At 39.6% G+C, this 1153433-nt stretch overlaps 22 protein-coding genes and 2 long non-coding RNA genes across 68 annotated transcripts; 11 read left to right on the plus strand and 13 right to left on the minus strand.

The window, feature by feature from the left end:
• Nucleotides 1–5214: 5214 nt before the first annotated feature.
• Nucleotides 5215–8371, minus strand: NRARP (NOTCH regulated ankyrin repeat protein). The gene has a single exon (XM_003757535.3). It carries the CDS (start codon nt 8339–8341, stop codon nt 7997–7999), a length of 345 nt encoding a protein of 114 aa, XP_003757583.1. The 5' UTR covers nt 8342–8371; the 3' UTR covers nt 5215–7996.
• A 26891-nt stretch (nt 8372–35262) lies between these two features.
• Nucleotides 35263–464025, minus strand: EXD3 (exonuclease 3'-5' domain containing 3). Of its 9 annotated transcripts, none has more exons than XM_031951935.1 (23): nt 463863–464025; nt 451863–451912; nt 368602–368728; nt 362453–362538; nt 299225–299289; nt 290251–290418; nt 289275–289442; nt 274981–275034; nt 273967–274106; nt 272348–272448; nt 254611–254684; nt 253111–253149; nt 234666–234832; nt 232436–232580; nt 229885–230095; nt 228972–229081; nt 224729–224939; nt 223283–223449; nt 220549–220722; nt 206653–206706; nt 205847–205978; nt 54640–54733; nt 35263–39023 (listed from the first exon to the last, which is right to left on the minus strand). In XM_031951935.1, exons 4-23 carry the CDS (start codon nt 362484–362486, stop codon nt 38668–38670), a joined length of 2664 nt encoding a protein of 887 aa, XP_031807795.1. In that variant the 5' UTR covers nt 362487–362538; nt 368602–368728; nt 451863–451912; nt 463863–464025; the 3' UTR covers nt 35263–38667. The 9 variants fall into 9 exon arrangements, with proteins under 9 accessions (XP_031807795.1, XP_031807799.1, XP_031807798.1 ...); XM_031951939.1 differs by lacking the exon at nt 463863–464025 and adding an exon at nt 463731–463855; XM_031951938.1 differs by lacking the exon at nt 463863–464025 and adding an exon at nt 452817–452848.
• Nucleotides 464026–467684: 3659 nt separating this feature from the next.
• Nucleotides 467685–518586, plus strand: NOXA1 (NADPH oxidase activator 1). Its single transcript, XM_012554053.3, has 12 exons — nt 467685–467997; nt 478010–478092; nt 480308–480416; nt 491722–491856; nt 494202–494309; nt 495422–495481; nt 499302–499395; nt 499555–499610; nt 505731–505900; nt 511770–511878; nt 515708–515831; nt 517630–518586. The coding sequence occupies exons 1-12, from the start codon at nt 467824–467826 to the stop codon at nt 517755–517757; spliced, it is 1350 nt and encodes a 449-aa protein (XP_012409507.1). The 5' UTR covers nt 467685–467823; the 3' UTR covers nt 517758–518586.
• Nucleotides 518587–521389: 2803 nt separating this feature from the next.
• Nucleotides 521390–544426, minus strand: ENTPD8 (ectonucleoside triphosphate diphosphohydrolase 8). Of its 2 annotated transcripts, XM_023494385.2 has the most exons (11): nt 544274–544426; nt 532339–532501; nt 532100–532238; nt 531780–531897; nt 527484–527634; nt 526162–526321; nt 525818–526048; nt 525284–525547; nt 524428–524538; nt 523274–523408; nt 521390–522792 (listed from the first exon to the last, which is right to left on the minus strand). In XM_023494385.2, the coding sequence occupies exons 3-11, from the start codon at nt 532223–532225 to the stop codon at nt 522601–522603; spliced, it is 1488 nt and encodes a 495-aa protein (XP_023350153.1). In that variant the 5' UTR covers nt 532226–532238; nt 532339–532501; nt 544274–544426; the 3' UTR covers nt 521390–522600. The 2 variants fall into 2 exon arrangements, with proteins under 2 accessions (XP_023350153.1, XP_003757580.1); XM_003757532.3 differs by lacking the exon at nt 532339–532501 and having other exon boundaries at nt 544274–544425.
• Nucleotides 544427–553808: 9382 nt separating this feature from the next.
• On the plus strand, nt 553809–556320 carry LOC116421535. Its single transcript, XR_004231935.1, has 2 exons — nt 553809–554131; nt 555913–556320. It is a non-coding gene; the product is annotated as an uncharacterized LOC116421535 (long non-coding RNA).
• Nucleotides 556321–598547: 42227 nt separating this feature from the next.
• On the minus strand, nt 598548–639557 carry LOC100919463 (dual specificity testis-specific protein kinase 1-like). Of its 4 annotated transcripts, XM_031951946.1 has the most exons (10): nt 638707–639557; nt 629398–629521; nt 626510–626700; nt 606486–606607; nt 605683–605731; nt 604919–605068; nt 604198–604371; nt 602414–602497; nt 601145–601231; nt 598548–600568 (listed from the first exon to the last, which is right to left on the minus strand). In XM_031951946.1, exons 3-10 carry the CDS (start codon nt 626693–626695, stop codon nt 600479–600481), a joined length of 942 nt encoding a protein of 313 aa, XP_031807806.1. In that variant the 5' UTR covers nt 626696–626700; nt 629398–629521; nt 638707–639557; the 3' UTR covers nt 598548–600478. The 4 variants fall into 4 exon arrangements, with proteins under 4 accessions (XP_031807806.1, XP_031807807.1, XP_031807805.1 ...); XM_031951947.1 differs by lacking the exon at nt 629398–629521 and having other exon boundaries at nt 626510–626697; nt 638707–639556; XM_031951945.1 differs by lacking the exon at nt 629398–629521 and having other exon boundaries at nt 638707–639554.
• A 17431-nt stretch (nt 639558–656988) lies between these two features.
• DPP7 (dipeptidyl peptidase 7) lies at nt 656989–673444 on the plus strand. The gene is made up of 13 exons (XM_031951951.1): nt 656989–657491; nt 660245–660352; nt 660880–661019; nt 661609–661772; nt 663496–663631; nt 664033–664114; nt 664536–664702; nt 665410–665470; nt 670285–670403; nt 670498–670654; nt 670931–670995; nt 671396–671466; nt 672655–673444. Exons 1-13 carry the CDS (start codon nt 657335–657337, stop codon nt 672746–672748), a joined length of 1521 nt encoding a protein of 506 aa, XP_031807811.1. The 5' UTR covers nt 656989–657334; the 3' UTR covers nt 672749–673444.
• A 1681-nt stretch (nt 673445–675125) lies between these two features.
• MAN1B1 (mannosidase alpha class 1B member 1) lies at nt 675126–709930 on the minus strand. 2 transcript variants are annotated; one of them, XM_031951949.1, is made up of 14 exons: nt 709690–709770; nt 708799–708868; nt 705563–705671; nt 704718–704845; nt 702166–702323; nt 699444–699556; nt 696680–696865; nt 692872–693020; nt 691984–692172; nt 690550–690740; nt 687217–687337; nt 681433–681630; nt 681213–681344; nt 675126–678066 (listed from the first exon to the last, which is right to left on the minus strand). In XM_031951949.1, exons 2-14 carry the CDS (start codon nt 708799–708801, stop codon nt 677866–677868), a joined length of 1878 nt encoding a protein of 625 aa, XP_031807809.1. In that variant the 5' UTR covers nt 708802–708868; nt 709690–709770; the 3' UTR covers nt 675126–677865. The 2 variants fall into 2 exon arrangements, with proteins under 2 accessions (XP_031807809.1, XP_031807808.1); XM_031951948.1 differs by lacking the exon at nt 708799–708868 and having other exon boundaries at nt 709690–709930.
• Nucleotides 709931–723120: 13190 nt separating this feature from the next.
• Nucleotides 723121–754850, minus strand: UAP1L1 (UDP-N-acetylglucosamine pyrophosphorylase 1 like 1). 2 transcript variants are annotated; one of them, XM_023494381.2, is made up of 10 exons: nt 754757–754846; nt 754279–754671; nt 735569–735773; nt 735039–735214; nt 734103–734275; nt 733299–733492; nt 732086–732226; nt 731112–731297; nt 727034–727100; nt 723121–725002 (listed from the first exon to the last, which is right to left on the minus strand). In XM_023494381.2, exons 2-10 carry the CDS (start codon nt 754565–754567, stop codon nt 724916–724918), a joined length of 1518 nt encoding a protein of 505 aa, XP_023350149.1. In that variant the 5' UTR covers nt 754568–754671; nt 754757–754846; the 3' UTR covers nt 723121–724915. The 2 variants fall into 2 exon arrangements, with proteins under 2 accessions (XP_023350149.1, XP_031807812.1); XM_031951952.1 differs by having other exon boundaries at nt 754279–754850.
• Nucleotides 754851–763046: 8196 nt separating this feature from the next.
• SAPCD2 (suppressor APC domain containing 2) lies at nt 763047–773158 on the plus strand. Its single transcript, XM_031951953.1, has 6 exons — nt 763047–763885; nt 768933–769060; nt 769636–769782; nt 769895–770002; nt 771238–771348; nt 771473–773158. Exons 1-6 carry the CDS (start codon nt 763213–763215, stop codon nt 771599–771601), a joined length of 1296 nt encoding a protein of 431 aa, XP_031807813.1. The 5' UTR covers nt 763047–763212; the 3' UTR covers nt 771602–773158.
• Nucleotides 773159–793893: 20735 nt separating this feature from the next.
• ENTPD2 (ectonucleoside triphosphate diphosphohydrolase 2) lies at nt 793894–823435 on the plus strand. The gene is made up of 9 exons (XM_003757527.4): nt 793894–794109; nt 796683–796800; nt 806405–806555; nt 809024–809183; nt 809884–810111; nt 812022–812276; nt 812785–812904; nt 819610–819744; nt 820202–823435. The coding sequence occupies exons 1-9, from the start codon at nt 793993–793995 to the stop codon at nt 820403–820405; spliced, it is 1488 nt and encodes a 495-aa protein (XP_003757575.1). The 5' UTR covers nt 793894–793992; the 3' UTR covers nt 820406–823435.
• Nucleotides 823436–825595: 2160 nt separating this feature from the next.
• On the plus strand, nt 825596–845528 carry NPDC1 (neural proliferation, differentiation and control 1). Of its 4 annotated transcripts, none has more exons than XM_031951956.1 (9): nt 825596–825819; nt 838025–838168; nt 842269–842388; nt 842535–842684; nt 842904–842970; nt 843189–843279; nt 843835–843914; nt 844486–844594; nt 845183–845528. In XM_031951956.1, the coding sequence occupies exons 1-9, from the start codon at nt 825753–825755 to the stop codon at nt 845387–845389; spliced, it is 1035 nt and encodes a 344-aa protein (XP_031807816.1). In that variant the 5' UTR covers nt 825596–825752; the 3' UTR covers nt 845390–845528. The 4 variants fall into 4 exon arrangements, with proteins under 4 accessions (XP_031807816.1, XP_031807817.1, XP_031807818.1 ...); XM_012554060.3 differs by having other exon boundaries at nt 825599–825819; nt 842532–842684; XM_031951957.1 differs by lacking the exon at nt 842269–842388 and having other exon boundaries at nt 842532–842684.
• A 3148-nt stretch (nt 845529–848676) lies between these two features.
• LOC100913730 (POU domain, class 5, transcription factor 3) lies at nt 848677–853517 on the plus strand. 3 transcript variants are annotated; one of them, XM_031951954.1, is made up of 5 exons: nt 848677–850932; nt 852039–852150; nt 852440–852570; nt 852724–852915; nt 853036–853517. In XM_031951954.1, exons 1-5 carry the CDS (start codon nt 850195–850197, stop codon nt 853279–853281), a joined length of 1419 nt encoding a protein of 472 aa, XP_031807814.1. In that variant the 5' UTR covers nt 848677–850194; the 3' UTR covers nt 853282–853517. The 3 variants fall into 3 exon arrangements, with proteins under 3 accessions (XP_031807814.1, XP_003757558.2, XP_012409513.1); XM_003757510.4 differs by having other exon boundaries at nt 852751–852915; XM_012554059.3 differs by lacking the exon at nt 852724–852915.
• A 10938-nt stretch (nt 853518–864455) lies between these two features.
• Nucleotides 864456–867305, plus strand: FUT7 (fucosyltransferase 7). Its single transcript, XM_003757525.4, has 2 exons — nt 864456–864941; nt 865556–867305. Exon 2 carries the CDS (start codon nt 865611–865613, stop codon nt 866634–866636), a length of 1026 nt encoding a protein of 341 aa, XP_003757573.3. The 5' UTR covers nt 864456–864941; nt 865556–865610; the 3' UTR covers nt 866637–867305.
• Nucleotides 867306–884670: 17365 nt separating this feature from the next.
• Nucleotides 884671–954710, plus strand: ABCA2 (ATP binding cassette subfamily A member 2). 4 transcript variants are annotated; one of them, XM_031951959.1, is made up of 50 exons: nt 884671–885070; nt 911288–911381; nt 912181–912183; nt 913968–914079; nt 914284–914447; nt 914895–915022; nt 915528–915641; nt 916177–916362; nt 916444–916662; nt 918404–918744; nt 919096–919255; nt 920176–920304; nt 920794–920961; nt 921463–921559; nt 921978–922151; nt 922324–922426; nt 924265–924379; nt 924619–924809; nt 926150–926300; nt 926439–926643; nt 932074–932238; nt 932360–932540; nt 932692–932904; nt 936055–936251; nt 936441–936623; nt 936819–937003; nt 937311–937431; nt 938524–938778; nt 939454–939660; nt 941014–941116; nt 941613–941932; nt 943039–943252; nt 943392–943497; nt 944331–944442; nt 944532–944592; nt 944742–944916; nt 945103–945218; nt 945313–945460; nt 945692–945815; nt 946287–946419; nt 948085–948202; nt 948491–948669; nt 948975–949116; nt 950015–950149; nt 950367–950470; nt 951377–951469; nt 951719–951821; nt 952232–952369; nt 952463–952669; nt 953028–954710. In XM_031951959.1, exons 1-50 carry the CDS (start codon nt 884975–884977, stop codon nt 953061–953063), a joined length of 7524 nt encoding a protein of 2507 aa, XP_031807819.1. In that variant the 5' UTR covers nt 884671–884974; the 3' UTR covers nt 953064–954710. The 4 variants fall into 4 exon arrangements, with proteins under 4 accessions (XP_031807819.1, XP_031807820.1, XP_031807821.1 ...); XM_031951961.1 differs by lacking the exon at nt 884671–885070 and adding an exon at nt 886348–886489; XM_031951960.1 differs by lacking the exon at nt 912181–912183.
• On the minus strand, nt 885027–888452 carry LOC116421536. The gene is made up of 3 exons (XR_004231936.1): nt 888366–888452; nt 888099–888240; nt 885027–885090 (listed from the first exon to the last, which is right to left on the minus strand). It is a non-coding gene; the product is annotated as an uncharacterized LOC116421536 (long non-coding RNA).
• Nucleotides 954711–955409: 699 nt separating the features above from the next.
• CLIC3 (chloride intracellular channel 3) lies at nt 955410–961674 on the plus strand. The gene is made up of 6 exons (XM_003757523.2): nt 955410–955579; nt 958019–958128; nt 958290–958415; nt 959283–959389; nt 960111–960286; nt 960407–961674. Exons 1-6 carry the CDS (start codon nt 955544–955546, stop codon nt 960563–960565), a joined length of 714 nt encoding a protein of 237 aa, XP_003757571.1. The 5' UTR covers nt 955410–955543; the 3' UTR covers nt 960566–961674.
• Nucleotides 961675–962582: 908 nt separating this feature from the next.
• Nucleotides 962583–965251, minus strand: PAXX (PAXX non-homologous end joining factor). The gene is made up of 7 exons (XM_031951963.1): nt 964825–965251; nt 964562–964622; nt 964172–964221; nt 963895–964088; nt 963315–963383; nt 962984–963068; nt 962583–962850 (listed from the first exon to the last, which is right to left on the minus strand). The coding sequence occupies exons 1-7, from the start codon at nt 964971–964973 to the stop codon at nt 962811–962813; spliced, it is 648 nt and encodes a 215-aa protein (XP_031807823.1). The 5' UTR covers nt 964974–965251; the 3' UTR covers nt 962583–962810.
• A 21725-nt stretch (nt 965252–986976) lies between these two features.
• Nucleotides 986977–994183, minus strand: LCNL1 (lipocalin like 1). Its single transcript, XM_012554054.3, has 7 exons — nt 993916–994183; nt 990494–990633; nt 989099–989172; nt 988664–988774; nt 987994–988095; nt 987602–987627; nt 986977–987143 (listed from the first exon to the last, which is right to left on the minus strand). Exons 1-7 carry the CDS (start codon nt 994009–994011, stop codon nt 987141–987143), a joined length of 552 nt encoding a protein of 183 aa, XP_012409508.2. The 5' UTR covers nt 994012–994183; the 3' UTR covers nt 986977–987140.
• A 2472-nt stretch (nt 994184–996655) lies between these two features.
• PTGDS (prostaglandin D2 synthase) lies at nt 996656–1001439 on the minus strand. Of its 4 annotated transcripts, none has more exons than XM_023494378.2 (8): nt 1001154–1001439; nt 1000291–1000430; nt 999463–999522; nt 998901–998977; nt 998481–998594; nt 998029–998130; nt 997158–997180; nt 996656–996815 (listed from the first exon to the last, which is right to left on the minus strand). In XM_023494378.2, exons 1-7 carry the CDS (start codon nt 1001271–1001273, stop codon nt 997158–997160), a joined length of 636 nt encoding a protein of 211 aa, XP_023350146.1. In that variant the 5' UTR covers nt 1001274–1001439; the 3' UTR covers nt 996656–996815. The 4 variants fall into 4 exon arrangements, with proteins under 4 accessions (XP_023350146.1, XP_023350145.1, XP_003757557.1 ...); XM_023494377.2 differs by having other exon boundaries at nt 996656–996819; nt 1001154–1001438; XM_003757509.4 differs by lacking the exon at nt 999463–999522 and having other exon boundaries at nt 1001154–1001437.
• Nucleotides 1001440–1018347: 16908 nt separating this feature from the next.
• LOC100913205 (neutrophil gelatinase-associated lipocalin) lies at nt 1018348–1026660 on the minus strand. 2 transcript variants are annotated; one of them, XM_003757508.4, is made up of 7 exons: nt 1026435–1026660; nt 1022076–1022212; nt 1021161–1021240; nt 1020800–1020916; nt 1019533–1019634; nt 1019156–1019186; nt 1018348–1018457 (listed from the first exon to the last, which is right to left on the minus strand). In XM_003757508.4, the coding sequence occupies exons 1-6, from the start codon at nt 1026564–1026566 to the stop codon at nt 1019161–1019163; spliced, it is 594 nt and encodes a 197-aa protein (XP_003757556.1). In that variant the 5' UTR covers nt 1026567–1026660; the 3' UTR covers nt 1018348–1018457; nt 1019156–1019160. The 2 variants fall into 2 exon arrangements, with proteins under 2 accessions (XP_003757556.1, XP_012409515.1); XM_012554061.3 differs by having other exon boundaries at nt 1018348–1018548; nt 1026435–1026648.
• Nucleotides 1026661–1039521: 12861 nt separating this feature from the next.
• FBXW5 (F-box and WD repeat domain containing 5) lies at nt 1039522–1079125 on the plus strand. Of its 4 annotated transcripts, none has more exons than XM_012554063.3 (9): nt 1039522–1039539; nt 1071944–1072176; nt 1072732–1072889; nt 1074126–1074300; nt 1074530–1074678; nt 1074996–1075452; nt 1076655–1076802; nt 1076941–1077153; nt 1077631–1079125. In XM_012554063.3, exons 2-9 carry the CDS (start codon nt 1071984–1071986, stop codon nt 1077875–1077877), a joined length of 1740 nt encoding a protein of 579 aa, XP_012409517.1. In that variant the 5' UTR covers nt 1039522–1039539; nt 1071944–1071983; the 3' UTR covers nt 1077878–1079125. The 4 variants fall into 4 exon arrangements, with proteins under 4 accessions (XP_012409517.1, XP_031807832.1, XP_031807830.1 ...); XM_031951972.1 differs by lacking the exon at nt 1039522–1039539 and adding an exon at nt 1069168–1069388 and having other exon boundaries at nt 1071960–1072176; XM_031951970.1 differs by lacking the exon at nt 1039522–1039539 and adding an exon at nt 1069169–1069388.
• C8G (complement C8 gamma chain) lies at nt 1045762–1063421 on the minus strand. 12 transcript variants are annotated; one of them, XM_012554065.2, is made up of 8 exons: nt 1051928–1052308; nt 1051431–1051608; nt 1050022–1050158; nt 1049711–1049790; nt 1049365–1049481; nt 1047373–1047474; nt 1047210–1047242; nt 1046525–1046614 (listed from the first exon to the last, which is right to left on the minus strand). In XM_012554065.2, exons 1-7 carry the CDS (start codon nt 1051933–1051935, stop codon nt 1047217–1047219), a joined length of 648 nt encoding a protein of 215 aa, XP_012409519.1. In that variant the 5' UTR covers nt 1051936–1052308; the 3' UTR covers nt 1046525–1046614; nt 1047210–1047216. The 12 variants fall into 12 exon arrangements, with proteins under 12 accessions (XP_031807841.1, XP_031807834.1, XP_031807835.1 ...); XM_031951981.1 differs by lacking the exons at nt 1047210–1047242; nt 1051928–1052308 and adding an exon at nt 1051109–1051333 and having other exon boundaries at nt 1045762–1046614; nt 1051431–1051546; XM_031951974.1 differs by lacking the exons at nt 1047210–1047242; nt 1051928–1052308 and adding an exon at nt 1059501–1059582 and having other exon boundaries at nt 1045765–1046614.
• Nucleotides 1078719–1145016, minus strand: TRAF2 (TNF receptor associated factor 2). Of its 5 annotated transcripts, none has more exons than XM_031951965.1 (12): nt 1144801–1145014; nt 1144520–1144676; nt 1118215–1118435; nt 1117485–1117563; nt 1117100–1117198; nt 1099621–1099782; nt 1096512–1096586; nt 1089310–1089384; nt 1087447–1087794; nt 1086331–1086508; nt 1084291–1084439; nt 1078719–1083111 (listed from the first exon to the last, which is right to left on the minus strand). In XM_031951965.1, exons 1-12 carry the CDS (start codon nt 1144938–1144940, stop codon nt 1082893–1082895), a joined length of 1902 nt encoding a protein of 633 aa, XP_031807825.1. In that variant the 5' UTR covers nt 1144941–1145014; the 3' UTR covers nt 1078719–1082892. The 5 variants fall into 5 exon arrangements, 4 of the variants coding, with proteins under 4 accessions (XP_031807825.1, XP_031807828.1, XP_031807827.1 ...); XR_004231937.1 differs by having other exon boundaries at nt 1082998–1083111; nt 1086263–1086508; nt 1144801–1145016; XM_031951968.1 differs by lacking the exon at nt 1099621–1099782.
• Nucleotides 1145017–1153433: the final 8417 nt, after the last annotated feature.

The following is a 1153433-nucleotide window of genomic DNA, read 5'->3' on the forward strand; positions in this document are numbered from 1 at the left end:
CTTTTTCTCCCTCTATACTACTTTATTTAGTGATCTCATCATTTTCCATGGATTTAATTATATCTCTTTGCTGATGATTCTCACATCTGCCCCAAATTCTCTCCAGACTTCCATTCTGCCTTTCAGACATCTCAAATTGGATATTCAATTGGCATCTTAACCTTAACTTGTCCCAAGCAGAACTCATCTTTTATTCTAAATCCTCCCCTTACTTTTCCTATTACTATGGAAGGTAACACAATTTTTTAATCCCTCAAACTCATAACCTAGAAGTCATCCTGGATTCCTCCCTATGTCTCCTCCCCTCTATATCTAATCTGTTACCAAAGACTGTTAATTTCATCATCTCCAACATCTCTCTAATAAGCTCCATTTTTCTCCTTTGACACTACCACCACTCTAGTATAGGCTCTCATCACCTCATGCCGGAACTATTGAAAATAGCCTGCTGGTAGATTTATCTCCTTTAAGTCTCTCCCCCACCTCTATTGAATCCTCAATTGAGACACAAAGTAGTTTTCCCAAAGCACATGTTCAGCCATGTCAGCCCCCAACTGAACAAACTTCAGTGGCTCTCTATTGCCTCCAGGATCAAATCCTTCATAATCTACTTCCTTCCTATCTTTCAAGTCTTCTTGATGAGGCTTATGAGTCAGGGAACCAAAATATGATGAGGTGGTCTAGTTTTGGGGTTCCTTTAGTAGGGAACCAAATGATAAGGTCTAGTTTTAGGGAACCAAAATGAAATTAGGGTTTCTGGTGGTCAGGGAGTTAAATGATAAGGTCTAGTTGAAGTGGGTTGTGGTCCCTTTAAGAAAGTGTATTTCCTATTGATTTGTGATTCCTTTCAGATTGATTTGTGATTCCTTTCAGATTCTCAGCCCCTCCTGGCTGAGACATACCAGTCCAGGATGCCAGGGCCTTTGATTCACAAATCCTGGTAAAAGCATCCCTTTGAATTCCAATAGGAGATCCGGACTTGTCCCAACCCCCATCAGATCTGAGCCAACTTGGGCTCTTCCAGCCCCTACTGGTTCTGATCTATTTGGGTTTCCCAACCCTTACCAAGACAACCAATATAATGAGCTTCCATCAACTAGGGTCTTTGCAGATGGACCTTGGAAGCTTCCTTTTCTGCCAGGACTTTCTGTCCACTGAGAACTGCATTCTCAGTGCAAAACTCCATTTTCCATAGATCTGCCCACTGGAATAATATTCTTTTCCAGTGTTATCTTCCCCTTATCCTCACCTATTTCCCTATGCCTCTTTGTTAGGATTTCTAACCTTACTTCCAATCCCCATAATAAACCTCTTATCAATCTAGGTTTTCAGGTCTGTAAATTCCTTTACAGAGAATCTCTGCACCGCCAGAAGGGAGTCCCCAAAACTCCCTATCCTTGCGCCGAATCCCAAGGAGTTGCAGGGAAGCCAAACCTCTACATTTGGTTCTCTAAACCCCAAACCTGCCACTAGACCTTATTTAACTCCCTGACCACCAGAAACCCTAATTTCATTTTGGTTCCCTAAATTTAAACCTTATCTTAGTAGCAAGTTCAGGGTTCAGGGAACCAGATGGAGAGGTTTGGTTCCTCTGCACCCCTTGGGATTCGGTGCAAGAGTAGGGAATTTCGGGGTTCCTTCTTCATTCTTACATTTTACTTATTCTTCAATCTGTTGACACTGATCTCCTTCTGATGAAGTTCGGCTCCCCTTGATTCATGGTCAGGGAGCCCAAAATGATGAGGTTCGGTACAGCACAGAGTTGTGGGAATTCCCTTCTGGTTGGTGCAGGTCCTTCATAAATGAATTTACAAACCCAAAAAGTCAAAATGGCAAAAGAAGTTTATTATTAGAACTGAGAAGTCAGCTTTTGAAGGCTGATTTCCTTAGTGGCAGGACATGACAGAGAAGTAAAGATCTAGCAGAGAAATCCTGACAGAGGTAAATAGGGTCCTGTTAGGGAAATAGGTGAGAGAGATAAAGAGAGAGTAATACTGAAAAGAGAATGTCTTTTCAGGGCAGAGGGTCGCAGATATGCAGAGAGAGAGAGAGAGAGAGAGAGAGAGAGAGAGAGAGAGAGAGAGAGAGAGAGAGATTGAGGTTCCTTGGCGTAATTCCTGCTTTTGGGTCCTGTGTAAGGGTGGGCTGGAGGAAGCTTGTTATATGGGCAGCTCTAGGTGGGGGCTGGGAGCAGTTTGAGTTAGAATCAGAATAGTGAATCTTGGAATTGAATAAGTATCCCTGGACTAATCTCCAACTCAATAGAGTTGGATAGAAATCCCGATCTCCAGCTCTGGCTAAGTAAGTCCTGGACTCAACCAGTCCCACCCAGATAACAGAATGAAACCATTTTATCTTGATTCCCTGGGGCAGGTCTCTCAGAGAGAGCTTCTCTGAGTGAGTTTCCCAAACTTTCCCCCAAAAGTCAGAGAGAGAGAGAGAGAGAGAGAGAGAGAGAGAGTGTGTGTGTGTGTGTGTGTGTGTGTGTTTTGGGACTCCCCTTGTCACTTCCATGAACAAGATACTCCATCTCTCCACTTTGATCATTTTCTCTAGCTGTCCCCCAATCCTGGAATACTCTCCCCTCCTCAGTTCCACCTATTGACTTCCTTCAAGTCCCAACTAAAAATCCTGGCTTTATCAGTTTTTCTCAAACCCTTTTAATTCAGTGCTTTCCTTTTGCTAATTATTTCCTATTTATTCTGTATATAGTTTATACAGGATATCTGTATCTATTTGTTTGCATATAGTCTTCCCCCTTTAGACTCTAAATCCCTTGAGAGCAATAACAATCAAAAACAACAAACCAGGCTTACCTAGATTTTAAAGAGGTTGCTAAATTTGAATTGAATGACTATCAAATAAGGATATGTTGTTGAGATCGCAGATTAAGAGCCTGAAAGGAAATGGAGATTTAGGAGCATTCTCAGTTCCCCAAGATCATGGTATCTGGACTTGAAAGCATAGTCTACAATGGAAATGGGGGGTGAGGGATGAAGTGTGACTAGGAGAGAGTCAGATCTCACCGAGTACTAAAAATGAAAGAACTAAAAAAAGATTTAGGATGAAAACAATTACTTCTATAACTCCATTTAGTCTAACTGCTTCATGTGAAGATGGTGAGGCTTAGAAATGTGAAGCATTTGCCAAGCTCACACAGAAAGTGGTCTGAATCTCAATCCTAGCCCACCTTTTTCCCCTTCATTCCTCTAATGAAAATACCTCAAAAAGCACATGAATGAAGAATACCATATAAAAGGATACCACATTTTATACTTGATTTTAAAAGAATGGGCATGAGGTAAGAAATGATGACTGACAGGTATATGGGCTGGAATTCTGAAAATACTCTGTGATGTTGTAGTTCTGGGGAAAGAGATTTGGGTCCTAGTTGTAAAAAGCAGCTTTTGTTACCTATAACTTAAGATTTCTGAAAACAAACTGACAAATTATATAGAAGAGCATACAAATACAAAACTCTTAAAAAAATGTTTCTGTCAGAATGTGTAAATTGCCCAGAAAAACTAGACTGTTTCTTTAAATTGTTTCTAGTACCAGAGCTCGGGGATCACTGACTACCATTTCCTGTTATAGTAACTCCTCTTTATCTAGGTAAAGCTCCAGGGATGGCGTATATGTAAATATAAAGCATGACAGGATTAAAGCTAAGTCGTCTCTTGGGAGTCCTATTTCAAATTTACATGGTCAACTTGTTCCCAGAGCAGCCAGGGAAGGGACTTTTTGGCAGAGCCTCCCAATCTGTCTACTATGGGTTAACCACAAGCTCATGTATACATAGTCTATTCACTGGTCTAACTACAAGAGAATGTTGACTTCCTGTATCCACTCCACAGAATCAGAACTTCTGGGATCAATTTGAAAATCATGTTGATGGTAGATACTTGAAGTTCAGTTTGTGGCTGGGGATCTTCCTGGTTCAAATACATAACTGGGTGAGTGGCTGTCTTCAATATGTAGACAATTTCCAAGATGTTTGGGGTCTTACAAGACTAGCTGAACACTGCCGTCCCTGAGTCTCTGAGAGCTTTTTTTCTGTTTTCTATTAAAACACAAATCCCCTTTTTATGTACTTCCTCTATACAAGTGTACACTGCTTACTTTTTTTTCCCCTGGAGTATACTGAACTTGGAGAGAGTCGCTGAAACACAGACTAAGGTAGCCTCCAGCTCACTAGATAAAGATTCTAAGAATGAGCTTGCTGTAAAATATGTCTTACAACAAACTAAGCTAGCCCAGGGGATTTTTTAAAGGCAGAAGTAGTCAAGATCAACAATAAGCATAATTATCTGCCTTGTGGTTTAAACTGAGAGACAGCTAAGCAAGTACTCAGCCCTGAGACTTCTCTAATTGTTTGGAAAATCTTGAGTTTTTTATGTTAGGCAAATTACCCTGGATGTCAAACTCATTTGATTCCTCCTTGAACATATATATATATATATATATATATATATATATGTGTGTGTGTGTGTGTGTGTGTATACACATACATGTACATACTTATAACATATATTTTTCCATACATAGATATTATACAAACATATGCTGCTCAAGAGAAGTAGTGATTTTCAAATAATCTCTTTAATATTTGGAAATAGCACCTTTGTAAATTTGTTATTCCAATCTCCCCTGCCTTCTTCCCCATCCCCACCCCTACTCCAGGTAAGATCCCATTTTCAAGGTTTCAAATCAGACAATGTTGGAGGAGAAGGAACACCCCCCCAAAAAAAGAAAGGCCAAACTTATTTTTTTTATAAAAAGATCAATGAAAAATTTATTTATAAATTTTTCACTCTGGGACTACCAGTCTATATCATACACTCAGGAAGATGCTGTGCTGTACAGACTTCATCCAGTTAGAAATGATCATATAGTGACCCATATACAGCTTCAATATAAGCCTAAAATTCTTAACATTAATTAACATAATTAAAAGGTATTTGCATCTAGAGAAAAAAACTACAGAAAAACTCCTTTCTGGAGCAATCTGTGCATCAGCTTTCAATGTCTGCTTAACTCACTGACATTATCTTCTTCCAAAATAAAATCACCAGGGATGACTGCCAAAGATGACCAGTCATGCACACACACAAAAGCCTCCCTCCACCTGTCTCTTCTCTTCTACCCCTCATTTTGGCATGAAGGGTCAAGCAGCACTATGCGCCAAATAAAGGGGAAATCTCATTTAAATTTGAATTATTCACCATCCCTTTTATTTCTCAGAATCAAAACAATATGGGGTGTGGGGTTGCATAGAAAATTGAAACTATAGGGACTAGGAAGGGCAGCAGCTTTTCAGGACAGAAGTGATGCAAAAAAATACATCAGCTCACACATTTTCAGAGCAACCTCCCCTCCCCCCCTTCCCAAGGTCTAATTTTCCATTTCTAATCAGGTCTACAAAGCTCCAGGAGGCTGAAGAGGAACAATACTTTTCTTAAAACTCACTTAGCAATTAACACAAGAGATTCACAGTCTTATAGGTATTTTATAAAAATATAAATATGGGTTAACATGTTGTTTTCACAACACTGGACACAACTCCCTTAAGAACTGGGTTTATAACCAAGATTTCTTTTTTAAAAAATCATCTAGAACTTGGCTTAATATGTTAATATTTTATATTATGTCATAAATGTTATGACATTTAATTGTGGCAAATTCATTTATCTTTTAAAAATGTGCAACCATCTGGTAACTATAATAAAACTCACTAGAAAAGGTATTGTTCCCCCCTCATCACTACAAAGGAGAATCACCAAAGTGGTGGAATCTCTCCATTGCTCACACAGAAAGTTTGCAAACCAAAAAAAAAAAAAAAAGTTCTGGTAAATTACAACATTAAATGAGAGATGCTTCCCAAAGGTTTTTTCCTTTTTTTTAAACCTGGAGCTTTTTTCATTATAGCCAAAGTTTTCCAAAGAGAAAACTGCTCGTGAAAGCCATTAGCTAAAGCAGTGTTCAGTGCAATGAGAAAAACCGGCAGACTCAAGTTTTTAGTTTAAGACTAGAAAAAAAAAATGCATATTTTTCCCACAAACCACATTGACCACTCACAATAGTTCCAAACAAAAACCAGGCTCACAAACCTCACCCACAAATATACAACATACAAGATAAATAGTTTATAACAATTTTAACACCTCCCCCAGCCCCAGTACAAAACTATTTTGTTCCTTTGATCGTCTTGGTTCGGGCCAAAAGGAGTAATGGGGGCGGGGGTGGGGGGGAGAGAAAGAAAAGGTTATATAGCAAGGAGATGGCAGTGATCTATCTCTTCTTAGTGCAGACACTCGGGGTGAACACACACTCACACACACAAAACACACGGCAGGGGGGCCCCAGTTTGAATTTCTGCCTCCCCGCTGTCCTTGTGCCAGGGCAGTTAAGAGCAGCATTGCCAATTGGACGTGCAGGCCACTTTCCCAAAGCGACGGAAGGTGGTTTCTTCTTTCCTCCTGTTTCAGCGTCAAAGAAGAGCGATCCCTAGTTACCAGATGGAGAAACCCATTCATTCGCTCAGGATTTCCAAGCTGTTTGCGAGAGCATGGGCAGCAGGGGGAGCGCGTTCTTTGATGAGTGCGCCAGTCTCTCCTCCTCCTCTTGCCTTCAAAGTCGGGCCCACTTCTTCCTTCCAGGCCCCTTCCCCCGTTTTCCTAACCCTGAATTCAGTCCAGAACTCACTAAACTCCATTGGATTTTTTTTCCCCTCGGAACACATTACAAAAAAAATTTTTTTAAGAGGACCTGGCATCACTTATGTGACTTCTTGCTAAATTCAGGTGCATAGGGAGAAGGGGAGGGGGGCTGGATTTTCTGAACTTTCCCCAAAGATAACGTCCAATCTCCCTACCCCAACAAATGAGATCCAGAACCAGAGATCTCACAGATTTAGATGCTGATAATGGATAGAGGGAGCCCTAGCCCTCCAAACATACACATTACAATTAAGGAAAGTACTTGGTCTTAACTTTTAAACCGTGGGAAAAAAAAAAAAAAAAAAAAAAAAAAAAATCTTTCAGATGGAAGCCACCCGCCCCGTGGACGAAAGCAGAAGATGCAAAAACCTGTCCCGGTTTTAGATCCTAGGAGGGATTTTTGTTTCCCTTTTACATTTTTTTGTAAAGGAAGAAAAAATGAAACCCGAATAACAGCGACCGGGAACGGTTAAGTGTGGAAATGGGATCAATGTCTGTGCCAGAATACTTTATAAAAAGGACAACATCCGGGGCTGGCTGGCCGGAGCCTCCCCCAGCGAGTCTGGATAGGGAGAAGAGCGGGTGGTGGGAGCGGGAGCCACTCGCGGCAGCAGACGGGGGTGTTCCCAGGACACCGAGGGGAAAGTCCATTTTTAAAGCATCTGACCAGATTTCTAACTGAAACGGCAAATACTCCTGTGCTAGCACAGCCGAGGTAGATGGCAGACAATTTTACAGTAGAAAACAAAACCAGAGTCCAGCCCCAGACACCCGCCGAGGAGAGGGCTCCAGACGTAATTGCGGGTCAGTCACCAGGGGGATGGGTGGGTAGTGGGGAGGGCGTCTTGGGAGGGGAGAAAAAGGAGTCCAAGCAGCTTTTGATGTTTAAAATGAAAATATTAGGATTTTTTTTTACAAAAAAAAAAAAAAAAAACAACACACAGAAATCCCTCCCCCTCCCTCATGTCTCTTGCGCGCACACACTCACGCACGCGCACGCATACACACACTCACACACACTGAACACTCTTCGCTGAGCCCGCCGCCTGCTCCGCGACCCTGGACCCCCGGTGGGTCCCCTGGGCGCTAGGCTTAACGGATGTGGTCCGCGGGCCTCTTGCTCTGCTGTCCCCTGCTCCCAATGTGCCTGCGCCCTCCCGGAGTTGAGTCGTGCGAGGGAAGGAGGGCGCAGAGGAGTTGCGGACAGGCGCCCAGGCGGGTGGAGAGTGCAGTGCGCGGCGCCTTCCCCGGTTCTGCCCCCGGCCGGGCGGCGCCGGCCATCACCGGCCACTGGCCGAGTACTTGGCCTTGGTGATGAGGTATAACACGATGTCCTGGTGACCCCCGAAGGCGGCGATGTGCAGCGCGCTCCAGCCATCGCGATTGGCTAGGCGGATGTCGGCGCCGAACTTGACCAGCAGCTTCACCAGCTCCAAGTTACCGTCTATGACCGACTGGTGCAGCGCTGTCTGGCCCTCGGGCCCGAATGAGTTCACGTTGAACTCGCAGTTCGTCATGTTCTGTAGCAGCGACTGCAGCTCCTTCGTGTTTCCCTTGCGCACCGCCTCCTGGAAGATTCGCTGGCTCTGCGGGGCCGAGCAGGTGGACAGCTCCGCCTGGCTCATGCTGCCGGGCCGGGCCCTGGGGCCTGGGACTGGGAGGGGCGCGGCGGCCGCGGCGGGGCCCTCCTCAGCTCCGGAGCGCGTGGGCTGGGCGCGGCCCCAGCAAGTCTCCAGGGCCGAGAGCTCGCTCAGGCCGGTCGAGCTTCTGGACCCAGCGGCTGGGGTTGCAGGTCCAGGAGCGGCGGGCGGCAGCGGCGTCGGGGGTGGTCGTGGTCCCGAAGTTCGAGGGCTTCGGCTTCGGCCCCTGTCTTCTTCGCGGGATGCAGGGGCGCATGGAAGAACCCGGCCACTCAGCTCTGTCGTCCTGGACACGGGCCCCCGGCACCGGCCGGCGCTGCCCGGACCCCTGCTCTCGGGACCGGGGGCCGGGCTCCCTGCCGGCTCGCGCCCGGGGGGAAGCCGCCTCCTGCCGCCACGGGGACCCGCCGCTGCATCCAGCCGCGCCGGGGGCCGAGCGAGGGGGCTGCCGCCGGGCTTCGCTCAGCTGGGAGAAGACTAGTAAGCCCGAGAAGGTGGGGACAGCCTGGGAAGCGGGGGAAAAGGCGCCTCCTTATTACAACGCGGGGTGCATGTCCTGTCGGGTCAGATTCAAACACAGCCCCACGCGGCCTCTGCTCGGCTCTGCCGCGGAGATGCAACCTCGGCGCCTTTTAGGCTGCTTATATTTGCATAACAATGGTGCACCCGTGACGCGACCGCCGGGCTGGGAGTGGGGCTGCTTATTGGGCTGCGACCCACGTGGGGGTGGGAGCAGGGGGCGGAGGGAGCGCGGTTAGCCTTTGGGGGGCGGGGTCACCCCCCAGACTGGCGGCTGGCGGGGAAGGAAGGAACGAAAGTGGAGATCTTTTAGGGGGTGGGGCCGGCCCGGAGGCGGGAGACGAGACCCCCCTCCCCAGCTGCCCCTCTCTGCCAGACCCCAGGGACCGCGACCCTTAGGTTGGAAATGGCCAGAAGATTGGCCGCTGCCCAGCTACTCGGCGTGTCAAGTCCCTGGATGCAGAAGGGACTGAGGGTCCAAGAGCTGCGGGAAAACCCTCTAGTGTCGGTTTCATTCGCTCGCTGCACAGGCAGAGGGAGCCAGTGAACAGGAGAGCGGAGCGGGGCGAACTGAGGTCCCCCCAAGGAGAAACGAGTCAGATGAAGGTAAAAAGATGTCAGTTTATTTACCAAGGCGGAGGAAGCTTCACACGCGCACGCGATACACACACACACACACACACACACACACACACACTTACACACACAAACACACAGATTCTGAAGTTGCCTGCCTCTCTCTGATACTCCATCTTCGGTTCGACAGTTTCCTTGCAAATCAAGCAGTTGGAAGAAGGCACATTTTAGCATCCTAACTTTATACGCCTTCCAGCTTGCTTTGTGTTTGGGCATCACGCGACCTCTCGGATCCCTATGAAGTCAAGGAATGCTGTCTAGAATTAGGAAGGAGAAGAAGCCCGGCCCTCCTACTCTGTAAGAATATATTCCGAGAGAGGAGGAGGGAGGGGAGAGATGCAGACAGGTCGGGAAGAAGTTTACTTCAGTAATGAGTAGCTCTTTTAATATTGAATAGGGAATAATGATCTAATTAACTTAGTCTGCTCCATTTTGATCGAGGAAGGTATGTGAGCAAGTATAGACACAAGTGGGTATAGTTCTGAAATACCTATCCCTCAGTAATTAGCAAAAATAAGGAATTTCTTCTTAAGACACTGCTTGGCACGTTGGATACAAAGCCAGGAAGAATCTGGCCGTTTTATCTTGTCTTTGACGCCTAGTGACCCTGGACCATGATCAACCTTTCAGTGGCCAAAAGCCTACATTCTAGGCTACTCTTTTTAAATCTCCTAAATTGTAGGGAAGATTTCTTATCCTTTCTTCTCTCTACACATGAAATAATAAAGTCTGGTCTCTTTCTCTATTGACTCTTTATTAAGCCCCTCAAATTACAGGAAGCTGAAGATTAAAGCATGCAAAAAGTGGATCTCTAGTCCTAGGTCCTTGAATACTAAGACTCCAAGCTGGCCTAGAGGCTACTTTGTTCAAATTAAATCAAACTCATTTCCACTGGAAGTAAAAACATCATTCACTTCTCTCTGTTGAAATTGCTTTCTCAAGGTAAATCCTGGGAAGAAGCTTACTGGTGAGATAGAATTGTGAAGTGACTCATTTCTAAACAGTTTTTTTTTTTTTTAACTGACCAACATAACAGTCAGCTTATTAAAACATGTTTGCAGGAGGAGACATTACCTGTCAAATTTTCTCATTAGGTTTTTACAGTTTATAGCTTGTTCTGTGGTCTCTGAAAATTAAAAAGGAATAATTTTCCAAGTTTACAGAGTAAGATGCAGTCCCTTAATTGTCTGACAAGTTGTAACTTGTGTTCACTTTGAAGCCAGTCCTGGAATTCATCTTAACAAGGTACCTCTCAAGTCCCCTGTGGGTTTCTTAAGACAACAATTTACACAATGGAGGAATCGTTGCAGAAGAAAGGAAATTTAGGAAAGTGAAAATTTTTGGTGGATCCTCAAGCCAGCATTCAGAAGATCTGGGAAAGGAAACAGCTGGTGTGTGCAGGCCAAGGGCTGGTTTTGGCTCAATGCTTGCTCACCAGCTTCCTTCAACTGTGTCCTAATTTAACTCTCCTGATGATGAAATTGAAGAGAAATTGAGTATAGGCCTAAAATTCAATATCTCTTCCTGGTTGAGAGGTTATATAAAGAGTCACTAGGGAAGATTATTTAAGAGTTAGTTTGAATATTGGCCTTGAAAACTCATCTGCCACCATCTTTTCTGATTTGGGTTTCCACAACTGATTTACAAAGACCATTCCTCTGGGATATTGCACTAGGATGCAATAATGTAGGCTATAGTGCATGACATATTATCAGGCAAAAGATTAGGTCCATAGATTTTGAATGGGAAAGGGACCTTCATAGTTAATCTAATCCAACTCCCTCATTGTTCAGATGAGGAAACTGAAGCTGAAGAGGTTAAATGGCTTTCCCAGAATCATACAGAAGTAAATCTATGTCATGACTCTAGTATCAGTTTCATTGTACTATAATGCCTGATATTGGTTTCCATTCATTTGTTTGTTTATTTATTTACTCAATGCCTACCAAATATATACAAGGAGACTTCTAAGTACTGTCTGCTTAGCTAGTTCTTCTGATTTACATTATCCATGTCCCAATTAAATAATTTAAACTTCATTTGGAGGCCCTCCTTTTTTTTTTTTTATTTAATAGCCTTTTATTTACATGATATATACATGGGTAATTTTACAGCATTAACAATTGTCAAACCTCTTGTTCCAATTTTTCACCTCTTAACCCCCCCCCCCCCCCCCTCCCCTAGATGGCAGGATGACCAGGTAGATGTTAAATATATTAAAATATAAATTAGATACACAATAAGTATACATGACCAAAACGTTATTTTGCTGTACAAAAAGAATCAGACTCTGAAATATTGTACAATTAGCTTGTGAAGGAAATCAAAAATGCAGGTGTGCATAAATATAGGGATTGGGAATTCAATGTAATGGTTTTTAGTCATCTCCCAGAGTTCTTTTTCTGGGCATAGCTAGTTCAGTTCATTACTGCTCCATTAGAAATGATTTGGTTGATCTCGTTGCTGAGGATGGCCTGATCCATCAGAACTGGTCATCATATAGTATTGTTATTGAAGTATATAATGATCTCCTGGTCCTGCTCATTTCACTCAGCATCAGTTCGTGTAAGTCTCTCCAGGCCTTTCTGAAATTATCCTGTTGGTCATTTCTTACAGAACAGTAATATTCCATAATTTTCATATACCACAATTTATTCAACCATTCTCCAACTGATGGACATCCATTCAGTTTCCAGTTTTTAGCCACTACAAAGAGGGCTGCCACAAACATTCTGCACATACAGGTCCCTTTCCCTTCTTTATAATCTCTTTGGGATATAATCCCAGTAGTAACACTGCTGGATCAAAGGGTATGCACAGTTTGATAGGCCCTCCTTTCTTTAGAACTAAAGTGGAGGAGGGCAATCCGGGGTCAACACCTAGTACTCCTGAAATAATGATAATCCCACCTCTGAAGTTAATGGCCTTTGTGCCATTTTGGGCAAAGTCACTTAATTTCCCCAGGCTTTTGTTTGCTCTCATCTATAAAATGAGGGTTTTGGACTAGATGGCTTCAGAAATCCTTCCAGCTCTACAGCTGGGATCTTATGAATCTACATTTTTAGCATTCTTTTCTAAGCAACTTCCCATCCAGTTATTTCAATTGATATTCAAAATGTGAGGAGGATAAGGTTGGAATAACCCTATTTAAATGAAAATCACTTACAGAAAAAGGAAATTTTATAGAAAAGGAAATTAAGGTTCCTTTTGAAAAATGTTATGATTTCTCTGGGTGAATTCCACTGAATCTGTAATAGGCCTGGGACCAGATTTCTTCCAGTGGCTGAATTTGTAGCTCTAAAAAGAAAGTATATAAAAGAGGTAGGAATATAAAATAAAGAATATAAAAGAATGAATATAAAATTAAGGGTATGAAAGAAGGAATACAAAATTGCATTAGGCAGAAATGTCAAAATAAATGAAATGCCTGAAGGGAGATCACACTCAAGATGCTTCCCTATTGATCCTAAGAGTCAGTACCAGAGCTAGAAGGAACCTTGAACTATGTGGATGAGTGAGGATGATGAAGCAGGCCATGACCTAGAAGATGAAGCAGGTGTTATTACTGTTAATAGCGCTTCTTTCAGTTTTCCAGCTTTTCCCATTTACTAGTTACATTGGCTTTTGCCTTGGGGAGTAGAACATACCTCCTACTCAAATTATTTTGGGATGAGGGTCAAGGATCAGCCTGTTTGAGCCTCCTATAGCAGAAAGTCTGCCTGGAGGGATTGCAAGTTTGTGGAGAGCTAGGATTTCTCTTCACCTGCCCCTTCCCCAGTACAAGCTTAGATACATAGGACTGAATAAATTTTTGTGAGGCAATGTAGCATAGAAGACTGAATCTGAAGTAAGAATATGTGACCAATGGCAGTCATTAATCTGGCGGGGACCTAATTTCCTCATTTGTAAAATGAAGAGCATTGAACTAGATGATCTCCAGCATCTTTTAGCTAAATCTAGCTCTTATGTCCCAATTGAAAACCAGGGATAGTGGGAGAAGTCAGTAGCTGTCAGGAAAAAGGATCCCAAAATTATTTGGCAGGTTAAACAGGAATGGTCTGTCTCTGCTGTTTCCTATATGTTTCTGATAGAGATTGGGGTGGAAGGTAGTGGGATGCTGAATAAATTCAATAGTACGTTTAACAATGACTTCTCTCTTACAAACTTCAGAGGTCTGAGGGGGTGGAGTTCTTTCCTGACCACCCCCACCCAACATGACCTCACAAGTGCTCCCTCTCCCTCTCCTTTCCCCTCCTCCCCCTCCTCTCTCTGTGTCTCTGTCTCTATCTCCCCCCCCCCCTTCTCTTTCTTTCCCTTCTTCCCTCTTTGTCTTTCTGCCTCCCTCCCTCTCTTTTTCTTCCCCCCCTTCCTTTCTCTCCTCCCTTCCCTTCCTCCTTCCCCCCCCTCCCCTTCCTCCTCTTCTCAATTAGGGTAGTTTGGAAGTGCTGAGAAATAACTTGTTTTATACAATGTGGAAAAGGGGTTTTTTCCTCCCTCTCATGCACTTCCTGGTGAAATATAACAAGCTTTTAAGAAGTGGCCCCATCCCATTAACTAACTAATGGTTAATCTGAGATAAGTCTGTGAGAATAAAATGAAGAAGTCTGAGGTTTTCTAAACTCATAGGGAAACCTGACTGAAAGTGACCAGAGAACCCAGCAGGATAAAGACTTTCAGATTTAATTTTGACCACTGACTCAGAGCTCTTTCATACACATGGACAAGCAAAGCTGTCTTTTCATGAGAACTTTCCTTCTAATTAGTTCCCCTTCCCAGGGACAGTGATTGGATTATCTTGATAGCCAATAGCTACTTCAGTTCTTTTTCTTCTCTCCCTTTTCCTCCTTCCAGCTCTCTCTCTTTCGTTCCCTACTTGTCCCCCTTACCTACCCCCTGCCTTCCCCCCCCCCCAACCTCTGCCTTTGACAGATTGAAAATCATCTCCATCTAGTCACTGTAGCTCCTATCTGTGTTTGGCCAGAACTAACTGCCTTCTAATGGTTTCTAATCTTATTCCTCTAATCCTTGTTACTAACCTATGGACCACAATGGCCCCAAGGGCAGCTCAAACAACACCTAGTGGTTGAAACAGTAGCCAACTATTGACACTTTGGTTGCTCTAAAGGAGATATTAATGAAATTAGAAACTACAAAGTGTTCTATTAAGCGAGACACAGTGGTGTCTTTATTACTTTCAGTTAGCAGAATATGATTTCTGAATTATTCCTCACATAAACCTCCAATAAGTCCTTCTCTTATGGTCCTTGGTGACATGGATGTCAGCTCTTAAAAAATGCTATCATCTTTAAAATACAACATCTGGCAGCATCTACTAGGCTGGAAGGGCTTCCTGTATTGGTCTACAATAGACTTGGGACAATGTATCTTAGGACAAGCCTTGTTATCAAGGCTCCATTCTTTATAGACTGGAGAGACTGCTTTCCAAAAAGTTAGCCACTAGGGAATGATTTTTCTTTTGGCCATGAAATTGCCTTACAAAGATGTGTGTGTGTGTGTGTGTGTGTGTGTGTGAGAGAGAGAGAGAGAGAGAGAGATCTTGCATAGAGGAGGTTGAGGGAAGATTGGTGGTACAAGGCTTCTTAAAATTTTTTCCACTCAAGACCATTTTTTGTCCAAGAACTTCTTACACAACCCTGGCATACATGTATATAAAATAGATATGTAAACAAAACATTTGCTAATAATAAATCATAAAGGAGTTTATTTTTAAACACTTCTTTGACATACATATAATTTTATCATTTACTGAAACAAAAGCAAATTTGCATACTAATGAGATGGATGTCATTTATTTTTATGTAAAAAATTAAATCTTGGTGGAACATTTTATGCCTTTTACTGTTGTCAGTTTTTTGTGATCCCCACATTAAGTTATGTGAGTCCATATGAGGTTACAACCCACATTTTCAGAAGCTTTGGTATGTAGGACATGTCCCATACCCATAAAATCACAGAACTTTGAAGTGAAAACCTTTCAATGTTTGTTTCATATTTTATTCTAATTGCCCCATTTCATAGATGAGAAAATTAAGGAAAAGGTAAAAATGTTCAAGCAAGCACAGTGAAAATCAGAATCAGGACTTGAACTTCCCACTACCAGGCTTTTGTATTATTTTGAGTCCCATGCGAAGATGAAGGGGAAAAGATTAAACTAAAGAGAAGCAAATAGAAAATGCTTCTGTCTATAAAGATTTCTTCCTCCTGAAAGCCACAGGTCAGTAGTGCAAGCAAAAGCACCTGCAGGTTGTCCTGGCTAGGGTTGTCTAACACAGAATTGAACTGTAAGGATTCAGTGGATGTAGCTTTCAAGTTGTCACAGTTTCTTGCCTGCATCATATAATGATGATGTAGGGAATATAGGGAAGAAACAGATCAAGCTCTCCCCGCCCCCCTCTTAATAATCCAGATACCTTCTGGAATTGTCTACTTTACCATAGAACAATGAATTGTAAAGCTCTTGAATGATCTAGGATGATCCCCATCAGCCCTCTGAGCTCCATGGTATTTCAAGTCACATAAAATGAATCCCCCAACCATTCCAACTGATCACTGAGCAAATGAAAAATGAGGCCTAAAAGAGGGCAGTGCTAGTCAAATGACTTGTATGAGTGGAAGGGATTTGAATCTTCCAAGTCTCAATGCTATTAGGGGAATTCACAGACTCCCTTGCAAACTTCTGAAACTGTCCCTCGAGCCTGGGTAGTGTATTAAGGGCTATAATTCCAGTTGGGGACATTCATAAGGTTGAGTATGGTTTCTTTGAAATCAAGGAAGACTCATGGGCTTAATAGGGCTGATAACCCTTTGAGTGTATACCCAGGGGGAGAGTAAAAAAAAAATCATCTGGTTATTTACTTCTTTGAGAGGTCCACGAGTGAATGTGGAGATACTAGCTATGCTGAAGACAGAAGGAAGAGCCTTCCAACTGGGCTTTGAATACCTTTGACTTTTTAAAAGAAATCCAGATTTATCCCCAAGAAGTATCTCAGGTTATGAAATACATGTAATAACTTCTTAAGGTCACAAAAAATGTTCCTAATGTAGGAGCCCCAATTTGCACTTACTGGTTGGTGTTGCCAAAAGGGGGCTCTTGTTCCTATTCAAGGTTTTAAAGATAACCTGAAGAGCTAGTACAGTCACTTGAGAGTCCCTATTAGTGTGCTTCCCATTGAAAGTCAGTTTGACATAATTAGGTTTTTTAAAATGATATCTACTGAGCAGTAAGAAGCTGGTGGAGAACATCCTTAAGAAATCTGGGAAACATCTTCCACAAAGGGAAGAGTGGACTTAAACTTAGGGGTATTAGATGGCACAGTAGGTACTGGCTCTGGAATCAGGAAGACCTGAGTTCAAATGTGGCCTTAGACATTTAACATTCACTAGCTGTGTGACTCTGGGCAAGTCACTTCATCCCAATTACCTTGCAGAAAATAAAAAATACATAGAACATGGATAATGTTAATATGTGCTTTTTAAACTTAGGGATGCAATGGTGAGTGGAGCACAAATTGTAGAAAGCCTGTTCTGCCAAAGGATAAACTCACAACTCTTGGTTACTGGAAATCTTTCCTTGAGTCCAGAGGTAGCATTCTGTGCAATCAGGTTGCTTCCTTCTGTATCAGTGGCTGTAGGTGTTTGTCTTTGGTGTACTTCTCTCTTTTTCAGTATAGCCTCTTTATCATGTGATCTTCTGTTTGGAACTCAATCTAACTTTCTGCCTTGTGTCCTATGATCCCTTCTCTCTGATGATACAGTGTGTGTGTGTACGTATATGCATTAGAGTTAAATTTCCAGAGTTAGCATGTATATTTCTGAAATCAGCTAATGCTAAAATCAGGAATTTTTATTATTGATTGTCTAGATAGATGTAAGAAAGTGATTAAGAACATTTTTATAATGCAGATTAAACCTAAACATGTGTTGGGCTATTTCAGGGAGTTGATTATTAAACATTTACTAGCATATCCACGGACATAATATTCTCTCTGCACAGAGGTCTGCTCCCTCAGGGTCCTCCTGAGTTTGGAATTCATCTGGATGCTACTGAAATTACTTTAGTCATGTAAAGTCTCCAGGGCCAAGGCTAGTGTTTTTTCTTATGCCACGATATTACTTCTTATTACTTTGTAATAGATTCACCCAATTTCTCTGGCTCATACTAATAGTTGAAGTTTATCTACTCTTTAGTGCGGCAGCTAGGTGGTGCAGTAGGGAGAGTGTTGGACCTGAGTCCAAGTACAAATCCTGACCCAGACACTCAGCTGTATGACCTTTAGCTAGACACTTAAAACTCTCTCCTCTTGATTTTTTTTCTCATCTGTAAAGTGAGGATAATAATAGCACCTGTCTCTCAGTGTGAAGATCAAATAAGTTAATATATGTAAAGGGTTTTTCCAACCATATAGAAATCTAGCTTTTATTGTTGTTTATAAAGTGTATCCACTCTGTGTGTCTGGATCTAGGATATTATTGTTTGTTCCCTACTTCCTGTAGTTTTTATTGATTTTTATTAAATTTTCTTTATCTTTTTATCTTGTCTTATTAATATCTTTTGTTTTTTACCCAAAGAGTAAAAAACTTCTCAAAAAGAGAAGAAAAAAGGTTATATTTGGAATTAAGATTAATTCCAAATATAACCTTTTTTCTTCTCTTTTTGTAACAAATAATTTTTTTAAAAAGAAAGAAAAAAGCAACTCAATAAAACATATTAGCTGAGCTGCTCAGTCTATGGGATATTCCACACTCAGAATCCCTTACTTTGGCAAATAAGTGAGGAAAGTGAATTTTCTAATTTCTTTGGGGGACAAGCTTAGTCATTATGAATATACAATATTTAATTTTTCTCCCTTTTTTCATTTGTAGAGTAGATTATTTTCCTGGTTCTGTTTTACTTTACTTTGCATCTGTTCACCTCTCTCTTCCTGAGCTTCTCTGCATCCTACATATTCAGCATCTCTTGCAGTATTTCATCTTGTTCATGTACCACAATTGAGTTGACAGTGCCTCAACTGATGGGCATCGACTTTGTTTCCATTTCTTTGCTTCTGCTATATAAAAAGGTCAACTTGTTCTTATTTTAATGGCTAATATTTTATATCACTTTACCCACATTTCATTCGATTTTCATGACAACCCTATAAAAATAGGCAGTCATGTTTTTAAATTACAGATGAAGAAACTGAGGCTCAGATTTCCCCAGGGTTAGAGAAATGGTAAGTGTCTGGGGGTGGTAGAGGGATTTGAATCCAGGTTTTCCCATTCTTATGGAAGCCCTTTGAGGGTGGGGCACTGCTGGGCACATTGTAGGTCTTCAATAAATGTTAACAGCACATCTGCCCAGTATGACCTGCAAAAAACCTCTCTTAATCTTTGTATTTTCTCTCTAAGATTATATCCCAGATTATCCTGTCTAAATCTTATTGATTGATAGGTATGTAAATATTTTTGTATTAGACTGGGAGCCCAGTGAGAGCTGGAATGGTTTTGTTGTTGTTGTTTTAGGTTTTTTTGCCTTTTTATCTCCAGTGCTTGTCATGGTGTCTGGCATATCATAGCTGCTTAATAAATGCTTCTTGCCTTGCCTTGCCACTGAGTTTTCCATAACCAATCAGACTGTCCTTGGTAGGTGTGGGAAAGGCCAAATAGTAAATGACACAAGAAATATGGCACAAAAAAGCAAAGCAAAAACTAAATACTTGGACAGCAGACAGACCAAGAAAACGTGTTCAGAATAATGTATGTTAGGTTTGGGATGAAAAAATGGCAGCATTTTCTAAAATGAAAAAAAATAGTCATTTAAAAATATCTAGTAGCTATGAACTTTGTTTTTATTGTAGAGCTAGTTACATCATTTTATACATTTTACAAAACAAGTAACAAACACACCACAGAATCTCATACTATGGACAAGTGAACTCAGCATTCAGTTTGAGCAAAGGTCACTCTCACCAGGAGGAGCATACTCTGGAAGACTCTTCCTAAGGGCTTGAGTGAAAATTGGGAAAGGGGAGAAAAACTCCATTTAGGTCCATGCTGGGGTGGGCAGAACTGGTGCCTGCAGACAAAGGCTGTTCTGTGATCTCAGTGTGGGAAAAAACTGTCACTGACAATTACAGAAACTCAGGCTATTAAATCAGTGAGGTCTCCCAGCTAAAGTTCCTTGGCTCTGGCATGCAATAGTTAGGGGCTTGGCTCCTGGATGCTCCTGCCTGGCCCATCTGTGTGAGCCCACACAGCCTGGGTCAGGGTCTGGTTGGTCCATATGGATCCTTATAGAGCCCTTATCAATGGTGAAAGATGAGGAAATGATCGGGCCCTCTACCAATGACTGATCAGTGGCTACTCAGAGAGGATGAGAATAATAACTAAATAGCATTTTCACCTTTTTTGTGGTTTTTCATTTGCTTGTTTTCTTTTTCATTTCTCCCCCTTTTTGATCTGATTTTTCTTGCGCAGCATGATAAATGTGGAACTATGTTTAGAAGAAAAAACAGTTGACATTTCTATCTATGACACTCTGCAGTTGACAGAGTTTTCTTCATAAAAAGACTTTGAGGTAGGGAGCATATGTATTATTATCCCCATTATACAGAGTAGTAAACTGAGGCACAGAACAAAGCTAATCAGTGGTGGAGCCATCGTTCAGACTTGGCTCTAGATTCAGTGCTTTTTCTCCCTTCCCACAGCTGTGGTCCAGGCAGCCAGCTAAACAGGTTACTTAGCTTCCAAGTCTGCATTAACAACAGAAGGCAGAACCCAATTCCTGTCCCCAGGGAGCTTGGTGGTAGTATCCCAAATAGCTATCATATAACATAAGACTATCATCTACACATACATACATAGAAACATACATATACATATATATTTTTAGATATATGTATGTATATTCATCTAAATAGGTAACTAATTGATGGGGGTGATAAGAGAGATTCAGACAAAACGCTCTGTTAATTTGGAGGAGGGAGATCTAATCAAAGGAGGTCAGGAAGCCTTCCGGAAGCTGGTGACATTTGAGTTTATCCTTGGAGGATGGGTAGGGCGTAAGTCGGGGGTGGGTGAGTGGGAGGCCGGGAAGAGCATTTCAGGCAGAAGGAACAATGTGAAGCAACGCAGGCAGGAAAGCATGAGTGATGTTTGGGGAATGGTAAGATTATAGTTAAGAGTGTGGGATGTGTGTGGGGAGCAGAGGGAGGCCAAGCTGGAAAGGCAGGTTGGGATCACACTGGGAAGGGCCTTGCATACTAGGCCAGTAGGTTGATGCTTTACCTCTTTGCCTCCCCAATCAATAGTACAGATTACATAATATTTGTTGAATTGAACTGAGGCTTGTAGGCGATGGGGAGTCACTGCAGGTCCCTGAACAGGGGAGGAAAATGATTTCATTTGGTGGCCTGAGTATGGGATGTATTGGAGCCTGTAAGGTTCAATGAGTCTTTCCCACCGTCTCCCTGGTTTGCCATGTTAGGTAAGGTATTGCATTTCTCAGCTTCTTATCTCTTCAGTAGAGGATCCCATTGTTCCCTTCAGGATTTTGTGTTTCCAAATCCTTGCTTCTGATTTGTAATCTTTGGCTGATAGGACTCTCTTCCAACTTGCACAGAACCGCCTTTGATGTGATTTTCCCTCTCAGCTTCCCACTCCTGGATATTTATGCCTACCAGACATTATGCACGGCCACTTAGAATGAGGAGAACTCCATATCTGGTGAGCTTCAGGTTCAAAGGAAAGACATTGGTTCCAAAGGCATGAAAGAAGGAAAGCGCATTTTTTATTTGCTTTTTCATTATTTGCTCTTCAGTCTTCTAGGAATCCTGATTAGTTTTTCAGTCTCAAGACAAAAGAACATCAACAAGAAAAGCCCTTGTGTTGTGATATGGTAGAAGGAAGTATGCTTTTGGAGACAGAAAAACTGGTTCAGATTCTAGCCCCACCAATTCTTATTTGTGTTTGATCTTCGGGGAGGGGTCACTCCCCTCTCTGAGTCCTTTCCTCATTTGTGAAATGAAGATGGCTTCGAAGGTCCTAGAACAGCTCTAAACCTCAGTGATCCATTTATTGCTTAATGATTCCCAGATTTATTGCTTTTAATAGAGAACAATTCAGTGCCCCATTTTAGGAAGAATATTGGTAAGTGTGTCCAGAGGTTGGGGGACCACAATCATGAGGGAAAAAACCCTGGTGCAGGAATTCAGGCTAAAACCTGAGATAGCCTGGAGAAGAGGAGACTTGGGATCTTCAGGAAAGACATGACAGCCGCCTTTAAGCATCTGAAAAGCTGCGTTGGGAACAGACTTCATTTGCCTCCATCCCAAAGAGCAGAAGTAGGAATGACAAGATTGGAGTGCAAAGAGGATGATACCTTTTCAGTAACCCTGTTTGTTGAAAAGTGGAAACCACTGCCTGGAAAGATAGTCACTTCCCATCAACAGGCTATCAAATAAGACATGGGGGTGGGGTCCCCACTTAGGTAGCCTGTGAGGAGGATGAAGTCTGAGAATGATTTGCTGCTGGGCAGAAGCAGTTTTTATCTCGGAGGCTGCTGAAAAAATAGAGCAACACCACACTGCTTTCCCAGGAGGCCCAGAACAAAACATTTGAGCAAACCTCAGCTTTGTTTTCAGGGACGGGAATCTTTTATCAGCACTGCTTAGTTCAGAACAGGAGGTGAACCCACAGGGTGAAATCTCTGGTTCTTTTCCCCACTATACTTACTATTTAACCTTCCTGAGATTGGTGGCTCCAGTTATGAAACCAGCTGCCGCCCTGCCGGGCATGGGGCACACTTAGCAATCTCTAGGTGAAAGATTTTATAAGTAAAAAAAAAATTTCCCATGCAATTTTGCCTAAATATCCAGGTTTGGTGACCTCCCTGGGCACCCTGTGCTCCACAACTGCTCTGACAGCAACCTTCTCCCTGAAGTCGCTCCTTTAACCCATTTCTTCCTGCTCCCTCCCCCCTCACGAGGGCCGATGCCAGGATTCGGCAGGAGGTACAGAAAAGGCAAGAGCGGGGAGACAATCTAGAAGCACCAAGTAAAGGAAAAGCAAACTGGATTAAGGGCCAGCCTGTGAGACAGGAGACTGGGCAGAGCCTTGCCCGGCAAGTCGGTTAACCTCTCAGACAGATTTCGGAGACTTCTAGGTGACCGATGAGCCGTGAGGGCAGCACCCGCCGGGAGCTCCCGCCCTGCCCCAAACCTCGGCATCTGTTAGACAGTAAGCGCCTTGAGAACAGGGCTTTTGTCCAGTGTTATCTCTGCGCCTCCGCACTCCACCCGAAGCCCTGCACACTGTAACGAGCCTTTAATAAATGTTTGTGGAATCGTTGTTGAATTCTCCTCATGCCCAGACAAATGCCAGCGGCCCACAGCCTTGGGTAAATCGGGCGCCGCCGGCGGGGAGAGTGGGTGGGAGGGGAGTGCCACGGGGCAGACCCCTGGAAACCCTGAGAAGGGGCGCTTTGTGCCGACGTTCTGGAGGAGAGGTACCTGAAAGGCCTGTCCCCCGGGTTACTTTTTCGAATTCATAATTCGATTTTTGCCGAAACAACTGTTCAGTTGGATGGGAATTGCCTTGTGAACCTAGCACCCTCCCTCCCCTGGTCTGTTTCCCTTCTGCAAAACTTCATGCTCAGACCACACAGACAAAAACCAGCCCGGGAGAAGAGAAGCCGGACAAGAGCCAGGAGCGAACAATGAGGCCTGCAGGCCACCTTAAAGGAGTTCTGCCACTGGGGGAGGGGCCCGAGGCTGCCAGGAGGGGGCGGGGCTTCCAGTTAATTCATTAAAATGTGTCGGGGAGCGTGGGAAAGAGGAGAGCTTTTCTTCCCAGCAGCACAGAAACCCGGTAGAAAAGGCCGAGAGAGGATAGAGATCAAATAACAAACCGGCCCAGCTCCGAGCGGCTAACCCGGAGAGGAAGAAGAACTGGACGCATTTCTGGGGCTGGGGCAGACGATCCCTGCCTGGCCAAACCCTGCCCCCCCCTGCCCGGCGCCCCCAGAGCCCAACCTGGGCCGTCCCGGCCTCCCCTTCCCCAGTCCCACAGCTGGCTGGCCCTTGGAGCTTAGGAATAAAAATTGGTTCCAAAACGATGTCCCTGCGCCTCCAGGGACATTCCTGCAGAGGCCTTTAGCTTGTAAACTCCGAGCATTCGTTTCCCGCCTTTCCAGGAAACAGGTCCAGACAGATGATGAACCCTGGACCCTCGGAGAGTGCAGAGGCTGCCCCCGGCTCCGAGCTGGCAGCCCTGGGCACTTGGGTTTGAGTCCCCAAGTGAGAGAAGTTTACTAAAACCCAGCCCCCGACCCAGCCCTGACCTCCAACCTGGATGTCAGAGCCAGATTTCACACTTGTAAATATATTTCAGAAAACACTGAGTGTGGGAGGGAAGGCTGGTCAGGGGAGGGGGACTCCGGCCCTCTGAAGTCCTGCTTTCCCATGGCAGGAGGCAGGCTCTAATGAGGGTTCCCCACAGCAACACTTCTGGCCTAGAGGTGACAACTCTGTAAACTCTGTCATCATCACTGCTCATATTTATAAGCACTTAACTCACAGCAGCACTGTGGGAGCAGGTTAGAGAAAATACAAGATCACCATTTTGCTGATGAGGAAACAGTTTTAGGAAGGTGAATTGACATTACACAGAAAAGATAAAGCCAAGACCTAATTGCAGATTTGACCATCTCTCTCCTCTCTCTCTCTCTCTCTCTCTCTCTCTCTCTCTCTCTCTCTCTCTCTCACACACACACACACATTAGATAAATTCTAGTGGCTCCTCATTGTCTCCAAAATCAAATATTAAATGCTATGTAGGTCATTCAAAGCCCTTCAGACCTCTCTCCCACCTTTCATATACTTTACCTGTTAACGGGCCTCCTTGCTCTTCTTCCCACAAAGACATTCCATCTCAAGCCTCCAGGTATTTTCACTGACGACTAACCCCCAAGCTCTCCCTCACCATTTCTGCCTTTTGGCTTCCCAATTAAAATTTCCTCTTCAAAAAAGTCTTTCCCAGTTCCCCTTAATACTAATGCCGTCTATTGATTATCTCCAATTTATCCTGTATATATCTTGTTTGTACATAATTTCTTCCATATTGTCCCTATTAGATGGTTGAGATTCAGACAAGAAACTTGTCTTTTACCTTTCTTTGTTTCCTAATCCATGACACAGTGCCTGATATATAGTAGGTGCTTAATAAATGCTTAATAAAATAAAAATAAAAAAATTACTGACTATATCTTCTGACTCAACCTCTAGAATTCCATCACAACCATCTATGGGAACCACACAGCTCCCATAGTGCTTTGTTCAATGTTGGCCCTGTCAAAAGGAGACAGTCATTGTTTAGCATTCTGAGAGGGGTGTGTGAATGTGTTCTATGTCTGTGGGAGTATATATGATCACAAGTATGTGGATATGTGGATGACTATAGGGGTGTGTGAGAGTATGTTGGTGTACAAATTAGATGTATGTGTGAAGGCACATGTGGGTAGTATAGAAATCAGGAGAAATTGGAATCCTACCATTTTTCAGTCTCTTAAAGTCTTTGAGTATGAGTGAGTTTCCTCATCTGCAAATTAATTGTAACTGCAGTACCTCTCATGTTATTATAAGAATCAGATTGTTACCGTATAGAAAGCAGTGTTTAAATGTCAATTATAAATGTGATTGAATGTATATGTGTATGAGTGTATATATACAGACATCATAAAGTGTGTAAATATGAATATGTGTGCTGCTAGGCAGTGCAATGGATATAGTCCTAGGCCTGGAGTCAGGAAGCCCTCAGTTCAAATATGACCCCATACGCCAATCAAATCACTTTGGCAAGTCACTTAACCTTTCTGCCTTGTTTCCCCCATTTTATAGATGAAGAAAGCACCTATATCCTGGGATTGTTGTCAGGATCAATGGGATTTTTTATTTGTAAAGCACTTCGCAGATCTTAAAGAGGGACCGAATGCTTTGTGTTGGGGCTCAAATCAAAGACTAGACTGTCTGGTCTTTGTTCCAGAGGTCACTCTAATTTCAAATATCAGTATGTTTGGCTCCCTGAACACCTTAGTCATCCAAAAGTTATAGTAAGACACTCAGCTTACTAAGTGGAGACAGAAGGAACCTCACTATGGAGAGTGAAGGAACCTCAAAGCTGCTCTGACTTATTGTTACTATTATAAGAATTCACATTTTGATGGCATTTGAAGTTTACAAATCGTTTTCTTCACAACAGAGCTGTGGGGAGTGGTAAGTAATTTAAGTACTATGAACTCCATTTTACAGATGAGGAAACTGAGGTCATAGCACATTAAAGCTAGAAAGGACCTTAGAAGTTAAGTTCAACTTTCATTTTTACTGATGAACATAATAAGAGTGAGCCAGTTCATGCCTTTCCCCTCCCCCAAATTGCACAAATAAGGAAACTAAGGCTGGGGGGGGGGGAGGGAGAAAGTAACTGGCTAACTCTTCTGACTTCTTTAGAAATGAAAGCTCCCAGTCACATCCATGGGCAGGTTTGGGAGGCACAGGCTGGGTCACGCTGAGAGCAGGGACTTTTCAGGATGCAGCTGGGGGAAGTTGACTTTTTTTCCTACTCAGTTTTGTTGGCCATTGCTATTGGGAATGAGTTGAAGTCCAATTTCCCTCTGTTATTCGGTCAAGGAGCTGTTTCAACAGACAGACCTTTCTCCTCTCACAGGGAAGAGCTGGAGCATAAAGGTTTATGGCTGGAGAAGTAGTATTCTGGATTAAAATGTTACAAGTCTCTATTGTAAAAAGTGTACTTGGGTCAGAGTTCAGACTTGGAAAAGTGGTCCCAAGAATTGCACATGTATAACCTACATCAAATTGCATATTGTCTCAGGAAGGGGAAGGGGATGGAGAGAATTTGGAAGTGACAATTAAAAAAAAATCAACGTTAAAATTATTTTTACATGTAATTGGGGAAAATTGTGTACACCACACACACACATACACACACACACACACACGCTAAGAAGTCAAAATGACAAAAACATAAAGAGAGAATTAAGGGCAAAACAAAATAAAAGCTCATTTCAGGGAGAGAAATTAGAAGTTTAGGATAATTCTTACATATATGTGTCTTCTAAGACTGACTCACGGGTTAAGTAACAATCAAGTCAATTAGGGAGTGATTACATCTTATGCTTGCACATTTGTGTGAACACATATGGCATATGTGAGTACATAAATGGACAGTGCACTTGGATTTTATGATATTCCCAACATTCTACACCCGTCCTCCCCCTTTCCTCCACTTCTTTTAAATATCCTCCTTGTCTCCATTTCCCTTCCCAGGGGTGTATGAGATTACTCACCATGAGCTGAGGGCTGAGGGTCAGACTACATCTGGAATACCGTGTTCACTTTTGGGTACCAGGTTTTAGGAAGGACATGGACGGAAGCAAGTTCAGAGGCCAATGGCCAGGAAGGTGAGGAAATTGGAGACCATTCCATAGGAAGTTAAACTGAAGAAATTGCCCTTGGAAAAGACCCTTCCTTCCTCTGTTAGGAGGAAGCAGGGTGGCGTATAAAAGAGTGGGGGAGGCAGATGGCTTAGGTTTGAAGTCAAATGGCCTGGCACTCTCACCCTCTGTATGATCTTGGACAAGCACCTCTCTGGGCCTCTATTTTCCTTATCCATACAAAGCAGAAATGGGGCTTCTCCAGATCCCTGATGTGGTTGGGTGACGAGGAGAACTCCTTTAGAATTAGAGCCATCTTAGAGCAGAATCCTTTTGGAGATGTGAGGTTCTCCATTGCTGGGTGCTTGTAATCTGAGGCTTGACTAAGACTTGTAGAAGAGATTTCTGTTCAGGTATGGGTTGAGATTAAACGATTTTTGAGGAACCTTCTAATTTGGGAATTCTGGTTTTTAGTCCTGGATCTCATGTGAAGGTGAAGGAAATCCCTCTCCCTGGAGGTGATTGGGACAGCAAAGGGAAGTCAGTGTTTGTCTTGTCTAGAAGCAGCTACTGTACTTTCACTGCTTCTAATAAATAGGCAGGAAGAAAATCTGACAAATGAGGCCCAAGGACACAAATTGAAATGAGGTAGTTTATCATGTAGTGAAAAGAGTACTGGACTTTTCTCCTGTGTATTAGTTGTGTGATCTTGGGCAAATAATTAAGTATTCTGGGTTTCAATTTTGCCATCTACAAAATGGGAATAATGTACATTTGGCAGGTGGTTGTAGGGATTGGATAGGATCAAATGGATAAAGGGCTTTCTGAGCCTTAAAAGTACTATATAACATACAAATTCTTACTTATCAATATTGATAAGTTATACAATTAAGGTCATCCAGCCAGCGCGCCTGTTGGGAATGGGAACTCCTGATCTAGGAATATGGTGCTTTAAAAATCTTCAGGTTTAGAAGGTGGTGGATGAGGTCCAAGGCCTTGAATATGATATAGTGTTCAAGTTTGTTTGTTTCTTTTTTAAAAGATGAAAATACTATGCTGTGATGCACACTCAGTCCCCACGGCCCTCTTACTGGATGCAGATGGCTGTCTCCATCACAAGCCTGAATCAGAGTGTTCAAGGAGCTTTTGCATTCATGGGGGTGAGGGGGAGCTGTTAGGTGGTGGGAGGAAGGAACCCTCCCCTGCCCCTGCTATCCACATTCATAAACATGGAACTGAGCCCCACACCTGAGAAGAGTTGCTTAGTAAAAAGACCACAGTTCACTGGGAACACCAGTAAGGAAGTGCTGGCCTTCCCTCCGTCTGGGTCCCTTGAGAATCAGCTGAATGACGGAAGGTAACTTCAGGCCGAGCTATTAAGCCACTGACCCAACAGAAAGCCAAGAGGCTTTCTCCCCCCACCCCCCTCCCCTTGGGGAGCCAGCCAAGTACACAGTAAGGTTTGTTTCCGATCCAGATTACACCAGGAAGGAAGTGTGCCCGGAAAGGGATGTGTGGGGAGGGGAGAGGAGACACATTCCTGGTGGATGAGAAATGGTGTTTGTACATTCATTTGTAAAGTGCACTGAGAATTAATGCCAAATCCTGCTCAAGGGGAGACCTTTGAAGGGGAGGTGCGGGAAGCAGGAGCAAGCTCATCTGCAGAAGCATTTCCAGCCCAGTCACATCTGAAAGAGACAGACAACTGGGGACCCCTCCAAGCAGAAACTGTTTCCTGGGCAACCAATCTTCCAGCATCTCCCATATTCTAATAGACTGAGAGAGTCAGTCCCTTAGAAAACAAATAAAAAGAAACTCCTTGCAGGCACAGGGTGGTTTGCAAAGACTCAACTACCCCCTTAACTCACCCCCCCCCCCATTTAAGGCTCAAAAAGTATCTCTAAAAATAACTGGTGATTCTCCAAACCCAGAGGGTATCAGACCATCGAGAGGTGTCCCAGATGGCAAGGGAGTTCAAAGCAAAGAGCCTTGGAGCAATGACTAAACAGAAAGGCAGAAGACTGAAGATAGAGCATGCAAGCTGTTTTTCGGTTTAGGGATGGTGTACTATGAGTGAGCTAGAAGGCATATGTTTTCAGATCTGGGCAACACATTAATTTATCTTACTAGACACTGCTTAATTGTTACAAAGGAGAGCTCCATTTAGGCAGGAAAGGAAGGAGTCATTGGACAGTGGTCTTTAAAAAAAAAAATCTCAATAAAACATTTAAAAGAAATAGCACTAGAATGGGAACCAGAAAACTTCTGCTTGCATTTCAGGTCTAATTTATAGAGTTTATCTAGACAGCCATAATGGACCTTAGGGATCTTTTAGTCCAACATTATTTGGCAGCCTAAGAAACTTTGGTTCAGGGAAAGAAAATGACAGGTTCTCTAAACCTCAGCTTTCTCATCTGTGAAAGCAAACAATAATCCGGTACTTGTACCACCAGGGTTGATAAAGGCTATCTAAGCTATTAATATTATTTTACACTATCCTAAGAAGGCTTGACCAGCCTTTTACATGAAAACAAACAAATAAATAAAACCCTAAGGCCTTGAATTAGAGTAAACCAATCCCATCCTACTAACTTTAGATGGATTAAGGAGGGAGTCTGACTCCCTTTGATGTTTACCCCTTATTCAAATCTAGACAATTTATTACTTCCTTGAGGACGATCAAGGCCAAGTTTCCCGGCTCTGGGCTCCGGCGTCCAGTTTATTGTGGCAGATAATGGGAGCCAGGTTCTTACTTCTGACAAGCCGCCTAAAGGTGGGGTCCTAATGAGAATAGGACCTGGATGGGTCAGGGTGCAGGTATCTCTTTGAGAGAACTCTTGAGAGAAGAAATGAAATCCGGGGCCTTTTGGTGCTCTGGCCATGGTTCTGTGGCACGGGAAGAAGAACAGGATGGGGTGTGCTGGAGAGGATGCCTGATCACGACCTGGAGTCCAATCTGACTCTGACACCTGACAGGTGCATGACCATAGACAAGGGCATTGATTGGATAGCTAGCTGATGGGGATTTAAAGACAAAAATGAAGTTGTACCTTTCCTCAAGGAGCTTCTTTTCTGATGGGTGGGTGATGACAAGATAGGATGTTCCTGGGGAAGTATATCGTTAACCTTAAAACACAAAGTTGTAAGAGCATTGATCCTTGGTGGCCATGTAATTCATCTCACCCCTCTTAGTTTACTGATGAAGAAACTAAAGCCCAAAGAGGTTAATTAACTTGCCCAACATCACACAAGTAATGAACCACATCTAGGTCTTCTGACTCCAGAACTAGAATTCTTTCCACACTCCTCCTAATACTCCACTATATTGTCCAGAAGAATTGCACATATTTTTAACTTATATTGGATCACTTGCTGGCCTGGGGAGGGAGAAAAATTTGGAACACAAGGTTTTGCAAGGGTGAATATTGAAAACTATCTCTGCATTTATTTTGAAAAATAAAAAGATATTATTAGGAAAAAACCCCACTCCACTATATTATTCTTAACCTAGAGGCTCCCCTCCTACTACAAACCCCAATCTGACTTTGTTTCCCCCATAATGCTGTATTCCAACCTAGCTATAATCCTCAAAGTCCTAGGAACAACCTGTATTAATGGCCATTTGTATCTTTATACAGGCCTTCATTATCTATGTCTTCCTTCCCCTAAATCTTTCAGATTTATTAACTTCTAACACTGGCAGTCATACTCTAATTCAATTCATTTTCACAAAATCTTAAGAGAATTTATAAACACTTTATAAACTTTTAGAATTGTAATGGAATTTGGAAGTTATCTAGTCCAAATCATGCTTAAACAGGAATTTCATCTGACAATATCCTCAGCAAGTAATCAGGCCCTTCCACCCCACTCTGACCCCTCCCTCCCTAAGACCTCCTGAGATGGGAAATCCACTGTACTCTCAAGACAAGCTTTTATATCTCTGCACAGTTTGAATTGTTAGGATCAATTCTTCCGCCCTTTAAGAATCAGTTTATTTCTTTATTTTGTTTTTGACTCTCCAAACAGCCTAGTTTCTTTCACACATTTGTGTAAGATGAAGAAATCTGAAAGAAGCAAGAATCAATGAACAGTTCAGAGATTGTGTCATACAGGGCCCGGGCATCAGCTTGCAAGAAGGGTATATTTGGCAGAATCTAATTAGTTTCCTGAACCTAACACCTGAATATATTCTCTGCTTTTCTTTTTTTGAAAGAGCCTTTCCAAATAAAAAATCTTGGGTTTTTTTTTTTTTTTTGAGAAAACTGGGGCTAAGTGACTTGCCCAGGGTCACACAACTAGTAAGTATTAAATATCTGAGGCAAATCTGAACTTCAGGACCAGTGCTCTATCCACTGTGCCATCTAACTGCCCCTTCTAATTCACTCTAAAGGTGCTACTTACCTGTAAAACCAGTCAGATTTCTAGGACCAGAATACTATTTCCTAGTTTCACTATTTTCTTTAGATGTCTAATTTTGAATAAATGAAAACTTCACATTATCTCAAGTGAAGTATTCTAATACAAGCAGTCAAGTGTAAATTTCTGAAGGTTGGCAAGTATCACAGTCTTGCTTTGTCTCTTCAAAGCCTACCATAATGTCTCGGTCCCTACCCTATATCCTTCTTGGCATTTTTACAGGACTAAATACTTTTCACCACCCCCTCTCCCTGAATACTCTCTTCTCTAACAGTTTTCAGGACACTGTTCTCACTTGGTTCTTCTACCTATCTGATTTTACCTTCTCAGGTTCCTTTGCTGAATCATCCATCACCCATGTTGTGCTCTCTAACTGGGGCTGTTCCAAGGCTCTATCCAGGGGCCCTTTCCTCTTCTCTCTTTTCCCTCTTTTAGGTGACCTTATCAGCTCTTGCCTCTGAATTTATCATTTTCATGCTGTTGACTCCCAGATCTAGACATCTAGCCGTCATTTTTTTCCTGAGCCCTATGGCTCACCTACCACCACCTATCTATTTACCATTTGAACTAGATTTCCTAGAAGCAACTCCATTGTGTCCAAAACTAGATCTTATTACTTCTCCCCCCAGTCACCCCTCTTCTGCACTTCCTTGTTTATTTTTAGGACAGTATCCTTTGAGTTATCTGGGATGCCTGGATCTTCCTCCTCTCCAATCACTAGCCAAGTCTTTTCCATTCTTTCTTTGTGTCCTCATGCAAGGAACACTTCCATTGCCACCTCCCCTCCCCCTCCAGTTGAAGCCCTCATTGCCTCTGACCTGGACTAAAGCAGGTTTCCCTGTCCCAAGACTCTTCTTTTAATCCACCTTCACAGAGGACGAGGTGATTTTCCTAGAGCATAGATGCTTGATCAACAAACTCTGGCAGCTTCCTATTATCTCTAGGACCAGATACAAATTTTGTGTTAGCTTTAGGGTCTTTCCTGACCTGACTCCCATCTATCTTCCTAATTTCCTCACTCATTATTGCACTTTTGTGCACTCTTATCTTTCCTGACTCATCAGTCATCTTGCTGTTTCTTATAGAGGACTCTGCACATTCCTTGCAGGTAGTCAATCCCCAGTAACTTCCTCTTCATCTCTTAGCTGTTACATGAATGAAACACTCCATCTTTCAGCTCCAGGCATTTTCTTTGACTGTTCTCTATTTCTGGAACTCTTCCTCCTCCACTCTGATTACTGACCTCTAAGGTTGCTTTCAAGTTCCCACTAAAATCCCATCTTCCACAGGAAACCATCCCTAACCTTTCTTAATGCCAGTGCCTTCTTGATTTTAGTTATTCCCTTTTTATCCTATATATTGTTTTGTGTATAGTGTTTGCACGTTGTCCTCTCCCTCTCATTAGACTGTAAACTCTTTGAGGACAGAGCTCTCTTTTGCTCTTTATGTACCCCCCCCCCAGTGGTTTGCATATAGTGGGTACTTAATAAATGTTTACTGAATTGAAATTGAACCTCTTAGAATTTCTGGTTTCTTTCAATGTTTGCTTCAGTTGCCACATCCAATACGAGTTATTTTCCCGAGCCCTCAGTTGCTTGTGTCTCTCCTTTTGGTTATCTTCTGTATTTTTTGTATATATTAACATACTACACATTTCTATCCTTGACAGAATATAGACTTCCCCACAAACATCCTGTGAGCTGTCTTACTACCATCCACCAAAATGTAAGCTCCCCAAGGCGAGGTGCAATTTCATTTTTGTCTTTACATCACCATCACTTATATACCTAATAAATGCCCATTGCTTGATTGCTCCCCATTTTACCAATGTAGAAACTGAGGTTGAGGAGGACTTCCCTACATAGAGAGGGGTTGTGATGGCAGCTGGAAATGTGAACTGTGGCCCTAATGGGAGGTCAGGGATGGTTCATGATGGAGCTGTGAAAACTGAATATGGAGATAAGCGACTGTCTCATTTTGTCAAGAACAGTTCCTGGCAAAAGTGGGCACTTAATATATATGTGTAGCATATGCAGCAGACTGTGGTGGCCATAGACTGAATCTTATGCCCCATCACATCCAGTTACAAACTAATCCCTAAATTCTACCACAGGATTGACTCTGCCCACAGCCTGGGCTGTAGCCCAGGACACAACTTTCCTACTCTCTACCAACTTCAGCCTCAAGTTAACTAACTCATGGACAAATAAAGATTCAGCTTCTGCTCCATAGACCTTTTTCTCTCCTGGAATGTATGTGTATACCATTCACCAAGAGCATCAGAGGGTTCCTTCAAAGGATGTTTCCCTTATGTTCCCTCCCCCCCACCTTAAAACCAGTCTCCCTTGACTCACGCCTCCTTGGCAAATGGCTGAGTGTTTCCCTGTGACCCAGAAGCAAGCCATCACCAACAGCAATAAAGTTCGGAGACGGCAGTCTGCTCTCAGCTTTTTCCCAGAGGGAGAGGGAACAAATGGACCCAATGGGGTGATGACCCATAGCCGGGGAAACATATGGTGACATTCCATCTATATTGGCTAATCTAAGTGGCCATTATAGTGGTGGTCAATTAGCCTTTTTCCTGCCTGTCTTTATTACTGGGGACTGTAAGATAAGTCTAAGAATAGTTTCACTGCTATAGTAGGTATGCTTGATGCATATTAACAGGGGAACTCATATCTGCAATGGTTCTACGTTTTTATTTCAGGTCTCAGTAGGGGCAGGAAACCTTTACTTTTTCACAGGACCAAGGGCCGCCTCTTGGAAGGGGGAGGTTGTGAATTGGTTTTCTTGTAGATGTGACAAAATGTACCCAACATGCTGGGTTTCCTGGGGGAGGGTGGTGGGAGTGAGCAACATAGGAACAAGGAAGCTCTGAGGGCTGGGAGACGGTGGCTAAAGAGACAGTGAAAGCAAGGGTGCCATCTGTTCCCAGGGGTTCTGAATCAAGTGTTAGAAGTTCCGGGGCTTTGATGCCTAAGTGATCTAGGGTTTAGCTAAATAAGACTAGTGCCAAATTAAGATAACTCTGAGGTACCACTACACACCTGTCAGATTGGCTAAGATGACAGGAAAAGATAATGACCAATGTTGGTGTGGGGGGAGGATGTGGGAAAACTGAGACACTGATACATAGTGGAATTATGAACGGATCCAGCAATTCTGGAAAACGATTTGGAACTAAGCTCAAAAAGTTATCAAACTGTGCATACCCTTTGATCCAACAGTGTTACTACGGGGCTTATATCTCAAAGGAGGGAAAGAGACCCACATGTGCAAAAATGTTTGTAGCAGCCCTCTTTGTAATGGCTAGAAAGTGGAAACTGAGTGGATGCCCATCGATTGGGGAATGGCTGAATAAATTGTGATATATGAATGCTGTGGAATATTATTGTTCGGTAAGAAACGATCAGCAGGATGATTTTACAGAGGCCTGGAGAGAACTACAAGCACTGATGCTAAGTGAAATGAGCAGAACCAGGAGATCATTATACGTGGCAGCAACAAGACTATACAATGATCAGTTCTGATGGACGTGGCCCTCTTCAACAATGAGATGATTCAAACCAGTTCTACTTGTTCAGTGATGAAGAGAGTCATATATACCCAGAAAGAGAGAACCTGTGGGAACTGAACATGGACCACAACATAACATTCTCACTCTCTCTGTTGTTATTTGCTTGCATTTTGTTTTCTTTCTCATTTTTTCCTTTTTTCATCTGCCTTTTTCTTGTGCAGCATGATAATTGTAGAAATATATATAGAAGAATTGCACATGTTTATATATTGGATTACTTACCATCTAGAGGAGGGGGGGGGTAGGGAAAGGAGGGAAAACAATTTGGAACACAAGGTTTTGCAAGAGTGAATGTTGAAAATTATCTATGCATATATTTTGAAAATAAAAAGCTTTAATAATAATAAAACTAAGACCACTGCCAGTTTCGCCACAGAACTTCCAGTGTTTCTTTGGATCAGGGAATCTGGCGGGCTGGCTGGCCTGGGATGGGGACAAGCAGGATTGCTTCATCAAACATTACCAGGTCAATTCTTCATGGATGTTTTCTGAAGATCTAGTTAATTAGTGGGCCATCCTGTTTGGAAGGGAATGAATTTGCTTTTGGACATAGGTTCATAATTGAGAAGAGGTGTAGACACTTGTCTGGTCTAACATCCTCACTTTAGAAATGAGAACGAGCCTGAATGGATCACACAGGAAGTAGCACGGCAATGCTTAGATGCAGTAGAGGTGTTCTGGTGGCAACTGGAAAAAGGTGCTAAGTAAAGCTAAAGTGAAAATTGAGCTGCCGGACAAGGATTGGAAAGTGTGGGATAACTCCCAGATGAGGAAGAGTTATCAGAAGCTGGGGGAAGAGACAAAGGCAATCAACATTTATTGAGTATCTACTAAGTGCCAGGTCAGGTGCTAAGCACTTCAGAAAATTCTCATTTGGCTCCTGGTGATTGCTAGAATAGGTCAGAGATCCTGTGCTCGATCCTGGCCACATTTTAGGAAAGTGATTGATAAGCCAGGGGATGTCCAGAAGAAGACTATCAGGATGAGGAAAGGCCTTGAGATCTTGCCATATGAAGAACTGGAGAAGAAAACACAGAGAAGGGGTTATGATAGTTGTCTTGAAGTATTTGATTGGGCCTTTGAGGGTAGCAGAATAGGGTTTGTCCTCTTTGGCTTCGGGTGACTGAAGCAGAAATAACAGATGAAAGTTATAAAAAGACAGATTTAAACTTGATGTCAGAAAAAATTTCCCAGCAATAGAGTTATCTAAAATGTGGGTTCTTTCTCCTTAGAGATCTTCAGTAAAGGCTGGATAACCATGCACGAGCTATATTTTAGAAGGGATTTTTGTTGCCTCCAAAGTCCTTTCAAATCCAGAGATACTGGGAATGAGAGAATAGTTTAGGCTGAATTGTCAGGGCTCAGGTTAAGTATATCTAATGTCCCCTTCAGCTATGCTGTGAGGGAAGGGGAAGAAAGGTTCCCTGTAGGAAAGAGGAGGGGGAAAAGAGAGAGAGAAGAGAAAATGGGGGATTGTTCTGAGCTTGCAGAGGCTGTCCTACTGAGATATAGGGGCATATGAAGCGATTCACTCTTTTCATGCTCCTCATTCTGGATAATGGAGAGAAATGTCTGTAGAGGGAGAATGGGTGCTCAGAAAATCTGGCAAAGCAATGGTAAAATCATTAATACTCATTTAGGCAGGCTTAGCATAGGTGACATTAAAATATGATGGGCTGCTTAGATTGTATTTTCAATTCAATAAAAAAGGGAAAAAGAAATTCCTTTAAAAAAAAGGTAACCCCCCCTCCCCCCAATCACTTTACAAAAGCTAAGTACAGCAAATTCAAATCAGCCCAGACTAGAGGATAAGCTCTGTCTCCAAGATGGCTGAGGGAAAGGTGTCAGGACAAGGGAGCAAGCAGGTCTAGGGTATTTTGTCCAGTAAGGACAGGAATCAAGGTTCGATCTTCCAAAGGGGAATGTTTTAGAAGGGGCTATTAGAAAACATCACCTAGAAATTCCAAAGCCAGTGAGAGGCTCAGCCTTTTAGCTTCCCTCAACATGCAGCCCACTCAGAGCCAGGCAGATGGGACTTGGAACCTAGATCCTGAGCTGGAAGGATGGGGCTGTTTCCACCAGTCCTCCCATGGAGAAGGTTTCTAAACAGAGTTGACCTTTTAAGAGCTCCCTCATCTGTAAAGCAAGCGAGCTTGGGCACTGCCTCAGAATGAGGCCTTTCTGGATCTCCTCTCCCCACACCTTCTCTAGTTATTAGTAGGAACTGGCTTTTCTTGGAAGACTTTATGCTCGATTACTTCAGCCCTGTCTATATTACTCTCCCTTATAATGTAAGTTTCTTGGGGATATAGACGGTTTGGGTATTTTGTCTTGGTGACTTTAGGCTAGCATAGACCTTGCATGTAGTAGATCTCTAATAAATGTTTGTTAAAATGAATTGGAGCCCTCCAAATATCTCTCCTCCCCTCAAGAGTGGGGAAGTGCTCTTGCCTTGTGATTCATTGATCTCGGAGGTAGTCCGTGGAAGGAGTGCTAGACTAGGGAGATCTGGGTTTGAATGTCACACTGGTTGTGTGAAGTTGAGCAAGACATTCTCCTTAGTCTCAATTTCATTTGGAATATGATGATGATAACATTTGCCCTATCAGTACTAATTAAGCAAATATACTGTAATGAAAACAAAATACTATATAAATGTGATTATTAGAATCACACTCATAGTACATAGATTTAAGAGCTGGACAGGATTTTGGAGGTCATCAAATCCACCTTTTACTTTACGGATGAGAAAACTGAGGTTTAATAGAGTGGGGAAATGAATTGCACAGGTAGTAATTCCCCCATCTGAGGGAAGATAGGAACTCAGGGCTTCCTATCTCTAGTGCTATCCACTACATTAGTGGTAGCCAGCTCCACTCACTGGGCAGTGGGAGCGATTCCTAAAGGATCACAGATCCTTCCTTAATCTGTCCTTCCCCTCTGACAGTTTCCTCATCTTTCTTCCTGCTCTCATCTGTTCCTCCTATTCTTTTAACTGCTTCCAAACCAGCCTTTTCCTTTCTTCTTCTTCCTTTAAACATACCTTGACTATGTTCAAAGACAGATTCCTAAAGCTTTCCTAGAATCAGAAATCTGTCCCCAGATGAGTAAGCACCAAAGCAAAAACTGGCAACTAAGAAAGAGGGAGGGAAGAAGGGTGTAGGATTGATTCAGTGCTAGGAAAAAGGGATGATGGATTTTTAACCCTAGGTCACACCATTCACTTGTCTCTCTCCACTCAGAGGAGACTATTGTAGAGAAATGACCCAAAATAACAGAGACTTTGATTAAAAGTCTCTTTTAGGAAAACATTACCAGGATTTTTGTTAGCATTCTTTTTCTTTTTCTCTCTCTCCTTTTTTTTAAATAGAATAAGTGTTTCATAGAAATAGCCCCCTCTCCAGGGAGTGTTTTATCCAGTATGTCACACACACACACACACACACACACACACACACACACACACACCCGGCAGTATGCTCACGCTAAACATCTCAAAGTGAATAGCAAACCAAACTTTCCACCTTGTATCCAGGAGCAGAATATGAGTGGAATGGGATAGGACAGCACAGGATAGAATAGGATAGGATGCCTAGGGCTTATCTGTCTCCTCCATAGGGAGGGTTTAAAGCCTGCATTTGTGGTTGGTAACTGGCTCCCACCACAGAAGGAAGCCACGGTCGGACCTTCCAGCCCAGCCCAGCCCAGCCCAGCTCAGCTCAGTTCATACAAGTTCTGAGTCTGGGGCTCTGAACCGTCTAAGATCTCCTGGAATTGAGAGACCACTCGCCCAAAATGGGAGCCTTCCCAAAACACTTTGCCACACTGAGTGCAGCAATAGAAATGGGATAGGTCTGTTTTCTCCAGCACCCCAAGAGGGATGGTTCTGATCTGCAGGGTGGTCCCATTTTTCAGGGTGAGGGACTCTGCATCCAGGTCTGAGTCTCCTAGCCAGCGGCAGTCTGGGTTATAGGTACAGCCTGGGAGCTGCTCAGGGACCGTTTCTGATAAGGTTGGAGTCTCTGCCTTGGGGCACAGCTCCCATTCCTCTTCAGGACTCTTGGGGCAGCCTGTAAAAACATAATAAAAAATAAACAAATCTAGGAAATTTCTCACATCCAAATGGCTTCATTTAAATCCTACCTTCTCCAAAAAGGTTCCTTGAGCTCAAGCCTTCATCATCCTTGGCTTCTGGACTATTGCTTACTATTTTTATTATTACAATTTCTGATCTATTTTTCATATGTACCAAAATAATCTTCCTAATAATGGATATAGGGTTGATTATGTGATTCTCTTGCTCAAAAACATTCTGCTTTCCTCCATTACCTATAGGATAAAATATAGACTCCTTGGTCTGGGACTTAAGGTTCCTCTTTGCCCCCAATCTGGCTTTAATTTCCCAGCTTTATTTCACTCTATTGCCTTTGACATACATACTTTATGTTGCAGCTAAGCTAGTTTATTTCGCTGTTTCTGGAACTCGTTCTGCTATCTTGGGTCTCTTTGCATTTGTACTCTGTCTACCTCACTGGCATGTATTGCTTCCTCAGCTTTGCTCAGCTACCAGCTTCTCTGGGAAACCCTGTCTCCATGCAGAGTCCTCTCCCTCCTCAAATCTTCCGAGAGCATGTTGTCTAAATCTCTGCTTTCTCTGCCTTTCTGATATTATTCCCACTTGTATATTTATTGTGTCTTCCCTAGGTTAGTCAATTAAACGTTTACTAAGGGTTCATCATTCTATATGTACTGAGTCAGGTGCCGGAGGTAAGAGAAAAGCAGGGTCTGCCCCCAGTGAATTTATGCATGTGTAAAATAGACAAGATACGCATAGATGGAAGGCAAATTTAGAGGGAAAGTCACGAGCATCAGGGAAACTGGGGAAGATCTCATCCATTTTGCCTGTAATAAACATATTTGTGGATGCGTAAGCTCCTTGAGGGCAGGTACTATTTCATTCTTGTCTCCTGTGTCCAAAGCACCTCTTGTGAAAGCGGTATCTGAGCCGAGTTCTGAAGGAAGCCTCCCACCATAAGGCAGTGATGAGCAGGATGAGGGGATAATCCACCCAAAGACAGAGGCAGGAGATGGAGCACTATGATTGGGGCAACAGCAAGTAGGTTAGCATGGCTTCACTACAGATTATGTGGCAGGGAGTAAAGTGGGGGAAAATGGGAAAGGTGGGACGGAGTCAGGTGGTGGAGAATGACCACTACCACCATCTTTCACATTTAATCCTGGTGGTAATAGGGAGCCACTGCAGTTTATTGAGTAGGGTCAAGCTAATGCTTCAGGAAAACTGTTTTGACAGTTCGGAGGAGGATGGCCTGTGTCTGAAAGCCAGGGTCTGATGAGAAGGCTATTTCAGTACTAGAGATGAGGGGGACTGAGGACACCAACTAAGGAGGTACTTTGTGAATGAAGAGAATGGCACTTGCTGGGAGAGGCAGGCGGGACAAGTTTTGATAACTGATTGCACATAGAGTGAATAAATGGGAGTATCAAGGATGACACCAGGTTGCAGACCTGCTGACTAGGATCTGGGTGGTGTGTCTGGGGCCATCTCCGGCCATTCTGATCTATATATCTGGCCATGAACTCGGCCCTCCCTCACTTAAATCCAATTCACTTTCAAGTCATGGCATCGCCTTCCTGACTTCATGGCCCTCTTCCAGAATACAGGACAAACAATGAGCAAACAGTGTCAAGGACAGTAATAGGGATTCCAGATTGGGGGCGGGGTGGGATGCTGGTGGGGGAGAAAAGAGAGAGTGAATTGTTTTGGACACATTGTAAGCTCCCCACGGGCTGTGGCTGTGTCAGTTTTCATCTTTATATTCCCAGTGCTGGAGCACAGCATCTGGCACAAAGCTTTTATTTAATAAATATTTGTGGAATTGGTCTCAATCAGAAGTGAGAAGAACCTAAATGGGGAAAACATCTGTGACAGCTGGATAATGGGACAATGGAAAAGAACATATTGACTGTGGATACTTGGGTTCAGATCCCCCCTTTGATGCTTACTACTAATGTGACATTAGGCATGTGACTTTACGGCCCTAGTCCTCATTTGTAAAATCAGGGTAGGAACTAGATGATATCTGAAGTTCCCTCCAGTTTTAGAGCAATGCTTATGCCCTTCTATACTCTTTGGGTAATGGTATTCACGTGGCTACCCCCTCTTACTCATCTATGCTCCAGACATGCATTTAGCCTGAATAAGCAAACTCATATTATGTTTTTATAATGTTAGTACTACGATATGCATTTCTTTGCTTGGCATTTCTATTGGTTCAATTTCTATTCATACACTGCCTTGTTGGACCCGGGTTGATATCATTAGACTTAGTCACAAATATGGGTGTCTGGTAGTTTAAGTCTGATATAAGTGCTGGGCACCTAGCTGGCACAAGCTCCAGAGCATGGAGCATGGAGCTCGTGTCCATGAGTTCAGATCTGATCTCAGATACTTACTAGCTGTGTGACTCTGACTAAGCCACTTAACCCTGTTTGCCTCAGCTAGAGAAGGAGATGGCAAACCCCTCCTGTATCTTTGCCAAGAAACCCCTAAGTGGGATCATAAAGAGGCTGGCAGGATGGAACATCAACAAAATGCTTTGAAGTGAGTCCTTTCAGAAGATGAACAAAGTAAAGGTGAAGATAGGTGGCAAGTGTTTTTACCTTAGATACTCCACCTCAAGGCAGCAAAGCTGTTTATAAGGGTGCCATGAGTGAAAGAAGAAAATTAACAAAGACCATTATCACAATATAAAATTTGTACTTTCTTTCAGGAAGGTTTATAGCCCTTGGGAATTTAGGATAGTCTAAATTTAGAGACTTCTTGCTAATTAATTTCAGATAGACCAGGTCAGACTAGGAAAGAAATTTTTTTACTAACTATTTCATTAGAAATGGTTTCCTTTGTAATCTTATGTATTATACTTATGCTTTTTAAAAGCATTATTCTGAGAATGAAGCCAGCCAAAGGCCAAACTGTCACAGAGATATAAAATATAAAAAAGGTTAAGAACTTAGCTATTGGTTCCACATATGCAACAATGACTAGACCCTCTGAATTGGGAAGTTATCTTCAAACAAGGAAAGACTCAACACTGCCTCCAAACAGCTTTCAAAATCTTCCTTGCCTTTCCCCTCGATTTCTAAACTGCAGCTATCAGTTGGGGTGAAGCACAGGAGTGCTCTCGGGAGTGTCACCGGGCTGAGGGAGGGTGGCCAGTGCTGCAGTGGGATCAGGGTGGAGGAGACCAGCATAGCTTCCAGATTCAAGTTCTGAAGCAGCAGCCTTGAAATCCAGAAAGATCGCCTGGGAATCAGTGGCAGGCCCAAGGCTCCTTTGTTTCCAAGCCAGCCTCTGAAGAGTTAACTTTGCTAGGATGCTTGGGGGCCAGGACTCTTTCTGGAAGTGACGGTTTTCACCCCCTGCACTGAGTGAGCGCCTGCGTTTGTGCGCCTCGGAGCTTCCAGGAATGCTTGGTATGCTCCTTTCTTTACACTGGGGCTCCCCATTCTCTTCGGTCTGTCCTGGTGATTTCTAATCTGAAAGGAGGGAAGCTACTTCACAGTACTTCCCCTGCATCCCTCCATCTGGGATTGCTCACCCCCCTGCTCCTCTCCCCCCGGAAAAGCCCACGACGTGGGAGGTTCCAATCCTTTCCAAATCCTGTCGGAAAAGGCTGGCCAGGCAGAGGGCTGTCTGGGTGTCCCCGTCTGTTCCCAGCTCTGTTTCCTTTCCTCTAGCTCTCTACTCTGTGCCCTCCCCCCCCACCCCCCCAGTTCTCCTCTGTCCTCTTTTTCTGGCTCTCTTCCTTTCTTCCAGCTCTCTGTCCCATCCCTTTTCCCTCCTCTCCTCCCCTTTTCTCCTCTCCTCTTCTCCTCACTCCTGTCCTCTCCACTCCAGCTCTGGCCTAGCTCAGGCTGAGCTCCCGTTAGGACCTGCCTCTGGACCCTTCTCACTGCCATTTCAGCCAGCCTTCACAGCCCCAAGCGGAGTCCAGCTCTTTGCCTTTCACTCCCAGCCTCCTTTAATTGTCTGCTTCAAAGGGTAGAAAATGCAACATCACTTCAAAGTAACCATTTTTCAATGGGAGCTTGTAAAACTTTTTCCCTCCTAAGACGGGATCCTTTTGAAAGGCTTTTGAAGACACCCGCCCCCTGGTCCCAGCGGTTTGAAAAGGCCACAAGGAGCCCAAGAGCAGGGTGCCAACTAGACAAACAAGCTTACATCGCACACAAAAGTTGCTGTGAAAAGGTCATCAGTTCCTCAGGGCCCAACCCCAGAGGGCTTTTTAAGTGGGGGGTGGGGTGGGAGGAGAGGAAGCAGCCTTATCTATGTGAGAGAGGAGCACACAGCACAGTGGGGCCTTGTGGGGAGTCAAGGCAAGGTGAGCTGGGTGCCTGGAATGTGGGCCCGGGAAGGGGCACCCGCCCAGCCCAGAGGGCAAACTGGCACCGGCACCGGCTCGGGGCCCTCCCCTTGCCTCCCACACTGCCTCAGCCTCACTCTCTGCTCACTCACACTCCATCCTCTCACACACCCTCGGCCTAGCTCCTCTCCTTTCTCACACATATACAAAATGCCTGCACTTGGGAGCCAGAGTCACGGGCAGCCTCGAGGAGGAGGCCCCCAGAGGCTGTGGGCACTTAGTAGAACCAGCCCCCTGCCAGATGGGAGGTGCTCACAGAGTCTCCTTGCTGGGGTCGCTGGAAGTGAAGCTCTGCTGGATGCAGAGTCCCTGACAAACAGGTGAGGTGCCTGGTCATAACCAGAGCAAGGACTCGTCCTCCCAACGCCAAAGTGAAAAAGCCCACATTAACTCCCAGATTAATCAGACGAGGCTGGTTTAAAGGAACCTCACAAAATACTCTGACCCGATCTAAGGGGTCTGGTTTTCCAGACACAGACATTCGCAAAGCTCTCCTCCTGCTCCCACACCTGAGCACCTGTGAAAGGAAGTGGGGTGAGGGATTGGGGGGAGAGACAGACTTCAAGCCAGTGAGTCCAGAAATACTAGAAACCGCACCAGGAAGAGTCCGAGCAAGGTGTGCGGGGGGAAGGGAAGGCCCTCATCCTTCCACCCTGCTCCTATTTAGGGGCAACTTGGGTGGTATCCTCGACCCACCTGCACCTTTGCAATTAGTGGAAGCCAAGAAGTGAAATAAGGACTGCCTGTGGACCACAGGCACCCAGAAAAGAGATGATCTTTGTAAAAAGCATGAGGGCAACACACTTGGGAAAGTGAGTCCTCTCTTCATTGTTATTCCCCTCTCCCTTTAGGCTCTGCAGAGCCCCCTGCCAGCTCTCTAGGCCGAGTTTAGCTCCTTTCCCTGGGAACCCTTTGCAGACTGATCCAGGACACCTCCCTCCCTTCTTCTCCCTATGGCTCCATCTGAAATACACATTTCAGCCAGGATCACACTCAGTCCCGTGCCATTTTATGTGCTCTGTGTAGTGGAAAAGGCTCGACCCTGGAAGTGGAGCCATCCACATCAGATTCACCCCTGATCTGTGAGGGCTTTAAGCTGCTGCTGCTGCTGCTGCTGCTGCTCCTCCTACTTGGCTCCTGCTTCTTTGCTACCTTTATTATAATTCTGTTAATTTATAAAATTGTACCTTTCTGCTACCTGGCCTCAGGGCCCAAGTGTGGCATTCGGTATAAATAGACTTCAAAAGGTCCTCAGTAGAACAGCCAGCTTTAAAAGGTTGGTTATAAAGATGCATTTTGTACTGTGCCCTGGGGGAGTGTGGAAGGGAGTCAAGCAGACCAATCTGCCTCTCCGAGGACCTCAACTGTTGGCAAAGGTCAGCGTGGGGGTCACGTCCCTCCCCAGGAGTGAGCACCCCCTTCTGCCTCCACTTCCCCTGCAATACTGTTCTTGTATACTGGGTGTAGCCCTGCAGTGGAGGACAAATTCCCCGAGTGCCCAAGGACTGTTTCTTTCTCTGCAACTGCCAGCACCCAGTCTTCCACACACTAATAAATGTTGAATTGAATTGAATATTAGTTTAGCGTTTAGAGCTTAGAGCAGGTTGGATTGATTTAGAACCAGCTGCTTACAAGACCCACATCTGGGGGCTCCTGCCTCTCCAGGCCCCCAGAGCTCCACTCTGAGGAGGAGATGTGATACATTGGAAAGAAAAATAACAACAATAATGATGATAACTGACATTTACAGGGTGTTTTCAATATTTCATCTTGGTGGACCCTCACAACAATCCTGTGAAGTAGAGGTTACTATTATCCCTATTTTACAAACAAGAAAGACTTTGGGGCCTGAGCTTTGGGCACTGAGCCCCCTTTAAATCCTCTGCTTCTAGCCATGGCCACAGACTGAGCAACCAGATCTTTATCCTAGTCCATAAATCTAATCTAGCCACTGACCATAGACACAGTTACTCTAATCCCTTTAGCCCTCTGAAAAATATCATTGATCTCCTAGGTGAAGAGGGCTCATAGAAACGATCACAGCATTTACCACTGGAAGGAATTCAGCAGATATCTAGTCCAAAGTCATCACTTTACATTTCAGGTACTAAGGCCGCCAGAGCCTTAGTGACTGGCCTAAGGACATACAGGGGGGTGTGTATGCTGGGGATTCGGGAACAGAATCCAGAGTTAGCCCCCGTCCCACAGTATCACAGTATCTTGTAGATGGCTCCCGGAGCTTCTCACCGTGACTAAAATCACACTGTGCCCATTTCCTGTGTGACTGGGATAAGGAAGTACCCTTTCCTCACAGGGAACAGTGTCATCCTTGTGGTATCTCGTGCCCTGAATCGGCACCCTCTACCTTGTAGCTGATAGGAAGGCAGGACCCCAAGGCTTGCTTTGGCTGCCGCCCTACCGCTGCTGAGGCATGTGGTTAAGTCCCCAGGCAGTGAGATACCCACTGAACGGGGAACCCATCTTTATACTTCTCCCTAGATCTGCAATGCCCATATATCCCAAAGTACCCTGCCAGGCACTTGACCTACTTGGGTGATCCTGGAGTAGCAGAACCTGGACTATAAAAGACTGCATGGGTTGGAAAACACACCTAAGGAACATTCTTGGAGCTCAAAGGTCTCTGGGAAACAAGTTCTTGGTTTGAGATTGGATGATAAGGAAAGTTACAAGGCTGAGAAATTGTCCTGGCTACAGGTAGGCAGGGAAGGTGGCTGCTATCTGTCACAGATATTCCAGATAAGACAAGGAGGACAAAGGAGCGGGATTGTGCAACACCTTCACTGGGAAAAGGGGCAGGCAGAGATCTTTCAGCAGTTTTCGGCTTGGGCCCAGGGAAGGATTGGGTAGGGCAGGGAGAACTGAGGTGGGCATGCACTTTACTAAGTCTACAGAAAAGCAGGCCATAGCGAAAAGTTCAAACTATCACAAAACATTTTTGAAAAAATTGTCTTAGTTAAGTCCAGGAACACAAAATAAAAAGCATCAACTGTCTACTTTAATTGCTCTTTCTGCATGCACATGTGGGTGCACACACACAGGATGCTGCTAAAATGATTTACAAGTTTGAAAAACAGTGATTAGTAAAGCAGAGAAGTTCATTCAGCTGAGCTCTGAGGGGTAGGAAGGCAGACATGGTCAGACAGTCTCGAGGCTTGAACCAGCTTCATTTCAATTCAATAAATATTTGTTAAATAATGTGTTCAAGGCGCTGGAAACCCAGAGACAAAAAAAAAAAAAAAGAGTAGCTTTCTGCAAGAAATTTATGTGGCTTTTTCTCTCATGCTGAGACTGCTTGTGCTTAACATGAGAATTCAGATTAAAACAGGGCTTTCACTGCAGAAGTGATTGGTCCCTAGTGCTGCTGGAGAATAAGGACAGGGATGCAAGGAGAAGATGAGAAGGACAGGCGATGATCACCCAGATAGCAGAGCACATAGCTGCTGAGCGTATGAGGACCTCCCCTCTGGGGATGCTGGTGCTCTACTTGAACCTCTCTCAACATTGAGGGAAACCCCGGCAGAATGTATCCTGTGTGTTCTTGTTTAGCTTGTGAATCTGTGCCCACACTGCCCTAGGGTGCCAGATCACAGAAGATACCTGGAAAAGTGGATTCTGATGATCTGGTGTCTAAGCTCTGAGTGCTGCCTCCCTGACCACAGGCTGTATCTGGGGCAGAGCTAGTCGAGGGGCCCTGTCGACAATTGCTCCCCATTACTGTTTATTTATACCAGTAATTAGCAAAGTAAACTTTTAAAGGTTTTATCCTATATTACAAACATGAACTTTTCTACATTATAAATATTAACTTCAATCAGGGGCCTGAAGTAATGAGATTTTGTCCTCCTTGATGCCTCCTTTTCATTTCTACAGAATACTGTATACCACCTGTTTAAAATTCTCATTTCCTTAGGCCTGGACTATTGAAGAAATATCCTAACTGGTCTTAGCATTCTAATCTCTCCCCTTCTACATCTTCAGTTCTTCCTATATAATGCTATCAGACTCATCTTGTGCTAAAGGCTCTAGAGTGGAGCTTGGCTGCAAGTATCTTCTCAGATACTCGTAGTATCATAATGGGCAAGGCCTAATCTTATTTGAACTTCAATTTCTCCATCTGTAAAATGAAGTGATGATAATACTTGTACTTCACAGGGTCATTGTGGGATTCAAGTAAGATAATATATATAAAATATTTTGCAAATTTTAAAATGCTATATGAATGTCATCTTGTTATCATCATCATTATCAACACCATTGTCATTTCTCTCCACTGTTCAGAAACCTTATGTGGCTCCCCATTACTTAAAAATAATCCCTATATTTTTAGAGTGCATTATAGAAATCAAACACTTTCATATCAATTATCTCATCTGACCCCTATGAGCAAGGACAAATATTATTTCTTTTTTATACACAAGGAAATCTAGATACAGACAGAAATGATTTGCCAATAGTCATTCATTTCCCTTTTGAAAAGTGCTTCAGGGCCTCTGACTGACTCAGACTCTGGACCATGGTATCTACAGCTTATGCCATGGAGGTTCTTGTCTCCCCAAGAGGGGATGCTTTCCTCTCTATTCTCTCTAGCAAAAAGATGGACTTCACAGATACTGATGACAATTTTCAGTGCCTAAGGAGGGGCTAAGGGCCAAGGGGCAGGTAGAGGACCTAGAAGAAGCAAGGAGAGGACAGGTGAAGGGAGCAGATTCCCAGAAGTTCCTGTCTTCCCAGTTCTGGGTTGAGACAAACCCTAAACACAAGTTAGAACTTGCTGTCCCATGAGCCTCCCTGCAAATTAAACTGCTATCCTTGGGAGCCAAACCAGTAAATATACTGACTGACAGAGGTAACTTAGACAGATTTTTCCTAGTTTTAAAGTGGTTTCTGGGCTGAACTATTGCAGAAATCTATCAGTTCAGGGTTCTTGGTTAGGGAGGAAGAAAATGATACCTTTCCCAAGACTATTAGCAGGAGGAGGAGGTGCCTATCCTGGCTCCCCAGTAGCTTGACTGAGTAAGCCTGTATGGGACAGAGAAGAAATAGATGGCTCAAAGGGTCCAAGGATCGGTGCCAGTGGGAGATGTTCTGCTTGGCTGTATGCCCAAGGCCTGGCCACAAGGAGCTGATGAGTTTCTCTTTCTACCAAGGTTCATACAGTATATAGACACTATATCAAAAGCTATTCTAGATAAATGGATAGAGAGGTGTGTGTACATACATACATACATACATACATATTGCATCAAAGTGCTTTGTAAATTGTAAAGTGCTACAGAAATGACATCAACTATTTTTTACCCGATACACGGTAACACACTCACATGTCCTAGGGCCAGGGAAAGATTCTTAAAGTGAAGCCAGACTAACCCAGAGCGCAGCAATTTCAGAACAAGAAGCAGAGAGATGAAGGGATGGATGAATGAATGAATGAAAGTGACTAATGACAGAGGCCACACAACACAGCCCCCTAGAGGAGACAAGGACTACCAGGGCTGCCCCGGAGTACAAAAGCCTCCTCCTGGAACCAGCCTGCTCCCAGGGGATGGTGACAAACACCGGGCAATGTGGCCTATGCCTTTCTGACAGCCCAGAGAATGCCCACAGCTTACTTCTCACGGATCCACTCCTGTCCTATTATCAACTGACCAAGCATTTCTGGTAGGAGCTAGGACTAGGATTTGAAAACTGTCTGTGGAGGAGACTTTGGTGGCCTTGGCTGGGGGGAAGGAGATAACTGAGGCTGGGCAGTGGCAGGGAGGAGGCAGCTGTTAGCTAATACCTTCCTCATGTTTTTGCTTGACCCTACTTTTGTTTCCAATCAGTCACCTGCCAGGGTAACCACAAGATCACCAATTTAGAACTGGAAGGGACCTTGAAAGCCTTCTAGTCCAGCTCGTGAATTTTTCATGCAAGAAAACTGGGTCCTTAAGAGGTTAAATGACTTATCCAAAGTCACAAGAATGGTATGTTGTGAAGCTGGTAATAAAGATTTGAACTCAAATCCTGATTCCAAATGGAGCTCACTCTCCACTGTCCCTAACTCCTTCAATGGTTCCTGCCTTGAGAGAGTTTCAGTTTGGCTGGAGGTTTGCACCCAGTGGGGCAGAATCAGGCCCAGGCCCAGGCCCAGGCCCAGGAAGCCTTTGGGAGAAGTGATGGGAAAAAGGGATGGGAATGATGGCAGAGGTGTCCTCCCTCCCAGCAGGACTCCCTTTTTCTCCTCTTTTGTCACAACCTGGTCCAGTGTGGGGCTCTCAGGAAAAGACTGGGGACAACTGTGCCAAATGCTAAGAAACAAATGGTCACCCTGGGATCATTGGAGAGACCCAAATGTTCTTTGTGTAGAAACAGAGCTTGTGGGGTAGTGTACTTGAGGGCTGGGGGAAGGGCATTGAGCATTGGCCCTTGGATAAACCCAGTACAAGGTATCTACGCTTTGGATATATTCAACCTCCTTTCTTGTGTCTGTGTGGCTTAGGAGGTTTACAGTCAGAGCTCTCTGGGTCTCTGAATCTATTTCTATTTTTGCTGTGAGTGAGGTTTGGAGGAAGGATCAATCCTGTTTCATCTTACTCTTCCTCTGAAATTTTGGAGGCAGCCTGGGAACGGTGATTCTCCTGTCTCATCCTTTACGGTTACTACTAATCCTTTTTTTATGGAAGATGTAATTCAATAATGTGGTAGAGAAGTGGCTCCCAAGTCTTCAGAGTTTTCACACAGAGGAGTTAGGAATGCGTTTTGATTTTTAACTCCATCAAATAAGCTGCCCTAGCTTCCTCCATGACACCTGATAACTGCACTCATGCCCTTGATCCAGAGTTCCATTAGGAATGTTAATAGAAGAGCTAACACGAATGTAGTACTTCAAGGTTTGCTTTATATGGAAGAGCCCTTGGTCCCTTCAGCAGATCTCAGTTTTCCTTTGTTTATTAAAATGCACTGAGCTACTTTCATCTGATTTCCAAAGCATGACAGAGTGGAGTGAGGATGGGTTGTCAGGGAACCGGCAATTCAGTCATACAAATATTAACTTCTGTGGCCGTGGGGAAGACACTTCTCTCTTGGTCTGGGTTTCTTCATCAGTCAGATGAGGGGATTGTCCTGTGTGATCTCTAAGGTGTCTCCCAATTTTCAGCCCCAAGATTCTGTGATCTACTAAGCATCTCTCTCAGCAAGTCTGGGAGCCCAGGCACAGGGTTCAGGACTACACCTAACGAAGAGACGCTCCTAGCTCTCTCCCATCCAAGGTCACACATCTCTTCTTCATGCCCCAGACCCCTTGCATGGACCATCATGAAAAGAACTCCCTCCCCCAAGAAGAGCTGTCTGGGCTTGAACACTTTCTTAGAGAATGAACACAAGTCCAAACAACCTGGGTGGAAAGTGTGCCCCAACCCTGGGAAAGCTCTTGGTGCCCCAGGTGCAAAATGCAAATGAACGATTAGATAACAATTAATTGTCCCTTTAATAACACACCAGCTTTGCCATAAAACAAAAGCACTGGAGCAAGGGTAGGAGGGCAACCAGTCTAAGCTCCCTACCTGGCCTCTCATTGTTGGGGCAACCAACTTGCTGGTAAAGCTACAGGAGAACACAGGCCCTAACTAGAAATTGTATAATGGGCAGCTGGAGAGGAATTTCTGTTTTTCACCAGACTCACCTACTGCTGTTTTAGTTTTTGACTGGAAACAACATTTTTCATAGAACTACTATGAAATAAGACAAGGATCCTAGCTCCTAGTAATGGGGCAGTAACAATAAGGGAAAGGTTCCTTCCTCTCCCATTTAAAAATCAAAAACATGGAAGATTTGGGGTAAGTTTCAATTAGAAGCATAATTATATGGAATTTCTTTTCCAAAGGGAAGGAGAGTTTCATAGTTTCCAGGCCATGAGGTAGGATCTCAGATCCTATTCACTGAAATGGAAATAATTTAATCCTTAAATCCTGTCTCTCTTAATCATCCTTCTAAGTCAGACTCTACTCAAAATAGCTGAGTTCATACTAATCTTCTCTAGAAGTTCCTTAAATTAGAAAGACTTCAGACCTGGAATGTGAGATTTTTCAGAGCAAGTGAAAATCCTTGTTTCAAACTCTTGCTCTCCCTCTCCACAACTAACTATAGCTCTACTTTGGGGAAGCACCATGTCTAAGTGTCCTTCTGGTACCCATACTCACCACTGCCAAACTATGGGAACAGGTTGGCACAGGGAACAACCAATGCTTTCCATTTCTGGTCATTGGAATGAAGGACCTTTCTATTTTTAGTGTGATCAGTTTAAGAATTTATAAAATGGCTACCCTGTGGAAAGGCACTGTGATAGATAGGCATTGGGGATCTGAGACAAAAAGCTACCCTCAAGAAGCCTACTTTTAAATTAGGGGAATACACATTTATAAATAGGTCAGACTACACAATGTAATTTGAGGAGAGTTAGAGCACTAATAGCTGAGAAGATCAGTACAGGTTCATTTCAAGAGGTGGCTTGCATGTAAAAAGTTAAGACTTCTGAGAGGTTGAGATGAGGAGAGGAGAAAAGCATCTCAGTCATGAGAGACAGCCTTTGTAGAGTCAAGAAGGAAGAGTCAAATCTCTATGTGGAGAATGCTTGTTTGGGTATAATACATAATTCGTGAAGGGGAGTAATGGGTAACCTTTCTGAAGTCAGATTAAGGATTGAAAGTGGATGAGTTTGCATTTCTTCAGGAGAAGGGATCTATTGATGATTTGTGTGCTAGAGATCAAGGTCAATTTGAGATAGATTATTTTGATAGCTAGGTGGAGTGGGGAGGTTTACTTTTGGAGACACTAAGAATAGGGCCTGAACTGGAGTGCTGGCTGTGTGAATGAAGATTTTTGGGGTAGCAGAATCAATGAAATTTAGCAAGTAATTAGATATGGAAGGGGGAGGGTCATGAGGAAGAGACGAGAATATAGGATGACTTTAAAGGTTATAAACCTAGGTGATTGGAAAAATAGTAATACTTCAGGAAAAAAGAAAGTCTAGAAGGTTGGGGGTATGGAAGGGAAGAAGATAATGAATTCTATTTAGAGATGAGTTTGAAATGACAATGGGACATTCTGGTGGAGAAGTCTAGAAGAGATTAAAATTCAAGAGAGATTAGAGCTAAATATATAGATTTCAATCAATTAATTAATATATTTATTTAGTTCCTGGGGGGGGGGGGAAGAAACACAATTACCCTCCCCCCCCCACAAAAAAAGACAATCCCTGTCCTCCAGGAGTTTACAATTCCTAAGGGAGAAAACTACATACAAAAGGAAGCTAAAAAAGCAGAGTTGGGAGTTAGGGTTTAGAAAGGGGCCTTGGGGCATAGTGGGGAAAAAAAGAAGTCTTCTGTACACATATGGTAATTGAACATAAGAGAGATAATAAGGTAGAGAGAGAGAGAATTAGAGATAAGCAGATAGCCCAGGATAGAGCTCCATGGAACAGTCCTGGAGTGATAATGGGTAGGAGATGGATGAAGATCCAGCAAAAGAGACTGAGAATCAGGAGAAAGCAGAATATGAAAGCCAGGGAGTTAAGAATATCTAGGAAGAGGAGCTTGTTGAGAAAAGATTTTTAGCAATGCTGGAAGAGACAGCTTTGGTCCAGTGGTGGGCTTGGAAGCTTGACAGGGCTTAAGAAGTCAGAGAAGGTGGGAGAAAGTGTAGATAGATTTTCCTGGTAATTTGGCTCTTGGCAATGACAGGGAGTGACCCCTGCAGATGGAAGGGAAGCAGGCAGTGGATTAAGAGGGCCTGAATTTCCTATTCACTTTCTTCCCTCCACCTTCCATCTGAAGAATTTAGACTCTTGCTTCACCCAGAAGTTGAGGTCATTTGCATTGAAACCCCCTTCTTCTGCTTTCAAAATTCCTTGATGTCATTCCTGAATCTCTCCACCTCTGCTCCATTTTCTCCTGTGATGAGGCAGCCCTTCTCCTTGTCAAGATCAGTTTCCACTTCATCTCACTGCCTCTTTTCTTCTTCATTAGATTGCTTCCTCAGTCATTTCCCCTTCCTCAATCTTCAGTCTCTCTCTAGTTTTCTTGCTGCCTACAAATCTGCTCTAATCTCCCTCTGCCTCCACCAGCCCTTGATGTGTATATATCCTGAGTACTAACTACATTTCACATTCAAATCTCTAGGTGGCCTTTACTTATTCCTCTCTAGGTACAGCTGGTTGGCTTGGTGAATAGAGGGCTAGGCCAGGAGTCAGGAAGACTTGAGTTCCAATCCTGTCTCAGATATTTACTAGTTGTGTGACCTTGGGCAAGTCACTTAATTTCCTGGAGAAGGAAATAGCAAACTGTGCATGGATGGGAGGGCCCTGGGGTCACAGAGAACAGAATACAGCTGGTAGCACTTTCCAACACTTCTGAGAAATTGCTCAGCCTTCTGTAATCTGGTTTCCAACATCACTGAACTGAAACTGCCTTCTTCAAAGTTAGCAGCAAGCTCTTCATTGCCAAATCCAGTGGCCTTTCTCAGTCCCCATCATCCCTGACATCCTCATTCCTGTCTGGGGGCTTCCCTGCTTCGAGGGCTCCCTAAAGCCTCATCTTCTACAAGCCGCTCTTTCTGATCTCTTTAATTTGGGGGCCTCCCCTCTGAGAGCACTCCCAATTTATCCTTAATCCTGTTTGTGTATAGTTGGGTGCCCACTGTCTCTCTCATTAGACTGAGTCCTTTGGGAGCAGGGTCTGTTTTTAACCTATCTTCCCATCTCCCAGTGGTTGGCATGATGTCTGACATATAGTTGGCACTTAATAATTGCTTATTGAGTGACTGTAGATTAGGAAAGTCAGATGAACAGTTAATTACTGAAGCATGAAAGCGTCCTCTGCTTCCTCAAACTTTCCTGGGGCACACTGTCTCCTGAGCTTTCCTGTCTCCTTGACACTGTACCTTGGATCCTGCTTACTTGTGCACACATTGAAAATTTTTTTGTGCCTTTCTTTTCTCATTCATAAAATGGGCATGAAAATACTTTCACTGTCTTGTAGAGTTTTGGGGAAGCACTTTGTAAGCAGCATACATGTTGCTTTCCCAGTGAGAATTGGGCAAGCCTTCATGAGGGTGAGTAACAGGCTGGACAGAGGCCTGAGCATGGCAGCTGGGGGAGTCTGAGGAACTCAAGAGGGAATCAATGTCACCTGGACTAAAAGCACAGACTCCGGACCCAGACACCATCCACGCTTGCCAGCTTATTCACCTGTGTCGTCTTCCCCCGACAGGTAGCCACTAATCTTCATCAAGTGTCTGATCTTCTCCTTGGAGATCTTCAGGTACTTGTCACAGTTACATACCTATGGAGACCAAGGCGGAGGGGTTAGATGGGATGTTAAGGAAAGTCTGGGAGTATCCTGGCTGGCAGACAAAGCCACAGGCTGAACACGCACAAAACCAACTTGCCGCTAAGTAGTAGCCCCTTCCCCTTTCTAGGCCTCAGTTTCCCCATCTGAAAACGCGGGGAGCCTGGCTGAAAAAAACCTTTAAGGCTTCTTCCAGCTTTAACAAGCCAATTCTCTCTGCGTTCCTCCAACACTGTAGAATTTGCCTGTCCGGCTCTAGCCAGCCCTATGTGGGATTGTTTCACCGCAGTCCAACCCACCCCCTTCCCTTCCTTTTTGGGTTCAGCGGCCCCTTTGCTGTGCCGGATCCTCTACCTTGGTCTTGGTTCACAAGCCCCCCACCTCCTTGGGCAGGTGCCCATCCCCCAGCACTGCAGCCTGTCTCTGGGGTTCCACAGATTTAGTCACTACTCGGAGTAGGAGGTCAGGGCACACGGAGGCAAGTCATCTCAAGGGGACCGGGCACAATGGCAGCAGAGACAAAAGTAGAGCAAGAGGGACCTGAACAAGAAGCCGGCCCTGAGTGTGCGGCCTCGCTGTGCTCCTCAGAGGCCCCACGGCCTATGCCGGCCACAGGGGGCACATGTGCTCTAGGGGACACGACTCACTTTCTTGTGGGTCCGAGCTCTGCTAGGAGCCGAGAGGAGACTCTCAGGAAGGGAAATCTCCTAGCAAGAGAGGGAGGAGGATGGAGGGAGGGGTGGGGAATGGCTGGGAGCAAGCCCAGCTGGTCTCTTGTTCCGTCCTTGGAGCCCGGCTACCATGTGACCAGAAGATGCTGGGGCTTCTGTGGGCAGGGGAGTAATGAGGAAGCTCCCTGGGGAGTGGGAGCCCTGGTGACTGCCCATGATGGCGAAGAGGGCTTATGGGCCCTCACTTCCCTGCCACACCCTTCTCCCACAGGCCCTAAGAATTGCAACACTTGTGATGCTGCTTCATTGTGTGACCGTGTAACAGGGTGACTTACTGATGCAACTGACCTCCCACGCACTCAGGGGCTGGGGCAGCTTTTTCGGGGGAGAGGGAGAGAGGCAGGGAGCAGCTGGGCTGTTACCTTTGGATTCCACGTTCTGCTTAATGACTGAACAGGGACCTCTGTTCTGCCTGGGGTCCTGCACCGGGCAGGCAGGCAATCATGTATTATAGCCGCTTCACCCTCCCCTCCGGCTAGGACCTGTATCACTGCACCCAATTCTAAGGTCTGCCTTCTAATCCACTGGACACAGGTGTGACTGTGGGGTTCTTAAATACCACTTCCAATTAGGCCCCTTCCCTTTCTGGGGCCCTAAGTAGCTCTCTGGTATTCTCACCCCCCCAGCTGCAGATCAGGGGGTTTGGTAGCCCTTCCCAGGATGTCTCAGCTTGCCTGTGAATCCTTTAGGTTGCTGGCTAACCATTTCTAGGAATCAACCGGCCAAGCCTCCTTTGGCCCCTGTTGGCCTTAGTCGGGGAAGCACAGCTGGATCTCTCTCCCTGGAGCACCAAATTGGCTGCTAGCAGACCCGTGACCTGTTGACGGGGTACAGTAGGGGGAGGACCTATAGCTGGGGAGGGAAAGCCAGATCTTCTGTGCCTGAGCCCCACCCCCACTCCCTGTCCCACTAAAGGGCTTGTTTCCCCCTGACCTGTCATGTTAAGATGAGGCGTGGGGGTGGGGAAGGGGGGAAGGGCCTTGAGAAGGAGGTGCTGATACAATTAACACCAAATTCATGGGAACATTCTTCCTTTTCTCATTAAGGATGATGACACAAAGGCTTCTCGGTGGGAAAATATCTGAAGGGGCTGGGAGACACCTCCTAACTCCATGGCCTGCCGGTGGCTATCTAACCAGTGGGGAGAGGGGAGTTTGTATGGGAGTACACATAAATAGTCCTGGTGGCTAGACTGAGGTAGCCTGCAGGACAGATCTGCCGGCAGCCCCCTTCTCTGCCTAGTTTCATTCTCAAAACCGAGCCCAGCAGCAGGGTCAAAGTTGGCCTGTCTCACGCTTCCCTCCCCGGATCTGCCAGCCATTCCGAGACCTCCTCCCCTCGGTGACCTCCCTGACACTGAAAGAGTTCTATGGGCAGAGTGAGCAGCCAGGGGCCAGCACAGGGGCCATGGTGGTAATAAGCGCTAAGGAGAAGGGGAAGTGGGGTGGGGAGCCCTGATGTACAAGAAGGGAACAGGGAGCGGGAGGAGACGAGAGCTTGTAGCTCTGCCTTTTGCATGATTCCTCTCTGTGGGGAAGGTGCGAGCCCCTGGTCCAGCAGCATGGACCGGGTGCCCTCAGAGGCTGAGCAGGGCTGTGCTTTGGCCCCAACTCCACGCTGGTCCCAGGACTTAAGTGAGTCGGTCAAGGAGAGAGCGAGCAAGACCAGCTGTCATGTGCCGAGGGAGCGTGTTCCCGGGGGAGGAGCCTTGGGTACCAGCTCACACTGAGTCACCGGGAGCTCCCAGACCAAACACTCATTGCCCATTCTGAAATGGGCTCTGGCTCAGTCATCCCCACCCCTCGGGAGTCACAGGTAGTGGTTTTCCCACGGCAGCGCCGCTGCGGCCTGGGAGTGGGAACTAGCTGGCTCCGGGATGTTGGCTGGGGGACCAGGGTCAGCCCGGCCTCAGGTGACAGCACTATGGGTCTGGGCCTGTACCAGCCAACAGGCAGTGCAGATCTATTTCAAAAGCTTGAAAAGCAAGTTCTTCCCTGCTCAGGGAAGAATTTAGTTCTTTAGTGGCTTCCTGACTTCCTCTTAACTTTCATACCTTGACTCTGCTGTGGATGCGGGGAGAAGCCTTGGGTAGGGGCTACTGAACCTCCAACTATGAAAATCATTTGGAGATGAGAACGCTTGCTTTTTGCCTATTAGTCTGCACACCTAAATTACTCTTCCCTTTGTATGCTCAATTCCCAGGTGATTCAATGAGTCTTGAAATAGGTTTTTCTCTGAGAACTTCCATGGGGGACCCCTTCATCTCTACTCTTTGCCACCTCTTTCCCTCAAAGTTTTCTCTCTTTTATTTTCCTCATTCTGAATTCAATTTGGTAAATATTTCTAAGGCACCTATGATGTAAAAAGTACTGACTGAGTCACCTCTTCACACCTTTGTGTACGTGATCAGAATGGGGACGGTTGCAAATACAACACCAGAGATCCCTAATTCTGAAGAAGAAACAAGGAAATGTCATTGGTATTGCAACCAGCAAATACCATGCCAAAGGACAGACAAAAGGTTTCTCTTTCCCCACCTGAAGTCTAGACTAGTAGGAGCCCAGAAAATGATTCTCACATCAGTAAGAATGGGAAAGGGGGTAATTTCTCTAACAAGGAAGAATTCTGCACAGCCTTGGAACAGATACTTAAACTTTCTGCTTCACAAGAGTGGAATTCACTGTCTTCTATCTCAGCTGCTCTACTGATTAATCAATCAATAAACATTTATTAAATGCTGGCTATGCACCTGGCACTGTGCTAAGCCCCTGATCAGAAACAACAACGATGACAATAATAATTCACATTTCTATTATGCTTTGAAATTTATAGAATATTTTTTTTCTCACAAAGTATAGTAAGTATATAGTAATAGCTTTATCATACACATGAGGAAAATAAGGCTCAGGAAGGGTAACTTGTAGTTGAGAATGATTTCAAAAGTGTGAAAGGCAAGTTGGTCATACAGTGGTTCAATATGATGACTGGGATTTGAGTCCAGATCTCCTGGCTCCAAATTCAGTGTTTTTCTCATTCTACCCTTCAGCAACATGGCTCTAAACTAAGAACAATATACTTGAACTTGTGGGAACAGTGTTGAGGTTACCCCTGGGCATCAAGGTTATTGAAATAAAATCCTACATTGCCTGGAGCACCCATGCTTTGACCATCAATCATTCTGTCTCCCAAGAGAATCATTCTCTTCCTTCCTCCCTCCTCTCTGATTCATCATTGGCTCTTCCTCTTTCTCACCAGGCAGGTGGGGTAAGTAAGACCTAGGAAGGAAGGGCTATTCCAAAGCACCTGAGAGCCTCAGACATGAAGCAATCTGGTCTGGGTCTCAAAGAATGGGCAGGTACCATTCCCATGAATACTCCACCATCCACTGCTTCATCTTGTTCCCTGCTTCCTGCATGTCTCCCCAGGGAGCTTATGTGCTTCCTTATGGCTCTCTATTTGATCTTCTCTTATCTCCCCTACTTATATCCCATCATGAGCCTGGGCACACCACAGTACACCATACTGCTGAAATGAATTGATGATTATGAGGATAAAGATAGTGATGGTAAAGAACATTTGGCTGATCTGGTCAGGCAGGCATGGGACTGACATTACATCATATAGATGCCCCCGGAAAGCATCTGGCCCTATCTGGTTGACCCCAGATAAACAAGCAGGTAAGTTTCTGGGAAAGAGTTCTCAGTCTGGTGGTTCTCAGGCTATGTGTCTATCTGCCTCACTCCTAAGGTTCTCACGAGAAGGCAGCAGCACAGAGCTCTAGAGAAATGATGCAGAAAGCAGGACCTTATCACCAGCTGCTTCCTGATTGGGGAAAGCCCCGGTCTAAGGCTGGAGGCCCTGGATTCTCACCCCTCAGGGACATCCCATCAAATCAGATCAAGAGAGCCAGGGCAGGGCTCTGCCAGATTCCTGCTACTCTCTTTTTGGGGGCTGAAAGGAGCTTAATAATAAAAATAAAATCATGGTTTTAATATGAAAAGTTAAGAAAGAAGACTTTTCAAATCCATGATCCATGTTATATCAGTCTCAGCTATGTTTGTTCCTTTTCCTGTGACCACCTCTTCCAGGGAGGGCAGCAACAGGATAGACAAGATATAAAATGCAAATAACACATTATTTGTAGAGTCCTTGTACAAAGGACTTTTTTGGACAGTAATTCTGTGAAGTAAGTAATGAAAGTATTATTGCAAATAGGCAGCACAGTGGATAAAACCCTGGGCCTGAAATCAGAAAAGCCTGAATTCAAATTTGACCTCAGAAGCTGCTGACTGTATGGCCCCTAGCAAGTCACTTGAATTCTGTCTTTCTTAGTCTCTGCAACTGTAAAATGGGGATAATACTAGCATTTACCTCCCCTAAGGATCCAATGAAATAGTATTTGTAAAATAACAGTGCATACATAATAGACAGTAAATGCTTGTGGTTTTTCTTTTTTAAATTCCCATATTATGGAAGAGAAAACTGAGGCTCATAGAATTTATTTATTTATTTATTTTTTGGGCTCATAGAGTTTAAATGTTTTGTTCAAAGTGATGCATTATTAAGTGTCTGACTCAAAGATTCAGATCTGGTCTCCACTGGACCATAAATAAACCTGTTAAGTTCCTGGAGGGTAAGGAATATATCTTATCTAAATAAGATGTATCTCTCCCATACTCTGACAGGCCTATAAATAGTTGGCACTTAAAATGTTTGTTGTATCTAACACATAGGACAATTGAGGTACCTTTTTGCTCTGAATAAAGTGCATCCTTTTTAGCCTGAAATAATCGTGAATATTCCTTACAAGAACTTTACTCCCCTCATTCCACCCCAAGGGGAGATGGAATAGGGATGGGAGGGGAGGCCAAAAGGGAAAAATAAGTCTGAAATACAGGGCAAGTTACTGCTCCTCTCAATACCTACACTTTTTTTATTCACTTCTAAATGTGAAGGATCCACTCCCAAAGACCAGTGAGAAGCTGAGAGATGCTTGGACCATGATGCTATCTAAAAGTCGGTTCCTGGAAGATGGAAAGGCAAGTGAGAACATCAGGGAGAAGACTTTACATCAATTTTCTTTGTTTTTTTTTTTTGTTGTTGTTTTTTTTGTTTTTAAACAAGCTGCTTGTTTCAGGTTCATGGCTCCTGAAGGGGTCCCACCCAACCAGTGCAGTACAGGAGGGCCTGAGGGATGAGCAACCTGACCTCAGGAGGGGTAACATGCAACAGCACCTTCCGAAAACACAACTAGCCTGGGAAACACACCCTTGAGGAGTGTGGGAAAGTCCTGCCACACTGGGCTGGGGCTGCTGCCCAGGCGCAGGGAGGCCCTGCTCACACCTTCTTTCTGAGTCATAACTAGAACTTTCACATCAGCTCACTCACCTGTGTGAGAAGAAGGGGAGGAGGAGGCAGGGCTGGGGTGGTGTGTGGGAGGTAAAGGAGAATCGGTCCCAGTCAGGGAAGTTGACAAACAGGCCAGTGCTGCAGGAGAAGGGAATGAGGAAAGAAAGGGATGGAGGGAAGGAGGAAGGAAGGGGTGAAGTAAAGGAAGGAAGGAGGAAAGGGATGGAGGGAAGGAGGAAGGAAGGGGTGAAGTGAAGGAAGGAAGGGGTGAAGTGAAGGAAAGAGGGAGATCCGATTAGCTGAGGTAACACAGGCTTTGGGGGAGGTCCTAGGCTGCTGGTAAGAATGGGTTTTTGGGAAACATGCCAGTTTCAATGTTCAAAGGGAAAATGCCATGGTTGGCCCCCTTCACCTCCCAAACTATTATATATGTGTGTTTGTATGAGTGTGTTTGTGTCTATGTGAACAAAGTGGGAGGCTGAAGGATGGGTTATGTTCTTTATGGAACTGGAGAGAATCACCCCAGAAGGGGGAAGTGAAGGTGAGGATTACAGAAAATAATTCCCAAGGGAATGGGGAACTAGCTTTTGGCAAAAACTTCCTTGGGGGGCCTGAAATGTACATATGTACCCTTGATTGGAAAGGAAATGTAAGAATGAGGGCACAAACTGATGAAGGATTTGTAGGCTTAGATGGGAAGGACAATGGAAGTTTGGGAGAAGCCATGAGAGCTCCAAGAGCACAGTCAGGGGACGTGGCCACCTCAGGGCTCACCCTAGAGAGGTATAGAGGGTCCCCCTTCCCCCCCTCCCCGCCATCCCCAGTCGGGACTCTAATCTCTCTACCACTCCACCCCTTCCGTGGCATTTTTGCTTTGCCAGTTCACACACATGTCCCGGTCCCCTAGCTGTGGGACTCAGCAAATGCTATCTGGTGTGTTGCCATTTGTCCATGGTGGGTTGGGGGGGGGGGGGGGAAAAGGAGGGAGAAGACTGTTCCCAGAGTTTAGCTCCGTGAAAGAGAGGCAGGGGGCGGGCCGGGGGGGGGGCGGGGTGGGGGTGGCCCAGCTCTGGGAACTCACTGGAATTCCCAGCAACGCCCCTGCCTGGGGAGAGTCAGTCTGATCCGAAGAGAAGAAAAGAGAAGGGAGAGAGAGGAGAGGAAAGGGAGGGAGTGGAGAGGGAAGGGGGAGGGAGACAGTGAAGAGAGTCAATGTGTAATTATGGATATTTGAACATAGTCTCAATGCCTTTTGAAAGACTTCAGAACAAATCAGGAGAGATAGCTGAGAGCCCTTCCCAAACCTTACTGCCTCAGCATCTCCTCAGTTTCTTAATCTGTAAAAGTCTTTCCCCTTAGAGATCCTGGAGAAACTACGGGAGTGCTGCTCACTTTGCACAAGCTGTGTGGATCTCTGTGAATCAAATCCTCTTCAGAGAGTTAGGGGGACATTTCAGAAAGAGGACTTGGATTCTGGAGGGACAGGGATTCCAAGTCTAGCTCCGTCATTTAGCTAAGTGATATTGGGCTAGTAACAATTTCTCAGCTTCTTAACAAAAATATTTATTTTACATACATTGGAAATATGTTGTGAAAAACATTTTGAAAACTTTAAAGTGCTACATAAATGCTGTGACATATATATTATATATGTATTTCCACTGAAGACCTCAGTTCTTTCTAGTTCTGATAAATATCTATCTGTCATAGGTTCCCTTATCTTCCTTCAACAGGACTTAATATACACACAAACATTTAAATACACTAAAGGGATTTGGCCAATGAACAGATATTGGTCTTTTGTAAGTTGAAGTGATCTTAGTATTTGCTGATGGATGAGGTTCTCCCAGTATGGGCATCTTGTGTCCATCTCCCTTTCAGCCCATAGCTTACACTAGGCACTCAAGAGGCATCAGTAAGTTTCTATTGCAGGCAGACTGGAAAATAATAGAAGGCACCTTAGATTTAGAATCAAAGGGTCTGGGTTCAAATACCAGCTCTGTCAGTACCTCAATTTTCTCATCTGCAAAATGAGCTCAATCAACTCTAATGTCCATTCCTACTTTAAATCCCTTAACTACACCATCATGTTCACAGATAGTCAAAAGACAGAGCAGTTAGGTCCTGAGATTGGTAGAAAGGTGGAGTCTCTATATGATTATAGTCTCTACTTCCAGAAGTCCAGATGAAAAGATGGGGGGGGGGGCACTATTCACATGTAGCTCCAGCATATTAAGAGAATGAAGTGAAGGAGGGTAGGAATGGGAAGCAGGGGATAGATAACATATTGAAATGGTCATCAAAACAGGGAAGAAACCATTTAAAAATCTATTTGTAAACTAAAAAAAGAACTGCTTGTGAAACTGACTTTGTACAAATTAGGTTAAATTAACAGAAAGCATCCTTTGTGTATTACTAAGTAAAATGTAAGACAACAGTGAGTACACATAAAATAACAGCTTAGTCTCTAACATAGGTTTCTCTCTGAATTGGCAGAGTAGAATCCATATAGGTTCTTACAGATACAGCATTCATCCCCTAAAGCCAATTCAAGAAATAATCTGGCTTCAAGTGAGTACTTACTTGACCTAAGTGACATTCCTACTAGAGTGGATACATTGACCTGAGCTGAATATTCTTATTGACTGCTGGGTCTTCCTTTTGGAAATTCTCACATCGTTTCCTTCTCCCCTCTCCCAAGCATATTTTTAGTGAATTCCAGAATGAGCCAGGCACCCCAGGATAAAAACAAATAAAAGTAAAATCATTTGTCCTGTTTGCAGGAAAGAGACTGTGGAAGAGTTTGGGAAGGATGAGTGATCTGAAAAAGTGAGCCTAAGGCCATGAAGGCAATCTGACAGTGCAATGTATCCAAGAAGGCAAGTTGTACTTAGGATGGGACAGAACCTTCTATATCCAAGTTCTGAAATGGGGATAAGAATACTGTTGTACTCCAAATGGACATAAAATACTCCTACCATTAATAAATGAATCAGGGTAAACAACTTGAAATTCTTTTCAATGAGGTTCTCCCCTATTCATTCAATCCTCCTAAAAGAAGGGGCTATGGGAGACTAACTAAGGACTCAGCCCAAACTTGAAGAAAATCTCTCCTGCATTCGACAACACTCATTCCCTGGAAATTAGGACAGGTTAAGAATATAAAGTGACTTCTGACTTATGGATTTAGGCAAGTCCCTAGAAGGCTAAGCCATGATAGATTAAGAGAAGCTTAGGGGTATGTGGGGATCACTGTAGACTATAAAATGCTATCTAAGAAGACTATTCCATGGTCTTCAATCCTTTGTAGGCTTCAGTTTCCAGTCTGCACAGATCCAAAACATTAGATCTTCTACTGATACAATAGAAGAAAGAGAAACAGTCCTAGACAACAGTTCTTAGCAAGTTAAGACCCTTTGTAACCCACAAGACAGACCCTTGAGCCCACTGATAATATTTTAGCATCATTCAGATTTATTTGGGGGAAGATTTTGATCTAGGTTTTTTTCCCCTTCTTAAGAGTGTATATGGCCTTTTATAGAATTCGGAACCAAAAGGAACCTTATAAGTCATCAGAAGCCAGATCTGAATTCAGGTCCTCCTGACTCCAGGGCTGATGCTGTATCTAACATGCCACCCAGCTGCCCCTCTAGTCCATTTTAAAGATGAGGAAACTGAGGTGTAGAAGGGTTAAATACTTTGTTCAAGAAGGGTAGAGGGATAGCAAGTAAAAAAATTCTGGTGAGAATATAGATCCTCTACCTCCACATAAGGGTTCCTATTATCATTGTTCTTTGGAGAATGTTCATCAGATTAATACAGTTACCTTTAGTTCGTAGTTTGATTTAAGTCAAACCTTGCCTGCAGCCCCATATCTCTAGAGCTTGAGTGACAGTGAAGGCTGCTTATAATTAGCTTGCTGTTATATAGGTGTTCTTAGGGGTGGTTGCCCACCCCAACCCTCTTCCTCTATTCTGTCTTACATACCTCCCCCACCAACAATATGAATATCTGTCTGCTTTATTCAAGAACTGATTGCAATCCTCACGGGTCAGTGACTCTCTGGGTCTGTCTGTCTATCTGCTATCCCCAGCTCCCTCAGCACCGTCGCCTTCCCCACCCCCAAGGACAGATCTGTTAGATTTCACTTCAGTAGAGATTGTGGCCCTCTCCCCTCTCCCACCCCAGAGTTGTTGATTTGTTGGTCTGTCTGCCCTCTCCCCAAAGGAGTAAAATGTCAAACAGGTGTTGGGGTTGATCCTGAGCCAAAGGGCTGGGGATGAAAGACAGTCTCCGGATCATTAGGCCCAATGGCTGAGGCCAAATGATCCTCTCAGCACCTTGGGCAGCACCTTTGGCCTGGGTTAGGGCCGGGGAAGACAGTAATTAGGAGGTGTGTGAGAGGAAATGGAGGAGAAAAAGAATGTTTGAAGAGGAGAGGGGAGGGGACCCTGGAGGTGACTTGAGCTGAGTAAGCAGTAAACCTGCGGTTGCCAAATCAGAAATCCTTGGGAATATCCTAAAGTTGAGGATAGCTCTCGTGTCAAAATCTGTCCCTGTTCTGGGTAGGAATGGTCTCCCCTTGAAGGAATTCTTTTTACCTCAGTGTCCTTGTAACTACAAAGTTCCTCTACCCATGCCTAGCCCAGAGACCCTGTTCCAGGAAGACCTGGATCATCTCAGAGATGGAGAAAACTGTCTATTTGTACTTTTGCAAAGAAGTGAAACAATTTTCATTTTGAAAGCCTGTTAACAATTTACAAAAGTGACTTCTGACTAATTCTGGGTGTTAGATACAGCAAGTATTGAGCTTTGGAGAAGTCAAATGGCTTCTTTAGGTTTACACAGATTGTAGGTGTCAGGGTTTGAATATAAATGCAGATTTTCAGACAACAGTTGTGGGCTCACTCACTGGCCAAAAGTCAAAGTGTCTTTGAATTCTCATTTGAGAAAATGTTCCTTAAAAACAAACAAACAAAAAAGGTGAGACTGCACTAACCGTGATATCTTAAGCAGATTTGATTTTAGTGAACAAAATCTGTCTGCTCAAACAGCAAACTGCTTAGATATGCTGCTCTCAGAGGATGAATGGCCTCACTCCTTAGCAAGGCCAACCCCTCTGCTTGTTCAAGTGACCCCATTTAGCCTCTCTCCTCCACAGACTGTCCCTTTTGTCCTCACTTTTTCTCAATTTTATTATTTTCAATCTCTGGCTTCTGGTTCATTCCCTATGGCTTACAAACATGCTCAGGTCTCTCTTCTCCTGAAAAAAAGCTCATAGGGATCCTTCTGCTCCTGCTAAACAGTGCCCTAACTCTCTTTTACTCTTCTCAAAAAGGACTTCTACAATAGGTGCTTCCACTTTCTCTCTTCCTTTCTTCGTAATCTCTTACAACCTGGCTTCTGACTTCATTCAACTGTAACTGCTCTCTCTAAAGTAACTAATGGTCTCTTAGTTGCCAAATCCAATGATCTTTTCTCACTCCTCATTCTCCCTCTCTGCAGCCTTCGATGCTCGTGATCACCTCTTCCTTCTTAATACTTTCTTCCTTTTAGTTTTCAGGACACCCCTTTCTCCTGGTTCTCCTCCTACCTTTCTGACAGCTCCTGTTCTATGCAGGATCCTTTTCCAGATGATGCCCTTTAAGTGGAGGTGTCTTTCTGGATTCTCTCCTGGGCCCTCTCTTATGCTGCTGAATACTCTTATCAGCTCCTAGGATATAATTATTATCTCTATACTGACCACTTATTTTGTTCCAAACTCTCTGCTGACCTCTAATTGTGTATTTCTAGCGGTCTTTCATCTCAAACTAGATATCCAGTAGAAATCTTAAAATGACTATCTCCAAAGCTCATTTTCTTTCCCCCCCAGCTCTTCTCCCCGGCTCATTACTGTAAATGAGGAGTCTAGAATGACTCCTAGGAGAATTGAGGGACTAAGAGTCATTTTAGACTCCTCATCTTTCTTCTTTGCTCTCCCCTATATCCCAATGCCCAAGCTGTGTGGAGGCCTATGATTTCATCTTTGTAGTATTTCTTGAATAAGCCCCTTTCCTCCGACACTGCCCCTGCTCTTCATCTCACACTTGGATTACTGCCTAGCCTACTGGTGAGCCCGCCTGACTCAAGTATCTCCCAATTCTAATCCATCCTTGATTCAGTCATTAAAGTGATTTTACAAAAGGGAAGGCCCAAACACACGAAATGTTGGTCCCTCCCCCCATTCTCCCATAAGCTCTAGTGGCTATCACCTTTCAGAATCAAATGCAAAAAAATCCTCTGCTTGGCATTCAAAGCCCTTCTTAACCTAGCCTCCTCCCACTTTTCTAGACATCTTAGATTGGTATTCCCTGACATGTACTTTCTATCCCCAGTTTTAGATTTTTTTTTTTAATTAAAACTTTCTACTTTTCAAAACATATGCAGGGATAATTCTTCAACATTAACCCCCGCAAAACCCTGTGCTCCAACCTCTTTCCCCACCATTTTCCCCAAATGGCAAGCAATCCAATATATATTAAACATGGTAGAAGTACATGACATGTTCTTTTTAATCTAATGACACTGCCTCCCTGATTGTTCCACAAAAAAGACATTCCATCTCTAGACTGATTCTTTTTTTTCCAGCTGTTTCTTCTCTTTGGAATTTTCTCCCTCCACTGCTCTGACAATTGAACTCCCTGGCTTCCTTTAAGTTCCAGCTAAAATCATATCTCCTACAGGAAACCTTTCCCAACTCCTCTTAAATCCAGGGCCTTCTCTCAATTAATTAATTAACTCCTATTTATCGTATATATAGTCTCCTTTGTGTGTATTTGTATGTATGTTGTCTCCTCCATTAGACTATAAACTCCTTGAGGGTAGGCACTGTCTTTTGCCTTTGTATTTCTAGTGTTCAGTGCATTACTCTGTCAACACAGCTTAATAAATTAGTATTAAGTAACTACTACAAAGTAGGTACTTTACCAGGCAATGGGGATGCAGGGACAAAAACCAGTCTTTACTCTTCAGGAACTTACATTCTAGAATCACATGTGAAATGGATTTGGCCTCTTTATTGTAGTTTGTTTGGTTGGACTTTCAATTCAACAAATACTTAAGTGCCTAATACTTATTTGAAGGGCATGTGCTTGCTACTGGAAATGAGAAGAGGTCTCTTACCTCAGAAATTTTCTAATCTAAAATGGAACTCTGACATATAAGTAAATAAGTCTGGTACAAGTGAAATGTGTCAAGGGCAAGGATGGGAACATATTAAATGCCAGAACAAATACCAAGAGGGGGCTCTTCTCAGCTGGATTTGGTGAATGAGAGGTCTGGGAAAGTTTCATGGAAGAGATAGCAAGTCCAATAAACCCTAAAAAATCTTACTTCCCTACTAGACTGTAAGCTCCTGGGGGGCAGGAACTATCTTTTGCCTCTTTTTGTATCCTCAGTGCTTAGCACCGTATTTGGCATATCATAGGTACTTAATAAATGTTTTTTGATTAACTAATTGAATAAAGAAGATCTCAAAAGACAACGATCTGGACTAGGAAAGATATGCTTTAGGCATGAAGAATAGATAAGGAATGTTTTCATTCAAATCATGAAAAACATCTTTGTGGCCAATCCTTCCCATAGGATTGTGTTTAAGTATAAGATAAAATTGAGGCTGTAGCTGATTATCCTTTCTGGCTGGTTAGGGCACTTTGGAAAGAACAAAAGTGACTTAGGTGCAAACCTTTTTGAGCCACAGAATGAAACAGCTCTCAGAAAACACCAGGATTTTTGCATCTGTTCCTTTCTCTTTAAGCTAATTGAACGTCATTGCCTCCATGCACTTTGTGTTCCAGTCACATTGGCCTACTTGCCATCCCAATAAACAGCATTCCTGCTTCTATCTCCAGGCCTTGCACAGGCCATCCTCCAGACCTGGAATGCACCTTCCTTCTGCTCCAAAGAATTCCTAGAGTCCTTCAAGACTCAACTCAGTCTCCCTGTGCAACAAGAGAACTGTTTGGTTCTGCACACATATATCTATGGATATATCTAGGATATACTGCAACATATTCAACATATATAGGACTGCTTGCCATCTAGGGAAGGGGGTGGAGGGAGAGAGGGGGAAAATCGGAACAGAAGTGAGTGCAAGGGATAATGTTGTAAAAAAAATTACCCTGGTATGGGTTCTATCAATAAAAAGTTATTATAATAAAAAAATAAAATTAATAATTAAAAAAAAAGACTGAACTCAGGAATCTCTCTACCCTGCCCTCCACCCTTAGCCATTAGTGATTCCTAAATTTACTTTGTACTTGTTAACCTGTACATGTACGGTTTCTTTTGATAGAATCTAAGTTCCTAAGAAGCAGAGATGATTAAAAAAAAAAAAAAAAAGGATTTTTACATTATAAACTTGATGAACATCCAGAAACCATGATCATTTCTATCTATAAAGAACACAAAAAGGAGACTGTATATGAACCTATGAATCTCTATTATGTACAGTTTGTTTTTAAAAGTACATATTAAATTTCTGTGACTTCATTGATTTAGAGGGAGCTCCTGAGTAGATGACCAAGTACTTGGCAATATCAGAGACTTGTCTGGGACCCTCAAACTTCCCTGGGATCACAAAACCAGAATGTGCCAGAAGCTACCCTTGAACCAGTCTTCTTGTTTTACTTCAGTTCAGACTTTTTATCCACTCAATCAGTTATTTGATGAACATCTGTCGAGCATCTACTATGTGCCAGGCACTCTGATAATCATTAGAGGTATAAAAAAATAAAAGACAGTCCCTGCTCTCAAAAAGCTCTTAGTCTAAGAAGGGAAACAACATGGAAACAAGGTTTCTATGTAAAAACGAGCCCTATATAGGATAAATTGGGGAAGTCAGTAGAATTAAGGAGCATATGAAAAGCCTTCCCGTAGGTGGGGATGAGGAGGGAGAGTATTCCAGGCAGGGGCACAGTCAGTGAAAATGCCAGGAGTCAGGAAACAGGATCTAGAGGGAAGAACAAGAAGGAAACCTGGGGGGGAGGTGTGTGAGAAGACTGGAAAGGCAGACGAGGGGCTAGGTCATGTGAGGCTTTGGATGCCAGAATATTTTCTATTTAATGCTACAAGTGTTAAGGAGCCTCCTAGAGCTTCCTGAGGAGGGGAGGTGACATGGAGGAAGGATCGTTTTGGAGTGTGGAAGAGGATGATTTAGAGCAGGCTGCACTTGTGGCAAGCAGATCCAAGCAGTCTATGGCTACAGGCCAGATGGGAGGTGACAAGGGCCTGCACTAGGGTTGTGGCAATGTCAGAAGAGAGATGTTATGAAGGTAAAATCCAAAGACACTGGCAACAGTGCGGATATTGGGGGGGGTACTGTGAGAGAGGATTTGACAGGGACAGCTAGGAGCATATTGGTGCCCTCGACAGAAACAGGAAAGTTAGGAAGGGGGAGTAGTCTTTTGGGAAAGATGAGGAGTTTAGTTTTAGTCATGAGTTTAAAGATGGAGATTGGAGATGTGAAGCAATTAGAGCTATGAGGCAGAAGATCTCTAAAAAGTTATAGATAAGATACAGCAATCTGAGAATCTTCAGCACAGAGATATTCACTGAAACCATGGGAGATGATAATATCACCAAGTGAAAGATTATATGGGCAGGAGAAAGAAGGCTGTGAGAGAAGGCCCTGTGGGACACTCAGAGATTCAGAAAAGGAGACTGAGAAGGTGTTAAAAGGATCTGGAGAGAGCAGTGAAAACTTAGAAGAGCATCCAGGAGAAGAGGGTGATCAATAGGGCCAAAGGCTACAGGAGGCTGAGGACTGGGAAAGAGACATCAGCTTTGACAATTAAGAGTCATTGGTAATTGTGGAGAGAGCAGCTGAAACCAGACTGCAGGAAGTTAGGAAAGTGAAAAGAAAGTAGAAGCACTTATAGTAGACTACTTTCTCAAGGAATTTAGCCACAATAGAGAAGATACGGGATAAAAGTTAGCAGAGAAGGATGGATGAACTGATGGAGGAGGCAACTGTGTTTGTAAGCAGTCAGGAAGCAGCCAGTAGAGAGACTGGGAGAAATTGAAGATATGTGAGAGACTGGGGATGACAGAAGAGACAGAGAAAACAGGATGGACAGACTGCCTCTTTCTTTCCTTTCCCTCTTCTTCCTTTCTACCTCTCTTCTTCATCACTTTTAATCCCTCCTTCTCCTATAGCTCTGTTTCTAAATATCAAAGCCCTCTCTTGAAACAAATAAGTAAAATCAAATGAAACAGACATATATTGGACATATGTGAAAATGTATGCCTCATTTTGTACCTCTAATTAATTACATTTTTGCCAAGAGGTAGGAAACATAATCATCATAGTTTGCATTTATACAGTGCTTCAAGGTTTGTAAAGCAGTTTAGATGTGCTCTCTCACTTAACTCTCATAAAAACCTTTGTAAATTCAGTTGTTATCTCTATTGTACAGATAAGGACCCTGAAGCTGAGAAAGGCTCAGGATCACACAACTAGTTTATGTCTGAGACAAGTTTTGAACTCAGCTCTCCATGACTCTTGAGTCCAGTGCTCCAGCCACTGTGTCACTTAGAAAGCATGATTCATCCTCAGCCTTCTGATTGTCCCCTTCATTGATAAAAATTCTTAAGTCTTTTAAGATTTTTTAAAAAGAGTATTATAGTATTGTTCTTTTAGATTTGTTCACTTCACTCTGCATTAGTTCATTCTTCCTAAGTTTCTATGGAATTGTCTCATCATTTCTTATTGTGAAATAGGAGAATAGGGTCTGTTTTGTTTTCATCTTTGTATTCTTAGCATCCAGCACAATGTCTGGCACACAGTGCTTCATAGCTTTTAGTTAAAGCCTGGAAGAGATCTCAGAAGCCATCTACTCTAACCCTTTTCTTTCACAAAGAAGAAAACAGGTCATGAGGTTTAAAGTAGCTTGCCCAAGATCATACAGATAGACAAGAAGTGTTTAATAAATGTTGACTGAATCAATAAATGAATCCTGATTGAGAATAGGGCTACCAGCAATAAACTGGGAAAACATTTTTCCATTCAAAGATTCTGATAAAGGACTAATTTCTAAAATATATAGAGAATTGACTCAAATTCATAAGAATTCAAGCCATTCTTCAATTAATAAATGGTCAAAGAATATGAATAGACTTCAGATGAAGAAATTGAAACTATTTATAGTCATATGAAAAAATACTCTAAATCACTATTGGTTATACAAATGCAAATTAAGACAACTCTGAGATATCACTACCCATCTGTCAGATTGGCTAAGATGACAGGAAAAGATAATAACGAATGTTGGAGAGGATATGGGAAAACTGGGACACTGATACATCGTTGGTGGCGTTGTGAACAGATCCAACCATTCTGGAGAGCAATCTGAAACGATGCTCAAAAAGTTATCAAACTGTGCATACCTTTTGATCCAGCAGTGTTACTACTGGGCATATATCCCAAAGATTTTAAAGAAGGGGAAGGGACCTGTATGTGCCAAAATGTTTGTGGCAGCCCTTGTTTGTAGTGGCTAGAAACTGGAAACTGAGTGGATGCCATCAATTGGGGAACAGCTGAATAAGTTATGGTATATGAATGTAATGGAATATTATTCTATAAGAAATGATCAGCAGGATGATTTCAGAGAGCCTTGGAGAGACCTACAAGAACTAATGCTGAGTGAAATGAGCAGAACCAGGAGATCATTGTATGTAGTAACAACAAGATTATACGATGATCAATTCTGATGGACCTGGCCATCTTCAACAATGAGATGATTCAAACCAGTTCCACTTGTGTAGTGATGAAGAGTCATCTACACCCAAAGAGAAGACAGTGGGGAGCTGAGTGTGGATCATAAAACAGCATTCTCACTCTTTCTGTTGTTGTTTGCTTGCATTTTGTTTTCTTTCTCAGTTTTTTCCTTCCTTATTGATCCGATTTTTCTTGTGCAGCAAGATAACTGTATAAATATGTATACATATATTAGATATAACATATATTTTAACATATTTAACATGTATGGGACTACCTGCCATCTAGGTGAGAGGGTAGGGAGAAAGAGGGGAAAAGTTGGAACAGAAGACTTTGCAAGGGTCAATGTTGAAAAATTACCCATGCATGTAGAGAAAGAAAGAGAGAGAGAAAGAGAGAGAGAGAGAGAAAGAATAGGGCTATCAGGAGTCCAAAGGGATATTCAACTCCCAGAGCCATACAATAGTGGTCAAGGAAAAGAGAAAGAAAAATATTTCTTTGTTAAATACTTTCTGAGATCTCTTTTTGAACGGATACGATTTTGAATTTGTTTTCCAATCACATCACTTTCCTCTCCAGCTGGCTTCCTTCACCCATCCCTTAGCAATGGGGAGCCTTTACATTGAGATACCAGCCTTAAATCTGAACCCAGAGCCAAGAGAAAGAGAAATTCCAGTGATGTCATAGGCCCTGGCACAAGGGATGAGAAGGGCAATTATTTATTTTGATATAGTGCTAGAAAGGAACAAAAAAGATTCCAACTACCATTATATTCCCAAATCTTCAGTATTTTGTAGAGTTAGGGTAAGCCCAACAAGGTAGAGAAGACAGAGTAGTTTAGGGCAGTACTGGCTAAGTCACACATTTTTTTTTTTTTTTTTTAATTCAAGATGTGTATCAGATCAGAATTCATAGACTTATCAAGCTAAGAAGAAATCTTAGGGGTCTGACCCCTTTATTTGATAAAAAGAGAAAACAGGCCCATAAGAAGAAAGTGATAGGCAGAAGAGGAACTTGAATCCAGGTTTTCTGATTATGATATTGATGTTTTTTCCATTGTATCATCTATCCCCAAAGACCCTGATTTATATCATGATATAATTTGGGATATGCATGAGCCAGACAACTAATATAATTTCAGCTTATGATGCTTTTGGATTTAAAAAGCACTTTTCTCACAATGATCTTATGAGTTGAGTAATATAAGAATTGTGATCTCCACTTTAAAGATGTTTAAGGTATTTCCCTATTGGTTACACAGGAGTCCAAATCAAGTTTCTTTCTGTCATTGCTTGTTTTGTTCAATCTCCTAATTTTATATACATAAAGATTTTGGCCCATAGTGGGGAGAGACCTTTCCAAGATCACAGAGGTGATCTGTGGTAGAGAAAGGAGCGGAGCCTGAGTTTCTTGACTCCCAGGACATTGTATGACACTAAATCTGCCATCTTGACAACCTCTGTTCATACTGACCACACCAGCATCCCTTTTGGACTCCACTGTCCAAAGAGTCTTGAGAATCTTGTCTTTCTTCCTCATATGGCTTCGCAGGCTAACAGCAGCCAAATGAGGAGCAAAAGGCATTGTTCTTGAGTTACTCAATGATCTCTCAGGCTTAAGAGATCAAAGAGTTTGCGATTTGACACAAGTGAACTAGCATGGGAGTGGACAGAGTGCCTTGAAGGTGTACATTCCTCAGGAGTGACTTCAGTGGGGTCCTTTGGCATAGTTCTGTGAATCCTCCCTTCTTGCCAAGAAGAGTAATAAACTGTTTTAGGATGAGACCGACTTAAAATGAGAATCCCAGGACATACTGAGAGGCTGCACCAGTTAGAGAGAGAATAATGGACTTGGAAGCCAAGGGTCCAGGTTCCAGTCCTGGCCCTGCTACTTATTAACTGTGAGAACTTTCTGGGACTCCTTTTCTCCCTATGAAAATGAAGGTATTGGACTAAATCAGTAGCATCAGACTCAAATATAAATGGCTCCCTGTGGGCTGTATTTTGACTCAGAAAATCACAAACTAACATTACCTGTGTAACACTGCATTTTTATATGCATTATTAACCAGTTCAGGTTTGGTCAGTGTCAGAGTTGTATATTTATTTGGTGCAGTGCGGTGTCCTAGGAGTTAATTATTTCAGGTTCTAGTCTTTTTTCTACCACAGATCACCTCTAGGTCACCAGACATTTGCATGCATAAAATAAGGAGATTGAACAAAATGATCACAACTGCATTTTAATCTGATGAGGGCAGTATTATGATGGCTGGTGGGCACTGGGCTTCAAGTTTGACACCTCTGGACAAGGTAATTCAGAAGGTCCCTGACAGATCTAAATCAGTGATATAATTTGTCAGTGCTATGATCATGTCATTGAACCTTTCCAAGCTTTGATGGGCCCATGTGCACTAGGCTGAGCAGCTCGCTCTTACAGTATATATTGGATGGGGATATGGACACTGGGCAATAATTATCACAAGCAAGAGAAGGAATTATAGTAGATTTAGGAATCGGAGTTGTGGGAATAGGGGATCCCAGGTCTAAACAATATCCCAGAAAATTCATTCTGTCCCTATTTGTGATCAGAAATGTTTTTGGTTTGAAGCCTCAAAGATGAAAAAGTCTTGAGATTTATTATTTTTCATTTCAATGCAATTTGTAAAGCCTCTGTGCTTGAGGACAATATGGTGGAATTAAAGGAAGTTGAAGCTGAATCTGAAGTGGTTAACCTGGTTAATACACATAGCCATGGGGGAGAGAAAAAACCCTCTGAGCCAAAAATAAGTGTAAGAGTTGCAAAATCTATAAACGATTGAGCACACAGATATAGGAATGAAATATACTAGGTTGAAAGACCGAGCCCTTTCCATATCTGCCCCGTGTGTGCAAACTTGTCTCCTTGTCTATATGAATTCATATTTGTCCAGTATCTCTGGAACCAAAGCAGTTCAACCATTGGCCTCCACGCTGAAGTAAACACGGATTCCTCAAATCTCCTTCCCTTCTGGGATGTGCACGTCCCCCTTCTGATTCTGCTTTGCTGCTGTTTCTCCTGATCATCTCTGTCCATCAGACCACAGGTGGCTACGTTCTCTCCCTTTACCCTTCGGTTGGACAGCAGAGCTGAGGCAGCATCTCAGGCTAGTCACTTGTCAAGGGGGTCTCTAGAGTATGTCCTGTTGCCTCTCCAGTCCTCCGGCTACTCCCTCAGACAGTACATGGGATGGAATAAGCATTTCACATAGAGGTGAGAGATCTAGTTCAGTCTGGTTTGGAAATATCACAAAATCATTTACCAGCATATGAGGGTGATCAGGTCCTATCATTTCATTGAATCATAATTTCCTCATCTGTAAACTGGGGGAAATAGAGCCTCCTATCTTCCTCACAAGGCTGCTGTAAGCTTGGGAAGTGCTTTGTAAACTTCAAAGTTCCTTACAAGCACCAGCAAGTGTTGTTATTCCTATTTTTCCAAGACTGGCTCTCCTGGCAACAGCTCTGTCCACTTTCCTTTTCAAACTGCAGGGAAGGGATGCTTTCTCAGCAGTCTTCCCACAGCCTCCCTCTTGGGGCTAGGCCCCCTGCGCTCCCACACCCTCCGCCTGAGCAGGCTATCCAGTTCCCTGAGGACTAGCTACCCCCAAGTGGCCTCTCCTCATACCCAGCATCCCTTCTCTGAATGCAGCAGAAACCCGGCCCCACCCAGAGCCAGCTCCAGCTGCCTGGTGCCCACACGCAGCCTGCTGACCCAGTTTCTCTTCCTGTCTCACCTACTTACTAGTAGCAGAAGATACTTTCAAACCACAACAAGTTCCTTCTGTGCATCCTTGTCCCCTTGTACTGTCTCCTCCTCGCCCCTCCCCCCCAATGCCTTTGGGTGCTGAACATGTGCACAACTGGACACTTTCCTGAGAATCTGTCCTCAGATGGTCAGGTTCTCAGCTGTCTCTGAGAAGCTCATCCCAGTCTCTTTGTGGCCTTTTCCTTCCCAAAGGCTGGGGAGAGAGCAGGGGTACAATAAAGAATGAAGGGTCTAGATGAGCCTGGCTCAGTGTAGAAGGAAATATCTTGGACATTGGACCAGGAGGAGCATTTATACATCCATGCTTAGGGTCTGGCTTACAGTTACTTTGAAGAAATCTAATGTGTTTTCTAGTACTATTGGTTTAACTTATTCCCAGGAAGATGTGACCCACTGCATTACCCCTCCGGATAACAGAGACACGAGCCTCGGCTGGAGGACAGCTGGGTTACCTATCTGAAACGGCTCTGGATTGGAGTCAGCCCCAGAGGTTTTGCTCTGGCTCTCACACCTACTGTGTGACCCTGAATTAACATCCCCAGACTGCAGTTTCCTCATACACGAAAGGAATGGGTTGATCTCTAAGTCCTGCTCAGGTACATTTTGATCCGAGGAAGTCACCTTCCTTTCCATCGGGGCATCCTGGTTGGACTATGGGGACTTCCTAAAACCCCGTCTGGCGCTTGGAGCCCCAGCAGGCAGCATGCGCTGCATTTGGTCTTACCACTTAGGGTCACTGACCTAGAACGGAAAGAGGCCACCTCGCCAAACCTGATCCTCCTACAGATGAAGGCCCAAACGTGGTCAAGTAACTTTCCCAATATTATCCGAGGCAGGATTTGACTCCAAACATTTGTGGTTTATCTACTTGCCTTGAGCAGTTGCAACCTCTCGGGACCTCAGTGTATAAAACAAGGGGGTTAGACCCGTGATCTCTAAGGTCCTTTTCAACTTAAAACCCACAATTCATGTCATTTCCCAAACTCCAGCGGCTCCCAATCACCTCCAAGATCAAAGACAAAATCCTCTGGCATCAAAGCCCTCCAAAATCTCCTACCTTTCTCCTACTTTACTCCCTGACATGTCCTTCAATGCAGTGGCCCTTGTCCGGCTGCCCCATAAAGAAGACACTCCATCTCCATACTGTAGACATTTTCTGGGTTGTGCTCCCTTCTCCTCTCTGCCTCTGGGCTTCCTTCCCAACTAAGTCCCATCTCCAGAAAGCCTTTCCCAACCCCTTACGACTAGTGACTTTCCTCTCTTTAATTTTTTCGTGCTTAACCTTTTCATAGCTTGTTTGTACACATTTGTTTGCTTGCTGTCCACTCTGTTGGACTGTAAGCCCCTTGAGGGTACGGACTGTGTTTGCCTCTTTTTGTATCCTCAGAGCTGACTGGGCCGACCCCTACAAGGCACTTAACATTTACTGACTGTGATGTTGTCAGTGACTAACAAAGAGACTTCCAGGTCTCAAAGAGGGCCCAATTGGGGAGGGACAGGAAGAGAGAAAGGAGTTTTCAGTGGTTGGTCTCAGATTTTGAACCCAGATGACTTATAGATTCGGGTGCACTGCCCTATACAGAACCAAGTACATGTGCATCTGATGCTTCTAAACTGCACCAAAGGCTTGTTTCTAAGCCAGGGTGAAACAGAAGCTTCTTTTACCTCAGATCTGGCAAGGGCCCAAGGGGCTGAAGCCTGTAGGAAGAGACTAAGCAAACAGTGTTTTGCTACACTGGCAGGACTATCGCATTAAGGAAGAGGAGCTGGTCAGCAGTCTTGGATCCCCACACTGATGGCCATGAGGGCTATAAGAGGGAGGTTACCTGTGCTTTGTGATGGGAGGACTGAATGCAGATGCTCTCTTTAGCACTCTTTTAGTGCCTCTGTGTGTGTGTGTGTGTGTGTGTGTGTGTGTGTGTTGAGAAAGAGAGAGGCAAAGGAGAAAAAGAGAAGGAAGAAGGGAGGGAGAAGAGGGAGATGAGGAAGACAGAGAGAGTGTATGGCAAAGCAAAGTATGTTCGGTTGCTTGGCTTTCAAGGCTCTAAACAATTGGTCCCTGACCTCCATTTCCAATGTTTTCCTCAGGAATAGACCATTCACTGCCCTCAGGACCTCTCCAACCTACTCTTGGTTCTGCCTCTGGGTTTTTTGCTCATATTGTCCCCTCTGTCTAGGATGTTCTACTTGCCCTCCTTTTGGCTCTCCGCCCTTACTGATGTGGAACCTTTCTGGAACTTCTATAGCATTTTTTCTTAAATCTCTCTAAGGCACTTAGCATTGTTATGATATAACATTTGTGGTTTATCTACTTGCTAGACTTTAAGCTCCATGAGGGTAAGAGTAATTTTTCATCTAAACTTATATAAATTCATATAAACTCCCCAGTACCAGTAATAAGAGCTCTCCACATAGCTAATGTTTAAAACATTTTTGTTGAATGGAGGGATAGATGGGATGTGCAGGGGGTAGAGGGATGTTAAAGACAAACTCCTGCTTGACAATGTTGCTGAGGGCTCCTCTTATTTCTACAAATAACAGGAAGCAGACAGTGTGGGGCTGCCTATTTTGGGGGGCCCACCTCCTCATACCTCTATGACTGTGACGTGGCTGTGAGAGCTGAGCTGGGGGCCTGAAAGGGAGGGCTTCTTAGACTAACAATAGCTCTTTTCTGTCCCTGTCAATAGGGATCATGATACATGCTGGGTTGATGGGACTTGGCCCTACAAAAGCCAGTGTCCAAGAGAATCTCCTCCGGCCGGCGGGCATGGCTCCTGCTCTGGCTCTCTGTGTGACCTGGGGTTAGCCTGGACCCTTTTCCCTGTGCCCTGGATCTGGTTCCCACGGAATCCAACCTGCTCCTCTATTTAGCAGGGCTATCCCCTAATCCCCTTTGTCAGGTCTGATTCAAGCTCTGGACAATGTAGTAGGGGGAAATATCCAAAAGGGGAGTTGTGGGTAGGCAGAGGGGAGGGGGAGAGAGGTCACCCAGTACCTTTTCTGGGCCCTCGGTTAGCATGACTGGTGGGCTTCACCTCCTGACAACTTCAGGGACAATATGAATCTGGGAAAACCCCAAGGTGGCTCTCTAACTGGGAGGGGTACAATTTTAAAAGAAAATGGATTACCTCCATAATTATTTCTTCACTGGGTCAAGTAGAGTGAGTCAGGATCTCTCCTGCTCTGTATTGAACAAGACTGTTTTCTCAAACTCAAAATGACTTAGGTCTCTAGGATGTATGGCTCCTTTCAAGTTAGGGAATGTGGATGTAATGTTGAGAGACTCAGAGACAGAGAAAGACAAAGACAGAGAAGGTAGGAGTGAAGAAGACATTGGGAAAAAAAGATGACAAATATAGGGAGAGGGAGAGGGGCAGGCGAGGAGGTGAGAGGGAGGAGGAGATAAGAGAGGGAAAAAAAGATGGGGGAATAGGGAGAGAAAGATGGAGATAGGGAAAGAGAGAGGGAAAGAGAAATTGAAAAAAGAATGAAGTCAGAAAGTGAGACAGTGAAAGGAGAGAGAGGAAACAGAAAGTAGAGAGACAGAGGAGAAAGGGGAGGGAGAGAGAGGGGAGAAGGAAAGAGAAACTGAGAAGAAAGTCAGAGAGAAAGTGAGATAGTGAAAGGAGAGAGGAAAGAGAAAGTTAGAGAGAGGAGAAAAGGGAGAGAGAAGGAGAGAGAAAGTCAGAGAGAAAGTGAAAGGAGAGAAGGAGAGAGAGAAGAAAGAGAAAGAAGAGAGGGGGAAGGGAGGGAGAGTGAGTGTGTGTGTGTTTATGTGAGAGAGAGAGAGAGAGAGAGAAAGAATACAAACCATGTTAACTGATACAGTTAGTAATCTGGACAAAGCACCATACCTCTTTCAGAGAAGTTTTTGGTGGGGTCAGGGATTGGTTGTTTATTGTAATGGTAACAGGAAGATAGATACACACAAAGGAACAACAGCCCCATAAGAAAGCAATTTTCCCTTTTCTGGCCAATTCAGTTCAACTGAATGAACACTTGTTTAGAATTTATCATGTGCATGCATTTGCTGGGATACAAAGATGAAACAAAGCTGAGTTCCTGCCCTTGAGAAGCTTACAATCATTTACTCAAACTGTGACTATTTCTGCACTAGGCACTACCAGGACTCAAAGAATGAGGGCCCCCTGACCTCAAGGACTGAATTCCCCTGAGCTCAGAAAACTCAGAGATTTGGGAACTGACACCAGAACTTTTCATTTCTAGCAGAGACATCAGGGTCCTCCCCATTCCTCCTTCCCTAGCATATGAGGTCTGGAGCCCATTGTCAGGATCCTAATGCTATTTTCTTTGCAAAGCATTCAAAGAAAAAAGGAGAAAGAGACAGAGAACTCCAATGCTAATCTTGTTAGGTTAAACTCTTCTCTAAGCAGATGGAGATAAGGCAAAGGCAGTTTTGTCTTTCCTGACCAGGGGTTAGGTTTATAGGGCACTGAGGTCAGGCCAGAGACCCAGCAGCACTAGGCTTTGTGTCCTTAAGTGAGCAGAAAAAAAGTTATAGTCTACATTTGGAGTTAAACCTACAGAATCATTGAGACAGGCTGAACCTTGAAGAAAAAAAATAAGACATGAAGTTACTTTGTGTTTCTAATGATTGCTCCTTATTATATCCTCCATATCCATTCGCTTCCTTAGAGAAGATCCAGAGAAATAGGTACCAAGATTCTCAAATCCAATCATATGAAAGTTAAGAAGCTCTTGATACTTTCTGTCCTATAGTTTGCCATGTCTCTGCTCCAACCATCTGGGAGACTAAGAAAGGGCAGCCCCAAAGACCATGAAAACTAAAAAACATCTCTGCTGATTTGTTTTCTGTGCCCAAAGAGCAGGGGGAAAAAAAGAGAATTTTCAGCAATTAGCACTCCTCAATTTGCGATCCCACTCAGGCAAAGGGCAAGGTCGGCCCAGATCCTGATAATAATTGACATTTCAATAATGCCTTAAAGTTTGCAAAGTGATTTAGTGGGGTTAAATGACTTGCCCAGAGTCATTCAGAAATATTACCTCCCAAAAGCTGACCATTCACTTTTAGATCACTTGAATTCCTAAGAAGATTTTTTCTAATGTTAAACCTAAATCTACCTTCTCTCAGATTGTGCCCTGGGGTTAAACAACTAGTCTCTCTGCCACATGAAGATTCTTCAGAGAGCTTTCATCCACTGGATCTGTCCTTCCCAGTGTCCAGCACAGGACCCTCTGTATAGGAGGTCCTTGACTGATCAGACAATTTAATTATCTCATGAGTCCCAGGTTGCTTAAGGTTTCTAAGGTTTGCCGCTACAAAGTTCTGGCCTAAGTCGTACAGTAAAGAGACCAGAGGTAAAAGAAAGAAAGAATTGTGTGTATTTTGGCACTACCCATAAGGTGGTAGAGAAGGGAAGCACAATTTTTAACCATTTCCATGGGATTTTTCTCCTTTTCTTACTTTCTTTGTAAGAGAATAGAGAAATAATCACATGTAAACTTAATAAACTTTAGAAATTATCTAGTCTCTTTTCCTCTAACTTGGGGTACCCATACTTGGTTTAAAATATTTTTTAAACTGCATTTTCATATGATTGTTTCCTTGTGTATTTTATTTGATGTATTTAAAAATATTATTCTGAAGAGTTCACAGGCTTCCTTAGATTGCTAGAGGGTTGAGAACTCTTGGTCTACATTCTCTCTGCTTAAATGCTGCTCTTGACATCCTTGGTGCTATCTCCTAGTCAATGCTATCCTTGGAGATGAGCTGAGCAACACAGGAGCATCCCCTGAGGATTTGTACACCATTGCGTTTTGTCCTCTCTCACGTTTGTCTTGTTTTTGAAAATATGCAGCTTTGCATAGTGTAATTTCACTGGTACCTGTGATTCATGCAAGTCTGGAAATATAAGGTGTGGGATCTTATTCTGAGTGTCCTGAAATTTCTGTGCAAGTGTCATGGAAGAAGACCGTCCTGTTTCTATTTCTAAAATGTGGTTGTCATTTGAAGGGAAGAAGGGGAGGGGATTAAAATTTTGAACTTTGAAAGTTAGTATAGTTTTTATCACCGCTATTCCTTCTCCCTAGGCTTCCCTCTACTCCTTGATCACTGTTAACTGTATTTTCCAATCGTTAAGGTAAGTGTATGATTCTCCCTATACCACTACAGTTTCTGTAGAAAGGGGGAAAAGAAGCAAAGGTAAAATGAGAGGGGAGGGGACAGATAGGAGGAGGGGGATGGGGAAAGGAAGAAGGAAAGGGGGGGAAAAGAGAAAACGGAGAGGATATGGAAGGGAATCAGAGAAGAGAAGGGGGAGGGGAGAAAGGGCAGATATGGACAGCTGGATTCAGAGCCGGCAATGAAGCTAAAGGAAGAAAGATGAGAATGAAAGAGAACTTAGGCAGCGAGGAATGGAAAGGAAGCCCAGGGTCTTTCTACAGAAGGGGGGCAGTTCCCAGATCTGGGGAAGCTGAAGGCCAGGCTGGCGGGCCTGCTCTCTTAGGCAGACTAGGCGGCCTTTGGAGGGGGGAGGGGGTGGTGAGTGTGAGAACTTGCTGATTGCTAAGCAGTGTGGGAAAGTGGGAGGATGGGCAGGCAGGCGGGCAGGCAGGCAGGCCGGCGGGCTCGCTTTAGTCACAGCAAAGGCAGTGGGAAACAAACAGCCTGAGAGAGCCCGAGTAGTCGGAGAGAGCCCGCCCAGCCGGGCGGGAGGAGGGGCTAGGGCTGGGAATTTCTGCGAGCCTGTGAGTGAGGGTGCGTTACAGCACCGAGAGTGACAGGCATTTGAAAGGGGGTTACTCAGATTAGAGTGATTAAGATAGACTCAAAAGGAAGCCCCGGGTCTGCCCCCTCCCACCTCGCCAGGGACTGAGGCACCTCTCTTTGGGATTCCTGGGCTCGCACGGTGGGTGGGGGCTGCCTCCAGCCTGTCTACCTGGAATGGGAGTTGATTGCAACACCGTTTTTTCCCCTTGAAAGTGAGACACTGCACTCTACCAAGGGAGTGAGCCTGCGGGAGGGATGACGTGATACCCTCCCCATCCTCCGAGCCCCAGGGTGCCAGCCCATCCCTGGCACTGAATCATGGCCAGACAGTGACATCTACCCGAAGATGGCCAGAGGGGAGCAGGGAAAGCAAACTGGCTGACAGGTCTGGGCTCTGCCAGTTTAAATCTCCTCCCTTGAGTGAGCCTGGAGTGCCAAGAACTGTTTGCTTCCCAGTCCCCCAAAGAGGTATTCCTACAGGGGACCGGACACTGTCTTGCCTTTGGGTCTGGTCAAAGCCTGCATCCTAAGGCGGGCAGGGGGCAGTCCCCCCACAACCCCCGAAGTGTGGGAACCAAGCAACAGAGGCTGACGTTTTGGAAGATGAAGGAAAGATGCTGATTTGGGCAATAAAGGTGGGCTGAGGTCCTGAGCCAGGGCCTCATGGGGGTCTCAGAGCTGGTAGCTGTAGGTAGCTGGCCTTTTGCCCTGGTTAGGGCAACTCTGGAGAGAATGAGGCAGAGACTTCTCTGAAAAGATTCGGGAAAGCTGGCCCCTTAGGGGAGGAATGGCAAGTCAGTTCTTCAGGAAAGGATTTCAGTCCAAACAGTAGTCTAAGAACATCCGCTGACTTGGGGCTTAGCCCGTCAGCCTGTTGCGTAGCCCTGCAAACAAGGCATGGATTCAGACCAAGTGGTAGAAAAAGAAGCTGGAGATAGAGGGGAGGCAGCATTCGGGGTGCAGCGAGGATGGGGAAGTTCCAGATACTTAGCTCAACCTTTCTCCTCCTCCCATGGCCTGTCAGGCCACAGAGAAGGGCTGTGTGTTTGCAGGGGGAGAGAGAGATAGAGAGAGATAGAGACAGGGGGACAAAGAGAGCAAGCCCGGGAGGGGGCAGCGGGGGCAGCGGGGGCGTGGAAATGCTGCCTGCTGTCTGTCCCAGGGGCCAGGCCGCACACAGAGCGTCTAGGCTGGGGCCTCATGCTAAATGGCCAAAGACAGGCTGTCCTGGGGGCTGGGGCCAAGAGCAGGTAGAAAAATAGCCCAAGGTGATTCTGGAGAAAAAGTAGCTTCCTTTGAAAGTAAAGGGAGGGGAAGTGTCACTCCAGCAAACCCTCAGGCAATGTCCAAGGTTCCTGAGACTCCCTATTTTTAGGACAGCATGTTTGTGCACTAGGTAGGTAGAGGTATTTGCTAAATTTCCCAAGGTCCTGCTGCATTTGCCTAGTATTTGCCATATTCAGGTCTGTCCATATTTTCTCTAACAGAGTCTACACTCCAAGAGCAGCCATTCTTAACAGTTTTTGTGTCAAAGACTCCTTTGGTAGTTTGGGCAGGCCTATGGACCCATCTTCAGAATAAATGCCTTTAAATGCATAAAATAAAAAACATAAAACTACAAAGAAAACCAATTGTGTTAAAATAAATGATAGAGGTTGCTTTAAGTTTTGTAAAGCATCTCTCTCTCTCTTTCTCTCTCTAGATATAATATATATATATATATGTATATAAATCTTATTTTATCATTACAACAACATTGGGGAGGGGTAGTACTATTATCTCTATTTCACAGGTGAAGAAACTATTTAGACTACTGTTTAAATAAAGCCCCCAGCCCTCTAATGTGCCTGACAAGTGAGGAACTCGGAGGAGGGCAGGGTGGGTGTATGTGTGTGAAATTTATACCTCAATATTTCCGAGTATTGTTTGGTCACCACCTGGTGGTGTTTGTTCCTAGACTACGAGACTGAGAGGTGATAGCAGCAAAATTGTCCAGAGCTCAGAAAGGGGACATAAGGTTAAAATCACTGAACTCAGCAGGCCCTGCTTTGACGCTTTTTGGAGAGACAATCCAGATGTGACAGCCTGTAGCACACAGAAAGTTACAGATGCTCAACAAAGTTTCTTTTGAACAAACAGCTTGAACTGATGATGGAGAGGGCCCAAGCAAGAATGGAGGTAGTGGTGGAGAAGGAAACAGCTTTTTGCTCTGATTTGAAAATGGTGGTTCAAATCCTGCCCCACATATTTCTAGCTGTGTGTGATTTATGCAGGTCCCTTAAACTTTCTCTGTCACAGGTCCCTCAATTGGAAATGCAGGGGCTGGACTCTGCTGTCTCTTCTAACCTTAAATGGGCGATCCTAACTTAATCCTCCAGTGCCTCTCTGTGGCACGAATGTGAGCTTGGCTTCTTGAAGGATTTGCCAGTAGGAGAATGAATCCTGGCAGGTCCCATCAGACTGAGGTGGTTTTCAGTAGAGGCCTTTTTTTTTTCAGTATAGGGAAGTATAGGTTTTTAGTATAGGTGCTTTTTTCAGTATAGCAAAGGCCTGGTGATATTTATCATCCGACCACCAGCTCAGCGGATTCAGAGAACTCATCAAAGGCTGACCACAAGATGATGAATTTTTTGGCCACTCTCACTCACAAAGACCACCTCCTAAGGAACAGAAAAGTTGTGGTCTGTGCTGTCAGAGGAAGTACCTAACAACTATGAAATCACAGATTCTTGAAACATTGAGTATAGGGCACCAGTGATGCAGAGGTGAGCATCCTTGAGTTAGGGTTCATTTGACTTTAGATCATTTTATGAACTCAAATCAAAATGAAAAAAAATAAAATTAAAAAAATAAATCACTGGGAAAAAAAGAGAGATCATTTGAAAGGAATGTAGGGTAAACAGTGGGAAGGAGAAAGAAAAACTGGAAAGAGATCAAGGAGTTTCACAACAGAGGTGGGAGCAAGAAGCAATTCGAAGTGTCATGGGGGTGGACTGGGGGAAATGAAAGAGTTGTAAAGGGAATACTCTGAAGCTGGTGAGGTGAGAAAAGCTGTGCTCTCCACCACGGTGATAAAGAAGACAGGGAACCAGACACAGGAGGTGGAAGACAAGAGGCATTCTGAAAGCAGCCCTGCTCATCCTCCCCCCCGCCCCCAACTCTGCTCATTCCTCTTGAACCCAGAAGTATGATGGGAGAGTGGTCATTCTGCCTAAATTCTTTACCCATATTTTAACATTTCATATTCATATCTAATTTTAAGATTTACAAAGCATTTTCCTCCTAACAGATAAAGTAGTAGATTTCTAGGTTCAGGGAGATGCAGTAATTTACCCAGTTACAACAGCCAGGATTTGAATTCAAGTCTCCTGACTCCAAGTTCAGAACCCTTCCATAATTTCCACTCTACAACCCTCCACTTTTTTGTTTTAAATGATTACAGACCAGAACGCTATCCGACAAGATGACCATGAAGCAACTGGGAGCCTCTGGGAGGCTTCCTGTTGTCCTGTCTGGCAAGGCTCCAGAAACAGTGGGATCCCAGTAACACAACTGTGAGAATAAGCCAACGATGGTATAGTAATATACTGGCCTGGGATGGGCCACTCGTGGTAAGTCCCTGCTTATTTTCAACAAAAGGGCCTTTCTACCTTTTCTGGTGCCCTGAAAAAAGCAGACATTATTGCCTTATTACATTTATTATTTTCCTCACTTGCTTGTGTTTTCCCAGCCTGGAAAGCAGAAGTGGTGCCTGAGAACCAAATCAGCCAGACATCAAACTTTGGCTCAATGGGAAGGTCACCTGCTCCAGCCTTTCCCCACCAAAACCCCAAAAGGGGAATCAAGTCTGTTGACTTCCTGGACCCCTTCAAAAGCATGCCTGGGGTCAAGGGAAAGGGATTTCTCGGTATGGGTGCAGAAGCCATTCCTCTTTTGACCTCACAAAGCACTCTTCTTGCCTCTTTCTAATGTCTTTGCCAATTCTGTATTATAATTCTCTTAATGTGTCTTACCTAGTCTATCAGTTTCATTAGGGAAGGGCCCTGTGTCTAATCTAACCTGTATCTAGTGGTCTGTACAAATAAGTCCTTAATAAATGTAGAACTTGAAATTAAACCGAAGGCTATCTCCCAACCACTTTTTCAGACATCCAAAGGCCCTTGGTTTCAATCCAAAGGAAGGTTGCTTAGTTTGATTCACATTCTGTTGCATAGTATTCAAAGACTCTTCGGAGGTAACCTAGGAATCACCATCCTTTTTGCCTATCCAAACTCCATCCATTTTCCAGTGCCCAATTCTGGTTCTGTTCCTCTGTGAGGCTTGCCAAGGCCATTTTTGTTCAGAGACATGTTGCTCTGCCCGGGCACATCCATGGTCCAAAATGCTAATCTAGCACTTATTTTAGGGTAGCCAGGGGGTGTGCTGGCTCAGGCCCAGGATCAGGAAGACTGGTCTCAGACACTTCCTAGCTGTGTAATCCTGAGCAAGTCTCGTATCCCTGTTTGCTTCAGTTTCCTTCTCTGTAAAGTGAGATGGAGAAAGAAATGGCAACTCACTTCAGTGTCTTTACCAAGAAAATCTCAGATGGGGTCATATAGAGTCAGCCATGACTGAAATGAGTAGAACAACAAGAAGAAGCACTTTTTTTACTGCCTTATGACTTTTCTTGACTCTTGAGAAATATTCTAGATTCTCCTATCTTCTTTACACAGACTGTGAACTCCTTTCAGGCAAAGACCCTACATTTTACTTGTCTGTGACCTCTTTCTTGGAACTATGCACATACAAGAAACACAGTGTGGAATGTGTTCGGGAACTTCAGTATTCTCCTTACGGAAACAATTACTTTGAAAAGGGGAGAATAATCAGCTCTATCATACACAGCCCCTGCTGTCTCACTCTTGTTTGTATTACTGTTAATCTTCAGTCCCTGTGTCTTTAATCCTCTATGCTCAACTTCTGCCATCAGATTAATCATGTTAAAACACTCATCTTGTCACTCTCCTGCCAGGGGCAGCCACTCTAACCCTCAGCCTTCTATTTAAGGCTGTTCAGAATCCGAGGTTCTAAGTCTGTCCAACCCTCCAGTCTTCTAGACATCTTAGGAATCTGCACCTTCATTTTCACTTATGGGCCACTGACCAAGCTCTATCTTTTTGTTATCATAGGTTTACAGATTCAGAGTTGCAAGGGCCCTTAGAGACTATCAAATTCAACGACCTCATTTTACAAATCAGTAAACTAAGACACAAAATATTTAAGTGACTTGTCTAGGATCACATAGCAAGTGCTTGAGTAAAGTTTTTGAACCCAAGTCTTCCTAGCTCTAATCTTAAAACTCTATCCATTATACCATACTGCTTCCTGGCAAAAGAAATAGTGGAAAATAGTTGTCTATAAATATTTGCTGTGCTAGATAAAATGGAATCAGGGTGGAATGAGATTCCCTTTACCCCCACTCTCCTAAACCATCTCCCTAGGTTTCAGGTCCCCAGACCTTCTTGCACTGTACAAATATCAATCCATAGTAATCTCCGAAGGACTCTGCCACCCTCCTTTCTTCTCCATTCCTTCCCTGTCTTGGTCTGGGACCTAACAAAGTTGTCCAGACCCAATTCCCCATTCTGGGCTTTGGTGGAGCTCAACCTTCATCCTGGTTCTCAGGCACCACTTCTGCTTTCTAGGCTGGGAAAATGTACCAAGAGAAAAATAATAAATTTAAGGAGACGACAGTTTCCATCTTTCCCAAAGGTAGAAAATAAACTCATTGTTTAGCTTTCTGGCAATCCTGAAGATGATTTAAATATGCCAACCTGTCCACCCCACCCTTTCTAAACAGAGAGAAACCACTAGGTCCCTCTAAACCCCACTTCTTCCTCACCCAGACTGCCTATCTAGGGGCAGATAGATGAGACAAGGACCCTCCACTGGTGTCTGCAGGTGATCTTTTTGGATAGATCCTTGTAGAATAGTATCTGAAATGCCTTTGGCTAATAATAAGGATGCATGATTGTGTATCTTCTGGGAAGATATTAGGTTATAGGCAAAGGACTGGTGCTTGTGTTGTTCCTTACTAACAGGGATTGTCAAGGTTTAATCTGGTGAGTTTTCTGAGTAGATTATAGGAGCACAATTCGGGAACTGTAAGATGTGAGGCTCTGGGCTGAATGGGTTGGCTTCTTGCTCTAGAAGCTGTAAAAAAACCCCAGAGATTACTTAATTGAGAAGAAAGTGCTGACTTTTTCACCTCTTTCTGCTGATAAATATTTCACTTAATGAAATTAAGCTCATAAAATCTGACCCCAGTATGCTTTAATGAAATTCACATCGAACTCTCCTAAACTTGTTCTAGTCTCCACCAATTCTCTTTTCTTTGACTGGAAGGATAAACAACCACTGAGGTACTTCAGCAGTCTCCCATCTAGACTGAGGGCGGGAAAGCAGGTACTCTGGGTAGCAGAAAACCTTTTGGCCTCACTTAGTTAGTCTGTAAAATAGGAAAACAGCACTAGACTACTTGGCAGGGCATTTCTAGGGATATTTAGAGACAGAAAAAAAAGGACTTCATCAGATGCCCAGTGACAGTGAAAGTCAGATGCTGGAAAATACAGGCAGCATCAGTTTGACAACCCTAGAAACCATTTAAACCAGCACATACAGCTATGTCTTCTCCAAGGATCTATGTGACAAAGTAAATATCATTGGTCACTTGCCAGATTCTGGTGCTCTATAGTGGAAAGAATGATGGATTTGGAATCAAGACTTGGCTTTGAATATTGATCACCAGTGTGATCTTGGTGAGTCACAACTTCTCTGGGCATTAGCTTTCTGGATTGTAAAATGAGGGAGTTAATATAGATGACTATTAAATTTCCTTCCAGCTCTGAACCTATGATTCTATGACCTTACTGTTCAGTTTCTCAGTGGTCAAGCCCAGGGGAACTAAATTAATTGACTGCAAGCTCAATATGAGTCAACAGAGTGACATGGCACTTAAAAAACCTGAAATGATCTTAAATTGCATGAAATCTGGTGTTCAGAATGTGAGGGCCGTACTGCTCCTGTCCTGTGCCTGGTCTGACCACGTCTGAAGTCTCCTGTTCAGTTCTGCGTGCCTCAGGTTAGGCAGGCTCTGATCTTCTAGCACATGTCCAGAGGAAGCTGATCAGGATGGAGAAGGGGCCTGAAACTATGCCATATAAGGATCAGTTGAAGGAACTTGGGACACTTAGCCTGGAGAAGCCAGATAAGATTTAGGGGGAGAATGCATGAGAACTGCCTTAAAATAATTGAAGAGTCATCGTCTGGAGCAAGAATTAGATATATTCTGTGTGGCCCCAGAGGACAGAACTAGGATTAGGGGTAGATGTTACAGCGAGTTAGATGTCAGCTCAGTATAAGGAAGTTTTGTTTTTTTTTAAACAAACAACTAAGAACTGTCCAAAAGTAAAATGGATTGCTCGGTAGTTGATGAGTTTTCTATCACTTGACACATATGAAGAGATTGAATCAGTGGGAAGATTGACTGCTGTAAAGGCTGAAAAAATATGAAAAAGGAATGCCCTGAACTTAGGTGTGTCTTTTCACATTACAGCCTGTAAACCTTTCATGTAAATTGTGTGAGGAAGGTTTAAATTTGACAGACAGGTTTGTGATAGCCAGGGTCCACCATGTTATCTTCCAGAGCCCTTGGGGTCTTCACTGTTCCTGCTGAGACTACAACTTGGACATGTAGGTTGAATACAGAATAATAAATGGCATTTATATAGGTTTGTAAAGTACTTTGCAAATATTAATTCACCTTATCCTCACAATTACCACAATGATGTAGATACTATTATTCAGGCTAATTTATAGATGAGAAAACTAGGGCAAGTAAATTGAGTGATTTAGCCAGTCAGGGATTATTTGAGGCAGTATCTGAACTCGACTCTTCCCGACTTCATGTTCAATGCCTTTCTATCACACAGCATCTGAAAGTCAAGCCCAAACTGACCAAAGAGCTCCTAATCTGATACATGGGCACAGATAAGTGTTAGTCTGCAGGGTTTACCCAACTTAGCTTTTCCAATCCAGCCTTTCATCAAGAGCTGGGTCACATACATGAGAAGAGAAGTTACCAAGGGCCTAATTCACTGGTTTACCCTGGACTGTTCTACTGATCTGCACTGGACCATTCTGAGCTTGCTCTTCTATTGTGGTCTGCTGTGACATTTTCCCCTCCCTTGCAGTCTCTCTCCCTTGTCAGGCCCCTGTAGCTTGTCATCCACATGCCTAGTTGGGGGATTTTGACTGCTAGTCCTTTCAGAGACCCTCCACAATCTGCTACTTCCTTTCCTCTCGGAGAGATCCCAGACGATGTCTAAGACAGCCAGTAGGTCCTACCCTTTGGCAGGGCCAATAAAAAGGACAAATCTAATCTTTTAGCAGCAGCAAATTGTAGTCCGGCCACTATCAGGGAGCTGGCAGCTCTGGAGAGCTTGTCAAGACTCTGTTGTTATCTTGATATACAGCGGACACAGGAAGTGAAGTTGGCTTGATTTTAATGAGTGGATTTTAGGTTGTGGATTTTCTGCATCAGAATCTGAAGTTGTTCAGATTCATATTTTAAGCAGGGCATGATAAAGTGAAGTACCCCTCCCTCCAGGGGACAATGAGGATGGCAAAGAGCCCAACAGACTCCCAGTCACTGGAAGTGCTCCTGGAGAGGCTAACCCCCTACCAAGGGATAAAGTGTGAGCTCCTGCCTTGGGTAGGAGGCCCAGAGGACACAGCCTCATCTGAGCACCCTTCCAGCTCTGAGGATATGAGTCCAATGCCCCCACATTCTCTCTACTCTCTGGGAAAACTGCATCCAGCTACCTAAATCCCAAAGGGCACCAAAGAAACAGGCAAACCCGGGCTGGGAAGGTCTTGGCTTAGCTCAGATTTTATCCAGCATTAGTGGAGGCAGCTGAGGACCCTCGCTACTCAATAAGTAACGACGTACCTGATACACAATCTATGCTCTCTCAAGCTGGACACTGATTTGTAATTCCCTGCAGTCCTTAGATGAGGTCACAGATGGTGAGGGGGAAGTACAGGGCTTAAAGGACCGAGAGCTCCAAGCTTCAGAGCACAGGCAGCTGTGCATGACTGGGAAGGAAAGACTCTGGGTTCAGGTCTGTGATAGGCTGGAATTTTAAGATGCTCCGAAGTGCCTGAGTAGGTGGCTCCCTTCCAGGTATGAGAAAACAGGATTTGCCAGATCCCAGAACCTGAGAACATCTCCTGTTACTTTAGATAGTCTCTTCACTTGGGCCTCAGCTGGGAAGGAAGAATACCTTTCAGATAGGTGCTGTCTGGATAGGTAGCACGATCAGTTCTTATTCAAGTCAAGGTTTCCTAGGATTTAGAAGCGAAGCACCAACGAGCTGAGAAATGCAGAGAAGCTCATGGTGCAACGGATACAGTGCTGGGTCTGGCGTGAAAAAAACCCTGAATTAAAATCTGTCCTTGCCTCATTAGCTGTGTGACCTTGGCAAGCCACTCAACTGCTGTTTAATCTCAGTTTTCTAATTTGCAAAATGGGACAATAACAGTGCTCATCTCATGGCTCCAGCACATAATAGGTGCTTTGTAAGTGCTTATTCCCTTCCCTTCTTCTGACCGTATCTTAAGTCTCTCCTCACTCCAATCCATCTTCAACTCAGAGGTCAAATTGACTTTTCAGCACAGGTCTGACCATGTCATCCTCTTCCACTCTCTTGAATAAGCTCCAATAGCTCTCTAATACCTCCAGGATCAAACAGAAAACCCCTTCACACCTGGCTCCTATCCACCACTTCCTTATATCTTATCTCCCCCTCTTTGCTCTCTGAGGCAGGGATTGTGCACATCCCCTATTCCATCTCCTGACTCCAAGCTTTTTCACCCTATACCTGGAACTCATCTCTACCTTCTGGTTTCACTGGCCTCCTTCAAGTCTCAGCTAGAACCCCAGGCCTCTGACTCGTTGTTTAGGCTTTTGATGGCTCAAGATTAGTGTAAAAAACAATTTTCTTCTATTCTGGCCAGAAACTCTAAGAGTCTTTACCTCCCAGACTGCTATATATATATATATATATATATATATATATATATATATATTTTTTTTTTTTTTTTGATGGCAAATCAAATCAGATCATCTTCTATCTCAACTCTTACCTTTTCCTTTGTTATTGAGAGGGAGTTGTCTCAGACAAACATACCTGGGAAAGATCCTAATTTGGAAAGGCCAAGGTCACTCACGACCTCCCAGGCCATCTCCAGTTCATTCTTTTTTGTTCTTGCCATTGGACTTCCATGACTCTGAAGGAGAGAGGGAGGCTGATGATTGTACAACTCTGCTTCACTTCAACCCAATTCAGGGGAAGTGCTCATCCTCGAGGTGTCATTGGTCCTCTTCAAGAATGAAGGATAAATAGCCACAATAGGATGAAGGAGTTAACAGCTTAAAAGAGACAATGCTTCCATAACTTAAGAGGGAAGGACAAGGGGGCTATCATTTAAGGCCACACCGGGAGGTAAATAGTGGCTTTGTTTCTCCTGTGTTGGTAACTGCCATATCTGGTCCAGAAGACTACTGAAACAGCTAGATTCCTGAAATAATTTGACGAGGCAAAAGCTTCAATGTACAGTTATCTATGGAGGTGCTTGTCAAGTTTAGTCCAAATTTCACCTGGTGATGGGGCTGCCAGTAGCTGTCAAACCTCTGGGTCTGGGGCCTCTGGGCATTCAGAACTATGCTGGGGTTGGGCACAGTGCAAGGTCTGTGCTTCTGCAGAGCAGGCCTCCAGAATGTGTTTCCTAGGATTACCTAGGTATAGATCTGCAGCCCATGCTGGTGCTCCAGAACCTATGTTCCCACAGTACTTCCAGGACCTGCCTGAGTTCTTTTTAGGGTTGATACACATAAAGACACGGAATGGGGACAGAGGACCCAGGGAAAGCTGCAAGGAATGAAAGGAAGTCTTTGAGTAAAGGCTGGATGATTTTATGCAGAATACTATAGACAGGATTCATCATTTAAAAAGGAGCTGGGGGAATAACCTCTGAGGAACCTTTCAACTTCTTCTGATTCCATGGGGGAAAACAAGTACTTAAAGCAGAATGCAGTCTGTTAAATTCCACCCCAAATGGGTAAAACCAGTCATTCTCAACTCATTCTACCTATATTTATTTGTTTACATATATATCCACCCCATCCCCAGCAGATGGCATCATGGATGGAAAGAGGGCATCATGTTTCAAGTTTTTATCCTTAGTGCAGAACTGTGAATTTAGAAGCTCTTGATTAACGTTTGCTTAATGGAACCATGGCCTCCTTAAGTTTGACATTGTAAAGTACTTAGAAAAAGCCTCTAAAAGAAGTGCAGGGCACAAGAACGCTTCGAGACAGGGAGCAAATGCTCCAAGCCAGCCCATCCAAGAGAAAGAGGCTCCTTGCAGAGACCACCATGGTCTGAGAATGGAATGGAAAAGACCTCAGAGAGATCAACCAAAAAAACAAAACTCAGAACAGGAATCAGCACTGCCTTCTAAAGTGCCTCCTGGCCCTGGCCCAAGAAATGAGCCTTCTTTCTCCAGGTTCTGATAGAGAATCCGAGGGAAGGAAGGGAGAAGGCTTGGTGTAGTGGAGAGGCAGCTGGGCTGGTTGTTCCTGCTATGGCACATATGGTCCCAGATTACCCCCATGGGAAGGGGAGGGGATCAGACTCTTAGAGCAAAACAACAATGCCCAGAAATGGAAGGGCCCTAATTGTAAGTCTCCTCCCTTCCCCCACCACAGTCGCAGCTCAAGAATTACACACCTTATGGATTTAGCAAATTCCTACAAACAGAGAACTCGTGGTGAGTAGGACGGGATGGAGATGGCCAGATGGAGGCTAATTGAGGAAAGGTGGGGGGAGAGGTTGCATCTTGGTACAAACAGGAAACCAGGGGCCAGCTCCGATGCATTAGCACCTCCTCATATTAACCCTTAGCACCACTTCTGTTCCCACCTTCCCTAAGGGTTGTTAAAAATTTGGTGGGAATCAAAAGGTCCATCAGTCAGTAGCAGCCCAGTCCAGCATGCCTGCTCTCTGTTCCCACAGTCTCCCGGATTACTAGGACCTAATTCTGGCTTCATTTGTCACAAGTGTATCCTAGTGAAGGATAATCATAATAACCATTCCCATTTTATATAACATGTAAAATCTGTAGAGCAGTCTTGTGAGGTAGATAGTGAAAGAACTATACCCACTTCATATGTAAAAAAACTAAAGTTCAGGATGTTATATCTCTAGTCACCCAGCTAACTACTAGTCAATTCCCTTTTGACTCCAAAATGTTCTTCCCACTACAACATACTCACTGCCTCTCTTAAAGAAATGAGTGAGGATTTCAAAGTCTGACTCTTTTTGTACAGCAAAATAACTGTATGGACATGTATACATATATTGTATTTAACTTATACTTTAACATATTTAACATGTATTGGTCATCCTGCCATCGGGGGGAGGGGGTGGGAAGAAGGGGGGGAAAAGTTGGAACAAAAGGTTTGGCAGTTGTCAGTGCTGAAAAATTACCCATGCATATATCTTGTAAATAAAAAGCTATAAAAAAAGATGAGTGAGGATAAATGAGATAAAAACCCTGCCTTGACAATCAGGAACTTGCAATCTGGAAAGGAGATACAAGACATACACACATATAACTATAATATAAACCAGCTACTAATAGCAGTAACTCAGATTTCTAGGGTGCAGAGAAGTTTCCTCCTGACAAGTGTGTGAGGTAGCAAGTCCAAACACCATTAATACTGTTTTATGGAAGAGGAAACCAAAGCATGAAGGGGACTGGATCAGAAAAGAAACTTGAACTCCAGGCTTCTGACTAATTCCCAGGCTTTTTTCCCATTATGAATGTTGCCTTCAATACTTAGCACAGTGCATGATAAGTGCAGTTAAGAAAGAGACAATTAGCGGTACTTTAGTCTTTGGAAGCTTTGGAGGAGTGAAATGAGCCTGCATTCTGGGCGCAAGAGGAGAAGATCCTGGGGCCTGAAAGCTTATTTTAAGCTCTCTCAGTACTGTTAGAAGGGAAGGGTAATGCTGTTTAAGTACCAAAGAGCCTAATCGCCTGGAAGGACTGAGGGTGGGTGGAGCAGCTTGATGCTCCTGAGTAAAGAAACCAAACAGTCACCAGAGTCCCAGGGGGAGCTCAAGAGTGTAAGTGCCAGATTCCAACGGCTCTTCCTTGCTTTGGTCAGCTAAAATCAGGGCATTGCCAGGGCTTACAGTGACCCGGAAAAGCTTGCTTGGAGCCCCTTCTCTCTAGCAGGTGATGCCATGGTAATTAGAGAAGGCTCTGTGTCCAACGCTGAGGGTGGCAAGATGCCCAGCTTCCAGGAGCCCCTTTTAAAGGCTTAACACTTTGTGGGCTTTCTAGTCAGGCTCATTCAAAGGCAAAGACGCAGGCTTGGCTGTTCAAAACCAGAAAGGGGTCTGTAGCATTATTGTGACTGATTCTCAGGATCCTTGCCTGCCAGTACTCTCAATCAGGGTTGCAGGGATCTGTTAGAAGGCTGGGCATGTATGTCTTGAGGGGAGAGCTGGGACATCTTGTAAACACCCATTTCTATCAGACTTGATGGGAATGAGTCTCCACCTACTGAAAAGGAAAAGGGGGCACTGAAGAGCACATAAGACTTGGAAAAATGGCAACTTGGCAAACAGTGATAACTGTGCTGGGATCCAAGTGCAGTATCTTTCTCCTGCCTGGATCCTGGCAGGTCTCTTCCAGTTCAAGGATTCTGGAACTTATCAGGAAGGAAGTACTTAAGTAGAGTGACCATTCTGGTCCTAGCTCTTGGGGAACTCACCCTTTTAGCTGGGGAGATGACACAAAGGGGAAGACAAGGGAACAGCAAAGTTCAGTGTATCATTAAGGGAGAGCCAGCATGGTTGGTTCAGAGATCAGAGAAGGAAAGATCAATGTAAACTAAACAGGGAAAAGTGGGAGAAAACTCAAGGAGCTGGACTGGATCCTGAGTTTTAGTAGAATTTAGTAAGAATTTAGTTGAGATTTAAACTATTTGGTATTGGCTAAGGAATAGATTAGTTGATCAGTGGAATAGATTAGGTTCAAGGGACAAAACAGTCAACAAATATAGCAACCTAGTCTTTGACAAACCCAAAGATCCCAGCTTTGGGATAAGAACTTACTGTTTGATAAAAATTGCTGGGAAAATTGAAACTAATATGGCAGAAACTAGGTATTGATCCATACTTAATGCCGCATACCAAGATAAGGTCAAATGGGTTCATGACCTAGGCATAAAGAATGAAATTATTAATAAATTAGAGGAACATAGGATAGTTTACCTCCTCAGACCTGTGGAAGGGGAAGGTCTTTATGACCAAAGAGAACTAGAGATCATTACTGATCACAAAATAGAAAATTTCGATTATACTAAACTGAAAAGTTTTGTACAAACAAAACTAATGCAGACAAGATTAGAAGGGAAGCAATAAACTGGGAAAATATTTTACAGTCAAAGGTTCTGATAAAGGCCTCATTTCCAAAATATATAGAGAATTAACTCTAATTTATAAAAATCAAGCCATTCTTCAATTGAAAAATGGTCAAAGGATATGAACAGACAATTCTCAGATGAAGAAATTGAAACTATTTCTAGTCATATGAAAAGATGCTCCAAGTCATTATTAATCAGAGAAATGCAAATTAAGACAACTCTAAGATACTATTCACACACCTGTTCAGATTGGCTAAAATGACAGGAAAAATAATGATGATTGTGGAGGGGATGCGGGAAAACTGGGACATTGATGGAGTTGGTGGAGTTGTGAACGAATCCAACCATTTTGGAGAGTAGTTTGGAACTATGCTCAAAAAGTTATCAAACTGTGCATACCCTTTGATCCAGCAGTGTTACTACTGGGATTATATCCCAAAGAGATTATAAAGAAGGGAAAGGGACCTGTATGTGCACGAATGTTTGTGGCAGCCCTTTTTGTAGTGGCTAAAAACTGGAAACTGAATGGATGTCCATCAGTTGGAGAATGGTTGAATAAATTGTGGCATATGAAAATTATGGAATATTACTGTTCTGTAAGAAATGACCAACAGGATGATTTCAGAAAGGCCTGTAGAGACTTACACGAACTGATGCTGAGTGAAATGAGCAGGACCAGATCATTATATACTTCAACAACAATACTAGATGATGACCAGTTCTGATGGATCAGGCCATCCTCAGCAACGAGATCAACCAAATCATTTCTAATGGAGCAGTAATGAACTGAACTAGCTATGCCTAGAAAAAGAACTCTGGGAGATGACTAAAACCATTACATTGAATTCCTAATCCTATATTTATGCACACATGCATTTTTGATTTCCTTCACAAGCTAATTGTACAATAATTCAGAGTCTGATTCTTTTTGTACAGCAAAATAATGTTTTGGTCATGTATACTTATTGTGTATCTAAGTTATATTTTAATATATTTAACATCTACTGGTCATCCTGCCATCTAGGGGAGGGGGTGTGGGGGTAAGAGGTGAAAAATTGGAACAAGAGGTTTGGCAATGGTTAATGCTGTAAAGTTACCCATGTATATATCCTGTAAATAAAAGGCTATTAAAAAAAAAAAGAATTTAGTTGAGATTTAGTATAATTTAGAAAGAGAAGTGAGGATAAGGCATTCCAAAAAGAAACAAAACCTTTAAAATTTGGAAGAAGTGGAAAAGAGCACAGTAGGTATTGGGGATAGTGATGAGAACAGCTTGGTGGGGCAGAGGGGTGTGTAGTACAGTGGAAAACATTCTAAGGATAGTAGCTTGTGAAAAATAGAGGGTTAAAATTGGAAGGAACCCAGATAGAGATCATTTACAACCCTTGAATTTTATAGATGAAGAGAATGAAGTCCCCAAAGCTAAGAAGACTTGTCTTAAATCATGGCCAATTAGTTGCTGAGTTACTAATTTTTGACTCCTCAGTCTTTTCTATCATACCACATGTTGTCAGTAGAGCTGCCCTGGCTGGAAAAGGCAATCTGCAGCATATACCCAAGGATCCCTAAGATAGTAGGTAAGGAGCCCAACATGATTGGGCTAAAACACATGCAGATAGACAAACTCTCAGCAATCAGGTACAAGTATTGCCAGTGAAATGTCCTTTATGTCAAACCCCAATTCTGAGAAAACCCAGGGACTCTGGGGGTCATAGAAATATTCTTCTGAAAAATGTCTCATTACCCAAAGGACTTACTTCAAGAATGAAGCCTTCTCTTTAATTTTAGGATCTCAAAGCTGACAAAACCCATTTGGAGGAAGGAGGCTTTGTTACCCTGGAAGAAACAGTAGCTATGGCCCAGGAGCTATGTTCCTCTCTGCCAATTCTAAGAGAGCAAAGTGTGACTGATAGCCAAGAAAAAACCTATACAAAGGTAACTTTTTTCTTTTTTTTCTTATCCTATTTTTTTAAATTAAAGCTTTTTATTTTCAAAACACATGTATAGATAATTTTTCAAATATTAACCCTTGCAAAACCTTGTGTTCCAAGTTTTCCCCTATCCTCTCCCCTAGATGACAATCCAATATATGTTAAACATGGGAAAAATATATGTTAAATCTAATATATGCATACATATTTATATAATTATCTTGCTGCACAAGAAAAAATCAAACTAAAGAGAAAAACAATGAGAGAAAATAAAATGCAAGCAAATCACAACAAAAAGAGTGGAAATGCTATGTTGTGATCCACACATTTCCCACAGTCCTCTCTCTAGATGTGAGTTGCTCTCACAAAGGCAAGTTTTAAAAAATTCGTGCTTCTCCCTCAAAGCCATCCCAATATACTTGGCCATCACAGATTGCATTCCTTGACTTAGGTGTGGTTTGAAATAGTGTCTATACTACAATCACTTTACTGACAGACCTAGTCAGAACAGACTTAACTGTATGCAACCTCAAAGGTTAAGTCAGTGCATACTTCCAGGCAGGGTGGGATTCAGCTTTCTATAGAAATAGCTGGATATTTAGTGACCTGGAGTCTGATGAGGATGATATAGGTGAGGAGAAGGGGAAAGAATATGAATCTTTACAGACTCCCTTTTGTCTAGCTCTGTGCTCAGTTGTGCTGTGGGGGAAACAGCAAGAGAAAAGACCCTAAAGACCTCATCCTCTGTGAAAAGACAAAGTTCACAGACATAAAACAGAGTGATGCCATACAAGAATAAGTCAATGGGATGTAGCTCTTGCTCTGAATGTACCTGGAGGTCAAAGAAGAAGGAGGTCAATGTGGATTGGGGTCATTCTTGTGGAGGAGGATGCTCTTCTCTCCTTTCTCACCATCAGGGAGCGTTAACAGAGCTTTAATCTTAGCCTTTACTCAGAAACTGTGGAGTTGGATTGATTAGAGAGTCCTTGATGGGAAATAAGAAAGAGGCAGTCTACTAATAGGCAGAAAAAAAAAGGGCTGCAGGGACTAGAGCTCTCACTTAAGAAGACCAAAGGTCATTATGGGTGAACCTTTTTAGGACTTCATCTGCCCTCAGTAGGTTTGGGGGACTGTACTGCAAGAACTGCCAATGAGCATTCACTGAACCATGCATAGTTGGATACCAGGGCTATGGAACAGAAGGCTGTTCAGGGGAACATGAACCGTCACTTGTATTTGGTCCACAATTCTCTGTTGCTCATCTATTTTGTGCAGAGAATTGCTCTGGTGATCACTGTTGTTTTATAGATAAGGACTATTGTGATCAGAACATAAGGCTGATAAGGCCAAAGTTATCAAAAAGTTAAAGATCTATACCTGTATGGAAGTACATTTCCACAGCCATACACTAACATTTAACCTTGGCCACAGCTTTGAACCTTAACCCTAGCCACGGACCCATCTCTGATCCAGATCACAGACTGACCTTTGAGCACAGACTAAATCCTGACCCAAGCCACAGACTGAATCTTAATCCTGAAAGGTTGGATTAGACAACTTCTTTGGTTGCTTCCAGCCCTAAATCTGTGATCCTATAAATCTATGAACTGTTGGAACAAAATAAATCAGCAGATACGTGTGGGATCCAGCCTGGAAATAAAAAAGGTTAAAAAAATGGATGTTGGCAGGGCAACATGATGTGGAAGGTCACTAAAACAGTGACTCCTTTAGGATTTATTAGGATAATTTGAACAGGATTTATAGGGATTCACTACCAAAAATTTTAAATGAGCATACAATTGGTGGTTTAATACCTATGATCTGTAGTCACTAAAGTTTCATATTTTACAGGGGCTGGAGCATCAAAGAATTTCAAAGTGTGGAGGGACCTTGCTGATGATTTAGCTCAGTCATACTTGGAAAATAATTCCTTCTATAACTCATACCTTACAAGCGGTCACATGGTCTTTGCCTACAGTCCTCCAATAATAAATGGAGGAGATTATGGGGATCAGGGAGGAGCCCACATTTCCCAACCCACTTTATACTTTACACTTCAGAAGAGCTCTAATTGTCACTTTTTTCTGACTTCCAGCCTAAATTTGCCTCTTTACTGTTTTTACCAATTGTTTTTAATTCTGCCCTCTGGGACAAAACAGAACGAGTCTAATCCTTCTTCCAGGTGACAGCCTTTAAAGACTTGAAGTAAATAGATAAAAGTGATTCATGATGTTGGCTGGAGAGGACTGACACCTGAACTACGGTTGGGAAGGTGGTGAGTAAAAGTAACATTTCTAACCATGCCAGCATGGCTCTTGGGAGCCTTGACTTCAATTTCTCCTCTCCCAAAGAGGATTACTGAACCCAGAACATTTAGTCCCCAGTGGGACAGTGCAAAGACACTTAATGCTTATGGAAAGGCAGGCGGAAGGACTGAAAAACCTTTTGGGGAACTCCCAGGAATACTGCTACCGGGTTAGTCAAACAGCAGAAAATATGTCGGGTAGCTCCACCTAGGTTTCAAAGATATAGTGACCAGAGGGGAGGTGAGCTGTCTCCCCTCTGCTTTTCTGGACCCAGGAATCAAAGTGAGGGGTGCCACTCTATTTCCTAGCTAAGACAAAAAGGAAGTCAAGAAAGTTTCTTGGGGAAAGTTAATAGTGTGGAGGAAATGGATTTGCAAAAATTCAGAAAGGAGCAAAATCCTTTCCCAGCTGACAAACCAAATCATATCACTTTTAAGATCTGCCTCCTTGATGGATTCCTGAGGGAAAAGAGGATTCAGAGCAAAATCAGACCTAAGCTTTCCCTCTGGGGCAAAACAGAACGAGTCTAATCCTTCTTCGAGGTGACAGCCCTTTAAAGACCTGAAGTAAAGAGATAAAATGTGATTCATGAGATTGGCTGGGGAGGACTGCCATCTGAACTGTGGTTGGGAAGCTGGTGTGCAAAGCTGTAAGCTTCACTGAGACAACTCATTCAGTAACTGGTAAGTGAAGGAGACTTGGCTCAGTTTGGAAGCAGGGACAATGGATATGGAAGAAATAGAGGCTTAAGTTCACTATGGGAAGATGAAGAGACTTAAATGGATATTTTCTGGACATGCCGAGGAAAGGAGAATAAATCTCAGTGAACTGATGGACTTGGAAGGCTACTTGTTATGATGGGAAGTATAAAAATGGGACCTCAGAATACTTGTGAGCTCTGTGCCCTCACCCTGGACTTGTTATTTCATCAATGTAAGAAAACTCCAGTGAGGAAATATCCTTTCCTAAAATAGACCTGCAATTGCTCTGTGACTTAATAGATTCAAAGAATTTCCTAGGATATCAGGAGATTAAATGATGTGTCCAAGGTGACACACTGTGTATCTGAGGTTGGGCTAGAATCCAGGTCTTCTTGACTTTAAGCTGGAGAGGAGACAGGGGACAAGGATGGCCATAGTCTAGATGCTCAACTTCCCTTTGTTTCTCCTCCAATAATGCTGTCCTGATAGATTTAGCTTCTAATATATTCAATATAGGAACCACTTTCTAAGACCTACCATTCCCCAAGAGCTATAGTAGGAAGGACAGGGTGACAATTATGTCAATAATGAGCAGAGTGAACTTCCTGTGAAATGGCCGATTCAGTGGGATCCGTTTCGGTCTGAGTCTCCAATATTATTCCTAGAAGTTTGAAAATACTCAGGGAGCCACCTTCTCTTTTATCCTTGTGAGCTGTTACTTCCTGATGAAGGGAGAGGCTGCCACCCTATGAGGGAGCCACTAGAGGAGGTACAGGCGCAGTCAGGCTCCTAAGCACTTTGACTGCCAGGCCCGGTTTGGAGGCTGGTGTGGGAACTGATGAGGTGGTCTGGAGTGTTGGAAGATTTGGCCCACACTGACCCCGAGATGCTGCCAGCCTCAGGGGCCACAGGAACAGGTCAGAAGCCAAGTACACTTGGAGTGGATGTGGGAGTTTATAATGCTCCCTAAAACCATAGAGTAACCCTAGGAAGTCTTTCCAGTTCTTGAATTGTCCCAAATCCGCCCAGGTTTCTGCTGAGCATCCTAGCTTAGAAGTTGAGAGGCTGACCGAGTTGGGCGATCCACAACATCACTCTGTTGCCCAGCTGGGAACCAGACCAGGCTCAGCTGCACTGCAGCAATGAAAAGGTCTAGGATGGATGGGGAAGCAACTATATCTTGTCAATCAGAGAGCCCTTTTCTTATTTAACAGAAGGCTGCTCTATGTACCATGCCCAGATTATAGATTTTCAAAGAAAGAGAATATGATATGATATCTTAAGATTACAGCTATGCCAAATGTACTTACATCTTTCTTTTCTGATGTAGAAGTCAGAAGTTTCAGGGTCTCAGGAGGATTTTTTTTTGGAGGGGAATTGATGAATCATCATCATACTATAAATGTGAAAAAGTGCTGGCCTTAGACTTCTGGGTGACAGAAAAGTATTGTTTAAACTAGTTTTTATCTTATCACTTAAACTGTATCTGTAGCCACTTTTTTTACATAACATGCTAGGCCATGCAGGAAATTCACTGAAAAAATGTTAGACAATTTAGCTATTTTGATGTAGGCAAAATAGGTTGAACTGTTTCATTTTCAATCTGATGCTTTGTGCTAATAGATTTTTTTTATTTTATTTAATAGCCTTTTATTTACAGGTTATATGCATGGGTAACTTTACAGCATTAACAATTGCCAAACCTCTTGTTCCAATTTTTCACCTCTTACCCCCCCCACCCCCTCCCCTAGATGGCAGGATGACCAGTAGATGTTAAATATATTAAAATATAAAATAGATACACAATAAGTATACATGACCAAAACGTTATTTTGCTGTACAAAAAGAATCAGACTCTGAAATATTGTACAATTAGCTTGTGAAGGAAATCAAAAATGCAGGTGTGCATAAATATAGGGATTGGGAATTCAATGTAATGGTTTTTAGTCATCTCCCAGAGTTCTTTTTCTGGGCATAGTTGGTTCAGTTCATTACTGCTCCATTGGAAATGATTTGGTTGATCTCGTTGCTGAGGATGGCCTGGTCCATCAGAACTGGTCATCATATAGTATTGTTGTTGAAGTATATAATGATCTCCTGGTCCTGCTCATTTCACTCAGCATCAGTTCGTGTAAGTCTCTCCAGGCCTTTCTGAAATTATCCTGTTGGTCATTTCTTACAGAACAGTAATATTCCATAATATTCATATACCACAATTTATTCAGCCATTCTCCAACTGATGGACATCCATTCAGTTTCCAGTTTTTAGCCACTACAAAAAGGGCTGTCACAAACATTCGTTGTGCTAATAGATTTAATCTCTTACTAGGATTCTGTGCCTGAGACAACTTTGTATCATGGACAGGGAGGAGAATGTGAAAGTGAGGAGAAGGGGGAGAGGAGTAAACAAGTATAGAAGAAAGTAGCCAAATCTAAGACTGAATTTAAAGAGAACTTCACAGACAAGGTTAGGGTACTGGGAGTTATATGGGCTGGAAGGGAGATAATTTAACAGGCTTTGAGGACCTAAAGGAAAGGTCCATCCTTGGCGGGAGGATAGAGGGTATGGGGGTGCCTAGCTATTCACAAGCTCTACTGAGGATAGAACAAGAGAAAATGAGCTCATACTTCAGCAAGGGAAATGGGGGTCACAGATAAGAAATAACTTCACCTCTAGAGAGCAGAGATGCATCTCTGGGGACTGTGTTGAGGCAAGTAGAAACCCTGTGATTCTGTGACCTCATGAAGGCATATCCTGGGTTCTTTATTTTAATTTTTTTATTAGGAGGGAAGGGGAATGTCTAAGAATGGCCTTCTAGAGACCTCAGCAATCAAATAGCAATCCAAATACATTACAAGGCTACTCAGTGAAGTGCATATTGGCAAAGAGATAAAGAAATTACAGCTTTTGTGTTCTGTGCTCAGACAAGCTGGAAGTGAGTGAGGAGACCCTCACTTAAAAGGCATGCCCACAATTCTTGAAGCCTCAAAATACTTAGACATAGGTCCAGGGGCTCCAGATAGAGTTGCCTTCCAAAAACAAAAACTGCCAAAAGAGTTTAATCTGCATTATCAACATTTTACCTATCACTTTCTTAAGTCTAGACAACCCACAAAATGATAAATAAAGCCCGATGTGTATGTAATATTTACTGGGTTTTGAAGCGTAAATGCTTATAGAAGATTTAACAATCAGCTCTCATAAGAGCTGGTATGAACAAGTTCCAGCACACCTCTGCCTCAATCTCATTTGCCTATGAATTGTTCTTTTGTCCTGCTTGGGCAACAGAAAGAACATTGAAAGAAACCAGAGAATTCAGTTCGAAGCATTGTGGACTTTAATCTCTACCCAGGGTAAGGGATGGCAATAATTTGATTGGCTATGAAAGTTTTCCAGAATGACTGGATTAGTGCATAGTTCCACCAGCAGTGCATTAATGTTCCCTGACTTCCCATGACCCTTCCAACATCTGCCATTTTCATCTTTTGCTCATCATTGCTCCTATGATAAATGTGAGGTGGAATCTCAGAGTTGCTTTAATTTGCATTTCTTTAATTATTAATGATTTTGAGAAAATTTTTCATATAGCTGTTGATATTTTGCATTTCTTCTTTTAGAAATTGTCTCTTCATATTCTTTGACCACTTATCTGGCAAGGACTCCTATTAACACACAAACACACACACACACACACACACACACACACACACACACACATAACTTGCATTGAAGTTATTTATGGATATATCTTGTCCCTTGTAAGTACCTTGAGGGTAGTGATTGTGTCATCTTAAGTCTTTGGTTTGCATTTTCCCTGAATTGCTTCTAGGGTATATGGTCTTTTATGCTCAATTTCAAATAAAAGGATTTTAATTTTGTATCACTTGGTTTATTTGTTTGTTTTTGTCTATTCTGTTCAAATTTCCATTTTCTTCCTAGGAATAGTTTTTCACTGGTTGTGACTGTATGGCTCTTGTCTCTCTTGTCAGATTGTAAGCTACCCAAGGGTAGGGGCCATATCTGCTCTTTTTTTTAACCTCCATCTCAGAGCAACCAAACACAGGACTTGGACACACAGCAGAAACTCGTGACCTGAGGAGGAAACATTTGGACCTTATGTGCAGAAAGTAGAGAAGGGGATGAGATACTGCCGCCAGGCAATGGGGGCACAGGTAGAACATTCCAATGGAAAGATGAAACAGTTTTAGCTTCTTTATTCAGAATATTCTTAAAGGGCAGACCAAGGTTTTATCTTACAACTCCCAACCCTGCCTTCCAGATCCAGATGCCTTTGCCTGGCACCTGGACTGTTGCCACCTCAGCCTGGAGACTTAACCCTTTCTTGTTCCCAGAGAACAGCTTTCAGGAACACCTAGAGACATATAACTTTGGGAAAGCTTAAATCCCCACATTAAAAAGTCACTCTTTCTACCACTTTTCCTTGCCTCCACCCCTGATCCCTACTTCATGCATTCCTTACACTTAGTATTCTCTCTAAAGTATTATCATGGGGGGAATGATGGAAGGGAAATGGCTAAAATTCCCAGAGAAACAGAGTCACTGAGGAAGAAAAAGAAAACCAAGACTGCCCCAGGAGAATAGGGAAGATTAACGAGGGGGTGAGCACAGGGGATAGGGAAGAAGGTCATCTTCAGTGTGAAAGTAAGGTAGAGCCAATAAAGCTTGGGTTAAAAAAAATGATTGTGCCATGTCTCCTCCTCCTTCTCCTTCCCTCCCTCCCTCCTTTCCCCTTGCAACCCCCCACCAAGCTAGGGCCGGAGAGCACAGCAACCCCTTTTGTGTCTCCTGTGACCCAGGAATTATGAGTGTGGGAATGAGGTCTGGGGGGTGGAGCCCTCCCCTAGCACTCCTCCTTGGGCTGGGGGGCCTGACAAAAGAGGGAGAGGAGGAGGCAGGGGAAGAAAAAGCCAGCGTGAGAACCATTCTCAGCAGAGTTTTTAGAAAAGGAGAAAGAAAAGAGAAGCAGGAGGAAGAGAGAGGTCAGTTGGTGAGGCACAGACATGTCTTGCTTTTGGCCTCTCTCCATTTTTAGGTCATATATTAGAATTACAAGCGTTTCAGAGGCAGCACCAGACATTAGAGGCAAACAAAGAGGGAAATGGGCCACTCACCTCCCCCTTCTTCCCAAAAACCCTGCCCTACTGGTGGGCAAAACTCCTGGGCTTTGGGTGACAATGCCATTCTTAATCTCTGTACCCTCAATTTGGAAATCTGAGGACAAGTTTTGTTAAGTTTAAGAATAAGCATTAATGTGGTTTGGTCCTGAAGGAGAATTGTAAAATTCTCTTCTTTGGGTCCTAGAAGTCACTGAAACAGGTTTCCATTGTCATTTTCAAAGGCATAGACAAATAGTTCCTCAAAATCCCTTGCTGTTTCCAAGGCAGACAAAGAGAGGGTGTCCAGGGGCTTTTTTAGCCTATTCATCCCTGGCCCTTAGCCCCTCATGGTCTGAAACACAAGGACAAGAAGCTCCATCCATAATTATTCCTCTTTGGTCCCTGGAGACTCCATTTAGCTTGGGGATACTAGCTATGGAACCCTCATTCTTGTAGTCATTCCTGATGGGGCTGTAGAAGTAAGAGGAGCCAGACAGGATACTGTTTCCAAAGAGGATGGAGCATCTGAAAGGTGATATGGAAGGAAATGTGGATCTGGCTTCAGTTATTTAGATATACTAAACAAGGGTTCTATCCCATCTCTTCTCTCATTTCTCTCTTCTCTCCTTTCTTGTTCTCCTTTTCTCCTTTCTTCTCATCTCCCTTTTTTTCCTCCTCTTCCTCACCCCCTCCTCTTATATTCCTCTCTCCTCTCCTCTTCTCTCTTTCTCTGTTTCTCTCTGTCTCTGTCTGTCTCTCTTTTCTCTCTCTCTCTCTTTCTCTCTCCCCCACCCTTTTCCTCTACTCTCATCTCATCTCATCTCACCTCTTTTTCTGTCTCTGAATAAACTACAAGGAAAGAGGGAAAGCAGAGGAATGTGTGTACTTCATGGTCTATATTCTCAGGAATTAAAGTTGGGAAAATGAAACATTATGAATGGTGTACATGTTGGGAAACAATTCCACTCACAGCCACAACCAGGATCCGCAGATATTTCCTTCATTTTCCACACAAATTTTCAGCTCTCTAGCTCTTTGTTTTTTTTAAAGCCCTGTCACACACAAATTACCAGTGCATTCACTGAGGAATCAGAGAATGGGCCAGGAATCTAGGCTCAGTCCTTGGAAGGAGCTGTCAGGGTCTCTTTAAGTGGTCCAATGGTTGGTCCAATGCCCATCAGACCACTCAGGAGTAGAACAACAGAGTTGACTAGCTGGTTCAACCACCTACTTCTAAGTTAAATGTCTATGCTGTTTGACAAAGTGTCTAGTGAGGATTCCTGAGCTGCTCAGAAGAGATCAGAGTGGTATAGAGGAAAAAACCCAGAAACTATCATCAGAGAACCTGAATTCAAATTTTGATACTGTCTTACTATTTGTGTAACCTCAGGAAAAAACATTTCATCTCTCTGTGTCTTGTTAGGTTCTTCTTCTATAAAATAAGTGAACTAGAAAAGATGCTCTTTAAATCTTTCTTATAAACTTTAGAGCTGGAAGGGGTTTAGAGATAATATGATAATAGCAGCTAACATCTATACAGCACTTACTATGTGTCAGGCACTGTGCTAAGCACTTTACAATTGTCCCAATTTGGTCCCATACATAGTCTGAGTCATTTCACAGACTAGGAAACTTATTTGCTAGTCAGTGATAGAGTCAGGGCTGGGACGTGGGACCGTCTCCTGCTTCCAAATGTCAGCTCTGACCACTATAGCATTTTCATCTTATCTTCTTCCTTCCTGACGTCTTCCATGGTTTAAAACCTGGGCTCCTGGGAAATTCACCCCAACTAAACCCTAACCTCAATTCCTCTTTACAGTTTCAGAACACGATCTCTAGTACTTCTCAGTAGAAAGGAACTTAGTTACAAGAGCTCACGTTTATACAGTAGTTTGTGGTTTACAAAATGCTTCTTCATGACAGGGCTCTGAGCTCAGTTTGGCAGATGAGGAAAACAAGTCTCAGAAGTGTTTGATCCAACAGTGTTACTACTGGGATTATATCCCAAAGAGATTATAAAGAAGGGAAAGGGACCTGTATGTGCACGAATGTTTGTGGCAGCCCTTTTTGTAAGTGGCTAAAAACTGGAAACTGAATGGATGTCCATCAGTTGGAGAATGGCTGAATAAATTGTGGTATATGAATATTATGGAATATTACTGTTCTGTAAGAAATGACCAACAGGATGATTTCAGAAAGGCCTGGAGAGACTTACACGAACTGATGCTGAGTGAAATGAGCAGGACCAGGAGATCATTATATACTTCAACAACAATACTATATGATGACCAGTTCTGATGGACCAGGCCATCCTCAGCAACGAGATCAACCAAATCATTTCTAATGGAGCAGTAATGAACTGAACCAGCTATGCCCAGAAAAAGAACTCTGGGAGATGACTAAAAACCATTACATTGAATTCCCAATCCCTATATTTATGCACACCTGCATTTTTGATTTCCTTCACAAGCTAATTGTACAATATTTCAGAGTCTGATTCTTTTTGTACAGCAAAATAACGTTTTGGTCATGTATACTTATTGTGTATCTAATTTATATTTTAATATATTTAACATCTACTGGTCATCCTGCCATCTAGGGGAGGGGGTGGGGGGGTAAGGTGAAAAATTGGAACAAGAGGTTTGGCAATTGTTAATGCTGTAAAGTTACCCATGCATATATCCTGTAAATAAAAGGCTATTAAAAAAAAAAAAACAAGTCTCAGAAGTGAAAGGATTTGTTTAGGGTCATTTGGATAGTAACTGAAACTAGGATTCTGAATCCAAGGCCCAGTTTCCATTTTATTGTGTTATTCCCTATCTAGAACCAAGAGTGATTTTGGTGGATGGATATGTAATTTCTTTCATTAATTCTTCTCACCTTTGCTCATCTCATCTTTCCCTGGATATGTGTGAAAGTGAGTGAATTAGGTGCTACGGCAGATAGAGTACAGGGTCTAGAGGCAGGAAGATTTATCTTTGTGAGTTCAAATACAACATCACATATTTACTGGCTGTGTGAACATAGGCAAGTCATTTAACCCTATTTGTTCTAGTTCTTCATTTGTAAAATGAGCTGGAGAAGCAAATGGCCAAATCTATCCAGTATCTTTGCCAAGAAACCCTAAGTGGACTAGTTGATCAATGGAATGGGTTAGGTTCACAGGACAAAAGTCAATAACTATAGCAATCTAGTGTTTGACAAACCCAAAGACCCCAGCTTTTGGGATAAGAATTCACTCTTTAGCAAAAACTGCTTGGAAATTGGGAATTAGTATGGCAGAAACTAGGCCTTGACCCACACTTAACACCATACACCAAGATAAGATCAAAATGGGTTCATGACCTAGGCATAAAGAATGATATTATAAATAAATTAGAAGAACATAGGATAGTTTATTTCTCAGATATGTGAAGGAGGAAGGAATTTGTGACCAAAGAAGTATTAGAGATCATTATTGATCACAAAATTGAAAATTTTGATTATATCAAGTTAAAAAGCTTTTGTACAAACAAAACTAATGCAGACAAAATTAGAAGGGAAGCAACAAACTGGGAAAACATTTTTACAATTAAAGGCTCTGATAAAGGCCTCATTTCCAAAATATAGAGAGAATTGACTCTATAAGAAATCAAGCCATTATCCAATTGATAAATGGTCAGAGGATATGAATAGCCAATTTTTGGATAATGAAATTGAAACTATTTCTACTCATATGAAAGGATGTTCCAAATCACTATTGATCAGAGAAATGCAAATTAAGACAACTCTGAGATACCACTACACACCAGATGACAGGAAAAAATAATGATGAATGTTGGAGGGGATATGGGAAAACTGGGACACTGATGCACTGTTGGTGGAGTTGTGAATGAATCCAGCCATTCTGGAGAGCAATCTGGAACTATGCCCAAAAAGTTATCAAACTGTGCATACCCTTTGATCCAGCAGTGTTACTACTGGGCTTGTATCCCAAAGAGATACTAAAGAAGGGAAAGGGACCTGCATGTGCCAAAATGTTTGTGGCAGCCCTGTTTGTAGTGGCTAGAAATTGAATGGATGCCCATCAATTGGAGAATGGCTGAGTACATTGTAGTATATGAATGTTATGGAATACTATTGCTCTTTAAGAACTGACCAGCAGGATGGCTACAGAGAGGCTTGGAGAGACTTACATGAACTGATGCTGAGTGAAATGATCAGAACTAGGAGATCATTGTACACTTCAACAACAATTCTATATGAGGATCAATTCTGATGGACGTGGCTCTCTTCAACAATGAGAGGATCCAAATCAATTCCAATTGATCAGTGATGAACAGAACCAACTATACCCAGCAAAAGAACACTGGGAAATGAATGTGGACTGCTTGCAATTTTGGTTTTCTTCCCCGGTTATTTTTACCTTCTTTCTAAATCTGATTTTTTTTTTTTTGTGCAGCAAGATAACTGTATAAATATGTATACATATATTATATTTAATATATACTTTAACATATTTAACATGTATGGGACTAACTGCCATGTAGAGGAGGGAGTGGAGGGAAAGAGAGGAAAAGCTGGAACAGAAATTTTTGCAAGGGTCTATGTTGAAAAATTATCCATGCATATGTTTTGGCAATAAAAAGTTATAATAAAAACCCCACAATTTAATATAAAAAAAGAAACCCTAAGTGGGGTCACAAAGAATTAGACATAACCGGAAGGAGTGAACAACAACAAATATGTATATATGTGGTGTGTGTATATGTATGTATGTATACACACACACACACACACACACACACACACACATATAACTTCTTCAACAAGTACAAGTAGTAGAGGATGTAGAGAAATTCATTCCCCAGAAATGTTAGGATGGGACTAGATAATTAGATAAGAGTGCATCTCTCACTGTCAAAATGGCATCATAAGCTTCTTCCACAGTATTGGGAATGATTTCCTCTGCCCTGTTCATCTCTGGACTGTGGTGCTCAGTTTGGAGCAGCCCATTTTAAGGACATTAACAAATTCAAATTCGTCCAGAGGGGCATGACAAGGAAGATAAAGGGCTACAGACCCAATAAACAAGGATCAGTTGAATGAATTGGAACATTTAGCTCAAAGATGAGAAGATTTTAAGTCTTATAAAATGACAAATTTGTGATTCTCACTGTAAGAAGGTCTCTGTTTAGTAACTTGGGCGGGATTGTACAGAAGGTGTCAGGCTCCCCACTGACATTTCCTACGAAGAAAAAGCTTCTGTAAGAATGCCTTCCATGCCAAAGTCAATCCTGGGAAACAGCTAGGGCAGGCTTCTGGGATCTCGTGGTCCCTCTGAGGTCGCCATCTACCAAAGGGCCACAAAGGACCAGTCGCTCTCAGCAACAACAACAACAGCAATAGTATACACACTACAAGGAAAACAAATGCATTTGGAATGGACCTGTGCCATTCAGGCCACATCCTATGCTGAATAGGCTGATTATTTTCCAGTTCACTGTGTCCTGGAAGTTGATATTTGGGTCATTCATTTAAGAATCATTTCATTCTTTTCTATTCAACATTAACTAAAATACTGGGAAAACAGTGGTGTGTGGTCCTGAATCCTCTTTCCTCTCCATTAGCTTGTCTGTCCTGCACTTTTACTCTGGGCACTCTGAGAATCCTACTTCAGGGTGACTTCAGACTGCATGGTCTGGGCATCACAATTTGAGTCACAATGGCACATACAGGAGAAGAGCAGGCACAAACCCCATAAAGGAAGGAGAATCTGTCATCCCAAAACATGCAGTTTCCCCCCATGCAGAATACACTGCTGTGAATACGGCAAATGCTTAATAAACATATGCAGTCCTGAACTGGATTGAGTCTTGCTGACATGTTGGCCACATGAGCCACGAAGTCGCGCAGGACCAGCTGAGGTGACCCACGCAGCCTCTAGCAGCTGCTCAGTGGGTCTGGCTACTCCAATAGAAGGATCAAGGACCATTCTTCACTCCAGGACTGATGCAGCCCTCTGTGACAGCCTCAGCATCATCTTCCCAAACAACTAGGGTTAAGGAACCAATTGGGAATCAGGTTAAATCTCAGAAAACACCAATTCCAGTGGTCATAAACATCTCCTGATATGCGCTGGTGTTTATTTCTTAGGTCTTCTGTCGCCAATCTTCCAATACTTCAGCCTGTCCAAGATACACAAGATTGATGGTGTATCTCATTGCCTCATTTGGTACTATGTTAAAGATAACAGCCAAGGCTAAAGGAGGAAGGACAGGACCTCCTGAGCTTAACCACTAAGATGCTGAGTGTGTGTAGTTGATATCACATGCTTTTGGGTCCATATTCTCAGCCAGAAAGCAAAGATAATGAATGTTACCATGACACTATTGTTATTACCAGTCCCCAGCTCAGGCTCCTACCACCTCATCACTGAATTATTACAACATACTTCTTCTCTGGTCTTTCCTGGTCTCCCTAACTTCATTCTTTTCCCACTCCAACCCACCTGGAAAACTTGTCAGAATAAGCTCCCTAAATACTATTTTCTTATCATGACTTTCCACTGCTTACAACATGGAGTAAGAAGTACTCAGAGCAGTACTGAAGGCCATCCTTGATCTGTTCCATTCTTCTTATCCAATTTTATCCTCAAGATAAATTCTAACATTGGACAGGATAGACATTGTCTATCACTCATGCTCTGTTAATTCCCACCTCTGTGTCTTGATTTCATGCCTTTGTATTCACCATTTTCTACTGATCTCAATTTTACTTGGTCTTCAAACCCCAAGTCTGTGAAAACTTCCCTGATGCCTAAAGTCCACAGGGATCTAGTTTTTCCTTTTCGTCAGCTTGATATTATAGCCTAAACCATAAAATCCAGGACTTGATAACAATCTTCTGTCATCAATTGTTCAAGTGTGTGAGGCTTGTTTCTCCTCCAGGCTCTGAGCTCCCTGAAGCCTAGTTGGGACTTTACCAATCTGTTGGCTGATTGCTACAGGACCCTGATGAAGCAAATGGCAATTGCCAATCAATCAATTAATCAATGAACAAGTATTTATTGCACACTTACTATGTGCTATATTAGGCACACAATTACAACGAATGAAAGAATTCCTAATTGAAAAGTACTTACACTCTAAATAAATTCTTGAAAAACACATTATAATTAGAAACTTGTAAATATAGCTTTGGAATCTCTGTAAGGCTTGAGAACACAGTAGGCTTGTTGAATGACTTAGGTTTAAGATCTCAGAGCTTGCTCCACTTGCAAATATCTCTTGGGTGTGCCTCATCATGTGATACTTTGGGGTGAGACTCCCTCCTGCGAGAGTGGGGAGTCTGAACACCAGTTATTTATTAACCCAAATAATAATAGCTAGCATTGATAAAGCACTTTGAGATTTGTAAAGTGCTTTACATATGTTAATTCATTTGATCCTCACAAGTCTATAGTGATGACACAGAGAAGTTGCCTTGTCCAGAGTCACACAAGTATCAGAGTCAGAATTCAAATTCAGGCTTTCTTCTAGAGCGCTCCTCTCCGACCCCAGTCAATGTTCCCAAGAAAAACTCTCTCCAGCTCTAAGAGCTTCCTGTATATATATGATCTCCCAAAGGTTAACTCCTCCTTCTGGAGATAGAGGGATTCTGGGTTATCTCCCAGAGTTCTCTCTCTCTCCAGAGAAGAAAGCCTACAAGCCCTATCTTTGAGGCAAGAAAGATTCATCGTATCTTCTACCTTGGTGCTGGCTGGAGTCAGAAGGACAAATCTTTGGATTTGGAGACATTCGGGCAGAGCTCTTAGACCCAAACGGAGAGATAGGCCTCTGAGCTAATCAGACTATATTGAAGGACACAATAAAAGATCTGAACTCTTTTATCACCTGGCTGTGTTTTGGAAAAAGAACACCACAGTTTTATAGTTGTATTCATAGAGTTCTTATGTGTCTCCTGGTAAGCAGACTGCTCAAAATTTTATCATAGTTATTTTGAATGGAGTTAATTTCCCTTTCTATTTCTTCCTACTGAGTTTTGTATAGAGAAAGGCAGAGGGCATTTTATATACTGCTACTTTGCTGAAATTATTTTTTCAATTAATTTTAAAATTAATTCGATATGGTTCTCATAGCAGTTATTCCAAATGTTCTCTCTCCAAGTTCATTTACCATTCATTTCCTCTTTTCTCTCAGCAAAAGTTTTTGTTGCTTACTTTAATGAAAAAATAAGAGGTCATCTGCTGCCAGCTTCTTTTCTCTCATATTTCATACTTCAGAACTTTTCTATCTTGTCTACAATTTTCTCTTCCTTTGTTCCAATCAGAAAGATAGATCTTCTCCTTGCCAAAGCCAATCCTTTGATTTGTGCTCTCAGATCTCATCCTCTCCTGTTTTCTTTAAGAATATGTTTAAATCAATGTTCTTCTCCTTCTTCTCCAAACTTCTCCTTATCCAGAGACTATAGAATTTAAATCGATAAATATTTATTAAATACGTACTATGTGCCAGGCACTGTACTGAGTACTTAGCCATTGGTTCATTCTCTGCGGCTGCAAGACAAGTTGTTCATGAGTTTGTCCCAATCTTTAAACAACTTTCATTTAAATGATAATAATCAAACTTGGTTCCAGAAAAGAGAAGAGAAAATCTATCTCTCCTTTCTTTGCATTATTGAGTAATTATGAATATGGAACATTGTATCTAACTGATAGATTCCATTGATGTGTTGGCTAGTTTAGTTTAATTTTGTTACATGAGATAGCTTGACTCATTGGGTAGAGAACATATGGATACATTGAGAAATGAAGGTGATATTAAAACAAAAGATGCCAATAATTACTTAAAATTTTTTTTCACATAGCCCTCTCTTACATTACTACAATATAACATTATCTTACGTTTCTTCTCTTTTTCATAGCTAAACAAAAAAGAATTATTTATACATAATATGTCACCTTCTATATAATGACAATTTGGCATCCCATACCTTTCATGCCAATGAGACTGTCCTCTACAAGGTTACCAATGATTGCTTAATTGCTAAATCCAACAACTCTTTCTTAAATGTCATTCTACTGGCTGCATTTTTGGACACCTCCTGGATGCTCTCTTCTCCCTTAGTTTCCATAATTCTGCTCTGTTTGCTGGTGACCTCGAGGACAAAATAAAAACTCTTTAGTCCTAAAAACGCTTTACAAGAAACTTGTCTCACTCTATAGAGAAGTAGGAGAAGAAAGGGTAAAGGAAAAGAGGCTAATAGAAGGGAGAACAGAAGTAGAAGGGGAAAGGGATGAGAAAGGGGGAGGCTGTTTTAGGGAGGTGGTGGTCAGAAGCAAAATACTGTGAAAGAGGAAAAGGGGAAAGGAAAGAGAAAAGTATAACTTGGGGTCAATAAGATGGCAGGAAATACAGTTAGTAATTTTAACTGTGAATGTGAATGGGATGAATTCTCCCATAAAACAGAAATGGATAGCAGACTGCATTAAAAGCCAAAATCCTACAATATATTGTATACAAGAAACACATTTAAAGCAGAGAGCTACATACAGAGTAAAGGTAAAAGGCTAGAGCAGAATCTATTATGCTTCAGATGAAGTAAAAAAAAAAAAAAAAAAAAGCAGAGGTAGCGATCTTGATTTCAGATCAAGCAAAAATAAAAATAAATCTAATTAAAAGAGATAAGGAAGGAAACTACTTTTTGCTAAGTTTCTTTTCTTTCATATTCCACACTTCAGAACTTTGCTATCTTCATTACATAATGAAATAATATCAATACTAAACATATATGCAATCAAGTGGTATAGAATACAAATTCCTAGAGAAGATAAAAGAGCTGCATGAAGAATTAGACAGTAAAACTCTATTAATGGGGGATCTCAACCTTGCTTTATCACAACTAAATAAATTGAACCACAAAATAAATAAGAAAGAAGTTAAGGAAGTAAATAGAATTTTAGAAAAGTTAGATATGACAGACCTTTGGAGAAAACTGAATGGAGACAGAAAAGAATATACTTTTTTCTCAGCAGTATATGGAACCTACACGAAAGTTGACCATTATCAAATGCAGAAAGGCAGAAATAATAAATGCATCTTTTCTTAGATCATGATGCAATAAAAATTACATGTGATAAAAGGTCAGGGGAAAATAGAACAAATATTAATTGGAAATTAAATAATCTAATACTAAAGAATAAGTGTATGAAACACCAAATCATAGATACAATTGATAATTTCATCTAAGAGAATGACAATAATGAGACAACATATCAAAATTTATGGGATGCAGACAAAGCAATTCTTAGGGGAAATTTTATATCAGTAAATGTTCATTTGCATAAAATTGTGAAAGAGAAGCTCAGTGAATTGGGCATGCAACTAAAAAAGCTAGAAAAAGAACAAATTAACCCCCCCCAATTAAATGCTAAATTTGAAATTCTGAAAATAAAAGGGGAAATTAATTAATAGAATTGAAAGTAAGAAAACTATTTAACTAATAAACCAAACTAAGAGTTGATTTTATGAAACAAAAACAACCCAACAACAATAAAATAGATCAACTTTTAGTTAATTTGATTAGAAAAATGAAAGAAGAAAATCAAATTGTTAGTATCAAAAATGAAAAGTGTGAACTTTCCACCAATGAAGAGGAAATTAGAGCAATAATTTGTAGTTATTTTGTCCAACTGTATGCCAATAAATCTGATAATCTAAGTGGAATGGATGAATATCTCAAAAATATAGATTGCCAAGATTAACAGAGTAGGAAATAAATTATATAAGTAGTTCCATTTTAGAAAAAAAAAATCAAACAAGCTATTTATGAATTCCCTAAGAAAAAAATCTCCAGGGCCAGATGGATTTACATGTGAATTCTACCAAACATTTAAAGAACAATTAATTCTAATACTATATAAACTATTTGGAAAAATAGGGAAAGGAGTCCTACCAAATTCCTTATATGACAAAAATATAGTGCTGATACCTAAACCAGATAGGGTTAAAAACAGAAAAAGAAAATTATAGACAAATTTTCCTAATGAATATTGTTGCAAAAATCTTTTATTCTTAATTATTTTTGATGTAAACATCTTAAATAAAATGTTAACAAAGAGATTACAGCAAGTTATTAGTGAATAATACACTATGACAAAGTAGGATTTATACCAGGAATGCAGAGCTAGTCCAATATTAGGAAAACTATTAGAATAATTGACAATATCAATAACCAAACTAATAGAAATCATCATTACCTCAATAGATGCAGAAAAAGCATTTAACAAAATCCAATACCATTCCTATTAAAAACCCTAAACAGTATAGTAATAAATAGAGTTTTCCTTAAAATGATCAATAGCAACTATTTAAAAACCCTTGTTTTAAAATAACCCTTGTGATGGGGATAAACTAGAACCATTCCCAATAAGATTAGGGGTGGAATAAGGTTGCTCACTATCACCACTACTTTTCAATGTATATATATATTAGAAATGTTAGCTTTAGGAATAAGAGAAGAAAAAGAAATTAAAGGAATTGTAGTATGTAAGGAGGAAACCAAATTATCACTCTTTGTAGATGATAGGAGGCCATATTTAGAGAATCCTAGAGAATCAACTAAAAAACTACTAAAAACAATTCACAATTTTACCAAAGTTGCAGGTATAAAATAAATCCACATAAATCATCAGCATTTCTAAATGTTATCAACAAAGTCCAGTAGGAAAAGATACAAAGAGAAATTTCATTTAAAATAACTGTAGATGATATAAAATATTTGGGAGTCTACCTACCAAGGCAAAGTTAGGAACTATATGAACACAATTACAAAACATTTTCCATACAAATAAAGTCAGATCTAATCAGCTATATAATATGGATAGGCCGAACTAATATAATAAACATTATAATTCTACCTAAATTTACTCAGTGCCACAGCAATCAAATTTCCAAGAAATTATTTTATAGAACTAGAAAAAATAATAACAAAGTTCAACTGGAAGAACAAAAGGTCAAGGATTTCAAGGGAATTAATGAAAAAAAATGTGAATGAAGGTGGCCTAGCTGTACCAGACCCAAAACTAATTTATAAAGTAGCAATCATCAAAACCATTTGGTACAGGCTAAGAAATAGAGCAGTGGATCCATGAAATAGGTTAGGTTTACAAGACACATTAGTCAATGACTAGTAATCTAGTGTTTGATAAACCCAAAGGTCCCAGTTTCTGGGATAAGAACTTACTATTTGACAAAAATTGCTGGGAAAATTGGAAATTAGTAGGATAGAAACTAGACATTGACCTATACCTAACAACCTATATCAGGATAAGATCAAAATAGGTTCATGATTTAGACATAAAGAATGATACTATAAGCAAATTAGAAAAACAAAGGATAGGCTACCTCTCAGATATGTGGAGAAGGAAGGAATTTGTGGCCAAGGATGAAATAGAGTACATTGTGGAATACAAAATGGATGACATGTAATTTGATTACATTAAGTTAAAAAGTTTTTGTATAAACAAAACCAATGCAGACAAGATTAGAAGGAAAGCAGTAAACTGGGTTCTGATAAAGGCCTCATTTCTAAATATGTAGAGAATCAAATTTATAAGAATATAAACCATTCTCCAAAGAACATGAACAATTTTCAGATGAAGAAATTAAAACCATTTCTAGTTAAATGAAAATGTGCTTTAAATTGCTATTGATCAGAGAAATGCAAATTAAGACAACTCTGAGGTATCACCACACACCTTTCAGATTAGCTAAGATGACAGGAAAAGATAATGATAAATGTTGAAGGGAACATGGGAAAACTGGGTCACTGATATATTGTTGGTGGAATTGTGAATCCAACGATCTGGAGAACAATATGAAACTATGCCCAAAAAGCTATTAAACTGTGCATACCCTTTGATCCAGCAGTGTCTCTCCTAGGCCTATACCCCAAGACAATCAAAAGGGAAAAGGACCCACATTGCAAAAATGTTTGTGGCAGCATTTTTTGTGGTGGCAAGAAACTGGAAACTGAAGGGATGCCCATCAGTTGGAGAATGGCTGAATAAGTTGTGGTATATGAATGTTATGGAATATTATTGTTACATAAGAAATGATCAGCAGGATGATTTCAGAGGTCTTGAGAGACTTACATGAACTGATGCTAAGTGAAATGAGCTGAACCAGGAGACCATTGTACACAGCAACAAGATTATATGATGATCAGTTCTGATGAATGTGGCTCTTTTCAATAGTAAGGTGATTCAGGCCAGGTCCAATAGTCTTGTGATGGAGAGAGCCATCAACATGCAGAGAGAGGACTGTGGGGACTGAGCATGGATCACAACATAGCATTTTTACTCTTTTTGTTGTTTGCTTGCATTTTGTTTTCTTTCTCACTTTTTTCCTTTTTGATCTGATTTTCCTTGTGAAGCGTGATAACTATGGAAATAATGTGTAGAAGAATTATATATGTTTAACATAAAGTGAATTACTTAATGTCTAGGGAAGAGGGTTGAGGGAAGAGAGGAAGAAAAAAAATTAGAACACAAGGTTTTGCAAGATACATGTTGAAAATTATCTATCCATATGTTTTAAAAATAAAAACCTTAAGGCTGAGTGAATATAATAAAGATGACAATACTCCCTAAACTAATCTATTTATTTAGTGCTATACCAATCAGACTCCCAAGAAACTATTTTAATGACCTAGAAAAAACAACAACAAAATTCATATGGAAGAACAAAAGATCAAGAATTTAAAGGGAATTAATGAAAAAAAAACTCAAATGAAGGTGGCCTAGCTGTACCAGATTTAAAACTATATTATAAAGCAGCAGTCACCAAAACCATTTGGTATTGGCTAAGAAATAGATTAGTTGATCAGTGGCATAGGTTAGGTTCACAAGACAAAATAGTCAATAACCATAGCAATCTGATGTTTGACAAACCCAAAGATCCTAACTTTTGAGATAAGAATTCATTATTTGACAAAAACTGTTGGGAAAATTGGAAATTAGTATGGCAGAAACTAGGCACTGACCCACACTTAACACTGTACACCAAGATAAGATCAAACTGGGTCCATGATTTAGGCATAAAGAGTGAGATTATAAATAAATTAGAGGAACATAGGATAGTTTGCCTCTCAGACTTGTGGAGGAGGAAGGAATTTGTGACCAAAGAAGAACTAGAGATCATTACTGATCACAAAATAGAAAATTTTGATTATATCAAATTAAAAAGCATTTGTACAAACAAAACTAATGTAGACAAGATTAGAAGGGAAGCCACAAACTGGGAAAACAATTTTAGAGTTAAAAGTTCTGATAAAGGCCTCATTTCCAAAATATATAGAGAACTGACTCTAATTTATAAGAAATCAAGCCATTCTCCAATTGATAAATGATCAAACGATATGAGCAGACTATTTTCAGATGATGAAATTGAAACTATTTCTAGCCATATGAAAGAGTGTTCCAAATCACTATTGATCAGAGAAATGCAAATTAAGACAACTCCGAGGTATCATTACACATCTGTCAGATTGGCTAACATGACAGGAAAAGATAATGAGAAATGTTGGAAGGGATGCGGGAAAACTGGGACACTGATGCATTCTTGGTGGAGTTATGAACGGATCCAACCATTCTGGAACATTCTGGGCAATTTGGAACTATGCCCCAAAAGTTATCAAACTGTGCATACTCTTTGATCCAGCAGTGTTACTACTGGGCTTATATCCCAAAGAGATCTTAAAGGAGGGAAAGGGACCTGTATGTGCAAGAATGTTTGTGGCAGCCCTTTCTGTAGTGGCCAGAAACTGGAAAATGAATGGATGCCCATCAATTGGAGAATGGCTGAATAAACTGTGGTATATGAATGTTATGGAACGTTATTGTTCTGTAAGAAATGACCAACAGGATGATTTCAGAGGCCTGGAGAGACTTATGTGAACTGATGCTGAGTGAAATGAGCAGGACCAGGAGATCATTATACACTTCAACAACAATACTGTATGAGGATGTATTCTGATGGAAGTGGATTTCTTCGACAAAGAGGAGATCTAATTCAGTTCCAATTGATCAATGATGGACAGAAGCAGCTACACCCAGAGAAGGAACACTGGGAAATGAGTGTGAGCTGTGTGCATTATTTGTTTTTCTTCCTAGATGATTTTTACTTTCTGAATCCAATTCTTCTTGTGCAACAAGAGAACTGTATAGTTCTGCATACATATATTGTATCTAGGATATACTATAACATATTTAACATGAATGAGACTGCCTGCCATCTAGGGGAGGGGATGGAGGGAGGAAAGGGAAAAATCAGAACAGAAGTGAGTGAAAGGGATAATGTTGTAAAAAAATTACCCATGCATATGTTCTGTCAATAAAAAGTTATAATTAAAAAAAGTCTGATAAGAAAAAAAATAAAAAGTTTAAAAAACCCCTCTACATCTCAAACTATTATTACTTTTCATGCATGCTACATTGAAGCCTATTTGCTGTTGCCCAATTTGGCATTCTGCCTACATCCTGTGCACAGTGGTTTCCTCATTTCTGGGATTTGCTCATTCCTCATCTCTGCCTTTCAGAATTTGTTCAGGGCTAATCTGAAGGCCTTAGAAGCCACCTTCTATAGAAAGCCTTTCCCAATCTCCTTACAAGTTAGTATTCTCTTCCTCCTCAAGTATCTTGAATTATTTTACTATGTACCACTTGTTTCTCCCAGGAAAATGTAAAGCTCTTGAGAGCTTTGCATTTAATAATTCCAAGTCTGCCTTACACACAGTAGGCACTTAAGAAACATTGGTCAAATTGAATTATGCTTCTGGAATAGAAGGACCAAATATATGACCAAGTACACAGTAAATGCTCAGTAAAGACAAATTATTTTGAATTGAATTTATTAAATTATTAATAAAATAAAATGAATTAATTATATTGAATTTATTCATTTCCTTAGATTTCCAGTGTCTCAGAAACAACAAGGAAAGTGACTATTATTAGATCCTTTCAACAAAGTTCAGTCCTACTTCCTTATCAATGAAGATATTTTTAATCCATGTTCCTTTTGGGCTTTCAGTATGTAAATGCTAAAGAGAAAGGAATAAATGGTTTATTTGTTCAGTGCTCTTGGATATACCTTTCTCTGGATTTGACTTCACTTAATGTTTTGGGAAATTTGAATAATCTCACTACTATGAAAGCTGCTGCATGCCACTGACCATAGTGAAGAAGGAACTGAAGGAGCTAGAAGAAAAATTAAAAATAGACATTATGTGGTGCTGTGTCAAGGGTTCATGTTTAGATTTTTTAAAAAACCCAAGTTTCTTTGATAAAGTATTTTCCCATGCTGAAAGTCACTGGGAATGTCCCCTTCTAAAGGACATTCCTGCTTGATGATCCCCAATTTCCATGGCTCTTCTGCCATATAGCTTGTCATCCTGACACATTGCCTTGTCATTCTCCTCACCCCCCCAACCCCCACCTTCTTCAGGGATGAAGTTGGAATGGCTATGTGTGGGTCACAGGAGTGTCTAATGCTAGGAAGGGATAAAAGAATCTTATGTATATACCAAATAAATAATCCTTTCAGGTAGCCACTCCTTATGTGCCCACATGTTCAATTTTGGAAAAAATTTCCAAAATTCCTTCTTTTTCTTTAGGCTATGTGTTGCTTCATGTATGTGAATCCTGACAAGGGCAGGGATTTTATGTTCATCTTTATGTTTTCCTCAAAGTCTAGTACAGTGTCATATAACCAGGTGCTTAACAAATATTTAATGAGTCAAAATTGAATAGTCTTCTTAACTACAGTATAAACTGTTGGAATCTTTACAAAGTGTTAAGACATTGGAGTTGATAGAGACAATAGTTATCTGGTTTGGCATGGTTCAGTGTGATTGATTTGATCTTAGAAAGAGATATTTTGGGCCAGAAACAAGGTACTAAGTGGAACTGATAGAACAATGCTTGTGTTCACACCTTTAGAGAGCTCATAAGTATCTAAGTATTCAATGGAGTTCACACGTTTGGGAGAGTTCAGGGTTAGAGTTTTGCACTCTGAGAGATAACCCAGAATCCCTCTCCCTCCAGAAGGCCGAGTTAACCTTTGGGAGATCACATATATAGAGGGAGCTCTTGGAGCTTGGGTACTTACTTGAGGTACTTACTTGAGTTAGTTACTTGAGGAGTTACTAGAAACTCTGGGAGCTCGAGAGAGTCTTACTTGGAATTGGAGAGAGCTCTTGGAACCCACAAGCCCTATCTTTGAGGCAAGAGATTCATTGCATCTTCCAACTTGGTGCTGACTGGAGGCTGAAGAAAGCAGAGGCAGAAGCCAAGGACAAAGCTGCAAGATCTCTTGGAGCCAAGCAGAGAGTTAGGCCTCAACTAACCGGGCTATATTGAAGGACACAATAAAAGATCTGATCTTTTATCAGCTGGCTGTGATTTTGGAGTAATTATTTATTTCACCTGAGACTAAGGCTGCCTCCAGAAAACCTTCACAATAAACTACCCAAGAATAGGGAACACTCTGTCAAGTCAACAAGCATTTATTAAGTATCTGCAGTGTGCTAGACATTGAACTAAGTACTGGAGATAAGAAGAAAGACAAAAACAGTCCATTTTCTTAAGGAGCTCACAATCTATTGGAGAAGACAACCTTTAGACAACTATGTAGAAACAATTATACATAGGTTAACTTGGAGGTAATCACAGAGAGCAGGCACTAGCTTGAAAGAGGAATGAGGGAAGCTTCCTGTAGAAGGTGGGATTTTAGGTAGATCTTGAAGGATGTCCAAATGGTAGAGATGTACAAAGACACTATAGACCTGGAGGATAATCAGTGAAAATACCAGGAGTTAGGAGAAAGAAGTCTTGTGTGAGGAATAGAAAGGAGGTCGGGGTCACTAGATGACAGAGTACATGGAGGAGAGTGAAGTGCCAGAAGACTGGGAAGGTAGGAAGGCTCCAGGTTAGGAAGGGCTTTAAAGGGCAGGCAGAGAATCTTGTATTTGAACTTGGAAGTGATAGGAAACCATGAGAGCTTATTGAATGGGGGATGGGTATGGTCAGATCTCTGCTTTACCAAGATGACTCTGAGAGCTGAGTAGAGATGGGCTGGAGAAGGGAAGGACTCGAGTCAGAACACTGATCAGAAGAATACTACAACAGCTGAGGTATGAGGTGATGAGGGCCTACACCAGGTGGAGGCAGTGTTGGAGGAGCAAAGGGGCTACACGAGAGATATCATGAAGGTAGAACTAACAGAACTTGACAATAAATGGGATGGGGGAGTGAAAGTGAGGAGTTGAAAATGACAGCTAAATTGGAAGCCTGGATAATTGGAAGGGTGGTGATGTGTAATAGGAAAGTTCTAAAGAGGTGAGAATTTGAAGGGAAAGAGAGTTTGATTTTGGATATAGTATTTACTGGACAGCCAGTTTGAAATGTCTAATAGGTAGCTGGAGATGAAACACTGGAGGTCAGCATAGAGATTAGGGAGAGATAAATAGGGGGATAACCTGCAAACAGATGGTAATTGAATCCATGGCTGTTGATAAGATCAATAAGGGACATAGGGAAGAATGTCCAGGATAGAGCCCTGGGGAACACCCCTAGTTAATGGATACAACCTGAATGATGATCCAACAGTTTGAGACTGAGAGTGGTTGGATAAGTAGGGAGAGAACCAGGGGAGAGCAGTGTCATGAAAATCCAGAGAGAAGCAAGTATCAAGGAGAAGAGGGTAATGAGTTGATCAGCATGATCAGCAGGCTACAGAGAGGTCAAGAAGGCAGATTAAGAAAAGGACATTGGATCTGGCAATCGAGAGATCACTGATGATTTGCTTCTTCTGTCTGCACCATAGCCTCAGCATAGGACTGCACCCATAGTAGATGTTCAATAAACACTTATTGATCAATGTTAATTTTTTTGGAAAACATTTAGGATTTATTCCATTGATTTTTCCCCAGTCGGGGTTCAAAGAAAAATGAATAATTCCATCTGAGATGATGTCAGCTCCCAACAGTGAGCCTTGGGCCTTTAGAAAGACTTTCATGTCTTTCTCTGAAAAAATTAGATATCTCTTCGGGAGATTACTAAATGCACTAAATTACTAAAAGGCTTTTAAAACATTATTAGGGAAGATAGATTGACTTTGTTTTGGGATAGCTCTCTCGTTGCATGGAGAAGAGAGCTGTAGTTCTCAATAACTATGCTGCCATAGTACCTGAAGTATACTGAAGAATAACACCAAAGGACCTGGAAGGCTTGGTAAGTGAAGACCCAGAAGCTGTCTAGACAGTTAATTACATTTGAAGGATAAAAGTGAGTGTTCTTAGCCCAAAGACATGAGCTTACCTTTAATGCAACACACTGATATTTTTCTGCCTTCCTTTCTTCTTCCTTTTTTTTCTTATCTCACTCCATCCCTACTCAGCAAACTCTTGCTATCTCCTAATCCAGAGGTGCCAAACTCACTGCATGCAAAACTTCCCAGGCAAACCAGATTAAAATGAATTGAAAATGTTTAATGAAATAAGTAAAACACAACACAAGATATATAGAGATATATATATGCATATATATATACATATATATATATAAATGTTAATTTGTGGTTTCCTAAGTCAATATGCCACCACTGCCTAATAAACCAAAAGAATTCCATTTCATTTTGCTGATGGGAATCCTTTGCAAACTAAGTAGATTTCCCACCAGAGAATATCACCAAAATAACAGAGAAGGAAAACAAAGTGGAAGCTAAGTTTAACTTTGTCTGGAATCCTCCAGGGAAAAACAACCTTTGCAGTGATGACTTTCAGAAATAGGCTTACTCCTCTTGACTAATACAGTTTTAAGCAAATCAATGGCAAAGACAGACAGTAATTGGGGGCTTTATTGCCCACAAACATGTTATATTCTAGCTTATCAAGCTCTTCTTTTTGCATATGTCTCCAGGGCCTTATGTAGTTACTAAGGCTTGGGGAAACTTTCTTGTTACAAAGTGAGACTTATAGCATAGCCATTAATGGGAGAAGATTCCTGTAGAATTGTCTAACCCTGACTCGATGAAACACTAGGAGCGCTGGGAGTCTAAGTTCTAGGAACGGAATTGTGGGAGAACAGTATACAAGGCTGTGGGTTAGGGTGGTATCATTTATAGATTTTTCCTTTAACAAGCACCAGTAAGGTCTGAAATATTTTTTAAATGGGTTGAGGAATGGAAGAAAGGAAACCTTCAGTCTGGTTTGGTTCTTAGAATATTTTTTCATCATTATTAATAATTTGTTCTTATCTTTTTGAATGAGATTGATATAGAAGTCGTTTTGGTACAAACTAGTCTCATATTATTATTCTTTTACAGTTCATATTTCTTTTTGTTTTTTTAATAGCCTTTTATTTACAGGATATATGCATGGGTAACTTTACAGCATTAACAATTGCCAAACCTCTTGTTCCAATTTTTCACCCTCTTACCCCCCCCACCCCCTCCCCTAGATGGCAGGATGACCAGTAGATGTTAAATATATTAAAATATAAATTAGATACACAATAAGTATACATGACCAAAACGTTATTTTGCTGTACAAAAAGAATCAGACTCTGAAATATTGTACAATTAGCTTGTGAAGGAAATCAAAAATGCAGGTGTGCATAAATATAGGGATTGGGAATTCAATGTAATGGTTTTTAGTCATCTCCCAGAGTTCTTTTTCTGGGCATAGCTAGTTCAGTTCATTACTGCTCCATTAGAAATGATTTGGTTGATCTCGTTGCTGAGGATGGCCTGGTCCATCAGAACTGGTCATCATATAGTATTGTTGTTGAAGTATATAATGATCTCCTGGTCCTGCTCATTTCACTCAGCATCAGTTCGTGTAAGTCTCTCCAGGCCTTTCTGAAATCATCCTGTTGGTCATTTCTTACAGAAAAGTAATATTCCATAATATTCATATACCATAATTTATTCAGCCGTTCTCCAACTGATGGACATCCATTCAGTTTCCAGTTTTTAGCCACTACAAAAAGGGCTGCCACAAACATTCGTGCACATACAGGTCCCTTTCCCTTCTTTATAATCTCTTTGGGATATAATCCCAGTAGTAACATTGCTGGATCAAAGGGTATGCACAGTTTGATAACTTTTTGAGCATAGTTCCAGACTACTCTCCAAAATGGTTGGATTCGTTCACAACTCCACCAACAATGCATCAGTGTCCCAGTTTTCCCGCATCCCCTCCAACAATCATCATTATTTTTTCCTGTCATCTTAGCCAATCTGACAGGTGTGTAGTGGTATCTTAGAGTTGTCTTAATTTGCATTTCTCTGATTAATAATGTACAGTTCATATTTCAAAGGCTACTATACAGGTGGATAAAATAACTAGACAGCACCACAGTATAGCAGATAAAAGAAAGATCTTAAAAGTCAAGAGAATCTTGGTCCAAATCTTGCCCCAGATGCTTTTTAGGAGTGTGACATTAGGAAAGTTACTCCTCATATCAGTAATATGAAAGGATCAGACTATGTGGTTACAAGCCCTCTTCTAGCTTAAAATCTGTGATCTATTTACTCTGTTCTTAAGTTGAAGAAAAGTGTTAGCATTCAAGCTTATTTTGTGCAGGCTCACAGAAAATATCCTCAGTTGAACACCAGCCGTACTCAGGACATATAGATTTTATTCTTTCTTTTTCTTTTTTTTTTCTCTTAAATTATTTTTCATAGGCTCCACCTGGAGGTAAGCTATTTTTAGTTCCACTCAACAAATCCAATGATGTATACATATTATTAGGTTATACTACTGTCAGTCCATCAACAAACATTTATCAAGCATCTACTACTTGTCAAGCATTATGCTAAGTACTTAGAATGCAAAAAAAAAAAAGGCAAAGAGATAGTCCCATTTTTAAGGAATTCATAGCCTAATTGAGGGAGCACATATGAACAACTGTGTACAAATCAAGTATATATAGGTAAAATTAGAAATAATCAACAAAGGAAAGACACTGGAATTAATGGGTATCAAGAACAGCTCCTTGCTGAAGGTGAGATTTTAGTGAGGACTTGAAGAAATTCAGGAAAATAAGTAGGCAGAGAATCGGAAAGAGAGCATTCCAAGCATGGGAGAGAACTACTGAAAATGGCCATAGTAGGGAGATGGAGTGTCTTACCAATGAAACAGCATGAAAGCCAGATCTAAGATAGCTCTTAGTATGTTTCAGAGAAGAACAGTATAAAGTAAAAGAAACTTGGAAAGTTGAGGTAGGGGCTCAGTTATAAAGCATGTCAAAAAGTAAGCAGATGAGTATATATTTGATCTTGAGCATGATAGGGAGTCACTGAAATTTATTCAGTATCAGAGGATATTGTGGTCAGACTTGAAGGAAGTCTGCTTTCCTTTAGGAAGACAGCTTTGACATTTGAGGGGAGCAGGAATAGGGAAAGGCTTGAAGCAGGTAGACTTCCAGCCAAAGACTGCAACAGGTCAGGTGTGAGATGATGAGGATCTGTACTCTGGTGATTGCAGTGTCAGAGGGAAGAAGGGGTTCCTATGTGAGAGATGTTGCAAAGATGAAATCAATAGCTCTAGGCAGCAGGTTGGTTATATAAAGTTAATGCAAAAGAGAAATAGAGGAAGACACCAAGGATGGGAGCCCTCATCAGTAGGAAAGATATTGGTGCCCTCAATAGTAATAGGGGAGTTCAGAAGAGGGAGGAATCTGGGGAGGGGGAAATAATGTTTAAGGTGTCTATAGGACCGTCAGTTTGAGACATCTATTGGGCAATTGGGAAATGTGAAGTTGGAGATCAATGAAAAGGTTAGGGCTGGATAAAGAGATTTGTGAATCCAAGGCAAAGAGATGGTAATTGAATTCAGAGGAACAGACGAGGCTGAGTGAAACAGTACAGAGGGAGAAGATCCAGAACAGACATCTGTGGGACACCCATGATTACAGGGCATGACTTGGAGGAAGAACCAACAGAGGAAAATGAGAAGTGGTCACATAGGTAGAATAAGAACCAAAAGAGAAGCTGTGACCTAAAAACTTAGAGAAGAGAGAATAAAAGAGAAAAGGGTGATTAATGGTGTCAAAAGCTACAGAAGAAAGATGAGTAAATGATTAAATTTGGCAATTAAGATATCAATAGTAACTTAGAAAGAACAATTAGTGAGGTGATGTTTATTTCTTGCAAAACTATTTCTGTAGGATTTTGAGCTGCTTATCATGTTCCTTAAGAAATGTATATTAATGTTTAGAAGAATTACATATGTTAAATCTATATTGAATTGCTTGCTGTTTTGGGGGAAGAGAAAGGGGGAGAAAAATTTGGATCATAATATTTTACAAAGGCAAATGTTGAAAACTCTCTTTGCATGAATTTAGAATTATTCTATTAAAAAAAAGAAATGTATATTAAGCCTCTTTCTCTTTTCTGAACAAGAAGACTTCATTATTTTGATGCTGCCTTCAGGGTGATGATCTTTGTGTTTTATTAATATCTTATGGGCTTTTATTAGGATATTTTCCAGATCTGTTCTGGTCTATTCTGTAGTTACAAAAATGTACATTCAAACAAGTGTTAATTGATTTAAATGTGCTCTTTCCATTTAGCTTTAATTTCATAATGCCAGTAAGTCCCTTTAATAATCATGGCCTTCTTTTTGATATTTTTACGCTCAGTGTGTTTTGACTAAAGGAGACCAAGATATTTGTCATCTTCATTCACTAGCTCAACCGATTCAAGTTTGGAGAGTTCAATCTCTATCTTTCCCTGGAACATATTAAGAATTTTATACTTAACTGAGTGCAAAATGACATTCTGATGTCATTGCGGAAAAGTTCTGTGAGATGAAGAGGCTGCTTAATGTATTTTTTATTAGAGTCATATAGCATATAGTCACAGACATCAAATACTTAACAAAATTTCTTGGTTTGTCGCCCTTTTTAATTCTTTTATTTAGAAAAGATGATAATGGATCTAAGGCTAGGCATAGCCATAATGGGCTTAAGCTGAAACCAAACTAAACAAAAAACTATGATTAATCCTCCTCCTCCTATCCCCTGGCCATGTTACATCAACTGTTCTTGACATTATGTTGGTCACAAGTTCTAAAAAGAATAGTTTTTATATGAAAATCAAAAACTTTAATGTTCTCAACATACTTTGGACTAATTTATATTTTTGTAGTGCGGGTTTTGTCAGAATAAACAAAGACAGTTTAAATGTTATAGTGCTTTGGGGCAGCCTGTTCAATAATTATCAAATTAAAATAAGTTTTTCTTTATAAATAACCCTGGGACATTTTGGTATACTCCTTTTGTTCCTAAGTCAAAATGTTGTTTTCTTGTATTTATAGATGTTTTTAGTGCATGCTCTGCATAAAGATACATAAACATATTAGGAGAGGCTCCAGTTCTTTTAACAGTAGCTATATAGTACCTTCTGTTAAAAAAAAAAGTTAGATCAGGCTTTTATCTGAGAAGAAATGGTAGAATATGAAATAATACAACGTATCTTCAATGAAATTCACAGCTATTCATAAGAAATTCAGATAACAATCCACATTTAAAAAACAATAAGGGCAAGTTATCTACTTGAAGACTGAAGATAACGTTTTGAAAAACTGCTGGCTAAAGCAGGCATCTGAGTTATTACATTATTACAAACATCTTGGACAGGTACTATAGGTAGAAACAAAGTAAGCTTAGAATTGAATGGGAAGAAGTGAGTGGACTGAATAGTACTGGGGAAAAATTATGTAGCACTTTTGGTAAACTCACATTCCTCCCTGACACAAAACCCCATTTAAAAAAAACAAACAAACAATACTTCTTTATTAATTCTTAATAGACTTTAAGTATGACTTTAAAAATAAAAAGGGAGTCAAACCAAGATTAATTTCTTAATGTATATGACATCAAATTATATGGCTCCAGTTAAAATACACATTAAATAACCTCTTTATAAATCTCATGGAATTTTCCCCCAATTATGTTAGAATGTCATTTCATATCAGTAAGTGAGATGCTTGTATAGTTACAAATTATGGAATACCATGAAAGATTCAAGAAGTTAAAATTATGGGTGATTAAAAAGTCATAGAAAACTATATGGTGCAGTAAGCATATCATGGGATGTAATAATGACTTTTGTTAAGTAACTAAAAGTGGATGGTAGGAGTGATCCAAGGCTGATGAGGATTGGCAGAGTGCAATTAGCAATATGAAAAGGCAATGGGGATTCAAAAGAAAAAGACAGCATGCAGTTGAACTCGTTCACCAAGGGGTCAAGATGAAGAATAGAGTGGCTAGTGTAGGGGTGATGGCCTGGGCGAGAACCAAAGGGTCAAGGATTGAGGGTTTGGCAAGTGAAGACAGAGAAAGAGGAAGACATCCAATAGATTCAAGTGAGATAAAGGGATTTTGGAATTTTTGAATATGAGAGTGGCACATTTGTAGGAGATGGCAAAAATAAAAATTATGATGATTTTTATGTATTTCTGAGGTGCAGTAGAGAAGTAGCTTTATGGGAAGTAAGTAGATTAAGGATTAGGGTTTTGGGGGGAGAATCAATAGGTATACTGAAGTCATAGAGCATCACAGCAGTAATTGTAAGAAGTGGGACTTGAACACAAGTCTTCTTGGTTTCCCACACCAAAGATAAAAATAAAGTTTGTATTGTTTAAATATCATTCAAAAAGCACAGAGAGATGTTTGTTATAAATTTCAGTAGCTACACATTATAGAGGAATTAAGAGATGAAGAAATTAAGGTGAAAATGTCAGATTGTACTCTGAATAAAAAAATATCATTCTTCTAAAGTTAAAAAAAAAAAAAAGGTATACTGAAGTGAATGAGGCAGGAGTCTGGAAGAAGAAAAATTATGTCAGGTACTGAAGTCATTGGGGATGAAAGGAAAATGATCTAGAAGTCTGTAGACAACAGTTATGAAATGCATGAGCCTCAAAGGAGAAGAGTGATGAAGGCAGGGGAGAACCTAAAAGGGGCAATGAGGAACAAGGAATATTCTAATTCCCCTACCTTGACAGTGAGTTGAGGAGAATGAGAGAAGATACATTCAGTGTTGGAAAGAGTGGCCAGAGAGACTGGCATTAGGGGAAGCCAGGTTTCAGTAAGAGCTAGGAAATAGACTGTATACAGAGTGGGCGCTTAATTAATGTTGTTGAATGATTGAGTGAAAGGACCATTTTAACACTATCCATCTTCCCCAGTTTGTGAGTTAGAGAGCCTACCCCTCCTATATACTTGTCTTTTTATGTTCCAGTCAGATGGAAGATTTAGTCCCTGGGGCTGGGGTGAGTCTGGATTTTCCCTGTGGCATTTTCCATCTCTGCCATTATAACTACATCATAACTACTGATTGCACTGCATTTGCTTAGATCTCCTGGCCTAGCCCTTTGTTTTTCCTCTGGCCAGGAGGTGGCAGCCCCTAGGGGAGACAAAGCCCTGGTAGCTGTGAGACATCAGACACTTCCTCTGCTCCCCCAAGGGAGTGCTCTTTTCCTCAGTCCCTTCTCCGTGGTCACTGACCCTTTTCCTCATAAGTCCTGGCACCATGCAGAGTAGAATCCCACCATAAAACTGCTTTTGGGGGGCCAACAAAGAACAGGAAAATTCTGTTAGAACATTGCTGTGTGGGGGCAGAAGAGACCTTCGTATAAAGCTTGTATTACTTATTGTGTATCTAAGTTATATTTTAATATATTTAACATCTACTGGTCATCCTGCCATTTAGGGGAGGGGGTGGGGGGGTAAGAGGTGAAAAATTGGAACAAGAGGTTTGGCAATTGTTAATGCTGTAAAGTTACCCATGTATATATCCTGTAAATAAAAGGCTATTAAATAAAAAAAAAAAAAAAACAAATTTAAATGAGAATAGATAAACAGTCCAATATAAAGGATAGAATAAAAATAAAGAAAGAAAACCTATTTGTTACATTAAAAAAAAAAATAAAGCTTGTATTAGAGGAGTAGGGTGTGCTTTGACACTATTATGGGAGGGAGAAGAGGGAGATGGCAGGTGCTGTGCTCAAATGAACACAGAGGCAGCCTCAAATTTAGGAAGATGGCTTCAGGTCCTGCCTCTGATGCACAGTGACTGTGTGACTTTGGGTAAGCCACTTAAATCTTCCTGAGCTCTAGGCAACTCTAAGACTATATATTGCAAAGAAGGTGGCAACCTGCCCCGCCCGAGGGAATTTATTCATCCAAAAGTTGTCATTTATTTTTACATGACTTCACATGTATAATGGGTACAATATTGCTTGTCTTCTCAATGGATAGCAGAGGGGTTGGAGGGAGGGAATTTGGAACTGAAAATTAAAAAAAAAAAGAATGTCAAAAATTGCCTCTATGTTGATGAGGTCACATGTGGATCTAGTATTTATCTTTATACCTGTTAGGGTAGGGGTAGGGACACTGGAATAGTCTCATTGTAATGCTAGCTTCAAGGTATCTGAATGATCCTATCAAAAATAGGTCTAACTTTCTCCTCCACTTTTCATTTCTAGACCACTCCACCTTGACACTTAACCAGGGCCCCATAAAGAAAAGGAAAATATAGTCAACAGTAAAAAAAAAAAAAAAAAAAAAAAGGCTACAATTTGAGCCAAAACTCTCCTGTGTACTTTATATTTCCCCTGTATTGAAAGCCAGATTTCTTTTGGAAGTTCCCTGGCTGTTTCTGGGTTTGGCTTTGTGTGACAGTCATTCCAATTCTTCCTTGTGTGCAGCCATACACCAGTACACCAATACAAAGAGGCAGTCAAAGCTTTAACTATGAGTCCTCTATGGATAAGATCTTCCTAATTACTTGAATGAGACAAAGTAGTATCTTGGGATGAAGACTGGATTTAGAAACACAAGACTAGGTTGAAAGAGTAGTTTTGCCACTTAATGTGTTCCTTAGAAAGTCACAGAATCCCTCTGTGCCTCAGTTTTAAAATGGGATAATGGTACTTCAAAGGGTTGCTGTGAGGATCAAATGAAGATAACATATGACAAAGAGTTGTGTAAAATGTTAAAGTTCTATATGTAGGGTCAGCTACTTTCATGATAGTCCTTTGTCAGAAATGGAAAAGTTGTAGAACATTGTTGTTTATTGTTTATGAAAATAAATAATTGTTCATAAACAATAAATGAAAACCTGAATGTTTCCTAATATTTTCATCAAGAGTGATTCATTTATAGAGATGATTCTCAAAAGTACTGTAAATGGGAGAGCAGATATATAGAGAACTATGGGGGGAAATATAACAAGATTATAAAATTCTACTGTGTTTTCTGTTTGTGAATAAATTTTTTTAAAAATTTGATTTGGTGGAGACTTACAGACTCTTTTTGAACAAGATGTTCCCCATCCATATTTTAAAATCACTTGGGGTTCCCTGATAGATGCAAAATTATCATATTTAATGACCCTTTGATCATAAACATTAGGGAAGGTATAAAGCAAAAAGAAGCTAAAGGTTATTTGCTACTGTGATGGAAGAGGTCCAGGACTGAGTCAAAGCTGAAGGGGAATTCCTTGAAGATGAGGTTTGTGGATGACACTGTACTGATTATATGGATACCTAGAACATTTCAATATATTTCAATGCCACTTGGAAGAAATCTGTAATCACTCTGAAGAGTTTGGACTAACTATTCATAGGAAAGACCAAATAAATGAAGAAGACTCTACACTCCATATCATTAATATGCACCAGGATGGGCAAACTATAGAGCCTGAAAATCAGTATGTATTTCTGGAATTGATAAGTGGTCAAAGGATATGAACAGACAATTCGCAGACAAAGAAATTGAAACTATTTCTAGCCATATGAAAAGATGCTCCAAGTCATTATTAATCAGAGAAATACAAATTAAGACAACTCTGAGATACCACTATACACCTGTCAGATTGGCTAGAATGACAGGGAAAGATAATGCGGAATGTTGGAGGGGATGTGGGAAAACTGGGACACTGATACATTGTGGGTGGAATTGTGAATACATCCAGCCATTCTGCAGAGCAGTTTGGAATTATGCTCAAAATGTTATCAAACTGTGCATCCCCTTTGATCTTGCAGTGTTACTACTGGACTTATATCCCAAAGAGATCTTAAAGAAGGAAAAGAGACCTGTATGTACACGAATGTTTGTGGCAGCCCTCTTTGTAGTGGCCAGAAACTGGAAACTGAGTGGCTGTCCATCAATTGGAGAATGGCTGAATAAATTGTGGTATATGAATGTTACGGAATATTATTGTTTGGTAAGAAATGACCAGCAGGATGAATACAGAGAGGCCTGGAGAGACAATGCTGAACGAAATGAGCAGAACCAGGAGATCATTATATACTTCAACAACAATACTATATGATGATCAGTTCTGATGGACGTGGTCCTCTTCAACAATGAGATGGACCAAATCAGTTCCAATAGAGCAGTAATGAACTGAACCAGCTACACCCAGCAAAAGAACTCTGGGTTATGACTATGAACCATTACATAGAATTCCCAATCCCTCTATTTTTGTCCACCTGCATTTTTTATTTCCTTCACAGGTTAATTGTACATTATTTCAAAGTCCGATTCTTCTTGTGCAGCAAAACAACTGTATGGACATGTATACATATATTGTATTTAGCATATACTTTAACATATTTAACATGTATTGGTATCGCTGCCATCTGGGGGAGGGGGTGGGGGAAAGGAGGGGAAAATTGGAACAAAAGGCTTTGCAATTGTCAATGCTGAAAAATTACCCATGCATATATCTTGTAAATAAGCTATATAAAAATGAAAATCAGTATGTATGTCTGGGAGAGATAAATAATGAATTGGGTCCAGAGCTGAGGCAGAAGATGAGAGTGAATTAGAATTCATTTGGGAAACTTTAAAGCCCTTTTCATAACCTTAAGTTTCCTATGAAAGCAAAGGGCCAACAAACATTTATTTTCTTTCTACCCTACCTCCAATGTAAAAGAAGAAAAACAAAACCAAAGTTAATACCAACATCCTACTAATGTAGTTGTATGACAATGACAGGTGGAATATAAGCCTTCAAAGAATTAAAAATCAATATCACATGGAAAGTAATGGTTTGGAAAAGTTTCACTCTGGTAAGTGAAACAGAGAACCAATTTAAGGAAGTATAAAAGGATTGGTTTGCTGAGATGAGAGTCTAGTGAAATTATGTAACATAAATTTGTAGTGGATTCAGTAAATACAGTTTTGAGACTTTCTCTGACTTTGTTCAGCCACACAAGAATAGGAGCAAAGATAGGACATGGTAGAAGTAATCCAAGACTAAGGCTTGGCAGGGCAAGATCGATGATAGAAAAAGGAGGCAAGGGACTCGAAGAAGAGTCTGTAGAATTAAGCTGGTTCACTAATGGATAAAATAGGGAAATGAGGAAAATGTAGTCAGTATGGGAGTGATGGATGGTGTGTGAAAGAACTGGAAAGCCTGAGATTAGAGATTACTATGAGGATGAAAAACAGGGTTTGAGATTACAAGGCGGAAGGAGAGATAGAGTGATAACCGATTGTGATCAAATAAGGGAATTTCAGAGATCATGAGCATAGAAGTAATACATTTATGGGTGATGAATGGATCAAACATGTAGCTATCTTAGTATGTGGCTGAGGTGGGGTTAAGGAGTGAATTGAGAACCTAGGGGGTTTTGTGTTTGCAAGAATATCAATATGTATTTTAAAACCACTAAATATGAGGGCAGAATTCGGGGAAGAAGGAAGACTGTGTTAGGCAATGAATTCCCCGAGTAAAGAAATAAAAGTATTCTGGAGGTTGGTAGACAATAGCTATCAGAATGTTGACTGCTTGGTAGAAATGGGTTGAGTCAAGGGGCAGCGGTTACTGTTTGATGGGTGTAAAGGGAAAGCATGAAAATTGCAATGAGGAAGCAGCTGGAAAGGGTGGCCAGGGAGTCTGTGTCATTTAGAGGCAACCAGTCTCAGTGAGAGCCGAAAAGATGGAAAGAATGGCAAAGATTTAAGATGAAAGCGAGTTTGTTTACTAAGGAATAAGCATCCCAAAGAGCACAGCAGATGGGATGGGTAGCTTTAGAGTACAATCCTGACTGGCTTGGGGGGTGGGATGATGAAATAAGGTGGAATACTATGAGGATGTTAAAAAAAAACAAACCCAAAAGGCAACAGTAAAAACTGGGAGGGGAGGGAAAGTGGTATGTGAAAAAGAGACAACACACTGCACTTTACCAAATACATCAATGGCTATCAGTTACCAACACTACTATTGGCAGAGAAGCAATGAAATTACCTCGTGTGTATAACATATTCCTGGCTAGTCTGGGCTGCTTTTCCTCTGCTGTCAGCAAGATCAGGTTTGTAGTTTCAATTCCTATATGACCACATGGCCATATTTCTCAGCACTTTGGGAAAGAATTCTGCTTCTTTATTACAGACTGATACCCTAACTCTGGCCAGTCATCTCACAAATCCATGTTCTCGGTAGCTAAGAGAACAGGGTAAGAAAGAGCTCTTCAGGGCTCTTCTTTCTTAATAGTGGGGACACAGATCAATGTTGGGTCAACTCAGTAGGTAAGGACAGCCCTTGGAGTGCACACCTCTCTCTGTCTCCAGGCAGAGAGTTCGCACTGTTGGGGTCAGCCTAGGCACATGGGACACTTATAGGCCGGGAAGTCTTCACCAATGAGAGAGTTCCCCTTTTGAGGAGGCAACAAAAAAAATCCCAGGAGTCGTTCTGTGAGAACATTCTCAGAGGGCAGCGCACTCTCTATTTGAAATAATTTTCCATTCCATTTATATATATATAACAGGAGGCAGCTCTGGGGTCCCAGTTTTCCAGGATTTCATTTCTCTGCTGAAAAATGACCCCATGTCAGCCACCCTAAGAATAACAGACAAAATTTCCAGGGAAAATGCAGAAGGCAGGAAAACTGTGCCCTCCCAGTGCTCCGGGGCTGTGTGGTCAGTGGCTCTGTGTGCGGGGGCAGAACAAGCCCAACGTGTTGCACAGCGCTGGCTCTGCAGCAATCCTTCCTTATACTCCTAGGTCCCTCAGATCTCAGGGAGGGAGATGGGAGGCCTGGGGTGCTGGGGGAGAACTATTTCCAAGATAGAGCTATCTTGAGAATAAGTGGACACCTTTTGCCACATGGAGGTAACTAACGCCTTAAAGACCAGTGGATTGAGACAATCACATTCAAGCCTTGATTTTCAAGCTGGAAAATCTGTGGCCAGAAATAACAAAAGGGTAAAAGTAGCTGTAGACATGCTGCCATCATCATCCTGGACTTTCTTAACTTATATTTAAAATTTTTGGGGTAGCTAAGTGACTCAGTAGATAGAGTACTAGCCCTGAAGTCAGGAGGACCCGAGTTCAAATCAACCTCAAACACTTAACACTTCCTAGCTGTGTGACCCTGGGCAAGTCACTTAACCCCAATTGCCTCAGCAAAAAAAAAAAAAAAAAAAAAATTCTCCCATGGTTTCTGGAAAGAGAGCTGATTCAAAATCTAGCAGTCATGTATTCAGCTTGACTCAGCCCTGGATAGAGTACTGGGCCTACAAGCTGGAAGACCTGAGAAAAAATCCAGCCTTAGATATCCTAACTGACTAGGAATTAGTAACTACCTAGCTTACTAGTGACCTGATTGGGCAAGACACTCAATCTCTCTGAAGCTCAGATAATAATAAAGACTTGTTGTGGGATAATTCTTATAAAGAAACTTTTAGAAACCTCAAAGTGTTAAGCAAATGCTCGCTATTTTTAGCTATGTGGCTTTTAAAGTTTGCAAAATGTTTTCTTCATGACAACCAGTCAATAATCAACAGACATTTCTTAAGGGCTTATTATTTGTTAGCCATTGAATTAGAGAGGTCACATAACAAACGTGTTTCAAAGCCCAAATCCGAACCCAAACCTCTAAATTCCAAGCCTGTGTTATGTACTGTCTAGCCCAGTAACAAAGGCAGTTGTCATCTGAGATATTTGTAGGAGGCTGCTGGGGTTCGAGCCCCTCTGGGTATAGTGTAGTAGAAATGTGATGACCTGGTGGTAGAGGAGCAGGGCCAGAACCCCATTTTTGCCTCTTATTAGCAATGTGACCTAGGACAAATAATTTCCTCTCTGAACTCCTGTTTCCCCTTCCAGAAAATAGGAGCAATGTATCAGATCACCATCCAGCCACAATTCCATCCCCTGATCCCCTTCTTTTATACTCCCTTATGCTTCATATGCTTTGTAGGGGAATTGAAACTGATCATTAATATCCTAAGATAACAGAATTATAGATTTAGAGTTAAAAGGTTCTTTAGACGTCTTCTTACCTGCCTCACTCATTCCTCAGGTCCAGATGCAGGCCCAGAAAGGCTAAATGATTTATCCAAGTCACAAAGGGATTAAATAACAGAACTGGGATTTGAATCTAGACCTTCTGACTCAACAAGCACTGAACCATATTCCCCATGTGACTGTGCTAAAGATAAATAACAAAAAAGTTTAATTTTATATAGTACTTTCCTGACAAAACTCTGTGAGGGGTATCATCATACCTTTTTTACACAGGAGGAAAGTCTCCAAGAGCTCAACCTGAGACTTGGTGTTTACAGGGTTGAAAAGACACGTAATGATTTCTTCTTGGGTTTGAAAACTCCCCTTTATCTATCAAGCATACAGCTCCTTTTTTTCTCTCTATAGCCCTGTTTGGTTCTCTTATTATTAGTCTGCTTTCAAAGCCAAGCATCCCAAATTGGTCTCACTCACAAAGTTTGGGCCTCTTCCCTCCTGCTTTATTCCTCTATAGCCTCAGTTGTCTTCTAAAAGAGGGCACAGTTGTAAGTTCATATAGGCTTGTAGCTGATCACCCAGGAGGTGGAATTTTTGCTTCCTAATGGGATTGCTTTGGTGTCTCCCTCTCAAATCCCTTGCCTCCCATTCCCAGCTGTTAACTTGGTTTGGCTAACTGGTTGTCCAGACCAAGTTAGGCATAGAAGTGGACTGGTCTGATAGCTCTGCCCCAGTATTATTTGGGGCAGACTATCAATTCCAAGCTAATGAGGAAGGTGATCTGAATATTGCTCCCCAGGGCAGCTGGGCGATAGTCTATGGTCTGTGATCTGTGGGGGAGGGGGAAGAGACCCTAAAGCATACTGTCTTAAGCCCTTTGGGAGAACAATCTGTGGGAAGCCTACAAGGACCCACTCCCTTTCACATTTTCTGTCTCAATTCTTCCACATTAATGGAGGGTTCTTACTAATGAGCTGTTTAAATACTCCTCAGAGACCCCTGCTAAATGGAAGAGATATCTTGTGGGCACCAGGTCTATGAAGAAAGGCCTGATAAAGGGAACAGAGTAATATTCTTTCCTGTGATCTTGTCCAAAGAGCAATTATCTCCTTGGTGTCAGATTGTTCAAAAAGAAGCAGACTGAAATAATCTTTTATGGTGATCAATTGGCCATTTTCTTGGGATGCAGCAAAGGAGACAATGCGTTTCCAGGTGCCTGGGAGGTAGAGGACTATCTAGATAGCAATTATTAACTCTTTAACACACAACAATGAACAATGACCTCCCTAAACAGCCACCTCCTTAGTCTCCTGAAAGGTACTGGGTCTCTTCTCTGGTTAGGGACCTCTTTCCCTGGGGCTCAGAGGCTCAGTATAGGGGGAGAAAGAAGTCTTCAGTGGGGAACTTTTTGTGAATCTAGACTGTATCATTTGAAGTGAGGTTCCTGGATTTCAATCCAGAAGAGTTCAAGGCAGGGAAATGAGGGGAGAGAAGACCAATGGTGGGTTATTCTACTTCATCTCCACTGTCTTCCTAGCTGTATCCCAAGAAAATGGCCAATCTAGTTTCAGTCACTGTAAAAGATTGTTTTGGTCTGCTCCTTTTTGAATAGCCTGGCACCAAGGAGATAATTGCTCTTTGGACAAGATACCAGTAGAGAAAGACTCTGTTCCTATCGGACCTTTCTTTATGGACCTGGTGCACACAAGACAGCTCTGTCCATCTAGCAAGGGCCTCTGAGGAGTATTTAAACAACTCATTAGTAAGAAACCTCTATTAAGATGGGAGAACTGAGGCAGAAAATGTGAAAGGGAATGGATCCTTGTAGGTTTCCAACAGATTGTTCTCCCAGAGGACTTAAGGGAGGAAACCAAAGGGATAAGGCTTAGGGGTACCAAGTTCAGAATAGGAAGGCTGAGATTGGGTCTAGGTGGTTGGAAGGCCCTTGCTTCTACAGTTCTATATTTCCTTTTAGAGTTTTGTCTTGTTGATAGGGCAGGTGAGTTGAGCAGGCAAGAAGGCTAAAGATCATGGACATTTAGATGGTACTTTGAGGTTTAGGACAAACTCACTTCAATTTAACCAATACTTATTAAGTGCCTAACTTCCTACAAGGAATTCTTCCAGGTGCTGGGAAGACATGGACAAAAGCAATCCTCAAGGATGTTATATTCTATGGAACACTTCCTTTGTAACAACACTGTAAAGGACATAGAAAAATCTCATTATCCTAATTTTACAAAAAAAGGAAGTTAAGTTAAAGAAGTTAAGAGCTTTAATCCAAATTGCCCAGCTAAGAAGCAGAGAAGCCACGATTCCATGGGTCACCTCTGCCCTTCCTGGGGAAGCTTCCTGGGGGTGGGACAGACTTCCTCACTTAGTACATCATTGCTGGGAGCCTTCCTGAGAAGGTCTAGCAGGAGGCAAAAGCCTACACTGTTGTATTCAGGAAGTACTAAGTACCTCCACATGCATGGTCCTGTCCTGGGTGGTGGGTGTGCCCAGAAGGGCCTGGCCTTCCCCCGCCAGTCTGCAATGCTTTCCAGGCTCTGCTCCTTCCTGCCACTCAGGGGTGTTACTGGCAAGGAGGGAAAGAGGAAGAGGCATGGAAAGGCTCTGCCTGGGAGCAGGGCTCCCTTGTGATGCTACGAATCGGCCCTGGACTTCGGACCACACTTCTGCAGAGACAGAGGCTTCTGAGGGAAGGGATATCAAATGCACAACTTCTGCAGGGGACGACCTAAAGCCAGATCACTGAACCCTAACATGGCTGGAAACACCAGGGGAACGTGAAGATGGAAGGAGGGAAGAGGGCCCAAGCTCGTCTGTGCCAAAGCCAGCTGATCCCCAGGAGGGGAGATGATATTCACCCAGAGAGGGGCAGAGTGGGCAGGAGGTAGGCCTTGGGAATAAAACAGATGGGAGGAAGTCAACCAAACTGGGGGGGGGGGGGAGTCCTTGAGAATCAAGATCAAAGTGGCGTTTCCACAGAAGCCAAAAGATTTCATTGCTGAGAGATGACTCAAGAGAGGTTCCTCTTTGGCAAAGACAGGTCTCACTTCTACTCATAGTAATTCCAGGGGCCCACAGTCTCCATCCTGAGTCGTCTTGCCTTTTGGGCAAGGATATCACAAAAGGAAAGATTCTTTTAGCTCTATTTATGGGCCAAGTTGTGGGCCCCTTCAGGGATATTCACCCTGCAATATTCAGGGTTTCCCTGCAGTGCTCTGCATTCTTTCTCAGCCACAGTGCAACCATGCCCAATCCAGAAGAAATGCAGATGGGAGATTTTATGAAAATCTGCGCTCCCACATTTTGTCTGATTTCATCTCCGGTGAAACCACTAGACACCCACTCTGTGCAACCAATTAAACCTGTGGTTTTGTGAGCTGGAGGATCTTGGTGACTAAATTCGCTGTCTAAGTGGCAAGCAGCCAAATACCCCGTGCAGCTGCCTATTGCTCCCTGAAGACACCAGATGGTCCCAGGAGAGAAGTCTCAGAATGCTGGCCAGAGTAGAAAGAGAGAAGAACTCACAGAATAGGACAGCATTTTCTCTAGGGAAGAAAATTACATCTGAAGAAGAAAAATAACCCTGAGGATTCAAGAGAAGCAGGCTCAAGCTAAGGCTACTGAGAAGGGAACACAGTCATTAGTCTACAGCACTCATTCTCTGGCCTACCCTCAAAAGTATTTTCAAATCTTCTCACTTAGGGGGCTACCAGTGAGATGCTGGGAAGAGGAGGGTATGATTAGGGAAGAAGAGAAGGCAAACGTCTTTTCTGCATTCAGAGGTCCACAGAAATTAAGAATGGTCTTTGGGAGGATGTAAGCCTTATTTTCCAAGAGAAGTTTAATTCAGCCTATAATTTCAAAAACTTTTTTTTTAGGCAGCTATGTGACACTGTCGATTCATTTTAAGCTTGTAATCAATTAAAATTCTGCATTGAACATTGAAAAAAATGGGCATGGAGTGGATCTCACTTTTGACATGTACTTACTGTGTGACCACAGGCAAATCCTTTAACCTCTCTGAGCCTCAGATACCACATCTATAAGATACCTGTAATCCTTACTCCACAGGGATAATGTGAAGAATGAATGAGTTAATGTGTAAAAAGTGTTATATGTAAACCTTACAAAGCTACATAAACGTCATTGTTACTGTTATTCTTTGCACAAACTACTATTAATCCAGAGCTCCTTCATCCTGTGGTTGAGTTTTTGAGTTAGAGGAATTTATATTTATCTGTATTAAAATTCAGTTTGTTAGATTTGTACATGGACATGGAATCACTAGGAAAGTTTCCCTCCTTCGCTGTTGTGCTTCCCAGGTTTGTGTTCTCAGCAGCAGATGAGCACAGCTCCGGTCACCTCCACTGGACATCTCTCATCTTCTTCACTACCACCGAGGTCAGGAGTGAAAAGCACAGGAGAACGGGTGAGGTCAGCTGCACAGACTGCCTGAGTCCAGGGGGTACTATTTGGACTGGCAGGAAGCCAGCAGCTGGGAGAAGAGGAAATGCTAGTAGATCTGAGACCACAGTAGATAGCAGCTTCTAGCTGGATTTCCCAGCGGCTGACCCCGGGGTACCAATGTTTACTCATGGCCTTCCTCCCCAAGAGCTTGAAGCAGCTCTCTAGCCAGACACACACCGTGTCTCCCGGAAACCCTTTGCACCTGTAGAGCAGAGGAAGGGGACTTTACAGGCACACTACTGTTACTGTTCTCCCTCTTTGTGGGGAAGACTGAAGCATGGGTCAAGGTGGAAGAAAAACTCAAACAGGAAACAACTCCTTGCAGAAAAGGCATCCCCTACACTGAAGGTTAATGTAGAGAGAAAACAGATCTATCATCCACCAAACTTTAGGCTCATGGAGACTGGGAGCCAGTAAAGGAGAAAGAAATAATGGTTACAATGTAGTTGTGTACTAACTACATGCTCTGGATGGAGTCTACTGACAGAACAGTCAGTGAGAAGGGGATAAATTCCTCTTCTTCCAGAAACAAAACCTCCTAGTCAGAAACCTAGAGAGCTGGATCTAGACTATCAAACTGCCACCTCTTTTATTATTAGTGCCAATCATAATGTTGCTATAAATTTGTATAGCTTATTTTTAAATTTAATTTTTTTTGCTCTTAAAGCTAGTAAGCTTTTAATTTTCAAAATACATGCAAAAATAATTTTCAACACTCTACCCTTGCAAAACCTTATGTTCCAAATTTTTCTCCCTCTTTCTTCTCACCTCCTTCCCCTAGACAGTAAGTAATCCAACATACATTAAACATGTGCAATTTTTCCAAACATATTTCCACATTTATCATGGTGTAGCTTATTTTTAAAGTGCTCTCACACTAACTCCTAGAGTCTCCCAATATAAGCATGGTCAAGTGTAGTGTGAAAATGCTGGTCCTGGAACCAGAGGACCTGTGTTCAAATTCTAGTTCTATCATTTACTACTTGCATGACCATAGGAAAATGTTTTCTCATCTGTAAAATGAGAGACCTCTAAAGATCTCTTAGAATCACATGAGATAATATTTATAAAAAGCATTTGGCACAGTGCCCAACACATAGTGGGTGCTATATGAATTTTTATTGCTTCCCTTCCAGTTTTAAATCCATCATCTATGAACGCTGTGAAATTAACTGGGTAATTTGTATTTTCCCCATTTGATAAACGGGGAAACTTGGGCTAATTCAGATATTGGCAAAACTAGGACTAGAACGCAGGTATCCTGACTCAGAGTTCAAATCTACAGAAACTGGATAAAATTCGGTCATCTGACTCAACCCCTTTCACTTTATAGGGGAAGGAACTGAAACCCAGGGAGGTTATATCTGACCAGAGGTTACACAGGTAGGAAGGACCCATTACACTTAAGTGCTGAGCCTGAATTCTTTCCACTGAACCACTTTCCCTCTAGGGATGGCCACATAAAACCTCACTGCCACTTTCCAAATTCCTCAAACACAAAGAGGACCTAATATAACTTTTTGTAGTCTCTTCTGGCTCTTCCTATTTTATGAGGCCATCTTTTCACTGCTAAAGATCCCTTTGGAAATGACATACCAGCCATTACCACTGTTTATTTAAACTTCCCTTCTCCATAGAATCTCCAGTACAATGCTTTTTTCTCCTTCTTAATTTGTCTCCACCCATGCTTTGAAAAGTGCTCCTCTTCCAAAGTCACAAAGCTTGTTTAAGTAGCCAGTTCACATTCCCTTTACCTTTATTTCCAGCTAGAAGATAGAACTTGTTAAAAGATGGAGACTTTGTACTTCCTTGAAACCAGCCGGAATTAAGAGTCATGATCGATTCCTAGTTAAAGTCTAGCAGTTTATCAATGACTGGGCATTCCTACGGTATAGTGATCTGGATAAAAGGTCCTGATTTCTTGCCCTACCCTGAATTCTCCTGGTTAGTCAATCATAACTTCTATATTTCCTTCTCCCTCCTTTATTTTTCTGTCCTGAAGAAGAGCATCTATGTGATGATTTTTAGGTTTCTTTTCATTGAGATTACACTTCCATCTCAAAACTACATATAAGGTAAATATACTAGAGAAATAGGAACATCTTTGAACTTCCTCAGGCAGGTTTATTGTGCTCTCTGACCTGTCTCCCTAGATTGGATTGGGCATCCAATTCCAAACGGCAGGAGTTTTTCCACATGGCTCATGGGGTTGTGCCCCGAGTTAAATTTTCTTCCATCAGCAGGACTGGTGTGGGAAAGGATTCAGATGGAGATGATTGGACTGGAATAGATCCAGGCCCTCTATCCTCCTTCCTCTTCTTTATCCTCGCTGGGAGGAGGACTGCCAAAAACATAGCTCAAAATGGAGAGAGCCTGTAGGAGAAAATCCCTCACTGGACTTGAAGTGATCACACCTTTGGGGGGGCCTGCTGGCCATAGGGTTTTGTAATCTGTCTCTGGTTGCATTGGCAGTGGAGTGATGACCAGGCTGAGTGAGCCAACTTCACAGAATTAATGTGTGGCTGGTTGTATAATTGTATACTAAATGTCAAATGTCTTTGTCCAAGGCTGCAGGAGATGGACAATTGAATGAGGGAAATAAGAAGTGTTGTGATCTTTCAAGTGTCACAGAAAAAGTCTGGGTAACTTCAAAGGACTATATATTTCCCTACCCAGACCTTTCAGGAGCTTTGGGGGGATAGTGGGGTAGTCATTTTCTGGTCTGGGCTCTCCTAACATTTGGCAGGACTTCTATGAGAAATTAATCAGACCTAACCTAATCCAGTGTCATGTGTATAGTAGGCACTTAATAACATATTCATTGAACTAAATGAAGGCCTTCCTGATAGAAGAAAGAAAAAAAAATGAGGCTGAGAGGATGTGAACTAAGAAAAGTGAAGTGTGGTTAAGGAACAATCCTTTTCTTTGCCCTCTTTTACCCTTTATTCCAGGAAGAGTTGGGGTCACTAGGGAATGCTTCTAAGGTCCACAGTGCAAACGGCTTCTCCAAGAGCAGAGGAGGCTCCCACAGAGCTGAATTAAGAGGCTAGCAAATACAAACATGTATTTTTAGAAGCATCACATTGTGCCACTTAAAGAAGGAATATTTCCATGCAGGGCTTTTTCCCTCTTCCCTTATCTCAAATGAGGTATTAATAGCGTGAGAACTCTACCTCACAAAACGACTCATTCACAGGATGCCTCATGGGGTTCTAGAGCCCAATTTGAGACATGACCTATTCCTGATAGTGCACTGAGTAAGGAGGTGCTCTGCTGGTCAGGCTGCCCAGGGATAAACAGTATGCTTTGGCATGTCAAGTCAGGGGGCAATAAACCACATATTTGTCTATAGAAAGGAAGGGCCTGTTGAGACAACAGGTCACTACTTCTTTGCCTGGGACACATATATCAACTCTCTATTACTTATAGATGAATTATTCATTTCCATTTAATCCAATAAATATTTATTAAGTGCATTCTAGTACAATGATAGGTAGAATTGATATAGTGTTTTAAAGGTTTGCAAAGCACTATGCAAATATTATCACATTCATCCTCACAACAATCCTGGGAGATAGATGCTAACATTTCTGTTTTATATATGAGAAATCGAGGCACAAGAATTGCTGCAGGCCATAGAGCTAGTAAGTATCTGAGATCAAATTTGAACTTGGGTCTTCCTGATTCCAGGATGTCTTGTACTTCCAGTGTTCTGTCAACTGCACTACCAAGCTGCCTATGGATAATTATGTGCCAGGCACTAGGGATACAAGGACAAAAAAAGTGAAACACTCCCAGTTCTTAGGATTTACCTTCTAAAAGGGAAGAACATACACACTTAAATATATGCAAAATAAATACAAGTCTATCAACCAAAGAGATCAGAAAAGAAAGGAAAGACTTCAATTGAGTTTTGAAAGAAAAACCAAGATTCCAAGAGGCAGGAGTGAGGAAGGTGAGCATATTGGGCACAGGGGATAGCTGATGGAAAGTCACAAAGATGGGAAATGGAGTATGATATGTGAGCTACAGGAAGAAAAGCAGTTTGGCTAGAGCATGGAGAGTGTGATAGGGAGTAACCCCATGTAACACAAAGCTGCAAAAGTAAGAATGGGTCCCATTGTGCAAAACTATATCAAAAGTAGAGTTTATTGAGTAAGACCGAGTTTGATCTGTGCTTTAGGAAAATCAATTTGGCAGCCATGTGCTGAATGGGTTGTGGAGGGAAAATATCTGATACAGGAAGAAAAATGAGGACGCTACCAGGGTATTAGTAGTGTAAGTATAGAGAAAGGGATAAATGTGAGAGATGTGGAGATAAAATCAATAAGATCTGACAACTGTCTGGATGTTGGGAATAAAAGAGAATGAAGAATTAAGGATGACTCTGAAGATATGAACTTGGGTGACCAGAAGGACAGTTGGACCCTTCACAGAATTAGGGAAGTTAAGAAGAGAGATGGATTTGGAGTGAGAGAAACTGAGTTGCATTTTGAATTTTAAGATACTTATGGGATATCCATCTTGAAATAGGCAACTGGTGATGTAGGACTGTTGCTCAGAAGAGAGACTATTGGATGTACAGATCTAGGAATCATCAGCCTAGAGATCATATCTGGTGTAATGGACTCAGAGCCAAGGATTCAAATAAATCATTAAAAAAATAAATAATATCCATCAAGTCCTGTGGAAAAGCAATTCCCAAGATAGTTAAAAAGCAGTTCATGGAGATAAAAGTTGCCAGCAGAGAGCCATTGGAAGGGGAACTCTCTAGGATCTCAGAGATCCCTCACAAGATTCTAAATTTGTTTTTCTGTCTTTCTTCCTGAAAGGGTCCATAGGTTAACTATATGGACATGTATACATACATTGTATTTAACATATACTTTAACATATTTAACATGTATTGGTCTACATGCCATCTGGGGGAGGGGGTGGAGGGAAGGAGGGGAAAAAGTGGAACAAAAGGTTTTGCAATTGTCAATGCTGAAAAATTAGTCATGCATTTATCTTGTATATAAAAAGCTACGATTAAAAAAAAGAAGAAGAAAGGGTCCATAGGGAGTCCCAGATCAATCTACCTGGGGACCAAGTTAATTCAAACTGCCCCAAGTCTGGTCCATAAAATCTTGGCTCATAAGAGTGCTAATTGGTACTATGAGAATGTGGAAGTTAATTCAAGTCTTCCCAATTCCACTCATGGTCTAGCCCACAGTAAAGAGAGAATGGTGGGTGATCTCAATGAGCTTGGAGATGAAGAGAAGGGAAATAGGTGAAAGCTCATTGCATATGGCCTTTATCTCCTCAATAAAGTATGAGTTGGGATACTCTGCTAACAGGGATTATTATTAGTGTGTGGGACAAAGAGAGAGGCAATGTATAAAGTAGATAGTGAACTGATCTTAGAATCAGCAAGACTCTTGAGGCATCTGACACATCTTGCCTATATGTTCCTGGGCAATCACTTAACCTCTTGGTGGCCCAGGCAACTTTCTAAGACCTAGATATTTCTTTTTTAATGGTGCCTTTGAGGGAAAGAGATAGTCCCCAAACTTTACTCCCTTTCTAACATCTTCTGCCTTCTGCCTACAAACATACCCAAATCTCTCTTTTCAAAAACTCTTTCCTGATGTCTATCATCCCTTCAAGTTGGAATCCTATATTTTTCTTCCCTTTCACAGTCATAATCCTAGAAAAAAAAATTATCTATGCTCATTTCCTCTACTTTCTCTTCTTTCATTCCTCAATCTCTTTCCATTTGACCTCCTAATTAAAACTGCTCTTTCCAGAATTATCACTAATCTGTTACTTGCCATATCTGTTGACCTTTTCTCATTCTTCCTGACCTTTTCTGTGGCATTTGACACCACTGACCACCTTCTCCTACTTTCTAAGACCATAAACTGTAGAACAAGTGCTAACCTGCATTGCTAGTTTCCTTTCTGGAGGTTTCTTGCACCAATCTAAGATCCAGTCTCTCTCTCCCTCCTTAATAAAAGGGAAGAAGGATAAAGCAGGAAGATTGATTTATAAAAATATAAACAACATATATTCCAAAATCTAATAAAAACATGCAGTTTTCTTTATTTCCTGTTCTAAGATATCCATGACAATGTTCCTTTCCATTAGTGGGCTATTTAAAAATTTAATAGAACCATCCCTTTGCTTTGTGAGAGAATAGCCTGAGGGCCATAAAGGATGATGAAATTCTCAATGTTAACAAAACACACGGAGATAGTTAATGTTGGAGGGGCTAGGGGAAGATGTGCACACTGAGACACTGTTGGTGAAGCTATGGATTAATTTTACCATTCAAAAAAACAATTTGGACATATGTAAAAAAAGTGACTAAAACGTCCATATCCTTTAATATAGAGATTCCACCGCTAGCTATATGCTTCAAGAAGGTCTAAGATAGAAAAAAAAGGGTTTCTACACCACAAATATTCATAGAAGCACCTTTTATGGTAGTAAAGAACTGAAAATAAAATAGATGCCTAACTATTAGGGAATGACTAAACAATTTGTGCTACATGAACATAATAGGATATTATTGTACGATACAAAACAATGAATATGAATAACTAAAACAAGCAAAGCAAAATTTTTATGAATCGATACAGATCTGGGAAGACAATATACAAAATGAGCATGTGAATAGAAATGAGAAAAACACTAAACTAAAAAGCTCTATAATTTATAATGATCTGAGAAGAGTTGGGGAAATATACATTCCTCCCTTCTTTGCAGAGGTAGGAGACTGTGGGTATGGAGTACTGCATAAATTGACAGGTTTGGATGATCTATTGGTTTGTTTTGCTGAACTGCTTTATTTTCTATTCTTTGTGATGAGGGATCAATCATCAAGAAAAAGATAGAGAAATCTGTTCATAAATGAAGGTAATATGAAACAAAAGATATCAATAAAATAGGATATAAAAACACAAGAAGAATGCTACTAATTGTGTTGCAGAGGATATCTACTTCTACAAAGCCTCTAAGTCAATTTTTATTTCCTCATCAAAATGTCCCAAATCCTAGGGTGAATGCTTTTTTTATTATTATAATATATTATACATATATAATATATGTTATATAACATATATAATTATAATGATATGCTATTATTATTATTGTTATTAACATTCCCCAGTAAAAGATAGCATTCTTCCTAATCTACGAGTACAAATATTGAAGCACAGTTTGGGAGATGACCTGATTAAGGTGACTAGCAAGGTTAGAATGAGTTAGGAATAGATGTCTGACAGATGGCAGAATTGATGTCAATTACACATAACTTCAGCCAAATTTATTGGACACCATTAGGAAAAGTGAACCACAATAGGGACAAATCAAAATCAATTTATTTTTTCTTAACGACCTTAAGATAAATGAATGCAATCCTCCTCAAGAGAACCCTAACCTCCAATCCCATAATCCTAACAGAAGACACTGTATAAATGTAATGATTATAACATATTCATTTGGAACATTGAATTTGATAAATCATATTTTTTTTGTTTTTTTGTTTTCATGGCTTTCCTGACATTAGGACTGACATCCCAGGGGATGGTTTGTCCATGAAATGGTTGTGGTTAATATTAATATAGTTACAGAAAATTCCCTTCCCTACCTTAATGCCTTCTTGGTGAGGTTTACCTCAGAAAGACATAACGAAACTGTAAGTCAACAGACTTCCTGGAATTTTCTGGAATAGGAAGTTTGCTTTGCCAGAGAGAAATTGTCTATCAGTAGGAGTTCAATGTGGATTTTGGCTGTGATACTAGCTCAAACTCTGTATCCAATTGGGAGAGAGAGGGGAAAAAAGAAAAGGGTGAAAGAGGACATAATATGCTGGTTCTCATGTAAATCATTAGGGAGGCATGAAACCATGGGCAGCAGCAGGGCCAGGGATATGACACACAAACAAATTCTATCTGTTTAAGCAAACTCATGGGATATTCTTATTCTTTCTCTCTCTCTCTCTCTCTCTCTCTCTCTCTCTCTCTCTGTCTGTCTTTGTCTCTGTGTCTGTCTCTTCCCTTTCTTTCTTTCCTCAAAATGTTAAAAATTTTATTGTAGTATCACTGGATATAAGAGAACAGAGCAGTTGGACAAATGGAGCCCTTAAAGTTAAAAATGATGAATGGCCATAGAGAATTATAGTGTTAGAGACTTCTCTCTTGCCTCTCTGCTTCCCACCCTCACCCTCTGGAGACCGAGGCTATGATCTGAGGGGGAAAGGAAGCTGTCTGGGGAGAAAGCAAGGATCAGCATAATGACAATGATGATATGGAGCCTGAGGAGGCCTAAGCAAAAAGCACTTGGATGGGATGTCCCACTCAGGACAGTGTCTGGGGGGTATCCCATCAAAGTTTCTTCCTTCAAAACATCCAGTGCCCTTGGCCCCACAGCAGAGGCCACTGGGGTGCTGGCGATTGGCACAGCATATCCCCTTATGTAAGGGGCAGCATGCCCAGCCCCCCGCTTGTTGCAGCAGCAGATCTGGCAGGGATGACCATAGTGACTTCCCTCACACTGCACGTCTCTGTTGTCCATCCCCAATGTAAGGGGCAAGAGGAGCTGGGGGCTTGACCAAGCCTTGTTGTGTACAGGGCCTGGCCTTCATGTTGCAGGGGTAGCCTGTGGGCAACAGTCTCATGATCCTCCTAGCAGACAGAGTGGGGCAGCTGGCAGCAGGCCCCGCCTCAACAGTGGCTGCAAACATGGCTTGAAGCCTAGAGTCTAATGAGGCAATCTACCACACCACTAGGCCCAGTGTACCTGCAACAAGAGGAGCCCATCCATGATCATGTGGAAGCCCTGCCAACTCTTCTCATCTGGGCATCCCTTTCTACACTGTGTCTCTTTATGTTCACCAAACCCTAGCTGTGTTTAGGAAATTCAGCCTCGGTGCTCTTTATGGTTCAATGATAAGATACAAACAATCCCCTTCCCTTCCCCCAATAAAAAAGTAATTTGTCCATGCTTCATTTACATTTAATAAATACCCACGATAAATTCAACATGTATTTACTCCCCTTGCAAACGTCTAGCAAGCAATAATAGGACATATTTCCTACCCACAAAGAGCTGCGTGTCGATGATGAGGGATAAGAAGAACCTTAATGTTATAAAACCATTGTATAACACATTTAGAGAGCAGGACAGCAAATAATAAGGTCCTAGTTATATGGCATAGTTATGTGGCATCTGCTACCAGATGAGAAACTTGCTTTATACTTTACTAAAAAAAAAAAACTAGGCCATTCAACAAGAGTTCCTGCTTCTCTCATTTTATATGACTCAGACATCTTTCTCTATTGTCTTCTCTCTGATCTTTGATGGGAAAGTGGTCTTTCTCCTTGACAAGGTCCTACTAATGTCTATTTCTGTTTATCTGAAAATTGTCTCTACTATCAACTACACACACACTCTCTCTCTTATTTTCATTTCTCCCTATCAAAGTCCTTCTCAGATGTCTACAAACATGTCCATATCTCTCCTATCCTTATAAGGACCCTCTCCCCCAGTTGATCCTAACATCCCCTTACCCTGATATATTTCTCTATTCTCTAGGCTAAATTCTTTGAAAAAGCCATCTAGAATTTGTGTCTCTACTTCCTCTCTTCTCATTTTCCTTTATATCTTTTGCAGTCTGGCTTCCAACTTCATTCTTCAACTAAAATTGCCCTCTCCAAAATTATGTCTTCATTGTCCAATATGATGGTATTTTCTCGGTGCTCTGTAGCATTTTTGGAACTAAGTAACTTGTCCAGGGTCACACAACTAGGAAGTATTGTCTGAGACCATATTTTGGACTTGGGTCCTGGCTGGCTGACCATTCTTGCTCAGTCTTTTTAGCTGATTCATCACATGATGCACACTAACTTTGTGTATTCCTGAAGGCTCTGTCCTGGGTCCTTTTCTGCTTTCTCTTGATGATCTCATTAGGTCCCATGGCTTCAATTGTCATCTCTATACAGATGATCCCTAGATCTATTGACCTAGTCCTTGTCTCTCCTGACCTCCAGACTGCATCACCAACGGCCTATTAGACACCTCAACCTGGATGGTCCATGGAAATCTAAAACTCAATACTCTGAAGAAAGAACTTGTTATCTTTTGCCCCAAATCATTCTCTTTTTCAAACTTCTTTATATCTGTCAAGGTTACTATCATCCTTTTTCTCACCCATACTCATAGCTTCAATGTCATCCTTGAGTCCTCATTTATATTTACCCTTCTCACCTATATCCAATAAGTTGCCAAATGTTTTTGCTTCTCCTTTCACAACATTTCTTGTCTATATTGTATTCATACAGCCACCACCCTAGTTCAGGTACTATAAACTTTTGCCTGGACTATTACAAAACCCTTTTAATTGGTCTCCCTGGTTCCCTACTCCAATCTATCAACCCTTTAGCTAACAAAGTGATTTTTCAAAAGAAGTATAGATCTGACCATGCCAGTTTCCTACTCAATAAACTTCCGTGGTTACAGTTCTTGGATGGAAAACAGTGCTTGTAGGCACTCATAGACCTGAACACAGGCCAGAAAAGCAGTGACCACACTTGGATCATATCACCTTAGAAGAAGTGATAGCTTACAGACTTTCAGCATTAGTTCTAAAAACAGAAGCAAAAAAACTCTGATGTTTGGGATCATGCCCTCTCCAATCTGGGAGCAGAACCCCAATTTTAACATAAAGTTAAAAGTCAAGAAAGTAGTGGGGAAAATGAGTAAAAACAAAACAAAACAGAATAAAAAAAGAATCTAACCCCAGAAAGCTACTTTGGTGACAATGAAGACAACACACAAATTCAAAAGACAATAATGTCAAAATAGCTCCATGCAAAGACTCAAAGAAAAATGTAAATTAGTTTAAAGCATTTCCCCTGAATTACTACAAGAACTCAAAAAAAATTTTTGAAAAATCAAATTATTGAGGTAGAGGAAAAATTGGAGAAAGAATTGAGAGTGACGCAAAAAACCCATGGGAAAAAGAAGTCAAGAGTTTAGTAAAAGAGGCACAAAAAGATCAACACAAAAAACCTGAAGAATAGAATACTTAAAAAACTGAATAGGACAAATGGTTTTAAAAAGTGGCAAAAAAAAAAATCCCCTGAAGAAAATTCCTTAAGAAGAATTGGCTAAAGGGAAAATCAGAAACTTTATGAGCAAAACTACAAAACACTTTCCACACAAATTAAATCTGGTCTAACCAACTGGAAAAATATTAAATGCTCTTGGATTGGGCGAGCAAATTTAATAAAGATGACCATACTACCTAATCTATTTATTTAGCACTATACCAATCAGACTTCCCAAAAACTATTTTGATGACCTAGAAAAAATAACAACAAAGTTCATATGGAAAAACAAAAGGTCAAGAATTTCAAGGGAATCAATGAAAAAAAAATCAAATGAAGGTGGCTTAGCTGTACTGGATCTAAAATTATTTTATAAAGCAGCGGTTACTAAACCATCTGGTATTGGCTAAGAAATAGACTAGTTGATCAATGGAATAGGTTAGGTTCAAAGGACAAAACAGCCAATAATTTTAATTATCTAGTGTTTGACAAACCCAAAGACCCCAATTTTTGGGATAAGAATGCATTATTTGACAAAAATTGCTGGGAAAATTGGAAATTAGTATGGCAGAAACTAGGCACTGATCCACACTTAACACCGCACACCAAGATAAGGTCAAAATGGGTTCATGATCTAGGCATAAAGAATGAGATTATAAATAAATTGGAAGAGCATAGGATAGTTTACCTCTCAGACCTGTGGAAGAGGAAGGAATTTATGACCAAAGAAGAACTAGAGATCACTATTGACTACAAAACAGAAAATTTTGATTATATCAAATTGAAAAGTTTTTGTACAAACAAAACTAATGCAGGCAAGATTAGAAGGGAAACAATAAACTGGGAAAACATTTTTTACAGTCAAAGGGTTCTGATAAAGGACTCATTTCCAAAATATATAGAGAATTGAATCTAATTTATAAAAAATCAAGCCATTCTTCAATTGATAAATGGTCAAAGGATATGAACAGACAATTTTCAGATGATGAAATTGAAACTATTACCACTCATGTGAAAGAGTGTTCCAAATCACTATTGATCAGAGAAATGCAAATTAAGACAACTCTGAGATCTCACTACACACCTGTCAGATTGGCTAGAATGACAGGGAAAGATAACATGGAATGTTGGAGGGGATGTGGGAAAACAGGGACACTGATACATTGTTAGTGGAATTGTGAACACATCCAGCCATTCTGGAGAGCAAATTGGAACTATGTTCAAAAAGTTATCAAACTGTGCATACCCTTTGATCCAGCAGTGTTTCTACTGGGCTTATACCCCAAAGAGATATTAAAGAAGGGAAAAGGACCTGTATGTGCCAAAATGTTTGTGGCAGCCCTGTTTGTAGTGGCTAGAAGAAGCTGGAAAATGAATGGATGCCCATCAATTGGAGAATGGTTGAGTAAATTGTGGTATATGAATGTTATGGAATATTATTGTTCTGTAAGAAATGACCAGGAGGATGAATACAGAGAGGATTGGAGAGACTTACATGAACTGATGCTAAATGAAATGAGCAGAACCAGGAGATCATTATATACCTCAGCAACGATACTGTATGAGGATGTATTCTGATGGAAGTGGATTTCTTCGACAAAGAAAAGATCTAACTCAGTTTCAATTGATCAAGGATGGACAGAAGCAGCAACACCCAAAGAAAGAACACTAGAAAATGAATGTAAACTGCTTGCATTTTTGTTTTTCTTCCCAGGTTATTTATACCTTCTGAATCCAATTCTCCCTGAGCAACAAGAGAACTGTTCGGTTCTGCACACATATATTGTATCTAAGATCTACTGTAACCTATTTAACATGTATAGGACTGCTTGCCATCTGGGGAAGGGGTGGAGGGAGGGAGGGGAAAAATTGGAACAGAAGTGAGTGCAAGGGATAATGTTGTAAAAAATTACCCTGGCATGGGTTCTGTCAATAAAAAGTTATTAAAAAGAAGAAGAAGAAGAAGAAGAAGAAGAATTGGCTGAACTGAAAAGGAGGCACAAAAGCTTGTGAAGAAAATAATTCCTTAAAAAACAGAATTGGACAAGGAGAAGCTAATGAAACTAATAAGATATCAAGAAACAATAAAAATAAAGTCAAAAGAATGAAAAAAAGAAAATCTAAAGTATAACACTGGAAAAACAATTGACTTGGAAAATAGATCCAGGAGAGATAATTTTAAAATTATTACAGGACTACCTGAAAGCCATAATTAAAAAAAAAGAGTACAAATATCATTTTAAAAAATTAACAAGGAAAAAATTATGGAAAATGAATGCAGATTGAAGCTAACCATTTTCATTTTGGGGGGTTGTTTTTTCTTTCTTGAAGTTTTTCCCTTTTGTTCTGATTTTTATTTCACAACATGACTAATATAGAAATGTGCTTAAAATAATTGTACATGTATAACCTGTATCAGATTGCTTTCTTTCTTGGGGAAGGGTAGGAGAGAAGGAGAAAAATTTGACACTCAAAATCTTACAAAAATGAATGTTAAAAACCATCTTTACATGCAATTGAAAAAATAATACTATCAATAGAAAGAATTCACTGATCATCTCCTGAAAGCGATCTCAAAATGAAAACTTCCAAGAATATTGTAGACAAATTCCAGAAATCTCAGGTCTAATGAGACAAACAACTAGAAATAAATAATTCACATACTGTAGGATCAGAGAAAGGAAAGCATTAGATTTAACAGTTTCTACATAAAAGGATCAGAAGGTTTTGAATAAGATATTCCAGATAACAAATGAGTTGGGATTACAACTGAATCACCTTTCCAGAAAAACTGAGTATGATCCTTCAGAAGGAAAAAAAAAAACCAACATTCAATAAAATTGAGAACTTTCGAGCATTCCTGATGAAAAAGTCAGAATTGGATAGAAAGTTCAGTTTTCAAATATAAGACTAAAGAGAAACATAAAACAGTAAACAGGAAAGAGAAACCACAAGGTGTTCAATAAGGTTAGACTGTTTACATTCCTTCAAGGGAAGATGATACTTGTAACTCCTAAGAATTTTACCATTATTAGAAGAGTTAGAAAGAATATTCATAAACAGAGGGCACAGGTATGAGTTGATTATGATGGGATGATATCCAAAAAAAAAAAAAAAAATTAAGGTGTGAGAAAGAAGACTGTATTGAGAAAAGGAGGAAAGGAGAGACAGAATGGGGCAAATTATCTCACATAAAAGAGGTGTGAAAGAACTTTTACAGTGAAGAGGAAGATAGGTGTGGTAGTGGCAAGTAGTGCTGAATTTTTTTTTTTTTAATTTTGCTGAGGCAATTGGGGTTAAGTGACTTGCCCAGGGTCACACAGCTAGGAAGTATTAAGTGTCTGATGCTTTATCCACTGAACCACCTAGCTGCCCCTTGAATATTATTTTGAATAAAATTGGCTCAAAGCGGGAATAACATATACACTTAGCAGAGTATAGAAATCTATCTTACATGGAAGTAGGAGGGGAGAGAGATAAAAGAGAGGGAAAGCCAATAGAAAGGAGGCAGGATTTGGAAAGGTATGGTCCAAAGCAAAACACCTTTGAGAAAGAACAGAATAAAAGAATAGAGAGAAGGATAAACAGGGAAAAATTAGAATGAGGGAAATACATCATTAGTAATCATACTTATGAATGTGAATGAGGTGAATCAACCCATAAAATGTAAATGGATTGAAGAATGGGTTAAAACCCAGAATTCTTCAAAAACTGGGAAAAATTTTTTCACAGTAAGTTTTTCTGATAAAGACCTTGTTTCTCAAATATATAGAAAACTGAATTAAATTTATAAGAAGAATCATTCTCCAATTGATAAATGGTCAGAGGTTATGAATGGGCAGTTTTCAGATGTAGGGATCAAAACTATCTAGTCACATGAGAAAATTCTCTAAATCACTATTGATTGGAGAAATGCAAATTAAAACAATTCTGAGGTACCACCTTACACCTTTCAGAACAGATCATATGATAAAAGGAAAATGACAAATGTTGGAGAAAATATGGGAAAACTGTGACACTAATATACGATTGGCAGAGTTGTGAACTGATCCAACCATTTTGGAGAGTCTATAAAACTGGATATACCCTTTGATGCAGCAATTCCACTACTAGGCCTGAATTCCAAAGAGATTTTTTTTTAAAGGGAGAGGACCTATAACAAGAAAAATAGTTAAAATAGTTAGACTCTCTCTTTTTTGGGGGGTGGTAAAGAATTGGAAATTAAAGAGATGCCTATCAAATGGGGAATGGTTGAACAAGTTATGGTATATGATTGTGATAGAATACTATTGTTCTATGAGAAATGATGAGCAGGCTGATTTCAGAAAAATCTTGAAAGACTTAAATGAACTGATGCAAAGTAAAGTAACTAGAACCAGAAAAACATCGTTTACAATAACAGCAATATTATACAATGATCATCTGTTTTAGCCTTTCTTTGTATCCCTAGTGCTTAGCATAGTACCTGGTACACAGGGCAAGCATTAAATACATGCTTGTTGATGGGACAGATACTTAGACCTAAATTGAGTCGTGGAGTACAGGGAGGATATGTTTACAGCAGGAAAAGGGGAATCCTGGGTACAGAGAGCATCCAGAATAAAGGTGCAGAGGCAGTAGTGTGCACAAGAATTAGGGATGATAAAGAGGTGGTTCTAATTAAAGTAGAGATGGTCACCTTTGGGAATAATGACAGAATGGTGACTTGGGTAGATTGATGCCAAATTATGGAAGACCCTGAAGGTCACTCTAAGGCATATGGCCGATAAGAAGATCAGTATGAAACCACTCAAGGTGTCAGAGCAAAGGAGTGACATGGTGAAAGAAGTGTTTCGGGAAGATTCTGGCAGTATAGGCAAGTGAATTAGATGGAAAACAGTGATTAGTAAAAATACTAGTTAGGAAGCTACTGGAGTAGTAATCCATGCATGAAGAAATAAGGATCTGGATTAGGTTGACTGTAATGAGAATGGAAAAGAATGTGAGGGATACTGGAGAAATAACCAATAATACTTGAGAACTGACTGGATTTAGTAGGTGAAGTAGAAGAATGAGCTAAAGATGACTGAGGCTTTATAAACAACTATAATAAGAATAGTAGGGGTATTAATAGAAATAAGAAGCTACAAAGGGGACTTTCCCTACACCTAACAACAATAACAGATAACATTTATATCTTATTATGTACCAGGCACTGTGCTGAGCACTTAATAAATATTTCATTTGATACTCATAGCAACCTTTCAAGGTAGATTCTATTATTATGTCGTTTTACAAATGAGAAAACTGAGGCAGACTAATTAAGTGACTGATCCCAATACGATCCCAAATAATACAATCACTAAGTGCCTGACGCTGGATTTGGACTCAGGTCTTACTGATTCTCACACTATGGCACTCTCTAGCTGCCTTATCTCTTTAAGGCTGAGTCTTTTCTCAGTTCTTGACAGTGTTCTTCTCATGGAGGTTGGAAGCTCTAGATTTTGTTTTTGGTAGCTTCAGTTACACTTTTTTGATGACTACAGAAAGCCACTTTATTTCTTTGGGATATAATTTCCGTATAATGAAGACATTCAAGTTGACAGCCATAAGCATATTTTTACTATTACCATTAATAATAATAATAGTAATAATAGTCATTATTTGCAAAGCACTGGGCTTGGAGCTCAGAATATAAATGAGACAAAATAAGATGCAAATCCTGTTTTCCATGAACTTACCAGGTCCCTTTGTGCCCTAAAAGTCTATGGATCTATGACTTCCCCAAATTCTATTTCTTTTCTGGAACAGATGAACTCATCTTTACTTGGAAGTCCTTCTCCCAGGGACCTTGGAAATAAACACAGTCCTGCTCATTCCTTCTCTTTTGGACTCTTGACTTTACTGCAGACTAAAGGAGGAGAATGTAGCAGATGAAGGCAGCCCCGCTGTAGAAACACCACCACTGCATTTTCCAGGAAGTGCTTCAAATGTCGGGTAGCTTTCTAAGACGACATACAGCGGTGAGCTGGGGCTGGCCAGATCACTCATCTAAAGCAAACATTTCTGTGAGGCACTGCCAGGAGAACCAGGCCCCCTTCCCTCCCTGCTCTCTCCACAACTGGAAGCAACAAACAACCACAATAAAAAGAGGAGCTTTGTGCCAGACTTTTTCCTCCCATGTCTGCTGCCAAGTTGGCTGCAATGCGACTTGACTTAGGCGCATTATGAATGGGCTGTCCTTCCAGATGCAAGGATCCTGGCACCAAGGCTGCAAGTGTATTGCACGAATCCAAGAGAAGAAACTGAACCGGAATCTGTGAGCCAGGAAAAGCAGAACTCTAATCCTGTTGAAACCAGAAGTGGTTTCTACATGTTATTGAACTACACAGAGCTTCGGGAGGTAGGCAGGTCCCAAACTGGGAGTGATTGTGAAGATCTGCATAGATGCATTACTCTACTGAAGCAGGGTGGCTAATGGCTTAAACATCTGAGGATTGTGGAGAAAACTGAAGTCCTCACCCCAAGACCTGCTAAGCGTATGATCATGAGTATAACTCTAAATTTCAATGAAGAAGACAGTCTGTAAATTATCAAGTGCTACATAAAAATGGAAGCTATTGTTAATCGAGACTGTGAACAGGTGTGTCCTCTGAGCTTATTGGGGGGAACACCATGAAGCACAACCATAGTCTTTTCCCTCTTCTGGGGTACAGTGAGACATGTTTCAATATATCAGGAAAGCATTAGTGAATGTAAAGAGCAGATCTTCTGCATGGGTGGCTATGTCCGTTTCCTTCTCCATTGGTATCCATGGGCAGCTTTCATTCAGGAGCATATTTTAACCTTCTACTTGTCAAATAAAACACTCTGGTTAGATACCGGTCTCAGCTATCTTCTGGCTCAGCACTTGTCTGAAATGGGACACTCGCTCTGCCAAGATCAATTCTACAACTGCTTTTTCTGAGTGTGCTCCATGGACAGTTGGTTATCAGGACCCCCTGGCTACTGATTGAATGACTTCAGAAAGCAGGATGGCACCCATGTCTATGGGATGGCTAGACTCTCCATCACCAGCACCGAGATCACATGGACCTCACACCCAGGCCCATCCAATTCCCCTGGAAATGGGGAGTGGGATCAGATAAAGTTCTGCCCACTTTGTTGGAAACAACCATACTGCTGGGGAGAGACCTTAGGGTATGATGGGAAAGGCTTTGGGGGGGCAGAGGCCATTTCTGGTGAGGGTGCCAAAGGTGTCACAAGGTTGGCCCACACAGTTTGAAGAGCTTAGATGTTACACAGTCAGGAGAAAGAGGGGGCAACATTTGGCGTGAAGCTTCAGAGCTTCCCACATCTTTGGCATGCTTCCACTAAAAAGTCAAAATGATTCAGCAACCTACAAACAGGTAACCCAATGACAGACGACCTATGGGTCCCCAAATGATTATGCAAACATAGCCTATGGACTTATAACTGTTCACAGAGATGTAATCTATACACATCTGATGCAGAACAGGGGCCAAATAAGTGTGTTTCAACATCAACGTGAATCTTCAGCATTTTACAAGTATAAGAAGAAATTATGAAAACTTTGAAAATACATATGTGTATATGTATACATGTATGTAATCAATGACAGGGATACTCTAAAGGGAGAGAGATGGAATACCTAACCCATGGAGATAGGGCCTATGGAGACATAGAGATATAACTTGTGGAACTGAGCCCTGTTATAGATGCTCAGCTGTTCCCAGGAATGAGTTTATGAAATTGCATTGGCAAAGGCTGATAAGAGTCATGTTGCCTGGCTGCTGGCTTAGTTCAGATGGGGCTGAGGAGGAGGGAGAAAAAAACAAGGCAGAAGAGAAAACACTGCTTAATCCATGGCTTCATTCTTGGCCTATTTCATGCAGTACTTTTCTCACAAAACCTACTAGGCCTAAAGTTATAAGGTTCATTTAGTTTATTTAAGAGAAGTGACACAATATCCATGAAATCTGAGTAAAGACTGATCTTCTTGCTAGGTAAGGACTTGAGAAAGTCACTTGAGTTATTCACTTGTCTCCACCAGATAGGGAGAAGTACTAATTCTTTCCCAGACAAATCCAAAAATATCATTTAAAATAATTCTCTAAAACACTATCATTTTAAATAACTCACACTATTTAAATAACTTTAAATAACTCTTGAAGATACTTGTCCCTGATTGGCTATTCAATGTCCTACCATTTTCTCATTCTTTTTTGAAGGAAAAAACTCTAGATTTTGAAGTTCATACCTCATTCTTTTGCCTCTGACCTTAGGATAAATAATGGATCTGAAATTAATTCTGCCTCTTTGCTTTTACACTGTACAACGCTCAGCTGTTCCCAAAGCTCTGGGGAAAAGAGGGACACGTAGGTCATTCCTCCTGGTAGCTAGTTCTGATGATCAAACTTTACCTTTAAAGGCAGAGAGGCTGAAGCATAAGCACTGAGGGAGCAAGGGAAGACAGAGAAAAACTTGTGTATCAGGAAAAGAAATTTAATATTGGAATGCCTTGGAGAAGGGTCAGATTGGGAAGCTTCTTCTACAAGGTCCAAGTTGATAATGCCTGAATTCTGGCAGGCGGGGAGGCAATCCTAGGTAGAGCTGCAGGAAATCAGACCAAGGATCTCCTGAGCAACTTCTAAGTTCTTTAGGAGAAGCAGGCAAGGAACTGTCATGATGAAGAAGTCTACATTACATCCAAGTCCCCTGACCCAGGAGTTCTGTGTTCCTTTCCACAGCAGATAAGATAACTTAGTTTCAGGGCCAGTCCAGTCCCTACTGGATATGCTGAGATGTGTGCCAAAGGGATAAGAGTTTGAGCTATGTAGGGAACAGAAAATAATTGACTATTCACATTTCCACTGAGAGCATTAATTTTTATTCCAACAGTGGGTTTCTGGAAGATAGGTATCTCTGCTCAGCTGAAGGAACAAGAAGGTTCCCAGTCGTCAATTCCAGGAAGCTATTGAGTGAATCTGGGACTTGGGAGAGACTCAGGCCTTTTGTTCTCTAAGCATATGACTTCTCCTTTCATTATCATGTGGTGTCTGGGGAACCAACATTTTGCGACTAAGATTCTCAGAGTCTGTCTCCAGCAGGGCAGAGGCCTTGTTGCCAGCTTTTGAAGAACCCAACTCACCACATGGCTATCTCGGGGGATTAAAGTGGGCTTCCTCTCAGCCAACTCAACTTCCTGTTTTCTCAGGGAAAAAAAAGAGTAAGTCAAAGTTCTGAAAAGCTCATTAAAACATCTCCCAAGGCATTGGGGACATCCTGGGGTCTTTATAACACTTTCTGGTTTTAGTGCAGACAAAGAGATGCAAGCAGATTAAGTTTCTGTCAACCTCCGGAGAGTAAAAATGAAATTAAAAAAAAAATCACAAAATTTATTTCAACATCAGATACTCAAAAAATTCCAATTTTCTTTCATTGAAAGTGTAAACAGCAACCCATTAGGCATAGTGGCAGGCAGAATCATTATCAGAAATTACCTGAAGAAAATCTTTCACTGATCTGGTTTAGCCTGTAGGATAGAAATATCATTAGATTTGTCTTTAAGGAAGTCTTGATGTTAACTCCCTAAAAATTCAGATTAGGATTTTATTTGTAATCCCCTTCTTGAGTCTGGGGTGAAGGCAGGGTGAGATACTGTTGCAGTATATGTGAATACCTAAGCCCTGTTTTGCTCACCGTAAGGACTTAATACAGGTATACTTTCTTATTTATTAAACTACCTTAAAAATTGTATAAAATGAATTCTCATAATATTAATTATTTATTTTTATGATTTTCATTTTAAAATCAGAAATAGGTTTGTATTTTGAAAATCACCAGTAAAAGAAAAAAAAATCTGATCATATATGTTATGTTAGACAGTGGTGAATTCTTAAATGATATGCCTGCTAGGAAGTGGTTTCCACAAGCCATTTATTTCAGCTTTTTAACAGTTGTTAAGATAATCACTGCCAGAGAAGGACAGACCTTTACCCATAGTAGGTATTCATTAAATAACTATTTAGCAGAATAAAACTGGAAATATTAATTATAATAACAGGTATAATAAATTTGGTTTACCAGCTTAAATAAATCAAGAGCTAGCCTGAGCCCCAGAGTCTTAGAAAGTTAAGATAAAGAGTTACTTTAAGGTTTACAAAGCATTTTCCTCCCAACATGCCCAAGGCAGTTAAGCTTAGTATGGTATCATTATCTCCACTTTAGAGATGGAGAAATTGTGACTTTGAGAGACTTGCATTTCACACAGATAAGTCTGAGGCAAAAGCTGAACCTTGATCTCTTGACTCAGAAATTAGTGTTCTACCATACCATGATGCTTTCTTAAAGAAAATACCAAATGAATTCAGAACTGAAGAGAGAGAGATAAGGTATGAAATAGGGGTACCCTTCATTAGTTTCTTCAGTTTACTTCCATTCTTGGCTCCTCCATTTCAAGGAGCACAAATTTCTCCAGGTTCAGTGCATTCTCAGGTTTGCCTAGGTTAAGATACCCTGCCTGGTCCCAGACTTGAACCCTGAGGGAAAGACTCTGTAGAAAGACATGAGTTTCTCTTGCTCTGGAATTTCCCTTTGGGGACTAGAAACTTTCTGAATAAGATTTGAGGAAATGACTCTGGGCTGAATGCCTGGGCACATGTGAATCATGAATGGATTCAAGGAAGAATAACAGAAGATCCCTCAGTTAGAAATCCACCATCTCTTTCGATCTTGGTGGTCCCATTCCCCTTGGAAGGACCTTTAAAAATAGAGCAAATATCTCCCTCTCCCAAATAATTTTCCAGTGAGGTAATTCAGCCACTTGTTTGGTCATCAAAACAGTTATTATCAGCATTACCCATGGGTGTTCCAGGGGTAGGAAAGCAGGAGACCTAAGAGTGCACAGTCTGCCCCCATACAACTTGTGATTCACTCCCAGACTGTGTTTCTTGATGTATGGACAATCTGCCAAAGAGGCCTGGAAGCAGAAACTTTATCATCAAAGATAATTCTGTTACTGGTGACTGCTAAGGATGACTTCAGGTGGAAAGTCTGGGTGAGTGATCTGAAGAGAAATAGTTGATAATCTGGTTTGCTTAGGAACGGAAGGGGTTACTAAGGGTGAAAGGGCCTGTGAAACTTCATCTAACATTTTCAGCCTCCCAAAGAGGAAAGAGTAAGCCCAGAGCTTGAGGAAAGCCTTTCTTCTCCCATGGGAAATCGCAGAATTCCTCCTGGGCTGTTTGGAGACATCATTATCCAAAGCACTACTATAGTTATTCTAACCTGCATAGTAGAGATGACTCTTTCTCCAGATCTTTTGAGATCACTGAATAGTGTCTTATTTCTCTTTTTCTCCTCCCCCTACTTTTAAAAAAACTATATTTCATTTTTCATTTCTCTTATTCTGCTTTGTACCTACTGTTTTTCTAGGCAAAGCATAGAGCAAGCTGTATAGGTATGTTCCTTAATCTCAGGGAACAAAAATGTAAAATATGAAAATACAAAATATAGATAAACAAGCAAACTGATAAACTAAACAGAATTTTCCACTGAGACATTAGACAGCTTGTAATTCTGATATATAGAACTGAGGATAAAGCAAGGGTTCCCCTTTTCAGGAATAAAACCAGTATAGATTTGGGTAATTAGTTAAGCTCTTCCCACTCCTGCCTGTGACCCTGACAGACTGACACATGTTCAAACTGAGCTGCTCTCTCTCTCACATAGGTGAGTGAAGATTATGGATAACCTCTGGCTACAGGGGGAGTAGTTGTAAACTGCATAATTCATTTGCTCAGTGCCTACCAAGTACAGAATATCTCACTTCAAGATTTGGGGAAAAATTTTTTTTAGACAAGACTCTTTGATCTGACAGAGTGCACAATCTAGTAATATAACATACAAACACAAATAATCATGATACATAATAATATAGAAGAGCTTTGTGAGGCTTCCTAACAGAACTGTAGGAACATACATGCTCCCTGACTCACATCATTCAATTCATTTGGACCACACTTCATCTGCTAAGTAGACTAGAAGAAATACTATATTCTATATTCCCAGGCCATACAGTTCAGAGGAAAAGGAGACTTCTAGTCTCTTCTGATCTTTTTAAACCAAAAGAGAACTCTGAGTAAGAGAAATAAGGATGAGAACAGGAGCCATGAAAGAGATAGGAAGTAATGGAGAATAGAAAACCAACAGAGATTTTACAACATGAGCATCAGTACTATGAATGACACCATTAGAATAGATTCAGTCTGTCTCAGTAATCTTCACCCTTCTTGATCCTAGACAATTTGATAACTCTCTTCCAGGGGTATGGACACTAGACCCTTGCTTATAACATTGTCTATATATTTTATTATGATGAGCCACCTGTAATATGGCCCCTTGGGGATTCATTTCTATAATTAAACCATCTTTGCTTAACCTTATTCTGAATCCAGGAAGGTTCTATTCTGGAAGTACAGATCCTTCTTGCCAGGAACAGATATGATCAGTCCACGCAATGAAGTCTCAGTGCTAAACATCTATAGAAGGCCTCAGCTTTCTTATTCATGTCCAAAAATAGATGCATAAAAGAGTAAGTGATCAGTGAAATTTCCAGGTTGGGTCATGGCAGTGGAGTAAAGAGAGAGATAATAGTGACAGATGGTTGTGAATAGGAATAACAACGGGGAATCACATAAGAACACTACTGAAGAAACCCAACTGTGCCAGAGGAAGAAAAGTGTGTTTTGGATTCTCTTGGCAAAACTCCCTATGATGAACCAGACCTAATGTGCAATGATGGAGTTCAGTCTCTGTGGGAAAAAAGTGGGTCATGTCACTTAATGTCTGGTGACTTACCTCTGCTCTGTAGAGAGCAGGTCATTGTGGGACTCTCAGCTGTGCCTTGGTTTTCGCTAAGCCAAGTTTTGAAAGCCAGGACTTTCCAAGGAGGAACAGAAACCCAGAACCCAGGAAAGAAAAGGTCACATTCAATGAGATACTCAGAGATTGAGGTTCTCGATATGGCTTGATTTGGAGAATACAGCCTTAGAAATGAGGAGTGAACATTTTGCTTCCTAATTCAAGAACAAGATCTACTTGTGAGAGGTTAGCACCTCCCACAATGATTTGTGACAGCAGGCTGGAACAACTGTGACAGGGCAAGGAGTAGCAGCTTGTCCAAGATCTTGGTGTGGCACAGGGCCACTGACAGTTACGAGATGGGGAGGATCTCAACAATTCTTTGCAATCAAGTCATGTAGAACAGCACAGACTCCATATTTTCAGAAACACTGCCAAGGTTTTATTGTCATAGTCATAGGGAGACTTTTTCTTCCCCTTGATGATCACAGGCAGATTGAACAGAAAATTCTAGGGAGAAAAATTTCTTCTTTTCACATAGTATGGGATGAGGTAATTCCCCAAGAAACAAGGGTTTATTCCCCCAAAGTGGCTCCAGAACAATCAGGGAGTGCTTGCTGGTGCCCAGGAGGAAAAGAAAGATACATCTTCCTTCGTGAGAGATAGGCACCTATATGACAGTATTTTCTAGGCACAAATTCTTTTTTTAATATTTTATTTTTCTAAACACATACAAAAGATAGTTCCCAACATCCATTTCTATAGAATCCTGTGCTCCAAACCTTTTGTCCTCACTCTCTCACTTCCTCCCTCCCAAGACAGCAAGCAATCCAATATAGGTTGAATATGTGCAATTCCCTTAAATGTATCTCCATCCCAGGCACAAATTCTGAATGATGTCTCCCAAGATATCTCCTCTGGCTGGGGATCTTTGAAGAGAATGACAACAATGATAACAACTATACTATGTGATATTGATGCAGCACTTTTGGGTCTGCGTATATCATTTCATTTGAATTTCCCCCAAACTTTGTAAGAATAGTACTTTAGGTATTACTATCCCCATTTTACAGATAAACAAACTGAGGCTTAGAAAGATTAAGTGACTGTCTTTCTATAGTCACACTACTAGTGTTAGAGAAAATATGAACTCAAATCTTCCTAACTCCAAATTCAACACAGTATCTACTATCCTACAATGCTGCTGATAGCTTTGGACCCACCTTCAAAATAAAGAACAATTTTCTGCTGTTATTTTATCTATTTGCAATTCCTTTCACTCCATTCATTCTTTTTTTATTTTTGGTTCCTCTGAGTCTGTTGGAACAGAAAGCCAAGGGCACAGCCTGACTCCCAGGAATAGGCATGTTTCTGGCTTCTTTCCTCCAGCCAAAAGGCAGAGGGCCGACTGAGAGGCAAATTTCCTCCCCCACCCCCTCCCAATCCCCCCACCATGGCGGTGGGACCCATGACATTGTGAGTGAACTCTGACCTTGGTCCTAGGGGCACAGAGGGACGAGGGTCTCCGAATGGGGAAGGGATAAAAGCATTACTCAACCTTGACTGTGCTACAGCTGTTACTCACATTAGCACTCGGCCTGAGTAACATCGGCCATGGGAAAGTGCCACTGACCGTTTCTCTGTGAGGCCTTTCACATCTCCCTTTAGCACAGAGTTCAGAAAGTCTCCTGTCCCCTGTTCCCCACCAAGAACCATGCTTCCACCCCCACAGAGTGCCACACGACACTGGTGCTCCTTTCTTCCTCCTAGGGGTTCTCTCTTCATTTTGCTTCTTTTTTCTTCTTGGAAACCAAGGAATTCTGATCTCAGGCAATGGGTCTGATAAAGGTTCATAGACTGAAGGCCATAAAAGGATTCTAATATGAAATTCAAAATCCTCATGTGTACATTCCAAGTGAGACCTTCAGTCTGCTCAAAGAGAGCAGAGAGAATCTCATCTAGTCGAGAACATTTCTCAGCCTAGTTTACAGAGGCTGGCTGACTTATGACAAGCTGTATTCAAAGATGATGGGACTAACTGGATATGTCTAATAAAATGCAGGGTCCCAAGGAAAATAAAATAACCAAAAGCCAATTGCTGTTTTCTTCCTTTTTTTCTCAACTCCCACTTACCAAGATTAAAAGAAGGACATTTGGGGGTTGAGAGTGAGGAAGAGATTTAAAGCACCTTAATCACTTTCCATCCTGGAGAATCCTTCACAAATTTTAAAGTGGAAGGACCCACACTGAAGAGATTTCTGTTATGTTTTTTTTTCCCCCCAGTGGCCACAGGCACTTTGACCTCAGCTGACACAGTGAGATTCTGGTTGAGGTTTCTACCAACTACAATTCTGCCCATGGGCTCCAGTCACTCATGGGGATGAAAAAGGTATTAGCTGTTTAAGAGTAGTGGCCCTACCAATTAGGAGGCACAAGATAAGATAAGGCCCAGAGAGGCCCAAATTGGCCATATCTCTCGGCTTTTTTCTTCACTGAGGTCTGTTAGAAAGAATATGGTTTAAGGACATAAGCGTGTGTGTGTGTGTGTGTGTGTGTGTGTGTAAATTTAGATTAGGAAGGGAAAATCAATGAAAAAGTAGTTTGATAGGATTTTAGGACACTAAAATTAATTAATTTGGCTAGGGATGCTTGGTTACTATCCCATATAGGAACTGGAGACAACAAAAAGGCTATTAAAATGTTTCTTGGCTTTTTAAAGAGAATCCAGTCCAATCCCTTAATTTTACATATAAGGGGAGGTTCAGAGCAGATAAGAGACTTGCTCAAAGTCACACAAGGAAGAAATAGGAAGCAACAGAGCTACAACTTCAGCTGAGAGTCATCTTCATCCTACTACACTCGGCTGTTCCTTCTGTGAGCACTACAACAGCTGCTGTTTGGAAACCAATGCTCTGATGTCTGAGATGGAAGTTGGAGCTTGCAAGTTCTGGACTCAAAGCTTTTCTCTGTTACCACCTTGTTCCGGGATCCAAAGTATTGTCTGGTCTTGTGGGATTTAAATTCTTCTACAAAATGGGGTCAATACTTTGGGAGAGGCTCTGAATTTCAATGCAATGAGAAATCTGTTATGTGTGTGTCTTGTCCCTGAACGGGTTGTAAATTCTTTGAGAGAAAGGACTGTGTATTATCCAAACTGGTTTTTTTTTTAAACATCCCCAGTATCCAGAAGGCTTTTACTATTTAGTGAATGATTGAATAAAAAAAATTAATTATAAACTCTTAATATGTACTAAACCTTGTGTTAAGCACTTGAGATGCAAATATAAAACAGTGGAAGACAAGACATAAAGCAGAATCTGAGACTGAAGTGTTTTGGTTTGGAAAGTAATAGAGACTGAGTGAAAGATAGAAGGGGACTAAGTGATATATATGTTCCAGTAGCAATAGCAGATTGAATTGATTATGGTTCCCACAGAAAGAGATAGAAGGCAGGAGAGGGCACATGGATAGTAGCAGTATAGGTGGCAAGAAGGTAGCCAGGGTAGATTATGAAGATTTAACGCTGGCTAGATTTCTGCCTCATTGAGTCCCTAACTCTTTGAAGTTCAGCTTCAGTGCCACTTTCTAAATGAGATCTTTTCTGATCCTCTTGCTGTAAGTATACCCTTCCCTACCTCCAACCCCAAGTCCTCTTATCATCTATTTTGGTATATATTGGAGACTCACAGCTGATTGGGAAAGCAAAACTCTCGAATAGGTCAATGAAACTGGTTAAAATGAAATGGGGGAAATGTTTAATAAGATAAACAAAAATATAGTACAACATAGATAATGTTAATTTGTGATTTTCTAAGTCAATATGCTGCCCATGAGAATCTGGTTCTATTTGGGGAGATGAGAGGTTGCAGTAAACAGAAGGAAGATGGTTGGAGAAGAATGAAGATCCCTCTTTCATGCCATTACATTATAGTCTTTCTTTCCTTCCCTCACAACAATAATAAATCCCTTCTCTGAGGTAGGAAGCTTCTTAGGTGTACTTAGAGATCCTCTTAGGAAGGCCTTATATAAACAAAAAGTGTTATGATGATGAATGTTGGATATATTTATTGCTCCAAGACCTTCCCTACCTGATCTTTCTAGGTCAGACTGAATCCACCTTGGACCTGGGTGTTTTCTGTCAGATGCCATGTCGTCCTGATAGTTGGAAAGAGGCAAGTACCCTGTAATGGGCTGAGGTTTGAGTTGATGCACTGAGGTCCCAAGTACGTGAGGCTAAATAGTAATTGGGCTATACTCTATTAATATACATGATTGGATAAAGAATGGTCCCTGCCCACTCTCCGTGCAAGTCCTGATGTGTTGTATAGGAAATGACGATTTTGGTGGGTGGAGGCAGAGAGAGAGACAGGAAGAGAAGCTGGGAGAGATTGGGCCTGGGTTCCATTCTTTATCCAATCATGTATATTAATAGAGTATAGCCCAATTACTATTTAGCCTCACGTACTTGGGACCTCAGTGCATCAACTCAAACCTCAGCCCATTACAGTACCCCAGTCAGGTCCTCTGTTGGTGATCTTCAGAAGACAGAGCCGCTCTCCTTATTTCTGCCCACCAAACTTTACCATCTCTTCCGAGAGCTGTGCCAGAAGCAGGTGGGCCCAGGATGGAAGCTGCTATGCATGAGTTAGTGGGGCAACATGGGAGTAAAATGGACTTTGCTTCACTGGTCTTTGTATTGGTGTTTGCCTATTGTGCAAAAATGGATGATAACACCTTCAAGGTCAAATTTCAACCAACGGCTTCAGTTGGACTCTTAATGAAACCACATTCTGGCACGACTCTAATAAGCTCTCGCCACCTGTGCCAAAGTGTCTGATTTCTTCTCTTGGCAGGAATATTCAACCCAAAGTCTCCTGAATGGCAGCCAAAGAAACTCCCGGTCAAGTTTGCAGATGGTACAGTGGAAAGAGTACTTGGTACAATGCAAAGTTAGAAGGCTGAATTCTAATCCAGTTTAGAAATTAATTAGCGATATAAACTCAGGCAGATCATTCATGACCCTTGGTCTCAGTTTCCTCATCTGTCAACTGAGCAGGTTTTTAATAGCTTTAAATTTCTATTAATCTGCAACTGCCCATCCATGAAGCTGGCTCAAAGAACAAAGCCTCAAGACTGACCATCCCTGAGGCTGTCCCAGATGAAGAAACTTTGCTTGGGTGTTCATGAAGACAAAGCCCCCACCAAAACCAGGCTCATGTGTCCTGTGGCCAGCGCTGGGTAGACACAGCCCAGGTACAGCCACATGGTTGCTCTAGATTTCAGGATCAAATTTAGGTCGAAAAGTTCACACAAAAGAAAAAAGACTATAGCATCTGTAGTTACTACATTTAAGAAAAGATTCTGATGAAGTATCCAAAGGTTCCAAAGCCCCAGAATCTTCCTTCCCTTGATTTTTCCTCCCCAGAAATCGGGGCATTCCCCAAGGGGCAAAGGGTTGGCAAGTAACAGGGGGAGATAATTAACTATTTGTGTGCAGCAGGGCCTTTGTGCCCAGACTGACTAAGCTGGCACCCCTAAGAAAGCTTGCCTGGGCATGCCCGGATCTCCTAAGATGGAGGCCCTGGAAGGGGCAGCCTTCTCTGAATGGCTACATGACCAGAACAGGCTTCCTTTTCCAAACTAGTGAGACTTGGGCCTGTAACTCTTTCCTGGCTGCTTGTGTCTGAGGGTGAGGATCCCAGTTCCCCACAGCCCAGGTCCTGAGGCCTATACCAGTGAGAGGGGAAGGCCTTCCTCCCTCGTTCCCCTCTTTTATCTCAGCTCCAAAAGAGGGCCCTGGCAACGTTCACTTATCTTCTGTTCCATTTGTCTTCAGTTTTAGATCTGGAGATGATCCTCACTGGACCAAGAATTCAAGCCCAAGAGATCCTGAAGCCTCCCTCAGAGAAGGCCGGGTTGAGGGTGGAGGGGCGAGGGGGGGGGGGGGGGATAGCAGGGGCCTGATGCTCAAGCCCGAGGCAGGAAGGGGAGGTGGGGGTGGAGGCCTGGCCTGCAAATGGGACTGTGCCCTGCAGACACCTTTCCCTCCCCAGAGGCAGAAACAGTACTAAAGGGGATGGGTGAGAAGAAAGTATATCTTCCCCAGGTTGGGGGAGGGACATTTGTGATTTTAACTTTCTGAAGTAAATTTTCCTTTGTAAAAGCTAATCTGACTCTGTGGCTGAATGGAACTGGGATGCAGAGGACTAACCCCTACAATTGGGGGAAGCACGTTGGTGGGGGCAGGCCCCATTGGCAGGGAGCCTAGATCCTCCCTAACCCCATTAAGGATACTGGAACCCCCTGGGGGAGGGGTCATTTGCAACACCTGTCAGCTTCCATCTTAGGAGATCCGGACCTGCCCCAGCAAGCCCCCTCAGGAGCCCCTCCATGTTAGTTAGATCTAGACGTGCTCCAGAGGCCCATTACATGGGTTCCATTCTCCCTAACTTTTTGTCTCCTTTTTAATCTCTTCCCCTTGAGGGAAAAAAAAAAGATCAAAGGCATGGGGGCTGATGCCTTCTGAACTCGATGCCATGGGAAAGTTGGGCCACAAACACCAGACAAATGAGGGGGAGCAATCCCTTTCCCTGGGAAATCCTTTTTCCAGTCCCTGACCTCATCCCTTTTAAGGGACATGTTACCACAGAAGCACCACACCAAGTATATTCCAAATTAGGCAGGAATTACCGAATTAAAAACAGAAAGGTTGACATAAAGAAGTGGGAAGGTTCTGTCTAGGGGCTTTCCCCACTGAAAGCCATGCAATTTAAGAACTAGAGGTGGCCTTAGATCAAAGTTTGAGCATAATGTCAATCAGGGATCAGTCTGAAAGAATTCAAAGCTCAGGGGACTTTGGGGATGGGGCCAATCTATAGTCCCAAGATCAAAGTCTAAGAAAAGACTCCCTATTAGTAAAACAGGCAGTGGAAGCATGGCAAAAGTGATACATGGCAAAGCAGGGAAGCCCCTTGGTAGAAGGAGAACTTGGGGCGTTTGTCACAACTCTACAAAATTCTGTACCCCATGGATATTCAACTTCTTTGATTGGCTAATCTGACAGAATTTGTTCCACTTTCTTGAAATTATAGATCTGTGATGAAGAAATATGCTTCCCACTTCCAGACAGAGTTGATGAACTAAATATGCAGTGTGAGACACTTCTGAACACGGTCAATATGGGAATTTGTTTTGCTTGATTAAGCATTACAAGGGTTTAGCTTTCCTTTTTTGATTATTGTGGGGGTGGGGAGGTGTTAAGGAGAAAAAATAAATGCTTGAAAATAAAAAAAAAATTTGAAAACAAAACAAAAATCCAACATAGGTCTAGTGGTAGCACGATCTCCATGTCCTACAAACTGAGTACTTAATAATTTATTTATGTCACCGGGTGAGCAAGAAGAATCTCGTTTTTGCTTCACCATTAAAGAAAGCCTCACACCTTTCGATATACACATTTCCTAACTTGCGGATTCCTGGGACCACTGAATGTGTATATTTGTAGGGGAGTTAAAAACCTGAATTAAAGATGCCTGTCCTCTCTGGGTTTTCTTTCTAGCAGATGAGTTCTTAGCCTAGCTCTTTTGTAAATAAATTACAATCAGGAGGAACAACTTTTCACTTCTTTTCTGTAAAAGGAAGTTTCCCTGAACAGTTTCATTAAACTTGTACATTATAAAACTGCCCATATTTAAACAAGAGCTTCTATTTCCTCAGCCCAGTTATTTGGTTAGTGGGCATATTGAGGAAGTTGTCACTTGGTGTTTGGAAGAACACCATCATTTCCAAGGTAACAGGCTGTACCACAATAAGCAGGCAGTAATCAGGATTGTGATATTAATGAGGCAAAAAGCAAAGTATGGTAGGAAGAGCAGAGTTAGAACAATTATCTCCTTGAATGAGAATGAGGCTTTAATAATTGGTCAATGAACATTTATTAAGCACCTACTCTGTGTGCCAGGTACTCTGCTAAGCATCAAGGACACAAAAAGCAGCAAAATATCATATCCAGCCTCAAGAAATTCACAATCCAATGGGTGAGACAATATGTAAACAAATAAGTACAAACAAATGAGTCAGGATAAAAAGTAAATAAATCAAAAGGAAAGGCACTAGAATTATGAGAAGTTGGGCAATGATTCCTGTGGAAGAGAGGATTTTTAGGTGGGACTTGATTCACTTTAGAGGCTGAATAAAGAATGGAATGAAGTAGGAAGAGACGTATGGGAAGTGGATCTACCAGCGGGCTATTATTACAATAGTGCAGGTGTGATGAGGTAGGGACTTACATTGGGAGAGAAAGAACCATTATCAAGGGATGTTGCAAAGATTAAATTTTAAGGTGTTGGTTATGTGGGGTGAAGAGGGATGGTGAGGGATGGTGATTCTTAGGTTGCAAGCCTGAGGAATTGGGAGGATGATGTTGCTCTCAATAGTAATATGCAAGTTAGGAAAGGGAAAGGGTTTGGAAGGAAAAATAATGAGCTCAGTTTTGGACTTCCAATTGAGTTTAAGATGTCTACTGGACATCCAGGTTGAGATGTCTGAAAAGCAGTGGCAGATGTGAGACTGGAAATCAGCAGAGAGTTTGGGGCAGAATATGTAGATTTGAGAATCATCAACAAAAAGATGGTAATTAAATCTATGGGAGTTGATGAGATCACCAAGTAAAGTTATATAGAGAAAGAGGAAAAAAGAGCCCAAGATAGAATCCCTATGGTTAGATAACACAATCTGAAGACCCAGCTACTGAGAAAGAGTAGGTGGATATGCAGGGAGAGAACCAGGAGAGAGTAGTGTCCCAAAAAACATGGAGAGAAAAGAGTATCAGAGGCTGTAGAGAGGTCAAGGAGAATGAGGACTGAGAAAAGGTCATTGGATTTGACAATTAATAGCTCACTGGTAACTTTGGAAAATGGTTTTAGTTGAATGATGAGGCCAGAAATGAAAATGAAGAGGTATGGAAGAAAGAAAGTAGAGACATGTTGATTGAAATTTTCAAGGAGAATTAGCCACAAAGAGAAGATATATGGGATGATAGTGGGTATGGAAAGATTTTTTTTTTAATTTAATAGCCTTCTATTTACAGGATATATACATGGGTAACTTTACAGGATTAACAATTGCCAAACCTCTTGTTCCAATTTTTCACCTCTTACCCCCCCACCCCCTCCCCTAGATGGCAGGATGACCAGTAGATGTTAAATATATTAAAATATAACTTAGATACACAATAAGTATACATGACCAAAACATTATTTTGCTGTACAAAAAGAATCAGACTCTGAATTATTGTACAACTAGCTTGTGAAGGAAATCAAAAATGCATGTGTGCATAAATATAGGGATTGGGAATTCAATGCAATGGTTTTTAGTCATCTCCCAGAGTTCTTTTTCTGGGTATAGCTAGTTCAGTTCATTACTGCTCCATTAGAAATGATTTGGTTGATCTCGTTGCTGAGGATGGCCTGATCCATCAGGACTGGTCATCATCTAGTATTGTTGTTGAAGTATATAATGATCTCCTGGTCCTGCTCATTTCACTCAGCATCAGTTCGTGTAAGTCTCTCCAGGCCTTTCTGAAATCATCCTGTTGGTCATTTCTTACAGAACAGTAATATTCCGGGTATGGAAAGATTAAGCAAGAGTTTTTAAGGGTGAAGAAGTCATAGGTACTCTTGTAGGCAATAGGGAAGGATCCAGTAGAGATGGAGATTAAAAGTAGTGGTGGAAGACAGAGGGGGCAATCTGTTGGAGGAGATGGGATGAAATGGGATCACTTGTGCAGCTAGAAGGTTTAGCCTTAGTAAGAAGTAAAGACCTCTCTTCATGTGAGACAGAAGTAAAATAGGATATTGTGGCAGAAGGTACCTGAGTGAAATGAAATAAAGAAGAGGGAGCTCATGGTGAACTACCTCAATTTTTTTCTCACTTTTTTTTAAAGAATCCCTGATCAGCACCAATCTTTAAGGATTCTGTCTTCCCCAAAAGAAGAACAAGCCGTACCTTTTGCCTGTTTCCTAAGTACCACATAAGGCCATATGATGCCATACAGAGATAGGATGGGGTATAGACTGGAGGAAAGGACATTCTAGAGAGAACATCATTCAAGGATTCCCTAGACAGAATGGATGGAATCCATGGAAAACTGGCTTTCTGAAGATTGAGTCAAAGGCTAGAGAGACTTAGGAAGATGGAGGGCACATGATGAAGGCTCTGAAGATCAGGGTAAGTTGATTAGATTGATAAAAATATGCATAAAGGAGCTGGAAAGTGACCCTGGGAAAATACTTGCTTTCCCTGCTACTGTCCCACTAGGAAATGCCCCAGGGCTCTGTGGCTTTATGAAGAACAGGAAGCCCTGACTAGTCCTCTTGCTCAATAAGGAGTATATGTATATGTACTTGGCATCTAGTGGGCAGAGGAGGCTCAATTCTAGGCCAACTCAATCTTTCAAAGATCAGTGTAATCTGCCTTATCATGAGCCTTCAATAAACTACTCCCTTTCTTCCTGACTTTATGTAAACACCCATTTTCTCTCCAATTCCAAATCCAGTGAAATCGACATACAATCCACAACTCAGACAGTTTATGAGTCTGAGAGTTTCTTGCTTGGTTCCTTTGATTTTTCTATCCTGGCAATAAGCACAAAAAAAAAAAGTGAGACAGAGACAGACATGGAGAAGTGACATCTTTTATTTCTGCTTCTCATTTTGTTTTGCTAAAGCTACTACATATATAGTCCAGTTTTGTCTTTGGCAAAAGTTGTTCCCTTATAACATCATTACTTGCAAAGATGATCTCCCCTTGGAGACTTTCAATGCAAAAAAGTCCTTGTTTCATCTATGACAATGTGAGTGCATGATCTCAGATAACCTTTCCAATCCTGAGTGCCAAGTGCAAACTGCAGCCATGGGAAATTGAAGCAGAGAATTCTCAGCTCCTCTACAGAGAAGGAAGAGTTTAGAAGTAGTGTGAAAGTGGTGTATACTAGAATGGAAGTATTATTTGCTCTCTAAATAAAATGAAGCAAATTAAGGATGTAGCTAGCACACTGAGTCTGATCTAGTAGGAACCTGGCTTTGACATTTAGCTGTGTGAATACAAGCAAGTCCCTTAACCTAAGCTTCAGTTTCCCTTTCTATAAGATTGGTATAATTCCCTGCCTACCTAACTGGGCTTTTGCAAAGAAATTATTTTGTAGATGTTAAAGTGTTATGTACTTAATGAATTATTATTATTGGCATTCTAAAGTGTTGTGGAAAGAGGGCTGGGTAGGGATTCAAGAGACCAGGGCCCTCATACTTCTAGTTGGTCAAAGGCAATTCTTGGAGCTTCTTTTCTAGGCCTCAATTTCCACTTGGAAATTGGTGACGGTAATGAATGTACTGCTCACCTCACAGGGTTGCTGTGAGTAAAGCCTTATGTCAATATTGTCATTATTTTTATCTGTCCTCACAACAAGGGAAATAGTGCTGTTTAACTCCCACTTTATTGAAGAGGCCTTTCTTGATATTCTTCCCTCCCAGGGTATATATAAGACCCTTTCTCCTTAGCTTTTGGTTCTATCAGGAGATAAGTCAAGGCATTCCAACTTCCCCACACACTGAAAATTCTGACATCAAACACATGTCACTCAGGAAAAAGATAACTTTCTCCTGAAACAGCTCCTTGAACAGTAGATTCAGTCAATAGAAAAAGTGAATCTTTTAGAGTACTTGGGATAAAGGGAAATTGTTCAGGGTTCACAGTAAATAAAAAATACTAGTCCAGGAGCATATCCCATTAGTTTCCCTCCCTAGGGAAAAAAAGGTACCTAGAAATCTCAAACTTCTCTCAAAGGAAGCAACTACTGAAAAAGCTGATGTGGACAACTTATCTAAGATCATTCCCTTCATTTGATGGCAAGGCCAAGATAAAGGACTGGGACCTGTACAGAGGCAGAGGTTCCTGAATCCATTTCCCAGAGGATACTGTACAAGAGAATAATTGAGGCGTCTGAGAACCACTCTAGTGGAGTATACTTTGGAGCATGTTTGCCAGAGAATCCCATGTGCTCAAAAGCTAATCTCAGAAATAATTTTCTACACTTCTAATATCACTGAGAAAATACTTAGCCAAACTGATGCCATTTGAGAGGATGGATTCATTCAACTGCCTTATGGGAAGCTGTATTCTTTTTTTTTTTTTTTAATATAAACAAAACTTTTATTCCTACTGGGAAACAAAAAATTATTATAATTCATTTTATTATAATATTCACTTTATAGAAGTCATCTCATTATCTCTTTTTTAAAAAAATGATTATAATAACTTTTTATTGACAGAACCCATGCCAGGGTAATTTTTTACAACATTATCCCTTGCACTCACTTCTGTTCCGATTTTTCCCCTCCCTCCCTCCCTCTACCCCCTCCCCTAGATGGCAAGCAGTTCTATATATGTTAAATATGTCGCAGTATATCCTAGATACAATATATGTGTGCAGAACCAACCAGTTCTCTTGTTGCACAGGGAGAATTGGATTCAGAAGGTAAAAATAACCCAGAAAGAAAAACAAAAATGCAAACAGTTTACATTCATTTCCCAGTGTTCTTTCTTTGGGTGTAGCTGCTTCTGTCCATCATTGATCAATTGAAACTGAGTTAGATCTTCTCTTTGTCAAAGAAATCCACTTTCATCAGAATACATCGTCATACAGTATCGTTGCTGAAGTGTATAATGATCCCCTGGTTCTGCTCATTTCATTTAGCATCAGTTCATGTAAGTCTCTCCAAGCCTCTCTGTATTCATCCTGCTGGTCATTTCTTATAGAACAATAATATTCATAACATTCATATACCACAATTTACCCAACCATTCTACAATTGATGGGCATCCATTCATTTTCCAGTTTCTAGCCACTACAAATAGGGCTGCCACAAACATTTTGGCATATACAGAGCCCTTTCCCTTCTTTAATATCTCCTTGGGGTATAAGCCCAGTAGTAGCACTGCTGGGTCAAAGGGTCTGCACAGTTTGATAACTTTTTGGGCATAATTCCAAATTGTTCTCCAGAATGGTTGGATTCGTTCACAACTCCACCAACAATGCATCAATGTCCCAGTTTTCCCGCATCCTCTCCAACACTCATCATTATTTTTTCCTGTCATCTTAGCCAATCTGACAGGTGTGTAGTGGTATCTCAGAGTTGTTTTAATTTGCATTTCTCTGATTAATAGTGATCTGGGGAAGCTGTATTCTTTTTGGTAAGTAGGGAGACTAAGAAAGCCTGAAATATTATAAAATGGTTAGAAAGAAAGAAGAGGCAAGGTATTTCCTCCAAGGCCAGCATAGTGGACTAAGCTAGGTTGGGTTCAGTTTTCTTATATCCCCTAGTCAAGCATTTTTAAATTACATGGCCTCAAGATACTGAAGCTAAATTTATTGCTGTTACTTCCTCTCTTTACTAAAACACATACTTTGGCTCAAGAAGTGTATATTTTATCTTGCAACCTGGAGGTAAGGTGGAATGATTATTGTAAGCTCACACTCTGGGTTTTCCTTTTTTAGTGTTCCATTTCTGGAAATAGCTACTCACTTTAGCCATAATCCCCATGTAAATCCCTCGTTTGATGACAGTAGGAAAGTTAAACATTACAATCTTGTTGGTTTATCTGCTTTTGCATTTTGGAATGTCATGGATTTCCTTATTTTTGTTAAACTGATTGAGGTTGGTAGAGGAATTTCTTATATTTTATTCAATAACCTAACAGTGCCTTGCACATAGTAGACACATTATGTTTGCTGAATTAAATCAATTTTCCTGGTAGAATGTGAGCTTCTTGAAGTAAGGAACTATTTCTTTCTTTCTTTTCTTTTTCTTTTTTTTTTTTTTTTTTTGGTATCTGTATTCCTGGTATTTAGCATAGTGTTTTGTACATAGGTGTTTCTCTCTCTCTCTCTCTCTCTCTCTCTCTCTCTCTCTTTCTCTCAATCTCTGTCATATAATGAAAATAAGGGATAACAGATTGATAGTCCAAATGGCGCAATAGTGATCAAGACCTAGATGAAAGCTTCTAAAGCATTAGAAAAATGATGGAAAGACATGAAAGAAAATTGCTTAGATGAATCAATCAGCCAATCAACAAGTAGTTAATAAGCTCCTATTATAGGCCTAGGTGCTAGAAATAAAAATTTAATAAATAAAATACTCGTTCATAAGAAATTTATATTCTAATCATAAGAGAAATACATATATAAATATACCTAAACTAAGGAGAATAAATACTAATAAATACAAAAGAATTAATTAATGCAAAGTAGTTGGGAAGGGAGAGAACTAGAACTTGGAGGGAATCAGTAAATGGTTCATAAAGTGGTGCTTGAGCTGGGCCTTGAAGGAAGAGAGGGATTCTATGAGTTTGGGATGAGGAGGGAATGTATACCAATTATGGAGGATGGCTAATGCAAAGGCAGAGAGATGGAAAATGGACTTTCACATGTGAGAAAGGCAAAGAAACCTGGTTTGGCTAAATCATAGAGTGTGGGAGGGGGAATAATGTTCAATTAAGCTAGAAAGACAGGTTGGGGAATGGGTTGTGAAAGACCAAAGCTAATGTTTATGTTTTATCCTAGAAGCAACAGGGAGCAGCCATTGAAGTTGACTAAGGGACTAACATTTTCAGACCTGTTTTTAAAGAAAGTGGTAAATGACTTGAATCAGGAAGAAAAATCAGAAGGTTAAAACAATAATATAGGCTAAGGTGTTATCTGTGTTAGCGGATAAAAGGGGTATCATAAAAGATATCAGATGGCATGCTAGGCCAGATCTGGCAGATCCAGATACAGAAATGGCAAGATCTGACAACTAACTGGATATGTGGGGAGAGAGGAGGATAGGAGGGGGGGAGAGAGAGAGAGAGAGAGAGAGAGAGAGCGATCGCACACTCATGGTAAAAGGGATGATGCTGAGGTTATGAACCTGGGAGACTAGAGGTGGTATCTTTGACAGAAATAGGAATGTTTGGAAAAGGGGAAGGTTTTGGGTGGAAGATAATGAGTTCAGTTTTGGACACGTTAAATTTAAGATTTATCTGAACATCCAGTTTGAAATGTCCATTAGGCAACTAGTGATATAAGACTAAAACTCAGAAGAGAGATTTGGGCTGGCCAGATAGATTTGTGAATCATCTGCATAGAGATGATAGTTAAACCCACAGAAATTGATAAAGTTACCAAGAAAGACAGTGTAGAGAAAAATGGGTCAGGGACAGAACCATGGAGTACATCCACAGTTCTTTGGATGACATTCCAGCAAAGGAGATGGATGAGGAGAGGTCAGACAAGTTGGGAAAAAGCCAAGAAAAAGTAGTGTCCCAAAAGGCCAAAAAGGGAGAGTAATCAGGAAGATAGAGGAGTCAAGAGTGCCAGATTTAGATGACAGGTAAAGAAGGATAAGAAAAGACCATCTGATGTAGAAATTAGAATATTATTGGTATTTTTGGAAAGAGCAGATTCAGTTGTGTGGGAAGCCAAACTGTAAAGGATTAGGAAGTGAGAGGAATGGAAGCAGAGGCTGCCAAGTATAAACCATTTCCCCCCTAAGATTTGGCTGAGAAAGGAGAGATATAGTATAATAACTTGAGAAATGGTATATCATAATGAAGATTTTCTTTAAAGGATGCTTTTCATAGCAGAGAGAATAGCAAGATAAATGGACTGTAGAGTTGAAGTGTAGTTCTAGTGATCTGGGACAAGCCAGGTATAGTTGTAGAATAGATAAATGGTCCAATTCGGGACTGCTGATCTGAAGGTCAAGCAGAGGATACTTGGGATAGCTGAGGAAATCTTAAGTTCAGTCAGGCCAGTCAGTTGAGTAAAGGTAACTTGTCTAGCCACCTTTAATACACAATTGTTTGTACACCCCTATCATTCCACAGACAGAAACTGAGGAAAATTGCTATGAATGGTTAAAAAGGGACCTTTGCTATGCTCCTGATAATAAGCATTCTGGGATCTGGCAAGCAGATTTTAGCAGGGTTTAGAGGAAAGATGCTTCCTCGAAACACTTACTGGTCTTTTTAATGTGACTTTAATTAGTAGGTTTTTGCATTTACAGTTACATTTAGGAACTAGGATATGAGGAGTGGGTAAGGGATTATAGGTAACAAGTGACATTTAGGTTGCTAAATGTAATGATGCTTTTTCAGGTCACATAAAAGTTTATGAATGTATCAAAATTTAGCCTTGGAAACAAAAGATCAGATACAAACTGGTTTCTTGATTAACAAATAAGTCATATATTGCTTACTTCCTCTGTGGAACTAAGATAGCTATTACTACAAATATCTAAACTATGTAAAATAAATTCACATAGAAGGCATTAGCAAGTAGCTTTCTAGTCACTCAAGTCTTTTTGTGTTGGCAGAAACAGAAATGTTTCTAGCTTTTCAGAATGTAAACTATCCTTCTAGACTAGAAATTTTTTGTGGCGAAGATCCAGTCTTATCTTAATTTTCTATCTCCTTGCATGCATTCAGTAACAAAGATAACAACTAAAATGTATATAGTGTGTTAAGGTTCATACAATGCTGGATGTAGATTATTTCATTTGCTCCTCACCAATATCCTATTAGTAGGTATTATAAATACCATTCCCGTTTTATAAAGAAGAAAAAAGAGGTTTAAGAAGAGTAAGTCAGTGGCTATGGACATATGGCCAGTTAAGTGCTAGAGGAATAATTCAAATTCTGGTCTATCTTAACTCCTAAACCAGAGCTCTTATCCTAGCATGCTGCCTTACATTTGTTAATTAATTGCTGCTATATACAGTATTATAATAAATGTTGAAGATACCACTCCTGCATCTGCATCACAGGGGGATTAGATAAGAGATGATTAATTATTTTAGCCCCTCCTGGTTCTGATGTTCTAGCATGAGAGTAAAATGACCAACAAGTTGGGAGGACTAGACACTGATCCTTATGACCTTTCATGTCTCTTGAAAATAAAAATGAACTACAAGAGACAAAACAATTTCAGCAGTCTCTCTAGTCTAAAACACTAACCCTAAAGAGCTAATAACCCAATGGTCCCTCAGGGCAGTTATAAACAAGCCTTCACTCAGGCACTCAGGCAGGAGCAGGAGCAGGACAGGTACCATGGGAAAAACTCCCCCTTCTCCTGAAATACACCTGTCCCTTGCTCCCAGATCACCATGTGGCTGTGGCAGGTACATTTCAAGGGAGTGGCTGATGAGGAAGAGCACTCTATCCTTCCCTTTTCCACTCAGGATACCAATGTGTGGGATGAAATGCATAAGTGGTTTGTGAACTGTACCGTATAGCCCATTACATAATTTTCCCCCTCCAATTTACCCTTCTTCCAAACGTCTCTGTTTCTGTTAAGGTACCATTAACTCTTTAGTCACCAAGATTTATAACCTTGATGTGATCTTTGACTCCTCACTTTCACTCACTCCACATATCTAAGTAATTGCCAAATCTTATGGTTTCTGTCTCTATCATCTTTTTCAAAAAAAAGTCCCTTTTGCTGCACCCACATAACCACCAGTCCAGTGCAGGCCCTCATTATCTCATACCTGGACTACTGCAAAGGCTTTCTAATTGTTCTCCCTGCCTCAAGCCAAGTGAACAAGTATTTTGTAAGTGCTGCACTACATTAACAGCTGAGCCTCAAACTTTCTTCTCTCCAATCCATTTTCTACACATCTGTGATTTTTCTAAAATACACATCTGACCATGTCTCCCTGCTATACAATAAAATCCAGCGGCTCCTTATCCCCTTTCTAGGATAAAATAGAATCTCCTCTGTTTGGAATTTAAAGTCCTTAGTATTATGCTTTACTGCTATCTCCAGGGACTTTATAGTCTTCTGTAAGTCTTCTGGATGTGCTATACATCATACAAAAACACAACTAAAAACCATCTAAACATGAATATAATTTGAGTGCTATATTGCATATGTTTCATTAAAAAGTTATCTAAGAAAAAAGAAAATTATCTTCTGGTCTGCTCAATTCACATTGATCAAATTAACCAAGTAAGTAATTACTAACAAATTATTATTTTCATCTCCCAAGGCATACAATAATAACAAAGCATATTCAAGCACACTGCTCTGAAGATTTTTTGTAGTACTGATAAATAAAAATTTTAAAATTTCATTTATTCAATAATTATCTCTTTTTAAAATGCTTATTTTGTATTCTTTGTAATATACAAATTAGAGTAATATGATAGTACATACATATACTTAAGTTTATAAGTACCTATATATGTATATATATACATGTACACAGATATATATATATATATATATATATATATATATATATATATATATACATGTACACAGATATATATATATATATGTAATGGGAATGTGTGCTCAAAAATTTAGATAATGCTGATCTGTGGGATAAAATAGAAACTCCTTAACGTGGTATTTCAGGCCCTTCACCATGTGAAGCCAAGTTTTAATTCAAACCAATCCCTTTCATATACTCAATGTTCCCAAGTGACTGGACCACTTAGGGTTCCCCATTGCAACCTCTTACCTATGATCTTCATGCATTCCTGATTAGATTGACCTGAAGTCTGAAATGCAGGTGTCTTCATTTCCACCTGTTACAACTCCTTTCAGCTAACTTAAGGTAGCACCTCCTCCATGAAATCTGCCTTGATCTCTCCAGTAGGAATTCTCCCCTCCTTTTTCCCAAAGCCCTTTGTGTGACTGGTTTGCCCCTATCACATCATATCATAAGCAGCTATGCTCATATTGTATACTGTCCCAGAAGTCTGTGAGCTTCTTGAGGAAAGATACTAAAATTTTTTCAGTTTTGTGTTCTCAGTATCTGGAATAATAACCTGTGCACAGTAAACACTTAATATACTGTTGAACTGAATTGAATTAAATTGAGGTCAACTAGACCTAGGAAGCTGGGCTAGCCTGTACTCTTTATGCTTCAGCACTCGATGTGAGATTCTGGACAAGTCATTTAACTTCTCATGCCTAAAGCAGGGAAAATAATAACACCCACGTACAGGGTGGCTGTGAGGATCAAATGACAAACTATTTGTAAGGCACTTTGCAAACGTAAAGCACTATATAAATGCTAGTTGTTATTATTGTTATTAATAATGCCCAGCACAGAGTCAGTCAAATCCTTCCATTTCCTTCTTTGCTAAGAGGCCCACTGTTGCTATAATCTGTCTTCCAGTAGTGAGTGACCTGAGTTAACTATCCAGATTCTCTGTATCACATCTACATACAAGTTCAGAGTTGATTTTTTTTTCTGAGTATAATCTTTCAAGTTCACACCTCACTGATCACCTGTAAGAAATCCAATATACCTGATGATGCTTTGTATAACTGTTTCTTTCCACCAAGTAATCTGAGATAAGAACTTCTGAGGCCAAAGAGACAATAAAGGTGAACCCTTTCCCTGAGCTCTGGGACTTTCTCTTTTTCTAATGTTGCTGTTTCTGTTAATTATGAATGACCCAATCTCCAAGACCAGGTGAAACAAATTCACAGAAGTAGGAGTATTCTGGTTTTTACTAGACTAGTCTAGACAAGAGTCATCACTAATTCATTAATTCTTCTTTCATTAATGCATTTATTGATGAATTCACTTACATTTTAAATGTTTATTAAAAATCTATTAAATTAGGAGACCTATAAGATAAGGAAAATAAGTTCCCATTCTCCAGAAGCCTATATTCTCGCAAAACAGTGGTCATTGTCACTAAGCTTGTGAGGAGCTCCAGCCAGCCTTGAAGGGTTGGTCTTGCATTTTTCTAGATGATCTCTTCAGAATTTTGAGATATAGATTGGGGAGGAAGGAGAGGGAATGGGAGAAGAGAACTGAATACTTATCTTTCATTTCTGGACTGCCAAATGAAGTGTTTGGCCAGTTTATACAGAACTGCTTTTCCCCCCTCTTTTTTGGTACTATTCCTCTTAGCCCTCAGTGCAGAAACACTGAAATTTCTGCTTTAAAACTAGCTACTTCAATTTCCAAAATGCTGTTTTCTCTTCATTTGTTGCTTGTGAAAATAATTTTCAACATTGTACACAGCAACAAAATTAGGTGATGATCAACTGTGATGGACTTGGCTCTTCTCAAAAGTGTGGTGATTCAGGCCAATTCCAATAGATTTGCGATGGAGAGAGCCAGCTGCATCCAGGGACAGGACTATGGGGACTGAATGTGGATCCTAACACAGTATCACAAGAGTGAATGTTGAAAACTATCTTTGTATGTGTTTTGAAAAATAAAAAGCTATTGTTAAAAAAAACAACAAAAATAACAAAGAAAATAATTTTCAAGAATATGATTTTGATCCTAGGGAAAGTTCTGAGGATTTTTTAGAGATGAATTATTTGCTTTTCAATTTAACAAAAATATATCAAGTATCTATTATGTCAGATGGAATACTTTCATTTTGATGCCATCACTTTCTTCCCCAATATGGGCAAATATGTTTGTGCAAAGACATTCCTCACTCTATGAAAAATGAATTCCATCCAAGCTGACTGTAAGGTGAGTTTCAATAAAGTAAATTTATTCTCCCACTGCATTTATTTTCTAATTGTTTTAAAATAATTTTTATTGATATCTTTTGGTTTCACAATACCTAGATTTCCGTCTGTATCATTCTTCTTCTCTTTTCCCAGATAGCCATTCCTTATAAAAAAATAATTTTTTAAAAAATGATTTTAAAAATAAATTTTTAAAAAAATTTAAAAACCAGCAAAACAAATCAACACATTAAAAAACCCCACAAGAAAATGGTAATTACACCTAGTGCTCCAACTCATACTCCCTAACCTCTGCAAAGGAATGGGAGTGATCCCTGCTTTGCAGCTAAGCTTGTGTTTTTAAAAAATAATTTTGTAACATGTAGTTTTTTTTCTTTCAATAATATTTTATTTTTCCAAATATATGCAAAGACAGTTTTCAACATTCACCTTTGCAAAACCTTGTGTTCCAAATTTTTCTTTCTCTCTGCTCCTCTCTCCAAGACAACAAGCAATACAACATAGGTTAAACATGAACATCTAGTTTCTCTTCTTTTGGCCTTGCACTTTCCATTTACTCTTGGATATCTTTGTTATTTCACAAATCTTCCAATATTGTTTATATATGACTTTTGTTATCTCTGTTAACTTGGTAAGTGTGAAGTGAAACCTCAGGTTTGTTTTGATTTGCATTTCTCTTATTAGTAATTTAGAGTGTTCTTTCATATGGTTGCTAATAGTCTACAATTCTTTTTTTTTTTTTTTTGAGAACTTCCACTGATATTCATTGTAAAAATAAAAATATATTTTTAAAGGGAATGAGCATGGAGAGAAGAGAGGAGAACCCCTGTGTTATGCTGGTCACTATGCCAGTTGGGAACTGTGATACTGATATAAATTTTTTTCCATTATAAGTTTTGACATGATATGCCACTGCCTATCACTCTCAACTTTTGCAATGCCTTACGTATAGCAAGAACTTAATAAGTATTTGTTAAACTGAACTATCTATCTCCTGAGTACCAGCAGAGAGTCACAGTCAGTCACAGCACCCTATGTCCCTGGGCCATTCACACTGAAATTAATAAGTAACATCCTAAGGAGCCTTTGCTAACATAAAAGTGCCTTGGGAATGTCTATTTCTAACAATAAAGATGACCCTATTGACCTGAACACTTCCTAAATAGAAAGTAGATTCCATGGGGTGCCCTTGTGACAGTGAAATCATCCCAGTCCTAAAGAATTCTGTCAGCATGCCATGGAGACTAGGACATTTTGGGGATGAAGAAGTTGTCATAATTTTATTCTTAGTGCAGGACAGTATGAGAAATGAAGTTTCATGTGAACCAAAGAAACTCTTAAAAATAACATTATGATCCTCACGTAACATGAGCTGACCTTTCAGATTTCCATTTTAGCTCAAACGCCTACACTCTCCTTCTGGTTGTTGGGATATTTTTTGGCTAGATAACCACATGTAATCATGGGAAATCAGAGATTATTTCTTGGGTACAAAATTTAGTGTGGCAGTTAAAATGTGGGGTCAATCTTACTGTGTTGACTACTAAGAGTTAAAAGTCAAAGAAAATACTAGTGAAGGCAAGGTAGTTGTTTCTCTTCTTAAAGATGAGTATAATAATTTAGTCCATGTAATCAACCTAAACAGTCTTAAAAGATGCTAAAACAAACAGAAGAGCCTGAGTAAACCAAAAAACAAAATGAATGAAAATCTAGCATGTTTTTAAGAGTTAGTCAGTCAATAAGCATTTATTAAGCACCTACTACATGCCAGACACTGTTGTTAAGAGCTGGGGATATAAAGACAGGAAAAAGACAGTACCTGTTCTCAAGGACCTCAAGATATGATGTGGGAGGCAGCAGGCACATATAAATAAGTTAGATAAATAGGAAATAATTAGCAGAAGAAAGGCACTAAAGTTAAGAGAAGTTGGGAAAGTCTTCTTGTAGAAGGTGGGATTTTAGTTGGGACTTGAAGAAAGCAGAGATGAGAAAGGGGAGGATTCTAGGCAAGTGAGACAAACACTGAAAATGCCTGAGGTTAAGAGATGGAGAATCTTGTTCAAGGAATAGCAAGGAGGTAAATGTTTAGATTGAAGAGTATATTTTAGAGAATCAGAATGGGCAATGAAATAACAAAACTGTTTCTTTTTACAGATGATTTGATGATATACTTGGAAAATTCTAAAAATTCAACTAAAAAGTTAGATGAAACGATCAACAATTTTAGTAAAGTACCAAGATATAAAAATAAGTACCCCCCAAATCATCAGCATTCCTATATATCCCCAACAAAATTCTGCAAAAAGAAATAGTAAGAGATATTCCATTTTAAAAATTGTAGACAGTATAAAACACCAGGAAGTATACCTACCAAAATTAACCCAAGAACTATATGAACATATTTATAAAAAAATTTTTTATACAAAGTCAGAATTAAACAATTGGAGAAATATTAATTGTTCATGGGCAGGCAGACCCAATATATTAAAAATGACAATTTAACGTAATCTATTTATTCAATGCTATCCCAATTAAATTACCAAAAAAAATTATTTTGCCGAGCTAGAAAAAATGATAATAAAGTTCATTTAGAAAAACAAAAGGTCAAGAATAAAAGGAATTAATGAAAAAAATAAAGGAAGAAGATTTAGCAGTAATAGCTCTGAAACTGTACTATAAAGTAGTAATTATCAAAACTATCTGGTATTGGCTAAGAAATAGAAAGGTAGATCAGTGAAAGTACACAAACAATATACAGTAGCAAATAATTATAGTAACCTTGTATTTAACAAATATAAAGATTGAAGCTTTTGGGATAGGAATTCATTTCTTGATAAAAATTGTTGTGAAACCTGGAAAGCAGTCTGGCAGAAATTGACATAGATCATTTTCTTACATCAATTACAAGACTAAGGTCAAAATGAAAATATAACCTAAATGTAAAGGGAGCTATCACAAGAAAATTAGAAGAAGAAGGAACACATTACTTATCAGATTTATGGATAGAAGATTCATTTAGGAATAAACCAAGAGAGGATTGTGAGGTGTATAATGGATAAATCTGACTTACATTAAATTAGAGTTTGTACAAATAAAACCAATGTAGCCAAGATTAAAAGAAAAGCAGAAAACTGGGGAAAAGTTTTATGGATAGTTTCTCTGATAAAGGTCTTTTATCTCAAATTTGTAAAGAATTTTGTCGAATTTAAAAGAATAAGTCATTCCTCAACTGGTAAATGGTCAAATGATTTGAATGGGCAGTTTTTTTTCAAAGAAATCAAAACTATATATAGTCATATAAAAATGTTTGGAATCATTGTTTATTAGAGAAATATAAATTAAAACAACTTTGAGATATCATCTTATACCTATCAGATTGACTAAAATGAAAGAAGGGGAAAGCAACAAAAATTGGAGGGGATTTGGAAAAATTGAGATACTAATTCACTGTTGGTAGAACAATGAACTGATCCAATCATTTTAGAAAGCAATCTGGAATTATGTCTAAAGAGTTATAAAATTGCAAATACAATTTGATTCAGCAATACCACTATTAGGTCTCTTTCACAAAGTGATTAGGGAAAAAGGAACAGAACTTATATGTTCTAAAATATTTAAAGCAGCTTTCTTTGTAGTGGCAAAGGCTGAGAAATTAAGAGATGCCTATCTAATTACACAATGGCTAAACAAATTGTGGTATATGATTGTGATAATGTGCTACTGTGCTATAAGAGATGATTGATTTTAGAAAAACATGGAAAGAAATAATGAAGAGTGAAATAAGAAAAACCAAGAGAACACATATATTGTAACAGCAATATTGTTCTAAGAACAACTTTGAATAACCAAGTTATTTTGAGTATTAATAAACTACAAAAGACTTAAGAAGGTGCTATCTACTTCCAGAAAAAGAACTGATAAACAGAAGTATGTATAATATGTTCACACACATACACACATAGTGTCTAATTGTAACTTTCTCTAGGGCAGAGTGGGGAACGAGGGAGAAAAAAATAAAAAGTACACAGAAAAGAATGAAAAAAAACTTAGAAGAGCGCAGAAAAGCAGGATAGTTTTGAAAACTATGTGTGGTATTTATTGCATAATTTATAAAAAAGTAATGAAATAAGAGATTATGATTTTATATTAATCTTATTTTTATGTTGTGCTGTGTACATATAAATGTTTTTGTTTTTTTTTTTGTGTTTGAGTTTAAAATAAATAAAAAAAAAATTAAAATAAACCGAGGGAAAAAGAGTGTACGGGAGTGGTAAGAGGTTTAAGAAGACTGAAAAGGTAGAAGGGGACTAGGTTATGAAGGGCTCTAAATACCAAACAGTATTCTGTATTTAATTCTGTCTTCCTGGAAGGAGACACTGGAATTTATTGAGTAAGAGGTATGATATGCACTTTAGGAAAACCATTTTGATAGCTGAGGGAAGAATGGACAGGGAAGAGGCTTGCACCAAGAAGATCAACAAGCAGGTTATGGCAACAGTGTGAGGTGATGAGGTTAATAGTTAATAGGGTCAGAGCAGAGAAGGGGAATATGTAAAAGCTGTTGCAAAGGTGAAATTGATGGGCCTTGGCCACAGTGTGGCAACAGGATATGGAGAGTAAGAAGTAGGAATCCAGGATGTCTCCTGAGTTGTGAGCCCAAGGGACTGGGAGAATGGTGGTGCCTTTGACAATAAAATGAAATTTTGGAAGGGCAGAGGAAAGATGAGTTTAGTTTTACACATATTGAGTGTGGGATGTCTCCTAGACAACTTGTTTGCGATATCTTATAGGTAGTTGGGATGAGAAATTGGAAGTCAGTAGAGCAAGATAGGAAGATTAAAGATGCATCACCATAGGGCTGGAAATTAAATCCACAGGAGCTGATGAGATTGTCAAATGAAGAGTATGGAAGGAGAAGAGGAGAGGGTCCAGACAAAGCCCAGGATACTGGCTCTTTTGCTAACTCTTGAAGCCTGACATCATGGATACATAAATCAGGGACTTCTAATAAGTATGTCCCTCCTCGGATTATCACAACCAGAGCTGTGGACAGCTGTCTCACATTACCTTCTACAGTTTAAAAAAAAAAAAAAAAGCCTCTATCCAATAATAATGATAACAAGTCACATTAAAAAAACTACTTACAAATTGGATGTGGAAGACCTGAGTTTAAATTTTGACACCATTAGTGTAACCTTGAGCACGTTACTGAAACCAATCCTATCAGCTTCCTTACAAGCAAAATGAAGATAATTTTTAAGGTCTTTCCAAATCTAACTCCCCTGAGGGAGATACTCTAAGCATTATCACCTCTATATTTCACAGCTAATAAACTGAGGCCCAGAGAAATTGATCAGGTTCACACAGCTAGTAATTGTCAAAGCAGAATTTGAACCCATGTCTTTTCATCTCAAATCCAATATTCTTTCTACTGAACCATGAGGCCTTTCTCTATGACTTGATTCTGACTTCTTCCACAGATGCCTCTCTCCTACCAAATCTGTTTTGGGTTGGTTGGTTAGTACAAATATCAGTGAAGGAAACAATAGCAAAAAGACACAGGAGGTGATTTTGTTTTGTTTTGCACACTTGATATGCATCAAATGTAAGAAAATGCTGAATGGGTCTCCTAAGCTAACTTCCTTTATCTGCTGCCATTTTGGGATGTGAAGCATCATAGTGAAGATGCTTGGTAAAAGGTACTTGCTTGACCATTCTTAGCCACATCCTTCTCCCCAATCCTCCATGTTACGTCACAAGAAGCAAAGCTGCAGGAGAGGCCTGAGGTCACAGAGCACTGTACGCTTGTCCCTCCTAGGGCCCGGCAGACCGGGAACCTCCCCATCCGAAGCTCAGCCACCGGATGAGAGTGGCTCTCTTTTCCACATGGCATCAGCTTGCGGAGGCTGCTTCCTAAGGCACCAAAGGGATGGAGTCTATCACAGAAGTCATCCCTGCTGATGAAAGTCCTGGAGGAAGAGGTATCCATGTTCTAAAGCAGCAATGAGGGGAACTAGCACCAAGCACAATAGTCACAGGTGTAAGCAATCAGCGCTGTGGAAAGGCAGTTCAGTTCATGCAGAAGTAAGTCCCTTGGCAGTCAGCGCCGGGAGGGTTTGGAAGCAGGCTTACAAAGCACAGAGTGCTGCCTTATAAACATGGAGTTTGGGGCATTATCAGTAATGTGATCCAGTGGGTTCTGAAGATCAGGAAAGATGTGGCCCAGGGGCTGGGGTAGAGAGAAGGGAAGGGGAAGACGAATGCACGTCAGTCAGTCTCCGTGTCCATGGGAATTCTATCAAGGGCAGCCAGACAGACTGCCCTCTGCCCCATCAGTGGGCATCATGAGATGGACTGAGCAAGGGTGATATCCCCACCACCTAGTCTGGCAGTGGCTGCAGATGCTTCCTGGCCACTGGCGTACTGATGAGAACAAGTTGGCAAGAAAGAATATTTTAAGTATAAGAAGCAGGAGTAGAACCAAAGATTAGCTTTGATGTGTGCCTCGGACAGTGACCTTTCCCAGCTCAAGTTTTTCCTGATCACCACTCCCAGGGGCAAGTCAGTTGACTTCTCTGGGACCCAGTCCCGTCCCCTGTAAAACAAGGGGAGTGCAGAAGACAGTGTTTAGGCTTCTTTTCACCCTCACACTCCCTACTAACTTCCCTAGGACTCTGGAGAGCACCAACATCCTTCCTGCCTCCCAGGTTCAGAACTAAACATCATTCTCGACTTCTCCTCCTCTCCCCCCTCCCCCCATAACTCCTCTGACACTGTCCCCCCTTCATTCAAACCTGGACCATCGTGGTTGCCTCCTGATTGGTCTCCCTGACAAGTATCTTCCTACTCCAATCCATCCTTCACTCAGCTGTCAAAAACTGATCCCCACAATTACACAACTCCTCTGTTTGACTTTAAAGTCCTCAGAACCTGGCTCCTTCCTATCTTTCCAGTCGTCCTATACCTGACTCCCTTTCATATATATTGCAGTCTAGTGACATAAGCCTCTTCACTGCTTCTTGAGCACCAAACAATCTCCCATGCTTAGAATTTCCTCCCTCCTCGTCTCTGCTTCCTCCTTGCCCTGGAATCCTTGGTGTCCCACCTTCTGCAAGAAGCTTTCCTCAGATCTGTCTTTAAACTAGAGCTTTGAGATTATCTTCAATTCATCTTGTTTGTACAGAGTTGTGTGCATGCTGTTTCTCCTTTCTGAGAGCAGGGCCTTTTTTGGTCTTTATCTTCCCAGAGCTTAGATCAGTACCTGGCACATAGCAGGTGCTTAATAAATGCTTTTTGACTGACTGTGAGACCTCCTGCTAAGGAGGTTTACTATCACACTGGCCAATGTATTCTCTGTTCCCCTCTCCAACAAGATCTTGCTTGAGGCTTCTCAGTGTCTCATCACAGTTTACTTCCTATCTGCCTATTTCTTTTCCATAACAAATCTTCATTTGTTTAGTTTGTTTACTGACTTTTCCTTTCCAGTGGTAAAGCTCCAGATCTCATTCAAGTATGAAGTTTCCATTCATTCCTGGAACACAGAAACTATCAGAAGCATAATGGCCAAAAGAGAAAAATTTGTTTCTAATCTAAAGAAGTCTTTATGTGAGAATTACATTTTAAGTGTGTTTTATACTTATTTATACATATCCAAATGTACATTCTGAGTGTGCCAACAGAGGCATAATTAGCAAGAACTACACCTGGGGAAATTCATTTGGGGTTGGCGTTAGAACAGCAAAACAGAGGGCAGTCCCATCACCTTAGGTGTGCTTGTGCTAGCAGGGGTCTACTCTGCAGAGAACATAAACCCTCATCCTTGGGGGAGGGAAAGGAGGTCAACTATCAAGATAGGCTCTATGTGTATGTATGTATTTGCCTGCCAGAGGCAATCATGGAGAACCAGGACAGCAGTCAACTTTGGGGAGGAAGTCTGCCCTCTTCCAGGTGTCAGTGCCCTGGGGCAAAGTCCTATTCATCCCTCAAGTCTCATGTCTCAGTGTGTTGGGTGCCATGGGAAAATGTTACCAAAGAAATAGTCCTACTCTCTGCACATCTCTTCACAGGCAAGGAACTGTGAAAGGATCAGGGATTAAGGCAAAAAGGAATTGGAGAAGATCAGAAGATACAGTCACAAAATATCACTCAGGTTGTTTATTCAAAACAAATTTCAGAAGCCTAAAGAACTGCAGGTTTTGTAGCAAAACAGCAGAATCTTCTCTGTAAGCCAAAAACAGTTGGATCTTAGTAGCTAGCACAGTGTCCACAGTCTTACACTTTAAGAACTAGCATAAATAACACACGTTCTTTCTGAAGAGCTGAAAACATACCTATAGACTATAAGTGAAAAAAGATAAAACATAGATGTATGAAAGAAAGCTGGAGTGCACAATGTGCCTGTCAACCCGGCTAAGTGACAAACATCTCCGGGAGAGACCCTGATGCTGCAGGGAGCACGGCACACAAATAGTCTTCCAGACAAGGCCTGGCCGCATTGCAACATCTCCGTGCCTGGCATGCCCTAGTCTGGGCAAAAGACAAACTTCATGCTAACCCTGTGAAAACAGTTACTAGCAAGGAAAGACAGCCATCAGCCCTGAGCTGGTGAGAGGGGGAAAAATCCCAGGCTCTCAGTCTTCCCTGACTATGACCTTCATGCTCCACTGGATTTCTGAAGATACTGAAATCTTGGCAGTCAAGTACACAGTCTGTGGGAACGAGGAAGTCTCTGATAGGCCTGCTGGTGAGAATTGGGACCAGCCAGGCAATTTTGGGGCCCTGTGAAATCCTAAGGAGACAGACAAAAACAGCAGTTTGTGTTCTGTGCTGGGAACTAGGAGGAACCAGTGGCCAAACCGTGGCATGTGAGACATGAGAAGTCATCTGACAATGTGGCTCATGGAGTAAGAGCTGTAGAGCCACCTTCCTTCCTCAGAGGCAAGGAGAGCAGTCTCCCGGCCTCTCTTGGGCAGCTGAATCCCAAGGAGCAGGATCTGAGTCGAGACAACAACCAGGGTTGGAACACCCAAGACCAGGTTATAGAGCTCAGAGTCCAGGACAAATGCTCCCTTGCTTCCTCATAGGCTCAGGGTGAGTCAAAGAGAATGACAGAGACAGACAGGGAGATAGAAAGAGTCATGTACATATCTATATTATCTGATCATTAAAAAAGTCTATATTCCCCAGCACCTGCAAACTCTCAAACTGGAAAAGTCAGGATTATTTCTGATCTCAATTACTGAGTCTATAGCTTTAAGAAGAAACAAGAATTTCTATAAGGAGACAATCACCTCCCCCTCTCTAGGGCAGGAAAAGCTTATTCCTGAGAATCAGAAAGATCACAAACTTGAGGAAGACAGAGGTAAATTACAAGGACAGCTTGCTGATCTGGGGGCTGGGATTGAAGACTTGCAGAGGTTGAGATCTTGCTTCATGCCTCCTGTAAACCCTTTCATGATAGCTGGGTCTAATTCCCAAAGCTGCAGTCACTGAAACATCTGTTGGAAAAGTAGAACTTTTGGAACTCAATGCTTAGGGAATGTGGTGAAAAGCAAAATCCCAGCCAGGTGGGAAGAATTAGGAAATGTTTCCTGGAGGAGAGGAGTTTAGAGAACAGTTTGGAAGGATGGGAGGAGAGGGGCTGGCAAAGAGGAGGGGGAGGGGACTTTCATCCAGCTGGGAGAACACATGAGCAAAGACACAAAGGTGGAGCTGAGATGTCAGGTACGTGGGATGGTGTGCAGATGTTCTTGCTCAGAAACGAACATGCTGAGAAGTGACAGGAGGTGAGGTTGAGGCTATGGAGGAAGTCTGAAAATCATAAATGAATTTTCATGCTATTCTTTCAACTCTTGACTTCCAGCCGTGGCCTTTCTGGCTTCTGTGGCAGCCAGGGAAATGAAAGGGCATTCCATGGACACCTGTCCAGCATCAGCCCGTTAGTGCTACCAAAAGACAGGAAGAGAGAAGTGAGAGAGTCTTCCTTTCCTCTATTTTACTGGTCTTCCTGAATGTGACATGGTAACTCTGGTCATTGATACTTTGAAAAACAGTATACCACACTACAGCAGGACAGGATCATCTCTTCAGTGAAATCTACAGTTATTCATGAGCTAGCTCTTATCAGTCAACACAGGAAAAACCAATTTGATAAAGATGTCTATTGCACAGATAATGAAAAAGTTGAGTGAACAGCCAATAATCTTGGATAGGCACTGCAGAGAGATACTAACTGGGCCTAGGATTGAATAAGAGGTAAGCAAACACCCAAGAAATTACATAGTGCTTTTAAAATAATCTCAAAAGCCCAACGGTGTAATAGCAGTATTCTTTTGATGATGTTAGAGAAGTTAGGGAAAAATCAGCTTTAGAACAATCAAAATCGCAGGTGCTGCAAAGTGCAATGGGTACTAATGAACTGCAGAATATTTTACAAAATGACTTGGCAAAAGAAGCAGCATAAAATATATCATCAAAGATACACATGGCTGGAAAGGGAGACAGAATTGTCTTGTAGTGAGTTCTGTAGTAGAACAGATTAAATGCTGGGTTTATATCCATAAAATATTAAATGAATAAAAGAAAGATGGCTAGCGTGCTTCTGTCATTTCAACTTGGCTCTACCTTCTACACAAGACCCTGTCTCCACACTCCCCACATTCTAGCTGCTTCTCACTCATAGAACTCTATCTCCTCCTGTCTCTGCTTTTTCCTTATGCCTAGAAAGCATTCTGGTTTTATTAGAACCTCTTCAAGTCAAGAGCGATTTATTAAATACTTATTATGTGCCAGGCAATGAATGAGCTAAGCACTGAGACTACAAAGAAAAGGCAAAAAATCAAACTGGTCCCTGCTCTGCTCAGTCAAAAAAGGAAGTGACATGCAAACAACTATGTAAAAACAAGATAAATTAGAAATAATCTCAGAGAGAAAACCTGAAGGGGGACTGGGAAAGATTTCTTGCAGAAGGAAAGATTTCAACTGCATCCTGAAAACAGTCAGAGAAAGTCAGGAACTCAAGGATGAGGAGGGAGAGAATTTCAGGCTGGGGGGGACAGCCATGGAAAACAAAGAACTGCAGAAAATGGGAAAGCATGGATGAGGCTCCAACTTGCAGTACTGTAGGATACACTCACATCAACCAGATCAAGGATTTATTCAAATATGGCTGGAATCCTTCATTAACAGCAAATATTTCATAGTTATGCTGTAAGGGTGAGGGGGAAGGAAGCAGGGAACAAGCATTTAAAGGCCTATTATGTGCCAGAGGCAGTGTGCTAAGCACTTTAGAAATTATCTCATTTGATCCTCACAATAAACTGGGAGGGAGGTGATATTATCTCCATTGTACAGATGAGCAAAGTGAAGCAAAGTTAAGCGGCTGGTCCAGGGTCACATAGTCACTAAGTATCTGGCCAAATCTGATCTTGGGTTTTCCTGATTCCAGGGCATCACCTTGCTACCTGAGAGAATAAAGAAATGATTGTGGAACTGAGGCAGTTGATGAGTTTTACTAACCACCCTGATTTGCTCGAGCTCCCTAGTATCCAGAGGAGGCCAGGCTGAGCATTCCTTAAGCTGAACGTATCAAGAAATTCCCTGTAGTATTCCCTTGCTGAACCCTCGCTGAACTCCCTCTGCTATGCTACAGAACCAACTCAGCCTGGCTCATGTTGACCCCCAGCCCAGTGGCCAAACCTGATATCCCTTCTGAAAAACAGCCCAGCCCGGAAATAACCTGATAAAACCGCTATGCAATTACCCTCACCCCCGATCTGTGATTTTTGTCTCTATAACCCCTGCTGCCTAAGTTCGCAAGAGTTCAATTCTAACCGTGTTTCCATATAGACATATATGCATGTCTTCTTAAGAGGAATAACTCCCCAGACACAACCAAACTGTTTTTCTTAGACAAAACTCTGGAAAAGTTTTGGACAAAATAATTACCGTAGTAGGAGGCAGTGCATGGTTAGGGCCAAATTGTCTATCACCTACATGCTCAGCCACTTTGCCTATCGAAAGCCATGGCAAACAGAGGTCAAGGAATAACTGTATTTGCTAACTACATATCTAATCATGAAACTGTCTTTGGCCTTTGTACTTGGATGAGAAAATCTAGTTAATCCAGAACCTCAAGTCAAAGCTGGGTCTAAAGGGTAGAATAACTAGACTCCTCTTCATCTCCCATTTTGGGATTGGAGGTAGGTGTGGGGAGAGCAGATGAAGAGGAAGCAAAAGCCAGAGAGAGCACAGGCCTCGGGTCTGTTTACAATACCTCAGAGGGCTAGGAACATTTCTACCAACAAAAGAAGTATTAAAAAGCTCTTATCTTATTATCAAGGCTTCTAGTAATCAACTCAGATCTCCACACAGCAATTATGATGCTTAGGAGATGTATAGGAATCAGGGGCAGCCTCTGCAATATGGAAGGGACACTAACTCACAGGAAATTAGGAAAGAAAAGCCACAGGGGTGCTTCAAAGAGCCTAAGCTGAGCAGGGTGGGGGATGAGGAAGGGCAGGGTGGGTGCAGAGGGAACATAAGATCACAGGGACATTACCTTCCACATATGAAGAATGATCCCGACCCCCCCCCCAACCCCCAATCAAACCTCAGGCTACATGGATGGCAGAGCCTGGAGGTCAGGAAATGCTGCTAAAGGCATGCACGAGTTTGCGTGCCTTTGACTTTCTAGCTCATCCCCAGTGATGTTATGACAAATGTCAGCCACAGATTCAATGATATGTCTCCTCTCTGACCACAAAGAGACTAAAAACAATAACACAGGTTAAAGGCAAAACGAATGCAAAGTATGAAAGAGATCCCAGGCCCCTAAAAAGGCCCTTATGAGCAAAGAACAGCATGTTATGTATGCTATTTAAAGATGGCAGGGTCTTGTTCTGGCTAGGACCTCCTTCAGGCTCCCAATCTCTAGGTCCATCTACATAAAGGAATGAAGGAGGTCGCTTATCTTAGGAAGTTTCTTATTTTGGGCACCCCACCCAGCCGGGCCACAACCCAACCTGGGCTCTGATTGCAAGGGGGAGGAGGCCAGGCTCTCGTGCTCCTTCCTCCTTCCTTCTTGAGTGAGAAAGGCGAGAGTTGTGAGTTCTCAGCTCCATCTGCTTTGACGTTACAGCCACATGAAAGGAGCCCAACCCTGCTGAGTATACTGTGGGCACAGAGGCTTTCAAGAGACAGGCTCATTTCCAACCTAATCGACAGCTCGAGGGGTCTCTCTTACTAATCACCCACCAATATGGCCTGAGTTCCCAGGCTGACTTCAAAGCTGCTCACGTGGTACCCCCAGTGGAGCATTTTCACATGGTCAGGGTGGTACCCACTTCCCCCCATCACATGGACTTGGGTGACATTTAGGCTCTGCATGCATCGGTGTCCATGGAGATGTGCTGTTCCAGGCAGAGATTTTTTTCTCTCTTAGTTTTCAAAGATGATAAAACTCACTTGGAAATATGGACAAAGCTCTGTAATCTCAATTTTAAAGTGTACCTTGTCAGTTCTTGGGTTTTTCCATCAGGCTGCCTCCTTTCATTTATTTTAAATCAGGAGTCCTCAAACTATGGCCCGCGGGCCAGATGCAGCAGCTGAGGACCATTATCTCCCTCACCCAGGGCTATGAAGTTTCTTTATTTAAAGGCCCACAAAACAAAGTTTTTGTTTTTACTATAGTCCAGCCCTCCAACAGTCTGAGGGACAGTGAACTGGCCCCCTATTTAAAAAGTTTGAGGACCCCTTAAATCATGCTGTGGTCAAAGATTTTTAGAAGCTTCAAAAGAGAAATCAACCTTATCAATATAAAGAATTAAGGTCAGCTGAGGATCCTATCCTCTAATGAATAAAGTCTGGTCTTCAGGTAAAGGAGAGCAAGAGAGATAAGTTTTTGGGGGACCATGACTCATTCAGCAGGAAAAAAAATAAATCTAAACTCCACAATGGACACACAGAGAAATGAGTTCAAACCTGGAAAGTATAAAGAAGCTTGCTATTAAATTTAAAGTTCTTTTTGTTTTTTAATAGGATTTGAATTTTAATGAAGTCACAAATTCAAAGTTGCAGATGTCAAGCAGAAGATGTAAAATAGTATTTAGTAAAAGTACACTTTTTGTTTCTTCTAGTAGTAGGAAAAAACCCTCAACTCCCTTTTCCTTTCTGTTGTCAACCCAATCCCTAATATGCCAGGGTATCCTTCACAGATGGGGGATTTTCTATGATGACCCATTCTTTAAGCCCCCTCTTGACTTATATTCTATGTTCTTGTTCTGTATTTACTCTTACCAATAATATTTTGATACGATGAACTAGAAATGTTACTTTAGCATGCTCTAAACCACTCTTCAGAGCAGATACCTAAGTGTGATTAAAAATAATAAATAAATAAATAAAAACCTTACTGACAACGGACCCATGGCTATAGTAATAAATCATCAGTAACAAATGTCCTCCTGATTCTACCCTAGAGCTTGGCCAAAAGTATGGTTCATGATATCTTCCTAGCCAGGTTATTCCTTTCTAAAATTTTTTCCATTTATCTTGCCATAGAGTTGCTAAAGTTCATTGATCTGCCTAAAATATTAATTTAATCTGTGTTCCATATTGACTAATATTCAATCTTGACAGTCATGATCAGAACAAATAGAAAGTTAAAGACATATATCTTTTTCCCCCATTTCAAAACAAACTTGCATGAAGGAACACTTATTTTAAAAAGCCGCAATAACAATTTAATTGTTAGATATAAATATCTATCTTTTAAACCAGGTATTGTTCCTGCCTTTAAAATTGATTTTCTTGCCTTCTGAAACAATTAAAATTCCAAGAAATATGCTTAAGGTAGGAGATAGTTATGTTACACCTTGTTGAGAGTTTTGACTTCAGTGGCAGCAGCAATTGTGGACTAATCAATCAACTATCCTGGTTATGTCAATCTTTGGACATACAAAGACAAAAATGAAACTCCCTGCTCTTAATGAGATTGCTTGTATTTTACCAAAGTGTACATAGAAGTATATGCAAAATACTTAGAATGAAAATCCAAGGGGGTTTGATAGGAGTTTGGGAGGGGGCTGCTCCTTGAGGCTGGGAAAAACAAGGAAAGCCTTATTATGCAGGTGGCATGATTTGACCTATGCAGGAAGTGTAAGACTTTACATTATGGGTCACTTTACACAGATGGGAAGGAAAACAAACAAAACAACTAACCAATTTCTCTTAGCCAAAAAATCAACAGGAGCCATCTGTAAAACTCCACCGGCTCATCACTGCCCTCAAGATACTTCTCTAATTGTATTAGAGATTAGTTGAGCTCATTCAGAATCACAGCTGACTTATATTTAAATCAAAAGGGAGAGAAAAAGAAAACCAGACACATTCAATGTGTTAATGTATTTTTGAGTGAGGGGACTGAAAAACCAAAATGGAGAAAAGAGAAGTTTGCTACTGATCCTTACCTGTTTCCACTAACCCATCATCCCAGCAATTTGAAGCCTTTTGGAAATAAGGACATGAGCCTGGCCATATGTGCTGCATGGGCCAGACCCCTCAAACACAATGCTCCAGGGGTGGGGTGCATATGTTTACTTTTCAAGTTAAAGTGACTCCAATATAGTTTGCTTTGATACATTTTGAGAATTCCATGACGCCCCTAGAGATCTCAAGGGATGACTTGAGTGCTGTTAAACTGGCTTAAGAATGATGGCATCTTATTCCTGCCTGACTGAACACCACCCCTACGCTTCGCAGAGCCCCAGAACAGAAGACACCACAAGGACAGCCATTTAGGGGCCGCATCATGCAGGCGACGTTGGGAGCCCAGGGCCTACCTGGCAGCGGCTGAAGACGTCGGTGAATGCGACACGGACATTGAAGTGCTTCAGGACGCTGAGAGCCTGCTGCTTGGCCTTTTCAGAGCAGTTTACGGAGAAGCACCGTCCTTCCCCCACCTGGGCCTGCAGCTGCAAAACAGATACGGGACACAGAACTGAGCCTGGTGGAAAGAGAAGCTTTCTTCCTCCCACAGGGAGAGCTTGGTTTTTATAACAGCCTTCCCATGACGTTCAGAGAGGACCTGGGTTCTGTGTCTGGCCTATGTGGCACACTCATGGCTGTGGATGGCACCCTTACTCTGGGCAGACTGCTACATTTGTCACCACTCTAGCAATCTGTGGAAATCCTCAATTGTCACTCTTTGCATCTAGGTCCAAGTTGGCGATTTTTCCCGATTTTTAGAGAAGTATTGCCAGGCCCAACAGGGATCAGGGCAGAGACTGGGTCTTCAAAGAATGACAGGAGAGGAGAGCTGACAGAAGGGTTATAGGGTTTAAAAAAAAAAAAGAAAAAAAAAAGGTCCTTGACCCAAAGGAACTCTGTGGATACAGAGTCCTAGGAGGGCACCTGAATGTAAGTACCCATGACTCAAAGTCAATTGGCTCTGGGAAGATTAGGGGAGCCCCCTTTCAACTCTGAACTAATCTCCACAAAAAGTCTCATACACATATGGCCCGTATCAGAGAAAATATCTTTGGAAATATAAACGGAAACGTGGGTAAGAGCTAAGGCTTTCCCTTTCTCAAGATCAAGTATGTACAAAGTCAAGGAATACAGAAAGACTGAAAAACTGAGATTTTACCTTCTGATATGGCGATCCAGAGGTCAGTATGATTCTCCCCTCCTTTCTGGCAATCTGGAGGCAGAATTTAAGTTATTATGAATTAATTGACAGAAATGACAAATAAATCAATATCTTATTTGTCCCTCCTCAGAACAAAAAGGAATATTACTTCCTACAAAGATGATGATATGGAAAGGGGTGATTTTTTTTTAAAGGCAGTAGTCTGACCACATCATCAGTCAGTCATTCAATAAGCATTTATTAAGCACCTACTATGTGACATTTTGCTATGTACAGAACTACAGATACAAAAAGAGGCCAGACTTAGTCCCTGCCCCCAAGGAATTTGCAATCTGATGGAGGGGAAAACATACAAATTTGCACAAATAAACTATATACAGGATAAGCAGAAGATAATCAATGAGGGAAGAAACTAGAATTAAGAGGGATTGAGAGACAATGAGATTTTAACTGGGTCTAGAAGGAAATCAAGGAAGCCTAGAGATGGAGACAAGTGATGCAGCTAGGAGACCAGTGTAACTGAATTGAAGAGTATGGGGACTAAGAGGAGGTGGTGTACAATTGGTTGGATCAAAATGACATCACTATGAGTAGTCGTACACAGCAATATCATGCACAGCACAACAAGATTATGTGATGATCAACCGTGATGGACATGGCTCTTTTAAACAATGAGGGGATTCAGGCCAATTCCAATAGACTTGTGATGAAGAGAGCCATCTGCATCCAGGGAAAGGACTATGGGGACTGATTGTGGATCACCACATAATATTTTCACCTTTGTTGTTATTATTTTCTTGCTCATTTTTTCCCTTTTTGATCTGATTTTTCTTGTGCAGCATGATAAATGTGGAAATAAGTTTAGAAGAATTGAACATGTTTAACATATAAACTTGCTGTTTAGGGGAGGACAGGGAGAGAGAAAAGTATGGAACAAGGTTTTGCAAGGGTGAATGTTGAAACCATCTTTATATATTTTGAAAAATAAAAAGCTATTATTAAAATCACTCTTCCTCTTGACATTACTATGGTAGCGTTGAGTTATAGTATGTCTGACTGTGACTGATCAGACCAATGTGAGCTTGGAGTACTCTGCCACAGGTTAGACGCAAATAGTACATATGAACATTTGGGAAAGTTTCTCTAACTATGAACAGAATGAGAAGGGAGAAAAGAAGGTGTAAGGTACAAGTAGATTCAAGTTTGGTTGGGAGCAGGCTATGAAGGTAGATTTTGTTTTTGATCCTCAAATAGGGATCCATTGCAGTTTACTGAGGCGGGGTGGGGAGGACTGGTGTTATGCACATACATGTGCGCTTGCACATTTATGGATGTGATATCATCAGACCTGTGTTATCAAAATCACAGTGCAGCAAAATGGAGAATGGACTAGAATGGGCAGAGATTTGTGTCAGATTGATCAGCAGACTAGTGCAAGAATCTGGATGTAAGGACTTGAGAGACTAGTAGAATATTGGTAGTATCAAAGGAGAAAAGTGGTGAGTAGGATGGTGTATTCAAGAGATCTGACAAGGATAAAATTAACGGGTCTTGGTAGTAGATTGGATATAGAAGGAAGAAAGAGCAAAGAGCTAAAGACGACACCTATGGCGGTCTCCTCAACAGTAATAGGGAGGTCTGAAAGAAGAGAGGGTACAGGTATAAAGAAAATGAGTTCAATTTTGGACATGCTGAATTTAGGATGTCTCCTAGATTTCCAATTGGAGATATCCTATAGTTAGTTGGAGATTTGAGAATCATCAGCATAAAGATAATAATCGGATCCATTGGAGCTGATGGAATCATCAAGTAAAGTAACATAGAGGGAGAGTAGGACCCTGGAAAGAGCCCTGTGGGACATCCATGGTAAGTAGCCATGATCTGGAAACCACCCAGTGGAGAATTAGAAAGATGGGTCAGAGAGGTGGAATAGGAGAATGTGATGTACAGAAAATCTAGAGAGAAGAGAGCATCAAGGAGGGAAGGGTGATTGATGGGACCAATGGCGTCAAAGAGGTCAAAAAAGATGAAGACCGAAGCCAGACTTAGATCTGGCGGAAGAGATCCCTTGTCACTGTGGAGAGAGCAGTCTCGTGGCTCGATGCAGCTGGAGACAAATTGTAGAGAGTTCAGAAGGGAATGAGAAGAGAGGAAGTAGAGTTCAGCCACAAAGGACAGATGGGATAGTCACTGGGGATAGAAACTCAAATGAGAATTTTTTGAAGATGAAGGAGACGTGGGTGTGTTGGTAACCACAACTCAATAAAGTTAGTGGCTCCTTGTTACTTCCAGTATCAAATATAAAATCCTCTTTGGTTTTTAAAACCCTCATAACCAAACATTTGCCTGCCTTCCCAAACTTTTTACACTTTACTCCTCTCCATTCACTCTAGAATCCTGTGACACTGGCCGCCTTCATGATATATTTAACATTCCAAGTCTCGACTCTCTTTTTTTTTTTACTGGTTGACTCCTACTTCTCCCCCTCCCCCACCCCATTCACAAAAAGAATGCTGTCCTTGTTCACTCCCAGGGGCCTCCTGGCTATCTCCTATTCCACTGTCGGTGGGAAGGCTTTTCCAGTCTCTCTTATTAGCAGTGCCCTCCTCCTGGGATTGCCTTTCATTTATACTCTGTGTAACTTGCACATACAATTTTTTTCCCCCTAAGGCATCTGGTGTTAAGTAGTTAAGTAAGTAAATCTGGTGTGTGCCCAGGGTCACACAGCTAGGGAATTGTCATGGGTCTGAGATGAGATTTGCACTCGGGTCCTCCTGACTTCAGAGCTAATGGCATGTACAATTTTTGACATATTGCTTCCTCTTTTAGAATATTGGCTCCTCAAGGGCAGGGACTGTTTCTGCCTTTGCAAGTCATGGCTTCACCTTCCTACTGCTAGGGTCCTCTTCCAGAACTGGGGATTAACAACCAGAGCAGCACTTAGGACAGTGTCTGATGCACGGTAGGTGCTTAATAAATGCCTTTTTATTGACTGACTAGGTTCAGTGATTACATGCACATTCTGCTGTTTTGATACCTAGGATTTTCCAGGTAACTGATCCCCTTTTGATAGCTCCAAGTTAGACTACACTAACAAATCTTGTTGGTAGAAATATGCACAAAGCAGACCTTAGAAAGTGAAAAGCTCTCTCTTAGTCTTGACCTACAGTTTCATCATAACCATTCAATCAGGGATTAAGTAGGCAGGCAATTGAGACAATCCTTTCAGTGCTGTCTCTTCCTGTGACCCAACGGCCCCACCTCCAACATACTTAGTAACTGCCCATCACATTCTTGATGCTGTTTAAATCCCAGAGCATTGAATTTCTACCACCACAAAGAATAAAGTGAACCCTGCACTCAGTCAGAGTGAACTCCAACCTGAATGTATCACAAATGCTGGGTTGGTGTGGAAACGTAGGTCCTCTCAGGAGCCACCCCATCCTAGCTCCATTCCTTCAGGGAAGGTAAGAGAAGTGCCTGATGAAATTACAAGGCTCCCAATGGTCTTTCTACCTCCTCAGGGATTCATCTGTTGTCCCAAGAGGTCAGGTCCTGCTCCTTAACCCACCAAGACAAATCTAGTGCATTCTATGAGAAGACAAGTTACTCGAGATCCCCCAGAGGATCAGCGTGACATTCTTCTGCACTAGGGTAACTATTATTCAGTCTTAACCACTATCATCTATTGAAAGTGGTTTTAAGGACGTCTGGAGCTAAAATGTTTGCCTCATAAATATTTTCTTTCCCATTCAAGTTTTGTTTTTCATAATATGTTGCCAGATCAAAGTTTTTTTTTTTTTTTAAATTCCCAGTTTTAGTTTCTTTCTTAAATGTGACAATGAGATTTACCCACTTTGGGGAGAAGCAGCATTGTAAAAAACAGAGTACTGGTTTTAGTTACAAGACCCGAGTGTGAATCCCAGCTCTACCCTTTACCCCTTGGGTGATCTTGGTCAAGTCATTTAGGCTGCTAGGTGATGCAGTAGATAAAACTCAGGCCTTGAAGTCAGTAAGATCTAAATTTAAATCCCAACTTCAAACATTTAATCACTTCACTCCTGTTTGTCTCCATTTCCTCAAGTGAAAAATGGAGATAAAAAGAGCATCTACTTTCCACAATTGTTGTAAGGATCAAATAATATAATTGTAAAAAGTGCTTAGCATAGTGCCTAGCAAATAGTAAGCTTTTAATAAATAATTAATAAATACTTATTCCCTTTCCTCACCCCCCCCCCAATTTAATTTCTGTGGGTTTCAGTCAGTTTCCTTATCCATAAGAGAGAGAGTTTGGACCACATGACCTCTCAGGTCCCTTTTAGGCTCTAAGACTCTATCCTATAACCTTCTCTTCCTTGTTTCATGAGTCTTTCCTATCTCTTTAGATGTTTCAAATACAAGAAAGTAATGATTGAAACTTTTCATGAATTTAAAATTCTAATCTTATTATTATTTTGCAGTGTTATTGGGGTTCTCTCTCTGGGCAAGATAAAGAAGTTGTAGGAAGGATTCAAAGCTCCGACAGCAATAGATGGGATTGGGCCCTTTCTTATAGCTGGGACTTGAATAGCATTTAATCTGCTGCTCCAGTCATTCAAACCCTGTCCTAGTAAAAATGTTAGGTTTTGCAACATCTACTTAATGTGATTAATTGTTACAGTATCAAAGTTTGAACTTATTGATCAAATAAGCCTGAAACTTAAATGTTTAAATTGGAACACTTCATATTAAACAATGAACTTGGAGATGTGACATCAGAGCCTTCTATACCAAACAAAAGGAAAAGCTGGGAAGTTAAGTTCTGGGATCAATGATGTAAAATTAGAAAATCACCAGATCTATAATCCATTTCTATCTATGTCATGGGGTAAATTGCCATCTTTTAATCAAACAAAACTTTTTACTCAATCTATTTTTCCTCAATCATCATATCTACTTTTCTAATGACAGTCAATGAGAAAAATATAATTTGTTTTATTGAGTTCATTTTATTAGTACATACTTATTTTATAAAGTGCATATATGTATAAATCTGTAAAATTGAAATATCTTGGAAATTAATCTTGAAATCACTTCTTTGAAGTGAGACCAGGGCATGTACAGATAATTCACAGGCTTTCATAATCATGAATGACACGACTGTGACAGGTCTGACAGGCACTGAACAGGATCTCTATCCTTAGTTTTGGTGGTAACAGGAAGATAAAGGGGATGCTAAATCTCAATTCAGCTAAGGTTGTGAGGATTCAAGCATACTGCCTTTGTAATCTCTACATATCTTTGCTCTTAGAAATTTTTTTTTTGAGGACTACTCAGAATTAGCTCCCTTCCCCCACAATGTTGATCTTTTCTCTTCAGATGATCAGGTTAATCCAGGTGGTATCTTGTTTCTCTTGGGAGGCCTGTTGGCTCCTCCATATGGATATTTTCATTCCTTTCCTTCCACCCTGAGAGCAGAATTACTGAGAGAATCCCAAAGATTCATCTTACCCTCAAATCCACATTGTGGTTTGGAGTAAATTGTTCAGGAGGGACTTGAGAAGTCATTCAGTTATTTTTTCAGTCACTTAAAAGAACATTTTATTGTCTATTTTGTGCAAATATTCTTGCTCTCAGGTGAAATACATATCTAATAAAATGATCTTTTCCTTTTAGGACCAAAAAAATCTGTGGACTATAGACTTCTGAGGAGTCATGGAGTCATTCTAATGAGTTCATAAATCCATATTTGTACCAAGCATTGTTATTTGAAAGTTAGCTTCAAAGAACTATGGTTTGTGCCTCAATATTACAAATAACCATTCATATAAAAATATATTTCTGAATAAGAAACATTGCCTCTGTAACCTGAAAAATACAATGACTTACAAATATATATACACAAATACACACACACACACACACACACACACACACATGTATATGTACATTACTCTTTTTCAAATAAATTTATATGCTACTATGATTACAAAAATATTTCATTCAAAAAGTACCTTTCTGTTATCATAGGTTTTCTTAATTATTAAATGTTAATATCTAATACAACCTACTGCCATGTGTGGGGTATTAAGTTTTTTGACATTAAAAAAATCCTCCATATATACATATATTGTATTTAACATATACTTTAACATATTTAATATGTATTAGTCTACCTGCCATCTGAGGGAGGAGGTGGGGGGAAGGAGGGGAAAAACTGGAACAAAAAGTTTTGCAATTGTCAATGCTGAAAAATTACCCGTGCATATATCTTGTAAATAAAAAGCTATAATAAAAGTCCTCATATTTGAAAGTTGGGAATCATTAATCTAAGCACATACCAACATGATCATGTCTAAGAATCTATATTTCTTTCCACTGATAGAACACCGGAGGCACTTAGTAAATATATGTTACTTGTCTGTATGCCTGACATTTTCAGGTCTGGTTATTTGGAAAGATGGCAGTGTATTCATGGCTATGACTCCCCATCAGAAGCTCCCTAGACTCTAGCTTCTGGTTTGTGCCTATAAATGACAGCATAGGCTGAATTGAACCATCCTGCATACCTTGGGAACATATCAAAATGACTCATCCAAAGAGGACATTACAGGATTTAGAATGTATGGACAGCCCTGTTTATATGCTGGTCCAACGAAGAGTCAGAGTTTTCTCTGAGAAACAAATCTCTGAAACATTAAGTACCAGTCATGTAACTCACATGCATATGTTAAAACTGGCTTTGCTGGTATTGTCAGATGAAGAAATTTGAAAACATTCTTACCACCAAAGTAGAACTCTGCTACTCTCCAAAGACATTAGGAGGTAGGGCTAACCTTTGCCTTATAGGTTTCCAGATGTTAAGCTTTTTGTATATACTGATGCTTTGGGGGAATACTGGCTGTAATCTGTGGTTTGCCCTACTTATGTTAGTTCTTCAACTATCTGAGATTTCATCAGTGGGAAATCTCCCTCATCAACACAGTCACAGATTTTCTGATTTGGTAATGGGTCTTCAAAGGTTTATGTGACTGAAAAATGCATCATTCAGGAGCAAACCTGGTGAAGAGCTTCTTCAAAGTTACTTAGGTTTGGTATGCCTTGGTAGCTTGCATGGCACCGGTAAAGCCTTTGAGAAGCCAGGATCACCTCCAAGCCAAGGTGAGGTTTGAAAAAATTTAATGGCAGTATTCTTATGCATGGGTATATGATATAATCTGAGGTATAAGGGATTGAGAGACAATAGTTTTCTTCATTCTACTTGGAAATGACAGAGGACTCCTTGGTTCCCTATAGGTACATGCTATCTAATAGAGGAACATTTTGGATCTGTATAGGAGAGGTCACAGATCATAGTGGGGGAAAGGTGGTGGGAGAAGTAAGTGTCAAAAAATGATACTCTAAGTGGTGGAATCTAGGACAGAACACTAAGAGTTGAGATGCCAGTTACTGGAGACCCATAGGTACTAAGAGATCGATCCCTTTAATTGTCACTTTAAAAAAATCTTTTATATCTTTGTGGGGTTCAGTATTTCTATGAGAATAAGGATGTTCTAGACAATTCTCAGATGAAGAAATTGAAACTATTTCTAGTCATATGAAAAGATGCTCCAAGTCATTATTAATCAGAGAAATGCAAATTAAGACAACTCTAAGATACCACTACACACCTGTCAGATTGGCTAAGATGACAGGAAAAAATAATGATGATTGTTGGAGGGGATGCGGGAAAACTGGGACATTGATGCATTGTTGGTGGAGTTGTGAACGAATCCAACCATTTTGGAGAGTAGTTTGGAACTATGCTCAAAAAGTTATCAAACTGTGCATACCCTTTGATCCAGCAGTGTTACTACTGGGATTATATCCCAAAGAGATTATAAAGAAGGGAAAGGGACCTGTATGTGCACGAATGTTTGTGGCAGCCCTTTTTGTAGTGGCTAGAAACTGGAAACTGAATGGATGTCCATCAGTTGGAGAATGGCTGAATAAATTGTGGTATATGAAAATTATGGAATATTACTGTTCTGTAAGAAATGACCAACAGGATGATTTCAGAAAGGCCTGGAGAGACTTACACGAACTGATGCTGAGTGAAATGAGCAGGACCAGGAGATCATTATATACTTCAACAACAATACTATATGATGACCAGTTCTGATGGACCAGGCCATCCTCAGCAACGAGATCAACCAAATCATTTCTAATGGAGCAGTAATGAACTGAACTAGCTATGCAGAAAAAGAACTCTGGGAGATGACTAAAAACCATTACATTGAATTCCCAATCCCTATATTTATGCACACATGCATTTTTGATTTCCTTCACAAGCTAATTGTACAATAATTCAGAGTCTGATTCTTTTTGTACAGCAAAATAATGTTTTGGTCATGTATACTTATTGTGTATCTAAGTTATATTTTAATATATTTAACATCTACTGCTCATCCTGCCATCTAGGGGAGGGGGTGTGGGGGGGTAAGAGGTGAAAAATTGGAACAAGAGGTTTGGCAATTGTTAATCCTGTAAAGTTACCCATGTATATATCCTGTAAATAAAAGGCTATTAAATAAAAAATTAAAAAAAAAAAAAAGAGAGAATAAGGATGTTCTGTACTTCTTCACATGGGAGTATGTTGGTGGGAAATAGGGATATTTGCCAAGGTGCTCTCGAACACCCCAAACAAGTTTCTGGGTGGAGAGGCAACTGCCCTTATTGTATCAGATGTTGTCTGAGAAGGAAAAACAACATGGTCTCTGAGCTAGTGAAACCAGTAGGCCAAGGGTTAAAGTTGCATTATGTATAAGTAATGGGCTAAGGCCAGGGGTATCACAGAAACTTTATAGTTAGCCTAGCTGAGACTGGGGAGAATCTTCCTGTCTCCTAATTAGTCAGGGAATCTGGAAAGAGGTGGGATTTCAGGAATTCTTGGAATTCAATGAAAGAAAAAGTTTAGCAGGCTAGCATAGAAGGCAACTTAGGAAAAGGTTTAGAAGCAGAAAGTGATTATCAACTAGAGGGTATTTTCAATAAATCTGTCCAAAACAAACAGGAGCATGGGAACAGGAAGATGGGGTTTTCAAGGGAACAAAGCAACTATCAGGATCTACATGTCAAAAACTACTTCAAACTCTATTTACACACAGATCATTCCACTTAGACATTCCCAATCATCAGCTCAACCTCATCTAATGAATGTTTGCTGGGATTGGTTTCTGACTCCCTAAGAAAAACACTGAGTATATGTAACAAGAAAGCTATCTCCATTATCAAGATTCTTTCTTGTTCTTTGTGTCTCCCAGCTGCCCTTCTTGCTCCTACAAATCCTGAAAACCTGGTTTCTGTCCATTTACTGGCATTTGTGCCTTGACCAATGTCAGTGTCTTTGTGCTCATGGCTCTTATCTTTCTGCCTGACCTCTAACTCTCTCTCTCTCTATCTTGATTTCAGCTTCCCCAAATGATTCTGAGCTATGGTTTTGCTCTGACATCATTCTAGACTGCTCCTCCATTTCTACCTTATGGTTCTGTTTTAACTGCTGACTTCCAGGCTCTACTCCAAGTCTTGGAGTCATCTTACTATTTTTCACTTCCATCTTGCCCCAACTCTCTGTTTAGGGTTTATAACCAAAAAACATGTTCTCAGAACTAAGAGGAATCACAAATTTAGGGACATCTGTTTCTACACAGCCACCCTAGCTTTGGCAAGTGTGGGGAAGAGTAAGGAAAGATTGCTACAGAGAAAGGGAGTGGCAGGGTTAGGAAGGAAGGTACATAATATTCTCTCACATGTCCAAATTTAGAGATCCTCCCATATTCCCTTCCAGACTTCATTTTTTATACTATCAAGTTGGAAGGCTAGGACCTGGCCATTTTACACACACCTTTCTGATTATAACTCGTGTTTTTTGACAGAACTAAGACTATATATGGTATCTTTTCAAAAAGACTATATAGCAGGTGAAAAGTTTGTTCTTTGTTATTTTCAATAGTGATAAGCATGAGTCCACTGACCCCAATTAACCATACATCCTGAAGGCCAATTCCCAAAGAAGGTTTCAGTTGATATTTTAACTGGTACCTTACTTGCCAGAGTTTAATTATTGGGGAATTGTTATTTTGGAGACAAATTATACCACTACTAATCCCTAAGAGTCTCTCACATCTTAGAGAATGAAATATAAAGGACCCTGAGGCTTCAGGAAGAGGAATTCTGTAAAAGGTAAAAGAAATGTCTGTCTTTTCCACTGACCTGACTTTTCCTCTTCCTCAAAATCAGTGGAGCCAATATTCCAAAGTCTCTTCCCTCTCCCCAAGGACATATTTTCAGCAAGGTGTGCACTTCACAATTAATCATCTAATCAATCAAGTTTTACTTAGTGATTAGTGTGTTAAGTGTCCTATGCTAGGCCTTCTCCTTAGGAGATGTTCCCACTCTTTAGAGAGAAGTACTAATCCTGAGTTGCTCCCAGGAGACATCAGGGACAAACTGGCTACTCTTTGGGGCACATGGTCCTACCTCTTCTGGGCTTCTCTTTTTGGGAAGCATTGATCTGGCATGTTAGAAAACAAGATCTCAGATAAAAAATAAATCAGTAAAATTTAACTTAGATTTTTATTAATTCAAATTTTTGTTATCTGTTCAAAGAAGTGTAAGTTGAAGCTCAATTTTTTTTTTTTACTCCTCCTACTACTAAAACTTTATTACAAACTCTACAAATTGTTCCATTGCAGTGGGATTTTGTTATAATGAACAAAATGAAAAATCATATTTCCAGGACTCAAGACTCAGCAGAAACTCAATTACCTACTGTTATATCAGCAAGTGGTCAAAAGCATCTTAAGTTCAGTAGGGGAAAGATGGAGATAACTAAACACATATAAATAAACACACACACACACACATATCCTAAAGATCATATTGTATATTGTATTGTATTATTTTGGTGGAAGGGAAGAAATCAGAGGAGTACAGGGTCTGAGACACCAGTGACGCTTACTAAAGAAACTGAAGGTTATAACAGATAGAGCAAAGCATGGAAGTGTGCCTTGTTAGATGACTAATAATGAGAAATCAACAATGCACCAGTGACGCTTACTAAAGAAACTGAAGGTTATAACAGATAGAGCAAAGCATGGAAGTGTGCTTTGTTAGATGACTAATAATGAGAAATCAACAATGCTAGTGTTTTCAGTAGCTGGAACTTGGACAAGAAAATGGACATCAATTAGGTGATAATTACAATTAAGTCACTGTTCTCTTCTTCATTTTTCAGGCTCTTGTCTTTCTTCTCCTAAACATTCAATTTCTCTACTGTGTCGGAACCATTTGATGCCTCTAATATGAATATAAAAGTCTTTCCCAGTTTTAAAGTGCACGGATAAAGTAGACATGAATTCTCAGAAAGTTAAACTCTTGGGCTACTGAAAAGTTAGTTGTCATTACTTTTCATGTTTATTTCTGAATTTCCAAAGAAAAAGAATTTACTGCATTCAGTAATCACTAAGCCATTCTGAAATTACATGTGTAAGAAAAAATGTTCATAAGCACTTGACTTCTATTTTTATTTGACATTCATAATCACCAAAAATGGCTAAACCGAATTTTTTTGAACACATGGGCAAGTGTGCTTCAAAGTCTGAGACCTTATATGGGTACTAAAAGCCTATCTCCAGTGGTTTGAAAGCCCTGAAATTGTAGGTATTGGGAACATAGTGATACTGGCCACAGTCACCCACTCCTCATATGACTACAGTCAGTTCTACCACTCTACCTCCATTCATTCATCAAATGCCTAAGAATTGAGTATTTGCCATTTCACATGCAAAAGAAGACAGTTTCCAACCCTCAGGCCCATGTCAGAGCTGAAGCAGCTGTGAATTTGTGAGGGAGAGAAATTTCTTGTAGATTTCCAAAACTGAGATGGGCAGGTAGAGGAGTACAGGCTCTCTCCTCATTTTCCTAGTAAGGCTGGTCTACCGTGGCCCAATGAAGCTGTGGGAGACTGAGGGCTGTTTTAGAAAAGGGATCCCAACTTCAGAGAAATGGCAACTATCAGTCTTCTGGGGACATAAATCTTCACTCTTCCTGCACCTACATTTCCACACACTTTTCCAAAAGAAACCCTTTCTTAGGTGGATAAAATCCACAAGGAGAAGGAGGCCTTTCCAGAGAGCAACAATGTTTACAGTTGCTTTAGCAACTGAGGGCTGACAAAGACAATGGGAACCACATTTCAAATAATTCCAGGATTTCTGCCTGAATCAGTTCTCTCTTCTACAAGAGATGGAGCAATGACATTGAAGCTACAGGAATCTTCACTTCCTAGTCAGTCAGAGTTGATAACACAGTTGAAAAATACAGGGGGGAAAAATCCCAGCTTAGCTGCTTACATGCAATAATGGTGGTCCCTTCTAAACATAGCCAATTATCTCTACATGGATTATCCAAGGCAAAAAATTCTAAACTGCCTTCCCCGTTTGTGATGCCCCAACCATTCTCCCCTCTTAGTCAGCTGTTGTTTTCTTAGGAAAGGCAAACGATTAAAAAGAAAAACCTAGTTCAAAAAATGAAACCACATATTATATTACAAAACCAACTGCAGGTTTAGGTTATCCAGGCCAAGGTCCTACTCTTGGGTATGTGGTTATTTACAACCAAAGGGACATTCCAGTTAAACTCCCAGGCAGTGACTAAATAATACTGGAACAGCTTCCACAACCATGTTGTAGCATCGTCTTTAGGAAGTTTTATCTGGGTTTGAGCTCTGGTTCCAACACTTAATAGCTTTGTGACCCCATGCAAATATTTTCAGGTCTCTCTGCCCCACTTGGTAAAACTTCCCAGGAGAGATTCAATAGGCAATTCTAGAGTTTATCAATTGTCTCTGGACTAACTGGAATGTTACTGTGGTATTAGGAGCAACTAGTCAACCACATAAAATGTGAATGACACTATCTACCTCACATTTGTGATATAACATAAATTGTAAAGTGTTGTGTTTTGTGGGTTTTTTTCCTTTTTAAATTAAAAATTGGACAGAGTTCCTATCCATTTGGGTGGTGTAAGACACAGTCCTGAGTAGGGACAGTGAGAAGGAAGAGATCACAGAACTCAAGAGGCTCATCTGAACCCCTTCATTTTACACATAAGAAAAGTAAATTTAGAAAAGGAAGGGACGTACCTAAAGTCACCCAGAGGAGGGCCTCTACTGAGGGACTCTAAGTTTCAGAATTAAGACACAAATAGAAACCCACCATTCTTAACAGGACAATGCATAATATGACTTCTTTAACCCTGGCAAACACCCTAGCTCACATTTCATCACTTCCTAAGATACCAGTTTTTAATAAGCTCAAACAACAAATGTTTAGGGAGCAGCTACTACTTGTAAGGCATAGTAATAAACATGAAAAGTTGGAATAAGGAAAACATATGAAGATATGTGTGACTTAAATGTGTAAACTCTCTAATGAGGCACCTTTGAGGGGGAAAAAGTGGTTCAAAAGCTCAATTATCAGGAGAACTTGCCACTGATCCTGATCCATCCTGGGCTGTGGCCTACTGAGTCACTTCTAGAACCTGGTGAGTAGCATCCCTCCAGGATCATGGTCTTTTAGAGCTAAGACAGTTCTTAGAGGTTATTCTTGTCTCCTTCCTATAGCATAAATCCTTTTTAGAAATTGTTTTTGGGGGTTTAAAAAAAAAAAGAAAAAAAATTGGTTTTAGCTACAGTAAGGATGATACAAAGGGCCAAATCTGAGCAATTTCAAGCAATTTCATTAAGGTGTGCCTCATGTTGTATCATAACTTGAAGCAGAGAAGAAAAGGGAATATTCTATAATAGGAGATAACCCATAGATTTCAGAACAGCCAGTCTGAGGTCTAGCCAAAACTAATTATACGAAAACTGACCTCAGCTGCTTGCCGGTGGTCATCAGTATTCTCAAGTACACGTACATCCACTCCCAGGCAACGAAGGTAGCGAGCCAGGCCCTGAAGCATGGTGTCACACACCACATTGAAGTCTTTGGCAGAAATCTCAGGAAAAGCACTGGCAGAAAGTGTCTCTCCAGCTGATGCCAGTACCTACAATTTAATTAATTATATTTGTTTAACATAACATGTTTGACAAAATCCAAATTGATGGATATTCCTTAGTTTTCAGTTCCTTTTCAATACAAAGAAGATGCTATAAATATTTTTGTGCATATAGGTCCCTTTCCTCTTGATTTAATCTCTCTGGGGTATTGCCTAGTATTAAAATACTAGTATTAGTAGTACCTTTGTACTACTAATAAGGGTTTGCAAAGTTTAGACACGCTGGGAGCAAAATTTTTAGTTGCTTTTCAGAATGGCAGGACCATTTTACAGGCCTATGATCTGTATGCATTTTCTCTCAGCCCCTCCAAATGTCATTTTCCTTTTTTGTCACCTTTATCAGTCGACAAGAATGAGGTGGAACTTCAGAGCTGTTTTAATTTCCAGTTCTTTCATTATTAATTTGGAACATATTTTCATATTGATAGCTTTGATTTACTTCCTTGAAAATTGCATATCTTTTGATCATTTTTCTATTAGGAAATCATTCTTATTAATGTAAATTTTAACTAATTCCTCATATATCTTGGAAATGAGACCTTTATTAGAGAAACCTTTCACAAAGATTTTTCTCCAGTTAACCTATTTCTCTCCTGATTTTAACTATGTTGTTTTTGTTTGTGCAAATACTTTTCAACTTTATGTAATTAAAACCAAACCATTTATTTTTTGTGATCCTCTCTATCCACTTTTTGGTTATGAAATTTTCTCTTATCCATAGCTATAAAAATATTTTTATCTTGCTCTTCTAATCTGTTTGTGGTATTATTATTATTGTACCTAAAATACTGGTAGATAACGTGAGGATTGGTTGATTCCTTATTTCTGAAAGACTGCTTTCTAGTTTTCCTAATAGTTTTTGAATTCAATTCAATTCAGCAAATATTTAAGTGCCATACATTGTGCTAGTCACTGTAAGCACTAAGAAGAAAACTGAGAGGATTCCTCCCTTTGAGAAGACAAGTCTATGAGGGGGAGGGAGGGGTTGGGGAGGGACAGCTAGTTAGTTGGTGCAGTGGATAGACCAGCCTAGAAGCCTTGAGCCTTGAAGTCAGGAGGACCTGAGTTCAAATCTGGCCTCAGACACTTAACACTTCCTAGGTTTGTGACCCTGGGCAAGTCACTTAACCCCAAATGCCTTAGCAAACAAACAAACCAAAAAACCCAAGTCTACAAGAGGAGAAATATACATGTATATAAATAAGTGTAACAGAAGGTTCAATGAATGTGACAGGGTTAAAGACAGGGAAATCCAGACAAAGTACTTTAAATATCTCATCACTGTCTTGTTTCTCCCAGACTGCCCTTCACAAATTGTTCCTGCGATTGTTCTTTATGTAAAGGTTCAAATTCTGATACTAGAAAATTATCCATGTGGGCAGGGATCTCAAGGATTATTTAGAAAGTGGAGAAGAACACTGAAGTGAATGTGGACTGAGCCTGATGTGAACACGAGAACATCAGAAATGACAAGTCAGATGAATACTTCATCCAGATTCAACTCTGTCCCTAACAGCACTACCATGACAAACAATGAAAAGGGGTTTGGCTATGCTCCCTAACATCAAGCTTCAGAATTAAGACTATACTCTCCCTTAGTAATCTATGAATTTGTTAATCAAGAATTTATCAAAATGTTTTTTAGAAGAAATTTATATAATGGATCCTCTCTAGGTTTATTCCCTTCAGTGAAAGCTGCACTTCCTTTCTTCTATTCTAAAATTACTTTCCACCCAAAAGGGGTGATAGTTCTCATTTATTGGATTTTTGAAATAAGTCTCTGTTTTTCTTCTCTAGATTTGGAATCCGAAGATGGAGAAGGGAATAAGTGCTTATATATAGCACTTACTATGTACATGGTAGTATGCTAAATACTTTTACAACTTTGATATGATTTTCACAACCACTCTGGAAAGTAAGTGCTATTATTATCGCCATCTTTCAGATAGGAAACTGAAGCAAAAGGGTATATGTATATGCATACACACATATATACATACATACACATATACATATACATACACACATACACATGTACACATATATATATATATAAATACACAGACACACACATATATACATCCACTATGGTATAGTGGATAGAATATTGGACTGGTCAGACTAAGACATTTCTCTGTTATTTGACTCTAGATAAGTCACAAACTTTGAATCTCAATTTCCTTAACTATAAAATGGGAATTTTAACACTTAAAAGATTATTGTGATATCTGAATGAAATAATGTATATAAAACACTGTCCATACTTAATTTAAACATTATATAAATGCCACTTGTTTTTAATGTCTTCAGTTTTCACCTTTCTAGGATGAAGAAAATGAGTTTTAGCAAGTGCCCACAAAGTGCAAAATAATTCCTTCCAGGTAAATGTTGGAAGAGCTAACATCTGCTAGACTGAGCATGGAAGCAGTTTGTTCACTGAGGATGGCAGGTAGCCCAGGACCCAAAAACCAGGTCCTGCATCAACACATCATCATATGTGAGTGATATAGACTCAGATCCACCACATTCTAGGAAGTTTTTGACCAACCTGTTTAGGAGGTGATTGTGTCGCTTGCTTGCTGAGCGACTTCTTTGCCCTTGGCTTTGTACTCTGTTTGCCGCCAAGATTCTCCTTCAGGTTTGCAGTCAAGCCAAAGTGGGCTGGATCTTTACAAAGCATCTCATAGACTTCCAATAAGCAGTATGCATCCGAAGCTGTGAAGAGGGAAGAAATAAGAGTGGGTAATGAACTTCTGAGGCACTGGTCTTGGGTCAACACATAAAAAATTCCTGGTGAACCTAACAGTCTTATTCACTTCAGTTATGCTACTTTAGATCGGCTTAAAAATGATTCACAGGGATCATGTACTCTGAGATTTTGAGGTTAATAAGGGGAAACAATAAAAGAGCCTTCATATATGGGGAAAAAGTCCACTAACAGTACTTACAATGCTATAGCATTTTAAGCATTATGAAGTTTCACTGGACTATGTTCTTCAGTTTATTGAGAACTGGCTAACAGTCTGGTGCTAATTAATTTTCCTTAATGAGTTTTGTACACCTATCACACAGTACCTGATAAAGAAATAGGAACACTGGTCTGGGAGACTCGAGTTCTACCCTACACTCCCTGATTCTAAGTCAGACAGATCACTTCATCTCTCCACGTGTCAGTTCCCTCATTTTTAAGATGAGGATAATAATCTCCACTTTGCCTATCTCATAAGGCTGTTATGACAATCTAATGAGATAATAGAAAGAACAGTGTTTTGAAAGCATAAAGCATTATACAAATGGGAGGTATTATTGTTGTTTTTCTTATTATTCACCTAAAAGAAATCAATTATCCAAATGACTGAGTATTTCACTGGAGGGATTGAGTTGTCTTTATGAATGAAGTCACTGACTGGACTAGATGAGCACATTTCCTCCCTTCCTCCTCTGTCAGTAAGGAGAAAATAAAGACATTTCTCTCCCTTGCTCCCAGTGGTGTTCCTCTAATTAAAATGTGGGTTCATACCACACCAGTTCACAAGCCAATCCTACTCCAGTTTTTCAAGACTTGAACTTTCATTATTAAGCTGCTCTGAAGTGGACAATGCGTAAATGAAACCTGTCTCATGAGCTAGAACACAAATTCTGAACCTGGTTCAGCTATTATCCTGGATGGGAAGATGGAGGCAGAGCAAGCTTTTGTAAAGATGACAGAACTATCTTATGTTTTTGGATTTCTGTTCAAAAGACTTTTACAAATACTGTCAGCAAGGTCACTCATGGTACCCATCAACAGATCTTCAAGAACTCCACTTCTTGAATGAGTGAGGAGCAGAGAAGCAGAGCATTAAGACAACATACATTCATAATCTAATCCACATGAGGATGGACCAAAAATTCTGTGGCTTTATGGGCCCCACTGACCAGACCCTTTGCTATTTGACATATGATCTTGACAAAGTTCAGAAGCTTGTGCCCTTGACTCTGCTGCCCATCAGACCTGCATAAAGGATCTGCTCCTCCCGGAGGGGCCGTTTCTCCCAGTTTGAAAGCTGCTCTGTTTTGTCCAGTGGTTTGCCCAGGAGATTCTGCACTAGGAGGCTGAGTCCTTTTTCTGCCTGCCTGGGACTTTTAGTTATAAAGCTTGGCTCTTGACACAGGCTCTCCACGGGTATGTGATGCTTCTTCCACAATCCAGAATTTTTCTGCAACTATATAAACAAGGATAAAACATGATGTCACCTACAACAATAATAAGAAAATGTTTTGCTATTTTTCAGTCAGTGAATAACATTATCATTTTGAACTATGAATTAAAGAAATGAATGTGAAATGACCAGATTAATTAAAAGTAAAGTTTTGAGACATGAGAAGTTTTCATGACTTTCTCTGCATCCCACAATCTTCAGAAACCCTTTCTTTCCAGAAGCCCAGGGCTCTCTGCCAGCTACCTATTGCTCACAATGAAGTTGAGGTTTGAAGGCTTTTTTCTTCCTGGGTGGGATTTGTTCTTTTTAAAAAAGAGTCTGGAGAGGGTGACGTTCAAGCCAAAGTAATAAGTCTCGATTGGTGGAATTTCAGGATTTACTGAGTAAAAATCCTGGGGTAATGAAATCTTTCCAATATAGCCTTTAAAATGTTATCCTTAAGAGTTAAGCGCTCAAGATGGGGATAGCCACAAACAATGAAGAATAAATCCTATTTTTATTTTTATTGCTGCTCAGATCTTAAGCTTAAGAAAATAAAAGGAAAGCCTGAAAGACAATAAACATTTAACAAAAAAAAAAAAAAATGCGTACTAAGCTCAGAAAAGCTATGAAGCTATGATATTTTAAAAATACATCTTATAGGGAGACAAAATGCCTCTATCAAAAATATATATTGATTAGAGGAAGATGGGGAATATACTTGTAAGAGTACAACTGGAAACATTAAGAACTGACCAAGACACTTTTTGAAGTTCTCTTTAATTTCTAATGGAAAGTGATTTCTATTCTTTGGGTAGATACGAGATTTAGTGTTTGCAGTATACACTTCCCCTTTCTCCCATGGATGCAGTTCCCTTTTAAAGAAGAAGTTCCTTTCTCTGCAATGTAGGAAGAGATGAGATGATAACCTCAAAAGTTCCTTCTACCTCTGAAAGTTTGTTTTATGGACCTTTATACTTCTAGCAGAATAACTGAACTTCCCAAGTTAATTCTTTCATTAGATTTCTCAATGACATATATTAGAAGACAATTCTATCTACTCTGTAGAAGCAGTTTTGTACAAAAATGCTCCATGCATGAAATGCAAATATTTTGTGTTTTAAGTAAGTTAGCCCTGCAGTTCCTATTCTAGTATGTAAATTTCCCAACAAATTCTAGTTCTTTTTTAGGAGACTATGTTTCCATTGGATTGTCTTAAATGTGTCCTTGTTCATTAATTTTTTTTTTTTTTTTTTTTTTTTTTTTTTAGGGAAAAGTAAAGGTAACTTTCCAAGAAACTTATAAAAATTGCTGGCATTTTCCTATAAATTTTGTATTAATTTAATAAAGAAATTATGAACATGTAAGTACATGAAAATGTTGTTTACCTGGAACCTATTTCAACTGAACAAACACTTGTTAAAGGCTTATTGGGAACAGGTTATTATGCCATGTAAAGATAGAGATTAAATGACAACTAACTAGAACCTTCAATTAATTAGAACTTTTCTACCATATATTGAACTTTCAGAGAAAATCCATGTCTTGACAAGGCAAATTCACATATAAAGGATTAGTAGGAAGAACTTCTAGACCCTCTCCTAGGATCATTACAAATTTCAACACAATCTCCTCCATCTTTTGAATATATAGTATAACATGTTAAATGGCACTGCAGATACAGTGTTAGGTCCTGGGTTAAAAATGTGTTCAAATGTGACCTCAGATATTTATTAGCAGACATTTACTTTTTGCCTCAATTTCCTCAACTGTAAAATGAGGATTATAACAGCACCTATGCCCCAGGGTTGTTGGGAAGATCAAGTGCTATAAGCTGCCAAGTACTTAGTACAGTGCCTGGCATGGAGTAAGTCCTACATAAAATGTTAGCTATCATCATTACTATAAAATCACAAATCATAAAGAACAAATTTAATTTATAATACATTATACTTAAAAAAGAATGTACACCATTATTTCAAAGTCCGATTCTTCTTATGCAGCAAAATAACTGTATGAATACACACACACACACACACACACACACACATTGTATTTAACATATACTTTAACATATTTAACATGTATTGGTTTACCTACCATCTGGGGGAGAGGGTAGGGGGGAAGGAGGGGAAAATTTGGAATAAAAGGTTTTGCAATTGTCAATGCTGAACAATTATCCATGCATATATCTTGTAAATAAAAAGCTATTTTTAAAATGTACACACTTAAGAAAAATTTTCAAAAAAAAGTTTTCCTAGTTAACTCTGAGGTGAGCAGAAAATTCAATTAATGATAATTTTTACATTCTGATTAATGAAAGTTTTAATGTCTAGTATAAAAATCTGTTACTATTTTTATGTTTGTGTATTCACTGTGAATTTAAATGTCACTATGATCCTATCTATGTAAGTCAATATATAATTACATGAAATTTGTGTGTCTCTTGACATGGCTTATATTTTGAAATATTCCTTATTATTTCCATAGCAATAATTCTATTTGGAATTATGGGACTTGAGCTATTACACATGAGACTTGGGGAGCAGGTCATTTAGCCCTATAGGCTTCATTTTTCCAACCCAAGTTCTGTAATGCTAGATATTTTGTGGTCCCTTTCAGCTAAGACAGCTGCTAAAATACTAGATTTAGAATCAGAAGACCTAGATTAGAATTGTGCCTTGGACATTTACTAAGTGTGAGACCTGTGGCAAGTCACTGAACTTCTCCTAAAATCAGGGCCTTCATCTATAAAAAGGCAGGTAAGACTTGTACTACCAACCTGATAGTGTTGTGAGAAGAGCATCTGGTAATCCTTAAAGGGTTATAGAAATGTGAACTGTTGTCATCTCCTTGCTCTAGTTTTCTTGGATTCTTCTTCATTTATAGCACTGTGCTACTTCCCCAAAGTCAACTGGACCACTATGATTTAAAACCCTAGTCCAAATGAGTCCATTCTGTGAATTGGCCCACAACTTTAAATCATGTGTGCCCATAGGCAGTACATCAATCAATGTCTAACATGGGAAGAGGCCCATGAGGATAGAATAATGATATTAATAGTCACTCACACTTATTTGGCATTTGTTCCAGTCCCCTAAACTTGTAGTCATGACATTTAGTCTTGAATTCCACTTCTGACACTGAATAGCTGTGTAACAATGAACAAGCCCCTTAGCCTCTCTAAGACTCAAAAAGTCCTCATCTTTTAAATAGGATATTCAATTCAATTCAGTAGCACTTATTAAGTACTTTTTCTGTGCCAGACATTAAATTAGCCACTCAGGATACAAAGATGAAAATTAAAATAGTCCCTGCCCTCAAGGAGCTTATGTAAAAATTAGGCCAATCAAATATAAAGTAATTTCATTGGGACAGGTCTCCTGGAGGAGGTGGACTTTGGTTTGAAGCTGAAGAAGATCTGGAGGTCTCCAGGGGCACAGGTAAAATGAGGAATTCTGCATCACAACTTTGGGAAACAGGCCATACAAAGGCCTGGAGATAGGACATGGAAAATTTTATAGGGAAAACAGCCAATGGATCAGTTTGGTTGGAGTATGGAGAGAACAAAGTGGGATAATGTGTGATAAAATGGGAATGAGAGTTTGGAGACAGATTGAAAAAGGCTTCAAATGCTACACACAGAAGTTTGCATTTTATTCTAGAATCAATAGGAAGTGACCAAAGCTTCTTGAGCAGCACATTGCTATTGCCTGTACTAGTTTCTTCTCTGGGTTGTTATGAAATTATATTTGTTAAACAGTTTTGTAAACTTAACAAGCTAATGAATGTCATCTTTAAAGCTGTAAAACACTTTCCCCGTAATAATTACATAAATAAGGCATATACTATTAATATAATTTCCTTATTTTCAAGAAGAGAAATTTGATGCTCAGAGAGATAAAATGACATTCATTGTCATATAACTAGGAAGTGTTTTAGGCAGGATTTGAACTGAGGTCTTCTGATTCCAAGTCTATAACATAACAAAACATAAGAGATCATCTATCTGTTTGATTCCCTTTTCACCAGTGAGGAAGAAACCCCCATCCTCACCTGTTTGTCGACCTGCAGCAGGTCCAGGATTCCTTGTGCCTGCTTTTCCATCTCTCTGAGAGCTGGATATGTAGTTGATAAGCTGCACAAATCTCCAGACATTCCATAACCTAGAAAAAAGTTTCTAACATTATAAACAGGAAACACTGGCATGTGTTTCATGAGGTCTATTGTCTTCTTTCCCACTAAACTTCATGTTCAGGTAGGGATGGATAAATCATACCTGTGCTCATATGTGTGAACATTTGACTCTTCTTTCCAACTATCAGCTCTTTAATCCCAAAGGGGGGAGAGGGAATCATGGTAAATAGTATCTTTATATAGAGAGAAGTTAGGATAATGTAGGACTGGTCCAAGACCTAGTGAATGCCATGTTATAATCAAAGTAACTGAAGCTACCCTGTCTCACAGAAAAGAAGCTAAAAAGTGGCCGAGGTCAAGGCCCAGATCTGGTCTGGTACATCTTGGCTGGCCAACTGGAACAGAAAATCTCATTACAATGATGTTCTCTTGAAATCAGAAATAGAGGAGAATAGAGCCAGATTCCTTGGCATCTCCTCACCAATCCCTCTCGTTACAAGGGAGACTATGGAATCCCTGCTTTAGGGCATTTTCTAATAGTTTCATTTGTGAATCAGCCAAACGAGCCACTTCACAGTCTTGAAAAAACAAAAAAACAAAAACAAAAACAGATTTCCTTCAGTAAATAAATGGCCAGTCTAGAGTACATGCTAACATTTATATTTACCTATTTATTCTTTTATTATCAAGAAAAAAAAAACCTTACAGGATATAACCAAGTAAAAACATAGAAGCCTGGGAATTGGGAGTGGGTGAAGATGAGAAAAGTAGAGTCTTATACAGTAAGTTAGAGATGGAGTTTTCAGAGTACAAGCCTTAAGGCTATTATTACCTAGTTTTATAATGGATGGATCCGAAAAGAGCTTCCAAATGAAATGACAAAGCTCTTTCTCCTTCTCTTCCTGGTCCAGTTTTGAGAACTGCAACAGGTCCAGCAGGTACACATGTTCCTTAGTGGCAATTTGTAGCACCGACACTCGTGGCCTTCCCACCAATCCAAAGGAAGGTCTCCACTCCATGTCAATGCCGACTACCTGGCCAGGCTGCACATCCAAAGACAAGACAGAGTTTGAACAAAACAATCAGAAACAAAGGGAAATTCCTGCCCAGGATCCCATGGGGCCAGTTAGGAACTCATCAACGGACTTCCCACAAATGATATCTATAGCTCTTTTCCTCCATAGAGCTCTAAGCACTATGTGTGACAGAATAATTCAAACTCTGGAAGGTTCTATCATGCTAGAAAGGTTTGGAATTTGGCCCTAGTAGGAGACTATGTTTCCAGGGCAGGCCCAGTAAGGGACAGAGAGCCTCTTCAGCTGTGGCCTTGCCATTATGTAACTTATGAAACAGAGAAGTACAAAATGGTCTTGATTCCTGGGCTGTAACAGCAGCTGAATGAGGGAGAAGGGAAGAGAAAGAATGAAGATTCAGACTACTTGGAACATTGACAACAGGACACATGTAATAGTATATAAAAAGTGATTTCATTGGTGATGGCTCTCTCCACAGATGCAAGTCATAACTCTTCTATACCTTAGTAATGGTGGGAGGCTGTGAATGGCTGAGGTGAAAACATTTACCACCCAGTTATTAACTTGATGAGCGGCTGTGAATTTCACGAGGCAGGTACTTGGACGACAGACAGGCAGTTTACTGCCAGAATTCTCCACAAAGCCCTTCCAGCTTCCTAGGGCCTGCCAGAGATTACACTTTGCTGGTATAGCCTTCAGGAGCTCAGAATCACTCCCATGTCATGATGAGGTATCTGAGTTAGGCCTAATGAATTCCATCATTAAACAAAAACTCTAAAGTAGAAATAAAAATGGTCCAGTAGAGAACAGACAGAGAGCTTCAGCAAATGCAGTGGAGGTGGGGAAGGGCAGTTTTAGGCAGAGTCAGCAAGAGCAACATGAGAATTCAAGAAGGTAAAGCCAAGGCCATTTCTCTGACCATGGGAGACTACTCTCCACCTCAGTGAAGCCAGGGCCAGACCACATCTGTGGTCAGGTTCATCGGTGGACCTGACAGTGTCAACAGAAATATCTTCTCCCAGATAGCTGTGCACAGCTGCAAGAGCAGTCACCAAGTATTGGTCTGGGGGAGAGGGGGTCTGATGAGGTTTACCTCGAGATTATACAAGGATTCCCACAATACTGAGAGCTGTGAAATGAAATCACCCTCTTTGGGTTTAGCAACATCTCCTTTGAAAACTGCATTATAGCTCTACCAATATTTACTTTTAAATTAAAGGGAATTAGAGTTAATTGTACTTTGAGAATAGTTTTGAGATAATTGGTGAGATACACCCTAGAGATAACTGGTGACACCCTGGGGAAACTAATCACTGAAAAATCTCTCTACAGGAACAGGAACTCTACTTGTTAAGAGAAAAAAAAACACCTCCTCCCTGGCACAGAACTATTTAGAATTTAGTTAATGCATAATAGAGAAAAGGAAACCTGGTTAAAATGTAAATGAATTCTGAGGAGCAAATTTGTATTCAAAAATCTAAAAATTCATCTCTGTAGAAGTTTCTATTTTTGTTATTTACTCTCAGCTACTTTCTGTTTGCATCAAGGCAAAGATCAGCATCCCTGAGGTCAGAAGTTCTAGTTCTAAACCTGGGGTCTGTGAAATTCTTTTAATTTTTTTTAATATTCTGATAACTATATTTCAATATAATTGACTTCCTTTGTTTCAATATAATTGGTTTCCTATCTATTTTGAATTATGCATTGAATAACACTATTCGAAGAAAAGGCAGTTAGTCCTTACTATATTATCAAATGGATGTACCCTCATCTGTACAATATCAGGTTAAGGTCTCCAGTCTGGAAGCAGAGTGTTTTTATAAAGAGTTTTGGGAAAGTAAAATTCTTTTACCCTAAGGCATTTGCAAATAGAAATGTGCACAGTAAAGCTAGCAAAAAACCGAAAACAAACAAAACCAACCCAAACAAGTTGCAATTGCAGGTGAGAATTAATTTCTGTATTCAGAGATTTTCTTTATAATTTGAAAAAATGTCATATTAAAATATGCTTGAAGAATAATGCCACTCCTTTTCCAGGAATCCTGCACGGTAAGTGCCTCACAGACAAATACAGTAAGGGCTTCGTTCATGATAAAGCCAACCTAGGTCTGTCTCACCCAGGAAATATTTCACCAAAGCCCCTGCCCAGTTTTGCCTACCTTAATAAAGAAAGGCCTTGCTAAAGCTCTACAAAGCTGAGTTTGAGAATACATGCATTCATCAGTTTCCAGCATTTAAACTGGAAAGAAATGATGATAAACACGCAAGTTTTAAGCATGTATTTCCATCTTGGTTCCCAGTTGCTAAAGTGTCAAATTTGACTGTGTCATGGCCTGAAGAATGGCTTACCTGAAGTACCACATCCCTGCATTTGTCCACTTCCTCCCAGGTATGCAAGAAGTGAATATTTTCTCTGGGTATGGGTAATTGATAATAATGATCATTTTTTTTGTCCATTTTAGAATCACAGGTTCTTTCCTTAGTCACTTCCACCCTGTAACATAAAGATAATAAAATAGTAAACTGAGGGGAACTTATCCTTTGAAGTTGATGGTAACTACAGGCTTGAAGATGGAAAATTACTTCATTTAGCTTAACATCATCACACTCTTTTTACAGCTTTCTCCTAACCTGTTTTTTTTTTTTTACTAAATATATACAAATAAGATTTGAGGTTAAAAGATGCAGTATGTTCCAATGGTTCTCTAGCCAGCAAACTGGCCAGCCATCTAATTCCACATTTAGTCATATGAAGGTTGACAAAGTCTTCAGGGCAGATAAGATCAGGAAGAATAGAAGTAAGCCAGTGAGGAGTTATAGACCCAGACCCAGTCCCATGAGGATGAGATGACTATGAGTGAGTGAGAGCAAGAAGAGGGATATCAGAGATAGTGGAGCCTGAATGGAAAACAGATTGGCAAATCACAAAACAAGACCATGGAAGCTGGAGTGGCTAGTAAAGCAAAAGAGTATGTTAAGCAACAGAGTATGTTAATTACCCAGTTGGACTTTTTCCAGAGTCCAGGGAGAGCATTATAGGATGGCACATGGGCTGCCTAAATTAACATTAGTGTAGAATGTTTCATTTAAGATGTAAAATTTCACAGCTCCTGCTTGCTGTAGTCCACCCAGCTTCTGATTGCAAAAGGAAACTCAGACCCCTTAACTGAGAACTGTCATGGAAGAACACTGGGCTTGCAGATGAATGACCTGAATTTAAAGTATTGGCTCATCTACTTCCAAGCTGTGAGATTTTGGATGAGTCACTTACAATCTCTGTAAAACAATAATACTTAGACTACATAATTTTAAGCTCTTGGGGCTGCTGTTCAAAAAGCACTTGCTAAACTATAAACCACAATGGAAATGTGTTACCATTACTGTCAAAAGGCAGTGAGGTACTTCTTAGTCCCTAAACACTGAAGGAGACACATCAAGTAGGAGGCCTCTGACCCTAAGAAAGAGATCAGGGCCAGTAGTACTACAATGACCTTGAGGGCAATTATATTTCATTTTTAGATGTGGCTCTACAGCAAATGCTGCATTTAACTAGTGAGGATCTTTCAAAACTGACATATTTCTTAATTTTTAAACAATGAGTACCGAGAGCCTAAAGAGCTCCCAAATCTCTACAAATATATGAATCCTATCCAACTTCTATTCATTAAAGGAGCCCAAGTTTCAATGGCCAAGTCTGATATAAGATCTTCTCTTTAATAGAGGAGCTGCTGTATTTAGTGTATCCTTCAAAGGTATCTGGTCATTGCTCTTGATGCATGGGACCATTGCTGGTGCTTTCTTTTTCTCCTGATGGCTTATCTTTACCCAATTTCCTTACTAAGCTCATTAGTTGACCAGATGCACTCCTTTTCAGTTTTTCATCCCATCCTACCATTCCCCTACATGTGCAGCTTTTTTACTTGCTAATAAAATTCTTTTCACCTGAATCTCCAATCAACTATCTTCATTCCCAATCCAGATCCATAGCCACTTGAATATTTCCAAAATTTTCTCCCTATCTTCTGGCTTCTCTCCTCTATATGCTATATCTCACAAAACTCCCATTGTCCAGACACTGCTGTTGCTAAACAGACATTTTAGTTTCTTTTTTTCTTGCGCGTTTTAATCATCCTCAAATAGGCTACTGAGCAAAACAAGGAAAATGGGAATCAAATGGAAAGGCAGAACATATTAAAGCTCCTTTGTTCTAAGAACAAGCTAATCTTAGGGGCCAGTCTAAGCTATTCCATTTAAAACATGCCTTTCCTTTTTTTTCTTTTTTTCAAACCAGTTTGAATGCACAGAGGTAGCAACAGTGGCACCTAGGGAGCTAAAACAACCTAGGCGATTTTCTGATGCTCTGGGAAAATCCTCCATAAAGCAAAGTAAAATATCATTTGTGACCAGGGAAGCCAAAGTCTATCGTGGAAAAAGGCACCTCAGTAATCTAGAAATATTTAACTTGACAGAAGTGTGAGTAAAACTGTGGGCTTCTGGGGACTTAAGACTCGATGCTTACTCTCGTTACAACCTTGTATTTTCCCCAAAACACAGAGACAAAGTGAGATAAACACCTCACCTCTCCTGGTGCTGGAGTCCATGCATCTTCTCAGCCACTTTATCAGGCAGACATTCACCAGAAAGGTGGTAGTACAGAGCCCACTGGGCAGCTGTGGCAGCATCACAGTAACTGAACAGGAGCTGGATCAGCTGTTCCTGTAGCCACAAGTTCTCCCCTACCATATTCTGAAATAGAAAAGGATTAGAAGGCCTTCTTGTATAAAATAAGCTGAAGTTTAACAAGAGTGGTAATTTTTTTTAAAAGGATGGGCAACTTTTTGTAGTGGCTAGAAACTGGAAACTGAATGGATGCCCATCAGTTGGAGAATGGCTGAATAAATTGTGGTATATGAATATTATGGAATATTACTGTTCTGTAAGAAATAACCAACAAGATGATTTCAGAAAGGCCTGGAGAGACTTACACGAACTGATGCTGAGTGAAATGAGCAGGACCAGGAGATCATTATATACTTCCACAACAATACTATATGATGACCAGTTCTGATGGAGCTGGCCATCCTCAGCAACAAGATCAACCAAATCATTTTCAATGGAGTAGTAATGAACTGAACCAGCTACGCCCAGAGAAAGAACTCTGGGAGATGACTAAAAACCATTACATTGAATTCCCAATCCCTATATTTATACCCACCTGCATTTTTTATTTCCTTCACAAGCTAATTGTACAATATTTCAGAGTCTGATTCTTTTTGTACAGCAAAATAACGGTTTGGTCATGTATACTTATTGTGTATCTAATTTATAGTTTAATATATTTAACATTTACTGGTCATCCTGCCATCTGGGGGAGGGGGTGGGGGGGGGGTAAGAGGTGAAAAATTGGAACAAGAGGTTTGGCAATTGTTAATGCTGTAAAGTTACCCATGCATATAACCTGTAAATAAAAGGCTATTAAATAAAAAAAAAGAAATAAAAATAAAAAAATAAAAGGATGGGCAAGGTCACAATGAATGAAGGAACTTAAGTGAAATTATCTTTACTGATATGTGAGACAACTCTGAAAGCAGATCTTTCCCCTCTGCACCTGGTGAAAGACACAAGGTACAAAATAGGATGGCAAAGGCACACCGTTAGTCCCACATGAAAATTAAAGTGACTCTGGCACTGGGTGAGGCTTACTATTAACAACCATGATGTCAGACTGCCTCACAGTTTGGAACAGAGGCTCATAGTATGCCCTGCTCCTAACACCTATTTTGTATTTATGAAGTTCTCCAAGTGCTCTCATGGGAAGTGTACAAAAACAATACAGAGTATTATCACGACCTGGCAAGCCCACTGCAAGAAGAGAGAGCCCCACTGATGACTGCACAGCTTGGCTATTTCTGCAAAGTTCTGTGGAGCCCTGGACAGGTCACTACCACAATCCATAAATACAGCAAATGTTTAATGAATGTCATTCATGTATTTTACTAAAGAAAGCCAAGCCAGCTGATGAGGTACTGAGCCAGAAATTGTGATTAGATAATATATGGGGATGGTATTTCTAGCCCCTGATATTATTTATGTGCTTCTCTTTCATCTTCCTGACAGTACTAGGGAACTGAAATCCTTGGCAATCTCTTGTCACATGGGTCATGAAATAAGATCTCCTTTGTCTTCCTTTCTTTGACTTTCCCACCACCTTGGTCTTCATGGGCTATAAGATCTTGTGGAATTCCCTCAGCTAAGTCACTGACAAGGAATCAAGGAATAAGGACATCACTTTCTCCCTATCCCTCCATCTCTCTGTCTTCCCAACTCTCTATTCATTTCTCGTTCTATATCTCTCCATTTCTTTATCTCTTTCTTTCCATTTCTCTCTCTCCACCTTTCCTTCTCCTTCTTTACAGCTCAGGGGGAAAATATGAATGCAAGATAACACGTGAAGAAGTAATGAGACCACATTGTAGGTCACATTGTAAGAGGAGCACTTGCTTACATAGAGCTGGAAAAAAACCAGAATCTGCCCTGTGTTTTTCAGTCAGATATTTAAAACACAAGAACCTATTTTGTATATTCTGTACAAAATGTAATGTGACCATAGATAAATTTTGCCACTTTTCTATGTCTTGGTTCTCTCATAAATGAGAGGCAAAGGCTGGATGAGGTAATCTATGCCGAATCTTTCAAGTTTTGATATTCTACAATTTTAATGGGCTTCCAGAAAATGGTTCTGGCTCTTATAGCCTTATAGCTGAATATGGAGATAGGACAGACATATGGAAAAGGCTAAAAACTTACCAAACTGAAATAAGGCTAAACTACCATAGTGCAAATTCTGCACTCATCAGTGCCAAGGAAAACCGAGGAGCAAAGTGATTAGAATTGAGAGGGGGGTAACCAAGATGTGAAGAAGAGGTATGCTTTAAGGAGGGAAAGGGTATAGTTTTACAAAAAAGAACAGAAAGAGCATTCCAAGTTCAGGATATTATGTGATAATCCACATAGAAGGGAGAGGAAAAGTATGGAGTTGTAAATAAGTTCAAAAATGTTTTGCAATGAATTGTTGTTAATGGAAAAAGCCTTAATTTTTATGTGAAAGGACTGGATTAGAATTAAGAGTACCTCTACTTATTTTATGTGTGACCTTGAATAGGACATAGATTTTCTGTGTCTTATCTTTCTCTTCTATAAAAATGAAAAGTCTGGACTACATGACTTTCAAGGCTTCTTTCAGAGCTAACTCAATTTTCTGATGCTCCTAAGTGTGATGGAATACCCAGAAAGCACAAGGCAGGCAGGTTGAAGAAAATCCAAAGGGGAAATTAAGAGAACCAAGCATGAGAATAATGTGAAAGAAGAAGGGAGGGAAAAGAGGGAGAAAAACGTAGTTTGGGGAAGGCTTTCCTGCCTACTGAGGAATTTGATACAATGGACAATAATCCCTGGTAGGGTATTGAGAAGAAAAACAACAAAAGAACAGGATCATTGTGACTGCGCTTTCCTAAACTTGATTTCAGGTCCATTCTTGTCCTAAAAGATGGTGACCCAAATTGTACTATGGTCTTGGTGGGAGATGAAGAGGCTCTCCTTGGTGGAAGAGGTAACTGAGAATGGAATAGTAATTAGTTTGGTATTGACTTCACTTTCAGGCTTTTCTTCTTAACAGGTAATCCAACTTTTAAAAACTTGTCCTTATCAATCTAGTTTTCCAACCTTTTATATCTTCTTTACTGCTCACTTATGAATCCTTTCTTCTTGATTCTTGCTATTTTATGTTTAAGAAGGCTCTTTGGTACCAGTTATCACCATTTCCTGTGAATCTATTCTCTTCTATTGCAGAAACTTTTATGTCTCTTTATTATGGGGCTTAGTTCTTTCTATATACTACCTTTCAGCTATTCACAGCTTTTGTTTGTTTTCTTTAATTCTGTCTAAAATGCTTCCAAGTTGTATGTGTATTTTGTATTTTGACTTCAGAATAGCAATGTGCTTTAGAGTTGGACAGTTTGGTTAAGAGCAGTTGTATAAGGGGGTTTGCAATAAAACTGCTTCTGGCATTTCTCACGGAATGATATTTGGTACAGGATATGAGGTACAAAAATGTTCTTCAAAGGACTGCTCTAAAAGTTGCAATGAGTATATACAAATGCTGTCAGCCTTGGACTTTGGTGGCACTGATCTTTAGTCAACCAAGAACAGCTACATGTTCTTCTACGGGCTATATTTCAGTAAAGCCGCATCCCAGCAACCCTTCCCTAATTGCTGGGTACAAATCCTAATCACAATGATGGATGGTGTGATTTCAGATCAGTAAAACAATAGACATGAAAACAGGAGGTATTCTTCTGAAAATATTCTGAGTTAAGCAGATTCTGCATCCAAGGTACTACTCTACCTTGCTTAGTGCCAGGCAATCCCTATGGCTGAAGGAGACGTTAATCTTGGAGGATCCGGAGATCAGGCTCCCTATCCTACCTTCTCACAAGTGCAAACAGAGTTTGAATGTTTGGAATGTGGCCAGGAACATCTACTTGCATTCTTTAGATTCCTATTGTGATGGGAAAGGTGAGAAGTTGTCTTCAAGCTAGACACTCCAGTTCAGATCAGGAAATAAATCTGTTGGTGGCCCAAGGATTTTTCTTTAGAAGAAAAAAGCCATACAAAAGTACACAGAGATGAAGGGAGAGGGCAGAGGGGAAAAGATAAGTTAAGCTATATGACAGGTCTCCAGTGGACCAAATCTTGCAAAACTTTGTTTTGGGCAGAATGGAACCAATTGTTCAAGTTAACCTTGATAAGATGAGAAAGCTTTGTGTCTTAGCCCCAGAAGATTTACATCCTTCTTGCCCTATGTTCATTGCTTCATCCAATTCAAAACATTTATTAGGCACCTACTGTGTATAAGACACTAGGTTCAGCATAGGATACAAAGACATAGATGGAATGGTCCCAAACCTCAAGAAACTTATAGCCTACAGGAGGGAGGAGGGGCTGGCATAATACATATAAAAATAATTATAGCACAAAGAAAACTGAGAGCCAGTATAATATAGTGAACAGAATGCTGAGCATAGAATTGGCAAGACTTACCATAGCTGTGTGACTAAGGGCTTATCACTTAACTTCTGAGCCTCAGGAAACTACCAAAGACTTATCTACTAATTTACAGATAAGCTGTAATCAGCATTGGTAGAAAGCTCTCATGACCCCAAATCCATAGATATATGACATTAAGAGACAAAACAATCACATTGGGGGTAAGGGGATTAAAGAAGCAGACTGTTTAAAGTGGGTCTTGAAGAGGCAGAGATGAGAAAAAAATGCATTCTTGGAAAGGGGAAAGGCTTGTACAAATTCATGGGGACAGGAGACAGAGCCTATAAAGGGTTGAATCAACAAGCCAATTGTCTAGTTTAGCTAGAATATAGATTTCCTGAAGGACAATAATATAAAATAAAGCTGGAAAGGTTAGTAGGACCCAGATTGTGCAGATCTTAAATGCCAGGCTAAGAAGAATATATTTTATGCTATAGACTATGGGGAGCAACTAAAATTTTTTGAGGACTGTGATCATTTTCCAGGGAGCTGATATGATATAAGGAAGAGAAAAAACATTTATTAACTTCCTATAATGTGCCAGGTAATGTGATAAGTATTTTATAAATATCTCATTGGATCCTTAACCACCCTGGGAAGCTGGTGCTAGCGTTTCCCCCATTTTACAGTTGAGAAACTAGAGCAAAGAGTGGTTAAATGACTTGTTCAAGGTCACAGTTAGGAAGTCAGATCTTCCTGACTTCTTGCACCACACCAATGAGGTGTTCTGAAAAGATCCCTGAAATGGAAGCAGAAACCCAGGATGTGGTGCTGCCACTAACTCCCTGAAAATCCCCTTTATAAGCTTTAGTTTATCTGTAAAATGAAAGGAAAAAAGGTCACTTCTAAGGTTCCTCCCAGCTCTGAAATTTATGATCTAGGATCCTTTTATGATCGACATGGCAAAAGCCCACTGAATAGGTGCTGAATTTTTTTAAAAACAGGATGATTGGATTTTTATCTACTTAATAAGGAGTACAATTGTCCAGATATGTGCTTTATCGGGCTGCAAAACAGGTCTTTTTCTGCACTGGTCACATGCTAAATGCCCAGTTAGGTACTGGCACTTCAGCTGTCTCCTTATCTCATTCAAGTGAGGCATTTAAATCACCTTGGGGAAGATCCCCCAAGCTGACCCCTCCTTTGGCTGTCTTTTTCATCCTCCAAACAGCCTTGAGCCTTTCCAGGCTCCCTCCTCCCAGGGTCCCAGGTTCCCACATGGACTACAATACATGGAAACTCCCTCACATTCTTCAGGATATCCTTTGCCCTTCCTGTCCCACCTCTGCCTTGGCACCCAGGAGGCAGCAAGCTATTCTGCGCGATCTCTTTCTCTCTCTCTTCAGAGAGACATTCTTTGGCACTGATTCACCAGCCCAGTAGGTTTCTTGGTCATTCCCCTGAAACAGAAGTCCGTCACAGCTTCAGTCCCAGGCTAGAAGATTTCCAAAGGCAGTCCTAATGCCAGATGTTGCTGCTGCTCTGAATGGTCTTCACATTCCATTAAGCAATGGGAGCATTGTATTTTGATTTTATTTTTGCTTCCTTACCAGAGTATCTTAGGAGGCTAGCAGTCTGTTCTACCAGTCTACAATTAGATAAGGTTTATCTATACATGGTTATTTCATAGGCAACACTTTCTATGAGCAGGGGCTATTTGCTATCATAAAATCAAATCCATAACACCAATGTTTTCCCGATTTTGTTATATGATTGTAAGGAAAAGAATTTTCTGATCAAGGCTGCAGGTGATACAAATGTCAACTGAAAGACATATGGTGGGTACATAAGTAGGCTGCAACATATTGCCAACAATGATTAATGTATAATAAGGGGTATAAAAGACAGTGACAAAACATGTAAAACTAGAAAAAGAAGTAGGTTGTTAATGAAGCATGAATGAGGGCTAACAAATGGATAGTCTGAGTATTACACTGCTATCAATAAATTATTAAAGGGAAAAAAAACAATGGAGGAAGGTCTCCAGATTTAGAGTATGAACTCTATGGAAGATCTGTGGATAGACATAGACAAGAATCATACAAGTTGAGTAGGAATGATGTATTTACAATCTGTATTAGCAGAGGATATATACCAATACTGATGAGATCATGTATCTATAAAAATATTAAAATAAGCATGAAAGATAATTAATATTGTCACATTTTAGGAAGAATACTAATAAGTTAGGACATGACCAGAAGTAGGTAATCTGGATGCTGAGGGCACTAGTAATTATGCCATACAAATATCGGTTAAAAGAACTACACATTTGGCCTGAAGAAGAGAAGACTTAGCAAGGATCTGATAGTTGTATCCAAATAGCTGATGGGCTGCCATGTCAAAGGAGGAATTTTGTTCTTCTTGGTCCCATAGAGCAAAACTAGTTGCAATGAGTGGAAATTGAAGAAAGGCAGATTTGTGCTCAATCAAATGAAAAACTTTCTAAGAAGTAGAACTGTCCAAAAATGGAAATGGACTGTCTTGGGAAGTAATAGGTTCCCCTTCAAGAAAGGTCTTTTAGGAAAAAGCTGAATGACTATCAGAAATATTGTAGAATATGGTTGTACCTTTTTAGGTACAGGTTGGACTGGATAGCCTCTGAAGTTGCTGATATCCTGTGATAGAATTACTGCATTATAGTAGTAGTTTATACTACTTGTATATACACTATATACCTTGTACTCTATGTGCAAACAATATTGATCTTACCCTTCTTTATCACTCAGTTCAACAAATATTAAGCACTTATATTATAATACAAAGGAAAAAATGTATGATAGTCTCTACTTTTGAAGGGGGGCGGAGTGGGCAATTACATATAAAGTAATTTTAGGAAGATGACAACACCAAAAACTGGGAGAGAAGCAGCCTTTATATAGGACAATCTTCTACTTATAGGGACAGCCTGTGCAAGGATACAGATGTGGTAGACAGAATGTCATATACAGAGAACAAATAAGTAATTATATTTCCAATATGTTTAAATTGATTGTATTATAAATTTGCATGCCTAATCTACATCAGCTTACTTGCTGTCTTGAGGAAGGGGGAAGAGAGTGAGGCAGGGGAAAAAATTTGGAATTCAAAATCATACAAAAATGAATGTTGAAAACTATCTTTACATGTAATTGGAAAAATACTATTAAGTATTCCACTATTAAGTGGAAAAAAAATTAAATTTCTATTATGTTGCAAAAGATATACATTAATCTCTTAACCTTAAGACATTTTTCAGTTCTTTATATGCTTTAGAAAATTCACCAAACCTTCAGTTCTTTCCAAAACTGTTATTTACTATCTGTTCCATCTTTCTGGTTTCAATTTCCTAATGAAGGGGTAATGAAGGCGTAAAGAGGCAATATACAAGATTTCTTCTAATTTTAAGTTGTGGTATAAGATTTTACTCCCAGGAATAATCCAACTTTAGTGGAATTGTAGGAAAATATACTTTCTTTTGGAATTTTGACTTCAGATTCACTATTTTTCTGACAAAAACAAATGACTGCTTACTAATGAAAAAATCAAGTTGTATAAAATTCCCATTTAATCTTCCTTTTATTCTTGACATCTTTGAGCTTAGAACTTAGATATGTAAACTTTTTGGTATTTATCTTTCCCTACATGGTAATAATTTTATTTCTAAATTGTAGTCATATTGTGAATAATAAAACTGATGGAGAAGATATAGATAATGGTCATACATGAAGAGACAAACATACTTGAATACTCTAGGCAAAGATTTTTCAAGACTTATACCTACTTCCTAGATGATACTCTCATCCTAGTATAGGGAGGAAAAAAGGAGAAGGTTAGACTATTTTTCAATTACCACATACCAAGATAGATACCAACTGGAGCCATTCAAAATAGACATAAAACTTATCCATAAAAGTTGACATCATAAACAAATTAGAAATACAAGGAAAAAATTAACTTTCACAGCTATGGATGTGAGATATTCATGACCAAAAATTAGGGAAGAGACAAGCACACAAACAATTACGTATAAGCAAAATATATAGGATAAACTGGCAGGCACTAATATTAAGGGAATAAAAAAAGACTTCTTGTAGAAGGTGGTATTTCAGTTGGGCCTTGAAGATGACAATAAGGAGGGAGAGGATTCCAGGCATGAAGGACATACTAAAAAATATGCCCAGGGCTAGGAGGTGGAATTTTTGTTTGAGGAACAGCAAAAAGTCCTATGTCACTAGATTGTAGAGTACAAGGGAGTATACAAAGTGTAAGAAGACTGAAAAGGTAAGAGGGAGCCAGGTTATGAAGGACTTTGAAGGCCAAACAGAGGAATTTATATCTGACTCTGAAAGTCATAGGGAACCACTAGAGTTTATTGAGGGGGGGGCATTGATGATATGGTGACATCTGTGCTTTAGGAAGATCATTTAAATTTTTTTTCTGTTTATTTACTATTAACATTCTTTTTTTCTTTTAAATTTTGAATTCCAAATTTTCTCCCTCTTTCTTATCCCTCCTAGGAAGATAATTTTTATAAATGGATGGAGGATAGACTGAAGTAGGGAATAACTTGAATCAGGGACACCAACTGAAAAACAATAGTCCAAATAAATGAGGGTTTATACCATGGCAGGTTTTTAGAGGGAAAAAAAATTAGTTTGATTTTGGACATGTTGAGTTAAAGATGTTTACAGGACAACAGGCAGTTGGAGATATGAGAATGGATGATTAAAATGATATTTTGATTATGTAAAATGAAATTTTTGTGTACAAATAATATTAATGCAGTTAAAATTAGAAAGCAAATAGTTAACAAGGAAAAATCTTTATAGTAAATTTCTCTGATAAAAAGGTCTTCTATCCAAGATATATAAAGAACTGATTTGAAAGTATAAGAATAAATGCCATTCCTCAATAGATAATTGGTCAAAAAATATGAGGAGGCAGTATCTAAACTATCAATGGCTATATGAAACAATGCTCCAATTCATTAATCATTAGAGAAATGTGAATTAAATCAACTCTTAGGGTATCACCTCAATCCACTAGTTAGTAAAACTGATAAAAAAGGAAAATAACAATTGTTGATAGAAGCCATCAAAAAACAGACATACTTGCACACTGTTGGTGAAGCTATGAATTGTCTAGCCATTCAAGAAAGTATTTAGGAATTAGGATCTAAAAGTCATGAAACTGTGAATGCTCTTTAACATAGTTATACTACTACTAGACACATGCTTCAAGAAATCAAAGAGGAAAAGGACACAAATATAGAAAAATATTGATATATCTTTTTATAGTAACAAAAATGGAAAGTAAGGTGTTTCCATCTATTGGCAAATGGCTAAATAAATTACAATATTTAAAAGTAATAGACCATTATTGCTTCATAAAAAATGGTGAAATGGATAGTTTCAGAGGAAACTGGAAAGATGTCTATGAAATGATACAAAGTAAAAGGAACAGCACTAAGAGGATGCTTTATACATAACATAAAGGAAAAAAACTTTGAAAGACTTTAGAACTTTGATCAGCATGATGATAAAATATGAAGCTAGAGGATCAAAGATAAAGCATGTTACTCATCTCCTGCCAAAGAAATGATGGATTTAAAATGCAGAATGAAACATTTTTGTACATGTCCAATGTGGGAATCAGTTTTACTTGAATTATGCATATTATAATGGGGTTTTCCCTTCTTTTTGAATCCTTCAATTAGAGGAGATGTGGGAGGGAAAGAAAATGAATGTTTTGCTGATGGGAAGGATTAATCTTTTCTTAAAGATAAGGGACCTTAGGCATCAATACTTACAAACAAGTTTATTAAAAATAATACTCCAGAACTCTTCATCATGGCTAGGCTGAGTTCTAGAAATAATCCTTTCTACTCTGCATCACTTGTTCAGGTTATTTTTAGTCTACCACCTACAGAGTGAGGCATGAGAAAGTCCAAAAGGACAGGGCAGTGGTTCTGAGACAGGGGTCCATATGGTTTCTCTCTGGATCTCTATCTAGCATATTCCAAAATCAATTATACATTTTGTACTACCCATTGCCTTTTTTTTTTTTTTTAAGTTATCTGGATGTCTTTTTTTTCTTTTATCAGCATAGGTAATTAAGCATTAGTACACATCTTTGGTTCCTCCCTATGGGCCATCTGACTCAGAATTCTGTTACTGACAGTTGAAACCAAAGGAGCTGTTTTAGCAACTGGGTAGCTGCCTTCTTGGAATCAACTGGACAAGTTAGGGGAGAGCCCCAAACATCACGGACTTCTTTTCAAAATCTGATCTTTTACCCTTTCATTCAATCTTTCTAGAATCTACATGCCATTCTATTTGGCAGCCTCATTACAATGGGCTAATCCCCAGTATCTCCCCTGAGTTTCAGCTGATCTAGGTAAGCGAACAGCTGGTTAAGAAGACGACAACTGAGACTGGAACTTGGATTTCTGAACAACAGCTTAAAATCCAGGAATGACTATCTTCCCGCCAAGACAGAGTATACCTAACAGACTAGTAAAAATAAGTTTGTCTAGAGTTCTGAAATTCTTATCAATTGAACCGTACACCTTTATGAGAAGATGATATAACACCAGGAGAATAGCCACAGAGAGTCACAAGGCTCTTGCTTCATTCTACATGCTTTCCTAAGTCACTTAAAGCTTTCTGAGTCTTTGTTTTCCTAATTGTAAATGTAATCCTAAATGCAAAATGTAAAATTGTAAAATGAGAGAGCTTGACTCCTAAAGTCCCTTCCAGTTCTAAACCAATAATCTTGGAGACTGTCATCCTCAAATATAGTTTAACTTATTTCTTCTGCATCACCTTGTACATGCTCACGTTCTGACATGGTGCTCTCCAGGAACTTCCTGAAATTTGCCTCTTTGGACAAGTCACCTACCTCTCTGGGTCTCCATTTTCTCAACTATAAAATTTTCTCAAACTATAAAATAGATTAGGTGATCTCTGAACTTCCTTCTAGTCTAGGATTCTAAGGTTCAGTGGTAACTTATTCAAATGATCTATGGTATTATCTGTACTAAAAAATAGTTTTAACTAATATGCTCAGGCTTCCTTTAACATGTATAAAGCCTCTAAGTATATTTCACTCTCATTTGCTAAGGACATTTAGACTATGAACATCTCTAGCTTTAATTTTTAAACTAGTGACTTAAAACCTCTGCATGTGTATGAAATTGTAAGAGGGGCCACAGAATCCCACTATGCATTTCTTTTTCATTTCCTAAAACTAAACTGACTTGAAATTCTAATTACCATTGTCTCTGTGTATTGGGAAAATTCTCTATGGGGAAAAATTACCACCACCTGGAGGATGGTGGGACTGCACTACAGCCCTACTGATGCTCTTCTTTGACACCCGAGAGGGGCTTAGGTTACAACTTTTCCATGTTTTCCAGGGTTCCCAGAACTCATCTGGCTCTGAGCCAAAGCAGCATAAGTATGTTTGTGAGATCTCTGGTGAATGGAAGTACCTGCAGTGATTTTCTCTCTGTTTTAATCCCTCTTGGTGCATTTCAACTCCGGGTGCTGTTCTGGTGAAGCAATGCTTGAGAGGGCAGAATGAATAAATCTTGAAATTCACACTCTGGCAAATTGGCCTGATTTCCTAAATCCATAATTACAACATTCCTAAGAGATATGCATTCTTTCAGAGAGAAAGAGTGAAGATTAGTTTTCTATTTCTTGCCACTTATATGACTTCTCAGTGAAGAGAATTTTCCCCCAACCCAAGCACACTTACACTTTTTTTTAACCTCTAAATATTCATGGATTTACTTGGATCTCTTTCTAGCACTAAACTCGTCAAATAATTTTGCCTAAATGCACAATGGGGACAAAGTACCCAGTGTAGATAGCCTACACTCCTTTGTGAATGCTGGGTATTTGCCTAATCCTCATAGAAGCCAATGTGTATCTTGAGGCAGCTTTCAGACAAGTACTGATCCATTTACAGGTTATTTAATGAGTCAGGATAATTGTTAAAGGATTGGACTGTCTGATTATTGCTGAGAGGAGAGAATGCTGAGCAGGGATTTTCAAGTGATTACAAAACATTTATGACAGAAATATAAATTACTTTACTTTGTAAAAAACATTACTTCTTAACACATCATATTAGTTTAAGATATTTGAGGTCTCATCTACAATATCCCAGATTTAGAAGAGATAATGGCCAAATCAGACACCTGAAAAAGGATTCCAAAAGCTAGTCTAAACTAGTACTGATGATGGGGCATGAACCATTCATGTCCACTAATCACTGTAGCATCAAACAAATTGGTCTCTCACCAAGTTTTCTCTGGCCCACAATCCCTAAGCTCTTTCCTGTGCCTTCCCTGAGTTGAGCTCTGTAATACTTAAAGATTATTCTAGAATTATATTCCTATCAAAATTCTTAGTGTTAAAGAGTTGGTTTATGAGTACTTAGAAAAGTAGTAATCACCCGCAGTCAACATGGATTAATTGACAAGTCATGATAAACTAATCACATTTTCTTTTTTGAAAGAATTACTAGGGCAGTACCAAAGGTAGAGCATATCTAGATCTCAGCAAGGCACTGAACAAACTTTCTTATGGTAGACACAATATATAAATGTGGGTGAAATGAATGGTACAGTCAAGTGGATTTATAGTCAGTTAAATGACATTCCCAATGATCAATTGTGCTTAATTAGAAAAATGGACAACGTTGATACCAGACTACAAATTCTATTTCTAAAAGGTATGCATAGAGAAGTAGATGGAGAAAAAAAAAGATAGGAGGAAGAGAAGGATGAGGGGTGAGAGAAAGAGAAAGCAAGCATGAATATGCATTTAGTCAATACTTATTATATACTAGGCACTATGTTAAATTTGGGGAATACAAGTATAAGCAAGCAGGACAGTCTCTGCCCTCAAGCAGCTTACATTTTAATTCAGGAAGACAAACTATAAATGAGAACAGGAAAGCTAGGGAAAGGTCTAGAATAGTAGGTCACCTGAGAAGTGAGGTGGAGGCTTAATTCTGAGCAAGAGAAAACAAAGGCTCACCTATTAGAGGCTCCCAGGATGGAGTACACATTTCTGATGGGGAAGAGCTGGTGATAAAGCAAAGACTCCCCTATTAAAGTCCCAAGTGGATAGTGTAGACAAAATTCTATTCATTAACCTTTATGAGGACCAAATAAGCTAAAATGGACTGACAAGCTCAACACTGAAAGTTGTGAAGAGGTGTGTGAAGAAGAAAGTTAAGATATTTTGTCTATTTGCTGATCTACCTCTAACGAAAGAAAACATTATAACTGTGAGGAGTGACATTTAGATATAGAGAAGAAATTCACAACTGTGAGTTTTTAGATCCACAATTGTATACTATCAAAGGAAGCAGTGAGATTTGAACTTGAGATTCCTCACCTCTCAACATCCAGCAAGTATGCTCCCCACTCTTGCCAGCATGAGATGATTTAACTCTAATACTTCCTAAAAAGAGTCAAAATAACTCTCGAAATCCTCTTCTGATGAATTTTACAATGCCAACACACAACACATTTTAACATCTGAATTTCACATTGGCACAATTTACTTGCAACTAAAGTAAAGGTTTTGTGGGAATATAGTTATACATTTGCAACAAATTGCTGGCATCTGCCCCTGCAGTCCTCTGCTGAGAACAGGACTCATGTGCTAAAATCATTTGATTTTCATGGTAAAATCATTTAAAGTAGAAAAGCAAACAAATCCATAAAGCTTCTGACTGACAATAGAGAAGTCAGAGGAGAGGCTCTGTGGCTTCCAGTGCTGAGCTGGGTTAGCAGCTGGCTTTTGCAGGAGGCCTTTATCACTGCAGCAGGGATCTGTGGGGCATGAGAGGTCAGCAGCCTGAGTGATGGGGCTAGTCTAGTCAAGAGAAAATGAAGGCCTGAGCCTTAGGAGGTCAGGGGCTAGTTCAGGCTCTGAAATGGAATTCCCATGTGAACTGGGCAGGACAAATATGTTCCCATTTGCACACAAAATGGGAACAGGTGCTTAGGATGCACCTTTGGTCCAAGTCCCATTGCAATCTTAAGAGGTATCGAACAACTTCATGACTCCCATGTAATCACAAACAGCAAGGATCCTACCCTAAGTATGGAACTGAAATGGAGAACATCCTGGCAAAACTCCAAGTAAAAGGATTGCATTCGGCCAGAGATTCCCCTCGAAGTCTCAATTGGATGCGCTGTTTTTCTTCACTTTGAGTCTTAAATAGTTGGGCAGGGTTCCTATACAGCTGTTCCACAGCTGCTGGGCTACAAAGCAGAGATGGCTATATTCCAAAAGCACCTGAAGAGAATCAGCTAAGATAATGGTCAAATGTTTGGGTTTCTTTTTTGCTACTAAACTGAAATGTGGAACCATTAAGAGTAGCAATGATAGTTTTGTGAGCAAAATTGCTGGGTTGTCCTTCTGCTCCCAGAAGCACAGCCCCGAGGTCATACGTGCCTCATTTCCCCAAGCAGGAAGGAGAGATTGAGTGTGGGCTCCGACTCCTGTCTCAGCCAACACTGTAGCAACAAAAATCTCTGCATAACAAAAGATGTCCAGGGCCCAGCTAACACAGTTATTTTAAAAATTATTTGATATGACCAAATATGTAGACAATCACAGCACTAACAGCTGAAAAGAAACTTCAAAAACTCTCGTCCAGCCCTCAACTTAATGAGAAAGGAAAACAATGAGGTATTGAAAGACTATAAGTATTTTCACAAAGGTCACACAGGTAAAAGCAGAGCCAGACTTCTCTCTCAGGTCTTTTGGATTTTCTTCACTACAACTTGATGCCCTTTGGCATATTATGAAATTTTAATAAGTGGGGATAAGGGGAAAGGGATTCCAAGAAGAGGGGAGGTAACAAAGGACAAGAGGTGATAAAGGGAAGCTAAGTAAGAACGTGCTGTGCCTTACCTTTTACCATTTTTCTGCCTCTGGTTGTAGCAGTGTGAGAAAGAGAATGGAATGGTAAAAATGGTGAAACATAGGGGATTTTGAATGCCAGGGTGAGAAAGTCAGATTTAATTTGGCAAGAAGAAGCTAGTTTATTTCTGTTTTTTTCCTGGAGGTCAGACATTTCCTTAATCATTTCCTTTACTATGGTGTAAGGCATTTAGGGGAGTGAGGACTGACTATCCCTCCCACATTGCAGTCCAAACACCACAGTGACAGACTAGAAACAAAATCTTTTCTAAAGTCTGTCTGTCTGCCATGGTCACTGTCTCCTTCTCTGCCTTTGCCCTCAGAGGAAGAGCTGGAAAACTCAACATCTAATCACTATTCTAGATCTGAGAAGGAGAACCCAGAGGCATCATGAGGTAGCCCAGGGAAGACAGGGATCTTCAGAGATGTTTTACAAATTCCTCCTTTGGAATCAATGTTAGTGTGTGCTTCCCTACACTTTCCTCAGCTTAGTGTCTCCCCATCTATAGAAGAAGACCAAGCAAGAGTCGCCAGGATCTTATTTCTGAAAGCACAGTTACTCTGCTTTGGAGACAGCCACAGATGGATTTGCTGACACTATGACATCAGTCTTGCTAATTCAGAGGACCATGTAAATGGAACCCAGTAACCTCTGAGGTGAAGTGTTTGACTACCAGCAAGAAGGAGGACAGGGAAGTCAGATCATAGAGTCCATGGAGGAAAGTAAAAGTAGGAATGATCAAGATTCTGAAAGACTTCAAATGCCAAAGAGAAGAATTTATATTTAATCCTGATTTTAACGGAATCACTGGAGTTTACTGAGCAGGGAAGTGGAGTAGCATGATCGTCTAGACCTATGTTTTAAGAAAATCACTTTTGCAGCTGGGTAGATGACCTGAAATGGGAAGAGACTTAAGAACCAAGTCCAACTCTGGTAAACCAATTAGAAAACTTTTGCTTTCTATTAACAATCCAAATGTGAGGTCATGGGACCTTGTACCATGGTAAAGGTAGCATGAATGGAGAGAAGGAGATATACACAAATAAATGTAAAAGGTAGAAATGGCAAGATTTGACACCTGAGTATATATACAGAGTGAATACAACTGAAGAGTCAAGGATGATACTGGAAGCCTGGGGGACTGGAACAATGATGGGGTCCCTGGATAGTAACAGGGAAATTAGGAAGAAGGGAAGATTTGGGGGTAAAGAGAGTGAGTTTTGGACATGTATGAGATGCCTAGATTATATGCAATTCAAAATGTCCAAGAGCAGCTGGTGATTCAAGATTAGAGCTCAGATCAGGGAAGATATAAAGATCTGGGAATCATTTACAGAGTGACAATCATGGAACCTGTGGGAGCTAATGAGATCACCAAATATGACATCAGGAAGGATGAAAAGAAAAGAGCCTGGGTTAGAATCTTGGGGGAGGAAGAGAGATCCATAGCTAGTGGTAAAACTTGGAGCTACTGTAAAACTTCACAATCAAACCAGTCAGTGTGATTTCATAAACAGATCATTCCTTATTTTACCTTTGCCTTGTCTACACAGCTTACCCCCCAAAAAAAAGAGACACACATATCTGTGGAATAATTTATGATGTAAGAAATTCTGCTAGATGTTATTATTTCCCTCACATAAGGCCAAAGAACTACTTCACTCATCAAAGCTGGGGCTAGGACATGACAGGGAAGTTCCTTGTAGGATTTAATGGGGACTTGTGTTGGTTAGAAAATTGCCAGAAAAGTGAACACATTATATCATAAGATTTATCAACTAGCTCCTGCAGTCACTCCCAATGAATACATGGCCAATGCTTTTTTTGTGAAGGTGAACTTATTTTGTAGCTTCCTTGTGCAGCATACAGAGAATCCTTAATTTCATTTATCTTTCATTTCGGTGTTTGTGGAATGTGATTTATAAGGAACTCAGAATATTTCCTCTATATTCACCTGATAACACAGTGCCTCCCATGCATCCCAAGCCCACAGTTTGAATGGAGATATTGCTCTAATCTAGTAGACATTCTCAACTGATGACCTGGCACAGAGTTACAATCCTTTCCTTCAGTAATAGAGCCAGAACTAAGCATTAGTTTTCACAAATCTGAGTAAATTTCCAAAATATGAAGTTTCATGACAGTTGTGCCTACATATATGGCTGCTGTGAGGTCCTTGGAAGCCTCATTGCAAAGTAATGTTATCCTAACAAAATTTCAAAGTTGTGGGGGGAGGGGGAGAAGGGAAAGATGGGAGAAAGGGGAGAGAGAAAAACACACACACATAAAATGTCAGGTCCTGCAGGTTATAAGTAAATGAATATATTAGACTCTACAAACAGCAAATGGTTATATGCCCAGAGGCAGCCTGGATCTGCAGAAAATAGTTTAATATATCATACAGAGGTAAGTATGAATATAGACTTCTATTTATAGCTTTAAGTCAATTTTTGTTAATAACAAAAAATTTCAATGGATTAAAAAGCAATAGTGTAATTTTGTCAAGCTTTTAGGAACTCAATCTAAGTTAAAAAATTAACTTTAATGCTTTTAAAGCCCTGATTCAAGCTTTCTCCTCCATACAGGCTATCAGCTAATATTCAGATGGATCAGTAAAAATGATAGATGTGCATAAAAATGTGCCTTTATCACATTTGAAGCAAGTCTGTGTCACAGTTTATATTTTTGCATAGCTACAAAGGTGTTTAGTTTCCTCTTTATGATTCTTTACAGTAATAAATATACATTAAAAATTCCAACTTCTACATAAATTGAGAAGGAACTTTATATTTCCTTTGCAAAAATGGCCAGACTTCTAAAAAGCTGACAGGTTTCTACTTCAGCACCCCAATCTTTTTCTTCTTTAGTCCTTCTACTGTCTAACTTAACAGGTCAAAGAGGGTTTAATCCTAGGCTCCAAGCTCAATGCTCACATACTCTGGAATGAGTTAATTTCTTAGAGACAGATAATACATTAAACTCACCTGAATGTGATCTTCCCAGTTCTCCTGGGTCATGCTTTTCTGGAAAGCAATTAGAACAGAAATATAACTGTTTATAAAAATAAATCCTCTGGTGTAAAGGCATTAGACATGAAGAGGAAGACACAAGACCACAAGATTAATAGTGACTTGAAATAAATTACCTGACTCATTTTCTATTGTCAACACTCAAATTCTAGCCATAAGAACAACATATCTAATTTAAAATATACCCAGTGCTATTTTTTTTCCTTCAGAAGAGTGGAATACAGGAACTCCAGCTTCCCACATAGCCCTTTTCATACTTCAACCAAGGCTGCTCTGATTAGTTCATGTCTGGTATTCTGGGAGGAGGACAAATTCCAAATGAAACCTTAAGTCAAGAGTGGGCATGGCTCATTGGAAAGAGTTCTGGATTTAGGCATAGAGAACCTGAGTTGAAATCATAGTTTGCCATTTTTACTTGTATAATCCTGGACTGAGACCTCAGTTTCACTAACTATAACATGAGGTGATTGGATCAAATGATCTCTGAGGTCCCCCTTCAGCTCGCTAACCAAGAAAGTAGGTGTTTTCTCATAGGCATTTGATGGCCTTCATTGTGGCCTCTTTGCATATTTGTCCAAATGCAACCTTAATTGTGATTTTGAATAAGCTTAAAGATGAGTAAATTGGTTCTAATTTTTCTAGGAATTTATATAACATTTACTTTTTACCTTTTTTATGTAGTTACACACACACAAATCATAAAAACTACTCCACTATTTAGAATGGGTCTCTTGCCTTTTGGGAAGTCAATATTTTCGCACAACTCTAATCCAAACCTGTCTGCTATGAGAGGTGACAGACACTCATCGGGGAGATTAATTCAGTGTTAAAGTCAAATATCATGTCCTCAGCATCTAACAAGTGGAAACAAAATTTGTTAAATGGTTTACTTCTTTGTATTCTTAAAAATTTTGGTAAATGTGAAGGAATTCAAAATTTTTTTTTTACTTCTGCCTACATTCATCATGGGGAAAAAGTAGTCACTTGTTTATACTTGTTTATACTACATACATACTTCCATTGCACAGGAGAAGATGTGAGATTATTGGGTAGATTTCTAGTCCTCCAATTAAAAAAACGTCACTCACCCTCTAACATATGTAAATGATCCCAAATGCCAGAGGACTCAGATGTAGTTTCTGGCTGAAAACCGCCAGAAGAGACTATAGGCTCATAGACATGGCACAGCATTAAATGCTTATGATGGACTGCCTAAACCCACTGATAGAGATACAGGCAAACTACATTTCTCTTCCATGTTCTTGATGACTTTATCAATGAGTCAGCAAGCATCAAGTGCCTACTACATGGCGAGTACTGTATGTCCAAAGGTCAGAAACATTTTAAGTTGAATTGTGTTGTATTTCCTTAGAAGTATAGCAGTAGAGGCCCTTCTTTTTAACATGGACAAACCTTCATAGCAAAATACATCTTGCATGTGCTATGCAGGCATACCTCGACAAACCTCTTGTAGAAGAGGTACCTGAGAGCTCCAAGATGTCGCTGGTTCATGACGTTTGGGCAGAGACCTGAAACAAAGGAGAGAAAATACCTCAGCTCCATGACTTGTTAGCAGACTTACTGTGTGTTGGTTGTGCTTTCTTTTCCTACCCTGGGAATTGGTGGTAGAGAACAGGAAATTACTTTGTCATGAAATTACTGTCACCTTGTACATATTTCCCCTTCAACATTTTAACCAATTTTATGTCTTGATAAGATGCGGAAAGCCCATTCGCCCCCAGTAGTGGTAGCAGCCCCTACTGAGGCTGTGGTTGCTCTAAGCTGATGACTAAGAAGAGCTTTTGCCCCAACTGAGATCCTTACTCCGAACCTCTTTCTCACATTAGGAAGGAAATGGTCCTCTCTTCCCTAGTCTTGAAATACCATGTCATCTGGTTCCCACTTCTCTGTGTTCCTTTCATCAGTTGTCCAAGACTGGTCCCATACAGAGACCTCTCCCCACCTCTCCAGCTACATGCTGCTGCCTAAGCCCTGACCAGGTTCCATCCTACCCTTAGAGATGGGGATGACCTATCAGAACTCATTCTTCAATAATTAAGAATCTATCAATCATTTATTAAGTACCTTCTGCATGCCATTTCCTATGCTAAGCACCCATCCTGTCATGCATTGCCCATTTTAACTGTCTTTCTATCTCCTCCCTGCCCACTCCCTTATTGCTATCCCCCAATGCCCTACTCCAAACCTATTCATTCTTCCACTGGGCTTTTTTTAAAATAGCTTTTTATTTACAAAACATATGCATGGGTAATTTTTCAGCATTGACCCTTGCAAAACCTTCTGTTCCAACTTTTCCTCTCCTTCCCCCCCCCCCCCCCCCCAGATGGCAGGTTGACCAATACATGTTAAATATATTAAAATATATGTTAAATACAATATATGTATACATGTCCTAACAGTTATTTTGCTGTACAAGAAAAATTGAACTTACAAATAAGGTAAAATTAATGTGAGAAGGAAATAAAAAATGCAAGTGGACAAAAACAAAGGGATTCACTGGGCTTTTTAAAAGGCCCCCTCAGAGTTAGCAAACATGCTTTCATCTTCCACCTTCTTTTTGGTTCCTTCCATTTTCTTGCACCAAGACTTGGCTTTCTTTTGATTATGCGACTGCCCCAGCCATCTTTTCCAGCAGTGATTGCACTTTCCCTCACACCCTGGGACTCACTGAGTTAGAATACGCTTCACTCCTCCTTGCCACTTCTTGGCTTTATCTCCATTACTCTACTTTCATCATTCAGAGAGTGATGAACCTCAAACCATCTTTACAAATCAAATGAGATTTGGGTTACAATCAGTTGCCAAGTCTTGCTTCTACTTTCATAACATCTCTACATTTGACCCCTTCTCACTACACATTCAGCCAACACCTTAATTTAGGCTATAATGGTCTTCCTGCATTAAGTTTCTCCTAAACCAATCCATTTTCCATAGTGTTGATCTGTAAAACTAACTGAGTCACTCTGCTACTCAATAAACTTTAGTGATTCCCTATTGCTTCTAAACTCAAATATAAACTCGAGTTTGCAAAACCCAACACACCCTAGCTCCAATCCTACTTTTCCCCTCTCATTTTATATTACACCCGACCCCTGCACAGCAATGCATCTCTCTTTTTTTTTTTTAATTAAATAACTTTTTATTGACAGAACCCATGCCAGGGTAATTTTTTACAACATTTTCCCTTACACTCAACTTCTGTTCTGATTTTTCCCCTCCTTCCCTCCCCCCTCTCCCCAAAGATGGCAAGCAGTCCTATACATGTTAAATAGATTACAGTAGATCTTGGATACAATATATGTGTGCAGAATCAAACAGTTTTCTTGTTGCTCAGGGAGAATTGGATTTAGAAGGTATAAATAACCTGGGAAGAAGAACAAAAATGCAAGCAGTTTACATTCATTTCCCTTCTTTGGGTGTAGCTGCTTCTGTCCATCCTTGATCAATTGAAACTAAGTTAGATCTTGTCTTTGTTGAAGAAATCCACTTCCATCAGAATACATCCTCATACAGTATTGCTGTTGAGGTATATAATGATTTCCTGGTTCTGCTCATTTTGCTCAGCATCAGTTCATGTAAGTCTCGCCAATCCTCTCTGTATTCGTCCTGCTGGTCATTTCTTACAGAACAATAATATTCCATAACATTCATATACCACAATTTACTCAACCATTCTTCAATTGATGGGCATCCATTCATTTTCCAGCTTCTGGCCACTACAAACAGGGCTGCCACAAACATTTTGGCACATACAGGTCCCTTTCCCTTTTTTAGTATCTCTTTGGGGTATAAGCCCAGTAGAGAAACTGCTGGATCAAAGGGTATGCACAGTTTGATAACTTTTTGGGCATAGTTCCAAATTGCTCTCCAGAATGGCTGGATGTATTCACAATTCCACCAACAATGTATCAGTGTCCCTGTTTTCCCACATCCCCTCCAACATTCTGCATTATCTTTCCCTGTCATTCTGGCCAATCTGACAGGTGTATAGTGGTATCTCAGAGTTGTCTTAATTTGCATTTCTCTGATCAATAGTGATTTGGAACACTCATATGAGTAGTAATAGTTTTGATTTCATCATCTGAAAATTGTCTGTTCATATCCTTTGACCATTTATCAATTGAAGAATGGCTTGATTTCTTATAAATTAGAGTCAATTCTCTATATATTTTGGAAATGAGTCCTTTATCAGAACCTTTGACTGTAAAAATGTTTTCCCAGTTTATTGTTTCCCTTCTAATCTTGCCTGCATTACTTTTGTTTGTACAAAACCTTTTCAATTTGATATAATCAAAATTTTCTATTTTGCAGTCAATAGTGATCTCTAGTTCTTCTTTGGTCATAAATTCCTTCCTCTTCCACAGGTCTGAGAGGTAAACTATCCTATGCTCTTCCAATTTATTTATGATCTCATTCTTTATGCCTAGATCATGAACCCATTTTGACCTTATCTTGGTGTACGGTGTTAAGTGTGGGTCAATGCCTAGTTTCTGCCATACTAATTTCCAATTTTCCCAGCAATTTTTGTCAAATAATGCATTCTTATCCCAAAAACTGGGGTCTTTGGTTTTGTCAAACACTAGATAATTAAGGTTATTGGCTGTTTTGTCCTTTGAACCTAACCTATTCCATTGATCAACTAGTCTATTTCTTAGCCAATACCAGATAGTTTTAGTAACCGCTGCCTTATAATATAATTTTAGATCTGGTACAGCTAGGCCACCTTCATTTGATTTTTTTTTTATTAATTCCCTTGAAATTCTTGACCTTTTGTTTTTCCATATGAACTTTGTTGTTATTTTTTCTAGGTCATCAAAACAGTTTTTGGGAAGTCTTATTGGTATAGCACTAAATAAATAGATTAGTTTAGGTAGTAACAGCAATGTCTCCATCACTTATACTAGCTGCTCCCATTATGCTTGGTTTATGTCTGTCTTATAGAATCACTTATTTCTGCCAAAACTCAACTCAAATGCCACATTCTATGTGAAACCTTTCCTGATCCCCCCAAGTACCAGTGTTTTTATTTTTAAACTATCTCATGTTTCTTCTATGAGAGACAATGGCATGGTGGGTAAAGAGCTGGTCAGGAAGATCTGGATTCAAGTTACATTTCTGATATATATTGGCCGTGTGACCCAAGGCAAGTCATTTAACTTAGGTGACTTTTGAAGATGATGTGAGTTGCAGGAAAGGTGCCAATCTCTTTGGGTGGATGGTATTTCCCCATTTGGGAATTCCCTACACCAATGAAATTATTCTAGGTTTCATGTCTTTCCTATTCTTACTTAATATGTACAAATTGTCTCCCTCCTTGTAATTAAGCTCTTTGAAAAACAGGCAAATCCAATTTCTTCTTTTTGTAACAAAAGTACCTAGCTCAGTGCCTGGCCCATAGTAGGTGCTTAATAACTGCTTGTTTATTTGATAATATAATGGCCACATCTCAGCTTTTGTCCTCTTTGGAAAGCAGCATGATGAAGTTAAAAAAAAGATTCTAGACTTCAGGACAGACAAGGGCCTTGCATTTTAGTACTAACTTGGCTATAATTTTTTTGCATAGGCTTGGTCAAGTTTTTTCTTTCTTTGGGCCTCAATTTCCCATAAGTAAAATGAAGGAGGCAGACTAGATAGTCTCCAAAATCTTTTCTAGTCGTGATTATTTATGACCTGAGAGTCCAGAGATCTGATCCACCACCTCTGTCTGGACAGCTCTTCCATTATTCACTGAGCCTTGTATACAAGCCCAGAGTAGCCATTTCAGACAAGTCACTAACATACATGGGACAGGCCAAAGAGGGAAGAGGCAGGGAGATTGATTAAGGGGGCATTTTGGAACCCAAATATCAAAGAATTAGGGCTAAGAATATGCTAATAGCTAGATAATTTTATAGGACATAGCACAGAAGTTCTTTGACTTTTTCAAATGTCCTGCATAAAGCAATTTTATGTTTTATACCTGAACACAGAGAAAGGCAGTTTTCCCTTGCCATCAGTTAGTCTGCACCTCTTAGTCATCTTGTTTTAACTTGGTGGCTTTCATCATGCTATTGTCTAAGTGAAAAGTATTTGTCATTTCATCAAAAGTTCAAACTGGAGCACATCATCCCTAATAACAAATTATTTCAGAATTTAACCTGCTGCACCCAAACCTATTAGTCAGACACAAGCAACCTCTATCTGGGATATCTTTGTCAAGGATAAATGCTATTGGAATGACAAAAAACCATGAATATTGTATACTCTACACATGCTTGCAAATAGGAGTAAAACTTACAGCCAGTGATTCTTCCTGACCACCCTACAAGGAAAGCTTTTCTCAAAGTACCTACCCTCTAAACAAAGGCAGTCATCATCCCTGCTTGGCCCAGGCTACTCCACGCCAGGGCTGCTGACGGCAGTCACGAGGATTCCCTGCAAGGTCTTCCACAGGCAAAAGCAGTGGCAAACATTTACTGCTGCTACTACTGACTACCCATGCTGGCTATTGGCCACGGTGAATCGGTAGTAGCGTGGGAGGCTGCCACTGTGACAATGCAGTCAGCCCCTAATTGGATTTTCTCAGTTAGGGAGGGAACCACTATGCCAAACACAGAAATGCATAACATGAAACTTTCATGTTTGGGGCTGGATCCTGATAATCCTGATGACAGACTTCAAGTTCATGAAGTCTGGATTGTCATGCAAAAAAATGTTGGAATCCTGCTTTCCCTCTTTAGGGAAAATACACTGAAACAGATAACATTTAGGTGAGAATAATTTTATGGCTAGTGAGGAGCTACTGGGATTAGAAAGGCTGGATAATCTTTTCTGGATATGTCTGCTTAGAAGGGATTCTTATCATTCTGATAAGATATGAAAAGGTCTTTTAAGATTCACTTTCTCTATGAAATCTTCCCAACTACTACAGTCTTAATTCTTCTCATTTCTAGGAATACTTATGGTAGCTGGGTGTATCATCCCTGCGATGGGGAGGCTGAGGCTGGTAGATCATTGAAAGTGGGAAGTTCTGATTTGCAAGAGGGTTAAGGACAATCAGGTGTCCAAACTAACACCAGCACCAGTATATGTGGGAGAAAGCAGTATCAGGCTACCTTAGGAAGGGCAAGATGGTCCAGGTCAGAAATAGAGTATGTCAAAATTTCTGTGTCAATCAGCACTGGGATTTGGCCTGTGGTAGTCAGACGCTTTATTTCCAGCCTAGATGAGATAGGGAGACCAAGTCTCACTCCTTCCCAAAATTTACACTTATAGTTAAAAACCCAAATATCCAATTAATCAATAAAATAACAAGCAGTAATTAATAATAAAAGCTAGCATTTTTATGTCTTTAGTGTTTGCAAATTAAATCATAGGATCCTCACAACAAATTTGTGAGATAGGCACTATTATTATCACCATTTTCCAGATGAAGAAATTGAAACTAAGATTAAGTGATTCCCTCAGGGTCACTTACATAGCTAATAGGTGTTGGAGACAAGATTCAAATTCAGGTCATCCTAATTCCAAATCATTGGGCCATCCAGTTCCCTAGATGGGTAGGAGGATTACAGACCAAAATAATCCATGCACTCAAGGAGGTTATCAGAGGAATTAAGATTTGAGCATATACATAAATACAACACTGCAAACTAAATAGATCCAAGGAAATTTTCTGGTGGAAAAGCACAGTGGGGGGAAAGGGGGAATCAAGAAATGCGCAAGAGAAAGCTGAACTTTGAAGAAAGTTATAGACTCTCAGAGGCAGAGATGAGGAGGGAGTACATTAAAGGCTTGGGGAGCAACCAGTGCTAGGACATAAAGACAGATGATGAAATCTGGCGGGAACAATAGTAAGAAAGCCACTTTGGCTGGACCATCAGAGTACATATGAAAAGAAATAAAACATAATAAGTTTGAAAAGAGAAGCTTGAGACTAGATTGGAAAGGGCTTTAAGTGCCAAAAAAAGGAGTTTCTATTTGATCTGGGCAAGAAGAGGCTGCCTAGGCTTTCTGAGAAGGGGTATGATGCAGTCAGATCTGTAGGCCTTGCAAATAAAGCTCAGACAGTTGTATGTGAAGGATGGAATGGAGAGGAGAGAGACAAAGTAAGAAGACCAATTAAAAAGATGCTGAAAAAATAGTAGGGTAAAAAATTAAGAGGAAAGAAGTGAACCCCTCATTTTTTTTCAATGAGGGCTACATGAAAAGATGTTGTGGCTATAGAATCTATAAGAATTGGCAACTGATAAGATATGGAGGAGATAGAACACAAGGTTTTGCAAGGGTCAATGTTGAAAAATTATCCATACATATGTTTTTTTTTAATTAAAACTTTTTATTTTCAATACATATACATGGATAATTCTTGATATTCACCCCTACAAAACTCTGTGTTTTAATTTTTTCCCTCCCTTCCACCACTTTCTCCCTCAGTCAACAAGTGATTCTATATATGTTAAACATGTCATGCCATGTATACATATATTGTATTTAACTTATACTTTAACATATTTAACATGTATTGGTCAACCTGTCATCTGGGGGAAGGGGGTGGGAAAGGAGGGGAAAAATTGGAACAAAAGGTTTTGCAATTGTCAGTGCTGAAAAATTACCCATGCATATATCTTATAAATAAAAAGCTATAATAAAATAAATAAATAAAATAAGCATGTCATGCAATATTTTGAAAATAAAAAGCTTTAATAAAAAAATATGGAGGAGAGGAAGAGATTGAGGAGGGGATGATGATTCTGAGATTATGAACCATGGGGACTGGAGGGAGAAGGTTCAGGAACAGGTAAAGAAAATAAGTTCTGTTTTGAACATGTTGAATTTTGAGATGTTTATGGGACACACACAATTGAAAATGTCCACTACTTGAGAACTTTATAATTTTCTTTAATCATTTCAAGTCTGAATCTTGCCTACTTTAAAATAGTATATACATTCGAGGGGCAGAGAGAACATGCTCCTAGCTTTGCTTGTCTCTTGAAAATAAATATTTATTGACTGATTTAGGAGATAAAGTAAGGTACTGAATAAACATGAGTCTGCTTCTCTATTCTTAGGCTGGAAAGGAGGCTCATAGTCAACTAGAAGAGGCAACCTTCCACATGTTCACCCAGATAAGAGAAAAAGAAAGAGTTGTAGGGAAATGCTTTGTGGGAAACATGGCTCTCTTATGAGGAATAGCTCAAGTAGTTTCCTGGACAGGCATAGAGTAGAAAGCCCACATTTTTGCCTTCAGTAAATAAGCTAAAGGAAAGACTATGAAAGGAGAAAATGAAACTTTTTCTTCCAGTTCACTTAGAGAAGATATAGCCTTGTTCCAGAGGAAAAAAAAACTAAGCTAGATATTTACCCTGTCCTTGCTCATTTTCTTTTAGATAGGAGACATATGAAGTCAGCAGAATCAGTATATTACTTAATGCAGCCATCCCTGAAAGATTTAATAATTATCATCTGATGGTGATGAAAAAAAGATTCTATGGCATCAAATGTCAATTTGGAGGGAGACTATGAAACCTCCTTTATTAACAACCTTTTCAAAAATGCAGAAATATTCCCAAGGGGTTGTTAAGTCTGTGAGTGCAATAATGGTGACACAGTTCCTTAGCACAGACCCTTCTGACCCTGCTTTAAGATTCTATGGTATGCTTAAGCAGCTTCATTTTTACTGTTAAACAGGAGAAAGTTCCCATTTATGCTTATCTCAACCTGTCAGTCCTCATAGCTATTAATTGAGCAACATTTTCAAATATACCAAGATAGCTCTGGACAAGTTCTTATTTTCAAATTCAGGTTAATAAAATATTAAGACATTTATCTCTTCACTTTTTCTGCAGCTCTACATCTGAATTATGCCCTGACTGTTAAGAGCATGTTACATCTCTGAAAGGGATGCAGTGATCGCCATGAATCTCTAGGAGATTCATGCAGCCTAGGAGCTAAGTTTGAAGGAAGAGATGCTCCTACTTTACCTGAGAAAACCCTCTGAATCCTATATAGTCCTCTTCTGCCCTCTGCTGTTTCCATCTCATTCTCCCCTTACCTGAGAAAGATTTCATCAGGTTCAGGTCAATTAAGTTCTTCTAGAGACTAGATCGAATTTAACACTCTGATTTTACAAAAGAGGAAAATGAGGTCTAGAAAAAATAAGTGGATACTAGTTAGTTGGAAAACCAAGATTAGAACCCAGGTTTCTTGATTCCTTAGTTCAGAGATACCAATCTGTAATTTAGGTTTCCAAATCCACCACTTTCACTTGATAATATATATCTACACCAATCACCATCCAGTCTGAGTCCTAGAATATTAGGCCTTTGAGATGTAGTGCCACATAATTTTTTCCTATCTCCTGTCTCCTCACTCCCCACAGGATCAAGATCAAATTCATTAGTCTGACATTCAAGGCTCTCTATAACTACTTTTCAAACTACCTCTCAAACTTAATCTCATACTACTCTCAAATACAAACCCTCTTCTCCATTCATGTCAGTCTCTTCATTCTCCCTGAAGCACATTAGGCTCATTTAGCTCTCCACCTTGGTTTACACTGCTCTCAGAATGAGTGTTCACTTATCCAAATCCTATAGGTCCTTCAGAGCCCAAATCAAATATATGAAGCCTTATAATGCCAGCCTGGTGACCTATTATTCTGAGCTGCTTGGCCCATGTGAACTGAATTATATAGTGACAATCATAATTCACATGGGTATGATGCTTTAAGGTCTACCAAGTCCTTGGCAAAAATCCTTTGAGGATTTGATTCAAAGAGAGGATAACCTACAAGTTCAACTAGGTATAAAAATCTACAGGTATCTCTTAGGGTATAATCTATTAAGGTAACTACAGGGAAGCAGGAAGTAAAGTGGATAAGAGAGAAGTTTCGGGATGCCAGAAGGTTAGATAGATTGGAGGGAGTAGTGTAGGCAGAAGCAAAATACTTTTTTTTTTATTATAGTAACTTTTTATTGACAGAATCCATGCCAGGGTAATTTTTTTACAACATTATCCCTTGCACTCACTTCTGTTCCGATTTTTCCCTCCCACCCTCCATCCCCTCCCCTAGAGGGCAAGCAGTCCCATATATGTTGAATATCTCCTAGTATATCCTTGATACAATGTATGTGTGCAGATCCAAACAGTTTTCTTGTTGCACAGGGAGAATTGGATTCAGAAGGTAGAAATAACCCAGGAAGAAAAACAAAAATGCAAATAGTTTACATTCATTTCCCAGTGTTTTTTCTTTGGGTGTAGCTGCTTCTGTCCATCATTGATCACTTGAAACTGAATTAGGTCTCTTTGTCAAAGAAATCCACTTCCATCAGATTACATCTTCATAATATCGTTGTTGACGTATATAATGATCTCTTGGTTCTGCTCATTTCACTTAGCATCAGTTCATGTAATTCTCTCCAAGCCTCTCTGTATTCATCTTGCTGGTCATTTCTTACAGAACAATAATATTCCATAACATTCATATACCACAATTTACCCAACCATTCTCCAATTGATGGGCATCCACTCAGTTTCCAGCTTCTAGCCACTACAAACAGGGCTGCCACAAACATTTTGGCACATACTAGTCCCTTTCCCTTCTTTAGTATCTCCTTGGGGTATCAGCCCAGTAGAAACACTGCTGGATCAAAGGGTATGCACAGTTTGATAACTTTTTGGGCATAATTCCAGATTGCTCTCCAGAATGGTTGGATTCGTTCACAGCTCCACCAACAATGTATCAGTGTCCCAGTTTTCCCGCATCCCCTCCAACAATCATCATTATTTTTTCCTGTCATCTTAGCCAATCTGACAGGTGTGTAGTGGTATCTCAGAGTTGTCTTAATTTGCATTTCTCTGATTAATAATGATTTGGAACACTCTTTCATATGAGTGGTAATGATTTCATTTTCATCATCTGAAAATTGTCTGTTCATATCCTTTGACCAATTGGAGAATGGCTTGGTTTCTTATAAATTAGAGTCAGCTCTCTATATATTTTGGAAATGAGGCCTTTATCAGAACATTTAACTGTGAAGATGTTTTCCCAGTTTGTTGAGAAGCAAAATACTTTTGAGGAGGGATAGTGTGAAAAGGGAGAGAGAACAGGATGGTGGGAAATACAGAGTTAGTGATCATAACTGAAACTTTTTTTACAGCAAGATTCTCTGATAAAGGCCTCATTTTTCAAATATAAAGATAACTGAGCCAAATTTATAAGAATACAAGCCATAACCCAATTGATCAAAGGATATAAAGAAGCATTTTTTTTTTCCTTTAATCTCTTTCTCAGCTCTTATTGCTATAGCTAGCGTTTCTAATACAATATTAAATAGTAACGGTGATAGTGGGCAACCTTGTTTCACTCCAGATCTTATTGGGAATGGTTGCAGTTTGTCTCCATTACATATGATGCTTACTGATGGTTTTAAATAGATGCTGCTGATTATTTTAAGGAAAAGTCCATTTATTCCTATACTCTCAAGTGTTTTTAATAGGAATGGATGTTGGATTTTATCAAATGCTTTTTCTGCATCTATTGAGATGATCATATGGTTTTTGTTAATTTGGTTATTAACATGGCCAATTATATTGATAGTTTTCCTAATATTGAACCAGCCCTGCATTCCTGGTATAAATCCTACTTGATCATAGTGTATTATCTTGGAGATGATTTTCTGTAGTCTTTTTGCTAATATCTTATTTAAGATTTTAGCATCAATATTCATTAGGGAGATTGGTCTATAATTTTCTTTCTCTGTTTTCAGCCTACCTGGTTTAGGTATCAGTACCATGTCTGTGTCATAGAAGGAATTTGGTAGGACTCCAAGAAGCATTTTTAAGAAAAAGAAATCAAAGCTATCTGAGGTCATGTAGAAAAAATGACCTAAATCACTATTGATTACAAAGGAATGCAAATTAAAAATCACTGAGTTACTATCTCACACTTATCAGATTGGACAATATGACAAAAGAAAAATGACAAAGATTGGAGGGAATGTTGGAAAATTGAGATACTAATGCTTTTACTGGTGGAGTTGTAAACTGCTCTAATCATTCTGAGTAACAATTTGGAACTATGCCCACAGAGCTATAAAATGAAGCATAATTTTTTAACCCGGCAATAAATACCAAAACCAGATCTCTACCCCAAAGAGCTCAATAAAAAGGGCAAAGAATCCACATATACAAAAAATATTTATAGCAGCTCTTTTTGTGGTGGCAAAGAATTGGAAATTGAGGTGATGCCACCATTTGGGGAATGTCTTTTGTAATACCATCTTGCTACAAGAAATAATAAACAGGATGGTTTAAGAAAAACCTGAAAAGACTTAGATGAACTGAAGAAAAGTGAAGTGAGCAGAATCAAAGAACAGTGTACATAGAAATAGCAATACTGTACAATAATTAACTGTAAATGACTCAGCTGTTCTCAGCAATACAATGATCCAAGATAATCCTGAAGGATTTATGATGAAAAATGATATTCACCTCCCGAACTGATAGAATGTAAATGCAAATTTTTTTTTGGTTTTGTTTTGTTTTCTTTCTTTTTCTCCTTTGGGTTCATGTTTTCTTTCACAACATGACCAATATGGAAATATGTTTTACACGACTGTATATATATATATATATATATATATATATATATAATCAAATCAAATTGCATGAGAGCTGAAGGGAAAAGGAATTTAGAATTCAAAATTTAAAAAAAACATTAAAATTTGTTTTTATATGTAACTAGAAAAAATAAAATGACAAATCACTTTGAAATAGTACAAGTAATTTGTAAATTCCCATTGTGAAGAAAGATAAAGTAACTTGCGCAAGATCACATAAAAACTACTGCTGTAGTCTTGAACAAACTACTTTACTCCATGCCTTAGTCACCTATTATGTCTCAATGTTTTTTGTTTCAAAAAAATCAATCTTATCTCTCCATAAAACTGCCAGCAACTTGAATGCAAGGAGAGAAATAAATTACAGGTATATTTTGAAAGCAGAAAATTTTATAATCAGTCCCAATTCTTGGGTTGTACCCCCACAATATCTGCTTCAGAACCAACCACACAGATGCTTAATAAATACTTTTTGAATTGAACTAAAATTTTTTCTCTGCTACCTGGCAAGGTAGGCAAGTTAGAACCTAACCCCAATCCTTTGAAGTAAAGCAACTGGCTTGGGGTTATCAGGGAAAGCACAACCAACAGAGAGATGATGAATCTGGATTGTTATCATCAGAGAAAAGAGAACCTAATTGAGGACAAGGAATCAAGAAACCCACTGTGCTGAACTCCCTTCTTTTTTAACAGAGAGCATGAGGAACAACATATGATGCTTTTGTAACCGACGTAATAATGATAGCTGACATTGATAAAAGCGCTAAAATAGCTAAAAAGCACTTTAAAACATTGTCAGCTACTGCTCACAACAATCCCTAACAATAGGCATAAGTTCTATTATTATCTCCATTTAACACTTGCAGGCCAAAGGGCTACCAAACTGTGTATACTCTTTTATTCTGCAGTCTTTACTAGATTTGTATCCTAAAGAGATCATAAAAAAGGAAAAAAAAAAACCCATATGTGCAAAAAATGTTTGTAATAGTCCTTTTTTTTTGTAGTGGAAAGAAATTGGAAATTCAGTGGATATCTATAAATTGGAGAATGGCTAAATATGTTATGGTATATTAATATTATGGAATATTATTGTTCTATAATAAAATGATTATCAGGATGATTTCATGAGTGGCCTGGAGAGATTTACATGAACTGATACTAAATAAAGTGTATAGGTCTAAGAGAAGATAGCGCACAGCAACAAGAAGATTTTATGAAGATTAAGTCTGATGGTCTTGGCCCTTTTCAACAGTGAGGTGATTCAGACCAATTCCAATAGACTTGTGATGGAGAGAGCCATCTACACCCAGAGAAAGGACTATGGGGACTGAATGTGCATCACAACATAGTATTTTCACCTTTTTTGTTGTTTATTTGCTTGTTTTTTTTCTTTCTCATTTTTTCCCGATTTGACCTGATTTTTCTTGTGCAGCATGATAAATGTGAAACTACATTTAGAAAAATTACATGTTTACCTATATTGGATTACTTGTCTATAGAAGAGGGAGTGGTAGGAAGGGAAGAAGAAAAATTGGAACAAAAAGTTTTGCAAGGATGAATGTTGAAAACTATTTTTGCATATATTTTGAAAAATAAAAACTATTTGTATTAAAACAAACAAACAACAGTCGTAGAAACTAGAGTGCTGTGATCTGCCTAAGATCACACACCTAGACAATGTTGATTCCAATACAGACTCTCAGGGTGCCAAGTCTAGTCTCAAAAATATTTGGGTATGGCTACAAGCACACACTTATTCCTGTGTAACTCTTTACATTGCAATTTCTGTTCTAACAATTGACCCCAATTTGTCTAGCAAGGAACATAAACATAGAATGGGGTAGAAACCTTGAGAATCATGCCTCAAGCTTTTCACAGTATAAGAATATAATACTGAAAATACAAAATCTTTTTTAATGTAATTCTAGAATCTGTTTTTGAAAATAGATATCTAGAAAAGGAAGTGATAATCACCAGAAGCTATCATGCATTTTTCTAGAACAGGTTGCACCAGCCTAGCCTCATTTACATACTTGGCAGGGGTACCAGGCTAGTGAAACAAGTGAATACCATGACGATAAAGCTAAATTAATTTGGAACTGATTGAGGGGCTACATTCAGGAGAAAGTCCCAGGAACCTTTGATTAAGACAATTTAACATTTTTATCAATTATGTGGATAAAGGCAAATGGCATGTTTATTAAATTTGCAGATAGCATGAAACTAAGGAGAGCCAAAACCCTGGATGGCAGAGTTGGGATTTAAAAAGATCCCGAAAATCGGGAACATTGGCCTGAATCTAAATGAAATAAGGATAAAGATAAAAGTTTTGTCCTTGGATTCAAAAAATCAATTTTATAAATACAAAACAGAAGAGGTACAGCTAGCATAAAAGTTCATCTGAAAAAAAGGGGGGGGGGAGAATTTTAGTGGACTGCAATGTAAACTACAGATATCTATCATCTTTCCCTTAATCTACTCTTCTATAGGTTAAGCATGTTCAATTTCTTCAACCCTTCTGCAGCTGTCATGATTTCCTGACTCTACATAATCTTGGTGGTTTTATTCTATACACTTTTCATTTTGCCAGTGTCTTTTCTAACACATATTGTCCAGAATTAAACACAATGTTCCAGATTTGGTCTGACCAGGGCAGAGGTCAATGGTGTTATCATTTCCCTCCTTCTGGGTGATAAGACTTCTATTGATGCAGCCTAAAAATCTCAATTCATTTTTTTTAGCTGCCACATCACACTGTTGGCTCCTGTTTACAAAACAATATGACTGGGTCTCATGGCTAACATCCAAAGCAGGAAGTGATCCTCCCCTACTTCCCTCCCAAGTGTTCAGTCTTCATAAGCACCTGGATACCCACTCACTCCCAGCAAAACTTACTGTGTTTACATTACTCTGGAAAGCACTTAGGAGCTATAGCAACACATACTATATAAACAAATACTAGGAATACAGAAGACTAATAAATACTGCACCTTAACATCTGGTCAATAGGAAGCAATTAGCCCTTCTCTTAATTCATTAATTCTGCAATCACTTCATATATTCATTCAACATGAACTTATTAAATACCTAATATGTGTATGGCCCAGTGGTAGGGTTTAGGCGAAGAAATAAGAAATAGAAGAGGAAATGGCTGCCTTCAAAGGTTTGGCAGTAAAGCTAGGGAAGCACAGCATAGCCATGAAACAGCTAAGTAACAACACAACACAGTCTGTGAGAAGTCCCGGAATTAGTGGTATGGCCCAGAAACACTGAAGGAACTTTGAAGAGGGAAGTGATCAGGAAGACTTCAGAAAGGAAGGGGAACTTAATTTGGATTCTAAAGAATTAAGGGGACACAGCTAGAGAAAATGGTTCAAAAAGTACATTTTGAGAGATGGCAGGAGGTGGGAAGGCAAAGGGTATGATGAACAGTATTCTACCAAGTTGGGATGAGAAGAATGTGTTTGGAAGACATGCACTAGATATGGAGAAAGCACCAAGCACAAGCACTGGGAAAGCTGAAGAAAGGGCTCCAGCTTCTGAGAAGGATACAGGGTGTGCCAAAAGTCTCAGTGAGGATGTAAGCTTTAAAAACTTCAGATGTATAAATGCTACAAACTGATTTTTAAAAATTTATTACTTAACATTTTAAAATAATGGTGTTTTGTTGATTTTTAAAACTTTGTAAAAACTTTCATCAGCTGCTGTTGTGACTCAAAGTGTGCATTTGTAATCCTAGCCTTAAGACCATCCAAAGAATGAGGTTTTTATATGATAGTTCTGATACAAAAACATGAGAAAAATGGAAATAGAACCAGTGATTGGAGTCACTAAGCTAGAAGACTTTCTCTGCCAATTCACTTTTATCCAGTGTTACCCAGAAAGTGTCACACACATAATTCATAATTCATAATTTTTTTAAATTGAAGATTTATCATTCAACATTCACAAAACCAAATAAGTATAAAGAAAATTCAAATAATTAAACCTTCAAATGATGTTTTTGTAAGTTTGTTTTTTATGCTTTTGAGATTATTAATATTGAAAACTTCACCGAGACTTTTGGGTATTCTAAAGTAGTAGAATACACAGCTTGTGTATTCTACAGTAGTCAGGGATATAAAACATGTATCCATTTAAAACCCAGAAAACAGCTTTAAAGTTATAATAAGACAATATTAGATAATGTGGTTCTTGTATCACAGCAAGTGTCAGATCTTCCCAATAAAATTAATATCACTATAGTATACTGGTCTTATCAAGCTTCCTAAAGATATGTCTTGAAGGAAGTTCAAAATTTTGACTGGCATTTCAGAAGTGGGGAAAGCATGAGCAAGGTCACAGAGACCAGAATGAGACTGTCCTAAATGGAAGAGAAGGTCAGAGCCATGGAACTCCAGAGCTTGCCAGGTGGACGGCTGATTTTTCTCCTAATGATGCTAATGGCCACAGTACACAGTGAGTATGGGTGCTCTTCTGGCCTCAATCCGTGATATCCTGCCGGGCTTTAATGAACAGTATAGAAAAGAAGTCTTTAGATCCCCTTAGGGAAGTTAGTTTTTTAAAAGTTGACAACAGAGGCTTTGACACCAGCAAAAATGAAGCTTTCAGCTGGGTTTTTTTGCTCTGGGTCTGGGGAGAATGGACACAAATTGTTCTCTTGTGGGGAAAAGGAAGAGAAGATAGGATAGAGATGCAGGAAGGGCTGAAGAATGCACCCAAGTAAACTCTACTAGCCTTTGGCAGGAAACCAGCCTGCAGAGACATGCTTCCTTCATCTCCCTTTATGGGGAAGAATGGTACGTTGCTCTCAGAGCTAGCCAAATTCCCTCAATCCCTCAGGAGTTCAGAGGCAGGGGAAGAGGAGAGGCATGCAATATTCCGTGTGCTTGACCAAGTGGCAATGAATGCAGACTCAGGCCTGCTGAGTGACCCAGAGGTTCCTGCTGGGAACCTGTTCCCTATTTCATGCCCCCTGCTCCTCCAATTGGAATACAAAGCAATGTAATGAACAGATTGGGAAGAATAGCCTGGGACTGAAGGGGAAGTTATTTAAATGATTCCTCTGAACACCATAAATTCCGTTTTGTTTTGTTTTCTAAATGAGTTGCAAGAGTAGTATAAATATCCTTTAACTACAGCCTCCCTCTTCCAACCAAATTCAAGATGGACTGTTGCCATGTTTCTTTTCTCTGCCCTGGGTGAACGCTTCCTCTCTGGAAGCCTTGATGAATTATGGGTGGCCTATTTCATTAGGAAACAGAATGATAACTCATAGCTAGACATCAGAATCCAAGGACTTAAGCTCTTTGGAGGTCAGGATTTATTTCATACCACAGGATGAAACAGCACACTACTCTCACTGGCATCCCATACCGACAAAAGAAGTGACTGTTTCCATAATTCATACGCTCCACTTTGAGATTACATCAATTAAGATTAATGGAACCATGGCTCAGAACTAGCTCCTGATTACTGCTGGTCTGGATGGAAAGGCTTCTTTGGGTTTGTAATTTTTTTAAATAAAAAAGAAATCTGCTGGTGAAATGATTTTTAAGAAAGCCACACACCTGGATCTAGGTTGTACTGGCCCAGCAGCCTGAAGACAAGTTTGCTCAGCATTTTCTGGTTCAGTTTGTCTGCTCTTGAGGGAGGCACATTTTGATACTGTCTGCAAGAAAGAAGACAAGCAAGTACATCATCACAGATTTTTTCCATAGTTCTTTTAATAACATTATTGGTATGTGTCAGAGCAGAAGACTATTCAAGACAAGAGTCTGTGTTTCTCCTTCACTCAATTCTTATAGTCAGGCCTGTGAGACAGTTACGGGACTATGAATCTTCACAGAGAATTCTAGTCAATTTAATCTAGTACATATTCAGCATATATAACATGAAAGGTATGGGGAATAAAAAGATAAATCATAAGTCCTGGTCTAAAAGAGTTTTTAATTTAATGAGGGAGAACAGTACAGAGCAATCAAATTAATAATGATGATGATAATTAACTCCAACTAACATTTACCTAATACCATGTGCCAGGCATTATACTAAGCACTTTACAATTATCTCATTTGGTCCGTATGACAGCTCTGCAAGGTAAGCTCTAGTATCACCCTCATTTTCTAGAAGAGAAAACTGAGGAAAACATAGATTAAATGATTACTCAGAGTCATATAATCAATAAATTTCTAAGGCCAAATTTCAACTTGGGGCTTAACGATTCTAGGCTTGGCATTCTATCCATTGTATAGCTTCCCCTATACAAGGGAGAAAAATAAATGCAAAGAGAGAGTCAGGCAAAGTACTATGAGAAATTTGAGGAAGGAATATTTTCACTCCTTTCCAAACTATGTGTAATACTGAGGAATAGAATTAGTAAGGGAGAAGGAGCTAGAACAAGGAGTTACCACTGTCACATATCAGTCTGCTTCATCCCATCACAGCAGACAAAAGAGACAACAACTTACATACAAGCATGTACACAGACACAGATCTACACTTTCTCAAGAGAAAAAAAATCATGAGAGGCTGTACTCAGATTCTTGGCCTTTACTGATTTCTTAGCTACTTCCACAGAGACTCCCCCTCCTTACCCCAACTTAAAAATCCCTACAAAATGTAGGATCTCTATACACATCTTGTGGCTACTGGGAACATGGTGAGAAGCACATGTACAACTGGAGGCGTGGGTTCATATGCTGCTTGGAGCATAGGAAAATCAGTTAACCCCAAGGAGTTGTCAATTTCTTCATCTATAAATGAGATTCATTTCTGTATCATCTATTTCATAGGGTGATTATGAGTGTGTAAAAACTATAAAGCACTATATACATGTAAGGAAAAATGATTAGTTCCTGGGGCAATATCCAGAAACTTCTGGTAAAAGATATGTGAAGAGTTAAAGTTGTCATTTGTTCCTTTTACAAGGAAAAGTAATTTTCCAAAGTATTTTTAATCTCATTTGTTTTTGATTTGCCATACCTTTAATTGCTTATATTCTGTTCAGGCATGTGGTTCTGAAACCTGCTGAGGTAGCAGATTCTAAAACTTTTGCTGAGGAACCTGACTCTAGAACCCATTGTGGTGCCATGTTCTCTGCTTCTCAACCAGCTGGTTTAGATGCTTAAGTCTAGAGAGCAGAATTACACTGCAAAATTACTCTACATGGCATCTTTGGATGACTTACCTAGCAATATCTCTAGTATTAAAACTGGGATGACACCATGTATCCATGATCTGTAAGAGTTGGCTCTGAAGGTGTGGATAGTCAGCCACATAGTCCTCAACAAGGTTCGCTTTATCCTGAAGAAGCAAAGGTGTGCACATCTAAAGTGGAGGGAAGAAAACCACACGCACATCAACAATCATATTATGATGAACACTTTGTAATAATAATAAATAAATAAATGGCCAGGCCTCAGACCCAGAAAGTATAAAGAGCTGTGAAACCCAGGAAGGAGAAAGCTCTTCAGAGCTTTAATTTCAATTAAACATGATAATGTTGAACTTCATACTTCTAACCTACAACACTGCAGTTGTACCATCTATCTATCTATAGGACTATAAGCCTAAACACTTAATAAGTTCAGACCTCAGTCAAAAGTCAGAAAGAACATTTTTGATTAAGAATGAGACAAGGACACTTATTGAGAGTAAATGAAACAAAAACATATTTAGATTTTCTTAACTCTTTTAGGCTTAAAACCAAAAGGGACTGGGGGGGGGGGGGAGGAGGGGGGGGGGGGGGGAAGGGGGAAGAAATACAGTCATGTGCTCTATGTGCTCTAAAGAAATTAAGCTGGCCTCAATGCACTGGATGCAAGTCAGGGTTAGTTACTCAAAGTGGTGTTAAGTGGCCACCCAATGGATTTCCACATCCTTGTTTATAGTTGTAACAATGGTGGGAGGAAAGAGATTACACCATTCTAATTTCTTTTGATCAATACAGTGTCCTTTCTGACCCTGTTAAGTCTGTCCAAAGAGCTTTTTTCTTGACTGATGGATAGCATCCTTCTTCCACTCTTTCCTCCAGACTCTCTGCAGAGCTGGAATAGAATCCCACTCCTACCTACCTCTGAATCTCCCAGAAGAATTTTCTTTGTGAAGAAGGAATGCTGCACTATCTTGAGGACAGTGGTTTGGGTCCTGATTTTGTTGAAGCTTGATTCTAACACATCACATATGCAAACAAATGACTTACCTTTTCCACATCCAATTCTGGTTGTAACTTTAGCTTTGTACTTAGTATGACTGCCTGGAAAATACAGAGAAGAGAACTGATTTTTCATACGTGTATTTGAAAGAAATGCAGCAAAGTTAGCAGATGGATAAAACATTCAGAGTGATCATTCTGATATTCCTACTTAGAAATGCAAGGGCCTATGTAACATTAAATCATGTTTAACTCATTCCTTTCTACAAACTCAATGGGACTCTCTGCATTTCATGGGCATCCTGACCAAACTGGCCTACAAAAAAGGAATTACCTAGTTCAGGAGGTTACCTGAATGAAAGGAGTACCTACAAAGCAAGGCTCCTCTATGTTCCTGTAACCAATGAGTTTTTAAGAGTGGAGAATTAGAAAAGCACTGACCAGAGCTTCTACCACTTAAGTGGCCAAGTTCTGGGATAGAAGCTGATGTTGAAAGCAAAGTTTCTACACAGTTTCCTCTCCTCATTTCACTCTTTCTTTCAATTCTCTGACTTTTTTCTCTTTTCCCCTAAACTTTGCTCACTCAAAGGAGCTCCCTTTAACCCTTTCAAGTACATCAAGTGCCCAATGAATGACGGTCTCTTCCCTAGTGACTCCCTCAGTTTGTTCTAATGGCAGATTACAACTTTGTACAATTCAGCTGGAGTGGAGGGCGGTGGCTCCTTGGCTATGAAACCCTGGCCCTGGCCCTCCCCTAGCACTCAGACATTCATGGGAAGTGAGATAAAGAGATATTAAACATGCTCCTTTGCTCTGGGTCACAGATCATTTTTATATGAATTATGCTGACTCTCAGAGTAGCTGTCTTTTAAGTATTTGGAAGGTGAGGAAGAAAAAGCTGATTATTTCCTTAGAGTAAGCACATAACCTGGGATCCATGAACTTTTTAATACTTTGATAATTCCAATATAATCCATTTCCTTTATATTCTATGTATCCCATTTTATGTATGTAAAATCACAATTCTGACAAGGGGTCTTTGGTTTTACCAAACTTCCAAAAGGTCCACAAAAAATGGGTTAAAAACATCTGCGTTAAAATAAATTAACACCCATCAATGTTTTGGTTGGCAACCATTAAAGTTACAAATTTCCAAACCCAGACTGTTTTTCAGTAATATATAATTTTGTTCCATTAATGAGAAGCCCAATTATGGCTATATCAAACCAGAATGCTACCCAACAGTTAATCTGAAACCAATTCCATTGAGATGCTCCCGAATATGAACTTGAAAACTCCTGTCTTGGAGAACTTGCCCATAAAAGAATACACTTCTCCTGGGCAGTGTTGCCTCTTTTTCTGGAATCCTATATGGCATTTCAGCATGCCCATAATCCACAAGAGAAAACGGTTTCTCTATCCCTGACTACTAGCACGTACTGTTGATGTTTTTTGGTGCTATTAATAATTCCCATAGATCGAGCTCCCATTACATATAAAAATAACAGGCATGAACAAACATACAGACAGGCATACAGGCTACATTAAGCTATTCTCTCATCTTCCCATCCCCCTCTTTTTTTTCACAGCACAGATCAAAATAGAAGCATGGGAAAGGTTCTGGTCACTTCTTCCAGTTCCCTTCCCTACCCTATAGACTGCATTCATGGAGAGATGAGAAGGGGTGGAGTAAAGGGTAGGGGCAGGCATAAGCATCAAGAAGCCTTTTCATCCCTCTGCCAATTGGTCTGGTCTCCATGTAGTCAATTGCCTTCATTCTGATTCTTGACCTTTGCTAACAATTCCTCTTTCGATGGGTTCTTCTCCAATCTGATAACTGTCCTAGAGGTTGAGCAAAGTGCAAACCTCTGCCTGAAATCTAACCAATAAAAGGAAATGTCTTATTGAGGGTCTTTTAGGCAAGTATCTTCAAGGACAATGGTGCCCCACAGGAGTGAGACTTTATACTATTTAGACACTTTTTTTTTAATTGAAAATTGCTTGAAATAGCAATTGGATGATTGATCACCGGGCTGTTGTCTAGAAAAATACTAAGTGGGACTAAGGGGAAAATTTTGGAAAATAACTTCAACATGTTTAAAGAAAAACTTGGTTTAAACTTACTTGCTCTAGAAAGTCAGATTTCCAAAGAGAAAAAAGAAAACTACTTTTCTTTAAGTTGAAATTATTGTTGTTTCTACTTGAGAGACAGGACTTCTAATTATTCACCTGAAGTCAGCTTTGGACAAAGATTCCTCAATCCTTCAGTTTCTTAGTATATTAGATTGAGGCTACAAAGACTTAATACTCCCACAGCAATATAAATACAGAATCATCACTTAATCACCTGAAAATTTTAAAATCATAGTATAAGGGAAGAATGCTTCATTTTAGAAATTTATGTTTGGCACATATTGTATAAGCAAACTGTATTCTCATATACTTGGCACAAAAAGAAAAAGTGAATATGTGAATAATGTGAAAGAACGGTGAGAAGCAAACAAAACATCTGTCACAATGGTAAAGTGGAATGCCTTGATTAGCCTGAAATGCAAGTTATTTCTGAAAATACAGGGAAATATGATTTCCTGACTCTCATTCATTGAGCTTTTCCCTGGATATATAATATGAATATGGAAAGAGAACTAGAAACTCCATAAGCAAGATATCTTCCCTCTGGAGGACATGTATTCAGCCGTGAAGGAAAACATCCCACAGAAAAGATTATATAGTGCAGAGGAAGCCTTCAGACACTCCAAGGGACAAAAGCTGCAGCACTCAGCTAAATAGAGGCTCACAGCTGCCTTTTTGGGACCTTCACATTTGGCTCTAAGAAAGGGGAAAACAGGGAGGAGCAAACAGGCTCAATCTACAGTCAGGAAATTGGACATACATTATATTTACTTATAGAATCTGATGCTTGCTAACTAGACAAATCATTTGTTTTCAGTTAGTGACACCCGGTGTAAAAGGGAGGAAAGGGAGATCCCTGATGGAGGTAATAGAAGGAGATACTAGGTAGGAAAAAAGCATTTTCCTGTTGCCAAGAAAATGAAAGGAGAATGACACAACAGCAGTAACTATACTTCTATACAATAGTAACTATACTTGGCATTATGTTGCAGAGATCCACTATGAACAGAGAGGATTCAATGGATGAATTTCACTCAGATTTCTAAAGGTGGATTTTCTTTATAAGTCTTTGTTCTCCTTTTTTTTTTTTTTTAAAACAGATAGTATATCTCAAAGATCCAGAGGTAGGCAAAGTATAGATACTGAACCTAGAATTCGGCTCAAATTCTTGCTCTGATACTTACTGTGTGACCCTGAACAAGCTCCTTGTTTGTTCATCTATAAAATGTAGATATTAATACTTATTACTACCTGTCTGCCAGTGTTATTATGAGCAAAGCACTTTGTAAACCTTAAATCACTACATAAATGGGAATTATTATTATTGTTATGTTCCAATCAGTCACTGGCCCACCATACGTGTCAAATTAGCTCTATGTCAACACAAACTACAAAGTTTAGTGCACAGATCATTAGGCAGAAATCAGGAAGCCTGGGTTCTATTTCTAATTGCTATCATAGTCATGAAGTATGATCTTGGAAAAATCACTTCAAATCGATGGCCTCAGATTTCTGGTTTGTAAAATGAAAGCATTAAGACTAGATAACTTTTTGGTTATCTAAACTAGATATCTAAGACTAGATAACCTTCCAGCTCTAAAATCCTACACTGCGAAACTACATGGACAGCTAATGTTCTGGATTTCATCACCAACAGGAAAAGAAAGAATGGGGAAGGGAAAGGGAATAAGAATTTACATAGTGCCTACATTGTGCCAGGCACGGAGCTACATGTTTTTGCAAATATTAGCTCGTTTGATTTTTCACAGGGCTATGTGACAAGACCTGGAAACGAATACAATCTGCTCTATGGATACAGGAAAGCCCCAATTTTCTGGTTCTTGTAGTCACAGTATGCCCAGTGCTTATATGATTTTAGAATCATAAAGGGTCCCAGAAGTCATTTAGCCCAACTCCCATCTTTTTATAAATGAAAACACTGAGGCCCAAAGATTTAGGCAGTTGGCCCAAGGTTGCACAGGAAGTAAAGTAGCAAAGGAATATCTGAACTCAAGCCTTCAGGTTCCAAGTGCAGTGTTCTTCCATTTTACAACAAGATGCCTTTCAAAATGCTTTCTTTTTTTGTTGTTGTTATTCATGTTTCACACACAAGTAATTTCCTAATCTCTTTCCCCTTGACTTCTTGCCTACTACTAAGCCCATAAACCATTGACTATTTTTAGGATAACATATTTCACACCAGCGGCTCAAAGAATGATAATTAATATTTATGTGCTGCTTTAAGGTTGCAACATACTTCACTTACATAGTTTCATCTAAAGCTCCCAACAATCTGTTGAGGTAGATGCTGTAATTATCCCCATGTTACAGATAAGAAACAGGATTGAGAGGTTAAATGATTTACCCAGGTCACATAGGAAGTATGTAGGTAGCATTTGAAGTAAAATCTTCCTGACTTCCACATTTAGTTCTTTATCATCTATTTATAACATCTAACAGATTCCCTCAAATTTAATTAAACTAAAGGAAAACAATATCAGAAAATCCACTGACACTTTGGCACATTCATATCTACAGGCAATTCAGTGTTCTAGAGATACCTAATTAATGTATACATTTTATCATATTATTAGATTCAAAAACCAAATTATTCTGTTTCTAAACCCAATTTTTCCAGGTAATCTTTACCCTTTCACTCCAGCATCCACTCCCAGCATAAGATCTTCTATTAAATTTGCCCTTTTCTTCTCTAACTACCTTATTCAAATTTACCTGTTCTACTCTGGCTCTAGTACCCAATCCTGTGTCAAGACCCTGGCTAATTTATTCCCAGGTGACTAGAAAAGCCTTTCCCTTTACTAGCCATTTTCCAGTTTTTTGTATACTTGAAGCCATATTTCATGTTGTGGATGAAAAAATTTTTATACTTGCTTTCTAGACCAAAGTTGAATCAAAATTCATTATCTTACAGTGCTTTTTTTATTATTATTATTCTCTGGATAAGATGAAACTTTTAACTGTTGGTTTCTTTCTTTTTATTTTACTTAATAGTATTTTCCCCCAATTACTTGTAAAAATAGTTTTTAACATTCTTCTTTATAAAACTGTGAGCTCCAAATTTTCCTCTTTCCCTGTTTCCTCTTCCCTCTCCAAGACAGCAAGCAATATGATTTGGCCAAACATAAACAACCATCTAGCTGCTGATTTCAAAATCGACCCTACCCAGTCTCTCTTCTCCCTCTAACAACTGGGTTATTCTCACCTTCCACTCCTCTCTTCCCGGTTCTCCACTCCCACCAAGTTAAGTTTAATAGTGATATAAGCTACATATCTGGTGCTGCTGAGGCAAATAAACATTTTTGAGACAAGAGAGCTGGTTTACCAGGTTATTTATGGCTGGGAGCAAGAAAGAGACAAGTAGATAGGCAATGGCCTATCTCCTGTGATAATATTATAATGCCTTCAGGACAATTATACTTTAGTAGAAACACAACAATCGATATATATGTTGCTTTATTTATTTACAAAGTTGGCTCTGCTGGAAGGAGGGATAAAAAAGGATCGAAAGTAGAAATCTAAAAAAAAATCATGTGCTGAGTGAAATGAGCAGGGCCAGGTGATCATTATATACTTCAACAACAATACTATATGATGATCAATTCTGATGGATGTGGTCATCTTCAGCAATGAGATGAACCAAATCAGTTCTAATAGAGCAGTAATGAACTGAACCAGCTATGCCCAGCGAAAGAACTCTGGGAGATGACTATGAACCACTACATAGAATTCCCAATCCCTCTATTTTTGTCTGCCTGCATTTTTGATTTCCTTCACAGGGTAAGAGTATACTATTTCAAACTCTGATTCTTTTTTGTACAGCAAAATAACTGTTAGGACATATATGCTTTAACATACTTAACATGTATTGGTCAACCTGCCATCGGGGGAAGGAGTTGGGGGGAGGGAGAGGAAAAGTTGGAACAAAAGGTTTGGCAATTGTCAATGCTGTAAAATTACCCATGCATATAACTTGTAAATAAAAAACTATAATAAAAAATAAAAATAAATCATGAAAACTGTACAAATTTTAGGAATAAACTATTTTCTTAATAGTTTGTTTTCATAAAACTAACACCAACATTATTTTTGTGTTCCTGAATACATACCAACTAGTAAAGGAAAAATTGGCCAAGGAATATTCCAAGTGGCTTGTGAAAGTCTGTTTGAGGTAAATGCTTATTCCTGAAAATTCACAAGGCTAGTAATTCATAAAGAAATAATCCAGAGATGACTGTTACATCTGTTTGTCTCAGCTCCCCATTAGACTGTAAATTCTTGGTACTGTGCCAAACCTAGACCCATTCAAGCCCCAGTGTTGAGAATGGTGTCACAGCACAATACAAGCTAAGGGAAAGGATAAAAATATCCAATTTTGTGGCATAGCAACATATTTTCACGATTGCAAAATTTTCTGGATTTTATAATATGTCTTTTGAAATGATATAGCAAAGGAAAATTCAATTCAGGCTTATATGTATCTTGTGTAGGAAGAAAGGGAAGGAAAGAAGGAGATAAAGAAAAGAGAGGAAGAAAGGGAAGGAGGAAAGGAAAAAGAAAAAAGCAAAGGAAGAAAGAAAGAAATGGAAAAATAGAGAGAGTGAAAGAAAAGATAAGAAAGGAAAGGAAGGAGGGAGAGGAGGAAGGAAAGCAGGCAGGTAGGCAGGCATGAAACTTGAATAAAAAGCTGTAGTATAAGATGAAATTTTAGGCTGCCTTTTCCCAGAAAAGACTGTTCCCTGTGGTCTAACAAAAATAGTAGTTTAAAGGTGATGCAGAATGTACAAGAAGCCAATGTGGAAGCTCAGTCACTGCAGGAGGACAGGCCCAGAAATTTTAAGAGATTAGAGAGAGTAGTGGGAAGATGTGGCTCAAACTGAAGGTCTGTTTTATGGGCAGAAGCCTGGTATCAGAACCCAGCTGGCACCAGAACCAAAACCAGGAAAAATGCCACCTATAATATGTACCCACTGCTCTATGTAATATGTATCATCATCGTGGTCCAAGTGTCCACCAGTGATGTTTCAGAGTTTAATCATTCTAGCAGCAATCACATTAGACTCTTGGGTAGTTCCCTTGACCCACGTGACTGAGAAAAGCATTGAGAGCACCAGGACATGAATGGAATGGAAGCAAAAACAGGCAGGAGCACAAAGAGAAAGCAGACTTGGTACTTCAAGAGTTTACTAAGAGATGACATGAAGACATGTTCTAAATCACTAGTGGAAAGAGAAATGAAAATCAAAACAAATCTGAAATTTCTTTTACCTTATACCATGCAAAATGACAAAGATAGTAAAAGATGAAACAGGTATTGTTGAAGAGGCTGTGGGATGATAAGCACTCTAGTGCACTGCTGATGGAGCTATGAAGGGATATATATATATATATATTAAAGAAGTTTAAAAAACAAGGCCTAAAATATAACAAAATATCCAGAGTAGCACCATGTAGTAGTAAAGAACTGGAAACAAAGTGAATTCCCTTAATTCCCATTCATTCTGGTGAATGACTGGGGAAAAAACAATCTATGACTGATAAATGCAAAGAAATATCATTGAGCAATAAAAACTGATGAATATGAAGACTTCAGAAAAACAAGAAAAGATATGTAAGAAACGATAAAGACAGAAATAAGCAGAACCAAAAGAAGACTATATAAAGTGACTATAATAACATAAATGAAAGGAAGCTGAATTTTGAATAATGGAAAAGTCAATAAAAGTCCCAGACAAGAGATAATAAAATAGATCTCCTCCCTGGTGGCACAGCACCAATGAAGTACTCATACAGAATAGGGTGCACATTGTCAGACAGTCTCTATATTGGATCCTTTTGTTTAGTTGTATTGTTTTTTATCAAATGGAAGGGTTCAAGAGGGAGTGGGGGATTGGGATGGGAAATGAATATAGCATACAGACAAAAGGCATCAATATAATGTATTTTTTTTAAAAGAATTTACCAACAGTTGGATGCAACCTTAGCATCGAGAGGTGGAAAACAACTGTAGCAGGGAGTCTGCTCATGGAAAGTCTTCAGAAGCAGGTGGCCTTGTTTTAAACCAACAGGCAGACTTGACTCTGAGGCAAAGGTGGCTCAACAGCAAGAGAACCAGTAGCAGGGTCAGTCTTGGTCCAATCTTGGTCCAAATGACAAACCAAATGACAAACCAGTCTTGGTCCAAATGACAACCTGTCTTGCTACTGGAGTGTAAGGAAATGAGAATGACAAGCTGGTTATTAGCTCCCACCTGATACCTGGACAAATCAATTTTCAGAGTGGAGCATCTCAATTCATTATCCTCATCTAATTCTAATTGGTCAGCAGAAGAACTGGAAGGCAGACACTTTCACAAAGCAGCCTTTGCACACAGTAGACTAGATACTGGAGGCAACAGGAAAATCCTGCAGTTTCAAAGACAGTGGAAAGGGAGCAGAGATAGAATTTGCTCCGACACTCATGTTAGGACTCACCAATAAAGCAACAGGGCTTGAGCCTGCTTGGAGGACTGTATTTTACATCATTTGCAGGAAGCAAAGGCAGCAGCAGAGACCCGAATCCTTGCAAACATTGCTTAGTAGTCTTGTACAATGAGAATTTATCCAGCTTGCTTTGGAGACATCTGACTGAAGAAACCCCTGCACCATCCCAGAAGATTGTAGTGACAGCATCCCCAGAAACCCCTGGGATAGAGGTCACCTAATATTTAAGAGAATCTTCTGTCTGCCAATACATGCCCATCACTTCCTTTAAGATACCTCTAAAAATTCATCTCCTCTATGAAACCTTTCCCAACTAATCTTAGCCCACACATTGATCATTTCCACTTTGTGTTTCAAGAGATTTCTCCCTGGTATGTCCTTTGCCATTTGCAATTCGATAATTGTGTGTGTGTGTGTGTGTGTGTGTGTGTGTGTATTTTCAAGCATACTATGGGTTCCTTCACATCATAAAGCACTGTCTTTCCTGTATCATCCTCAGTACCCAGTCCAAGGTTTGGCACATATTGAAGCAATTGAAGAATTTAAAATGTTGGCACTATGCTGTCTCCAGGTCTTATAAGTTTATCATCACACAGAAGTGCCCAACAATTACACCTTCATGCTGGTAAAGTCTTTGATTTATGCACACAGGTCTTCATTTTATGAGTTCAAAGGTTCATTTTTGGAGACAAAATTACTCTTTCTAATAATGATCCAAATGAGATAGATTTATGAAAAACCAATCATTTTTCATGTTTCAAAATTGAGGCAATTAGTGTATGGTACATTTTTATTGGCTTCTATAAAGAACAGAACTTGTGAGAATAATTAAACTCTACACTATGATTTTTACTATTATGAGCAATAATCACCATGTGAATACCAACACAAAGCCAACCTTCCAATTAAAAGGCTGTAGAAGTGCCTATCTCTCCAAATGGGGAACCACCCAGATCTTCACCCAGATGTGAACATCTGACATACAAAAGTAACTGTCCCACAGCTTTCTGCTTAGGCACTCTGCTTTTACATAAAATTGAAGTGATGCAGATAAAAAAAATAGTGCCCTGTTGTGGAGAGAAGCCTGAGGGATTTTTCTAGGTCGGGAATATTTCTGGCTGTGACAAGCTAAAAAGATTATTTATTGTTTCTTTCCTAAATGCAGTCCACTGCCACCTGTTCTGAATTGAATATAAAGCTGTTAAACAAGACCAGAACTTCAATTCTGATTATGAAAACAAGTTTCACTGTATCTGACTTTAGAAGCATTTACTACTTGGTCCTGAAGCAAAGGAATTTGATTTTTTTTTTATAGAAATGCTATCTTTTTACCTTGATAAGCTGTTTAAAAAATGTAAATAAAATAACTCAGTGGACAAAAGAGGGCATTCATCCCACAGAAAGACAGCCGCCACCCTTAGACATGAAATATCGCAGCACATTAAGTCATGAGACCCTGCTAATCAAAGCTGACAGGGTCCTGAATGTGATTTCTGCTGAGACTTAGCGATATCATGGGGCACTGAAGCATGCACAGCCTGCCAGGCTGCCCCTGTTCATGTGACAATGGCTTTTATTCGAAAAAGGGGCCTGTAAGGGACAAGAGTCCCCTTTGTCTTTACATTCCTGCATTTGGAGTGCAAGAGAGGTTCATTCAACCAGCCCCAGACACTCTTTGAAAGGCTGAAGTGTAACATAAGATGACCATGAAACACTAGCTTGCCTTCTGCCTACCCTTCTTTCTTTTAAAGCACAGCCTGGCCTATTCAGAGTCTCTTCAGAGAATAGCATCGCACTATATTAGCCGCTAGTCTGCTGAATTCCATCATTGTTCAGAAAGGACCAGTAGCCATCTTGGTTTCCATAAAGCCATTCACCAATGCTGAAACAGAGAACTCAAGAAAAGGTTTCTGAAAGGCTACAATGCCATCACCGGCTTCGAGCCTTGCAAAACACATGGTGTGCACTTCACTCGGTCCAGACCTAGTCTGAGGACCACGGTGGAGTTCAAGATAGTCACTGACAATCATATTTAAATTAAAATACAAGTCACCTTCAGAGAACTTCATTCACTGAAGGATGAAAACATACAATTCAGGGCTACATTTGTAAGGACATCAAGTAAACCCTTTAGATTTCTGTGTGGCTCACTCTTCTCAAGAAGCGAATATGTTGGCCCAGGCACTGTACAAAGCTCCATTTAAGAGAACAAATAAGTCAGACATGATTCCTGACTCTCTCCAGAGTCTGAGGAGTCTAAGGAGGGGTAACTAACCACTGTGATACTGTTAAACACCCTAAATAGCTCCTGCTAAGTTTCCACCTCTATCTTTAAGCATTATCTTTATTTATAGTCAGAAAAATGCAGCTTCAGCACACCTCCTGTGGAGCAACTGTGCCATCAAGTGGCTGGGAATGTGGGGCTCAGATGTGAGCTCCTTTTGCTCATCCCTGGGAACAGCTATTGCTCCTCACTTCTACCACAAGAATTAGTCAAGTCTGTATTAACTGTCCTTAGAGCTGGCACATCTTTAGATTATTTTTAAGAGGAAGATACACAGAACAACAAAATGCTGCAGTGAGTAAACTGAGTTGCAGGGAAAGAGACTTTTTAATCTGAATGCTAAATATGTTTTTAAAATTTATTTTGTCTTTTAAATCTACAAGTGAAGAAAAAGGAATCCTGGAAGGGATATAGAAGATATAGATTCTTCTTAGTTTTCTTATCACACATGCCTTAAAAGGAGGCAACAGTTACAGAAATAAAAACCAGAATTGTGATAAATAAGAACAATGAAACATTCCCTCTTCGCATTTTTCCAGATGTGGGAAACTAGTAGTAATAAAGTCATAAAAACTATCAACAGACTTCTTAAACTTTTTGAAAAAACTCCAAGTTTCCCAATTTAAGAAGGAACTTGTGTGGAAATTGCTGAAGACGTTCTGATTCTGTTCTCATTAAAAGAATGAATGAAACAGTGCTATTGGATGATCTGATAGGAGTACTTCTTGACAACATTCGGGCTATTTTCTCTTCCATTAGGATTTCTGACATCACCATCATCTTCATCAAACATTTTCTGAGCACCTAGTACATGAAGAACCCTGAAGAGCCCTGGGTAGAGGGCTACCCAGAGATGCAGATATTATCCTGATGTTCAGAGTCTGCAGTCCAGTTGGAAAAGCAGGACACATACATAAAGATAAATATCACTCCGCTCCGGTCAGAATATGTTTGGAAAACAGTTTAGTCTTGGTGACCACATTTTAGGTAGGACATTGATAAACCTGAACACATCAAGAGGAGAATGACAGGTAGTGAGGGGACAGATAAGTGAAGATCAGATGGTGAAAATCAGATAAAGAAGATAGCTAGGGATGTTAAGGGCAGAGCAGAAGAAACTTAGGGAGAACATAAAAGTTGTAATCATACATCTACAGGGTCGTGGCATGAAAGACATACTCTATGCTGCTTCAGAGGACAAAACTAGGATCAATGAAATAATTTACAAGAACGGAGACTTCTGGCTCCATATAAGAATGAACTATCTAATAACTGGAGCCATCCAACAATGGAATAGGTGGCTTTGTGAGATAATGAAGTCCGGGTCATTAACAATATTTGTGAATAAACTGAATGAACCTATTATGAATCCTGTACTGGAGACTGTCATGTTAGTTAGAAGTTTCCTTCTAACTGTGCAATTTTATGATTCTATATGACATAATATCCCATGCATATATTTTACAATATATAAAATGCTTCCACATTTGACCTCCACAACAACTCTGTGAAGTAAGGTGGCACATGTGTTATTATCCCCATTTTATAGAAGAAAGTAGGATTCAGATAGTTTTAAGTGATTAGTAAGTGGCAGATTTGGGACTAGAATCCTAAACATACTGTTCTCTCTTTGACAACATGCTTCCTCCAACCTAGGATTAAGTGTCCATCATAAGAGATTTTTTTAGTATAGTGATGAACCCCAGAAAAGCAACTATGACAGAAGAGTAAGAAGTGCTGTGACTCCAGCCTTAGAGTCAGGGACACCTGACCTCAAACCCCATGTCCTACACACATATACTATGTGACTCTGGAAAGTCACTTAAGCTTTCATGGCTCTGGACAGTCAGGTACAAAGAAAGTGTGGTAGGCCTGTATTGGTAGAGAGAATTTCCTCATCATTTAGGAATTTTGTCTACCAATAAAATCACTGGTCTAATCTCAAGTCCCAGTCCAGTGATCTACAATAAGCCCTGAAGATGCTGTAACACAAAAGTGATTGAACAATGTGTTCCCATGAATAGTTCACAGGCACAGCATCTGCTTCAAGGAGAATAAATTGGCCATCAATAATCCCCTTCTACCCATCTCATATCTTGTACCTTAGAGAAGCTTCCGTGTTTTCCAATGACATACCTTATGAGCAGATCTAAAGCAACAGGGAAAGTTGAGGTACTGGTTAAGACAAGAAGCTTCGGATTTCTGCAGCCCTCTATAGTTCTCCTTAGAGCAGCAGCAACTTCTAAAGAGTGCTTTAATTGACAAAGACTACCTGGATAGGAAGCAGCCAGGATAGGCAATCACTAGAGCCATGTCAGCTTCTGATCATCTCTATCCTTAAAGTATAGTGGCCCCAAAAATATGTGTACTGGGCTAGATGGTCCTCCAAGATCAGTTTACCAACTTTGGGCAGCATATAGAGCCATTTAGATGCTGAAGATCTATTTTATTTGTGTGGATGTTCTACCCACATCTTAGTAGATGGTTTCATGAGTTGTGGTTAAAATATTTATCATCTGGAGGTTACATTCTCTAGTGATGAGACTCCCCAAGCTTAACTAGATTTATCCATGGATGACAGAGTCCATTACCAGGACTGTGCTTGAAGTCTTTTCTGAGTTGTAGGATCTTCCAGAGCTTGTGCTCCACTGACACTTCTAAAATCCGGGGTCACTTCCATGCTTTAAGGAAAACTTTAGAAGAGGTCAAAGGATTCATTATTACCTTTATGTTCAGAAATGAATCAGGAATACCAGAACTAAAAAATGTAATAGACAATTCCCTTTAAAAATAAGAATTTTTGAATGTTTAATCAGAGTCCTTTTTTTCCCTCCAAAAAGATCTGAAACTTTAACATGTCATGGAGTAACATGTTGAATTTGGATTCAGAAAAATTGGGTTTGAATCTCACATCTGGCACTTATGAACTGTCATTTTCGCTCTCTGTGCCTCAGTTTTCTTGTCTGTAAAATGGGAACAATGCCTGTAGTACTCTAGTTATTGTGAGGATCAAATGAAAGAGTCTATGTAATATACTCTGTAACCTTTAAAACACTATGTGTCAATTATTATTTTTATCATTTTATCTTGATGAGATTCCTAAGCCCATCAATAAGATCAGGGCAGAGCAGTCAACTTTTCCTGTGGCTGATTTTCTAAACTCTTTTGTAACTGGAAAAAAGATTTAGTTCCATTTGGAAAGGGAATTCACTTTCATTTCTCATTCCCTTATAACGACTTCTTTCCTCCTCTAATGAAAAGATATAGACTTGGAGACAAAGGAAGTAGTAACTATGCTGCAGCTAAAGTATGTTACTGCCATTAGAAAACAGAATTTATCCCTGGGGGACAAGATGTTAGATGGATTTATTTCATTCAGAGCCACAGTCCTAGATCTGAAAACCACATTAAAAAGTCATACTCACTTCTTTGTACTTTCCCTTATGGTAAAGATGATTGACATTTCCGAGCAAAGTGTTCCGGTCGGCTTTCTGCAGCTGATAAATGTTGATGAGGGGCTCAAGGAGATTACTCTGGCTCTCGGCAAGAACCCCAAATGCTCGAGCCTGCAACTTCTTCAACTTCAAGCCAGACTAGGGAAATCAGACATACATAATTTCAACTTAATAGCATGTACTGCACTTATGAAACCCTACCACTCATCCAGGAATCCTTAACTTGGGGGATAGCAATTTTAAAAAATAATTTGATAAGTATAAATTAATATTCAAAAAATAGGTTCCCGGGTTTTACCAGAGTGCTGCAAGTATCACCACTTCCACCAGATAGTCCTGCTAGAGGAGCTCAACATAAAGCATTCGAGATGGAGGCTCCATTTCCAACAAATTGAATCACAGAGTTTTAGCAACTAGAGAGGTGCTCAGAGCTCATTTAATCGAAACCTGAGTTTTTATAGATAGGATAAATGAGGCCCAGAGATGTAAGAAATTTATTCAAGATCACATAGTGAATGTCAGAGCTTTCAAAAGCCAACAGTACTGAAAAACCAGCTTGAGCCCAGAACATCATATTTCAGGAGAACAAAATCTGGACAGAAATGACTAAGGGTTCAAAATCATCAGAGGCTTGATAATACACATTCCAAAGGTTATCTCGGTCCTTTAGGCCTTTATTCTGTTATGCTATATACTTCATGATAAATTACACTTTTGGTATACCTCAATGCAACATTCATGTCTTTTAGATCACAGAGCGACTAATCACTAGATTCAGGTTGAAAGCACTAAACAGTCTCCTTAGAGCCAATGAGGAAGAGCTCACAGTCTACAGGATCATAACCAGTATAAGAAGACATACAGCAAGAATTGTAGGACCCAGAAAAGATATGAGTTCTGCAAACAGGAGCACCTTTATTGACAGTCTGAGCTTCTTGGCCCTAACCTGTGGCTCCCTAGGGTGCTCCTTCAGCCAGTGAACTAATTCATTGGTGATGTAATACTCCAATGAATGTCCTTTTCCCTTCCAGCCTTTATAGCTCTCCAGCATGTCCAAAAGGCCTGCAAGTGGATCTTCTAGGGTAGCGAATCCTTGCCTGGCTACTTCCCGGAGCTGTAGAGACACAAAACCCACATTGTCAGGCATTCAAAAGTTCCTACAACTCCCCTCCCCCACTCTCAACACAAAGGTTTGGGTTTTTTTTTTTTAATTTAATCTATTGAGAGAGGTAACTGTTGCTATTCAGCCACCATCCTCGCCCCCACTGACTTTTCATACCACTAAAGATTCCTTTCTGGTCCACTGCACCTTAAACCCAACAAGGAAAACAGCAATTGTCCACACTAATTATCCCATAAAGACAGAGAGGTTGTTCTGCAGGGCAGACAAAGGGGCTTGTTTTTTTATCTGGAAGGAGGTGGTGATGGTGAAAGCAGACAGGTTTACAAGCTGCTTTATCTGCAGTCCCAACATACCTGCGCTGAGCAAGGAACATAAATAAAGCTCGCTTTCTCTTTAACTCTTCCCAGACCCAGACTTATCATATAATAGCTGCTGCCAAAAATAATCAGCATAACACCTAAGAGCCACAACTGGGGGTGGAGGGTGGGAGAGGGAAGCAAGCAAACTAGAAGAGCAAAACAGTACAGCAAAGCTGAGCTTAAAGACAACATCTTGTAAATCCAAGTTCTTTTTCATCAAAATTAAAGATGTAAGAAATGACTTCTGCAGCCTCAAGCAACAGTGTGATTTTTTTTTTCATGCACAGATTTCCATTTCAAATCATTAACAGGATAAGGGATTCAAAACAATGACATCAGAATAAGAAAAAACATTGTAAAGCTCTCAATGAAGGAAAACTCCAAATTTAAAACTTTGGGAGTTTGGAATTAAAGGACCAAGAGAAGACTAAAATGTATATATGACAGATTCTCCCAATCTAATATATGTGACCCCACAGCAATTATTTTAAAATGTTTACATTGTTGGGTGTTTCCAAGGAGCTTAGAAGAGCTGGCATGGCATGCTTTAATACCCATACAGTGCCCTTCATCTCATGGTGAATATATTGGGGGAAGTATGATAAAAGGATGAGAGAAATCTCTATCAATAACTACTACCCCTCTCTTCTAGTTAAATTATAAACTCCAGAAGATACTTCTTTTCCTCCTTTAATCAATTTTCTTAATTTAGTATTTCTCAAATTCCCAAGGGTATAATGCCATTTTAAGTTAACCAAGAACAAAATGAAAGAAAAGAAGAAATTATGACTTAAAGCATGAACAATTATTTTCTGTATCTTTTCTACAGGTTTGCAAATTGATGGTTCTATTTAGAAAGATGTCAAAATATCAGTTCTAAATCTATTTTCTGCCTTTTAGAGTTTTACTAATATCTAAGATAAGAGGGCTTCCCTCCCCCCCCATCCCTTCTAGCTCAGGGTCCTTTTTAAAAGGCTCAATAATTTCTTTACTGAAATATACTGACTCAGGAGCTTCAGGAATCCTTCTTTTTGACTATTGGCCTGTAAGAACTTTCAGAAAGTCATTCCCCCTATCTCCATACCTGAACTTCATACATCTCTTAGTGTCATGAGAGAAGGGAATATATAAAGAAAGCTTTCTTATTTGGTAGCTAGAAGATATGGTGGATATAACGCCTAGTGTGGAATCAGGCAGACTTCTTCTCCTGAGCTCAAATCTGGCCTCAGACACATACTAGCTACATGACCCTGGACAAGTAATTTTACCCTTTATGATTCAGTTTTTCCATGTGTAAAATGATCTGAAGAAAGAAATGGCAAAGCACTCCAGTATTTTTGCCAAGAAAATCCCAAATGGGGTCACAAAGAGTTGAACACAACTGAAACAATAATAAATCACAGTTTTCTGAGCTTATTAGCATATATACCTTCCCTAAATCAGAGGAAGAAACAGGAAGTTGTATGACATTTTCCAAAGTTCCTAAGAACCAACATCTCTCTTGATTTCTCCAAAGTAATTCAGATTTCAAAGGACAATGCCATGGAACTATACATCTACATTTTAGCTTTTGAACAATGAAAGGAGAACCATACTAGAGAGGTACCCCTTATTTTTGTCCATGTCTCCTCTGGCAGCAGCTGCTCAGCACATGGCTTACATTAAAAAATTATGAATCTGGTGAGTCACATTCTCATTGTCTGTTTTTTTTTTTTTAATGTATTTCTTCAATACACCAACTCATGTTGATTGCAAGGGCTCTGTGACTGATTCTGAAAAGGAAAAGAAGCATGGTTTGGCAGCCGCAATGGGTAATGATAGTTATTATCAATTCATACATCAATAATCTTTTTCCTCCAAAGTCTCTAATCACAGAAATCTCTAGAGGGATTACCTAGGACTTCTAATTCACCTCCACCAGCACCCTGGGGTCTGGATTTTAACGTAACACATTTTCCAATATTCACTGTCTTTAGATGAGGGCTATAGTAAAAAGAGAAATGTTCTGCAGAGACCTTGAAGTGAAGTACATTCAAGTAATAAGCCTAAGAGAAACTGGCTGGGCAAGCTCCTAAAACTGAGTCAATTAGTCAGAAAGATCCTTTTAAGTTTTGGCTCTACCCTGGGGCCTCCCATTCCCTTTCCATCAGAAAGCCTTGAGCTTCACATAAAACACAATGTTAAAAGAATGATTTGGAGATGTAGCCCAAGGCTAAGACCTTCCTCAGAATAATCTAATTGCTCTAACCCTTCATTCGGCAATAACAGAATTTAAAAAAAAAAAAATTTTTTTTTTTTTTTTGCTTCAGTGGTCTAAATTGTCCTCACTTTACAAAGAAAATCATTTTCCTACTGTCACAGAATGACTGAATGAGAAATAAATCATATTTTCTCAGACCCAGTGCTTCTTCAACCAAGAGGCTCTATTCCTTTCTTATGAGTATAACCATCCATTTCAATTCTCTAAGAAATCCAGTATGAAAAGTAAGAAATTTTCTGTATAGTACTAGATAAGATCTTGTTTAAAGTATACCTATAAAGTAATATGTCTGATATTTAACGGGCATGTTAAAGAGCTGTAGGCACAGTCCTCTTGGACACACATACATTAATAATAACAGTATTCCAAACATTCATCTCCAGTATTCCCAGGGCAAGGCTATAGCAAGAAAAAAAAAACTAAAGCTTGTGTGTAACATAATAATTGTGACAATGTGAGTGTCATGAAGTAGTTGCCCACAACATATTCTTTTAAATATAGTCTGAGGTTGTAAATCTTCATATTTTTAAAGCATATCTAATTTCTAGAAAAAATTCTAAGTCATTCTGAGTCAAATTTGATGAAAATGAAAGTAATCAGAGTATTCATTGTAACTCAAAATGAGCTGCACTATATGGTTTCAAGACATTTTATTGGGTGGTTTGCAAATTAGCTCTGAAAAAAATTTCAAAAATGATTTGATTTACTCATTTATACAATAAATATTTAGAAAATATCTATTATGTTCTAAGGCTTACTAACCATTAGTATCACTTGAGTAAGTACAGCCTTCCCAGATAACTACTTCATACTTATCCCTCTCTGCCCTCACAGCACCATTCTCATGGCAGTCTTAGTCAATTAACATTTATTAAGAGCTCACTATGTGGCAGATATTGTGCCAAATGCTGGATATACGAAGCAAAAGCAAATAATTTTTTCAACATTGTATTATGCCATTTTTGAAGTTATTTTTCCTGCCAAATGATAAGGCATTTGAGGGCAGAGTTTGTGTCTTATTTTATTTTTGCATCACAACCCTCCACACAAAGGGTACTTAGCAGAAACCTAGTCAATATTTATTTAAACAAAGCAACAATGTCATTTAGAAGTATATATTTGAGTATATTTTTACTTCACTTTATAGTCACTACTTTGGCATATACAATATTTGCCTTTTATGCAAATTTCTAGAGTTTTAACTTTATTAGTTTTTAAGACATCTCTCAATTTACATATAATTATATATTTTTCTTTATGCTACTTAAAAAGCCCAAAGATTAGTCTTATAGGGAGGGTTCTTTGTTTGAGTTCTTATACTCTGGTACTCATTCCTTGGAGCCAAAGTAGGCCTTTCTTCATGGTCAATGAAACAAAGGTAATATCAGGACTTTGGGTTCAGGGTTGGGCAGCTAACATATGATAAAGGAATCATTCTGACTCTAGTTCATATTAATATATTTTCCCTCAATTCAACAATGTCATTATAGAATACAAATACTTAAGAATCCTCTTACTCATTATTATAAGATTTGCATCCAAAACATCATGCCACAGAAACTAGAAGAATGTAGTGATAAAAGAACAAGGAGCTTTATGAAGAGACTAAAAATCAGGAAACTTGCTATACATTATATTAGGAAGAAATGTTGTCTCAAGTTCCCATGTTCAGGAATGGGATTTATTTTTTTGTATTAAAAACTTAACATTGAACTTTAAATAAATATGCTTAGTATCAATGTATAGCTGAATTAATACCAACTATTTAATCACACTAAGATCTTTTTTGACTGTTCTTACTAGGAATTTTATTTCTACACAATTCAGCAAAAGTTATAAATCCATTTCTTTCTTTTTTTTTTTAAGGGGAAATGAAGAGGGAAGGAGATGGTGGGATGAAAGGGAATAGAACCTGAGATTCTGGGATGTCTTTGGCAGAGGACAATAGTCTCCAAAGGTTTTTGACTAGGCACCACAAGAAAAAAATAATTGAATACAAACCTCAATGTTTATATTTACTCATTCATAAGTTATATACATATATTATTATACAAATATGACAATAACTAACATTATGATACATATACATAATCATTATATTATCATATGATTAATACAAAAATAGAATTTAAAATGGATGAGAAAAATGAAGTAATATTTGATATTAGGTTTGACAAAGAATCACTAAAATATAGGATGGGGTGGGAAATGTTTGGCCCACAAAATCATTTGCTAAGGCAACCACAGATGACAATGAAATGAAAGCTAGGTACAACAACCTCCCATTGATTGACTTCTATAAGTTGATTAATTTTGTATGGCCCATGAACGATGTTATAAATATCCAAATAGCCTTTGGCAGAAAAAAAGGTTCCCCAACCCTGCTACAGGACAATGACATGATTGGAATTTAGTTTTAGGGAATATCACTTTGGCAGGTATAAAGAGGATGGAGTAGGGAGGAGATAGACTTGAGGTAGGGAAAGCATGTAGAAGACTATGGCAATGATACAAAAGGAAAAGGCAGGGACTGATATAAGATATATTGTGGAACAGACAAACAAGATTGGCCAAATGAATGGACATATAGAGTAAGAGAGAATGCAGAGTAGAAGATGACATAGAGATGTTCTACTTGGGTGACTAGAAAGGTTTGGTACACTCAAAAATAACAGAAGTGTGGAAGAAGGTGGATTTGGCAGAAATCATTGAATTTATTTTGTATGTATTTTGACTTTCAGCCATTTCCTTGCCATGCTGCCTATATTACAGCCAGCATCCTTTTTCTCTCTCATATCTCCCCCATTCTAACTTGAACTTCCCCCCTTCTTTTTTCCCAACCCTGTACTCCATTCTGTGAAGTCTTCTGATTGACATGTGGGTTTTTGTCTCATCTTACTGGTAACTAAAAATCATTTCATGGCTATTTTAACTCTATACCATGCCATTGCTTTTGATATCCCCCTAACCAAATTTCTAATGTTCTTTCCTCCTATTACAATACAGGCTCCTTGAGGTCAGTAATTGCATTACTTGCTTATATTTGTATTCCTGGCATTTATTTGCCCGTCACATGATAGGCGATCAGTACTTAATAAGTACTGTGTGTGTGTGTATGTGTGTGTGTGTGTGTGTGTGTGTGTGTGTGTCTTTCCTCTCTGTCACTGTGTCTCTCTCTTTCCTCTCTATCTCTGTGTCTGTCTCTTTCCTCTCTGTCTCTGTCTCTTTCCTCTCTGTCTCTGTCTGTCTCTTTCCTCTGTCTCTATCTCTTTCCTCTCTGTCTCTGTGTATCTCTCTTTCCTGTCTCTTTCTCTCTTTCCTCTCTGTCTCTGTGTCTCTCTCTTTCCTCTGTGTCTGTCTCTTTCCTCTCTCTGTCTCTCCTCTCAGTCTCTCTCTTTCCTCTCTCTCTGTCTCTCTTTCCTCTCTCTCTGTCTCTGTGTCTGTCTGTCTCTGTTTCTGTCTGTCTCTTCTCCGTCTCTCTCTTTCCTCTCTCTTTGTCTCTGTCTGTCTGTCTCTCTCTCTGTCTCTCTCTCTCTGTCTCTGTCTCTCTCTCTCATATAACAACCTCATCCATGCCTACTCATACTGTACAATTCATTCTCTTCCACCCCAAGTGAAAAGGGAGGAGATGCCTCTTACTCCCTTATCATCTTTGAAGGGAAAGCACACCAGAGTCAGGAATTATTAGAGAGACAAAGGATGAGTTTAGAGTGGGGAGAGGAATGATTTTTCCCCAAAAGTTACATGACTCCTATCTGCTTGCCATGCCAGCAGTTAAGTTTTAACTGCCCTGAGAGTCTATTCTTGTCTCCGAAGGGAAGAAGGTGGAGTTTGCATCATGGAAGGGACAAAATAAGGGATGTCAGGGAATATAAGCACCTACTGTTGTGCTGGAGATGAGCCTCATGAATGGCTGTCTTGGGGAGAATGCACTACAACCAGAGTGGTCTATCGCTTCTAATTACTCCACAATTCTACTTTAGAGACCACTGTCTCTAATCAGAATTTCTGATGGAAAAATTTGCTTTACTAATGAAGATCAGCTTGAATATAGCACCTTAGTCTTAGAGGATTGCCTGGTGTCACTGACACACCCATAAGAACTGCACTAGATCTCTCAGACATTGCAGGTCAGCTCTCTTTCCACTACAGGGATGCATTTCTAAATAATGGCATTTTGACAGATTTGCATATGCTTACAGAATCTGCAACTTGAGATTTTGTTTACAGGTGATTTATGTCTCTCTAGAGTGTTGAACTCTTACAAGAATGTTTTCCATTATTTTCCTCAAAGTCTCTTGATTACTGTTCCATTCCTCCCATTTCCTCACCTTCTCCTAGTTTTAAATATATTGTTATCTGGAGGAAAGGAAAGATAATAGTAAATCAATTATATTTCAAAATCATGAAAAAATAAAGTGTGTGATTTTAGGCTTGCCCTATGCTCCTCAGGACCCTAGATGATGGTTTTTAGTAACTCATGAGTACAGAAACAGCTCCTATTCTGCACTTCTTTAACCACTAAACTTAATAAAGACCAGTAGGCTAGTGAGCTGCGGGGTGGAGAGGTGGAGGGAAAGGCACAGAGACCTTCAAGCAAAGGTTATCAAGGAGCTTCAAAGCATTGACTTTTCAAGGAGTGAATTTTGAAGTTAATTTTTTATCAGAGTAAGTATAAAATCAAATATACAGACTCTTTAGCTTCACTGAAAACTTAATAGACCCTGTCAAGCTACTGTTCCCAAACTTCTGCAAATGTAAAGTCCCAAAACTACCTCAAAAATGATCTCACATCTTAACTGATTTAGGAAACCTTTTATGATACTCCTAAGTATGATTAACCTAATCCCAAAACGCTTCAGAATATGGGTATTCAAATTGCCATAATTTTGTACTTGTTGAGATGACATTTTTAATTTTTCCTAAATTTTTTGTATAAGTGCTGAAGATGCAACTAAATCTTCCAAGACCTCTAGGTGAAATTGATGAAATACTATCTCAGGCTGGACCAGCTTTGACAGCTGTGTCAAAAATGTTCACCGTTCTAGACTAATGATCACTATATTCAGGGATAACATCTGAAGTCCTAGTATTCTGTGCCAAGAATACAGAACCATAAGCAGAGGCCTATGGTACTCATGTGGTCAGTAGGAGGGGGAGTGGTAAAGTAATAACCACAAAAGGACAGGCAGGGGAAGAGCAGAGCTAGAGGAACTGAATGTGGAGTAAGCTGCATGTAGTAGGGAGTTGAAATCAGGCTTTGAGGTTAATTCCTAGTCCTTTTATTCAAGTTTGATGGTGAAGAGCTTATAGAGATGGGAAAACGTAGACAACCATGTATACCTTTCCCCACTTAAAACCCAGAATAGATGAAGGGCTTGAGTATTGACTGTTATTATTATTGTTGTTATCATCTTCTCTCTGCTATAGGTTACTAAACTACATACATAGGAAGTTGGATTGTTGCTTTAAAAGAACCTGAGGACTGGGATTTCTAAAAGCAGGCATCATCCCAAGACAAGGAACACTTTCTGCTATGAAACCAGCATGGTAAGAAAAAGTAATTGTGGCTTGTCTATTTTTCTTTCTTTTTTTTTTTTTTTTTAGAATTCTTTTTTTTTTTTTTTTTTTTGCTTGTCTATTTTTCAAAACTGATTTGCAAGACACAGCTAAGTAGAGATTGGATTGAGAGGAATAGTGGCTCTGGCCTTGAGAAGATGGACACTATCCATCTGTTATTTCTCTGTTTCTAAAGAAAATTAAGATAATCATCCTTGTTCCTGAGCTACTGCACTAGAGTACTGTGAAGGTTAATGAGAGTAAAGTACTTTGACCTCTACCAAAGGTGCTATTTAAGGACAAAGAATTACAACATGCTTCATAGATCCCAAATTGGTTCACTCTGGTTTTGTGCTGAGGAAGAAAAAAAGAGCTGAAATTTTAGGCTTCCAGCCCTTTTGCCTTAGTATTGAGGAATGCTCTCCTTTGTGCCCCAGGTCTGCTGAGAAGCAGACAGACCTGCCTCCTCCCCCAGCCTGCCAATCGGCAGGGCTTTCCCTCTGCGTAATGTAACCAAACACAATTACAGTCCTGACAGCCCTGCACTGGGCTGGACATGCTCTGCATACAGCCAGGAGCTCCATTGTGCAGGGGGGCAGGCTCCAAGAAAAGGACTTACCTTCTGCAGCTCTCTCTTTGTCCACAGAGTTTGAAGGGTTTTCAGTAACAGGAGTGGGTCCTGGCCTAGGGACAGGGGTGGGGGTGGGGTGGGGGAGAAAGAGGAGGGATTGAGGGAGAGAAAAAACAAAACAAAACAAAACAGATTTATTGCTTCTATAAGGCAGCCTAGACACACTGGAGCATTGTTCTAGTGGAGAGAAATGGGGCATTCCAGGCCACTCTTTTGGAAACCATTAACCTCCTGTCAGTCAGGATTACAGCGTCAAAAACCTCCCTCTGGAACCCAAACAACTGAACAACAGACATCACTCCTGCAATGCTTTAACAAGAACAAGAGGGAAGATTCATACTTATTCTTTCAAACAAAAAACTCTCAATGTTATATTTACAACTAAAGTAGTTTTATCATTACAAATCAGTATTCTGATATCTCTTCTCTTCCAATCAAACTCTAGAACTTCTGAGATTCAAAACTTAATGGATGAAGCTAAGCTTATCATTTCTATGAGAGACACTAATGTCTTATAATAATAATAGCAACAGAGACACAATGTCATGGAAATCAACCCATGTCCTAGAATTTTGGAAGGCAAAATGAGGACTAGGTTTAACAAGTCGTGTACACAGAGTACCCTCTCAACGATACATGTTGATAATGAGAAATTGGCTTACTGGCTTATTCTGACATGCCAATCTCTTAGTGTAAACATATAGATATAAAAAAATTCTAAGTTTGTGGATTGTGTCAATATGTGAATATATACAATGAAGGACAACTAGGTGGTATACTACCTAGTATACCACTAGCAGTATACTACAGTATACAAACTGCTGAGCCTGGAGACAGAAGACATGTTTCCTTGAGTTCAAATTTGGCCTCAGACACTTATTAGTTGTATGACCCTAGGTAAGTTACTTAACTATTTGCCTCAGTTTCCTCATCTGTAAAATGGCAAACCATTTCAGTATCTTTGCCAAGAAAATCCCAAATAGGCTCACAAAGAGTTAGACATGAAAAACAACTGAACAACAACAAGTTTCAATTAGGCAAAAATGTGTGAACACATTTATAAAAATTAGTACAAAATTTGGAGAGAAGTAAATAGTTTAATGTACATTCATGCATTTTTTTGTATAAGTTGTTTGTTCATGAGTTTTCTCAAATAATAACTGTTCTGCTTACCTAAAAGAGTTAGTTGTTCTAAGGATCAAAGAAAATAATTTAAGAACATAAAATACTATTTATAAAGTGCTATATAAATATGAGCCAGCATGCTTTGAGAAGCAGCATGATATAAATGGAGAGAGCAATGAACTCAACATCAAGAAAACTCTAATACTTTCTAATACCTAACCACAGGGAAGTCTTTAACAAAATTCCCATTTTCCTCATTTGCAATGAGGTAAAATCTATAATATCTAATACAATAATATCTATAATATCCAAGAATAACAATAGCAATAGCTAGCATTTATGTAGCATTTAAAAGTTTACAAAATATTGTTTAATTTTATTTTCATAAAACTGGTATATAAGTGCTATTATTATCCCCATTTTTATAGATGAGGAGATGGAGGCAGTCAGAAGAGTAAAATGATTTGCCCCAGGTCACACACAGCCAGAGAATGTCTGACATTGTGTGTGAATTTAGGTCTTCATGGCTTCAGATCCAGCGCTCTATTCACTATGCCAATCCTAACTCATAAAATCAGTGTATATGACTAAAATGAAATAATGTGTATACAGTATTTTGCAAACTTTAAACTGCTTTGTTAATGTTGACTATTATGATAATGATGGTGTTTGGTTCCTGGGCTAAGACATATGTGAAACTGTGGTATTATGCATGCCACTTTATTTTTCTGTGCCTCAATTTCCTCTTTGTAAAATCAGAATAATACTACTCCATAAGAGAAAGCTGCTTTGTAAAACAAAACCCTACACAAACATAAAGCAATCAATACATTCATATTGTGAGTATTAACAATAAGAATACTTTGAGATGTCAGAACTTAAGAGAATTTCCGGAGATGGAGCCAAGATGATAGAATAAAGCCAGGGAACAGCTCAAGCTCTTCAGTTCCCCTCAAAAACCACATGAAACCAAGCCTCTGAACAGAGCCTAACTGAATAAAACTACTCTCCAGCTTAAGAGAGATTGGAAAGACTTCAAAAAAGGTCATTCTCACTGGGGTGAAAGGAGTGTTCATCCCAGCTCAGACAGAGTCTGGGAAAGTCAGTGAGAGGATCTTAAAGTCAGATCAGCAATTAAGATCCTTGAACCTGGCTCAGTAGAGAAGCAGCCTAGTGGGGCATCCCCCAGTATCAATTCAGAAAGCAAATTCTGGGAAACCAAGCTGTTTCCTGGAAAGAGCAGGTAAAGCTATCCCCTGTTGGGAACAAAATATCAAATACAAGGGGCCCCTGTGCTCAAAGTCAAGGCTCAGAGCTGCACAGGAAGCTTGGGACAGCATCCCCTTTAATCCAGAAGCAGATTTCAACCATAAAATTTTAAAAAGAGGAAATACAAAAAGAAAAGGAAAGAAAATGAACAAGAAACAGAAAAGAAACTTGACCATAGAAATCTACTATGATGACAAGGAAAATCAAAACACCAACTCAGACAAGAACAAAATATCCACAGAGGAAATTTCAAAGACTGATATGAATTGGTCTCAAGTCCAATGAGGATTCCTGAGAGTGCTTATAAAAGACTTTAAGAGGCAAATAAGAGAGATAGAAGAAAAAATTAGAAAAGAAATGAGAGAGAAGCAAGAGAGAGTTAACAACTTGGAAAAGGAAGGCAATTTCTTAAAAAATAAAATTGGTCAAAAGCCCAATAAAAATCCACTGAAGAAACCAACACTTTCAAATGTAGAATTAATCAAATGGGGAAAAAAAGATACAAAAACTGAAGAAAACCACAAAAACTAGAAGAAGGCAAATGGAAACTAATGACTTAAGCAAACTACAAAAGAATGAAAAAATGAAAGAAAATGTAAAATACCTCATTGAAGATGTCAGAACTTAATAATATAACTATTTTATCCAAAGTTCCTCTAAGATAGGGATCATATTGTTTACTTGTTTTGAATGGTACATAGCACCAAACTTGGTGGTAGGCACAAAAAAAATAATTAAGATATTGCAAGATAGTGGAAATAATTTTGAACACATGGTCAGGAAAGTTGAGTTTAAATCCAACTCTGATGCATATTATCTCTGTAATCATAAGCAAGTCATTTTAACATCTTAAATCTCATTTAGTCATCTGTAAAATATGTTTAATTTTGTAATTTTGCAAACCTGATAATGTGGCAAGATGGATAATGGGATGATTGATATCAGAGTCAGAAAGTACTGGGTCCTATTCTTTCCTCTGATACATAGTAGCAGAGTGTCTCTGGGAAAGTCAATGATCCAGACAATTTTCTAGGATCCTAAGTTGCAAAAGGGTCTTAGATCTGCCCTGATAGAGTATCTTCATTAAGCATTCTTGAAAACCAATAAAATCAAAGATCTGGAGCCCCTGAAAAAACAAAATAAAATTCCAATTCTGATGACTCCCCCTGGTATAGAGGAGACTCTCAGTTCTAAAAGATTGGACTAGAAAACAATAAATTCAAGCTTACATCATATTGAAAAAGCCTCACTAGCAACAGATAATGTCTGCTTTCTAAAGACCAGCTGCATTAACTAGGGAGAGACTTGGGGTTTTTCTGGCAAGGATACTGGAGTGATTTGCCATTTCCTTCTCCAGCTCATTATACAGATGGATAGATTAAGGCAGAGTTAAGTGACTTGCCTAGGGTCACTAAGTGCCTGAAATCAGATTTGAACTCAGGAAAATGAATCTTCCTGACTTCAGCCTCGACATTTTTTGTGCCTCTCCATCTAGTTGTCCTAAGGAATAATTATGGGTCCTTAACTGTGTACCAGAAAAGAGTAAGTTAAAAAGTAAACAGAAGCCCTGTGACAATTGAAACAAAGCAAGGTCTCAGTTCCTCATTCTAGTCCAGTTGGTAGCCTTCAGATGAAAAACAGGCAAGTATTACAGATCAAAGGAATTTTTCGGTTCCATGACTCTGAACTAGCAAAGCTTTCCAAGTAGCTAACAGTGGCAGAATCCAGCAATAGCTGACTGCTACTCAGACCCAAGTCCACATTAGCAATTTGCAGAGCTCAGATTTTCTCCTAATTCAGACCCCTGCAGAACCATTGATAACTTCTAGAAACCTAGTATGAGCTGTCCCTAAGAAAATGGAGTAATATAACAGTAACTATCCTAAAAAGCAGCACCAAGAGCAGAGCAGACCCTCCCTTCAGAATTGTTATAGTTTTAACACTTAAGTATCACTTTAACAGCAAGTTTGAAGTCTGAAAGTCAAATGGAAGAATGACCAAACAAAAACAGAAGCCCGCCATAAAAAAGCTAACCAGTATGTTCAAAACACAAATCCAGAAGAAAAGAATGACTCTAAAATATCTACAGGCAAAACCTGAGAGAAAATACTGTTTGAAAATAAATTCAAATCCCAGAAAGAGATGAAGTACAACTTTTTTAAAGAGTTAAAAATGTTTTTGATAAATGAAATGAGAATATTAGAGCAACAAATTGAAAACAAATAAAAATAAGAACTGAAAAAGTAATTAATAGCATGACAGAAGAGATATAAAACCTTGCCCTACTAAAAAACTCCTTGGACATTATAATGGACTAAATAGAAGCTAATGATTCCATGAAACAATATATATTAACCAAAAAAAAAAAAAAAAGAAAGAAAGACATTTTATAGTGAAAATAAGTGCCTTGGAAAATATATCAAGAAAATAAATTCAAGAATTAATGAACTGCCTGAAAATTAAGACCAAAAAAACAATATAGGCATATTTCAAGAAATCTTATAATAAAATTGCCCAGATCTCTTAGAATCAGAGTAAAATGGGAATAAAAAGAATATACCAATCACCTCTAAAAATGAATTCCAAAAGAAAAAATTTCCAAGAAGACTATAGTGAAAATCCAGAAGGTCCAGATCAAAGGAAAAAAAAAATACTACAAGCAGTCAGAAAGAAAGAAAAATATTTAGGAGCCAACATCAGGAATGCACACAATTTAGCAGTCAACACAAAAAGGAATGGAATGGTTGGAATAGTGTATTAACAAAAGGCAAAAAAAGAGAAGTTTATAACCAAGAATTATTACTCAGCAAAATTAAGAATAACCTTTCAGAGGGGGAAAAATGATTCCCTAATAAAATAGTCAAGTAGATATTCTTGATAAAAAGACTAGAATGTACAAACACAGGATTCAAGAGAAACATAAACAAGTAAACGTGAATAAGCAATCATAAGGGCCCTTGCAAAAAAGAAAAAAAAAGTTTCAATGTCACTATGGAGAAATGATATGTATATATCATACATATACTATTATCATCAGAGTTCATAAAATCATATCATTATCATAATCATTTAATTACCCTTCAAAACGCTATTATCATCAGAGTTCATAAGGTCTAAGTAGACAGTTATGTGATTTTAAAATTATTTTAAAAGAAAAGAAAATAAAAGCAAAAGGAATACATTAAAGGGGGAAAAGAATTATGGGGGAAATTATCTTTTACTATCAGAGTATGCAAGAAATCTACACAAACAAAAAATAAATGGAAAAAGAACAGTTGACACTTGAACCTCACTCTCAACTTAATTGACCAACATATACATACTGTTGTATACAGAAATACAATTCATTCAGTAAGAAATAGGAAAAAAGAGGAAGGAGAGAGAAAGATAAATTAGAGCAAAAACAAATTCAGGGAAGGATTAGACCTAAGCAAAACAAATTCTAATTAAGGATATACTAAAATGTTTGTAGCTTATTTTGAGGTAAAGAATGGGAATCTAAGGACTGACCATCAGTTATGGCATGGCTGAACAAATTATGGCAAACAATAACAATAGTAAATATTTACACAGTACTTCAAGACTTACAAAGTATTTTACAGATATTATCTCACTTGATCTTCATCTAACTATTCTGCATTTTATAGATGAGGAATCTGAAACAGAGAGATTAAATGATTTGTCCAGGATCACACAATTAAATTAAACTTGGGTCTTCTTTCTATTCTCATTCAATTATTTTTAGAGGTTTATCATATCTAACTTAAAAAAATTCATTCATCTCCTTAACTTATTTCTTATTTATGTTATGATTAAATTTATCTACCTCTGAGAAGGAAAAACTGAGGCCCCCCACTAATGTAGTTTTACTATTTATTTCCTCCTGCAACTTATATAACTTTTCTTTTAAGAATTTGGATGCTATGCTATGACATTTAGTGCATATATGTTTAGTATTGATATTACTTTATTGTCTATGGTATCTTCTAACAAAATGAAATTTACCTAATTATCTTCTTTTAATTTTATCTCTTTGCTTTTGCTTAATATGAGATCATGACTGCTACCCCTGTCTTTTTTACCTCATCTAAAGCATGATACATTCTGCCCTAGCTCTCATTTTTAAGTCTGTGTGTGTGTGTGTGTGTGTGTGTGTGTGTTTATTTTCTGCTTCAAGTGTGTTTTTTGAAAACAACATATTGTTGAATTCTGGTTATTAATGCATTTTTCTATTCACTTCTACTTTATGGGTGAGTTCATCCCGTTCACAACTATGATGTGTTTTCTTCTGTTTATATTTCTTCCTCTTTCTTTTTTTTCCCTACCCTATCCCTCCTTAAAACTATTTTGGTTCTGAACACTGACTCCCTTAGTATGGCTTCCCTTTTACCACTACCTCCCCTGAAGGATCATGTTAAATTTTGTTGGGTAGATTATCCTTGGTTGTATTCCTAGTGAGTTTGCCTAACAGAATATCATATTCTGAATCCTCTGCTCTTTTATCGTGGTAGCTATTAAATCTTGTAAGATCCTTAATATGACTCTACAGTATCTGAAGACTCTCTAACAACCTGTAGTAATTTCTCGTTGACATGGGAGTTCTGCCATTTAACTAAAATATTCCTGGGAGTTTTCATTTTGTGATTTCTTTCAGAAAGTAATCAATGGATTCTTTTGATTTATATTGTGTGATTCTAAGACATTTAGGCAATTTTCCTTTGTAATTTCTTGAAATATGATTTGTAGGCTATTTTTTGGAATCTGGTTTTTAGGCAGTCCAATAATTCTTAAATTTTCTTAACTCTCTTCAGTCTATTTTCCAGGTCAGTTGTTTCTCCATTGAAATAGTTCACATTTTCTTCTTTTTCTCATTCTTTTGACTTTCATTTTTCCTTGATATCTCAGAGTCATTAGCTTCCATTAGATCAATTATAGTTTTTGAGGAATTATTTTCTCCACTGAATTTTGTGCTTCTTTATCCATTTGGCTAATTCTACTGTTTAAGGAGTATTTCTAACCTTACTTCCCAATTCCTATAATTTATCAATCTAGGTTTTCGGGTCTGTAAATTCCTTTACAGAGAATCTCTGCGCCACCAGAAGGGAGTTCCCCAAAACTCCTTACCCTTGCGCCGAATCCCAAGGGGTTGCAGGGGAGCCAAACCTCTCCATTTGGTTCCTTGAACCCTGAACCTGCCACTAAACCTTATCATTTAACTCCCTGACCACCAGAAACCCTAATCTCATTTTGGTTCCCTAAGTCTAGACTTTATCAAATTGACATGATATTAGAAATGGAAAATGAATAAACCATCAGAAATTTATGCATTCACTATTTTCTAAGGAAATCATAACACTGCAAAAAAAAAAAATTGTCACAAAAAGAAAGCCCAATAACCCTGAAACTTGATTGTCTTTTAAAGCATAGATATATGGTAGTAAAAATCAATATTAGTTTAGGATATCTACTCCTTTGTAAAATCTTAAGGAGGAATATGGTAAAATATTATGATACTACTACTGTTATGCCACAGTTCTCTTTTATTGTCCTGCCTCAGTTACCCTGAATTGTCCTGCCTTGGTTTATAATTTTTCTGTTCAACTATCCCTCCCTCCTAATTATTATGATCTAAATAAGGAGAAAGACCTTCTATCTTAGGCATCATCAGAATGTTGGGTGCCTCTCCCCATTCTGTAATCCCAATTATCAGATATCTCCCATGCCTCCCCTCACCCTGTCAGAACCAGATTGTTAGTCCTGTGTTCCCACTCTCAACACCCTAAACACCGCCCCTGCCTCAGTCTATCCCCTGTGTCTGAGCCATGTGTATATATGTCATTGAGAACTCATTCTGTTCACTGGATTCTTGGAGACAATAGTCTCATTCAGCCCTGGGACCAAACCATGGATCTATTTGGTCCCAGTAAATCTCTCCCTTTCAAATAAAATATTAAATACTTTCTAATCTCTTTTGCCTCAGTTTCTCCGGCATTATACTACAATATAAAACAATAAGAAGCATTTACAAAATTTAATTTACAAAAATTACAAAATTTACAAGAATTTTGTGAGAAACACTTTTAAGTCTAAGGGTTTTTCAAGAGTATGAATAGTTTGATTTAATTTTCTTATAGAGCTCTGAATTGTTTCCAAACCAAAATTCCAAATTGGTTGAACCCATTTACCAAGGATTTGTTATTATAAACATAAAAAGGTAAAACAGGCAAATTCTGTTACATAAAGCTATCAAACTAAACTGACACAAATACATAAAGACCAAGAGCTATTCACCAATAGACAAGTTGTCAAAGTATATAAACAAGTAGTTCTCAAAATAATTACAGATTATGAATAAAAACAATTCAAATATTTCACTTCACACATAGCATATTGGCAAAGATAACAAAGACAAAACTAATCAATATGGAAAGGATACTGAGAAAACTCTTAATAACCCTTAAGCTTTATGAAAATGACCTGTCTTTTTTAATACCAATATTTTTCCAATGATAGTATATAGCAGTGAATCTAGGAATATCAATTTATTAGTGTAGCAAGGGTAAATGTTGCAAACTATTTAAGGAGGGATAGGGTAGGGAAAAAAAAGAAAGAGGAAGAAATATAAACAGAAGACATATATATATATGTATACACACACACACACACACACACACACACACAGACACACATATATATATATGTATTTTTGTTTGCTGAGGCAATTAGGGTTAAGTGACTTGCCCAGGATGATACAGCTAGGAAGTCTTAAGTGTCTGAGATCAAATTTGAACTCAGGTCCTCCTGACTTCAGGGCTGGCACTCTATCTACTGTACCACCTAACTGCTTCTTGGAATATTATTACAAAAATTAAAAAAAGAATTAGAGTTGCAATATATCCACAGAGAAAAGTAGGGAAAATTTTCATTTTTAAAATAAGCTGCAGAATATTATAAATAATTATCTGCCCATTAAAAGCAATGTATAGGAAATCATCAAGGGTAAATATGACCAAAAGAAGAAATAGGTTCATAATACAAAAGTCAAGCATAACAGATGAACTTGTTCAGTCACATTTTTCATGACTCCAATCTGGAATTTTCTTGGCAAAGATAAAGAAAGGGCTTGCCATTTCCTTCTCCAACTCAAATTATAGATAAGGAAACTGAAGCAAACCAGGTTAAGTGACTTGCCTAGGGTCATAAAGCTTGTAAAGTATCTGAGGCTAGATTTGAATGTAAGTCTTCCTGATCCAGAGCCAGTGCTCATGGAATATGAAGAGAACTAAAGGAAGAACCATAGTACACTGCAAGATATCCCATATAGGAAATATGGGAGACATGAACAAGAATTACATGGAAAGATGGTATGCTTACAGAGAGGGAGGAAACAGAAATAATGAAACAAACATAAGGAACCTCCAGGGTGAGTTAAAATAACAAAAATCCCTGGTAAGAGTACCTACATTTATGAGACCTCAAGTTTAGTGACGCACCAAAGTATTCAATATGGGCCCTTAAATTTAATAACATATAGAATTTCCTTATAGGAAAATTCTACCAATGAAAATCTTCACTTTCTCTGCAACTCACACTCTCAAAGAATGGCCTAGGACACGGAGTGGTTAAGTGACTAGGACAGTGTCACATACCCAGGAGATGGCTGATGCAGGATATGATTGTGTGGAAAGGTGAAGAACTTACAGATTAAGCACATATTGACCAGAGACTGTTAACTCAAGTAGATCAGGCCTATAGGCCCCAGTCATGTGATTTTAGATGAGACCTGAACTGCCATTTGTCCATTGTCCAAAGAAGGAATTAAGTGGCCAAAGCTGTATATCACCTTTATCACTGCATTCCACTGACCAAATAGGGAGATAAAGGTTTATGTAACCAATCACAACCTATAGAGGGTGGGATTTGGGGGGTTCTTTGCCTGAAATGTATAAAAGTTGTAAGCATCTTCAAGTGAATGACTCTCCTCCTGTGGGTATCCTTGCTGTCCTTTTGGGCCCACAAGCCAGCATGGTCCGCTTCTCGAGATTCTAATAAATTCTCTCTGTACATCATTTGGAGTGACTCCTGAGTAGTCAGTTTGGGTAGGTGCAATTGCCCCAAACAGTTTTGGGGGCTCGTCTGGGATTGGTGCCTTTTGGGGAGACAGGTGTGCACCTTGAGCGGAGGCGGGCACCCATGGAAGAATTTTTCCAGTGGTCTCCGACTCAAGCGTGTGCATCCTCCCTCCCTATCAGACAATGGACCAAAGCAGGGGGACTCAGTGATGTACAGAAACTAATACTTTGGAAGAAACAAATGTCCTGACTGGCCGGTGCAGTTTAGAATCCGCACCATGTGGCTCGGTAAGCTCTTGGAATAGTTTGGGGGTCTTATTGGCTGGGTTTTAGGGAACCCGAGGGAATAGCCCTTGCTAAATTTTGTTGAGTGCTGGACTGTGACAGGCCCCAGTGGTAAAGAACTGCCAAGGGAAGATGCTGAGAAACTGCTGAACTTAGTTTGGGGAACTAAGTGAGATGGGGAAATCACAGTCCAAAAGTGAGTGTCAGGACCTTAGTCAGGGAATTTCAGTGGATAGCCCATTAGGAAGTCAACTTAAGGACTGGAAGGAAATTCTCAGATACAAAGGAAAGGACAAAAGAAAGATCGTTAAATATTGCTGCTTTGTTTGGAGCAGCCAAAATATTGGTGGGGAACTGATTTGGCCGAGTTTTGGTTCCTCCTAGGATTGGGTATGTCAACAATTGAATTTGTATGTGAATGGTAAAGACCTTTTAACCCAGAGGAATCTGTTTATGCTAATCTCTGGCTTGATGGGTCTGCTAAAGTCTTTTTGAACCAGCCCCAGAAACCAGAGTAAAGAAAACAGAAAAAGAGCCAGGGGCTAAAGAGAAAGTAGTAAAGGAAGAGAAGCAGGATTGGGACCCTTTAGAAGCTCTGCCCCCTCAGCCGTTGAGGCCCAGTTCGTGGCTGAAGCTCCCAGAGAGCAGATAAGAGAAGGACCTTATGCTCCTATTTCCAGGGAATTGCACCAGGTGCAGAAGGATATTCAGAGCCTCCCCTTTAGGGAGGAGGCAGGATCACTCCCAAGAAAGACATGGAGTTCAGTGGGGGATATACGTAGAGAGGTCCCCCTCCTGGCTGGGGATGCCGATATGTTCCCCCTCAGGGAAGTCCCGTTAGGTGGGGCTCAAGAGGATATATGAATGCACCCCTATCAAGAAATGAGCTTAGGGCATTTAGCCATGCGGGAATGGGAAAGGAGGCACCTACCCCTGAATGACGGGGTGGTCCCAGCTGAACAGAAGTGAATGACCCAGGATGGGATGGTAATAATCAGGTGCATAGACAGAATATGCAAGATCTGAGGGAGTTAATAGTTGTGGAGGTGAGGGATGCCTTCCCAAAGAGGCAAAATATAAACAAGGCCTTAGCTATCACCCAAGAAAAGGATGAGTCACCAGCGCAGTATTTAGAAAGAATTAGGGAAGGAATAAGAAAGTATTCAGGAACAGATCCTGATAGCCAGAGAATGAACAGATGTTAAAGGTGCACTTTGTATCTAATTCCTGGGTGGATATAAATAGGAAGTTACAGAAGATTGAAGGGTGGATGCGGTCTTCTTTGGAAACTTTATTGGAGGAAGCTACAAAGGTTTATGTAAGGAGAGATGAAGATTGGGCTAAAGACAAAGAGAGGCAAAGAAAGGAATGGGAAAAGCCCAGGGATAAGAGAGAAAGAGAGAGAAATAGGATCATGATTCAGTAGATCCATAACTCGAATGCTGCTAAAAAGGAATACATGGGACCCAGGAGGGGCTGGGAGTCTGCAAGAAATAATAAAAGAAAGGGTGCATTGAGGAATTCAAATTTAGAATGTTGGACGTGGAAAACAAGGAAATATATTGGGTAATTTGTTAACATTGTAAGTTATACTTTATGGAGTTTTTCTAGCTATTCACTATATTGTGAATCTTAAAAGTTCTGAAGGGAACTGGAAAGAAGAAGGCAGGAGACTAAAGGATTGATTTATAGGAGGAAATTGAGAGCCTGAATCATATCAAGAAGGAATCAGTTGAAAAATGAAAGGAAATAAACTGATTGCCTAAATCTTGAGAAGGATTCCCAAGTAGGAAATTGAGTGGAGAAACAGGAGGGAATCCTTTGTCCAGGAGTGGGGGAAGGGTGGCCACATGGAATCCTCTCTTCCCTTCCCCCTACCAAATGCGTTCAGTCATTTTCTGTAGTGGCTTGGTTAATTGACTGAATATTTGTTTCTTTGAAGCATAATGGTTTTCTTGTTTAAGGAAATGATCATAAATGGGATCTATAGTTTGAAAGGGTTATTTCAAAAAGTTTAATTTATGTTTTTAAGAACTTTTCAGATTCTTTTATGTGAAAATAGGAAGTTTTAATTAACTGTATTGATGCCAATTATTTAAAGGGACTCCAAGGATAATAGTTTTTGCCTTTGTCCTTTTGAAAAAATTTTTGTTATGGACAATATGTAGTTTGGGATTTTTCTGTGTATTGGGTATTTTAAAAGCAAAATGATTGGTATAATATTCAATTTATGAAACATCTACTTGGGTATGTAAAAATTGTGTGAACATTCTGGGATAAATTTCTTACTGTTAAAAGTCTTACAATATGTAGATGATCCTCTTGTGGCAGGAAGGAAAAAGAGTGACATTGTCTTAGTCACTATCAGTTGGTTAAATTATTTAGGAGCACAGGGATTGAGAATTTCTCAAGACCAATTGCAATTTGTGAAACGTGAGGTAAAACATTTAGTTCATTATATAAGTGAAGGAAAAAAAAATTTTAGATCCTCTAAGTTATTTGAGGGAAAGAATGGAAACAGTAAGGCATTGGTCACTAAAATTTTGATTAATCTTATGTTACCTAATAAAATTGCAGTGATTCATGTGCAGGGGCACCAAAGAGGAGATTCATTTGAGACAAGGGGAAACTGCTTTGCGAATGAGGAGGCAAAATGGGCTGGAGAAGAGGAATCTATAAGTATAGAGGAAATGATGGTGCTAATTCTGGCATTTCTGCCTCCGATGCCTCCACCTTCCCTTACCCCAGAAAAGAAGCAGGAAATCCAAAGCCTTGGTGCTCAGGAGGATAAAGAGGGGCACTGGTTCCTCCCTGACAACAGAGAGGTACTGACCACAGCACGTATGAGACATGTGCTCCAACATTTACATCAGGGCAGTCATCGGGGTGTCTGAGACCTGTGTGATGTGGTGCTGACTAAGTTGGTGGCACTGACTTGTACACAATAGCAGGCAATAGGTCAGCAGGTGTCCCGTTTGTCAGAGGATGAATAGGGCAGCCCAATGACAAGTCTAGAAAGGAGGAAGGCCCCCTGGTATCAGACCTTTCCAAAGCATTCAGGTGGACTTTACCGAGCTGCATCAGTGGGGCGTCTCAAATACCTGTTGGTCGTAGTGGATCATCTGACCTCATGGGTGGAGGCCTCCCCCCTTGTCTGGGCAACTGCCTCAGCAGTCATAAAAGTACTCCTTGAGCATATCATTCTGAGGTATGGGATGGTGGAGCAGGTAGATTCGGACCAAGGCACCTGTTTCACAGTTAAGATCCTCCTATCTATGGCCCAAGCTCTAGAAATATCATGGGACTTACATACCCCAGGGCATCCGCCCTCATCAGGTAAAGTAGAAAGGATGAATAAGGAAATTAAACAGCAACTGACTAAATTGGCGTTAGAGACACAATTGCCCTGGACCAAGTGCCTTCCCCTTGCCTTATTAAGAATAGAACAAAACCCTGAAGGGATGTGGGGTTATCACTTTATGAATTATTGTATAGTCACCCTTATCCAAAAAGGGGATTCAAAATTCTTCCTTGGATCCAATATTTGAGACCAAGGATTTGTTTTTAAAGGAATATGTTCTGTCTTTATTGTAATATCCGAAAACTTTACAACTGAAAGGGCTTATTGCTCAGACTCCTCCCTTAGGATTCACAGTGCATAAGTTCTAGCATGAAGACCGAGTCTTGGTTTGGACATGGAAGGAGGGCAAGCTGACCCTGAGCTGGGAAGGACCATTCCAGATCCTGTTGACTTCAGATACGGTGATACGCACCAAGAGAGAGGTTGGACACATCACACTTGAGTCAAAGGTCCCGTGGATGCGCCCAAGAAGTGGGCAGTAGAGATTGATCCAGGAACATTGAAAGTGTGGCTGAAATTACAAGAAGCCTAGCAAAGACTGATGAATTGTGCATGTAAAATCTTTTTGACTTGTCTCATTTGGGGAACTCTCTTGAGACTTTTCTTGTTTATACTAGATATTACATTTTGTTGAACTGTATTGTTAGGATTAGGGGTATTATATACTATCAGGAAGAATGGGGTGTGAACCAAACCCAAAGGGTTAGGAACTATGCCTTCTATATGTATGTGTAATTCTATGTGGGTACTCCTTTTGTACTGGTACCTCAAGAGCAGTGGAGCATGAGAATACCTTTCAAACCCTGATCCAAACAATAGCCATTAGCTTTAGACTGACTGACTGTTGGATGTGTGGACCTGATCAGCTTACACAGTGGCCCTGGGTTCCTGTTCCCTTGTCTCCAGCCTGGATCTTGAGCAACAGGTCAATAATACACAATGGAACAGGTTTCTGGTCAGCAGAAGAAAAGCACCACTGGACTCTGGCCAGTACAATGTTAGGGAGATATTGCCTGAATCAGTCTGGTACAGGGCTATGGATGAGAGAAAGTGAATGTACATGGACATTTACTCGCAGGCCAGAGAAGGGAACTGCCATAGACTGCAGTAGGTATGTGAACAGATGGAATCAAACCAGTTATGACGGATCAGTAGTTCCCTGTATCCAATATTCTAATAGTAGTGAGGGGTGTGCAATCTTTAATTGCACCTGCCTGTTTAATCCCTGATCCAGAGGGACCCCAAATATGGACACGTATAACCTTGAATAGCACAGCACCAGGTTCAACTTATACTTCCATTCACACATTACACAATCCATTCCATAGAAGTGGGAGAATAGAGAAGGCACTGTTAGGAAAATGTTTAATAATTTCTGGAGCCGTCAGGATCTAACAGGGGAAAATGGTTGCACCTGCCAATGGGTAGTTGAAAGTTATCTTTAGAGATGACAGTCCCTGGGATGTCAGGTATTTCCCATCTTCAAGTGGACCCGTTATATTTTGGTATGATGATAATCCTGCCCTGAAGGGACATTATTGGATCTGTGGTGAGAGGGCTTATACCCATTTACCCAAAAATTGGACTGGGGTTTGTTATATAAGATTAATTAGATCTAAATTTTTCTTTCTCTCATCAAGCATTGGCAGGCAATTGGGGATACGGTTATATGAAGATATGGAAAGGGAAACACAAAGTGCGGATCGCTCCCTAACCCGCATTGATACTTCTTTGACCCAGACAAATGATGCCGATGGGTGGGGAGATGCCTGGCCTCCGAAGAGAATTATAAAAGAGTATGGACCGGCAACATGGGCCCAGGATGGTAGCTGGGGGCACAGAACGCTGATATATGTGTTAAATGGGCTGATTAGGCTACAGGCAGTCCTAGAGATAATAACCAACCAAACCACTCAAGCCTTAGACTTACTGGCTGATCAGGCAACTCAGACAAGGGAAGCAGTGTTACAACATCGGCTAGTCTTAGACTATTTGCTAGCAAAGGAAGGAGGGGTCTGTGGGAAACTGAATTTGTCCACCTACTGTATGCAGATTGATGATAATGGGCAAATTGTTAAGGAAATCACGAAGAACATCCGTAAGACTGCACATATACCTGTGCAGGTTTGGAAATCTCCCTTTGGTATTGGCTGGTGGTCATGGTTCAGTAGAAGCTGGTGAAAACAATTGTTGGGATATGGGTTAGTAGCTATAAGTGGAATCATCCTATTGCCACTATGTTTGCCCTGTATGATTACATTGGTAACAAAAATAGTTCGGAGGTCACTGTCAAGAATCTTACAGACAGAGGATGCCATTAAAATGATGATTTTACAAAAGGAGGGATGGGAGACAGTAGCAGGGGATGATCCTGATGAAAAGATTAATAAGCAATGTGTAGAAATGTTAATTGAATTTGACCACAATGTTAGTTCTTCATGAGGAAATATATATATACATATATATTTATTAATAACAGGGGGGAATTGTGTGGAAAGGTGAAGAACTTACAGATTAAGCACATATTGATCAGAGACTGTTAACTCAAGTAGATCAGGCCTATAGGCCCCAGTCATGTGATTTTAGATGAGACCTAGACTGCAATTCCATTGTCCAAAGAAGGAATTAAATGGCCAAAGCTGTATATCACCTTTGTCACTGCATTCCACTGACCAAATAGGGAGATAAAGGTTTATGTAACCAATCACAACCTATAGAGGGTGGGATTTTGGGGGTTCTTTGTCTGAAATGTATAAAAGTTGTAAGCATTTTCAAGTGAATGACTCTCCTCCTGTGGGTATCCTTGCTGTTCTTTCGGGCCCACAGGCCAGGACGGTCTACTTCTCGAGATTCTAATAAATTCTTTCTGTACATCATTTGGAGTAACTCCTGAGTAGTCAGTTTGGGTAGGTGCAATTGCCCCAAATATGATGAACCCTGTTCTTCTTTGCCATGAGGCCTACTTTCTTTCTACTATGCTGTCCTTCAATCCAATCTAGCATGGCTAAAAATATATATTTTTTAAAATTGATACCTAAAAGGTTAAATAAAACTCAGCTTCAGAAAAAAAAAAAAAAAGCTCTAGAATAATTATTTTCTGAATTGTCAGGGCCTATGATATTGTAAAAAAAAAATCTTTATAAGAAGATTTGTGTAAAGTGGGATAAATCTGTAGAAACCCTGAGGGGTCTTCCTGTCTTTTTTTTTTTTTTTTTTTTTTTTTTTTTGGACTAGGTGAAAGAAGAGATTCTTTGCCTCAATTGCTACCTAACCTTAATTACTGAATGGGTGCAGCCTCAGTCAAACTGACACTCGTTGAAGACCTTAGCTTAAAAAGGCACCCGTCTCCCATTTCATCCAGGGCTATCTCCAGTCATCTTGATTTCTCTCTAGCTACTAGACATGAATGGCTCTGAGGGAAAAATGAGAGGCAGGTGACCTGGCCCAGTCCTCCCTCACTTAAATCCTATTTGTTTGTATATCATGATATCACTTCCCTGATGTCTTGGTCCTTTAAGAATGAAAGACAACAATAACCTTCTATATATTTTGTGGAATTATGGTAATTTATGTTCAGATACAGTACAATTGAGGGACATTCACTACCTTTCTTTTAATTAGTTGGTCCTTTTACAACAAAAGAAAACCCAAGAAAACTACATTTTCTCCTAAAAACATTGTTGTGATACCTTGGCAGTTGTTGCAATACAATCAGTTGAGTGGACAAATACTTGGACCCTCTAAACTTCCATCATTTCTTCCATCCTCAGCAAATCCCAGGTTCTCTTTCAGACAGATACTAATATCACTGGCAGGTAATGGCCTTGTGTAGGCCTAGTATACCCTCAGTATAGTAAAGGAGAAATCAAATCACATTCAATGTAATCTTTGTGAAAAGCAATTTTTAATTAGAGTCACTTTTTATTCTTTTTCTCAATAATGCCATTTTGCAAGTCTCATTCAAGTCCCTTTGGGCCTGGGAATACAATTTAAAACTATGTTAAACCACTGGCCACATGAGAACTCATAAAACTTTTTTCTTTTTTTTTCCCCCCTCTTTCACACAATCCAATGAGCACACACTGAAACACTAGCTAGAGCCATAACCCACAATCTGCTAGGGGCAAATACTGTCTTCTGGGCTTTAGACATCATAAAATTCAGTTGTTATTTCACCAAGTTTGCTGAAAATGCTGGAAACTAAATTCATTTTCAAATTAAAAACATTTGTACAGCTGGCAAAAAGATCATCACAAGTCAAGCCTGGAAGGAAAAATTTACTAATAAAACCTTTTTTTTTTTTTTTTTTTTGCAAGAGCTTTATTAAATAGTATGTGGCTCTACAAACCTTAATATTAGCTAATTAAGAAGAATGGAAAGCTAAGTAAGTAGCTCTGAACTAGTTCCTTTATTTTCTGGACTCCTAAAATTGGATATTCTGAGGACATATCAAACACAATATGTTTGACTAAATACATTATCTTTCTACAAATCCTCTTCCTACCTAACTTCTCTATTATTGTTAAAGATACGACCATCCTCCCAGACCCAGGCTTGCAACCTAGATTTGCATCCTTGACTCCTAACTTTCTCATCCCCAAAACCAATTTTCTAACAAACCTATTCATAATATCTTTTATATATGTCCCTTCCTCCCCTCTGATAGTTACCATTCCAGTATCTTCTGGACCTTCTGATTAATCTCCTTATTTCAAGTCTCTCTATTCTGATCTATATTCCACTCAACTGTCAAATTAATCCTCCCCAAGTGTAGGTCTGACCATGGCAACCTTCTATTCAATAAATTCAGTGGCTTCCTATCACCCTCAGTATGAAATATATCAAATCTTCTATTTGACATTCAAAATCCTTCAAACTGACCCTTTCTTCTAGTCTTATAACTCAGGATTATTTTAGTTAGAATTTCTCTTATTTTTTATGATTTAAAACCTTTTTTCCTATAATTTGCAATTCTTTTGAAAACTTGTGTGTGTGTGAGTGCATGTGTGTGTGTAAGAGAGAGAGAGAGAAAGAGAGAGAGAGGCGGGGGGGGGGGAGGGAGGAGGAAGGTGTATGTATTAAGAATATGATTTTATCATTAACAGTATGAGTTAGTCACCCAAACAATTCAGTGTTCATCTAATCATATGATCCCAAACAGCAAGAGTGTATTATTCATTGCTGTGTAGCCTTCAGTGTTTAGAAGAGTATTTAAGTCAGGAATTAATAAATATTTGTTACATAATTGAAAAAAAAGAATATGATTTTATTGATTCTGAAAGGATTAACAAAAATACTATTAATCTAAATCTTTTCAAATATACAAGTGGATATGCTATTGGAAAACATGAATAATATCAGTCAATGACATTATAGCTGAAATTGCAGTAAGAAAGTTAAACCTAAAAGAAGCATAGTTGAAAACTGTTTATTAATATCCTTTGTCCTCTTCCTACCTAACTTCCCTATTATTTTGGGGGAATGTTTTTTGGTCTTATTTGTTTTGTATTGATTTGTATTGATTCCTAACAGAGCCTAGATATCAGGCCTTTGTCTGAGATATCTGACATAATGGGTTTTTTCCTACTTGATAATTTCCTTTATCTCAGTAGCTTTGATTCTATTTGCACAAAACCTTTTAAATTTCATGTAATTGAAATACCTTTTCTATCTTTTGGTCCTCTTCTATTTCTTGTTTATTTAAGAATTTTCTCCTTAGATATATTTGTAAAGTAGAACTACAAACATTTTGCTCCAATTTCATTACTATATCTTTTAAGGAATACTTTTGATATGAATGGTGATTCACTAGTTGTAAGAGAGTCTTAACTGTAGACTGAAGTCATACTTTGAAGGGCCTTGAAATGCCAGTTATGTTAAATAACGGAAAGAAGTTGCAAAGATAAAGTACTCTTATGAACGAAGAGAAATATTCTCTAAGGAGAGAAAGGGACTTTATAGTGAGTGTTATCTTCAGGGATTTGGTGTTCAGTGAGACCACTCATCCCGCCTCAGAAGGGGAATCAGAGCTCTTGGGGATGAATGAAATCAATGAATTGCCTGAAAGTCATAAACATAAAAAGAGCCTTAGGATTACATTTCAAAAAATCTTAAGAGAAAACTGTCCAGATCTCTTAGAACTAAAGAGAAAACTAGAAAAAGAATTTATGGTTACCTCCTGAAAGAAACTTCTAAATGAAAGCTCTCAGTAATATTATAACTAAAATCTAGCTCTAAATTATTTCTGGATGGGCAGAACCCACAAATATTGGGAGTGCAACGAATTATCAGCAGAAGATAATTTCAAAGATCACCAAAAAAGGTTCATTTCAATTGGAACCAGGAGGAAGGCAACCAGGCCAACCAATATAAACACCAGCACAGAGATAGCTCAGTATCCCAGGGCAGAGAATTTGCAGGAGGAAACAGACCAGAAAAGATCTGTTTCAATCAGAAATGGGAGAGAGGCAGCAAAACACAAACAGCTGACCATAAATGCCAGCACAGACAGAACCAGTACCAGGGCAGAGCAGTTTCAGTGTGGCAGTGAAACTTCCCCCACGGCAGAGAGCTTGCAGGAGGAAGCAGACCAGAGAATGTCTGCTTCAATCAGGAAGTGGGAGAGAGACAGTGAAGCCAGGGCAGCTGACCACAAACTCTAGCACAGACAGCTCAGATTCCGGGAACAGTGCAGGCTCAGGGTGGCTGAGCAGACTAGAACCACAAACACCAGGGCAGATAGCATAGAAGCCTGGGGCATTGCTAAGAACTCCACGTGGCAGAGCCAACACCAGGAGTGAATCAGCAATGATCCAGCAAGGCTGTGGCTGCTTGGAAAGGCTGTCCCCCACCCTAAAGGCAGACCTTAACTTAATTTAAAAAATGAGTAAAAAAGTAAAGAGGACTAACAATTGACAGCTTTTACGGCTAAAGAGAAGAACAGATTTCAAACCCTGAGGAGACTAAAGGCAGATTGTCTCCAGATGAAGCTCCAAGGGGGGAAATAACTTGGTCCCCATCACACAAGGCTCTCCTAAAAGGACTTAGAAATGATCTTAAAAGAAAGTTAGAGGAAAAATGGGGAAAGGAAATGAAAGCCTTGCAAGAGTTTGGAAAAGGCAATACAAAATAGACATAGTGAAATGGAAAAAGCATGTAACTCATTAAAAGATAGATTTGGTAAACTGGAAAAAGAAAGCAACTTCCAGAAAAACAGAATTTGTGATACAGAAAAAGAAAATAACTCTCTAAAAAACAGAATTTATGAAATGGAAAAAAATTCCATAGAACAAAACAACACAATCAAAAATTCAATTGGACAAATACAAAAAGAAGTAAAAAAAAAAAAAAGTAAATGAAGAAAATAACACACTAAAATTCAGAACTGAACAAATGGAAATGAATGACTCAATAAGGCAACAAGAATCAGTCAAGCAAAAAAAAAAAGAAAAAAAGAAAAAAATGTAAAATACCTAATGGGGAAAACAACCAACCTGGAAAATAGATCTAGGAGAAACAATCTAAGAATTATAGGACTCCCTGAAATACATGATGAAAAAAAGAGCCTAGACACTACTTTTTAAGAAATCATCAAAGAGAACTGCCTTGATGTCATAGAAAAAGAAGGTAAAATAGACATTGAAAGAATTCATCAATCACCTATTGAAAAAGGTCCCCAAATTAAACCTATAAGAAATATTGAGGCTAAATTCCAGAACTATCAGATCAAGGAAAAAATACTTCAAACAGCCAGAAAAAAAAAAAAAAAACAATTCAAATACTGAAGAGTCACAATAAGGATCACTCAGGACCTAGCAGCTTCTACCATTAAAGGATCAAAGGGCCTGGAATCTGATATTCCGAAAGACAAAGGAACTTGGTATGAAGCCCAAAATAACTTACCCAGCCAAACTGAGTATTTTCTTCCAAGGAAGAATATGGACATTCAATGAAATAGGTGAATTCCATACATTTCTGATGAAAAAATCAGAGCTAAACAAAAAGTTTGACCTCCAAATACAGGATTCAAGAGAAGCATAAAAAGGTAAAAAGAATTCTTGAGAACTGTATTTCTGTTATGGCTACACATAAAGAGTACATGTATAATTTGGCTTACTGTTATAATATAAAAAAGAATCTAGAGGTGGAAAGGGAATTGTACCAGAAAAAGGGAAATGTGGAGGTAAAAAGAGGGAAATTACATCTCACAAAGACACAAAAAAAATCCATTATATTGGAGGGAAAGAGGGGAGGGTGATAATCATAGTGTGAATCTTATTCTCATCAGAATTGGCTCAAAGAGAAGATATTAGACAAAAAAATTACAGAGAAACTTCTTCCACCTCATTGAAAAGTGGGAGGGGAAAAGCGAAAAGGGAAGGGGTAGGATAAATAGAAGGGAATACAGAAATTGAAAGGGAAAGATTTAAGAAAAGGAGAAAGACTCTAAGAGGGAGGGAGGGCTGCGTGAGACAAGTGGTGCTCATAAGTTTAAAATAAGGGGAAGGAAAAAGGAAAGAGAAAAAACATAATCGGGGTTAACAAGATGGGGAAACACAAATTACTAACTTAACTATAAATGTGGAATAGGATAAAGAGAGGTGGATGGCAGTCTGATTAAAAGCAAACCTGCAAATGTTGTTTCAGGAAACAAATTGAAGAAGGGTTTCCCAGAATAAAGGAAAAGGCTGGAGCAGAATCTACTATGGTTCAGGTAAAGTCAAAAAAATATGGGAATCCTGATCTTAGATCAAGAAAAGCAAAATTGATCTAATTAAAAAGAGATAAAAGGGCACTATTTTAAGGGCCATAATAATGAAAAAATCAATACTAAAATATATGTACCAAGTGGTATAGCATCTAAATTTAAAGGGAAGTTAAGAGAGCTAAAAAGAAGAAAGGACGCAAAATTATAAAGGGAGATCCACTTCACCTTGGAACTAATAAAAAACCAAAAAAAAAAAGAATTAAAGAGGAAATAGAAACTAGAAAAGTTAATAAAATCTTAAAAAACAGGAACAGAAAAAGAGAACCTCTCCAGATATGGAATAACAAAAAACTGACCAATTAAATAAAGAACAAAAATAAAACATAAAATGTAATGACGCATGTTAATAAAAATTATTCTAAAAAGCCAGAAAAATAAAAAAAATAAATAAACTTGCCTAAAATGAAAAAAAAAATCAAACACAAAAAATTTAAAAAAAAAGGGACAATAAAAAAATAAAAAAAAAAAAACATTGATAAAATTTAAAACTAAGGTTTGCATAAAAAAAAAAAAATAATAATTGGGTTTGAAGAAAAAATAGAAAAAAGAGAAATTTCCCCCAATTAAATTTGAAAAAAAAAAGGGGAAAAAAATTAAAGAAAAAAAACAGAGTTAAAAACTTTTTTGCCAAAAAAACCTTGAAAATTAAAAAAAAAATTTTGTAACTTAAAATGGGGAAAAATGGGGAAATTGAAAATAACCTTTTTCCCAAAAAATAAATAAAGGGTTTTTTGGGTCCAGATTAAGGGAAGGAGTAAATTGGTTAAATAGTCCATTTTTAGAAAAAGAAAATAAAATATTAATCAACCCCTAAGAAAAATTTAGGAAGATGGTTAAGGAATTCTACCCAAACATTTAAAAAAATTAATTCAATGAATAAACTATTTGAAAAAATAGGGAAATGAAGGAGTTCTACATATTCTTTCTAAACACAGACATGGTACTGATACCCCAAACCAGGGGAAAAACAGAAAAAAATTAAGATCTCTCCCAGAACATTGATGCAAAAATCTCAAATAAAATATTAGCAAAAAGATTATAGAAAATCATCCCCAGGATAATATACCATGACCAAGTAGGATTTATACCAGGAATGCAAGGCTGGTTTAATATTAGGAAAATTATTAACATAACTGATTATATCAATAACCAAATTAACAAAAACCATATGATCATCTCAATAGATGCAGAAAAAGCACTTGATAAAATCCAATACCCATTCCTATTAAAAAACACTAGAGAGTATAGGAATAAATGGACTTTTCCTTAAAATAGTCTGTAGCATCTAATTAAAACCATCAGTAAGCATTGTATGTAATGGTGATAAACTGGAACCATTCCCAATAAAATCAGGAGTGAAACAAGGTTGTCCACTATCACCATTACTGTCCAATATTGTGTTAGAAATGCTAGCTTTGGCAATAAGAGATGAAAAATAGATTAAAGGAATTAGAATAGATAATGAGGAAAGCAAATTATCACTCTTTGCAGATGAATGATGGTATACTTAGAAAACCCCAGAGATTCTACCAAAAAGCTATTAGAAATAAATAATCCATAAGTTTAGCAAAGTTGTAGAACACAAAATAAATCCACATTAATCATCAGCATTTTTATACATCACTAACAAAATCCAACATACAAAGAGAAATTCCATTTAAAGTATCTGTCAAGAGTATAAAATATTGGGAAATCTATCTGCCAAGGGAAAATCAGGAACTATATGAGCAAAACTACAAAACCTTTTCCACACAAATAAAGTCAGATCTAAACAATTGGAAAAATATTAAGTGCTCTTGGTTAGGTCGAGCGAATATAATAAAGATGACAATACTCCCTAAACTAATTTATTTATTTAGTGCTATACCAAACTCCCAAGAAACTATTTTAATGACCTAAAAAAAAATAACAAAATTCACCTGGAAGAATAAAAGGTTAAGAATTTCAAGGGAACTAATGAAAAAAAAGTCAAATGAAGGTGGCCTAGCTGTACTTGATCTAAAACCATATTATAAAGCAGCAGTCACCAAAACCATTTGGTATTGGCTAAGAAATAGACTAGTTAATCAGTGGAATAGGTTAGGTTCACAGGACAAAAATAGTCAATATTAGAGCAATCATAGTATTTGACAAACCCAAAGACCCCAACTTTTGGGATAAAAATTCACTATTTGACAAAAACTGTTGGGAAAACTGAAAATTAGTACAGCAGAAACTAGGCATGGACCCACACTTAACACCATACACCAAAATAAGATCAAAATGAGTCCATGATTTAGGCATAAAGAATAAGATTATAAATAAATTAGAGGAACATAGGATACTTTACCTTTCAAACTTGTGGAGGAGAGAGGAATTTGTGACCAAAGAAGAACTAGAGATTATTGTTTATCACAAAATAGAAAATTTTGATTATATCAGGTTAAAAAGCTTTTAAACAAACAAAACTAATGCAGACAAGATTAGAAGAGAAGCAATAAAGAGAGAAAAACATCTTTACAGTTAAAGGTTCTGATAAAGACCTCATTTCCAAAATATAAAGAGAATTGACTCAAATTAATAAGAAATCAAGCCATTCTCCAAATGATAAATGGTCAAAGGATATGAATAATTGTCAGATGATGAAATTGAAACTATTTCTACCCATATGAAAAGGTATTCCAAATCATTATTGATCAGAGAAATGCAAATTAAAACAACTCTGAGATGCCACTACACACCTGTCAGATTGGCAAAGATGACAGGAAAAGATAATGACGAATGTTGGAGAAGATGTGGGGAAATGGGACGTTGATGCATTGTTGGTAGAGTTGTGAATGGATCCAACCATTCTGGAGAGCAATTTGGAACTATGCTCAAAAAGCTGTCAAACTGCATACCCTTTGATCCAGCAGTGTTACTACTGGACTTATATCCCAAAGAGATCTTAAAGAAGGGGAAAGGACCTATGTGTGCAAAAATGTTTGTGGCAGCCCTTTTTGTAGTGGCTAGAAACTGGAAACTGAATGGATGCCCATCAATTGGAGAATGGCTGAATAAATTGTCATATATGAATGTTATGGAATATTATTGGTCTGTAAGAAATGACCAGCAGGATGAATACGTAGAGCCTATTAAAGGTAATATGCCATGAAATAGGAGTATGCCACTGATTAGCTATTTAAATCCATAGAGTTTAGTGGATTAACCCAAAAAGGGGGTTAATAGGAAAGCAGATTGTACTATTGACTGGTGGGCTAACCCTAAAAGGGATTTAGCACCTTAAAAGAGTTAGCTATAACAGAGAAAGATACCATGAGGCATAGGGGTAGGGGGGAATAAGTGAAAAGGACATCAAGAGGCAGGACACCTTGGCAGGGCAACCCTGAAAGGGATTTCGCAAAGATCTTTTATCATGTCATAAACCAAGAGTTTACCTTTTATAAAGAAAATATAATCTGGGGGTATGGCATTATAACTTGGCTTACTGGTTGGAAAAGTAAAGGTAAGGTTTCTAGAAACCCTCACCTGGAACTGGATTTGTAATCATAAGTCTACTTGAAGAAAAGACCTACTTCAAAACAAAATGCTCATTTAAGATCCAATCAGTGAAACCTCTTTCTGAGGCTACTGACCGCCAGGGCCATACATACCAATCTTCCCCAGATACACATGAAAATGAGCCAATGTTAAGGTGCCAAACAGCCTTTCTTTATTGGTAATCTCAGCAGGGATTAGCAGGAAGTAAGTATATATATATATATATATATATATATATATATATATATATATATATATATATATATATGTCTCTGCATCTTTCTCAGCCTATGGACTCAAAGCTGGCCATTTAAATTTACTCTCCTCTGGGATTACATTGTACTTAGCCCACTCAGCACTGCATAGGTGGGTCCATAGAAGGGAGATACCTGGAGTTAGTGCTGTATCCTAAGAAAAGATCTGGCAAAAGAACACATCCCTCGCTATCTCAAGGAAACACCTATAAGACAAAACCTCCTGCCTCAGAGGCCAAGCCCCTTTTTACCTCCTGGGTCCACCTTACCAGCTGACATGACACACATGGCAATTCTCAGAAGGAAAGTCTCTAACACATCAGTATCCTTCTTGCTAGCTTAGGGAGCAAAAGCTCACTTGGCTACTCAAGACCTCATCAGTAGGAAATAGGGGATTAAATATTTAAAATTAAATTGATGGTTAAAATCAGATCTAATCAATTGGAAAAATATCAAGTGTTCATGGGTAAGCCATGATATTATAATAAAAACGAAACTAAATTAATCTATTTTCAGTGCAATACCAATCAAACTCCCAAGAGATCACTTTATAGAGCTAGAAAAAAATAATAACAAAGTTCATCTGGAAGAACAAAAGGTCAAAAATTTTAAAGGAATTAATGAAAAAAATGCAAATGAAGGTAGCCTTAGCTGTACCAGACCTAAAACTATATTATAAAGCAGTGGACATCAAAACCATTTGGTACTGGCTAAGAAATAGTCAATCAGTGAAATAGGTTAGATTCATAGGATAAAATAGTTAATAACTATAGTAATCTAGTGTTTGATAAACCCAAAGACCCCAGCTTTTGGGATAAGAACTTACTATTTGACAAAAACTGCTGGGAAAATTGGAAATTAGTATGGCAGAAACTAGGCATTGATCCATACACACCTTGCACCCTATACCAAGATAAGGTCAAAATGGGTTCATGATTGTATACTTATTGTGTATTTAAGTTATATTTTAATATATTTAACATCTACTGGTCATCCTGCCATTTAGGGGAGGGGGTGGGGGGGGGTAAGAGGTGAAAAATTGGAACAAGAGGTTTGGCAATTGTTAATGCTGTAAAGTTACCCATGTATATATCCTGTAAATAAAAGGCTATTAAATAAAAAAAAATAAAATAAAATAAAAAAAATGGGTTCATGATTTAGACATAAAGAAGGATAGTATAAGCAAATCAGAAAAACAAAGGATAGTTTAACTCTCAGAGCTGTGGAGAAGGAAGGAATTTGCCAAAGAAGAACTGGAGTACATTATTGAATACAAAATGGATAATTTTGATTATATTAAGTTAAAAAGTTTTTGTACAAACAAAACCAATGGAGACCAGATTACAAGGGAAGCAGTAACAGGGGAAAATTTTTTATATTCAAGGGTTCTGATAAAAGCCTCATTTCTAAAATATACAGAGAATTGACTCAAATTTATAAGAATTCAAGCCATTCTCCAGTTGATAAATGGTCAAAAGATATGAACAGACAATTTTCAGACGGAGAAATTAAAATCATTTCTAATCATATGAAAAGGTGCTCTAAATCACTATTGATCAGAAAAATAAAAATTAAGATAACTCTGAGGTACCACTACACACCTCTCAGCTTAGATAAGATGGCAGGAAAAGATAAAAAGATAACAATAAGTCTTGGAGGGGATGTGAAAAAACTGGAACAATAATACATTGTTGGTGGAGTTGTCAACTAATTTAACCATTCTGGAGAGCAATTTGGAACTATGCCCAAAGGACTAAAAATAGACTTTGATCCAGCAGTGTTTTTACTGGGCTTATATCCTAAAGAGAGCATAAAGGAGTGAAAGGGACCCACGCATGCAAAAATGTTTGTGGCAGCCCTTTTTGTAGTGGCAAAAAAACTAGAAACTGAATGGATGCCCATCAGTTGGAGAATGGCTGAATAAGTTATGGTATATGAATGTTATGGAGTATTATTGTTTTATATGAAATGATTAGCAGAATGTTTTCAGGGACCTGGAGAGACTTGCATGAACTGATGCTAAGTGAAATGAGCAGAACCAGGAGACCATTTATACATGGCAACAGCAAAATTATATGATGATCAATTCTGATGGACATGGCTCTCTTCAACAATGAGATGATTCAATCTAGTTCCAATGGTCTTGTGATGAAGAGAACCATCTACATCCAGCGGAAGAACTGTGGAAAGAACACTTCACTGAGTGTGGATCCCAACATAGCATTTTCACTCTTTTCGTTGTTATTTGCTTGCATTTTTTTTTCTTTCTCCTTTTTTTCTTTCTGGTCTGATTTTTCTTGTGTAGCATGATATTTGTGGAAATATGTATAGAAGAATTACACATGTTTAGTATATACTGGATTACTTACTGTCTAGGGGACGGGGGTAAGGAGAAAGAATTAAAAAATTTAGAACACAAGATTTTGTAAGGGTGGATGTTGAAAATTATCCACTTATATATTTTGAAAATAAAAAAAACTTTAATTAAAAAAAATTAAATTGATGGGATAAGGAGAGCTGGTTAAGAAGATAGTTAGAGCCAGAGCCCTCTTGGTGCTCATCACTGTGACAGTTATATTCCAGCCATGTTAGCATCTTTGTCTCCTAATTCATTCCAAAAGTCCTAATCAGGATAGTAGAGCAGCATCACCATTTTGATAATTTGTACAGTTTGCTATCTCTTTTGAATGATTACCACTCTGGCCTAGCTCAATCCTCTCTGGATAACAATTAACTCAAGTATCACTGGCCTTGAGAAAGAGGATAATCTACACAATTCTCTGTCTTCTGGTGAAAAAGATAATTCCTTGGAAATTAAAGCACTTTTTAATCCAAAGACTTCCTTAACTCAGCTATTAGGAGATTAACTGACAAATATTTAAAATATAATTGAATTTTTATTTTATTCAAAATTTCAGTACTTTTTCCTATAATATCTTTTTGAAAAAATCATTCTGCTAATATACTATAACTATATATAATTAAATATAATATAAAGTATAATTATATATTTACATATATGTTATATATTTATGAATATAATATATTTTATAAACATATAATTACATATAATATGATTAAAATAATAACTAATATGGCAATTATATATGCCTAATATATATAAAGTGCTCTTTGGATGCAAAAAAAATATGACTTTAGTGAAATGCATGTTATTCTCATTCCCCACTCTCATTCACTACATTAAAAAAAACAGATAACACATTTAAGTTTCCTCCCAGTATTAAGCATAGCTATAGTTTTAGGAATCACCAAGAAATTCTATTGGAGAAAAAATTTCCCTAATGGAGATGAAATTGTACTAAATTCAGAGAGAGAGGGATGAAGGGGAAGAGGGAGAAGGAGAGAGAGAGGGGTGGGGAAGAGAAAGAGAAAGAGAGAGAGAGAAATAGAAGGATAGAGAGAGAGAGAGAAAGAAAGGGAGAGAAAGAGAGAAGGAAAAAGAGAGGGGGAAGAGAGAGATAAGGGAGGAGAGAGAGAGAGAGAGAATGCTTACAGAAAAGAAGGAAACATTTAGTAAGCATTTACTATGTGCCAGACACTGTGCTAAGTGCTTTACAAATATTATCTAAAATATATGCATATACGTGCATATTCATATATATATGTGTGTGTGCTATATACTATATATGAATATACATAATAGGCATTTAACATATGCTTATTTGCTTCCTTTTTTTCCCAAATAATTTAATTTTAAATTTCTGTATCCTTTTGGAATAAATGACTTTCCTATGCTTTTTAATAGGGAAAAACCCCTAAAATTTAAATGATTAAAAAAATTCAATAACAATTTAAATTTTGAAAAAACAATTCATAAGAAGCATAACACTGGGAAAGACACAGCAATCAAAGGTGTTCATTGATTTCCTGGAGTAGATTTAGCATAAAATCCAAATTAAGGAAGGATTAGGTAAAAATAGATAGCTCCTACAAATGCTCCTTCTTTCATATAACATTATGTTGGTTGATTTGGTATTGGCTAAGGAATAGATTAGTTGATCAGTGGAATAGGTTAGGTTCAAGGGATAAAACAATCAACAAATATAGCAACCTAGTCTTTGACAAACCCAAAGACCCCAGCTTTGGGATAAGAACTTACTGTTTGATAAAAATTGCTGAAAATTGGAAACTAATATGGCAGAAACTAGGCATTGATCCACACTTAACACGTGACACCAAGATAAGGTCAAAATGGGTTCGTGACCTAGGTATAAAGAATGAAATTATTAATAAATTAGAGGAACAAGGATAGTTTACCTCTCAGACCTGTGGAAGGAGAAGGACTTTATGACCAAAGAGAACTAGAGATCAACTGATCACAAAATAGAAAATTTGATTATACTAAACTGAAAAGTTTTTGTACAAACAAAACTAATGGAGACAAGATTAGAAGGGAAGTAAAAACTGGGAAAATATTTTTACAGTTAAAGTTTCTGATAAAGGCCTCATTTCCAAAATATATAAAGAATTGACTCTGATTTATAAAAATCAAGCCATTCTCCAATTGAAAATGGTCAAAGGATATGAACAGACAATTCTCAGATGAAGAAATTGAAACTATTTCTAGTCATATGAAAAGATGCTCCAAGTCATTATTAATCAGAGAAATGCAAATTAAGACAACTCTAAGATACATCTACACACCTGTCAGGATTGCTAAGATGACAGGAAAAAATAATGATGATTGTTGGAAGGGATGTGGGAAAACTGGGACAGTGATGCATTGTTGGTGGAGTTGTGAATGAATCCAACCATTTTGGAGAGTAGTTTGGAACTATGCTCAAAAAGTTATCAAACTGTGCAGTTATCAAACTGGATCCCTTTGATCCAGCAGTGTTACTATTGGGCTTATATCCCAAAGAGATTATAAAGAAGGGAAAGGGACCTGTATGTGCACGAATGTTTGTGGCAGCCCTTTTGTAGTGGCTAGAAACTGAAATGAATGGATGTCCATCAGCTGGAGAATGGTTGAATAAATTGTGGTATATGAATACTATGGAATATTATTGTTCTGTAAGAAATGACCAACAGGATGATTTCAGAAAGGCCTGAGAGACTTATACAACTGATGCTGGAGTGAAATGAGAGAACCAGGAGATCATTATATACTTCAACAAAATATTATATGATGCCCGTTCGATGGACCTGGCCATCCCAGCAAATCTAGATCAACCAAACATTTCCAATGGAGCAGTAATGAACTGAACTACTATGACCAGAGAAAGAACTCTGGGAGATGACTAAAAACCATTACATTGAATTCCCAATCCTCATATCTATGCCCACCTGCATTTTTTATTTCCTTCACAAGCTAATTGTACAATATTTCAGAGTCTGATTCTTTTTGTACAGCAAAATAACGTTTTGGTCATGTATACTTATTGTGTATCTAATTTATATTTTAATGTATTTAAATCTACTGGTCATCCTGCCATCTAGGGAGGGGGGGGATAAGAGGGAAAAATTGGAACAAGAGGTTTGGCAATTGTTAATGTGTAAAGTTACCATGCATATAGCCTGTAAATAAAAGGCTATTAAATTTAAAAAAAAAAAAAAAAGAAAGAAAGGAAAAAAAAAAAAACATTATGTTGGTTACACCAAGCCTTGAAACAGTTCAGAATCTCCTAAATGAGAGCCATACCATTTGCAAGAATTTGGTCTTACCATTCACACATGAAAAACCAAATAAATGAATTTTATTTGCCTAGATTATGATATGGTATTATTATATAGACAACCTGTAGAGCTTCTCATGCATATGTGAGACAGACAGTGAGAATGAATAAACTGGAATAAAATAAACAGTAGGAGATTAATTGGCTAGATTGCCTTCAGGAAAGTGAAGAATTCTTTTAATGACCCCAAATTTCTTTCTGAAATGAAGATCTGTCTTTTTATTTACAATATCTTATGAATGTTGTTGAATGATATCGTGTAAAACCGAATCTCAGAAGAATTAAAAATAAGTATTACTCAAAAGACAATGAAAAGGCCCATGGGAGGTATATGCAGATTGCAGTACATAGCAAATAAGGGAACATGGAATGAAGGATGATACATGATAAAAAATAAATGGGTTAGGGCAGCAGTGGATAGAGCACCAGCCCTGAAGTCAGGAGGACTTGATCCCAGACACTTAATTTCCAAGCTGTGTGACCCTGGGCAAGTCACTTAACCCCAACTGCCTCAATAAAAAAAGCAAAAAATAAAAAAATAAATAAATGGGTCTTTTCATTTAGTCAATAACAGATAAAGATTGACACTTGTGTGCTCAACTGGTATTTTTATGACTTAAGAAGAAAGCAAGGAAGGTCTCGGCATTTTGGTGAACTACTGAGATGACATGGAAAAGAGTCACAGAGAATGGGCAGAATTAGATGGACTAGCATTATTAGAAAGATCACATATATTCATGAGACTACAATTCATCTGAGTACATGCAACTCTAGGCAAGTCATAGCATATCTTTGGGCCTCGGTTTACTTATATGTAATAGGAGGACACTGAAATTTAGAACCTCCAATATCACTTCCCAATCTAAATTTGTGACCCTTCTCACACAAGAACAGGGGAAAAGTCATAAAGTGTTCTGGAATAAGATTCAGGAAAAGGAACAAAAAAAGTCCTAATTCTTGTAGAGTACACATAAACCTAATAGTTTACACATCATGAATACTCTGTAGCACTCTCTGTCACTGTTTCTCTATCCTTTCTTCCCTCCAAAGCATTTTGATCTTTTCTATTTCCTAACATGGCAAAGTGACAAGAACTTGGGAGTCCCAATTCTACTATTTACTACCTGTATGGATCTTGGACAAATCATATAACGTCTCTTTGAATCAGTCTCTTCATCTGTAAACAGATGGGGTTGTTTCTAAATGGTCCCTTTGAGTTCCAGATCTTGTTATTATTCCATTTCAAATACTAAAAACCAACAAAGTACTAAGTGCTGGAAGTACAAAGACCGAAAAACAAAACAAAACAAAACAAAACAAAAAAAACCCACAACCAATCACCAACCCTTATTCTCAAAGAGTTTACATTCTCTCATAAGCTACAATACATTCTACTGTACTCTCCACCAGTTCAATGTATTACATCCTTCCTCCAGTGATATAGATCACAACACCCATCCATGCCTGCCTATCCCCTCACTTTCCTCCTGTGTCCTTTAAATTCATTACAGAGGTACATTGGAACATACTGGAACCTTCCTAGTATTCTTTTGACATTAAGTAGTTGTCCATTGGTTCCAGAATCTCTAAAAAAGTCTTTGAAAGTTTTCCTAAGTCACTTCTTCCTCTTCAGATGGGACCATATGATTTACCCTCCAGGACTATTAGATCTCTTACCAAAATCCCTCTCAAGCTTTCTCAGAAGCTTTCATCCTTTACTCCAAGATTTTGGAACTTGGCTGTCTCTATATTCCAGACATATGGAGCATATACTCCTAAGTTTCTATGGTAGATGGGAGACTCAGAAATTGCCTGGTTACAGCTACTGTTGACGCACATTTCAAACAATTGTTCCCTTCCTGTTCGTATGACATAAGAAAAACAGGATGTTGAGAGGTGTTTATCTGAATGAACAAGATAAGCAAGTTATTTGACATTTCTGAAAGCTTTAAAATTTCAGCAACAAGAGGGTATAGATTATCTGAAATAATGTATATGAGGAAATTAAATAAAGCTATCTCCTAACAAGTCTTCCAGATGAAATAAAATGTTATGTGGCTGATAAATACTTCAGTTAAACCCCAAACACACAACAATTTGAGGAAAAGAAGCAGAGGTGACTAAATTTTCAGCACAAAGGTCCACCTGCTTACAAGAAAACCTCACCTGTTTTTAGCAGAGTAACAAAGGACTGTGCGTGGGATGGAAGTGGAAGAAAATAGTATCTCATACTTGTCATTTTTAATGGTAATTTCAAAAAGTAAATATAATTTAAAATAAAATAAAATTTAACCCAACTAAAAAGAACCATTAAGAAAAATCACAACTTCTCCTAGTTCCCCCAGGTTTCAATTAAAATGTTAATTTCTTTGAGTCTTTTTCCACTTTGGCTAAGAGAATATTAAAATATCCAACTTAAGGCAAGTACACTTAACTATTTCTTTTTGCCTATTCTGTTTTCCCGCTTCAATCACAAGGACTAGAAATTAATTACTGGGTAGGTAATTCTTTGATGGAAACATTTATCCTAAATGGCCTATGAACTGTACTCAAGAAAAACCCCAAGTTCTAAAGGCCTGGTGTGAGAATGGACAAGGCCTTTTGACCTAGACCAGGCTTGGAATAAGAAGAGAGACTGCCCAGTTGTGAGCAATTCAACAAGTCCCTTAGATTCTTTGTGCCTGAATGTTCCCTCCCATTTGTCAAGGATGAGGGTCTTGTGATACTCAAGGTGATATTCATTGGGGAGTTTTATTATGCCACTGTATTAAGATTAGTTGGAAATTCTAAGAAAAAAATTATATTTTAGTACCTCCCCCCAAAAAACAACCCTTACTTCTTAGGCTAAACTCCCAATTTTCTATGTGGTATTTTAAGTTTCCCCATTGGTCCATGGTCTCATTTACAGTATGAAAGCTCTTATTGTTTCTTTACCCAGCAATTTCTGGGCATATTTTACTAATCCGACTCCTCATACACATTAATATATACTTCACTTTCTAAGAATGAGACTGATAGTATCACTATCAACCCTGGATTGAGGAGAAGAAGCCGGCAATGTCATTCTAGAAGCAATAAAAGGAAGGGATATAGCATCTTGAGTTCCCTAAATTCTGTTACAGGCTTTGTTATTAACTTGCCATATGCTTCAGAGGGAGTCATTAAACCCTCTGTCTCACCACTTACATCTGTGAAATAATCCTGTGTGCTATACTCTCTGATACTGCTGTGGTACAGGGCAGATCCTAAAGGCTTTATGAATTCCTGGGCCACATTAGGATATAATTCTTATTTATTTTTTTAAATAATAGCTTTTTATTTTCAAAAGGCATGCAAAGATAATTTAACATTCACCCTTGCAAAACTTTGTGTTCCAAATTTCTCTCCCTCCCTTTCCCTCACTCCCCTCCCTTAGACAGCAAATTATCCAATATGTTAAACATGTGCAATTCTTCTATGTACATTTCCACATTTATCATATCATATCTGCACAAGAAAATCAGATCAGAAAGGAAAAATGAGAAAGGAAAAAAAGCAAGCAAATAATAACAAAAAAGTTGAAAATACATTCAGTTCTCACAGCCCTCTTTTTGGATGCAGATGGCTCTCTGAATTGTCCTGAAATTGAAAAGGATATAATTTTTAAAAGAATTCATCTGAATCCATGGTTTATAAATCAATAACACATTCCATGGGTAGTTAAATATCAGTAAATTTCAGCTGCTTAAAGACACTTTCAATCAGGAAATTTTAACTGTTACTAGCCAAGCCTTGGCGTTTCTTCTTTCAGAATTTCTGTCATTGAAGGGAAAACTTCTAATAGTAAGGAAGTAAAAGAATGATGCCACTAGAAGAGGTCCAAAGTATGTGTGAGGAACTAGAAAACAGAAAAGAATGGGTTGTTGGGGAGAAAGACAAGGTTTCCGTATCAGTCCAGCACAATCGCTGAGAAAAAGAAGCATCAAATCAGGTAAGTATAGTTTCCTAGACAGACCTGATCTCAGATTCAATCTTCTCAACCCAAAATCTTTTGGTCAGAATATGCTTGGAATTGCCTAAATTACTGTGGAGTAGGAGTTTCTGCCTAACAACTGTGAGGTCACAAACAATCAGGCACATTATTCATTCTAAGAAAACAGCTGGTTTTGGAAGTAGTCCACTTTCCTGTAAGTTTAGTTAGCAGTTCTAGGTAACATAAATATAACTAACAATGGAGCCCCGGGATGATCAGAGTTGAGATGCCATCAAATACTGGATAAGAGATGAACACTACAAGGTAAAGTGTTGTTCAATCAAACCATTCTCCACAGGTGACTCACTGTAAATTTCCACTAAACCATATACTTTTTTTCAATCTCTCTCTTCCTCAATGCATCATTACTTTCCATAACTCACTGATCTCTCTTCATATCACTTGAGTCTCTTTTCTGTCTCCTCTAGATTGCATTTCTTCAAATTAAAAGAAAAAAGTCCAATATGCTTTCATATAGATACATATCTCTGAATATTCACTCTGAAAATATGAAATATATAAATGACTTGCCATTTCTCTAAGAATTGTGGGAACTACATAGCAAAAAGACCTCTTCTACATCATCTATGCTACAACCTTTTCTCAATCATCTACATGTATTTTCTATTACTGGACAAAATGCTCTAATAGTTAAGACAAATAACAATTATATTTTCCCCAGTGTAAACCTGACTCTAAAATTCTGCCAGGGAATGCAAAATAGTCTGGGTGCTGGTAAGTGGGGAACGTGCCACAAGTGGGGAATGGACTGACCATGTGAGAAACTGGATTTTGTCTTTCTATCATGACGCAGATTTTGTTTTCCCATTTAGAGCACGTATCTAAGTCTCTATCAAAGGAACAAAATGGAAACCCTGTCATTGTCTCAGACTTGGCTAGGTTACAGATCAGAACTGAGGGTTTAATTCTAGGAAGTGAGTAGCCACGAATTCTTATGACAACCAAAGGCCCCCTTCTTTTATTTGGATTTTCTGTTGGCTTTGGAAGTAGCCAGGCTGCTATTGTTTGATCCAAAATGCAATGAGTGTCTAGGCAGAGAGAGAGAGACAAAGAAAGAAATGGATGAAGGAAGGGAGAAGAAAGGGGGAGGGGGGAAATAAGGGAAAAGGAAGGAGGGGAGGATTGGCGGCTGCATGAAAGAGGGAAAAAATGAAGGAGTAACTCAGCCAAGGCAAACAAAGTTTTCCTTGAGTGATTACATCTGTTGGAGAGTCCCCAGCTTGCTCTCTCATTGCTGAGAAATTATTTTAATTCTGCTTACAAGGTTTCCAAAATTCCCAAGGAAGGCTTCAATATAATCATGAAAGCTTTGAACAGATTGAACTTTAGTTACACTGAATTTTTTACTTCTCATTTTATTTGTTAATGTAAAGGTTGGTTTTAAGGGGTTGGGACTAGAGGGGGAAATGTTTTTGAACTATGGACATTTCAATAGGAAAATACTTTTCTAGCCCTGGGGAAGGGAAAAGGAAGGAAGAAAATGCAGTTTATCCCCACCCCACCCCCCAATGACTGCTCATGACCACCCTGTATAAAGTGCTACAGTGGAATGAAAGTGATGTCACAAGAATAGTGAGGAAAATTCAACTGGACAAGAAGTAACTCTTTGAAACTAATATATATTATTTGTCAAACCCAAAGGTAAAATTAAGACTATACACTAACATTTTTCAAATTGGGGATAGACTCCCATGGGGGAGATGAAAGAATTTCCAGGGTCAAGGAGAGTCACAGAAACTGGAGATGAAAGGTAAACTATCGGCTAACTTGATCAATGACAGCCTCATCTATTCACTCTTAGGATATAAGGCCACAACTATAAATCCTCCTACTTTTGTTTCCAGATACCTTCTACAGATTCTTTAAAACAGACTCTTGTTGGGGCTAGTGTTATGGTGTTAGTCTTCACAATGACTCAACCTTATAGTCAGTGAATTATGGAATCTGAATTGTGGTCTGCAGGCATTGGAACAAAGAAAATGAACCATTTGTGAATATAGTACAGAAAAAAAAAGGATATAGGAAGCTTTGGGAAAGAGATGATTATGGGTAAAAATATCTCCCGGCCTTGAGTTTTCCAACACTTCTTTTTAAAACTCAAGTGCTTTATTACAGTATGGAAGTAATCATGTTACTAAAAGATATGCCAGTAGAACAGGAGCCTTCACAAGTCCTAAATCAAGCTAAAAAGTATTTGAGAGTAGGCACAGACATAAAACGTGTCTTATCATTTGAAAAAGCTTGCTGCCTGAAAGTTGGCTACGTTGAGTGCAGAAAGGTTCGTTTCATCAAGAGAAAGTTGACCACAAGGTGAAGAATTGCTTTGGACACCAGAACTCACAAAAATTAAAGTATGGAAAGAGTAAAGTATTCAAACTGGCAAAGTATTGAAGGAAGTAACACAGTGTGAATATATAGAAAGAATAACAGGACATTGTGATTGGAAATCATTCCTGAATACTAATAATTGACATGATGCTCTCCTTCCTCATTTTCACCTCTTAGAATCCCTAGTGAGTAAGACTCACTTGAAGTGCCATTTCCTATAAAAATGCCTTTCCTGACATTTTTCCTTCTCCAAATTAGTGCCTTACCCTCACACTCCCAACCAAAAAAATCACTCTGAATTCATTTTGAATATATTTTGCTCTTATTTATTATAGGATCATAAATCTAGATTGGAAAGGTCCTCAGAGACCATAGTATATATCATAAGGGGGAGATAGCACAATGGATAAAGCCTAGGTCTGGAATCTGGAAGATCTGAGTTCAAATCCAGTCTCAAATACTTAAAAAAAAAAAAAAAAAAAAAAAAAAGCTTTGCAACCCTGGGTAAAATGCTTGATCCTGTTTGTCAGCTGTAAAATAAGCTGGAATAGGAAATGGCAAACCACACATATATCTTTGTCAAGAAAACCTCAAATGGGGTTTGAATAAACACCTGAACAATAGCCTCATATTACAGAAAAGGAAACTGAGGCCTACACATAGTGTCAGAGGCAGGATTTTAACTCGGGTCTTTACATCCCAATATCAGTCCTTTTTCTTGTCCCACTGTACTTACATACTACTACTATAAGAATGTAAGTTCCTTGAGGGCAAAAACTATTTTATTTTTGTCTTTGCATCCCCAGCAACTTGTCTAATATCTGACGTATACTGAATACATAATAAATATTTGTTGAATTAAAGTGAATGAAGAGGAATTTCCCTTCTACTTGCTTATCTTCTGACCTATGACAGAAGAGCTATTGAGAAGTGCACTGGAATCTTCAGATGAACTTCCTCCTGTGACTGTACCCACTTATTCTTGGCCCAAGGCCCAAAGAATGAGTGCTCAAGAATGGCCTGCAGGGTTTTTCCATATATGTATGTCCTGTAGTATCATTCATTCATTCATTCAATAAACATGTGTTACGGGCCTCATAGAGGAGATAAAAATTGTAAATAAGACACAGCCCCTACACTAATGAAGGAAAGAAGTCAACAAATAAATTATACTATCCAACATTAAATGTCAAACACCTTAAAGAACTACAAAGCAAAGTTTTTGTGAGCCAGACATCAGGACAGGAGGAAGAATCAGGAGGTTAGTGGTTATGTTATTGATGCTTATTAAAGGAAAACTTTAGTCCACCTTCAGAGAATCACAAAATATCATAGTTCAATGGGACGTCAATGACTTGTATAACACAATATACCTGCTAAGCAGTCATCTAGCTTATACTTGAAAACCTGGAATGAGGAGCCCGTTACCTCCAGACAGGCAGCCAACTACATGCCAGGAAAGCTCTGACTATGGAGAGCTCTTCCTGAGATCAAAATAAGATGGATTCCTTTGTAACTTTCACCTACTGCTCCAAGTTCTGGGCCAAATAAAACAATCTAAGCTCTCGACTGGTAATATAGCCAGCTACCATGGGTATGTTCCACAAATCCTCTATTCTCAAACCTGAACAACCCCAGTTCCATCAGCTAATCCTTAAATGGCATGTACTTGAGCCTCTTCACCATCTTGGAAGCCCTTCCAAGGATGTTCTCCAGATTATCAATGTCTTTCCTAGACGTTTTAGATATAGTCTGCCTGGGACACATTGCCTTATTTCTGGGAGCTATGTGTCTGGGGAATACAAAGTCAAAAGGGAATAGTCTCTTTATGTATATAAATACATAATTTAAAATATATATATATATATATACACACAGATATATGTATATATAAATACATAAATAAAAATAGACTGTTCCCAGGCAGCTAGGTGGCACAGCAAATAGAACCAGGAACATATGAGCTCAAATCCAGTCTCAAATACTTAGTAGCTCTATGATACTGGACAAATCACTTAACTCTTCTTGATCTCAGTTTCCCCATCTGTAAAATGGGCTGGAGAAAAAATTGATCCTTCCAATATTTTTGCCAAAAAAAAGTTCAAATGAGATGAGGAAGAGTTAAACATGACTCAAAAACACTGAACAAGACAACCTGTACTCATGGACAATATATTCTATGGGAGCAAACAATATGCATGTTTATAAGCATATACAAAATATTTGCAAATGAATGCAAGGTAGTTTTTTGAGATGGGGATGTGATACTAATGGGATCAAGAAAAGATTGTGTAGAGGGGGTTGCTTGAGATGAGTTTTGAAAGAAATAAGGTTTTCAGGTAGGAAAGTAAAATAGTCATATACTTGCTACCTGTAAGTTGTTACTCACTGAGCAATTCACAACCCCTGGGCCTCAGTTTCTTCATTTGCACTTAGATGATGCAATGAATAGATAAGAACACCAGGCCTGGAATCAAAAAGACCTAAGTTCAAATTTATCCTCAGACATGTATTTGCTATATGAGCCTGGGCAAGTCACTTACTCTCATGAGGAAAATATAGCACCTACCTCCTAGGATTGTGAGGAACAAAAGAAATAATAACTGTTAAAACATTTTGCACAGTGCCTGACTCATAGGGAAACACTATCCATATGTTAGCTATAGTAATAATAATCATTCTAATTATTATTATCATTATTATTTATAAAATGAGCATATGGGAATTTTGAGATTTCTTTCAGTTTTAATTCTATGACTCTTGGAAAAAAGAAAATAGTTTGTCTGGAATGACTGTTCTTGCTGAAAATACATTGGTTCTTTACACCTGCTGTCTCCTTTCCTAGAAACTGATCAGTCATCTCTTTGATAATGTAATAAGGTTTTGCCAGCTACTGAAGTACAGCTAACTGGCTTGTAGTTTGCAGGGTTCATATTTTTCTTTTTGAAAATTGGGACATTTTCCACTTGCATTTTTGATTTCCTTCTCAGGTTATTTTTACCTTATTTCTAAGTCCGATTTTTCTTGTGCAGCAAAATAACTGTATGGATATGTATACATATACTGTATTTAACATGTACTTTAACATATTTAACATGTATTGGTCAACCTGCCATCTAGGGAAGAGGGTAGAGTAAAGGAGGGGAAAAGTTGGAACAAAAGGTTTTGCAAGGGTCAATGCTGAAAAATTACCCATGCATATATCTTGTAAATAAAAAGCTATAATAAAAAAAAAGAAAATTGGGACATTTGCCCTTTTCCAAACCTTTGATTATCTCTTGTATTCTCCTGAATATTTCTGAACTGATTGACAGCGATGACCTCTGTCAAGTTGTTTAAGATGTTCACGTGGCCAGGTGACTTGAATTTATCAAGGATAATTAAGCAATCTCTTATAAATCCCATGATTATCTTAAATCTTCAAATTATATAGTTATTTTTGTTCTGTCCCTTCCAGTCCAAAGGTCAATCTCCTTGACAGAAAAAACAAAAGCAAAAACTGAGCCACTGTCTTCTCTCAGTTGTCTTTTGGCTCATCCACTCCACAAGAAGTGGAGGCCTGATTCTGTCTTTGAACTTTATCTTTTTCCTGGGACAGCTTTTTAAGCTGTCCTTTTTGTTGTCCTGAGCTTTCCTTGTTAGCCTTCACTCATTCCAAAGTTAGTGCTCTTATCTTTTTTTAAAGACCATGACATGCTTTTATAGACATCCTCTGTCACCTGCCCTTTCTTCCATACAAATTTTTTTTTTTAAGAAATCGAAGTTGGTTTTTGAGTTCTCTGTGTATTCACATTCATCAGAAAACTTCTAATTTTACTCCTCAAACACTTACTTGGCTGGGACACAATTTAAAGTCACTTAATTTTTCTCAATCTGTTTCCTGATCTGTAAAACGGGAATAAAAATAGTAAAACTACCTCACAGGGTTGTTTTGAGGAAAATAACTTGGGCACAGCAATATCAGATCTCAGATTATATTACATATAATACAATACATTATATTACATTACAAATCATTGAAACCATCTAATATTAGTTAAAAAATAGACTTTGATCATTGAAACAGATTAGATATAAAACATGCACAAGTAAATTAACATAGAAAAGTGTTCAATAAACCCAAAGACTTGAATACTAAGATAAGAATTCACTATTAAACAGAAAGTACTGAGAAAACTGGAGAGTAGTTTGGCAGAAATTAGGTTTAGACCAACATTTCACACCATACTGAGAATGGACCCATGTGGTTCCAGGATTCTGACCAGAAAACACTGGTCTTTGCTTACGTGTGTCTCTACTCAATATGCTTAGTATTGCTCAATCCCTGCCTCCCCTGGCTGAGAATGTCTCTGAAAAACCATGGGGTCAAATCAGAGAGTATGTTCTCTTCTGACTGAAAGGAAAGTTCTTTAACTTATATGAGGCCCTCATAGATTTGAATTGTTCTCATGAAAACTTCTGCAGTGCTATGGTGCGGCTATGTATGTCTCCTTGAGATGGTATTTTCTTCTCACATGCACATTCCTTCCATAGTGATGCTGAGTTGTAGTTTTTGGCTGCAATGATGGACATCCCTGTGGTTTTTACAGAAATTAAAATTTTTAACATTTGAATGTAATGCAGAAAACAAGTAGACCTAAAGCATGTTGTGCAGGTATAAACTGAGACTTTCCCCTCCTTGACCTTTAGTTCTGCAACAATGATCTTATTCTTAGCTAGTCCAGTTCCCAAGAAATTATAAAAAAGTTACTGGAAAGTAATATTCCCCTTCCACCTTTGTTATCATCATCAAGATTGAGACTGGTATCTTTGGTGGCTGGATAATGGTAGAGGGAATCCATGCATGGACAAAGTACATAAACACTACTGAAAGTTATGCCTTAATAGCTAGAGAGAATTGGTTTCATAATTCTCCTGGCACCCTACAAGGAACCAATGCAATCAAATTAACTCAACACTAGTGTCAAGATTCTGCTTGTTTAACTGTTGAATTACTACCTATCCTTTAAAACCTAACAAATGCATTATCTTTTATAAACTTTCTCTGATCTCTCTAACCCTTTCTTCTTAGAGCTCATATTTCTTCTCTTGAGGTCAGCTGATAATAACAGACAGAAGAATCCTACACTCTAAATGGTCTAATCTTAGGTATGAGACCAACTCAAACTGAAACAGAAATGGATTATTTAGATGACTTTGAAATGCAATCTATTTCCATGCAGTTATTCACAGCATACTGTAAAGCTAATGAGAGAGTCTGGAATAAGCTTACTTCCATTAGGAAGGTAAGTAAAGATCATAAACTGTGAAGCATTCTGGGTATAACAAAGGTTGGACACTTCCAGACATCATGGCAGCTCCTTAGAGGATAAGAGATGAGTTTGACCAAAAGATGAATGTGTTGATGAGATAAAAACCTTTCCACTTAAAATGCAAAGACATTTGATTGGGTTTGTCCTCAAGACAATATAGAAAAGAACACAGTAAGAATTCCTTAGGAAAAGTATTTGGAAAAATACTTAAGAGTATTTTGACATCAATAAGTAATATTTTTATGAGGTAGCAAGACACCATCATTCAAAGAAAGCTATTGTCCCCAACTAGTCCACGAAATATTCCTTCCCACACCATGATATGAATTACTTTACAGAAACAGGTTGGTTGGTTTCAAAGTCACCTAAATTATCTATCCATTTCTGTTTCAGTTTGAATTGGCCTAATGTCCTAAGGTTAGACCATATAGCCTGTAGGATTCTGCTGTCTTTTGCACTCAGTTGACCCTAAGAGAAGGAATGTGGCCTCTATTCCCATAAGCCCAGAGTGAGAACATCATAAAAGCTGAACTTTAGCCCCCTTTTGGGGTAGGCAGCACAATAGCAAGGAGGATGCTGTTACTCCCCAGAGGCTCCAGGCAGTGAAAAACATCTCTGAGCTGAAATAAAAGGTCAGTATTTACTTAGGATCGCATCTCTTGTTTTCTTCAGCTTTCTTCCTCCCTCAAAGAAAAACAGTGAAACATTCTTCACTACTGCCCCTTTCACCCCCACCCCTCTCCTCAGAAATGCAGGAAGGAAGTGTTAGGAGAACTTTCATACAAATACACATACATTCAGGGTTAGCCCAAACCCAGCAACCTGCTTGAAACTTGGACAGAAATGCAGTTCTAATTTCCCTCTAGGGAAGTTTTAGTGGAAGATAACACATTCTATATTCTCGTTGAATGGTTCTTGTAACAAAACTTAGGTTCAGATTTGGGGTAAACGATCCCCCTAGGAAAAAATATATGCAATACATGTTCCTCTCTAAATGTGACATATATCAAATTCATCTCCATCTTCCTTCTAAGAAGCTCTGGAAGCATTAAAGAATAGTGGACTTAAAGTTGGTCAAATCTCAACTGTCATTCACTATGCAACTTTGAGCAAGTACATTTCTGGGCTTGTGTTCTCATTTGAAAAATGGGTATCAATCAGTCAAAAAAAATCAGTTTTATTAAGCAGCTGTTATATGCTAGACACTGTGGAGATAGATAAATATATAGATAGATAAAGCATTCATTAAGAGTTTATTATATGTAAGACTCTATACTAAGATATAGGGATATATGAATATTGTTCTTGCCTTTGTATCCCCAGCACTTGCAAGAGTGCCTGGACCAAAGAATGTTTGTGGAATCCCGCTTTGTAGTGGCCAGAAACTGGAAACTGAGTGGATGCCCATCAATTGGAGAATGGCTGGGTAAATTGTGGTTTATGAATATTATGGAATATTATTGTTCGGTAAGAAATGACCAGCAGAATAATTTCAGAAAGGCCTGGAGAGACTTACATGAATTGATGCTGAGTAAAATGAGCAGGACCAGGAGATCATTATATACTTCAACAACAATACTATATGATGATCAATTCTGATGGGCACAGCCCTCTTTGGTGATGAGATGAACCAAATCAGTTCCAATGGAGCAGTAATGAACTGAACCAGCTATACCCAGGGAAAGAACTCTGGAAGATGACTAAGAACCATTACATAGAATTCCCAATCCCTCTATTTTTGTCCACCTGCATTTTTGATTTCCTTCACAGGTTAATTGTACACTATTTCAAAGTCTGATTCTTTTTGTGCAGCAAAATAACTGTATGGACATGTATGCTTATATTGTATTTAATTTATGTTTTAACATGTTTAACATGTATTGGTCAACCTGCCATCTGGGGGAAGAGGTGGGGAGAAGGAAGAGAAAAATTGGAACAAAGGGTTTTGCAATTGTCAATGCTGAAAAATTACCCATGCATATATCTTATAAATAAAAAGCCATTAAAAAAAAAAAAGAGTGCCTGGCACATAGCGGGCGCTTAATAAATGCTTGTTGACTTAGCAAGCAAGACAGTTCTTGCCCTAAAGGAAGCTTATATTTTTATATGAGAGGTCAATACATAAAAGGGAATTGAAAAGGGGGAGAAGGGACAGTATGGTTACAAAAAATCATGGAGAATAATTTTGGGAAACAGAAGGCCAAAGCTTACATAGTAGATACGAATAATGTGATAGGGAGCAAGACAGGATAGAGTTCAAGGTTGGAGTTGGAAGCATAGGGATTTAAATGATGTCAGAGTACAGACAGTGTAAAGAGAAGATGACCAAGACATATTTTGTGGAGTACTGGTTCCCAGCAAGATGAAGTGAAAAAGCTTTTTTACTAGGCATTGACCCACACTTAACACCGTACACCAAGATAAAAAATGGGTTCATGATCTAGGCATAAAGAATGAGATCATAAATAAATTGGAAGAGCATACGATAGTTTACCTCTCAGACCTGTGGAAGAGGAAGGAATTTATGACCAAAGAAGAACCAGAGATCACTATTGACTACAAAATTGAAAATTTTGATTATATCAAATTGAAAAGTTTTTGTACAAAACAAAACTAATGCAGGCAAGATTAGAAGGGAAACAATAAACTGGGAAAACATTTTTACAGTCAAAGGTTCTGATAAAGGACTCATTTCCAAAATATATAGAGAATTGACTCTAATTTATAAGAAATCAAGCCATTCTCCAATTGATAAATGGTCAAAGGATATGAACAGACAATTTTCAGATGATGAAATTAAAACTATTACTACTCATATGAAAGAGTGTTCCAAATCACTATTGATCAGAGAAATGCAAATTAAGACAACTCTGAGATACCACTATACACCTGTCAGATTGGCCATAATGACAGGGAAAGATAATGCAGAATGTTGGAGGGGATATGGGAAAACAGGGACACTGGTACATTGTTGGTGGAATTGTGAACACATCCAGTCGTTCTGGAGAGCAATTTGGAACTATGCCCAAAAAGTTATCAATCTGTGCATACCCTTTGATCCAGCAGTATCTCTACTGGGCTTATACCCCCAAAGAGATACTAAAAAAGGGAAAGGGACCTGTATGTGCCAAAATGTTTGTGGCACCCCTGTTTGTAGTGGCCAGAAGCTGGAAAATGAATGGATGCCCATCAATTGGAGAATGGTTGAGTAAATTGTGTATATGAATGTTATGGAATATTATTGTTCTGTAAGAAATGACCAGCAGGACGAATACAGAGAGGATTGGCGAGACTTACATGAACTGATGCTGAGCAAAATGAGCAGAACCAGGAAATCATTATATACCTCAACAGCAATACTGTATGAGGATATATTCTGATGGAAGTGGATTTCTTCAACAAAGACAAGATCTAACTTAATTTCAATTGATCAAGGATGGACAGAAGCAGCTACACCCAAAGAAAGAACACTAGGAAATGAATGTAAACTGCTTGCATTTTTGTTGTTCTTCCCAGGTTATTTATACCTTCTAAATCCAATTCTCCCTGAGCAACAAGAAAACTGTTTGATTCTGCACACATATATTGTATCCAAGATCTACTGTAATCTATTTAACATGTATAGGACTGCTTGCCATCTTTGGGGAGAGGGGGGAGGGAGGGAGGGGAAAAATCGGAACAGAAGTTGAGTGCAAGGGATAATGTTGTAAAAAATTACCCTGGCATGGGTTCTGTCAATAAAAAGTTATTTAAAAAAAAAAAAAAAAGAATTTCAAGGGAATTAATGAAAAAAAAAGAAAAAAAAGAAAAAGCTTTCTTAACAGAGATAAGAGCTCTACGGGCAAGTTGAACTGGGAAGGGGGTGAGGGAACTCATGGGGAGAGATAGAAGGATGCTGGCTAGAGTGTAAGCAGCATAGTAAGTAAATGCAACATGTGATAAATTCCCAACTCGTAAGACCTTACAGGACAATGGGGAAAACAATAAACATATATGTAAGCAAATATACAAATTACATAAAAAAAGAATGTTAAGTAATTTAATACAAGGTAATTTGAGAAGGAGTTGAAAGGATCAAAAAAAAAAAAAAGCTTCAAGTAGAAGGTGATGCTTGATTTGAATCTTGAAAGAAGAAAAAGATTCAAGGAGACAGATGAGGAGGGAGTGCATTCCAGGCATGGAGGAAAGTCAGTGCAAAGGTAGATAGGCTATCTCTTATAAAATCAATTCCCAGAGTTGTTAAGGGAAAAGTGACATGTAAACCATAAAATGTTTAAATAAAAAGAAATTAGTATTATCATATGCATCCTTGTATCCTCAATGGAAAAAAGGTCCACATTATAAATAGAAAAAACTAAGCTTTTGAGCATATCATGTTCTGGGTCATATGGCTGGCTGCTGGCAAATGTATAAATACAGCATTATTGCTTTCCAAGTCTTGCCATAACAAACTGTTCCTCCTCCATAAACCCCTTCACTCAGGCCCATTCTCCTATTCCTGTGCCTACTTCATCTCACTGTCTGGACTCAATCATAAACAAACATGTTGGGAAAGGATTCTAGAATGTCATAGGTACATGTCTTTACAAAATTACCTGTATAACTTTTATTTAATCCCATCTTCTTTTCTCTTTATCTCTCACATTCTTAATACATGCTTACTCTATGTTAGATACTACTCCAAAGCTAATGTAGCATCTACTCCATACTCTATCAACCAATAATTACTTAATACATGCTTACTCTATGTTAGATACTACACTAGCTTTGGAAATATAAATACAAAGAATGAAACCATCTTTATGCTTAAAGAGCTTACATTCTAACAAGGGAAATAAATTCATATATATAAGCATATTTAGAATAGACAAAATTACCACATAAAGACAATATAAAGTTAAGGATGTACACTTGGAAAATTGTTAATTCCAAAGAGGTTCTGTTTTTCTTGGTGATACATAATGAGGTCAATATTTTTAATATTATATCTATAAATCATGCATCTTCTATGTTGTCAGAGAACTTTAGTTGGTGAAAGTATGAAACAAAAAAAAACAACTTGTATTTTCAAAAGCAGCAGGGAAAAGAAAACAAAACAACAGAAAAGGCAGGTCTTAATTACTGGAGAAAGATAATGTTCAGCTTTAGACTGATATCTCAATTTGAGAGTAAGTCAGCAGTAAATACCTGCCAAATGCTATGAAGTAAATGAATCATTTCTGAAATGGTTAGCAAGTACTGGTTCTCAAAACCATTCTCAACTACTTAATATGTAAGTAGTTTTTCAGAATTACTAACTCTCCTCCCCCTTCTAATAATGCTTCTTCCTCTGCATCCTAATAGTATAGCATAATTATTATTTTTACTAGATTATTTTCCTAGATGGTTTTGATTTTTAGAGTCAGATTATACTCAGCTCTGCCCCAATCTTTCTTTTGGACTATCCAATTACTGATGTTGATTTTAGACAAATAGTTTACATTTCTATATATAAAAGATAAAGTTCTTGTTGAAACCCTTAAAATTAGTTTCTGATGTTGGCGCTTATATATTAAATTTTCTATTGAGTTCAGGTTTGGTTGCTGGGTATGATATTTTTGGCTACAGGACTAATTCTTTCAATTTTCAATATATAATATTCTAGGACCTACAGTCCTGATGCTGATAAATATTGTACAATTCTAATTGAAGCTCCAATATATCTGAATTAGGCAGGCATTTTTGTTTCTTATGAAATTTTCTATTTGATCTGGGGGTTTTGAAATTTAGCAATAATGTTCTTATGTGTTTTCCCTGTAGAATCTCTTTGAGGTGGCAGAAGCAGCATTCTTATAGCACTAGTAGAGAAGGCCGAGCAGTGAGCATGTACTAGCCACACTACATGAGTATCAGAAGCCACAGAAAAGTGGAAAGGCTTATCTGAGAAGGCAAGGAGATATTATCACCTGAATACTGCAAAGCCAGGGAAGAAAATGGATCATGAAGAGTCTAAAGAAGGTAAAAGAGAAAAGAGAATACCAAAATAACATGACATGACATTTAATGTCATCAGCAGAAAATGCCAAAACACCTAGAGGGCAGACGCTAATTGTAGTGGAAATATTTGAGGGCAGAAAAGTAAGTATTAACCAAATAAAGAGTATCTGAAATGTTACACGTAGATTAGACCTCAACAAAAACTGTACAGGTCAAAAGGAAGATCCACAGTTACTCAGTGTCATGGAAAAGGAAAATATGCCAGAGATTAAAAAGAAGAGTAATAGCAAATTCTTTCATTTCCTCTTCTATAAGTTTCTAACAATAACAGAAAGAATACTTTTGCTATGATCTTATTATATACCTCTGATTTTCCTCTTATGGCAAAGGCAATTGTGATGGAGTTGTGATAAAACCAAACAAACAAATTAAAAAAAACTATTAAGAAAGTATACTGAATTTGAAGTAAACAAAGATCTTGATCTGAATCTTGCCTCTGATGTTTACTAATTAGGCAACCATGGTTAAGTCAATTAATCTTTCTGAACATCTGTTTCCTCATCTGTAAAATATATATATACTAATATTTATAATATTTTACAGAGTTTTTATGAGAATCAAATGAGATAATATATTTATGCAAAGTGTTTTATAAACTTTAACATTACATAAGTGTGAGTTCCTATTAATGTTGACTAAAGGACTAAGGGACATTTCCTTATTCATTTAGAGACATTTAGTTGTTTAGATTTAAATTGTAAAGCTCCATGCCAAAAAATACAAGAAAAAAAAAAGAATCTTAACAAGATCTTAGATATCATCTATACTTTGTTAATAGCCAAAAAAAGAAAAAAACTCTAGTCTCTTTCTTTTTTTCCAGCATATTCCACGCTCCAAGTAATATGTAATAATTATCTGTGCATTCAAGGGAGATGAGAAACAATTTAAGTTTTGGATAGGAATTTGAAATGTTGATATACAAGGGTTAGGGTCTCCTTTCCCCAAATATTCCCAAGTAATTATTTGTATGTGCATGTGGATATAGTAGGGGAGACTCTGGGGCTTTTTAAAGTTCAAACACCCCAAACCCAGACAGAGGAAGTTGCTCTATGTCTTAGCAAAGAATAAGGCATCATGCATATTTAGGAAGAAAAACAACTTTCACAATAGAGACTATAACAGTTCTATTTTTAACATCAATTTATTGTAAACTAAAGGTTCTCTGTCCTATATTCAGTACTGAATATGGCAAAAAGATCTTTTCGGTGAAGTGGTCTCACCCTCATCCAGTTTCTTGTGTATTCTAGGGATAGAGACATACAATACACTTTCAAGATCCTTTGCCATCTCTAGACCATAAAATGCCCATTCCTGAACTGAACCTTGTATTATCCTTATTTGAAAAGGCTAGGCAAAGATCCACGGCAAAGAATGACAAGGATATACTAATCATATAAAGGGGAGGGGAGAACTTATTCAGATTCTTATGATTAGTTCTTGGGATGCTACATTAAGAAAACAAGTGCTTGGCATACTTAAACGGGTTTCTATGAGAGCAAAGAACTGATACTTTAGGAATATTTTTTCCATCCCAAGCCATTCATTAGTCCTATGTATATATAAAATCTTTAAATTCTGCTATATAAAAACATAGCATATTACCATAAGGGAAGCCATTAGAACTATCGAGAAAAAAATTTTTAATGCTCTAAAAACTAATAATTAGAGAAATGCAAATGAAAACAACTCTAGGGTACCATCTCACAACCATTAGATTTACAAAGTTTTCAAAAAGAGGAAAATGGCAAATGCTAGAGGGGCTGTGAGTGAACTAATTCAGTTATCCTGAATTATGTCCAAAGTAATTAAATTATGTCCAAAAAATTGGACATACCCTTAGACCTAATGATACCACTACTAAGTCTATACAATAAAGAGATCAAAGAATGATGAAAAGGATCCCACTGGTACAAAAATATCTATAACAATTCTTTTTGTAGTGACAAAGAATTGGAAACTGAGAGAGTGCCCATCAATTAGGGAATAGTAAATAAATATAATGGAATATTATTATGCAACAAGAAATGAGGAAGTGGGAGGGGCAGACCCAAGAGAGTAGATTAGAGGCAACACAGCTGAATTCTCTCAACATTCCTCTTCAAACAATTTTAAAATAACTCATCAAATCAAATTTGGAGCACCAGAGCTAACAAAAAGTCAGGGTGAAACATTTTTCCAGCCTAAGAAAACTTAAGAGGTCAGCAGAAGTCTTTGACACCAGGAGAGAGGCCTGTCAGGAGCCCACACAAGCAGCTGCATCACCAGTGGCTACAGTAGCAGCACCAATTTCAGGAGCTTCTCAGTCCAAAAATGATAAAGGGGTCAAACAACTAGTCAGAAAGAAATTAAAGAGGACCTATGCTGGCACTGGGTACAGCTGATGCTGATTGATAACTATTACCAATATGCAAGTTCCAAGGTAAAGAAGAGTGCTGGGGTTTTTTTTACAAGGGATCAGGGACCATGGTCACAGAACCAAAGCACCAGGAGCATAAATACATACAGCTGCAGCAAGCCAGAACCTTTTCCCTTAAAAAGACCAGAGCAAAGACCAGGAAAACAGTGGCTAGATCTCTCCCAGAATCACACCACCTTGGAAGCACCAAAAACTTGCAGATGCTTAGAAATATTCTCAAAACACCAACACAAAAAAGACTGAAGCTTACTTAGGACCGTTCTTCGGCATCCCAAGGTGTACAGAGCTCAACTTTAACATAAAATTCAAAGTCGGAAATAAGCTGCAAAAATGAGCAACTAACAACAACAATAAAATGACCATAAAAAATTACTACAATGAGAAGAAAGAAGACAAAAAAAAAAAAAACTACAAAAAAAAGGTCTTGAAGAAAAATATTAATTGGACCCAAGCACAACAAGAATTCCTGGAAGAGTTAAAGAAAGAGATCAACAAAAGATTGACAAAAGAAATGAGAGAAATACAAGAAAATTTTGAAAATATAATTAGCAGCTTGATAAAAGAGATACAAAAAAATACTAAAGGAAATAGCAGCTAAAAAAACAGAATTGGCCTAAAATAGAGGTGCAAAAATTCCCTGAAGAAAATGACTCCTTAAAAAAAAAGACTAGAATGAATGGAAAAGGAGGTATAAAATTCAATGAAGAAAAGAACTACTTAAAAATACTAGAATAAATTAGAAAAGAGGGTAAAAAAAAGTTCCCTGAAGAAAATAATTCCTTAAATATTAGTCATTTAAAGGACGCTAATGATTCCCACAAGACATCAAGAAACATTAAAACAAAGTCAAAAGAATGAAAAAAAAAAAAACAGAAGAAAAGGTAAAATATCTCATTGGAAAAACAACTGACCTAGAAAAGAGATCCTAGAAAGATAATTTACAAAGTCTTAGATCACAACTTCTTAAATTTTTTCTACTCATAACACCATTTTGACCAAGAAGTTTTTATTGATCCTGGACATATATGTTTATAAAATAGGTATACAAATCAAACATTTACTGATAATAAATCATAATTTTATGACCCCCCCACATTCAATTATGAGATCTCATATGGGGTGCTGAATCGTAGCTTAAAATACTAGGAAACAGGCCACCTGAAAGCCATAATCAAAGACTAGACGTCATGTTTCAAGAAATTATCAAAGAAAAACTGCCCCAACAACTTAGATCTACAAGGTAAACTAGTAGTGAAAAAAATTTACTGATCACTTTCTGAAAGAGATCTCAAAATGATTATTATATTTTATTATGGCCAAATTCCAGAGCTCCTGGATTAAATAAAAACTACTTCAAGCAGCCAAAAAGAAAAATTTCAAATGTCATGTAGCCACAATCAGGATCACCCAATATTTAGTTGTTTCAAACTAAAAGAGTAGAACACTTAGAATATGATATTTTGGAGGACAACAAAGCTAAGATTACATCCAAGAATTACCCAGTAAAACTGAATAGCAATCTTTTTTGGGAAAATAGATAGTTAATGAAATAGAGAACTTTAATGCCTTCCTGGTTTAAAAAAAAGACCAGCCCTGAAAAGAAAATCTGACATTCAAACAAAACACTTAAGCATAAAAAGGTAAACATGAAAGAGTAATCATAAGAGTCTCAATAAAGGTAAACTGGGAAGTTGATATATGTAACTCCTAAGAACTCTATCATTATTAGGATAGTTAAAAGTTTACAGAATTTACATAAGAAATTACATAGAAAAGTTTATATACAAAGGGCATGATTGTGAGTCAATAGCGTTAGAAAAATCTCCTCCCAAAATGAAGGGTAACACAAATATTTTCAAAGACTAAAAACATTACAGAACAGTAAATATTTTGCTTATTATTCTTGTTTTTAAAAGGATTGGAATTCAATAAATGAGGTGGTTATGGAGATTCCAACTGATTGAATAATGTAACCCTACTATGAAGTTAAAAATATATTTTATAAATCACACACTTATCTATGCACAATTGGGGGGAATAATTTGAACACTTACAAATAAATGCTTTAAAAATACTAAAGCCAAAAAAAAAAAATACGAAAGCCATTTCTAATAGTTACCATAGAGAAAGCTAGATTGTAATGGGCTGAAGCTCGAATTAATGCACTGAGATCCCAAGCACGTGAGGCTAAATAGTCATTGGATTATACTCTATTAATATATATGCTTGGAAAAAGAATGGCCCCGCCCACTCTGAGCAAGTCCTGATGTGTTGTATAGGAAATGATGATTTTGGTGGGTGGAGGCAGAAGGGCAGGAAGAGAGGCGGGGAGAGGCTGCTGGCTGGCTTCCTGTTGCAGCTGCATCACCTCCGATCCCCCTTCACCTCCAATCCTTCTTCACCTCTACTGAGAATAAAGATTGAAGATTTTCCCTTAACCTGAATTCCTGACTCCGGCTGATTTTAAAATACGCAGTCATTACACTAGATTAAGTGTTAATAATGAGTAAAATGGAATGATTAAAGCATTATGATAAGTGCATAAGTGTATAAATTTGAAATTCAAAATGAAAAAGATAAAACATAACCGGTAAAAGTAGTCTCCATCACAAGTGAACTATTTGGTTTTGTATGTTTCAAAACTTGCAGGTATGAATATATGCTTTGTTTTATACTCACCTGAAGTTCTGTTCTGTAATGAGACTAAATAAAAGTTACTACTCAGAACACTATATAGGTGAAATGCCTTATCATCACATCCTTGTTTCTTAATGCTATTTTACTTTAGCACTTGTTTTTCAAAGTTCAACCATTTTGAAAAAAATTTTCTTCTCCCAAGATGCAGTGAAACATACATGATCTGTTTTAATTTTGCTGCTTTCTTAGTTGAGCTTTTTTAATCCATTTTGAACATATTTGGGAGGGTGCCCTAGAATATGTTTGGAGTCATGGAATGACTTTCTGGAATCTTTTTTTTTTTATAAGGAATGTAGCAGATCCATAGACTTTCAGGTCATAAAATATAAACTTAATGCTTTGAGGAGTGAGAAAAGAATCTAACAATCAACTACTTTTAAGTTATTTTAATGGAAATCAAGTAGTTATGAGGCACCTTAATTTGGGAAATAATTTGCTTTACTATCTAAAAGCAAATGAATTGAATTGCTAAAGACTTCGTATTTATAATCCTGCCCTATGAATGTTATACTACATTTCCTTTTCCTGGTACCTATAAAACTTTCCCAAAGTCTTTGGCTTTTGCCTTATTCAGTCATGGGATTTTTTCCCATGGTATTAATGTAAAAAGTTTGTGTTACTATTTAAAAATTATAACTGTAAATAAACAAGTACAATTTGCTCATTTAAAAAAGGGATAAGAAAAAGGGATATAGTAGGGAAAAGGAGAAAACTAAGAGATAGAAAGTGAAAATTTTTCTCACTTAAGAGAGGTGCACAAAGACAACAGTTAGAAAACAAAATAGGCTTTTGAGGAGGAACAGAATAAAAAGAAAGATAAAGAAGAAAGTTTAAAAAAAAAAACTTGGATAGAGGGAAAAGCACAGTTATTAAACACAACTATGAATGTGAATGGGATGAGTTCGCCCATAAAAGGGAAGTGTATAGCAGAATGAATTAGAAACCAGAATCTAACAATGTGATTTATAAGAGACACACTTGAAACAGAAAAGCACATACAGTTAAAATAAAGGGCTGGAGAAAATTTTAATATGCTTCCATTAAACTATAAAAAGCCAGGAGTAATAAACATGATCTCAAACAAAACACAAGCAAAAATTGACCTAATTAAAAGAATAATCAGGGAAATTACCTTTTGCTAAAAGGCACCATAGGCAATGAATAGACCTCATTTATCAAACATGTACTGAATATAGAACTGAGTCAAATGTATAAAAATAAAAGCCATCCCCCACTTGATAGTCAAAGGGTAAAAACAGGTGGTTTTCAGAAGAAAAAAATCAAAGGTATCTATAGCTTGAGATATAGGCAAATTAAAACAACTCTAAGGTATCACCTTATTTCTATGACAAATGACAGATGCTGGAAGAAATGAGGAAAAAACAGGTGAAGAAGTGAACTTATCCATCAGTTCTGGAGAACAGTATAGAACTAGGCCCAAGAGCTACAAAACTGCATATTTTGTCTTTGATCTGGCAATACTACTACTACTACTATTACTACTAGGATTATATCTCAAACAGATCAAAGAAAAAGAAATTATATGGATAAAAATGTTTACGGGTGGTGCTCATCAATTGGGGAATGGCTGAACAAGTTGTTATATACGATTGTGATTGAACATTCTTCTGCAAGGGAAAATGACAAGGGGGAGTGGTTTCTGGAAAGCATGACATGATGCAAGGTGAAATGAAAACAAGATCATTGTGTATAATAATAGCAATGTTGTAATGATGATTCTGTTATACACTTCCCAAGTGGAAAAAAAAAAAAAGTACCTACTCTGATCAATGCAATATAAATAATTAAAAATAATTCTAAAGGACTCATGATGAAAAAAATGCTATCTACCTCCAGAGAGAGAACTGATGAATTCTAAGTACATACTGACGTAAAAATTTCTCACTTTATTTTTCTTGCTTTTTAAAAAATATGGCTAATAAGGAAATATGTTTTGCATTATTTCATAGTATAACTAATAAAATATTGCTTGCCTTCTCAGTGGGTGGAGCAGCATGAATAGAAGTGGGAAAATTCAAAACTTAAAATTTTAAAACAATGCTTAAAATAAATTAATAATGAGGCAGGGGACAGAAATGAGGAAGGTAATGGATTAAGAGAAACCTAGGAAGACTTGTATGGACTGAAGGAAAGTGAAGTAAGAAAAACCAGGAGAAAACAATATATAATAACAATAATACTGGAAAGAGAAACAACTTTAAAATATTTAAGAACTTTGATCAACATAATGATCAACCAACAATTCCAGAGTAATCATGATAAAATATACTTCCCATTGCTTGAGAGAGATGATGGACCCAGAGTGCACATGAACAATAGAGGAATTTGTTTTATTTGATCTTGCATGTTTATTTTAAAAAATAAAATAAAATCTATTTTCTCAATTATCTCAAGGAGGAAAGGAGAGCAGAGAATACAAACTCAACAATAAAATAAACCTAAATTTTAAAATTGAAAGAAAGCTAAGCCAGAAAGAATTAAATTCCCTTTCAACCTCCCCTTATTCTGTTCCTCATAGCAGTGAGTGAGCAAATGGTAATCCACAATTATAGAATTAAAGATTTCATCGTCTAACAGGCGTTGCCTCAAGGACAACTGTTGACCAGATACTATACAAAGGCTAAAAATCTGGGTTGAGTTTGGCCTGTGCCCCTTTGTATTCCAAATAAATAAAAATGATGTCTGAAATTACTATTCTCTTTTTCCTTTCTAACAAGATTATTAAAAAATTCTGTTGTATCAAGACCAAAAATGTCTGGTGCTATTAGGACAAGATGACTTATTGTGGTATGTATATAACTTTAAAGTATAAAGGGGAAAAAAAGTATTCCTCATCAAGTCCCACATCATATTTCTGTATTTCTCCATCTTCATTACAGATTCTCTGATTATTTGCCCTGTTTCAGAGAAATCCTTCATCTGATTCACTATTTATGTGGCTCTTGGAGCAACCTAATTGCTAAAGGAAAGGAAGGACACTATAATTTGAGGAAAGAATAAACCATTTTTCCTGTAATATGGCTAGCCTGGTGACACTTTTCTCAGGATAAATGAAAGCCAAGGTTATTACCCTCCCTTCTCCTCCTCTTATAGACAGGAAGGAAGTGCTGGCAGAGACCTCTCTTGGCTTCCTGTCCATTTCTGAACATATTTCTAGACTCTGCCTTCTCTATCATCCATCACCCAGTTTAGCCAAACAATAACTATGAAATGAAGGGGAAACACACGTTTCACATAAACACCAAGAGGCCACAGGATCCCAAACTATTACAATTAACATAACTAAATTTTATCTTTAAACTCCATCTAACAAGGTTTTATTCTAGGTTTCTTTCCCTTCACAATTAAATAATTCAGCCACTATAATTCACCTTCTCAGATCAAATTTTGAAATATTAAGAAGTGATTTTAATTTTGCTAAACGAAGCTTACTGAATATGTGAGAGTGGTCAGGAAAAGGAAAGGAAGATGGGCATTTTTTTAATGAATATGAAGCACTCCAAAATAGATTTCAGTCTTTGTTTCCCAACTATATTGGATAAAATCTCTTTGGATGTATTACATATCCTCATTTTAAGCTTCTCAGGGTTCAATGGTAAAACTAGATACAATGAAAGACAAGAGTTATGTCACAGAAATGGGAATAAGATTAGAAGTTATGTACAGCAATTCACAAGAGAAAGTAACTAGGAAGAGAGTTCAAAAGAACATTTAGGACCTCAGTGATGTATATACAAATGTTTGCAGACAAAAAGTAAATTTGAAGTTTTAACATAAGTTTATGAATATGATCTCAGAAGTATCATTAAAACTTGGTGGTATAAGACTCATAACTAGGATAACAGTATATGTAAAGAAAATAAATAAATATACACATATATATATATATACACACACACATAGAAATTCATATGAAAGTTCACTAGAGAGCATTATGTGAAAATAAAAAGAAATAGAAATAGACATACTATTTATTCTGTCCTACAGATTGTCTGACTAGATGGAAAATATGGATGATGTTTTCCTAATATAAATTATGAAAACTGACACACAAGATATAATAGTGACAGAGGGACTTCATTATCCTCATATCTACTATAACTTTTGCAACATCTCATAAATTCTTGGGATATCTTGCAGAAAATTTCACTTTCCTAAAGATAGAAGAAGTAATAAGGAGAACAGTTATTCTGGATTTAATTCTGACCAAGGAAGAATTGGCTGACAAAATGCAATACTGGAAGCAATATGTTATCTAAAGAGTTTGTGACAGCTAAGAACAGTTGTACCATGTATAATATGACATGGACTTTTTCGTATTTTTGAGCAAAAATTTCAAAAGGTTCAGGGGAAAAAAAGGTGAATATTTCTGTCTCCTCCCAAAGGGAAAAGGGCTCAAGAAGGACAGAAGGCTCTCAAAATAAAATTTTGACTCCTTAGTCATTCCTTCATTGAACAATAATTTATTTTTTCACCACTTAATAGTATTTTTTTTTGCAATTACATATAAAAATAATTTTCAACATTCATTTTTTGGTAAGATTCTGAGTTTCAATTTTTTTTCTCCTTTTCTCCCTTACCTCTCCCCCTCCCTAAACAACAAGCAATCTGAAGTAGGTTATACTACACATATACAATGATTTTAAACATATATCTATATTATTCATGCTGTGAAAGAAAAATCAGAACAAAAGGAAAAAACTCAATTAAGAAAAAACAAAACAAAAAAAGATGAAACAGTATGCTTCAATCCATATTCAGGCTACATGGATCTTTCTCTGAATGAAAATGCAGACAGCATCTTCCATCACAAGTCTATTGAAATTGTCTTGGATCATTGTATTGCTGAGAAGAGCTAAGTCGATAAAAATTGATCATCACATAATCTTGCCGTTACTATGTACGAAGTTGAACTGGTTCTGCTCACCTCACTCAGCATCAGTTCATATAAGTCTTTCCAGGCTTCTGTGAAGTCAGCAACTTCACCATTTCTTACAGAACAATACTATTCCATTACATTCATATACCATAACTTATTCAGCCATTCCCTAATTGATTGGCATCCACTCAATTTCCAATTCCTTGTCACCACAAAAAGAGCTGTTACAAACATTTTTGCACATGTGGGTCTTTCCCCCTCCTTTATGATCTCTTTGGAATATGGAATCAGTAATGGCATTGCTGAATTAAAGGGTATGCACAGTTTTATAGCTCTTTGGGCATAATTCCAACTTGTTTTCCAGAATGGCTAGGTCAGATCACAATTCCACCAATAATGCATTAGTGTTCTAGTTTTCCTATATCTTGCCAACATTTGTCATTATCTTCTCCTGCCATCTTAGCCAACCTCATAAGTGAGGTGGTACTTCACAACATTAACTTATGGACCACGTACTATATGCCAGGAACTGTTAAGTGTCTAGGACACAAAGACAAAAGAAAAGGAAAGGGAAAAGAAAAAGGACGGGAAAGGGAAAGGGAAGGGGAAGGGGCAGCAAATGGGAAGGGGAAAGGAAAGAAGAAAGGGAAGGGGAAGAATAAGGGCTTGAAGGAGAAGGGTAAAGAAAAAGTAGAAGTAGAAAGGGAAAAGAAGGGGAAGGGGAAGGAGAAAGGAAAGATAAAGGGAAGGGAAGGGAAGAGGAAGGGGAAGGGGAAGTATGAAGAAAAAGGAAACAGAGAAAAGAAAGGAGAAAAAGAAAGGAAAGAGGAAGGGGAAAAGGGAGGGAAAGGGAAAGGGAAAAGGAAAGGAGAAGGGAAAAGGGAAGGGAAAAGAAAATGGAAGGAAAAGGAAATGGGAAGGGGAAGTAAAAAAAGAAAGGAAAGGGGAAGGGGAAAGGGAAGGAGAAGGAAAGGAGAAGGGGAAGTGGGAAGGGAAAAGAAAGAAGAAGGGGAAAAGGAAGAAGAGGAAGGGGAAAGGGAAAGAGAAGGGGAAGGAAAGAGGAAAGTAGAAAAGGAAAGGAAAGGGCAAAAGAAAGTATAAAGGGAAATGAAAGGGGAAGGGGAAGGGGAAGATGAAAGGGGAGTGGAAAGGGAAAGGAAAGAGGAAGGAGAAGAGAAGGGAAAGGGAAGGAGAAGAGGAAGGAAAGATAAAGGGAAGTAAAAGAGTAAAGGAGAAGGGGAAGGGGAAGAGTGAAGGAGAAGGAAAAAGGCAAGGGCAAGGGGAAAGAAAGAGGAAAGGGGAAGGAAAGGGGAAAGGGAAAGAAAAGGAGAAAGGGAGAGAAAGGGGAAGGAAGGAAGGAAGGAAGGAATGTCAAGACACACAAGAAGGGGAAAAAACATGAATACAACATATAAATAAATGAGATAATGTCTGTAAATTACTTCCACAGTGCCTGGCATAAGAGATGCTACATATATGCTAGCTATTATTATTATTATTAAACTCAACATAAATATCATATAAATATAAAGTAATTTCAGAGGCCCAAGTACTTGGGGAACTGGGGAAAAGAATAAGAACAGACTTCTATAGAGATGCATCTGTTCTAAAAGGCAAAGAAATACATTCCCTAAGAAGGGAGTATATTTCAGACATGAGAGATGGACAGATCTAAGGTTTGACAGTGGAAAATGAAATGTTGGATAAAAGGACTAGCAAGTAGACCAGTATGAATATAGAGCAGTGTTATAGGAGAGTAATATGCAATGATTCTAGGTAGTCCTTTAAATGTCAAACATGTGTACTTATAATTTATCCTTTAGGCAAATGGAAGCCCTTAGAACTTCTTAAGCAAAGGTGTCACACAGTCATAAATATGGATGCACAGGAAACTTTCTGATAAATCTAAAAAGGCTAAAAGATTATGGACCAAAAAATGAGAAGTAGGATTCACAACCAATAACCAAATAAGATTACTAGACTAAAAGAGTAGGGAAAAGACAAAGACGATATCTGATTTTCAGCAAATCACTTGACAAACTCCCTCATGATATATTCTTCCTTACAAGCATAAAGAAATGAATCTCACATCTATTTCAGCAATTCTGATTGTTTCATTTTCTTAGATTCTTTAAAAGGTACACTGCTATCATTTTATTTCATAATTTAAACTGAGATGGTTTATGAATTATAACTATTAATTATTATATAATCCAATAAATCTCTATGAAATTATAAAACACTATTCAATATAATGTTATTCCTCTTGCACCTTATGTAGGGATTTTACATCTGTAGGTATATAATACCTACAGATGTAAAATCTCCTCTGCTCCAATACTTAGAACTCATCTCTACTCAAGCCCGAGCCAGTTCCAATGTATCACAGATTTAAATTCTTATGTGGGGTGGGATTTTTATTTCTTTATTAGCTAAACTATGTCTATCAGCATTTTCTCATAGAAAGCAGACTAGAAACTGTGAGATCCCCATCCAAATCTATTAATGACTTCTTTTGAAAGCCTGAGAAAGTAACTTAATTCCACTATTCCACAACTAATACATCTCTGTTTGCTTATACAAGCTAGTTTTTTATATGAAAGACATATTTCCTATTTTCCTTCTTTGGACTTGGATTGGGGATGGAAGGAGAGGAGTTAAGCATGGGAATTAGGATATAACATTGGTAAACACATAAGAAGGAAAAATCAGCAAGCCAGGAGGCAATCTTCTTGAGTTTGTTTAAAGTAACTAAGATTTGTTCACTCACATTCCAAGATATTGATGTGAATTAGTGATCAAAAACTCCAACCATGCAGATAAACCTCTTGTAAAAAGCAAACAAAGATTTCCCCATTTTTGGTTCATGATAGAATATTCTACAGTCAATCAGCCAATCATACTTACTGACCATATATTAATACTGAGAGTGATGTCATGGACAAAAAGGAGTGTGAACTTATAATAGCCCTCTCAACAAATAAAAGGAACCATATAAAGGCAAAGCACCACTATCATAGAAAAGAAACACAAAATGGGACACTCCCCTCCTCTCAAGGAGTTGGGGGGAAATGTTATCTCCCACCCAATGAAAGACTTAAAAACATTTATCAGTGAATACAGATTAGTACAGAAAAGGGACTCACCCACACTTTCTTTGGTGCTGCTTTCCTGGTCCATTGGTTATGGCGTACACCAATGCAAGATGGTAGTCTACACTTCAAATAAAAGACTAGGAAGAAAAAAATATAATTATTTCCTTGACACACATATACATAAAAAGAAAGACCCTGAAGCCCCAAGCAAACTTTATGTTAGGCACCTGTGAATCAATTAAAAACCCTAGAGTTAGCTCTCATTCCACCATAACTAAAGTCTTTGGCGATTCTACACATTACCTATTAAATAATAATACTACAATAGTAACACAATGTCAATGAATTCACAAATATTTATTAAGCACCTATAACGTGCAAGGCAAAAGGGAATATAAATACAAAAATGAAGCAAGCTCTACTCTCAAGGAATTTACATGTTTTTGGGAAAGCAATAAATGTACATGTATACGAATATATACATAAGAGAAAGAAAATAAATTTAAAAGACAAAATCATTAAATAATAACTGTGTTTAGCATTGATATAGTATTTTATATTATGCAAAGTACTTTACATATTTTATTATTAGATTCCCATAATAACCCAGTCACATAGATGCAATTATCATTGCTATTTTGCAGATGAAGAAACTGAAGCTGATAGAGATTAAAACACTTGCTCAATATCATACTACAAATGTCTCCAGCAGGATTAGAAGGCAAATCTACCTGATTCCAAGTCTAGCACTCTATGAAGTACACCACCTATTTACTTCTAAACAAAATAGGAATAAAAGGAACTAGTAGTTGTAAAGATTTTTTTTTAAATTTTAATGTAGAAGATTGTGCTTGGGCTATATCTTGAAGGAAGAGACAGGGAGAATTAAGGAGTAAGTTCATTCCAGGCATGGAAGTCAGTCAGAGCAAGTCCACAGAAACAGAAAAAACAGAGAAGGCCAATTTGAACACATCAAAAAGTATGGATTGGAGAGTAATGGAAAATGAAGTTAGAAAGATAGGCTGGGATCAGCTTATAAATGTGTTTAAAATCTAGACAGGGGGAGGCAGAATCAGTATGGCAGAGTAAAAGCAGGGATTCACTGACATCTTCACCAAATCCCTCCAAATCCCTTTAAATGATGACTCTAAGAAAATTTAAGAGTATCAGAAAACACAAAAAGATGGAATGAAACAATTTTCCAACTTGGAATGTCAGTAGAAAGGGTGTATTTTACTAGGGTGAGTTTGGAGCACAGTTCCAAACCCACCAAAGCAGAAATGGGCCTCATGACTGAATCAGCAGCAGTAACAGCTGTGCCAGCAGCTTCCAAAGGTCTCAACCCACAGACAGTAAGGGGGTCAAGTTGTGGTCTCTACCAGACTAGTGTACTGACCAGGAGAAGAATAAGCACATTTCTCTTTGGATCATACTCCCTTGAAAGAACTGAAAACTTATAGGTCCCTAGAATAATCTCGTGAAAACAGTCGCACAAAATTTCTGAAGGTTGGGACAGTGTGTCCTCCACCTAGAAGCAGAGCCCTAACTTAACAAAGAGTTAAAAGTCAAGTAATAGGTTGGAAAAATGAGCAAGCAACAGAAAAACATTCTGAACATAGAAAATTATTACGGAGACAAAGAAGATCAAAATACACTCAGAAGATAAAGCTCCTACATCCAAAGCCTCCAAGAAAAATAAGAATTCTTCTCAGATCATGGGAAAACTCAAAAGGGATTTTGAAAATCAAATAAGAGAAATAGAGGAAAAATTGGGAAGAGAAATGAAAGTGATGCAAAAGAAGGTACTGGCAAAAAGCCAGTAAGAAGAATGCCTTAAAAAGCAAAATTGTCCAAATGGAAAATAAGATACAAAAACTCACTGAAGAAAATAATTCCTTAAAAATTAGAACTGAACAAATAGAATTTAATGACTTTATGAGAAATCAAGAAACAATAAAACAAAACTAAAAGAATGATAAAATAGAAAACAATGTGAGTGATTTCACTGAAAAAAACAACTGACCTGGAAAACAGATCCAGGAAAGAGAATTTTAAAATTATTGGACTATCTGAAAGCCATCATATATATTTAAAAAGAGCTTAGACATCATCTTTCAAAAAATTATCAAAGAAAACTGTCCTGATTGATATTCTAAGAATTAGAAGATAAAATAGAATTTGAAAAAATCCACCAATCACCTTCTGAAAGAAATCCAAGATGAAAACTCCTGGGAATATTATAACCAAATTCCAGAACTCCCAGGTCAAAGAGAAAATATTACAAGCATCCAGAAAGAAACAATTCAAGTACAGGAGAGCCATAGTTAGGACATAAAACTTAATAGCAGCATAAACATAAAAGGACTGGAGGGCTTAGAATATGATATTCTAGAGAGCAAAAAGGTTAGGATTACAACCAAGAATTACCTACCCAGCAAAAGTGAGTATAATACTTTAGGGAGAGAAATGGATATTAAATGAAATAGGGAGCATTCTTGATGAAAAGACCAGAGCAGAATAGAAAAACTGATTAACAAATACAGGATTCAGAAGAGGCATAAGGGGGTAATCAGGAAAGTGAAATCATAAGGGACTAATTAATAAGGTTAATGTTTATATACCTATATGGAAAGATGATATTTGTAACTCATAAGAACTTTGCCATTATTAGGGCAGTTAAAAGGAGTATGTATAGATAGAGGACACAGTTCTGAGTTGAATATGGAGGGATAATATCTTTTTAAAAATTTAAATAATGGGATGAGAGAGGAATGGACTGGAAGAATGGGAGTGGTGTAATGGTGTAAATTATCTGCAATAAAAAAGCCAAGAAAAATATAGTGGAGGGCAAGGAGGAGAAGAGAAGAAAAGTGAATAAACTTTACTCTTACTAGAATTGGCACAAAGAGGGAATAACACATTCAGTTGGGTGTAGAAATTTCTCTTACCCTGCAAGAAAGTAGGAGGGGAAGAAGATATGAACAGGGAAGAGATATATTGAGGGAAGGGTGAGTAAGAAGCAAAATACTTTTGAGGAGGGACAGGGTGAAAAGAGAGAATAAAATAAACAGTGAAAATACAGTTAGCAGTAATTGTGAAAAAATATTTGAATCAAGTTTCTCTAATAAGGTCCCATTTTTCAAACATATAGGGAATTTGGTCAAAATTTTTTAAAAAAGCCATTCCTCAATAGATCAATGATCAAAAGACATGAGCAATTTTCAGTTGAAGTAATCAAGCTATTTATAGTCATTGCAAAAAAAATTCTCTAACTTATTATTAATTAGAGAAATGCAAATTAAAACAATTCTGAGGTATGATTTCATACCTATTAGATTGGCTAATAGTCCAGAAATGGAAAATGACAAATGTTGAAGGGAATGTGGGAAAAATAAATAAGATATTAATGTGTTGTTGGTAGAATTGTGAACGGATTCAACCATTCTGTAGAGCAATTTGGAACTATACCCAAAGGGCTATAAAATCATGTATACCCTTTAACCTAGCAATAACTCTACTAGGCATATATTCCAAAAGAGTTTTTTTTTAAGACTTATTTGTAAAAAAAATTATAGCAGCACTTTTTCCAAGACAAAGAATTAGAAATTGAGTGGATATCTATCAACTGTAGAATGGCTGATTAAATGGTGGTATGTGATAATGATGGAATATTATCATGCTATAAGAAATGATGAACAAGATGCTCTCATAAAAGAAAGCTCATGGAAAGGTTTCCATGAGCTCATGAAAGTGAAATGTACTGTGTATAAAGTAACAGCAATGTAGTAAGATGATCAGCTATGAATGATGTTGCTCTTCTCCGCAATACAATACCAAGACAATTCTGGGGGATTTATGATGAAAAATGAACTGATTTTGTTTGAATACAGATTGAAGTATACTTTTTAAAAATTTTACTTAATTTTTCTTGAGGTGTTTTTTTGGAGGGAAGAGGGAGGGAATCTGTTTTCTTTCACAACGTAAATGTTTTACATAACTTTACATGTGCCTTCTAGGTGGGGACAGAAAGGGAGGAAGAGAGAATCTGAAAATCAAAGTTTTAAAAACAAATGTTTAAAACTGTTTACATGTTACAGGAAAAATAAAATACTTTTTAAAAAGAAAAGCTAGGCAGAAGTTTGTATTTTATCCTAATAGCAACAGAAAGAAAGATTTTGGAATTGACTAAGAAGGGGAGTAACATAGTCAGATCTATGCTGGGAGAAAAAAAACACTTTGGTATCATCACAGAGAATGAACTGGAGTGGGAAAAAACTTGAGGCAAAGAGACCAATTAGTAAACTATTTCAATAATTAAGGCACAAAGTGATGGGGGGCTAAATTAAGCTGATGAACTTGAGTAGAGAGAAGGGGTTGGATGTAAGAGATATTGTGGAAGTAGAAAGAGCAAGACTTGGTAACTAACCAAAGGTTAAGATATATAGCTTTATTGCTCCACTAAAAGTTGAATCAATAATGCTTTTCTCTAGCTGTCCTAAAATAAAACATGGAATGTCACTAAATTCTAAATTATGACTAATGCTGCTTATGGATATGGCAATTGGTTATCACTATCAGTCCTCTAATTCTGACAAACCTCAGGGGAACCAAGGATTTTGCTGCTGCTAGAAGAGATGAACTACACAATGCTAAGAGGAACAGAACATTAAGAGCAGACACAAGTGGAATAGAGAAGTTAGAGAATAGCTGAAATCAGAAAGCTTTCTAAGAAGCTATGCAAAAAAACAAGGATTAAATTATTTCCCAGTAGTTTACTTTCCGGAGCTGTTTCCTTCCCCAGTTGGCTACACTGTAGGGTGAGAGAAGACTGTAGTTGCCTCTAGTAGCTACATGTTCAAAAAAGGAGTCAGTTTCAGCTGAAAGGCTGCTGGGGATAAGACCCTTTCTACAATGCTACTTTGAAACAGCTTCCTGCCTAATCTCAGTAACTGCTAATTTCCCACTGCTGTCTCCCTGAGCCTTGGCTATCCAGACTTTATCAGAATTGCTCATCCTTTGTTTTTCAACCAGGAAATGGAGGAAGAGGTGGAGGAGTGGGGGTAGGGGTGAGGGTGGGAGTGGAGAACAGGAAGGATAGTTGGTCTCAAACTAGAATTTTTCAAAGACTCACATACATGAAACAGCTAGAAATTCCTTAATTCTGAGATTCAATAGATTAGGAGGGAAATGGAATGCCATCAATCCTTGAATGTTTAGAATCAAGAAGTAAGATAGTAAAGTAGAAGGAGCAAATAGTTCACAACTAAGTTTAGATGAATCAAAAAAAGTCATAAGTTCATTTTTGAATGCACAAAGGCTTTTTCTGATATCTTACTAAAAAGGTGGTCCAGAAGTTTAGACTTGAAAATTAAGAGATAGTAGCTACCCTGAGTCTTCCTGAACTGTTATCAACAAGTGGCTTTGGTCAGACTGATCATAGTCACTGTCAGGTCTCATTCATATAAACTAATTATGAAGCCACAATGCTGAAGTTCAGCCTCCTTGTTAACCCCTCCCCAACCAGATCCTGCCTGGATACTCTTTTGATACACTATATATGTGTTTTGTTGATATACTTTTCTTATATTTCAAATCCATTACAATTCTCCTTTTTTAACAGTTATTCCAAATGTATTCATCTTGTTTCTACAACAAAACTAAACTCCCTGAGAGCAAGAACTGAAGTCTGTTTCTTTTTTAATCTCTTTCAATGCCTAGAAATATTTGTTTTTATACAAAATTAATGTAAAACTACACAGAACCTTTTTAAAACTCAGCAGGACCGTAAAACACTGAAATCCAGTGTTAGATTATTTCATATTAGCAAATATCCTTTGGTCGAAAACTTGTATTAAAAGGAACCATTTGAATGGTGTTTTGAATTAGAAACAGGGAACTGGAACAGCTCTCCACTCATCATTTCTTTAGTTATTGGTCAAAGCCCAAGGCTCCAGTCCTAATATCTGTCAGTACAGCTTCAGGCCCCACAAATGGAGAAGAGAATTTTCCTTGACAAAGAGCTTACCCTGCTTGTCCTAGGAAGCCCATCAATGCTTTTGTTTCTAGTCATTGGCTCAAGTATTCCTTACCATTGGTTAAGAAATCTAATTCCAGAATCTTTCTTCTTCAGAATGTCAAAGTTTCTTATAAAATATGCAGAAAAAAAATCAAAATCATTTGAAATAAATGTGTTTTCTTACCTGTCAGTCAATGGGAAATTAGAATGCTGATACTGTTATGCACAGATCACAATATCATAGGTTTAAAGCCAAAAGGGACCTTGAAATCAACTAATTCAGTCTCCTTATTTTGTAGATGAGATTTGAGCTAAAAAAAAAAAAAAAAAAGTTAAGTAATTTGTCTGAGGCCACTTAGGGAGCAGAGAGTAGCGCCAGAATGATTATTGTGCCCAGATATGAGTGTCAAGGCCTTGGGCTGGTCAAATCAGGCTTGGGGGAGGGATGTCAGGACAAAGAAAGAGAAGAAGAGGCAACCAGTTCCCTTCCTTAAGTTTCACAACCCTAAGACTAATAGTAGATATTTATGGCAATGAAGGAGGAATTGACTAGTAGTGTCAGTATTCTTCCCCCTTTACTATAATGCCAAAACCAAGCCCTCAATGCAATGACTGGGAAAGAAAGGTAAACCTGGGTATCCTTATTCAGGGTTGCCCAGAGTAAATTTTAGTCCAAAATAAAGGGACTGGGCCAGAGAAGGCTTTTCCTACTGGGAATATCTTCAGGCTTAAAAATATGGAATAGCTACTAAGCAATATCTTAAACTTTCTTATGAAATATCAACCATTACCAGTTTATATTAGACAAAATTTGTCTACTACAAAACAATTAGACAAATTTTGTCTGTGTCCTATACCCAAAGTCTTCTTGGCCTTCAAACAACAGTCTGACTGTAACTTTTTCCAGACTACCTGTACTCTTATTTTCTACCCAATTTAAGTTTTAAAAAAATTTTTGTTTATTAAAAAAAAAAAGAAAAACAAAACAAAACAAAGCAGAACACTGTCATGTGACCAGCAGAATGTCAAGGAGGATTCAAAACGTATAACAATGAATTTCCAGTTCAAGAATGGATATATAATAGTAGAAGAAATTATATTCACACGTGTTCATCTTTTTGTTTTCTGTTGTGTACTTTCTTTACTTTATATTTAATAGGTACACATACATACATGCTCATACACATGCACACAAACATACATATACATTTACACCCATCACAAACTCACATATATATATATTTATATACAGATATGTAGAGCAACATGCATACCTATCTACATATGCTCAGACACACACACACACACCTATATAAACGTGCATCTAGAGGAATATTAGTAAAGCTGACATACAATGTAAATTTCTCTCTTGACTGAATCTTTAAGTTTGACTTTGTCTAAGATCAATGATTACTAACTGTGCTCTTTTTTTTTCCCTAATAAATTCAACTCCTGATCCTTGTAGTGTTTGAATGTGTCTCTTCTTTCCTATCCCTTGCTAACTCTTCAATTCTGCTCCTTAACTTCCCTCACCCATGAATCCTTCTCTTATCCTCTTCCCCTACCCTTTGCTTCTTCCCCCCTTGTTTCTTTATAGATTCTGAAGGGTGCTATAACCTTCATGATATATTTGTAGTGTTGCCTATTTAATCTATTCCCGATATAAGTAAATTTTCAGAATTACAAGCCATTCTCTCTCTTTTAATGCCTCTGTATTTATTTTTCCTATGCATCTCATTTATATAAATCTTTCTTTTGAGCTACCCAATTACTAATGTCAGTCTTAAACATATGATATTCATATCTATGTAAAAAACATAAACAATTTGTCCATGTTAATTCCTTAAAATCGATCTCTGATATTGGCTCTTATATGTTAAATTTTCTATTAAGTTCTGGTTTGTTGAAAGTTCTGTAAATCTGCAAGTTCATTGAATAGATAATTTTGCTGGATATATTTTTGGCCACAAGCCTAGTTCTTTTGATTGTCAGTAAATATAATTCCAGGATCCGTTGTCTTTTGTTGTGGCTGCTGCTAAGTCCCATACAATTCTGATTGTTATCTCCAGCATATCTGAATTGCCTTTTTCTTGTTTCTTCCAAAATTTTCTCTTTAATCTGAAATTTTGCAATAATAGTCCTATATACTTTCCAAAATAACTCTTTGAAGTGGTGATCAGTGGATTTTTTTCTATTTCTACTTTCCCCTCCTGTTCTATCATTCTAGGATAATTTCCTTGGATTATTTCTTGCATTATTGTATCAAGTTTTGTTTTGTTTTGTTTTGTTTTGTTATTGGTCACAGCTTTTAGTTACTCCAATTATTGTTATATTTTCTCTTCTTTATCTGTTTTCCAGATCTGTGGTTCTTCTTATGTTTCCCATTCCATCCTATTTTTTCATTCTTTATATTATGTTTTGTTATTTTTTGGTCTCATAGCTTCACTGGCTTCCCCTTGCACAATTATGATTTTCAAAGAGTTATTTTCATCTTTAAGATTCTGTAGCTCCTTTTCTGGTTGGATAACTTTTCCTCCTATAATATTCTTGTTTTTCTTGGGTGGTTTTTATTTTTTAGTTTTTCTTCAATGTCTTTCATTTGATTTTTAAATTCTCTTTTGAGTTCTATAAATTTTCTCAGGGCAGGAAGTCATTTAATGTTACACTTTGGGGTAGAAGCTCTTTTTACTTCACCATCCTCCTCTAAAAGATAAACTCCAGTCTTCCCTATTCCCATAGTAATTTTCTATGGTTGAGTTCTTTCTTCTTTGTCCATTCTTTTTTTTTTTCCTTTTTAATGAGAAGTAGTAGTATAAGAATTTCTAATCATAGGGGTGGAGAATGGTTTCTCTAGCTTCATTTCAGCTCTCCTTTCTGACCCTGGAACCCCAAACCAAAAGTTCCACTTTCCTGCAAGTACACACAGGTAAGCAGTGTTCCTTCCCCATTGCTTCTACACTCATGGGTATGCTGGTTCCTTTGTGTCTAGGGGCATGTCTCCATAGCACAGCTGGGTCTGGCATTCCTAATCAGCCAGGTTCCCTCAGTCTTCCTGGACTTGAACTCCTGGCTCCACACAAAGTCCAGAACGTAAAAATTTCTGTGGTTTCTGCTGAGGCTCCAGCCAAACCCAGCTCCCAGAAGTGCCCACTTGGTGTTTCTAATGACACTAGCCTAAAAGTGTTTGCACTTCACACAGGTTAATCCCTGGTCTGGGTTTTTTCTTCATATCTTCTTACCTCCTGGTAATGCCAGAAGGATCCTTGTTTTGCCAAGTCTTCTTAATTTTTCACCAGTCTATATTCTCCTTGAGATGCAAATTTCTTCTGTTAATGGAGGAAATCTAGAGATTTACTGACCTACTCCATCATCTTCCTAGAATCCTCCCTCTTTTTTTTTTTAAATAATAACAAGGATAATAATTCTTACAGACTTCTATTTTCTTCGAGATACATTCCCTGAAAAATTTTAACTTGCCCTGATTTGGTCTAAGTATAAACAATTACAGTTCTAATTTAAACAGTTCACTTTATTTAGAGTACACAGGGGGGCTGGATGATGACAGCAAGTAGGGTCTCTTGGCTCTGAGAACCCCTTCATTAGGAAAGAAAGGACCAATACCAATGGTAATCATGATGTGCTATGGAGGTTCAACTCAGAGAAAACTCTTTAACTAATGCTAGCTTTCCCCATGGTCCTAATTTGACATTCTAAGGAATGCCACTTATTGTTCAATACTGTTCCCTTCCCCACCCAGCCCCCAGTCATTCTGCAGTTTTTCAAATCACTGACAATAAACTGTTATGTCTCATAATTCAAAAAATGGAAAGATTCTTGGCAGAAGGGAATTGCTTTAGGCACTGCTCCCATTTTTGAAAGTAGCAAAAATCATAATTTCTCTTTATTGTTAGTTTCCTCCCCAATTCCTTTTTTAAAAAGTCCACTTGTTTTTTTACATCACATTAAAGTAGCTCAGTTCCTGATAAATGTTAAATTTAGCTCAACAATTTAATATGAAGTGAGTCGTCTTTCTTGTTTTCACGTCTGCTGGATTTATTTTGGTACTTGAATTGGTTATAGTTGTTCAGAGTGAATGTGTATCAGAAGACGCAATCAGAAGCTGAGTCTTATAAGTGAAGAGAAGGAGGTAAGTTACCAGCTATCTTAACAGACCTAGATGCCCTTGGTCTTCCACCAAGTCAGTAGTCTTAGGTAAGTGAAAGGGGGCACATCCCTACTCTGTCTTAGAAACTCCCAGAGGAATGAGCTAAAAGGTCAGCAAGAGACATCTTGCAATGTTAATTTGCAGAATATAGTACACACGCACACACACACACACACACACACAAATGAGCCAAAAGCCGTTTTGTCATATTATTTTAATAATCTCTCTAAACCATCCAAATTCTACCACCAGCTACTAAATAAGTGTCAGATTTCCCAGATCTGCTATTACAACAGTGTAGTTCCTGTCATAACAGGTTTTAAGAAATAAATAAATAAAATGAAGCACCACCCACATAAAATCAGAATACATGGCACAGTATTTACTTTAATGGGCTCTTTAGAAATCCAATTAACTGCAGCCTTCTGAGTAACTGGCTTCATTACTTCTGATGTAATAACTAAACCACTGGCTTTAGAACTGGATCAAAAATCAAGCTAACTTTATGTGGACAGACAGGCTTTTCATCTGCCAAGGCCTGTTTGATTTCCAAGAAGCAATGGTAGCCAACATAGTGGGATGGAGGCAGTGAAGGTAGTGCTTTCCAGCTCCTTTTCTGGTTTATACTATCTACTTGAACGTGGGAATGCCCAAACTCTAATGTAACTTTACATCTATTCACATTTCCTACTATGGATTTAGATCTTAAACAGTTTCCAAGCTTCACTTCCAGCAAAAATATACAAGTGATTTGGTTATACTTCCACAAGTCTTCATTATCTATAGGATAAAAAAAATTAAAGGATCTTCAAAATATAATCCTAAACTATCTTTCCAACCTTCCCTTTCCCCTTCATATGCCCTCCTAGCTAGTCAAAAAGGTCCACTGAGCCCTTCATATTGTAACAAGTTCTGTGCATTAACCTTCCTAAGACTTTGTTCAAACTGTTCCCTCTAATTGAAATGTCCTTCCTACCACCTCTCTAATTCCTAAAATTAATTATCAAGCAATTTTTAAGTCCCTACAATGTGGTAGGTTGTATTAAGACAGACAAAATGTACATGAACATAAACATACAAAATAAAGACAAACATTTTACAAGTAATAATCAACTGTCCAGTACAATTTCAGCCTTCTATGAGCATGAATAGATCATGTTCAGCTGGATGACTTCCTTTTGAGGAGAGAGGTAAGAGGCCTGGGCTGTAGAAGCAAAGCTCCATGTATTTTAGCAAAGATTTGTACACACACATACAAATCCAACTATTGGGGCAGAGTGGCAGCAATCTTCTGGATTTAGGATAATAGAGCTGGATATGAATTCTGAGTGCTGTTGACTTCTCCAGAAACACGAGCAAGTCACTTAACCCTGTTGAGTTTCCTTTTCTTGAGGCTAGAACATATTTCAAGTCCTTCTTAGCTTTAAATTCTTTGATACTACATGAAACTAAACCAATAAACAAAAGAGTCTTATGGGCATTGGAACATTGAGGAAGGTCAAATGTGACATTTTAAATAACATGAGTAGGATTTGCCCCATAGGCATGGATACACTATTACTTTGGGACAAAATACAATTGTGTATTTCAGTAAAGATGAAATAATTTCTCAAGGATTTGTTTTTATGGAAGATTACACATATATCAGAACATTCAGAACATTTGCAACTAAAGTGAGGCAAAACAACAGTAACAGCAGGAACAATAAGAAGGAAATATATTTTCACTAAAAATTCTGGCCATTGTCAAGGAGAATGTCCAGCTGAAGGTCCAAATAGAAAAGGGACTTATAGTTACTGACATCTTCTAGATGTTCCTATTAAGAAGTGGTATTATGCTGAATACAGCCAATTTCAGAAGAGTTCAGAGCTTTTAAATGAGACATCATCACTGAAATAGTTCAACTTAACTAAATATGTAGAAAAAATCAAGTTGATAAAAATAATTTATGCAAATTATGATATGCAATTAAATAGAACTTTTATATATCAGAACACATATCAAAAACCCATAGGAAACTGTTTGAAAAACACTTTGGAAAGATAATGAATTGAACCCAGAAATAAACAGGAGGCTGGCTGACTAATTTTGGTTAGTAATACAATGATATTAATGACCCTAAGCTTCTCCCTGAAGCAAAGTTCATCTATTCAACAACAATATTTTTCCAGTGATGCTATATGGCTGTGAATCATAGAATACCATAGTTTCCAATGAATTAAAATAGTGGCCACCCAAAAAGCAATGAAAAGGTTCATTGTGGGTAGAAGTAATCTATAACACACTACCAATAAAAATTGCACAAGAAAGATAACAAAGAGGATGGTAAAAGGGAGGTGGATGACCAGAAAAGAAGGAAGAAACCACACAGCAAGAGTGAGGGATAACTGACAGATAGCCTCCATGTTCTGTAAATAGTCATTCAAAATTGAGAAATGAAGAAGAAAGCCCACAGACCACTGAGTACACCCTTTGTGGAGTATCTACAGGAAGAAACAAACAAGAGCTGCACAGGACAAGAGGATATAGATGTATTATAATTTGCATCTTATGAGAGAGTACCTATATCCACAACATCATAGTACCATTTAAGTATAGAAGAAATTAATGTGTAGAGCCTAAAATCTTTAAATCAAACATCTAGTTATCTATCTTATAAGGCATAATGTGGGATTGCACTCCAAGTTATGATTTTTTGGCAGTGTGCTCTTCTGCAAGTGTCAGAAAATGATAGAAAACAGCCCATGTACACAGTTGATTTTGAAGTATTTAGTTAACAATTGGCAACTTATAAGCTAAAATGTGAATTCTGAGAACAGTAATATGTGCACACTAACCCAAAGCAGTAGACTACTCCCAGATGCTTCATTTAGAAAAAAAAGTGATGTCAAAAGTTCATACTTCTAGTTTTCCAAGAAGAGAGATCCTTTGCAGATAGTGCTATTAAAACAATGAAAATAATTTAAAGTTGTTATATGAGTTTGTCATTTTTTAAAGGAAAGGGTTATGGGAAATGTATATACAGGTGGTGGATTCTAAAGAGATTTCTCTCTCCCTATTCTCCTACCTATCTCAAAGAGACAACTCTGAGCTGCAAACTCTTTAAACAAAAACCAATACTACATTGACCATCAAGTAGGCAAAATTTATAGGAAAAGTCAGGAAAATACAACATGTCTGTCACCATCATCATTCTATAGAACCTCAGTCAGTGGTATTGAGGGCTTAACCAAATACTTAATAAATTGTGTAGACCAGTGGCAAGTCTAGTCTAGGAGCACTGACCACAGGTTTCAACCCTCTCCCTTACTCTTCTCACTTTCTCAGTGATCCATCTGGAATAAGTATTCTCTTTTATACATGTGAACTGCAGCCAATACTTTGCTTCCTGTTTCCTATCCCTTAAAAGTACAAGTTCACTTTCTTATGAACTTATTTATTCCCTTAGTCATTACACAAATATTTATTCAAATACTTACTGGGTAGGACTTTATGCTAATTACTTAGGAGGTTAATACAAAGATAAACAAGATTTGACCCCACCCTTATAGAACATATAGAAAGAATATCCTAGAGGTAACATGCACAAATAAAATAAATCAAATTTTAAAATCCCGAATACAATAAACATACAATAAAAGTACAAACTAAGTGCTGAATATTTAGAGGTGGGATGGATTACTTGCTACAAGGGGAATTAGGGAAGGCCTAATATGCTAAACTAGGAAACACTTCAGTCCCTAAAAATGTGGATTTAAAAAAATCTATTCTAAAAATCTATTTCCTAACTCTCATGGTAAACTTTTTTATGACACACATAAAAGAAACACAAACTGTGACCAAAGTGAAGTAAGTTTCAAGTTGTGAAAAGAAAGTCTTGAGAAGTTTCTTTAGAAAAGTAAACTTAGTAGTTGGGAACATGGAAGAAAAAAAGTAAACAGAAAGAAATCAGAAGCATGTCAGAGTTAAGGGAATGTACAAATGCAATGTGTTACAGCTTTCTGAGACCACCTGGTTATACTCAAATTAAACATATGTAATATGATGAAAAACAAATAAAAAAACATGGTAAATGCAATTATCAGTGAATAGACTGAGATGTTGGAAAATAATATCTGATATAAAATAAGCTCATATTAATCTAGAGATAGAACTTCTACTGTTTCTGAATGGTATCAAATGGGGAATGTGAAAGAAAGGGGGAAAATATTCTTATAAAAACAATTACAAAAATTATTTTATTATCCTCATTTTATAATTGAAGAAACTGAGGCAGATCATTAAGTGACTTGCCCAGTAGTAGTAGTAGTCTGAGCCTGGATTTGAACTCAGGTCTTCGTGACTCCAGGTTCAGCACTCTATCTCTCATTTCACCAGTTGTCTGGTTATTTGATAAATGATGTTCATGATTATCAATGAGGAACTGCAAACAACTATTAAAAATATCATAGCTTATTCTTCTTTTCTGAAAATTAAACATCTATGGCAAAATCTTTATCCCTGGTAATGATACACTGAGGTGGTACAATAGTCCTGGGCCTGGAGTAAAATGGTGACGATAACAGCACCTACTTCCCAGAGTTGTTGTGAGGATCAAATAAGAGAATAATTATAAAGCTCTTAGTACAGTGCCTGGCACAAGTGATACATAAATGTTAGCTATTATTATATTTGTAACCCATTATCACCCTGAGAATTAAACAATAAAGTTCCATTCCTTAGTCAAGCTAGAGAAAAAAGTTAAATACCACTGAAATCCTCAGATAATTTTGATGCTTCTATGGATCTAGTCTTTCTTCCATTCCAATACATTCAAGCTTCTTCTTGTGTAATTCTTATTCATGTCCTTCTCTAACTTCTCCGTAGACAATTTACCAATGGTACCTGTGGTCTCTGAATCTTTTAATAATATATTGATACAGTTGCAAAACTCAAGACTGTTATGCCTCACTCCTGGTATATGACTTTTCTTTCTGGTTATACTTGTCTTTCTTTTTACACACAAGTCACTGATGTAACTGTGCTTCAAAAAGCACAATATCGATGGGGGGGTGGGGGGTGGGGGAGAAAAATCAAGATTTCAGGAGACCATAAGGCCAATATAAAGATGGGTGGTGAACTTACACCTACAGGAGCAAATGAAAGATTTAAAAGGCAAGCAAATAATAATAATAAATAATTCAAATAATCCAAAGCATTATCAATTGCTAGTAAAGTTTTCTTTGGATTTTGGTAGGGTTTTTCCCCAAAATCTGAGTTAATAAACTTCAGTTATTAACCACATACCACTGAAATTTTCCCTCAAAAAAGCATAAACCACAGTAAAAGATCTAAATTTTGATAATTCAGTAAGTACCACATAATACTTTGACTCAAAGGACCAAAATTCATTGAGACATTAATTTTGAGACCCTAGTCCTCAAGGAGCTACCAAGAAAGTGTTGGGGTCTTCCTGCATCCCATCAGTCAGGCAAGGAAATTCAAGGTTATCCACCTAGAGCAGAAGTAAAACTGAGACACAGAAAAGGGAATATTATGAAAACATAATAACCACTTGCTAAGACTCTTCTTTAAATCAATGAACTAAATTCTCATCACTCAAAATAAGTAAAATAGTCATGATAATTCACTTTTAGAAACATTTTCAACTTTATCTCAATAATCCTATGAAGTAAGTAGGGCTGGCATTAATATATACAACTTATAAAAAAAAAAAAAAGAAAGAAAACTGAGTCTCAGAGAGAATGACACTCTAAATCATATGTCAAATGTCAGGCTACAAAAAAGGAATTGAAGTAAGGTCTGTCTACTAACTGCAAAACCAATCTCTTTCATTGCATGATGATGCTCCTCTGGAAACAAAGTAACGAAGAAACCTGAAAATTTCAGTATACTACATTTTCAGAGCCTGCCCCTTCCTCTGGAATTCATCCAAGAACTACAGTCTCTAACAACATGAGACAACAAAGAGGTCTACATATCCTCCTAGTCATAATTTTTATAGTTACATTAACCAGACAAAGAAAAAGGAGGCTTCAGTGAAATCACTGGATCAAAGATTTCAAGTCAGGAAAGATCTTATGAGTCCATTAGGTTCAACCCTGCCATTCTGTCAAATAAAGAAATTGCTATTAAGTATCTCTGATCCAGTTCTCTTTGCAATTTTCTGTCTAGACCCTGATCTCCAATACTGCATTCTCAAACATCAAGCCAGAATCGAGGGTAATGATCTCTCTACTGGTCTCTAGGCCCCTCTGCTGGTAGAAATTCAGTGTCATTTTTCTGTCAAGAAAGTAAAACAAATGTTATGCTGGATATTTCTCTCTGAATTTTTCTTGTGTTCTATAGGGCAACTATTTTGCAAGACAATGAAAACTACTCCCAGATCTTCTTCAAAACAAAAAAAAAAAAAAAAAAAAAAAACTTATTTTATTCCCTGCAGAATAATTATTGCTTAATTTTGTGTGTTTCCACATCCAAGATTCAGGGCCTTTCATTACACTAAGGTACATGTAAACCACTGTGTGTACCATCCTATGATTAATCATGTATGCCAACCAGGCAAATATATTCTTCAGAGCTAGAGATTGTTGGCATGAATAATAAAAGCTGGGAAGAATGACAGTAATTCATTTGTTCAGTTTCTAATCTCTCTCCTAAACTTTAAATTAAGCTGCTTTGCTCTATGAGTGACTAGTTAATTATAAGTCTGATATATATGGAATAATTATAATTTCAAAAGTTATCAAATGAATATAATCTTTATTAAGACCCACAAAAGGATGTATTAATATTTTTAAAGTATATATGTCGTCTGTGGAATTATGAGACACATATGTCCATTACTAACTAAAGGTGAGTGTCATTCTTTAGTGGATAAACTGCAATGTACATGTATGTTAAAAAAAATTATCAAGAAAGGTTTCTGCCTTGTAAATTCCTTGTGTTTCAAACTCTCTTTTTAATTTGTCTGATTTGCAAAACATGTTTATGTTTTAGACTTGCTTTTCAAAGTAAATTCCAAACACACCCTAGTATTTTCCAAAAGGGTCTGCAAAGTGGTCTACGGAGCCACGTATACCACCAGAGTTCACAAGGGGTCAAAAGTGTGAATGAACTTAGATATTATACTTAATAAAACCAGATGTCACCTAATTGGTACCTTGTTAAAATAACACCAATCTTCCCATTCATTATGGTCATTCATGTTGATCATGGAAATGGAAGGGTCTCTTGTTCTACCAAAGTAGTTTGCAATCAGAAAACATTACAGTTTTACTCTCTATATTAAAATCAATTCTTCCAAGGGAACAAATGTTCATTATACAGACTTAAAATCAATCAGTCAATAAACATTTATTAAGCATTTCTTGTGTGCTAGAAAGTATGCTAAGCATTGGAGATACAAAAAAGGGGCCAAAATCGTGCGTGACCTTAAAGGGCTCACATTTAATGGGGAAAATAACATATAAATAACTATGTATATACAAGAGAATGGGAGAAAAATAGAAGGCAACGTCAGAGGAAAAGGCATCATCAGACAGAGAGAACAGGTACAGTCTCCTGAAAAATGTGTTTTGAGCTAAAGGAAACCAAGGATCCTAACCAGTGGGGATGAGGAGAGTATTCTAGGTATAGGGGGGATAGTGTGCAAAAGAACACTTTATATTTCCTCTCTATCCTACCCCTCTCTCCATAGCCATTGTGATCCAGTGACTCTGACTTCCATACTATTACTTGAAGAAGATACTTCATCTTCCAAACTCAGACATTTTCACTGGCTATTCCCCATGCTTGGAATGTTTTCCCTCCTAATCTCTACTTCTTGGTTTCTTTGGTTTCCTTTCAAACCTAGCTAAAAATCTCCCCTTCTACAAGAAGGTTCTCCTAATCTCTCTTAAAGAGAGCAGCTAGATGATATAGCGGATAGACCACCAGCCCTGGAGTCAGGAAGACCTGAATTCAAAGCCCATCTCAGACATTTAATACTTACTAGTTCTATGACCTTGGATAAGTCACTTAACCCTAACTGCCTCAAAAACAAACAAACAAACAAATAAGCCCTAAACTACAAATACTTCCTCACCTGAAAACCTAATCCTTCTTAATTCTCTCTGGTGATTATTTTTTATTTATCCTGAATATAGATTGTCCATACACTGAATATAGCTTCTTCCCATATTGCTGTTTCGTAGTGTCCCCTCCATTAGATTATAAACTCTTTGAGGGCAGAGTCTGTACTTAAGGGATAGGGAACAGGAAGTGAAGTATTAGTTGCAATTCACATGTATAAAAGAGAATACTTATTCCAGATGGATCACTGAGAAAGTGAGAAGAGTAAGGGGGAGAGAGTTGAAATCTATAGTCAGTGATCCTAGACTGGACTTTCTGTTAATGACTATACAATTTAATAAGGATTTGGTCAAATCACTCAACACTATTGAAAGAATTTCTCTCTTAAGTTCAATAGAATGGTTTGTGATGGTGACAGGCATGTTATCTTTTCCTAACTTTTCCTATATTTTTGCCCACTTGATGGTCAGTGTAATGGAGGCTTTTGTTTAGAGAGTTTACAGATCAAAGTTGTCTCTTTGAGACAGGTAGGAGAATAGGGAGAGAGAAATTTCTTTAGAATCTACATTTACATAACCCTTTCCTTTAAAAATAACATTATGACTAAATTATTTTCATTGTTTAAATATATTATTGTTCTCAGAATTCACATTTTAGCTTATAAGTTGCCAAATGTTAACTAAATACTTCAAATCAACTGTGTACATGGGCTATATGTCCCTAGTATATCAAAGGCGCTTAATAAATGTTTTTTGACTAAGAGGAATCTAACAGAGTTCCTTAAGGGGAGATGTGAATGGTCAGACCTATGCTTTTAAAAAATCAACTTCACAGCTAAAAAGAGATGCAGAGACTTGAGACATGAAAACCTGAAAAACAAGAAAGTTATTGTAACAGTTCAAATGAGATTTGACAAGGATCTTAACTGCAACATTAATTGCATTGTAAAGGAAGTGAAGGAGACATACAACAGAGATGTAAGAATAGAAACAATAGGATGTGGCAATAGAATGGATATGTGGAATGAGTGAAGGTGAAGATTCAAGTATAATAACAAGTTGCAAACCTGAGTAACTGGGAAGATGCTGATACCCTCAAAATAATAAAGAAATTCAAAAGAAGGAAGGATTTAGGAGGCAAATAGAAAGGTTTTAGAAATATTGATTTACAGGTGTCTATTGGATATCCAGTTCTAGATAGTTAAAAAGAAGTTGATAAGGTACTAGAAGTCCAGGAAAGATAGTAGGGCTATAGAAAAAAAAATCTAGTCATCATCAGTATATAAGTGATAACTGAATCCAGGGCAGATGATGAGATCATCAAATGAGAGTGTATAGAGGCAAAATAAAAGAGGGACCACAACAAAGGATCAGGGGATACCATAGTTAATGGGTATTACATGGATGAAAATCCAGCAAAGATGAATAAGAAGGGAAATAGTTAGTTGGTGCAGTGGATAGAGCACCAGCCCTGAAGTCAATAAGACTGGAGTTCAAAACTGGCCTCAGATACTTAACACTTCCTAACTGTGTGACTGTGGGCAAGTCATTTAACTCCAATTGCCTCAGCAAAATTAATTAATTAAATTGAAACATTATTTTAAAAAAAAGATGAATAAGAAGGAATAGGTCAGGCAGGGAGTAGAGCTAGGATGAGGCAGAGTCATGAAAACCTGGAAAAGAGAGAATATCCAAGAGATTATCAACAATGTCTAGTGCTAAAGAAAGGTCGAGAACCATGATGTCTGAGAAAAAACCTGTTTCAGGAAGTGAATGAACCAAGGTATCCAGGAAATCCTCTCCTCCTATTCCTACCAGTCCTATTTTTCAAAAGTAGCAAAGCCAGGTAAAACAAACTCTCTTGGATAAATCCACACAACTAACTCTAAACTACACTCTGGGAGAATAAGATGAAAAAGATTCTCTAATCCTTTACCCTAAAAAAATAAAAATTTCATTTGTTTTTGCCCATCTGACATTCTTTATTAAATTCTGGTCCTAAAGAGAATGCTGATCATATCTGAAAAAAGTTTCATTTGTCCATATCTTCAAATTTCATACAAACCTCCTTGCAATGTGGGCTGTCATTAAAATTGTCTTATTTCTAGACTCTATTTTCTTCAGCATATTCTTATCCCTTGCTTGGGAAACTAGAGTCCAATTCTGTCATTTCTTCCCATATGGCTGAAGTAAAGAATCATGAATTCATGTTTATTTCTTTAGTAAATAATTTATCTTGACTATTTTAGACATACTGAAATTCCTTCCATAGGCCTTTTGGTTTTTGAGCAGTGAACTTAAAATACAATTTATTAAAAATCCATTAGTAGAGGGAGGTAGAATGGTCAAAGGAGCAGAGAACTCAACTAGAAGTCAAGAAACTTGGCTTTAATTTCCAGGAACACTCCATACAAGGTAACCTCAGGGAAATGAAGCCTAAATTTACTGTTTTTCATGCCTTCAATGAAAAAACATGCAAACCATCCTAACTTTAGAAAAGTGACAGTGAAGCATCTCTCAATTGGCCAGCATCTATTGGAGCACCTTCTCTATGCCAGCCACTGGGCTAGGCACTGGGAATTCACATATAACTAATGAGTCAATCCCTAATCTTAAGGAGTTTACATTCTATAACGGAAAAAAAAAAAACATGTACATATGTCAACACAGAGAAAATATATGCAAAATAAATGGTAAGTCATGAAGCACAAGATGGAAAGGTAGGCACTAGTACTTAGAGAGATTAGGAAAAATCTCATGTGGAAAGCACTCCTAAAGACTTTAATTTTTAGCTGGCCTTTGGTTTTTCCTCCTTGTGTCTCTTATGTTTCTTCCTCTTACCATCACAAGAAATAATCCCATTCCTCTTGCGATTATCACTAAATCTGAATTGAAACCTATAGAGAGAACAAAAAAAGGGGGATGGGGGAAGTTCCCTACCTCTGTTCCTCTCCCCAACAGCTCCCTTTTGGGCCTCTGATGAAAGGTTGCCAACTTTGGAAATTTAGCTCTAAAAACTGATCAACAATTTCAGTTCTAGGACAATAAAGCTGTTGATGATTTAAAAAAAAAAGTGACCCTATCCACCAGGAGGGGGTAAATGATAAATACATAATTAGGCATACATTTTCTAATATGGCTAATGGGTTGATCTGTTTTACTTCCTGTACTTTTTCATTATGAAGGAGTATGGGAGAGCAGATATTGATGTGGATATAAAAGTATCAATAAACACTCATTTAAAAAAATGATGAATGTTAACCCTAGTTGTTCCTATCCATATCAGAAAAAGACAGAAAGAATTCCTGAGAATATTCATTCCCAGACATTCTTGGGAGGTTGAGAGGATGAGCAGAAAGGAGGTGAAAAATGACTAAAGGGTTCCAATTGCTTGGAACACAAGCAATCAAAAATTTAGAAATTTAGAGGTTCTTAAGTTGGTGTCTATGAACTTTTAAAAAAAAGTTTTGATAAATGTATAAGATATGTAATTGTAATGCCAGAGAAACTGAGGCAAGATAGAGATTAGAGAGTATTTAACAATTTATTTAAAAGGGAGAGATTTCCTAGAACCAAATGGATCCATGGTTTGGTCCCAGGGCTGATCAGACTATCATCTCCAAGAATCCAGTAAACAATCAGAGTTCTCAATGACCCATATACACATGGTTCAGATGCAGGGGGTAGACTGAGGCAGGGTTGAAATCAGGGTGCTGAGAGAGGGAACATGACTCTGACAGGGTGGGGTGAGTCTGTGGAGAGGGGGATGACATAATAGGGGGAGGCACCCAGACATGGGGAGAGGCATCTTGATAAGACGGTACCTGATATTCCGATAGCTTAGGATGAGGAGAGGCATTCTGATATTCTAAAACATAAGATCTTTTATCTTTATCAAATATTCTGATAAAGAGGGAGGGGAGGTTTTGCAGGACAATTATAAACTGAGGCAGAACACTTAGAAAACCTAAGTCAGGACTGGGTCAGGATAATTAGGGAAACTGAGTCAGGACACTAAAAGATAACTGTGGCATAACAGTAATCTTATGTATTTTATTTTATGCATTTATTTTTTATTTATTTATGTATTTAATAAGTTAATATGTAATTAATAAATTTATTTTATGTATTTAAAAACATTATACTGAGAAGCAATACATAGGTTGTTCACCAGACTGCCAAAGGGGTCATCCATGACACAAAAAAAGATTGAGAATCTCTTCAATTCTGAAGGAAGTGAAAATACTGTTAAGTTTCCACTGTCACTGACAAGAAGGGCTCAGAAGACAGGCAGCAAGTGACAATAAAGGATTGAAGCCTAGCCCAAGAGAGGAAAAGGGCATGAAACAGCAGAGATAAGAAACACTGTCATGGTATAGGCTAAAAGGTCATGGAGGAAAATAGACAAGTCCACAGGAAAGATTAAAACAAAATAACAATTGGAAATGTTCATTATCTTTCCCTTTCAGCTTGACGAGTCCAACAGAAGGATAGACAAGAAAGAAAATAGTGAACAATACACTGGAAAAAATTAGATTTGACAGATGTGTAGCATCTCTTAAATGGGAATATTAAAAAATACATATTTTCCCCTCTTTTTTTAATTATAGCTTTTTATTTACAAAATATATGCATGGGTAATTTTTCAGCATTGACAATTGCAAAACCTTTTGCTCCAATTTTTCCTCTCCTTTCCCCCACCCCCTCCCACAAATGGCAGGTAGACCAATGTATGTTAAATATGTTAAGGTACATGTTAAATACAATATATGTACACATATCCATATAGTTATTTTGCTGCACAAGAAGGATTGGACTTTGAAATAATGTAAAATTAACCTGAGAAGGAAATAAAAAATGCAAACAGACAAAAACAGAGGGATTGGAAATGTTATGTATTGATTCACACTTATTTCCCAGAGTTCTTTCGCTGGGTGTAGCTGGTTCTATTCATTATTGAACAAATGGAACTGATTTGGTTCATCTCATTGTTGAAGACAGCCATGTTCATCAGAACTGATCATCATATAGTACTGTTGTTGAAATATATAATGATCTCCTGGTCCTGCTCGTTTCATTCTTTCTCCAGGCCTTTCTGAAATCCTCCTGCTGGTCATTTCTTACAGAACAATAATATTCCATAACATTCATATACCACAATTTATTCAGCCATTCTCCAATTGATGGGCATCCATTCAATTTCCAGTTTCTAGCCACTACAAAAAGTGCTGCCACAAACATTTTTGTATATACAGGTCCCTTTCCCTTCTTTAAGATCTCTTTGAGATATAAGTCCAGTAATAACACTGCTGGATCAAAGGGTATGCACAGTTTGATAACTTTTTGAGCATAGTTCCAAATTGCTCTCCAGAACAGCTAGATGTATTCACAATTCCACCAATAAGGTATCAGTGTCCCAGTTTTCCTGTGTCCCAGTTTTCCCACGTCCCCTCCAACACTCAGCATTATCTTTTCCTGACATCCTAGCCCATCTGAGAGTGTGTAGTGATATCTCAAAGTTGTCTTAATTTGCCAAAAATACATATTTTCTAAGCATCCTTCAGCACATTTGTAAAAAATTTATAATGTTTTAAAGTATAAATAAAGGTAAAAGGCAGAAAAATATATCCTTTACAGATCATATGTTAAAATAGTAATTAATAAAGGAAATACAAGCAATGGATATCATGAATGTGAATTAAAGAACAAACCAAAGGAAAAATAATATTAAGAAATTATGTCAGAGGGACAATACTTCAAAAACTAAGGGACAAAGGTAAAGCGGTTCTCAGAGAAAAATTTGTAACTTTGAAAATTTATACTGGCAAATAGAAAAAGGGGAATCATCCAAGCATGCAATTAAAAAGACAAATCAATAATACTAAAGGAAGTAAACATGGAAAATTCTAGAAAAAATGGAGAAACATGAAAATGTGTAAGTGATTAATAAAACCAAGAGCAGATTTTTTAGTGACACTAACAAAGCTAGGAATGATGGCCCATACCAGTAATCCCTGCTGTGAGAGAAGGTGAGGATGGTGGATCTTTTGAGTTTGGGAGAGCTAACCTTCCTTAGACTATGCCCAGAGAATGATCACATTGAGTTCAACATTAACATGACAAGCTTGTAGGAGCAGGAAGCCCCACCAGATTGTCTCAGGAGAGACAAATGAGTCAAGGTTGAGAATGGAGCTGGTCAAAGCTCCTCAAGTAATCAGCAGATCCCTGAATAGCCTCTTCATTTATAGCATAGGTGAGGTTAAGAGAACTACTTTTTAAAAAATAAAATATCAACATGATAAAAAAACATTAGCTAATTTGATGGAGAAAAAGAGTAAATCAAATATCACAATAAAAGGAACAAGGCAAATTGTCAACAGAGAAGGAATAACAATAATTATCAAAAATACCAGACATTCTGGAGAGTCATTTGGAACTATGCCCAAGGGGCTATAAAACTGTATAAACTCTTTGATCCAGCAATTTCATTACTGGATCTGTAATGCAGAGAAATCACAAAAGAGGGGAAAGGATCCATATGTGCAAAAATATTTATAGCAGTTCTTTTTGTGGTGACAAAGAATTTGAACTGAGTGAATGTCCTTAGGTAGGGAATGGATGAATAAGTTATGATAAATGAATGTAATGGAATACTATTGTTGTAAAAGGAATGATAAGCAAACTAATTTCAGAAAAACTTGTAATGACTGATATGAACAGATGCTGAGTGAAGTGAGCAGAAACAAAAGAACACCTACACAGTAACAGCAAGATTATGTGATGATCAACTATGACAGACTTAGCTCTTCTTAGCAGTACAGTGATTCAAGATAATTCCAATAGATTTGGGATAGAAAATGCCATCTGTTTCCAGGGAGAAACCTATTGAGACTCAATGTGGATCAAAGAATAGTATTTTCACCTTTGTTTTTGTTTGCTTTTTTTTCCCTATGGCTTTTCCCTTTTTGTTCTAATTTCTACTTTTAAAATTATTGCACATGTATAACCTCTATCAGATTGTTTTCTGTCTTAGGGAACAGGGAAGCAGGGGAGGGAGGGAAAAAAAACTGGATATATAAATAACTCAAAAATCTTACAAAAATGAATGTTGTGGTAATTGTGGAAATATGTATAAAAGAACTGCATATGTTTAACATATATTGGATTATTTGTGGTCTAGGAGAGGGTTGATGAGGGAGGGGAGGGAGAAAAAATTTGGAATACAAGGTTTTGGAAGGATGAATGTTGAAAACTATCTTTGCATAAAATTTTGAAATATAAAAAGCTATTATTTTTGAAAATAAAAAGCTATTATTTAAAAGGGAAAAAGAACAAAATGAATGTTGAAAACTATCTTTCCAGGTAATTGGAAAAATAAAATACTATTGACATTAAAAAATTATCAGAAATAACTATATACAATTCTGTGCTAATGAAACTGAAAATTCAAAGGAAATAGATGAGTACCTACAAAATAAAAAGAGAACTTATAACATTAACTCTTAGAAAAAGAAACTGAGCAGCCATAAATGAGCTGTCAAAGAAAAAAACTCCAGTCATATAGATTTATAGCTGAATTGTATCGAACCTTTATAAACCAATTACTAACAATGCTGAAACAATTATTTTCAAAAATAAAGATAAAACATTGTATCAAATTTATTTTGTGAGATAAACATGGTCCTGATAAACAAAATAAGAAAAGAAAAGGAAAAAGGGGAGATGGCAAGTAATTTATAAGACAACTGTACCAACTAAGACTGAGGCAAAATTTCTCAATAATTCTTGAAAAAAAAAAAGATCACAATATTGCTAAAAATAATTCAATAAGTTGGATTTGTATCACTGATATAATGATCAGTCCAACACAAGGAAAATAAATGGTATTAATTACTCATAAATAATAGAAATAACAAAAATTACACGATTATTTCAACAGATGCAGAAAAGTCTGATAAAATATAGCACTCTTTTGTGTTAAAAACTCTAAAAAGCATAGACACAGAATGGCTTTTCTTTTAAAAGATCAAAAACATTATCTAAAACCAATAGCTAGCAATAAATATAACAGAAAACATTATAAAATAGTACAGAGAAGGCAAAATAAGAATGTCCATTCTTCCCACTATTTAACATCATTCTAGGAATACTAGTTGCAGCAATGAGAAAAGAAAACAGATATCAAAGCAAAAACATCTGCAAAGAGGGGAAAAAAACCCTGATTAACATATAATGGGATGGGGGGAAGCTAGGTGGCACAGTGGATAGAGCACCAGACCTGAATTCAGGAGGACCTGAATTCAAATTTGGTCTCAGATATTTAACACTTTCTAGTTATGTGACCCTGGGCAAGTCACAACTCAAACTGTTTCAGAAAAAAACAAAACAAAACAAAAACATAATGGGATGGAATACAGCTGAATAAAGAAGCACTCACCTGAGCTCTAGTCAAAACCTGGCAACTGATCAAAAAGAGATTTCAAGGGATCCTTATGCCAGCACTGGACATATGACTAGATGCTATTTGGCAACTCCATTGTCCATAACCAATTCTGGATCACAGTTTAAGGATAGAAAGGAGCACTTACAAAATTAGGGAGAGGAAACCCAAAGGGGCAATATCACTTCTGGCCCCAAAGGATACGGGACCCTGAGGAAAGTATCACTTCTAGACCCAAAGGAGAAGGGGTCCTGAGAAGCAGTATCATTTGCAATCCCAAGGAATCAAGGATCCTTTTTAGGTTAAGGGCCACAGTGCAGACCAAGAGAATAGTGACTATGCCTCTCCCAAAATAACATTTTGAAAGCACTGAAACTTCCAAAACTCCAGAACTCTGAAAAGAACAGTATGAAAAATCCTGAAGCTTGAAACAGAACCCCTTCTCACCACACATCCTCTTCCCCCATAGGCAGGGTAGGTACCCTGCACATTGGGCACACAGCCCAACCTTAACATGAAGTTTTAAATCAAGAAAAAGGATGGGAAAAAATGAGCAAACAACAAAAAAAAAGGACCATATAAAGGTATTATGGTGACAGGGAAGATCAAAGAAGAAAATGAAGTCAAAACAGCTAAAAGTAGAGCTTGAAGTAAGAGAGTGGAGGTGGGGGTGGGGAGGAGAAGGAGGAGGAATATGAGTTGGATATATTCCTGGAAGAATTCCTGAAAGAGCTAAAAAAAATTTTCAAAATCAAATAAGAGAGGTAGAGAAAAAATTAGGTAAAGTAATGGAAGCAAATTATGAAAAGACAATTAACAGCTTGGTAAAAGAAAGACAAAACTCAATGAAGAAAATAACTTCTTAAGAAAGCAGAACTGGATAATGACTCCATGAGACATCAAGAAACAATAAAGCAAAGCCAAAAAAATTTTTTTAAAAAGAAGAAAATGTGAAAATTGACCTGTAAAATAGATGCAGATGAGAAAACTCAAGAATTATTTAACTACCTGAAAGCTATGATCAAAGAAAGAATTTAGATATCATATTTCAAAAAATCATCAAGGTAGAAAGCTACCTTGATATCCTGGAAGTGGAGTGCAAAACAGAAATTGAATGAATCCATTAATCACCACCTGAAAAAGATCCCAAAATGAAAACTCCCAGAAATATTATAGCCAAATTCCAGAGCTTCCAGGTCAAAGAGAAAATACTTCAAGCAGTCAAAAAAAATTCATTCAGATACTAGGGCAATCAAGAAGATCACACAACATTTAACAGCCGCTGTGTTAAAGAAGCAGAGGACTTGGAAGACAAAAGATCTGGGATTACAATCAAGAATAACCTTTGCAGCAAAAGTGATCCTAATGAAATAGAAGATTTACAAGTAATTCTGATGAAAAGATCAGAACTGAATAGAAAATGTGATTTTCAATTACAAAACTCAAAAGAAACATAAAAAAAATGGAATTGGAAACTGAGGATGTGCCCATCAATTCACAAATGGCTGAACAAGTATATATAATTGTGACATAATACTCTTGTACTGTAAGAAATAATAAGCAGGATGCTCTTAGAAAAACCTGGAAAGACTTATATGAATGATGCAAAGTAAAGTGAGCATAAGCAGGAGAATGATTTATACAGTTACAGAATACCGTGAGGATGATCAACTGTGAAAGACTTAGCTATTCTGATTAAGACAACAATTCAAAACAATTCCAAAGGGCATATGATGAAAAATGCAATCCAACTCTAGAAAGGGAACTAAATGAACTCCAAATGCAGATTGAAGCAAAACTGAGTATAATTTTTCAGGGCGGGGAATGGACATTTAATGAAATAAAAGACTTTCAGGCATTCCTAATGAAAAAATCAGAGGAAAATAGAAAATTTGACATTCAAAGTGAAACATAAAAAGATAAACATGAAAGAGTGATCATAAGGGTCTCAATAATGTTAAACCACTTATATTCCTATATGGAAAGATGATACATATAACAATTTTATAATTATTAGGACAATTGAAAGGAGTTTACATAGAGTATATGGGTGTGAGTTATATTGAAATGATTATTTTTTTGAGGCAATTGGGGTTAAGTGACTTGCCCAAGGACAAAAGAGCTAAGAAGTATTCCATTTTGATGCCCCTGGAATGATTTTCAAAATTAAAAAAAAAAAAAAAAAAAGAAGGGGTAAGAAAGGAGAAGGTGGAAGAGAAAGGTAGACTAAGAAAAATGTCTTTACATAAAAGAGGATCACAAAGAGTTTTTACAGTGTAGAAGAAAATTGGAGAATGGGGAGAAAAAGGATCCTATCAGTAAATACTTAACCTTCACTCTCATTGGAATTGGTTCAAAGAATTAAGACCACACACTCAGTGGTGGATAGAAATATAATTTATCCAGTAGGGAAACAGGAAGAAAAGGGGATAAGAAAAAGGGGAGGGGAGCATAAAAGAGAGGGCAGATTAAGAGAGACAGTGGCTAAAAACAAAATAGACTTTTGAAGAAGAATGAGATTAAAAAGAGAGGAGTAAAGAGTAAGAGTAGATAATAGGATAGAGGGAAATATAATGAATAATCATAATTGTGAATGTAAATTGGATAAGCTCATCCATAAAATGGAAGCAGACAGCAGAATAGATTACAAATCAAAGTCCAACAATATACTGTTTGCAACAGATACATTTGAAACAGAAAGGCACACACAGAGTTAAAATAAAAGGCTGGAGCAAAATTTAATATGTTCAGCATATTAAAAAAAAGTCAGGAGTAATAATCATGATCTCAGACAAAGCAAAAGCAAAAATAGACCTAATAAAAGAGATAAGCAGGAAAACTACATTTTGCTAGGTGGTACAATGAATTCTGCAGTGGATTAAGGCAAAAACTGAGTCTGGAATCAGGAAGATATGAGTTAAAATTCAGCTTCAGAACTTACTAGCTTGTATGACCCTGAGCAAGTCATTTGACAACCCCATGTGCCTCAGTTCTTCATCTGTAAAATGAAGAGGACACACTAGAGAAGGAAATGTTAAACTATTCTAGTATCTTTGCCAAGAAAATTGCATGGACAAAGTTTATGTGGTCACATAAAGTTGGAAATGATTGAACAACTAAACAACAATAACAAATGATAGACAATGAAGTAATATTAAAAAAATTTTACAGCAGTTTTCTCTGATAATTTTTCCTCAAATATATACTTAGCATAAACTGAATCAAACTTATAAAAATAAGATTCCTCAATTGATAAATGATCAAAGGGTATGAACAGGCAGTTTTTAGAAGAAGAAATCAAAGATATTCATAATCACATGAAAAGATGCTCTAAATCACTACTGATTAGAGAAATACATATTAAAACTACTCTGAAGTACCACCTCACACCTAGCAAAAAAGACAATTGCTGGAGGGGATGACAGAAAAATAATTATATTCATGAACTGCTGGTAGAATTGTAAGCTAGTCCAACCATTCTGTGAACAATCTGAAACTAAGCCCAAAGAACTATAAAACTGCATATCCTTTGACTTAGCAATACTATCACTAGGTCTGTATTTCAAGAAAATCAAAGAAAAAGAAAAAATCCCTATATGTACAAAAATATTTGCAGTAGATCTTTTTGTGGTGGTAAAGAATTGGAAATTGGGGAGATGCTAATCAATTGGAGAATGGCAGAAGAAATTGAGACACACGATTGTGATCAGTACTGGTTTGCTATAAGAAATGATGAGGTGGGTGGTTTCAGAAAAACATGGAAAGTCCTATATGAACTGATACAATTGGGAGATCACTGTAAACAGTAACAATGTCATAAAGATGATCAACTGTGAAAGACTTGGCTACTGAGATCAATCCAATGGTCCAAGACAACTCCAAACTTGGTAGTAGTAGTAGTTGTTGATCAGTCACTCAGTCATGTCTGACACTTTGTGAACCATGGATCACTCTGTTCATAGTGGTTTTGTTTGTTTGTTTGTTTGTTTTTTGGCAAAGATACTAGAATAGTTTACTATTTCTTTCTACAGTGGATTAAGGCAAAAAGAAATGACTCATCCAAGATCACACAGCTAGTATCTGAAACCACACTCAACTCAGTTGATTCCTAAACTCTATCTACTGAACTATCTAGCTGCCTCTGATTCCAAACAACTCAGGATGGGAGGAAAAAAATGCCATCTACCTCCAGAGAGAGAACTGATGAACTCCAAGTGCAAACTGAAGTATAATTTTATCACTTTTTTGCCTTTTTTTTTTTTTTTGCAACATGGTTAATAATGAAAATATGTTTTACATGATTTCACATTTATATTGATATATTGCTTGCTTGGGTGCAGGAGGAGGCAGGAGACAGGGAGAGAATTTGGAACTTAAAATTTATAAAGGAAATAATGTTTTTAAAGATAATAATAATTTTGGAGGGAGCTAGTTGGTGCAGTAGATAGAGCACCAGCCCAGAAGTCAGGAGAACCTGAGTTCAAATCTGGCTTCAGACACTTAATACTTCCTGGCTATGTGACCCTGGGCAAGTCACTTAACCCCAATTGCCTCAGAAAAAAAATAAAAATGCTTTTTAAAAAAAATAAAATTAAAAAAAGTTCACGTGTTAGAATTCTTACAAGGTGCTAAGTCAATTATCTAATTTAGCATGGTACTTAACATTTCTCTAGCTCACTAATGTATTTAGTACTCACTGGAGTTCTACAAGATTCACAAGTAAGAGAGGAGTCCAGGAGATTCACAAGTCAGGAAAGACAAGACCACTAACCCACAAGCCCACTCTCGGAGGCAGAGTCAGATTCATTCCATACATCACCTTTGTGCTGGCTGGAGGTTTTGGATTCAGAGAGAATGAGAGGCTGAAGCTGGCAGAGGCAAAAGACTAGCAGCAAGAGCTCTTGGAACCAAGGAGAAAGCTAGGCCTCTAAGAAAACTAACAGGGCTATTTTGGAAGGAGACAATAAAAGACTGTACTTTAACAGCTGGCTGCATTTGAGATGATTATTACACTGAACTGAAACTAAGGCTGCCTCCAGAAGCCCCCCAAGAAACCTGCTCCTGGAGAACAATATATTTTAGAGAAGAGAACATTGCATTCATGGATGGAGAAGTAAAGTATAAGAAGAATGGAAAGATAAGAGGAACTAGGTTATAAAGGGCTTTGAATGACAAACTGCATGCTTTATTTGATTCTAGAGGCAATAGGGAGTCACTGGAGTTTACTAAGTAAAGGGTTGACACAATCAGACTATCCTAAAGAAAAATCACTTTAGTGGATGAATGGGATTAGAATGGGAAGAGAACTGAGGCAGGCAGACCTACTAGCAGGCCTTCAAAGTAGTCTAAGCAGAAAGTGATGAAACTTCAGAGTGGTGATGGCTTTCTTAGAATAATAAAGGGAGCATTTTTGAGAGACACTACAAAGGTAAAATTGATAAGCCTTGGCAATAGATTTGGAAATAGAACAGTATAGTAAGGAATTCAGGATGATTCCTAGGTTTCAAGATCGAGGGACTAAGAGAATGGTGTTGCCCCACTAGAAATAGAGAAAGTGTACAGGTTGTTCAGGAAGGACTAACATCTGAGGTGAGGGCTTGCTGAGCCCTTTTCAGGGCGGCTCATCCATTTTTGGTATCCACCTTCATCCAACTTTCACCATGACTCCAAGAAGCCACGGTGCAGTGACCACACTCTGAGCAGATCAAGCTAAGCCAGGCTGAGGATAACCAATGGACCTCAAAAACCCATCAGTGTAGGAGAGGTTGTCTACCCCAAACATATGAAAACTCTTCCCCCCAGCAGAATGTGCAAATGAGAAAAATGTGTTCCAACAGCCATGAAGGCAACTGAAAGCAGGCACTGCGGAGCACTCAGAACTTAGTCAGACACTGACGACACCTAGCTAGGTCACCCACTGTATCCAGGGCCATCATCAATAGTCTTGACTTTTGCTTTGCCCCTGGATTTCTATGACTCTGGAAGAGAGAGAATGACAACTGTGCAATTTTCAGTTAAATCAAATTCTCTTAGAAAACAAAGGATTAACAACAAGACTTCCAGGTATTTTTACTAAAGCTTCAATAGCAAAAATGCAATAAAAATAATAACAATAAGAGCGCGCATTTATATGGAACTTTTAAAATTTGCAAAGCCCTTTAAAATGTTAAGTCATTTAATATACTACAAATACAGTACTGTGTCATGCTGTTAAAATTCTACTTTAACAGCAAAAGCTCTTAGCTAAAGCCTAGACATTAGTTGATATTGTTCAGATTTTTCCAAATGGATGTAATAATTGAGAAAAAAAGTCTTTCTGAATACTGTTTGTCCTTTTTCTCCCTTGGTTTTAGATATGATTTCAAAGCCAAAATCTACATATCTTTTACCAATATCAATATGACTAAGAAGAGAATGAATGGATATGTGTAGGAAGGAAAGAAACACTTCAGTGGAAATTAATACCAGCTGTGTTTTCTAGCCTGTGTTTGGTCATACCCACTGAAAAAGCATTTGGTCTAACACCTCTAAGCAGCCAAACCACAATACAAATTCATCATTTCCAGAATGAAGACTACCTAAGATTAATGAAAAAGGAATTACAAATACTTCTGGGAATGTGAAGTACAGAACCATCTGATTCTATTTTAATGTCTGCACAAAAAAACTCTTTGGAGGGAGGATGGAAAGGGTTGTCCTCAAGGGAAGTAGTGGTAGAAGGTAGGGAAATGTGATGAACATGTTCTTTCTTGTTTCAAAATGCAATGTGTTCTTCTACTAACTCATTTGATCTTGTTCTGGAATATCAGGAGATAGAGAATATGCTTAAGCACATTCCTTGTAAAGTTACTTGGAAAATTTAAGATTAAAGAAAGTTGAAGCTAGAAATTATTTTGAAGATCATCTTTTCCAACATCCTTTCCTTCCCACAATGTGCCAGGTAAGAAAATGGAAATCCATACATATTAAATTACTTAACTCAAAGTCATCTATCTTATAAACTCAAAAACTAAAAGGTGGCAGAGACAGAACTAAACTAGGTTTTAGTTTAGTGTTCTTAACAACATATCGTGTTCATTACCATACCCCATTCTAATCTGATTATGCCTTTTGGTTTCCATAACTAAATGACTTAAGTGCTTCAGACTTTTATTTTATTCAAAAAAAACAATAAAAAATACAGTTGAAGGTTACTTCAATGTTATATTGAAATTAATATACTCCAGAATCATATTGATTTTTTTAAACAACATCATGCTGTTTATTCATATTAATATCTCTTCCCCTTTATGATTATTATTAGAATGGAGTCAGGGAATGGAGAAAAGTAGGGTACAAAAAAGATTTATTCAGGCTCAATGAGTCTCAGAGCTAGAGAAGACATTCCTTTTCTCATAGGCCCAACTCAAATTCTCCCTCCTCTATGAAGTCTTTCTTGACAACCCAGCTAGAAAATGATTTCTTTCCCCTTATCATTCTTATGGCACTGTTTCTAAATATCTCATTTATACTCACCACAATCTGTGTTCCACATCAGTTATTTGTGTAAACATCACTTCCTTACTATTGGATTATAATTTCTTCAGAGCAAAGCTTCTGTCACATCTACCATATCTATCAGAAGCAGCACAATATAGAAGAAAAAGCATGGCATCTGAAATCAAGAGGCCTACATTTGAACCTGGTGCTAACATTTCCTAGTTTTGTGACCATGTACACAAATCATTCAATTTTTTCATGTTCTCACAAGAAAGGAGCATGCCGTACCTCTTTGCTGGGGTTGTTGTGAAGAAGGCATGTTGTAAGTCTTAACAAGCTATGTAAATGTAAATAACTGTTGTTATTGACTTTTAAGACAAAGTTAAATTGTTGACTTTTTAAAACTAAGAAGAGGAAACATAAATTTCAGTCCTGTATTATGGACTATTAAGAAAAGAGGTGGAAATAGAAACCATTGAAAAGAAAAACATGAAGACACAGGGGAGAAGACAGAAAGGAATCATAATGGGATGGAGACATAATTATATTTAAAGATAGACACCCATATAGATAGATACAGAGAACGACAGAACATAGAAAATGACAAAAACACACAGAAAAGAGATTGTCTGCTTTTTCCCCCTAGGGGATCTAGGAGGAAAGAAAATCCTCTAGATTGGAAACATGAGTAACATTTTCAAATTTTGTTAAAGAAATGTCTAAATTGCTACTCAGTTTCAAAACAAGAGTATTCAGGAAAACCTACCAAATTGGGAAATATCTTGGTTCTTTTTTTTTTTCCTTTTTGAGAAAGGTATTTCTTTTAATGTTATAACATCTCTCTCTAGAGGCATTAAAAAATTTTTTTGCTACTAAGATTTCTAAAGCCACATTGCATATTCACAACAATAGACATATCATAGCATACCTTGCCCCATAGATCAGATGAAATTAAGCTGAGGGTCAATTCCAGACCACATACAAGAGTCCACCAATTACTAGTTACTGTGTCTTTGCCAAGAGTACATAAAGATTATCTTGAATTCTCATCATAAAAAGTTCAGTCGTTGTTCCCATGCATTGCTTAATAAAAAAGGGTGCAGTTTGTATTATCTATAAATTATAAATTGAAGAAACACACTAAAAGCTAATGTATTTCCGAGAATAAAAACAGCTGGTAAAGACAAATGCCAAATTCTCCCCACTGCTTGATTTCTTTTTAATTGACCTTAATGTAAAATGAGAACAATCTGCCTGGAACCCAAATTGTCTCTAGCTGAAAATGTGGTGTCTGGTCTGAAAAACAGAGGCTACTGGTCACCATGCCAAGATGAACTGTATTCCCAGGGACCTGGTCTTTCTCAAGACCTTATTGGGATTTAACTCCTTTTAGTGGTTTTTAGATGCTATTTAAAATTAACAATCAACATATGTAATTAATTTAAGTTTTTTCATTAAAAAAAAAGTCTAATTCTAACTAAAGCCAAATTATTTTTGTGAGCCATTGCAATATGACAGAACATCTGATCAAAACAGTTTGTTTACCCAAAAAAATGAACCTACTTTCCACTTGAACACATGAATGATACCTTGGATCTGATCTACTACATTAGCAAATGCTACTTGAAGAGAAAGGGCTAAAGATGCTTGACAACTTTATATCCAGAAGAGTGATAATATGTTTCCACGAAACCAGGCAAAATATTTCCCCAGGTTCTAAAAAGATCTCAGTTTTATTCATCCTAAGAAGCACTGGGTTTAGCATTCACTACTAAACAGTTCTAATGTCAGAGTAAGTTGAGAGGAAGAATTTTATTTGCCCTAAGGATATTACTATCTGATCAAGTAAACCAAGATTCACAAGCCTCAGGATACCAGAAGTAATATAGGGTCTCATGCAGAAGTTTTATATCCATTAAAAATCCTGAGCTTCAAGGCCTTAAGGAAACAGAAGACTTATATGTCCAAGAATTGGGAGATTTGAGTACCTGTTCCCCAATGAGGAATGAAACTACCCAGACAAGAGCCAAGTCTAAATTCAGTCTAGTTTAAGATCCTACACATCAATTTCTTAATGACTCAGAAGCTCAGAAAGAATTAACTCTTATCTATAGCCAGACCCATCAATCACACCATATCACCCCCATCCCACCTAACCTAAAGATTAGTAGTGCAAACTGCCACCACCACTTCCACACCAACTCAGTCTTCACTCATCACAAAGGATGATGATGTTCCTATCACATAGGAACTCCAATCATCTGGTTCCTCTTGCCCTTCTGTTGACTCACCTGCTAGATTCTGCTCTCCTTATACCTGGGATTCAGAACTGCCTGTCCTGAAGTGAAAATCTCTTCTTCTACTGACTCTACTTGTATTATGTTCCTATGTACCTCAGCTTAACTCCTCCATGGCTGATATCTTTTTTTCTTTCTTACTATTTATGACCTCAGGAAAATGTTGCTCTAAATTTTAAAAACTTCCCCTCATCTTGTATCTCTTAACCTCATACTGTCTTCCATTAGTAGGTGGTACTGTAGAAAGAACACTAGGCCTGAAGTCATGAAGACCTCAATTCAAATCCAGCCTCTGACACTTCCTAGCTATGTAAGACTGGGGAAGGCAATTACCATTTGCCTCAACTTCCCCCTTTATAAAATGGGGACAATAAGAACATTAATTTCCTAGTGTTGTTATGAAAATTAAATGAAATGATAAGTATAAAGCACAATGCTTAAGCATATAATAACACTACATAAATGTTAACTATTAGCTATTATTATTACTAACAGAAATCTGTTTAGTTTTCTTAAACTTAATGCATCCTTAACCACTGTATTCCTTTTCCCCATGGTCCCTAATACAAGGAACCAGAAGGAATAGATAGGCATGATAGCTCTCTTCTCAGCAATATAATAATCCAAGACAATTACAATGGAAAATGTCATCCACATCCAGAAAAAAGAACTATGAAGATTGAATGTGTATCAAAGCATACTATTTTCATCTTCTTTTGCTTTTTTTTTTTCATTTTTTTCCTTTTGTTCTGATTGTTTTTTTACAACATAAATAGTATGGAAATATGTTTAAGATGATTGTACATGTATAAACTATATCAGACTACTTACTGTTTTGGGGAGAGGAAAGAGTGGGAAGGGAAAAAATTGGAAATCAAAATCTTACAAATATGAATATTGAAAACTATTTTTATATGTAATTGGAAAACTAAAATACTATTGAGAAAAAAATAACAATCTTTGCTCCTTGATGATATGTCCAGTCTTCTTTTTTGTCATTTTTCATTAACAATTTGTTTGAGGATCACTTCATCTCTATATTCCTCAATTTAATACTTGTAACATTGACCAACTTTCTGGTTATTCTTCCTCCTGTTTCAAGGAATTCAGTATCTGGTTCACAGTGTTCTAGTCTACATTATCCCTACCTTCACATTAGGATACTTCAAAACGTGTTGATGTTTCTTGAAATATTCTGGTCTCCAAGTTCAACTTCTTCAATACCCAAAATCTACATGTTCAATCCAACTTAGCAAACTATAAAGAGTCCACTCCTAGATCTCTTCATCACCTGTAACTCTTACTAGATCCAGAAGGCTGAAACATGTCATTTTTCCCTTGGATCATAAAGTCCAATCTTTTAATTTCTCCCTCTAACTTCTCACAAACCTTCTCTGATATTTTATCTTAACTAGACCTTCACTGTTCCATGACAATCATATATATATATAGTTAAGATTTTTTAAAATATACATCACTTTATTAATCATGTTGTGAGAGAAAAATCAGAACAAAAGGAAAAAAACCACAAGAGAAAAAGAAAAAAAAAAGTGAACATGGCATGTATGATTTACATTCATTCTCCATAGTTCCCTCTTTGGATGCAAATGGCATTTTCTATCCAAAGTTTATTGTGATTGACTTGAATCGCTGAACTGCTGAGAAGAACCAAGACTTAGTTGATCATTGTTCAATCTTGCTGTTATTGTGTACACTATATTCCTGGTTTTACTTATTTCGCTCAGCATCAGTTCATGTAAATCTTTCCAGGCCATGGCAATGATTTCATTCTTCCCTGATCAATTCTCATACTTTGTATGGTGGTTATTTCAAATATACTCTTCTCTTTCAATTTACTATTCACTATTGTTATCACTTTCTCTCAACAGAGAAACATGTATCCTAATTTACAGAGAAAACTGGGGGTATTCATTGTGAACTTCCTTTTTTAAAGTTTATCAAACACTAGAATACTATGTTAATCTGCTTCTGTATTTTGTGTAACTAATCTATGCCAATGGTTAATTTCTCCAATTCATCCCCAGTGCCAAACTGTTATGATGATTATAGCTTTGGAGTACAGTTTGAGATTTTGCACTCCTAGGACCCCTTTCTTGCCATTTTTTCTTCACCAATTCCCTTGATATTGTTGACCTTCTTCCAGATGAATTTATTTTTATCTAACTCCATAAAGAATGCTTTGGTAGTTTGGTAAATCATTTAAATAAGTAAATTAATTGAGGTGACAAATTATTTTTATTATATTGGCTTATCCTACTCATGAATAATTAATATTTTCCAGTTATTTAGATGTGTTTTTATTTGTGTGAAGTGTTTTACAACTAGTTTCATATAGTTCCTCTATGTGTCTTGGTAGGTAAATTCCCAAGTAATTTATACTGTCTGTAGTTATTTCAAATGGAATTTCTCTATTTCTTCCCGATTAATTTTGTTGGTAATATAAATACTGATGATTTATGTGGTTTTCTTTTATATCCTGCAACTTTGTAAAAGTTATTATTTTAATTAATTGAAATGTAACTAGAACTCTCTAGCTAAACCATATCATTTGCAAAAAGTAAGTTTTGTTTCATCATTGCCTATGCTTATTCCTTCTATTTTTTTTCTTCTCTTATTGCTATTAACTAGCATTTCTAATACAATTCCGAACAGTAATAGTAATAATGAACTTCCTTGCTTCATCCCTATACTTACTGGAAAGACTTCTTGCTTATCATCATTACAGATAATGCTTACTCTTGGTTTTAGATACTTATCAATTTTTTAAAATGCTACATTTATTTCTTTGCTTTTCCATGTTTTTAACAGGAGGAAAAAATATGTATTTTGTCAAAAACTTTTTCTAAATCTATTAAAATAATCATGATTTTTTGTTACTTTTCTTATTGATATAGTAGTCAATTGTGTTTATAGTTTTCTTAACATTTGAACTAGCCCTAAATTCCCTGTATAAATTCATCCTGGTCATAGTGTATAATCTTCATAATATATTGCTATAATCTCTTTGCTACTATTTTGATCTAATGTTTACTAAGGAAATTGACTTAAATTTTATTAATCTCTCCTTTGCAAGATTTCTATTTTGATATCTAATTAGGGGGTTTAAAATTTGTTTTTCTATGCTTTCTTTTTAATCTCAATGCTTAATTTATGGTTTTATTCTCTCTTCAACTGATATAAGTATTCAGAGATATAAATTTTCTTCTATGTATTACTTTGGCTACAAACCACAAGTTTTGATACATCATCTCACTGTTGGTATTATCTTTTATGAAATCAATTATTTTTTTGATGCACTGATTCTTTGGGATCAAGTTATTCAATTTCCAATTGGTTTTTAATCTATGGTTCAAAGGCCCTTAATTGAATGTAATTCTTATTGTATTAGAACCAGAAAAAAAAAGATGCATTTAATATTTCTGCTTTTCAGCATTTGTTTATGGGACTTTTATATCCTAATAATATGGTCATTTTGTGCATGTGTGAAAGTGCATGCACAACCAAGAAATAGATATATGGTCATTATTTTCCTATTCAATATTCTCCAGAGGTCTAACATATTTAACTTTTCTAAAATACTATTCATCTAAATAACTTCTTATTTATTTTTGTAGTTAGATATATCTAAGTTTGAGGGGTTAAACTGAGATTTAAATGAATACAATTTTACTATTTCTTCTTGTAATTCTTTTTAAGAATTTGCATGCTCTAATTCCAACAGACTCAGGATAGAAAATGACATTCACATTCAGAGAGAGAACTATTGAGTCTGAATGTAGATTGAAGCATAGTATTTTCATCTTTTTTATTTGGATTGTTTTTTCTTTCTCATGTATTTTTTTTCCTTTTGGTCTGATCTGTTTTTATACAACATGACAAATATGAAAATATGTTTAAAAGAATTGCATTATTTAATCTGTGTGAGATGGCTTGCTGTCTTGGGAAGGGGGAAAGAGAAAGAGGAAGAAAAATCTAGGACACAAAGCCTTACAAAAGTGAATGTTGAAAACTGTCTTTATATGTATTGAAAAATAAAATACCACTGAAATTTTAAAAAAATAATTTGCATGTTCAGCTATTTGGTGAATATATGTTAAGTATTGATAATAATTCATTGTTATGAACAATGTACTTTTAACAAAATGTAGTTTCTCTGAAGTACCACTACACACCTTTCAGATTGGCTAAGATGACAGGAAATAATGATAAATATTGGAGCAAATGTGAGACGCTAATACATTATTGGTAGAGTTGTAAAATGATCCAACCATCCTGGGGAGCAATTTGGAACTATGCCCAAAGGGCGATCAAACCTTTGATCCAACAGTATCTCTACTGGGTCTGTATCCTAAAGAGATAAAAATGGGAAAAGAACCCACATGTGCAAAAATGTTTGTAGCAGCCCTTTTTGCAGTGACAAGGAACTGGAAACTGAGTGGATGCCCATCAATTGGGAAATGGCTGAATAAGTTATGATATATGAATGTTGTGGAATATTATTATTCTGAATAAACGATCATCAGGATGATTTCAGAGAGGCCCAGAGAGACTTACATGAATTGATGCTTAGTGAGTAGACCAAGAGAACATTGTATATAGCAACAAGATGTGATGATCAAGTCTGATGACTTGGCTCTTTTCATCAATGAGATGATTCAAGTCAATTATAATAAGACATGTGATGGAGAGAGCTATCTGCATCCAGAAAGAAGACTTTGGGGACTATGGGGAAAGAAGACTATGAATCATAGCATAGTATTTTCACTTTTTTGTTGTTGTTTACTTGTCTTTCTTTCTTTCTCTTCTTTTTCCTTTTTGACCTGAGTTTTTTTTTTTTTTTTTTGTGCAGCATAATAAATATGGAAATATGTGTACAGAAGAACTGCATGTTTAACATATATTGGATTATTTGCTGTCTAGGGGAAGAGGGTGGGGAAAGGGAAGAAGAAAAATTTGGAACACAAGGTTTTACAAGAATAAATATTGAAAACTATCTTTGAGTGCATTTTGAAAATAAAAAGCTATTGAGAGGGGCAGCAAGGTGGCACAGTGGATAGAGTACCAACCCTAAAGTCAGGAGGACCTGAGTTCAAATCTGGTCTCAGAAACTTAACACTTCCTAGCTGTGTGACTCTGGGCAAGTCACTTAACCCCAATTGCCTCAGCAAAAAAAAAAAAAAAAAAAAGAGGAAGGAGGAAGAGGGAGAAGGAAGAGGATGGAGGAGGAAAAGAAGGAGAAGAAGGAGAAGAAGAAGAAAGAAAAAAGCTATTGTTAAGAAAAAAATGAGGAAAACCCCCTACCAAAATGTAATTTCCCTATTATCTGTTTTAACTGTATCTATTTTAGCTTTTGCTTTGTCTGAGATCATGATTGCTACCCCCTGCCTTTTTTACTTCAGTTAAAACATAATAGATTCTGCTCTACCCCTTTGTTTTAATTCCATATGTATCTTTCTGTTTCAAATGTTTTTCTTATTTACAACATAATTTTTCTGTTCTGGTTTCTAATCCATTCTGATATCCTTTTCTGTTTTATAGGTTAGTAATTTCATTTGATTATGATTCCTATTATAATTCCTAATAGTGTATTTCCCTTTATCCTATTTTCTTTCTCAAAAGTCTCTTTTGCTCCTGACTACTACCTTCTCTAATCTAGTCTCTTATTCTCCAACCCCTTCTTTTAATTCTTTTCCTTCCTACTTCCCTGTTGGGGAAAATGAATTTCTGTACCCAAATGTGTATATGTCTATTCCCTTTTTGACCCAGTTCCAATGATAGCAATGTTCAAATATTGCCTGTACATTTCTTTTCCCCACTCTCCCATTCTTTTGAAATCATCTCAAATATAAAAGAAACATACCCAGGTCCTCTGTCTAATTAGATTCCCTCTAAGAATCCTAAGCATGATAAAGTTCTAAGGAGTTGCAAGTATCCTCTCCCCATATAGGAATGTAAACAGTTTAATTTAATTTAGTTGCTTATGATTTTTTCCTCATGTTTACCCTTTTATCCTTCTCTTGAATCTTGTGTTTTAATGTAAAGTTTTCTGGTCAGCTCTGGTCTTTTCATCAGGAAGGCTTAAAAGTCTTCTATTTCTTTAAAAACCCATTTTTCACCCTATAGGATTACTCAGTTTCACTGGATAGAGTATTCTTGGCTGAAATACTACCTCCTTTGCCTTCAGGAATATCACATTCCAAGTCCTATGTTTCTTATAGTAGTGGCTGCTAAAATCTACATATATCTAACTATGGTTCCACAGTATTTGAATTATTTCTTGCTTGCTACTTACAGTAGTTTTTCTTTGACTTATTTCTAGATTTTGGTTGTAATATTCCTGAAAATTCTCATTTGGGGAAATTCTTTTAGGATATGACTGATGGATATTTTCAATTTCTACTTTGCCCTGTGGTTCTAAGAGATCTAGGTGGTTTTCCTCTACAATTTCTTGAAGTGTAATGTCTAGGCTCTTTTTTTTTTATTTATTTTTCACAATGATTCTCAAATTATCTTGCTCATAGTTATTTTCCAAGTCAGCTATTTATTCTATTAGATATTTCACATGTTCTTCTATTTTCTTTCTTTTGTCTTTGTTCTATTCATTCTTGAAGCTGTTAATTTCCTTTTCAAAATTTTCCTGCATAGGAATTTTCCCATTTTCTCCTCTGCTACTCTTATCTGGTTTCTAAAATCTCTTTTTTTTTTTTTTAAGCGCTTTAAAAAATATCTTTAATTCTTCTAAGAATTTTTATAGGGCGTATGTCTGATAAACAACTTTTCTTCGAGGCTTTGCTTATCTTGACATCATTATTTTCTTTGATGTTTCTGTCATAAGCTTCCTTGTCACTATAATTGGTCTTTATGGTTGAGTTCTTTTTTGGTCTGCCTATTCTTCTAACCTATTTCTTGACTTTGGACTTTACTTAGTGTTGGGCTCTGCTCAATTCTGTGAAAGTTATCTTTCTAAGCTTCTATCTTTCTATTCCCTTCTGCTGTATTCACAATTCAATCTAGTAGCCTAAAACTTTTTAGTGCTTCCAAAGTGAAGTGATCTGGTGAGGATATAGTTAACTGTCCTTTCGTATGAGCTCTTTGGATCTATTGAAAGATGTGTGGTTGAGTTCTAGACTACTCCTGTACATAAGAGCACTCATTGTGGCTCACATCAAGACTACATAGAGGAGGAAGTACTTGAAAAGGATTATTCCAAATTGATATTGACTTCCTCATCTGGCCCAAATAGTATTATTTAAAGTCTTTTCTATCTACTCCTAAAAGACCACTAGGGTTATTTATGGTTCTGAACATAAAGTGAGAAAAAACCTTTAAAACAGGCAGCACCAAAGGGGCTAAAGGTTATTCTTGTCTCATTCTAATGCATGTTTATTTCAAGACTAAAATATTTAGACAGATGGAGGGGATTCAGTTGCTGATAGGATGCAAGCAATCAGCAACAACCTTATCCTCATCCAAAAGCATCTATTAATTGCCTGTTTGCGCGTGGAGTCATGCAGCGTTGGGCACTCTAAGACATCTGCTCCATTGAAGGCAACAAATAGTGAAAGGATTTCAGGTCCACCCCAACAAAGAGGACACAGCTGTCAAACTCCCTAAACACCATCATTTCTGAATCATTGATGAAAATCTCCAGAGGAGTTATTAGCAGTTACTGATGCCAGGATGCACTTTCTAAAAGAAGAGACACAGTAAGCAGTCTGGAGCTACAAGTGTAAAGCCAGTGTAAAGCCAGTTACAAACTGAAGCTTGGGATTGTTCTTGTCATTTAAATCCCTGCCAACCAGGAGAACAATGAAAAGCAAGTCCCTGGAGAAACCCTTACCCTCCTACCCTACGCCAAGAGTGCTTGTAGTGAATATAGGAGAGGGAAAAGGAAATTTCTGTTCTGTCAAGGGATTAGAGAAATGGCATTTACAAGTAACAACATGTTTCTAGAATACTGAAAGTTATTACTTTGAGATTGTGTTTCATGGTGTCTAAAAAGGTTGAACAGATCTATCTCCCTTCCGTTCATTCAATTTCTTTAAAATAATATGTTAATGGTTAGTAGTGTTTGGACATCCTTATCTATGTCAGAGTACAGCCTGAATTAGGCATTCTGTGGGTAATGTAATGCAAAGCTAAAGTGTATTTTGAAGGAAAAAGAAACAATACTAGGATTTTCCTCTATTGGGCAGCTACAAAGTTCTATTAGTTCACCAAGTGACCATCCCTTTCTTTTAAAAAAGAAGAATGGTTTTAAAGTATCTGTAAACAATGGTACTAACTTGAGCCTGAATTTCACAGGAATATCAGGGCTTTTCTCATGTCACAGGTCTAGATTTCATTAACCATATGCATTAGTCATAGGTACTATGTCACATTCATAATTGAGGATATTCACACACACTCAGACAAATAAGACTGAAGGACACCACTGGATGATGCTCATAAGAAATAGCCCCGCTTTATAATTACTTGTGTAGATTCACAATTCTGAAGGATCAAGAAAGCTGAAGTATAATATTAAAAAATATTTTATGAGATTTAACCTGAATTCCAAGTCCCAGAGATTATCACATGTAAAAGTAAAAAATATTACACATATATTCAACTTATACTTGGACCATCTCTAATTCCTAATATCAATTTCCATTTTTTTTCACCTGATTGCATATATCTAAATATTCCCTTCCTTCTAGGTTATAAATGGAAAAAAAAAAAAAAAAAAAACCTGAACTTTCCTTACCTTTTTTTCATCTATTCACATCTTTCACTTTCTTCTGACTGACAATCAGACACTTGTCCATAACATTTGGCCTCATCTCAACCTACATAGGATGTCTTCTTGTTCACCCAGTATCCCAAGAAATAACTTATAATGGTAGCGTCAAAGCCAAGTAGAAATATAAACAATTAAATTATTCATAGTGACTTCTCGAGGACATATATTGACTTCATTTTAAAATGTAATATTATTTGTTTTACTGTAGTTTTATTTATTTTGTTAAATATTTCCCAATTACATTTTAATCTAGGTTTGAGCAATATGCAGGAATGCTATAAGCCACATGTCTGATATCTCTTCTTTACAGGATTACTCACCATCCACTGCTGGTATTATCCTGGCAATAGGCTTAACAATGATTTATCATGGCCCCAAATTACGCTAGTGTGATAAAACTATCCATCAGTCATTATTTCACTTAATGTTGGTAAGATAGAGAAGAGGCAAAAGGTTGTCTCTCTGTTCTCCTGGGTGGAAGCAGTGATTTATCTGCAAACCTTTGGCCAGATCTCTAGGCTTCCTGATTCTCAGTTCAGGTTTCCTCCACAGGATTATAAATGTGCCATTTGTATCTAGAAATGCCATATGAAAACAATACTTCCTTTCTACATGGTTTCTGCCACTGTCTGTAATAAGCATTATACAAAATAAGTCTTAATCTCTGTTGCATCAAAACTAATTCACAGTGGTACTAATTTTGGACATTATTATTTGTCTTTTTTTTCAAGGTTTCTTCTTAATTTCCATATCTACTAAACTATGTAATGTGCACAAATTAATGAGATTCTTCTCCAATTACTGCTGGCATTTCTTTTGTCAAGAGATTAAAGGAAAAGGTGGCATGCTAATATTAACAAAGAAAAGAATAAGTGCTTACAAGAGACACTGGGCATAAATAAAAACACAAAAAAATAAGCAAAGCAGCCCAGACCGGATCTAGAAAGCCTACTTTTCTATAGATTCTTCTTACTAGCATCATTCCTAATAGAATATCACCAGGGGCTAATTACAAACCCACTGAAGAGAGGCTTAGGGAGGCAAAACTTGACTTCTTTAGCCACTAAACAGCAAAAGAAAAAATGAGGGAGGCTTTCAGCTTATGCCACTTCTAAGCACTATCTTGTCTATGTTTTCTGTATATCAGCATGCTCTGAATGTTACTTCTCCCCCTAATAGTGCCTACATTTTCATGAATCCTTCTGTGAAATATGCTGGACATTGTATTATTTAGTAGACCTTCAAGATTCTCATCAGAGTCAAGCCAATGAGGTTCTCTTCATAGCAGAATAATGACCTGCTGTGAGAGTCAGGATTGTCACTAAATTTCTTCTTTTACAAAAAAAGTAAAATAATCTCAAGGCACAGTTACAAGCAAGTTTTATCAAGTATACTTAAGAGATACATTGAGCCCATGGGAAGAAAAACTACCACAAACTGAATTTTTCTTATCCTTAAGTTGTACGTACTTATTTTAGTTTTTTTTTTTATTTGTTTGTTTTTGTTTTGCTGAGGCAATTGGGGTTAAATGACTTGGCCAGGGTCACATACCTAGAAAGTGTTAAGTATCTGAGGTGAGATTTGAACTCAAGTCCTCCTGACTTCAGAGCTGGTGCTCTATCCACTGCATCACCTAGCTGCCCCCTTACTTTAGTTTTTATTAAGTATGTCTTTTAAAATTTCCTGGTCTGGGATTTTTCTATCATTAAACAAAATCTTACATTAAAATGTCTTCTGTCTTCTATGGGAAAGACAGGATAAATATTTGCTTTGCTTCCTTAAACATACTTAGTTAAATGCTATTTGCTCAGATTTGTACCTGGAAAGAAGAAGATCTGGACATTTATAACTATTTCTAATCCCCAACATATACTTCCCTGATTTAACTAGTTTGTCAAGAAACTGTGGTGCGGAAATAACTGAATGGACATATATACATATATTGTATTTAACATATACTTTAACATATTTAACATGTATCGGTCAACCTGACATCTAGGGGAAAGGGTGGAGGAAAAGAGGGGAAAAATTGGAACAAAAGGTTTTGCAATTGTCAATGCTCAAAAATTACCCACGCATATATCTTGTAAATAAAAAGCTATAATAAAAAAAGAAAGAAAGAAAGAAAGTGTGGTGCTGATAGCACAAGCTATATTTCTTCAGGGTGATTAATATTTATTAATTATTAAAATTATAAAATTTATCTCCAAGCATTACAACCACTAGATACCACAGAATTTACTCACTTTTACATCATATTATATAAATATCATAGAACTACTTCAAAAGAATTCATCATTTTGAGTATTCCCTCTATAATATTTATCTTGACTTAAGATTGATTTTTTTTCTATGTAATTCTTTTCCATATCTTTCCATAAATCATCCATATCAGAGCTATCTAAGATATAAGAGGATTTCCTCTCAGTCCATATGTTATCTCTCATTCTTGCTACATAAATGGCTTACCATATTCTAGTTAAACATGTCAGAATGACAATAGTGATATAGTTTAGTTCCTCTAGTAATGTATCACCTTCCCAGCTATTTGACCAAGTTCTCACATTTAAAGCACCAACAGTTAAAAGACTTGTAGACAATCTATAAATTGTAGGATCCCTAGGACATTTTGTCTACTTTTCTACAAACCCACCACCATCACTGTTAAAAGGAGCCCCACAGGACTGAGGACTATTTTAAAATTTGTTTTTTTCTTTTTTCAGAAGGTATCATGTCCAAAGAGTTCTTCACCAGGGGCCAAACTTCTAGAAAGGTGTCTTTTTAATTTTAGTTTCGCTAGCTTGAACCCAGAAGAACTCCATATTGGTGAAAATTGTCAGAGATTGTGTTCTGTTGACATAAATTTTGATAACCTGGTATCATCATCACACAGTGATAAAGTATCAAAAAAGGACTTTTGTGACAGCCTAATTTTAACTTAATAGCAATCTTGTGAAACAGCTATTTCAGGCACTATCAGATAATTTTACACAAGAGGAAATTAACACAGAGGTGCTCAATGAAACATCTAACATTCCATAGCTAATAAGAGAAAGAACTATGATTCAAATCTATGATCTAAATTCGCGCTCTTTCCACTAAACTACAGCTACTGCATATAATTTTGGATTCAGAAATGCTGGGAGGTTCAAATGAAATAATGAATGTAAAGCATCTTGTAAATGCTATATAAATGGCAGTTATTATTATTAATATTATAATCAGCCTCTGGTCACCAGGCCTCCAGTCTGGTGATGATTTCAGTCCTTATGCCTTCTACTGCATGCCTCAAGTTGTGTTTAAAGAGCAATATGGGGGGAGTTCTGGTGAATATTTAATAGCCAGGCTGAAAGAAGAAGCAGGATTTATAAACACACATTCTAAAACAATCTATATTATTAACCCGTTAAATTTAAACTATCCACAAAATAATATATCAGGCACTGAATGGTAGTGATTGTCAATTTCTGGTGTAAATACTTACAGTGAAAATTTTATAATCTCTTACAAGCCTATTAGAGCTGGTTCCAGCACACCCCTGCTTGCATTGCTCCTCTTGCTTTCATTATTTGCACTTTATACTTCTACCTATGTCATTTCTCTATAATCACCAGAGGGCAAAATCTTTGTCTATGTAATTGTACTTAAGAACAGCATTTCCATCAAGTTAGGCCCTTAATAAAAACTTTCAAAAAATGTTTTTCAGTTAGCAAAAAATTTGCCTTCTTTTACTCCCATTCCAACCTCCTGCTCCCAATTAAGGATCAAAGAAAAACAAAACCCCTATTATAAACAAGTATAGTTAAGAAAAACAAATTTCTGCATTGGCCAAGTCCAAAATAATATACTCATTCTACATTATAAACTCATAAATTTTTCACCTCTATCAGGAGATGACATTTCATCTTTAGTCCTCTGGAATTGTGCTTGGTCAATATACTGATCATAGTTTCTAAGTCTTTCAAAGTTTTTTGTCTTTGTTACAATGTTATTGTATTTGTATACATTGTTTAAATTTGTATAAATTGTTTTTCAAGATATAATAGAAATATTTTCGGACCTTTGATCTAACTATTATTGTTTTTCAGTCATTTTCAGTTATATGCTGCTCTTTATGACTCCAATTTGAGGTTTTCTTAGCAAAAATACTGGAGTGGTTTGTCATTTCCTTCTCCAGCTCATTTTACATATGAGGAAACTGAGGCAGAGTTAAATGACTTACATAGGATCACATTACTAATACATGAATCTTCCTGACTACAGGCCTGGTACTCTATCCATTGTACCATCTAGCAGTCCTTCTATCTAATTAAGTACTCTCTGAAACCCCAGCTAATGGTAGGATTCAATGGGGAAACATCTTCTTCCCATGTTAGAGTATAAGCAGTCTTATCTTTTTTTCTTTATCTTTGTTCATTCATTTTTACCTATTCATATTTTTCAGCTTCTGTGTCTGAAGTTTCTAAACAGCTCTGATCGTGTCATCAGGAATGCTTGGAAATCCTCTAATTCATTAAAGATTCTTTTTTCCCTCTTGTAGGATTGTTCTCAGTTTTGCTAATTAAGTTATTCTTGGTTGTAAACCTAAATTTCCTCTGCCTTCCAGAATACAGTATTTCTGGTTCTTTGTTCCTCTATAGTGGTGGCTTTAAAAAAAAAAAAAAAAAAAAAAAAAAAGTGTGTGTGTGTGTGTGTGTGTGTGTGTGTGTGTGTGTGTGATCCTGACTGTGGCTCCTCTACTCTTAACACCACTGCTTGTTTCTGAACCTGTTTATCTCTCAGTATACAGCTCAGTACATGCAGAGGTGGGGAGAGGAATGCAGGTCTCACTATCCTGTATCTTTGACTCCAAGCTGGAAAGTGGGTGACAAAGTTACTAGTTGGCACGTATTCACATTGAAGTACCCATCTATGAGTTTGCACTTTCATTAGTCTTGATGCAAAGCCCCTTCTCTGCAAGCCACTCTGTCTTTCTGGGCTGGAAAAATGACTCGTGACTTTTGGTTAGATTTTCCCATTATGATTTAGTCTGGTGCATTTTCTAGATACTTTGAGAGAAATGGAGATAGGGGTGACAGTGAATAATGCATTATACTGCTTTCTGCTACTTCTCCATCTTGGTTCTACCTCTAATAAAAAATTTATGATAAAAGCAATGTCAAGGTGAATTAAAAATATCAACTCAAGGGTACTCTTTTCTAATAAAAAAAGATAAGAATAGAAGTAAAACTGGCATCATGTCATATGTAGAAGGTTTTGGTGAAATCTCTCACACAGTAGTTCACTGAAGGTTGCTGGTGAAGAATTCAACCTCACTGAGGAGGAAAGGGTATATTGTCTGCATTTATAAAGTATTTGAGTCTTGCATTCTAAAATCATTTCAGAGGTCCTGTAGTATGATTGGAAGATCTCCAATAGCTAAATGAACAAAAGATATGAACAAATAGATCACAACCTGATTAATCTGTAGATTTAGTTCTATGTCAGTCAAACTATCAAGAAGTCATTTTATAGAATTGGGAATGAAGAGGAAATATCACTTAAAGACTTCAAGTAATCATTAAAACTATCTGATCATCATTTAACATAGAAAAGTTGATCAGTGGAATAGATTACTTAAGCAAGCATCAGAAAGAACTGAACTAATAAGAGTTGAAAAATTCAAGAATATAAACTATTTCCAAGAAGATTTAATCAACAAGCATTGCTAGAAAAACTGTAAAGAAGTTCCACAAAATAAACAGACAGACAGACAGACAGACAGACTGATTGTTGTTATTTGTTCTTTATTCTTGAAGAGGACCATGATACCAGAGAGGTGATACCATGACATACAAATGTGGATTTAAGTGAGGAGAGCTTTGCAAAGTCATCAGCCTCATTTTCTCCTCCAGAGCCATCTGGGTCCAATGGCAAGATATAGACAGATGACTGAGATGGCCCTAGATACAGTGAGATACCAGATAGATAGATTAAAAAATAATTAGGTTTATACCAGCATCTTATACCACATAGCATAATAAGCTTGAAACAAATCACAAACGGTCACATCTTAAAATAAATAAATAAAAGAAATTGAAAAAAAGTAGTTTTCACAGGTATTAATGAATTAAATGGGGAGGATTTTATTTTTTTTAAGTGGAGAAAAATTCTTAACCAAAAAGGGGATAGTGGTATTACAAAAAATAAAATACTTTCGATTAAATAACATTTTAAAACCTTTTGTATAAACAATATTAATGCAGCTAGAAAAAGATAAACTATCAACTGGAAAACTGCATAAAATAATTATGACAAAAGTCTCATATTGAAGATTTATAGGAAATATACATATAATATATACATGACATGTATATATAACATATGTATACTATGTAAGTGGTTAAAGGATATGAAAAATAAAAGAACACTGAATAGAAAGTCAATCAAATGTCAACTGCAAAAAGAGCTGCAAACTATTAATAATCATATGAGAGTTTACTCTTAATCACTAATAATAGAAAAACAAATTAAAAATTAAAAATGAGTATTGTAAAAAAAAGGGGGGGGGGCTAAAAACTTATAAGCACAACATAAAAATGCATTATTTTCAAAAGTCTACTGCCCAATAATGTGATCATTGGACCTGTCAAGGTCCAAAGGTGTCAGGGATGTGAAATTGTGTTCCCTTTAATCTGTAAAATTATCATTCTGAAATTGTGTCCCCTTTTGAACTGAGAAATCAGGGTCTCCCAGACTACGTGGAGTCTGTGTTTCTCAGGCTGGCCTTTTCTAAGGCAAATTACCCCATTGATCTTTGGGAGATGCAAACCCTTTTCAGGAAATTCCAAATTCCAGAAGCTTTCAAAAAGTGATTTCAAAAAGTGAATTGGAGATATAGGTCTGGGGACTTTAGTTTTCTTTTCAACCTGAAACTGGAGCCTTCAGATTCCCTATTAAAGGATATGTCTAAACTCACTTTTTTGTAGAATGTCCTAAGTAGGACTATGCCTTGTCCCTTGGTATTACTGCCTGTCAGGACCCTGCCTGCTGAGAAGATATTGTCTTCTCAGTGCCAGCTTCCATTTCTCTAATAGGACTTTGCCACTATGAAATCAGTCTCTTAGCAAACCTGACTTCTCATCCAACAATAAACTTCCATTTTTGCTACCTAAAACTCTTCAGGTTCATGAATTCTTTCATGAAGAACCTGCGCCTCTGACCAAAAGGGGATTTCCACAACTATTTGACTGCCACTAGAATCCCATCAAAGGGATGATCCTTTCAGACCCTGGTCCAATGCTAAAGAACAGGAAAAAAAAAAAATCAAGAGAATAGTGCATGGGATTCAAATAACTAAGAGAATGAAAAGAAGTATGGAGTTGAGTTAAATAGCTTACTAGATGCATTCTTAAAAAGCTGTTTGTAAGCCTTATATCTCATAGACTCATACCCCACAAAACTGGAAATGTTTCTATAGCAAAAAAGTTAACAATAAATTATAAAAATTCCACATAAATGACATGCTCCTTGTGGAAAATCCAGAAATATTCTTGGTAGAAAATGTAGTTCACTCTTTACCCTAATAATTATTACCCTATTTCATTTAGGTCATTGTCTCCCCCTCCTCCCTCCACCTCAGTTTTCTCAGTAAAGGGTTAAATAACTTTATTTATCTTCTTAGTTTCTTCCACTTGGAAGCACATGGGATATTTCTGATTTTGGTGCCAGGTAAGATGTTTCAGCTGTTTGTGGCATATTTCTTTAACATTTTTTAAAAGCAAAAATATCCCTGTAACATGAAAGGAAGTGCCAAGTCTGGACTCTTCATTCTGTCTTTGACTACACACAATCGTAGTGGACTACAATTACACGAGAAAAGCCATGTATTTTAGATAATGTTTTAACAGCTATTTTTAGCCCAGCCCTGGATCATACCTGGCCAAGGGCTGAGATCAAGATGGTACGAAGCCACTCATGGAAAAACAGAAACAGGTGCAAGGTACTATGAACTAAGAACTCAAAATGTCAGAAACATACATTTCAGGTAAAGCACAGCAAATTCAGTCTTTATTAATTCCATTAAAACTACAGAATTTTAGAATTGAAACCGATTTCACGTATCATCAACTCCTGCCTTAATCACAAATCCTATTTACAAAAACACATAAGAAACAGTCAGACATTACTTAAAAGTCTCTAAGGTCCAGGGACTTCTTCATTCCTCAAAGTAATCTGTTTCATTTTTACAAGTTCTAATTTCCTAAAAGAAGCATTTTCCTCAGGTTACACCAAAATACTTTTCCTTTACCCTACCAATCCCAGTTCTATCCTCTAGTCAACACAACAAACTGAATTTCTTTTCTACAAAACAACTCTTCAAAAACTTTAGAGCAAATTTTATCATGTTTCCCCATAAGTGTTCTTTTTCTAGTTTACCAACCCCTAATTGTGTGTGATACAGCTTCAAGTCTCCTCACTCTCTAGCTCTCTTTCCTGTGCATATACTCCAATTTACTAATGATTCCTAAAATGTTGCACCCAGAACCAGAGACAACACTCTATATATATGATAAGAACATGGTCCACTGAGATTACTTCCTTCATTCTGGATATTATAGTAAAAATCCATATGAAGTTTAAGGAGTCCACAGTAGCTTTTGATTTGCTATGAATGTAAAAATACCCAAGTACACCTCTGTTACAATGCTCTACTATCATCCCAGCAACACAGAGAAATACAAATTCTGATCAATTGTGATGGACTTGGCTCTTTACACTAATGCAGTGAGTCAAGGCAATTCCAATAGTCTTGGGATGGAAAATGCCATCTGCAACCAAAGAGAGAACTAGGTAGAATGAATATGAATCAAAGCATAGTATTTTCACCTTTTTTGTTTGTTTCTTTTTTCTTTCTCATGGTTTCTTCCTTCTGGTCTGCTTTTTCAATGCACAACATGACAAATATGAAAATACATTAAAAGAATTGTACATGTATAACCTACATTAGATTATTTGCTATCTTGGGGAAGGGAGGAAGTAAAGGAGGGAAGGAGAAAAAATTTGGAACACAGAATCTTACAAAAATGAATATGAAAAATTATCTTTACACGTATTTGTTAAAACAAACTACTATTGAAAGAACAAAAAAAGGGGGGGGAGGACAAGATAGAAAAAAAAAGAAATATAAATCCTAATTATTGGCTTTGGCTATTAGTTGGCATTCATTGAGCCACATAATATCCCAGGTCTTTGCTCTTAGAATAGCCTAGAGAAAATCTTGAGATCTGTAGGCTAGTGTTTTCTTTTTTTAATATTTTGGTAACTGAATTTGAATAGAATTAGTTTCCTTTGTAATCCTTTGTATTTAATGTACACATTTGAAATCATTATTCTACGGTTTCTATAGGTGTCAAAGAACTATCAAAGGAATCCACAATACCAAAAAAGGTTAAGAACCCCTGAGTAAGAGTCTTGAGGCAGGAATAATAGTCTAATATTTTGTGTGAAATTCTCTCAGAGATACTGAGTATCTAGAGATGGGCAATAAATAAATCTGTAGTCAAGTAATGCAGGGGGTTTCAGAAGATTAATTACCCATGAAATGATTTACAAGGCCCAAGTGTACAATCTTCCAGTGTGGCAGACACATGCTATTTGTTTCAGTTCCTTTAGGCCCCTTTCAGAGATGATAAGTCATAATTGTCATGTTTCAAGTGTCTTCTAGCCCCCATTTTCCCTTGAGATTCCCTGTACAAGACTGACCCAGTTGATGGCATAAAGCCACTGCCAGAATTTTTTTACTTTGAGGTATAAAAATCTCTTAATTATTTTTTTAAAAAGCAAACCAAAAAACCCCTCTCCTCAAGAGAATTTTAGGCTGCTTCAGTAATGAGGCAGGACCCTGAATGCAATGTGATCTCAGAAGTACCTGAAACATACCTTAGAATGTAGAAAACTCAGGCTCGGCACTGTTTCAAGACTAGTAGGAATGAATCTTGGGGCAACAATTTCTGCTTGATCATCTCTGCATATCCTTAATAAGTCTACTTAGCTTTCTAAATCTCTTATTTCCAGCATCTTGTAAGTCAGATTTGAGCACTGATTAACTGGTCCATCAGGTTAACACATGGAGTCTACTATATAGCAATGTTTCTGCTGAAACGTGAAAAATCTGATTAATCAAAAGATCATTATATACGGCAATAGCAAGATTATATGATGATCAATTCTGATGGATGTAGCTCTCTTCAGCAATGAGATGATTCACAGCAGTTCCAATGGTCTTGTGATGAAGAGAGTCATTTGTACCCAGAGAGAGGACTGTGGGAAATGAGTGTACAACATTGTATTTTTACTCTTTGTTGTTGTTTGCTTGCATTTTGTTTTCTTCTCATTTATTCAATTTTTGATATGATGTTTCTTGTGCAGCATGATAAATATGGAAATATATTTAGAAGAATTCATGTTTAACATATATTGGATTATTTGCCTCTAGGAAAGGGACTTGGGAGAAAGGAGGAAAAATAATTGGAACACAAGATTTTGCAAGGATGAATGTTGAACATTATCTATGTATATATTTTGAAAATAAAAAGCCTTAATTAAAAAAAAAAAGAAAAGGTTAAAAAAAAAAAGAAAAATCTGATTCATCTATAAGTAAAGTGGACAAACATATAGAAAAGTTTTTCTTAGAAACTAAAAAAAAATTAAGTTAATGTTAAAAAAAAAAAACTTTTTAAACTATTCTTTTAAATTCCATGATTTTCCTCCTTGTCGTGGTATTTCTTATCTATTCATCAACAAACCTTTATTAAACACCCATTAATTACCAGAAACCATGTCAGGCACTGGGGATCTAAAGGCAAAACTGAAATAGTTCCTAAATGACTACTGTTTTACCATTTGTCCATTAAAAGTAAAGTTTGTTTTTAAAAATATTAATTCAATTGCTTTGTAATTCATAAAGCAGCTTTATAATTAATTTTATTGTTTTACAGCCCTGAGTCAAATTTTTCTCTGAAGTTGGGTGAGGCTCATCCGCCAATGTGAAGATAAGCCAAATTCTGCAGATGGGCCTTGTTGAACATATTCTACTACTGAGTAACAGCAGGAATCCAACAAAGTTGGATTTATATTAATAAGTTACACTTGAGTCCAACCTCTTTTACATCCTAGTCTCCAGAAAATTGATCCAATGAACAAATTCTCAGTAGTTCCATAGAACAAGCATTTCCAATTTCCACTCTTCAGCTTTCCTTCACTTAACCAGCTCTACAGTCACTAATTTCTTTAACCAAACATATCAGATTACTGGCAGAAAGTGGTAGTAGCAAAGCTGAACCAGATGGTTCACAGTCTTATTTTTAAACTGCATACAAGTTAGGCAGAACACAATCCCAGAAGGACACTGACATTAAATAATGTAAGAAATGAGAACAGAAGTTTTGTACTCCACTCAAGCACTAATGTATAGTATGAGTTTTCTAGCTTTTCTTTTTTACCTGTAATTAACTGACAAATTGGGTAAAGCAGTACTGTAAGATAAACAATCATAGAATCTTAACTTCTATCCAAAGAACATTCCTCTATAGAAAATGAATACTGGATCTGAAATCAAAGGTCTTAAGTCTAACTATCAGCTCTGCCATTTATTACCTGGACAAATTGATGACCTTTCAGTTCGCCACTTCTAAGTCCTATGATCCCTGATAAGTGCTTATCTTGCTTATACTTCAATTCCTCAGTTAAGAGAGAGATTACTAATATTTGAGGCAATTAGAAAGCAGTGTAGTAAAGTGGAAAGAATATAAGAACCACTTCTAAATCATGTGAGCAATAAGATAAAGCATAGACATTTTCTCCAAGCTTCAAAACCTATCAAAGCTCTCCAAAATAGAAATTATGCATCAAAGATAAAGAATCTTATACTGTCTCCACAGACAACTATTATAATTTTAAATGTGAATGGAATAAACAATTCAATAAAGTGAAAAGGAGTGATAGAATAGATAAAATAATCCTTTGCAATCTATTGCAAAAAGCACACTTAAAAAACAAAGACATACAGAAAATAAAACTAAGCAGACAGAAAAAATATTATATATCATGTGAATGCAAAAAAGCATGAGTTGCTATCATGCTATTTGACAAAGCAAAACCAAACATTCAAAATAAACACATTATTAAATCTAGAGTCCTGTGACAAATCACCAAAGACTTTCTATGATGAATATTTCACTATACACATTTTAACTGGCTAAGCATAAACCAGACTTCCTAGTATCCAGCCTAGACAATTAAATATTTTAGTTTCATGTATAATGAAATCATGAAAATACTTCACTGAAACAAAAAAAAAATCTTTATTAAAAAATATTAATCACTTTCACACTGCACCTAATATGGGGAAATTAAAAACTGTTTCCTCAGCTTGATAAGAATGACAAGTATTCCTTCATTTATTAATTTTTCTGAAATATCATCTCTGAATGTTATTTTTATCTAGTTATGGACCAAATTAAGATGGAAAAATGAAGATGGCACTGACATTCCCATGTCCATTTTCAATAAGCCTGATTTACAGGATAAAATTGTAAAGGTCTTTCTTTGAAAACTGTAACTATGAGAAATCTGAGAATACTTAATAAAGTAATAAATAAAGTGTATTGGAAAGATTACTGGGACTTCCAGGAATCAGAAGGCCTGAATGAAAGTTTCAGATTTAACAACTATTAGCTTTGTGACCTGAGACTAGTCACCTCATTTCTGTGGGTCTCAATTTTGTCACTAATTAAATGAGAGTTTGACTAAATGATTTCTGAAGTCCCTCTAAACTCTAAAATTCTGAGAAATTTATTCACTACTTTGAAAATTCTGGCATTTAGCTAATCTTATGTTGAAGTTATTTAAAATAAAAGGTACCTGCAATATAGTGCCTGCTACTGGTATCAGAAACCTCTCCAACTTAAGATCAACTTCAGAAACAAAGAACATGCTTTCAAAACAAAGCTTTCAAAAATAAAATGTATCATTTTTTTAAAGACTATTAAAGAAATTTCCATACTATCTGAATCAACATGACTTACTTTCAAGAATGTAAAGCATGACAATTATATATTGTTTCCTGAGTGTGGTGTAATGAAAGACACAATTCAGAAGCCAAAAATAAAATTTTAGAATATGTTACCTAAATGGCAATATATTTCAAACTTAAATTGTCTGGTTTACAGGAGAACATTGTATATAGTAATACCAAAATTATGTGATGATCATCCTTGACAAACTTAGTTTTTCTCAGCAAGGCAATGATCCAAGACAATTCCCATAGACTTGGGATGGAAAATACCATCTGCATCCAGAGAGAGAACTATGGAGACTGAATGTGGGTCAAAGCAGACTCTTTACACCTTTTTTTCTTTGTTTGCTTTTTCTTTCTTGTGGTTTTTTTTTTCTTCTTTTGGTCTAATTTTTCTTGTACAACATGAAAAAAATGGAAATATATTTAAAAGGATTGTATATTTATAACCTATATCAGATTGTCCAGTGTCTTGGGGAAGGGGGGAATAAAGGAGGGAAAGAAAAAAAGTTTGGAACACAAAATCTTACAAAAATTTATGTTGAAAACTATTTGTATATGTATTTGGAAAAATAAAACTATTGAGAAAAAATAAAATAAAATTGTATAGTTTAAATATGAATACTAAAATATGTTTTTAAAACATATCAAATGTAAAAATCATTGTACAGGAAATGGGAGTCTTAACAGAAGGAACATATTGGACACTCTATTCTATCATTATCAGTATACCAGCCTTTGCGCCCTAAATAAAGTCTAAATTAAAAACACATTGCCAGGAGAGCCAGCTGGGCTCCATCCTCTCAGCATATACTTGGCAAAGTTTACAGTCTTACAGCTTTTCCATTAGCAATTTAGTTGTTTGCTAAAACTTACTAATAATCTAAATTCTCCATGTTTTGAATTTCACTTCAGTCTCCTGGAGGCAATTCAAACATCATAATTGGCTACCAAATCCCAAACAGTTAAAATTCTAAATAGCTTGAAATATAATGGACTAAGTAACAGTCTTTTCAATAAGCAAAGTTTAAAAAGCTATTTTAGGGTCTTCTTAGGAAGATGCCTCTTCCAAGGAGCTCCAAATTTTTCCAACAGTCTCTGGGATCTCAAGCCAAACCAGGTAACCCTGAAATTCCTCCAAGTTATTTGGAATTGGTGGAGCTAGGAAACTCCTTCCCTCCCATAGTTCCCTTGCCTCTGATCCCAGGGAATCATACCTGGTGTAAAAAGTTGGAGGTCTCTTCCCTGAACATTGCTGCAAAAGAGATATTACAACAGCAGGGTTGAGATAAAAACTGCCTCCATGTCAGTGTCATTCTACGAATGGAAAAGATTAGATTGTCTTTTGATAAAACAACCAGTGATAGTTCCATAAAATACAATTTATATTAATTTAGCAAAATACATGCACATTAAAGGTGCTAGTAATGTAATAAAGAGTATATTAATTCAGAAAATATGTGGATCAAATCTTTGTGACCTTTAAAGTATTATATAAATATCAAGTATTATAAACATCTTCAGAACTTTCCTGCAGGGCTAACCTCAATCCAGCGCATTTATCATTTCCTTTCTCTATTTTCATGCTCTATATGCTTAGTATTTTCCCACAGATTGGTTAAAAATTTTGTCACCAAAATCATCTTCCTCTTTATCCACAAGACTTATTTACTCTTTGTCAAAAATTTAAAATTGTAAGATAGAGCCAGAAGAAGAGCATAATAGAGTGGAAGAGCTTAATGTAAGCAGCTCTAGATTCAAGGATCTCCTGTGTTACTTGAAATCTCTTAAGCTCCATGCATCAGGGAATCACAGGTTTATATCCAGAAGGGCCACTTAAAGCTATCAAGTTCACCTTCCTCATTTTACAGATTGGGAAACTGTAAAATTCAGAGATATTAAGTGACTTGCCCAGGGTGACATAGCTACTAAGTATCTGAGACAGGATTTGAACCCAGTTCTTTCTGGCTAATGCTCAACCCTATTACACCATGTTGCTTCTCACAACACTATGCTCTCTCTTTTAAACTATAAAAACTTGATGGCATCTACTCTCAAAGCCTCATTGTAATTCATCAATACATGGATAACAATAACATGGATAAGATCTCCCTTATCTCTAAGCCATCTCCAAATAGTGTTTTCTATTCCAATTCAGTGCCATTTATTCAAAAGAAACATGGGGTGGAGGTAGGAGGGCAGCTAGGTAGCACAGTGGATAGAGCACCAGCCTTGAAGTCAGGAGGATCTGAGTCCAAATGTGGACTCAAACACTTAACACTTCCTAGCTATGTGACCCTAGACCAATCACTTAACCCCAATTGCCTCGGCAAAAAAAAAAAAAAAAAATAGGAAAAAAAAAATAGGAAAGTTGCTCATGTTTACTCCATAATCCTCTTTCTAAGATAAGCAATATATAGTGGGGAGAAAAGTACTGAAATTGTGATCTACACATGACTTTACCATTAATTCGGTGTTTCTTCAGGCAAGCTACTTTCACTCCCTGGGCCTCAGTTTCCTCATTTGTAATAAGAAGTTGTATTAAATAGATATGTTCCCTCCAAGCTCTGATATTCTATATTTGACTACCAGCAGTATTTACCACAGTACCGTATAACTACGCTGCTGATCTTTCTAAAGGCCACTTCATATGCGACTATTATTTATTGGGCAACAAATACTAATTGTGACACAAAGAAAATTTGCATATGAAAAACTGACAAAATCAATTTATAAAGAAACAGTTTCTCAGATAAAATATTAGAGACAGAGATTGCTCTGAGAATCAGATAGAAAATGATCCCTCAGATGCCTTTTTTTGAAGGCAGAGCACTAATTGAGAGAGCAACAAGGGCACAAAACATTGTAGTCCATCATCTCATCTGCATTTGAATGTTTTTTAGCATTTATAACTCACAAAGTTATAAATCGAGTATCTTTTCGGGAACTGTTGGAAGATGATATAACTATTATTCATTGAGACTACCGAACTTAGAGTCAAGAAGACTCATCTTAAACTCAAATCTGGCCTTAGACACTTACTAGCTGGAGTCCCTTAATCTTGTTTGTCTCAATTTTTATTTATATATTTATAAATAAAATGAGCTAGAGAAGGAAATGACAAACCGCTCCAGTAGCTCTGCCAAGAAAACCCCAAAAAGAGGTTCATAAAGAGCTAGACACGACTGAACAACAACAAATTGGGTGTATACTTGACATAAAAAAAAAAAATTACTTGAGTTTTATTTTATAAGGCAAGTCACCAAAGACGAGGAAGCTCCAGGTGTGGGCATTAGAAGCCAGTAAGAAGCTGTGAGAGATAGAAGCAGGAGCAAGAGAGTAAGCTGAGCCCAGACAGAGTCAAAAGAGGCCAGGGCCAGAAGAAATAGAAAGTTTCCAGCTGACATGACTGACACTTCAGCTGCTTTCCTGGGATCTTGCTGACTAGAAGGAGTTGCTTTGCTGGTTAGCAGCTGGAGCTGCTGTTGCTAAAGATTCCCTGGGAAAGCTGAATTCTGTTGTTGGGTGAAGGGATATCAGAGCTTTTGGTTTCCACTAAACTGAAAGAGAGGAAATTTCTCAGGAGTGCCTTCTTCTTGGTTTGATTTGGGGAGAGAAACAAAGGGGAAAAAGATAGACTTTGTATCTATTTTGCTATGCACTATGATTACTTCAAGAAAAAATTTGAAGCCTACTAAACAAAGCAAAAATCTCTTCAATTTGCATATCTGAAAAATTTGGCCCTTCTCCAACATCAAGGAATTGCTTATGCCTCTAATAGAGTGATACCTTTTAAAAGCAGTTGTGAGCTAAAAGAGCTTCCACTACATCATAAATTAAAAAGTAGAAGGAGTAAAGTTACCCATGTATATATCCTGTAAATAAAAGGCTATTAAATTAAAAAAAAAAAAAAGTAGAAGGGTAATGGCTTTGTCCAGCAGGAGAGTGGTGAGGACCCAAAAGGTAACAACGAACACTTTCTGTAAAGGGACACATGGCTGCTATGCAAACTAGTCTGAGAGAGTTGCCTAGGACACTGAGTGACTAACTTGTCCAGGATCAGAGAGCCAGTGTATGTCAAAAGCAGGACTTGCTGATTCTAAAATTAGCTCAAGTTCCTATGCCATATTGCCTCTAAAAATGCCCTGTATAAAGAAGTATATATGTGTGTGTATATATATATATATTTTTTAAGTAAAGCTTTTTATTTTCAAAATATACACATGAATAATTTTTTACATTCACCTCTACAAAACCCTGTGTTTTAATTTTTTCCTTCCCTTTCCATACCCCCTCTCCCAGCTGGCAAGTGATGCAATATATGTTGAACAAGTGCAATTCCTCTATACATATTTCCACAAATATCATGCTGCTCCAGAAAAATCAGATCAAAAAGGAAAAAAAATGAGAAAGAAGACAAAATAAAAGCCAGCAAGAACAAAAAGAGTAAAAATACTATGTTCTGGTTCAATTTCAGTTCTCACTGTCCTCTCTCTGGATACAGATGGCTTTCTTCAATATAAGACCATTGGAACTGGTCTGAATCACCTCACTGTTGACAAGTGCCATATCCATCAGAATTGATCATTGTATAATCTTGCTATTGCCATGTATAATGGTTCTGCTCATTTCACTAAGCATCAGTTCATATAAATCTATATTTCAAATGATGTGCTTATTTAGTTAGCTTCTTATACAAGCTTCAGATGTATCCTGGTCATTTGCCTATTTCTGAGTAAAAATGCTCACTCACAATCCATTTATTCTTCTCTATATAGATAACATGGCAGATCATTGGGGGAAAAAAACCACATCTCTAGATGACTTTGGTAATAATGATCCAATAAGAAATTTCCTGATATTAGTCTTGCTGTATTTCTACCATATAAAAAAAAAAAACTGCTCAATTATTATGTTTTATATCATACAGACTCAGCAATATTGACAGATTTAAATAGCCAAAGTCTAATATATATATGCTCCGCCTGGGAACAAACATGCATGCTGTAATCATCAAATGACTAGAGTGCCATCAATATAAATATATAAATATATATATACATATATATATATATATCTTTATTTCATTTAATGGAATTCCTTAGCTGTTCCATATAATTATGGAACATCAGAGCTGGAAGGAATCTCATAGTCCAATGAATCCAAAAAGAAGCACTTTATTCAAAATCTCACAGAATTAATGATGACCTAAGATTAACTGGTTTCCAGACTCTTCCTAAGAAACTATTTTGCCTTCTATGACTTTTATTAAGGTGAAGATATAATTCATGAACAGTGAAATGCATCAGGTATCAGAATAATAAAATCCAATTCAATGAATATTTACAGATCACATTCTAACTATAAGATGCATAGATGTTGAACAAGAGCCTGACAATTTATCAAACCAAGAGAATCTATCTAAAATAAAATGGTCTATTGGTTAGGCCTATAGCAGGACAGACAGTATGCTATAGTTTAAAAACAAAAAACAATAAGCTTAGTGTCAGAAGGCCTGAAATCAAGGACCAATTCTAGCACTTATCTATACTTTACCTCTCAAACTACAGTCTGTAAAAATCTGTAAAAAAGGAAATATTATGAGAGATATGAAATCAAGAGGACCTAAGCTTAAATACTCAGACACTTCTTTTGTGACCATGGACAAATCATCTAATCTTTTTGCCTCAGTTTCCTCATCTGAAAAATGAGTTTGTGGATAGAAGAGAATAAATTTGTTAGTTTATTAGGTGCCTTTCAGCTCTAAATCTATAATCCTATAATTATATAGTCTCCCAAGCTTGTTGAAGAATCAAATGAATTAAAGTTATCTATAGCCACACTGCTATTAAAGATGACAAAATATCCAGTGAAATAATATTCATTTTGTCTTGAACGGCATGAAAAAGACAACTGTACAGGTTTTTTTTCCTCTCTCAAAGTATAGCTCATGATCCATCTTTTCATTTAGCTGTAACTTACTTTTTCTTTTAGTTCGGTTTAAAGCAAGAATGTCAAGATTGATATTCAGTTCCTTCGAAAATACAGGCAAGGTAAATAAAATGGGTAGTATAAATGGATTTCAAATTAAGAGTACCAAAAGTAAAGTTAAAGATTATAGATGGCATAAAAAAGGTGTGTTATTCTTAGCTGCCACTGCCCCCTTTTCTACCACATTATTATTAGATATTGCAGAAACAGAAGGCCAGCCTGAGGGTATTTTGTATTTTTCTTTGTTAGTGGTAAAATGCCTCTCCATATTTAACCAGGCTGGGTTTTGTTAAACAAAACTCATCAGAACTATACTCAAAGCCTTTCCTACATGAAAGAACCTGCCAGAATTTGTGTTATGCCAAAATAGTCTTCCAGAATCCTGGATTACCTGTTTCTCATAAAGAAGCATAGGGCAAATCTTTGTATAGTTATGTCACAATTACTGGTTACATGATAATTGAACAAAAGTGGTGAGTTTACACAAATGGCTAAAAATATGTGTTTTTATATTGTAAAAAAAGTTTTCACATTTTTCCTCTTATTTTATCAATTTTTTAAGTCAATCACTTAGAATGAACTGATAAGTATCAATTAATTATTATCACATATACATAAAATTACTAGATTTTATTATCGAGTAGTTGATTGCATCTTCTCACTAGTTAATCTCTCACCTGCTAATGTCCTAGGAATAAAGTTATCTGTATATCAATCACTTACTCTCATTTTGACAGTTCTTTCTCAAGGATCTCTCCAATATAATATATTTAAATAGGTACTCAATCTCACACAACATATCCTAAATGATGGAGAGTATTAGGCAATAGAAATTGTGTAATGATATGATCACCATATGGTATGGCAGGAAGAAGAAAAGAGAATTAAAATCAGAGGTGGGTGCATGAAGGTCAAGAGAAAGTGAGAGTAAGAGGAAAAACTACTCTAGATCTTGAAATCTGAGATTATCACAAGAATAGGAGAAATAGGAGAAGGTTAAGGATCAGGGAACGTTAAATGATAATGAAAAATAAACATGTTTTTATTTATAATAAAACAATACAATAAGCATTTATTAAATTCTTACCATGATAAAAATATAGACCTTGAAATCAATAAATATACAATCCAAAGGAGAATAAATCAGAGACAGCTATAAGTCAGTGCATGAAAGAGCTCAAAGTCTTTTAAAAATCAAATAAATAAGAGGCAGAGTCAAGACAACGGAATGAAAGAAGGGAGGAACTTGCCCAAGTTTTCCCCCCAATCCTCCCAAATACCTTTAAGTAATGACTTTAAACAAATTTTGGAGCATCAGAAGCCACAAAAAGAAAAGAGTGGAACAGTTTTCTATCCGAAGGTGGCTTGGAAGTTTGGCAGAAGGGGTCTGTTGCAATAGGGTGGGTCTGGAGCACAAGTGTACATATTCAGTTGATAAAGTTAAAGGTCCTACACATCCAAAGCCTCGAAGAAAAATAAGAATTGGTCTTGGGTCACAGAAGAGCCCAAAAGCCATAAAGAATGAAATTATAAATAAATTAGAAGAACAAAGGGTAGTTTATCTCTCAGACCTTTGGAGGAGAAAGGAATTTGTGACCAAAGAAGAAATAGAGATCATTATGGATCACAAAATAGAAAATTTTGATTATATGAAATTGAAAAGCTTTTGTACAAACAAAACTAATACAGACAAGATTAGAAGGGAAACAATAAATTGGGAATACATTTTTACAGTTAAAGGTTCTGATAAAGGCCTCATTTCCAAAATAAATAGAGAATTGTCTCAAATTTATAAGAATTCAAGCCATTCTCCAATTGATAAATGGTCAAATGGTCAGAATTTTCAGATGAAGAAACTGAAACTATTTCTAGTCATATGAAAAGGTGCTCCAAATCATTATTGATCAGAGAAATGCAAATTAAGACAACTCTGAGATACCACTACACACCTGTCATATTGGCTAGGATAACAGGAAAAGATAATGTTGAATGTTGGAGGGGATGTGGGAAAACTGGGACACTGATACATTGTTGCTGGAATTGTGAATACATCCACCCATTCTGGAGAGCAATTTGGAACTATGCTCCAAAAGTTATCAAACTGTGCATACCCTTTGATCCAGCAGTGTTACTACTGGGCTTATATCCCAAAGAGATCTTAAAGAAGAGAAAGAGACCTGTATGTGCAAAAATGTTTGTGGCAGCCCTTTTTATAGTGGCTAGAAACTGGAAATTGAATGAATGCCCATCAACTGGAGAATGGCTGAATAAATTGTGGTATATGAATGTTATGGTATATTATTGTTCTATACAAAATGACCAGCAGGATGATTTCAGAAAAGCCTGGAGAGATTTGCATGAACTGTGATGCTGAGTAAAATGAGCAGGACCAGGAGATCATTATATACTTCAACAACAGTATTATACGATAATCAATTCTGATGGCTCTCTTCAACAATGAGATGAATCAAATCAGGTCTATTTGTTCAATAATGAATAGAACTAGCTACACCCAGCGAAAAAATTCTGGGAAATGAGTGTGAACCAGTACATAGCATTTCCAATCCCTCTGTTTTTGCCCACCTGCATTTTTGAATTCCTTCACAGGTTAATTATACATTATTTCAAAGTCTGATTCTTCTTGTGAAGCAAAATAATTGTATGGATATATATAATATATTGTTTTTAACATATACTTTAATATATTTAACATGTATTGGTCTACCTGCCATCTGGGGGAGAGGGTGAGGGGAAGGAGGGGAAAAAGTGGAACAAAAGGTTTTGCAATTGTCAATGCTGAAAAATTACCCATGCATATATTTTGTAAATAAAAAACGAAAGAAAGAGAAGAAAGAGAAGAAAGAGAAGAAAGAGAAGAAAGAGAAGAAAGAGAAGAAAGAGAAGAAAGAGAAGAAAGAGAAGAAAGAGAAGAAAGAGAAGAAAGAGAAGAAAGAGAAGAAAGAGAAGAAAGAGAAGAAAGAGAAGAAAGAAAAGAAAGAAAAGAAAGAAAAGAAAGAAAAGAAAGAAAAGAAAGAAAAGAAAGAGAGAAAGAAATGGAAAAAAAGAAGAAGAAGAAGAGAGCCCAAAAGGAATTTTGAAAATCAAGTAAAAGAGGTAGAGGAAAAATTGGGAAGAGAAATGAAAGTGAGGCAAAAGGAAATACAAAAAGCTAATAAGAATCCCTTAAAAAGTAAAATTGGTCAAATGGGGAAAGAGGTACAAAAGCTCACTGAGGAAAATAATTCCTTAAAAATTTGAACTGATCTAATGGATGTGACTCCCTTCAACAATGAGATGATTCGGGCCAGTTCCAATGGTCTTGTGATGAAGAGAGCTATCTTCACCCAGAGAGTGAACTGTGGGAACTGAGTATGAATCACAACATAGTATTTTCACTCTTTTTATTGCTGTTTGCTTGCATTTTGTTTTCTTTCTCATTTTTTTCCTTTGTGATCTGATTTTTCTTGTGCAGCATGATATTTGTAGAGATATATGTAGCAGAACTGCACATGTTTAACATATATTGGATTACTTGCTATCTAGGAAGGGGAGTAGGGGGAAAGAATGGAAGAAATTTAGAACTGAAGATTTTGTAAGGTAAATTTTGAAAATTATTCATTTATATATTTTGAAAATAAAAAACTAATTAAAAAATCAGAATTGAGTAAATGGAAATTAATGACTTTTTTAAAAATCAAAAAAACAATAAAATAAAACCAAAAGAATGAACAAATAAATAGAAAAAAAAAGTGAAATACCTCATTAGAAAAACAATTGACCTGGAGAATTTAAAAATTATTGGTCTACCTGAAAGCCATGATCAAAAAAGGGCCTATACATCATCTTTCAAGAAATTATCAAAGAAAACTGTCCTGATATTCTAGAACCAGAGGGTAAAACAGAAACTGAAAGAATCTACTAATCATCTCCTGAAAGAGATCCCAAGATGAAAACTGTCAGGAATATTATAGCTAAATTCTGGAACTTCCAGGTCAAAGAGAAATATTGCAAGCATTCAGAAAGAAATAATTCAAGAACAGTAGAGCCACAGTCAGGATAACACAAGTTTTACCAGCTTCTACATTAAAGGATCAATAATATGACATTCCAGAGAGCAATGGCACTAGGATTATAACCAAGAATCATTTGCTCAGCAAAACTTCATAGGAAAAGGTGAAATAGAGGGTTCAATGAAATAAAGGATTTTCAAGCATTCATGATGAAAAAACTAGAGCTCAATAGAAAAGCTGATTTTCTATAGATTCAGGAGAAGTATAAGGAGGCAATCAGGAAAAGGAAATCATAAGGAACAAAGTTTTATCTGTTTACATTCTTATATGGGAAGATGATACTTGTAAACTCATAAGAACTTTCTCATTATTATGGCAGTTAGAAGGAGTGTATATAAACAGAAGCACAGATGTGACTTGAGCATGAAGTAATAATATCTAAAAAATAAAATTTAAAAAAGGGATGAGAGAGGAATGTACTGAGAGAAAGGGAAAGGGAGAGATGGAATGGTATAAATTATCTGCCATAGAAGAGGCAAGAAAAAGCTTTTACAATGGAGGGGGAAAAGGAGAGGGAAGGGAGAGTGAATGAATCTTACTCTCATCAGAATTGGCTCAAAGAGGAAATAACATATACACTCAATATGGTATAGAATTATATCTTACACTACAGCAAAGTAGGAGAGGAACAGAATACGAAATGGGAGGAGAGTAATAGAAGAGAGGGAACATCCCAGTGTGGGGGAGGGGCTAGACAGAAGCAAAACGCTTTTGAGAAGTGTCAGGGAGAAAGGAGAAAGAAAATAAAATAAACAGAGAAATACAATTATCAATAGTAATTGTAAAAGTAATTTTGAAGCAAGTTTTTCTGATGAAGGCTTCATTTCTCAAATGTATACATAAGAGAACCAAGTTAAATTTATTAAAAAAAAAAAAAAAGCCAATCCCCAATTGATAAATGATCAAAAGATATGACCTATGACCAAAAGGTTATAAAATCATGCATATCCTTTGACTTAACAATACCACTTCTAGGTACAAATCCCAAAAGAGACTTTTTAAAAAGGAAAAAAAAACATGTGTATAAAAATATTCATAGCAACTCTTTTCTCAGGGAAAAGAATTGGCAACTGAGGGAATAACCATCAACTGGAGAATAGCTGAATAAATTGTGGTATGAAATTATGAAGAAATATTATTTGTTCTATAAGAAATGATAAGCAGGATGCTCTCAGAAAAACTGGTGAAGTCTTCCATGAACTCAAGCAAAGTGAAAGGTACTAAGTACATAGTAATAGCAAAGTTGTTGGATGATCAGCTGTAAATGATTTTGCTATTCTCAGCAATATAATGATCCAAGACTACTCTCAAGGACTTATGATGAAAAAAAATACCATCCATACTGATTGTGTCCAAATATATGGAAGCATAGTTTGATGTTTTGGGGAGAGGTTGAGGAATTTTTGGGGGGGAGAGGGGAGAGATCTATGTTTTCTTTTGCAACATAACTTTTATGAAAATGTTTTGCACAACTTCACATAGGCCTTCTCAATGGGGGATGTGGGAAAGAAGGGGGAGAATCTGGAACTCAAAATTTTAAAAACAAATGTTAAAAAATTGTTTTACATGTACATGAGGGAAAGAAAAATATATTTTTTTTTAATCAAGTAAGGAAAGTAGAGAAAAAATTGGGAAGAGAATTAAGAGTGAAGTAAGAAAATCATGATAAAAGAGCCAAGTGTGGTAAAGAAGCACACATCCTCAAACTGAAAAAAATAAGACCTTAAAAACAGAATAGGCCAAACAGTAAAAGAGACACAAAAATCCACTGAAGAGAAGAATGCCTTGAAAAGCAGAATTGACCAAATTGAGGAGAGGGGAGAAGGGAGAGGAGAGGAAGAAAGTTATAAAAAAGTCATTGAAGGAAAAGAATTCCTTAAAAAAACGGACTTGGCCAAATGGAAAAGAAAATATAAATGCTCACAGAAGAAAATAATTTCTTAAAAATTAGAATAGAAGAAGTAGAAGTTAATGACTTTGAGACAGCATAAAACAATAAAGCAAAAAAAAAAAAAAAGATTGGAAAAAAAAGAAAAAATGTGAAATAATTCATTGGAAAAACAACTAACTTGGAAAATAGATCCTGGAAAGATACTTAAAGAATTTGGATTATCTGAAAGCCATGATCAAAAAAGAAGCCTAGACATCATCTTTCAAGAAATTATTAAGGAAAACAACCCTGACACTCTAAAATCAGAGGATAAAATAGAAATTGAAAAAAAAAAATGTATCAACCACCTTCCAAAATGAAAATTTCCAGGAATATTATAATCAAATTCTAGAGCTCCCAGGTCAAGGAGAAAATATTACAAGCAGTCAGAAAAAAATATTCAAAAATTGTGGAGCTACTGCTCAGCAATGTGATGATTCAAGACAATTTCAATAGACTTGAGATGGAAAATACCAACCATATCCACAGAGAACTATGGAGATTGAATGTGGATTGAAGCATATTATTTTCACCTTCTTTTGTTTGTTTTTTCATTCTTGTTGTTTTTTCCTTTTGGATCTGATTTTTCTTATATAATATGACAAATATGAAAACATGTTTAAAAAGACTGTACATATCTAATCTACATCAGAGGGGTACAGTAAAGGAGGGAAGGAGAAAATTTTGGAACACAAAATCTTAAAAAATGAATGTTAGAAAATATCTTTATGTGTATTTAGAAAAATAAAATACTACTAAGACAAAAAGGTACATAGCAGAGAACAAAAGAAAATCTACAAGGAAGCAAAGATGGACAACTTTGAACATAATGTGTAGTATTTATCATAAAGGCTTTCTTGAAATGGAAAGTAATTGCTTTATATTTTGAATTTTCTCATATTCTGCTGTGCCTGTAGCAATTTTTTTTTCCAATTTTCTGAGTTTGAGATCAATGGTTAAAAAAAAAAAAAAAAATTTACATAGTAGAGCCACAGTCCAGACAACACATCAATTAGCAGTTTCTACATTAAAGCCTCAGAGGGTTTGGAATATGATATTCCAGAGTACAAAACATCTAGGGTTACAACTAAGAATCACCTGCCCATCAAAACTGACTATAATCCTTCAGGTAGGAAAATAAGTATTTAATGAAATGGAGAACTTTCAAATATTCTTGATGAAAAAGACCAGGGCTGAATAAAAAATTTGACTTTCAAATACAAGACTCAAGAAAAGCATTAAAAAAGTAAAAAGTAAAAAGAAATCATAAGGCATTCTATACAATTAAATTATTTACATTCCTACATGGGAAAATGATACCTATAACTTCTAAAACCTTTCACATTATTAGGACATTTAGAATGAGTGTACATTGATAGAAGGCATGAATATGAGCTGAATATGATGGGATAATTATCTAAAAAAAAATTAAGGAATGAGAAAGGGGAATGTACTAGGAGAAGAGGGAAAGGAGAGGTAAACTGGGGAAATTATCTCATATAAAAGAAATGTAAAAGGTTTCACAATGGAGAGGGTAAGGAGAACCATGTGAACCTTACTCTAATTGAAATTGGCTCAAAAATGGAATAACTTAACACTCAAGTTGGATACAGAAATTTATCTTACCATACAGGAAAGTAAGAAGGAAAGAGGATAAGAGAAGAGGTTAAGAGGAAGGAACTGACAGAAAGGAGGACAAACTGAAAGAGATAAAAGTCAAGAACATGATACTTTTGAGAATGGCCAGGGTGAAAGGAGAGAGAGGATAAAAGAAAAAAATTGGGATGGAGGAAAATACATAGCCATCATACCTGAAAAAAAAAAAATTTATAGAAGGTTTTTCCGATAAAGACATTATGTTCCAAATTTATAGATAACTCAGGAAAATTTATAAAAATAAATGCCATTCTTCAATTGATAAATGATCAAAGCATATAAACAGAAAGTTTTCAGATAAAATAATCAAAGCTCTCTATAGTCATTAAGAATAAATGCTCTAAATCATTATTATTAGAAAAATGCAAATTAAAACAACTCTGAAGTACTACCTCATACCTGGTGGATTGGCTAATAGGACAGAAAATGAAAATGACAAATGTTGGAAGGAATGTAGGAAAATTTAGACATAAATATATTGTTGGTGAAGTGATACACTGACTGATTCAACCATTCTTTAGAACAATGTGAAACTACACTCAAAGGGTTATAAAACTATGCACATCCTCTGACCTAGCAATATCACTAAGACTATATTCCAATGATAATTTTTTTAAAAAAGGAAAAGGACCTGTATGTACAAAAATATTTATAACAGCTCTTTTAGTGGTGGCAAAGAATTAGAAATCAAGGAAATAACCATTAGTTAAGGAATGGCTGAACAAGTTGTTGTATAGGATCATGACTGTTATAAGAATTGTGTTATAGGAAATGATGAGCAGAATGCTCTAAGAAAAAGTTGGAAAGACTTCCATAAACTAATGCAAAATGAGATGAGAACTAGGAGAACAATGGATATAGTAACAACAATATTATACAATGATCAACTGTGAATGACTTGGCTCTTCTTAGCAACACAATGATCCAAGACAATTCAGAAGGACTTATAATGCAAAATTTTTTGATTTTCAGAGAATGAAATGATAACAATCTGAATGCAGACTGAGGCATACTTTTTCTTTATTTTTCTTGGGTTTTTTGTCTGGTTTCTGTTTGTTGTTTTTTCACATGTTGTTTTTTCATCATGGAAATATGTTTTGTATGAATGCACATTTGTAACCTATATCAAATTGATTGCCTTCTCAATGTGAGGGAAGAAAGGGAGAGATGAAGGGAAAGGATTTGGAATTCAAAATTTTAAAACAAATGTTAAAAATTGTTTTTACACATTATTAGGAGGGGAAATGTTCATTAAAAAAAAAGAATTTCAGGAGCCTTTAAAGAGAAGACTCTGTGCCACTATAACCACCATCCCAACTACTACTTTTACCTAGAAGACAAGAGCTTTTCAAAATTACAAAAAAGAAAATGTATGGAAAAGGTAAAAGGCATATCTGAACAGATTTCAAAGTTAAAATGATATTAGTCTTTCTTAACTGTTTCAATGAGAATGGGAAGATTTGCAAAATCCTAAAATCTCAAAATGGAAAGAGACCTCAGATGGCTTCTCAGATCCCTTCTGAGGTAATTCATCTCTCACCTGACCAAGAATCCCTTCCATAACATTTTAGACATAAGGTAATCTAACCCTCTCTTAAAGACTTACAAGTCTTTAAGAAGGGGTTACACCACCTTCTAAGGCAGCACCTTTTACTGTATAAATTCAGTAACTAGGAAGTTTTAATTTAAACTGAAATCTGTTGTAACTTGCACCTATTGTTTCTACTGCTTTTAGAGCAGTAGAACAAGTTTAATTCCCTTTCCAGAAGATAATTTTTTAAATATCTGATGACCGATACCATGTCTCTATCTACTGATAACTGATTCATTTTTTTCCCCTCATGTCATGGTTTCCAATATATTTCCCAAGTCAACTTTCTTTTTCTGGCTATTAGCTTTAAAAATAAATAGTAATTTAATTAATATTTATAATTAATTAATGATTTATGAATTAATATTTCTATTTAATGATAATAAGACAAAAGAAACAATAACAGAAAGGAAAATTTCATCCCAAATAACTACAAAATACATAAAATATCTGGGGATCAACCTACCAAAGCACACAAAAGATTTGTATAGATTCAGTTATAATTTAAATAGTGAGAAGAATATTCATTGTTCATTGATAGGCCATACTAACATGCTAAAAATAAGAATAATAACAAAATTATTTACTTTTAATGATATAGCATTAAAATTACCAAGGGAGTACTTTTAAAAAAAACTTCATAAAATGATAAAATTCATTTAGAAAAACAATATCAAGGGAAATGATAAAAAGTAGTAGTAACAAAAGGGAAATGGTACTTCTAGACTTCAAACTGTATTATAAAGCAGCAGTCATCAAAGTCATCTAGTATTGGTTCAAAAATAAAGCAGTCCCTGAGACAGACTAGACATGAAAAAATCAGAAGTAATAATAATTCAGTGTTTGATAAAGTAGAAAACATAGATTATCCAGGAAAAAAAACTCCCTATCTGATAAAAACTAGTGGGAAAGTTGGAGAGCAGTTTAGCAAAAATTAGGCTGAGATCAACATCTTATACCATATTTCACAATATGTTCTAAATATACATATGACCTTAATGTTAAAGATTATATTATTGTTAAAAATTAGAAGAGAAACAGATCATATGCCTCTCACAGCTAAGGATTGGAGTCATATTCTTAACCAAACAAGAAATAGAGAAAATTACAAAAGATAAAACAGATAACTGATTACTTAAAACTGAAAAACTTTTACACAGATAACATTAATGGATTTAGAAATGATTGAATGGAGAAAGAATTTTTGTATCAGATTTCTCTGATAAGGGTTTGGCATCTAAGATATATAAAAAATTAATAATTAAATTTGAGACTAATAGTCATTCCCCAGTACATAAGTGCTCAAAGGATATGAACAAACAATATTCAAAAGAATTGCAAAGTAATCACAACTATGTAAAAGAATACTCAAATTCACTGAGAGTGAGAGAAATAAAAATGAAAATAATACTGAAGTTTCACCTCACACCCTACAAATTGTCTATTGCCATTTAAATTTTTTTTTTTTGCCAATGTTGAAGTTCAAGAATGATAAGAACACTAATAAATTGATGGTGTGGCTATGAAATGATATAATCATTTTGGAAAACAATACAGAATTACACAAATGACTAAACTGTCCTGCGCTTTGAACCAGAGTCTTTATTACTTGGCTTATACCTCAAGGAAGCCATCTCTAAGAAGAAGATCCTCATATTCCAAAATATTAGTAGCAGTTATCATTATAGTGGAAACAAGGTAGATATACAATACTTAAGGAATGGATGAGCAAATTATGATATGTGAATGTAATGAAATATTACTATGCTATAAGAAATTATATAAGTGAAGTAATACAGAGTGAAATAAAAAAAAAATACATAGTAACTACAAAAATATAAATGGGAAGAACATTTACACACCAGAATATCAAAAGTAAATGTAACAAAATTATAAAGAGCTAGCAGGACTGAAATGAAGATATATGAAAGGATACTCCCAACGCACCTACTCATAGAGGTAGGAGAGAGATCTGAACTTATTCAATGCAATGATCAGTTGTGATGATTTTTTTTCTTTATAAAAAAATACTTATTTTTTAGAAGGGATGGCTCTCAAGAAAGACAAGAGGGAGAGACATTTGAGAATATGATATAAGAAACAATCTCAATAAAAACATATTTAAAGAAGAATCTTTTTTGTCTAGATTGTCTGAAAACCACAATCAAAACAAAGAACTTAGGCTTCATATTTCAAGAAATATTAAAACTGTCCAGATCTCTTAAAACCAGATGGCAAAGTGGAAACTGAAAGAATTCACTGGCAACCTCATGAAAGAAACCTCCAAATGAAAACTCCCAAGAATATCATAATCAAAATCTGGAGCTTCAGAGTTAACAAAAAATATGAAAAGCAATCAAAAAGAAAGAATTCAAGTACCAAGGAGCCACTGTTAGAATTATACACAATTGCTCAGCCACCAGTATAAAAGAGTAAAGCACTTAGGAGACCATATTCCAGAAGCTAAAGAATACAAATTTGCATAAAAAATAATTAACTCAGGAAAATTGAGTACAATCTTTAGGGGGAAAAATGAACCTTTAACAAAATAGAAAACTTTCAAGCATTTCTGATGAAAAGCCCAAAGCTATGCAAACGCTGAAGTGCTAATAGTAGTCAAGAAAAACATGAAAAAGTTAACAGAAACAAACACTCATAAGGTCTAAACAAGGATAAACTACTTAGATTCTAATATGATGAGATAATACATGTACTTGAAAGCAAAGACTGAGGGAAAGAACCAAGTTGAAGGAGTAATAGGAAGAAATACAGCAAGGTCCTTTCCCTCAAAAGAACAAAAATGAAAATGAACATTCCTCCAAATTAATCTATAAATCACACTAAACCACATCCTAATGGAGAAATGAGTTATTTTTCTAGCCCAGTTCAGCATATGGAAACAGACAGATTAATGGACAAACTCCTTTGAACCTTATTTTTATCCCTGGTCACATAGGTGCTATTATCTTTTGATTATCTTTTAAAAGAATGGAAAGGGGATAAAAGAAAAATACAATAGAGAAGTGTTGTGGCCTTAATCCCACACAAGAGAAGTATACAAACAAGGGGAATGTATGTCTTTAAGGAGGACTGATACTTCTGGTGTGAAGTTTTACTGACCCTTTTTCAGAAGTGCTCATCCACTTTTGGTGTCCATCTGGCACTCAACTCTCACCTGTGACTCCAAAAAGCTGTACCATATACATTGGCCATACCCTGACAAAACTGCATAGGCAGTTGGACTGTCAGGTTAATGATCACTGACAGGTCTCAAATCCATCAAGGAGTTAGGAAGATGTCTCCCTCAAGCATGTGAAGACTTTGCCTTGCTGGAATGGGAATATGAGAACAATTTATTCTAATAGTCATAAAGATGGCTGAAGCAGGCACTGTGGAGTGCTTAGGAGTTGGTCAGACATTGAAGATGCCAAGGTTTTCCCCTGCATCCTGACTTTTGTCTTGTCACTGGACTTCAATGACTCTGGAAGAGAAAGTGGGGCTGACACTTTGAGCAACTACCTTACTTGAATATAATTCACATGCAAATTATCATCTGGTGATATCTCTAAACCTCTAGGAGAATAAAGGATGAACAACAAACAAGGAGGAAAGGGTCAGGAGAGGTGCTGACACCAGAATCTCATTTTCATCTGCATTGGTCTAAGAAGGAAAGAATATACACATAGTTGAGTACAAAAGTACATTTCATTCAGTGAGGAACAAGAAAGGAAAGAAGAGAAGAGGAAAATTATAGGAAGGTTAGATTACAATACTTGAGCAAGTAGATAGTACAATGGATAGAGTGCCAGGGCTGGAATGAGGAAAACTCCTCTTCCTGAGTTAAAATCTGGCCTCAGAAACATACTAGCTGTATGATCCTGGGAAGTGACTTAACCCTGTGTGCCTCAGTTTTCTTCTCTGAAAAATGAACTGAAGAAGGAAACCACTCCAGTCCCTTTGCCAAGAAAATCCCAAATTGGGTCAGAAAGAGTCAGAATCATTATTGAAAAACAATAACAAATATTAAAACAAAGATTAGATCCAAGCAAAACAAACTGTAAATAAGGATGTTTAAAAAAAAATAAATTCACAGCTCTTTTTGCAATGGCAAAGATTGGAAATTGAGTGAGATAGACAAGTGAAGCTTTTTCAAGAAGTTTATGAGACTAGGCCTAAGAGGTGATCCCTATTCTCAGAGGTCTGCAGAGCCAGATCAAGTCTTGGGTCCAGGTTGCAGGAAGTCACATGATCTCTAGGCCTAAAGGGCTCTAAAGGTGAGACCCTAGGTCAGTGCAGGAAGTGATGTGACCCACAGGAAGCAGACAACATTGGTGACCATTGGTGACCTTCCTTTTAGTCTATCCAATGAAGAGATACTTGGGTCTTTTGCTATTTAACTAGCATTCCTGCTTCCAGCTTGTCAAGTGGATGAGCACATGTTGGGAGCTGAGATATCTCTCAGGTGTGTCTGGGCCTCTCCCTGCAGGGACTAAATAAATGCTCTTTGTACCTAAAGATGTCTCTGATTAGTTAATTTGGGGAAGGGGTCTAGCATCCATCCCACAAAAAAACTGAAGGAGTGCCCATCAATTGGGGAATGGCTAAACAAATTATAGTGTGTAAGTGTGATAAAATACTATTGTGCTTTAGGAAATAATAAAGGGAATAGTTTGAGAAACCTTGTAACATTATACGAATTGTTGCAGAATATGATAAGCACTACAAGGAAAACAACGTATACAATGACAATATTGTAAAGACATACAATTTTGAAAGATTTAGGAAGAATCATGATAAACCATTTTACCTCCTTCTAGAGATTTTTTTTATTTTTTGGACATGTCCACTGCAGAACTTTGTTTTGTTACATTTGTAACATGTTTTTGTTTTTGTTTTTTCTTCCAGGGGTTTGAGTGGAAGAAGAAAGCAAATTTTTGCTGATTTAAAAAATGAAATTTGATTTAAAAAAAAAAAAAGGCGTTGTTTTTCTATCTATATTTTCATCAGTCAATGAAGAATTTTATACAAAGTAAGTGCATTCATTATATTAGTGGCACAAGCCAATCATGCACACTATATATCATTTCAATTACTTGCTTCCCTTTACTTCTGTAAAGAGAATTTCATAGCTGAATCCATGCAAGTTCTAAGGATGTCTTGGCAGATTCACACTGAGATATTTTGTAGTTCCTCAAACTGACATTTAAAGGACTCCAAAATTTAGTTTCTACTCACTTTTCAATTTTTTTCATATTACACTTATTCGTGTCCTCTACATTCTAGACAAACAGGCTTGTTTAGCTATTCTCTGACTTCAGCATGCCAACTCTTCAGCTATCTGACATTACACCCAAATGGAATACACTCCCTTCTCACATCTTCTCCCCACTCCCATCCCCTAGAATCCTGAGCTTTTTTCAAGGTCCAACTCAAGAGCCATCTTCTAGAAGAACCCTTTTCTGAATACCCACTTGCTATAGTCTCTCCTACATGAGATTGTTTTGCACATTTTTATCTGTGTATGTGCTATAGTCCATTAAGATAAAGAAAGCTCCTCTGAGGAAGAGACTCTCATTTTGATTCTGGGTCATCTGAGACTAGCACTATACCTTGCTTATGGTAAGTGCATAATGAACATTCAAAAGATTTGAAAAGGAGATTAAAAAAACAAAACAAAACAAAACAAAAAAGAAAATGATACCAAAAAAATGTAGTACCCTATTAGTTCAACATTAGCCTACATATGCTATTATGCTGATAGTGTCTACTATTTATTTCACTATGACAACTAAGCTTTTTGGAAAATCTATGGATTAACCTAAGTCCTTTTGCAGGGAAGAGATGGCACTTAATTCCTCATAAATATTACAAGTTTTAACACATTAAGTAAAAATATAAAAATATAATAATAAAAATATAATAAAAAAATACCAATATACCATAGAAATGTTGTAATTACACCAATAAATGAAAAAATCAAACTTAAAATTGATACTTTATTTTTGATTCAAATGATTATTTGAAGATAAAACAAAAGTTTTAAAAGCCACAATGAATCATGTATCTTCTCTTCATTTCCTAAGCCTTTTGTTGATTTAATCATAACTTTGTTATTCAAATGTGGTTATGGGGCTGACAAAATTCCAAACTTAAAATGACTTTAAAGTAATATATTGTACAGGATAATTTCAATTCCTGACAGGTTATTATAATTAATTTATTTTGTCAAGCAATTAGAAATTTCTTATCATTCCCTTATATTACACAATCTAGAGTTTGATTCTAGATTGTCAGATAATGTTCTCTGATCTCTACTCCAATCTTATATATGAAGTAGCAAGGATTGATAAACATGAATATTAATGTAACACACAAGGAAGCTTATGCCTGAAAAACTTCGCCTTCTTCTCCCTTGGGATGATCCCTTCCTCTCTCATTTACTTAAATCTTCCACTGTCATTATCACTACCTCTGTTAACTCTTACATGCCATGGTACCAGCTCAGAGCTAGAGGGTAGACATCTGAGGTTCTTTTTCCCACCCTCAGAGTGAACTATGGAGGATGGCTATCTAAAAAGTACAAGACCTATGTGTTAATTTGTTTTGCTTAACTATACTTATTACAAGGAAGGAGGCCTTCTATGGAGCAAGAGAAAGTTCAGGGGTAATGATAGTGATGAAGAAAAAAAGATAAGAGCAATCAAACATTTTAAAAATATACAGAAGAGAACAAAAGAAAGTTCAGAAAGGTACACAGACAAGCAGGAGAGCTTTGTTGCTATTACTTTAAATTTAATACAAACATTAAAAAGCAAACTGTGAATAATGCAAGTTCACAGTTTCTTCCTTGTACATTGAAATGTTCAAGTTTGTTGATGTCTATTAAATTCATTATAAAAAGGGGAAAGGGGACTTATAAAAGTCTGACAAATAATCAGCTTAACAACAAACATTTAATAGGCACTTACTACGTACCAATCAATAGGCTAAGTATTAGGATACTGAAAAATACAAATAAAAAAAGCAAAATCAGGCTTAAAAAGCTGAATCATAAAGAAATCTGAAGCTTCTAAGAGGCAAAGGTGAATAGGAAGAGTATTCTAGGCATGGAAGGCCAGTGCAAAGGCAATGGACAGGAGATAGAATATGCATAGCACGTGAGGAACAGAAATAGACTAATAAGTCAAACCATGAAGTATATGGACAAGAGTAATATGAAAGAAGACTAGAAAAGGGCCATCATTTTTAAAATTATATAGAGAGAATTGACTCAAATTTATAAGAAACACAAGTATTTCCCAATTGATAAATGGTCAAAAGATATGTGTAATGTTCTCCTCTAAAATATAATGTTCTCTGGGAGCAGGTTTCTTGGGGGGCTTCTGGGAGCAGCCTTCATTTCATTTCAGTGTAACCACTCCAAATGCAGCCAGATATTAAAGTCCAAAATCCTTTATTGTCTCCTTCAAAATCTTATCTCCTTTACTTGGGGCTCAGCGAGTTTCCAGATCTTGGTTTCAGTGTTTTCCACAGGACAGTCTGCCACCACTTCTCTTGTCTTCCTTCGTTCTGCCCAACTGCCATCTCTGGCTTGAGAATCTCCTGAAGTCAATCCTGGTTGAGGCTCCTAGCTTACATATGCTCTCTTAAAGGTGTGAATCTTGTGGAACTGTAGTAAGTACTAAGTACATCTAGAGAACTGTTAAGCACCCTGCTAAACAACCATTGTCTCTATCAATTCCACTGACTTAGCACCTTGTAAGAATTCTAACAGATATGACAGATAATGAATTTTCAGATAATGAAAATTAAAGCCATTTCTAGTCATATGACGAAATGCTCTAAATCACTATTGATTAGAAAAATGCAAATTAAGACAACTCAGAAGTATCACTTCACATTTCTCAGATTGGCTACAATGACAAGAAAAGATAATGATAAGTCTTAGGGGGAATGTGAGAAAACCGGGACACTAATGCATTGTTGGTGGAGTTGTAATATGATCTAACCATTCTGGAGAGCAACTGCAACTATTCCCAAAGAGCTACAAAACTGTGCATACCCTTTGATTCAGCAGTGTCTCTACTGGGTCTGTATCACAAAGACATAATGAAAGAGAGAAAAGGACTCTATATATGCAAAAACGTTCGTAGCAGCCCTTTTTGTAGTGGCAAGGAATTAGAAATTGAGTGAATATTCATGAATTGGGGAAAGGCTGAATAAGTTATGGTAAATGAATGTAAAGAAATATTATTGTTCTGTAAGAATGATGAGTAGGCTGATTTCAGAAAAACCTGTATTTACATGAACTGATGCTAAGTGAGCAGAACCAAGAACACTGTACACAGTAACAAGATTATGTAATGATAGGTTCTTTTCAACAATGAGGTGGTGATTCCAATATACTTGGGATGGAAAATGCCATCCCCATCCAGAGAGAGAACTGTAGAGACTAAATGTGAGGGCAGCTAGGTGGCATCAGCCCTGAAATCAGGAGAGCCTGAGTTTAAGTCTGACCTCAGATACTTAACACTTCTTAGCTAGCTGTGGGACCCTGGGCAAGTCACTTAACCTCAACTGCCTCAGCAAAAAAAAAAAAAAAAAAAGAGGGGGGAAAAAGAGAGAGAGAGACTGAATGTGGATGAAAGCATAGTATTTTCACCTTTGTTGTTGTTTGTTTACTTTTTTCTCTCATGTTTTTTCCCTTTTAATCTGATTTTTCTTGCACAAGATGAATATGGAAATGTTTAGAAGAAGAGGTATTTAACCTCTATCTTTGCTAGTTAAGGGAAAGGGGAGGAGAGAAAAGAGGACTCAATACCAAACCAAAGAGTTTACATTTGATCCTAGGGCTAATAAGGAGCCACTGGACCAAGTAGATAATTTGGTCAGGCCTACACTTTAAGAAAATCACTTTGGCAGTTATATAGAGGGTATATTAGTGTGGGAGGAGACCTATAAACCACAGGGAAATCAATAAGGACAGGATCATCATAATCTAGGTAAGTTGGAATGAAGGTCTAAACCAGGATAGTAGTTGTATACGTGAAGAGAATTGAACATAGACAAGAGATATGGCGAAAGGAATGGTAAGATTTGGCAAATGATTGAATTTATAAGATGAATGAGTGAGAACCTGAGGATGACACCAAGCTGCAAACTTGGGTAACTAGAAGGATGGTGGTAAAGAGTATTAAGGAAGTTAGGAAAAAATCTAGATCTGGGAGGATAATGAATTCTGTTTTGAATATAATGAATTTGAAATATGCCTATGAAACAAGTATAAGGGTTAAAAAATGAGGAAATTATGGTTTGATAAGTAATGCTTCTTAACTCTAGACAGAATGGGAAAGAAAGTGGCTTCTAGATTACATAACCAATAATAGAAAAAACTACACATTTTCTCTGGTCCCTATTACCTCCCAAAAAACCCCACCAAAACATATGCCAGACATGTGGAACAATTTCAGCTGAATCCACAAGATTGAAAAAAGACCACTGTCAAGATAAATGACTTATAAATTAATATTAGAGAATACTAAACCCTTTGACCCCCCCAACTCCTAACCCTATATGCCTCCATGCCTGTGCCAAGGATACACAAACTGACCTATCAGTCTGTGCTAAGGACCCAAAAGGGCAATCCCCTCCTGCTATAAAAAATGACAACACAACTCACCCTGCAAGTTAGACATCATTTCTTCCAAATCACATGAGGAAGAGGGGAAGAAGAAGCTTAGTACTATAACTGGAGCAACCCCAGGTCATGGGGCTCCAAGGCTCCAGGGATTCTGTTTGGAATGCCCTTCTCCAACCCTGCAAAGCCTGGCAAATACTGATTTTAGCCCAACCAGAAAAGGAAACAATTGAGATTGGAAGCTGGGGTAAGAGGATCAGCCTTGTCCCCTAGGAAGGTACTGACTGAGCCCAGTGAAAACATAAATGTCCCAACAAGGGAGAAGGCTAAGATAAACTTTGAAGTTCAATCCCACTGAATGATGTTGCCACCATCAAAGAAGAGGATTCAGAAAAGGAATGATGGGGTATAAGGGAAAATGGCTGAAACACCAAAGATTTCAAAAGGGAAAAATGTTAAGACTCTAAAGCATAAAATATAAATTAACCTGAGAAATTCTTTAAAAATAGAAAGAAGAATGAATATTAACCCCCCCCCAAAAAAATGCAAAATTCTTTAAAGGAATGTTACAACTCAGAGGAAAGTGAACCAATGCCTTATGAAACCCCAAGAGAAGAATCCACAAGTCTTCTGCAGAAAAACAAAGCAAAACAGTACTTCAAATACACAGATTAAATTGAATAACTCCAAAAAAAAAAAAAACAACAAATTCTTAAAATTTAGAGAAAAAATAACTTTTACACAAAAGGAAGGAAATTTTAAACTTCAAAACACCCGCCAAATATCATAGAAGAAAATAAAATCAGAATTTATTATGCTTTAGGTGAAGTCAAAAAAGCAGGGATAGCCATCCTTATCTCAGATCAAGTAAAAGCAAAAATTGATCTAATTAAAAGAAAATAAAATACATTCTAAAAAGTGAAAGAGCTCCAGATACAATTCAAAATTATATACTCGGAAAATCTGAGCCCAAACATCAATGAAAAAAGACAAGCATTCAAAAAGAAGATATTCCTAAAAAAAAAAAAAAAAAAAAAAAAAAAAAAAAAAAAAAAAAAAAAAAAAAAAAAAAAAAAAAAAAAAAAAAAAAAAAAAAAAAAAAAAAAAAAAAAAAAAAAAAAAAAAAAAAAAGAGAGAGAGAGAGAGAGAGAGAGAGAAAGTGCACAAGAGCGAGAGCAAACATGTTCAAGTACCCCAAGTAAACACATTTAATTATCAAGAAGAGAATAACTAATAAAATAAATTACTCCATGTCTAGAAGTTAATTTCTTTTTTAAGAAAGAGAAAGAATGAGAAGAACCGAGGTGAAGATGTCAATAAAAGGAATATGCTATTCAGCTTTTTTATTTCCTCAAAAGTTATAACTTCACAATGTGAGATGTCCATTTCATTTCCAGTTCTGAGTTATGCTTCAAAATAAACATATCTGATCTGGCAAGGACACTAGGCAAATTTAAACGATTTCTGGATCACCTACTATTTTAGCCTTTTCACACATCGTTTTTTTCTATTAGGAAAATAAATACTGAAATGATATATTAGGAAATACTGCCCTCTAGTGATATCAACAATTGACTTTTTAAAAGCCACCAAAAAATAGTGGACTAGTAGATAAGGAAGAAAAAGAAACAAACTCAATAACCACTGCTCAATAAATCAATTTCATAAAAATACTTAAAGAAAAACTTCCTGTTTGACAAAAACTTTTGAGAAAATAGAAAATAATTTAGCAGAAATTAGGGTGAAAACAACATCTCCTATTATCACATATAATATGCTCAAAACTAATATACAATTAGGTCATACAATTAAAAAAATTAGGAAAAACCCAAACCAGGTAGCTTTCACAGTGATGACTACAGATAAAGTTCTTAACCAAATAAAGAATAGATGTAATCACAAAAGACAATGTAGATATTTGAAATGGAAAAGTTTTCACACTTGCAAAATCAATGCTAATCCTCAAAGAGGATAAGACAGAAAAATGCCAATTTGGAAAAAAAAAAACTGCATCAAAACTTTGATAATGATCTGATAATCAAGATACATATAGGGAATTAAATAAATATATATATATACACATACATATATTCCCCAATGGATAAGTGGCCAAAGGACATGACAAACAATTATCAAAAGAACTACAAGCTGTTAAACACAAAAAGACTGCTCTAAATCAGTAATAATAAGAAAATACACATTAAAACAACTCTGAGGTTTTCCTCACATCCTACAACCTGGAAAGGATGACCAATGGTGCACCCAGTTGATTGTTGGAGAAGATATGGAAAAATAAGAATACTGATACTACAAATAATTGATGGCCAAACATTCTGAAAAAGCAATTTGGAAAAGTAACATTCATATCCGTTTACAAAATATCCCACTTTTTTTTTTTTTTTTTTTTTTTTTTGTCGGGTCAGTCATGTCTGATTCTTCATGATCCCATTTGGAGTTTTCTTAGCAAAGGGAATTTGACATTTTGTAAACTACAGATGAGAAAACAGAGACAAACAGGATTAAGTGACTTTTCCAGCATCACACAGTTAATATCTGAAACAGAATTTGAATTCATGAAGATTAGACCAATATTACCTAGCTGTAAACATCCTACTACCAGGTATTTACTCCAAGGTAAGTCTAAGATAGAAAGCCTCAAGATACTTAGAGCAGCATGTCTTCCTGAAGTAAAAAATTAGAAACAAAAAAGATAACTACCAACAGGGGAATAACTAAAGAAATTATTGTACGTGATCATAATATGTTATTGCATTACAAGAAACTATGAATATGAAGAATACAGGAAACTGTAAGATTTCTATAAACCGATGCAGAATAAAGTAAGCAGAACTAATTAAAAAACATACATAATAATTTTAACAATGTAAATGTTCAGAACAAAAGAAGATGAAAAAGAAATTGAAGACTGTATAGTTATAATGACTGAGCCTATCTCCAAAGAAATGAGAAAATTCAACTTTCTTCCTTCTTTGAAGAATTGGGAGGTAATGAGTTTGGAATACTGCAAATACTATCAAATTAGTTAATGTACTACATTATTTTCTTTTTTTTCTTTAGAAAATTTTTGCTACAAAAGATGAGTCACTGGGGAAGAATAAAAAAAAAAAAGGGATCTATTTTAAAATAAAGGTAATATAAAAACAAAAGAAGTTAACAAAAAATCTTAGAAGGATAAATAAACAGCAGAAAGGACACCAAAACAAGACACCACATTAAAACCTATAATCCTCATTCCTATGACTTTTTATTTGTACAAAACAAGCTGACAAAACCTTTCTATAATATTGTTCTATGTACTAAATGCACTAAACTCTCTTAAAGGTGAAATTAAATTATAATTTGCAATTTAACTTGGTCTTACATCTCCTACTCCATAGGGAAGACTATTATAGAAGGTGTTCTGTATATGTCAATGCTTCAGTAGATTCTTGAGCTCATCAGAATTTGGGTATTCCCACTATTCATTCAACAAGCATCCATTAAGCATTGATAATGTCCTGTGCACTAGTGCTAGATGCTAGAAATACAGAACAAAAATAAATAGCCTCTGCTTTCATTCTACTGGGGGAAAGAGCATATACCTATACAACTCAATATCTATGATATCGTTAATTTGAATTTCTCTCCAACAAAATGCAGATCACAAAGCAACCATTATTGCTCAACATATGTAACTTTTCTCCACCTATTCCCATTATGACTTGTTACAGTGGACCCAACCACTGTGCTTTGGTCTTCCTCCATTTATAAAGAAGCAAAAGTCAATAATATTAAAAGCACATAAGATCTTTATACAAGCCAAAATCACTAACCTCAAAAACAAGATGAGTAGAAACAACTTAAGTTGTCCAAGTCTCCTTGAAGAAAATGACAAATCAAAATACCTCAACACCATAATGCCAAAAATAATACAAGAAAACTTCCCTCAACTTCAAAACATAGAAAATATAGCACTGATCAGAACAACAAGTGACCCAAAGTTTATGTCATTAAAAAGTCAGTGCTAGGGGAGAGGCAATATGGCAGATGGGGCCAGACTGGGCCTCATGATGGAAGTGGTTTTATGATAAAACTGGAAAAGAAGCTAGAAATACTAAGAGACAGAAACAAAGAGGGAGCACATTTCAACCTGGAAGAATGATGACCAAATAGCAAGTTTGGCTAAAACATAGCATGTGTGAAGGGAGGTGAAAGGTAGACTGAAGTCAGATTGTAAAGGGTTTTAAATCCAAATGGAGAAGATTATATTTCATCCTAGCAGCAATATAGAACCACAAGAAGCTCTTTAATAGGGTACTGATATTGTTAGACTTGTACCTTAGAAATAACAGTTTGAAAGCTGCCTAGAAGATAGATTAAAAAAGAGAATCTTCTTTTCAACAATGAGGTGATTCAGGACAGTCCCAATGGCCTTGTGATAAAAGAGTGCCATCTGTATCCAGAAAGAAGACTTTGGGGACTAAGTGTGGATTACAACATAGTATTTTCACTTTTTTTGATATTGTTTGCTTGAACTTTGTTTTCTTTCTCATTTTTCTTTCTTTTTGATCTGATTTTTCTTGTGCAGCATAACTGTGGAAATATCTATAGAAGAATTGCTTATATTTAACATATATTTGATTATTTGCCATTTAGGGGAAAGGGTGAGGGGAAGGTGAGGGAGAGGAAAAAATTTGGAACACAAGGTTTTGCAAGAATGAATGTTGAAAATTATGCATATGTTTTGAAAATAAAAAAGTTTTAATAGGAAGAGAGAGAGAGAGAGAGAGAGAGAGAGAGAGAGTGTGTGTGTGTGTGTGTGTGTCTTGAAGCAGGAAGACCAATTAAAGAAAGTATTCCAGTAGCCTACGTGAGACAATGAGGGCCCAAATTAGGGTGATAGCTATATGGATGGAGAAAAGAGGAAATATAAGAAATATGTTTTAGAAGAAGAATTGGAATTACATGGAGAGTAAAAAGGAATAAAGAATCAAAGATTACTCTCAGTTTATGAATTTGAATATCTTGAAGGAATGGTGCTGTTACAAAAGTAGATAAGGTTAGGAAAGAGAGTGTGGTCCTTAGAATATGTTGAGCTTGAAATATCTATGGAACATTCAATCAGAAATGATAAATAAGTAAATGATGATACACCACAGTAACTCAGGAGACTAGGGCTGGTTATAAAGTTCTTAAAGCATTAAGATAATAACTGAATCTATGAAAAATGATAAGATCATCAAGGTACCATATAGAAAGAAGAACCAAAGGCTCCAGAACAAAGCCTTAAAGAATATACAATGAGGGGACAGGACATAGATAATCTAACAAAGCAGCCTGACAAGTAACCTGAGAGACAAGAAGATGACCAAGAGAGCATCTTGTCACAAAAATCAAAAAAGGTAAAACTCTACAAAAGGAAGAGATGGTCAGCACTGTCAAATACTACAAAGGGATTAAAAAGGACAATAATTGAGAGGGGAAAAAAAGCAATCAGATCTAGCAGTTTACAAAAAACAATCCAACTCACTTTTATTACTATGTCATTTTTAATTCGCTGCCCTTCTGCAGTTCCAGGCAGAGGATAGGGAAAAAAAAAAATTAGGTTTAGAGATAGAGGATCTGAATTCAAATCAGATTCTGTCCCTTACCTATCAATGTGTCTTGGGCAAAAGCTAAAATTTGAAAGAACTGGACTAGATGGAAGATGTTGCCATGGAAGCTTCTCACTCCCATTTGGAAAGTACACAGATTTTTCTGACAAATCTAAGGCTGTGACTGGTCAGGTAGCCTTTTATTAGGAATCAGCTTATCATAATGTGGCTCCAGACAAGGCTATCAGCCTTACCTCTGGGTTAAAGCAATAAAGTCATGCAAAGATACAAATGTTGCCAGGGATTATTAAGAAACTGAGCTATTACAAACCATTAATATGTTATCTTGAAATAATATATCTGATTAAGTACCTCTAAATCCTCATCAGAGTGCTGAGGAGATACACTGTGAAGAAAATAGTCAAAAAACACTGGAGCGTAAGATCCTGCCTTAAAGGTGGTTCTCTGAAGATTTCAGCATCATGAGGGGAAAAGGGCAAGAAATGGGAGAACACTGACAGAGGAAAAGAGGGAAAACCTAACAATTTTGCTGAGACATGAGAAGTACAATCTTCAGGCCTCCATGACTAGCAAGCAATTTTCTGAATATAAGAGACATAATCACACATTTCTAACATTGGTCCCTCCCAAAAAAACACTTACTTGTGAAAAGGTGATAGTTCTCTAACAGCTGTGCAATCTCTTCTGTTACTCTATAAAATAATAATAATAACAACAGAGAAATCAGTACCGGCACACTTCAGAATACAGAATCAAAACCCCAGTTTGGTACTTATAAAATAAGCAATATAAACCATTGCCTGGAAGGTAGTACTATCTTCCTTACCCCTGTTCCCAGCTCTAATAATGCTTAATGCCACTAAGGCCATTTAAGCTTAAGTGATGGAAAGCTTATCCAAACTTAACACACTGCCTACCCCAGTGTTCTTTCTTCTGCAGACAGCCAATCTGTTAGAGAGTATTCACTGAGTGGACTAAACATGGAAAATACTCTCCCTTTTTTACATTTAAATTTATATTTCAGATACTTCTCAGTATTCCTTCCCTTGGTGATATCAATGACCTTATTAGTTCTGGAGGGAAAAATGGGACAGTCACATGGTGAAAATGAGGGTTAATCCACAAATAATTCTACTGCTATCTACACGTCAAGAGGTCTTAGATAAAGCCCCAAGCATTTTTAAGGAAGATATTGGCAAGAATTATACAAAATAAGCATGCATTAGTGGGTTAAATTTTGATTTATTAGAAGTAACCAGATCTATAAACCCACAAAAACTTTTTTTATTTAATTTTTTCATTAAAGTTTTTTATTTTTCAAAACATATGCATGAACAATTCTTCAACACCAGCCCTTGCAAAACCCTGTGTTCTAGTTCCCTCCTCTTCCCCCATGCCTTCCTCTAGATGGTAAGTAGTCTAATATATGTTAAACATGGTAGAAATATATGTTAAATCTAATATATGTATACATATTATACAATTATCATGCCACACAAGAAAAAAAAAAAAAGAGAGAGAGAAGCTAAATAAAATGCAAGCAAACAACAAAGAATGAAAATGCTATGTTGTGAACCATACTCAGTTCCCACAGACCTTTCTTTGGGTGTAGATGGCTCTCTTCATCACTGAACAAATGGAACTGGTTTGAATCATCTCATTGTTGAAGAGAACCACATCCATTAGAATTGATAATCGTATAATCTTGTTGCTGCTGTGTATAATGATCTCCTGGTTCTGTTCATTTCACTTAGCGTCAGTTCATGTAAGTCTCTCCAGGCCTCTTTGAAATCATCCTGTTAGACAATTCTCAGATGAAGAAATTGAAACTATTTCTAGTCATATGAAAAGATGCTCCAAGTCATTATTAATCAGAGAAATGCAAATTAAGACAACCCTAAGATACCACTACACACCTGTCAGATTGGCTAAGATGACAGGAAAAAATAATGATGATTGTTGGAGGGGAAAAAATCATTGTCATTGTTGGTGGAGTTGTGAAGTCCAACCATTCTGGAGTATTGAATATGTCAAAAAGTTATCAACTGTATCCCTTTGATCCACAGTTACTATAGGCTTATATCCAAGAGATATGAAGGGGGGACCTGTTTCAATGTTTGGGCAGCAGTGGGAAACAAACTGAATGGATCCCCCATCAGTTGGAGAATGGCTGAATAAATTGTGGTATATGAATATTTGGGTATTTTTTTTAAAAAATAAACAGGATGATTTCAAAAGGCCGGAGAGACTTCCAACTGATGCTGGTGAAATAGCAGGCCAGGGGATATTATATACTTCAACAACAATCTTATGATGCCCAGTTCTGATGGACCTAGCCATCCTCCAATGAGATCAAAAATCATTTCCAAGGAGGTAATAACTGAAACCCAGCCCAGAAGAAAAAACCTGGGAGATGACTAAAAACCATTACATTGAATTCCCAATCCCTATATTTATGCACACCTGCATTTTTGATTTCCTTCACAAGCTAATTGTACAATATTTCAGAGTCTGATTCTTTTTGTACAGCAAAATAACAGTTTGGTCATGTATACTTATTGTGTATCTAATTTATATTTTAATATATTTAACATCTACCGGTCATCCTGCCATCTGGGGAAGGGGGTGGGGGGGTAAGAGGTGAAAAATTGGAACAAGAGGTTTGGCAATTGTTAATGCTGTAAAGTTACCCATTCATATAACCTGTAAATAAAAGGCTATTAAATAAAAAAATAAAATAAAAGAAATCATCCTGTCAGACATTTCTTACAGAACAATAATATTCCATAACATTCATATACCATAACTTATTCAACCATTCCCCAACTGATGGGCATCCATTCAGTTTCCAGTTTCTAGCCACTACAAAAAGGGCTGCCACAAACATTTTTGCATGTGTGGGTCCCTTTCCCTTCTTTAAGATCTCTTTGGGATATAAACCCAGAAAAGCACTGCTGGCTCAAAGGGTATGCATAGTTTGATAACTTTTTGAGCATAGTTCCAAATTGCTCTCCAAAATGGTTGGCTCTGTTCACAGTTCTACCAACAATGTATCAGTGTCCCAGTTTTCCCATATCCTCTCCAACATTTGTCATTATCTTTTCTTGTCATCTTAGCCAATCTGAGAGGTGTGTAGTGGTATCTTAGAGTTGTCTTAATTTGCATATCTCTGATCAATAGTGACTTGGAGCACCTTTTCATATGACTAGAAATAGTTTTAATTTCTTCATCTGAAAATTGTCTATTCAAATCCTTTAACCATTTATCAATTGAAGAATGGCTTGAATTCTCATAAATTTGAGTCAATTCTTTATATATTTTAGAAATAAGGGCTTTATTAGAACCTTTGAATATAAAAATATTTTCCCAATTCATTGCTTCCCTTCTAATTTTGTCTGAATTAGTTTTGTTTGTACAAAAACTTTTAACTTAATATAATCAGAATTACCTATTTTGTGATCAATAATGATCTCTAGTTTTTCTTTGGTCATAAATTCCATCCTCCTCCACAAATCTGAGAGGTAAACTATCCTATGTTCTTCAAATTTGTTTGTAATATCATTCTTTATGTCTAGATCATGAACCTATTTCAACCTTATCTTGGTATACAGTATTAGGTGAAGCCACAGAAACTTTAAAATATTCAAGTATGAGATGAATTCCAAAGCTCTTTCTTTAGTATCAACCATCTTATCTAGATACCCTGCCAGAATGTCAAATCCAGGCATTGTACCAAACTCTGGAGATACAAAAAGAGGTAAAAAAATAGTGCTTGCCTTCAAGGAACTAACAATCTTAACTGGAAAGATAACATGCAAACAAATATACACAAAGAAAACTATATACAGGATAAAAAGGAAAATAAAAGGAAGACACTAGAATTAGATGGAGTTAGGGAAGTCTTCCTGTAGGAGGAGGGAGTTTAGTGGGAATAGGACCAATCATCAATCAATAAACATTTATTAAGTGTCTATTATGTATCAGGCACTATTCTGAATGATGAGGATACAAAAAGGCAAAAATAGTATTTGCCCCAAGGAGTTCACAATCTAATGGGGAAGACAACAAACAAGCTATATACATGGGATAAATAGGAAATAAGTTACAGATAGATGGCACTGCAAAAGCCTTCCTGTAGAAGACAGGATTTTAGCTGGAGGTTAAAGGAAGTCAGGAAGCAGAATTAAGGAGAGAGAGAATTGCAAGCATAAGGAACAGCCAGAGAAAATGCTCAGAGCAGAGATAAGAGTATTTGGTTCCTGGAACACCAAGGAGGTCAATGTCACTGGACTGAAGGGTATGTGCTGAGGAGTAAAGTGTGAGAAGGTAGAAGGCGCATAGGTTACAAAGAGCTTGGAATGCCAAACAGAATTCTGTATTTGCTCCTAGAGGCAACAGGAAGGAATAGAGTTTGGAGTAGTGTAACATGATCAGGCTTACCTTTTAGAAAATTACTTTAGTAGCACAAAGGAGAATGCATTGGAATAGGTAGAGATTTGAGGCAGGCAGATCCACTAGCAAACTGTTGTAGTAATCAAAGTGCAAAGTGATGAGATGTTAGAAAAGTTCAATCAACAGGCCTCAGCAACAGCTTGGACTTGGGGGAGTGGGAGATTGTGGAGACAAGGATGTTTCCAAGATATTGGAGAATAGTGAGAAGAATGGTGTTGCCCTTCATAGTAATAGGAAAGATAGAAGTGAAGAATGGTTTAGAGGGAAAGATAAAGAGTTCTTTTGCATATGTTGAATTTAGGATGTCTACTGGACATCCAGTCTGAGATTTCTAAAAGGCAATTGGAGATCCAAAATTAGAGGTCAATAGCTGTTCCACATCATGTTCAATCTCTGAAATTCTTTTACCTGAGCATAATCTGTTGCCATTTCAGCACTCCCTCAACATTGCAACCCCATATTCTGTTCTTTGTCCTAACTGCAAACTCCAATATCTGCACCCCTCAGGTCTTTCCCAGACCATCTCCTACACTAGTTACACTCTCGTTTGTCCCTCTTGACCCTCAGAGAACCAATTCAACTCCACACTCTTCTCAAGTCCTTGCCTATTTGTCCTATCAAAGGATTTGCCCTACTAAACACGGCCTTGGGTTACTCCCCACATGGACAGACACTGTCCCTGTTTACACACTATTGAACAAAGCTAGAGATCATAAAGCCAGGTAAAGCGGATCTATGACAAGTTTATGTTATATACTCACCTGGGCCTTCACAGAAACAAAAGAATCCTTTTGAATCCTTTATAGATGAGGTAATATAGGTATTACAAATTTTAAACATAAATTGTTCTGTAAGAAACAACCAGAAGGATGATTTCAGAGAGGCCTGGAGAGATTTACATGAACTGATGCTAAGTGAAATGAGCAGAACCAGGAGATCATTATACATGGCAACAAGAAGATTATACGATGATCAATTCTGATAGACATGGCTCTCTTCAGCAATGAGATGATTCCAACCAGTTCCAATTGTTCAGTGATGAAGAGAGCCATCTACACCCAAAGAAAGGTCTGTGGGAACTGAATGTGGTTTACAACATAGCATTTTCACTCTTTTCGTTGTTGCTTGCTTACACTTTATTCTTCTTTTTTTGCTGGTTTGATTTGATTTTCCTTGTGCAGCACAATAATTGTATAAATATGTATATATATATATATTGGATTTAACATTTCTACCATGTTTAACATATATTGGACTACTTGTCATTTAGAGAAAGTCGTGGGGAGGAAAGAGGGAAAATTGGAACACAAGGTTTTACAAGGGCTAAAAGAATTGTCCATGCATGTGTTTTGAAAAAAAAAAAAAAAAAGCTTTAATTAAAAAAAAATCTTAAATATAAATGCTAGCTCTTATTTAAACCTCCCTAGTGTTTTTTCTAAACCTTTTTCATCCTTCCTTAAACCTTCATTAACTCTCCCTCTCCTACCCTTTCAGCTGAAAAAATTGAGACCATTCACCAAGAGTTCCCTCTTCTTCCCTTTATATCATTTCACGTAACTAAGATGCCAGTTATCTCCATCTTCACCTGTCTCACAGAAATAAGGAGCCCCTTAAGAAATAGATTAGTTGATCAGTGGAACAGGTTAGGTTCACAAGACAGAATAGTCAACTATAGCAATTTAGTGTTTGACAAACCCAAAGATCCTAACTTTTGGGATAAGAATTCATTATTTGACAAAAACTGCTGGGATAACTGGAAATTAGTATGGCAGAAATTAGGCATGGACCCACACTTAACACCGTATACCAAAATAAGATCAAAATGGGTCCATGATTTAGACATAAAGAACGAGATTATAAACAAATTGGAGGAACATAGGATAGTTTATCTCTCAGACTTGTGGAGGAGGAAGAAGTTTGTGACTAAAGACGAACTAGAGACCATTATTGATCACAAAATAGAAAATTTTGATTACATCAAATTAAAAAGCTTCTGTACAAACAAAACTAATGTAAACAAGATTAGAAGGGAAGCAACAAACTAGGAAAACATCTTCATAGTTAAAGGTTCTGATAAAGGCCTCATTTCCAAAATATATAGAGAACTGACTCTAATTTATAAGAAACCAAGCCATTCTCCAATTGATAAATGGTCAAGGGATATGAACAGACAATTTTCAGATGATGAAATTGAAATTATTACCACTCATATGAAAGTGTTCCAAATCATTATTAATCAGAGAAATGCAAATTAAGACAACTCTGAGATACCACTACACACCTGTCAGATTGGCTAAGATGACAGGAAAAAGTAGTGATGATTGCTGGAGGGGATGCGGGAAAACTGGGACACTGATACATTGTTGGTGGAGCTGTGAACGAATCCAACCATTCTGGAGAGCAATCTGGAATTATGCCCAAAAAGTTATCAAACTGTGCATACCCTTTGATCCAGCAGTGTTTCTACTGGGCTTATACCCCAAGGAGATACTAAAGAAGGGAAAGGGACCAGTATGTGCCAAAATGTTTGTGGCATCCCTGTCTGTAGTGGCTAGAAGCTGGAAACTGAGTGGATGCCCATCAATTGGAGAACGGTTGGGTAAATTGTGGTATATGAATGTTATGGAATATTATTGTCCTGTGAGAAATGACCAGCAGGATGAATACAGAGAGGCTTGGAGAGAATTACATGAACTGATGCTAAGTGAAATGAGCAGAACCAAGAGATCATTATATACGTCAACAATGATACTGTATGAAGATGTAATCTGATGGAAGTGGATTTCTTTGACAAAGAGACCTAATTCAGTTTCAATTGATCAATGATGGACAGAAGCAGCTACACCCAAAGAAAAAAACACTGGGAAATGAATGGAAATTGTTTGCATTTTTGTTTTTCTTCTTGGGTTATTTTTACCTTCTGAATCCAATTCTCCCTGTGCAATAAGAAAACTGTTTGGATCTGCACACATACATTGTATCTAGGATATACTAGGACATATTCAACATATATGGGACTGCTTGCCATCTAGGGGTGGGGGTGGAGGGAAAAAATCGGAACAGAAGTGAGTGCAAGGGATAATGTTGTGAAAAAAAAAATTTTACCTTGGCATGGATTCTGTCAATAAAAAGTTACTATAATAATAAAATAAATAAATAAAATAAAATCACAAAAAAAAAAAAAAAGAAAAGAAAAGAAAGAAAGAAAGAAATAAGGAGCCTTTCTCCTTGCCAAGGTAAACGTTTCTGCAGACACAAATGATCTCATTGGATACTACCTTCTCAGATTACTGTATCCATTATTTTTCTCTTACTTATCTTCAATTGCTCCCATTGCATTAACTACTTCCCAATTGCTTACAATGTAACATGCTCAAGTCTCCCTCAACCTCAAAAAAAAAAAAAAAAAAAAAAAAATCTTCATTTGTTCCCCTCTAGCCATGAATAACCAATGTCTCTCTTCCCCTTCGTGGCTACACTACTAAAAAGGATATCCATCCTCTTCTATCTTTGACACTGAACCACACTACTAAAAAGGATATCTACCCTCTTCTACCTTTGACACTGAACGTTCTAGTCTAAATTCTCATCACCTGACATCTGAGCTATTACAATAGCATCCTAATTGCTATCCTTGCCACACTCAAATCCACCCTCCATTTAGCTGTGAAATTGATTTTTGCCAAACACTTCTGACCATATCACACACATGCCCACCCCATTCAATAAATTTCAGTGGAATTTTTTTTTTGCTTTTTTTTTTTTTTTTTTGGTCCTTTTCTATCTTTCTAGTCTTCTTACATTTTTTTCCTCCATCTATTTTTGACCTAGTGATACTAGATCTTTGCTATTCCTCACATGAGGCACATTCTCACATAAGAACTAATAGCATTTTCATTGCCATCACCCATGCCTGGCATGTTCTTTCTCATCTCTACATCCAGGCTTCTCTGGCTTTCTTTAAGTCTCAACTAAAATTCTGCCTTCTGCTAAAAGCTCTTCTCAATACTTCTTATTTTTAGTGTCTTCTTTCTGAGCCTACCTCCAATTTATCCTGTATATATCTTACTTGTTCATAGTTGTTTGCATATTGATTCTTTCATTAAACTGTGAGCTCCTTGAGATCAGAGGCTGTTTTTGCCTTTCTTTGTATTCCCAGCACTTACTACACTTATCCACTTATAAGATGAAATGTAATAAATAAAAATAAAGTACTATCTATCCGTGTGTTAAAAAAAAAAAAAATAACTTCATAAGTAAAACCAAAATTGTTTGTAAAGAAAATACCCAAGGGATTTAATGGCTTGCAAACTCAGTGAATCAAGTGTACTATGATAGTCAAATAAACTAATGCAATTTTTTTTTCTTAAATGGCATTTTATTTTTCCAAATACATGCAAAGATAGTTTCCAACATTCACTTTTGCAAAATCTTGTGTTCCAATTTTTTCCTCCCTCTTTTCCCTAATCCTCCCTCCCCAAGACAGCAAGCAATCTGATATAGGTTAGATGTGTGCAATTTTTATAAACATATTTCCATATTTGTCACACTGAGCAAAAAAAAAAAAAAATCATATCACAAGGGAAAAAAATTAAAAAGGAAAAAACCAAGCAAACACAAAAAGGGTGAAAATACTATGCCTTGACCCCACATTCAAACTAATACCATCTTAAAGTACATTGAGAAACATAGTATGTGAAATTTAAGGAGTGATAACTACATTCTCAACCTTAGTCAAAGCACATCTATAGCACTATTTTACTCCATTCTAAGTGTCACATTTTAGGAAAATCATTTGATAACTGGAAAATGCCCAAGTATGGTAATCAAGAATATGAAGTCTAGAATTTATGTCATATGAGAATCAAATTAAGAAAATGGGGATGTTTAACCTAGAGAAGAGAAGACTTAGGGAGAACATGATAGCTGCCTTCAAAGATCTGAAGATATAACATGTAGAAGGCCTAGATGTGTTCTGCTTGGTACCCAAGGGCAAAACTAAGATCAGTGGGTAAGAATTACATAGACAAATTTAGTTTTGATTGAAATAAAATCTTTTATTTTATTACTGTTTATTTTTATTAGTTTTTAGTATTTATTGGTATTGGTCACAAGTAGAATTACTGCTCTCAAAAGGAATTAAGCTCCTCCTTATTGAAGGTTTTCTAAGTCTGGTTAACCATTTGGAGGGAATTGTACAGAGAGGATTATCATTCAGCTATGAATTGAGTTAAGTGACTTCTGAGGTCCCTTCTAATATTAAAACTATGACTCTCCCCTATTCCCTTGTTTTCCCTATGCTAACTAATGCCAAAGATAGGCAAAGTAGAACATTACGTAGATGGCCCCACTGATATATAATAACATCTCAGAGGACTCACAAAATGCTCAAATTTCCTTCTCAAGGAAATATGAACCAATTTATTACAATCTTTTACAATTCCCTATTCATAGCATTCTACCTAACACGTCCAAATTATAATATTTTTAAAAGGAATCTCTTATATCTTGGTATATGGCTGTCTTTCCCCCCTCAAATTAGAAAGAAAAAAAAAAAAGAAAGAAAGAAAAAGTACAAGCAAACTAAAAATTAATTTTTCTCTCAGTGTGGCTCAAACACCTCTTTTTGGAATCTAGTATGACATGTTATCCAGACAGGCATCACTGACTTACTTATTGCCTCAGTCCTTTCAAAGAGCTATCATTAAGCCTCTAATATTGAACAGAAAATGAAATTCTGAGTAATGTAGACCCATGTAGGCAGCAATCAACAGTGAAATTAAGTGGGAGATAGTGGAAAAAAATTCATGATCTTGGAACAAAAAGCCCTAAAGCCTGGTTCTAGTTGTAATTCAGTTATTTCAGTCATGTCCAATTCTTTGTGATCCTCTTTGGGGTTTTCTTGGCTAAGATATTGGAATGGTTTTCCATTTCTTTCTCCAGCTCATTTTCCAGATGAAGAAACTAAGGCAAATAGGATTAAGTAGCTTGCCTGGGTCACGCAACTAGTATCTGAGGCTACATTTGAATCCAAGTCTTCTTACTTCAGGCCTCATGTTCCATCCACTGTGCCATCTAAACCCTGAATCTAATAATCATTAACTATAAGACCTTCAGTAGTCCAGTTTATCTCTCTAAAGCCTCCGTTTTCTCATCTGTAAAACTAGTATAATACTTCTACGACCTACTGAGTAACAGTCTAAAATTATTTTATAAATGATAAATGCTATATAAATTTTATTAACAACACTGAAAAGAATCTATTCTTCTTTTGGGGGAAATAAATACATCAGAAATCAATAGAAAAAAATCAGTATTAAGAAATAACTCTTTAAGCTATTTTACATGCACTATATTTAGCAGTGATTAAAAATATCTGGTTGGAAAGATTCTCAAAAATTACCTAGTACAATATTTTTACTGAAATAATAAGATAAAAATGATCTATGTTTAAGCTTGCCAGTAAAGGACTAGACTGGAACCTCATTTTTCTGCCTCCCACAGTCAGTGTTCTTTCCAGAATTTACACACAAATCACTCTCCTAAGTCTGTTAAATATTCTGAGATCTTCAGAATCAGAAAGCCTAGAACTAGATGGGATTATAGAGATCATCTAATCCAACCTCATTTTTAAAAAGATGTATTATAAAGAATATAAAGAAATATGTATTATAAAGAATAGAAAGATGTACATATAAAGAAACCCACAGAGTGGCTTGACAAAATTATATAGCAAGGCAGTAGAAGACAAGCCTAAAGCTTACCTCCCAAATTCAGGACTCCTTAAACTAAACCATTCAGTCAATCTTAAGAGAATTATTAACTTTACAAATAAGAATTTTCTTTATGAATGGGATTAATACAAATTTCTGGTCAGCCTAAGTATAATGGAAAGAGTCATATCTGGAGTCAAAGAATCTTTGATAACCAATATTCAAATATTCAAATAACCAATATTCAAATATTCAAATACAAATATTCAAATATTCAAATACAAATATTCAAATAACCAATATTCAAATATTCAAATACAAATATTCAAATATTCAAATACTGGTTGTCACTTACTACTCTGCAAGTCACTGAGGGAGGTTAAAGGGGGTTTGATTGGAGGGATTGGATTGCCCAACTCTAGATCTAATTCTAAATTCTAAATTAATGTAGTCTCAATAGTTTTTTTTTTTAAATCATCTTTATTAGTATTAGCAAACAATAAATAAAATGTCCAAAAATACCAGAGCACATTTGTACATTTCGTTTAAACGTACAGTATCTGTACTCAGGGGCAGAAACAGTTATTGATATGCATATTCCATCGTTACTCCTAACCTAAACTACTCTCCTCCCAAGACTGCACTGACACCTTAAGGCCAAACTAAACATTACAGTCACATCGGGACCCGAATTCCCATTCACCTCCCTATGCCCAGGGTTACCCCAAAACCATTTCTTTTGACAAATACAAAACACCAAACGCCTCCTGGCGCAAGGCTCTACTTTAAGCTGGAAATATAATGAACATCACAGGCCCGATCTTAGGGAGCTTTCAATCTAGCGCGAAGGAAGGAACCCAAATACAAATATGTAAGAATACAAATCAAAATATGGGCTGAAGTATATAGGTGTGATCGAACAGAGTACTCGGAGAAATGAAAGCGGGAGAGAATTAAAATTTCCAGAGTGAGGGGTGGGGGAGAAGGGGGTTTTCGAGGGAGGCGGGGAAGGGAAGGGAGAGGGAAGCGAGCCTTCCGGGAAGGCTTCATGGAGGAGGCGGCTCTTCAGCCAGACCTTAAAAAAAAAAAAAAAAAAAAAAGGAGGACCTTCACTAAGGGTGCGTTTGGCAGGTGACTGTCCCAGACCGTGCCTGGAGGTTGGACGCTCCCCTTTGGGAGGTCTCAGGGGTCTGGGAATTTGGACGTCGGGCCAGCTCCCTGTGAGAGAAGGGAGGGATGGGGCGCAGGGACCCCGAACAGATCCACCACCCCTAGCAGCCGCGCGTTCCCCCACCATTACGCTAGGTGCCCCGGACCCCTCCCCCCCTCCGACACCCCCACCTACACCGCTCCGATGCTCCCCAACTCTTTTACACGGGTGCCCTCTCGGATCCCGGAGCCGTGATCTCCAGCCCAGGGCCCACCCGGCCCCCGAGGCCCCGTGTCCCCATGTCCCGGTGTGCCCGCGGCCACTCACGTGGAGCCGGCGTTCGGAGCCCGCGGGGCGGCGCCCTCTCCCCTCCCGGCAGCGGAACGTCAGCGGCAGGGCGGCGGCGGAGCTGCGCACCGGAATGGTGCCGGACGACTTTTCCGGGCGCACCGAAGCCGGCCGGGCCGAGCGCTGCTGAGGGCAGGGAGGCCCCACAGGCTCCCCAGGCCTCGGGCCTACCCTGTGGGCGTGGACCGCCCGGGGCTGCGGGGCCCAATGTTCCCAGCGGCGGGGTGTGGCTCTCCGGGAAGTGGCCGACCTGGTCGCCACAGGTGCATCGCCCTCAGGATCCCCTCCCATATCCTGTCCTCTCAAAGTTTCTCGACACTGCCCCCCTCAATCCCTCCACTCGCTTTCTTTATATCCCGTCTCCCCAGAGTTTCCTCGTACTCTCAATCCCCTCATCTTTCGTCACCTCAGAGTTCCCCGTATTTTCTCCCCCTGAAAGCCCCCAATATTCCCTCAGAGGCCTCACACATCAGGATTCATCCAGTCTTCCCGTATCCAGCTCCCTCGGTCCTCAGAGCCATCCAGATTCCGTCTGTCCGCCCCCCACTCTGTCCCTTTTAATCCCCCCCATATCCTGTCCCTTCCTGGCAGGGTCGGCATATCTCTTCAAAGTCCCTCCAGATCTTCCTTCGGAATCCAACCACGTTCTGTCTCTTAGTGTTCCCCCACCCCATCCTATTTCCCTCAGAGTCTCACTACACGGTACTTGGAACCCCCACATCCTGTCCCTTCAGGGTCCCCCGACAGCGCGTTCCATTCCGTCTTCCCATATTCACATTTTATTTTCAGTCTCCCCACACCGTGTCCCTCCAAATCCCCACCTCCTCTTCCGTCGAGTCTTCCTGTATCCTATCTTCTCAGTCTCTCCAAATCCAAAGTCCTCTATATTCTATTTCTCTCAGACTCCTATGAGTCCCCCAATCCAGATCCTGTGTCTGGCTCCTGGCTCCAAGACTCAGCACTCTCAAAGTTCCTCTGTCCCTTCCCACAATCCTAGTATTTCACACATCCTGAGACCAATTCTTGAGATCCCAATTCATCTTTTCCCCCTCAGAGCTTCCCTACCCCAGATCCCAGAGAACCCTACCTCTCATAATGACCAGCTCGCGGGCCTACATGACTTCTCAGTTCCCTTCTTTGGAAGATATGAATAATCCCTGTTGTAGCTATCTCACAGGGTTGTAAGGATCAAATGAGACTTATGCACAGAAAGCACTTTGTCAACCTTACAATGCTTGTATATATGTGTGTACACACACTTATACATATATATCATTATTCCAACCACTGAGTCTCCCCCAAAATACCCCAACCCCCCAAAAAGCTCCTAGAGCTCTACCTCCATAGATATTCACACACATACACACACATGTCATTATTCCATCCCTCAAATAATCCCAACCAAAAAGGACCTGGAATTCTACCTCTTCATATATATGTGTGTGTATATATATATATATATCATTATTATTCCAGCTACTGAGTTTCCCCAAAATATCCCCCCAAAAAAGGTCCTAGAGCTCTACCTCCATATACATACATATACATACATACATATATATATGTATATATATATATACATATATATATGTATATATATATATATATATATATATATATATATATATTCTCACACACACACATATATGTCATTATTCCATCCCTCAAATATCCCATCCAAAAAGGATCTGGAATTCTACTTCCATATATATATATATGTATATATGTATATATATGTGTGTGTATATATGTATGTATATATAAAATTATTCCAGCTACTGAGTTTACTGAGTTTCCCCAAAATACCCCCCCCCAAAAAAAGAATTAGAACTCTACCTCCTTATATACATATATAACTGCTGCAATACCGGAGCCACCTGCCAATGGTTGCTAGAAATCCAACTCAGACCTGTAGAATGGATCTCTTCATGAGAAAGGATGATGATACAAGAAGACAGAGGCAGTTGCATTCTCTGACCTCTCTCCTCTTCCCGCTTGCCTCCAATTTATTTCATTCCCAATCCACAAGGAACATCTGCATCAGCTAAGGCTGCTTTGCAATTCCTTCAAGTGTTATGATTCACAGCTGTGTAGGCTCTGGGAGAATTGGCCTGCCCCTTCACCTAGGCATGGTCCTTAACATATAACCATTTTTTCCCTTAGAAGTCCTCCTATACCCCAATTCCTTATTAGTCTTCTCCCTCTAAATCCCTAATTGAACTTCACCAACCAAGAGCCATCAGATTGACACATGCACATGGGCACACACACAGACACACACAGAGTTAGGATGACACAGCTAGTAAGCATCTGAAGCTATATTTGACACAGGGCTTCACGACTAGATCCAGTGCTACATCCACTGGCCTAACCAACTAGAGCATTAAGGATTTATTTTGTGCTAGGCCATCTGCTAATATCTTTTTTATTTTTCTGCTGAAACAATTGGGGTTAAGTGGCTTGTCCAGATCATTTTTGAACTCAGGTCCTCCTGATGTCGTGGTTGGTGCTCTATCCACTGCACCATGTAGCTGCCCCAAAGAATTTATATTCTAATGGAGAAAGACCATATAGTTGAAAAGGGAGGGAAAGGGAAAGGAAAAAGTACCCAGCCGAGGTGGCTGGTGAATGGACCAATGAAGAATGGAGAAATCCTGAATTACTGGGAGTGAAATAACATGGCTAGGGACTTAGCAATGAGGAAAGTTGTCATCAGAGCAGAGGTATCTCTAGTGTGAGAGGGCTACTGTTGAGAAAGTGGAGAATTCATAATGAATAGAGCCAGAAATAAAGAGAGCATGATTGGGGCCTCTTATGAAATAGAATCTGAGCAAGGAACTCACCAATCCTTAGAAGCCTATTAGAGGATTAAGACCTCTGAACCCACACAGACCTAGAGCCATGATTCATCTTCCTACATCAAATTACTTTCAAAATTCTCCTTCTCACCCCTCCTTATCTCAGAGAATCTTCCCCATATTATATTCTTTTAGTCTCCAGGCCCCTTTAGAACCCCTCAACTTCTTGAGTTCTTCATGGAATACATTTCCATTCTGGAGTTTTTTTTAGGTGCCCTTCTGTCCCCACACACATGTTTCCCCCACTCCCCTCAGAGATATTCTCCCACATATGTCCCTTCTCTCCTCTCATCCCACCTGCCCCATATTCCTACGAATAATTCCTCATGTCCCATCCCATAACTATAAAGTAACCAAATGAAATCTTTTTTTTCATTTTATTTAATCAACTTCAATCTGATTATTATTTTTCAAATCTAAACCACATCCTTAAAATACTTTCAGCTCAAGGCAAAGACTTAAATGTGGGAGACCACAGGGACAGTGGCTGTGGAATCTTCCTGAAAAAAAAAAAAAAAAAAAGAACCAGAAAATTCTTGCTATCCTCCTCTGTTTTTTACAGATGAGGCTGAGACTCTTTTCTTCTCACCCCCCATTACACATAGACAGCAGCTTGATCGCAGGTGCTCCATCACTCAGCACTGCCACAGAGAGATACCACAGGTGAGAGTCTATGCAGAATATGAATACTTGTATAAAAGTGAAACATTTTATTCTTATTCATACCCCATTCCCACAATAGCTATTAGAAACAGGACCTTTTCTCTAGATCTGAAAGGCTGGTGTTCCCAAAATTCAGCAATTGAAAGATCCTTTCAGCCAGCTACCTTTTACTCCCCTTCTCCACACACACACACACACACACACACCCACAGCTGCCTCCACCTCTTACTTAGGTAAATAAAAAGGGGCTTTACTTCCTGCTTGGCCCAGATTCTCGCGCTGGTAAAGCTCCCTTCAGGGGAGTGTCAGCTTCACTCTTACAATCTCTAAACTATAGGGTGCTCACTCTATTCCTTTTCAAAGAGCTCTTTTATTTCCTTCAGAGTTACTAGGCCAGCTCCACTTTAGAATCATCCTTAATGTCATACAAAGATTTGGTGAAAAGCTGGCATGAAGCTGTCCAAGCTTTGGATAGGGAAAACTGGGGTTTGGCCCTGGAACTATTCTCCGGAATTGAAGAACCTTTTTCCAAGATATGCTTCAACATGGGCTGTGTGTACCTGCTGATAGGGAATCCAGAGGCAGCCCTGCTGGTAAGTGGGCAAAGGAATGGGGAGGGGTATTAGTGAAGCCTAAGATTATACTCCAACCTTATAGCTCAGATACACTATGTCTGGGATCAATAAGGATTAGTTAACACCTCAACCTCCTGAGCATCCTATAACTTTCAGGAAAAACAGGATCATGAGGATGTGAATCAAAAGAAAAAAAAAAGAACCTAGATGAGAGAAAAAGACTATTCACTTTAAGCACATCTTCACAAGGGATACAAGTATATTTCCCAATCCAGAATTGACTTCCCAGCTCCCTAACCACTAAGGGCACAACTTGGGATAAAAAGAGTCAGATCTAAACATGCAATACTTACATGGAAATGTGTTTTTCATGACTACACATGTATGACCTATATCAAATTGCTTGCCTTCTCAGTGAAAGGGGGAGAGAAAAAAAGAAGGGGAATTTGGGACTTAAAATTTTAAGAGAATGTTGAAATTGTTCTTAAATGTATTGAGGGGGGATATTAAATTAAAAAAAGAAAATGAAAATCTTACCAAAAAAAAAAAAAAAACTAAAATGGAATTAGACCAAATATTTATTAAGGTAGAATTTGCTAGCACCTGAGAAACTGACCCCTGTGGGCATATGAATGAGGTCAATCTCAAAAACTAATGAGAAGCACAGTGTATACAAGACTCTGAAAAAAAGAACAAACACAATGCTTAGAACATAGCCCAGTCATAAAATTTCTAAATGTATTCTGGCCCCTTTATCATGCTATGGACAGAAGACATTTTAGTCACTGTTTTTTAGTACATCTCGTCTCCATCTCCTTGGCACACTACCCTAATACTGAGTCATGTTCTTCTGTGACGAAGGGTTGTGAAAATAATTGTGACTCTAGGATTCTAGTTCCAATTTCATCACTTGTGACCTCCAGCAATTCAGCTTCCCTGAACCTCACTTGTATCTGAGTGATGGAAATAATAACCCCTTACCCAATTAAATTTAATTCAATAATCATTTATAAATCAGCCAATCAAAATTAATCAAAAAGAACTCACTAAAGATTTACTACTAAGTATCAGACACTGTGTTAAGCACTTGGGAAACAAAGGAATGCTTAACAAGGTTTTTTGATAAAGGTCTCATTTCTCAAACATAGGGAACTGAATAGAATTTATAAAAAATAAAAGTCATTCCTAATTGATAAATAATCAAAAGATATGAACAGTTTTCAGATGAAGTAATCTAGATATTTATTTTCATATTAAAAAAAAACTCTAACTCACTACTAATTGGAGAAATAAATGCAAATTAAAACAATTCTGAAGTACTACCTCTTACCTATTAAGTAGGTACAAATGTTGGAAAGAATGTGAGAAAAATGAGATATTAATACATCATTGGTGGAATTATGAACTGATTCAACCATTTTGTAGAGCAATTTAGAACTATGCTCAAAGGGCTATCAAACCATGCATACCCAAATCACTATTGATAAGAGAAATGCAAATTAAGACTCTGAGATACCACTATACATCTGTCAGATTGGCCAGAATGACAGGGAAAGATAATGCAGAATGTTGGAGGGGATGTGGAAAAACAGGGACACTGATACATTGTTGGTGGTATTGTGAACACATCCAGCCATTCTGGAGAGCAATTTGGAACTATGTTCAAAAAGTTATCAAACTGTGCATACCCTTTGATCCAGCAGTGTCTCTACTGGGTTTATACCCCAAAGAGATAATAAAAAAGGGAAAGGGACCTGTATGTGCCAAAATGTTTGTGGCAGCCCTGTTTGTTTGTAGTGGCTAGAAGCTGGAAAATGAATGGATGCCCATCAATTGGAGAATGTCTGAGTACATTGTGGTATATGAATGTTATGGAATATTATTGTTCTGTAAGGAATGACCAGCAGGACGAATACAGAGAGGATTGGTGAGACTTACATGAACTGATGCTGAGCAAAATGAGCAGAACCAGGAAATCATTATATACCTCAACAACGATACTGTATGAGGATGTATTCTGATGGAAGTGGATTCTTCAACAAAGACAAGATCTAACTTAGTTTCAATTGATCAAGGATGGACAGAAGCAGCTACACCCAAAGAAAGAACACTAGGAAATGAATGTAAACTGCTTGCATTTTTGTTCTTCTTCCCAGGTTATTTATACCTTCTAAATCCAATTCTCCCTGAGCAACAAGAAAACTGTTCGGTTCTGCACACATATATTGTATCCAAGATCTACTGTAATCTATTTAACATGTATAGGACTGCTTGCCATCTGGGGGAGGGGAAAAATCGGAACAGAAGTGAGTGCAAGGGATAATGTTGTAAAAAAATTACCCTGGCATGGGTTCTGTCAATAAAAAGTTATTTAAAAATTAAAAAATTAAAAAAAAAAAACATGCATACCTTTTGATCTAATACCAGGCATGTATTTCAAAAGAGATGAAAACTTTTTTAAAAAATTAAAGGAAAAGGACCCATATGTACAAAAATACGTATAACAGCTCTTTTCTCAGGGCAAAGAATTAGAAATTGAGGAGATATCCATCAATTGGGCAATGCCTGGACAAATTGTCATATGTGATTATGATGAAATATTGTTGTGCTATAAGAAATGACAAGCTGGATATTCTCATAAAAACCTGGAAAGACTTCCATGAGCTCATGCAAAGTAAAATGTACTGTGTACAAAGTAACAGCAATATAGCAAGGTAATCAGCTGTGAATGACTACTCTTCTCAGCAATACAATGACTCAAGACAATTCTGAAGGAGTTATTGATGAAATTTAGAGTGGTCTAAATTCCTGGTAGTCTAGAGATTAGTGGCTATAAAAGAGTTATTAAGAATCCCCTTTAAATCGGCCACTTGTTTTAGGAGTGGAAGAATTCACTAATTCCCAAATATTAGTTGCAAAATGAAAGTTTATTGTTAGATAGAAATCAGTTTACCAAAAGACTGACTTCTATAGTGGCAGATCTATGGAAAATAGAGTTTTGCACTGAGAATGCAATTCTCAGTGGACAGAAAGTCCTGGCAGCTGTATGAACTACCAAAATCCATCTGCAAAGACCTTGGTTGATGGAACTATTTTATTGAGTGTCTTGGTGGGGGTTGGTAAGCCCTAGTAGATCAGAACCAGTGGGGGCTGGGACAAGCCTGGATCTCCTATTGGAATTCAAAGGGATGCTTTTTGACCTGGATTTGTGAATCAAAGACTCTGGCATCCAGGAAAGACAACTTGTCTGGGGAGGATATGCCTCAGCCAGGAGGGGCTAGAAATCTGAAAGGCATCACAGATCAATAGGAAATACAGTTTCTTAAAAGGACCACAATCTGCTACATTATGATAAAAAATGTTATCCATATTCAGAGAAAGTACTGTTTATGTTTGAATACGAATTGTAGCTCAAATCTTTTTTTACTTAAAAAAAAAAAAGACAAAACTCACAAAGAAATACTTTTTTAAAATTTCCATCCTCAAAAAACTTACATATGGGAGAGTCCACATGTAAATAACATCAATATATCAGTTAATATTAAAGGCCTACTATTTTCTAGGAACAAGAAATACAAATACAATAAAGTTTAAAATGCCTGCTAGAAGAACCTTGTAGCTTAAGGGAAGAGAACAACTGGCCATATGTAGGTGCAAACAGAATAAATGCAAAGCAGGTAAATACAAGGAAGCTTGACAGAGGGGGCAGAAGCAATTGAGATGATCTGGAAAGGTTTTACACCAAAGGTGATATTTTGAGCTCCATCTTCAAGGAAGAAAAATCATATTAGGCAGATGTGAGGAGAAAGTACAATCTCTGTAGAGGGCAGCCAATGCAATTAAACCATGGGAAAAGGGAATTAAGTGTCCTGGTTGAGCAATTGAGAGAAGAATAGTTTGTTGAGATTGAGATTGAAGGAGTTGAAGCAAAATTCAATGAGTCTGGGGAAATAGGTTGGAGCTAGGTAATAAAGAGTTTTTTATAAACTAAACAAGATTTTATGTTTTGTTTTTAAGACAATAGAGTCAATGGGGTTGACTGAGTAGCAGTGTCAAGGTCAAAACTATGCTTGAAAATAATCATTTTGGCAGTTTTGTGGAAGAGAGACTGAGTTAGTGAATGAGTTGGGATGTGGACCCAATTAAAAGGCCATTGTGAGAATTTGGGTGAAAGGGGATGAAGGCTTGAACTAAGGTGATAGATGTATGAGAAAAATACTATTGAAGTAAAAATGAAAAGATCTGGCAATTGATTGGATATGTGAAGTGAAGGGGAATGAGGAGTCAATTATTACACCAAGGTTATGAATCTGGAGACTGGAAGAACAGCAGTACCTTCAACAAAAATCTGGAAATTTGAAAGAAGAATGGGTTTGAAGGGAAAGACAATGAATTCTGTTTTGTACATGTTAAGTTTGAGATGTCTCTGAGAAATCTAATTTGAAATGTCCAAAAGACAAGTGGGATTGTACAGGATTAAAGCTCAGAAGAACTGGGGCTGGATATATAGATTTGTCATTCATCAGCATTTTGTTGTTATTCGGTTATTTGTGACAGCTGACTCTTTATGAGCCCATGAAGCGTTTTCTTGGCAAAGATACTTGAGTAGCTTGTCACTGTAAATTCATTTTTATCAATGAGAAAACTAAGGCAAACAGGATTAAGTGATATGCCCAGGGTCATGCTGCTGATAAATTTCTGAGGTCAGATTTGAATTCAAGAACATGAGTTTTCCTGATCCTAAGTCCAGTATTTTTATCTACTGCCCTACCTAGCTGCCCCATTTTTCTGCAGAAAGAAGATAATTAAACTTATTCAAGCTATTATGGTTTAGGACAGAATCATGGGGAAAAACCCATCATTAGGGGAAGTGATCTAGTTGATGAACCAGCAAAGGAGACAGAGAAAAAGCAGTTAGTCATGTAGGAGGAGAACCAAGGGAGGATATTTTCACAAAAGCCCAGAGAATAGAAAATATCTAGGAGGAGAGGGTATCAGCAATGACAAATACATCAAATTGGTAGAGGAGGATAAGGACTAGAAAAAACCATCAGATTTGACAATGAAGAGACCAGTGGCATCTTTGGTGATTGGTTTCTGTGGAGTTTGAAGCCAGATTGCAAAGGGCTGTGAAGAAAGGAAGTAGAGAAAACAAGGATAAAACAGTTTTTCTGGGAGTTTGACTGAGCAAAGGAGGAGAGATATAAGCCCTAAGGGAGTAATGGAACTAGTAGATAAGTATTACATTAAAAAGTTATTTTTCCCCAATTAATGTAAAACAAATTTTAACAATCATTTTAAAAAATTTGAATTTCAGATTCTCACCCCTTCTTAAGAAAAATAGTAATTTGATTTGGACAAGACTTGTACAGTCAGACATAACATATTATAAAAATGTTATAATGTTCTGTCATGTTGTGACATGTTAGTCATGTTAGTCATGTTGTGAAAGAAAACACAGACAAAAGAAAAAGTATGTTTTAATCTATATTCAAATTCTATCTGAAGATGGAAAACATTTTTCATCATGTCCTTCAGAACTATCTTAGGCCATTTGCTGAGAATAGCTAAGTCATTCACAGATGATCATCATACAATATTGCTTTTACTATATACAATGTTCTCCAAGTTCTGTTCATTTCACTTTGCATCAATTCATGTAAGTCCAGGTTTTTCTGAAAGTATCCTGTTTGTCTTTTTTTTTTTAGTATAGTAAAATTCCACCAAAATCATATACAACTTGTTCAGCCATTCCTCAATTGCTGGGTATCCTCTCAATTTCTAGTTCTTTGCCATCACTAAAACAGTTACTATAAAATTTTTTGTACATATGGGTCCTTTTTTCTTTTTGTTTGTTTTCAAGGTTTTTTTTAAATCTGTGATACAGATCTAGTAGTGATATTATTTGGTTAAAGAGCATGCATGATTTTATAATCCTTTGAATATAGTTCCAAATTATTTTAGAGTGGTTGAAGCAGGATACCACTTCACCAATAGTGTATTAGTGTTTCAATTTTCCCACATCTCAAACTTTTGTCATTTTCCTTTTCTGACATATTAGCTAATCTGATAGGTATGGGAAGGTAGTTCAGAGTCTTAATTTGCATTTCTCTAATCAGTAGTGATTTAAAGTATTTTTTCATATGACTAGGTAGCTTTGATTAGTTCATCTAAAATCTTCCTGTTTATATGCTTGGACCATTTGTCAATTGAGGAATGACTCTTATTTCTATAAACTTGACTAAGTTCTCTACATATCTGAGAAATGAGATCTTTATCAAAGAAATGTGGTGTAAAATTTGTTCATGTTTATATATTTATTACCTGTCAATTAACGCTAATGACAGCTGCATTGTGACCTGTGTTGCTAGCTTAATTTCAGCTACTTCTCTTCATATATGTTCTATCCATGCTTACTGTTTTAAAACTTACTTCTCCTGCACTTTCCCATCTCATTGTATTTGGACAGGTTGCTCCCATGCTTGACTAAAAAAATTCTCTTCCACCCTACTTGATTCTGGGCAATAATTCAACAAACCTAAACTTCAGTTTCCTCATCTGTACAATTAAAGGACTGGGTGCCTAAGATCTCTTCCTGTTCTAAAGCTAGAAGTCTATCACACTCTTCAGTTCCTTCAAGGCCAAGTTCAGATAACTGTTTCACAAAGTTTTCCCTGACCCATCAAATCAAAAATAGTCTTCCTCAGGCTGAGACTTATTAAATATATACTAGGCATAGTTCTAGATTTTATTGTTTCTCCTTCATTTTCAAAGAGGACTATAACATCAGGGAGGTGATGCCATGATTTGCAAGTGTATTAGATTTCAGTGAGGGAGGGCTGTGCATGGTCACATATCATCTGGGTCTGGTGACATGATATAGATCAAGGTCCTGGATGAAATGGGAGCTAAAGTCTTTAAAAGGTCTCAGTTTGACTGAGGTAGCAATTGAGACAAAGAATCTCCTCTTTCATCTCATCCAAAGAAATATAAATAATAATTCTGAGAGGGGAAGACCCTCAGAGTTCCTAGCCAAAGCAAAGATGACTGCTATTTACATTTAATCTGAGTCAATTCGGACCCAAACAATGGATCTGTGGAGCAGCCTACTCTGAACTGAGCTCTTCTTGCCCACTTTCTAAGTTGTCTTGGGCTGGAAAATTATTACCATCCTTTTATGGATTCTGCTGCTCCAAAATCTATTTTGAAGTGTTATTTAAAGTTGTTTGGAGGGGAAATTTGGAAGAACAGAATCCAGTCCCTGCCTTTTCTCCACCAATTTGGCTCTACTCCAGGAAGTATTTTAAAGATGGGAAATACTTGGGTATGTTTGAAGGCTGTAGAGAAAAAGAATAAAGAAAGGGGAAAGTAATTGAGGTTGTAATCTGCTAGAGAAGATAAAGAACAGGATAAAGGATACATATAGAGGAGTTGGCCTTGAGGAGAAGAATCTGTGTGTAAGATATTGGAGATACAAGGGCAGAAGCAAAGCAGTACCTGTTATCAAGAATCTTATATGAGGATACAACATATATAAATATAAATGTGACTTGAAACTTAAGTCCATATGCATAAGGCTCTTCACTGCAGAAGACTGATTATTCTGTGCCTATGTGAAGGGTGGAATTGGGGACAGCTTGAGAAAGGAGAAATCCTGCTTCTAGTGTCTAGCTTCCAATTTGGAAAGAGAAAATAGTTCAGATTCTCTTCCAGTAGATTACATAAGTACTGTATCCAAAACAAAAACCTGAGGACAAAGAGAGCATAAACAATTAGGAATAGAAGATGTAATATTGAAATTTTAAAAAAAAAGACTAGGAGGTCAGTTTGGCTAGAATATAGACTTTATAAGAAGGAGGAGAATAAAATATGGCTAGGAAAGTAGGCTGAAGTAGATTGTGGTGGGCTTTTTGGTCAGTCTTTTAGCTTAGTTAGATTATTGGGGCTGCAATATGGGGATTGAGGAGTGAAACTGGAATCAGGGTGATCAGTGACTTCTTTCAGTAGTTCAGGTGAAAAGTGGGAGAAAATGAATGCACCTGGAGTGATAGACTGAAAGGCATTGTGATAGACTAGATAAAGAGACTGCCTCAGAGGCAAAAAGATGGGGGTTCATATCTTGTCTCTAATATGTATCTAAAAATTTTCTAAGATTATAATTAGAAAGTTAATATTTATTTAACATTAGCTTTTTATTTTCAAAATACATGCAAATTTTTCTTCTCCCCACTCCACTCCCTTGGACAGCAAGTAATCCAATATTCAATAAATATTCATTAAGCATTTATTGTGTGCTAGGCACTGTGCTGAGAACATTACAAAGTAAGGTAAAAGAAGTTAGGTCTAAGTGATTAAGTAGACATGAAAGAAAATGCCTGATGGGCATAAATTATATGCTGAGTCATTTTTACGTACAAGTGACTAAGAATGGAATATTAATAATTTAGGAAACTTCCAAGAATTTGCTGAAAATAGCTCAGTTTTCAGGGTGAGCACAAATGGACAAATACTAAAAATCAGGGCTTGATTTATTATTTTGTTGATTGTCTAGATTTTAAAAGTGATTGAGAAAAATTTAAGTTGAATGAAGATTAAAATGAAAAGTATGGCATGTGTACTTTTTTAGAGGGCCAATTATTAAACATTTACTGGGATACCTAGGAACGGTGCCCATATTATAATAGACACACTAAAACAAAAACTAAAACATTAGGTATATGCTTAATCTGAGACAGGAATATCATTCTGAGATAAGAGAATGATACAAGCTAAAACTCCAACCAGAGACCTTGTAGAGAGTGTCAGCCAAACCCTTATTGTCTCATGCTCACTCATCTTCTTGCTTCCAATCTCTTCTCTAGCTAATTTACTCTAGGTAACCTAATATACCCTATTGCTTAGAATGATATTCTTTGAATATTGTTTAATCTCATAACCCTGTTTAAAAACCTGCCTCCTGTTGCTTATAGATATAGAATTTCAATTTTCAGCCTAGCGTTTCACACTTCACTATATCCCTTCCTTTCTAGTCTTATCTCTTGTTGCTTCCCAATATAGTCCATCTACTTCTATCAGATTCATCTACTTGTTATCCCTTGGACATAAATTTCTGCCTCTATCTTTGAACCTGTTGTTCTGCCTAAACTTGAAACACCTTTCCTCATCTTATCCGCCAATCTATGTCTATCATTTAAGATGTCTCAAAACTCTTGCCCAAGAAACCTATTCTTATCTCTCCTTTTCTCCAAATTTTCGTAGTATTTTCAGCATTTCCCCAGTACTTACAGCATAGTCAACTTCATGGAATTTTAGAGCTAAAAGATACTTTGAAGGTTATTTTTAGTGGAATTCTCATTTTGTAAATGGAGAAAGGGAATCTCAGAGAAGGAAAGTGATTTACTCGAGGTCATAATCAGATTTTAAAACTAATGTCTCCTGAATCCCAAGTTCAGGGTGCTTTTCATAATATGCTGTCTCCCTTATATAATGACCATAGTCAGTAATTATCAAATTAGTTGAATCAGATCTTTATTAACACTTCATTTCTTCAATTAGCTGGCTTGTTTATTTAACTGGTGACTGCTGCCTTCATTAAAGGCACATTCAAAAGAATACTTAAGTCTGGAAAGGGGATCAATTGTATAATTTTACTACTTTACACAATTTGCCACCTAAAACAAGTGGTATTTAGTTCCAACACTATAGATAGATAGATAAATAGATATAGATATCCCATAGCATTCTGGGTAGACTTACTATCAAAGAATTAGATACAACTTGTACAGGATGAAAAGGCATAATAATTGCGATATGCATTTTTGAAAGTAATACCCACAGAATTGTGCACAATTCTGAAATGATCTTATAGCATATTTTTTATATGACCCATAGGAGACTGGCTTCTGTGTATATTTTACGAAAATTGGTTGCATTATTTCACAAATATATCATGTTATATTTATTAGTACACCAAAACAGGGCAGCTATTTTGTGCAGTTTAGCATTTTGATACCTTGTCTTTGATCCTTAGGCATTAGATCAAACAGTGAGTAAGGACTCTTGTCTGGCTGTTGGATTCTTCCTGAGAGGAGAGGTTCACTTTCATCTAGAAAGGTGAGTACAAAGTCTCCTTGTTTATTTTCTTACAATCTATTGTTCCCAACATACCTTGTTCTTGCTTCTCTTCTTTTCTCACTTTTCAAAGTTGGCCTACCTTACGTGCCACTCTACTAGTCATAGTGATGGCTATGGTCTCTCTCTGTCCTTTCAGAGTTTATCAGACATATTGGTGAGACCAATGTATAAAAAGACTCTAAAACAATATCACAATCTTTTACTGTTTCTCCTCATTCCAAGAGAAGGCTTTCTAATTAAGGGTCTGGAAGTTCTGGAAATGATTATAGTATGTATAAAGATATATATATACATATATATGATAAACTATAAATAAAGGAAATATTGACATTTAGTTCAATTCAAATAAATATTTATTAAACTCCTAATGTGCACAAAGCACTGTTTTAGGAAATGGGTACATAAAGAGAAAAATAAAGATAGTTCCTACTTTGAATGGGATAGTGAATGAATGTAATGACAATGAAAGTAAAGACATAGAACTTATATTAAAATACATTATGGCTGTGGTCAAGGATGCAGCAAGGAAACAAGATTTCCATGTCAGATAAATCATTTGGGTAGCCACTAGTGTTCTAATCATTGCTAGGACACCAAAGAGATGAGATCATCCATGGGACCTTGGGGGAAATGAAGCACAGGAAGAAGATCGTGGCCTTAACTTTTAAACAATAAAAATCCATGGTAGGACTCCAAGGAGGAAGGTGGTACAATCAGTGTGAACAGAGAAGACTGTTTTAGAATAATCAAGCACAGCTGGAGACTGAGAGTGATAATCTGGATGAGAAACGACTAGGGTTATGGAATTCTAAATAGAGGACTGATATGGGACATAATGTAAAGGAAGCAGTGACATCATTTGTCAATAAACTGAAGTTGAATATTTATGTTAAAGATACTTCCTATCCCTCCCATTTCCAGATAAATTCATCAGTTGTCCCCTTCCCCTTCTTTTTGTAAGAGTAAAGGCAAAGAAGCTCAACCTTTCCTAACTTTGTTATTGTTGTTGTTGTTAGCTATCTTTAACTTTATTTAAAAGATAAAGTTAGCTTTATCTTTAAGCATTTTTAATGTTATCATTCTAACATTTGCCTTTTAAAACAAGCATTTGCCAACCTTTTCACTTTGTTCCTAAACTTGAATGCTTCTGTATATAATTCCTATCTCCCTTCTTTCCTCCTAACCAGAACTGCTTTTCCAAATCAAGATCATATTTTAAAAAACAGAGTACTCTCCGTTACTGCCCTAATCATTATGTGATCTAAAGGTGACTCAGAATCTTCAAGGCTATGCCCAGAAAACATAAACCCTCACCGGTCACACCAAACTGAGGTGGTTTGTAACATGGGACCAGCAATGGACTATGCTTTTATTGTTTGAGGATTAGTCTAAGTGGGGAGAGGCTCATCCCCAGAAAGTTGGTCACCAAGGGATGAATTATTTTAGTTGTTTCAACTCATGAAACCATCTATTAAGGCAGGAAGGTGTTCAAAACCGTCAGTGGACAAGATTCCCAAATTGATGAAATCAGGGATCTTTTGAAATAAAGTAATATCAAACAGAGAAACAAGGTCTGTTATAAAGAGATATTGGGAAGATGAGAAGAAACAAATCCCACAGAGACCTCTAGACTAGAATTCAGGTGTCCCTTAAATTCCTCAGTTGGGACACCTGTGGCATTGGGAGAGGGAGGTGAGCAAGTAGTAAATGTAAAGGGCACCCTGCCACCCTTCTGGAAAGTACTTTTTGCCCTATTAACAGATAGTTGCTAGCCAAACTCTCAAAGGTCCCAATTCAGAATAAATTTAGAATAGTCTTTTATTGCAATAAAATGAAATTCAATATAGTTCTGACTATACTTAGCACTTTACCCACTTGGTCATCATAATCTCTCCCATGTTTATTTGTCTCTATATAGAATTGTATGGCCATAGTCATGTTTCATCCAAACTATCATATCTTGTTCTGTATTCAACCTCCTGCTGTTCTTGATGCTAAAGTTTTCTTTTTCCACTACCACTTTTGTCCTTGGGGTCCTGTTGGAGCTTCCTGTTGTTCTAAAGATTAAGTCCAAGAATTTGACTCTCTGCTTCAAAACCTTTCATTTAGCAACTAGTCACTGAGGGCCCATCACAGAATCTCCTTTACATTTATAGGATTCTTGGGTTGTAATTGATTCTCTTCTGGGTCACAGGTTTCCAGAAGCTCTTTCTGATTATTCCATGGCCTTGGCCAACCTAAGAAACAATACCTTCATTGACTATAAGCAACTGGGTCTTCGGTACAAATTACAGACTTGGGAGGTAAGTATTAGAAGAAAGAAGGAAAGTTGCTATGCCACTTATGACATACCATTATTGAAAAGCACTAAATTATTCAAGAGCTGGATCTGTTTCTCCACATCACTCTGAGAGTTATAATCCAGAGCTGTGGACATATTGCTTATGGACATCCTCCAAATGATTTGAAGTACCCCTATTATAAGGAGAAGATTTGGAAGGAGCAAGGGGAATCCTCCTTCTCTTCCTTGCATCTATATATTGCTTTAAAAGTTGCAAAACACTTTGCACTGTTATCTTATCCTCATAATAACCCAGTGAGAAAAGGGCTATTATTATCCCCACTTTGTGGCCAAGACAAGTTAAGTGACTTGTAAAGGTTTACATAACGAAATAAGTATATGAAAGAGGATTTAACCTCAGATCTTCCTGATTCCAAGTCCAAGTCTATTCAATGTACCACATGACTGCTTTGTACCTTATTCTCTTTCATATACTCTGGTCTACTAAAACTGGCCACTTTGCTCTCCCTTAAACACACACTACCTCCCCGATCCAAGCATATTCACTTGTTGTTTCCAATTCCTGGAACTCTTTCCCTCTTCATCTGTCTTTTAGTTTCTTTGGCATCCTTCAAGCCTCAGCTAAAGTTCCATCTTCTTCAAAAAGTTTTCCCAGTTCCCCTTAATTTCAGTGTCTTCCCTCTGAGATTATCTCCAATTTATCCAAAGCGTATCTTTGTGCATGGTTGGTTGTATGTTGTCTCCCTCATTAGAGTATAAAGCTGAGAGCAGAAAGTGTTTTTTGCCTTAGCACTTAGCATAGTACCTAACACAGAGCAGGCACTGAATGTTTATTAAGTGATATAAAAACAATAATACCGATATAACTTTTAAAAGTACTTGTTGGATTAGATTGGAAATTATGTTCTATAGAAATAATCCCTTACGGCTCAAACCCTCTTCTAGTGTCCTAGAGTCTCTATTTCTACTACTTCTATCCGCTCACTGAGGGGACCTTTGCTGACTCTTATTCCAGGTACACGAATTCTTACTTATGACTCTTCAGAAATATAAGAATGTAGTAGGCATTCTGAGGACAGAATACAATCTAGTTTTGCTGAGGCATAAAATGAGTAAAGAGAATTAATAACTGGAATAGTTATGGAAGTTCTTGAGTGCCTTACGGAGAAATTTTAGGGATAATAGGAAGAAATTTCTTTTTTTTTCTCTAAAATTTTTTTTCCAATTAAATATAAATTTTTAAACATTTGTCTTTTAAATTTTGAGTGCCAAATTCTCTTTCTTCTTCCCTCTTCTCTCACTTTGAGAAGGCAAACAATTTGATATAGATTATATAGATGCAGTCATGCAAAACATATATCTATATTAGCCATCTTGTTAAAGAAAACACCAACCAAAAAGCCCCCAGAAAAATAAAATTTTTAAAAAGTATACCTTGATCAGAAATGGTTAGCATTTTTCCTCATTATTCATTCATCATTTGGAATTGTCTTGAATCATTGATTTGCTAAGAATGGCAAAGTCATTCACATTTGATCACACTGAGGGATTTCTGAGGAGTCAAAGGATATGACCAAATTTATTTGAAGACTGCTTTGGAGTAAGGACAGAATGGAGGTAGGAGACCTATAAGGACACTATTATAATAATCGAGGAAGTAGAAAATTATCAGTATCAGTATGATGGCAATAGGAGCAAAGAGTAGGAGATATTTTGCAAAGGTAAAATTAATAGGACTAATAGGATATGAGAGACAAAAGAGAAGAAAGAATAAAAGATAATATCAAAAGATTATAAACATTGAAGAATGTATGATGGTAGTGACAGAGAGAAATAAGTCAAGTTAATAAGTGTTTCTTTTCCTGTCTCCTTCCAGCAAGCCATTTCTTGTTTTTGTCTTTGGGGGGTTTTTTTGTTGGTGGTGGTGTTTTGTTTTTTCCTCCTTTTTTTTTTTTTTTTTTTTTTTTTTAGTATTTTTATTTTATTTTTCCAAATACACATAGTTTTCAATATTCACCTTTGCAAAACCTTGTGTTCCACATTTTTCTTTTTCTCCCATACTCCCACCCCTTCCCATAGACAGCAAGCAATCTGATATAGGTTAAAAACCATACACTTCTAAATATATTTCCATATTCATCATGCTACACAAGAAAATTCTGATCAAAAGGTTAAAAAAAAAAAATGAGAGAAAAAAAAAAACCCAAGCAAACAATAAAAACAACCAAAAGGTGAAAATACTATGCTTTAATCCACATGGAATTTGTCTCTCTCTGGATGCAAATGATTCCATTACAACTCTAGTGAAATTGCCTTGAATCACCTCATTCTTGAAAAGAGTCAAATCCTGATGGATTTGATCATCACATAATCTTATTGTGTACAATGTTTTCTTGGTTCTGCTTGCTTCAATTAGCATTAATTCATGTAAGTCTTTCCAGCAAGCCATCCCTTTATTGCAAATAATTTTTAAAAGATTTCAAAAACAATTCAACAAGACTAACCAACACTCAAATTGAGTTTGACAGTGCATATAATGTTCCATACGCATAGTCCCCAATCTCTACAAAGAAGAAAGGGACCTTTCCTCATTTCTTTTTTAAACCAAACTTTGTCTTTTTAATTACTTAATATCTAGTTTAATTGTTTGTTGTTGTTGCTTTTCAAATCCACTCCCAAGTCATTTAACTGGCTATATGATTCTGGGCAAGCCACTTAACCTGTTTGGAAAAAGAAATGGTAAACTACTTCATTATCCTTGCCAAGACAATTTCATGAACAGTATGGTCTATGGATTTACAAAGCATACAACTGAGGAACAGTCATCTATCAAATTCATGTACCACAATTTACTTAGCCATTACCTAGTCAAAGGGGAACTACTTTGTTTCCAATTCTTTGTAACCACAAAAAAAAAGTGTTACTTTGGTATTTTAATGTCCAATGGAAACTTTTGTCTTTGGCCTCAAACAAATGTCTTATTAATGTCTTGACTATAGCAAATGCTATAGTCAAGAGTTATATAATAAGTACTAGAGATACAAACACACAAAAAAATTAATTCCCTGCTATCCCTTTCTCCCTTACATTGTACTGGAGATTGAGGGGTGCAATGCACAGGGGATGGTGGAACATAATATATTAACAAATAAGTATATATTTCATGAGAGAATACGAGCCACTTAGTGCAGTTTAGATTAAGAAAAATATGAACTGAGTGAGCCTGAAAGGATTCTAACAAGTGGAATTGAAGAGGGCATATAATCTAAGCATGGGATCAACCTCCTAAAAATGTTCATCAGTAAGCAGAGCAGTTTAAGTGGAATGCACAAAGGGAAATGATGTGAAATAAACTTGAAAAGGTAGTCTGGAATCAGATTTTGGAAGACTTTAAAGGCCAAACTGAGGAGTTTGAATTTTATCCTAGAGACAATAGGGAGTTATTCAAAGCTTTTTAGTTAGGGACTGACATGATCATATTAGCATTTTGGGGAAATAATTTTGGCAGTCATGTGAAAGATGTTTAAGAAAAAAGTCAAGCTGTAAATGACTTTGCTATTCTCAGCAATATAATGATCTAAGATTATTCTGAAGGTCTTATGATGAAAAATGCTCTCTGTATCCAGAGAAAGAACTGATTGTGTATGAATACAGATTGAAGCATTAAAAAATGTGATTGAGTAATGTTTAACAAAATAAACAAAAATACAGTACAATACAGAGAGGAGGGAGAGAGATCTGTGAAATTAGGAGTAAAATTAGGAGGCTATTGCAAAAGTTAAGAATGAGAACTTATGAAGACCTGAATGAGGATGGTGACTACATGAGAGGACAAAAAGGGACAGATGTGAGAAATGCTGTAAAATTAGAAGCAACAAAACTTGACATATGGCAGTTGAGGAATGAGAACAAATAGAGGATGATGCCATCATTGCAAGTCTGTGTGCTCAGAAGGATGATATATTCTCAACAGAATAGGAAAGTTTGGGCAGGTGGAGAAGAACAAGTTAATTTTGGACATGATGAACTGAAGATGCCTACAGAATGTCTAATTAATTGATGATGTGGTTCTGGAGCTCAGGAGGAGTGACTAGAACTAGATCTGAGAGTTGTCAACAAATGGGAACTGATAAGATCAGGGTGAGGGGAGAGGATGTAGAAAGATAAGAGAATGCCTCCAAACATCCCAAGCTAGTTGGGGTGGAAGGTGATGATCCAGCAAAAAATTCAGAAAAAGGCAGGTCTAGCTGCAGAGAAGGCAAAAAAGGAAGGAGAACTAAGAAAAGGCCATGGAATTTAACAGTCAAGACTTCCTTTGACAGCTTGGAGAGATCAGTTTCTTTTGAGTGGGGATGTTGCAAGCAAATTGCAAAGAGTTAAGTGAGTAGGAGGAGAGAAAGGAGAGGTGAGGAATTTATAAAACTTCTGAGTTTGGCTGTGGAAGGAAGGATAGCATCACATTTTAAATCATTATTTTTGTTAACTAGGTACTAGGTATGTGTGATCAGGGTGGCAGCTGATGGGGAGGCGGGAAGACCCAGTACTCTTTTCCAACCAGCTGCTTCCCTTCATTAACCATTCTTCTTGTATAAATGAAGGCATTTTACGAAGACACATGCACCCATTTTTTTTCTTTTCTGTGCTCACAGTAAATAAGACCCAGCCTCAAATAGGTGATGAAAAAGAGTGAAGACTCACCCAAGTGTGAAGATATGGAAAAGTAGGAGTTAGCCTAACCGTCCAACATAGGCCAAGCAGATGTGTGCCCAAATGGCCTTATCTCCCCACCTTGTGTGGAGGTGATGGTAGGCAGGAATCATATCAGAGCCCTGCAATGTTTATGCCAACTTCTGCTCTAGATGCTCCAAGGTGGGAGTGAATGGTAGCCCCCATTCACCGCTGCTTATGGTAGCAGGTTCCTTTGATCCTTGTAAGATTACCTGTCATCTTGCCCACCAAATCTCAGAATTTGACAGTTAAGAAGGACTTCAGGGCCATATAGTTCAATCTGTATATGAAAAGAATTCTTATTATAACATACCCAACAAGTGGAGTTGTTCACCCCACTCACCTTCAGTCAGGTATCAGCTTGCCAATGCCCTTGAATCTTCCTAACTCATGCTAAGTCTAAGCCTCACATCATTCTGGATGGGGCCCATGTTAGAAAGAGAATGCCCCCTTCCTGGCTAAACCCCAGCAGAGAGGTTTAAAGACTGAGAGCTACGCTTCATTCCTATTCCTAGCCCCCAGGCACTCTGCTAAACTTGGCTTGGATGGGAGATACCCAGAGCATTCTAACTAGTGCTCCTGTGGAAGAAGAGCTGATTTTGCAATTTCTCAAGACCACGGTGGAGGGCCAAAGTACAGTGTGTTGACTATGCTGCTCATGCCCACATCACTCTCCCTAGCTTAGATTAGAAGGACCATAGCCCTATATTCCACCCACAGTGCCTATGGGACCAGTTTGCACCCTTTAAATTTACCAAGTCTGGGACAAATCCCTGCTTGCTCAAACCTGGAATGTCTGTCTCTTCCTTTGCTTAGACTGCTCCCTTTGCCTCAAATATCCTTTGTCTTTATTTGTTTCTCAATTGAATTCCTTCTTATCCCTTAAAGTTTAATTTAAATGTTTTCTCTTCCTTGAAGTCTTCTCTGACACTCCCTCAATAATCCTGCTCCTCCCCAGGCCTTATATAGTACTTATAGTCTTTGATGTACTTACCATGTAATGTGTCATATCACCCTATTATTGGTGTCTTATCATTATTAGACTATAAACCTTACTGAAGCTAGAAGCCTCTTATCCTTGTATTAACCTCAGATGAGCTCCAGACTGAGCACAGGTGCTTAATAAATAAATGGATATTACCAAAGCATTTGTGCACATGTGTTTTTGAATTTCAGACATCTTAGATTTCACATGTCCTGGAATCATCCAAAAGCTAATAATATGATGGGGGGCGGGGGGGGGTAGTAAATAAAACACTGATTCATGATTTGCTAATGATTCTTTCCTGCTGAAACATTAACCAGCATTCCATTTTATAGGTCACAAAAATTATTGGGTAATATCCAGGAAATAGGGAAATGCCCAGTTTTTGACCTTTCAAAGGGCTAAAGTCCTAAAATTGACGTGATATAGTCAACACCCATTCAGATCTATGTTTTATCAAGTTATTCTCTTTGAAACCAAGAGAATTATTTTTGCATTCTTCAGCTGGAGGAAGGGGAAAGAAGGTGGAGGGTATGAAAAAGTTTGGGGTGGGGAGTAGAAGGAAAAAGGGAGATAGGAATGGCGAGTATGAAGTACCATCATCAGAGCTGATACAAAGCATTTTTTGGATCTTAAATGGAATACTATATGAATAGTTACAAATCCTACTGAGAAAAATATTCTGATTGAAAATATGTATGTTTATAAAAGTAATATTAATAGTAATCCTAGTTGTTTCTCCTATGACATGCAGCCTGGGCTGGGTAATTAGGTCTGTAGGGGGAGGGTCTTTTAACTGCTTACCTCTGGTCCCAAATGTACTAGCAAAAATAGCTCAAAGTACATGTATAAACAGAGCTCAGAATCATTATTGCTGTAGGCCCTGGATACCTCATTTTAAATGTTCTTAAAATTATCTAAACAAGCTAGAGGGTTTGACTTCAATCTCTACTCTGTTCTCACCAACAATCCCACAGCTGAGTGCTAGTTCTTGCCCTATCCCTTTGCAGCCTGACTGTTTTCTTTGCATATAGAACTCAAAGGACAACATTCAGTCCAATTCAGTAAGCATTTCTGATGCCTCCTATGTGCCCATTCCTGTGCCAGGAGCTGTAGAGAAAAGAAGTAACAACCAATTTGTTTATCCATTTGTTCCTTATTAACATTGGTCTGCCTAATAAACTTGGCACTTTTCTTAAGTTTGATTGATACCTTTTGTTTTTATTCAAGTCTTGTCTCTGGGCAAGTCACTTAATTTACACTGTAATTTCTAGTTGTATGCCCTGAGCCCCTCAATAATGTTTTGCAGTTCTTTGTGACAGAGGAAAAAAATAAAGATACAGCAGTGATACCTGACAGTATATGCCATACTCTCTATCCATAATTCCTTTTCTCTCAAACAAAAGAAGGAATGAATATATATATGTGTGTGTGTGTATATATATATATATATATATATATATATATATACACACATAATTATAATTTATTTATATTTCCTTAGTTCAACAAAACCAATCTACACATCAGCAGAGTCTGATAGTATGCAATATTCAACACCCATTGTCACTTGTTTTTACAGAGAAGGGCAAAAGATCCATTTTATCAAAATGTTCATATGAAGGTCATTATTTACAAACACTTCTGATGACAAATTCTCTTTCTAATTAGCTTAATGAACATCAAAATTGTTACGCTATGTTAAATGTTGATGCATTTATTAAAAATTCCAACTTAATTGACCTGAAGGCTTTCGGCTAGAGTTTTTTAAGGGATATACTGTCTAGGTTTTCCTTTATTTGTTTAAATAAAGAAAATATTTGTATTTATTTTAATTTTAAACAACTAAGCAGATGGTGGTGAACAACATTCATGGTATATGAAGTGAGTTGTATCATAAAGTATTTTTGAAATTTATAAAAATGGTTCTGAGAAGACTCAGTTAATCAAAAAGCACTCATTAAAAGATTAATTACTATATGCCAGATATTTTGCTAAGTGCTTGGAAAAACAAACAAAAGGTGAAAACATCCCCTGCTCTAAAGAAACTTACATTTAAATGAGTAAGACAATATGTGCATATGTGGATATATATACATGTGAGGGACAGTAAATAGGTCAATAAAAAAACAAGTGTTTCTTGGCTTCCATTTATCTTTCAGGTTTAAATATTTGTGATAGTTTTGATTATTATACTTTTGATTTCATTATAAGGAACTTCCGATGAGAAAGCTCTGTTGACTTTTGGACACAGGAGAGTAGGAACCATATTTGATCTCCTTTCCTCAGATCTGTTCCCAGTATAATTGGAGAGATAATTAGGAAATGATAGATAAGAATGAAATGAATAGTAGTAAGGGGCAAGATAAGAGATTGGGGTAACTTGAGTGATAGTGAAGTTTCAAGTCATAGGGCCAAGAAGGGTAGCGATGAAAGCTCAGGGCAACATAGATTTTAAGGGTTTGGGAAGGGTAAGAGCTGGAAAGAACAAAGGTAAGAGCTGTGAGGTACTTGGCCAAGTTCTACCCCAACCTGTGTTACATAGAAATTTAAAAAAAAAAAAAAAAAAACTTGGTTCCTATTCTTAAAATTTTCATAATCTATGAAGTTAAAAAAGAATAATTAAAATGCCCAATGGTGGAGCCTGGACCCATGGTCCCAATATTAAATCTCATGATAGTTTGACAGCTAAGTAACACAGAAAGTACAAACTGCATTTTAGTGTTCTTTGCTACATGAGGTAAATACTTTTTAAAGAACTTTTAGGCATCCTGTAGTCTATAGAATACAGACTGGTATTATGTTACCTTTATTTATAAGCAAAAAAGTACAGACTAATAATAACTCTAAGGTCTATCACTTCCCATCTATCAGGCTAGCAAGATTTTCACCATCTGCCTTCAAATTATCTTTCTAGGCTTACCACATCCTATGCCACACTACCAAACTGTACATTCCTCTAAACTGGCCTGTTTGCTAATTCCCCACATAAGACATTCCATTTCCTATCTCTGTGTCTTTGAATAGGTTGAATTTCAGGTTGAATACCTGAAATGCATTTTTTCATCCCCTTTCACCCAATGCTGCTTTTCCTTATCTGTGTACATGTTTTCTTCTCTATGGAAAGTAAGCTCTTTGAGGGCAGGAATTGTTTAATTTTTGTCTTTATATCCACAGTGCCTGGTATAGAAATGTTTAACAAATACTTTTTTGACAAACAAATGAATGACTGGGGTGGGTTGGAATTGTGGGAGAAAAGGCACACTAATTCACTCCCGATGATGCTATGATACGGTTCACCTCTTATGGAAAACAATTTGAAAAAAAAAATTTTTTTTAAGATAGTACATTGTTTCTAACTTTTAGTATAAAATTCCTACCACTAGGACTATATTCTGAGGAGGTTATTAATGGTAAGAAAAGATTCATATGTACAAAAAATATTTATAGCAACATTATTTAAACTATTCAAAGAACTAGAAATAAAATATATCTAGTAATTGGAAGATAGCTGAACAGATTATGGGGTGTAAATAAGGGAATATTATTACTGAACTATAAGGAATAATAAATATGAAAAATTTGCAAAAAATATGGTAAGACATCAGTTGTAGAATGGTTGAATAAGCTATGGTATATGAATGTTATGGAATATTATTGTTCTTTAAGAAATGGTCAGCAGGATGATTTCAGAGAGACCTGGAGAGATTTACATGAAATGAATTACAATGAAATGAGCAGAACCAGGAGATCATCGTATACTACAATAAGCAAGATGATATAATGATCTATTCTGATGGATGTGGCTCTTCTCAACAATGAGATGATTCAGGCCAATTCTAATAATCTTATGATGATGATAGAGCCATCTACACCCAGAAAGAGCACTGTGGGAACTGAGTTTGGATCACAACATAGCATATTCACTTCTTTTGTTGTTTGCTTAAATTTTATTTTCTTTCTCATTTTTTTTTGTTTTTGATATGATTTTTCTTGTGCAGCAAGATAATTGTATAAATATGTATGCCTATATTGGATTTACGTATATTTTACCATGTTTAATATATATTAGATTATTGCCATCTAGGGGAGGGGGTGGGAGGAAAGAGGGAAAAAATTAGAACACAAGGTCTTGCAAGGGTCAATGTTAAAAAATATCCTTACATATGTTTTGAAAATAAAATAAAAAGATTCAATAAAATATTTTTTTAAAAAACATGGTAAGACCTATAAAATGATGCAAAGTAGAATAAAGTGGAATTCAAAGAACAACATATATAATGATTATACCAAAGTAAATAAATTAAACATGGAAAGATAGAAAAACCTCTAGTTAGTTATAGTGTTTAATGTTAGTACTATACTGCCAAGGTTTTTAAGAACAGTTCCTTTTTTGGGGAAATAATCAATAATCTAATTGTTTGGACAGGGTAAATAATATAATCTATAAAGGAATTTGTTTGGGTGTTCATTGCATCCAAACAAAATGCATCCAAAAATTTTAATAGTTTTTTTAAAAGAAAAATTATATAGCAAGGAAATTCTGCATATTAGACATTTCAAGTATCTTTCAGCCCAAATCTTGAGCCAGTAAGTAAAAATCAGTAGTCAGAGTTTTGGGTTTCATTCCCATGTAGGTTAGTTAGCTTCATCCCCTGGCTGCTATATTTATGTGTGTGGTCACAAAGAAAATTAAGACAGAAATCATGGGTGGCTCAATGTTACTTATTTCTCCTCTCAGATAAAGTTCAACATAGACATCCTATACAAGAGAAATTCAGAATGTTTTCTCCATGTTCAAAGGACATGATATATGTTTGCCAAAAAGAATATTTTATGGAGAATTCACACAAGAAAAGTACTCACACAGAAGAAAGAAGAAATGATACAAGTTCACTCTCAAGGTCTCTCTCTGAAGAACTTTGGAATTGGTTGTAAACATGGGAGACACCAGCACAAGAACTGCCCAAATGGCATATATTAAAGAAGGCATTCCCTTATTGGTAAAGCAGAATTATTGTTTTTCAGTCATGTCTCACTCTTTATTGCCCCCTTTTGGGGTTTTCTTGACAAATATACTAGTTTGTCATTTCCATCTCATTTTAGAGATGAGGAAGTTGAGGTAAACAGGGTTGAATGACTTGCCTAGGGTCACACAACTAGTAAATGTCTGAGGCCAGATTTCAACTCAGGAAGATAAATCTTCCTGACTTCAGACTGAGCACTCTATTCATTGCACCACCTAGTTGCACAGGTAAGCAGAATTGCAGTAGCTCGAAACAAATGTAAATGCACAAATTTAGAGACATCACAATTCCAAATGTTCATACAGACGATTTGTGGTAGAGCCTTCTGAGTTCATAAAAATTCATAGTAATCATAATAGATCAGCTGTACTTTGATCTCAACCTAGTGATGCTATTTTGATCTTCTTTGAGTATGAAAGACAACCAACCAACCAACCAACTTACAGAGATTTGGATAGCGCCTTATACTTAGTTTTCCTTGTAGTGAAGTTTTCTTTGTAGATGTGATCCCTGCTGATGCTTTGGGATGACATTTACTACAGCTCTCTTCTCCTTACCATTCTCAGGTGTTGTACAATATGGCAGCTGTTCAGTGCCATTTGGGACTTTGGGAAGAAGCCACCAGAAGCTTAGAAAAGGCCATCTCCAGGAGACCAGAAGGGAATTCAACCCCTCTAGAAGCTGCTGCAGAGCAGGTACAGGTAAGTCAAGCAAGTGGATGATATCACTGGAATCCCATCTGTGAGAAAAGGCACCTGTCAAGCTGGTGAAAACTATGGCGGTCTACTCTCTTCTCAGGTAAACTGTCTCTAGGCCAGGGACATCAGAAATAACTAGTAAAATAGAACAGTCTTATTTATGTTAAGTCTTTGTTGCCTTGTTTGCATAGAGATTCATCAAAAATCCCTTTTTCTTCTATTCTGTATACAAATCCTTATCCTTTATATTGATTTCTCTAGTCTAATAGTCATACTTTCAATTTTCAGGCACATGGTAAGATTAGACTGAGACACAATGATTGGTATTTCTAAGAAGAAGGGGTGGTCAGTGAATTAAATAGTTGTGTTGACTTTTTAATCTTCCCAGAAACAAAGGAAAGGATCAGATGGCCTTAAAGTAGTACCATCCAAGCAAAGGATTAAAGATTCCCATAGTATTGTAATCCTCTGGCAAATACTAGAAATGAAGAAAGCCCTATTTACCCTATTTCTGTCTAAAGTCACCAAGCTGGGCTGAGGGCAAGAAGTCCGGTCTCCTAGGGTCACAAGGCTAAGGGCCAGACATGGGTTTCTTCCCATGCTGCACACTGTGGCACCTCCTGGATGCCTACCTCCATTCCACATCACTACATCTCTGGGGACTTACTAGAACTCAAGAACAGACACTGATGACAGTAAAGTCAGATGGTGTTCAGAAGAGACTGGCCCCAGAGAAAGTCCTTGATGAGCATTATTATGACCTAAAGAAGTCCTTCTATCCAAAGTTGTTCAAGCATATGAGCTCTGGTCTCATAGTGGCTATAGTCTGGGAAGGATACAATATGGTTCATGCTTCTAGCAGCATGGTAGAGGACACTGTCTTGGCAGAAGCTGTTTCCAGAACAGAAGATTACTCCCAGAACAATCTAAGGATACTTCAGCATTCACATCAGCAGTAATGTTGCCCATGCCATGGTTCAATGGAAGTGGTCCAAAGAGATATCAACCTATGGTTTCATAGCTGTGAATTGGTAGACTGGAACTATTGTTGTCACAGGAATCTATGCCATGTGTGAGGGAGAGTCTCATCCTACCTCCCCCACACAATGACTATAAATCCAGGAGCAACAACTTTGCCAATGAGAATGCTATATTTTTCCCTTCCTTCCTGCCGAAGCTACCTGACACCTCATCCCCCCCATCCTAATCACTCTCTCCCCTCCAGAGACCTTTCTGATGCCAAGTATGTGCCTTTTCACTCTGCCCCAAATCATCGAAGGATTGAGCTTAATCCTTCCCATGACCATCATAATGCCAGTCAATCTTGGTGGTAATTGCTTATAGCCAGAGATAATAATGAGTATAAAAGGAGGCACTTTTTTTTTTTAGTGGCCAATTGTATTTTTTTTTAATTGTAACTTTTTATTGACAGAGCCCATGGCTGGGTAATTTTTTACAACATTATCCCTTGCACTCTCTTCTGTTCCAACCTTTCCCTTCCCTCCCTCCACCTCCTCCCCTAGATGGCAAGCAGTCCTATATATGTTAAATATTATATAAATATAAATAGTATATCCTAGATACATTATGTGTGCAGAACCGAACAGTTCAAGGAGACACATTTTTTTTTAAAAAATCACAAAGCCATTGTCAGAAATTATTTGCCTCAGACTGATTTCAGGAAAGCCTGGAAGGACTTGCATGAACTGATGCTAAGTCAAGTGAGCAGAACCAAGAGAACATTATACATAGTAACAACAAGATTATGTGATGATCAACTGTGATGGACTTGGCTCTTTTCAACAATGAGGTGATTTAAAGCATTTCCAAGAGATGTGGATCCATATTCAGAGAGAGAATTATGGAGACTAAATGTGAATCAAAGCATAATATTTTCACCTTTTGTTGTTATTGTTGTTTGCTTGCTTTTTTTTTTCTTTCTCATGTTTTTGATCTGATTTTTTTTTTTTTTGCACAGAATGATGAATATGGAAATATGTTTAGAAGATTTACACACAGGTGCAGTGAATAGAGCACCAGCCCTGAAATCAGGAGGACCTGAATTCAAAACTGATCTCAGACACTTAATTTTCTAGCTATGTGACCCTGGGGAAGTCACTTAACCTCAATTGCCTCAGGAGGGAAAAAAAAAAAAAAAAAAAGAATTACACACAGTTAACCTATATTGGATTGTTTGCCCTCTTGGGGAGGGAGAAAAATTTGGAACATAAGGTTTTGCAAAGGTGAATGCTGAAAACTATTTTAGCATGGGTTTGAAAAAATAAAATACTATTAATATAAAAAGTTTTTTAAAAAATTTTTAAAAGACATTATTTGCCTCTTTTTAGAAACGAATATTTCTGGATCTTCTGCAATTTCCCAAGGGTGAGATCTTTCGCCCCCCAAAGAAGGATGTAGAACAACTACATGCAAAGGATTTCCTGGGGAAGCCCAAGGTAAAGCAACCTTGTTTATACTAAGTCTCTAGAGCCTCGTTTATATAGGGATTCTGGAAGCTATAAATTCTTACAAGTTGAATGGATCAATAAAACCTTCCCTAGAACTAGATTGGGCTGAGATCATAGTCCTTGCTTGGTGCTAGTGATTCAAACTGTTAATTTAAACTTCAAAAAACCCCTAAATTTCAAATCAGCAGGATCAGCTAAGACCCCAGAAGTCCTAGAGACAGGGACAAGGGAGGTCAGGAGTAGAGACAAATGATTACGTCTTAATGGTGGAAGTTTGAATCAGGAAGGAAGAAGAGGGGAAAGAAAGGAAGAGGAGGGAAAAGGGGAAAAAAAGAAAAGGAAAAAGGAAAGGATGGAGTGAAGGGTGAGTCTTAGCCCCAACAAAGGATCCAATCCTGAATCTATTTTTTCAAAGTGAGAATGAAATTTGAAATCATTACAGAATTCTTCCTTTTTAAAGTTAAATCTTGTATAACAAGCATAAAGCTCACAAATCGAGAAAGTTGGTGAAGGCTTTCATCCATCCACCTATTACTAGGTGATTAGTCTTAGACTTACTTAACTCACTCTGTATCAGGAATATAGACAGCAACTCCATAGGATTCTATCCAGATAATAATGAAAAGAGAGTAAGGGATGTGAGGATCTTGAGGTGAGAGTAGAGTTAGGGGTAAGATGTGCAAAGGTTTGCAAGGAGGACTGAGATGAAGGACAACAAGGAAAGAAAGATGACATGTTAAAACAGCATGAAAATTGTTGTAGATGAGGATCTACTTTTCCTTGCCCCGCGGAAGCCCCAGCTTTTTCTAATATTTAACCTAATTTTAAGGAGGATAATAACTAAAGTGAATGAGCCAATATTCAAAGTATTTTATGAAAAAAAAAACAAACCATGAATTCTCAACTTTGTATTATAGAATATTTAGTACTACAGACTCACAGCCTAAGTAGTTTAGGTAGTAAATATGTAAATAATAGCTAAGTGATAGCTATGTAGAATAAAAATGCATAGGAGGAGCTGTTTGTCACTCTGACGTGCCCAGGAATGGAGTTCTGAATCTGACCAAGAACATGTCTCTAATTTTCTTGCTCTGCCCCAGGTCATTTCATCTGTTAATCCTAATGACAAGTATACTGGTTTTGAGCCTCTCAGACCACAGGTAAGAAAAGACCCATTGGATCACATTTTCCTTTCTTGTGAAATGACTCTCCAGCTAAAAGTTATAGGCATAGAATAAGGGCTTTTATGAACCCATTCAGATACTTTGGGGGCAGGGATTGGTGTATGTTTTTCCTATTTTACTTTACTTTCTATTTAGAAAGTGGTGCTCATAGCAACAATCAAAGAACAACCATAAGTGTCTACTATGTGCAGGCACTATGACAGACACTGGTATGGAACAAATGTGTTCAATTAAAATATTAGGATAGTATGTTTTTATAATTGCGCCACTTAAACATATGGAGCTTTATAATTTTCAAAGCACTTTCACTTATAGTCAAAAGGCTTAGAGGTCAGTTAATCCAACTTCCTAATTTTACAGATGGGAAACTGAGACTCAGAGGAACGGAAATGACATGCTTAAGGTCATACATGGGGTAACTAGCAGAGTCAAGAGTCAAAACCAACTCTTCTGACTCCAAAGCCAGGATTTCCCCCACTGTACTCTCTGTTGGCTCTCTGTTGGCTCATTTAATGTGGCCTACCAACCTTTGGAGTTCTTTGGCCAAACTCATTTTTCCCTATGAGTAAGAGTATATATGCACAGGTTTTCCTAAAATCAGATGGAATATTTGTGGCAGAAACATTATTCAAGTAGTGCAAAATTGGGTATCCCAAAATTTTTGGGACCTTAGTCCAGTCTTTTTCCTTTATCAAAATGATATAGTCTGAAAAGTAAGCCTCTGTATAATTGTTGCTTTAATTTCTTACTATTTATCCACTTGAGTGGATGCTCATTAAGGAATGGCTGACTAAATTACGACATACAAATGTGATAGAATATTTTTGGTCTATAAGACCAGACTGATTTCAGAAAAGCCTGGAAAGACTTACATGAACTGATGCTAAGTGAAGTGATCAGAACTAAGAGAACAGCAACCACAAGATTATGTAATGATCAACTATGATGGAGTTGGCTCTTCTTAACAATGTGGTGATTCAAGGCAATTCTAATAAAATCTGGATGGAAAATGCCATCTGCATCCAGAGAGAGAGCTGTGGAGACTGAGTGTAGATTGAAGCATAGTATTTTTATTTTTTTGTTTGTTTCTTTTTTATGGGGTTTTTTTTTGGTCTAATTTTTCTTGTATCACATAACAAATGTGAAATATGACAAATATGTTTAAAAGTATTGCACATATCAGATTGCTTTCTGTCTTGGGGAAGGGGGAAGTAAGGAAGGGAGACTGAAAAATCTAAAACATGAAGTCTTTTTTTAATTATAGCTTTTTATTTACAAGATATATGCATGGGTAATTTTTCAGCATTGACAATTACAAAACCTTTTGTTCCAATTTTTCCCCTCCTTCCCTCAATCCCCTCCCCAGATGGCAAGTTGACCAATACATGTTAAATATGTTAAAGTATAAGTTAAATACAATATATGTATGCATGTCCATACAGTTACTTTGCTGTACAAAAAGAATCAGACTTTGAAATAGTGTATAATTAACCTGTGAAAGAAATCAAAAATGCCAACAGACAAAAAAAGAGGGATTGGGAATTCTATGTAGTGATTCATACTCATTTCCCAGAGTTCTTTCAGTGGGTGTAGCTGATTCAATTCATCACTGCTCTATTGGAACTGATTTGGTTCATCTCATTGTTGAAGAGGGCCATGTCCGTCAGAATTGATCATCATATAGTATTATTGTTGAAGTATATAATGATCTCCTGGTCCTGCTCATTTCACTCAGCATCAGTTCATGTAAGTCTCTCCAGGTCTTTCTGAAATCATCCTGCTGGTCATTTCTTACCGAACAATAATATTCCATAATATTCATATGCCACAATTTATTCAACCATTCTACAATTGATGGGCATCCACTCAGTTTCTAGTTTCTAACCACTACAAAAAGGGCTGCCACAAACATTTTTGCACATACAGGTTCCTTTCCCTTCTTTAAGATCTCTTTGGGATATAAGCCCAGTAGTAACACTGCTGGATCAAACCTTTTTGAGCGTAGTTCCTAGTCTCTCTCCAAAATGGCTGGATGTATTCACAATTCCACCAGCAATGTATCAATGTCCCAGTTTTCCCACATCCCCTCCAACATTCCACATTATCTTTCCCTGTCATTCTGGCCAATCTGACACGAAGTCGTATAAAAGTGAATATTGAAAACTATCTTTATATGCATTTGGAAAATAAATACTATTACAACAGGTTCCTGTTCAAAATGGGGGGGAAATTTTGTTACTCCTTGTCTAAAATTCATGGTTTAGGGAATGTGGGACACCCTCCCTAGTTCACTAGTTCAGTTCTTGCTGGTGTCTTGCTGATACCCTGGAAAAAAGCCTGAAAAGGTTCCAGAGTTGGCATTTAAATTCAATAACAAATACTGGGGGGGGGGGGGGAGAATTAAAGAGAATTGTGCTAACCCAGCATGGAGAAGAGAAGGTTCAGACCCTGTCCCATTAATTTTTGAACTTTTTAGTGAGAGGTAATAGGAAAGTGATCTGAGAAGCAGAAGGGGGAGGCTCATAGGCAGAAGGGCAATTTTTTGTTTTTCCCTGTTTCATGGATTGTCAGAGTCAAAGTGTGGCAGGCCTAGTCATGATGTTCCTCTCCTAATTATAGTTTAAGATATGTTCCTAAATAAAGAAAGGGTCTGGAGGTGGCCCCAAGTGAATGGAGAAATGGATAAGATCCTGAAGTTTTGCTTGTTGGTCATTTCTCTTGAGGTAGTCCCTTTCCCTTTTCCAACTGTAGGAATTGATCCAAGAAGCAATTAGGGAACTACTGTCCCTCTCCATCCATCACATGAAATCAAATGTACCTTTTCTGTTTGATCTTTTCTCAGAAAATCCACTGGCCAGTCTCCCTGAAAGAGCCTGTCAATCCCCTGAAGGTAGACAAATTAGTGAGACTGAAAAGCACGATAGAAGGGAATGGTAGGGTGGGGAGAATGGATGAATGAGAAAGGCCCCCAGGAGACTCATCCTGTGAATTATAGAACCAAGACCAAGTCAGTCCTTCCTGAAAGAGACCCCTAAGTGAGGAATCCACCAAGAACCAAGTTGTTAGCTTTGTAGTAACTTAGCTCTCTTTCAGATTTCCTGCAATAGTCTTCAAGATTTTTAATTTCTTGCTTACTAGATTTATAGTAAGAAAAGTCTAGAAAATATAAAAGCCAAGATCTTCCCAGATTATAGGGAAATATTAGGCCATTAGCTGCCTACCATGATTTCCAGATGCCTTTACTGGAGCAAGATTTTGGGTCCCTCTATCTGTTATATGGAAGGGAATCCTCCTCCAGAGCCATGTTAGACAATATTAGCATTTTCAAATCTTTCTGCTTGTCCCAGATTCTGTTAAATAACAGTGAAAACAAATATTGGAAAATTAGCGCCTTTTTCTGAGAGTGCCAAGGTCCATTGAACTCTTGGTTAGTACAAATGCTGTGGAAACAAGATCACTCCAACCCAATGGTGGCAGTAACCTGGGGTTAGTTAATTTGATTGGTTCTAAAACTTCTCTTTGCAAAAAGATCACAGTAACTATACAATTGAAATTTCAGTGCTTCATCTTTTTCCTTTGTCACTGATGAATTCTGAGGTAGCTAAAATTCCTGTGCAGTAAATATATACTGTAAGACCACTTAATTAACAACAACCACAACCAAAATTAAGAATAAGTAGGCCATACAATGTCATCAAGTTGGTGAAACACACACCTACTTGTGTAGGCTGTTACTACACATTAGGCTGACACTAGTGAATATGTACTTTGATTTTTTAATTTGGCTTCCTTGTAGGAAAGTCACAATGGAATCCCATTTTCATCTATAAAAGGACCTCATAAAAGGCCCCATTTAAACCAAGTTGGTAAACCAGTTTCTCCACTTCAAGGTAAGATGACTCTCAAGTTCTTAGCTCAAAGAAGGGCTTTCTGTTAATGGGTCACAGGCATGCTACTAACTCCTTCTTCTAAAAATTGCAACTGGGAAAGCCATTTTTACAGGAGGCCTTGAGTTAGTTTATTCCTCATTCTATTTCATTTTTCTGCAGGATCCCCTCCTCCTGAAGGGATTGGCAAGGGTTCCACAGTATGTCCTGAAATATCGGTAAGAGTTTGGCAGCTATTTCAGGATGTCATTCCTGAATGGATTATGTATCATAGAAACCTAGATTTAAAACCGGAAAGGAATCTTAGATGCCATCAAGTCAAAATTCCCTCCTATTACAGATGAAGAAATTGAGGCACAGAGAAGTTGTGACTTGTCCAGGGTCACACAGCTTAGTGGTTGAGGCAAGATTCAAACTCAAGTCTTCCTGACTCCAAGTCTAGTGTTCTTTTCACTATTCCATGCTGCCTCTGTGTGAAGTATTCTTTCAGTAACTTTTCCCTCACACCTGTAGAATAGATAGGGAGCAAATATTATACTAGAACTGTAATGATTCCTCCTTCACCTTTCCTCCAAATGTTTTTCTCACATTGTTCTTGTACAAACTCTAAGCTAACCTTTTATCCTTCAGTCCTATGCACTAATTTTTAAACTCCCCAAAGGGCAGTACCATCCATTATCATTGTCATCATCATCACCATTATTGTAATTATCTCATTCTTTTTTTAAATGATACTTTTCTCCCAAAACTTGTGCAAAGATAGCCTTCAACATTCAACCCTACAAAACCCAAATCTTTCTCCTTCTCTCCTCACCTCTTCCCTCTACCAGACAGTAAAGAATCCAACTCAGGTTAAAACATGTACGATTCTTCTAACCATATTTCCACATTTATTATGTTGCAGAAGAAAAATCAGATCAAAAAGGAGAAAAAAAGTCTTCCCATCTTTTTTAATGCAGTTCACAGAGAAAATGTCCTGGGACAAATTGCTATCTTGCTGTTATTCTCTCGAATCTAATGTTCTGTGAACTGCTTTTTGTAGTTGAATATAAGTATTAGGATGTCAGTGCATCTTCTGTTGGATCACTGAAAGCATCCTCAGCACAATTCCAGTAGTATAACTGATGATACAGTGACAGTTATCTTATTCTATTTAATCAACAAGGCCTGTGATTTCACCTTTGTAACATCTCTGAAACATGTTCCCTTCTCCCCTTTGATATTGCCATCACTCTCACCTGGGCTATTGCAATAGCCTGCTACTGAGTCTTGCTAGGTATTTGGCAAGAGGTAATGTTTTTTATTAAGTTTTTCAAAGATCAAGAATTTATTTTTCTCCCTCTAACTACACACACATGCACACTGAAAAAAGAAAAAGGAAGAAATAACCTTTAAAAAAATAAGCAGAGTCAAGCAAAATTCCCATATTGACCATCTCCAAAAATGTGTCTCATTCTGCCTTACCTTTCTGTAGGTGCTAAACACCTACAGTGTTGGGCAGGTTCTACTGTTTCTTTATATACTCTATATCGATCACTAAGTTTCTGAAATTTCTTATAGTAATGATCTACAACTCTTCTTTAATTTTGGGTAGCAAGGACTAAATTGTTATCAGAAAACCTCTCTCTTTCCCCAAACAAGTTAGTAAGATTCAGCTCTGTGCTTCTTTGTTAGCATATTTTTGATGGATTTCATGTAGCTATCAACTATGGAAGGCCTTTTGGTTCTGTCCCTGGATTATATTTTAGTTACATCCAGCAAATGCAATGATATACATCTGTTTATCAAATTATACTGTTACTTCATTAAATGATGTTTGTTTATCCTAAAAGTATAACTGTCAGCTTTTTAGCTGTTAACAATCTTCTCTAAAAGGACTGTCAATCTTCTTGCTCTTTTTGACAAAGAAATGTGTTATTATTCTTTCTAGAGCTGCCATAGGGTAATAGCCCTTGTGTTTTTTGAATTTTTTTTAGTATATTTTCCAAATTCATAATGTTCATTTCAGTTCTAAAAGCAAATTGACCTGTCTTTGTAGGAATTGCTAGTATTCTCACTTCTTGGTTCTACTTAGAATCAGGTTTATCAATTACTGGAAACTAGTAAAGTGCTTTATTAATAATTTGTGTCACTGTGACCATTTTGAATCACTCATTATGGATTTTTTGCAACCCATTTGACCCCATCACTTTCCAGTTTTGAAGGGAAGTCAGAATTTCATCCCCCTCCTTCTCTATTCAGTAAACTCTTGGTTTCTTGCTTGAGCTAAATTGCAGTTTTGTTTCTTAGTACTTCTTGGTTTTTTTGCTTATTTTCCCAGGTACATGTAAAATGGTTTTGGGGGGTTATACACATGCATTCTTTTTTTTTTTTTTACATATTTCCATATGAATTATGTTGGGAGAGAAAAATCAAAACAAAAGGGAGAAACCATGAGAAAAAAAAAAAGGACGGATTGATTTATATTGTCTCCTTATATACTGATTTACATTCTGTCTCCATAGTTCTCTCTGGATGCAGATGACATTTTCCATCCAAAGTTTATTGGGATTGCCTTGGATCATTAAACTTCTAAGAAGAACTACGTCTATCATAGTTGATCATTACACAATCCTGCTGTTGCTGTGTACAATATTTTCCTGGTTCTGCTTTGTTTCATTCAGCATCAGTTCATGTAAACCTTTCCAGGACCTTCTAAAATCAATCTGTTCATAATTTTTTATAGAAGAATAATATTCCATTACTTTCATATACCATAACTTATTCAGCCATTCCCCAATTGATGGGCATCTACTTATTTTCCAATTTTTTATCACTACAAAAAGAGCTGTTAGGAACATTTTTGCACATGTTAAGTGCCCTTGTTTTAGTGATTTTTTTTGAGATATAGACCCAGTAGTGGCACTGTTGGATCAAAAGGTATGCACAGTTTCATAGCCTTTGGGGCATAGTTCCAAATTGCTCACCAGAGTAATTGGATCATTTCACAACTCCACCAACAATGCATTAGTGTTTTCCTGTTATGTGAGACTTCTTGTAACTACACATACAGATTACCAAGAATTTTCCATATGTCCCCCTTCTTCAGATGTTCTCTTACCCTCTTCTGATTTCTTTTGATTTCAATTGCTAATTAAAGGAGTCTGGACTTCTGATACATTTTTGTTCTACAGATTATATTCTTTCTGTGTTGTTTTTGTTGTTGTTATTGTTATCTTCAGTTGGGCAATATTGTGTTTTAAGTTTTCTGTTCCATGTATCAGCTAGATGCTGGTGTTATCTTTCATATTTGTTTAATAGCTTTCTCAGATCATGTCTGCCGTGATGGTGCTTGGACACTTGTCTTTCAAGATATTCCTTGATAGCTCCATCTTTTTTATGGTTCTTATCATGGCAAGGCTGCTACATATGCAGTTGAGTGCAAGTTCTGAAATATTTTTATACTTTCTGTTAAATACTGTGGAAGAATAATTTATGATAGTTACAGCAGATGCCAGCTTTTTGGAATGTTTTGGTATAATTGTTCCACTAATTCATACCATCAGGCTCAAAAAGACTTTTCAGAATTCCAACCTAAATATATTCATGTCTTTTTCCAAAATCATTTGAGATGTTGGTTCTGTTCTGTCATTTATTTTATGAGATAAATTTATTAAGATCACCACTGATTGTTTTTTATTAGATACAATTTTTGAGGTGTGTTATTAAGTGAATATTTTTTACTACCTAAGGTTCTTTTTTATGTGGTTCATTTCTTATCTCATCTAAATTAGGGTCAGGTATGAAGTTGTTTGTTGTTTTTTTTTTTTTAGTTGCCCTGTGCTGAAGATACCATTGACAAAAACATGTGGTCCTTGCTTAATTATGTTGCATACTATTATGAGGTAATGTTGGTGCCTTTTGAAAGTATTTGTTTCTATACACCTCTCAGATTGGCTAAAATTACAGGAAAAGATAATGATGAATGTTGGAGGGATTGTGGAAAAATGGAGAGACTAATACATTGTTGATGAAGTTGTGAACTTATCCAGCCATTCTGGAAAACAATATGGAACTATGCCCAAAGTTGCTATCAAACTGTGCATATCCTTTGATCCAGCAGTGTCTCTACTGGGTCTGTATCCCAAAAAGATCATAAAAAAGGTAAAAGGACCCACATGTGCAAAAATGTTTGTAACAGCCCTTTTTGTAATGGCAAGGAACTGGAAACTGAGTGGATGCCCATCAGGATGTCATCAGAAAATGGCTGAATAAATTGTGGCTTATGAATGTCATGGAATATTATTGTTCTATAAGAAATGATCAGCAGGATGATTTCAGAAAGGCCTGAAGAGATTTACATGAACTGATGCTAAGTGAAGTGAGTAAAACCAAAAGAACATGGTACACAGCAACAACAAGATTATCTTTATAAAGATTATCTTTATACTATGATTAATTCTGATGGATGTGGGTCTTTTCAACAACAAGGTAATTCAGGTCAGTTCCAATGGTCTTATGATGGACAGCCATCTGTACCCAGAGAAAGGATTGTGGGTACTGGGTGTAGATCACAATGTAATATTTTCACTCTTTTTGTTGTTGTTTGCTTGCATTTTGTTTTCTTTGTCATTTTTTTTCCTTTCTGATCTGGTTTTTCTTGTGCAGCATGATAATTATGGAAAAATGAATAGTAGAATTGAACATATTTAATATATATTGTATTACTTCCTGTCTATGAAAGGGAGAAAGAAAAAAATGGTTCATAAGGTTTTGCAAGGATGAATGTTGAAAACTATGCATATGTTTTTAAAATAAAAAGCTTTAAAATGAAAAATAAATAAAAAGAAAATACAATAAAGAATGGAAGAAAAAAGTAAAAAAATATTTGCATTTGTGTCTTTGGTTCATTTCATTATACATGTGATTTGCCCACTTTAGCACCCTATTTGTTCTGAAGGATACTTATGGGATCTTGACGTTTCTGATTGGTTTCATTGTGTCAGCTTCTTGTGGTAGTGAAAAACAAAAAAATCTCATTCTGCTTTTCTCTATATCAATTACATCATTATGATAGCTTTAAGAAACACTAGATTGTACCTCTGTGCCATTCCAGTTATTTCTTAGATTCATAGCAGCATTTTCATCTCACTGCCAAGTATATTTAGTAATATTGCCAGAGTATTCAGTAGTACATCATTAAAACTCTGGCATCGTCTAATTTTGCTACTTGGTCCCTTCCCCCAGGACGTAACAATGGGTTGAATTGTAAGGGAACTGATGATGATACTGCTATTGATGATAATGATGATAACTTTCCATTTGGTATGTTATGAATAAATGAATGAATAAAGCATTTATTAAGTTATTCTTAGCACTGTTCTAAGGAAAATAGTCCCTACTTTTAAAGAACTTACATTCTAGTGAGAACACTCAAATGGAAAGTTTCAGTAGCATATAGGAAAACCCTATAGTCATTAGCATATAGTGGCAAAGCAGATGTTAATGCTTCTTCTTTAATGTCATTTCCCCTGATGAAATTATATAATTTTCTGATGCTGACCCACTTGAAATGTCTAGGACTCTGGTGACAAAAACTTTTATTTGTGGATTTTCAGTAGCTGTGGCTATAGCACTACTGGAGCAATTATATTTTCTGAAGAAACTTCACAGGTGATTCTTACAAAAAAACCATGGTTGGTGGGTCAGGCATTATTATCCCTATTTAGCATTCAAGGACCCTGAGGCTCAGAAAAGCCAAGTAATCTGACCAAGAGCAAGTTCATATTAGGAATGGGGCTAGCACCCTCAACTCCAGATTCTCTGTGAAGTGTGCATCTATGTTTTAAGGCATGGTAGTATAAGAAATAATAAAAGCCAAAAAAAAAAATGTTATGGGCCTTTGACCCCAAGCAAATAACCAAGTCAAATATATAAGTGAAAGACAGCCTATTGATTCACAAATAATAACCATTCACATTTATATAGATTTAAGGTTTACAAAGACTTTCATCCCAACAACCCTCTCCCATCTTCCCAGATTACTATCTTACCCACTATATCTCTGGACAGGTTTTCTGGAAGCATTTCTCCCAGTCCAGGCTGATATGCCAGTAGATCAAACTACAAAATCTTTTTTTCTGAAGCTTAGCACCAGTTCCATCCTCAGACAAAAGGGGGACATAGGAAAACTGATTCAGTCTATAGTTTTTTATATCATCTCTTCTTTGGGGAACCAACTGTTCTCTTTCCTATTGATATATATTCCTAAGATAAATCTTGTATTATTCCCTTGGGAACACATTTAGTTAATGTAACTTTGTCTAAACCCAACCCATTTTCATTCTGTCCCCTATCAGGTCCCATCAATCCAGGGAGAGGTGTCCAGCAGCCCAGACACATCCATCAACCTCAGTGTGCAATGTACTTTCACCATGACCCTGGAGGTGAAAAGGGGAGCATCTGTGCCTGTCCTCAGAGCCCTGTTGAAAGACAAACTCCTGCAGCAATTAGAATGTGCGCAGCTCAGGTATGGATTTTGTCCTGACCTTGAGAGGACATAGGGCATCCCTGTGTAAGACAGTGAGCTCCAGCATACATGCACCTGCTAGAAAGAATCATGGTATTCACCTCTTGACAGAGAGGTGATGTATGTCAGGGTGCAGAATGAGACATATATTTTTTGGCTAAAGCAAATGAGTCAATTTGCTTTGCTTGATTGTACATATTGTTATAAAAATTAATTTTAAAAAGAAAAAGAACCCAACTGATTCCAGAAAAAATCAGTCCCCATGGACAAAGGAAGAATTCAGGAATATTTATTAGGATGAAAAACTGAATAACACTGATATTGGTCCTAGCCTCAGCTCCTGGAACTAGAAGTTCTTCCTTTTTTAAGAAAGGGATTGAAAAAAAGGATGATGATTATGGAGTTAATCTGCTGTAGAAGAAAGAAAGGATGGGATCAAGGGATGAGGGACCACCTCTATCAGAAACTGGAATAGAGGAAAACAGATGTAATATCAAAGGATTTTAAAATGTAGAAAAGAGGGAGCTCATGATGAATAGCCCCAAATATCACAGTAAAATTTAAGCCCCTGATTCCTTTTCACCTCCTTCCTACCTACTGAAGGACTTCTTCTCATAATTAACCTCTTTGTTTCTTCCTTACCACTAGCCCCTTCTTTTCTGTCCTTGAACATGCTTGGCTTGCTCCTGTCTTAAAGAAAGATTGACTTTTGGTAAGAAGTTCAGCACTTCTTACCAAATGTCTCTTCTACAGTCTGAAGGAACATCCCCAGTGATCATTCTTCTTCTGAGAAGCCAGATTTCCCTTGGAGGAAGTTCTTTCCATTATATCTACTTCTTCATCATCTTATTTCTTCCATAAATTCCTTCAGTCCAGCTCCCACTTCCATCATAAAACTGTCTGAAGTGGTAGTGACATGATGGCACAGTAATGTTAGGGTTACTGGATCCCCATAGGGCACTGGATTTGAAGTTGGGAGGACCTGGGTTCAAATGTTAACTCAGCCATTTACTAGCTGTAAAACAATAAACCAGTCACTTTAAGCTCTCTCTGCCTCAGTTTTCCTTACCTATAAAACGAGAGGGTTGAAATTAATGGTTTCTAAGGCCCTTTCCAGTTTTAAATTTATGACTTTGTGATTCTATGTCCTCTGAATCAGATCCAACAAATAAAAATCTTTATATTTCTTCTTAGATTAGGGACTTTCCTGGAGCCAGAACTGTCTCCTCAGTTTCCTGTTTTAACTCCACCCTCCAGTTAATGACCTCAGTCTCACCTGTCACATTATTTTCTTTATTGCTCTTCCTTGTCCTCTGCCCAACCCCATTTTGACTGAACAATGGCCATCCTGAAACTTGGAAGTTCTTGTTTCCATTTATATCTAATAGGGACAAAAGACATCTCAACATTAAAGGAGCATTTTGGAGTGGGCCCATTGTGCAATTTGCTATTAAGGTCATTACAGCAACTACTCTACTGCTGGCTTTACTGAAACAATACAGTGAACTATACTAGTGTAGACAACATTATGACAATTAATTGCTAACATTCCACTGTATTCATGAAGGCTTCAACCTTCATAGGGTTTTAATCAATCAACTATAATTTATTTTGTACTATATGCCAGATAACATGCTAGGTTCTGGGAATATAAGGGGAAAAAAAGAAAAAGAAAAAAAAAAAAAAAAAACAACAGCCCTTGTCCCAGCTTACATTCTATTGGAGAGACAATTCTAATAAGTAACAGGGAATTTTGGGAGGAAGGATACTAACAGCTGGGGGGTAGGGGTGGGGATGTAGAGATCAGGAAAGGCTTCACACAAAATTTGATGCCTGAGTATTTGTTACAAGGGTTTTTTTTTCCCTTTTTTTTCCAAATGAGAAAGAAGGAAAATAGAATTTAATTAATTAAAAAGTTAAATTACAAATAACCCCAGGTTTAAATAAAAAAAAAAAAAAAAGGAATGTAGTGCTTGAGCTGAATTTTGAAGGAATAAGAAAAGATTTTGTAAAGCAGAGGTGAGAAGGAAATATATTACACTTGTGGAGGGCAGCCAGTACAAAGGAGATATAAGATGGAATGTCTGTCATGTGTTTGCCTGGACCAAAAAGCAAAAGAAAGAAAGTAATAGAGATTCAGACTGGAAAGGTAAGTCAGAACCTGGATGTGATTGGCTTTAAATGTTCCACAGAGGAACTTAATATTTGATCCTATAAACCATAAGGAGCATTTGGACTTAATTGAGTAGAAGAGTGATATGCAATTTAGGAAAATCACTTTAGTGACTGTATGAAAAATGATGACAGGAGAGATTTGAGTTAAGAAATCAATTGGAAAACCTGCAGTAGTCCTGGTGAGGGTTTGACCCCAGAGTGATAGTCATATGAGTAAGAAAGAAGTGGTATTGTGGAGAGAGAAATGACAAGATTTATCAGCTGGTTGGATTTATGGGATGATGTAGAATGAGGAGTCAAAGTTAACAAAATGGTGATCCTAGGAGATTGGTAGCGCCCTTGGCAAAAATGAGGAAGTTTTGAAGAGGGTGTTTTTTGGAAGTTCTAAAGAAATGAATAACAAGTTATGTTTCAAACATATTTGAAATGCCAATGAATATCTGCTTAGAAATATCCAATAGGTTGTTCATTGGTGATGTGAGACTGAAATTCGGGAAATGATGATAAGGTCACCAAGTGACAGAGAAGAAAAGAGAAGAGGGTCTAAGCCTTGGGGTACACCCATAGTTATGGGACATGATGTGGATGAAGAACCCGAAAAGAAAACTAAGGAATGATCAAATATCTAGGAGGAAAACCAAGATAACACTGTCATGAAAACTCAAAAAAAAGAGAATAAATAAAGAGGAAAGACAAATTGGCAATGCCAAAAACCACTGAGAGATCTAGAAGACTAAAGACTGAGAAAAAGCTATCTGATTTCTCAATTAAGAGATCACAGAATGGGGCAGCTAGGTGGTACAATGGATAGAGCACCAGCCCAGAAGTCTTAAGTTCAAATCTGGCCTCAGACACTTAATACTTCCTGGCTGTGTGACCCTGGGCAAGTCACTTAACCCCAATTGCCTCAGCAAACAAACAAACAAAAAGAGATCACTGGTAACTTTGGGTTGAATGATTGTGTGAGACAGTATTGACTACAAAAACAATCAGACTCTCGGAGTAAGAAAAAGCAAAAAGGGGTTTATTATGATCTCATGAGAAAGGGCATCTCCCATATGACAAGGTCAGTAAAAGGGAGTGTAAAGCATAAACTGCAAAACACAAGATTAAAATACCCTGAACACACAAGCCCCCACTCCCTCCTAATCTTTTCTCCCATTGTTTGGAGAAGTCTGGGTTTATATTCTAATTGAAAAAATCTAACCCAGAAATAAAAGAATAAATTGCCTTTAAAAGAGATACTTAAATACTAATTAAGAGGTGGTAGGGGGAAGCTAAGTGGTACAGTGAATAGAATACCAGCCCTGAAGTCAGGAGGACCTGGGTTCAAATCTGGTCTCAGACACTTAACACTTCCTGGCTGTGTGACCCTGAGCAAGTCACTTAATCTCAATTGCCTAAGCAAAAAAAAAAAAAAAAGAGGTAGTGGGAAACAGGAGGGGAAAAATACCTGCAACTTTTTAGCGATAGTTCTGTTTGTTTATAATAAAGTCTCAAGTCACAATTAAAGTATAGTTTAAAGCTATATTCTCATGAGAGTGTCTTCACTCACTTAATTCCACACAGTGATGATATCAAAAGCTGAATTGGAAAGGGTTGAAGGATGACTGAGACAAAAGGAAGTAAAGGGATTATAGACAACTGCTTCTAGGAGTTTGGCAGTTAAATAGACAAGAGAAGAACTTGGACTTGTTTGTAGATAGCAAAATTACCAATTAATAAAGTGATAGTTTTAGATGAAGAGATTAAAAAATCTAGAGGCAAAGATGGTGGTAGAGTAATCCAGTGGCAACAGAAGGAATGAGATCATTGGGTATAGAAGCCTTTTTATCAGAGACTAAAGGAAACAGTGTGGGATGTCATCAGATTTTAAGATATAGAGAATAGAAGAGGGAGCTCATAGTAAATGATTTCTATTTTCTCCAATAAAGTATGAAACAAGTAAATCACTTAGCTGAGAGGGGAAAATAAAAGGAAGAGGCATAGGAGGCTTGAGAAGACAGGAGTTTGGAACAATCTCTCAGGATATAGTATCCTTTAGAAAAAAGTCTTTTGACTTTAAGGATTGACTGGAATCAGGAAATCTTGTCTTCATGAGTTCATATCTGACTAGCTATATAAACCTGGGCAAGCCACTTAACCTGGTTTACTTAAATTTGCTTCAGTTCCTTATATGTAAAATGAGCTGGAGAAAGCACTCCATTAGAGTCAAAGAGTGGACTCTACAACAATCATTTCAGTAAGGTTCTTTGGCTTCCTTTAGCTCCATTCAGCAGAATGTGAATAGTGAACTGAGGAAATAGACAGAGATGGTAATCCAGACTTAGGGTTTGGCAAGTATGTGCAACTCTGTTGTATTGGATGTTCTGCTCTGGCCTCGAATATTCAAATTTCCCCCTCAGGCTATGACTCATCTTTAATAACTAGGGTAGTCTTTTCATGGAAGTAATGTGATTTATTGTAATGCTGGAGAAACTGAGGCAAGACAGAGATTAGAGGTTTTAATATTTTAATAGTGAAGAATTTGGACTAGCCATAGCCAGTCAGCTGGATTGGACTCTTGTCTCAAAGTATACAGCATCTAGCAATTAATTCCAGAGATTTTTATAGGACTCCAGCTATCAGGGAAACAAAGTTGGCCAGACAGTGGGGGTGGGGGTGGGTGTCAGAACTGGGTGAGTGAAAATTACAGGAAGGATCATAACTTTTTAATTCTGACAGGGTTGGAGGGGGATGGGGTCAAGAAGATGGTCTAGCAGAAGAAAAGAAGTCTGGGCCCACAAGACACCCAAGTATTTGAGATAAGCCATCTGGAGTTTTATGACTTTGGAATGTCAGAGTGGCCAGTGGCCCCTATTCTCTCAGTCCCAATGGGATAAGGAAGGGGGTGGGGAAGGAAGCCACTAGGGAAACCAAGGCATTACATTATAATGTGGAGTTTGTCACTAAATGAAGGTAGGCACCAAAAATTGTAGTTTGATCATGTGAAGAATTCACAATGGCTATTCTCTGTGGCAAAAGGTAGATTTTTACAGGCAAAATGACAGAATACAATAGAAAACAGGAATGGTAAATATGAAATAGAGTGGGAGAGCATATGAAAGACAAGTTCCTTGGTGAAACTCAAGAATTACCCCGTAGATAGGGAGCATGCCATGATGTTGGGGCAAGCCCTTGGCTGCAGGCTAAATCCTGAAAGGGACTAACCACCCTAAAAGAGTTAGTTAGCTACAAGTGGCATTGAGAAGCATAGTAGAGTTTAGGGGCATGCCATGCCATACCACATGGCATGGAGGAGGTAAGCAGAAAGACACCATGAGAAGAGCGCTATATAACTTAGATTTCTGACTGGATCACCTTTAGAGGGTGGGACCAAGAAACTAAACTGATCTCCATCATCAGAGCCTTCTTCCTGCTTGCCTAAGGGATTAATTTTTATCATTTCCTCTGCTAACCACACCTAATGTTGAAGACCACATCAGAAGAATTGTTTAAAGAGCACTTTTGTCTAGAGGGGCAAAATCTATTTCAATCTGTGACCAGGGGTGGGTGGACCCTAAGCCTCTGTAATGAAGTTAGGTGTTAATAGTAAATCTTCTGTCACATGCCCATGCTCTGCCAGACAAGAAGTCTATCCCCTGGTAGATACGCATGTGACATGAAATGAATAATAAGTGTATCTCCATTGCAGTTACAGCCATCAGGACAGTGGGAGCTTCATTCCTATTTCTGGGGAAGAGGCATGTAAAAAGATGTGGCATGAAGCAGCAGCGAACAGAAGACTGAGACTCCACTGCCAGGTAAGAATCCCAGTGCCTCTGGGCAAAGGAAACAGTAAGAAATATTCATGAAACAGGAATTGCCCAGGAATGGATAGAAGCCCTTATCTAAGCTGCTCTGCTTCCAGATTCCAGATTCCTCCTGTATGTTCTGTTCAGCTTTCTGGGCACTTTTCTACCCATCAGTTCTCTTGCCTTTCCTGTAGAATAATATCCATTCATATCTGGGTTCTAAAGAAGCAAAAGTTGCCGGTGCACCAGGTTGTAACTATAGCAGGTTAAATGTAGAGAATAAATACATATTTACTCACCTAAATTCCCAGAAAGGTAATTGTTTCTCTACACTGTGACAGCCTTCTTCAAGGGTTATTAGCAAAGGCCAGCTGCAGTGCAGGTGCTAATTAGCAGAATAGTCCTTCAAAGAACTGTAATAATTGCAGTAGGTATGCTCTGGCCTGTTTACATCAATTCATCATCATTGTTTTCATCCTTGTTTACTCCCTGCTCACTTCATTTCCAGTTGAAGTCCTAATACCCAGAAGTGAGCTGGTAAATTTTTAACAACCAGCTTACTAAAAAACAAAATGGAACAAAAACAAAAAAGTACATTTTAAATTTAATCTTGTAATGCTGGAGAAACTGAGGCAAGATAGAGATTAAAGAGTATTTAATAATTTATTAACAAGAGATTTACTGGGACCAAATGGATCCATGGTTTGGTCCCAGGGCTGAAAGAGACTAATGTCTCCAAGAATCCAGAAAACAATGTGAGTTCTCAATGACCTGTATACACATGGCTCAGACTTGGTGGGGGGTTAGATTGACGCAGAGGCGGAGACAGGGTGCTAAGAGCAGAAATGGGACTCTGAAAATCCCGTTCTGACAGGGCATGGGATAACCTAATGGGAGATGCCACCCCAACATGGGGAGAGGCATCTTGATAAGATCTGACATTCCGATAGCTTGGGATGGGGAGAAGCATTAAAGAGGGAGGGGAGGTTTTGTAGGACTGAGCTTTGAGCTGATTATTATAAACTGAAGCAGAGAAACTGAGTCAGGACTGGGTCAGGATAATTAGGGAAACTGAGCAGGACATAAAAGAAAATTGTGGCAAAACAATCTTCGTTATTAACATTAACATTTTCTCTATCACTTTAAGTCTAAATAAAAATCGTGTAGGAAAAAAAAAGTAAATTGTCCCAGATTTTTTTTTTCAAAAAGAAAAAAATAATACTAAGATAGCATAGATACAAATTAAAAATTTAAAAATAAAAATCTAGGTCCTAAACAATCATGTAGCTCTGGGAGGGAAACACCTTCCCCCCCCTCCACCCCCTTCAAAAACCCATTGTGTTTCAAATGGAAGCTACTTTTCTACTTAAATTCAAATCACTCATTAAATAGTCAATATGAGCCCTCTAACCAAGTCTTTATGGCTCATTGTTTAGGTCTGGAGGATTTCTTCTAATTGTTTGTCCTTCATTCTCTAGAGATGGACTTCTGGGAGGTGATACCATTACTTGCAAGTGAAGTGGATGTTAAGTGAATTGGAGGGAGGGCTATGCAAAGCCACCAGCCTCATTTTCTTTTCCAGAGCATCATGGGTCCAGTAATCAGATATAGTTTAAGATAACTGGAGCTGGCTTTAGATGCATTGAGAGAGCTTGGCCTTTTTAAATTAAGGTCTTTAACAGATCTCAGTTTGATTGAGGCATTGCCCATTCAGTAATTAAGGCTAAGTAAAAAAAGAAATAAGGCCAAGATTGACCTTTTTAATTTAGTCAACAAAATAAAACAAAACCCATCCTTTATCTGGTAGGGGAAGGTTCTAAGGGTTTCCAGCCTTTACAGATACAATTGCCATTTATATTCATTCTGAAGCAATCAGGGCCCAAACCAAACCATTGTATGACTTGGCCAGGGACCTTTTGTGGTCCACTTAGGTGAAACCTTAAGGAAGAAATCTAGAACATGAACCCCAAGATATCTTATTGATTTTCTGCAATCAAAATTTACATTCCTTTGGGCAAAGTACCCACTAGAAGGGAAAGGGAAGAGGAAAAGGAATGAAGGGAGGGAGGGAAAAAAGAAGATTGTGTTTTTAAAAAAAGAATGCAAATTTTTTTATGGCTTAGGATGAATGTAAATAACAATTGTTTTCTGTTCTTAAACCAGAAACTTAAGGTCTTTCCCTTCTAAATTGATCGCTTTATGATTGGCAAATTGGACCATCTTTTGCCTTAATTCTTATCTAGCCTTTGGTCATTGAATGGGCTTGCCTCAGACAAATGGGAAAGATCTGATTTAGAAAGACCAACGTTACCCACTGTATCTTGGGCCTTCATCAATTATCTTGACCTTTGTCTTACCATTGGTGACCCTGGAAGAGAGAATGAGGCTGAGGACTTTGTTCAGCTCTGCCTCCCTAAAATCCCACTCTTGTACAATTACTCTATGATGTCCTCTTTGAGAACAAAGGAGAAATTACAAGTCTTAGAAATCAACCAAAACAAGTCAAACTTAAAGTTTCACTTAATGTGTTCATCAATTTCTGGGGAAATGCTCATGATGGTGATGAGGTGCAAGAATTGAGGGTAAGAGATCCCCTCTGGTTGATGTCGCAAATCCCTTGCCAAAGAATTCACAAAACTGATGTCTGTGGCAAAAGAGGATTTATTTACAGTAAGAAGATAGCTTGCTAAGAAGACAACTTTCTTAGTGAGCAGAGTCTTGTTTAGGAATTAGCAAAGGTGCATATACACTGAGAAGAAAATATCTTCATCAGTAGACAAAATCTTGTTAGGATTTAGCAAAGATTTGAGGTTCAGAGTTGTCTTTTATTAGCCTTCTGAGGCTTGGGGCTTCAATTCAATTCAAAATTGAAACTGGCAAAATTGCCAGTGAGATTACTTAACTGGGAGTTTGAGCCACTCAATAGTGGCTTGGGAAGGGTGTTGTCTGGGAAGAGTGTGCCCCTCCCAGGGGAGACCTTGAGACCCCAATCTCCATTCCCCCATAGTAAAGGGGATACAGTTCACATCATTTTCCTCTCAAAGGGAGATGCAATTTCAGCCCCCCCCCCCAAAGGTTAAAGGGAACACAATTTATATCAATGGGATATAGCTTCTAGAAGAAATTTGGCAATAGCCCTGAGGCCACTGGGCCTTGTCAGATAACAATCTGCTGGTTAGTAAATAACAAAGTTTCTGAGACAATAATGAGGTATGTATCACTTTACCACTTTACCTCTAAGGCATAGAATTCAATAATGAGGTGTATACCAAACCACTCAACTCCACCTCTAGAATCACTCTTCAGTTTTATCTCTAACCCATAAAATGAGCATATCCATGACATGAAGCACCTGTTCTATCTTTTTCCTGTAAATTTATCTTCTTGCTCCTGGTTCTTTGCTAAATCCTTTTGGAACTTAGACCACTTCAATTGGCATTACAATTACAATAAACTTTTCTCCTTGACCTGGAGATGGGTTCAAGCCACAAATTCTTTTGAGATACCTCAAGACACTGGTCTGTGATCCCAACCTTTTGGGGGTCTCCTTTTTGAACCTCAACAGTCACACTGAAAATTTAACCGACTCTCGTGAGTTGATTCTAGTCATAATTACACATTCAGGTCTAGACCAAGTATTTGATTGTCTTTCCAAAGCTTCACATTGACCTTTCCCACCAATTGTTATCTCTTCTATTACAATCTAACTACTTTTATTCTTCTCATCATCTTGGTTGTCCCCTTCTCTCCCTATCCAGTCTGATTTTCCTCCCTCCTCTGACTCAACCTGGCTCACCTTTTATCCTCTCACTCAACCCTGGCTATCTCCTCTTCTTAGGGAACAGAGTGCTGTGGAGGCCGACGTGTGCTCTATCAAATGGTTGCTCAGTACAGCTACTCCGCAAAGGGACCTGAAGACCTAGAGTTCCAGAAAGGAGATACTCTGGACATTCTCTCTGAAGGTACTGGCCTTTGGGCAGTTCCTTTTGCGGAACCAGTCATTAAAAATTACTACTTGTCATATCTAGGCCTCCCTCAGGTTAGTCTGTGAGCTTCTTGTATATTCTTGGCTGCCCCCCAAGGCTCTTCAAATGAGGTTCACCACGTCAAGAGATCTTAGGCTCTAGAAGCTGGGGTTTTAGAGGTCATTTTAGTCCCCAGCTTCTTAACCTGTGGTTCTCAACCTCATATAGGATCTTGTAACTGAATGTGGGGTCATGAAATTATGGTTTATTATCAGCAAATGTTTGATTTGTATACTTATATACTTATGTATTTGGAGTCATATGAAAATTCTCCAGTGAAAAGGGGTCACAAGAAGAACAAGTTTAAGAAGTCCTGATCTAGTCTACCATCCCATCTTCATTTTATTTTTTTATTTTTATTTTTCAAGACAATTGGGGTTAAGTGATTTGCCCAGGGTCACAAAGCTAGTAGTGTTAAGTGTCTGAGGCTTGATTTGAACTCTGGTCTTCCTGACTTCAGGGCTGGTGCTCCTTCTAGCTGTCCCTCCCCCTTTGTTTTAAAAATGAAGAAACTGAGATCCAAAGAGTTTGTATCCCTTCACACGGGTGGAAAAGGAAAAGACAGAATCCAAATGTCCATCTTGTGACTCCTCTTTCTAAAAGTTAAGATTCAACAAGGCCTAGAGATAAGATGCCTGTGTGAACCTGCTCCCTGGCCAGAAATTGAATTCTGTGTCAAGGCAGGTTGACAGCTTCACCTGCCCCCAGATCACCAGGTTGTACTGCTTTTCTTAACCCCTCACACTCCCGTGTTGTCTGTCTTTTAAAGCTTCTAATATTTCACCGAAATAAAATGGAAATATTCTGAGCCATCCTGGTGGGGTGAATAAGACCCCAGTTCTTGGTAGCTTCATGAGCCATGGGGAGAGAAGGCTTTTGTTGAATTTAAGTGGGCTTTTGTGGCAGTGGTCCTTAAATGAATTCCCACAGCTACTCCCTGAAGCAAGTAGAGAATAGTATTGATAATCTTGTCCTTAAGCGGGCCTTCTATTGTACTTAAATAGGCCCTTGTTGAATTCCTTGCAGAAACACTTGCATTGAGAAAATTATCATAACCTCATAGTTACTGTATCCATTCAGAAGTCCAAGCTATAGATATCAATTCCCAAGGTAATTTTTATCCTATAAAAGAACCTACTGGTACCCTACTTCTTAGATAACTCCATTTAGGAATTTAGTTTGCTTACTAAGGGTCATAATAACAGGTTCATTAGGAATTGCCCACCTTATGGCAACAAGTTCTCTAGGAAATTTGCCTTCCTTATGGCATCAGGTTATCCTTTTTTTTCCCTTGGTCAGGTGAGCTAACCCTTTTTTGGAACTTAGCCCACCAGTCAATGGCATAATCACCTACTTTGCTAAACTTCCTTTTGGAACTTAGCATGCTGCCAACAGCATAATAAAATATTTGCCTCTAAATTGGAGATGCTGTAAGCCTACACATTTTTTGGAGATATCTCATAACAATGGTCCCAAACCCCAATATATTTTCTGGTTTCAACCCCCATACCTCATCAATCCCCTCATAGAATTTCTATAGCCAGTTCCTTTTCTGCTGAGAGGTAAACTTCCAAACATCTTCCCAAACTTGATAGAAATTTTAGAATTCTTCACATCTCTGTTCCCTATTGGTCAGAAGTATGAATAATTTAGATCAGGCTATTTCAAAATGTTACCTAAAGACTATCTCTTTGAACTTTTTGGTTTCTGATTGTCATGTTCTCTGTTTTTTCAGTGAATGAGGAGTGGCTAGAGGGCCATTGCTCAGGTCACATTGGCATTTTTCCCAAGTGTTTTGCTCAGATGGCGAGTGTGACCAAAGAGGAACCTCCTATTGAACCACCCATGATTTACAGCTTCTGAAGCCTTCCCTAGAAGAACCAGCACCAGGGAGTGCACAAGAAACATAATCCTTGCCATCACTAGAGTTCCCATTTCCCCAGTCAGAGTGTTCCCCAGAAGTCATTCCCCAGGAGTCCCATTTACATACAGATTCCTCCAGAAAAGTCTCTGCACTTAGATTCAATAACTCAAAACTGCATCAAGATCTTTGGGACACCCTGTATGTGCACCCACAACAATGTTAACAATCCACTATGTGCTACAGTGAAAAGATTGGCATATTTTGTAATCTTTTGCTAATAAATGGTCATCCAGATTTTTACTTTAACATTGTATGACAAAGAGATCGATTGGACCTGTGATTTCACTGGCATAGGGGATTATCAAGTGAGGAAACTCCCTCTATCTTGTTTGTAATTAGTGGTCTTAGAAAGTTGGCTAAAGCACTGAGAATTTGAGTTACTTGGCCAAGATCACACAACCAGCTTGTCTCACTTCCTTTAGAAGAGCTGAACACCTAGCTTCTGGAAGGGAATCACTTCTGAGGACATCAGCTTCCTGACTAATCGAATCATAGGATTTGGAAATGGGAAAAGGGACCCAGATCACTGAATGAATTCATTTTATAGAGGGAGAAAACAAGACTTCTGTGGTTACAAGGTTAAGAAATAGCAAAACAGGGATCTAAACTTGGGTCTTTTAAAAAGTACTAGAGTACTTTTTCTACTGTGTCCAATAATCATTAAATTAGAAAGAAGCTAGAGGGCAGCCAGATCATGCCTGACTACCAACCTTAGAACCCAGGTTTCCAGACCTCCTAGCCCATTGCATTCTAGTTCTAATTTTTTATTTTCCTCTTCTTTCCTTTTTAATTTTTTTTTTTTTGGGGGGGGAAGCAAAACAATTGAGGTTAAGTAATTTGCCGAGGGTCACATAGCTAATAAGCATCACATGTCTGAGGTGATATTTGAACTCAGGTCCTCTTAACTCTTGGGTCTGTACTCTATCTACTCTCTACCTAACTGCCCCAGACTGCTTTATATTTCAGATGAGGTCCAGAGAAGAGACTTGCTTATGGTCTAGCAATTAGTGGCAGAACCCATTATGCTTTTTCATCCTCCACTTATACACCTTATACAACAAAGTAGATTTGTGTTCCTTTGATTCAGGGAAGAGCTAAACACATTGTAAATAAATTTAGTGGAGGTTTCCTATGCTGTATGAAATTATAGATGTGAAGAATCAACATGGGGAATGGATCTGTGAATCTTCTTTGGCTCTGAAGAGATTCATCTGTGCTCTGACTCAGAGCTGAAGGATTTGTACACTGGGGTGACAACAGATCTTTATTGGTCTCTATGATTGAGAACTTTGTCAAAAAGGCTTGGCAACTGAGCCAGGGAGAGCCCCCTACTCAGGAAGTTGTAAGAACAAAAAAAAGATTTCCAGCATCTTTAGCCTTGTCTGGTTCAGAACACAGATCTCCCATGGACATCTGGCAATTGGAAAAGGGGAGTAGGGGGCTAATTTCTCTCTCTTCCCCCCAGCACTTAACAGCTATAACAGTTAAGAGGCACAGGACGGAGCAATATGTATTTGCTTAAGTGAATCAAAGACTCTAGAGTCATAAGGCCCTAACTGTCTCTCCTGTTTTGAATTTCTTTCTGTGAAAGCAGAGCTCCTAGGAGATGAGCATTTTTCCTCCTTGGGCCTACTTCTTGAGTTCAAGAGATCAGGAGTCATTGAATTAGTGTCAGTTGGCAAGAGATGACTAGGGGAAGGGCTCTACTATTAGAATTCCACAGTAAAAGGACAAAAGCCAGAATCTGTTAAGGGACAGGTCAATTCTCCGAGAGCCTCCACAGCTGTGGATCATAGCATCTGAGGAAGTTTCTGGGTAGCCTTGGCTGACACAGGTGTTATGGACTGGGAATGAGATAAATCGGAGGCAGAGGGAAGAGGAGAGAGGTCAGGCAACACAACGGCCTTTCAGTCTTCTTGTATCATCCTCTCACAAGGGGAGATCCATTCTGGTTTGGATCTCCAGCAGCCACTGTCAGGTGGCTCCTGTGTATTCCAACAAGAATCCTTTCTAGAGAGGCCACAGTTTAAACACTATAGGCCCAGAGTAAAAGTGAAACTTTTTTTTAGCAGTCTTACAAAGTATCTTTACCTTTGGGAAAAGTATAATATAAACATAAATAAATATATATACATATATATGTATATATTTGATGGTTATGTTGTTTTTGTTTTATGCTTTAAGTATTTGTTAACATACACTTATGCATCTTTTGTTTTAACTATTTCTTTTGTAATGGGGAAAATAGCTGTTCCTATACCTAGTATCTGCTTTTTATATTGAATACCTTTACTAAAAGCACCAATGTTAATCCCTTTTAGGGTAGACCCTAGACATGAACTTTATACCTAAACTTTGTTATAGAAATTTTCCTTAACACTGGGCATATAACAAGCGAGAGAAAATGTGAATCCCTGGAGCAAGAGTATATATGTTCAGATCCAATGCCTGTTAGAGAAGCATGAGAAGAATCATATAAATAAATGTGGAGTGGTGTAAACAATATATACAATGATAACAATGTAAGTAGAAAAAAACAAGAAAAGAAACAATTATATTATGACCAAGGTTTAAGCCCAGTGAAAAATTGTATTTCTCTTTGCAAAACTAGCAAACTATGAGTATGGAACAATACAATATGACACATAATAGGAATTATATAAGAGATTATTCCTTTCCCTTCCCCCTTTTGGCTGATGTTAGTCTTACTAAGTAAACTTTTTTCTCTTTTTATCTTTTATTACAAAGGAATGGCTTCCTGATAAAGGGCCTTTAGTCTTCTGTTATGTGTTTTTTTTTTTTTTTCTGAACACAGATGAGGGAGATGAATATATATAGAAATGAAGTTAGCATATAAAAAAGATTGTACATAAGAAAATGTTTAAATTAATGGAATCCTAGCAGTACTTTTCATAATGACAAAGAACTAGAAACAAAGTGGGTGATCAGCAATTGAAAAATTACTGCATTGTAGTATAGTAATATCATTGTACTTTTAAGAGATGAAGAATATAAGAAATTCAGAAAAACATGGGAAAATGTGTATAAATTGGTGCAAAGCAAGAATATAGTAATTATAATAATATGCATTAATGTAACACTAAAAGGCAGCCAAATTCAGATTAATTGCAATGTCACTGTTATTCCCTAGAAGCCAGGTGATGAAAAACTTGTTTCTTTTTTAAATATAGAGGCAGGAAGCAATGTAAGTCTTATGGGTGAGGACTATACCTGGAGGGGGTAGGGGGGGTTGCCTTTATTTTTATTCCCAGTGCTCATCATAGTGCCTGATAAAATAAATCTTTAATAACATACTTGAAATGAATTATTCTTCTCTCACCCAAACTCAGATGTCAGTCTAAAGCAGGGGTGGGGAACTTTTTTTCTGCCAAGGTCATTTGCATATTTATAACATCATTCAGGGGCCATACAAAATTATCAATTCAAAGAACTCAAAACAGCAGGAGGATGTTTTACCTAACTTTCAACTCATCATCACCTTGGTTGCCTTAGCAAATGATTTTGTGGGCCATATAGAGGCTGAAAAAAAAAAACAAAACTAGAAATGACGTGTGGATAAGTGCAATTTTAATAAAAGTAACAGCACATTTCCCAAAACTTTGAGGGATCCAGAGGAAGGTATCCCTGGAATACTCTTCAGGGTTACAGGCTTAGGCTTTGGACCCTAGGGTGAGAGCTATGCCTCTGAAACTATAGGCAGAATGAAGCTGCTCAGGTTTGAAGGTTTGAGTGATCAATAAGGTCCCTAATCAATCAAAAAGCATTTATTAAGCACTCACTATGTGTTAGGCACTGTGTTGAGTGCTGATGATACAACAAGACAGTCCCTGCTCTCAAGGAGCTCACAGTCTATGGGGAAGACAATATGCAAAAATCAACATAAAAGTATGTAGGATGAGGATTAAGAGGCTAGGATTTGAGGAGTGAGAGGGAAGGAGGAGGATCAAGTTTTATAGAACAAGGTAACCATATCCAGATGGAGAGAAGAACAAATGCAAAAATCTTCAGCCTAGAGAAGCCTGAGGTGAACTTCAGGCTTGGAACTGTTGAAGCTACTTTTCCTATCTTGGGTGATCTGAGTTCACCTTTAACAATATGAGTGCTCATTCCAGAGACACTTGGATGTCATCCTTAGGCATCCCCCAAATCCCTTTCTGAAAAAATTAGAGCTCCCTCAATCATTCTGTCATTTTCATATAACTGCAGAACAGGAAGAGACCCTCAATGATCTGGTCTGCACCCTTCCCCTGCCTTATTTTACAGATAAAAAACTGAGGTTCCAAAAAAGGAAATTGCTTGTCCTGGTCATACAACTAGCTGTTTGCAGAGGCAGCACTAGGTTTGGGTATCTTAAATCTTCAATCAAGTTCTTTGTTCATTATACCTTGCTGTCTCTCCTCTTCTCCCAGTCCTCTCCCTCTCAACTGACACACTCCCACACCCGAACTTCAGCCCCTAGACTGTCACTCTCCCTCAATGCCCAAATATCACCCCAAGCCTAGGCCCTTCCAGAGAGCTGAATGAGGCCCAGAATTACCCACAGAAAACATACATATAATATAATAGTCCACATACTTAAAAGGAACCTCAAAAACTTGTCAGAAACAGAAGTTCCCTGCCATAGACTTTGAGGTCCCCAGGCTGACATGAAATGGATTCCCCCATGAGTTAAATAAACGAGTCTTTTAGTTGATCAGAAGCTCAGAATCAGGCTCCTCTGGCCCCACCCCAAAGGTATTCACAGTGACTTAAGTCTGAGACCTAGTCAGGGCTCCAAAAATAGTAGATGACTCCAGAAATAATGCTCATTAAAATGGCCAGGACAATAAAGAAGATACCAGCAATCCAGACACCATAACTTTCTGTCATCTGAATGACTGGCGCCTCAGCCGGGATCATGTTGGTCATATTCAGCATGTAGCCCAGGCTCCAGCCAATGTCTGTACCTGCAGCCTGAAAGAGACACAGAAAGAGTCTGTCCTGTAGCAAGCATACAAGATCCAGCCTTAGAATAGCTAATGAAGCTACACACAGCATAAGCCAACAAAATTTATTTAGAAGTTGGATAATGTTACTGTTCACTACTTGCCCTTAAGTTTGCAGGTGGACCTACACTACTGGAATTCTTGTGGAAAATGGACACAGTGACATGAAAGGTAAATGATGCTCATATTTATTAAAGCCCACAGGCAGCAACGTCATCTCCAAAAACTGGCACTGCTTTGTGTCTGCACACATCTGAATAGAGAGCCCCATGGGGAGTAATAACAATCCCACCTAGCACACCTGTGAGGATCCACTGAGATAACATTTTATAAAGTATTCAGCACATTATAAATGCTTATTCCTTTCCCTTTCCCATGGGAGCAGGAGGTAGATGACAAGAAGTGGATTCAACCTTTTCCTGAAAGGGGAAGAATAGAACCATCATTACCTGTCTGCGGAAGTGGATGTTGTCCCAGGTTGCATCATCAAATTTGTAGCCTTTGGTCAGGAGGATGAGGATGTACATGGCATTAGTACAATAGGTGGGTAGCCTTTGTTTCTGCCCAGGGTAGCTAGCCTCCACCTGCAGACCCCATTGTTAGGGGTAGGAGAAAAAAATGGGGTTCAAGGCCTTCCCCCTCATCACCACCATCCCCAACCAGAGGAGATGGATGTAGCATGAGGAACATGGAAGGGGAAGGCGAGCTCCAAGGAACTGAAGCTATCATTGGGAAAGAGTGGCTACAGAGCAAGTAAAGTTATGAAACTCCTTTTAACCTTGGAGCTTCCATCCCTTCCTGGAAGACTTTTCTCTCATCACATCCACAGACTCAAGTTAAAAAGGACATCAAAAAGGAATTTAGTGGCCTTCAAGGCAGTGGAGAAAGAACCTTAGATCAGTTGAGCTAAATTACATCTGAAACCAGAAGAAAAAGAGAATAGAAAGGTGAGAGATTGAGGTCAGACATAAAGAGCTTAGGGTGTTAATATAGGTATTAGCAAAGGATGGCCCTGTGATGGAGTGAGGAAAAATAGGAGAGATAAATGGCTGCTTGCAGTAGTTAGGTGTAGACCTGTTGATGATAAGGTGCACTCTCTTAGAGTCAATGATGCTAGGAAGCTGACTTTTTAAGTCCTAGTCATAGATAGGTATTATGATCTAGAGGCCTGACCACCTTCAAACAGTTCAAAGCACTTTTCTGAGAAATAAGAAAAAAAAAAGCCTAATTTCTGCCTTCATCAACTTAATTATATGGTAGGAAAAAGAAGACAGGGATACAGCTAATTCCAATGCACAGCAGAACATGCTAAGTACATTCGAAAGGCACCAAGATATTTAAATTATAGTGTGAAATAGCTGAAAGAACCAGGGAGCAAATGAGATTTTGGTACTGGTTACTACCCTGCAACTAATTAGCTATGTGATCTTGGGTTGACTCACTCATTCTCTAAGTTTCAACATCTACAAAAGATTTCTAAAGATTTCTCTTCCAACTTTCTATGATAATGATTCACTGTGCATTCTGCTCCTAAAGAAAGATCAGATCTTAGATGACAAACTTTGTGCATTTGCCCAGAGGGGTTGCAAGTGGCAGCTCTCACCTGTTTCCAGGGCTTTTGGCAGAATTCCCAAATGGTCCTATTCACAGTGTATAAAGACTGGCCATCCGTGAGATTCAAGAAGTGGAAAGTGTAATAGAATCCAGAAAATGCCTGTAAAGGAAAAAATTTGTTTTCAAAACCCTTCTTCTGCCTCCATCCTTCCTATATAAGGTTGACTCTAGGGTTTTCAATAACCTGAGCCAGAAATTGGGGGATTCTCAAATTCTGGGTCTGGGAACCCAAAGTGAGATACTAGAGAAGGTAAGTTCAGAATCTTTCTCCCTTATCATCAATCCCAGTAACTATCAACCTTTCATCTTTGCCTCTTTCTTCCAAGAAAAGCTACTTCAAACAATTACTTCAGGATGTAAAGGGCTTGTTCAATGGTTTAACTAGTTACACTAGTAAGCACCAACAGCCTCCAACATATAGAAGGAGTCTCTTCTTTAATCAAAAATTTTGTCAACTAAAGACTTCCAAAAGTTACACTTTCATAAACTTAGGACTTTTTCCAAACACAAGACCATAAATTTAAAGCTGGAAGGATTTTTAGAGGTCAGTACGGTCACACAAGTGATACTTTGTGGAGCTGAAAGTACTTATGAATGAAAAAGAGAAGGGTCCAATCTAGCTACCTCCACAAATGAAAATCCTATCTTCCTGAATTTCATTTCTCTACCTTTCTTTATCTCTCCCCTTCCTTCCTTCTTTTCTTCTCTCTCCTTCTTCTTCTCTCTCTCATCTTTTTGTCTCTACCTCCCTCTACCTTTTCTTTCCCTTTGCTTGTGCCATGAGGAAGTTTGGGGTGAGAACTGATGGGGATATATGTGGAACTTTTGGGAGGAAGGGATCTTACATAGAATTGGCCATGCTCTTGAGGCTGGTAGATGCCATCAAAGGCACAGTCTTTCTGGCCCTGACAGGTGGAGAAGTTGAAAAGACTATAGATAGCAGAGTAACAAGCTTCTGGGTTTCCTGTTCCCTCCACCCTGATGTTCTGCATGGGACCAAAGTTCTGGGAGTTCTGGACACAAGGTGTGTCATACAGGTCAGCCAGAGATGTCATATCTTCATATCCACCATGGTAGCATGGGTTGCGGACCACTTCAGAAGGTCTGATCTAGGAAAAATACAGTCATTAGCCCCACTCCAGATTGTTCATCACTTTATCATCTAGATCCCATTTCAATCTCACTTTGGTATCAGCTTTGCTCTCTCAGCTGGCATCTAAATAGAGATCCCAAGGTCCCCTTTTCCTTCAGGTTTTTCCTTTCTCTGTTTCATTACGCCTGAAATTTTGACCCCACCCCAGTTGCTGAATTTGTCCCTGTGTCCCACCCTCCAATTTCTCTTCTTGACTCCTTTTATCTTCTCCCATTCCTATACGCACCTGCACCAAATGTGCCAGGAGGCGTTTCTGCATCTGGTTCTGCCCATAGCACAGGTAGCTGTGTGTGTAGATGCTGTAGTTAAATCCATAGAGGCGGAAGGTGCCCTGGGTGCTTGGGTCAGCAATGGGGTCAAGTGGAAGGAAGGAGATCTGTGTCGAAGCTCCACCTAGGTCTAGGGCTCCCACCATCTCAGCCATAGGGGGTTGGATCCACTCCCCTGAGAAAGAATACTGATCCCCCCAAATACCGTGACTCAAATCCATGTACATCAGTAACTCAGACCCTCCCAGTCACTGATGGTTTTGGGTCTGTACAATTCTCCCTTCCCAATTTCCCAAGGCACCTTCACCAGAGTCCCCAGGATGTAGTTAACAGTGATCCAGCCAAAGGAGCCTTCATCCTTTCCTGTCAGGATTTGGGCTCCCTGGAAATTGACCGGAAACTGGGCCAGGATCTTGCTGATTTCTTCAAAGATCCGATCTGCCTGGGAACTATTCTTCTCTCTGAAAGTAGTATGGGAGTAGGCAGTGAAGTGGCTGCAGACCCCTTCCATAGAAAAAAATTGTCTTTTGATCTAAGTCCTTCCATATCTGTAGCACTTTAAAAGCACTTTAAGGGTTATAACCTTGTCACATTACAGAATGCTAAAGCTGTCCCTGAATCTTTACTTCTGCTGCTGGCTAGCTATGTATTCCTGGGCAAATCTCTTAACTTCATTGAGTCTTCATGTCCTCTGTAAACCAAAGATAGTAATTCCCCCTTCTTCCCAAGGTTGTGGTGAAGAGCAAATAATATAAGTGAAGTACTTTGAAAATATAGCATAGGGCAGCTAAATGGGGCAATGGATAAAGCACCAACCATGAAGCCAGGAGGACCTGAGTTCAAATCCAGCTACAGACACCTAATACTAGTTGTGTGACCCTGAGCAAGTCACTTAGACTCAATTGCCTGGCAAAAAAAAGAAAGAATGAATGAAAGAAAGAAAAATCCAACATAAATGACAACTATTATTATTCCCAGAGTGACTTGCCTTAGGTCATACAGCTAACTACTAAGTGTCAGAGTTGAGATTGTAATCTAGATATCTCTTGATTTCCCATTCTGAACTCTTATCATACCAGCTTAAGGCTAATCAGCTTACACTTACTGAATATCCAGTTTGAGATGAGTGAACTACAGTCCTTTCAGTTTTCCCCTTATATAACTATTAGGGACACATAAGGGAAATGGAGGTACAGAAAGGGAACCATGAAGGAATTCAATACAGAATTGGGACAAAGTGAGATGAGAGCTAGAGCAAGCAGCAAGAGAGTCAATCTCCAGGTTCCTGTTGGCCTTCCTTCACCCATAAGCAAGCTAAGAACTCAACAAGTATATCTATTTATCATTCATCCTAGACTCTCTTGAGATTCCTGCCTACCCCACTCCCCCAAATTCTGATCTCAAATTCAGCCACTTTTGTTCAAATTAGCCCTTCAGGCTGATTTGATAGGTAGAAGGGAAGGGACTTTTGCCCTTTCTACCTACCTCTATGAGATACCTTTCCATAGAATCATAGATTCCATAATCTTCCAAAATCGTATTTTTTAAGTCTCTCCACCTTCACAGATTGGTAGTATCTCCCACCCTACTCCCCACTAACATCCATGCAGGGTCCCCATCAACCTCAGAAGCCTCATCCCTGCTGTGGCCCCAAGGAAAGTGGGAGTCTCCTGATGCCTGTCTTCTGGGATCAGGGTCAACGCCTTCTCCATACAAGCTCTCAGGCTCTCCCCAGCCTTCACTGGGTCATTGACGTAATGAGAAATCCCTGGTCCTGAAAAATAACAACTCTAGAAATTAGGATCTTTACTGGAATTTAACTGTTTATTCCTACTTTCTGAAAAGGTGATGGTGGACCTGTGCAAGACTTGGCTTCAGAGTCTAAAGTGGGAAGGAAAAATAAACTGGAAGAGTATGCGATGGGGACTGAGATACAAGGGCAAATGTATGTCGAGGGAAACTGAAATAGAGAAAGATGGAGGGAAGGTGTATAAGAGAGAGAAATGATCTGGAGGAGGGAGTGAGGGAAGGAGGGAAGGAGGGGAAGAGAGACAGACAATGAGGGACAGACAGAGAGAGGCAGTGATAAAGGGATAGGAATGGGGGATTCACAATGAGAAAATAAGATAGAAATACAGAGAGAAACTAACAAAAGGAGACAAGGAGAGAAGCATAAAGGCAGATAGGGAGAAAAATAGGCAGAAAAAAGGAGAGAAATAGGAACACATCTATATCATGTTTTAAAGATTTTAGAACACTTTCTGCACAGTGCCAGAGCAAGGTATAATTAGCCCCAATTTAGAGTCAAGTTCTATATAAATGCTAGTTACTGTATATGTATATTTTTAATCTAGAAATTTTTTAAAAAGTGATTGCTGTGTCCCCTCCTTCCTTCTGTACCCCATACCTTGGATTTAATGGTTTTTCCAGCCCAGCATTCCCAACTATGATGTCATTAAACATAGTTTAAGGAAAATCTTGATAATCTTCCATGGGTCAACTTCCAACACCCCACAAGTCAAATACTCTGTTTCCTTTTTGCAAAGATTCATTTTATTTGCTACATAGATCTGTCTGAATGAATGGATAAAATGCTGGATTTGTGAAATCAGAAAGACTGGGGTTCCAATAGTACTTTTGACAAGTCTGGTTGTGTGGGTAAGTCATCTTTCTGACTTTTAAGAAGTTCTCTAAAACAAGGAAGTTACACTCTGAGATACCATTACACACCTGTCAGAGTGGCTAAAATGACAGGAAAAGATAATGCTGAATGTTGGAGGGGATGTGGGAAAACTGGACACTGATACATTGTTGGTGGAATTGTGAACATTCTGGAGAGCAATTTGAAACTATGCTCAAAAAGTTATCAAACTGCCCATACATCCAGCAGTATTTCTACTGGGCTTATATCCCAAAGAGATCTTTAAGGAGGGAAAGGGACCTGTATGTGTAAAATGTTTGTGGCAGCCCCATTTGTAGTGGCAAGAAACTGGAAACTGAATGGATGCCCATCAATTGGAGAATGGCTGAATAAATTGTGGGATATATGAATATTATAAAATATTATTGCTCATTAAGAAATGACCAGCAGGATGATTTCAGAAAGGCCTGGAGAAAGACTTACATGAACTGATGCTGAGTGAAATGAGCAGGACCAGGAGGTCATTATATACTTCAACAACAATACTATATGATGATCACACACCTGTCAGATTGGCTAAAATGACAGGAAAAAATAATGATGATTGTTGGAGGGGATGTGGGAAAACTGGGACATTGATTCATTGTTGGTGGAGTTGTGAACATTCTGGAGAGCAATTTGAAACTATGCTCAAAAAGTTATCAAACTGCCCATACATCCAGCAGTATTTCTACTGGGCTTATATCCCAAAGAGATCTTTAAGGAGGGAAAGGGACCTGTATGTGTAAAATGTTTGTGGCAGCCCCATTTGTAGTGGCAAGAAACTGGAAACTGAATGGATGCCCATCAATTGGAGAATGGCTGAATAAATTGTGGGATATATGAATATTATAAAATATTATTGCTCATTAAGAAATGACCAGCAGGATGATTTCAGAAAGGCCTGGAGAGACTTACATGAACTGATGCTGAGTGAAATGAGCAGGACCAGGAGTTCATTATATACTTCAACAACAATACTATATGATGATCAGTTCTGATGGACCAGGCCATCCTCAGCAACGAGATCAACCAAATCATTTCTAATGGAGCAGTAATGAACTGAACTAGCTATACCCAGAAAAAGAACTCTGGGAGATGACTAAAAACCATTACATTGAATTCCCAATCCCTATATTTATGCACACCTGCATTTTTGATTTCCTTCACAAGCTAATTGTACAATATTTCAGAGTCTGATTCTTTTTGTACAGCAAAATAACGTTTTGGTCATGTATACTTATTGTGTATCTAATTTATATTTTAATATATTTAACATCTACTGGTCATCCTGCCATCTAGGGGAGGGGGTGGGGGGGTAAGAGGTGAAAAATTGGAACAAGAGGTTTGGCAATTGTTAATGCTGTAAAGTTACCCATGTATATATCCTGTAAATAAAAGGCTATTAAATTAAAAAAAAAAAAAATACTATATGATGATCAATTCTGATGGACATGACCCTCTTCAACAATGAGATGAACCAAATCAGTTCCATTTGTTCAAAAATGAAGAGAACCAGCTATACCCAGCGAAAGAACTCTGGGAAATGAATATGAACCACAACATAACATTTCCACTTCCTCTGTTGTTGTCCACTTGCATTTTGATTTCCTTCTCAGGTTAATTTTACCTTATTTCTAAGCCCGATTTTACCTTATTTCTAAGTCTGATTTTCTTCTGCACATTTCTTGTGCAGCAAAATAACTATGGATATGTATACATATATTGTATTTAACTTATGTTTTAACATGTTTAATATGTATTGGTCTACCTGCCATCTAGGGGAAGGAGTGGGGGGAAGGAAGGGAAAAATTGGAACAAAAGGTTTTGCAACTGTCAATGCTGAAAAATTACTCATGTATATATCTTGTAAATAAAAACCTATAAAAAAAATGAACTTACAAATTGTCATCTGCATTAATATGAGCAGTTATTGCCCCCAACCAAATTCCTAGTTTTTAATATATTGACATAGGAATCTGTCATTCAGGAATTCAGCTAAACTTTCTTCTAGTTTCTTTATTTTTCACCTTTTATCATCCATGCATTATGACAACAAAGGTGTTTCACAGAGTTTCCAAACAGTGATTACACTCTACCTACCACATGCCCTTTGGGTCTTGAAGACTTTTCTATCTTTAGGCAGAAAGAAAACTCCCTCCAAAATTCAGCTCAAATTAACTTCTAAACTATTAGAGCTGGCCTTTTTGTGGTGGCAAGGAACTGGAAATTGAATGGATGCCTATCAGTTGGATAATGGCTTAAGTTATAATAAGTTATGTTATATGAATGTAATGAAATATTATTATTCTATAAGAAATGATGAGCAGGCTGATTTCAGAAAAGCCTGAAAAGATTTATATGAACTGATGCTAAATAAAGTGAACAGAACCAGGAGAACACTGTACACAGTAACAGCAACACCGTGTGATGATCAACTATCATAGACTTAGCTCTTCTCAGTATTACAGTGACCTAAGACAATTCCAATAGACTTGGGTTGGAAAATGCAATTTGCATCCAGAGAATAAACTATGGAGACTGAATGTGGATTGAAGATTACTATTTTCACTTTTTTTGTGTTTTTTTCTTTCTTCTAGTTTTTCCCTTTTGTTGGCTAATATGGAAATGTTTAAAATGATTGTATTTGTATAACCTATATCAGATTGGTTGCAGTCTGTGGAAAGGGTTAGGTAAGGAAGGAAAGGTGAAAAAATTAGAAATGAATTAGAACCAAATCTTACAAAAATGAATGTTGATGGGGACAGCTAGGTGGCCCAGTGGGTAAAGCACCAGCCCTGAAGTCAGGAGAACCTGAGTTCAAATCTGGCCTCAGACATTTAACACTTCCTAGCTGTGTGACCCTGGGCAAGTCACTTAATCCCAATTGCCTCAGGAAAAAAAATAATAATAATAATAATAAAAACGAATGTTGAACACTTATCTTTACATATAATTGGGAAAAAAATACTCAAGTGAAAAGAATAAAAACAAACTATTAGGGAATAAGCTACCTTGGGAGACAGGGGTTCTCCATCATGAAAGAGCACACAAGTAGAATTTGAATGATCTCCCTCATCAGGAAGTAATAGAGATTTCTATGCTAGTTTATCTTGGATTAGATTTTTCCACCTCTGAGAATCTAGAGATTTATAATATAGCTGTCAAGAATCATACTATAAATAACTTTTGGCTCAGAATCTATAATTTTGGTGCTCATGTATATTGCCCAAACTGACCTTCCACGTTGCAGAACAGAGCCTGGCTCACGATGCCGGTGTCATTCTCTTTGTTTGCTGGCCACTTGTAGACGTAGAGAGATGTGTGTGAGGATCCAGCATCAAACACCATTCCATACTGGTGGAACCATGAGATACAGGTCACTTATGCTTTGTTAAGGTAACTCACTGGATCTAAAAATACTGAAATCCCCATATAGCAGCCCCAAAGATAGAAATTCTGTGTGTGTGTGTGTGTGTGTGTGTGTGTGTGTGTTGGATGGAGATGCAGCGGGGTGGAGGAAAATAGGGAGGATGGAATATGGCAGGAGAGAACCTACCTTGGTTTCTGGAGACAGGACAATGTCTGAGCCACCCACAAGAAAGACGATGAGAGCAATGATTCCTGCTATTATTGTGGCTCCCAGGAAGATACTGAAGACTACATTTCTGTAGGAGATGCCCATATTCACTTGGAATCTGGAGGTATAGAATGCATTTAAAACTCTAGCCTAACCTCTTCCCCCTGCAATTCTGCCACCCATGATTTCTCCCCACACAATATTTGCCCCTTCCAAACCTTGGTCTTCTCCAGAGAATTTCCCCTTTAGTCACTGTTATTCAAGCTAAATCCTTGCACTAAATCTTGCAGATGTAGAAAGAACTCTGGAAAGGCCAAATGAAAATGCCTCTACCTTCAGACTGATGGATGGATGTATAGATGATACTGTGGACTTTATCGCCTGAAATAGAGAATCATCTGTCTTTACTGAGTATCCTCACAATTCATGGATAATGGTGGCAATTCTGCCACCACAGACCCTCAAAAAATGATGCTGTATTTCTACAGCAAATAATATACATATGTATTACAGATACATATACGTCCATCAGACTTCAAGTGTATATTATAAGATGGTCTAGAGTGAAGTTCAAGTTGTTTAATAGTTATCTGGATCCATGAAGTGAATATTAGTATTAGAATTAGAACTGGGCAGTGTTTGAGGAAATGTGGTATTGAATTTAGTCAAAGAACTAGGTTAAAATTTGAATTCTGCTATTTATTCTTTGTGATCCTTGAGATAATCTCCTTTTCCTTGTTAGGCCTCATTTTCCTCATTTGCAAAATTAGGGAACTAAATTAGATGGTCTTTAAAGGCTTTAATAGTCTATAATTCTGACACAGTTTAATCTATACTGGATTGTTTGCTATCTAGGAGAGAGGGAAGTGGGGAGGGAGGGAGAAAATTTTGGAACACAAGGTTTTGCAAGAATGAATGCTAAAAACTATCTTTGCATGTGTTTTGAAAAAAAGCTATTATTGTTTTTGTTTTTTTTTTAATTCTACAATTCTTTTTCCTTAAAAGATCTTGGTACAGAAAGGCTCTTGATAGAAATGCAGAGAAACTCAAATTCTCTCTACTGTTAACAAAGAAGGAGCTACAAAATGTTGCTCTTCAGGAAAAAAATCAATTAAGTCTTACTACTTCAACCTGAAGCACTTTCCAGTTGAATTGTTATTAACTTGAGTATGTCTTTCAACTTTCCTGTACTTCAGTTTCCCATCTTTAAAATGGCAATAATAATCCCTGTCCTGGTTTCTTCTCAGGGTATTGTGAAGAAGTAAAATTATGGAACTCTGAGTATAGTGGCTTCAGAGCCCGAGGTCAGCCAGTCAAAAGCATTTATTAAGTACCTACTATGTTCTAAGTAATGAAATGACAAGAGATAGTCCATACTTTCAAGGAACTCACAGTCTAATTGGGAAGAGAACATGAGAACAACCATGTACATCCAAGAGACTAAACTTGGAGGTAATCTCCATGAGAAAGCACAGGTATATAAAAGGATCAGTAGGCTTCTTGCAGAAAGTGGGTCTTTAGCTGGGATTTGAAGGAACCTGGTAGGTAAAGATAAGAAGGGAGGGAATTTCAAAAATGGGGAATGGCCAGTGAAACCGCTTAGGGCAGGGAGATGAAGAGCAAAGAGAAATCTTATGTCACTGGATCACTGAATACCTGAAGGGGAGTACACCAGGGTCAGGTTATTATGAAGGAATTTAAAAGTCAAACAGAACTGAGAAAGAAGGGTTACTCATGAAGATCAGAGAGAGATCACAGAAAAAAACTGAAAAAAAAAAAATCAAACGGGGACAGAAACAGAGACAGAAGAATGCAGAGAGAAACTAAGATAGACATGGGGAAAAGTGTGTGTGTATGTGTATGTGTGTGTGTGTGTGCGTGTGTGTGTGTAGTGTACAAGAAACACACCCACACACAAGGAATCAGAGACAAAGAGAAGTGAATATATACAGTGTAAGAAACAAACAGAAACACAAGGACCAAGAACAATTTAAAAAACAGAGGAATACAGAGGTAAAGAAACTGGGAGATACAGACATCCTGAGAAAGCATGAGATGGGGGCAGAAAGACAGTGACAGAAGGCTGTGAAGAGAAAGAAGGTTAAAAAACCAAAAGATACAGAGAGAATGATAGGAGGAAGATGGTGCGGAAAGAGAAATTGATACAAAAAAAAAAAAAAAAAAACCAGAAAAATTCAGAGAAGAAGATTGAAAGAACTGTAATGTCAATTGTTATTTTTAAGTTCTGTCTCTAATTTCTTACCTTTCTATTCAAAATTTATTTGGGGGGGTTAGGTGATTTGTCTAGGATCACATAGTTATTAAGAGTTTAAGGTTAAATTTGAACACTAATCCTCCTCACTCCAAGGCCAGTGCTCTATCCCTCATCAACTAGCTGGCCCTATCATGCAATTTTAGGGAGAAACTTTATTCTATTTAAATTCATTCTGCTTCACTGGAGTCATTGAACTTAGTACTTATATGTGGCTTTTCCTGGTATGATGGTTATATGGTTTTGAGTTTTGGTCCAGGATTATGATTTCATTGGTATATGAAATTTCCAATATGGAAAACACACTGCATCAATACAGATCAGCAATTCTTTTGTAATTTCTAATTTTAGAAAGTCACCTGTAACCCTGAGAGGTTAAGTGATTTGCCTGTGCTCACAGGGTTAGCATGTATCATAGTCAGAGTCTTTCTACCTGTAAGATCAGTTCCTCTGTCTACTATGAGGCCTATAATTATTGGCTTGAAAGTCTACACTTGGATTTTATAGTCACTCTGAAAACAACAGCACAGAGTTTGACCTGCATTGACTTTTGTCTCAGGGAAAGATCCATGACCCTGGAAGACTGAAGTCTCTGCTTGCCTGGACTGAGTAGACTAAATATAGGTGAAAAGCAGACAGGAGACTTGGTTCAAGCAGGCTGGCTTTGGCCTTTGCATTTCCCTATCTCCTACTTCCCATATCTAAACATAATAAAGGCTGTAAGTAGCTTGTTTTTGTCTATGTCATAACCAGAAATAGAATTTTAGGCTTCTTATTTCTAAGAAATTCAGCTTCTACTCATTTGCTTGCTCATAAACACTGTTGTTGCATGTTACTAAAGGGAGGAGGGGGGAAGCAATATTCCAACTCCATTTCCTTGCTTTTTAAAATAGCTAATGGAACATAGCATAGCATTCTCACTCTCTCTGTTATTTGCATTTTGTTTCTTTTATCTAAGTTTTTCTTTTTCTTCCTTCTTGATCTGATTTTTCTTGCACAACCGGATGGCTGTGTGGATATATATACACATATTGGATCTGGCATGTATTTCGGCATATTTGGCATGTGCTGGACTGCCTACTGGGTGGAGGAGGGAATGGGGAGAAGAAGGGGAAAATTTGCAGTAGGAGGTTATGCAGGGGTCAGTGTTGGAAAAATTACCCATGCATATGCTTTGTGAATAAAAAGCTTTACTAAAAAAATATTTTAAAATAAAATAGCTAACGACCCCCAAAAAGATAGTTGTTTTTTGCTTTTACTTTTGTGTAGTTCCCAGAGACACATTATTATCTGTGCTTTTCTTAAAAAATCTTCAAGAGTAAAGACCCCAAGGTCTTTCTCAGTTATTTATTCCAAACTTTTTTACCCCCCTTTGTGATCTGAAAAGTCCTTCCATGGTTGTAATTGAAATTACTAATAATAAATATCAATTTAAGTTAGTTTTCTCTTGCTTGGGTCCTCCAAGAATATAAAGGACTACTGGTGAAAAGTCCTTCCTTAGCATTTCACAGACCTGAAGATAGAAGTCCTCAGGCTTCCAGTCTCCTGACTCAGTAACAACCTCTAGGGCTGGGAATTGAATCTGTGATTTCATTGGCATCAGGAACTTCCCACAAGGAAAATCTCTCTTTTAATGCAAGTTGGCACTCTTTTTTTAAAAAAGGAAAATTTATTTAAGAGAAGGGGTTACAGACAAAATGAAGGGATACAATAGATACCAGGAATGCCAAGTATGAAATAGAACTGGGAGAGCATTTACTTAGAAAGGAAAAAGACAAGTTGAGTTCTCCAGGGGAACTCACAATTAACCAAGAGAAAGGAAATACTCCATAAGATGAGAGAAAGCTGTTTGTCAGGCAGATTCTGTAGTATTTCAAACTTTCCAGAGTTTCTGCAAACCCTCTCACCATTCCCACCATAGCTGGAAGTAGGGACTCCAGAGATTGCAGTTGATTTTCCCTCAGCCAAAGTAAGGGGAATGCAGAAAAAAACCACTTTAGTACAGGCTTTCATCCCCTCACTCCTGAACTACTTATTACAATAGCCTTTTGGATGGTCTCTCAGCCTCAAATCTCTATTCACCCCAATCCAATTTTTTAGCTACACATTTCACTCACTACATTGTTCAATAATCTCCTGTGGCTCCCTATTACCTCTGAGTAATATAAATTCCTGTCTGGAATATAAAAATTTTCATAACTCAATACCTTGCCACCATTCTAGGATTCTTATACATTCTTACACTTTGCTTCCCTCAGTATTTTACAATATGACAAGTTACCTTCTTGATGTTACTCATGTATAATCTCTGTTACACTTACCTTCATGATGTTACTCACGCATAATCTTTCAACTACCTTAACTTTTTAAAATGATTCTTCTTTATCCATATCAGGACTGCTTTTCCCTCCTCACTTGGGTTTCTTGGTTTCCCTGACTTCCTTCAAGAACTCACTCAGATCTTGTCTTGTGCAGGAGAACTTTCTTCATCCTTCCCTTCCCCTCCTCCAGCACCTTCCCCATCTAATCTGCATGTACTGTACATAGTTTGCATTTTTTCCCTTTTCATTCCTTGAAGGCAAGAATTGTTTTTGCTTTTCTTTGAATCCTTTGAATCCAGTATTTAGCATGGTGACAGTCACATAGTAAGGGCTTCATAAAATGTTTATTGAATGACAATCAACTGTCAGGAAAAGTAGCTTCCAACAGCTATTTCTTTCTCCCGTTGCTCAGTTGCCAGCTTAATCTCCAGTCTTTAGAGGGAAGAATAGAGAACTGAAAGTCTTCCATCTGACCAAGTGCCTTCCATCTCAGGCTGGACATTAGCTTTACTCTGATCTCTAGCCTCCTTTAGGAAAAGGAGAAGGGAGGTACCTTTGGCTGAATGATTAACCTGGTCATATTCTTCAAATCCTAAGGTTTCTGAACCCACCGAGGCCATTATCCAAAAGCCATTCCTCATTTCCTACCACCCAATTGCTTATTTCTTCCTCCTCAAGTCTCCCACCCTAAGGACCCAAACAAACAACATCCACCCTTTCTACTGTAACACTGCAATACCTGTCACAAAGACAATAAACTTGCTTTCATCGTAAATTTTTCCTGTCTCACCCTTCCAACTTCTAGTAAGAGAGACCTGACCAGTAAGAGCCATAACTGAGACTAGCCAGACTTGAATTCATAGAAAGCCTGATTCTGACAGTCAGAGGCTCTGGGAAAGTCTTGGCTCCTCCTGTTTCACACTCTGATTGGGTACTTCTGGGGACACTATTTCTTTCCATGGTTCTCATTAAACCAACTCTATTCCAGAGAGTATGATTGAGGTCTGAATTAGGAACCTAGGATATAGTATTCTAGGTACCCAGTCCTTTCTTCCTCTTGTGTTATATCTTCAGCTGAATACTAGACAGTGTAAGAAGAAAACAGCCTATTAAGACACGGGTATTAGGAATAATCCTATTATAACATTGTTGTTCAGGAGTCAAGGATATAGAACAATGGTGAAAAGCTGCATGTAGGAGTGCATAGAAAGTTGTCCTCAAAGCCAGGAAGACCTAGATTGGAGTATTAGCTCTAACACACACTGCTGAGTTATTTTAGCCGAGTGCTCTAGGCAACACTCTGAGACTATAAATTATAAAAGAGAAGATGCTGACTTCAATCAATGAGTTTCTGAATTTGGATATTCCTTATAACACTGGAATCTGTGAGTCAGGAATAACTCTGCTTTAATCCTAAGGTTGAAAATAACTTTTAAAAACTGTATTAGGGGACAGCTAGATGGTGTAGTGGATAGAGCACCAACCTTGAAATCAGGAGGACTTGAATTCAAATCTGAACTCTGATATTTATTAGTGGGTGACCCTGGACAAATCATTTAACCCTAATTGCCTTAAAAAATGGTGTTTCAAAAATGATGAGCAGACTGATTTCAAAAAAGCCTGGAAAGACTTATATGAACTGATGCTAAGTAAAGTAAGCAGAACCAGTAAAATATTGTACACTATAATAGTATGCTTTTTCAATGCTGAACTGCATTGAACTTAGCTCTTCTCAGCATACAGTGATCTAAGATAATTCCAATAGACTTTGGATGGAAAATTTCATCCATATCCAGAGAAAGAACTATGGACACTGAATGTGGATCAAAGCATAGTATCTTCACATTCCTGGGATTTTTTTTGCTTGCTTGTTATTATTTTTTTCCCCTTTTGGAATGATTTTTCTTGTATAACATGATGATTGTTGACATATGTTTAAAAGAATTGTATATATTTAACCTATATTAAATTACTCGCTCTCTTGGTGAGAAGGGAGATAAGGAATAAAAGAAACATTTGAAACAGAAAGTCTTATTAAAATGAATGTTTAAAACTATCTTTATATATATTTGAAAAATTAAAATACTATTAAAAAAAAAAAAGAATACAATTAGAGGCAGGAAAGTATAGTAAACAGGGCATAGAAGTTAGAGGATTCAGGTTCAAAATTTGTTTCTACTATTTACTGATGGTGTAATCTTGGGCAAGTCACTTCATTTCTAGGTATCTCAGTTTCCTTTTCTCTAAAATGAAGAGGGGGTGGAGAAAGTTAGGACTGGCCAATCCCCACAATGTCTTCCAGATATAAATCTATGATTCTATCAAGTCAGTTCTGGATAATACTGGAGTCAGGAATAGCCCGGGGTCCAGGTGGTAAATGATGGTTTTATGTTGTTGTTGGTTTTTTTTTTTTTTTTTGGTTGAGGCATGTGATTTAACTAACCCTCACAAAGAGGAATTCTTTTCCAACATAGTATCCCTGCTTTCTGGTTTGTAATTTATAAAAGTATCGGGGGACCTGAAAAGCTAAATAATTTGTGCAGAGTCAAATGAATGTCAGAGGTAGAATTTGGATTCAAGTACCTTTTCCTAACAGAGAAATAAGCCCCTCTGCCACTAAGGGGTCAAGGTAATCCTCATTCCTAAGTATGTTGGAGAATTACCCAGCATACTGAGAGGTAGTGACCTGCCCATCATCACAGAGCTAGTATGAGGCAAAGATAGTACTTTAATCAATTCTTCCTGACTCTGAGGTTGGCCCTCTATCCACTAAGCCCCACTGCTTCTTAAGATATTTAAAATAATTCTGTTAAAGGGTCTGGGAGTCAGGGAAAAGAAAAGCATCCAGGAAATCACTTGTACTTCAGGCTTCAAGTAGGCTGGTGAAGAGTGTGCATCATTGTGTACTAATGATAATAATATTTAAATAGAGATTATTATGGGAAGAGCAATTAGATGGATCAGTGGATAGAAAGCCTGAGTTCAAATGTGACCTCAGACATGAACTAGCTATATAAAGCTGCCTTAATCTACTGGAGAAGGAAATAGTAAGGCAGCTGTTGTTTGTCTTTCAATCTGGAAGAGGACCATGACATCAGGGAGGTGGTACCTCCCTGTAAGTGAATTGGATTTAAGTGAGAGAGGGATGTACGAGGTCACCTGCCTCACTTTCTCCTCCAGAGCCATCTGGGTCCAGATATAGATCAAGATTGGAGATGGTCCTGACAGCTAGGTAACAATGAATACAGCATCAATTCTAGGGGTCATGAAGACCTGAGCTCAGATATAGTCTCAAACAGCTAGGCTTTCCTGAGCAAGTCACTTAATCTCCTCCCCTATCCGCCACCCCCAGGGGAAAAAAGGAAATGGTAAACCACTGTAGTATCAGTAGCCAAGAAAATCCCATGGATAATATTGGGATGATATGGTCCATGGGGTCTTGGAGTGTCAGATACTATGCTAAGCACTTTATAATCATATTATCTCATGATCTCATAATCATGATCACATCTACAACAACCATTAGAAGTTGGTGCTATTATTATTCACATTTTACAAATGGGGAAACTGGGGTAAACTGAGGCTTCCTGACTCTTAATTCAGGTGATCTATGCACTAGGTTTCTCTGAGGTATGTTCTGAAAATGATTCAATGGCAACTGGGATCCCTTTCAGCTCTAATGCTATGAAACAACTTATTTCTCATCAGGAAGACAGAATTTCACCTTTATTTTCTACCAAGTTTTTCTCATTGATCACGGTTATAATAGGTAGGCTTGTGTTGCCAAGGGACCATTGTGCCTTCTGGAATTGTGACCTGACTTTTAAAAGTTACCTGGAGAATCCAGATATGTTTTCTTTATCTTATCAAATCTTTATCTTGCCAATTAATATTCATAGTTAAGAAAACAGATTCCCAAATTGCCAGTGACTTCATTTTGCTTAACTATGAATATTTGTGATAAAGATTTTGTTTCTTTTTTTCCCCCAGCAGGGCAGAAGAAAGTGGGAGACAGAAAACAAATTTTTTAGTAATTGAAAATTTTAAATTAAATTTTAAAAATTAAATTATTGATAGAGAATGCATCCCTAAATCATTATGGATATTTGTGAAAAATTTGGCTACCTTGGGTCCAAACAACCAGAATTTAAAGTGTTTATTTAATAAGATATGCTGAAAGGAAAAAAAAAAAAACTTAAGTAATACTATGAGTTTAGGTATTAATGTCAGAAAGTTTGATATAATTTAATATTAATCTATCTCTGTGATTTCTAGTTTAGAGAGATGTCCAAACTAGCCAAATTCTTCCAATCCTTCAAATGAGTGCAATCATTTATTTTATCAAATAAAGTTCCTGTAACTTCAGTTATTGCGACGATCAAGTTACATTTCTGTAGAGATGGAAATCCAATTTGAGAGCTGATGCTGAGCAGCTCTGCTTGTTGAGAATTCTTCCAGTCAAAGGTCCGTAACCTTGTTTTGTATTAGGGTCCCCTTCTCATAATCATGTTTTAGAATCTTTAACATGGAAATATGTAGGAAACCAATTATATTGAAATAAAGATGTAATTCCTATTCAGGTTTACAAAATGTTCCTCACACCCCTTCCCCTCTTCCCCCCCAACCCTCCAACTGCTGCCCTGAAATTGATCCATGAAGTCCTTGCCTTGGAGTAGTGGGGAAGGGATGACCCTCAGGTTAAGTAAGAATCCCTACAGATTAATTAAACGTCCGGGTCCATCAGAACAATTACTTGTCTTCAAAATTTTTTGAATAATTTATAAAGATCCCTTTAAAGGATGGAGCCTCTAGTATATTCAGACTAGGATCTGTTGCTGCCAAACCTGTTTAATGCAACTTTTCTAAAACAGTTAAATAAATCAGCCCTATCTTATCTTAGATAGTTGGAGGAAAATTGGTTTGCAGATCTTAAAGTGCCATATAGATGTGAATTGTTATAATTATTATAATTGTTGTGGTCAGGCTATTTTTCAGTCTTGTCTGACTTTTTGTGACCCCATTTGGGGTTTTCTTGGCAGAGATATTAGAGTGGTTTGGCCATTTCCTTCTCCAGTTCATTTTACAGATGGGGTAACTGAGGCAAACAGGGTTAAGTGACTTGCTTAGGATCACATAGTTAGTAAATATCTGATGTTGAATTTGAATTCATAAAAATGACTCCAGGTCCAACATTCTATCCACTGCACATTCAGCTGCCCCAATTATATTTTCTTAACTATGGTATCAGAAACTGGCATTCCCACAAGACATGATAATGCCTCCAAGCATTAGTGTATCTTAAATAAAAACAATCTTCTGTAGTTTCTAAAATAAATAATCTGACCTAAATTGTATAATGAAGTTCAATTTAATCCAGCAAAGGGTATCAAACATCCTTGTATCCAAGGAACAGTTCTAGCCTAGAACTGAAGATTCAAAGCATATATATAGACAGCCCCTGTTGTCATCACTGATCTTACCTTCTTAGAGTAGGGATCTGACGCAAGCATAACCACATTTCAAAACCATACATGATAATTGTACTTGAGAGAGTGCCTGGTGAGGTCTGAGGAGGATGAAGTCATTTCCCATTGGGGAGATCAGGGAAGGCTTCATGAAGATGGGGGTCCATGATAGGGGGGCTCAGCAGGTAAGCAGGAAGGAGGCAGAGAATGCAGGAATCAAGAGTAATGAACAAACTCCCAGAGACGGAAGAGTACATGCTGTATTTGAGTGATGGTGAGTACTCTAGGTTGGCTAAAACATGGAGTCAATGGAGGAAAATCACGAGATAAAGCTTGAAAAATAGATTGGTACCAGACTGAATATCAAGCAAAATAAATAAAATATGATATGCCTGTAAAATACTGGAGTCAAAGGAAATGATATCTACCTGGCACAGTACATAGAACATTGGACCTGGCATCAGAAATACCCGATTTCAAAAAAGCTAGTCCTTTACTAGCCCTATGACCAACTCAGTTAACTTTTGCCTTCCTCAGTTTCCTCATTTATAAAGTGGAGATGATAATAGCACTTATTATTTTCTAGGGTTGTTGTATCAAATGAGATATTTGCAAACCTTAAGATACTATATAAATGATAGCTATTCTTATAAGTCATTTGAATATTCATAGGGATCTGCTAAAGACTTGGGAGGGAGAGAGGAATGACCAGAGCAATAACATTAACTGACATTTATACAGCACTTTCAAGTTTGAAAAGCATTTACTTATCTCAGTTTCAGTTTCATAGCAGATAGGAATTATTCCCATCTCACAGATGAGGAAAGTAAGGCAACTAGGCTAGTATTGTCACAGGTGGGATTTAATCAGACTCTATACACTATCCTTCCAAGTCCCTGGCAATAATAAATTGGGTAGGAATATTGTAATGAAAAGGGGAGAGGGACTGAAGTTGGAAATTTCTAATGTCTAATCAGTTTGCTTCTTCAATGCTAGCAACCCAGACACCATCTTCTCCCATGGCTGTCCTAAGACATCAAAGCACTCTTAGTAACAGGGTGTCTTTAACTGTTTTCTCACTGGATCCCAGTGAGTTTAGCCATCCTAGGAATGCACCTGTGATATCTCTGCTTCTTGGAGGCACCTCATTCACTGACCTGTACCCCCACCACAGGATGGGAGTGGGGAGGAATAAATATTCTAAGCCTATGAAATTTGGGGCGATCTGAGAGCTACTTCAAAGGATTGTGGGCTCTGGATGGGACTGATTGGTGGTGGTGGACTGAGGTGGAAGAATCATCAATTTAAAGAACAATTTCATAGCCTCCCTAGGGGCTGGGCAGATGGATTTTCCATTGGTAAACTGGGTTCCCACTGCCCTTCCCCTGGCCACCCTAGAACATAAGGCTCTTGGTACTGACTGTATCCCTCTCACTCCTTACTGGAGAGAGAGTGTGCACCCATTTTGATCTGCTTATCCCAAACTTACACTGCTTCTGTCAGCTAACACCTGCTGGTTTCATTTGCCCCCTACTTCCACTCGTGTCCAATGCCTGACATACATAACGTCTCCTCCAGGGAGTTGGCCAGGCAGGGGCTCCTGCTTTGAGAACTAAGTGCCACTCTTGCTAGTCTGGAAGGAACTGGAAGGAGATGGGGTGGAAAAGGACTGGGTGGGGTGGGAGAGCAGCAGAAGGGTAGAATCCCTATTTAGCCAATTCCTGTAGAGGCTCCTGTGGTTCTCGGCTCTGGTCTAGGTGTCCATCTATCTGTTTATCAGCACAGAGTGGGGTTAGAGTGGGGTTAGTTTCTACTATGGCCAAACCAGTGTCTGCAGGCCCTAACCAGATGCCATACTTCTAAGGCAACAATAAGGGATGGGGATCTAAGGTGATATATTCCATGACACAAGGAGACAGTCTGCAAATATCAGGAGACAACCCTGAGCTCAGTCTGAGCTTTATTCTCTGCCTCCTCCCCCAAATATATGCAGGGGTTCTGTGCCTGCTGGAGTCAAAACAATGCCATTCCTGCCTGGCACCTGCCCTTTTTGTTCCCTTAAGGTCCCCTCCAATTCCCCCCCACCCCTGCTCACCTGGACTAAGCTGTGTGGGAGAGGTAAAAAGGTTTCATAGAAGCTTGGAGGACATATTTGCCAGGCACGGACCGGGTCTGGGACAGGACCTGGCTCAGGATGGCTCCTTTATCAGCTACGACGCTCATTCTAATCCCAGTGATCGGTCTCCTCCGGTTCCCTCCCCTCCCCTTCACCTCCACAGAACCAATCACCTTTCTGGTGGCAGAGGCCCAGCCAGAGTGGAGGCCCAGCCCTCACAGGAGACTAGTGGCCTGGACTCACCCTTCACAAGGCTATTTACTCAACCAAGCCCTCCCCTTGTCCCCCGGCAGAGGCCCCCGGTATTAACCCTAGTTGTGCCAGGATAAGGAGGCAAGAGTAGGGGCAGAAATTGTAATCTAGGAGAGGTGGAGGATCTATCCTGGAAGGGAAGTAGGGTGGGAATTTATCATTTGGGAATTGCTGTCCATCAGCAGCCTAGGCAGAAGAGCATATTGGAAATAGCAATGGACTTGGATTAGAGGCTCTGGGTTCAAATTTTGACTGTACTTTGAGCAAATTATTTAATCTTTCTAGGTTTTAAATATAAAATGAGGGATTGGATTAGATTAGATTTTGAATTTTACGAATTCCCCCACTTTTTTACCATTAATCTGCTACTCCTTCCTTCCCTCCAGCTATATCAGTACTGACCTCTACTTTCCAAAGAATCCTCTGAGTAATTGGAGAAATTAATGTAAGTTCATATGCTAAATAAAGTGAACTAAAGATCCCACCCTATTACTTCTCCTTCCCCCTCTCCCCACCCCCAGGTGAGAATGGACTTGAAACTCTGTTGTGTGGACTGCTGGAAGGCCAATGACCCCAGGAGGTACTGGGAGTGCCTTTAAACCTCAACTGAATGGTGTAGATAATCCTGTTTGCCATTCTCATCAAAAAGGAGGTAGATCTTTCTAACCTCCTCTCCCCCCCCCACACCCCTCGCTGTAGCCTGAGTCTCCTGGTCCCTCCCTCCTCCTTGGGAGCTCCAAGAGTTGGTACTTGGCCAAAGTGTTTCTTCTCTTGAGCACAATGATTGTTGTAGTCACTGGAGGGCAAAAGCTGTAGGCTGGAATGTGGGGGCTTTGCTGGGTCCAGAGAAGTCAATGCTCCATTTCCTGAGTTCCTTTTCCAACCAAGGGACCTCATTACAGTCCCTGTGATTCACCCTAGATACCAGGTGGAGTCTGAAAAAAGCCCAGCAGTCACACTCCCATTTCTACCACCAACCGACCCTTCATCTTATCCAGAAGCTCATACTCTAGGGTTTGGAAGCAAGCAGAGGAATTAGAATCTCAGCAAAGAAGTTTCAGAGCTATTTTCTTGTGATAATGAAAACAAAGTTATCAGAAATGACGATCCCTTCTCTATGCATCTATGTACATATGCTCAGAGCCTGATTTGTATAGGAACCCCCATCACCCCTACAGAAGACCCAAGAGGGAGGCTTCTGTATTCTGGGGCTTCTATGGCTTTTACTTACCCTGTAATGCCGGAGAAACTGAGGCAGGAGAGAGATTAGAGAGTTTTTAATAATTTATTAATTGGAGAGTATAATTGACTGGACAGGACTCTCGTCTCAAATTATCCAGTCAGATAGAGATAAAAATGTACTGGGACAAGGAAACCATGTTGGTCCCAGGGCTGGAATCCAGCAGTCAATAGGAGCTGCCCAATTCCTTAAACACCCTTTAGAAACAAAGAACCAAGAGGATGGGGGGGAGACCATAAATCCTAAAAGCCCAGAGACAGGATGTCTGAATACCCAGAGATAAAGATGTCAGTAAGGTATCTTGGAATATTTTAGAGGGATATTGTAAATTCTTGAGAACAGGGAAGGGTCAGGCAGTCTGCTCTTCTTGTTTATCTTGCTAGCAGTTTATAACCTTAGAGTAAATGGTTCCCAATCTTAATGGACCAAAGTGGGTTGTTACGACTAAGGGGATTTGACAGAACAGTTAAGGAAACTGAAACAAAGGAAACTAGTTCAGGGAAACCAAGTCAGAACAGTTAAAGAGAACTATGGCATAACAACCCCAGCACCAATAAATTACCCACTTCTTGGATCTTCCTGGGAACCATAATATCAGTTGAGTTGTTGATATTCAGTTGTATCTGATTCTTTATGATCCCCATTGGGATTTCCTTGACAAAAATATTCTCTTTCAACTCTGGGAAATGAGTGTGAACCACTACATAGAATTCCTAATCCCTCCATTTTTGTCTGCCTGCATTTTTTATTTCCTTCACAGGTTAATTGTACGCTATTTCAAAGTCCGACTCTTCTTGTGCAGCAAAATAACTGTATAGACATGTATACATATATTGTATTTAACATATACTTTAACATATTTAACATGTATTGATCTACCTGCCATCTGGGGGAGGGTATGGGGGAAGGAGGGGAAAAATTGGAACAAAAGCTTTGCAATTGTCAATGCTAAAAAATTACCCATGCATATATCTTGTAAATAAAAAGCTAAAATAATTTTTTTAAAAAAGAAAAAAATATTCTCTTTCCCTTCTCTTCCTTTCCCTCTCCCTCTCCTTCTCCCTCCCCACCTCCCACTCTTTTACAGAGTCTCATCAAAGTCCTTAGGGCACAGTATGGGTGTTGGGAAGTTTGTTTTCCACAAAGTTTAGTGTAGAAGAATCACTATACTATGGAATCATGGTGTCTCTGGTCTAGGCTTTGACCTCTGGGCTGGGCCAGGCTGAACCAGTAGATTGCTGGAAACAGTGGGTCATAAATTTAATTTGATTCACACATCTTCCTTGACAGGGGACAGAATCATCCAACCTCAATCAGGATTGATTTTGATGCCATCCAGTCTTGGAGATTAACTAGGGTAAGGTGGGGGAGAGAAGAGGAGAGGAGAAGGAAGCAGAGAAGAGAAGGAAAGGAAGAGGAGATGAGAAGAAAGGATCTTTCTGGTCTGTGATCATAAGTAAATATTTACTAATAATTAAGATTTTCCTTCTGTGAGCTGGATTTATTTGTTTGTAGTCCTATCCCAGCCCTAATCCTAATCAAATTAAAATGACCTTTCTAAACTCTACTGCCTAGATGGCAAATGAACCAAATCCTTCTCACTGTAGATTGTGTAGTATAGACAATGGGTGACACTGTTCCTTTAAGGTCCAAGCTTATCTCCAGAGTTTAGAGTTCAGGGCAACCCCACCCTTTCCTCTTTCTGGGGAGAGGTGACTAGTAGCAGAAAGGGAAAAGACAGAGGAGAGGGGAGGAGAGAATTAGAGTTGGAGGGAATCTGGTCTGCCTTTTGGGAACTGGAGGGAGGAACCTTTTTTCTCTGGTTCTCCGCCCCTCCTCCCCCCCCACCTCCCTCTACTTTTCCTTCCCCCTTGGATCACCCTGGCCAGAAGAATTCTCTCTGTTCAAAGTCCTCTCTTCTCCCCTTTTCTCTAGTTCTGGGAGGAGCTGGATAGCTCCTTATCTGCTGCTAGTATTGAATGTTACTAGTAAATTACTAATAAATACTAATGTAGTTTTTCACATTACCGTTTCATCTCCTAGATAATAATAGCGTCTCTCTATCTATCTAATTATGAGATAACTGGTAGGCTGTAAGTGCTGCTCCTGGAATCAGGAAGACCTAAGTTGAAATCTGATTCAAGACAATTTGTGTGACTTTTGGTAAGTCACTTTACCTCTATTTTAATCAAGTAATAAACATTTGTTAAGTTTCTACTATGTGACAGGCACTGTAAACAAGCTGTTGGGGGTGTGAAAAAGGCAAAACAATTCCTGCTCTCAAGGAGCTCATAATTTAATGGGGAAAAAAACAAACAAAATTTTAGATATGTATATATGTAATGTGTTATATTGTTGTGCCACAGTTCCCTTTTAATGTCTTGACCCAGTTTCCCTAATTGTCCTATTCAGTTACTCTGCCTCAGATTATAACCATTTCCTCTTAATGTCGATGAGATAAAGGTTTTATATCTTTAAGCTGTAATCACTCCTTATTGTTTGACAGGATAAAGGTCTAACCATTTTAGACATCGTTAGAATATCAGTAACCACTCCAGTACCTCTTTCCATTATGTCATCCTAGGTGCCTCCCCCCATTAGATCATCCCCATCCAGGTCCCCCCTCCTCCATTATGTCATTGTTCTTGCTATCCTATAATATCCTGGATACTTTGAGACGAGAGTCCAATCCAGTCAATTGATTTACTCTCCAATAAATTAATAATCAAATTGTTCTCTAATCTCTATCCCTGCCTCAGTTTCTCCAGCATTACAATATGTATGTTATATATGTATGTCTGAATATATAAATATATATATATATATATATATATATTTGTATTGAAAAATAGGAAATCATTAACAGAAGTTAAAAAAAAGATTGGAAAAGGTTTCTTTATGGAAGGTGGGGTTTTAGGGGAGACTTAAAAGAAGCTAGAGAGGCAGTAAGCACAAAGAAGGAAGGAGAACTTGCCAGCAATGAAAGAGAGCCAAAAAAATTTGCCTGAAGCTAAGAGATGGAGCATGCTGTTCCTGGAGTCAGGAGGCTAATGACATTGAGTTAAAGAGGACATTGTGAGGAATAAGATGATAGGAAAGATATAAAGAAGCTAAGTTACAAAGGACTCTGAATGCCAAACAGAGAATTTTGTATTTTATAGGAACTCCCTAGAGTTTACTGAGAGAAGGGATGACCTTTTAGGAGATTTACTAGTGATTGAGTATATTAAGATGAGGAGAAATTTGAGGTAGTCCAACCCACCAGCAGGCTATGGCAGTAGTCCTGGTATTGTTATGCCATAGTTCTCTTTAACTGTTCTGACTCGGTTTCCCTGAACTAGTTTCCTTTGTCTCAGTTTCCTTAACTGTTCTGTCAAATCCCCTTAGTCGTAAAAACCCACTCTGGTCCATTAAGATTGGGAACCGTTTACTCTAAGGTTATAAATTGATAGCAAGATAAACAAGAAGAGCAGACCTCCTGTCCTCAAGAATTTACAATATCCCTCAAGACCTCACTGACATCTTTATCTCTGGGTATTCAGACATCCTGTCTCTGGGCTTTTGGGATTTATGGTCTCCCCCCCATCCTCTTGGTTCTTTGTCTCTAGAAGGGTACTTAAGGAATTGGGCAGCTCCTATTCATTGCTGGATTCTTTGAGATGACAGCCCTGGGACCAACATGGTTTCCTTGGTCCCAGTATATCTTTATCTGACTGGATAATTTGAGACGAGAGTCCTGTCCAGTCAATTATACTCTCCAATTAGTAAAATATTGAAAACTCTCTAATCTCTCTCCTGCCTCAGTTTCTCCGGCATTACAGTATGAGGTGATGAGAGTTGTTAGAAATATATTACAAAGGACTCAGGAGTGTAAGAAGTTGGTTTATTTACAATTCTTGTAAGAAATGGGTGATCAGGGTAGTGTCTGGGCGGATCTTTGTTTATAGATTCAGGAAAGATCTTTTATTTCCTATCCTGACTTGTTGATGATGAAGTTAACAGACTTCCTGGTCCTCCTATTGCATATTCCTCCTTGCCCTTCTTTATCATATCAATTCCAAGATTCTCTATTCTGCTCCCTAGCCCCCAATAAGAGCTGCCCATAAACCAAGCTTCCTCTAGCCCAATCCCTTGCAGAGGGCCTAATCATACCAGGGAACCTCTCTCTCCCCTTGGCATAGCTACGACCCTCTGCCTGCTGAAAAGACATTCTCTTTCCAGCGTTACTCCCTCTTTACCTCTCTCACCTGTTTCCCTAACAGGACCCTATCTACCTCTCTGTCAGGATTTCTCTGCTAGATCTTTACTTCTCTGTCAGTACCCTGCCACTAAGGAAGTCAGCCTCCAAGCAAAAGCTGACTTCCCAGTGCCAATAAACTTCTTTTGCCAGTTTAACTTTTCAGGTTCATAAATTCATTTACGAATGACCTGCGCCGACCAGAAGGAGGTTCCCACAACTCCCTGCCCTAAACTAAACCTCGTCATTTTTGGCTCCTTGACTGGGAATCGAGGATAGCTGAATGAACCTCATCATGGGGACTTTACAAGTCCTTTCCAAGCTCATCCTGTAATGCTGGAAAAACTGAACAAGATAGCGATTAGAGAACAATTTAATAATTTATTTAAAAGGGAGAGATTTACTCGGACCAAATGGATCCATGGTTTGGTCCCAGAGCTGAATGAGACTATTGTCTCAAAGAATCCAGCCCTGAATGTCAGACACAAGATTCTTTTATAGGATAGCAAGAATAATGACATTATGAGGGAGGTACCTGGATAGGGATGACCTAATGGGGGGAGGCACTTAGGATGACATAATGGGAGGTACTAGAGAGGCTCCTGATATTTTAATTATGTCTAAAATGGATAAAGATCTTTATCTCATTAAACATTAAGAGGGAATAAGTATAGCCTAAGGTCTTAAATGTAAGACCTTTATTCTATCAAACATTAAGAGGGCATAACCTGAGGCAGAGTAACTAAATAGGACAATTAGGGAAACTGGGTCAGGACATTAAAACAGAACTGTGGCACAACAATCCACCTTTGGTGTCCACCTTTCACCCATCTCTCACCTGTGACTCCAAATATCTGTAGCATGCTCAATAACCACACCAGGGATGAACCATCTCGGCTCCCACTAAACCAAGTTAAGTTGACAATAAACAACAAGCTTCAAATCCACCAGTGAGTTAGGGGGATGTCTTCCCCAAGCAATTGAAGACTTTCATTGGCAGAATAAGCTGATGAGAACAATTTGTTCCAATTAGCATAAAGACAGCTGATGCTGTGGAGGGCTTAGAGCTCAAAGATGTCCAGGTCATCCACTGCATCCTGGGCCATCACCAGTTACAGGAAAGAGAGTGAGATTGACAACTTTGTACAACTGCCTCACTCTTTAAATGTCACGGATGTGACCAAGCTCTAAATGCCTGTTCATTACCTTTAACCAGATTTTGTGGGAGAGAAATGATTTAACTGGGGTGAAGCTGCTGAACCTGCTACAGATATCTGGAGCCACAGATGAAAGTTGAGTGAAAGGTGGTATCTTTTTGAAGCAAGGGAGAAAGGAAGGAAGGAAGGAAGGAAGGAAGGAAGGAAGGAAGGAAGGAAGGAAGGAAGGAAGGAAGGAAGGAAGGAGGGAGGGAGGGAGGAAGGAAGGAAGGAAAAGAAAGAAAAAAGAGAAAGAAAGAAAGGAATGAAGGAAGAAGGAAAAAGAAAGAAGAGAAAGAAAGGGAGGAAGAAAGGGGAAGAGGGAGGAAGGGAAGGAGAAAGAAAATTAGGAAGAAAGGAAGGAAGAAAAGCTTAAGTTTTGAGGAATTTTATCAAAATTATTAGTGAAATCATAATCATAATACTAGAGCATTCCCTCTGAGATTACCTATACAGTTTATCCTGTATATATCTTGTGTGTTCAAAGATGTTTTCATTTTATTTGTACTATTAGAGTCTGAATTTCTTGAGGATAGGGATTGCCTTGTATCTTTTTTTTTTTTTGTACCTCCAGAGATTAGCCCATATTAGGTACTTAATAAGTGCATGTTGATGATTAAATCCTGCCTCAGACATATAGCTCATCAACCTCATGGCTCAGGATAATGTCTGACTACTAGGCCAAAGTTAGATCTCCTGACTTCCGTAATTGAATGTAACCATAATCCATCTCTCCTTCCTGCCCTTTCCTCTTCTCCCTAATTTGTACTTCCTTTGGACTAAGTTAAAAGCAAAAATGCACCTAAAAATGAGATCTATCTAGGGAAAGCCTGTCATAAAAAACGATCAGAAATAGCTCAAAAGGAGTAGAAACTTGAGGTTTAAATATCTCCCTTTTCAGACAGAAACTGAGGGAAAGAGGCATCCCTAACAACCTCTGGGAATCCTGAGGAAGAAAAGTCAGTCACCTCTAAGGATCAAAAAGGGAGGTTCCAGACGCTCAATATTTATCATCTCCAGATAAATGTCCTCTATTTCTGTGTCTCTCATTAAAAATTGTAAGGGAAAATTCCTCCCTCCAGCTATCCTCAGCTCCACTTCCAATAGGGAGGCCTGAAGCTTTCATACAATTACTGCAGTGAATGACCCTAAGTAAAGTGATGATGGACTCAAGCTCAGTTCTGACGGCAGATAAGGAGGAGAAAGTGAGAAACTCTCCATACTCTGGAGACCTTTTGACTCTCACTAATCTCCTCTTATATTCCCCAAATCCTCAGCTTATCATTTCTCAAGCGGAACCAGAAACTAGTCGTTAAATTTGAAAGTTAGACCTGCATGTATACTTATTGTGTATCTAATTTATATTTTAATATATTTAACATCTACTGGTCATCCTGCCATCTGGGGGAGCGGGTGGGGGGGTAAGAGGTGAAAAATTGGAACAAGAGGTTTGGCAATTGTTAATGCTGTAAAGTTACCCATGTATATATCCTGTAAATAAAAGGCTATTAAATAAAAAAAAAAAAGAATGTAACTGGAAAAAATATTAAATGGAGAAATTAATTTTAAAAATAAAATTTCAAAAAGCAAAAAAAAAAAAAAAAAAGAGGTGAAAAACTGGAACAAGAGGTTTGGCAACTGTTAATGCTGTAAAGTTACCCATGTATATATCCTGTAAATAAAAGGCTATTAAATAAAAAAAAAAGAATGTAACTGGAAAAAATATTAAATGGAGAAATTAATTTTAAAAATAAAATTTCAAAAAGCAAAAAAAAAGAGGTGAAAAACTGGAACAAGAGGTTTGGCAACTGTTAATGCTGTAAAGTTACCCATGTATATATCCTGTAAATAAAAGGCTATTAAAAAAAAAAGAAAAAAAGAAAAATTTGATGGGCAATTTTCCCTTGAAGGGGGAATGTGAACAATATAAAATCAGAGGACACTAAGGTAGTCAGCTGAATAAAGAGTTCATATTAAATCTTTGAAATAAAAAAAAAAAAAAGTTAGACCTGACACCTAAAAGGAAGGCTTATCACAACATACGCAATGAGAATTCGCCCCAATTTTGTTTGAGGACAACAAGAGGGAACCCACTATTTTTTTAGGGGGTCACCTCTAAGGAGAAAAAAGGGAGACTCCAGACACTCCGAATAAACGTCCTCTAGTGCTCTGTCTCTGCGTCTCTCGTCTCTCATTAACAATGTCTCTTAGACCAGATCTAGTCTGCCTTCTACGTCACAGCTCTTCAAATGCTTGAGTCTTCCCTTCTCCAAAGTGAACAATTTTTCCCCCTTCAGGTGACAGGACTCCAGGTCAGCGCCACTTATCCGTCATCCCTAGAGCTGCGCAGTGTTCCGGGAGGTCTGAGGGCACAAGGCATCCTTATCCCTCAGTCTCTTCGGGATTACCCCTCTCTTACAGACACGAGTCTTTTTTATTATAATAACTTTTTATTGACAGAACCCACGCCTGGGTAATTTTTTACAGCATCATCCCCTGCGCTCACTTCTGTTCCGACTTTTCCCTCCCCCTCCCCTCCCCTCCCCCTTTCCTCCGTCCCCCTCCCCTTCCCTCCCTCCCCCTCCCTAGATGGCAGCAGTCCTGTATGTGGTGGGTAGGTCACAGACTGGATTTTTCTGGGCTTTTCGGAACCCCAGAGAGAAGTCACAGTTCAGATACTGGTCGAGCTGTGAGACCTCTGAAGCCGATTCTAATTATGTTCCCAACCCAGCTCTCCCTTCCTCAGAAGAGAGGCTTAGAGGAGAAGGGGAGCGCTGCCCGGCCCTAGCTCCGAGGGCCCTGGTACAAGGGACAACCACCACCCTGGATTTGGAGAGTGGAAGGCAACGTTTTCCTCCTCACTCCGTTGCAATATTGTCACTGACCACAGGATGGCGGCACAAGGATGCTAGGTTAGTCGTGACTGGTTCTTTTAAAATCCCGTTAGGGGTTTTCTTGGCGGAGACCGGAGTGCTTTGCGGCTTCCTCCTCCAGCTCATTTTACAGACGGGGAAACCGAGGCAAACATCGACTTGCCCAGGGTCCCACCACCAGTAAGTCTTCCTGACTGCGGGCCCAGTCCTCGATCCGCCGAGCCACCCAGTTATCCTCGCACGCGCACAAAGTTTTATTTGTTTTGTTCATTTTAATTTTTTTTTTAATTTTCAGTTTCAAATTCTTCTCTTTCCCCCTCTCGCTTAGCCATTGTGTTTATGAAGTCATGCAAACCATTTCCGCGGGTACTGTTTTGAAGGGTGTGATTCCACATCCTGACCACAGGGTGGCAGCAGCAACAAGGATTTAGACGTGGCCGCTGGTCCAAGAATAAGTAACTTCAAGTTACGTCATGCACTTGCCAAGTACGCGTCACACGTCGCGCCGTGTCATCTCCACGCGGTGCGATGTCGCCGTGCGCCGTGACGTGGCGTGGCGCGGTCTGGGCTTCCGTCCGCGGTGTCAGACTCAGTGTCACACTGCCACGTCATGGGCGCTTGTCACGTGCGCGTTGTCGCCACGTGCCTTGCCCCACACAAGCCACGCACGCGTCGTGCCCTATCGCGGTAGGTCGTGACATTCTGTCATGTGCCGTGATACCTTGTGGCGTGATATAGCTTGACATGACACAGGATGCCTCCTCTTTGTTTTTGTTTTTTTTCTAATAGCTTTTTATTTGCAAGTTCTATGCATGGGTAATTTTACAGCATTGACAATTGCCAGGCCTTTTGTTCCAACTTTTTCCCTCCTTCTCATCCCCCTTCCCCCCATAGCAATACATGTTAAATATGTTAAAGTATAAATTAAATATAAGATAATTACACATGTCCAAACAGCTAATTTGCTGTACAAGAAGAATCCGACTCTGAAATATTATACAATTAGCCTGTGAAGGAAATCAAAAATGCAGGTGGGCATAAATATAGGGACTGGGAATTCAATGTAATGGTTTTTAGTCATCTCCCAGAGTTCTTTTTCTGGGTATAGCTAGTTCAGTTCATTACTGCTCCATTGGAACTGATTTGGTTGATCTCGTTGCTGAGCATGGCCTGGTCCATCAGAATTGATCATCATATAATATTGTTGTTGAAGTATATAATGATCTCCTGGTCCTGCTCATTTCACTCAGCATCAGTTCGTGTAAGTCTCTCCAGGCCTTTCTGTATTCATCCTGCTGGTCATTTCTTACAGAACAGTAATATTCCATAACATTTGACATCTATACCTATTTAAAAAAATGTGATGAAGAAAATGTATTATTAATAAAGCAGAAAAAGCTTAAAATGCACATTGTGTTATTTTTTTTTTTCAGTTAAAGCTTGACTGGCACATAGTTAAGACTAAAGATAAGTGAGGAAAGCCAGATTGTAGATGGCTTTATAGATGTCCTCTATCTGCTATTCTGGTTCTGTCTCTTGCTCACGCTGTCTCTCATTCTGGGACCTTTCCCACTCTGGGTAGCCAGCCACCTCTTCAAATTATGAACCCATCTGACTTTTTTTCCCCTTTCTTTCAGGCTGAGTAGTAAAATGGATGAATAAGGCCTATGCTTCCTGGGTAATCTCATTATTGCCAAATGATCTCTCTGGGCTTCCAGACTTTTTGTTACATGATATCAGGCTATCTGCCCTATCTGGGCCTGTACCAGTCCATTTCCTTCTCCTCTGGAGCTTTCTATCAATATACTTCTCTTGTCTAGGTAAGAGGCCTGCCAGTCTGCAGTAAATCTGCCTCAGGAGTGATCCAGGTTCCCACAGCACCTTCTCAAGGGGGTTATGGTTCTGTTCCTGAGAACAGGCATCTGACGATGAGGATATGGTCAGGCTTCTGCAAGTCAAGAGCTATGGCCCAACCATGCATGTGGTCTTACAGAAAACACATTTCTACTGGTTGATAAGCTTATTGTACGAGACAAGCAAGCAGGAAGCTGCAAAAGGGATTGCTATCAGGAAGGCTCAACATTCACCAAGTCTGGAACATCTCATGTTTGATCCATGGAAACAATGAATGCAGTTTCACTATGAACTCGGAATCAAGACCTGGAAATGACAGAGAATCCAGCAAGAGATAGAAATATGGACAAAAACCATGTATCTAAAGAGGTAATGGCACTTTCAAATAGTAATCATGAAGACAGGGTACAAAAATATCAGCACTGAAAGACTGTTGGAAGGACAGACGTATCTTTGGTTACAGAGAGGGTGCCATGTAGACTGGATGCACTCATGGAGAAAAGTGGCTTCAATTTTGATGAGATCTAAAGGGCTAGCACTGAGAAAAGATGATGTAATAATGACAATAATAACTATTACAATAATACGGGGCTTACCATGTGTCAAACACTGTGCTATTTATTGTTGTTCAGTTATTTTTCTTTTCTATTCTTTTTGGTGTTATTCAGAAATTTTCCAGTAATATCTGACTCTTTGTTACCCTTTGGGGTTTTCTTGGCAAAGATACTAGAGTGGTTTGCTTTTTCCTTCTCCAGCTATTTTACAGATAAGGAAGCTGAAACAGAGTGAAGTAACTTGCTTAGAGTCACACAGGTAGGAAGTGTTTAATGTTAAATTTGAACTCAGGGAGGTGAATCTTCCTGACGTCAGCCCTGGCATTTTATCCAGTGCACTAACTAGGTGCCCCTGACATATGGTAGATGCTTAATAAATGCTGGTCCACTGACTGACTGACTGTGACATCATCATAGTGCTAAATTCTGGGATGATGAGTTGTTGTTATTGGCTCTAAGAGAACAATAAATATATGAATGTTTTGGTTTCCCTTTAGAGAATAAGAAAAAGAAAATCAGGTGCTAAGTGAAATGAGCAGAACCAGGAGATCATTCTACACTTCAACAATAATACTATATGATGATCAATTCTGATGGATGTGGCCCTCTGCAGCAATGAGATGAACCAAATCAGTTCCAATTGATCGGTAATAAACAGAGCCAGCTACACCCAGCGAAAGAACTCTGGGAAATGAGTGTGGACTACAACATAGCATTTGCACTCTTTCTCTTATTGTTTGCTTGCATTTTTGTTTTTCTTCCCAGATTATTTTTACCTTCTTTCTAAATCCGATTTTTCTCGTGTAGCAAGATAACTGTATAAATGTGTATACATATATTGTATTTAACATATATTTAAGAAAAAAATCAGGGAAAGAGGTGGCTTTGGGTCTTAAAAAGAACAAGCATGATCTCATCACCAGTCAGGTATGGATCTCTTCTATTGGTACTTCTAAGACCCTGATTGGAAATGACAGTGGAGACTGAAGATGGGAAGCAATTGCTTCTAAATCTATGAATCGGTATCCAGTCTGTTCTTGGCTCCCAATAACAATACCACTAGTTAATCTGAGTTTGCTGCTGGGACATTGATAGGAAGATAATAAGAATTTTTAAGTCCTCTGGACCCTTCAAAAATCCCAGAGTGATCAGTTTGCATGGAGGGAAGGGAAAGGTAAGGCTGAAGCTGACCCTCTTCCTCTCTGTTATTATTGAAATATAATACTTGCTCCAGAATCTCAACAGGCCCTGGCTATAAATTACTTTGGCAAATGATAAGGACAACTCCTGAGGCAAACCAGTTTTCTTAGTTAATTGGATCCTTTCCTCCTCTGCAGCTTCATTCCAGTTCTTAATATAAAATCTATGAGAGCAACCAAATGATGCAGTGAAGAGTGTCAGACCCGGAGTCAGGAAGCCTCATCTTTATACATTCAAATCCTCAGACACTTACTAGTTTGTGACCCTGGGCAAGTCACTTAACCTTGGTTGCCTCAGTTTCCTTATTTGTAAAAATTATCTGGAGAAGGAAATGATAAACCACTCCAGTAGTTTTGCCAAGAAAAATCCAACAGTAGTCACGAAGAATCAGACATGACAAATGAAACCTAAGAATGAGATTGATTGATTGATAGGACATTTTATCCATTATTTGAAGTAGGGTAGAGTAGTTTGATTGGTAAATCAATCCATCTTTACAGTAGAACACAAGTTATATCTAAGAAAATTCTACTTTAGATCATTCTATAGAATGATCTAAGAATCAGCTCTTTTTATAAATAGAGAAAACGACTGGCATTTGCTTGTGCACTTACTGGAAATAGAGTGAGGAGGTATCAACTTAGGAAAAAATATTTCCAGAGAACCGATAGTGATCTAACACTGAGCTATTTTGCTAGGAGGTCTATCTCTGGCTGGGGCTGGATAAAGAGATAAAGAGAAGAGAATTATGGACCCTTTGATAACTGCTTCCTGTATGAGAGAAGAAATTTTCATGCCAGGAAACCCATCTTAGAAACTTAGGAGCACAAAGGATTGAATAACCTAATTACCACATCATCCCTATTTTAGCATATGCCTCTCATGGATTTTAGCCAAATCCATAAAGCCAGCCTCTCCTGCCTTTGTAAGCATTCCTGTGATTTCAGGAGTTTCTGTCCTCAAGCTTTGCAAAAACATTTTCTACCAGATTGTACATTTTTTCAGTTGCTTGCCAGTACTCTAATCTTGCTGTCACATGACAAGTCCAAATTTCAACTGGTTCTTCCCTAGAGGAGTACAGATCTTTTCCTAAGAAGATTCCTGATTTAGACCTATGATCCTTGTGACACAGGAGACCTAGACTCAGCATTCTTTGTGAGTGAAGTTTCCTTCAAAAGAACTGTTTTTCCACATGCAAATCTTCTTTACCCATAAAGGCTTTCAAATTTTTAACCAATCCCTCAAAATTGAGGGCTAGTGATCACTGTCCAAGCATTATCACCTACTTTCATTATATCAGAAATTTTTGAGTAACTCTAACTAGTAATGCTTGCACACAAAAAAATTGAGTGCTATCTCCCAGTATGACCCTGCTATTAATGACTGTATATTTATCTAAATTTTTTTCCTTCAATATTATTTTATTTTTCCAAATACATGCAAAGATAATTTTCAACATTCACCTTTGCAAAAATCTTGTATTCCAAGTAATTCTCCTTCTCTCCCCTCTTCTCCCCTTCCCTAGACAACAAGCAATCTGATATAGGTTAAACATGCGCAATTCTTCTAAACATATTTCTTTTCTTTTAATTATTCAATTATTTATTTGCAAAGTATATGCATGAGTAATTTTTCCAACATTGACCCTTGCAAAACCATCTGTTCCAAATTTTCCCCTCCATCCCCCCACTTCCTCCCCTAGCTGACAGGTAGTCCAATACATGTTAAATATGTTGAAATACACGTTAAATCCAATATATGTGTACATATTTATGCAGTCATTTTGCTGCACAAGAAAAGTTAGATCAAGAAGGAAGGAAAAGAAAAACACGAGAAAGAAAACAAGATGCAAGCAAATAACAACAGAAAGAGTGAGAATGCTATGTTGTATTTCACATTCTGTTCCCACAGTTCACTCTCTGGGTGTAGATGGTTCTCTTTATCACTGAACAAGTGGAAATGGTTTGAACCATCTCATTGTTGAAGAGAGCCACGTCCATCAGAACTGATCGTCTTATAGTTTTGTTGCCATGTACAATGATCTCCTAGTTCTGCTCATTTCACTTTGCATCAGTTCATGTAAGTCTCTCCAGGCCTCTCTGAAATCATCCTGTTGGTGGTTTCTTACAGAATAATAATATTCCACAACATTCATATACCGTAACTTATTCGGCCATTGTCCAACTGATGGGTATCCACTCAGTTTCCAGTTTCTTGCTACTGCAAAAAGGGCTGCCACAAACATTTTTACACATATGTATCCCTTTCCCTCTTTTAAGATCTCTTTGGGATATAAGCCCAGTAGTAACACTGCTAGACCAAAGGGTATGTACAATTTGATAGCTTTTTGAGCATAGTTCCTACTTTCTCTCCAAAATGGTTGGATCCATTTATAGTTCCACCAATAAAGTATCAGTGTCCCAGTTTTCCCACATCCCCTCCAATATTTGTTGTTATCTTTTCCTGTCATCTTAGCCAATCTGACAGGTGTGTAGTGGTATCTCAGAGTTGTCTTAATTTGCATTTCTCTCAATAATGATTTGGAACACCTTTTCATGTGACTACATATAGTTTTAATTTCTTTATCTAAAAATTGTCTGTTCATATCCTTTCACCATTTAGCAATTGGAGAATGGCTTGAACTATTATAAATCTGAGTCAATTCTCTATATATTTTGGAAATGAGGCCTTGATCAGATCCTTTGGATGTAAAAGTGTTTTTCCCAGTCTAAACATATTTCTATATTTGTCATGCCACACAAGAATCAAATCAAAAGTGGGGGGGAAAATGAGAGAAAAAAAAAAGGCAAGTAAACAAACAACAAAAAGGTGAAAATATTATGCCTTGATCCACATTCAGTTTCCATAGTTCTCTCTCTGAATACCAATGGGTCTTTCTATCCCAAGTCTGTTGGAATTGCCTTGAATTGTCTCATTGTTGAAAAGAGCCAAGTCTATCACAGTTGATCATCACACAATCTTGTTGCTGAGTACAATGTTCTCTTGGTTCTGTTCACTTCACTTAGCATCGTGATGTTCATGTAAGTCTTTCTAGACTTTTCTGAAATCAGCCTACTTGTCATTTCTTATAGAACAGTATTCAATCACATTCATATACCATAACTAATTCAGCCATTTTCCAACTGATGGGCATCTACTCATTTTCCAGTTTCTTGCCACTACAAAAAAGATTGCTAGTAATATTTTTGTAACTGTGAGTCTTTTTCCTTTTTATGATCTCTTTGGCATATAGAGTCAGTAGAGAACCCTTTCCTTTCTAATATCCTTATTTGTATGCTCACGGACTGCTCCTAGGATTGAGAAATACTTGGGAGTTGTTACACCTATTGCTTCACAAAATTTCTCCACAATGTTGGCTTCCATTTCATTCAAACATTACTTAAAATCATATTCAGAAAACCAATAGTATAAAATCAAACGCCATGTAAACAGGGACTCAAAGCAAATAAAACTATAAAACAAATATGCAATTTTTGTAATATAACCATGCTAAGGTTCTGTTCCTCACCCACAATTCATCTCTCAATCTAGAATGCTGTTACTCTTCTTTGCCTCAGGGGATCCCTGATTTCCTTGAAAATTCAGCTTTATTCAGAAGGACTTTCCTGTCCCCTCAGCAGCTCCAGTGCTTCCTTTTTAAGGTTGAGTTGTTGCATCTGACTTTTATGACTTCATTTGAGGATTCCTTTTTTTTTTTTTTTTTTTTTTTTATTTAATAGCCTTTTATTTACAGGATATACATTTGAGGATTCCTTGGCAAAAGTACTGGAGTGATTTTTCATTTCCTCCTTTAGCTCTTTTTACAGATGGGGAAACAGAGGCAAACAAGATTAAATGACTTGTCCAAAGCAATCCCTAGATTTGGGCCAGAAAATACTATCTGCATCAAGAAAGAGAACTAAGAAGCCGGAATGTAAATCAACACAAGCTATGTTCATTTCTTTTTTGTTTGTTCATCTCTCCCATGGTTTTTCCCTTTTAGTCTGATTTTTCAGACATGATTCATAAAACAATGTGTATTAAAAAGAAAAGATTGTATGACTTGACTAAGGTCACACAGCAAGCAAGTGTCTAAAGCCAGATTTGAGCTCAGAAAGCAGTCTTCCTAGCCCTAAACCCAGTGCTCTACTTACTGAGCCACCTAACTACCTTGTTAAGATTACTTTGTATTTATTTTGTAGGTAGCTTGCATATGTGCACTTTCCCTCCCTAGCTAGAATGAAAGCTCCTTGGGGACAGGTACTTTTACTTTTTTCTTTATCTCCTTGGTACCTCAAATATAATAATGACTTTAATAAATACTTGCTAATTGATTGAAAGTCTTAATGAAAATGCATATGACAATTTCTGGAGCAATTTCTTCAATAAGAAGCTTATGAATGGACCAACAATATGCAGCTGGTTCCATATGCAAATGAGTAACAACTTAAAAATCAATGGAAATCATAAATGGAACATATTTATAATCCTATGAAATACAGTAGGGCAATCATGAGAGAGGGAGTTACCATCAAGAAACAAAAACAAATGTAGCATCCTATCTGGATCTGACCCTCTCCAACCCCCTCACCATTTATACTTAGAGGCTGAGTTCACCAGGAACATAGGTAATCTCAACTTCCAAGTATTCTGTGACTTCTACTCTTAAAACTATACTTCACAAGTTCCTACTGATAGATTTACTTTTAACAATCAGCCTGGGGATATATTTGGCTTAAAGCAAAAGCATTTCCTTAGATTACATCATTAAGAATAGTAATTACAAAACATTCTCCCCATAAACCTAGGGCACATACTCCCACAAATACACATGACAACAGTGGTGTTAGAAGTAAGCCTATTACCAGCACCCTGTTAGTTCAGGTTCAATGTTGGCACAAAATGGGTAGATCAAAGAACAATTAACAAAAGGAGGTTTACTTTGCTAACAAAGCAAGAATATTCAATAAGGATATAGTGGCACTTAATTTCTTTGTATATAACCCTCCTTATCTCCTTGTGGAAATTTGTCTGGTCTATGAGATAGGGTATGGCTATTCTTGTGCTCTTCAAGCACTCATGAAGTCAAAAGGGGTCTCTTTAAAAAAAAATAGCTTTTTATTTTCAAAATACATGCAGGTTTAGTTTTCAAAATGCAAAACCTTATGTTCCAAATTTTTTTCTTCCCTTTCCCTCACCCTTTCCCCTAGACAGCAAGTAATCCAATATAGGTTAAACATGTACAATTCTAAACATATTTCCACATTTATCAGACTGTTCAAGAAAAATCAGATCAAAAAGAAAAAAAAAAAAGAAAGAAATGAGAAACATTAAAAAAAAATGAGAAAAAAGCAAGCAAACAACAACAAAAAAAGGTGAAATATTATGTTGTGATCCACACTCAATCCCCAAAGTCCTCTCTCTGGATGTTGATGGCTCCATCACAAGCTTATTGGAACTGGCCTGAATCACCTCATTGCTGAAAAGAGCCAGGGCCATCAGAGTTGATCATCACATAACCTTGTGTACAATGTTCTCTTGGTTTTATTCACTTCACTTGGCCTCAGTTCATTTAAGAACCTCCAGGCCTTTCTGAAATTATCCTGCTTCTATTGCAGAAAGAGTCTTAACTTCACATAGGTGGGAATTTTTATTCCTTAGGTGAATCAAGAGTCAGTAACCAATTAAGATCCAGAGCTTTTTGTTGCCTTTTAGAAAAGTTATCCTAATTAGTGGCAAACAAGAGAACTTCTTTCATAAATGAAAAGAGTGGGTATACATGTAGAATACTGTGGTTGAGGGGCATCTACCTAAGGAACACATATAGCCAAGGCAATTCATACCTCTAGTTTAGAAGGACCTTGATATCTTCTTACAGTATCCTCATTCTTCTTCCCTTGGGCTCAGTGTCTCTGTTGACTGGGTCACTCCTTTGAACTCCCTGGGTCTTTTCCTCTCTGTATTTAAGTTCCCAATGGTTAACACTAACTCAGATCAATATTCTGTTCCTATCTTATACCTTGACTGGCAGAGCCCTGTCCTTCTACTGAGTCGTGTCTCCTACTGGGCAATTAATTTTAAAGTAAGATGTCAAGGCTTGTAGGGGGCTGGGAAGACTTCTATTTCATTCCAGGGAAGCAAGTAATGAGGGCTTAATTTGTCTTCCATGGATAGTTCTCTTATCAGCTCACGGAGTTTACACTCCTCAGAGATATCCTGCTTTGTCTCCTACTTTGATTGATTCCCTAGAGACTCTGACTTTTGAAAAACTACTAGGTGATAACCTTGCCTTCATCCAATCAATAGCTAACTAAACTGCCCTCCAATTCCATCAAATTTAAACTCCACTTCTTCATACTCATTAAGGAGGTAGCAAAGTATAAACTCTTATTTAAAAGCTTAATACTTTATTTATTGTCTGTTTTCTCCACATTATATTCTGTAATTTCACCATTTGTATTGCAGGGAAGGGGAATTATTTGATTGAGAGTCTCTTGATCATTTTCTCTCTACTACTTGTTTTTTGGGGGAAATTTAATATTTTTTATTATATGAAAAAATCTGGACTGGAAAGAAACAATTTCAGTGAATAAACAAGAAAATACTTCAAAAAGGGACAGCTAGGTGGTGCCGTGGATAAAGCACTATCCCTGAAGTCAGAGGATCTGAGTATGAATCTGGATCCAGCCACTTAACAATTCCTAACTGTGTGACCCTGGGCAAGTCACTTAACCCTAATTGCCTCAGGGGGAAAAAAGAAAATACTTCAAAAAATGAAAGGAAATGTAAATTTAAAAAAAAAATCCCTCAAATAGAAAAAACAAAAACCTCAAGTAAAATTCAAGTCAAAATTTAAAATCATTTAAAAATTTTTCAGGAGTAGTCTCAGTGTGACTTTTGTGGTTACCCAGACAGAACTACTAAAAAGGAAAACACAGAAGGAAAAAAAATAGCTATAACCCAAAATATCCCAGATGAGAAATCTCACATGTAATAGATGATAGGGGCTAGGTCTACACTTCAGAGCTGCTGATGTTGCAAAAGTTTAACATACCAGGCTCATTTCCCTGTCTTCTATTTAGAGAAAAGCAGACTCACTTTTTAATCATCAAGAGAGTGTAGTATATAATTTGGCCACTATGTGGCACTAACCCCAAACTACTAACCCAGTAATTTCTTCATGGACTCTTGTTTATATAATGATTTCCCAAAGCCCAAATCATCTCCATGGTCACCACAGACTGCTTGCTCACCCTATACACTCTAGATTACTCTGCCTCTCAACATCAGAGGGCTCATGGGACAATGCTGACCAAGTTAAAAATTTATCTAAGGATTTGGAAACAAGAAAATGAAGAATTCACTCTGAAATTAGAAAATTATAGAAATCTTGACTTGTTTTTCAGCCTCCAAACCCACAACTGGGAAATTTTGTGCTCTCAATCAACTAACCTCATTCATAAGATCTAGAAAGTTGGCTTTTTGATGGCTATATAATTTATTTATGCATAGTAAAGTGACTGGAAAGAGCTGTAACATAGCAAAACTATTAAGCAATTGCTTCATCTTCTCATATTTCCTGATGATCTTTCCCTGCTTTCACTGATTAGGAGCAGGAGAAAATGAGATAGGCTGCCGGAAAGGAGTTGCAGAATTGTATGACTCATAGTCATCCCCATTGACTCTGCCAAAATAAAAATTAAAAAATGGAATACTGGTATGAGTCCCCAGTTCCAATCTCCTCGACCTCTAAGATTATGAAGTCTTTCTCCTAGTCCCATCTTCCTGTTCTAACATTGTTTTCTGGTTACTATAATGTCCTAAACTCATCTCTGCTCCAGGTCTCCATTTTTGCCCTTTCAGCTCTTCCCAGTGTACTCTTCACAGCACCTGACCCTGGCTGCAGTGATTAGTCACCCAGCCTGTTCTACCATGATAAGGAAGGAATGGGAACTGGAAAGTTTCCTCAAGAAAAAAGAGAAAAAGAAATAAAAAGGTTTGTAAGCATATATCTGCATGCAATGTTTGCTTTTTCCATTTTCCTACTGATTGTTTCCCCCAGGAGACTTCTAGGAGACTTTAATTATCATTTAGTGTACAAGAAAGTTGATACACTTTTGACTGGCATTCAAGGTCTTTCATATTCTGGTCCTATTCAACTCTCCTGATTTTATGTATCACTCCTTTCTTCCATATATTTTGAGACATAGTCAAACCAGACTGCTAAATGTCCCATCTCTGTCTTCGCTCATATTGGCCACTGACTTTGCTGTACCCTTATCCTCCCATCTTTAGCTGATTGAAATCCTGCTTATCCTTAAAATTCAGCTTGAAGTATTCCCTGATTCCCTTAGAAATTAGTAATAGTAAGCTACTAGGAGAGCCTGGAACCAGGAGGAACCGAGTTCTAATCTTACCTCAGACATTTTACTCACTCTGTGACCAGGGTGAGTCATTTAACATCTACCTGACTCTCTTTCTCCAATTGTAAATAGGGATTATAATAGCACCTTCCTCTCAGTGTTATTGGTGAGGATCAATAAGAGAATATTTATAAAGAATTTAGCACAGTGCCTGGTGCATAGTTGGCAGATTAAAAAATACTTGTTGCTTTCTTCCTTCCTCCTCAGGATGCCACAAAATTTCTGATTGGCCCCTTTCTCATGGATTTATCCTATATGTATTTATGCTTCATACTATATTGAAGATTCTACTAGGCTAGGCTTATTCTTGTATCAATTCCCCCCCACTTATCCCTTAAGTACACTATACAGGGCTCAGTATTGTGTAATAGATGCTTTAATAAATGTTTGTTGAAATTGAAGTTGACTTCTAAAAGATCTGTCAGGAATGATTTCCTCTTATAGAAACCACATTGCCATTGCCCTACAATGTTGTGTTTGTTCAAATGTTCAATGATCTTCCTTGTGATCAAATCACAGAACCACAGATTTTGAGAGCTCTGGGGACAAGATATACGGCATCTTTTTACAAAAGAAGACTAAAATTTGCTTCAAGGATTTCTTAAAAATCTAGATAACAATAGAAAATTATATAGGTCAGATTTTTTAAAAATTACATTTCCCCAAAATTTATACTTTCCTACAGAAACAAAGAAATTATAATCATTGCATCCCTTCAAAATTATTAAAAACTTTTGAATTAAGGAGAAAATACAACTTAAATGCCTTTTCTTGTCTATTTTGTTTTATACCTATTTTTGTAAGGCAGTTTAAATAGCCACATGGATAAAGTGCTGGATCTGGAGTCAGGAAGATTTATCTTTTTGAGTTCAAAACTGGACTCAGATACTTCCTAGCTATGTAACCTTGGGAAAATCCCTTAACCTGTTTGACTCAGTTTCCTCATCTGTAAAATAAGCCAGAGAAGAAAATAGTAAGTCATTCCAATATTTTTGTTAAGAAAACCCCAAATAGGGTCCAGGAAGTTGGACAGGACCAAAAAATGACTTAACAACAATACCTGATTGCTGTGAACTAAGAACTTGATAAAAATGCAAACTCTTCCATTTGGTATTCAAAGCCTTTTATAATTTGGTTCTAATCTACCTTTTAACGTTTATTATATATTAATCCTCTTTGCACACTTTAAATTCCAACAGCCCTATTTGATGTCCTGCATACACAATATTCTGTCACAGTCTCCATATTCCTATACAAGCTAGATCCTATGCCTGAAATGTCCTGCTTCCTCTTTTCTGTCTTTTAGAAGCCCTAACTCCTCTCACAGTTTGAATACAAATGCTACAAGTATTCCAGCTTCAAGTATCCCATCCTCTTTGAAATTATTTGGTGTTTGTGTGTATATTTTGTACTTGGGTATCTATGTGCTTATGCAGAAATTGTTTTCTTATTATTGCATTTTTGGAGATTTTTATTTTCAGTGCTTAGCACACTGCTGAACACGTAGCAGCAATAACAGCTTGTTGATTAATTATTAATTGATCCTTGTTTCCTGTACTGGGGCTTTTCTTCAACTGGTCTTCCAGCTGAGTGTCTGTCAGTTTTGATAAATGATGCATTTTGATTCAAGGAATGTGTGAGAATAATGATTCATAACAGGGCTCTCATAGAGCATGAAACCCACTTTAAACACTAGCTCTGTTTTACTAATTTTCTCTAACTGCATTATAAATCATTGCTTTGATGGAAAAAAGGAGAAAGAATCTAGTTGTTGCAAAAATTCCAGAAGAATTAGAACATTTTACACAATTCTAAGCCTATCGTCAATGCTTGAAAGACCTCTGATTCTAATTTTAAAACTCGAAGGCTCCTAATTGACTTTAGAATAAAAGACTCCTGTGTTTCCTGTTTCCAGCCAAGCCCTACACACACACATACACACACACACACACCTCTTTCTTTGCAGAGATGGGGAAATCATAGCTTTGGAACCATGCATTTGTCAGACCTTTTCCACATGTTGATTAGTTCTGGAGATTTTTTTTTCCTTTCTTATTTATTCTTTATCTTAAGGGATAGCTTTAATGGGAAAGACAAAAGGAGGGATATGCTAGGAAATATAAGTGATTTAAAAATAAGACTGTAATAAAAAAAAAATTTTTAAGGGAAAAAAGTTCTTCACAATCAGGTACAAGCCGATTTTCCAAGTTTATTACAGGGGCCTCACCTTCATGAATCCTGTGGTCCTTCTTACTATATCTCACACACAACACTGGATCTCCTGTCTCTGTGACATTGTATAGGTAATGACCTGTGTTTGGAAGAATATATGCCCTCTTCACCTGTGTTTGTTGAAATCCCTAGCTTCTTTCAAAGTTTATCTCAAGTACCATTTCCTTCATTAGACCTTTGCCCATCCCCACCCCTGATACCAATGCCTTCCTATACTCTCCAATTTTGTCTGTATTTTATATTTTTAAAATGTGTGTAGAGGCAGTATGGACAGCTGGTCTCAAAACCAGGAAGAAATGGATTAAAGTACTACCTCTGACACCATACTTATTGTGAGACACTGAGCAACTCACTGAGTCCATCATGTTATAGGCAAGCTTTCTCAGGCTCTAAGTGCTAGAGAAGGAGCTGACTTGCAATGGTAGAGATTCTTTTTTTTTTTTTTTAATTTTTTTTTTTTTTAATTTCTTGGTAGAGATTCTTTACCCAGGAGCTCCCTGTGTCAATGAAACCAGATCCAATCTCTATCCCTAATTTCTATGTATCTCTTTTACACCCCACTAATAAAACGTAAGCTCCTTGAGGGCAGGAATTATTTTGTTCAGTTTTGTTTTGTTTTTAAGTTATACATGTACAATCATTCAAAATCTATTTTTATACTAATCAAGTTGTGAAAGGAAAATCAGAACAAAAGGGAATTACCATGAGAAAGAAAAATAAAAAATGAAAATATTACGCTTCCATTTGTATTCAGTTTCCATACTTCTCTCTCTGGATGCAGATAACATTTTCTATCCAAAGTCTATCAGAATTGTCTTGGATCACTGTATTGCTGAAAAGAGTTAAGTTTATCATAGTGATCATTATACGATATTGCTGTTACTGTGTATAATGGTTTCCTGGTTCTGCTCATTTTACCCAGCATCAGTTCATGTAACTTTTTCCAGGTTTTATTTATATCTTCATGTATTCAGAACCTGGCACAATGACTAGCACACAGTAGGTAATTAATAAATGCTTATTGATTGATTCTGTTGAAAAGAATGGAATGAAGGAGTGTTATTATGCTTTAGCAAATGATCTTCAAAGATTTGTAAATTTACTAAAACAAAATAAAAAAAAAAAATCATTACCCAATAACCAAGCTGGTAGTGAGCCTCTCCAAATCTAATTAGGCCAGTACAAGGACAGCAGTACTATAGGAATTTCGGCTCCTTTTTGAAATCTTTCCTTCTGGGTAAAACTTTCTAGAGCTTTTCCCCTACTGGCTCAACCTTTGTGAACCCAGGGTCCTACCTCCAGATTCTAATAAGACATCAAAAGAAAACATTAAAGGAATCAATCCAGTAGAGTTACATAATTTCAAAGAAAAATATGGAAGCAGGACTTCTATGACTGCTCCTCTTATGTTACATGCTTTTGGGGGAAGGAAGTTTGACCCTATTCCTGTGAACATTTCTGCAGCTCTGGACCTCATATTCTCTCTGCTCAGGAGATATAAAATTCAACATAAATTCAACCAGGTTTCCCCAATTTCTCATTTAGGTGCCTTCTACCTCTCTATGTACTTAGAGACAGATCTTGCCCTCTCTCAACCCCGTCAAAGGTGGGCCTTGTAGACATCACAGAAAATTGATTCTCCCTCTATGAAAGTCATATTTTTTTCTATTCCATCACACAAGAATTATTAGCATTTCTGGCATGCTTAGCCCCATACTCAGAACTTGGGAATGGGGAAAAGGTGGTTCATAACATGAAAAAAAGATACCATATTCAACCCAAGCATACATAATGCTGTTCATTTTTTAATCCAATAACAATCTATTATGTTCAAGTCATCAAGGGGAGATAGAAGTGGGGCCCTGACCTTGAAAAGCTTTCAGAAGGGAGAATAGGATAACTTCGATATAAAACAGTATATTTCCAGAGTGAGAGATAATCTGGCTGGCAAGCCCTAAGGCCCGAATCTTGGAGTCTAGCTCTCTAAGTTGAGCTAAGGACCCTTAAGATACATCCCCCTTCTTCCCTATGTCATCTTCAGCTGAAAACTGTAGGTGGCTTAGTAAAACAATGATGTCAAGGATAATCCTGTTATTGGTGCCTGGAAATCAAGGTCATATGTAAGGGTGTTCTGGTAAATGTTTACCATTTGGTTCTCTAGGGGGAGAAAGTATATATGACTCTTAAGTTTGATTTGAATTATTAATATTTTGTCTGGCATTTTCTTTAGTCTAGGCAATCAACAAAACAACAAATCATGCATTGATTTGTAGTGTTTGCTGATTTCCAAGGTGTAAATGCTCACACTGAAAATTTAGCAATACACTCCAAGGAAGTTGGAATTAATTTAGCATACTTCTGGATATATATCTCTGTTATAACATTGGTGAGAGGCAGTAGAATAGTAGAGCTGGCTTCAGAACTGAATTCAAATAATATCTATTAGCTATGTGATCCTAAACAAGTATCTAGGAAATTCTCTAAGATTGAAAATCGCAAAGAGGATGATGATCTGCATTGTTCAAAGGAATTCTCTCTATCAATGAAATCACAAGCTCATTCTCTATCCTATCTATTGCCAAACGGAGGGGCAGGGACAGGACAGAATGGAAGTATAGAGATTAGGGGATGTAGCATTTAAACTGGCACTTGATGGAGAGGTAGGATTTCAAAAGGCAAATGAAACAGAAGGGAAATTCTTGGGTAGTAGATTTGAAGTGGTGCTGCTGCCTTGGAAGTGACATGGCATTGATGGGGTGGAAGACTAATTTCCTCCCTTATCCTCATCAGACAGTAGACACAGCAGGAGATCAGTCTTCCCTCCCCACCTCTAGTAGAATGAAAGGTGTAGAAGAGAGAGGAGATCAAAGCCCTTTCCTTTCTGCCTCTAGTCTAGTACCTTGGCACCTATGTCTGAAAATGAAGTCTCATAAATTTAGAGCCCGCGGACCATATGCAGCAGCTGAGGATGTTTATCCCCCTCACCCAGGGCTATGAAGTTTCTTTATTTAAAGGCCCACAAAACAAAATTTTTGTTTTTATTATGGTCCGGCCCTCCAACATTCTGAGGGACAGTGAACTGGCCCCCTATTTAAAAAGTTTGAGGACCCCTGAGAGGAAGCCTATTAGAGGAGAAAGAGTACTCACTGGCTCTGGGTCAGAGAATCTGGGTTCAAATTTTGCCTTTGAGATTACTACCTGTAAACTTTGGATAAATCACTATGGGTCCCCAAATCTGTTTATTCATTTGTAAATTTAAGGATTGGATTAGAAGGTAAGTCTCTGCACAGGACACTTAGTGGGGTGGAGAAGGACAAAGAGGAAGAAGATACTATCCCCTCCCTTTGTAGCTCCTCCTCTGAAGTCAAGGCTATAATCCTTGTATTTCTAGCAGTCTGATAGCCCATATGATTATTCTCTCAAGATGTTGAAAACTGAAATCATCACCTTCCTTGAAACCTGCTCCTGCCTTCAATTTAAAATTTGTGCTAATAATACTAACATCCTCTATTTCCAAAAACTTCTCCTTAGGGACTCAGTTTGATCAATCATTCTCTCTCTCTCTCTCTCTCTCTCTCTCTCTCTCTCTCTCTCTCCTCTGTCTGTGTCTCTCTCTCTCTGTCTCTCTCTCCTCTCTCCTTCTCTCTCTCTCTCTCTCTCTCATTTTCTAAAGAAATAAAAGTGAGAAAAGCAGTCAGACTCAGACCGAATATAAACAGGAGGCATGTTCTAGAGGGGACACAATTTCCAGATTTTTCAGGGATCAATTCTTAGTATAACTATTAAAAAGAAAGATGCCAAAGGTATACAAAGAAATCTAGCTTATTCCCCAAAAAGGTACTGAGAGAATATTAATACTGAAGGCTACTATAAAAAAATGAGGAACATAACTTCAAAAAGACACAGGAATACTTGAATGAATCAGTGCAAGGGGAAGTGAATAGAACTAGAATAATTTACATCATATTACAAAAATGAAAAATTTTGAAAGACTTAAGGACTCTTATCAACTGAATGATCCACCATGACTTCAGAATAATGTTATTCACTTCACAACATAGAGATAATGGCCTAATATGCAAAACAAGAAATTTGGTTTTAGATATGACTAATGTAGGAATATGTTTTGCTTGATTGTGCTTATATAACACACAATCTCTGTATTTCTTTGTTTCTTTTCAGTGAAGGGGGGGAGGAAAAATGTACATAATAATATAATAATAATAAACCTTTCTTACACACACATAGAGGGCATGCCTGATCAGAGAATGAGAAGTGAACAGGCTATCTTTCACAAACAATATTCCACAGAAGATTCTATCTTAACAATCACACAACTGATTGGAAGACATAGAGAATACAATATCCCACTGTGTTTATTCTTTGTTGAGAATAAAAACATTATTTGCTTCAGTGGAGGGAAAGGCTTGCTTAAAAGATACAAGGTATCTGCCAAGCATGTAACAAAATTATAAAAGATTTGTTGAAAGATATAATAAAAGAAACAACAATTTACTCAATGTTTATTAATATTAAGCAAGAATAAAAGAGAGAGATGCATGTTCAGCAAAGATAGTCTCGATTGTTCTGGAGGATGTCCAGCATAGAGTCCAAATCAAAGAGGAATTCTCTATAGACAAGCCTTTGGTAAATTATACAGTTCTTTTAATGCTCTCACCTACCTACCAGTTTCTCCCAGTGACAAAAGTCACGTCTATTTGCCTCAGTTTCTTTAACTGTAAAGTGAGTCTAATTAATTATAACATCTATCTCCTAGGATTGTTGTTGAAGGATAAACAACAACTATGTACTACCAACCAGGGTTGTTGTGGGGCAAAATGAAATAATATCTGGAAAAGGCATTGAAAAGTCTAGAGTTCATATTATTGCTGTTCCTTCTGCTACTGCTGCTTCTTTTTCATTCTTATTTTCTGAATAATTAAAGTAGAGGATTATCCAAAAGTAGGTATGAGCAGACTGCAATATGTTATAAATCAAGAACTACAAGAAAAATAGTATAAGGAATGTCATAATATATGATTGAAAAATAAGAGGAGGTAAAACAACTGATGGACTGCCCAAGTGCCCCAATGACATCCATTCAGGGTTAAGAGAATGTGATGCACCTGCATTTTTGATTTCCTTCACAAGCTAATTGTACAATATTTCAGAGTCTGATTCTTTTTGTACAGCAAAATAATGTTTTGGTCATGTATACTTATTGTGTATCTAATTTATATTTTAATATATTTAACATCTACTGGTCATCCTGCCATCTAGGGGAGGGGGTGGGGGGGGTAAGAGGTAAAAAATTGGAACAAGAGGTTTGGCAATTGTTAATGCTGTAAAGTTACCCATGCATATATCCTGTAAATAAAAGGCTATTAAATAAAAAATAAAAAAATATTAAAAAAAAAAACTGAAAAAAAAAAAAGAGAATGTGATGAAAGAATCAAATGAAGATTAGGCTCTATGTTAGTAGTGTAATCGGTTGTCCACTCTTATTTGTGATCATTCCCCCTTGTATGAGCCCAAACTTTGCTTTTATAAAGATATCATAGGAAGATTATATGTGACTTTTGTCAGGACATGGGATATCATCAGGATATCCTTCTTGATGGAACTTAGCTAAACTTCCCTATTCTTGTAATTGCTCTGTTCAGTTCAGCTAAAAATAAATTCCTCATTTGAGTTTATGATCTCTTCACATGATGCTCAACTAGTGCTGATGTCGCTAACCTATTGATCAACAAGTTTTTCATAAATTGTACTTTTTTTTTTCATTTCCCCATTCCCAGAAACTCTTAGTTTGACTAGAAATTGTAATACTCTTATGGCACATTGTTATAGTATTCAATTACCTTGATTTAATATTGTCATGTGGGGTCAGGAAGGCCCCCAAGGCAAATCTTACAAATCAACCTAATTTCATGGTCTCATGATACTTCCCCATTCCTGTAAGTTCCATGAATATGCATTAGATTCTATGAATATGTATTAATCACATGAATATATATTGTGATTAGTTCCTCTTCTTTTTACTATTAAAAGAAGACTGTTAGTCTCATGCAAGGTCTTTGATTCTTGAGAGTCCATTTACCTATTTAGTAGCAATTGCTAGCTTGCTAATAAATTGATTTTGCTTAGATCTCAGATTGTCACCCCAACTCATTGGAAAAACTCTTTGTGGCACTTTATGTGAGACTTATGCAGGATCTACATTATTGTTAAGAGTTCACACCGATTGGTTCATTGATAGAAATCACTTTTCTGCAAATTTTTTCCTCCTCCAAAATTCCTGATTTCTTATGAAAATGCTACTCCCTTTGTAGTTAAAACTATCCTAGTCTCTTATGTCTCTCATTCCTCAAAACCAATATCAATTTTTTCCTCACACATCTCTCACATCTGTCCTCTCTTCCAACCTTCCTGCAGATCTCATGCCATCTCTCCAAAATAATAGGCTCTCCACTGGTCTCTTCCTATCTTCAGTTTCTCTTCTCCTCCTATCTATTCTCCCTATATATAGTCTTCTTATATTTTTGTTACTGTCCTACTCCAAAACTTTCAGTGGTTCTCTTTTTACATAAACTGGTGAGCCTGTAATGCCAGAGAAATTGAGGCAAGATAGAGATTAGAGAGTATTTAATAATTTATTTAAAAGGGAGAGATTTACTGGGACCAAATGAATCCATGGTTTGGTCCCAGGGCTGAATGAGACTATTGTCTCAAAGAATCCAGCAAACAATGTGAGTTCTCAATGACCTCAGACACAGGGGGTAGATCGAGGCAGGCACGGAGTCAGGGTGCTGAGGGCAGGAATGGGACTCTAACAGGGTGGGGTGAGCTACCAGAGATGGGGGGAGGTACCCTGAAGATGGGGAGAGGCATCTTGATAAGAAAGTATCTGATATTCTAATAGCTTAGGATGGGGAGAGGCATTCTGATATTCTAAAATATAAGATCTTTTATCCTTATCAAATATTCTGGTTAAGAAGGAGGAGTGGTTTTTTTACAGGATTGAGCAGAATAGTTATAAACTGAGGCAAAACAATTTAGGGAAACTGAGTCAAGATAATTAGGGAAATTGAGTCAGGACAATAAAAGAGAACTGTGGCATAACGAGCCAAGCCCTTCACAAAGTAGCTATACATACCTTTCCAGCCTTATTTCAGATGACTGCCATTCACTCTGCATTCCAACCAGACTAGACAATACTCACTTGATGTTCCATCTGCCAGCCACTGTGCATTCATAAAACTCCCTCCCCCTCCAATCCTTCCCTTCTCATCTCAGCCTTTTAAAATATTATTTTCTTTCAAAGCTGAATTCAGTTGACATCTCCTCTATAGACCCTATCATGTTCTCTCCAAACATTTGTGCTTTTGATCTTCTCAAACCACCCTCTCTATTATGCTATTCAACATACATATTATAGCCACCCAATAAAATAAAAAGGACTAGTGCTTTTGATTCTGTATACTTGGTGTTTAGCATATGTAGTAGTATTTGCTTTTTTAAAAAGTCTGTTGATGGGGAGGGGGCCGGGAGAAGATGGGAAAATAGAAACAAGGTTTTGCAAGAGTTAATGTTGAAAAATTTTCCATGCATATCTTTTGAAAATTAAAAAGCTTTAATAAAAAATCAGAAAAATTAAAATAAATAAAAAATTATAAGCTAAAAAAAATTTAAAAGTCTGTTGAAATCAATCCATCAAAACAGCATTTATTTTTAAGTTCACACTATATGTTAGGCACCTGGAATACAAACACAGAAGTAAAACAATTCCTGCCTTCTAAGATCCTACAGTTTAGCAGAAGAAATGAAGTTATGTATACATACACATGTATGTACTACATATATTTATATTATATATAATAATGTATATATTACATATATTGAATACACACATGCACACATATATTAAAAAGAATATACATAACAGATATAAACAAATAGTGTGGGTTGGGAAGGGGTCAGGGGAGGCATTGGCAGCTGAAGGACAAGGAAAGGCCAAGCAGAATCTTGGAGAAAGCCAGAGATTCCAAAAGATGCATTCCAGACATGAGGAACAGTAAGTGCTAACACACAGATGGGATTATTGCCAATTTCTAAACTTTGAACAAACAAGAATATTTTTAGGAAAGCTTGAAAGTAAGCAAATTCTATTATAACTTTACATTGTTTCTAAGAGGCAATCTGGCATAATGGATAGAGAGCCAACCTTGAAGTCAGGAAGGTCTAAGTTTGAATCTGGACTTGCATAAATTCTAGTCATGGGACAATAAGCAAGGCATTTAATTCTCAATACCCCAAGTGAATCTCTAAGACTGAAAGTTTCATGAGTTACCAATCTGCATCACTGGAGGGAAGTTTCCTACTGGGAGTTCCACCTACAGATGAATCACACATATGCCAAAAAAATTATATTGTTAAGTTAAGTAACTGTGGAACAGTTAAAAGCAGTAAAGAGCTCTTTAAATGATAAGTACTACAAGTATAAATCCATTATCCACAGTCTAAGCAGAAGATGGAAGCAATCATTTCAATTATGATGTAAGGGCCTTTTTGTGAGGAGTGCTAATTTTCGTGAATTTCCTAGTGTTCAGGGCACTTGAAGAGGCTCAGAAGACTTGAAGGCCTGAGAGTTCACATTTGGCCCCTTTTCAAGGACCACTTGATAATCAAGTGGATGTGAGAGAATAGCCATAACATTCCACACTCTTAGCTATTTTAATTAGAGTGTTTGCATAGACGATTTGTAAAGTCTCTTTTAACTGCAAAAATCTGAATCTGTGTCTCCAAGGCAGAGTTCAAGAGGAGCACTTAATGGTGCTGAAGTCAGTAGAGACTGAGGTTTCATATCTGGCTCTGCTGTTAATTTGCTGAGTTACCTAAAAAAAATTCTGAACAACTTTTAAAAGCAAACTTTTTTTGCCATGTCTTTTAGGAGAGCAAGAATAACTAATAAAAAATAATAAATAATTTTACCCTGTAATTCCCTTATTGAAAATATACCCTAAAGAGCAACTAGATGGCACAGTGGATGGGGGGAGGCCTGGAGTCAGGAGGATCTGAGTTCAAATTCCATCTCAGACACTTACTAGTTGTGTGTGGCTGGGCAAGTCACTTAACCCTGATTACCTCCCCCTCAAAAATTGTTTATATAGGTATGTATATCATATACCTACACACATACACACCCTAAACAAGTAATTAGGAGAGAAAAAAATCTTTGTATAAAGATAATTATAACTGTGTTATTTGTAATAGTGAAGAACTGAAAACAATCTAAATTTCTAATAGTTAGGAGATGGCTCAAAACTAGTAGTTATGTAATGGATAATAGATAACCTGCAAGAACCATAAATATAAGGAATATAAAGAAATACGGTAAGACCTATATGAAATGTCAAATGAAAGGAAGTTAAACAGTATACATTTTGACTACAACCATTTAACTGTTAAAAATACCTAGTCTTCATACATGAATGTATAATGAGAGTAGAAGATTTAAAGGGAGCTCCCTAAGGGGTTATGGGGAGGGAGATGTTTATTGAACCATTCTTTGAATTTCATTGTAAATAGTTTTGAGTTGTAGAGGAGGAGTGCCCATGTTGGCTTACAGATTTTCCACAAAGGAACCCTAAATTCACGCTTCATATCACAGATCTAGACAAAAACAAACAAAAAACATAATATGCTCATGGAGCCAAAATAAAATTTAAGTTCATGCCATGCATTATATCACTTCCTCCAAATTATCATTACTACCATCTTTGGTTTTCAGAATCTATTTCGATCTTTCTAGATGATTTGCTATAATATGTTAGCATGCTACTAACAGTCATCACAAAATAGAAGAAATTTCAAAGCCAACACAAAATTTTTTCTGTAATATCTCCAACAAGAAGTCTTCCAGTGAGAAGCTTGCTGTCTTCCTTATCAGTACATCCCACTTTTAGACAGCTTAGTTTATTAGGAATATTTATATTGTTTCTTTATATAAAGATTACATATAGCTCTCTGTAAATTCCTCCCCTTTGGTCCCAGTTCTACTCTCTAGGATCAAATAGAACAAGCCTAATACATTTTCCACATGATAGTTCTTCAAATAGTTGAAAATAGCTATCATGTCAATCAGTCAGGTTTCCCCTAAGTCTTTTTCCCCCCAGGCCAAATATCCTCAGTTCTTTCAACAGATATTTATAAGGAAGGTTTTTAAGTCCTCTTATCACCTTTTTAATCACCTCTACTGGACATACTCCAGTTCAGCTATGCCATTACCAAAACACAGTGCTCCAAACTGAACATAATACACTAAAAGTGGTCTGACCTCAGCAAAGTATAGTAGAACTATTATCTTTCTCATTCTGAATATTATCCTTCTCCAAATACTGTCTAGAATACTATTAATTCTTTTCGCTGTCATGTCAGGATGTTGACTCATGTTAAGCTTACAATCCACTGAGACCACAAGATCTTTTTCATAAGAACCATGTTCTAGCTATGTCTCCTTCAACCCGTGCTCAAGGATTATATTTTTTAGTCAAATATAGGATTTAATTTTTTATTGTTTAAGTTTACCTTAATAAATTTGACCCTTCATGCTTGCCTATTGAGATTGTTTTAAAATCTTGTTTCTGTTATCCAACATGTTAATTATCTATCATTTTGAGCTTCATATTATCTACAAATTTACAAAAATATCTCCAATATATGTTATTTAATAATCAAATCTAATGGCCTTTTCTCAATCCTCATTTTCTCTGGAACCTTTAACATTGTCAGCCATCCTCTTCTCCTTAATTCTCTCTTTTCTCTAGGTTTTTATGACATTGTTCTCTTCTGGTTCTCGTCCTACCTATCGAAACACATATTCTCAATCTTTGCTGGATTTTCATTCAGATTACAAATGCTAACTATAGGTGTCTCCCAAGGCTCTGTCCTGGGTCTTCTTCCCTTTTCTTTCTATTTTTTTTTCACTTGGTGATCTCATCATTGCTATGGATTCCCATCTGCATTTCTATGCAGATGATTCTTGGATCCATTTATCCAGTTCTAATTTCTCTTTGAACCTCTAGCCTTATCTCTACAACTTCTTTATTGGGCATCACATATTGGATGAATTATAGACATCTTAAATTCAACATGTTTAAAACTGAACCCATTATTTCCCCTAAAACCCTCTCTTGTTCCTAACTTTCTCTCACCCCACATCCATATCCAATCTATTGTCAAGTCTTGTTGATTCTATCTTCATCACATCTCTTGTACATGTTCCCTTCTTTCTTCTGACACAACTACCACCCTGAAGGAAGATCTCATTTTCTCATATTTAAACTACTACAGTAGCTTATTGACTGCTTTCCCAGTCTCAACTCTCATCAGTCCTGTCAGTTCTCCATTCAGCTACAAAGTGCTCTTCCAACTATGTCATCTCCCTATTCAGTAAATTCCAATGACTCCCAATTACTTCCAGGATCTTTTTTAAAAAAATATTTCTATTTATTTAAAACAAGTGCAAAATAAGAAAAAAAAAAGCAAAATAGAAAAAGACATATAGAAAAAAGAAAAAAAAATCATCATCATGTGCCCAATAGAACAATAGGGAAGATTCAAAATATCTAACAATAAATTTTCATTTTAATAAAGTATATATAATAATAGAAGCCATCTTGTCTTTATTTCCTTGTAGATTATCCTTTTGTTCTCTCCCTTAATTTTTTACTTTATTTTTTTCCCCATTTCTTCCCTATCACCTCTCTCAAGCAATCTACATTCAAGCAAGGATATATTTATATATATACACCCATCACACACATACTATGCCTACATATATGCATGTACATATACACACATGCATACACACATATATAAAACCATATTGATATGACACATAATATAGATTTCTCTCTGGATTGAATCTTTTTTAAAATTTGGTTTTGTCATCAATGGGAGACTACCACCCCTACTTTTTTTCAAATAAATTGTACTCCTGACCATTGTTATGTTTGTGTGTATCTCTTATTTCCTGTCCCTGTTAACTCTTCTACTTGACTTGCTGTTACTTAATCTCCCTGCAAGTGCCCTTCCCCTTACTTTCTCTCCAATCCTTTCCATCCCTCTTTATCCCATTCCCATTAATGTAAATATCTTATCCCACTCCAGTTAAAAACTCTTCTGTACCCACCTTATCCTATGCCACCCTTTACCTCCCTCTTTATCCTTTTCCCATTAATCTACACACCTTGTCCCATTGCCATAAATCTAAACATCCTCCTATGTCCCACCTTATCTTATTCTCTCCTCCCTTATTTCTTTGTAGCTTTTGGAGAATACCAAATCCTTCTTGATATGCTTTGCTTTGCTTTTAAAGCCTGATTCAGTCTTAATTTTCCAATCTTCTTAAATGCTATCCCTCTCTAAACTTTGTGATCTAACGACATCAGCCTCCTTACTGCTCTTGCTTCATTAGCTTCCTTCAAGTCTCAGATAGAATTCTATTTTCTATAAGAAACCTTTCCTTTGAGACCTCCCCCAAATTATCCTATCTATATATCTATCTATATCTCATTTGCAACTAATTATATATTGTCTCTCCCATTAGATAGTGAGCTCCCTGGGGGCAGGAGGTATTTTATATTTAATTTAAATATTATTTCAAATGTCTAAAATTTAATTTATTTGTAAGCCTCAGAACTTAGTTCAGCACCTAATAATAAGTCCTTAATAAATGCTTGTTGATTGACTATGTCTTCCTTTAAGTCACTGATAAGAAATGATGAATAGGACAAGTCCAAGGACAAATCACTAACATAATCCTTCAGAGACCTCCTTCCAAGGTAGTATCAATCAACTAAAGACTACTTCTAAAATATAGTCAATAATCCAGTTCTGAATTCATTCAACTGGACTATAACTAGCTCATTTTCTCCAAAAAAAAAAGGAGCATTAGGAGTGTCAAATGTTTTACTTAAGTCTCTGATATCTGCACCATTCTCCTAATCTATCATTCTGCCAAATAAAAGTCTGGCATGACATTCTTGATAAAGCCATACTAGCTATTAGTAGTCATTGGTTCCCTAAGTGTTTACAAGCCAACCCTTTAATAATATGTTCTAAGGTTTTTCCAGGAATAGAAGTAAAGTTCACTGACCTATAATTTATATATTTTAACCTTTTTTTTTTTTTTTTTTGGAAATTGAGAAAATATTTGCTCTTTTCCAATTCCACAGCACTTTCCCCATTCTCCATAATCTGTCAAAGAAGACAGCAGATTATATATGACACTTCTCTTATTATTCTATGATTCAATTTTAAAAATACTTAAATATCTACTGTGTGAAGATCATTAATCTAGCCTCAAGAGAAACAAGTATTAAATAGGGCACAGTGAGAATCAATATTCTCACTTCTTTACTTATGGGGAAGAGGATTTTTTGAACTTGTCACAGAACAATGGGAAAAGGAGTTACTAAGAGTTAACTATCCCAGAAAAGCTTAGAATAAAAACTTTTGTTTACTTCTTTTTCCCCTAACATGACTACTTAGCTTGTTCTTTGCCCAGGAAAATTCAGAATCTGGGGCAGATTTATTTTGATCTCTATTTTGGGGAAACTTTATTATACATATAGTTTTGATAAAAATCTCTTTGGTTCAGTTTGAGCACCTAGTTGGCACTCCAGCAACCATAACTTTCTGCTTAACTGTTTTTTCTTCTTTTTTTCTCCAAGTTCACATACACACAATGAATGGTATCTTAGAGAAAACATCTCTGAAGATGCATGAAAAATATAGAAAGTGAAGATACTCTTTTGTTTGTTTAATTTTTGTTAGGTTATACATGCACATTCACTTTTTATGAATCATATTGGAAGAGAAAAATCAGAACAAGAAGGGAAAACCGTGAGAAAGAAAAAACAGAAGGAAGGAAAAGGTGAAAATAGTATGCTTCTATCTGCATTCAGTCTCATAGTTCTCTCTCTGGATTAGATAGCATTTTCCATACCAAGTTATTAAAATTGCCTTGGATCATTATATTACTGAAAAAAGCTAAATTTATCATGGCTGATCATCACACAATCTTGCTATTACTATATACAGTGTTTTCCTGCATCTGCTTGCTTCATTTAGCATGAGTTCACACAAGTCTTTCTAAGCTTTTCTGAAATCAGCCTGGTGAACATACTCTTAGAGACAAGGAAGGGAGTAGGGGAGAAAATTCATCTCTCATTTAAGGAGAATGAGAAGTGCAGAAGGGAAAAAATGGATTGGAATAAATCAACAGCTCTGATATCAAGAGTGTGATAAATATGACTCCTTGTTATCAGTTCTGTCTAGCGTCTTTTGGTACTAATTAAAAGATGATTATTTCAGTAGCTCAGCATCCTCCATGCTGTGGTGTTTCTGATCATGGTTTAGACATATAAACTCTGGTAGGGGCAGGCAGCAGCTAACAACAATTGTAAGGGATGGAAAGAAAGGTTTATTATAGGTGTGGGAGAGAGATTATGCAAAGACAATGATGTAGGAGATGTAATGTTAAATGTATGAAACAGCAAGTTATCTAAAATGCAGAGTGAATGAAAGGAAAGAAGTATTCACAAGAATGGAAAGATAGATGAAGAGCTTTGAATGTCAAATTGATTTATCCTAGAAGCAATAGATAATTATTGAAGACTTTTTGAGCCAGGAAGTGACATAGTCATATTTGTGTTTTAGGAAGAATTGTTTTAGCAATTGTCTGGAAGATGAATTGTAGAAAGGAGAGGCTGAAAGACAGGAGTTCTCATTTAATTATTATGCTGTTTCAATATTCCATGTAAAAGGACAAGAGGATCTGAACATAAATGTGGGTATAAGATACTGTCCCTTTGTTATGTGGACATTTTAGTTGATGAAAAGGGGAAAAAAATAGAAAAGATTATATGGAGAATACTAATGAATTTAGCCTAAAAAGAAATATATTCCATCAGATAAAAGTACTTGAGAGGAGGCCAGACTATCCTGAGAGAATCAAATAGAGGACAGTTTATTTCAGAGAAAAAGACCCTGAATGAAGGTGGAAATAACTGTAAGGCATTCTTGTTCACCAGTTCATTCATATATGACAATTTTCAGGGTTTTTAACTCAAAACTGTTTGGAGAATGTGGGAAATTTTATATATATATATATATATATATATATATATATATATATATATATATAAAGAGAGAGAGAGACAGAGAGACAGAGACAGACACACAGACAGACAGAGAGAGAGAGATAAAGAGAGACAGAGACAGACAGACAGAGACAGAGAGTTATTTGAATAATTTGAATTAGGACTGTGAATGTTGTGTTTTTCAGCCTGAGTTTGAGATAGATCACTGCTTATGGGGAGGCCCTGATTTGAAACATTAGAAGTTCAGGAGAAAACAGGAAAAGAAAAAGGAGAAGAAACAGGAAAAGTTGAGCATTTGAGGAATCAGAAATAGCTGGAGATAGAAAAAAACAGAAAGTAAAAAAAGAAGATGCTTATAAAAGGCTGATTTCAGAAATGGAAAGTAGTTGACTACAACTAACAGACTGATATTGCAGATAATGCAAGGAACTATTTAACTATAGGAAAGCACTTTATCTGCTGAAAATTGGTTGGAGGAAACATAAAACTTCAGATATGAAGAATTGATTGAGTTTATTGCCTTCAGCACCACCTACAATACAAGAGAGGGGATTGTCTCTTGCTTTTTACTGTCTTCTACAATTTGAAAGGGAAAAAACAGAGGGTGATATAAGTCTTGCATCTGCTTTACTTTGAGGTGTTCGGAGGGGAAGTAAGTATAACACTTTCTCAGTTTTTTGTCAGTGATGGCTGTGTGTTAAAAGAACTTGACACTGTTTCAGTGTCCTAAGAACAGTAGAAAAGTAGTTTTTCCCAGGAGAGTTGTGAAGAACAGAAGAAAAGCATATAGCAAAGAAGTAATTTTGTCTACCATATGGCACATGGACAGCATATTCAATGGACATCAGGGTGAATGATATACAATTTCCCTCACATATTCCTCTGCTAGTTTTCTAAAAATATACAGCCACATCTTGAGGAGAATGAAGGAAAAGAGGGGAGGAAATTTGAACTCAAAATCTTATGAAAATGAATGCTGAAAAATATCTTTACATGTAATTGGGGGGAAAAGATTATTAAGTAAAAAAACTAAACCCAAACAAAAACATAACCACTTTTCCCTCGTGAACAATCTATACATTGGCTTATGGATGGATCATGATATTTTATTTTATTTTTTATTTTTTTAAAATTTTAATAGTTTTTTATTTACAAGTTATATGCATGGGTAATTTTATAGCATTGACAATTGCCAAACCTTTTGTTCCAATTTTTCCCGTCCTTCTCCCCACCCCTTCCCCTAGATGGCAGGATGACCAATACATGTTAAATATATTACAGTATAAATTAAATGCAAAATAAGTATACATGTCCAAACCATTATTTTGCTGTACAAAAAGAATCGGGCTCCGAAATATTGTACAATTAGCCTGTGAAGGAAATCAAAAATGCAGATGGGCAAAAATAGAGGGATTGAGAATTTGATTTAATGGTTCTTAGTCATCTCCCAGAGTTCTTTCACTGGGTGTAGCTGGTTCAGTTCATTAATGCTCCATTAGAACTGATTTGGTTCATCTCATTGCTGAAGATGGCCAGGTCCATCAGAATTGATCATTATATAGTATTGTTGTTGAAGTATATAATGATCTCCTGGCCCTGCTCATTTCACTCAGCATCAGTTCGTGTAAATCTCTCCAGGCCTTTCTGAAATCATCCTGTTAGTCATTTCTTACTGAACAATAATATTCCATATTATTCATATACCACAATTTATTCAGACATTCTCCAATTGATGGGCATCCACTCAGTTTCCAGTTTCTGGCCACTACAAAGAGGGCTGCCACAAACATTTTGGCACATACAGGTCCCTTTCCCTTCTTTAAGATCTGTTTGGGATATAAGCACTGCTGGGTCAAAGGGTAGATCATGATATTTTAATTACTCATCCATTTGCCTTCTAATGAATAAATATTATATTATGATTGTTATTTCTTTTTCTTCTCATTTAGTAAATATTTTGTGTTTAAGAATTAATGGTATCATTATTATTAATTTTGTGTAAATGGGATGCCCACCAGTGGAGACTCAAAAGCTACTGTTTTGAGTAGCAAGAATGTATTTTTCACCCTCCTCCCTAGATAAATACATTTCAGGGTTGTCCATAGGGGAAGCCTGAGTAGTAACAAATGGTTGGCTTTCTAGGGAACCATCCTGATCTGCTGAAGTAAGTGGAGGTAGGATGAGAGAGCCAACTCTAGCTAGCTAGAAGAGAGAAAGAGAATGCAACATTATATATCATTAACAGGCTACAAGGACACACCTGATGATTTCAACTCAATTCACTCCACATGATAACAGAAGAAATGATAACAAAGAAATGCAACTAGTATGTGTTAAATATATTTTAAAAGAGAAAAAAAAATGTGGTCCTTTGATAGAAAAATCATTGAAAAATAGAGCTAAAAAAAACAAACCAACAAACCACAGAAAGTCTTAGAGGTTTGTTTTTTTTTTTTTTAAACCCTTCTTGGAAGTCCAGGAAAAGTGTAGCTTAGGAATAAAAATACCAAGCACTCGGAAAAATCCCTAGATTGGCCAAAAAAGCAGAGTCAAAGAAGCTTTTATAGGGCATCTTTCCAAAAATGGAGTCAAGCCCAAGGGAGGAGAACAAGAAGTCTGGAAAATGTGACAGGTTATGACAGGATGAATACAAAAGCCATTAAAAAAAAAACAATCCAACAACACTTGAGGGGCAGCTAGGTGACCCAGTAGATAGAGCACCAGCCCTGAAATTAGGAGGACCTGAGTTCAAATCTAGTTTCAAACACTTAATACTTCCTAGCTGTGTGACCCTGGGCAAGTCACTTAACCCCAATTGCCTCAGGAAAAAAAATGTAGGAGAAAAAAAAAAACACTTGAGTAACACACCAAAAGAAATTTAAAAGTCATTATTAAGAAAGTATATAAATAGTAAGAGAGAAAACCAGAAGAAGAATCAATGGAGTTCATAATGATAAGGATTCAGTCAGATGTGAGAGATGACACAGATGAAATAAATCATTAGCCTCCTGCGCTAGAAATTAAGAGGATGGGAACATTATAATAAGTTAAAATAGAAAGCATACTAACCTTGATGTCATCTCCTGGTTTTTACATTTACTAGTTATGTGATGATGTATCCTTACCTCCTTATTCTGGTCTTCATTTACTACATCCACAAAATGGCGATTATCTTGTGATTCAATTCAAGAAACATTGGTTAAGTACCAACTAAGAGCAAGGTACTATGCAAGTTGCTCAGAAAAAGATACAGAACCTGAAATAGCTTCTTCTTTCTGGGAATTTACAGTCTTCTGGAGAAAGGCAGCATTTCTACAGGTAAGTAAGTACCAGATGACTTTAGGAAGGAAAGAACCCTAACAATTGAGAGGTGAATGTGGGGTGGATTAAGAAAGGCTTCCCGAAGGAGATTTCACTTGATATCATTCTTAGAGGAGTCTGAGGAGCATATATAGTTTATGCAAAGGCACGGAGATCAGAGATAATGTCACATTGGGCAGACCTGCTAGCTAAGATGGAGAATCTGGGATGCTGATATGGAACACTGAGTTTGAAAGGTGCTATCACTAGGATATGCTTGAGAAAGCTACTTTTTCTCCCTTCTCTTCTCCCTCCTCCCCTTTCAGCAACAGCTTCAAGCCATCAAATGTGCATCTGTATTCATGTGGTAATTGTAGAAATATGTATAGAAGAATTGCACATGTTTAACATATATTAGATTACTTGCTGTCTAGGGGAGATGGTGGGGGAGAGAGTGAGAAAACAATAGAACACAGTTTTGCAAGAGTGAATGCTGAAAATTATCTTTGCATATATTTTGAAAGTAAAAAGCTATTATTAAAAAAAGATAAATACTAGAAACTTTAAAAAAAATGTGCTATAGTCTAGTAGTAACTTGCTTGAGCTGACTTGAGACAGACGATTGTTAAAGTTTCAACATGAGTACTGTGATAGGATTTGCAGTTAGTTCTCTTTTTCATAGATATCCAACTGGTTTAGAGATTAAAAAAAAAAAAAAAAGGTCAGGGATAAATAGGCATTTCTCTAAAGAGTTTAATAAACTAAATTTGCCAAGTTTGGGAATGGGGTCTGAGTCCTTCCAGATCAGGTCACTCAAATGAGAAATCAGAAAAAGAGCTAGCCATGCTTTAGGTCAGGCAAGCAAAGCTATTAGTGAAAAAGGGGGTACAGGCTCTAAACTCTCATGTTTGAGCCAGGAATGCAATCTTGGAATTTCTATAAAGCATTTCCTAAACCCAGGATTCTAGATTCTTTTAGTTTGAGAGAGATTATGTTTAGGACTAGCAAGAAATCCTACTTTAAGAAGTAAACTTCTAGATTTTCTTACTTTCAAGAAGTAGCACCAGCCTAAAGTATATATAGATTTAGAAATTCTTTTAAAATTGTGTCATCTCATTCCAATATCACAGATTCATATCAGATCACTGACAGATGCCAAGAGTTTGGGAACTTCTCTAAAATATTAGATGAAAGGATAAAAAATAACTAGTCATTGCACAAACTGTCCCCTACTTAAATGTAGACTCCTGGGCCCAACGGGGCATGAGGCTGTCTGTCTTACTGCCTGCCCTTCCCAGAATAGCATCTATGGTTTTCCTTTCCCAAACCTCAGACTTAATTACTTCACCCAATTCATTTGTTGTTTGTCCTTTATTCTGGAAGAAAATGGTGACTTTAGAAAGGTGATGTCATGACTTGCAAGTGAATTGGATTTAAGTGAGGGCTGTGCAAGGCCACCAGCCTTACTCTCACCTCTGGAGCCATCTGGGTCTAGTGGCAAGATAGATATCAGGACAACTGAAGATGCTTGGATGCAGTGGGAGATCTTGGTCTTTTTCACCTGTTCTTCCTAAACACCTCCAGCTTCTTCTGAGTCTAAGTGGCAAGACTTGGGTCAGGATGACTGGAGATGACTCCAGATGCAATGGGAGACCTTGACCTTTTTAAGCTAAGGTCTTTCCCAGATGTCAATTTGTCTGAAGCAACACCCATTCAGTGATTTAAGGCTAAATAAGAAGGCATTGAATGAGACAAAATGAATTGAGGTAATTTACTTACTTAAAAAAAAAAAAAGTCACTTAATCTTTCAGTGCACCAAGAAATACTCTTAAGACTTTAAGGAACTGCCAATGAAAAGAAGAGTTTCCATACCAGGAACTGTCAGCCCTGATGAAACCAGAGGTCTAACCCTACTCTCCTCCCACACCTCCCAAAAAAGAGATAAGTACCTGTAGTCCTTAGCTCACAGGATTAGTGTAAGAATCAAATGAGAATGTTGTCACTTCAAAATAGGATACAATACTTTACATGGGTTTGGGATAATACTTTCTGGACATAGGGAAGAGATGATTTCAGAGGTTCTTTCATCTTTAGGATCTGGAGATTATGACATTATTATTAGCCAAACATAATCCAGGGATGGTCCCACCTACCCCATGGGGCTTCTGCAAGAGGGAAGATCTTAGTAGAGACTAGGACCAAACTCTAGATGGGAGTGGGGAATATCAGCTCAACGAACATCCAGACTTGAGTCTTCAGTGTTCCTTTGCAACCTCTGAGATCCTGGCAACTTTTTGACCTTGGGTGGAGAGGGGTAGTTAAGCTTAAATTATCAGGACAGGTGGGAAGATATAATTCCTACATATTTCATTTTATGTATATGAAAGAACTCCAAATTCATTTTGAAACTACTTTCTCCAGAAGGCTGTTTAGAAATAAGGAAACTCTGGGAATCAATAATTATTCTAGAGGATCAATACTGAAATAAGTTATCTGCTGCTTGATAAAAAATTAATGGATTTAAAATGCAGAATGAGACTTTTTTTTTTTCAAATGTGGCCAATGAGTGGATTTGTTTTTCTTGATATTAAGCAGTATGCCTTACTAGATAGAAAGGTAGCCCTGCAAGTTGCTCTGACACATCCTTGCAGTGTAACATTGAGTAAGTCATCTCTGATGCTAGAATGTTCACCCCAGTTCCTAATTCTTATGGGCCTTGTCCCAAAGCTATCTCCAGCACAAGATCAAGCATCATCCACTGTCTCTGTAGTCTCAATAATTGGACCTTAAGGGAGGATATCAAACAATCTAATCATGTGCCTTCACCAAAGATCCCCTCTACAACTACTGATAATCTGCCTAACCTCACTTCTTAATGATTTGCTTACTCCCAATCCATTATACACTACACATATCAGAGATTCTTAGCTGACAAAGTATAAATCTGTTCCCGGTGTCCAAATTCTTATTCCCATATTCTTTTGTACTTCAATCCTTACCTTATCTATTAATTTCTGTGCTTCTTCCACTGTGTTCTCTGGAATTTCTGATCTTTCATTAAGAAACTTCTTTTCATCATAAATCTTTTTTCCTTTCTGATTTGTCCCATTTTCTGGTTAGTCCAAAAATTTAATTCTCTCCCAATGATGCTATGCTTATCTCATATACCCTAACTCTCTGGTCATAATAGGGGAATTAGAATTCTCTTTGTTCTACATTGCTTCTTTCAGATTTTACCTAACATTTCTTCCTCTTGCATCACACCTAGGAAACTTTTTTCCTTTGAGGTCCATCTATTTAAATTTAACACTCATTCTAAATATTTGCACTCCTTCTCTTCTAGATATGTTCTTTTCTCAAAACATTTAGTGCCTGTCTTTCTCTTCCTAACTTCTTGCCTCATTCTAGGAAAGTTAAGCATACATATTCATGCTTTCTCAAATAATCTAACTTACCTAGTTTTTCAATCTACCCAATTCCTACTGCTTGGTCCCCCATTCCACCTCAACTACACATTCCCTTGATCTTGCCATCACCCAGAAAGATTCCACCGTCATATTCATGAACTCTAAAATTCTTTTATCTCATCACAATCCTTCATCATTCCATCTCTTGCTTCTTTTTACAACTTACCCATGTTCTATATCTTTACTATGAATCTTTGTTTCCTCCATTCCTCAGTTCTTTCCCAGGTCATTGCCCCTGCACAAATTATTCTTTCATCCATTCCTTATCTTGACCTTTTGTTGAACTAAGTCAAATATATTCTCTCTTTTATTATTGTTGAGTATCAATACAAGACATGCTTACTGGGAGGCCCTAGGAAATCAGGTTTGGTGGTTTGTTTCTCGTGAGATCCATATTTGTGCTGCTTAATTAAGAAGAACTGATGTTTTCATGCATTTGATTAATCAGTTTTGATCACTGGCATTGAGAAGCCTTAGTCTAATTAATGATTCCATTGCTTTAGTTAGTATAAGTAATGGTAAACTGATTTTGCATATGTATATGCATTAATAATGCTCTCACTATCATTCCCATTTTCTTTTATTATCTTCTATCTATTGGTTTATTTCTTGGTGCCTACAAATACACTCATGTCTCTCCCAAACTTAAAAAACTCTCATTTGATCCAACTATCCCCACTAATTATAATCCTATAATTCTCTTTCTGGTCATGGCTAAACTCCTTGAGAAAGCCATCTCTCAGCACCTCTTCTTCCAAATTCTCTGTAAACTGGCTTCTGACCTGATCATTCAACTGAAATTATTTTCTCCAAAGTTACCAAAGTTGACAAATGTAATGACTTTTTCTCAATCCTCATCTTTCCTTTTGATATTGGTGATCACCTCCTTCTGAATTCTCTCTCCTCTTTAGAAACTCAGTGCTCTTAATTGTCCTCCGGGCTTTCTGACTGATCCTTCTTAATCTCCCTTGCTGATTTTTCATCTATATCATACTTACTAATTCTGGTTCTCTTCTAAGACTCTGTCCTAAAGCCTCTGAAGAGGGTTTGGAATCAGAAAGACTCATCTTCAAAAGTTCAAGTGCAGCTTCAGAAACTTACTGTGTGACCTTTGGCAAGTAACAAAAGTCTGCTTGCCTCAGTTTCTACATCTGTAAAATGGGCTGGAGAAGGAAATGGCAAACCACTCCAGTATCTTTGCCAAGAAAATCCCAAGGTCACAGAGTCAGATATGACTAAAAGTAACAAAACAACATATTTATATGAGTGTGTATTATGTCTCTATATATGTTTATATACATGTTATATACATGTATGTGTATGTGTTTATAAATACATAAAAACACTTTTTTCTTTTTTTTTCATTTCCAGAATTTTTTTATAATTTGTTTTATTAAAAAAAAAACAGATAAGAAAAAAGAAAAACAGAAAAGGAATACAAAACAGAACAAAACTGAAGAGAACATTGTCATGTACCCAGCAGAACATCGGGGAGGATTCAAAATATATAACAAATTACCAGATCAAGAAAGTGTATATATACATATATATGTGTATACACATATAATATATACACATATACATATATTTATTTATTAAAGCTTTTTGTTTTCAAATCATATGCATGGATAATTTTTCAACATTAACCCTTGCAAAACCCTGTGTTCCAAATTCCTCCCTTTCCTCTATCTCCTCCCCTAGATGGCAAGTAACCCAATATATGTTAAACAAGGTAAAAATATTTATGTTAAATCCAGCATAAGTATGCATATTTATACAATTATTGTGCTGCATAAGAAAAATCAAATCAAAAAAGAAAAAAATTGAGAAAGAAAACAAAATCAAAGCAAACAATAAAAAGAGTGAAAATGTTATGTTGTGATCCACACTCAGTCCCCATAGTCTTCTCTCTGTGTGTAGATGGATCTCTTCATTACAAGATCATTGGAACTGGTCTGAATCATCTCATTGTTGAAAAAAGCTACATCCATCAGCATTGATCATCACATAATCTTCTTGTTGCTGTGTATAATGATCTCCTGATCCTGCTGATTTCACTCAGCATTAGTTCATGTAAATTTCTCCAGGCTTCTCTGAAATCATCCTGCTGGTCGTTTCTTACAGAACAATAATATTCCACAGCATTCATATACCATAATTTATCCAGCCATTCTCCAATTGATGGGCATCCACTCAGTTTCCAGTTTCTGGCCACTACGAAGAGGGCTGCCACAAACATTTTTGCACATGTGGGTCCCTTTCTCTTCTTCAATATCTCTTTGGGATATAAGCCCAGTAGAAACACTGCTGGATCAAAGGTAACTTTTTGAGCATAGTTCCAAACAGCTCTCCAGAATGGCTGGATGTATTCACAACTCCACCAATAATGTGTCAGTGTCCCAGTTTTCCTACATCTCCTCCATCATTCGTCATTCTCTTTTACTGTCATCTTAGCCAATCTGAGAGGTGTGTAGTGGTATCTCAAAGTTGTCTTGATTTGCATTTCTCTGATCAACAATGATTTGGAGCACCTTTTCATATGACTAGAAATCATTTCAATTTCTTCATCTGAGAATTGTCTGTTCATATCCTTTGACCATTTATCAATTGGAGAATGGCTTGAATTCTTATAAATTTGAGTCAATTCTCTATATATTTTAGAAATGAGACCTTTATGAGAACCTTTGAATGTAAAAATATTTTCCCAGTTTATTGCTTCCCTTCTAAACTTATCTGCATTAGTTTTGTTTATATAAAAACTTTTTAAACTTAATGTAATCAAAATTATCTATTTTGTGATCAATAATGATCTCTAGTTCGTCTTTGGTCACAAATTCCTTCTTCCTCCACATATCTGAGAGGTAAACTATCCTATGTTCTTCTAGAGAACTCATTATCTTTCTGTCCCAAACTTCCCCTCTTCTGAAAGAGCACCACTATTTCACCAACTGCCCAGGCTCATATCCTTAATATCATTCTCAGCTCCCCATCCTCATTCATCCCTTATGTCCATTCCATTGCCCAATTTTGTCATTTCCACTTTCATATCTTTTCTACTTCTCCCATTTACTCCACTCACAGAGCTACCACTCTGCTACAGGCACTCATTAATTCTCACCATTGCAATAATCTTGTCATTGGTCTCCCTGAATCAAGTCTCTCCCCACTCCCATCCACCCCCAACTCAGCTGCCAAAGTGATTTTCCTAAAGTGCAGTAAACTGTAGAGATTCCCTATTACCTCTAGGATCCAATATAAAATCTTGTTTCACATTTAGCCTGACCCCTTCCTACCTCCTCAACCTTTTTATATCTTATTCCTTTTCCCATACATTCTATGATCTTAACATCATACAAATTGGGCCTACTTGCTATTTCTCAAGCAAAATCCTTTAACTTTATGCCTTTGCATTATTTATCAGTCCTGTCTCAGGTTCTCCATTCTGACCTTCCCTTCTTAATTTCCCCAGTTTCTTTCAAGACTGGCCCAAATCCTACCTCTTGCAGGAATCCTTTCCAGTCTCCATAGGTGTTGATGTCCTTCTCGATGAGATCATCTTCTATCACACACATACACACAAACACTGCCATTTTATATTCTATTATTTTGTATGTATATATGTGATTCTGGTTTACACTCTATTGTGTGTATTTTATATATATATATGACTGATTCTATTATTATCTTTATATTCATAGATGTGATTCCATTTAAAAAAATTTTCAATTGCATTTTATTTTCCAAATATTTGTAAAGATAGTTTTCAACATTTGTTTTTTCTTTGTGGCCCAAATTTTTCTTTCACCTTCCTTTACCTCCCCTCTCCCCAAGACAGCAAGTAATCTGATATAGTTAAATATGTGCAATTTAAAAACATATTTCCATATTTGTCATGTTATATAAGAAAAATAAGACCAAAAGGGGAAAAAAAGCCAGGAGAAAGAAAAAACAAACAAACAAAAAAATGAAAATACTATGTTTCAATTCATATTCAGTCTTCATAGTTCTCTCTCTGGATGCAGATAGCAATTTTCACCCCAAGGTTATTGGAATTGCCTTGAATATGTGATTCCATTTTATTGTGTATGTTACACATGTTTAATGTGTATTGGATTACTTGCTGTCTAAGGGAAGGAAGAGGGGGAGGGCAAGGGAGAAAATTTGAAACTCAAGATTTTGCAAGAGTCAATGTTGAAAACTATCTTTGCATGTATTTTGAAAAATAAAAAGCTATTGTTATTGAAAAGGTTTTTTTTTTTTTAATTTAAAGGAAGGGGAGTCATCAAACCTTAATAAGGCATAAGCATTATTGAAGTGTAAAATGGATCATTTCAAATATTTTAAATTTAAAATTTCTTGAATTAAAAAAAAAGAAAAAAAAAGCCCTGGTCTAAACAACTTTCTAAGACTTTAAGTTGTAGAGATCTCAACTTTTGTTGATAGTATGATAATTTTAAAATTCTGAGAGACAATTTACTGGGTTATGTAATCATTTTATTATAAGGCCAATATGGTTATTAGATAAAGGATGGTCATTTCTCTCTTAGATCAAAAACCCCCCATGGCAGTAGGTTTACAGTTGATATGCCCTTAAAAAAACAGGTGTACCTGAGAGATGGCAATTAATTCTGATTGGTTAATGTAATGGGAGGTAGGCTATACTAAAATGAGGGTCTTGGGGTATGTGACTTGTGTCATCCAAATCTTGGTTAAAGAAACATCAATTTCCATATCATCTGTCTGAAAAAAAGGGAGAATCAACACTTCTTCGGACTTGTTTGAGCAAACACAGTGAGCAGGAATATATCCATTAGCCCAAACTTAGATTTCTTTTACTGTCCTATTAGATCTTGGTCTGGATAAATCTCTGAGAGATTTCTCATACTTTGATCCTAATACAATAATTAGTTATTAAATACAAGAAAGAAAAATTCATTTCTTATAGTCAAAAAAATCATTCACCAGGAATTCCTTATGCTAGTGAAATCATAGATTCAAACCCTATTTGTGTTTGTTTGTTTCAGAGTTCATTTTTTTCCTGTTTGGGGTGGATTTCAGTGGAATGATAATAATAACAATAATAAAAGCTTACATTTACTTAGTGCTTTTAAGTTTGCAAATTACTCATTTGATCCTCACAATAACACCGAGAGGTAACTGCTATTTTCTCTTTTTACAGATGAGGAAACTAAGGTGGAAATTTTAACTGACTTACCTGCGATTATCCAGCAAATAAAAATTTGTAGTAAAATTCAAACTTATGACTTCCTACTCTTAGCCAATGTGCCACTGGGCTGTGGGGGAGATTAGTGATAGGGAAGTCCAAAAAAGGGAGGGTCATTGAATCATTTTTTTAAAATGCAGAGAAGATGAAAGTTCAAGAGGAATAGCTGAGCAGAACTGCTTCAAAACTAATGGAGTTTTAGTTTAATTTTGTGTGTTTTTTTAAACTAGCTTTTTATTTACAAGATATATGCATGGGTAATTTTTCAGCATTGACCCTTGCAAAATCTTCTGTTCCAACTTTTCCCCTCCTTCCCCCCACCCTCTCCCCTAGATGGCAGGTAGACCAATACATGTTAAACATGTTAAAGTAAATGCTAAATACAATATATGTATACATATCCGTACAGTTATTTTGCTACACAAGAAGAATCGGAATTTTGTGGGGTTTTTTAAAGCAAGGTTCATGGTTCCATATAGCTAAACCCTTCCAAAAATGCTAGGAGAAATCTTTCTGACAATAAGATAGAGTTAATGAAGTATGGGGCTTGATTAGAGAAAGATGGGAGGAATAAGGCATCTCTCCTGAGCTCTGGCATGCACTCCAGTTCTGTATTGAGATGGACTCTCAAAACCAGCCCAGTTTCAGAGAGCCTTTATTTCCTCCACTAGAGCCTAATGTTCCTGAGATGTATGGCAAATTTTTCCAGCGGTTCTCTCTGATTAATTATCCCTTTCAAAGTGTGTTGAGAGGACTGAATGGTTATTATTGGAGAGTAAGCCTAGATCTCCCTATGAGACACATGTGGAGGTGGCAATTATTTGGGAATGAGTACCAAGAATGTATAATACCTCATTCAATTCCCTGTTTTAGCAAAACTCTTCAGGTTCATTAAATATCTTTGCCTTAAATTCATGATCATTTGGTTTGATCTGATCAAAGAAACACTAATAGGGGTTGTGGAGTTTTTAATGGGCCTAAGTAAGGATAACTGCAAAGGGAGCCCTTTTCAGAGAACTCAGATGCTATTTTATACATTTCTTTAATGGCAATATAAACACCTTTCCTAAATGTTTTAGAACAGGATTCTTTCTTCTTCTTCTTCCTCTACCTCTGATTTTCAGGTACATCCCAGGTAAACCCTCAGACACAAACTTTATACCGGATAATATTATTTCTTAAGCCATCTGTAGGATTCAAAATATCCACCATTAGTTTCAAGCCATCATGGGAAAGAATTGTTAAATGCCCCCTGTCCTATGATTGGGGGATTATAATAGGGAATAAGATTTGGGATACAAATTTTTGTCAGAAAGAATAGCCTTTTGTTCTGAATCTCATCAGGGCACTGTGTATGTAGAATCAGATAATTAAGAGTGATTCAGATGGAATTCCCAGTGATCATTTTTGCTTGGAACAGAAGGGAAAGATTTATGTGATAGCATCACTCCTTTCCCTCTTACCCACCATCCCTCCCACATATACACATTTAAATATATTGGGAGGGAAAGGGGAGAAGTGGAGGGAGAAACAAAGAAGAAATCTCAGTTGGATGTCTAAGTATATTCTATTTGAGCATACTACATTCAGCTTAATATAGATCAATATGGAAGAATTTCCTCATTCCTGGAAATAGAGAGTCATTTCAGCAAGTCATAGGAAAAAACCTAATTATAAAACCTTGGATTTCCGGAGTGAGGGACTTTTCTTTCCAGGGACTGAGCAGGAGCCAGGGCAGAGACGTACATATTCTTCAAGCACTGACTAAACTCAAATTACAGACTGATCCCCAATTTGGTTAACAGACTGAAGCTTTAACCACAAAGATCATCCCCTGAGTCATGATTTGTACCCATTTTACAGATGAGGAATTTGATAATCAGAAGGATGATGCTCAGGATGCTCAGGGTCATCCAACTAATGTCAGAACCAGAACTCAAATTCAGGTTGTCCTACGTTTAAGACTAATACACTTCACGATTCAGGCCAATTCCAATAGACTTGTGACAGAAAGAGCCATCTGCACCCAGAGAGAGGACTGTGGGGACTGAGTATAGATCACAGAATAGTATTCTCACTTCTTTTGTTGTTTACTTGCTTTTTGTTTTTTCTCACTTGTTTCCCTTTTAAATCTGATCTTTCTTGTACATCATGATAATTGTGGAAATATGTACAGGAGAATTACATGTGTTTAACATATATTGGATTACTTACTGTCTAAGGGAGGGAGTAAGGGAAAGGGAGAGAGAAAAAATTTGGAACACAAAATTTCGCAGGGATGAATGTTGAAAACTATCTTCACATGTACTTTGAAAATAAAAAGCCATTTTAAAAAAGAGAGGGAAAAAAAGAGAAAACTTAGCAGTGCACATACAATGATATATACATAGCTATATAAATACAGATGTAGATACATGCACAGAGATAGATTTAATCTGACACAGAGACACTATTGAACCATTTCTCTCTCTGTCTCCTTGTCTCTCTCCCTGTCTTTGTCTCTGTTTCCCTGTCTCTGTCTCTCTTTCTTTCTCTCTCTGTCTCTCTCTCTCTCTCTCTCTCTCTCTCTCTCTGTCTGTCTCTCTCTCTCTCTCTCTCTCACACACACACACACACACACACACACACACACAATTTCTGTTGAATCTAAACAATTTATTGGGGTAGCTAGGTCACACAGAGGATTGAAACCTGGGCTTAGAATCAGACAGACTCTACTTGAACTACTGAGTTCAAATCTGACCTCAGACACTAGCTGTATAACCTTGGGTAAGTCACTTGACCCTGTTTTTGTTTCCTCATCTGAGCTGGGAAAAAAAGTCAAACTATTTCAGTATCTTTGTCAAGAAAACCCCAAAATGGATCATAAAGAATCAGACATGAATAAAACAAACTGAACAACAACTATTTATCATATTTAACAAGTTTTATTTCCTCTATTTAGTAAGATGTTTTCTGGGACTTTGGGTCAGGGGAGCAGAGCCAGCTGTGTTTGCATGTGTTCCTCACCTTGCCCAGGCCATCCTGCCTCCCCTCTAAGACATCCGCTGATTATGTTCGACAACAAGAGCCCTGGATTCACAGAATTCTGCTCTATGCTCAGCCCCATCCAGCACTAGCTTCAAGGGGGTACAAGGTGATGGCCAACCCACATAGGTGGGTGGTACTTCAAAGGCTGGAAACCCTCTCTATCCATCCACGGTGAGTCATACCCCATCTCGAACATCTGGAGAAACTTTGGCAGCCCCTCTTAATCCCATGGAGAAAATAAGACCCAGAGTTCTTAGGTGACTTCTTCAAATTCACTCAGCCAGACACAGTGAATCTTGCTAGCCAGACTTCCTGCTTTGTGCTCCCACATCTCCCTGCTCTGTTTGGATATCCCTTGCCCATTCCAGCTTCACTTTTCCATGAAGAAAGTTAGCTGGGGATTTCAAGGAGACAGCATTGGTAAAAAAACAATTCACAGAGATACAAACTATGTTGCTCTGCAAAAAAGTACAGGGGGAGCAAGAAGCTGCCACATGTAAAAACTCATTAGACACCCTCCCGTGTGCTTGGATCTCTGGGGTTTGCTGGAGTTTTGCTTGTGAAAGCATCTCCTCCCAGAGCATAGATGAAGGAGATGACGAGACCCAGATAAAGGGAGGAGACTCTTAGATAGGAGATACTAGGACACGGTGTCTTGCAAAGGCAGGAGGAAAGACTTGTACTTTAAAGTCAATCTCCATCTAAGGGGACGTGTAAATCACAGGGAGAGAGAATCATGCTGCTGATACCCATAAGAAAGGTTTCTGAGTTGACTAGGTATATCCATTGTAGCAGTGAGATGGATGATTCCAGACTCAGGAAAGCCCATCGGCTCCTTCCTCTGGGGAATCACCCAAGTCAAAGAAGAGGGAATGAAATTTGGCTCTTTAGATAGAACTTCTCCTCCTTTCAGCCCTCTTGGCTTCCTCACAGGCTGGCTGAGCTGGGGGGTCAGGTTTGGGTTTAGCCTCAGGCCTTTGATCAACAGGGGAATGGGCCTCCCCAGGAATAGACAGATCCAAGGACTCTTCCCCTACTGCTCAGGAGCCATTTGTCTAACTTCCTACCTGTCTGGCCATCATTCATTCATTTAAGTGATGGAGAAAAAAAGATAAAAAGTAGAGACAGTCCCAGAGATCTAACAATACCCAAAGGAGAAGAGTGGCCAGGAAAGGTCACTTAGGTGGGAAGGCTAGAGCAGGGTCTAGAGCAGTCAGTTGAGCAAGAACAAAACCAGTTAATTTGGTCATGGCTCATGGTTCCAGAGTGGGGGAGAGAAAAGAAGAAAAGAAAGAAAGGGTCCCCATGAGAAGGGACAAGAGGGACTGTGCACAGAGTAGGGGGAAAGGAGGCACAGCTGACATTGTTCTTGAAAGAGTGGGCCAGAAGAGGAGGTCACCAATCAGTAAAGAAGGGGTCCAGGGTGGACATTTCTCCAGCGTTAGAAGGGAGCTGGCTGGAGACTCCAGCTTCAGCTCCTGGTCTTTACTAACTTTCAGCTGTGACCTAGCAACCTCTCCTTCCCCCAAAGGAGTGTTGACCTGGTTACCACACTAGTTTGGGGGGTTCCAGGGTACCCAGGATGGAGCCCACAGGGCAAAGCAGAATTCTGACATCTGATCATTTCCATCCATTTTGTGAGCACTTCGGGTTATTTATATTACAAATGAGTCTTTAAGTTTTTGCTTCAAAAGAGCCCAGAAAATGTTCCCATCTGAGTTATCTCTGTAATAACTCTCTGTGTATTGTCTGCTGAACTCTCTGTCACCAAGTCTTCTGAGAAAGCAGCCGGAGGCACAAGCACAAACAAATCCATGAAGGCTGTAGGAGGGAACTGTCCCCTCCTGGATCTGCTTATGGCTCAGGTAGTGAAGCCTCGTGTGTCCCTACAGGAGGGTCAGGTGGGAGCAGGCACCAAAGTTCACACCCCAAAAGCTAACTGGCTGTTTGGGAGTCCAGCATCTCAGCCATCTCCTCCAGTTCTTCAAGCAGCTCAGTGAAGGATGGCCGCTTCAAAGCTTCCAGCTGAGAGATGGGAAAGAGAAAAAGAATGGGAACACACAAAAACCCTTTCTGGAGTCCTCCACCCACAGGTCTCTGTCCCGAGGGCCTCTCTGGCAGTCCCTAGCAGTCTACAGCAGGGTGTTAGCAAAATCTACTCTATGTACACTATTAAAGGTTATTACAGGGTGGGGACCAGAGACCTCACGGACCCTTCCTCAAGTCCACACACCTCACAGATAGACCCCAGACTAGAACCACAGGCATTGCAGAGTTTCCTGAGCTTCAGAAACTTTCTCCTAAGGTTGATATGTGAACAAGGAAAAAAATGCAAAATTGGCTAGCATTTATATAGAACTTAAAATTTATATATTGCTTCCCAAAAGCTATTTCATTTGATCCTCTTGATAGTCCTGGGAAATGGATGCTGTTATTATCCCCATTTTACAGATAGGAGAGTACATGAAGGGGACTAAATGACTTGCCCAGGATCATGCAGCTCGACTTCCCTACCATTGCATCACTTAGCTAAAGCTATTACTACAGGCTGGTTGACACCGTTTCCTGAATAGGATGAGGGTGGGAGGGGAGGAGACGTACCCGGCAGCAGCTGGCAGCCAACTCGAGGATGCGTGAGGGGCACTCACTGACCATCTCTTGGAATGCATCCACATCTAGTCCATAGTCCTGGGAGAGGACAAAGGTCAGGAGTGAGCCTATGCCCAGCAAGGAGAAAGCTCCTACAGAAATCTGCCCTATTCCATTCCCAACCCCACCCACAAGGGAAAAAGCGGATAACCCACAATTGACACTTTGGGCATCAATTATCCATCATCATCATCATTGTGGCCATCACTTCACTTGGCTCCAAGCAAGTTCTGTTCCCCCAAGCTCTCTTAGCTAAAAGTACTATAACTGTGATTTACACCCACAGAAGAAAAAGGGGAGAACCCATAATTGCATCTTCCTCCAACAGTTTGGGTATCTATTATGGTCACCATTTCACCTGGTTCCTTAAAAAGCTCTGTTTCCCCAAGCTCTCTTAGCTAGAGTTACTATAGGGACTAATTGGAGATTCCTGCCAGCAGAATTATTTAACGCAAGGAAATTGGGGTTAAGTGACAACACATTGCCACTATTAAGTGTTAAGTGTCTGAGGTTGGATTTGATCTCAGATTCTCCTGACTTCAGGGCCAGTGCTCCATTCACTCCACCATCCAGCTGCTCTGAGAATAATTCTTTATAATCACCTAACACCTGAAGTGACCAAGACAAGCCCTCCCAGAATCCAACTATAAAGAGATTTCTGGAAGGGATGGGAGGAAATCTCTTAATCAAATACCCCAAGACCTCCCAGTCCTTCCCCCAAGCACAGAATGGCCTAAGGAAAATTCAATTCAACTAATATTTACTGAATACTAATTGCTTGCTCTAGGGAATGCAGAAATAAATAAGGGATGGTCTTTGCCTTCAAAAAGCTAAGGGGTTCCTATCCAGAGTGGGGGAAATATGGGCCTTAAGATGACCAGCTGCTCTAACTCCAACACTTGTATCCCCAGGCCTTCCCCTTGGAGTACTCTCCCCAACCCTCATCTCTCTTCCCATTTTGAGACATTCAATGGGCTTCTCAGCTTCCAAGCAATTCTTTTCCTGGTCCTGGATTAACAGAAAGGGCTTGTCTGGGAAAGTCCTTTGGCCATTCAGTCACTAGAAAACTCAAGTTTATCTTGGGGTTACTCCTGAGAGCCCCAGGGGAAATCCAAGAAAGTTCCCTGAGTTTATACAGGTTACATATATAATTTTAATACCCGGCATTCAAACTGTTCCCTTTATAATAATAACCCACATAATGATGTTTGTGTGACTCACCTGAGTCCGAGGAAGAACCTCGGGGTCAGCAGGAATTCGCCCCAGAATCTCACAAAGGACAATGCCAAAGGAGAACACATCTACCTGTCAAAGTCAAAAAACAGGGAGGAGCTGGGACTGTAAGGGAGACCAGGATCTACCCGGGAGCTCAGTGAGAGGCCTTCAAGGGACAGGAGACAAATCTCCCTCCTAGAGGCTTACCCTCATCTAAATGGAATTCTACCCTTAGCCCGCTCAACACTTTGGAAACGGTTCAATTGATACTAACACTACAGTGCCAATCTAAAATTCTCCTCTTTAGCCTAGTGTGGGTGTCTGGAACTGGTGTAGGTGGGGACAGCCACATTTTTGGGAAAAGGAGAAAATGGGTGTGTCTGTCCAAACCGGGATAGACCCATGGCCAAGAGCTCATCCCAGAGGCTCCCACACCCTGTGGCTGGGCCAAGAGAACTTTGGCTGCTGCATTGCATAATAGCTGGTCTCAGAAATTCTCTTTGTCCTTTTTAATCTATAATTAAGCATATGGTTTTGCTTCTTAGAGATGTGGTAACTGCAAAGGCCCTCCTTCCTCATTCCGAAGAATATAAATACATCAATAGCAGTCACTATAGAATAAACACCAGCTTGCACCCATTTATGCTTAATTATATTTATAACAATTACAGCTAACATTTATATAGCTCTTACTATTGTACTTTACAATTGCTTTACAATTATTATCTCATTGTTTCTCACACCACCCCTGCAAAGTAAATGTTATTATTAGCCCCATTTTACAGATGAGGAAACTGAGGTAAACAGAGATTAAATGGCTTGTCCAGGGTCACACAGCTAATAAATGTTTATGGCTGAATTTCAACATAGGTCTTCCTCACTTAAGTCCTTACCTTCTATCCGCTGGGCCACCTAGCTTCCCAAACATAATCAATCTATAAGACCCTAATACCTTATTAAGATATTTATATATTAAGAGTTTATTTTTCTCTACCCCTTTGAAATCTGAGCTAGCATTTCAAGATTAATCCCAAGGTAGGGGGTCAGAAAGGGAATTAAATAAAAATATAAGCATCTCCATAGGGCCTTTGATTCTTCCCTATAGAATGAATAAGTAAAGGCTATTTTCAGAATCCCGTGAGTTTTAACTCTCCCTTCATTTTTGGCTTCTGTTCTTAAAACCAGTCAAAGTCTCCTCCTTTCCCAATAATAACCTCATAGTTAAGTGACTATTTGTGCCCACAAGGCTTCATAGCACTTAGCATCATAAATGAGTTGCTTCCTTGTTCTACTCTCTCCTCCCCTCAACCAATTCCCAGGCTTAAAGATTCTAATCCTTATTCCCCATCAGTCACCATCTGTAATGCCCCCCAAAGAAGCAACCCCTCAGAGAGGGACTTTCTATACAAAAACAAAAACACGAGACTGCTGGGAAGCCATATCTAGAGTTGCTATGAGTGTGTTCCCAGTTGGATTTGGAGATCCACAGCAACTCCCCATCCTGGCTCTAGCCGACTGTTCCAAACATCCTTTAGTAAATCGCTTTTGGAGGCCTCAGTGTGAGTGTATTTCCATTTCCCCACCCTAGTGCAGACGCAGGGCTTTACCATATAATCAAAGGCACTGGCTGCCAAATGAAGGAACTGATCTTAGACTCTTCCTTGTTTATAATTCCTCAGACTTAGAAAGCTCTGGTTCCCTGTGCAGTAAGTGGTCCTGATACATATCCCCTCCATAAGGGACGAGTCCCCTCCAGACCCGGCCTGTGGAGCACCGAAGTCGGGCCGTACCTTCCGGTCATACGGCTCCCCCCGGAGCATCTCAGGGGCCATCCAGAAGGCAGAGCCCACCAGGGACAGCTTCCGCTCAGGGTCTGAGGCTGGCATCTCTACCACTTCTCGGGCCAGGCCAAAATCGGTAACCAGGGCCTCCCGGCCCCGAGGCGAGACACGGATCAGGCAGTTCTGGAAGGAGAACCTGAGGTTGGAAGGCCACCCACATTGCTTCTTGCCTTATCTGGACCAGAGATTCTGGGTAACAGCACCCTTTCCTCAATCCCCTCGAGAGACTTCCCCTCATGGGGCACAGTTGTAAAGAGACCCGGCTCCATCATTTCCTCCCTCTCCCTTCCCCTCATCTGGAACTACTCGGGTATTATGTGACCTTAGAAGGAGACTTCAGGTTCCCTCTGTATGCTAGTGTTCCCTTCTGAATGATGGGAGAACAATGTCACCAGGACATTAGACAGGCCCAGCCTAATGTTAATAGATCAGACTTGGGACTCAGTCTTTCCTTTCTGGAGTAAGGGGAAAAGAAAAAGCAATAGCTATGGCTAGAATAGGAGTTGGGTAGCAGGGTCAAGACTTCCAACAAACACAGAAAAGGGGAGGGGATGAGAATTTGGGTGCTAGGGCTGAGGGGGTGGGGAGAGGAGAACTGTGGGTGTACAAGCTGCTGATTCTGGGCTCGGAGCCAGCTCACGGTTTGTCCTTGCTCTCCACTTGCCCCTACCTTGGAGTTGAGGTCTCGATGATAAATATTCTTGGAGTGGAGGTACACCATGCCCCTGGTAATGTCACAGGCCAGAGCCACCTTCTCCTTCCAGCTCAGAGGCACTTCAGGTCTGGCCAGCAGCTCTTCCAAGCAGCCACCATTTACATACTACAGAGGAGAAAAAGGGGTATGAGCACTCACCCCAGCAGGAGTTGATAAGACCCCTGGGAATATTGGGCCAAAGCTGGCTAACTTCTCTACGATCCCTTGCCACAAAAGAACCCAGGGGATAGGGTCCCCACCTCACCCCAAGTAGCAGACAGAGTAGTTTAAATAATCCACTGCTATGCTATGGGACTTCAGGTTAATTACTGTCTTTTCTGGGCCTCAGTTTCCCCTACCTGTAAAATTAGAATGTTTGCCTCAATGCTCTTAATTTCTAAGCTTCCTTAAGTTCTGACGTTCTGAAACATCCATGTTTGGCTCTCTGGGAATCCCCAAGCGACTAAGCGGTTACATTCCTGATCTGTAAATGGATTTCCTTTATATATTAGCTTCTGTCTGCTGTGTGGCTACAGACAAATCGTCTGGCCATCTCTGAGCTGCAGGCTTCTCCCCGGGGAATGGGACAATGGGGATCATCAGACAAGGGGTCGGGGGCTTTCCTCCAGGGGGGCTGTCTCACTAGTCAGACCAGGGCCGGAGCAATTCTACGGAGCAGGGGGTGGACGACAAGGACCTCCCCATTCTCACACTCGGTCTGGGCTCTCCTTGGCGCTCACCTCCAGGATTGGATATAGCTTCTCATCCCTCACACAGATGCCCAGGTACCTGCGGATGACACGGTCACTGTTTGGGGTCCCCTCCCCACCTGTCCCGGTCCCCTGCGCCCACCCTCTGCTCCCGCGAGAATCCTGACCGGACAGCAAGGCGGGCAGGCCGATGGCTGGGAGCGTGGCGCAGGTAATGAGATGCCGCCGGTAATGTGACCCCGCATGTATTGCGCGGCTGCATTATTACTGAAAGTGCACCGGCCCGTGACAGACAGCTGCAGGCAACGCCAGGCTCCCCTGACCCGGGGCTGAGTGTAACAGGAGGCTCCCGGGACCGGTTGCCGACTCTAATGCGGGGCCACCTGCGGCAGGTGTCTGAGTCTGTCTGGACAAGGCGCAGAAACCTTAGAGCCGCTGGTTCTGCTCCCACCAGCGGTGGGGGAGACGGGAGAACACTTCTCCGACTGAAGGGAAATGCAGATGGGCAGGACAGAGACTCTGGGGATTGGGGGCTTCCCGTCCGGAAGAGACAGACAGGCAGATACGCCAGCCCGACGCTGTCTGCCAGAGAGAGCCAGACCATGTGGGCTCAGCAGCACAGCCACGAGCTCAGACCCCATTGGGCATGGGGGCGCCCAGGATAGCACAGGGACAAAGGAGATCTGGCGCCCCTCTCTTCTTTCTGTATAACTCAGATAAGGAAGAACCCTGGCTAGGGGAGGAGTGTGTGTGTGTGTCTGTCGCCCTGGGCTCTATCAGCACCCTAAAGCCCTCTGGCCCCCCGGCCCTGACTCCCCCTTCTCCAGGCCCACCTCACAATGTTGGGGTGGGACAGTTTCTGCAGCAAGCTGATCTCCCTCAGGATCACCAGTTGGTCCACATCGTTCTTATAGATCTTCACCACCATCACTTTGCAGGTCGTACTTTGGGTCACCTGAGGGAAACATTAGGTCGGGTCCCTGGACAATATGGCAGTGGCTTTCCCACATAGCCATCCCTCTTCTTAGTCACACACTGGACAAACATTTATTGAACACCTATCTTGTCCAAGAACAAGGACTCTTGTCTCTAGAACTGGGGGAAACAGAAAACATTTAAGGGAGACACTGTCCCTACCTCCATGAAGCTTACAGCCTTGGAAAGGGATGAGAGTGGGATGTGATGGAGTCAGCTCATATTGATTCTTGAGAACTTTTTTTTTTTTACTACAAACATTTACATCTCAGAAATTTTAAAATGCTATATATCAGGACTTGATTCATTATTTTTTGGCTACCTAAACTTATGAAAGTGACAGACAAAATGTTAATGTAGTTTTGAATGGAATGTCCTACTTTTTCAGAAAATATTGACAAGTATGCCCCTGCATAAACGCCCCACCAGATAAGTAAAATGTAGAGCATCAAGTGTACTGAGTAGATGTAAACAAAGTGAGTTAAGTCCCATGGCCCAGGAGCTTCAATGGCTCACATAAGCAATCATAGAAGGTCATCTGTGGAACTCTTTTCAGAAGAGGAAGCTGAGAAGGTTTAAGTACCACACTCCCTTTCAAATAAGTGGGCCAGTCAATACATACAGCCATTCTGGAGAGCGATTTGGAATTATGCTCAAAAAGTTATCAAACTGTGCATACCCTTTGACCCAGCAGTGTTTCTACTGGGCTTATATCCCAAAGAGATCTTAAAGAAGGGAAAGGGACCTGTATGTGCAAGAATGTCTGTGGCAGCCCTGTTTGTAGTGGCCAGAAACTGGAAACTGAGTGGATGCCCATCAATTGGAGAATGACTGAATAAATTGTGGTATATGAATATTATGGAATATTATTGTTCAGTAAGAAATGACCAGCAGGAGGATTTCATAAAGACCTGGAGAGACTTATATGAACTGATGCTGAGTGAAATAAGCAGGACCAGGAGATCATTATATACTTCAACAACAATACTATATGATGACCAATTCTGATGGACCTGGCCATCCTCAGCAATGAGATCAATCAAATCAGTTCCAATAGAGCAATAATGAACTGAACCAGCTACACCCAGCAAAAGAACTCTGGGAGTTGACTACGAACCACTACATAGAATTCCCAATCCCTTTATTTTTGTGCGCCTGCATTTTTTATTTCCTTCACAGGCTAATTGTACAATATTTCAGAGTCCGATTCTTTTTGTGCAACAAAATAACTGTTTGGACATGTATACATATGTTGTGTTTAACTTATACTTTAACATATTTAACATGTATTAGTCAACCTGCCATCTGGGGGAGGGGGGGTTGGGGGAAAGGAGGGGAAAAGTTGGAACAAAAGGTTTTGCAATTGTCAATGCTGAAAAATTACCCATGCATATATCTTGTAAATAAGAAGGTATAATATAATAAAAAAATAAGTGGACCAGTCTGTGGCACCAGCTTCAGCAATCTACCTGGTCACCGGGTACAGTTAGCACCTTAGAAACTAGTGAGGACAGATCTTCAATTGTGCTACCTGGCAGGCTTAAGGTAGTCATGTTAGGTCTGGTTCTCATAGAATTCTCTTCTCTGGACCTTGACCTCAGGATCCCTGACACTTGATCCTCCTTTCACTCCTCTCCTAACAGAACTCTGAGCCCCAAAGAGCCAGAGCCAGAGCAACCCCTACCACACCGAGTGCCTCCTACCTGGGCATTCATGAATGGAGAGGAAATTTGATATAATAAACTAGGAGTCGGGAAAGACCCAGCCTGGTTCAAATACCTCCTATACTCTCTAGCTATGTTATCATGGGCAAGTCATTTAATCAATAATCAGTCAATAAATATGTATTAAATTTGTAGTATGTGCTAGGTGCTGGAAATACAAAGGCAAGTAAATGAAGCAGGTTCTATCTTAAAGGTAGATTATAGAGGCCTTTATCATCTATCATCTAGAGCCTTAAAGGCTCTAGCATTCTTGGGGGTTTGGAGTAGAGAAGCTGAGAGCATAAAGAGGATACTGTGCATCCAGTATTCCAACCTTCAGGCCACCTTTCAAAGAGTACAGTTCACAATCTATTGACCTAACTTATCCTGTCTGACTGTTGCCTGCATCTTCCACAAGGAAATCCATCTAATGTTCCATTGGGGCTCTTGAAAGTACATATTTAGAATATGGAATATGGAAGAATTGCACATGTTTAACATATCAGATTGCTTGCTGTCATGAGGGTGGAGAAAAATTTAGAACATAATGTTTTACAAAGGTGAATGTTGAAAACTATCTTTACATGTATTTGGAAAAATAAAATACTATAAAAAGAAGAAAATATGGAAATATGTTTAAAAAGATTGACATTTAACTTATACCAGACTGCTTGCTGTCTTGCTTGGTCAGAGAGGGAGAGAGGAAAATTTGAACAGTTCTTTTTTTTAAAAATAATAATATCTTTTTATTTTTCAAAATACATGTAAAGATTCAACAATCGCTCTTGCAAAACCTTGTGTTTCAAAATTTTCTCTTTCCTTTCCCCTAGGCAGCAAGTAATCCAATATAGCTTAAACATGTGCAATTCTTCTAAATATATTTCCACATTTATCATGCTACACAAGAAAAATCAGATCAAAAGAGAAAAAAATAAGAAAAAAGCAAGCAAAGAACAATTTTAAAAAATGAAAATACTTGAACTTGAAAACTCTTGAATGATTCTTCATTGATAACTTGGCACATTGTTGTTCAGTCGCTCGATCGTGCTTGAGTCCTCTTGATCTTATGGACCATACTATCCCTGGGATTTTCTTAGCAAAGGTACTGGAGTGGTTTGCCATTTCCTTCTCCAGTGGATTAAGTGGATTCTCCAGAAGTGTAATAACTTTCCCAAGTCTCACAGTTAATAAGTTTTTATCCACTGAGCCCCCTAGCTGTCTAAAGTGCCAGATAAATGCTAGCTATTATTGTTCAGATCCATCAAGAACCTCTCTGTTGCCCTTTGAGTGATTCACAATTTTTCATGCTTCGGAGATAAGAAAAAAAAAAGTGTTACCATATTCAAGGGTCCTCAAACTATGGCCGTGGGCCAGATGCAGCACCTGAGGACAATTATTCCCCTCACCCAGGGCTATGAAGTTTCTTTATTTAAAGGTACACAAAACAAAGTTTTTGTTTTTACTATAGTCCGGCCATCCAACAGTCTGAGGGACAGTGAACTGGGCCCCTATTTAAAAAGTTTGAGGACCCCTGCTTATATCATCACTGGAAGGAGATATCTATACAGAAACACATGTAGTTATTGGAGATACAGATATATTTCTATCTTTTTAATCAAATTTGTGACTTCATCAGTCCAGGAAGCTGCCTGGTGAGGAGGAACTTCTCCCCAAGTGATTAGCACCTGCACAACAACTTATAGCCTTATAGAGATATTGAGAAATTAAGTAACTTGGTCTAGATCACACAGAACGTATCAGGATCTGAATTTCCTGATTTCAAGACCAGCTCTTTATCACCATACCATATTGCCTGGAGGCAGCCAGGTGACGTCACAGTGCACAGAGTTTGAGCCTGGGTCAGAAGACCTGAATTGAAATTTAACTTCAGTCACTCACTAGCTGTGTGATCAAGGGCATGTCATTTAACTTCTGTCTGCCTCAGTTTCCTCAGTAGTAAAAGGGGAAAATAAGATCGCCTGCCAACTGGACTTTTTATGAGGATCAAAATGAGATAAAATTTGTGAAGCAGTATATAAATGGTTATTCTTTTTTTCTCCCCTTCCTGGCCTCTCATAACTGGAGGAATATTGTTACAGGAAGAAGCTGAAGGTCATTATAGGTACTGCCCAGTTTTCCAATAGCAGGCCAGCCTGCTTTCCTCCAGCTCTCTTCTTCCTATTCAATTCTGGATCTAGATGATTGTGCATTTTCAGTGTCTTAAGTCAAGACAGATACAGAAAGCCCAGCTCAATGGATGTCCATCGTATTCCATTTCACGGTCCACATCATAGGTAATCTTCATCCACCTGGTTTGCTAATCAAGCTCAATTCTTTTGTATGATTACAGATCTCATTTGAGAGATGTTATCAATATTTCAGGGCTGGATGACCTCAGCGTGATGTCTTTCTGCAAACAGAAGCATCTGGAGGCCTTGCCATTTGTGGGGATCCCTCTTCCACGAGCTCGCTAAGCTTGACATCATCCATGTCAATGGCAAATAACTTTGCTGAGCAGATATTTACATTTTATGCCTCATTTCACATTAATACCCAGAGGTTTGTCCAATAGAGCTATAGAGGCAGTCTTATGTACTGTTGGATTCAGATTCAGAGAACTAGAGTGGGGTCTTGCTTCTTCCACTTATCAGACAAGCTACTTAACTTCCCCGAGCTTTAGTTTCTTTATCTAGAAATGGAAGGAGTTGGACTAAATGACCTTTTCAGGTTTCCTCCAGCTCTAAAGCAGGTATTAGTTTTGTTTGACTATATGCATTTTAAATTTTATTTTATTTGGGTTTTTTGCTACCTTAATTAGGGGCAAAGAATACAGGAGAAAATATGGGCCAGAAAAATAAAATAAAATAAAATTGGAATTTTAAAAAAATTCAGAAAAGAATTCCTTGATACCTTCATTGTGTCTTCTCTAGCATAAACACTATGCATACTTAGTCTAGACCAAGTCTAACCTTATTCTTGTCTGTGTATAGGTAATCTAGACTGTCTAGTCTATTGTAGTTTGTGCATATTTAGTCTAGACCAAGTCTAACCTTTTTCTTTTCTGTGCATATATAGTCTAGACCAACTCTAGTTTATACAGACTTAGTCCTGTTGTTATTGAGTTGCTTCACCTATATCTGACTCTTTGTTATCCCACTTGGGGTTTTCTTGGCAGAAATACTGGAATAGGTTGCCATTTTACAGATGAGGAGGAGACTGAGGCAAACGGGGTAAGAGACTTGCCCAGGGCCACACAACTAGTAATTGAGGCCAGATTTGAACTCAGGAAAAAGTCTTTTCTCCCTCCTTCCCCATATCCCTCCTGTAGGCAGCAAGTAATCCAACATAGGTTAAATAGGTACAATTCTTCTCAACATATTTTCATATTGTTATCTGAAAAAGAAAAATCAGATCAAAAGGGGGAAAAATGAAAAAGAAAAAAAAAAGTAAGCAAACAACAGGTATGACTCACTTCCACATCTATCTGCTTCTACTTAGTCCTAGGTTCTTATCTTTGTTTTCTTTAGTGCCATTTTTTATACTCTAATGAAGCACATTGTACACTGTGATGCTTGAAGCTACATGTGGCATTTCTACTGTTGTCAAAAAGAAAGAGAAAAGTTCATTATGAAAATCATCACAGAACTTTTCCATTATCTACCTTATATAAGATGCCTTTTTTCAATTGGGATTTTGCCATGCTTTCTTGGCAATATTTTCCTTCTACTGCTTCTCAGTGAATTATGAATATCTCAAGATTCCACAAATGAGTTATATATCCTATGCCTTTGCTTACCTTTGTCTCTTTACTTGCCAAGATTGTAGGTTTGCTGGCTGAAGTGGTTTCTAGGATCTTTTGATCTCCTTATTACAGTAGTTAAACTTCCTTTTAAAAAAATGATGGTGTATGTATGATAGATATCATATTGTTTGCCTTCTCACGGGATGAGTAGAAGGGAAAGAATTTGGAACTCAAAATTTTAAAAACTGTAATTGGGAAATATTTAATTAAATAAATAAAAATGTATAAAAATGTATAAAAAGGAAGTGGTTATAATCTGTCTCTTCTGTCCATTTTCCTTTTTTTTTTTTTTGGCATCAACAGGTTATTTTAATAAGTCTAGCAAGAATTACTTCAATTATATGCTATGTCTCCTCGTTTTATTAATTCATCTAATTTGGTATTGATTTTGATTTCTACTTAAACAGACTGGTGTTCTCATTCTACATAAATAGTTGCTTCAGAAATGATTCCCATATCAATAATCACTCATTTCCTACCTGTTTAAACATAATCCCCTTCATTTTTATCATGTTATTAAGTATTTCCCCTATTCAGAATCTCCCTCTTCTTTTCTCAAAGTATTGATGATATATAGACACAAGGTTTCAGTATAGTCTATGACCTTTTGTCTTTATTTCTTATTTGTGACCCATATTTTCCAACATATTTTTGTCATTCTTTTGTCCATCTTTGAAATAAAGAGTCTGAATGTTAAAGTATATGCATCATTTAATTTTGAAGGATCTTAAGTTCTTCACAGAACTTCTCTACAACCTCAGATGCTGGTGCATAAGTTGCATTTGGGGGAGGCGGGGCAAATGCTTAGCCTAAGTACTATAGTACACAAAGAACAACTCTCCCATGAAATTCTGTCTCCTATTTCTTTTGGATATAAAGGATGAAACAAACTCCATCAACTCTTTTATTTGCTTCTCCAAAGAGAATCTGTGAACCATTTTCCTGTCTAATCACAAATTCCTTTTATCTTTTCAGTACAGTTACAGTGAGAATGTCAACACTAATTTGATTCATAACTTTTAGGAATCCATCCACTATGTAAGGGTCTCACACTATTGGATACCCACAGTTAAGTTAATGATTATAAATGGTCCTAAAAATTATGCCATTCTTGTTATTCTCAAGTTCTTTTCTTTTTAAAAATATTTTATTTTATTTTTGTTACTAAAACCACTTCTTTTTTTTTTTAATTAAATAAAGTCTTCCTCTAGAATTGTTTGTGCATCTCTACATTGTGTTCAAAATTGTTAGACCCATGGTGTTAACATGACACTGTAAACTTTCATAAAGTAGATAATTAAAGTGAATATTATATTTCATATATAATACTATAATATTATGTTTCAGATATAATCAATATGTCTCTATTTCCCCATGTCCCAAAATAAACATTTGCTTAATGATCTTCCATAGCTTACTGTAGTAGAAACAGCAAAGTTCTGATAGATACATGGTTCAAAATATTACAAGCCTCTTAACACATTGACACAATGTTCTGTCATTTTCATCAGCAAACCAAGTTACTGCAGAACTATAATTTATTTTGTGTAACAATTTAGTGTTACATAAAGGTATTACACAATCATTGCAGAATGTATTGTGATTCCTAAATGAAAGAGTATTACATCAGAACAAAACCTCACCATCAATGAATGGAAGAGCTTTATAATAGATTCAAGAAGTCACTTCCTAGGTTCTATGTGTATTAAATAGTGCTTTGAAAGATTAGCTTTTACTACAAGTGTATACAATTTTAAGGTAATCTATATCACACATTAATTGCTAAAGTGAAGACAGCCTAACTTGACTTGTTACTATATTTAGTGGATTAGTGTTGTTTTTTTAATTTTTGAGGAGAAATTCTTTCCATTCATTCAAAACCTTAAAATCAGTTTCTATTTAGCTCAAAGGAGGTTTTGTGTTTTGTGGGTTTTTTTTTAAATGGGTCTAAATTGCTATTGGATTATGACCAACATGGTCATCAAAGGAGAGACAGTAACTATAGAAGTTACAAAAAACATCTATTAATTCTCCATTCTATCTTTATGGCCACTTTTTTTTTTGTTTTAATTATACAATTAACATTTTTGAAATTAAACAATAATCTTAATGCCAACTAGCCAAAAAGACTGTCAGCCAGCAAAAATGTAATATACAACCATGAAATTTTTTATTTTGGTTTTTACATATCTATTTAATCTAGAATAAGACAGCTCCTCCTCACCTAAATATATTTGCTTAACATATTTAATAAGAAGATACATTAAACACAGAAGCTTGTTAGCTTTTGGCACAGAATGTCCATTTACACAAGACTTCCTTAAAAAGCTACAGTTGAGATAAGCAAGCTGATTTCAGAAAAGCCTGAAAAGATCTACATAAACTGATGCTGAGTGAATGATCAGAATCAGGAGAACATTATATACAATAACAAAATTGTATGATCATCAACTTTGATGGACATAGCTCTTTTTAACAATGCAGTGATTTGAGGAAATTTCAATAGACTTGGGATGAAAAATGCCTTTAACATCCAGAGAAAGAACTATGGAGACTGAATGTGGATCCAAACAGTATTTTCACGTTTTTGTTTGGTGGTTTTTTCTTTCTTGTGTTTTTTCCCTTTTTGGTTTGATTTTTCTTGTACAATATGCCAAACATGGAAACATGTTTAAAAGGATTACACATATTTAACCTATATCAGATTGTTTGCTATCTTGAGGAAGGAATTGAGAACACTGTTTGCAAAAATGAATCGTGAAAACTATCTTTACATGTATTTGAAAAAATAAAATACTATTGAAAAAAAAAAGGCTACAATTAAGTATTCTCCTATTTTCTCAGAAAAACTAATCCACTTGAGGTCTTCTGGCCCAGTTACTTAACAATGGATTTGAAATTTCTTTTTTATTACATCCTTGGAGCTTGTATAAATCATTTTACTTTTGAGAAGTGCTAGTTCTGAGGCCCATTGAAAAAACTTCCGTTTTGTCTTAAGTTTAGGGGATCTTTTCTAATTTCAGGAAGGTATTGCTTTCTCAACACTGTCACAAATTGTACCATACATTCTGTAAATGGATAACAAGTCAATCACAAAGTGAATGCACAAATCTTAGTGCTGGTGCTAAAAATTTGTTGTTTAAATTTTTTTTTCCACAAGTATCAATCAAAACTGAAGCTGAAACACTAAAGAATGTGAATTTTCATGCTTTAGGTGTACCTCCCTTTTAGATTTTGTTTTTCATTCTTTTCTTTGCTCTTTTTGCCATAACTGTATCATTTACATTTCATATAAGCTAACTTTTCATTTGCTCACCTAAAATAAAATAACAATATATACATGTTGCAAAAGAAAAGAAAAAATATCAAATTTTCTTTTCTTCATTTCTTTCTTTTAAAAACTTGCATCACATAAAGCGTAGGAACAGTCCTTTTCAGGAAGTGTTCCCACAAAATGCTTGAAAGGATCTGTAATGCTTACACCGACATCTCTCCCACTAAGATCTCTTTGCCTTATTCTACAATGATGCATTTTTTTGTCAGCTCTGAAACAAAAGATAACTGTCTTCTTTCTTTTCTTGATTTCTTCTGGCCTGGAACATTTCCATATCTTTGTATCACACAAAATTTAGAATATTTCAATAGCTACTTGCATTCTGAAGCCATCTTTACAAAGACTAAGAGCCAGACCAAGGTCAGGTCCCTGGGCTGGTTTGGGGTAGGGAGGAGGGAGAGCAAAATGTAGGGAAATAGTTACTGTCAAAGCGTATGGAGAAGTATCTTCTCAGAGAAGGATGGGAGAAGAGCTGTGGCTGCGGCTGCCTGGGAAAGCCGACTGGCAAATGAGTGATCCTCTCTCTCTTCCCCAACTCTGCTATTATCATGGCAAGAGCAGAAAGGAGCTTCACAGGAATGAGGACCACTTTGTACCTTTCTTTATTTGATGGGTTGCTGTGGCTAAAGAATTCATCATTCTACAGTCAGCCTAATGAGCCCCTTTTTATGTGGCTATGGTAGCCCTGGAAAAGTAGGGCATATACACACAGATAAATATAATACAGGGACAGGAACAGGATGGAAGGGAAATCCAACAATGTGCCACAAAAATTTCTAAGGAAGAAAAATGTACAAGCTCAAGTGATCATGGGAGGCTTCTTAGAGATAACACTTGAGTTGACTCTTGAAGGAAGAAAAGGATTCTGAAATGCAAATTGAAATAAAAATATAACATGAACTGGGTAGAGCATGGGCAAATGTATCCTGCCTGTTTCTTGCTGATCAATAATAAAATATTTATTACATACCTACCATGTATCATATAATTACACGTATGAGAACATCTGAGAATGGAAAGAAGGAACTCTCTAGCAACTCCTGACCACCTGGTGACTCGATGCTGAAAGGAGTGGTCTCCTGGTTCTCCCCTAGAGTCTCATGATCCTTTCCCTTCAAGGCATGGGGGAAACTGATGTGGTCCTTCAGAACTATGATTCCCAGAACTGTAGCTAGGCCCCAGAGGCTTTCCCTCTGCTCAGGGAGAATAGATCTGAACACTTAGATACCTAGAAGTGGTGGTGGTACAGCTTTAATTGAATGCTCTAAGAGATGAAACATCAAATTCAGGCAATAATTTAGCAATCCTTTTTGGCTAGGATATAATGTTGATGATAATATATACCTTGTTTTCAAATAGCTTATCATTTTCCTGAAGGAGAATACACTGACATATGAATGGCACTGGAATTCTTTCCATGAAAACACCTGCCTTACAGAGTCACTAGAAGCCGGAAGGCAAGTGGTTGAGAGCCATAACTACTCCGAATTCTACTTCTGCATAAATCACCAGGTAACATTTCAGACTGCAAGGTGCTCAAGATCTCAGACTCCCTCCAATCTCTCTCTATGATATACAAAGCAGGACCCAAGCTCAATCTGGGTTACTACAATTTTTATCTCAAATCTCACAGTAATCAAACAACTCATCAATAATCATTTATTAAGTACCTTCTATATATTCAGAAACAGACTAGCCTGGGTTCCCTTATGGCTCCTAGAAATCAATCCAGGTTGATTTAGTCTAGTAAAAGTGACTTCTTTTACTAGATTAAAGATCTCAAATTTGTGTATCTATATCCCCAGAAGCTGGCACATTACCTGCCACAAATAATGCTTGTTGACTAATTATAATGTACTTCATAATTTTATCAAAATGTATCTCAGACCCTGAAATCACACAAACCACCTTCTCTCATCCCCATGATGCCATTACAATGAGTCTTATGAAAGGGACAGAAAGTGTGGAGCAAACTCAAGCTGTTTCCAGTATTCGGCCAACTGAGCTCTAAGAGTAAGAGCTGGATCATCCTCCGTATCCCACTCCCAAGGGTGTGTGCAGCCAAAGGTTCTGGACTGGCCTTGGATCTCTTTTCTTTATATACTCTCCCTCTTAATGATCTCCCATCCCAAGACTTCAATTATTATCTCTATGCAAATGATTCCTAAATCAACCAATCAGTTCTCCTTTCTTTCTTGAGTTTCAGGTCCACATCACCAAATGCCTGTTGACCATCTAAGCCTGTGGTAGATGTCTCCAACTCAGCATATACATGGAATTCGTTATCTCTTTTGTTAAACCTGCTGCCCCTCTAACTCCCCATTTCTGGGGAAGACATCACTATCTTTCCAACAATTTATGATCGCAGCTTCAGAATGGCCTTGATTATTTACTCTCTCACTCTCCACAGGCAATCAGTTAACAAATTTGGCAATTTTCTCTCCACAAACTCTCTCACTTATAAATACCCTTCTCCCTACTCACATAACTACCATTTATATTTCCTAACCTCTTCATCTCCTGCCAAGATTACTACAATAACCTCCCATTCTCTCTCCTCTCTGCCTCAGCTTGCATCCTCTACATAGCAGCCAACAGAATCTTCGGAACAGGTCATTTCCTAATTCAAGAATTTTCAGTGATTTCCTGTTGCCAGAAGTAGAAAATGTAGACTCCTCCTTTGGCAATAAGAGCCTTTCATATATTATAAAGACCCAGTGTGGCCCCAGAGAGGGGACATGAGAATGTACCTCCCCCCATTCTTTGCAGAGGTTGGGAACTATGAGTGTATAATGTCATACTTGGTTGATGTGTTGGTTAATTCTACAGAACTGGAACTTTTTTTTTGTCTGTTAAAAAGTGTCTTCCTTATAACAAAGAGGAGGGGGAGGAGAAAGAGAGGCATATATTTGGAAATGAAGATGTTGTAAAAAAAGATATCAAAAGAAATTCTTAATTAAAAACACTTTTAAAAATCATAAAAAATAAAGCTCTTCAGTGTTTGGTTCCAGCCTATTTTTCCAGATTTATTATTCCCCTTCACATATGCTCTGTACCAGTCTCAGTCTACATATTGCTCTTTTCCAAATTCAACATCCCATTTCTGTTCCACATATTTAGAATGCACTTTACTCCCTTTCCTCCCTCCTCTACCTCTATCCTCTCCCCCTTTGCACAGTATTCCATGTGTCACAATGCCCCCCTTCCTCCTTTCCTCCTTCCTCTACTTCTGTCCTCCCCCTCTTACAATACAATCCCTAGCTTTTTTCAAGGATCAGCTCAGGCGTCTCCTGTGAGAAACCTTTCCTGATCCCCATACTGTTAATACTTTTCTCTTCCAGTAAGATATTTGTAAAGAGCTTAGCACAGTACATGGCACACAGCAGATACTAAATAAATGCTTATTCCTCTCCCTTTTCCCCTTATCAAGTTATCTAATAATGAATTATCTAATAAAATATCTATATAAATGTTATGACTCCCACATGCCAGGAGATCCTAAGCAACTTGAGGGCCAGAACTCCCAGAATAGTTCCTTCCTCATGGTGGATACTTTAAAAATGCTAATTGAATGGAATTGTCAAGGAATGAAAAATCTGAGATAGTAAAGATCTGGTTCATCTAAAGTACTCTAGGAAGGTTTCAGGAAAGTACACCTTAGTGGACACTGAAGAAAGAGGGGAATTTCCACAGAATGACATGATGCTGGGGTGAGGAGGAGAAGAGAATCCCAGTCATTTTAACTGAAGCAGTTTGGGGGGTCATGGACCACCCCATCAGCAATCTGGTGAGACCAATGGATCCCTTATCAAAATATTTTTAAATAATTGAAAGAAATGCTAAATTTCAATTAGAGGTTAGTAAAAACAAAGACGTAATTTTTATTTCTATCCGAGTTTATGTACCTCCTACAATCTATTCAAGGACTCTTTAAGGGAATTCATGGAGCCCAAGTTAAGAACCCTGAGTCAGAAGGCCATTTGCACAAAAGGGCTAATTGGATAAATTAGCTGGAAAAAAGACTTCTTGTGAAGGTTGGTACTATCAAAGGCTGAGAACCCCCAAAACTCCTACCAACAAAGACCCTTTCTGTCTTGGGAACAGGATGGGGGAAGACATATAACGTGGGGACCAAGCTCCCTAAAGTCATTTTCAATGTTTCTGACATTCTAGAGACAAGTCCTTTCCCAAAACATCAAGGCTTAATACATGCTGGTTGACTGATATCACGTTGTGTATGTGTTTTGGTCTATATAAATCTCTCCCTTTCTTGGTCTTTTCCCTCTGATGTTCCCCTTCTGTACCTCATCTCCTTTCCCACTCAGGCTCAGCTTGCAGCTCTGAACTGTTTCACATCTGAGCCCCCGGTACCCAGCTGAGCTTGGTACTGGGACCTGTCTGTGCTGACACATCCCTGTGCATCTCACATCTGCAAAGCTGCAGAGGAGTTGGGGGGAGGGGACTTTGTGTTCAAGGGCCTTGTGGTTTTGTCGCCTGTGAATATGGGGGTGGCAGGAAGAGGGGGGAGTGCAGTGATGTTAGGATATACTGAATATGAGTCACTAAAGATAAGTGAATTTTAAAAGAAAGATCAGGGTGGAAGGTATTAGGAAGATGAGAAATACTCCCCCACACACATACACACAGGAAAGGTCCAATCTTCTGGGAAGGGACCCTTTGTTCATAAATTGACATATGACCTTAGAAAGCGGACCCCTAATTTCTGTCCCTGTGGTGGAGCTCCTACCTTCATAAAAGAAGAGAGAGACCTTGAGTTCTAGGTGAGGGCTTGGAGGGCATGGGACAGTTCTGAAAATAATTGACAAATGTTGATGATGTGCTTGCTCAAGGTGGGGAGTTACTGCTCTCTCTCTTAGCACTAGATATAGGGATTCTGTTAAGTTGTGGTCCAAGAATTGTTTTTAAAAATCTTTTGATAACCATATTTCAATGATTGGTTTCTTTAATAACTCTATATATTTTATTTTATTCGTTTAAAAACATTATTCTGGAGCAATTAGATAGCACAGTGGTTAGAACACTGACTCTGGAATCAGGAGGATCTCAGTGCAAATCCAGATTCAACTGGAAAGGAAGCCTAAAATTGTATGATAAATGTATGGAAATAGGTTTAAAAGAGTCGCACATGTTTAACCTGTATTGGAGTGCTTGCTATACAGAGGAAGAGGGAAGGAGGGAGAAAAATATGGTTTTGCAAGGGTGAATGTTGAAAACTATCTTTACATGTATTTTGAAAAATAAAAAGCTATTATAAAGAATAAATTTTATTTTATTTTTAAAAAACATACATACCTTCTAGCTGTGTCATCCTGGACAAGTCACTTAACCCCGATTGCCTCACAAAAAATAAAAACATTATTCTGAGAATTGATCCATAGGCTTTATTAATCTGGACTTGACATGAAATAGGCTAAAAACAAAAAACCCCAGCAATGGAAGCTCAGGTTGTTCCACTGGTTTTTTGGCCTATATATTGCAAGCCAATCTGGGCCCAGGTTTTTCCCTTCTCTGCTCTGTCCCTTTTCTGATCCAATCCAATATCTCCATGACAGAAACTCCCTGGTTACTGATGCTATAAGGAATGTGCCCAGCTGAGCTTCACTGGCCCTCGGGTTCTCCCCCTCCGACATAGCCTGATCCCATGTAGGCCCAGACATCCCAGAGAGCACCAAGATTATCCTGTGGAGTTACCACGGTTACCATAACAACGATAAGAACCTTGATATCTTCGGCCTTCCCTCCAGGAGAAACAAAGAAATGGGGAGGAGAATAGATGGAACTCTCCTTCCTCACCAGTCCCTCAGTCTCAAGGCGCCAGAAGGGGCTCCTGGGGAGCTGCTTCTGGGGCTACCTCCATGACCATCCAAGTCTCAGGTGGGCCAGGAGCCTCCCCTTCCCCCTTCTGCTGGCCTGGGCTGAGGCAGAGATATTTGGCTGGGCCGCTGAGCTGGCCCGGTGCCTGAGGGACTGGCAGTACCTGTCTCCTGGCACTGGCTTCCGCCTCCCAAACGATCGCCCCCCAGGAACCTGCTTCCTCCATGTCAGTCAATCGGACCCTTCTTCGTAGGGCCAGCTGGAGGTCTCCACCCTAGTTTTCACCTCAGAGCTTCCTTTTCATGCCCAGTGAGTGGCTCTGGGCACTCCCAAATCTTCCCCAAATAGAGACCACAGGGTGAGTAGAGGAACTGGGGTTATAAAGGCTAATGACTTGCCCAGGATCATACAGCTAAGAAGTGACTGAAGTAGAATTTGAACCCAGGACTTCCTAAGTCCAATAGTCTATCTGTTACATACCCAGGGACAGGTAGATAGCACAGTGAATAGAGCACCAGACTTGGGGTCAGAGAGATTTGAATTTAAATCATATTTTAGATACCTACACAGCTATGTGACCTTAAACAAATCACTTAACCTTGATCTGCCACAGTTTCCTCATCTGTAAAATGGGGACAAATACAATAACTATACACACATATAAGTACATACATACACACTGTTGTTGTGAGGATAAAATGAGGTTATTTTTAAAGTGCTTTGAAAGCCTTAAGGCGCTAAGTAAATGCTACATTTTTCTTTTATTATTATTATTATTCTACATTGCTGTTAATGGTGATCAGCTCCATCAATGATGATGTCCCTCCAGCTCTTTCTGAGGCTGAGAGGCCACACCTTGGTTCAGGTCAGGATAAGCCAGGTTCTGACCCGTTGGCAGTCCAGCCCTGTGTGGCTCTCGGGGGCTGGACCTTCCATGCGGAACCTGGATTAGAAAGGTAATGTGTGGAAGAGGACGTTGGGAAGCAGGCTATCAGCCCAAGAGGAGCTGGATGGCTCCACACACCTTCCTCTCTGTGGGACAACTCCCACTGGATAGAACCGTATCAGAGAGGGGAAGGCTGAAGCCCACCACTTCCTCCCGCTCTCCTTGGCCCAGATCCAAGGAATTAGTGCCCTCATCTGCCTGGGAGATTGAATCACAAAAACTAAAGAAATCTCACAGAAAAATCTCCTTCCACAAAGGAATGCAGAGTGACAGAGACCCCCTAAAATTTACCAGAGATCTCAAAAAGCCCTCATCCCTCCCCTGAACGCTAGATACATTATGAGTCAGGCCCTCCCCTCACATTCCAAGATGGGGAGGGTGCTGTCCTCTATTTAGAGAACAGAGGATTCAGATTGATTGAATGATTCATTCTTTATTCAGACTTCCTTTAGTGATGGAAATACTAAGGGGGGAGGGGGAGGTTGCTCCCTGATAAGAGCTAAGAGCTACAACTGTTACCATGGTGACCTGGAGTTGAGACCGTAGGATGAGGATGTTTGTGTGGAGCTGAGAGCAGCAGAAAAGCTGAATTGGTTGGGGATGCCGGAGGGGCTCTGGGGCCCCAGATTATCCTCTTGGATGGGGCATTCTGGTGTCTTTCTCACTGGGGATCCTGGATCTACCTCTTGGGGATAGGAAGTAGGGGGTAGAGAAGGCAGCTTCAGACCAGGGAGTTTCAGGTCTCACCTGAGCTCTCAGGGTAAGTTCTGGTACATAGGTGGGAAGGAAATGTCCTCAACCAAGCTGCACTTGCCTCTCCTGCCCCACATTCCTAATCAGAGCACAAATCTCAGCTTACTACCCATTCTGCTTTGGGCAACAATAGTAAACAACATCAAGGCTTGGAAAGCTCTTTGGAAATGTTCCTTCATTTAGCCCTCACAAAAGGCAGATGTTATAATTATGCCCATTCTACAGCTGCGTAAACTGAGACTGAGAACAGTTAACTGACTTCCCCAGAATCACAGTAGTATGTATCAGATGCAGGATTCTTCTTGATTCCAAGTCCAGGACTCTAGCCACTGGGCCACCTAGCTGTCTCCAAGTCAGCTCACCTTATTGGCTCTCAATTTCTTCAATTATAAAATTGAGGTTCTCTCAGGTTTCTTCCACTCCTAGATCTATGATCCTATCACCTCCCATGGAGCATGGAATTCCCTCTGCTTCCAAATACCTTCTCTGACCTTTTAATCCCTAACTATGAACCTTAAAGCTGTTCTCTTACAGATTTAGGAAGCCCAGATCTAGAGGGAAGTGATTGTCTGGTTCTCACCTTCATTCCCTCTAGCCCAAGGGGAGGAATCAAGAACACTGAAGAATAATGGTCTGATCAATGTGGAAATATGTATAGAAGAATGGCATATATTTAACATATATTGGATTACTTGCTGTCTGAAAGAAGGGTGGGGGGGGAAACAAGGGAGAAAAATTTGGAACACAAGGTTTTGCAAGGGTGAATGTTGAAAACTATCTTTGCATGTATTTGGAAAATAAAAAGCGATTATTATTTTTTAAATAAAACCAGCGGGGAGGGGGGAGAAGAATAATGCTTATCAGGCTGATTTCAGAAAAGCTGGTAAGACTTATACAAGTTGAGTAAAGTGAGCAGAAACAGGAGAGCACTGTATACAATAACAAGATTATTTGATGATTAACTAATGCTTGGCTGTTCTTATCAATGATCAAGGCAATTCCAATAGATTAGGATGGAAAATGCCATCCTCATCTAAAGAAACAACTATGGGAAACTGAATGTGGATTGAAGCATAGTATTTTCACCTTTTGTTTATTTGTTTGTTTTTCTTTCCTGTGTTTTTTTCTTCATTTTGATCCTGATTTTTTCTTGTATCACTTGACAAATATGGAAATATGTTTAAAAGACCTAAACATATTTAACCTATATCAGATTTCTTGCTATCTTGAGGAGAGGGAAAGTAATGATGAAATGGAGAAAAATTTGGAATGCAAAATTTTACAAGAATGAATGTTGAAAACTATCTTTACATGTATTTGGAAAAATAAAATACTATTGAGAAAAAAAGATCCTTGGCAGGGATCCCTACCATCAGCTGCTCAGGCAAAATATAGCTTACTATATTCCTAAAGACAGGGTATAATTCACACACAATTTAGCTGAGCCTAAGAGATGGGAGATGGAACAGATATGCTCACGGCCAAACCTCACGCTAATAGGTCTTTGGCCTGGACTATTTCCCCAACCCCTGATCAAGTAAAAGTCCAAGTCTCTCCAATCATGTGCTGAGAAGAGCATACAGGGAGTGGGGGCAATCAGAGTTCCCCCCTTTCTGTCCATCAGAAGCATTATTTTCTCTGGAGGAGGGGTCCTTAACCTGATGTTCCCCCCCCCCCACAGGGATGGATTTCAGGGGATCTGAGAACCTCAGTGGGAAAAAAATCGTATCTTTATTTTTACTCACTTCTAACTGAAATTTATCATTTTCTTCCATTATAAATTTTAAAAAATACACTCAACACATCTTTCTGAGGTGGGACACATAAATTTTACTAAATTGCCAAGACACACAAAAAGGTTAAGATTCTCTGCTGTAGGGGAATCAGCTCAAGCCGGTCAAATGGTATAGATATCCTGGAGACTCCCCAGAAAAGGGAATGGGAGACCAGGACAAATATTTATTATGTATCTACTAAGTAAAAGGCATCTTACAGATTCCCATTTTACAGTTGAGGAAACTGAGGCAGGGGTTAACAGACTTGGACCAGGGTCACATAGGTAATAGTCATGTAGGATAGGACTTGAACTCAGGTCTTCTTAGAGCAGGCCCAATGCTCTAACCATTGCACTACCTAGTTGTCCCTAGAGCAAGGGGAGAAAGAAACTGTCAAATCCAAGCATTCACCAAACCTGACACCCCTAGGGCACCAAGACACTCAATTTGATGGCAAACCTTTATTGAGTCCGACCTGCCAGCAAGGTTAGGAAACAAAATTGCAGAGACATTAAAGATCCTGTTCTCTGGGAGGTCCAGCTTAATGAGAGAGATGTGATATAAAGGGGAGAAAGTGCTTTGAAAAACAGGAAGAAGGGGGCAGCTAGGTGGTGCAGTGAATAGAGCACCAGCCTTAAAGTCAGGAGGACCTGAGTTCAAATCTGAAATTTCAAAAAGAAAAATGGGAAGAGGAAGAAGTCACTTTTGCCGGGTTGTTGGCTGAGGCAGGGAGGGGAAGGATTCACCCAGGAGGTATATGTCAGGCTTTGAAGGGAAGGATTTTCATGAATGGAGATGTGAAGGAAGAAACTGTATTCTAGATCTCAAAGATGGAAAATGGCTGAATGAGAACAATAGGAACATGGAAAATGTAAAGATGGTTTGAATCTCAGTTTTCCAGCTTACTCTCAATGTGACCTTGTTGCTAAATCTCTCTGGGTCCCAGTTTCCTTATCTCTAAAAATGAGAGGGCCGGACTAAATGACCTCCAAAGGCCCTTCCTACTCAAAATCTATGCTCTATGATCTTAGGAGAGAGTCTGGGCAGGTGGGTTGGAGCCATACTGTGGATGGCTTTGAATGCTAGGATTCTAATTTAATCTTCAATGGGGAATCACTGAAGATTTCTGAGCAAAAGAGGAATATGATCAAAGTGGAGCATGAAGAAGATTATGTGGACACCAGTGCAAAGAATGGATTGGAAAAGGGACAGACCAAAGGCAGGAAAACTGGGAGGCGGCTAGTACAGTAGTCTAGACAAGAAGAGAAAGGTCCTACACTGTAGCATTTGCAGGAGCCAGGAAGACGAGAGTACGCGGCATTTGGTTCTGTATTTTTATGGCAGAAATGATAGGACTTGGTCAGGTGGGAAGGGACAAGTCCAAGGTTATGAGCTTGGGAGACTGGAAAAGAGGTGCCATTAACAGGCAGAAAGGTTGGTGGAGAGGGGGATTTTAGGGGGGAAGGGGGAGCCCTCTGGGTGGGCAGTGCCAACAGGTTAGGTCCATCCCTGCTCCTGACTTCCCAATTCACTCAGGTCAGGGAAAGGAAGGAGTCAGGACACACAACTTAATATACCTCAAAATAATATACAAAAGAACAGGAAAACAGCAACTGCCTCATACCAAAACTGTGGGTACCATTTATATATTGGAGCCATTTAAGGTCCCCTGGCTGCTTTCCCTCCACTTCTACATCCAACACATATAAGACAGATCTTTTCTTGGAGTCTTACCTTATAGACCTGAGAAAAGAAGCCACTCCCAATAAGTTCTGCATCAAAGTTCTCCCAGAATTCCAGCCTCCGGACAGCTGTTCGTAGTCTCTGCCAGCGATCAACCTGGAGATAGGTGTCCGAGGACTCGCCATCATAGGCCCCTGGGCTGGCCGGTTCGGGGGGCATCGTGCCCGTCTCACACATGACTGCTGGAGGATGATAAAACAGACAGCCTGGGACCCAAGGACCAATCAGTGTGTGCGTGTGTGTGTGTGTGTGTGTGTATGTGTGTGTGCTGGGGCAGATTGTGGAAAGGAGGGATCTAACAGGGATCAGCCAGATTCTGACCCTGGGCCCAGCCCTGGGAGCAGAGACTGCTCAGCACTAATTGTGCGGCTTTGGGCAAATCATGGGATCACAGAGCTTTAGCTGGAAGGGACTGCAGAGACCACCCACCTCGTTTTACATATGAGGAAATCGAGAGAGGTTAAATGGTCCAAGAAGGAAAATCAGATATGGGAAATGAACGCAGGTTTTCTGGCTCTGGAGCTAATCTTTCCATTGTACCGTGGATCTTAACTCTCAGCCTCAGTGATCCTATCTGTGAAAAGGGACAATTCTTTTCCTCTCTGATTCAGAGGAAAGTGGTTATCAATCTTCAAAGGTTATAGAAATGTGAGTTGTTGGTACTGTTATTGCTTAAAGTTGTTGCTATAAGTTGTCACTTTTGCTCTCCACACCTGTGGAAATGTGTGGATTTATAAACAAGATTTATTTATAAATTTATAAAACAAGAGCGATAATATTCACACTATTTCTCAGCTTGTAAATTTAAACCCAAAGAGAAGTTATTATAATCACTAATTCTTTGTCTAGTAGCTAAATTCCTAGACAGATTTCTGGGTTCGATATCTGGATTATTTTTAGCAGCTTGCCCCTTTCACCCACTGAACCACCTGTTGGCACATGAATGGCCCCGTCCACCCCAATAACGCACCATGGCCCCGGCCCCCCACTCCAACACAGGCCTGTAGTTGTGCAGGCAGAGGGCAGGCCCTGCGGGGGGTGGGTGGCCCTGGCCCCAGCCCTTCCCTTTCAGGGGGTAAAGCAAGTAGGGGCAGGGCTCACGCCTGTTGTTGTTGTTGTTCAGGGGCCGTTTCTGGAAGCCTTAGCTCCCGAGGGAACAAAGTAATTGCTTCAGCATGTGCTTTGGACAGCTCCAGGGGCAGGATAAGCTGGCCTCCTGTCTGACTGGAGCAGGGGCCACACCAGCGAGATTGGGGGATAGGGAGTGAGAGAGGGGATGGCACCCCAAGAATAGATCCCACTTTGCCTCACTCCAGAAGATCCCAAGTCACTGTAGAGCAGCCCCTGCCCTGCTGGGGAGGAAACTAAGCCAGCAGGAGTTGCTAAGGGCCCCAAAGTTCCACTCCTTCCAGGCAGGCCCTTCCTTCCCTCCCCACTCCCCCCTCCCCGGGTTTCCTCCTCTTAACCAGCTGCCTCCGAACCCATAACTCGCTCAAGCTTGAGATTCACAGTGGTTGCCTCTTTTTTTTACAAATGGACATGACTGCCCACTGGAGGGGGGGCCCCCTTCAAACCAGCCCAGCCTGGCTACTCTGGGGTCTTGTCCACAGGAATCCCTACGGCCCTCCAAGCCGGAAGGGACTTCAGACATCAGCCTGGCCCACTCCTCCCCTCCAGATTAACTCCCCTCTCCCAGAGCCCTTTGCGCCAACAGTCCCGATGGCAGGGGGCTCACTCCCTCATAAAACAGCCAGATCGGATGCTAGTAGCGGGAAACATCTCAAGCTGACTCCCAAACTAATTCCCTTCCCTTCCATGCGCCCAACCTGTGCTCTCTGGGGACAAGCAGAACAATTCTAGTCTGTCCTCCATAGAACAGGTCTTGAAATATTTAATGAGAATGAACACGTCTGGCTGAAGCCTTCTTTTCTCCAAGCTAAACACCCCCAGTTTCTTTTAAGACTCTTCCCCATCTAGGAGGAAGGAGGGAGAAAGGGAAAAGCTCTCAGTTCTCTTCTCCCCCCGCCCGGCTTGCTCCCCCCTCCATTCCCACGCTAGCAGAGAGCAGGCAGACTATACTTCAATGGCTCTCTGTGTGGCTGCCGGGATTCCTGGAGGAGGGCAGGGCTCTCGCTCCAGCCCTCCCTCAATGAGCCATTTGTGCCCGGCCGGCAGCAGCCCCTCCGGCTGACTTTTGGCCCCTGGAATACCCCAAGGCTGAGCGAAGGCGGCTCTAAGCTCCTTTGGAAGGGGGACTGAGTGGGGCCATGAGGCAACAGAGAAAGTCCTTACTTATAAATCCTTACAGGAAATCAGAAATCTGTGAAGACTCAGAGTTTGGGATTATGGGTCATGAGGAGTCAGAGGGTCTCTTCTGGGTATGTTTAAGGCCAAACCACTGTCTGACTGTCTTTGGGGGTTAAATATATCCTTCGGAGCGCTTCTCCAGGTGCATGGTATGTCCTAAGAACCCAATATCTCAGCAAAGACTGGCATACAGGGTCAGGATGGAGGTGCTCAGAATCACACAATCTGGGTTGAAGGACACCCTAGAAGCCATCTAGACCAATATACGCCAAAATAATACTCCTTCTCTAATATTCCCAAGGGATTGTTTAAGTTTGGGAGAAGGCTTTCAGTGAGATGGGATCAGGGATGTCATGAAATCAGGTCTGACCAGATAGAAGAGCCCATAATATAAATTTTCAAGGTGAGCATTCACTGTTTGTTGGGGAAAGCTACAAATCAGAGTTTGATTTATTGCAAGAGAGAGAAAATCTTAACAATGCAGATTATTTCCTGAGTACCTCCCTCTCCACCTCCACCCTCCAGCAATTTGATAAACAATTGCTAGCACACCCCTGGGAAGAACCCTTTACCTTTTAACACAAATCTTTCCACTCCTGGATAGCTCTGATTCTTAGGATGTTTTTCCTTATTTTCAAGCCCAAATCTGCTTCTTTGTAAATTCTTCCCATTGTGCCAAGATCTGCCCTCTCCAGTCTAACAAAAGAAGACTAAAGTGGCGGAGCACAGTATTTTCACCTTTGTTGTTGTTTGTTTGTTTGCGTTTTTATTTCTCTTGGTTTTTTCCCCTTTTGGTTTGATTTTTCTTGCACAACACAACAAATATAGAAATATATTTAAGAGAATTATACACAAATAGCCTGTATCAGATTGCTTCCTATCTTGGGGAGGTTAAAGGAAGGAGACAGAAAAATTTGGGATACAAAGTCTTACAAAATGCTAAAAACATTTATTTGGAAATACATACACACACACACACACACACACACACACACACACACACATTTCCATCATCACCCTTTACTCCTGACCCAAGTCTTTTTTCTCCAGGTTAAATATCGAATCCCTCCTCAGGGCTTGTCCTCCTTTGAAAGCATTCCAGCTGATCAATATCCTTCCCAGTTTGTGATGCCCCAAATTGAACATTACATACTAACTAACCTTACAGCACTAACACCTACCTTAGCCAGGTCACTATGATTCTCTTTGGTCCAAAATTACATTAGCTATCTTGGTTGCCCTCTTAAAGTTCACAGTGTGTTCCAGTACACTAAGACCTTCAGCTCTTTCTCAGATTTCTGGCTAGTCATTCCTCTTAGTTTACATTTATGAAGTTGTTCTGATTTTTTGTTTGTTTTTGTAACTAAACTGAAAGACATGTATTCCTTTTAAATTTCCTCTTATTAGATCTTGCCCAACAACTTAGTCAAAGTACAAAAGAGAGAAGGGACAAGTAAAATGGAAAAGGAAGAAGAAGGTCATTTCCCAAGCCAAGGCACCAAATACAGAGATGCTCACAGACCAGGAAGATAGAAAGAACAAGAGTCAGTTTGAATTAGGTCCCAATTTAGGTGTAAATCAATCTATCAACAAGTTAAGGGCTTAATAATCCTAACTAAGCATTGTGTCAGGTATTGGGGGGCATGGAAACAAAATTGTCTCTGTCTACAAGAACTTACATACTGTTGGAAGAAGCCATGAATGCAAACATAAGGATATATCAAGTAAATACAAGCTGTGGGGTTGGGGGGATTACTTAGTAGATGGGAAGGACAAGAAAGGCACCGTGGCAAAGTGACCACTTAAGCTGAGCTCTAAAGGAAGCCGAGGATTCTAGGAGACAGAGTTGAGAAGGGAGGGTATTCCTGGCCTGGGCCCAGCTTAGGCAAAGTCACAAAGTGGGGAGATGCAGTGAATCGTGTAATTGTATAAGGAATAGCAAGGACAGTGCTGGAAGGGGAGTGATGATAAACCTGGTAAGGGAGATAAGGATTGTGAAAGGCTTTAGCTGGGCTTGATTCTGGTGGCCACAGGAAGCCCCTGGTGCATGAACCATTCGGCCTGTTCTTTGGGAAGGTCACTTTGGCAGCTGGGTGGAGGATAAATTAACGCAGGGAGATGTTTGAGGCAAGGTGACCGAGGAGGATGGAATCCCTTTACTACTTTCTGAGATCTCTACCATCCTTTTCTGGATCCTCAATAACAGTGCCTGAATTAATTCCCTATTGAAAAATGTCATTCCCTGCTCTGAGATTTCAGGGTCTTAACAGGTGTTTTCTGGATAAGGGTTCACCCTCGCTCCACCATTCCACTCCAGCCAGCCCTTGAGACTGGCGGCACGTTTCCCCCGTGTTGTGAGCATCACAACACTTCTCCTGCCCCCACCCACAGCTTTCACCAGAAGCAAGCCCCCACTGAGCTGTGGGTTCACTTCCTTGGCTCCCGTAAGGGAGGGAAGCAGGGGAAGGGAGGCCCCTTCTCCTAAAACATCCCCTGGAGTCCTTTCAGACCTTGGGATATCTCAAGGACAAGGAAAAAGGAGGAAGACAACATTTCCCCTCCACAAACAGACCGGTGAGAAGCAGAAATGGAAGTTCCCCAAACAGGCACTTCCTGCCAATTAATCTCAGCTTTGGAAGGAGCCCTGCCCTTGCAGAGGCTGGAAGCAGAGACCCGGCCCCGGTGGGCTGAGAAATGATCAAAGGAGAAGAACAGCCTTGGGAGGTGTGTGTTTGAATATCCCCCACTGCCTCTTAGTTAGCCATAGCACTTTGGGGGACCCCAGTCTGTAAATCAGACAGTTGGATTAAATGACCTCTAAGGTTACTTTCAGCTAGAAAATTCTAAAACGCCTTTATTTCTACCCCAGAGAGTCCTGGCTCTAAAATAGCCTCTTTTTGAGTTTTGAGAGAGCTTGGAGGAAGGCACGTACACACCCCACCCCCACACAGTGCCCCAGACAGTCGTACCCTGGGTTCTGAGGTTCCTGGGGGGAAGTGATAGGGCCGACCTCAGTGAGTGCCCAGCCACCCTAGTGAAAGGGAGAGCACTCAGGCTGCTGACCCAGGCTGGCAGACTTCCAGGGCCTGACTTCAGTCATCTGGGGGCAACATTTTGAATCCCACCCAGAGTCCACAAAGGCACAAACACACTGTCCCATTGTTTCTCCTCATTCTCAAACACCATCTTTAAAAATCAGTGACAAGGAGATAGTCGCACAGTTTTGCCAGGCAGTGTAGGTGTGGTATGTATGTCCGGGCTTCTCCAAGGAGCCCCATGCCCGTTGGCAAGCTGGCTCCAGGCGCCCCCACCATTCCAGGCCACTCACCACCCCTGAAACCCTAGACCTGAATGCAAGAGAAAAAACAAACCCTTCCTGGCAGCTTCACTGCACAGCAGGGACAGAAATTCCTCACCCCCCTCCCCAAGGCAGCAAAACAGCCTTCTCTGCTCCACTGTAGAAAAGGTCTAAGTTACCCTCCTTCTCCTCTTCCCCTAAGCCTGCAGGTAAAAATCTCAGTGCCCTTGTGGAATAGCACAGGTGGCCCCCCACGTGCCAGCCTTGGAAGAAAAGCCAGGATGTCCCTTCCCTCTCTCTTCCACAGGGAGAGGGCCAGCTTAAGCCTGGCTTTCCCACCTTCTAAGAAGGCAGCACTGGCAAAGGAAGATCTCCAGGTCCAAATGGGGTCTCCCAAAGCATACCCAAAATGTGATTTTCTACCACCCTACTCCCCACCTCATTGTGTAGGGATCAGCCTCCCTCACAAGAGATAATTACTAAGCTCACTGCCTTCTGCTCTTCCAAAAGACTTAGTCACCCCTGAATAATGGGCATGGGAAGGCACGGGCTCAGGCACTATTACTCACTTACAAGCCTTCAGTGACAGTTACAGACAGACAGACAGATGGGCAGAGAGAATTCTAGCTTGAAGCATCCTATCTGCTTGGGCCAATCTCAACCCCTCACTTCCTAACAGTGTCTGGAATCTTGGGAATCCAGCTGAGACAGCCTAGGATCATTTCTTATAGTGGAAGGTCCCTCACCCCCTGAAGAAGGGGATCCTGAAAGTCTGTTTCATAGGGAGACCCTTGGAAGGCTACCTTCTGGCAGGCCCCCTGCCCCACCAAGCTCAGCACTGACCCCCAGCTGCAAAGGTGGCTCCTAGATCTGCAGAGTATTCCCATTTCCCAAGAGCTGAATTTGGATCCTGCAGCAGCTGCTGCATGTGTGTGTATGGTGGTTTGGGGGTTTTTTTGCAAGTGTGTCCCTGTACATGCTCCCCCCAGATTCAGGTACCCACCTTCTGTTTGCAGATGTGCCTGTGAGGGGCTGCCTCCACAAGCACAGCTCCCACTAAGGTCTGTTCAAAAGCCTACTCTCAGCACTAGTTTCTATGACACCGATTTTCAAGAGTTCTGTCTCAGTGAAATGTCTGATTTTTCATTTATAGGAGCCAGAGATGGGGGTGTGAAGGTGGGGCAGAGCCAAAGGCTAAGGCCAACAAAGAGTTGTGCTATACAGGGAAGTTCTTCAATCTCTCTCTCTCCACTGAGTAAATAGCTAGTTTCGAATTGCAGAAAGAAGAATTAAAGTCAGAGCTTCTTAGCTACAGAAGTTACTAAGGCAGTGAACAGCCATGGACTTTCAACTCTTAGAGGCCCTGAATGAGAACCAGAAAGTCTGGCATCTGTCTGGGAAGCTCTCTGGCCAGGAGGTAAGGGAGTATAGGAAATGACGGGTGAAAATTTACATTTTCAGGCTAAGTCTCTGTCTTTGTCCCATATCTTCAGGTAGCACTTGTTGACAGGTCATGTTTCCTAAGCTTGGAAAGGGCCCATCCTTTGGAGTCTCAAATCCAATCCCCACATACAAGCAAGACTGTCCCCAGGATGAGACTGGGGATATCATCAGTACTCCACCTGCCAATGACATAATGCTTCCCTCTCTTACCGGACTGGAATTCCCACCATGTGAGTCCAGGTCACTACAGAGACAAGGATTCTATCTCTAAGAGGCCATAGCGAAAAAACATATCTTTTGCCCAGAAGCATCCCTCTCTCATAAATATAAATGCTTATCTTCCACAAAAATGTTTATCAGGTTAGTAAAGTCCTGTAGGATAAGATACAGAATCACAAGGTTGGAGCTAGAAGGAATCTTAGAATTGATTTGGGGCAATGCCCTGATTGTTCACAGATAAAAAGGGAAGTGATTTACCCCTTTAATAATGGGGGTAAAGATAGGTTATATGGCAGTTTGAATTCATTCACTCAGAAGAAACGGGAGGTAGGAAAAGGAGTGATTCTAAGAGGGATTTTGAAGGTATACAAGACAGGAACGACAGGTAAAAGGTTTGGAGGTATCTTGAGAGGAACAAGGAAAGAAGTTGAAGGGTGAGGAGGGAAGATACTGCCCCCCCAAGATAAACACCACCCATCTCACTGCGAAGAGTTCCCAGGGTCCAGATTCAAAAATAATAGGTAACAATTACACGTAGTTCATTTTAATGTACCAAAGCAGACACTTCTTTTTACAACCCCTGGAGAGCACAATTCCTCCTGTCATCTATGGGAGCCCAGACTAGCCTAGAAAAAATATAAGGGTGGGCTTTACAAAGAACATAACTAATTCCAGATTCAGGTATTGGATCCTGGAGCTTCCCCAGGTTATGACAAAAACAAAACAACAAAACACAGCTCAAAATCTCCTTTTTGTATATTCCTTTTCAGAGAGGTCTCAGCTATTCCCGGCGCATCTCCTTCCAGATGATCTGAAGTCAGCCTGGGCAGCCACCCAGCAATGCCCCACCCAATTGATAATGACATAGTTGATAAAAAAGAGCTGGCAGAGAACCCCAAGGAACATGTGTTTTAAAAACGTGACAGTGACCAGGCAGCCAGCCTCCTGGGGCCATTCAGGTACCTCAAAAGAAAATTAACACCAAGTATTAAACCACAACAGGGAAGCCAGGCCAGGATACAGCCTTTCCAGAGTTTCCTTGGGAAAACAGGCCTTTGCCTAATTGCAGAGCAGATGATTCCTGGTAAAATTAATTTCAATAAAGTGAATACTGTTTCCCCATTGATTTCCATTATAAAATCAGAGATGTGTTCCCCAAGAGACCCAATCATAACTCTGGTGAATTGTATCTAGCTTCATGGGACACGGATGCTATCTATACTCATCCATAGTTCCTTTACTTTTTTACCACCTATAATAACTTTTTTGAATTGAATTCCTTCATAGTACTTTCCCCCTGGGGAAAATGCCCAATGCCACTTTCTTGGATCATTTCTCCAGTTTATGAGGTTGTCCTTATTCCATGGCCATAGAGGTCCTCAAACTACAGCCGGTGGGCCAGATGCAGCAGCTGAAGACATTTATCCCCCTCACCCAGGGTTATGAAGTTTCTTTATTTAAAGGCCCACAAAACAAAGTTTTTGTTTTTACTACAGTCAGGCCCCCCAACAGTCTGAGGGACATTGAACTGGCCCCCTATCTAAAAAGTTTGAGGACCCCTGCATAGACCCTAGAACATGATTTCTTTGCTTTTCATTCTGTTTGAGTATTTATATTCTGGATATTTATTGTTGTTCAATCATGTCTGACTCTTTGTGATCCCATTTGGAGTTTTCTTGGTAAAGACACTAGAGTGGTTTGTGATTTTTTTCCAGCTCCTTTGACAGTTGAAGCAATCAAGACTTGCCCAGGATCACAAAGCTGAGTGTCTGAGGTCAGATTTAAACTCAAGAAAGTAAGTCTTCCAGATTGCAAGCCCAGCACTCTATCCATAATGCTACCTAATAGCTAAAGTATTGGATTCGGAAACTATTTCACCAATCAAAGTTTCTGCCATGAAGCTTAAAACTTCCACAAAATTGTCGCTTAATCTTCTATAAAATGAGTTGGTTCTGCTGCCAAAACTAAATTCAAAGTCAATCTGGATTATTTGTTTTTCCACTAGAGATGAGGTAACTAACCATCTTGAGTAAAAAGTTTCCTTAAGCTAGAGGTCCCCCAACCTCCTTCTGATGAGGAAATGTTGATTTCTTCCAAGTTTTAAGATCACTTACTCTCAAGAAGGGACTGAAAAAACCCACAGAGCTCTGGAATGGTAGGTAGAGTGGGAACAGCCAAGTTGGAGAGCAACCAGTAAGACTTGAAGATCATCTGGTTGGTCATGTTGCCAATTTGCCAACTCCTCAATAGTGAGAAAAACAGATGGGTCATTCTTATTACATCTCATGACAGTCCAAGAAGCACAGCAAACAAATACTCCTTTATATTTCAATCAACAAATATTAAGTGCCTACTGTATATTGGGCATTCCCTTTGAGAAACTAGTGCAAAGAGACATAGAGAATCCCTCACTAGACCCTCCCTGAAGTGATTCAGACTACACCAGATGTCTTAGGCTGGTGCTAAACCAATGCATGACCTTCCCTTGAACTCCATTCGAGTACCAATACCTGATTTAGGAGTCAAGATTGAGAATAAGAGGAAAGATCCAAAATCCAAATCTAGTTCACCCAAATGTATAGAAAAGAAATAAAAAGGATCCTGGCCTTCCATACATTGGAGAAGGAAGTAAAAAACATCTATGGGAGACTAAAAAGACCCAAAGGCCATCTGACCCATTACATATGTATTCATGTGCCACATATGGCACCTCAGCCAATTCCTCCTGTCAGCCAATCAACAAAGAACATGAATTGACCTCTGAGAAGAAAAAAAGTGTGTGTGTGTGTGTGTGTGTGTGTATGTGTGTGTGTGTTCCTAAAGTAACAACAACCAGTCCCAAAGATGGGATGGGAGATGATGATGATGATGATAATGACGATGATAGCTATTATTTATATGGTGCTTTAAGGTTACAGAGTGATTTACAAATATTATCTCACTTGGTCCCCAAAGTAGCTGAAGCAAATAAGTACTGTTATTTTCCCTGTTTTACAGATGAAGAGACTGAGGTTGAGTTAGGGTCAGCTATTAGGTGTCCAAAGCAGTATTTGAATTCACACCTTTCCAACACCATGTCTGACACTGTTCACTGCACCCCCTAGCTGCCCCAGCACTGTCTTCAGTTCTTCCTCTGGTAACAGGAGATACCTCTTCCAGGGGTTCTCCAATCCCTAGAATGAAGTCTTTGCCAGTGGCTTCCCCATTTCTGTTTCAGTTTCTCCAATACTTCCAAGGAATGGGGCAGGCAGGATGCTCTCCTTTACCTTTCATGTAGCTCAGGTGGGAGCCCTGGGGGTCAGGTGAGTTGGGTTCCTATATGAACTCCAACGTTTACTGATCATATGACATCTAGCAATGCATTAATTTCTCTGAGCCTCATTTTCCTCATCTGTAAAATAGGGATAAGACTCATACTAACTACCTTATTAGAGTTGGTAAAGTTCTTTATTAACTGTTAATTGTTGTTCTTTAGAGCACATTAGAACCACCACTGAAGGTTTCTCTATTACTAATTTTTTTTTTTGCTTTTTTGCATTTATTTTTTAAAATAACAGCTTTTTCATTTTTCAAAATAGATGCAAAGAGAGTTTTCAACAGTCACCCCTGCAAAACCTTGTGTTCCAAATTTTTCTCCCTCTCTCTCCCTCCCTCCTCCCCTAGACAGCAAGTAATCCAATATAGGTTAAACATACAATCCTTTTAAACATATTTCCATATTTATCATGAAGAGCAATGCTTCTAGAATTAATCCCAAGGCATGGTGTTTCCTGGACTAAGACAGACAGAAATATCTGTGTGAGGCCCTTTCATTCCCAATAGTTGTAGAATCATTGGGGGGAGGGAGGTAGTTGGAAGAGACAGCTTGAACGAGGAGCAGTTCTCATCCATTGGACAGATGTGTATGTATATCTGATCCCCAGAGCTTGGCCACTCTTGAATTTTTCTGAAGGAGCACAGAAACCAGATGGTGTGCCCAGACAAAAATGGCAGTATTAATTAGCATTCAGGTTCCATAAGACACAAATGTATAAAGAGAGGCACTACATGCAAGAGAGTGAATATATCTGTCCTTGTGTATTGATACGGATCCTAAAGGCCATATTTCACCCCTACTTCCCTCCTCCACCCCATACACATACATTGCAAACGGGGAAGAGAAATCTATTTAGTGCCTCATTGTGCCCTTGGCTCTCAGAGGAATCTCAGACCCCAAAGCATCTCCCGAGAGATGGAACCTGGTAGGGGGCTGCGGGGAAAGCCATACTTGGTGCTATTCAACTTTGAATCTTTTCCCTGAGAAAGGACTGTAGGTGGTCAGGGATCTGCTTGGGCTGCTTCCTCTCTGTAGTTCAAACTCAGAGGATGCTCGGGTGGGAGAGAGTAGACGCTGGGGCCGGGAGACCGAGGTTTGAAACAGAACACTTTTTTCCTTTCGGGGGAGACTGGTTAGATTGCCGTCTCAGTTATACCGGTTCTCTTTCTGAGAGGCCCTGGCAGACCGCGGCTAGTACATTGGAAGGGCCATTGGTTCTGGTGTCGGAGAACCTGCTGCGGGTGTTTGCTACATAACCTGCCTGGAAGTAGCTTCACCTCCCCAGCCTCAGTTTCCTCACCTGCAAAGGGAGGGAGGGTCTCGATGGCTTCTGGGGTCATCTCCAGGCGATGGTCCAACTCTAGGGCAATGACCTCTCAGTCGAGACTCCCTAGAGCCAGCGCATGGCCGGCGGGGTGCGAGTCAAGGAGAAGACTAGGGGAAATCGGGGGCTGCTTCTGGCTCCCCGACGGCGGAGTCCCAGTCCCCCACACCAGCTCCAGCCCCTCACTCCGCGAAGCTCGCCTCCCTTCTCCCCCTCTCGCCCTCGGGGGGTCGGGCGGAGTTGGGAGGGTCGGCGCCCCGGGGGCTCGGTCCTGCCCTCACCTGCTCTGCGGGCTCTGGCTTCTGACTCCGAGTCCGCCGCCGCCCGTGCCACGGCCCGATCGGCGCGCCGCGCTCCCAACTCTGGGCCAGGCTGTGCCAGGAGCGCCGGTGCCCGCTGCCTACGGGGAAGGCAGGGAGGCGGGGAGCGGCGGGGTCCCTCCCAGCGCCGGCCCAGAGCCCGCCCCGCCTCCCAGAAGTTGCTCCCGGGAGGAGGAAAAGCCTCTGTCGGGTTTAAGGGAGACCAGGAGTCTCAGGTGTACGGAGAAAGGGGAGCTCGGGAGCACAAGAGCCCCCAAGGACCCTTATTCCTCCCGCGGGAGGCGCAGAAAGTGCGCAGAGATGGAGCGGGGGTGGCGGGAGGAGAGCACGGGGAGTGGGCAGGAACCTGGAAGTCAGGTCTGATCTTGCTCTCCTCGCCGGGCTCCAGGAGGAGGGAATCGTTGGGCGTAATGCTGGGTTTTTCTTCGTAGCCCAGGAGAAGGGGTTCTAAAGCTGCGTAAGTAACCGTCCTCCGTGTCTCCAGCCGGCCGGAGTGAAGGAAGTCTGCTTCCAGAGTTGCCCTTTACAACCGGTACGACCATGGACAAGGCATGTCTACTCCTTAGGCTTGTTTCCTTAATTGGAGAATAAATGAGTAAGGCCAGATCTAAGGTCTTTTCCGGCCCTGAATCCCGCGACCCGGTGACTCACCGAGCCCACTCTGTGGCACCCGGGGTGGGGAGGGGGAAGGGGACCTTTCTTCTCTACATGTACGGAACAGACTCCTTGTGTTTACCCTCACACCTCCTCTCCATCACCTCCCAGAGATGGACAGTTCCTACAGGCTGTAATGGGAAACGGAAACACTAGATCACTGGGGAGAGCACCCTAGTGAAGCTTGGAGGGTGGGGTGGAGCGTTTCCTTCCCCTCGTCAGAACCCTTGTACTCAGTGCGCAGAATTAAGGAGCCTCAGGGGCGTAACTGGGAGCTGTACTGTGAAGGATGTCTTCCCATTCATGGATACCACCTGTCCCTCTACCACCACCTGCTCCTCCCTCTGGCTGTTAGAGAGGCTCATTACGGCTGGTTTTCGGACTCTGGGGCTGGCATAGTGTTAACTGGGCCCGCAGTGGATCTAAATCCTTCTAGGATGACTCTATACCCAAGGTGAGAATAGTAGGGTAGGATTATGGGGATGGGGGGGGGGGGATGACTACAGAGTGCCTCTGATGGATTATAGGGCACTATGGGAAGATAGATTGTAAACTAGAAGGGATATCAGATTCAAAGAGGCAAGTGACCCCCTATCATACAAGCAGCGCGTGTGGCAAAACCTCAGGTTTTCAGACTTCAAATACACTAAGTTCACCACTACATTATGTTGCCTCCTAAAAGAATGGAAAAGGAAAGGAGGGTATTGGTGAGGAAAAGAAAGGAAAGAAAGAGGGAGGGAGGGAAGGAAGAAAGAAGGGAGAGAAAAAGAAAGGAAATAAAAAAGAATGAAAGAAAGAAGGAAGGAGAAAAAGAAAAAGGAAGGAAAGAAGGAGAGAGAGAGGGAAGAAGAATGAAAGAAATAAGGAAGAAGGGAGGGAGGGAAGAAGAAAAGAAGGAAAAAAGGAAGGAGAAAACTATGCCTTTTTTCTTCTCTCAAGCCTGGTATGAACAGCATCAGCCTTGATCTTATGCGGTATTTGTACTCCCTCTTTTGGTCTCGGCCTAGATATCTGTAGCCTTGTCTTGTTACTTTCTGCTAAAGGAATTCTATCCCATGCCCCACCTTAAGAGCCCAGCCCAGTCCCAAAGCATGGGCATGGAGACCTTGGCTGTTATACAGAAACTCAGTGGATCATTCAGATGTTAGAAAAGAACTTGAAGTACAGTCTGAGTTAGGCAGGAATGTCTAGACCAAGTGTTTGAACCACTCTGAATCATGCTATCCAGTGGCAGCTAGGTGGAACAATGAATAGAGTACTAGCCCTGGAGTCAGGAGAACTTGAATTCAAATCCAGTTTCAGGCACCTGACACTTATTACTGTGTGATCCTGGGACAAGTCACTTAATCCTATTACCAACAAACAAACAAATTAAGAGTATCAGAATGTAAGAGCCAGAAGAAACCTGTGAAATCACCCTAAGGGTCTCATTTTACTGAAGAGGAAACTGAGACCCGGGGAAGGAAAATAAGAGGCAGAACAAAGATTAAAATACAGCTTTTCTGACACCCATTCCAGTGCCTATTCCTCTCAACAAGCTCCTCAGTGGAGAACAGAAATCCAGGCAGGTTAATAATGAAGGGTTGTTCTTACAATCTCACCCACCTCTACTCTTTTCTATGATCGCTGGAAAGAACTCCATCACTTTTCCCAGTTTTCAGAAGAAATAAAGCTCTCTAAAGCTTTATGGAAAAAATGCTGCAATAACTCATTGTTGATTGGAGAATCTGAAGTACTACCACATATCTATTAGATTGGACAATAGGACAGAAAAGGGAAAATGAAAATGTTGGAAGACATGGGGAAAATGAGATATTAATTCAGTGTTGGTGGAGTTGTGAATTGATTCAACCATTTCTGTAAAACAATTTGGAGCCCAAAGAGCTATAAAACCATGGTATACTTTGATCTAGCAATACCATTACTAGATCTATAGCCTAAGAGAGATAAAAAGCAAAAAGGAAAAGGACCTGTATGTACAAACAACATATATAGCAACTCTTCTGAGGGCAAACAATGGAATTTGAGGGGATTCCCATCAATTGGGGAATGGCTGAATAAATGATGATATATGATTATGATGGAATACTATTGTGCCAGTAATAGACATGATGAGCAGGATGCTCTCAGTAAAACCTAGGAAGACTTCCATGAGTTAACGCAATGTGAATTGTATTTTTACAAAGTGACATCAATATTCTAAGATGATCTATGGTAAATGACAAATATTCTCAGCAATATAATGATCCAAATTAACTCTGAAGGATTGAGAGTGAAAAATGCTATCCATACCCAGAAAAAGAAATTATGGTGTCTGAGTGCAGTTTGAAACATACTTTTTTACTTTATTTTTCTTGATGACTTTTTTTTTTTTTTGGTCTGGTTTTTTTTTCACAACATGACTATTATGGAAATATTTTGCATGACTACATGTGTGTAATCTATATTGAATTGCTTACATTCTCAACAAGGGGCAGGTGGGGAGGGAGGAAGGGAAAGAATCTGAAACTCAAAGTTTTTTTTTCTTTTTTTTTAAATTATAGCTTTTTATTTACAAGTTATATGCATGGGTAATTTTTCAGCATTGACAATTGCCAAACCTTTTGTTTCAGTTTTTCCCCTCCTTCCCCATTCCCCCTCCCCCAGATGGCCGGTAGACCAATACATGTTAAATATGTTAAAGTATATGTTAAATACATATATTGTAGTTATATGTCCATATATGTATATGTATACACATGTCCATACAGTTATTTTGCTGTACAAAAAGAATCAGACTTTGAAATACTGTACAATTAGCCTGTGAAAGAAATCAAAAATGCAGGCGGATAAAAATATAGGGATTGGGAATTCTTTGTAGTGGTTCATAGTCATCTCCCAGAGTTCTCTCACTGGGTGTAGCTGGTTCAATTCATTACGGCTCTATTGGAACTGAATTGGTTCATCTCATTGTTGAAGAGAACCATGTCCATCAGAATTGATCATCATATAGTATTGTTGTTGAAGTGTATAGTGATCTCCTGGTCCTGCTCATTTCACTTGGCATCAGTTATGTAAGTCTGAAACTCAAAAGTTTTAAATACAAATGTTAACAATTATTTTTACATGTAACTGAGGAAAAATAAAATACTAAATAAAAAAGAATAGATGGAGGATTCCCCTCTGCTTTGTGACCACCACCCAGCCCTGATCACTGGCATATCCCAATCCATGCCCTCCTCCCTCCTTCCAGCCTATGTGGGAAACAAAAGCTATGGATCTTTACGTATTATGCCCCAATTCCATGACTGTTTCTCAGCTCATCCTATACCTTCCTTCATTTCTCACCTGTAATTGAAATAACAGCTTCTTTCATCATCCTTCCTGGGTAGAAAAGTTTTCTTTAAAGCTTAAATCAGGGATTCTTAAACTTTTATGTGCAAGGATCCCTTTTGTCAGCCCTATAAGCCCCTTCTTGAAATGTTTTTAAATGCAGAAAATAGGATACTTTAGATTGTAAAAGGAAATCAGTCACCAAAGTGTTAGAAAATAAGGTCAGTACCCCCTAGCTGTGAGCACTTTACCTACACTATCTTTATCTTGCATATATTATCCTGTCCACTTGCTGTAGCATTTTTCACACATTTAATTTAATCTTCTCTGTTACTATGTGGAGCAGGTAACTGATACAATGGATAGAGCACTAGGCTTGGAGTCCAGAAGACCTGAGCTCAAATGTGGCCTCAGATACTTACTAGCTATGTGACCCAGGACAAGTCACTTAACCCAGTTTCCTCATAACTGGAGGGGAAAATTGCACACTATTCCAGTATCTTTGCCAAGAAAACCCCAAATAAAGTCACAAAGAATTGGACACAACTGAACAACAACAATATTATTCTGTGAGCCAGTAATAGTATTATACTGTAGTGCAAAACACATTTCTCTGAGACTCACAATTCTGAGAGGCATATGCTATTATCATCCCCATTTTATAGATGAGAAAATTGAGGCAGGTAGAAGTTAGGTGATTTGCTCAGTTACAGACTTAGTAAATGCTGAGGCAGGTCTTCCTGTTATCCAGGATACTACCTAGCTGTCTCCTGACATGGTAGGTATTACCATTCCCATTTAACAGATGAGGAAAAAGAAACTCAATTTGCCCACATACAGGATTCAAACTTTGATCTTTTTAAAAATAGTATTTTATTTTCCAAAAATATACAAAGAAAGTCTTCAACATTCAGCTTTGGAAAACCTTGTGTTCGAATTTTTCTCCTTCTCTCCCTCCTTTTCCCTTCCTCAAGATAGCAAGCAATCCCATATAGGTTAAACATCAAAATTTGATCTTCTTGTCTCCAAATTCAGCTTTCTTCCCACTGTCACACTATCTTTCCTGTGAAGTCTTTACATTCCACTCCTTTACCTCTCCCCAAATAGTTCAAATTTCCACACAGTATTTTGTCTGGACTTCTTTTGCACCTATCACTTTCTACCTTGAATTGTATTTATGTCCATGTGCAAGTTGCAACCATGTAATTTTCCTCAAGGTGCATATTCTGGTAGATGTTTTACAAAATGTTTGTTGAATTGGAAAGATTCTTAGGCCAAGAGAGACTGAACAGGGTTAACAAAATTTTACTAGACTATTATTAAAGGTAATTTACTTGAGGGACTAACCAGGGCAAGACACTTAATTCCTCTGATCCCTGGCAACTCTGTAAGACTTATTTCCTAAATTATATAAGGGATCAAAGCAGATTCAGGGGACTTTTGAGGTCAGCTCATCCAACTCCTCACTTTTCAGAGGCCCAGGCACAGATTTGTGAAATGTCTTTCCCATGTCTCCCTAATCCAGTCTCTCTCTTTTATCCAATTTTTCCTTCAATCAATCACTCAAAATTTATTTATTTATTTTATTATAGCTTATAATTTATTTACTTATAATATATAGCTTATAATTATTATTTACAAGTTATATGCATGGGTAATTTTACAGCATTGATAATTGCCAAACCTTTTGTTCCAATTTTTTCCCTTCCTTCCCCCCATTCTCCCCCCCCCATGGCAGATTGACCAATACATGTTAAATATGTTAAAGTATAAATTAAATACAATATAAGTATACATGTCCATACAGTTATTTTGCTGTACAAAAAGAGTTGGACTTTGAAATAGAATCACTCAAAATTTATTAAGCACCTAGTAGATGCCAGGCATTGTGCTAGACACAGTAACAACAGGTGAGCTGTTTGAGAAGATAAAGTGAAGTCAGATTGTCAAGGGCTTTAAAGAACAGCAATCTGAGAATAACTCTAAGAATCAATGTGACACAGTGCATTTTTTTTATCCATAAGGCAAATAAGAGGAGGATGAAAATTTTCATTTCAAAGTAAAATTCTACTATCGTTATTTTTTATTTAAAGAAAGAGGTGATGCATTTTTTATTTCCTTCACAAGCTAATTGTACAATATTTCAGAGTCTGATTCATTTTGTACAGCAAAATAGCGGTTTGGTCATGTATACTTATTGTGTATCTAATTTATATTTTAATATATTTAACATCTACTGGTTATCCTGCCATCTGGGGGAGGGGGTGGGGGGTAAGAGGTGAAAAATTGGAACAAGAGATTTGGCAATTGTTAATGCTGTAAAGTTACCCATGCATATAACCTGTAAATAAAAGGCTATTAAATACATAAATAAAAATAAAAATAAAAAATAAAGAAAGAGGTGAAATCAGAGTAAATTATAGTAAAATTGGGAAAATAGGTGACACAATAGATAGAACACCAAGCCTGGAATCAAGAAGCCTGGAATCAAGAAGACCTGAATTCAAATTCCACCTCATATTTTACTAGTTGTATGACCTTGGATAAGTCACTTAATTTTGTTTGCTCCAGTTTCCTCATCTATAAAATAAACTGGAGAAAGAAATGGCAAACCCTCTAGTATCTTTGCCAAAAAAATGCCCAAAATATTGCATTTAATTTTTAAATAAATGAATACACTTTAAAATAAAAAATAAATAAATAGGGCTATCAAGAATTAAATAACAACATAGTACAATAATTTTTAAAAATTGGCATCAATGTCATTTAGCAGTTAATGTTAATTAATTCGATTAACTTTTAGTGTTAAATGCCAAATAATGAAGTATTTTATCCTGAGGGCAATGGGGAGCCATGGGAGCTTCTTGAACAGAGAAGTGACTAATCAGATCTTTGTATATTTTAGGAATATCAATCTGGCAGCTATGTTTACAGTCAAATATAAAGTCCTTAGTTTGACGATGAAAGCCTTTCACAGCCTGGCTCCATCCTCCTATTGCATGTAGTCATACATGACTCCCCATCACCTGCTTTATGGTCAGTCCAAACTAGCCATCTTCTTGTCCCTCACACGACACTCTGCATCTTTTTCTGCAACAGGCTGTATCCCAGAACATACTTGCTTCTCACTTTGACTTCTTAGAATCTTGACAATCTTTTCAAATTCCTATAGGAAGTTTTTTCCTTTTTTATTTTAATTTTTTTTTTTTTTTTTTGCTTTTTTTTTAAAGACTGGATTTCTTCATTTCGCCCACGGAGACACTCAGAGGTCACTCATGCCTAATCCAACTATTGATCACCATGTGACCTTTGACCTCCTCCAAATCCAAGCTGGGTCCAATTGTCCTACTTTAGGTTCATTGATCCCAGGGATTTACCATGTGGAGGACTAATTTAGAAGAGACATCTCATCTGTGGTGTTCACTGCAGCTCAAAACTCCATTCAACTGGAACTTTTCTCTCCAAAGTTACCAATGACTTCTTTTTTAAAAAAATTTTTATTAAAGCTTTTTAATTTTCAAAATATATGCACAGATAATTTTTCAACATTAATCCTTACAAAAAACCTTGTGTTGCAATTTTTCCTCTCCTTCCCCCACCCCTTTCCCTAAATGGCAAGTAATCCAATATATGTTAAATATGTTATAAAATAAATAAATATATTATAAATATATGCATATCATTTATAGAATTATCTTGCTGCATAAGGAAAATTAAATCAAAAAGAAAAAAATGGGGAAAAAATCAAATGCAAGCAAACAACAATAAAAAGAGTGAAAATACTACATTGTGATCCACATTCGATTCCCACAGTCCTTTCACTGGGTACAGATGGCTCTCTTCATCACAAGACCATTGGAACTGGCCTGGATCATCTCATTGTTGAAAATTGATCATCTTTGTGTTGCTGTGTACATTGATCTCCTGGGTTCTGCCCAATGACTTCTTAATTGCCAGATCTAACTGCATTTTCTCAATGTTCATACTTGATCTTTCTGCAACCTTTAAAATTGTTATCATTCTTTTTCTTGATACTTTCTGTAAGGTTTTCATGATGATTATTCATTTACCCATCTTCAGTCTACTTTGCTGGATCTTCATCTAGATCAGGGCTTCTTAAACTTTTTCTACTCATGACCCTTTGTGCCAGAGAAATTTTTACTGACCCTGAGTATATAGGTATATAAAATAGTATAGAAATCCGATGTTTTGTTTCTAATAACTTCACATGTGCTTTCTTAATGGGGATTGGGGGTGGGGATAAGGTAGAGAATCTGGAACTTAAAGTTTTAAAAACAAATGTAAAAAAATTGTAACTATTAAAAAAAATAAAAATACTTAAAAATAGAAATAGAAAATGTTTACTGATAATAAATCATAAACAAATGTATTTTATTTTATTTTGGGAGGAATTTAATCATTTTATTAATAAGATCAAGAGATTATTAACCACATTTGGCCATCTCTTTTAGACTATAGACAATTGTGGACAAACATCCATCAAACAAGTACTTCATCAGGGGTTTCTAATTATGGGTCTTATGAGGGGAGACAATGTGAGTGGAAAAAAGAAAACATGGATGGAGCTTTGACAAAAATCAAAGGAGGTAATTCCCTTTGATAACACTGACAAAATCAAAGAGGGCAATCCCCTTTGATAAGTAGACATTACAGATAAAAGGCACAAAGGGAAAAAGTAGCTGTCTCCCTTCCTCTAGAAACATCTGATTAGTTCTGTGGCTTTGGTGTGGTTTCAGAAGAAATTTATTTTAAAACAATTTTTTCATATACATATATATATATATATATTACCACTTATTAAAGATGAAATGAATACTAGTAAGATAGATGTGCTTGTTTAGTTTTACATAAAGAATTAAATCTTTTCCAACCATTTGGGACAGCAATTTGGAACTATGCACAAAGGATTATCAAACTGTACATATCCTTTGATCCAGCAATGTTTCTACTGGGCTTATATCCCAAAGAGATCATTAGAAAGGGAAAAGGACCCACATGTGCAAAAATGTTTGTAGCAGCCCTTTATGTAGGGGCAAGGAACTGAAAACAGTGAATGTTCATCAGTTGGGAAATGGCTGAATAAGTTACGGTATATGAATATTATGGAATATTATTGTTCTGTAAGAAATGATCAGCAGGATTATTTCAAAGATGCCTGGAGAGACTTATATGAAGTGGTGCTAAAAAGTGAAGTGAGTAGATCCAGGAGAATATTGTATATAGCAACAAGATTATGTGATGATCAACTCCAATGGACTTGGCTCTTTTCAGCAGTGAGATTATTCAGTCCAATTTCAATAGATTTGTGATGGAGAGAGCCATCTGCATTAGAGAGAGGACTATGGGGACTGAATATGGATCACAACATAATATTTTCACCTTTTTTGTTGTTATTTGCTTACTTTTTTTTTCTTTCTCAATTTTTTTCTCTTTTTGATCTGATTTTTCTTGTGCAGCATGATAAATGTGGAAATATGTATAGAAGAACTGCACATGTTTAATATACATTGGATTATTTGCTGTCTAAGGGAGAGAGGTGGAAAGAAGGGAGGGAGAAAAATTTGGATCACAAGGTTTTGCAAAGGTAAATGCTGAAAACTATTCTTTGAATGTATTTTAAAAATAAAAAGCTATTATTTAAAAAATAAACATTTGATACTACAAAATACAGAGCATTCAGAAAACTTTTAATGTTGCCAAATTTTTGTGACCCCCACATTCATTTGCATAGTTCCATATGTTTCTGAGTCACAGTTAAGAAGCTTTGATCTAGATCATGCTCCAACCCTCTTTTTCTGAATTATTTTCTTTTCCTTGTCTTGTTCAATTGTAGCCAACATTTCCTATTTCCTGACTCTGTATGGGGTTTTCTTGGTAAAGATACTGGAATGCTTTGCTATTTTCTTCTCCAGTGGACCAAGAAAAATGGAGGTTAAGATCACATAACTAGTGAGTATCTCAGGCTGCATTTGAACTCAGCTCTTCCTGAATCCAGACCCAGAGTTCTAACCACTGTACCACCTACCTGCCTTCTCTTTCTTCCCTATAATATTTCGCTTGGTGATCTCATCATCTCTCATGAATTTCAACTTGCATTTCTATGCAGATCTATTCCCAGATGTATTTATCTAGTTCTAACCTTTTTCTTGGCTCTTAGTCTCCCATCTCTAGCTGCCATCTGAGAGTCAGCTTATCCAAAATAGAATTCATTATTTTCCCTGCAGTTCTCCCCTACCATTATTCTCCCAGTCATCCAGGCTAACAACCTGGTTGTCATCTTTTACTTCTCACTTTCTTTCACCCCCTATATCTTAAATCAGTCATTAAGTCCTGTTGTTTCTACCTTTTTTTACATCTCTCTCTCTCTCTCTGTCTGCTTCTTTCCTCCAACACTCAGCCCTCATCACCTCATCCCTAGGCTATAACAATAGTCTGTTGGTTGGGTCTTCCTACATTGTTTCTCCACACTCCAGTCCATCAGCTGCCAAAATAATCTTCCTAAAATACAGGTTTGATCATGTCACTCCCACTATTCAATAAACTCCAGAAGTTCTCTATTCTCTAGGATTAAATATGAAATCTGTTTGGCTTTTAAAGTTCTTTATAAGATGATCCTTTGTTACCTTCTCAGTTTTCTTAACATCTTATTCCCCTCCATATACTCTGTGATCTGATGACACTGACCTTCGTGTTGTTCCTCGAACATGACAAAATTTTCATTGGCTGCCCCTTCCATGCTCCGAGCTTTTCCCCTCCACCTCTGCTTCCTGAATTCCCCTGGTTTTCTTCAGAACTCAGCTAAAGTTCTATCTTGGCAACAAGAGACTTGTCGTAGTCTTCTTTAATCTGAGTTCTTTCCATCTGAGATTGTCCTAAATTTCCCTTTATGTATTTTCTTTGATTGGACAGCTAAGTACTGCAGTTGATAGAGTACCAGGCCTGGAATCAGGAAGACCTCAATCTAAATCGGTGATCGCTTACTATCACTGTGACCCTAAATAAGCCACTGAACCCTGTTTGTCTCAGTTTCCTTATATGTAAAATGAATTGGAGAAGGAAATGGCAAACCATCCCAGTATATATATATATATATATATATATATATATAATGGAATGTAAAAGAAAAAAAAAACATATATATATATATATATATATATTTTTTTTTACCATTCCATTATTTTTGCTAAGAACCCCAGAGTTACAAAAAATCAAACATAACTGAATTAAAATATTTCTTTGTAGATAATTATTTGCACTTATTTATAGAGGGCTTTGAACTTACTTTTTCCTTTTGTTTGTTTTCAATTCCATAGAACATCATATCTCTTCTCCAGGTCTCCCTCTACCCTCCTCCTTCCTCACCCTTCTGCTTTTCAACTCTCTTTTGTATGGCCTTCCCCTTTAGATTGATTGTAAGCTCCTTGAGGGTGATGGGATGGGCTTTAGCCCTTGCCTTTTACCCTATTGAAAACTTGCCTAGCAACAATGAAAACTGCTCAGTAACAGAGGCTGTTTTGGGGACTAGGGCAAACATGACAGATCTTATTTACTAAGGTCTTTGAAACATATAGCATGATCCAAACTCCCTGAACCTGGTGGGCAATCACATCCTGAAAATGTGTTTTTTCATTCCTTGTGGTTAACTGTCCACCTAAGAACCAACAGCCTGTGACAGCTGCCCCAGAAATTTATATCAATATGACACCCTTTGTCTGGCTTGTTGCTGGTCCCTTAAGGACTAAGCCTGCTGTGCTGTTGCCACGGTATTTTCAATAAATCTGTCTTAATTGAAAACTACCTTGTTCGCTGACATTTTTTTCTCCAACACCCTGATTGATTTGACTAATCTTCATCAAGGGCAGATAACTGTTTTTCTTTTTTTTTTTAATCTGTAACCTTATCACTTAGTGTTGTGCCTGGGACATAGTAGGACCTTAATAAACATCTGTTGACCAACTGAGGAAGCATAAGGGATCTCTCAGCCTCAGCCTCCTTAAAAGCTGGAATTTCAGACCTGTGTTCCCATTCCTAGCTATAAAGTCTTTCCCACTCCATGCTCCCCAAACCTGTCTGCTTGCCAGACCACTCCTGCCACCCCCGCCCCCAAACTACTTTGGCTTCCCATTAAAATTTTCTTCATTTTTTTTGCATATATTTTTTAATATACATGGGTCACCAGTAGACTATAAACTTCCTGAATGTAGGAAATCTTTTGATTTAGTCTTTTTATCTCCAATGCCTAGAATATTAGATAGAGAGTGAGGAAGGGGAGAGGGAATAAGCCCTAATACAGCTCCTACTATGTGCTGGGTACTACACCATTTTAACAAATGATAGTTCATTTGATCTTCCCAATAACTCTGTGAGGTAGTACTATTATCATCCTCATTTGCATCTGAGGACACTAAGCCAGGCAGAATTTAAGTGACTTGTACAGAATCACACAGCTAGTATCTGAGGTTAGATTTGAACTCAAATCTTCTTGACTTGGACCCAGATCTGTAATAGTCAACTTTGCCACCAGTTTTCAGAAAGCCGTCACTTGAGAAAAGAAAAGGTGGGATTATACTAGTAAAATGCTGGCTCAGATTTTAGTGGTGAGGGGAAATGAATTTCCCACATATAAAGTTCTTATTGCATAAATGTATGTATGTGCAGGTGGATATATAAATATATATATATGTATATATATATGCATATAAAAATAACTATAGTCCTTAGAAAGCAATAATGATTCATTTTCATTCCTCAGAGTCAGGAAGGTTAGAATTGCAGTTAATAAAAATTCTAATTGACTTAATCATATTCTTATAACATAATAATAATAATTAAAGGGAGTTTGGAATTACAGAAACCAGATATAGAAAGTTTTATTGTTGTTAAGATTAATTAAAAGACAGGACAAAGTTATATTTAAAAGTCAAGTTTATAGTCTGAATTGTTTTGCTTAGATTTGTCTTCAAACATCTACCAGGTGGGGCAAAGTCTTCTCCCCAACCCCAATACATCAAGGGCTCCTCTCCTTTCCAAACAATTAAAGATGAGGGGGTGAGAGACTTTGAATGGGGACAGTGCTCCAGGATTAGGGCCAAGAAAATATCTCCTGCCTCTATCAGGAGCACTCAGACATTAAATAGCCCTAGAGAACCAGACCTCTGCAGGGAAGGGTGAAAAGCTGAGGACCCAGGGCAGGCTTTCAGAAATGTGCCAGGAGTCTAGGGGGAAAGAGAGACTTTGCTTGCCCTCAGGGAGCTTACATTTTAATATGGAAAATTAAAATTTTAACACAAAAACAGCTGGAGAGAGGGCGACACAACTATGTAAAGGGTGACAGAGAAGTAAGACACAGGGAATCTATCTGCCAAAGGAAGAGGGAAGAAATGGAGAAGAGCTCCCCTGGTGTGCAGCTGGAGGTGGGGAGATGGGAGAAGCTCCCCCTCTGGCAGTTTCCTGCCTTAGTTACTGTTGCTAAGCAGATGCTAACCAGAGATAGAAAAGAGTCCATCCTGAAGTCAGGAACACCTGGGTGACCATGTCCTGGCTGTGTGACCTTAGGAAAGGCTTTACAATACTGCAGACATTTCTGTAAGATAATCTATCAAAGAATCTCTTTACATTTACATTGATTAAATCACAGTCCTAGTGCAAAATAAAAATCCTACGAAAAGGACCACATGTGCAAAAATGTTTGTGGCAGCCCTTTTTGTAGTGGCAAGAAACTGGAAACTGAATGGATGCCCATAAGTTGGAGAATGGCTGAAGAAGTTATGGTATATGAATATTATGGAATATTATTGTTCTGTAAGAAATGACCAGCAGGATGATTTCAGAAAGACCTGGAGAGACCTACAAGAACTGATGCTGAGTGAAATGAGCAGAACCAGGAGTTTATTTATTGCAACAACAATACTATATGATGATCAATTCTGATGGACTTGGCTCTTTTCAAGAATGAGGTGTTTCAAGGCAAGTCCAATAAACTTGGCATGGAAAGTAACCATTTGCATCCAGAGTGAGAACTACAGAGACTGAATGTGGATTAATTGTTTTGTTATTGTTGTATGTTTGCTTGTTTTTCCTCTTTCTTGTGTTTTTTCCCTTTTTAATCTAAATGTTTTTTGTGCAGCATGACCAATGTTGAAATATTCTTAGAAGAATTTCACATGTTTAACTTGGATTATTTGCTGTCTTTGGGGAGGGGGAAAAGGGAAAAAGAAGAGAAAAATTTAGAACACAAGATTTTGCAGAGGTGAATGTTGAAAACTATCTTTGCATGTATTTGGAAAATTTATTAAAATAAAAAACAAAACAAAATAAAAACCCAAGCGTAGATAGGCTTCTCTAGGCCACAATGACTCAGCTGGAACTTCCCTCTACCAGGAAAGTTCCTTTTTCCATTAACAAGCTCCTTAGGGTAAGGGGAACTTCCATTTTGGGGATACACCCAGGCCAGTCAAGCTTCACTTTCTTCCCAGCTGTACTTTGGAAGCTTGGGACTTTGCTATCATACCCCAAACCCCGAAATTTCTTTCTTATCCCACCACTTTTTAAATCCTATTTTTGTGCTGTCTTCCCATATTAGAATGTAAGCTCCTTGAGGGCAGGCAATGCCTTTCTTTGTTTCCCCCTATGCTTAGCACTGAGCCTGGTATAGAGTAAGCTCTTAATATTGCTTCATCTGCCAGATGAATTCAGTTTCTGTACTGTTGAAAGAGAATAAGGGAGGTGACACCCTTTAAATTTTAATGTCCTGAAGCAAAGCTCAGGTCTCCCAGTCCTAATTAGAGCTTTGGTGAGGAATCCTTAGGAGAACAAGAGTAGAAACTGGTTCCACTGACATTTCTTCAGCAACCTCTTTAATAAATTAATTTGCGTTTTCAATTCAAAGCTACTGTGTGGGACAGTGACCCTTACCCAAATTAAAATCAGAGACTCAAGGCAAAAAGGATTCATTACTAACTCCCAAAGGAGTGCAAAGTACGACTTACAAACATAGGATTATATAGATCCTAACTCAGAAGCCCCAACCTTTTCTGACCTTTTCTCCATTAGTTGGAAGTCCAGGCTTACATTTTAAAACTCAGAAATCTACCCAGAGACTAAATTCTATCCAGAGGCAAAGAATACTAACCAGTGATACACTCTACCACATTAGAACTTAATGGTCTTTATCTAAGATAAGTCAATAGCTGAGGCTTTTGGCTATAGCACAACTTGTTTTTGCAAAGTTTCAAGTTATAATTAGGGTATAGGTCGAGGCCATATTCTTATGAAAGATCTTCACTCATTTTATCCCATTCATCACTATGTGAACAACCTTATTTTGGAGGCTGAGATGGGAATAGCACAGAGAACAGGAAAAAATGAGTCTCAAATCTTTTCAGTCTTGAGCTTTTCTTTTGAATTCTAGACTGTGATCTCCAACTGCTACAAGCCATTTTTGGATTCATGTCCTCAGACATCTCTCAATAGTATTTTATTTTCCAAATACACATAAAAATAGTTTTAACACTCATTTTTATAAGATTTTGTGTTTAATTTTTTCTCCCTCTCTCCCTTACCTCTCCCCTTGCCAAGACAGCAAACAATCTGATACAGGTTAAACATGTGCAATTCTTTTAAACTTATTTCCATTTTGCAAGAAAAAAAATCAGACCATGAAAAAAACCATGAAAAAAGAAAAAGCAAATAAACAAAAAAAGGTGAAAATACTATGCTTCAATTCCCATTCAGTTTCTGAGATCTTCTCCATCCCAAGCCTATTGGAATTGCCTTGAAACACACCAGATTGTATATGAATATTATGGAATATTACTGTTCTGTAAGAAATGACCAACAGGATGATTTCAGAAAGGCCTGGAGAGACTTACACGAACTGATGCTGAGTGAAACGAGCAGTACCAGGAGATCATTATATACTTGTAGTGGCTAGAAACTGGAAACTGAGTGGATGCCCATCAGTTGGAGAACGGCTGAATAAATTGTGGTATATGAATATTATGGAATATTACTGTTCTGTAAGAAACGACCAACAGGATGATTTCAGAAAGGCCTGGAGAGACTTACACGAACTGATGCTGAGTGAAATGAGCAGGACCAGGAGATCATTATATACTTCAACAACAATACTATATGATGACCAGTTCTGATGGACCTGGCCATCCTCAGCAATGAGATCAACCAAATCATCTCCAATGGAGCAGTAATGAACTGAACCAGCTATGCCCAGAAAAAGAACTCTGGGAGATGACTAAAAACCATTACATTGAATTCCCAATCCCTATATTTATGCTCACCTGCATTTATTTATTTCCTTCACAAGCTAATTGTACAATATTTCAGAGTCTGATTCTTTTTGTACAGCAAAATAACGTTTTGGTCATGTATGCTTATTGTGAATCTAATTTATATTTTAATATATTTAACATCTACTGGTCATCCTGCCATCTGGGGGAGGGGGTGGAGGGGTAAGAGGTGAAAAATTGGAACAAGAGGTTTGGCAATTGTTAATGCTGTAAAGTTGCCCATGCATATAACCTGTAAATAAAAGGCTATTAAAAAAAAAAAAAAAAAAGACAGAAATGAAAAAAACAAAACAGAACACACCACATTGTTGAGAAAAAGAGTCCATCACAGTGGATAATCACATAATCTTGTTGCTGTGTACATTGTTCTGGTTCTGCTCACTTCATTCCAGCTCATGCAAGTCTAATGTCCTCGGCATCTCAAATTTAACACGTACAAAATGGAACATATCCATTTTCTCTCTAAACTACCTTCTCTTTATGATTTTATTTTTGCCTGTGGCTCCACTAACAGTTTCCCAGGTTAAGAGCCTTGGATTAGCTTGCAATCTACACTCTATATACTCACATAGAACCAAGTTAATTAATAGGTCCTGCCAACTCCAACTTTGCTTTTTCATCGCTCCTTTCTTCCCTGTTCCCATTGCCACGAGTCTATTACAACACACCCAATAAATATTTATTAAGTGCCTGATGGGGCCTAGGTGGCTCAATGGATAGTGTGGGGCTTGGAAGTAGGAGACGTGTTGGTGTCTCATCTTTCCGAGTTCAAATCCAACTTCGGATACTTTCCAGCTGGGTGACGCTGGGCAAGTCACACAACTCTGTTAAGGCAGAATTTGCCTTATTTACCTATAAAATGAGCAGGAGAAGGAAATGGCAAACCAGTGCAACATCGGAGCCAAGGAGACCCCAAATGGACTCCAGTCAGATGTGCTGCCCAAGTAAACTAATATATTCCTAACAAGTTCTTCTGCCTTTGATTTCTCTCTCATCAACCAAGCCACCCTTCAGACCCAAACCAGGCTAATTATCCTTAGGCAGAGGGTGGATGTGTCATTCCTTCCTGCGAGACTCTACTAACACAAGTAGATTCAAACTCCTCTGTCGCATTCAAAGCAGTCCACAATCCAGAAGCCCCGGGTGTTATGGGGAAAAGCATTAACCCTAGAGACAAAGGAGACCTATGGCTGCCAAATCCTGTGCCAGGAAGTGGGGATAAAAATACAAAGAGACACAAGCCCTCTCTTCATCATTGTATCCAGGGGTATTCAGAGGCATTGCGGGGTTAGTTCCAGATCACCCCAAATAAGGCAATATCAAATTAAGCAAGTCAAAGGATTTTCAGGGTTCTTACATTACATTGTAGTCTATTAAGTGTGGAATAGCACTATGACTAAAAACGTACGTGCTTTGATTAAACATACTTTTAGTGCTAAAAATGCACTTTTAATTTTCTTCAAGAGCTTTTCCTTTGCCTTGGCAAGTTGGCTAATTTGGCGCAGGAGGCCTAGCTTTCGGCACGTCAGCTTTTGACATTATTGTTCCCATTTCACAGCTGAGGGAACCGAGGCAAGCAGAGGCCGGCTGACTTGGCTAGGGTCACACAGCTAGCAGCTTCCCTGGTAGTCTTACAAACCGGGCCTTCCCGATTTCAGGCCCAGGGGAGACAGAGCCAGGGCAGTGGGGGGGAGGGGAGGGAGTCGCTCAGCTGCGTCCGTGCCTGGCGCGGCCTGCGGGGCTCTGACTGTTCCCCAAGCTGGGGAGGGGCCCCAGAGGCGGCCGCGCGCCCGGGGCTGACCGCTCTGTGGATACGCCCGCCGCCAGTGGCCGACGACTTCTCACTCCGCGGTGAGCTCTGGCACTGGGACTTGAGCGCGCTTTGCCTCAGTCTCCGCATCTGTGGAAGGAAGGCGTCACCCCCAAAGTCCTCCTCCGCGCGCCCCGGCTTTGCTGCGGGAGCACCGAGAGCGGGGAACTCGGGAACGTGAAGGCCCACGGCCCAGCAGAGGATGACCTAGAAGATGCTTTCACTCCCGCCCCGCCCCCGGCCTCCCCCGACCGGGGAACCAGCAGCGGGCGCTGCACCCATTGAATGGATGGGGAAACTGAGCGCACCAACGCTGCGCCCATTAAACGGATGGGGAAAGTGAGCCAGCGGACGCTGCGCCCAGTAAACGGATGTCACCCAGGGAAGAGGAGCCCTGACGTGCGGCGCTCCCACAGGCTCCGCCCGCCCCGTGACCGGTTTCCTAGTCCGTGGAATCACGTGGGCGTCTGTCATGTGACAGCCGGCTATGTCCCCACCCGGGCGGGCCGAAGCGAGGACTGCACTCATGGGCTTGGGGAGCCGCGTGTCCGCCGCCTGGCGCGGCCCCAGCCTCCCTGTGACCTGGCTGCTGCTGCTGCTGGGGCTGGGGCTGGGCCCGGGCCCGAGCAGCGGGGAGTCCTGGGGTGAGTGACCGCAGCTCCTCCCCTCGGGGGACCCTCCCCAAACTCAGCGCCCCGAATTTCCCGAGCTCCCTTCTCCGGGAATTGCCCCCCAGCGGCCCCCCTTACTCCTGCTCCCCAGCTTCTGGAAACTCCCCCGAACCGCGCCCTTCCAGAACAACCCCCAGATTCCCCAGTGCCTCCCCCAACGCCACGTTCTCAAAGTCCTCCTAGTTCTGCGCCCCCACCTCATCTTACCCTGATTCCCCGACCCCCCCTTCCCCTTCCCCTCTCGGAGTGAACTTTCCCCTGTCCTAGAATATAGGGGTAACCGGCATTGTGCGGGCCTACTGTGCGCCAGGCGGGAGCGAGGTGCCGGAGGGGCCGGCTCTGCTGTGAGGGGGCAGAGACAAGGAGCCCTGCTCTGTGCAGGGGGGGAGGGGAAGGCAGGGGGGCAGGGAACGGCGTGGGAGAGGGAGCAGATAACGGGATTTCGAGGCCGCCTTTATTTTCTGGTAACAGACAGCCTGGATGGGAATTGCAGTCCGTGGCCAGTTAGGTATAACCAGCTTCAGACAGCGCTTTGAAGTTTGCAAAGTGCTTTGATCAGTTACCTCATCTGGGCTTCACAGCCATTGTTTAAGGTTGTTTGTGGTTTGTTGCCCTGTTTTGCTAATTTGAGCAAACTAAGGGCAAGAGACATTGACTTGCCTAAATCACCGCAAAGTGAGTCAGGATTCGAATTCAGTTCTCGGCGACTCCAGAGCCTGCCCTATTCGTGTGCCCTCTAGCTTCTGAGTGTTTTTTGTTAGCTAATATCACCTGTAGGACAGTTTCAAAGCTGAATGGATTAATTTGGGGGTGCTGGTGGTGAGGTGGCATCCGAGCCAAGAGGCAGGTAGGCCCTGGCTTCCTAGTGGCGGATTACTGTATAGGATAGCAGCATCCCTTGAAGCTCTGTACAGTGCCCTCTCTCCCTCTCCCTCTCTCCTGCTTCCCTCCCTCCCTCTCTCTTTTTCTCTCTCTGTCTCTCTCACTCTCTGACTCTCCCTCTCTCTGTATCTTCCTTCTCTGTCTCTATCTCCTTCCCTCTCTTTGCCTCTGTCTCTCTATCTCTTTATCTCCCCCTTCTCTCTCTCCCTGTCTGTCTCTCTTCTTCCCTCTCCCTCGTCTTCTCTCCCTGTCTCTCTGTGTGTTTCTCTCCTCTCTTAATCTCTCTGTACCCACACACACACCCCTAATTTCTTTCCAGAATCCAGGTGCCATGTTGTCACCATGCTGACAACTCCACCTGGATCACTATTTCAAATAAAGCACATTCAAAACAATTCATTCTGTTTTTCCCCAAACTTTCCCAACTTCTTTATTTCTGTTTAGGGCACCATTGTTCTTTCAGTCATCCAGGTTTGCAAACTCAGTCATCCTTGTAGCCTTTACTATCTCTTGACTTCGTTTTCTAATATTTTCAACCTGTTTTAGAATGTGATTTATTTGTGAATTCCTCTATTATTTATTTATTTATTTTTTTATGTTCAGTTGTCTGTCAGTCATACCCAACTCTTTGAGTCTCCATTTAGGATTTTCTTGGCAAAAATGCTGTGTGATTTGCTTTTTCCCATTCCAGCTCATTTTACAGATGAGGAAACTGAGGCAAACAGGATTAAGTGATTTGCCCAGAGTCATCCCCTAGTAAGAATCTGAGGCCACATTTGAACTTGGAGAAGATGAGTCTTCAGTGGCACAATCAGTAGGCACGTCTTGGTCTTCTCCTTCAGTGATGTCACTCAGGTCTCCTGACTTGTCTCCACTCATACACCTTTTACCCAGGCACTCATTACCTCTGGCCTAGACCATTGCAGTAGTTTCTTTAGACCACTTTCCAAAACATTGTCCAATTGAGACTCGCAGAACAGTCCCCACTCAAGAATCTTCTGTGACTCTTTCTTGCCTCTAAGATAAAATATGAAATACCCATCCTGGTATTTGAGGCTTCCTAACTATCACCTGCATTTCCAATGTTCATATTACTCCCTTCCACACACTCCATTTCACTTAAGCTGGCCTGATAGTTGTTGCCTGTTTCCTTAATAACATTTCCGTTCTCCCCTCCATGTCTTTGCTCCTGCCAACTCCTTCCCTCCCCCCCCATCCCATGTCTGGAAAGCACTCCCTCATATCTGTCCTTTTATAGCTTCTTTCAGCCTAACTCAGGTGCCTTCTTCCATGAGTTCTTTCTAGAGTGCCTCAACTTTATCACTCTTTACCTTTTGAAAAGTATATAACTTGAACATATATATATATAACTTGAATCAGTGTGTGTTATTGCTCTCCAGGAGAATGTAAGCTTTTAAGAGCAGGACTATTTCATCATTGTTTCCCAGCACCAAGCACAGATGATGTTGTTGAATTGAAACGAATCCCCTTCCCAAACCTTTCCCCCAAACTCCTTCACTCAGGACCTCCCCCAAACTTTGATGAGCTAGTGAGTTAAGAAGATTTCAGAATTTAGAGGTCAGCCTCCTAGCAGCCCCACCAAAATGGATTTCCTGACCTCTTAAATCCCATCCTTGCCTTCTTTACTTCCCTGTCTTTCCCTGTGAACACATAACCTTGCATTCAGCTCCCTTACCATTCCTTCCCCTGAGGTTATCTCCTTTCTTTTCCCTTGGCTTCTTAGCCTTTCTACCTGCATCACCCCAAGGGTCCTCCAAGCCCTGAGTCCCAGGTCCCTTGGCTAGCATAGCTGCTAATCCAGTATGGCCCTTCCCCTGTTCAAGGAGCCTCCCAAGTGGACTTCCAGGAGCGATACTTTGAGCAGATTTTGGATCATTTCAACTTTGAAAGTTATGGCAACAATACATTCCTCCAGCGGTTCCTGGTGACAGGTGAGGTCTGGCAAAGAAAATGGGGCAGGGGGACCCCAGCTAGGGCCCTCCCCACAGAAATAATTACTATATACAAATACAAACACACAGACACACACAATTTTGTACATATATGTATATACATATTGGCTGAATAGTTGAGAGTATGGATAGTTGATTATGGGTAGTAGAAGACTCACTTCTCCAGGCTGGCTTTCTGCAAACTGTTCGGCCTAGAGAGGCCTGTAAATGGGGAAACTTCAGGGCCTCTATGTGATTCCTTAGCCTGTCCTGTAGAACATAAGCCCCTTGAGGGGAGAGACTGTTTTGGTTTAGTTTGGATCCCCTGTGGATTAATCTTTTTTTGAAGTTAACCAGTCTTAGGGCTCCTGGGAGTGTGGGAGTGAGAAGAAATCCAGCTTCTGATTTAAAGTCCAAATCTGATTCTCTTAAACTATAACAAGCCCTTTCCATGGAGGGGACACCTTAGAATGTTTTCTTTGATGGTTAGAGAATGCCCTATCTCTTTCTCTTGGTCTGTCTTACAGAGAAGTTCTGGAAGAAGGGAACAGGACCAATATTTTTTTATACGGGAAATGAAGCTGATGTCTGGGCTTTTGCCAGTAATTGCGATTTCATTCTGGAGCTAGCATCAGCTGAGGAGGCTCTGGTCATTTTTGCTGAACATGTGGGTATGGTGTGACTGTTTCTGAGGCTTGGGGCTCTTTCCTGGTCAGGTAACAGGAGACTGACTCTCCAGTCAAGAAGAAGAACAGATCATGCCCTTAATTCTCTCCCTTTGAGGTATATTTTGGTTCATTTCACTGCAGCTCTGCTTTTTATCAGGACATCAGCCATTGGGCCCAAGGACAGTATTTTTGTCTGGCCCATATTCAGAAAATCCTGATAGAATCAACTTTTATTCAGGCTTTAAAAGAAAAGTTGCCTATTTAGTTATTTTCATTCAGTTCACAATCAGATAGTTATGTTTTGTTTACAGTTGGAATGAAAATATTTTGAATAATTTCTGGTACCTGAAAGATATAATCTGGCTCCTGGTGTATTTTATCCCTGCCATCATCATATTTTAACAGGCTGGGATATGGCAAAAACCCCTTCGGACTCAGAAATGAGATTGAGTTACCCTATGCAGTGAATTTGCTGTGACCTGATGAGGAGACCTACCGGGGTCAACTTAATAGTCTTGGCCAGTCGGGCCGGATGCTGGGCTGAGATGGGATTCTGAGCTCGGTCTGGTTTTTGTTCTTATTCTCCAGCGCTACTATGGAAAGTCCCTTCCATTTGGGGTCCAGTCCACCAGAAAGGGAAATACATCCCTGCTTACAGTAGAGCAGGCCTTGGCTGACTTTGCTGTGCTGATCCAGGCTCTGCAAAAGGAGTACAAGGCTGAGAATGTGCCTGTTATCACCTTTGGAGGCAGGTATGTTCCTAAGGAGTCACGTGGTTGCCAAGGAGCACCAGGTGTTTCCCAAGCTTAACCTTTGGGGTAAATCTTAAATACATAGGCCTTCTAAGCTCAGCCCCATCGTCCTTACTAGTCTCAGACTTTTCCTCTCTGCCCTTTACCTTATCTAAAAGTGGAATCTCAGTGCCTACTTTATCAGAAGTTGCTAGTAGAGTGAAACACTATAGGACAGTTTGGGAGATGTGTCAGCTCTCTGATTTTCCTAAATGGCCTGCCCTGGTTCTGGCTTCCAAGGGGTAATCCAAACGCTCCCAGAATGGTTTTATTACATTCAGTCCCTGCCACCTCTCTGCCATTCAGTGACACTTAGAAATGAAGATCCTGTTGGATTTTGGATATTTTGTACTGGATACACTCTAGGCATAATAAACTCAATTTAGAATGAAAATAACTAAATCCAAAATAACTAACTCTTCCTCCCAAGCCAAGCTTCTACTAGACTTTCATATTTCTGTTGGGGACATCATCATCCTTCCAGCCACTTGGGTTCAAAACCTTACTCATCCTTGGTGCTTTCATTTTACCCCCACACATCCAGTACCCTTCCCCGCCGCTGTCACACCCACAGCTCATCCCCTCATAGATTTCTCCCCTGGATTATTGCACTTGCCTCTTGGTGGATCTTCCTTCCTTAAGCCTCCTTCTGCTCCAAGCCATCCCTCCATGAAGCTGCCATGATTACTCAGCCCTTACTCCATCATTCAGTAGCCTGCTATGGCTCCTTAGTGCCCCAAAGAGCAAATCCTTTGTTTGGATTTTCATGACCTGGCTTCAGCCTGTCTTCCCAGGCTTATTAAACTTTACTCACCGTCACATTTTCTCAATTTGAGCCAAACTGATCCTCTTGTTATTTCTCATCTATTTCTTCTCAGAGTCTTTGTCCTGTCTCTTTGCCATTCCAGGAGAATTTCCATTTCCTCCTCCCCTTTGTTTTAGAATCCTGGTTTTGTTCAGCGCTCAGCTTGAGCACCATATCATACATAAAGCCCTTCCTGATCCCTCCAGCTACCTCTGCCTTTAACTCGAAATCTTCCTGTATGGATTCTGTCTCTACCTGCCCATGTACATGTGAACTCCCGGCCTAGCTCCTCGAGGACAGGGGCTCTTGGCACACTGCTTGACCCAAAGGAGCTGCTTTTACAAAATGGCTCGTTGTTTGGCTGCTGAGAATACCTGCCTTTGGAAGATAAAATTTTTGTTTCTCTTGGGAAGTCATTTTATTTAATTCTCCCAACGCTCTCTGGAAGAGAAATGAGTATTCTTGTCTTTAGATGAAGAAACTGAAGGCCAGAAAGACTTCAGGGACCTGTCCCAGATTCAGGAGGACTTCTTGTGGGTTCTAAAATTTGTTCTGTGTCCCTGTTCTTCTTGGGTGATTGTGGCTGCTCTCTTGGCATGGTAGTGGAAGATGGCACATATGACAGATATTACAGTAGAGTAGGCTTTGAAGAATGGGTGGAATTGCGATAGTAATACCAGCTCCTTTTCGTGAAGGACTTCACAATTCAGACACTCTGCATTTAGTGAAGTAGATAGCACCAGTATCATAACCCCCATCTTATATTGGAGTATTTCCAGTGGAATAGTAAGGGTTTCGGTCTAGCAGGAGAAGAGGGATGTGTTGGGGAGAGTCAGGAGGCAGGAGTATCTCAGGCAAAGCCTTCTCTTGTCTCCCCAGTTATGGAGGGATGCTCAGTGCCTACATGAGGATGAAGTACCCCAACCTGGTGGCTGGGGCACTGGCTGCCAGTGCTCCTGTGCTCTCCATTGCTGGCATTGGGGACTCCAGCCAGTTCTTCAGAGATGTTACTGCTGTAAGTTGGACCGGCCCCCCAGTCTGCAGGAGCCTTTGTGGTCCCAGCAGCAGCCCTTGCCCAGAGGTTGGCACCTCCTGGCATTATGTAGCCAGCAACCCTTTAACAACAACCCTTTATGTAGCCAGTTAACCCTTTAACCTCATATTATATTCATCCATGTACTTGTATCCCATGGGCTAGCATGTAAGCTCCTTGCAAGGACTGCTTTATTTTTGCCTTTAAATGTTGAATTACATTGAATTGGGGTCATATAGATCCTTCCATTACAGCTCACCTCTGTGCCCTGCACTGCCATGACTTTCCCCAGGGCAAAGGCACAAGGTTTGGCTTGTAGCAAGAAATAAATGGGGAATTCACATGCTTTGGGCTTTTCCTCCCTCTCCCCTTCCTTCCCCTAGGACTTTGAGAACTACAGCCCCAAATGTGTGCAGGGTGTACGAGAAGCCTTCAGACTGATCAAAGACCTGTACCTTCAGCGAGGTAACAATTCTTCCCCATGTCAATAGTTTCCCATATACCAATCTATTTGGTGATTGAGTATCTCTGAACAGAGGCAAAGCTGGGGATGTAGCCTCATTTCAGTAATAAAACTCCTGAGGCCGCAGGTCACCTGCCCAGGTCACAGTAAGTTGGCAGTACCAGAGTCCTGGGTCCCGATTCCTTGTTCACTGCTCTTTCCCCCGAACGATCCTGCCACAGGCATCAGTGGTCATTGCTCCATGGGGTGAGAAAATTGTCCAGGACTCAGGAGCCCGTTTTACTGTCACCCTGACTTGGACCCTGAGCCGGCTGAGGGGAAGATGTGCACGTTGGATTCAGAATACCATCGTAGCTCCTTTTGCTCAGACAATACCATCTGCTTGGGATGTGATCACTGGAACATTTCTTCTCCTCCTCAAAGCCTTTGACAAAATCAGCCAGGAAATGGGTACATGCACACAGCCCTCAAGTGACTCAGCCATCACCCAATTGTTTGAATTTGCCCGAAATGCCTTCACCATGATCACAATGATGGACTACCCCTACCCCACTGATTTCATGGGCCATTTCCCAGCCAATCCTGTCAAGGTAAGAAGTCCCAGGAGCCATTGGATGTTGGGGGAGAGAGTGGAAGAACGTTTGCCAGAGCTACCCCCAACACAAGTTGGGGACTCTTTTTCTTAAAAAACAAAATCCCAGCAGATAGAAAGAGGCAGAGATTTGTGGCAAGATTTTCCTGGCTAGGTCCACGGCCACAAGAGCTTTCCAAAACAAGGTTAAGAAGGAACAATGAATCCAGGCTGAAGTCCAGCTGCTTCTAAGTTTAGAACTTAGAGGATTGAGAACTGAAGGGAGTCTGACAGAACAGCTATTCCTCATTTTACAGAGGAACTCGAGGTGACTAACTGGAGTCATAGGCAACAAACAGCAGAGCTGGGATTCAGATCCAAGGCTTTTGTTACTGGCCCAGGGTCACACAGCTAGGAAGTGTTAAGTATGAGGCCACATGGTGCCATTTAGCTATCCCAAGACCCAAGGCTTTTAAAAAGAAATATATTTTGCTTCTACCATCACTTCTCCCACTGCCTTCATAACCCAGGGTATGAGCCATCCAAGTTTTATCTTGGGACCAAAGTTCCCTACCATATCAGAAAGATCATTCTCCCAGTTTGTGCCAGAGATGATTAAAGTAGAGGAAGACTGTGGTCCTGGAAGTCTTGTGTCTTAGCCTCAGTTCCTGAACTCTGTTCCCCACTAAGATAAGTAGGGAGACTGACCAACATGTCTCTCACCAGGTGGGATGTGATCGGCTCCTTAGTGCAAAGAACCAGATCCAGGGACTCAGGGACCTGGTTGGTAAGTCTTCACTTCCCCGTGATGGGCTGGGTCTGTGAGTCTCCTGGGTGGAAGGGATTCTGCCAATTTCCTCCCCCAATTGCAGACAAATTTTGAATGGCCCATTACTGGGTTGGTGTATTCTGTAAGAACTCAGGTTTAGGACTAGCTGAGGATTTCATGTTCACTCAGCAGAGGATGTGCACAATGAGTTGTTTCATGGTGCAATCCCAGCACCCTCTGGCCAGCTGTTCCTTTTACTCTCTTTTTTACTGGCACCCCAGCCTGAGAAGTGGTAAGAAGACCATCAGGGAGGGGAGAAAAAAGCAGAGATAATAGTAAGGGGGGGGGGGTGCAAGAGGAACAATAAGGAGTAGGGAAGAGTAGAAAGGAGAGCTTATAACAGCAGGAATGCTGGCCTGGGAGTTGGGGAGACATCCCAATACCTCCTAAGTACATGACCTTGGACAAGTCTGGTGTTAGAGTACTCATGTTTCCTCATGTGTAAAAATGGGAATAACAGCCCTTACCTCATGGGAGGATCAGATGTATGAAGTGCTTTGCAAAACATTGTTAGGTAAATGCTTGCGGTCACAGATTGTCCTAGGCCAGCCCCATCCATGAGGAACAGCTCCAGAGAGGGCCAGGGGTCGAGGAGCCATCTCAGCTTGCTGACTAGTAGCTCTAGGGAGATGTGTGTTGGCAATGGCTCAGTTACTGAGGCCCTGAAATGCATAGGGAGCAGTAGTGGGGGGGCTGGCCCTTGGGCCCTCCCTCTGCCCTTGCTCTGATGCTCAGATACCTGTGCCTGTCATCTCTGTTCTGGGTTGTATCCTGAGAGTCAGTGTTGGGACTGGTGATGCCAGAGTCCAGGACTCCCCCTTCCACTTGTTTTGACCGACAACCCTACTAGGGCACCTGGATTGAGTTGTGTTCATCTTTATTTAGTAATTCACTGGTACCTATGTGGGCACACTGATGTTCAGAGGAGGGAAGCCAGATTAAGGTGGGCATCCTTTCTCCCTCACCGGTTGTAACTTTGCTGCAAGCCTTGTCTGCTCTTCATTGGTAACTGCATTTAGGGAGGTTTCTCTCCCTTGGATCTGGAACTCCACAGGAGGCAGAGCAAAGATGCAAGAAGCGTGATCCAGCAGTGGCTGTGGCAAGAAGCCCACCTCCTGCCAGGCCCAGCCCGCCGGCTTGGACACCAGGACTGTAGCTTCCTTGGTCCTGGTGCCCAGAAAGCCCCCACCTGTTACATAGAGCTGGTCCTCATGCCCAACCATGCTCAGCTGGCACCGGCCCAGGGAGATAAGACGCAGAACTGTCCACTGGTCTGTGCTTGGGCTGTAGCACTCTGTCTCAGCCACATGGATCCATGCCCCTGCCTGTGCACATGAGTGGTTATCAGTCATATCTCACTGCCTGAACTTTGGAGCCCCCTAAGGATCCCCCAGGATTCTCAGGGCCTTATGGTGTAATTATCAGAAGACCTAGATTCTGGCTATCCCATGAGCTATCTGCATGACCTTAGGCACTCCTGTGAGACCTCAGTTTTTTCACCTATAAGACGGAAATGAGTTTGGAGATGAATGGGGTGGGTTACAGAGTACTTAATGGCTGGCCCCCCATCCCCTTGCTCAGTTAAACTAAGCCCAACCCTCCCCTACCCTTCAGCTTATCTCCATGACACTCACTGGGCTAAGGGTCCGGCCTCCTACACAAAAAAGGGTGTTCCTGGAAGTTGCAAGACTGTGTTCACAGCGGGAGAAAGTCAGTGGGTGGTTGGGGATCCAGCGATGCAGACGTGGAAGGTAACTGCTCACTAGGTTTAAGGTCTTACCTGAAGAGAAGCCACCTTGTAAGGGAAGAAATGGGCAAAGCAGAATGAAAGAAGTCACATAGTTCTGAACCTCTGGGGAACTCTGAACACCTCACATTTAATAGGGCAGACATGGTTCTGGAGACCTGGTTCCCAGAGCCTCTATCCCATTCTGTCCTATCCCAGCTTTCTCTTATGGTCCTTTATAAGTGACGTGGTTTATCTAGCCCAGGAGTTCTTACCCTGGAGTCCATGAATGGTGCTCTCTCCCTCCCTCCTTCCCTTTACCCCCTATGTCTAAGTACACACACACACACACACACACACATATATATATACACACACACACACATGTATATGGGGATGCATGTGCACGCACACAGCTATGTATAAAGTCTTACTCTCAAGTGCAGTTTAAGTAGCTTTCAATATGAGGCGTTTCCTTTCATCTAGATATTTTATTTTTTGCATTAAAAGAAACACTATTTGGAGAAAGTGTACATAGGCTCTACTAGACTGCTAAAGGGATCAGTGTTAAAGGCTTAAGAGCCCTTGACCCTACCCCACCCCCAGAGAGCTTGCTTTATGTTTTTAGACTAGACTGTTTACTAAAAAGTGGATTTCTTGTTTCTTTTCCATATACTAGTGTTATGTGCTCGGTCCCCACACTTGCTTAAGCTCCCATCAGGGTCAAAGTTTGGATAGCATTCCTGTCTAAGCTTGGCCTCGCTGTCCATTCTTCTGCCCCACCCAACCCCCCACTCCGCCCGTCCTTCCTCAGTTTCTCCAAGGAAGGGGAGCCATTTTTCAGTTAGCTCACCTGCTATATAGAGAAGGCCCTCATGTGTGGTTCCAGCATGGTCAGCCACAGGCAGAGGGAAAGGCACCAGCCATGTCCAAGTGTCTCGAACAGGCTCGTAAGCCTCCACGGTGCTAGTGAGCTTCCCCAGAAGTGTCCCACCGCCTACAGCCACAATCACCTCGCCCAGCACGGCTGCATGGAATCTGCTTCTCCTCTGGAGCATGCTGGCCATTTGCAGCCAGGTACCATGCTGGGGATCAAATCGAAATACCTAGGGATCCAGGGAGCACTGTGAGCAGGGTTGGAGTTCGGGGCACAGCCCTTCACTTGGCCCTCCCTCCTATTGGATGCCCCAGTTATTGGGCAGAGGGACCATTTGGATCTCAGGCAGAAGCTGCAGAACAGAGATCCCCAGGCCTGGGATCCCTAAAAGGGGCTCGTGGTGATTTGCGGGATGGAGAAAAGGGCATCACTGGGCTCTGACTGCTTTCCTCTCCCCTGACCGGACTCCCAGTTACAGAAGCCCTGCAGTTCAGAGGGTAGGACTGAACGTGTTTGGGAAAGCCCTTCCCCTTTGTAAAGGTCACTGCAGGGGCAGGGAGTTCTCCCCAGGATTCTGAACCTGGCTCTAGCTTGGGCTTCGTCTCAGTGTAGTTGGGATCACGCTCTCCAAAGCAGAGCGATGTCCAGCTCTGACCACTTCTACTCTGGAGCCTTAGGTAAAGCTCTCACCTCGCTGGATGGATGCTGGCCAGCTGGGTCAAACTTGGACTGGCCTCCCAGGACATAGAGGAAGCCACTGAGCACAGCCACTGCGTGATTGTACAGAGGTGTGCCCAACTTTCCCATTCGCCTCCAGGTTCTATCAGCCAGCATCATGGCCCACACATCCCCATTGAGCTGGTTGTTGGGTCCACGCCCTCCCAGGACGAGCAGAGTGGGGACAGTAACTTGGGGGCAGCCATGTTCAGTCTGCAGGGCTGACTGGGCGCCGACACGCATGTGGTAGCTCAGGATCTCAGGACAGGTGAGATCAGTCTCCATAGTGGCTGTGGCCAGGACAGGTGGCTCTGTGGGTGACATCAGTGGAAAGGGGAGCTGCCCTAGCATCTTGGTAGCCTCTGGAAATCTTACAGGATTCTCCCCCAACCAAGTCACAATCAGCTCAAACACTGCATCCCTAGCATCCCCATTCTCTCCGGTAACTCACTCAGTGCATCCTGTTGTGAGTGCCAGACATGTTGCTCATCTCGAGGGTCTTCGATGACCTTCCCAGGTAGGGTTGTGGTGGTGCCCTGGAAAGCACAGCAGAGGCGAATGGCATCACGAACCAGCAGGACCTCAGCTGCCTGCATTGTCTCCTTGAGGTTGTCTGCTGAGAGATGCAGCTTCCCGGAGTAGATAAAGTTGAGCATGTTCCCCAGCCCTGCAGGCTCAATGCCCTGCAGCTGGACAGTGGTCTCCAGGCCTGCGTGGCCCAGGAAAAGGGCCCGGCAGTAGCAGCTGGCTGAGGCGAGGACTACTCGATGGGCAGGGAAACGGACACCACCAGCTTCAAGGGTCACATCACATAAGAGCCCCAGCTGCCACAGACTTCCAACTCCTTCTAACAGCTTCTGGGGATATGTGGCTGATCCCACAGGCTGAGCTGCCGACATAGTACTGGCAGGGGCTGCTGACTGCTCTCTCCAAGTCTCTGAGTCTTCTGGGGAGTTCTTGTCAACATGGAGAAGAAAAGAGGGTCCTGACTGCCATTGGCTTGTTTCAGCCAGACTTAAATGTCATCTGGGCAAGCCTGGGCCTGCCTCCTCTTGTTAGTATTGGTGGATCCAAGGAGAGGCAAAGTGCCACCTCCAGCAGTGTGTTGTACAGATTAAATTAGCATTTTGATGGGAGGGGGCAGAGCTTGAGGCTGGATGAACTGATCTTTTATGGTAAATTCACCTGTATCCAATAGGACTGGAAGGTGCATTGTTTTGGGAGTATGAAAGACTCCAAGATTTCCTAGTCCCGTACTTAAATTTAACTTGTTCTTGAAACAACCACTGAGAGGAAAACCTTGGGTACAGTAGTAGGTGTATAGGAAGAGAAGAGTTCATGTGAATTATCTATTAAAATTATCTGGAAGGTGAAATTCTCTTATAGCTTCTATCACCTACATGGTCTGAGCACTGAATGTATGCTCCAAACCCTTTTCTTTCCCTCTTTTAGGACTGTTTTATAATACTTCTGGGACAGAGCCATGTTTTGATATCTATAAACTTTACCATAAATGTGCTGACCCTACAGGCTGTGGCACAGGCCCCAGCGCAGAGGCCTGGGATTATCAGGTACAAGGTTGGGGACAATCAGGGTGACTGACTGAATGGAAAGCCTCAATGCTCTGCCCTGCTCTGGCATATTTTGGAATGGGATCTTTTTCAGGCCTGCACCGAGATCAACCTCACTTTTGACAGCAATAATGTAACCGACATGTTCCCTAAGATCCCATTTACCGATGAGCTTCGAGAGAAGTACTGTTTCACCAGGTGGGGTGTCAGGCCCCGGAAAAGCTGGATGCAGACCAACTTCTGGGGGAAGAGTAAGTCACCGGCTACCTCTCCCCTACACTGTTGTTACATCTTGTGGTGGTAACACCAGTCCATCTTCCATGAATAGAATTCTGATCGGGAGTGTCCTAGCCTACTTGAGGCACTTTTCAAGAAAGGGGGTGCAAAAACCAACTAGCATTCTTCCATGCCCCGACTTCAGGATTGTGCATTCCACTCTTGGAACTTTGCTGAACCATAATAAGCAAACAGACTGCCTTCTCAGTGAGTAAGTTTTGGCTTTCACTTCTTTTACTCATCCTATTCAGATCTCAAAGCTGCAAGCAACATTATATTTTCAAATGGAGACCTGGATCCCTGGGCAGGGGGTGGGGTAAGTATCTGGGAATCCTGTGATTCATATTGAGACAGGAAAAGCCATCCCCCCTTCCCTTTAATAAGATTGACAATATTTTGGGCACCAGTTTCTAACACCCTTCCATTCTTTTTGCCATTGATCAAAACCAGGGACAGGCCTGACTTGCCTAACCTTCAAATCTCCCTGTTCCCATTCTGGTAGGAGTCAGACAAGGTTGGCCTAGCTTTCCCCATTAGGACTGACACATAGGGCAAATAACTGAATTAACCTCTTGTCTCTTGGCTACTTCTCATGAGTATTGTGAGCACCCCAAAGGTTTGGTATTATAGTGTTCTTTATGAGTTGTTAACAACATCAGCCCCCATCTTTTTCTGAAAAACACAACTTTACAGAGAGGTTTCCTTCTTCTGAACAGATAAGGAGTAATTTGAGTTCATCCTTGATCGCTCTCACCATCCAAGGCGGAGCTCATCATCTAGATCTCAGGTAAGGGAGTCTGGGCTTCTTGAATTTCCTTTCTGTCTGTATTCTGCCCACAAAAGCGAAATCCTACCCCGAGGGGAGTACAGAGGATCACATCTTGTTTCTTGGACCATGGTGGATGATACCCCGGGGTCAGCTCCAAGCTTGCAGGTTTTCAGACAGTATTCAAAACCAACAGATTTTTATAAAACATTTTATTCAGTTGATCAAACAAATAATTAAAGAACCTATTACATGCAAAGAAAACTGAGAATACAAAGACAAATAAGACAGGGATCCCTGCCCTAGGGAAATCTAATAGGCTAAATGAAATGATACTTTTATTCCACTCTGTAGCATATTGTATCAACGAAATTAGGAATGCCTTGATAACGTTATGGAGACAAACTTTTGTCTGAAATTGAAAAGTCCTTGGTTCGAGTTGTGCCTCTATGTTGTGTATCTCTATACATTGGTTGTGATTGAGCCAAGTTACGAAACCTTTTGTTGACTCAAGCAGTAAAGATTAAGTTACAGAACAGGGGCCCTTGTGCATTGTAAATTGTATATTTTCCTGTCACTGAAATCACTAGGTTTGGATTCCTTCTCTTCCGCCTCTTCCCTCCAAAAAGTAAAAAGTGCTTGTGGGCAGGGAGATCAGAGAATACTTCATGGAGTTGACATTTGACCAATATCCTCAAAGATAAGTAGGGTTTAAACAAGAGAAAGTAATTCTCCAATAGGTTGAAATAAATCTTGGACAATTAAATAAAGCATTTGTTACTTTGCTAAGTACACGCAAGTAAAATAAACACAATCCCTGTCATCAAGGAGCTTATATCCGAATGGCAGGAGTGGGTGGAGAGACAACACAAGCTGGAGTTGAAAACAGGTGTGAAGGGAAAGCAGCATAGCAAAACTCAGTGGTGAAGTCTGGAAAGTAGAGTGGGGGGCAAAGTGCAGAGTGAGGAGATAGCTGAAGCAAGGTGCCAAAGTCTGGAATATGGTTTGGTGGTTAGAATATGATGTGGATGAAATCAGTCTAGTTTGATTCCCTCTCGGACCACAGCCTGTACCCCTTACCCCTGTCCTGCCTGTGTCTCATGTAATCCTGTTTTCTCTTGCTCTTGCCAAACCCTGAGCTTGAAGACCCCCTAAAGGCCTAGCACAAGCAGAGTACTCACCTTTCTTGCCTTGTGTTGCCTGTTCCAGAGGGTCTAATCCAGAAGACCCCGTGTCTGTCATAGAGGTCCGGAAGCTAGAAGCTGCATATATCCATGAATGGGTGAAAGCAGGAAGACATTAACAGTATGACTTCCAAAACTTGGAACCAGCCATCACTAATTGCATTGTGTGGGACTCTACCTTCAGTGCCAGCCTACGGAACAGTTTCTGAAGCCAGGCCTAAAGTGGGGCTTTGGATGTCCCTTGGTACCCAAAGGGAACTTTCAGAGTCCTTAAGATTATCAGATTGGGACTATTGCTTGATACTCAGCCTCCCAGGAGCAGGTGTTTTGCAAGATCACCATAAGCTTAGCATATGATCTCCACTGGTTTGACATCTGGGCTGTGAAGAAGTATCTGAATACTGGGTTCTCTCCTAATTGGGCTTAACAAACTCCTTTCCCCTTCTCCCTTCCCCCCCGCCCCCCGAGTTTTCCATTTTAGGGAATCTTGGGGAATGACAGTAATGTATATAGGATTTTCCCTTTTCACATTCCCTAAAAGTAAAAGCCACAACAAAATACAATCAAAAAAGCTCCACCCTTTACCTTTGGTACTCTAAAGACAGATGAATTGAAGTTAGCCTTGGGTAACCTTTGCCATTCCCACCTAGCTGTACTTAAAATTGGAATTTTCTCTTCCCCTACTTCTGAGTAACAAAACAGCACCATGCTATTGCAGAAAAATGAACTGTTCAGTCAGAAAATGCTTTAGATAAACCTGATGGCACATGCCACATTGTGTCTGTAATGAAGAGCAATAAAATTTTACCTCGAGACTTGTGTGCATATATTTCTAAGAATTTTTGACAAATTAACAGACATTGATTAGAGAGCCAGACACTGCATTAATAGAAATGTATAAGTTTACACAAAAATGGGGTGCCCCCCCAGTCAGCATAGCTTTAAACTTCTAAAGCTTAATATCACATATTCATATGCCCCGTATTGTACAAAAGCAAAAAGAAGACAACTTCATTGAAGTTAAGGATCCTTTGAGGTAGTTGGGGAGTGTCCCATAAAATTTGGGGATGGCCAGGAAACCATTAGAAAAAGCAAACACCTAGAAGTCCCTCTTGGTTTGAACATGGGCACTGGGGGGCGGGGGGGGAAGAGAATTGAGAAATGAGGTCAGAAAGGTGTGGTAGGTGTTGGGTCAGAGAATGGAAGTCCTTAAATGCTAGCCTAAGGAGTTTTTGTTTTATCCTATAGGCAATAGGAAATTAATGTGCTCCTGAGCAAGGAAATGCCTTGATTGGGATTAAGGAATGCCAAAAAAGAACCAAGGAACTTAAGGATAACCATAAGAGCGGGCCTTTTCTAGCGCCTAGAAAATTCTATTCTTGCATTTAGAGTTATTTCTGTATGACTGGAATATTAACACCATAGTCCCTTTTGTCTGTTTCTGCATAAATCCTTTAAGACCTATACAGAATCACAAGAGTGGTTTGGAGAAATTTTGGCAAAGTAGCTACAGGAAACAGGTAAAATTATTTCCCCAGGGAAAAAAAGATGTGCCTATATATATGGCTATGGTTGGCAGTGTCATCCTGTGCCATCCCTGAGGAAGGCCTATGGTTTTGTGTTAAATAAGCTCTAAAAGTTAATTTCACATACTGAACTCTGAAAATAAGTACAGCTATTTTTCTCTTTCCTTGACATGCTGAATCTTACTAGCACAGTCAGATGAGAGCTGTGGGTAGATCATTTTAGCAGCTGTGTGGAGGATGGGAGAGCAGAGAGACCAACAGATGAGAAAGAGTGTGAAAGAATAACAGTGACAGGTGATGAAGCCCTGAAGGTTACTGTGATGGGAGACAAGGGGCCAAATGTAAAAGATGTACAAATAGAACCGGCTCCACTAAGTAACTGGGTATGGAAGGGGACAGAGAAAGAAAAGTTTAGGAAGAATATGCGATCAAAAACTTGGAAGACTGGGAGGATGCTATTGACTTCAGCGGCAAAGAAGTTTGGAAAAGGCAGGTTTTAGGAGAGAATGATAAAGAGATTTTGTTTTAGGATCAGTTAGGTTTAATAAATGAAGCCTATATGCAACATCTTAGGAAGATATTATCTGGCAGGTAGTTGAAAACATGTGATTAAGTACAGGGGAGTAATTAGGGCTGGTCCTACAGGGTTATCTGTGGAAGTCATCAGTATAGAGCTGACCAAAGTGTCTTTTTCCTAACATAGCCTTTTCCTACCAACTTTGCTTATCTACTTAGGATTTGGCTTTTGATATATGGGTTCAGATATCCATCCCAGGATCCTTTACAATATACCCAAGTACATATAAATAAATACAGCCTTAAGCCTATATATAATCACTACCAAATAGTAAACAAAATAAAGCAAACAAAAACCATATAACAAAAATGGATAGCATCAGGGAATTCGAAATAACAAATTGTGTTACCAGAAAAGTTGTTGAGGCTTGCAATGAACACAGTACACAGTTTCTTAAAATAAGTTATGTTTAATAAAATGTATAATATAGAACTCCATTATTTGGTGATTCAGAACATGGAATAAAACTTTCCTTTCCCCACAGGACCTAGAATTTCTTTTGCACATTAATTTCTGTCTGAATGTATAATAGATTATATTGGCCTGTGAGTAAGGAGCCCTGGATCCTAGCCCAGGTCTTTTGATTCTAAGAAATTTAATGCTTTTTTACATTCTGTGGCTACAGACTTACTTTAGCAGTGTCCTCCCATTCTGAGGGCACCAGGGCACATTCTCTCCCTTTGGTTGAAAATGAAGGTATTGGAGATCAAGATGCCACCCAATCATTTAGTTTTACAGCCAGAAGGAACCAGAGAGATCACCTAGTTCAGTTCTCTCCACTAAGAGCCAGAGACAATGTGCCTTACTCAAAATCAAACAGATACTGGCAGAACTAAGGCTAGAACCCCTACCTCCAAACTCAATCAGATTTTCAGTGTTCTTTCTTCACCACGCTGCCTCCCACCTGAATGGTCCTTAGGGAACAATTTTGGCAGGAAAATTACAATGAGCTTTTGTTGATTGAAATAAGTATTAGGAGCTTCTCTGTGGAATTTTGATACCATGAACTTTCTTAAAGTTTCCATAAAGATAGCAACACCTTCCTCAATTTCCTCCCTAAAGTGAAACACTGAATAAAGGAGTACAGAGGTATTCAATTTAGATTCATTTTTGAGGAAGTCATCCAGGAGAATACTTTTAATGAACCATGAAGGATCAGCATTAATTCTGCCAGGACTTGATATGTACTCTCTCTTCTGTGTTCTCCCACCACCCACTAACAAAAAAAACAAAAGAAAAACCAACTCATGTAACTATATTTGCTCCAGGAGACAATGGTGGTGATAGAACAGAGTTAGGGAAAATACATATATTTATGTAAAGAAAAGGAAAAGGCTACTTATTTATCTACCATCCCATATTCTAATAGCACTTGGTATCTTTTTTTTTTTTTTCACAGTGTACAAAGACCCCCATTGTAGATATAAACCAGATAATGCAGCTTGACTGAAAATGGCTTCCATAGTGCAGACTCCCTCACAGGAATATTCACATTATTCCATGGACCTATATGCAAACCCCATCCATGAATGCACAACCTTCTAAGCATTTAAAAATAAAGAGGCCACATATTAGGTCCTGGCAAGATGTCTCCAACTTCTAGCATCAAAGGCTTTATGACATGCTCAAATAAATCCCATTTACTGCAAAAATGATTTTACACATGAGCTATCACTACAAGGAATGATAAACAGTGTTGTCAAAAATTACATATGGTCCCACACGTTTGAACAGTTTCATCCAACTAGGGAAGAAACTAGTCCACTTAGCAACAAATGCTACAAGCTGTTTCCCAACTTGTAGAAAATTGCTATTTGTACTTTGTGCAGATTGAGGGGTCACTCTTTCCCAAGGGAAGACCTGGAAGGGCTCCACTGACTGCCAGGAAGGCTCTTGGTTCACATGACATTGGCTACCATGAGACTCCATTCTGGGGCATGGATTGTGATCTTTTCTCACTTCTATGTCAGCTACAATTCCTATTTAACCTATGCACATTTGAGGGAATGTTTTAAGAAGCTCATTTAAGGATTCCATGGTTAAATTATGTAATTTCAACAAGTCAATCCTCAAAACAAATCATCCTTTAGAAGAAATGTCCTGTATCCTATCTACATAAGTACTTACTAAAAGAAATAAACTAAGCAAACCAAAAAACCCTTTCAATACAATTAAGACAGACATTACAGCTTATAGGAATTTACACTGGCCTGGATTAAGCCTGGTGCACCCCAATGGAGTAATATGGCAAGGGGAAAGAGGAAAGTGAGACAAGGCTGAGTTAAGATTAACTACGCCCTCCTAGCTCAGCACCACAAAGCAGCCTTTCCAGTCAGAATACCTGAGTCTAACTGATACAAATACAAATGTATGAGCAATTTGTGACTTTGTTTCACATTGAATCTTATATGTTTAAAAAAAAAAAAGTACACAGCTAAAAAATTATATACCACGGAGCCAAACCAGCAGCAAAATCCATACTTAACTTTCTACGGGGAACCCCATCTCCTTGAAATACATTCACAGTGCTTTCTGAACAAGGACACTAGAAAGGCTTCTTAAGTCATTTCTCTTTTCAAATGATTACACCATTTCATCTCAGAGTGAGATCAGAGTGTCTGGAACCACTGCTGAGCACACTGCAATCGTATGATAAAGGTGGAATGACTTCTTGCTTATTCCATTTCTAAGTTGGGACCACAGCTGTATCCAGAACTACGAGTTGCTGACTTATTATTTCTCATTCTAGCTGAATCTACAATCTGAAAACCTGAGGGGAAAGTAGCCCCTAACGCCAGTGTGCACAAATCCCTGAATCAGGGACTCCAAAGGAAAATGGCACAAGGTGGCTCGGGCCCTGGTGGTCCCTCTGGACCAAGCCTCCCACCTCCCATTACTTCAGCCCTGAGTCGAATTTCATCTGGCTCCCAGCAGCTGGGTGCAGCACATACTTCACGGCTGGATTTCTAAGAATGGCTGATTTCTCCAAAGTGGAGAAAGGCTTTCCCATATCTGGTCCTCCAGGAAGGCCTGAAAATTGTGCTGTTTAAAAACCCTGCTCACCTGGGAAAGGCCCTATACCAAGGAGAAGTTGTTCCCCCCTTCACCAGGGTCTGTTTCTCCTAGCCTTCTGTTAAACGGGGACCCAGATGGGAAGAGGATGAGCCTCTGTATTAAATACATATTGGTCAAGGTTGATAAGTTCCATATCGTCAGAAAAGAGCAGGAAAAAATACTTCAAGGTTTCTCCCAGAAAGAAGCTTTCCATCTTATCTCTTGGCTGTGGGTTGCTGGGATTCTGGACATTATCGATAGAAGAATAACCTCCAGGGACCTACAAATAAGAGTCATGTTGTTGTCACTTTCACCACAAAATCCAAGCCAGCACCATAATAAAACAAAAGTAGGCAAAAACATCTGGAAGCTATTGTTAAACTAACAGATTCATGTTTAAACTATAGACATCTACAAAGGAGGGGCAGTTAGGTGGCACAGTAGATAGAGCACCATCCCTGAAGTCAGAAGAACCTGAGTTCAAATTTGATCTCAGACACTTAACACTGTGTGACCTTGGGCAAGTCACTTAACCCCCAATTGCCTGGAGGGGGTGGGGGGGAAGAAAGAAAAAGAAAAGAAATCTACCTAGGAGTTCTTAAATATAGGCAAATTAACCTTCTGCCTAGCTTAGAATGAGAAATTATCAGGGGATCAGAAATATCTTTGGAAGGAAAAACCAACCCTTCAGAATGTGAACTTGCCATCAATAAATCCACACTCCCTTTCTGAAGCAAAGTTATTAGTTTTTCATTTCATCAACAGTTAAAAGATTTCATACCATAATACAATTTACAGCAAGTACTTTGCAGTGTTTTAGAAAGCTCAGTAGAGTTCAGGAAAACAGTGCCTTGGAGATAAGCCCAAAAGGTCAATATTTATTAAACGTAGAACTTAAAAAAATCTCAATCGATACCAAAAAAATATTTGGAAGAAAAACTAGTTGTTTTCCTTTTACTCACCAATGTAATTCTTCTGTGAATTTATCAAAAGTTCCCCTTTTTAAAAAAGAGTCACCCAAAAGACCCTTCAACAGATATTCCTTTTACCCCAAACTATGGACAATAAAATCTCTCCTGGCTCTACAATGTCCCAGAACCCAGTTGAGCTGTAGCATAAAAGCTCCAATAACTACTAAGGGGTAAGACAAAGGGACCGAACATTTATTAAGTACCTGACAATGTACCAGGCACTGTCTAAGTAAGCACTTTACAAATGTCTGCTTTTATCCTCAAAGACTCGAGCCTTGTGAGGGAAAGCTAAATAAGCAAGAAGCTAATCATTCCCCATTAAAGTAGAGGAAACTGGAGCAGACAGAGTGTTCAGTACCTTGCCCAGGATCACACAGCTGGTAAGTATGTGAAGCCCTTTTTTGAACTCAGGTCTTCCTGATTCAAAGTCTAAAGATCTATTCTCTTATTTCTCTGTGAGCACCCAAATACACCACATACCACAATGTTAGTTTAATCACATGTCACATTAAAAGAGAAGTTCTACAAGCTGAAAAGAGAAGTCTGAAAGAGAAGTGAGAGACCTCAGGATGTAAAAGGAAACCTACATTTCTGAACATAGCTGGGGGGGAGGGGGAGGGGGGATTTGTTTTGCTTAGGCTGTGCATATTACAAAGATTTTTTTAATGGGGAGAGAGGCAGAAGAAAAAATTGTTCATTTTTTTTTTAAGTTAAGAAAATACCCTCACACAAATCAGACATAAAAATCAAGGTCAAAAGAGAGCCTTTTTTCCTTGATACTTGGAAATTCACCCAGAAGCTGAAAGGGATAACTGGACAAACTGTACTTCTGAACATTAAAGAAAACAAAATAAACTTCTATGGAGTAAAAACTGAAAAACAAGAGGTTTGAAGTAAGCACTCCAGAATAGATTTATAGGTGTTCAAGTGAGAGATCAACTACTGGAGGAAAAAAATGTACAAAGAACCTGAATGAACCTGATAATTTCCCAGGCAACCCTCATGTACACACCCCTAAGATCACTTTGGTAATGTACCTGGTATGTTCTTTCTACCACTCTTCCCCAACTATGGAAATTGCAAAAAAAAATTATCCACCTCATTGCAGGTATAAATAATAATAAGTAATAATAATAAATAATAAGACTCCTTATCAGGACCACTACTAGTTCTATCATGCTGACTCCTTCCACTAATAATCATTGCTAGTCAAAACCATCTAGCCCATGAACCCTTGACATGAAAAAAAGTCTACCTAATCACACTTATTATTCTCCAACTATCCTTAATCATAGCTTTCACCTCATCAGAGCTAATCATATTCTATAATTACTTACATTTCTATAATTCCTTTAAGATTCACTCAACATCATCCTCAGCAACGAGATCAACCAAATAATTTCCAATGGAACAGTAATGAACTGAACCAGCTATGCCCAGAAAAAGAACTCTGGGAGATGACTAAAAACTATTACATTGAATTCCCAATCCCTATATTTATGCACACATGCATTTTTGATTTCCTTCACAAGCTAAGTGTACAATATTTCAGAGTCTGATTCTTTTTGTACAGCAAAATAACGTTTTGGTCAGGTATACTTATTGTGTATCTAATTTATATTTTAATGTATTTAACATCTACTGGTCATCCTGTCATCTGGGGGAGGGGGTGGGGGGGTAAGAGGTAAAAAATTGGAACAAGAGGTTTGGCAATTGTTAATGCTGTAAAGTTACCCATGCATATGTCCTGTAAATAAAAGGCTATTAAATTTAAAAAAAAAAAAAAAAAAAGATTCACTCAACATTTTATATATTATTATAACTCCTTTCGACTTAATAAGGGATGAACACATGCCAAGGAAGGCTCAGAACTCTGGGCTTAAATCCTTCTCTATTAAGAACTGAATTTAATTATTGGTCTATAAGAAATGATGAGCAGAATGATTTCAGAAAAGCCTGGAAAGATTTATATAAACTGATCTTGATTGAAACAAACAAAACCAAGAAAACATTGTACACAGTAACAATGAGATTATGTGATGATCAACTGTTATGGATCTGGCTCTTTTCAGCCATGTGGTGATTCAAGGCAATTTCAACAGACTTGGGATGGAAAATGCCAATAAACATGCAGAGAAAGAAGTATGGACACTAAATGTGGATCAAAACATAGTATTTTCATTTTTTTTTTTTTTGGTTTCTTTTTTCTTTTAGTTTTTTTCCCCATTTTGGTCTGACTTTTCTTACACAACATAACAAGAATGGAAATATGTTTAAAACATGCTAAAAAATGTTTTAAATATATTTCAAAGGATTGCACATATTTTACCAATATCAGATTACTTACTTCTTGGGAAGAGAGAAAAATTTGGAACAAAGTTTTATACTATTAAAAAGTTAAAAAAAAAAAAAAAAAAAAAAAAGAATTCAGAACAGTATGTAAATGTGGCCTCACCCTTGTATACTTGTTGAAATTCTGCAAGATCTCCCAGCCCCAGTCTTGGTATTTTTTGTTACCAGTAAACCGATATAAATAGAACAGGCTCTCTATCGTTTCGGGTCGCAGCAGATTATGCCTATCTGAAGACTGTAGAAGAAAAAAAAATTTAATTCAGAGTTGGAAGAAAAAGAAAAGTGAGTCATTCTTTCTTTTTCCAGAGGTTTCCAGATCTTACCTTAACCTCCACATCTTTATGGCCTTTCTGGGGATGAATATTGAAGTACACAATCTCTGGGCTCAGACCAGTCTCTATTTGATGATACATCTGGTAACAAGTTTCTATGAGAGCTTTAGCCAGTTCCATATGATCAGCTGTTAATCCATTATGAGCTCCAAGAGCCAGGGTACCAGGCAAAAAGCATACCAGGTGATCCTGAAAGTTAGAACATTTTTAAAAACACTGAAATTCTCAACAATGTTCAAGTGGTCATTCTGAGGACAGTCCATTGGCACCATTCAATGCACACTCACAGGCCTAAGCACTGAGATCTGCTTCCAAACATATAAATACATATATAGTCTCTTGATTATCCACATTTTGTTCTATCTCTGGCAAATCTTGTTTTCATCTTCTTGGTTAACATTATCGCTTGCTCCTTCATTCTGCTTGCATAATCTAACAGGCACCACTTTTTAAACAAAAATATTTCAAAGAAGATACAGAGGGTACCTCCACTTAGGCCACCATTTTGACATAAATCTGAGAAAAGGTTTTGACTTTACTTCTGAAATGAAAAATAAGGAGGACAGAGAAAACTGGAGAATTACATTCTCCCAAGTTTTAAAGTCTTTCTTTACATTTTACTTCATCAAGTCTTGTGGATTCCCTGAAAATTACAGCTACATTCAAATTAAAATACAAAACACTTTCCAAAGAGAAACAGAAATAAACCTTGAATTGACAAAGTCCATTTACTAATGTTAACAAGAAGAGTTACACTTATCATTAGCTTCCCCTTTCTCACAATAACACACCTCAGCATCATCGAATCATCTGAGTCCTTCTTAACTCATAAATATTTGCTAAATTTAGTTGTCATTTCTATCATTCTTACATGCATGCCTTTCTTTTCTACTCTTACTTGCCACTCACATCCATGCCATCATTACTCTTGTCTCTAATTAATGCATGGAGTTTCAACATATACAAAAATATAATAAGCCTTTCTATCCTGGGTCTTTTTTCCCTCTAATTGATCCTATGTATAACTTCAAGAATAACATTTCTCTTATAATTATTTCATTCCACAGTTCTGGAAAAAAAAAAAAAAAAAAGCTTTGGTATCTCTCTTACTGCCTATCACATAGAAGTCCAAACTTTTAAAATGTTTGTGAGGCCTTCCTTAACTTGGCACTGTGTAGTGCAACTGACAAAGTGCTAGATTTAGAATCAGAGGACCTAGGTTCAAATCTCATCTCTGGCACTTACTACCTGTGTTGGGCAAGTCATCTAAACCTCTTTGGGTTTCAGTTTCCTATCTGTAAAGTAAAGGGGGATGGACCAGATGAGTTCTGAGATTCATTCTAGTTCTAAAACTATGCTATAATGCTACCTTTGCAGATCTATTTCACCCCATTTCCTTTCATGCACTCTACAGTAATTTGTCAAATTAAGACTACTCAACTGTTCAAACATTTCCCAAAAGTTCCCATCAACCCTATGGCTATTCAGCCTGTTCCCTATATTCTTTGTTGTTCAGTCATGTCTGATTCTTTGTGACCCATCTGGGGTTTTCTTAGCAAAGGTTTTTAAGTAGTTTGCCATTTTCTTCTCCACATAAAGAATATCATCTCCAGTCTATCCCTCTTCTCCATAAATAGATTAACTATAAACATTTTCCTATAAAGGACAGAAGCCATAGTTTGCTTTTCTCTTTAAGCATATAATGAATGCAAACATTAGTTCAAAAGCTACCAATTTTTCTGTCTTACATTTCTAAAATACTTTGGTGACCCACAATTTTTGCCCTCCCCCCCCCCTCCATTTTGATAACAATCCCAACATTTTTTCTGGTTCTTTCTCTCCTTTCCACATCTCTACCTCTCTTCAAATCGAAAGAAAATCAAAATCAGCATGCCAACCATGCAGTCAAGCAAAAAAAAACCCTAAAGTGGCTATATATCTGAAAGCATCTCATTCTGTACCTTGAGTTCAATCATTTCCATCTGACGATACAATATTCACCCTTCAAGTCCCAGCTTAAACACTATCTCTTCCATGATTCCCCTTCTGCTGTACTGACAATAATGCTATTCTCAAGAATTTCCACATAACTTCACATCTCTTTTATACATCTATCATATACTATTCTGTAACTGTCATTTGGAGTACATGTTCTAGTTCCTCTTCTAAATTAATGTAAGATCTTCAAGAGAAGAGACTATTATCCTATTCATCTTTTTATCTTCCTTAGCCTACAGAATTACCTTAAAGGTGGAGAAACTATAAATATGCCACAGGGTGAGAAATTCAATAACTTAATTAAAGAGAGCATATCGATCCTTGTACTTCTCTAAGGAAGGAGAAAAGGCAGGAGAAGTTATTTTAAGAACAAGTAAGGTGAAGAGACAAGAAAGTAGGAGTAACATCAGATGTAAATGAATGAAAAAGCACAGAAACCTGGGAAGCCTTATAAGTCAAGTTGAGCAGAACCAGAAAAACAAATTATACAACAATAACATTATACAGGAAAAACAACTTTGAAAGACTTGAGAACTCTCATCTATCAATAACCAACCACAATTCTAGGAGACTGATGAGATGAAACAACCTCTTGACAAGAGATATGGTGGCTTCAAGATGCAGAGTAAGATATACATTTTCAGACAATGTGGGAACTTGTTTTGTGTAACTAAGAATATTTGTTGCAAGGGCTTTATTCTGTCTCTTTTTTCCCCTTCCAATAGATGGGGTGGAAGAGCTGAAGATATAGATACAGCAGAAAAAGACAGATCACTGAGACTTTTTTTTTTTAAATATTAAGAAAAGAAAGGCAGAATGAATCAGACTAGCAGAAGAGCTTTGAATGCTACATGTTGAATTTATTACATATTTTAAAAGAAAAGTAAACTATACAAAACAAAAAATTTGCAGTTTCATGTACAATTAATCTTCTTTCTTCAAATATATATGAAGTATCATTTTATTTAGTAGTTGTGAAATTCAAAAAACAAATTAATAAAAAAAATAATGCTCACTATATACCAAATACTGTATTAAGTGCTAGGGATACAAATAAAAAAAGAGGTTGTCTCACCTTCTACCCTCAAGGAATTTGAAATTCTATTAGAGAAAGACAACACATACAGAAGTGAATTTTTTTTTCTCATGAAGTTATCTAAGGTGAGAGGGTAAGAGGAGATAGGTTGAAGGGAGAAGACTGGGAACAGAGGACACAGATAATAACATAATAACATGGTTGATGTAGACATCTAGTTGGAAGAGATGCATAAGCTGCTAGATATAAAGCTAGGTAAATGTACATGCACAAAAAAACAAAAACAAAAAAAAAAAAAAAAAAACTTTACTCACTCCTAAAATGGCATCCAAACCTGAATGGATTAATCATTCCTCATTTAAGCAGGGAGAGAGGACGGAGGCCTTTGAATGGGCTAGGATTGGGAAGGGAGACCCGAGTCTGATTGAGCAAACCTATAAGAGTAGCTCTGCAGGAGTCTAGCAACAACAAGGTGGCTGAAAAAAGATACTAACTTTGGGCCAAACTCCTCTATAAAATAAAGGAATTGGACAAGGTGGTCTCTTGGACCTTCCAAGTTCAATAGTATTATGAGTCTAGGAAAACTGAGCTGTCTCTACCTTTCAACTCAAGTCTTGATTTCAGTAAGAAATAAATTTAAAAAAAAAAAAAAAAAAAAAAAAAGCCTCCTTTAACAAGTTACTACTTCCTCTCTCTGACACTTAGCTTCTTCCTTTGTAAAAATTAAGGAATTGGAACGATCCTCAAGGTCCCTTCTAGCTCTAAACTGATACCTTGAAGAGGGTTTAAGCTTTCTTTCAGCCTCCTTCCCCAAAACACCTATTTCTCTCTATCAGTTTGGCATGAGGGTTACTACTCTACTGGCCCCACCTGCTAATAATTGGGAGAGGGAGGAGAAGAGGGACCAGACCTCTTGAACAATACACGTAAAAACAGCTAATTTCAGCATCTGATTATCAAGAATTAGTTAAAAAAAAAAAAGACAACTACTAAATGCTGCTGCTTCTTGACAGAGGGAGCGGTGAGGCCACCATTCTTTTCTATGTTGGCCAGTGTCTATAGTGTCTTCTACAGTGTCCAGGAATCTGTCTCTCACCAGAAGTATTCTTCACCCAACACAGTTTGGGCTCTTGGCCCCAAGTGCAAAAAATTTTAGGGCCCTAAACACATGTTGCACATAGCAGGCACTTAAATAATTTCTTTTTTAACTTTAGGTATCCATGAGAAATAAGTTTTTTGGGGAAGAAAACCAAACTGTATTATTTATTCTGGGATGGGGAAGGCACCACTTTCTAAGGCAACCAATTCCACTTTTGAATAGCACTAATTCTTCCTTTGGAACTCAGTTTTCCCTCTTCTATGAAATGAGGGTGTTGGTCAAGATAACCACTAAGGTACAATCCAGATCTAAATCTATAATCCTATAATCTCAACATCAATCAGATATCTGTCTCTTTGCAGTCTCCACCACTATTTTTAGTCCTGCCCTCAAACTAAGCAGGGTTAAATCTGCTTTTTTCTATATGATTATAAGATACTCAAACCATAACCCTTTCTCCATACCACTTATTCAGGACAAACATCCCCAATTCCTTCAAGCTATTCTTGACGTACAGCATATTCTACAGGCTTTCTATCAGTCCTATTGTTCTTTTTTAAGGTGTGCTCCAGTTTGTCAAATGCTCACTTGACAATATAACAGTGAGAATCAAAAATCAATACTCCAAATGACTAGGGAGAAACTAACATCTCTCATTCTGGACATTATGCTTCTATCACTGTAACTCAGCTATATTCCTGGCCTAGTTTTAAATAATTGTTTTTTTGGTTGTCAGTTACCGATTTATTTTTGGAGATGAATGACAAATAGTGGAATTTCAAAGATCACAACTTCCCTGTTAGGCTTATTTCACACTACCCTGTGGGATAAAAAACAGGGAAGATAAAACCCTATTTTCCCATTGACAATTCTGACTAATTAAACCCACAATTCAAAATTCAGATTGAAAATTATGTCCAAACCTGGCCAAGAGAGTAACACTGGAGCAGAAGCAAGAGGATTAGTTATAAAAGCCACAATAATAGCATACTAAATTAGAATTACTTTCTAACTGAATATCCTAACACAAGGAACATAAAATCTACTAAAGCCTCTATCTTTTCGAAATGGGATACAATAAAAAAAAAAAATTGTAAATAATGTTAACAGGAAAAATCTTAAAATAGTGGTACAAAGAGCAATAGATTCTTCATTAACTCCTCAATAACAAGCCCACTTTGATATATCATGATATTGGATAATCTTTATTTAAAGTTGTTCTGCTGGCCACAGGTCAGTAGGAGTCTATAGATCTTTATTTGGGAAAGGTGGGAAAATCTATTTAAAAGGAAAGAAATTTCTTGCTATCTACCTACAGACAAGCTGTTTGGTATAGAACATGATGACTCAGATGATCTGTTTCAGTAAGAAACACTGTCCAAATGGCTAACACTAACAACTTTGTTAAATTGTATGTAACATCTACTTGAAAGTCTGTCTGGGTTACCATCAAGATCTTCTCTCCTTCCTGATTTTAATGGGTCAGAGCCTGGCCTTCCCACATTCTTTTCATTATAATTAAGAATTCATCTCGAGTATTTTATTTTACACAATTTTACTTGTTCAACTGGCCTCAATGAAGTTCCCTGCTCTTAGAAAATGTCATCATATCTATAAAGCAACAAAGGGTACAGAGACTCACCATCTTGGCCCTGAAGCGGCCATGAGCAAGTTCACCCACAAAAGTCAGCTTGCTGGGCTCAGATTTCCGAAGTAGGTGTCTTTTGACCCCTTCTATGGCATTAATATACTCTTCCAGCAATCTGTTAATTAAAACAATTTCCCAATTTTATACACACAGACATCTACATCCCTATGATGCCCGTTTGAGAAGAGGATAGGGTAGAAGAGAAGAGCTGTGATTACACTTGCACATGGTGCTTGATCCTAAGAAATGTACCACTATCAAAGCAGATCAGCACCTGCTCTGAAATCTCAACTCTTACCAAGCTGCCTTGTATATTAAAAATTACCTTGCCCAGGGTCACAAGGTCAGTATGTGTCAGAGACCACTCTTCTATCCATGATGCTACACTGCCAATAAATATGTATCTGTTCTTCCCTATGTTTTTCTAGAATGTAAGAATGCAGAGCTTTTGAGGTAAAGACTGATTCAGAAGGGCTGGTGGATGATCTGTCTACACTTACATACAAATGCAGCTAAGTGTTGATATTTAAAAAAAAAAACCTCAGAGACCCGAGATCCAATTCCATCTTTTGCTATTATATAATCATTTCATATGCTGAACCTGAAGCAACTCTCTTAACATTGTAAGTTGCGATCTACAGTGGAAATAGGAGTTTCCAAACTAAGAAAACACTAGTACTAATATAATGAAGAACAGCACTTTACCAACCACATTTTCCACAAGTCCTGTATATATCACTCCCATTTTATGGATGAGGAAAGTTAAGGCCCAGGGAGGCAGTTAAGTGCTAGAACTAGAACTTCCAATTATTCTCACACCAAGCCCAGTGTTTTTATTTATCACAATTAAGGTTGCAAATTAAGCCTTTGATGACCCTAGTGTATCTTTTTCTTTTGTTCAAAAAGATAAGTTTTATCTTTTTCCTTACCTTATAAGATCATATAAAATTCCAAAGTTTTCTCAATCAAGTCAATTAACTCACAGACCTTATGACAATTAAAACCAGATCTCACATAATATCTTAAATATTTCTTAAAACTACAAAAGATATTCTTGAAACCCAATATTTCCATTAGTCATGTGACCATTAGACAAAAAGTTCCACAAAAAAATGAGAAAAAGAAAGTATAAAAATAAAATAGTACGCTTCAATCTGCATTCATATTCCAACGTTTTTTCTCTGAAGATGGATAGCATTTTTCAGCATCAGTCCTGAAGAACTATCTTGGATATTTATACTGCTGAGAATAGCTAAGTCATTCATAGTTGGTCTTTATAAAATATTGTTATTACTGTGTACAATGTTCTCCTAATTCTGCTCATTTCATTTAAGTTTGTCTAGGTTTTTCTGAGAGCATCCTGCTCATCAAAGCCATTCCTTAACTGATAGGCACCCCATCAATTTCCAATTCTTTGCCATCATTAGAAGAGCTGGTATAAATATTTTTGTACATATAGGTCCCTTTCCTTTTTCAAAAAAATCTCTTTGAGATAGTAGCAGTATTGCTGGATCAAAGACTAGGCAGTGTTGTAAACCTTTGGGCATACATCCAAATTGTTTTCTAGAATGGCTGGATCGGGGCAGCTAGATGGCACAGTGGAGCATTGGCCCTGGAACCAGGAGGACTTGAGTTCAAGTTCAGCCTCGGATACTTAAAACTAAGCTGTGTGACCTTGGGCAAGTCATATAACCCCAACTGCCTCTCCAACCCCTCCCAAAAAAAGGCAGAATGGTTGGATCAATTCACAATTCCCCACAACAGTATTTTAATGTCCCAATTTCCCCATATTTCCTCCAACATTAGTCTTTTTCCTTTTCTGTCAAATTATAATGGTGTCTGAAGAATCTGAAAAGTATCAGTGTTAAGACTATTGGTGTTTCAAAAACCAACCATCATTCCAGAAGACTCAAGGTAAAAAATGCTATCTAACTCCTTCCTAGCAGACGCATGGTAAGATAAAAATTTCTGAATATGGTCAATGAAGAAAATTGTTTTGTTTTGCCATATTTATAACAGGAATGAGAAAGGAGTCTATTGGTTAATCCCTTTCTCAATGTGGGAGAAAGGGGAGTGAAAGGGAAAGAATGCAGAACTAAAAATAAAATAAAATTTAACTTTAGATAACAATAAGGTGAATAAAGGATGACAACCAATTTTTAAAAAGTATTTTCCAGACCTGCATCTCCAACTGAAAAACAGTTCAGCAAAATAGATGCCCAGGTGTATAGTTATTTTAGAAAGCTGTCAGTTCTAATACTACTGCCTAGTATGTGACCATGGTTAAATCACTTAAGTTCTTAGTGATCTTAAATACTCTCTGAAAGTTACAACAGAGCTGTTAAAACAAATCAATGGAAGAAGTTTTCTACATGGGTTACTACCCCTAAACTGATAACCTAACAAATCCAGATCTGTCTATAACTGCCTAAAGGACATCTCCTCCTGGATGTCCCAGAATCGTTTCAAATTCAACATTTCCAAAACCAACTTTATTATCTCTTTAAAACAAAATCAAATCCCTAGGTTCCATTTTAATGACATTATTCCTGTTAAGTCTCACATGTTTAAAAGCTTTGTGTTATCTGACTACTGCAGAAGAACTGACAAAACCTGGTAAATGACTGGATATGAAAAGGGGAAAGAATTGGTTATCATTTCCATGTGTCATTCCCATGTCATTCCCATTATCACTACCTACCTAATGTAACTGTTACCACTTACCTGTATAATCAACTCATTTCTAGGTCTTTCCACTTCAGTTCTGCCTCTGTCCACTGGATTCTTTCATACTGCTACCCAGGATATCCAGTCATAGAATTCTTCTGTTAAAACTCTTCAATGACATACTAACATCTATCTAATTAAAGTTATAATTCTTTAGCTTAAAATTCCTGTGGTCTTCCATATATACTAAGATCACAATATCTCTCCTGCCTCATAACTCCCCTCTATATAACATTCCAGACAAGCTGTACAATTTATCCTCTCCTGAATAGAGACTGAGCCTACCCCCTGTTGCTTTTGCTTACAACTGTTCCCTCTGTGCCTAGACTCTTATCCTGCCTTCACATTTCCACCTGTAGACTTCATATCCACCTTGTAAAGTCCAATTCAAATGTTAATCTCCTCCAAAAAACCTTAGATGGTCCTCCAATTCAGTAATTAGCTTTCCCAATCAAAACATACAGTAAAAAATAAAAAAAAATAAAAAGCATACAGTAGGCATTCACAAAATGTTTTAAACTTCAGAATGCTGGCAGATGGCTAAGCTACAAATTGAATTCACAAAGCCTTTATTTCAAAAGTAGAGAAAACAGAACTCACTCATTTTCTTTCTTTCCTCCCTGGATCCACTGCTTCAGCAAATATTCATAATAGCTGTCAGCTCGGGCACCTAGAGTATAGACTCCCAAGTGAGTAAAGAGGCCACTGTTGGTATTGATAAACATGGGAACCAAGCCATCATTTTTCCCTGATAGAGAATGAACGTGTTTCATCACGTTTTCCACGGCTGTCTGTAGCATTCAACAAAGGAAACAAGTAAAGGAGAACAAATATATGAATGTCACGATTCTACAGAAAAGCAAAGGGTCAAAGAGAAACGAGTTAGATGGATCTTTAAACATCTAGCTGGCCTCACTTGGCTTTATTTCCTAATTAAGGTTGTTAGAATAGGTCATCATGAAAAAAGCCAAATGTTGTCTGGCAGCTTTCATTTCCCATAAACAAATAGCACCTGGCTGGAATTTGACTAAGGTTTAACTCAGATTATTCTAAATGAGGTTTATATGGTCAATTCAGACAGTGATATATAACACTGAAGTAATAGGGGCTGACAAGTTGCTGGCAAGTTTTCTCTTAATTTACTTTCCTAACAATTCTCAAGTCCTTAGTCATTTTTTATTCTACCTAATGACTATATAAGCCTTTTACTCTATAATATGCTGCCACTGACCAATGAGATGATTAATAAATCTTTGTTGAATTCTTGAATTTTACTGACTCACATAGCTTCTTGGAAGGCAAAAGAAAAACAAATCTGTTTTCAAATCTCATTATGACTTTTAAAAACATCAGTTATAGGAGATGAACTAGACTATCTCTAAAGGTCATTCCAACTCCAAGCTTTCTTGAATCCATACACCAATGAAATAGCTTCTAAATTACATATTAAAAAAAAAAAAAAAAAAGTAGCTCACCCAGAATAAATATATGAACTGTCAACTTAGGCTAGACATTGAACAGCCTTTTAAGTTCAAATTTTGAAACCTAAATTTTTTTTTAAATTAGCAGAGAATTCAACCAGGATTCACAATAATGAATAAATACAAAGGAATGAAGGCAATTATTGGCCTCTTTTAGTAAACCTATGGGATTTAAAGAATGCTAAAGAAAAATGACTTCTATCTTTCCCACCTAATGGAGAAACCCACCCCTTAACTACTAGTTTTCTCCATGAAGATTTGCTACAACTAAGTCAACGAAAAACAAGTCCAATAATCTTGGCCAGATGACTAATTTATGATAGGTCTCCTAAATTACTTTTACACTCTTTATTTGGGACTACAACAAGGCTTCTAGGCAATTGATATTTTTTAGTACAATTACTGTAGCACCCTACAAAATCAAACCTCTTATAATAATTAGCAAAGGACAAAATTAAAGAGAGAGGGACTGTAAGTGGTTCAAGTTCTGCCTCATGGTAAAAGTTCCCCTTTTTTCTGAGAGGGAAACAACTAATTAACTGGTGGTCCATACCTGAAATCTCATATCTCCAGTGAGCCGAGAGAGTTCTCTAAACTCCAGCTGAATACTGGTCACCTCTGCCACAGTGCTATCAGAGGTCCAGCGAGGAGGGTGGGCAACACCACTGCCAATGTTTACATCAGAGTATGGGATCCTGGAGGGGGTGTTGAATGCTGGCATTAGCCGATTTCCAATATCTTTCTAATAAAAAAGAAAAAGAAAAGTTCAACAAAACATAGAAGTCCTCAAGAATTTACCTTTTTTATATGCTGCTCTGTCTATATATTACCCTTTTTCATATAAAGAGGGCATGCTTGATGAGATAACAAGATGCAACCAAAGAGTGTCTGAGGAAATAGTTGTAGTAGAAAGAACATTAGAAAAGGGCTCAAAAAACCAAGGTCCTGTCTGTTCTGTCACTAACAAGCTGTGATCTTGGCTGGGCAAGTCACTTAACCTCTTTGAAACTCAATTTTCTCTTAGGTAAATGAGAGATAATTCTTATCTTAGAGGACCACTAAAATGTTCCAATCAGATGAAGTACCACAAACTAGAAGGTACTACACAAGTATGAGGAATTGTTATCTGCACATATCCAAGTAACTCAATATAAACTCAAATGCAATTTATAATCATCACTAAGTAACATTTCTTAAAAAATTTTAAGTGGAAAAAACACCAATTGGAGGGCCAAACTAATATTATAGGCACAAAGATGTGATTAAATCACTAAATATGACTCTAAAGGAGTAAATTATAATAAATTCAGCCCCCTTAATCAAAACATGACTAACAAAAATTTAAAAAGAAAAAAGAAATGCTAAAATTTTAGAAATTATCAATTCAGTGACTTTAAGTGGAGGAAAAAACACCTTGATTTGGGAAACTCATATCACTTACTGCCTTTTCCAGAAAAAGACTATCTCCAGATAAATGGTAGGTACTCAGAAGTCCACCCAAGATTCGGATAGTACTCTCAAATAGATTTACATCCACATTTTTTCCAAAATTCAATTCCGTCTTCACCCATGCCTTGGCTTCTTCAAATTCTACGTGGCAAAACAAAAAAGGGCAAAGGGACTGAATTGATAAGGATATTACTTGCATATATTCTAGATACCCTCTAGCTCTAAATCTATAACTCTATGACTATGCTCGAAAATCTAACTATATGATTATAAAAATGTAATTTCCATTTAAAAAATGAATTTTCTATGTCAAGGCTAAAACTAAGTTGCTTTTAATCTCTGGATTAAAAAGAAGATAGCTAAATTGGTTTTTATGTTTAGTCTAGAAGTAAAGACTAAAATTTTATACACAAAGGTGGAGTAGGAGATGCAGTTAGAAAGCTAGGCTGAGAGTCTGATGAGAAATTGGAGACTGAAATATTCAAACTCTGGGTCAGAACCAATTAAGGTCAAGAAGACTAGGCTTATTGTGAGAAGTTCAATAGGACAGATAGAGCACAGTTAAGATTAGAACATAGAGTCAATATTACACCAAGCAGGTATATAAGAGGCTGAGATGGAGGCAGAGAAAGCAATTAAGGTTTATTATCAAACTGCTTTGTGGAAGACCCAAGTAGGTTTAGAGATAGGTTTAGGCTTAAGGTGTGGAGGCAGTTTTAAGAAAAACCCTTAAAAAAAAAAAAAGATAGCTAAGTAGAATTCCAAATAAGAACAATTAAGGATACTAGTCTATAGATGGCAAGGAGGAAGAGGAAGGGAATAAGCATGGTGCTTACTATTTGGTGGGCATTGTACTAAGCATCTCATAAATATTTCTCATTTGAAACAGCAAGGCCAAGTACAGCCAAACTACTCAAAATCTTCCAAACCACCACAAAAAAATCCTCACCAGTTTAAAATATATAAAGTGTACCCTTTGGGCAAGTTTGAGTGGTGTAGAATTTTAGAGCTGTATTACTTATAGCTTAAGTAGGACCATACAGATTAATATGTAGCTGGAAAAGAAATACATTGGAACCAGAGCATGTATACAGTACCAGAGCCATACTAAGGTTAAATATAATAATCTTTCACAAATTGACAATTCTCCTTATGACTAAAGATGACACAAATTTTAGATTTGACAAGCAGATGGTATTACCAGGAATCTATTTTTAAAATGTCCAGATTTAAAGGCAGCTGAACTCAGATTAGATTCAATAATTAATTCTGGTCCCAGAATACAGTGATGAAACAAAAATGACTTAACTAAGCAGAAGTCAAGAACTATATAGATATAAAATGTTATCATACTCGGGCACCTAAAATATTGGTCAATTGTTCAGTAATTTTTCTTTGTAAGGGGGAAGGATGCAATAGGAGGTAAACCATAATTAAATAGCTTTAATCTAAGAAATATGTAAACAAAAGGCACCAAAGAAGACTTAAAAATACAATTAAGCTAAACTGTCCAGTAGGGGAAGCTACCCAGACTTCTTTTACAGCCTAGAGCAGCAGAAATCTTGAGATAGCATAGTCCATCCTCTCATTTTCTTGAGAAGACTACAAGGTCATCCAAGTAGAAAGTGAGAGGCCAATATGAGGAAGGACAAAAAACAATACAAGTCAACCGTGATTGTAATAAACTATTAAAACAAAAAAGGATCTTTATGCCTATGCAAATTTTTAAAGTACCTATGGAAATCTCTGCTTTTTTAAACTACATACCCACAAGAAGCAAAACAATAGGCTCATTTGCGGGTACTTCCTAACCAAATAACCTAATAAATAACCTCTAAAGAGAGTCAGGAACATTTCATGAAGTGTTTCAAAAGAACACAAATGGAAAAAAATAATTCTGATAGCCATACAGGAATAAATAATCCTAGGAATACTATATATTACTGTGGTTTTTGTAGTTTTTTTACGTACATATGTAGATATACAGTACTATGAAACTATAATGATGTGTGTAATAACTATGGTGTGCAAGCTGATAAGATAGCATAGCTTCACATAGTTGGACAAAACCCTAAAATGTCCTATCAGTAAACATTTTCTCCAAAATACTTGATATTGTTTATTATATCACTACTAATACAAATAACATTTTCTTAAAAGATTACAAAGTAATCCTTATACACGTCAACAATAATACTATATGATGATCAATTCTGATGAACGTGGCTTTCTTCAACAATGAGATAAACCAAATCAGTTCCAATTGCTCAGTAATGAAGAGAATCAGCTTTACCCAGTTAAAGAACTATGGGAAATGAGTGTGGACCACAACAGCATTTCCATTCCTGTTATTGTCTGCTTGCATTTTTGTTTTCCTTCTTAGGTTATTTTTATCTTATTTCTAAACCCAATTTTTCTTGTGCAGCAAGATAACTATAAATATGTATACATATATTGCATCTAACATATTTTAACATATATGTATTGGACTACCTGCCATCTAGGGGAGGGAGTGGGGGGAAGGAGGGGAAAAGTTACAACAGAAGGTCTTTGCAAGGGTCAATGCTGAAAAATTACCCATGCACATGTCTTGCAAATAAAAAGCTATAATAATTTTAAAAGAAAATAAAAGATTACTTTCCTCACAAAATTCCCATGAGGTAGAGAATGCAAGTATCATCTCCATTTACAGAGGAAGAAATTGAGATCCAGGAGGTATGACTTGCCCAGAGTCACAGCTATTATGTGTTGAATGTGGAATGTGAAATGGGTCTTTACTGACATTAAGTCTAACACTCTATTACTCTATCTTAACTCTCTTTAAAAAAGTTTCTCAAATCTATGTTAATGGAGACATTAATAAAGCATGGACATTTATTTAATGTTCAACAGATATTTAACCACTACTATCAATAAATTAAGGAAATGCCCAAATTTCTGTACTTCTGCCACAAATGCTTATTCAAGCTTTGATTATGTCTCACTTGGATCAATGGCACTAAGGGTTGTCTCCAGTCTCCCCCCAAAAAATGAAGGGAATAGTACACAGACATTATATTTTTGAAAACCAAACAAAAACATGCAAGAATATTGAATACCACCCTAAAAGTTTTAGTTTAAGTTGTGAGAACATCACAACTTCATGTAATTAGAAGACTTGAGGAGATCATCTAGTACCACTCCTGCCATTAGGGAGCACCACACTTTTCTCAATCCATTCTACACCATCATTCCCACGTTAGTCTTCATGCACTTTGTCTACTCAAAAATTTAATAGCTCTCCACTTCTTATGACTTAGCCCAACATTTAAGAGTCTCATCAAACAGGCTCCAATTTCTCCCTCCTTAAAGTAGTACTCTATAATCTAGCTAAAATGGATTGTGCGCCATCCCGATACACACTTTCCCACCTCTGTTCTTTTTATTCACACTCTTTCCACCTGGAATACTTTATCTCCATTTGCTGACATCACATCCACACTTTCATGGCCAGCTAAAATACTATCTCTTCCAACATAAAAAGGTAGTTTTCTCCTCATTTGATCACATACCATTTTATATTTTTTATGTACTTACATTCTAATTTGTAGTATTTCTGTTTATAAGTCTTTTCTCCTTCTAAGTGATTGGATGAATTATGCTTATCTTTCCATCTCCTCCAAATTCAATATGGTAAATAAATTTGTGTTAAAAGAACAAAACAAAAGATATAAAGTGTTTGATATACTACTTTAGGATATGTCTAACAAAATATACTTTCAAACAGAGAACAACCAGGAGATTTGAACAATAAATAGTACCTTCTTTTAAACCCAAAATCCACATGGTGTCCAAGGCATCAATTAATGTCAGACCAAGTCCAAACCACTCATTGAATGAATGTGTCAATGGCTTTAGTTCATCATGTCCCCAAGCAAACTTTTTGTATCCTTTCCATGCATGGCGGAATGCTTCTATTACAGCCTTTTGCCTTTCATTGATAGGAACTATAAGATTAAAGAGAACATTAACACTGTCTTTCAATATGGTAAAAACACAGAAGATATGACTGAATATAATAAACAAGTCTCAAGATACTCAGGAGGACCATCTGTTACCGTGGAGTTATGGTTGCTATGGACACTGCTCTCCAAACCTCTATTATTGAGAAGCAACAGTGGGAGACATTGCTTGTAATAACCAAGGTTAAAATAAGAGACTTCACTTCTACCTCAAAGCTCAGAGAGAAAAAAGGAGAGGAAAAAAGCCAAAATGAAGTAAAGGTTACCATGAATCTGGCAAGAAATCTGGTTGCTCAGGAGTGCCATAGAAAGACTTAAAATCCCATGAGATTCAGTATAGCAGCAGTTTTCAAAATTTGGCCCTAAGACCCTTCAGGAAGTTCACAAAGTCAAAATTATTTTCATAATAATGTTGAGAGACATAACTTACCTAAACCTAAAAAGCTTTTGAGGGGAGGAGTCCCCAATACCATTTTTTAAAAAACTGATTTACTTACAAAGGGATTTTGAGGCAAATGATTATGTGTTTGGCTGAGGTTTTATCAATTAGGTTAGTTTAGGAGTTACTGTGGGGAGGGTTAGGGTTTTTCTCTTATGTCACTATGATCTTGGTATACCAAAAATGCACTAAATATAGAAACTAATCTTAACAGAAGCCACGTTATTATATGCCAATTCAAACAAATACTAAACATACTGCCAATTATTTAGATATTTTTTATTTTGGGTATTAGTTTTATACTAGTGTTTGTATAGACGATGTATATACCTATCTCACTTTATTACTAAATATTTTATTTTTGTCATCCTTAATATGATAATAATTTACAAGTGAAAATGCAAATTATATTTCTGGAGTAATCATATGTCCTGTAACTTCATCAAATCCATTTATTATTTCCATTCCTTTTTTTTTTTTTGAGGCAATTAAGATTTTCTAGATAAATAAAATCACCTGCAAATAATGATATGAATCTTTGTTGGCATCAATGAATAACTTTGAAAAATACATTTGTATAATCAACTAATATTTTATTTAGTATTATTACAAATATATTCTTGAGGAAAACTTATTTTTTTCTAGGATTTCCTTTTTTAGTTTTATTTTTGCTAGGTTTAAAAATCAGCACCATACTGCCTCATAAAAGGTGTTAGACAGTATTTCATTTGTGTCTCTATTTTTTAATAATCTATAATATGCAGATTATATTTCAACTTCTTAAACTAAGAATTTTGACTCACTATGGAATCTTGTGACTAAATGTGGGGGAAGGGAATTATGAAATTATGATTATCAGTAAATGGTTTTTCTATTTTATATACTTATATAACCAATATCACGTAAAAATTTCTCAGGCAAAAAAGGGATTGCATATGGAAAAAGTTTAAGAAGACCTAGATTATACCACATTAGAAAATTTTAAATTCATTTGGACAAGAGACAATTGTGTAACAACAAAATACGTCAAATAGAAAATGAAAAAAAATTTAGTAATAAAACAAGGTCAATAAAATGAGAAATAGAAGGGAAAAAGACGTAAAAAAAAAAAAAAAAAAAAAAAGATATAAATAAGTGGAAATTCCAAATGAAAAAAGGGGAGATCACAACACAAAAAGCAATTAAGTATAGGGAATACAAAAACAAAGCTATAATCTAACAAACTAGAGAATGTACATAAAATATGTGATTACCTAAATAAATAACATTACCAAAACTGGCACAAGAAAACACAGATCTTGCCTGAAGAGATTTTAAAAGTAAGCAAAAAAACCCCACAAAAATCAAAAAACCCTGGCCTAGAAGGATTCACTTTTAAACTTTCCAAAAATAAATAATCCATAAGTATCACAAACATTATTTATATATACAGAACCCTATCTAATTGTTGTTATAAGAAAATATGGCACTAATTAAGATAACATTAAATGTCACTAAAATGTGTATCCCTTTGACCTAGTAATATTTTTTACTAGGCCAACACCCTTAAAGAGATCAAAGAAAGAAGAAAAAGACCCATGTGTACAAACATTTTTCTAGCAGTTCTCCATTAACAGTAAATAGGAAGTTAAGGAAGTGCCCATGAACTAGAGAATGGTAGACCAAATCATAGTATGATAACTTCATACAATAGTATTGTCCCATCAGAAGTGATGAAAGGATGTTTTCAGAGAAACCTGGGAAAATCTGTATTAATGAATGCTGTAAAATAGAGCCAGGAGAAATTATACAATAAAAATGTTATAAAGAAAAGTAATTTTAAAAGGCTCATCAATGTTATGACCAAGTTTCCAAGACTGAAGAAGTATGCTACCCATTTCTTAAAAGAGATGGACTAACATTTTCAGTTATAGTCAATGTAAAAATGTTTTGTTTGCCTGTATGTGTATGATAAAAAGGTTTTTTTCTTTGTCATGGAAACAGGTTTGAAATATGCAGACTAAAAAAGAACAAGATCAATTTCCCTAACACACATGCAAAAACACAAAATAAAAGATTAGCAAACAGATTTCAACTTAACTCTAAAGTGAGAATAAATATCAAAAACATAGAAGAGAGGATTACCTGGTTTCTTCTGGTTTTTAATTTCCGCTGTCGAAGACTTGTGAACTGGCTCTTGCATTTTATTGGAAGGAGATTCTGTGCCCTGGTCAGGTTCAATCACAGCACCTCTCCAGCTACAAGGGAAAGGGAAACAGTCAAACTGAATCGAGAACATAAAATTTATCAAGTAATTAAACACTTATTTGTTAAAAGTCTCCACTAGAAGTTAGAGTATTAAGTCTCTGTATCAAATAACTTTAAGTCTTATTAGAGAACATAGGAAATAATACAAGACAGTTATTAACGCATACTAAATTAATCAATATGATGCAAAGACCATATGGAATGGGTTGTATGTAAAAGGTAGCTAAGATTCACTGGGAATATCAATTCAAGATGATGATCTTTCAATGAGAGCTCAAATGAGTAACTTCTATGAACTGATCATTCCTAATGGTGGAAAGGGATTATGAATATCTCATCAGTCTTGACCATAGCAGGATGCCAATTGTTGCTGCTAATTATTTTCACCAAGAAAAAAGAATAGTCAAAGTCACCCTGATCTAGCATTAAATCTTTTGTTGATTAAAGTTTAATGAGCCTTACCATTTTAGCAAAAGAATACCATGATATAGGTAATGAGACAATATTTCCACCAACCAAAAGGAAGGTAATTTACTATATCAGTAAGTTACAAACTTAGAATTCTCCTTTTTATGCCAATTCAAAGGTTTACTGTACTAGAAATGGAATATTTTGCTATTGTTTGAGCAATGTTTTTTTCCCCTATTCCTTACAAACAAAGAATACAATAAAACTGTTCTTTACTGAGCAGCTTTTAAAAAATCAATCCCTATTTAAATAGTAAGTAGCCTTTACTAGAGTTTTAGAAGATTCAACATAGCAAAAAATCCTATAAAACATGACTTCTTATGGTGAAGTTAGAAAAAAAATATCTTCCCAAAATAATTTTTACAAACAAATGTGTATTAAACGATGAAACAGTTTTTAGATATTTATATATTGAATTAACGAAAATTCTTCAAATCAATATAGTAAAGAATAAAGATTTCTCTAAGTCAAGCTCCAAGCATTTAGAAGACCTGCATAACATGAAGGTTTTCCACATACACTAAAAATGCTGCCAGGTAAATCTATACAGTATAAGAAGTATCATATTTCTAAAAAATAAAATGAACTACATCAAATTTATAAGAATACAAGTTTTTCTCCAATTAAGAAATATCAAAGGATATGAACAATTTTCAGATGATGAAATTAAAGCCATCTGTAGTCATACGAAAAAATCATTAGAGAAATGCAAATTAAAGCAACTCTGAGGTACCACCTCACACCTCTCAGATTGGCTAAGATGACAAAAAAAGAATGATAAATGTTGGAGGGAATGTGGGAAAACTGGAACACTAAAGCATTTTTGTTGGAGTTGTGAAATGATCCAACCATTCTGGAAAGTAAGTTGGAACTCTGCCCAAAGGCTATAAAAACTATGCATAAGCTTTGACCCATCAATGCCATTACTGGGTCTATGTCCCAAAAAAAATCATAAGAGGGGGAAAGGGTCCATATGTGCAAAAATGTTTGTAGCAGCTCTTTTTGTGGTAACAAAGAATTGGAAAAATGAGTAGATGCCCATCAATTGGGAAATGGCTGAAAAAGTTGTAGTATATGAAGGTAATGGAATATTATTATTCTATAAAAAAATGATCAACAAGCTGATTTTTGAAAGGCTTGGAAAGATTTACATGAACTGATGCTGAACTGAAACAAACAAAACCAGGAACATATTGTATACAATAACAGCAAGAATGTATGATGATCAACTGGGAAAGACAGAGTTCTTCTCAGTGCTTCAGTGATCCAAGGCAATATCAACACTTTGGATAGAAAAATGCCATCTGCATCCAAAAAAGAACCCTGGAGATTGAATGTAAACCAATACATACTATGTTCACTTTTTTCTGTTTTTTTTCCCCTTCCTCTCTCATGGTTTTTCCCTTGTTCTGATTTCTCTCCTCCAACATGATTCATATGTATTACCAATAAATAAATAAATGAGCCTGAGGGGTGAGGTGGAGTGGAGGAGTAGAAAAGGAAAGGTACAAACACTAGAAGTCTCATGCCTGTGTCACTGAACATGCTCAGCTAATAGGAAGAGAAGGCCACTTCTACAACTCAATGCAATCTAAATGGCAGGAAGCTACCAATAACACAAAGCATTTATTTCAGAAGAGTAGCTTTATCCACAAAGCAGAGTAAAGACAGATTAAATGATAGCCAATGTTTGGAAACCACCTCCTTTGACGCACTGTCCCTATTCCATCCTTACCTACACAAAAAAATACAAAACACAAAAGAACCCCCACTTTATTCCATTTCAAAATATAGTGGCTAATGGGTTTAGAAAGGGAAAATACTACTAGGAGTTGGGAGGAAATACAAAAAGTTTTATCGCAAAGACTTTATTTTACATTTTGAAAAAGGCTTCTAAGCTAGCTGTTTCTGATTTTTATTTTTCATGTAACCTGTATAATTACTAACCCATACAATGGAATGAAGAGATTACATATAGCCTGGACAAGGCAAAAGACATCGTTTGGTTTTTGTGTTGTTGAAGGTTTTGGGGGGAAGAAGGGGAAGAATCAAATTTTCTTTCTTTCCAAGCTCAAACCATCCTAATATATATGTTTTTATCTTGCAGCAAGTAAAAAAGATATTATTTTACCTAATAACAGTCCTCTCAGATTTGTTCTCATTGCTAGCCTGGTCATGTTCTTCCTCCAGATTCTTGGTATCATCATCATGTGGCCTTTCTTTCTGATCTTCCTGTGGAGCTTTGATCTGTAGATTCACAAGCCTCCCTTGATGAGAATTTCTGGTTTTCTGTAAGAGATACAAGGAATTCCCATGAAATTAACTGCATGTATTCTACTCTTTTTCTTAATATCCCTAATCTCAAGCACAACAGAGTAGGTTACATCAAAGAAAACATGAAAATTATTATAATGATATACAGAGTTTCAGTTGTCCATACAGCTTTAGATCCTATCACACTATTGCACAACTGATAGAAATTCTAAAGACCTCTCTCTCCTTGATAACTTACTCTATACATGTAATAAGCTATCTGCAGACACCCTGGACACCTACAAATAGTAATCTAGCAGCCAGAGAATCCCAATCCCAAAGGCCCTGAAGACCAGCATCATAAATCTGAAATGAGAAGTGTTTCATTCACAGGAAAAGCGTTCATATTAATTTAAGTGTGAATGCCCAACTCCCAGAAGGTACATCAAAATTACTATGAACATCTAAAAGAAAAAAGGGTTAGATAATGTAGCAAGGTAAAGAAACTGGCAAAAGAATGCTTTTAGATTTGTTTCTTCATACTTGAACATTTCCTTCTAGAACTAGAATTGTTTTTCTCACCTTTATTTGGACCTTTTTTTCCCTCACCTTCATAGAGCTCTACCTGGATTTTTAGCTTGCCAAACCTTCATCAGATCCTTTCTCTTCCCATTCTTTTCTACCCCACTCCATTTTAATGAAGAGTGAACAATTAGTTAAGGCATTCATGTTAACTGTCGGAAGATCAAACTGTATAAATTCAGTCTAATGTAGAGTTGAGGCTTTACTACCCAAGCTAAAAATGATGAAATTCTGTTGGCATGTTACAGAAAAGGGAGAAGAGTCCATCCTTTAAGGTTTTTCTCTCTGAACCCAACCCCTTCTAGCTATGAGAAGCATACTTTTGCAGAAACACACTATCATTACCAATATAAGCAAAGACTGTTACAAATCTATAAGCGGAAAAAGTACAGCAACACATCACTAAAGACTTCTATGGAACATAATGCACTGTTTTAAATTCATTTTTCTATATGCAAAAAACACCAAAATGTAAAACAGAACATATGAAAAAAAGCTAATTTCCTGCCATATCACCCCCTCCACATTCATCTCCTAGATGACTTCCAGGAAACTAGCTTATAATGCTTTTAAGCAATAAAAATGTACTTGCAGAAAGGGGGGGCCGGGGGGGGGGGGGGGAAGGGAAGAATCTCATGTTCCTTTCATAAAATTATAAGAGCATTAATGGACAAAAATGGGGCCAATAAAACCAATGATGTGTTTTTCTCCTTTTTAAAGATAACAATAAGCTTGGAAACATACTGTACCCTTAGAAACCAGCAATATGTTGGGTTTTTTCAAGCACGCACAAAAAGGTACTTATAGTCATTAATGAACCACTATGCAGTCTCTTTTAGTAGTTTTTATATAACCTCACAAATATTTCTTCCATTATATGAACTAAACTTCAGGGGTTGCATTAAAGTTCAAGAGATCATTCTTAGGTGCTGCACAAAAGAACATATTTTGAAAGCTTCAGTTTATGGAATAGATAAGATAATTAAGTAAAACGTACTTGAATAAATTATACTAAACTAATCCCCTTGAACTATTAGACATCAATATCTGCAGAAGACCCAAACAATGAATTAGGAAATTCTTCACACTGAATTAAGATTTATCACAGAGCTGTGCTCTTTACATTATAATTCCCAAAATATGTTTAAAGGATTCTTTATAGTTTTAAGAAACAGTATAAAGGAAAAAAAATATTTCTAGCTATTTGGCCTCTTTGGGCCTCGGATCTTTATCAGTAAAACAAAGATTTTTTAAATTAGATTTTAGAAGCCTCTCCAGTTCACATTCTAGCATCTACTTTGGCATTCCTGCTTGCCTAGCTTTGAAAATCCCCCAAGATATCTCCAATTAATTCTACGGGATTATCATGCCATCATCAAAACAAATTTTTAATGTACTTTAGTAAACAATGGCAATTTCAGTATCTATGGGAAGACATTTTCTTCAAACTAACTTATGGAGTAAATAAAGTGCGTAAATGATAATATGATGCTACTCTAGAACAATAGTTTTTAGTTGAACTAGAGCTAAGGTAGCACAGTGCATACAGTGATAGGCCTGTTGTTAGGAAGACTGAGTTCATATGTCGTCTCAGATGTTTACTGGCTATGTGGCACTGGGTAAGTCACTAAGCTATTCATTTTCTTTACTATAAAATGGGGATAATAATATCTACTTCCCAAGATTATTTTAAGGATCAAGTCAGATAATACTTGTATTTAGTGCGGTGCCTACCACACAGTAGGTGCTATAAATACTATTACTGTTATTGTATTTATTATCATTTACACTATTATAGCTGACTACATAGTTACCACAGCTTCCATTATAACAAAGTCTATAAAATACCTGAGGCAAAATCTCAGGAAAGTCACCCTGATTAGCATCTGCTTTCTGAGGAGCTGCTAAAACAGCAGGATTTAGTTCAGGAATGTCAAGTTCTATCTTCTGTTCTTCTGATGACCTGCTGGTGAAGGCTACATATAAAAGTACATCTTAGTACATAAAATGCTTTGAGGAATAACATTGATTACAAATTATTAGAAAAAAAAATCTAACATTCATTACTCATATACAACAGAAATATATTTTCCCAGGAGTCTTTACAGAGTCAAGAAAAGTGATTACACTCATTTTCAAAATGTTCAACAGTTTTACATCTTTCCTCATACTAACCTGAATTCACAATTTACTGACAAAATTTATTACTTTCCAACACCAAATAAAATAAAATGGTAAATCAGCAGTTTGTCCTGGAAAAGTGGAACAGATTTAGTCTCTTCAATGAAAGTGACTGTCATTAGAAAATTGAAAAGGGATTGAATACCTTACTAGAACAATCTTCTACTATAAATTCTGAATATTTAAGAACTATAATTTTGAATTAAGATCAAATTGGTTTTCTTCAATGACCTCCATCCTAAAGCACCCAACAAAAATTTCAATTTAATTTAAAATGAAATGAAGAATAAAAAGACATCAGGAAAGCAACCAAATTCTGTCAAATCAATATCCAGACTTTTTCCATAAAACTAATGAGGCAAGTGGTCTGGCATTTCTAGTGACCTTGATGATTCATCAATTTGGTGTCATGTCATATTATCCACATACTCATTAATTCACTCTAAAGCTCACCTCCTGTTTCATCGACATGCAACACAAATATAACTTTTAGATGCAAACTGTTCTGATACCTCTCCCGTGGTTAGCCATATTGATGTAGGAAATGAGTCCACAGACACCAAGAAAGGCAAAGAAGAAAAGAATTATATTCCGCTGTAATCGTGATAATTGTTTCCATTTCTAGAAAGGAAAAGAGAAATACATTTTTTTTAAAGTAAGATAATACGGTAATTGAGTAGAGCTACTGAAAAATCCCTACCACATTTCAAAATAGTCAGGAGAAAGAACACAAGTGTAAAGTTCTGTTGCTTAATTTGAACAAAAATAATTTCTGAACACGTTATACGTTGCTTGGATAAAAACACTAATATAACATGCTGGCACATGCCAGATGAGAATGAAAAACTTGTTCCAAAACTCTTTCTATCCAAACTCACTGGGATAAGAAATGGCAAGATCAGTTGCTCAGGAACTAAACTTTTTTGGTTTATGTTAAGAGCCTTAAATCAGCCATGTCTTTCATTAGGACACTAACAGGGATATGTAAACCTGCTTATAGCAATTATTTGTGTAGATTTTTGAGTCTCCTTATGGTAAATTCCTTGAAACAAGGACAGTGACTGTGTGTAGTTTTTGGTTTTATATCCCCAGAGTGTAGGGCAGGCACTATACACAGTCGTAGGTATTAACTGTTTAATATGATCAAGCAAAGAAGCATTTATTATGCACCCACTATGTCCCAGGAAGTGAGAGCAGAAATATAAAAGAGAGAGGCTTCAAGAACTTTAAAGCCAGCAATAATGCATTTATTTAGACATGCCTTCCTTTAAGGAGAATATGACAGTGAACTGGAAGAAACAAGCCAAGGAAATAATGGAAGTCAGCCTATAGTATACCGCTAATCAATATATATAAAGTTGTAATAAAAAACACTTCCACATACTTTTTTTTGACATGGGAATTTATGTTTTTTACTTTCTCAAATGGAGGAGAGGAGAGCAGAGAAAATGAGATGGAATTGGGGATGTATCTTCACTTTTAAAAAAAAATTTATTTTAAAAATAAGAGATAGTAAAACTTCTTGAGCAGAAGAGTGATATAATTTAAAACAACAATAACCCAGAAACAAAACATTTTTTCAGCCTGGGGTGGTGGTGGAAGGTTGAGATTGGGGAAGGGAGGGCATCTGATAATTGTGTGATAAACAAAAATAAAACTGGAAGCTTCCTCATATAGTATATTAACTGACCAAAACTAGGTATTCAAGCTGTCTCTGTCCTAAAAGTAGTCTTTCAAAACCCCTTTTTAACTCGGGAGAACTAGTCAGCTCCATCAGTTTCTTAAAAGGCTGGCAATGAGCTGCCAGAAGTGTGGCTGGATGCCATTGTGGGCATCAGTTCAAAGACAGATTTGTCTGTCAGCACTTAAGTAGGTGGCAGAGCCACAAGGAGCAAGGAAGAGGAGCATAGCTTCCTTAGAAAGGTTAGAATCCTTGATACTAAGAACCCTCCCCCCCCCCACTAATTATCGTGTTCCTTCTTTTCTTAAAAGTAGGATAGCAATGAATGATGAAGAGAAGATAATTACCCTATCCCCAAAAAGCTAATTTCTCTCTTAATCCTAACCCAAATCCATGAGAGGACTGAAAGGGAAAGAAAGAGATAAGGAACTGTTTGGCTCCTTCTGCCCTAGAAGATACACAATTTCCCTTTTACTGTCCAAACTCAATGCTATTTCATTTCTTCTGTGTTACGGATCTTGGCCCAAACCTCTGACAAACCTTTGAAATTCCTTCTTTTTCTACTCACACCATCCTGTGGGCCCTTTTCTGCCTAGTCAAGTCCCACCTCACAGGCTCAGCTGCAGTACCATTTCCCTCTCCAATCCTATCACCAACACCAGCTCTTCCAGGCAATTAATCCTACCAGTAGAAAACAATTCCTTAGAGTCATTGTTATTATGATTCTTCCTACAGCTACAGCCACTTATACCATTAAGACTAGTACTTCATGGCCCCTCTTGCTTAGCTCTCACTGGACAGCAGAGCTGCTATAATAGCTTCTGTACCTACTACTAATATTAACAATAATAAATAGCAGCTAGCATTTATTTGGTACTTTAATGTTTGCAAAGTGCTTTATCTACATTAACTCACTGGATCCTCAGCATAACCCTGGGAGGTAGTAACTCTGTTACTATCTCCATTAAAAAAAATAAGAATTCTGAGTTTCAGGGATAATTAAGTACCCTATCCAGATTATAGCTCCTGTAATCTAACATTCAAATTAAGGCCTCACTGTCTGCAAGTCCAGCACTCTTTACCTAATCAATGGTACAACCAAACACTTATACTACTCTAAAGGGTACTATATAGTATAGGCAATAGTTCCTTGATGTAGTCATGAAATAATTTCCTTAGAAAATAGTTTGTTTTCTTTTCCACACTGTGCCTAATCTTACTTTCTAGCTATCTCTGTATTGTGACTTTTGTATCCTGCTTCCCACCAAGTATGTGTTAAGGGTAGAAGGACAGCAAGTTTCCTGTCTTTCTTGGGGGAAACACAATTCCCTGGTGATTCCCATATGGAAGTCCACTTTTGACTAGGCCTCAGAGAAATGGCTAAGTTGACAGTGTCACAGAGCATGAGGGCAGTTAAAAAAATGGAACAAATATTACCATTTCTTGAGCCAGATAAGATCCGTCTCCCACTCTCACATGACCAACAGAGCTTTCTATTCTTTCCTGACTCCTTCCCTCTCTTTGATAGCTCCCTGGCCTGTCCCCACTTTCAATTCTCCCATCTCATCAAGAATTTACTATCCAACACCTAATAAATACCAGCTTGCATTTATATGGCACTTCAAAGTTTGCAGACTATTATCCAGATTACACCACTAGTAAACGTCTGAAGTCAATTTCAAATTAAGATCTCACTGTCTTCAAGTCCAGTATTCTGTTTACTAATTCATGCTCAGTTCAATAACACCGTCAATCCAATAACACAATCAACACTCCAATCTACTAAGATTCTATTTTTTCTCCAAAATAACAATAAAAACTCAAATGGACAAAATTTTGTGCCTAAATATTACTAAAACCTATTTCATAAATGAAGAAACTCAACTTCAAAGAAGTTAAGAAACTTGTTCAGAATCTTCCCCAGCCTCACTGCTGCCTCATCCCTTAGGGTCCTTAGTTCCTTCTTCTCTTGTTATGCCCCCTCCCTGTGCCTACTCCGGGTCCACCCCAGTTCCACTGTTGCCCCCAAACCAGGATTAGAACATCATTCTCTCACTCTCTTCTTACCATCTGCTCCTTTACTCTCCCAGCCCTTTCATTCCAGGTCTCCCTCTCCTATGCCTCACGCCTTATCCACCTGTAAGAGATGCCCAGCTCAGTTCCCAAACCCAATTTGATCCCCAGCATCATTTACCAACTAGAACTTTCTCTATTTCTCACCCTTTATTCTAAGCCCTCCAAGCTGCCTCAGACACCAGCCCACCCTCCTTGTTCAGCACAGTGCCCCCAACCCAAAGCCTCATGCTCTAAGTAAGGCCACCCCAGCCAGCAGGAACTCTCCCTACCACCCATCCTGGTCTCGAGGCCTGCTGTCATCACTGCACCAGGAGACTGCACCCGAGACTTTCCAGACAAGCCATTCATTCCCAATCTGCACACCCCCTTATCCCACCTCCCCTCCCCCGCCCCCAAACACACACACACTCCCTACCCCTCAACCTGCAGGAGGAGTCCGCGCTCTCCCATCAGTACAAGCCTAACTGGCTTGGCATTTCCCACAGCCTCCACGCCCAGCTTCCTCTCCCTAGTCCTGCAGCCCCATCGGGTCCCGCTCTTCCCGTGGCCTGGCCCTGCCCCCCCCCGGGGCCGGCCGATCGGGACCAGCCCAGGTCCGCCCAGCTCACCTCCATTCTCGCTCCTGGCCCTGCTCCCAGGGCCCTCGTTCCCTGCCCAAGGCCCCAACCCCGCCGTTACCCAGCCCGCAGCAGCCCCGACCCAACACCACGGACTCTCTCTCCTGGCTCCTAGCCCCGCTGCCCGGTCTGCTCCCCGTACCTTCCGAGCCACGGGGCCGCTTCACGCCCTCCCCCCTTCAGCCTGCTGCTACTCTGTGCAGGCCCCGAGGCCCCTCGAGCCCGGGCCCGGCGGGCTCCCTGACCTCTCAGCCCCGGGCCTCACCCGCCAGCAGAGGCGCCGCCGCCTCCAGTACTTGCTGCCGCCGCTGTCAGCGCCGCTTTGGGACCGCTCTCCCAAGTTCAGAGTCACCGCGAAGAAGTCCTGCCTCGGTGACTGCGGGTACATGGCAGCGGCCGGACTGAGCTAGCGGCTGAGACACGTCAGGAAGCGCGGCTTCCAGCCGCGAGCTTACCGCCTCCGCGCCGCCCACCGCCAACCGCCATAGCCGCGCCGCCGCCGCCGCCGCCGCCGCCGCCCGGACCCGCGCGGCAAGAGGCTACATCCGGGGGCACGCTGGAACTTCCGGGGCGACTCCGGAGCGGCACCTCCAGCCCACCGGCCCTGGCTCTATGGCAACAACAAGGAACCGGGACTGGGTACCGGAAGTACTTGAAGCTGAGCCCCGCCCCCATCCCTGGGAGACACTCTGTTATGTGGCTAGCTACACTCCCATTGGTGCAGGTGCACCACGCTGGGGAGGGGGGGAAAGAGAATCACAGCTGGCGGCCTTCAGTGACCCTTAAGGCTCACTTCACCCAGCCGTTTTACTGTCGGAGAAGCCCAGAAAAAGAAAAAGATCCTTGACCCACATTGAGAGCCAGATTCTTTATCCATAGGGATAAAGGGGAGGAAGGGAGGAGGGAGGAAGGAAGGGAGGAAGGAAGCAAAAGGAAGGAGGGAGGGAGGCGGAAAGAGAGGAAGGAAGGAAGGAGGAAAAAAAGCTAAACGTAGGAAGGAAGGAAGAAAAGCTAAACAGGAAGGAAGGAAGAAAAGCTAAACATAGGAAGGAAGGAAGAAAAGCTAAACATAGGAAGGAAGGAAGGAAGGAAGGAAGAAAAGCTAAACATAGGAAGGAAGGAAGGAAGAAAAGCTAAACATAGGAAGGAAGGAAGGAAGAAAAGCTAAACATAGGAAGGAAGGAAGGAAGGAAGGAAGAAAAGCTAAACATAGGAAGGAAGGAAGGAAGAAAAGCTAAACATAGGAAGGAAGGAAGGAAGAAAAGCTAAACATAGGAAGGAAGGAAGGAAGAAAAGCTAAACATAGGAAGGAAGGAAGGAAGAAAAGCTAAACATAGGAAGGAAGGAAGGAAGAAAAGCTAAACATAGGAAGGAAGGAAGGAAGAAAAGCTAAACATAGGAAGGAAGGAAGAAAAGCTAAACATAGGAAGGAAGGAAGGAAGAAAAGCTAAACATAGGAAGGAAGAAGGGAAAAGCAAATAAGGGAAGAAAAGCTAAACGGAAGGGAAGAAAGCAAAATAGGAAGGAAGGAAGGAAGAAAAGCTAAACGGAAGGAAGGAAGGAAGGAAGGAAAAAGCAAAACATAGGAAGGAAGGAAGGAAGAAAAGCTAAACATAGGAAGGAAGGAAGGAAGAAAAGCTAAACATAGGAAGGAAGGAAGGAAGAAAAGCTAAACATAGGAAGGAAGGAAGGAAGAAAAGCTAAACATAGGAAGGAAGGAAGAAAAGCTAAAAGGAAGGAAGAAAAGCTAAACATAGGAAGGAAGGAAGGAAGAAAAGCTAAACATAGGAAGGAAGGAAGGAAGAAAAGCTAAACATAGGAAGGAAGGAAGGAAGAAAAGCTAAACATAGGAAGGAAGGAAGAAAAGCTAAACAAAGGAAGGAAGGAAGGAAGAAAAGCTAAACATAGGAAGGAAGGAAGGAAGAAAAGCTAAACATAGGAAGGAAGGAAGGAAGAAAAGCTAAACATAGGAAGGAAGGAAGGAAGAAAAGCTAAACATAGGAAGGAAGGAAGGAAGAAAAGCTAAACATAGGAAGGAAGGAAGGAAGAAAAGCTAAACATAGGAAGGAAGGAAGGAAGAAAAGCTAAACATAGGAAGGAAGGAAGGAAGAAAAGCTAAACATAGGAAGGAAGGAAGGAAGAAAAGCTAAACATAGGAAGGAAGGAAGGAAGAAAAGCTAAACATAGGAAGGAAGGAAGGAAGAAAAGCAAAAAAGGAAGGAAGGAAGGAAGAAAAGCTAAACATAGGAAGGAAGGAAGGAAGAAAAGCTAAACATAGGAAGGAAGGAAGGAAGAAAAGCTAAACATAGGAAGGAAGGAAGAAAAGCTAAACATAGGAAGGAAAGAAGAAAAGCCAAACATAGGAAGGAAGGAAGAAAAGCTAAACATAGGAAGGAAGGAAGGAAGAAAAGCTAAACATAGGAAGGAAGGAAGAAAAGCTAAACATAGGAAGGAAGGAAGAAAAGCTAAACATAGGAAGGAAGGGAGGAAGGAAGGAAGAAAAGCTAAACGAAGGAAAGAAAGAAGAGGGAAGCCAGAAAGAAGAAGGAAGGAAAGAGGCCAAACTTTAAGAAGGAAGACAGAGAGAAAGAAAGATAGAAAAAAGAAAGAGAGAGAGAGAGAGAGAAGGGCAAACACAGGATTTTAGGTTTGATCCTGGAAGTATTAGGGAGCCACTGCAGTTTATTAAGTTGATGAGTGGCACGGTCAGACCAGTGGTTAAGATCACTTAACCTGGAGTGGGAGTGATCCACCTGGGAAGTGATGAGGGCCTGGGCTGGGAAGGGGGCATTGTCAGAGGGGGAAAGCAGTGGGGGAGGGCCTTGGGTGACTAGGAGAAAGGTGGCCAGGGGTACCAATAATAGGGAAATTAGAAGATTTGTGGAGAAACATAAAGAGTTCAATTTTGGATATGTTGAATTTAAGATGTCTATGGAACATCCAGTTAATAACGTCCGATAGGAGACTGGAGATGCCAAACTGTACGTTTGGAAAGAAGTTAGAGCTGGATAAATAAATCTGAGAATCATGGGCATAGAGATGATAGCTGAATCCATGGAAACTGATGATATCCCCAAGGGAAGTCCAGATGGGAAACAACATGGTGTAGAGGAAAGAACACTGAATCTGGATTTGGAAACTAAAGAAGTTTCCTGATCTATCAGTCTTTCTGTGTAGCCTGTGAGCAAGGTAATTCCTCTCTCTGAGCCTCAGTTTCCCTATCCGTAAAGCATAGAAATTTGACTAGATGATTTCTAAGTCCCTTGAAGGACTGCCATTCTATATGCCAGAGCTCTCTAAATCTAGAAAGTCAGACTCTGAAGATGTGAAACAGTTCTATAAAAATCTGTGTCCTGGACATATGGGATGTCAGCTTGCTCCTCCCACCCAGGATGGGTACAAAAAAAGGAGGCAGAATTTCTCTAGTGTTAAGTACTAAAATGGCTAGGTGGCACAGTGCATAGTGTATTGGACTAGAAGTCAGGAAGACATTCTGAACCCTACCACTGATATTGTGTGACCTTGAGCAAGTTATTTAAATTCTACTACCCTCAATTTCTTTATCTACAACATGGGTGGGGAATTTTTTTTCTGCCAAGTACCATTTGGATATTTAGAACATCCTTCCCAGGCTATACAAAATCATCAACTTATAGAACTCAAGCAGTGGGAGGTTGTTGTACCAGCTTTCAGCTCAGCATTGACTACAGTTGCCTTAGCAAACAATTTTGTTGGCCTTATACTGCTCACAGGCTGGATGTTTCCCACTGCTTATCTATAAAAAGGAGATTAATAATGCCTAACTCTCAAGGTTGTGAGAATCAAATGATATGCATAAAGTTCTTTGCAAATTGAAAGCATGTATCTATATCTATGTCTTATATAGATATTGAGGAAGACTTATCTTCATGAGTTCAAATTTGACCCCAGACACTTATTATCTGTCTCACACTAGGAAAGTCACTTAACCTTGTTTGCCTCAGTTTCCCCACCTGTAAATAAGCCAAAGAAGGAAATGGTGAACCACCCCATTATCTCTGCCAAGAAAACATCATAAGGGGTCACAAAGAGTCTGACACCACTGAAAAATGACTCGACAGCAAAATTAATATTTTTGACATGTCTCGGGGTAGAGCTTTGTGAATTGCTATATTTAAGGGGGGAGAAATTCATCATTTTGTGCCTTTTTGGTAATAATGTCCTTAGCTGGGCTAATCCTCAGAAAATAGACAAATTTGGAATTCCAGGCTCATGCACAAATTCTTCCCAGTTTGGTAGGTTCTGTTTGTGTACAACTGTTCTATTCAAGAGGCCAAGACCAACTCTATACTGTGATGAATAAATGGAAAATCATTAAGTGCTTGTTATGTCATATTAAATTTATGATTATATGAAATGTTTGTTTAAATGTGCTAAGTACTGAGAATATAGAAAAAGTTAAACAGTCCTTGTACATAAGCTCACATTCTTATTGGGGGAGACAACACATAAATCATAGGCCTTCCTACTTAGAATCATAGATTTACTACCAAAAAGGATGTTTAAATGTCATTCTGTGGAACCCCCTTATTTTACCCAGACAGGCTAAGAAATGGGATTCGAACTTGGATCTTTGAATTCCAAGTTCAGCATTCATTCTTTGGTTATAACACCCCACCTCCCAATATATCCCTTGGGGGAAAATGTAGATAATTTATTCCTTAAGAAATGCAATATGTTGAGAATATAAACAAGTCTGGGGGACTTGGATAAATCTCTGTGTTACAGATCCATAGTCACCCAAAAAACCTGATCACCAGGTTCTTACTAAGTTGTATGGAAGAAAACATTTTAATAACATTGTGTCGTGAAATTGAGGCTCAAGGAGGGGACAGCTAGGTGACTCAATGGGTAGAGCACCAGCCCTTAAGTCAGGAGGACCTGAATTCAAATGTGACCTCAGACACTTAACACTCTCTGGCTGTGAGACCCTGGGCAAGTCACTTAACCCCAATTGCCTCAGAGGGGGGAAAAAAAAGAAATTTAGGCTCAAGTCTACCACCAAATGATTTTAATTAACATTATATCTAACCCATTTCTAGATTGAAGAGATGTCCAAACTAGCATAGTCCCTGATTTTACCCGATGAAACTCTTCCCCAAAATAATTTCTGATAACACAGGAATCTTGAAAAAAGAAAAATGTCTTATAGATACAAAGTTCACATTTCAGAACTGAGCAATCAAGTCACTCTAAATCCTTCTTGTACTAGTAGCTCAAGGAATTAAATAAACTAATAGAATTAGTTCTTTTCTTTATGGAGTAAGATGAGTCCCAGAATCAATCACTTCATGTGGGTGGGGAGACAAGGAAATGAATAAAACTGAAAGTTAAATCTGGATATCACATCTATTCATTTAATGAAGGGTTTTCCTTTTTCCCTTTTGTTCTGGCCTACTCCACCTTTCCAAGAGACTTTTCCCAGGAGTCTAGAAAGGGCCTCAGAAGAAAATCCTCTTTCCTAATATTTTCAGTTTTATTAAAAAGGTTTTTTAATATTTCCACAACCCTTTTCATTTCTGTGATTCTATTCTTCTCCAGAAGTGCTCTACCATAGTCCCCTCCCAGAAATTCAAGCCCAGAGACCCTTGCCCCATTTCACCCACCCCTTACAAAATAAGATTAATAGGACAGGTTGGACTCACCATAAACTAGGCTATAGCATTCTTAATAATATTCTGTCTTATTTATCTTTATATTCTTTTCAGAAAACACAATTAGTACAGTACAAAAGAATTCCTCTCCGAACACACCATTGGCATTATAAAAACAACTGTAGCACTGAGATCAGTTTTATTTTTTTTTTAATATATAAAGCTTTTTATTTTCAAAACATATGCACAGATAATTTGACAACATTGACCCTTGCATAACCTTGTGTTTCAGATTTTCTCCTCCTCCCCACCCCCTTCCCTAGATGGCAAGCAATTCAATATATGTTAAACATGTTAAAATATATGTTAAATCCAATATGTATAAACATATTTATACAATTCTCTTGCTGCACAAGAGAAATCAGATCAAAAAAAGAAAGTAAATGAGTAAGAAAACAGAAAGAGTGAGAATGTTATTTTGTGATCCACATTCAGTTCCCACAGTCCTCACTGAGATTAGTTTTATCCAGTTTCTCACATTTTATTTAGGCAGTGGTTTGGTCTACCCTATCTGATGGTCTTCCTTGTTAGATTCTAAACTCCAAAGTTATTGGGTTGGGATGGTGCCGAGCCCACTGGCACTTCTGATGAAGAATCCAAACACAAATTTCTTCCAAACAGTTTAATCAAACTGATTGAAACTTAAACAGAAGAACTCACAAGAGTATGATTTGTATCTACATACAATTTAAACAAGATCACCAATTTTAAGGATTGGCAAATCAGAAAGCTTAAAAATTAGGAGCCATGAACATAAACATGATCTGGGCAAGTAGGTAGTGTAGTGCATAAAGTATCACGCCCAGAGTGAGACTCATCTTCCTGATCGTGTCTGCCCTCAGACACTTATTAGTTATGTAACCCTGGGCAAGTCTTGTAACCCTGCTTGCCTTAGGTCCCTAGTTCGTAAAATGAGTTGAAGAAGGAAATGGCAAACTCGAACGATTCTAGTATCTTTGCCTAGAAAACCCCAAAAGGGATCACAAAGAATCACAAGAATAGATAAACATAATAAAGGTAAAAATTTGGAACAAAAAAAATGACAATGCTTTTGAGAGGCTTCATCTGGTCTTTGTTTTTGTTTGCACTTTCCCCCTTCTCTTCCCACAATGGACTCAAAGAATTGTGGGAAACAGAAAAACTGAGGCACTTCAGGCTTAAATGGCTTTATGTTTTGTGGGATGATAGGCCCAGAAATTATTGAAAAAGTGCAAGTTGGCAATCATGGATGAAACAAAAATCATCAGTATTTTCTAACCTTAAGTCAGCCAAAGGCTTAGAACATTGACATGAATCCTACTAGCAACAAGAAAAGTCAACAAGTTACTCAACAAGAATTTAGGAAGTACCTACTATGTGTCTGAGCATTGAAGTACAAAGATAATGCTTGCAATCAAGAGCTCACATTCTAATGAAATTGCCTCAGGGAAAGAAAAAAGGAAAGGAGACCATTAAATTAGTCAATTAAGAGATGGTTAGTAACTTTGGAAAGAAGTTTCAGTTGAATGATAACTTGAAAAACCATACTACATTTGGAACTATGCTCAAAAAGTTATCAAACTGTGCATACTCTTTGATCCAGCAGTGTTACTACTGGGCTTATACCCCAAAGAGATTATAAAGAAGGGAAAGGGACCTGTATGTGCACGAATGTTTGTGGCAGCCCTTTTTGTAGTGGCTAAAAACTGGAAAACTGAATGGATGTCCATCAGTTGGAGAATGGCTGAATAAATTGTGGTATATGAATATTATGGAATATTACTGTTCTGTAAGAAATGACCAACAGGATGATTTCAGAAAGGCCTGGAGAGACTTACACGAACTGATGCTGAGTGAAATGAGCAGGACCAGGAGATCATTATATACTTCAACAACAATACTATATGATGACCAGTTCTGATGGACCTGGCCATCCTCAGCAATGAGATCAACCAAATCATTTCCAATGGAGCAGTAATGAACTGAACCAGCTACGCCCAGAGAAAGAACTCTGGGAGATGACTAAAAACCATTACATTGAATTCCCAATCCCTATATTTATGCACACCTGCATTTTTGATTTCCTTCACAAGCTAATTGTACAATATTTCAGAGTCTGATTCTTTTTGTACAGCAAAATAACGTTTTGGTCATGTATACTTATTGTGTATCTAATTTATATTTTAATATATTTAACATCTACTGGTCATCCTGCCATCTAGGGGGGGGGGTGGGGGGGTAAGAGGTGAAAAATTGGAACAAGAGGTTTGGCAATTGTTAATGCTGTAAAGTTACCCATGCATATATCCTGTAAATAAAAGGCTATTAAATAAAAAATAAATAAAAAAAAGAAAAACCATACTACAGAATTATGAAAGGAATGAGAAGAGAAGAAATAGCATTGGTTATGGAAAGAAAAAGTTCAAAAGCAGATTAGATATCTGAAGTCTCTGATTCTAAGAAAGTTTAGCCCTTGAAATTTAAGACTCTAAGAATTAACAGACTAATTCTCTATTAAGAGAAAAGTGGCACATGACTCTGGGGAATGATTTCTCTCTTTATGGTGTAAGAAGCTACTGAAGATTTTTTCCCCAAATCTGATACCAGGGTGTGTGAAGTATCTACATTTCTCATTTTTAAAAACCCCTATGATTAAGACCCATTCCAATAGATTTGTGATGGAAAAAGCCATCTGCATCCAGAAAGAGGACTATAGGGACTGAATGTAGATCACAACATAATATTTTCACTTCTTTTTTTTTTTTTTTTTTTGCTGTTGTTTGTTTGCTTTTTTTTTCTCATTGTTTCCCATTTTGATCTGATTTTTCTCATGCAGCATGATAAATGTGGAAATAAGTTTAGAAGAATTGCACATGTTTAACCTATATTGCATTACTTGCTGTCTAAGGGAGAGGTTGGGGTAAAGGAAAAAAAATTGCAAGATATTGCAAGGGTGAATGTTGAAAACTGTCTTTGCATGTATTTTTAAAATAAAAAGCATTTATCAAAAAATACAAATTCAAATACAAAAATAAATAAATAACCCCTAAATCTTAGACTCTGGACTCTAAGCTAAAAGAGAAATGGCATAACCTATTCCTCTTAAAGTGAAATAGCATTTCAACTAAGGAACAGCAGATGGCAGCAGTAAGGACAGATTCCCCTAAAGGATATGAACAATGTTAAAAATAGAATCATAAATTATTAACAACCATATGAAAGATTTCTCCAAATCATTAGTAATTAAGAAAAATGCAATTCAAAATAATAACTCTGAAGTTTCACACGCAAAGCAATGGAAAAAATGACAAAAGATAGAAATAATATCGGAAGGGCTGCTGAAAGATAAGTTACACTAACAGACTTTGGGGAGATTTGTGAATTAGCTTAATCATTCTGGAAAATGATTAGTAATTATGCTTTTAAAAGTGACTAAAATGTCCATATCCTTTGATTCACAGATCCCACTCTTAAGTTATTTACCCCAAGAAAGACAGAAAGGTATCAAAGATAAAAAGTCTTCACAGTGGCATTTCTTATTACAAAGAATTAGAAATGAAGTAGGTACATTCCCCAGTGATTTAAGAATAGTTAAACAAATTGTGGTTCATGAATGTAATGGAATAATTACTGTACTGTGAGGAATGACAAAGATTAATTTAGAGAATCAAGAAAGGGTTATATAAATTAATGAAGAGGGAAATAAGCACAGTAAAAAGAGGGGGGGAATTGTACTTAATGACAACAATATAGTTGGAAGAAGCAAAAAATCAAAACTGAATGATGCATAATTATAAATAATTATAATCAAGGATGGTATTAGAGAAGAGATGAGGAAATGCATCTCCCTCTTTAAGGTATAGGATGTATATATATTTTTGTTACAAAATTTGTAATTTAATAAATAGTGCAATTGTCAAAATAAAAAAAAAGATATGGGGTAGGGATTCTATGGATATGAAATACTGTGTATACTGTCAGACCAGATGGATATGTTGGATTAGTTTTTTTTTCCTTATTCTTTGCTACAAAGAATAGATCTCTGGCTATGGAAGAGGGTTATATTTAGAATTTAAAATGACATAAAACTCAAAATAGCACTAAAATTTCTTTAAGGGGAGAGATAGAGAAAAGAGAGACAAACAAGCACAAGAGGAAAGGAGCAGCACTAGGATGTGATAATCACCATGGAGAGCAGGCTAATGAGAATAAGATGATTGAACACATTTCTAGCCCTACAACATCTGAGATGAGTTGCCCCTCCATATTTTGTATTCTGGCCATAGGTTCCCTATGTATCTATTTCTGCCATCTTTATTCCCTGGATTCACAGATTCAATTAGTCATGCTTTGCATTTATGCTATGTGTATTTGTGGGAAAATATGCCTCGAATTTAAGCAGAAAAGTTTGCTATTTTTTTGTGTGTGCCATTTCATTAAGTGCCTTTGAACTAATTAAGTGCCTCTGGCTGATTAATATTGGGGATTGATCAAGGAACTTCTTTAAGCAACTTCATAAGCTTACAGAGAGGTAAACCTTTGTTTAGGACATGATTATCATCTCCTATAAAGATACTGTGGCCCTTGGGCACCTTTTGGATAATGTTTCAGTGATTAAAATTGGCCCACAGAATGGTATTCAGTATTGTGGGACAGACTATTTAGGAGAAACCATTTTTTGTGATAGTCTATAAAAAGGAGCCAATAGCCATTTTTCCCTTTTGCCTTTCTTCTGGAGGATTGTGAGTAGAGTGAGATTCCTCCCCTCCTACTTCCATTCCAGAGCTATTGTGGGACAGAAGTCCATGGCAAACTGCAAGTGCTCAAGCCAAACCTATTATGATCTAAGAGAATTCCTGAACCATAGAACATAACAGTCGTTCTCCCCAGCCTTTACTACCAGAACTACTACCAGAGGATAACATTTAAGGGTGTAGGGAAATATCAAGAGTTCTTAGAGGAAAATGGCAGAGGCAGTCAAGTGTTCACCCACACTGTATGGAACTAAGGTCAAATTCCTGGTCCCATCCTTAAAGAGACGGTGTAAAATCTCTCAACCATATATGCTGTGGACAAAGGAACCATATTCATAGATGCAAAGTTTGTGAAAGTTGCCTCTTTAAACTCTGGGAGATGACTAAAAACCATTACATTGAATTCCCAATCCCTATACTTATGCACACATGCATTTTTGATTTCCTTCACAAGCTAATTGTACAATATTTCAGAGTTTGATTCTTTTTGTACAGCAAAATAATGGTTTGGTCATGAATACTTATTGTGTATCTAATTTATATTTTAATATATTTAACATCTACTGGTCATCCTGCCATCTGGGGGAGGGGGTGGGGGTAAGAGGTGAAAAATTGGAACAAGAGGTTTGGCAATTGTTAATGCTGTAAAGTTACCCATATATATATAACCTGTAAATAAAAGGCTATTAAATTAAAAAAAAAAAAAAGTTGCCTCTTTAGCACAGGCCTCAACTCAAGAGTCCCCAAATCCAGCCTTCTAACCAAATAACATTCAGAAATTAGTCTTTTAGCAAGAGAACAGCCTTGGGGATACCTTAGGAGCAACCCTAAATGTGAGAGTTCAAGGATCTGGCCTTCTATTGAAACGATATGAATTTTCTGGCCCATTGGACTGAGGGGAGCAGTTCTACAAAAGGCATGATGGGGTGAAACAAGGGATCTGTTCCTTACCTGTATCATTATCATGTTATTTGAATGGTATGGGTCTGGAAGTTTCCTATTTATCGATATCAAGTTTATTTACAAGGAAAATCCAAACAACTAGCCACTGTTAGGAGTCAATCAACTTTAAGACCTTGTGAAAGAGGTACCCACAAAACAGGGAGAAGTGTATTTTTTGTTTCATGGATCCATAAACAAAAATTCAGAAATCCTCTGAATTTTTGGTTTATTATTATTTTTTTTTTTTGTTGGTGTGTTAGTAAAGACCTTCTTGTACCTGTTACCTAGTTATCTTGAAGACTTGTATGGGATCTGGAGGTTGTTTTTGCCTACTTCTGTGAAAACCTAGACACAGGCTAAACTGGACTGATCACCTAAAGAGCCAAAGAGAGTGATCATTTGACAGGGCCCTTACTATTGAACCAGGTCCAATCTGGAGATACTCCTACAATAAACACTGTAGTTGCTCAAATGGCTCCTTTTTCTCTGCAGAAAGAAAACGTACCTGTGAAACCAAATTACAATTAAAAAAAACCCATTTGCTAAGTTTGGGATCAGAGAATGTGATGATTTCAAGTATTTTCATAGTACATTAAAACATAATAAATAAACCATTAGCTAGGAATCACATAGGACTATATGTCCCCAGAACCATCATCCTACACCCATCATCTTCTAGGATTCAGGTGATATGGTATAGCTTTTTGGGAAATATAGTGGTGATTTTGGGGACCCTTGACCTTGGGGGGCTTCTGTTCTGGCAAGCTGATTCCAAAGTCCTCTGGCTTTGCCCCCCACTTCCCCTCAACCTAGGAATATTATTGTTCTAACAATCTGGCTGATTCTGGAGACCACTCCTCAGTTTATTGTTGACTGATAATCTTGTAATGGCATTACAATTACAATAAACTTTGCCCCTTGACTTGGATATAGGTTCAAGCCTGCAAATTCTTTTGAGTCACCTTTCTGGAATCCCAAACTTTTGGAGTCTCCTTCCATACCTCAACACAGCACACTCCCTAGTTCTAATTAACTATTATCTTTTTTAAGCACTTCTCTCCCAGGACATCATTGGGATCTCACTTATAATTTGTCCTCTTGTAGTTATTATTGATGAGTCATTTCAGTTATGTGTGCCTGTCCATGACACCATTTGGGGCTTTCTTGTCAAAGATATTAAAATAGCATTTCCTTCTCCAGCTCATTTTTCAGATGACGAACTGAAGCAGACAGAATTAAATGACTGGCCCAGCATCACATCACCAAGAAGAGTCCGAGACCCAGTCTGAACTCAGATCTTACTCCAAAACTAGGACCTCTATTCATTCTACTACCTTATTGCCCTCTTAGTGATAATAATAAAAGTAGTAAAATGCCATTTATTCAGCACATCACTGTTTCCAAAATATTTTATGCAAATTTATCTCATTTGAACCTCCAGAAAACTCTCTAGAATATTCAGGGCAGGTATCATTGAACCCATTTTACAGATTAAATACTTGAAAAAGAATAGTTGACTTACTATGTTCATACAGCTAATTAAGAACCAGAGCCCAGATTCAAAAGTGTTTTGATTCTCAATATGGAGCTGTCCTCATTGTAACACAGCTTCCCCAAAGTCCTTTTCTAGGAACTATCCCAGACTTGTTCCACCTTTATAATTCCACCATTTTACCTGTTATCTTTCCGCTTTTGTCTTTTGTGATTACATCTTCCCACACTGGTTTAGGTTAATTTCAATCATAAAAGCTCTTTTCTCTTTTTTTTTTGACCTACTTTCTCATCTAGACAGGATTTTTGTAGGCCTTTGACCTTTTCCTCCAGCAAGCAGATTAATTTGTCTCTGCTATTTTCTGAGTCATCCTATTATACCACTGTTCTCTGTGAAAGCCACTCTAAAATACTGTGGTTAGGTAGGTAACTGGAATTGGTTGCTGTGGGAAACCGTGATTCAGAAGCAAGCTGGAATGAGAGACAGATGTGAAGTGGTATTGAATAGGTATTAAGAGAGATGAATTAAGAGGTTTGAGTGCAGTTCTGACGTGAGGCCGAGGTAATGGACAGATACTGGAAAGGTTCTTTCCAGCTACGTGATTGATGATTGCAGTTTGGTAAAGTCCATGCTGAGCCCAATTAATGCCACATGCGGTATGTTTGGCTCTCTTTGTCCTGCTGTCTTTGATTTGACACACAGCCCTGGATCCTGGAAGGAACAGCTTACCCGGCAGAATAAAGCAACAAAAACAAAGAAGGCACACCTAAATCAAAGAGAACCACAGGTTCTCCAGCACCACTCACTATGCTCAAGTCCAAAAGCCACAGACAGGATGCTGGTAGAAATAAAATCTTTATTTATCAAAGTCTGGCATCGTCAGAGTTAAAACAAAAGATAAGGCAATCTGCTTTTTTTTAGATTCATAGCTGGCTGTGATAAAAAAAAAAAACATATGAATAAAACATTTCTTAAAAAGATTCATAACTGATAACAGGAAATTGACTGAATTTATACATTTATATAGAAAAAGATACATGCAGTTATTTGGATTGGGAGTTGGAGGTTTGTTATCATTAAAGCTTATTTTTTAAAAAATAATAACCTTTTCCAGAGTGCTCCAACAGTGGCTGTGCTCCAGAGTATGTTCCTGTATCAACACGGCTTGTGGGTGCTCCAGGCTAACAGACTCCAGTTGGCCTTCTACCTCAGACTTAGAGTTCTAAAGAGAAAGCTCTCTACTAGAACTACAGAGTAGCCAGCTTCCTTGGGGGCTTCATTACCTGCAAAGGCCAGCTTGCTTAGGCTTATGAGAAGAGGGAAATTTTGAAAATTCCTAAAGCGTTTCCCACAGGCTTTAATCTTTCCCAATAACGTCTGCCTCCCTAGTCCTAGCCTGAACCTTCACCCATCTCTTTTGGAACCACCAGGATTTAGAGTCCAGACTTGTTCCATTCATGGCAATTTCCTTCCACTGGGTAAATTGATTAGAAAAGGGAAAGAGTAATTAGCTCCTGTCTGCATGAGCCTAAGGCACCAGGCAGGAATCAACCACTGAACAAAACACCAGGGGAAGGTTTTGCAAGGAAAAAAATGGAAAAGGGTAATTAAATAGTGCTGTTTGTAGAAGGTTTATTCTCTTTTTTATTCCTCACAATAGCCTCAAGAGGTAGTAAATAGCACCATCCACTACTTAGAGAGAAAGAAGGCAGAATGTGGGCATACTAAGCAATTTGCCCAGGATCACAAGGCCAGACCCAACGCAGCTCAGGGCTGCTCACTGAGACAGAAAAACAGAAAGATCCCCCTTGTTCGTGGTTTCACAGCTGAAGGTATTTCTCGACTTCTAAGAAGGTCTTATGAAACCTGGCCATTGCCGAGCTGCTGGGGGCCCCTGACTAGATGCTGGATTTCTTCCTCGGTTCTTCAGACAATTTCCTTCTAGGCTGAGAACCAAAGCCAAGGGAATAGCAGCTGTCTTTCCATTTGACCCAGGTTTTTAGATTAGCAGGAAGTGGAAGGCCTGCTGGCCCACAAGGTATCACGAACCAGGGGCAAATGCACCCAAATTGTGATCTTCATGAAATTAATCTGCAATCCAGTATAAGGACAGGGGGCAGTCTCTGAGCTTGTGAAAGATAGGATGACTAATAACAGTAAGTCATAACATCAACACATTATCATTTTGCCTTTAGGATCCAACTCTTTCTTAGCAGCCTGGATGTGCTCCATTGAATGCCTGAAGGAATTTATCAAAAATTCAGAAATATAAAAAATGTCAACAGAACTGATCAGTAGAGCAAGATTTTAGCCTTGGGGAGAAAAAGAGGCAGAAATGAGAAAGGAATATATACATATATGATTTTTTTGCTTTATAGAAGTTATTTCACATTTCAAAAAGAGAAGCAGTGGCACAGGATTCAAATGATCAGCCCTAGATAATAAAAAGCCAACTACACTTGGCAAAATAAATTTTAGCATTTATATTTCATCATAAATATATTCCTTACTAAAGTCTAGTACCCAAGGCTGAGCAGCACTGCTTCCAGAAATATTCATATCTTATTCAAATCAAAAACCAACTTCATGTTGATGGACCCAAAGACAGATTTGATTTGGTCTTAAAATGAATCAAGCCTTTTCCAGAAGTTTTGCCTTGTTTTCATCAAGTATAAAAGGTGAGTGAACTTCCTCATCCTTCAGGTATACTTCCAGACCCTGCAAGAACAATGGCAGTTTTTGAACTGTTTTTTTTTTTTTTTTTTTTTTTTTTGGTACAGCATGATAATTATATAACTATTTATACTTATATTGGACTTACATATATTTTTTTTATTTATTTAATAGCCTTTTATTTACAGGTTATATGCATGGGTAACTTTACAGCATTAATAATTGCCAAACCTCTTGTTCCAATTTTTCACCTCTTACCCCCCCACCCCCCTCCCCCAGATGGCAGGATGACCAGTAGATTTAACACATATTTTTAAAAACATATTTAACATGTATTTACTTGCTATCTAGGAGAGGGGGTGAAAATTTGGAACACAAAGTTTTGCAAGGGTTAATGTTGAAACAATATTATATGATGATCAATTCTGATGGACGTGGCCATCTCCAGCAATGAGATGAACCAAATCAGTTCCAACAGAGCAGTAATGAACTGAACCAGCTACACCCAGCAAAAGAACTCTGCGAGATAACTATGGACCACTACATAGAATTTCCAATCCCTCTATTTTTGTCCGCCTGCATTTTTGATTTCCTTCACAGGTTAATTGTACAATATTTCAGAGTCCAATTCTTTTTGTACAGCAAAATAACTGTTTGGACATGTATATATATATTGTATTTAATTTATACTTGAACATATTTAACATGTATTGGTCAACCTGCCATATGGGGGAAGGGGTGGGGGGAGGAGGGGAAAAATTGGACAAAAAGTTTGGCAATGGTCAATGCTGTAAAATTACCCATGCATATAATTTGTAATAAAAAGCTATAATAATAATAAAAAATTTCATTGTAAGCATATATCCCTCAGAAATCAGCAAATGGAAAAAATCAGGGTTCAGGTTTTTTTTTATAGACTTAATAAAATAATGGAAAAAATGTTAATACACATTCAACATAAAAAAAAGGGTTAATGTTGAAAAATTATCCATGCATATGTTTTGAAAATAAACTTTAATTTTAAAAAATGGCTTAAAAAATGTCTTTTTCCCCCCTCTAATGATGTATACACTCGTGTGATTGGCTAATCTCAGGAATACTTCATAGGATAATGTCAAAACCATCTCATATAGTCCAAAGAAAACAGCAGGAAATAATCAGAAGCTGCTTGGATTTGGGCAGTGAATTTTTTGATATAGATTGACTTCAGATTGGATCCTATTGTTTTCTTTCCTTACTACCACTTCATAGAATAAGCAAGCCATTTCTTCCCCAGGTGACCTGGTTAGGCTTAAAACATGACACCTTACGGGAAAGAAAGAGCTTTCTGTGAAAACAGAAAACTTTTAAGTCAAGTCCCCATACACTGTCACAGGTGGAAGGGACTTTGGGGAATCGCCTAACCCAGCTTTCTCATTTTACAAATGAAGAAACTGAGGTTCAAGGAGAGGAAGATACTTTATTGAAATGAAATAATTATTGACAGACTAGGAGACTAGAACCCAGGAAGATATCAATGGCATACATTTAAATGAACAAAAGCTAAAGTTTACAAAGTCTTCTAACAACATCCTTTTTTGATATCCTTCCAAGCCCTACAAGGTTATGTGTGTCTAGGACAAAGGTCAGAAACCAAACTCAAGATTATCTCTTAGGGAAACCAAGATACCATGTGGTTCAGGAAACTGGGCAAAAAAAATCTTGTTTAAGGGAAGTGAAAGGGAGGTCACATTTCATACAGCAGAGAATATTAAAGGTCCTTTCACCATTTGACAGCAACACAAAAAAAATAAGTCTAGAACCTGACACAGGTTTATTCAGATTCTAGAACCAGCCTATGCCCTGTTCAGACCAACTCTTTCTTTGTCAGCACTAAATCCTTCCTATCATGTCCTGAGAATATCTTTAGGAACTCGTGGTAGTGTTTCACAGGGGTAAACAGATGCATGAGAATGCATTCTGCCCACAGTCAATTAAAATCAGCATTTGTTTTTAACACCTGCAACCTTCACCCTAGTTTCCAGGGTCTTAAACCTGAACTCTGCAAGGCCCTGAAACTGAGAAAAAGGCTCTTACCTCCCCAAAATAAGACACCAATGGAGAAATCTCACAGAGCACTGGAGGGTTTTTGGTTCCCAGAATACTGTAAAATAAAAATATATATTAGCACCTGCTTAGTATACAGTTCTTCCTTATTAGGACTACCACTCCTGGATCTGAGTCCCAGCCTTCTCTAGGGTTCAGATTACATAGACTGGCATGATCTACAGCAATTTTTCTTTTTCAATATCATGAACTCAAACTCTCCTTCCACAATCAAAACAGTTCTTGGCTTTGGGCTGTAAAATATTCATATTATAAAGGCTTCCAATACCTGGTTTTGGGGCCATTCATATTTTAGCAGTTTGTGTCAATAAGGAGTGGAAAAAGACATCTAATTTCCTTTCCCTTCCTGTTCAGTAAAACAAAATGATCCAAGCCATCTTTGGAATATCATCACTCAGTTCGTGTTTCAGAATTTATTAATATATGAATGAGGGCTTCTAAGGGCTTGTCTCTTGCTGCTATTCTGAACAGATCTCACAGACTCATTAGACAGTCCAAAAGCTGGTCACATGTGACAGGGAGATATTTTCATAACTATCCTTAGAAAGACTCCTATAGGTCCATAACTGAGCCAGAATGCCTCTCTTTCTGACCCCCTGATAAGTGATTAGGTAGCTTCTATTTAAACACTTCCACTGACCTGGAACCCATCACTTCCCAAGATAGCTAGCTCATTTCCCTTCAGCATGACTTATTAAGAAGGATTTCCTTACTTAGAGCCTAAATCTACTTTTCTGAACCTTCCAATCACTTCTTCCAGTTCAGCCAAATAAATCAAATCTAACCTCTCTTCCATAAATACCAATGGCACTGTTCAGATCCTGTACATCTAGTCCAATTCTCCCACCTCCACGAATCGGTGCTAAAGCAATCTGAGAACTAAGAGCAAAGGTTTTTCTCTTTCTAGGTCCCCAGAAACCATCAAGGGTGGTTAATGTAGACATTTGTCAAAAGACAGTAGATAATTGTGAGGTGATGGGATCCAGCCCTCTCCAGCAACAATTTTCTACACTGGCAAGGGGAAGGAGGGGAACATACTATATCATACCAGCAAAAAGAGTTATTTAGGATAAGAAGAGGAGAAATAGTGGGAAAGCAGTTGTTTAGGATGAGAGAGGACTATTGGGATGACAGCTGACTAGGAAACAGGGAGCTACATTGGAAAAAGAGCTGATTAGAAAGGGGGAAGGACATCAGGACAACTGCTGCCTAGGTTTCCCACTCTTTAGTTTTTCCCTTTTGCAGGTCATTATCCTTCACAGGGCTACCAACATAATTTCCTAAAGCTAAAGTCTGATCACATCATACCTCTGGCTCAACAGACTATTCAGCTGATCCCTATGACCTCCAGAATAAGTTACAACTTCCTCCTGATCTGGTATTTAAGGCTTTCAATGACCTGATTCTTACCTACTCTTTTAATCTAATTTCATACCATTTCCTTTTATGATTCAGGCAAATTGTAATACTAGTTGCTTCCAAAACTTGTTTTACTGTCTCCCTTCTTCAAGCATAACTGGCCATCTTCCATAACTCAAAAAATACCCCCTCTTGGTTTTTCTTTAAATTAAGGGCTGTAAACGAGATCAACCAAATCACTTCCAATGGAGCAGTAATGAACTGAACCAGCTATGCCCAGAAAAAGAACTCTGGGAGATGACTAAAAACCATTACATTGAATTCCCAATCCCTATATTTATGCACACATGCATTTTTTGATTTCCTTCACAAGCTAATTGTACAATATTTCAGAGTCTGATTCTTTTTGTACAGCAAAATAACATTTTGGTCATGTATACTTATTGTGTATCTAATTTATATTTTAATGTATTTAACATCTACTGGTCATCCTGCCATCTAGGGGAGGGGGGGGGTAAGAGGTGAAAAATTGGAACAAGAGGTTTGGCAATTGTTAATGCTGTAAAGTTACCCATGCATATATCCTGTAAATAAAAGGCTATTAAATAAAATAAATAAATTAATTAATTAAGGGCTGTAATCAATTTTTTCTGTGTGTATCAGACTCCCTTGGCAGTATGGGGAAGGCTAAGGATTTCTTCTTAGAAAAATGCTTTCAAATGAACAAACAAAATAAGGCTGCAAAGAAAATTAATTATATTGAAATATAAATAATTTTTTTCCCATCCAAGTTCATGGACTTCCTGAAATTTATCCATGGATCCCAAGTTAAGAAGTCCTGCTTTAAATTCCTCTCTGTCCTTCAAGGTTCAGTTCAGATGTCATTTTCTTCATAAATCATTCCCTGATTCTGTCCCCATATGAAAATCTTATTTTCCTCCTGAGATATTATTAGAACAGTTTATTTAAATGTCATATTCTACCTAACATTCCATCTTTGTGAACTCAAAATGTTATTTTCTACCTCTCAAAGCTTATGCAATTCCTTATGCCTAAAACATGCTTCATCCTGAACTCTCTTTGCTAAATCTTTATATTGATTCAGGTTTGACTCAGGTGCCAACCCCTCTGCTTAGATTTCCCATTCTGCCAGCTGTTAGGAATCTTTCAACTCAATGGGAGAAGTGAAGCAAATTCTTCAATTGCATTCAATTCAATTCAACAAATATTTATTAAACCCTGCATGCCCAAAAAACTATGTTAGATCCTTAGAATATAGAGATAAAAACAAAACAGTCCCTATTCTGCCCACCAGGAGTTTTTCTATCAGTATCCAGTCAAGGTTGGCTGGAACATGAGTATGTGAAAGAAATGTAAAATAAGGCCAGAAAAGTGAGTCTTAAATGCCAGGCTGTGGAGTTCTATTTTATTTTGGAGATGAGAAGTATCTGTGGAAATGATTTTGAAGAGGGGAAGATTATCTGGTAGCTAGATAGAGGAAAGACTGAAGAGGGAGAGTAAGAAGACTAATCATACCAGGTAAGAGCTGATAGGGTAGGGGCTCTATGAATATCCTCTTCTCAGAGGACAGGTATGGGAGCAATAATAGAGTTAACAGAATTAAGCCACTGATTGAGGAAGACATGCTTTAAGAGAAGGAAGAGGGTAAAATGTTGCCAAGCTTATGAACCTGGATAATTCAAACTGAAGAAGAAGTTTGGACAAGGGAATTCTTAAAAGGAGTAGGGGGTATGGATGGGGATAATAACTTTCACTGTGGACATGCTGCCTTTGAGATGTGGATGGGATATCCAGGTTTGAGACGTCTAACAAATCTGAAGTTGGAGGGGAAAGTTAGGTTTCTTCATTCTATAAGAATTGATGAGCAGGTTGATTTCCATAGAAAGACTTACATGAAAAAATGAAGAGTAAAATGAGCAGAATAACAGAATATCTGTAGTGTAATAGCAATGTTATTCAAAAAAATAATTGTGAATGAGTTATTCGGAGTATTATAAATATTCAGATTAACTCTGAAGGACCTATAAAGGAAGATGTATCTACCTTCTGGAAAAATTGTTGTTGTTGTTCAATTGTTTTAATCTCGTCCAGACTCTTTGCATAGTCTTTGCAACCCCTTTTGGAGTTTTCTTAGCAAAGATACTGGAATGGCTCACCACTTTCTTTTCCAATTCATTTTATAAATGAGGAACTGAGGCAAACAGAGTTAAGTGACTTATCCAGAGCCTAATATTTGACACACGCACACAACCATACCAACCCCCCCACTCTCTGCAAATTGGAATTTAAAATGTAACAATAAAAAATACAATTCAAAAAAAAAAAAAAAAAGAACGGGCACGGTGAGTTGGAAATGATTTGCATAGGGTTCATCATTAATTCTCCATAAATTGAGATCAATAATTAAATGAGATCAACAAAATGTTTATAGAGAAAAGACAAGAGTGGGGTACACAGAAAAATCTTAGGGAACCCTCATGGTTAGGAGGTTGAGGATGATAATCCAGCAGAGAAAAAAGCAGGAGAAACTAGAGTACTATGTGCATTCTTTCCCTTTGTCCCCTTCACTCTTTACTCGCTTTCTAGGAGTGGGACTCCCTGAGCTGAGGAAGTTGGCAAAAGGAAGCACCAGCTTGTGGAGGGAGGGCTGTGCTCATCAGATGCTCACCTGGGTTGCTCTGGGATCCTGACTCCATTTTCATCCACAAAGTGGGCACCAGCCCGCACAGCCCAGCGGTAGTGCTGAGCTAGAAGGGCCTGCCGGGCAGTGGTGGGATTGTCTTTGTTGGCCGAGTCCGAGTTTTTTAGGGGAGAGAATTCCTCTTCTCTCAGGACTTCAAATGCAACAAAGTTTCTAGAAGCAAAAAAGAATGCATCAAATGTCATGGGGGTACTAGATGGAAGAGAGGCAAGGTGGAAAGAGAGAGGGGATGAAAGGTTACTGCAGTTAGACTTACTTCAAGTTGGCTCAACCCTACTACAATGGGACTGTGGTGGTACAGAGGTATAGAATTCTAAATATATCTCTCCCAAAACAAGAAAATATTCTCATCAGGTGTGTAAACTCAGTGGTGAGAAGAGGCCACTTGAAACACCTGCATCTTCTCTTTATGACTCTTGAAGGGCAGTGTCGCTGGCTCTCACATCATGCTCTCCCTAAAAATACCTACCCACTTTTAGGGTCTGAAGCTACCTGTTTATCATAATCTCCTACCACTTTTAACATTCCAGTGCCCTCTGTCCCTTAGTGCCTTCAGAGAATAGTGAAGCATTTCTACATTTATTCCTTAATGAAGAGATTGGGAGTGATGAACTTGCCTGATCTCAGCCTCGAACCCGCTAGGTGGGAACAGGGACGCTCTCCCTAGAGCCGAGAGGAAGCTCAGAGCTCATCTAGTCCAATTTGCTCATCTCAGAAATAAAGGAAACCAAGGTCCAGAGAAGGTACTGCCTGTGATCGTAGAGGAGTTGAGTGGCAGACCTGAAATCTGTTCCCCTTCCTCCCTCCTCCAACACACACACACGATCACAAATTTCCTAGTACTCTGGGATATACTATATCATGGAAACTTGGACCCAACCGAGGGAGAGGCAGTTGGGAGGTGGGGGCTGAGAAGGGAAGGATTCATTTCTGCCACTAACTTTGAGAATTGGAACACATCAAACACGAACTTCTCCATCTTTATACCATTCGGTTTGAGAGGCTTGACCAGATTTCCATCCTCATCCACAAAAGGAATTTTCTTAATGGCAACATGTGACTTCAGCAAAGGTTCAAATTCCCTGTAGGGGCAAAGGAGAAAGACATAAACCATCTGTGGGTCCTTTTCCCTCCTTTATGATTTCCTTGAGATACAGACCCAATAGTGGCACTCCTGGATCAAAGGGCATATATACGCAGTTTGATAGCCCTTTGGACATCGTTCCAGATTTCTCTCCAGAATGATTGGATAATTTCACAACTCCACCAACCAATAAATTAGTGTTTTCCCACATCTTCAACATTTGTCATTATCTTTTTCTGTCAGTTTAACCAATCTGAGAGGTGTGAGATGGTATTTCAGAGTTGTTTCAATTTGCATTTCTCTAATCAATAGTGATTTAGAGCATGTTTTCTCTTTTTTTCTTTCTCATTTTTTCCCCTTTTGATCTGATTTTTCTTATGATAAATGTGGAAATATGTTTAGAAGAATTGCACATGTTTAACTTATATTGGTTTACTTGCTGTCTAGAGTGGAGAGAGGAGAAAAATTTGGAACACAAAGTTTTGCAAAGGTGAATTCTGAAAACTATCTTTGCATGTATTTTGGGGAAAAAAATTAAAAGCTATTATTATTTTTTTAAAAACATGCCCATTCCTCATCCCAGTCCCTTATCTTCCCAGGCTTCTTATAGCTGCAATCTAGTGACTAACATTAGTCTCCTTGCAGTTCCTTGAACAAGATACTCCACCATTAGTGTCCAGGCATTTTCTCTGGCTGTTTCTCATGCTTGTAAAGCTCTCTTCCTCATCCTTGCCTCCTGGCTTCCTTCATGTTTCAGTTAAAATTCCATCTTCCTTGCCTGCCTTCTCCAATACTCCTTAATTCTAATACTATCGCTCTAGTGAATACTTTCAATTTATCCTGATAAATTCTTTGAACATGGACTTTAAAAACAGAAACTATCTTTTGGCTTTTGCTTAGCATAGTGCCTAACACATTATTGACACTTTTTATTGATGGCTTATGGATTCCATACCTGCAGTCCACAAAATTCAATAAAATCAGTCAGCCATTTTGACAAAGATACTATACACACCGAGAGTCCTAGAGGCCCACGTCATTGACCAGTAGGTTGAGGTAGGAAAGCTCACCGAGTAACGATCTGAAGGAAGCTCCGAGTGAAGAAGTGGTTGCAGATGTTGCCTGCATTGAAGACCAGATTCCCGCTCTCATCCTGACGCTGCACTGTCTCCACTTCTACCTCGCTGTATTCTACCACTTGATAAATGCCATCTACCTTGCATACCACACCCACAGGCTCTGTGGGGTAGGCCTTCTCCACTACCTACAGACAAATTATAAGGAAAAAAGGACGGGCTTTAGGAAGCCAATTTTTCCTAGAGATCAGTGGAAGATGGGATTCCCTTCTCTGTATTCCTGTAGCACCCACAGACTAATGCTTTGGAACAGTCAGATCCTGGAGACATTTCCCTCCCAAATGGTAGGATATTTTGAGGGTAGGAAAATTAAACTATCAGGTGAAAGAAACTGAATTACAATGGAGGACTTAACAGACAGAGGATCTGGATTAAAATCCTAGACCAGGGCTTCTTAACTTTTTCCACTCGTGACTCCTTTTCATCTGAGAAATTTCTATGTAATCCTGAGTACATAGATATAAAAATAAAATATTTACTGATAATAAATTATATTTTCATAATCCCCACATTCAATTACATGAATCTATCCCACAGTTTAAGAAGCTTTATCTTAGACAAGTTCATACTCATTTCTCTGGGTTGAACTGAGAGATTTGGAATAGATGATCTTAGGTTTCTTCCAGTCTAAACCTATGATGATTCTATAATAGCCCAGGAACCAGAACTAGGGTCCAGGTTAAAGATCCATATATAACATGGGGGAGTATATAATCAGGGGAAAGAGAACTTGCTGACCTTTGCTCCACAGTCTGCACCCTTCAGCACACAGAAGCCAATGAAGACAGGGTCAGCCATTTTAACAAGGATATTGTCCACACAGTATACATGGACATACTCTATCCCACGACGTTCCATGTCTTCCAAAATCTTATTGTCCACCAGGGCTCGGTACAGACCACCATTGCCATCTGAATACAAAAGAGGAAGAGAAGGGAGAAGTCACATAGTAAGAGAGGTGTCTGACAGCCTTAACTCAAGCTAAGAGCAAAAGGAGTGAGCATTAATGACCCTAAGGTAAGCCTAGGGCCCCAAAGAAATGTTACCTTGAGTTAGCCTCCCATCAAGAAGCAAAAGCATCAAGCTCACATCATTGCGGCCCAATTCTAACTTCAAAAGCTCTCCTGAGCTAGAACCCACAGACCAACTATCAGCAGTACTCCTGGGACTGGCTGCAAGCGCAAATGATAACAGTGTCTCACTGCTTTCCTCATCCTAACTTTTGGAGGATGTGACTACTTCATTGCACAGATAATGAAACCAAGGACCAGAGGCATTTAATGACTTGTTCATGACAATGTTCATTAGTCATTCAATGACTAATAAAAATTATTAGTGGAATGGAATCTTACATAACTTTTTTTTTTTTGCCTCTCAGATCAATCTATTGTTTAATATGTCTAATTCACTCTCACTAGACTATACTTACTAGATTATACTAGACCATAAACTCCAACAGGATAAGAACAAGGACTGTCTCTTATCTAAACTTTGCTTTTTCCCTTGCATAATCACAGTGATATCAATACACAATACTTTCTAAAAAGTACAATGAATGAACAAATAAACCAGAATACAGGTCTCATAATTCCTGACTTAAACCTCTGTCCCATCTCCTTCCTCCAATCTTCTTTGGATGATGAAACACCCAGAAGGCAGGTTCAGGAAGCATACCTGGGGCCATTGCAATCTTGTCCTTCCTCTCCAAGATGGCCTGGCCATTGAAGCTCACAGCTGGTAACATCCTTTGCTCAAACATGATCACATTGGCTGGATCCAGTTGGAAGAAGTCGTTTTCTTTAAAAAACTCAACTGTTGGCTTCAGAGTGAACTCACTGGTCATGATGTACCTAGAGAAAAATAGGGGGAGGTTGAGTAGAATAAACAGGCCATATTAGGGACACTAGGAAAAATGGAAGAAGAAAGAACTATTCACCTGAAGCCAAAAACAGGGACCAGGTATAGGATCAATGGTTACATTGGGGGTAGGGATAAGCAGTGAATCTCAACAAAAGTATATTGATATTGATCACAATATAATAGAGGCAAAAAATAAAAAATTCCCAATCAATTTAGAGTAAGGAAACTTCAGCCTCAGAGATAAGTCATCTCCTAGAAGAGGTATTCCAGGAGGGAGGGGAGAGAAAGGGGAAGAGGAAGGAAGGGGAAAAAAACCCTAGGTGGCAAAAAACAGTGAAACCCACCAGGGAACAATGCAGCTTGTGTTGTGTCTGTGGCCAGCCAGCTGCTCCACCCGGCGGATGCGCTCAGCCTGGAGCTCATACAGTGTCTTCCCACTAGGTAAGCCCACTCGGTACATGCCTTTGGGGTAGGACACTCCTAGCCGAGTGCCTTGCCCCCCAGCAAGTAGGAGGACAGCTACCTTGTTCTGAGCAATCTGGTGGAAACCTGTGGGGAGAGAAAAATCAGGAACCATGATCCATTAATTGTCCTTTCTAATCAGGGCCACATGCATGTCCATCTGTCCAAGGCAGGACATGTCTGCCTTAGATCATCATTCTTATAACTTCATAGATGTAATTGTATCATAATACTTCCCTTCCCGAAGGGCAGGAAAGGGGCTGGAATGAGAGGATTTGGAATCAAAAAAAATTCTTTTTAGATGACTTTCCCCATTGCCAAGTGAGGACAGGGACTGACTAAATGATTCTGATTAGTGATATCCAGAAGTCCCATTTAACTATTCTCCTCCTGCCAGTGTCTTCATCAGAAGGCTGATGTCTTAATTTGCTCATGAACTGGATTTAAATGAGGCAGAGCACAAAGGTCTGTCAGGACATTGTTTCTTCCAGAGTCAGTGAAGTTCAGTGGCGAGACTAAAGTCAAGATGGCTGGTGATGGCCCAGAATGCAGTGGGTGGACTTTGCATCTTCCATGTCTGACCAAAGCTCTTGGTGCTTCACAGCACCTGCTTCAACTGCTCCTGGAACAAATTGCTCTCATCTGTCCATTCTCCTGGGAAAGTCTCCACATGCTTGAGGCAGATATCTAACTGCCTCACCTATTACCCTCAATTGGGTTTAGCCCATACACACAGATGGTTTCCATGGTGTGCTTACTGAATACATCATGGCTTCTTGGGGTCACAGGTGAGAGCGGAGTACGCGGCTGACACCAATGGGCAGCCTGAAAAGAGTCAAGCAAGACTTCCCACCAGAGGTGCTAGTTATCTCTGAACATCCACACTGTGGTAGGACTATATGCCCTTGTTAGCTTGCTTAAGTTCTTGTTTTGCCCAGGAGCTATCAGCCCATAGCTTGGACACTTCCTGAAAGGAAAACTCTGCCCTATTGCCCCAACACACTCATTTTGAACAAAATCCTTTTTGAGGAGTTTTCTCCTCTTGGTTTGTCTGAGCTAATACTGTGGCTCTAGGCGGTTCTCTTGCATACCCTTTAATGTCTGTCTCCCTAAAGAGAAAAGAGGCTTAGCCAGGAGCTGTGTGATTGTCCACCAACAAACTGGCCAAAGATAAAAAGCAGAATGGCTTCTCCACATACACCGCTTAATGGGTCTGTGACATTAGGAGAGCGTTACCCACACTGAGCCTGTTTCCAAATCTATAGAATGAAGGGGTGACAGTTCCAGAGGACCAGTGATGAAGTATGTTGCCCAACTCCTGAAAAACACTTAAGATACAGAACAAGGCATATATTTTTGGAGCTGGCCAACGCTGCATTTTGTTTTGCTTGAGTATGCACTTTTGTTATACTTTTATTTCCTTCTAAGGGGGTGGTTGGGAGGGAGCAAAAATAAGTGCTTGGTTTTTGTTTTTTGGGTTTTTTTAAGAAAAATAATCAAAATGAAGGAATTGGACTAGATGACATTTAAGATCTCTTCCAGCTGTGAATCTGTGACCCCTGATCCTATTTCTTCTCTAGATGTAAGAGTAGGATTCTCTAGTATTCAAGTGGCTGCACTAAGCATAGTGACTTTCTTAATGTGGGACTTAGAGGAGCTGAGTATAGCAAGAACCACGTCTTGGAAAACTATCCAAACTAAGACCTCGCGCTATCAGGATGAGCTAAAACACAGGAACTGATCTTGGTTTCAGTATAATCCCAACAAGAATTAAAATTAGTCATAAACCTGTGCCCTAGGCCCTGTCATTGAAGCACCTATCCCTGGCCACCAAGAGCCAACTGTGACCTCGTACAGAGTCAAATCTCAGGAAAACAGACCAACATTCATGATCAACTGGCAGTCTCTGGGTGGAAATTTATCTACACACAAGGTGCCAAGTGTTTTATAAACTCATTAATCATAGAAATAAGAATCATTTTAATTAAACATTCTGCCTAGAAATTGCTTTTTAGAACTTCACCACATCTTATAACTATTGAGCTAAATATAAATTATAAATAAATATCTACTGATTCCTCTAGTTTCTGACTGTTGCTTCAGTAAGGAGGAAAGACCCTGAAATGCCAAGGTTATGTATAGGGAGCACAAGCTACAACAGATCCTACCAACCTGGACAGGCTTTTTGAGGTTGGGGTAGATACGGGCTCTGGTGAATGTTCCTAGGTCTGGAGGAAACATTTCCATGATCCCACGTCAAGAAAATTTGGAGGATGTTTTAGAGCATTAGTATCAAACTAAAATAGAAATGGATCCCTGCCAGCTGCACATTAACTTAGAAAACCACAAATGTACATTATTTATGTTGAATTATATTTTTTGTCATTTTGCTAAACATTTTCCAATTGTGTGTGTATATATTTGTTCCCCCTGAGGCAACTAAGGTTAAGTGACTTGACCAGAGTCACACAGCCAGGAAGTATTAAGTGTCTGAGGCCAGATTTGAACTCAGGTCCTCCTGACTTTAGGGCTAATGCTCTATCCACTGCACCACCCAGCTGCCCTTATCCCAATTATATTTTAATCTGATTCCTGTCACACTGAAACATTATGAAATCTGGAAACCATGACTTTGACATCTCTATCCTAACAGATCTTCCACATTTCAGATTTGCAAAGATTTTTTAAGCTGCCTCTCAAGTATAGTGCCATCTTCCTTCAACACTGTTTGCCCCTCCTTCTACAGAGAAAATGTTCCCTGCCAACTCCACTCCATTCCCCAACGCTAACAGGCATCAGATTCAGGGGTGATGATACTTGGCAAAGGAAGGGCAAGGGGAGCTCCAGAAACCAGAAATCCTGTTCTAATACTCTCTGGGTTCTGTTTTCAGAGAAAGAATTAGAGGGAACTAAGGATAAGTTATAACATCATTATTATGCTCATTAATCTCTTAAATTTGTAATAGGATTGTAATGGTCTTTTCCCATTATCTCACTTAATCCTTACTACAGAGAATTATTATTATTATATATTATTAAGCATTATTATTCCCATTGGACAGATGAGGAAACTGAATGAAGGTGAAATTATTTTTATCAGGACACAGAAACAACAAATAACAGAATTGGAATAAAAGTTGGAGCTAAGAGTCACTTTTTCAGCATTCTTTCCCTGGTACTGACTCTAAGGATAGTTCTTTCTTCTTTTCCTTGAAGGAGGGGCTACAAACTAAGGATGACCCTAAGATGGATTATGCTCTAAGGAAGAGTGAGAAAACATAGAACGGAAAATTCTGTTCAGCCTGGTACAGAGGGAAGTGCACTAGATGATTTGCTTTGCAAGGTTTCAAAGTATATTATAAAGTGGCAATCATAAAAAACTACCTGGTACAGGATTAAAAAATAGAAAACTAGCTCAGCACAATAAAGAATCCGGAAATAAAAACCAGTGTACATAAGAGATTAGTGTTTGATAAGGCCATGACTAAAAAAAAAAAAAAAAACACTAGGGAATAGAACAGCTATTCAAGAAAAAGAAATTGGATAACATGATGAAAAATAAGTTTAAAGCACATTTCCTTTGCCATAAAATAAAATGAGCTCCAACTGGATCAACACTCTAACTATAAATTGTTTTTAAAATGAAAGAAAAATGAATATTTTTATGTCTGTAGTGGAGAAGAGAAAAACATTTACCAAACAGTATTAGAGATGAATTGATTAACTTAATTATACAAAAATTAAGTGAATTTGCATGTTGGAAACTTTTTTTTTTTTAAGTAACAGATTCGGAGAAAATCTTCACAGTAAATATGTCTATTAAAATTCTGATTCCTAGTAACTATCTATGAGGAACTGGAATAAATATATCAAAGAAAGAACTTGTTGACGAACATAATCTTTTTCAAAATAAGAAATACAAATTGTCAAAAGCCAATTGAAAAGGTGTTTAAATGTTCATAATCAAAGAAATGTAAATGAAAATAACTTTAAGGTACCACTTTGCACTCATCAAATTGTTAACAATAAGATTAAAGAATAAAATGGAATGGCCCTAAGTAAACAGATTTTCTATGGTACTGTTGGGTTATAAACTAGAACAAGCTTTTTGTAGAGTAAACTCCAAATTAAGAGTTAATTTAGCATAGGTGGCTCTGCTGTAGGAAGGTTAATAACATATCAATCAAATTATTAAAAAAGGGGGGAAAAGACCTATCTTTACAAAAATAGCTACTTGTAATTCCATTTGTAATAGCAAAACATGGAAATAATGTACTTATTCAAGGATTGAGGGTTGATTGAGTAAATTGTAGAATATTAGGAGCATACTTAGGATGCTAGATTTAGAATGGGAAAGGCTCTTAGAAGCCGTCTAGTACTCTTTTGCTATAAAAATGACGAATAGGAAAAATACAAAGAGGAATGACACATAAAGTGATTCAGCGTGAGGAAATAGAACAGAATTAGAACAACCTAAACAGAGACTTTGACTATATTTTTAAAATAGTCATACAAACTCTATAAGTACATATAGAAGAAAAATAAGAGAACACAAGACAAATAAATTACTATTATTTTCTTAGTTTATACAAAGTGCTACACAAATTTTCATGCAATTTTAAGCTATTAAAGCTTTAAAGTAAACTAAAACTTTTTAGACATGTGTGTTAATTCTATTATACACGCATTATTATAATTTATATAATCTTGTATATTTATGTGTGTATTGATAAAATATAAATAGTTCTGGTTATATTTGAAGTTTAATTTCATGTTTTATTTGCATTTGTTGATTAGATTTAAATCCTGGCTCTGATATTTCTTACCTAAGAGATTTTGGGCAAATCACTTAATCTCTTGATACCTTAGTTTCCTTATGTGTACAAAGGAGGGAGCTGGGCTGGATGTGACCTATGAGGTCTCTTCCAACTCTAAATCTTAAGAGAATGTTAAATTTATAATTTTTTTTAAAGCATTGGACTTGAGTCCAAACAACTGGATTCCAATCTGGCTTAGGGCCCCTTTCTTTTTTTTTTTTTTTTTTTTTTTATTTAATAGCCTTTTATTTACAGGATATATACATGGGTAACTTTACAGGATTAACAATTGCCAAACCTCTTGTTCCAATTTTTCACCTCTTACCCCCCCCCACCCCCCTCCCACCCTAGATGGCAGGATGACCAGTAGATGTTAAATATATTAAAATATAACTTAGATACACAATAAGTATACATGACCAAAACATTATTTTGCTGTACAAAAAGAATCAGACTCTGAATTATTGTACAATTAGCTTGTGGCTTAGGACCCCTTTCACAAGTCACTTTAATCAATCAGTCAGCATGCATTTATTAAGTACCTACTACATGCCAAGTACTATGCTAAGTACTGCAGAAGATGAAAATAAAAATTAAATGGTCTTAGCCTGAGGAAGGTTATGTTCTATCAAAAACAAAACAAAAACTTCTAATACGTTTACATGTTAAAAGAACATTATCAATTATATACGTTTGAATATCTGTACGGGTGTACACACACACACACAAAATGAATGTATGAATAAATATAAAGAAATAAATGAATAAATTGAATAAATAAATGCAGGGATATTTCAAGGATTGGGAGAGACCCTAGCAGCTAGAGGGATCAGGACAGGTCTATTGTAAGCAGTAATGCTCCAGCTGGGCATTGAAGGAAACCAACTTCATTCTCCAAGTCTATTTTCACATTGGTAAAATGGAGATAATATGACCACTAGTTACCTTAGTGTTATGAGAATTAAATGAGATAATGTATACATTATTTATCAACTTTGACCTCAGTTGTTCAGTTATATCTGCTCTTCGTGATCCCTTTTGGGGATTTCTTGGTAAAGACACTAGAGAGATTTGCCATTTCCTTCTCAGTTTATTTTATAGATGAGGAAACTGAGGCAAACAAGGTTAAGTGACTCGCCCAGGATCACACAGCTAGAAAGTGTTAGAGGTCATATTTGAACTCAGAAAGATGAGTCTTCTTGAATCCAAGAGTGATGCTCTATCTACTGCTTCACTTAATTGCCCCAGGTGTGGCCTCCTTGTCTGCCTATCTCTGCCCTAGAGCTCTCAAGCAAAAGTCAGAAGATCTGAATGAAATTTGAATGAAATCACAAAAAGAATGAAAATAAAGCAAACAGACTTGTTCTTCAATTCCTGATCACTAGAAATAGACCCTTTATACTATATATCACTAGAAATATACACAGTGCAGAGTGCTGCACCAGAAACACCTGAATTCAGATCATTCCTGATTCTGATGAAAATCTGTGAATTCATCGAGTGCCTTAGTTTTCTCATCTGTAAAATGGGAATAATAATAGTACTAACTTTTTTGTTATTTACTTGAATGAGACAATATTTGTAAAGTCACTAAAGATTGTTATGGTTATTATTATTATTTTCATTATTAATCTAAGGGCCTCTCGGAAATTTAGTGGTAAAGAACCATCCAATTTCATTCACCTAGCCGGACTAAAGAACATAGAATTATGGAGGTGTAAAGACTTTTAGAGGTCATATAATCTATCACCCCATTTTACTGATATATTTGGGCCCAGAGAAGTGTTCAATCAGGATTCAAACTAAAGTACTTCTAATTACAAATCCAAGACTCCTTCTATTATTTATGTTAAATATATATATAAATATGCAGAACCATGAGAACACTGTATATAGTAACAACAACAATGTGTGATGATCAACAATAATAGATTTAGCTCTTTTCAGCAGTATAATAATCCAAGACAAGTCCCAAAAAAAGACTTAATGATGGAAAACAGTATCTACTTCTAGAGAAAGAACTGATGGAGTCTAAATGCAAATCAAAATATACTATTTTCGCTTATGGGATTTTTTTTCTCATGGTTTTCCCCTTTAGTTCTGTGTCTTTCACAACATGACTAAGATGAAATTATGTATAACATAACTGCTTGTGTATAACCTATATCCCATTGCTTACTGCCTTGGGGAAGGGGAGAGGAGGGAGAGAGAACAATTTGGAACTCAAGATCTTATACAAAATGAGTGTTGAAAAATATCTTTACATGTAACTGGAAAATATAAAATGCCATTTACAAAAAAAAAAAAAAAGAATTTTACCTAATTGTTGGGGTAAATAGAAAAGGGTAATTGTCTCACAATCAGGACCCCAAAGCAACAATGAGGGAGTGTTTTTGATGGAATGAGATTCTCCTGTAAGCTAAAGGACAAGAAAAGGCCAGTAAGTTTGGCCTTCTGGGTGTAGCACCCTCCCCACTACAGCAACTTGTAAGGAATAGGAGTTTATACCAAACAATAGAGCATGCAGATATTGGTACAGGGAGATGACTCATTCATTATTCCAAGTCAGTGCAGAGTAATTAGCCACCCACTGGTTCAATGATTCTGCCAATCAATCAACCAGCATCGCCCATGCAGATTTCTAAAACACAAGAAGTCATCCGTGTTCAGAAGAATAAACCCACAGCAGGAGAGTGAGAAAAAAACAACAGTGTAAAATGTACTTCTAAATCTCTCCGTATTTCTAAGTCAGAGCTGTTTTCCTCTTAAGATGATTTTGATTAGAAATATTAAAAGTGGTTTTAATATTCAATATAACAGCTCAAAGATATAATCATAGGACAGAGATTACAATTTAAAATCTCAGCACAGTAAAGGGTCCACCACTCATTCTCTGTGACTGGACTCTCCAAAGAATTCAGGTTCTTCCTATATAAATGAATGGTCTGGGCTGACGGACAACAAGATCGATCTCTTCCAGGTCTTATATTCTTTGTTCTAGAACTCTATGTTCCAGGACCCCAGCACAGCAACTCCATTATTTTATAACTCTAGGTCCATTAGATTACAGGATTTAGAGTTGAAAGAAACCTTAAAGAACATCTAATTCATAGGTTCCCAATCAAATGTCTAGGCAGTGGTGTGCTAGTAAATATTTAACTATTCCCAACCCCTCCAAATTTAACTCTCAAATTTATTATTAATATTGTCTTAAGTTGTAGACAACCAATAAAACAAGCCCTGATTTCTAGCATGTGTTGATTTCTAAGATATAAATGCTCATACTGAAATTTTAACCATCTATTCTAGATAGTATGAGCTGGCTTTTCTGGCCACACATAACTCCAAGGAGAACATGATTGTCAAGGGAGTGAGTATGAGGATTATTTGATAAACAACTATATTATCCTACTGATATCAATCTCTATTTTCACCCCTTATGTACAGATGCATAATTCTAGACTTTATTTCCTTTTATATGGAGAGGGGAACTAAAAGCCAAGAGGTACAGGCACTGGAAAAAAGATTAGGAAACTTTTATTAAGTCCAATTACCTTCCATTCTAACATTTTATTTTAAGATGTTTTCCAGCTTGAGTTATCTATTTGGAGTACTTATATGCATTTGTATCAATTGGATGGTGCAGTCAGGAAATAGTGCCTAATCTTGGAATCCTAAAAACTTGAGTTCAAAACATTTTTACATTCAAAGGTTCTGATAAAGGCCTCATTTCCAAAATATATAAAGAATTGTCTCAAATTTATAAGAAATCAAGCCATTCTCCAATTGATAAATGGTCAAAGGATATGAATATACAATTTTTAGATGAAGAAACTGAAACTATTTTTAGTCATATGAAAAGGTGCTCCAAATCATTATTGATCAGAGAAATGCAAATTAAGAAAACTGTGAGATACTACTACACACCTCTCAAATTGGCTAAAATGACAGGAAAAGATAATAACGAATGTTGGAGGGGATGGGGAAAACTGAAACACTGATCGTGGTAGAACTGTGAACAAATTTGGAGAGCAATTTGAAACTATGCTCAAAAAGTTATCAAACTGTGCATACCCATTCTTCCAGCAGTGTTTCTGCTGGGCCTGTATCCCAAAGAGATCTTAAAGAAGGTAAAGGGACCCACGTGTACAAAAATGTCTGTGGCAGCCCTTTTTGTAGTGGCTAGAAACTGGAAACTGAATGGATTCCCATTAATTGGAGAATGGCTGAATAAATTGTGGCATATGAATGTTAAGGAATATTATTGTTCTATAAGAAACGATCAGCAGGATGATTTCAGAGAGGCATGAACTGATGTTAAGCGAAATGAGCAAAACCAGGAGATCATTGTACACAGCAACAAGACTATATGATGATCAATTCTGATGAATGTGGCTCTCTTCAACAATGAGATGATTCAAATCAATTGTTGTTTTCTTTCTCAGGTTTTTTCTTTCTTTCTAGATCTGATTTTTCTTGTACAGCAAGATAACTGTATAAATATGTATACATATATTGGATTTAACATATTTAACATCTATGGGACTACCTGCCATCTAGGGGAGAGGGTGGGGGGAAGAGGAGAAAAGTTGGAACAAGTTTTGCAAGGGTCAGTGTTAAAAAAATACCCATGTATAAGTTTTGTAAGTAAAAAGCTATAATTTTTAAAAAAAGAGTTCAAATCCAGCCTTCTACATTTACTAGCTATGTGACTCCCAGCAACTCATTTAACCTCTCTGCCTCAGTTTCCTCAAAAGTACAAGGAGACAAATAATACCATCTACCTCACAGGGTTGTTGTGAGGAGCAAATGAGATATTTATAAAGCACTTAGCAAAGTGCCAGACACATAGCAGTCACTACATAAATGTTCATTCTCCCTTCTCTTCCCCAATAAAATCCCAGGGACCTCTTGCTCTCAAAAGGTACAAATAAGTCAGTACTGTATTCAGTACTATTTGGAGGCAAGAAATAGAGAAGTATCATTGGTACATTGGATAACAGTGTTAATCAGTGAGTGGATATTTTAGGGGTCTGTTTGTTTCTAATCCAAAGCAAAAGTTGTGAAGCATAACTTCAATAAAATTCTATTAGTATTTGACTCCCTTTGTATATTTTCCAAAAAATCTTGCTTTTTTGTCTTTTTGAGAGCCTCCTTGAAATCTAGTGATGTTATTTTAAAACAGATTTTTAAATACCTTTTGTTTTTCCATCTGCTGCATTTCTTGCTCTATTTCTTTCCTTTCACAAAAAGCCATCCCTTAAAATAAAGATTTGTATATATATTTCTGCCCCCCCTCCTGAGGCAATTGGGATTAAGTGACTTGCCCAGAGTCACACAGCTAGGAAGTGTTAAGTGTCTGAGACCAGATTTGAACTCAGGTCCTCCTGACTTAAGGGCTGGTGCTCTATCCACTGCACCACCTAGCTGCCCCTTCACTATCTAGCTGCCCCTGTATATACGTATTTTTAAAGAGGAATCAGCAAAACCAATCAACATACCAGAAAAATCAAGCCAACAGGAGTCAATTTATGTCTACACTAAGTGCTAAGCTCTGTGGGAAGCGTTAAGGATATAGAGAAATGCAAAATCCAGTCACTGCCCTCCAGGAATTCAGTTTCATAGGGAAGACAATATGCACTATGTACAAACAATATAGATACAGGATGGAGGAAATCTCAGAGTCTTAGCATTTAGGGGGATTTGGAAAATCTTCTAGAAGCTGGGTCTTTAGCTGAATTGAAGGTAATCAGAACCCTTTCTGGTAGAGGTGAGGAGGAAATGAATTCCAAGAACAGGAGAGAGTCTGTGAAGATCATGGAGTATGTGGAAAGGAATAAGATATAAGAAAACTGGCAAGGGAGGAAAGATTCGGGTTATGAAGGGCTTTAAAAATCCAACAGAATGGTGGAGTTGTGAACAAATCCAACCATTCTGGAGAACAATCTGGAATTATGCCCAAAAAGTTATCAAAGTGGGCATACCCTTTGATCCAGCAGTGTTACTACTGGGCTTATATCCCAAAGAGATACTAAAGAAGGGAAAGGGACCTGTATGTGCCAAAATGTTTGTGGCAGCCCTATTTGTAGTGGCTAGAAACTGGAAACTGAGTGGATGCCCATCAATTGGAGAATGGTTGAGTAAATTGTGGTATATGAATGTTATGGAATATTATTGTTCTGTAAGAAATGACCAGCAGGATGAATAGAGAGGCTTGGAGAGACTTACATGAACTGATGCTGAGTGAAATGAGCAGAACCAGGAGATCATTATACACTTCAACAACTATACTGTATGAGGATGTATTCTGATGGAAGTGGATATCTTCGACAAAGAGAAGATCTAATTCAGTTCCAGTTGATCAATGATGGACAGAATCAGCTACACCCAGAGAAGGAACACTGGGAAATGAATGTGAACTGTTTGCATTTTTGTTTTTCTTCCCAGGTTATTTTTACCTTCTGAATCCAATTCTTCCTGTGCAACAAGAGAACTGTTCAATTCTGCACACATATATTGTATCTAGGATATACATATTTAACATGTATAGTACTGCTTGCCATCTTGGGGAGGGGGTGGAGGGAGGGAGGGAAAAAATCGGAGCAGAAGTGAGTGCAAGGGATAATGTAAAAAATTACCCTGGCATGGGTTCTGTCAATAAAAAGTTATAATTATTAAAAAATAAAAATCCAACAGAGGATTTTATATTTGATCATGGACATGCTAGGAAGACACCAATGTTTATTGAATTGGGGTGGAGGCAGGGTGACCTGGTCAAACCTGCAGTTTTGGAAGAAAAAATTCAATATGTCCAAAATTAAACATCTTTCCCAACAAAACCTCCCCTTTTAAACACTTCCCTGTTAATGTTGAGGGCACCACCATCCTCCCAGACACTGAGGCTTACAGCCTACATGTTACTCTCTCTCTTAGTTCTAATATACAATGTTTCCAAAATCTATGAATATATCTTTAGTAACATATCCTCTCCTCTGACACTGTCACCAGTTTGAAGCAAGCTCCCATCATTCTAAGCCTCTCCATACAATACCCTAATGTTAAGCCTCTGCCACGGTTAAGACAATTAAGAGATCATTAGTAAATTTAGAGCAATTTTGGTTGAATAAGGTTTGAAGTCAGACTGCAAAGAGTTAAGGAAGTAAAGGCACCAATAGTAGACATCCTTCTCAGGAAGTTTAGTCATGAAAGGGAGGATATAAAGGATCATACCTTAGATAGTACGACAACCATTTCTAAAAAGGAGGATCAAGAGGCATCTCATATGTCTTCTTTGGGGTCAACTTTGTTCTTCATAATTTTGCAACATTCAGTTTTCATTGTTATATAGTTGTTGCTTCTTAAATTTACATTGTCATAATCATTGTGTATATCGTTTTCTTGAAGCTACACTTACTTTCCTTTGTATCAGTTAATATACCTTTTTCTGTGCTTCCTCATACATATTATGTTCATCATTTCTTACAGCAATATTTCATTGTAAAATTATGTTATAATCATGTACCATAGTTTGTTACCCTTTCCCCAATTGATGGGCACTGGTCTTGAGTCCAGTTCTTTGACACCACAAGTGCTGCCAATAAATATTTTTAGAATCTATACAACCTTTCATTTTGTCAATGAATTCATTGGGGTATATGCTTAGCAGGAGAATCTCAAGGTCAAAGCTAACTGCTTTCTAATTTGTTGTTCCTGTTGATTCACTGCTCCAGCAACAATGCATTCATGGGACACTCTTTCCCCAGCCCTTCTATATTGACTATTCAAGTCCTTTGAACATTCTTACCAATATTTTGAGTGGAAAGTAAAACCTTAGGATTGTTTTAATTCATATTTCTCTTCTTGTAAGTGGTTCATATTGCTAATAATTTCCAATACTTTTGAAAACTTTATATCTTTGGATTCCTTATTGTAGAATGGCTTTTTGTCTTATTTATTTATATCTTTATGTGTTTAATTTCTTTATCTTTTCTTATTGCTAGTGCTACCATTTCTGGAATTATATCAAATAACAGCAGACAGCAAACATTTTTTAAGTAAAAGCTCCATCAGCTCTTACTGATCTATTTATTCACACTGAGACTGATTCAGCTCTACTCCTCTTCCTAATCTTATCCCAAAGCACAGGAATTGACTTTAACCACTAAAGTTTTTTAAAAAGATCAGATGGACATAGCTCTTTTCAACAATGAGATAATTCAGGCCAGTTCCAGTGGTCTTGTGATGAAGAGAGCCATATGCATCCAAAGAGGACTGTGGGAACTGAGTGTGGATCACAACATAGTATTTTCATTCTTTTTGTTCTTGTTTACTTGCAGTTTGTTTTCTTTCTCAATTTCTTCTCTTTTTGATCTGATTTTTTCTTGTGCAGCACTATAATTGTGGAAATATGTTTGGAAGAATCACACATGTTTAACATATATTGGATTTCTTGCCATCTAGGGGAGGGGGTAAGGGGAAGGGAGAGAAAAAATTTGAAACAGAAGGTTTTCAAGGATGAATGCTGAAAATTATCCAAGCTTGTTTTGAAAATAAAAAACTTTAAAGATCAGATCAAAGAATATCAGAACTGGAAGAGATATTACAGAAGAAAAAATTAGTGAAACAACAAGCATTTATGAAGAGGTCTACTCTGCACCTCACTCAATGTGACTTGTCCATTACACCAACTGCTTCATTTTGGGGGAGATACAATGCATTTTCAAAACCCTATTCCTAGTCCTTATGTAGAACAACCTGAGCTCCTCCCTGCTTTATAGAAGACAGGGAGGCAGACCTATAGATTTTAAAGATTTTATGGCTAAAAGGCTCAGATAAAGAACTGGTGCCAGTCAGAAACCTCTTCCCACTCCTTCACGGTACCTCTCCCTCTTAGAATTCCAAAAGGTCATAGGGAGAGTGCTTTTTTGTCCACTATATATGTTTGCAGTTAATTTTTCTTAAAAATCAGACCTTTTTTTTAGAGATGTTTAATATGTACTTTTTCCAGAAAGAAGGCTTCCTTTCAAATTTGTGACTAAAGACGAACTAGAGACCATTATTGATCACAAAATAGAAAATTTTGATTACATCAAATTAAAAAGCTTCTGTACAAATAAAACTAACGTAAACAAGATTAGAAGGGAAGCAACAAACTGGGAAAACATCTTCACAGTTAAAGCTTCTGATAAAGGCCTCATTTCCAAAATATATAGAGAACTGACTCTAATTTATAAGAAACCAAGCCATTCTCCAATTGATAAATGGTCAAAGGATATGAACAGACAATTTTCAGATGATGAAATTGAAATTATTACCACTCATATGAAAGTGTTCCAAATCATTATTAATCAGAGAAATGCAAATTAAGACAACTCTGAATACCACTACACACCTGTCAGATTGGCTAAGATGACAGGAAAAAATAATGATGATTCTTGGAGGGGATGCGGGAAAACTGGGACACTGATACATTGTTGGTGGAGCTGTGAACGAATCCAACCATTCTGGAGAGCAATCTGGAATTATGCCCAAAAAGCTATCAGACTGTGCATACCCTTTGATCCAGCAGTGTTTCTACTGGGCTTATACCCCAAGGAGATACTAAAAGAAGGGAAAGGGACCAGTATGTGCCAAAATGTTTGCGGCAGCCCTGTTTGTAGTGGCTAGAAGCTGGAAACTGAGTGGATGCCCATCAACTGGAGAATGGTTGGGTAAATTGTGGTATATGAATATTATGGAATATTATTGTTCTGTAAGAAATGACCAGCAGGATGAATAGAGAGGCTTGGAGTGAATTACATGAACTGATGCTAAGTGAAATGAGCAGAACCAAGAGATCATTATATACGTCAACAATGATACTGTATGAAGATGTAATCTGATGGAAGTGGATTTCTTTGACAAAGAGACCTAATTCAGTTTCAATTGATCAATGATGGACAGAAGCAGCTACACCCAAAGAAAAAACACTGGGAAATGAATGTAAACTGTTTGCATTTTTGTTTTTCTTCCCGGGTTATTTTTACCTTCTGAATCCAATTCTCCCTGTGCAACAAGAAAACTGTTTGGATCTGCACACATACATTGTATCGAGGATATACTAGGACATATTCAACATATATAGGACTGCTTGCCATCTAGGGGAAGGGGTGAAGGGTGGGAGGGAAAAATCGGAACAAAAGTGAGTGCAAGGGTTAATGTTGTAAAAAAAAATTACCCTGGCATGGATTCTGTCAATAAAAAGTTACTATAATAAAAAAAAAAAAAAAAAAAAAAAAAAAAAAAAAAAAGAAGGCTTCCTTTCTTACACATAGATTTCCTTTATGAAAAAGGTTTTCAATTGTATGTAATCAAACTTACCTATTTTATCTTTTCTAAATCATATTTGTCCCTCTAAGAACTCACCCCTAACACATAGTTGTGAAAAGCTGTTATCTGCTTCTTTTCTAATCTTTATGAGATATTTAATATTTAGATCATGTATCCATTTTGAAATTGTTGTATAGTAGATGTAAGATATTGATTTAATCCTAATTTCTATCAAACTGGTTTCTAATTATTTCAGAAGTTCTTAGCAAATAGTGAATTCTTTCTCAGGTAATTCATGTTTTTGTTTATTAAACCCTGGGATATTAATTTCGTTCTTTTTGATGTTTCTGCTTCATTCACCTATTTTTCTATCATTTTAGCCAATACCAAAGTTGATGATGAGATCTAAAAGTGCTACTCCCCTACAATTACTCTCTTTTCTTCACTATTCTAGATATTCTACATCTTTTGTTCTTCAAAATGAATTTTGTTATTGTAGTGTTTAACCTCAGTAAAGTATCCCTGGCAATTTGATTGTTATATCACTAAATTTTTAAATTAATTTTGGTAGTATCATAATTTGTATTATCTTTGCATAACATAAACATGAGTACTAAACATTCCTCCAATTATTTAAATTGGGTTTATTACTTTAAGGAGTATTTTGTAATTAAATTCATAGAGGCACTGAATGTACTTTGGTAGATTGACTCCCAATTATTTAATACATTTTAAAGTTACATTTGAGGGTTTATTCTATAGCTTTCAACTTTGCTGATGTTATTTTCTCAATTGATTTCTTTGCTAATTTCCTAGGTGGAGTTTTGGTTTTTTAAAGAGTAGCACAGGCATGATAATTGTGGAAATAAATATAGAAGAACTGCATATGTTTAACATATATTTGATTACTTGCCATCTAGGGGAGGGAGTAAGAGAGAAAAAAATAATTTGGAACGCAAGATTTTACAAGAATGAATATTAAAAACTATCTATGCATGTGTTTTGAAAAATAAAAAGTGTTATTAAAAACAAAAGGGAGTAGCACATTATTTTCAGGCAACTACACCTAACTTCCACTCCCACTGACAAGCTAGGTTCCCTGAAAATGGCTACTATGTGCTCTAAGGGCAATCCAGAGGAGATGAGGAGTGTATTTCCAATACTGCATAGCTCCCACCATTCCCACCCTCCTCCCAGCAGGCGTTTCCTCAAACAGCCAGATTTAATTAGTTTTACTATTTACTAAGGTAGTATCATAACAGTTGGTACAAAACATCTCCCCAAAAGTCTATGGCACTCTCTCCCACAAGTACATAGAGTCTAGGGGAAAATAGGTTCATACTTAGAGATAGTATTTAGAAAAAGGTTAATTCAACCTCTGGAAACCTTTTTGTTAGAGTCTTCAAGATGTTTCCTTACCATATGGTGGCGTTTTTCCTCTAAGTTCTTTACAGATCCTTGAATCTTCATCTAGTCTGTGGTTTGTTCCCAATGCAGACACTGTAACTATAGCTATATAACTAGCATTTATGTAACAGTAAGTGCTTGTGCTTTATGAATATTACCTCATTTAATCTCATAACAATCCTGAGAAATAGGTGCTATTATTATATCATTCCCATTTTACAGTTGAGGAAATGGAGGCAAGCAACAGTTAAGTGACTGGCCCAAGGTCACAACAGTATCTGATCCAGATTTGAACATCTGAATACAGATTTGAAAGTCTTGAGACTTTTGAGACAAACCTAAACATAGGTTTATTATTATTCAGTCATTTCTGTTTTGGACTCCATTTGGGGATATTTTTACAAAAGACAGCAGAATGTTTGCCATTTTCCACTGTAGCTCATTGTACAAATGAGGAAACTGAGGCAAATAGGGTTAAATGACTTGTTCAGGGTCAAATAGCTTTTAAGTATCTGAGGGCAGATTTGAACTTCAGAATAGTCTTCCTGACTCTACTCTGAGTACTCTATTCATTGAGTCACCTAGCTGGCCCAGACCACATGTACCTACAATGTACCAGGCACTAAGAGCTTTAGAAATTAGATCTCATTAGATCCCTACACCAATACTGACCCAGTTGATTCAGGCTTACTGCTATGATGGTGATGGTCCACTAGATATTTGAAATTCATAAAATCTTTTCTGGTAAAGGGAGCATAGAGACATAAACAAAAAGCAACCACCTGCTCCTTCTTTACTGATCAATTCCTGCTTGGGAGTTTTAGGGGAACATCTTTTTTTCTATCCCCTAAGGTTCCTGGTTTTATCCAAGACCTATTGGTTGCCTCCAACTCTGAAGGCTCTTCCTGGACAATGTCACTTCAGTATTATTTATTTAGCCTAAAATCTACAAGACTAATTGATCTCACTTCAGTATGGTAACAAGACATGCTATTTTGTCACTTACTTTAGTGAAATGGGGGCGCCTTGATTATTTTATTCAATCAGTGTTTATCCTTACAAAATAGGTCATCATTATCAGTAACTAGTTTCCTTTTTGCCTATTTTTAAGTCTTTAATTTCCTTCTCTTCTCTTATTGCTAGGGCTACCATTTCTAGAACTGTATCCAATAATAGCAGGCAGCAAACATTTTTAAAGTAAAAGCTCCATCCGCTTTTTGCTGATCTACTCAACCACATTGAGATTGGCTTTCAGCCCTCCCCCTCCACCCTTTCCTAACCTTATCCCAAAGCACAGGAACTGACTTTAACCACTAAAGTTTTTTTTTTTTTTTTTAATTAAAGCTTTTTATTTTCAAAACATATACATAGATAATTTTTCAACACTGACCCTGGCAAAACCTTGAACCACTAAAGTTTTAAAGAAGGATCCATCATATAATGTCATAACTGGAAGAGATATTAGAGATGAGAAAACGTGTCAGTCAAATATTTATTAAGGGGTTTGTTCATTACAAGAGCCTTGTCCATTACAGCAGCTGCCTCACTGCTTTGAGATCCAATTTTCAAAATCTTATTCCAGGTCCCTAGGTCTGGCAATCTAAGCTGCTCCTCCCCATCCTCCGGGGCAGGGAGGCGGTCCCACAGACTGGAAAGAATTCATCGCTAGGAGGCTCAGATAAAAAGCAGTGGCAGCAAGGTGGCAGCTCCCACAGCCCAAGGGTGCTTCCTAGCATTCCAAAAGGTTATAAAATAAGAGTTAGGGCTGAAAGGGCCTTTCCAGGTCATCTGGTCCAAATCCTTACATTTGAGGAAACTGAGGTGAGAATGATGAAGTACTTTACTTAAAGTCAGATGAGTGATAAGAGGGTGGAGGTGAGAATAGTTCTCTGAATCCAAGGCTCTCTCGGTCCCCGACCCCACACTGACCCAGCTTGGGCTGCTTCCTTAATTAAAGGCAGTGCTGGCTCCTGGGGCCTTCATCACAACTCTTTCATTCCATCCTTCCCTTTCACGCCCTCTGCCTCCGGTCAGACCCCAAACTTGCACCCTCATCTTACCTTCCTCCTCCCAGCGCTGCAGGGTCTGCGGGTCGCTCTTGCGCACGCTGCCCAAGAACTCGGGCTGTACCGGCTGCATCCTGGAATCCAGGCGCTCCAGAGGACCCTGCTCCCGGGCGCAGGCCGCGGCCGCCTGCTGGCAGTGCTCTCTCAGCTCGTCGGGGTCCAGCAGGGCCAGCTCGCTGAGCAGGGACGCCCTCCCGGCCGGCTCCAGCTCGGCCCAGAAGCGCAGCAGATGGGACTGGCCGGCCCGCTCCAGCCGGGCTCGGATCTCCTCCTCTGACACCATACCTGCGTTCCAGACAGCAGCCGCAGAAGCCAGAACCCGTGGAAAGTCCTGGGAGGTCGCGACTGCTGGTCTCCCGCCTCAAGCTTGCACAGAGCACTCGTGACCTGTCCAGGAACTGAGCTAATGTCACGCGCTCCCAGAGCCAGGAGATCTATAGGCTCCCAACTCCAGAAAAAATTCTCTCCTTACCTGTGGGTTGGGTCTCCTAGTCCTAAGACTGGGTCAGCTAAAGGGTCTTCCTCTCTGCCCCTCCCACTCCTGAAAAGTTTCTGGCGCGCATGCTCAGTCCCACTCTCGGAGAGGCGTGCTACGAGTCTGCGGGGCTTCCTAGTGAAAGTATCCCTGGACTTTTACTATAGTCAGTCGGCTGACAGGCGAACTAGGTAGCTGAGGGTTAAATTCTAAAACACAAGGTCCAGCTCCTTCCTTCCCTGTGAGGGACATTCTGCTGCTCTGTCTCGTACTTTCTCCAGAGCTTCTGCTCAGGGAGGAAGGTTCTGTTTTTTCTCACCCCTTCACTGGTCCAGGACTTAAGAAACTTAAGAATAGGCGACTGGGGTAGGGCTGGATGTGGAGGGAAAGTGGACACACGTCTCATCTCTTAATTTCTCAGTCTGTAAAAAGCCTTAGGCTTAGTTATTTGTTCCGAGCCTCCCCATTGACTTCCAAGAAAGTAGTCATGATTCTCCCCCATTTTGTGAGAGATAGGGAACTCAAAGAATTTGACCAGACTGAGCACCAGGGCACTGTTTCTGTGAATGGAGGGTACTCATTCATAATTGGGGCAAACAGGTTACTAGGGCCAGCTTGGGGGAAGAGGAAAAATAATCAGACTAAATTTGAAGATACCTGACACTTAGTTCCACAACCCAGGGCATAGAAAACATTCCCTTGCTTTCCAGTCCTAGTGACCCAACTCATCTTGGTTGTAAGCAGTTAAGATTTGGGGCACTGAAGAGAGGAACTCCTAGAGCCCCAAGGAGTGTAGCAAAAAGAAAAGACTTTGATCTTCCTTTCTCGCCTTCCACCTTCCAATCTTCCTTCAGCCAAACCTCCCTTACTCTTTGATTGACCTTGTTATTCTTGAAGTAAGACTTCCTATCTCTGGATGTTTTCATTGGCTGTCGGGATATTCCCCTTGACTTCTGCCAATGCCTGCAATGCTTTCCCTTTTCATAAACACTCTGGTTTCCTAAAAATCTCCCCAAAGTCCCACCTTCTAAAGGAAGTCTTTCCTAATCCCTCTGTTGATTGTTTCCTATTTATTTAACATAGAGGTTATTTGTTTGTAGTTATTTGCATGTCTCTCTCCCTTTAGACTGGGATCTATTGGAGAGCATTTGTCTTTCTTTACAGCACTTATAGAACTTGACATATTTGTTGTTCAGTCGTTCAGTGGACACACTCTTTGTGCCTCTGAATGGGATTTTCTTGGCAAAGATTATAGCACACAGGAGGTACGTAATAAATACATATTGACTGATCAGTTGATTTATGGTCCATCTGCACAGAAGTACCTTGAGCTAAAGGAAACACTGCAGTATTTCTTTCCAGCACTTTTCCCTGACATGAGGAAGAAAAGTCAGGACATAGTGACCTGAAATGAGTAAGAAGGAAGCAGATAGAGTAGCAAAGACTGAATAGAGGATTGGGGGGGGGGGGGAGAGAGAAGGGGAGAAGGGAGAGGGGAGAAGAGAAAGCAGTTTGATTGTCTGCCTATTTTGGTTTAAATCTGTTCAAAAGAAATGCCCCTCTCATTCCATAAGCATAAAGTAACCATAGTACCCCAAGGCTTTTGAAAGTTACATTCCATTCCAGCACTCTACCTAATTATTAATGACCAGAGAGAAGCTTAGAGCAGAAATTATAGTACATAATAACATATATAAACCTCATAAATGTTTATGGATTATTAATATAATCAACAATATGTAGCAAAGTCAAGTTTCTGTGTTATTGATGAGGGAGATACTTCAAGAGAAGCTCCCAGGAAATGGAGTTTATTTGAAGGACAATAAATAAAATGGTTAAAATCTGAGATGGAAGAGAATACATTTGATATACCTTTTTATATGTGTATATTTCTTCAATAACATTCTGAAGTTTCCAAGGGCAGGACCAAGTCAGTTATTTCTTATTCTGTATGTATCTTTGTAGTCTCTAAATTGGTTGACTTTTGGAACTGTAGCCAAGGACCCTTAGTCTGACTTTCCCACACACCTGAGGTTCCCCAGGGGGCCACCTGATGCTTAGGGAGTGACTTCTCTCCCTTGCCACCCCCAAGATTCAGCTGTAGAAAAGAGCCTTGTTCTCCTTAGGCAAATGCTTTATGGTAACACAAGGCTCCCTTGTCCCAGTCTGGGACAGCTCTCAGCTGTGGCTTCCTCAGCTACAAAAATGTTTCCACTCATTTCAATGTCTGATGTCATCCCTGGATTCCCTTGGACAAACCCCTGCTTTATTCCCAAACAGATTTGCAGCACAGTCATTGTTTATCTAACTAGATACCCCTCAGAGTGTTCTGATTGAGAAGTGTGCTTCTAATATGACAGGGGCTATGCTATCTCATGTATGTCTTCCCCTATTTATCTTCTCTGAACCTGGTTGTTTCTTGGAGAATCAAGAGAGAATGGATTGTAGAAGGCTAATAGGTAGAAACTGAGAGGTTGGCTTTCACATTATCTGCTCTCTGGACCCCATCCAGCTGGCTCTATCTAGGCAAGATTAGTGTTTAAAAAGCAAACATTCATAGCAGGTATTAGGGGCAAAGGTCAGCAATGCCCTCTCTATAAATAAAAATGAATAAAGATCACACATGATATAACTACCTGAGATAATACTCAGCTTCAAAAATCTAGAATCAATTTTTGGGGGAGTAAAACAGAGGCCACTATAAAAACCTAATCAAAGTGTATTTGGAGAATAAGTTGTATACTTATAAGTTATCCTTCATTATATGTACATGAACTCAAAAGATCCCTTACATTTTAATAAGGTCTCTTTTTACTTTAAATGGTAAATTGAGCATATGTTATGACAAAGAAACTAGAAAAGAGAGAGACAAGAGAAAATTAATGTGGAAAAGTTATCTTCCCAAGGTTATAGAATGGACGTGTATTCCTCCATACATCTTGATCTTGCTGATGATAGTGAAAGTTAACAGCATTGGCTTCTAATAAGTCTTCTATTTGAAAACACCCTAACCAGTATTGTCACAGGTGAGCACAAGAGATGAAAGTCTGTGGATGATTCTTGGCAGTACATCCCACAGTCAGGCAAAACACCTCAGCATTCTTTTTGTCCATAACAGATGGCTTCTTCTCTCTCTCTCTCTCTCTCTTTTTTTTTTTTTTTTTAATTTAATAGCCTTTTATTTACAGGATATATGCATGGGTAACTTTACAGCATTAACAATTGCCAAACCTCTTGTCCCAATTTTTCACCTCTTACCCCCCCACCCCCTCCCCTAGATGGCAGGATGACCAGTAGATGTTAAATATATTAAAATATAAATTAGATACACAATAAGTACATGACCAAAACGTTATTTTGCTGTACAAAAAGAATCAGACTCTGAAATATTGTACAATTAGCTTGTGAAGGAAATCAAAAATGCAGGTGTGCATAAATATAGGGATTGGGAATTCAATGTAATGGTTTTTAGTCATCTCCCAGAGTTCTTTTTCTGGGCATAGCTAGTTCAGTTCATTACTGCTCCATTAGAAATGATTTGGTTGATCTCGTTGCTGAGGATGGCCAGGTCCATCAGAACTGGTCATCATATAGTATTGTTGTTGAAGTATATAATGATCTCCTGGTCCTGCTCATTTCACTCAGCATCAGTTCCTGTAAGTCTCTCCAGGCCTTTCTGAAATTATCCTGTTGGTCATTTCTTACAGAACAGTAATATTCCATAATATTCATATACCACAATTTATTCAGCCATTCTCCAATTGATGGACATCCATTCAGTTTCCAGTTTTTAGCCACTACAAAAAGGGCTGGATGGCTTCTTCTCTTATAAATTGTTAGATATTGTCACCTCCCTTGGATTGGCACTAAATCCTCCATCTGGGTATGTTTATTCTTCATTTATTTATTAAATATCTACTCTGTGCAAGACACCATGTTAAAACACTGTCCAGTACTGAATATGATTTCTATAGGATCCAGAAACAGCCCCAGAGTGCAAGATCTGTGTCATAGCTTCACTGCCTTTACACAGTGCCTTTCACACAATAAGTGCTCATTGGCTGAATGAATCAAACTAACCAAATGCCTGAGCTGGAAAGAACTTTAGAGGTTATTTAGTCTGACCCTCACATTAGACAGAGGAGGTTAAAACAGTGGGATGTAGGTAGTGCTATTTAATGAAATGCATTGAGCTTTGGACCAGAAATTCTATCACTAATTTGCGGTGTGACAAATTACTTACCCAACTATATAGGAAGGTAAAGATTGAACTCAAATGATGCAAGCCGATGACTTTGTGCAGCTCTGACTCACAAAAGTCCAATTTACTCATACGTAGGATATTACCTTTTGATATCTTTGGTTCTTTTTGAAAATGAAGGAAGAACAACAGCAACAGCAAGAACAATACTAGTTCTGATATAATATGTTACTATGACTAGAAATAAAAAAATCTAGATTTGAATAACTTTGCAAGTGCCTAGCAGTAACTTGAAGAAGTCATAAGATCTTACTTTGCCTGAAGGTTCATCTAATCCAGTACCTTCTTTTTACAGCTAAGAAAAATGAGGTGCAGAAAAGTTATGATCTCAATAAAATCTCTTCACTTCTCCTTGGATCAGTTTTTTTTTTCCTCTATTAAAAGTGAATGAATTAAGACAAGAAAAGGAGGTGATAGAAGGGAAGGTAGACTGGGGGAGATCAGAAACAAAAATAAATGAATAATAATTCCTGCCTTCATCAGAGAATGATTCTGAAATTCACATAAGACAATATCTTTTTTTAATGATAGTGGATTTGGAGCACCTTCTCATAGATCATAATGTAATCTTGCTGTCACTGTGTACAATGTTCTCCTGATTCTATTCATTTCACTTAGCATCAGTTCATGTAGGTCTCTCCAGGCTTCTCTGAAATCATGCTGCTGATCATTTCTTATAGAACAATAATATTCCATAACATTCATATATACCATTACTAATTCAGCCATTCTCCAACTTCAGCTTCCAGTTCCTTGCCACAACAAAAAGGATCGCTACAATTTTGCACACATAGGTCCTTTTCCCTTTTTTTAAGATCTCTTATGGATACAGACCCAGTAGAGACAATAGTTTTTTTTTATTTTCAAAATATATGCAAATATGTTTAACAAATATTGGATTACTTGCTATCTAGGGAAGGGGATGGGGAAAGGTAAGGAGAAAAAATTTGGAACACAAGATTTTGCAAGGGTGAATGTTGAAAACTATCTTTGCATGGATTTTGAAAATAAAAAGCTGTTATTCACTGTGTGTGTGTGTGTGTGTGTGTGTGTGTGTGTGTGTAAAGATGGTATTCTTTTTTTTTTTTTTATTAAAGCAAACAATGTGAGTTCTCAATGACCTATATACACATGGCTCAGACACAGGAAGTAGACTGAGGCAGGGGCGGAGTCAGGGTGCTGAGAGCAGGAAGGGGATTCTGACAGGATGGGGTGAGCCACCGGAGAGGGATGACATAATAGGAGGAAGCACCCAGACATGGGGAGAGGCATCTTGATAAGACTGTATCTGACATTTTGATAGTTTGGGATGGGGAGAGGCATTCTGATATTCTAAAATATAAGATCTTTTATCCTTATCAAATATTCTGATAAAGAGGGAGAAGAGATTTTGCAGGACTGAGCTTTGAGCTGATAATTACAAACTGAAGCAGAACAATTAGAGAAACAGAGAAACTGAGTCAGGACTGAGTCAGGATGATTAGGGAAACTGAGTTAGGACAATAAAAGAGAACTGTGGCATAACATGCTCTCCTAGACAGCAAGTTAACCAATATATGTTAAATATATGCAACTCTTCTCTATATATTTCCACAATTATCTTACTGCACAAGAAAAATCAGATCAAAAATAAAAAATGAGAAAGGAAACAAAAACCAAAAAAACAACAACAAAACAAGGTGAAAATACTATGTTGTGTACACATTCAATCCCCACAGTCCTCTCCCTGGGTGCAAATGGCTCTCTCCATCACAAGTCTATTGGAACTGGCCTGAATCAGCTCATTGTTGATAAGATCTTGCACTCTCTGTACAGTAGAATTGGTCATCACATAATTTTGTTGTTGCTGTGTACAGTGATCTTCTAGTTCTGCTTATTTCACTCAGTATCAGTTCATGAAGTCTCTCTAAACCTCTATGATATCCTGCTGATTATTTCTTATAGAACAATATTTCTTAATATTCATATACCATAACTTATTCAGCCATTCTCCAATTGATGGGCATCCCATCCCAGTAGAAACACTGCTGAATTAAAAGGTATGCACAGTTTGATAGCCCTTTGGTCATAGTTCCAAATTGTTCTCCAGAACAGTTGGATCAGTTCAAAACCTACAAAACAGTGTATTTAGTGTCCCACTTTTGCCACATCCCCTCCAACATGTATCATTATCTTTTCCTGTAATCTTACCTAATCTAAGAAATCAATTTCAGAGTAGTCTTAATTTGCATTTCTTTGATCAATAGTGATTTAGAGCATTTTTTCACGACTAGAAATGGTTTTAATTTCTTCATCTGAAAATTGTCTGTTCATATCCTTTGATCATTTAACATAAGATAATATCCAAGGGTGCTCTTAGTAAACTAGAAATGCTATATAAATGTAAAGTGTTATTACAGATAAATAAGAGTTGAGACTCAGAGAATGTCAGAGGCAGAAGAAATCTCAGTGTAATGAGCTCATTTTACAGATGAGGAAATTGACTCCTACAAGAGATCAGTAACTTCAAGTCTCCCAGCTCTACTACAGAGGATGGTAGTGTTAAAATTAATAAGCAGGTCTCTTGGATCTCAATTCACTCTAAGTTATATATGTGACATTCTTTTGGCGCATTGAAAGCTTTGCAATGATGGAGGCAAAATCACACTTCCCACTATTATACCAGCACATGATCTTGTATAAACTGACACAAGAGAGGGGCAGTCAAGCAATAAACATTTATTAAAAATTTATTATATTGCAAGCCCTGTGCTAAGTATTCTAGGTCTCAGGAAAGTCACAAATAGTAGATGAGTTGTAAGTTCTCTTAGCTAATTACCTATCTAGGATTCTTTCCACGGAACCAATTGCTGCTTCCTCTCAGCATTTTTTTAATTTGCTAAGGAAAGAGTCTAGGATAGGAGGAAAGTTTATGAAATTAATTAGGACGGATAGCTAAAATGTTGGGTGACATAATCAGTTTCTCAATATATCTCAATAGTCTACAAGAATTTCTAAGATTAATAAGATGGACAAATACAAAATTTGTGTGAAAAACAAAAGACAAAATGAGTTGGAGGTGGGTGTTCTGGATTTTCGGCTCAATCAATTAAACTGACTGAACAGTGTGAAATTACAACTAAAAAAGCTAAGATTATTACTAATCTGCTTTCAAATAAGCATGGGATCTAGAAAGAGTGAGATGCTAAATCTGAAAACAAGGCATACAGATCTGATCAGATTACAATAGAATATAAGTTTAAGTTTTGTGTACCACATAATGGACTTTGAAAAGATGAAATATAGTCCAAAAAGAGGTAAATTACCGTTAGGGGGAGATGGGACAGGAGATCTTTGAAGAACATGTAGCCATTTAGTAGAAGAACACATCTGTGAACTAAAAATTAACTTGTTTTTGGTTGTTCCTGAGAGAAAGAAATGAGAACAATATAAATCACACACGTTGTTAGGAAATATTAGTGGGGGATATTTCTGCACCAAAATGAAATGGGTTGCTTTCAGGTGGGTCTCTCTACACTAAAGGATTTCAAGGAGAGATTAAATGATTTCTAATTTTGGAAGCGGAAGAAGGAATTCTTGATAGCAAAAACATTGGCCCTCATCTTCCAAGATTCCTTCTAAAACTCAAATTCTGTGATCCTACATTATTTCTAAAGGAGAAAACAGAAGACACGCTAGGAAAAAAGAAAAGCGGAGGACAAATCAGAATGGAGACCTAGGACTGTACTGCGTTTAGGGTGGTCTATGGGATCCTTTGGGATGGGGACCCCAGCTCCTTCCTTCCAATCCGTCTTTTTTAACTTCACCTCCTTTCCTACGTCCTGAAGGAACTTGAAGGTTGGGTCTGCACCTGCGGGGAGGACTTAGGGACTCAGCATCTGCCCCTCGGCATTTCCACTCCGTTTCTCTTTTGGCTGGAAAATCAAACCGGTTCAGTCTGTTTCTTAGCCAATCCTGGAAGGATCTAGTGCCCCTTCTGGCCAATGACTGTTGAAAGTGCTAATGAGTTGGTGACGCAAGCGAGGAAGTCCTTGGTTCAAAAAGAAGAAACTATTGTAAGCCTCTTTCCTCGCTAGTCTGGATCCCTTTTCTCCCTCCCTCCCCTCCCCCTCCCCCATCCTTTCGCTCTTCTTTCCCGGGGCTTTGGAACGTGGTGAATTGTTTGGAAGTTGGGGACCCTCCCTGCTGGCCCATGGCTGTGATCGCTTCTGAACGTGGCCGGGCACTCCCCACAGCCCCGGAGCAGGAGTTCAGCACCGAGGGGTTACCCCGAGCCTTCCTGCAGAGCCTGCGCACCCTCTTCGACATTCTGGACGATCGACGGCGGGGATACGTCCACCTCCTGGAGATTGAGTCCCGGTGGCAAGGCGCGGACACGAGAGAACTTCCAAGGGGTGTCCTGGAAGGACTGAGGAAGGTTGCCCCAGCCAGCGGGTACCTGACCTTCGAGAGGTTTGTAATAGGGCTGAGAACTTCTCTGTTGAGTGCTGAAAATGGGGCCCCTCATGCCAGAGCCCCGTCGGGGACACGGGGCCAGGCGTCCCAAGCCAAACTGCTTCCCACGGGTCCCGGGACTTGCAAGGCTGGTGCGGGCCAGGGCCGGGGCAAACTGGCCCTTGAGAAGCACCACCAGCGGCTCATCTTCGCACCCGCAGACGAGCCCCGGACGCTGCTGGAGAAGAAACCTTTGTCCCTGGGAGTTCGCTACCCCCACGCGGGATCGAGCTGCTCCTCCCGGAGCCTGGAGAAACTCCCCAGCCCTCAGGAAGCTGGGTGTTACCCCGGGGATTTGGAACGGCCCAAGAGCCAGGCTCTTCAGAGCCCTGGAGGACTGGTCCTGGAGCGAAGTCTGAGCGGAGATGCAGGTGAGGATTGAAAGAGTTTCGAGATGAAGGAAGGGTGGGTTTTGGGGATCCAAAGCTGATAGGGGAGGAGGAGTACCTCAATCTGTAGAAAATACCCTAATTTTTTTCTTCCCTCCTTCCTTCGGTCCTTCTATTCCCTCATTCCTCCCACTCCGACAGCATTGCTGCTCATGTTCTTTTTTAGGGACCCTGACCCTTTTACTCTTCTCTGTTTGGATGCGCAACCCCTTTTCCTGCTGGTCTACATGATTCTCCTCCCAACTCGCCCCGACTCTGCTATGGATGAGGTTCTTGTCTGTGAGACCGTAGTCTGTGAGACTATGAGTTCCACCAGCCACAGGACAATATTTGGACTTCAGTAGTAGCAGATAGAGGGCTAGAGGAGCCACCCATGGGGTAAGCTGGCTTGTACCTAAACCATTCTCTTCCAAGGTCCTTCCTCCCTGCCCTGGATTTGGACTAATTTTGCCTAGGGCCTTAGTTCCTCTGGGGGTTCTTGTGGAAAATCACTCACTTCTTGGTCCACCTTGGTTGAGGGACGTCAGCCGGGAAATGACCCTCTTGTTCTCCTCAAAGCATTTAGAAATAAGCCTACTTTTCCCTCCTCCTCTAAAATCGAGTTACACTTCCTAGAAGCGTTACTGAGGATATTTATTATAAATGCTGATGAAGAATTCTTTTTGAGGGATTATACAGACACAAGTCTAAGCCTGAGAAGGAATGATTCTCCTTTGCTACATTAACAGCAGGGCCAAACAAGAGACTTCAAGGGTCCCAAAGGGAATTTTTGGTCTAATATAAACCTGCCCTTAGAGAGAAGACCCAGATAATAATAATTATAATGATTATACTTTAAATTTACTAAATATTTAAATTCCATTATCTCATTTCATCTCTCTTCCCTGGGAGGTAGATAAGACAGGAACTATTTCCCCCATTTTTATACATAAAGATAACACAGAAAAATCTTGCCCCAAGATCCTGCAGGAATCCTGTCAGTGTCTGAATTAGAACCTAGGAGTTGGAGTTTCTATATGATTCAGGATTTGGGAGAAAAGATAAAAAAAAAAAAAACAGACAATTCTTGAAGGAGAAGGTAGATTGTTAACAAACAAATCTTCTGTTCTCAGCTAAAGAATTGTGGAGTTGTTCACTGGCTGATCCAGGTGAATGTCTTTTTGAGTTTAGAAGCTCATTTAGAGCACTCAGGCTTGGGTTTGGGGGTGGGAATGGGAAAGAAAGACAGTCTTATCATACAGACTTCCTAAGCCATTGGCAAAGGCTGGAGGAAGCTGAATGCCCAGCACTGTCCATTCCCACAGACCCCTCCTTAGGGAACAAGTATCTGGATTATAGGTTAAGCGTGGGCTGGGCTCCGAGATCGGCTGATGATCCTATTGAAAGCCAACCTCCTTGGCCCATTCAGCCCACACACGTGCCCAGGCAGGTGCAGAGTTTCCATTCAGCTGAGTGCTTCTGATCTCTGCTGCACTCTGAACCTGTGCCATGAGGGAAGAAGGGTAGGGGAAGAGAAAGGGCGATAATAGGAACAAGGGCTCTGAATCTCCAGGAATATTAGTTGAGAATTTAATAGATCTCTAAGTATAGGGTAGAGATTGGGGAAGAAAGGTAAAGTTACTGGAGGTTAAGAACATAGAAGCCTTTTTTCCTCTCCATGTCACTGTCTATCCTCTTGTCCATTCATCATCAGCCGTCATGTGGCTCAAAGTTCCTTTGAGAATCATGGTGACCTTACAGTTGCTGGTACCATGTGTTGGTCAGATTCAGTCTTGGATATATATCCTATTTATCACCAGGAGCTTTGTGCCTCTCTGCCCAAATGTCCACTGTCCCAGGGCAAGCCAGAGTGGGACCCTCAGCTCTAAGCAATAGAGAGTCTACTGTAATGATCTGCTGCCGAACTAATTTCCTGGACCAAGCAACTTGTACTAGTGCCACTAGCATATCATGTTGAGGCAAGAAGCATAGGATCTGACTCAGAGTTACTTTGCCTGGTGAGGGGTGGAGGAGGTAAGCTGGGGCATAGATGTGTCAGCCAACTCTTTCAGGTTCCCAAGAATCCAGGCTTGGAACTACTGAAATGTCCACCATGAAAAGGATCTTCTCTCCCCACCTCCCTTTCTATATTATTTACTCTCCCACATCTTTCTTTCCCATATTATTTGGAACTTAGAGGGTCATAGTTTTACCCTGCTGGGCCTTTCATACTAAAAAGTCTGCATTTAATATATTTTTGCCAACTTTCCCTTCCCTACCTGCACTGAGGCCAGGTCTATGCTATTCTTGTTTGCCCTGAGTTTCAGGCCCTCTCACAATTAACAGAGCAAAGGTCTTCTGCTCCCCTCATTGAACGGCTGACCTGCTCCCCGGAAGTGAAGAGAATTTGAAACCAAAACCATAAAATCATAAGTTTAGAAGTGGAAGAGACTTTGGAGATCATTGAGTCCAACTCCCTCATTCTACAGATGAAGAACCTGAGGCACAAAAAACTTAAATGATTTGCTCAGGGTCACACAACTAGTAAGTATCTAACAGAAGATTTAAACCTCAGGTCTTCCTGACTTAAAGTCCAACACCTAACAGGCACCTTGACTATCTGTCACTAGAATCCCACAGAGTGCATTATGGGTAGACCTCTCTTTGCACAGTCTGTCTTCCTGAAATGTTGAGTACCAATGGGCTTTTTAGGTAAATACTGGGCTATCTGATCCATAGGCCTCTAATGAAATCTGGAAGGGTTTGATATCTCTGATTTTTGTGGTAGCATCAGGGAAGTTGGCCATAGCTCTCTTCAAATTATCCCTCACTACCTCTCTCAAAAACAGGATCCTGGCTCACCTAAAGGAGTCATAAGAATGAACAATTTTCTTGAAATGAAAAAAACATGCAGACATGAGAAAGGAATAAGGATAGCTCATTTGGGAAAAAGCCTTAGAAAGGTTTTACCCAGTTCTTTAAGGCTTCCTTCAAGTCCTAGGTCCATGCATTTTTAGTCACTGTATTTATATTTCCACCACCTGGCACATAGTAGGTCCCTAGTAAATATTTGTTGACTTATTAATTATCCATATTCCTGCTTTTTACAGTAGTGCCAAGATAGGAGTCTTTAACCCAGGGTCCCTGAATTTGTCTTTGTTTTTGTTTTTGCTGAGACAATTGGGGTTGAGTGACTTGCCCAGGATCATACAACTAGGAAGTGTTAAGTGCATGAGACTTACATTTGAACTCAGGTCCTCCTGACTTTAGGGCTGGTACTCTATCCACTGCGCCACCTAGCTGCCCCCAGTTTGTATTTTTTAAAAATATATTTTGACCTATATCAGATTGCTTGCTGTCTTGGAGAAGAGAGAGGTAAGAAAGGGAGAGAGAAAAATTTGGAACAAATTTTACAAAAGTAAATTTTGAAAACTATCTTTACATATATTTGGAAAAATAAAATACTATTTAAAAAACAAAAATAAAATATATATAGATATAAATAACTGTTTCAACAGACTGGATTTCCTTTATATTCCTATGAATTTATGTATTTAAAACATTCTGAGAGGAGTCTCTAGGCTTCATTAACTGTCAAAGGTGTCCATGATCCAAAAAAGATTAAGAACTCCTATGCTAGGGGCCTTCATTGCCAGCAAAGAGCCTATGGTGAAGGAAGCTTTAAGAACCCCCCTCTCCCTTTCAAGTCCATCAGAATTTCCTCTCTCAAAGAAGGACTGACTCTTTATGGGTCTTTAGCCCTACTTAACTGAGTGATAACTTTGTTACTGGGAAATGCAAAGTGAAAGGGGGTCAGGGGAAGGCATGTCAATCAGTTATTCAACAAATCCTTACTGAGGTTTTCTGCATAAAATTTGGGGAGGGGGGAAGAAAAAGATTTAAATATAGTCTCTGCCCTTGTTTGGCTAGGAAGATGAGACTTAAGAAAAGTGAGACATGAGTGAGATGATGATGAGGGTGATGTTATCTACTTACGTGTTCTAGAAGTGCTAAGAAAGGAAAACCTCTTTTATCTAGAGCAGTCAAGGTGGGCTTTATGGATTAGCTAAACTTTAAGCAATGAGTACAATCTGTCCAGATAATAGAGGGAAAAGGGTATACTAAGTTGGAGAAATGGGTGAGCAAAGGTACAAAGAATGAGAATCAGTGCAGGGGCAGAGTTCATATCAAACCAGAGCAGGTCAAGAATGTCATTCCGGGGCAGCTGGGTGGTACAGTGGATAGAGGACCGACCCTGAAGTTCAGATCCAGGCTCAGACACTAACATTTACTAGCTGGGTGATTCTGGACAAGTCACTTAACCCCAATTGCCTCACGCCCCAAAAAATCAGTGAAGAGACTCAACTGAGGGAGTAGAAGGTGGTGTAGGCTAGCATAAGAAGACAGTTCTGGGGCAGTAGGTTGGTGCTGGTAGAAAATTAAACCATCATTGGCAAAACGTTAGTGTAGGAAAAGCAGCCAAATTCATATCAAGCAGATGTAGAAAAGTCTGTTTCTTTTATTAACTTGACTCTGAGTCAGGGCCTGCTGGTAGGAAAAAGAGGAAGGAGGGACTGAGACACTCAGGGAGTGAAGCTTAGAAGGTCTGGAAACTGAGATAAAAGGAAATAAATTTATATGACAAGAAAAATCGGGAGAAAAAAGCCTCTCTGGGAGATGAGATAGAAAGGAATTCTGGAATGAAATATATCAGCTTGATCACTGAAGGTTCTGAGGGAGGAGATGGAAATTCCTGTGTAAGTAATTCAAAGGCAGGGTTACCTTTCCCAACCTCTGGAGAATGAAACCTTTCCCCCAAATTTCTTCTTTGCCAGGAGGGCGGGGAACAACTTTTCTGCTCACCCATGTATTCTCTCCTGGGACTTCTTTCTGCCTTCCAGAGGATGGGAAGTAGGCCTAAGAGAGGGACCATGTCCAGCCATTGCCAAGGGTAGGCCTGATTGGCTGCTGTGAGCCTTCATGGAGACCATACTGAAAGCTGATTTTGGAAAGAGTCAGACACCTACCCACATCTCTCTCTCCCTTGCAGGCACTGATGTCTGGACTGTGGGACGATGCCTTAGTGAAAATTGTACTGCTGGCGGCTCTGGGAAGCATCCAAGGGGCCGGGGGGAGCAGCGGCGGCATACTATCACCAACGGAGTGGATTATGACATGGTAAGATGTACCAGCTACCAGGCCTAGGGTTTCAGGCCTATAGTTCCCCTCACTTCACAGTAGATAAGAAGGAACAGGGAGTATCCACCAGAAGTGCTGATCTCTGTTACTCCTGGGACAAGAAGGTAGGGCATCACTGTGGGGAGAATAAATAAAAAAGCACTCTAAAATTTACTTCATTAAATATTTCCCAATTACATGTACAAATTTTAAACATTTGCTTTATTTATTATTATTATTATAGCTTTTTATTTACAAGTTATATGCATGGGTAATTTTTCAACACTGACCCTTGCAAAACCTTCTGTTCCAACTTTTTCCCTACTTCCCCTCTCTCCCTCCCCTAGATGGCAGATAGTCCCATACATGTTAAATATGTTAAAGTACATGTTAAATGCAATATATGTAAACATATTTATACAGTTATCTTGCTGCACAAGAGAAATTGGATCTAGAAAGATGGTTAAAAAAAAAAAAAACCTGAGAAGAAAACAATAACAGAAAAAGTGGAAATGATATAAACATTCATTTTATGTTTGCCTTTACATATGCTTCTCTCTTGGTATGTATTGCAGCTAAAGCAGATGAAGGAGCTGGAACAAGAGAAGGATGCACTTCTACAGGGGCTGGAGATGATGGATCGAGGGAGGGACTGGTATCACCAACAGCTCCAGTGGGTGCAGGAACGACAGCGCCATCTGACCAAGAACAAGAAAAGCACAGTGAGTCTCCTTCTCTGCCCACTTTGCAGATAATTCCCTTGACAGATACTTCCTAGAATTCTCCCTCTGCCCTAAAGGCTAATCTAACCTCTAACTTTAACTCTCTTTGCAGGATTTTGGGGCAGAGGGGAGCCCCAGCCCACTGGGTCAGCTGTTGCCCAAATTGCAAGAAGTTATTCGTTGCCTGGGGGAGCTCTTGGCTGCTGCCTGTGCGGGAAGGGTGAGTGTTCCCTCTCTGAGCCATTTCCTGTTTTTAAATTTTTATTATTATTATTATAGCTTTTTATTTACAAGTTATATGCATGGGTAATTTTCTTCATTGACAATTACAAAACCTTCTGTTCCAACTTTTTCCCTTCTTCCTCCCACTCCCTCCCCTAGATGGCAGGTAGTTAGAGTATAAATTAAATACAATATAAGTATATATGTCCATACAGTTATTTTGTTGTACAAGAAGAATTGGACTTTGAAATAATGTACAATTAACCTGAGAAGGAAATCAAAAATGCAAGCGGACAAAACAAAGGGATTGGGAATTCTATGTAGTGGTTCACACTCATTTCCCAGAGTTCTTTCACTGGGTGTAGCTGGTTTAGTTCATTACTACTCTATTGGAACTGATTTGGTTCATCTCATTGTTGAAGAGGGCCATGTCCGTCAGAATTGATCATCATATAGTATTATTGTTGAAGTATATAATGATCTCCTGCTCGTTTTACTTAGCATCAGTTCGTGTAAGTCCCTCCAGGCCTTTCTGAAATCAGCTTGCTGGTCGTTTCTTACTGAACAATAATATTCCATAACATTCATGAACCGCAATTTATTCAGCCATTTTCCAATTGAGGGGCATCCACTTCAGTTTCCAGTTTCTAGCCACTACAAACAGGGCTGCCACAAACATTTTGGCACATACAGGTCCCTTTCCCTTCTTTAAGATCTCTTTGGGGTATAAGCCCAGTAGCAACACTGCTGGGTCATAGGGTATGCACAGTTTGATAACTTTTCGAGCATAGTTCCAAATCGCCCTGAGCCACTTTCTAAGGATTACTAGATGCCCTTCCTAAGGATCCTCAATTCTGGGCCCACTGATTCCCCAAGTTGGACCCTATCAGAGATAAAGAAATCATAGAATGATAGAATTATAAGATATCTGAGTTGAAAGGACCTTTGAGATCATGCAATCTGGCTATTTAATTTTACAAATGGGGAAACTGAGGACCAGAAAAGGAGAATGACTTGCTCAGTGTCACCCAGATGACACTCATGAAACAGATATCTCCTAGCTTCTAATTCAATATTATTTTCATTGTCCAATATTACCTCTCCAGGTCATAATACCTGCCCCCTTCCAATCAAACTTGAGGTAACATTCCCTATGGAGAAGAGGAAACAATGGGATTCTCCTTTACTCAGTTCTGAACTCTTACCTTCCTTCCTTATGTCCCTTTCTTACAGGTCCAGGCTGTCCCCAGCCCTTGCTCTGCCCCCCCCACAGTATCCCCTCTTTCTGGGAGACATCAACAGACCATACTCATGCTGAAGGAACAAAACCGTCTTCTAACAAAGGTAGGGATCAGAGGTGAAGTGAAGGGTATAAAGAGGTGGGGTGAGGATAAGGGAGAAAAAGAGGGCCCTGGGAACTGGGGAGAGTGGCCCATGCAGTTTCTGATTCCTCCGGCCTCCTCTCTAGGAGGTAACAGATAAGAGTGAGAAGATCACACAGCTAGAGCAAGAAAAGTCGGCCCTGATCAAGCAGCTCTTTGAAGCTCGAGCTCGAAGCCATCAGGAAGCCAGCCAGCTGGACTCCACCTTCATCTAAGCCTGTGGGCAAGAATGCTAGTGCCACGGAGAGCTCTCGCCCTTGTGGTGGGTGTAGAGTCTTTTCCTAGTCCCTGCCCCAGCACAGGCACATTCTGGGCCGCCTCTGCTTGGTATGGGCAGAGATTCATCAGACTGGCAGAAACTCTGCATAGCCCCCGCCTCTGGCCATAGTGGAGGACACCGTTTCTCTCTGACCACTGGGTGTGCAGCCATGACCAAAGCAAGAGGACTCCTCGTCCAGGCTCTGGGGAGAAGTACCTATTAAGAGACGTTGGTACCACCTCTGGCAGGAAGGAAGCTCCCTCAGTTAGTCCCAGGGAGTCTTCCCTCCTCTCCCTCTCTCCACTGCCCCTTTCTTCCTTTGGTGAGCCAAGCCTTGAGTAGAAATCACATTCCTCCTTCTTGCTACATGTGTGACCTAGCTCCAAATCACTTTATTTTCCTGACTTTCAATTTCCTCCCTTGTAAAATGAGACTGAAGGGATAACCTCATAGGGTCATTTTAAACCTTACAACAGGGGTCCTCAAACTACGGCCCGCGGGCCAGATGCCGCAGCTGAGGACGATTTTCCCCCTCACCCAGGGCTATGAAGTTTCTTTATTTAAAGGCCCACAAAACAAAGTTTTTGTTTTTACTACAGTCAGGCCCCCCAACAGTTGTTGTTGTTTTCACTATAGTCCGTCCCTCCAACAGTCTGAGGGACAGTGAACTGGCCCCCTATTTTAAAAGTTTGAGGACCCCTGCCCCTGAACTGGGCTGTTTTCTCAATGTCTCTTCTCTCCCCACCCTCCCCCTGTCTTGGTCTGTTCTCCTCAAAGTAGAGACTGTCTTGAAAAGAAAATGGACTGTTAGGAGTAGTCTTGAGACGGGAGTATCCCTTTCTCAGGGCCGAAGTCTAGGGGGCTTGCTGTATGGAACCCTTATCCCCATTAGCAATTACTGGAACCGTGGCTGAGAGGAAGAGGGCTGGAGAGGCTATTCTTTGTTAGGGAATGGAGGGTATCCAGAACATACCCTCTTCCCCTTCCCCTTCCCCCCTTCAAAGTGTTTACAGGGAAAATCCTAGAGCATTTATGTAAGAATGGGTTTTTTATGGTGATTGCCCCACTGTTGGGAATGGGTATAGCTGCTATCTGTCTGTAGTAAAGTTGCACATCAGTCCAGATGTTTTCACTCTTAGCTACATCCACTTCTAAGCACTGAATCTTGAAGTGAAGGGGTGTTCCAGGAGAAACCACAGGGGGACTTGCCGTATGAGACATTTTTTAGGAAGTAATTCCCCACTGTACCCCTAGAGGGCAAAATACTCAGTCCAAAGTTCCCAACAGTTGGTTAGAAGGTATCTAATAAACACCTACTGTATTCTGTAAAGTGCCAGACCTGAGGGCAGGAAGACCTGAGTTAAAATATGACCTCAAGCACTTAGTAGCTGGGTGACTGCTGTTTGCCTCAGTTTCCTCATCTGGTATAGGAAAGGGCAAATCACTGCAGTTTCTGTGCCAAGAAAACCCCAAAAGGGTCGGGAAAAGTTGGACAGGGCAGAATATGGATCACATAACAAGTACTAAAGCCTGGGGATGCAAAGAAAAGCCACAAAACATCCTTACTCTCAGTCTCAAGGAGCATACCTCTAAAAGGGCAGACAGCTATATACAGAATAGAGTGAGGATCTGGAGGGAAGGCCTTAAGGAGGACTGGGTAGGGCTTCCTTTAGAAGTGGCCACCTCGGAGAAAACAAGGAAGGATTCAGCCCCCTCCCATGGGACTCCATTCAGTCCCAATGGACTAGGGGATCTCACCTCCCTGTTTGCGTGGGTAAGGGCACTTTGCCTGGGCTATTGTAACCAGGCTTCCTTCTCCCTATCCCCTCTCCCTTCTAGTCAAGACTACCTTTTCCCTTGCTTCCCTTCCCCTTGTCTAGGACTCTCTTCCAGATGCCCTCCAGGAATAAAAGCCCTGCCCCCCTCCTCAACCTTCGCCCTTCTTGTTTTCCACCCAGGTCTCCGAGTCTGTTGCCAGGAAACAAAGGGGCCTCTGAGTTGCTAAGTGCAAACAAATGTCCTTCAGAAACTGCTCTTTTTGGCTGGGGTTGAGCAGATTCCTCCTCAAGAAACTAGTGCTCTTACTTCATAGAAGGGATGACTCCTTTGGAGAGAAGGATAATAATGACTCACATTTCTTTTCTTTCTCTTTTTGTAAATAGTATTTTATTTTTTCCCAATTACATGTAAAGATAGCTATCAATATTCATTTTTTATAAGATTTTTGAATTTAACATTTTTTCTCCGTCTTTCCTTCCCATACTCTTCCTCAGATGGCAAGCAATCTGATATAGTTTATACATGTACAATCAGATAAACACATTTCTACATTAGCCATGTTGTGAAAGAAACAGAACAACAGGCAAAAAGCACAAAGGCAGCAACAAAAAAGTGAAAAATAGCATATTTCAATCTGCAGTCAGACTTCATAATTCTTTCTTTGGATGTGGATAGCATTTTCCATCATGAGTCTTTTGAAATTTGACTTGGATTATTGTATTGCTGAGAAGAGCTAAGTCAATCATATTTGATCATCACACAATTACAGCTTACATTTCAATAGCACTATGGCTCTCTGAATAGCCCTGTGAGATAGATTAAGCAAGTATTTTTATCTTTATTTGACAGATGAGGAAACTTAGATTCAGTGGGATACAAAGTGACTTGCTTGTGAACACATGTCTAGTAAGCATATCAGCCTAAGTATTTTTAATAGCATTTTATTCTTATAAATACATGCAAAGATAGTTTTCAATATTCACTTTTGCAAAACCTTGTGTTCCAAATTTTTCTCCTTCCTTCCCCTAGACAGAAAGCAATCCAATATAGGTTACAAATGTGCAATTCTTCTAAATGTATTTTCATATTCATCATGCTGTGCAAGAAAAATTAGATCAAAATGGGGAGAAATAAAAAAACAGCAAATAAACAACAACAACAAAGTGCAAATACTATGCTGTGCCCCATTCAGTTTCCATAGTTTTCTTTCTGGATACAGATGGCTCTTTCCATCCCAAATCTATTGTAACTGCCTTGAATCATTGCCTTGATTTTTTTTATATATATAAAATAGCTTTTTATTCTCAAAATACATGTAAAGATAGTTTTCAACATTCTCCCTTGCAAAACGTTGTGTTCCAAATTTTTCTGTCTCCCATCCCTTCATTCCTGCCTCCCCCCCCCAATAATCTAATATAGGTTAAACCTGGAATCACTGCATTCTTGAGAAGTGCCAAATACATCGTAGTTGATTATCACATAATCTTATTGCTGTGTACAATGTACTCTTGCATCTGCCCATTTCACTTAATATCAGTTCATGTAAATCGTTCCAGTCAGTCTAGCAGGGGTCCTCAAACTTTTTAAATAGGGGGCCAGTTCACTGTCCCTCAGACTGTTGGAGGGCCAGACTATAGTAAAAACAAAAACTTTGTTTTGTGGGCCTTTAAATAAAGAAACTTCATAGCCCTGGGTGAGGGGAATAATAGTCCTCAACTGCAGCATCTGGCCCGCCAGCTGTAATTTGAACACCCCTGTAAGTAAATTTTACTTAAACCCAGAATGGGAAACCCCCTATGGTGCTTTGTGTCTTGAGTATTTGAGTTTGTATCTAGTGGGTGATCTCTCCCTGTCCTTCCCTATAGGAATGGGCACTTTCCTGAGGGCCTTTGATATTCCCCATTCCCCTTAGCCCTCCAGCAGTGATAAAAGGGATCAGTACCTTGTGATATTACAGGGACCTCCAGGTCTAAGGTTTGAGACAAAGGGGAATACACAGTATTTATGGATTAGGAAATACACTGGAAATTACCTATTTTCTTGAAGGAGCTTCTCTCTTTTCATTTCTCCTCATGTAGAGAATTCACAAAAAAAGAGACACTAACGGTTTGAGTCCTATGCTGAGCTTAGTCATGAGGTCCTTGCTTCCCATAGATATCACTCTATTTGTGTGCTCTTTACAATCAGAAGAGATGAGTTTGACTCCCAATTCTGCTATGTATTAGCTGGGTGACCTTAGGCATACAAACTCTCCAGAATTGTTTTCCTATCTGCTAAATAAGGGTGGTAATAATCATTGAAGTAGTACAGTTAGGGGGATTTATTTTATTTTATTTGGGGGGTGAGGAGAGATTTAATTTAAAACCAGACCAAAATGTCTAGAACTGTACTATGCTGTTTCCAGTCAGCATCTATCCTACCTCGGGTTACAAAGCAGAGGTCAGAGAAGATATTTTCTCTCCCAGACTTTTTGCCAACCAAGGAAGTGGTAAAACCCCAGAGCAGTCCTTACCCCCAGGAGACACAAGAGCAAGATGAAACGGATTATATTTGTGAAGGGGAGCAGGGAAAAGCACTGTGGGAGCAGCAGAGAGGGACAGCCAGAACCCATCTCCAGAGTTAATCTTAGTCAGCACTTGTTCACACAGGTTGGACAAGTTTGATGCCTCCTGCTTTTCTGAGATTCCCCAGCCAACACAGGATTTGAAGATAGAAAGTAGGGGTAGGGCTAAATGATTCCTTGTTTTCACTTTCTGATTCAGTGAATGTGGTGGGTGTTTTTTTCATAGGTTAATACTCATAAAGTCACATCTTAATTGACTTTACACAGCAGTTAACTTTCCTGTCAATCCCAGGTAACAGATTCATCTGGCTCCCTCCCCTGGTGCCACAGGCTGAATATATTTTGGTATTTTAAAGAGAAACAAATGAAAGAGTATAAATATCTCAGTGTTGTTCTTACCTGTCACCAAGGACACAGCTCAGAGTTCATATCAATTCAGAGTGGGTCAAGAATGTCATTTTTGTGCAGTGGCTAGCAGTGGTTCTCAAACTTTTGTTTTCAGTATCTTTATCCTATTAAAAATTATTGAGGATCTCTCCAAAGCATTTTTGTTTATCTGGGTTATATTTACAGACATTTACCATATTGGAAATAAAAACTATTTTTGAATTTGTAGGCCCTCTAAAAGGGGTTTCAGAGATCCCCAGGATTCTCTAGACCATATTTTGAGAACCACTGGGCTACAGCATGGGCTCTGAAATCAGGAAGACCAGAGCTCAAATCCAGCCTCAGACATTTAATACTAGCTGTGTGATCCTGAGCAAGTCACTTAATCCCAATTGCCTTGCAAAAAAAAAAAAAAAAAAAAAAAAAAAATGTCATTCATAAGTAAGATTTGGATTCAGCAGAGGATAGATTGAGCCCAGAGTTGGGGAGAAGGTCAGAAGAGGAGTCAAGGAAAGCAATAAACATTTATTAAGTGCTTATTATTATTGTTGTTGAGCTGTTTCAATTGTGTCTTCCTTTTCTGTGGTTCTATTTGGAGTTTTCTTGGCAAAGATGCTGGAATGGCTTGTCATTTCCTTCTCTAGCTCATATAGGTTAAAGTGACTGGTCTAGGGTTATGTCACACAGCTTGTAAATATCTGAGGCTGGATTTGAACCGAGCTCTTCCTGACTCCAAGCTGGCGAGCTGTCCTATTAAGTGGGGATACAAAGGAAAATGAAATAGTCTTCAAGGAGTTAACTTTCATTAGGAGAAATAATATGCAAACAAAAGATAATTTGGGTGAGTAGACACTAGTACTTAGATTGTAGGATAGGAAATCAGGAAAGCTTTCACGTATGAAGTGAAATGAACTTTAAGGAAAATATGTATTTTAATAGAAATTAGTAGGAAATGTATTCCACGCCAGTACAAAGGTGCAGAGATGGGAAGTGAAATGTGTGTAAGGAACAGAGAAATACTTTGAATGAACTTTACAGTATTTTTTTAAAAATTAAAATATGTAATAAGTGGAAATAAGTGTGTGAAGGATTTTAAATGGAGTTCATTTTTGATTTTAGGGGCAATAGGGAGCTACTAGAACTGATTGAATAAGAGTACCATGATCAACCTCTGCTTTTGTAAATATCACCTTGGCAGTTCTGTGGAGGATCCAAGAAGGTCAAGAATCAAGAAAGATAGACACAGGAACCTCAGCCAGACTTCCCTTAATCTCCTCTTCTGTACTAATCCTAAACAATATGATTGAGTTGTGAAGTTCATGGGGTTTACCAGACAGTTTGGGAATGAGCTTCTAATGACCATACCACCAATCCCTTCTGAGCTAATGTCTACTTCCTCATATGATCAACAAGCATCTTGGAAGTCCCATGAGCACAAATTTTGGTGGAAAGAGGGGATGACTGCCTTTTATATGCAGTCCCTTCCTGCCAGCTCTGGACCTGGCATCCCCAAGGGACTGAGAAAAAGGATTATTGTGGTCTTTGGGCTGTACTGTCTGGTCGATTCCAGGGAAACAGAGGAGGCAGAACGGTGGGAAGGATGCCAGTGAGCACACAGAGAATTTGGTTTGCCTTTCCAGCTTGGAGGAGTTTCTGTTCAGTTAGATAGATCTCTCATGGAGAACTTCCCTTATTCTGAATGCCTTCAGCTACCAAAGGGCCTGGCCTAAAGACTACAGCCTCTTTCCCCCATATAATCTGCCTCTAAGTGAGAGGATCTACAGTTTTTCCCTCTAATCTGATCTCTGGTATCAGGGGCCACATTTTTTAAATTGTGCAAAATCAAAAAGAAAAGTTGGAATAACATTATGCATCAGGTAATCTAAAAAGGCAGGATTTGGGGGGGAGGGCAGCTAGGTGGTACAGTGGATAGAGCACCAGCCCTGAAGTCAGGAGGAACTGAGTTCAAATATGGCCTCAGACACTTAACATTTTTTGGCTGTGTGACCCTGGGCTAGTCACTTAACTCCAATTGCTTCAGGGGACTAAAAAAAAAAAAAAACCCAGGAGTTGGATTCATTCTATGGGATCAAACTAAAATAACAATTCAACTAGATACAAATAAGGAAACTATGTTATGCTTAAAGAAACCATAGACAATGAATCAATATCAATTCTGAACTTTATATACCAAATGGCACAGCATTTAAATATGTAAGGGAAAAGTCAACTCAATTGTACAAAAGAAACCTGATTTAGCTTAATTTAGGTTCAAAATGGAAACAAAATGAAACACTTTTAGATCATTTAACAGTTGACAAAAAAGAGATTTGCTTAACTAAATCAGAAAGATATCCAAGAAGGATAGCTTTTGAGGATATCACAAGTTGATTCATTTGAACAAAGTGTCTTTACCTGAGTTGCCCTTCATTTTCCAAAGAGATATTCTAAAGTTATTCATGGATATTTTGTACTCAGGAGAATAGGAAGTGATGGCAACAGCCAGAGTCTTGAGGCAACCAATTCTCAAGGATAATTTCAATACCTTTTGAGGAAATTTTGGCTTAATTTGCATGAGGACATTGCTCTCATTACAAGAAGAAATCACAAAAATTGCAGGAAACAGATAAATAAAATTCACAGTGGCCATTCTCTTTGGCAAAAGATAAGTTTATTTAGAAGAGGCTACAGACACAATGAAGTGATGCAATAGACACCAGGAGTGATAAGTATGAAATAGAGTTGGGAGAGCATGTAGTTAGCAAGGAAAAAGGTTTTAACAATGATGGAAAGGACAAGTTACCTAGTGGAACTCACAATTAGCCAAGAGAATTAGAACACCCCAAGAAGTTAAGTATGCTCTTAGTTGACAGGCTAAATTTATAGAGCAGTTTAGCACCCTAAAAGAGCTAATTAGCTATAAGAAGAAAGACAGTATGAGGTATAGTGGGATGAAAGGAGAGATACCATGAGGCGTAGTGGAGAGATGAGAAAAGAAATACTCCATGGGAGGAAGGAAGATGGAGGTCCTAAGCTGTCCCAGAACAAAATGAGATAGAGTGTCTTGACAGATTAACCTAAAGGGGTTCAGCCAAGAGTGAGTCATGGACAAATGTATAGGATAAATTCAACCTCAGGGATCTGATAAACTTGGATTTCTGACCAGACATAGCAAGATGGAGCTGCCCAGGACTATGAGATTAAACCTATCCCTACTGATCCCTATTCCTTTTCCCTACTTGCCCCATGGAGAAATTCCCTCAAGACTCCAGATCATTTCTTCCAAGGATCTCAGGATTAAGTTGCTCAGGATCTTTTTTTGTGTCATGGACACTTCTGGAAATCATCAGATTGCATTTCAGAATAATATTTTATATGCCTGGAAAAAGTTTTACAATGGGATCCAATTATATTAAAATATAGTCGATTTTAAAAACTAAAAAGGTCATAGACCCCAGTTTAAAAAATACTGATTATTTGCAAAAATATAACAAAATTAATAAAATAAGGTTGAAAAAGCATCTTAGTTAGGTGGGAAAGAGTGTTGGGTTTGGAGTCAAAGAGCCCAGATTTCAACTTCCATTTAGTTGTGTGACGAAGGCAAATCGCACAATTTTCTGAGCATCTCTTTCCTGTTCCCCCAAAAAGGAGTTATAGTAGGTGACTTCTAAAGTCCCTTCAGTGATGTTATGACTAGATGATTTCTAAAATGCTTTCTAACTCTAAAATCCCAGTCTGCTTTATCACCTCTGTCTTTGTCCTTGCCTCTCCCAGATGCAGCAAAAGAAACCAAATAAACCAATTCTAATCAAGTCTGGGAATGGGGATTATGGAATAGTAATACAACAATGCAGCTTGTGCTTTATTTAGAAAAGGAAATGCCTGCCTAGACAATTTGACCATCAACTTACATTATAAAATTAAACATGCATCCCAACAGAAAGAAACCAGTTAAAGACTGAATTGAAAACATTTGGTTGGGAAACGGTTAATATAGTGACTGTTCCTGTGGCACGCTGAGCACTACAGTAATCACCCTGTCCCTGCTAGTACTTGTAGTCCCCATAATAGAATTTCACTTTTCTTTCTCCTCTATTTATAATATTTTTCAAGCTCTGAGATCTTTTCTTTTACCATCCCCACTCTACTATTTTCTCTTCCCATTTTTCCACTTTGTGTTCCCACCCTCCCACAGCCCCACCCCCTTACATCCTCCAAAATTCTGCTTTTGGATCATAGCTAATTCCCTCTCAATTATTTACCTCTTATCTTTGTTTCTTTCTTTTCTTTCCCTCTCTTCTCCTCCTGCTCCTCCTCCTCCTTTTCTGTCTTGTTTCTTTTTCCCTTCCTGCAGGTGCTCTGCCCAAAGAAATATAAATTTGATCACTAAAACCTCACAATATTTTTAGGGTTTCATGGAGTAGATTTCTTTCTTAAAGATCATTTCTTAAACCCAAATCAGTCTGGCTCTCTTTGATAGTCCTACAAAAGATCCCAGGCCAAAACTCACTTGATCTTTGTTTGGACAACAATTGTCTCTAAGTGAAAGTCAATGGCAATTGTTTCTGTTTTGGCCCTGAAATCCTGAGAGTCTTCCTCTCCTAATTTTTTTAAAACTAGGTTTAAAAAAAAAAAAAAAAAACTATTCTTTGTCTCATTTCAAACTTAAACTTAAATCACTGAATGGATGTTGCCTCAAATTAACTGAGATCTGGGAAAGACCTTAGCTTTAAAAGGCTCAGATCTCTACTGCATCCAGGGCCATTTCCAGTCATACTGACCTCTATCTTGCCACTGGACTCAGATGGCTGTGGAGAGGAATATGAGGCCGGTGACTTTGTACTTCATTTCAATACAATTCATTTGCCTGTCATGGCATCACCTCCCTGAAGTCCAGAAACACTTAGGACATCAAGAGCAGGATTGCAGTTACTACTGGGCTTACATCCCAAAGAGATCATAAAAAAGGGAAAGGAACCTGTATGTGCACGAATGTTTGTGGCAGCCCTCTTTGTAGTGGCCAGAAACTGGAAACTGAGTGGATACCCATCAATGGCTGAATAAATTGTGGTATATGAATATTATGGAATATTATTGTTCTGTAAGAAATGACCAGCAGTTGTTGGTGGAGTTGTGAACGGGTCCAACCATTTTGGAGAGTAGTTTGGAACTATGCTCAAAAAGTTATCAAACTGTGCATACCCTTTGATCCAGCAGTGTTACTACGGGGATTATATCCCAAAGAGATTATAAAGAAGGGAAAGGGACCTGTATGTGCACGAATGTTTGTGGCAGCCCTTTTTGTAGTGGCTAAAAACTGGAAACTGAATGGTTGTCCATCAGTTGGAGAATGGCTGAATAAATTGTGGTATATGAAAATTATGGAATATTACTGTTCTGTAAGAAATGACCAACAGGATGATTTCAGAAAGGCCTGGAGAGACTTACACGAACTGATGCTGAGTGAAATGAGCAGGACCAGGGGATCATTATATACGTCAACAACAATACTAGATGATGACCAGTTCTGATGGATCAGGCCATCCTCAGCAATGAGATCAACCAAATCATTTCTAATGGAGCAGTAATGAACTGAACTAGCTATGCCCAGAAAAAGAACTCTGGGAGATGACTAAAAACCATTACATTAAATCCCCAATCCCTATATTTATGCACACATGCATTTTTGATTTCCTTCACAAGCTAATTGTACAATAATTCAGAGTCTGATTCTTTTTGTACAGCAAAATAATGTTTTGGTCATGTATACTTATTGTGTATCTAAGTTATATTTTAATATATTTAACATCTACTGGTCATCCTGCCATCTAGGGGAGGGGGTGGGGGGGGTAAGAGGTGAAAAATTGGAACAAGAGGTTTGGCAATTGTTAATGCTGTAAAGTTACCCATGTATAAATCCTGTAAATAAAAGGCTATTAAATAAAAAAATAAAAATAAAAATAAATAAAGTTTGCAAAGGGCAAAAAAAAAAAAAAAAGAAAAGAAATGACCAGCAGGATGATTTCAGAAAGGCCTGGAGAGACTTACATGAACTGATGCTGAGTGAAATGAACAGGACCAGGAGATCATTATATACTTCAACAACAATACTGTGTGATGACCAATTCTGATGGACCTGGCCATCTTCGACAATGAGATGAACCAAATTAGTTCCAATGGAGCAGTAATGAACTGAACCAGCTACGCTCAGCGAAAGAACTCTGGGAAATGACTAAAAACCATTACACTGAATTCCCAATCCCTTTATTTTTGCCCACCTACATTTTTGATTTCCTTCGCAGGCTAATTGTACACTATTTCAGAGTCTGCGGTTTGGTCATGTATACTTATTATGTATCTAATTTATATTTTAATATATTTAACATCTACTGGTCATCCTGCCATCTGGGGGAGGGGGTGGGGGGAAGGAGGAGAAAAATTGGAACAAGAGGTTTGGCAATTGTCAATGCTGTAAAGTTACCTATACATATAACCTGTAAATAAAAGGCTATTAAAAAAAAAAAAAAAAAGAGCAGGACTGCAATACAATTCTTAGACAGTAGGAGGTATACTGCATTTAATCTGTGATGCTTTAGGTTGAAGGTTTCAAATGAATTAGTTTCTGACTTGAATTCCAGGTACTGAGTTTACTTAAAATCTGGAAAAAAGAATATGTGAGGCTTGAAGGGTTGAATATGAAGAGGAAAAGAAAGGAGAGGAGAAATTTCTTGGATATCATGAGATGTGGCCACCCAGCTGCAAAGGGATAGCTCTATGGGCTGAATGCAAGCCCACGGAAAAGGAAAAAAGGGAGGAGAGTGGCCACTTCCTTCAAAATCAGACCCAGGGCTTTCTGTACTTTGAAGCGAACCAGATTTAATCTTTTTTCCAGGAAGGTGCTGAGCTACCCAGAAGTATTGTAAAGAGTTAGATTCGGGACATTTTCCCTACCTCTGAAAATCCAGATTGGGGTATGGGTCTCTCAATTTCAAATTCTGGGGAAATGTTCTCTCTGCCAGATGTGCTTTCCCAATAAAATGAAGCCTCCATTTTAGCAGCATATAATCCTTGAGTTGAACCTAGTTCGAGAGCTACCTTAAAAGCCATCTAGTCCAATCCCTTCATTTTAGAGATAGGGTAAACGAAATTCAGGAATATGAAGTAGCTTGTATAAGCTCACACAATAAATAAATAGCTGAATAAATAAATAGTTTCCAAGGCTAACAAACTTCTCTTTCCGCTATAGTATGGGTTACTAGAGTAGAAAAAGTCAGGAGTCTAAATTCAGGAAAGGATTGGGGAAGAGGTAAAGGTGGAGAAGAGGAAAGAATAGGCAGAAACCAAAAGAGAAAATGAGAAAAAATAAAAAGGAACGAGGAAGCTGTCCTCCAGATCTTGAGTTGTCTAGAGTCCAAAGTATAAGGGATCAGTAGAAGCTTTGGGAGACAAAGGGCTACCATCCTTAGTAATAGGAAAAAAAAATGTGGTGAGGCTTGGGCAGTAATACAGAAAAATCCCTTGTAGTTGAATAAGTCACTTGAAAATAATCTCTGACTTACACGAATTTATGCTAAGTGAAACGAGCAGAACCAGGAGATCATTGTACATGGCAAAAACATTATATGATGATTAATTCTGATGGATGTGGCTCTTCTCAACAATGAGATGATTCAGACCAGTATTCCAATGATCTTGTGATGAAGAGAGCCATCTACACCCAGTGAGAGGACTGTGGGAGCTGAGTGTAGATTACAACATAGCATTTTCACTCTTTTTATTGTTATTTGCTTGCATTTTATTTTCTTTCTAATTTTATCTTGTTTGATTTGATTTTTCTTGTGCAGCAAGATATTGTATAAAGATGTATGCATATATTGGATTTAACATATTTCTACCATGTTTAACATATATTAGATTATTGTCATCTAGGGGAGGGAATTGGGGAAAGGGAAAGAAAATTGAAACACAAGGTTCTGCAAGAAATAATGTTTAAAATTATCTATACATATGTTTTGAAAATAAAAAGCTTTAATAAAAAATTAAATTAAATTAAATTAAATTAAACCTTAAAAAAAAATTGAATCACTTGCAGTTTAGGAGAGGAGGTGGGAGCAAGGGAGGGAAGAATTAGAACACAAGGTTTTGTAAGGGTGAATGCTGAAAATTATCCATGATTATATTTTGAAAATAAAAAGCTTTAATTTAAAAAAAAAAAAAGAAAATTATTTCTGATAAAACTTGATAGGCTGGCAGAAAGAGGCTGTAGTTTGGAAAATGGAATCTCTTCATATATCTGTCCTCAAAGTCCTAAGCTTTCATCAAGCCTTGAGAATTATCTGATCTTGTTCCAACGATCTTGTGATGAAGAGAGCCATCTACATCCAGAGAGAGGACTGTGGGAACTGAGTGTGGATCACAACATAGCATTTTCACTCTTTTTGTTGTCGTTTGCTTGTATTTTGTTTTCTTTCTAATTTTTTTTCCTTTTTGGTCTGATTTTTCTTGTGCAGCAAGATAATTGTATAAATATATATATGTATATTGGATTTAACATATATATTTAACATATATTGGATTACCTGCCATCTAGGAAAGGGGGTTTGGGGGGAAAGAGGGGAAAATTTGGAACACAAGATTTTGCAAGGGTCAATGATGAAAAATTATCCAAGCATATGTTTTGAAAATAAAAAGCTTTATTAAAAAACAAAAACTAACTACAATAACACCATTAATCTTAGAGAGAGAGAGATTATCTGACCTTAACAGTGTAGTTTGCCAGGCTCATTGAAAGGACCCATAGAAGGGAGAGACAATATTAATAAATATTTGCTGAATTTAGAGGAAGTGGATTAGATGTCTAAATAGAACCAGTAAAACAGATACTATACAGGACCCAGGCAATATTTTTTTCTAATGGAATCAAATGCTAGTAATGAGGAGAATCCTGTGTGTTGAAAGGGTAGTTTACTAGAGAAGAAGAGATCATTTAAATCAGGGACCAATTTCATTTTTTATATCTAGTATCAGCTAGGTGGTCCAGTAGATAGAGCTGGCCCTAAAGTTTAGGAAAAATTTTCCTGAGTTCAATTCTGACCTCAGACACTTACTAGCTATGTGACTCTGCCCAAACCATTTAAACCATTTGCCTCAGTTACTCATGTGTAAAATGAACTGGAAAAAGAAATAGCAAAACACTTCTGTAGGTTTGACAAAAAACTGAAATTACAAAAAGATTGATACAAATGAAATGAATGAACAACAACCAGCTATGAAATCTGAAAATAACTACAGCTGCATTGGATACAGGCCCTGAAAACTCAGAGCATGGAAGAAGATTGGTCAGAAGAATAACAGATTCCCTAGAGAACTCTGGGAGGTTCATCCCAGTCAGGTCAGCTGTGTCCACTTTTGGGGAAGACCAGGCAAGAGAAATTAGTCAGAGACTGAGATATGATGTGAAGAAAAATGTCCCGGGATGGATTGTTGGGAGCCAAAGATGCTGGTGATCTATAGGCCATTAAATATTCTTTCCAGGGTATTTGGCCTTACATGAAAAGGAATGTTATCTTCCTGTTTTCTGTATTGATAGTATTTTCCTAACTGTAGAGATCAAGAGCAAATGATTTTACATTTCTGAGCATTTGCATGTTCATTTATATTATAACATTTACCAATAGGATATCTTTAGCTGATTGTATTTTATGAATCATGAAGACATATCCTAAAGAAATGGGAGTTATTGTCAATGTTGTTGTTGTTAACTAGGGCTCTTAAATTCTCTCTCAGATCAAATTAGTTTAGGGGAGTAGTTGATACAAGGTTCAGTGATTTGTTCCCAGAGTCAAGGCTGCCCTCCATTCACAATTCAATGCCTTGAGTTTTCCTTGCTGTAGAAATGGGAAGGGGAATGGTAGGCAGTGCTGAGCTGTGGGTCTAATGACCAAGGACTGGAAAAGAATTTTCTTGGCAAGAAAAAGTCTAATCCATGCTGTTTTCATTAGGGGCCTCAGAAAGCCCCTTCTTTCTCCTCCTCCTTCTTTTCCCCCTAGACTTTTCTTTTCAATTCTGCCAACAGGATAAGAGCCTCTTTACACTGTGTCTCATTTCAGAATTTTTCCCTTAGTGGAAAAGGAGAGAAAATAGGGCTCTAGAAGCATATGTTACACATCTGGGGCCATCTGATTCCAATCTATAGGATACAGGAATCCAAGGGGCCCCTTTTTATGCCATAGAGCAAAGTGTTGGAGCTAGAGTGAAGGGAGGGGCCTTGTCTGTCCTCTCTCAGCCTTTCCCCCTTCCTTTCCTGGCTAGGCTTCCCCACCAACTCCTAAAGTACTTACTATCCAAGACCAAGAGTACACAAACATGTCTTTCCCAGCACGACCTTTCTCCCCAGGGGTTCTGGGAGAACAAGACCTCCCCAAATAAATTTCGTTTACACTCTACACTCTGTAATGTCTTCTTGTCCTCCCTCTCCTCACCCCTAGCTTTTTAAAATCCTACTTCTTTAGTCATTCAAGTCCAAACCAAGGCCCACCTCCTCTTTGAAGCCTTGTCTGACCACTTCAGGCTCTAAGAATCCATCTCTATCTTCTCTGATAATTCATGGCACTTATAGTTCATCCCATTCACCCCCCCCCCTCCAAAAAGAATGCTTTGATTATATTCTGTTACTAATTATATCATGTGTTTATATATGTGTTTGTGTGTAGACATATTTTTTCAGCTCTGTGTGTAAACCTGCAAAATTGATATTATTGAAGCAATGGTCTGACCATATCACTTTCTTGCTCAGTAAAAACTCCAGGGGCTCCCTATTACCTCTAAGATCAAATGTAATCCAGGATTAGCATTTAAAATCCATCATGACTTGGTTCCAACCTACCTTTCCAGTTTTATTATAAATTACTCTCCTTTACTCACTCTACAATCCAACCAAACTTTCTTTCTATTGTTCACCTGTGACATTCCAATTCTTATCTCTGGGTTTCTGCAATGGCTAGCCTTGGATAACTAGAAGACACTTCCTTCTCTCTTCCACTCCTTAGATTCCCTCATTTACTTTAAAAATCAGATAAAGTACTACTTTTGATAGGAAACAATTACGTGTTGATTTTATATATGCTTACACACACACACACACACACGCACGCACACACACAAATGTTTTCTATGTAATATAAGTCATTTAGGGCGGAAATTATTTTATTTCTTTCTATTCCCAGTATCACCAGGTGTCTGAAACACAACTGGTACTTAATAAATGCTTATTGATTAATTGGTTCTTCCCTGAGTGGTGAATTGAAACCCTGGCAACCTTGGGGTATGAAGGAGGAGCAGAGAATTGGGCAGGTGGGAAAACTCTTTGGATGATATCATTAGTTCCTTGAGGAGGGTGCAGTTCTCTGGGGACCAGGCCACCCATGGTTTTATTCTACCCTCTGACAGACTGTCAGAGCAATGAGTTACAGTGAGAACATGTCTTAAAGCTCCAGCAGAACATAGTGCCTGCCTTTGTCCCAGGCAGGAATCTTACATATGGGATCTTTCTGTACTTTTATGTCCCAGGCTCAGGCTTTTGGGGTCATGCTTTGGGGCCCCAGCCTTAGGCACTGCAGGCTGCCTTTGTCTTCTCTGGATGCCCATCAGAAGTGGTGAAATCCTTTGCCTTCTTCTGGTCATAGGCTCTTTCAACTCTGGAAGAAGAAAGGGTTTGTGGGGGTGGGTGGGGATGGGTAAGGGTCATAGGGTTGTAAAAGATAGCCTGAGGGAGAACTCCACGGACAGCTGAGTCTGGCACAGATTTAGTCTATTTAGTAAAATCTAGTAGTCTGGTACCTTGTGTCCTCTACCTCCCCCACTGATCTCAGGGCTAGAGCTTTTGGAGGGAGGGCTTCCCGAAACGTTTCTGCTCTGTTGAAGGAAGGGGAGGGGAGAAGGGGGCAGCAGACATTGAATGAGAATAAAGCTGCCTTTGCTAATTCTTCCAGACCCTCAGAGGCATGGCACCCCACCCCATCTTTTATTATCTCCGAATTAGTCGATTTGGCAAAGAAAGCTTGTTTCATGTCTCTTTGCTGGGACTGGAGCCAAGATTTGGGTTGTTTTCTCCCCCTTATCAAAGACAGCCCTTCTCTCAACTTCTCTCCTTCCTCTCTCCCTGCCCCCTCTCAATGCCCCACCTAAAGTCACTCTTACAGAATCTCTGACTGTCTCCACTGCTAGAACATAGTTGGAATTCTTAGTGTATATCCTTCATGATGTTCTCATCAAAGATTCCTCAGGATTCTCCCATTTCAAGACATTTGGATCCCAAGTTCTCTACTCCTCAGTCTAAGATCTGCAATTCTGACCCTGGAAACAAAAGGCAGTGGAGAAGAAATTTTCTGAAAGAAAACATAAAGGTGGTTAAGGAATAGTCCCCTGGAGATGGATTATTGGGGGAGAAATAGGAATGGGCATCTTATCTCAGATGGATAGGTTTCTGAGGACACTGGATAGAAGCACTTAGGATGAGGGTGCAGACTATGGGTGTTTGTTTGTTTGTTTTTTAAACCTTATTGTACAAGCAGAACCAGAAATACGTTGTACACAATAACAGCAAGCTTGTTTCTTCTCAGTAGTTCAGTGATCCAAAGCAAGCCAATAGACTTTGGACAGAAAATACCATCTGCATTCAGAAAAAGAACAAGGAGACTGAATGTAAACCAACACATGCTTTATTCACTTCTTTTTTTCTAGGTTTTTTTTTTTTTCTTATCTTTCCCATGGTTTCTCCCTTTTGCTCTGATTTTTCTCCCTCAACATGATTCATAAAGCAATGTGTATTAAAAAACAAATAAACTTACTACAATTAAAAAAAAAAAAAAAATCCTTGTTGTAGAAACTATCTTGTGAAACTGTTCCACAGAAGTCATGTGGGATGGGAAGAAATGAGCACAAAGTGAAGTAACTGATTAAGCATTGGAAAACAATAGGTTGGTCCTTACATCCTCTGCCTGTTCTCCATCCAGCCCCAAAGACCCTGGCAGGCAGCTGTAGCAGAAAGACTAAAATCCCATCTTTCTCACAAATGCCTTCCCATAGGTTTGCTCTACAAAGTCATACTTATTTATCTTCTTTTTGGCTTGAAAGTCTCATCCTGAGACTGACTGATAGGTGAAATTACATTGTCTTCAGAGGACCCATTCAAAATGCAAGTATAACCTGGAAAAAGGAAAGATAACTTCCTCTGAAAGGACTTCTGTATCAGAGTAAATTACTCACTTATTTCTTTGGATACTGTAAGGTATAAGAGAGGATGAGAAGAAGCAGTGGGAAGGTAGGGGAACTACCTGGTAGGGATGGATGAGATGTGTTGGAGGGACTACAGGATGTAGATAAATTTTTTCCAGGTTCAATAAAGGTAGACCCTGGAGCTAATACTATACTGAACTGGACTCTATATGTGATGAAACACATTTTTCCCTGCTTTCCCAGAGCTTCCAGTTTATTTGAGACCACTGGGGAAAGACTTTAAATTGCTTGATATACCTATTCCCCACTCTTCAGCTAGCCACTTAAGGACCTAAAAGATTTGGCTTCACCAGGCTGATTCAGTCTCGTCTCCAAATCTGTCAATCATTCATCCCTCTAGTCAGATTAGTCTCCTTTGTCTAATGGACAAGTTATACTTGTTACAACCTCTATACTTTTCATTCCTTCAACACTTTGGCCCTTTTATCTCTGCCTAAAATGATCCACTTGTCTCTGTCATGCATCATCATACTTAAAAGTCAGTTGCCTGTAGGATAAAAGAAAATCCTCACCCTTGGGATCTAAAATCCTCTACAATCTGACTCCCACATGTCTTCAGACTTGTAAGCAATCTCTCCCTTTCACATATTTTCTCTGCCGGTCCTGATTGACTTTCTCCCACATGTAAAATTCTGTCTTTTGTCCATGTATTTGTACTTGTAATTCTCCATGCCAAGAATGTACCTCTTCCTTACCTCTACCTCTTAGCATCAAACCACTACCTTCAGAAAATCTTGCATGATCCCTTTCCAGGTAATGACCTTACTCTTGAAATTATTTTGTATATATTTTTGTATTTATCTGTGTTTCATCATATGCCCCTAGTAGAAAGTAAGCACTCAGTCTTAAGAACTGTCTGAATGTTCATTAATTGATAGATTGGCTTAGCTTTGGGATACCCTCTGAAGCCTAGAGATGGAGTATCTGACCAGACTTTATCAATAGCTCTGAAAATACTTTTCAAAAGGATAAGCCAGTTTTTTTTTTTTTTTTTTTGTTGTTGTTGTTGTTTTTTTATCCCAGGGATCTCAGGCTCTTTGTCTGAGATTCCATGTCTCTAGGCAGACCCTAAGAAAATTGAGCCTGTCTCTACACAGCCCAGAATCCCCTAAACAGGGTGATAAGGTGGGACAGATGTAATTGAGGAAAATAGTAGGAGAAGTTGTGGGGAAAGCTCGGCTCAAAGGATTCCTCAAGAATTTCTCATAGTACTTTGTCTGAACTTTTTTTTTTTGCATCTATCGACCACTCCTTTACATCATGACAGCAGCTAAGTGGTGCAGCAGATAGCGTGATGGGTCTGGAGTCAGGAAGATCTGAGGTGAGATTTTTTTCAAATCTCACCTCAGACACACACTTAGCTACATATATAATCTTGAAAAAGGCATTTACTCTCTCAGTGCTTTAGACAATTCTTTATAAGTTTCAGAGAAGGTTTAACTTGCATTGGTAGAGAATGTTTCCAACCCTTTAAATTCCATTAATAAAAGAATTCCAAATCCCTCCCTATTCTATCATAATTTCATCCTATCCCTTATAGTTATTTGAGTGCAAGCCTTTATTCAATTAATTGTTATCTCCTTTCTATGCAAGGAGATGAAAGTAAGAAGAGATATAATTATTATGCTGAAGTAGTTAGTTGGAAAGACATGAATCATGAATATAGCAAAGAAAAGTAATGAGCAAAAGGAATCTCATTATCTTTGGACTCCCTCCTTATCTCCTCAACACTTAGTATAGTGCCTTGAACATAGTAGGTATTCAAGATGTATTTGTTAGAAATTAGTTGCCTAGGGTAGCAAGCCAAAATGGAAAGAGCACAAACCCAGGAGTTCAAATTCTGATCTCAGGTACTTGTAGTTGTGTGACCTTGGACAAGTCAGTTAACTAGCTCCATTGTCTCCAAATTAAAAAAAAAAAGAGAGATGTCCAATCAATTGAAGAATGACAATAAATTGCAATACATAATTGTAATTGGTTATTATTGAACTGTAAGAAATATTGAAGATAATGCAGTCAGTGATGTACCTATGTGAACTGATATTAAGCAGAACCAGGAAAACGCTATACAAGACAATAAAGGAAATGAAAACAATAGCAAACTGATATCATATTAATATCAAAACTAAATGTTATACAATTGAAATAATCAAATTTAACCCCAAAGAAGGGATATAAGAATGTAATTCCTTCCCTTCTTTGTAAAGGTGAAGGTCTGTCGTAATGGAACACTGCATCTGTTAGATCTGGTTAGTGTGTTGGTTGGTTTTTAATTTTCCCCCCTTCTTTTTGTTATTCTTTGTGATGAGGAATGGAGTCTTAGGAGGTATAAGGGGAGAATATATTGGGAAAAATAAGTGATTTTAAATCAAAAAGCATCAATAATTTTAAATAATTATGATATAAAAACAGATGCTAGCAACAAAACATAAAAATGTCATTGAATTGCAGTAACTAGACTAGCCCTCATCTCTAATCAGCTTTGTGTGAGAAATGAGGAGCATCCTTCCCTTCCTCCCCTTCCCCCCAAAAACCTATCAAATTTCCATCCTTTCCCCTGTTGCTTTTTCATATTTAACTATTTCCCTTGGGTTCTTTCAGAGATCAGTCACTCAACAACATGCATGTATGTCTAGAAGCATAGTGAGCTAGGTGTTAGGAGCAAGAGAAAGCAGGGAAAACTTAGAGGAGCCTAGAAATTCACTGATGGGTTGGTGGAACAGAATACTTCTGTTTTAAAACTTATGGTTCAAACTAGAGAAGTTCAGAGGCCTAAGAAACCTGTGAATGAAGTAAAAACTTGGGGTTAGAGGGTTTCAAGGTAGAGGAATTCATGAAATACTATTGGCTATGGGATGAAAGATAAAAAAAATAAGAGTTGGTACAGGAAATTGTGTCTGACTCTTTATGACCTCATGGACTATAATATTCACAGAGTTTTCTTGACTATATACTGGTTTGCCATTTCCTTCTTCAGTGGATTAAGGTTAAGTGATTTGCCTAGGTTCATACAAATAGTATCTAAGGTCAAATTTGAACTCAAGTCTTCCTGATTCCAGTACCATCTAAAACAAATATTTCATGGAAAACTCACACAGGGAAAACACTTACAAGGTGGTCAGAAAAAAGCTATAAAAGGACACTCTCAAAATATCTCTTAAGAACTTTAGAATGGATTGGATGACACGGGAGACACTGGCTCAGGACTGCTCAGCGTGGCATGCCCCCATCAGAGAAGGTGTTGTGCTGTATGAGCAAAGCAGAATTGAATTAGTCCAAAGAAAACTCTAAATATGCAAAATTAGAGAAGCCACTGTCAATAAAAAGTTATAAAAATAAATAAATTAATTAAAATTTTAAAAAAAATTAGAGAAGCCACCCCAAATGTTCATATGGACTATTTGTGTCCGACCAGTGGCAGAGTATTCTGAACTCGAATTGGTCTGATCAGCTACAGTCGGACACTGTAACTCGACTCTAATATAGTGATGTCATTTTGGTTCTCTTGGAGAACGAAGTACAACTATTATTTAAGGGCCCCTGGCTTAATAAATAGAAAAGGGATAATAAAATGAGACATAGGGGCTGGACTCAAAGTTAGGAAGATACGGAGTCACATCCTAGCTCTGATATGCACTAGCTGCTATCCCTTCGAAGTGACTTACCTACCCAGCACCTCCAGGCAACAAGAGTAAAATCACAAATCTGAAACAACTTTTCCTCCCTTCACCACCCCACTCCTCCCTTCTCCCTATCCCCTTACCCTGTTTCTTCCCCTCCCTCCTCCCCCCGCCCCCGCAAAAGGAGAAGTAGAAGATTGGAATAGATGAACAAACTTGGGAGAAGAAGCAGAAAAGGGTAAAGAAAGAGTGAAATGGAAAAGAAGCAAGAAAGGGGATGATAACAGAAAGGAGAAAGGTTAGGGAGGACGCTGAAGTCAGGGAGCAGAAACTGAAGGAATGGGAACTGGTGGAATGAAGCAAAAAAGGAAGCAGAATGGAAAAGGGGATGAAGGGGTCTGGAAAGCTCCCCATGGGAGCTTAGGTCCCGCCCGGACGCTCTAGGGTGACTCAGACATACAGGTTCTTTTTCACCTGCGCGCCCCAAAGATTGAGGGGAGGAACGAATTGGGGAGGCAGGGAGAGGGCGGGTCCAGTAACCAAGATCTTGTCCAATGAATTAAGTTAGCCCTACCCCCCAAACAACGGCTCCGCCCCTTCCCATGCCTAGACAGCTGCCGCGAAACCGTGCTCCCTACCCAAGCGCGCTAGCACTCCAGCAAAACCTCGTTCCGATCTGCGGGACAATAAGCGGGCGGGATCATGGCCCGGAAGGTCCTAACGGTCCTGCTGCCTCTGCTGCTCTGTGTCATCGCCTTTGCGGGCCTCCTGCTGCTCAGCATCCCTATCAGGAATGTCCGGGAGCCGCCCTCCTACAAGGTACCTGTCCCCGGTCCTAGCCTCTTGCCTTCTGGAGCCGGGGTTCTGCAGCCCTTTTGGGGGAGGAAGGCTCCGCATTTGGTTAGGGTTCTGGACAACGAGACAACCACTGGCATGAGCTAGCGGAGCAGAGTTTTGGGCGGCGGGAGCAGAGAGGAGGAATGGGGTTCCCCACAAACCCACTAGGTCGGAAAAGGCACTGGGCTCTTTGAGAGTCCCGGTCCAAGATGCAAGTCTGTTCCACGTTTCAGAACTATTGATGGGGGGTTGTGGAAGTTCTTCCCTGCCCCGGGCCCCCAACCCCTCAAAAGATTCTTTTAGGCCGGGTACCAAGGTTTTTCCCACACAGAGACAGGGCTGGGCAGGACTGCCTGAGGCTCCCCTCCTCCCTGTTTCTGTCTTTGCTTCCGGGAGGAGCAGAAATGATTGAAGCAGCAAAGTGGCTGCCAAGTTTTCTTCTGGGAGTTTCCTTGGGGTGCCCACCCCCATATGAACAAAGATGATGAAGTCTTGTATATGGCTGTAAATATAGTGGGAAGCCCTCTCGGGGCCATGGCCAAGATCACCTCAGTTCTCTGACAAGTGTTGTAAGGGCCAGGTCATAAGGCTCATTAGGTTCGGTAGTCCAGCTCCTGGTATCAAACTAGTTTCTTGAAGGTGACCAGATCCCTTAAGTATCATGGAGTTTGAATGTGGGATGAACAAGAGATTTTTGGATCTCTATAAAGCAAACTGGGGAGTACTGTGACCAGATCTGAGCATGACCAAAGTTGTAGCTAAAGTTAACATGGCCTAAGTCAGTTTAGCATGTCCAGGAATCTTTTTTCCTTATGTCATCAGGCCCGATCACCCTTTTTTTTTTTTTTTTTTTTTTTTTTTTTTTTTTTTTTTTTACTTTGGACCCAAAATACCGTCAAAGAGAAGAGTGGGCTCTTCACCAAACTGCTTTGGGTGAAGCTCTGGAGGGTGGGATTTGAGGGAGAGCAGATATATCTTTAGATTCTGCAAACTTAACCATTGACCTTTTGTTGAATTCTCCCCCATACCTGACTGTCTCAAAAGTGACCCAGATGTTGGGCTGTTTAGTCTTAAGAATTCCAAGATGCTAAATAGATGTTTGGATGGGTCATAAATTGCCTCATAAGCTCCTGAATTGGCTGGACCAGGGTCTGAATTTCCTGATTTTTTTTTTTTTTTCTGGGAGGGGACTCAGGGAAGGTAGGAGCCTGGAGATATAGGAGGAAAGTGAAAAGGGGTTCTTCTCAGAGTAGGTGAGCAATCCATGTATTCATTCACCCTTCTTCTTTTGGCTTCCAGATGAACCTTCTTTTGCCTACCTCTGGATGGGGCTTCCACTAGAACACAGCACATATAGAGAGGGATCCTGGGAGTAGATGGAATATTTGGCACAAGTGTGTCCATTTGTGCAATGGGAGTACTCATCCATGGATGATGACACCAGAGATTGTATTCTCAGTGATCATTATTTAATAATTGAACTTATTTGATTAATTCTTTATGAATTACCAACAAAACAGTGAGGAAGTCTGACTCTTTTTCATATCTCTTGCCATGGTTTCAAGGATATTACCCCAACCATTTTTATCCCTTTATCTTCAGCTAAAAGAGTGGGAGTCAAGGATGCTCTCAGCCCCACTCCTTTGCCCATAACTTTTAGAGATCTATAGACCAAAGGTAGGGTGAATTTAGGGATAGGGATTACTTTTATTTTTTCTAAATCTTTCATTGGTTTTTGTTATTTGATGGCCTATATATCTGAAGAAAAACTGTGATGGAAACCTTTGTTCTTTCCCAAGAGTGCCCCTGAAACAACAGTGAACTTATAGTGTCACTTCCTCTGATGGCTGTCAATTTCTCACCTTCAAAATATGTTGACATTAAAGAAGTTTTAGGGTAGAGGGGAAGGAGGAAGGAAGGGAGTGGCTTTGAAGTGATAGTACTCAAGCATGATTCTTTTTCCAGCACCACCTCAGCTGCTAATATTTATTGTATGCTCCCTTGAACACCTGTAATATGAGATTACCCCTGTTTCCCTCCAACTCATCATTCCCAAGTGGTTCTTGAGGAGAACATCTGGTCCCATAGCCCTCAATTCTCAGGATACCCTAGCCCCAGCCTGTCTCAGTTGTCTACAAAAATTGAATTCATGCTGATGCTAATTTAACAATCCTCATCCTTTGTCCTACTAGTGTATGCTTAGAAGTATGCTACTTCTAAGTTAGCAAAGCATCCTGCCAGGGCATGCCAGAACCTGAAACCCTGGGCCACCTGTACCCCAGTCCTAGTGGTCCTACTCCTAGCCATGACACTGTTTAATTTTTCAATTGTACCTTTCTGAGATGAGGCTGTATATGCTTGTGTCTTGTGTGTGTGTGTGTGTGTGTGTTTAAGTGGTGGAGGGAGATATTTTCTCTTCCAGGGGCATTTTGGGGTCTAAGAGTTTCCAGGGCTTGAGAAGTCTGTGAGCCATCTGCAAGCCATCTGTGAGCTGGAAGAATTCCTCAGGAACCTCCTGGAACTAATTCCCTATTCATATTCTTTCTTCTCCCCAGTATGGCATAGTCCTAGATGCTGGTTCTTCTCACACATCTATGTTTGTCTACAAGTGGATAGAGGAAAAGGAAAATGGCACAGGCATCGTGAGCCAGCACAGCATGTGTGATGTACATGGTGAGGTAAAATTGGGCAGGGGTTATAAACTTTTTGTTTGTTTTACTATGGGATGGACAAGACTGAGGCACATTGGAATAGAGATCCCCAGAGACAAACAGCTATGGAGTTTGGAACCCAAGAGTCAAACACTTAACCCTCCCTTCTAGAGATTTCTCTTTAAGCATTGGTCTCCAAATTTTTTTTAAGGAATGGTATGACACCTTGGATATTTAAATTAGAAAAATTGGGAGACTTACATGTGCAGTTTCTCTTCTTTTCTTGAATTATTTGTGAGTTCAGGATCTGACATTTTTAGAGGTTTGCACATAATGTGTAATAGGCAAATTCTATTTATTTCATATATGCTGTACTTATAACACTCCATATGCTAAGTACACAACAGTTATATTAAACTAAATTTTTAAATTAAAAAAAATTATTTTATTTTATCTGCAATACCATGACATCTGAAATTTTGCAGTGCACCTCTCAGAATCCATGGAGCACACATTAAGAATCACTACTGTAAAGTTATGGGGTGTCAAGATTGCAAAGCACCATAACAATCTGGTCCAATACCCTCTCATTATATAGAGAGATAAACCTAGGGCTCAGGAGAATCAGTGTTGCCAAAAGTTACACAGCCATTTAGTGGTAATGTCACAATAGTTACTTTCTCCCTTTTCCCTCTACATCTCAGCTCACTCATTCTTAACACTGGAGGTTGGATTAGATGACCCAGAAAGTTGGCTTCCATTTCTGAATTCTATGATTCTAAAATCCAGGCTTCCTGATTCCTTACAAATACAAATCCCTTGTATTTTAGATCTTCATTAAGTACTACAAAGGCTCCCAGGTTTTGGTTGTAAGGCCTAAAATGAATGGGGCTGCTTGGAAAACAGGAGAACTGAGAACATGATGAGAAGTATGCTAAAGAGGATGCTTTACTTTCCTGGAGAAGAAGGATAATGAATAAATTAATGAAAAAGCATTTATTGAACTCATTGTACCAAGCACTTTATCTTTTTTGCCCCTCTCTTCCATTGTCATATGAACACAGATGGGCAATGGAGGCCATTAAAGTCAGGGGTAGTCATCAGACTTATGAATGTGGTGTCCTTCAGAAATCATATTCCTTTACATCGTGACATCAGAAGATTTCTTCTGTTTCTGCCACTGACTAAATATGTGATCTCAAACAAGTTATCTTAACCTATAAAATGAGGGATTTGTTATTTGAAGACCTCAAAGTTCCCTTTATCTTACAAGATTTTCTGATCTAAACCAGGTGTTTTAGATAATCAGACAGAGCTGATGAAACTAGCATTAAATTCACAGGCGGCATACCACCTGTGCCTAGGTCCTTTCTTCCTGTGTAGGATGGGGTAAGACAAGACTGGGGGTGGGAGGAATGAAAGAGTGCTTACATTTGAACTGTCCCCAGCTTCCCTCTCTCCCCGCAAGGAAGCCATTAAAAAAATAATATTCTATTTTTTTCAATTATGTGTAAACATAGTTTTCAGTATTCATTTTCAAATAAAATTTTGAGTTCCAAATTGTTTTTTCCCTTCTTCCCTCCTGTCCCTAAGATAGCAAGCTATCTGATATAGATTATATATGTGCAATCAAGTAAACATATTTCCACATTGTTGTTGTTTGTCCTTTTTTCTCAAAAAGGACCATGTCACTAGGGAGGTGATGCTATGATATGGAAGTGAGTGGATTTAAGTGAGGGAGGACTCACCAGCCTTAAATTCACCTGCTTCACTCTCTCCTGCAGCTATCTGGTCTAATGGCAAGATATAGATCAGGACTATTGGAGATGGGTCCAGATGCTGTGGAAGACTTTGGCCTTTTTTAGCTAAGGTGTTTAATAAGTTTCATTTTGACTGAGACTACATCCAATAAATGATTAAAGCTAGGTAAGAAACGAGGCAGAGAATGGTTTCTTTTACCTAGTCAAAAAAAAAAAAAAATTCTATCTGGGAGGGGAAGATCTTTAGGTTGTTTTTTTACCAATACAGAAACAATTGCTATTTACATTCACTCTGAGTCTATTTGGGCCTAAACAATGGATATTTCTATGTGTGTGGGAGGCATTTGGGTATTTATAATGTCATTTGTGGACTATGAAAAATTAAAACTTACAGAATTCAAGGAGCAGAAATTGTTGTACCTAGCTTTCAGTTCATCTGCTCATCATTGTTTGTGGTTGGGTATGCAAATGATTTTGAGAGTTTTATGGCCATATATTCTTATCTGCAAAGAGTGATAGTTTTGTTTTCTCATTGCCTATTTAAATTCCTTCAACTTGTTTTTCTTCTCTTACTGTTAAAGCTAATATTTCTAATACAATACTGAATAATAGTGGTGATAATGGGCATCCTTGTTTCACCTTTGATCTGTTTGAAGACTTCTAGGTTATCTCCATTATAGATAATATTTGCTGACAGTTTTGGATAGATATTTATCTTTTTAAGGAAAGCTTCTTTATTCCTATGCTCTCTAGTGTTTTTTAGTAGGAATGGGTGCTGTAATTTGTCAGAAAGTTGCAGATGACTTTAGGAGAATTTGAAAGCCTTCTGTCACTTAAATCCAACTTACTTACATATCATGGCATCACCTCCCTGGTGACATGGTCCTCTTTGAGAAAAAAAGGACAAACAACAACAATGGGGAAATATGTTTACCTGATTACACATATATAACCTATATCAGATTGTTTCCTATCTTGGGGAATAGGGACCAGAGTGAAGAAGGAAGAAAAAAATTTGGAACTCAAAATTTTATTTAAAAAAATATTGAAAAGTAAAAATAATGGGTAAGATAATCATATGGTTTCTGTTGGTTTTGTTATTGATATGGTCAATTTTATTAATAGTTTTCTTAATTTAGTTATGATTATTAACTGTGTATTATCCTTCATCCTATTTTTCTACTATTTATAACTTTTTCTCTCTCTCCTTTCACCTTATCCCTCCTCATCAGTGTTTTGCTTCTGATCTCCACTTCCATCACTCTGCCTTCTCTCTTATCACTTCTTCCTTTTCTTTTACCCTTCCCTTCTTACTTTCCTATAGGGTAAGATAGATTTCTTTACCAAATTAAATGTTTGTGTTATTCTCTCTTTGAGCCAAATCTGATGAAAGTAAGGTTCAAACAATGTTCTTCCCCTCCCTCCTTCTCCTTTATCTTAATAGGTCTTTTGTGACTCAGGAAGCCCTCTTTGTCTGGACACCTGTGCTAATACCCACAAAGAAGTTGGTATTCAATTGCTTTGTGTTTGAGGGCAGGAGTAACTCTTCTACTTTTAGCTCTCTCTCTTTTTTTAAACAAAAAAAAAATAACATTCTTTGTTTTTACATCATATCTCTTTCTCCCTCTGCCCCACTCAGAGAGCCATCCTTTAAAACAAAGATTTTTTAAAAGAAAAAAAATTATCTTCTTTCTTTTTAGCTTAGCTGGACATTCTCTTCCCAGGGATAGGAGCAAATAAATGAAAGAAAGGAACATGCATCAGACAAGTGGACCCTCACTGTCTCTAGAGAAGACATCTTTAAGAATATGATATGGGATCATTTTAATTGTTATATTGATATCTTCTGGGAAGTTGCTCTTTCCCTCAGACTCTGTCCTTTTGTGCTAGTCCTTAACTATATTGTGTCCAATGGGCATAGAGAAGTCTCTATATCTTCTAAGGTAATGGTTTATAAACATCTGATAATTTTGCCCCAAGAGAATCTAGGAGGGAGCTTTGTTAAGTTGGTACATGGACACCATGCTCTGAGCTAAAGGTTTGAGTTATATAAAGAAGTTTCAATTTCTAAGATTCCAGAGGCCCCTCCAAAGTATAAATTGTCTTTCTTTTCCTCCTTCATCACTGGACCACTGATCTTTTGTCTATTTTCCTGACTAACGCAGATCTGAAGACAGAAGAGAGGGTTCAAAGATTTTTTTTAAAGTTTTTTTTAATAATAACTTTTTATTTTTTAAAGTACATGCAAAGAAATTTTTCAATATTCACCTTTGCAAAATCCTGTGTTCCAAATTTTTCTCCCTCCCTCATCATCTCCTGGACAGCTAGTAATTCAAAATAAATTAAACATGTGCATCAATCTTAGGTTTAAAAAAAATATTGAATTTTCTGAATGATTCCTCCCTTGCTCCTTCCTTATAAGAAAAACTTCAAAAAGATGAGAAAAAGCAAAACTAATAACCAATGCATGGAATAAGCTGTTATTATATGTAGTGTTGGTAGGGCAAAGCTAAGATGGCAGAATAAGACAGGAACTCACCTGAAGTCTTCCAAATTCACCTCTAAAACCCATAAAATAATGTCTCAGAATGAATTTTAGAACAGCAGAACCAACAAAAAGACAGAGTGAATCAATCAATTTTCCAGCTCAAGACAACTTAAAAAGTTGGCAGGATAAAAGGAGAGTGCAGTCCAGTGAAGGTGGTATCCAGGTAAGCCAACAGTGATGCCCTATCCTCCTCAGCCCCAGCACGCCAGCAGTGGAACCTTACTCCCTCAGTACAAGAAAGTTGGAACATTTCCCCTTTCCCTCCACCACAGGAGCAAAGTCAAACATTAACATGAAAATTAAGTTATGAAATAGACTGAAAAAATGAACAAAAAAAACTAAAAAACAAAACAAAACCCACAATCATAGAAAATTAGCTTGGTGAATGGGAAGATTAAAACAAACTCAGAAGAGAGCAGCAATGTCAAAATGACTATATGTGAAGCCTTAAAGAAGAATGTGAATTGATATCAGGCCCAAAAAGAACTCCTAGAAGAGTTCAAAAAGAATCTTAAAAATCAAATAAGAGAGGCATAAGAAAAATTAGGAAAAGAAATGAGAATGATGCAAGAGAATTATGTAAAAAGAGTCAACATCCCAGTAAAGGAAGCACAAAAAAATGGATAAAGATGTTCAAAAATTCACTGAAGAAAACAACTCCTTAAGAAGTACAATTGGCCAATAAAAAAGATCTACAAAAACTTACTGAAGAAAAGAATTTCTTAAAAATTAGAATCTGTGAAGTGGAAGCCAAAGACTCCATGAGAAAATAAAAAACCAAAAAAACAAAAAACTGTCAAAAGAATGAAAAACAGAAGAAAATGTGAAATATCTCATTGGAAAAATAGCTGACCTGGAAAATAAATTTAAGAGAGAAGATTTTTTCACTAAATAGTATTTCATTTTTCCCAATTACATGTAAAGATAGTTTTTAATATTACTTTTTAATAAGATTTTGAGGTCTGGTTTTTTTTTTCCTCCCTCTCTCCTCTGCCTCTCCCCTACACAGCAAGCAATCTGATATAGATTATACATGTACAATCATTTTAAACATATTTCCATGTTGGGAAAGAAAAATTAGAGCAAAAGGAGAAAACCATGAGAAAGAAAAAACAAAAAACAAAAGTGAAAATTGTATGCTTTGATCTGCATTCAGTTTCTATAGTTCTATTTCTGTATGGAGATGGAATTTTTCATAAAATGTTTTCGATTTTTTGAGGCAATTGGAGTTGTCTAGGGTCACACAGCTAGTAAATATGAAATGTCTGAGAAAGGATTTGCATTCAGATCTTTCTTACTTTGGGGATAGTGCTCAAATTTATGCACTATCTAGCTTCCCCTCAAGAGAGATAATTTAAGAAATATACCTGATGACAACTGTGTGACAATATAATAAAATTTATGGGTTGCAATCAAAGCAGTTCTTTTCTTTTCCTTTTTTTTTTTAAAGATATTTTGTTTTATTGTGGAGAGGCAGTTGGGGTTAAGTGACTTGTCCAGGGTCACACAGCTAATGAATATTAAATGTCTGAACTCAGGTTTTTCTGACTTCATGGCCAAAGCTCTAGCTGCCCCTACTATTTTATTTTTCCAAAAACATGTAAAAATAGTTTTCAACATTCATTTTTGTAAAACTTTGTGTTCTAAATTTTTCTCCTTCCCTCTCCCATCCCTGAAGCAGCAAACAATCTGATATAGGTTAAATATGTGCAATTTAGGGGAAATTCTACACCTCTAAATGCTTACATCAATAAAAGAGGAAAAAAAGTAGATCAATCAATTGAGCATTAAACTAAAAAAAAAAAAATGGGTGCTGACAATATACAGCACCCATTCCTATTAAAAACACTAGAAAACACAGGAATAAATGGAGCTTTTCATTAACTAATTTGTAGTGTTAAAGCCATGAGCAAACATTATCTATAATGGGGATAAACTAGAAGCCTTCCCAATAAGATCAGGAGTGAAGCAAGGATGCCCATTATCGCTACTATCATTCAATATGATACTAGAAATGCTAGCTATAGCAATAAGTGAAGAAAAAGAAATTGAAGTTAGAATATAAGCAATGAGGAAATAAAACTAACACTCTTTGCAAATGGCATGATGGTATACTTAGAGAATCCTTGAGAATCTATTGGAAAACTAGTTGAAATAATTAACAACTTTAGCAAGGTTGCAGGATATAAAATGAACCCACATAAATCATTAGCATTTCTATATATTACCAACAAAATCCAGCAATAAGAGATGGAAAAATAAATTCAGTGTAAACAACACCATATACAGTGTTACACACTCAGCAAAAAAAAAAAAAAAAGAATGAAGCAGGCAGCAAAAAATTCTCATGTTTTCTCTTTAGAGCCAAGTGTGTTGAATGTCATTTCATAGTATTCAATTTTAATTTTTTTGCAATTGCTCTCTCCGTTTACATTGTTGTAGTCAGTGTATATATTGTTTTTCCCTCCTGGTTTTGCTTACTTAATTTTGCATTAGTCCATACTACTTTTCTCAAATTTCTCTGTATACTTCCTATTGATTTCATATAGCACAATAATATTCCATTGTACTCAAGTAAATTTTTTTTTAGCTATTCTACAATTTAAGAGCATTTATATTATTTCCAGTTCCTTGCTACTTCAAAAGAAAAATGATGATAAGAGTCTTATACCAATTTAAATAGCTTTATTAACCATGTATTAGTGTCTGCCTTTCTACAAGTCCTACCACCTTGACTGTTCCAATATTTTAACTCACTTATCAATTTAGTGAGTATGAAGTTTGATTTTCTTTTCTCTTGTTATCAGTGATTTGAAGAAGTCTTCTATATGGTTGTCAGTAGTTTGAAATTCTTTTAAAATTATTTATTTAAAAAAAATTTTTTTTTAAAAGGAGTTGTTTATTCTGGGCAGGAAGGTGGCACAGTGGACAGAGCACCAGCACTGAAGCCAGGAGGACCTGAATTCAAATATGACCTCAGACACAAATCACTTAACCTCACTTCCATCTTTAAAAAGAGAGAAACAGAGACAGAGAGAGAGAATTGTTTATCTCCTTTGGTCACTTGTCCATTGAGAAATGGATATGTATACGTGTATATACATACATACAGATAGATAAAGATATTTCTTACCAAGGCCTGCTTATTTTAGTTCTGCAACATCTCTCAAATATGCCCCTTTTTCTCTTTTGACATTACCACCATTCGGTACAAGCTCTCACCATTTTACACTTAGATTATTGCAATGGTGTGCTGGTGGGCTTGGCTGCTTCAAGTCTCTATTTCAACCCATCCTTCACTCAACTACTAAAGTGATTTTCCAAAAAGGCAGGTCTGATCATGCTAACCCCTTACTCAGTAAATTCCAGTGGTTTTCTGTTGCTCCAGGAGCAAAATTCTCTTTTTGGCATTCATAATAACTCCCTTCACCTTTTTTGTTTTCTTATATCTTACTCCTTGACATGCAATGATTCTGACCTCCTGGCTATTCCATGAACCTGACTCATCTTTCTTTTCCAGGCATTTTCTCTGGCTGTCCCCCATGTCTAGAATGCTCTCCTTCCTCCACTCCAGCTATTGATCTCCTGGCTTCCTTAAAGTCCCAGCTAAAATTCTGCCTTCTACAGGAAGCATTTCCTAACCCCTCTTTCGGTTATTTCCTGTTTATTCTGTATTCCTGTATTGTTTTGTGTAAATTTATTTGCATGTTGTCTCACTTAATAGATTATAAACTCCTTAAGGGGTGGGAATATCTTTTGCCCTTTTTTTGTATGCCCAGTATTTAATGCATAATTCCCGGCACATAGTAAATGCTTAATAAATGTTAATCAAAGAAATGAATCCAATATATACATACATAGCTACATTGCCATATATATCCTGGCTCTCAATTCTCTCTCTCTCTCTGTTTCTTGCTGAGGTAAGTGGAGTTAAGTGACTTGCCCAGGGTCACACAGCCAGGAAGTATTAAGTGTCTGAGGTTGGATTTGAACTCAGGTCTTCCTGACTTCAGGGCTGGTGCTCTATCCACTGCACCACCTAGCTGCCCCTACCCTTCTCTAACTATAAATTGCAGAGAAGATTCTAACCTATATTAATAGAGGGAGTTTCATCTGGAAGTTCTCTTTACCAATTAAATTACAGGTCCAATCCTCATCCTTCTAAGTTCTTAGATATAAACCCCTTATTGTGATATTTGATGTAAAAATTAATTTTCTGATAACCTTCTTTCTTGTCATAGTTGCATTTGTTTTGTTGGTATAAAAACTTGTTAATTTCATGTAGTCAGAATTACTTATTTTATCTTTATAATCACTTTGATACTTTATTTGATAAGAATTTTCTTCTGAGACTAGGAGTGAATAAGACTGAGGAATAATAATAGGGTATAGGTAGCTAGGAAGAGTTCTATTGAAGGAGACAAGTGATTAGACCCTTTAAGGTCCAGCCTCATGACAGAAGATGACATTGTTCTCTGCAAATTCAAGAGCCTTTCCTCCTAACAAGTAGAAGCCTGAGATATATGATTTGGTTGAATCCTGCAAGCTAGGAGGCAGAAGGTAAGAATAGGAGATAGATTCAGCCCAGGGATTGCCTCTGGAACACTGCCGAAATCCCTACGATGCAGAGGCTGGATGTATGGGTCTATATCTGAGGCTCAAGCAGGGTACTTTAAAAAGTTTTACATAAATGTTCTTTAAAAAATAAAACTCAGGGGCAGCTAGGTGGCGCAGTAGATAGAGCACCAGCTCTGAAGTCCTGAAGACCAGAGTTCAAATGTGGCCTCAGACACTTAACACTTCCTAGCTGACTTACCCTGGGCAAGTCACTTAACCCCAATTGCCTCAGCAAAAAAAAAAAAAATTAAAAATTAAAATAATAATAATAATAAAACAACCAAAAAACCCCTGACAAATTTTCCTCCTGGCTGTGAAAAGTACTTGACCTGGTTTTGTTCTCATTTTTTGGTGGTGGGATTTTTAATATTCAGATTATATATCTAACTATAGATTGTTATGAGTGAAAAATACCTTAGGAATTATTTAGCCCAAACAATGGCTTTTATAGATGATAAATCTTGGACCCAGAAGTATAAGAAACTTATGAAAGGTCACCTAATAAGTTTATGATAGTGCCAAAGCTGGAATCCAAGTCTCTTGACCTATCACCTATGCCATTCTGCCATATGCAAATTCTTGGTTTTGTATGTTTCTTGAGAAAGGATAGGAGAGATGGATTTCAGTGTATTCTCTTAAGGGCATCGATAAACATTGATTGTGTTCTCCTTTTTTTTTTTCCCTTTATGTCTTACTTCAAGGTGGTGGTATCTCCAGTTATGCAGAAAATCCCTCTGAGGCAGCTGAAAGCCTGGTAGAATGTCTCAACCAAGCCCTGAAAGATGTGCCCAAGAAGAGACATCCAATAACTCCCCTCTATCTGGGCGCCACTGCAGGCATGAGACTTCTGAAGTAAGTTTGGGTCCCTCATGTTTCTGCTGCTCCGCTGACCAATTTGCCTTGGGAGGGTCTTGGCACTAGAACTGGCATGGAACTGGGTGCCTTTATTTCTCTCCCTCAGTCAACCATTCATAGAAGCAAGTCTGTTTTTTTGTTTTTTGTTTTTTTGTTGATCCATTCTACATAAGAGATGGCAAAGTCCATTCCAAAATTTCTCTTCAGTCATCATAGGATTTCTTGATCTAGTTGAGGGATACCTTTATCTGTTCTAGAACACTCTCCTGGACATCTGGTGAAAGACCAGGGATGAATTCTGGTTACCTGGTAATTATGTATATTCATAACATCAAAAGATTATAGATGTAGAGCTGGAAGAGATCACAGGTAAATCATAGGTCATGCAGACTAATGCTTTTATTTTATAGATGAGGAAATTGAGACCCAAAGAAATCATATAATTTGCCCAGAATCACACAGATGACAACTGACAAAGCTTTAAGTTTGAACTCGGATCCTCTGGTTCCAAATCTAGCATTCTTTTCAGTATTCAAAGGATATTAGAAGTCCTCTGATCCATGGGGCTTTTGATATAGGATCCATGAACTCCTGAAGGGGTCTGTGGATATATTCTAGGGGTTTGTAAACTTGAATAAGAGATAAATTACAACTTTTTTCATTAACCTTTAACTGAAATTTAACATTTCTTTCAATTATTTAAAGACAGTCTGAAAATGGGTCAATGAGCTTTTACAAATTTATAATAGAAAAAAGGTTAAAAACTCCTACTGTTGTCCATCATCCCTCATTTTATAGAGAAAGAACCTGACGCCCAGAATGTTATATATCTTGGCCAATATCACATAGATAGAAAGTTAAAAAAAAAAAAAAAAAAAAAAGGGTTTCAAATATCAATCCTTTGAGTGCTAATCCAATTTCTTTTCACTGAATAGTATTCTCCCCCAATTACATATAAAGATAGTTTTCAACATTCATTTTATTAAGATTTTGAGTTCCAAATTTTTTTCCCTCCCTTCCTTCCTCACTCTTAAGACAACAAACAATCTTATATAGGTTATGATGTACAATCATATTAAACATATTTCCCACATTAGTCATATGGAAAAAGAATCAGAACAAGAAGGAAAAATGAGAAATAAAAAACAAAAGACAATAAAAAAGATGAAAATAGTACGCTTCAATCTGCATTCAGACTTCATAGTTCTTTCTCTGGATGTGGATAGCATTTTTCATCTTGAGACTTTTGGAATAGTCTTGGATTATTGTATTGCTGAGAAGAATTAAGTCTATCAGTTTGGGTAAGTCTTTTCAGGTTTTTATAAAATCTGCTTGCTCATCATTTCTTATAGAATAATAGTATTCCATTATATTCATATATGATAATTTGCCCCTTCATTCAACCATTTTCCAATTGATGGGCATTCCCTAAATCTTCAAGTCTTTGCTACCACAGAAAAAACTGTTATAAATACCAAATCCAATTTTAAAAATAATTTTATGCTTTTTTCTGCGATTACATGTAAAAACAATTTTAATATTCTTTTGAAAATTTTTTGAATTCCAAATTCTCTCCTTTCCTTTCACCTTCCTCTCTCCTTGAAAAGATAAGCAATTTTATATAAATTATGCATGTGCAGTCATGCAAATATATTTCTATATTATTTCTGTTGCCAAAGAAAACAAACTAAGAAAACCCACCAAAAAATAAAGTTTTAAAAGTCTTTTTCAATATGCTTTCAGACTCCATTAGTTCTTTCTTGGAGTAGTTAACATTTTTCATCATAAATCATTCAATATTGTCTTGAATCATTGTATTATTAAGTCATTCACTGTTGATCTTCCTTACAATATTGTTGTTATTGTGTGTAATGTTCTCCTGGTTCTGCTCACTTTACTTTGGATCACTTTATTTAAGTTTTCCCAGGTTTTTCTGAAAGCATCCTGTTCATCTTTTCTTACTACAGTATTCCATCACAATTATATACCATAACTTGTTTAGTCATTCTCCAACTGATGAACATCCCCTCAATTTCCAATTTTTTGCCACCACAAAAAGAATCACTATAAATATTTTTGTACATATAGGTCTTTTCCTTTTAAAAAAAATCTCTTTGAAATATAGATCATGTGGTGGTATTGCTTTGTCAAAGAATATGCATAGTTTTACAGCCCTTTGGCATAATTCCAAATAGTTCTCCAGAATGGTTGGATCAGTTCAGAACTCTGCCACTAATACATTGGTGTTCCATTTTTCTACATCCCCTTCAACATTTGTCACCTTCCTATTCTGTCATGTTAGCCAATTTGATAGGTGTGAGGTGGTACCTCAGAGTTGTTTTACAAATCCATTATTTTTAATGCTCCTCCCCACCTTTTTTTTTTTAGCTACTTCCATGAGAAGGGCTGGTAAATCTGTTGGGAAGGACAGGGAAAGACATTAAAGGTTTCTATATTTCCTGTAGCTTGACCAATCCAGCTGCTTCAGCCAGTGTCCTTTCATCAGTGAATGAGATGTTAAGCAAATACCCCTTTGACTTCCGAGGGGCCCGGATTTTGTCTGGCCAGGATGAGGGAGTCCTTGGCTGGGTCACTGCCAACTATCTCTTGGAGAATTTCATTAAGGTGGGTTCTGGTGACTGCTCACCTTTTCTGAGGGTGGTATTTCTTTATATCCTATCTTGCCACCAAGTGGACAATGTCCCAATGTTGCCCCATCAAAGTACAAACAATCCCCAAGTGATGAGCATCCCCTCAATTTCCGATTCTTTGCCACTACAAAAAGAATCACTATAAATATTTTTGTACATATAGATCTTTTCCTTAAAAAAAAAAAAAAAAAAAAAAAAAAAATCCCCCTGTGCCTTTGTTGCTAACATTAGTAAAACTTTAACCCATCCCTCTAAGTCTATATACTATTTAGTCTATATACCATGTATTAAATGTTATAAGTCCATATACTATATACCACAAGTCTATATGCCACCTGGCCCTTGACTCCTAACTCTAACCTAGCTGGATACTCAAAAACACCCATGATTACTACCATTGGGATCCCCCATGGGTAGACAGGCTGCTGGGTCCATTGGTGGCACCTACTCCCACTATTAAAATTTTTGCTCATTTGGATAAGAAATGCTTTACTCCAAGACTCCCGGTGCTTTCTCGTTCCAGTCTGGAACCCTTGGAGGAGAAGATTATTGATTTGAGAGAGCAGAGTCTTTGACACATATCAGATGCTTAATAAATACTTATTGTATTGTTTTTCTTTTTTTCCCCCACCTCCTCCTCTTCCCCTTCCTTCTCTCTTCTCCCTGTTTCCTAGTATGGTTGGGCAGGGGAGTGGTTTCGACCAAAGCGGGGAACTGTGGGGGCCATGGACCTAGGTGGAGCATCCACACAGATCACCTTTGAGACAGCCAGCCAGACTGAGGATCCTGCCAATGAGGTCAGGTTGCAGCTCTATGGCAAGAGCTACAGAGTATACACTCACAGCTTCCTGTGCTATGGTAGAGACCAAATGCTTAAGAAGTTACTGGCTGGTGTGCTTCAGGTATGGCTAGCCCTCTGCAGGGGAAGATCCCCTTGAAACCTCCATTGCTTACCAAAAGTACTTTTCTTCTCATCCCATCTGCTATCTCCATTGCTGCTTAGAATCACTCTTGCCAGTAAAGGAATTCTTTCTTTCAGGAATTCTATTCTTACGACTGCCAGACTCTGGTATCCATCTCTTGTCTGGGTGGGTCTGCTGGTTCTTACCTTCCAGTCTCCTGCACCCCATCAGTTAAAGATAGCAATTTCTGTAGTCTTTCTTAGTTATCTGAGCAGGTAGGGGCGGGGGAAAGCAAATTCAGGTAAATCAGTTACTACACAAGCCCTTACTAAATTTCTTGTGAAATTTAGTGAAGGGGATGAGAGAAGATGCAATCTTTATTCTCCTAACGTTCATAAGATGTTTGGGAAAATGAGAACCATCCATCCATCTATCCTTCATATTTAGGCAGTATTTTTTGGGCATTTAGGCTACCATTTAGGCAGTACTTTAAGGTTTACAAAGAGCTTTGCAAATAATATCATCTCATTTCATTCTCATAATAACCCTGGGATGTAAGTACCATTATCCTTGTTTGAGAGATGAGGAAAGTGAGGCAGAGAATAGTTAAGTGACTTTCTCAGTCATATGTTTAGTATCTGAGACTAAACTGGATTATGTCTTTCTAACTCTAGGTCCATAACTTTATCCTCTTCTAACTCCCTTATTTAAGAGTTATCCATCAAAATAGGGCAATATGTGATCAGGAAAGGGTGTAGTGAGTGTTAGACAAATTCAGAGAAGGCTTCAACATTGAGATGATTCAAACCAGTTCCACTTGTGCAGTGATGGATAGAACCATGTACACCCAGAGAGAGAACTATGGGAACAGAGGGTGAAACACAACATAGCATTCTCACTCTCTCTGTTGTTATTTGCTTGTGTCTTTTTTTCTCAGTTTTTCTTTTTCTTCCTTCTTTTTAAAAAAAATTTATTTTAGCTTTTTATTTACAAGATATAAGCACGAGTAATTTTTCAGCATTGACAATTGCAAAACCTTTTGTTCCAATTTTTCCACTTCTTCCCCCCACGCCCTCCCACAGATGGCAGGTAGACCAATACATGTTAAATATGTTAAAGTATATGTTAAATAAAATATATGTTTACATATCCATAGTTATTTTGCTGCACAATTTTTCTTCTTTCTTGATCTGATTTTTCTTGCACAACCAGATAACTGTATAAATATGTATACATATTGGATCTAACATGTATTTCAACCTGCCACATGGGGGAATGGGTGGGAGGAAGGAAGGGAAAATTTGCAGCAAAAGGTTATGCAAGGGTCAATATTGGAAAAATTACCGATGCATATGCTTTGTAAATAAAAAGCTTTAATTAAAAAAAAAAAAGAAAGAAATTCAGAGAAGGGGCAAGATCAATGTGGGAAGGACTTTGTAGAGGAAATAGATAAAATTTAAACTGATACTGAAAGGATGGGTGGGTAGAATGTAGATGAGCAGTGGAGAGGGGAAGATTTCAAGTGGGGAAAATAGATTAAACAAAGTATGAAGACAAAAACACATCTAATATATGTAGGAGTTAGTGATAATATAGGCTTAATGAAAAGGAGAATGGATGTAGGGAAATAGTAGGATTATAAGTATTATTTCAGAAATGTGGAGACCTTGAATGCCAAGTAGAGAAATTTAAACTTGAGCCTATAATCAGTTAGGACTCAATAGAAATTCTTCAGGAGGGAGAATATGTGATAAAAAGTTAGATTTGAAGGTAATTAATTTGATAGATGTTTCTGCTGGGGCCAGGTAGGCTAAGATCAGAAACGCCAATGGCCTTCTGCTCGGGAAGATGGGGCCAGGATATGTACTGATAAGTTTATGAACCTGATCTCTGCATCTCCTCCTTTCCAGAGACATAGTACACACCCCTGCTGGCCTGTAGGCTATTCAGCGAAAGTCTTCCTGAAGGATGTGTACAGCTCACCTTGTACTTCAGCCCAGAGACCCCCAGACTATGATGTCAGTGCTGAGGTGACCCTTTCTGGGAGTGGAAATCCTATCCTCTGCCAGCAGCTTGTTTCAGATCTTTTCAACTTCTCATCCTGCTCCTTTTCCCAATGCTCCTTCAATGACGTTTTCCAGCCTCCTCTGTCTGGGAACTTCATCGTGAGTCCTGGGGAATCATTTATTTCACTTTGGGGCATGGGGTAAGGCCATTAGGGACTTCAGGATTCATTTTGCAGCTAAAACTCATTCCAGCCACAGGGTTAGGCCTGTAGCCTACTCTTTTGGACTTTATCCCAGATATTAACTTCACCCCTGTGTCATTTTTTACCCTCTCCCTTTGGGAGAAAACAAGTAGTCCTTAGTTCATCCCAGACACCAGATATCCTTAAGTTGAGGAAATTAAATTACATCCATGGAGGTGTCTCTGAAAGTGATTAACTCAAGATGAACAGGGATGATCTATAAGGGAATCTTGAAGGGTAGGGACATTAGTGGACTTGAACAGTGATGAGAGAATGTGGTAGTTGAGGGCCATTGAGATCATAGGGACTGGAGATGGGGTGGCTGTAACAACTGAAGGTAGGCAAGTAGAAGGATGAGGAACAATTGTATGCTTGCCAGAGATCTGTGTCCTTATCCTACACCTATATCCTGTGCTTGTCCTCAGGCCTTCTCTGCATTCTACTACACTATGGACTTCCTTCAGAAAGTGATGAAGCTGCCTGTGACCTCTACAGCAGAGCTGAGGACTGCAGCCAAGGCTTTGTGCAATGAGTCATGGGAAAAGGTAAGGCCTTTTTGATGCCTGCACAGAGGGTACAAGATTGTATGTACAAAATCTTGTGGCCACAGACAGGGTGTTAACAATATATCTCTATCAATCATTTCCATCTCTGTCAATAATTTCAACTTCCCAATTCCATCTTGGATAGAATTGAAGGTCAAGGGTGGGAGAATACTTCTGGCCCACCCTCCTGCTCCCAGCCCTTCATCCCATTCATGTGAGAGACAACAAGAAATTCTTAATTCAACCCAGACACTAGATATCCCTCAGTTAAAGGAATAGAATTTCCTAGACTAGCTTAGAAGATGAATTGAAGGAGCATCCTCTTACTCATGATGGCTCCCAGAGGTCCACTGAATGCTTTATCTCTTCTCTATTATTTAAACTGCAATTTAAGCACCTCCTTTATGCCAGAGGCAAGGCTAGGTGGTGGCCTTACAGAGGCAAAAATGTTATAGTTCTTTCTTTCTGGGAGTTTACATTCCATTGAAGAGATAATATGTAAATTAGAATGGACAAAATAAAATATAAATGGGGGGCAGTGGCTTTGGGAAGGATTCTCCTAACTCTTTACTAGGAGGAAAGGGATCAGTAGCTTTTTGGAGAAAGTATCATTTGAATAGGATTAAAGGAAACCAGGAACTCTAAGAGAAGGAGTTGGGTTGGGAAAAGCTGTCCAGACTTGGGGGATAGCCATTACAAAGTCCAGGAACTTAATGTAGTCATCTATTTGAAGAACAGAAAGAAGGCCAATGTCATGAAATACAGGGAGGCAAATAATATATAGGGGGTCCCAAAAGTCTTAGTGCACTTTTAAATTTTAAAAAACTTAGAAGTATAAATGCTACAAACTTAGCAAAAAATTTCCAGTCCTTTTCAGCAACTGGAGTCTCTTTAACAAAGGTACTAAAGTTTTAGGTTTGCCATTTCTTTCTCCAGCTCAGTTTACAGATGAGAAGATGAAATAAATAGGGTAAAGTGACTTGCCCAGACAGAGTTAGTAAGTGTCTGATATTATATTTACATACACACACAAACAGCCACACAACTAGAAAAATTATTTCTGTTTTTTAAATATTGATATGTTTTTTGTTAAAATTTAACATAACTACCATCTTTTGCCAAGACACTAGTTGATTTCAAACTTGGTAGACAACTTTATCAGCTACTTCTCACTGATTGAAAGAACTGCATTTGTAATTTTAACCTTAAGATCATCCAAAGAACAAGGACTTGATTTCTTTTTATTATTATTATTAAAGCTTTTTAATTTTCAAAAGATAGACATGGATAATTTTTCTCTTCTCCCTACCTCCTCCCCTAGATAATAAGTAATACAATATATGTTAAACATGATAAAAAAAAATATGTTAAGTCCAACATATGCATACATATTTATATAATTATCTTGTTGCACAAGAAAAATCAAATCAAAAGGGGGGGGGGGGGATGAGAAAAAAATAAAGTGCAAGTAAACAACAACAAAAAGTAAGAATGCTATGTTATGATCCACACTCAGTTCCCACAGTCTTCTCTCTGGGTGTAGATGGCTCTCTTCATCACAAGGTCATTGTAATTGATCTGCATTCTGAATCCTTTCATTGTTGAGAAGTGTCACAAAGGACTTGATTTCTTTATGACACATTTGATGCAACTTCCTCAAAGAAAAGTATAATGGGATAGATCAGGTAACCAAAGTGACCAAGCAAAAGCAACATTATTCTGGCTTTGAGAAAGTGCCATAAAGAAATTACAGGACACAATAGATATCATGGTTGAATACCCTACCTTGCTAAAATAGTTAAAAATTGATTATTCAAAATTCATAAAACTAAATAAATGGGAAAATTAAAATAATTAAGGTTTTTTTTAAATAAATAAGTTTTTAAATACTATTTTGTAAATTTGTAACATTTATACTCTAGAAGTTATTATCCTTTATCACATAAACATGTCTACATCTATACATCTATATATACACACTCATATATGTACACACACATATACATATATATATAGCCTCATTGAGACTAGGAATTTGGGGACATGTATAACAAACATTGAAAGAGGCCAAGTCATGAAAAGCTTTGAAAGCTAAATAGAGTAGCTTATATTTGATGTTAAAGGCATTTGTTTAGAAGAATTTATTGAATTAGGAAGTGAAAGGGTCAGATTTCACTTTAAGACAACACTTTGGTAGCTGTATGTACATTAGAGTGAAGAAGAGAGACTTGATAATGAAAGACATTTTAAGAAGCTAATGCAGTAATCCAGAAGCGATGAGGACTTTAATATAGTGGCCTTATGAGTAAAGTGAAAAGAATAGGTTTTTTAAAATAGCATTTTATTTTCTCCAAGTATATATATAAAGACAAATTTTAACATTTATTTTCAAAATTTTTAAATTCTGAATTGTCTCCCTTATCCCCTCTTCCTCAACAGTAAATAATTGACATTGGTTCTATATGAGCAATCCTGTAAGACATATTTCCATATTATGTTGTAAAAGAAGAAAATGAAAATAGCATAATTAAACTATGAAATATCTATTTTAAAATATTCAATAAGGGGGCAGCTAGATGGATCAGTGGATAGAACACTTCCCCTGAATTCAGGAGGACCTGGGTTCAAAGTCAACCTCAGATACTTCCTAACTGACCTTAGCAAGTCACTTAACCCCAAAACAAAAAATGAAATATTCAGTAGGCAGTTGAAAGGTCTCTCTCTCAGAAGAGAACATGGTTGGATTTATATATTTGGGAATGATTTTCAGAGAAAAGATCATTAAATCCATGAGAACTGATGAGGTTACCAAGTGAAAGAGTGTAAAGAGATAATAGAAGTTTTCCTATGATCAGGAGGTATGATATAAAAGATGAACCAACAAGGAAGACTGAGGAGGGATCACATAAGTAGGGAAACTCTAAAGAAGAGAGGGTATCCAGTAGGAGATAGTGGTAAACAGTGCCAAATACTTCAGAGAAAGCAAGAGGATTGATGAGTAAGAAAAGATCATTAGATTTGTCAACTAGTTAAGAGAGCTTTGGTAACTTTGGAGAAACTTGATTCAGCTAAGTGCTGTTGTTGAGTCAGATTGAACTTTTTGTAACTCCATTTGGGGTTTTCTTGGTAGAGATACTAGGAATGGTTTATCATTTCCCTTGTCGAGCTCCTTTTACAGATGGAGAAACTAAGGCAAAAAACAGAGTTTAGTATCTTGTTCAGGGTCGCAGAGCTAGCAAATGTCTGAAGTTGGATTTGAACTCATGAAATCTTTGTGACTCTTAAGTCCAGCACCATATCTACTGTGCCATCTAGCTGACTACAGTAGTTCTAATAGCTTTGTTTTGGCGTTTGGCTATGAAAGGGAGGAGAGATTGCTTGAGAATAGAGTAGGGTCTAGTAATTAATGGTAGTTGGATCATGCAATGGATAGAACTCTACAAGTTTGGGTTTATATGGTGTACACCAAGTCACTTAATCCTTTTTGCCTCAGTTACTCATCTGAAAAATGAGGTGGAAAAGAAAATGGTGAACTGCTTCAGTATCTTTGCCCAAATGAGGTTAGGAGGGCAGACACAGAAAAATTCAACAAAAACTAGGGTCTAGGAAGAGTTTGTTTGTTTGTTTTTGGAAGGTGGAGGGTTGAATGTTTTTGTAAGCAGCCAGAAAGGAATCAGTAGATAGGGTGAAATCTAAGATTTGAGGAAGATTATTGTGAAGTTGATTTGCTGAAGAGGACTGGAGGGAAATTGAATGCATCTCTAGAGGGACTGGGCTTGTTTAGAAGAAGAGTCATCTTCTCCAGGGACTGAATGAAGCAAGGGAGGAGAACATGAGGATTCTAGAAGTTTTTGAGATATAAAGGAGAAAAGGATTGTTGATGTTGATGTAAATGATATCAATGGTTTTTATTTTCTCAGTAAGGTAAACCTTGAGGTCCTTACCTAAGAGAGAGGGAAGTGGGAAGCTTGGGAAAAGAAAAGAAAGTTTGGAACAGCTTATGTGGGAAGTAGGATTGAGAATCAGTTAGGGAGGAGTAAAAGAATTCCCTTGCTGATGAGAGGGTCCATTTGAGATTAGATAATATAAATTTGTAGTAAACACTGTTAATTTCTTCCCGTGATTTCCATCTGCTCCTTTCTGCAACCCATGGATAGGAGTGGAAGAGGTATATAGGAATAATCCAAGATTGTAGTTTGACAGATCTTTAGTTTCATTAGTATTTTCTCAAGCACTTTGTATCATTCCACTGAATTCTTCAAAGGGAAGCAAAGACACTAAGGTCTACTTTATAGAGAAGGTAACTGAAATTCAGAGAGGCAAAGTAACTTGAAGAGATTAAAATTTCAGTTTATGGATTGGACTAGTTGACTTCTAAAACCATTTTCCTTTTTTTTTTCCCTTTATTATAGCTTTTTATTTACAAGATATATGCATGGGTAATTTTTCAGCATTGACAATTGCAAAACCTTTTGTTCCAATTTTTCCCCTCCTTCCCCCCACCTCCTCCCCCAGATGGCAGGTTGACATTGGCATGTTAAATATGCTAAAGTATAAGTTAAATACAATATATGAATATATGTCCATACAGTTATTTAGCTGTACAAAAAGAATCGGACTTTGAAATAGTGTACAATTAGCCTGTGAAGGAAATCAAAAATGCAGGCGGACAAAAATAGAGGGATTGGGAATTCTATGTAGTGGTTCACCTTCATTTCCCAGAGTTCTTTCGCTGGCTGTAGCTGGTTCACAATGAGATGAAACAAATCAGTTCCAATGTTGGAACTGATTTGTTTCACACTGGAACTGATTTGTTTCATCTCATTGTTGAAGAGGGCCATGTCCATCAGAATTGATCATCATATAGTATTGTTGTTGAAATATATAATGATGTCCTGGTCCTGCTCATTTCACTCAGCATCAGTTCATGTAAGTCTCTCCAGGCCTTTCTGAAATCATCCTGTTGGTCATTTCTTATAGAACAATAATATTCCATAACATTCATATACCACAATTTATTCAGCCATTTTCCAACTGATGGGCATCCACTCAGTTTCCAGTTTCTGGCCACTACTAACAGGGCTGCCACAAACATTCTTGCACATACAGGTCCTTTTCCCTTCTTTATGATCTCTTTGGGATATAAGCCCACTAGTAACACTGCTGGATTAAAGGGTATGCATAGTTTGATAACTTTTTGAGCATAGTTCCAAATTGCTTTCCAGAATGGCTGAATGTATTCACAACTCCACCAACAATGTATTAGTGTCCTAATTTTCCCACATCCCCTCCAACATTCCACATTATCTTTCCATCATCCTAGCCAATCTGACAGATGTATAGTGATATCTCAGAGTTGTCTTAATTTGCATTTCTCTGATTAATAATGACTTGGAGCATCTTTTCATATGGCTAGAAATAGCTTCAATTTCTTCGTCTGAGAATTGTCAGTTCATATCCTTTGACCATTTATCAATTGCAGAATGGCTTGATTTCTTATAAATTAGAGTCAATTCTCTCTATATTTTGGAAATGAGGCCTTTATCAGAACCTTTGAGTGTAAAAATGTTTTCCCAGTTTATTGCTTTCCTTCTAATCTTGTCTGCATTTAGTTTTGTGTGTACAAAAACTTTTCAATTTGATATAATCAAAATTTTCTATTTTGTGATCAATAATGATCTCTAGTTCTTCTTTGGTCATAAATTCCTTCCTCTTCCACAGGTCTGAGAGGTAAACTATCCTATGTTCTTCTAATTTATTCATAATCTCATTCTTTATGCCTAGGTCATGAACCCATTCTGACATTATCTTGGTGTATGGTGTTAAGTGTGGGTCAATGCCTAGTTTCTGCCATACTAATTTCCAATTTTCCCAGCAGTTTTTGTCAAACAGTGAATTCTTATCCCCAAAACTGGGGTCTTTGGATTTGTCTAGAGGCACTTTCCAATTCTTAAGTTCCTGCAATTTTTTAACCTTTCCAAACTATACAAACTGAGTTAATGTGAGAACCAGAATTAGAAAGAACTCCTGACTCCGCAGAGATAAGGCTTTTTTGATCTTACACTATATTTTTGTGGTTAATTAGATTGTAATTGATTATTACTTGTACCTAGTCTGAGCTAACATCAAGTTAAAGATCCTTTTAGCATTTTTCAAACCATCCTTTGTTTAAATTTCCCTATAAGTGCTTTTTTTTTTTGTCTTGGAGACCCAAACTTCCTCTTTCTGTCAAAATGTTAATTTGCCAGCTTGGCACTCCTACCCCCACTCCAGCTTGAAGGCATGGAAGCCTCACACACAAATGTTAATGTATTGGTCTCCCAAAGGCCATCTAACTGAATTCTTTCTTGTCACTCTGTGGCCTCCTTTAATAAAGGGCAGATTTCTGGCTAGACTCCTTGTGGGTTTGGTCTAGTAGGAAAAAGACAGAATTTGGGAATCTGAATAATTTACCTGTAATCTAATCAAGTGTTAGCAACCAGCTGCTGTTCTTTCTCTGGGACTCTGTTTCCTCATCTATAATATTTTGGAGGTGGAAGAGAGGAAGGGATAAGAAGGAAGAGTTAGATGAAAATATACAAGGTTCCCATAAAATCTGAAGTTCTGATTATAAAATAAGACATTTGCTGGGAAAAGGAATAGGGGTGGGGAGTCAAGGCTCTGAACAATGGCTCTATTGAGTGTTCTTCTGTTCCCCATCCCCAGCTGCTGGAGCTAGCCCCTAGTCAGAAGTCCCGACTGGCAGATTACTGTGCCTCTGCCACCTTTGTACATCAGCTCCTTGTTCAAGGCTACAGATTTGATGAACATACCTTTCCCAGAATTGCTTTCCAGAAAAAGGTATGCATTAAATTGGGGATGGTGATGTGTGAAACTTTGAAAGGGAAAAAGAGTAGAAGAAGGGAGGATGACAGGGTGGAAGGCAGAAGATGGGAGGAGAGAGAAGGGCTTTCTCAAAGTTAGCTCCTTGAGGCTGGGTTTAGATTGTGGCTATAACTTGGATATCACCAGGTAAGAACATCCTTCCTTGGTGTTCTTTGCCTCATTAGCACTTGTGTCCCCACACTATTCTTACCCTTCCAGTCTTCAACTTATTAGAACAAGAGGAATTAGAAGGGGATATATGGTTTGGGCTCCTTCTGAAAGTATATGTCCAGAGACTTGGGCAGAAAAAGAAATTAGAATTGCGATGGCTATTTGCTTACTCTATTAAGGGACAAGATGAGGGCTGTGAGAGTGTTTCAGAAAACTCCTTGACCCAGAGTCTGATTGTGGATTCTTCATCCTTTCTTTTTAGGCTGGAGACACATCTATTGGCTGGGCACTAGGTTATATGCTGAACCTGACCAACATGATTCCAGCCGGCCAGATGCATTTCCATAAGGGCACAGACCATGCTACTTGGGCAGTCTTACTTCTGATTTTCATCATGATCATACTGATTTCCTTGGTCATGATTTTTTGCTTTGCTCGATCTTCCAAGACACAAAGTGCCATCTAAATTAGTTGCCTGGCTGGGATGGGTCAGGTCCTGTCCTTTTTATGGTCCCCAGCACTGCTATCCCTTCCTAGTGTTCTAAAAACAGCAGGATTGTCTGCCCTTCCAGCGTAATTTTTATCAGATAAGACAATTCACTGCCTCTTCCTGGCATTTGGGGATGGGGGGTTGTGTTGTATGGATGGACTGTAGGGAAGGAAGAGACTAGAGCAGAGGAATAATTTAGGTAACTTGGGTTTTCCCCTCCTCAGCTTGGGGAAATCTCTTCTCATTATTGAGAAGTACTGTATGAAAAGTAGATACTGACAGAGGTGATAACAATAATTCTCACCAAAACTAGCCTAAGGCCTCTAGAGCTAGAGATCTCTGTAACCCAGAAGGCACCCCCAAACCTTAGTCCACACATCTATCTGAGCTGGTATCAGTATGGCCTCTTATGGGCTTGGGGCAACTTCTAGTGAAATTTTGGGGAAGACAGAACCAGGTAATTAATTAGAAGCTCATATCTGATATGTGTGTCATGGTGTGGCACATCCTAACCTTTAGCAAACCCAACTTTCCACCTGATTCTCTCATTTGTCCCTCTCCTCCCTCTTTGTCTTGAACCAGACTCTTTCCTTACTGTGGCCTCTGGCATTCAGGGATGACAATATCGACTGAGCTACTCAGGTAACCCTTTCCTACGGGATGGGGATGAAGTCTAATCTCTCCATGGAGAGCAGCAGTCCTGGATCATAGAAAAGCAGATAAGGCTTGACTAATGGAGAGCCTTGGGGTTGGGGAGTAGAGATTGGGCTCAGTGAAAGGGAAAAATAAATCCTGGAGAAGAGGCTCCTAATTTCAAACTCCAGAGGTGCCCAGCAGGCATATGGTTCTCACTGTGGTACTTATATAACTTTGGGGGGAGGGAGAAGAGATGCCATTTATATCTCTCTGGGTCTGTCCTGGAAGAGCCATTGGCATTCATTATTTGTTTTTAAAAAAGAAGAAAAAGTTTGTAATAAAATGTATCCTGGATAACTAGCCAGTGCTGAGGCTCATTTCTCTTTGGGGCGAGTCCCTGGCTGATCCCTGGCCTACACGCACATTCTATAGCTTACAGTCCCAGAAACATGAAGAATGAATGGTTATCTTGATAAAAGGGGTAGGGGGATATGTGGAGAGTGTTCCTTATGGAGCCCTTCTTGGAGAAATCCACCTCAAGGAAGTGAATTATTTTGAGCTAGGAGTGGAGGTTGTGGAAAAAAGTAGAAAGGCAGAGGGATTCAAATCCATCATTCCTTAATTAAGAATCCATATTACCTTTCCCAAACAAGAAACACATTAAACTTTAGGGAAAGGATAGGCATTTGTGAGTGTGGGCACTAGGGGGGTATGTGCCTGTGTATGTGTCACCTGCACAGCATTTTATTAACTCCGTTCAGAGCTTCCCTTCCTGGATAGGCTCTTTCTCCACTCTGCACACGCTGCTGCTCCATCCCATCTCTCTCATTTTCCCTCTGTGGAGAGGGAGAGTCCCAGGCTGCAGGAAGCCGCAGTGCACATTGGCCCGAGTCTCTGTACTCTAATCTCCACCCAGGCAGATGTTTGGCTGGTGCTTGGAGGTGGAGGGAGAGAGGAAGGCTGGAGAAGCTGTTGTCACTGGTGACTCAGGATTGATATGCAGAAGGGAGGGGAGAGACGAGCCAGCACACCCATAGAGATTGCATCTGATGTATAGGATGCTCAGCTTCAGATCAGCTCCTGGGGGAGGCCACCTTTATCTTTAAATAAGGACATTCTTTGACAAGATTACCTTCAGGAAGATACTTACAATGATTAATGTTTGGGAGGGTTGAATTTAAAAGAAAAACATGGATTTTTGCCAGTCTTCAGTGTTACTATATGAATTGTCTATTTCCTATATTCTCCCCCTTTGAGTCCACAAGGAGATGGACACACCCGTGCCTGCAAGCGCAGTGGGCAGGCAGCCCTCTGTCCACCTCCTCCATCCAGGATTACACCCAGCCTAAAACCTCTCTGTGTCCCCTGCAATGCAGTTTAGGCCAAGTTCGAGATCCGGAGCACCTTCAGCCTGTCTTGCCCTTGGGGTGATTTCTGTGCATTTTTGGCCAAGGCTGTGAGACCAACCCCCAGTTTCCTAGGCCAAGAAACAGGTATTGTAATTCTGGTCTAGAATACTGCCCTGAGGGTTGGGTGATTGAGAAAAGTAGGTGGAAGCTCCAGATTAAAGTAAAAGACTATGAATAAATAAGTTTGTTTTTTTTTCTAAAACCTCTGCCCCAAACCTTATCTTATTTTCTTAAATTTTGAAAAATAAAGACTTCTGCTACTCCTGGGTATGGATGTACTAGATGTTTGCTATTAAATTATTAACCTTGCAACACAAGGGCATATGCAACTGGACCAAGACACAAGAGTTAAGAATGTCCACCTTAAAGGCTTCTTTAACTAGCATAGTTTCCTGGGAGTTCACAATCATACTGGTTATAGCATGTAACCTTAGTTGAGCAGACCAGGTGCTAGGTCCTGCTCCCCACCTCAATTGGAATGATTCATCTTAGACACTCCTCTTCTCCCTTCCACCCCCCCATTTCTGGGAAATGAGCTCAGATGCTATTTCTGTCTGGCCAGGCTGACCTTCAGAGATGAGAGGCAGTGGGCACAGTGAGGAAGGGGCAGATTCTCCGAGAGTGAGCCCCCACCAATAGCCATGATTCTCAGATCAAGAAAACTGGCCAAGAGCAGACCCGCAGTGTGTTTTGTGAGCCAAGGATTTCTGCAGTGTGAAGGACTGGAAATACACCCTTCTTTGAGCTGAAAGGATAATAAGACCACCCTTTCTCAAAAACCCCTCCTGTTTGGCCATACAATATCTCCTACTGAGAATTATAGCAGGGCGATTCTGAGTTATGATAATGGGAAAACAAAAATAAGAAGGGAACACAGTGGGTTGTAACAAGGACACTGAGATTATGAGAGCAGACTTGAGGCTTTATGGGCATGCATAGGGAATATTATAACAAGAGCACTGAGAATATTATTAAAAGGGGATTTGAGGGTATGCTAACAAAGATTTCAAGAATGGTAATAGGGAATAGCTTGTGAGGGGGTCCTCGAGGCTTTGTAGCTTGGCTAGTAGTGTTCCAAGATAGGAAGCTAGAGGACTTTAGAACTGGTACCTAGAGCTATATTATTAGGGGAGACACCAAAAGTATTTTGTATAATAGTCTTTTTATTCTAGTGGCCTTCTGTTATTGGGAACGTCTCTCATTGTGACTGAGAGTTCCCGGGTACTTGACCTCTCAGAGCTCCAGGCAACTTTTTGGTTCCTGATTGACTCAGATTGAATGTAAATAGCAATCATTTTTGCTTTGAACAGAAACCCTGAAGGTCTTCCCCTCCCAGATTTATTTATTTGTTTGTTTGGACTAGGTGAAAGAGAAGATTCTTTGCCTCCGTTGCTACGTTGTCTTAATCACTGATTGGGCTCCACCTCAGGTAAACAGACCTGTGGAAGATTTTGGCTTAAAAAGAGCCACAGTCTCAGGACATGGATTTCATCCAGGGCACCCTGATCTATATCTGCCCGTGGGACGCAGATAGGTCTGGTGGGGAAAGTAAGGCAGGTGACCTTGCACGGCCCTCTCATTTAAATCCAGCTCACTTACATGTCATGACATCAGACGTCATGGACCTCTTCAAGAACAAAGGAGGTACTGGCCTGCTTGGGTAAAGGGAAGGGTCTCTGTAAGGAGGCCATTCATATACCAGTGAAATCATTGGTCCAGGCCCAGTCCCGTCTATCCTTGTAAATGTACCTGGCCAGGGAAACGCATAGTTTCACAGTTGCAGAGTGGAATGATCAATGTAAAATTGGGGGCCCTGTATTCAAATCCTCACTCTCCCACTTAACTGTGCATGTGATTTTAGGCAAGCCATTTAACGTCTCTAGACCTTAGTTACTTCATTTGTGTAAGGGGGAGAAGAGGAAGGAGGTGAGACTAGAGGACTACTGAAGTCCTTTTCATAAAGTTAATTTATGGAATAAAACAAGCATCTTCATAACAGTACAGTAAAAAGATGATTGCGCATGAAACTGCAAATCTGTGCACGAATTGTTATTCCTTCCAAATATACAATAAGTTATCGTGCAAATCTATTTTTCCCTTTTTTTTCTTTTCTAGCCCCTCCCTAGAGATGGCAGCTATCAGGCATAAATACATATACACAGAGCTGTAAAATTGTCCTACATGGACTTCATCTGTCCGTTTTTCTCTAGATGCAGATACTGTATTTCTTCAAATGTCCTTTTAATTTGGGACCTTCTCATCGCGTCATCAAAGTTTAGCTCTTTCACTGCCTCGCGTTGGGAGGCCTTTCCTGATGCCCTCACGGCTAATTCCCTCTCTCCTCTAAACACAGCCATCACCGCGCCATAGCTCTTCGCGGTTTAAAAGTCACCTCACACACACACGACCTCACTCGACCCTCCCCACAGCCCTTGGCGCAGGCTAAGGGACGAGTCCGCGGGCGCGCGGCCAGCGCCCCCAGTACGAGGCGCCCCCAAACGGCACGGGCGCGACGCGGGCTTCGGGGACCCCGGGGAGGGATTCTCCGTTCCGCGGCACGCCCCCGGTAGAGGGCAAGCTCTTTGTCTCGGAAAGCCCCTGCCCTCGCCACAGGGATCGGAGCTAGCAGCCAGCCAAGGATGTGGGATAGGGTCACAGGCGCCCCCTGGTGGCCGCCGGGAGAGCAGCCTCGGCCGCCTTTGCGCAAGGCGGCGCGGATGGGGATGCGTGCGGCGGTTGGGGCGCTCCCGGTTGGGGCGCTCCCGGTTGGGGCGCTCCGGGAGGACACGAGGCGCGCGGCGAGCGCCGAGCAGAAGCGACTCCGCCACGGCGCTGACCTCGCTCTCGGGATCCCGTCTCCTCTGAGGCGCGGGCTCTGGCAGGGACGGAGGTCTCCGGGCCAGAGCGGTGGATGCTGGGGCGCCGGGGGCGCGGGAGCAGGCTTCCTGTTCGGCGCGCGCAGGGGCCTCGCGTCGCTCTCCCCCGGGGACTACGCTGGAAGCCGAGGTGGGAAAAGGAAGGAGGCGCGGCGTGGGCGGGGCCGCAAGCGCGGCGTGGGGCGGGCCCAGGGGCGGGCCCAGGGCCCAGGGCGCCGCCCCCTCCAGCTGCTCCTGCGGTCAGCAGCCCGGCTCGCGCAGTTCGGGGCCCAGCACCCTCCGACTCCGGCAGCTGCCGCGCCTGCTGCGTTTTTGCGTCTCCGTTCCCGTTCCCACGCGGTGCGGATGGTCGCGGCGCTTCTCGGCCATCCTGGTGCGATGCTGCCCCGCAGGTGGTGAAGAATGGCGTACCGGACCCTTTGGTTTCTGCTCTTCGGAATTATCCTCAGTGCAACTGCCATCCAGCCAGGTGAGAAGCCCTGCTCCTCAGCCCCCTCACTGCTGTTCTCTGGGCTCCCCTCAACTTTGGACGCACTGCCTTTTCTATACAGCCCCCCACCTTACTCCCCAGCAATCGGGTAATCCCAGCTCCGCTGTGGTAACACAGCGCAAAACCCGGGAATCCGCAAGATTTCACCTCGTTTTGCCCCATTTTCTAACGCCGCCAAACCCCCCATCCCGCTAACGCCACAAGCCCCCCTCCATTTTGTAGTGCTCCCAAACTCTCCGGACCACGCTGTCCCTTCCTACTCCTTGGTAACATCGGGGTCGTGCCGCGGCCCGATAGCGCGAGACCTCTCGCACGTTGCTGTAATTTGCCCGCCATCTGGTCTGGGAGGTCTGGCGGGGAGAGACCCTGAATCTCCTGATAATACCCCTCCCCCCTAATAGGTTACCATTTTGAGACCCTCCTTCCCGCTAAGCTAAAGCAGGTCCTTTCCATATGCTCAAGTCTGAGACCTTCCTTCCCACCAAAAACGCCATAACTCCCCCCTAACACAAACACGTTTCCATCTGCTAAAACTATGAGATTCTTATTCCCTGGGTATACCGCTTCCCTCAGTCTGCTAGACCGCCTTCCTGCTAATAACGCTGTGGGAGCCCCTCCCCACTAAAATGGGTCTTTCCATCTGCTAGTACCATGAGACTTCCCTCCCCTAACGTGTTAAAGTGGGTCTTAACATCTTCTAACGCCAAAAGGACCCCCCCCTTTTTTTTTTCTAACACAGAGACCCTCTTCAGCTAAGCAGCGCCATGAGATATATCTTCTTGCGAATAATGCGGTGGAACCCTCCTAGATAAAACTAGACCTTTCTACTAACACCATAAGACCCCTGATCTTTCCGTATAATGCTATAGGATCCATTAATATCACGGGTCGCCCTATCTACATACGCTACGAGGGCCGCCCCCCCCCCTTCCTTGGAGACCTTTTAGTCCCGCTAATATTTAGAACCCTCCCATCCTTCCGCCACGAGACACCGCCACCCCCTTCCATATAAAAAAGCAAGATCTGCCCATTTGGAGAGTCCTTCCATTCACTAAGATCTCAAAGGTCTCAGAAAGACCCCCATTCCTATACCACGAGGACCCCTCAGTTTCCTCTCACTCCATGCTCCAATAAAGTGTCCCACCTCCTTCTAAGGCAGAGAACGCCATGAGACCCTCCTTCCCACGCCATTAGACCCCTCCCCTTCCTTCTAACGCCATAAGACCCCACACGTCCTCCTTTCTGTTAAAGCCATGAGCCCCCCGCCAAATCCCTCCTTGCCCCTAAAATGGGTGCTTTCATTTGCTAACGCCATAAAATGTTCTTCTCTGTTAAAAACGTGTCCTCCCTCCATCTGCTAACCCCATGGGACCCTTTTTCCGCTAATACGACGGTAGCACGTATTCGCCGCCGCGGCGGCGGCGGCAGTGGCGGTGGTGGCTGCGTGGTTCGGGGTCATGAGTGAGATCTTCTGAACCATTCATGCCCCTCGTCCCTTTATTTCCTCCCCATTCATGTGGGTACTCCTTGTGCTTATTGCCGCGAGACCGTCCTTCGCGTGGATATTTATCCCTCCGTCGGCGCCATGAGAACCCTTTTTGTTAATCCCACATCTTTTGGCTGCAAGATCCGCCTCCCCATTAATAGTTTGACTTTCCATCTCTGCTAAGGTGATGAGGCTGTCCGATGGCCCATTGTAGCCCTTCATCCTGGCCTAAAATCACATTTTTTGAATCTACCAATGCCAGGATACTCTGTCTCTAATCACGGGCATGCTTCTCTTGGAGAAGAGTGGAGACTCGCAGTAAAACTGCTGAAGGGAATATGCCCTCCTCAATACCGGGAACGTTCCTCCAAAAGTGGCTGCCCTTTTACCTGGTAATAGAGTGGAGATCCCCGTCCACTAAAAGGAGGAGAAGGGAGGAGAACTATGGCGGTGTGGGGGCGGAGCAGGGGGGAGATAGGGAGTTTATTCCACCTGATAATACCGGGAAACCCTCCTTCCCACCCTGCAAAACCGCTCCCCCGAGCCCCTGCAGTACCACACCCCTCAGTCCGGAATACCTCTGTCCTCCATCCTCCATCCCTCTATCCTGCGGTACTCCACCCCCTCCTTGTAATACCGCCCCCTACATCCCTGCAGTACCTCTCATAATATGGCACCCCACAGCCTGCAATACCCGCCTCTTAGTCCCCGCAGTACCACGCCCCTCCACCCCTGCAATACTGACCTCCTCCCCTTTGGAACATTCCCCAGCTTCATGATTCTTGATAGGTTCTTCCTTTTCCCACCTCTTGTTTTCTGCCAATACCTTCTCTCTCCATAGATACCTACCTGATCAATAATCTCCCTCCTCCTGATAGATAAGGCAACTACCAGCCACCGACTTCTCCGTCACACACCACCTACACCAATATCGATAGACCGACATCCTACGTTCACTGGATAGCTTTTCAGAGATTGCTCCCAAATCTTACATTCTCAGCCTCCATTTTCTGAAAACACTTACTCGAACCTCCTTCTTTGAATACCCACCGTCACCTACCAACTTCCTCCATTCTCCAGTTACACTTTCTAACTCCATCCTTCCACTAACGTTTGTTTGTTTTCTCTGTACCCATTGTAAAACACATTCTTCAGTGTTCTGCGTCTCATCATACTGTGATCTTTGCTTCAACTTCAGAGGCAGTATTCTGTGGTTGGAGAGCTTCTCCGGGCAGCGACCATAAAAGTTATTTACTTCAGAAGGAAAAAAAAGATCGACTAACTCTAGGATTGGGGAAAATTATGCATTGGATGGTACCAGTACTTTCTAATCTCCATTAACTGTTGTTAATCATGACAGCAAGCTATTTCCAAAAGCTCTAGCTCTAGATAACTAAATGACTCTTTAGGGAACTATCCCCAGGAAGAGGAACCCAGGTATAGGTGTATCGCAACTGTATCTCAGTGTATCTGTGGTGCGGAACACATAAAACATGTATTATAGTTATTCATGTGCAAATTGTACTATCAGATAAGATTAGATATTTACAAAATATCTATTATTTGCTAAGCATTATGCTAGTAGTTTAACTGAGATACAAAGACAAAAATGAAGTGGGTTTTTTCCCCCTCAAGGATCTGGGGATGGGGAGGAGACGACTTGTATAAATATTTTGTTCATTTGTTTCAGACATTTTCTGTTCTTTGTGATCCCATTTGGGATTTTCTTGGAAAAGATATTGGAGTAGTTTGCCATTTCTTTCTGCAGATCATTTTACATGAGGAAACTGAGACAAACAGGGTTAAGTGACCTGAGGTTACACAATTTGGTAAGTAAGTGTCAGATTTGAACTTGGGTCTTTCTGACTCCAAACATAATATAGCCAAAAAAGAACAACAACAAAAAAATATAATTTTGATGGGTGGGACAGCAGCCAGGAAGATAGATGCTCATATAAGAGGAAGAGACAGATTAAGAGAAAGGACATTCCAAAAATAGGGAACAACCTATACAAAGATACAGAAATAGTAAATGCAGTGTTATGGTTAAGGGTCAACGAGAAAGCACTGGAGTGGGTCTTATATAGCACATGTGAAAAGAGCTAATACATAATAAAGCTAGAAAACTTAAATCTTTACTTGATATAAAAATCACTTTTGCTACAACAATCTTCTACAAGTAATTTTTAGCCATATTTAACAAGTAGAGAAACCGAGGCTAAGAAATGAAGTGCTCATAGTCACATCAAGTTCAGTGTTCCTTCCATTTCATCCTACTGCTCCCCCCTGCACTTTGTATTCCCAATGTGGAATGTACAGACTAGGTATTCAGTGAGTGAATAAGTGAATTAATGTTCCTGAGAATAAATTCATTCACCTATTTTGTGAGTCCAGCTATTTTTGCATAAATTATCCCTCATTCTTGGATCTTCTCTCCTCATCTTAGATTTATTGAGTTTTTCACTACCAAGAATCATGTAATTTGGAATAGATACATATTCCAGTCTTCACTTTGTTGGGGACATGAGAAACTTTGTCCCTATTAGTCATCAGCTAATGCTATAAGACCCTTCTTCACATTGTCTTCTTCGCTTCTATCAGGGCCATGAGAACCCTTTTTGTTTATCCCACATCTCTTGGAATTTATAATTGGAAAAACCTTTAGAGATCATCTGCTTCAACACTTACAGACTAAGGAAAAAAGCTTTTGGGGCTTGTATAAAATAACAAAATTTCAGTCAGAATTCCAGCCTAATACTTTTTAACTACAAATACAATTATAATAATAGTTCTATTATATAGTATGGATTACTTGAAGAAACTTGGCCCTCATATACCAGTAGGTGATGGAATAGATAGAGCTTTAGGTTTGCACTCTGGAAAACACTGGTGGCCCTGGGCTCATCCCATTTCCCCTTCAATATAAAAGAGGTAATGATGCCTGTTTTTCAAGGATTAGGTGAAAATAATATCTGTAAAGAGCTTTATTAAACCTTAAAGTATTAGATACATATTAGCAAAAGGAGGGTATGGAGCAAGTAGAAAACCCTACTGTCCTGGTGGCTTCTCAAGAACAACCTAGGACTTGTAGCTTTACATTTCTGTCCCAAAGATTAATTGGAGTTGTTTTGTCATCATTGATATAGCTCAGGATTAGTAGACAGAAGAATCTTCTAGTCTAAAGAAGGAAGTTAGGAAAAGAAAAAGCATTTGTGGAAGCAAGATTCTATTGACATGACTATCTTCAGAACAAAGAGCTTAGAGTGGAAGGGACCATAATTTTAGAGATGATGTAATAAACCCAGAAAAATGATTTGTGCAAAGTCATAGGAGTAATGTGATATTTTCAAGTAGATAAAAACCAAATCTTTCAAATCCTATTTCTTTTCTGATTACTACGAATTGCTTCTTGTGAGAAAATTGATTCTGTCTAGCTGATACCAGAGATGTGGAATGGACATGAGTGATTATGAAATTATGGTACCTGACTGCCAACGGGAGCATTTACCTGTTGGAGTGAAAGGGAAAGTGCTGGGATCTTGAAGGCTCTTGATACCTCAGGAAAAGGAATATAAGGTCTAGAAAGCAGACAGGTCATTCTCTCTATGGAAATGAGGATGTTCCATCAGGGCCTAGATAAGGAGTATATTTAGTAAGACCTATCCTTTTTTCTCTAGAATATAGAAAAATGAGGACAGTGACCAAATCGAGGTTTTCAGAGGCTTCTACCTCTTTCATTCCTATTTCTAGAACTGTGCTGACTTGAGCATTTAGATGGAGAATTCCCCATCTGGTTGGTACCCCATTGAAATAAGCATATTTCTCAGTGTCTAACCTGGTATTTCCTCTTGGTGGGGAGCATTAGAGAGGGAGGAAATGGCATGTGTCCATCCCCCCCACCCAGATTGCTTTTGCTTCTTAGCTCTCCAGTTCTATCATTGGTACTCTGACTCTGAGATGTTCCTGGCATCCCAAACTCTAGAGCAGTGTAGACTGACCATTTAGATCTTCCTTACCTTCCTTCTGCTTGCCTCACCTTTCCATTGAGTTCCTCCCATCCCATCAACAATGTTTGGCAGTCAGCCAATGATCCCAAAGCCTTTGTGGAAGAAATCCCTGAGGGCCTCCTGAATTCGCAATTGGTACCAGATTATAAGTCTTATAATAATAGTACCAACAACAAATAACTATCATTTCTGTAACACTTTTCAGGTTTGCAAATGATTTGCCTTAGAATAATCCTATAAGTTAAAACTATCTTACTCACACAAATGATGTTGTCCCCATGTTGCAGATGAGAAAACCAAAGTTGTGGAAAGTCAAAAAACTTGTCCATAATGACACAACTTGTAAGAGTTGGAAATGAGATTTTAATCCATTTCTTCTGACCCCAAGTACACTGTTCCTTTTACTGCCTTAGAAAGATGAGATGGGTTAGATTTAAGAGTGGTTCAAGTTTCCTAAGTCTCTAAATCTGTCTTTGTTTTAAGCATCAGAGTTAGAAGAGGACCTTTAAAAAAAACCTTTAGAAATAAGTTTAAATCAGTAAGTATATACACTTTTCTAGGCACAGTGTTAAGTACAGGAGATACAAAGAAAGGAAAACACTAGTTTTACCCTCAAGGAGCTTCCGATCTAATGGTGAGAAGACCTGCCAAAAAACCGTACAAATAAGATGTATATAAAATAAATTGGACATAATCTCTGAGAAAAGGCACTAGCATCAAGGGGAAACTGAAGACTTCTTGGAGAAGCTGGGATTTTAGCTGGGACTTGAAGGAAACCAGGGAAGCTAGAAGGTGGAAGTAAGCCAAGAGAGTGTTAGTTCCAGGCATTGAGTCTTGTCATATAATGCTGCTGGTATGTGGCAATCCACTTCCTTTCTTTGGGCCCTTAAATTGGCTATCCCTCAAGCCTAAAATGAACTCCCTCCTCATCTTTCAATCTATTAAATCTAGTTTCCATCAAGACTGATAAACCTCTCCCTTTCTCCTCAAACTTATTCTTTTTGTGCTCTGTCCTCTTGTCTTTTTAATGTATGTAAACTTCTAGAGGCTGAAAGTGTTTCATTTTTTTGTTTCTCCTAGGGCCTAGCACAAGTGGGGCTTAACGAACTTATTAATAGTTTGGTAGTCAATAAATGCTTGTTAGATGAATCAATTCTAGCTCCCTATCACCAGGCAATTGAATTGACTTGATCCAGAGATTAAAATTTAGAAAGGTTTGATGGGCTTTATGGCCCTGGGGAAATAAAAGGAAATTACTGTTTATTGTTGGATCTGACTCTTAGGCTAGGAAGGAACTAACATATTGTAGGTCTGAATAAGCTTCAGGAGCCAAAACTGCACCCATAGAGAGGTGCTATAGGTTATATGGAGAATGTGGTGGGTATTTTGAAAAGAGCAGATATTTTAGTGTAAAAATTGGATTCAAATCTTGCATCAAACATTAGTTGTGAAAGTACACAGGCAGGTTACTCAGGTTCCCTCAAACCTCAGTTTCCTCATTTGCCAATTAGGATGACACCTACTTTATAGGATTGTCAAGTAACTACCTTGTGAATTATACACTGATATAAACATTAGCTGCTGTTATTGCTTCCTTTCATCCTGCCTAGTCTTTAGGGAGTAGAGTGTCATCAGCTAGAAAAGGCTGCATTGAGCTCAGATCCTAGTTATAGGGAGTCCTTGTAGGAACATCGATCATAGAACTTATAGCTAAAAAGATCTGTAGATCATTTAATCCTATTTCCACAACATTCCTGAGAACATACATGTAGCAGGTTATATTAGAGTCAGAATTTAAGTTTTCTCATCCTAAATCCAGTGTTTTCCTTGTCTTAATGCAGATTATCCTAGGGCTAACTGGATAGAGAGGTAACAGGTAGTGATTCATATGTTAAAATTTTTACCTTCCATAAAGCTGACCCCTGAGGTCTCATCTTTAATTTCTCCATGAGGGGTGATTTGGGGACTCTTTCACTTCCTTTGTTTTTGTCCTTTGATTACTAAATTATCCAGAGCATAGATCTTCTAGGTCTTTATTTTTCCTTCTCCTGATCTTGTGGTTACAGTTAATTGTTCATTGTCCCTGAAAATGGAAGGAGAGAATAGTATGAATAATTAGAGAACAGGTAATCCAGCCAGTAACGTGCTAGCTTTTTGTCTTCTTCTGTCCCTTAACTCTGAGACAAACAACCCAGATGTCAGGTGATCAGGTGATGATTCGAACTGAACCTACTGGTCTGTGGCTTAATTTTTAACCAGCCTGGACTATGCTGGCCCTGGAGGGGAGAGGAAGGAAGAGGAGGGGAACTTGTACCTGTGGGAAATAGCCACCTGGGGACACTGGAACTCACTGACCCAGAAGTACCCAGCCCTAGGCAGTTTGCTGACTTGACACAACATCAATACTTTAGGGTGGAGTCTATTTCAGCCTGGATTAAAACAAATGAGACAATATGTAAAAGTACATTTCAAAGCTTAAAGTAACAAATTGATGAATCTTTTCTTAGACTGTCTTGTTGGGGGTATATACTCTGAGTTGACTGATACAGGGGGTCAGGGCCAAAGAGGAGGTACTATGTAGGAGCTTTCCTCAGGAGTCAAATCAACAAAAGATTTGAGTGCCTGCCATTTGCAGAGTAATAAATAAAGGCAAATGGGGAGATAACATGCAAACAACCATGTACAAATAGTGTAATAAACAGGAACACTTGCAGTAGATCTCAGAGGGAAGACACTAACATTAGGAGGGACTGGGAAAGGGGCTTTGCAGAAATTTGGGATTTTTGCAAGGATTTGAAGGAAAACTAGGCGATAAACATAAACATTCCAGGCATGGAGGAAAGCCAGTGAAAGTGTAGAGATGGGATGTCTCGTTTGAGGAACAGCAAGAAAGCCAGTGTTGGTGAATCACAGGCTCTACATGAAGTTGTGTATGGCTCTTACTCGCCCCTTTTTGGGGTCCTTTTTTGTTTTGTTTTGTGGCAAAGATACTAGAGTAGTTTGCTGTTTTCTTTCCCCACACATTTTATGCTTGAGGAAACAGGGTAAAGTGACTTGCACAAAGTCACACTAATAAGTACCTGCAACCAGATTTGAATTTAGGAAGATGAGTCTTCCTGCCTCAAGGTCCAGTACTGGATCCAGTAAGAGTTAGAAGAGAGTAAGGAATACGAGCCAAATAAAAGAGTTTACATTTGATCCTGGGAGGTAATAGGGAAACCTTGGAATTTGTTGAATTGAAATAGTGGAGTGGATGATATGGTCAGATCTGTACTTTATAGGAAAATTATTGCTGATTAGCATGTAGACTAAAATGGGGGAAAGATTTGATACAAAGGAGACCAGTCAGAGAGCTATTACAATAGAAACGAAATGGCAATGGTAGATTACATCTAATTTCACTGACAAAGAGTGAACCAACTATAGGATCTGGACTGGGCATGTGAGGGAAGGTGGCAATATAAGGAAACCTCTCTAACTATTAGCAAGTTGGATGTCACTGGGTCTGAATATGGGAGTGAAGTTCTAGGAGGTTTTATAGCCTTTGGGGTCTGACAGATGAGATTCAAGTAATAAGAAGTACAAAAAATGCTAGGCTGTGGGAGACCCCCACTGCCTTCAGTCCCACCACAGTCTTGATAAGTAGGATTATGAAAAGGAAAAGAAACAGCAGAAAATCTCAGAGAAACAAGAAATGAAGCTTTGGAAAGCTATTTTTGTTTTAAAAAAAAAAAAAAGTGGAAGCTCTGGATTATCTTTGTTCTATTCTACTTGATCTATTTATTTGACTTTTACAATGAGTAGAAGTTACAATAAGGAAAATTAGGCTCAATTTATGAAAAATTTTAATAAAACATCTTGCCTCACAAGCCATGAGTAAGACCAATAGATCTTAGTTCTAAGGCAAAAGGTCCATTCTTGGTATATCACGGGAGGTGTTCTTGTTCAGGTATATATGGATTGGACTAAGTGGACTTTTGAGGTCCCTTCCAATTCTGAGATTCTATAATTCTGTCCTTTCCCTATTCCTACTTTCTGGATTATGGCACCTATGGGTGCTCCCCTATGCTAGCTTTGGATCCTTCTGAGAAGAGGAGGCAAATTTCACTGTCCCCAGTGACTGGGAAAAGAAATACAGAATTCAGTCGATTTCTCTCCTATCAGCTGTTTGGGGGGAAGAGATAAAATTTTCTCTCAGCTTCTAGTTCCTCTGGTGCACTTTATCCATCTTCACACTCACTATCTCCCACGTCTTTATTCTCTTCAGAGCCCAGATAGATCAGTCATCTTTCACCTAGGCCATATGTGCCTTGTGTCTTTAATCCTGGTTGATAATCACTGTGGTGTTAATGCTTTTCTTTAGTGATTTGGGTTTTCCTTGCTGACCTCAGCAGCATCTGTTGGTCCAGACTGGGCCTCTCTAAGGGGGAGGGCCCTCTGCCTGAGAGAGTTTGGGAGGCCTGGTCTCCGGGCTTCATTAGCACAGGAGCCAGGGATCCTCTGTTTGTTTTGTGTTACTCCTGGCGGATGTCTTCCCTGTTTGTGTATTGGCGGTCCCCAGGGGAAGAGGGGGAGGAGCCCAAGGTACTTGGTACAGTCAAAAGAGCCCTGGCTTGAATATCAGAAGTCCTGGCTCTGGCCCTAATCAGATGAATGACTTTAGAAAAATCACTTCAGTTCTCTTAGGCTTTATTCTATAAAATTACAGGCTTATTAGATCAGAAAGACTTCTTCCTGCTCCCATTTGTGTCTCACTTTTGAAACTAATGGAACAGAGAGCAATACAGAACATGGAGTGCTTTTTAGATAATAGCAGGGGGTCAGAGGAGGAAGAGAGAGTGTTGTGGAGTGGTGAGGAAAGCCCCCCTTGGAAGAGGTTAAAATTATGTTGAGCCTTGAGGGACCGGTGCTATTTGAATAGGTGTCAAAGTAGGAAGGCTGCATGGGCATTCTAAGTGGGAGGAATGTTCTCAATAAAGAGAATGAGCATGGCATGGGGAGAGATTAAACTGACTTCTGAAGAGGAGGGCCTAGACTTCCGAAGGCCTGAGGAGTTTGGACTTTATTTTAGCAGATGGTGAGGAGTCATCGAAGGTGTTTGAGTAAGGAGGAGGTGGGAGTGACTCATTTTCTCCTAATAGCAGCCCTATGGGATTCTTCCCATTTGACAGATGAGGAAACTCAAACCCAAAGGGAAATGTGAGTAGAAACCTTGGGTGAATGAATGTATATCCAGGGTTTAATACCTAAGTCCCTTGATTCCTAACTAGGATAGGCTAAGTTCTGGAAGGCAGCTTCTGTATGAGTATAGAAAAAAAATCCCCCCAAAGAGATGGGAGTTCCTTATCTCCTGGGTCCTAGTCCTAGTTTCTTGGTAATATTTGAATTAACCTGAAGCTTTGGTTTATGAATATTTACCAGCCTAGGAGGCACAGGGAACACTATGCCCTGCATTTTCCATCTGGCTAAAATTGAAACTAGAGGAGACAAGGACATGGAGGATATCTGTGATGGTTCACCTCGGGGATTCTTGTCCAGAAAAAGAAATAGACAGCCAAACTGATGGGCATTTTCTGGCCAAACCTCAAAGTCTTAACAGTCAGCCAGAGCTCGGACTGTGATGTATGTTAAAGGTGGGGAAGCCAGTTCTGTTTATATAAATGTGATCTTATTGGGAGCAGACTATTTATTTGTCTTCCTCATTCTTCATCGTCTATTTGTTCATTAGTAATTCTGCTTAGAACAGGCTTTAGGAAGGAGAAATTCAGAAATCCTTGCTTCCAGTAGTTGATAGTTGGTCAAAATGGATTTTAAGGTTTTTTGACCTTGCCTAGCAGTATGGCTAATTGTCCAGACTCCCTTACTCCTCCAGCAACCTATTCCCTGCTTTGTAAGTAAATTTTGGCCTGCCACCAGATGGCACTGCAGCATTTAGTTTTGGTTTTGGGGTATCTACCCTGAGTGAACCCTTGATTACAAGTGACCTGGTCCTCCTCTTAGCCCCTCTGTGACTCTTTCCCCACTCCCAGCCACCACTACCATCATATACACCACCAGCTCCCTTTATGGGAAGGAAGGGCTGGGTCTTTTGAACAATAACCGGATATAATTTTGAGCCAGCTCCTTTGTTCAAGACAGGAGCCTGGATAGGAAGTAGATATGAAAGTGGCCTCTGAGTCTAGAGTAAGTCTCAGGCCTCCTGGGTTCCTAGCTCATTAGCCAAAGAACTTTGGGGTTCACACCTTTGACTTCAAGACAGAACACCTATTCTTTGCTTCCTCTGAGGAAACTTAAGGCCATATCATTGATTAGGTATCCGGGTGGAATTTTCCTCTGGCCTTTTGAGGAAAGAGGCCTATGGCATGAATCCCTCAGGCCTTTCTCAGTGATATTTTGATCAGTAAATAACTGGTGTTTGATGGAGAGGGGAGGTTTAGGAAAAGACTTCCCCTACCTGCCAGCTTCTTTTTACATTTCCGCTTGTTCTCTGGAACTGGGCCAGGGACTAACCAGTCTATGTCTATGGCAAGCCTTTGATACTTCTGAGTTAGAGCAGGGGAAGGAAGGGAAGGGAATATCCCTTTTCTAGCCTGCCTAATTATTATCCTACTAGGACCTGAAGCTGGGACCCCACAGCTGTCTGGGAGATGTTCTGGCTATCTCACCAGTTCTGACTCTGTTCCCTCCCCAGATGCTGCCTGCCCCCGAAGCTTGGACTGCACTCTGAGAAGGAGGGCCTTGTGCCCACCAGGCTCTGGTGCCTGTGGGCCTTGCCTCAGGCCCTTTGTGGAGGATGACCTTGGCCGATGTGTTCCTAGAAAACAGCTACCTAGAGGTATGTGGGATCTGAGTTGGGGGGGAAGTAGGGTGTGTGCTTGGCTGGATTCTAGGGTTCTAAACCCAGGTTGTGGGATCTGGACAGCCGGAACGGTTGAGTTGCCATGAATTGTTCCTTTCCTCACTCTCAACTCCATACACACATGCACAGTTCAATACAAACAACTCACACACGTACAATGAACCTCTCTGGGGAACATGTTGTTCTGGGTTGATTCTCCCCCCGACAGTTTCCACGTCCCTGGAGCAGGCACTGAGGATGTTGGGTGAGGACTGGGTGGCTGCTTTGGGGGCCAGGAGAATGGGCCCGCTGCTTATGTCCCCTTTCCCATCCTGTTCCACTGTGGGGTCCCTGGACCCAGTTCTTGCTTAAGTGTGTTGGGGTCTGAAACAGTCCGTGTGTCTTCTGTTTTTCATCAACACCCCCATGAGGAAGTTGGAGAAGGAGAGAGAAATAATCGGGGCCAGTGGGTAGAGGTGGGGGGCACAGGGGCGTGGGTATGTGGGTGCACCTTCTATCTGTTTGTTTTGCCTCAGCTCCTGAGCTGGCTGGCTGTCCTCAGTCTTCCACCACTCCCTCCTTCCCCAGTTCTTCCAAGTCAGGGAGTGAAGAGTTTTTGTTCCTGTCTTTTTACCCCTGCTATCTGCCTGCCTTCTCCCCTCTTCCCAGTGCCGTTATTTCTGAGATATCCAGAAGCTATTTGAGGGGAAAGATGACATACAGTTGTTTTTCCAACCTTCCCTTCATTAGGAAGGAGCAGGAAGAGATGGCAGCTCTCTAATCAGGGAGGGCCAAGTGTCCCAAGGTGAAAGAAATGTTTCTGTGTGTACATGTCTGTGCCCGGATGGTCTTTGGGATCTAGAAGTGACTGAAAGCTAGGTCTGGGGAAGAGATGGGGGTAGGCGAAGGGAGCTCTTGCTTCTCTCCAACCAGCCTGGGGACGCCTTAGTGCACAGCCTCTGCTTTGAGAGCCCATACCCTTGATCTTTTGCCGCTTGGGGCAGTGACAGGTGGTACTGGGTGTGGGGAAAGTTGGGGGGGGGGGGGGAGGATTTGATAGTGGAAACTTTTGACTGTCTCCATAGTAATGTTCTCTGAGCTCATCCCTGTGTCAGAGCTGGAGGGCATGAATTGTATTTCCCAGGTTTTTTGGTTTTGTTTTGCTTTGTTTTGTTTCCCCTCTGTACCTCAGTTTCCATGTGTGGGATAAGGAAGAATGTCAGGAGGCTTGGGTAACTGGTAGTTTCTTCTCTTGGTGGTGGTGCTTCCCAAGCAGTGTTCTGTGTGATGGGGATTCCATGAGAAAATGTTAACTATTTGGTTGTAATTTTCCTTATAAAATTATACATAAGATTATATGCAAAAATACAGTGGCTATTTTTCAAAATAAAAATAAGTTCAGTTTCTTCTATTTTTGTTTTTAAAAATTACCAGCCTCCCCCATCCCCCCAACCTATTTTGATTTTATCTTGGGGACATTGTAGATCTGTAGTAATTAGTGTTTCTGGGTTCTGTCAGTATATTTATAAAGCTCAAGTGTGTTTGGTGGCCAAATCAGATTGCAGAACAACTACTTTATAGATAATAAAGAGAAGAGGGCCTGGAGCAGTAGAGAAAAGGTCAATAATTTATGATCTGAAGCTTAATCTCTAAGCTTCTGCCTCAGTCACACAATTACTCTCTACTCCTCACCTCCAATTAGTGGGTTTTTCCTAGGAGCTGTTCTCTGAGATGTTATTGCTCTGGTGATCACCATGGCAACCCCAGAGCTGACTTCTAGAGCATAGGGGGGAAAATCCAACCTCCCCTGGTACTTCCCTCCCCTAGAGGTTTGGGGAATTATAAGAGTCTGGAGAAAACTCAGAAAATATAGATGAAGGGATTAATTCCCCTGCTCTAAGTTAAGGTCAGACCCCTAAAGAAACACAGTTCTTTGTTCCTTGGATGTGGCATGTGGGCATTGAGCAAGAGATTGAATAGGAGAACTGATCATCACTATTGATGGGCTATTCTCTTCCATGATAAAAAAAAGGGCTCCAGGTTCCAGTTGCCTTCATAAAACCAACCAACCAACCAAAAACTCATTAGAGCCTCAACCTGGCTCCAATAGACTTGAATAGTGCCCAGGCAAGTGGTTTGACCTGTTGGGATAGTCCTCTGCCTGTACTTGTGTCTCTACATAAAATGGGGTTGTATTAAAGTGATCTCTTTAAGATTCTTCTAAGTATGGGCTTTCAAGTCCCAATTCTCAGTGTTCTGGGAAGGATATGGTTGGCAGAAAGGATTCTTCTACTACAATCTACCTCATAGAACTCGTAGAGAAAAGCATTTTATAGATTTTAAAACAATATGGAAATGAATAATAGCACTAATAGTAATAATTCCACAATGGGAATGGAGTTATTAAAAGCATAGTTTGATTTTTCCATATAGCTATTGGGTAAGTCATTTCGCTCTCAGCCTCAGTTTCCACCTCTGTAAAAAGGAACAATGACTGTATTTCTCAAGCTTTAAAAATGTTTTCTAAGTGCAAACATTCTTGTTGGCCGAGTCTCTAGGTCCCAGTAGGGAGAGGAGTGTGCTAGCTCTGTGACAGGTATGGGGTTAAGTGCTTTACAAATATTATCTCCTTCTGTTCTCACCACAACTTGGGGAAGTAGGTGCTATTGTTACTTCTCTTTTATAGTTAAATAAACTGAGATTAAGTGACTTATCCAGAGTCACACAGCTAGAAAGGTCTAAGGCTAGGTTGGAACTCATCTTCCTGACTCAGGCTCTGCTGAGCATTCAAGATCCAGCTCTGTCCATTCCCCTGCGGGCTTCCACCATCTCTCTTTCCCTGTATCACCTCCTGATATACCCCTTTTCCCTTTAGCAGTAAACCTGGTGGCCTACAGGATGGAAACCCAGATCCTCATGTATGTCCATACCCCAAGTCTCTAGTGCATCCTCAAGTCCTGAGATGGCAGGAGCTGTGTTTAGTTAGTTTTATTAATGAAATCACTGTTTGGTAATTGGGAAGTAGTACCAAACAGGGAGCAAGGCAGGAAACCATATTGGGGAGAAGCAACATAAGGGTGGGGGGGGGGGTCACTTCCCAGTTTCAAGTCTTATGTCTCCTTTCTTTTCCTGGGAGGGGTGAGTCCCATCCTAGAAGATTTCCAGCAGAGCTTTTAGTAACAAGTACTCTTGAGAACTGAGTGAACAGCAGGGGGTGGTGTTGGCTCAATAGAAAATTATTTGGTGAGTTGAAATTCCTGTGTCTGGGTCCCTGAACCTCTTTTGTACTCTGGGGACTTAGCTTGTTTCAGTTTCCTGTCCTCAAAAAGGGGACGGATAAATGAGTAGAGGAGAAAAAGGAAATGGAAGGATGGGTGTGACCTTTTCCCCTTCCTTTCTGGAAATCCTCAGTGATCATTGATGGATACGGATAAATATATTTAGTAAAGGAATTGGGGGAGGGATTATTCTTTCTTCCTATTGCTGTCTAATTTTCCCAAACTCTTTATCATTCCCTTATAAAGTCTTCCTTCCCAACTTTATCTGCAGTTAACCAGATCCCTTTCCCCCTCTCTTTCTCCCTCCAGTTCTCGGAGTTGGGGAATGACAGGTGGGGTTTTGTGGTGGCCTTTAAACCTGTTACAGATGGTGTCACTGGAGGAGCTGAACTGGCTGACCCCTTACTTTTTTAGCTCCCTTCTATTTTCAAACCACCAAACCATTCCTGGTATTTGCCTGCCCTCTGACACCCCCCCTCCCAAAGGGCATCATTGTGGACTCAGTGTCTCTCCATATAAACACACAAATCACCCAAGTCTGAGTACTGACTAAGCTTTGGCTTAAGGCACATTTTTGCCGCAGCTGCCGTTGATTGAATAAGATCAAGACTTTAAAGCTCTATATAAATGTTAACTATTGTTATTACTATGTAAATATACTGTAAACTCCCTAAATCCAAGTTTTTGGGATGTTCTGTCGAAGGAAGGTTGGGAAAATGCTGAGCAACCCCCTCTCCCCTCTACCAGAAGCAGCCCCCCTCCCCCAACCTAATGTCCAGGGGCCTCTGGCAGCCTCTGACTGCCCCTCAACCCCCTCAGGTAAAATGCAGCCCTGGCCCAACCTGGAAGAAGAAATCGACTTACTGGCTAACATGCTGGCCCATCAGGACACTGTCCCCCAGCGCCAGGACACTGTCCCCCAGCGCTTCCGCTGGCCTGGTGAGCTCCCCCAGACATCCCTCCAATGACACCTCACACCCCGCTGCAGTCCCGCTGATTGCCATGAGGCCCTCTCCCCTTTCCCTTTACTAGCCCAAGGCCCCTTTGCCCTCCTGGCCAGACCCTCTCCTCTTCCTCTTTAGCAGCCACCCTGGTATCCCCAAGACAGGAGCCCGATACCCCATCCCCTCAGGGTGCACAAGTTCCCACCATCAGAGCCTCCCATTCATCTTCGAGGCCTGTGGAGATGTCACCTGTGGACCCCCCACACCCGTCCACTGACGTCCTTGTTCTCAGTAGGTAGTGGTGAGCTCCTAAGGGTGGTGGGAGGCACGGGGTGGGGGGGAGTAGGGGGGAAGGGGGGGAGAAGGGAAGATCCAGTCCCTCTGTTGGGAAGCAGGGTGGAATACTGGGAAGTGTGACCTCGGGAGAGAAAGGTTCAAATCTCTGCTCCAGCCCTGGCCTGTGAGCTCTCTGGTGGTCCTATCTATGATGGGCCCTGTCCTTGTCCACAGTGATGATCGTGGTCTGCGCGGTGGCTGGGCTCTCGGCGCTTATTGTGGCTATTGTCTGCTGGTGCAGGTGAGGCCCTGGGAGACCCCCATCTCCAGTGGGCAAAACTCTGCCAGGGAAATGAGGCTCCCTGTGTGTCTACCCACAGGTGCACAGGCAGGGGTGCTTGGGGGGGTGGGGGTGGGGTCTGAATCTGGCTGGCCTTGTCCCAACCAGGCTTCAGACTGAGACAGTCGGAGGGGTGGGCAAGGCTGGGCCTAGGATCAGGGAGACTATCTGCCTTTCAGGTTACAGAAGGAAATCCACTTGGCTCAGAAAACAGACTACTCATCCAAGTCCCAGAAAATAACCGGCTCCCCGGCCTTCGGCAGAAGCATGGTATGTGGGAGGGAGAGCTCTGGGAATGGGAAGGACCTGTGGGCAACTGAGTTCCAGCTTGGACGTCGAGGGCCTAAGCCTTCCAGCCTGGTTTTTGGCCATTGCCTCCCTAGGCCACATTGACCTTGAACTCCGTTGCCTCTTAGGCCAAGGACTCAAAACTTTTGTGTCATGGACTCCTTGGACAGTCTGGAGATAATTATGGACTTCTTCTTGTTTTTTAATTCCTAATTAAAGTTTCAGTTACAGGTTAATTAAAATAAAGATGTCACACACAAACTCCCTGAAATCTTTCTAGGCCCCAGGTTGTGAAGAAACTGGCATGCCTTATGGATTTAGAGTTTCAAGGAGACCTTAGAGATCAATTAGCACAACCCTTGCTCATTTGACAGATAAGGTAACTGAGGTCCAGAAAGCTTTCAGATCACACACCTAGTTAAATGGCCATCAGATTTCAAATCCAGATTCCCCTTTTCAGGGAGTTTCCTGGGGGATGAGGTGGGATGGGGATGGAATGCTCTGGGCTCCTTTGTTCTGATGGCCCTCTGCCCACAGCCTGGGGACAAGAAGCTCGCCCAGAGTGCCCAGATGTATCACTACCAGCACCAGAAGCAGCAGATGTTATCTCTAGAGAAGTGAGTAGTGGATTTACCATAAGCACATGGGTATGAATGGTATAGCCCAAACACAGCGGGGGTGGGGAGACCAGACACTGGCACATCACCAGGCTTCTGAGAGGGAATCCCAGGCCCCAGAGCTCCTCAAGGACAGGAGTGAAGCCTGATTCCCCAATATGAACAAGAACCCCAAGAAATCTGGTTCATCCCTTCCAGATCATATCTGATTAGTCTCCTAGTCCTAATCAGTAAGTCAACAGAGGTTTATCATGTTATATGTCAAGGGAAGAAAGAAGTAACCCAGACAATTCCCTCCCATATTCCTTTCTTCCTCACCTAGTCCTCAGACTATTAATTTTAGAATCGCCAAGGAAAAGTCTTGGGTTCCTCTCTGGGGCATGAGGAATTAAAAATGAGACACTGAGGCTAGAAGGGTGGTGACCTTGGAGAGAAGATAAGTTCAGGTTTCAATGAGTTGAGGTCGAACATTCATGAAATTATGAGGTGCCCCCCTACCACCCCCCCCTACAATTCAACCCCTTGGGTGTCTTAATCTATGGCTCTCCCAATTCTTGCCTTCTATCCTCAGGCATAAAGAGCAGCCTAAAATCATGGACTCTGGGTCTTCTGAAGAAGAGAATGAGGATGGAGACTTCACTGTCTATGAGTGCCCTGGCTTGGCCCCTATGAATGCCTTGGTAGGGAAGCTTTTCTTGGAAGTTGGGGTTGGATGGGAGGGAGGGGCACAAAGCACTGGCTGGGGAGGGGAGGGAGGGAAAAGAAGAGAATTGAAGGGGCAGAGCCTCCTTGAGGGATCTACAGGTTTGTCCTTCCCTTCCCCCAATCCCTAGCCCTGAGGGAGGGTGAAGGGTCTTTTCTTATGGAAGTGGTCTTTACAGGCCCATTAAAAGGCTATTTATCACTTGTCTACCCCACCCCCCCTCCTTTGCTGCTCCTGGCTTGAGCTCCTCCACACAACCATTTCCTCCCCCAGCGGGGTGCCAAGAAGTTTTATCTCAACCCCTGAAGCCTTTGCTTCCTGTGGGATCCCCTTCTCATATGGTACTTTTGGGGTACTCCTAGAGATTAAGGATCCTTGTTGGTTTTTTTTATCCTATGAGTTCTGAACCCCCCCTGTAAACCTCATCTCCCCTCATCAATGAAATGGGAGTTTTCTAAGAATAGATTCTAACTTGGCTCCTTCTCAACTTGTGGGCTGGAGAATGTTTTTTTTTCCCCTTTGAGAGGTCTGGATCCTGACTCCCCTCTTTTCCCCTCCTTCCCAGACTGGAGAGATGGAAGTGAAGAACCCAATGTTTGATGACTCTGCTCTGGCGGACCCTAGCCCCCGTGCTGCCGCTAGCCCTCGAGCTGGCTCTAAATCTGGATCTGGGCCCCGTGTCAGTTCAGGCTCCCGTGCTAGTGGGTCCCGGACTGGCTCTCGCTCCAGCCCCCGGCCTCCCAGGCTGGTGGCCCCCAAATCTCACCAATGACCAGCCTACTGCCTTCTCCTGGCCAGTGACTCCAGCCTGGGAAAGAGAGCTCTGAAGGGGCTGGGGATGGCCAGGGTAGGGATGGGGGTGCTAATATTAGGATGTTTCCCCCTATTAAGGAAAAAAAAAAAAAAAAAAAGCAAAAAAAAAAAAAAAAAGCTCTGAAATCCCAAGTTTTGCTGTTTGCAGTGAGTGCTGGCTCCCCTCCTGTTTGGTGTCCCTGTACTCTTCCAGTGTTGGGAAAGAGATGAGAAGGAAGTGAGTAAGCCATGAGCTCCCCTCTCCATCTTCCCAGAAGGAAGGGGGTCTGCCTATCCCTTTCCAAAGCCCCTTTCCTTCCTCAACTTTTGGGGCTGGGATTCTTCTAAAAAGGGATGGGGAAAACCGCTTTGTAATATTCATTCCCCTCCCCAGGCCAGGGCTCCCTGTAGCCAGGACCCTGGCACGCTTGGGAACATGGAGCTGGCAACTGATTTTTAAGTCTCCGTTGCCTCCCTCAGAGGCTCTGGGACAGGGGATTAGGCCATTTATCATTCCCCTCTCCCAGTGGCATAGCCCCAAATGTTTCCTTGGCCCTGTGAACCTGGTGTGTGGGCCCTAATCATTCTGCTCTCCCAGTGTTCTTCCCCAGTCCCACCAAAGTGATTCTAGCTCAGGATCCCAAACTGGGTGAGGTGGGCATTGGTGCCAGGGCCTGGGGCAGGTGCCCGGGAGGTTCTCGGCCCTCCAGGCCTGTCTTCTCTGTGCCTGTGTCCTTCCCTCTCCCTGTGCCCGTGTCCACTCCTGGTCTGTGCCTGTGTCCTGTCCTGTTTACTCTGGCACCTGGCTCTCACTGTGAGACTCCTCTTCCCCTCTTCTGCTTATGGCCGGGATTGTATCCACGTGCATTTTGAAACAAATTCACTTTTATTAAAAACAATATTTCAAACAGCTGGGGGAGAGGGCTCCTTTGGCTCTCTCTGGGGGCTCTTGTCTGAGGGGGATGGGTTTGAGATGAGCTGTGGCCGACACAGTCTGGGCCTTTGTCTCTGAGTATCTCTTGTCAGGTCTAGGGTCTTAAATTGTGGAGTCCGGTCAACAGTGTTGTGTCTGTGGTTTGGGGGGGTCTTTGGCAGCGGGGTTTTGCAGGATGTTGGAATCTTTGAGGGGAGGAGTGGGCTTCTGTGTGATCTTTTGTGTTCAGTGCAAGGTTTGGGGAGTCAGATTTGGGGGGTTGGATCTTTAGGGATGGGTGGGTGGTGCTGTTTTGTGATCTTCAGAGGTTTTAGGATCTGTGGTAGACTTGGAACATTTGTAGACTAGGCTTCTGGGGGTCAGCCTTCCCCTTTTGGGTGGACTGGCCGCGGGGGTGGGGGTGGGGTGTAGGATAGTTATCATGCTAATGGCCTCACTGGGGGACCAGGGGAAGTCCTGTAGCCTGGCTGCCTTGAAGTGCAGTCTGGGATTAACCCTCCCCTGGGGGTGAGCCCTGAAAGGGTCTAGGGGGGGAGTTGAGAAAGTGAACTGACTGTTCCCTGAAACCTGTCCAGACCCACCCCCAGCCCCACTGTCTTGGGGAAAGGGAGTTAAAAACCTTTTTTATTTTCCTCTTGCAGCCAGAAGTAGGTGAGGTCAAAAGCCCTAGCCTGGGCATGTTGACCACTGGCCTAAGCCCCTAGACAGTGCCCAAAAGGACAGGACTAGCTGGCTTTGAGACGGGAAGGCAAGGTATGCTTGGAAGAAGCAGGACTTAACTTGGCCTCCTCCAGATATGAAAGACAGTCCCTGGGCTGGAGGAGGCGGGATGAAAGGGGGCTCCCTAGGGTTTGTGAAAGAGATGGTGGGGGTTGAGAGCCAGCCTTCAAAGGCCCAAAGCTTATAGTGTCAGTCAGGGATTGAAAGGAAGAGGCCTCCAGTGTTCTGAGGGACTTGAGGAGGTGGGGTCGCTTCCTAAAACTTTGCTTGTAGTCCTGCCCCTTCCCCCAGTCTCACCTGGGGCTACAGCCTCTCCCCCACCAGGCAGTCACTTTTTAAAACTGTGTGGCCCAACAGGATCCTAAGAGTTTCTGACCTGAAACCCTCGCATAGGTGGGGGTGGGGAGGGGGAGAAGCCTAGGTCCCTTTGAGCCTGAAGTACTTTTAGGGGAGACCAGGCACCTGGACATTGGACAGAAAAACCTTGAGCATCAGGCAGGAACTTTTGATTCCTTATTCCTAAATAGCCTCACAATCCAATTTGAGAGATAAGACTCCTATCACAAGAGGGATAGTGTGAGATTAGTGCTATGTGGTGGATTACATTTATATAGTGCTTTAATATTTACAAAACACTTTCACATTTTCTCTTTACAATTCTATGAGGTGGGTAGTGCAAGTGTTGGTGGCCCCTGGAAAAACAAAGAGGTTCAGAGAGGTAAATGACTTTTCTAAGGTCACATGGCTAGTAACTCAAACCTAGGTCTCCCTGTCCTTTGGATTTCCACCCCACCAAACTGCCTCCCTTCCCTGGGTGGAGGTGGGAAAGTAAGAGGAGATCAAGGTGGGGGTAAGCCTGAATCTGGGTGGCCTGCTGAATGAGATAGGACTTTATGGCTAGATCTTGGAAGAAGAGAATGATATTAATAGAATGAGATTAGGAGGTGGAGGACTTTGCAAAAGGCAAGATTTTGTAACTCCTGTAGGGCCAGTATTTCCAGTACCTAGCCCAATTATTGCATGTAGCACTTAATAAAGGCTTGTTGAATTGGATTTCAGATGGCCCCACTTAACTGCACTTACTCTACATTTTGACTAGGGACCTGATTTTATTTAAATTTAAACTTGCTGAAGTTTCTCAAAAGACTAGAGTTCTACACCCAAATAGGCTTTTAATAATTTTCATTGAATTAAGTCTCTTTAGGGATAGTGAATAAGATCAATCTGGCTGAGTCACCTGGCTATGGTAGGAAAGCAGGGAGAAATCGGGCCAGTTCCTGGGAGACTTTGAGTGCTGGACTGAGATTTTGGAAATTGTTCTGGAGTCACCATAGGTTATTGAGAAGGGGAAATGATGTAATCAAAGCTATGCTTGAGGAGGAGTAATCTGGCCACCCTGGTGTAGGAAAGATTGGAAGGGATTTCAAAGATTTAGGAAGCTTGCCTCAGGATGTCTACTAAGATTGTTGAAGTTAGAGACAAGTGATTAGATTGGGGGGAGGTGGTGGAGGGCAAAGGAAGAAGGGAGCTCCAAGATAGCTGGCTTTGGTATAGATAAGAGTCAGGTGGCTTGAGTTTTGGGGTGGTGGGAGAGAAGGGAAAGGTGGGTTTTGGAGGCAGACTGATTCTTGAGTAGGGACATGTAGAGATGCTGTTCTGAACTATGGAGGGAAAGAAGTGGTCTTGGAGGACAGGATATTTATTGTACAAGAAATCCTGGGATTTACAGTTCCTGAGAGCAAGTCTCCAAGGATCTCTGGGCCCGCCGATTTTGTGTCTGGGTCTTCCTCCACCCAGGTTAATGATTCTGAGATTTAAAGGAACTTTATCAGCAGCGTGTCTGGCCTCTGGAGAGAAATTCTGGGAGGTGGCAAGCCCCACCCAGTCTTCCCCGAGGGAGAAGGAGGTATCTGCTCTGATCTGCCCCTCCCTTTAGCCACCTCACCTTCCCTCCCATTCTCTTGACCCTTAATTCCTCCCCATGACCTTGGGTTGCCCCTTGGCCCTTTGCTGCCTCAGTTCCCCAAATTGGCAGGGAGAGAGAAAGAGAAAGGTGGGGGGGAGAGGAACCTCTTTTTTTTTTTTTTTTTTTTTTTTATCACGGAACAGTAGTCATTGGGAGGTGGCGTTTTATTGCATATCAGGATGGGGAAGGAATATAGGAGAGGTCACGTAGGTCTCAGTAGGTGGGTAGTGTTTTTGTGCATCTGTCTGTGCTTGGGTTTGAGGGTCTCCATGATCCACGGGGCAGTGCCCACCTATGTGAGCCTGTGCTTTGGTGCGCGCCTGTGTTTTTGTATGTGGGTCTGTCTCGTCTATGTGGATCTTTGTGTCTGTAAGGCTGTCCTCTGTGTCTCTGTGTGCTCAATCCACAAGTGGTTTCTGGGCCTTTACCACAGACCCCCCCCAAAGGCCCTGAGACTTTGTGATTTTGTTTTGGATTTTGGGGGAAAAGTGGTTGTGAGTTCTCCCCCCACCTCCCAGGTCAGCTCCCCAGCTACTCAGGGCCATTAGACAAATTGTTATTTGCATTAACAAGTGTGTCAGGGACCGGCCAGGAACAGCCCCAGCAATTGTCCCTGACTGGCACTCGCCTTTATGGTGGGGCTCCGGGAACCTGCATTTTTAGGAGCCGGAGTCCCTAGGGGAGGCCCAGCAAAGCTCTAAACACCAGTAAATAATGCCTCCCCCTCGCCTATCACCGGGGCAGGGGTTAGGTGGGGGAGGGGGCGGGGTCAGAGGTGGAGTCAGGAGTGGCGAAGCCCCCCCCACCCGACAGACCTCTACCCCCACCCCAGCCAAAGGATACCCAAGTTCATTCTCAGCCCCCCCCTCTATTGTTTTAAAGGGCCAATAGCTGGGATGCTATTAACATAATGATTGAAAGCTCTGGGCCCTGGGTGGGAGGGGAGGGGTGAGACTTGTCCCCCAGCACTAGTCCAGGACAGTCTACTCTTCAAAGTCTGAGGGGGCCTCACCCCCCCTGTGTACTCTGAGGTCCAAGTGCCTACACGGTCAGTCCGGTCCCCCAGTCGCTGCGGCTCCACATCCATCTTCAGGACCAAGAAGCCGAGGCCGAGGGGGAGGTCTGGGTCCCGTCCACAGCTGCGGCCCGCCGAGTCAAGCTGGGCATGTTTAACCACGAGGGGCTCCCTCCGGGCAACTTCGGCCTGGGCCAGGGCCCGATGCCCGACGGGTCCTCACACTACGGCAAAGGCGGCTACGTCGGGGGCAGCGCCCCGAGACCGTCCCAGCCCCAGCCGCCGTCCCAGACCTTCTTTCCCTTCCCTTCGGCAGTGAAGAGCGAGTACAGCTTGGAGGGACCCTCGGCTCCCGACTCCAGCCAGACCAAGGGGTGGTACGCCTTCACCGCGCCTCCACCCCCGGCCGAGGCCGGCCAGGCCGCGGCCCCCCACAACTTGCACCTCATGCCTCCCAAAGAGGAAGACTCTTCCTGCGCTTCCCCTTCCTCCTCGTCCTCCGGAGCTCCTGAGCGGGACCTCAGGGAGACCGTCGTCCCTGAAGCTAAGTACTGCGCCCGTCCGGGCCCAGCCTACTACGCCCCTGCTTGGACGGGGCCCTTCTGGCCGGGCTTGGGGAGCAGCAGCTCGGTTCCCAGCGGGGCCCTTCCGGGGCCCCCTCTCCCTCCCCATCCTCTGCAGGCTCTGGGGAGCTTCTCCGGCCCCAGGCCCCTTTACCCAGCCCCCCTCCAGCAGCCCCAGGCCGGGCTGGGCAACAGCAGTGCTAACACCAGCGGCAGCAGCAACAATGTCAGCAGCAGCAATGTCAGTAGCAGCGTCAGCAGCACCAGCGGCTCCAGCGGGGCCGCCAGTGAGGAGGGCATCCCGTCCAGCGACAGCGGGGAGGAGGTAAGAAGACCCGCCCCGGGCTCGCCCTTGATGGGCTTCAGCTGAGCTCGGCCTGCCAGACTGAGATCCTCACCCAAGAAAGGGAAGCGCAGGGGAAAGGAGGGGTTCTGGGTCACGGAGATAGCATCTCCCCCCAGGGTTGTCTTTCACTGGCGAAGGGGAAGCATCTGGGAGCATCAGATCCTGGAGCCTTACTGGGCCCTCGAGAAAGAAAAGTCTCCCATCCCCAAGAAGAAAGATCCTATCTACCTGGCCCCTCCCCACAGCCACAGTGTGCTAGAAGCCAGCTTCCCAGCCCAGCCAGACCAGAAAGTCCCCCCACTCCTCTGTTACAAGGCCCACCTGGGATTTCCCCATTCCTGGGGATCCTGGCCCATCTCACCTCGAGGGGCACTAGAGCTGGCCCATCAGAGATGCGAGGCCTTCTTTTTGTACTTTGTTAACTTTGGAAATAAATCCACCCCCTCTGGGATGTGCAGACTCCCAGGCTGGACCTTCTAGACCTAAAGAAGTTTGTTTTTTTGTCTCTTAGAACATCCTTCAGCCCCTTGGTCATTTTTCTTATTCTCAGGGCCTTTCCCTGTCCAGGAGGCACCTGATCTGAGGTGCCTCGTCTGGTTTGTGCACCCTCCAGGTGTATATCTGTGTAGTTGAGGCAGAGAGGGGAAAGATTTCCTTCCTGTTCCCTCCACCTTCCTGGTACTGATCAGGACTCAGTTAGTCTTAACTGACTGAGGGAATGGAGCAGTGCTCCAGCTAATCTCTGCCCCCATTACCAGCCTTCTGACTTTGGGCAAACCATTTCCCTTGTTCATAAAATAGTGGCAGATGAGTAAATGGGACACTCCTCCTTTTTGAGATTTTGTAAATAATTCTTTTTAACCCTGGGTTGTACATTTTGGGCCAAAACTTCCTTTCAAAACTCCATAGGCTGTGGTCATTGCCCACTTTTATCCCCAAATAGAGGGAATGATTGCCTTTGTCCTGGAGTTTGAGGCTTCTGCCCATCCCTGAAATCAGTGGGCAGAGGGAGAAGACAAGTTTCCCTGACCATTTGGCCACCGGGATCCTTTAGTTGCTCAAACTTCACCTCTTGCCCTCTGCAGGACACCCCAACCTCTGAGGAGCTGGAGCTGTTTGCCAAAGAACTGAAACACAAGCGCATCTCTCTGGGCTTCACTCAGGCTGACGTGGGCATGGCCTTGGGCACGTTGTATGGTGAGAAGCTGACAAAGGGGGCGGGTGGTGGGTGGCTTTTCGAAGTGCAGAAAGTAGTGGTGCTGTCCAGGGGCAAGTGGGGGGGGGGGGTGCTGTCCTGAAGTCTCTGGCCCAAGGAGGAGGCCAGGGGTGTGTAGGGACAAGTTTTGCCTCCTGGTCACTCGCCCTGCCCATAGCCTTACCTCCAATCCGCCTGGTTGGAATGGGAAGGGCACGGTGGCGCTAGGAAGCTAGGGATGGGGACCCCGGATCCAGGAGCCCAAAGCTGAGCCCCCCCCTTTCCCCCCAGGAAAGATGTTCAGTCAGACTACCATCTGCCGGTTCGAAGCCCTGCAGCTGAGTTTTAAGAATATGTGCAAGTTGAAACCGCTCCTTCAGAGGTGGCTGCAGGCTGTGGAGAACACGGACAACCCCCAGGAGGTAAGAGGCCCGCGCGCCCCGCACTCGCCCGTACCCTAGGTGCTCCCCAGGAGTAGCCTCCTCGCCGCCGCGGCCCCAGGGTCCCCGCGTGGGGGGGAGGCCGGGCAAGGAATGGGGCTTTCAAAGCCCAGGCTGCTCTTTCCCCCACCCCAGGCTCTAGCTGTGCCCTGTCCCCCCCAGATGTGCAGTATGGAACAAGTGCTAGCCCAGGCTCGAAAGCGTAAACGTCGCACGAGTATTGAGACCAGTGTGAAGGGGACCCTAGAGGGCTTCTTCAGGCGGTGTGGGAAGCCCACTCCACAGCAAATCTGTGACTTGGCAGAAGAGCTGCACCTGGACAAAGATGTGCGTGCCCCCCGGGACGGGCGGTGCGGGGGGCTGGGGAGGCGGCCCGCAGTAGCTAGCAGCCCGGGGGGCGGGCAGGCCCGGCCTGACCGCCCCCCTCTCTCCCTCCCTCCCTCCCAGGTGGTCCGAGTCTGGTTCTGCAACCGCAGGCAGAAGGGCAAGCGGCTCCTTCTGCCCTACGGGGAGGACGCCGAAGCCCTGCCCTACGAGCTGGCCCCGGGCACCGCCCTCGTGCTGCCGACCGCCGCCGTGCCCCAGAACTATGCAGCGCCGCCGCCGCCCGTGGCCCCCGCCCTCTACATGCCCGCCTTCCCCAAGGGGGAGCCCTGCCTCCCCGGCATGCCCATGCCCAACGGCGGCCTCTGAGCCGGCGCCGCGGCGTAGGAACTCACGGGGCGCCAGGCGCCCCGCCCCCCGTGCCCGGCCGGCCCCGCCCCGCTGCCCCATCCACACCGGCCCCGGGCCCTCCCTGTGCCCCCCGCCCGCCTCTAGGTCTCTGGGCGTCTGAAACTATTCAGGTCTTTTTTCTCCCCCTTCTTTCACCTCATGCCCCCGAACTGTTTGGGGGCTAGTTCGGAAATAAAAAGTTGGGTGGTAACTGACTGGCCTGGTCTCTGCCGCTCATTTGGGGTGGGGTTTGTGGGGGGCGGGGCGGGCTCGGCTGGCGATGGTGGGAGGGGCCCTCGGGCGACCCCGGCGGCCTCCGGGGAAAGGCGCGCGCCTGCAGCTACCCTCAGATCCGCCAGGGGGCGTTCTCGCCCACAATTCTGTTTGTGTCCCTTTTTTGTGTGCATTTATACTGTTGGAGCCCGCAGTGGTGGCGGGGCTGGTGACAGTGATTTTCCAAGTGCGGGAAGGACCCTCCATCCTTGGAGGGCTTGTGTCAGGCTACGGGTCCCCACCCCCTCATTTCCTCCAGCCCTGGCGCTGGGCGTGCCCGGGGCCCCTGGCGCCCTCGCCCCTTCTCCACGGGCGGTACTTTGCCCCCTGAGAGCTCAGCGGCTCGGCCTGCAGCAAGAGCTCGGGCGCCCTCTCCGCCGCGGGGACGCTGGTACTTGAGCCCCCTTCAGGGCTTTGAGGCCGCAGTCCGGAAGTAGCTCGGGGCGGGCCGGGACCGGCGCGCGGTGGGCTCGGTCAATGCTCGTTAGCTGACCGAGAGCCGGGCTGGGGGGGGGGGGGGGGGGAGAGAAAGATTGGCTAGGTAGGCACGTGGGCCAATACCCAAAGCAGGGGACTCTGGGTTTTGTGGTCTGCTTGGTCTCACTCTGACGCGGACTTCTCCCCTCCCTGCCTCTGGCGGCGTTCCCTTCTGACCGGTTCAGAGCCACCCGCCCTTTGCCCTAGTCTCCCTCTGTGGCTGTTCTGTTCTGTGGGGGTGCAAGTATTCCCAGGCCTAACCTCTGTCTGCACGAGTAGGTCTAGTAATTGCCAGTCACGGCCTGAAGGCAGAGCTAAGGCATCGGTCCCGAGGGAAAGGCTTCAGGAGGAGACCTAAAAACGAGATGATGATTCACGTGAGAGGATGGGGAACCAGGAGCTCTAGGAAGACGTGGGAAATCCCACAAGTGGAGAGGAAGGGGAAACCCACCAAGGGAAGGAGTGAGCGTTGTGACTGCTGTGTCCCGGCCACTGTGCAAAGCTTCCTAAGACAACCTGTGAGGGGGATGTTATCCCTGTCTTACTGGGAACTGAGGCCGGCGGGTTAAGCGACGTGCCAGGGTCCCACGGCTAGCTAGCGCCACATTCGCTCTCCGGACTTCCCTTGCCACCTTGGGGTGGTGGGGGAAAGCCGCTCCCCTGGCTTTCAGGGTTCTGTCCCCTCCGCTGACCCTTCTCATTGTGCCCATAACTGGAAAAGCTCCTCATGACCCAAGCCAGGCCAGAGCCGCTAACTCGGGGGCCTCTCAGGAAGTGTTTGCTGACTGATCCCCAAAAGGCTGAGGAGCAGGGTGTGCCAGGGGAAGAGGCCAGTCTGTGGGTATAGGGTGGGGCCTGCGGGAAGCACCCTGTGCCTGGTTGGCAGCACAAACAGGAAGAGTACCAGGCCTAGGAGCACAGAGCAAGAGCCCCAGTGGGCCGGACAAGATAGGTGGAAGGCTGCTTTTGTTGTTATTTTCCTGCTGGCTGCAGGAGCCCCTTTGGGAGCCAGAGCTGCCATGCCCATCCTGTAAAGGGAAAAACAGGAGCCTTCTAACTGGTTTCCCAGCATCAAGTCTCTTCTCCGTCTTTTACACAGCTACCAGAGGGATATTCCCAACTGGCCAGGGCATTCTTTCGTTCAATAAACTCCATTGGTTCCCAATGTTCATTACATTTCCTGCATCAAATACAAATTCCCTTGACATTTATGTGTTCACCATCTGGCCCCAAACTACTTTTCCGCTGCATTCTGTGTATTATCCACTTTTCCTCCTCTCTGTGCCTTCGTGTTGATCGGCCCCTTCCCTGTCCACAATATGTTCCCATTTTACCTAGCTCCCTTCAGAGCTCAGCTCAAGAGTAACCTCTGGGAGGGCTTTGACTTCAGTGAAATTACCATGTAATAGTGTTGTTTACACGTCTCCCTACTGAATGTAAACTCGAGGGAAGGACTTCATCCTTTCCGTCTTTGAAACCCCAGGGCCAGCATACAGGAAACACTTAATAATTGCTTGGCACTTGGGTGCTTACCACGTTTAAAGCAGTAGGATGCTCCCCGTACAGTAACATCGCCCAAATCCTAGTGCTTTGTGTTCCTTTTTGGAGCTGCGGTGAATTCTCATTTTAGCCCTGAAGACAGATCCCATCCTAGCTACAGAGCCTTTAGAAGGATATCTTTTTAGGTTTTCTTGGCCTCTATCCTGAAGTAACTGGCAAAGTTGTGCTTATCTAGAAAAAGAATGTTTCACAAGAATCCTTTCTCTCAAGGTTAGACTTTAGGTGTTTTTTTGTTTTTTGTTAATTTCCTGATTTTTTTTTTTTTTTTTTTTTTTTTTTTTTTTTTTTGCGGCAATATTTCTCTGATCTGTCCAAGAGACGAAGTTACTTGAATTAGCTTTGGCTGGTGGATGAGGGAATAAGACATGTAAGCATGGAATGCCAAATGGGAAGCAATCTTAAAGCTCAAGGGGTCAAAATTTCCTTATTTTACAGATTAGATCCAGATAAACAGTAATTTGCCAAGGCTTGGGTGACGTTCCTTTACTCCAGAACCCAAGTTACCTGACAGTCCCCAGTACAAAGGGAGGGGGAGCAGCAAGTCCTAGGAACAAAACCAACTGCTCCAATGCATTCTATAAGAACTCTTTATATATATACCCAAGTTAAAGTTTCTTAAAATGAGACGAGGGTCCTCGAAAAATTTTACAATTTACAAAAGTGAAAGGTATCAACTATTCCACCAAGATTTAATTCTTTACATAAAAATAAATACATATTCATCTCAGTATGCACATTTGCTTTCATTTTTGTAAATGGTAAAATAATGTGTAGACCAAAGAATTGTCTTAAAATGAATTTCTTTACGATTTGTTATCAGTAAAAAATTTTTTTTTGGAATATTTTGTTCCTATTTTATATCCCTATATAGCTGGCGTCTCATAAAAATTTCTTGGGCAGAAAGGGGTTGCCAGTGGAAAAAGTTTAAGAAGCCCTGCCATATATGTAATGTATGATCATGTCTGTTATTTATCCCTCAATATTACAAATGCAATCCTAGTAAATGATTGCTAAGAAAGGTATGCAGAGAAAGCTGTAAGGAACACCTTGTAGACTCTTACTATCGCCTTGAGGAACAATCCTTCAGGCTGTTCCTTTTGGTATTGGTCATGCTAATTAGACCCAGGAACTTCTTAAGGATACTTAGATGGGTTTTCTTTTTTCTATACAATTTATCATTTTACCGTTTTGCCTTACCTTACTAAACTATTGTGAAGATCACTCCCTCTTTGCAAAATTGTGATTCTGCTCTGCCCAGCCCACGTTCTCTTTAGCACACTGATTCTAATAGATCAAAGATCTTCCTGAATCCCAGGTGTTGCTATGCATAGAGTCAATAAGATCTGAGTTCAAATCAGCCTCTGACACTTACTTAATGCTGTGACCCTGGGCAAATTGTTTAACCCCTGATTGTCTCAGATTCCTCATCTGTAAAATGAGGATAATGATGGCCCTACCTCCTAGGGTTTTGTAAGGATCAAATGCTTGACACTGTGCATGACATTTAGTGAGCATTATATAAATATAAACAGAGATAGAAAGAATAAACCTTCAGATCCCTCTCACCATTCCATTTGGGCAAGCCATACCCTGCCGTCCTTGGGAACTGAAACACTGAAATATCTTAATTCATTCAGGTGGTACAGAGGGTAGGGCACTGGATTTAAAATCAGAAAGCTTTGAATCCAAATCTCTTATTCCTTACTTATTCCTGGTGTCGCCCTGAGTCAGTCATCGAATCTCCCTCAATCTTTTTCCTCATTAGTAAAATAGGGATAACGTTAGCATCTAACTTACTAGGTTGTTATGAGGATCCCAAAATAGAGCATCCATAAAGCAAACCTTACTTGGCAAACCTTAAAGTACTATGTAAATGCCAGCCATTAAATGTGACTTTGGTTTATAGAAAAAAAGGAAAGCTTGAAAGTCATTTTTGGTGTTAACACTTTGGGATGCAAACACCCAGACCTGAATTGCTCCCTTCCTACTCAATAGCCATCAGTCCAGACACCTGGGGTGAGCTCAAATACTTGTCCCTCCCACAACCTTTTTCCCCCTTCCCCCAACTGATTGCAGGTTTCTGACTAGTGGAAAGCTATCTTTGGTTGCAGAAACCTTTCAGAGACCCCTGAGGGATACCAAATATCTCTCCACCAGCCCCTTCCTTCTTCCTCTTTTTTTCTTTTAGCAATTACAACATTATAGGCCTTTTTGGTCTCAGATAACTAACCGATGGAGACCCAGCTCTAGACATGGGTGGATCTGAAGTGGGCATAGTAGCAAATGCCTGAAATACCTGTTACTGCCAAAATCGGATGGTGTTTGTTTGTTTGTTTTGAGCTAGGCGGTTCAGAGCTGTATTTGGACCAGATTCCATTGGGATTCCTCACTAAGTCCCTGGTTTTAATCTAGTGAGCAGAAATTGCCTGAGGAAGGAGCAGGCTAAAGCTTCCTGGATAATCAGGAATGGGATCAAGCCTTTGAGTGCCTCATACACTTCAACCTTGGCAAGATAGAATTAGTCTTAAAAAAAAAAAAAAAAAAGAATGTAGACCTGAGGTAGTGTTAGCCTCAGATTAGGATACTGAGATCCAGATAAGGTAAATAATTTGCCAAGGCTTGGGGTGACGTTTCTGAACTCCAGAACCCAAGTTACCTCACAGTTCACTCTTCTATATCCCCAGTACAAAGGAAAGGCGAGGAACAAAATAAACTGGTACAATGGACTCTATAGTATTTAGAATTCTGCACCCAAGTTAAAGTTTCTTAAAATGGGAGGGGAAGAATCCTTGAAAAATTTAACAACAGTGAAAGGTAAAATGCAGTTTGGCTCAGAAATAAGGCTTCCCGTGGAACCAAAGCAGGAATATACAGTCTAGAATTTTAATGACCTATGTTGGGTGACTGTTGCTTTCTTGATGCTATCCTTAAATTCCCTTAACTCTAGGATTTCCAATCATCTCCAACCTAGAAGTTACCTTCACTTACCTAAAAACTTTTTCCTCAGACAGTGAATAAATAAATAAAAGAATGGAAAAAAATTAAAAAATCGCTATCAAATATGTACCAGACGCTGTGCTAAACAGTAGGGTGGAAATAAGTACCTACCGACTGGGAGGCCAGACATTGTGCTAACTGCTTTTATCTCATTTGACCCTCACAGTAACCCCTTGAGGTAAGAGCTATTATTATCCCCCTTTTACAGTTGAGGACAGACAAACAAGTTAAATGACTCTCACAGGATCACACAGCTAATACCCAAGGCTAGATTTAAATTCAGATCTTCCTGACTACAAGCCTAGCTCTTTATTCATCTCTAGATATAGAAAATATAATAGGGATATTGTGTTTGGGCTGGAAAAACTTACATTTAATGGGGGAAAGTACACATATTTAGGAGAGTTAGTTTGGTCTAGAATGTCACAGGAATGATAAGTGGAACCCTAGGAAGGTCCTCCCTGGGGAAATCCGTACGCCTGAGGCTATCACTACCCTGAGATGCTTCTTGGAGCTGGGTGGGCTTTTTTGTTCCTTTATTTGTTTTTGAGACTGATCTCTTTATCCTACCAAGGTTGAAATGTGTGAGGCACTGATCCCATTTCTGATTATCCCAGAAGCTTTGTTCTGCTTCTTTTCTGACCTGGACCAGTTTCACCTTCCTTAGGGTTTTGGTTTTGGGGTGTTTTTTGTTTTTTTTTTTAAATATACTCTTTCTAGGTACAGTAGTGTTATTGATTTGATTACTATTTTTGATGGGGAACGATTGCATTTCCATGGCAAGAAAATGGTCTGGATGAAGCAGTTTTGAGACCTGGGGCTGGCTAATTATGATAAATTCTCATGAAACAAAACCCTGGCAGCCCCAGGTTGGAAGTCCTAGCAGTGATGGTAGTGACTTAGCGACATAACCACAGGGCACTACTGTCCAGTACACCTGTAGAGGGTTAGACAACTTGCCCAGGTCAGTGCCAAAAGATAGGGGTTGTGATGAAGTTTAAGGTGCAGTCCCTTACTTCAGGATAGCTAGGTGGTACAGTGGATGGCGTGCTGGGCTTAGACCCTTACCAGCTGTGTGTCCCTGGACAAATCATTTTATTCTGCCTCAGTTTCCTCATCTGTCAAATGAGGTAGAGAAGGAAATGGCCAACCACTCTAGTATCTTTGCCAAGAAAGTCTCTAATGGGGTCATGAAGAGTCAGACATGACTTTTGGACAGTGAGGGGAACCAACCTCCCACTTCTAGTTTCAGTCTCTATATCCCCATAGCTATCTATATGTTCCAGTCGGGGTGAATTAGTGTCATTATCTCTGATCTTGCACAACAGATCCCTGGAAGCTCTTGGATCTTCTGGACAAGGTGTTCTGTTCTTGGAAGGTAGAAGGTGGTGATGAGCCGGCTGGGTACCGTGCCAACAAAACTTCCCTGAAGGGAAGGTTCCCTTTGGGCCTGGCAAATTTCACCTAGGTAATTAGCAGGGGCAGAGGCAGATGGCAATTGGGCTCACCCCCTTGTTCAAGATCTTGCATGCACACCTGCTAGATCAAGAAAAGCCTGTCTGTTATTTCTTTCATTTATCACACTCCCCATACATGATGCTACCTGGAGTCCCAGCAGAGAGGGAAAGACCTCCTACCCTTATACTAGGTCATTGTTGACTGGGAGAGGAGAGGGAAAAGAAAATGACTTTTTCTCATCCTGAGCCTCTTGCCTAAGAGATCCAGGAATATGCTCGTAAATGTTTAAAGACTGGCTCTCTGGGGAGGAAAAAATGTACACTCAACATACTTTTAAGTTTAATCTGAATTATTAACATTTTCTTCCATCGCTTAGAGCATCTAGGTGAGGCGGCAAACAAAGTGCCAGGCCTTGAGTCAGGAAGATTCATCTTCCTAAATTCAAATCTGACTTCAGATACTTAACTGGCTATGTGATCCTGGGCAAGTCACTTAATCCTGTTTGCCTCAGGTTCTTCTTCTATAAAATGAGCTGGAAATAGAAATGACAAACTACTCCAGTATTTCTGCCAAGACACTCTAAAAGGGGTCATGAAGAGTCAGGCGTGACTGAATAACAACTAAACTATAACAAAGAGCATCACTTAAATTTGGTCAATTTAAAAGACAAAACCCAGCATAAATGCAGCCTATTTGTAGCATGTGCTAATTTCAAAGGTATAAAAACATGTTGGACAATTTAACAATCAGGTGTTCTGTAGGAACTGGCTTTAGTGCATGCACCTGGAGGGAATTTAGGGAATTGGGTGATGAGGATTGACAGACAAAGAGTTACCTTTCCCATTTTTCCACCATTCTAGCTCTGTCTGCCTTCTAGTCTAGGTAACACTCCCAGTGATAAGGGTGAGGAGAATCAGAGGACTTCAATTTTATTATTTTTTTATTAGAGCTTTTTATTTACAAGATATATGCATGGGTGATTTTTCAGCATTGACAATTGCCAAACCTTCTGTTCCAACTTTTTCCCTCCTTCCCCCCATCTCCTCCCCCAGATGGCAGGTTGACCAATACATGTTAAATATGTTAAAGTATAAATTAAATACAATACATGTATACATAGGACTTCAATTTTAATTGAAGAGTTAACCAGTCCTCCCAAGTGAACTCCTGCCAATTCCAGCCATGCTATAGCTGCTCCAGCTTCTTTAGGATTTAGTAAACATCCTGGTACAATGGAAAGAACCCTGAATTTGGAGAAGAGCCTCAATTTCAATTGTTTTTGATGCATAGGACTTTGGAAAAGTCTAACCCTTTTTGCTTCAACTTCCTCATCTATAAAATAGGAGGGTTAAAACCTAAGGTCATTTCCAGTTCTAACTCTATGATCTTGAGAAAGAAGCATAAGACCCTGAACCTGGAGTCAGGAAGATGAGTTCAAATAAATTCTTAGGCCCTATGTGACTTTAGATAAGTAATTTCATCTGTCTGCTGTGCCTGTTCATTTTTTTTTTTTTTAATTATAGCTTTTTATTGACAACATATGCATGGGTAATTTTTCAATATTGTCCCTTGCAATCACTTCTGTTCCAACTTTTCCCTTCCCTCCTTCCATCCCCTCCCCTAGATGGCAGGCAGTCTCATACATGTTAAAGTATATCTTAAATACAATATATGTGTACATATTTATACAGTTCTTTTGTTGCACAAGAAAAATCTAATTTAGAAAGGTAAAAATAACCTGGGAAGAACAAAAATGCAAGCAGTCCACACTCATCTCCCAGTGTTCCTTCTCTGGGTGTAGCTGGTTCGTTCATCACTGATCAATTGGAACTGAATTGGATCTTCTCATTGTTGAAGATGGCCAGGCCCATCAGAATTGATCATCATATAGTATTGTTGTTGAAGTATATAATGATCTCCTGGCTCTGCTCGTTTCTCTCAGCATCAGTTCATGTAAGTCTCTCCAGGTCTCTCTGTATTCATCCTGCTGGTCATTTCTTACAGACCAGTAATATTCCATAATATTCATATACCATAGTTTTTCAGCCATTCTCCAATTGATGGGCATCCACTCAGTTCACAGTTTCTTGCCACTACAGACAGGGCTGCCACAAACATTCATGCACATACAGGTCCCTTTCCCTTCTTTAAGATCTCTTTGGGATATAAGCTCAGTAGAAACACCGCTGGATCAAAGGGTATTTTGCCTGTTCATTTTAATGCTGAGATTACATTTGATGCTTTATAAGGTCCCTTCCAGCCCTTCCTATCATCCTGAACTTTCCAGACCTCCAATTCTATGTGTGTGTATAATGTTCTTTCTGAAAAAAGGGACAGGGACACAGAAAAGAAGGGACAGTCCCCATCCCAGAGGCAAAAGAAAGGGTCAGTGATTACTGGTTATCTCCCCAGCATTTGTTTGGCAGAGGGTCAAGGGATAAGGAGTTTTTTCTGTAATTTTCCCCAAGGGAAGTTTTGGCAGGACAACTGGGCCCCTCACTGCGTCACAGGGACAGAGTGTCTCCTTCCCCTTCCCAAGTTTGGAAAGCCCCCGAGTCTTGCAGCCCCCTGAAGAATAGCCAACATGCCTGAGTCATTACTACCACCTTCCTAGTCTGAACTCTTGCCAGGTCTTCCCTGCCCCTTCTAGGATCTGAGGCTTCCTATGCTGGTATCCCCTGATGGTCCTAAGTGCCCTTGGGATAAAGTAGGGAAGGAGGAAAGAGAGACAGAGATTAAGAGGGGGAGAAAGAGAGACAGAAACTGAGAAATATGGAGAGAGAGAAAGAGAGAGAGGAAGGAAGGGAGGGACAAAGGGAGGGAGAGAAAGAAAGAAGAGGGAAATTTTTTTTATTTTTTAACAGCTTTAACTTTTATTTGATTTTATGATAATTTAAATAACATTTTAACTGTTTACTGACATATATTTCTTCTTTCTATAAGTGTCTGCTTATTGGGGAACTTTTATTAAAAAGAAAACCCAAGATTGTACTCATGTTGGAGATATAACTAGAAGCATACTAGATAGTTCTGCCCTCAAGGACCTAAGACTCTGATGGGGGAAAGCTACAGTTAAAGGAGAGCTGGAAAAGGAAGGAGGAGAAAGATCAGAGAATTACAGATTCAGAACTGATAAGATCTTTAGGAATTTTGAGGGTCTAGGTCAGCATTATTCTAGTCCCAGTCATTTTACATATGCGGGAACTGGGACCCAGAAAAAGTAAAATGACTTGCTCAAAATCCCATAGGTCACATTAAAAAAAAAGCCAGGTCCGGAAAATCCAGGACTCACTTAGGGGGTCTATAAGGTTGGTGCCTTTTGCCCCTCCTGCCTTGGGCCTTCACACTGCAGGACCCTCCACCATCATACTATTTGTACCTAAATCAGGTATTGGGACCTCCCTCGGGGGCCGCCTTCTGGGTGTCTCGGTTTGATTCTGGAGCACACTGGTTATTCAGGCTGGGAGGCTTGGGGCTTTGAGGCCATTTACAGCCGGGTCCCTCTGCAGAAGGGGAGCCTGGCTGAGGAGGTAAGGGGCCGCTCTCCTAGTTCTCAGTGCTGGGAGTTCCGGGGGCAGGTCTTCGCGTCACAGTTAACCCTGCCTTCTGCCTGACCCCTTGCCCACACATACTTCGTAGAGGGGATGGCCGGGGCTGGAAAAGACCGGGTCCAAAGGCAATGCGGTACGGAAGGAAGAACATCGGGTTCTGAGTCGGGGGACCTGGTTTCAAATCCCACCTTGCTGGGCAAACGGCAGCCTCTCTGAGCTACAATCTCCCCTCCATTCAGTGAGGGCGATTGTACTGTGAAGTCCTCTTGAGTTCTCCCTCTTTGTTCCGGTGTCCAGGAAGGCCACGGCGCCCTGCTTGCCCCGCTCTTCTGCCCACTGTGGGGCACTTTCTGGGCAGGAGGCAGGGCCTGAGTAAGAGAGAGGGAAAAAGGCTGTTGACCTTTTAATAGAATAGCAGAGAGTATGGGAACCCACGAATGGGGGAGGAGGGGGAAGTGGGTGATGAAATAGCAGAAGAAGAAGTGAGCAGGGGCTGAGCTCAGCTGGAGCCTCTGTGGGGTGGGAGAGAATCCCCCCCCTGCCCAAGGGAGGCCACAGGGAGAGGGGAAGGTGAGTACCAGGAAGCTCTGGGGGCTCCCGTTTCTGAGTAGTGTTCTCTGCCCCGGGCCTTGCCACCGGGCCTTGCCACAGGGCAAGCGGGGAGCCCTGGGGCCAAGCCTTTGCAGACCAACTTTCAGAGGAGCCCAGGCAGGCTGAGTCAGCAAGCTGTGCTCTGTAGGATTTCCTTTGACAGTCATGGACCCTCTTGCTGTTCCCCTCTGGGGTCTGCCCAAGCCCGGAGTAGGGTGGGAGGGAGGGGGGGGGCAGGAGGCCTTTCTGGCTGGAGGAGAAGGTGGAGAGCTGATACCTCAATCCTTCTGCCCCCTCATTCCCCCACTGCTCCTTTCCCAAAGGGACCCATCTGGAGACTCTCCCCGGCCACCTTGGTCTGGTGGGCGAGGAGGAGGAGGGCGGGAGGGGGTTCAGAGGTTCCCTTGGGCCCTCCTGTTCTCAGAAGGCCCTCCCCACTTCTTCTCATTCCAATAGCAGCCGGGCAGGGTCCTGGGTAGAGCTGAGGCGGGGCTGGGGGTGTGGAGGTGTGGCCAGCAGGCAGAGAGGAGTGACTGGCATTGGAGGTGACTCTTCTAGGCTGCAGGAAGGTGACCTCCACTCCCCACCAAGGAGCAGCAGGGAGACCCACCAGGCTCTCCTTAGGCTGGCAGGCTTGGCGGGGAGTGATTCAAAACTATAGTGATTCTGGGACGGCTGTGATTGATGTCAGGATGGCTGTGATTTCAGGACGGCTGTGAGTGCACAATGAAAGTGAGTCTACCAGTCTATTCTGCTGGGCAAGGGAGGGCCTGGGTTCTGGAGCGGTGGGGATGGGGGAGGGTGATGGAGAGGGAGCCGGGATGCCCCACTGGGATGTGGGGAGGCGCCTGGGCTAGGATGGGAGAGAAGGACTAGTGGATGTGGGCATAGGGTGGGGGCATCCATGGGAATGGGGAAGGCCATTCCTTCAACTCCATCTCCCAGTCCTCCTCTGTCTTGATGTCTGTAACAGGAACCAGGTATCCTCTCTCCTTTTGGACCCTCATGGGGTCTAAAGTTTTCCTCCTTGCTTTCTTACCCCTAGCTTCTGGAAGTCTGAGGACAAAAGTATACCATCATAATTATAATAACAACAACTCACATTCATGTAGAGTTTGTTTTCCAAAATACTTTTCTCATAATATTTGTGTGAAATTAGGAATATAGATATTATCCCCATTTTACAGATGAGAAGACTGAATCCTCAGAGTAGACCCTATTGTCCTGATTCGGTCACATCCATTTCCTACTATCCTTCTATGGCTTTAGCCCCAAAGTTCGCCATTCTATCCCCCTCCTCTAGAATAACTTCTGCAGCCCACACAAGCCATGTCCTTCTGTTCTAGACACAAACAGGAGCCCTATGGGTGCAGACACGGCCCGGTCCCGATGCCCTAGACAATGCCCAACCACAGACTGTTCTTCCAGCGAGCCATGGCTGGGACGGCGCTGCTCCTTGCCCTCTGGCTCTTGGTCTCCAGCAGGGTCTGGGGTCCCGGGACGCGGTCCCTGAGGAGGGGCTTCCAGCCGCGCTCTGAGCTCACCATCCTCATCTGGCACTGGCCTTTTGGGAAGCCCTTGCCTCTGGACGGGGATGTCTGTGCTCACTACGGCGTGGCCAACTGCCGGCTCAGCGCCAACCACAGCCTCCTGGGCCGGGCCAGCGCGGTGGTCTTCCACCACCACGAGCTCCAGGAAGGGGCCGTCCGGCTGCCCTTGGCTCACCGGCCTCTCGGGCAGCCCTGGGTGTGGACCAATCTTGAATCTCCAAGCAACACTCACGGACTTTCCCGCTATCGCAACATTTTCAACTGGGTCATGACCTACCGGAGGGACTCGGACATCTTTGTGCCCTATGGAGAGCTGGTGCCCCGGGATGGGGCGGCCCCCCCTGTGCCGGCCAAGAGCCGGACGGCCGCCTGGGTCATCAGTAACTACCACCGGGCCCAGAAGCGGGTGCTGGTCTACAACCAGCTGTCCAAACACCTCCGGGTGGACGTGTTTGGCCGGGCCAACAGGAAGCCCCTCTGCCCTGACTGCCTCTTACCCGCCCTGGCCCCGTACCGCTTCTACCTGGCGTTCGAGAACTCTCAGCACCGGGACTATATCACGGAGAAGTTATGGCGAAACGCTCTGAGCGCCGGGGCTGTGCCCGTGGCCTTGGGCCCTCCTCGCTCAACCTATGAGGCCTTCCTGCCGGCCGACGCCTTCGTGCACGTGGACGACTTCGGCTCCGTCCGGGAACTGGCCGCCTTCCTGAAGGGCATGAACGCCAGCCGGTACCAGAGCTTCTTTGCCTGGCGGGAAAGGCTGGCCGTGCGGCTCCACGGCGACTGGAGGGAGCGCTTCTGCGCCATCTGCGCCCACTACCCCCGCCTGCCCCAGAACCAGGTCTACGCGGACTTGGAGGCCTGGTTTAAGTCGTGATGTTTCGCTGCTAATTCTTCCCCACCGCAGAGGTGCCGGGGAAATGAAGGGCTGCCATTGGGGCCTAGCATCTGTCCCAGGGGGCGGCCCCTCTGGTTCCCCGGGGGTCTCTGGGCGAGGGCAGAATGCAGGGCTGCCATTGGGGCCTAGCCGCCTGTCCCAGGGGGCGGCCCCTCTGGTTCCCCGGGGGTCTCTGTGAGACCGTGACCTGACGTTGGGCCCAAACCTCTTCTCACCTGTTCCCCTTCTCCAGACGTATCTTAATAACCAGACTCCCCAAAAATAATACTCAGCTGAGGAGGGGGAGGACGGATCACTGACTGGGTGGGTCATTCCTTTCTGATGCTCAATTTCTCCATCGGTGCCCAAAGAAGTTGGGGTGAGACCGGCTTTCCTGTCTCCCCCAGCTCTGAATCCGGACCCTGCCCTTCTACACGTGTCTGTGTGTGTGTGCGCGCGCGTGTGAGGGGCAACGGGGTGGCCACGGTCACCAGCATCTCTGTAACTGACGGACGTGGCTCACCAATAAAACCTGGCCCCGGGTGTCAGGGTGCCAGGGACCTTTAAGAGAAGGCGGATTCTCGGTATGAGACAGAAACTGATTCACCGGCGCCGTGTAATGGTGAGGGAAACACAGCGTAGAAATAAAACCTCAGCTCTTGAACTGGCGCTGAAACCTCAGAGATTTTTCCTGCAAGTGCTTAGTCAGGGGGGGGAGGGTAAGGGGGAGGAGATGTGTGTGGCAAGCCATGATTCTTGCCCTCAGGAAGAATGCTGTTTGCTGAAAAACAGAACAAACCTACTGGGAAACGAGAAACCTGTCAGCCCCAGTTCCCCCACAGCCGGAGGATGCATATGACCCCCCAAGACCACCTGGTAGGGGTGGATAACAGTCTAAGATCTTTCTGAAAGGGTCCAAGGGAAGCTGCCAAATGGGTCCCTGTGCAAGAGTGCTAATGGGGGGAGTGGGAGAGGGTGGTACACAGCTGTAGGACTGGGGCCATAGTTGGATAGAGCACAAGACCCGGAGACAGGAAGTCCTGAGTTCAAATCTAGTCTCAGACACTTCCTTAGCTGTGTGGGCTCTATCTGCCTCAGTTTCCCCATCTGTAAAACGGGGATAATTATAGCATGTGTGTGGCCCAAATGAGATAATTATAAAGTGCTCAGCCAGGGCCTAGCATCCAGTAGGTGATATTAAGAGGCTACCAATTGCTATTAATAATAACATGTAGTTATAATATTTTATTGATTTATAATAATTACTCTTAGTTGGCTTAACACCCAAAGACTTAGATTGGAGTCCAAGCTCTCCGAGTTGTGCCATTTGGGGCAAGTCTCCCACCCCGTTTTGGTGAGCCTCAGTTTCTTCATGTGTGAAACAGAGACAATTCCTAAGGTCCTTTCAGCACCAGCATTTTATGATTCTATGAGCGTCCCCCCGGAAAGTTGGCAGGTTGAGTTATGGTTTCTGTGCTTGGAATAGATTGGAGGGTGTGTGGAAGAGGTTGGAGGAAGAGAATGGGAAGGGGGAGAGGGGGTTGATGGCCTGCGGTTGCTGCTTGCTCCCTACCCCCCTTTCCTGGATAGTAAATATAATAGGAACCAAGAAGAGGAACTGCATTTGAAAGCCAGGCCTGGCCACAGAACGGACCACAGAAGGGGGGGTGGAAGCTTTGGGGAGGGCAGAGGACCCAGGCTCTGGAAGGATTACAAAATCTCTGTGGATGGGAGAGGGGTCCCAGGGTCCCTGGGGGGCACTTGGATGTTCTGGGAGGTCCCTAGGGATTGGGCAGGGATGGAAAGGAGCCAAATAGAGATCCCCTGGGGCCGAACCCATTTTGAGGCTTCTCTGACAAGTGCTTAACTAGCTTCCTCTTAAACTAGTTCAGTAACCCTAGGAACTCTAGTCATACTGAGAGTGCAGAAGTGGGCTCTCTCCTGGTGGGCTGGGCTGGGCCAGGCTCCCCAGGATGGCCATGGAGAGGACTGAAAAAGGGGAGAAGGATAAGAGGTCTGGCAGGCATGATAGCCATGCCCTGTGCAGTGAACAATGGAGACGCAAGTCCCCCGCATCCGTTAACGGCGCAGATAGGCAGAGGGCCTGGACGGGGAACAGCTGGGGAAGGGCCCTCCCCATCCAGGGTTACTGTGGTTCTTTGCACCTGTCACGGGGCATGGGGCACAACAGCCATTTCTGCCCACACACACCATCAGGGGGAATAACAGGTTTCTTAAAGCTCTCTCTTGGGAGGAGACTGGGGAGTGTGGAGGTTCCTCCTTTGTTCAGTTGTCCCAGGTCCCCCGGGTCCCTCTCCTTCCCGAAAGGGAAAGGGAGGGTCAGGAAAGACGAAAGCTGGACCCTCCTGAAGCAGGGAGAGTGTCCGCTGGCCCCCTCCCCATGACCCCCTGGAGTTCCTTGTTTCCTCCAAGGTCACAGAGACTCTTGGGGAGTTGGGAATATCTACATTGGGGTCCATAGAGTAGTGGAAGAAATCTGCAGACTGAGGAGCGGTCTTGGGGAGTGCAAGAAGGGCTTTCTCGGCTCCTAAGCAGGAGCCCCCCAGGCCCTGCCCTCTCAGACAGTCCTGGGTCACACCCACACACGGAGCGGAGCCGAAGGAGATGCCAGAACCAGACCACAGGAGATAACCCAGGAAGTTTGCTTCCTCTGTCCTCACCTCCCAGCACACTGCCTTGTGCTCAGCCTCGCGTTAGCTCCAGTGAGCCGGCCCTGCTCTCTGGTGGCCAGCCTGAGAACTGCTCAGAGTTTTAAGGCAGTCTCCACCCTTCCTGTCCTCACTCTGGGGTCCCCTGGGCCCCCCAGACTTGTCTCCAGAGAAGACAGGATGGATAAAAACCTGCCCTCCTTCAGCCTTCCATCCCTGCTTTCTTCTTTGGGTACCAGAACTTAACAGGAATAGAGAAGGAGATGAATATTGTCTCCCCTTCCCATTTTGGGTTGCCCCAAACAACCCAGACTTTTCTGGAAGCATGGGAGAGAATCCTCCCCCACGTTCTGCTGTGGTCTTGTCTGCAGGTTTGGGGAAACGAGGAAAGATGGGTGACTAAGGAAAGGGTCCTGGCAGAGTGAGTCCCAAGGGGTCCATCCAGTCCCTCTCCCACCCTGCTTCCAAGACAGAGCACTAGGTCTGAAGTCAGGAGGGCTGGAGTTCAAACACTGCCTTCTGCCTCTTTTCCTCATCCTTACCTCATATTCTGTCCCAGAGTCCAGAGGCAAAGGTAACTAAAGCCCAACCTCAATGGGCTGGGATTGGGGAGGGGGGATTACAATCTCTGAGCTACTGTACAAGAGTCCTTGCAGCAGCACATCTGCCTTATGGCCCCCTTTTGTCAGATCTGGGAGGACGGGTCATGAACAAGATTATTCCTCCTACTTATAAAGGGGAGATGCAGAATCTAGCCCTGGAGACAAAGAAGGGGCATTTACTGCTGCCATAAGTAACCCCCAAATCCTGGAGTTGGAAGAGATGCACATTTATATAGAGAAGATCTAAGTTATCTGTCTCTTGGAGAAGATGGCCCACGTCTGTGTCTCCTACCCCATGAAAGAGATGTGAGGGACTAAAGCCAGAACATGGTGAAGTGGTAGAATTGTACTCATTCCCTGATGCTAGAATTGTAACTCTTCCAGACAGTGCCAGCCTGATGGAAAGGGCCTTGCCTATCCAAAAGCTCTTAAGCATTTTTGCCTTCAAGAGGAGTTTAAATCCCAGCTTGGCCCTATGACTGCATGAGGAGGAGGAGAGGGTCCTTTGGGAGAGCTGGGGTTCATCAGAATTTCAGAAAGTTGCCTCTTCACAATCCTAAATTTCCCTTAAGAAAAGAGAATCTAAATCACAGAATGGCACAGTGTTGGACACGAGGATTCTAATGAAAAAGTGGGGCCCACCAGAGGACAACTATTGTGAATTATGTGGAGTGCTGGGCTTGGAATCAGGAAGAAAGGCCCATACTTAGGAGCTATGTCATGTTAAGTCATTTAGCCTCTAGAATGGAGATAATAATATCATCATCCAATTCTTAGGATTTTGGTGAGAATCAAAAGAGATATTTGTAAAGTGCTTAGCATAGAGCCTGGAGCATAGTAGGATAGCATGTACTTAACAAATATTTGTTTCTCTTCCCCCTATCAATACTAGATATGCATTTATTATCTTAAGTACTGAGGGAGTGGTTGCCCTTTCTGGATTGTTGTTGTTTGCCCTTCCTTTTTATTTTCAAAGAGGATCAATGACTTCACTAGAGAGGAAGAGGTACCCAAAGTCATCAGGCTTTCCAAGGAAGTCCCATGGCAGGAGAAAAGTCAGCAGGCCCGGGGATGGCCCAGAAGGCAGTGAATGACCAAGCTCTACACACTCCACAATGGCTTCATGGCCCTTGGAACAAACTATCCCATCTGCCTGTTAAACTAGGAGAAACCTTCACACGCTTGTGGTAGAGCCCTTAACTCGCCAGTGGATTTGTTGTTCAGCCGTTACCCTCACCTTGGTTTAGCCCATCTGCTGAGAGTTTACCAGGATGTGGCCACTGCCCATGGTACTGCTTCTTGGAGCCAAAGGTGAGAGCTAGGTACCAGGTAGACACAAAGGTGGATGAGCAAGGGTTCGGCAACCCCCACAGCAGAGGAGCTAGTCTTCCCCCAACGCCTCTACACCCTTTTTGGGCAACACATTGGTGGAAACCTAGAAATAACTTCTATAGAAGCTATATTTGGAGATTTTCCCAGAATAAATTCTGTGGAGAAGCAATGAGCCAAAAGAGATACTGATGTTTTGGGGCCCCCTTAAAATGTGATCTAATCTATGAGTTCGGAATTTAGGGAGCCCAAGTCATAGGTTATACTAAAAAATAATTCACTCCACCTCTAGATCGTTCTTCCTTTCACTTTCCATGGAATTAATAATAATTGACATTTATATAAATGTTTGAGATTTCTCTTTTTAAAGATATGTATACATTTGGCGTCATTAACAAATCCAAATATTTCTATAGGCCTCATATTCTGGAGTACTGAATCAAAAAGGGTTGAAGATGAAAATATTAACTTGTTGATGTGTTAGATAGAGCACCAGCCCTGGTCAGGAGGACCTGAGTTCAAATTTGGCCTCAGACACATAACTTCCTGGCTGTGTGACCCTGGGCAAGTCACTTAACCCCAATTGCCTCAGCAAAAACAAAACAAACAAACAAAAACCAAATTAACTTGTTACATTTTAAAAATATATATATTAAATTTAAGTCACATCCACAAATGTGTATTAAAGGGTACTTAGTGCCAGGCATTGTATTAAGTATTGGGTATACAAAAAAAGGAAAGGATTCTGTTTTCAAGGAGCCCCCAGTTTAATAGAAGTGATAATACATAAAGAATATGTACAAACAAGATATATACAGGATAAATTGGAGACGATCAACAAATAAGGGGAAGCCGCTGACATTAATGGGGATTGGGAAAGGATAGAGAAGGATGGGATTTAATTTGGAATTTGAAAATAGCCTGGGAAATGGAAAAAATGGAGAGGAAGAGGGAAAGAATAGCCCAAAGTCGTAACAAAACAGCTTAGTTCATGATCCCTTATAAACTTGTTGTTTTCTCCTGTGTATTTTGAAGAATGTTTTATTGCTATTTTTTGTGTGCAATGGGCTTTGCTAATTTTTTTCCATCATTTCCCAAAGACTCCCTCTTCCCTTTCCCATCCCTTTTGTGGTAGGTACTTTTAAAATTTCAAAACACTTTATAATATCTTGAGAGCAAAAACACTATAAAGTAGTTATTACAGGTTATCTACAAGGGGTAAAACTGAGTCCTAGAAGCTAAATCACTTGACATCAAACTAGTATCAGGACAGGATTCAAACTCAGATCTTCTGGATTCCAGATCTAATGTGATGTCCATGAGAGGATTCTGCCTCAAAGGTCTCTCCAAGTGGAGGGAGGGGATAGAAAGAGAGGAGAGACTAGGCCAGAGAGAGTCTCAGATCTCAAAGAGCTTCCCCTGCTGTTACCCTGGGGCCCAGACAGGCAAACAAGTGCCTTTCCTGTGTCTAGGCCCCAGGAATTCTGCCATTCATCTCAGCCCACCCAGGGCAGACCTGGGTTCCATCAGCCAACTTCTAGGAGTAGGAGGAAGCGGGCTGAATTCAAGGCAACAGAGGATCCCTTTGGGAGAAATTAAGAAGCAAGGGCAGAAAACTTAAAATTGGTCTTTAGATCTTGTGGATCCTATTACTTTTTAGAGAATTGGGAGACTGGATCATTTAGTAAATGCTATTTTGTCTCCCCAATCCCACCCCCAAAAAGACTCTCCTCTATTCATAGATTTTTCTGAAAAGTTTGAAAGTTTAGACCTTAGGCTGGAAAGAAACTTAACTAGGAGGTTCTGAGACTCTGAGAAGCTTAATCCAAAGTCCTGAGCAAGTTATACCAGGAATATGTCTGAAAGTCCTAAGATTCTTCAAATAAACATCTAAAAGACCCTACTGACCCTGATTTTAAATACATATATAGTTAACTTTAAAAGGAGACAGGGCATTTCCTTTCTATATATAAGGAGATCTCGATCCTTTTCTATAAACCATACTTATTGCCTTATTCCCGCTTCCTCTTATTCTCCCTCATCTTCTGCTGACCCTTGCTCAGACCACTGTGCAGCCAGACTTGACTATGACTGGCTAAAAGTAGCATAATTATCAGCCTAGAGTGCTGATTCTAGATGGTCACCTTACAATTCCTACTGTGATTTTCCTTCCCTTTATACAAATGGGAAAGCTGGGACTAGCGACAGGCTGAGAGTCTCATGGATCTTTTCTGTGGTTCATTATAATCCAGTTTATTAAACTGTGGTTCATGACCCCATGAAGGCCTTATAATTCAATGCAGGGTTGTGAAATTATGATTTGTCATCAGCAAATGTTTGATTTGTATACCTATTTTATACACCTATATATCCTGGGTCACACAAAAATTTCTCTAGTAGAAAGTGTGGAAAAAGTTTTAGAAGCATACACTAGGACACTGCTAAAAAGAAGAAGAAAGCTATGGGATCTTGGTTCCTGCAGTCTCCTTCTCCTTACCTTAGCTTGTCTGTGCCTATATTCAAGAAGGATCTGGGCCTGGTTTTTATTTTATTTTTATAAATTTCTTTTATAAGTTAAAAATTCTGTGAGAAGAAAGGTTTCTAAGTCTCATAAGATTGGGATCGAGTATATGGTTGGTGCTCCCTCTTCCCTGATCCCTCCTCATTCCCTAATAGTAACCACAGACACATACAGGCAGACTTCATTTTATTGCACCTTGCTTTATTATATTTTGCTTTTTTTTAAAATTGAAGTTGTGACAACTCTGTGTTTTGAACAAGTCCATCATTGCCATTATTCCAACATCATGTACTCACATCCTGTATCTGTGTCACATTTTGGTTAATTCTCATAATATTTAACATTTTTCATTATTATCATTTCTCTTCCGATAATCTCTGATGTTACTATTGTAATTGTTTTGGAGCATTATGAACCCACATGATACAGAAAATTTAACTGATAATTTTTGTGTGTGTTCTGAGTGCTTCATTTGACTGGTGTTTCAAATAATACTACAATGGCCTCTAAGTGTTCAAGTGAAAGGAAGAGTCAATTGGTGCAGCAAATTCTACAGTTGTCTTATTTCAAGAAATTACCATAGTCACCCCAATCTTCAGCAACTGCCACCCTGATCAGTCAGTAGCCATTCACTGAGGCAAGACCATTTACCAGCAAAAAGATTATGATTCACTGAAAGCCCAGATGATGGTTTGCATTTTTTTTAGCAATAAAGTATTTTTTAATTAAGGCATGTATATTGTTTTTTTTTGGAGGGGGGAGGGAAGAGTGCTATTGCATACTTAATTACAGTATAGTGTAAACATAACTTTTATATGCACTGGGAAACCAAAAAATTTGAGTGACTTTCTTTATTGGGTATTAGCTTTATTGTGGTGATCTGTAACTGAACCTGAAATATCTCAAAGGTGTGTTTGTATGGAGATAATCACCTGAGTAACACATACCCCTCAAATCTTACTGTATCACAGCTTCACCTGTTACCTGAGTATCTGCCTTCTCTCCATCTGCCCACTTTGTGAGAGGGCACTCAGGAACCCAGGTCTTAGAGGAATAGGTTCCCTCTTCCCCTCATTTGGAGTTATTCTTTTCCCTTTTCATTTTTTATTTCTTCAACAGGGAGAAGCAAGTCTTGTCCAGGCGAGGAGTGGAGAAGGCAGAGTGAAGGTGGGCTGTGGCAGCCAACAACTACAAAAATAAATATAGAAAATGAGGTTATAATTGAGTTTGGGAGTGTGAGGAATCTGGTCAGAGGCCACGGATATCAGGGGGATTATTAGAAAGGAGGCTTCCTTGTTCCCTAGCTTCTCTTGCCCCAAATTCACCAATTCCTTGCTCTTTAACTACCAACCCTGATATGTTAGGCTCTGAGATACCTAGAAAGACAAAGATCTCTTGTCGAAGAACAAGATTCAACAAATGATTTGGTTCAATAAAATATATTGATTACTATATGTAAAATACCCTGGTGCTGGGGTGATTGGCCACAAGGAGCTTGTTTCAAGAGAAGGAGCTTTGGTTTGGAGAGGATACAAGTAGAACAAAAAATGGGGAACAGGAAACTGAAACTAAAGATAAATGAATCGAAAGAAAGAAAAATCTCTGAGTTTGTCCTAATTAGTTCAAGTGACCAGGCCTGGTTAAACTATATCAAAGTTGACTAAAAGAGATTGCTTGCCTTGTTGAGGAGTGAGGAAGGAAGAAAAATTGAGTATTGAAAACTGTTTTTACATGTAATTGAAAAAAGTAAAATATTATTTACAAAATAAGTTGAAAAAGAACTGGAAGAAGATGGAACTATTGATTGTATCCAGAAATCTTCAGAGGACCCCTATTATCTGCCAGAACTCCAGATCCTAGCATTCAAAATTCTTCATAAACTGGAAAACTACATCTCATACAATACAATTTTCTTTCACTAATTTGATATGGATAGCTCTTTGTCATTCCTTCTCATATTCTCCTCTTCTATCATTATTCTTTTGTGATTTCATCAAGTCCTCTTTTCCTGGAAAGGGTAATGCTTTATATATGATATGTAAATCATAAAACATACACAAAAGAGAAGTTTAAAAAGCATATGAAAAATAATTTAAAAATAAAATAATTTAATATAAAATAAAATAATTTGATTAATTAATTTTTGCTGAAGCAATTAAGTGACTTGTCCAGGGTCTCATAGCTAGGAAGTGTTAAGTGTCTGAGACCAGATTTGAACTCCTCCTGATTTCAGGGCTGGTGCTTTATCCACTGTGCCACTTAGCTGCCCCAAAATAATTTAATTTAAAAAGAATAAATAAAGCCTGAGTAGGGGTAGGTTATCTACTTTGGCAAATGAGAATGCTCCAGAGCTTTGAGCATACCAAGCTTCCTCCCTCTGTAGTTAGGCGTGTGCTGCAACTAATTCTAAGGTTTATGAAAACAAATCAGGACTTTATTTATTTATTTTTCCTGAGGCAAATTAGGCTTAAGTGACTTGCCCAGGGTCACACAGCTAGGACGAGTTAAGTGTCTGAGGTTGGATTTGGACTCAGGTCCTCCTGATTTCAGGGCTGGGGCTCTATCCACTGCGCCACCTAGCTGTCCCTATTTTTATTTTTTGTTAATTTTCTCAATTTCAGAAAGTGATGGAGTACAATTTGGGAGAGTATGGGGTAAGAAGTATTGGTATAAATTAACCACTTGTATATATTTCAGTATAAGGGGTAGCTAGGTGGTCCTTTAGATAGAGGGCCAAATCTGGAATTGGGAATATTTGAGTTCAAATCTAGCCTCAGATACTTACTAGACGCTGAGCAAGTCATTTAATCCCTGTTTGCCTCAGTTTCCCCATCTGTAAAATGGACTGAAGAAGGAAATAGCAAACTCTACCAATTTCTCTGCCAAGAAAACCCCTAAATGAGGTCACAGAGAGCTGAACATAACCGAAAGGACTGAACAACAACAATATGGATCAGAGCCTGGATCACACTAGAAGAGGTGAAATCTCATCATTTCCTACTCAATTTCTCTGATGCTCAGAGCGTCAGACCTGACTCTTGATGAGCTCATTTAGGATTTTTTTTGGGCAAAGGTACCGGAGTGCTTTGCCTTTTTCTTCTCCAGCTCCCTGCATTTCCTAGGTACATCTAAAGAACTGTTAAAGGGAGAAAGCATCCTCAACACCTTGCTTTTAATGTGTCCCGAGGAAAGGAGGAGCTAGTCTCATGAGCTTCAGCGCCTGACTCACCAGCCCCGTGAGATCTCACCACTGCTGATGCTTCCAAAGGACCATCATTCCGCATTTGGGTCTGAGGGGTAATCCCCCCTCCCCGGACTCCTGCTGTGCAGTGTCCCAGCCCTTGTTCAGGGTGCTCTGGTGTCTTTAGCATTTTCCGGTGTGCTACCCCTGCTTCTGAAGGGGCATAAACCAAAACAGAGCGAGCTTACCCCGGCATAACTAAGGCTCTCTGGTTTTGTGTGTGCCTCCGGAGCCACAGTTATAGGCAAGTACGTAATATACTACATATATGCTCACACACACATACAATACGTGGCCTACATACTATATCAGGGGTCCTCAAACTACGGCCCGCGGGCCAGATGCGGCAGCTGAGGACGTTTGTCCCCCTCACCCAGGGCTATGAAGTTTCTTTATTTAAAGGCCCACAAAACAAAGTTTTTGTTTTTACTATAGTCCGGCCCTCCAACAGTCTGAGAGACAGTGAACTAGCCCCCTATTAAAAAAGTTTATGGACCCCTGCAGTATATATATAATATAATTATAATACAAAAATAACAGTATATACTATATATACACATATACTGTATGTAGCATATTCACATGATGTGCACATATACATACGTGTGAGTATATGCATACACATGTTTGTAAAAGTATATGTACAGAATAGATGGAAAGTAATCCCAGAGGGAAAGACAATAGCAGCTGGAGAATATGTGTGTGTGGGAAGATGTATGACCTTTCCAGTAAAACAAACACATTTTCTTTCTAGTGTCCCTTTCAAAGAACCATGTGGAACAAATTCAGGCCATTTCCTAAAGCGGTCTTTATGTTCAAGTGCCATGAGACGCTTCCATGACACACTGCCTATAGCTAGATATGATACCTGCCGGTTTGAAGTTGGAATGAAAAGGGACACTCATTGCACATGGGACAATTTTACAAGAAAGAGGGGCTTTTTCGTTTTTGTTTTTAGACATAAGACGGTTAGGATATTCAGAGCAGAAAAAGGATTTTTTAAAACTTTTTTTCATTATTTTTTCCACTTAATAGTATTTATATAATATAATTTATACAACATGTTGTGAAAGAATCAGAACAAAAGGGGGAAAATCACCAGAAGAAAAAAAACAAAAACAAAAGTGAAAACAGTATGCTTTGATCTGCATTCAGATTCCATAGTTATTTGTGTGGTTGTACATAATATTTTCCATCATGAGTCTTTTGGAATTGGATCATTGTATTGCTGAGAGGAGCTAAGTCTATCCCAGTTGATTTTCCTACAATCTCTCTGTTACTGTATACAATGTTCTCCTGGTTCTGCTCACTTCACTCAACATTATCTCATCAAGTCTTTCCCCATTTGAAAAAGGATATTCATCAAGGATACAGAACTGATTTAGCTGACTCCATTTTCCCTGAACTAGTGTTGCACACATGGTTTGCTGATCAGAAGCTTGAAGGAAGAGCCAGTGATTATTTATCCTCTGATTTTTGTACTCAGAGCACTGTGATCTGACATTATTGGCTCAGGTCTTTACTTCTCTGAGCATGTTTTCTGTCACTTTAAAGAATTAATTGTAATATCTATTCTGACCTTAACAGACAACAAAAAGGATGGGCATTTGCCTATATTAGAAAGGGAAAAGTGGATTGTGTGTGAGTGTTCAGATCTTCATTATGTACAGCTTGTTTTTCAATACCTTGTAAGGAAAATAGCCTAGTGTGCATGGGGCAGGGCCTTTTGCTGTTGCTCGCATCACCCCCTTCCCCTTGGCTGCAAGATCTAAAAGAAGGAAGGGGCAGCAGCCCTTATTGTAGAGCTCAGGAGTTGCTGTGCTCAGGTCCAGCAGCAGCAGGTAGGAAGAGGGCTTGTTGCTGACAGTCTTTTTGAGGCCTTCAAGCCAGCAATGGTCCAGATGTTACACAAGAATGTCTAGAGGCGAGGAGGGAATGGGGGGATGCTGCCCAGGCCCTCATCCAGGACAGAGCTACTTTCTGGGCCCCCATTTCATTTTACTCTGAGCCCTCCTTCACCCCATTTCACCAGAATTCTACTATCAGTGTTGGAAGAAACTTCAGAGGTACCTTTACAAGGGCACCAACAAGTGGTCATCCAGTTTGGCTTGAAGGCCTCCAGGGAAGAGGAACTCACTCTATCCCAAGGCAGCCCATTCTATTTTGGGATACTTCTAATTATTTAAAAGTTTTTCTTTTTGTAGAGTCTAAATTCTCCTCTTTGCAATTTCTAGCACAATTTTTAGTTTTACCCTCTGGACCAAGCAGGAGGATCTAATCCCATTTCTGTGCTATAGCCTTTTAATTCCATCATGACAGTTGTCATGTCTCCTTTTAGCCTTCTCTAGGAAGACTTCTAGGGAAGTAGCTACTGGCATGGTCCACTCATTTTGAGATAATTGCTGTAAATATTCCCAGTTCTTCCAACTAATTAAGAAATACAGAACATGGTACCCAGTCATGTCTTGATCCTGTGCGCCCTCTTCCTGACTCATTCCAATATGTCAGTGTCCACTGAACCCAAAAAGTAAGATATGGCTTGAACCCGGTAGAGTCCAATAGCTTTACTTATAGAAAGTACTCCTATCAAATGAGTCTGGAGAAGATAAATTGGGCTTTTTGTTTATTTTGATTTTGTGCCATGCTGTTGATTAATTTGAAACTTGAAATTCTCTATATTTTCTGGATCTTTTTAAAAAAATTTTTTACAGGAACTATTAATCTAGCTATAACTTCCCAATCTAGTAACTATGAGTATGAATATTTGAACCCAAGTGTAGAACTTTACATTTATTCTCATTAAATTCCATCTTGTTAGATTAAACCCATTGTTTTAGGTAATCAACATTTTTTGGATCCTGCCATCCAAGGCAGAAGTTACCCTTCCCGGTTTTTTGTCAGCTGTAAATTTGACAAGCAAGTCTTCTTATGCCTTCAAATCAACTCACTGAGAGAATTGTTGAACAGCACAGGGATAAGGTAGATGATCCCTTGGGCAATCAATGTACCATCATCTGTTAAGAGATATCAAACCCATGTCCTGCATACAGCCTTCAAAGTTCCCAAGTACAACTCGAATTGAATTTAAATGTAATTGGGAGATAGTTAACAAAATAAGACTACAATAAGTTTAGATAGAATTACATTTTAAAATGTAATGACCAGCATGTGGTCTTGTTCAGTTGTATCCTGCTCTTCGTAAGTCCATTTTCTTGGTAAAGATATTGGATGGGTTGCCATTTCTTTCCTCTGTTCATTTTATAGATGAGAAAACTGAGTTAAATAGGGGTAAGTGACTTATCCAGCAACCTACTAAGTATCTGAGGCCAGATTCCTGGGGCTAGGGATCCTCTTGTATGACTTAGTAGCCCTTGTTTCTATTTGAGTTTAATACCTCTGCTATAGACCATTAGTGGATGCTAGAGCTAGAAAGGAACTTCTGAGAAGTCATCTAATCCAATCTCCTAATTTTGCAAATGAAGAAACTGCATCACAGAGTGGTAATTTGACTTGTTCAAGGTCAGACATGCAGTAGAAGAGGCAGGTTTTGTACTAGTCTTTTGTCTCCAAATAACCCAAACACCCACCATGTCCTGTGAGTATTATGTTTATCCTGGAGAAAAAAAGAATTGGGCTGGAGAGGGTGAGTGGTGAGAAAAGGAGACATACTAGCTGTGTTCAGGTATTTGAAGAGTTGTCAGGTAGAAGAGATTTAGCTATATCCTGCTTGGTCCAGAAAAACAACTTCCTAAAAATTAGAGTTGTTTAAAAGTAGAATGGACTGCCTCGGGAAACTGGATTTTTTCTCACCACAGGTCTTTAAAAAGGGGTTGGATTGGATGACTACACTTGTTTATGTTATTATAACAGATTCTCAGTCATATGGCCTGACCAGGAAGTTTCATGCAACTCTGAAATTCTATGATTTCCAATTTCCCATTTATATATGGATGGAGGCTTCTGGGGAATGTGAGTGTAAATAAAGCTAAGAAAAATACCCAATACTTTAGATAAAAACTTTTTTTTTTTCTGCTAACAATCTCTCTTTTTAAAAAATAATAGCTTTTTATTTTCAAAATACATGAAAAGATAGTTTTCGACATTTACCCTTGCAAAACCTTGTGTTCTAACTTTTTCTTCTCCTTTCTCCAACCCCTTTCTCTTCCCTAGACAGCAAGTAATCCAATATATGTTAAACATGTGCATTTTTTCTATACATATTTCCACATTTGTCATGCAGCACAAGAAAAGTCAGATCAAGAAGGGAAAAAATGAGAAAGAAAAAAGAAAGCAAATAAACAACAATAAAAAGGTGAATACTATGTTGTGATCCACATTCAGTCCCCATAGTCCTCTTTCTGGATGCATATGACTCCATCACAAGTCCATTAGCATTAGCCTGAATCACCTCATCTTTGAAAAGAGCCAAGTCCATCACAGTTGATCATCACATAATCTTGTTGCTGTTGTGTACAATGTTCTATTGATTCTACTCATTTCACTTAGTATTAATTCATGTAAATCTCTTGGGCCTTTCTGAGGTTATCCTGCTGATCATTTCTTATAGAACAATAATATATCATAACTTATTCAAGTCATTCTCCAAATGATGAGCATCTACTAAGTTTCCATTTCTAGTTCCTTGCCACTACAAAAAGGGCGGCCACAAACATTTTTGCACATGTGGGTCCTTTTCCCTTTTTTGTGATCTTTTTGGGATACAAACCCGTAGAGACACTGCTGGATCAAAGGGTATACACAGTTTAATAGTCCTTTGAGCATAATTCCAAATTGTTTTCCATAATGATTGGATCAGTTCATAATTCCACCAACAATGTATATGTCCCAGTTTTCCCACATCTCCTCCAATATTTATCATTATCTTTTCCTGCATTGTTAGCCAATCTGAGAGGTGTGAAGTAGTACCTCAGAATTGATTTAATTTGCTTTTCTCTAATCAAGTGATTTAGAGTATTTTTTTATATAACTAGAAATGTAAAATTTTTAATAGTATTTCATCTTCCAAATATATGTAAATATAGTCTTCACATTCCTTTCTACAAGACTTTGTGTTTCTAATTTTTCTCCCTCCCTCCCTCCCTTAATTGCCCCTCCCCAAGAAAGGAAGCAATCTGAAATAGGTTAAATATGTTCAGTTCTTTTCTTTTCTTTTTAATAGCTTTTTATTTTTTTATTTTTTTAATTTAATAGCCTTTTATTTACAGGATATATACATGGGTAACTTTACAGCATTAACAATTGCCAAACCTCTTGTTCCAATTTTTCACCTCTTACCCCTGCCACCCTCCCTAGATGGCAGGATGACAGTAGATGTTAAATATATTAAAATATAAATTAGATACACAATAAGTATACATGACCAAAACGTTATTTTGCTGTAGAAAAAGAATCAGACTCTGAAATATTGTACAATTAGCCTGTGAAGGAAATCAAAAATGCAGGTGGGCATAAATATAGGGATTGGGAATTCAATGTAATGGTTTTTAGTCATCTCCCAGAGTTCTTTTTCTGGGCATAGCTAGTTCAGTTCATTACTGCTCCATTAGAAATGATTTGGTTGATCTCGTTGCTGAGAAGGGCCTGATCCATCAGAACTGGTCATCATATAGTATTGTTGTTGAAGTATATAATGATCTCCTGGTCCTGCTCATTTCACTCAGCATCAGTTCATGTAAGTCTCTCCAGACCTTTCTGAAATCATCCTGTTGGTCATTTCTTACTGAACAATAATATTCCATAATATTCATATACCACAATTTATTCAACCATTCTCCAACTGATGGACATCCATTCAGTTTCCAGTTTTTAGCCACTACAAAAAGGGCTGCCACAAACATTCATGCACATACAGGTCCCTTTCCCTTCTTTATAATCTCTTTGGGATATAATCCCAGTAGTAACACTAATAGCTTTTTATTTATAAAACATATGCAAGGGTAATTTTTCAACACTGACTCTTGCAAAACCTTTTGTTCCAACATTTTCCCTCCTTCCCCTCCACCCCCTCCCCTAGATGGCAGGTAGTCCAATACTTGTTAAACATGTTAAATTATATGTTAAATCCAATATCTGTATACATATTTATACAGTTATCTTGGTGCATAAGGAAAATTGGATCTAGAAAGAAAAAAACCTGAGAAGGAAAACAAAAATACAACCAAACAATAACAGAAAGAGTGGAAATGCTATATTATGGTCCACACTCATTTCCCATAGTTCTCTCTGGGTGTGGCTGATTCTCTTATTTACTGAACAATTGGAATTAGTTTGAATCATCTCATTGTTGAAGAGGGCCAAGTGCATCAGAGTTGATCATCTTGTTGTTGAAGTGTATAATGATCTGGTTCTACTCATTTCACTTAGCATCAGTTCGTGTAAGTCTCTCCAAACCTCTCTATATTCGTCCTGCTGGTCATTTCTTATAGAACAATAATATTCCATAATATTCATATATCACAATTTATTCAGCCATTCTCCAATTGATGGGCATCCATTCATTTTCCAGTTTCTTGCCACTACAAAAAGGGCTGCCACAAACATTTTTTGTGCAGTTTTTTTCACCATATTTCCATATTTGTCATGTTGTGCAAGAAAAATCAGACCCAAAGGGGAGAAACCACGAGAAAGAAAATAAAAAAAACCAAAAAGTGAAAATACTATGCTTCATGTGCAGTCTCCATAGATCTCTCTTGATGTGGATGGCCTTTGCTATTCCAAGTCTATTGGAATTGCCTTGAATCACCTCATTGTTGAGAAGAATCAAGTCCATCACAGTTGATTACTCACATAATTTTGCTATTACTCTATACAACATTTCTCTTGGTTCTACTTACTTCGCTTAGCGTCAGTTCATGTGAGTCTCTCCAGGCCTTACTTATAGAAAAATAATATTCCATTACATTCATATGCCATAACAACTGATGGGCATCCACTAAGTGTCCAGTTCTTTGCCACTGCAAAAAGGGCTGACACAAACATTTTTGCATATGTGCGTCCTTTCCCCTTCTTTATTTTAGATCATTTTTAAAAATTGTGTCTCAACCCTACATGGGGTGGCACTCTCAGAGCATGTGGGAGTTGTAAAAAAATTTGGCAACAGCAAAAGGTATCAAATATTCTGCCAACATTAATTTTTTATATAAAAATACTCATTAGAATGTAAATGTACTTTTGTCTTTAAAAAGAAAAATATAAATGGTAAACGGTAAAACATGGTAATAAATGGTAAAAATGGTGAAATAATAACTGGCAAATACATGGTAAAATTATAAAACGAAGAATTGTTTTAAAATAAATTCCTTCTGATTTATTATCAGCAAGTGTTTGATCTGTGCGCCTATACCTTAGGGCGCAAACATTTTTTGGTTGAAAAGGGGGTCACTAATGGAAAAACTTTAAGACCCCTGTTTTAGATAACAAAGAAAAGCAAGGGGTCGATTGGTCTTGGCTGTTGTCCTTTGTTCTCAAAAAGGATCAAAATGACATCGCTATATTAGAGTCAAGCATGTCTGACCGAGTAAGACAAGCTTGGGATGCCCCGCCACAGGTCAGACGCAAGCGGTCCCTAGGGACATTTGGGGTGGATTCCCTAACTTCGGGCAAGTCACGTTTCTCGCGAGCCGATTCACTTCTTGTAAGGGCCCCCCTTGATGGACGGCCCTGGGCCAGCGCCTCCCACGGCACCAGCTCTAAGGTTCTTTAAGAGAGCCTTGGGAGCGTTCGCGTGGAGCTTTTTCGGGACTACTTTGTGAGCCTCTTTAAAGCCTTCTTTTGGGCGAGCCTGCGCACGCTGCGGCTGGCCCCTCGGAGATGTCCTCTCCGCTGAGGAAGGCCCTCGGGTCTGCCCGTTCCCGGCTCAGGCTGCGCCCAAGACCGCCGCCTCCCTGGCGCGGCACTGTCCGGGCTTCGCGGGCCGCCCCAGCGGCGGCGCCGAGCAAGGCCTCTGGGTCGGGCTGATGCCCCGAGAAGTCTCGGGCAGGGTCTGTCACTTTCATGACGGCGCCTGCCTGGCTTGCTGCGGAGCTCTCCCGGTCACCGGCCTGGAGATTGTGGTGAGCAAATCCGCGGGGCGCTGGGGCGGACCGGGAAAAGAAAAGGAACAGGAAAAAGGAAGAGAAGAGGTTTTAGATCGCTTTCGCAGTTATGTCGCCCGGAACGGGCGGGCGGGGTGACAACTGGGCCGTGCTCAAGCCTCATCGGGCTCCGCTTGGAACCTTGTTCAGTTCTTCGTCCACCCTTCACCTGACTGCGTCCTATCCCGGTCTCCCGTCTGCAGGGAGACGCTAACTTTGGGCATCCTGTTCCTAACTCTCCATCCCACAGCAACACGGCCTGTTTGTTCTTTAGGGGTCACCAGAGCCGTTCCGTCCCGCCGCCTCTCCCGTTCCCTCGCCATCCTTCTCCCGCGCATCACTGTCCGGTCCCGGCCTGCCCCCCCTCCCGCGCGCGTCCCGAGCGCGCACTAGCCTGTCCGCCCCCCTCTGCGGGCCACAGAATTCCTCGCCGGGAAGAGGGGTCCCGGTGGGGAAGTTTAGCTTTTCCTGCTGAGAATCCACGCGCCCCCTGGGAGCAGCCCCCCCACCCCCCACCCCCCACCCCCCTCCGGTTCCGAGGTCCGCGTCAGCTCCGGGAGAGGTGCGGGAGGAAGGGGGGGAGGGGGCGGGCGCTGGCTCCGTCAGCCATTGGCTGCTTGCTCGGGAGGCGCGGCCGCGGGGGTCGGGAAGAGCGCGGGGTCCGCACCTCGGAGGGGCGTCGGGGAGGCCGGGGCCTGGGGCGCCCCCTGGAGTGTACGGCGCGGGGCGCTACGTCCGGGCGCCTTTAAGAGGGGGAGGCCCCAGCCGAGGGGCGGGTCATCCTCCGCTCGGAAATTCAATGCAGCAGAGGCGGCGGAGCAGCGCGCCCCGCGCCGCCCCTGCTCTCGCTGCCGGCGTTCCCCGCGCCGGGCCCCAGCATCAGCACCAGCGGCAGCAGCATCCCCGACCCCCGGCCTCCTCGCTCTGCCGCGCTCCCTCCCGCCCGCGGGATGGGCGCTCTGTGAAGCGCCGCGCGGAGGCCGGGCCGGGGGCGATGCCGAGCGCGGGCCCGGCCCTGAGACCCCCCCGTTTTCGCCGAGCCCGCCGAGGGGAGGGCGGCGGCGGCCGCTTCGCTGAGCGCCGCCCGCTTCGCTGAGCGCCGCCCGGCTCTAGGACCCCGGGTTTCGGGCCCTGGCTCCGGTCCTGGCCCCGGACCCTGTACTTGCCGGCCCGCTCCGCCGCAGCCGGCCGAGGTCCTCCCCGTTCCCGCCCCAGCCCCACCGCCGGCCCGCCGGCCCCGCTGCTCGCTCGGGCCCCGCTGCTCGCTCGGGCCCCGCTGCTCGCTCGGGCCCCGCTCCTCGCTCCGGCCCCGCTGCTCGCCCCGGCCCCGCCATGGGCTTCTTGCACCAGCTGCACCTCCTGCTTTGGAAGAACGTGACGCTGAAGCGGCGCAGCCCGGTGAGCGGGGCGGGGAGGGGGAGGTGGGGGGGATGGCAGAACCCGGGCCGGAGCGCTGAGAGAGCATCCAGCCGAGGAGAAGGGGGGCGCCGGCGGGACCCCCGGGGCGGGCCAGAGCCTCCCTGATGCGGCTGGGGGACTAGGGCACTGCGAGGTGTGCGTGTGTAGGAGATGAGGTGCAGCCCCGGCCGCGGGCGCGCATCGGCGCTGGGCAAGTGTCTGCCCGAGCGAGCCCCGCTTCCCGCACAGCGCGGGACCCTCCGTCCGCACCCGCTTTCCCCCCCTCCCCCCCGCTCTGCAGGGCAGGGCCCGACCCGAGGTCCCTGCCCCAAGAACAGGCGCGCCCGATGGGGAGGGTGTCTGCCGATGCGCGGACGCCGTGCGCCCCGTCCGGCCTCGGTGCGCTGGGGGCCTGGCGAGCCGTGGCTGTGTGTGCTCGAGCTATTTATAGCAAGTCCGGAGCGTATGTGGGTCAGAGCCGCTTGTGCCCTGACGCCGGGCCCTTGCAGAAGCAGGGGAGGGCGGCGAGACCGGCCGGAGCAGGCGGCCCCGGCCGGGGGCAGGGCTGCCAGGTGTTTCCGAGAGGGGAGGGGACAGAGGAACCGCCGGCTGGGGAGGGGGAGGGGCCCCGGGGCCGGGGTCTCGGGAATGCTGGGGCTGAGCGTGCCCGGGCCCCCCGGGAGACTCCTGTGCGCGAGGTCCTGCGCGGGGGCCGGCGTCCCTGCGCACCGCCCCCAGCCTCCCTGGCCCCGGGCTCGGAGGGGAGGCAGCAGGTGCAGGAAGGGCTCCCGCGCCCCTCCTCCCGAAGCCGCGTTAGAAGGCTCTTTCCCGTTAGCCTCAGGAGCAGGGATTCCGCTTTCCCCTTCTCTCACCGCGGACGAGGGCTCCCCTACCAGTCTTTGCCCTCCCTTCTCTGCAAAGCCAACCTGCTGCTTTTCCTGCCCTGCAGCGGGGAGCTGGGAAGGAGACGGGGCCCTGGGTCCGACAGCGACCTCCTCCTTCCTGGGGCTGACATTTGCCTACTCTCCTGGCTGAGTCATCGGGGCTGGAGGCTCCCTCGGCGGAGTGGAGCTCCGGCCGCTCCCCTGGGAGCGGCCACAGGGCCCTGGGGCAGGGCCAGGGAGGGGGCGTCGCTCGGGGAGGCCGGAGGCTTGGGAAGTGAGAGCCCAGGGGGCCTGGCCCTTCTAGGTCATGGGGCACGGCAGGCTAGGGGTGTCTGTGCTTCATGAGCTCTTAATTACTTCGGAACGGGCTCGGCAGTCCAGCTGGGAGCGGCCCCTCCGCAGCTCTTAAATCCAGTCCCTGCCCCCACCACGCCTCCCCCGTTGGCCAGAGCTGGCCAGGAACAGAGAGGGCAAGATGGGCTCACTCCTTTCTGAGTTGGGTGGGGAGGTCCCCACGGAGATGCGCCTCCGTTATGGGAGCGGGCTAGCTAGGCCTCCCGGAGAAGCTTTGTGGGAAGGAGGCTGGTCTTCTGCCTCCTCTGATATCTCCTAATGAGGGAAGGCTCCGGATCCAGAATTTCTAATCCCAGCCTCGCGGTCCGCCCCGCCCCCACCTCCCCTTGCCAAATTCCTCCCTTTGGGTTTTTCCTTCTCTGACTTCTCACCTCAGTCTCAGCCCCGAGGCTTCACATTTTACTTGCTCTGTAACTCTCATTCTCCTCCGTGACACCTTCGCTTTCATGGAGAATTGTCAGGGCTCTGTTTTCCTCTGACCCGAGCCAGGTGTGGAGTTCCAGCGCGCTGACCCTGGTGGGGAGAGGACAGCTGTGATCCTCTGAGAGCCGGCCAACCCCTGGCCAGCTGTGGTCAGTGGTTCTTCTCCCCCCCCTCCCCTCCCCAACTCTGCCCAGTTCAGGAGTTTCCCTCCCCACCCTGCCTGCCGGTTCCAGGCTAGCGTCACAGGCCTGTCATGCAGCAGACTCAGAATCTGAGCTCTCGTCGGGGTGTAGCCTCGAGCAGGGGGCTAGAAGCTCGGATTTCCAAGCGGGCCTTTGGGATTTCCGGCGGTGCAGCCAGACACTGGTTGGGTTTCTTCGGAGCTACTATTGGTCAGAGGGTCTGTGCCAGCAATCTAGGCCCCACTCCTTTCTTCTACAGGCTGTTGGCGTCTCCTTGCTCTTTCTCTGGCCATTGCCTGGTTCTCTTTATTTTTATTGATTTTTTTTTGGCTGAGGCAATTGGGGTTAAGTGACTTGCCCAGAGTCACACAGCCAGGAAGTGTTAAGTAACTCAGGTCCTCCTGACTTCAGGGCTGGTCTCCTTCCACTGCACCAACTAGCCCGCTGGTTCTTAATGGGAATGAGGACGTGGGGCTGGGTTGGAAGGTCCTGAGAACCAAAAATAGCAGGCTTAGGTTTTAGGGCTTTAAGTTTCAGGAAGAAGGAAGGAAAAGCCTCATCCAACGAGCTTCCCAGGAGTCTCTGTGTCTGGGTGAAAGGACTCTCCACGCTGCACCTGCACTTTATTTGTCTCTACTTAGCACTAATGAGCACACCCACAGCCAGGTTACTTGGGATTTAGTTTCAGGGCGTCCCGTTTGCCTCCAATTTATTCATCCCTTGGGTAAGTATTTGTGGCCTGTTGGTGTCCAGCCCTGTGCTAGTGCAAGCTGTGAGATGGGGCACCTGGAGCTAAGTACTTTGGATTAGGTAGGTGTGAGGGAGACAAGAGAATATATGGCTCTTGTTCACAGGGGAACTCTAACCCAGGCTTACCATTCGATAACCCATTCGATAACTTGGACTTATCGAATGCTTTAAGATTTATGAAGCAGTGGTAGGTTCACTGTGATTATGGGCTTCCAAGTTTGAGCAGAGAAGATCTATGTAGGGTTGCAGTAGTGGGGAAGCTCATTCGGGGTCTGGAGGATGAAAGGGAGCAGGGAAGCATTTGGGCTAGGGGCAGGGAGCCCTGTTCCATCCAGCATAGGGAAGGAGGGATGAATGAGAACAGAGCAGCCTCCTGGGTCTTTGGCTAAGTGTATCTTGAAACTTGGAACATCCATATTTGCCTCTGGATTTCTTTTGTGACACAGTGCTGATAATATCCCCGGGGTCAGACCTGTGACCTTGGGGCACTTTTTGCCTTGTTCTGTCAGCTTTTTATCATTTCTCCTGCCACCTATGTCTTAGTTTCAATCAATCACTAGGGATTAATAGGTCCATTATTATTTGTCCAGGGTTGGGCAACACAGGAGAGGAAGGACAAGGTCTCTTCTTTTCAGGCTGCTTTGGGGAGACAAGGGCAAAGCTTTTGGTTAAATATTAACCTGGGAAATAAGACTGAAAATATAACTGATGTTCAGTGTGGGCTAGAGTCATCAGGGAAGTGTTCTTGGAGAGAGGGGCCACTGGAGCTGGGCCTTGAGGGATAAATATTGATTAGATAGAAGGGAAGAAGAGGGAAAAGGACAGAGATGGTAATGATCATAATACATGCAGGAGCTGAGAAGGAGACTGCCCCACTGCAGCAGAGGGAATGTGTTAGAGAAGAGGGGAAAAAAGAGACCTGCAGAGGTAGCTTGGGGCCAGATTATGGCCAGCCTTGAATGCAGGGTTTGGGAGTCTGCTTCAGCCCCCCAACCCAGGACTGTTACTGTTCTGCCTGCTTCTCTGGTCTTGGGGTCCTGCCCTCATCCCAAGGTCTGAGCCCATGCTTCCCCCCTCTGGCTGCTGCAGCTCTGGCTGTACTCCCAAACTGCCACGCGCCTGCCAGCTGGTGGTACATAGGTCCCAAATTGGGGCTGGCATTCAGAAATTGACGAATTGGCTTTCTTACCTTGGCCCCTCGGAGTTGAATGCCCTGAAGACCCTTTGAAAAAGCCATCTTTGAGTATGAAGTAATCATCTATTGAAGGACATCTAGAGAAGTCTTTGTCATTTGAATTGCCTCTAATTTCAGGAGTGGGTCAAGGGACCAGGAGGGAGTAGAATTCAGTCTCAATCTTCTTGCTAAGGCCATTTGTGGGTGAGATTCCTGTGGCTGTTGTCAGGAGGTGGGATCCTGGGGCCTGAAAGCTAGACTGAAAGCTCTGATCTTACCCTTCTGAAAAATGGGTAAACACAGCTCATCTTTCATAGGGATGGTAGGGGATCGGGGACTAGAAGAGTCTGACCAGAGCAGAATATCATAAATCGGGAGCGATGAATCGAATACAAGGAGGACTGGGAGAGAAATGGCTTTCAAAGAAAAAAGTGAACTGTGCTACGACAGATTTAGATTAGTTTGAACTTCCTGCCTGGAAGTGGGATTGATTGGGACGTATATGTTTATGTGGGTTCCACCGTAGGGGTTTAATACTAAGGCTAATTCTCCTGTTGATGATGGCAGAGCAGGGTCATTTCTAAATTAAAAGGAGGGAGCAGCCTCCCCCGCCCCTTCCCCTGTAAACCTTGTAAAGGTTGCTTAGGCTAGAGATAGGGTCATGGGGTATGGTCCAGTCTATCAGTGGGCTGGATCCATAATAAAGCCCCAACTCTGGAGAATAGCAGTTCTTTCTTCTCTGGGCAGTCTCCAAGGTCCCAGGATGAGCTGGTACTGGAGGATGAAACAAGCTTATTCTATCTCTCCAGTTCTATCCCCTGGCAGAGTCTATAAACTCAGTCCCCTATTAAATAAAGGGCCCAGGAGGCTGTGGATGTGAATTGTTTTTGAGTTATTCTGTGGTTAACCTCCCTGCCTTCCTTTCACAGGTCAGGGATATGCTCAAACTACTGTGGTTTCCTTTATATGGATCTGCCATCCAGATATTTGTCCCAACTTGTCTGGACCGCGTTTGAATTTCCTCTTCCACAGATCAGAGTTACTGGCTTTGGCCTTTTAGTATCCCTCTCTTAACGTTTAGTACCCCAGTCTTACCTTTTGTAAGTGAGATCTGTAACCCCAAAAGGAGGAAAGTTAGAGGCCTTTAGAGACACTTAGAGAGCTTGGGTTTTGTTGCTGCAAATAGGTAGATTTTGGGGTTCAGAAATGCAGCTGCTTCCAAAGCTCCCTTCATCCTTTTATCCCTTATTTTTAGGAAAAGCAGGCCAGGAAAACCAATAGTCAGTCTCAAAGATCAGGGGTCCTGCTCATGAAAGAGAAGAAATTACTTTTCTTTTTAGGGATTTAGTCTCCCCTTTGGTGAAATCAATTAAAATTCAAATGTCATTATAGTGCCAGAGGTCCTCAAACTATGGCCCATGGGCCAGATGCGGCAGCTGAGTATGTTTATCCCCCTCACCCAGGGCTATGAAGTTTCTTTATTTAAAAGCTCACAAAACAAAGTTTTTGTTTTTACTATAGTCTGGCCCTCCAACCGTCTGAGAGACAGTGAACTGGCCCCCTATTTAAAAAGTTTGAGGACCCCTGGACTGTAGACTAAGGAAAGAATTTTAGGTGCACTGGTCCCCAGCTTCTTAAACTGTGGATCACAATTCCATGAAGATGGGAGTTGTAAAATTATAATTTGTTATCAGCAAATGTTTAATTTTTTTTTAATCAGTAAATGTACTACATAACTGGAATCATGTAAACATTTCTCAGGCAAAAAGGGGATCGCTGGTGGAAAAAGTTTAATAAGACGTCTAATAAATGGGCGGAAATACAGTTAGCAAGAGTAATTATAAAAAGAATTTTGAAGCAAGTGTGTCTGAGAAGGTCTCATTTTTCAAACATAGAGGGAATTGAACCAAATTAAAAAAAAAAAAATAAGAGCCATGCCCTGATTGATAAATGATCAAAAGATATGATCTGTGCCCAAAGAAACCTTGTTCTAGTCCAACCCCCTTATTTTATGGATGAGGAAGTGATTCTGATTAAATTAAATCATTTATAGCTAAGAAGAAGTTAAAGCTGGGACTCCAACCAATGGCCCGGTGACAGAAAACTCTGTGTTCTTTCCACTATTCTAGATCAGGTGCATCCCGGGCCCTGTAGGAGAAGTCTGGAGGCTTCTAGAGTGAGGGATGCTCCTTTGCCTTGGTCTTTGGAAGTAGATCAGAGACACAGGTACAGGGACTTACAAGTGGGCTGAGGCTCCTGTACCCTGAGCTTCCTTTCTTGTTGCCCAAGGAAAAAGTTCTAGGAAAGGAGGAATTCCTATGTTGGCCATTACTAGAAAGGGAGAACAGGCGCATGGATGCCTTGTCCTATCTGTAATACCATTATCATACCCATCCCATTCTTCAGGACTTAGAATGCCTGCCTTGGTTCTTCTATTTTCAAAATAGAAATAGGTTCTTTTCTTCAAAAATAAGAGCTGATACACACACACACACACACACACCACACACATTTTTTGCTGAGGCAATTGGGGTTAAGTGACTTGCCCAGGGTTACACAGCTAGGAAGTGTTAAGTGTCTGAGGCCAGATTTGAACTCGGGTCCTCCTGACTTCAGGGCTGGCTCTCAACACACTGCACCAGTTAACTGCCCCATATGTTACTTTAAAATTTGCAAAAACACTCGGCCCAGTGAGATAGGTAATACAAATATTATTATCTCCATTTTATAGATGAAGCAGCTGAGAATCCAAAGAGTATCTTGCCTAGAGTCACATGCTAATAAATATTGGAGCTGGGGCTGGAATCTGGGTTTTTTGGTTTCAATGTCAGTGTTCTTTCCCCTGCTTTATATTCTTTATTATAAACAGTGATTTAACTTAACCGGAATCACTCACTCGTCCAATATCTATGGAATAACTTCAGAGTGTAAGGAGGGCACCATGCTAGGTACTGTGGGAGCAATGGCCCCAAGAAACCTAAATAATAATAATAATCTTGCTCCTTTTCATTTTGGAGTGCTCTAAAGTAAATGCATCGGGCTTTCTCATCTCCAATCTCATTTGGTCGGACTCTGGGAATGTCAGATCGGCTAGTCTGGTGCAGCCCACTCATTTGACCCTTGAAGAACCTGGGGCCCAGAATCTATGATGGAGGGTCCAGGAGTCTCCTAGAGCCCTCTCCAACACTGCCTTTCAGTATTCTAATGGAAAGTGAGCCACATTTATATCTCATGCTTTAGAGTTGTCTCACCATTTCAGGGCCCCAAGAAGACCATGAGCTCAATGACAAGATAGGGGGAGGTGTGACTAGAGAAGCAGTTTGTCTGAAAAAAAAATTTGTAATTTTTAGTGGAATGAGAGTTCAGGGTGAATCAATAGTGTTTAGAAAGCAGCTGAGAGAACTGATGCCATCTCGGGCTGTATTAAGAGAGCCAAAGTTAGAAAATGAGGGGGTTGATAGCCTCAGGCCGCATCTGGGCCGGAGTGCCCAGAATTGGGCACAACATTTTTTTATTTTGTGTTTTTTTTTTTTTTTTTTTTTTAGTTAAAGAAAATCTATCTTCTCTTCTTCCTACCTTCCCCCTCCCATGTAAAAACAAAATTCTTATGACAAATATACATAATCAAGCAAAATAAGTTCCCATGTTGGAAATGTCCTCCCCCCCACCTCCCCACTCCCCCAGATCTGTCTCAATCTTTGATACCACATTTTAGGAATAACGCTGATAAGCTAAAAAAGAATTCAGGAAGATGAAAGGCTTCAAGTTCATACTTGATGAGGATAAGGGGGAAAAAGCTGGGGATATTTAGTCTGGAGAAGAGAAGACTTTGGGAGACTTTCTAATCTCAGAGAAACATGGAAGGAGGAAAAAACTCACAAAAGGGCAGAAAACCAGGAACAAGGAATGTAAATCCCAAAGAAGCATATTTAGGCTTGCTATTCAAAAAGTGGATTGCTGCCTTGCTAGGTAGTGAGTGCTCTAGTGGTGGGGGTCTTCAGGCAAAGAAAGGACAATGTGGTCCCCACAGCTCTGATTTAGTTGCAGGCCTCTCAGGGCCCTCCCACTGCTAAGTTCTGTGATTCTGTAACTGGAGTCCAGTTCTGCCTCATTTCCCCAAGGCACAGGGTGTGACAGAGTAGAGCTAGCAGTACATGTCTGTTGACCTGAATGGTATGGAGCGTAGTGTGGGAAAATCACAAACTATCAAATGTAAAAGTTAAAAGGGAACTTGGAGATTGCCTAGTTTACTTTCCTCCAGCCTCATTTTGTAGCTGGGGAAAGGACTCAGAGAATGTCTCCTTCAGGTCCACGATCAATTGAGCTGAGCTAAGAGCCCAGATATCCTTCCAGGACATTGTTCTTTTCTATTATACTATTATTATACTATCCTGTAAGACTCTGAGTTGTAAAAATAAACCCCAAAGTGGGATATTGCTTCTTCTTATTTTCTTTTATTTATTTTTTTGCAAGGCAATCAAGGTTAAATGGCTTGTCACTTAAGGTCATACATACGATTTGAACTTGGGTCCTCCTGACTCTATTCACTCTTCCCACCCACCTGTAGGATGTCCCAGGTAGAGGCTGTTGGTGCCCTGTCTGCTTCCTTATCTCCATCACCGCCTGGCACTGCCCTGTGGGCATCCCTGCCTCCACTGGCATGTTGGCGAGCCGGCCTCTGTGCCAGGGGAGACTGCAGACCCAGGTATCCTGTTACAGGGCAGTGCTGTCACTTTGGTGTCGAGAGTGTGTGGGAGATGGAAGGGTCAGGCTCCCTGCCGGGGGCTCGAGAGGGAAAGGGGGTTCTGGCCTAACCCACAGAAAGGGCCCCCTGCTGCCTAGCTGTGGCTCCTCTCCTTTTGGGGACAGAGTCTGTGACCTTGGGTCAGAGGGGACTAGTGGAGCTTAAGACTGTTCTGTGCCCAAATCTGGCCCCTCCGAAGACCTCACAGGGGCCCAAGGCCCTGCCCCTTGAGCACCCTCCTCCTGCTTGGGGTGGTCTTGGCTCTGGAGAGGGGCGGGAAATGACTGCTCCCTGAACTGCCCACCAGGGCTGCCTTTCTGGGGGTGGGGGGAGAAAAGAAGGGGAAGAGCTGCCACCACTGCTTGCTATGGTGATGAGCCCTCTGGTTTCCATGGCGACTGAGCTAGTCTCACCTAGTTTCCCTCCTGGCTGGTGGCAAGCAATGGTGAGGGACAGGCCTGGGAGAGATCCAGGATCCAGAAGCCCATTCCTCAGGGTGGTACGCTGAAGGAAGAGCAGGCTAGACCCTGGCAGGAAGGGCTGGAAACTGCATGCTAGGCAGGGTCCCTGGGGAATCCCACTTAAGACGGCAGAGGGCTCCACCCCTGCCCATTCCTGAGCCCCTGGCCCAGAGCCACGGGCAGGGCCCAGCACGCTGCCTGGAGATGCTGGTCCTGTGCCCCCGCGCCCCCTCTGCTGATAACCAAGCCTGGCTGTGGTCGCAGTGTAATATTGGGAAACAGGACGCTGGCTCCCTGTGCCCAAGGTGGGCAGTGGGAAAGCCGGGGCCAGGCTGCCAGGGAGGGAGGCAGGGGCTCCAGAAGCCTCCTCAGTGCCCCCTGGGGCCATTCCCTCCCAAGGCAGCTATGAGATTGTCAGCACACAATTACACAGATGTACTTATCTCTGCATGCGTGTGCCCAGAATGAGAGACACAGGCACAGGCGTGTGTGCTTTATGTATACACACAGACATATACATGTACATACATGTGTGTGCCCGGACACATGCAGCCACCCAAACCCCGCACACAGCCCTGCCTGCACTTCTTTTCCTTGGAGTCGGCCTGTAGGACAGCCAGCACCCGGGTCACACACAGGGCCAGACAGTTTTACCGCACTCACAGGCTGACACCTGTGCGCACACAGCTCCGTACTCGCAGGGCCACGTTTTATCTGGGCTCGGCGCTGGTGGGGCCGCTCCGAGGCTGGCACCGCCGTGGGCAAGGGCCCGGCCTTTTGGAGGGAGGAAGACAGAGCAGATTCAGACCTTGGGGTGATAGGGCTTGTGTGGGGGTGAGCGAGGACAGACTCTGAAGGTCCTTGCCACAAAGCCCCATTGTCAGAGGCCAGTAAACAGGCCCGGGGAGGGGGAGGCAGGCAGACTGGTGGGAGAGGCAGAAATCTAAGCTGGCTAAGAGAGGACAGGGATGTCCCAGGGAGGGAAGGGAGAGCCAACTCCCACGAGCCTCGTGGAGGGGACCTGGGCCTGGGGCTTTCTTGGGTGGATAATCCTGGCATTGGGGGCCTGCTGTGGCCCTGGGGCTTCTCCTGTGGCCAGGCTTAAACGAGCTGGGCCTAGTGGTCTTACTCGGGTGAGTAAGTGAGGGCCCGCTCCTGGCAAAGGTGAGAGCACAGGGTCTCCCCCGAGTCTGGATTAGGATTCGGTCTGATTTAAATGGAGATAAGAGAGAAGTTTGGAGAGGGGGCCGGTGCAGGCTGATGAGAAGTCAGAAAGGGGCCGGAGGGAGGAGAGAAGCTCAGACACAGAGCAGTTGAAAGTTTAGGAGATCTCCTGAAGCAGCTGTAGAACAAGGAGCTGGAGGGGCTGGGAAGCCGGCCCTTTTTAGCATCTATAGAAACATAGTCACCCCTTCCTATACCTGTGACCCAAGGAAAAGTCCTAGAGCAGGAGGCAGGACTTTTGACTTAGAGGAATGGAGGCATCCCACTTAGGGCTGGAGTAAGGCTCATCTAGGGGGCATTGTGCTGTCCAGCCTTCAGGCGGCTGATGCCCAGGGAGCGTTGTTACCTGAAACTCTGGAGATACAATCAGAACAGTATGGCATTTCCTGGGCACTCACTAGGTTTGCCCTCTGTGCCACTCGTGGCATAATTCAGGGTTGGACCACCCCACTGAAGAGATGTGATGGAGTAGGGCATGTACATAGATGGGATGGCCCTGGCCCTTGGGATGTTCATGTGGAACCATTTTTTAAAAAATAAATGTTTTCATTCCCTTTGTTTTTATACTGCATTTATTTCTGGACCCACAGCCTTTCCTATTTACGCTTTCCTTGTCACGAAGAAAAACAGCCAAGCAAAACCAGTTGATAAAGTGACTGGATTTGACAATGTATACAACATTCCATATCTGTAGTTCACTACTTCCTTACCACAAAAAAGGATGTAAATGTAATCTTTTTTCTCTCTGAAATCAAGATGTTATTACAATTTTGGTAAACATTGTGAACCTCTGTTTAACATATACTTTAACATGTTTACCATGGATGGGACTGCCTGCCATCTAGGGGAGGGGGTGGGGGGAAAAGTTGGAACAGAAGTGTTTGCAAGGGTCAATGTTGAAAAATTACCCATGCATATGTTTTGTCAATAAAAACCTATAATAATAATTAAAAAAAAAAAAAAAAACATTGTGAACATCATTCTTCTGCTCTTGATTACTTCACTCCATATGTAAACCTTCCCATGTTCCTTTGAATTCCTCGGGTTTTTCATTTTTTGTAGCACAGTCCTATCCTAGTACATTCGTGAGCCATTTGTTCAGCCATTTCCCAACGAAAGGTACCCGTTGTGTTTCAAGTTTTTTGCTTCTACAAAAAGGGTTGCTCAAATACCAATATTATGGTACATATGAGATCTTTCTTTTTGCCTTTGATCTTCTTGGATTAGATGCCTGATGTAATAAACTTTCTGAAACAAAGGGTACAAGCACCCGAGTCACTCTTCATGTTTTGTAATCCTTGGGGTAGGCAGGGAGAAGGGAGAAGAGGGAAGGGACAGTGTCTGGCTGAAAAAAGATTGAATTGCTTAAGTCTTAGTTTAATTTATGTGGCCACTTACTAAGTGTTTACTGGTTGTCTTACGTGCCCAATCATGGGGATAGGGTGGGGGGTAGCTTGCTATTTACAGAATGAAAAGGATCCACACAGATAGGGTCTTTGCCTTTGGAAAGTCTAATAGAGAAAATACAATCTATCTGCATTCAGTAATTCAGAAAGCGTTGTTAATACTTACAATGTAAGAGGAAAGATAAAATCCATACACATTCATCCAGTAAACATTATTGATGCAGAACCCAACAAGGTAAATAATTTTTATCACTCATTCCATATGAGGCATTATACTAAGCACTGAGGATTAAAAAAAAAGACAATCCTTGGGATGAAAGAGTTTGTTTCTGATATGTCCACAGATAGATATAAAATAAGGTGGGATTGATAGGAATAAAAGGCGTCCAAACGATAGTCTTCAGAAATATTTGATACAGGAGGAATCTTATTCCATTGTGGATATTAGAGAAGGGTTGCTGGAGAAAGTGGAACCAGGCCTTCCTTCTGATCCCTGACAGGGGAAAGGCATTCTAAAAAATGAGGAAAAAGGAGGGAAGGCATTGCATTCTAAGTATGGAAATTCACAGAAGGGGGAAATTGTCATATTGAATTTGGAAAATAGCTAGTATTCCAGTACGTGAAAGAGAACCATGTGAAATAATGTCAGAAAGGTAGGTAAGAGCCAGATTATGGAGAGTCTCAAATACCAGGCTAAGAATTTATAATTCAAAATTTATAAATCAAAATGTTTAATTTAATAAGATTAATCAGATTAGTCAATTTATTGACAAAATAATCGACTAAGATAAGGCTATCCAAATAACTATAATAGGAAACAGCAAAAATACACTGGAAAAGTATGGCCCAAGTTTTATCAGAGAGCTGAAAAGAGAGAACTTTCAGCTGGGGGTGGTTTAAAGAAAGCTTCTTAAAGGAGGTGGCATTTGCTCTGATCCTCAAAAGAAAGAAAATATTTCAACCTATAGAGATGGGGGGAAGTCACTGCAGGTATCCAGGACAGGAAGAGCAAAGGCAAGGAAGTGAGGCAGCATTTGGCATTGTCAAGCATCATAGGATCTTAGATTTAGAGCTGGAAGTAGTTCAGTTTAATGGGCTTTGATGTGAAGCAATGGGAGATATTCAAGATTTGCTAAGTGGAGAGTAGCTACAAGAGGGTTTATTGAACAGAATGTGGAAGTGATAAGGGCTAAAATCAGTGCAATTTCCTTTTTTTCATGACTGGAATCATATAGAGACAGGATTAGAGGTGGGGATCAAAGATCTTTTTTTATGCTTACATTTGGTGGTTTCATTTCTGTGGTTAGAAACATTCCATGCCTTATTCTTGCCTACTAAAAAGTTCTACATCATTAGTCTGGAATTCAAGGCTTTCAATAATATGATTCCATTCTACAATTCCCTGAAAAATATTTTAATAGATATTTTTTATATTATTTCCAAATATATCCATCCTTTTCTCCCTACTCATTGAGCCATCCCACACAGGATAAAAAAATTTTAAAACAGTTCAGTGGAACTAATAATGGAGTCTGACATTTAGTAAGGTCTAATAGTTTATGAAAACTCTATATTTATATCACTCCCCCATTTCCAGAAAGAAAAGGAGATTCATTTTCTTATTTCTATTTTAAAACCAAATTTGGCCATTATTTTTTGTTATTGCTGTTTTTATTTTTCCCATTTACATTGTTGTGATCATTTGAGTATATTATTTTCCTGGTTTTGCTTACTTTATTTTGAATCAATTCATATAAGTCTTCCTATGCTTCTCTGGATTCTTCCAGTTGATCATTATTTTCTATTCATTTTTAAAAAAAATTATATTTTGTAAATTCACTGGATTTTAATCCTTTTTGGTTTTATTTTGCATTGTAACTGACTTTTTGTTTTTTGTAAACCTTAATTTCTTTCTTTTTTTTTTTTTTTTAATTTAATAGCCTTTTATTTACAGGATATATACATGGGTAACTTTACAGGATTAACAATTGCCAAACCTCTTGTTCCAATTTTTCACCTCTTACCCCCCCCACCCCCTCCCCTAGATGGCAGGATGACCAGTAGATGTTAAATATATTAAAATATAACTTAGATACACAATAAGTATACATGACCAAAACATTATTTTGCTGTACAAAAAGAATCAGACTCTGAATTATTGTACAATTAGCTTGTGAAGGAAATCAAAAATGCAGGTGTGCATAAATATAGGGATTGGGAATTCAATGTAATGTAAACCTTAATTTCTTAAGTTTTATCCCTTTCCTCTCCCTTACTGAGAAAGCCAATCCTTATAAAAAAGTAGAAAAAAAAAGATGAGGGTGACTGTATTCCCTTATCTCCTTATGGAGGCCAACTTTTAACATGATAATTACACAGCATTCATTTGCCTTAAAATATTTTTTCCTTTTCCATTTATGTTATGATCATTATGTATAGTGTTTTACTGGTTCTGCTTACTTTACTCTTAAATCAGTTCATAATTGTTTCCAATATATTTGGAATTTGTCCCAATCAATGGTTATAAACTTTGTTTCTAGTTCTTTGCTACCTCAAAAAGTGCTGCTATGAAGATTTTAAAATATATGGAACTTTTATTTCTGTCTTTGATTGCCTTAAGATATTTACCTGTAGTGGTCAGATACTGTGGACATTTTAGTCTTTTTTTTAAGCATAATTCCAAATTGCTTTCCAGAATGGTTGGACCAACTTGCAGTTAGTTCTACTAACAGGGTATTATTCTGCTTGTCTTTCTACAGACCACCCTGTCTAACCTTATCTCATGTTACTTTCCCCCATGTACCTTTGTGCTTGAGCCAAACTGACGTACTTTGTGCTAAGAATATGTACTGTGTCCTTCCTTTTACCTTTCTCTCTTTGTTGTTTGTGCTAATCATAGAATCTCAGAGCTGGAAAAGACATCAGGGACTAGTTCTCCAACCCGTGTGAGAGCAACTACTTGTAATGGCCAGAATGGCTGGCCACCCTTTCACTCTTGTCTATCTCTGCAATAGAATCCAAATTAAATGCTACTTTCTCTGAGAAGTCTTCCTTGATCCAATTTCCCTGGTTTGATACAACCTTCAGACCTCACATGGATCCTTGTTTAATTATTCGTGTGTGTAAAATAATTAATAATAAATATTATATTTAATATTTAAATATTTAAAATTTATTTTAAATTTCCTAGCCTCTGGTATTGTGCTCTGAATACAGTAGACATTTAATGTTTAGTTTACAGTGTTGACAAATCAGAGTCCCCTCTTCGGGAAGCTGGAGGGAGCCAGCTGGTTGGGGGTTTCACTTGTATGGATTGGGGGTGCAGCTCTGCCCCTCCGGATGGGGAGCTCAGGGGATGCTCTGTGGAGGCAGAGTCACTTGATCCGGCTTACTCAGAATGGAGTCCCCAAGACTAGTGTCACCCAATCTCCAACTGTGACCTGGGAGCCAGAATGGAGGCTCTTCATTAAGTTTGCAGAAGGTGCTGCTAATTCTCGGAGAGATTGGGATAGATTTCAGAGTGACCCTATTAAAAGAGAAATAACCTCATAAAAACAAACTGAATTTCGTCAGAAACAAGGTGAAATCAGTAGAATATCTTCAGGGGCTTGAGCATGGGAGAAGAGGGAGAAAGGTCAATGAGAGAACTAGCTTTATTCATTCTAGGTAGAAGGTATAAAGGCTTTTGAAAGGGCTGGGTGAGAGGGCCATGGTAGGGACCACAAGATTTATGATTTCTTCCTGTTGAATCTTAGAATGATAGAATTTCAAAGTTAGTAGGGACCTCAAAGTTGATCTAGTCCAAGTTATATTTGAGCAGCAATTTCCTCTACCACATCCAAGATCCCTTACAAGGAATGGTATCACTTTTTCTTTTTAAAAAAATTCTTTTTTTTTAAGCATTTCTCAATACATGTAAATTTAACGATCTTTTTTCTTTTTCTATTAAAGTTTTTTATTTACAAAACATATACATGGGTAATTTTTCAACATTGACTTTTGCAAAACCTTGTATTCCAAATTCCCCCCCCCCCCCAGATGGCAGGTAATCCAATTACATGTTAAATATGTTAAAATATATGAAATTTAACAATTAAAAAAAATTGAGTTCCAAATTCTCTTTCCCTCTCTCCTCTTTGAGAAGACAAGCAATTTGATAATGATTATTCGTGTGAAATCATGTAAAACATTTCCATATTAGCATGTTGCAAAAGAAAACAAAATAAAACAACAAAAAGAAAGTTTAAAAAAAAGTATGCTTCAATCTGAATTAATTCAGAGTTCATCAGTTCTCTCTCTGGAGGAGAATATTATTTTTAATATGAGTCCTTTGGAATTATTTTGGATCAGAGTAGCTAAGTTTTTTGCAGTTGATCATCCTTACCCTACTGCTATTACTCCCAGTTCTGCCCCTCTCACTTTGCCTCAATTTATATAAGTCTTCCCAGGTTTATCTAAAACAGTCTTGCTTATCATTTCTGATAGCACGATAGCCCCGTCATATACCATAACTTGTTCAGCCATTCCCCATCTGATGGACATCACCTCAATTTCCAAATCTTTGCCACCACAAAAAGTGCTACTATAAATATTTTTGTACATATAGGTCCTTTTTCCTTGTCTTTGAGCTCTTTGGGTTGCAGACATAATAGTGGTACTCCTGGCTCAAAGGTATGCATAGTTTTATAGACTTTTTGCCATCATTCCAAATTCTAGAATGGTTATTCTAGTTCACAACTCCACCAGCAATATATTAATATCCTAAATTGTCCACATCCCCTCCAACACTTGTCATTTTCCTTTTCTGTCATATTAGCCAATCTGATTGGCATGAGTTGATTTATTTAAATTTGTTATTTAAATTTTTCTGAGTTATTTAAATGTGTATTTATCTCATCAGTAGTGATTTAGAGCATTTTTTTCATATGATTATTGAGACCTTTGATTTTTTTCTTCTAAAAACAGACTGTTCATATCCTTTGGCTATTTATCAACTGGGGAATGGCTCTTATTTTTATAAATTTTGCTCAGTTCCTTATATATTAGAGAAATAAGGTCTTTATCAGAGAAACTTGCTCTAAAACTATTTTCCCAGGTTTCTGTTTTCCTTCTAATTCTGACTACATTGATTTAGTTTGTACAAATTTTTTTAAATGTCATGTAATCAAAGTTATCCATTTTGCTTTTTTTTTTTTTTTTAAGCATTTCCTATATCTAGTTCTGTAACAGACCTCAGATACCATTAGATATAACCCTGTTATTTTCCAGAAGGGAAATTGAGGCCAAATGATCTGCCTGAGACCACACAGATAGTAAAAAGAACTGAGATTTGGTCTTTCTGCACTAGCACACAGTCCCTCATTGCACACTATATTAAGGATGCTTGCATCTGATAGGATCCATTTCATGTGATGAACCTTTGGTCAAAAGACTTGTTCACAAATTATTAATAATGGACTGAATAAAAAAAAAACTGGACTGAATGCTAAATTTTCATTTGCCTATACTGCATAATCCTAGATGAGTGAGCAATGTATAGTAGCTGTTAGAAATCTTTTCCTAGGGTTAGGAAATCTTATTTATTAATTTATTTAATATTTTTCTTCTAGTTACTTTCAAAAACAATTTTTTTTTACATTTGTTTTTAAAATTTTTGAGGTCTAGTTTCTCTCCCTTATCCCCACCCACAATTAAGAAACTACATGTAAAGTTGTGCAAAACATTTCCATAAAAGTCAAGTTGTGAAAGAAAACCATGATCCTGTTTATCTCTTGTTTGTTCATAAACTCTTCCCTTTTCTGTAGGTTTTATAGGTAACTTTTCCTTGTTCCCCTAATTTGCTTATATCACTATTTGTCTTAATCATGTCCCCATTTTGACTTTATCTTGATATATGAGATGTTGGTCTACACCAACTTTTTGCCAAATTGCTTTTCAGTTTCCTGGCAATTTTTATCAAACGTTGCATTCTTACTCCAAAAGCTTAGCTCTTTGGATTTATCCAATACTGGATTACTCTGGTAATTTATTACTGTGTATTTTATGTACCAAATCTATTCCACTAATCCACGATTATTTCTTAGCTAGTTAATAGATTGTTTTGATAATTAGCACTTTGTGACATAGTTTGAAATCTGGTACTATGAATCTTAATATTTTTTTCATTGATTCTCATATTCTTGCCCTTTTGTTCTTCTAGATGAATTTTATTACCATTTTTTAAATAGCTAAATAATTTTTGATAGTTTGGTATAGCAGTGAAATAAATCAACTTAGGTAGAATTGTCATTTTTGTTATATTAACTCGGCATACCCATGGACAATAAATATTTCCCCAATTATTTACCTCTGCCTTTAATTGTGTGAAACATCTTTTGCAATTATACTCATATAATTTCTGAGTTTGTCTTGACAGGTAGATTTCCAACTATTTTGTATTGTCTGCAATGATTTTAAATGGACTTTATTTCTTGCTGCTGGGTTTTGTCAGTATATAAAAATGCTAATGATTTGCATGAGTTTATTTCATGTCCTGCGACTTTGCTAAAATTATTTATTGCAGTTGGTTTTTTTTTTTGGTTAATTCTTTAGGGTTATCTAATTATAACATCCTATCATCTGCAAAGAATGAGAGTTTTGTTTCTTCATTGCCTGTGTTTATTTCTTCAGTTAGTTTTTCTTGTCTTATTACCATAGCTAGCATTTCTAGTACAATATTGACTAACAGAGGGGATAATGGACTCCTGATCTTTTGGGGAAGGCCGGTCCTTTGAGACCAGAAGGGATACTGCCCCTTTTGACAGAAAGTACTCCCTTGAGCTAAGACCTAGAAAGTGGGTATAGCCAATGGAATTGCCAAACAGTGTTGGGCCTTGCACACAGTGCTAGCATAGGGCTCCCCTATAAACTCCTTAAAATATATATATATATATATTTTTTTTTTTTTAATTTTAATTTTTTTTGGCACTTTATTATAGCTTTTTATTTACAAGTTATATGCATGGGTAATTTTACAACATTGACAATTGCCAAACCTTTTGTTCCAATTTTCCCCCTCCTTCCCCCCCATCCCCTCCCCCCTTGGCAGGTTGACTAATACATGTTAAGTATATTAAAGTAATATTTATTTTTATAATCTCTTTTTTCCAAGTTACAAGCTGCTTGTTTCTGTCACCGTGGCTACTTTGTTATTGCCCCACTAGTGTTTTATCCATGTGGGCTCCAAGACAGCCCCCACCTTTGGGTCACAGATTTCTCTGATCTCTTATGTTCTCTCAGGCTGGAAGAATGTCTCACTGACCTTTTGTTGGCTCTGCTACTCCAGGATTCTATTTAATTTGTTATCCTGTAATTGTATAAATATGTATGCGTGTATTGGATTTAACATATTTCTACCATGTTCAACATAGATTACTTGCCATCTAGGAGAGGGGGTGAGGGAAGGGGGAGAAAAATTGGAACACAAGGTTTTGCAAGGGCTAGTGATGAAGAAATGTCCATGCTTGTGTTTTGAAAAATAAAAAGCTTTAATAAAAAGAAATTGTTACCTTAAAGTTGTCAGGAGGGAAATATTGGGAGAGCTCAACAAAATGCTTTCTCTAGTCTACCAGCTTGCAGAACTTGAGGAGGACAGACAGCCCATTTCATTCTTCTAGGGTTCCGGTAGTTAGATTGTTTTTCCATATTTGAGCTGAAATCTGCTTTTCTGACACATTTATTTCTTACTCCTAGTTCTGCCCTCTAGACCTCCAGCAAAACAAAGCTAACCCCCTTCTATCTGACAGTCTTTCAAAGACTTAAAGACATCTTCCTGTCTTAACCATTCCTCCCCTTCTGCTCTGAGTCTTCGTTTTATGTGGTCTGATTTCAGGTTCCTAGACCACCACAGCTGCTTCTGCAATGTGCAACAGCTTGTCGATGTCCTTCCCAAACTCTGGGTTATGAGACTTCCTCTCCTCCTTTCTCCCTTCTCCTCCCCCCTTTCTCTTCCTCTCAGATTTCATCATCATCATCATCGCCTTCATCTTATTGTATCCTATTGATTTGGCTCTCCATTAAACCCCCAGGTCTTTTTCACACAAACTTTAGCCAACCTGTATCTCACCTATCCTGTTCTTATAGTTAACTTTCAGCACGTTAGATTTGGCTGATTGTTCGAACCTGATCAGACTTGTTTTGGAAACCAGTTTCATTTAACTTGGTAGCTTTCAGTTAAAAAACAAAAAACAAAAATGAAACAAACTTATTCTTGATATTTTAACATTTGTTATAATTCTTTCTTAACAGACCCTTATTCATCCCCTATCTAACAGAGCTTGTGACAAAGATTAAAAAAAGAAAGAAAAAAAGCAGTTTAACAAAATCATTGATCATATCCGACAGAATATATAACATTCTATATCCATAGTCTCCCATCTCTGAGATAATACAGTTTTTCATCTCTTTTTTGATCATTGTGATTATTAAGTATTTCTCTCTCTTTTCCATCTTTCCTCTTTCCCTCCCTTTCATTTTTCCCCTATTTACATTGTTGTAATCATCTAAGTATATTGTTATCTTGGTTGTTTTAAGTCTTCCTATGTTCCTCTGAATTTTTCACATTTATTGATTTCTTATGGAGTATTAATAGTCCATTTATTATGTTTATGTAACATGATTTGTTTACCATTCTCCAGCTGATGGACATCTTTTTATTTCCAGTTCTTTGCTTCCACTAAAAAGGCTGCTTTGTACATTTGGGTAGAGATAGACTCTTTCTTTCTGTCTTTGGCCTCCTCAAGTATATGCATTGGAGTGGGATATGATCTCTGGGTCAAAGGGTTTGGATATATTATTGACTTTTTTTCTAGCATAATTCCAAATTTCTTTCCTATCTTTAGGTTTTTAAAAAATGTATTAAGAAAAACTTACATGTTCCTGGAATTGAGGCTATGGGATCAAAAATTGATAATCATAAAAAACAACATTCAAGGTTTGGCTTTAGATTAGGAGGCAGAATGACTGGATTCTGAACCCAGCTGTGTCACTCATGATTGCAGTTATAAGACTTTGGATAAGTTGCTGCTCTCTGAGACTCAATTTATAAAATTGAACTAGATGGTCTCTGAGGTCCTTTGCAACTCTGAAATTATTTGACTTAAGATTTGATAACTATGAAGTACTTAAATGCATGAGTGAGGGAGGAGGATCCATATGTAGTGAACTTTCTGGCCCAAGAAGGGCAGAGTACAGGGTTCCTAACTAGGAATGTGTGAACTTTTAAAATATTTTTTTCATAACTATATTTCAGTACCATTGGTTTCTTTTCGTAATTCTTTGTCTTATTTTATGCTCTTGAAAAAAGTCATTCTGAAAGTCTGTAGATTTTATCAGACTGCCAAAAGTTCCATAATACAAAAAGTGCTAAGAATCTTTGGTCTATAACATTTCCCACTGTTTATCAAATCAAAATAGGTATATGATTAAGACATAAAGGATGATATCATTATCAAGTTAGGAGAGCATGGAAAAAGTTACATGTAAGATCTATGGAAAAAGGAAGAATTTATGACTAAATAATAGATGTTCAGAGTTTATGACTAAGTAATAGATGTTCGTGGGAAATAAAGTAGATAATTTTGATTACATGTAATGAAAAACTTTTTGCACAAACTAAATGGATGCAGCCAAAATTAAAAGGAAAACAGGAAACTGGGAAAATAATTTTACAGTAAGTTCCTCTGATAAAGTACTCCTTTCTCAAATATAAAGATAATTGAATCAAATTTATAAAAATAAGAGTTATTCTCCAGCTGATAATCAAAAAATATAAACAGGCAGTTTTCATAAGAAATCAAAGTTATCAATAGTTACCTAAAATGTTTTACATCACTAGTAATTCAAGAAGTACAAATTAAAACAATTTTTAAATACCGTCAGATACTTATCTGATTGGTTAACATGACAGAAAAGGAAAATGACAAATGTTAAAGGGAATGCATTGCTGATGGAATTGGTAGTCCAACCATTCTGGAGAATAATTTAGAGTGTTACCTAAAGGGCAATAAAACTGTGTACAACTTTTGACCCAGGGATACCATAATTAAGTCTGTATCCCAAAGAAATCAAAGATGAGGAGGAAAGATTATTAAAAAAAATGTTTCTAACAGCTCTTTTTGTGATGGCAAAGAATTGGAAATTGAGGGGATGCCCATCGGTTGGGGAATGGCTGAACAAGCTGTAGCACATATTGGTGATGGAATGCTATTGTTTTAAGAAATGGCGAGCAGAAAAACCTAAAAAGATTTATATGAACTGATGCAAAGTGAAGTGAGCAGAAACAGAACATAATACACAGAGCAATATTGTAAGAATGATCAAATACCAGTGAAAGACTTAATTAAGTTAATGATCCAAGACAATTTTAGAGACTCATGATGAAAAATGCTATCAACCTCCATAGAACTGATGACATCTGTGTATAGCTTGAAGAATGCTTTTTCCTACTTTATTTTTTTGTTTTTATTTTTCAGTATGGCTGATATAGAACTATTTTACTTGATTTCATATGATTAATTGGTATCATGTTGCTTGCTTTCTCAAGGAGGAGGAGAGGCAGGAGGTAAGGAGAAAACTTGGAACTTAAAAGAAAAAAACAAATGTTAAAAATTAAAATAAACACCATCACCCACAAAAAGTCATCACTAGAGACTTAGTTCTTATTTCACTGTTCTTGAGACAGATATTTGACACCGTCATTTGGCCAAGAGCAGTGTGGGGTACCAAAATGAGCAAATGCCTAGATTTTATTATTAATTTTGGCTTCCAGCTTTCACATTAAATTTGAATAATTCAATTAAATTTATGTTTACTTTTAAAGTTAAAAAAAAAAAAAGTCCTGGTCTCCATCTGGGTATGGGTCTTTGCTGCCAGCAAACACCCTTTGCGTTGTGATGCTGAGGAAACTGGAGGAGAACTCTTGGTTCTGTCTTGGGTCTCCTTCCCCTCCATCTCAAGGGCAGCGGTCACTGCTGACCACCTCTGGGCCTGTGCCCCAGTGTACTCAGTTGTGGGTCCGTTGCCCTCAGCGTGAAGCAGCTGATCTTTGGTTACCCATGCAGGGCTGGGAGCATTGTCTCCTGGCACTGCCAGGAGTGTGGCCAGCACATGCCTTGTGCCCTGGCAGAGAAAACTGGATCCGTCTGACCAGGAACCAGGTATGCAGCTCCTCATGGCTCCCTGGGAGGAAGGTGGACCTGGGAGGTCCCTAGAATGGGAACTAACTCCAGACTGCTCGAGGCCGTGGCTGGGAATCTCCATCTCCTCTGAGAGTAGGGATAAGTCCTCCGCTCCTTCAGAATCCCCATTCCTGCGGATTTCCTTCCTGTGGCAAGCACTGCTCCCGTTGTGTTCTCCAGACTTTCTCAGCTGGCCCTGGCATTCCTTGGTCAGGTGCCAAGTTAAATAGCAGGGCACTGCCCACCAATAACTAAGTTTTGCCTGCAGTACATGCCCTGGGTCACCACCAAGGCAGCTGTGGCCCCTTCTATTAGCTCCTTCTGTAACTGCCTTTACAGTTTCCCCCCAGCTGAGTCTCTGGTCTTTAAAGGCATCTGTTCCTCAACCTGGAACGGTTCCCCTCTGATAGAGAAATAGTAGAATTTGGGCCAGGAACTTTGTTATTGGAAGCTACTTATCAGAAAGTGATTTATGGTTTTACTGTCTATGCTGTCAGGGCTGGTAAAGAGCTTTCTGTTGTGGAGTGCATCTTGGCAGGGGGAAAGCATTGGCTAGCGCTGGGTGTATCAGGGACAGAGGGTAATGTGGAGAGCATAGAGAATGAAATGAGGACAAATTTGAGCAAAAGGAAAGGGCAGAGGCTGAGGGGAAAACCTAAGGCCTGAGCACCATCTCTTGGATCCATCTGCTTGGGTCCCAGTAGGAGCCCAACCTCCACTGCCCTCAATTCAAATTAATTAACTTCCACTAGCATTTCGTTCATATTTGCCAAGTACCAGGTAACGAGTGTGACTTGGAGATAAAAAAGCAAAAGTTAAACGGTTTCTGCCTTCAGGAACTTCCATTCTAAAGAGAAACTTGTTCTCCCCCCCCCCCCCCTTTTATATTCTAAATAGTATTTTATTTTTCCAAAAACATGCAGATAGTTTCTAACGTTCACTTTTGCAAAACTTTGTGTTCCAAATTTTTCTCCCACTTCCCTCCCCAAGAAAGCAAGCAATCTGATATAGGTTAAACATGTGCAAATCTTCTAAACATTTTCATATTCCTCATTGCGCAAGAAAAATCAGCTCAAAGGGAAAAAAACACGAAAAAGGGGAAAAAAAGCAAACAACAACAACAAAAAAGGTGAAAGTATTATAAGAAGCTTACTTTCTTAACTCTTCACTGCTGAGCACAGAAGTGTACTTGGGGGCAGCTAGATGTTCAAATCTGACCTCAGATGCTTAAACTTCCTAGCTGTGTGACCCACCCTGAGCAAGGCACTTAACCTGAATTGCCTCGAGGGGGAAAAAAGCATCCTTGGAGGCAGGAAACTTGAGTCTTGGTCCATTCCCTCAGCTAATAGATCTGTAGCTAGAAGAGATTCCCCTTAAACCATCTAATTTCCTCATTTTACAGATGAGGAAATTGAGTCAGGGAAGTTAAATGATTTGTCCAATATCACACAGGGAGTAAGCATCAGGAGTGGGATTTGAACCAAGGTCCTTTAACACCAGTCTTTTCTATTGTGCTGTTGGATATTTTGAGATAAGATTTTAGAATCTTAGCTTCTTTCTTTGTATCTTGGAAGAGATCCTATATCCAGGTTGAGGGGCCAGAGATATTTAGAGAGAACCCTTCTGGAGGTCAGGTAGGAGGGAAGCTCACCTGCCAGTCAGAATTCCTAGATCCTGTTCTGTTTCCCATTTCTGACCATACTGGAACATCTTTCCCTTCTCTAGCTCTGTTCATCCCACTGGCCATAGGAAAATATTAATAATGGCCCAGGGGGTGGAGAGGGAATTTTCAAGTGTCAGAGCAACTCTGTCCCTGGTTACATTGAAGCTTCCCAAACCCATCCTCGGCCCTCAGTGTAACAATCCCTGGGAAGCTTCTCTCCCAGCCGGTCTTTCCCCTTCCTTATCGGAATCCTGTGCCTTGGGACAGTGGGGATCTCTGGAGGCAGCCGTTCTCACTCTCCCTATCTCTGTCCACAGTGGGTTCTGGCCTTCGAGATTTTCATCCCCCTCGTCCTCTTCTTCATCCTCCTTGGGCTTCGGCAAAAGAAACCGACCATTTCGGTGAAAGAAGGTGAGGTAGAAGCCATTGGCTGGGGGTGGGGGGTGGGCGCTGGAGACTTCAGATTCTGCTCCAGCCATTTGTCACCCAGGTGACTTGGGTAAGTTCTTTAAGCACTCTTGGTTTCCTCATTTATAAGATAAGATGATTGAATTGGGTGAATTGTTAAGACTCCCCTCCAGTTCTCAAAGTCCAAGGAATTTTATCAGTAGGAAGGAGAAAGTGTACTTCTACCCCATCATAATTCAGCCCATCACAGAGCAGGCTATATATATATATGTATGTATGTATATCTGAGAGGGTTGGGGGGGTTATTGAAAAGGGGAAAGCCTAGGAGGATGGGGGTGGGGTGGAGGGGGAGGGATTTGGAATAGGGAAAGAAGGGAGGGATTGGGGAGGGAAAAATAATCAAGATGGGAGGAGCTCCAGGAAGGCCCAGGAGGTGGGGAGAAATGTCCTCTTCATGTCTATTCACATAATGGTGTATTTGCACGTATTTTCCATGCATGCACATGTGTGCATGTGTGTGCACACAGGAACTTGTATTTCAGCATCTCCTCAGCCTGGGCCCAGGTAATGAAGTGGACACGGCCAGCCAGGCTGCGTGCCAGAGGAGCTGTCTTCGGGTCACCACCATTTGCTTTGCATTCAGGGCCAAGACGCCCCTGCCTCAGCTTCCTCACCTCCCATTCACCATTTTTTTTTGTGTTTTTGGTTCTCTTCTCCCTCCCCCACCTCCATTCTCTCATGCATGTTCTCTTCTTTTCTTCCTCTGCATTTCTGTGCCCGTCTGAATCCCTTGCATGACCAGTCTGTAAGTTCCAACCTCTTTCTGCCCCCTTCCCTTCCAATGACCCCCAAACTAGTCTGGGAAATGCTGATAGATTCCTGGCTGCTTCTCTGATCCCTCTCCCCCTTTCTGTTTGCTCCCCCCTCTTTAGGGCTCTGGGATGGTTATGGGGGGCTAGGTGGGATATACTCTTGGGAAGCTGGCACATTTCTCAGTGCTTCCTACGGTTTAGTTTGGGCATTTCTGCTGCTTGCATAGTCTCACCTTTGCTTCCGGTTTGTACAGTTTCTTTGTTAACTCCTTGATTATTTACAATTCTCCCCAAGATCCAAGGAAGGCAGGCTTTGGGGATGCAGACCCAGTTCTAGGCCTTCTCTGCCTTAGGCTCCAGCTCTGTGCAAGTATGTCAGGTTTAGGAGAGCTGGATCTTTCCCCAGCAAAAGTGATGAAGTAGGGAATACAAGGAAGAAAATTTGAGGGTTTTTTTTTTTTTTTTTTAGTTTGTTGCAGGGGCCCCAGGAATGCTATTGTAGGATTATGGGAACGCCTTTGGCGTTGTTAAAAAAAAATCCTATCCTGGGACTTTGGGTTAAGGGACATCCCATTGCTGTTTCCATCCTCCTCCTGGGGGAGCATCCCTTATATTGGAGTCATAAATCATCCACAGAACTGGCCAGACAAGGGACTCTCCAGATATGCCCCTAAACTAGAACTGGTTCCTTTTTTCCTCCTGCCAGGTAATGTGTAGAAGTTCTACACAGAGGTAGGGAGGGGAAGGGAAGTAGCCTTGGACATCATTATACTCCAGGTGACAATTTCTGTGCTTGAGTGGAGAAGGGATAGGAGCCATTTTCCATCTATTCCTGGGTCAGTCTGGCTAAACATCCTTGAAGAACTGACTTCCTCTTAGGAAGAGTTGACCTGGGGCTGGAGTCTACCTGAGTCTTCTCTCCTCACCTATTCCCCATAATCACGGGCTTCCTGAAGAGCTTATTTGAAATAGCTGCATTTCTCAGGAGAGAGAAAAAATTGGAATGGAAACTTCAAGAGAGATAAGATTATTATTCATCCTTTCCCCCCCCCCCCCGCCTCCCCCCAATGGGGATACAGGTATAGGACAATTACCAGAAGGTGGAAGGTGGGCAGGGTGGAAACAAGAATCCTGGGGGAAGAGAGAGGGGCCTTGGTTATATCCTTTGCACACTATCCTAGTACTAAAGGGAGGCAGCTTTTCCTTCCCATATTCTATCCCCAATTCTTCTTCCCTGTAAACTAAGGGGCTTGGCTGGGGGAGGGGATTGGGCTTCTATTGATAAACCGCCTTTACTGCTCAGCTAATTAGTCAGCCAGAGAAGTTAGAAGTCACTGTGAACCCCTAGAACTGCTGGCCCGGCCCCCAAGAGCCTTGTGCTTCACATTGGCCATGCTAAAAATAGTACGGTCACCCCTGACTTCCTGGGGAGGGTGGGCCCCCACTTATACCAGCAGGTAAGGGATCCCCTGGGCCATCAGCCCCCTGACTTCTGACTTGTACCGGCTGTGCCTGAAACAACTTCCTGGCCCCGATCTTCTGACTTAACCCGCTATACTGCTCTGGGCTGGGCATTCTGTCTCTTTGTTCCTGTTTCTCTCTTCTCCTTCCCTCCGTCTTTCTCTCTGTGGCCCTTTCTTCTGTGTCTAGCTCTTTTTCCTGGTGTCTCTCTCCTTCTCTCTGTTCTCTCTCAGCTTCCTTCTGTGTGTCTCCCTTTCTCTTTTCTACAAACTCTCACTTCTCCCCTGTCCTCCTCATCTCTCTCCTCCCTTCCTAGCGTATTACACAGCATCGCCCCTCACCTCCGCGGGCATCCTGCCTGTTATGCAGTCGCTTTGCCCCGATGGTCAGCGGGATGAATTTGGCTTCCTCCAGTATTCAAACTCCACGTGAGTACTCATTGCTGGAGTCTGTGCCCCTGCCCTGGCTGGCCCCCGGAGCTCACCCATTTCCACCGGCCTTTGCCAGTCTCCCCTCGGCCGGCACTGCCCGTGCCCAGGAAACGTCCCCGTATCATTTTTCCTCTCCCACATTTTACATCCGAGGCCTGATCAAGAAAAAAATGGGTAACCTGCCAGGTGCTGTTCCCACAGGGTGACCCAGCTCCTAGAGCAGCTAAACCGGGTGGTGGAGGAGAGTAACCTGTTTGATCCTGCGAGACCCAGCCTGGAGGAGGAATTGGAATCTGTCCGGAGTCATCTGGAATCCCTTAGCAGTGGCCCTGGGACCTTGGAAAGCCATTTTGACAGCCAAACAGGTGGGCCTCTGAGCCTGTGGCCCTGGGGATTAGAAGTACGATTTCTGAGTTCTTAGACCCAACCTTGCAACTCAGGGAAACGCGAATTAACCTTTTCTGTGCTTGGTGCCTCAGTTTCCCCATGGTACTTAGAAACGCTGAGAGAAATGTGGTATGATAGAAGGACACTGAATGTAGATTTAGAAAACCTGGAGAAGAATCCCAGCTCTTCCCAGCATAACTTTGAGCAATCTGACAAGATCACCCGGGTGATATTGGTCAGATTTTCTCTGGGCTTCAGTTTCTTCAGCTGTAAATGCAGGGGGTGGTCTGGTGAAAGAGAATCCTCAGAGTTGGAGGCGTGACTGAAGTGGAAGCCCCTCCCCTGGGTCCCAGATTCTGAGGACCCCTCTCCAGGATGATGAGCCTTCTCACAGAACAGCCCCGTCTTCTCCCCATTCTGTTTAGTGCCTGACTTCACTCTGGGCTCAGCAGCCAAGGACAGGCAGGAGTTCTACCATTTCCTTTCCCAGAATTTGTCCCTGTCCAATGATACTACGGAGATGCTGTTGGGTTCCAAGGTCAACCTGCATGAGGTGAGTGGCTTGTGAGAGCAGTGGGGGCCGAGGGTTGGCAAGGTATTGGTCTGAGCTGCCCTCTCAACATAGACTGATTTGCCTCTTAGTGGAGAGAAAGAAGCATAAAGTGAGGTACTTGCTTTCAAGGAACGCATGGGAGCAAGGCATATAGTCTATTTTTAGGAAGATCTTTTCCCAGCCCCCTTACAGCCATCCCACATGGAACAGCCCAGCCTAGAGAAAGTGGGCTGTGTGGAAGTATTCCCAGCCTGGTCTGCGGCTTTCATGTGGCTTCAATGTGAGGCTATACTTTAGGTCTGAATCTGAACCCCCCTTCTTAATCCAGTGCATGATGTATTGTGCTTAATAAATATTTCTTTCCTTCCGTCCTTCTTCCCTCCTTCCTTCCCTCCTTCCTTTCTCTTTCTTCCTTCCCTCCTTCCTTTCTCTTTCTTCCTTCCTTCCTTCCTCTCCCTCTATGCCTCTCTTCCTCCTTCCCTCCCTCCCTTCCCCACAATTGCAGGTTTATAGGCTACTCTTTGGTCCTTTACCCACCCTGACAGAGGGCATGTTGTCAAAGAAGGGGAAGGAACCCTGGGTCCACTCAGGGGTTGGTGAAAAGAAGTTCCGGCTAGAGGTGAGGTTTCCACACCAAAACCAAGAAACAGGTTTGAGAAGTTGGAAGGAGTAAGAGATAGGAGGAAATCCTGTTAGTGACCCAGGCTTTAAGTGTTGGTGCAGGGATTAATGGGAGGAACATGGCTGTATCAGCAAGTGTGACTGGGTATGGGCCAACGTGGGCTTATTTAGGTATCACTTCAGGTAGGGTGGGAGAAGTCAGGGGAAGCTGGAGCAAGAGGAACAGATAACACAGTTAAGAGTGAGGGGGAAAAGGGGGAAGCTAGGTGGCCCAGTGGATAGAATACCAGCCCTGCCTGGACCCGAGTTCAAATCTGCCTCAGACATTTAACACTTCCTGGCTGTGTGACCCTGGAGAAGTCACTTAACCCCGAATGCCTCAGGGGGTGGAAAAAGGAGTTAGGGAAAAGGTCAGGATATGTGGAGTATGGGAGAAAGGCACAGGAGAGGAAGAGGACGGAATACAGAGAATCTGAGGGGCTATTCTTTGAACCCCTGCGTTCCCCTCTGTTCTGGGATTTCTCCTCCCCCAGGATGGCATCCCAGGCAGCTGGCGAGACCTCGAGGAAGGGTTAGTGCCCCACGCCCTACAGGAACCCACCCACCATGCCAACAAGCAAGCTGTTTTCCGCCTCTTGTCCCAGGCCCTGGGCCTGGCCGGGCCTCCCCTGGAGCACCCCGAGGCCTCCAGCCCCCAAGCCCTGGTCAGAGAGATGGAGGTAAGGGATAAGTGCGAAGCGGAAGGAGAATTAGGGGTCGGAGGGAGCGGCTGCCACCAACCCTACCCTCTCCCCCTTCAGGAGCTGTTGCTGGCACCTAAGTTGCTGGAGCAGTTGACGTGTGCTCGGGGTTCGGAGGAGCTGGGCCAGATCCTGACCGTGTCCGAGAGCCAGAGGGAGCGGCTGCAGGCTTACCGAGTGGCCGTGTGCAGCGGGCAGGCCGGAGCGCGAGCCCAGCGCTTCTCCCGCCTGGCCTCCGAGCTCCAGGACCAGCTGGACGTGCGCAAGATCGTCAGCCAGGTGAGCGCAGAATGGGGAGGGGCTCGGCGACTTCCTGCCCTCTCCGAAGCCCCCAACAGGAGGGCATGTCTGACTGAAGAGCAGGGAGCTCTTCTCTGGGCCGGCCTTGTGCGTGTCCAGGAGACGGCCCTTTCTCTTACTGCCTTCTCTCCACCGTGCTTATCCAAAAGTCCCTGTGGATTGTTAATGTTTAGAAATTTGAGGTCAGATATCTTTGGAATTCATGTGAGGAACTTTTCCCCCTTCTTTTACTCAGGGAAGATATGAGTGTGACCACCAAGAGATGAATTTGGTTGAAGGGCGAATATTGAGGGAAGTAAGGCTGAAATAAACATATTGGAACTTGATCATGAGAAGCCTTGATAGCCAAACTAAAGACTTTGACTTAATTTATTTTTTTATAATAGCTTTTTATTTTACAGAATACATGCCACGATAGTGTTTAACATTCATCCTTGCAAAATCTTGTATTCCATATTTTTTTCCTTCTCTCCTGCCCCTTCCCTTAGCAAGTAACCCAATATAGGTTAAACGTGCAATTCTTCTAAACAAATTTCCACGTTTATCATGCTACACAAGAAAAATCAGACCAAAAAGGAAAAAAAGGGGGGGGGGGGAAGGGAGAAAAAAAAACAAGTAAGCAAAGAACAACAACAAAGGTTTTTGAAAATACTGTTGTGATCCATATTCAGTCCTCATAATCCTCTCTCTGGATGCAGATGGCTCTCTCCCATCACAAATCCTTTGGAATTGACCTGAATCATCTCATTATTGAAAAGAGCCATTCGGACTTTATTTTTTAGGAAATGAGGATCCCTTATAAGTTTCAAATTGAGGAAGGAACTGGCTGCCAAGCAATCACACAGTGGGGGGGGGGGGGGGGGGGCAAAGACTGAAGCAAGGAAACCAATTAGGTGGCTCTTATTGTCTGTCAGAGGTCAGAAGATTGGACTAGGGTTAGTGTAGATATCAGACAAAGGAGAAATGGGGAACCAAGAACACTCTGTGATCTAGTAGAGTCTCATTAAGGAAATTGGGGGTTTCCAGTTGGGTACACCAGAGACACTCTCAGTGGTGGGCAGGGAAAGTTGGTTTGGGTGACATGCTCAGTTTGATTTTAGACAGGAGAAATCCCATACCACTGTCTAGTTTTTGAATTTCCTTTACATTAAAATTCAGAAAGTATTTTTTATCATGCTCTGTTTGACCCACTGCATGCAGATTCATTCTGCATTAGGGAAGGGGACAAGATCAGAATGCTTGGGGGGAGCCCAGTAGGTTGGGCTAGAGTTAGGTAGGGGCTTGTTGGCAGAATAGAACTAGAATGAGGACTGGGAAAGAGCTGGGGATTTTGACAACTGCAGAGGCTGGAAAGTGTTAAATTTTCAGTGCGAGCATTTACACCTTAAAAATCGGCAAATGCTACAAACCAGGGTTTCTTGATTTATTGTTTCACTGATTGGCTGGACTGAAGAAAGTAATGGAGGAAAATGGGAATAATGCAGATTAAATGCAGAGTATTTCCTGGGAACAGTTTTATTTGTTTTGTTGTGTTTTTTTCCAGAGAGCTCAGTCGTTAAACATTTACCAGCAGCACATCACGGGCCTAGAGGGAGGAGCAGTTCCCTGCTATGAGGGAACTGATTTAAGGAGACTTTTTTGCAGTGTGGGAGAGGCTGCTATGGAGTCCCAAGTATTTCCTCCCTTTCTTTCAAATTTTCCTCGGCTCTCTCCTCCACAGCTCCACCTGGAGGCGGTGAACGGCCCAACCACGCAGAGGCGGTCCCGGCTTCAGGTGCTGCTCGGGGACCTGCTGGGTGTGGAGAAGGTGCTTCGGGATGTGGATGTTCTGTCTTCCCTGGCTCGCCTTCTCCCCCAGGGGGCCTGCGCCAGCCGGGCCCCCCCACAGGCTGCCAACGGCACTGGCTGGGCCACCAACACCACCAGCAGCACCAACGGCAACACCACGGCGGAGGATGGCGAAGGCGAGGGCGAGCTGGGAGGGGACGGTCTGCATGGAAAGTGCTCTGCCTTTGTGCAGCTCTGGGCCGGTTTGCAGCCCATCCTCTGTGGGAACAACCGGTATGGGGGCCGGAAGAGGGGCTGGGGCGGGGGAGGGTCCCGACAAAGAGGTGTCAGGAAACCGGCTTGGGCCCCTTGGCTCCCTGGAGTCTGGCGTCCCTGGTTTGTGTAATGAGAAGGCTGATGGATGTTCTTTAATCTAGAACTTTTCAGTGTTAATGTTCTGATTCTCTAGGATGGCAGCAGGGCTTGGAAGGAGTGGGGGTGAGAGAGGGGGCCCCTGTTGCCAGCCAGGCAGAGGGAAGGCCCCGGAATGGGGACTAGGACAGAGCTTCTGAGTGCAGCTGGGCTGGAAGGGGCTGGGGGAAGCTGGGCAAGGAGACATAGTTTGTCTCCCTTCCTCTCCCCCAGGACCATCGAACCCGAGGCACTAAAACAAGGCAACATGAGCTCCCTGGGGTTCACAAGTAAAGAACAGCGGAACCTGGGGCTTTTGGTGCATCTCATGACCAGCAACCCCAAGATCCTGTATGCGCCTGCAGGGACAGAGGCCGATAAAGTTATTCTGAAGGTATAGAGGAATCGGGGAGAATCAGAGAGGCCCGTGAGTTGGGGTATAGAGTGGGGAAGGGAAGGGGAAAACTGCTCATCTGGAAGATGCTGCCAAGAACACATCTCCAGGTTAAAATCTTTTGGGGGCTAAGGCCTCTATTAGGTTCTTGTTCTCTCTCCCTCCATCTCTCTTTCTCTCTCTCTCTCTGTTTCTCTTCTCTTTCCTCTCTCTCTGTCTCTGTGTCTCTCTCCTTTTTCTCTGTCTCTCTTCTCTGTGCGTCTGTCTCTCTGTCTCTCTTCTCTCTGTCTCTGTGTGTCTCTCTCTCTCTTCTCTCTCCTCTCTGTCTCTGTGTCTCTCTCCTTTTCTCTGTCTCTCTTTTGTCCGTCTGTCTATCTCTCTTCTCTGTCTCTCTGTTCTGTCTGTCTGTCTCTCTCTTCTCTCTCCTCTCTGTCTCTTTCCTTGTCTCTGTCTCTCTTCTGTCTGTCTGTCTCTCTTTCTCCTCCCCTCCCTCCCTCCCTCCTTACCTCCCTCCTCTTCCCTCCTCCCTCCTCTTTTCTCCTCCCTCCTCATAGTATCTTTCTTTTAATGGCTTCTTTCTTCTCCTTATAGTTAACTCTGCTTAATCTACTAAACTCCTCTATGGATTTAGCTTGCCAGTCAATGGTGTACTCATATCTCATAGAATTTTCCTTTAAAGACTTCTTCCAAACCCCTTTCCTTGCTCACCCTGTTTCTCTTCCATATCTCTTTCTATTTCCCACTCCTTTCCTCTGTGAGAAACAATAAAATACGTCTCCCTCTCCTCACTACAGAGCATGATGGGGGTTCTCTCACCATTCCACCTAACTGCTCTGCCAGCTACCCCTGTCCTTCTTAGGCCCTCCAGACTGGAATAACCTTCCTTATTTTTCTTCTTCTCTCCTCCTCCTTTTCCCTAGGCAAATGAGACCTTTGCTTTTGTGGGCAATGTGACCCATTATGCCCAAGTCTGGCTCAACATCTCAGCTGAGATCCGACGCTTCCTGGAGGAGGGCCGCCTTCAGCAGCATCTCCACTGGCTGCAGCAGGTGCGGGCGGAGGGTTGTGGGGGGACGGGCTTGGAGACACCCTAGCCTACCTAGGCTCGTTAAATCTTGCCCATTTCAGGGCACCTCCACCAGAGGGCATTCCACCCCTTCACCCAGCTTCTAGACTCCTAAAATTAAACCTGCCCCAAATCCTGAGCATTCAGGGCTTACATTAAAATGGAGATGCCGTCGGAGGGTAGTGGAGTGTGCGCTGGCTTGGAGTCGGAAGTCCTGGGTTAAATCTGCCCTCTGCTCCTAACTTACTCTGTGACTTTGGGCAAGGATCCCTTTGGGCTTCAGTTCTACCGGAGGTGGAATGATGAGGTTGGATTAGATAATTTCTAAGGTCCATCTCAGATTTTCTTCAAATATCTGCTTTTTTCTACAAGATTTTCTTTCCTTCCCTACCAGAACTGCAGCTCTAAACCCACTAGTCTCTTGTTGTTTTAAAGAGCATCCTAAGCCATTCTTCCCCACTCTTTCCTCTAGTATATGACTGACCTGCAGCAGCACCCAGAGGCTCTGAACCTGTCTGAGGGAGAGTTGCCCCCTGCCTTCAGGGACCACAATTTTTCCTTGCCCAATGCCTCAGTTCTTCTTCAGCAGCTGGACACCATCGACAATGCTGCCTGTGGCTGGATCCAGTTCATGTCCAAGGTCAGGGGAAGGAAAGAAGCCCCAGATGTCGTTCTTACTCCTGGACAGAATCCAGGAATTCAGGTCTTTTCGGAGGATTTTGGGGCGTGGGGCAGAAGGGGACCGGGGTTCCTGCGAGGTTTCCTGCCAGGGGAAGTTCTCAGACTTAGACAGTATAGCACAGTGATGGTGACCAAGGCAACTAAGGGAAGCAATGGACGGAGGGACCTGCAGTCAAAAGTCAAATACAGTGCATGAAAGAGTTCCTGAGCAAGTCACGTGCCCTTCTCTAAACTTCAGTTTCCTCAAATATAAAGGGAACACTACTAATAGTAGCACCCACCTTACAGAATCGCTATGAGGATCAAATGCCACAAAACACTCAAACTGCCACATAAACACTCGCTAGATACTTGCATTAGTTTCTGGCTCAGGACCAAAATTAGCTCTTTGGTGTTCTTTCTCCATGACTGGACTCAGGACCCTCTTCCAGGACTTCTGACAGTGCCTTTTGCCTCTCAGGTGAGCGTGGATATCTTCAAAGGCTTCCCCAACGAGGAGAGCATTGTCAACTACACCCTTAATCAGGCTTATCAGGACAACGTCACAGTGTTTGCCAGTGAGTCTGGTCTCTCTCTCTAAAGCCCTGGGCCTGCCAGGACTTCCCCATCAATCTTCAGACCCCTTGACCCCTTCAAGTTCTCCACTCACTTCTTTATTCCCCTGCTCCCAACCTTGAGTTCTTTCCTTCCTATATGTTATTGATGGTTCTACTTCCCTCGAGTTTTGAGACACCTTTCCCTAACATATCCCATTATTCTCCTCCTCCAACACTTTCTTCTCTCCCTTGCTTTTGGCTTTCCTTCCCTCCTTCTCCCCCTGCCCACCATTCTCCTGCTTCTCCCCCTGACTCTGGCATCTTCTCAGACCCTGACTCCTTCTCCTGTGTCCTGCATGGTTTTCCTCTCCTTGGAGCCCAGCCATTCTCAAATGACAGCCCTTCCTCCTTCATGCTCTCCCTCCCACCTCCCCCACAGGTGTGATCTTCCAGACTCGGAAGGATGGCTCCCTCCCGCCCCACGTGCTCTATAAGATCCGGCAGAATTCCAGCTTCACAGAGAAGACCAATGAGATCCGCCGGGCCTACTGGAGGCCTGGCCCCAACACTGGAGGACGCTTCTACTTCCTCTATGGCTTTGTTTGGATTCAGGGTGAGACCCTTTCTCTGGGAGGCGGGGTGGGGAGACGTCTCCAACCTGAAGCCCCGATCCTTTGCATCCTCGAAAGCTTTCAGACCTCCTAACTTGGACTTCCTGGCAAGGGGACCTTTCAGTTACGGTGGGTCCCCCTGATCCTTGACCTTTGTTCCCTCCTCACCCCCAGACATGATGGAACGAGCAATAATCAATACCTTTGTTGGCCATGATGTGGTGGAGCCAGGAAATTACGTGCAGATGTTCCCGTACCCATGCTACACAAGGGATGAGTAAGTCAGGGGAGCCGTCCCAGTCCCTGCCAACGCCAACACCAGGAATTTTTTTGGGGGGAGACTGATTGCATACCTTCTGCTGACATAAATCAATGCAGCATTTCTCAATTCTGCGCTGCTTGCCCCACCCCTCTATTTTTTCATCCCAAATCCCTGAAATCATCCATCTTCCAGCTGTAGGCACTCACCGCTTCCAGCCATGGTTCTCTCTTTTCCCCTGGCCTGCTACAGTTTCTCTCTGCTTCTCCTTTCTGTGGAGTAAAGGTGACTTCCTGCAGCTTTTTTACTGCTAGTAAAAAAAAAAAGAGGGGGTCAAGGATGATAAAAAAAAACATCAGGCAATGGAGCATTTAGCTTCAGTAGCTTCTCAGTAAATAACTTCTGACACTCATTGGAATAACCCTGGTGCTTATAGGATCCTAGAATCCAGGGCTGAGGGGTATTTCAGCGGCTGTCTAGTGTACAACTCCCCTTATTTTATAGATGAGGAATTTCAGGCCTAAAGAGATGAGGTGACGTGGCTGTAGTCAAATAGGAAGTAACTGTCAGAGGCAGAATATGCACCCAGGTCCTCTGACTACAGACCCAAGTTCTTTCCATTTTATATATATATATATATACACACACACACACACAAGAATAATATATAACGCTTTGCAAATCTTCATGCTAGCTATAGACACGTTAACTCTTCTCTTAGCCTAAGAACAATAACTTCCTTTATGCAGCACTTTGCATTTTACAAATTACTTGGCTTACAACCCCTCTGTGATAAAGGTGGAGCGAATATTATGATCACTGCTTTATGGAGGAGGCTGAGGAACAGGAAGTGGCTGTTCCGTGTCACTCACACACTGAGTTAGTTGAAGAGCTTCCTGAAGAACTTTTGTATTCTGACCCCTGGCCCAAGATGCTTCCCATCCTCCTCCACACTCAGCTTAGGGTCACAAAACCCTCTCAGGGACCCTAGACAGCATCTTGTCCAATCTTGTCATTTTATAGGTAGGGAAACTGAGGCCCAACATCAGCCCAGCTCATTCTTGGCAGATCCAGGTCTAACACTGCCTCCTCACCCAGAATTCTTTCTCCTTCTTGCCTCATCCTGATTTTGTAGCTCTCCCAACCAGCACACCCCATGATTTTTTTTCCTAGTACAGATTCTATTAAATAAGGCATTTTATTGCCACAATTTTCAGAGGAAACCTAAACTTGACATGTGATTTATTCACCATTTAGCAAATATTTATTGAGTGCTTACTGTATGTAAGAGACAAAATTTAGGTAAGATCCTCATGAAACTTACTCCTTAGTAGAGGAATAAAACGCAAACACCGATATTTATAATGCATAATGTTACATTAAAGGCACATTAAAGACTTGCCAAGAAAGTGCTGTCTGAAATCTAAGAGGTTAGATTGTTATTAACTGATGAACATGAGGGGTGGATTCGGAAAAGAGGTGGTATGAGAGGTAGGCTTTAAAGCAGAGGTGTTAAACATGGAAGACCCACAACACCTGCAGAACCAAGTTAAAATAGAACTGAGAAACATTTAACAAAATAAATAAAAACACACCAAAATATAGATAACATTAAAAGTGGTTTTCTAAGTTAATTTGGGGCCTGCAGGGGTCCTATGTATGATTCAGAAACACCGTTTCTATTGATGTTCAGTTGACACTTGCTTTAAAGGAGGTTGAGCAGGTAAAAGGGAAGGAAGAGAGCGTGTATTGTACCCTGGGTGTCCCGGAGTCCCAAGCTCCTAAGGCTTTGTCTGGGAACCCCAGACGTGGGGGTTGCATAGCAGCTCGGGTCCCTTTGCTCTTTTTTGCTGCAGCTTCCTGTTTGTGATTGAGCACATGATGCCCCTTTGCATGGTGATCTCCTGGGTCTACTCTGTGGCCATGATGATTCAGCACATAGTGGCTGAGAAGGAGCATCGTCTCAAGGAGGTAGGAGTGGGAGCTCTGGGGGGGTCTGTTCCCGATCCTCTCTCCCATCAGGAACCACCCCCCCCCTCCCGGCTCGCTGTGGGAAGCCCCTTGGAGCTAGAATGTCCCCCTTCTGGTGCCCTTTCTTTCTCAAGCACGCTTGGCACTGGTCCCCGAGCATCCAACCCCTGGTTGCCCCCCCCCCCCCCCCACCGGGCTCCTTCCCTCCCCTGACCCTGCCAATCTGGCCCTTTTCCTAGGTGATGAAGACAATGGGACTGAACAATGCAGTGCACTGGGTGGCCTGGTTCATCACGGGTTTTGTCCAGCTCTCCATATCGGTGACGGCGCTCACGGCCATCCTCAAATATGGCAAAGTGCTCATGCACAGCCATGTGCTCATCATTTGGCTTTTCCTGGCTATCTATGCTGTGGCCACCATCATGTTCTGGTGAGCGAAGGGGGGGGGGGGGGGGGAACAGTGGGTGGGGGGCTTGGGGAAGGAAAGTCTCTGGTGGACTAACCCCATGTGCCCACCAGCCCACATTGGCTCAGGGTTAGCCCAGACCTTTGGTTTCATCGGTAGAGACCATTCTCAAAGTGTGGTTTTCAGACCCTTGGGGTCCCCAAGATACTTGCAGGAGGACCTGGAGTTTAGAAACCATTTTCATAATAATACTAAGATGGTATTTGTCATTTGTCTATATAACTGCATCTTTTTTTTCCAATTATGTATCTGTATGAGCCCAGATTTTCTTCACATAATTCAGCTAGAACAACCTATTGTTAACAGATTGAATGCAGCAGCAGATATGAGAATCCAGCTGTCTACTATTAAGACGGACATTAAAAATTTGCAAAAATATGTAAAACAATGCTGTTCCTAATTTTTTTTGTTTTGGAAAATATAGTTAATTTTTCATAAAATAGATCATTTAGATTGACACATAATGGGTTTATTGTTTTTTAAAAATGAAATAATACAAAGATTTAAAAATTATCAGTTCTAATTACTAGGGCAAACAAAAACTCTTTAGGGTTCTCAGTAATTTTTAAGAGTATAAAGAAAGGGGGACAACTAGGTAGTACAGAAGATAGAGCACCAGCCCTAAAGTCGGGAGGACCTGAGTTCAAATCTGGCCTCGATATTTAACACTTTCCTGGCTGTGTGACCCTGGGCAAGACACTTAACCCCAACTACCTCAGCCAAAAAAAAAAAAAAAAGAAAAGAAAAGAAAAAGGAGGATAAAGCACAATGGATAGATCACTGACTAGTGGAGTCAGGAGAACCTGAGTTCAAATGTGGCTTCAGACTTGACACCTTTTATCTGGATGATCCTGGATCACTTAGCCCCAATTGCCTTGCCCTCCACTCCAAAAAACAAAAAAGTGTATAACGGGGTCCCGAGGCCAGAAAGTTTGAGAACACCTGTGTAAGGACCTTCCCATGGGAGGTTACCATATCCATGCTTTTAGCACGTTTTCTGCCACTCTCTGTCTTGAGAGCTGCCTAGGACACTGTTTCAAGCTCACATGACTGTTATGTGTCAGAGGCAGGATCTGAACCCAGGCTTTCTTGGTTCTGAGTCCAGTTCTTTAACTAACATGCCAGGAGGCCCTGGAGGTAAACATGACTCCTGCGTGACAGTGGTGAGCCTTGAGAGGGCTGGGGTAGCTGGGAAGCTGGGCCCCAGAGAGGGAAGGGGCTCGGCCGCCGGAGCCCATGTGAAGGGGGTCTTAGGGCACGTTAGATGTTGACTGGGGGTCTCACGCTCTGCTCTCTGGTCTCAGCTTCCTGGTGTCCGTGCTCTACTCCAAAGCTAAGCTGGCGTCAGCCTGCGGGGGTATCATCTACTTCCTGAGCTACGTGCCCTACATGTACGTGGCCATCCGAGAGGAGGTGGCCCATGACAAGATCACGGCCTTCGAGAAATGCATTGCAGTGAGTAGCTGCCTGGTGGAGAGCCCGGGCAGGGGCCCTGCGGGCAAGGCTGGACCCCCATTCTTGTCCTTTCCCAGGGGCCTGGGATTGCTCCCCAAAGGCAGCTCGTCCCCTGATTGCCTTCTGGTCTCTCCCCAGTCTCTCATGTCCACCACAGCCTTCGGCCTGGGATCCAAGTACTTTGCCCTTTACGAGGTGGCCGGGGTGGGCATCCAGTGGCACACCTTCAGCCAGTCTCCAGTGGAGGGCGATGATTTCAATCTGCTTCTGTCCATGATGATGCTGATAGCGGATGCTGTGGTGTATGGGGTGCTCACGTGGTACATAGAGGCTGTGCACCCAGGTATGGATGTTGTGGGACCAGGCGTGGGTCCCTGCCTCTCCCCCATCCCTGCCTCCCAGGGCCTGTCTGAGGAGGCAAGGGGGCCCTTGAGCCAAAATGAGATCACTTGTCCCTGCTGCTGCTTCCCCAGGAGTTAAACAAAGCTAGGTACCTTTGAGGTCCCGTCCAACTCTGAGATCCAACTCTAATCCCTGAGGGTCAAGTTAATGAGTATTTTTCAAAAAGTGTTATTGATGCTTTTGGTTTTTATATCAGTTATTTCTGAATTATATTCAAAATTCTGAATTCCTTAGCCCATTCTTTGCTTAGGGAATAGGTATTCATTAAGTGCCTTAGCCAGGTACTATGCTAAACACTTTACAAATATCTCATTTAATCCTTGAACCAACCCTGGAAGAGATAGATGCTACTGTTATTCCCATTTTGCAATTGAGGAAACTGAGGCAAACTGAAGCAGTTATGTGACTTACCTATAGTCACACAGTTATTAAGTGTCCAAAGTTGGATTTGAATTTGGGTCTTCTTGACTTTATCAAACAATATAGGTAATATAGTCATCTCTAGTAATGAAGTAAAAAAAAAAAAATGGGTAAAACACCAATCAAGTTTGATAATATCACAGCAAATCACACTCACTGTGTACCTTACCTTGCCAAACAAAGGAAGGAGATACCTTTTTTATTTCTTCTGCAGGGCCAAGATTACTCACTATAATTATACAGAGCTATATTTTTCCTAGTTGTAGAGGGAGAAACCTTAACTTAAAAGGGATAGAGATAATTATAAAAGACAAAATAGATAATTTTGATAACCTGAGATTGAAAAACTTTCTCACGAACACAATCATTCCAGACAACATAAAAGAGAAATTTAACAATTGGCAGAGAAATCTTTGCTTTAGATTTCTTTTGTGGAAGCTTGATATCGGACATATAGGGGGAATTAATACGAACATGGAGTTGCCAATTTTAGAAGACATAAAGTAGATGCTGTGATTTGGTAAAGGGAGTTTTCTTGTCAGACATTCCCTATACCATTGAAAAAGTGAGTAAATATATTGGATTGCTTGCTATCTAGGGGAGGAGAGCGGAGAGAGGAAAAAAATTTCAAACACAAGGTTTTGCAAGAATGGATGTTAAAGGCTATCCAATATGTGTTTTGAAAATAAAAAGCTTAAAAGAAAAGAAAAGAAATAGCATGTAAACAAAGCACAAATATAATAAGACCAGGAAGCTGTAGATAAAGAGATTAGAATATACAAACAGTTTTTAAGGGAAGAATTGAAAACTTAACTATATGAAATATTATTCTAAAACATTAGTAATGATTGAAATAAAAATTAAAAGTTAGTTTCGATCTTATAACCACCAAATTGCCAAAGATATCAAAATGCAAAATGATCAATAATAGAGTTGCTGTGGGAACACGGTCCTCTTTTTAGTGGGGGCTATCAATGGGGCTAACCATTTTGGAAAACAATTTGGAATTAAAAAAAGTGACTAAACTCTTTTTTTGACCCAGTTGTCCCACTGCTAGGCCTGTTGCCCAAGGAGGTCAAAGACTGAATGAGGGATTCTGTCAAATATCAAAATGTTTGTAGCCTTTTTTGTGGTCCCAAAGACCAATAGGTATTTCCTAAATACCACGATGTACCCAAGTCTGTGTTTGGTTACCCTTCAAAGGAGACAATGAAAGCAAAGTCAATTAAACTTTCATAGTTTAAGAAACAAGAAGCATCCAGGCCTTTAGCGATCAGATCCCACCCTATTTGTTCAATCTTTGTCTCCTCTTCCCTACAGATACTATCAGCATCAGCCTCGCTATGACTTCGCTCTTGCCCAAGTTTGATTAAACTATGTATTTTTATTCAGTAAAATAAGCCTTATTAATTATTAAATTATTATCATTTATTTAATTATTCTAATGCCTTTTTATTTTTCAAAATACTTGCAAGGATAGTTTCCAACAGTCACCTTTGCAAAACTTTGTGTTTCAAATTTTCTCCCTTCCTTTACACCTCCCTCCTCTCCTAGACAGCAAGTCATCCAGTATAAAGAATCCATATTCATAAGTGTTTGTTGATATTTATTGAATGCTTATTACATCTTCCATGGCCTTCAATGCCATCTATTTCATGACACCTTTCCTAATTATTCCTTAGTGATCTATTTCCAACTCATCCAGCATCTATTTTACTATTTAACTAAACTATTTTCTTTCTTTTTTTTTAAATTATAGCTTTTTATTTACAAGATATATGCATGGGTAATTTTACAGCATTGACATTTGCCAAACCTTTTTGTTCCAACTTTTCCCCTCCTTCCCCTCACCCCCTCCCCCAGATGGCAGGTAGTCCAATACATGTTAAATATGTTAAAGTGTAATTTAAATACAATATATGAATATATGTCCAAACCGTTATTTTGCTGTACAAAAAGAATCAGACTCTGAAATATTGTACAATTAGCTTGTGAAGGAAATCAAAAATGCAGGTGGGCATAAATATAGGGACTGGGAATTCAATGTAATGGTTTTTAGTCATCTCCCAGAGTTCTTTCTCTGGGCGTAGCTGGTTCAGTTCCATTGGAAATGGTTTGGTTGATCTCGTTGCTGAGGATGGCCAGGTCCATCAGAACTGGTCATCATATAGTATTGTTGTTGAAGTATATAATGATCTCCTGGTCCTGCTCATTTCACTCAGCATTCAAACATTCGTGCACATACAGGTCCCTTTCCCTTCTTTATAATCTCTTTGGGACATAAGCCCTACCTAAACTATTTTCCAACAATCTTTGAATGTCTTATCATCTTATCTCCCCAACCCTTTAGGACCTTCCTTGGCTCTGCATAATATATATAATAATAATATTAACATTTCAATTAATTAAGCCATTCTCCAACTGATGGACATCCATTCAGTTTACCACTTTATGTCAAACATTCGTGCACATACAGGTCCCTTTCCCTTCTTTATAATCTCTTTGGGATATAAGCCCTACCTAAACTATTTTCCAACAATCTTTGATGTCTTATCATCTTATCTCCCCAACCCTTTAGGACCTTCCTTGGCTCTGCATAATATATATAATAATAATATTAACATTTCAATTAATTAATTAAATGAAAACATTTAAGGTTTACCACTTTATGTATTAGTTTCCTGCTTTAACTTACCTCATAAGGTTAAATATAAATAAATAAATATAATAATAATAAATGAAATTAATGTTCATTTATTTCAGTCATGTCCAACATAGTCATAATCCCATTTGGGGCTTTCTTGGCAAAGATACTGGAGTGGATTTGCCATTTCCTTCTTGGGCTCATTTTACAGATGAGGCAACTGAGGCAAACAGGATTAAGTGACTTGCCCAGCATCACACGGTCCATGCCTGAGGCAAAATTTAGAACTTGGAAAGTTGTCTTCCTGACTCCAGGCCCAGCATTCTGTGCACCACAGTGCCACCTAGCTGCCTTGTTATCTCTTGCTATTATTAAGTTTTTGTTGACTCTAAGGGAAGTAGTTCCCTAGGCAGAGGACCCTCCTGTCCCAGTTAGGTCTGGGGGATAGGGCTGCGGAACAGTGGAGACCACTTGGGGTGTTCTCAGAGGGATGTGGCCTGCAAGAGCTGCCCCCCACCATTCTGGTCTGGACAGCTCAGTGGTATAGTGAATAAAGTGCTGACTGAACTTGGAATCTGGAATACCTGACTTCAGATCTTGCCTTCGGCTCTGGGTCACTCTGGAAAAGTTTCTTAGTCTCAGTTTCTTCATCTGTAAAATAGGAATAATAATAGCTGCTCCCTCAGAGGGTTGCTGTGAGGATCAAATGAGAGAATATGACAAAATCTTGTGTGAAAGATTGAAGGGCCATATAAATGTTAGCTATTTGGAGGCTCAAGCAAGGGTAAGAGTAAAGGATGAGTCCAGGAATTTCCCCCTAAATCTGGGGGACTTACTGGCCCATAAGCATAGGCCAAACTATTGTTCTTCATTTCTTCATGATATGAACTGAATTTCCATGAAAAATTGTTGATATTAGTCATATTTGTTGCCTAAAAATAGTAAATATGAAATTTCATGTGTATTGAAAATATGTATTACATGTAGAAATTTTTCAGGGTGAGAATGGGCTTAATTTCCTCCCAAACACTGTCATTTTCCTGGGGACTCCCAGATTTTGTAGGTCTAGTAAACACATTTTAAGCCCTTAGTGTTCTTTGGTCAGATTAATTTGGGAAATTAATTTATTCTAAGGTTTCTCCCAGAGGGGGCTGTCTGTAGAGACATTTTGGTATTGCCAGAAGAGGCCTTCCTGAGTACTTTAGAAACTTTCTCAACAACAACATCCTTTCCCATGGTCAACAGTAAATATTTACCAGTGTTTTCAAGCTTAGCAATTCCAGAACTCCTAATGTCCCCTTATCCAGGGTCAGAAGAAAGTACTTTATCAGCTTGCATTCCCCAGCCCAGTTAGCTGGGTGTCCTTGGGGAGGGAAGTTGTGGAATCAAGCCAGACTTGTTGGTGAAGACATTGTGAGGAGACAAGAGGTCTTGAATCCACAGGAGAGGTTGAGACCCGGCGTGAATGAAACCTGAGGCCTTTGATTAGCAGTCACAGATAGGTGTGAAGTCCACACTGGTATTGTCCCCGGTCAAAACAAGGGCACATACCAAACAAACCCAGCCTTCCACACATGCAACAAACAGTTCACCAAATGTAAAATACAAAATAGCAGTGGCAGGATAGTGACTGGTCCTCAGACTGTCTTTATCTGAGATCCTCAAAAAAAGGAGAGGAACAAGGCAATAGCAGTGCTCTGCAGGGCATGAAACAGGCTCTGTCCCAAAGTTTTAGTGAAACTTATAAAAGCTTAAATAGCACTAAGACCTTTGGGATACTCTGGATACACAAGGATAATAATAGGATATAGTGCCTTGTCCTGGGACTATTTTTATCTGAACTCTTATCAGAAAAGAAGTGACTGAGATAATTATTATTATTAGTCATAGTAATAATAATAGCTCATATTTATATGAAAATTTAAGGTTTTACATAATATTTATCTGATTCTTACTATGATGTGAAGTAGATGTGATTATTATCCCTTTCCAGAAGAGGGGAAACTGAAGTTTCCTGGCCAGGGTCACAAAGGTTGTGCATTTGAGCCAGAATCTGAACTCAAATCTTCATGACTGGGAAGTGTTCTCTCTATATTGTCTCAAAAGGCTCTCTTGTCCCGCAGCTGTCTCATGTTTCTGCCCATTTCCTGCTGCTTCCTGGCCCAGTAGTTGGAGTCAGATCCCAACTCTCCCTGTGGTTCCCCCTCATTGCATTTCTTTTTCTGCACCCATAAAAAAGGAGGGGGTTGGTGCGGTTTCTGGGTCCATCCCAAAACTAATTCTAATGATCTTTTGGTCCCACCCCAGGCATGTATGGGCTTCCTCGGCCCTGGTACTTCCCACTTCAGAAGTCTTACTGGTTGGGGAGTGGGCGAGCGGAGGCCTGGGAGTGGAGCTGGCCCTGGGCGAGACCCCCCCGACTCAGTGTCATGGAGGAAGACCAGGCGTGCGCTATGGAGAGCCGGAGGCTGGGTAAGCTGGTGCAGTGGGAGTCTGGGAATGTCGCCCAGACAAGCAAGGCAGCGTTTGGACTGGAGCTGGGGAGTCTGGGGGGCCTGCTCGGTCCTTGCTGACCCCTGGGCTTCTGATGCAGAGGAAACTCGAGGGATAGAAGAGGAGCCCAGTCATCTGCCCCTGGTCGTTTGTGTAGATAAGCTCACCAAGGTCTATAAGAATGACAAGAAGATGGCTTTGAACAAACTGAGTCTCAACCTGTATGAGAATCAGGTGGTCTCTTTCTTGGGCCACAATGGAGCTGGCAAGACCACCACCATGTGAGTGCCCACTGCTTGCCAGGATGCTGGGGCTGGGCGGTTTAAGGGGGGGGGTGTTAGCCAGGATCCCAACCCACTCTGGCAGACCCCAGTCTCCCTTCCCCTCTGTTCCCTGGGCCCTGCCCTTGAGCTTCTCTCCTCTCCCACCCAGGTCCATCCTGACCGGCCTGTTCCCTCCGACATCTGGCTCAGCCACAATTTACGGCCATGACATCCGGACCGAGATGGATGAAATCCGCAAGAACCTGGGCATGTGCCCGCAGCACAACGTTCTGTTTGACAAGCTTACGGTGGAGGAGCACCTGTGGTTCTATTCCCAACTCAAGAGCATGGCCAAGGAGGAAATCCAGAAGGAGATGGACAAGTAGGAGCTGGCCCTGGGTGGGGGGGGCGGTACATGTGGAAACGGCCCTGGCAGGGGGAGGAATCTGCAGAGAACACACAATAAAAGGCTCTGGACATGGATAGCCCGCTGGATCCGTGACTTTGGGTCACAAATGAGACCCCTCTGAGCCTCAGTGACCTAATCTAATCTGTAAATACTACTTCAGTGGGTCCGTGATGTTAATAATCAGCAACCAATATGCTTCTCTTCCCTTGTCTGTCCATAAATCCTCCATGGGTGGGATGGGGTCTTTCTTCAATTCTGGACAAGAGACACCGAAAAAGCCTGCAGGGTATCCACTGACCATTCCCTCTCTCATATTACAGGACCGTCTTTTTCTGTCTTCCTATTTGATACTCTTTATGTTCTTCCTCCCATGAGGTTCCTTGTTGGTCACGTGTTACATCCTGCTCTCACCCAACATAAATCTTAGTTTTTGTTGGGCTTTTTAATTAGTCAATTAATTATTTCCCACCATAAGCCTTTCTATTACCTTTTGGATGATTCAGTTCTCCAGTTCAAACCCTGATTTTGACATATATTGATTTTGTGTATGGACAATTCACTTAACCTCTCAGTGCCCTAGGTCTCTCTAAGTACATAAGTTTCAGAGATGGTACTTACCTGCATTTGTAGGACTTTCCTCCTCTGGGACATCTCTACAATAATAGAATCCCAATTCTAGACCCGACATCTACTCTTGTTTTAGTGAGAATCTTGGGGTCATTAAAAGCACCATGTAATTTCCCAATACAAATTTCAAATGTTCAGATTTGAGTCCAGTTCATCATTCATCTGCAGCATCTAGCCATGATTTCTCCACTGATTGGCCAACTCTATGCAATGTCTCTCAAACCAATTAACATAGTCTACACTAAGTAGGCATTCTTCATCTACTTGTTTTTTCCTGTGTGAATACTCCCACCAAATTCTTTTGAATGATTATGGGCTTCATATAGGAAGCTCTGCAGTGATCTGGGGGCTGAATGCCATCAGCACAATGTCATCTCTGAATAAGAATCCCAAAATGCCTTCATCATTTGTAGGAAATCCCTCTTGAATTCAAACACTCTGCCACAATGGCAAACAACTTTGGCAAGTTTTACCTCAATAATGGAATGAGATCTTTTTAGCAGTTATTTCTTTTTAGTCTGCTATTTATTTACTAATTCTTTTCTTTTTTCTAAATTTTGAGTCTCAAATTCTTCCTTCTTCCTCTATCCACTGAGAAAGCAAGTAGTATGATTGTTAAATCCTGAAATTATGCAAAATGTATTTCCATATTAGCCATATTTTTTAAAGTAAGAAAAATAAAGGACATGAGAAAATCATACTTCAGTTTGCACTCAGTTCAGTTCTCTGGATATGGATAATATTTTTCATCATGAGTCCTTTGAAATGATCTTGGATGACTGTATTGATCAGAGTAGCCAATCTTTCACAGTTGATTATCATTAAAACATTGCTGTTACTGTGCACAATGATCTCCAGGTTCTTCTCATTTTGCTTTGCATCAGTTCATATAGGTCTTACCATGCTTTTCTGAAATCACCCTCTTTGTTTTCTAAAAAGTGTTTTGTCAGGCAGGGACTCTCATACGGTTTTAACCCACATTTTTTATTATCTCTCCAAGTAGAACTTGTGAGTTTATGCTTCTATTTAGCCATAACTTCCTTTTGTCTTCTGGTTTCATTTGTAATAGGAGTTCATCTTTTTTATGTCATGATCTCTCCTCTATGACAATCTGGTGAAGTCCAGGAACTTCTCAGGAATAATGTTTTTAGATGCATAAAATAAAATAGACAACTTGATAAAAGAAATGATAAAGGAAACCCAATTATATATATATATATATATATATATATTTATTTTTATTTTTTTTTTTTTTTTTTAGTGTGACTTTTTCCCCCTAAGTTCATAGACCCCTTAAGGAACCAGATTAAGAATCCTTGAGATTGTTAAGACAGGCAAGATTTATATTGTCCAGTAGCAAGTTTGAGCATTTGTCACTGGACAAGGATCTCCCATTTAGAGTACTAGCTAAATGTTTGTAAGTAGTCTAAAAAGATTCTTAATAATCTCTATTCACTTCTGTATTCCTTTGCCTCTGTCTCAGCAAGCAGAATGGTATCATGTAAAACCCAGAGTCATTTTGCACTTTTCTTTGTTTCATGGGTTGCCAGAGCCAAAGAATTCATTACCATAAAGGCAGCCTACTGGTGATGAGCCCTTCCCTCTGTACTTAGGCTGGTCCTTTAAAAACAGCCATAATGTGCTGCTGGGACTGTTTTAGAGCTTCTTGAGCGTGATATAATCTGCCAGACCTGGAATTCTGCCATCATAGACTTTGAGGATCCAGGGTCGCCTGGATTTGTCTGTAAAATGGGAATGATACTTCTTACTCTCTTGTTCACAGGGTTGTTGTGAGGAAAGTGCTTTGTAACCCTTAAAATGTTATTGAAACTTTAAATGAGTTACTATTATTATAGGAGGTGGACAGGGGCAGGAGAGACAAGTATTGCCAAACTTGAGATGAAAATTATTAAAGGCAAGTGATTGTACAGATGTCACGATTCATTTGTGTAGTATATAGTCCTATAGAAAACCTTTAGAAAAATGGGAATTAATGAGGCCATTCAGACCTCTCTAAAGTGGGCTTGGACAATAATTTATATCTAATTTTCTTGGTCATAATAATAGCTAATAATAATAGTTAACATTTATGTAGCACTTAGTGAGTGCTAGGCGCTGTGCTAACTGCTTTACACATTTGTCTCATTTGATCCTCGAAACAACTCTGGGAGGTAGGTCTGTTATTATCCCAGTTTGATTAATAAGGAAACTGAGTCAAACAAGGTCACCCAACTAGTGAGTGTCTGAGGCTGGGTTTGGATCTGGGTTTTTTGGTTCTGGCTCAGCTCCGTTTTCACTGAGCCATCCTCCTAAGCAAGGGGGTCCCATTATAGAAGGAGGCCATCTTTACACTCTTATCACCAGTCTGTGAACTGAGGGAGGGACAGATTTCCCTATATGTCCTGCACTTAGCACAGTGTCTGGTATATAGTAGAGAACCTGGTGAATGCTTGTTAGCCCGATTCACCGATCCACGCCCGCTCTCTTCCTGCCTAGGATGATTGAAGACCTGGAGTTGTCCAATAAGCGTCACTCACTGGTGCAAACCTTGTCTGGGGGGATGAAGAGGAAGCTGTCTGTGGCCATCGCCTTCGTGGGAGGTTCCCGCGCCATCATCCTGGATGAGCCCACTGCTGGCGTTGATCCCTACGCCCGCCGGGCCATCTGGGATCTCATCCTGAAGTACAAGCCCGGTGAGACAGGTGGGGGGAGGGAGTTGGGGTGGGGGGCTGAAGGGGATGTCGCTCTGAAAGTGGGCCACAGTCAGTCACCAGCATTTATAAGGCACCCACTGTGTTCTGCGGCTTCTGGGTCAGCCTGGGGCTTCTGTCTGAGTCCTTAAGGGACTCTGGAGCATCCCTAGTTTCCCTGTGACTCCTCAGGACGGACCATCCTTCTGTCCACTCACCACATGGATGAAGCAGACCTCCTGGGGGACCGCATTGCCATTATCTCCCACGGCAAGCTCAAGTGCTGTGGGTCCTCACTCTTCCTGAAGAGCACCTACGGAGATGGCTACCGGCTCACCCTGGTCAAGCGGCAGGCAGAGCCTGGCAGTGTGTCTGGTCTGTGTCCCGGGCCCCTTTGCACGTTCTCTCGCCATCAGCCCCTGATGTTTCCCCTTCAGTTCCCCACCTGCCTCTCCTCCTTTTCCCACCTGCACTGATCCCCTTCCTTGGCTAATTTCCCAGCTGCTGGCGAGGAGGGGTCCCCTTGTCCCACCCCCCTCACCGACCCCGCTCTTTGCTCCGCTCTCCCAGAGCCTGGCCAGACGCCCAGCTCCCCTGCCTCCTCGGCCCTCAGCCCCTGCTCTGAAACCCGGGTGTCCCAGTTCATCAAGAAGTACGTGGCCTCCTGTCTGCTCATCTCGGACACCAACACCGAACTCTCCTACATCCTGCCCAGCGAGGCCGCCAAGAAAGGAGGCTTCGAGCGGCTTTTCCAGGTAGAGAGCTTGTGCCGATGGTAGACCAGGGGCTTGTGCCTCCCCAGGGACTCTGAGCACCCCTCCAAATCAGAGGCCCAGTAGGGGAGTGCCTTGGGGAGATGCTCGGACCTGGGCGTGAGGGCAGCAGGAGTGAGTATGGGGCTGGGCAGAGAGCCTGCCGAACGGGGGGATGACGGGGAATGCCTGCATCCTGTGGGAGGTGTTTGCACTTCAGCGCGCCTTTTCGGGAGCTATGGGGGCGACTTGGGGGGCCAGGTTCATGAAGTACTTCTGCCTCTCTGTGACTCGTTCTGTGCTTGGGCAGCACCTGGAATTAAGCTTGGAGGAGCTACAGCTGACCAGTTTTGGGCTCATGGACACCACTCTGGAAGAAGTTTTCCTCAAGGTTTCTGAGGAAGACCAGTCCCTGGAAAACAGTGAGGCTGGTAAGCGGGGCTTGGGGAACCCCAAGCAGACCCCAAGGCTGCTTGGGGGGACAGTAAGACTCCAGGCGGTAGTGCTGTCAAAGGTGGATCTGGCCTGGTAACACTGGGTATTGTCAGACAGATCCTCTGTGTGTGGTGGGGATTGGGGGGTCTGGGTGGGATGAGATGAGTGGGATGAATAAACTTTCATCATATAAGTTCACTCAGTTTTCCTACTGAGTACCCTCCATGCAAAGGATGGGCATTTAATATTTATATAATAGGATGACAGAGAGTGGGATAAAATCTGCAGGACAGAATGGCTCAGCCTGGTGCAGAGGGCACATAATAGCCTCGATTCCTGCCCTTATGGGCTTTGCAGTCTAGCAGGGAAGAAGAGACCTGAGCCCACAGCATATACGGTTCTCAGAATACAGAATGTACACAATGCGTGTAGCATGTACAGAACAGACAGACCTCAGGGACCTACAGTTCCTTTGCCACATAACACGGGGCCCTGTGCCCCAGTGTGGAAGGCTCATGGGGAGGTGTTCCTTGTTCTCATTATGAGACAGAGTCTTGAGAAGTCATTAGATACATTCCTTTATCTCCAGTTAACCCTACCTACCCTGACCCAGATAGATAAAGTGTTTATTCTGTACCAAACACTGCTCCAAACAGGAAGAATGCAAGTACCAGCAAGTCAGTGTTTTCTGCCCTCGAGGCATTCGTATTCTAAATGGAAGAAGGTGACCCTTAAAGGAGAACTAGAAAGGGGAGAGGGATGAGCCTGTCTGGGAATAGTGAAGATACCAGTGAGATAAGGCAAAGATTCACCCATCGAGGGACCCAGGGGCAGACTAAGCTACTAGTGGGGAAGTGGTAGAGGTGATTAAGGCTGAAAAAAGGGAGCCCCAGTAAGATAGGACAGGAAAGGTCAGATGGGTGGGGTACACAGCTGCCCAGCAGAGGGAAAAGGTTTGGGTTCCGGGTGGGCAGCCAAGGAAGAGCTCACTGTTCCCTTGAGTCACGGGGACCAGGAATGGTGGAATGGGGTAAGGCAGGTATCCAGCCCCCTGCAGACACAGTGACAACCCCCCTCCACCCCACCAGACATAAAGGAGTCAAAGAAGGATGCTCTCCCTAAGGCTGAGGTGCAGAAGGACAGAGAGGTGGCCAGCTCGCCCCGAACGGAGCACAGCAACCTGGTGGGCTGCTCTCAGCTGGCCCAGTCCCAGGCCTCCCTCCGCTCCTCTTCCTCGGCGGGCTCAGTCAGGGGGGATGAAGAAGGCGCCTATGTTGAAGTCTATGGTGACTACTCGCCCCTCTTTGACAACCTTCAGGACCCTGACAATGTCAGCCTACAGGGTAGGCAAAGCCAAACCAGTGGCTACTCTTAAGTGGGACTGGGGGGGAACTTTAGGGGTCTCCTGGGGTGCTCTGGTCTGACTCAGCATCCAAGCCCCCTCTCCTGTCCCTCAGGCTCCCCTTCTCTTATTCCCCAGGGACCTACATCTCCATCTCTTCTATGAGCCCTGTCAGTTACCCACCTCCTCAAACTCCTGACATATGTCCACCGTAGCCAGCCTCCAAAGGCCTCCTCCCTCACAACCACATACAGTCTCCAACTCCATGGGCCCCCTCGTCAATCTGTCAACCAGACTTCTTTTCTCCAGCTCCTGCCTCCCCATAGTCCGTGGCTGAGCCACTCCTCCTTAAAATCTCCCCAGATCTTTTGGGGCCTCCTCTCTAACCTCGCAAGAATTCCTCTAGATGCCACTGATTTCCCCCACACACCAAGGTCCTCCTCTTTCCCTCTTTTCTGATCCCCTACAATCACTTTCTGAGGGATAAAGATTTTTCCTCTGCCCTTCCAGTAGTCTGTGAGGCAGGAAACCCCCTGCGGGGGTCGGGGTCTAATTCCAGAGCCGTGGGGATGCCCAGGCGTCTTTCCTCTGAGCTCTGTCCTCGCCTGGAGATGAGAGGGAGGGGAAGATGGAGGAGGAGGAGGATCTGAGCGCTCCCATGTCTTCCCTTTTGCAGAGGTGGAGGCCGAGACCTTGTCGATGGTGGGCCAGGGCAGCTCCAAGCTCGAAGGCTGGTGGCTGAAGCTGCGCCAGTTTCACGGGCTCTTGGTCAAACGATTCCACTGCGCTCGGCGCAACACCAAGGCCCTCTTCTCCCAGATCCTGCTGCCTGCCTTCTTTGTCTGTGTGGCCATGACCGTGGCCCTCTCCGTCCCCGAGATCGGTAGGGGCCTGAGCACGGGGTCCCTGTTCTGCGGGAGGGAGGCCCTGAGAGGCAGCCCCGCTGCTGTTTGGGAAGTGGAGAGTCCTGGACCCGGAGGCAGCATCCCTGGTTTCTAGACCATCCGTGGATGACCGACCTTCTGGGTGTCCTGTTCAAGGCCTTGTTCTAGGAACCATGGGAGACCCAGCCTTCTGCCTGAGGGAGCTTGTGGTCTAGGAGGGGGTTAACCTGAGTCCTGGATAAGAAGTCGAGAAACTTGGCTTCCAGCCCCAGCTCACACTAACTCCATGAGCCGGTCACGTTAGCAAACGTCCTCTTAGGACTCAGTTTTCGCTTCTGTGAAATGAAAGGGTAGCCAGGATAAGTAAGCTGTTAGGCATCCTATGCTGCAGCCAGAGTCTTTCCCCCAATATCTCACTCTCAGGAATGAACCTCTGCATGGTTCTCATCTCCCAGGCATTTAACTCGGCTCCCAGGAAGGCTATTTTGTTCTGGCCATCAGGGAGTGCGGTCCCTCAGCTTACTTCCCCGAGGCTGATGCTCAGTGGCCAATGGCCTGCTTAGGGCTTTTTCATACTCCAAGGGAGTCCCAGGAAGAAATGGGGCTGTAAGGAGTCGGGGAGCTAAGCTCCTTACTGACCTGGGCTGAGATATGGGCCATGTTCCCATGCCATCCACCTGCCCCGTGAGGCAAGGGGAGTCCTAGAGAGCAATAACGATAGAACTTGAGAGCTTGTGAAGAACTTTCCTAATGGTGTGGGGTATAATCATCCTAAAGTAGCAGTGGTAGTAAGAAGTAATAAGAGTAGAAGTAGTAGTAGAAGTAATAGTAGCAGGTAGTAGTAGAAGTACTTGTAGTAATTAGTAGTAGTAGAAGTACTAGTAGTAATTAGTAGCAGTAGAAGTAATAGTAATAGTAGTAGTAGAAGTAATAGCAGTAGTTAGTAGTAGTAGAAGTGCTAGTAATAGTAGAATAGTAATTGTAGTAGTAGTAGAAGTACTAGTAGTAGTTAGTAGTAATAGGAGTTAGAAGTAGTAGTAATAGTAAAAGTAGTAGTTATTGTTTCTCCTTCGTTCTCCAAGAGGAGCAAGACATCAGGGAGGGGATGCCATGCTGTATAAGAGAATTGGGTTTAAGTGTGGGAAGGCTGGGCGAGGTCACTGCCTCACTTTCCCCTCCAGAGCCAGCTCGGCCCAGTGGCCAGCTAGCTCAGGAGGCCTGGGGCGGGCCCTGGAGGCAGTGGGGGACCTGGCCCTCACCCAGAGAGCATGGCCATGTGGCAGTGGGGAGGCGGGGCTGTCCCACTAGTGCCCTCCTCACCGCCAGCTCGGCCCCCCTTTTCTCCACCCTAGGTGACCTGCCCCCCCTGATCCTCTCACCCTCCCAGTACCACAACTACACTCAGCCCCGGGGCAATTTCATCCCCTATGCCAATGAAGAGCGACATGAATATCGGTGAGCTCCCCATGGGGAAGAGGGGGCTGACACGGGGAGATGAGGAGAGGCATTCTTGGTGCCTGAGGTGGAGAGAAAATTTCAAGGGACAGTCTCTTAATCTATCAAAAATATTTATTAAATTCTATTTATTAAATATACTATAAATACCTATGAATATAATTCTATAAATTTTAGCCAGTCAACTTGGCTAAATACTAGGGATATCCCTTCCAAAAAAGGGCAAAAACAGCACCTGCCCTCAGGAAGCTTATGTTCTAACAGGGAAGACAACATATACATACAAGATACGTGAAGGAGAGGTAGGAGGAAGCCTTTTACACCTGGGACTGGTAAAGGCCTCAGGAACAAGGTGTCATTTGAGAAGCAAGAAAGAGGTTCTAGAGATGGGGAGGAAGAGCTTCCTAAGAAGAGATCATCTAACTAGACGGGGAGCCTTCTTGGGCAGGGTGGGCCTCGGACCCCGGGACTCACAGCCATCAACCTCTTTCCCTAGCCTCAGACTGTCCCCTGATGCCAGTCCCCAGCAGCTGGTTAACACGTTTCGCCTGCCTTCTGGTGTGGGGGCCACATGTGTGCTAAAGACCCCCGCCAATGGGACCCTGGTACTGACTCTGAACCTGAGCAGCAGTGAGTCCCGAGTGCTGGCTGCGCGATACTTTGATGCTATGTGCATCGACTCCTTCACCCAAGGGCTGCCTTTGTCCAACTTCGTTCCCCCACCGCCCTCTCCCGCGCCCTCCGACTTCCCTTTGTCTCCTGATGAAGAGCTCCTGAGGGCCTGGAACACCACCCTGTTGCCTGCCACCATGAGAGGTACTCGGCTTCCCAGGCCGTGGGGGTGCCCCCCTCCCCGAGATGCAGGAGGCAGTGTCATGGGGTGGGCCTGTTGCTGGGTCAGGAAGGGAAGGCCTTTCCCCTGCTGTGCCCATGAGGGACAGCGGGCATTGTGCCCTAGCGAGGGTGGAGGAACATCTCTGGTCCTCATTCACCAACATTCAGCACGCATTTCTGTGCAGACCTGTGAGAGGTACTGCAGATACAAAAATGGAGGTGATACCAATCCTGCCCTGAAGTTGTTTGTAGTCTGATGGGAGGAAGGGCTTACAAATGGCTGTGCTGCCAGGGATGGTGAGATCAGTGGAAAGGAGAAGTGCAGGCAAAGAGCTGCGAGACATCCGAGGAGGGGGAGATCGCTTTCATTTGGAAGGGAAGCCTCGTGGAGGAGGTGCTTTCAAATTAAGGCTCCACAAAGGAGAGGCGAGAGGCAGAAATGGAGGGGGCAGGGGAGGAAGGGGAACATCATGAGTAAAGGCCTAGAGAATGGAAGAGAAGAGGTCAGAAGTAGAGAGGAAGGGAAGAAGTTCTGTTTTTCTGGATCATGGGATATAAGAAGGGGTATAATAGAATAATAAAAAAAAAATTTTTTAATAGGGGTGGCTAGGAAGTGCTGTGGATAAATCCTGGGCCTGGAGTCAGGAAAACAACTTTCTGAGTTCAAATTCTCCCTCAGACATTAATTGAATAATCCTGGGCAAGTCACTTAACCCTGTTTGCCTCAATTTCCTCATCTGTAAAATGAACTGGAGAAGGAAATGGCAAATCACTCCAGTATCTTTGCCAAGAATACCCCAATGGGTCATGAAGAGTTAGACAGGACTGAACAGCGAGAAAATAATTTTAAAACAAGTTGGAAAGGTGGTTGGAGGCAGAATGTGGAGCATTGTGAGTGCTAAGCAGATGAAATTATTCTGTAGTCAGTAGGCAGTGGGAGCTACTGAGAGTATTAGAGTGGATGAGGGGCATTGGGTGTGTTAAGGAGACAAGTTGAAGATGAGGTTCACGAAGGGCGGCGAGACCAGTTAGGTCTTGGAATCCAAGTGCGAGGGAGAAAGAGCTGAACAGTGATGCTCTGCCCACAGAGACAGTGACCACAGTCCCAGCGCTGCCGCGTGTGGTCCACGAGCCCATCAAGTGCACGTGCTCCATGCAGGGGACTGGATTCTCCTGCCCCAGCGGTGTAGGTGGCCGCCCACCCCAGATGAAGGTGGTGACGGGGGACATCCTGACTGATATCACGGGCCGAAATGTGTCGGAGTATCTCTTGTACACTTCAGATCGCTTCAGACTGCACAGGTTAGGAGCAGGTACAGGGAAGGAGGGAGGAAGAAGCCTGGGGAGCCTAAGTCTCTAAGGCTTGGGGCTGGCCTAGGGAAGCGCCTTTTAACTAGCCAGGTGAGGTCTTCTCCCTCCTTCCTCTCCTCTCCTCGCCCAGATATGGAGCCATCACCTTTGGCAACATTCAGAAGTCAATTCCTGCCTCCTTTGGGGCCAAGGCACCCCCAATGGTGCGCAAGATCGCAGTGCGGAGAACTGCTCAGGTAAGAGGCCCAAGCGAGAACCATGGAGATGGAATGTAAATCAAAGCACATTTTTGTTGTTGTTTGTTTGCTTGTGTTTTTTTCTTTCTTATGATTTCCCCCCCTTTTGATCTGATTTTTCTTGTGAAGCATAATAAATATGGAAATATATTTAGAAGAATTGCACACATTTAACCTATATTTGATTGCTTACTCTCTAAGGGAGGGGGAGGGAGGAAGAAAAAGTTGGAACATGAGCTTTTGTAAAGGTGAATTTTGAAAACTATCTTTGCAATGTATTTGGTAAAATGAAAAAATTTTTTTAAATTAAAAAAAAAAAAAGAATTGGAAATGTTTAACCTATATTGGGTTACTTGCTGTATAGGAAAAGGGTAAGGTGGAAAGGGAAGGAGGAAAATTTGGAACATAAGAGTTTTGCAAGGGTGAATGTTAAAAACTATCTTTGCATATATTTGGAAAAATAAAAAGCTGTTATTAAAAAAAGAAAATGCAGTAATGCCAGCCAGCCAGTGCCAGCTTCTACAGGGGAGAATGGGTGGGACCAAGAGCATGTCACGATCACCAGCCAAGCCCTCTTCTTGAATAAAGATCCATCTTCTATCTGCCCTTCGGAGGCCTCCTGGACAGAATGCTGGACTTGGAGCCAGGAAGATTTGCCTTTTACTAGCTCTGTGACCCCGGGAAAATCACAAAAATTCCCCGAGCCTTTCTTGGTTGAGGAGTAATTGCCACTAAATGTCAGCTCTACGTCTGTGATCTGAAGATCCTTTCTCTACTCCTCCCATCTCCCTCAAGTTCATCCCCGCCATTTTGTGTGCTCCTTCCTCTCCCAGGTCTTCTACAACAACAAGGGCTACCACAGCATGCCCACTTACCTAAACACCCTCAACAATGCCATCCTCCGCGCCAACCTCCCCAAGAGCAAAGGAAACCCCGCAGCCTACGGTGAGTCAGGCAGGGACTGAGGGGAGTGCCATCGAGGGGAGCCAACATGGCCCCTCGCAGGGCCTAAGTGTCCCCTCCCTTGTGCCCAGGAATCACTGTCACCAACCACCCCATGAATAAGACCAGCGCCAGCCTCTCCTTGGATTACCTGTATGTTACCGAGAGGGCCCGGGGTAGGGCTGGGGGCGGAATTGCACTCTCCCCTCGGTCGGGACCAGAAAGGGGAGCACTGCGCGTCCGGCCTCCCTGGGGCGGGCCGGGGGCCGGACTGACCGTGTGGTTCTCCGGTCTGCCCTCAGCCTGCAGGGCACGGACGTGGTCATCGCCATCTTCATCATTGTGGCCATGTCCTTCGTGCCGGCCAGCTTTGTGGTCTTTCTGGTAGCCGAGAAGGCCACGAAGGCCAAGCACCTTCAGTTTGTCAGTGGCTGCAACCCCGTCATCTACTGGCTGGCCAACTACGTCTGGGACATGGTAAGGGTGCGCTCTGTCCCAAGGGCCCTTGGGTCCCCGCCTCGGGGCACCTCCTGCCAGGTCAGCCCCAGCTGCCACCTCTCTCCTTCCCGTCCTCGGCCTGCTCCCGGACAGGCTGGGCCCTCGGGCCACGGCAGGGCCCGGCAGGAGGGTGACTTCCCCACCCGCCTCTCCCGTGTCTTCCAGCTGAACTACCTGGTGCCGGCCACTTGCTGCATCATCATCCTCTTTGTGTTCGACCTTCCTGCCTACACGTCCCCCACCAACTTCCCCGCTGTGCTCTCCCTCTTCCTGCTCTACGGGTATGGTCTGGGGGTCCCAGGAGGGGGGGAGGGTCCGGGCTCGGCGGAGACGGGGCGCGGGAAGCTGCCCTCACGGCCCCTCTTCCCCTCGCAGCTGGTCAATCACCCCCATCATGTACCCCGCCTCCTTCTGGTTCGAGGTGCCCAGCTCGGCCTACGTCTTCCTCATTGTCATCAACCTCTTTATCGGCATCACCGCCACCGTCGCCACGTTCCTGCTGCAACTCTTCGAACATGACAAGGTGCCCGAGTGCCAGGGCAGGGCGGGCGCCGGAGGCTCCTTTCCAGAGGCGGCTGCAGTCCCCGTCCCTGGGGGTTGTCACGGGCGTTGGAGCCGCCCCTTGGCGGCCATGGACGAGGCGCCCGGCCAGGAACCCTGACCCGCTTTCCAGGGGCTGGGGCAGGGGGGACCCCTCCCAAGGAACCACACCCAGGCAGGACTGATGGAGCTTTTTACCTGCTTTCCTCCCCAGGATTTGAAACTAGTAAACAGTTACCTGAAGAGCTGCTTCCTCATCTTTCCCAACTACAACCTGGGCCACGGGCTCATGGAGATGGCGTACAACGAGTACATCAATGAGTATTACGCTAAGATAGGTGAGCCTGGAAGGGGAAGCCGGAGCGTGGGACACTGCGCTCCAGGGGTGGGGGAGGCCGCAGCTGGGACCGCGGGCTCTGGGTGACCAGGGGAAGGAGGCCGGCCGGACAGGGCCTCTCGGTGGGACCAGCCAGGGGGGCGGAGGGCTAAACACAGCTCAGGAGGGCTTGCTTCTCTCCACCTTCAGTACTGATGGCAGGGCTCTTCTGGTGGCGGAGGAGAGCTCAGACTCATTCTCACTAGGATGTGAAAGACTGAATGTGGGAGCTTTCCCAAGGGCTTTTGCGTTTTACTAGAGCTCTTGGAGGGTGGGGCTTGATCTGAAGGGGACGTTTTAAAGATGGAGCTTCAGGCAGCGTGGTGGAGGTGCTTGGGGTTGGGAGGTGCTTCCCTCTCACACCACATCGACCCGGAGGTGGCCTAGGCTTTTCTGGGTAAGACCCCAATAAAACCCCCCTATTCTCCCACAGGCCAGTTTGACAAAATGAAATCCCCCTTCGAATGGGACATCGTGACGAGAGGCCTGGTTGCCATGACAATAGAAGGCTTCGTAGGTTTCTTTATCACCATCATGTGTCAGTACAACTTCCTTCGGCAGCCCCAGTGAGTGTGGGGGCCAGGTCAGAGAAGCCCATATAGGCTGAGGTGGTCCTGGGAAGAATCGGCAGTTTTAGGGGGATTTCTTCTAGATTGGGAGAGGGGGTCTGGCCTTTGTCTTCCCCTTGCACAGTCAGGAACGGGGGAAGAACAGGCGGAGATGAGGAAATCCTCTTGAACTGCATCTAGAATGAGGGAAATAATGTTGTCCTTGGTCCTAGGCAGACTCCCTTTGAAGTAATGTGTCTAGTTCTGGAATATCATTTTTTAGGAACGCCTAGTAGGAAGAAACTGGGAAACATTTTTAACAAAAAGACTGAGAAGGCACTAGGGAGATTTAGTCTGGAGGAAAAAAGCCAAGGGAGAGGGAAATATTAGTTGCTGTCAGGAATCACACAGGTTGTCATATGGAAGAGAATTTAAACTTTGTTCTCAGAAGGCAGAATTAAGAATAAAGTATGAAATAAATAAATAAACATATAAATAATTAAAAAAAAAAACTCCCTAAAAAAATGAACAATGAATATTACAGCAAGGTAGACTTGGTTTCCTTGATAATTAAAGTTGTCCAAAAATAGAATGGGCTGCCTTGGAAATATAATGGGTTTCCTGTTCAAATAGAGGCTAGATGGCTAGTCAGTATGGATATGTTCTTTCTTTCTTTTTTTAATACTAAATTTTTGTTTTTCAAAATACAAAATAAGATAGTTTTCAACATTCATCTTTGCTAAAGCTTGTGTTCCAAATTTTTCTACTTCCCTTTCTCCTTCTCCCTCCCCTAGATAGTAAATAATCCAATATAGGTTAAATATGTGCAATTCTTCTAAATATATTTCCACATTTGTCCTGCTATGCAAGGATAATCAGATCAAAAGGAGAAAAAATGAGAAAGAAAAAAAACAAGCAAACAGATAACAGTAACAAAGGTGAAAATATGCTTTGATCAATGTTCAGTCTCTATAGTCTTCTCTCTCTGTATACTGGGTAGCTATTGAAGTTGCCTTGAATTACTATTGAAATTGCCTTGAATCACCTTATTGTTGAAAAGAGCCAATCATAGTTGATTATCATATAATCTTGTTGTTGCTGTATACAGTGTTCTCTTGGTTCTAGTCACTTCAGTTAGCATCAGTTCATATAAGTCTTTCCCGGCTTTTCTGAAATTAGCCTGTTCATCATTTCGTATAGAACAATAATATTCCATAATGTTCATATACCATAACTTAGCCATTCTCCAACTGAGGGGCATCCATTCAGTTTCCAGTTCCTTGCCACTACAAAGAGACCTGCCACAAACATTTTTGCACATGTGGGTCCCTTTTCCCTCTTTAATGATCTCTTTTGGATACAGACCCAATAGTGACACTGTTGGATAAAAGATTGATAGTCCTTTGGCCATAGTTCCAAATTGCTCTCCAGAATGGTTGGATCAGTTCATGACTCATTGTGAATATTTTCAAAGATACTCTTTAGGTGTGGGTTAGACTAGTCTGCCTTGTTCCCTCCCAAGATTCAAATTTTTATGTTTGGGAGCATCCTGCCCTGCTCCAGGTGCTGCCCATCTCCACCACCGAGAGAGCAGTTTAAGGCAGGTGAGTAGTGCTGGCTAGGCAGGGCCCCTTCTCCCCATGCTCTCCTGTCCTATTTACTCCTTCCCCTTTCTCTCCCCAGGCGTCTGCCTGTATCCACCAAGCCTATAGAAGATGATGTGGATGTAGCCATTGAACGGCAGCGGGTCCTGAGGGGGGATGCAGACAATGACATGGTCAAGATCGAGAACCTGACCAAGGTGGGACCTCGGATTAAGGATTAGCCCCTGGAGACCAACCCGGGGTTTAGGGAAACAGATCAGGAAATAGTGATTGGTAAGGCAGAAGAGGCCATTCCAACCAGTGGTCATTGGTTAGGAGGGTCAGAAGGGCAGGTTTGGGTGGAGAGGATTCTGCAGGACAGGGGAGAATTCCTGGGGCTTAGAGAGGACCCTGATGGACGAGCCACAGAAGTGCAGAGAAGCTCTCAGCTTGGGTGAGAGGGATGGCGGTCTTTCTCCTGAAGCCCCAATCCCTTATTCCTGCAGGTGTACAAGTCACGGAAGATTGGGCGCATCTTAGCTGTAGACCGGCTCTGTGTAGGCGTGCGACCGGGAGAATGTTTTGGTCTCCTTGGTGTCAATGGGGCTGGAAAGACTAGTACCTTTAAGATGCTGACGGGAGATGAGAGTACCACGGGAGGCGAGGCCTTCATCAACGGACACAGGTGCCCAGGGGCCTTGGCAGGGGCCCATGGGAGGGGCTGCCTCGGGGCACAGGCCTGGGCTGGAAGCCAGGACACAGACCTGAGCAGGGCTGGCACTTGCCGTGCTGGTCTTGCCCGTGGCTCTGTCAGGGAGAGCAGGAGGGCCGTAGTGGAGAATAAAGTTTGTGGCTAGGGGTGGATGCAGGCCACTGGTCTCAGGAGCGAGGAGCTGAGGTCTAGGGGGCGAGAGACACGGGTAAGAGCCAGACACACTCCGGGAGCTGTGCGGGCAGTGCCAGGCCTGAGTGGTTACATGGTCTCTGCAGCGTCCTGAAAGAACTCCTCCAAGTACAGCAGAGTCTGGGCTACTGTCCACAGTTTGATGCCCTGTTTGATGAGCTTACAGCCCAAGAGCACTTGGAACTCTACACAAGACTTCGAGGGGTCCCCTGGAAGGACGAGGAGAGGGTGAGCAGGCTGGATGGGGCTCCCAAGGATTGGGTGGGGCAGTATTCCGACTGGAGATGTTGGCCAAAAAAATGGAAGGGAGCCCTGAGAGATTAGTTTGAGAGGTAGTGGATTGAGGAAGGGTGGACGGAGCACTGGACTTTTAATTAGGAGGATAGTTACCAGTTTTGTGAATCCAGACAGGTCACTGAGCCCCAGTTTGTCCAAAAATGGAGGAAAGGGGTCTTGATTGCTTTTAAGGTTCCTTCCAACTTCAGAGCTATTTCTCTGCAATCTTAGAGCTATTAATGGCTGGGGAGAGGGAAGAAAAGAAATGGGATTGACCTTAGGGGAGGGATTGTTTAGATAGGGAAGAGCATGACCAAAGTCATGGGGAGGACCTTGATATGGAAAAATCTCTGAGCAGTGGGACGAGTCTTTGTCCCTAGTGAAGTCCTATTTCCCCTGCTCATCCCTGAGGATTCCTACAGAGGAAGGAGCACGAGTTTGGAAGGGATAACACTTAAAAGTACCTCAGGGAAGCATGGGCCCTGGTGAGATTCCCTTCTGTGGGAAAGGAAAAAACAACCCCATGGCCTACCTCTCCCATATCCTCACCCCTCAGTATGTGAAGGACTGTCATAAAAGAAGGCTGTACATTAGACATGTACAGCCTCACTCCAGGGCACTGTGAGCAGGGTACAGACGTCATAAGCAGTTAGATTACAATTTCGTAAAAGTAAAAGCTTCACAGTATTGGATCTGATTTTTAATGGGATGGCCTGCCATGGTGAGAGTGAGTTCACCGTCACTGAAGAGCTCCTCTGAGAGGAGACGGAATGTGTGCTTTTGGAGGAGCTGTAAAGGAGATGTGGATTTATCCTTGATGGCCTGAAATTCGCTGATTCTGTGATCACAGGTGGTCAAGTGGGCATTGGAGAAACTGGAGCTGAGCAAGTACGCAGATAAGCCAGCCGGCACCTACAGCGGGGGGAACAAGAGAAAGCTGTCCACAGCCATCGCCCTCATCGGCTACCCAGCCTTCATCTTCTTGGTGAGTAGGGGCGAGGGCTGGCAGACCCAGAGAGCAAAAGCCATACGTCAGGCCCAGCTAAGGGACCTGACCCCTCCAGGAACATGATCTCCGGGCTGGTCCCTCCACCGTCGCCTTCCTGGGGAGAGCGAGGGGACTGGGACTCTAGAAGGAGCAGAGTCCTGGGGAGGAAGGGGAGAGGTTAAGGGGGGAAGACTGACCTTGGCCTTGCTCCCAGGATGAGCCCACCACGGGCATGGACCCCAAGGCCCGACGTTTCCTATGGAACCTCATCCTGGACATTATCAAGACAGGGCGTTCAGTGGTGTTGACATCTCACAGGTTTGTGACCTTGCTCCCCACAGACCCATCCCCAAGCTGCTTGCACAGTGGAGGAGAAAGACCCCTCAGTAAGCAACGCTAGGGATCCAAGGGGCTTAGAGCCTTGCTGGCTCCTGGTATTCCCTCACTCCAGGGCATGGTACCCTCTTTCACAAATTCTCACACCTCTGCTCCTGGTGCTTCCATGCTCTCTCCTGTTCTGAATCCTGGTACATAAATGCCCTTTCTGCCAAGTTCAATGTTTCTCTATCCCAGTGCCAAGTACCCAGTGCTCTCTTCTCTGCCAGCTCCTAATTCCTTTTCTCTCTGCTACCCCTGATTTTCCTAATTCTCTTTTCTATCAATATTATGTTTCCTCTCTGCCATCTTCCCCTGCTCCATGCCATCTGGTTTTTAGCTTCTGATATCCCAAATGGCCTCTTCCTTCCCAGCCTCTTGTATCTTCCTTCCATCCATACCTGGGGTCCCTAATTCACTCTTTGCCAGCTCCAATCCCAATAAGTTCCTCTTTTCCCAGTTCCATGTTCCCTGGATTCCTCTTTATCAGCTCCTACAGCCCCCTTACTCTTTTCTGCCAGTTCCCAGTGTCCTATGTCCCATCAGCCAGCTCCTGATACTTTCCTTTCAGTAGTTTCCAGTGCTCTTGGTTTCCTCTTCTCTGCCAGTTCCCAAAGCTCTAAATTGTCTTCCTTTATCTTCATGTATGCCTCCTGTCCAATTCCCAATAAGTGATCTGTTCTCAGGTCCAGGAAACTCAATGCTGTCTCACTGCCATCCCTCATGGTCCCTTATTCCCTTCTTTGTATGAGTCTCTGGTGCTCCTGTCTTCCCCCCTTAGTAGCTGAGGGCCCCTTGATCCCCATGACTGGACCCCCCCTCACCTAGTTCTGGTGCCTCTACTCACAGCATGGAGGAATGTGAAGCACTGTGTACACGCTTGGCCATCATGGTAAATGGACGGCTCAGGTGTCTGGGCAGCATTCAGCACCTAAAGAACAGGTGAGGGGAGGGCGAGGAGAGGTGTTTGTACAAAAGTGGGGATCAGGGTAGGGGTAGGGGCTGAGACAGCAACAAAGGGATGGGGCACAGGAAGGGAGAGGGATGTGGATTGGGGCTGGAATGGGGACCAAGAAGGGGAGGAGAGCAGAGGCATAGGAAGAGACAGAGTTGGGGGTGGGCAGTAGTAGGGGGGAATCATGGCTGGGAGAGGGTGGGCAGGGACAGGAGCCCACACCTTCATTCTGCCAGGTTTGGCGATGGCTACATGATTACAGTGAGGACCAAGAGCAGCCAGAGTGTGAAGGAGGTGGTGAGGTTCTTCAACCGAAACTTCCCTGAAGCTGTGCTCAAAGTGAGGGTCAGGGGAGCCCCGAGAGGGCCAGGAGGGCTGTGAGGTGGGGCACGGGAGGAATCGGAGACCCCTGCGGGGGAGTCTAGCGGGTTGGGGAGCCCAAAAAGAACCAGGAGGGTTATGAGGAAATTCACAGGATTCTGAGATCAGAAGCTGTGAGGAGATCAGGGGCAATCTAAAGAGATTCAGGAAGTGAGGGAGAGCTTTTAACAGGCCTCAAGGAGTTTGAAGGATAAGGGAAAACTCCAAGGGATCAGGGATATCTTTTAGGGGTTCTATAGAAGAACAAGACAACCCTTGGAGATACTGTGAGGGAACAGGAGGGATTGGAAAGTGCCTGATTTGGGTACCCTCTGGACGTTAGTCAAGGGCACTTGGGGAGTTGACCCCCGATTTCCTTCATCCCTCAGGAGCGACATCATACCAAAGTGCAGTATCAGCTGAAATCGGAACACATCTCCCTGGCACAGGTGTTCAGCAAAATGGAGCAGGTGGTGGATGTGCTGGGCATTGAGGATTACTCGGTCAGCCAGACCACGCTGGACAATGTGAGTGCCCCTCCAGCTCTTCATAGCCAGCAGCCTGAGGGGCGTCATTCATTGGCGCAGCATGTCCTACTTTGCTTTTCCTGTCCGATCCAGGTGTTTGTGAACTTTGCCAAGAAGCAGAGTGATAACTTGGAGCCCCAAGAGGCAGAGCCGGGCTGTGCCCTCCAATCCCCCCTGGCTCGGCTGCTCAGTCTGCTCCGACCTCGGCCCACACCTACGGAGCTCCGTGCTCTGGTCACGGATGAACCCGAGGACCTCGACACAGATGATGAGGGGCTCATCAGTTTTGAGGAGGAGAGGGTGAGGTTCTAGCCCCGTGGCCGAGGTATCATGGATAGGGTGCACTCTAACCCCCAAAGAGTCAGGGCCCAGGGCCCCGCACAGAATCCAGCAGTTACAGCCCCTGAGGCTCCCCCGTCTCCTCTCCTGCCTGATACATTGTTGACACAGAGACCTAGTGACTGATAGAGAGTAATAAAGGGACTAAGAGAGATCCCAAGTCAAGGCCAAAAGCAAAGGTCTTTGAACATAAAGATAAGAGACAGGAACAGAGAATGAGAAACAAATTGACTGGTTTGGTGACAATTAATAGAAAAACAAAGGATGAATCCCAGTCGGAAGCTCTGACCGTCTGAACCCTCTTATCTCTCCCCAACAGGCCCAGCTTTCCTTCAATACGGACACTCTCTGCTGAAGGAACTTTGGAGGCTCTGGCTCTCCATTCCTGGATGACCAACTTTCTTTGTCCCCTTCCTCAAACCTCCTTGGAGCAGCCCTACATTCCCGGCCTGTGCGGGCTGGGGCAGAGATCCAAGGCCAGACAGTGGGGAGGGAGGCCCCGCGCTGCCTGCCGGCCCAGCTTACCCAGGAGGGTTGGGAAGAGGGGCTGGTGAGGTCTTGTGTACCTTGAATTCAGTGCCTCAAACCTGGAGTTAGTTTTTGAGGGAGGAAGGTAGGGTGAGGTCCCCAGTGGGGGGGGCAGTGCCAAGAGTGGGGCATAAGATCCCACCTTAGGACCCTGTGGGAGCCTCAGAGATGGGGGGAAGGCTTGGATTTGACAGCAAGGGCAGTTCTTTACTCTGGGAGGCCCCAGATCTAGGGACGAGGAAATCTCCTAATATCATAGCCCAAGTATCAGTCCGGAGCGAATATTACAAATTGTACCCACTCCTTCCCTTTTCTGGCCTGGCTGCTGCCCCTCCGGGACCAGCCTGCCTGGTGGTCCTCAGGCTCTCCAGCCAATGATTGTGCCAAAGGGACAGTCCTGCTGTGCCCCAGGGTGTGGGCTCTGGCCAGTTACTCTGCTCACTTCCCTGGACTCTGATACCCCTATCCCTGATCTCAGCCTGGCCCGCTCGGCTCTGCTTCTGGCGGTCAGTGCCCCATCTTGCCTGCAGCCAGCGTCCCCACTAGCACCAAAGGCCCCCCAAAGCCTGGACTCTGACAGCCCAGGAAATACCACTAGGGAGCTGACATGAAAGCTATGTGGAAGAGGAGGAACTCTCCTCTGTGGTCTTAACCCTGCAGGACATCATCCTGATGGACCTGTGTTACACAACACTTTCCAGGCTGGTCGGGCATCTGGACAGGGGAGGGGCGCCAGGGATCTTGTGGGGTCCTGGGCAGATAACTGCTTTCCCCCTCAATCGGACTCTTCTGCCCCCCTGGATTTTAACACCTCCGCTAATGCCGCCATTGCTGCCATGCCGTCACCACCCAGAGGCTTCAACGCTGGACACCAAATGGGCCGCCTGCCAGCTTGCCCAACACCGTGGCCCAAGCCATTGATTCTGGCCAGGGTTAAGCCGGGATATTGGGCTTGTTTTCTTTTTAACCTATTTATTTTGCAATAGGAAGAAGCACTTATCAGGGGTGGGGAATATGGAGTGTACATAGATGGTAGAATGAACTTGACAGGTTGGGTACAACTGCAAGGAAAACAAAAGGAGGGGAGCTTCCCTCCTTGGTTCTCCCTCCTTCCTTCAGCTCCTATTCCCCATATGGTCTCTGTACCCAGGAAACCTAAAGCCTGAAGGTGAGGGAAAGAAGATGGAAGGACCTGAGGTCTAAAGAATTTGCCCCTTGCCCCTGAATGACTTTGTCACCTGTCACTGAAGGGGTGGGGGTGGGAAGAGGCTTGGTATTGCATGGACAGTGTCGGGGTATCTTGGGCCCAGAGAGAGCAAGCTGCCACGGCTACTTTCCAGCTGTTTGTCCATCCCAATCCCTCCCCATCCCACCCCTAGTCCTGCCTGAGGGCAGGTGGGGGACTGGGCTTGTACATAGTTGGGGAAGCAGACCAGGAAAGATGTTTTAAATAAAAAGGGAAAATATCAAACCAGCCAAAGACTCCTCTGTGTGTGTGTGTTCTAGTGTGGAATTCTAGTTCTAGTGGGAGCTGGAGACATCAATTTTGCATTCTGGGAAGGTTAAGGACACAGAATCCTTCCCTCTGCGGGAGGAGGGATAACTGGAGAGAAAGATGGAAGTCCCAAATCCAGGGGTTTATCTGACTTCCCCTCTGCCCACCCCAGTGTGGGCATGCCAGGAATGTTCCAGGCACACCCTCAGGAGAGCCCCACCTAGGTGCTGGGGAAGAGTGGAGCTCAGGTTAAGGCAACCGTTTGGGGGGCTGCCCGATTGGGGGGTGAGGCTGTGAGGGGCTCTACTGGTCACTTCCCACTCTGGGGGCCCGAGGTCCCCATTCCTCCATTCTCCCTGTGGCCCTAGAACTGGAATGGGGCCAAGTGATCCTCTTCATCGCTCCAAAAACGTGTCCCCCTGGTACCCGCCGCCCTTCACATCCCCGTCCCCTCACAAAGTCAGTGACCCGCTCAGTCCCCCCTAACTCCCGCCCCCCAGCAGCGCCCCGTTTGGGACTGTGGAGTTGGGCTCTTTGGGCCCCCGGCTGTGCAGCCAGCCCGGTCCCGCCGTTCCTTACGTGCTGTTTCCCGTGGCCCACAGACTGGGAGTCAGCCCCGGAGTCCCACGTTACGCAATGCTGCCCTCCCTGCCCCCACGCCCCCTCCCCAAGCTCACAGTCCCACAGTCCCCCGTGTCAGCGCACGGAGCCGCGCTACTGGGCGGGGTGGGACAAGGCGGAGCAACCCGGGAGCTTTAAAGAGCCCAAAACATAGTCCCCACCCAGCTGCTGCATCTCTCCTGCCGGGCACCATGGCCGAGAACTCCAAGATTCAGCTGTTTGTCAAGGTGCGGGGCCGGGCCGGGGGCCGGGAGAGGGCGGCAAAGGGGGCGCGGGGAGAGGGCGGCAAAGGGGGCGCGGGTGAAGGGGGCGCGGGTGAGGGCGGCAAAGGGGGCGCGGGGAGAGGGGCAAAGGGGGCGCGGGGAGAGGGCGGCAAAGGGGGCGCGGGTGAGGCCGGCAAAGGGGGCGCGGGTGAGGGCGGCAAAGGGGCGCGGGGTGAAGGGGCGCGGGTGAGGGCGGCAAGGGGCGCGCGAGAGGGCGCAAGGGGGCGGGTGAGGCGGCAAAGGGGGCGCGGGAGAGGGCGGCAAAGGGGGCGCGGGAGAGGGCGGCAAAGGGGGCGCGGGAGAGGGCGGCAAAGGGGGCGCGGGGAGAGGGCGGCAAAGGGGGCGCGGGAGAGGGCGGCAAAGGGGGCGCGGGAGAGGCCGGCAAAGGGGCGCGGGAGAGGCGGCAAGGGGCGGGAGAGGCCGGCAAAGGGGCGCGGGTGAAGGGGCGGGTGAGGCCGGCAAAGGGCGCGGGTGAGGGCGGCAAGGGGCCGGGAGGAGGCGGCAAAGGGGCGCGGGTGAGGGCGGCAAAGGGGGCGGGGAGAGGGCGGCAAAGGGGCGGGGAGAGGCGGCAAGGGGTGAGGCGGCAAAGGGGCGCGGGAGAGGGCGGCAAAGGGGGCGCGGGGAGGCGGCAAGGGGCGCTAGGGCAAAGGGGCGCGGGAGAGGCGGCAAAGGGGGCGCGGGTGAGGGCGGCAAAGGGGGCGCGGGGAGAGGCCGGCAAAGGGGGCGCGGGGAGAGGGCGGCAAAGGGGGCGCGGGTGAGGCCGGCAAAGGGGGCGCGGGTGAGGGCGGCAAAGGGGGAGCGGGGAGAGGGCGGCAAAGGGGGGAGCTGTGGTGGGGGTTTAAAATTAGGGAAACGAATGCTTTGAGAAAACTAGCAAGGAGATGAGATCCGGGGCACCGAGGCTGGCGAGGGGGACCCGGGAAAAGAAGAAGGTGCGAACGACTTTTTGCCGAGTTTCGATTCTTTCCAAGGAGTCCTTGGGATTTCCCGCCTCCCTCCGTGGTCTCCCTCGGCCCTTTTCTATCTCCCACCCTCTCCCTACCCCGAGAAATAAGAGCGGACCCTGCCAGACTGGGGAGTAATGGAAGGAGAGTCTCCAGGGAGTCCTCAGTCTGGTAGATAACCTTGGTCCCAAGGTCTGGGGCTCCTGTCTGTCTCAATAGCCGGGACAGACGCCGACTTGGCTGTTCAGATCACTGGTTTTCTGACCTAGGGTTCCAGGGTAGCTTGTCCAGGACATAGTCAGGGTTTGCCTGGGATTAGGCTGGTGTATGAGATAGAGTGTATGAGAAACTGGGAGGACTTGAAAAGCAGAGAAGTTGGGACAATGACAAAGGCAGAATTAAAAAGTGGTGTCAGCCTTTTGGAGGCAGATACTGTGTTCCCATGTCCACATACTTTGTGAGAGAAAAAAATTGAGTGAGCCCAGAAGTTTGTCTGCTCCCCCAGGACCTTGGCTTGGATCCCTGCCCAAATCTTACTGCCTGTAGGGCACAATTATTTTTCTGACCGGGCAAGCAGCGGGATTGATTGATACCCCTATAGGAAGGAGTATTCCTGTTGGGTACCAAGACCAAGGCTGTGGCTTCCACCGAGGGTGGATGGGAGTATTCTAGGATGCTTGGTACAAAGAAGATGTCCTAGGGATCTGTGTCGACCCTGTCCCCAAGATAAGGGAATGATGTTACAGCTGATCTTAGAGGGCCCTGGAGTGAACGTCAGGGCAGGGCAAACTTATTGTCCTCCCTACAACAGAGGGTATTGCCAAGGAGGGTATAGAGCTCCCCCTCCTTAAAATCTGGGCTAAGCAGTCTGGGTTGGGGGGCTCCGGGTCTGGATTTTGTTCCACTGTGGGCACCAATGGGTGTACTCTTACCATGATGTTCCACTGGCAGTGCCCAATGCCATGAGGTGAATCATTGAAAAAACAGTTTGGTCAGGAACTGAGCTGGGCTCCACCCTGCATAGCCCGTCTGCCCGGTGACACTGAGATGATGCCCAGGGGCCTGCACTTGATGGGGAAGTAGCATGCCCACATTTCCCCTGGTGTCAGTTTTGTGTCCCCCCCCAGGGTAGGACCCTTTCCCTGGCACCATGACAGCCAACAAGGGCACAGTGCCAGCCTCCAAGTAGCACAGACTGTTACTTTTGTTACCCCTTAAGAGCTCTCACCTGCCCCTTGAAAGAAGCCCCACCCAGCCCTGTTGATTTGGAGAGGCTGTCCTAATCCTCAGCCCTCTATTAAAAGATTGGGTGAGGGGCACTGCCCAGGCCTGAAAACAACACCCCTGATGGCCAAGGTTGACCAGATCTCCTGCATTCTCTCTCACCAAACTTGGTACAATTCTTGCCGTCCTTTGCTCTCCCTAAGGCTTCTGTGAATTTTTTTCTGCCTCCCACTAGGCCAGTGAAGATGGTGAGAGTGTCGGGAATTGTCCCTCCTGCCATCGTCTCTTCATGATCCTGCTACTCAAAGGGGTCCCCTTCACACTCACCACTGTGGACACCAGGAGGTAAACATTGAATGGCTGGCTGGAACCTGGGGTGAGGAAAAAATACATCCCACCTGTTTCCCCCAGCGTAGCCTATTTCTGCCTGAGCTACCTGTCCTGTGCCCCGGTCCCCCTCATGCTTCCTTTCCCTGTGCCAAAGATTTGGCCCTGCCCCATTACAGGTCCTTGGATGTGCTGAAGGACTTTGCGCCAGGTTCCCAGCTGCCCATTCTGCTGTATAATGGGGAAGCCAAGACAGACACCATCCAGATTGAAGAATTCCTGGAAGAGATGCTGGGGCCCCCCACGTAAGAGTCCGAGTGGGGCGTATGAGGGCACAGCTAGAAGCAGGGTCAGTGAATAAAGCAGCATCAGTCAGAGAGCTTGAGAGAGATGGATGAACTTCCTAACTGATCCTATGGTCTGACCCACGTCTCTTAGAGAGAAGTAAACCAGGGAGCAGCATGAGGAGATTTGCCCACGTTTACAGGGATGGTTAGTGGGAGACCCTGAATTTGAAATCAGGGTCTGCTTTACTTTGTAGTATGCTACTTTCTACTCAGATCCCCACTACTGATTCCCTCTCTTTCATTCAAATCTACTCTCAGGGAGAGTTTTGATTATCTTTTTTCCAAGGTGGGTTCTTTACTGAGGACAGCATTAATCATCTTCTAATCATGCTTTAGGGGGTCTTGTCCTTTAATAAGAGACAAAGCCCTTCATCAAGGAGATAGCTTGATTCCCTTTGGGAGTTCCTGAGGGGGAGTTATAGGCAGCAGGTGAGGGAGGTAGAAGGGAGGGGGAGATTTCCCAAACTCCCCCATGTCTGAATGGGAAATCTGAATAAGAAAATAGGAATTGTTTGTGGGATGATTCCAAGCAGAATCCAGAGGCTAGGCACAATCTTCTCCAGGAGTTTGTTTTCTTTAGTATTCCTCCGTGGCTGAGGGGAACAGCCAGAGAATGCAAAGCATTTATGTAGTACCCACTATGGGCCAGGTGCCATTCTAAGTGCTTAACAAATAACATGCTCATAAAGGGAGGTGGGGAAAGTGTGTGAGGATTGATAATGGGGGGTACTAATGGGAGAAAGGTGAGGAGAATCCCCCTTCCCTAGGGGATAGTGCTTAGCTGGGGTCTCCTATTTGTCTCCTGACTCTTCTTTCTTCCTTCAGCTTCCCTTGCCTGGTTCCTCAGTATAAGGAATCTAGCATAGCCGGTAATGATGTCTTCCACAAATTCTCAGCTTTCATCAAAAATACTTCTCCTGCTCAGGATGAAGGTGAATCTTCAGGCTGGGTTCCTTGTGTCCGGGGGCGGGATAGGCTGTGCCCAGGGGGGTAAAGATGGGTCTGGGGGAGTGTGAGGGTGAATCCAGTGCTTTCATCCCACAACATGGAAGTGCCTGTTGCTTGTCACTGCCTTTTTAGAGCTCGTTGCCTAAGAGGTGCTGAACAAAGTGCTTTCAGACCCTTGGGGTGGAGGGGAAGGAGCTTGTTACCGAGCTCGGGACTATCAGGAACCCTCCTGCGCGGAGGAAGAAGCTTTGCGGGGGCGTGAAGGATAGAATGTCTGAGGAGGAAGGGGGGAATGCAGCCGTGGAGAACATGGAGCGAAGGCAGAGGTGGAGGGCACGCCGGCCTCCGAGGAGGGGGCCACCTCGAGCTGTGACTGGTTGTGGGGATGAGGGATGAGACAAGGCGGGGAGGCAGGGTTCTGCAGGTTTGGGAGGGTCCCGCAGGTTTGGGAGGGTCCCGGAGCCAGGGAGAGGAGAAGGCTCTGTCATCGGGAGGCAGAAGAGAGCCGCTGTTTCTGAGCGGGTACAGGAAGCATCAGGCGTTTGGGTACAGAAAGCATCGGGCGTTTGGTTCCAGTGGTACTGATGCGAGCGCGGGTGGGTGACGGGGACAGGAACGGACTGCCCGCTGTAGCCCAGGTGGGTGGTAACGAAGCGGAATGTCTCCACCCCCCTGCACCCCCCAATCCCCTGCTTGCTCTTCCAGCTCTGTACCGGACCTTACTTCGTGCCTTGATGAAACTCGATCAGTACCTGACCACCCCTCTGGAGCACGAGCTGGCCCGGGACCCAAAGCCCACCCAGTCCAGGCGACGCTTCCTGGACGGCGACCGGCTCACGCTGGCGGACTGCAACCTGCTGCCCAAGCTGCACATCGTCAATGTGAGGGCCGGGAGGCGTGAAGGCGGAGGGAGGCCGAAGGGCGGGATTTGTGGGGCGTGAGGGAGGTGGAAGTCCCCTGGGCCGACGCGGTCAGTGACCCCCGTCTTCCGCCTACTCTAGACCGTGTGCACCCATTATCGACAGTCCCCCATCCCTGCGGAGCTCCGCGGCCTCCACCGATACCTGGAGAATGCAAAGCAGCAGAGGGAGTTCAAGTACACCTGTCCCCAGAGCTCCGAGATCCTGGCTGCCTACGCCTCGGTGGCTCGAGCTCGCTGAGCGCTCGGCCCGCTCTCCCGGGAATCGGTCCAGTCTGGGTCTTGCTCCTCCCCACAGCGGCCTTTGGGGCCCAGGACTGGCTCCTAGGTCACCCCTCGGGGAGCGCGCAGCCTGCGCCCCCTCCACCATTTCACACCTTTCGCCTAAATCCCGCCGAAGTCACCGCTTCAGGATTTCCCTGATTGCGCCGGACCTTTCTCGTTTCTAGCAGCCGTTGTTCTCTTGTGCTTGGCTTAGACTTAATTTGCTTCCAAGGAGTGTCCATAAATATATTCTTTGTCACATCTGTGCCCAGGCGTGACTCATGTTCCTGAGGGCAGGGGATGGGAGCAGGCCCGCTTCTCCGGCCCTCCATCTCCGACCTGACCCCGAATCTGGCCCCTTAATCCTCAGGCCCTCCCTGTCCTCTCCTCAGTGACCTCTGACCCTGCCTTCCCTCAAGCCCTCCCTGTGATGCCTCAGAATGGCCGACACCAAATACCTGTCATCCCCCGACTAACCCCAGACTGCTGCCAGGGTGGGGCTCATTCCGGCTTCCTCCCAGACACAAATGACGGCCCACCCTCTCTGTAGCTCTGCCCACGGACTCGGACTCGGAGGACTAGAACTGCTCCTCCAACCAGTTGGGCTGGGGTGAGAACAGTAGAAAAGGTCTGGATAGGCTGGGTGAGAGGGCAGGGCCCCGAGCCGCCTCCCTGAGCTGGGTGGGGAGAAGAGTAAAGTTGGGAATGTTTCTGGCTGGCCTGACCACATTTCTCCCAAGCCCACCGGTTAAACCAGCTTCGGCTTCCTAGCCACTAACCCATCCTTGCCCCCTCCCATCCTCTACTTTAGCATTTCTGGGGTCTGGAAGTAGACCTTCCTCGGGAACAACTGTTGCTACACTGACTGTAAGAGTTAGGTTCAAATTCTGGCTGACACTTAATTGCTGTGTGTGTGTGACCGGTTCTGTCACTATTACTGAAATCAGAGCACAGGTTCAAATACTGTCTTGGATATTTAATAGTTTTGTGTCTCTGGTCACTTCAAAAGCTCTTTGAGCCTTGGTTTACTCATCTGTAAAATAAAAATAGTACTTCCACTAATAAAACTGGGCTGTTGTGATAAAAGCACATTGTGACCTTAAATCAATGTGAGCCATTATTATAGATGCAAATTGTCTATATATTTGTGTATCTAAAACTAGACTGTACATATATTTGTATAACTGTGCATACATATATCTTTGTACATCTATATATCTCTATGAATGTGTCTGTATGACTATCTTGTCCTATGTATCTGTATGTAGCACATCTGATTGGATCTTTCTGATTTGGGGAACTGTGAGGTGACCTTTGCAGACTCTTCAGCCTCAGGTTCATAGGTATTTCTCTATAGGATTCAGGCCAGGGTGAAACACCTTGGATAGGGTAGAGGAAGGGAAGTAGCATTTATTAAACCTATATTTAATGTATAGAAGAACTGCACATGTGTAACATATATTAGATTATTTGCCATTGAAGGGAGGGGGCAGGGGGAAGGGAGAAAAAAAATTTGGCACACAAGGTTTTACAAGAGTGAATTTTGAAAATTATGTATATGCTTTGAAAATAAAAAGCTTCAAAAAACCCCAAAACCCCCTTGTATTTAATATCTGCACTCAGTACTGTGTAGCATTTTATGGATATTATCTCATTTTATATTTGTAATAGGGCAAACATAGTACCTCATCCCTGGGTGTGAGACCCTCATTAGTGATTCACTCTGGTCTTGTTAGGCTTGCCCCACCTTCCTCTCCCTTCCCCCATCCCCAAACCTGTAGGAATGGAGAGGGAGCCGCCTTCATAAAGTAGTTTGGTTTGGCTGGAGGTTAGAGCTGACACAATCTGTATCTTTTGGCCCCCACTCCCAGAGCAACCTGTACCAGTCTTTTCCCTAAATTGAGGGTGGGGTGGGGTGTTGGGGAGGTGGTCTAAGAATCCCCCAGACCACTCTTTAGCTTGAGATAAGTTTAAAGAAAGTGAGTGCTACCACATTAGACAATAAATATCTGTGGATTTATTTTGCTTTGCTCGAGAAGAGCGGCTGATCTGGGAACAGCTGTCACAGACTTGATGAATCACTTGTTTCTCTGGACAGAGCCAGCTTGGCCCTTCCCCCTTCTCCTTCATGCTGGCCTCTGAGGTCCACTGGCTTCCCTGGAGCCTGGACTGGAGGTCCCGGGCCCCAAGAGGCAGAAAGCTCATGCAGGAGTTACCATGTCTCAGGTGTCATCAAAGTGCACTCCACTGGCTGGCTTCTTACTGCACAGACAGAAAGGACACAATGAGGAAGCTGGGCCTGGGGTGGGGGAGGCCCCTCATCCAAGGAGATGAAAAAGAGCACCGGAGCTCCTTTCCAGGGAGACAGGAGAGAGAGGGGCAGGGCAGGTGATACCTCTTGAAGCCAGGATTAATGAGTGACTCTCCTGGCATCCATTTCCTGGTTGCAGGGCCCTGGGCACCTCTTCGAAAATCTGGAGCTAGGGTGTATAAAAAGTCTCCTTAAGCTTTTCCCCATCACCACGAGGGGTCATATCCTTCAATCCCCCTCTCATCGCCAATCATCTACCCCACATGAGACTTTCCTGGGGTAAAGTATGGACACAGGGCTGGACTTTAGTCTCTGAATCCAACTGACTCAGATCAGAGAGGATCATAAATATGGCTGGGGGCATAGGGAGCCTCGCCCGCATCCTTTACTCCTCTTCCCGTAGGTGGCTTCCTACCTGGCCAAAACACCTGCTGTCTTCCTGTCTGGGGCTTCTTTTTGGGGCTAGGCATCTCATCCTTCAGAGCTGAGGAAAAAATAAGTTGGGTCACACAAGGAATTTTACTCCATGTTCTAGGACAGCTGAAGCTTTTGCTGCTCCCTCATTCCAGCGTATCTGGACTACAGGTGATAGCCTGCATGCTTTATAGCATCAGAAGCTCAGCTGGAAGGAGTGTCAGTGATCATCCTAACTAGAACTTGAATAAAAAGCGGCTGCAAGGCTCCTGATCAGTGGCTATCCAGTCTCTACTTTTAGGACTCCCACTATCTGCCAACATACCCCATTCTTTTGAACAATTCCAACTAGAGGAAATTTCCCTGTACACTGCATGCTTACACCCTTATCTGGTACTTCTGACTTCTAGGGTCAACAAATGGGAAAAACTCTCACAGATGACCACCTTGTAAATGCCAGGGGCAGCGAGAGCCAAGGCTGGGGCAAACCCCTGGGCCAGAGATGTGCCCAGGTCCGGTCCACTTCCTAAGAGAGGACCCCAGGCCAAGCGCTAGACTACCGCAGGGACATCGAGGAGTACCTGCCAGCTGCCTCTCCAACCCGCACACTTGCTCTGCCAGCCCCAGCATCAATGCCTGGAGCCGGGGAGCTGCTTCGGAGCGGGGCACCTTAGCAAGGTCAAAAGTCAGGGTTTTCTCTTCCCTGGAGAGAGTCAGGGAAGCGCTGCCGTCATCCTTCAGGGTCAAAGACAGTGCGTGCTGGTCCCGGGCAACCCTGCGGGGAGTCAGGAGAGGGACCGGCTCAGCTCGGTTTGGGGGTAACCAGGACCCCAGCTTTGTCTCCCCAAGGAAGCTCACCGGAACCAGGCTGAATAGTCCTCGGCCCCATCCAGATCATGCTGGGCTTTCTGCGGAATAAGATAAAGCCCGGTCAACCAGGTCTGGGGACCACTAGCTGAACTTTTCAAAGGGATTTGGGTGGGGGGCGCAGAATGGAGAGGCGGAGGTGGGAACCCGTACAGTGTGGCACTGGGGGGGATGGAGGCGGAGGCAAGCCCAGTCTGGTGTGACACTGGGGGAGGTGCAGGATGGAGAGGCGGAGATGGGAACTGCATGGGGTGGGGGGCGCAGGATGACGACGCGGGAATCGTGCACCCGGTTTGGGCCGGCATCGGGGCGGGGTCCGCGGTGTGAAAACGGAGTGAGAGAGACCCAGCTGATTCGGACAGGGAACGGGAGGGCACCCACGTGTTTCTCCAGGCTCTCCGGGGTGAAGCCGGTGTTCCAGAGCTCCAGGGCATCGGTCACACTGGGGACAGGAAGGAGGGTCAGGGCGCGTTCAGAGGAGGGTCCCTATGCTCTCCGCACTCCGCCCCATCCCGGTCCTGCTCCCCACAGCACGCGGGCAGCAGGCCGGGGGAGCAGGGATCCCAAGGGCTGGCCGGGGACTGCGGAGGCGGGGCCGGCACCCGCGGGACCTCCCGGGGCCGGCGCCCCCCGCAAGCACTCACTAGAGGTTGAAAGTGGAAGTCCCGGCGAGGTCCGCGTCCGGCCCCGGCCCGTCGGGGCCCTCGCTGTAGCACAGGTAGCGGGGCGGCGCCTGCCCCGAGGCCTGGGCCGGCACCAGGCACAGAGAGCCGGGCGCTAAGGGCCTCTGCATGGCCGGAGCCGGGAGCGGGGGCCCCCGAGGGCCGGCCCCGGAACGGGCGGAGCTCCGGGGCCTGCTGGCCCGCACCAGGCCTCCAGGCGCTTGTGCTGTGCGGGGGAACCGGACTCGTGGGTGAAGACATAAATCTCCCTTAGTCAGCTAGCAGAAAAACAGTAGGATAGCAAACCTGCCCCCACGGGGGTCTCCCGCCGGGAGACACGGCAAGGGCTTCTGAGACTTAAGGAGGAATGGGGGAGGGAGGCCGGGGCAACCCGGGCAGGGCAAGCCCTCCGTTCTGGCTGGTTTTCCCTGCCTCTCGTGACTCCCAGGAAAGGGCACAAAGGCTTTAGAAGTTGAGATCGGACATCATACCAAAATTTGTGGGATGCAGCCAAAGCGGTAATAAGAGGGAATTTAACCTTAGAGGCTTACTTGAATAAAAAGAAAAGAAAAGATTAATGAATTGGCTTGCAACTAAAAAAACTAAAAAAAGACCAAATTAAAAACCCCCAATCAAATACTAAATTGGAAATTCTAAAATTAAAAGGAGAAATTAAAAATATTGAAAGTAATATCCCAAAGAGATTATAAAGAAGGGAAAGGGACCTGTATGTGCACGAATGTTTGTGGCAGACCTCTTTGTAGTGGCTAGAAACTGGAAACTGAATGGATGTCCATCAGTTGGAGAATGGCTGAATAAATTGTGGTATATGAATATTATGGAATATTACTGTTCTGTAAGAAATGACCAACAGGATGATTTCAGAAAGGCCTGGAGAGACTTACACTAACTGATGCTGAGTGAAATGAGCAGGACCAGGAGATCATTATATACTTCAACAACAATATATATGATGACCAGTTCTTGATGGATCAGGCCATCCTCAGCAACGAGATCAACCAAATCATTTCTAATGGAGCAGTAATGAACTGAACTAGCTATGCCCAGAGAAAGAACTCTGGGAGATGACTAAAAACCATTACATTGAATTCCCAATCCCTATATTTATGCACACCTGCATTTTTGATTTCCTTCAAGCTAATTGTACAATAATTCAGAGTCTGATTCTTTTTGTACAGCAAAATAATGTTTTGGTCATGTATACTTATTGTGTATCTAAGTTATATTTTAATATATTTAACATCTACTGGTCATCCTGCCATTCAGGGGGGGGGGGGGGTAAGAGTGAAAAATTGGAACAAGAGGTTTGGCAATTGTTAATGCTGTAAAGTTACCCATGTATATATCCTGTAAATAAAAGGCCATTAAATAAAAAAATATATATATATATTGAAAGTAAAAAAAACTATTGAACTAATTAACAAAACTAAGAGTTGGTTCTATGAAAAAGCCAATAAAATAGATAAGCCTTTGGTAAATCTGATTAGAAAAAGGAGGGAGGAAAATGAAATTAGTAGTCTTAAAAATGAAAAGGGAGAACTTTTCACCAATGAAGAGGAAATTAGAGAAATAATGAGTTATTTTGCTCAACTTTATGCCAATAAATTTGATAACCTAAGTGAAATGGATGACTACCTCCAAAAATACAGACTTCCAGACTAAAGAGGAAGAAGTAAATTGTTTGAATAGTCCCATTTCAGAAAAAGAAATAGAACAGGCAATTAAACAACTCCTAAGAAAAATCCCAGGACCAGATGGATTTAATGTGAATTTTACCAAACATTTAAAGAACAATTGGCCCAATGCTATATAAATTATTTGATAAAAATAGGGAATGAAGGAGTCCTACCAAATTCTTCTATGACACAGACATGGTACTGATACCTAAACCAGGTAGGCTGAAAACAAGGAAAGAAAATTATAGACCAATCTCCCTAATGAATATTGATGCTAAAATCTTAAATAAGATATTAGTAAAATGACTACAGAAAATCATCTCCAAGATAATACACTATGATCAAGTAGGATTTATACCAGGAATGCAGGGCTGGTTCAATATTAGGAAAACTATCAATATAATTGGCCATGTTAATAACCAAATTAACAAAACCATATGATCATCTCAATAGATGCAGAAAAAGCATTTGATAAAATCCAACATCCATTCCTATTAAAACACTTGAGAGTATAGGAATAAATGGACTTTTCCTTAAAATAATCAGCAGCATTTATTTAAAACCATCAGTAAAGCATCATATGTAATGGAGACAAACTGCAACCATTCCCAATAAGATCTGGAGGAAACAAGGTTGCCCACTATCACCGTTACTATTTAATATTGTATTAGAAACGCTTAGCTATAGCAATAAGAGCTGAGAAAGAGATTAAAGGAATAAGAATAGGCAATGAGGAAGCCAAATTATCACTCTTTGCGATGACATGATGGTATACTTAGAGAACCCCAGAGATTCTGCTAAAAAGTTATTAGAAATAATCCACAACTTTAGCAAAGTTGCTGGTTATAAAATAAACCCACATAAGTCATCAGCATTCTTATATAGCACTAACAAAATCCAAAGTCAGAGTTACAAAGAGAAATTCCATTTAAAGTAACTACTGATAATATAAAATATTTAGGAATCTATCTGCCAAGGGAAAATCAGAAACTTTATGAGCAAAATTACAGAACACTTTTCACACAAATTAAGTCTGATCTAACCAATTGGAAAATATTAAATGCTCTTTTGGATAGGGTAACAAATAAATAAAGATGACAATATTACCTAAACTAATCTATTTATTTAGCTATAAATCAGATCCCAAAAACTATTTTAATGACCTAGAAAAAATAACAACAAAGTTCATATGGAAAAACAAAAGGTCAAGAATTTCAAGGGAATTAATGAAAAAAATCAAATGATGGTGGCTTAGCTGTACCAGATCTAAAACTATATTATAGAGCAGCAGTTACCAAAACTATTTGGTATTGGCTAAGGAATAGATTAGTTGATCAGTGGAATAGATTAGGTTCAAGGGATAAAACAGTCAACAAATATAGCAACCTAGTCTTTGACAAACCCAAAGATCCCAGCTTTTGGGATAAGAACTTACTGTTTGATAAAAATTGCTGGGAAAATTGGAAACTAATATGGCAGAAACTAGGCATTGATCCATATTTAACTCACACCAAGATAAGGGCAAATGGGTTCATGACCTAGGCATAAAGAATGAAATTATTAATAAATTAGAGGAACATAGGATAGTTTACCTCTCAGACCTGTGGAAGGAGAAGGTCTTTATGACCAAAGCAGAACTAGAGATCATTACTGATCACAAAATTGAAAATTTCGATTATACCAAACTGAAAAGTTTTGTACAAACAAAACTAATGCAGACAAGATTAGAAGGAAGCAATAAACTGGGAAAATATTTTACAGTCAAAGGTTCTGATAAAGGCCTCATTTCCAAAATATATAGAGAATTAACTCTAATTTATAAAAATCGCCATTCTCCAATTGAAAAATGGTCAAAGGATATGAACAGACAATTCTCAGATGAAGAAATTGAAACTATTTCTAGTTATATGAAAAAGATGCTCCAAGTCATTATTAATCAGAGAAATGCAAATTAAGAACTCTAAGATACCACCACACCTGTCGATTGGCTAAGATGTGGAAAAATAATGATGATTGTTGGAGGGATGTGGGAAAACTGGGACATTGATGGAGTTGGTGGAGTTGTGAAACTAATCCAACCATTTTGGAGAGGAAGTTTGGAACTATGCTCAAAAAGTTATCAAACTGTGCATACCCTTTGATCCACAGTGTTACTACTGGGATTATATCCCAAAGAGATTATAAAGAAGGAAAGGGACCTGTATGTGCACGAATGTGGCAGCCCTTTGTAGTGACTAGAAACTGGAAACTGAATGGATGTCCATCAGTTGGAGAATGGCTGAATAAATTGTGGTATATGAAAATTATGGAATATTACTGTTCTGTAAGAAATGACCAACAGGATGATTTCAGAAAGGCCTGGAGAGACTTACACAACTGATGCTGGAGTGAAATGAGCAGGACCAGGAGATCATTATATACTTCAACAACAATACTATATGATGACCAGTTCTGATGGATCAGGCCCTCCTCAGCACCGAGATCAACCAAATCATTTCTAATGGAGCAGTAATGAACTGAACTATCTATACCCAGAAAAGAACTCTGGGAGATGACTAAAACCATTACATTGAATTCCCAATCCCTATATTTATGCACACATGCTTTTTGATTTCTCACAAGTTAATTGTACAATAATTCAGAGTCTGATTCTTTTTGTACAGCAAAATAATGTTTTGGTCATGTATACTTATTGTGTATCTAAGTTATATTTTAATATATTTAACATCTACTGGTCATCCTGCCATTTAGGGGAGGGGGAGGGGGGGGGGTAAGAGGTGAAAAATTGGAACAAGAGGTTTGACAATTGTTAATGCTGTAAAGTTACCCATGTATATATCCTGTAAATAAAAGGCTATTAAATTTAAAAAAAAAAAAAAAAAAGTTGAGATCGGCTCAAGTTAGGTTCCTAAAAACCTGGGAGACTTAAGGTGTGGCTTAGCTCAGTCTAATCGGGAGTATTTTAAGAATAGGAATGCAGGGATTTACTAAAATTCTGATATTCTTACGGGGAATTAAGAAGGGTGAAACACATTATACTAACAATTTTTCGGCCACCTTACACCCTCCAGTAAATGTTATTTGTATTTGTTTTTTAAAGAAAATATTATTGACAATTTGGCTTCACCTTTGTTTCTAGGTGTAGCCTTTCTCTCTCCTCACAAAACAAAAAAAAGAAGGAAAAAAAGGCAAAAGTAATATATATATCTTATTATCCACAGTCTTCTACCACTTACAGCTGATCATTCATTTCTTTTATTGCAATTTTCTTTTCAGTTCCGCATCTCTTCCTTCCATTTTCCCCTTCCCACTCATTGAGGAAACAGAAGAAACAAAACTGTTAGAAAGTATGTCAAGAAAAATGAATCAGCTACAATGTATCTTTTTTTTAAACCTAGGATAAAACTGGTTTCATGGTTTGAAAAATATAACAAAGCCCTGATTTCAAGCATGAGAACTTTATGACCTGCCTTTTTTTTCTTCAAAATACTTTTTCCTAAAGTTGTGAAGTAGGCAGAAGAGTCTTTGTTTCCTACCTTCATTTTCTTGGCCACAGTCTTCTTCCCTGAATGAGATTCTATATTCCATTCTCACAGAGCCTCAGGTTCAAGTTGGGAAAGCATTTGCAACTTCAAAGTGCTATGCACTGGACCAGGTGCTGAAGGAAGCATCTTCTGACCTTGTTCAGCTGTGTCCATCTTTCTGTGACCCCATTTGGGGTTTTCTTAGCAGAGGTACTGGAGTGGTTTGCCACTTCCTTCTCCAGTTCATTTTACAGACAAGGAAACTAAGGCAAACAGGATGAAGTGATTTGCCTAGGGTCACCTAGGTAGCATGTATCTGAGGTCACATTTAAATTCAGCACCACTTTACCGCCTACCTGCTGGGACTTTAGCTACCATCTATTCTAATTTCCTCTTTTTACAGATGAAAAAACTAAAACTCAAACATTAAGTGATTTGCCCCCAAGATTGCAAGGAAGTTTCAGATCTGAAGTTTGAACCCAGGTGCTCTAACTCCAAATTCATTATTTTCTTCCCTATACTACACCCCTTTCTCATGTATCTTCCACGTGGGAGTTTTCTGCTTTCAGATAGCACCATCCCACATGATTGAACTTATGAAATTATGCTTCTTCTGTGTCCTCTTATGGTACCAAAGATTAGCCTGTTTAGGAGGTAGAGTAGGAGGCAGTCCAGCATTGCTCAGAGACCCACCCTTTTGCTTGCTCAAAAGTTTCAGCTCTCAAGCTCTCTGCACTCCACTGAGTCAATGCACAAACATTTATTAAATCCATACAGTGCCAGGCACTGTGATAAGCAGATCATGGGCAAAGAACAGGAGTGTCCAGGTGTTTCTAACCTTATTTCCCAGCTTTCACTAGACTAAACTACTAGATTGCTGGGGACCTGAGGACAGTTCTGGGTTGGGACTCCAGGTGTGTAAATGCAGTGAAGATAGCAAGACCAGAAACACCTTGATTTTCTCAGTAATATTATCTGTCTCCTTACTAAACCTACGAAGACCTAATTTTCCTCAGGCTGAAATTTCAACCATAGTCACCGAGAGGTAAGTAGCCCCATCTCAGATCACTGCAGCATAGTAAGGAGGCTGTTAGCCTGAAATATAGCCTCAAAGGAAACTGAGATGACCTTAGTTGAATGATACCAAGAGAACAGATCAGAACTAGGGGAATAATTTATACAGTCACAACATTATAAGAAAAAAGCAGCTTTAAAAGACCTTAGAGCTCTGCTCAGCACAACACTAAAGATGAAGTGCAGAGGTTCTCCTAGACATCTCCTAGTACAGTAGAGGTAGATAGACATGGATCATGTCCTGCTGAGCCAGTCACAAAGCTTCAGGGACAAGGAGAATGAAAAGCCAAGTTCTGTGGCCTGATCATTGAAGGGTGGGCTGAGTGGTTCCTCAAGGGAATGGAAGATCCTGTGGAGCCCAGTTTTTCTGGGGACCCAGGAGCCCAGTGGAACATCTGGTAGTCTGGCTCCAGCTGGATTAATTCTCCTTTTGAGTCTTCTTGGAAGAGGAATGAGTCTGATGCTCTAGGGAATATTCCTCCAAGGTCAGGGCACAAGAAAACTCTATAGAGTACTCTGTTGTGGGATAAAATTTTGAAGGAATCTCATTCTGGGAGTCAAGAGAAATGTCTTTTATTCTTTGTCTAGAACAGAGAGGTTCATGCTCTTTATTTATACCACCCTTTCAAATGAACATCATTGCTGGCTGCAGTTCCTCCAAGATGACTTCCTGAAGGATGTCAACACCATGTTCTTGTTCTTTTGGATCTTATCCTTCACGGGAGATACAAAGTATTAAAACATAGGATCATGCTGTATGAAAAAATGGTTGGGGGATGAAGCTGGATAACCCAGGGCCTGTAGCACAAGTTCAGATTTCTATTCTATTAGGCCTACCAGGGCCTGGAGAAGAGAGAACTTAATAGAGAACATACAGGCAATCTTTATTGTTTTAAGAGTGTCAAGTAGAAGAAAGACTAGCTTTGCTTGGTGCCACAGGGCAGAACTGGGTAGTGACTGAAAAGAGCACTAATTTGCTCATTCGATTAAATAAAAACATGGGGGCCTGGGGCAGGAAAGGACATATACAGTACAAAAATATTTATAGCAGTTTTTATGTGGTGACAAAGAGCTGAAAGCTAAGGGAGTTCAGCCATTCCCAAATTACAAATATCTGAATATAATATGAATATTATTGTGCCATAAGAAATGATGAAAGAGGCAGTTTCAGAGAAACCTGGGAAGTTTTTGTGAATTAATGCAAAGGGAAGCAAGCAGAACCAAGAAAATAATTAATGCAATAACAACATTGTAATGATGAACAATTTTGAAAAAATTAAGAATTCTGATGAATACAATAATCATCCAAAGGACCTATAATGAAGTATTACTCATCAGCTGACAGAGAAGTGAGGAGACACACACATTTGGACTTGGCTAATGTGAGAATTGAAATAGGTCAGTGGTACAATGGATTGAGTCTTGAGCTTGGAATCAAGAAGACTCATCTTTCTGAGTTCAAAAGTGGTCTAAGACACTTCCTAGCTGTATTAATCCTGCTACTCTCCATTTCCTCATCTGTAAAATAAGCAGAAAAAAAGAAATGGCAAACCACTTCACTATCTTTGCCAAGAAAACCCCAAATGGGGGGGTCACATAGTCAGACATGATTGAAATGACTGAACAACCAAAAAATGCAAGAAATAGGTCCATAATAAAGTGCCATGAGAAAGTTGAAGGTGAGATCACATTCAATTAGGGTGCTCAGAGAGGACTTTATGGAGAGAATGGTATAACTTTATTATATGAATTAAACTTCTGAGATGGGATGGGGTTAGGTAGTCTATACTAGGTATGGGAGGGATGTCATTGATAAGAAGAATCAGGATGGAGATAAGAAACCAGTAGCCCATTTAGCTGGAATGGAGAGGTTGGGAGAGAATAGAATGAAATGACTGGGAATATACATTGGAGGTGGACAATGGAGCCTTGAATGCCTAGCTAAAGAATTTGTATATTATTCATTTCTCACTGGGGAGCTACTCCAAATTTTTGGCAGTATTGTTACATGATCAAAGTGGGACATTGGGAAGATAAAGTGAGTGATGATGTGTTCAATGGATTTGAAGAGGAAGAGAAAAAAAAAAATGTGATTTGCAAGAGCAATCCCCAAGATGTGAAATAGTTTTAATAGATAGATAATAGATAATAGGTAGAAATTTCTTAAGCTATTTGGTAGAGAGTTAAAACAATATTAATAAATGGATAGTCTACAGGAGACAGGAAGGCTAGTCAGCTGGCTATTTTAGTAGCCCAAAGAAAAGATGATAAAAATCTGACCTCAGGTAGTAAGTAACAGTGGAAGGGGAAAGGAAGGACAAATTTGAGAGGTCACTGGGTTCTGCTCCCATTATGAATTTTTGTGCTTTTGCACCAACCCTCCTCCATGTGTGGAGTATTTTTCCTCCCACAACTTTGTAATCTCTAGCTTCCTTTAAGTCATTTGCTACAGGCAGCTTTTCCTGGGTTCATTTCTAAGGTTACCTTCGGGTACATTTTGTGACTAATGTCATATTCCAATGAAAATCTTATATAAGTAAATGTTGAAAACTAAAAAATTTAAAAGAAAAAAAAAGAAAAATATGTACATGCTCTTTCCCAGTTGATCATTAAACATTTATGTTTACTATTATTTTTTATTATTATGTGCTAGCCACACTGCTGGGGAGTAGATTAACTATTCATCCTCAGTTTCCTCATCTGTGAAGAATATAAAAAATAGCACCTACTTCACCAAAAGATGAAGCCCTAGTGAAATAATGTAAGTAGAGCTCTTTGTAAAGTTTTAAATGATATATGAATGCTTCCTATTATTATACAAAGTGGGGGTGGGGAAGGTCCCCACTTTCTAGGGCATCCTCATTGGAATGTAAGCTCCTAGAAAGCAGGGATCTTTTCTTCCCTTTGTGTAATAATAGATAGCATTCATATATCACTTTAAGCTTTGCAAAGAACTCTACTTACGTTATTTCCTTTGACTCACCTGGCTAGCTGCAGATGTGGCAAATATTCATTTGAATGTATGCTCCTTGAGGGTAAGAGTCAGTTTTTACTTTTGTCTTTAGTTCCTAAGCACTTAACAAATGCTTATTAGTAAAAATCTGCACTCCCACCTCCATCTTTTTTCATATCTTTTAAAAGCATTTTAAAGCCCATTCTTTATTTTTCAAGCATTTTACAATTTTTTTCCCCTCTCACTGCCTCCACCAAATGAATGATTTAAAAAAAAAAAATGTTCTGAACAAATCACATTCTAACAGCCCTTTTTCTAAAATAATTTTTTATTTTATTCCCAATTACACATGAAGACATTTTTTTTTGAGGACCTAAAAGGGTATTTCCCCTCAAGTTTTTTTTATTATTACAATAACTTTTTTATTGACATATCCCATGCCAGGGTAATTTTTTTACATTATCCCTTGCACTCACTTCTATTCCGATTTTTCCTTCCCACCCTCCACCCCCTTCCCTAGATGGCAAGCAGTCCTATATATGTTGAATATGTCGTAGTATATACTAGATACAATATATATGTGCAGAATCAAACAGTTTTCTTGTTGCACAGGGAGAATTGGATTCAGAAGGTAAAAATAACCCGGGAAGAAAAACAATAATGCAAACAGTTTACATTCATTTCCCAGTGTTTTTTTCTTTGGGTGTAGCTGCTTCTGCCCATCGTTGATCAATTGAAACTGAATTAGGTCTATTTGTCGAAGAAATCCACTTCCATCAGAATACATCTTCATACAGTTTCGTTGTTGATGTATATAATGATCTCTTGGTTCTGCTCATTTCACTTAGTATCAGTTCATGTAAGTCTCTCCAAGCCTCTCTGTATTCATCCTGCTGGTCATTTCTTACAGAACAATAATATTCCATAACATTCATATACCACAATTTACTCAACCATTCTCCAATTGATGGGCATCCATTCATTTTCCAGTTTCTAGCCACTACAAACAGGGCTGCCACAAACATTTTGGCACAAACAGGTCCTTTTCCCTACATGAAGACAATTTTAACATTTGTTTTTAAAATTTTTGAGTTCCTATTATTTTTCCTCTACCCTGAATGAATAGAGCAGTTTGATATAAGTTGTACATTTGCGATCATGCAGAACATGTTCCCACATTTCAGTCATGTTATGAAAGAAAAATAAAATAAAAAATAGTATACTTCAATCTGCATTCAGCCTTCATCAGATCTTTCTCTAGAGGCAGCTAGATGGCACAGTGGATAGAGCACCAGCCCTGAAGTCAGGAGGACCTGAATTCAAATGTAATCCCACACTTAACACTTTCTAGCTGTATGACATCCTGGATAAGTCACTTAACCCCAATTGCCTCAGTAAAAAAAAAAAAAAAAAAATCTTTCTCTGGATGTGGGTAGTAGTTTTTTTGTTTGTTTTTTTCATTTTGAGTTCTTTGGAATTGTTTTAGATTATTATATTACTGAGAATAGCTGTCATTCATAGCTGTTCAGCACATAATATTGTTGTTCTGATTCTGTTCACTTCACTTTGCATCAGTTCATCAAACTTTTCAGATTTTTCATGAGGCTTTTCTTGTTATTTCTTATAGCACAACAGTAATCCATTACAATCATGTGTCACAACTTGTTCAGTCATTCCCCAGTTGATGGGTATCTCCTCCCTTTCCAAATCTTTGCAGGCACAGAAAACAATTTAGCAAACCTAGTAGCCACACTTGGCCATGTCCAAAAATATGTCTTTCTCTGCATTTTAAATCTATCATCTCCTTGCCAGGAATTTACTGGAGTGTTTAGTCTTCAAGTTTCTAGAAGTTGTTTATCATGAGGTCTGAAATTTTTTTTTAGCATTATTTTCCTTTATAATGTTGTTATTGCAGAAATTATTCTCCCAATTCTGATTACTTTTCTCTGCACCAATTCACTGAGGCCATCTCAGTTTCCATTGAAACTGTCCATTTCGTCATTTCTTATGGAACAATAATATTCCATTTCATTTATATGCCATAATTTGCTTGATTTGTGTAAGGTGGATATTGCATAATTTTCCAATTTTTTGTCTACTATGAAAAAGCCTCCTACAAATATTTTTGTACATATAGTTCATTTCCTTTTTCCTTAGATCTCTTTTGGGAATGTGTTAACTAGATGGATTTAGTTACTTCTGGAGCACAATTTAGTAACTTTTGAAGCATAGTTCTAAATTGCTTTTCAGAATGAATAGACTAATTCACAGCTCTTTTAACAATGGCTAAGTATGCTTTTTTTCACATAGCACCCCCAACAGTTATCATTTTTTTCTTCTGTCATCTTTGCCAATTTCATAGAAGAATTAAAATTGCTTTAATTTGCATTTTCCTAATCATTATGTTCAGTATGATTATAATATTTGTAAAGTGTTTTTTTTAGCATAGTGTCATATAGTAAGTTTATTAGTAAAGGTTTTCTCTTTCCCATTCCTTTTCTCTGTGAGTGATTTGGAACATCATTTCATATGTTTTTCTTCTTTGAAAATTGCCTGTTCATATCCTTTGGGCATTTAGCTATTTGGGAATGGTTCTTCATCTTATAAATTTGAATCAGTTTAGTTTCTTATATGTCTTAGATTTAAGACCTCTATTAGAGAAATTTACAGCAAAGATGTTTTCCCCAGATATCTTTCCCTTCTCATTTTAACTGCATTAAATTTGTGCAAAAGCTTTCCGATTTTTATGTTTATAATTGTTCATCTTGTCTTCTGTGATTCTTTATTGCTTGTTTAGTCATAGGCTATTTTCCTATCCATAGACTAAAAGGTAACTTCTTCCTTTCTCCTCTACTTTAAGTCTATCTTTTATGCTTAAACTAGGTATCCATTTAGAGTTTATCTTGGTATATAGTGTGAAATTTTAATCTATTAAAATTTTTTTCCCCCAAATTGCTTTTCAGTTTTCCCAGCAATTTTTTGTCTAATAGTGAATTCATATTCTAGTAACTGAGGTCTTTAGGAATATGAAGCTCCGTGTTTGTTTGCATTGGGCATAATCTATTCAACTAAATAACCTTGTTATTTTTTAATCAAAACCAAATTGTTTTGATGATTACTTTTCTGCATTAGAATTTGAGATATTATAGGTAATATAGGCAATATTTTTGCTTTTTTCATTATTTCCCTTGAGATTTTTTTTTTAATTTTGAGTTCTTCTTAATCTTTGAGTTCCATATGAATTTCATTATGCCACCATTTCTTCCTTACCTGTCATTAACATCTCCCCATCTCTTACACCCTCTTCACTCTACCCCTCAATCCCAACATTCATTGAATCTACTCTTCTAGTTGACTGAGGTCTCTAGTCATTCAGAGCCTTTTCCCTCCCCAGGACTGTTAAGCCTTCATGATAATAATAATGCTAGCCCACCTGGGCTCCATAGTTAGTCACTTTCTCTTCAGTGATCACCTACCATCCTAGATTTCTCACTTTGCTGAGTGTAGTAACCATCCCTGCTCTGGTGGAATTTAACAGACTTGATGAACTGGCTCAAAGACCTCACCTGCTAGTGTATTGGATAGAGTGCTGAACTTGGAATTGGAAAGGCCTGGATTCAAATTCTGCCTTAGATACTATGATCATGGTAACCTCTGAAGTCACTTCTAGTTCTAAATCCTACACTTCCATTTCCTCACCTTTTTCCTCCTTAACTCCTGACAATACAGTGGTTTCCTCCTTACCCTTTTGATCCATGTCTCTCCAGGATCTTCAAAGACCAGATCCTGGAACCAGACCCCACCTTCCTACAGTGAACACAACCAGCTCCCTTCCTCCCCTGCTGGGAGAGAGACAAGCCAAGAATTTATCTCCAGACTGTTCAGCTTTACAAAAGGGAGCTAGGGTATGAGTTAGGGAAACATTGAAAGGCAGAGTTTAAAAGACAATGACCCACGGGAAGCCTGGAATCTATTTAAACAGCTCTAGTTGAAAGCCTCGGCTAAATGTGTAAATGTGTGCCCAGGAGCAAAAATTCCAGGTGTGTGGAAAAAAACCCAGTCTGGCTAACAAGCAGTGACCAAGAAGCTGCTGCCTGGAAGGAACATCACTCTTAAACAGGTCTGAGGCAAAATAGGAAGGCACAGGTGTTGGCAGATCAGCTGCAAAGTCATGTAGACAAGCAGGCCGAATAAAATATGAGGAACTGTTTGAAAGGCCCCAAGCAGAAATGGCAAAAAAACAATGCGATGGCCAATGGCCCCAGTGATGACAAGGGAGTTCAGTGGACGGAGCAATTGACATGGAGTAAGACCTGAGTTCAATTCTTGCCTCAGCTACTCACTAGCTGTGTGAACCCGTATAAGTCACATACCCTCTGCCTCAGTTTCCCCATCTGTAAAATGGGGATAATCATAGTAGTTACCCCTAGAGTTGTGAGAAACAATGAAATAATATTGTAAAGCCCTTTGTAACTGCATAAATGCTGTTATTAATGGAGAGACATAAAACAAGGAACTAATTTGTTTTCTATCTTTTCTATTGATAGTGAAGTGATTCTGGATTAAACTTTAGATCTCATCACTAGGATGGGATAGTATCTGACTCAATGTCTTGAAGGAATTCACTGGTGAAACTGGGAAAGTGTTTTGCCAAAAACCAGCCATGAAACCAGAGCTGAACCTACCCTAATGTTTCTGCACCTGGTTTGTGGGGTACAGGAGGACAAGCAGCCACGCCTGATCCCAGGGGCTGCCATGGTAGAGGTAAGGAGGAAAGTGGTCCCCCATAGTTCCTAGCAGCTAGCCTCCTCTGGGCCTCTATGTTCTTTGCCTAGCAGGGAAAACAGCCAGTCTGGTGTTGTAGGCCATTGCGTTAATCCACTTCAGCAGCAGCCCTTACAGAGATGTGACCTGACACTGCCCACCTCAGAGCTAAAGCTACTGTAGACCCAGAAAAAAAAAGTTCTTGTTTGCTGTACCCTAAGGATCACGGGGTTTTAAAGTCTGACTTGCAAGTAAAACTTCCTCTGTGTGTGTGTATGACTTCTAATTAGATCTGGGTTCCTTCAGCACAAGAATTATCTTGATTTTCTCTTACTATTTCCAACTTGACAAACATAAAGTACTTGATAAGTGTTCATTCATTCATTCATTCATTCATTCATTCCTTATCAAGGACTGCTTTGCTCTCTGCTGTTATTCCCTTCCCAGAAGGGTCCCAGCTGGGAGTCAATATTCTGCCAGAGACTCAGCGGAAGGTGCTGTTTATTGAGAAGGACTCTTGGCCACCTCCAGAGCCCTATTCCAAAGCCTTACTTGACACGGGGCATTCAGTAGTTTGCCGGGCACAGTTGCCAGCAGGACAGCAGGATGTGCCAGGAAGCCTGCAGAGCCCCCGAGGAGGGGGACGCGGGCTAAGCCAGAGTCACCCGGTTGGCCCAGGACAACGGTCTAATTGCCTTCCTCCAGAGTGCCCCCAACAAATGTGAACAAATGGGCTCCACAGCCAGGGGAACCTGGCAGGGCACACTCCTGGGCCGGAGGTGCTGGCATCTGCTGCCAGTTCTCACTGGAAAATTTCCCCTCTGAGCTGGGCTGCCCAGCTGCCCTCTGTGGCTCCTTTCTCTATTTATTGCGGTCCCCGGACGATATCTGAGCCAGTGCTGTTACCTTGTGGACAGAGAGGGAACTACACCTGCCCTGTCACCAGTAGGACATCAGGGGCTTAGAGGGAAGGACTGGCCCCTGTTCCAAGTTCAAAAGCTCTGTGATAAATTCCATATACTCCCAGCACTTCACCAAGGAACCTGCTCTTGATACCTCATAGCCGGGGTTGCATCTGTGTGTGTCTGAGTAAATATGTCTAATGAAAGAATTACTTAAAAATTAAGGATGATTTCTTTAAAAAGTTCATCATTTGATCAATTATGATAGACTTATTATTCTCAACAATTCAGCGATTCAAGGCAATTCCAAAAAACTTGGGGTGAAAAATGCCATCCGCATCCAGAGAGAGAACTATGGAGACAGAATGTGGACCAATGAATTCTAATTTCACCCTTTGTTGTTTTTGTTTTTTCCTCATGTTTTTTTCCTTTTGTCTTAATTTTTCCCTCCCAACATGACTCATGAAAATATGTCAAAAATGAATGCACATAATATCCTAATAAATAAATGAGTATCCAAAAAAAAAGACTACAAAGCAAAAAAAAAAAAAAGTTACATTGTTCTTTCTCAATGACTCTTTTCCTACTTCCCCTCTCTCCCCTAGCCTCCCTTGTAAAAAAAGAAATACAGTTAAAAAATAAAATCAACACATTGGCCATTTCTGATGTCTGATTTCATATCTAGAGTCTAGGACCTCTCTCAGATGATAGAAAGCATGTTTCATTATCACTCCCCTGAAGTCACAACTGATGGGAATTCTATCTTCTCAAAGGAAGAGTTTCTAATCTGCCTCCTGTGACCCCCACCTCATTTCACCCCCAAACTTAAAGATTCTTCATCTGTTCCATCAGTCTGTGGTCTTTTAATCTCCTACTGACCATCTGAAGGGTTCACTAGTTTGTCTTTATAGCCAGTCCAGTCCATGAGAGGAGTCTCATGACATTGCCAGAGCTGGAAATAGGGATGTGGATGTGGAGGAGCAGTAGGCACCTAAAAACTTAGTAAATCACTCACATTGTCCATATTTCAGCCAATTCTCATTATAGACTTTGCCAGCCCTGGGGTTCAAATATATCCTGGCTAGTCACTTAGATTTTCTGAGCTCCAGACCAGTTATTTACAACTTTCTGGGCCAAGTCTAGCCTCCCCCCAAGCACGTTATTTTCAAATAGACTTTTATTGATTTCTTTCGTATTTATATATTCTAGATTTCCCCTTTAATCTCTCCCCCTCTTCTCAATTGAGGGACCATGGCTTGTAACAAACTTTTTTTTTTTTTTAAGAGGAAGAGTTTTTAAAAAAATCATCAAAGCAGATCCATCCATCAAAGAAAAAACACAAAAAACAAATCTGACATTGTATGCAATGTTGCACATGTGTGTCCACCCATCTTCTGCAAAAGGGTTTCTTCTCACATTTCATCTTTAGTCCAAACTTGGTCTTGGTTTTCAAAATTCACTTTTTTTTTTTTAGGTTATATATATACATTCTTTTTTTACATAATTACATATGAGTCAAATTGGGAGAGAAAAATCAGAACAAAAAAGAAACAATCATGAGAAAGAAAAATAAAAGAAGAAAAAAAGGTGGAAATACATGGATCCACATTCAGTCTCCATAGGTCTCTCTCCGGGATTTTCTATGCAAAGTTTATTGCTTCCCCATTGATAAATTATCAAAGAATATGAAATTTTCAGATGAAATTTAAATGATCTATAGTCATATCAAAAAAATGTTCTAAATCACTATTGATTAGAGAAATGCAAATTAAAACAACTCTGAGGTATACTACTTCACACCTCTCAGATTAGCTACATTTTATTTTTTAATTAGTTGTTTATTTTCAAAACATATGCATAGATAATTTTCAATATTCACCTTTGTAAAACCTTGTGTTCCAAATATTGTTCTTTCCCTTCCCCCTCCCTTTTCCCCTAGAAGGTAAACAATTCAATATGTTAAACCTGTGCAATTCTATACATATTTCCACAATTATTATGGTGCATGAGAAAAATCACATCAAAAAGGGAAAAAAATAAAGGTGAAAATACAATGTTGTGATCTATACTCAGTTCCCACCATCTTCTCTCTGGGTGCAGATGATTCTCTTCATCACAAGACCATTTGGAACTGGCCTGAATCATCTCATTGTTGAAAAGAGCCACATCTGTCAGAGTTGATTGTCGTATAGTCTTTTTGCTGTGTACAATGATCTCCTGGTTCTGTTTATTTCACTCAGCATCAGTTCATATAAGTCTCTCCAGGCCTCTCTGAGGTCATCCTGCTTATCATCTCTTATAGAACAATAATATACCATAACTCATTCAGCCATTCTCCAATTGATGGGCATCCAATCGAGTTTTTGGCCACTACAGAGAGGGTTGCCACAAACATTTTTGCACATGTGGGTCCGTTTCCCTTTTTTTATGATCTCTTTGGGATGCAGGCCCAGTAGAGACACTGATGGATTATAGGTATGCATAGTTTGATAACTTTTTGGCCATAGTTCCAAATTGTTCTCCAGAATGGTTGAATCAGCTCACAACTCCACCAACAATGTATCAGTGTCCCAGTTTTCCTGCATCCCTTCAACATTCTTCATTATCTTTTCCTATCTTCCTAGCCACTCTGAGAGATGTGAAGTGGTACCTCAATTGTTTTAATTTGCATTTCTTTGATCAATAGTGATTTAGAGCATTTTTTCATAAGACTATAAATTGTTTCAATTTCTTCATCTGAAAATTGTCTGTTCATATCCTTTAACCATTTATCATTTGTAAAATGGCTTGAATTCTTATAAATTTGAGTCAATTTTTTATATATTTTAGAAATGAGGCTTTTAAAAGAACCCCTGGATAGAAAAAACAAAAATTTTCCCCAGTTTATTGCTTCCCTTTTAATCTCATCTACATTGGTTTTGTTTGTACAAAAACTTTTAACTCAATATAATCAAAATTATCCATTTTGCATTCCATAATGATCTCTTGTTCTTCTTTGGCCACAAATTCCTTCCTTCTCCACAGATCTGAGAGACTAACTTTTATTCTTCTAATTTGCTTACAATATCATTCTTTATGTCTAAATCATGGACCCTTTTTGACCTTATCTTGGTATAGCGTATTAGATTTGTTTCAGTGCCTAGTTTCTGCCATACTAATTTCCAGTTTTTCCAACAATTTTTGTCAAATAGTGAATTCAGATGAGCTAAGCTGATAAGAAAAGATGATGATAAATGTTGAAGGGGATGTGGGAAAACTAGGACACAAATGCATTGTTGATGTCATTGTAAAATGATTCAACCATTCTGGAGAACAGTTTGGAACTATACCCAAAAGGCCATAAAATTGTGCATATCCTTTGATCCAGCAGTGTTTCTACTGGGCCTATAATCCAAAGAAATCATAAAAGAGGAAAACAACTCATATGTGCAAAAAATGTTTTGTGGTAGCTTTTTTTGTGGTGGCAAAGAACTAGAAAATGAGTAGATGCCCATTAATTGGGGAATGGCAGAATAAATTTTGGTATATGAAAGTAATGGAATATTATTATTTTGATGAACAGGGTGATTTTAGAAAAACTTGGAAAGATTTACATGAACTGATATTGAATGAAAAAATTAGAAACAGGAAAATATTGAATACAACAACAGCAAGATTGTGTAAAGTCAACTATGACAGATTTAGTTCTTCTCAGAGGTTCAGTGGTCTAAGGTAATTCCAATAAACTTTGGATGGAATATGCAATCTGCATCTAGAGAGAGAACTATAGAGACTGAATATAAATCAACAAATGATATCTTCCCTTTTTTCCCTTTTTTTCCCCTCTTATGCTTTTCCCCTTTTGTTCTGATTGTTCTCTTCCAAAATAATTCATAAAGAACTATGTAAAACAATGAATATACATCTATAACCAAAAATATTGTTTTTATGCATAACTGGAAAAAATAAAAATTAAAAAATTAAAAAACAAAAACACCCCCAAAGTTTATTGGAATTACTTTAGATCACTGAATTGCTGAGAAGTACATACAATCTTATTGCTGTTTAACATTCACTTTTATTTTGTGGTGGTTCATTTTGTTTATAGTATTGTAGTCATTATGGATATAATTTTCCAATTTCTGCTTACCTTATTTTCCTCATATAAGTCTTTTTCTGCCTCTCTATATTCAGTAATAAGTCATCATCAAATGTCCATTTTAATTCTTGTGTTCTCAAAGTCAGTGCCCTGAGAATTACCCTTCCCCTTTACTTTCAGTGAAGTCCAATTCAAATGTACCAACATATTCTCCCAAGACTGCTTTTAACCCTCTGTGAACTTCTCTTCTCACACCTTACATCTCACAAATGATATAATGAAATCCTTTGGTTCATTAATTCCATATTGTGTTTTCAGGAGTTGGTCATAGCTTCCTACTAGACTGGACACTCCATAGTATTTGTGACCATACTAGTGAAGTCATCCAAGTCTTTGGGTTCTCCCTCAGCCCTTCTATCCAATCTAGGGCCAAGTGTTTTTCACTCTACTTCTATCACTTTCACATCCACCCTCCCTTCCTTCATTCAAATGGTTTACCATCCTCCCTCATGCCTTCATCAGTGCTACATTACCTGCCTTTATCATCTGCATTATTCTAATTGCTCTCCTTGCTTCTTTTCAATCCCTATCCTTTCCTGTCTATTTTCTATAAAGCTGCCAATTTATCTTCCCAAAGAAGAGATTTGGAAATGTGACAGTAATATGCTGGTAAATGTCTTAAGAACCAACTTGCTGGGCTAGGGGTGAACGGGAAGATTTACACACAATCTTTGTATTTAATTTTTTCATTTAATTTAACATTTTCATTTAATTTAACATTTTCTCCATCACTTTCTTAAGTCAAGACAATCAAGAAAAAAATAAGTCATGTTCTGGTTTGTAGCATTTGCCAATTTCTGAGGTATATACATGCTCACAATGAAAATTTAACAATCAATCTCCTTAGCCAGTTGGCTCCAGAACAACCCTGAGTCACTCCTTGCTCAAAAAGCTTCCCATGATTCACTGTTGCTTATAGCAGGGCTTCTTAAAATTTTTTCACTAGAGACCTTTTTTTTGCCCCAATTTTTTTTAACATGATCTCAGGCATATAAATAAATAAAATAGGTATACAAATAAAACATTTACTGTTAATAAATCATAAAGAAATGTATTTTAAAATTAAAACAATTCTTTAATATACATATAATTTTACCATTTATTAATGAAAGCAAACTTGCATATTAATGAGATGGATGTGCTTGGTTGTTGAATTTTTTTAAGATAAAGAATTAAATCTTGGTAGAATATTTGATACTGCATATGAAAATTGGAGGAGAGTTTAGTTTCCACAAAGTTATGAAACTTAATTAGAGAAATGCTGACAAATGAAACTTAAATCAGAAAAATGAAATTGAAAACTAAGAAATGGAATCTAAAGGTTAGGCTGACAGAACAAAGAACAAGGAAAAATAAGACTTATGCAATAAATTATTAGAATAAGCAACACATTATGAGATGTAATCAGGGATGGGGACTCACATTCATATGGGGGAATTGGACACTTTGGTTAGATTGTAGTTGCTTTAATATTCAGCCAATGGGGAATCAGGGGAAAGACTTGTGTTTTGGGATAGGGAATAAAAGCCTGTGCTTTTGCGCTTCAAGGGTGTGCCTACTACTGTTGACTCCTGATCTTGCAAGAAGGTAAAATAAAATCATTCCTGGATTCATCAATGAATTGGTGGAATTCTTACTAAGCCATTTTTCTAAACTGCAGGACACAGAGCACTCAGAAATCTTTTACTGTTGCCAAATTTTTTGTGACCCCCCCCACATTCAGTTATGTGACCCCATCTTTTGTTTGGCATTAAAAGTCCTTCAAGAAATGGTTCTAACCTAGCTTTAAGCTGGTCACACTATTCCCTGATTCCCACCCTCTACCCTCCCTTCATTCTACATTGCAGCCAAATTATTCTCCTATATATAACATTCTAACTCCTGTCATTATATGCCTGTCCCCCATGTCCACAATGCTTTTCCTCCTCATCTCTGTCTGTTGATATCCTTAACTACTTTGAAACTTCAGCTCAAATTCCAAGTCCTTTTTGATCATCTCATCTAATAAATAGTGCTCTAGTCTGCAAATTTCTTTGTCCATAGTGTCATTTTACTTATTTATATCTATACTGCCTCTCCCTGCCCACTCCCCATGGCCACCCATGTAAATTCTTCAAAAGTAAGAATTTTTGTTTTCTTTTTACTTTTATCACAACACAGAACAGGGTATACAGAATAGGTGCTTAATAAATATTTATTGGATCTAACGGAGCTGACTCTAAATTTTTGATTTTCCCTAACACCTAATAGTATACTGCACACATTATTAATAAATAATCATAAAAGCTAGCATGAGTTTAATATGATTTAAGGTTTGCAAAATGGTTTGCATATATCATCTCGTTTTACAACAACCATGTGAGATAGGTGCTATTATCTCCATTTTATAGATGATGAAGCTGAGGCTGAGAAAGTTTAAATGATTTGCCCATGGTTTTCAGCAGAATTTGAACTGAAATCATTGACTTTATGACCAGTGATCTGTTATGTGATGGCCTGTGATGGTTGTTGGAACAGTTATTCAGTCAATAAAAATTTATTGTGCCTACAATGTGCCAGGGTAAGTACTAGCAATATTAAAAGAGGCAAAAGACAGTTCTAAACCTTAAGGAGCTTCCAAATACAATGGAGGAGACAATAAGTGAACAAGGAGTATAAATAAACAAGTTACATACAGACACAGATACACATACATGGAATAAATAGGAAGTAATTATGAAAGGGAAGAATTAAGAGAAGAAGGAGTGGGAGGAAGAATTTGGGGGGAGGTGAGGACATCACCCCAGTCATATAACAGAATCCCATCTCTTTTGCCCTGTTCCCCTGAAACACAATTGCCTCCCAAGGAAAAGGCTTGTCCCTTTTGTCAAATGAAGAGAGAATATCAGAATATGGATTCAGGAAATGTTTTCCTTCAATTGTGCTCCACCTCAGTTAGAGAATTTGAAAAGTATGTTCATGTATGTAGGGGTAGGGTTCTTCCATTGAACCAGTCATTCATGTATTCTCTTTCCCTTTTTCAAATCCTATTCACATATTTCCCCTTCATCCCTACCCCCTCAAATAAATCCAAGAACTCTAGGACTTTCCCAGCATCTGTTTATTTAATATTGGGGCAGTGAGGAAGATTGTAGGAGGAAAGGAAGGAAAAAGTCTCAGCCTGGCTAGCAATGCAAATGGGGGAAGAAGGTAGAGAGGTGATGATTGAGGCGTCAGCCTGAAATCCAGCAAGAGTCAAGTCAGCAATCACTGAAAAAGGAGAACCAATGGTAAAGTTGAGTTTTCCTTCTTCATTCTATCCATTTCGGTACCTCTTCTCCAGCTTGACCCCCCAATGCTGCTCTATTACCTAGGTTCTGCTCCCTTACTCCTTCAAACTGTATCAGTTCATCTTTCTCCTGCCAAGAATAGCTTTCTGCCTCCCCAGACAACCAAGAGCTAATCTAAACTAGCAATCATCTTAAATATACTGGAGATTATGTTCCAAAGGACATAAGCTGTCAGAGTTGGAAGGGAACATAACTTTTTAATGTTGCAAATAAGGAAACGGAGGCTGAGAGAAGAACCTAAGATTCACCTATAATCACCCAGGTGATGGCAGAATCCCAAAACATCTGACTCCAACTTTCCCTAGCTACCCTATGATCTTACTGCTCTAGAGTGGCCCCAGTGCAATAGATGGAAGCTTACACCTTTGTCATGCTTACCTTGGGGAGAGCATTATTACACGCATCTGTAGGAAAAAGAAAATGACAGGGTAGGAGCTGCCTTGGTCGTGGCAGATGATCCCCAAATCTAATGGGAAAACTGATCCACCCCGAAAGTGGAAGAAACTTGCCTATGCTCACATAGCTAATAAGTGGTAAAAATGGAACTAGGACCCCCATATCCTGACTTCCAGGTCAAGGCTCTACAGAATTAAATTTTAAATGGTATTATTTAATTTTATTTCACTGCCTCAAGGTCCTTATCAGTGATGAGTGATGGAATGTATAGAACAAGAAGTGTAAACTGGCACCTGTTTCCTTCCCTCTGCTAGTCCCCAGAAAACTAAAAGTAGGATTAAGTGAGGGTGAGGGAATGGTAGTGAGGACCCCACCTGACTTAGGGAAGATGGCACCCTGGCTGGGGTTCAGGTTCAATTTGGGTGCCAACTGTTGCATTCTTTGTGCACCCTCAGCAAAGAGTTCTGGAGCGCGGCCTGTAGAAGAGAGTGAAAGAAGCAAAAAAAAAGTGAGGAGAGAGATACAGGTGAGTAAAGAGAGATATAGCTGGGTAAATGAACCAGGTAGGTGAGTGGGGGTGCTTAAGTGGGTAAATAGAGAGAATACAGATTGTTGAGAGACACACACAGGGAGGTGAGTGAATGGAATAGGTGAATGATGGGAGGACATGGATCAGGGAAAACAGGAAAGTTAATGGGACTTGTTAGTTAAGTGGAAAGATATTCAGGTGGATGAGTGTGTGACACATGGTTCAGTGGAAGGGCTCAGGTAAGGGGGAAGACATAGCTGGGTGAGTAGGAATTCATAAGTAAATAAGTGAAATGACAGCAGATGAGTTTCTGGGAGGAAAATAGGCAGGTAGTTAGGGAGACACAAGAAGATAAGAAGAACTAGTGGAGAAAACCATACCCCTTAAGCTATAATGAGGAAGAATAAGACTTTGATGGAGAATAGGGGAAAAAGGATAAATCTGCACACTGAAATGAGGATGGGAATAAGAATAGGAATGGGGATGGGAAGGGGAAGCAGCAAGATTATACGTACAGTACAGCTGCATCATTACTCTTTGAGCGCCTCCCTTGTTCATCTTAATGAGAAGAATGGCGTAATGTTTGTAGTCGGAGTTCACCACACTGATGTCATCCTGGCCCATGCCTAGGGAGAAAGGGAAGAGGCCAGAACTCTTTTAAATGATCTGATTTGACATCCTACTCCCATCCCAAACGAAGCAAAACAAAAGTCCTATTAAAAAAAAAGTCCTGTTAAAGGAGATAGATATCTTTCCTCACCCTACCCAACCACCAGAGAAAATAAATCTCTAACTCTCTTCATTCTCTTATACAACACCTTCTTGGTGGCTAATCTCCATTTTTCTTGCTTCAATATAAACTTCCCAAAGTGAAAATGGCCCTGTCCCAGAGAAGGGACTTCTCTCTGCTACAAGTCCTCACTAAATAAGGTCACAGTCCCCAGCCTTACCTGGATTGCTGAATTGTCCTGGCACTGCACCCTTGGTGAAGGTGGCATCCACTTTCTGGCACCCACCATCGGGCCTGTAAAATCACCCACCAGCCCAGTCAGTCCTCAGGCCAAGACCCTCCCAATCTCATCAAGACTGCTTCTGATAATGGCAGGAACTTAGGGAGGAGACAAATCCAGATTTATTCCTATAAGACATGTACCAAGTGTCCAACACTACACTTTCTGACAGCTCATGTTCTGCACAGCTTGTCTCTGATTAAGCACAACTTAGTTAATCACTCCTTTACCAGCCATGTATCCAGCTGATTATAATATCATAATATTTATACATATATATGCATATATATCGTATCATATCATCCTCTGCTACTCCTTAAATGAGCACAGTCTCCCTTACAGCTCATTTGATGTCAACACCCAACAAACATTTTTGTGTGACTCTGGACAATTCACTTAACCTCTCAGGTTCTGTTTCCTCTTCTGTAAAATGGCAACATCTTCCTCACAAGGTGATCATGAAGATCAAATGAAATAACATACACAGAGTACACTACAAATCTTTAAATGTGATATAAATGCCAGTTACTATTATCTTTATAACTATTAATATCTGCCATGGAATCTTATACTATTTCCACACATATACATGATACCTTGTTTGGAAAGAGTTTTTGCCCTATTTATTAAAAATATTTCTTGAAATCAATAAACAATAGACACAGTGGATGTTCATGTGTTTTTTTTTTTTTTCACACCTGAGAATCAGTTGTATGTCTGTGAAGATGTTGGTTGCAGTAGAAAATTCTTTGTAAAAGTTCCTCTTTTAAATTTTCATTAGGAACATTCTTGATGGATCCATCTAAATTTCTGTCAGTACCACATATTTGGGCCCTTAATCATATCTTTATTTAGCATTATTAATGTATTTGTGTGTGTGTTTGGGGTCTCATTTCCCCCAGTTCAAATCCACTATTTGCCTCAATTTCCTAATCTATAAAATGAGTTGGAGAAGGAAATGGCAAACTAGTCCAGTATCTTTGCCCAGAAAACCCCAAATGAGGTCATAAAGAATCAGATATGATTGAAATAGCTCAAACCAGTCACTCAGCTAGGTGATGAGAATATAAAGATAAGGGGCAGCTGGTGGGCAGTGGATAGCGCATCAGCCCTGAGGTCAGGAGGGCCCGAGTTCAAATCTGGCCTCAGACACTTAACACTTCCTAGCTGTGGGATCCTTGACAAGTCCCTTAGCCCCAATTGCCTCAGGAAAAACAAACAAATGAATATATAAAGACAAAAAGCAAATGCTCCTCACTCCTACCCCACCCCCCTTTAGGGAGCCTACATTGTAGGCTAAATTAGGGATCCCCCCCTTGTTTCATTCCTACTCACCCTGGGTAAACCGACTTGACTGACAAGTCACCATTGGCCAGAGGAGTCACATAAGTGATTGCCATCTTTATGTCATCCTTCATGGCCAAAAAGTCTTTGTCATCAGATGCTGCTGCCACAATATACCACAAACCCTGAAACTGAGGAGAGAGATTCAGTCTTTCACCATTTCAAATAAAACAAAGCTCAGGAGACATTTTACAAACCCAAAAGTGCTTTATATCATGATTGCTATTTTCCAGCCTTCCCACACCCTAGAGTGTGTACAAACTCAGTCCTCCTATGTGTGTGTATATATGTGAGAGAGAGATGTATATCTCTCAGAGAGACAGATAGAGAGGGAAAGAGAGAGAAAGAAACAGAAAGATAGACAAAGAGAGAGAGAGAGGAAGAGAGAGAGAGAGAGAGAGAGAGAGAGAGAGAGAGAGAGAGAGAGAGAGAGAGAGAGAGAGAAAGAGGAAAAATAATCTCTAAGACAAGAAGCAGGATGGACTCAGCCTTTCCTAGCTGTCAGACTCCATTGTCCAAAGATGATGTGGGCAAAGGGAAACATCTGGGTTCCATGACTGAAAAAAACTTTAGAACCAGAGGAACTTTAGAAATCATTTGCAGAGGTTCTTAATCTGAAGTCCATGAACTTGTTTTTTAAAAACTTGTTTTGATAAACCTATTTCAATATAATTTATTTCCTTTTAATCCTCCATATTGTACATTAAGTATTAAGCCCATTATTCTGAGAAGGGAATTCATGGGTTTCACCAAGCTGCCCAAAGGCTCCAGGATATGAAAAAGATTAAGAACTTCTGAAAACGAATCCCCTTCATCTATTTTATGGAGGAGGCCAATAGGTCCCAGAAAGAGGAGTTAACTTGCCAAAGGCTTATTGTTATTCAATCATTTCAGAAAAGTATGATTCTTTATGAAACCATTTGTGATTTTCTTAGTAGAAATACTAGAATGGTTTTCTATGTCTTTCTCCAGTTTATTTTACAGATGAGGAAACTAAGGCAAACTGGATTAAGTGACCTGTCAAAAGCTAAACTAGCATTAATTGGCAGCTTTGAGATTAAAACCCAATTCTTCTGACTCAATCACTAAATATGTATTTATTAATTAAGCACTTATTATGCGCCAGGCATTTTGCTGGGCACTGGGAATATGAAACAGTCCTTGCTCTTCAGGAGTTGTCATTCTTTTGGAAGAGACAACATGCACATATACAAATATATGAAATTTATACAAGAAAAATACACAAATACAAAATAATTTAGGGAGAGTCACTGAGGATTGGAGCTGGGAATGGCCAAAAAATTTTTTTTCATATAGAAGGCTACAATAATGACCTATTTCACCATACTGTGTGACTCCAGCCAAGAAAGGCCAAAGTGGCTCCACGTGGGGAAGTCACTCTATCTGCCTAAGACTAGGGAAGGGCTGAAATGCAGAGTTTAGTTATGGGAGTGTGCAGCTATAGGCCCACTATTTCAGCAAGCAAAACAAATGATAGCCTGAGGGCAATCAGCTAAAAAAATACCCTCCAATAAATTTGTAAACAAATTCAAGTGAGTGGGAAAGGTGATAGAGATATCAGAGATAGGCCTCTGAGCAAAGTTCAGATGTCCATGAGCCCACTGCCCAAAGAAGGGCAGAGCAAGACTTTGCTGGTTTGGGGGAATAAGCTAATAGAAGGTTCAGCTTCTGAAGGAAGTTTTGTTTTTTTTGTTTTTTTTTTTTTTAATAGCTTCCTATTTTATCTATTCTTGCTTGCTTTTTTCTGTTGAAGGACTACAGATGTTATCCTTTAACAGTCTTGACAAAACCTTGATGTCCCTGTTTTAGGTGATACCTGAGAAAGGGACCAGTAACAAGGGATGCAGTGAAAACTGCATGAGAATCACGGCAGAGAACTTAGCTTTTAGTCACATTATCCTTCCACTTCCCCTCTCCCTTTTCTGATGTCCTTACCCTAGACTCCTAAATCTAAGACTTAAGTTTCCAAATAATAATTAATTGCATTAGTGAATGCAGCTGAATAAGGGGATGGGTCAGAGCCTTTGATGACTTCCCACTCCTTTCTCCCCCTCATCCCCGAATCTGGGCTGGATCAGCTGAGAATACTAGCATTTAACATGGGATTGGGAGGCAGCTAGAATATAGGAGAAAAAGCACTGAGGGCCTAGATTCAAATTCTGCCTCTAATGCTTACTATCTAAGTCACCACCATACATTTAACCTTCTTGGGGCTTAACTTCCCCACTTGTAAAATGAAGCAGTTGGATTAGCTGGGCTCTGAGGTTTCTTCTAGTTCTGCAGTTATTTTATGTGATGGCTTTGCTATGGGACAGGCCCTGTAAGAGACAATGCTCCTGGCTTAAGTCAGGGACTTGTGGGGGATGGAGTTTGGAAAAGGTCTAGGAAATGGGTCAATGAAATCCAAACTTGAATCTGTCAAATATTGTGAGCCAGAGTCCTCCTGGGCAAACTCAGAGGAAGAACTTTCTTCTTCCCTAGAAGATTATATATAGTAAGGATAGAGTGAAGTTACTTGCAGGAAGTACAAGGGAAAAGTAAAAATGTCTCATAAAGAAAAAAAGGGTTGGTTTTTTAAAACTGTCATCCTAGTGATCTTAGATTTTTAGGTTGGGCTGGTAGAGAGTCTAAAGTATGATAAAATGATTCCCTGAGGCAAGCAGGGAAGGGCACTGATGGGGATCAGTCCCACCTCTGTGGAGGTCATGGGCAGCCCCACCTTGCTGTATCCAGTAAGAAATCCAATTTATATCAAACCCCAAGGTTAAATTTCTCCAATAAATCAGTTTATAGCCCTCTTCTTTGCTGAACTCCCAGACAAGGCACTCTGCCTCAAGGTGTTTTTCTATTCCCCTATACACCCATGTCTCATAGTATCTTTCCTCTTAATTCCCCTCCCAATTCCTTATGGTGAGTTTTTCCTCCTTATAGCTAACTAACTCTTTTTAGGGTGCAAAATTCCTCAATGGATTTTGCCTATCAAAGTCATATTCCTACCTCAAGAGTATACCCTGGCTAATTGAGGGTCCCCTAGGGAACTTGCCTTTTCTATCATTAATTGTTTAAAACCCCTTTCCTTGCTAACTATATACTCTCCCACCTCTCTTTGGTATTGACCACTGCTGCTGTTTATTGTATCTCTTCCTTTTGCCTGTACCCTCTTCTCCTAAATACACCTACCTTTTGCCAGAGAAAAGGACGATTGTGAATTTTTCCCATGACTGAACCTAACATTTGTTGCTGTTCTTCAAACACATCATTTGGAACTTGCTGCCCTGACACATCCCCACTTCATACTCAGATGGGTATTCCCTCCAGGTACTTAGAGCCCTGCAGGTCCCTAATTCCCAACCTCTGCCCCCACACTCACCCCTCTTCTAGGAGGTTGTTACCTTGCTGTTGTCGAAGTTGGATTGAGGAGGGATGTCAGCTTGGACTGGAGAGCCCCAAAGCAGCCCCAGTAGGCATCCCAGAACCAAGGCCTTCATCCTCCTGGGTGTTCACTCAGCACTCAGTCTGGAGCCACTGAGACTTCAGAGCACTGTGGTTCTGTGCCCTCCGAGAACCTGGCATTTATGCTGAGAAGATGCTTTGGGCGGAGAAAGGGGTGGAAGAGGGCCACCATCCAGCCTGGAGCATGGCCTGTGTGATCCAGGGAGATGGCTTCCAAAAACAGCACGTACATTCAAAGGAAGGTTTCCTCCTCGGGTGGAGGAGAGATAGTGGAGGTCAAGGGTGGGTCGGGCAGGGGAGCTAAGGTTTCAAGTTGGAGAGCTCCATGAACGCCCCCCCTGTTTTTTCTCTGTCCAGGATTCACTTAGAACACCGATAAATCCAAGCCAGGGCTGATCTTGAATCTTCCTGGAGTCACTGGGCTTCAGTCCCAGCCACTACTTAAGTTGATAATAAGTTAATATGTGTTATTTGTCAAGCACTCCATTATTTTCCAAAGCATGTGCCAACAGGGACTTCATGTCATGTCCATAAGTAGCCCTGGAGGCAAGTATTTTATGCATGCTTCCTTAGCACCTTCTATCTCCTATGTACATATTTATGTGATGTTTTTGCTAGGAGATATTATTTGCATATAACATCTATTTACATATCATCATATCCCTTAGAGTACCAAAGGTTTGTTTTCTCTTTGTCTTGTCAGTGCTCAACATAGCACCTGGCACACAGCAATCACTTAATGTTTGTTTGATGAATTGATGTCCAATTTTTCTACAGTCTTTCTCATGCAAAGTTATAAAACCTATGGGCTAAGCAAGAAGCCTTGCTAATAATAGCTGCTCAATAAATATTTATTTATGATCATGACAGGAGAAAGAGTTCAAAACTTAACCCCAAGATTCAGAACACCTGAGTACTGGGAAGATGGGGAAATGAACAAAAATGATAAAGTTTGGGAGGAACTAGGGTTGGAGGGGAAATGCTTAGTTTGGTTGTAAGATGTGTTGGATTTGAAAGGCAATGGGTCATTCAAAGAAGAAGGCCCAGGAGTCATTTGGAAATATTTAGACTAATGCTCTAGCAAGAAGCCCATTCTAGAGTTATGGAATTTGGGAGGTATCCACCTAGAGGGCATAATTGAAGTTTTAGGAATGGATGATCTTACTATAAGAAAAGGTGGAGATTAGAAAAGAAGGGTGTGGACTAACCCGAAGAGGATATCTCCTATTGAAGGAAGGGAAAAGAAATAGGAGAAAGGAAAAGAAACAGGGAGATTTAAGACATTGAAAGAGAATTTGGAGGGGAACTGTAACTAGTAATGGGAACTAGGAGCACACACTATGGCAGTGGCAAGCACTGGGGGGGGAGGCCAAAGAATAGCTGACCATCCTTTTAAAACTCTCTCTTCTTCCCAAGCATGAAGACAATCTCTATTCTACTGAAAGTGTTCTTATTGCCTTCTAAATATCAGTGTATTGAGGCAAAGTTCACACTGTTGAGAATGGGAAGGGGGACCCCAAAAGTTTGGGGTCATAGATCAGTGTCCAAGGGGGCCGCCTTCCCAACCTCAACAACATCACCCAGCCTTAGTCATGTCTGTAAGGTGGAAAGTGTAATGCTGAAGGCAAGAAAAGGAGAATTTCAGTCACCAGCATTAACTACTGCAGACGCATTTAGAAGGAAGAAGTCTGTCAGGATTTGATGAATAGGAAGCCATGATGACTTTTAGATTTCAATGACTTTGGTAGAGACAGAAGTCGGATGACTAAGGTTCAGGAATGGATAGGAGTGCCATAATAGAAGTAATGTGTGGACATTTTTTTTAAGTTATTGGGTCAATTTATGGCTGGGGTTATAGGGCATCTGGTGGCTTGGGTTAGGGGATCACTTTATGACAGGTCATTTTGTGGAGAAGCTGTTGGCTTCACAGCCAGTTTTTCTTCTTTGCCCAATTAGGGGTAGAAGGGCCCGAAGTAAACAGTAGAGGGTTTTCTTTCTCTTCCAAACTAATCTTTCCCCTTAATCTAAATCTGTTCTGAGATAAATCTTTATCTCTGAGCCATCTAATTTCTTTAATCCCCACTTAACACTTAATCGGATTAAGCCCAAAGCTGTACCTTCCTACCTTTTCCTCAACAGGTGACAGCATTTTGGGAGTCCCCTGGGAGTGGCAAGCAGCTATCAAATGAATTAAGTACAGACTTCATCCCTTCCCTTCTCCTCCCCTCCACCCACTTAAGGAGCTATTCAGAGGTCAGTTGATGTTCAAGGGTCCTTTAGGACTGTTCCCTCCTTAAGGAGCCCACCCCTCTCCATCTTTAATTCTGGTAATAATGACACCCCAAAGCACCAATCCCTACTTTCAGTTCAGAACATTCAAACATGGAAAGTCAAGTTTGGTTGCTTGGTTCGGAAGGCTTTGGAGAAAATGTGTGATGTTAAAATGCTAGACTCATTGAACATATGATGTCAGAGCAGAGACCCTAGAAGGATGATGAGCTCATGAATCGAATCCAAGTCATTCATTTTATAAATGAAAAAACTGAGGCTCAGGAAAGGGGGAGGAAGGGGACTTTCTCAAAGTCCTATACTGAGACAGTTGCCTTCCAGGACACACTCTAGTATAAAAGAGTAGACAAAAAGAAAGTTGCTATTGTGAAAACAAGACAGGAGCCAGAATCAGTACTCCATTTATTTATTTGATAGGGTCAGTATAGAAGCGCAAAGCTGGGGGCAGTGGCACCAGGCAGAAAGATCCTGCCAGCCAGGGGTCCATGGAGCGGAGACTTTCTAGAGAAGAGCCTGAGGTCCAAGGGGGTGATCAAGGCATGTGCAGGATCTGACTGGAAAGAGAAAAAAAAAAAAATGATATTTTAAGTGGAAAAAGCCCCAAACCTCAAACTGAGATTACTATGTAGAAATGGGATGTTAATGGCAAGGCCTAAGGCCTAAAATATCTTAATTAAATTTGTCTGAGCCTGTCTTTGCATGTATCAAATGTAGTTGGTAGTAAAGGTTATTGTCTAGCTCACTTGGTTTTTTAAAGAATTTTTGAAATATGGGTTATTGTTTTTAACAAGTATCTTTATTCTTCCCATCTGTACCCCACAAATCCCCACACTCCATCCTCCCCGCCGTTGTGGATAAGGCATCAGAAGCCATGCCCTTCAGGGCTACTCACTTAGTTTTCATTGATACACTGATCTGCAGGGGAAAAAAAATTTCTTTTGGTTATTCCTAAATCTGGATACAGAGAAGGCTACAAGAATCCCAACCATCCTAGCCCTTAAATAGAACCACTCCCTTTCTCTCAATTGTCCTCCACTCAGGAGAATCTGCCTTCATTTTAAGCTTCATATAATGCCCTCAGCTTTTCATTCTAGGATTTGATCGTCTCTGTTGGAATTTTTTCACGTCTAATCTCAATCCTTCCTGATGCAATACAAACCCCCTTTCTTATAACCATCTCCATGGAAATGAAAGAGTGCTTGCTGACTCTCCTTCCCCTCTGCCTTCATGAGTAGGCAGAATTAGTTGGCCTTTCTCTTGTAGGAGTTTCTATCACCTCCTCTGGATTGCAGTCAACAGAGGGGAGAGCCTTTAGAATTCTCTAAATTTGGGGCCTTAGGTGGAAGCCCAGATCAGAATCTCTCAGAAGGTCTAGCCCTGTCATTTTTCCCTTCTCCCCACTTTCATTACTTTTTTGAGACTCAGTAAGGTAAGTACCCTAAGTTTAGGGTTCTATCTCCCATTTTCTCTCCCATGAATAGCTTGTGAGAGAGTAGTGAGGTTAGCCCAACCCTGTCCCTGGGGAAGCCATCTATGGATGCTACAGGGCTAGCTCAGGAAATATTGAGAACCGGGGCAAAGAACAGAAGGAAGGACGCAGGAAGCAGGGGAAGGGCTGGAAGAGATCTAGACCCGAGCTTCCCCTGTGCAATGAACCAGCTCTCTCCTAGGATCCTCCTCCCTCAGTTAAAGTGCTTGGCCAAAGCTGTTTATCGGCTCCTTATCAGACCCTAATCCCTATTCCCCTCAAACCTTGCCCTCACCAGTTTTGGGCAGGATGACAATGGTGTCTTCTGTGAAGCCATGGGACTTGGCAAAGCTGATGAACCTCTCCTTCAGCTCAGGTCTCACATCCTTGGTTCTGCCTGTGGTACACGAGGGAAGTACAGAGTTAGGAGAGATCATCTGGTGGGGTTCCTCTCTCCAGGAAGGATTGCTCCTAAACCCAATCTAGGGGGGCTGTTCCCTACACTCCCTTGATTGTGGTTCCCAGGGTCAGCATTTAGGATGATGACTGGTACCATCTAGCTTTCATCTGTCACATTTCAGTTGAAATCTTATTCTGTCCTTGGGGAGAAAGGATTAAATGATCCTACATCCAGGAAAAGTTAAGGATTAGTTAGTATTTGCAATAAAAGGGGAAGGGGGTTGGGGACTCTACACCAACTGGAGGTGGGGTCCTCTTTGGGCTGGGTGGGCTACCCTGGATACATACTGTAGAGAGTTGCCATGTTGAAGTTACTGTTGCCTTTGGTTTTAGTGGTATACAGCAGGGAATATTCCTCATAGTTGGTTTCCACCACAAAGATGTTGTGTTCGCTCCCCCACTCTGAGAAAATACAAGAAAGGAAACATTGTGGGAGCTCCTGGACCCCTTCTTTCTTGGGGCTCTCCAAACCCGCTTTCCCTCTTGGAATCCTCATTAAAGAGCAAGTAGGGGAAAATGGATTTCTTTACCCAGTGCCACCCAATGCCAGCCCAATACCCCCTTTGGCCATGGTTTTCAGAGGTGTTTCCTGCCTTTCCCTGAGAATTTGTGAAGCTGGGTCCCCTGAACTCTGCTTCGACAGGTAAGTCCCCATGCCCTGACAGGAAAAACAGGGGAGGTGAGAGCGGGAGGGAGGAGCACACTTACTGATGCTTTTGTAAACATAGTGTCCTGGCTGCTGGGTCTTCCTCAGGAGGGAGGTGCGAGTCTCACACTGATTGTTGCTGCAGGTACAACCCAGCTACTGAGTCAAGTGGGAAGCCAGCCCCAGCCCAGCCCCAGCCCCTGCCAAAGGGCAAATACTACGTCCAGGAGGACCTAATTGTTCAGAAGCATCATAAAGTGGGAGAATTCAGAACTAGCTTTCAGTTTGGAGTTAAGGTTAGAGGATCATATCATTAGAATTATAGGGAACTTCAGAGGCCTTTAGTCCAGCTCTTCATTTTGTGGATGAGGAAACCGAAGTTAGATGGCTTGCCCAGAATCATATAGCTAGTGAATATCTGAAGCAGGAGTGGAACTCCTCTCTCTGATCCTAAATCCGTTGTCCTACCTGCCTGCTTCTGGATTGGCATTGGAAAAATGTCAGATTTAAGGATAAGTAAAATTTGATTATGATGATTTGAGATGAGGTTAATACTGAGGTTAATACTGGGTTATGTCTCTGGTGAGAAATAGGGTTAAATATTAGGAGTATATATTGTCCTACCTGTTCCTGTTCCCAGAGCCAGACCCTGAACTTCCCTTTACCTGGCTCAAGTTACCTGTTCTGATTAAAAATTGCTTAATAAAACCTCCTGTGAAGAGATGTAGAGTGAAGAAAGCGAAAACAAAAGAAAATTATGCAGATGGATTATGTAAATTGTGTAAATAAAACAATGTAGGTTTCTTCTGTTCTGTGAAAATTCTAATACACTTTCTTCCTTTCTGTGAACAATCCCATAAACTACAAAAGTGGCAGGTGACTTGTAACTAAACTTCAGTGACATGAAGTAGATCAGAATGTTGGCCTTAAAGCCAGCAAGACTTGGGCTGAAGCTCTGCCTCCAAAACATATTGATACTGGGTAAATCATATACCCTCGTCATGGTATTCTGGGCAACTAAGAATGTAAAATGCAGAGGGGACACTGACCTACTTTGATGGAGGAAATTCCCTCACCTGGGAGTTTCCTTTAACAAATACATCACAGGCCCATTCCTTATCCCACTAGTAGGGTGATTAATTGTTTGGGACTATGTACATTGTATGGAGTGGGGACGTTTGTAGTATGTGTTAGAAGTGTCCCATCCCAATAAATATTTAATATTTATAATTATATTATTTATTTATGTATTATATTATGTTCTTATTAATAATAAAATAGTTAATAAAACTATTCTAGTCCCTTTCCCACTCTCACCCCAGCATCCCCTGCTCGTTCCTGATCTACTTGGGAAGGAGGGATGGTCAGAGGTCAGGGGACGGGAAGGTCCTTTGTCCACCATGCCCCAGGAAGCAGTCAGGTTCCCCTCACCGCCCAAGCTGCTCATCTCACCTGACGAAGGTGGCAGTGAAGTTGACTGTTCCATCAGCTTCTGGAGTCAGGACAGTCTTGCACATCATCAGCTCTGCCTTCTTTTTCAGGAACCAGGGGAAGGTAGAGGCCAGTCCCACGCTGTACCACGTCCCCACGAACTGTAAGGCAGCTTCTCTATAGCAGCCAAGCCTCTGGGCCCCCTCCCTGGCTGTCATTCATTCCCTGGCATCTCCCAGACATGCACACTAGCAGCCCAAGGTGCTCTTCAGGGCGGACTGTCTGTGAGGTGCTCGCTGGAAGCCCTGACTGAGGAGTAAATCGTCGGCCCATCGTCGCCCCCTGAGAGCTCCGGGCACCTGTGGGCACCAGCCCCCCGGCTCTGACCCTCGGCTGCCCACCCCCGCCCACTCTTCTGTGAACAGATTAGAGGCTGCCACAGCCAGCGCTCCCCCAGAGTGACAGCAGAGGGCACGCTGGAGCCGCTCTCGGAGTGCGGGCTGGTAGGGACAGGGACGGAGGTCTCTCCATCATCCCTTTCTCCCTCTTCCCCAAGGGTTCTAGCTGCCGCCCCTGCAGACCAGGGGGAAGCGTCAGCCTCTAGCATGTGGGAGCAGCCTGGATCCAGGGCGTCTGCACTTGTCCCAGGACAAGATCCCCCTCCGTTCTCAGCCTTCGCCCGGAGCAGACCTTAAGGGCAGGGTCTGAGGTCTGAGAGCAGGGCAGAGGCCTGGGACATACCTGGCAGCCAGACCTTAGGGAGCCTTCCGTCCCCTCATTTATTATCTCCCAGCTCCAAGCATCCCAATGGAACAGAGCATCGATGGGGGGGGAGCCGGGCAAGGACCTCCAGCTTCAGCTCTGTCCGGGCCCTTTTCACTTACCTTGTCCTCTAGGAAGTCAGGCTGAACTGGGATCTCCTGGGGGGATTCCTGGCTCTGGCCCTGGGTCTCTAGGGCCTGGAGCAAGGCCAGCCCCATCCACAGGAGACCCATAGCCATCATTTTGCCACTGAGCCGAGGACTGAGGAGATCCTGGTCCAGGTACTCGAGGCTGAGATGGACAAGAGAGAGAAGCAGAGGGCAAGTGACCGAGCAGCTGGGAAGACCCCTATTTATGGGCCTGACGTGGCATCCACCCAGCCAGAAACAAGGCAGCCTGGGTTCATGGTATCAGTGAGGGGGAGGAGAGGGCGGTCTCTCTCAGTCTCACATCGTCCTCTCCTCCCCCTACTGCCCAGCTGCTGAGTCCAGTTATGCAAGGGACACACACAAGGGAAAATCAGCCAGCAAGCCTCTTGCCCAGACTGGAGGGGGACGAGGAGGGGGAGAGGAAGAGAGGCCGTGGAGAAACAAGGGGAGAGGGCAAGAGAAACTGTGTATGGAGGAGAAAGTACTGAGAACCTGGGTGTAAGTCCCAACTCTGCTCTGCAACCTGAAGGAATTCGATGATCACTATGTCTCTGTACCTGATTTCCTTATTTGTGAAATGAGGGAATTATTATACGGGGCAATCTCTAATATCTCTCCCTCCTTTATTGAGTTCCTTTGACCTTTTATGATCCACACGGAGGACTCTCAGGTCCCTTCAGAATATTTTTGAGTCATGCAGCTTGGATAGACTCCAACGCCATGTTCAAAGGCAAAATCATGCAACTTTAGAGCCAGAAGGGACCTCACAGGTTACCTGGGCTGACCTGTACCTGACCAGGAATCCCCTAAGCAAAATCTCCAACAAATTATCATTTACCCTCTTCTTGAATAACAACAGCAGCAGCAAGCATTTATACAGAGAACCTTAATTTAAAAAGTATTTTACAAATATGATCTCATTTTATCTTCATTGCCACCCTGGCAAGTAAATGTGATTATGATCCCCATTTTACAGATGAGGAAACTGAGGTAGACAGAGATTAAATGACTTGCTCAGGGTCACACAAGGTATATGAAACTGGATTAGAAGACCCATTTCTTGAAGATTCAGGTCTTCCTGGTTCTTGGTCCAAATCTCTATTCATTTTGTCACTTGTAATCTCTGAAGTATTTAAAGATTCACTACTTCCAATAGCAATCCGTTCTCCTTTGGGCAACTCTACCGAGAAGTTGTCCCTTGAGTCAAACCCTGCAATGTCCATTCATTGCTTTGATGGTCAGGCCTTTCCAGGCTCAACCAAACCAGAACAGTCTTTCCCCATGATAGATCTTGAAAAAAACATTAAAATAGTCATCAAATCATGTTTAATTCTTCTCCAGGATAAACATCCATACTTTCAACTAACCCTCAAACGACAAGATCTCCAGTTCTTCCTCCATTCTAATCACCGTTTCCTAGATTTTCAACTTGCCAATTTCCTCCCTGAAATGTGACACTCTGAAACTTGTGCCATACTCTAAATTGTGCTGACGAAGGCAGAGAAAAACTGCATTATTACTTCTCGTGCCATGTTGGGTCCAACTCAGCTGTGACCCTCACAATAACGAATTCTCCTTCCAATAGAATGTAAGTAAGCTCCTAGAGGGTCAGATGGTCCCTCAGAGGGTCCAGCACTTAGTAGGGCTTAGAAATGCTTGCTTGGTTGGTAATGGTTGGTTTGCAGTTGTTATACCTTTTTTATAATGTATTTAAGTGTCTGTTAGTCGTGATTTCTGCAATTGCAAAAACCGAGGGGGTGAGTGGCTGATGAGCCTCTAAATCAGGACCATCTGGATTTAAAGGCCTCTTCTGACACTGGCTGGGTGATCTTCTTGGTGCCTCAGAGGCACTTTACACCTTAAGTTGTGCAGTAGGTGCCTCTGTATTGCCTATGGTTTCTGCTTCCTTGAAAAAAATGGAAAAGATTTTTAAAAGTCACCAGCCTCAGTACCTTATTTAACAAGCTGAGAGAGCTTAAGAGACTTGTGTGTGAATCACACAGCAGATTCAGAAGGAAGAGTTGAAATTAGATCTGACTCCAAGTCCAATGTACTATCCACTATCCACACACATCCACACACCTTAATCAGTAATTACTATCCCCCCTCCACCACCACACTCAATCAAATTGCAAGCTTTCCTTTCTACTGGGAGTCAATTAACATTGCTGCTAGAAAATGTATCTAGGAAAAGCTGTAGACTCCTAGAGAAAAGGCTCCGTTATCTTTTGCTTTTCAAGGCCGTTTTGTTTGGTCTGGTACAATTGTTTAGAGATAATGACAACTCCCTTAGGATGGTTAAGCTTCCTTAGGAGTTGCTTGTTTCTTTTTCTGATTAATTTATGCAATTGTAGCCTTGTACTATTTTGATTTGCAACTTGAAACTGGCTGAGAAGATCTTTTTCTGTTTCCAAAAATCACAGTTTCATAGATAATGCTCACCTTGGCCCAAATAGAGTAAATTTTTGTAGCATCCTAGTTCCTGGAACTACAGATAATATATTTCTTTTTTTAAACAAAAGAAGTTTCTTGGTTACACTTGATTTGGGTTATTATTGACAGATATCACCAAACATAATCATATTCATCAACATTAAAGACTGTATTATCTGTATTACATATAGCTTTCATTTTTAAAAGATTTGAATATATTCAACATATCCTTTTCAAAGTTCTCTTGATAATCTCTGAGCATCCCTCTGTTCTCCCCCATTTTTTAATGCTACAATGATAATTTTTTCCTTTAATTTCTTCTTTTTTGGGGAGGTACATCTTTATCATTGATTTCCTCTCTTCTTCCCCAATCCCTCCTGCAATTAAAAAAACAACAACAAATCCCCAATACTCTCCCTTGTAATAAATATAGACAAATAAAATAAATCCATACTTTGGACATGTCTGAAATATTTCTCAGTCTTCTTGAGTTTCTGATCTTTTGGTCAGGTTGGTGGGTAATATGCTTCATCACTGTTTCTCAGGAATAAAGGTTTTAAGACATACTTCCTAAAAATGAATATTCTAATCCTTTGCCTGTCATCAATCAACCAATCAATAAACATTTATTTTAAAAATGTATTTTATTGACATCTTTTCTTTTTATATCACTTAACATTTCCTGATGTGTTCCTCCTTTTTCCTCTAAGAGTATAACAAAAAATTTAAAAAGTGAAGCTGCCCTCCTCCCCCATTTTGGCAAAACTAAACACATAGAAAAAGTCTGACGTGATATGCAGTATTCCTCATCCAGTTTTCCACTTCTGCCAAAAAAGAGTTGGAGGTGCCTTTTTATAACTTTTTGGGGCCAAACTTGTCATTATAATTCATTAGCATTCAATTTTTTTTATTATAGCTTTTTATTGAAAGAACATATGCATGGGTAATAATTCAACATTGTCCCTTGTAATTACTTCTGTTCCAACTTTTCCCCTCCTTCCTTCCACCCCCTCCCCTAGAGGGCAGGCAGTCTCATACATGTTAAACATGTTAAAGCATATCTATCTTAAATACAATATGTGTACATATTTATATAGTTCTCTTGTTGCACAAGAAAACTCCAATTTAGAAAGGTAAAAATAACCTGGGAAGAAAAACAAAAATGCAAGTAATCCACACTTATTTCCCAGTGTTCTTTCTCTGGGTGTAGCTGGTTCTGTTCATCACTGATCAATTGGAACTGAATTGGATCTTCTCATTGCCGAAGATACTCACTTCCATCAGAATTGATCCTCATGGAGTATTGTTGCTGAAGTATATAATGATCTCCTGGTCCTGCTCATTTCACTCAGCATCAGTTCGTGTAAGTCTCTCCAGGCCTTTCTGAAATCATCCTGCTGGTCATTTCTTATAGAATTATAATATTCCATAACATTCATGTACCACAATTTATTCAGCCATTCTCCAGTTGATGGGCATCCACTCAGTTCCAGTTTCTAGCCACTATGAAAAGGGCTGCTATGAACATTTTTGCCCATCTGGGTCCCTTTTCCTCCTTTAAGATCTCTTTGGGGTATAAACCCAGTAATAACACTGCTGAATCAAAGGGTAAGCACAGTTTGATCACTTTTTGAGCATAGTTCCAAATTGCTTTCCAGAATGGCTGTATCCGTTCACAATTCCACCAACAATGTATCAGTGTCCCAGTTTTCCCACATCCTTTCCAGCATTCATCATTATCTTTTCCTGTCATCTTAGCCAATCTGACAGGTGTGTAGTGGTATCTCAGAGTTGTCTTAATTTGCATTTCTCTGATTAATAATGACTTGGAGCATCTTTTCATACGAGTAGAAATAGTTTCAATTTCATCATTTGGAAATTGGCTGTTCATAGCCTTTGACCTATCAAATTGCAGAATTTGGAGTATGGCTTGATTTCTTATAAATTAGAGTCAATTCTCTATATATTTTGGAAATAAGTCCTTTATCAGAACTTTTAACTGTAAAAATGTTTTTCCAATTTATTGCTTCCCTTCTAATCTTGTCTGCATTAGTTTTGTTTGTTCAAAAGCTTTTCAATTTGATATAATCAAAATTTTCTGTTTTGTGATAAATAATAATCTCTAATTCTTCTTTGGTCGCAAATTCCTTCCTCTTCCACAAGTCTGAGAGGTAAATGATCCTATGTTCTTATAATTTATTTCTAATCTGGTTCTTTATGCCTAAATCATGGACCCATTTTGATTTTATCTTGGTATACGGTGTTAAGTGTGGGTCCATGCCTAGTTTCTGCCATACTATTTTCAGGTTTCCCAGCAGTTTTTGTCAAATAGTGAATTCTTATCCCAAAAGTTGGGATCTTTGGGTTTGTCAAACACTAGATTGCTATAATTATTGATTATTTTGTCCTGTGAATCAACCTATTCCACTGATCAACTAGTCTGTTTGTTAACCAATACCAAATGGTTTTGGTGACTGCTGCTTTATAATATAGTTTTAGATCTGGTACAGCTAGACCACTTTCATTTGATTTTTTTTTTTTTTTTCATTAGTTCCCTTGAAATTCTTCACCTTTTGTTCTTCCAGATGAATTTTGTTATTTTTTTCTAGATCATTAAAATAGTTCCTTGGGAGTCTGATTGATATAGCACTAAATAAATAGATTAGTTTAGGGAGTATTGTCATCTTTATTATATTCGCTCGGCCTATCCAAGAGCACTTAATATTTTCCAATTGTTTAGATCTGACTTTATTTCATGTGGAAAGTGTTTTGTAGTTTTGCTCATATATTTCCTGACTTTCTTTGGGTAGATGGATCTCCAAATATTTTATACTATCGACAGTTATTTTAAATGGAATTTCTCTTTGTATCTCTTGCTATTGGATTTTGTTGGTGATGTATAAAAATGCTGAGGATTAATGTGGATTTATTTTGTATCCTGCAACTTTGCTAAAGTTATAGATTATTTCTAATAGCTTTTTAGTAGAATTTCTGGGGTTCTCTAAGTATACCATCATATCATCTACAAAGAGTGATAATTTGGTTTTCTCATTACCTACTCCAACATTCAGTTTTGATTTCACCAAGCATTGTTAAATTGCAACTATTTTTTAAAAGATTTTTTGTAGCATTTTATTTTTCCAAATACATGCAAAAATAGTTTTCAACATTCACCTTTGCAAAACCTTGTATTCCAAATTTTCTCCTTCTCTCTCTTTTTCCTGTTCCTAAGACAGCAAACAACCGGACATAGATTAAACATGTGTAAGTCTTCCAAACATATTTCCATATTTGTAAATGACAACTATTTATCAGGCTCTGTGTTAGGTACCATTTAGTTGTTCAGTTGTGTCTCTTTGTGACCCCATTTGTGGTTTTCTTGGCAAAGATACTGATGTAGTTTGCCATTATTTCCTTCTGTTCTTTTTTACAGATAAGGAAACTGAGGCAAATAGGGTTAAGTGACTTACCTGGGGTCACACAACTAATGAATGTCTAAGGCTAGATTTGAACTGAGTAGGATGAGATTTCTTGATTCCAAGCCCAGTGCTCTATCCACTGTCACTTACCTGCTTTAGCTTACCATAAAATTGGTAAATTAATAAAGCAATTAATAACATTGCTGCTACATGTAGGGAAAAATATGAATGGGAAAATTTAAGCAATTCTCCTTTTCACTTATTCCCTGGAACTTCCAAATAACAATAATTCACATTTTCTAAACACTCTACTTGGCTCAATGCGCTGAGGAATGAATTGACTCTCCACCCTGTGTCATCATTGATCCTCCTAGAGCTTGTTGTAGCCCACTAAAATCCCTGACCTGTTTGGTACCATTTCCTGTGAAATGCACTGCTGTCTATCCACACTAGCCCCATCTGATGATGGTTTCTTCAGTTGCAAGTCTGAGATTCTGAGTTTATTTCCATTACATCTCAGTCCATTAAACTTGACCCATCAATCATAAGATATAAGATTTTTGTTGAGGGCAGAGACTCTCTCCCAGGGGCAGCTGGGTGGTGGGGAGAGGATAGATTGCTAGACAAGAAATCAGCAAGATGTGAATTCAAATACTCCCTCAGTACCTACTGGCCATGTGATGGTGGTGAATTGACTTTTTTCTACCTCAGTTTCCTCATTTGTAAATGGGGATAAAAATAGTATCTTCCTCACAGGGTTGGTTTGACAATCAAAATGACTTAATAAATGTAAAGTGCTTTGTAAATCTTAACATGTTAAATAAATATTAGATGCTATTCTTAGGTCCTGGCCTGTAGTAAATGCTTAATAGCTTCCTTGTTGACATTGATTCTAAATTGTGATGGTCACTTTGCTTCTTGTCTTCCATCAGATAAGTCCTCTCTCCCAGTTTTGTATCATCCACCAAGTCCATAAGCATGCCATCTAAAAAGAAATTACCTGTGCCCTCACCAAACATATGCCCTCATGCAGAAGGTGGGGAAAGTTTCTGGATTGTTAGGGTAGCTTTGAAGGTAATGTTCCTAAGAGAGGATGCTTGAATGACAGCTATGCCCCAGCAGAAAACTCCTTCAACCCTATTTTTAGCTTTAAAAAAATTTTTTTTAGTAAAGTTTTTTATTTTCAAAACATATCATGGATAGTTTTCAACATTCACCCTTGCAAAAAAAAAAACCTTGTACTCCTCTCTTCCTTCACCCTCTTCCATAGATGGCAAGTGATCCAATATATATGTTAAACATGTGCAATTCTTCTATACATATTTCCACAAATATCATGCTGCATAAGAAAAATCAGATCAAAAAGAAAAAAATTAGAAAGAAAACAAAATGCAAACAATAACAAAAAGAGTGAAAATACTATATTGTGGTCCACTCAGTTCCCACGGTCCTCTCTGTGGGATGACTCTGTTCATCACAAGACCATTGGAACTAGCCTTAATCATCTCATTTCAACTCAATATTTAAAGACAAATTTAGTCATAGGGGAGATATACCTGGGTATCACCTTAAGATCCCAGGATACCTCAAGGCCACTTCTGGGGAGGTCCCCCTAAAATCCATTTGACCCATTTATCAATTATATTTTTTAGCTCCTACCAACTAAGACTTTCTCCCATAGGCTTTGGAAACATAAATTGTTTCCAAACAATGAATGTGAATGGGAACTGACTTGTCTAGCAGTTAATAGCAGAGCCACAATTTGAAACTAGACTTTTCTGCCCCAAATCCAATACTGTTTTTGCTCCAAGAGAGCAGGAGTTTGGCTTAAAATAAGCATGCTATGTTAGGTCCAGGACCAGCTCGGGATGCTGAAGAAAAGCTCTGTGGCCCCAATCCCGGATGATGCTTTCCATACTGCTCCCTACACTAAGCGGTCCAGTCCAGCACCAAAGCCGTCAGCTCTCTGCAGTTCCCCGAGCAATTGCTCCTCTTCCCTGAGGACACAGGTCTCTGAGAAGACCACGAGGCAGGACTCCTACTCAGTGCTAGGTACATCAGAGATATGGTTCAGCACACCGAGACCTTTATGGGTCAGCTATGATGCACAAAGACAGTCTGAGCTTTCTCCTTCCTTCATTAAGCTCTGGAGCCGTTTAAAGTTTATGAATCTTTTAAGATATGAGGTCCACCGAATTCAATTCATTACCAAGTTATCAGACCAAAGCGGCCCAGCGTGGGAGGCTGGTGTCCTGCTGGATGGTGAAGCATGACAAAGCTGTCAGCCTGCCAGGGATAAAGCCCAACAGCCCCCAATCAGCCTTTGGCCCGAGGACCAAAGGGCCCTGCCAGGCTCGGGCTTGGGATTTAATCTGCTGCCCACTCAGTTTCTATGAACTTAAAATATTTTCCAATCTTAGCAGAATTTTTTTTCCTTCAGTATTTTATTGTTCAAAATACATATAAAGACAGTTTTTAACATTCGTTTTTGTTAAGGTTTTGTACGTCAATTTTTTTCTCCCTTCCTCTCTTACTTCCCCTCTTCCCAAAATAGCAAGTAAGATGTAGATTAAATATGTGCAATCCTTTAAACATATTTCTATGTTTGTCATGTTAGCAGATAACTTTTAAGCATCATACAACACTATACTTATTCCCAACAAACTTGACTTTTGCTGAACCCCATGAATTCACACAATGTAGGTCTTGCCACAGTTCCTTGCTTTGCAGCAGGATGGAAACCTGCCATCAAAGAAAAGTCAGGACATTTTCCTTCAGGTTGGCAAAACTGTGCTACCAATATCTGTGACCAGCAGCTAGATAAGGAGCTCTTAGCAAGAAGCATAGGCATAGGATTCTTGTTCTTCATCCTGTGTTCAAAGATACAGTGCCATAACTAAGGTCAGAGACTCTGGGCTTTGTCCCAGAGCACTGAAACTTAGTGGGGTGATGATAGCACTTGAATTCCTTAAACAAGGAAGAAACAGCTGAATGTGTAAGAATAATAGGAAGCAAACAGATGGTTTGCTTTTCTCCTCCTCTTCTCTTCTATATCCTTCCTAATCTGGGTCTGTTACACTGCACTCTTTTCCTCAACTGAGACCAAGTAGCAATGAGAGCCTTGAGATTGCCCAAGGTCTTTGATTCCCCCAAAAAAGTAATGTTCCAGTGTCCTCCAGGTTCTGACAGGATTTGTCTGAAAAATTGATTTGAGGGTATTTCCTGCTGCTTTTTTTTTTTTTCTGGTGCTTTGTGAAGCTTGCCTTAGACCCCAGGATTGCTAATTGCAGTTCTGCAAAGATGACAGAATTCAGTCTTTTTATGCAACAGATTCCAACTCTAAATCAGAGGATTTTTATCTGAAAGAACCTTAGAGCTACTTAATAAGGATCTGCTGAATTTGATTTGACTAAAGTTCCTGTTTGTTGCTATTTCACAGTTACTTTACTAAGTAAGATACTTGTTATATGGCGGTGTTGTTGTTCAGTCTATTAATCATACCTGACTCTTCAAGGACCAACTGTCCTTGGGGTTTTCCTAGCAAAGATAATATAGTGGTTTGCCATTTCCTTCTTGTGGAAAGGTTAAGTGACTTACCCAGAGTCACACAGTCAGTGTTAGGTGTCTAACTGACTCCAGGGCTGATGCTCTATCCACTATACCATCTAACTGTCCCATATATTATTTAATGGGTTTTTTATGTTTCTAATAATAGCTTTTTATTTCCAAAATACATGCAAAGATAATTTTCAACATTCACTCTTGCAAAACTTTGTGTTTCAAATTTTTCTTCCTCTCTTCCCCCCTCCTCAATAGCAAGTAATCCAATATAGGTTAAACATATACAATTCTATTTCCTCATTTATCATGATGCACAAGAAAAATCAGATCAAAAAAGGAAAAAAATGAGAAAGAAAAAAAGCAAGCAAACAACAAAAAGGTGAAAATACTATGTTGTGATGCACATTCAGTCCCCATAGTCCTATTTCTGCATGCAGATGGCTCTCTTCATCACAAGTCTATTGAAATTGGCCTGAATCACTTTATTGTTGAAAAGCACCAAGTCCATCACAGTTGTCTTTATGCTGTTTTAAAATTAAATATGGTAGTAACAAAATTGCTCCATTCATTTATTTCCCTTTCTAAACTTCCTTCTGCTCTCCTCAAAATGTTGGAAATTGAATACCACATCCTCCTTCCCAAATCCTTCATTCCTCCAGTAACTTTTCCTACTGCTCTAAGAAAGATTTGTGGCCTTGAATTTTCTGACTCCCCTTGGTCTTTTACTTTCTGGATTCATTTCTTCTTTCCATTGCTTCAGATACTAATCTCACTCAGATGCTCATTACCTCGCTGCAGGATTTCTTCAAACATTGCCTCGTGGTCTTCCCTTACAATCAATCCATTCTGCACCTGCTGCTACTGCTGCCAAATTCATCTTTCTGAAATAATGTTTTCTTATATTCTTTCTTTGCTTAAGTAATGATTCTCTATTGCTTTATATCAAGCCCAACACTTTATATTCTGGTATTCAAGGCCCCACCTACCTATCCAGATTTACTTTCTACTATTCCATTCTATTTAGGCTAATCTTCCCTGATTCTCACACAGACTCTTTTTTTTTTTTTTTTTTTTTTTTTAAGGAACCAGAGAAGTTTGCTAACAAGGGAGCTCTGTCCACATGGGTAGAGATTCCCTTTTATAATAACTTTTTATTTTTCAAAATACATGCAAAGATAATTTTCAGCATTCACCCTTGCAAAACCTTGTGTTCCATATTTTTCTCCCTTCTTCCTTTTCCCCTCTCCTAAACAGCAAGTAATACAAAATAAAGTAAACATGTATAAATCTTTTAAACATATTTCCATATTTATCATGCTAAGCAAGAAAAATCAGATCAAAAAGAAAAAAAAAGAGGAAGAAAAAAAAGCCAGCAAACAACTACAACAACAACAAAAACTGTGAAAATATTATGTTGTGATGCACATTCAGTTCCCAAAGTCCTCTTTGTGGATGCAGATGGCTCTCTTCCTCACAAGGCTGTTGGAATTGACTTGAATCATCTCATTATTGAAAAGAGCCACATCCATCATTGATCATCACACAATCTTGTTTTTCTTTTGGTTCTACTCACTTCATTTAGCATCAGTTCATGTAAGTCTCTCCAGGCTTTTCTGAAATCATTGTGCTGATTATTATTTTTTTTTAATTTAATAGCCTTTTATTTACAGGATATATACATGGGTAACTTTACAGCATTAACAATTGCCAAACCTCTTGTTCCAATTTTTCACCTCTTACCCCCCCCACCCCCTCCCCTAGATGGCAGGGTGACCAGTAGATGTTAAATATATTAAAATATAACTTAGATACACAATAAGTATACATGACCAAAACGTTATTTTGCTGTACAAAAAGAATCAGACTCTGAAATATTGTACAATTAGCTTGTGAAGGAAATCAAAAATGCAGGTGGGCATAAATATAGGGATTGGGAATTCAATGTAATAGTTTTTAGTCATCTCCCACAGTTCTTTTTCTGGGCGTAGCTAGTTCAGTTCATTACTGCTCCATTAGAAATGATTTGGTTGATCTCGTTGCTGAGGATGGCCTGGTCCATCAGAACTGGTCATCATATAGTATTGTTGTTGAAGTATATAATGATCTCCTGGTCCTGCTCATTTCACTCGTGCTGATTATTTTTTATAAAACAATAATATTCCATAACATTCATACACTATACATAACTTATTCAGCCATTCCCCAACTGATGGGCATCCACTTAGTTTCCAGTTTCTGGCCACTGCAAAAGGGATTGCTACAAACATTTTTGCACATGTCACACAGACTCATTTTTGCCTTCTTTTATTTATTCATACATTTCCTTTTATTTGCACCTACTTTCCCTGTCTTTTTGGATATGTATGAGTCATAGATCTAAAACTAGAAAGCTCTCTCTAATTCTTACATCTTTTCCTAAGCTCAGCTCAAGATTCACCTCTTTTAAGATTTCCATGACTAGTTTTTTATTTTGAATTCACTAAATATTTAGTGAATGATTCCACAGTGGAATCATTATATGCTAATATTACTTATATATTATAAATATCATTATATACTAATATTACTACTATTAATAGCTGATATTAATATAGCATTTACTATGTGTCAGCCACTGTGCTAAGAACTTTATAATTATCATCTCGTTTGATCCTCATGATTACTCTGGGAAATAAGTGCTATCCATGTAGTTTTCTGGTAAAAATCCTGGTGTGGTTTAACATTTCCTTCTTGTAAATAGAGGTTAAGTCATCACACCCACAAGTGAATATCTGAGGTCAGATTTGAACTCAGGTCCTATGATTCCAGGCCCAGAGGTCTATCCACTACCCTACTATTCCATCTTCTTCCCCTCCTTTCTCCCACCAATCTGTATTCTCCTACAAAGTAGAAACTGCATCTATTTGCAGGTTCCATGATGCTTAAGAAGAATTCTCTGGATCTGTAGAGGGAGGGCTTTGGATTCTCGGCCCCTTAGGCAATAGAGTGGACAGAATACTCTTGCAGACACCTGATAGCTATATGACTCTAAGCAAGTCATTGACTTCCCTTTACCTGAGTTTTCTTATATTAAAAGTAAGGGCTTTGGAATGAATTTTTGGCTCTTAACATTTTTTGTGTCATGGATTAATTTAGCAATCTGGTGATAACCATGGTCTCCCTACTCAGAATCATATTTTTAAAAAATAATATTTTATTTTTCCCTACTTAAGTATAAAGATAATTTTAAAATTCATTTTATTTTATGTAAATTATATTTTTCTAATTATGAGTAAGAATGGTTTTTAACAATCATTTTTTATAAGATTTTGAGTTCCAAATTTTTCTCCCTTTCTCCCCTCCTTCTTCTTGAGATATAAGCAATGTGATATAGTTTATATATGTTCAATCATATAAAACATATCATATTGGTCATGTTATGAAAGAAGATATAGACCCAAAAGAAAAAAACATGAAAAAAATACAGGAAGTAAAAAATAATATGCTTCAATCTGGTTTCAGCTTCTATCAGTTCTTTTTCTATAGGCAATTAGCATTTTTCATAATGATCCTTTGGAGTTGTATTGGAGCCTTGTATTGCTGAGAACAGCTAAGTTATTCACAGTTGACTATCATTCAATGTTGCTGTTACTATGTACCATGTTCTTCTAGTTCTGCTCAATTCACTTTGCATCAGTTGATGTAAGTTTTCCCAGCTTTTTCTGACATCAGCCTGGTCATCATAAGTTGTAGCATAGTAATATTCCATTACAACATATACAACTTCTTCAGTTCTTTCTCAATTGGTGGACATGTTCTCAATGTCCAATTCTTTGCCAACTACAAAAAGAACTGCTTTAAGCATTTTTGTGCAGATAGGTCCTTTCCTCTTTTTAAAAAATCTCTTTGGGATACAGATATAGTAGTGGTTCAGAAAAATTTTTAAATAATTGAAAGAAATGATAAATTTCAGTTAAAAGTAAAAATAAAGATACTTTTTTTTTTCTCACCAAGTTCATAGATCTCTTAAAGCTGTCCATAAACCAGGTCTGTGAACCCCAATCAGAAGGAATTAGGGTAGTTCAATGAATAGAACTGGATCTAGAAGTTGTTCCATTGTGTCCAACTCTTCCTAATTCTCTTTGAGGTTCTTTTGACAAAGATACTGGAGTGGTTTGCCATTTCCTTTTCTGGTGAATTGAGGCAAAGAGGTCAAATGACTTGCCCATTGTCAAACAGCTAGTAAGTATCTGAGGCTGGATTTAAAATCAGGTTTTCTTGACTGCAGGCCTAGCACCCTATCCACCTGCTTCAGTTCAAATTTAAGCTAAGACACTAGCTATAAGGTCCTAGGCAATTCACTTAAATTCTTGCCTCCGTTTCCACAACTATAAGACAAAAGCAATAATAACATCTACTTCCCAGGTTTGTTGTTAGGATCAAATGAAATAATATTTGTAAAGTGTACTGTGGTGTCTGGCACACAGCAGGTACTTAATGAATATGTGGTCGTTTTTTTCCTTCTTAAGTTAAAAACTCTTGGACTATATGATTTCTAAGGTCCCTTATAGCTCTGAATTTATGATTCTAGGATCCTTAGATAATTCAGAAGATGTTGATATTGTGGAGCTCAGGAAGTCTGAAAAAATAAAAATAATCATAAAATTAAAAAATAATTTAATTAAAAAAATTTTAAAATAATAATTTTCTCCTCATTGCCTTTTTGGGATGTAAATCTGCTCTGGGATAACTCCAAGGAATGTTAAATTTTAGGAACATCCTCAGGCACCAAGATATAAGAGGGAGTGGGGGTAGGGAAAGGGAGGAGATATTTTCCATCTATTACTTGTTTAGCCCTACAAGCCAGCCCTATAGATTTAGGGCATTTCTTTCCTAAATTAAATCTGGCAGTTCAGTCACTTGATATCCATCTCTGCCCTCCCCAGACCCCCTACCTTTAACCCAGCAGCATCAGAGACAGGAAGACTCCCTAATCCTTCAATTTGTTTATGGGTTTGGGTCCTGCAGGGCACAGCAGGCCCAGATGTAGAAACTGGGGAATGTTCTGCCTTTCAGCCAAAGCAAAGAAACTCCACCCCTTGTCTGTCTGTATTCACTGCTCCAGGGGTAAAAATCCAGCCCAGCCAAAGTAGCTAAAACAGACTGTGTGTATTGGTGGAGTGGGTTCTGGCTCCAGTATTTGACCTTGCCCAGGAGGTCAAGGGACAAAGTGTCTCAGGCTCTTCCTTCATCCCATGCCTCGGTAACCCCATTCACTGCTGTCACATCATGTCCTTATTATTGGAGGTGGGTAGGAGGACAAGGGCTGCGTCTGCAGTCAGAAATACCTGAGTTCACCTTAGACCTCAGATAGCCCCTAACTGTGTAACCCTAAACAAATCACTTAACTTTCAATCTCCAGGACTATAAACCTGAAACTGCTCATTTAATAACTTGATTTCACTCAGCTCAGCCTGAAGATTAAGTTGTAAAATTCGAGGGAATTTTAGATTTTATCAATTAACCAACACTAAGTACCAGCTATGTGCCTTCCCACATAGATTCTTTAAAGTTGGAAAGAACTTTAATGGCCCTCATTGGACAATCCCATCATTTTACAGATGAAGAAATATGTGGTGAAACTCAAGGTTAGGTGATAAATGGAAATACTGAGAAGGAAATGGCAAAGCAATCCAGTGTCTTTGCCAAGAAATCCTCAAAAAAGGGTTGAAGAGTCTGGTACAATTGAACACAGTAATACCTTTTTAGCAAAGCCCCGTTTCCTGGAAGAAAATGACCCAGGAACCAGTTCCTTCCTAGGTTCTAGTCTAGAGCAGACCCTACAACACTGAGATTCTATTCTAAAATAGAGAAAGGAACTGAAAGAGAAGGAGCCTTTGGGGATGGTCTTGGTAAGTGAATTGTTAACAACTAAGTTCCACCTTTCTTTGGGAAGCTTGGTTTGAGCCCCAAGTCTGATTTTATCCCTGGGTGTCACAAGTGGGGCCTTTAACTTGCTCGGAAGAACACAAGACCTTTCTGAGCTCTTTAGGTTGGGATCACATCAATCATATTCCGGGTACCATACCTGGGTGAAAGAAAATTCCACAGCTTGTGTGGGAGATTCCCTTAATAACTAAGATGCTCCATTAAAGCAGTGGAAAGACTGTTGGACTTGATGTCAGAAGAGAATTTAAAATCTCAGTTTTTTCATTTATCTATTGATCACCTGATTTTGAGTTTAGCCACATATCTGTAAAATGATGGGATTGTCCAATGAGGACTTCAAAAGTTTTTTCTAACTTTAAATTGGGCATCTATGTGGATAGGCACATAGATGGTACTTAGTGTTGGTTAATTAATTAAATCTAAAATCCCTTCAAAGCCAGAGTTTAATCTTCAGGCTGAGCTGAGTGAAATCAAATTATTAAATGAGCAGTTTCAGGTTCATAGCTCTGCAGATTGAAAGAATATCAGTGGTCTTCTAATTCACTTCTTCCATTTTAAAGATAGAGAAATTAAATGATTTACCTAAAGTTACACAGACAGAAGCAAATAGGAGAGAGTTGGGTTCAAATCCAAGTTTCATATCCACACTTCCAGTACTTTTCTCCAACACAATTCTTTCTTTTTTTTCTTTTTCCAAGTACATGCAAAGATAGTTTTCAACACTCACCCCTGCAAAATCCTGTGCTCCAAATTTTTTCTCTCCTTCCCCACATTTCTCCTCTCCTAGTCAGTAAATAATCCAATATATGTTAAACAAGGACAATTTTTCTAAATATATTTCCGTATCTCCATGACTCTAAGATTCAGAAAAGGAAAGAGGGTTCAGAATCCTACTTACCACAAGAACAGCTTGATTGATCTCTTGGTCACCCCACCCTTATGTCACTGCCTTCTTCTATCCACAATCCATGTTATTAATTTAGACATATCCTCTTTTACAGAAAATTTAAATATTTATTCATTTATCCACCCACCTATCTAATTAAAAGATTTGTATCACTGTCTAACCATACCTGGCTTTAATGGCTATATTCTGTCCTCATCTAAGTGTATTTTCTTCCTGCTTGAATGTCAATGAAAACCACCTGAGTTCCAAATGTCGCCTAGTAGGCACACAAATATTTGTGACAGGAGGGGATGCAACAGAGTCTTGAATAATAATGACAATTTTCACTTATACAACTCTTTTAAGGTTGCAAAGCTCTTTATATTCATCTCAAGTGAACATCACAATATTCTTGTGAAATTAGTGTTAAAGATATTTTTATTCCCATTTTACAAATGAAAAAACTGAGGCTCAGACACTGATTTTAAACCCAAATTTGAATCAGGAGTCGAAATTGTCTTGTCTTCTTCCCTTCTAGGCACCTGCTTCTAGATAGTGCTTTTTGTCTCTGTACCAGCTCTCTGTCCACTATTCCTTCGACAACACTAGGATATACAAAGTGGTCACTTTAAGTTGGCATTTTTAGGGTAGAGAAAGAGCAATTGCTTGGCCCATCTGCTCACCCTACTAACAATGCAATGAAGCTTGGAAAGCCCCATTCATGGGATCTGTGCAGTATAGAGAGTCTAATACTTATTCCCTCTGTGACTTTGAATAAACCACTTTTCTCTGAGACTACCTGTAAAGTGAGAGGGTTGTGGACTAGCTACTTAAAGATTGCATGGTCCTGCCTTAGGACATATGACCACATGTTCCCTCCCTTCTGCTGTCACCAGCTTTTCCCTACTCAATTGACCCGAAGGTCATGAAAACAGACTCATTGGTACTTGACACTTTTTATTCTTCCACTACATTTCAAGAGGAATAGATGAGGGGGATCTCAGGTTGTGGAATCAGTCAGAGGCTGGATGAAGACGTGTCTCCAGTTGTCTGTTGGGAGATGAGGATAAGAAGTGAGGGTTGTGCATCTTAGAATGTCAGGATCAAGAGTGGATAGGTGAAGTTTTTTCAGTACTTGGACCTGGGGGAGATATGGTACCTGGATCACCTGGACAGACAAAGGGATGGAGGGATGAAGGGGAAGTGGAGAGAGACAGGGACAGGGACGAGGAGACAGAGATGAGAGCAAGAAGAGTAGAGGAGAGAAAGGGAAGGGCAGCAGAGAAGGGGACAGGAGAAGGGAAGAATGAAGAGGGAGCTAGAGAAACACAGAATGAGGAGAGGTAGAAACAGAAAAGATAGATGGAGAAAGATAGACATACACAAAGAGACAGAAAAAAACAGAAAATGAGGAGCGAGAAACAAAAAGATAGACTAGGGAGAGACAAGAGAATGTGGGAATCAAGAGACGGATAAAAGAGAGTAAGAAAATGGAGAAAGAAACAAAGAAAAGTAAAAATCAAACCACCAAATAGAGTCAGTCAGTAGCAGAGAATGGGAAGGCATTGAAATTGCAGAGAAATATTGTCATCTTGTTCCCTTCCTCCCCAGAAGTAAAGAAGCTATGATAGTATCTCCCATGAGAGAAGCAGGAAAAAATGGTCTTTATACTCCACTCAGACCAGGCCCCCAGAAAGCTCCCTCCCTCACAGAGTTCTGGTAAGCCCCTGAGGTTGGCTCATACTCACCTTGCTCAGGCCTGCACATGAATGCACTCTTCTGTTGGAAGCAGAAATAGAAATAGGTCAGTGGTGGAGAGAGATGCAGGGACGGGCCACCCAAGATGTCTGCCCTCTCCCCTTTGCCTATCTGATCTAGAATGTGAGTGGAAACGGCCTTCTGGGAGGGTAGGAACAGAGGTGTTAAAAATGGCCATAAGTAAGTCCTTCAGCTTCTCCTAAAGGGAAATAGAGTTCTGGAGGGAATAGTATTTATCCTAGCTAATAACCAGGCCATGAACCAGTATTTCTCTTTCTTTTTGGCTTTTTACTATACCCCCTTTAAAAATCTTTTTTCTTTCTCTCCTCTCTTTTTAAAAAATTTAGTTTTGTTTTTCTTTTCTTACCGACTTTTGCTGGGAAAATAATGTTGTCAGAAGTGAGTCCCATTGATTTGGATAATCTTACGAAGCCGTCTTTTAGTTCAGGTCTCAGATCCTCCCTTCTCCCTATAGTCAGGAGAAAAACCAAGTTTGGTTCCTGAGTCTTCATTCTAGGGACTTATTTTCTGTACCTGTTCCTCTCTTCTGACACTCATTCTAGAGAGTGCCCTCTCTGGAGTTCTGGCTAAGGCCTGACTGGATCGTTCCAATGAAATATGCCCAGGGATGAAAGTAGAGCTCTCAGTGTTTCCCTTACAGTGCCAGGGATTCTGAGGAGATGAGCTGGATCTAGGAGTCCCCAGGGTACCAGAAAACTTCAGGGATCAGAAATTGGGATCAGTACTCAAGATAAGACTGGGGGAGATTGGGGTGCAGCTCAGTGATATGAATAATTCCTTAGGTTGGAAGAGACTTAGAGATCCCCTTAGTGAAACCCTTACCTGAAGTACAAAAACCTCCTTATTGACATCTGGGACAAGTAGGTATCCAACTTTTGGAATATAACCAATGACTATCTACTTACCATCTCAGTCCCTTGAACTTTTGGCCATCTCTAGGAAATACCCCTTTCGAATGAGCTAAAAGATTTTTCAGCCTGTTTACACTTTGGGTGCTCTCTGGAGCTGAATGGAGCAAATCTAATCTCTCTTCCACATGAAAACCCTGCTGGTATTTGAAGATAATGATCACATCCCCTCTCATTCTTCTCTATTCCAGGATAAACAATCTTATCACATGGTTTGGAGTCCCCTGACTTGCCCCTCATCAGCATCCTGGTTGACCTCCTTTAGATGTAAATGGAATATAACTTTGCAGTTGTGGTCTGATCTGTGCAGAGCACCATGGGACTGTTCCCTCCCTTGTTCTGCACACAATACTTCTATTAATGCAGCCTAAGATTTGGATTAACTTTTTTGGCTGCCATGTATGACCCTGTTAGCTCAAACAGTTTGCCATCAACTAAAAGCTGCCGGATCTTTTTCACACGAACTCTTTGCTGTCATCCAAGGGGAGGGCTGACATTTATCCCTTACACTTCATCCCATGTTTGGCCCACCTTCCCAGCCTCCTAAGACCTTTTTGGATCATCACTCTCTGCTGAGAGGAGGGCTCAGTGACTGGGGCTCAGGATCTCTTCCTCCTTTGCTTTCATCATCCGGCTAGGAATCCTGTGGGGAGGGAGGCTCTGGGCTTTCCTCCGCAGGGAAGTGAAGGAGAGACTGATACTCACCATACAGAGTGATCTTGAAGTAGTCAGTGCCATCCACGGTCTTTTTGAAATACACCAAGGCATACTCATTATAGTTGGTTCTCATCACTCTCACTAGGTAATCCTGCAATTGATAATCTACCCACAGGAATGGGACGCGGGATGGGAGAAAGGAATGAGAAAGTAAGAAACTTGCCCACTGTGTCCTACGAACGAGAAGCTGGTTCTTGGGTCTATCCCAGCCCAGAAGTCAGAATGTGATATTATCCCTCCCTTAACTGGTACCTTACCCCCCAGTCTAGGCGGGTCCAAATCACATTGTTAAAAGCTCTCACAGCTTGTCCTTTGGACCCTACCACACAACAGCTCCCACTTGACTCACTTTCGATGTTGCCCAAGGTGAACTGGCCTGGCTGACCCTTCTGAACAAAAGTCCTCACAAATGTGTCACATCGATCGCCCCTGAGAGGAAAGGATGGATGAATGAGGAGCAGTGCCATATAAATTCTCCGTCTTCAGGTGCTGGAATCACCACTTCTACCTGTTGTCAGAACCTCCTGCATTGGATCACATATAGGGAACCATCTCCACTTGGGTCCTGGGGTGGGGGAAATGGGACCCTGGAGCTGCAAGAAGCTTTGGTACCTCAGCTGGGCTCCTAAGTGACTACCACTTCCTCCTCCTCAATTCTGAAACTTCTCAGGTCCTTCTGAGAAAAGGATAGATAGTTGGGCTAGATTCCACCCAAGAAAAACTCCCCAGAGGGAAGCTTTAAATAAGCTTCCCTATTTTAATCTCAGAACCATAATTTTCTTTTATAAACCCCATCCTAACTAAAAGACATATCCTGAGCTTTCTTCCTAAGAATTTACAAGTTCCTCACCTTGAAAACTGTTTCCTTATCATAAGTGCCCACTTCCTGTTTGAGGAAGTTTCAATAGCCCATGAAGGCAAAGAAACTTCTCTTAATGTGGACAGAAAATTTTACTAACTTGGGTGTAAAATGTTTTTGTTATTATGAAACTGTAAGATTAAGATTCAGAAAAATCCCCTCCCAACTGAACTTCCCTAGTCATTCTTTTATTTCTCCCTTCCCCCTTTTCTTCAAGTTCAATTTCTTCATTGAAACTTCTCTGTTTTAGTTCCATCCTAATCTGCTTCTTTCCTTTATTCTTTCTGTATATCCCCTCAGTGTTTATGGACTGAGATTCTGGATCTTTTCTCTTGTCACAATGTTGAGGACAGTGGGTGAACCGATTACAAAGCTACCACATCAATTACTATGCCCCTATCTTACCTGAGTAATCTAGAGGTGACCTTATAGCTGTTGTCTCCTTGTAGCTCGTAGGTTGTGGTATACATCTTCGACTGAGCATCGTTGGCCCTTCTAAAGGCATTTCCTGACAGGCCAACAACGTACCATGTCCCTTGGAACTGTAGGAAAGATCGATTATGGGGGTGATGGTGAGGGCACAGGATGGAATGGAGGCAGAGTATTCAGCCTTCACCCCTCTGCAGTGTTGGGCTTGACTATCCTTCTCTTTCTCTCTTCAATCTCAGAATCAGAAGAATTTCAAAGGGGTAAACTTAGCTTAACCCTGAGAATTCTCTCTCTCTCTCTCTCTCTCTCTCTCTCCACCCCCCTTCCTCTTTTCTTCTCTCTCTCTCTTTTTCCTAAACATATTTTCAGATTTATCAAGCTGCACAAGAAAAATCAGATCAAAATGAAAAAAAAAAAAGCAAGCAAACAAAACAAGAAAGGTGAAAATACTGTTATGACCCACATAGTTCTCTTTCTGGATGCAGATGGCTCTCTGTTGGAATTGGCCTGAGTCACTTCATTGTTGGAAAGAGCCAAGTCCATCACAGTTGATCATCACATAATCTTGTTGTTGCATTGTTGTGCAATGTTGAGAATTCTCCATTTCCATTTTCCATGCCTTTGTATTGGCTGAACACCATGTGTGGAATGCTCTTCCTCTTCAAGTCCACCTGTTGGTTTCCCTGACTTTCTTTAAGGCTAATTCCCCTCCATAGACTGCCTTCCCTCCTCTTTGGGATTATCTTTCATCTATTTAGCACATCTTTAGTATATAACTAGTTATTTACGTGCTACAAATTAGAATGTGAACTCCTTGAGGGAAGGAACTGTTTTTACCTTTTTTGGGATTTTCCAGGAGTAGGATAGAGGCTGCTTTCCATAGATTATCTCATGAGGTGCCACTCTATTAGTGAAAGAGACTTCCTCAGGAGAGGGTTTTTAGGATTGATGATACCCTTGCTGATCTGTCCAGGCAGATAACTAATGGACTCAGATACTTAGTAACTGTGTGACCCTAGGCAAGTCACTTCATCTGTTTACCTCAGTTTACTCATCTGTAAAATGAGTTGGAGAAGGAAAAAGCAAACAATAGAAACTCACTCTAGTATTTTTGCCAAGAAAAACTCAAATGGAGTCACAGAGAGTCAGACATGACTAAAAAACAACTAAACAACAATCACAAATAACTAACAAACCCTCATGAGGACAGAATCAATAGCTGAATAGTAGTTTTCTTTTCTAAATTACCTCAGTACTTTCATTGTATGAGACAACTAAGTGATGCAGTGGGTCTGGAGCAGGAAGACCCAAGTTCAAATCTACCTTCAGATACTGACTAGCTCTGACCCTTGGCACCTCAGTTTCCTCAGCTTTAAAATGGGGATGCTAAACCAGGTGCCTAGTTACTTAGCAACTATGCAAAACTTAGCCACAACTAACCTTGGCCATCCTTAGCAGACCCCCACTGTGTGCAGCCTTGCTTGATCCCTTTAATCATAAAGTGTGGAAAACTACTATTTTGGAAGATGAGGTGAAATTGCTCTCTCCTAAGGAGAATGGTAATAATGGTACAGATTTTGTAATGATTTCCTTTCCTCTAACTCCCTTTGGAAAGAAGAGACAATTTCAGGAAGGAACTGTTGGCTTAAGTACTCATTTGTTTATTTGGACGTTAGATCAGGTCTTGGGGATACCATTCAAGAAGCTTCATCCTTTTCAAATCTGAAGATTTCACTGTCTTTCACTGCTTATAGCCCGTAGCATTTCTGAAAAGGGCTGTTCAGTTGTCAAGTGATTCCACTGTGAAATCAGTATGTATGCAAATCAATCATCATTTAGAAATAAGCTCAGAGCAGGAACAGGTCCTCTACCCGTTTATTATGCTTTCTTTCTCTTCTGAGATTGGGAACAGTGTTCTAGCTTTGGGGCTTAGGAGGTTTTCCACATGTTGAAAGTGGTCCTACCACTGGATGAACTGAGGATGGGGGCAGGCCTGCATAACCAGTTCCCCACTTGGTCATGAAGCAGAGCCCTACCAATTTTCAGTCTGATTCCTACCAGACAGGTAAAAGTGAAATAAGTTTGTTTCTCCGGGGGTAGATTCCTGATTTGCAGGTTTATTAGAAGAACGTGATAACTTTAGCTCCATTTTCTTGGTGGGTGATTTTCCATCCAGGGAAATCCTAATCTTGTGCTAATTTTCTATTTTTACAGAATTGGGGGTGGGGGTGGGGGGTGAGTCTATGACCATGTATGACACCTTAGTGAGAAATTTGATTTTACTCCTGAATTACCTCCTGCTTCCCTCCCCATATCTTGGAGTACTTAACTTTCACTGCAATGGCTAATTACCCTTCCAACAGTTTCTTTACTTTTGATACAGTTGCTGAGATTTCTGATTGAGACTTCTAGAAAACTGTCTGGTGCACAGTCTAGTGGTATAGAAGCATCCAAACTAAGAAAAAAGCTGTTAATGAGTGCTTCATGTACATTGTGTAAATTTAAGTCTTTTGAAAGTTTCTGAGCTGCTTGAAGTAGCTGAAACTGAGATTCTCTCTGACTTCTAGTGGGTGTTAAAGCAAGCCGAAATGTGTATTTTTTTTTTTTTGTTACAGAGATGTGCTTTATAATTTTGTAATAAAGTTGAAATATGACGGAAAAAAAAATAAAATGGGGATGCTAGCTTCTTCTCAGGATTGTTGTAAGAATCGAATAAGATATTTGTAAAAAGCTCTTAGTACCTAGTATACACTATATAAATGCTTATTCCCTTCCCCCCTTTGTCCTGTTATTACTTTAAATATATTTTTATTATTTTTCATATTTTGATATTAATTGTTATTATAAATTATATAATTATTATTAATTAATTAAATATTAATATACATTACTTTTAATATATTCTCACTTGTATCATGACTATGTACTTCTCTTAGACTGAGGCTATACTACAGACTGCCTGAGGGCAGTACAGAAGAACAAACATTGTTTAAGCACATTCTATGTGTAAAATACCAGGCTAGTTACTGGGAAAATATAAAGGGTCCCCACCCTAAGGATGATGTCATCATAGGTAGGTATGAAATAAAACATTACATGATAAATGCATCAGAATTACAGACCCAAGTGCTCTCTGGCTTCTGGGGATAGGATTGGGGAAGATCATTGCCATCTATGGGGATCAAGGAAGGTGTCCTGGTGGCTATGGCATTGGGTTTAGGCTTTAGATAAGGGATAGGAATTCAGCAGGTGAAAAAAAAAAAAGGATTAAGACTAGGAAATAGCCTGAGCAAACACAAATATAAGTGAGCCCAATTTATGTTTAGAATGTAAAAAGTTCCCATTTTTGCTGAAATATTAAATATTGGGATAGGAATCCTAATAATAATAACAATAGTAATAGGGACTGGTTCTGTAATTTCATTGATAAAAGTACCCCTAGATGAAGACATTCATTTGAGAGTTGGTACCTTCTCTACAGCTTTAGAGAGTTACCCAGAGCACCAAGGAGTTAAGTGGACTTGCCCAGGGTCACACAGCCAGTATGGGTTGGAGGCAAGATTTGAACTCAGAACACTTGCCTCTCAATGCAGCTACTGCTGCTTCTGGAACAATAAAAATAACAACAGTGATCTATGGGCACATAGTGTTTTAAGCTTTGCAAAGTATTATATATATATATATATATATATATATATATATATATATATATAGTATATCTCAATTCTCAGAACAACCGTGTGAGTTAGGTATTACAGGAATTGTGTGAAATAAAACTACAAAGAGTGTTGAGTTGTAGACAGCTTTGGATGTCTGGCCTCTGGACTTAACTTGATAGGCAAAAGGGAGTCACTAGGGGTTTGGGAGACAGGGACCAGAACTTTATCTGCCACAGAGCACCCAGCATAGAATTCTGAACAGAGTTGTTGCTTGGGTATTTGATGGCCAGAATTCAGCTCAAGTTTATTCATTTAGCAAATATTTATGACTGAGTCCAATATTCTAGGTATAGAAAAAGGCAATTTTCAGAGGTGGAGGGTCTGTGATATCAGGACTCCCTATCAGACCCAGGTTATGGGAGCTTTCCCTCATCAGACTAGCAGCTTCTTGAGAAGAGAGACACTCTGTCTACTGTTAGAGACAACCCTGAGACTAGAAACCAGGTGTGCTAGCTCAGAGACCAGTGTTCTCTTCCTACGACCCACTGCCTTCTGCTGGGCAGTGTCTGTCCCCTTTCTTCTCTCTGCCCTCTCACCCCCTTCACAGACTTTCCCAGCAGTCTGACACTCCCCGCTCCTGATCATACATCAGACTCCATTACTCGGCTCCACTCACCTCCTCTGGAAGGAAGTTAATCTGCTGAGGGACTCTGTGCAGGCTGGGAGCAGGGATCTGGGGCCGGGCCTGGGCCTGGACCTGCGCTATCCCAAGCAGGGCAAGCCCCATCCATAAGAGCCTCACAGCCATCCTTTTGTGGGGGTGGGTGATGGTGAGCCTGGGCAGGTGATGGGGAATGAGATCAACCAGGAAGGGAGGCAAGGCTGGAATAAGAGAACTGGCCTGAGGACCCCTATATATGGGCCCAATTTGGCTTCCCGCCACCCCAGGGAGGATGTTGAGTAACTCTTTGCCAAATTCAGGAAGGGTTGGGCAATCTTCATACAGGAAGACTTGGCAATACTCTGCTCCATTTCTCCTGTCAGGAATTACACAAGATGGAAAGGGGGGAGGGACTTAAACAGGTGGGAGGTGGGGTTGTAGAGGGAGATGGGAAGACCCTCTACTCCTCAATTCTTCTAAGACCTGCCTTTCCCGGACTCTTCCCCTTCCCTCACCCTTCCCCAAATCCTGGCTGCTGGGGACTTAAAGATCCCATTGTCAGGGACTAGAGGGACAGATAGACTGAACAGAGAGATCTATGCAGATCTGAACAGGTACATTCAGAAGGAGGAAAGGAAGGACTTGGAATTCATGGCAGGGAAAGTCCAGCCCGCAGGACCCCTCAGGGTAGGATGAGAGAACACATATCTTCTCAATACCAGATGCGCAACCCAGCTGGCCATGAAATGTTCCCCTTTTCGGAGCCAGGCAGGAAGGTGGCAAATGGAGGATCATCCCTCCTTTCTTCCTACTCTCTTTTCCTGTTTAGGCAGGACCCAGTGTCTGAGGGAAGAGGGAAAGGAAGGGCAAAGAGAACCTTAAATACCAACAGAGAGGTCAAGAAGGGAGGGCACCCTTCTAACAGACAGCATCCCTTCCTGCCCTTCTCCTGACTGTGAGCCCCACCAACCCCAGGCAGATGGATGGATTTGTAGCCAGATTCCAGCTAAGCCGAGGAGTGGGAGGGAGAGGGCAGAGGGAACAATGAGAAGCTTCTGGGGTAGGGAGAGAGCAAAAGCAGCAGGTAGGCATGTGATGGGGCCACTCTGCAGTCAATAGAATGGAGGGAGCAGTTTCAGCTGGATAGTCACAAAACCTTGGTTGGGGGGTGGGGAGTGTGGGAAGAGAAGCATCCAGGGTTCCTCCCTCTTCCCAGATCCCTCCATCTTTCCTCCTTGCATGAAACCATTCTCATGGCAAATTCCATCTGGTGCTCTCAAACTGAATAGTATATTTGATATAGTAGATTCTTCATATTAAATGAAATAAAGAATATAAAGAGAGTGTCTCCTTTTCTTTCTTGGAATTATAAAACAGAATTTTTGGCTAGAATATGGCATATGAGGGACACTTCTCCATGGAGATAAGACTGTGTGTGTGTGTGTGTGTGTATACATACACACACACACACACACACACACATATATATATATATATATGCATATATACATATGTAGATATAGACTATAATATAATTTTAATAATAATAATTAATAATTAGATTCAAATCTATTTTTAAAAATGTAAATACTTACTCTGTGCAAAGCACAGAATACTAGATACTGGGAATACAAATGCAAAAATGAAACATTCCTGGTCCTCAAGGAGCTTGCACTCTATTGAGGAGATTTATCTTCTACTATGGCTCATAAAATGTAAGTACATTTTAAGTAAGATCAGTAAATACAAAGTAATTTCAAGAGAAAGAGAACATTGATGTTGGGATTGATGGAAAGGAAAAAACAAAACATTTATTAAGTACCTACTATGTATCAGGCACTGGGTTTAGCACTTTACAATTATTCTTATTTGGTCTTCACAACAACCCTGAGAAGTAGATACCATTTTTTCTTTTTTTGAGTTAAATGGGATTAAGTACTTGCCTTGGGTCAAACAGCTAGGTTGGTCCTCTATTCATTGTACCACCCAGTTGCCCTGGTAAATACAAATTATAATCCTCATTGAGGAAACTGAGGCAGAGAGAGGCCTGCAATCCCACAGCTAGTCAGGGTCTAAAGGCTGGATTTGAATTCAGCTCTTCTTGACTCTAAGCTCAGCCCTTTATCTCTATGGCACCTAACTCTATGGAACTGGGAGTAAAGGGAGAGGGAGGAAGGGATCACCTTGATGAGATCACAGGACTTTTGGTTAGAATGTGGCATATGAGGGACACTTCAGTATGGAGGTAAGACTGTGTGGGTATACAGATAGAGAGAGATCCAAATATAGAGAGATAGCAAGAGAAGACATGGATATATATACAGGGAGAGAGAGGGAGGGAGGAGAGAGAGAGAGAGAGAGAGAGAGAGAGAGAGAGAGAGAGAGAGAAAGAGAGACTTCCTTCTGTCCTTTTAGTAAAGTATAGATACCTTACTAAGGAGACATAAAGAATTTCTTCAATTGGTCTCTAGTGACTGGAGACTACCCCCAAAATAATTGGGTACTGAAGGTCAAGAATAGACTTGTCCGAGGAGTCACTTCTTGCTTTGTGATCCATATAATGTGAACTGGCAGGCACACTCTCTATTTCTTTCTGGAATTATAGCAATTCCAAGCAAAATGGATTTGCATTCTGAGGGGCAGGGAGGGGATTTCTCTCCCCCCCATCCCTGTTCCCCAGAAGTGTTGTTGTTGTTCAGTTATTTCAGTAGTGTCTAACTCTTTGTGATCCCTTTTGGGATTTTCTTGGCAAAGACACTGGAGGGGTTTGCCATTTTCTTCTCTAGCTCATTTTACAGATGAAGAAACTGAGGCAGAATTAAGTGACTTGCCTTGAATCCCACAACTAAGTTTCTGAGACCAGATTTGAAATCAGGAAGGCAAGTCTTGCTGACTCGGGCCTGGCACTGCAGCCACTGCACTGCCTAGCTGCCCAGAAGTAGCTAGGGACTATTACAGGAGAAGCACATGGATGCTCAGAATAGCCTGAGGTTCCTGTACCTCAAATTCCTGGTGCCTTCTGCTTGATTGTTTCCTTTTCTGGACATGGGTCAGAGACTAGAGTTCCTGACATTGGATCTCTCTCGTCAAAGCAAAAGAAATGATAGACTTCCAACGAAGTTGACGGCAGAGGCAGGTAAGTTTTTGCATGTGGCTTGATCGTTTCAGTGAAGTGGATTGTCGTGGCCTTGGGAGTAACTTGCTGGCTGATTCCAAGTTTGGGCTTTGGTCTTTGAGAGAGTTCTTCAACATGGGTCTTGGAGAAAGAAGGGGATGGCTTCTGTGGATCCTGGAGCTGGAGAATGCTGGAGTACGAAGAAGGTCTGGATTTTGAGGTAGATCTGGACCCAGCCAAATCTTCTCACAATTCTTCCTCAGGAACATTTATTAAGTACCCAGCACTGTGCTAAGCAAATTACCAGGAGTTGCTCTATCAGTGCAGTTCCTCTATGAAAAGGAATGATTTTTTAGCACCTTCAGAAATGTATTGGTCTTTTAGGTGATTCTAAAAGGCTGATCAAATACTTTTTGTGTTTCTGTGTAAGAGATGAGATACAAATTATGAGAAACAGGGGGAAAGTGTGAATGAAAAAGAGAGTAGCTTCACAAAACACTTTCCTCACAATCACTCTGTGAGATAGGTAGTGGGAATGTGATTATAACTATTATTTAATAGGAAACTCATTTTCAGAGAGGGGAAGGGAATTGCCAAGAGTTACACATGTACTCAGTGGTTTGGCCTGAACACAGAAGAGCTGGATTGAGTTTTAAGTTATTATTATAATCATAAATGCTTGTTGGGTGAATAAATACACAATAATGGAATAGAAATAAAGAATATGTTTGGCAAATTCAGGAAGCAGATTAAGAACAGAATAGAAATGTTTTTGGAAAGGTGTGTGGTATGATGGAAAGATTATTTGGTAGAAAGTCTGAGGATCTAGATTCAAATTCTTTATGATTTTTTGGCAAATCACTCAACTATTCCAGGCTTCAGCTTTCTCATATTTATGCAGTAAGCCTCTGGACTTACTGAACTAACCTACACATGAGTGGACAGGTTAGGTTCTTGAGTAAGGTTAGGGAGTCCTAAGGGATTGAAATATATTTCTCCAGTGTTATTACTTAGAGCTCCCATTTTACTGTGTTCTCACCAATATTAATGATGATAATTTGTGTTCTAATTTTGTTTAATCAGTTAGCATCAATTAACTTTAACAAAAGGATATTTACTGACTCGATTTAATAAAAACAGAAGTAAAAACATCCCTCCCCCCACCAGTACTTAGTATAGATTTTTTCCACTATCACATGGTCCCTGGAGAGAGTAGGCTTCATCTTAAAACAGTTACAACATAACATCTATCTGATCCAAGTTCATTTTTAAATGCAGTAGAGAGACGTGTTCAATATGCAGAATGAGTCACATTTTTGGACATGATCTGTGTGTAAATTTGACTGTGTATTTGTTACAGAGATCTTTTTCCCTTCTTTCCTTCCTTCCTTTCTCCCTCCTTCTCTCCCCCTCTCCCTCCCTTCCTGCTTGCTTGCTTTCTTTCTTTCTTTCTTTCTCTCTCTCTCTCTCTCTTTCTTTCTCTCTTCCTTCCTTTCTCTCTTCCTTTCTTTCTTTCTTTCTTTCTTTCTTTCTTTCTTTCTTTCTTTCTTTCTTTCTTTCTTTCTTTCTTTCTCTCTTTCTCTCTTTCTTCCTTCCTTTCTTTTTCTTTCTTTTTCCCTCTTTATTTTCTCCTTTTTAATTTTCTCTCTTTTTCTATTTCTTTCTTTTTTTAAAAATAGATAGGATGAATTAGGAAGGAGAAGAAAAAAATGCCTGTTAACTAAAAAAAATTTTTTTTTAAAAAACTATCAGTCTAAGAGAGGGGTTTTAAACTTCCCACCTCAATTAATCAAATAAGGTTATGGTTAGGTTTTTAAAGAATGTAAACAATATTATTTATACCTTCTCATCCCTTTATGAACCTCTTTGATTCATCAAGAGTAAAAAATCATGATTGGCTAAGAAAAGAACTCAGCATGCTCTGAGAGCTTAAATGGCTAGAAGAATTTAATCAGTGAACCAGTCTAACAACAAAACAGTGGAATGGTGAAGGGCTGCAGGGTCAGGAATGTCTTCATGGGGCACACCCTTGAGTCTTGCCAGAGGGTAGCAAGAGAAAGGAGATTGAGTCCCCTAATTTAGTGTGTTTTTGGAGTACCTGGGCTGGTAACAGATAATAATGCATCCAGAAAATACATTGAGACTAAACATGGACACAGACAAACATAGAAGGATAATCACCTGAGGGAGAATTTACACCTCATGGCAAAGAGCATGCTAGCTATGGACTCTAGAAAAGCACTGATCCTTGGGGCTCAGCAAAAAGCAATGTCTAAAATGAAATTTATGAAGAAAAGACTCCCACTGCCAGGACTTGAGAAGTTCACCTCTGCCATGCAGGTTTCCTCTAGGAAGACAAGTTAGAGGATGTATGTGTGCAGGAGAAGAATGCATTCCCAGTTTTTTGGGGAAGGCTTTTGTGCTAGTATTCTTGTTATATTTACCTATTAAATACCTTTTTTTGTGAACTAATTAAAGTTTAACTGATGTTAATGGGAAGCACACTTTTGGGGACTTGTGAGTGACAGCACTAGAAATACCAGTTGCTCAAGGTTACTTCCAGAACCACAAGAAAAATAGTTGGCTGACATTCAAAGACTAATGTGAATGAGAACTGGGAAAGTGGCCCCAGAGCACAACTAGGTAGTACAATAGAGATAGAGTGCCAGACCTGGAGTCAGGAAAGGTCATCTCCTTGAATTCAACTCTGGCTTCAAACATTTATTAGCTCTTTGACCCTGAGCAAGTTACTTAATCCTATTTGCCTCAGTTTCCTCATGTGTAAAATGAGCTGGAGAAGGAATTGGCACATCACTCTAGCATCTTTGCCAAAAAAAAATCCCCAAAGGAATCACAAAGAGTAAGACACAACTGAACAACAGCAGCCTCACAGAGGTGCTGTACCAGGAAGATAATTTCAGAGGCTGTATACCTAGAAAAAGTCTATGAAAAACCTGACCACATCTTCCAAAGCAGGTGAACAATCACTTTAATATTTTTTAACAATTTCAATATAAAGGCAAGAGCAGGGGAGGATTATCAGAAACATGTTAGAGAACAAGGATTATTTTGAGAAATGAAAGAAGCCAAAGGTTTGTGGACTGTTGGTGTCTATATAGTAATCAAACAATAAACATTTACTAAGTGCCTATTATGTACCAGGTATAAAACTAAATGCTGGGGATAAGAAAAGTGACAAAAGATAGTTCCTCCCCTCAGGGAGCTCACAATCTAATGGTAAATATATACAAAACAAGTTATATACATGATAACAGGAAATAATTAATAGAGGGAAGGCAATGAAAAAGATGGGAGTTTACTTGAGACTTCAAGCAATGAGATCAGTGGTCAAAGTGAAGGAAGAAGAGTATTCCAGATAGAGGGGACTGTCAGAGAGAATGTTAGAGCTGAAGGATGGAGTGTTTTGTTGTTGAAACAGCCATGAAGTAAGTGTCAGTAGATCAGAAAGAACTTGTCAAGGAAAAGGCATAAGAAGACTGGACAGATAGGAGAGAGCTAGGTTATTAAGTGCTTTGAATGACATTTTGTATTTGATCTTGGTGACAATAGGAAGATGGGTAGGAGGGATGTTATTGAATGAGGTTGGGGAGGGAGGTGGTCGTTATATGATCACACTACAGGATGGACTGGAATGGAGAGAGACTTGAGGTAGGCAGAAGCACTAGTGGGCTATTGCAATAGTCCAGGTGTGAGGTGATCATGAGGGCCTGCATCAGAGCAGTGGCAATGTCAGAGTAGAGAAGGGGGTTTATTCAAAAGCTATAAAAAAGATGAATTCAACAAGCTTCAACAATAGACTGGATATGAAGGGCAAGAGATAGAATGACTAGTAGGATTGGAAAAATGGTTGGATTTGGGGGGAAGAAAATAAATTTTGTTTGGGGCATATTGAATTGAGTTTAAGATGTCTATTGAACATTCATTTCAAGATATTTGAAAGGCAGAGATGTGAGTTTGGTGATTAGTGGAGAATTTGGGGAAGACTATATATGAATAGCCAGCCTAGAGATGGTAATTAAATTCATGAAAGCTGATGAGATCACCAAGTGAAATAATATAAAGGGAGAAGAGGGTTTAGGGCAGAACTCTGAGGGAAATCTGTGGTTAGAGGGTCTCAAGTGAAGGAGGATCCATCTAAGGATACAGAGGAGTGGTTAGATAGGGATATAGAGAACTAGGGAAGAGTGGTATCCCAAAAACCTAAATAGAAAAGAGTATCAAAGAGGAGAGAAGGATCAACAGTATCCCAGGCTGCAGAGAAGTCAAAGGGAATAAAGACTGAGAAAAGACTATTGGATATCGCAGCTAAGATATCATAAGTCACTGGAGAGAACAGTTTTCAATAGAATGATAAGATTGGAAACAATATTGTAAGAGATTAAGAAGAGGTTAAAAGGTGAGAAAGTTGAGGCACCTGTTGTAGATGCTCCTTTTGTGAGTTTAGCTGCAAAGAACAGAAGAAAAATAAAATGACAGTTTGAGGATTGAAGATTCATGTGAGGATGATTTTCAGGTTGGAGGAGACATGAGCATGTTTTTAGATAGTAGGAAATGAACCACTAGACAGGAAGAGATTGAAAATAAGTGATAGAATGGAAATGACAGAAAGGGCAGTCTATTGGAACATATAGAATGGAATGGGATTGCTTGAACAAGTAGAGAAGTTAACTTTGAAGTGAGATGGGGTAAAGGAGGAAAAAGTAGAAGAAGGCATTTAAATGATAGATCAGGAAGAGGAGAGAAGAGGGAGTTCATTGGGCAAATAGCTTCAATTTGGAGGATAAAATTTGAAGCAAAAAAAAAAAAAAAAAATGACAGGGAGGGGAGAGGAAGAACCAAGGGAAGTAAGAGAAGGGATGAAAAGGTTTGGATCCAGGACAGAATCCTTGAGAAATAGAAAGTGAGATAGTGAGTTGATAAGAGAAGTATAACAGAATTGTCTAGCAGGAGTGAGGGCCCAGTTGAAGTTGTGTAACATAAATTTGTAGTGGACCCAGTCAGAATAATGGCATGATTTTCTCCACTTTCTTTCAGTAGCTTATATATAGGATTGAGGGCTTTTTACTTGGTCAAACCCTTCACAATGGTGAGCATGGTTCAGTGCTGAGGCTTGGTTGGGTCTAATTGGTGATGTGCTAAAGTGGGGTTAGGTATTCAAGAGAGAAAGACAGTACAGGGTTGGGGTGATGGGGAGAGGAAGAGACAAAGGCTAGTGTTGGGGAAGTGACCTGAAATACAAGAGGTGGAAAGCCAGTCAATTATGGTTGGATAAAAGGATTTCAGAATTTTAAAATATAGAAGTAATACATTTTGTGTCTAGTGGCAAGATTAAGATTATGACCATCTTTGTGTGTGCTGTGGTTAGGTGAAGGACTAGCTCATAGGAAGTGAGTAGGTTGAGGAACTGAGTGGGTGGGGTATCTAAGGAAGAATAAATATGTATGTTGAAGTCCCCTAGGATGATGAGGAGGAGAGAAAAATTGTGAGCCAAGTATCAAACTCATTGAGGAAGGAAAGGGTCTGTAGACAAAAGCTACCAAGATTTTGATTGGATGGTAGGTATCAGTAGGGAATTCAAAGGAAAATAGATTACTGAATGATGGAGAAAAGAGGGCAACCCTGCCTTGATCAGTGAGCCAAGGAGAAGGTGCAGCCAGTAATGAAAGGGGGGTAGCCAAGGAGGCTGTGTCATCAGGCCACGCTTCAGTAAGAGTTGGGAGAAGAAAGGAGTGGGAGAGAAACAGATTGAAGATGAAAAGAAATTTGTTGTTTGTGAAATAAGCATTCAGACGGCCCAATAGAAGGTCTGGGTAGAGTTAGGCTGAAACTTTAGAGTGGGAAGGTGAGGGGGATGGGAACGAGGAACTGGGGAGTAGGGCATATGAAATGAGGTCTGGATGAAGATTTACGCAGTTCAGAGTCACTGGAATGTGAAAGGTATGACCAAGTATGAGAATGTTCATCAATGAGGAGTAGAATATTTTCTTTGATATAATTTTTTAAAAAGAAAAAACAATTTTATTTTATTTTCAGCTCTGAATTGTCCTCCCATCATTTCTGCCCCACCCCATCCCCTATATTGAGAAGGCAAGAGAAAATCAATTATAAATATTACTAGTCAAAGAAAATAAATTTCTACATTAGCCATGCAAAAAAGAAATGAAAAGAAAAAAATATGCTTCAATCTGTATTCTGAGTTTATAAAGCTTTCTATCTGAAGGTGGAGTGCATGCCAATGAAAACTCTTCCAGAAGAAAGGCGGCACTGGAAATGGAAAACTTAGAATTGTATTACAAATTATAGCTTAATAGTGAGGAAATGAATGGTTACTCATATGGGCAATCAGCTGTCTGAGGACAATCAAGCAAACTATTGATAAATTAGAGAGCAAAGGTCAAAGGCTAAATCAACTGAAAAGACAACCTAAATTGAGAAGAGAGAAGATTACAAATAACTACAACAGCTTCAACCTGATTTCTTGAAAAACACTATCAATGAAGAAAAGTGGGAAATGGGGAAAAGCCAATATTGACTTTATTGTCATTTCCTACAAAAGCCTAACAGAATGTAAAAAATAGTTGCCTTAAGGCAGAGGCCCAAAGAACACCCCTCCCCAAACCTCCTAAGCCTGCAAACACAGGCTCTTTGCCAAGCAGAGAGAAACCACAGCCAAGGGCAACAATGATTGAAAATACAAACTCATCGGCAAAACACTAGAGGCAGATGGTGGAAATTTACAAGTAATATTGCTTTATAAAACAGGGGGAAAGCAACGTCAAGGGAAAAAAAGATTATGGTAGGCTTGACCTGAAACCCAAATGAACCACGTCATCTCAAGAGCATTCATAAATGAGATTGGCAAGAAAACAACAGAGATAAATGGAACAAATTTGTCAGCTTTTCTATAATTTATTTTTATTAGCAGAAAAAGAAACCATTGAATGTGAACACTAGCACCTGATTCTTTGATGTAGATTCCTGGTATCTGGATTCTTGGCACTTGCTAGTCTTAGAAATGGTATTTGGGAAAGTGAGGTTGGGAAGAATGATTGCTCAAGACCCATGTAAATATATTGGGAAAATCCATGTTGGAAGTTAGACAATTTTGAATTAATTTGGAAGGGATTAATTTGGAAGATATCTCAAGGAGGGAAAGACATTAAAAGAATGTGAAAAAAAAAAGATGTAATACACCAAGAAGTAAGTGGTGAGAACATCAGTAACTACCAACCCATTTGCCTTTTTATCTTTATAAAATCTTTCTGAGAGCTGTATGACGTAAATAACACTGTAGGGGAAGTTAGATAGCATAATGGATAGCACTGGCTCTGGAATCAGGAGGACCTGAGTTTAAATGTGACCTCAGATACTTATCACTTACTAGCTTTTTAATTTTAGGCAAGTCACTTAATCCCAATTGCCTCACCAATAAATAAATAAATAAAATAAAACGATAATTCTAGTCGCAAATCTGCTATTACTAGCTGTGTGATCTTGGCTAAGAAATATCAAATGTGATAACAAATGCAAAGCCTTTTGCAAATCTCAACGCACTATACATGTTAGACATTTTTGTTATTTAATTCTCTAGTTCTCACATACCATATCTATAAAATGAGGCTGTTGGATTCAAAGATTTCGAAGATCCTTCAGTGAATTAGAATGTTTCCCACAGTTCTGCACTGCCTCTGTACCCCTCCCTCTCCCATTTGGCAACTTTCTTCAGAAGAAATTTGCTGAAAGTACAGGACAACAAAGGCTTTACAAACTTGCATCAGAACAAACTGTTTCTTTTTCTGTGGAAGCAAACACTGTTGCCTTCATGAGACCTTGGTTCCTCTTAGAAAAAGTCTCCAGAGTCTGGCTTATTCCCCCATGTGGAGAAAGATGTGTCAAAATATATAATAAAAATTGCTCCAGGGCTGGGAGGATATGAGTATTTTCTGGCCTTTTGAATACAGAAAGAATAAGGCCTCTGTCTAAAAGATTTGGACTGAAAAATGGGAAGAAGGAAATGGGTTAGTAGGGAGAATAATATTTTTCTTTTTTGTATTTTTTTTAAATGATGCCCTTCTTTAGGATTTCTTTGGGATATATTTTCCATCACATTCATTTCTCTCCCTCTTTCCTCTCCAGCAAACCATCCCTTATAATAAAAATTTTTAAGAGGGGGAAAAATGTGGTTTATCAAAACCATTCAAGGCTAATAACTTGCATTAGTGTCTGACACAATGCACGACATTCTGCACTTACCCATAGTTAATATCTTTGTAACAAAGAGAGGGTTATTCACTTAATTTTGCCAATTCTTCCTCCCAACCAAGATTTATTCTACCCTCCTGACTCTGGACATTTACACTTTGCCTCTGCATAGACCTTTCCCTCTTTCCTTACAGTTTTTCACCTCCTTTTTATGTGTTATCTTCTCTCATCAGAATGTAAGTGTCTTAAGGGTAGAACTGCCTTTTTTTTTTTTTAATTATAGCTTTTTATTTACAAAACATATGCATGGGTAGTTTTTCAACATTGACCCTACCAAACCCTTCTGTTCCAAATTTTCCCCTCCTTCTCCCCACCCCTTCCCTTAGATGGCGTAGTCCAAATACATGTTAAATATGTTAAAGTATATGTTAAATACAATATATGTATACATATTTATACAGTTATCTTGCTACTCAAGAAAGATTGGATCCAGAAAGAAAAAACCTGAGAAGGAAAACAAAAAATGCAAGCAACCAATAACAGAAAGAGTGAAAATGCTATGTTGTGGTCCACACTCATTTCCCATGGTTCTCTCTCTGGTTGTAGCTGATTCTCTTCATCACTGTGCAAGTGGAATTGGTTTGAATCATCTCATTGTTGAAGAGGGCCATGCCCATCAGAGTTAATCATCATACAATCTTCTTGTTATTGTGTATAATGATCTCCTGGTCCTGCTCATTTCACTCAGCATCACTTCGTGTAAGTCTCTCCAGGCCTTTCTGAAATCATCCTGTTGGTCATTTCTTACAGAACAATAATATTCCATAACATTCATATACCACAATTTATTCAGCCATTCTCCAATTGATGGGCATCCACTCAGTTTCCAGTTTCTGGCCACTACAAAGGGGGCTGCCACCAATGTTCTTACACACACAGCTCCCTTTCCCTTCTTTATGATCTCTTTGGGATATAAGCCCAGTAGTAACACTGCTGGATCAAAGGATATGCACAGTTTGATAACTTTTTGAGCATAAGAACTTACTTCTTTTTACTTGAATTTGTATTTCCAGTATTTAGCATAGTGCCTTGCATACCTTATTTCTTAATAAATGTTCCCTCTCCATTCCCTTCCTTCTGTCTCTCTCATTTATCTATTAGTCTGTTTATTTATCTCTTTCCACATATGTTATAATTTTTGTATGTAAGGAACTTCTCTTTCATATATACATTTTGGTTGTTGACAGGAATGCATTTGTGTACAAAACACAAATAAAATTTGCCTGAGAAAAACTATCTCTTAGATAAAATATTGGAGACATAGACTCTTCTGAGGACATGAGAGACCTGCTCCTTATATTAAATGAAAAAAATAAAAATTATGAGGATCTTTTTAAAGACAGCACTGACTACAAGGAATTATAGTCATCAGCTCATTTATATGTGACTATTTTTTAAAATTTTGAGGTATATTGCTGATAAATTACAAATCAAATAACTAGAAACCGTGGGATGATTATATAAGAATTGCTGGGATCATATTGGACAGAAGAGTAGAATTTTTGAGTTTTACAATATAAATTAAAAATGAATCACTGTTTACAAGGAAGCCCTGATTTGAAGTTTTAAAAGTTAGAAAGCTAGGGTAGGAGATGAACACATGCATATAGAAGCAAGTGAGGAAGCTAAGCTCAGGAGGAGCCAGAGAAAGAGGAAGAGAAGATAAGGAGAGGAGCCACTCATAGAAGAGAGAATCTGGGAGGTGACAGCAGCAGATCAAAGGTAAGAGGCAAGATCCATAACTTTTTCTGGGGGTTGTGCTGATTAAAAGACAGATATTGATTTGCTGAGAACTGACTGGGTGGAGAAAGGCAGAGTTGATCTCTAACACTGTGTACAATCTGAAAGAGAAGAAGCCTCTCAAACATTTCCCCTATGTTACCTTTTATTCTCTGGTTTGAAAGGGAGAAATTGGACAGGGGAAAGAAAGGGCTTTTCATTTTCTTAGTTGTGAAAAAAGACATGACATTAATGATAACTGAATGAAGAAAATAGAATGCCTTGCTATTTGAAGAATCATATCTATAGCTTGGAGCAGCTAGGTGGCAGAGGGGATGGAGTTCTAGGCTTGGGAGTGAGGAAGCCCTGCGTTCAAATGTGGCCTTGGACACTTACTAGCTTTGTGATCCAGGACAAATCACTTAACTCTATTTACCCCCAGTTTCCTCATCTGTAAAATGAGCTGGAAAAGGAAATGGCAAACTACTTCAGTGTCTTTGCCAAGAAAACCCCAAATGGGGCCACGAAGAGTCAGACGTGATTGAACAACAATATTTTAGCATATAGAAAACTGGGCACACACAGTAGCTGTCTTTAAGTTTTTGAAGGGGTGTCATATGACAAGAGGAATTAGCCTAGTACCTGGCACATGTTGTTGTTGAGTTGGTCAGTGGTGTTTGACACTATGGCCCCGGTGGACTTGTTTTTGGGGTTTTCTTGGCAAAGACACAGTGTGGTTTGCCATTTCCTTCTCCATTTTATAGGATTACAGAGCTAGTAAGTGCCTGAGGGCAGAGATGAACTCAGGTTTTTTAAAATTTCAAGCCCATTGCTCTATCCACTGAGCCACCTAGTTGACTCTTGTGATATCTAGTAAATACTATATAAATGTTATCTATTATTATCATTATTACTGGCCACTAAATTCAGAAGATAGTGAGTATCCACTCAGGTGAGGCAGGTGACCTTGCACAGCCCTTCCTCACTTAAATCCAGTCACTTGCATGTCACACACACGTGTGTGTGTATATATATGTATAGACAGATATGCTGGTTAACTTTACTGAATTAACAAAAAAATCTTTCTTGTAAAAGATGGCTCTCTGGGAAAGGGAGAAAAGAGGAATGTATATGATATAAAAACAAAATAAATAAACTTTTATTTTAAAAAGGATACAGGATAAATTGAAACAATTCTGAGGTTTCAGTTTACAACTAGTAAAATCATAAAGATGGAAATATATCTGAACACATTCATAAATACAGCTAGATTGTTAGCATCCGGAGGGTCACATAGATGATTGACTTTTGTCTTTGTATTCCCAGTGTCTGGCACAATGGCCTGATACATTGTAGACACTTAATGCTTATGGGTTAATTGATGGATAGACATACTTCCATTTATCTAGCCACTCCCCAATTTATGGGAACCATCTTTTTTCTATTTCTTTAAAAAAGTACTATTACAAAATTTTGGCATATATGGGACTTTTCTGGTTTTGACCTCCTTGGAATATATATCTAGCAGTGGGATTTCTGGCCCCAGTGGTATGAACATTTTAGTCACTTAACCAAAAAATGAAGCATAATTCCAAATGGCTTTCTAAAAATGGTTGGACCAATTTACTTCTCTACCAACAGTGTATTATAGGCTTATGGGTTGCTGGTTGAAAGTAACTTAAAGATCATATAGTTTAACATCCTCATCTTATAGAGGAGGAAACTGAGACTCAGAGAGACTAAGAGGTTTAAAATGTCTGTCTTCTTGTAGCCTCTCCTACACTGATTGTTTCAATCTTTTGTCATTTTCCATTTTGGGAGATCAATTTCTTGGGTATGAATTGAAACTTCAGAGTTATTTTGATTTGTACTTATATTTTAAAAATAATCTTATTTGATTTTTCTTATGCAGCATGACAAATATGGAAATATGTTTAGAAGAATTGCACATGTTTAACCTATATCAATCAGATTGTTTGCCATCTTGGGGAGGGAGGAAGTGAGGAGAGAGGGAGAATAAATTGGAACACAAGATTTTGCAAAGGGGTATGCTGAAAACTATCTTTGCATGTATTTGGAAAAAAATAGTATTAAAACTAATCTTATTGATTTTTTTTTGTTGTTTTTACATATACATTTCACAAAGTATTCTTGAACTGTACTTGTTTAATCTACATTGGATTGTTTGCTGTTTAGGAGAGGGGGGAGAGAGAAAAATTTGAAACATATGATTTTGTGAAGGTGAATGTTGAAAACTATCTTTGCATGTATTTAGAAAAATATAAAGCTATTATAAAAAACGAATTAAAAAAAAACAAAACAAAAACCCAAAGTCTCCTCTGTCTCTTCTAGAGAGCCATACTTACAAAGTATTTTTCAAAGGAGTGTGGAAAAAGTTTCACAAAACTAATCAACTTATCAAAAAAGAAGTATATATAATGTTCCCTCATACAATTCATCCTCTACCTCAGTAAAAAATGGCTTCTTTTTATATCTCTTCTTTGGGAACAAGATTTGTTATTATAATTTTTGTATCCATCATTTTTAATAGTTTTCTTTTTTGTTTCTTTATTGTGATTATTACAAATATTGTTATTCTGCTACTGCTTTACTATACTTTATATAAGTTCATATCAGTCTCCCCCTGCTTCTCATTATACTCATCATTTCTTACAGCACAATAATTATTTCATTTCATTAATGTACCACAACTTGGTTTGGCATTTCCCAAACATTGATCATCTGTTTTGCTTCCAATTTGTTTCTATTACAAAATAATTGTTGCTATAAATATTTTTTGTACATGTTGTTCATGTCATTTCACTTGTGTCTGTCTCTTTCTGACCATATATTGGGGTTTTCTTGGCAAAGATACTGAAGTTGGTTTTCCATTTAACAGATGAGGAAAGGGAGGTAAACAGGATGAAATGACTTGCCCAGAGTTGAATAGTTAGTAAGTGTCTAAGGTCAGATTTAAACTCAAGGAGATCAATTTTCCTGACTCCAGACCTGGCAGTCTATCCACTGTGCTACCTAACTGCCCCTCTTTTGTATACAGGGACTTTCTTTCTATCTATCACTGATCTCCTTGGGGTCTATGTCTAGCAGTAGAATTTCTGAATCAACGGATATTTTAACAATTTTATTTTATTATTCTAAATTACTTTCTAGTATCAATCCATAGCTTTACCACCAATGCCTTAGCATGCCCTTCCCCCCTCCTCCATACACTCTTCCCCTCCAACCCTGACATTTTCTATCTTTTGTCATTTTTTTTTTTTTTGCCAGTTTACTAGGTGTAGAAGCAGTGGTAGAGCCCTGCAGTCAAGAGAACCTGAATTCAAATCCAGCCTCAGACACTTACTAGCTATGTGACCCTATGTAAGTCACTTAACCCCAATTGTCTCCAAAAAAGAGCCCAAAACACAGTTTACTGGATGTAAGTTTGAAACCTCAGAGTTGTTTTGATTTTCATTTCTTTTATTTCTAGTAATTTGGAACAATCTTTAATATAGTTGTTAATAGTTAATTTTTTTTGAGAATTATTTGTTCATAACCTTTGATCATTTAGCCATTGTGTAATGGTTCTTGGATTTATGAATTTGTGTTAGAGAGGGAGGAATTTTATTTAGTATGAAAATCATTATTCGTTCTTTCCCACATGCCTCTTTTTTTCCTGTCACCACCTGTCCTATTTCTAGTACCTGCAAGTGGTAGGCGGGTCAGTTAGATCCCAAGTCATGAGCTCTTGGTCACTGATGCTTTTGAGCTGAACCCTTTCTCCCAATTCCACACTTATTCCTGTCTGATGAACCATGAGACCTCAACTCTTTTATTCTAAGTGCAGAACCTTTACCTTGAACAGGGATCATTTAGCAAAAAAGCAAAAGTAAAAACAAACAAAAAAAATCCAAAACAAAAAACAAACAACAAAACTTTGGCTAGATCAAAGAGCACTTCCCGATAGTAAAAGAGGTAAGGGATGGATATTGAGATATTACAGAAATTGCCAAATCTTTTTCTAAAACAGCAGACATTTTACTACATTGTAAGCGTCATGGGGGCACAGACCCTATCTTTTATTTATATCTCTTTTTTCCCTCTCCATCCCACTTGTACATAATGCATAGGCTATAATATAAAAGCAATTTAATGTTTATTTGTTGAATTACCTTCTTGTTCTGCATTTGTTTGAGTAGCCCAAGGGGATAGAGGAGATAGATGGTCTCAACCACAGGGTTAATGGTACACAGTGGTTAGAGTAGTAGGCATGGAGTCAGGAATTTTTCTCGTTGTACAGTCATTTCAGTTATGTCTGTCTCTTTGTGAGTTCATTTTGGGGTTTTCTTGGCAAAGATACTGGAGTTGTTTACCCTTTTCTTCTTTAGTTCATTTTACAGATGAAGAAATTGAGGCAAAAGGGTTAAGTGACTTGCCCAGGATCTACAGATAGCACCTGAGTCTGATTTGAACTCAGGTCTTCCTGGTGCTCTATCCATTAGGCTGCCTAGCTGCTCTACTTCTGGCTCAGACACTTAACAACTGTGTGATCTTGGGCAAGTCACTTGTTTGCCTCAGTTTCCTCATCTGTAACATGGGGATAATAATAGCACCTATCTCCCAGGTTTGTTGTGAGCATCAAATAAGATATTCATTGTCAACTGCTTAACATAATGCCTGGCACATAGTAAACACTATATAAATGTTAGCTATTATTATCAGTTCTCCTCCTCTAAACCTTGACCAGCTGACAGAATCTAAGACTAAAACATCATTTTAGAGACTTCATAGTCAAATTTCTTCTTTGTTTCCTTGGGGAGACCCTAATCTGAAGGGAGGTATGATCTCTATGTCCTCAAGAAGGCTAAAAGGGAAGGCAACATTTTAAAATATAACTAATATAAGAGCAGCTGTAATCTTGGAAATTGTAACATGCTTGATGAGGACACGCTGATTGCAGTGTGAATTTTAATGCCTAATAGCAATTATTGAGAAAGAAGCATTCAGTAGTAAAATGAGTCAGTGAGTGTTTGCCCAACATTGTTCAGTCTGGCCCCTGTATTTTAGACTGAAACACTCTCTAGATTACTAACTGGGAAATTAATTCATTGATCTCCCACAATTTGATGGAAATAAATTATTGTAACATACAATACCTTTGATTTGGTCCACTATTCACCATTGACCTGGTATACAGTGGGAAAAGGGTTGAATATGGATTGAGAAGACCTAGATTCAGATGCTGGCCCTCCTAGGACGACACAGCCAAGCAGAACAAATAGAACACCTTTAAATATTTCAACTCTGCTAAAATGTCCCCCTGAGACTTCTCTTTTCCAGGTTAAACACCCCCCAGTTTTTTCAATTGATCCTCTTGTGTCAGGGGCTCTTAACCACCCTGGTTTACCTTCTCTAGACACTTTTCAGCTTATTAGTTGCCCTTCTTGAAATGTGTGGTCTAGAACTGAACACAATACTCTATATGAGATGTGACAAGGACAGAATACTGCCGTGATATCATCTTCCTATTCCCAGAAGATAGGCCTTCTTAATGCAGGTTTTTTTGGCTGACTCACACAGAGCTTGTGGTCCACTAAAACGCTCACATTTTTTTCACAATAGTTGCTCTCTAACCACACTTCTCTCCTCTTATACTCATGAAGTTGATATTTTTGGATCCAAGTCTAAGACTCTGCCTTTGGGTCCCACTGAGTTCCATCTTACTGGATTCTTGCTTATTTTTTGGCTCCCAACTTTGCCAGCCAGTATGTCACCTGTCCCTTCCAATTTTGTATCATCTGCAAATTTGATAAGCACGTCATCTATGCCTTTATGTAAGTCAGTGATAACAATGTTGGAATAGCACAGGGCCAAGAAGAGATTCCCTGGGTCATTGCATTGGAGACCTCCTATCACATTAACATTAGATCATAAACAGCATCTCTTTGAATTTGAATCTATACAGCCAGTCAATTCTGAATCCATTTTGTTTGTACAGTGTAAAATCCATATCTCTCTATTTTCTCTACAGAATAATATGTTTTATCAAGAGCTTTACTACAGCATGATGAATATGCAAATATGTTCAGAACAATTGCACATGTTTAATCTATATTGAATTGTTTTCTGTCTTGGGAAAGGGGCAATGGAAGAGGGAGAGAGAAAAATTTGTAACATAAGGCTTTGCAAAGGTGACTATTGAAAACTATCTTTGCATGGAAAATAAAATACCATTTTTTTTTTAAAAGAGCTTTGCTAAAATCTAGGTAAATCATATCCACAGCATTCCCTTCCTTTATTGGTTTAGTAATCTTTTCCCCCCAAAAAGGGAAAAAAAGGTTAATCTAGCATGACCTGTTCTTGATGAAGCCATCCTGACTATAATCATCACTTTTCTATCTAGATGGTCAGCAACTATCTCTTTAACAATCTGTTCTCTTTAATGATTAAATCTCAGAGTTCTCTTCCAGCTCTAGATCTGCCGATCAGTAATCATTTCTCATGAGCAAATTTAACCATCAAGAAAATTGGCCCATAATGCAGTCACACACCTAGCCCTGCTACTTCTTTCAGGTGCTTCTCTTATTATAAAGTAATAAATGGGTCTCTAGTTTGTTTATAAATAGACCTCTTATGAGTTTTACTGGGGATACTCATTTCCTCAGAGTATTATCATTCCTAGGGGAACTGAAGAAATTGAATTTCTGAATCTGCAAAATTTGAGTATGAGGCCCTGGACTCCAAGGGAAACCACTGCACAGAGGTATCCTTGGCACAAAATGAACAATTGGCTGTTCTTTTAATTAAAACAAGGTCCCATTTTCTCTTCCCCACTTCAAGAAATTCAGACTCGAGTTCTTGATAATCTGCATTTATTGTCCCCTGAAGAAAGATCCGAGGTAAGAATCCCAAGCAACCTCTGTGGTAAAATGTTGAATGGAACCAAGATGGCCATACTGAGAAACAGATAAGAGCAGGGACCAGGTGTCTCCAATTCTTTAGCAGCAGATGGACAAAGATGGAGATGGACTTGGTAGAGGGAGCCAAGGTGGGCTGTAGACTGTGGAACTTGGGATATCTGAGAAGCAGCCAGAAATGGAAGAATGAGATCTAAGAAATAGGGGAGGGCTTGGGTGCTGGTTTGACATGGTTCTCAGAGGTGACACAGGAACAGAAAGAGACCAAGACAAGAAAAGGGATAGACGCAAATAAGGGACAGAGAGAATGGGGTACAGAGAAAACTAGGGACAGAGGCAGATAGGAAACAGAGATGGGAAGAAGAAGAGAATAGGGAGAAAGCTACAAAGAAAAGGATACAGAGATAGAGTAAATGGCGAGAAAGAAAATGAGAGAGAGAAATTGAGAATAAAGCTAAGAATAGTGATAGGATAATGAGACAGCAGAAGAAAAGTAAAGAAAGGCCTTTAAAGGGAAAAGGTGAAATGGAAAAAAAAAATGGATAAAAAAATTTGCAGAATAGAGAACAGGGGGAGAGGGAGAGAGAGGAAAACAGGGGGAAGAGGACAAGGAGACAGATCTTAGAATTCTTCTCCCTGGATAGACAAAGGTGGGTGCTTGGGGCTCCTATCACTTCTATGCCCAGAAGGCCCAAAACTTCTAGTTAACACCCTTCCCTTCACCGTTCCTCTAGGTCCTGGGGAACTCATACTCACATCATACTCAGATTTCATCACTGATACACTTCTCTGGGGCAGGTGAAATTTGGGAGGAATGAGAGAAATAGAAGTTGTCACTGGGGAGCAGGTACAGCTCTCTGGCCTCCAAAAACACATTTCCTCCCATCCCCAGCCCCATACACACCATCCTAGACCTTACCATCTTTGTGAAGGAAGAGAAGGAATTCATCAGAGAGGCCCAATGCTTGGGCAAATTCAATGAACTTTTCCTTTGGCTCAGATCTGAGTTCTTTTGTTCTCCCTATAGCCAAGGGGGCAACAAAGCTTCAGTCCCTGAGGTTTTCTCCCAGGGGTCCAGCTCCTCATCCTATTTCTGCTTCCAATACTCATCCCAATCCCTCAACCTTGTCTTGAGCTCTAACTGAGCCCTGTCCTAAGAGACCTGTTCACATATGGTTGGGGTTCTAATCATCAAGAGAAGGATCCAGAAATGGTGCAAGAACTACAGGAGAAAGAGCCACAGCTTGAGAGTCTAAGACAGTGGTTCTCAAAGTATACAGGGGTCCTCAAACTTTTTAAATAGGGGGCCAGCTCACTGTCCCTCAAACTGTTGGAGGGCCGGACTATAGTAAAAACAAAAACTTGCTTTGTGGGCCTTTAAATAAAGTAACTTCATAGCCCTGGGTGAGGGGGATAAACGTCCCTGGCTGCCGAATCTGGCCCGTGGACCGTAGTTTGAGGATCCTTTGGCTCTAGAGAATCCTGGGGATCTCTGAAACCCTTTTAGAGGGACTACAAATTTAAAAAATAGTTTTTATTTCCAATATGGTAAATGTCTATAAATATAATCCAGATAAACAAAAATGCTTTGGAGAGATCCTCAATAATTTTTAATAGAATAAAGATACTGAAAGCAAAAGTTTGAGAACCACTGGTCTAAGATGTGGGTGACATATTGCTGACTAGAACTTTGGGCTAGTGACTATGTGGGAGCTAAGTCCCACCCTCTTTAAATATAGGTCATGTGGTCTCAGGGAGGGAGATAAGGACTCTGTGAAAGAAGGGAAAGGGGTCAGTCAATCCACAAACATTGATCAAGCACCTACTGTGCTACCAGTCACTGCATTAAGTAAAACGATCAGTGAAAGGAAGGGGCTCAGCAAAAAATGTGGGGGAGGTTCATTGTTATTATCTCTTTTGAGGAATTATAATAAAAGTTCTCTTTCTCTCCTCTGTGCATGTATGTGCACATATGCATACATACATATATGTACACATATCACCCATATGTATGTATAACTATATATACATGTGTATATATATGTATACACACAGAAATGTCTTTTTAAATAACCAGTCTTTGTGTATTACTTTAAAAGTTGCAAAGCACTTAACATATCATCTCATCTGATCCTCACAATCCTGTAAGATAGATTATATTATTATAAAAATATTAATTATCATATAGTAATGTTATTATATCTATTATTGCTATTTTATAGATGAGGAAACTGAGGTTGTGAGAGGTTATATGACTTTCCCAGGGACACAGAATTAACAAGTTTAAAGGCAGGATTTGAACATAAGTCTTCCTAAAACCTACTTTAGTGTTATATCCACTATACTATCTAATTGCTATATATATTATATATGTATATTTATCTATATATCTATATATAGGAGCTAAAATACAACATATATGGCTGTATATTTATATAGATATATATGTATATAAAACATATACATGTATATATAGCATGTATACACATAGCATAGTATATATATTTACATATATATGTGTGTGTGTGTGTATCTATATACCTAAGCGTTTGTATGTATTTTAAAGCTCACAAATCACTTTCTTCTCTATAATCCAGGTGGTGTGGATATTGCTCATTTTATTTAATGGATGGAAAAATTGAGAATTTAAGTGACTTGCCCACTGGCACTCAGTTAGTAAATGGCCATATGAGGACTTTTGCTTTCTGACTCCATTTATTCCACCAGATTGTACCTGACTATGGGAAGCAGTGGCTGATAGGGGAGAGGAGCTCATTCAAGGGAAGGGAGCTCAGGGATTCTTTCTTCCTTTCTCACTCTTGCCTCCCACTTGGGAATTCTTTTGGGGTATGGGAGGAAATAGCCAAGGACGCCACCAGCAAAGGAATTGGGAAAACAACTAAAGACATACCATATAGGCTTGCCATGAAGTTCACCTTGCTCTTTTTGACACTGAGAAAGAATAGTATGGCAAACTCGTCGTAATTGGTCTTCACCACTCTGAACACATACTTCGTAACACCGTAGGCTGGTCCCAGTGAGAGAGGGAGGGACGTGGTCAGAGACTCAGAATTCAGGAGGTCTGGTTCCCATCTGAGGCCCCAAGGTCCCCTCTTCTGACAGTGCTCCATCAGAGGGAGAGGATGACACTAGAATTCTCTACCCCAACCCCAGGCAGAAGATGTTTTTGGGAATGTCCCTTTCTCAGCCATGATACCTCCACCTGAGCAACTTGCCTGAGAGGTCCCCACACTTACCTTTAAAATTGTCCAAGGCAAATTGACCTGGTTGACCCTTTGGGACAAAAGTCCTGAGCCCAATATCACAGGACTCACCCCTGGAAAAAGGAATGGGATGGGGTATGTGTATGTATGGTGGGGTCCCCCACACTCTGGTTCCCCAGATACCAGAGTAGACACTTATCAGATCACTAAGTAAGACATGTGATGGGCCCCAGTGTAGGCAAGATGGAATCCTGGAGCCCAAGGGCTTCAGGTGCTTGAAAAGAAAGGGGAGCAGATCTTTCCCCCGCCCTAGCCTCCTCTCTCCCCCCAAGTGCATCCCTCACTTGATCAGATTGGAGATAACTCTGTAGCTGTGGTCTGCTTGTAGCTGGTACATAGTAGCATACATCTTATAGTGTCTCAGGCTTTCAGTGTTGATGTTTCTCCCTGCCAGGCCGATGACGTACCATTTCCCTTGGAACTGAAGGGAAGGCTGGTGACTGGAGGTCCACAGGAACAGAATGCTGACCCTATGTACCTCCTATGCTGCTCTAGCAATTATTTTATAGGACCCATATGCAGTACAACCCCACAGAACAGAGAACCTGGAAGTGGCCTAGTGGTAAATGAGGCTAGACTAGAAAGGAGAATTTCTTGGGTTCTGTGCTGGGTGGAGGTGCATGTCTTCCCTAAAGCAGGTAGAGAGTTCCTTGTCACCTAAGGCTGTTCAATGCAATTCAACAAACACTGATGAAGTACCCACTATCTGCAAGAAGCTCTTGCTAAGAGTATGTTTTTAAAAATGCAATGAAAAATAGTATAGTCCTTGAACAGATCTCAAGGAATATACAATCTACTATTAGGAAAAATAATTCAAGATAGAATATGAAAGGGAGAGAGGGGAGGTCTAGACAAAGTACCCTGAGAAGAGAGGACTAAGAGAAGACTTTTAATTGAGTAAGAGCAGAGAAAGCTTCCTAAAAATTGGTCTCATGACATGAGTCTGACAATTGAGTGTGGGATTTTTATGGATCGTTGCCATCCTGGATGATAAGAAAGATATACTGTGGAGCAGAAGAAAGAACATCATATTTGGCCTCAGGAGACTTGGATTTGAGGCTCTGCATTGTAACTTACTATCTGTAGTAAGCCCCTTGGCTTCTTGGGTCCTCAGTTTCCTCCTCTTTAAAAGTGAGGAACTGGAAAAAGATGGTCTTTGAGGTGCATCAACCAACAAGCATGTAGCAATACTTGGCATGTGTTAGGAATTACGCTACATGCTAGGTATACAAAGACAAAGGTGAAATAGTTCCTGCCCTCCAGAAATTTATGTTCTAACATGAACACAAAGTAGATACAAGATTATTTAGGAGTTTCTCCTCGCTTATGGCATTCTAGGTCCTGCATCTGCTTTGAACAATTAATACTCACACAAAGACTCCAAGAATGTGGAAACCAAATCTCCCCCATCCAATTGGTAGCTTCTCCAGGGCTGAGATGTCTCTGACAGAGCTGGGATCAGAACTTTGGTCTTCTGACTTTTTCTTTCTTTTCTTTTGTTTTCTTTCTTTCTTTCTTTTTTCTTTCTTTCTTTCTTTCTACCACACAACTGTATTCTTTGTATAGATCTTTATCACCACTCTCCCTTCCCTTTTCCTCAAGTGTTATAAAACAGGAATTTGACATAAAACTGCACTCCCACCCCCACCCTGCCCTTCTTATCATACTTATAGTTCTAGTGGACTCCACTTACCTTCTTTGCTTGGAAATCAAACTGCAGAGGAATTTTTGATAGGACTGGTGCAGAATTCCGGAGATTATTATTTAGGGACCCAAGCAGGATCATTCCTGTCCACATTGGACTAAGAGACATCTTTCTTCCAGTTGGTTGTATCACAGGAGAGATTCTGAGAAAGTGTTGAGGGCTGGACCTGTTCATGTATGGAAGGAGGTACATGAAGGACTTGGCTTTTAATGGGCCCAGCTTGGTGCCCGGCCACTAGTCAGTTAATTCATTCATTGCTATATTTAGCAAGGGTTATCAACTTGTACAGCTAAAGCTTATCCCCCTTTCTCTTCCTGGTTGGTATTTCAAAAGATGGAAAAGGAGAGAAGGAGAGCAAGAAGGTTCTGTTGGTGGGGAGAGGAGGCAGAAGAAAGAAACTGAGAAGACTCCATGATGATTTCTTCCCTAGCTCCTCCTATTTTTATGTCCCTAAAAAACAGGGTAGTTTTGAGTACTCCATTTACCCATTCATTCCAGCAAGTATAGAATAGGTATTCACCACAGAGAAAATGTAGCTAGAAGACCAGAGAGCCACGAACAGTCTAGCTATGGACTTTGTGGGTTTCTGCCTCTCTTACTGTTGTCCTCTTCAGGAGAGAGATCAAGTGATTTTGTTCTACTCAAGTAGTTGGGCAGAATCCATCCATTATCAGATACTTGATGAGAAGCCAAGGAATATCTGTCTCTGCCAAAAGTAGGATGGGCTCTTTCCCATAGCCAAACAGAGGAGTGTAGGAGGATAGAGTGGGGAGGCTGACAGGTTCAAGGAACCACCTTCTTTCATCGGCATATCAAGAATGTGGTGTCCCTAGCACGGAATGTTCTGTGTTCTGGTCCCCAGGCCAATGGGACAGGATCACCAAAAATATTGTTTAGAGAAAAGGATAGGTCTCCTGCTCTATTCAAAAGCCTCCAGATTTTTGGCACACAGAGAAATGGGGTCCTCTGAATAGAAATTCCAGTCTAGAGGGATAGAGCCAAGGAAGTACAGAATACCTTGGCATTCAAAGCAGAGCCTGTCCAGCTGACAGGACATCCCCTGGGCAGGAAGAAAGAACTCAGATCCACTCATCCCCAGATGGTCCATGTGAGGGGCCTGGCCTAATGAACTTTTAAGGTCTCCCTCAGCTCTAAATCATCTGTATCCTGTCTCTATGCTCATGGCCCTACAGGGACCCCCGAGTAGGAGGTGAGGGCGGGGTCCTTAGTCATTCCTACCCCTTTAGTTCCAGAGGTGCCCTCAGTCTTGCTCAGAACGAGCCCAGGAAGGAAAAGGGCCGGTCTGGAGATGAGTGTGACAGTGAGAATTCAAAGCTGCTCTAACCTCATTGCACGATCCCTACTGTTAGCTTTAGCAGGAATATGGTCAGCAGGAAGAACTCAAGCCAGATTCCTACCAGGCTGCGTGAGGAGGGGGCAGCAGATGGGTTCCAGATGGATCCAGACAAACATGATGACAGGGCAGTTTTATCTGGAATTTCACAAAGGTTGGGGAAAGGGTAAAAGGTTGGAATTCTTCCTCACAACCATCTCACAACCAAATAGGACCCACTTGGTAGAGGCTGCAAAGTTATAGAAGTATAGAATAGATTATCATATAGGCCAGAGGTTCTTAAACTGACATCTATGGACTTTTACATTTCTGTACTATTTTGCTAGCTTTTCTCCTTTGCTTTACCTTGAATTTATTTTCGAATAAAAAATATTTTTTCAATTATCAAGCATTATCTATTTCTCTGTCTCTCTGTACCTATGTCTGTTTCTGTCTCTGTTTCTCTCTTACATCACCCTCCTCAACAAGATGGTGGTGGTGGAAACCAAAAGATCCTACAACAAACACACAAGCAAAAAACATTTCCCCATTTTCACCATGTCCAAAATTTAATCTGTCCCACTTTACTTCCAGTTTATCACCTCTCTATTAGGAGATGGGTAGCATTCTAAGTCATTATTCCTCTATTTTAATCAGTGTTTTTAACTCTTTCAAAATTGTCCCCTGACTCTTCTCACTTTACTGTGTAACAATTCAAATGAGAGGATGCCACCTACCCTCATCCCTTCCTTGTGCTTTCTAGTTATTGGGATAACCCTCTTGTTCTTCTACTTCCCCCCTTTTTTCCTAGTCTTCCCTTCTCTCCTTTATCCTTTTAAAATGATCAAAAACACTACCAGGTCCTTCAATTCATTTGAATTCCCCTATGAACCCAGGTGACATTAAAGTTCTGAAAATACATTTGTATTATCACTCTCCTCAATTAAAAGCAAAGATCATCCTTTATAAAAGCTTTTCTGATTATCTACTAGTATTTGTTTTTATGTTCTCTTTATACCTATATTTGTATTTCAAAATTTCTACTAAGCTTAGATCTTTTTACCAATTTTTGGAAGTCTTCTATTTTTCTCTCTCTTTTGCTTGTTAGAATATTATGTTCTATGATCTCTCCTTTATAAGTAGTAACTGTCAAATCTTCTGTAATCCTGACTATGGCTCCACAGTGTTTAAACTCTTTCTTTCTAATTTACTGAAGCATTTTTTTTTTTATCTGAAAGCTCTGAATTTTGGCTATAACATTCCCAGGAATTTTCATTTTGGGATTTCCTTCGAGTTGGTGGATTCTTTCTATTTTACTTTTATTCTTTAATTCTAAAAGACACAAGCAGTTTTCATTTATGATTTCTTGAAATATGACATATAGGGATTTTTTGGTCTTGATTTTTAGGTAGATTGATAATCCTTAAATGAGTTCTCCTTGATCTGTTTTCCAGTTCAATTGTTTTTGATATTTGATAGCTTTCATTTTCGTTTATTGCTCAATCTTTTGACTTTGTTTATCAGATGATCTCATGGAATCATGGACCATTCTAATTTTTAGAGAATCTGTTACTTGGGTGAAGTTTTATAACTCTTATCCCAAGATATTCATTCTCTTTCAAGATTCACCTCCATGGCTTTCATTTCTTTCAAAATTATTTCGCTCTATTGCTTTCATTTAATTTATAATATCATTTCTACTTATTTTAAAATTCTTACCTCATTTCTTCCAAGGATTCTAACTGATCTTGTGGCCAAACTGTTTATCTTTAAAACTTTGCTTAAAGGCAGGGTTTTGGAGTTATTCTTCTCTTCTGAGTTTGTCTTGGGCATCCCATTCTTTTTGTTTAGTTATTTTTCTAGTGATCTGCTCTGACATTGCTGAACTATCTTGGGATTCTTTTGGGGCTAAGTTGGGATTCTGATGCCTCTGAGAAACACCCCGACACTGCTTCCCTTATGGTGATGACTGAATCTATGATCTCCTCTGCCTGATTCTAGGCTGGTCAATTGGGTGCTGAGTTCATGTTTCTAGCTTCTGAAACAGTTGAGCTAGGCTGAGTCTAAGACCAAAGTCAGTTCTGGGAATCTGTGTGTTAAAGACTAGCTACGAGCTCTGGGCATGAAACCTGAACTCCTGACAATCTGAGAGACTCTTCACTTTTGTGCTTGATGGCTAGGTGATTAGCTCTAGATATTCTCTGCTGCTGGTCTAGCTTAGAACTGGGCATTGAGCCTGGTATCCGAGTCCACTCCCATTCCAGAAATCCTGCCCCAATCACTTGTCTTTAGTCAAATTTATGACCTTGGACTGGAAAGATGTCCAATGGTCCCTCAATTTCCTATTTACTGTTCTGGCCTTCTTAGAGTATTGTAGTGGGTGAGAGGAGTTTGGGGCTGTACTGCTTCCTCCCATTCTGCCATCTTGGATGGTTTCAAGAGCCGAGTATTTTAATATAACTACTTTTCCTAGCAATCCTATATAATTATTTTTATGCATTTAAAAACAGCATTCTGAAAGAGGGGTCCATGCATAGGTTTTTCAAGCTTTCCATGACTCATAAAAAGGTTAAAAACTCTAGACCAAGTTCCCTTTTGCAGATAAGGAAGCAGGAACTAGAGAAGGGTAATTAATTTGTCCAAGTCTGAGAGAGCAAAAAGACTTGGGCATGAGTCCAGAAGCTCTAAATAATGGCGGTGTCAAAGGAAAGAAGCTGATAAACAATTTCATAGCTGGAAAGAAAGCTGTATCCACAGAGAGTCATAGTATCTGGCAGAATTCAAAGGACATTAAGAAACTCTCTAGTCTAATTCCTTCATTTTATGGATGAGGAAGCGGAGATCTGGAAGAAGTGATTCACACATAGTCAGCTGGAGGAGGATCCAGTTCAGAACCTGTGTCTCCTCATTCCTGGCCTCTCTGTCCTCCATACCACACTACTTCTTCATTTAGTGTCTCATTCTGTACAAAGAATGGCCTGCGACTCTCCACTTCTTTCCTTGGTACACAGCTATTTCTTTCCCTTGAGTAACTTGGCTTTCTCAACCCCATGCTAGTCCCTGCTCTGGATCTTCTGCCATCTTATCCTTTTTTCAAGGCTTCAAGGACAGGGCCTCTATGGGAAGGCATATGCTATCTCAGGAATAAATTCTTTCTTCTTGGACTGAATAAATACAGTTGCTACTGGGAGACCTTGATGATTCTTCCTAAGGAATCCTGAGAGAAAGAGAGATCCATGAACAAATGTATCAACCCCCACTACTCAAAGATTTTTTTGTTTCTTTTCTTTTAAACAAAAGACTAAGATATTTGCCAAAATAGGGCGTGTGTGTGTGTGTGTGTGTGTGTGTGTGTGTGTGTATGCGTGCTTGTATTTGTGGCCTTGGCTCATCCTTTCTCAGTGACTAGAAATGATGAGTCAGGAAGACAATAGCCTAAGAGGGTTATAGGGTCTATAAGATGTTGGATATGAATTCTAAAACAGACTCTGTCAGAGAGAAATGAGATAATCGAAAAGAATTCTTCAGGTTTGACAGGAACAATTTTAATGAAAAAAAAAAAAAGATCTTCTTACACTCCAGTCTAAGTCCTTAGATGAGTTTGTGGACTTGAGAAATGCCTTCAGATATTGGGCACCTGCCCCAAAAGGCTGGAACCTATTGGAGTCACCTGGGAAATCAAGTTCCATGCTTGAGTCAGTAAAATCAGAGGCCATTGGAATTAGGGTCATTGGATTAGAGGATTGGGGAAATAATGGGGTCAAAGGTCCAGAGAAAGCACCAGTCCCAGAATCTTGGGAACCAGTCCCCAATCTCTGAATGGACAGTAGTCATGATATGACAGCAGTCTGGAAGCAGCTGACAAGTCGCCTGCCCTCCCACTGAAGGGGGTACTGTGCCAGGCCCCGGCCTCTCCATTCCAACTCAGCTTTTCATTTCTGCAACACAGAAAACAGACTGAGAACTGTGAGCAACTGTAAACTATGCTTCCACCACCCAGACCTAGTGAACCTGTAACTCTAATAGTTCACATTCATATAGTGCTATAGTATGCACCAAGCACATTCTTCATCTCAACCCTATAATTAAAGGATGGAAAGTATTGCCCCATCTTACAGATGAGGAAACTGGAGACTTTCTGTTCAAAAGGGAAGAATTCAAAGTTCATCTTAGAGGCTTTCTACTCATATGCTTCTCAAAAAACTAACATGAGAAATAGTGAGATGAATAGCTTTTTAAAAATCACACAAGAAAATGAAAATCAGATAAAACAAAGGAGAAAAGTGGAGAACATTGATACAATGGGGAAAAAATGATGAGGCGGTGAAGTAGTAAAAGTACCAGCAGGACTACAGATAGAAAAAAGAACAGTATAAGCTATTCTCTAAAACTGCCTCAATTTGAATAAATGATGCATTTAATTTGGACATGAATTAACACCTTTATGAAAATCACAACAGTTCAGAGAAAGTAAAAAAAAAAAAAAAAGTCAGGGAAACTGAGGCTAGAATTAAATTTTTTTAAAGGTCTGAAAGAAGTAATTGGGTCAAAAACCCAATTAAAGAAGGCTTCTCATAGCAAGAATCAGGACTATCGGGTAACACACCCTAAAGTAGAAAAATAACATTAGAAAGTTATTCAATTATTGAAAGAATTGGAAAATATAGCCTCAAAGTTACAGCCCTGGAAGGTAGGTCAAGACACAGCAGCAACTCCAAATTTAGGAAAACAAAAGAACATCAACACCAGATTTCAGGAAATTGTTCAAGAAAACTTTCCAAAATTAACAAAAATAAGTAGCAATCTACAAAGAGAAAGAATTCACTGGAGCTCACTGAGGAAACTGAGGCTCCAGGAGGTTTGCTGATATATATCCAAGGTCACACAGCTAGCATCTGAGTTCAGAGTAAGGTCTCTCAAGTCCAACATTAGAGATTTTTCTTCTAAACCATATTGATATTGTTGGGCTCCTAGAAAATGAAAGGCTATCAGTCCCTATGGATATATAGTAAGGTATTACATGGGATTGTGTGTTTCAGGTGAAGGGAGAAGCTAATCATGAAGTGCCCATTCTCCTGGGTTGGGGATGATCCAAGATGCCTTCTTTGTATGTTTCCCATTCCTTATTCCCAAACCCAACTCAAGGTTGAACTTACCATCCAGGATCTGGAAGTCATGGGAGGAATCGCAGAACCCTGTGGGTGTAGAGGTCAAAGGATCAGGCCATCTGAGGAGGCACAAAGGGTGCCATGGTACTGGGAGTACCCATTAAAATCTTTATAGTCTTAGTCTCTGACCAAATAGAGGGAAAAGGAAAAGGGGAAGGGGAAGTCAAGTTAGGGTTAGAATCACCAGTTGTCCACTCAGAGGTTCACAGAGTTAAGAGCTGGAAAGGACCTCAAGAGAGAATATTGACTTCATTTTATAGCTTGGGAAACTGAGTTTTAAAGAAGTTGTGATATCCCTAGATATAAAGGGAGATGTCGTAAATCAGTCAGAAGATCAAGGACCATATTACCTATCTGATTTATAGATGAAAAGAATTTGCAAATAAATAAGAGAGTTTTGTGGGATATAAAATGGATAATTTTTATTGCATTAAATTAAAAAGGTTTTATACAAATAAAGCTGATGTAGCCAAGATTAGAAAGAAAGAAGAAAATTTGGGGAAAATTTTATAGTTTCTCAGATAGCTCAAATATATAGAAAACTGAGTCAAATTTATGAGAGTATGAATCATTCCCCAAATGATGAATGGTCAAAGGATATGAACGGGCAGTTTTGGGAAGAAGAAATCAAAGGAATTACAATCACATGAAAAAATATTCTAAATCATTATTGATTAGAGAAATGCAAATTTAAACAATTCTGAAATACTATCTTACACCTATTAGATTTGCTAAAAGGCTAGAAGGGGAAAATGACAAATGTTGGAAGGGATGCGAAAGATTTGGACACTTAATATACTGTTGGTGGAACTCTGAACTGATCCAAACATTTTAGAGAGCAATCTGGAATTATGCCCAGAATTATAAAACGGAATATAATCTTTAGCTCAGCAATACCACTATTAGATCTATTTCCCAAGGTGAAAAAGGAAAACTATTATGTTATAAAATATTTATAGCACTTCTCTTGGTCGTGGCAAAGAAATGGAAAGTAAAGGGATGAATGTGGATTAGGGAACATCTAAACAAGTTGTAGTATATGATTGTAATGCAATACTACTCTACTAAAAGAAATGACAAGCAAGTTGGTCTTGTATGAAACAGTGCAGAGTGAAATGAGCAGAACCTACAAAATATTATATATAGTAACAGTAATAGTGTTTGAAGAATAACTGTCAGCAACTAAGATAGTTTGAATATAATTACTCAAATCAACTACAAAGGATTTAAAAAGGAAAATGCTATTTACCTCCAGAGAAATAAATGATATATGGAAGTATGCATTATACGGTTCCATATATATATTTATATCAAATGTTGGCCTTCTCTAATGTGGGATTGGGAGAAAGGGAAAAGGACAACTTGAAACTCCAAATATAACTAAAAAAAATAAAATTTAAGAAAAGAGAACATTAAGACATGGGCAGTGGGAAGCTCCTCTGAGGTCCCTTTCAAATATGAGGTTCTGTGAGTCTGTGGCCTGAGAAAGCCTAGAGTACAAGAAACTGGTTTCAAGAGCTAAGCCAATAGGAAGGTAACATGGGTGGGGAAACTTACCGTAAGTGGGGAAATAAAAGATGAAGTCTTCACTTAATGTGGCATCAGTGACTCGTTGCTCAAACTTGATCAAGACATCATCACTAACAGGGAAGGACCTAGCTGCAGGGGAAGAAATGAAGTGGTTCTGGGAATGGGTTTCTGGAAGATATTTGGGCAGACCAATTAGAACTCAATTTTATTTTCTGTTTCTATGTCAGTGCAAACATCAGAGGTTAGGCACAGAGATGGGAGGTGCATGAGTCTAGCTCTTGGCTCTCTCTTTCTCCACCATTCTCAGTGCTGCTCTCTGTCCCATGGCCATTTCCAGGCCCCTTCTTACCATAGAGCTTTACGGAGAATTGCTGGTCCCTCTGGTAGTATAAGATGGCATATTGGCGGTAATCTGTCTCCCCCACCACTACTTCCACACCACGGCTGCGTCTTCTACCTAGGAAAAGAAACTGTCATCTCACCTTGGATCTAGTGCCTTAAAAAAGGGGATGAGCACCTGCCCCAGGGCCTGAAGTCAGCAACTCCTAAATTTAAATTCCATGTCAAACACCTACTAGCTGTAACCCTGTTTATCTCCATTTCCTCTCCCATCTTCTCAATGTCTAGGGTGCATCTCCCAGAATTCGAACACCTACTCTTATCCCTTTCTCCTCCCATCACTTCCTTCCACGTAGGACTCATTAGAATTGAGTCAGGACCTAGGACTTCTCAATTCTGGGCCTCTTAATCACTGTTGCTCTCTATATCCCCTCCCCTAATGCCCACTCTTACCTTGGAGATGGTATCTGCCCTGGAGCTCAGTGGGCTCATATTTTTGTTTGATTTGCCAACAGATCCCATCCCTAAAGAGCAGATATATTAGGACTTCAGATATAAGGAAGGCAACTAGTCACCCTGATCCAAGGGTTACTCAAAAAATAACTTAAGTTAGATATTAAGGATCTCAAGGGAGATTGGAAAGGAATACAGAGGAAGAATGAGAATTATCTGAGCAGATAACCTTTCTGAGTCTCAGTATCCTCATCTGTAAATTGGAGGTAATAACAGCACTTCATATGTTTGTTATAGGATGAAACGAAAAGATTATGCTAATATGTAAAGTCCTTTTCAAATCTTAAAGTTCTTGCTATTATTATGATCATAGTATAGAGGTGATCCTGGGTTCTTGAAGGCTATATCAAAGGAATTTAACTTTTTAAAAATAATATTTTATTCTTTCAAACCATGTAAAGATAGTTTTCAACATTAATTTTTTTTTAAAACTTTGTGTTCCAAAGTTTTCTTCTTCCCTTCTTTCCCTCCTGCCTCCCCAAGATAGCAACCAATCTTTTGATAGACCCTATCAAGCTTAAAAAACTTTGAGTTTGGACCAAGTAATGACTGCATTCTTTGTATAAGGACTGGTTTCAAAAAGTTTTTTGAGGATCCTTCAGGTTGGCTGCTGGGAGATTTGATTTTTTCATTGTGATGTCTAGTGTGGAAAGAGCATCCACTTTGGTAAACCTATATTGGTAAAAGTATTGGAGTAATAATAATAATAAAAACAGTTATTTTTTAACCTATTGGACACTAAGCAAGACATGAATTGGTGGGTACAATTATGCATCAAAAGCTCTTTGTGTCTTTCATGGACTGGAAGATGAAAAAAACCCCAAAATACAAACACAGAGCTTAAAATATTTTGGAGGACTCAACCTGACTAGAGCCAGATCATTATCATAGACTGAACTATTGCTCACAAGTGCCTGGACTTAACATTGATTCATAAAAACTCAAGAACAATTATTTTATTTTATTTACTTATTTATTATTATTATTAAAAGAATTTTTTATTTTATTAATTTATTATTATTATTTTAAAAAACTAATTTTTTTTTTTTTTACTAGATGCCACTAGGTATGTAGGAGCAAGGTTGATTTTTAAATTTTTAGCATAAGCCATTACAGCTTGGAAATCAGCAAACACAAATACTACAAATCAGGGTTTGAATTGTCATCTTGTTGATTTTCTAGAGTGTAGACTTAAGAAAATGATGGTAGGAAAGTTAACAATGTAGACTAAATGTAAAAATGTGTCCTGCATCCTTAACAGATGGAGAGTTGACTGCTAAAAATTTGCCAGCACACCCTATATTCATAACTTTCTAGCTGCAGGAAAACAAAAAGTTTTTAAAATATTAAGACTTGGGGCAGTCAGGTAGTGTGGTGGATAGAGCATCAGCCCTGAAGTCAGGAGGACCTGAGTTCAAATTTGACCTCAGACACTTAACACTTCCTAGCTGTGTGACTCTGGGCAAGTCACTTAACTACAAATGCCCCAGCCAAAAAAAAAAAAAAAAAAAAAAAAGATTGGAGGGGAGGAATTTGGAGCTCAAAATCTTACAAAAATGAATGTTGAAAACTATCTTTATGTGTAATTGGAAAAAATAAAATACTATTCAGTGTAATTTTTTTTTTGGTTGAGACAATGTGCAAAATACAATGTGCATCTTGAATCTGGATGATAAACCCTTCCTGATCCCACTTCATTGCCTTGGCTTAAGATAGGCTTGACCCAAGAGAGATATAAGCATTATAACTCTTAAGAGATATTAGACATAATTGCCTCTCAGTTGTTTTAGGTATTGGGGGATACCCGGTGACTCTGTGTGTGTGCATGGTGTGTGTTCATGTAAGCATCTAGGTAGTGGAGACAGCAATAACTTGGAGTCAGGAAAAATGGAGTTCAAATTTATCTTAACACATTTGCTAGTTGTGTGACTTAGTTATTTTTTCACAGACTGCCTCAGTTTCCTCATTTGTAAAATGGAAATACTACCACCTACTTCCCAGCGTTGTTGTGATGACCCTGCCTTGCAAACCTTAGAGCCTGTAACAATGCTTTATTGTCATAGGAAAAGGTACTTGCAGGATTAAGACTGCAGAAGCAACCTCAGAAACCATATACTATAATATCATCATTTTACATAAAGGGAAATTGGGACCCCGAGAGAGGAAGGCTTTTTTTTCTAGTGATCCAGGGAGCAAGTCCCACATCCTTCCCATATCATAAGTAGGAAACACTTTTAAACTCACATCCCTCTGTGTCAGGCTATCTCTCTGCAGGTTACTCACAGTTTCCTGAATGTGCTGACGGCCAGGGCTGGTCCGGATACCGCAGCCTGAATCCTTGTAGCCTCTGACCTGTGGCTAGACTCCAGAAGGTGGCTGCACTTGGAGGCTACCGCCACCAGGAACCATGTTCCTGAAAACTGAGGGGACAAGTGGACTGGGACTAGAGAGCCTTGACTACGGCTCTTAGGTTAGGAAACAGCCTCAGGGTAGCTAGGGGGCCAGAGGGGAATGAGAAACTCTCCAGGCGCTAGCAGGCAGAGGAAACCCTTCCCTCCAACCTCTTCCAGTTGCTAAGAGCGCAGTGTTTATGGGACAGAACGAGACAAGGTCCAGAAGTCTTAGGATAGCTTACGGTAGACAAGACTGAAGGTATTTTTGCTCAATTTGGGGGGGAGCCCTTGTTCTAAGGAGGCCTCTGAAGGTTCATCTTGGGGAGCCCTTGTTCTAAGGGGGCCTCTGAAGCTTTAGGAGTTCCCAGGAGGCCCCGGAGTCATTGGGAAGATCCTATTTGGGGCAGAGGGGTCCTCGAGTTTTTTAGGGCAACCCTGCCTTTGCTTCTCTCAGTATCTCCCCCTCCCCCATGAAAATGAAAATGGAGAGGGGCCCAACTCTGTCTCCCCACTTTCCTCACTGCCCCTACCTGCTGAGGGTCGAAGTTGGCCTGAGGTTGGATTTTATCGAGAACCAGAGGTGGTGGGGGCTTCTTCCGTCTCTGAGCAGAGGTGCCAGGGACTAGGAGCAGAGGGAGGAGAAGGGCAGACCTTAATAGCAGCATGGTGGTGAATGGGAATGAGAACTGGTGGTAGGAGGAGTGGTTTCAGAGCTAGGGAAAGGCTGATCAATAAGTCAGAGTCCATCTGTCTGCATAGCAGGGCCTAAATGGGTCAAGGGGAGGAGGGAGAGGGACTTTACCAAGGGGGAAATCTCCATTTTTCGATCCCTTGCCTTTGGGGAGTCCCTGGTCTGAACCCTGCCATCCTTAGAAATGCACAGTATTGTAAAAAAAAATGAATGTTTACTTGTTGATTGATTAAAACAGATAGGATTGTAGATCATTTCCCTTATTTCAGCTAGGTGGTTTGAGTATGGGGGGGGGGGGGGGGGAGGAAACTTCAGGAAAACTTGAGTTCAAATCCAGTCTTAGATACTTACTATGATTCTGGGCAAGTTCCTTAACCTTTCAACTCAGTTTACTCAACTGTAAAATGAGGATAATAATAGGACCTATTTCATTTGAGGATCAATAACTTGTTTCTCTTAATAAGTCATTAAGTACTATAGTTAGTAGATTATATTTATTTTAGCAAGATTACATATATGCACATACACATAAATATGTAGCAGGGTAGAGAAAAGATTTATATCACTAATTATACAAGTATAGAGAATTTCTAGTATAGAAACTTACTCTACCAATGAATATCAGATACTCAGCATCTTGACGATAGCTTGCAGTGTTAGAGAGTTGTCCAGAATATTGTGTGATTCAGATGTCCATACACAACTAGCTTATGTAAGAAATGGGTCTAGGAGCCCATCTTCCTGGCTCCAAAATCAGCTCCCTGCCCATTACTCCATTTTGCTCTCAGCAATCCCATGCACAATTTAAAAGGACCATAACGTTAAAATTACAACACACCCAAAAAGAAATGGAAATATATATGGTCATTGTAAGGAAACTGATATTCAAGGAGCAGTAAAAAAGTATAGCATGTAGGTAAGGAATGCATGTCCAGAAAAGACTAGTTGGTGAGAATGAGAGATAGCACTAGACAGACAGTCAGACAGAATGAAAGGTATGTTTGTCCTGCCTTTCTTCCACAAAAGAACCAATGGAGAGACTCCAGAGATGAGTGTTTCCTTTATGGAGACTTTATGGGAAAACGCGGACATAAAATCCATGAGATAAAAAGTATGAAGGAAAAGTCTACTTTCTTCCTCTAGTGGAGAGAAACCCTATAGAAGAGCAATGCTAGATTCACCAAAGTATTAGGTAGGACATGTTTCCTAGTGTGTCCTATTCTTCCTACCAAATTGTGCTAGCAGTAGCTCTCATTTCCTTGTAATAATCTTGTAAAGTCGATAATGGGATTGGGCCTGGACCTTTGACCTCATTGATCTAGAGAATTCCCAGGTGAAAACATTTTTGCATTCAAAGGTTCTGATAAAAGTTTCATTTCCAAAATATATAGAGAACTGACTCAAATTTATCAGAAATCAAGACATTCTCCAATTAATAAATGGTCAGAGGATATGAACAGACAATTTTCAGATCAAGAAATTGAAACTATTTGTAGTTATATGAAAAGGTGCTCTAAATCATTATTGATCAGAGAAATGCAAATTAAGAAAACTCCCAGATACCACTACACACCTCTCAGATTGGCTAAGATGACAGAAAAAAAGAATGATGAACGTTGGAGGGGATGTGGGAAAACTGGGACATTGATGCATTGTTGGTGGAGTTGTGAATGAATCCAATCATTCTGGAGAACAATCTGGAACTACGCTCAAAAAGTTGTCAAATTGTATATACCCTTTGACCTAGCAGTGTTTCTACTGGGATTATATCCTAAAGAGATCTTAAAGAGGGGAAAGACCCACAGGTGCAAAAATGTTTGTGGAGCCCTTTTTGTAGTGGCAAGAAACTGGAAACTGAGTGGATGCCCATCAGTTGGAAAATGGCTGAGGGAAATGAGCAGAACTAAGAGATCATTATACATGGCAACAAGAAGATTATATGATGATCAACTCTGATGGATGTGACTCTCTTCAACAATGAGATGATTCAAACCTGTTCCAATTGTTCAGTGATGAAGAGAGCCATCTCCATCCAGAGAGAGAATATGGGAAATGAGTGTGGACCACAAGATAGCATTTCCACTCTTTTCTGTTATTGTTTGCTTGCATTTTTGTTTTCCTTTTCGGGTTTTTTTCTTTCTTTCTAGATCCGATTTTTCTTGTGCAGCAAGATAACTGTATAAATATATATACATATATTGTATTTAATATATACTTTAACATATTTAACATGTATTGGATTACCTGCCATCTAGGGCAGGAGGTGGGGGGAAGGAGGGGAAAAGTTGGAAAGAAGGTTTGGCAAGGGTCAATGTTGAAAAATTACCCATACATATGTTTTTAAATAAAAAGCTATAATGATTTTTTTTAAAAAAGGGGGGGGGGGAGAGGGAAAGAGAATTTCCAGGTAAGGAAACTCCCTCCAACAAAGCAGATTAGCATCTTCACTGTAACTATAGTCTGTAGTTGCATAGGTCCTGGAGCAGTGAGAGATGAGCTGACTTCTCCAAGACAGTGCCTGAAAGAGGGAAGACAGAGCTTCCATCTCTAATGCTAGCTTTCTATCCACTAGTCTACATCAACCTACTGCTTAAGGTTGAAAGTAAAAATATCACTGTGACTATTTTATAAATGAGGAGAGTGACATTCAGAATAATAAAGCAGAAGACTGCCAGACTTTTGTGTCTTAGCAGACAGTCTTTCAAAAGTTTTTTAAAAAAAATATTTCTCTAAGTGCCAAACCTCTGGTGATGAACATCTCTGAATTTGCCTTGCAAGACAATCACATGCCTAGTTCTTGACCAGCCCAATTCTAAAATCCTTTCCAGCTCACTTAAGTCTATTTGTTCCCTAATGGAACAGCCTTTAAGAACTTAAAGTTATCTTCGTGACAGGATTCAGTTCAATTCATTAAATATTCATTCAATGTCTGATATGAGCAAGCAACAGAGAAGCTAAAGTATATATGAAAGACATTATCTTCAGGGAATTTATAATCTCTCAACAAGGCATCAGAGGAGGACTTTGACAGAAGCTGCTTATATTAGTGGCTGAAATCATCCATTTGACAAAGATTTATTAACCACCGAGCCCTGTGCTCAGCACTGAAGGAGAAAGAAAATTTACACATTCTGGACCTTTATAAAAAATTGGAAATTGAGGGGGTGTCCATCAGTTGAACAAATTGTGGTATATGATTGTTATGGGATACTATTGTGCTGTAAGAATGAAGAGTAGAATGATTTCAGAAAACCCTGGAAAGATTTATATGAACTAATGTATAGTGAAATGAGAAGAGCCAGGAGAATGTTATAATAACAATCCTGTAATGACTTAGTCATTTTCAACAATACAATGATCCAAAACAATTCCAAAGAACTAATGATGGAAAATGCTATCCACATCCAAAGAAAGAACTAATAGAGTTTGAATATAGATGAAAGCATACTATTTTCACTTTTTTTTTTTTCATGTTTTTTTCACAACATGACTCATTTGGAAATATGTTTTATGTAATTGCACAAATTTAACCTTTACCAAATTGCTTGTCATTTTAAGGAGTGGGGAAGAGGAAAAAGGAATAAACTTTTGAGTTCCAAATCGAGTTCCAAAAATACTAATTTTTTTTAAAAGAAAGAAAAATCATGGACTTACAGTTTATTTGGAGGAGAATACATATAAACAAAACAACTATAATATAAAATGTTTTATGATTAATGCATAAAGAGGAGACAAAATGTTATGTGAATGTCTAAGGTGAGAGGAAGATCATTTCTGACCAGGGAGGGTTTCATGCTTAAAGGAACATTTGTGTTAGACTTCTAAGAATGGGCAGGCATTTTTTTTTTAATTATACAGAGTAGTCCATTATAAATAAAAAAAATCAGGGTTTAAACTTTAAGATTAACTTCCTTGTCTATGTTACACCCATCTATCTTAAGCAGCTATCAAGCTAATCATTTAATTAATTAATTAATCTAAATTAATAGTTCAGTGATAATAACTTTGTGATTCAGCATAATATTTAGCTATTAATATGCTGTATCCTATAACTTAAAACATTATCAAGTTCATCAAAACTATACTAGATATATACGCATAAACAAAATGTATCATATTCACTAGTTAACTAACTAAATAAAAACTTCCATTTTCAAAGACATTATATTTCTGGACTTTAAAACTTTAAAGAATCAACCGGCAGCACCAACAGGCCGCAACACCTATTCTTTGATTCAATACAATTTTCTATTATTCAAATATTTTGAAAAGTAATTCTTGAAGACGGAATGTCAATCAACACACGTTCACTTTTTTCTTTCTTTTCATTCTATTTTTTTTCTCTCATTTCCCCTCTTGTTCTCATTTTTCTCTCCCAATAGGTTTCATAAAGAAATGTCTATTTAAAAAAAAAAAATTGGAAAAGTACTTTTCCATCACCAAACTCTTCAATTGCACACACCCCATAGGTGCGCTTTTCTGAATTGCTAAAGAATCGACCGTGGATGTATGCTTAATATAGTTTGTCTGAGGAAATGTTTTCTAAAGAGATGAGTAGGGATTCAGCAAGCAAAGGCTGAAAGGGGTATGGGTGGAGCATTGCAAGCGGAAAGAAAGAGGGAATGAACAGAGACTTCCGGGTCAGAGAAAAAACATGGCGGAAGGAGCACTGAATTTAGAAGGGTGGGATCAGGTGCCCCGCTTGTCTGGGCCCCGGTTCGCTCATCTATAAAACGAGGAGGTTGGATTGGACAATTCCTCCGTTGGCTCAGACGCGGTTATCCCGGATTAGCGGAGTGGGTTCTGAGACTCTCTTTTGCTGCCCCCCCCCCTCCCTCCGTGGATTCTGTCCCCGTGTCCAGTGATAACGATGACGTAATGTTTTAAACTTTACTCCCTGAATCTCCCGCCCGACCCATTGGCGGATGGCCCTAGCAAGTGTCCTCCAGCCTTGGCTTGAAGCCTCCTAATGGAGTCCTTGCATGAGGCACAGAGACGCGGGGGGAAAGAGCTGGGGATCTGAAGTCAGAGAGCCTCGGTTCAGATTCTGTTTCCCTTACTCTATTTTTTTTTTTTTTGCTTTGGGTAAGCGACTTGCCCAGGGTCACACAGCCAGGAAGTGTTAAGTGTCTGAGACCAGATTTGAATCCGGGTCCTCCTGACTTCCGGGCTGGGGTTCTCCCCCCTGCGCCCCCTAGCTGCCCCTCCTTACTTTACTAACCAGCAGGTATCCCGGATAAAGAAATGACCTCGGACCTTACTGGGCAGCTAGGAGGCGTAGTAGAGAAGCACCGGACCTGAGTTCAAATCCAGCTTCAGACTTACTAACTCCGTGAGGCCTCCGTTTTTCTTAGATTTCCCCATCTGTAAAATGGGGTAACAGGAGCACCTGCCTCCCGGAAATGGGATGAGGAGAAAATGAGAGCGCGCCGTGTCTCTGAGCGCGTGCGGGGGGGGGGGATGCACTGCGAGCCTTCAAGCTCCGTTCGTAAGACCTCTAGCCGCCGTCGTTAGGAGCTCCGTGACCTGGGGCAGACCACCCCACCTTTCGGTTTCAGTTTTTGACCCGTGCAAAGAACGGACTGTACTCATTGCTACGGCTCAGGAACGTAACCTTGCCGCCTCCTGGTGGCCGATGGCAATCGTGGTTGGGGAAAGGGCTCGGCTTTGCGCAGGCGCAGAGGGCCGAGCACGAGCGGCAGAACTGCTACAGCCTGGGAGGGGGAGAGGGCGGGGTGAGACGGCTGGGAGGAGCCACCATCGATGCTTCTGGGTTCGAGGCATCCAGCCTGGGGAGGACCCACATCATAGAGACGCGGAGAGAGCGACGGCTGCGGCGACTCGGCGCGCGAGCGGAAGTGGGGGCCGGGGGCAGAGCGGCCCGGCCCGGGGCTTCTCTCGCCTCTCCCCTCGAGCCCCGCCCCCCTCCTCGACCCGGCTCCGGCTTCGGTTCCGGCTCCGTGTGGCGGCTCCCGTGGGGTGAGTGGGGGAGCGCGTCCTGCGGCCTCGCCCCGCCAGCGGGGGCCTCTCTCCCACTGGGAGCGCGCCCCGACAGCGCCCCGCCGAGGCAGGCCTCCTCCCCGCAGGACTCCCACCCCTGCGGGGACCCCCCCACCCCAGCCCAGTTCCTGACACATCTCCCCCCCGCGGGGACCTCCCTGACCCCCAACAGGGACTCTCCCGCCTCCCTGAATACCTTACCGCAAAGGACCAGTCCTCCAACAAGGCCCCCCACTCTCCCGAGGGACCCCCCGCGGGGACCCTTCCCAACAGATGCATCACTACTGATGGAGCTTCCAGTAGGGACCCCTTTCGGGAACCTTCCCCAACAGACTTCATCCTCAGAGAGCCCCTCCCTAGGGAGACCCCCCCACCTTCCCAACTGACGCCTCCCCCTCCCCCTCCCGGGGCCCACCTTCCTAACAGACTCCTCACCTTCAGAGGGCCCCCCCCTCCAGTCTGCGTCCCGGACACCTCACTCTCAGAGCGCCCCCCAGTAGGGACTCCTGCTCGGGAATGATCGCTCCAGGGACCCTCCTCCACAGAATGCCCCGCGTAGACCCTTAAGAGATATCCCCCCCCCCAAAGTGACCCCCTGGGGGCCTCAGCCTGATCCCACAGCGCTCCGCGCCCTGAACAGCATCTCTCTTACGGGATCCCTTTCCTGGAGAATGCCCGGCGGGCCCCCATCCTTCCCCCGCAGCGCCTTCTCAAACCTCGCCTCCTTGCCGTCCGTTCTGTTCTCTGCTTCCCTGCTCTCCCACCCAGACAAGGCTTCCTGCACCCCCGTCTCCTGCCCCAGCCCTCCCACCGAGGCCCCCACCTGCCCTTGCACAAAGTTACTTCCCACCGCAAGTATCGTTATAGCCATTATTAAACTATACCCCACATTTGGATCCCTGTGATGACAAGGTATGAGGAGACCCTTAATTTCCAGGGATTTGGATTAAAACTCTTCGTTAACAAAATCCTGCCAATAACCCGAGTTCATTTATATAATCTAGAAATTAGCGGAGCCTCCTATTCTGTCCGGTAAGCATGTGTCTCAGTCCCTGGGTGGTAGGCAGGCTCCTTATTTTGCTTACACCTTGATTTCCAATTTTCCATTGTTCTCTCATCCACTGTTGCAAGTAGTTGTAGTTTCCTAACCAGAGAAATCATCACATTTTGGTCTGTTGCCTAGAAGATTCTTCACACAGATAAAGTCTTGACTTTGACCTAGGTTTCAGAAATCAAGGATCAGCTCCCTTTGGCCTTCCTTGGACAAGATAGCCCATAGTTCTGACCTGCCTCATTTTTTCAGGGTTCTGAAAAGTTTTGTCCCTGGTGGTAGAGGTGGCTTGCTTTTCCTCTTGAGAAAAGGTCATTAGGAGGCATTTAGAAGGGGTCCCAGGCTGGAGTAATTCTCAAAGCGGATAAGTCCAGGGCCTTAGTTTGGCCTGGCACCCTTTGTTTTGTACTCAAAAATCCTTGTCTAAGACCCTGCTCCTCAGTAATTTCAAGGTCAAGTCCATAGAAAGCCAATGACACAGAGATTGTTAGCCTGGAAGAAGACAGGCAATAATGCAAGCCTGAGGTGGTCTTTTCCTTATCCTTAGATTATTGATACGTCCTTGGAAAATTGTAGAAGAGTCCCCCATTCACTCGTGGGTAAAAATTCCGGAGCTGATGGTGATCATAGTATAGTTGTTTAGATTTTAGCATTCAGCAAATATTCAGTGCACATTTATTGGTATAATTGCAAAAAATCTAGTTTCCAGGGCCTTAACATAATTAGTGTTTAGAATTCCCAGTTTTCTTAAAAGTGCCAACTCAGATTAATATTCACCCCCCCACACACAATGTACATATAGCTCCCTATCTCCTCTACTCCCCCCAAAATTACCTATTTTTTTTAAATACACAGAATAATGTCCCAAGAATCTTTGTGTGGTTTTAATCTTTGGTAGCTTCTAGTATTATCCTTGTTTCCTGCTTAGATCCTTCTTGAAGGTAGGAATTTAACTTTTATCATTGTATCTTCAATACCTAACTTAGTTTCTAGCAGGTAGCAAGTATTTAATGAACATTCGATTACTATGAGAAACAGGGCAACTACTTGAGTCCCAGAGCCTCAGAGCCCCAGACACTCTGTTCCTGGTGTTTCTTTGCTTATTCATTTCTCCTTAGCTCCTTAGTCCTCACTAGATCAGGCAACCAGACTAGATTTGGGATCAGGAAGTCTTAAATAAAAAATATTTCTCAATCTTATTATGTGACCATAGTCATCTTCTGGGCCTTAAATTTTCATCATTGGATTATCTCTGAGGGCAGGAACTCTCTTTGCCAGCCTTGTATCCCCAGTGCTTAGCCCAGTGCCTAGCACATAATGCTTAATAAAAGTTTGACTGGTTTACAAAATAGGTATGATATCTATATTGCCTAGCTCAAGTTGTTGTGAAGATCGAATGAGATATATAAATGTCAGTTTTGTTCTTATTGGTTTTTATTATACCACTGTCTTGTCCCCATTCTTGTTATTTTGTCTGACTCAGGTGCATGTGATTTCAGAGTCCTTGGGGACAGAATGACACGATGGATGATGGGGGCAACCCCTTCCTTCCAGACAGTATTATTTACCAGATCTTCTTGAGCCTGAGCCATGAAGATGTGCTAGCTGCAGGGTTGGTGTGCCGCCAGTGGCAGGCAGTGTCTCGAGATGAGTTCCTGTGGAAGGAGCTGTTTTACCGATACTACCAAGTGGCCCGAGATGTCCCCCGTCATCCAGGTCAGTTAATAGATGTTAAGGTTGACATTGAGCACCATCTTCCCTGGGGGAAGGAGAAGGTGTTTTTTTTTTTTTTTTTTTTTTAAGCTTTAGAGCTAAATATTGGGCTTGAGATATATGAAGTTTGTGTCACAGCTTGCTGATGACTGGCCCCTGGTCAGAGTGGAATAACTTTACCCAGGGCCATAGATTTAAAGCTAGAAGAGACAAAGATAATCTAGTCTAACTCCTGAATTTTATAGAAGAGGAAATTGAAAAGGGAAATTGACTCACCTAAGGTCCCACAGGTTCTCAGATGCCTTCTGTGTAGAGAGCAGTATATTAGTGTCTTGGGGAGACACAGTATATTTATGGAGCTTTATATTTGGTAATTTGTATGCAGATTTGGGGGAGTTGGGGTCTTGCCAGTAAGTCACCAGAGCACAGTCGATGGCTATTTTTATTAGGTCATTCTATAAAAAAACAAGTTTGCTCTTTAGAAATCATTTGTACCTTCCTCTTTTTTTGCCCTATTGCTCCCAAAATGATACCATCCTTTGGCTTTGTGTGGTACAGCTGCTGTCTCCTGGTATGAGGAGTTTCAGAGGCTCTATGACACCATCCCTTGTGTCGAAGTACAGACCTTGAGAGAACATACTGATCAGGTCCTCCATCTCAGCTTTTCACATACAGGATACCTGTTTGCATCCTGTTCCAAGGACTGTACTGTAAAGGTAAGGCTTAGAGCCTGCAGAGTACTTTGGACTACTGTTCCTGTTGAACCAAGGTGCCATCTTCTTGGGAATACTGGGATAGAGATCTAGCATGGGTGACATTGCTTTGTGTCCAAAAATAATCATGACTACTGGCCAAGGTCAGTTGTCACTACTGCCTTCTGGCCAGATTGTCCTGGGGGTATAGTTATAATCTGACTTCAGGAAAGTGTTAAGAAAATTGGCAGATGGTGCTGTAGATTTAGTGATGGAGAAAGTCAATGGCTCTTGTATTCCCTGGGGCCCCACACCCTCTCTAGGGAGCCCTAACCAAAGTCCTTTGCCAAAATAGACCCATGTCTTAAGATGAGTCTGGCATCTTGAGTCAAAATAATTTTTTGAGTCAAACATAAACCTAGGTACAAATGGATATTTTGGAAAATCATAAGTGAGTTTTATATATAATTACAAGGAAAATTATTAAAACATTAACAATGGAAAGAATATGAAGCTTTCAATTTATACTTTGGCCTGGCTGACAATTCTGGATAGTTGTTAGCCTTTTAAGTCCTAGCATCCAACTTGAGAGAAAAGATGGGAGAAGTTAAAATTGTGGCCACACTAAAGCCTAGCTAGTTAGATTTCTTTGGGGCTGAAATCACCTCCCAATCTGAACTCATCTTTTAGCCCGTGATCTTGAGCCATATAGTGATATTACTTAAGAGGAGGTTACTTTGGGAAATTGGTCAGTAACCCCCAGCTTTAGGGTTCCTTATAGATGATCTGGTGAGAAACTCACTCAGTTACCTTATAGCTCTGCTCAAATTGCTGGAGTTAAATGTGAAGCCCCTTTATCTCTTGCTATCCCCTCTACCGGTCTGAGTCACATCAGAATCCCCACCCAACTTGAGGAGGAGAGTTCGTCAGCTTTCAGGATAGTTTTTTCTGGGCCTTTTTTCCACCTGAAGGAAATGGGAACCATTGCACACAGAGCTGAGCTATCAGGACTTACTAGTTAGCTCCTTGGGATGCATTCATAAGGTAGTATTGAGTGTGGAACAATTACACTGATTTGTGGAAATCAGATTGTAGTGACCCAAGCTGGAATAGGAATCTTGCCTTAGGATGTACCCAGCTTTGACTCTTCCTGTCATATTGGCTTTTAAGATTTGTCTGACAAAGTGAATGACGTTGTTAATGGGCATCTCACCCTTTGAAGCATGAGTCCCCTTTCTGTCTTTCTTTTTGTTCTCACAGATCTGGAACAATGACCTGGCCATCTCACTCCTGCATAGTTCCAACATGAGGCCTTACAACTGGAGTTACACCCAGTTTTCCCAGTTCAACCAGGATGACACACTGCTCCTTGTGTCAGGAGTCTTCTTGGGGCCCCACAATTCTTCATCAGGAGAGATTGCTGTCATCAGCTTGGGTAAGAATATAGAGCCATCCCCCATTTGTGTACCTTCCCCACAATAACTGCCCCCAGTTCCCTTTGCCAGATGAAGTATTTTTCTTTTCTTCCCAGGGGCTCCCCAGAGAGAGCCTTCTCTTCTCCAAAAGTAGAGGGACAAACACCACTCCTGCCCTCCCATTCAGCCCCAGCTTCATCCCTGGCTTATTTTACCCTTTCCTTTACTTCTTTCCTCTCTGCTCAACAGACAACTTTGCTCTCCTCTCACGAGTACGAAATAAGCCATATGACGTGTTTGGATGCTGGCTTAATGAAACCAACTTGATCTCTGGGAATCTGCACCGGATTGGAGACATCACATCCTGCTCTGTGCTCTGGCTCAACAATGCCTTTCAGGTCGGGCAGACACTCTTGAAATTCTTGGAGGACTCTAGCATTAAGGGGAATAGAGGCCCTTGGATTGTTTTATGGGTAGGGCTCTTACATGACATCAGGTCTAGAGGAAGATCTTATCCAAAGTTGGGGATTATATATACTTATAATCCTGATTTTCTGAGACACAATTGGGCTGTTCAACCTTGCGAGGTATCTTCCCTCCTATGAGACTAATAAATCTTCCTCTCAGGTTTCTGCAGGTATCCTAATTTTGAGCCAATACTGACTTCATAATGCAGTTAGAATGCTTCTTACTTTTAGTTTGTCCTTTCCTCCAGGATGTCGAGTCAGAGAATGTTAATGTGGTGAAGCGGCTCTTTAAAATCCAGAACCTCAATGCCAGCACAATCCGCACTGTGATGGTGGCAGACTGCAGTCGCTATGACAACCCTGACCTCCTGCTGGATGCCGGACCCCAGCCGGCTTCTGTCACCACCTCTCCTTGTCGGGTTTTTGACCTGGGCAGTGATAATGAGGAAGAAGATGGCTGGGATCAGCCCCCAACAGAGACCCAGTCCCTGCGGGGCTCCAAGGAGGGGTTGCGGCGCTTCCTAGATGATATCATGGAAGGGCGGGCTCGACCCGTCTTGTCAGAGCAGGAGCTGGAGAGCAAAGTTGCAGAGTTTCTGGCCCAGAGACGGACCAAAGCTCCAGAGGCCAACATAGAGAGCAATGATAAGAAGAAATATTTGATCTTTACCACTGGCTGCCTCACCTATTCCCCACACCAGATAGGTACCAGGATAAGCTGATATAACCTCATGGTGCCAAGGGAAGGTCAGGAGAGAGAGCATGCCATACAGACAGTGCATTTGTGTTAACTTGAAGGAAAAAGAGAGATGAGATCAGAGGAGGCCCAGAGGATAAAGAAATTATCTAGGTGCTCAAGAAAAGGAAGAAACAACTGGGCATAAATAGAATTCTCAAATTGGAGGGGGCAGAAGTCAGATTGAGGAATTGAAGAGTGGAGTTAGTGAGGAAAGAAGACCAGGAGGACCCCAGTTCTGTTTTATGCCTGGTAGTGCTCTTCAGAACCACAAGGTGGCAGTGTTACAACTTTTAAGTGGCCATTTCCAGGTAGATAACTACCTGTGAGACTTAAAGAGCCCAGTGAAGCTTCAGAAGTAGTAATTCCCAGCTGAATGAAGGAGGTAGAGATATAACACAAATACTCATGGCTCTATAAACTGATAGACGTAGCTTCTTTATACCTCTGGCCCAGCACTATTTTAGAAGGTGTCTCTGGCCTCTTCTCAACTCTGGTGCTAGTTCTTTGCTTTACCTCTTGAGTAACTTAAAAGGGCAATGAGGGGATGAAATCAATAAGAGTACTAGGTCTTAATTTGGGAAGACTCACCTTCTTGAATTCAGATCTGACCCCAGACAGCTGTGTGAGCCTGAGCCAGTCATTTTACCGTTTGCCTTAGCTTCTCATGCCTCAGTTTCTTTTCTGGAGATGAGCTGGAGAAGGAAATGGCAAACAACGCCAATATCTTTGCCAAGAAACCCTCAAACAGGGTCATGAAGTGTAGAAATGACTGAAAAAGGATAAATGACAACTTAAATCACTTATCCTTCCTCAGTTTCCACACTTATAAACTAGAGATGATACATGTCCTTCTGGAGATACTAAAGAAACGAGAACCTAAGTTACTTAACCCTTTGGAAAAAAAAGTTAAAAGCTCCAGAGCAATTTTAGATGTCTTCATTGATACTTATCTTTACTCTTTTTTCTATTGCTTTTGTACCCCTGGGCTCTGATATTCTGTCTTAGATAGTCCAGCTATCTTAAGTACTGCTTTTGGTGGTAGGGACAGAAGTAGTAATATTTAGGGTAGAGTGGAAATAGAAAAGACTTGAGACTTATGCAGACTACCGTTACTAACAGCCTGTCTTTTGTTGCCCTTTCACCTTAAATCTTTTCTCTTCCCCATCAGGGATTAAGCAGATCCTTCCTCACCAAATGACAACAGCAGGGCCAGTGCTGGGAGAGGAGCGGCGTTCAGATGAATTCTTTGACTCATTGGATCATGTGATCGATATCCACGGACACATCATTGGGATGGGCCTGTCACCTGACCACAGGTGCGATTGGGGAGCAAGTTACCAACCAAGCTGACTCCTAGGGGCAGGAATTGGTCATTGACTCAGGCAGGGGTTGCCCTCATTGGGAAATCAATGGTTCCTTTTTTGAGATCCAAACTCCTCATTCTCCTTACCCAGGTACCTGTATGTCAACAGCCGCTCGTGGCCCAGTGGCTCAGTGGTGTCAGACCCCATGCAACCGCCACCTATTGCTGAGGAGATTGACTTACACGTGTTTGACCTTAAGACTATGAAGGAGGTGAAGAGGGCCCTCAGGGCCCACCGTGCCTATACTCCCAATGATGAGTGCTTCTTCATTTTCCTTGATGTCAGCAGGGATTTTGTTGCCAGGTACCGTCCATCCCCCAGGAAGCCCAAATCCATACATTTAAGTTCCCATCCCAGGTGGAATTGACAAGATTTCTTTGGGGGGAATGTGGTGAGGGAAGAAGGAAGACTTCTATCCCAACTGAGGTGGGGAAATTACTTGGGGAAATCTGGGTTTAGGTGATTTCTACTCATTTATACAAGGAGATCATATGAATAGGATGCAGGATGGGAAAAGAGTTGCTAAGCATTAAGTATAATAGAAGCCAAGGAACAGAGCTTGCAGTATAGGGCAATATGAGGCAGGGCAGTCATGATAGGGAAGGGCCCAAGCAGTAAAATAGCCTAGCTACTTTAGGCTCCTACTACAGGGATCTTGGCCTTTCTCTCAGATTAGGATTATACCTATACTATCTACTCTGGGGTTGAGAGGCAAAGTGAAGGGTTTGGGGGCGAACTCCAATTAGCTCTGACTCATCCTGTCTCACATATACCCTACAGTGGTGCCGAAGACCGACACGGCTACGTCTGGGACCGACACTACAATATCTGCTTGGCCAAGCTCCGGCACAAAGATGTGGTCAACTCTGTGGCCTTCAGTCCCCTGGAACAGGAGCTGTTGCTGAGTGCCAGTGACGATAATACCATCAAAGTATGGCGGTCTCCCCGCACTGTGCGCATCCACCAAGCCTCTCGTCCACGGCGCCGTCCACTCTTCTTCTCCTGGCTGGGCAGCCAAAAGAGCTGAGGAATCCCATCTTACTATCTTGAACTGACAAGTTCTTCTGAGGAGCAGATACCTTGGTTTGCAGGGGATTGTTCTAAGTGCCCAGGCCATCAACAAATCAGAGAGAAGTCAAGACTGGTGTGGCTGGTCTGACCCAGAGGACCACGTGCCTCACCAAGCAGAGACTTCCATCTTGCTCTCCTTCAGGAATTGACTAGAGAGCCTGCCAAGTGACAGTGCCCATCACCCACTTGTTCGGGACCCTCTTTTGTTGATGGCATCTTGGTATCAAGCTGAAGTCCTTTCCCATTCTTGAGCTTGCAGCAGTTCTGCCACAAGATGAGGCCTAGCCATTAACACGAACCATTTGGGGGGCACAGTCTGTGTGGGATAGCAATGTTGGCAGAATTAGAGGAGAAAGAAGAGTTCAGACACAGATTGTTTCACCTCCACCCTCCTCACCCTACCCTCACTCCTTCAATTCTAGCACAGGGACAACTGAGTAGGATTTATGATTAGAAATAATTTTACAAAATAGGTTATTTGAACCTTCCTTTTACTTAGGTTTCAATGTGTTCTATTTCAAAGCTAGGATTCCCAATTTTTGAGGTTTGTAAGAAAGCTTAGTTGTATGGGCTTATCAGGTAGACCTGGGCCCCCTCTCAGAGGAGTTGCTCGCTACTCACCTGGAAGCTAGGGACAACCATTCTGATCAAGGACTCATCTCCTTAGAGGTTTTCACTTTACACTTTTTTTTCTTTTTGTAACACTACAGTTTATTTCACATTTTCCCATTGACTCACTAAAGATAAATGTTTCTCAAATCTGGCTCAAATGAGTTCATTTGGTCCTTGAGACTTGCTTTGGTTAGAAAGAGCTTCTGAATAGCGTGGTTGAACCCAGTTTGGACCTGAAGCTTTTCTGTTGCCTTGGCCTATCTGGGGATTTACAAACAGTTGGCACTGTTGACAGATTCAACCTATTAAAGAATGGTACAGTTACTACAGGGTCCAGGGACGGAGGTGGCTCCTTCCCCATACTCTGAGGCTTTGCCCCATTCTTTTCTTAAATAACTTATTTTGAACACCAGCATCTAAGTAGCTTGTAACTTAGTCTGGGGCCAATCTGGGAAGCTGCAGGGAGGGGTTGTTGGATCTACCTTGGTGAAAACTGTTGGGATAGGTCCTTGTGGGGTCCTGGGATCAAACTGCATGTCTGCCTCTCCAGTGCACCTCACTCCAGCCCTGAATAAACATTGAATACCCCTTGTGTTTTGCTTTGTATATGTGTTGTGTTGTATACAACTACTTGGGATAGGGCTCTGCCTAAAAGTAAGGCTGTTTTGCCACCTCAACATTGGCAGCTTAAGTTCGACGACAGCTCCATGATCTCAAGTTTGATGTCCATATGGCCTGAAGTTTCATGCAGTAGAGAAGGGCCACAGCTTCATCCCTTATAGTAGCCAGTGTTGAGGTGAATAAATGGTTAAGTATAACAACTTCTTGTCAAAATTGTAAAGTACAAATGTCCACTTAAAACTGCTCATCTCATTTGCTAAGTGTCTCCAAACCAAGCAATTTTTGATTCCTTAGATCTAAGATTTGAAAGTGACCTCAGTCATCTAACTCCTGCTCTTGTGAGATTCATTTGAGTAGGGACTGGATAAATTCGTCTAGGTTTCTTCTGTCTTAAGTCTAGTGATTCCCCTCTGTCCTTGTCTCCTCTGTCTTTTTGGGGACAGTACATTCCATCTCAGAACAGCTCCAACTTAGGATACATTTTCTTAAGTTGAGTTATAATCTGCTGCTCTGCAATTGAACTTTCCTTCTGGGGCAATTATCTGAAGAATATTATGATTTTCCTAAGATTTTTCTCAAAGTTAAAACGTTACAACTCGCCCCTTATAATTTTGGTCCCTTTTTTCTTGGACCTATAGCTTCATAATTAAGAAACAGTCCATGTATTTAAAGTTGGTTATCAGAGTACACTGCAAGCCCCAGGAACAGGAAAAAAATGAATTCTAGTCATTTCCCATTAATACATTGTGCAAAGAGAATATATAAAGCTTTCTTCACTAAAAAGGATATTTATAATTTAACTAAGCTAATCAGGAAACTGCTTTTCTCTATTCCACATCTATTTAGAAAGCCTCCAGATTCATAATCAAATGAAAAACTGACTTATGTGGATCCTAAGTCATTTTTGCCTTAGAAGTCCTAATTAATAGAAACAGAACTGATCTGCATTAGTCAGATTTTTACCTCAAAAAAGGAATGGGGGTGAAGAAAAAACTTCACAGGAGTTATTAGGAACCACTTTCTCAAGCAACAAGAATTTATTAAGCTTACTATGTGTTAGGTATCAGGCCAGTAGTCGGTGGAGTACAGGGAAGAGTAAAGAAATCTTCAAACTTCAGAGGACTAACTAGCATGTTTCCTCCTCACAAAGGGGGTTACTGTACAAAATTAGTCCTCCATTTTTAGACACAGCTACTGCGTTGTGTTTTGCTTGACTACATGTAGAAGGGTGAATTTGGGAAAAGACAGTGATGCCAGTCATTGATAGAACATTTTTTTAAAAAAGCATCAAAAGTGTTGAGCTTGGAGATGTGCATTTGGTGCAGTCAATTAAGTGGTCATTTATGGTACAGGAGGATTGTAATCACCTCTCCTCTCAATAACTCAAAAGACAAATGATACATTTGAAGAGTAAATACCTCCTTCACCTTTTAGGACAGGACGTGGGAAAATCTTTTTTTCTGCCAAGTACCATTTGGATATTTATAACATCTTTCATGGGTCACACAAAATTATCAACTTACAGAACTTGAGCACCAGGAAGTTGTATTTATTTCAGCTCATCATTTCCTGCAATTGCCTTGTTATTTCTTGGGCCTTATACAGCTCAAAGGTAGGATGTTCCCTACCTCTGCTTTAGGAAATCAAGAGGCAAGAAGAACAGGCCAACATTGATTCTGGCTCCCAGGGCCATAGATTATATGGCTATGAGTTTACTAGCCCTTTCCTCTGAAATGAGGACTTTGGGAAACTCCAGACTTCTCAAAGGATATTTAGCAGAAATAAGTCTGCCTTCAAAAATAATTAGGTGCTTAAGATTTAGGCAATCGAATGAGCTTATCACGTGAAAGATCCTAGGATAAATATGACTTAAATATATGAAACTCATCCCTCCGGATAGGTGAGACAGCCTGCGAATTTTGTGTCAAATTTTTTCCTCACTGTTGGCTTTTCAGCATCTGAAATTTAACTGATGCTTTATTACATTCCAATCTGGGGATGGAACCAGGATCACAGAATGGTAATCACTGGTTAGGGGTCCAGGAATAGTTTGCACCATAATTGGTACTCTAAAACCTTTGGTTGTTGTTATCCATCTTTTTTTCACATAGATATGTAAGGAAGATGACCATCACCAGAAAGGTTTGAGCCCTGTACTAGAAGGCAGAGAACAGAGACTTCTTCTTCCCCATCAAACCATGGGATCTCAGCCCTAATGTTACTGAACATCAGCCAGGGATGACCCAACTTTCCAAATTCTTGTACTGATTCAGATAAAATAAAGGGTTCAAAGAGGAGAAAGCACCCAAATACATCTATGTCTTTCCCAGCCTAAAATTGGCTCTTACCACATCTAGATTACTTCACTTTTGCACCACAAGGAGACTAGTACTCTTCCCTCAATCACCCTTCTTCTAGCCTGCTTCCTTATAACGGCAACTTATTTTCTTATGTTCAGGTTTCCTACACAAAGGTCACTAACAAAGTAACCAAATGACTATAACCTGTTTTCTAGGCAATAACTGCCCCCAAAAAGGAAGGTGACGGATGTGTGATGGGGGGGAAATGATACTGGAAAAATCCCAGATAAATGAGGTATTCTAGAGAACTATTGAGTATCAAATATTCAGGGAGACATGGAGTTGAATGCATATCAGCTTGTCAGTATCCACAAAAAATACTTAAAAAAAAAAAAGATTTAATAGTGATTGTTTCTCTCATTTGATAATGCAGATAATACAAATCAATGGCATGGGCCCAGAGGGTTGATAATCCCTATTCATTCTTCCCTCCTCCCCCTCCATGTAGTATGGTAGGAACTATTTTGTTTAAAACTAGTAGGGATTGAAGGACAGGATTAATCATATCCTATCATAGCAACTTCCCTGCATGGCCATCCAACAGATAGCCTTTGCCACATGAAGTGGGGATAGGCAGGGAATCAAAAGAATGAATTGGCCTTCCTTTAATGAAAGGCCATGTTAGAAAATTCTTTGGCTGGCTAATCAGTAGTTACTTCTATGAGCCAATTCTATCCCCGGGATCACTGCCACCATCCTAATGTGGCTTTGTGTCCCTGCATGATCAGATTTGGGTGATCAAAGTGATTTCCTACAATCTCAGGTGCCAGCAAGGGGCACCTTTTGAGCCACAGTGGGTCCTTGACAGACTTTTCTTGTCAATTCTCCTGTATCTTTTTCTGCTCCTCTGTGCTACCAAGGCTGCAGGGTCTAAACTAACCACCCTGTTGGAAAGAGCCCTTTAAGCACAGTGCCAGAGAGAAATACTTTCTTTCTTGACTAACATGTTTCCCCACCCCCCCCTCCCTTAAAGTAAGTCTGCTATCCCCACCCCCCTTATAACAACACAGATAGTGTATCAAGTATCATTTATAGGCAGGAGCTTGCAGACCCACAGCAAATTTCAAACCAGTCCTGGGTTGAATTGCCTATTTCCTAGAAGTAGTTGCCCATTCACTGACTCCCTCTGATGACAAGTCTTAAACCAAGTGCCTCTAATATCCAAGGTCTAGCCAGTGCCTTCTCTTGGTCCTGTATATCTCTCTCAGCTGAAGGTCAGGGCCTTTCCCCGAACGCCTGCCTTGGCCCCACCCCTCTGCCCTATGAGCTTGGCGTGTGTTGGGGGCTCTGCCCACAGGTGTGGAGGTGAGACCCCTGCCTGAGACACTTCCAAACCAGGCTGGCACTAGGCTCCCGTTTTGTTGATGGAAAGGCGGCATTAAAGACCCGTCAAATCAACGATGGCTTTGATGAAAATGGCGTCATCGCGCACATAAGAATTCTTTGACTCCATTTTGGAGACAGGACAGAAGAGGGGGCAGCCACTGGCAATGTTCATATCACTGACTGGCCTTTGGAAAGAGGAAGATGTCACATCAGGCCTGAAGGCATCAATCACATGTTCCCGGTTGTTCTGATCTAGCAGCATTAATGTCACCTATGAGCAGAGAACACAAACAGAAGGCAGAGCAAGTTAAATAGTTTCTCAGGGATAACTTGATTTGAAAGCTCAGTTCTATTCTCCTGTATTCAACTTCCTCACATCCACCACCTCCCAGGATTCAGCTGAAAGCCTGGAAAGCCCCAGGACTGAAGAAACTATCACATCAGATTCCAAGCTTTACAATTAGAGCTTCCTGTTTTTCCAGGATCCAAAAGACAAGATCATTTACATTCCATGAGGAACAGGATGAGACTTGCTTTTTGTAACAGTAGCCATGAGATTCCAAAATCCATTCTTCAAAGGAACCAGGAACAGCACTAAGTGCTTGTTAAATTCTTGGTCTTAATTTTAAAGAATCCAAATATTATCTATTCATTGTTTGATTAATGTATTTTCCATACATAGAGCCTGAAAGTGAAGTGCTACAAACTCAAAACTCATTTCTGTGTTTTTTAATCTGCTAATGCTTACCCCATAAAAGTGTATGTTGATCCAAGAGACTGGGGAATATATGTTACTTTCCCTGCAGAAACTGTACTTTTCCAGAGGAAAACATGACTTAAAAGATCTAATTTCCCCAGAGTCATTTGTAAACATAAGTATGAAGGAAGAGAGGCTTTTTGGAAACAAAAGATCTATTACACTAAAAACAGCAGCTAACAAATCATTTGTCCACCAGATTTCAAACTAAATGCCAAGTGTGTATCTTCCTCTTTTTATTCCTATTAAGAAGTAGAAAAAGGCTCCATATTAGGATGAGGCATTGGTAGGTTAAAAAAAGCTTATTTTTCTGTCTACTATAACAAGAAAGAACACTTTTCTCATTTGGCCCAATCTATGGATCTTTAATTCAACTGATTGAAGAGTGATTTTGGATAGCCAAAATATAAAATCTGTAAGCTCTCAATTAGAGAGGCATACTACATGAATATGGTTTGCTTAAACTTCACATGTCAGATGGCTTTCTAAAACAGGAGTATAATTTGTAGGTGGAAGACCTTAGTTACACTATTTTCTACAGTAAGACTCATGAGAATTAAGCCTGGCCTTGGAGAATTCTCTGGGAACTAAGTGGGTGTTTGTGGAGGAAAATGAAATGCAAGATGGTAATGAGAAGCCCTCATTGCTACTAGAATTGAAAGACAAGACCTGTGTTTATCAGGTCAGACTTACCTTTTGGTTAAAGGGCCAACGTAGAAGTGCATCATTTGGTCCTTTCATCACGACAAAGAAAAGAGAAAGGTGGGTCCCACGTCCAGTGCCATCCCCATTCAGATAAATTCTCAAACACATCTTATAGCCATATTTGCTCGTGTAGAAGGCTAACAAAGCGATGCAAAATGCACATAATAAATATCTGGACAAAACTGGGGGAGGATAGAGGGAAGAAAAACCTGACTTGTCAAGTGGGATTATTCTTACAGAAGCTTTCTTGGGATTTCCCAACAATCAGGCTTCCAATTTCCAAAAGAGATAGAGATAGAAGGCTGCCTGTCTAGAAAGGATTCAGTTTTCAGAGCCAAAGAAAGAAATGGCTGAGAAAAAAAAAACTGGTTTTAAATAAAGCAACAGCCCTACCAAGTTAGCCTTTAAAGAAAGCACTATCAGGTAAAAGGAAACCAACACTTTGTAGGATACATTACTAACCCAATGATAAATTCCCAAAGATAAAAAATTCATATTAAATTTTTAAATGGCCAGATAAAGGACTTAGAAAAGTATTCACCTTTAATAATCTAACTCTAAATACATAATTTCAATGAAAAATTTGGAAAAGGCATAAGTACAGACATTACAAAGATGCAGATGAACAAACAATTGAATCCTAGAATCATTGGTGAAGTCATGATATTAAAAATAACAAGGATATGACATGATGTCACAAATGCTGTGGAGACTTTCCCATTTCAAGGTTATTATCTCAGAAAGATGTGCAGTTTGAATAAAGAGATCCAAAACAAAGCTGGGAGAAAATAAACTCTACATAAATGCCACAAACTCAGGCCCAAAGGAAATTTAAAATCAAGTTAGGAGTTTACTTATGAATTTAGTAAGAGCAGAGTTATGACTGTCTGAAATATCAAATAGACCTTTCCCCTAATTTATATAGGAAAAAGTTGACAAATAGTATTCTTTGTTAGATATTAGGGGAATCTTTACTAATCTACTGCAACCTCAACTCCATTTTCATTGTACTCTGCCTTTTCCTAATGAAACTTCTACTTTCCTCATCTCAACTAAGAGAAACCTGGATTAGTATGCTCAGTTCCCTTATTAATCACTTTAAAGTCATCACCAAGGTGACTTGAGTAATACCCCAAAAGTTAATCACTTGTCACTTTCAAAGTGAATATGAGTATCTGTTGGAAAAGGTACAAATGGAGGCAGAAGTTTTTGTGGGGAAAAATCTACTATAGAAGAAGTATCTTAAACCATTTTTATTGTCAACGTCTTTCATTTCAACATTAAAGGTCTTTTCTTTCACATTTGCTCCAGACATTCTTCTATGATATTAAGATCCATATCACCAAAGATCTATGCTGTCTTTACATAAAAGTGGGAAAATCTCATTAGGATCAATTCCTGACTATATGACCTAGCAAAGAGGAGTCCAGTGTAAAGATAATTCAAAACAAGAAAATTCCCAAAACACTTTTCTTTAGGTGTGGAATACATGATAAAATATTTGAATCAATAAATTTGTCTTACCTAACTTGATCTTAGCCCAAATAGGCTGAGAACCTGCAATCTCTAAGCTCCCCAGCTAATAGAGGTAGTTCTATCAAATACCACTTCATTAGCAGAGGAAAACCAAACTAAAATTCAACATTTGTCTTGGATAAATAAAGAAAAAGCTGAGTATATGCTAGGGAGCACCATGACCTTCAGGTCGTAATGTTATCACTATGCCAGGATACTAATGGCACAGTATCAGGAGAAAAGGAGGAACTTAAAGAAATTCACAAGTTTGAGAATAGATATTTCCCCTAAGTAGATTCCCATTTTTTTTTTTAACCTGTTTAGCAACCAAATCTACCCAGTGAAGTTTTAACTCCATTAAAAAATATAAAAGACTAAGGGAGAGGGAGTAGTAATATTCTAAACCTGAGCTACAGAATTGCAGGTGACATTTCCACATGCCCACCTGAATAAATGAAATATGTGGAGCACAGAAAAAGATGCCAGTTACAAGGTTATTTTCGAGAGAACAACCTGGAGAGAAGATGGCAGGAGAGCGACCAGCCATGGCTTCCTGGCGTTTCCTAGCAAAGTCAGTTATCTTCCATATGAAAATTCCATCATAAGTAGAAGCTTCCATCTCAAGGATCTTCTGTTCCATGTCAGCCATTGCCAGGTCTTTCAATCCTATACTCCTTTCCAGCTGCTGGACCTAATGGGTTAGAATACACATTGTAGTCTTATTAGACCTACATATCTGCATAATTCCAAGGGAGTGACTGAGGTCCTGCTGCCATCTTCTGACCCACATTCCATCAAAAGCATTCTCAAAATTATGGGCAAAGCTAAAGAGTATAATCTACCACTGAAATCCAATTTAACAAAGCACAACAATTCCAATTCCCCACATCTGAATTTTCTATCAATTTCTTGTAAGACAAGAATTTTCAAGAGATGTTTCCTCAGGCATCTCTATATGTAGTTCCTTGAAAGAATGTATTGGCATACATTTAACTGGTGTCTAAAATACAAATCCTTTCTCAAATATGATCTGGAACTGAGATTGCTGGGCACCAAGAATACCATAGATACTTCAGCCTCAAAAACTATAAAAAAAATACTACTATAGAACATCAGAGAACACTCCACTCCAGGAATATTTCTACCATTGTGGTGAACAGGATGAAGAAAAAAGCAGCAACAGTAGACTGCTACTTCTTGAAAACAATTAAGATAACAATGTTCACCTAGTAACAAGCTATTTAGTAAGGATTTGGGGAGATAAGAAAGTAAGTTTTATAATACCTTTTTAGAAATCTTTAGAGCCAGGTCTTCAGCTCCCAAGATCACTACTGAAAGAAGGCAGGTAGCACAATGTAGAAAAAACAGCAATGAACCAGGAATGAGGAGACTAAGGATGTATTCCCACCTCTGTCACTAACTAGCTTGTAGCCGTGATTTCTTCATATGTAAAATGAATGTTGGACCAGATGATATCCATTGTCTCTTCCACCTCTAAATTCTATGCTTTTGAAGTGCAAGGTTTATATAAAAAGCAATAGGAATAGTCAGAAGGCCACACATGCAACACACATGGGGCATACAATCCCAAAGGAAAAAAAATCGCTGCAACTCCCCAGCATTACAGACCTTGGTACTCAGAGTTTCGATTTTCTCCTGGTCTAGGCGATGCTGCCTGCTGCAAGCTTCAGCTGTCATGGACACTCTCTCCACCTCCCGGTTCAAGACACAGACAATGTTCTCAAAAGTGACTGTTTTTCTTTCCAAGGTTTCACATCTTTCCAACAGCTCTGAAGATTTGGACACCTCTGACCCTAAGGTCAATGAGTTGTTTCCCCAGCCCCCCATGTCTCCTTGGCCGAGGAGGGGACCAATATCTCCATGGAAGTTCCTAGCCTCGAGGACAAAATTTAACAACATGCAGAGGTGTTCAGCCACCTTCTGAATTTCATGATCCTGTTGTTTCTCATTTTCCACCTAGAGAAAAGAGGGACAACTGTTAAGTTTCAGTAATACATATTTACAAAGAAAAATACAATTTTAACTCAAGATGTGAAAAGAAGACATATATACACTTAAAAGGTGGAAAGATGAAAAGATGAAGGACCTCAAAGATGCCCAGAAATTTATTCTGATATAAATTTTGGACCTCTCCCCAGGCTCTTTTCAAGGATAGTAGTGCATCCATTATTGACTACAGGTAAATCAGCTACATTTTGCATTCAAGATTCAAAACAGATAAAATTTCCCATTTTAAATATCATCTAAGAATCTGAAATATGATAAAAACTAATGGTAATTCCTTCTACTTCCAATATAATTGACCAGTTCACCTGTTATTTTGACCATAAAATAAATGTACAAAATACCTTATTTCAGAGTTCAGGTTTGTTCCCAACATACCTTACTTTATACCAGCCTCCATAAGTTTCTGAAGAGCTAATACTAATACTCAGGTAAATTAATGCAGAATTTTTTTTTTTTTAATCTTGGATTCTTTCACTGCAAATTTTGCTTAAATCCTCATCTTGGTCTATGAAATTTCTTTAGTTGTATATTAATCAATTTATCCTTTTAAATTCTTAAAATCTGCAAGATTCAAATGTCCCCAAATTCTTGGGTTAAAGACAGGTTGCACTGTTTACAACTGTTATATACATAATGCTCAATATATGCATGATTATTATGTAGTCAGAAAAGCTCATACATAATTTGCTTATTAAATCATCTTGGATTTATTACACTTGTAATTTTATTATATTATCATGACCATCTCTGAATCTATATTTAATAGCTCAATATTTACTTATTCTAATACATCTTTCCTGATAAAACACAGGTCTAACTCTTGGAATTTATATAATTTTAATTCATACCATTATTATTTTAATATTTTCTAATTTTCTAATTTTTTTGTGGCAAATCATGTATATATCTTGCCTCTCTACCAAGGTTTTAAATTTCTAGATGGTTGAGCTGATTGTTTCAAATAATTACTTAAATTCTGAAAAGGAGGACATGAAGTAATCCCCTGACATCTCGTACATAGTATAAGGAATGTTAAGAACATTCAGAGTTAACAAATTTTAAGATTACAAGATAGAACATAAATTTTACCTAAAATAATACAATCAATTTTTTTTACTGTTTTCAACAGTATTTTATATTTCCAATTATAGGAATGCTTCCAACATTCATTTTTGTAAGATTTTGAATTGCAAAATTTTCTCTCTCCTTTTCTTATTTCCCCTATCCCCAAGACAACAACAATCTAATTTCTATTATACATGTGCAATCATTTTAAATATATAAAATAATATGATCTTAGCAGAATAACACATGAGATTCATTCTGCATTTTGTTATGTTTCAGCTCTTGAAATAGAAAAGTCTAAAAGGATAAGATTCAGTTATTCTTGATCTATCTTTATAAACTATATACACTGAACAGCAACAATCTTCTGTATGACAAACATAAACTCTGCTTACTCACCATTTCGGTACAGCCAACAACATGGAATTTGCAGGGCCCTTTGCATTTGCCACAGGCCTTGACATGGTCCTGAAACTAAACAGAGAAGGAAATACAACAAAAATATGGTTCAATCCAACAGATATTAAGTACCAACTATGTTCTAGGCATTAGGGGAAATACAAAAACAAAAATGAAACAGTGTTGATCCTCAGAGAGTTTTGATTTCTTACTACAAGTTAGCATAGAGGAGAGCTTCCTTCCACAGGAGGCATGACATCCAGAGAGGGAGTTACTATCACCCCTCCTCTTTCTCCCTCTCTGCAGAGGACTTTGCCTCCTCCTTTACTGAAAAAGTAAAGCCACTAGGAGCTTCCTCTTCTTTCCCATTTGACACTCCAAATCTCTCTATATCAGTTCCCCATTCTTTCTTCCTTTGTTCCAGTCTTTGATAAATAAGTGGCTCTTCTCTTTGCTAAAACCACGGTTCTATTTGTGCCCTTAAAAACATCCCTTACTGTTTCCAATGGGAAGCACATCTCTTTGATCACAAAACACTTTCAAATTCTCTTTATGTACTGGTTCCTTCCTTTCTGTCTACACAAATATTTCACTGTCCTCATCCTTAAAAAACTTTTACTTGACCCAGTCCTATAAATTATCAATCTGTAATTTTCCTCATTCATATTAAATCCTTTTTGATTGAATCACGGTCAAAAAAACTCTCAGAAATAGCTATCTGCACATACTTCACAACCCATCACATTCCACTATAATTAATCCCTCTCTAATCTGGCTTCTAACCCACTACTCTATTGACACTACCCTTTTTCTTCAATGCCACCAAAAATCTAACAAATGCTAAAAAATAATGGTCTTTTCGCTCTTCATTCTTCTTGACCTCTCTGCTGCTTGTGACATTGTTGTTCATTCCTTCCCTCATACTCTCCACGTGTTTTCATAATACCACTCTCTCTGTGTTGCTCCTCCTTGTTTCCTCTGTTAGATCATTACCTTCTTTCCTCTAACTAACCTCCAAAGCTCTGTCCTAAGCCCTCTTCTTTACATTTCTCTAAGAGCTCACCTGCTTCAATAGATTTAATTTGACATCCCTATGTAGAAGACTCCCAAATCTTTCCAGCCCTAACATCTCTCTAGAGTTTCAGTTCCAAGTGTGTGCTTGACATTTTTACTTAGATATCCTGTAGGTAACTCAAATACATGTCCCAAATGGAACTCATTACCTTTCCCTAAAGCACCTTCCTTTCCCAATCAGGGGCTAACATACAAAAGACAATAATAAATAAAGAGCTTTCAAGAAACTCATGCTGCAAACTTCCTTATTTTAATTGAGGTCATCTCCATTCTTTTAGGCATCCAATTTTACAGTCTAAGAGTTATTCACAACTCTTTAGTCTCCATTTCTCTTTAAATATTCAATCTGCTAGGAAGTCAGGTAATGTGGTAGGTAAGAGTAGTGGATCTGAGGTCAATAAGAAATGAGTTCAAATCTGGGCTCAGACTCTTACTAGCTGTGTGACCCTGGTCAAGTCACTTAATCTCTGTCTGCAAAATGGGGATAACAATAGTATCTGCCTCCCAGATTGTTGAAAGGATCAATTAAGACAATGATTGCAAAGTGCTTAGCATAGTGCCTGGCACAGAGTAAGTGCTATATAAATGTTATGATGATGATGTGAAGAAAAAGTCTTTTACCAGGCAAAGTAAATTGCATAGGAAATACATCTGGATTGGTTGAGAAAACTTTGTCATGCCCTATGAATCAGGAGGACCTTGCAACTTTCAAAGGTGCTCAGGGCTTTGGACTTCCCATCTTCTCATCAGTGGCCTAGCAACATCCCCCAAGACAGTAACAGTTGGTGGCAGTATGTGCATGGGCAGCAAATTAGAGCCTGGATAGAGTGTAGAAAACCACCACAAAAAGGGAGAAAACAATTTACAGAGATCAAGATCTCTTTGCCATATGTCATCTTTAGGTTTGATCCCACTTTCTCTTGGACTTATGGGAGAAGGCTGGACTATTTGGGAATTGTTTTGTATCAATTGTTCTTACTATATCATCTTAATAAATAATTCTTTTTAAATGCTACTTAAGTTTGGCTAAGTAAATGAAAATCTTCTCACAATGGAAAGAGGTTCTGGAAAAGATACTCATTACCCTCAGCACAAATTCTAGAGCCCTGGGAAGACCTCATAGCCATGATTTGGATCCTAACTTCATCATCATGAGCAGAAGCTAATATTTTAGCTCCACGACATGTATTACATGCACAATATCTCATAACAATCCTTTTTCTTTCGATTTATCTGGCTGTCCACCCAATCTAAGCCCTTGTTACCTGTCAATCTGACTACTGCAATAATCTTTAGCCTCTCCAAGTCATTCTCCATATAATATAATTTGCCTACAGCAAAACATCTGGTGATATCACTCCCCTATTTAAAAATCCTGAATGGTTTCTCCTGCCTCTAGGACTTAGTGCAATTCAGCAAGCATTTATTAGGCACATGCTTCTTATCAGGTACTGTGCTAGGTCCAGGGAATACAAAGAAAGAAATGAAAGTAGTCCCTGTACAATAACTTACATGCTATTGGGTAAAATTCTCTTCATTAAATCTATGTTCTAGTAATCATGGTGGATGAAACGTGTTTTTCTACTACACACAATCAATAGTATTTGCTTCACCAACTGAGGGGCAGAAAGTTTTACTATAAGTTAAGTATATTCTCAAAGATTTTTGGCCTGATATTTTAGAATACTGTTAAACTTTTTTTGTTGTTTGTTTTCAACATCTGGATAATGAAGAGAGCATTCAAGTCTACTCTACCAATAAAGTTTTTTTTATTCATTGGGAAATACCAACTAAAATACATATGGACAAATTACTGTTATATGGATGGCTCTCTGGATACAGTGAAGGTTGCAGTGAAATTATAGTTGATGCCAAAATAAAAGGGATCAATAAATTTTTTTTTTTTTTTATGAAGAACAAAAAAAAAATCAGAATATTTAAACAACTCTCTCAAGTAAATGGGCTTAAATTTACCCATCATTTGAATGAGTTAACCAAGTGAAGCTTTGCTGGGACATTTGAAATAGGACAACCAATTGTTTAATATAATTTAGGTTTAATAGGGAAGTAGAAACATATGAATAGAAGCAAAAGTTAAACGATTACTATGATTCACAGGATCACAAAATTAGAATGGCAAGGGATATTAGAGATCATCTAGTCTAAGCCCTTTAGATGAGAAAATACAGATCTAAAGAGGTTAGTTATTTGATCAAGAATGATTTAAAAGAATACAGAATGTGAATACTATAGAATATTATTGTGCTTTAATAAAAGATGAATATAAGACCAGAGCTACATGGGAAGACTTTTATGAACTAATGAAGAACAAATAAGCAGAAACAGAACAATACATATAATGATTTTAATAATAATGTAAACAAAAAAGAAGCTAAATAGTGAGCAGCTATTTTGACTAATTCTGATCCTGGAGGAAAAAGAAGGAAATAAGCTTTTCTTCCTTTGGCAGAGATGTGCGGGATTGTGAGTACAAAATATTGCACACAGAATCAGGCAAGTTAATTATATCAGATGGTTTTGTTTAACTACTAGGTAGAGCTAGGATTTGAATCCTGGTTCTTTTAAACTTTTAAACTCTAAATACAGTATTTATACAGTAAATACTGTATTTACAGTATTTTTCCTATTATTAACTTAATGATTTTATGGTACTATGACCTTGGTAAAGCATGGTAATCATTCTTGCCTTCTTTTTCCATCTTTAAAATAGAAATAAGCGTACTGACTATTGATCTTAGAGGAATATTACAATAGCTTTAAAGAGAATACAAATAAAAAAGTTTTGAGCTACTTAGAAGAAAAACACTATATAAATCAGTGGACTATACAGGCTTTCTTCATATTAAAAATGTTACATCAATTGTTGGAGGGGATGCGGGAAAACTGGGACATTGATGCATTGTTGGTGGAGTTGTGAATGAATCCCACCATTCTGGAGAACAGTTTGGAACTATGCTCAAAAAGTTATCAAACTGTGCATACCCTTTGATCTAGCAGCATTACTACTGGGCTTATATCCCAAAGAGATCATAAATAAGGGAAAGGGATCTGTATGTGCACGAATGTTTGTGGCAGCCCTCTTTGTAGTGGCTAGAAACTGGAAATTGAGTGGATACCCATCAGTTGGAGAATGGCTGAATAAATTGTGGTATATGAATATATTATGGAATATTATTGTTCTGTAAGAAATGACCTGACCAACAGGATGATTTCAGAAAGGCCTGGAGAGACTTACACGAACTGATGCTGAGTGAAACGAGCAGGACCAGGAGATCATTATATACTTCAACAACAATACTATATGATGACCAGTTCTGATGAACCTGGCCATCCTCACCAATGAGATCAACCAAATCATTTCCAATGGAGCAGTAATGAACTGAACCAGCTACGCCCAGAGAAAGAACTCTGGGGGATGACAAAAAACCATTACATTGAATTCCCAATCCCTATATTTTTGCCCACATGCATTTTTGATTTCCTTCACAAGCTAATTGTACAATATTTCAGAGTCTGATTCTTTTTGTACAGCAAAATAATGTTTTGGTCATGTATACTTATTGTGTATATAATTTATATTTTAATATATTTAACATCTACTCATCCTGCCATCTGGGGGAGGGGGTGGGGGGTAAGAGGTGAAAAATTGGAACAAGAGGTTTGGCAATTGTTATTGCTGTAAAGTTACCCATGCATATAACCTGTAAATAAAAGGCTATTAAATAAAAAAAAAAATAAATAAAATTAAAATAAAAATATTACATCAAAAAATAGAATTAAAAACAAAAAACAGAAAAGGAAAACCAAAACAAAAGAGAATATAACATTGTTATGTGCCCAGCAGAATATAAGGGAGGATATGTAAAAACAAATTACTAGATCAAGAAAGCATATTTTATATATATATATGAAATTATATTCATGAATGTCCATCTTTACTTCTTTATAAATTGTTCTTATGTTCTCTTCTGTGCACTTTTGTACTTTATTCTTTCTTCCTTCATTCCCACCACTCTCTCCAAGCAAGCTTATAGCTAAGAAAAGATTTATGTATATTTATGTAGATACATACATACATATATACATACACATACCACTTCTCTTCGCCACACAATCTTTCCTATCCCTGCTGACTCTTTAATTCTGTTCCTTAACTTGCCTTGCTATTTACTTAAATTTTCCCCACCCATGGATTCTTCTCTTGTCTGCTTCCCCATCTGCCCATCTCTTACCCCTTATTTCTTACTAAATTTTGGAGGGTATGATATATATGTAGTGTTATCTATTTAACCCATTCCCAATGTCTTAGTAGGTTTTTAGAACTATGTTATGTTACTCTCTGCGGTAGAAGCTTTTTTACTTCAGCGTCCTCCTTAAAGATGAATCCATCTTCCCTGTTCCCAGTAGGTTTCTAAGGGGGGGGGGGGGGGGGGGGAGGGGGGGTTCTTTCTTTTTTGCCAGTTCAGTTTTTTTTTTTGTTTGTTTGTTTGTTTTTTTTTAATAATTGTGGGGTGGGGAAATGGTACCTCACTGGCTTCACTTCAGCTCCTCCCTTTGGCCAAGAAACCTAAACCAAAAGCTCTAAACTCCAGCACGTGCCTACTGCTTCTGCACTTACTAGTTGTGTTGATTCTTTCTTGCCTAGGGCCCTGTCCCAGCAGCACATATGGGCCTGGGCATTACCAATCAGCTGAAGTTCACTCAGTCTTCTCAGACTCAGATTCTGACTCTTTAAGCAGTTTGGGAGGTGAAAGTTTCTAAGGTTCTGCTGAGTTTCCAGCCACACCCAGCTTGCCCCAGGGCTCCCCAGATCTAACCTGGAGGAGGCACACTTCACAAGGGATGATTCCCAGCCAGGGGATTTTCTTCAGATCTTGGATATACTTGGATGCCTATTCTGCTCCAACTGTTATTGATTTTGTACCAGTTTATGTTTGACCTGACATGCAAATTTGTTCTATTTGTGGGGGAAATCTGGAGAGCTTGAAATTTACCAACCTATTTAGCCATCTTCCCAGAATCGTGCCCCAAAACACTTTTTTAAAAAATTGGATTTCCTCTTTCAACTATAGTTACTTTTAGCTTGAAAAAATAAAAAAGTTTGTCCTAGTCAGTAATCTATTTTTTTTTTTTAAGGAATCTGTGTCTTCTATTATAAATAAAAGTAAAATGTTTTGGTAAACAACAGATACTTAATAAACATATACTGAATGAATAAAGTGGACAAGTTCCGAGGATGGGCAAAAAGACCTACTCTTTCTTCAAGACAAGTCTATATCAACACAAATGTCCTAAGAATATCTGAATAGTTATCAGAAAAACCCCAAGTCCCTAAGCAAAGTATTGTTTTTTTGAAGCCTATGGATCTTGTTTATTACTGAAAAATTATTTTTTATTCACAGTTACTTCAATACTTTAGTCGCTGGTGTTATCCTGGATTAACTGATAAAATTTTACTTGCTATGCAATTGTCCTGAAATAAAATAATATTGACTGGCAAGTCATCATAGCACTAAAAATTATGTGGGGGCAATAATGAGTAATCAGCCTACAAAACAGGTGAAAACCAGATTGTAAATAGCTTTAAATGCCAAACATAGGTTATTATAATTTTATCCTAGAAACAATGAGTAGCTACTACCAAAGCTTCCTGAAGAGAGACATAATCAGACTTGTGGTTTAAGAATAATTCAAATTTGGCAGCTGCATGAAGGATGGACTAGAAAAAATAGTATCTTCATGTAAGAAGAACAATTAGAAGATTTTTGTAATAGTTCAGTGGAGATAAGTGCATAAGAGATGTACAGAATTGTCATATTTAGGAATTAAGTAATTTGTAGGAAAAAACATTTTTAGTCTTTAAAAAAAAATTATTGGAAATAACCATTTAACAACTCACCTGTAAGAATTTTTTCCTAATGTTCTTATCTTCAAGGTTTTTGGCATGGGGGTGAATCATTTTTTTTTTTTTTTTTGGGTTTTCTGGACTTCTTAGAACTGAGTATGTAATTCTGTCTCAATGTCATTCAGTATAAATGCAATGTTTACAAGATGAGTAATATTTTCTTATCCCCAGCCCTAAAATACATGAAAGAAACTCAACTTACTTTTTCTCGAAGAATTTTTTTCTTACCACAACCTTCACAAGTCAAGGGAAATTTGGGACAGACCTCATCATGGGCCTTCAAAAAAAAGAGACAAGAATCATTAGGGCTGACAGTCAAAAGTGACCCTGAACTGAGGTACCTTATCTCAATCAACTTTTTCAATTTTAATTTCAATTTCAGTAATAAAGATTAATCAAGAAAGCAAAGTTGGGGCAATTCTTCGATTTGTATAGTTTCTTAAAGCCTTGAAAAAGATCTCTTCCCATAATACTGATAACTGCATCTTCTTAATACAGAAACTGAAACTCTTTCCAAAGGATTTCCTTTCACAAAAGTAGCACTGACTAATTAAGCAGAAATTTAACTTCCTACTTCAAAATATTTGTTGGTTCTAAATTAAGACGTTTGGGCACTGAAGACAGAAAGGGAGAACATTTCATCATTTTTGCCAATGTGCCTTAGAATAGCAAGTTTCTCTAGGGCTCTAAAATCAGCATACCAGATCTTACTTCAAGACTTCCATGCTGATGAACAATATTCCTATAGACTTCGGCCTTTACACAACCCTTGCTAAAAGAAACATCAGTGATCTAAACATAGTACTAACATTTTAGTTTGCCTTTACCACAGATATTGTATATATAACACATCTCCAAAAGTCTTAGTGCCATTTTAAGCTAAAGAATAATAATAGCTTAAAACTAAGCTGACTTTTTTGGGACACATCCTTTATATGTCAGGTCTATTTTTAAACATTAGTTTTCCTTGCCCTCTCTTAATGTATTTTTTTTTCTATTCTAGCATTTAGTAAAATATATAGCAAATGGTTAAGTGCTTAATAAATGCTTGTTGATTGTTAAAGAAGAAAACTACAGTCAAAGGATTTCAATAGGCAATTATCAAGGGCTGAAATTCAAGCTACTTGTAGGCATATGAAAAAAATCCTCCAAATCACTAGTGATTAGAGAAATACAAATTAATACAACTCTGAGATTTCACCTTACCCTCATCAGATTAAATGAAAAAAAAAAAAAATTACAAAGGTCAGAAGAGTTGTGGGAAAAGAGACACTGACACAGTATTGGTAAAACTGTGAATCGGTATTGCCATTCTGAAAACCTGTAACTAAAACCAAAAAGTTACTAAACTTTATATTCCATTCCAACAAGTTTTACAAAAGAAAAAGGACTATACCTGGCACAATATATTTTCAAAAGCTCCTTTTGTAGTGGAAAAAAATTGAAAACTACAGAGATGCTAAATTAATTAAGAATGGATGAACAAATTATGGAAGATGAATGCAATGAAATACTATTGTGCTTTAAGGAATAAAGAGACTGCTTCAGAAAGAAATCCTCTGCAAGGATTGTCTGAATTGATTCAAAAAACAAAAACAAAAACAAAACCAACCAAACAATTCTGAAAGAATTAAAAAGCCTGATTCCAAATGACAAAGAATGCTATCCAGTTCTTGATTAAAAAAAGTGATGGACTAATATGCAAAACGATATACCTTTTTGGATGTGGTCAATATGAACATGTTTTGCTTAAGTATGTTTATGTGTTAGAAGGGTTTTAAGTTTTTATTTTTTTAACGGGGGAGGTGAAAGGGAAGGAAGAAAATTGTCACTCATAAAACTTCAATCTTACTATTCCTTAAATGTTTCTACTAAATGAAACAAATTAGCTAGAAACTCTTTGGGAACAAGATGTTTCCTATTAATAGTGGGTCTAACAATCAAAAAATATGCTCAATCACATCCTTTGGTTATTATTTATCTTTTTACAGTCATCATTATCCTCTGTTCTATATAAACATTGTAAGAGCCCAGACTACTAAAACCATTGTCATTAGAGCACTTGATTGTTTTTTAAACCATGTATCTGCTTTACGACAAATTACTTTAATATTATAAAATGTTGGATGTGAGAAATGAGAACTGATTAGTTTTTAACAACACATTCATTTCTACTTCAGTTAAAAATATTAAGACCACTCAATCAATGTACCAGACCAAATAATATTTAGTTGAATGCCTACCAAATCTTTCATTACAACAGATTTTTTTTTCACTCCACTCAATTGTAAATCTTTCTACACAATCACACAATCTAAAAGAGAAAAACAGGACCTCTTAACATAAAGGCAGAACACCCAACAATAACAAATCTAAGGCAAGTGAATTGATTTCACATGCATGTGATTCAAGTCCAACAATGACTTCTATAGTCAGCACAATGAGTTCATACTGAGATTATCACCAGAAGTATAATACAAAAAAGGCACTTAAGTAAAAGTTATTGGTAAATTGAAGGAAAAAGAGGAAAGAAAATAGGAACAAAGAAACGGTCTCATTAGCACTGCTAATGCTCCATCATGTAATGGGATAATACTATGCTGTCTAAAAATCAACCAGGATTCCTAGTGAGGATAAAAACTACTTGCAGAAAAGGAAGTCGCTGCCATTTATAGACAATCTGAAGGCTGGTTCTAGGAGGCAGAGAAAATATATCAACTATGACCTCTCCTTGTGTTTCCTTGTCATCATCTCCAGTGCCCCAAATAATTTGTCCTGAGTCCTACTGCAGAACGGTTTTAGAAAGTATGAAAGAATTGTACTGAGGTTTCTAATACTGTCATGGATGGTCCTCAACCAATTCATTTTTTTTCATCTGATATAATCACAGGGAAGCTTGAGAAATGCCAAAGGGAAAATGAAAGCATTAAAATCTGTTCTGCAGTCATTTTATCTCAAAGTTAAGTCATACTACCACATAACTCACCTATATTGCAATTCTTTGTGATGAGAATAAAAGTGAGCAATAAAAAATAGAACTAGGAAAGACAACCAACTTTGCAGATTTAAAAACTAATAGGTTTATTGTACCATGTATGTGTTATTAATAACATACCACCATTTTACTATTAAAAAATCACTCAGCTTAAGAGTTTCTAAAATGACTGCTCTCCAGCCATTAGAAATTCCTATATTCTACCGCAGTTTTCATCAAAGATCTTCCACAGATCCTAAATCAGTGAATTTGGGTGAAAAGAACCACATTATAAGAGCGTGATGTGTCCAAGTTACTCCTGGTTTTGGTCTCGTACCTTAATGTCAGGATAGTAGAAAAGAGCTTTGCAGTATCTGCAGTTGAGGCTTCTCTTTGGGCATTCCCGCTCAGAATGATGTTCCTTCTCACCCAGTTTGATCATCCACTTACATGCTGGGCACTCGATTAACATGAATGGGCAGTGTCCTTCATGGCAGCTCTGTGGCAACAAAGGGAGCAGGTTCAATAGAGCAAACAATGGGAGGTTTACTGGGAGTCACTGAAATAGTGATCTGTTGTTTGGTCAGTTAGCTTAATTAACTCCCTGACAGTGCCACAAGAAGAGGGTCATGTGTATATGCCTTCACTTTCATATTCTGGAATTAGGTTTAAAGGTGCTACTCTAAAAACACTACATGTAAAGTAGTCAACATTGGATCAAAATGATAGTCATAAGTTGGAGGAATGTTCCTTCTTTTGCATCTTGGACAAAATGAACAAGCTGATGAACGAGATCCCTTACAGATATGGCTGGATAACTGTAGCAAAGAAAAAGTACAATGAAAATCTTATCTTTTGTTAGATTTAAGGAGGAAAGAAAAATGTTAAGAATGAAAATGAAAAGAACTCTTCCCCAGACTTTGCTGAAGAGAAAACAAAATCATCACCTCTTTTAAAATACATGAAGAGATATTTTAGAGTAGCAGTCAGAGATATAAGAACTTTATTGTTGCACGTTCCTTCCCCTTTCAGCAAATTTCCTAGAGTAATAAAACTTGTGATTGCCTTAGAAGAAACAGGTCTCTCTCACCCAGTGACAGTCTGGAGAAAAAAAATCAAAAAAATAAATTCTTCTTTTCTCAGAGTATCTGTTTAATTTCCTGCTGTATTTTCCACTATCTGAACTCCCTCTCACATTTATATCAAACACTCATCAGGGACACTTTTCTTCTGCTATCTAACTGTCATTTCCTCTTCTAGATGATCAATTTATCTCACAGTGCCAAATGCCAAATTCTCTAAATATCAAATGCCAAATTCTCAAATGTGCCCACTGAAGGGGAACATTAAACTTAAAGACTGTAATAAGAACTTTTGACTTTCATTTTAAAAGACCTAATCCACTAGACTGCTTCTACCTCCATCACTTTGTTAAGCCACAGGCTGTATGCTAATCCAAAGTAACTATCTTGATGACACTTCAAAATGATTTAGCAAAAGCAGTCAAGAAAATATTGCTGAGTCAATGTAATTTCAAGGACTGAAGGGAAAAAACATCTTCTACATATCCATACTACTGACATTAGGTTAGGAGCATCAGCATATTTGCATTAGATACTGCATCCTAAACCTTTGCTGCCATTCTCTTCATATTCTTGTTTGCCCTTCCCTCTTTTTCTCATATTTGCTACCAACCTAATTATACCTATACTAATCTTCCTTTAAAAATATTTTTTCATATACTTATTTGGTGCCTTACCAATCAAACTTCCAAGAAATTACTTAATAGAGCTAAAAAAAACCCAACAAAATTCATCTGGAAGAACAAAAGTTCAAGAATTTCAAATGAATTTTTAAAAATGCAAACAAAGGTGACCTAGCTATACCAGACTTAAAACTATATTACAAAGCAGAAGTCATCAAAACCATTTGGTACTAGCTAAGAAATAGAGTAGTGGATCAGTGGAAGAGATTAGGTTCACAAGACACAACAGTCAATGACTATAGTAATACAGTGTTTGATAAACCCAAAGACTCCAGTTTCTGGAACTATTTGACAAAAAAGGTTCTGGAAAAATCAGAAAATAGTACAGTAAGAACTTGGCATTGAACAACACCTAATACCTTATACTAAGATAAGATCGAAATGAGTTCATGACAAACATAAAGTGTGATACTATGAGCATATTAGAAGAACAAGGTCTATGTCTCAGATCTGTGGAGAAGGAAGGAATTTATGGCCAAAGAAGAACTTAAGAACATCATGAAATACAAAATGAATGATTTTGATTATATTAAATTAAAATGTTTTTGTACAAACAAAACCAATGCAACCAAGATTAGAAGGGAAGCAAAAAACTGGGAAAAACTTTTTGATAAAGGCCTCATTTCTAAAATACATAGAGAATTGACTCAAATTTATAAGAATAGAAGTCATTCCTCAATTGATAAATGGTCAAAGAATATGAACAGACAATTAACAGATTAGGAAATTAAAACCATTTCTAGTCATATGAAAAAATGCTCTAAATCAGTATTAGAGAAATGCAAATTAAGACAACTACGAGGTACCACTTCAAACCTCTCAGATTGGCTAAGATGACAGGAAAAATGATAAATGTTGGAGGGGATGTGGGAAAACTGGGATACTAATATATTATTGATGGAGTTGTGAATTGATACAACCATTCTGCAGAACAATTTGGAACTATGCCTAAAAGGCTATTAAACTGTGCATAGCCTTTGATCTCTATTGGATTTGTATCCCCAAAAAAGGGAAAAGGACTCACATTTTCAAAAATGTTTGTGGCAGCCCTTTTTGTAGTAGTAAGGAACTGAAAACTGAGTGAATCCCCATCAGCTGGGGAATGGCTGAATAAGTTATGGTGTATGAATGTTATGGAATATTATTGTTCTGTAAGAAATGACCGGCAGGATGATTTCAGAAAGGCCTGGAGAGACCTACAAGAACTGATGCTAAGTGAAATGAGCAGAACCAAAAGAACATAGTACACAGCAACAAGATTATGTGATGATCAACTATGATGTATTTATCTCTCTTCAACAATGAGATGATTAAAACCAATTCCAAAAGACTTATGATAGAGAGAAAGAGGACTAAGATAAATGAATATGAATCACAACATAGTATTTTCACCTTTGTTGTTGTTGTCATTTATTTGTTTTCTTTCTCACTTTTTTCTACTTTTGATCTGATTTTTCTTTTACAACATGACAAATGTGGAAATATGTTTAGAAGAATTGTACATATTTAACCTATTACTTGCTATGTAGCAGTGCGGGGGGGGGGGAAGAGAAAAAAATCTGGAACACAAGGTTTTGTAAGGGTGAATTTTGAAAACTACCTTTGCATGTATTTTGAAAAATAAAAATTAAAAAATGTTGAATGGTACTAAAAAATAAAAGAAGGGAAAGGAATAAAAAATAAAACATTTTTTCATAACCTTTCCTCATTCACTTAGTGTGTATTAATTGGTTTTGTTGTTTTCATTGTGACATGTAGTGTGAATAAATTTTTATTTTAATTTTTTTATTATAACTTTTTATTTACAAGTTATATGCATGGGTAATTTTACAGCATTGACAATTGCTAAACCTTTTGTTCCAATTTTTCCCCTCCTTCCCCTATCCCCTCCCCCAGATGGCAGGTTGACCAATACATGTTAAATATGTTAAAGTATAAATTAAATACAATATAAGTATACATGTCCTAACAGTTATTTTGCTGTACAAAAAGAATCGGACTTTGAAATAATGTACAATTAGCCTGTGAAGGAAATAAAAAATGCAGGCAGACAAAAATAGAGGGATTGGGAATTCTATGTAGTGGTTCATAGTCATCTCCCAGAGTTCTTTCACTGGGTGTAGCTGGTTCAGTTCATTACTGTTCTATTGGAACTGATTTGGTTCATCTCATTGTTGAAGAGGGCCACATCTATCAGAATTGATCATCATATAGTATTGTTGCTGAAGTATATAATGATCTCCTAGTTCTGCTCATTTCACTCAGCATCAGTTCATGAAGTCTCTCCAGGCCTTTCTGAAATCATCCTGCTGGTCATTTCTTACAGAACAATAATATTCCATAATATTCATATACCACAATTTTGTGAATAAATTTTTAAAGGGAGTCAACTTACAGTCCCTGTTCTCAACGAGTTTACAAGTATATTCATGTGAAAAAACTAAGAAAAATAATGTAAAGCAATATTCAGGGTATCCTAAAGGTCTTTGGGCAATTTTTTAACTTTAACAACTTAAAACTGGAGAGGGGTTGGGAAGTGGGGAGTGTACTAAGACTTTTGGGACACCCTCTATAAATAAGTGGAATTCAATATGGTAGAAATTTTCTGAGGACTAGAACTACAAATAGATTACTTTTTACAGTGTTTACCATAGGAATGGGCACATGGTAATCAATACATTCACTATTAATGGTCTAATTTTCCACAAATATGACATATACTTTGTCATATTTTATATTGGACTGTGTATTTCAATCAATAGTATATAATACAATCAAAAAATTCTAGAGTTGGGAGGAAACTCAGTAGTTACCTACCTATATAGAGAACAATTTATATCTAAAGAAATGTATCATAGGGAGCAGCTAGGTGGCACAGTGAATAGAGCACCAGCCCTGAAGTCAGAATAACTTGAGTTCCTATCTGGTCTTAGACACTTAAAACACTTTCCTGGCTGTGTGACCCTGGGTAAGTCACTTAACTCAGCAAAAAAAAAAAAAAAAAAAAAAAAGTATCATAGCATAAACACAACTATTTATATGTGACATTATCTGACAAACTGTCAACCATTTTTTGCTTGTAGACCTCCAAAGAAAAGGAAATCGCCATTCTATTTCTGAGTTATTGAGAAGTTTTTTCTGACATCAAGCCTAAGTTTGGACCTTTGAAATGTTCACTCATTGCTCCTCTTTTTGCCCTCTAGTATCAGTCAAATCCAAAATCCTTTGACTCCAAATCCTGGGTTTTATTCATAGTACTATACTGTTAGCAAGCACTGAAAGAGATTGCAGAGAAATTCATTCCAACCTCCAAATTTTACAAGGTAGGAAAATGAGGCAGGATCACTGTCTTCTACAATCCATTCCACAATGATAATTTTGGTCTTTGGTCATGTTTGCCCATCTGCTGGATTGTGGTGCAAGGTGAAATGACAGGAATGCTTTAATAGGAATTTATTTTATTAGTGATTTGGAGGGAAAAGGACCTATCCTGTACAAAAATATTTATATTTGGCTGAACAAGTTGTAGTATGATTATGATGGAAATCTATTATGTTAAGAAATGACAAGCAGGATGGTTTCAGGAAAACCTAGTCAGATTTATGGGAAATGATACAAAGCTAAGTGCATAAAACTAAAACATTGTACAGAATGACAGCAATATTGTTAAGACTGATCAACTGTGAAAAGACCTTAGCTATTCTGATCAAGAAAATTCCAAAGGACCCATGATGAAAAATGATACCATCTGCAGAGAGAAAACTGAAGAATTAAATACAAAATGAAGAACAGATTCATTACGTTTCTTGCTTTTAATATTATCATTAGCAACATGGCTAACATGAGAATGTTTTGCATGACTTCACAATTGATATTACATTATTTGCCTCCTCAATGAGACGGGTTGAAAGAAAAATTTGGAAATAAAAAAATTTTTAAAAAATGAATGTTAAAAATAAAGAAAAAAATTAGTGATTTGAAATTTTTACATGGTGGTTTTTAAAAATCTTATTTTTATTATATGTTTTTAGTTTATATATCACATTTATTTCTGAATATATCCCTCCCTTCTTTACCAAGCAAGCCATCTCTTGTAATAAAGATTTTTTTAAAGAGGAAAAAAAGCACTTCACCAAAACTAAGTAACACCTTGATTTGGTTGACAATATATGTAATAAGACAGCTGGGTAGCACAGTGGATAGAGCACCAGCTCTGAAGTCAGGAGGATCTGAGTTCAAATACGGACTCAAGACACTTAACACTGCCTAGCTGTGTGACCCTGGACAAGTCCCTTACTCCCAATTGCCTCAGTTCCCCCCCCCCAAAAAAAAATATTATATATATATATACACACATACATAATAATTCACATCTATATTTCCCCACCTTTGTACTTAAGGGAAGAAAGTGCAGTTTCTCTAATCTTTTCCTCAGACAAGCTTAGTTATTATAATTATCTATTTTTTCCCCCTTATTCTTTTCAAATCTATTATTTTCCTGCTTCTATATGCAACTCACATAAAATTTCTAATTCATCTCTGAATTCCTCATATATGTAAATCTTATGATGCAGATATAGTCTAATGCATTTATATACCATTTTGTATGTGTGTGTGGTTTTTGTTTTGCCATTCTCCAAGTGACAGGCATCTGTTTCAGGTTCTTTGCTACCATAAAAAGTGCCACTATGACCATTTAGGAAACTTTTTCCTTTCTTTGTGTCTTTGACCTTTTTAAGGGAGTACATATCTAGGATCTCAGGGTCAAATGATATGAACATTTTATCTACTCTTCTAGAATAATTTCAAATTGTTTCCTAGAATTATGCCAATTCATGATTCCACTAGTAATGTGTCTGTGTGTCTTTCTTTCCATGACCTCATCAACCCTGTGACTATTCCTATCTTTTTCATCTTTGGCAATTAACTGGGTCTGAGGTGACCTTAGTGTCATTTTGATTTGCATTTCTACTATCAGTGATTTGGAACAATTTTTCATAAAGCCGTTATAGTGTGAATTTCTTTTGAGAATTATTTATCCATATCCTCTGACTGCATATCCCATGGGGAATAGCTCTTGGCCTTATTTTTTGTTGTTGTTCATTGTTCAGTCATTTCAGTCATGTCTGACTTTTCATGATCCCATTTGGGGTTTTCTTGGCAAAGATACCAAAACGGTTTGCCATTCTTTCTCCAGCTCATTTTTATAGAGGAGGAACTGAGGCCAACAGAGTTAAGTGACTTACCCAGGGTCCCATAGGTATTTAATGTTTGAGGCTGGATTTGAACTTAGTCTTCTCAACTCTATCCACTGTGCCACCTAGCTGATTCCTGGTGTATTTTGTGTTGATTCCCTATTTATCTTGCATATCAGAGATATCTAATACAAAGGATTCCCCCTCCCAGGCAAAAGTATTTCTTATTATCTTTGTTGCATTGATTTTACTTGTACAAAAGCTTTTTCAATATGAAATTTTAAAAAAAGTTATCTTCTCTGTTCTTCCTTTGGTTAAGAATTTTCTCATATTTAAAAAAATGGTGTTACTTTTAATATGTAAGTCCAGCATTAATATCCATTTTGAGTTTATTATAGTTTATAGTACTATTCATTGGTCTAAACCTAATTTCTGCTAAATTGCTTTTCAGTCTTTGAAACAGACAAATGAATGTTGATACTTCGTATTTCTTTGGGAAATTGTTTGAGACAGTTTGTTTTCACACTGAATGTCCAAGAAGGAAATTCTGAAGAAGGTAATATCAGAGTTGAGTCTTGAAGGAAGCCAGGGATTGATTGATTATTCTATGAGGTGAAGGTAAGAAGGGAAAGCATAGGGGACAGCCAGTATAAAGGCAAAGATATGAGAGCTGTAGTATCATGTTCAAGTAACAGCAAGTAGGCCAGTACAGCTGATTACAGAGTGAACTAGAGGTGTATAGTGATTTTACTTATTTTTATGTTTTCAAACAAAATATAGTTTGCTATATATTATTTTTACATTAAGAAATTTGCTAATTAGGGGACACAGTCTATTTTGTGACTGGTGACTGTTGCAGGTATATGTGCAGCATATAATTATTAATGTAAAAAAAAAGGAACCAATGGGTTCAACTGCTCATATGAAGATTAGAGATAATTCACTACATGGCATGAGTTTTTGCATCATACCAAAGTACTGCTTTGCCAAAGAGCTCAATGAAATATCTAGGCTTTCTCTAGATTGAAACATCACCTCTAAAGGCATCCCCTTTCCCTTATATATAACTTTTACAAAGGTTTAGAATTCAGAAGCTTTCAAATATTCATACTTAATACATAACTTGGGTGTATGGGAATTAAAAAACAAAACCAAATCAGAAACTTTTAACTAAGGGCCTCATACCAAATTCTGGAAAATATAAAGAATAGCTTGTTATATATATATATATATATATATATATATTTCCCCCTGTGTAATATTACAATGTTTTGTTTTTAAGAGAAACAATCCCACAGCAAAAAGTGCTTACTTTGTTGGATAAACAATTTTCTCAAACATGACAAATGCTTTCAAAAAGCTATTCTCAGGAACTCTCAAACAAACTACCTGGGACCACATGAATGCATATGACCAGGAGGGAAACCAACATGTATCTAATAGTCTGTCTACACCAGTTCACATATCCGTAAATTCTATGAAAATTGGTGCCAAAATTTCAGAATTTCTTTCTGATTTTCATACCTTTTTTTTTTTTAAAATTAAAGAAGATAGTTGACAGCATTATTTGCTAGATGAGCCTTTGTTGACCTTCCTACCTTAGCCACACTTTTTCTGCATTCAAAAGCAGAATGAAATAAGTTTAAATATTGACTATCTGGAACTCTCCCCAGTGTTTGTTCTCTAGTGATATCCAACTGGTTTAGTGCTTGTTTTATGACATGAGTTATAAGGCCTACTTAGGGGATTTTTCAGGGCTTCTTTAGAGAAACAATTTGACTAATTGAAAGAAACATGCCAGAAAATAACAGATTTAGTTTATCCTTTGTTACTCTACAGTTTTAAGTATCCACAAATATGCTCATTGAGTATTTTCATTCCATGTGAATTAACACAGCTGCTAAGTAGCAAAGATTAGATATTTTAGAAGTGAGCAAAATATATGAAAATCCTAGACAATGACTAATGAAGCTTATGTTGTAACCTCTTTTCTAAACTCACACCTACTCAGCCCTTGGGATGTACTTGTGTATGGTGTAGATAAAGTTTGGATTGACTTTTCAGATCTGTTAATCTAAATACCATTTGCTTTTCCTCAAGACTTTTTTCCTTTCATACTCAATTCAGGGGCTTTTATCTTTGGAACCAGAACATCAAATCCACAAATGCATTAACATTAATGAGGTAGTTCTAATCTGTTCAAATTCTCTTTCAAAGTGTTCAAGTGTTGCCCAAAATAAGGCAATAGCCCTAGCCCTAGCTTCTAATCAACTATCAATAATGGCTTGCTATTAAAATCCTGCTAAGAAGAGTGTGTTCTAATAGAAATGAAAGCTCCTAGTAAATCCTTCCTCATAACACTTAAAGGTCTGATGTCATTAAGTAAAGGCTTAATCATAAGTATTCCTAAAATTTTAATAGCAGGTACTGAAGAGTAACAAGCATTACATTAAAACCTATATTAACACAAAACTCTAAAAGCTAGTTAGAGAATCTCAATTTTTGTAATACCAACATTACAAAAAATCCCAAGTCTATAATGGAAGAGTTCAATCTTGCCACCAAATAGTAAGTGGAAAAATCACTAAGGGTCCTACAAATAAAATGGCTAGCTGTAGAAAGGTATGTATGTAGGAAACAGGGAATTATTTCTTCAAATATTTTGGGGAAATTCTTTTCTCCAAAACTCTTTTCTACCAATTTCAGAAATATTCTGGCAAATATTAGGAATTTCCTAATTCCTAGAATAAAACAGAAAATATTAATTCATTTTACTTAGAAAGCCTAAATTATGGACTCTAATAGATAATGTAAACCCAGACTGTTGTCTGTAACTTGGATTTTATAAAACATGTTAATTAAAAACCAGTATAATTAACTGGTTTTGGATCTTGGCTTTAATAAATAAAATTTTCTTCAATAATTCTAATTAGCCAAAGACTAAACCATACAAATCCAATTTCCAACTGAGCTGATTTAAATCCTGTATCATTTTGGATTTAGAAGAATTGCTTTGCTATCTTAATCCCTAGATGAATCTAGAATTCTTACACCAAAGCAGATATCACTGCCTTGTCCTTCCTACCTGCCCAGAAACTCTGTGACTACTACAACTTTATACCTAAAAGGAAGTTCCTATTTTTCTCTCATCAACCTAGATTAATATGAGCCATCAATATTTCACTCAATTAGTCAATTTTAACTGAGTTTTAGTAAATATAGTCACCATACTTCCAAATTTCAAATAAAAACAAACTTGATCCTATTTATTACTTCAAAGACAGTGACCTTTTCCATATTTTACACAAATTTTTAAAACTGTGCTTTATTCTACCAATGGTTAAAAACAGCCCACACCATCTTTTGGTAAGTATTTTGGTAAGAGTTTCAGAGAAAAGAAAAACTGGCATTCACTGCCAAATGGGATTTTTCTGACTTTAATTCAAATCTTTATAATTTTCTACAGCTTACCTAATTCAGACAAGTTGGAATTAGAGTAGAAACAGATGTATTCTGAACAGCCTAAAATGAAAATAAATTTTCCTAGTTTTAAGAAGTAAAAGGAAATGTTAGTGCCAGAGAGTAGTTTTGCTTAAATTTTATCTATGAGTTATTTCATCTCTTTTCTGGCTCTGTAAGATTTACTAATTTTAAAAGCTAGTGATAAGGCTTTATCATTCATAATCAAAGACTACCCAGATGAGGAGTCCCTACAGAAACACTTTGCCCTTTTCAAATGAACAAACAATGACTCCTCTTAGGTACTTTCCACTGCTGTTCTCAAATGGCACAACTAGGGACTTTCCACACTGCATGCCTGGCAGGAGTTACAATTACAGCCCACAGCCCACAGCCCACATTTTTTGGCTGCAGTCTGTGGAGTGAATCTATGGAGACACAGTTTCTACAAAGCTGCCTAAACACTAAATACACTTGTGTTCAGGACTTTCATATATTCTATGCCTTGGGTAGACGGTGAAAAAAAGCTGTATAAGAAAAACTAGTGAAACACAGTAACAGTTCTTCCTCACGCAGTCTCCATTTATTTGCCCTCATGCAAATGGCAGTACTACACATCACTACCACTCACAGGCTTTCTAATCAGATAGCTATACCAAACTGGGTAGAGAGGTTAGGATATTTCAAACATCCAAGCTAGGTCAAATACCATTTCATGATAGGCCAGATTGTGTTCTACCTCACTTTCAATTTAGATATATGTGTATTTAATCAAATAAACAGACAAGTGATCTTAATAACCTTTTCCTTCTATCTGCTGATACTTACTTACTTATATAATTGTGGTCAAAACACTTACTTTGAGTCTCAATTTCCAAATCCATAAAATGGTAATAATAACAACAATAATAATACCTGTAGTAGTCAAAAAACTGTAGTAAGGTAAAGTTCCAATGAGATACTATATAAAGCCCTTTAAAAATCTTAAAAGTATTATATAAATGTTAATTATTAATATTGTTAATCTAGAACTATTCTTCTACCTCATTTACCAGCTCCCAAATTATCTAGTACTTCTTCCTCTAAGGGTCACATGTCTTTAAACTTCATTTAATTGTGGGCCTTTTTAATAATATATAGGGCAGGATCTTTATCCTCAAATACAAGCACATTTAGCCTGATAATACTGTACAGCAAAACAAACTTAAAAACTGCATTTTTTAAAATTTATTTTTAAATTTTTTAAAATTTTTAGTTAATAGCCTTTTATTTACAGGTTATATGTATGGGAACTTCAGATATTAATTGGGGCATGCATAAAAGGAGCTAACTGCCATCAAATTGATAGTTAATTTAATGATAGTTTCTTAAGACCTTAAAAATTATTTATAAATGCACAATATAGCTATTAAAAGGTTTATAAACTCTTCTCTATTAGAGTAAGATTTATTTTCCAAGGAAACACTAGACATGGCTATAAGTTCCCTGAAGAGAAGCAAGAAATGGATAAGAACAAAAAAATCACCACTTCCAAAGAGCAAAAAATGACCTAGACCAAGCCAGTCAGACATATTATCTCAAATGTGGCCTCAAGGAGTTTTTAAGGTCTTTGATGAACTTGTGTGTTCCTTGTTTCACGCCCCCAAATATCAATCATTCTTCTTCCAAAGGAAAGGAAATATTTTACTTAAAACAGATCACTTAGAGAGGTAATATAGTATCATGGACTAGAAATGGACCAGAATTCAGAAGACCTTAATTAATGGAGAATTGGATGTGACCTTAGGTAATTTCTCTAGCCAGAGAATCAACTTCCTTATTAGTAAAATGGCAATATTAAAGCCTGCCTTGCCTACATCACAGAGTTCTTGGGAACCTTGAATTAATGTATATGAAATTATATATATTATATTCATTTCAGTGAGTAAATTGTAGTAGATCAATGATAAATTCTTGAATTTTCAATAATTATTGGCTTGCAACCTTATTTCCTTAGATCTTAGAGGTTAATCACAATCAGTTCTGCTTAGAACTTGAATACTCCAAGAAAAACTTTAATACGAAGTAAAATCTGGTGGTTTATAGACATGATTTATATTCTCTTTGGAGTTAAGAACAAAATTTTGGTAACTTTATGCTTCGGAGTAACTTCCCAGTTTGGTCTACAACATTACTCTTCATGTTTTCCTATGGCAATTATGACAAATATTTTTGTAATGATTATATACTCTGCCAATTTTTAAAAAAAATTACCAGAACACAGAAGGACTTAAATAATGCTACACCTTACTCTTCAATATCACACACCCACACAATTTAGCTACAACCAAATGAATCCTGACACTATTACATTTTGGAATTTTGCCTATGTAGAGTCTGCAAGACATGCCTATGTTAGCTGATAGTAGGGCTCTTTCCCTGTTTTCTTATAGGATCAAACACTAAAATGGACATTTGTTAGAATGTAAACTATTTCAGGACAGATATTATTTCATATTTGCCTCTCATCCTGTCTTGCCCATCACCCCAGAACAGTGTCTGGCACATGGTAAGCATTTAAGAAATATTTGCTTGTTTTGATGTTTGCTTTGACATGTCAAAGGTCTATACATGAGAAAAGGTAGTCACTCCGTACAAAACTATACTTTCCTTAAGGGATAAAACCACATATTTCAATTATACTCTCAATTTCATGTGTTTTCAAAACTTAGAGATGTATGAGTTTTTCTGCATAGAGATGATAATCACAACCATGAGAAACTGATGAGATCATTAAAGAGAGATTAGAGAGAAGAAAAAAGGGTCAAAAACAGATCCATCACTAAGCAACACTCTATATAACATTGCTATATAACTGAAGTGATACACCACACCAAGAAAACAAAGCTACAGTTAAAAAAAAAAAAAGCTATAGGAATAGGAATAGGAAAAGTTTACTGTATACACTCCAAAAAAATTGAATGCTCTGAGTAGGTATTTTTCTTAGTCTTAGAAGCTTAAGAGATTGTCAATATTTTGCCAGGAGCAAAAATATACATAGTTACTGATAAGTAACTATGTATATTATAAATTCATATTAACCAATTTCAACTAGACCCTTGCTGCAGCAAGACAATCCAATTAGTTCTCCAAGTACCTCTCTAACCCCCCACAAAAGCTTGTTCCAAACTTTGCCTTTCTCCTGAATACTTCTATCTTTAGGAAAGTCCAATTGAGGACTTTGCTTCTTACCTAAGAAAAAACAAGCCCATTTGCTGTGAGCGTTTTCTTATCCTTCATCTTAACATTACTCCCTAATTATTTATTCCTCCTTTGCCCTAGTCTCTGATAATGAGATCTGTACCCCTGATCACAACACCTCCTCTGTCAACAATAGGCTGCCCATCATCTCTCCTTTCTCTAAATTTCAACCTTTTCCCATCTCCTGATTTCTTCTTTCCTGCCTTCAAACATGTCTAAGTCTACCTCCATCATTAAAAAGAGATAAGAAAGAAATAAGCATTTATTATTAAGCACATACTATGTTCACTGTGCTAAGTCCTCACAACCATCCCGAGAGATAGGTACTATTAATATCTCCCATTTTATAGTTGAGAAAATTGAGGCAAACAGAGTGACATGTCCTGGCCACACAACTAAATGTCCGAATCCAAATTTGAACTCAGGTCTTCCTGACTCCAGATCCACTAAGCCACCCCAGTTGCCACACTCGACCTCATCATCCCCCTTTAAGCTAATGTTCTCCATCTCTCCTTAGCCCAACTCCTCTTACTGCTTCCATTTCCTTTCTTCTCATTTATTGCTCATATCATTTCACCCCAAATGCCTGGAATATATACTCTTCATACTAGCAGACTTCAATATACATAATGATACTCTCATTCCCTCATCCCTATAATGAAATGCCTTCCTTTAAAAGTAACCAATATCTAAATTGTCCCATCTGAAGTTTTTTTTTTCAGTCTTCAGCCCTCTGCTACAAAATGACATTGCCTATCACAGCTCTCCTCCCGGATACTCCTCAATAGGCCTTTGTGAATCTATATCCTGTTAGTTTTCTTTTTAGTTTCCTAGGCTGGCTCACCATCCACACCCCAATTGTGGGTGTTTCCTAGTCATCTGTTCTTGGCTCTTTTTTTCTTCTCTCTAATCTCTCTTTAGGGATCTCATCAATTTCCCATGAATGTAATTATTATCTCTAAGCACACAACTCACACATCTATATGTCCAGCCCTATTCTCTTTTTTGAGCCTGAATATCACAACACTACTGGTCTTTAAATCAGATGTTAATAACTCAACAACATCTAACACAGAATTCATTATCTTTCTCTCCAAACCTATTCCTCTTTCCAGCTTCCTAATTTCTATCTGAGGCACCATCATCCTTTTAGTTTCGCAGGCTTATAATCTTGAATTTATCTTCATCTCCTCCCATCACACAGATACAATGAAGCCTCAAATTTTGCTTTTTTTTTTCTTTAATCTCCCTATTTTTTGTATCTAATCTTTTTTCTCTATTCAATACAGACATCACCTTAGTTCAGGTTCTCATTGACTCTTGACTAGATAAATTTAATAACCCGCTAACTCTTCTCTTTGTCTCAAATTTCTCCCACTCTAGTCCATCTTCTACATAGATACCAAAGTGATTTTCCTTGAGCAGATATCTGATCATGTTGTTCCTTTACTCAATAAGCTCCGGTGACTCCATAGTCCTATTTTTCCAACATTCCCTGGAAATTATATTCTCTGTCCCTGAACTCTTGGGCTTCTTTCTACTTTTTACACATGGTACTACATCTCCCATCTCTGTACTCTTTCATTTCACCCCAAATGCCTGGAATGTGCCTCCTTCATAACTTTAAATATCACAGAATCATCTCTTCCTTCAGCACACAAATCCAGCATCTCTTTTCAAAATAAGCCTTTCCTCAGTGTTTCTGATATAGGTCTCATTTCTAAAATATATAAAAAAGTGTCAAACTTATAAGAATATGAGTCATTTCCCAAATGACAACTGCTCAAAGGATATGAACAATTTTTAGGTGATGAAATTAAAGCCATCTCTAGTCATATGAAAAGAAGTTGATCCCAAACACTAGCATTCCCTTCCTCCCTAATTGCTTTGTATTTAATTTGTTAGTATTTATTGTTACTATATTTATTCTGTAATTACTCATATGAGAGGCAATGTTGTATAGTGGATAGAATTGGCTAGGAAGCCAGGAAGACCTGGGTTAAAATCCTCTCTCTGATTTAGATTGACTATGTGATGCTGGGAGAGTGACTTGACCTCTCAGTGCTTTATTGCAAAGGCTTCTTAACCTTTTTTCACTCATGACCTCTTTTTGCCCGAGAAATTTTTATGTGACCCAGGTATTTGGTATATAAAATAGGCATATAAATCAAACATTTATTGATTAAAAAAAAAATCACAATTTCACAACCCCAACCTTCAGTTTACGTGAACCCATATGAAATCATGATCCACACTTTAAGAAGTTTGTTCTACTGCAACTCTTCAGAAACTACACTATAGAGAAAGTGTCCAGCTCATTGGTAGAGGGAGTTTTCTCACCCAAGAGTTATCTATGCCAATGCAATCAAATCCTTATCCTTAATGGTTGTCTTCAGAATTAAAAGGATTGTCATCCCAACCTTCACTGGTGCCCTCACCTGCACTGCCTAATACCCAGGGATATTAATAACCCCCTTGAATTCATTCTTCAGTGATTAACAAACTCATCTGGTTACACTCATCCCACCACCTCAATGATTCTGAAGGTTTTCCTGATATTATTCAAACATCTTTTCTGTCCCCACTAGTCCATTCCCTTATTCCTACCCTTTTCAACCCATCCACCTCAATATGTCACACTACAGTTACCCACCCCCTTTGACAGTGCTTTTGTGCTTCACAGGTAACAAATCTGCCTTTATCTTAAATTTTCTTTCCTATCCTATCTTCTGACCCTCATCAAGACATGATTTCCTTGTGATGATATGGTATCCCTGGCCACCCTTTCTAGCATTACTTTTCTTTCATTCATTTCCCTGATTCATAGGTTGAGGTAAAAGAGCTGAAATAATTTCTCCCTGTACTAGCATCACTTAGTAACTTCTCCTCCTTTGAGGTTTATTCACTCCATATCTATCACCCAAACAAAATCCTTATTCTTGATGTCTGCTGACTTCTTAGAAACTTCCCTTCCTTTTAAAATAGGCTCAGTGTTTGGTTCACTGTCTTTCCTTCTCAACTCTTCATACTAGCAGACTTCAATATACATAATGATACTCTTATTCCCTTAGACACTTTAACTGTCCAATTCAACAACTTAATTGTTACTTCACATAATCTATATTCTTCCACCCTCAGCTATACACAGGAATGGTCATACCTTTGATACTGCTATCATTAACAAATGTACTACCTTCCATGTTCATGCACTCCGAAATTCCTTTATCTGATCACGATCTATTGTCTTTGTAACTCTCCTTCTGTCTTGAAAACCCCAACCCTGTTCAATCTCACCATGATCTCTTTATTCTTTAAGTCTTTCCCAGGTCAACACCCCTGTGATAGTGATAAGTTTCCTTCCTTCCCCTATCTCAACCCTTTCCTTTGTAAACCAGTTCAACTCTACACTTCCCTTTTGTCTTGAGTTCCTTGTGCTTGTTATCCTGCTAGTCTTGTCCTTCCCAGCCTCAGCTTCACTCTCACCCTCCATTGCCTTCACTCCTCCTCATATGTTGTTGAGCAAAGCTGGAAAAATCAAAGCTCGTTGACTAAAGCCCCTACAAATTTATGTTACATCCTCTCAATTGGATTCTCACTGTGGCAAGGCGATCCCTTTCTGCCTGCCAGTCAGATCACACCTCACAACAGCTTTTCCAAACCCATCCTTCTTCAAACCTCCAGTGGCTCCCTTTCCTCTCTTTACCTTTTCAGCTAAGAGTCTTGGTTCATGTTTCACAGAAAAAAATTCTCCCTTCATCTCACATCACTCAAATGTAAACTCCTTGAGGTCAAGAACTAGCTTGAATTTCATACTTATATCTCCACTACTTAGCAAGGCAACGATGGGGCTCGGTGGGTAAGAGTGCTTAGCCTTACTTTCCTTGTATAATTAGGATAATAATAGCACTTACCTCACAGAGGGTTAAGATCAAACAAGATAACGTCTATGAAGCACTTAGTACAAAACCTGGCATTAGTAAACATTAAGTAGTAGTTAGGTAGTAGTAGTAGTGGTGGTAATGTGGGTAATAGCAGTGGTAGACTACTTGCCACATAATAAGCACTTAATAAATGCTTTTGCAGTTCGGTCATGTATCCACTAAGACATGCATAAAAAAGAACTACATGAAAGCAAATGGAAAAACTCCAATTTTTACCTCATATTCCTTTATAGTGCCTTTCCATGTGCAACCATCATTGACACAGATAGCTGGTAGGCTTTCTACCTCTCTTCGAGCAGCATTATCTGGAAAAGCCTTAGGAAAAAATAAAGAGATGATCCTCTGAGGTTATGATTTCCTCAAGAAAAAATATCTTGCAAAGAAAAAACACAAACAAACTCATTATCATCCATGAGCATAAGAACTGTCTGCTTCTGTCTTTATAACCTTAGCTAAGTCTCTTGACAGAATAGTTTCTTAATAAAATTTAAATGTTAAGAAATAATTGTATAACTCTAAAATTTTATCTTATGATCTCTGAAACCAAAGCAAATTCAATTTAGCAATTAAAGTATTTACAACTTAGAGAACTTTTACTTACCGAACTACTTTCTAAAATAGAAATGCCTTCTTCATATATTCCCTCCTGAATGCAGGCAGCACAATTCTGAGGCCCAGTGCTTATGAAAATAGAGAAGAAATATGCCCTTACAAATATCCTGACAAGGTACAATATCTGATAAATAAATGCTACCAAAATCATGATTTATTATTTCAGAAAAAACTAATTCTTATGTAAATTTAATGGAACCCCTAGTCTTCCAAAGCCATTATTCAACTAGTATTTATTTATTTAGCATCCACATCCTAATTTCCTACAACAATGACAAAAGAATATGTATAACTGACACTTCTCTCCTTGTAGCTTCTGACATGGCACTATTTCCTAATTCCTGTCTGTCCCCCATAAATGAAGTGTTCTCCTTCCTAATTCTGTCCTCCTGACTTTCTTTATATCCCAGATAAAATCTAATTCCTATTTTTTTCCTGATCTGCTTTAATGCTACTGCTTTCCCTCCAGTTGATAATTCTCAATTTATCCTATATGTAGTTTGTTGTACATAATTGTCTGTATGTTGTCTCCCTGTTAGACAGTGAGCTTCTTTAAAGAAAGGGCTGTCTTTTACTTTTCTTTGTATCCCTAGCACTTTACACAGTGCCTTACACATGAAAATTACCTAATAAATGCTCAAAGATAATTTTTGCAAAAGCAAAGAACACTTTATTCCCACTATGCTGGGTCTTAAAGTTTCAAAAATCATGATTAGTACCTTATGATGCTGGTCAGACAATAAGAGCAGTAACGATGTCCACACTGAGCTTGAAATGGTCTTCTCAAAATGTTCTTGCATGCAGAGCAGAGATATTTATCTTCTAGTTTTGTTCCTAGGATATCCTTTGAAAATCCAGGCTGAAGCAAATCTAAAGAGCCTGGAGGAGTAGAATTTGCTGTTGCCATGTGAGCTACAACCCCCAAATGAGTTTCAAGACCCTGTAAGAGAAAACAGTAGATTATAGTTGAGATTTTTTATAAACTCTTGGGGGAAACAGTCCTTTAAGCAGAAAAGAACACAGTGTTCACCCAAAATTTAAGAGTTAGAAATTTATAACTATGAATCCCTAATCACAGAATTTTAGGATTGATAGGAACCCTAGAGATCATTAAGTTTACCTTCCTTTAGAAATCAGGAATTTCAAGGAAATTAAGGGACTTCTCCAACATTTTATATTTAGTAAAGGGAAGAACCAAGGCTAGTACCCATAAGTCCCAGTCCAATATAAATCAAACATGCTGGGTGAGGCTCCCTTTTCTTTTCAGAAAAGAAGCCTCAATTTCCAATCGTTCAATTTAGAGTGTTTTCATTTTTTAATATTCAAAGCTTACAGGAAAATAAGACTCTTTTGATTCTCTCACAACTCAAGTTTCAAAGCTGAATTGCTGGACAAGTTAAAGCTACCCCATACCTGATGGAGGGCAATCTAAGAATAGAACTCCCAAAATAGATAGGCTAAGATTGCCCTCATATACCCTACCTACATAGCATCAAATAATTTATATATAACAGGTTTTTTCCTATATATCTCAAAGTTCATAGAGCGCTATTGGCCTGGTTTACGCCCTCCATTCAATAAAAATGTTTACCAGATCAGAATGAAGTAAGCAGAAGCTATAGAACAATTTATATAATAACAATATTATAAAAACAATTTTGAAAAACTTGATAACTGATCAATGTGCTGATCAACTGATTCTAGAGGACTAGGGATAAAACACATTAGCCATATTTTGACAGAGTGTATAGACTTAAGATGTAAAATAAAATGTATGCTTTTAGAAAAATACAACATGGGGAAGTGTTTTACCTGACCATGCCTATTTATTATAAAAGCTTTGGGAGTTTTCACCAACCATGGGATATGTGATAAGCTTGAGGGGAAATGAAGAAAATAGAGGAAAAGAAAAGAAAGGGGAAGGGAGGAAAGAAAGTATCACTGAAGAATCATTTCTTTCTTTCTTTCTTTTCTTTTTTTTTTACAATATAGGGAAAAGAAACAGAAGGAAAGCCAAAAGGAATCACAGGTAAATGACAATTTTCAAAGTTTCATAATTATTTTATTACATACTTTAAAAAGCAAGCTCTACACAATAAATTCGCTGTTTGATATGCAATAACTTCCTTTTATTCTACAATGTATATGGAAATATTAATTTTATTTGATGTTAAGTCAGAATAAGAAAAAATAATAGCGTTTCTTCTGTGATGACAAGACCTTCCTTTAAAAAAAAAAAAAAAAAAAAAAGGAATAAACAAGGGAACATAATAAATCAACCCTGACTATTGAGAGATTGGTAATGAAGGTCTTTTGCTTCAAATGTCAGGTTTTAGCAAATGAAACAAAATTTCAAATTTATGTTATCCTTTATAAAAATTCCTATAAAATCTGCAAAGGGATAAGGTCAAAAGTGCGATCTAAAAATGAAACTTTAGATTATACATATGTGATGTTCTTTTACATGTGTTTTATAAATCTTCCAATAGAAGATAAAAGTCTTTAAGGGCAAGAAATATTTCCTTTTGCCTTTGTTTCTAGGATTACCAGTACTGGGTCTATAACAAAGCAGGGATCTTTGATTGGCCAATCAAAGAGAGCCAAAGTGATTTGGATTTCAGACACAGTGCTAACTCATTATATAGTTAAATACAAAATGAAGATAGGTTGATACGAGTTCTTGCTGAAATTATACTAGCCCTATATGACCATCATTTTCTTTTCTAGATGTTCACTAATCTTTGCCTTTATTTTTCTAAATTATCAAGAATAAAATACAGGTATATTAAGTCCATTGTTTGAAGATTCTTCTCCCAAGATTCTTTTCCTCTTCATTTTTTAGAAAACAGAAACAACATTTGTACTCTTTTGGTCTTTCCTGTTCTTCAATCTTGCAAAGATCACAAATAGTAGATTGGTAATCTTATCTACTAGTTCTTTTAGTTTCAAATATCTGTGATTTCATTGGTATGGGTTTCTTCTTCCACCAACATAGTTTTACAATTCAAATTCTTCATATGGTTATTTAAAAATTCATCAACCTAAAGTCAATCTGGTGATTAACTTTTGTGAACTTAGCCTTATCCTTTGACATCAGTATACTCTCAAGGCCTCTATGATGATTTTTAAGTTTTAAAATGATATATTACTTTTGATGTCACCTTAATTTCTGAAAATATCCAAAGGTACTTATTTCTCTGTTGCAGCAACAGTAAAATAAAAATAAGAGGAATTCAATAAAATTAACATAAATCAAATATAAAAAATTCTACACATTTTTTCATGTCTGCAAAAAAGGGAGGTACTTTTTCCCCCCCACCTTCAGGGGGACAAGTTTGGTTATTAAAATTAAAGAGCATTAAGTTTCAATTTCTTTTGTTCTCATTTCCTGTGTGCTATAAATATTGTTTCCCTGGTCCTGGTTACTTCACTTTACAATCCATCTAAGTTTTTCCTTGTTTCTCTGAATTCTTTATATCCATCATTTTTATGGTGTAATAATATTCCATTAAATTTACATAACAATTTTGAGGTATTTAAGTCTAACTATATCATTTTTCCTACTCAATAAACTCCAGTGACTGTTACCTTCAGTTCCACTGAACACTTTTCATAAAATCTGGTCTCCTCTCTGTAATATTCTTATTACTCTTATTGCCATGCCACATTATTCAAGTATTGTAACTTGCTAGCTGTTTTTCACACAAAACATAAACCTCCACTAGCTGTAGTCCCTCTTCATGTCTGGAGTGCTCAGATTCCTCACCTCTGCCTTTTCACTTCCTTGGCTCTTATTCAATTTAAATCCTACCTTCTGGAGAAGGCCTTTTTGATCACCCCCCTCCACCCTCAGTGTGCCTGTGCCTCCCCTTCTGAGAGCACTGTTTTGAATGTATCTAGTAATGTAATGTCTCCTCCTTGAGAAAAAGAACAAAAAGTTTTCATTCCTGGCACTAAGCACAACATTTAATGAATGTCTGCTAAATGACTGATCATTTCCCAACTAATTGTCTATTCTCAACTGTTCTCTACAGACCTCTCTTCTCCTCAACTCCTGCCCTCATAATAGGTACTGTCATTCAAAAACCTTAATCATTTTGTTCTTCAACTTCCCATTAACTACTCTTCCATTGTAATTCACTCACATATAAAAATAAAAATGGTCATACCCTGGATCTTATCATCACAAAAAAGTACTATCTCCTTTTAGAGAATTCTGAAATCCACTCATTATCTATTCCTCTCCACTTCTCCCTCTACTACACCTTAATTTTTGTCTACACCAAGATCTTCAACCCTTAACTCCTCAATTCTTTGTTAACACTTTCACTTCTTTTCCCCATTTGATCCTAGGTGAAGTAATTCAACTCAACTTTGTCCAAATACCAAATACCCTTAACATTTACTGAATGTGTCTTGCTGAGCCTTAGCTTCGGTTCACTCCTACACAATGCTGCTGAATGAAAACAGAAAATCACACTATTATTCTGACTGGGTGCACTACAAATTTTTATTGTACAACTTCAACTTGACCTCATTTTTCCAAGCAATGCTTTATAATTCTTACTGATTCACCAACCCACTCTTCGCAGTGGCTCTTCTAAACCTTTTCATCCCATCTTAAGTTTCCCATGGCTTCTCCCCCTCCCCACCGTGAGAATGTCACCTCATATTTTACAGAAAAAATTGAAGCCATTCACTGTGAGATCGCTCTGATTCCTTTTCATTATTTTATGCCACTCAGATACCACCTTCTACTACTGCTACCTCAAATGATAAAGTTGCTTTACTCTTTCCCAAGACTATTTGTTCTCTACTTGCTCAAGTAATATCATTCCATCCTATCTCCTTTGACATTTGTTTTCAGTTTCTACCTGTTTAATGTCTCCCTCCCATACAAAAAACAAAAACAAAAACAAAAACAAAAAAACCAAATCCTCATCTGATCCTTCCATCCTTGCTAATTGTCATCTTATATATTTTGTCTGCCTTTTGTGACTACACTCCCAGAAAAGGCATCTATGTTGATGAACAAGTTGATTTCAGAAAGGCTTGGAAAGACCTACATGAACTGATACTAACTGAAGGGAGCAGAACCAGGAGAATATTGTACAAATGATAGCAACATTGTGATCAATGATGATCACATTATTAACCACACTTAGCTCTTCTTAGCAATATAGTGATCCAAGACAATTTCAATAGAAAATGCCATCTGTATCTAGAGAAACCTAATGTGGATCGAAGCATACCATCTTCACCTTTTTTTTTTTTTTTTAGTTTGCTTTTTTTCCTCATGATTTTCCCCTTTTCTGATTTTTCTTAAACAACATAACTATTACAAAAATACATTTAAAAGTATTATATAGATGGTTTGCTGTCTTGGGGAAAGAGGAAGAAAAAATATGTAATATGAAACTACAAAAGTGAATGTGGAAAACTATCTTTACATGTAACTGGAAAAATAAAATACCAATGAAGAAAAAAAAATAAAAGCCATCTCCATCTACAAGAGGTGGCTTTACTTTCTCTCCCGACTCTCAACTCCTTACAATCTAGCTTCTGACATTATTCCACTAAAACTGCTCTCTCCAAAATTATTATCTCTTAATTAACAAATCCAACGACTTTTTCTCTATTCTTATTGTCCTCATTGACCCCTTTGTAGTCTTTGATATTGTAGATCACTTTCCTCTTTTCACTGTTCTCTTTAGATATTCCGCATACTATTCAGCTTGGTTTTCCTACATCTCCAATTGTTCAGTCTCCTTAGATGAATCCTCATTCCAATTAAATCCTTTATGTGTCCCCCAAAATTCTGTCCTGGATGCTGTTCTCTTCTGTTCTCCCTTTATATCACTTACACTTGATGGTCTCATCAACTCCCATGGATTTTATTATTTACTAGCTCTGTGCTGATTCTCAAAACTATCTATCCTGCCCCAACCTCTCAACTGACATCCAATTTCATACTTGCACCTGCCTTTCAAACACCTCAAATTGGATGTCCAGTAGACACCTTAAACAGAACACATAAAAAGTAAACTCATTATTATTTTTCTCTCTAACCCATTTCTCACTCATGTCTTCCTTATTACTGTCAAGGGCAACACCATCCCTATACCTCTCAATCCCTAAGGCTCAGTGTTATGCCATCCTTAACTCCTCACTATCCCTCATTCTCCTGTATCCAAACTACTGCCAAGGCCTGTTGATTTCACCTTTGTAACAACATCTCTCCAACACACCCAATTTTCTCCTCTGACCTCATGCCTGGACTATTGCAATAACTTGCTAGTAATTACAAGTTTTCTTTTGTAATGCTCCTATAATTAAAAACCTCAATAATGATAAACTAAACTCTGGAAAAACTATTTCCAGGCAGACATTAGCATTTATACAAATGTAAGTTTCCCAACAGAACTTTACCAGGCTGCTTTGTCATTTTTACTTAATTTATTAGGAATGCACCTCATATTAAAATGTTGTTTAAAAGTCTTAATCCTATATTAACCACTTTTTTTTCCTAGTCTCTGTTCATCATTATTTAATTCTTTCAATTGTCTCACCACACAAATGGTTTCCTTCAAAGAAATCACAATAACTTCAAAGAACTCATTTTCAACAAAAGATTATATATATGTGCGTGTGCATATACACATAATATACTGTATAAACACAAATATATACACACATATATACGCTGTATGTCAAAAACACATGTATGTCAAAACACATGCATATTATTGTTAAAAACACATGAAAAGATCTCAATTTACAAAAGCAGGTAAATTAGGAAGGTAATTATGTCAAAAATAAATATCTGTTTCACAAAGGATTCTCTATTAGATTACGGTATATAGCAAGTCTCCTAAGTACATAGGTATGGGGGAATTTAAACCTAGCTCTTATTCTTCAGCAAAATAGTTTTTTTTTTTTTTTAAGAATTTTATACTTGAGTCATTGTTTTGCCTCCAATCCACAATAATCTCTTTAGTAAAGCGTAAAAATGTCTCTGCTCAGTTTGTGAACAAGCTGACGACTAAACTCCAAAATATAGGCATTTAACACCTCAAAAACTTTAAGCAGAAAGGCTTTAGTAGTTCCTTTTGAAAAGATTATCAAAACACCGAAATGTCCTATTTACATTAAATGTTCTTTAAACCTAAGTATTCTTGAAAAGCACATAAAAGGGCATTTCTACTTATATATACATATATAGCCTCACAAATTATGCTGACTCAAATAACCATATTGACTTCAGCAACCAATTTTCAAGCAATTAATAATAATGATAATTCCTCTTTACAGAGCATGCCAAAATGTTTTAAAAAAATAGTAAAGCTATTATTTTAAATTTATTTATTAAATATTAAATTCTTTTAATTAAATTAAATTTATAAAATAAATATTAAATATTTAATTTAATTTAAAAGCCTTAAAATACAAGTATTCACTTTTTAAAAAAAATGTTTTCATTCTCAAATTACCATGATTCACAAAGTGAACACTGCAAAAGACCACTTGTTAAATAATTTCTAATGGCTTTTTAAGAGTTCTACAAAAATAAACTATGTACTCCCTCCTAACCAGCAATATCTGTCAATAACAGTTCACAAACTCATTAAAACACAGAGCAGGAAGGGATTTTGCTTCTGGGAGGTATAACACCTAAAGAACTCTATCAGAGGAGACGGATGCTAATTTTTTAAACACCAGAAGAGAAAATACACTATCCCTTTTTAATAACAAATTTTAGTGTACACTATTCTTTTCTTAGTTCACATATGTCCCTCTCACCTTTCCCAACCAAATCATAAACTCCTTAAGGGCAAGGAAACTTGCATTTCTTTATTTTTCTAGATTATCTTAACATAATGCTGGACTCACAATTGCTACTTAGTACCTATTGGTTGACTGATGTATCCTTTCTTATCTTCTTCAACTTAAATTCATTTCATCCATCCTTAGAATGTTTAGCTAATGGTCCTATGTAAGCCTACAAGGAGAGGAATTTGGTGGAGGAAACAAAAATATTTTGGTTTCTAATGATATCTTTATGTATTATAATTTAAAATCTGTTTTTTGCATCACATTTCCATGATTTTGACTTAGTAGATACTTTTATTATTAAATGGTCTGCTTAAATATCTAATGCTCAAATCGGGGCTACCAAATAAAATATTCTGAATCCCACACCAGTGCTTTTTCAGGCCATCCATATTCAGTTAAGATTCGTGATTCCAGAATCTTCCTTAGGAAATACTTACTAGCCTACTGTTTCCTTTGTTGCATCATTATTCCATGTACTGTTCCCCTCTCCCCCCCAAATCTCTAGGTATATCCAAAAGTTCTATCCTGAGCTCTTTTTTCTCTATATATATCCTCTTTCTTAGTGATTGTTGACTTCCATGGATACATTTCTAAGCAGATGAATCCTAATTCATATATCCATCCCTAGACTGTCTTCTGAGTTGTATTCCCACAACACTAACTTTCTATTAGCCATTTCTAACTGGATGTTCCATAGACTTCTCAAACTCAACATATTCAAAACAGAATTCTGCTTTTTTTTCCCAAATCTATCCCTCCTCCTTTCTGACTTTCCTGATTCTGCCAAGAATAACACTAACCTTCTAGTCTTTAGAAGTTCTTCTCAAATCTTCAGTCTCCCTTACAACTTGATTTCCAATCAGTTATCACATTTATCAATTTTATCTTCACAACATCTCTCACATCTGTCTTTTCCCCACTATCATATGTGGGTTCTGTGTGGAATTCACTGAGTGCAAACACTCTCATGGGTATATAGCTTTAAACTATACTTTAATTGTGACTTGAGACTTTATAATAACAAATAGAGCTACAACTAAAAGTTACAGGCTTGTCCCCCTCTGGTTTCCCACCATCTTAATTAGCATTTAAGTACTTCTTTTAAAGGTGATGATGCCTTTGGATATCTACTGGTGTAGCAGTTAGTTCTTTAGGGAAATTTAAATTAAGAGTTTATTATTACTGACTTGTTTTAGATTTCTGGATTTAGGGCATAAACCTGGACTCCCTCAAAGGGAGAAAAGATCTAGGTGTGTGTGTGGGGGTTCTGTTCTATTTAATCTGATGTTTTGCAAAGTTTATGATTTGCACTTCTTTGCAGACAAACACCTTGTCCAATGGCAGCGATTGTAATAAACCCTTTTTTGCTTTTTCTTGCTCTGAAAGTCTCTGTTTTTGTGGTCAATACTGAACCACACAGTACTATTTTAATTCAGGTTCTCTTAACTGAACAATTAAAACAGCTTCTCAATTGGTTGTCTTCTCATCAGTCTTTACCCTATTCAATCCATACTCCTAAAACATAGGTCAGATCAGGTCAGATCATATCAATCCCCTTCTTAAAGAGCTCCAGAAGGTCCCTATTGTTGCTAGCATGATAATATGCACTCTTGTATTCAAAACTCTTCACAATCTGGCTCTACCCTACCTTTCCAAGCACTATGTATTACTTCCCTTCCCTTATCCTACACGATGCAACTAACCTGATGATTTGGTATCCTTTCCACCACATTCTTCATCTTTGCATCTTAACATACCTAGCTTCTTCCAAAGTTCAATTTAGATAATGCTACCTTCCACACGAAGCTTTTCTTGGTGCTAACTGCTTCCTAGTGGCCATTATCCTGTATTTATTTTATAGAGACTAAATATCTACTTCTATGTATACATTTTCTTCAGAATACAAGTTCCTCGAGGGCAGGAACTATTTTATTTTAATCTTTATAACTCTAGTGCCTAGAATATAGTGAACAAGTATTAAATGCTTGACTTATGAAATATACCAAATATAAATGACATGGTTGATGTAGACATCAGATTATGGTACACACAAAAAGTTGGGGCTGTCATATTGTGAACAATGGCCATTTTTGGGGGGAAAAAGGTAAATACATTTAAGGGAGTAGGTTATGGACAAGATGAAGGATACAATAGACATTAGGAAAGGTAAATATGAAATAGAGCATATGAAACACAAGTCCCTCAGTGGAACTCACAATTTCCCAGTAGAAAAAGTTTTACTGGTTGGCCCATGCCCGTAGTAGGCAGGCTAAATCTTGAAAGGGAGCTACCACCCTAAAAGTTAGTTAGTTGTAAGGAAAAAAAGTGGGATTGGGAAGCATAGTGGAGTTAGTGTAGATAGTGTAGATTTCCCATGGCATGGGAGAAGGGCAAGGGAAAAATCACCATGAGGCAGAGTGCCATGATAGACTGACCCAAAGGAAGGCAACAGTCATAGGATGGCCCATAAATAGATTTTATGGGGAAAATTTAACTTCAAAGACATTGATAAGGGGAGCCCCCAAACTCTCTCACTCTCTCTTGGACTTTGGGGAGGAAAGCTTGGACATCTATTGGATATATATATTTGAGGAAGTTTCCTCAGAGAAGCTCTCCCCTGAGAGACCCGCCCCAGAGAATCAAGATAAAGTAGTTTCATTCTATTATCTGGATGGGACTAGTTGAATCCAGGACCACTCCTATTTAGCTGGAGCTGGAGATCTAGATTTCTATCGACCTCTACTGAGTTGGAGATTAGTCTAGAGACACTACCTAGGGACACTTGGGACATATTCAATTAGAAGATTCTCTATTTTGATTTCAACTCAAACTGCTCCAGTCCCCACCAAGAGCTATCCATATAACAAGCTTCCTTCAGGTCAATTCCTTGCAGAGGACCTAATCATGCCAGGGAACCTCTCTCTCTCCTTGGCATAGCTGCGACCCTCTGCCTGCTGAAAAGACATTCTCTTTTCAGCATTATCCTCTCTTTATCTCTCTCACCTATTTCCCTAACAAGACCCTATCCCTCTTTACTTCTCTGTTGGGACCTTGCCACTAAGAAAGTCAGCTTGCAAAAACTGACTTCTCAGTTCCAATAATAAACTTCTTTTGCCAGTTTAACTTTTTGGATTCATAAATTCATTTAATGAGGACTTGCAATTACCAGAAGGGAGTTCCCACAACTCCTTGCCCTGAGCCCAATGTCATCATTTCTGGTTTCCTGACCAGGAATTGAGGGGAGACAAACCTCATCAATATGACTGAGATTTCTAACAAGGCATGGCAAGGTGAGGCTGCCCAAGAACTCTACAGAAGATAGGCTTCAAAAGTTGGATTTCTGACTAGAAGACCTTCCTGGAGAGTGGGACCATGGAGCTAAATCTCTATCATTGTGTTGTTCCAGCCTGCCTCAGGAATCAATTTTCTCAGTTCTTCAGTTTCACTCTGCCCAATACACCCACCATTCAGGACCTTATTACAGGTTTACCCCATTTTTTTTTTTTTTTTTTTTTTTTTGCATTTTGCTTTATTACTCTTCACAGAGAATATGTTGTTGTGTTTTAATAAACTGAAGATTTGTGGCAACTCTGCATTACCAAAGTCTATTGAATCATATTTCCAACAGTATGCATTTGCATATTGTCAGAGTTACACTTTGGTAATTGTTACAAGATTTCAAACATTTTCATCATTATTATATGTTACAGTAATCTGTAATCAGTGAACTTTGATGTTAATGATGTATTTTTGGGTGCCACAAATCATGCCTATTAAGACTGCAAATTTAATAAATGTGTGTTCTGACTGCTCCACTGACCTTCATTCCCAGTTTTTCTTCCATTCCTTGGGCCTTCCTACTCCTGAGACACAACAATATTGAAGAGTATTACATAAAGTATTACATAAACTTAGTTGGAGCAACAGAGTTGGATGGAGAGTACTGCCTCCCAATTCTGAAAGAAGTTCTACTGTGGATAAAATGCTATCAAGTAGCATCACATGCTACAGAGAAATCTTTCATGAAAGGAAGAGTCAACTGATGCAGCAAACTTCATTCAATTTAATCAAAAGCCTGCAAAAGATATTAGACTGAAATGTTGCTTGCAGTACTATTTATGAGATTAAAAATGAATTAAAGCTTTGGGACTTACTTAAAATGCAACTAGTTAGGTCAAACTAACAAAAATAAATCAAGCAAGCTACTGCTGCTAGTAGAATTTCCAATTCTGCAATTTCTGATTCTTGTTTATACATGCAACCTGAACAAGACAGGGAGGTGGAGGTACTTGCCTACAGCAATTACATTATTTTGTAATGTTATTATTTGTGTTGGTAACGTCTTTAAACCTCCATTTACTAAAGATTCAACTTTCGCTTACTATAAATAACCAAGATTTCCCACACCAGAATCTTCTTGCTGAAAAGGCAGAGACAAAGATATGGGCAAGAATCATTAAGAATCACTTTTGAAATCTGAAATTACAAATAATGCCATCATTTGAAACTAATCAATAATGACTAATATTTTCAAAGTACTTTTTTTATTATACAGAGTATCATTACACAGCACCAAGCAAAGGGTTTTTGTATTTGATCCTAGAAGTGATAGAGATTCACTGGAGCTTACTGAATGAGGAAATGACAAATGTCAGATCTATACTTTAGTAAAGTCATTTTGATGACTAACTTTTAGTTAGGTGCTTCTGTGAGCTGAATCTTAGGTTTAGTGCCACAACCACATTTCACTGCTCACCTTAGTTGCATTTTTAACAATGTGGTTTTAAAGAAAAGATAATCAAAAAAAAAAAAAAAAAAAAAAAAAACATAAAAATTACAACTCTAAAGCACACATTTCAGTATTATGTGTGCAACTTTAAAGATGTTAGAGATAACATGGTAGCTGTTGCTGAGAAGTTAAGACCCATTAAAACTAACAGTGAAATAGCATCAATATCGTGAAGTGCAAAGGAAAGTCAAAAAAGAAAAAACAATAAACTGTCCATGCAAAATAGCCTAAATAACACACACACACACACACACACACACACACACACACACACACCTTTAGCATTGGATTAAAAGGGATTGTTACTGACTGCTCTAGTGTAAAGTTGGAAGAACAGTTAAAAAAAAAAATACTAATCAATGCTGTGTTAAAAACAAAACAACCACCAAAAAAACCACACCCTAATAATTTATTATGAACATGACAGTACAAAGCCTGGAGTACTAAAGAATGTTTTTTGTTTGTTTGTTTTTTCCTGATGAGATTTCCTTATTCAATGTTAAAGCCAAAAACACCATTAAGAATATGTCCAGGTGAGCCTGTAAGAACTGGGAATCTTAATCAGAATACAAATCCATCCACTCAAAAAAAAAAAACAAAAAAAGTTTTAGGGGATTTAAAAAATTCCAGCATGCCTGAAAATCTTTTCCTCCTTGAAGTATTTGAGTTCTAGTAAATATAATATACAGAATTGTTTAAGAATTACAGAAATTCTAAAATAGAGCCAGATTATTTCAACATGATTATATACTATGCCACATATCACAGAAGAATAAGAAATCTGTCCAAGAGATGAAAATAAAAGTTTTCCTGATTTAAACTTAAATGAAAACCTATATGGCTATAATCAAGGCTAGACTTGGAAAGATGGAATGCTTGTTAAAAGTTGTGCTTATGATCCAATGTGATGTATGGTTTCATAATGAAATATTAAAGAATATGCCTCAAAACTGAAAACACAATCAAATTTTGTAAAACAAATGACTACAGCAAAAGGAAAACATGTTGTTTATTAAGGTTTGTTTAAATGTAAAAATGTGTAAACTTTACTGTAAAAGTCAATAAATGAATTTACTTTGTCCAAGTTAATTTGTACATTATTGCATTTAAATTTTTTTTTCTAAGTAAAACTGTATTATTGTCACCCTTGGTTTTTTCACTCTCTCCTTTCTCACTTGCTTACTATAAATAACCAAGATTTCCTACATCAGAATCTTCTAGCCAAAAAGGCAGGAAGACAGTGAGCAGGGCATGGGCAAGAACCATTAAGAAATCTGGGTTAGCTCACACTTTAGAGCAGACTGTAGACATTTCATCAATTTTCATAACATTTCTATGAAGTAGGTCTTGTACAATTATGCTTTTTTTTTTTTTTTTTTTTTTTACCAAGAAAAGAACTAGGATTGGAGCCCAGTTCTAATTAACTCTCTAGGTCACAGTTTAGATAACACTAATCTTAGATAGAATTTAATCAGTTTGTGTAACACTTCCATAATATAAGTCATAGGTAGTTTTTATCCTGACTTCATAACAAAGGAAGCAGGAACAGGAACCAGACCTAACTCTTCAAGTTATAGTTTAATAGACTAACTTTGGATATTGTTATAATACTCCTACAAAATAAGCTACAGGAAGGTTTGAACTTCATTTTAGCATAAAGAACAAAAGGTAGACCTACGTTTAAAAAAAAGAATAGAAAAGAAAAAATTAAATAATTGATAATGCAATTAGTACTCTTAGGAAAAAAATTCTCTACCAAAAAAAAAAAAAAAGACACCAAATTCCTATGTGTGTGTGTGTGTGTGTGTGTGTGTGAGTGTGAAAATAATATCCATTTCAATGTTCCAGTCCCAACTAAAATCCCATCTTCTTAATAATGTAAATCCCATCTTAATTCTAGTATTTTCCTCCCTTATTTACTTCCTATTTATTCTGTATAGAGCTGTTTATTAGACTGTGAGCTTCTTGAGGGCAGGAACTGGCTTTGGCCTCTTTTTGAATCTACAATGTTTTTTACACAGTGCCTGATAATCCATAAATGCTCAAGGATGAATGGTACTCATATTTATTTTAGGAATATTTTAAAATATTATTTTAAAAATAAAAGAACAATATATGCCATACTAAATTCCTGTTGGATCACAGAATTAAGGACAAGAAAATGAATTATAAAATGTTGGGAAAAAAGGAAATAATGTATTTATTTTATTTCAACTGAGAACAGATATAAATTATTAAATAAGTGGAAGAAATTGTCTTTCACTACAAAAAAAAAGAAAAGTTAAAATATTTGCAACAAATTTAACAGGTAAATATTAACATATATTTATAAAGTCTAATTATAAATATTCAAAAGTAGTGCCTTTTCCCCACTAGATGGTCAAAAAATATGAACATAAACAATACTATTAATTCCACTAATAATCAGAAAAATTTTAAATTCTATCCCTCTCCCCCACATCCAGCTTCAAGACAATTTTTTAAACTGTTTAATTTAAATTAAACTGTTTAAACTATTAAATTTTTAACACAGTATTCTGTAGCTAGATAGCAGAGTAGACTACCCTAGATCTGGAGCCAGGAAGGCCGCAAGTCCAAGTCCAAGTCCAGCCTCAGAGCAAATGACTTAACTTCTATCTACCTCCTCAATTGTGAAATGGGAACATGGCAGTTCCATCTCAGGATCTTTGTGTGAAAATCAAAATAGATAACATTCGCAAAGTATTTAGCATAGCACCTACTACATAGCAGGCACTATATGTGCTAGTTATTATGATCATTATCATCACTACCTAGGCAGCTATTCACTAGGAGACCAAGGCTTAGTTGAGTGGCACCTGTTAACTAGCCATCTCCCTCCCACTCCCCAATCTCACGATCAAAAAACAACAATCAAATCAATATTATTGCTGTTGCTTAATTAATTTATGTAATAATCCACTGGTCTTTATCTATACTCACAATTCCTGGGACTGCGTAAACCAAGTGATCATCTCTCTTTATCCCTCTAGAAGGAGGCTCCAGAAGGAGGGCATGTTTGTTTTAACTTTTGTATTTATATCACCAATACTCAATACATAATAGGTTATTAATAATTTATTATTATTTTCATAACCATCAAATTAGAAAAAAAGAGTGATAAAACAATGTTGGCAAAGTTTAGTACACTCATATTGGGTGGTGGAATTGAAGACTTGGAAGAACTTTTTAGGAGAGCAATCTGGTAGTATACAGGAGTCCCCCCAAAAAAACATACCCTTTGACCCAATAATCCTTAATAGCTTTGTGACTATAGAGAGTCATTTGATTTCTTTGCACTTCAATTTGTTCATCTATAAAATGAGGAGTCTTTAGCTCACAGGACAGTCACAGGACAAAAAATACAATATACATCAATTGCTTTGCAAATCTAAAAGCACTTATGGATGCTATTATTAGAAAGTTCCTTGCAAACAGAATTGTTTGATTACTTTTACTTGTATTTCCAATGCTTGGAATATAGTAGGTGCTAATTTTATCTATTGATTATTTTGTTATAAAAATAATGCCCCAATACAGAAATGAATAAAGGGCAACAGAGGAAGCACTATTCAATTCAAACATTCATTAAGGACCTGCTTATGTGTAAGCTATTCTGGAACAAATAGAGACATATCCAGTGTACAGAAATCAAATTTTAAGTATTAATAGATGCAAATGTATATTCATTTAATTTATTGTATATAGTTCAACCCAAAAATTATTTAATTTTAAAGGGAGGGACACCTTTCATTCATTCAACAAATATTTTGAGCAGATAATACTAATTCAAGGAAGTATTGTGCAATTCAAAGAGAGATTCTGCCCTCATGAAGCTTACCATATATCACATACCCCAATTCATTCCAATTTATGTTCATTATACAAAATTCATTCTTCTGAATACTAAATAGTTCAATGACTAAAACACTATTAAAATTATTTTTATAAATAATTTTGAATTTTAAAGATTTTCTTTAAGATACCAAGTTTTGAAAACATTAAAAAAAAAAAAAAAAAAAAAAACCATGCTGGTTGCAGCATGAAAACATGATTTTTTCCCACCTACGTCAATCTTTTTAGTGGTAAGAAATTTTTACAATGATATGTTTTCAAATACAACTCATATTAGGCATTTGAGTCAAGAGCCAGGAATATACTACAGCATACTTCTGCCCATAATTGACACAGGTGTTGCATATTATGATCAATAACTGGCTGTCCAATACTTCACTAAATAACACAAAATATCACTTAATAATAACCTAGATCTTATAAGGACAGTATGAAAGGGATTTTAAAGAGAGCTTTTCATCAACTATGGCAAAAAGATGCAATCTTTACAACTATCTTCTTTACATTCTCAAAAACTGACCAGGTTGTTCCATTTAATTATGTTATAATTTTTATCAAAACATCATTCAAATGTCATAATTTTCAGGAACAGCATTCTTCCACTAAATTGAAACTCAAAACAGTGAAAAAAGAATAAAGAAATATATCTCCTCTTTTCCTTTGAGAGGTATAAGACTATGGAGGAAGAAGCAAAAACAGACTAAACTGGAAATTCCCTCATTTTAAAGATAAGGAAACTGAGGTTCAGGGAGGTAAAATGACAAGCCTAAAATCACAGTGTATCAAAAGCAGAATTGGAACACAAGTGCTATATCACTGGGTTTTGCTTAAATGTTTTTCTTTCTTACAGGAGAAAGCTATCAAGGAAGGAGTAGTACAGGAATATATCTAAGAGGCAGCTAGGTGGTGGCATAGTGGATAGAGCACCAGCCTTTAAGTCAGGAGGCCTGAGTCAAATCTGGTCTCAGACACTTAATACTTCCTAGCTGTGGGACCCTGAGCAAGTCATTTAACCCCATTTGCCTCAGAAAAAGAGGGGGGAAAAAGGAATATATCTAGAAATAAAGACAAAAGGTACTGAAATATATTTTTAAAATTTTGCGTAGTAACATGGAGAACAATAATTTTTACAGCAATCTCTTCATAAAGATTGCTTAGATATGCAGCAATATGGAGTAGACCGCAAAGTAGAAAAAGTAGATTATGGTTGCGTTATTGTGCTGAAATTACTTACAAAATATATTTTTTATGAGTTGAAAATATGATATTCTCAGAGAAAAATAGTATCTTTTAATTATAAACTATTTTTACCCCTTAAATTGATTTCACAGTTTATTTTATTCTTACAATAATGCTGTAAGATAATAACACTTAAAAAGTACTTTTAAGTTTTACAATGCACTTTACAAATATCTCCATTTTATACTATCTGAAATGAAGATGCCATTATCCTCATTTTGCAGATGGGAATACTAAGCCATAAAGAGGTTAAATTACTTGCCCAAGATTACACAGCTAGTAAATGAATTTGAACTGGATTTGAACTCAGATCTCCCTGACTCTAGATCCACTGAGCCATTTAGCTGCCTCTGATAGGATAAATAGGTAGAGTAGATAGAGTGCAGGGCCTGGTGTTAGAAATTTGGAAGTATCCTTCTATTACCAGATTACAGATTTAGAGAAGTAAGGAACCTCAAAAATCATCTAACCTCTCATTTAACAGATGAGGAAACTGTGTTCCAGGAAGGACAAAAAACAAACAAACAAACCAAAAAACCATAGCTACAGAGCTGGATGGGCTTTTAATGGCCATTAGTCTGACTAATCCCCTCCCCATCCCTCATGTCTTACTGAGACTTAAAACCACATGTCATTTAAATTTTACCCATTCTTCAAGGTCCAACCCCTATCTATCCTTTAAGTCCTAAGAAGCCTTATTCCTTTTTTTATTTATTTATTTAATAACCTTTTATTTACAGGTTATATGTATGGGTAACTTTACAGCATTAACAATTGCCAAACCTCTTGTTCCAATTTTTCACCTCTTACCCCCCCCTCCCCCACATAGAAGCCTTATTCCAGTCCAGATAGTCCATCCTAAGACGATCATATGAATGTCAGTCAATATCAAACATAGTTTAATATTCAACTATTTAAATTTTTTCCAGTGGCTTATTTTTGATCTCCTAGTAGAATAAAAGTTTCTCAAAAGGCAGTATTATATCTTATATTTTTATATTCCCCAGAGTGCTTTGACTCAGTGTTGGGGATTCATGCAAACTTTTTTTAAAGAGAAAGTTGAAGGAAAAAAGCAAAGAATTACAAATTTTAGAGTTGTAAAAGACTTCAAAAAGTTGACTATGATCTAACCCATATCCAAAAAAGAATCACTGCAACTATACCCTGGAAAGTAGTTAATCAGGCTGTGTAATGAAGACTTTCAGGCAAGGGGAACTGATTAACTCCCCCCAAAAAACCCATTGCACTCTGGAATAACCTTGTTAGAAAGTTTTTTCTTTATAACAAAATTAAAACTTGCCTCTTTAAACTCCAAAAATCCTGACAATAGATCTAGTCTACCTCTTTCCCCCATTTTACAGATAAAGACACTGGAACCCAAATAGTTAAAGTGATTTGTCCCAAATTGCATTTTTATTTAGTGGAAAAGCTATGATTTGAATCCAAATACCACATCCAGTGCTTGTTCTACTATGTGACAGAATGGGTATCAGCTGATGAAACAGTTTGCTCAAAATGGTACAACTTGTGTAATACATGTATGAGACTAGAAACCAGATCAAAGGTTCCAAATAAGGAAAGCCTAATTTCATTCTAATCAGACTTCCATGCCTTGCTATCAAGGCTTTAAGTAAGCCCTGGTAAAAGACAGTGTGCTGTATCTGATTTAGAAAGTTGCCACTTCAGGAAAGACAGAAAAAAAACCCCAAACATTTTGAACTGTTTTTCCAACAGTGATGAGATCACACTCTTGACCGGCGACCCACTAAGATGAAGCTTGCTAGGGAGAGTAGTACATTCTAGTGAATCTGAATGACCCTAAAAGAAACAGAACATGCTCTTAAAGGACAGTGAGCTAGGGACTGGGCATAAAATCTTGATTCTGCCATATGGGAACTATAGTATTGTATGAACTTAAGTAGTGACTTAAAAGTAGTTTCTGGGAGTCTCGTTTCATTGGCTGTAAAATAATAAAAACTATTACTGGGTCTTAAAAGAAGCTAGAACATAATCTTAACGATCATTAAAGATAAAGGAGTCTGAAGTCTTCTGCCATACACTAACTATAGTAGATCAAGTATAGTACCGGAAAACAGTAAAAATATCCCATAGGATCATGGTGAGAATCAAGAGAGAGAAGTTCTTTGTAAAAGCACCAATGTGCATTATAAGAGTTGGGGTTCCTTCCGCCCTATCCTGAACCCCATCATCACTATCAAAAGTAAGGGCTTAAAGAGAATCGGCAGCTCTTGCAGCAAACCCAACACTTCAGGCCTGTCCGCACACAGGTCCGCAATCTTTGGAACACTTGGACAGGGATGTGGGCCACATGACGCCGGGGAATCCATTCATGGACTACACGGATGAAACAATCACAAAAACAAAAAGCTGGCTTTCAGTTTCGGGCCGATTCCCAGGGCAAAGTCCCTCCGGGGTGGGGAGGGACCCGGGAGAGGGGCCCCAGGGGCCTTCCCCGCTTTGCAGAGCTCCTCTCCTCCGCGGAGAATCATGTCAAGGGCTCCTAGCGAAGCGCTTCCTGTCAAGCCCCGATCCTGGGGAAGAGCTGGAAATTCCCCTCCACCGGGTCCTTCCCCACCCCCACCCCCCCCCGCCGACTTCCTCTCTCCAGGACGCGATGCAAATAAGGGCACAACAGAGTTTGGAAATCTCGGTTTCCCCCCGCCTCCCTACCCCCCACGCTGGCCTCCCCATACCTTTCCCACCCCCGGCCCAATATCCGCCAGGGGGAGGGTCCGCCTGGGCGGCGCGAGCAGCACGAGAAGGCCGAGGAGCGCGCCCCGGCCCAGGCCGGCCTGCCCCACGGAGAGGTGCGAGAGGGCCCGAGGACCCTTCCCGAAGGGCCCCGGGAGTTCCCCCACTCCCTTCCCCGGACGCCTGAGGAGGGGACGCAGAGACCGGGCCCCCAGCTCTCACCCCGTCCGCCCCCTGCAGGCATGGCTCCGGCCACTGCCGCTTCCCTCGGCCGGGCTGAACGTAACGCTCTCCCCGTCTCCCCTCCCGCTCCAGGCTTCAGCGGCCCCAAACCGCCTACAACTCACCCCAACGGCCGATCGCCCCGGAACTGGAGCCTGAGTCGCCGCCGCCGCCGCCGCCGGCCCCACCCCCCTACTCCCGGCAGTGACTGACAGGCAGGAGGAGGGCCCAGGAGGCGGCCGCGGCGGCGATAGGGGGGACCCTCGGGGAAGAACGGAGCTGGGGGTGGGGGAAAGCCGGGGAAGAACGGAGCGAGGGGCGGGGGGAAATGGAGAGCCGCAGCCGCCGCTCATTGGCTGGCTGGGCGGCGACCGTTATTACTTAAGTCGGCCGCCCGCCTTTTCCGAGCTGGCCTGGGGTCCTCCCCCCCCCCCCCGGAGTGGGGGGGTGAGAGCGAGGCTCCTCGTGGGGCTCGCCTGTGGCTTACAGGAATAACTCCCCTTGAGGAGTAGCCCGAGTTTAGCCGAGAGGTTCCGCCTTGCTCGGCTATCCCGGTCCGCGCTGGAAACCCTTCCTATCTCCATTACTTATTCTTTAAAGAATTAGCATTTTTTCCACCAAATTGAAAGCAAATGGTGTAATTGCAAAGGCGAGTCTTGGACCTTAGGGAACAAATGAAGAAAAACGCCCCTCTTCTTTTCCTTGAAGTCGTGAGATACTAGGGATAATATACACAGGGGCCCATTGATAGGGGGCAGGGCCTTCGCATAAAATTCCTAAATGGGCCCACCCCTCCCCAGGCTTGAGGGTCAAGGGCATCACTTTCTCTTTAGTCTGACCCAGCCGGAAGAAATTTGATACCATCCCAGCCTTACTGAAAACTATACTGGAATTTGAAATTTTTCCCAGATCTCTCCTTTTCCCTTAATATCTTCTCCCTTCTATCAATTATTATTTTCTCCATTAAACTGTAAACTGCTTATAAGCAAGGTCTGCTTTTTAAAACAACAACTCCTTTCTCCATGCAGGGCATCCAGTAGGTGCTTAATAAATGTTGAATTGAGATGGGGATCCTGAGGCCCCCAAAAAGGTGTTTTTTAAAACTGATGACACGTCTTCCTGGCCTTCAGGATCTTACATTAAAACTAATTAGCTTAAAACATCACTCCTTGCCCCCAGAACATGCTGGTGTGAAATAAGCCACTGTTTCCAAAAACCAGAAGCAGGTAACCTCAAATCCAAATAATCACCTTATATATTTCACATAATTCTCCTCAAAGGATAGCAAAGATAAGTGTTCTAATAGAATGTTTTATATCAGAAAGTTCTTGAAAGGAATAAAAATGAGGGACAGTGAAACTTAAGGTCCAGAAAATACCCTGAATTTGACAGCTTTTCAAAATCATCTCTTTAAAGTGAATTCCCCTAATTCTGCACCTAGCTAAATTTATCAGTCTTTGAGATTAAGATTTTAATGTTCTGAAACAATACAGAAGAAATTAAATATAAATATCTTAAGCTAATGTTCCTTTACCATGAATATTCTAGCACCTTCCAAAGAATGTTATGCTATAAGGGATCTCTAAATTATTTGAAAATTATTTTTGAAAGCTTAACCAGTTAAGAGCTCCTCTGGTATAGGTCTATATGAAAGACACAGTACCTGATATCAAGGTACTAGAAAGCAAAAACATATCTGGAAGAAATAGCTAGACCTAAAGCTGAATTGTCTAATTTAAATAGGAAAAAGCTAGGAATCTGGAGTTCTGGGATTCTTAAACCCAGGGTCCCAGTAACTGCTTAGGTGACCTATATTCTCTTATTTGCCTCCTTTGTTTAATGAGAGTATTTCATGGAATTGGTGGGATTTTTCCCTGTAGGGAGACAGGTGGAAAGAGAAAGAGGAAATCTGGACTCATAATTTCATCAAGAAAAGCAGTTCCTCATATAGAAACTCCTAGAAAAACCAAGGCATTTCAGCAAAGAAATTTCCTTGAAATTTAGTGTTACATAGCTGCTGGGACATCATGAGAGTTTGAGTGACTGGCCTATGGCCTTCCAACTAATATGTGTCTTGGGGGTAGCATTTGAACCCTATTCTTGTCAACACCTTTATTGCCTCTTAACAAAGTTATTATGAGAATAAAATTACATCAATAGATTTGAAAGTTAAAATGAGGCAGTTGTAGTTTGAACCCTAAATTCCCATTCAACTTTAACATTCTTTGATTCTAGATGGCTATAAGGATGTTACATAATTAGTTAAAATAACCCAAACCAAACACCCTAAATAATAAAGAGTTAGAATTATCCTTAGATACATTTTACTTAGAGTAGAAATCTCTCTAAGACCATGCATGCCATTTCTACAACAAATCAAGACCTTTCGGATTGCTAATGAAGACTGGTCTCAGTTATAGTTATAATTAAATTAGACATACCTGAAAAAGGAGGCTTTAAAATGGAAATTTTTTCCAAAACCAATGATTGGAAATAGTCAAAGATTCTTCCCCAGAACTTTACTTTAAACCAAATAAATAACTTAACTATCAAGCATCTTCTGCTATTCTATAGAATTTCAAAGACGTGACAATCCCAAATGATGTTGTTAATACACTATCAGACAATAGGAAGCCTATGTAGACTAGAATATGAGGAAGTTGTTCAACCTTATGTCATTCAATTTCTAAGGAATTACAGTAAAATTGCAGACTCAACCACTTCCACCCCCTTTTTAAAATTTGAATAATTTTGAATAAACTGCTGAAATTTACTTTTAAGAAGGGACAGGGAAAAGGCACTGGTATATTCTAAGAGAAATGACTCAGACACTATTGTGTGACCATAAGCAAGTGACATAGATAATGTCTCTAGACTAAAGTTTTAACATTTGTAAAATAAGTGGGTAGGACTGGATAATCTCTGAGGTCCCTTCTAACAAGGTTATTTGTTGAACAAATTCATTATCTTTTAAAGAAAAGTCAACATAGTCTAATAGATTAAGAGATAAAGGCAGAACTAGGGAGGCCAGAGTTCAAATCTAGCTTCTTAGCATTATCCTGGACAAATCACTATCTCCCCAAAAGGCTTTCAAACTATGCATACCCTTTGATCCAACAGTGTCTCTACTGGGTTTGTATTCCAAGGAGATCATAAAAAAGGGAAAAGGACCCACATGTGCAAAAATATTTGTAGCAGCCCTTTTTATTATGGCAAAGAAATAAATAGAAACTGAGTGGATCATTTGCGGAATGACTGAATAAATTATGGTATATAAATGTAATGGAATATTATTATTCTGTAAGAAACAATCAGCAGGATGATTTCAGAAAAGCCGAAAGACTTACATGAACTGATGCTAAGTGAAGTGAGTAGAACCAAAAGAATATTGTACACAACAGCAACAAGATTATGTGATGAACTTGGCCCTTTTCAACAATGAGGTTACTCAGGCCAATTACAATAGACTTGTGATGGAGAGAGCCATCTGTGTTCATAGAGAGGACAATTGGAATTGAATGTGGATTACAACATAGCATTTTCATCTTTTTTTGTTATTGTAGTTTACTTTTTTTTTTCTCTCCTCTCATTTTTTTTCTTTTTGATCTGATTTTTCTCATGCAGCATGATAAATGTGGAAATATATTCAGAAAAATTGCACATCTTTAACTAATAATTGCATTAGTTGCTGTCTAGGGAAGAAAGGAAGAAAAGGGAGGAGAAGGGAGGGAGGGAGAAAAATATGGAAAACAAGGTTTTGCAAGAGTGAATGTTGAACACTATGTTTGGATGTATTTTGAAAACTAAAAAGCTATTATAAAAAAAATTAAAATTAACCTGAAAAAAAGCCCCCAAATACTTTATCTCTAGAGACTGTAGGCAGTTCTCTCAACCTATAAATTACAGAGAAGCAGATTGCTGACCTACCTATCTTGGTAAAAAGAACTCCACAGGGGAGTTCCCTGTACCATTGAAATCAAAGTTCCAGTCCCTGTTCTTAAAGAAAATAAAGATTTTAAAAACACTTCAAAAGTATCATTTACATACAATCCAGTTTTAGTAACTAAATCCTTTTGTAAAATTTCCTATCAAAATTATTTGACAAAAAATTAAGCCTAATACTTTTTTTAAATAATCCTATATTCTTAAAAGAAAAGGAATTGAATTTATTTTAAATTTTTCTTTAAATTAATTTTCCTACTGAATGGATGTCCATCAGTTGGAGAATGGCTGAATAAATTGTGGTATATGAATATTATGGAATATTACTGTTCTGTAAGAAATGACCAACAGGATGATTTCAGAAAGGCCTGGAGAGACTTACACGAACTGATGCTGAGTGAAATGAGCAGGACCAGGAGATCATTATATACTTCAACAACAATACTATATGATGACCAGTTCTGATGGACCAGGCCATCCTCAGCAACGAGATCAACCAAATCATTTCCAGTGGAGCAGTAATGAACTGAACCAGCTACGCCCAGAAAAAGAACTCTGGGAGATGACAAAAAAACATTACATTGAATTCCCAATCCCTATATTTATGCACACCTGCATTTTTGATTTCCTTCACAAGCTAATTGTACAATATTTCAGAGTCTGATTCTTTTTGTACAGCAAAATAACGTTTTGGTCATGTATACTTATTGTGTATCTAATTTATATTTTAATATATTTAACATCTACTGGTCATCCTGCCATCTAGGGGAGGGGGTGGGGGGGGTAAGAGGTGAAAAATTGGAACAAGAGGTTTGGCAATTGTTAATGCTGTAAAGTTACCCATGAATATATCCTGTAAATAAAAGGCTATTAAATAAAATAAAAAAAATTAATTTTCCTCTTTCTTCTCCTTTCATCTCCAGTGAGGGATGTTTTATGCAATAATTTCAAAAGAACAGTAAAATCAGAAATAATGAAGGGAATGATGTTCCCTAAAGAGATAGCTAGTTGGTTCAGTGAATAGAACTCTGGGCCCAGAGTCAGGAAGACCTATGTTCAATTTTGGCCTTAGATCCTTACTAGCTTTGTGACTCTGGGCAAATTATTTAATCTCTTCCTCAGTTTTCTCAACTGTAAAAGGGGAATGTTAAGAGCATCTATTTCCCAAAGCTCTTGAGAATCAAATGAGATAATATTTGTAAAGTGTTTTGTACACTGTCTAGTACTTAGTGATTGCTTAGAAAAAGTTTCTTCAAGTTATTTTTTGAATCCTCAGAAATAACATTAATTGAACTTGAAATTAGAAAATAGCTGTATTCAAATCCCCCCCAATCCTATAATGCATATAAAGTGCCTTACAAGTTTTAAAGTGCTACTTACATATATCTTAGCTGTTTTATACTATTTTCTATGTATTTGGTCCCACTCTTATTATGCTGCTTATTACATACTACACAGTTGAAATTGTGTAATTCCATATTTCTCAATACAAATACCAGCATAATGCCATTGCAACATTCATGATCAACTTCTTGGCTTGGATAAACTATGCTTTCCCCTATATCACTGAACTCTGAATGTTCCTTTCATAGACTGTCTATGCATACCTATTCTAAATCTAAACTTGATATAGAGACCATCCAAGATTAATTTCCAGCATCTAATACGAGCCTCCTTCTTTCTGGCAGAAACTTCTAGCTTCTCTTATCTTTTTTCTCTTTTTGTTACTGATTAAACTTAGCCTTTTCAAAAACTGACCTCCATCCTTGCCCAGTTCATCAATGTCTCTACTACCAAAGGAATTTTATCCACTGCTATAATCGATCAACCAAAATAACAGTTTTTTTACTTTCTACCTCATTGTCTTCCACAATAAAAAAAAGAAGAGCTCAGAATGTAAGAATGATTAAATTGTTTAATATAAAAATATTTCCTTTCCATAAAATAAAATATGTATGGGGAGAAATAAGACTTAAATTATAAAAGGGATGGACAAAATTATTTCTTTTAATAAATCACTACAAATATATTCTCTTACAGAATTAGGCACAAAACTACCAGATGGTTTGATGACAATGGTTTCACAGTTAGAAACCTTGAGACATTTTATCTTTGTCCCATAGCTCCTCATTTCAGAGCAAACCAAACCACTCTTCACACTCTCAGAAAAGTTATACAGATAGGGGATCTCCCAGCTTTTCAACCTTGAAATGAATCTAGGGGTTTCCCTCATTTAGGTCACATACACTCATTCTCGGAAGAAGCAGCCAGTTACACAGTCCTGGAAATCCTTATCTCCAATTTTACTATCATTGTCATCCAAAGGGCAACTCCACAGCCTTAACTAGCTAGGGGTCCCTTTGAATAAAAGAAGAATTTTTTTTTTTTTCTGTTACTACCCTAGTAGTGCTTACCTGATCCAGAACTGGACTGACAGGTCCAGTATCAGAGACTACCTGTTCAGGGTCTTGTCCAGAAGTCAGAGAAACTTTTGCTGCATTTTGTCCATGTCCCATTGATATCAGGCTCCAGGGAGTATCAGGCTGTCTCTGCTCACCCGAGGAAAATGTTCTGAGGAGAAGAAAAGAAATAATAAGCCGATATACTCAAACTTTAAAAACTTCTACTAGCCAGTTTTGAAACCCCGAATAGATCATTAGCCATCAAAGAAATATGTTACAATTCCATATGTTACCTGTTGTTGAAAAATAATCTCCCCATTGTTACAGACGGAGAAACTGAGGAACAGAGGGGAGCAGTGACTCCACCAAGATCATGCAAGAGATTAGTAGCAGAGTTGGGAAGATGACCCAGGAGCCCAGAATCAAGGTCCATGCTAACTCTGGGGAGAATTGTGACACACCCACAGAATTAGCACTCCTTGTCTTCCTCCTTAGTAGCCTATGAAGTCAGTGGAGTGGTTGAGGCTTGTAGAAGTTAAAAGCCCAGACTCAATTCTGACGTCATGTTACTTTAGCACACTGGGAGGGGCTGTTACCAGCTTAAAAAAGAGGGTGACTCATTACAAGTCCCAGAACAGTCTGATTCTCAGTTATCTTTCTCTCTCCCTTCCTTTTTTCTTCTCTCTCTCTCTCTCCCCCCTCCCCCTTTTTCTCTCTCCCCACCCTCTTTCTTTTTTAACGGAAAAGAAAGTAAAACTTGCCTTGCCAAAACCTGACAGGGAAATTTCAGATTTTGAATAGCAAATGAAAATCATAAACTGCATGTCTCACTTGTTGAACAGGCTTAGAAAAACAGCTTTTTTGAACTTGAAATAAGAACAAAATATTGAAGTGAATCAAAAAAGCTCTGAGAGGCATAGTGAGAATGAATAGCTTAATTATTGACATTTCAAACACTAATTCCAGCCCTTATCAATCATGTTCTTTAAAGAAAGTCATTGATGTGATATTCTGATTTTTTTTTTTTTAAATAAGCATGCTGTATTGAAGATCTGGATGTTTGAGTATGTTTCCTACAACAAGAAAAATTGTTATGACAGGTTTCCAAGGGTTGTTTTCCCATCTAGAAGATGACATCATTTAGGGAGATACTAGAGAAATAAATAGTGAGAGATCTACAAGGACCAATCATCAGAAATATCTATCCAAAAAAAAAAAAATAAATCAAATGGGGTCCAAGGTATGTGTAATGATAGGCAAAGATCTGTGTATGCATAGAGTTTCTTATTTGGCTTTTCTCCATGTGGAGGACTCTAAAAAATCTGCTTCTCAAAGAATTATGATGATACAGAATGGAAGTGCCTTATAGAAACGCTGGAACATATGGAGACCCCTACAAAAAATAGTGTAAATACTTTGGTCCACTCAAATGGGACCAGGAAACTATTTCTCTCCTTCAGAATTCTAGAGAAAATGCCTTAAGGAATTGAAATATATCTTCTCTATTGCCATTGACTTAAACCCTCGCTTATGTTGCCCCCATTTAAGTGTCTATGGTACCATCTCTGTTCCATTTAATGCCTGAAGCTCAAACCAAAGGGATATTTACTTCAAAGATATAACAAGAATAATGTATAAATATTTTCCCTGATATCCTTAAGGCTATAAACTCTTCTACTATACCATTTCAATATCTAAGAAGAATGGATTTGACCTAGCTCAGTTTCTATAAAACATTTGTTATTATTGTTTAGTCATTTTGTGACCCCATTTAGGTTTGTTTGATTTTTTGGCAGAGATACTGAAATAATTTGCTATTTCCTTCTCTAGCTTATTTTACTGAGAAGAAACTGAAGCAAACAGGCTGAGTGATTGCCCAGGATCACACAACTGTAAAAGTGTCTGAAGATAGATTTGAATTTAAGAAGATGATTCTGGCACTCTATCTCCTGTACCACCCAGCTGCCCCTTCTACATAGCATAGCTCCCACCAAGTTCATAAACAAGTTCAGCATTACTGCTGCAAGAATTCTGAAACAATCAGAAGATTATACCTTTCCCCTCAGGACATCAGTGTTTCACTGACTACAAAACCAGATTAGAATGATGCATACACAAGAGAGAGGTTCTATTTTCTTAATATCTCAATATTTCATTGGCTGTGGAAAAAACTGAAACTTGAGGATATTTTAGTCACATGTAGATCTTCCTCACAAGGTCAGAGGTTCTATTGCCTTTATCTATCACTGAGAGCAAAGGTTAGTCAATGAGATCCCTAAAAGAATAAAGAAGAGTCTGTGACAGCCTGGCAGGTCTTTTTGAATATCTCTACAGCCAAAGAGACACTTCTTTATCACCTAGTTGGCCAATCAGAACTCTACAGTCTTTCCAAGTCATTTCCATTCTTTATTATCATTAGTCTACTGAACATAGGCTCCTACATGGCAAAATGCTACCTGAGGGATTTTTTTGTTATGCTAGACTTCCATTACATCTAATAGCATCAACTACTGGGGGGGAGAAGGGGAGACAGAGAGAGGGAGAGGCAGAGAGAAAGAAGGAGAGAGGGAGAGAGAGAGACAGAGTGGGAGGGAGGGAAGGAGAGAGACAGAGAGAGAAAGGAGAGAGGGAGAGAGAAAGAGAGGGAGGGAGAGAGGGAGAGGGAAGGAAGGAGAGAGACAAAGAGAGGGAGGGAGGAGGAAGAAGAAGGAGGGAAGGAGAGAGAGAGATACAGAAAGAGAGAGGGAGAGAAGGAGAGACAGAGAGAGAAAGAGAGAGGGGGAGGGAAGGAGTGAGTGAGTGAGGGAGGGAGGCAGACAGAGAGAGAGAGAGGGAAGGAGGGAGGGAGGGAAGAAGACAGAGAAAGAAAGACAGATTCAGAGAGAAAGAAGGAGAGAGGGAGAGAGAAAGACAGAGAGGGAGGGAGAGAGAGAGAAGGAGAGAGACAGAGAGGGAAAGAGACAGAGAGAGACTGAGAGAGACAGAGAGAAGACAAAGAGAGAGAGAGAGAGAGAGAGAGAGAGAGAGAGAGAGAGAGAGAGAGAGATTTTCTTGCAAGTCAAATCCTACCTGGTCCTATATTCTATACTCTACTTCAGTAGTAAGGCTTAGATTCCTGGAATGAGATGACATCTGCCTCAAGACATAAATTAGCATTTTATGTGGGACATTCATGAAGGTCCCTTTGATCAAAGCCATGAAGAGAAATATTTGTATTGGGATAAGGATCACAAGTCATTGATGGCCTGGAAGACAAACCGAGATTGACTTGAGATGGGGAGAATAGAGGAAGAACAGCATGATTTGTGTCCTCATATGAGGAAAGAAAGATCGGCCTTTCCAGGGCACTATTATGCCATCTTGAAGGGGAGGAGAGAACAGAGGAGGTCAAGAGAAGCTTACTGTCAGGTTGTTTGTTTAGTTGTTTTCAGCCAAGTCAACTCTTCGTAACCTCGTCTGAGGTTTTCTTGGCAACAACACTGGGATAATTTACCATTTCTTTCTCCAGATCATCTTATAGATGAGGAAACTGAGGCAAACAGGGTTAAGTGACTTGCTTAGAGTCACACAGCTCAGTAAGTGTCTGAGACCGGATTTAAACTCAGGTACATTTTGATTCTAGGCCATGTTCTAGCACTGCACCACCTAGATGTCCATTTGGCAGTTTCCTAGTAATTAGCTTGTTGCTAACAAGGTGTTAAACTCTCTCATTTTTACCTGGAAGGATTATACCCAATGTTAGTGCTCTCCAAATTTTGTGTTCTCCTTAAGAAACCTCAATTCCCCCTTCCCTAATTATGCTTTTGCCTTTAACACTAGGTAAAATGTAGTAGATCTGAAGCCCAATTAGAATTCAAGAAATCAGTGATGACACTTCTGCACATACCTTTTAGATCTTAGAATTCAGGATTTCATGAAGGTGTTAGCTGTTACTTATGCATGGATAGAGCCAGAGAGGACAGTGCTAATTTTCTGGGTTCTAAACAAAGACATCATTTCCCTGTGGACAAAGAAGAAATGATTCAAATCTGGAGAAAAGTAAGGCTCTAAGTCCATAATATGATATTATTGTATTTTATAAACCAAATTGTTCCTCAAAAATTTTTTTGGGTTTTTTTCAAAGACTAGCTTTATGATGTGTCTGGGATTTCAGAAAGAGGCTAGTTTCATAATCACTCCGAAGTCATCTGACAATAACATTTCTATAAAGACCTATCACCATACTTGGGGCCCAGAAATCCCCCTCCAAAAATAACACCAGAGCGTAGTTTACCCGGCTTTAAAGCCACAGATAGAAGCACAAATATACAAGTATGCTCATGCACAGCATAGTTCAAAGGCAAAAGCAAAGATCTGATTAGTTGAATCTGAACATGTTCTCAGACTTGTACATATCCATGGCAACTTTTAAATTCTGGCCTGACTTCTCTTCCCCGCTTAAAATACTTCTATTCCTTGCCAGTAAGTGAATATACAGAAAATACAAATTAACTTGAATGTTAGCCTAAATCAAAGCCAATGAAGGAAGCAGTATTATGAAATAAAACATGCAATATATTCTGGTTTCCAACTGAAATGGCTTTTTAATGAATTTTGATATTTAGGAGTAGATTGTAGTGCTTTATAAGATACTCTGCTACCTGCAAGTGGTCTTTGAGGAAAATAAGCTGTCACAATCTCTTCCCCTTCCAGAAGAGAATTGGGTTCAAATTCCAGAATTTAACATTTTGTAATTATGAGATTTTAGGCAAATGTTTCACTTTCTAATGCCTTAGGGTCTCTACTTACAAGAATTGCCCAGTTCCTCTTAATTAATTTACAGGAATTTAGTGAATTAATATATTGATATTATAGACTTCTGAGAAAATATAGAGTAATGTTCAGGGATGTGCTAAAGCCAATTCTAACTGACTTGGTTACCAGAAATTAAGTTTTCAGTGTGAGGACTTACACCTCATAAATTGGCACTTGTTTTGTCAATTGGCTAGACCAGTGTTAATGGTACAGATTAAACTTCAAAGTTCATATATATATATATTTGTTGCTTCAGCTCAGGAGGAGTGACGTTAAAGACTCAGGGCATTAAGTTATCACCACATTGGAGGCTAGATGATGACTACTCTATCACCACTGCCATACTACTAATATTATTTATATTCCTATTATTTTTTCTCCTTTTCTCCCTCCTCCTCTTCCCCCTTCTCTTCCTGCTCCTCTTGCTCCTTCTTCTCCTCTTCCTCCCTCCTCATCTTCCTTTTTCTCCTCCCTTCTCCTTCTCTGTCTCCACTACTCCTATTCCCACTATTTACAGAGATGCCTTCATTGGGCTTAGAGTCAGGAAGACTTCCTCATGAGTTCAAATCTGGTCTTAGACACTTCCTAACTGTGTGACCTTGGGCAAGTCACTTAAACCCCAGTGCCTCATTGTAAAATAGTCGGAGAAAGAAATGGCAACACACTCCAGTATCTTTGCCAAGAAAACCCCCAAAATATGACACAAACTAAAATGACTCAACTGCAACCAAAATAATAGAGATAATGATAATAGGCACTTACATACAACTTTTAGGTTTGTAAAGTGCTTTACATCCCTTATCTCATTTGAGCCTCTTGACACTCCTGATATACATGATTCATTATTATTTAGATTATTACTGCAACAGTTAATTAGAGTGTGTTATTGCCATCTGCTGGACAAAAGACAGCTTTACTTTTTGGAGCACAATAGGGACTTAAAAGATTTTCGGAATACTCAAAAGTAAACGCTTTCTCAGGCTTCCAGTGCAAGGATCTGACAGCCATCCATGAATGCTCATTCACCCGGTGCCACGGGGCCTAGAGTGGTCCCATTACATGAAGGCTGCCAAGGCCTGTGGACGTAATATGAACCTTCCCTCAGCTGAATGAGTGGCGGTTCTCCCAGGACCCTGCCACGGGAAGAGGAGCTGAGGGTTTGGGACAGTAAACTAGTCTCCTGTTCTCACAGAACTCAGATGGGGGAGGCTCCGAAGAAGTCACCCCTTAGGAATAATTCCTCTTTCTTTAGACAAAAAAGTGGAGATCCAGAGAGATTAACGGACAGGCTGTTACATCCATACCAAGCCAAGGCATCTTGTTAGCCTGGGTCTGAAGGCAGGAAGATCGGAGCTCAGTCAGGCCACAGACACTAGCTGTGTGTCCCTGGATAAGCCACTTGGCCTGTGAGTCTCCAGGAACCGATCTCTCTCTCTCTCTCCACAGTGAACACAAGTTGCTACGAAATAGAGCAAACTATTTTAATAAAAAATTGTTTGGTGCTTCTGCTGGCAAATACCAGAATTGAGTACACTGGGCTAGTGGTGTGTTTGTACTGGGGGAAGGGTGGGTTGACTCTGATTGGCTGTTAGCACTGAGATTGGGGATAGGATTTCCCTCCTGTGTTATTGATGCTTTCAAGTCCTTGGATTTGGAGACACTATTGTGTAGACAAGAGTCATACTGTACATGGAGTCAGAAGATGTGAATTCTATTAATTGTTGTCACTTAAAAAAACAAACCCCAAACTAACATTTTGTATATAGCACATACTATATGCCAGACACTATGCTAAGCACTTTATTTCATTTGATCCTCATAGTCACCCTGGGAGGTAGGTGCTCTTATTACCCCTATTTTACAGATGAGGAAACTGAGGTAGACAGAGGTTAAGTGGCTTACCTAAGGTCACACAGCCAGTAAGTGTCTGAGGCTGAATTTGAACTCTGTTCCTCCTGGTTCCACAGGGTCACCTAACTTCTATTATTCTATTATTAATTTTCTTGTTGTTTTGTGAATGTTGTTACCTTTCCTGCACTTTGTTCTTCCTTCCTTGCACTTTGCCATCTCTGGTGAACTCCCTACTTGGTCTGTGTCATTACTCTTAACAGCACATGAAGAACTACCTGTGTTGGCTAAGTAATACTGCCGGGTTGAGCAGAGCTGGGATGAGAATGGGGACTGATGTTTGGGTTTGGAACCAGGGGACCTAGATTTCAATCCTACCTCTGTTACTCACTAATTGTGTGTCCCAGAGCACGCCATCTAACTCTGTGCTTCAACTTTCCTCTCTGTAAAATGAGGGGTTGGAGTAGGTGGTCCCTAAAAATCCTCCCAGCTTTAAGCTTTAAGTCCTATGGATATGTGAGCTGAGCCAGCTTCTGGTCTTCAAAAGGTTGAATGTAGATGGCTCCTTTTTCTCTCTCCTTCTTCCCAGGTATGTGTGATACAGTCTTACTGGACTTTATACCAAGCAGGTTATTCAGACACTTCTTGACACCCTTGATGAAGAAATGGAATCATCTCGGATAAGGCATATAAAATAAGGGGGGAAAAGAAGGAGAACAGTCAGAACCCCTGAGTTCTACATATAAATTTAGTGAATATTAATAATAGCAATATATATTAGTAATAATTTAGCAAGGAGTGTTGGATGTGGCTTTCAGAAAGGCAAGATTAGACACTTAACATTTCCTTCTTACTTACTCCAATAGAGATTTAAATCCTGCCAAGAAGGTAAGCAGGAGGTTGGGACCAGAGGCTGGCTACTCTGCTCTCTTAAGCCAAGAAGTACTGAGATAAAATTGTATCTACCTCTTCCCCTAAGTATTGTTAGTTTAGGAGTTAAAGCTAACCTACTAATCACTCTTTCCTAATGCAGGAAGAGGAGGCCAAACTTTGTATCCTAGTTTTGATCCCTTCCCACCAAATGCCAGTTTTACAGTGAACACATATATAGCCAATAGCAAAGAAAAAAATTTATCCAGGTTGATAGAAAAAAAAAGAAAGTACACAGATGAGGATCCATTCCAGACAATACCCCAAATAACACTCCCAATGGGAGCAAGATAACTCAGCTCATACACTTCACTCAAAGAAAAATTCCCCAAACTTTCTAATGTAATAAGGAGTGGGTAGAGTCTCCACGGACATTGCAAGTTCCTCTCATGTTAACTTCTGTCCAGAGTCTTTCTTTCCCTTAAGCAACTTGAAGGGAAGTTATCATTGCAGATCTCTCTTGAATCTGGAAGACAGAAGAAGCCAAATTGACTGAAGAGACTAGATCCAAGCTCTCTTTTCTTCCACACTCATCAGTTGCACTCTGACCTTCTTGAAGGCACAGAACATTTATCTCTACTGTGAGAAGAGTCTCTTACCAATTGGCTTTGGGCCAGATCCAATAATAGAAGCTAGCATTTACACAGTGTTTCAAGGCTTACAAAACATTTTATATCCGTTGCCTCATTTAGTTCTCACAACAAACCTGTGAAGTAGGTAGTATTGTCATCCCCATTGTGCAGCTGAGGAAACTGAGGTGTTTGCCCAGGATCACATAGTATGTCTGAGGCAGGACTGGAATTTAACTCCAAGTCCCTCCATCTATCCACTGCACCACCAAGCTGCAGAGAAAGAATTTAATCTTGGCTTGGATGAAATTGCTCTCAGGTCCAGCTACCTTTGCTAACCTTGAGGCTTATGGGGCTGAATATATTTAACATATCAGTATATTTATATATAATATAAAGTATATTTACAAATATATATAAAGCATAAAGTATATTTAACATATACTTTAACATATTTAATATCTATGGGACTACCTGCCATCTAGGGGAGGGGATGCAGAGAAGGAGGGGAAAAGTTGAAACAGAAGATTTTGCAATGGTCAGTGTTGAAAAATTACCCATGCATAATATATTTTGTATATAAAAAACTGTAATAAAAATTTTAAAAAAGAAAAAAAAGAATCAAAATCTTCTGGCAGTAAAGTACTTAGCTTAAGGAGAGGAAAGTAGAGTTAGTGTATTAACACTAGATGATGAGAGGACAGGGAAGCAAAGGGTGAGAGAAGAATACAGGGGAAGGATCCATTGATGGGGGAGGATAAGTAATAGCAGAATAAAAGCAAAGA

The sequence above is a fragment of the Sarcophilus harrisii genome, chromosome 2, assembly GCF_902635505.1.
Source record: "Sarcophilus harrisii chromosome 2, mSarHar1.11, whole genome shotgun sequence".
Lineage (NCBI taxonomy): Eukaryota > Metazoa > Chordata > Mammalia > Dasyuromorphia > Dasyuridae > Sarcophilus > Sarcophilus harrisii.

What these genes read in the sequence shown, in the direction of transcription:
- PAXX (XM_031951963.1), bottom strand. Translation starts at nt 964,973, where the DNA reads ATGCAGAGGCCCTTAGCGCCCGGCTCTCTGTGCCTGGTGCCGGCCCAG. An exon ending in ACAGCAGGTGTTTTGGCCAG is followed by an intron (nt 963,069 to 963,314) that starts GTAGGAAGCCAC and finishes TATACACCCTAG; the next exon opens with CTCCAGATTTTCGAAGAGGT. An exon ending in ATTAATCCTGGCTTCAAGAG is followed by an intron (nt 962,851 to 962,983) that starts GTATCACCTGCC and finishes CTGTCTGTGCAG; the next exon opens with TAAGAAGCCAGCCAGTGGAG.
- C8G (XM_031951973.1), bottom strand. Translation starts at nt 1,063,383, where the DNA reads ATGCTGCTATTAAGGTCTGCCCTTCTCCTCCCTCTGCTCCTAGTCCCT. An exon ending in ATTCTCCGTAAAGCTCTATG is followed by an intron (nt 1,059,603 to 1,059,822) that starts GTAAGAAGGGGC and finishes CTTCCCCTGCAG; the next exon opens with CTAGGTCCTTCCCTGTTAGT. An exon ending in CTTTTATTTCCCCACTTACG is followed by an intron (nt 1,057,971 to 1,059,500) that starts GTAAGTTTCCCC and finishes CTACACCCACAG; the next exon opens with GGTTCTGCGATTCCTCCCAT.
- ENTPD8 (XM_023494385.2), bottom strand. Translation starts at nt 532,225, where the DNA reads ATGGGCATCTCCTACAGAAATGTAGTCTTCAGTATCTTCCTGGGAGCC. An exon ending in TCTGTTCTGCAACGTGGAAG is followed by an intron (nt 527,635 to 531,779) that starts GTCAGTTTGGGC and finishes GTTATTTTTCAG; the next exon opens with GACCAGGGATTTCTCATTAC. An exon ending in AAGAGCATGGCCAATTCTAT is followed by an intron (nt 524,539 to 525,283) that starts GTAAGATCCCTT and finishes TTTCCTTTACAG; the next exon opens with GCATTTTCTGGATTCTATTA.
- SAPCD2 (XM_031951953.1), top strand. Translation starts at nt 763,213, where the DNA reads ATGGCTGTGATCGCTTCTGAACGTGGCCGGGCACTCCCCACAGCCCCG. An exon ending in CCAAGAACAAGAAAAGCACA is followed by an intron (nt 769,783 to 769,894) that starts GTGAGTCTCCTT and finishes CTCTCTTTGCAG; the next exon opens with GATTTTGGGGCAGAGGGGAG. An exon ending in CTGCTGCCTGTGCGGGAAGG is followed by an intron (nt 770,003 to 771,237) that starts GTGAGTGTTCCC and finishes CCTTTCTTACAG; the next exon opens with GTCCAGGCTGTCCCCAGCCC.
- ABCA2 (XM_031951959.1), top strand. Translation starts at nt 884,975, where the DNA reads ATGCCCCGAGAAGTCTCGGGCAGGGTCTGTCACTTTCATGACGGCGCC. An exon ending in CCTTCGAGAAATGCATTGCA is followed by an intron (nt 926,301 to 926,438) that starts GTGAGTAGCTGC and finishes GTCTCTCCCCAG; the next exon opens with TCTCTCATGTCCACCACAGC. An exon ending in GCCTTCATCAACGGACACAG is followed by an intron (nt 948,670 to 948,974) that starts GTGCCCAGGGGC and finishes TGGTCTCTGCAG; the next exon opens with CGTCCTGAAAGAACTCCTCC.
- NOXA1 (XM_012554053.3), top strand. Translation starts at nt 467,824, where the DNA reads ATGTCATACAAAGATTTGGTGAAAAGCTGGCATGAAGCTGTCCAAGCT. An exon ending in ACAAATTACAGACTTGGGAG is followed by an intron (nt 480,417 to 491,721) that starts GTAAGTATTAGA and finishes TACCATTCTCAG; the next exon opens with GTGTTGTACAATATGGCAGC. An exon ending in ATTTCCTGGGGAAGCCCAAG is followed by an intron (nt 494,310 to 495,421) that starts GTAAAGCAACCT and finishes GCTCTGCCCCAG; the next exon opens with GTCATTTCATCTGTTAATCC.
- EXD3 (XM_031951937.1), bottom strand. Translation starts at nt 362,486, where the DNA reads ATGGACCAGGAAAGCAGCACCAAAGAAAGTGTGG. An exon ending in ACCACCGGCAAGCAGCTGAG is followed by an intron (nt 206,707 to 220,548) that starts GTCAGTTTTCGT and finishes TTCTGCCTCCAG; the next exon opens with ATTGCCAGAAAGGAGGGGAG. An exon ending in ACGTCTTCAGCCGCTGCCAG is followed by an intron (nt 54,734 to 205,846) that starts GTAGGCCCTGGG and finishes TGGTCTCCATAG; the next exon opens with GTATGTAACTGTGACAAGTA.
- PTGDS (XM_023494378.2), bottom strand. Translation starts at nt 1,001,273, where the DNA reads ATGATGGCTATGGGTCTCCTGTGGATGGGGCTGGCCTTGCTCCAGGCC. An exon ending in TTCACTGCCACCTTCGTCAG is followed by an intron (nt 999,523 to 1,000,290) that starts GTGAGATGAGCA and finishes ATTTTTAATCAG; the next exon opens with AACAGGTAACTTGAGCCAGG. An exon ending in CTATGTTTACAAAAGCATCA is followed by an intron (nt 998,595 to 998,900) that starts GTAAGTGTGCTC and finishes GTATTTTCTCAG; the next exon opens with AGTGGGGGAGCGAACACAAC.
- CLIC3 (XM_003757523.2), top strand. Translation starts at nt 955,544, where the DNA reads ATGGCCGAGAACTCCAAGATTCAGCTGTTTGTCAAG. An exon ending in GAGATGCTGGGGCCCCCCAC is followed by an intron (nt 958,416 to 959,282) that starts GTAAGAGTCCGA and finishes TTCTTCCTTCAG; the next exon opens with CTTCCCTTGCCTGGTTCCTC. An exon ending in CCAAGCTGCACATCGTCAAT is followed by an intron (nt 960,287 to 960,406) that starts GTGAGGGCCGGG and finishes CGCCTACTCTAG; the next exon opens with ACCGTGTGCACCCATTATCG.
- FUT7 (XM_003757525.4), top strand. Translation starts at nt 865,611, where the DNA reads ATGCCCAACCACAGACTGTTCTTCCAGCGAGCCATGGCTGGGACGGCG.
- LOC100913730 (XM_031951954.1), top strand. Translation starts at nt 850,195, where the DNA reads ATGTTTAACCACGAGGGGCTCCCTCCGGGCAACTTCGGCCTGGGCCAG. An exon ending in CCAGCGACAGCGGGGAGGAG is followed by an intron (nt 850,933 to 852,038) that starts GTAAGAAGACCC and finishes TGCCCTCTGCAG; the next exon opens with GACACCCCAACCTCTGAGGA. An exon ending in ACACGGACAACCCCCAGGAG is followed by an intron (nt 852,571 to 852,723) that starts GTAAGAGGCCCG and finishes CCCCCACCCCAG; the next exon opens with GCTCTAGCTGTGCCCTGTCC.
- LOC100913205 (XM_003757508.4), bottom strand. Translation starts at nt 1,026,566, where the DNA reads ATGGCTGTGAGGCTCTTATGGATGGGGCTTGCCCTGCTTGGGATAGCG. An exon ending in GTCACCTCTAGATTACTCAG is followed by an intron (nt 1,021,241 to 1,022,075) that starts GTAAGATAGGGG and finishes CTTTCCTCTCAG; the next exon opens with GGGCGATCGATGTGACACAT. An exon ending in TATTTTCCCAGCAAAAGTCG is followed by an intron (nt 1,019,187 to 1,019,532) that starts GTAAGAAAAGAA and finishes TGCTTCCAACAG; the next exon opens with AAGAGTGCATTCATGTGCAG.
- ENTPD2 (XM_003757527.4), top strand. Translation starts at nt 793,993, where the DNA reads ATGGCCCGGAAGGTCCTAACGGTCCTGCTGCCTCTGCTGCTCTGTGTC. An exon ending in GCAGGCATGAGACTTCTGAA is followed by an intron (nt 806,556 to 809,023) that starts GTAAGTTTGGGT and finishes TATTTCCTGTAG; the next exon opens with CTTGACCAATCCAGCTGCTT. An exon ending in TACTGGCTGGTGTGCTTCAG is followed by an intron (nt 810,112 to 812,021) that starts GTATGGCTAGCC and finishes CCTCCTTTCCAG; the next exon opens with AGACATAGTACACACCCCTG.
- UAP1L1 (XM_031951952.1), bottom strand. Translation starts at nt 754,567, where the DNA reads ATGGTGTCAGAGGAGGAGATCCGAGCCCGGCTGGAGCGGGCCGGCCAG. An exon ending in GCAGCGCTGGGAGGAGGAAG is followed by an intron (nt 735,774 to 754,278) that starts GTAAGATGAGGG and finishes CTCTCCCCACAG; the next exon opens with GTTTCCACCAGATTGCTCAG. An exon ending in ACAAGCTGCATTGTTCCCTG is followed by an intron (nt 735,215 to 735,568) that starts GTGGGTTTCACT and finishes ATTTTTCTCTAG; the next exon opens with GTACATCATGACCAGTGAGT.
- LOC100919463 (XM_023494384.2), bottom strand. Translation starts at nt 638,441, where the DNA reads ATGACCCCAGAAGCCATCGAGACCCTCCCTCCCTTTGCAG. An exon ending in TCTTTTCTCAGGTCTATAAG is followed by an intron (nt 606,608 to 626,509) that starts GTAAGACTCCAA and finishes TGTTTCCCTCAG; the next exon opens with GTGACCCAAAGTACGACCTG. An exon ending in GGGAGCCGTATGACCGGAAG is followed by an intron (nt 602,498 to 604,197) that starts GTACGGCCCGAC and finishes TGACTTTGACAG; the next exon opens with GTAGATGTGTTCTCCTTTGG.
- NRARP (XM_003757535.3), bottom strand. Translation starts at nt 8,341, where the DNA reads ATGAGCCAGGCGGAGCTGTCCACCTGCTCGGCCCCGCAGAGCCAGCGA.
- FBXW5 (XM_012554063.3), top strand. Translation starts at nt 1,071,984, where the DNA reads ATGGATGATGGGGGCAACCCCTTCCTTCCAGACAGTATTATTTACCAG. An exon ending in AGATGTCCCCCGTCATCCAG is followed by an intron (nt 1,072,177 to 1,072,731) that starts GTCAGTTAATAG and finishes TGTGTGGTACAG; the next exon opens with CTGCTGTCTCCTGGTATGAG. An exon ending in CTATTCCCCACACCAGATAG is followed by an intron (nt 1,075,453 to 1,076,654) that starts GTACCAGGATAA and finishes CTTCCCCATCAG; the next exon opens with GGATTAAGCAGATCCTTCCT.
- MAN1B1 (XM_031951948.1), bottom strand. Translation starts at nt 709,812, where the DNA reads ATGTACCCGCAGTCACCGAGGCAGGACTTCTTCGCGGTGACTCTGAAC. An exon ending in GTCTTTTTCTGGAAAAGGCA is followed by an intron (nt 692,173 to 692,871) that starts GTAAGTGATATG and finishes CTTTTTTATTAG; the next exon opens with AAAGATATTGGAAATCGGCT. An exon ending in ATTTCAACAAGTATACAAGG is followed by an intron (nt 678,067 to 681,212) that starts GTGAGGCCACAT and finishes TCTTATTTGTAG; the next exon opens with GTCCCTGGAGGTTATTCTTC.
- DPP7 (XM_031951951.1), top strand. Translation starts at nt 657,335, where the DNA reads ATGTCCCCACCCGGGCGGGCCGAAGCGAGGACTGCACTCATGGGCTTG. An exon ending in GAGCAGCGGGGAGTCCTGGG is followed by an intron (nt 657,492 to 660,244) that starts GTGAGTGACCGC and finishes CCCCTGTTCAAG; the next exon opens with GAGCCTCCCAAGTGGACTTC. An exon ending in TCCCAGCCAATCCTGTCAAG is followed by an intron (nt 664,703 to 665,409) that starts GTAAGAAGTCCC and finishes GTCTCTCACCAG; the next exon opens with GTGGGATGTGATCGGCTCCT.
- NPDC1 (XM_012554060.3), top strand. Translation starts at nt 825,753, where the DNA reads ATGGCGTACCGGACCCTTTGGTTTCTGCTCTTCGGAATTATCCTCAGT. An exon ending in TAGAAAACAGCTACCTAGAG is followed by an intron (nt 838,169 to 842,268) that starts GTATGTGGGATC and finishes CAACCCCCTCAG; the next exon opens with GTAAAATGCAGCCCTGGCCC. An exon ending in CAGATGTTATCTCTAGAGAA is followed by an intron (nt 843,915 to 844,485) that starts GTGAGTAGTGGA and finishes TTCTATCCTCAG; the next exon opens with GCATAAAGAGCAGCCTAAAA.
- TRAF2 (XM_031951965.1), bottom strand. Translation starts at nt 1,144,940, where the DNA reads ATGGACCTTGATTCTGGGCTCCTGGGTCATCTTCCCAACTCTGCTACT. An exon ending in CTATTTTAGAAAGTAGTTCG is followed by an intron (nt 1,117,199 to 1,117,484) that starts GTAAGTAAAAGT and finishes TTTTTTCCTAAG; the next exon opens with GCTTTTCCAGATAATGCTGC. An exon ending in TTGTTGGCTGTACCGAAATG is followed by an intron (nt 1,087,795 to 1,089,309) that starts GTGAGTAAGCAG and finishes TCTTTTCTCTAG; the next exon opens with GTGGAAAATGAGAAACAACA.
- LCNL1 (XM_012554054.3), bottom strand. Translation starts at nt 994,011, where the DNA reads ATGAAGGCCTTGGTTCTGGGATGCCTACTGGGGCTGCTTTGGGGCTCT. An exon ending in AGTAATGATGCAGCTGTACT is followed by an intron (nt 988,096 to 988,663) that starts GTACGTATAATC and finishes TCTCTTCTACAG; the next exon opens with GCCGCGCTCCAGAACTCTTT. An exon ending in TGCCATCTTCCCTAAGTCAG is followed by an intron (nt 987,628 to 987,993) that starts GTGGGGTCCTCA and finishes TTTTTCCTACAG; the next exon opens with ATGCGTGTAATAATGCTCTC.